Below are 1,153,433 nucleotides of genomic sequence, written 5' to 3'. Positions count from 1 at the left end.
TAATTCTCAACAATAGATCTTTTTCGATCCTTTGAATTACAGAAAATATCTTAGAGATTTAAAATCTGGTACAGATAATTTAATTCTTAAATTATAAGTCAGGTCCTTGACACATGCCATGCACTAATATAAATAGACTCTACCTCTTTTATTAGTACACCATTGTCTATTTTATCCTTTCTGCCACAAAGAATTTCTTTCAAGCATTTTAAAGAGAAGCATATAGTGGCAAAGACTTTAAATGGTAAAACCCCCCTCTTTCAGTATACTTTGTGGAGTTAAAGCCATAAATTCTTAATTTTCTACAGAGCCTTTGACTTTGTAACATTTATAATAAGAAGAAAAATGGGTTTTTAAATATGTATTTTTGGAAATTGAGAGCTCAATTTTTTAGCCTGCTGTTTTTCTTCAAGTCTCCTGTTGAAGTAGCTAAAATTTAGTTAGTAAAACTGTGAAATCACACCCCAACATTTAAAAAAGGTTAATCATTTTATGTCCAGATGTAGGAAGCAATGTAGTTTTTGAGATACTAATCATTGCATTTCATGTCATGAATAATACATTTATGTTCTTTGCTGGACTTAAGCTGATAATATACATATGTAGCATATATACCCTTTGCAAGCATGTTATAGCTCTTGAGATGTATTATGTATGTATAGGCAGTTCTGTTTATCAGAGTCTATGCTCAAATCTTACTACAGTGATGTGGAAAAAATTGTAGTCATGTTCAAGGATATTAGGATCTTCATTAAAAGACAAGCCTGGTCCTGGTCCTAACTATTTCTGGGGTGAAGGTACAATTATAGATAGTGATTTATATACCATATGTATAAGATTTTAAAGTTATAAATCAAGCTAACAAAATTATAATATGTGCTATACTCTTACCTGAATTATAATATGTGCTATCCTCTTATCTTGATGAAGTCATATTCCTAATGAATTGCAAGATCAGTTAGAATTTGAAATCCTTTGGAAAATTGGAGCTTCCCAGAAAGTGCTAGACGTGTGGCCTATGGTGGCTTACTCAACTTACTAAGCTCTGTCCCACATCACAGGTGCTTAGTGCCTTGTGTACATGCTGTGGGCATCCTCTAGTCTCCACAGGCAAGCTTGTTTCATCTATAGCTGCCTTTTTGAACAAATGTCTTTTTGGCCACTTTTCTGCTTTGCAGTGGTGGCTTAGCGCACCCTTCAGAAGATGTAGCTCATCAGACACCTGTCCAAGCCCAGCTAAAGCTATTTAGGTAGCTAATTCCAGGACCCCAAGGGCCCAGATCCTTGGCCTTACAAGGTCCTCATCTGTTTAGAGTAATGTACCTGGAAGAGGGTAAGAGCAGACTGCTCATACACTGGCTTGGGACAGGAGCCTTCTTGTCTAGGTGGTACAACCCAGAAATTTAGTCTTCATTTACTTTGCTTGATGATTGCATTGTTTTGAGGGTTGAATTTCTTCAGTTTCTGTGTTCCAAATAGACAAGAGAAGCTCTGTTTATCTACATGCAGTTATCTTAAAAATAAAAGTGGATTACTAAGGAAATTATGAATGATATTAACACATATTACAAATCATGGCACTCAAGGAAACTTCTGTTATGAAAGTAAATATACTTCTGTGGTTTTGTATAATATAGGCTTTACTTAAAGCTTGAATTAACAAAATTCAGCAATTTCCTGTTATCTGTAAGTCATTTGACATTTGTAGTAACCAGAAGAATAATTAACCAGAAGAATTCTATAACTGTACATTAAATTAGATTTGTGATTCATTTATCTTCACACCTAAACACAATAGAGTAACTAAAAAGGATTTTTCAATTGCCAGTAATTCTGATATAGAAATAATATTCCTTATGGGATTACAATGTAGGAAGGAGCCATATCATTTTTTCCTCTAAACTTTGATGGAATATACTATCACCACTGTTACCTAATCAGTCTGAAGGAATATTTACCCAGATCAACTGTAGATTATTGTATTCCACATCAAACTGAAAGTTTTATTACAAGTACACAGTCAAGGATTTAGTCTCCCTTCACTCCTCATGCTTTATCAAACCACATTTAATACATTCATTTGAAAGCCTATCCCTTGTCAAATAACAAGTTGTTTTATGCTTTACAAATGACAAAGACAAAATCAACTTTCTGTAAGGTCAGCCAAAGGCTCTTTTTTGCTGCTGTGCTAAGAAGGCAGAGCAAGTTTCTCAGCAAAAGCAAGTAGTAGTTTCACCTGTACTTGTATATAGGGAGATACTGAAGCAAAACTCTATGAAATGAGATCCAAAGGCATAGAACCCCTTGTAAAAGCTATTTTGGATGAAGTATTATTATTTGTCCTGCCTGGTTTTGCTGTATATTTGTGATAACTGACTGCAAGTCCTGTTCCCAGTGCAAAAATCTGTTGCAAAAAGTGTATCATGTGGTGCTGCAGCCTGGATTTTAGAGAGCCACTAAAGGACACTCAGACCCCAATATTTATAGCAGCAATGTCCACAATAGCCAAAATATGCAAAGAGCCTGGATGTCCATCTACAGATGAATGGATTAAGAAGATGCAATGTGTGTATGCATGTATATATGTATGTATATATGTATGAATGTGTATATATATGTGTGTGTATACACACACACATATACACACACACACACACGGAGGAATATTACTCAGCCATCAAAAGAATGAAATTTGGCCATTTGCAATGATGTGAATGGCACCAGAGGGTATTATGCTAAATGAAATAAGTCAGAGAAAGATAAATGCTATAAGATTTTATTCATATGTGGAATTTAATAAAACAGATGAACATAGAGGAAGGGAAGGAAAATAGGATGAAAATTGAGAAGGAGGCAAATCATAAGAGATGCTGAACTCTAGAATGCAAAACTGAGGGTGACTGGAGGAGAGGCTGCTAGGGAAAAGGGCTAATTGAGTGATGAGCATTACGGAAGGCATTTGATGTAAAGAGCACTGAGTATTATATGCAACTGATGAATCACTAAATTCTACCTCTGAAATTAATAAAAACAAAGATACATATAATTTACAAAAAAATAACCAAATTTGTGGAAGTATCACAGAGATCATGTTAGATCAGGAGTTTGGGTCTCAATAAAGTCCTTGTCTCCTCTCCATTAAAGGATCTAATGGGGGAATTTCTTATTAATAATACACACTAATCAATGTCTCAGTTCACACATATGCTGCACAAGAAATTTTGTATTTGTAAGGCAAAATCCTCCCTCAAAAAGTAAACTCACCTGTCATTAACTTCATTGACAGTGCAGTGACATTTATGTGCACACATTTCCATCATTGAAAATAAAATAAATTACATGGAGTAATTTCAATTACTTTATCAAACACATTTCCAGGATTTCATGACATTTAAATAATTACACATGGGCTATAGTAAGGAACATGTACCTGAAATGAGATTCAGTCCTAAGGGAGTAGCACAATTTTTTTCTCTGAAGAGTTCCCGTAGTGAGAATGAAGATAAGTGTTCAGTCTTTTTTGAATCTTAAGTGCCATTACATTTCAGAAATAGGCCAAAAAAAAAATCATGGATTATAGGGTTGTTTTTTTCTTTTTTCTTTTTGCATAGGGCCTATCATAATTTGAGTATTAGCAGATCAAGTGACAAGCCCTCTGATCGCAAGCTCTTATGAAGCTATGTTTCTTTTTCCATCTAAAAGATTCAAGAAATAACTAGAAATTATGCATCAGATTTTTTTTTTTGCATCAGATTTCTGATGTATGAGGCCAGAATTGGATAAATTTTCTGGGGAATAAAGGTGGTGGTATAGGAGTCCCAAAGTCAGCTTTGAGGAAATTTGGGTCTTCTTAAACTCCTTTCCTTCCGTTGAATCCAAGTAAAAATGGACACAGGTGATATTTTGAAGTGGATCAAGTCAGTTGGAGGGGCTGTTTGGGAAGGTTTGGTAATAGTGGTGATATGGGGTCATAAATTGCTTCTGACCTTTTGAGCATTAGTAAAAAGATTATATATTATTTCTCCCAATTCCAGGAGCTGAGAATCAAGCTGAGCCCCAAGTCTCAATCTACTACGCCCATCTAGAAGCCCACTTGTTTCACTACTTACCCTCTTTTCTACTAATGACTATTTCCTTAGGATGTTCTTCTCTAAACTTCAATTCTAATAACTGCCTCTAAAAGAGACCTTAGTAGATATTAGCAGAGCCTCTAGCTTCAAGCAAATGATTTAAGATTATCAGTAAGAAGAAATGAAGTAATGATGTTATACAGAGAATAGTGTTTAGCTAAATAACTAGTTAGAATATCTAAGTAATGATGAGGAAAGAGGGTTTGTAAAGACAAATTGAGAAGATGAGTAATCATGAGAGGTTGCATCATACATGGGCTTTGAATTCAAGACAGATCAGAATCTAAGCTCCTTCATTCACTAGTTTTTATGTAAATTGAGAAAGTCTCCTTTTTTGAATCTCAGTTCCCCTCAAAGTAGAATGAGGCTAATGTTATCTATCATAATGTTTGTGAGGTTTGCAAATAACATATGCAAAACTACCATTTTTAATGTAAGCATTTAATAAAATGTATCCTCAGGTGAAAAAAGTGCAGGTAAGGTACAACTCAGAGAAGAGGTAAGCATTTGCAAAAACAAAAGAAAACAAAACAAAAAACCATAAAAAAACAAAAAAAACCACCAAAACACCAGGATAGCTATTACTTTTGGGAAGTCAGGGTAGAGACAGAAATGTGAAGATTTGGGAGAGAGGTATTGTAAGGAAGTAGGTAAGGATAAAATACTTGTGTTCAAATCTTAATTCCACCATTTAACAGCTGTGTTTTATTAGACAAATGACTTAAGCGCTTTGGATTTCAGGTTACTCATCTGTAAAATGGAAATAATGATAATCATACTTGCCCAATACAGTTGTTCTAGGGATTGAATGAATTGATATTTGTAAATCTAAATCCTAGCACATAGCAAGCACAGAGTAAACATTTATTTTCATTAAGATTGTTTGGACTTCTGGGCACTATTTGATACCTTTTATTTTTGTTGTTTCAGACAGTGAAAGGGAAGATTGGTGATATATTTTTTTAATAGTTGCAAAGACTATTGATTTCTAGTTTGGATATAAAACATCACAAGAGACTATCAGTCTCAAATTTACAATTAAACAAGCCAGAGAAACTATAAAAGTCGTAGTTAAAAAAATCATAAAGCCAAGCTCATAAAGAAACTCAAACAAAACATCAGAGTGCTAGAAGATCTTTTATTGGATAGAAGAGACTTACCGCTGCTCTCATCACTGAGGAAATGTTTACCTGAACTGCAAACACATGTGTAATAGCTTATATGGGTTCTTGTAATAGATTAGAACTACAAGGGACCCCAGCTATACAGCAAGTCCCCACTCACCACCAATTGGAAAAAAAACATTTAAAAAATGTACAGTAGCTGGATGCCTGGGTGGCTCAGTGGTTGAGCTTCTGCCTTTGGCTCAGGGAGTGATCCTGCAGTCCCGGGACTGAGTCCCACATCCGGCTCCCTGCATGGAACCTGCTTCTCCCTCTGCCTATGTCTACCTCTGTCTATCTGTATCTCTCATGAATAAATAAATAAAATCTTTAAAAATCTACAGTAGCATTAAAAAATCAGATAAGAAAACATAAATCTAATGAAAGATGCCAATGATCTCCATACTGAAAACTATAAAATATTACTGAGAGAAATTAAATAGGACCAAAAACATAGATCTAACATGGTCCTCGTTTAGAAAATTTAATGTTGAATTGTCTATACTTCCTAAATTGATATATACATTCAATATAATCTTTGTCCAAATGTCAAAGGCTGTTGTGAAGAAATAGACAAGATGGTTTTAAATTACATAGAGAAACACAGAGAAAATAGGATAGCTAAAATTATGTTGAAAAGGAACCAAGTTGTGAGTCTGAAACAACCTGATTTCAGAATTGAATATAGATGTACAGCAATCAAGGCAGTGTGGTACTGGCCTAAGCATAGACAAATAGAATAATGAAATAGAATATAGAAGCAGACTCATACGTATTTGGTTAACTGGTTTTTAACAAAAGTGCCAAAGCTATTCTTTAGGGAATGACCTTTCCACAAATGTTGCTGGAACAACTTCTGTATCTATCTGTATGGAAGAAAATATATTTGACTCTGATCTCATGCCATAAACAGAAAGTAATTCCAGGTGGTTCATAGATCCAAATGGAAAACCAGATTCAAAAAGTTCTACAAGAAAACAGATAAGCCTTGTCATTACCTCAGGTTAGGCAAAGATGTCCTATACAGGACAGAAAAAAAAATTGAGCACTTTCAAAAATGTACTTTCTTTTTGGTGAAGTATCTGCTCTATGGCACATATTTTGGTAGAGTTACTTGTGTTGATTGGTACAAATTCTTTATATAGTCTTTATATGTCCTTTGTCAAATACTCTACATTTTGTTTCCCAATTTGCAGTTTATTTATTTATTTTTTAATGGAATCTCTTAAAGAGCAGAATTATTGTAAAGAACACAACATATTTTTGTAAGGAACACAAATAATCATTTGCTCTATTTGTTTGTTGGCAGAATAGAATCCTCCCTCTGTACCAAATCCTTTTGTCCTGAAATATGTCACACTGCCTAAGTGCAGCCATCCTGAACTGTGTCTCTAATCTTCACTGTATTCTAATCTCTAGTGCAGCTGATTTCCTATATCTAAATTGACTAACATTCTTGCTCTTTTTGTCGTAAATAAAACAAATACTGCAACAACACAACATTTTACGCATCTTAGATTTTAATCAATAAGCAATTCCTTGGAAGACAACCCATCATGTTTTCATTATTTGGCACCCTATTTTGCCAAAGAGGTGATGAGGATATATGTGGAGGTGTTTAGGAAGTAGAAAGTTAGGGTGTACTGAACTTCAGTGGGCTTGGATGAAAGACATTTTAGTCCCTGAATAAGGAAAAGCTCAATAGAATGAAATTCTTTATCTAATGGAACATGATAAATTTTGAGTCTGTAAATGTCCTATTGTGGGTTGATAAATAAATTTATGTACGCCTCTAACTTAGAAACACAGTTACCAGCTGCATTTTAAAGAGCTTTAAGTTCTGCTTTCAAAATATGTGCATTCTTAGTAGTCAGCTTGTTTTAAGAGCCCATAATTGTTCAAATACTTTGGGAAATTTTTATTACTATCTTGCTATAATTATGCTGAGAGCTGAGCAGGAGTGACCACTTTTGTGGGTACCTCAGTACTTTTTTTTAATGCCACTGTCAATCCACTTGAACTTGGAGCCTGATAAAAAGATATTCTCCCTCTCCTGGTATTGCTGGAAAGCATCTAAGTACATAATTCATGGTACTGTGCTCATTTTAATCAGATCACCTTGGAATTCAAGTTACATATAGCTTTCAGCAAGTTTTTTCTTGCCATAACTTTTGAGGAAAAAAAAGTATAATGATATCTGAAGCTTTTGTTAGATTGAGCTCCTACATTGACTTAGGATGCATCAATTAGATATTTGTTGAACACTACATCTGAAACTAATGATGTGTTACTATATGTTGGCTAATTGAATTTAAACTAAAAAAATAAAGAGTGATATTTGTAGCCTCGTGGCTTTTATTCGAGGGAGAATTCCTAATCTGGGAGAGTATTCTACTCTGGGATGATCATGGCACTGTCAGAAAGCATGTCAGAAAGCATGTCAGAAAGCATGACAGCACTTTTTTTTTTTTTTAACTTTTTGCTTTACTCTATCCCCTAAAGGGGCTCTCTTTTCCCTTCTTTGAGGGCCCAATGATCCTCACCCTGGGTGGGTTAGGATAGGGGCATCAGTGGCATTTTTCCTAATTCATATATTTGATGCTAAGTGGCCTTCCATACACTCAGGATAGCATAAAAAGTGTGTGTGTGTGTGTGTATACTTCTCATGCATTTTAAGATGTGTGGATACATAAACATGTACATATTTAATGGGCGTGCACACACACAGCTGTTTGACTAGGTAAGAATTATTCTTCAGCATTAATTGGCCAGTTCATAGAGCACCTTTTGGAGCACAAATTAGCAGGCTCAACTTAATTGGAAATGTGTATAACTTTTGACCAAACAAAGTTCACCTCTAATATCTATCCTACAGAAATCTTTGCACATTCTTTTTTTATTTATTTTTTATTTTTATTTTTTTATTTATTTATGATAGGCACACAGTGAGAGAGAGAGAGGCAGAGACATAGGCAGAGGGAGAAGCAGGCTCCATGCACTGGGAGCCCGACGTGGGACTCGATCCCGTGTCTCCAGGATCGCGCCCTGGGCCAAAGGCAGGCGCCAAACCGCTGCGCCACCCAGGGATCCCATCTTTGCACATTCTTAAAGGCATGTAACCATTGCAACATTTATATAATACCAAAATGAACATAAATGTTCATCAGTAAATTATACCTTCCTTCTATTAAATATTATGTGATTGGGAAAATAAAGGTATAGGTCTTAATGTAGGAAGATATCCTTAAAACACTGACAAAAGAAATATGCAGCTCACTAAGTAATATGTATGGCATGATTTTATTTATGATAAAACAAGCAAGTAAGTACCCTTTATGTGTGCACAAAGTACTCTGAAAGGAATTGTTAACTGTTAGTTGAGAAGAGAGGAACTGGACAAGGAATATTGAAGGGGAATAATTCTTTACTCTATACTTTTGAATTTTAAGATTGTATACAGGTATTACTTGTTAAAGCAGTAGGAAAAAAGTAATTTGCAAGTTTTTTTCAATAATTGTGATCTATTAATGAAATAGTACATGTTCCAATTAGAACATCATTAACAATAATGTGAAAATTACATGATGTAGACAATATTGATAAGATTGAAAAGATTGCTATTTAAATTGGTAGTTGACAAGATATATTAAAGCACTGAAATGCTACCTTTGTTAATGGTTGAAAAATTTGCTATTTGACTATTTCCTTTTCAGTGTGAGGTGTCTAGACCACATGTATTCTATAAGTGAGTGAGTGTTTAAGTAGCTGTCAATAGTGCGTTCAGGAGTGGCTTCCCAAGACATAGCCTTCATCCCTGGAACCTGTGAATGTGATCTTATTTGGAAATAGTCTTTGTAGATGTAACTACGTTAAGGATCTTGAGATGAGATCATCCTGGAGTATCTAAGTGGCCTCTAAATCAAGTGACAAGTGTCCTTAACAGAGGCAGAAGAAGATTTTAGACAGAGGAAGACACAAACACAGAGGAGAAGGCCATGTGAAGATGGAAGCAGTGATTGAAGTGATGCAGCCATAAACTATGTTAAAACCTAAAGTCACCAGAGGTCACAGAGTCAAGGAATGCTGCTCCCCTGGAGCCTTCAAGGAATAGGGTCCCACAGATGAGTTGATTTTAGATTTTTGGTGTCCAGAGCTGTGAAAAAATAAATTTGTTTTTTACCTACCAGGTTTGTGGCAATTAATTTGTCATAGAAGCACAGGAAACTAATATACCTTACATCTAAATAAAAAATATGATAGGTTTAATATGCAGAAGAGATCAGAGAATTTTAAAGCTTAGATTATTTCAGATTTTCTTAGTGTGTTGCTTTTTTCTTCATTCCAAAATTTAAGTCCTTAGAATATTGACTACCAAAGGAATGAACATTATTCTGATTCCCCAGAACCACTGAATGTAGGAATCAATATAGGGATCATCTGGTCCAGTGGCCATACACAGAAGAGCCCATAGTATCAGGAATGAGTCATGAGTGTTGGAGTTGGGCTAGGTTAGGGCAGAAGTGCATGATAAAGGGTAGTAAAGTGAAATATCTGATCTACACAAACAAAGGCACTGCAAATAAAACAATTAAAAACCCTGCGAAGGTACGAGACATATAGCTTCATTTGGCTGCCTGTGTGCCAGGGGGATATACTACCAAAATGAAGAGAAAATGGAATCTGAAAGACTGTTGGTTGTTCCTGCCACAATATCTAATCAGCTCCTGAGCTAGGATCATGATTCCTGGTTCATCCCTTCTGATCGAGTGTTGTTCTGCCTCTGATTTGCTCTTTATCTCTGCTAAACAGTATGGAAAAAACTAAGATGTATTGACCATGTGTTGGGCACCATGCCAGGTTTTTTCAGATATGTAATCTCATGTAATTTGCACAACGGCCCCGTGAGGTTGGTAGGTTTCCTCAAGGTTGGGTAACTTGCCTAAGGTCACTCAATTAGTAATGCAGGTCTCTCTAGCTGCAAAACTCATGCTGTTCCAAGATATAATACCGCTTCTGAAGAGGGGCTCAACAAGCCATGAGACTTGGGGAAAATATGAATACATTCTTTCCAAAGACAGATCATGGTTATTTTTAATACTACTGCTAATTTTTAATATGCTTGAATTGGAAAAAAAAAATAGTGCTTCTTCAGTGATACAATCACCTTCTCTATTTTTTTTTTCCTGTTACATATCCTGTAGGTTTTCCTGTTATCTTTTTGGTTTTATAAGAATTTCCTTTCCCTTAATAAATCCAAGGCAACAGCCTTACTCCTTTTTTTCTCCTAATTATTCTGTAACTGCCAAAATTATCAAATTACTTTTGAAACATTGATCTGATTTCCTCTGTACTTGCTAAATGAAGCAATAATTCTGTATATCTGGCTTTCTTTAGTTAGTTATACCTTTAACAATTCTGTCTTTTGGATTTTATACATGCTTTAAGAACTAAGTTGGGCTATGCTAGAAGACAATTTTTTTCATTGATGCATGGAGAAAATGCACTTTTAGAAAATGAATTTTGGGAAGGAGTCTTGCCTGTAGTCATTCTACCAAATGACATGGGAGTTTTCTAGTTATTTTCTATATTTAGTTAACCAATAAATATTTATTCATGGCCTGTTATATGTTCAGCATGTTACATATGGACTATTTTAGGTGTTTTAAAAGAAATAAGAAATACAAAATATGACTTCAGTCTTCAGAAGCTTGCAACTGAGTTCTAGAAACAAGACTAACAAAGAATAAGAGACAGGAATGCCTTATAAAGCATTAGGAACTCAAAAATTGAATAGCACAGTATGAACCAAAGTATTTAGAAAATATTTCATTAAGATTGTGGAATTTGAAGTGGACCTACAAAAATTGGGAATGTGGAAGAAATGAGTAAGGTTTTGTGTGTGTGTGTGTTGGGGGAGAATAGAATTAAAAAGGCAAATGCAGAATTTGTGTATTTGGGGGACAGTGGATGAATCAACTCACTGAAGAGAAATAAAGGGAATACGAAATTAGATATGATAGCCAAATGGGAAAACATTAAATGCTCTAAAAGCCAGTCTAAGGAGTTTAGATTTAAAAGCAATTGATGGTAATGAATCCTCTTGTGCTGGAAAATGAAAAGATAAAAGGCATTTCTCAAAGAGATCTAGCATCAAAACATACAAGGGTTGGATTAGAAGAGGAGCAAGGACAATGTTCAAGTCAAGTAAGTATAGCAGCTAAAATATTGCTTTTTAAGTTTGTATTATAGGGAGTGCATAGACTAAGGGTAGTGGTAGTTGGAGTGGATAGAATAAGGTAGGTTCCTCCAAGAGGCATTAAAGGGAGAAACAATGATGTTTAGAGATTAGACAATGGAAATGTCTGTAGTCAGCTAGAAAGGACATAGTATGATGGAGTAGGGAAGGAAGTATAGATTCATTAGTGGCCAGATAATACATGACATAGCTGAAATAGTGAATTAATATCAGCTCAATTATACTTAGAAAACCAGAAGGATGAGCTTAAAGAACATTCCACATTTAGGAACCTAGTAAGGAAGGGAGAGAAAAAGTTGTTTTAAAAAGATGGAAGAAGCTCTTAAATATGCCACAGAAGAAAGAATTTCATGAGTGGGTAGTTTGTAACACCAAACATTATAAGATATTGAAGAAAATGTCTGAGGAAAGGTCAAGGTCATCAATTTAGCAGGAGGAGATCATTGGTAATCCTCAGGATATAGTTTCTGTGGAATAGTATGCACTGAAATAGGTGGTAAGGGGAATAAGAAGGAATTAGAATAGTGAAAAAGAAGAGAGGAAAGATGTAGATCAAATATTGGAATAGTTAGGAGCAAAACCAGAGAGTGATGTTGATTAGTAAGTAGAAGAGCTAGGAATAAAAGGAGGATGTTATGATAGTTGACATCCAAGTGAACTTCACCTCCTGCTATTCACTTGTGTAGTTCCCCTTTCCATGGCATGGGGTTGACCTATATAATCAACAGTATAGAAATAATGGTGCATGATTTCTGAGGCAAGGTCATACAAGATACTGTGCCTCTGCCATGTTTTCTCATAGATTACTCATGCTTGATGAAGCCAGCCCTCATGTCATTATGACACTCAAGCAGCTCTTGAAGAGGAGCTGAGGCTTCCTTCCAACAGTCAGCACCATGTTAGTGAACTGCCTTGGAAACCAATCATCCAGGTCCCAGTAAGCCTTCACATATCTACTGACATCCTGACTACAATCTCATAAGAGACGGTCAGTCAAAACCACCCAGGTAAGCCATACCTGAGTTTCTGAGTTTGTTTTAAGCCACTATGTTTTAGAGTACAGTTCACTCTTGAGCAACATGAGAGTTAGGTGTGCCAAACTAACCCCCTAGGAAGTAAAAAATCAAATAATTTTTGACTCCCCCCAAACTTAACTACTAATAGTCTACTGTTGACCAGAAGGCTCCTAATAACACAAAAGGTGAAGTGACACATATTTTGTATGTGATATATGTTACATTTTGTACTCTTACAATAAACTAAGCTATAGAAAAGAAAATCATGAGACTACATTTGCAGTACCCAACTGTATTTAGAAAAAAAATCCATGTGTAAGTGGACCCGTGCAGTTCAAACCCATGTTGTTTAAGGGTCAACTATAATTTCTCATGTATATTAGATAACTAATACAGATTTCTTTAGGTATTTTCTTTTGTATGTATTTATCTCTTTTGCTTTTCTTTTTGGCTGGTAGAACTCTGAATATGTTTTAAGGTGCTTATGAATATCAGAATGATTCAAGATGATAATATGAAGAAAAGAATTGGTAAGAGTATGCTCTGAGTGACTGGAAAATTCAGGGAACTGAAATAAAGATGGGAAAGTTGATTTTCAAAAAGAAGTCACCTATTTTATGAAAGTAATGAGAAGTTCAGCATAGATGTAGACTCTATTCCATCCTGAGATGAAGACAGGAGTGCCTGAAATTACTCACTTCAGATCAGTTCTTTTTGCTAAATCCTCTATGTGTGCATTACCCTGTATGTTTATATTTTTACCTAGATAGTCCAATAGGTACTTTCCTTATCCATAAGAAGATATTTTCTATGATACATATACTTTGTTAGATAAATAGTGAAAAAGTTAACTTCATTCCTCACCAAGGACAGGAATCTGCTAAGTGATTCATTAAATATACATGTAATATTTCATAATGAAACAAATACTTTTACTTTTGGTTATCTCCATATTTTTCCCATAGGGATTGCTTATTATTGCCTTTAACACATCTACATTCACCATGGCATCAGGGAGCCCTGTGAATGAACTCTGTAGATCCTCTTTGCTGTACAAAGGTCAAATGGACTTATGGCAGTGCTCTGAAGGGTGTACTTGGCAGTTAGTCTAACAAAACCTGTATAGATTCTCAGATTCTGTAGTAAGCTCTTTGAAATGTATCTTCAGGGAGGGTATGTTCACTTTATTACATTTATCAACATTTTTTTAACATAATCCATTTGTAGGGTACTTCTTTTTCTTAGAGCATTCATTTTAGAAAGTTTGAAATTGTATACACCACTCAGGCTATTACAATAGGAGAGAAAGACTGAACTCAGCTCTGCTGAAACAAAAGGCAAGAGGATTTTTAAGTGATGGGGTGAACTAGAGAAAGGCACAGGGGACATTAGAGAGAATGCATGTTTTGTAATAGCCTGAGTAGCGTGGTCTTTGCTTAACTTTGGCACAGGTTTGGCTTTGGCCCTGGAAATCCTGTTGTCATCTGGCCTTGCATAACAATATCAGTGAAGACAGAATTGAGATGGAATTTTTAGTCTATATCTTTGATGTTAAGAGAAAACCAAATAAAATGCTCAAATAAATATTTAGTTGTAAATTGGGGCAAAATTTACAGGGATCGGGAAATTGAATGTGGACATTATTTCAAAATGATAGAGTGAGGGCAGCCCGGGTGGCTCAGTGGTTTAGCGCCACCTTCAGCCCAGGGCCTGATCCTGGAGACCCAGGATCAAGTCCCACGTCGGGTTCCCTGCATGGAGCCTGCTTCTCCCTCTGTTTGTGTCTCTGCTGCGCTCTCTCTTTCTCTCTCTCTCTGATGAATAAATAAATAAAATCTTTTAAAAAATGATAGAGCAATAATTTGGTCAAAAAAAGAAAACACAGGGACGCCTGGGTGGCTCAGCGGTTGAGTATGGATATGGATATGATCCTGGGGTCTGATTAAGTCCTAAATCCTGCACTGGACTCCTTGCAGGGAGCCTGCTTCTCGCTCTGCCTTCAGTGTTGTTAATTTATCAACTCCTGGTAACTTTTGTTAACTATTTCCTGTAAAAACTAGGGCAATTAATACAAATGAATGCCTGCCTTTTTTCTCCCCAACAAACTCGCCTTTTGGTTTTCTTACATGTATTGTAATACAAAGACGCTCTTCTTATAGTTATTCTATTTAAAGTACTTAGACATCTTTTTCTCATTCCAATAAGATTAATGGTTCTCCAACTTAAGCATGCATCAAAATCACTTGAAGGGCTTGTTAAAACGCAGATTCCTGGGCCCTATCCCTAGAAAATGATTCAGCAGATGTTGTGATTGTGTTAAATTAGCATTCCTACTTACAGCCCGGGGCTGAGCTGGGGTGTTAGGCTGTCGAATGGTGAGTCACTAGTCAACAAAATACTACAAAGGAATTGAGTTAATATTCATAACTCCTGGAGGAAATTCATGGCATATGTGTAGGGACCATGAGAAGGGGTCAAGGCAGAGTACAGGCAGAGAGACTGGTGGGATGTGGGGCACATGCCTTTATTAGGGTCTGAGGGTGGAGTGATTTGAAATTCCTGGATTAAAGCAAAATTGGTCAATTCAAACCAAAAAGAACAACGTTTTGGTAAGCTTCATGGGGCATTTACCTGAGAGGTGCCCAAGGGGAAGGCCCTGGGATGTGGAGGAGAGTGCTTAACACAATGATAGCTAAGAGAGTCCTATTAGGAGCATATTTATTCATGACTCTGGGCACTGTTACCTAAGGCATGCACTCAGGCAGTGACTAGTTTGAGTTCAAGGTCCCTGCAGGCCTTTTGGCCACACAGGATGAATGCCAAGGCAGCACTATCATAGATCCACTTAGCTAAACTCTTAACAGTAGCTCTAAGCTGAAACCTGAGAATTTGCTTTTCTATTAAGTTCCCAGGTGATGCTGATTTGCTTGTCCCATGGTCCACACTTTGAGAACTATGGCTTTAGATGGTATTTATTGAGTAACTGACATATAAGATGAAGAAATTTGTGACACTACCCTTCTCTTTATTCTTCATTGCTTTCACTTCAACTTTTGTTAACTGTACCATTACTTTTATGTTGTTAATATTTACAGAGAAAATGAGTGAGAAATATCAGAGAGCGTGACAGAACATGAGAGACTTCTAACTCTGGGAAACGAACAAGGGGTGGTGGAAAGGGAGGTGGGCAGGGGGTTGGGGTGACTGGGTGACGGCCACTGAGGGGGGCACTTGATGGGATGAGCACTGGGTGTTATGCTATATGTTGGCAAATTGAACTCCAATTAAAAGAAATTTAAAAAAATATTTACAAAATTGCATTATTTCTGGTTATTATAAGTATGCTCCGTCCTTTGCAACAGTTGATTCAAAAATTTGAAAATTAATAAAGTGATAGATGATCTGCAGAGAAGAAAACATATGCCCATGTAACAGGATCAAAATCATTAGTCAGAACCTTTCTCACTCCCACTTTTGTCTTCAAATACAGATTCTAGCTTTGCCCATTGAGCCTCATTTCTTCTTCTGCTTTCTGAGGACATTCAAGGGTTGCAGGACTAGGTTTGAGGGCTTTATGATGCAGATACTAGAGGAAAGTAGAGGAAAGTCCTAAGATCAAAGGGTGTGCTAAGGCTGGGGAATGGGTTTTGGGGTGAATAGAAAGGAATAGAAATAATTTCATGTGTAAGGGAATTAGATGGGAGAGTTCATAGGAATTTAAAGTATTCTTATCTTTGTAATCCTTTAATGGTGGAAGAAATGCAAAGATAGGTTCTGACTGTGGCTTTTTGCTTTTCTTTTTAAAGTCTGTCTGTCTTTCTGTATCTTTTATTGATGGAAAGGTCAAATAATTTTTATCTCTTATTTTGAAGTTCCAGACCTTTAAAAAACACAATTTATATCCTGAAATTTAGCTTCTTTATAAAGACCCTCCTCACAGAGAATTCTGAATTCCTTTTCTTCTATTTTATTCTAAGGAAGTTTTTAAAATTCATAGAAATATTTTTTCTCAGATATTACTATTATGAAAACATAAAACAGGCAATTGTGGTGTAATATATTGGGGACTATACAATTATCTGTGGTCTCAGGATTCTTTATACTCCTTAAAATTATTAAGGATCCCAAAGAACTTATAAATCATAAAATTTAAAAATATTTATATATTTAAAAATGGCTGGGTGCCTGGGTGGCTCAGTGGTTGAGCATCTGCTTTTGATTCAGGTCATGATTCTGGGGTCCTGGGATCAAGTACCGCAATAGGCTCCCCACAGAGAGTCAGCTTCTTCCTCTGTCTATGTCTCTGCCTTTATCTCTGTGTCTTCCATGAATAAATAGATAAAATCTTTAAAAAAAATAAAAATGGCTACACTGAAACTATTATTGATTAACATGAATACTGTTTTTTTTAAAGGTTTATTTATTTATTTATTTATTTATTTATTTATTTATTTATTCATGATTGACAGAGAGAGAGAGAGAGAGAGAGAGGCAGAGACACAGGAGGAGGGAGAAGCAGGCTCCATGCCGGGAGCCCAATGTGGGACTCGATCCTGGGACTCCAGGATCGCGCCCTGGGCCAAAGGCAGGCACTAAACCACTGAGCTACCCAGGGATCCCCAAAGTGGTTACTGTTTTAAAAGTTAAATATTCTTCTAGAATAAAAAGTTATTAGAATAGCATTGTTTTACAATTGTATAAATTGCTTTAATGTCCAGCTTAATAGAAGATACCTGTATTCTCATACCTGCTTTTGCGTCAGTCTGCTGCCATATATCATTTAGGTAGAAATATGTAAAGAAAATCTGCTTTCACACATGTAACTGGGAAGAGAGGGATATTTTAATAGCCTTCTAGATAATTGTGAATATTCCTTTCTTAATGTTATACTGAAAGTTACTTTATAAAAGGTAGATTCTTAAAGGTTGGTTTCAATATGGAATCTAAAACTATATCGTATTAGTTTCCTATTGCACTGCAGCAAATTACTGTAAACTGAGTAACTGATAACAGAAATCTATTCCCTGGAGACCAGAAATCTGAAATTCAGGTGTTAGGCAGGTTGCATTTCCTTAAGAGGCTCCAGGAGAGAATCTGATCTGTGCCTCTTTCATATTCTGTTGGCATTGGCATTTCTTGATTGGTGACCTAATCAACCTCTGCCTCTGGGTCACATCTGCCTTTGCCTAATTCTTATAACTATTTTCATTGAATTTAGGTCCCATTCGCATAATTCAAAATAAGCTTCCCTCAAAATCCTTAATATAATTATATCTTTGACATGTAATTCATTCTTTTTTCACTAACGTACAGTTTCTGGGGATAAAGAATAGGACTTACCTTTCATGGGGGCCACCATTCAGCTAATGACATATCAGTAACCTGGTCCTACTCTATTTCATTAAAATTCATAGCTTTATCTTGTGATCTGTATTGTCTTTTACCACACATGATATTATAACATCATACAATAGTCATTTGGAATATACTCATTTACCAAGTTAGCAGGATCTTCCAAATATTGATAGATTTTATTATATAGTGTAAAAAAACCCACTTACCAATATCACCATAAAACTCATCAATAATGTCTTTGAAGATTGGGAACATGCATGGTGGCAGATAAAGTTTTTCTAAAATTATCACTTTCACTTGAAAGTTCCAATTTTATCATTGGCAGCAAATCTAGTCAGTTCTCTTTTTTTGAAGTTGACAAGCTCACTTTGTTCATTGTTAAGAATGTTCTACCAAATATCCCCAATCTGAATAACTATCATTTGTTTTCTGTCATTCTTTCAAGTAAAAATAGTGTTCTGTAAATAGTAGCTAGTTTAGCTCACAAGTCAAACCATTGCATGACTGCTTTTCCTAAAGGCAACCATCATACTTCAGTATGCAGAAAAGAACTTTATATATAATTCTCCCTTGTCAAACAGTATTTAAAAGATGTATACCAAAGAGTTGAGATTTAAAAATATTAATAATTTCTACTGCTTCAAGGATATTTTTAAGTGGAATTGGTTTTTTCCCCTTATTTTTTTGGTACTGTGAGTGTGTGGGAGTGGAAAATATGAATACTAGTAAAGCTTGGTGCCACTTGATTCATGTGGAAATGTCAGCAATTTTACCCATGATTGCTCTTGAATCATCAGTGCAAATATCAATGTAGTGAAAGAAGACAAATAACATACAAAAATAATTAAAATACTTTCTACCTAGCATACCCCTAAAAGGTCTAGGGAACTCTCGAGAATTTCTATGTTGAGGTCTTCTCAAACTCCTTTGTATTTACAGTCCAGCTCTTTTAGAGTTAAGGTTTGTGATACCTGCAGTCTTTTTCTTACAGAATTATACTCTGTATCATCAGTAGCATCAATGATAGAGCATTTCTTTAAAGGATGCTCTACTGTATACTCTGCAATTTCCTTCCAAGTTTGATATCCACTCAGTATGTTTTGATGTTGAACTTTTCAGGTTATTTTCAGAAAGTGTCAACAGAAGGATTGCAAACAAAAAGCAGGATGGATATTACTTGCTCAAATACTTCCAAAGTTGTTTGTGACTGAATAGTTAAGGGAGTATAATTGTCTAATCATGCTACTAGGACTGAAAACTGAGGTCATGCTCGCAAGCAATGATTAACATCTTTGTGATATTGAATTGTATATGCATATATATGGTGTATCTTCCTGTTCTAGCTGCTTTTGTGCCTTTCAGGAGTATATTACGACTTTCCTCATGAAAGCTTCGAACATTTCTAAGCTTGCAGACATACACTATTATAATGAGGTTCTCTCTTTCATTAAATCCTCTAATTGGTTTTGTGTTGTGTGTTTACATACTACATTTCTTCAAAGAAAGATTTAACATCATAAAGATACTAATATTCTATAAATTAATAAATTTAATGCAGTTTTGATAGAGTTACCAGAATTACCATATAGTTTACTCTCTCTGGGTGTAAATATGCTAACTGGTAGTTGCATTTGGAAAAGCAAATAAGCAAATACAGCCACAAATGTCCTGATAAGAAGAGGAGTAATATGTGGGGTGAACTAGCTCTATCAGATACTAAAACATATAAAGATTAAAATAGTGTATTATTGATAGCTAAAGAGAAGAGAACAAGAAAATCTATGAATAGATCCTAATCCTTGTGAGATTTTTTTTGGTAAAGTTCAGTATATCAAATCAGTGGGGAAAAATATGTTTTTTAATAAGGGATCCTGGGATAACTGACCAGACATAAAGAAAAGATAAAATTCAATTCATTCTCACACTATATATCAAGATAAATTTCAAATGGACCAGAAGTGCAAATTTAAAGAACAAAATCTACAAACCTACTGGAAGGAAATCTGAGTATATTGCTCTGTAAACTGGGAGTAGAGAGGATTTTATTGCTTCTGCATTTAATCAGAGTTCAAGGAAAAGCTTGTAAATTTGATCATTTTAAAAAATGGAATGACTAAAGAATTATAAGCAAAATCAAAGATAAGTAATCGATTAGAAAAAATTTAAATTTATTTCAAAAATAAAGTTGATAGGATATAGTTTCTAAAAATAGAGACAGAAAATTATATCTTTAGAGGAAAATGAAAAATGAGCAGTTTATAGAAAGGAGAGGAAAATGTCTTAAACATGGAGGAGTCTTAATTTTGCTCCCAATAAGTAAAAGGCAAATTGAAACTACAATGAAATTCCATTTCTATTAGATTGGCAAAAATTCCAATTTGGCAACATACCTTTGGATCAAGCCTGTGGGGAGACGGGTGTTCTCATATGTTGCTGGAGGGAATACAACATGATAAAACTATTATGAAGAGAAACTTTGTGTTATCTAGTAAAATTATGGATGATGTTAATTTTTGGCTCAGCAATGCCTCTGGAATCTGTCTCAAAAATACCTAGGCAAATATGCAGAAAGGATATTTGCATAGGATTGTCTATCTTTCTAGTCCCCTTTGATGGGATATTTGGGTTTCAGATATTTGTGTAAAAAACTATACCATCCACACAATGAAGTTTTGAATAAAAGTTATAAAAGAATGAGGAACTTATCTAAATAGTGCTATAGAATAAAGCAATATGTTAGAAAAAAACTGTGTCATGTATTATTGCTTATATATATATATTTAGATTTGCAAATACATGTACACATACAAGCCAACATATGATATGTACATCTATGCACATACACATGTATAAATGAATATATGATGTGTAAACGTGTACATTATAGAAAAATATGTATAAAAATATACATATGTACATATTTGTTTTTCCTTATATTAAAAGGATGAATGAATAAATCAGAACATTTTTCAAAGAAACAATATGTGCAGGGCATATAAATAGAACCTGAACTGCCTGAATATAACATATTTTATGGGTTGACTTTGAATCCATTTAAATGTGTTTAGTTTTACATAAGCTTAGAAAATTAATACAAATAATACAAATACAAAAGCATTATATAAAATAAAAACAAGATGAACTAATGAACCTAATTTTGACCCAGTATAAGTATATAAATCACATATAGAAGAAATATAAGTGATTTAAAATTCTGGTAAATCTACTTCAGACACAGGATTATATTTTATGGAAAAAATTAGATAAGAATTTTTTTTAACCAATTGTGCTATTTGTTATAATACTGAAATTGTTATTCTCTTAGTAGAATAAAATGACTAAGGGATATGTTAATACTACAAAGAAGCCAAAAATTTCAGACTGAGGTAAAAATAAAATGTTAATCTAAATTTGAATAGGAATTACTGGTATGAATTCATACTTCTTACTGCATTTTCTCTTTAAGAAATGCATATTATCTTACTTTGTCTGCTGAAAGCCCTAGAAACTGTAATGGACTCTCTAGCAATAAGCACCCATAGAACTTAGAATACCATCTCTAAATACCATTCCTTGTTTTTAGAAACCAAAATATCTTGAAGAAATGAGAAACTTCAGTTTAGAGAAGGAAAGCTAACAAAGACTTGTATTTCAAGATGCCTGGATAGCTCAGTGGTTGTGATCCTGGGGCCCAAGGCATGATCTCAGGGTCCTGGGATCAAGTCTTGTACCAGGCTCGCCAGAGGGAGCCCGCTTCTCCCTCTGTGTATGTCATTGCCTCTCTCTGTGTGTCTCTCATGAATAAATAAAATAGAATAAAAAAATAAAATGAAATACTTATATTTCTGTTTTATTCTCCTTAGGATGTACTATTTTTCAGTCATATTGATTTATATCTTTCTTCCATTTCAGAAAATACTCTGGCTTTAGCTCTTTGAAGATTTCCCCTTCTCCATTCTTATCTTCTATAATTCCAGCAAACAGTTGAAGATTTTATTTACTTATTGGACATAAAGAACGTAAGCAGGAGGAGTGGCAGGCACAGGGAGAAGGAGAAGCAGGCTTCCCACTGAGCATGGAGCCTAATGTGGAGCTGAATCCAGAGGACCCTGGGATCATGACCTGAGCCAAAGGCAGGTACTTAACCGACTGAGCTATCCAGGTGCTCCGACAGCAGACAAATATTTGGTTTTCTCATTCTGTCCTCCATATCTTCTAAATTCTTTTTACATTTTTTTAATCTCTTGATCTCTCTCTGGTTTCATTGTAGATAAATATTTCATATGTGTCTTCTAGCTCACTAAGTATCCTCTCTACTCTCTTTCCTGCTATTTTAAACATTCATTGAATTATTTATTTCAAATTCATTTTCTGTAATTCATTTTTTAAATTTTGTGTATTCATTTGTTAGTTTCTTGATTTATGCTGATCTTTGCCATTGTCTAGGTGGTTCATGTAAACATTTCATTCATGATTCCTCTAAATGTCGGGATTGACAATTTCAAAATCTTTAAGCCTTGTTGGTATTAATTTTTACTTGATCTTTTATTTTTTGTTTTTTGCTAGAATTAATTCAAAATTGTTGGAAGCCCGGGTGGCTCAGCGGTTTAGTGCCACCTTCTGCCAGCATGATTCTGGAGACCTGGGATCGAGTCCCATGTCGGGCTCCCTGCATAGAACCCACTTCTCCCTCTGCCTGTGTCTCTGCTTCTCTCTCTTTCTCTCTCTCTGTGTCTCTCATGAATAAATAAATAAAATCTTAAAAAACAAAAACAAAACAAAGTGGTTTACCTTCTTACATGTGTGTGACAATCTTTGTAAAGTTATGCATGTTTTCTACTTCTGGAAATTTTGCAACACTACCACATATAATGTTTTTGCTCCTTACAGGTTTTGGCTTCAGAGCAGATAGTCAAGACTCTGCTTCCCTTCTAAAAGTTAATATCTGCAAAACTGTGTTGCTAGAAGACTTGGCCTCTGAGGTTCTGTGCTGCTTCCTGCTGCCATCCATCTAGGCCAGCCCATTCTTCCTTAATCCTGGCCTCTCTGACTCTGAAGTACTGAGCCCATTTTTCTTTCATTGTCCTCTGTCGTGTATCTATAGGAGTTCCAGCTATGGAAGCCTTGGCTTTAGAATTTTAAGGCATTAGAACACTTGAGTTTTGATCTCTGCTTCATCCCTTACATATTGTTGTTAGTCAATATTGACTATTTTTTCTAATTCTACAAATTTGACACTATAATCATAATTACTATTTTATCTAGACATTTTCTCTTTAACATAGTTTTTTTTACTCACTTTTTTTTCTTATATCTGTCCTGACTGGAAGAATGACTAACTTGGAGTCTACAAGACACATAAAAAGTTTTGAAATACTTTGGGGTCCTCATGGTGGTTATTGCCACTTTAAACAGTAGTGGAAATTTCTCTAGTGTGTTTTAGTAAGTAAACACAGTAAAATAGTGTAGTGGGTGTGCATAGGACAGAAAAATTGTGTGCTCAACAGAGCGTTTTGCTTTGTGCCAGGGGCCTCTTCCATAGACTTAATTGCAATGAGGAAATCATGGCCAGTAGCTTGAGCCAGCAATTTACAGATTATTAGACAAGAAGATTTATTGAACTAAACAATAAAAAGGAAAAGCCATTTTATAATGTGTGATAGAATGGTCTAACCAAAAAATTGTTGTCTCCTCTGGTCTATATACATAAATCAGTGCCTTATCACTTCTGTGCAGTCATGCCTAACATTTTTTACCCTGGAATTACAAGTAAAACCTTTGTAATACAGGCCTTAGAATACATTTTTTATGTCACATCTAATAAGCATTTTTAAAATGCCATTTTCCCCTCACTTTTATTCTTCCTGCATTAGAAGCTCACAGTCTAGTAACTCATTCTTTGTATCATGAACAGATCCTAAGCAGCCTTATGCAGGTGGCTGACCCTCCGATGAGACACATTACTTTGCATGGAGAAAATAGGAAATTCAAAATAAATACTTCAGCCTTAATGTTACCAGAGTTTGTTTTCTGTTACAGAAAGTGTTATTATAGTGGTTATTATTACTAAGGACAGATATGAGCTATTTGAGGCTGGTTTGGTTTTGCTATTCTCAATTTGACCCTTAAGGGGTAAATGTTTTCCTATTGCTCATAATTTCATTCATCATTTTCTTCTCTGTCCTTCTTTTTATTTCTACTGCTGCTCCAGCCTCATTTCAGAAATTGCTGTTGGCAAGAAGAAATGTGTACAACACGAATTACCTGTAGGGGTCAGATTGCATCAGTATTGTCAGTAATATTGTTTAGAATCAGCTTAAAACATTGCTTTGTAATTCTGAAAAACAGTGGAAATGGGAGACAGATAATATCCAAGACTCCCATATCTTCGTTTTGTAGGCATGGAAGAAAATCCTATGTTTGGGACATTTCAAAAGGATGTGGCTTTTGAGAGAGGATATAATTTTCCTATTTATAAAGCAAATGATAATAAAACAATTAAAAGTGAAAGCAAGAAAGTCATGTTTATACCCCAAGTTTGTGGAGTATTTCTTATTTAAAAAAGGCTCTTGTAAAGTAGAGAAGATAAAATGTTGAGAGGCATATATTCATTTTGGAGGCAAAATAAATTCTCATTTCCCCATCACTGAAGCTAAGAAATAAGAAATTATTACCACCATAGAAGACTACTCCGTGCCCCATGATTATCCTAGCTTCTGTGCCTCTCTTAGGTTCCAAGAGGTCACTACCATTCTGAAGTTATGATTTCTGTGTTTCTGAAATTGTGAATTTAGTCTCACTTTTCTAACTTTTTAAAAAGTTTCTCTCTGAAAAATATATCATTTTGCCTTTTTAAAAAACATCACAAAAAATAAAAATAAAAAACACATAAATGGAGTCATATTGTATGTATTCTTTCTGTTAATGAGGTAGTTTATTTTTACTATCCTATAGTATTTGATTGTGTTAATCTGTGTATACATGTGACTATATGTAAATAGATTTTCATATATGTATATATGATGAATGGGTTATTTATCCATTCCACTAGTAGTAAATATCTGCAGCATTTTTGGGCTTTTTTGTTATAAATGATGATACTCTTATGAATAATAATAATATCTTAAGCTATAGTAATATGTGCTATGCACTATTGCAGGAACTTTATGTATATCAACTCCTTTAAATAGCAGCACAAACCTATGAGCTCTGCACCATTATCATAAATTTACAGATGAGGAGACTGGAGAATTAAAGTGCTAGTATACTAAGATACAGCAAAGATGGAATTACAGTACCAAGAGCTGAACTACATAGTTGGTGCTTGGAGACACTGTGCTTTGTCACTTGATTTTTGCAGTGCTTTTGAAATACATTTTCAAGAATGTTTCTATACTTGACACAGACTTGGAACTGCTGGATAAGTAGGTTTTGCACATGCTCCACTTTATTATGGAATGTCAGACTTTCCCAAACTCTTCCAATTTCCCTCCTTCTAGCAGTGAATGAGAATTTTCATTAATGCCATCCTTCCCAATACTTGGTATCATTTGACTTCTTCTTCTTCTTCTTTTTTTAAAGATTTTATTTATTTACTCATGAGAAACAGAAAGACAGAGAGGCAGAGACACAGGTGGAGGGAGAAGCAGGCTCCATGCAGGGAGCCTGACATGGGACTTGGTCCCGAGTCTCCAGGATCAGGCCCTGGGCTGAAGGCAGTGCTAAATTGTTGAGCCACCTGGGCTGCCCATATTTTTTGACTTTTTAAGTTTTACAAATCTTGAGGGTATGAATGAGTATTAGGTGGTGATTTTCATTTTCATCTCTTGATTATTAAGGAAGCTGAATTTTTTCATACATTTATATAGGGATTTTGTGTTCCCTGTGAAAAGTCCTTTTTTTTTTGTGAATTTTTCCTTATTTGAATATTTGTTTTTTCCTTATTGATTGATAGGGCATTTATATTTTTTGTGCTTTAGTTATGTTGATAATATCTTTACCTAGTTTATGACTTGTTTATTTAATTTTGATGAACTAGAGTTCTTAATTTTATTGTAGTCAAATTTATAATTGTCTTTAGGATACACACTTTTTACACCTTAAAGTCATGAATGCTTTTCTTCACATTCTAATTTTTAAATTTTCTTCTCAGTTATGTCTTTAAACTGTATTTTTTGTTCATGATAATCCACTGTTATTTTTTTCTATATGAAAACCAATTGCACTAGTACCATGTATTGAAGAATCCATCTTTTTTTTTTTTTTTTTTTTTAAATTTTTATTTATTTATGATAGTCACAGAGAGAGAGAGAGAGAGAGAGAGAGAGAGAGGCAGAGACATAGGCAGAGGGAGAAGCAGGCTCCATGCACCGGGAGCCTGATGTGGGATTCGATCCTGGGTCTCCAGGATCGTGCCCTGGGCCAAAGGCAGGCGCCAAACCGCTGCGCCACCCAGGGACCCCAAGAATCCATCTTTTTTATGGCTGAGTAATACTTGATTACACACACACACACACACACACACACACACACACACACACCACTTCTTTATCCATTCACCAGTTGATGGACATTTGGGCTCTTCCCATAATTTGACTATTGTTGATAATGCTTCTATAAACATGGGGTGTGTGTATCTTTGAATTAGTATTATTAATTCCTTTGGGTAAATACCTAGTAGTGCAATTGCTGGATAGTAGGGTAGTTTCTATATTCATTTTTTGAGGAGTCTCCATACTATTTTCCAGAATAGCTGCATCAGTTTTCATTATCACCAATTGTGTAAGAGGGTTCCCCTTTCTTCATATCCTTGCCAATACCTTTTGTTTCCTGAATTGTTAATTTTAGTGAGTCTCACTGGTGTCAGGTGGTATCTCATTGTAGTTTAGATTTGTATTTCCCTGATGATGAGTGATGTTGGGCATCTTTTCATGCGTCTGTTGGCCATCTGGATGTCTTCTTGGGAAAAATGTCTATTCATGTCTTCTGCTCATTTTTAAACTGGATATTTGTCTTTTGGGTGTTCAGTTTGATAAGGTCTTTATAGATCTTGGATACTAACTAAGCCTTTAGCAGATATGGCATTTGCAAATATCTTCTCCCAGTCCATAGGTTGCCTTTTAGTTTTGCAGATTGTTTCATTTGCTACGTAGAAACTTTTTCTTGAAGAAGCTCCTGTAGTTCACTTTTACTTTTGTTTTCCCTGTCTCAGGAGACATATCTAGCAAGAAGCTGGTATTGCCAAAGTCAAAGAAGTTGCTACCTGTGTTCTCCTCTAGGATTTTCATGGTTTCCTGTTGCACATTTAAGTCTTTCATCCATTTTGAATTTATTTTTTGTTTATGGTGTAGGGAAGTGGTCCAGTTTCATTCTTTTGCTTATGACTGTCAAATTTTCCCAATACCATTTGTTGAAAAGATTGTCTTTGTCCCACTGGATATTCTTCCTTGCTTTGTCAAAGATTAATTAACCATATAGTTATGGGTTCATTTCTGGGTTCTCTATTCTGTTCCATTGATCTATGTGTTTGTTTTTGTGCCAGTACCATACTGTCTTGATCATGACAGCTTTGCAATATAACTTAAAGTCCAGAATTGTGTTGCCTCCAGCTTTGCCCCTCTTCATCATGACTGCTTTGGCTATTCAGGCTCTTTTATGGCTCCATTACAAATTTTTGGATTGCTTGTCTTAGCTTTGTGAAAAATGACAGTATTTGAATAGGGATAGTATTAAACGTGTAAATTGCTTGGGTAGTATAGACATTTTAACAATATTTGTTCTTTTGATCCATGAGCATGGAATGTTTTTTCATTTCTTTTAGTCATCTTCAGTTTTTTTCATCAGCATTTTAGAGTTTTCAGAATATAGAACTTTTACCGCTGGTTGGGTTTATTCTTAGGTATCTTTATAGTTTTTGGTGCAATTGTAATTGGGATAGATTACTTGATTTCTCTTTCTACTGCTTCATTATTGGTGTACAGAAATGCAAAATATTTCTGTACATTGATTTTGTATCCTGCAATTTAATTAATGTGTCAGTTCTAGCAAGTTTTTTTTTTGGTGAAATCTTTCAGGTTTTCTATATAGAATATCATGTCATCTGTAAATAGTAACAATTTGACATCTTCCTTATTGATTTGGATGCCTTTTAGATGTTTTTGTTATCTGGTTCCTGTGACTAGGACTTCCAGTACTGTGTTAAATTACAATGGTGAGAGTGGGCATCCCTGTCTTGTTCCTGAACATAAAAGAAAAGCTCTCAGGTTTTCCCCTTTGAGGATGATATTAGCTTGGATTTTTTTGTATATGGCCTTAATTATGTTGAGATATTTTCCCTCTAAACCTGCCTTATTGAGGGTTTTTATAATTATTGGATGTTTTACCTTGCCAAGTACTTTTTCTGCATCTATTGAAAGGATCATCTGGTTCTTATCCTTTCTTCTATTAATGTGGTATATTACATTGATTGATTTACGAATGTTGAACCACCCTTGCAGCCTGGGAATAAATCCCACTTGATTATGGTGAATGATTCTTTAATGTACTATTGGAATTGATTTGCTAGCATCATAATGAAGGTTTTTTGCATCCATATTCATCAGGGATTTTGGCCTATAGTTGCCTTTTTTAGGAGTGTCTTTATTTGGGTTTGGTATCAGGGTAATGCTGGCCTCATAAGGATGAATTTGGAAGTTTTCCTTCCATTTCTATTTTTTGGAAAAGTTTGAGAAGAATAGGTACTAACTCTTCTTTAAATGTTTGATAGAATTTGTCTGTGAAGCCTTCTGGCCCTGGACTTTAGTGTGTTGGAAGATTTTTGATTACTGATTTAAGTTCTCAGATGGTTATCAGTCTAAGTTTTCCTTTTCTTCCTGTTTCCATAAAAAAGAATGAAATCTTGCTAAAATAATGATATGGATGGAGCTAGAGAGGATAATGCTAAGCAAAATACGTTAGCCAGAGAAAGCCAAATACCATATGATTTCCCTAATTTGTGGAATTTAAGGAACAGAAAAAACGAACATGGGGGGATAAGAGAGGAAAATGGAGAAACAGACTGTTAACCATAGAGAACAAAAACTGATGGTTACCAAAGGAGAGGTGAGTGGGTAGAAAGAATGAGTTAAATAAGTGATGGGGATTAAAGAGAGCACTTGTTGTGATGAGCACTGGGTATTCTATGTAAGGGATGATTGTATGATAACTAATTGGAATTTAAATAAAACTTGAAAAATGAAGAGTCCATCTTTCTCACTAAACAGAGGCTTGTGTTCTGTTACTAAGAATAGCATGTGTTTATGTGATTGTGTGCATATATAGGATGTATATTTCTGGATTCATGGGCTCTCTTTCCTTTTATATTTTCTTTATTAAAATTAATTATTTTCTTTGTAAGGCTTATCCTTTTTTTGTTAGGTTTATTTCTAGGTACTTAATATATTTTTGCTGCTATAGAAAAATGATATCATTAAACTATTTTCCATTGATACACATAGATACACTTGTGTTTGTATTTTTATTCAAAAATATTTGTCTTGATTTCCAGCAACATTTGTTACACTCTAACAATTGCCTGTAGATTGTTGTTTTTTAAGTAGATAATTATATTATCTGAGAATGACTTTCTAATTGTGATCACTTTTAATTTTCTTTTCTCTCTTATTCTAATGGTCAGAACAATACAATGTTCAATAGAAGTAGTGTAACAACCACTCATATGTCATTTCTGATTATAAAGAAAATGATTTCATAATGTTACTACTAAATCTGACATTTACTAAGGATTTTAATACCTTTACTCAGATTAAAACAATGTCTATTTTTTTTCATTTTGAAGTTTATTATTAGTAGCTATTGAATTTTATTGACTGATTTTTGCTTATTTACGGAGATTTTCATCATTTTTCTTCAGTCTATAAATGTGGTAAATTACATTAATTGATTTTATAATATTATTACAAAATGTATATTCTTAATGTTTATACATTTTTTCCTCCAGAATATTTCATGTGGGGTTAAATTTGAGTCTTACAAAAGCAACATATAAAAATAGATTTTTAGTTGCTAATTCTGGCAAGTCTAAATTCATGAATGTAAAAATTCTTTAAACTCGTCACTCTCCTCCTAATTATGTAGAGCTCCTATTTATTTTGAGTCCATTCCCACTCATCTGCACAGTGGACATTCTTATTTTATGTTCAGTGTTTCTTAAGATTTACTCACATATTAGCCAGTATTGTTTTCCAACATTCATTATTTGATCTCTGTTCTCTACCTAGGATCATTGTCTTTCTAAAGTGTAACTTAAAAAATTTCCTTTAGTCATTTGTGGTAAGTCTCTTGGTCTGAAAATATCCTTTATCTACCCTCATTCTTGGATGATACTTTTGCTAGGTATAACATTTAGATTGATAGTTGTTTCATCTTGACACACAGAGATAATTATCTTGACATCTGTTTGGTTTTTTTTTTCTTTCTTGTTCCTATTGAGAAGTTAGGAACTGCCTAATTGCCTTCCCTTTGTGAATGATTGCCTTTTTTTTTCAACTTTTTTCTTCTTTTTTTAACTGCTCAACTATTTTTCTATTACATGTTTTTTTCCTGCAATGTCTATTTCAGTTCACAGTGTATCTCTGCAGCTATATTGATATATTGACTTCTTAATTTTAGTTATTAAAGCATTTATTTATTGGAGGGGTTTTTTGGTTTCCTTTCAAATCTGCATGTTCATTACCTATATTTTCTTGATGCACATCAAATTATCATTTTTCATTTTTGTTTTTTAAACATGTAAAATAGTTATTTTTTAGTTAGTTTCTTTTTTTTTTTAAAGATTTTATTTACTTATTTGGGGCTTCAGGATCATGCCCCGAGCTGAAGGCAGATTCTCAACAACTGAGCCACCCAGGCATCCCTAGTTTGTTTCTTTTTAAAAACCATTTATTGGGATGCCTGGGTGGCTCAGTGGTTAAGTGTCTGCCTTTGGCTCAGGGTGTGATCCTAGAGTCCCACATCAGGCTCCCTGCCTGGGGCCTGCTTCTCCCTCTGCCTATGTCTGTGCCTCTCTTTCTCTCTCTGTGTCTCTCATAAATAAATAAATAAAATCTTTAAAAATAAATAAGTAAAAACCACTTATTGAGGTGCAATTGACATACAAAGAACTATAAATATTTAATATACACAGATTGATGAGTTTAGAGATAAGAATTTATCTGTGAAATCATTGGAACAATCTAACCCATAAACATATGCATAATATTCTAAAGTTTCCTCCTGCTCTATTTGTTGATGTATTATTATTATTACTATTACTTTATTTAATTTTTTTAGACAGAGAAGGGGGCAGAGAGCGGCAGAGAGAGACTCTCAGGCAGGCTGTATGCCTCACACAGAGCCCAACATGAGGCTGTATCCCACAACACTGAGATCACAGCCTTAACTGAAATCAAGAGTAAGACACTTAGGGCTGCTTGGGTGGCTCAGTCAGTTGAGTATCTAACTCATGGTTTTGGCTCAGGTTATGATATTCTCGTCATGGGATTGAACCCTGCATCAGGTTCCCTGCTCAGTGTGTGAAGTCTGCTTCATATTCTCTCTCCCTCTGTTCTTTCCCCCATTGCATGCACATGATCTCTTTCTCTTTCAAATAAATATAATCTAAAAAAAAGAGAGAGAGAGAGAGAGACACTTAAACAATTGAGCCATCCAAGTGCCCTGGTTTATTATGATTTTTTTGATAATAATTAACGTGATACCTACTTTCAGTAAAATTTTAAAATGTACAACATGGTGTTATGAACTATAGGCAGTACAGTTACCTTTCTTGTATAACTGAAACTTTGGACCACTTGACTAATACTTCCCTGTTTTCTTCTTCCCTAAGTCCATGATTACTGTCTTTCTAATCTTTACTTCCATGAATTTGACTATGTTAAATTCAACATATGAGTGGTGTCTCATAGTATTTGTCCTGTGACTCATTTATTTCACTTAGCATAATGTCCTCTGGATTTATCTATGTTGTCACAAACTATTGGATTTCCTTCTTACAACTGAAAAGTATTCTATTGTAAAAATATACCACTTTAAAAAATATCAATTAATATATTGATACTTATGTTGCTTCCATTTCTTGGCCATTGTGAATAATGCTGCAATAAACTTGGGAGTGCAGATAGATCTTTGAGGTCATGATTTCATTTCCTTCCAACCCAGAAGAGGGTTTCCTGGTCATATGGTAGTTCTAATTTTTTGAGGAACTTCTATACTGTTTTCCAAAGTGACTGTACCAATTTACATTCCCATCTTCAGTGTAAAAGTGCTCTCTCCTCTGTATTCTTACCAATACTAGTTACCTTTTGTTTTTTGATTATAGTCATCTTAATTGGTATGTGATAATGGTTCATTGTGGTTCTGGTTTGCATTTCTTTGATGATTACTTATATTCAGCACCTTTCGTATACCTGTTGGCAATTTGTATGCCATCCTTGGAGACATGTCTATACAGTTCCTATGCCAGTCTTCAAAAAAGGTTATTTGGTTTTTTGCTATTGAGTTTTAGGAGGTCCCTATATAGTTTGGATATTAACCACTTATAAGATATGTGGTTTTTCAATATGTTTTCTGTTGTGCGTGCTGCGGCAACACGATCAGGGTCCTGAGGATAAGGGGATGAGGAAAATAAAAGAAAAGTAAAGAGATGGGGACAGGCGGGACACAGTGGATGATGTCTAAGCAGCGCCAGCTTTATTCAAGGTTTTACAACATTTTATAGCATGAGCAAAACAAAGCCAAGAAGTTGTTTATTTTTAGCAGGTTTTTTGTGGAACCCTCCAAAGTTCCCCTTTCTCAGCATGCAAGACAGACTCAGGGGTGCCAGAAGACCTTGGTAAATAGATAAGCTTGTTGCTCCAGATGTGCATACTTCAAAGGAATATTAGGTATGGTAAACAGACCAGCAAGGACAGCACAGACCCTTATTTACATTTATGACCAGGTCAGAATAAGTTGTATCTATTTTGTTATGTGGGCGATCAGGTACAAGCGAGCCCTGAGAACCATTGCTCAAGCCCTTTTCTCAAGCGTCTACCAACTATTCACCTTTTAGGCTCTCGAGCCTTTTGAGTGAATGAGGGACGCAAGTCCGGGCCTGGTTTGGTTCAGTTACTCCAGCTAGTTTGTGGTCACCCACAGTTTTCCCACTCTGTATTTTTCTTTTTCATTTGGTTGATTGCTTTGCAGAAGCTTTTTAGTTTAATATAGTCCCACATGTTTATTTTTCTTTTGTTGGCTTTACTTTTGATGTCATAACAAAGAAATCATTGCAACATCGATGTTCAGAAAATTTTTCTCATGTTTTCTTCTAGGGGTTTTATTCTTTTTGATCTTAAATTAATTAATTAATTTTTATTTTTAAAAATTTTATTTATTTATTCACTAGAGACAGAGAGAGGCAGAAACATAGGCAGAGGGAGAAGCAGGGTCCTGGCAGGGAGCCTGTTGCAGGACTCAATCCCAGGACTCTGGGATCATGATGTGAGCCAAAGGCAGATGCTCAGCCACTGAGCCACCCGGGTGCCCCTATTTTTTTATTTTTTAAAAAAGATTTACCTATTTATTTGAGAGACTGAGTGAGTGCAACTGGGGGAAAGTGCTTAGGGAAAGAATATCAAGCAGGCTCCCTACTGAACAGAAAACTTGACAAACCCAGGGCTTGATCTCATGACCCATGAGATCATGACCTGAGCCAAAATCATGAGTCAGATGCTTCACTGATTGACACACCTAGGCACCTCTCTGGTCTTTCATTTACATCTTAATTCATTTTGTATAAGTTTTGTATAATGTGAGGTAAGGGTCAAATTTTACTGTTTTGCATGTAGATAATGTGTTTTTCTTGGCACCATTATTAAAGAGATTATCACTTCCTCATTGTGTATACTTGGGATCTTTGTGGAAGATCAGTTGACTGTATGGGTGTAGGTTGGTTTTTGAAGTATTTTGTTCTCTTGGTTTATATGTCTGTTTTTATACCTTACTGTTGAATACTATAGTTTTGTAAATTATTTTGAAATCAGGAAATAGACTTCCAGTTTCGTTCTTGTACAAATTTCTTTGGCTATTTTAGTTTTGTTTTGTGGTTCCATAGAATTTTTTTCAGCTCTACTAAGGTATAATTAACAAAATTATGTATATTGAATGCTTACAATTTAGATGTGTATTTTGATGTATGGTAAAATATATATAATTTTGATGTATATTTTGATGTATATCAAATATATATTATAAATATATTACAAAATATGTGTATTTTAGATGATCAACACAATAATCAATAAATATATACATATAAATATATACATCAGCTTATATATATATATATATGGTGGGGATGCTTAAGATTGACCCTTTTAGCAAATTTCAAGTATACAATATAGTATTGTTAATTATAGTCATCATGTTGGTTCATTAGATCTTTTGAGCTTATTTTTCTTGTATAGCCAAAACTGTGTACCCATTCTCCCCATTTCCTTATCTTTGCCTTTAGTACCTTAAATATTTTGGATTTTAAACACTTATCAAATGTATGGTTCACAAATAGTTTCTTACATTCCATAGGTTATCTTTTGATTTTGTTTGCTTTGCAGAGCTTTTTAGTTTGATGCAGTCTCACTTGTTTAATTTTGCTTCTTTTGTCTGCTTTTGGTTGCATATCCAAAAGATCATTGCCAAGACCAATGCCAAGAAGTTTTTTCCTTATTTAGTTTCAGATATTGACTTTAAATCTTTAATCCATTTTTGAAGTATATTTGTATTTATTTTTCTTTTGGCTTTTTTGAAATATTATTGCCATATAACCTGTTTGAGTTTAAGGTGTTCAAAGTGTTGATTTGATACACTTATATAGCAAAATGATTACCACCAGAGCTTTAGCTAACAGTTCCAACAGGTCATATAATTGCCATTTCTCTTTTTGTGGTGAGCACGTTTAGGATCTGCTCTTCTTATTTCAGTATTTCAGTACTAACTATAATCTGTACATGGTATCTGTGGATGATTTGCTCTCTGTTCCTGAGAGTATCTTTCATATTTCCAAAGGATCTCTCTTATAACTGTGCTTTGCCAGGTTGGGGGAGGATTGATGAGGATAAAGTTAAACTTTTCCTCACCTTTGCAATGCATTTTTTTCCTATGCACTGCTGAGGCTATGTAACCTGTTACCTGAATTTTAGAGCTCTTATAAAGGTATTTTCATCTGTAGATGCTAGTAGATTGGTGTTTCTGTGGGAAAAGAGGGCTAGGACTTCCTATTCTGCCATCTTGCTGATATTACTGCCTTGTTTAATATTAATTACAATTATAATAGCTGTTTTGACTCTGTGCAGACACAAAGCATTATTTAATGTAATCTTTACAGCAAGCATACAAGGTAGTATTTTTATCTCATTAGCACTGATAATATTGAGACTCAAGATCACATAGACTTATGTGATGGACCTGACCTATGTATGACTTTAAAGCCAATAGTTATAACCTCTATGATATATCAACTCTACCACTTGTGTAGTATTGCTATGGTAAAATGGAAGTGTTGTACATTGATTTGGAAAATATTTCAAACCAAGTATCTTAGAAAAACTAACAGATTAAATCTACAAACTCTATGGTTAGAATACATGTATTCCTAAATGCTTATTTGCCAAAACAAATATATTTTACACTGTTTTTAAAAGTTGATGTTTCTTTTTTTTTAATTTAAATTCAATTTGCCAACATATAGTATAACACCCAGTGCTCATCATGCTCATCTTAATGCTCTCCTTAATGCTTGTCACCCAATTACCCCATCCCCCACACTGACCTCCTGTTCAGCAGAAGTTTTCCAGAGTTTTCCTCAATTTGTTTTCCAGGGTTAAGAGTCTCATGATTTGTCTTCCTCACTGATTTTTCCCCATTCAGTTCCCCCTCCTTCCCTTATGGTCCCTTGCCCTATTTCCTATATTCTATGTATGAGTGAAACCATATGATAATTGTTTTTCTCCAATTGACTTATTTCACTCAACATAGTATCCATAAAAGTGTTTATACATGATTTATTTCAGAGGCCACACAGTGTGGGGGGAGGGAATTCAGAAATAAGGTGCTTGGAATCTGACATTGAAAGCCTCTGGTTGTAGAGTGCTGCTGAATGAATAGAAAATAAGTTCAGTATGTATTTTCATAATATTTCTTTAAGGGAAGTTTCATATTCTAAAGCAATTGTTTTAGAATAATGCATAGCAATTTCATTATTAATTCCTTTAAGTGAATTTTTTTTTTTATGTTAGATTACTGTCTTTACAGAATATGAAAAGATGTTAACTTTAGGAAGAAAATGTCCTGACTGATGGGAGATTTGTATGCCTTAAAGTACATATTATGAAGAATTTTAATGGGTAATAATGTCATAAACATACAAAGTTTCTCAATTGGTTAGCCCAAATAAAGCTGGAAAAGGCTAATAATCAATAACCGTATATTGCATAGAGGATGTGAATGATTAATCTTTTTACTTGATGAACTCTTTTTTAAGAGAATTAACCAACAGATTATTCAAAGTTTGAATTAGAGCTTTTCCTCTTGCTTAAAAAAATCCTTATATAGTAAGAATTTTTATTAAACTAATTTTTAATTCTAGTGCATATCATGCTATCTTTTTCTACTGTAGACACCAACTTTTTGTTTCAAATTAAACAAATGATTGTATTCGGGTTTGTCGTCTAACTGTCCGTTAGAAGATACTTGAAGTAAAAAGAAGCAATGCTGGTCCTGGCAGTTCTGGGTTAACCAGTCACCATGTGATGCTTGGGATAAAAACATGAGTTAACAAGTCCAGTACACACATACCTTTCTCATACCCATACCCACACACAGCTCACGAATCAGCCATCCAGTGATAATGATTTTCCATCACTGTTGGCCTGGTTTGAGTCCAAACTGCTGCCGTGGCAGGGACACTGCTGTGCATTACATACTCTCTCTCTGCTGCTCCATTTCCCCTTAATCCTGTGGTTTCTGTGCCAGTGGCTGCCGTGTCTATCTCTAGGAATCTCTTAAATAAATAATTAGGTTCACCTTAAATTGTCCTTTACTGATGCTTCTAAAATATTTTGGTTTCTATCCCTTCAAGCTTTAGCTTTTAATAATTACAAAGAAACATTTCACTGGTGAAGCTTCCATTTAGAAGGTGCATTATTATGTTGCTTTTTTCTCATAGGGCTACTTATCAGTCAAATCATTAGCACACTCTGGAATTGAATGGGAAATGGGCATTTTAAAGGTCCTTAGCATGCTTTCAAATATTTATTCATGAAGAAATTTTCCCACCCAATTTTATTAAATATATGGCCTTTGGCTTTGAAGTAAATAATCATTCATACTGTCATACTGTTTTGAGGAGAAACAAGTAGGTACACATGGGTATAGTTATTTACAGAAAAATGTTTGAAAAAATAGATAATGTTGAAGAAGAAATGTTTTAGACTTTTTAAACTTGGATCCTAAAATTTAGCATATATTTTACATGTGGGATCTGTTCTAAGGCATAATTATGAAGAGAAATGGAGTTCTGGAAAGGGCTAAGATCCATTGTAGAATATCTGTGGGGCCAACCTTAATTGGGTGGCTTCAAACTAGTTGTCATGGATTTTTATCTGAGTGTAGCCAAGAAAGGGAAAACAAAAACAGCATTTTAGATTTTGTAATATCTTTTTTTGTTTGTTTGTTTGTGGTGTCTTACTCTGGTTTTGACATCAGGGTAATGCTGGCCTCATAGAATGTATTTGGAAGCCTTCCTTCATCTTCAACTTTTTGGAATAATTTGTGGAGAAAAGGTAACTCTTTAAATGTCTGGTAGAATTGACTTGTGAATCCTTCTGGTCCTAAACTTTTATTTTTCAGTAGTTGTTTGATTGCTGATTCAATTTTGCTACTTATAGTTGGTCTGTTCACATTTTCTGTTTCTTCCTGGTTTAGTGTTGAAGATTATGTTTTTAAGAATTTATCCATTTTTTGTAGGTTGTTCAATTATGTCAATTTGTTGATATAATTTTTCATAGTATTATAATCCATTGTATTTTCTCTGGTTACTTCCCTCTTAAATCTGATTTTATTTATTTGGATTCTTTCTATTTTTTCTTGATAAGTCTGGCTAAGGGTTTGTCAGTATTGTTTATCTTTTCAAAGAATTAGCTCTTGGTTTCTATTTCTTTTCTTTTTCTTTCTTTTTTAAATTTTTGTCTCTAGGTCCTTTATTTCTGCTCTAATCTTCATTATTTCATTTCTTCTACTCACCTTAGGCTTTATTTGTTCTTTTTATGGTACCTTTAGTATAATTTTTTTTTATTATTTATTTATGATAGTCATACAGAGAGAGAGAGAGAGGCAGAGACATAGGCAGAGGGAGAAGCAGGCTCCATGCACCGGGAGCCTGACGTGGGATTCGATCCCGGGTCTCCAGGATCGCGCCCTGGGCCAAAGGCAGGCGCCAAACCGCTGCGCCACCCAGGGATCCCCGGTACCTTTAGTATAAATTTGGATTGTTGTGGGTTTTTTTTTTTTTTGTTTCTTGAGGAAGGCCTGTACCGCTATATACTTTCCTCTTAGAACCACTTTTATTGTGTCCCAGAGAATTTAGACCATTGTGTTTTCATTTTCATTTGTCTCCATGTATTTTCTTTTTTCTGATTCATCCTTTGACTACATCATTGACCCATTGATTGTTTGGTGTCAAGTTGCTTAGTGTCCATGTGTTTGTTTGTTTGTTTTTTCCAGTTTTTTCTTTTGATTTATTTCTAGTTTCAGCTTGTGTGCTTTCTATTACCCTGTCTTCCAGATCACTGACATATTCTCCTTCATTCTCTAATCTACTGTTGATTCCTTCTATTATGTTTATTTCAGTTACTGTATTATTCAATTCTGATTTTTTTTTTTAATATTTTCCACCTCTTTCTTGAAGGTCTCATTGAGTTCTTTCATTCTTTTTCTCCAGCCCAGTGAGTTTACAGTCATTGCCTTAAATGCTTTACCAGGCCATATTACTTATCTCTGTATCACTTAGTTATTTTTCTGAGATTTTCTCTTTCTTTTCTTTGGTGCATTTCTTCTTCTTTCTTTGGTGCATTTCTTTGGTGCTTTTTCTATGCATTAGGCAAATGGCTACTGCTCCTAAAGTTGGAGTGGAGTTGTGTATGATATCCCCTATGCACACTGTGTGTGCTTGGTAACTTTTGCTGGGTGGCTGGAGTTGTAGCTGTATATGCTAGTTACTCTTAAGTCATTAGTTACTCTTAAGTCATGGTTTTTTACAGAAAGAATAATTGTTTAATAATTTTAATCTAATTTATTTTAATAATTTATTAATAATAAAAAAGAGAAAGAAAATGATAAAAAAGAGGGGAAAAAAAAGCACAAGAAGGGAACAAAGCCATAAGAGAAACAAATAAAAATAACACAAGACAAATTTTTTAAAGTAAATAAATAAATAAATCATAAAAATTAAAACAGAAACAAAACACAAAACTGGAGTTTGTTTCCCTTTCTCTCACACCTCATGGTGCTGAGACATTTCTGAGTTTGCTGAGGTTCCAAGCTCACCATGAGCCTGGATTGGGCTGCACTCTGGCCTTTTAATGTGGAAGAGAAGAGAATGTTCCTTCCTACAGTTCCTCAGCCCTTTCAAACCATGACTTGTTTTCTGTGTCCCAGCACAACTGGGGCTGGTATGGACTTGAGAACCCTGGGTTTGCTGAGGTCACAAGCTCCCTGTAATGACCAGACCCACTAGTTATGGCATCTGGACCTGCCTGGTCTGTTGTAGGGACTCTCCAGTTAATGGTGTCTGAATCCAGCCCTTATAGCATCCAGATCTGGACTTTTAAGGTTGAGAGGAAGAGAATGCTTCTGCAGTTCTTCAGCGCTTTTAAACCATTTCTTTTTTCTGTGCCCCCTGCTGTGGGGCCCTGGATTCTGGGCTTTGGAAGTTGCAAGCTCACTGAGAGGACCAGATCTGCCCATTATGGTGCAGGGACTCTGCTCTGATCCAGGCTTTTGTGGTGGGGTAAGACCATGAGCCATGGTGAGCTTTCCCACAGCTCTTCCACCATTTGGCAGAGTTCTCATGTTATCTCTATTATGCTAGTTGTTTTTTCAAATTGTGGCTTTCTTTCTGTGCCCAAAGACAGCAGAATCTGATCCTGGTCTCTGAGTATTATCTCTCCTCACTGTTTGCAGTGTTGGGGCTGGAAATTCCCTTTGTTACCATGTCTTTGTCTTTCTTGCTGTTCTTTTTTTTAAAGATCTTATTTATTTATTCACGAGAGACACAGTGAGAGGCAGATACATAGGCAGAGGGAGAAGCAGGTTCCTTGTGGGGAGCCAGATGCAAGACTTGATCCCAGGACCCCGGGATCAGGCCCTGAGCCAAAGGCAGACGCTCAATCACTGAGCCACCCACATGCCCCTCTCTTGCTGTTCCCTAGACATTCTATCTTCAATAGTTCAGTAGCTGTTCAGTCAGCCCTCAGTCCTTTTTCAGGAGGAATTATCCTATTAATAAGTGTAATTTGATATGTTTAATGGAGTAAGAGAGTTCAGAGTCTTCCTGCATAGCCATCTTGAAGCAGAAGTCCATAATATTCTTTTAATGAAAGAGAAACACTTTCCTTGACAGATTGTTCCTTTTATCCTTAACTCAAAATGAGAATAGTATTTTATTAATTTAGAACAATGGGGCACAAAAGACAATATTGATCTTTGACAGTAAAAATTGCAACTTGCAACTAGTAAACTATATAACTTGACTTTTTTTTTAATTGCACAACCGATTTTCCTACAAGCATAATTACAAGTTACACTGAAGAGGAAATAGTCTCTCAGAAATTCCAACATTGTTGAGTTTTTTATTCCCCTTCTACAGCTAGCAGGAAAAAAAAAAAGCCATCCCTGATATTTTTTCTCTTTGGAAGAATTAGGAACAGAATGCTTCTGAGATATAACATGACATAAATATGGTTCTGCTCTATCTTATCACAGTATTTTAGGCAAACATCTTACCACATCACAAGAATTGTCAATAGTGCCTGTAAAGATAAGACAAACAGAGACCAGGAATATTGACAAGAAGCAGCAACAGAAATAGTAAAAATCCTCCAGAGTGAATGTATTAAATTTCTTACTATTTTTTTTTCCATCAGGACTTCTGAAGGTGAATGGAGTGTGTTAGTGGTAGTTTAGGTTTAAAAGAAAGTCAAAGATCATAATTAGACACATGAGTCAAAAGAAGTTAGGAGGGAGCCAGTGTTCTGAAAAGAAATAGGAAAACATAAATTAACAAAAATAAAGAGACATAAAAATGATGCTAGGTGAATTTGGCTTGTATTCTCTGGGTCCCCAACCTCTTCATTTGTATAAAGAGCAGCGGTGATCCATGGGGAAAGGGTGATTGTAAGGTTTTACTGGACACAGGTTATAGGGGGGACAAGGTTTTCTGCTCTGTAGGAAACTTAAACTAAATTCAGCTTTTTTTCTTTCTTCTTCTTTTTAAAAATTATCATGCACAGGCAGTTCTAACGTTATGTTAGTGATCAAATTCCTTTACCACTGGGGAAAATTACTTCTACTGACCCTCATCTTGTAATGCCAGTCCATTCTCAATATCTACTGACATTGGTCTTAGTAGTGGAATTAGTGGTGAATAGTCATAATTTCACTGCTACATTTAAAGAAATGGGAGCTAACGTCTTTGTGTTTTATTTTATTTTTTTATTTTTTTGTCTTTCTGTTTTAATGATAAAAACTACATGACAAAAACAACAAAAACAGGGAATATTTATTGAACAGTTTTGACATTACAGGCACTATGCATAAATAATTGAATTTATCTTCATTACAATCATGAAACAATGTAACTATATTTTTTACTTCAGAGCTTGAGAACTTAAGAAATTTGACCAGCACATTAAGAAATGTCCTAGGCAATGATGTAGTAACTGAAATTCATCTCCAGGTCTATCTGACTGTAAATTCTACATTGTTTTCTATTATAAATATATTGATTCCTACTAACTCACTTGATTGTCTTTGGAAAATAATTTTTAAAGAGGTTTTGGTAATGATATGTTTTTTCTCTTCTAGCTCCTTATTCTCTTTTCATTATTCCATCCTCTAATGAGGGCTTTCATAGTACCTTTACCTTTTCTTGACTCCTTTGCAAGTCTTTATAATTTGTGCATCAAGTGTGGCTTTCTGGACAGATTCTGTGAGGCAGATGTGGAAGTTTGGGGAATAAATATGTAGTGCATCATTTTCTAACCTGCCTATTTGTAGGGGAAGACAGTGATGAATATGGGTCTAAGGGTAGGTTATAAATGAGTTTTCTCTGTTAATTGTGACAGGTCTGGTGTTACTTTAGTCACAAGAAGTGCCTTAATGCTGAATTCCAGTATCCCTTGTTAGGGACTACATATTTATGTCCTCTCAAAATTCCTATGTTGAAAGCTGGATACCCCATGTTATGGTATTTGAAGTAAGGTGTAACGAAGTCATTGGGTCATGAGGCTGGAGCCCTCATGATGGGATTAGTGCTCTCATGAGAGGATATATTAGAGCTCTGTGATCTGCCATGTGAGGACACAGAAAAAAGATGACCATCTGCAAATGAAAATCAGGGCTCTCATCAGAAATCATCCATGCTCACATCCTGATGGCAGATGTTCCAACCTATGACATTCTGTTAGGGCAGCCCAAACTACCTAATACACAACCCATTATGATTCCACTTGATAGATGATGCTGATAGAGAATCAGCATCAAGGAAGATAGAGAAAGATAGTCATCACTTTTTTTAAAGATTTTATTTTTTTAGAGCAGTTTTAGGTTTACAAAGAAATTGAGGGGAAGGTTCAGAGATCTTCCCATATACCTCCTGCCCCCATACATTTTTAGCCTCTCTCATTATTAACATCCGCCATAAGAGTGGTACATTTATTATATATAACATATATAAATATGTAAATAAGTAATATGTAAATAGAAATAAGTAATCTATAAACTAATATATATAGCTTATCTTAGGGTTTGCCCTTGGTATTGTGCATTCTATGGGATTGGACAAATGTATAGTGACCTGTATCGATCATTATAGTATATAACAGAATATTTTCACTGCCCTAAAAATCCTCTGTGCTCTAGTTACTCATCTGTTTCCTGAACCCAATCCTCGAAGACCCTTGATCTTTTTATTAGATCCATAGTTTTGTTTTTTCCAGAATGTCGTATGACTGACATTACACAGTATGTAGTCTTCTCAGATTGGGCTTCTTTAACTCAGTATTATGCATTTAAGCTTACTCCATGGCTTTTCACAGCTTGATAGCTTATTCCTTTTAAGAGCTGAATAATTCATTGTCTGGACATACAACAGTTTATTCACTTGCCCACTATAGGACATCCTGGTTGCTCCCACATTTTGGCAATCAGGAATAAAGCTGTTATAAACATCCATGTGCAGGTTTCTGTGTGGACATAAGTTTTCAACTCCTTTGGGTAAATACCAAGGAGCATGATTGTTTGATCTTATATTAAGAGTGTGTTTAATGTTGTAACAAATTGACAAACTGTCTTCCGAAGTAGTTGCACCATTTTGCATTCCCATCAGCAAAGAATATGAGTTCCTATTGTTCTAATTCCTTGTCAAGTGTGTACTGATAACCCATTGCTATTGTAATTTGTATTTCCCTGATCACATATGACAGGGAGGGGCATCTTTTAACATACTTATTTTCTATCTGTGTATCTTCTTGGGTGATGTGTTAAGACCTTTGACCCATTTTTAATCAGGTTATTTCTCATTAATGAATTTTAAGCCTTCTTTGTATATTTGGATAACAGTTCTTCATGACACATTAACTTTTTTTAGAAATATTAAGGGAAGTAGACAGGAAAATCATAATACCATTTTTTTTTTATCATTTTTTGGACTACAAGATCAGAAAAATGTAATAGGCTAACCTGCAAGTCTAGCATATTCTTTTAACTTCAACTTGAATTACAATGGATTAGCAAGTATGAACAATGATTAAATAGTGATTATATAATGAATATTTGATGTTGCTGAATAATCATTTAAAATTTAATTTTGAATATTTTACAATATTCTACATAATTAAGGAGATTATATAACTCATTTTGCATTTCCCATAACTGGTTTGATAGAGCCCCTCCTCTTATCATACTAATAGCTTCTTAAAACTAGTTTTAATGTCTCCAAAATACTTAATCATGACTATTTTAGATCTTTACAAATGCAAAATTCAAATCTCTATGCTGTCAGTCTCACATAAACCCCCCTAAAATGATGGCACCATCAAAATACATGACTAAATAAAATAAGCAGGAAACATTTTCTAGAAAAGGAATACAAATTATTTGTATGTGCTATTTGCAGGAAAAGACACAAATACATTTAATAAGTGAAGAAGGATTAAGGCAAACTATTAATCTATAAGCCACGTGCCCTCACTGATTCTGTATTCCATTGTAACTTTGAAGGGAGAGCATGTTACTTTACCATGCAGAGGGTCTGTGCTAGCATAGTGCTACTGATTTTTTTGCTGACACATCACTCACTCCTCCTCACTGATTACAGGTTGAAGAGAAAGAATGGGAAAGGCTCACTCAGCCATTCATTTTCTATTTTTAGGAGTAGCTTCATACATTTTTGTTCTTTCTCCTGTACTCAAGTGAACTCCCAGGAATGGCAAAAGCCTGCATTCCTGCTTGTCACTGGCTATGTGACTGTATACATAAGGGATGGAGTGTTGGGAAGTTCTTTAGGTGCAAGTTTAAAGCCACATTCTCTAATCTGCTTTATCAGCAATAAACCTCTTTTAAATCTCCATCTGTCTATCTTCTGTGCTTTATTTTTAATTGGTCCTGAACCTAAGATGAAAAAAAAGGGGTATTATTTATTGACCCCATAAGCTCCTGAAGAGGATACTGAAATCCCTGGAGCGTATGTTTCTATGAAATGTGGAAAACAAGGCTAGCCTGTCATAAATTCAAATGAAAATATAGTTGAATTACAGCCAAATGAAAACCAAAAATCCTTTTAAAATTTCTAAAACATGAACTAATTGAACATAAAAATCAAGACCTACAATAAGTTCATTTTTATTTTTTTAATCCACATCAGATAGAGAAAAATCATTCAATTTCAATGTATAAACACCATGACTTATTACTTCAGAGATAGTGATATAGACTTTGCCTGTGTTGTGTATATATCATTATATACTTTGATCGTTCAAAAAAATATATCCTATGAGAAAGACCTTTCCCACTGGTTCAGCCTTGTTGCCTTTCTGTAATACCCAGTTAATCTAAGACTTAGAGCATGATATTTACATATGAAAAATTCCAAATAGAGAAATATTTGTGCTAGTGATTTCACAAGTTTTTACACTGATTTAATTTTAGGTCACAAAGGATTGAAACTCTTGGGAGGATACTTTACAATGCTTGTTTTGCATCATACAATACTTAGAGAGCATAAGATAACTTTACTAGTGTTCCTCCTCTTATTAAATTTCTTCTTGAATTTTATTTGAGTTATCTATTCTTTACAGTCTGGTAACAAATTGAAACATTTGCTTTTGTTAAAGAATTGAGGAAGTTGAGGAATAGGGCTGTCTTATCTTTCAATTTGTTGTGTATTCAGCCTTTCTCTTAGTAAAGGGGGGTCCCTAAGATGCCATATTTCCAGTTCTGTTTACCAAATTACATATGCATTATTGCAATTGAGTTCTTCTACAAAGAAATCCATAATGAAAATATCAGAGGGAATTAAAGCGCTCTTTATACATGTAAGCTTGCTTCATTAATCTGAGGGCAAAAAAGATTGAGCTATTATGTTCCCAGATGGCATCAGGCAATGAATGGACAGTCTTTGCTAAAGACTTTTATTTTTTTCCTGAAGCTTAGGTTTTATTTATTTATTTATTTTTGTTTATTTATTTATTTATTTTCTGAAGCTTAGGTTTAGTAGTAACAAATTGATGCTGGTTAAGGAAAGTCTATGAGAAGTATTTTAACTCAATTTTGAATCTTTACACCCCAAGTTACCAGGTCCCTGTTAACTAGCAAGAAAGACCTAACATTTTAAAGAGCTACATTCTAAATTGTCTTTGGGGATAAATAAGAGTTAAACTGAATCTAAATATAACTTACTCTGTGATTTTGGATGAAGAATTTATTTTTCCTGAGTTTTTAGTCTCTCAAACATATATTTTGTGAGATAAATATATGATTGTGATTGTTACAAATGTCAGATTTTCACAGAATAATAATATGGCTCCTGGCTGAATGAAATTAGTGATTATGATCATGCAATAGGAACTTCCTTTTGTTCATCCCTCTGAATGCTTTTAGCATCTGTTTTCTTACAATAATTAATTTACCCTCAAAATAGACTATCTTACTACCTTCCTTTTGTAGCAGAAAGAATGAAAGCATTTGAACCAGATACACCTGGGGCATGTCTAGCACTATTGAGCTATGGGCCTTGAACTATTTGCTTTTAACTGCTCTGAATCTCAATTTTCTTAGCTGTAAAATAGAACAAATAGAACAATAGCATCATTACAGGCAAGTTGCAAGGATTTAATACATTTTATGAGGTCCTAAGCCAAGTCCCTGGCACGAAGTAGTTGCTCAACACGTTAAAAAATAACAAGTCTTATATTTCTAACCAAGGCATTATGTGCTCGAGGGAAGGCATTGTGCTGTTTTTTTTAGTGCAGGAATAAATCTTTGTGCTCTTACATTCTCTTCGTGAAGATTTCTTTCCTGGCAAAGGCAGAGCTCTTACAAGGGTTGTGAGTGTCTGAAAAGACAGTATATAGGAAACTTTACACTAGAACTGCTTTGTGTTCTTTGATTTGGCTCCTTTGGCTCAAGATGGAGAGGAGAGATAAGTTGAAGTGCCACTGATGTTTCCTGTTTTGTGGGCACCCTGTGCAGCCTGGAGACCACACTTCTAGGACTCCACTGCCTGCAAGATTCCAGTTTTCTGCCAGTTAGACGCTTTTGTGAAGATTCAAAATGGGGAAGAGGAGAAACTGTTAATCTGCAGATGGACCAGGTCAGGCACAAGGGTATCTGCAGATGGCTGAGGTGGGTTTTGCCTGCAGTTTGGGAGTGTCTTCCACAAAATCCCTCCTTTGAAGAGGCAGGCAGATGGTATCATTGATGGTAGCTTCCTTGTAACCCTGAGGCTCTGAATTTCCTGGGAGAGTTCAAAATGTCTAAAGTGGCTTCCATTTTTGGATCAAACTTTAATGGACGACTATTACAATGGTCTTTCAGGTAACAGTGGCCTCCGGAAAATTTTCATTCATTTTTATTAGCCAACATTCTAACCCTTAGCATGATGTCTATGTTCAAATTCATTTGAAAGAAAAAAAAAACCAATAACTCCTTACTTTCAATTTTGAATAGATTATTTTGATAATAGTAAGAACTAAGTGAACTTTTGAATAAATTATTGAAAATAATCAGTTTCAGGGTAATAAGGCATTTGACTTCAATATCCTTAGCCCTCCCATAAACTAATTCTTAGTGAAAAGGAGAAAGAGAAAAAAAAATCTAACAATTTGCAAAACTAATTTTGGTAAGCAGAGAGAAAAAAGATTCAGTCTTCTCTCTTTTTTTATTTTTTTAATTAAGTTATTTTTTTAACCTAAATTTTAGGTAGTTAATATACAGCACAATATTGGTTTCTGGAGTAGAATTCAGTGATTCATCACTTACATACATTAACCAGTGCTCATGATAACAAATGCCCTCCTTAATACCCACCTCACCCACCTTTCTCCATCAACCCTATTTGTTGTCTATAATTATGGGTCTCTTATGGCTTTTCTTCTCTCCTTTTTTCTTTCCTCCTTTTCTTTTGTTCATCTTTTTTCTTTCTTAAATTCCACATATGAGTGAGATAATGTATTTGTCTTTCTCTGACTTAATTCACTTAGCATAACACACTCTCAGCTCCATCCATGTCATTGCAAATGGCAAGGTTTCATTCTTTTTGATGGCTGAGTAATATATATTTTTTAAAATTAGGAGATATTTCAATGCATTTTTGGATGTTGTAGCTTGTGAATACATACATAAAGCATTATAGGATGTTTTCTGGGAAATGTAGACACAGGATTTAAAAAGAAGAGAGAAGGTGATTTCAATAATTCTGTTTCTCAGACTCAGATACAATTAGAAATTGGTTCAGGTAGGAAAATCTATAAGGATTGTACTTCAGAATTGGATATCCATATTAAATAGTGAGGCCATCTTAGGCTGACTTTCAGAGTTAAGGATACAGGAATGCATTAGTCAAAATCTCTGATTCTGGAAACTACAATTTGCTGGGAGGAAAAAAAATCTAAATTTAATTATAAATTCTAGTACATATTTATGAGACTGCATTTAGGTCCTATTATTTAGGATGGTAATGACTGGTTTGATGGTTCCACAACCTAAAAAATATTTTATTTTTTAAAAAATAATACCATCCAAAATTCTAAAATTATTCCCATTATGCAAGAATTTTTAGATCAATCCAAGATTTGAACAGATTTTAACGGACTGTGGAATTAATATGGTTCTAATGTAAACTGCTGAGCTGGTAAGTGTGAGCTTACCATATGAATCTCTCATTCCATAATGAATCTCTCATTCCATAATGCCCACTGTGAATCTCTCATTCCATAATGCCCACTGTTCTCCGATCCTGTCCTGTCTCACAGTAGCCATCCAAAGGGATGAGAGTACATATATCTGTGTAATCCTCTGTGCATTTAAGAGTTCATACCTGCTCACGGTAGGTCCTTATGTTGTTCTTAACACTGAAAACTTCTTAACATTTTATAATAGTTACTCTACATAACTCCTATACATTTTTATTTATTATGTTTCTCAAAATCACTATTTGACATAAAGAAAGATATTTTCATTTTTTAAAAGATGAAAAATCTGATGGTCAAAGTACATCAATGTCTTGGCTAAGATTACCCAGCAGATTTAAAGGGGCAAATGTGGGTAGGACTTAGGTGCAGGGATCTTCATCACAATGTTTTTTCCATTGTCATCTGAGCACTATTAATGAGTTTAACTTCAGGCAATGGGGATCTGAAGCGAGAGAATGACATGGCTCTAACACAATGTTAGTAGAAAAAAATATTGCTAATAGAAAATAATTGCAGGCCCCATAAAAGATAGAAAAGCCCATCTTCCAAATTTGCTCTCAAACTTCAGTTCATATCTTTTTGTTTGGCCAAGGCTATGCTATTAGCCATCCATTGTTGCCAGAATGAACAACTTCAAAGAACCCATCAGCCGTCTGGCAAGGTTTTTCTCCTAACACTGATCCAGTGAATCTATGCCAGGCTATTTGCACCATCTGTTGGGCATGAGTTAGTGGAGGGAGGAACTGTGGACAGCTGGAGCTGTCGGCTTTGAAATGCCACTTACTGGGGAAATACAAGAATTCACATTAAAAGGCATCAATACAAAGTACCCTGCCAGTCCAAAAAGAAGACTGGTTAAATATGGTTGTATTTCTGATGAAGGTCTTCTTTTTCCAGAAACTCATGCCCATTTTTCATCTTGCCCAGCCTTTTTTTGAGGGAGGATTTTGCTGTGCCATGTGAAAGAGACATGAGCAGAGATGTTTCAGGTGAGAGTAGAGTAAGAAATTCAGAGGAAATAATAATATATTACATTTTGTCTTCCTGGTCTAAGGGCCTGGAAGCAGAGCATTTGGAAGCTTTTGCTGGATTTTGCTTTAGAGGTAGAGTTATGCATCCATACCTATATTCATCTTCTCATTCCCTCCCTCATTCAGTGAATGCTTACAATATTCCAAGTGCTGATGGATGAAAGAGAATAGTAATTACCATTTATTGAGTGCCTATCATGTGCAGAATGCTTTAAATAGGATATTTTGTTTAATATTGGCAAGACCCCAAATGTACAAGAATTAGTCATTTTTCCATAAGGAGGTTGAAGCACAGAAAAAAGTAAATTTGCCCCAAATCACCAGATAGTAAGTAAAAAGGATTTGTCATGGATCTGAATCCTTGGATATTTTTAAAATTGGCTAAATACACATGATCTATGAATATCTTATTTTCTCTTCCTCCATCCATGAAATTCATAGGAAAGTTTCTTTATTGTTGTAGGAATCTCCAGAGAGGGGAAGAAGTCAATGTTAATCAGAATATAGGGTAAACCTGTCAAATACAGTGCAAAAGTCAGATGGGAAGAAAGTTCCAGAAAAAACTACTATGGGATGGTGCCACTCCTTCGTATTTCAAAAGTTTCTATGTTTGATCATTTTTATATATCAACTTTACTTTAAAATGTAGAGAACTGTAGGGAGGGGATAAAGTCTAAAAAAATGCCAAAAAGATTTGTTTTTTTAGTTGTGGAATGTAGATCTTTGGTTTCCTTTGATGTATATTCGAACATGACAGAAGACGAATTTTGCCCTCTGATAGTGGCCTAAAAGAACTTTTCATAAATTTAATCTGGGACACAATTAATACTGACATTGTTTTATAGATTGGACAAGTTTCATAAAAATTATTTGTAAATTGATTAGCATTACTCTCTTTGATCTCCCTTGTTAAATTTAACAAGGTCAACTTGGAAAAAGTTTAGCCAAAACTGTGAATTTACGAATGCAGGTATGGGGTAGTGGATAGTCTCATAGACTGCTGTTACAAATTGGTACAACTTTCTGGAAATAGAACCCTAAACTGTTCATAATCTAGGCTACAGTATTTTGCCTCTACAAAATTTCCTAGAGGAAATAGAGAGTATTTGTTATGAGAAGTCTTTTTTTTTTTTAATTTTTATTTATTTATGATAGTCACAGAGAGAAAGAGAGGCAGAGACATAGGCAGAGGGAGAAGCAGGCTCCATGCACCGGGAGCCCGATGTGGGATTCGATCCTGGGTGTCCAGGATCGCGCCCTGGGCCAAAGGCAGGCGCCAAACCGCTGCGCCACCCAGGGATCCCGAGAAGTCTTATTTCAGAATTATTTGTGGTGATAAAAATAGATAAAATACACATATTCACATAAAAATTATAAGTTAAATTGTGGTTTATTTGTATGAAATAATATAACTAAGCAATGCAAATATTTTCAAGAAATTTTAATGTCACATGGAATATTTATAATGTGAGGTTAATAGAATACTCAAAATACATGATGTTAAATGCAGAATGTTCCTAAAATATCAAATAGTAGCTGTCAAAATGTAGTGTCTAGACCAGCAACATCAGCATTATCTAGGATTTTTCTAGAAATACAAATTATTGGGGCCTACCTGACTTAATGTATCAGAAACTCTGGGGATGTGACAAGCAACCTGTGTGTTAAGCCATCCAGATAGTTTTGATGCATGTGGAAGTTTGAGACTGTTGATAAAAATTATGAAAAAATTATTAAATACTAGAAGATCATGAACCAAAGTATTCACCTTGATAATTTCTTGGTTATGTAACTAAAGGTAATTTCAGAATATTTTGTAGTTATCAAGGTTTTCTCCAACTGATACAAATTTCATTGTTAGAAAACTATAATTTTAGAAAATAAAGGTAAAAATAAAGAAAATAAAGCAAAAAAGTAGAAATTGCCTATAATTCCATTATGTTGAGAGTTCTAAAAACTAAGAATTGAACATTTCTCTACATCTCAAACAAATGTATAAACACCATTAATGATATTCTACAATACATTTTAAAAATTAAAATGGAATCTTGCCAAACATAATGAACTATATAGAGGTTACTTTTATTAAAAATAATATATTGTGTTGGGATCCCTGGGTGGCGCAGCGGTTTGGCGCCTGCCTTTGGCCCAGGGCGTGATCCTGGAGACCCGGGATCGAATCCCACATCGGGCTCCCAGTGCATGGAGCCTGCTTCTCCCCCTGCCTGTGTCTCTGCCTCTCTCTCTCTCTCTGTGACTATCATAAATAAAAAAAAAATATATATATATATATATTGTGGACATCTTTCTTGGTTAGTAGACTATATTTACTCATTCTTTTTTATTGCATGCTTAATATTCCACAGTTATACTCAGCCATAATTGAAATTGTCGTTTCATTTTGACCATTTAAACTATGTACAATTTATTGATGTCACAAAATAATGCTACAATGGAAATCCATACTAATAAATTGAAATATAATTGATTAAAAATACCAAGTATTTGAGGCACCTGGCTGGCTCAGTTGGTAGAGCATGTGACTCTTCATCTAAGGGATGTAAAGTTGAGCCCCATGTTGGGTGTAGAGATTACTTAAAAATAAAAAATACCAAATATTATTTAAAAATACCAAATATACTATTGTAGGAAATTAATACTTATCTAATGTTTACTCATTATGATGACAGGCTTTCTCCCTTCCTTTTTATTTCATAGAGTTATGCCAGTGTCTCATGGAGGAAAAAATAGGATTGATTTGCATTTACAATGGGGATCTGTCCAATGATGGTTCTCTCATATCAAAGAGGCTCATATTTCAAGAATTGAGTTATATGAAAGTAAATAACCCAATTTTGTTAATTATATTTACCATGCTTATATTAAAATGAAAGCTAGTCTTAAGGGAAGAGTAAACAGAAAGACTGTACAATCCTGTTAGCATTCCTATATTTGTTAATGTCATTGAGATGGAAATTGATGAGTTCAATCACACAGGAAAATCAAACTCCAGACAAAAGCCTCTTAACTATACTCATTAAACAATTGCTTTTAAAAAGAGAATTTCACTGAAAAAGATTTGTATCTTAAGAAATATAGTAATTTTTAATGGTACATGTTCTTTTAGAAAAATCAAAGTATATAATATTCAGATGAAAATATTTTTTGGTAACTTAAATACTATAAGTGTCTAGTCAGGCAGAACTAATGAATCAACTGCTTTTTTTCCCCCTGTGACACTCAATAAATCTGCCTGTTACATATTTACTTAAAGTAGATACAATATACATGATAGTTTATAACATAGCTCAAAATTTGTAAGCTCTTATATTCTATATGACTTCACATAGTATAACACCATTGTAAAAACACTACAGGAATGTATACTTGTCATTCAAAAAAATCTTAGAAGCCAAATTCTCTTACATTTCATTTAGTATAATGAAAATCTCTACTAAAATATTTAAGCCATTTTAATTCAATCATTTCAAGTGGTATGTATGTAAGATTCTAGCTGAAACAAAAAATGCTTTCACTTTTGAGTTATATTGAAATAAGAAAGATTGTTTTTTGGTGATAAAGGCTAAAGTTTCAAGGGTGCCTGGGTGGCTCACTTGGTTAAGTGTTGGACTTAGTTGAGTTTCAGCTCAGTCATAATCTCAGGGTCCTGAGATCAAGCCCCAAGGGTTCCAGCACTCAGCAGAGAGCCTGCTTCCCTTCTCCCTCTGCCCTTCCGCTACCCCCTACACACACACTCTCTCTCTCTCTATATATATATATATATAATAAATAAATAAAATCTTGAAAAAAAAAGCGCAGTTAAAGTTTCAAATACAAAAAGTCATTATTCTACCATTATTAATCTTGTTGTATTTATCTCTTTCATACACATCTTTTTTTTTCAGTCTCACTGTATGAACAATTTTGGATCTCAGTTTTTCCTTTATCTTGATTGTGTAATTTGCCTTTCATGTTGGTTCATGGTATTCATAAGCATAATTTCTAATTATTACAAATATTCTATTACATGTTTATCCCTCACTAAGTAATTTCTTGTTTACCATTCACTTTGTATTAATTATTCACTCACAAATAATGTTGAAGAGAAAATACGCATATGTATATTGTTTAATCCATTCCAAGTTATTAGGAATGTGTGGATTTAATAGAATGAACTAGCACATTTTAGTTATCTATTTTAACAGTATAATGTCAATGAAATTTAAAATTCAAAAAACTGCAATGTTAAGAATTAAACTACCTTAAATATACACGTGTACATATATGTATGTGTGTACGTATAAAATTTGTATATGTACAAATATCCAATATTGAGTTTATAGTTTAATACTAAATCTTAAATACATGAAATAGAGGCCTAAATAGAGGATTAAAGACAGATTTAGATATCATAGAATCAGTCAGTCTTACAAATATTTCACAATAGATTAGCATTCCAGAAAACACAGAGATTTTCATGTGGTGGCATGTGGCCCAAAATGACAGGGTCTTGTTTTTGTTAAAATACATCTTGACAAAAAGTGAATCTATTTGATAATTTTATGTCTGCCTGCTATCTCCAAATAAATTATTTGCATTTAAAGGTGAAACAAAAGAGTTTAAAGGTTTCTAATTCTTTTGGTTGATAAAATTAACAGTATTCAATTTCCTTCCTCTCAACACTGTAGATGTCCTGATTACTCACAAATACAAACACAACCACATCTATACAGCCATCCACAGAGGAAGTAAAACACCATCTAAGGTCAAACCAAAGATTTGAGCACTAGTAATTGGAAAAGAAAAAAGTAGAGGGTAGTTAGCTCATTATACTTGTTTCCTTCCTACTTGGGTTCAGAACTTCTTTTCATTTGTTAATTCATGCCAGAGTACTACTCATCTCAGGGTTTCTGTTCTAGCTTCTCTGACTAGGGATAGGATTTCTAGCAATATATTCACAACAATGAAATGTAATTAAAGCAAAAGCAAATTATAGGTCCAGTGGAGTTCATTATAATGGGATCTTACCCATATTTGTATCTTGTCGAGACTATAAATCAACCTGGTAGAGGTTTCCTTTACCTTTTCTCTTTGGAATTTACTTTCCAATTTAATTAATATATTCTGCTCTCATGAGAGGGAACCTAGGGGAGTCAGTCCTGTCTGTGTGCATCAACATTTCATGACAGATGTGGAATGTTTGTAACTCATTTGCTAAGAGAGGGGCCCACAAATAAAAGTAAATACGTTGGTGTAATTCTGCCATTATATTGCCTTCCCACACTTCAAATTAGGAAAATACTTTCAAAGAGGCTAAACCCTTGTCACCATCATGGAAACTAGAATTTAGCTTGCATGAAACATTCAGCATGGATTTTTTTCTCCCAGATGAAAAATGACAGGCAAAAAAAAATCACATTCTCTAGATAGTGAAAGAAGCCTGAGTTCAATTGGCCTTAAATGATAATAAACACAGCCCTTGTTATAGCCATGTTTTTTTCTAAGCTCTTGAATATATATTAACTCAGTCTTTTCCACAACCTCATGAGAGGGATACTATTATTGTAACTGAACCAACATGAGTTTGCTCCTTGTTGAGTCACAGATGCACCTGGTGGAGTAGTCGTACAAAGTCAACTTTATTTGCAGCAAACAGGGAGATACTGGGGAATAACTTACAAAGCCATAAGTCTCAGACCAAGAGTGGTTGAGTTCCTTTTATTTAGGGTAGGATGAATATTTAAATAGGGAAGCCTTGTCATTCTTTGTAGAGGTGGGCATAAGGTCACTCATGCACCTTAAAAATCATGCCTATATGTATATTGTATGTTCTGAAAATCAGGATTGTGTTTCTTCTCCACTGGAGGTCATTCTGGAGGTCACACCGTGGTCCATGTGTGCAGGCATGTATCAAGGTTTAAGCTCAAACTGATCTGAGTGGTCTGGGGGTGCTGAAGTTCCTGACAGAGCAGGCACTATTGTTTGATGGTAGTTTCGGTTTGCATTTGCCTGAGTTAAGAGAGAAGCTAGAAAGAAGAGTTTAAGGGAAAATGTGGGATGAAAGTTAGTGAGGAAAAGCAGATGGGCAGTAAAGGTCACATCTCAGGGTCTAGCTGGTGATATTACTACTCCTTTTTTAGAGTTGAGGAAACCAAGTCACAGAGAGGTTAAATAAGTTACCTGAGGTCACAGGGCTATCAAATGGTAGAGTTGGGAATCAAATACTGGCAAGTCAAGTCTAGAAAGTATGCTCTTAATTACTTCTCCCACTGGGAAACTGATGAGCATGGAGCATAGGGAGAGTGGGGAGGGTACTGGAATGTCTAGCCTAGCTGCTTCATATTTTCCAGCAACAAACTGTACCTAAGAAAGAATGAGGGACCAATGTCTATGTCATAGGCCAGTAAAACAGAGGTGTTACAGGGCATACTTCTTAAAGTTCAGCATACACAAGACTCATAAGAAGAGCATGCTAAAACAGAGAGTTTTGGTCATTTCCAGATATCCTGTTTTAAGACATTGGGCAAAAAATAATTATATTTCTAAGTTTGAGATGATGTTGATTCTGGCTCAGGGATCCCATTTTCAGCAGCTCTGGTGTAAGGGACACCTGGTCCCTAAGAGTCAATGGAATGTGATGAAACTCTGGTTAAGACATTAAAAATTCTCCAGTGATGGGATGCTTGGTGGCTCAGTGGTTGAGTATTTATTTACCTTTGGTTCAGGGTGTGATTCCGGAGTTCCAGGATCGAGTCCCACATCAGGCTCCTTGCATGGTGCTTGCTTCTCCTCCCTCTGCCTGTGTCTCTGCCTCTCTTTCTGTGTCTCTCATGAATAAATAAATAAAATCTTAAAAAAAAATTCTCCGGTGACTAAGGAGCCAGAATGACAATTGATGACAAGGTGGCTTTTGTTTTTGCAGTGGAGGTTATTTTATACAGTCAATCATTTTAATTTAGCAAGTGCTTCTCAGAAAGTGGGGCATGAGGAGGTCACAGCCCAATAACCAGGGAGAAGAGTCACACCAGAGAAGGCTGAGGATTAGTAAGTCTGAAATACTTTCTCAGTAAATGTAAAAATGTCAATGGTTATGGTTTGAGGTGAAGAAATTTGCCAGCAGAGGGTCTCAAAGTGCCTATCTATTAGTCTGGCTATTAGTCAGCATTTGCTAAATGTGTTAAGAAGTCTCATGTGAATTATACTTAATGTCTTATGGTCAGAGTTCTTTTTTTCTTTCAACCCTCTTTCACTTTCTTGTTTTCAGAAACATTAACAGAACAACTACCACATGCTAGCTTTGCAAGTAGGTAGTTAGGGTCATAGAGTGTGTAGTCTAGCAAGGGAAACAGACATTAAACATGCAGTAAAGCAAGTACTCCATGATTTAATTGCAATGGTGATAAGTTCCCTGAATGAGATGCTGGGGTTAGTGGGTGGAAGATTGTGGTGGTAAATCTGTGAAAGATTGGACATCATTGCTTCTGATGCTACATCTATTACAGGGAAATCTTCATACTGAACAAAGCCAAGTTGCCTTTCTCTGTGATATCTATCACATGATAATGTTGAAAGAGAAATTTCTTATGAACTGGATGTAGTTGTTTCATTCCTGAACAGGAGACTGAGAAAGTCTCATTGGGGATACTTACCCTAAGTTTTTTCCCTCTAAAATCATCAGATGTGAATGTCTTAACTCTTTGAAGATTATGGTTACTTTTCTGTCAACCATATGACCTACATAGACATGACTGTAATTCATTGTCTGTTTCAGGTTGTAAAACTACTACAGGTCAGGGGCCCAGAGCTATGTAATTAATTTTTTCAGCACTGAGAGCTTCATGCATGGTTAGGTGCTTAAATGCTTTATCATTTTAGGCATTATGCTTGTTGAAATTTTCCTATGAATTTGATTGATGGTCTAAATGATGCTTAGTTTTACGTAGATAATATTAATAACTATGCTTAATACAGTGTTAAGAAGATTGTACATTTATAAGCCAAAGCTTCAAAAATTAGTGAGAAAGCCATAGATGACATACATTGCTCTTTTGTTAAGTCATAGAGCCATATGCTTATGTTGAATTAGTTATTTTGGGATGAATGTCTGGATTATGGTGGGAGGCAGGAGATAAATGTGGACTATGACAAAATGTTACAATAGATTTGTTAAATAGATATGAACATTAAACTGTATTAAATGTCACAAAAGTAAAATCCTGTTCTAAAATGGAGTGATTATAGACAAAGTATCTTTTTATAAAACTATTAAGAAAAGTGCAATGATTATGATTGCTAGTTCTCTGATAAATATATTAATGTGTATTTATATATAAAATACTATATATTATACTTATTAAAATCACTATGAAAGTACACACTTACTTCTCTAGGAAAACATGCATAAATCCTCCTTTGAGTAAGAATTAGATGAACAGAAACATTTGAACACACTGGAGGTGTTCTATAAATTTTAACCTTATTTAACTACTGATCTTATATTTTGTGCTGCATGTTATTTAAAATTCCAGTGAATTTTTTCTGGTAGTTCTGAAACAACGTTGAGTCTTGGCATTTCCTTAACTGTAATCTGCTAGCAGCTTGGCATAGAGGGCATCAAACTGCTTTAGCCTATAGAGGCTTGGAAGGGTCTGCATTTCTAGGCTTGGTGTTTTTGCAACAAAAAAACTGTCTTGTCTGGCCATCCAGAAGGTGTGAAAGCTGAACCATTCAATGTTCCTCTTTTTTCCTTCCAGCACTAAATCTTTCCTTATTTACTTATTCTATTTCTTAACTAACACCCTTATCTGGGACTATTTGCTGTCAAACTTGGAAAGCTCTATAGCTACTTTATTTAGAGTTGTGCTGAAAATACACATTTGTTCAGCTTTTTCTCAAGGGTGAATCCAGCTCAATTAAACGTAGACATTGTGGATAAACACTTTCCTCTTTAGATGATTCTCTCCTCAAACTATCAAAATCTGAAATGAGTCTGTACTTTGTTTGCTACTCATTTACTTAATTTTCTTTTGCCCACCAGAACATAATAGTTTGGCTTGAGTTTTTTTCAACTTCTGTTGTTTTTACATTTTCTCAATCCAGGTATTTGTGCTGACAATATTTATCTTGTATAGTAACTTTCTATGATTGTCAGTTGTCTTGTAAAAATAATATTTCCTTAAAAGTTTTTGTAAGGATTAAAATCAACATGTAAAAAAATGTTCATCACAGGGTTGGCACACAGCATGAATATCTAGGAATTTCTATAATTAAACAAAATGTAGATTTTTGATTTGAAATCATAAAAAGAGCATCCAGATAACCAGTCCCTGTCTGGTGGAGTAATTAAGAATCATATTTATAGATGTATCCAAATTTTAAGCAGCAATGAGATATGGAATGTCAGGTAGAATGAAAAAGCACATAACATCTTGATAAGTAGTCTACCAAAGATTTAATAGCTAACATCATGCTTAATGGTAAAAAGCTAAAAGCCTTCCTCTAAGATTAGAAACAAGACAAGGATGCCCACTCTAACATTTTTATTCAACACAGTATTGGAAGTCTTAGCCAGAGCAGTTAGTCAAGAAAAAGAATTAAAAAGCATTCAAACTAGAAAGGAAGAAGTAAACTATTAATATCTGTAGATGAGATGAGTTTATATATAAAAAACCCTAAAGACTCCACCAAAAAACTGTTGGAAATAATAAATTCAGTAAAGTTACAGGATACAAACTTAATATGCAAAAAAATTTTTTTTAAAGATTTCATTTATTTATTAATGAGAGACACACAGAGAGAGAGAGAGAGAGAGGCAGAGATACAGGCAGAGGGAGAAGCAGGCTCCCTGCAGGGAGCCTGATGTGGGATTCCATCGCAGGACTCCAGGATCACAGCCTGGGCCTAAGGCAGGCACTAAACCGCTGAGTCACCCAGAGACCCCCCCAAATTTGCTTTATTTCTATACATTAACAAGGAACTATCAGAGAAATTAGGAAAACAATCCCATTTGCAACCATAAAAAAGAACAAAATAGCTAGAAATAAATTTAATCAAGGAGGTAAAAGACTTGTGCACTGAAAATTCTAAGGCATTTATGAAAGAGCTCAAAAGAGACACAAATGAATGGAAAGGTACTTATGCTCAGGGATTAGAAAAATTAATGTTAAAATGTCCATGCTGCCCGAAGCAATTCACAAAATTAGTGCAATCCCATTCAAAATTCCAATAGCATTTTTCACAGAAATAGCATAGATAATCCTAAATCTTCTATGGAACCACAAAAGACCCTTAACAGCCAATGTGATCTTGAGAACGAAGAGCAAGCTGGAGGCATCAGGCTTCCTGATTTCAAACTACATTGCAAAGCTATGGTAAGTAAGACAGTAGGGACTTTTCTTTTTAAGGTTTTATTTATTCATTCGTGAGAGACACAGAGAGAAAGAGGCAGAGACACAGGCAGAGAGAGAAGCAGGCTCCATGCAGGGGGCCTGATGTGGGACTCGATCCTGCGTCTCCAGGATCAGGACCCGGGCCGAAGGCGGTGCTAAACCGTTGAGCCACCAGGGCTGCCCCACATCTTACTTAAGTTTCTGATACATACTCTCTATCAATTGAAAGAAATTGCTTTCTATTCTTAATTGCCTTGACATCATAAGTGCTCTTTTATCAGATTTAGGGATTATTTATTTATTTATTCCTTCTTTTTCCTCAATTTTGGAATATGAGAATAATGTAGCAAAATGTTTTCTATGTCTCATAGTTTTTCTTTATATGTATTTTTCTCTATGTTCTAATATAACATCCATGGTGTTGATATTTCTCAATTTTTAAATTGGTGATATTTGCTTATACATTTATCTTTTTGTGATTCATGCTTAGGGGGAAGGTGTGAGATAAATGGATTTTTTTTTTTACCACTAAGATTTAGGAGGGAGGCCCAAGCAGTGCTGGTATGGGGTAGTTTGCCTTCAGCACATAGATGTTTCATTTTTTTTAGTGAAACATATGTATGTATGTATGTGTGTATTGGAAGTTTGATTAAGAATGAGATATTTACATAGTTTTACAGTAATGACCTTTTCTCTTTTCTTAATATTTATTAACTACAAAGGAAAAAAAAAGAGTAACTTTTTAGTAGAATAGCCTGGAAGACATCACCTAGTACAATGATCAAAGTTACCAATGCCACAAATAGGATGAATCAAAAGGTGTACAAACCTATAGGATGCAGTGAGAACATGGTATCACTTCTGTGCTATTTCTGCCAAAGATTTGGAACCTGAATTTAATTGTGAGAAAACATCAGACCAAGCCAAACTGAGGGGCATTTACAAAATAATTGAATAATAAGTTTCAAAAGTATCAAGATGATGAAAGGCAAAGACTGAGGATTTCTTCCAGATCAAAAGAGAATAAAAATTTTCTATGTCCTTGCAACTCTTCTATATTTTTGATTGTTTCAAAATAAAAAACATTTTAAATTTCATATATATATATATAATGATTAAAGCTAATATTTAATACTTTTCCAAGGGCTTACTGTGCATTGCCATTCAATACTTACAGTAGCAACCCTGTGAAATAGGTACTATTATCATCCCTACTGTACAAAATAGGAAACCAAAACACAGAGGAGTTCAGATAACTTCCTTGTATCTATGTGGCAAGTAAATAATGGAATTGTGTTTTGAATTAAGGAATTCTCATGGCAAAACCCTCCTTTGTAACTACTAAGCTTGCCTGCCTCCTGGCAATTCAGATTTGGTTTCTCTAATCATATCAGTCATCCAAAATTTTATTTCTGTAATTTTGTTATTGAAAATATTCTGGATCCACAGAAATTCTCCTTGATCTGTAATTTTTATAACAACTTGTGTTCATCTATTAATTCCAACATTTCTTTATTATTATTATTATTTTATTTTTAAAAGATTTTATTTATTCATGAAAGATATATATATATATATATATATATATATATATATATATATATATAGAGAGAGAGAGAGAGAGAGAGAGAGAGAGGCAGAGACACAGGCAGAGGGAGAAGCAGGCTCCATGCAGGGAGCCTGACATGGGACTCGATCCCGGGACTCCAGGATCACGCCCTGGGCTGAAGGCAGACGCTAAACCATTGAGCCACCTGGGCTGCTCCCAACACTTCTTAAGTCAGAGCTTCCCACCCATGTGCCATGAATGAGGCATGCATGCGTTGAGAAAGTGATTCCTCAGCTCTGGAAGACCAATAGGATATGGGGCAGCCACAGTTTAAAGGCCAGGATTCTGTGACCCCTGAGTAGTGCAGACCTACCACTTGCTACAAACACCATTATCTAAGATAAGGAAGCATTTTTGGAATAGTATTTCTCTCTCCTTATGTTTTTTGCTATGTTAGATCATAAAAATACAGTCACTTCTCTGAAGAAAATTCATTGTATTTGTCTACAGACAAATATTGTTCTGAAAACCTACACCAAATGGAATAAAAAATTAAAAGCAGAATCTGTTTGATTTCCCATTAGATGGTCTGCTTTCTTTTCACTGCATAGACACTATTTATGTGCTAAACATTTAAAATATTATAATTTTCATCTCCGGTGTCTCTGTATACACATATACATGTACAACACATATACTTGTGGTGTCTTTGTTTAAGCAAGCTAAGATATAGTTTTATAGTTGCAGCAGGTTGAATTATGCAATTGCCTGTTGACAAGTAGTAATGTGGTACTCTGTAGAACTATAAAAAGTACTGTAAAATACTTTTTCATACATAGTATTTTTGGTAGACTGGAAAATGTATTACTGCATTGCAGTGAAGAAGTGATTGCCTTTCCAAAATATAACTTGGTCTATAATCATAATTTCTATTAAATAAATGTTCAGACAATCCTGCATCTATCACCTTAAATCCATTTAAAAAGCTTTCTACAGTTGTAGAATGTATGAATAACTTTTATGTTTAATATGGAAACTAATGTTGATGTCTCTCCTGATATGAAAATGAGAAGTCTAATTTTAAGTAATAATTCTGTCAGTGTTATAAAGTGACTAAAAGAGACCTAGGAATGTTGGATTTTAATGAATGTATTACTCAGGGCTGCCTCTGAGTGGAAATGTGATAATTAAAGAATCTTTTCCTCATAACTTAAATGTTAATGTGTTCCTTCTTCCCCCTGCTTTTTTCCAGTAGAGCATTCTATCTAAGAAGGGTAAGCCAATTTTAGGAGGATTATATTCCAGAGATATAGAAGACAAATACTCTAGCAATTTAATACAAGCACTGAATAAAATATTTTACTGATAAATTTGTATGATCGCTGATCTGCTAATTGTGACTGACAGCTGACAATGAATAAGGAATCACTTGCCTTGAATTTCTTGCCAAAAAATAAATTTGTCTTTTCAAGCAAAGAGAAGAGAAGTGGGGGGTTGAATTCATACATATGTAGTCAATATATAAAAGGCACCAGTGAACTCTTTAAAAATTATAAATTGTGGAGCAATTAGTAATTAATGTAAATGGACAAGGGCTAGAAAAGTTAGATATGATGCTGTAGTTTATTTCCGAGGTACTTCTTAGAAATGAAGAGAAGTGTGCCATTCTGGATTTTCCTTTCTCTATAAAGGCCATGTCTTTCTGACCTAGAATGTGAAAAGAGAAAAAAAAAATCAATTATCTGATTCATTTGTGAAATACCTCCTTAGCCCCAACTATGTGTCAGGTGCTGGGAAGTAATTACAAATCCAACAGCCACGGTCCCTATGCTCAGATAAGGTAGAGATTGAGGCAAGATAGAGACATATTATCTGACAGCTGATGCAGGGGGATAAATGCTAGACCAGAAGGGACACAAGGAGCCCTGGGGAACAATGTGACAGAGGTATTAAATACTGACTGGCTGTGTTGCAAGTGTCTGGTTAGGAGGTCACCGAAATCTTTCCTTGGAAAGTGATGGCTAAGCTGAGGACTGATGTATAAATAGGAATTAGTCGAGTGAAAAGAGAAAGCAGCATATGCTGAAGCCTGCAGGCAAGAAAGCGCACAGCATAGTTAGGAAACAAAAATAGTCTGACCAACCACATTTTTCATTTCTTGAACATTCTCTACCACTCTGTTTCTTTTCTCTACAGGCTTCTTTTCTCATTGGATTTATGCCTTTTATTTACGTGGCAGATGCTTGGGAAGATTTTGTGGCCCTCAAATATAGCTTTAGTGACAAGAGGTCAGGTTTACCTGCATCCAAGTGTGGGTTTTAGACTTCCAACTTGCCAACGGATATCAGAGAATCACAAGATGCAAAGAACTCATGTGTCCCCACAAGGTGAGGTGTTTTGTTGTCAGACTCAGGCTCCCTCCTTCTCTCTTTATAGTGACCACACTGTTAGTTTCTAGGTATGAGTTATTAGGCTGATAGCAGGGAGCTTGACTGCATAGGAGATGGGAGAGCTATGGCTCCCTGAAACAACCAAGTTAGACTTCTGTTATAATTCTTTGATCTGGGCTTGAGAGGAGAGCTATCTTTTCTAGTGTGCTATGAACAATACTGCTGACCACCATGGGGCCTCAGGAGGCCATGACTTCTAAACTGGTGGTAGTATCTATAGATTCAATAACCCTTAATTTTTGCCCAAACAATTCTAGGTGGCTTCAGACAGGGATCTTATTTCCCACAGGCCTTGTGGTTTCTCTGTGCTTTTGATACCTTCCCATGTTCTGTTCCATCTCTTACTTATAGTATTGCTTGATTGGGCTCTGATACCAAATGTGACAATCATGCCCCATATATTTGCTGGAGATTTACTCTTACTTCCACTGCTCATTGCCATCCATGTTGAGGCTGAGGATGTTTAGTTATGCTGTTACTTATTACAGGCAAAGGTGCAAGAATTTTCTTCTCTCATTACTTAGGGAGGAAATGTCACATGATTACTCTTGAGATCACATTAGGTTTTTTGGTTGCCTACATCAAGCTCTTTACTTACAGTTGACACATTTTTGACTCAAATTTTCCTTTTTCCATTTAGGTACTGCTACTAATTCATGCCTCTGTGATCTGTTGTGGTGATGATTTTTTTCTATAGATACTGGCTTTCTATTTAACCTGTTATGTTTATCTTGTTACATTTAGCTCAATGTTGCAAGCTAGTCTGCTCTTTTTGAATTCTGAATGTGAACCTGTGTCTTTGGTATCTTTCCTTTTGTATCACCTGAAAATTTGTACATACATTCTTTGCCTTTATCCAATTTATTATTAGGTCACTTGAGCCCTGACCATGGCACCAGCTCAGCTACAGTGGTTTAGTTCAGTGGGAAGCTAGTGCCCACTTAGAACAAGTGAAAACAGCTGAGGGATGAAATGTAGATGAGGCTGGAGTCTTTGACCTTGTCTTGCTCAGTGAGCAATGATTGGCTCTACATCGACCACTTTGAAGCTCTCAAAACACTTTCCACTTTACTTTAAAACTCTCAGAATAAGAATATTCTTTTCACAAGTCTCTTTCCCTGGAAAATCAGACAAATCAACTATCCATGATCTTTTAGTGATAATTATCCTCAGTGATACAAGGTGATTTACCTACCTAAGGTGTCTTAAAGTTATTTACTCAATGATACAACTGTGTACAAAGTGACCTCTCCCACTGAACAAGAAGATTGTTATGGGAAAGAGAATCCAATCATCAAATTTATTTAATTATTTTCAAGTTTTATTTAAATTTTGGTTAGTGAACACATATGGTAAAATTGGTTTAAGGTGTAGAATTTAGTGATTCATCACTTACGTATAACACCCAGTGCTCATCACAAGTGCCCTTCTTAATGCCTATCATCCATTTTTCTCATCCCTCACCCACATCCCTCCATCAACCCTGCTTGTTCTCTATAGTTAAAAAAATCTCTTATAGGTTGCTTCATCATATTTATTTGTGCTTTCTGCTTGAGCCAGGATATAAATACAGATCTCTGCAGGTGAGTAGAGATCTATTGAGATCTCTCAACTCTATTATCTAGTCCTTTTTTACACTAGTTAATAAATTTCAAACAAATTTCATTCTCAAGCTTATGATTTTAGATGAATATCTTCAGCAGGCCCTTTTGAATTCCTTATTTTTTGAAATCTGGGAGGAGTACTAAGAACACAACTTAAGGCTCTGACTTCCTCAGTAGCCCTGTTACTTAAACCTTTTATCTTTCCCTTTTAAAAATCATACAATGTCATACCACAGAACCCAGACTCATCTTGAAGGACATTAGCTTTGCATTTTTAAAGCCTTCATTGGTCGAAGTGCTGACAGATTTTTATTTGTTCAGTATTTGTGGTCAATAAAATGTTTTTCATGGTTGGAGCATATAGTTCTTTTGAACTCCCCTTGATACTTCTATCTAAATAAAACTATTTCACATAAAATATAAACTCTTTCCTCTTCAAGTAGAATGATATATTGGCAACATAATCTCTTTGGTTCATTTTATAAACACATAGAAAACATTCTCAAATAATGTAAAGTCTAGGCTAGTGCAAGAAGTGATAATCAGTGAATAGTAATGAAACGCAGCAGATAGCTCCTGTAGCCCAGAAATTAATGCAAAAATTATAAAGCAGCATTATTTCTCTCAGAAAAATGCAGTCAATGTTTATGTCATATTACCCCCATGGTCAAGTAATAATTCAATCGTCTCTGGGCTAATTAAGAATTTCATTAACAGCTTTGCAAAGTAATACATAATTGCCCAAAACAATTTTAGCAAAAGATGTTCTGTGCCACAATGACATTTAGTGCATTCTGAACTGGACTCATTAGATCAATGCAAAGCTTCCTAGAAATAATGTTCTTTTGTTCTCTTTCTACTGTCTACAGGGCATATAAAACCATTCTCATGTGCAACAAGTCAATCATATTTAAAAAATGTTAAGAAATAATCTCTTCCTATTCCTACTTTCAAGTCAGTCTATGGCAATGCCCCTTTAGATAGCCTTTGAAAATAGCACCTGAGTATAATGCTGGGTTATTTCTGTTTTGCATTAATACATATGCTGAGAAATGAAAAGAAATTTAACATGAAACTTAAACTCTATAATATAGAGAGAGACAACCTTACAGTACAATCAAGTGACATTGACTTGATTCAAAATACACCCATGTTGCGTTTAGCTAGATTGCTTGTCCACAGTTTGTATGCTAAACTATATTGGCTATGTCTTAAATAAACTTTTGTACACAAAAAGCAAATTCGAACAGATATATTTGGTATTTGTTTCTTTTTTTCTTTGACCACTTATCAGAAACACTAAAATACCCTTGTACCACATTAACTCAAAAATGACAAAATTGACTCTAATCATCTTTGCTTCTGTGGACTTGATGATAATAAGTAAATGCTGTATAGTTATTTACACTGCATTGACTTCCAAATTAGAATGGAAGGAATGAAAAAATACCATTATCCAAGTGGAAAAAATGACCTAGTAGCATAATGTAATTTTCTATTAAAAATTATAATCTTTGCATCACCATAAAAATCCATTTCAAAGGTGCCATTATCTTTGAATCACCTGCCCTGTGCCATCAGAGATGATGAGGACAGAGCCAGCTTAATTGTCGTTTTCCTGCACAATGAGTTTATAAAACAATAGAATGTAGCTCTTTCCACTGCTTCTACTGCAGGAGGCTCTGGCATTTGGCAGTAAAGCCTGCATGCTGAGGGGGGTGGTAACTTGATGTACTGCATCCACCAGATGTGATGCTCGTTGTGCTCGACTTTTCAGCCAAATCTGGAAGATTATTCATAGGAAATTAGATTGTAAATGCAGATAGGATTTTTAATATTCCTGCTGTCCACATTTTTCCAATTGTATAATGGGATGATAACTACGCTTGAGAAGGCTCAGCCCTTACTCATCATCATATAGACAACCTTGGAAATAAGAGAAAGAAATCATTTCTGCCCTCTTTGCATCCCTGAGGAGACTAAGGTGGGTGCAAATGGATTTGCAAAATGGCTCTCAGTACCCCATGCTGGCAGCGTAATTGCTTTGGTAGTACTCTTGCAAAATTTGTCTGTTGAAAGAAGGATACCTAGGGATTAGGCCCTATCTTAAATCAGTACTGTATTTTATAACTGCATCACAATCCATGAAGAAGTAAGGTGGAAGGAGGATGGATGGTGGCCGCCAGATTGCCCTCCATTTTTGTTTTCCATCCAGCCACTCCTTTCCTGCTCCAGTCCTGCATTTGTTTCCCATTATACTTTAGCCTCTTGATGAAGTAGGCAAACATTTTCAGTCATAGAAAGACTACATTTATACACTTTATCTATGTTCAGTTCTCCTGAAGACATAAATCCATTGAGTTCTATTGTCTTCATTAGAGAGTGCAGGGACTACTGAATGATACGAGTGTCAAGTTTAGTGTCAAACTAACAGTTTATTATATTTTAAAGACTTCTAAGTTACTCTATTTTAAAATTTGTGGTTCTTTGATCTGATTGATTGTATTTATCTCTTGAATATACTTCACTGAACAGAACATTTTTACTTTTGAGATTTTTTTTGAAGTTTATTGCTAAATATTTTTCTTTTCCTTTTGAGTGTGTGTGTGTGATTCTCATAGTTCATTTCTTATTTGACAAATGGTTAGAAATGTAACCTAAACCCCTTTGTGGCAAGAGTGCTAGTTAGTCCTGCAACATCTATTCCCCTCTCTCAAGACAATGAACTCCCCTAATTTTAGTTAGGCACATAATTCCCTAGAATAAAGACTACACTTCCCAGCTTTCTTTATACTTAGGGTGAGCATGTAACTTAATCCTTATCAAGGAGATGTTAGTAGAAATGTTGTTTGATGGTTTTAGGATTGTTTGTTAAAAGATGGAAAGAGTGTGCTCCTTTCTCTATTGATGTCCCCTAATTTATCTTTTTGCCCAGGAAGCAAACCTGAGTCAAAATTGCCATTTGGAAAGAATTGGATTAGGCCCTAAGAGATGGTTGGCCAGAGAAGTTAAATGAGCTTGATTTCCTCAGGATTTGGGGAAAGCAAAGTCTGTCTCCAATAGATTCCATGCAGGTGGCTGCTGTATGACTTCTGAACTCTCTAAGGTATAGGTCTGAAATCAGAACTGTAACTGGGATATACCATCCCCTCATTCTAGATTACTAGATTTAGGCTAGATTTAGGGAAATGAGGTAGATTAATAGAGATGCAGTTTGTGAAGATAACTCAGACATCTTCTGGGCCTTACTGACTCACAGTAGAAAGATGTTCTGGTCTTGTATCAGAGGTAGTAGCAGAAAATAATGAATTATAAATAATTAACTTTGTGCTTTGATAGTGGAGGCTACAAAGAAAGTAGTAGCATTTATGGCATCCTATAGCTTTGTAATATTACTTGAAATCTGGAATTATGATACCTCCATATTTGTTTTTCCTTTCCAAGATTGTTTTGGCTGTTTGGGGTCTTTTGTGGTTCCATACAAATAGGATCATTTGTTCTAGTTATGTGAAAAATGCTACTGGTATTTTGATGGGGATTACATTAAGTGTATACATTGCTTTGAGTAGTAAGAACATTTTTGTTTTAAGATTTTATTTATTTATTCATGAGAGATACACAGAAAGAGGCAGAGACATAGGGAGAGGGAGAAGTAAGATCCCTTTGGGGGAGCCCATCCCAGGACCCCAAGATCATGACCTGAGCCAAAGGCAGATGCTCAACCATTGAACCACCCAGGTGCCCGGGGACATTTAAACAATATTTGCTTCTTAAATCCATGAGCATAGAGTATCTTTCCATTTGTTTGTGTTGTCTTCAATTTATTTCATCAATGTTTTATAGTTTTCAGAGGGCAGGTCTTTCACCTCCTTGGTTAAGTTTGCTTAGGTATTTTATTATATTTGGTGTAGGAAATAGGATTGCTTTTTAAATTTCTCTTCCTGTTGCTGCAGTATTAGTGTATAGAAATGCAATGGATTTCTGTACAATGACTTTGTATTGTACAAACTTACTGAATTTATTAGTTTTAGTAGATTTTTCGTAGAGTCTTCAGGGTTCTCTATATACGGTATCATGTCATCTGTGAATAGTGAAAGTTTTACTCCTTGCTTGCTAATTTGGATGCCTTTTATTCCTTTTTATTGTCTGATTCCTGCAGCTGGACTTCTAATACTATGTTGAATAAAAGTGGTGAGAGTAGACATCCTTGTTTTGTTTCTGATCTTAGGGGAAAGCTTTCAGCTTTTCAGCATTGAGTTTTATGCTAGATGTGGGTTTTCCATATACAGCTTTTATTATGTTGATGTAGGTTTCCTCTAAATCTACTTTGTTGAGGGTTCCTATCATGAATAAATGATTACTTTGTCCAGTGCTTTTTTACATCTGTTGAAATCATCATATCATTTTTATTCTTTCTCTGATGTGATATAGCACATTGAATTATTTGTGAATATTGAATCACCCTTGCACATCAGGAATGAATCCCTCTTCACTATGGCAAATGATTGCTTTAATGTATTATTGGATTCATTTTGCTAGTATTTTGTTGAGGGTTTTTGCATCTATGTTCATCAGAGATAGTGACCTGTAGTTGCCTTTTTTTTTTTTTTTTGTAGTATCTTTATCTGGTTTTGGTGTCAGTGTAATGCAGACCTCAAAGAATGAATTTGGAAGTGTTCATTCCTCTTCCATTTATGTATTTATTTATTTATTTATTTTGGAATAGTTTGAGAAGAATATGCATTAAGTCTTCTTTAAATGTTTGATAGAGGGCAGCCTGGGTGGCTCAGTGGTTTAGTGCCGCCTTCAGCTCAGGGCCTGATCCTGGAGACCTGAAATCAAGTCCCATGTCAGGCTCCCTGCATAGAGTCTGCTTCTCCCTCTGCCTGTGCCTCTGCCTCTCTCTCTCTCTCTGTGTCTCTCATGAATAAATAAAATTTTTAAAAAAATAAATAAATGTTTGACAGAATTCCCCTATAAAGTGTTTTGGTCTTGGACTTCTGTTGGGAGTTTTTTGATTCCTGATTCAGTTTCATTGGTAGTAATCTGTCTGTTTAAATTATTTATTTCTTTCTGACTCAATTTTGGTAGGTTATGTGTTTCCAGGAAATTATTTGTGTCTTCTAGTTTGTCCAGTATGTTGGCATATAATTTTTCATAATATTCTCTTATATTTGTTTGTATTTCCATAGTGTCAGTTATTATTTCTCCTTTTTCATTTGTGATTTTGTTGAGTCCTATCTCTCTTGTTTTGATGATACTGGCTAGAGATTTATAAATTTTGTTGATCTTTTCAAAGAACCAGCTTCTGATTTCATTGATCTGTTCTATGATCGTTCTTTTCAGTTGTTTGTTTTATTTCTACTCCATTCTTTATTATTTCTCTCTCTCTGCTAGTTTTGGGTTTTGTTTACTCTCTTTTTTTTTTTTTTAGCTCTTTTAGGTGTAATGCTAGGTTATTTATTTGATATTTGTCTTCTTGAGATAAGCCTGTATTGCTTATAAACCTCCCTCTTAGAACTGTTTTTGCTATTTTGCAAAGATTTTGGACCCTTGTGTTTTCATTTTCATTTGTCTCCATGTATTTTTTTTTTAAAAGTTTCTCTTTGATTTCTTGGTTGACCCATTCATTGTTTAGTAGCATGTTATTTAACCTCCATGTATTTGTGGTCTTTTAGATTTTTTCTTGTGGTTGACTTCTAGTTTCATTGTATTGTGGTCAGAAAAGATGCATGAAATGACTTCGACCTTTTTGAATTTGTTGTAACTTGCTTTGTGGCCTTACATATGATCTATTCTGGAGAATGTTCCATGTGCACTTGAAAAAAAGGTGCATTCTGCTGTTTTAGAATGGAATGTTCTGACTATATCTGTTAAATCCACCTGGTCCAGTGTGTCATTCAAAGTCACTGTTTCCCTGTTGATTTTCTGTTGGGATGATCTGTTCATTGATGTAAGTGGGGTGTTAAAGTCCCCTACTATTATTGTATTACCATTCATTAATTCTTTTATTGTTATTAACTGTTTTAATTATTTGGATGTGCCCATGTTGGATGCATAAATATTTATAATTATTATGTCTTCTTGTTGGTTGTCCCCTTAATGATTATATAGTGTCCTTCTTTGTCGCTTGTTACACACTTTATTTTTTATTTATTTATTTTCTTAGAGACACTGTGCATGTGTGCATGGGGGAAGAACAGAGGGAGAGGGAAATAGAGAATCTTACACAGGCTCCACACCCAGTGTGGAGCTTGATGTAGGATTTGATCTCATGACCCTGTGATCATGACCTGAGCAGAAATCAAAAGTTGCTTAACTCACTGAACCACCCAACCACCCCCTACAGACTTTGTTTTAAAGTCTATTTTGTCCTATATAAGTATTGCTACTCTCGTTTTCTTTTGACATTCATTTGCGTAATAAATTTTTCTCTATCCCCTCACTTTCAATCTGCAAGTGTCTTTAAGTTTGAAATGAATCTCTTATAGGTAGTATATGAATGCGTGTTGTTTTTTTATCCACTCTGTGACCCTGTGTCTTCCTATAGAAGTGTTAGTCTGTTACTATTTGAAGGAGTTTTGATAGGTATGTATTCATTGTCATTTTGTTACTTGTTTTATGGTGGTTCCTTTTTTCCTCTTTCTCTCTTCTGATAAGAGCTTTCTTTCTTTAGTAATATATTTAGATTTCTTTCTCTATTTTTTGAGCAACTGTTACTGTTTTTTTGATTTCCGGTTACCATTAGGTTTGTAATAACATCTGCATATAGCAGTCGATAGTAAGTTGATGGTTGCTTAAGTTTGAACCCATTCTTATCCCTTCCCCCATGATTTAGTTATATGGTGTAATAATTTATATCTTGTTATTTTGTGAGTTCCTTGAGTGATTTTTATAGATATACTTATTTTTTACTGCTTTTCTGCTTCCTTACTCTTTATTTCCACTCACAGAGTCACCTTTAACATTTCTTAAAGGGATGGTTTAGTGGTCATAAATTCCTTTAACTTTTGTTTGGGAAAAGTTTCTCTCCTATTCTAATTGATAGCCTTACTGGATAGAGTATTATTGGTAGCAGATTTTTTCCTTTCAGTACTTTGAATACATCACGCCACTTCTTTCTGGCCTGCAAAAACTCTGTTGAAAAATCAGATGATAGCCTTAAGTGGTTGGTCTTGTATGTAACTGCTTTCTTTTCTTTTGCTGCTTTTAAAATTTTCTTTGTCGCTACTTTTTGCCATCTTAATTACTATGCATCTTTATATGAATCTCTTTGTGTTGATTTTGTCGGAGAATTTCTATTGTCTCTGGATCTGGACTTCTGTTTCCTTCTCCACATTCAGAACATTTTCAAATATTAGTTCTTTAAATAAATTTTCTGCCCCTTGACTAAGAATCGGAATTGATGGGCGGTATTTGCTATGGAATCCCCCAGGACAGCGTGGACCCTGCTGGATACAGTGTATGGCATATGTAAGTAGTGCTCTATACTTAGCGTAGTCATGGCACTATACTGCAGCTTACAACAAGCAAAATGAAAAGTTGATAGTATTACTAAATTTTCCTCTATCCTGTACATTAAAAAAAAGGCATATGCAATATTTACATTTTTAATTTAGTTTACAGAATGTAACCAAAATGTACAAATGTTATGTTTGCTAAAATTTCACAATGTATATTGGGTCTTTGTACATTTTGCCTGACTTACCTTAAATTTTTTTTTAAATTTTTATTTATTTATGATAGTCACACAAAGAGAGAGAGAGAGGAAGAGACATAGGCAGAGGGAGAAGCAGGCTCCATGCAGCGGGAGCCCGACATGGGATTCAATCCCGGGTCTCCAGGATCGCGCCCTGGGCCAAAGGCAGGTGCTAAACCACTGCGCCACCCAGGGATCCCGACTTACCTTAAATTTAAAATATTTTTTGCTATATAAACTTTAACAGTTTTTAAACAGTGTTTTCTTTTTGGGTATGTATTGTTTCTGGATATCAAGATGTTAAATATATTTCTTGCTATTGTGATATGACAAAAGACCTTATCTTGCTCTGTCTTCCACTGTACATTCTGTATATAAGGCTCAATGTGACGCTGTTGGAGATGACAAAAATGGATCTAGAATAGTGCATTGTATTTAGTCTATATTGATCATGGATGCTCTCCTTAACGGCCATATGCAATAAAATAAAATACATTATTTATGAAATGAAAAAAAATTTTTTTCTGCCCCTTTTCCTTTCTCTTTATCTGGGATTCTTATAATGTGAATGCTATTATAGTTGATGGTGTCACCGAGCTCCTTAGGTCTATTCTCATTTTACATGATTTTTTTTCTCACCTGCTAGCTTGATTACGTTTCTGCCTTCCTGGTCAGTGATTTCCTTTTCTTCTTTTAAGTCTACAATTTATTCCATCTCGTGTATTTTTAATTTCATTCATTGTGTTCTTCATCTCTGGTTCTTTAATTCTTAAGGTCTCAATGATGTCCTCCACTCTTTTCTCAAATCCGGTGAGTATCTTTATGATCATTACTTTAAATTCTCTATCAGGCATATTATCTCCGTTTTTGCTTAGGTCTCTTACTGTGATTTTGTCCTGTTTCTTCATTCTGTCTCCTCATTTTATCTAACTCTGTGTCTGTTTCTCTGTGTTACGAAAGACAGGTATATCTCCTGCACTTGAAAGTCATGACTTTTTAAGAAGAGATCCTCTAGTGCCCTGATGTGCAGTGTCCCCTCTTCACTAAAACCTGGCACTTCAGGAGTATGTATTATGTGTGGTTCTTGAATCCTGCTGTTATGGCTCAGCCACTTTTTCCTCAGTGCCATCACCTGTAATGGCTCTCTTTACCTCTTGTGGACCCCGTGGTGTTGGTGGCCTAGTCGAAGGACACTTGGAGCTTGAGTTGAGTCAGATCACATTTGACAGAGATGTAGTAGCATCAAGCTGCAGGGTGCTTTCGTTTTGTTGTCCGTTGAGAAGCTCTCATTGATGGCCACAGCCTGTAGTCAGACTAGCTGTCTGCTTACAGTCCACTGCTTGGGCCTCCATCGTGCTGGTGATGTTATCTTTTTCTTTCTCTCTCTGGGGTACCTCTCTGGGGTAAAATGACTAGAGGAGTCATTTTAGAGTGGTGCTGGCCACTGTAGGGGCTGTTTGTGCACTACCAGGCCTGTGGCATCACCCTGAATGGGCTCCAGCCAAGAGTGTTTTGGAGAGGACAAATATGCTGAAGAATGGCAGGTGGGTAGAATGGCAGAGCAATGGTGCTAGTGAGCTTTGTGTACTGGTTTTCTCTGTGGGAGGGGCCCTGAAGTGCCTGGACTGAGATAGGCTATCTGGAGGGATAAATTGGTGGAAGCACATAGCCTGGGGGTAGGGTGAAGAGAGCTCAGGCTGCAGTGCTAGCAAGGTAAGTCCCCTGTGGCTGTGTGTGTTTACTCTGGGAGGTGGGGGAGGGGAATGGAGCCTTCCAATTCCTTTCTTCCTAGAGGATTTCCCTAGAGATCCCTGTCCCTCCAGAACAAGCTCTGAGATTAGTAAATAAATCTCTCTTCTGTTTGCCCCAGGCACCTTTCAAACTGCTGCTTCTTTGTGATATCTCCATGAGCTGTCCAATTGTGTTGTCTCTTTAAGGGCAATAGGATTCAATGTCTCTTGCCTAGTGGCTGTCCCAGAACCAAGCCCATTGTTTGTTTTTTTCCTTTCCTTTTCTTTCCTTTTTTCTTTTTTCTTTCTTTTTCTTTCTTTCTTTTGTCTTTCTTTCTTTCTTTCTTTCTTTCTTTCTTTCTTTCTTTCTTTCTTTCTTTTTTTTCTTTCTTTCTTCTTTCTTTCTTTCTTTCTTTCTTTCTTTCTTTCTTTCTTTCTTTCTTCTTTCACTTCCTTCTTTCTTTCTCTCTCTTCTTTCTTTCTTTCTTTCTTTTTCTTTCTTTCTTTCTTCTTTCTTTCTTCTTTCAGTTTTAAGACTAGCTGGTTATAAAGACTCATGAAGTTTCTCCCTCTGGTTCTTGAAGCCAAATATTAGGGGATTAGTCTTCCCCATGTAGCTCCCTGGTGTGCAAGTCTGTTTCTCTCCCTTTTCCATGTGCCTGTGGCATCTCTCCCCCTGTACAATCCCATAACCCACTTAGCTTCCAACTGTGTCTCTGCCCTTCCTACCCTTTCAACTTGGCTTCTTCTCTGCGTAGTTGTGGGGTTTGTTCTGCTAGTCTTGAGTTCATTTTCTGTGTAATTTATACTAATGTTATTACCTAGTTGTATCCTTAGTATAGTTCATTAGGAAAAAGACTGGTTTAGAGAGCATTTTTTTTTATAGAATATGAACACTGGTAAAAATAGTCCTCAGTAGTGTTTGCATTGGCAGTAAAATGATAGAAAGCAAAGTATTGTTCTGTCACATCATTTTTATGCAGTTCTTTTAATCTAAGTTACAAGTAAGAAGACATAAAGAATTTTTTCCCAGCTTTTTATTTTGGTGTACTCTCAATAGTTTATTTTTGCTTTTGTTTTCCTTGCCTGAGGAGACATAACTATGAAAATGCTGCTAGGGTTGATATCCAGAGATTACTGCCTAAGGAATTTTTTATGGTTTCAGGTCTCACATTTAAGACTTTAGTCTATTTTTAAAAAGATTTTATTTATTTATTCATGAGAGACACACAGAGAGAAGCAGAGACATAGGCAGAGGGAGAAGCAGGCTCCTCACAGGGAGCTTAAAGCAAGACTGCATCCTGGGACCCCAAGATCAACTGCTGAGCCACCCCAAGTGTCTCGGGATTTCAATTTACTTTGAGTTTATTTTTGTCTATGGTGTAAAAAAAGTAAAAAAGTGGTCCAATTACATTCTTCACTATTTATTGAAGAGACTGGCTTTTCTCCATCATATATTTTTGGGTCTTTGGTTACAGATTAATTAACTATATATGCGTGGATTTATTTCTGGGTGCTCTATTCTATTCCATTAATCTATGACTATTTTTGTGCCAGTACCACAGTGTTTTGATTACTACAGCTTTATAATATATCTTGAAATCCAGAATACCTCCAGCTTTGTTCTTCTTATTCAAGATTGCTTTGGCTATCCACAGTCTTTTGTGGTTTCATACAAATATTAGTATTATTTGTTTTAGTTATATGAAAAATGCTATTGGTATTTGATAGGTATTGCATTGAATCTGTAGATTGTTTTGGGAAGCCTGGGCATTTTAACAATATTAATTCATCCAGTCTATGAGTATGGAATAGCTTTCCAGTTATTTGTGTTATCTTCAATTTCTTTGATCAGTGTCTTATAGTTTCCAGTCTTTTATCTCTTTGGTTAAATTTATTGGTAGGTATTTCATTCTTTTTGGTGTACTGTAAATGGGATTATTTTCTTAATTTCTTTCTGCTATCAGTGTATAGGAATGAAACAGCTTTCTATATATTAATTTTAGTTCATTGAGTTGATTTATTCTAGTATATCTTTGGTGGAGTTTTAGTTTTCTATGTACAGTCATTTCATCTGCATATAGGGACAGTTTAACGGTTTTTGGTTGCCTTTGTTTTTATTTCTTTTCTGATTGCTGTAGCTAGGATTTCCAGTACTATGTTGGATAAAAATGGCAAGAGTGGACATCCTTGTCATGCATGTTCTTGATCTTATGGGAAAAGCTGTCAGTTACCACTGACTATGATGTTAACTGTGGTTTATCCTATGTGGATTTTATTATGTTGAAGTGTGTTCCCTCTAAACCCACTTTGTTTGAGAGTTTTTGTCATGAATATATGTCACATTTTGTCAAAAGTTTTTTTCTGCATCTATTGAGATGAGCATATGGTTTTTATCCTTCATTTTATTGATGGAGTGCATCACATTGATTTGTGGATATTAAACCAGGAAGGATATTTATTTAACCAAAAATTCTTTGAAATAATAACTCTTTTGATCAACATTTTCTTGTGTATTTGTAATGAGCTTGCTGGGTTTGGCTAACAAATATGCATACTGTGTATTTTCCTTATTTTTACTATACATTTGCTTTAACTGCCTTTGCCAAATCATCTAACATCAATGTATTAAAAAAAATGCCTGACCGGGGATCCCTGGGTGGCGCAGCGGTTTGGCGCCTGCCTTTGGCCCAGGGCGCGATCCTGGAGACCCGGGATCGAATCCCACATCAGGCTCCCGGTGCATGGAGCCTGCTTCTCCCTCCGCCTGTGTCTCTGCCTCTCTCTCTCTCTCTGTGACTATCATAAATAAATAAAAAAATTAAAAAAAAATGCCTGACTGGCTCCAGGTAGTAGTCCATTTGGTTTGGATTAGTCTCCAATCAACCTCTTTTCTTTAAAACACAAAGCTAGTAACAATGTACCATTTCTGTTTTTATAGAGTTTGATAAGCTTTAAAATGTTTTGAATTCTTAGGGAAAATTTGACCTGTAAATAAAATTCGAGCTAACTTTTATTTTAAATTTGGTAGCTTGGTATAGTTCTTAAATAGGCCCAGTCCTCATATTAGACTTAGGCATTTTATTGTGAGTATTCTGTTTTTGCCAGTATTCTTAAAATAGAATTTGATGGTCTAGGTATTCTTTTTCAGTGGGTTTTGCAGCATTTTCACTTCTGTTTCCTAACAGACATTTTATATATTTCATGTCAATGTCTAATAATCTTCTAGGGGTAACGATGTGCTTTACTTATCATTAAAGGCTAAGGCTATATGGGAAGTCTACTGATATGAACTATGGAAAGTCAGCAGTATTGCAGTCGATAAGTCAGGGCTGTGTTGAGGGCTCCAAGGAGACTAAATATTTTATTCACAGAGTAATTCAATGTATGTCTGAAGGTTTCTTCCAAGAGTATGCCTATCAGGAAAATGCTGAATATATAATATTAGCAAGAGAAAAGCAATTTTAGCCACATGTATCTCTGCCAAAGTGAGTTGGCCAGTATCCTGTAAGATACACTTGAAGCACATACAGAACTTTATTTTTTAAAGGGAACAATGTAACTCTTCACCTAAAGCTAAAAGCTGAAAAGTGAATTCTTTATCTTGACATACCCTCCCTTTCCCCCCAAATTATAGAGTGAGGAATGTTTAGCCATCCTAGTGATCTAATAGACTAGCTGTCTGAAATAATTTAAAGTGCTTTGCAATAGCTGTGACTATATTCATTGTGAAGTTTAAAATACCTCTTTTCCCCCCACCCACGTGAAAACTTTGGTTTGAACATTTAAATACCGATATCTCTGCTAATAACTAAACTCCTGAAGAGGTTGCCTGTAATATCTGAAAGTGTGTTAAATAGGAAAATAATCAGTCTTCCGTTCTCAAGTTATTGTTACACATTTAGAGACAGTTATTCAATGTCTATAATTTATGAACGAGAGAAAGGGCATAAAACTCTCTTCTAAAACAAATATTGCCTCCTATGACCCTCAGGTTTTATTCCTTGGGTAGTCAGGTTTTTATCTATAGGTTGAAATCAGACTACAATCTCAACCTTGACTGCACTTCGGTATCACCTGAGGAGCTTTAAAATGTCCTTGCATCTAGATCCCAGAACCAGAGTTTCTGAATTAATTGCTCTGAAATATGCCTTGGCCATTGGTTGAGTGACTGTAGAGGAAGCTAAGATGCAGCTTCTAGGTAACCCCTTAAAACTCTCATGGTGATTCTTCTACTGTTTGTCATGACATACATGATCCCAAGTCTTACGGAGTCAAAAGAGAAGGGAAAACAATATTATTTTTAACTGTTAGAGTGGGAAAAGAGATTTGTCACCCATATGAGCTTTTTCCAAAGTAACCTTCTTTAAGTTGTACTACAGGATCATAGCTTTGTATCCATGACTAAGTAAAAAAAAAAAAAAAAAAAAAAAAAAAAGGACATCAGTAAAACCTCTGATGATTCTGTATACCAACAAAATTTGGTTGACAGTACACAAATCAAGGTAATATTGGGAGACAATTTTCACTGCATCTCTTATGTGCTGCATGTCTTGAAAGCAGAAGCACTATCTTTTGTTCCAGACTCCTTTCCAGGATGTTTGTATAGTGAATAGCTTTGGAAGATAAACACAGTATCTCCTTTTGGAGCAAATGGCTAGCTAGCATGCTTACCATCTACTGTGAACATTATATGTTTGCTAAGCTCAGGATTTTCCTCCAATAATGTAAGACACTCTATATTCAGACATTTACCTGGGCCTATCATCATTCCTTGTAGGAATGATGGGACAGAAGGAAGTGATGAAAATATACTGATGCTCATGCTTCTTGTTTGGCCAAGAGTAATAAAGCACTTTGTCTCTGGCTCAAGAGTCTCATGTCTTCTCTAAGCATCCATAGAACAGCAGCCGTCTAGATTGTTGGTTTCCCAGTAGTTAAAATTCTCAGACCTTTCACAGTTATTACCAAGTAACAATGCTACAACATTTTTAAGAACTTTAAAGAAAAGAATGCTTGAGTCAAGGGTTATTTTGTTGTGGCTGGCTTCCTTAATGTAGCAAGTCTATATAATATGTTTTAACCATGAAGAAGATCCAGGAATACTGTACTTATTAGGTTTCTTTGAGGTTTTTAGAGATAGAGACCTTCATCTAACCAAGCCATGACTGGAGGACTTGAAAAATGGTAATCATTCAAATTATTTAAGTGGAAATCTAAGAAACTTAAAGTGAGGACAAGTGTTGAAGGCAAGTATATTAATAAGTTGTAATGAATGGACGACACAACTAAATGCTGGGAGGTAAATAAAAAGATAAAAAGAAATGTAGAATAGACTCATTGCTACGTAGTGAATAAATAATCGTAAAAGGATGTTATCAAAAGCTAGTCACCTCTACATTAGATGCCTTTTTAGGAAAAAAGAGAACTTGAAGCATTATAAAATGCATGAGTAAAAAAATAACTACTAGAACAATAATTTAAACTTTACTAAGTAACAAAGAAATACAATAAAACATTAAAAAATAAATTAGAAATGGTAATAACACAAAGTACATACAGTAAATACAGCATAGAATAGGCCAATCATAAGAATTATATCAATAAATATAAATAGGCCTATCTCACTCACTGAAAGGGAATGATTTTCATATTGGCTTACAAAGTACAGTTATACTGTAAGATAAAGTGATTCACGGTGGCTAAAAAGTAATGGACTAGTGTAGCACAGCACATAAATGTAAACAGTAAAAATATGACCAGTTATCATACTGGTAAAAGACAAGGGAGAAAGCAGGCCAGAAGTAACAGATGAGAAAGAAACATTAGAAAGTAAAGGCTACATTTACGTTGGTGATAAAACAGTATGGATCCCATTGCACCAAACAGCAAAAACTTTACAAGGCAGAAGAAAGGACAGATGCAAAGCAATAGTAGGTAGACTTTAAAATGACATTCTTAGTCTAATACGGATTAAGCAGACAAAAATTAGGAAGTATTTAGATCAAAGCAGCACTACTAGTAAGGTAGATCTTACAGATGTCAAACTTCTTAAAAGCACAGGAATGTTTACAAAATATAAAAATAATAAATTCCATATAACAGAAAAAGTGTAAATAGTAATCTCTTATCACAGTGCAATAAACTAGAATAGTGACAAAATAAAAAAGCCAAAATCTCTTTAATATGAAAATCGAAAAACCCTTGAAATGGTAAAAGGAAAATAAAAAGTGAATTTTAAGAATTTCTAAACAAAAATAATAAAACTCTCTATGTTAGACTCTATGGGGTCCAACTGAAAGCAGTGACTAGAAGAAAATTCTTAAGCCTAACATTTTTTTTAAAGATTTTATTTATTTATTCATGAGACACACACACACACACATACACACACAGAGAGAGAGAGAGAGAGAGAGAGTCAGAGACACAGGCAGAGGGAGAAGCAGGCTCTGTTCAGGGAGCCTGAAGTGGGACTTGATCCTGGGACTCCAGGATTACGCCCTGGGCTGAAGGCAGGCACTGAACCACTGAGCCACCCAGGGATCCCAACCATAACTTCTTTTTTCAATAAAAAAGAATGACATACATAAGATATATTCCTAGCTCAAATAGCTAGAAAAAAGAAAGGTATAAGACAGAATAAATATAAAAGCACAATGAGCTAGAAAGAAAAACATTAAAACAACAAATAAATTACAATGCTGGCTGTCTAAGAAAAATTCAACAATATAGACCAAGCCCTAACTGGCCTTTAAAAAAAAAGTGAAAAACACAAGTCAGCAAAATAAAGTATAAAGGGAAACACTATTGGGAAAGAAGAAATCTCAACTATCTTTTTCAAAATTTGAAATTCTACGTAATAGTATAATTTATTAAGAAAATATAATCTCCTAAATTGATGCTAATTGAGATTGAAAATTTAAACAAGCTGAACTTCTATGGAATAAATAAAGCAAGCAATGAAGAACTATCCCAGTAAAAGCTTCACACTAAGATGACTTCATGGGATGTTAAAAAAAAACATCAGAGAAACTTGATCCCAGTTCTACTTGAAATATTCCAGTAAATAGGAGAAAGATAGAAAACTTCCAAATTATTTTTATGAAACAAGTATAATACTTTCTGAACTAAGAATGTCAAAGAAGTAGTGACTATGAATGTAAGAGTTCTCAATCAAATATTACTACACACAACCTAACACACATTAGAAAAGAATAAACGATGATGAATGGTGAGACAATGGGTGCTTTCCTTCTAACGCTGAGAATAGGACAAGGATATCCTCTCTCACTACTCCTACTCAACATGGTTCAGGAAGTCCTAGTTAGTGCAGGAAGAGAAGGAAAAAATTTAAAATATACGCATGTTGGAAACAAGAAATAAAACTATTTTTTGTAGATGACAGATTGTTTATACAGAAGATCTGAAATCTACAAAAATCTCATCAACGTGCACATATACTAAGACTTCAGGACACAAAGTGAATATATAAAATCAATTGCTTCTCTATATATCAGCAATGAAAAACTAGAATTGAAATAAAAAGATAGCATTTTCAAAAACCTGCTTAAATACAAGTCTAAGAGAAAATATATAGGATCTATATGTCAAGAATGATAAAATGTTGGTTAAAAATCAAAGATTTTAAATGGAGGTATAGAATATATGGATGTATTGGTATGACTCAATATTGTTGAAATATTCTTTCCAACTTGATTTCTGAATTCAGAACAATCCCTGTCAAAATTCCAGTAAACTGTTTTGTAAATATAAAGAAACTGATTTAAAATTTATATAGAAAGGCAAAAAACTTAGAATACAATACTAAAGAAGAAGAACAAAATTGGAGGAGGACTTGCAGTACTGGATTTTAAGATTTCAAAAAAACTATAGTAATTATGATGATGTATTGGCAAAAGTCTAGATACATAGATCAGTGGAAGAGAATAGAGAGCCCAGAATTAGACCCACATAAATGCAGCCAACTAATTTTTGACAAAAATACGGAAGCAATTTAAAAGAGAAAAGATAGTCTTCAACATATGGTATTGAAAATATTGTTCATTCATATGCAAAAATGTACTTAGATACAGACCTTATACTTTCACAAAAATGAACTCAAAAGGCATCATAGACTAGTGTAAAATTCAAAACTATAAAAGTTTTAGGAAGCATAGGAAAGAAAATCTACATAACTATGGGTTTGGTGATGAGTTTTTAGGTAAAACACTAAAAATACAATTCTTAAGAGAAAAAAAATATTGTTGGAGTGGACTGTAGGGAAAAGATCTGAATAGACAGACACCTTACCAATAAAATGACAAATATTCATATAGTAAGATGCTCAGCAACATTTGTCAAAAGGAAAATGCAAATTAAAACAATGAGATATCATTATATACCCACCAAAATGGCTAAAATCTGAACAACTAAAAATACTGACTGTTGTGTGGAAGAGGAATGACTTTACCACTCACTCATTGCTGATGAGAAAGCAAAATGATGCAGCTATATAGGAAGATAATCTGGTAGGTTTGTTTTTTTCTTTTAAAGCTAAACCTACTGTCACCACACAGTCTGAATTACCTATCTAGATATTTAACTGATTTGAAAACTAAGTCCACATTCCACACAAAAATGACATGCAAACATTTATAGCAACTTTATAAATGATTGCGTAAAACTGGAGGCAAACAAGGTGCTTTAATATATGACCTGGTAAACAAATTGTGGTACATCCATACAATGGAATGTTATTCAAGAATAAAAATGAATGAACTGCCAAACAATGAAAAGACAGGGAAGAACTTTAAATGCATATTACTAAGTAAAAGAAGCCAGTCTGAAAAGGCTACATAGTATACAATTTAATTTGTGACTTTATAGAGTAGGCACAACTATAAATACATTGAAAAGATCAGTAGTGCCAATTGCCTAGGATGATGGAAAGAGCTAGAGCCAAATAGGTGGAGCACTGAGGATTTCTTTGTAGGGTGATGACACGTTGCTGCATGACACTGTAATGTTGCATGCTGACATTAGATAATTGATAAATGATTAGAATTGACTGTGCAAAGAAAGAACTTAACGTATACAAATTAAAAATAATTCATTTAGGAGGTCAGGGATCCTAGGACGGAAAGCAGAATATGACACTGTAATCGAAAGGAACTACAAATGCGTGCAACAGCCTCACTGCAAAAGGTAGGGGGAAAGGGTGCTGATCTAAGTAACTTTGGAAATAGTGAAGTCTGTAAGCCTAAAAGCAAAAAAGAGCTGGATGTAAGCACTGTTCTCTAGATTATAAAGTCATATATTTCAGGCTTGTGCGTTAACAATTCTGAAACCACTATGCACACATAAGAATTGAAAATTAAGTAAAAGGATCAAGGAAATCCAATTTGTCACTGGTGGCTTAGAAAAGCAAGAGCAGAAGGCCAAAATGGTCCATACAGTAATGGATTAGAGCTGAAGACATTGGTATGAACTCATGTTTAGCTTATAACATATAAAGATGGATACATTTAGAACTATGTATAGCTATGTATTATATAAATGGTTTAGTGTACACATATACATTTCTTGCCTTCTAAGCTGAGAAAGCCTAAAAGAAATGACACTTTGTAGCAGTGAACACACCCAGCACCCAGATCTTGGTTTCTTTCTTTCTTTCTTTCTTTCTTTCTTTTTTTAATATTTTATTTATTTATTCACAAGAAACAGAGAGAGAGAGAGAGAGAGAGAGGCAGAGACACAGGCAGAGGGAGAAGCAGGCTCCATGCAGGGAGCCTGATGTGGGACTGGATCCCGGGTCTCCAGGGTTACGCCCTGGGCTGAAGACAGCTCTAAACCACTGAGCCACCCCGGCTGCCCAGATCTTGGTTTTTAATAACATTCTTAGTAAAAACAAGCCAGAGCCCTTGGAGAAATGGTTAATTCTAGAGTTGCAGCCATAAATACACAAGATGACCCTGGAGTATTTTGTAGAGCCAGAAGGGAAGGAAGTGCTCAAGAAAATACTATGCTGGAGGTATGTTGAAGGAACATAGGAGTCCAATGAAAGAGCTCTTAATGGACAAAGGTAGAACAATCTGAACAACAAAATTAGTAAAATGTTATTAGATTATAATTTGAAGTATAAAATAAAAATAAAGAGCTAGTTTTTGTAGGTAGTTACTCTCAAGGACGTGAATTTCCCATGCCTTAAGTATGGGCTACACTTAGTAACTTCCTTCCAATGAGAACATAAAAGAAGAGGAAATGGATGGAGTGCCTTTAGGATGGAGAAATCTGATAAACACTTCAGTGATCAGGGTTACAATCAGCAGTGAGAAGTCATATTGGTAGTGTAATCCTTTATATGTTGTGATGTGAAATGAAAATGCATTTATTTCTGTGGCCTTCCTCTTTAAGGTCTATAATCCTGGTCCAATCATGAAAAGGGAAAATCAGACAAATCCTAATCCCAATTTTCCCAATTAAGGGAAATTTTCTATAAACAAGTCTGAGGGGCTCCTGGGTGGGTCAGTCAGTTGAGTGTTTGCCATTGGCTCAAGTCATGATCTTGGGGTTCTGGGATTGAGCCCTATGTTGGGCCCCCTTCTCAGGGATGAGTCTGTTTCTCCCTCTCCTTTTGCCCCTCCCCACTCTCATGGTCTCTCTCTCTCTCTCACACAAATAAATAGATCAATAAATCAAACAAACAAAAACAAATTCTGAGACCTGAAAGTAAAAAGAAAAACAAAACAAGATTTTTTTTAAAAAGTCTGTGAAACAACTAATAGGAATTTAAATCATGACATCTAAATGTAGAATCTGAGGTGCCTGGTTGGCTCTGACGGTTATGTGACTATTGATTTCGGCTCAATTTTTAAAAATTTTATTATTATTTTTTTGCTTTTGACACATTTTCAGTTTTTATTTAAAAACATGGTAAAAACATGGTGTTCAATAAAGCCAAGTCCGGGATGAAGGAAGCGCACAGACACCACACTGCAAGCAGTAAAGTGCATCTGAAAACAAGTATGCTGTCCTGTTCCCCCGTGCTCCCAGAAGTGGGCAGGCTGTGGGCACGAGCCCCAGACTCTGGGCCTCGGGTGCCCATGAGGGCCAGGATATGCCAGACTACTGTGTCGCTGAGGTGTGGAGGAGCAAGTTGGGAGACCAGGACCATGGGAGGCCGGCTGGGAGCAAGCCCTGAGCTGGGCTCTGCAGCATGGAGCCTGCTTAAGATTCTCTGACTCTCTCTGGAAAAAAAAAAAAAAAAAAAAAAGTAAAATCAAAATCTGATGGGTTCCTAGAGTGAAAACTGTACATTGGTTAAAAACTAAAATTAAAGAAATACAAATGAACATAGAATTTAGTTAATAATGTATCAGTACCACTTCATTAATTGTCACAAATATGCCATACTAATGTAAGATATTAATGAGGAAAGTGGAGTGGTTAAAACAATAAAACTATATTATCTTTGTGAGATTTATGTATATGAACACCATTGGATAAGCAATTCCATCTCTAGGAATTTACCCCAATGGCCATCTTGACAAATATCAAAAAAATATGCAAAGTGTTGTTTACTGTGGTATGATTTGTAACCTCAAAATATAGACTACACCTTAAACATCTTCCTATTTGAAATTTATATTCATAAAATTGGGTGTGATGCAGTGGTAACAAGGAATGAAGATGCCGTTTATGAACTGATACGGAGTGAAGTCCAGGATATAATAAGTTGAAAAAGCGAGGTTCATAGGATGTGTATGACATGCTTCTTTCTTTTTTCTTTTTTTCTCTTTTTCTTTCTTTCTTTCTTTTTCTTTTTTTCTCCTTTCTTTCTTTCTTTCTTTCTTTCTTTCTTTCTTTCTTCTTTCTTTCTTTCTTTCTTTCTTTCAAACAGGGGAATTAATACATACATATCTGCTTACTTTTGCATAGAGAAACACAGAATTGTTAAACCAGAAACTAAAGAAAACAGTTACGTGTAGAGATAGGTGGGGGCAGGCCAGAATGTAGAAGGTATAGAGAAAGAAGTGAAGTTTTTCTGAATATGCCTAGTTATATGGTTTTATGTTATGAATCAAGAATACTTACATACTGAAAAATATGGGTTAAAAAACCTCAGAAATACACAAAAAAGAAATGTATTCAAAATGATGATAGAACCAGAGTAAATGATTCAAGTAAGCATTGAACACAATACTCTTGCTGTGTATGTTTAGTGGGATATGTTCTAGGTCTCATACAAAACCCCAAAACTATAAAGAATATTAAACTTAGTATGTTTGCTGTTAGAAGTGGTATTGGTATTGTATTTATAATACTATTCTGTATGGACTGTAGGATAAAGTAAATGTGTAGGCTCTTGTTGGATTTTTACTGTGGGTGAGAGAGAATCAATAATGGAATGGTAAAAGTTAAGAATTCTGTACTGAAAACATTTAAGTATATTTGTGTGCGTGTGTATAATCCTATTCAATGCTTATATATATGATCTCATATCTACTTCAACAAATACACATAATTATATATATATATATATAAAATTCAACAATATGTATATGAATACACACATCTAATTCAAATGTATGTGGGTGCTCTCCTAGCTCTGTTCCTAAAAGTGTCTAGAAGCAATGACAACCCAGTTGCAATGAGCAACTAGTAGTAGAATCTAGTGATTTCTTTTTTAAAAACATTTATTTGTTTATCTAATTTTTAAATTTTTAAAATTTAAATTCAATTAACATATAATGTATTATTAGTTTCAGAGGTAGAAGTCAGTGACTCATCAGTCTTATATAACACCCAGCACTCATTATATCACATGCCCTCCTTAATGTCCATCACCCAGTTACCCCCTCCCCTTCTCCCCTTCAGCACCCCTCAGTTTGTTTCCTATGATTGAGTCTCTTATAGTTTGCCTCCCACTCTGATTTTGTTTTATTTTTCCCTCTCTTTCTCTATAATCCTCTGTTTTGTCTCTTAAATTCCACAAATGAGTGAGATTGTATGATCATTGTCTTTCTCTGATTAACTTATTTTGCTTAGCATAATACCCTCTAGTACCATCCAGAATCTAGTGTTTTCTAAATACTATTCCCTAGTAAAAGGATTTTGGACTCCTTAGAAAAATGATTGATTTCATGTCTGACTAAGGAAAGGACCAAGCAAGACTGGAACATCTTGTTATGACAGAGGGCATGAAAAAGGTTAAAAAACAGTCAGGTCAGAAGGATGTAGGAGCCACTACAAAGCAGTCCAAATCTGGCATAATTGAGCTTCAAAAAGAGTAATGATGGTAATAGAGTATAAAATATTGAATACATAAAAAAGAAACATGAGCTCCTAGTGATTCTACAGAAAAAGTGAATTATAACAGTTATAGACAGAGTAAGAAAGAGACAAGGTGGAAGGCTCTTTATAAAATAATGTCAGCTAATAAAAATGGAAGAGGATAAAATTAGTCACTATTTTGTAACTCCCAATCTGTTTAAAAGCATAGAAAATCAATCCCCCCTCCCATTATTCCTTGATTACGAAGGGTAAATTTACCTTTATGACAGAAAATTTAAATGAACCTTTCCATTGCCTATGGAGGGACAGTTTCTGCTGTGATACAGTGGTATATAGTATCACCAATGTGACACTTTTTCCTAGAAAAATTTGACCTGAATCTTAACTGCTGAATTGATAATGTAAATGACCTCCTCTGTAGAACAACTGATCTGAACTCAAAAGGACTCAATGGTATCAAGAACAAAGGGAAGAAGAAGAATTGTTCTAGATTCGAGGAGACCAAGGAGTAGTCAAATAGAGGGCATACACATTGACTGAATTTCAGATAGAGAAAAATAAAATATAAGGGATTTTTTGAAATAATAAGGAAATTTCAGCATAGATTTCTTCCTGGATGATGCTATATTAATGTTAATTTTCTAGAGTGTGATAATGGTATTATGGTTTTTAATGAAAATGTTACTACCGTTCTTAAGTCTTGATGCATATTTGGGGATAAAATGTCATGATGCTTATAACCTACTTGAAGATGGTTTAGAAAAATGAAAAAATACATGTGTGTACAGGTATTTATATGTGCATAGATATATATGTATGTATGTATGTATGTATGTATATATATGTTTATCTGTAGGGGTGTATGTGTGTGTGTGTCTCTGTGTGTATGTGTGCAGAGAGAGATTGAAAGAGAGAGAGCGAGAAATAGAGACAGAAAGGAGTGTTTTTGTTTTCTTTGGGAAATTACTGATCATATGGTAATTCTATTTTTAATATTTTGATGGATGTCCATAAAATATTTTCACATATTTTTCAATGACTGTACTAGTTTGCATTTCCACCAATAGCCCACAAGTGTTCCTTTTTTCTTCATGTCCTTACCAATACTCATTATCATTATTTTTTTATTTTAGCTGTTCTAACAGGTGTAAGATGATAGCTCATTGTGGTTTTGATTTGCATATCTCTAATGATTAATGATGTTGAGCATCTTTTCATAGTATGTTGGTCATCTGTGTGTCTTCTTTGGAAAGATTTTCTATTCAAGTCCTTTGCCCATTTTTTAAAAATCAAATTGTGTGTGTGTGTGTGTGTGTGTGTGTGTGTGTGTTGAGTGGTATAAGCTCTTTATATAGTTTGGATATTAGCCTTTTGTTGGATATACCATTTGCGAGTATCTTTTCTGATTCATTAAGTGGCTTTATCTTTTTTTAAAAAAGATTTTATTTATCCATGAGAGACTCCGAGAGAGAGAGGGAGAGACACAGGCAGAGAGAGAAGCAGGCTCCTTACAGGGAGCCCCATGTGGGACTCGATTCTGGGACGCCAGGATCATGCTCTGGGTCAAGGGCAAGTGCTCAACTGCGGAGCCACCCAGGCATCCCAGTTGCTTTATCTTTTTGTTGATGGTTTCCTTCATTGTGCAAAACCTCTTTAGTTTGTTGTACTCCAATTAGTTTAATTTGACTTTTATTTCCCTTGCTTGAGGAGACATATCTAGAAAAATGTTTTTATGATCAACGTCAAATAAACTACTGCCCATGTTCTCTTCAAGGAGTTTTATGGTTTTAGGCCTCACATTTAGGTCTTTAATTCATTTTGAGTTTAATTTTGTATATGGCATAAGAAATTGGCTCAGTTTCCTTCTTTAGATAGTTCTGCAATTTTTCCAGCACCCCTATGTTTTTGCAGCATTATTTACAATAGCCAAGGTATGGAAGCAACCCAAGTGTCCATCCATAGATGAACAGATTAAGTGATGCGGTTGAGTGATGCTGTGTGCATACAGAGATTGCTCAGTCATAAAAAGGAATGAGATCTTACCATTTGCAGCAGAATGGACAGACCTAGAGGGAATAATATTACGTGCATTTAGTCAGAGAAAGACAAATATCATGATTTCACTTATATGTAGAATTTAAGAAACAAGACAAATGAAGAAACAAAAAAGATACAAACACAAAAACAAACTCTTACATACAGAGAACAAACTGATGGCTACCAGAGAGGATGTGGCGGGGTGGGGGGAGGTGGGTATGGGTGAAAGGGATAAAGAGGATTAAGAGTACATTTACTGTGATGAGCACTGAGTAGTGTAAAGAATTGTTTAATCACTATATTGTACACCTGAAACCAACATAACACTGTATGTTAATTATACCTCAATAAGAAAGGTACATAGGAATTCATTACGCTATATTTATACTTGTAAGTTTTAAATTTTTAAGTAAAACAACAAATTAAGGCAGCAACAACAAAAAGGATTCTCTAACCAGCTGCCGTATCTTTCTTTTTTCTCCTTTTGAAGTTGCCACTGCAAGACCATAACTCTTGTCTTTGGTCATTTGAAAACTTACCTTTGCCCTGTTAATAGCTTTTATAATATGACCTTCTAGTGAATTTTACATTATGTCCTTGAAAGGAAATAGGATAATGCTCAAGTGAACCATTGAAATATTTAACACACTCTGAAAAGTGATATGAGATCAGAAAAGTGTGGTTGTCATTTTCTACTTTTCTCATTGTGGATGTAACCTGGGAACCCTGGAGAATTCCTGTAATCGGTTATGGTGGTAGCATCAGATGATACAGTTGACATGTCTTTTATATCTTCATTATATCTTCTAAGATGCACTGGGTGGTCTTTCAAATACTCTAGGTCAGCTCCAAGGATATTTTAATTTGTAATACAATTTTCCTGAAATAAAACATTCTCAAATAAAAAAATAAAAATATTCTCAAAATTAAAAAATACTAGTACATTGGAAAACTGAGAATTATTATAAATAATAAATCTTGTGTTTCCTCAACTGTATAGTCAGTTTTAGGTAAATTTAAGGAAATTTAATTTCTTATAAAATAATTAGGCAAGACTTTCAATATTATTAAAAAATACACTTGTGCAAACTATTAGATAAGGCAAACATATTTTCAAAAAAGGAAATTCAATCCCTAACAGTTAATGTAATGATAGTTGGTCCTAACTGGTACTGAGATTTTAAAGTTATGAACCAATTAAATAGAAAAGAATAAAATCTGGAATATTTCGCTTCTTGAGATCTGAAATGATTTATTTTTTGCTGGCACGTTCCAGATTTATATTCCTAATACTTAATGTCCTTCTTATACTGCTTACTGAGAGGCAGAACTGTAGCATTTGAAAATAACTTGAAACACAGTGACTATCAACTTGATGTTGATTAAACATGTTTCATTTCTTTGGAGTCTTGCCTCCAACATATACTATGGAAACATAATTGGCCTTTCAGAGAAACCTCCAGAACTTTGTTCTGGAAAATAGGAAGACCAGCTTGTTCTCAGAGAGCTATCTGATGAGTCCAGTGACTCATGCTGGGAATATCTATAGAATTTATGTCACTTTATTATTTTAGTGATGAATATTCCATGATCTGCTATGCCTATACATTAGTATCCTTGTCAAAATATATTGGAGACCATATAATTTTGGTAATTGGACAGGTTTAATCACAAATACTTTCTTTAAGTCTCTGTTTTTCTTTCTCTATTTTTCTATCTTTCCATACTCATAAAGGACATTTTTGAAATAGTAGAGAAATTTATATGGCTTCTCAGGGGTCACGAGATGATGAAGTTTGGAAGCCACCATATTAAGTTAGACTTTAGTAGGGGAGGTGTATAACCTACTGCTAGGTAGCTTTTTATTATCAAATCTTTTCACACATCCATCATATTGTTTAGCAAAAATACTATGATTTCAGTGAAGAAATATCCTGCTCTTAAAAAAATATCATTTATTTGTTGGAAGCTCTGTATACATCACAGCCTGATATTAGAAAGAATACAGATAGTGGACTAAATTCAAAGCCTAAACTGTTTTCCACAGCATGGCATCCTTGGAAGTAAAAAGAAAATGTAACTTTGGGCCATTATGTGTTTTGTGAATGCAAACTTAATAATTTTTGCTATTGATCACACTTAAAAGTTTTTTCTTTTTTCCCTCTTCCCTATTGCTGGTCCCCTGTGGCACATTTATATTAGGTTTCAAATCCTGTAGTTTTTTATTTTTTTTTTTAACACTGTGGTTTTAGAATAGCCTAAAAATAGAGATTTGTTCTGTTGTGATAATCTTCCCACATTAAACTAACAAAAAAAAATCTTGCATGGCATTTCTTGCATTCTATTTGAGCAAGTGAACATAGCTAATAATAAGAATTAGGAAGATTTAATTTTTTAAAAGGCTGCATCTCTTCATTCAATTAATTTTTATTGTGTCTATTGTGTACCAGGAATTATTCCAAGATGAGTGAAGTCTAAAAGGGGAATTGAAGAGTTTTCCTCTGATACTAAATATGATATTTACCATACTAAAGTATGTTTTGAAAGCATGTGTATTTTCATTAAGAATTGAAGAAGACCCAGTTTTGTGACAAGGTAGGATCAAAATAATCACAGCTCTTAGTATATGTATACCACATCATTGAAAACCTAGCGTTTATTGGGCTGCTTTGTTGACTTCACTTTATGTATCTCTTTAAATAATCTGGATTAGCCACATAGCAAATTCTTTATCTTGAATAAATCACCTAACTTTCCTTGACTTAAACTTGTACATAAAATGAACTGTTGGTTAGGGTCCCTTGACCTATATGGTTTCAGGACTTCTTTGGCTTCTGGTCTGGACTAGTGGTTTTGGATGTGATATCTCTAACACAATACAAGTGATTTAAATAACATTGTAGATTCTCCAAAAATGATTAGTTTTGTGATCGGTGTGTTCAGTTTTCTGGATTCATTGATGCCCACTCTAATGTGAAGGATGTCACTGAGTGATGTGTGGAATTTCCTCATCTTCTGGAGAAATATAGTGACTGCAGTCTTATCAGAAAGGTACCATGCAGTAACTTGTGAGAAATTTAATTTTTGCTAAGTTAATTTTCATAAACCATGGTATAATTGGAAATGACATTCTTCTCATTTAAAATAGGATGTATCTATTCACATGAGAACTCTTTAGAGTAGAAATTGGAAAGTTGATCATTCTAAAATTCTGAGTAGAAAAATTTTTCTAAATTTTATCAGACTATAACTTTAAGAATGTTTTAAATGGATAATTTGCCTAGGGTTTAGAAGATTAAATGAATGGTAGCTGTGTTTTATGTTAAAATTTTGTAGTAGACCTAAGACCTGATTATTCCACTAATCATTGCCTGACTGGCAATGATTTCTAGGGGGTGTTTATAAATAAGTGTTTGGATATTCTTGTCAGTCTCAAAATAGAATCTAGACTAGTGTATCAACATGGTTTAGAAGTGCTCTTCATCTTTATAGTTAGCCAATCTGGAATATGAAAGAGCTTTGCTCATTTTATGAAACTAACAAAAGAAACTCTTTGAAGTTTAATAAATCTTTTTGAAGTAAACCTGAAGATGAAGCAGAACATCTCAATGCCTTTAGTTTCAAAGCCCAAAGGACCATTATTTATAAAATTATAGGGCCTGGCCTGTTTTACCAGGACCATGATCCATTTGGCTACAGAAATGTTAACAGCTTTTTAATGATTCTGCTACCTGCACAAATCATAGGCCTTTAAGATAAGTGAGGAAAAAAATAAATCTTTCCTATCAGTCATTTCTTCTTTATAAAACTTCTTTCAGGGAAGCCTGGGTGGCTCAGCGGTTGGTTTAGTGCCGCCTTTGGCCTAGGGCATGATCGTGGAGACCCGGGATCAAGTCCTGCATCGAGCTTCTTGCATGGAGCCTGCTTCTCCCTCTGCCTGTGTCTCTACCTCTCTGTCTCTCTGTTTCTCATGAATAAATAAATAAAAATCTTAAAAATAAATAAATAAATAAAACTTCTTTCACAGATATTTCATGTATTTAGATTTCCTAATGCTAGACTGAAGTTGAAAAATAATTTTGCTCTCAAGCAATTACCTAAAATTCTTGCCTCTAGTGTGAGAAACTAAGTATCTGAAGAAAAGGAATGGGAAAGAGATTTTTTTCAAACTGTGCTCCTTTTTGTGCCTCTAATGTATCAGTTCTATGAATTTAAGTGTGTGTGTGTGTTTATGTGTGTATAAAAACTGATGATGAATAGGTAAATAATTTGGTTGTGGGACTCATCCACCAAAAGTATATTAAGTAGGGGTTGTGTTAAGAAAAAAAAGGAAATGTTTTTGTAGCCAAAACTGTAATTAAAGAAACACTATTTTGTACTTCTAGATTTCTATTTCTCTTTAATATTCAGGTTATTACTGAAATCAGTGATCCAACAACATTTTAGATTATAATAAAAATGGTTCTCTTAAGGCAATAAAAGAATAGCATCCTGACTGAGTAGTTTTCAGAATAAAGAAGCAAACATGGTATTCCTGAAGGATCAGCAAAGAAGAGTGGTCTGCTGATCCTAGCATTCAAAGTAGGGGAAGACGCTTCCAGTTCAGATAGTTGAACCTTTTTTTCATGATAGTAGACCCTAAAGCCCCTGGGATCCATTTTTCTGCATGAACCATTTATTCTCTTTACCATCCTTAGGGCTTAGGAAAAATGATCTCTTCCAGAGTTATTATGGGGCACACAAAAATGCTCAACAAAATCAAACCCAATGTTATCTGTTTTTTAAATTGGTCTTCCTGGATCTTAAGTGATAGCTTGCTATGGAGGTATAGTTTAATTTAATCTTTTAAATTTATTTTTTGATGTGTACAATTCCATGCCATTTAGTATATATGTACAATTAAGGCTACTATCTAATTCTAGAACACTTTTATTTCCCCAAAAAGAAGCCTACAAATCATTATAGACATTTTCCATTTCTCCCTCCTCCTAGTCCTTGATAGCTACTAATCTGTCTCCTGTTTCTGTGATCTTTTTTTTTTTTTTGGCCTATTCTGAAATCTCATATAAATGAAATCATATAATAAAGGATACTTTGTGTCTTTTTTCACTTAACATGATATTTTCAAGGCTCCACTCACATTCAGCATGTATCAGTACTTCATTTCTTGTTATGGCCAAATGATATTTCATTCTAGAGATGTAACACATTTTGCATCCATCAATTAATGGGCATTTGGGTTATTTCCACAATGGGGCTGTCATGAATAATGCTGCTATAAACATTCATGTACAGGTTTGTTTTTTAGACTTATATTTTCAGTTCTCTGAGGCATAAACTTATACACTGAATTGCTGGATATATGGTAATTCTGTTTTAGAACTGCCAAAATATTTCCCAAAGTGGTTGGACCATTTTACATTCCTACCAGTAGTGTGTGAGGGTTCTAATTTCTCTCTATTCTTGTTGCTTATTATTGTTGATATCTCATGATTTTGATTTGCATTTTGGAAATGACCAATGATGCTGAGCATTTTTTCATGTGTTTATTGGACATTTATATATCCTCTTTGGAAAAATTCCCTATTTAGATCCTTTGCCCATTTTTGTGTGGCTATTTTTCTTTTTGTTGAATTAATGTTATATGTTATATGTTCTGGGTACCAGTCCCTTCTCATAGACATGCTTTGTGAATGTTTTATTCCATTCTGTGGGTCTTCTTTTCACTTTCTTGATGGTGTTCTTTGAAGCACAAAATATTTTAGTTTTCATGAAATACAGTTTATCCATTATTTATTTTTTTTGTTGCTTGTGATTTTGATATGATACCTAAGAAACCAGTAACGGCACCTGGGTGGCTTAGTAGTTGAGCATCTGCCTTTGGCTCAGGACATGATCCTGGGGTCCTGGGATTGAGTCCTGCATCAGGTTCCCCACAAGAAGGCTGCTTCTCCCTCTACCTATGTCTCTGCCTCTCTCTCTCTGTGTGTGTCTCTCATGAATAAATAAAAAAAAGAAAGAAAGAAAAGAAAAAGAAAGAAACCAGTAACAAATCCAAGGCAATGAAGATTTACCTCAGGTTTGCCTATGAGTTTATAGTTGTAGATCTTACAGGTAACAGTCTATATTTGGAGTTTATTTTTGTTTATGGTGTGAGGAAGGGATCTAGCTTCATTCTTTTGTGTATGGATTTCCAGTTGTTCCCATACCCTTTGTTAAAAAGTCTACTCTTTCCCTATTGAATTGTGCTGGCTTCTTTGTCAAAAATCAATTGATCATAAATATAAAGGTTTAATTTTGGACTCTCATTTCTATTCCACTTACCTAAATGTCTATCTTTAAGGAAATATCATACTGTATTGATAGCTTTGTAGGAAGTTTTAAAATTGGGGAAGTGTGAGTCCTCCAAATGTGTTCTTCCCCTCCTCCCACACACATTGTTTTGTCTATTCTTGGTTCCTTCCAACTCAATATAAATTTTAGATAAGCTTTCAATTTCTGAAAAAAAGATATTTTGATAGGGATTAAATTGAATTTGTAGATCAACTTGGGGAGTCTTGCCAAAAATAACAATATTAAGTCTTCCAATCCATGAGCACCAAATAAATGTATCTACATTTCTTTGATTTTTTTTCAATAATATTGTGTAGTTTTCAGTGTATAAGTCTTGTACTTCCTTGGTTAAATTTATTCTTGAGTATTTAATTCTTTTCTCTTTTCAAAGCTATTGTAAATATAACTATTTCTTGATTTTTAGATTGTTCAATGCTAGTGTATCAAAATGTGATTAATTTTTGTGTACTGATCTTGTGTCCTTCAACTCTGCTAACCTTGTTTATTAATTCTAGTAGGTTTCTGTGGGAGTCTAAGGCTTTGAATGTTATGAGAATACCATCCTTTTCCTCCTATTCCTGCAGCTTGTGTGTGTGTGTGTGTGTGTGTGTGTGTGTATGTGTGTATAAACTTGATCTAATTTTAGCTTTTTAGGTGTAAGGGTGGATTGAATAACATGCTATATTCCACACCGTCCTCTCCTGACTTATGACCTCATTTTCATAGACAGGAGGAATAACAATCTATTATATGACCATTCTCAAGGGCATTGCTGGCTGTATTGCAGAACCTTGGCAGTGGGTAGTGGTTTGCAGCCTTAATTTTAAAGCATGCAGCCTGATGGCAGTTTCTAGATAAAGCATCTTAATAGAGCTTTCAAGTCACTCATGACTAGGATGGTCATATAATTTATCATCACCTTGGGACACTTAAGATTTAATGGGGCAGGGGGAATGTGTGCTATTAATTATTATGCCAGCACAACAGGCATAAACTCCAAATATTCTGGACAAATAGGAGGTATGATCACCTTTGCCATAACAGATTCTCAACAGGAGGATTCTCAAGTGTAAATTAGACAAAATGAAAAGGGCAAGCCAGGGACAGAGGATTTGTTACTAGAAGGTGCATATGGATTCAGTGGTGGAGAACAAGAGTTAGAAAGGCCAGATAATGAAGGATGCTCTATGCTGATATACTGGTTAAGACCATGGGCCCTAGACCTAGATTGCCTAGTTAAAAATCTGCTACCTGTTAGCTGTGTGAATTTAAGCAAGTTACTTAACCTCTCAGTGCTGTAGCCTACTCAAGTACAAGATGGGTTTAATAGTAGTCTTATCTGATAGAGTTGTTATGAGAATATAAATTAAAGATTTAAAATGGTGCTTGCCATATAGTGTGTTGTTATGTAAATATTAATCATGAATACTAAATATCTGCAGTGATTAATTGTGTCTTGGATGGGGATGTATGTTGAATGCACAGTCCAGGAGCTCACTGATTAGTGGGACTTTGACACTGGGACTTTGACAAATACATGCTTTTGACCACATTATAGCTGAGAGGAACCTGTAGTGGACTTGCCATAACCTACCTTTTCAGCAAGTGGTCTGCACTGAATCTCTGTATCTTTTAAATAGTTCAGAAGCTATTTCCCATTTCCTTTTCAAAATATAGCCTTGGGAGAGAGTTTTAAAAAGCTTGAAAGGTTCATGAGATTAGTAGGAATCAGCATGGACTTCATAGTATGAAATTATCAGCTACCCAGAAACCAGCCTTATGGAGTGGCATGTTAATTGATGTTCTGAAGCCTAATTTCAAACTATTAAACTCTGAGAAGCATTAAGGTTATTTTTCCACTTTTTCAGTAGCATGTAACTGAAACACTGGGAGATTATTCTAGAGAGATACCCATAAGTTAGCTCAACTTGCCAGGTAAGATAACTCATTGGTAAAAAGTCTAGGAAAGTCATATACAGTATTTTTCTCTCTGACTTCAATAATTTAGATAATTATTTGTCTGATTTTATCTTATTTTTTTGAAGGTCTAAAAAATAGAATATTGGACAGCGGGGCAAGACAGTGGAGGAGCAGGGGCCTCATCTCCCTGGCCCCACCAACTCACCTAGATGGTTTTAAAACCAGCCTGAGGGGGATCCCTGGGTGGCTCAGTGGTTTAGCACCTGCCTTTGGCCCAGGGCAGGGTCCTGGAGTCCCGGGATTGAGTCCCCGGTTGGGCTCCCGGCATGGAGCCTGCTTCTCCCTCCTCCTGTGTCTCTGCCTCTCTCTCTCTCTCTCTCTCTCTCTCTGTCCTATCATAAGTAAATTTTAAAAATTAAGAAAACAAATAAAAAAAGCAACAGCCTGACCACCTATGAATTTGACCTGAGATTTAAAGAGAGAACCGCTAGAATGCTACAGAGAGAAGGGTTTTCCCTTCTAGCAAGGTAGGAAGGCAGAAAAAAATAAAATATAAAAGAATCCAGTGGGGGAGGGGCCCCAAGTAAGTGGGCTATGGTGGGGGTGGGAGCCTCGAGGACAGGAAGGCCCCACCCGGAGAAGTGGGAACTTTAAATATCCGCCCAGATCCTTCCTGGAGGGAAGGCCCTCAGCAGGGAGCTCGGGCAGGATCCCAGGAGGGCCAGTGGAGCCTCCAGCCTCCCTGGTCACTAACAGAGGAGGTGTTCCCAGGGGAGAGCACTGCACACACCGCACACACCAGGCCAGTCTCGGTAAAAGGTTGGAATGCACCTCGGGGGGGCCTCGGGAGAAGCCAGTAGGTCAGGTGGTGGCTCCGGGGAGAGGGGGCTGCAGCTGCGCCCTGCTGCCTTCGGGAGCTGCGGCCTGGGAGCGGGATTCCAGCAGCGCAAGCCCCGGATCCCTGGTCCCCCCGGGATCCTGCGCTCCCCCCACGCCCTCCCCACAGGTGGAGGCGGGGAAGGCCCAGGACAGTGAGGACGCTCCTGCCACCTTCAACCCAGAGCTGTGCAGGTCAGTGCCCCCGCCCCCGGGAGCATCCAGGCCAGTGCGGACTGGGAGTCTGGTAGTTACTGGGGGAGCTGACGCCAGGGCTGGGGACCTGGCCGCCGCCAGTGTTGTCATTTCTCCTTGTGTCATTGTGTGCTTGGGGGGGGGGAGGCAGGGAACAGGGACCTCACGGGGTAAACAGCCCCAACTGAGCCTGGCACCTGGCAGGGGGTGGGGTAGCTTTCCCAGGTGCACACATCTGAGAGTCAGAACAGCAGTGCCCCCCCCACCCCCCCAGAAGACTGGAAGGACAAAGGTAGAGCAAGTTCTTGACCCAGCAGCACCGGAAAGCTCCAGGGGAAGTCGAGGGATTTACAGTATATAGAACTAGAGTACCCCTCCTTCCCCCGTCCCCCCTTTTCCAGTACAACTTGTTTTTATATCAGACTAAAAATTTCCAATACTTTTTCCCTTTTCCCACCTTAACTACAATATTTTACCACCTCTTTATTTTTAAGTTTCTTCCTTTTTGACTTTCATATTTCTACAATTATAGGTCTTAGATATATTCTAAGATATATTAGATATATTCTAATCCACTTCTAGATTCCCCTCAACATACTCAATTCAATTTTGGGAGATGTAAAAATACATATGAGATGTATTTTTTTGTTGTGTTTCTCTGCCTCATTTTGTTCTACAATGGTGGAAGTTAATACCTTCTAAAACGTGACCAGCATGTACCCAGAACCAAGTGGACACAATGCTGGTTCATTCTATGAGATTATATTCTCTCTCCATTCCCATTCTGCCCCCCTCTTTTATATCGTTTATGTTTGGTGGTGGGGCTCGCTACAAGTATTGCTGGTTTATATAAATTTGGACTGAGCATCTTCGAACAACAGAACTTACCACACTTAGAACCAAGAGGATCACCCTCTAGGACCCCTCGGGTAGACTACATTCTCCCTCCACTACAACTTCATTACCACCACCATCTCCCAGTCTTCCCCATTTTTTTCTTTCTTCTACTTCTTCTTCTTCTTCTTCTTCTTTTTTTTTTTTTTTTTACTTTTTTTCCTCTTTATTTTGTTTTTTTCTCTTCTTTTTCCTTTTTCCTTTTTGTTCTTCTTCTTTGGGATTCTGGCCCTTTATTTTTTACTACTTTGTTTTAAAATTTGTTTTCCACTTTAGTAGTCCTTTTGTTTTATTTTTTTCTGATCTTTGTTTTCATTTTCTGATCTCTGACCTCGTCAGAATCATCTAGGGTGAAATTTATGTAGGTTGTGTAACCTACACAGTCAAAACTGTGTAACCTACGAGTCAAAAACTTGTTTTATGAGGCCAGCATCACCTTAATTCCAAAACCAAAGACCCCACCAAAAAAGAGAATTATAAACCAATATCCTTGACTTCTTGACTCAGCCCACTCATACAGCCACTCTGCACTGAGCAAAATGACTAGAAGGAAGAACTCACAACAAAAGAAAGAATCAGAAACAGTATTCTCTGCCAGAGAGTTACAGAATATGGATTACAATTTGATGCAGAAAGCCAATTCAGAAGCAATTATAAAGCTACTGGTGGCTCTGGAAAAAGTACATAAAGTATTCAAGAGACTTCATGACTGCAGAATTTAAATCTAATCAGGCTGAAATAAAAAATCAATGAAATGATGTGCAATCCAAACTGGAGGTCCTAACGATGAGGGTTAATGAGGTGGAAGAAAGAGTTAGCGACATAGAAGATAAGTTGGCAAGGAAGGAAGCTGAAGAAAATAAAGAAAAACAATTAAAAGACCATGGGGAAAGGTTAAGGGAAATAAATGATAGCCTCAGAAGGAAGAATCTGCGTATAATTGGAGTTCCAGAAAGACCCAGGAGGGACAGAGAGCCTGAAAGCATATTTGAACAAATCATAGCTGAGAACTTCCCTAATTTGGGGAGGCAAACAGGCATTCAGATCCAGGGGATAGAGGGGTCCCCCCAAAACCAATGAAAACTGTTCAACACCTCGACATTTAATAGTGAAACTTGCAAATACCAAAGATAAAGAGAAAATCTTTAAAGCAGCAAGAGACAAGAGATGCCTAACTTATATGGAGATAAATATTAGATTAACAGCAGACCTCTCCACAGAGACCTGGCAGGCCAGAAAGGGCTGGCAGGATAATTCAAGGTACTAAATGAGAAGAACACACAACCAAGAATACTCTATCCAGCAAGGCTCTCATTCAGAATAGAAGGAGAGATAAAGAGCTTCCAAGATAGGCAGAAACTGAAAGAATATGTGACCACCAAACCAGCTCTGCAAGAAATATTAGGGGACCCTGTAAAAGAAAGAGGAAGCCCCCCAAAAATAATCTACGAAAACAGGGAATGAATAGGTAATACAATGACACTAAATTCATATCTTTCAATAGTTACTCTGAATGTGAATGGGCTAAATGATCCCATCAAAAGATGCAGGATTTTGCATCTTTTGCTGTCTACAAGAGACTCATTTTAGACCTAAGGACACCTCCAGCCTGAAAATGAAAGGTTGGAGAACCATTTACCATTCAAATTGTCCTCAGAAAGCTGGTATAGCAATCATCATATCAGATAAATTAAAGTTTATCCCAAAGACTGTAGTAAGAGATGAAGGGGGATAGTATATCATACCTGAAGGGTCTATCTAACAAGAAGACCTAACCATATTTATGCCCCTACTGTGGGAGTGGCCAAGTATATCAATCAATTAATAACCAAAGTAAAGACATATTATTATTAATAATACACTAATAGTAGGAGACTTCAACATGGCACTTTCTGCAAATGACAGATTTTCTAAGCACAACATCACCAAAGAAAAAAGGGCATTAAATGATACACTGGACCAGATGGATTTCACAGATATAGGCAAAACTTTCCATCTGAATGCAACAGAATACACATTCTTATCAAGTGCACATGGAACTTTCTCCAGAATAGACCACATATGGGGGCACAAATCAGGTCTCAACCTATACCAAAAGATTGGGATTGTCCCCTGCATATTTTCAGACCACAATTCTTTGAAACTAGAACTTAATCACAGGAAGAAATTTAGAAGAAACTCAAACACGTGGGGGTTAAAGAGCATCGTATTTAAAGATGAATGGATCAACCAGGAAATTAGAGAAGAATTAAAAAGATTTATGGAAACTAATGAAAATGAAGATACAACTGCTCAAAATCTTTGGGATACAGCAAAAACTGTCCTAACAGGTAAATACATCACAATACAAGCATCCCTGAAAAAATTGGAAAAAACTCAAATACACAAGCTAACCTTACACCTATAGAAACAGGAGAAAGAACAGCAAATAAAACCTACACCAAGCAGAAGAAGAGAGATAATAAAGATTCTAGCAGAACTCAGTGAAATAGAGACCAGAAGAACTGTAGACAGATCAACAAAACCAGGAGTTGGCTCTTTGAAAGAATTAATAAGATAGATAAACCAATTAGCCATGGTTATTAAAAAGAGAAAGGACTCAAATTAATAAAATCATGAATGAAAAAGGAGAGATCACCGCCAATACCAAGGAAATACAAACTATTTTAAAAATGTATTATGAGCAGCTATATGCCAATAAATTAGGCAATATAGAAGAAATGGATGCATTTCTGGAAAACCACGAATTACCAAAACTGGACCAGGAAGAAATAGAAAACCTGAACAGGCCAATAACCAGGGAGGAAATTGAAGCAGTCATCAAAAACCTCCCAAGACACAAAAGTCTAGGGCCAGATGGCTTCCCAGGGGAATTCTATCAAACGTTTAAAGAAGAAAGAATATCTATTCTACTAAAGCTGTTCCAAAAGATAGAAAGGGATGGAATACTTCCAAACTCGTTTTATGAGGCCAGCATCACCTTAATTCCAAAACCAAAGACCCCACCAAAAAAGAGAATTATAAACCAATATCCCTGATGAATACAGATGCAAAAATTCTCAACAAGATACTAGCCAATAGGATCCAACAATACATCAAGAAGATTATTCACCATGACAAGTGGGATTTATCCCCGGGATGCAAGGTTGATTCAACACTCGTAAAACAGTCAATGTGATAGATCACATCAACAAGAGAAAAGACAAGAACCATATGATCCTCTCAATAAATGCAGAGAAAGCATTTGACAAAATACAGCATCCATTCCTGATCAAAACTCTTCAGAGTGCAGGGATAGAGGGAACATTCCTCAACATCTTTAAGGCAAGGGAAACAAAAGCAAAAATGAACTATTGGCACTTAATCAAGTTAAAAAGCTTCTACACAGAAAAAAAAAGTCATAAAAATGAGACAACCTACAGAATGGGAGAAGATATTTGCTTATGACAGATAAAGGGCTAGTATCCAAGATCCATAAAAAACTTATTAAACTCAACAGCAAAGAAACAATCCAATTATGAATTAACAAATGTTGGAAAGGATGTGGAGAAAGGGGACCCTTTTGCACTGTTGGTGAGAATGTGACCTGGTACAGCCACTCTGGAAAACTATTTGGGAGTTCTGCAAAGAGTTAAAAATAGAGCTACCCTACAACCCAGCAATTGCACTGCTGGGGATTTACCCCAAAGATAAGATGTAGTGAAAAGCCGAGACACCTGCACCCTGATGTTTATAGCAGCTATGTCCATAATAGCCAAACTGTTGAAGAAGCCTCAGTGTCCATCAAAAGATAAATGGATAAAGAAGATGTGGTCTGTATATACAATGGAATATTATTCAGCCTTTAGAAATGATGAATACTCATCATTTGCTTCAACATGGATGGAACTGGAGGGTATTATGCTGAGTGAAGTCAGTCAATTGGAGAAGGACAATCCTTATATGGTTTAACTCATATGGGAAATATAAAAAATAGTGAAAGGGATTATAGGGGAAAGGAAGGAAAAATGAGTTGGAAAAGTCAGAGAGGGTGCAAAAATTCTCAACAAGATACTAACCAATAGGATCCAACAATACATCAAGAAGATTATTCACCATGACAAGTGGGATTTATCCCCGGGATGCAAGGTTGGTTCAACACTCGTAAAACAATCAACGTGATAGATCACATCAACAAGAGAAAAGACAAGAACCATATGAACCATATTTAAAGATAAAACATGAGAGACTCCTAACTCTGGGAAATGAATAAGGGGTAGTGGAAGGAAAGGTGGGCCTGGGGATGGGGTGACTGGGTGATGAGCATGGAAAATTGAACTACAATAAAAAATATGCAAAAAATAAAAAATCGAATATTTACTTGTATTTAGAAGCTATATATTTAATAGGATTAAAATTTCCTCAGAATATGAAAAATGTTAGCTACGAGAAGAACTTCACTGAAAATTCATCTTTGGCTCACTCTAAAAGGAAATTCACTTTTTTTTTTCTTTTTTTATCAATTTCTCTAAGGTAACAATAAGAAGTTGGGACCATTTATTACTGTTTTAGATATGATGTGCTATGAACCCATTTATAATTGTCAGGCATTAGAGTAGATATGGATTCAAAATTCAAGATGGGGTTTTTGTCACACTCCAGTTGGTGGTATATATGAAATAAGGGGACGTGGATATTGATCTAGGAAATAGGCTTGAATTTTTTATGTGGGCTCTTTTTATATTAGGAGGTAGCTTTCTTTAATAAGATTTTGTACTTAGCTTTTTGCCTTTTAGATGACTTTCGGCATCAGCTTATAATTAAAAGAAAGATATTCAACTTTTGTTGAATATAAATATTAGTAGATGGCTGTTTTCTTTAAGCTGAGTGGGTTTTTTTTCCTGCAAAGAAATTATCATAGGACTTCTTTAAAACTTACTTCTACATTCAACATAAGCTTTATTTTATAAAATACAGAACTATTTTAAAGAGATTTGCCATTCTCACCTTAGAGCACTGAGTATCTTTGCCATTGAAAGGCTCCTAGTGTGGTTTCATTGCTTGTGAAAATTATCAGTTTAGTAGCCATCCATGATCATGGGAAGAAGGAAGTATTGGGATTCTCTATTGTGAGGGTTGGCAAAGGATTCTTTCTCCTATGTATGCTGAGATTTGAGAAGCAGGAACTCAAATAAAGCAGCTTTGGGAACTTCTGAGAGAGAAGGAATACATATCCCAGCTCTCTTCCCCAGAACCTGTGGCTAGGGTGGTGAGCCAGGGTGCATCCTGTGTTCCTGATAGGCCCAAAGATTAGAGGAACTAGGAGTTCCCAGAGATAAAATTTCCTTGAGGAAAGCATACCAATACTGTCAACTTGGGATCAGAACACATGTTCCCTGGGAGGCCTGATTTCAGTTGCTGCTTATGCATAAAAGAACAATTTTTATTTAAGAATATTTAGATTACAGCAATTAAAATTTTCAACAGACCCTAAATGAGCAGGAGCTAGGTTTGCCATGTTTAAAATAACGGACACATTGCCCAAGCATATGAAATATACTTAACATTTTATTTCACTGATATAAATTAACAAACACATAATAGAATCAAGACGGTTGGAAACCATGAAAAGGAAAACCCTCATATTGCTCCAGCAAATTTTATTAGCTGTGAGCACAAGCTAAGTGACAGACCCTTTTCTTGACTAAACTTGAGTCAGTCTCCTCTCTGCTCTCCCTAACTCAATCTTGACCTTTGGGCTTCTGAGTTTGTCTTTGCCTTGCACAAGTCTAGCAAGAATCCTGCTAAGTTGGTTTAGCATTACTCCCTCACTCTTGATAATTGATCTGCCTTGATATGCAATCTGATTTCTTACCTGCCACCCTTGGTATCTCATGGCCCTGGCCTTCTTCCAGCAAGAATCTTGTCCAGCTGCTTTGGCCAGAATCTCCCCTTATGCCTGATGTTTCCTCTTAGGAATTTCCATCCCCGGCTCCACCCCTGCTCCTTGCCTATCAACCACTATTTGTCCATGCTGCAGTCTGTACTGAAGTCTTTTCCCCCTGTACTACAATAGTTTTGTAATAAAATGTGGTTTTACAACTTCAATTACTGTCCAACTCTGGTTTTCTTTGATATAGGTAAGCTTGAAAGAAACTCAATGCATAATTGTCAAATATTATTCATTATGTCCTTAATCCATGGAATTAAGTGTTATTAGTAAACTGATCTCTATCCTGCCCCTGTCACATTGCATTTACAGGGCTGTATTTGCTTTTGGAGATGCCCATGGACCATGCATTAAGTATTAGGGAAGGAAAGGACGTGAAAATGAGAAAGAAGATAATCTAATTTATTGAATAAACACCATTTGGAGATTGGTAAATAAGCCAATAGTTAATGCTGAAATGAGGGGATGTCCATGCATAGCAGTTAGTATGTGCTCCCTATCCATATACTTCTGTCCCCTGGGTTTGACTCAGACCAAGGGTTTGGCTAGCTCCAGAGCTGCTTCAGCCTTAGTAGAGAACATAAAGGCCAGGGGTGGTCAGTAGGGGTCAGGAGACACCCCAGCTCAAAACTCTAGTGACAAAGATAGACAAAGCCTTCCTGTTTCCACAGCTGAATATAGATTAGGGTCCACACTGAAATAGCAGTGGGAATTTTCAGCACAAAATAGTGATTGATGAGTCAGGAGAGCTCAGAATCCAGCTGCAGATAATTCCTGCTGAACCATCTTTCCCTGGACTATGATTGCAAAGCCTTCGTACTTGGAGGTGCTATGGTAGAGTCAGAGGAGTAGGGGCTTTGGGTCAAAGAGACCCATGGCACCTCCCATATCAGCTGTGCTGTTCATTAACTACCAAAATAGGAGCCATGTCATGTGTTCCCCTGTGCCTCAGTTTTCTTACCTGCAGACAGGGTTTTATGCAAAAGGTGCTTAGAACAATGCCCTTTATTATGAATTCAACAGAGAAGAGGGAGCACTTATTATCTGCTGTATACAAAGGTAGGCTCTAGAGCACAACAGTGGAGCTTACAGGCTGGTTAAAAACAGACAAAAAAGACAAGTGAAAATGCAAATAAATAATGCAATTATGAAGTATTTCCTAACAATGAAGAAAAACAACACATGATATAGGTATAGACAGTAACTGTGGTATGTTACATCAGATGGTATGATTAGGCTGATGAATCTTTAAATTGATTAAAAATAGCCTTTTACCTTAACCGCTTGTCCTCAGCCTGTTTGGGAAAGGATATCCTTGACTGGGAAAATGAAATCTTCAAGGCCTAAGCGTGCTCCATGAAGTAAGGATGTCAGGGCCAGGTTAGGTGTGTCTTGTGGGTTATGAAAAGGAATTTGGATTGGTATTTAAACTGGGTGAGGAATGGATTGGCACATGGTTAACATCAAACCTGTGGTGTGGTGGTTATTACTATTCCAATCTGACTTTTATGGGGTATTAATCATGTCTTCCAGAAGTAAACAGGTAAATAATATATTGTAGGTAAAAAACAAAACCAAAATATACCTGAATAAAATTTCATCAAAGAGCAATCTGATTTCTCTTTATTGTTAATGTTTTTGGCAACAGTTTAGTTTGTCAGCTATTTTCTTCAATTAAAACATGAACTGGTACATAACAAAATAGTGCCTCCACCGAGATTATTTAAATTTTATTATTCAGCTACCAGATCTTCATGTGCTCCTGTAAGACAAAGGGGAGACTTTTAAAATGTTGCTTATATCTACTTGGGGAGACACACTGGTTATTAGAGTTGAAGAGCATTTAGGTCAATCTCTCTTTAGATAATACATATAAATGAAAGTTTCCAAGCCTAAATCAAAAAATGCATATGTATTAATAATGTAACAAATACCAAAATTGGGTCTGAAGACCCAAAATTGGGTCTGAAGGACACAGAAAACATTCTGTAGATGGTCAAGATATTACAGGAAGTAAATATATATACATAAACAGAGTACAGCCTAGAGAGTTTGCTAGGCTATAATTTTCCACATCCAAATCTTTATTGGCTATGTATATATATGGCTCTCAATCTTCAGTATGGGAGTAGAAGAAACATCTGTGGTTCAAAGTTTTAAGGATAGCTCTGTTTCCTCTCTCCACCACAATCCACTCATTAGAAGTAAAATATAGTAGAATTATGTTGATGTCAAACTCTTGTGATGTCTTTGTAGAAATGATTTGTTCTATGTAACTGTGTGTGCATATTCGCATGTGCGTATGTGTTGTGTGTGTCCATAGTAAAGTAATGAATGGGAGAGGCAGGGTAGTGTACAAGGGAGAGAATCACAACATAAACATAGGTGAAGTCTCATTAAATCCACATCCATACATATCAAATGTGCATAGTTCCTGAAGTATTAAGATTTCCTTACAACTTTCTGCAAGAGGATCATAGAACCAACTAACAAGTTAATTAAGAAAAATTCCAGCAACTAGTTTTGCTTTGTGAAACTATGTGAACTGCTTGTACTGATCCCCATATTTCAAATAGTTAATACTAAATAAAACAAAAACAAAACAAAAAAGCAGAACATGGAAGACAACATAGATAAGATTACAAGGACAACATCCAAAGATCTCTATCATGTCCCAAGGATCAGGACATTTCCTAAAGACCTCAACTCAGGGTATAGCTACTTTTCCTTTTAAGATTTGTTTAAGGCAGATGTGTTGTAAAAATTTGACTTTCCTACATTTTTTTTTTTTCATTCTCAAGGATCTGACTTTGAGATCAGGGTCATATAATGGGAATTTGCAAAACTTGACATCATACTGCTGTGAGGATGTGAAAAAATGCTTTGCTGTAGCAATCTATCAAAAAATACATTCACATTTGACTCTGCTAGGCAGGACACTTGGGATACAATGATGATTCTTGCTAACCACTAATGTCTTCTTCACTTTGTTCCTAAAATCCTCAACAACACTCTTCAAGGGCTGATGATGAGTTACTAACAAAACACATATTAAACTGGAATATTCTTGGGACATGCAGAGCTTTCAAATAAAGGATGGATTACTTTCAACAAAGTTTTCAAACTGGAAAACTGCTGTGGTGGGGCTGCAGTCAGTGACCTTTCTAAACCTTGAAACTGATTATGTTACTTCCCCATTTAAAATCTGAAAAGAACTTCCCATTGCTCTTTGAATGATGTCCATACTCCTTAACATAATTGACAAGGCCTCACATGGCTCCTGCTCATTTCCCCAACTCATCTCTCTCCATCAAGCCTGCAGTTAGTTCTTCCTCTCAGTACGCCAAATTGTCCTCCTTTTCTCATAGACCTTGCCCTCATCCCTCTGACCTACTGCAAATTTGCTATCCAGAGACCTCTTGTCTTTTCTCTGTGCCTGGATCACTCCTATCTTTATCCAGGTTATAGGGTTCATGTTCCTTCCTGTCCTTGATTTCCCCGGGTGCTGTATATTCCTTTTTATTGCTTTGTGCCCTGTAACTGCACTGAGGCAAGGATTCTATATATTTCACTCATTCTGGTGTCACTATGCCTAGACCAAATTAGTGCCCTCTGAACATCATATGAGTCAATACGTAAATGAAAGGATACATCTTTGTGTGATTTTATCAAGTTTAAACATATGCACTTAATAAAGGTAAGCCAAGAATTATTTTTATTACCTTTTTCTGATATTTTAACCTCTTCTTCTACATCAATAAGTTACTGTTTGTCACTCTGAGACATAAATAGAGCCCCTGAATTTCAATTGTAAATTTTTCTTCTGAGTATAAATTCTTGTCAGTCAATAGATGCATCTCTTTGGGTTTTGCCAAATTTCTTTAAGTGATAGCATTTGCTAGATCCATTGCTTCAGCAATCTGACTTTTTGCTGCCTGATCTTACAGTCCATCAATGGGACTCTCTCAGCATATAATAAGTGAGGTTTTCTTTGCTGAATCCAAAGGCTGGTTCTCAGTGCTGGTGATCACATACCAGGAACACCTTCCTCTGTGTACCACAAGTAAAGTGACTGTGCTTCCTTTTGGTAGTACAAACTTCCAGTGGCCTGGTTGTCAGACAATCAAAATGTTCCCAGCATTTATCCCCAAAGGGTTGTCTGTCTAGGGATGAATTCCAAAAACCAGAATATATCACTCTGTGTCCTGTCTGGTCTTCCCCTCTTGTTCAAGTTCTCACTCATCAGAGTCAAGCCTTGGTGTCTACCTGGAGAAGAGTAATGTTTATTCCAAGGTGCTGATTCCACATGCTCATAAACATCCCAGACTCAGAGTGCAGAATTACTGCTGAGTTGCATACAGCAAGAATAACCAGAATAGGGAAAAGTGGCCTTGTATCCAGTCTATAGGCACCATTTGTGGCCCCTGGCTCTGTACCCAGAGTCTCACAAAATATCTCTGGAAAAATTCTCTTTGCTTTTGGCCATCACTCTTTCTCTATTATGTCACCTTTCACATCCCTTCCCAGAAAATACCATTGCCATCTGTCCCCAGAATTTCTTTCTTGTATACATGCCTAGCCATGAGGTCAATAGAAATGAATCAATATGTATTAAATAATAATCTTTAAACAGAAACATTCTTAGAACAGGTTATGTATTGATTAATTAATGAAAACATTGTGATTAGCAGCTCACAGAAACCTCGCCCTGTATTTCCCCAGAATCAGTGGCTTAGTATTTGCTAATTTGTGTTCATGGTGTCTTTAGAGACCTAACTATGGTGTATATTGCAGATTGGCCATATGTATTCCAAAAATATTAATTTTTGAAATATGTACTGAGGCTGCCAGTTTTCCTTGGTCTATGTACTCAGGAGTTGGTGATTGGCACTCATGCCTATGTTTAGCCAGTCCACATTTGGTGATCTATTAAAACCGATGTGTATCTGATTAAACGGACTTATGTATTATTCTATGTCACTTTAACCAAATTAACCCTCACAGATGAGGCTAAAGAACTTAAAAAATATCCTAAAACAGAAACAAAAGGTGGGATGACATTTGTAATATGCAAAAAACACAAGTGGACAAAAACAATAAAAACTGACAAATTTTGTTGTAGCCTGAGCTTTTGGTGAGCATCTTATTGAGAAGTGAATGAATAGCAATCTTATAACATTTGCTCTTCCCCTTCAATTAAAATTGTTAAGAAATATTATTTTATATGTAGATTTTTATAATCACTACCATATACATGATGGTTCTCACCCTCAATTGATAGTTTTCCTTTGATATTTACAAATGATAGTTGTGCATGTTGATTATTTGTAAACTTATAAGTAATTTATTAGGAGCTTTTTTAGTAATTGAGTAGGAGTCCATTGGAGATGGAGTGATATAATCGGCATATTATTATTAGTACTTAATATCCTATATATATATAAGTATAGAATAGTCAATATTTTTTTCTCCCATATATTGGAGTATTATAGTTAGAAGAGGCCACAAGAAATGCTGCTTTTTAAAAATGGAAATATCTATAATTTCACTTTTAAGTATATATTTGAACAGGAAATGCTTGTAACTGTTCAAGGTATTAGTTCTTCAAATTCTGGAGAATTTAACCCTGGTTTTACTATCAGCCTTTGGAAACTTAATTTTTTTCCTTTTGGACTCATTCCTGATTTGTGTTTCAGTACTTCAGTTCCAAATGTCAATTTCAGTTAGACCATAATACTTTACCTCTGTGTGTATTTCTATAGATACAAGAGCTTAATAATTTTCAAAATACTGGTCAAAATCAATTATCACAAGGTAAAACACATAAAATTGTATATTATTACCAACTCTACAGGAAGAAGTGATGGCTTCAAGAAAGTAAACCATCAAAATTCTTGATGTACTTGAGAGAATTGTGAGATAGATTTGTATATTTTAACACCATTAGGAAGCTCATAGAAAATGTATACTGTGCAATCATTCCTCTGAGTGTTTCTTTACATTCTACCATATGAGCTTCTTACCTTGTCTGTAGGGTCAATGGTTTACCATTAGGAAAATAGAGCCCTCTGCAAATCCTCCTGCATGATAATTTTACATATTGAGAGATGCCAATCTGTCTTATTCTCATTCCTGTGTGTGTGTGTGTGGGGGGGGGGGGAATGTTTGATTTTCATCTGAATCTCAATTCAAACACACTCAAATTTATGTACTCACTAAGACAAAAGAATGGGTATTTCTCTTCTGAAATTCCTTGTACCCTGGATTATGAACAACTTATTTTGTTTAAGGGGCCATGAAGGAGATAACCCTCAGAGACATGTAGGTCCTTGAAAGAGAGACTAGCTTTGTTCTATAATAGAGAAATAGAAATTTGCAGCCTGGAGTTAAAGAACACATAGGATGGTAATAATTTCCTGAGGAAATCCAGAAGGACAGTATTAAGGTTGACAAGGTTTTCTGAGTTGGCCCTTTTGGAAGCATTCTGAGACTTGCGGGACCTCAAAGAGGAGCCATGCTTGTCACCCTCTGTCAGCTGGCCTTCTTAAACCTTTTGTGCTCTTGTCAGGTTCAGCTAATGGGACAATGCAAGGTAAGAGGATTGGAGGAGCAGTCCCTCCTCCATGGTCTGGCTCTCACTGGCTCCTATAAGTCTACTTCCCTTGCTCCTTTAGGCCTAGTGACGGAATTGGCTTCCTTTTGCTGCTAGCCTCAGGGAGGTTCAGCCTCTCTTGTGGCTTCCTTTAATCTTGGCCATACCTCTATAAATATTCCTTTCATCAAAATATTTTGAACTGAACTGTTTGCATGTGGTTATACCTCCTTCTGGAGTCCTGACTGATACAGGGCCCAGGGAGGTCGAGTGCTAGCATCTTGGGTATGACACATCTTCCCTTGGCAACCTGACCTTGCTAAAGTCTGACAAACTATGGATACAATTTTCTGGTCCATAAACAAGGAGCAGATTAGAAACTGGTAGCCTGTCTATAGTCCTTAGGACCCTTTACAATCACAGGGAGTAGAAAAGCCATAAAAGTGATCCAAATTAAATTTATTACTTAACCTGATTTGTGACCTATTTTGCTACTCAAGTGCCTAGGAGCAAGTACATGCCTGCTTGAGTCCTTTCTAAATCATACTTTTAGCTCTGATGTAAAAGTGGCAATTTAAACAATGTGATCAGTCTTTTTCTATGAGCAACTGAAGTTTTGTCATTGGAGTTTCATTTACATTATTATACATTATTATTATTGCTACTTTGAGGTTTTTGAAAGAGATCATGCTTAGCATAGAAGGCTTTATTTTTAGAATAAGATGGGCCTAGGTTTCTATGAGGCTCCCTGATTCTACAAATCAGGGATACTGTTTTATCTAAAGCTGTCAGTATGTAGTCAAAATATTACTTCCCTTTCCCCTTATTGACATGCACCTCTTCATGCTCCATAGAAGTCCTAAGATGAATTGTAGGCTGTGACCAGATTCCCCTGAGGACTGATGTTGTACATTGCCAATGGGGAGGGATAATGACACTCCATAGGACTTGGAGAGTAAGAGTAAGCGTGCTCTCTCTCTGATTTAAATCCATCTCCAACCCATACTAATAATGTGATACTTGCTAAGTTACACATATTCCCCTTGTTTTTCTTATCTGTAGGGTGGGGATAATAGTATCTATTTCATGGGATTATTGCAAAGACTGAAAAAGGTCAATACATATCAAGGGCTTAGAAAAATACCTGGCTTAATAGGTAATCAATAAATATTAGCCCTGATTATTTTTTTCCTATTATAATAGCCTGGCTAGCTGGCACATGTGACATGTGGCATGTCACATTTTATCTCTGCCTTCTCACAGTTGGCACAGTGCTTGGCATCTGCTGGAGAGACAGTAAACAGATGTGGAAAGCATAATACCTTATCTGGAGATTTCCAGAGGAACTTCTTGAGAGTTGCTATATGAACAAGCAGGTACTTGATATGGTTCTATGGACTCCTATTTACTATGGGGAGCATCATTATTTGCTGTTTACTAGGTATCTGAGTAGAAAACCACAAGGACCAGAATGTACAGAAAGGCAGAATGATGGGTACTGTATAATGAAGCCAACAAAAACAGTTCTCTGAAAGCTTTCTCCATGACCATTCTAATAGCATATTACAGACCAAATTTTGTAGAAAGTTCCAACTCATTTAGACTATTTTGGTACTTCTCTTTCTATACATAAATAGATATGAATATCAATTGAGTGACTACCAAAATAGTATGCATTCTAAATCCCAACTGCGATCCTGAATTGTAGGAGACCATGCAACTCCATGACTATGTAGAATTGATTATAAATCAAGCTTCTGTGAGCTACGTTGTGTTAGGTTATAGTGAGAACCTGCATAACGTCTATTCTACTGACTTACAGAAATAAAAAAAGGAAAAAGAATGTTCCCAGTCTTTCAAAATGTGTTCTGCCTAATAACACATCTTTGCATGTGACAAGTCACATAAGTTCTCATTCAGGGGCCAGCTGAAGATTTAGGTCCCATAACACATGATCTTATGTCTTACACAAAGCTGCCCTGCAGGAAAGATTAGGCAAGCATTGACTGCACTTCGCAGATAATAAAATAGAGGTCTATGGGAAGCCACTTGACTTCTCTGAAGATCCACAGCAATTGAGAAAGAACTTGAAAACACAGGTTTCTGAACTCGCACAGGGTTTTTTCCAGTCCTCCACAAATATTTACCTTGCTGTGGCATCAGCATGATTTTTTGAAGATACAGGTGGATTCCTTGTCCCTGTTCCATTATAAGTTGTGTCCTTGGTTATATATATGAAAAATTAAAAAAAAACCCTCAGAAACATAAAAAAATGCAAAATGAAATTATATCAACAAATGTTGAGCATTTTAATAGCTCATAAATTGAGTTGTAATGTATTATACAATGTATCTTAGAGATGATAAAGAGAATTTATGAAAACCTATAACAATTAGCAGTACAAAACATCATTTCAAGAAAACACTTCATTTTCATTACAGAAGCATTTATCATAATGATAGTCTAATGTAAATTAAAATCTCAACTAACATGCCCTTTACTTATATGTAGCTCTAAAAATATTCATCTGGTCACTCCAAAGGGACTAGACGGTATTTTAAAAAGTGATAATATCCAAATCCATATGAAAATGAAGTATATAGGGAAAAGCAAATTATATATACATTGCATTTTATATCTAGGATACTCTCACTTGTTCCCAAAGTGGATAATCAGTGCTGATAGGGGAAACACTGTCCAATGGATTTCCTGAGGACTGATCATCACCTGTGGAACAGGGTATACAAACCAATGCAACTTTGGGATTGTCTTCCCCACTGACTGTTTTTTTCAGTCTTAACATCTGTATAATGAAATAACTAATCCATTTATCACTATGAGCCAGGTAATGTGTTGGGTTCCTTGCATATAGGAAATATTTGGTATGCTGAATGTTTTTGTATATGTCCTCTCCTGGTTTGATTTCCTCAGCAACCTATGAGTCTGTCTGAGTAAGCAATATTGTCCCATTTTACAGAGAAGCAAATTAAAGCCCTAAGAGTTTTAATTCTCCAAAGTTGTAGAGCTTGTAAATGGAAGAGATAGAACTTCTGTTTTCTGATTTCATTTTTTTAAACAGTTATACTGTGAACTGAAAACTAGCAACCATTTAAATACTTTGGGTTCCTTCTTATCATTCACTGTTTATCATAATATGTAGCAGAAGCCTCTAAAAGAAAATATGTTGATATAATACTTGTGAGCGATTGCTTAGGATCTAAATGTGAGGACTAGAAAGGAAAAATGAAAGGGATTAGACTTGCTGATCTGACACTGGATGACCAGAGATAATAAAAAAAGAGAAAAGAGCCTCAGTCCTATCTGGGACTTGGAGCTTGAAGCTCAGGCTTCTTACAAGCCATTCCCTAGTAAACAGGCAAACAAAGAAACAAACACTTGGCGGTCAGGAGGGCAGGAAAGGGAGCTTTCGGCTCCCTGAAAAAAAAAGTGGGTGATGTATTGGCTGATGGTAGTGAGGGCAGAGGAGCCAAGGGAGCTTTTGTGGAGAAGAGCCTAGGAATGCCTCATGAGACATGTTCATCTTCCCAACCTCCCAGCACACCAGATCACCCATCCAGGGTGAAGAGTTTACTGTGGGGAGCTTTATCGTGGGCATACCAGCAGTCATATGGCTGGTCTCTAGTCCTCTCGATGAGGCTGATAGTAGTGAGGGTCTGTCCTTACAGTGATGTAGCAGCAGGTAGCGAGCAGGAAAAGAAGAAAGAAAAATCTTCAGAGAAATTTTCTCCTTTGCTACCTGCTTTTTTGAGTCAGGAAGAGGAATTTGGAGACAGTGATCCCTTAGAGAAGCTGTAATACTGTTGATCTGCTCCTTGCCTCTATTTCTCTCCAAGATGCTCTAGAAAACTAGTTGCAGTGACATCTCTTTATTCATTAATTAAATTGCTGACCACATTAAGATGAGCATGGGTATAAGTATAACTCTTAGTTGCATGCTATAGAAGTAACTCAAACTGAAGGAACCTTTGAAAAAAAAAAAAACGGACTTAACTGGCTTATATACCTGAAAAATTGAGGAGTGAGTCTGGCTTCAGACCTGGTTGTATTCAGGGGCTCAAGTAATGTCAGTTCTCTCCCTCTCCATGTCTTGACACTACATTTCTTTGTACAAGGATTTCATTCTGAAGCTGTTTTTTTTTTTTTAAGATTTTATTTATTTATTCATGAGAGACACACAGAGAGAGAGAGAGTGAGAGAGAGAGAGAGAGAGCCAGAGACACAGGCAGAGGGAGAAGTGGGCTCCATGCAGGGAGTCCAATGTGGGACTTGATCCTGGGGCCAAAAGGCAGGTGCTAAACCACTGAGCCACCTAGGGATCCCCTTTTCTTTTTTTTTAATTGATGGAAAGGATGGCTCTTGGCTGTGCCAAGCCTTCCAGCCCACAATTAGGATAGAAGCAGGCAAGCAGGGTATAGTTGAGAAGATTTCTTGGTAGCCGCGACTGCAAAGCCCCAGAGAAGACTCGTTTTGAAAAGCCTTGTGTCACACTTGGTTCTGAATTTGTCTATGTGGCTTGTCATTACTGGGTCACTTGCCCACCCCCATACAACCTGCTGGCTGAACAACAGGTCTGAAGAGTGGGGAATGTGTGATGTGAGGACATATCATATATGTGAAATCAGCAAGATGCTCTACTAATCCTGTACTTACAATACTAATTCCCTTGTAGGTTAGGGTGACTATGGGGTAGCTTTGTGATATAAATTGCAATTTCCTTTGCTTATCTCTTAAAATTGGACAGTTTTATCTCTGAAGGATGGTTTAAATGTAAATCACGTAAGATTGAGACCGCTGAGTTCTCTGCACAGAGGGTAAGCCTCTGCCCTTTATGGTAGCATTCCCTGTAACAGCTCTCTCTTCAAGGAACAGAGTAATACCGAGAGTTGACTGTATAATCCAGAGTCCTAGGCCAGGTAGAAGGGGAAAGGGAAATAGCTGTTCCCATAGAGTGTAAATCTAGTGACTATGACTATTTAATCAAGTAAGCATGTAAATATAGGACTTAAAATGTGCCAGGCTCTATTCTGAGCACTTGATGTCTGTTAATTTATTGACTTCTCACGACAACCCTGTAAGACAAGTCCTCTTCGTATCTCCATCTCATAGAGAAAGTAACGCAATAAGAAATTGAGAAACTCTTGCAGGGTCATATGTTTAGTAAAAGAATTGAGACTTAAACCCAGGCATTTTGTCTTGAGAGTCCATGCTTCGAACCAACAGCCTCTGAAATCTACAGAGTAAAGAGAAAGGAAGGTAGCATGTCCTGTCCTACCTACAGCCCCCTATCACCTAGCAAAGTTGTTGTTAAATTCTGTCATTTGGAAATCCATGTTTGACAGGCTTTATAAAACTCTTGAGTTTCATTTTCAAATGCAATTCTGTTTCCTCAAAAATGGTCTGAAAATATGGAGACTTAAATTTTAACACTTAAGGAACCATCAGAGTATTAGCCAGTCTGACAGATTACCTTGACATTGCCCAGACCTTGGAATGAAATAATTAAACTTCTCGTAAAAGTGACATGAATTATTAAGCTTGTCTTTTTGCATGGTCTTTTAAAAACATTTGGTCTGCGTATGTTTGAGTTATTAGTATATGTTCACAATACTTAATTAAAAGCAAAGCAAGGCTTAGGCATATTTGCATCTGTTTCATATCTGTTAGTCACTTATAACCAGTTTCTGTTAATAAAAAAAATCAAATAAAGTTCTCCCTAACCACATAAAACTTGGAAGTCCATGTCAACCTCATCCTACTTTTTGGGATACCACAAGAAAAACCAACAAAATAGGAGAGTTAAGGGAGTGAGGTAGAAATTCCTGATGATAATACGGAAAAGGAGGTCAGGGTTTGTATACCATATGTCACATAGAAAATAGCTAGGAATCATCTTTAACCTTGGCTTTTCAAAATCTCTTTTGACTGCAGCCCACTATGTATGAGGTATGGGGGGAGGGAGAGGAGGTGAGGTAGCATCTGTGAGGGGGGGGATGTCCCAGCACCTTGGGCATCCAGGGCCTCTTGGATTTTCCTTGAATTTCTTTGAACTTCCTTAGAAAAATCTTGTCATTCTTGCTGTAGAGAACTATTCAGTTCCTGGTTAGCGCCTTCCTCTACATGGTCACATCCACCCCTGTGTTCACCAAAGAGCCTTTCAGTTACCAAGGATAATCCTCCTTAGAAAGCTACATGGCTGGACACTTGGATGGCTCAGTGGTTAAGCATCTACCTTCAGCTCAGGTCCTGATCTCAGAATCTGGTATCAAGTCCCGCATCCAGTTCCTTGCAGGGAGCCTGCTTCTCCCTCTGCCTATGTCTTGGCCTCTCTCTTTCTCTTTCTGTATCTCTCATGAATAAAAAAGTCTTTAAAAAAAAAAAAAGAAAGCTATATGGGCTTATAAAAACCAAATTAGTTTTTTTCCCCTCTTACATATCTTTCAAGATCTTAGTTTATAACTAGTTCTCTTCTTGTACTATAAAAAATCTTTGGTTAGGACTATGCCTTAAACTTTTAATTATGAGTTTCTTTCCAAAAATACATACTTCATAACATAAGAAAAATGTGAAAAATTAAAAACAAGATGTTTAAAAATAAGCACTAAATTCCATGAAAATACTGCACGTGCATCATAATTACATCAAAAAGCATGCAAAGAAACAAAACAGTCTTCAAGTTCCTTTTAGGTGAGGGAAGAAGTCCAGGCCTCCTCTGTTTTCCCATCAGCATCCTGATGATGTGGTCACCAATGCTTCTCTGTGTACCAGGGCACCAGAATCTTACTGAACACACACAAACCAGCATGTGTAAAGTGAGACCATGAACATCTGGCCCAGGTAGCAATCAGAATTTCAAGTCCTTAGTTAATGCGAATTGCATTTCTTCATGCCAACTAGTATTCTAATATTTCATTAATATTTTATTATATTTACTAAAGAATACAATACAAAGCAACTCCAGATTATTTCTCTCTCTAAATATTTGAAGATATTTCATTTAACTATACACAGCAGTAAGCAGCAAAATAAATAAATAGTTCTCAGATGTACCAATTAAGAAAATTAGTTGAGGTCAGACCAACAGAATACTTTGTAATATTGATTTGTGACCACTTCTTCACAATGATCATGGAAACACAAGTCTAGAATTGTTTTTAATAATGCTACCCCAGTGAAAACCTGCTTTTTATTGCAAGTATCCAATTATATAGCTACATGTTTACTTTTAAAAAACCCATTGTATTCCAAACCCTGAAACTAAAGTATCTTTTAATTATTATCATTATTTTTTTTAAAGATTGTATTTATTTATTCATGAGAGACACAGAGAGAGAGAGAGGCAGAGACACAGGCAGAGGGAGAAGCAGGCTCCATACAGGGAGCCCGACGTGGGACTTGATCCCAGGACTCCAGGATCATGCCATGGGTCAAAGACAAGCGCTAAACTGCTGAGCCACCCAGGCTGACCAATTATTATCATTATTATCATTATCCTAAAATGTATTATAATGGCAACTTTCCTTCTGGTAATCTTTGAAAGTGTCCTTGTTTTTCAAGTTGATCTCCTAGTTTCTATATTCCAACAGGAGCACTTGGAAGATATTTTTGGGTTCAAGATACTAGGGTATAAACAGTGTATAGCAAACTTAACTTTAAGGTGATTCCACAGAGATGTCTGGGATGGAGGAATGCTTCCAAAGAATGGAAAGAAGAAGAAGAAGAAGAAAAAAACCACCTTGCTTGTTAACATTCTAATTGCATGTAAATTCTTCCTTTTTTTTTTTTCCTCCCTGAACTCTGAATACAATTAAAGGAACCTTAGATTATTTATTAGACTACTAAGTATAAGGGACTAGAAAACTTACCCAGACTACCTTCCAGTGTTCTGCAACTTCAGTTTTAAACCATACTGAAAAATTCTATTCCTGGAATTCTTCAATTTTATACGTATAGGTTACTTTTCTCATTCTAATTTATTCAACATTTTATGTATTGACTCTCTCCTGCTTTAAATAAGGATCACTGCCTCTGTGCTAGGTAGTTCTTGCCCATTAGCTAGACATAAAACACAATCCCAAACTCTGAGGATATGAGAGTCTGCTGGGGAAGCTCACAGTCTGTTTATAGGAATAGCCAGTTCAGTAGCTGGTTGGAAAGGAGTATAGCTGGTAGTGTGGAAAATGATCGCCAGGTTGTGCGCGCTTAGTTTCCATTAGAGGGATTTTTCAGATAAAATAAATAAATAAATAAATAAATAAATAAATAAATAAATAACACAAACAATTTATCTCTGATTTGGATTAAAATCTGGGACATCTGTGTGGACCAAGCCGATAATCACTAAGGCCTGATCCCGTCCTATTTTGCTCAGTATTCTAGCCAAAGACAGTTTGTAGGCTCATCAGAGACCTTTGTTGCAGGTTTGTGCTAAGGTGCTCGTGCGGCATTGCACTTCAAAGTTGGGTCAGAGTGTTCAATAAATTGATTTTTCTGTCCCTTCTATTTCTTGTTCTAGAACTCTGCCATAACCGGATACATGCGGCTTCCATTCTGTAGTGGCAAAACCAATGCCTTGAGTAACAGTGGCAGGCTTTTGAAGTTTCACGAAGCGGTTGTGTTCATTTCCTCTTTGTTCATTGTAGAGGGTAGGATGTGTCTGGCTCATCTAATTCAGACACTTAAAAGTCAGATCCTAGTTCTACTTTTCAAAACCATCTGGATTGCTTTTTATTCTCCAAACCCAGGTGCCCTCGGTGAAATCAATGGGGTTGGCAGGATATAACTGAAGAAGTGAGATTAGTTTGTTTTTTCCAAGACATTTTTCTGACGCCCGGGCAAGAGGAAAGCAGCTCCCTCAGGAGTTGTTTTACAGATATAAAGACACATTTTGAGGGCCTTTGTGGAATGGTTGGGGGATTTATTAGAAGATAAGACCTGTTAAGTATGCTTGTGAAAACAATGAGGAAACGGATTTACCTGTTTTTTTCTTTCAGTTTTAATTGACCTCTAGAATTCAAACATAAATAATTTCAGACACAATTTCCTTTTTCCCCCCTTCTCTTGTAAGAGGGAGATTATTTTAGGGGCCAAAATGGTGCTATACAACTTTTCTTAATCTTTCAATTTCAGAAAATGGCAGTATATTAGAGGCTGACACTGGTAAATTGCAAGCTCAAGAACTGTTTGATTAATGCTCTTATTCTAAAATAGGATTTGAAACTGGTTACAGTGAAAAGAAATAGAGCTTCATACAGAGTCAATATACTGGGCAAGGTGATGCTATGAAGAAGGTTTAAGTGCCCTCAAGCGAGCCAATGGCTGCTGCTATTTCTTCTATACAAATGTAACAGTTATCCAGCCAATCGTGTAGAAATATTCTTAGACACTGCAAAGTCAGGTGAATTCTATTGTCTGTCAGTAGTAGTTCACTAAAGAGCAAGATAATGTTTTGTTAATTTTTTTAGAAAATTCTCCAATTAAATCGGTGGTTATTTTAGTTATTTCATATTTATGATGTCAAACTGAATCTCAGGCGTACAGTTGAAATAGAAAACTTAACTCTATTACATTTGAGCGCTGTCAGATTTACTATACAGTCATGAAGACCCTTCCAGTATTTATAACTGGTCTTGAATTTCTAAAAACAAGGGCTCTTAAGTGTTTGTTTGTTTTGCTTTGAAGTTTCAGGCTCCGCAAAACTGGAAATGGCTTATGAGCTAGTATGAGCTAAGAACTTGTTAGAAATGCATGTTCTCAGGCTTCACTTCTGAATGACGAATTCAGAAAGTCTAAGGGGTGGAGGATGGGGGGAGTGGCAATTTGAGTTTTAATAACACTCCAGCGGATTCTGGTACATTATAGTGCTAGAAAACAGCGAGGAAATGAAACTTGCCTGGATTTTTTAGTGTTCCTGCAAAACATCCTTGCCTTCCTGGACATGGAAATTGATGTAATGTGAAGATAAGGAGTGTTTGTTTCTACTGCCTGCAGAAATATTTCACTCTTCACATTCCATGAGATTTAGACATAAAGCCATTTTTTTTTTTTTAAGTTAAATTGCTCTGATTACAAAAGATCTCTTATCTCCCTAAAGGCTGAATGGTGACAGCCTGAACCAGGTCCCTAAGGTAAGCTCTAGGGTTCTGGGAAGACTGAAGAGCTAGTTCCCTGTGTGTTTACATTTCAGAAGTAATGAAGCCCCGGCTTTGGAGACATCTTTAGGTCCCAAAAGCTAAGACCCTTGGGAGTATCTGGCTCCCAGAGATATTTTGTTTATATACCAAAGGGCTAGAGTAAGTAAGTTACTCAGGCTCATTTTGTTTCCAAGGAGATCCAGTCTGCCTCTTTCCCCTTTATATGCAGAGAAAAAGGTGATTTGTTTTATGTTCTTCCTCTCATCTCTCATTGATGGAGTATGTTGCTACTCATGTAGGAAAAATGACCTGGCTCTCATCAAATGCTGCTCTAGGAATAGGGCTAAGGGGAAGTAGAAAGGGCACACTTAGTATTCACTGTGAGAAATAGAGTAAGAAATCAATTTGTTATCCAGAATACTTTGTGAGCATTTATGATAAAATGAATAAAGATAAATGTTAGAAATGCAGCAATAATGCATGATATACTTAAGAGTTTTTCCAGATTTCTTTTCATAGAGGCCCTATTTTATGACTTAAAATTGTCTTCCTCTATTATTTCTAAATAAATTTCACTATGTTTTGAAATATCAATAAATACCAGTTGCTGGTTCTAGAACAAATCTTGGACCTTCTAGAAAAAAAATAACCTGACATGCAACTTATAAACAAAGATACCTAAAATTCACAAATGAGGCCAGAAATAAACATTTCTAAAAAATGCATCTCCTAAAATACCCAGTGATGTTTCTGACTGATGTGGGCAGGCCAGGTCCGAGGACCAAGACTGGGTCCTGTGGGACCAGCAGGAGGGTCCTTGGCTTCATGCAGGATAGAAGTCAAACTACAGCCAGCAGGAGGTGAAAGCAGAGTTTATGAAAGGTAGAGAGAGAGTAGATATAGACAGTGTCTGGGAGTCTCAGAAAGAAAAGGAGCACGGCTCTTGTCTTTGTTTGGGGCCTAGGGTTTGTATTGGTGATTGTGGTCTGGGGCACATGTCCTCTCAGGCATCCAGGAACTAGTCAGAACAAGAGCATGATCCAAGTTTCCTTCGTATGTCATTCCCTGAAGCCAGGGATCTTGGCACTGAAATATCTAGCACCAGTGATCTGGAATAGGTAACTGATGGTTCTTTCTGGTCTTTCTTTAGATATCATCTATTGAGCTGAAACAATCCAAAAATATGTCTCTTTGCAAAGAGATCATATATTAAGGCATGTGTAAGGTGGCGGTGCAGGTCTTAGAATAGAAGTAGGAAAAGTAGCAAAGGGGGAAAAAAAAACCCAAAAGATAACTTTTCCTTTTATGGGGTTCCTTTGGCTTCCCTGTCTTCTGACTATGCTCAGTGATGTTCCTCACCATATAGTAGATTCACCATGTCTCTTGAATAAGCTTAAGCATCTTATGTATTATCTTCTGGTTGCTTTCAGAATTGTTTAGAAATATCATACCCTTTCGCCACAATGTATTCATGGAGTTTGTTATAAAACTTTATTGCAATCTTGGGGGTGTGGAAAAAGAAATGACTCTGGCCTAATGCCAGCCCTGTTTTCCCCAGGATTTCAAGCCCTTAATTCTGGTGTCTTTCACTTCAGGCCTTGAAACTGGGATAATCTTCTCTACTGAAGATTCTTAATTTAATCATATTTGCACATTCCTTTTTGCCAGGTAACACATTTGCAGGCTTCAGAGATTAGGATGTAGATACCTTTGGGGTGAGAAGGGGCATTATTCTGCCTATCATAGAGATATTAGGGATATTAGGGACATAGGGATTAGGGATAGAACTGTTCTTCAAGTTCTAGGCAAAATCAGTAGGACTTTTGCAAAGGTCTTGCTATTGACTTAAAATCTACATCAACTTGGCCTTTTGCCTCTGCTTTGATGTAAAGAGAAAAAGAAGCCTTGAAGTCCCCCCTGGCTCTACCTGTCTCACAAATGCTTGAGAGCTGATGTAGTCACAAAAGGCATGTTCTGTTCCCAGGAACAAACAGTATTTTCATAGATAAGTCTATCTAAATTCATACTCACAAAAAGCAGCATATCTGTATGTATACACTTTACATTACTAGACAGAACATACCTGAAATCTCAGCCTGAAGCATCCATAGTTGACCATTGGACTGACCTAAATTTCTCCAAAAAAAATTAGATGAGGACTTTCTTACCCATGCATATCCCAAAATGCTCAAATGATTGATCCTTCCCAGAAAAAGGGCAGGGCCAGTTCTAAAAAGAGATTCAATTCTACCTCCAGAGTTTGAGGATGGTTTAGGGTCATTCTCTTATACCCCATGGCAGTTTTCTGCTATTAAAAATTGAAGAGCAAGTCTCTACCTTTTGTACAGGAGAACTCTGCTGCTGGCTGCTCTCACACAACAGTTAGGCTTTATTACAAATATGATTATTCTTTTAGGATACATCCCCTTTATCTGTCCTCAGTCACTCCAGGACTTTCATAATCACATAAACAATTATAGAAATAAGGGGACTTTATAAAATATACAATTTAATTTCATAATTTTATAAAAGAAGAAATTGAGACATAAGAAGATGAAATAACTTTCCAAGGATCCTGAGTAGTAACTAGAGAGTCAGTGCTCATGCTCTGACTTTCCTTATAATCTATTTTGCAGGATACGGCCTGAATAGCTGGAAACTTTCTTGTGAATTCTATATATTCAAAAGTATTTCTACTTATTTGATTTTTTTTTCTAGGTTGGAGCTGGTAAATGAAGCATCTTTCTAACAGGTGCTTTGGTCTAACAATGAAAAAACCAGCAAGAAGTAGGAGTAGTTGAGGCTCCCTGCTTATATTTATACTTTTAAGATCTTCTCTAACCACACCTTCTTCTAGAATTTCTAATTTCAGATGTCAACGTTACTTAAGCTTTGTGAGACTCAAAAGATCTCTATTTTAAAAAGATAATATTTCTCAAGGTTTGGTAAGAATTCATAAGGGACTGCATTTGAAACCAGAATAGGGGTTTAATAAATTGGAATTCTTGAAGGCTACTAAGAAGAGGTGATAAAGACTTGAACCCAGAAGCAGGAAAGCGTGATTTTATAATTGTCCTCAATCTTAAATAGTATATCGTGAATCTGTGAAGCCCACAGAGGGTAAAACACAAAAGAAAACAAAAATTGAATAAAACTGATACATGATAGAATGAGGATGATAAAAAAAAAATAAGGCTTTTTAGGACCCATTTTTATGTCCTTTCATGGACCTGAAGCTGTTTAGGTGGTTTCCCATGTTTTAAAATAACTTCAGTTCTCAGTACATCAGTAATCTGACTGATCTAGCAGGGAAAATAGCAAGGACCCAAGATACCCTAATAATCGAAGTGTAAAAACAAAATATAAAAGAAAAGTGTGAAAGTTGCATGCAGCCTAAATCCCTTGCTATACCACACCTAGGAAATATTATTCCTTTCTCTATGGAGTTTAGAAAGTAAACAATCGCAGGCTTCTAAACCAAGTGGGTATAAATTTACTCTGATGCGAGAACTATACTGTACATGAAATCAGAGATAAAGCCAGTGGAAGAAGGAGCCACTCATTTTTCTCTATTCTAATTATCTTCGTTTCAGTGGATTAGAAAGTGGTAAATGTAGAAGTCAAGTTGGAGATGGTCCTGAGCTCCATCGCCTGCCAAGTTAAGTCTGATAAATGGCAAGTGTGTATAATTAATACTGTCATTTTTCCCCAGACCAAAGGGCGACTGCAGTAACTATAGATTGTAATTGTCATCGTTGTCACATAAAATGTGCTATTATTAAGTTCAGGCTGAATTTTATTGCTGGGAATGCTCATAAATTGAGCGGTCAGTCATTTAAATTACCAAGTGGAAAGCTTTGTGGCTTGCTCTGAAACCACTTTCTAAGACAATGTATTTGACTTTGGACCTCCAGAAACTAATTGCATTTTTTGAACAGACGTTAGACAGGCTGCAACCTATAAGTGAAGATATTCTGACAAACGTATCATGTACGCTTATGAATGTTCGTAAGAATCTTACATTTTTATTTCCAATACTTGTAGTTGTAGGGGCATGAGAGGGATGAGGAAGAGATGTGAAGTGACATATGAGTGGGAGAGATCATTTTGAAAACATACTTACTTCTTTCTTGCAAGATGCCTACTTTACAGAAGGTGATGTTGATAAAAAGAGAGAGAGAGAGAGAGAGGGGATCCCTGGGTGGCTCAACGGTTTAGTGCCTGCCTTCAGCCCAGGACATGATCCTGGAGTCCCAGGACCGAGTCCCACGTCAGTTTCCCTGCATGGGGTCTGCTTCTCCCTCTGCCTGTGTCTCTGCCTCTGTGTGTGTGTGTGTGTCTCTCATGAATGAATAATAAAATCTTTTAAAAGAGAGAGAGAGAGAGCGAGCTCAGGGTAAAAATTATGATGGATTTGTTGTTAGTGTCTTAGATGATTGTGGGAAGGAAATGTGAGTGGTGTAGCAAGAAAAGGATTGCCAGCTAGCAATATGTTAAAAAGATTAATAATGTCTAATAGGATGTTTGAGGATTCCATTTATTATTAGTTCAGTTTTTTTGTGCATTTATGATCACTATAAGTAAAAGAACATAAACATATGTTTGCCTCAATACTATGATAGGTACTCTGATATGAAAAGCACTGATGAGAGACATGATCTTCTCTTTGGTGTGTTGCATTCCATTTACATTTCTGCATTTTTAGCACGACTATGATACAGTTTTAAACTAAAAAAAAAAAAGAAAAAAAAAGAAAAAGAAGTAAAGGGAAAAACACCCATACCCCTTCATTAGCTCCACTACTATTGCTAAGTTAATGCTTATCTTTTACATAAGATTGAACAGGTATAGTTGTAATAAGTGCTTAAGTAACTTTAAGTTCTGTGTTTTGTGTTTTGTGTATCTTTTCTATGATTTTCTGTGATTCCATAGTGTTCTATAGATTTGCTCATAGTTGTCCAGTTCACTCTTGGTATTTAATTCTTCCAAATCACCTCTCAGAGGATTTCATCTGTATTAGTTTACTTTCCACCATACTATCCTTCACAGAATTATTATATTCGTAGCAAGTAGTGCTATAGTGACTAATTTTGCTCATTCAGTTGCTCATTTATTTTCTGTCTTCTATTAAAATACAAGTTCCATGACAACAGAGACTTGTCTGTCTTCCTCAATACTACCTATTGAAGGAATAATGAAACACTTACTGTACCAATCTTCTTTTGTTGGACATATTTCATGTCTACTTTGGTGTTATTATAATTTATATATTGAATAGTATTTCCTGTGAATATAACAGTTCTCAAGTTTTAGAAATAAAACATTAGAAAAGCTAAGGAAATAATTTCAAATGTTAGGTAATAGGTCAAAGAGTCTGAAGGTATTCATGTTTAATAAATTCAACTTTTATTTTAGAAGTCTTGACCAAACACCAACAGCCTTGTGTTTCTGTACACTTTTTCTCATAGTTTCACTTACACCATGTGTTATTTTTTTTTAAGATTTATTTATTTTAGAGAGAGAGCGTGAGCAGGAGGAGCATAGAGAGAGAGAGAGAGAGAGAGAGAGAGAGAGAGAGAATCTCAAGCAGACCCCACCCTGAGCACAGATCCTGACAGGAGCTCAGTCCCACAACCTTGAGATCATGACCTGAGCTGAAACCAAGAGTCAGACACTTAACTGAGCACCCAATGTGTGTGATAATTTTAGAAAAGTTCTGACGAGGGACGTGTGTATGGCTCAGTGGTTGAGATCGGGAGTGGTTTGGCTCAGGTCATGATCCTGGGGTCCTGGGATCGAGTCCCTCATCAGGCTCCCACAGGGAGCCTGCTTCTCCCTCTGCCTATGTCTCTGCCTCTTTCTGTGTCCCTCATGAGTGAATAAATAAATGAAAACTTTTTAAAAAAAGACAAGTTCTGATGAAACAAATGGGCAAAAATGATGTATCTAAGCTTGTTTGTTTTATTTTGGTTTTTAACAAGTTTGTACTTTGATTTTATTTTTTAACATTATTGGTAAGTAGTAATTTTTTTCTTTTGTAAGTTTGTGTTCATTCTTCCATCACATTTTAACATTTCATAATCAGTAAGAGCTCTTGTGTATTTTAACCCTTTGAACTAACAGGCTTAGTTGTATTCAAGTAAACCATTATTTAGAAAGGGAACATGCTTGAGCTTAACAGGAACATCAGGAATGAGATATCACCATTTAATACCCCAGAAATGATATAGGGAGGGAGATTACAATTCTGACCACCCCCCACCCTCCACTACTGAGCACCGACTTACATCCAACATTGTGGTCAGTATTTTATATCACTTAATTCTTTTTTTTTAAATTTTTTTATTTATTATTTATGATGGTCACACACACACACAGAGAGAGAGAGAGAGAGAGAGAGAGAGAGAGGCAGAGACATAGGCAGAGGGAGAAGCAGGCTCCATGCACCAGGAGCCTGATGTGGGATTCGATCCCGGGTCTCCAGGATCGTGCCCTGAGCCAAAGGCAGGCGCCAAATCACTGCGCCACCCAGGGATCCCATATCACTTAATTCTTAAAAGTCTACAGAGTTAGTAGTTTATTCTTATTTAAAGATATGAGACTAAGGCTCAGTGAAATCAAGTAATTGCTCAAGATAATAGTTAGTGCTCATAGGTATTGGGGCCATTATTTAAACTGAAATCTGTTTTCTCCTGTAGTCTGGCTACTATGACAGGGTATCACCTTTAAGATGAACATGTAGATGGCTAGCAGGGTAGAGTGACACAAATATCACTGAGAAAGATACAAGAAATGGAACAATATGGAAACATGGACATCTGATATTAAAATGTATATTTTTCAATGTACTTGAATTGTCCCATTTTTCATACACATCAACAAGTACATGAACCTTTTCCTTTGTTAAATATGTGAGTGCTGAATTTGTCATAATGTGGTTTAAATTGCTAACTAAAATATGCTTGATTTTGCTTGTTATATAAAATATTAAAAAATGGTTTTAAGATCTACAAAAATACTCTCTGGTTCCATTGTTTGGACAAATCCAGACCGTGTGCTAATCATTTCCACTGAAGTTTACATGATGTTTTATTAGATGATGTGAAAACTGTTGTTTCTAGGACATACTGGCAATTAAGATCTCCACTTCAAAACTCCCAGTGAGATTTACTTAATTTTTCACATTCTGTTCTTGAGTAAATCAGCTTATAGAATATGGCTTATTATTATATAATGCTTATATTGTCAGCATGGGGTTGTTAGAACATCTCTGACACCTCTGGCCTGGGTAGTATTAACATTATTGTGACAAACAAATACTAATCAAAGACTCACATAGTATAATCTCTACTATTTAAGAGCTAGCATCATGGGCTTGCACAAAAGGGATGATGTAAGGAACAAAGTGAGAAAAACTTCTTTAAAAATGATTGATCTAAAAAAAAAAAAGATTGATGTGATTCCATCAAAGAAACAATGTTTCCAGTATGACAAATGCTATGTGAGTTGCTCTAGATATCTTTGTGTTGATAGACACGATAGTATTTTATGTTTTATTGACTGTGGGAGAAGCAGAGGGGAGATTCTCAAAATAGCTGAATTGAAAATCTTTCCCTGTGTCCTGTGTCCCTCCCTGTACTCTTGTGTATGTGTGAACAGGTGGTGGGTATCTGGGCAGAGACTTCCAGAATTTAGAAGATAATGAATAACTTTCTCATATCCCATAGGTATCTCTCTTTTTATAATCCAAATTAATATTTTTTTTATCATGATCCAAAACAGTATAGGAAAGAAAATCTGCAAGGCATCTGTTGGCTAATCTTACAAAGAAGCCTTTTCGGAGTGGATTTTTTTTGCTGTGTTTCTGAGATATGATGCAGTGCTACTTGTATTTTGATAAACTTTTAAAGTACCCTTTAACATCTGTCTTTTTCTTCAGTGCCTAAAATCTATACTTTCTTTTAATTTATATATGTAGTTGATTTTATTCCTGTGAAATGTGTGAATTGATATAGGAATAATAGATTATTTTTTATACATACGTGTCAGTATTCTGGAAATAAAGTGTTCTGGGATGTGATGCTAGGGTGAGCCTTCTTAAGCAAGCATTGATCTGGGCCTCACATAATAGGTTAGACCTATTATATCTTAGTTAGACCATTATATCTTAGATAAGGAATTTAGTCTCTCTAGATCTCTGTTCCTTTATGTATGAAGAAAGTATGTTAATCTAGGTGTACTCAAAGTTCTCACTGAATCCTCAATTTCCGTAACAATATCACTTCCTTTTGAGGGGTGTATGTAGAAACTAGACTGTGTACTCCCTGGGGTCCATCTCCTGTTTGCATAACACCTTTGACCTTTCACAGCAGTTTTACCTACTCAAGGTAGATGCTGTAAGTAAAGTGGGAGGTGGTATTGTCCACAAAAAAAGTGCAGAAACTGAGAATTAGGTCTATTATGTGACCAACCCAAGGCCACACAATGAATTTGAACCAGAGCTAGATGTCTGGGGTACTCCAATAAGGGTTCAATTAGTTATAATATCTTGGTGTATCAGAATGCCTCCTGGCTTCTCACTGAATACACTTATGCTTGAGACAAATAAAACATTAAAAAATATAAAGTTCTCCTCAGTGCGGTTTGCATCCAGAACTCACCAACTCGTACTTGCTAAGTCCCCAGAGCGGAACTCACAGTCGGTCAGTGCTGAAAAAGCAGTAAGAACCTAGCTGTGTCTTTGTAAACTGGATTTGCCTAGAGTCAGTGATTGGTTCATGGTTGGTTCCCAGGCACAGAGCTCTGTGAGAAGTCCTCAGCAGCTCATCGCCAGCCCCCTACTTTTCTTCTCTGTTAAGGTATGATGTTCCTTAATACTAAGGAGTTTGAAGTGCGTATTTGTGGCTAGCTTTTCTGAGGAATATTTTGCTGAAAAGAAAATTAAAATAAGGTAGAATAAGGAAGAATACTGAGAGGTAGTCTTCAAGTCTGTCCAGCTGACATAGGATATATTCTAGAGGTAGGGCTAAGGCAGTGAACAAGCTCTCATGGAGGGGCCAAAGATGCCCAAAATGCTTGTAAACCATCTTTTGGTGAATACAACATTTATAAGACAATGAGTTACTAATATATAACTTTCAGCTTTAGTCTATAGTTTTTGAAAGCATGCTGATAGACTATCTTGAAAATGTTATTTTGCTTTCCTGAAGCAAAACTAAATTCTAAAAATAAACTGAGGTATTTGTCAGATCTGGATTATGTCAGAGAAAGACATGGCTTGGGGCACCTGGGTGGCTCAGTCCGTTAAGCGTCTGCCTTCAGCTCAGGTCATGATCTCAGGGTTCTGGGATTGAGCCTCACATCAGGCTCTCTGCTCTGCAGGGGGACTGCTTCTCCCTCCTGCTCTGTCTGCCGCTCCCCATGCTTGTGTTCTCTGTGTGTGCCTGTGTCAAATAAATAAAAAAAAAAGTCTGTAAAGGAAAAGACATGGCTTAAAATAGTGGTTTGGTTTATCTGCTATGCTGTGTATGTCCTGCTGACAGAAGTTTATGTGTATGATTCTCTTTGCCATGGTGACTATATCCTTTTACTTAATATTTTTGTTTGGCTTATAGAGTTCTCTGCAGAATTAAAATATTAGTATTAATTGATGATATGAATTTCTCTTTCCTAGTGAGGATCATATAATCTCTTGATTAAAAATGGTAATCTTATAGTAGATGAATACTTGGTATAAACTGGATGTTTTGGGTTATGATTTTTACATATCAAGACAAGAAGTGGATAATCTCAATCATAAAAATACTGAGATATCCCAAATAATTTTGAAATTGAAGGAGTTGAAAAACTCCATGTGTAATAGTTTCTCAGTGCATATAAATAAATTTTACAAATCAACTCATTTTATCCAGTTGCTTCTAGAAAAATCAGAAAAAGTTTTCTATTATTATTATTTTTAAGTGGTAAGAAACATTGAACTGAAAGTCAAAGCAGGGTACCTGAGTTCTAATGCTGTCTGTTTGTCCTTGGGCAAATTTCATTCTACCCTATGCTATCGAAGCACTTTGTCTGTAATGAGGAAACCAAAAACCAATAAAGTAGAGCCTATGGTATATTTGAAGAACTCAGAAGAAAAACGAAATAGAAATTAGATACCCTTTCACAGGCATGAAAATAAGCACCTTTATTATGCCTGTAAGAAATTTAATGATCAAATTTTTTTATATTCCTTTTATTAACTTTGTAATAATGGTTAGAAATATGAATTTAAGGGAAACACACAAATGTGGGGCAGGATCAGGATGAGTAGGAGCCTAACTGGGACATCCTGAACGTTTATCTAAGTATGCACAGCAGATCCAAATATTCTGTCTGCCTTTATTAGGGAGATCAATCAGGTCAGCTAGGCAGTTCTATCAAGTCATGAATTAGTCAAATAGTTTTTACTGGACTGAATGGATTAGCTGATATGTTTATTCAATTGGCCAGCAAATATTTTTTGAGCATCAATTATATGTTAAGCAATGAGCTATGAACACAAAGATGAAACAGACAAACTTAGCCTTTAAGGATTTTAGAGATTATAGTTGATTCAACTATACTCCAAGGTATTGAGTTAAATGCCATCTAAATTGAACCTGATGTAGACAGATGTTTGGTTAATTCTGCAGGGTGAGATAAGGAACAGTGAGAATGTGTCTACAAGATGAGACACTAGGTCAAAACAAAGGTAATTCAGGAAAAAGCTTTGGAGAAGGCTTTGAGATTTAGAGAATTTTTTTTTTTTTTTTTTGGCTGATGTATCATTGCCATCCTTCAGTTTTTAAAAAGATGACACTGTCAGGACTGAGAATAAACTTTGTTGCTAATCTTTTTACATTTACTAGCCCAAATTAACTGGCTTCCTTTCTGCCTATTATCATCCAGAGACTCTTCCTTTCCTTTCTCTTTGATTGGACTAGGGCAGAAAGTCAGTTGACTACATAGAAGTGTTTATAAATAAGTAATATGGCCAGGGAAAGGGAATAAGGAGCCATCACTTCATATGTTGACACTAGGTGCTTAATGAAGATATTACACAATGTGTTAGAATGTCAATAGAAACACTAAATCTGGTCACTGCTAATTATAATCAAAGATAAGTAAATGAGGCCCCAACAGGAGATAGAACAGTGATTGAATTTAGTACTTGGATTTAGCCCTCTGATCTTTAAGCCATAGCATGAAAAGCTGCAGAAAGGAGATTTTCAAGTGCCTTTTCTTTTTCTTTTCTTTCTTTCTTTCTTTCTTTCTTTCTTTCTTTCTTTCTTTCTTTCTTTCTTTCTCTTTCTTTCTTTCTTTCTTTCTTTCTTTTTTTTTTTTTTTTTTTTTTTTTTGGTGTTTGAAGGGTAGGCCCCAGCTCATACTGGATAAAAATGTGAAGAAGAAGACATTTGTATATTTATGATAATTCTGCACTGAGGCATTGGTATTCACTGTGGGTATCATTTAAAAACCATTCACTTTAAATGTCTATGTCTAATGAGAGAGCAGAGACTGTGTTGAAATAATCTGTGCTAAGAAAATCCAACTGTTTCACCCTGGCTTTGGGTCTTCGGATGGTGGCCCAGGGGATTTGCAGAGTCAGTACTTTAAAAAACAAACAAACAAACAAACAAAAAAACAAAACAAAAAAGAACCAAAAACCAAAAACCAAACAAAAAAACAAAAACAACTACTGGATTGTAATGGCACTGGTGAAATAAGCAGCAGAGTGCTCCAGGAAGGTGAGGGATTTATTCAGATTATTCATGGGAGAGTTTTGTCTTACCTGTAAAGCAAGAAGAAATTCTGAGGATCAATTTGACAATTCTATCTAGGTCCAAAGTTTCTGTTAAAATGCATGCCATATCTGATTTGCTGAGATTTCATGGCATTATTTTCTTTTGCTATAAATTTGATTAGAATCTTTGATATACTCTTACTTTTAAGACTCTCAGTCTCACCTGCATTCAATATTAACTTAGTTACTTAGATATTAGAATTATCTAAATATTTATGTAAATGGATCAGTGATAGCCAAATGCTTCTCTAGCCATCATCCGTCATATTAAAGTTCTGTTACCCTTTCTGTCCAGTTCCCAGTGTGGATTACATAGTGGGATCACATTAGTCATGGATTTTTTTATTCATTATGACGGTTTCACTAGTCACAGTGGCCGGCAGATTCTGCTTGTATTGCCTTGCCTGCAATTTAAAGGAAGGATCTCTGAAAGGCACTGGGCAAGTCATGCAATCAGCATGCTGAAGGCAGGTGTATCTTGAGTCTGAGTGGGCTAGGCAGACTTAGTCTCTAACAGCAGTTTTTTATAAGAACATTCTGGATTAATTAAAGGGAAAAGCAAGTAAGTGACAAGTTGACACACGTCATCATAATACATGATAATCTTGCCTTTGGATCTCCATTTGAGTATCCCAGGGAAAGAGGCTGATGGAGGTTGGAAGAGAAGAGGATGAATTTGAGAAGAGGTGGTTAACAAATTAAAGGTTCAACTAGAGTGTAGGTAGCTTTAAAGGATACAAAATCAAGGAATGATAAGGGGTTCCATTTTACTTAATTTCTTCTTACACAAGAATTAAGATACTGAAGCAGAAACCTCGAAAATTATGTCATATTAACTGATTAAATACTCTCTAAGTAGCTTTTGTGTTCAAAGTTCACTTAGGCTGCTGTGTTGTATCAGAAGCTTTGAACCTGATAGATAAAGGTGGGGGTCTGCAAACTATAGTCTCCTGGCAAAACCTGACACTTTTTGGTGTCCATAAATGAAGTTTTATCTGAATACATCCACAGCCATTTTTTAAAAACATTTTGTTAATGGCTACTTTTCTTTTCTTTCTTTTTTTTTTTTTTTTAAGATTTGTTTGTTTTTGAGAGAGAGAGAGAGAGTACTGGGGTGGGGTTGTGGGTAGGGGCTGAAGGAGGGGGGAAGCAGACTCCCCACTGACCATGGAGCCCCAAAGCCCAAGGCATTCATCTCCCTGCCTGGAGATCATGACCTGAGCCAAAACCAAGATTTGAATCCTCAACCCATTGACCTACCCAGGGGCCTTTTTACTGACTTCTTTTCTGATACCAGGGTGGAGTTGTGTAGTTGAAACAGGCTGTGTGATCTGCACAGCCTAACATATTTACTCTCTGGCCCCTGATAGAAAAATCTCTGAGCCCTCAGAGATAAATCCCAGGTCTCAGATAAATCCCAGTTCCTCTATTGCTTCATGTGGGATTCAATGATCTCCCAGGCCAAGATTTATTGAGGACTATTTTGTGTTGGAGCATTTTTCACAGGACTTTTCTATTCTCATTTAGCCCTCACAATACTTCCATGAGCTGCTGTCATTTTTTAATTCATACTTTAAAAGAAGAAACTTACACACAGAAATATTAAAAAGCTTGCCTCTAAATCACATGGCTATTAAGCAAGTTGAGATTTGAAACCTGGGTTCAAAAATCTTTGCTGTATACTTTGTAATTCTCAATTTCACATCTATAAAATAAGGGTAGCAATACCTTTTTAAAAATAGAGTTGTTATTAAGATTGAGTTTGTTAAAATATATAAAGCCCTTGCCATAAAAATTCCCAATACATTAGTATGAACCCCAATTCTTCCTACTTTCGACCCAAAGATTCTGGAAGGGAGGCTAAAAATTAACTTGATGACAAGTACTCCCAGGTTATTTCAATGCATGTGGTCAAGGTGGCAATTTTAGAAATCCTGGGTCCTTGAGGATGTGAAGAGAGAAAGGAGAGAAGATTCTGTCCTTTATAAAGACCTGACTTGAAGACATATGGACAAAACCATTATGAACAAGTTCCATAAATACTCAGAGGGGGGAAAGCTGTGATTGTAGGAATCAGTTAAAATCAAGAAAAAAGAATTCAGAAAGTACACAAAAGACATAAAAAAAAAAAAAGAGCAGAGAGAACTGATTAAAATTATAAGCTGCCCTAAAAGAACGAATAAATCAGTGTGGTAACTTAAGTTGAGGAGGAGGCATTCACAAGCCATTTCTAAAAATTCAGGCTGTCTAGGTGTGGGTCAAAAGGAGACACAGAGAAGCACAGAGAAGGAGCTCTGGCACCTGCTCCTCCGAGGTTAACAGTTCCAGTGGAGAAGCAGTGACTCCAGCAGTAGTTACACTACACTATTGAAAGTTCAGTAGCAAAAAATACGATCAACTCTGCTAATCACTAAGGAAGAGGTACCAACCAGCTCTACCTAAGATAAAATTGTCTGTTTCGATGAGGAGTCACAATTTCTGGTGGAAAGGCAAATGGAACATAAAGATTGCGAGGGGCAAAATAAAAAGAATAACTGAGAAACATGAATGAAGAAGTTCATGATGACATCGAAGAACAATAGAACTTTTTAACCAAAATGTGGTCTAAAAGCAGAAGGCTTAGACCAAAGTACCTATGAGGAAACAATTTTCACTTTAATATATATGTTAATTACAAGGTATCATTCCAAACTCTGTTCCTCTGAGGTCAGCAAGCTTAGGTAGCTCATACTTAACCAAAGTCACTGGTTTTAGGGAATTTGGTAGTATAGGGTGGAAAGAGCTGTAAAAAGTACACTCTCAGGGCATATTGTTCAAAATTTTACTGTGGTTCTCCACTGATGATGAGTTCAAAATCAAATGTGAATATTTTATTTTTTAATTTGTTTTTTTATTCCTAAAAGGTTTTATTTATTTATTCATGAGAGACACAGAGAGAGAGGCTGAGACACAGGCAGGGGGAGAAGCAGGCTCCCTGTGGGAATCTGATGTAGGACTCAGTCCCAGGACCTTGGGATCACACCCTGAGCCAAAGGTAGACACGTAACCACTGAGCCATTCAGGTATTCCAATGTGAATTTTTTAAAGTTAAACTGGCTTTCAGTGTACTTTTATGGAATAAGCACCCTTTATCTTTGGCCTAATTTCCAAAGATTAGCCAGAGATTAGATTATGTTGTACAATTTTGATGTTTTTCATTTTCTGAAGGTTTCTATTTGTTAAGTAGCTATAAAAAAAGAGTACTCACTGCATATTTTTAAATTTCTAGTATTAATACACATATAATGCTGAATATATTTTTGGTTAAAATTGTATTTTAGTGTTATTCATATTTAATTATGCAAGCCTAGCTTCTTAACTGCTCTAGAACAATCCAGCGTATGACTATGCCACAAATTATTCATCCATTTTTCCTGAGGAAGGACATTGTTTTTTTTTCCAGTTGTTAGCTATGACAGATCATATTGCAGTGAATATTCTTATGTACACCTCCCTGTGTACCTATGTGAAATGTTTTCGGAGATAGTAGTGTTAGCAATGGCTGGAGATTGCAATCCCTCTCATCCTTGTCTGAATCTCACCCTTAGAGATTCTTACTCATTTGCTCTGGGGCAGGGATTAGATACTAGTACTAAAGATAAAACAAACATAAAGCTCCTGAGGCAATTACCATGTAGAGTAATAATTGAAAATCTATTTGTAAGCCAAGAGTGTGGTTGCTGGGTCATAGAATTTGCATCTTTTCAAATTTGTTGTATTTGACAATTTGTTCTCCCTTTAACAATGTATTTGTGTGTTCTAGTTGAGCTACATCCTCACCAATACTTGTATTTGTCTCTATTTTTGCTTAGGGGTGAGTCTAATTCATTAAAATGGTATACCACATGGTTTTTAATTTTGTGTTTTCTAAATTAGTACTGAGAGGAGTTTTATTTTATTATACAGTTAAGTTTCCACTACTGCAAACTTTCCATTTATTTGTTTTGCTCATTTTTCAGTTGGAGTTTTAATCTAATTACTTATTTGTATGAGTTTTTAATATCTTCCAAATATTGTTTTTTATCAATTACACATATTACTGATATTGTCCTCAAGTATGTGACTTTTTTCACTTTGTTTATGGTAAATGGTTTTATACTAAATTTTTCTTTTACTAAAATATTTCATTTATGTAATTTTATTTATGATTTTCTTTATGGCTTGTGTTATTTGGGACTTATTTAGAAATTCTTCTCTATACTGAGATGATAAAATATATTCTCTTATATTTCTTCTAACAGCTTAAAATTTTAGCTTTTTGCATTTGGATTGTTAATCCACATGAATTTATACTGGTGTAGGTTATAAGAACATTATGGTGGCTAGAGTTTACATGGGGAAAAGACAGTAGCAAGGTAGGCTGGCATCCAATGTACTAGTGATGTACGGACTATTGGAGGAAAAGCAGATTGCAAAGTTGTGCTGTATGGGATTACTTAGCAAGGTGTGGGATATGTCTTAGTTCGCTATGTATACCATAACAAAATACAGCAGACTGGGTGGCTTAACCAGCATAAGTTATTTTCCCATAGTTCTGCAGGCTAGAAGTCCAAGATCCAGGTGTCAGCAGGTTTGGATTCTTCTGAGGCCTCTCTCCTTGGGTTGCAGATGGCTGCATTCTTGCTGTGTCCTCACATGGTTCCACCTCTCTGTGCACACATTTAGTGTCTCTTTGTGCTTCTATAGTTCTTCTTCTAGGAATGCCAGTCAAATTGGATTAGGCCCCACCCTAACAGCCTCATTTTAGCTTAATCAGCTCTTTGAGGGCCCTATCCCCAAATACAATAACATTCTGAGGTACTGGAGGATGGACTTCAACATAGAAACCTGTGAGGGAGGGAGACACATTTCTGTCCTTGACAAGTTACACTGAGTTTGCTTTATTCATGTAATTACCTCTTGGGCAACAGTTATGGTAGCTATATTTTCTCAGGGAGTGGAACCAGAAGCTTCCACATTTCTGAAGGCTTAGATCTAGGAGCTGACACCGTTCTACTTCTGCTTCATTCCATTGGTCAGTGTAAATAACTGGGCCAACACAAAGTCTAGCACAAAGGAAAGAGATTCCACCTAGAACAGAGAGAATTCTCTGGCCATGCTTGTAGACAGTCTAGTATAGAGACCCAAAATGTGGTCACACAGGGAAGATGAGAACAATGAGAGAACTCAATCTCAGGTTCCAAGGAAGAACAGTGATCTGAGAAGCAAACAATTCAAAGTTGAAAATACAGTAAAATGATGAAACAGGGTATGGAACACAGGCAACCTCTGGATTTAGTAGTCAGGAAGAATTTGAGATTTTTAGGACATGGAAGGTCAAGAATTTGCATTTCAGGATTTAAATGCAGTAGAAACAGAAGGAGAAAAACAATAGGCAAAGAGCTATAACTGCACACCATTAAGTAAATTGAAGGGAAGAAGAGAGGAAATAGAAGACAAAAGGAGACAAGCTTCTTGAGGTAGTGTGGAAATGAAAACAGAAGAGTGGGTAATTAGAGACAGCTCCACCTCAGGGGCACATACAAAACCTACTGGAAGACCCAGGACTTGCTTTTTATTCAGGTTATATCTGCTTACATCTCTTTCCTATGATGGTGTGACTATCCTATGAGGTACAGGCTGGCCCTGTTTTAGAAATATTGAGGAGAAATTTCTTCACTGATGATTTCTTTCACTAAATAGCAGATAATTTGCAGAGAGAGCATCTGTTCTAGTGGTATCTTTTGGTTGAGCTACTTGCTTTCTCATGGGAACTCACCTCTCCAAACCTACTAGGAAAATCTATGGCAGGGATCAGGAAATTCATGTTCATGAGCCAAACAAGACCTGTTACTTGTTACTGTCGATAAAGTTTTATTGGAACATAGCTGCATTTGTTGGTTTATGTCTTGTCTGTGGCTTTTCTTCTGTATTGGAAGAGTAGACTCATTGAAACAGAGACTGTATGAGTCACAGTACCTGAAATATTTATTATCTGGCCCTTTTCAAAAAAGTTTTCTAAGCCCTGATCTATAATATTGAGAAAATTTTCCAAAGCTTTGTCATTAGGCAGGCAGCTAATACAGCTCAGGCTGATGGATTAGGAAAAAGCCTTGGCAATTGCTAAGCCACTGCTGAAGGTCATGAGGACAACATAGGGGAAGGGGCATTATTCAGAAAAGTCAGTCTCAGGGACAGTCTCCAGCTGGGTTGCTAGATTCACCACATAAAAATACAGGGCACCCTGTTACAGTTGAATATTAGATTAAAAAATGATTTTGAAGTATAAGAATGTCTCAGGCAATAGATAGGACATATTTATACTAACAAAGCCTGGTTGTTTATCTGATACTAAATGTTAACTGGGCGTCCTGTATATTCTTTTGGCCACTGCAGCCTAGGTCTCAAGGTGAAAGAGTAGTGCTTATGAGTGGATTCCGAACACAGCCTGCCTAAGTTGAAATACTAGCTACATTTCTCCCGGTCTGAGTGACTCTTGATAGCACAGTTAGCCCTTTTTGCCTCAGTTTCTTCCTCTGTAATGAGAAAGTAATAATAGTTTCTATCTCCAAGGATTAAGTGAGCTCACATATCCCAAGCATTTAGAATAATACTCATCACAACATGGGTCTTCTGTATGTGTTGACGCATATCAATCATGCAGCAAAATAAATCAGAATGAGAGAACTTTGGATCTCCCTGGATACAAATGCTGTGAAGAAATGCAGAAACAGAGGTGATGCTCGGAGAGACGGGTATGAAAGCAGAAAGGGATGGATTTCGTGGCACCTGTGGAGAAGAAATTGGAGTGGACAGTGTGTCCCTGAAGGGTACACTTCTAAAAACCATGCAGCTGATTGAGATGCAGGGTCCCCTATTTCTAAAGTGTCCTGGGATCCCTGACCGACATTATCACTTCAAATCATGAAGCAGAAGTCATATAGTTGTTGTCTAACAAGAAACTGGGTAGAACACTTTTTATTAGTCAAAAACAAAAAAACAAAACAAAAAAACACCTTGGGCAGCATGATTTTCTCATATTGGAATGATGCCAACTATTTACCAGAAGAAACTATTTCTTAAATTCCTTGAAACAGATTGTGTTCTAGAAAGGCAAAAAGACTCATGGTTATATTCCTGAGTCAAATTGTATCAGCTAGTGAGTTCTTATAATTGCAAAAATTCGCTTCTATCTTATACTTACCACTGATTTGTCATAATGCCTTTAAATCTAGGGCATGATGTGATAACTCAGAAAGTGACAGCAACGTGGAAACTAAAGGTTAAAGGTACATCTGCCCCAAAGAGTGAAATTCATTTTGAAACATGAGGAGATTTTTATATTGGTTATAGTTGTGACAGACAAAAGCACGTTTTAAAACTTTGGGCTTGCCCTGTCAGGATGCACTAAAGGTGTAAATGAAAAGGTGTCGGTGGCTCAGTGGTTGAGAGTCTCAACACTCAACGCTGCCTTCAGCTCAGGACATGATCCCGGGATCTGGGATCGAGTTCCACATCGGGCTCCCTGCAGGGACCCTGCTTCTCTCTCTGCCTATGTCTATGCCTCTCTCTCTGTGTCTCATGAATAAATAAATAAGATCTTAAAAAAAAAAAAAGGAAAAGAAAAGGTATTTCTAAGTACAGCTTTTTTTTTTTTTTTTCCCCTGGGACTCTTTCTACAGTCTCTTGGAAGCCAAGGATTGCATTCAAAATCATTATCAAAAATCACTTGTTTCCTTAATTTTTAGTTCTCTACCTTTAACCTCCATTTATCTTTTTTTTTTTTTTTTATTCATGTGAGACACAGAGAGAAAGAAAGAGACATAGGCAGAGGGAGAAGCAAGCTCCGTGATACAGGACTCGATCCCAGAGTCCCAGGATCATGACCTGAGTCAAAGGCAGATGCTCAATCACTGAGCCAACAAGGCACCACCACCCCACCCCTTGCCCTGCATGCATTCATCTTTCTAATGATATGTTATTCCTATAAATAGAGCTCATTGTACAATGTTGTCTGTGCCCATGCTATCTTTATTTTGATCTTAAATAGTGTTATCTTGACCAGGTGCTGGGAATAGAGGCATCAGCTTTCTCTTGGTATAGATTTCTTGTACTTAGGCCAATGTAAGACTTTTATTTGTGCCTTCACAATAACAAATGAATTTATGGAAATGCTGGGTAGTCGAGCAGTGGGCACACTGAATGAATGGTCCAAGAATAATGCAGCACACTCTAAATTACAAAGCATTTTAGAAATGATGATTAGGGAAAATATTTTACAGCTATTTTCAGGATTCATTAAGGATTTTAAGTGATCAGGAGTTTAGATTTATGTGGCACTGAGTCAGTACCAATAAACTGTCCATCCATCCATCCATCCATCCATCCATCCATCCATCCATCCATATTAGGAAGAGAAATGCCAGGGGAGAAATAAAGTAAATGAATAAATATGAAAAATATTGTAGGGAATGCAGAATCGTGCAAAGATGTAATATGTCTCTAAGCCAACACAATTCGGTTTGATACATGATCCTTTTATTTTACAGTTTTAAAATGCATCTCACAGCCAAAACCATTCTTTACTTTTCTCCTTGGGGAAATATGCAAAGACATGCAGTTCCACACAGGTCTGCCCCACTGGAAGGTTTTTATTTCAATGCTATCAACTTCTATTCTCTCCAATCATTTTTCTTTTATTCTCAGTATCCATTGTTTCCAGTAATTCACTTGAACGATCTGAGCACCGCTGAGAGCAGCTGGGAGAAATCTTTCTGCCTGCCTACTTAGTTGAGAATGGCTTTTTGTGACAGAGGTTCTTTCTGAGTATGTAGACAATTAATAAATAAATAGACTGAAATTAAATTATCATTATCTCCCACAATCACACTGATAAGAAAATACAGTTTTATTTTTTGCTGTACAGAGATGGCTTTAAATTGTATCTACCAACCTTGATCCCCAGGACTGTGTGTGATAATGATGTTTATTCTTTTCCAATGTGATGGAGCAGAGGAGTCATCAGGCCAGGCACTCATCTCTCCATACTCAGCCCACCTTCTCCTCGGCTGGCTATCCTGTGGTGACCTCATTTTAAATTTCTTTGTCAGTGTTTTGTCTGCATAAAGTAATATAGTAAATATAATATGTGTGGTAAGCTCATAGGGAGAAAACCCCTGCCAAGCTGTACAGTTCATTTGATTTTCTAAGCAGTCACACCCGAAATCTACTAATGACATCTCTCCAATTGCTATTGTCATCATCATGATAATTAGTATTATAATCCTCATCATTATCACTGATGATAGTATTTTACCGCTTTTAAAGCACTAACTATATGGTATCACGGCCATAGATTGACTTAATCCACTTATCCTAAATAAGTCAAATCTATTTTTTTTTAATTAATAAAGGTGATCAGATCAGTCTGATTGTTCATAAACAGACAGCCAGATGCCCTGCCATTTTCTTGCTCCTGGAATACTGTTCAATTGCTTTCAGCTAAGCAATGTCTAAATAACTGTGAAACTTAGTGATCTAGCATCATTTTTCCCTCATTATGGGAAGAAATTTACATATGTATCTTATAACTGCAGCATTGAAAATTATGGGATTTGCATGAGATGAATGATGCAAAGGGTAGTATTAAAAGAAGAGAATTTACTGCCTCCCCTTTATTTTATAGAGTCCCTTTTAAAGAAAATTGGAAAAGAAAGCAATTAAGCCAGTGGTTTCTTTGTGGAAGAAAAAATGATGAATTCCTAACCAGGGTTAGGAGAGAACAGAAAACTCTAGATGCAGCTGAAGTATGGGAGAGGAAGAGGAGGTTTTAAAGTTTTCCACTTTTTAAACATTCTATTAATGGGATCTTATTTTTACTATTTTCTTGAGTACAATTTCAAGAAAAGATTCAACTAATTTAACTCACTTTTAATTATTTTTAGGAAAGAGACTGAGGTTTCTTGGGATATAATTGGCCCTAAAGTTATAGAAACAAGGTCTAACGTGTTTACAAATCTTTTGTAATATTATTATGACTGCTATTAATAATCACAGCAACTTTCTTTTTATCTAAAATTTGGCTCAAAGTTAGCATGCCTTTTGTCTTCATTGAAAGTCCTATAGTTAGTATGACTCCATTTCACCAGTGCCCTTAGTCAGACTGTGGTATATCCATTAACTGTTTTAGTCACTTGCATCAATAATTACTGAATCAAAAGCACTGATGTCATTCCTGGTATAACTGTCTTTTTCTTTTTTTAAGTGTTTTTGTAACTATAATGTGCCATACTGCAGGATAGCTTCTTTTTTCAACATTAATTCATTTGTATAACTGGCTCTCTTAGAAACATTGTCCACAGGTGTCTGTTTTAGAGGGTATATAACATGCAGCTCAAAGTGGTGAACACAGTGTGCCACAGAAATAACACCATACTGATTTGTTCATAAAACCAGAACTCATAGAAGCCTCTTTTACATAGTTGTCCTTAGTGTGACAGGCTGGGCTAATTTAAAAAAAAAATATTATCTTAATTAGTTCAACAACTCTGCAAGGTTGATATAATTATCATCATTATATTGATGAACAAATTGAGACACAAGGAGGTTAAATATCTCACATAAAACAAATCCCCCTTCTACTCCTAGAAATATGTACGTTTTCCCTCTCCTACTAAAAATAACTAAAAACTCTGGATATTATATATAAAACAATGTAAAAAGACTGTAATGTAAAGTAGAAAAGAAAGCAAAACACTCAACTTTGAAATTCAAGGTACGCCATGGTGGGAAGTGTCCCAAGTTTTTGTTGGCTGCTACATCTCAGATAGGAGTGAAGATATAGGTCACTGGTAAATGCCAACAAGTACAGACAAAAATGGCCCAAATAAAAACCCACGCTTTCAAGTCAGAGGACCAAGAAAGGGGCAGCCTGCAAATCAGAAACATTTTAGGTAATAGCTACTCTATTACATTCTACCACCACAGGGAAAACAAAATGAAACAAACAGAAAACATGGCCCCTTCTCCACCCATATTAGCAAAGGCCAAGTCCAAAAGCCCTAGACCAAAGTCTAAAGCCTAGACTTTAACTCTTGCCCCACTGTAACAGGGTCTTTCTACTACCCCACCAAAGTAGTGTCAGAGAATGCTGAGTGGTGAAATAGACTTTCATCCCCATAAGGTGGTAAGAATGAGATAGCCTTCTCTTTTACCAATGGGATGGTGTAAGAGAAAGCCCAGTGGAAAGTCAGGATTTGTACGACCACACTGCAATAACAAGGCCATTAAGTGGCCCCTGTGGCGTCAGTGAAGGCCACTTGGGGAGCAGTGATGAGGCATTTCTACCTGTTCCAACCAGGGAGGTTCAGTGGATGCCTTGTGGGGAGCTGGAATTCTCATGCCCACCCAGTAGTAATGAGGAATCCTCCCTCTGAGTGTCAATAGAAACCAAATGGGAAATCTGGACTTCTACTCCACTGGTTAGTAATGAAGTGGTACCCGATGTATCCTACCATGATTTCTTCAAAGTTTCATCTTCAACATTTTTTTTTTTTTTGGCTTTTAAATTTAGGAATGCAGTATGTTATGTACCATATAGTTTAAGCAATGCTCTCTAAATCAGAGGATGGTTATCCTGGGATATGTACAAAATGATTTTTTGGGATGTCAAATTAAAATGTTAGAACTTCTAATAATATTTGGTTATCCCACCCTTTTAAATATCTGTTTATATTTAAATAACATTATTTAAAATAGTACATGCCTATCATTAATATATAAAAACACATATTCTAAGGATATATGCTCAGGTTTTTGTTTGTTTTACTGACTGGATACATCATGTTTAGACACAGATTTTAAACAATTAATATTTAAGACTCTTTCTTACCTGGGGATTGAGCCCTATAAAAATGGATTGGTGTTTTGGGAGAGGTACTCAGAAGAGTGGTCAGAAGGAAGATTTGGAAAGTTCAGGAGATAAAAATGTTTTTGGTGTTTGACTACTATGACTAGATACAGGACATACCTAAGTAATCAAATACTTTCTCCTATTTAATGCCATAGTTCCAGCAATGACTTTAAAATGTAATTATTTTAAACCCTCAGGGAGAGAACAATGCAAGCATGTTGAGATTTTGCCTATCTGAGATCAAGTAGGTGGGCTGAGGATGTGGAGCAGGATATGGATAGGGTTTGCAACAGCCTCTAAACCTGACATCTAACAGGATAGGATATAGGCTCTAACAGTGCTTCTAAAACTCTGGCAGTTTGATTGATTCAATCAATATATAATGTCTCTAAGCCTCAAGGGGATCACACTTGAATGAAATTTAATCAGTGATATTAACTCATCTAAGAAAGGAATGGTTGTGATGGAGAAAAGTGGAAAGCCTAGAAAATTGAGATTCAGAAAGAGAAGGTCTGCCTGATTTTTCAGTGAGTACTGCTCCATTAAGGAAGACTTGGATTTCGGAGATAAAAACACACTTGTTAATTTGGCTTTATTAGAAACTAAATGTATGAAATACTACCACTACCACCACCCTGCTGCCTTGGATCTCCCATTTCATACTTACCAAGCATGAAAAAGTATGCTGAAAAAGTACGGGTTCTTAGAAATCTCTCCAAAACAGCTCAAAGTGGTTGATCGTTACTGTAGTGTCAGACACTGTTCTGGGTGCTTTACATGTATTAGTTCATTTAAATTTTATATAAGCACCCTAGAGTTGAAGCTCTTGTCAGTCCCTTTGTAGAAATGAAAGAACGTGATTCCACTAAGACTGAGAAACGTGCTCAATGCCAAACTGTCAGTAAGTGGCAAAGCTGGGATTTATATAGGGGCAGTCACAGCTTAAACTCTGCCTTCTGGTTGAATCTGGAACAATGGATACTTTGCAAAGGAATGTAGTTACTTAATCGCTTGTATAGTGTGACTAAAGGTTTAAATTAATGAATGGTCATTGAGGTGTTGTACTGATCAGTCTTGTGTAGTCAGTTAGCAGGACTTCATCACGGAGAGACTGCACTCTTTAGTTTACTAAGGACTTCTGGTTTTTGGACCTGAAAACCTGGGGGTTGACTTAACTGAACTGAACTATAGGGACTACAAGGGTATTACCATTACGAGCCCCTCCTGAATAAAATCACCACTAGGATAATTTCGTCAGCAATCCAGCCTCTGCTCTAGGGAGCTTCATTAGAAATGCTGATGCAAATATGTCCTATAAATGGGGTTTCTGACTGTGTCTATTTTTTTATTTCTCAAAATGCCTATCCTAGTACCTTACAGAGAGAATGGCCAGTAAGAACTGTTGATACATTGATTATTGATTGACTGTCAGTGCTGAAAGTAATCTCACCCTCTAGGTAGTACCTGTGGCAAAAGATGTGGTAAAATGGAAAAGTTTGTGTAAGTTTTAAAAGTCTAGCCCCTGTCCTGTGATACATTAATGGTGGCTATTTATTTAAAGCTTTTAGTTGTATAAAACTGTGCTGTAGCTTACATGAAATTAGTGGAATTTCTTCTGTTTCCAAATGGACACTATTTTACAGCACTCTTTTACTCTAAATTTCAGAATTCCCTATCTCAGCAAGAACCAGAATGTGTTAAAATATTAAAAACATTCTTTATTTCTTCCAAAATAAAGCTAAAATGATCAAAGATTTTTAAAAAAAATAAAACATGGGTGGAATTGGAGGATGGGCAAAATTGACAAAGGAGAGTGGAAATGGAATTATAGAATGAATTAGGTCATAGGAATGGGAAAGTACAGCTTATGGAATAGGGTCAAAGATATTGTACTACTGATGTAATGGGACGTAGAGCAGTTAGAGTTGGGGTGAACACAGCATAAGGTATAGAGGAGTTGAATTACTATGTTGTACATCTGAAACTAATGTAATATGTGTGTCAATATACTCAAATAAAGAATAAAGTAAAAAAAAATAAATGGGGTTTCTGTAGCAGATAATTTGGGGTTATCAGATGTCATTACAGTCATCTTTTATGTAAACTCATGTCTCCTCATTCATTCTGACTTCTGCCTCAATCTTATTTACTGTCTTTGAGAAATTAAGGTTATCTCGTAAATTGATCCAGTTCTTTATATGGAGTAATGTTGTAAAGAACAATCGTAAGGTTTTTATTTTGTTTTGTCCACTCGTAGCTCCCAAACATATTTTTAAAAGTGAAGTTGAATATTTGGTAAACTCCCAGTTGTGTTGGGCCAGTTCTTCTTTCTGGGAAATTACTCCTGAGAGTTGGCTTGTGTCAATTCTTACAGGCAAGAACATCTGTTAAACTATTTTCTTCTTGGCATTTACAAAAATAGCTTTCAAGTTGTTGTTATGGTAGTTTTAAAAGTAGCGTATTTTCTTCTTATTCTCTTCTTTCTCCAAAAACCTGTCTCAGGTGATCCTGGCACCATGGGCTATGGCAGTGGGGTTTCTTGTTTTTGTTTTTGTTCTTTTTTGTGGCTCCTCAGCTTCCTTCTGGCTGGGATGACCTTCTGGAGGTCTGGAGTCATCCATAGTACATCAGTTAAAACAATTAAATCTAAATAATCAGGATTAGGATGCCCGGGTGACTCAGTGGTTGAGCACCTGCCCAGGATGTAATCCTGGAGTCTGGGGATCGAGTCCCATATTGGTCGCTCTGCATGGACCCGGCTTCTCTCTTTGCCTATGTCTCTGCCTCTCTGTCTCTCTGTGTCTCTCATGAATAAATAAATAAATAAATAATAAATAATCTTTAAATAATCAGGATTGAAACCTCACTTACATCTAGTCCTCTAATTGCTTCCTATTTCCCATTACCTAGAAAGTTCTCACATTGAACATATAGCTCAGTCCAACAAGCTTTCCTTGATACTTTCTCTTCTACATATTTTTAATCATTTCTTTTCTGACTACACTAATAATTGACCTGTGCCTGCATTATACTGCCTTCTCAGTCAGACCAAGCAAACTGCTTTCCTATTTCTATCTCTGCTATTTGCTTTTGGGCACCAAAGTGACTGCTTTTTTGTCTGTTGTATTATTAAAGAATTAATTTCCCACTGGCTTCCTGTGCCCAACACAGTTAACTCACTGGGATTTTTTTTTTAAAAAAGGAAGGGTAGAAAATAAAATAATAAATTAATCTTTTTAATTCTAAAAAGGGGGGTAAAGGAATGAAGATGAAAGGAAGGGAGGGAAGAGGAAATCAATCGATATCAGAAATTCAGCTGCTTTCCAACTATTTCTATCTTGTACTCACTTAAGCAGCACATATGCTAAAATTGGAATGATACAGAGATTAACATGTCCCCTGCACAATGATGACATACAAATCTGTGAAGCGTTCCAAATGTTTCTATCTCTTCTCTACATAATATAGTGTAAAGTCATTTACTATTACCTACCAAGAAGAATAGAAATGATTAAATGAATAATACCTTGTTTAGTTTCCTAATTGATTTTTATTGATGGATACTTGTAAGACCTAATATGTTGATTACAAGTATATATTAGCTGAAGAAGTATTGACCATATCTGCGTCAATACTATTAAGAAATAAAATATAGAGACTGAAATATTTGCATGGAGACAATAGGAGCTCAGATTAGTGGTAGCATCTTAGTTAGAATAAATGGCAAGCCTCAATGTTATAAGGTTACCTGATCTTAATTTACGAAGTTGCTATTTGGTTCCTTTTGTTAGGTCATGATTTTATATAAAATGCAGAAATAAAGGTAGAGGAATATGGTTGTATAGTATCACCTTCTTCTCCAAAAGCTAAACGCAATTTTAGGATAATAAAAACATCATCTTCATACTTTGAGTAGGTAGGATGACAATGAATAGAATGACTTTTCTTTTTCTAGAAATGAGTAAATTAAAATGGGAATACTATGTGGGTTCTCAAAGTCTGAATACCACTATTGGAAATTTCTCTTATTTTAATTTTTTAAAAAGATTTTATTTATTTATTTATTCATTTGAGACAGAGAGAGACAGAGAAGAGAAGCAGGCTCCCTGCGGGGAGCCCAATGCAGGGCTCCATCCCAGGTCCCAGGGATCATGACCTGAGCCAAAGGCAGATGCTCAACTGCTGAGTCACCCAAGTGTCCTGAAATCTTCTTCTTTAAAATGTAGTTCTCATTATTAAAAATTGCCATAATTTGAAAGCTCAAATGGGGTAAAAATAGTATTTTTGGTCAGAGGAAATTTATTAAGGTATATATGATGGCAAGTGCATAGGAGACAAGTTTATAGGAACTGAATAAATTAAAGGTAAGGATGCTGAAGGGTTTTCTACATTTACACTTCAGCTCTGGAATCCAGTGGAGCTTTTCTTCAAAGTTTGCTCCCTTCCTTGTATCCTGTTGGCTCCCAGGGATTTCTAAAGTGGTATTAAGCCCAGGTCTACCTTCTTAGAGCAGCAAACTCATCCAGAGAATGACACTTTCCCTTTCTTAAGGGCAAAAATCCTTATTTATTTTAGATGTAGCTTTTAAGGGCTACTGGTCCCATTGGAAATTTTCTGATAATTTATGTGGAGCCTATTTCATAGAGATCTATGCTGTTTTATAAGGAACAGATTGTTAACACAAATGATTCACTATGTAATGCTGAAATGTCAGACAGCTGTAGCAGTTTGATGGGGAAAACCTTAGAGATATGAGAGCTTTTGGGTATTTCAAGTCAAATAAATAACCTCATTGGATTTATTATGCATGCTTCCTAGACCATGACCAACTGAAATTGTGTACTGGTTCCAGAAAGTGATCTGTGCTGAATCATATTCAGGAGTCTGATGGATTATTATATTAATAATTCCAACTGAATCATGCCTCCTATTAGCTCTGTCCCTATATAGTCCTCTTCTCAATCACTCTGGGTTCAGACATAGGACATGACTGGGTCAATGGGTCATCAGTAGATATAAACACAGGTAGGAAATTGTGCTTACACATTTTGATTTCTCTTTTGAAGCCAAGAATACCCATGATAACTCACTTTATAAGCCAGGTAGAGGAAAACCAAGGCACTCTGATCAACAGCACTAGCTAACCGCCAGCATGTGACCAAATGGGGTCAACCAGCCTCCAGCTGACTTGCCAACCTATTGCATCTGCACAAATGAGTCAAGTAAACAGCATGAAGCAAAGATAATCTCCTCCAGTTGGATTTTGCCAAATTGCCAGTCCAAACAACTGCAAACAGATAAATGGTTCTTGCTTGAAATCCAGTAAGCTATGGAGTGATTTGTTTTTCAGCTCTAGATGACCAGTCAGTGTCTGCTTGCAAGTACACTTGTGATTTACCCCAAACTGGGTAACTTCCTGTTGTTATCCACAGAATGATGTTAGGTAAATTACATTCTCTGAGAATCAATTGGATAATAAAAAAATAGAAATCATGTTAGTATCTTTCTATATATATATGATATATATATATGTATATATATATATATATCATATATATCTTTTAATTATAGAGGTTATTTAGTATGTTCCTTTTCCAGCCACAGAGGCAGATATTTTTGGGGTTAAATGACTTGCTCAAAGTCACAGAAATTATTAGAAGGCAGAAATTGAATTAGCTTTCTTTTATACAAGTGATAAATACTTTAACCTTAAATGATATGGGATAAGAGGAGGATAATTTGCATTAAAAAAAGCAAAACCAAAATACCCAGGGTTAAGCCTGACAACAAAGGAACAACACTAATAATAGGATTTATTGGAGGATGTAAAAGAAGACTGGAAAAAGTAGACAGGCCTGTCAGTTTTCTGGCAAGACATGATATTGTTCAGATGCCAATTATGTCCAAACTCATACATTGAATTTCAACCAGCACTCTACATTTTTGTTGTTGCTAAAACCTGAAGAGCTGATCCTGCAGCTCAACTGAAAGAAAAAAATGAATGAAAATGGCCAAGAACTGTGGTTAGAAATTAGAACAAGAAATTTGTGAAAAAGATAAAAACATTGAAAAAATAAATTGTGAAGCTATTGTAATTGAAATAGTATGGTCCTGGCATCCTCACTTTTAGATAACATTGTTGCTTTCTATCTCATTGAGGAGAAATAGAAGCAAGTAGAAAAGAATTTCCATATGTTCTTTCTACTCCATTTGTCAACCTATTTACATCTGGATCTAGATTCTTTGTCTTTTCTCCTGTCACCATGGATGAACAGTTCAAGTTTGTATCCAAAAACCAATCTTTTTCCTTTCTACTGCATCTAACCCCCTTTTGCCTGTTATACTTTGCTTTAACAATGATCTCTTCTCTTGCAGCATCATTTTTTCTTGCTCCACTGGATTAGCTACCAGTATACAGTAGTGCTGTTATTTTTCTTAGTTTAAAAAGGGGCGGTATGTTTCCCTTGACACCTTATTCTCCTCTAGTTTCTACTCTATTTTTCTTTCAGCAAAAACACCTCTTAAATGTCTGTAATCACTCATATCATGTTTCTTCTCTTTCTCTCCAGAATCATTGCAGTCTTTGGTACATATCACTTTATAAAAATAGCTCTTGTCAAACACATGAAGGGCTTCTCTGTTGGGAAAGATGATGTTCATTCTAGGGCTTCAATTTACTCAATGTATCAGCAATCTTTAACACAGATGATATCCTTACCTTGTTGAAACACTTCATCTGGATTTTAGGAAACCATGTTATCTTTATAACCTGCATCCTGCCAATCTCATAGCTTTAAATAATATCTATGTATTTGTGAATTTCAGAGCATATTTTTTCCCACCTAGATACCTCATTCAAACTTGAAACTCACTCATCCATCCGTTTGATATGCTCCTTTGGATGTCTGATAGACATCTAGACTTAACAGCTCAAACCTAAACTCTTGAACCTTGACCCCCAAAACCTACTCCTCTCATAGCCCCCTCCATCTGAACAAAGGGCAATTGCATTCTTTTAGTTGCATAGACCCAACATTATGGTGATATCTTCCATTGCCTTTATCTCTGATAGCTACAAATGCAGTTAAGTCAAGTTTGCAAATGCTTATAAAAGTTCCTCCATCATGATCACCCTCATTCAAATCATCATTATTTCTCTTCTGGATGATTGCAATAACCTCTTGTTTTTTTTCTGAAGCCTTCCATGCAGACAAACTATACCCCAACTAAATTAAAATATCCACACTAAAGGGGTCATCTTATAATCAGTACAGCTTAAGCCCTTTTTCTTGAGGAAGTAACAGATGTGGGTTCAGATTCACATTCCACTATTTACAATATGACTGTGGGTACATCATGGATATTTTAAGTCATTGCTCTTTCTTTTATGAAATACATATGTCATTTGCTCTCTGTACCCCATGAGATTTTGAGGGGATTAAACAAATACAAAAACACATCTGTGAAATTTATAAAGTGCTGCCCCAAAAAACATGATAAAATAGAAAAGGTAGTATAATTATTGTAACAACTGGGAATACCAGTGTACAGTGTACAATATTTTGATTGTCATAAAATATTAATAATTTCAGATTAATAGAAACCATAATATAATAACCATTTCATAGACTCTACTGTACAAATGAATGGAGAAAGGGACAGGAGGATAGCCCAGCCACTTGAGATGGACTTGTAAAGATTTATTGAGCCCAGGGAAAAATCTGCAGTCTAGTAAATTGGCATTTGAGGGGTGTCACAGATAATAATGTGCTGCACTTTACAATGCACAGGTGTCCAAAGGCTATTACAATCTAAGCATTGCACTAAAATTGTATGAAAGTAATAGCATGGCTACTATGAGAAGGGTACTCAGAAAAGAGCTTTTTAAAAAACCTATTTAGTACAATCACAGCTGCCTTTTCATCCAATAAAAAACACAGCTCAAGAAAAAAACTCGAGAAATTAAATTCTTTGCTCTCAATTCAGCCACTACTTCTTTAAGTAATAACTGCAGGATAAAATAATTGTATATCAGAAAGGTGTCTGAAACTTTAGGATTGTTAGATTCAACCCATGTACAAGGGATTGCTGAAAACTGTCATTGGATCTGGAAGATACAGAGCCTCCTCATATCAGGCTACTTTTTGAATGAATTAAATGAGTGCTTTCCAGGAATAATGTTGGCATGAAATATTTTTTGGGCTATATGGTTTGGAATGTTCTTTAGTCTATAGCAAAGTTGTTGGAAATTCACTGCTTCCTTTCTATCGACTGTGTCCTTGTGTCAGTTCTAGAGTGAAATTTCCCTTATGTTCAATTGATGAATTATTAAGTTAAAACTTACCACAAACAGGTTTAGTTCTGAACACAAAGGAAATAATAAAGCTGTTTTTTCTGTGCTACAGTCTTAAATCCAGCATTATACTTTCTATTTTATGAAAAAGATATTTTATAGGTTTAAAAATGTTTTCAGATCCTGAGCTAGATCATTTCTTTTAGGGGCAGAAGTTAAGGGAGCCAACGTACATTGATGATTATAAACGGGTATCATAATCATAATTGTCATTCTTATAAACCATTTTAGTTTTTTTTTCCAATTTCCCTTTCTGTTAGGAATTATGCTAGGTATTAGAGACACAAGGATGAGCAGGAAAGATATGGTCCTTGATATGTTTATTTTGTATAATGTTCACATATATGATCTCTTAGTTTGTAACATCTGCAGACTCTATTTGCCTCCACTACTTCCTTTGGATCCTCTTCTTTCTTCACACGTACTTTGGAGGTCATGCTCTGTTTGAATTCTATTTCGAGCTCACTCTCTTTAATGTGGGGATTTAGTCTAAAGGGGATTTTCGGGCTGTCAGCTTGGAAAGCTCGCAGCATCCTGATGGCTCCAACCCCTTTAGACATTTCACTGGGCTCCATGCAATTACTCCTTAACAGGAGTTGGGTCCTCACACCAACTTGTCCTTTCCTTGGGGTATCTACTGGCTGTTGGCTGTCCTCTTGCTCCCACCTCACTTCCCTTTGCTTCCTCCTGCATAGCTGCTGACACTACATGGGTCTTTTAGGTGTCTCGGTTTGTCTATTCCTGCTCATATTTGGGGTTAGGGGGTTACAGACACATTTTTACATCTTCTCATTTGATGTTACCTCTGGGTTTGGGTTTTCTCTTCTAGTTGTTCTTTCTCTTATTTATGGGGGAAATAGGGAGATTCAAAAACTCTGCCACCATTGCCATCTTCCCAGGATTCAAAGCATGCATTTTTGAACTTGTCTGGACAAGTAGAGAATCTCTGGGGATAGAATAAAGCTAAGATTTACATACATGCCAGAAGTTATAACAGCACAGCTGGTCTGCACACAGGACTAGAAACTGTGAATTAGGCAGTTGTTCATCAATATCAAAATGTTTTTATTCTTGGAAAACTTTCTCTCAGGCTGTTAAATCTATACTCACTAGCATTCTATGAATATGTATATATACATATAGACTGCAGACCAAAAAATGCACACATAATATTTTGGAACTGGGAACCAAAAAAGGATGCTACATTACCACCTGTGTCTAATTAAATATTTGTGGTAATTTAGTGTAATTAAAAATTAAACAACCATTTGGTACAGAGTAATATATCATATTTCCTACATCAGTTGTGTGATTCAATATGCTCTGTGGTTGATTGTTTTAACTTGGACTTGGTGTTAATAGCTTCTACTATTGTTTGTTCTAGTTTGTTGAATTTTACTTTTAATATGCCCTCCGCTTGCCTCTCCTTCCTCCACCTGTCATCCAGTTAATTCTTCCTTATTGTGAGATCTTAGTTTGAATGTCATTTCCTCAAAGAGCCTTTCCTGACCATGCCACACTCCAACACCAGTTCCAATCTGTTTATCCTTTTCTTCTCTGTGATAATAATTAGTTTTTCTGAAGTATTGATGCTTGAATAGACAGCAAAACCGTCTCCTTATGACTTGCATATTTTTCTTAAATGTATGATTTTGAAGAAAAAGGTAAAGTCAGAATCTTTTCTTAAGGTTTAAAGAGTCACATAACACAGATCTTCTCCCTTTTCTTTAATGTCTGATGCTCTGTGCTATATGACTTAACTGATGAGTTTGTTGCTGGAGTAGGAATCATGGTCCCTAGCTTTTCTTGTAAGAGCCCAGCCAGAACAATGTCATGTAACTTTTGTTGTTGTTGTTGTTTTATTTTGTGTGGACAACTGCTCTTCTATCATACTAGATAACTCTCCCTCCAAATAGTTGTATAACTTGACCACTCTGTGCTTAGGGTTGGACAACTAAACCAAGTTGACACAATCAGAATTTCCATGCAGGTATATAAAATCAGGATTAAGAATAGCTGCTTTTTTCAACAGAGGCTCTATAAATCCTAGAGATCCTGTCAGCCATGTCCTACCATGTGGACTTGTAATAAGGAAAAGTGTCATTCTACGGGCTAGAATAATGATGCAGTCTGGGGGAGATGGGAAATGAGGACTTTTGTGTTGGCATTTGTGGCTTTGGCTAGAGTTTATTCCTGACTCTACACTAAATCTACATCTTATTTGGGTTCTATAAGAAATTTTTGTGTTCTTTTTTTTTAAAGAAATTTTTGTGTTATCTGCTGGAACTTAATAAAAAATAGTATTATTTAGCTACTGAATGAGCACATGACACAACATGTAAGACTTATAAATTCATGTAGCTTTCAGTTGAGGAAGTAAGCAGTGGCTGTTACAAGAGAAGTTTCATTCTCCATACAGCCCTTGATTATGTTAAATTGAGCATGCCTAACTATGCAGAATTTGTTGTTCACTTGACAATTAGTACTGGAAGTGGACTCGAGATTCATCTAAGCCATTTAACCATGGCTTCAGCATCTTCCAGATGCATCATCCTTCTTAAATAGAGCTCAGTGAACTTCCTCAGTAACAGCTACAGAGCTCATATGATGCAGTGGCATTAATAAAACCTAGACCGTCTGTGGCCCATCTTTAAATAATTAATGCTGCTGTTTAACTTCCTCCTGGCCTATCATGGCACCACTAAGGGATGGGAGTATGAAGAAAACACTTGGTCTAAATATCAAACCATTATCTCTGCCTCTGGCATAGAAACCATCTGGGGCAGGAGATAAACCTGACTATATGCATCTTCAAGGAGTTCTTTTGCTCTTGCTGTTATCACAGAAACACCCTGTGGATATTTTCTCAACCCAAAGCCACGGATAGAATGTTCAAGCCTAGCTCTATAATTGATTCTCTGATCCAGTACGTCCACAGGTTGTTTTTCATACCACATACCTGAAACATGCTGAATCTGACTGAGTCAAAGACAGGAAAATGTGTTAAATCATAGTGTATGAAAATAAGGAATAACTTTCTTTAATGGCCAGCTCAAGGTAGTATAAGAGTGAGAGACAAACAGAAAGCTTAGGGCCTTGGAAGGTAGTAGCTGCTCGGCTAAGTCAGCCAGACCAACAAGATGGTAACTGATTTTCTTCTCTGACTACCAAAAATATTGAGGGAGGGGTGCCAAATGAACAGATATTTTCAATGCAACTTGCACTTTTCTACTGATCCAGAACAAATCTGAGCTTCCCAAGACTGATCCATTACTTTTAATTTGAATTGTTTGACAATATAAGCAATGCCTTCTTTTATTCTTTTTACATGTTCTTGCTACTATGACCTCAATAAAATAAAAGAAGAAAATGAAATGGAAATTAGGAAAATACTTAGACTTATAAGCACATTGGTAAATTAATTGCTAACTAATTAATATTTATATAGGGAGCATGCCATAATAATCTACATCAGAGCATTTGAAATAAGTTACTAGAAAATTCCAAATTAACCTTTTCCAACAATTCCTGATATTTCATGTATTTGTTTGTATGTGCATATGTGTGAGCAGTCAAATGTCTTTGTACTATTATTTTACTGTTTCTATTCATTTTCATATTTCATATTTCATATTTCATATTTTATGTTATATGCCTTCCTTGTTATGTTTAGAGTTACTAAGCATGAAACCTACATGGTTAAAACTGGAATTGCTATGAGTTTTCAAGTGTTGTCCCTAACTGCTACTACCATGACTAATGACACCATAGAAATGATGATAATCATATAAAAAAAGAGCAAATTGGATATATTAAACAGAATAGGGTAGATTAAAACAGGACTAACAAGCCTCATGTAGAAAGTCTATATTTAAGAAATATCCTTTTTTCTTGGAATGAGATTTTCCTTCCTCTCCCTTCTCTTCTCCATACTCACTCAGTGCTTATATACCATGGCATTCAGATTGTTGGAGCATAGGGAAACTTTGTCATAATGAAATGTCATTTCTTCCTAAAAGTCTTGCACATTTAAATCTGCGGAAGTAATGAAGCTGATATCATCAAAATATCCCCCAACTCTGTAAAATTAAATGTTTTTATTGATTTCTGCAAATCTATGCCAAAGTCAGCATTTTATCATAATTTCTTATAGATTTTTTTCTATCTATGGAAATCCATTAACTCCAAGTCTAAGCTTTATTTATTTATTTATTTATTTATTATTTATTTTACTTTGCTGAAATCTGTATTATAACATTAGTTTCTTTCCAGGCACTAATTGTCAGCTCTTTTAAATACTTCGTTACTCTTCTTTTAAAAAAGATTTTATTTAATCATTTTATAGTGAATGAAAAAGAGCAGAAGCAGGGGGAGGGGCAGAGGGGGAGGGAGAAGCAGGCTCCCCACTGAGCAGGGAGCACAAAGCAGGGCTCAGTCCCAGGACCCTGAGATCATGACCTGAGCTGAAGGCAGATGCTTACTGACTGAGCCACCCAGGGTGCCCCTTTTGTTACTGTTTTTGACTTAAGTGCCAGTTGTTGGGGCTAGTACCCTGGCAGTATAGAAAATATCTTTCAGGATCCCTGTTTAGTGTAGGAGAGAGAGGTCAAACTGTAACTGTGCCGTATCAGATGCAGTGGGCAGTTGCATATCAGATCTGTTTCACCACGTCTGACACCCATGAACCATGAGAGAGTGAGTCTCCTGAGTTTCTGTTTGTCTATCTAGAAAATAAATATCCAGGAAAACTATCATTCAAAGAATGTAAAGGGAAAATAGAATAATTTATACAAAGGAGATTTATAAACTGTTTAAAACTAAGCAAAAGTCAGAGGCTGTCAACTTTCCTGTAAATCTGGTAAATGTTTTCATTTCTTTGACATACATAGGTAGATCAGGGCCCAGCTCATCCCGGGATGTTCTCAAGCTCCATTTGAGAAACTTTGTCTCAGATTTTTGGAAAAGTAGAAGTAGTAACATGGTTTACTGAGTGTCTTTGGGTACCTAAGGAAAAAAAATAGCTTGTAGAAGAGTGAGCCTTAGATACAACAAATCCTTTACATTACTTTTGTTCTTATAACTAATGAATTTGGAGTTATTGGAGTTATGTAGAGACAATTTAATTTTTTGATTAAAGATAAAATATAAGAAAACAGCATTTCTCGTGGAAAAGGAGAGATAAGAAAAAGTCATGTACTTTCCCTTTTTAACATTCAGGCCTCTGAATTTCACAAGGAATTCTGGGATTGAAACAAACATGTGAATACCACAGCACTTAAATATGTGCAAGTAAAATTGTCAAATTTAATCACAGCCACTTACACTGCCCATTCATATGTGAAATTTCATTATTCATATTTATGCATTAAGTATTTTGATGAGACACTGCTGATCCTATGGACTGTATATGTGAAATGTGAAAGAAAAAGAGAAAACTTGATATTATCCTAGAGACACATTATTTGATTAGCCAAATTATTGACATAAAATAACAGGTTTTTTTTTGTTGTTGTTGTTGTGTTTATACTGGTAATTTCCTTCTAGATTTCTAAATTATATTGCTTGTTTTTCTCCTTTGAACTCAGTTGCTTTGGGATGACCTTCAAGCTTTGGGACCAACCATCATTAAATGAAAGGATTAACTTTTGAATGTTAAGAGTGAAGATGGCCATGAAAATAGACTAATTATAAGTTGAATATGGCATATTATACTACAGAATCTTAAATAGAATTTATTAACTAATAATTCAGTTCTAAGTGCTGCCTTTAGCTCATCACCTCTTTTAGGGCACTGTGGGAAGGGGCTGTGGCAGGAGCCATAAGTCATGTACAGTTTCTTGTGACTACTCTGTTACACACTGTATGATGATCATGTTTGAATCTGCTCCCCTCTCTTAAGACTGGCATCTCTCTGACATCTTGAGGTGAGACCAGAAAAGCACAGTTCAGGATAAGAAAGGGCCCAGACCTTTCTGGGCCTTTCTGGCCCTCTCTTTACAGAGAGTAGCTTATTCTACTTCTTTTGCCTTAAGAATTCACTTTTAATTCTTGCCATATGATGGTATTCAAAGTACTAGAAGAGGATTTTCTATCAGAAATGTTCTCTTGGCAAATTTGAAGTTGAATCAAACTGATGGTATTTACTTGGAAACCCCTCTTGATGCCAGCAGCTTCTAATCTATAAGAAGGGACTATGACAAACTCAATCTCATACACTCTAATATTTAAATTTAGTTCAATATAAACTCTGCAAGCGATTATGAGACATGTCTCAACTGACAGACACAAAGCAGGACTTGTAGACAGTGCTGAGAAATAAAAAGCAGTTTCCTCCAGCACAGGATAACAAGGCAGCAACTTTGGCTTTGTAAACACTACTGGAGAAGACAAGCCCATTACATCACAGAATTCACAGATTTTTTTGTGGAGTATAGACTTCCTTCAATAGAGGATGTACTGACTATTATAGAAAATGCATTGAGACACAGGAAGAGTTTAAAATGGAAGATTCCGTGAATGCTTTTATGTTTGTGTGATATGACCATCTGGTAAAGGAAGTAAATAGAATAATGCAGACTTGCGTGTAAATTTGTTAGACTCGGAGTCTCCTTGCTCTCCAAAAGTCCATTTTTCCTACTTCCATGTTAAGTGCAGGTAAGTACAGATATAATCTTAAAGTGAGTTCTAAATGACCTGTTCTTAAACTCAATACTCTGACTGTTTTTGTGCATGGAACATTATTTATCTATGGAAATGAGCTTTTGTTATTTCTCATTTGCCAGTGATCATGTTGCAATCCTAGCCTGGTTTCTCATGCACATCTATGGCCCATGTTAGTTTATGCTTTCCATTTACTGTTTTCCATTCTGACCATGAGAGCACAATCAGATTCATAAGCATTGGTGAGAAAGCAACATTTCTACCTAGCTCCAAATCAGAGGAATATCAGAGTCCATAGAGCTATCAAATTAAACTTCAGATTTTCTGTTTCTGAATCATCTTTGGTGGCACTCAGGAGATCTTTCCTTAGAATTACATGTTGCTAGTTTCTTTGGTAGCATCTTTAATTTAAATTTTTAAATTTTTTTTTTTATTTTTGGCCTTCATTTTTTGGGACAGGAAAAAACCACCACCTACAAAACCAAAAACTGCTTTCGCCTTCCTAACCACTCAAGTAAATCATAAGAAAACATAACCTAAGGCTGATCTAAAAGTCAGTTTCTGACCTTAGGTCAAAAGAGAGTCTGTGTTTATGACCCAAATCCAACCATTGAATGAATCTACATATGTATACTACAGAACTAAGCAGAAATCACTCTTTCATAGCCAGGACAGCAGAAGCAGTTAATGTCCTTCCAAGTACAAGGAAGAAACTATCTTCTTTCATTCTCCTGCTTCCCACCTGATTTGAAAGAGTGAATTACTAACTGCTCAGGTTATATGGGACTACCTATGCATTATATATATTTTTGTAAGAAAAACAACTGTACAAAATATTCAAGAAAATCTAGTGCATGGTTTACATTCCGGATACCTAATGCTAGCAGAAGCTTTCACTTTTGCATGCTACTTTTCAGGACTTTCTACAAGCATACGTAATTTTTTTAAAAAAGATTTTATTTATTTATTCATGAGAGACACAGAGAGGGAGAGAGAGAGAGAGGCAGAGACACAGGCAGAGGGAGAAGCAGGCTCCATGCAGGGAACCTGACGTGGGACTCGATTCCAGGTCTCCAGGATCAGGCCCTGGGCTGAAGGCAAGGCTAAACTGCTGAGCCACCCGGGCTGCCCACATACATAATTTTTAAGGAACACATATTTATTTTTACACAATTTGATGTTTTGCTTTTTATTTTCAGCTTCACCTAATGTCATACACATTTTCTTCATTGGTATCCGCATTTCATACTATTTTTATGGCAGCATAATTAACCACTATATTCATATGTACGTAAATCATTTCTGGCTGATACAACCTTAAGACTGAATCTAGCTTTCTATTATAGGTGATGCCACAATGAAGATATATACCTGCATATAGGATACTTTCAGTCTATTAGTTTTTAAATAGTAACAGGATCACATCCTGTTACTCTACATGTTGGTGGGGCGTCTCTGGTGTTCTGGCTATCTATTCCTGTGTTATAAACCACTCTCCACTTAGTGACATAAGGCCACAGCAGTTTTATTAGAATTGGTAGTCAGAAATTTGGACAGGACACTCTGGAGATAGAATGATGCATAGGGCCTCTGCTGGGAAGACTGAAATGGCTGGGGGTAACTTGAATGACTAGAGACCAGAATCATCTGGATGTTTCTTTACTCCCATATCTGCTGGCCTAAGATGTCTCAAAGCCTGGGCTCAACTACAACTGGTATACACACAGGCTTTCCATGTGACTTGGACTTTTTATAGTATGTTATCTGGGTTCTGAAGGAGACCATCCTCTTAGGGAACAAGTGGCACAGTGTTCCAAATGTGCAAGCAAACCAAAATGATGCATGGGGGACTCAATCATGGAGAGCTTTGGAGGGAACAGGCTCCTTTGGACATAACGTTAGAAGTCACTGAAATTGCTTCAATTCCATTTTACTGGTTCCAAGTGTGTTGGTAGAGCCAACTGAGATTCAAGGAAATTAGACTTCCTCTCTTAATGGGAGAATGGTAAGGTCACATTACAGAAGAACAAATGGGATAGAAGATATTTTTGCACCATCTGGGCCATGCAAGAGTTTCTACAGTAGTATTTCTGTGGGGAAAAAAATTTAGGTGTATATATTGTGTGGTTGAACTGTGGAAATGAAGCTCCATTTGGATCAGAGGATTTCTACAAACCACTTTCCCAACACAGAGAGATACGTGGCTTTAATTCTACTTAGTAAACCACTAACAGGATGTGAATTCCTTCAGCCTTAGTCGCTCAGACCTCAAAAAAAACTTTTCAGTGATCCCTGAGTGGCGCAGCGGTTTGGCGCCTGCCTTTGGCCCAGGGCACGATCCTGGAGACCTGGGATCGAATCCCACGTCGGGCTCCCGGAGCATGGAGCCTGCTTCTCCCTCTGCCTGTGTCTCTGCCTCTCTCTCTCTCACTGTGTTCCTATCATAAATAAATAAAAATTAAAAAAAAAAAACTTTTCAGCTGGGCCATAGTGTTTGATTCACCTCCTTGTTTTGACTTCGAGCCAGATCTCTTTTCAATGTTCAGTTCCTTTTTTCCAATTATAAAAGTAAATATGCCCTGAGATATATGCTTATCATCTCCTCTTTCTACCTGAAAGCTGATGGCTAGGATTATGCAAAATATCTGATTTAGTTGATTAAGTAAGTAATCCACTCAGTTTTTCATTCTTGCATGAATGCACAGAGACATACATTTATTCCTTTAACAAATGTTTATTGAGTAGTTTTTTGCTAAGTCAAGTACATTATGAATAAAGGTATGATCCCCACTCTCACAAAGCTTAATAGATTTTAGGGCAGAATAAGAAGACTTATTAAAAATGCATATCATAGTATATGTACAATAGCATATTGTGATAAGTGCAGTGAAAGATAAGTGATGAGAATGATGTGTGAAGAATAAGGAACTGAGCTGGTAAAGAGTAGAAGTAAAACATTTGAAACCGGAGACAGCATCTAAAAAGGAAATTTCTAGTTGAATGGAAGGCAGGGAAGTTTGACTACTGTAGTGAGTAAAGATGAAAACAATGCAAAACTTAGTGAGGGGGGTGATGGTCTTGTCCTGCAGGTCAGCTGAATAGTCTGGATTCTATTCTCAGCATAAAGCAAAATTATGAAATGATCTGAAGGGAGAGGTGACATAATTTAAAAAATATTTTTATTGAACTATTAAGTTCTCTTGAAGCAAAGAGATGTAATGTTACATAAGTTTCAGGTATACAACCTAGTGTTTGGGAAACTCTGTTATGCTTTGCTTACCACATGAGTAGCTATCATCTGAGAGGTGACATGATTTGACTTAGTCTTTAAAAATTATTTGGGTAGAGAAGAGTGTGAGGAAGGTCAGAAGGATTCCATGGAGGTCAGTAAGGCACCAATTCAACAATTCAGTTGTGAGATAATCCTGGTTGGTTAGAGGAGGTAGAGAGAATTAGAAAGCTTTTAGGTATATCTTGATGTGTAAGAATATTGGTGATAAATGAGTTGTAGGGAATATGGATAAATTGCTCAGAGTGGCTCCTTTGATGTAGCTGTCTATTCTTAATGACAGGCAGAGCCATAGAACAATGAATCATGTTCTTCTCCATAGCAATCAAATGGCAGATGGCAGGTGGCGGGTGGTGACTTGAGGAGGCAGCTCTGCAGTATGGAAAGGAAGGAAAATTCTTACATTTTCCCCAAAGCCCTAAGGCTATTATGGCTGGAGGAAATATAGGTGAGTAGCAGAAGATGAGGTCAGAGAGATAACAGGGAGCAACATTGTGTCAGACTAAATTTCAGTAGGATTAAGATGGGAAGCCATGGAAAGTTTTCATACAGAAAATAGGTATGATCTCATAATATTTTTTTTTAAATATTTTAATAGAATTAGTCTGTATTGAAGCAAAATTGCCAAGGAGCAACATCAGATTTAGGGAAACAGATCAGAAGGAAAATGCAGTAAGTCATGGAAACAGATGATGGTAGATTGTACCAAGATGTTGGTCCTGGAGATGGAAAGCAGTGGTCAAATTCTAGGAAATCTTCATAAGCCATTTGCTTCAGAAATAAGCAGTTTGGTAACCATAATTCCTTATACTCTTACAGAAAGCATAGTTTAAAAATGGTATTCTGCATTTCACTGAAACTGCATCCCTAACAGAAGGAGAGCTGTCATAGTTTGTGTTAACATGTCAAAGGATGATGCTACCATATCCATTTTGAGTATGAAAATTAATTTCTTCATGAAAGCACTGAAAACAAGAAGCTGTGAGTATTTTCCACTCATGATTTTTTTCTTTTGCAATGCAGATTTCCTATATGTATTGGTTTCAAAGCATGATAAATATATTGTTGGGGACATGTCATCGTGTGCACTTGCCCTCCTCTGGGAGATAACGAAGGCCATACAGTGTTCTTAGCTGAGATGCTTAGAAGTTCTATGTGCAGTGTATATATCTTACTGGATTCTGATTCAAACACATGAACTTAAAATAAAATCTGATAGGGAAATACAAGCACCTAATGCATATTTGATCATTTTAAGGAATTTGGTTATAATTTTAGGTTTGATTGGTGATATCACAGTTATGCTTTCAAAATGTCCTTATCTTTTAGAAGTGCATACTGAAAAATTGACTAGTGAAACTAGAATGTCTAAAAGAGCTGTTACATTTATAAAAGAGGTGATATGATAAAGAAATTGTATGAGACTTGCTAGCTGCCCAGGAGCATCTTGTAGTGTGATAATAATCAAAGATGATCAACTCAGTCCAGGGTATGGCCCATAGGTTAAGAAATTCAATTTTCTAAGGCATCCAGAATGACTTGAACCTATGTTACTGATTCATATTAATCAAATTCAGAACATTAATTTAAAATTGAAGATACTTTTTTTCTACTGATCAAAATTCGTGGGCATTTTATTATATATGCCCCCTGAACATATCAGCATAGAAGGTTATAGATGTGCAAGGAACTAGAGGAAGAACAGGTATACCATTTTGAAGGATATGTTATTGATGCCATGGTGAGGCCTGGTGAGCTCTCTCTGATCTTCAATAAAGGACAACTCTTCATGTATCAGAGGCCAGTATTGTTTCTCCAGATTACATGGTCTGTGCTTGACATACATGCATTGTCAAATTCTATTTTTCTATTCCATGCTTCCAGGCCCTGTAGATTATAGTCAATGATAAAGCTACTTAAGTGATTGTTTTAGGCAGAATTTCCTCACTGACTATGGGTCGGGTAGCCCTCTAGCCATGTGTCCATATGCATGGGTTTTTCCCATAGATCTCATTCATTAATTGCTATTCCTCATATCATCCTAAGGTAGTTACCAAGACATTTGGTCATATCTTGCTAATGTCACAGAGGATAGAGATCCAATGGATAGTTACTCCTTCATGTTTACCAGATTTCATAGATATGGACCAGACATCTTTGGAAGACCATTTGTCTACCACAGTGATCCTAGTTCACAGCCTTCATCTGCATCTAAAATGCTGCCCCTGAATTAAGTATGTGGTTACTTTATTGAATTTATAAAATTTTTATATCATTATGAAAAACATGCTTCCCAAAGGAAACAGTCGATATAGTTGTGTTTGTACATCCGGGTCTTTGGCTATAAACTTCAAGAATGTTAAGGTTATACTGTTATTGTTTTCAAGGATACACATGATTTGCTATATATAAATTTTACTATAAAATTTACTATATATAATTTTAGTGTATAATTGAAAAGAAATTGCATACCAACTCTATTTGATATGGAAGTGTTCTAGATGGAGTCATAACTTCTGTACTCATTTGGAATTCCCCTTCCTAGTTTACTGTTGTTATAAACTCAGTCTAAGACCAAGTATATTATTATCAACCACCTCACATAGAATAATATGCATATTTAAGAAATGGTAACAACTTATCTACCTAGCATATGGTATATGTGTATCATCATTATATGTGGATTTTTTGGGGGATGGTAAAAGTAATATAACCTCTTTATAAAATTACAGAAATAATAATTTAGAAGGAAAAAACCCTCAAATTCCAAATCCAGTGATAACCATTATTAAAATTGTTCATAAATTTTCCTGGCTTTTTACTATGCACCATTTACATATAGATTTACATATAAATGCAGATACATATTTTTAAACAAGAGTGACATTTTTTATTTATTGAGGTGAAATTCATGTATGAAATTAATCATTGAAGGTGAACAATGTCAATGGCATTTAGTACATTCACAGTGTTGTACACAATCCACTTACATCTAGTTCCAAAACTCTGGCATTTCTATTAGTCCAAAAGAAAACCTTATATGTGTAAAGCACATTTTCCCCAATCTCCTCTCTCCTCCCAACTCCCAGGTATCAGTAATATGAATTCTCTCTGTATGAGTTTATTTTAGACATTTCATATAAAAAAATTCCTATAATACCTAACTTGTGTATCTGGCTTCTTTCATTTAGCATAATGTATTCAAAATTCCTCCACTATATAGTATGTATCAGTATTTCATTCTCCTTTTCAAGGCTGAATAATAATCCATTTCATGTATATACCATGTTTGTTCATCCATTAATTGACTGATGGACATTTTGTATGGTGCTCCTTTTTTGACTATTGTGAATAGTGCTTTTATGAGTGTGTATACATACATGTTTTTTCTAGCAGTTGCTTTCAATTCTTTTGGGCCATATAACTAGAAGTAGAATTGCTGGATCATATGGTACTTCTCTAGTTAACTTCTGATAAATAAGAGTGGCTTATTTCACACACATGGTTGTACAATATGCTTTATCAACCTGATAAATACTAAATGTCTTTTGATAACATTCTATGCTTACTTAAAAAAAGCTCCTCAATTTTGGCTACAAGTGCTATATAGTTTTTATCATGATTATAGTAAGGGAAAATTTTGTTCTTTTCACAAGTCTGTGTTTCAGTGTATATCATATGGAGCTCAATTGAAATATGTTGTAGAAAAAAAATCTTTAGAATAAGCATTCAAAGAAATACAACTGTTACCTATTTGTTTAGATAAAAGAGTCATTGAATTCCATTTCATGAATCTTTTAATTTTCATGTACTGAATTGAAAGAATTAATATCAATTTTTTGATAGTTAAACCTTTTTATTCTTCAAAAAATGGGTCTAAGGTTATAACATTGTATAAAAATCTTACCAATTACATAGACATGATGGAACTGGAGGGTATAATGGTGAATGAAATAAGTCAATCAGAAAAAGACAATTATAAGGTTGCACTAATATGTGGAATATAAGAAACTGCAGAGGATCATGGAGAAAGGAGGGAAAACTGAATGGAAAGAAATCAAAGAGAGAGACAAACCATGAGAGACTCTTAACTTAGGAAACAACTTATTACTGAAGGGGAGGAGGTTGAGAGGATAGAATAACTGGGTGATGGGCATTAAGGAGGGCACGTGATGTGATGAGCTCTGGGTATTGTTTGCAACTGATGAATTACTGAACTCCACATCTGAAACTAATGATGTACTATATGTTGGCTAATTGAAATTAAATTAAAAAGATACATTTGGGGCAGCCTGGGTGGCTCAGTGGTTTAGTACTGCCTTCATCCTAGGGCGTGATCCTGGAGACCGGGGATCAAGTCCCACGTCGGGCTCCCTGCATGGAGCCTGCTTCTCCCTGTGCCTTGTGTCTCTGCCTTTCTGTGTCTCTCATGAATAAATAAATAAATTTAAAAAATCTTTTAAAAATACATTTGTCAGACAGATAAAAAGTCAATTGGGAGAAAAGCATGTCTTCACAGCTTGTGTATTTTTTTTTTTAATTAATTTTTATTGGTGTTCAATTTACCAACATACAGAAAAACACCCAGTGCTCATCCCGTCAAGTGTCCACCTCAGTGCCCGTCACCCATTCCCCTCCAACACCCCCCCTCCTCCCCCTCCACCACCCCTAGTTCGTTTCCCCGAGTTAGGAGTCTTTATGTTCTGTCTCCCTTCCTGATATTTCCCAACATTTCTTCTCCCTTCCTTTATATTCCCTTTCACTATACAAACAGTGTATGTTCTCATTCATTTGGGGAATATGAACACAGCTTGTGTATTTAAGCAGCATTATAAATCAACTCAAATAATGACAGCCTTATATATATTTGTGTGTGAGAAAGTACCTACAAAATTCTTATTTGTTTAAACCATACAAGCATTATTTATTGTCCACTCCGTGCCACATACATTTCTAGGAAATTGAGGTTCATCAGTGATCAAGAGACAAATATGGTCTTCTTCAGAGACTCTCTAACATGTTTACATTTTCCATTCTTTGTATAAATATAAATATGAATATTGATATATGCTAAGGACATGGAGTTGGAATTTTCTTAGAAAACAATTCCCTTGACTAATGCAAAAAATTTGACACAATTACAAATGCATAACCTAAGAATCATTCAACACTTTGCTTCATTTGAGCTATGAGTAGTAAATCTGAATAATTCATATAAAGGACAATTGTTATCATATGACTCATATGATAGCATATGATTATTTCTCAAAACCTTTAGCCTTTCTCTTCTTATTTCAAAGAATGGCTGTCTGTTCCTCAAGTCAGTTTCACTCTTTCAATATTCCTGGACCGCGTTTCTCTGCCTCCCTTGTAGTTAGGTTTGGCCATGTGAATGAGTAAGTAAGCAAGTAGAATGTTGGCAGATGTGTGTGCACCAATTCAAGCCATGGCACATGTAAGTCTTCAATGAGAGGTCTTCCTTGTTGTCTCCCATCATGATGGCTTGATGTAAATGGGCCCAGTAACCCTGCAAGCCATGTTGAATATGGTGAAATCAAAATCTGGAAGGAGCATGAGGGCTGATTTTCCACCTGGAGGAGAGTCAGCTCTGTAATAGGAATACCCATGTTAAGCTTTGATTTAGGACATTTTGTGCATTACAGCAGCTAGAGTTACCTTCACTATTAAACTTCCCTCCATAATAGTGAAGGAAAGCAGAAGTGTCAATGCTTTGGGAAGAAAAGAGCTATTTCATAGTTTAGAATTGAATATTAAAATAGGGTTGGTTTCTCTAAAAATCTCTTCTCTTTTTTAAATATATATTTACTTTTTTTTCAGTTTTTTAAAAATTTATCTGCACTTCATCTAAAGGAAAAGAATGAGGACACAATGAGCAGATAATGACATAAGTAAATTTTCTATTATATTCTCTATAATTGTGTAAAACTCAGTCAAAAAAATTTTTTTGATAGAAACATTTAATTCATGGGGAATGATGGTCTTTTCAATAAGCAGTGTCTGGTCAACTCAGTATTCATATGGAAAAAACAAATCTCGACTCTTATCACACCGTTCACAAAAACCAGTTTGAGATCAATTGTAGACATAACAGTGAAAGATCTTGGAGAGGGGAGATTTCTTTTTTTTTCTTTTTCTTTTTTTTTTTTTGAGAGGGGACATTTCTTCAACAGAGCTCCCCCCCTCCAAAAAAAAAACACTAATCTAAAGGGGAAAATGATAATTTAGAATATATTACAATTTACAACTTTTGTTCATCCAAAGACATCATTAACATAGAGAAAAGTATCTCAGAAAGGGAGAAGATACTTGCAAGACATCTATCTGAAAGAAGATTTGTATCTAGGAGGTACAAAGGATTCTTACAAATCAGTATGAAAAAAATACAGAATTCTCAATAGAAAAATGGGGAGAAATGCAATACTTGTAATTAGTATAAGCAAGAATTAGACTATGATTTGAATCCGGGGCAAGCAGATACAAGCAAGTTTTAACATATTAATAAAAAGAATCAATGGAATGATCAGAGTTTTTTAAATTAAAAAAAATTAATGTCAAAGATGGTGTGAGTCAAAAGAAGTTTCAGAATTAAGTGGCAAAATTAATGAGTAATATTTTCAAAACTAGGTCATGTTGAGGGAGAAAAGCCCTGAAAATTTAATTTTGGAGTTTTGGATTTTATAAAGTAGGAATTGATAAAAATAAGTAACAGTGGATTTATAAAGAGCAAAAAATATTTTTAGATTTACTTATTCACAAGAGACACACAGAGACAGGCAGAGACACAGGCACAGGGAGAAGCAGGGTCCCCACAGAGAGCCCATGTGAGACTCAATCAGGGAACCAGGAACATGCCCTGAGCCAAAGGCAGACATTCAACCACTGAGCCACCCAGGCATCCTGAAAAAAATATTTAGGACATTCTTTATTATTGTTTTGATTCTTGGACATTGTATCTGTTACTGGAAATGTCTGAAAAATGCACCATAAGGGTAAAGGTGGACAAGAACAAAGATTTTCCGGATGGGAGTAAATTAGATTTCAGAGGCTGAGAACTAGAGAGTTTGGGGTTGATTTATGTTAACACTTGAAAATGAATTATTAAGCAAATGGCTTGTGTGCTCTTAGAAAAGAAAATACTAACCATTAGCTAACATCTTTAGTAAGTTCAAGTCTTGCCAAATTAACCTGCTATTCTTTTTTAAAGGGTAATTAGGCTGACAGTTGAGGAAATTGACGGAGCCTTTATACATCTTAATGTAATCCAGGTATCTAACAAAGATTGCTTATACACAGGAAAGAATCATATGCTGTGTAATGTCACCTTTAAGTGGAATTCTGTCAATTTATAAGTGGATGTGGGAGCAACTACTGCACAGCTAACTAAAGTTGGTGTGTGTGTGTGTGTGTGTGTGTGTGTGTGTGTGTTTTCACTTAAGCTTACTTAGGAAAAAATTCCACATTCAGTGGAAAAAAATCTTTATTTTGTTTGTATGAGAACATGACTATATATACAAATAATGTTTTGTAAAATTAGTGATTACTCAGTAATTTGTTTTAATAGTATATTGCAATTTATTTAAATGCCAAAAATTCACAAGCAGCACACCAGAAACCAAGTGCCATTCTGGAAGTTAATCTGATAGAAATCTGTATATGTGTGTGTATACATACACAAACACACATACAAACACACCAGCTTTAGCAATAAGAAAATATATGATTCACAAATAAGCCATGATGCATACATGTCTTACCTAACTGGAAAATCATGGACTAAAATACACAAAATTTTATACTACATATTGTAGAGGTAGCAAATAATCCCCTATGATAATCTAATAATGATGATGCAAAATTTAAACTGTTGTGAAATGAGAAAGGAAAAATGATAGCAAATGAAAATTCATGTGATAACTTGGGACAAGAGTAATGCATAGTCAACAGTGGTCATTTTGAGCATTTCAGAATTTCCAAATATCTACATGTGAATTGATCTAGTAATCTTCTGTGTGACAAATCAGCTCAAATCCAATGGCATAAAACAACAGTCGTTTTATCATGTTCATGGAGTCTGTGTCAACAATTTAGATAGGGTCTGTATTTGTTTCCTAAGGCTGCTGTAACCAGTTATCACAAATGTGCTCACTTAAAAGAGTTGAGAGTTATTCCCTTGCAGTTCTGAAGGCCAGAGGTCTAAAATCAGGGTTTGTGTAGAGTGGTGGTCTCTCAGAAGACCCTAGAAGGGAATCTATCCTTTACTCAATTTCCAAATGTAAAATCTAGACATGAAAAGCATAGTAATAGAACATGGAGTTGGAAATGTAGATGAAATCAATAGCAAGTATGAGTTGGCAGAAGAAGGAATCCATAACCTTGAAGATAGACCAATAGAAATTATCTAAACTGAAGAGCAGAGCGAAAAAGACAAAGGAAAAATGAACAGAACTTTAGATATTCAGATGACATGCAGCTAAATACCTGGTCTTCATCTTAATGTGAATGAGAGTTCCTGAAGAAGAGGAGAAGGTGAAAGGCACAGAACATGGAAGACTCCTAACTCTGGGAAACGAACTAGGGGTGGTGGAAGAGGAGGAGGGCGGGGGGTGGGGGTGAATGGGTGGCAGGCACTGAGGGGGGCACTTGACGGGATGAGCACTGGGTGTTATTCTGTATGTTGGCAAATTAAACACCAATAAAAAATAAATTTATTATTACAAAAAAAAAAAAAGAAACAATGGCCTCAATGGTCCCAAATTAAATGAAAATCCTAAATTATAAATATGTTAAGTTATCCCCAGGTAGAATAAATGCTAATTTAACATCGAAATATCTTTTGTATATTAACTGATTCCTTACTCCATACATACTTTGTAGGTGCTACGAAACAAGAAATTCTGACTTGTGTGTGCCATCCCACCTCAATGTCACACAATTTAAAAAATTATTTTATTTTAACTTCAGGCCATGATGGTAGTTTTGGTTTTCACTTGCAATAAAATTATTACTAGCCCAAATGAATGAAGGGAAGTAGGAGGTTCAAGCTTTAGTTATGGAATGAGTAAATCACAAGGATAAAAGGTACAATATATGGAATTTGGTCAATGACACTCTGATGGTCTCATGGTATTAGATGGTGATGACACCTATGGTGAAGCACAGCATAAGGTATAGAGTGTTGAATCACTATGTTGTATACCTGAAATTAATGTAACATTGTGTGTCAACTATAATTCACTAAAAAAGGTGAAAATGCAAGAAAACAATAGAACCTACCCATTAATTCCATTTCTTTTCTTTTCTTTTTTTTTCCATTTCTTTTCTTCTTCTTTATCTATAGCAGGAACTGGCAAACTTGTTCCGTAAAGTGCCAGAGAGTAAATATTTTCAACTTTGTAGGTGGTACAGTCTGTGTTGTAACTGCTCTATCACTTTCATGTAAAACCACCAGACAATATGTAACCTAATGAGCATGCCTTATTCAGATATAACATTTAAAAAAAATAGAAAGCGGGCTAGATTTGGCATGCAGGCAGGCTGTAGTTGGCTGCACCCTGCCTGGTATAATAAAAGATGTGCTCCTTGGGTAGGAAGAAAGTCAGAAATTTTAGTCCTGAAATGACATGCCCTTATCAGAAAAAAAGATTGCAATCCACATAATTTTGAAAATCCTTATGTTATGTTTTCATATTATAAGGAAAAGCATACTTTACCCTTTAAAAGAAAAAAAATGATCAAATTTGAGAAACACTGACCTAAAGGAAGATCTCTGCTGGTGAACTATAAATTGAACTTTTTCTCCCCAGCAATTTGGCTAAACAATTTGGATGAAGTTACAAAAACCATCTTTCAAAATGGCAGAAAGCACAAAAACAGTAAAGATATCCTATATTCTGGAGAGGAGAACAATAATTCACAACAACAAAGCCATTAGAATGATTCCTTAAAAACAATTTAATGTGATGGGATATTTGCATAATATAATATTAGGTGAAAACAATAGGATAAAAAATACAGTAAAATCTCAATTTTGTGTACCAAATGTACAGGAAGAAAACACCAAATTATGAACAGTATAATATTATATCTGGTAATAACATTTAACTTTTTTGAGAATTTACTATTTGCCTGCCCTTTCTTAAGCAATTTATAAACTTATTTAATGCTCACAGCTAGCTTACACAGAGGCTTTTATCTTCTTTTCTCAAAATGAGAAAGCTTAGGCAAATAAATTACTTGCTCAAAGTCCATATATAGTAATTTATGGATCTGTATTTAAATTTAGTTTCTGTTCTGGCTATACGGGCAATGGTCTAATTCGCTAGGCTTAAAAACCAGAATTATGGCAGACTTTACTTTTATTCCCTGTATACTATATATTTTTACGTCTTTTATCTACCTTGAGAGTGTATTATTTTAATAACAAAAATACATTAGAAAATAAAGGTAGGAATTGTTGATAATAGCAAATTGACTTTTGACAATCATTAATGTATTAAGATTACTGAATTTATATTATCAAAAGAAATTCAATAATACAGATCTGGATGGAGTAATTTAGCTTAATAAATATTCATGTGAATTTGGTTGACAGAGCTCAATGAAAGCATTTATTTTCAACAGTCATACAGCATGGGCTATGTCAACCTAAATGTAACATCTGTTATCTGGAATAGTGTTTTCAGTTCACAATAGTTCGTTACTAGTTTATGATGAGATAAGGAAAGAAATTGAGAGGAAAGCAATTTGAGTAATTTTATGTGAGATCAATGTAATAATATAGAGCTTATATTCTGTATCTTTTTTCAGTCCTTTAGTAAAAGTTTTAAACTAAACTTTTGTCTTCAGGCCAGAGAGGGATAAAAGTCTAGTGGTATTTCATTAGAGATAGTATGAGAATTACTGACCTGAGAGGTACTCTGTGGTACTGGTTATACGTGTCATTGGTACTAACTCATAACTAGTGCTTTCAGAGAGGAGAAATTAGGATAATGGGGAACCTGGAAATGACATGGCTTGTAAGTAGTGGGATGGAAATATAGCAATAGGTGGTTTGATTATTTTGGAATTCAAATAGGAAAATGAGTGAGTGCTTATTATGTTTAGAGAGAATTAGAACCAAAAGGTAGAAATTATTAGAAAAAGATTTTGGCCCAAGAATCAGGAAGAAGCCTAATTCTCAGAGGAGTGAAAAATAAATGCATTCTGCTATAAGATAAAAATATTCTGTAACATTGGAGACATTCAAATAATTTCAGGGGATAACCTGAAAGACTTTTTGTATAAGACTGATTCTTAAAAGTTCTTGGCAAATTCCAAGATTCTGTGTCTCTCAAAATAGGATAAATAATTTGGTTTAGTAGTACTGTACTGGCTTTACACTGACCACAACTCTTATTGAGGTCTGAAACCAATTGTTCTGCTGTCCGTGTAACTTCACAACTGTACTAATTCATTGGGTCAATCTCACTTTTGTGACATGTTTTGCTTCTCTTAGGTATAGAGTTTTAGCTGTTTCCTTTAAAAAAGTCACCTATCCTGAAGTGATATTATGTAATCTCCATACATTTTCTTCTTAAATCTTGATTTTGTTTCACAATATGCTTTTGGCCTTGAGCTATCCAGATATTTTTCTTAATGTTCTATCTCTGACTTTTACATGTGTATTCCAAAAGAACAAGACAGTCTTGGAATATACTTAGGAACTAACCATGAATTTGACAGCCCTAACTATAACTAGGATAAAATGGAATATTATTTTATAGCCTGAAATACCCTCCTCTCTTCTAAACTCCCATAGGAATTTCTTTGTACTTTATTTTTGTCATTGCATTATAGTCATCATTCTTCTACAAATATATGACACAGCTCCGTCTTTTCTCTTCTTGCACTCTCCTGAAATCACAAAGCCTGTATAAAATTCATTTTTCACATAAGAGGTAGAAAGCTCCCCTCGAATGGTAAATGCTTCTTCCCTTGCAATTTTTACTGTTTTGGTACTCAATGTGACCCTAAATAAGTAGTGAATGTTTATTGAGCCCTCGCTATGTTGAAGCTTTGTGCTAAACATACTGATTGTATCTCACTATTTATCCTTAGTCATGACTTCGCTGTCTCTAACATGGGCAAACCTGATGATTAACTAGACTTACTGTTACTAAAATGAAATTTATTTTTGGTTTTTGTGTGCCAAAACAGGGAGTTTGGATTATTTTGATTTGCCCTTCGGGAACCATCTATATTCAAGCCATTCTTATATATTGTATGCCTTTAACATCCTACAAGACAGTGATTGTGTCATATTGTTATGTTTTCTTAATAGAATAAAAATCTCTTACACAAGGATGACTCAATAAACATTTATTTTATTACTTACTAACTCTAGCCTGATATACAGATGGGATATAAGATTCTCTAAGCCTACTAGAGAATTAGACTAGATGCAGAAACCACCCTTTTGTGGGTAATTCATAAAGTGGAACAAGGGATATGGAGCAGCAGTGACCATTTCTAAGAGTGGACCATTTAGTAAACAGAGTGTTTGTAAGACTGGGGATGCTTGTAAAATAATCCTGAGGCTGAGGTAGAAATTGGACTCTGCAATCGGTGTTCTCTTGTCTTGCTACTAGTGCCAAATTTAGAGCAAAGGCTTTAGACTCTCACATGCTGGGGTTTCTGTTCTATTTACACAGCTTAATTTAGGGAACCAGAGGCAAGTCATGTAATTGATCTGTTTCTCAGTTGCCTCATTGATAAAATGGAAACAGTAATAGTTACTTCAGAGCTGTGGTGAGGATTAAGTGAGGTAATCTGGGCCTATTAGCAATAGCAATATTGTATTTCATAAATGAATAACTGTATAACATATTTAGCAATATGCCAAATTAAGGAACCTGAATATTAAATAGGTGTTCTTTAAGAAAGAGAAGATTTACAAAGTGCTATAAAAACTGGTAAGATAAGCCCACAAATCATTCTAGGTTTTCATAGATTTTAAGCATATCCAAAGATTATGTGCATTGAGAAATTACAATTTCTATTACTTACCAGTTTGCTTATTCTTACCACAAGGAGAGCCTCAAATATCAAGAATATTAAGCCTCTAAATGTAGTATGCATTTAAAATCTGAGAATAAAAGAGTATGGTGAGTAGATTAACAGTGGTATCTTTCTATACATTAAACTAATATAAGAGACCATAGTAAATTAAATATGTATACATATTTTTAAGTAAAATTCATCAAAGAGCATCATAATAGGGATATTTTAAGAATTTACTCTATTTAGAAGTTCAACCTTATTGAAGAACTTCCAGGATAAAATCAATATGTTGGGACTTACACTTCACTAAATGAGTGTAGCCCTTCATCACTGTGTAAGTATTTGCAGCTCACATATTTAACTGTTAAATTTTATATTTACAAGTGCATTAGAACAATCTGTCTCTGAGAGAAACCTGTGATTATTAAAAATGACATTTATCAGGAGATAAAAATACCAGACTAAATTAGTTATTAGTAATTTTAGTTGGACTTAGCTGAACAATTGTGCTATTAGCTAGGCTTCCTTATGCATCTACAACTATCTGGGAGGTGTTGATCTCAGAGAGCCTCAATTCAATGACCGGCTCTTTTAGGCTAATCCAGACTTGTTTACATGGAGACATATTTGAACAGCAGCAAGAATACAAGCAACAAAATACCAGCATTTTTCAAATCTCCGCTTGCATTCCATTATGCCATATTCTATCCCATTGACCAAAGCAAGTCATATGACCAAGGATCTTAGTGTGATAAGGCTGCAGCAACCCAAAGTGAAGACACAGGATGGCATGAATAAGTTTGGGAGTATAACTATAATAACTTACTATAATGAGGTTTAATGAGGTCATTTACTATAAATAATCTCTTCACAATAAAATAGTTAAAACACAAAATATAAACATAACTTTTTCAGCTTGTATCTCATTTCAGCTTGAATTTGCTTGATGCCAAAAATATGTGGTTTGTTTGATAACCTCACCCTGTAACAATAAGCATTTTCTAATGACATATATAACTCCACATTGTTTGTATGTAGGAAACTTGAATCTTTTTTCTTCCCTCCCTCCCTGCCGCCCTTCTTCACTGACCCCTCAGAAAATGAAATCATGTGTAATGTGTTTCTTCTGACATAAAATGAACTTGACACAACAATCCACCAAACTAAACAAAAAATTAAAACTCTCAAAACTTTACCAAAAATTAGGTATTTCCAGAGAAAGTTTACATATAACACACGTTTTGCATACTCACATTTCAAAATTAAGTTTTTTAAAATTCGTTTCAGAGGTAGAGTTTAGTGATTCATCCGTTGCATATAATACCCGGTGCTCATCACATCATGTGCACCCCTTAATGCCCATCACCCAGCTACTCCACCCCCCCACCCACCACCCCTCCAGCAACCCTCAGTTTGGCTCCTTTAGTTAAGAATATCTTGGGGTTTGTCTCCTTCTTTGATTTCATCTTATTTTTCTTTCCCTTCCCCTATGTTCATCTGTTTTATTTCTTAAATTCCATGTATGAGTGAAGTCATATGATACTTGTTTGTCTCTGACTGACTTATTTCACTTGGCATGATACCCTCTAGTTCCATCCACATCACCACAAATTGTAAGATTTCATTCTTTTGGATGGCTGAGTAATATTCCATTGCATACATATACCACAATATCCAAGTCCACATCCATTCATCTGTCCATGGATATTAGGCTCTTTCCATATTTTGGCCATTGTGGACATTGCTGCTATATACATTAGGGGGTCATGGGCCCTTTGAATCACTGTATTGGATCCTTTGGATAAATACCTAGTATGACCCAGCAATTCACTACCAGATATGGGCATTCCTCAAAATTAAGATTTCTAATGTGAAATTAAGATCTATACCAAACAAATTCCAGAATTTGGAAATTGTAGATAAATGTTCACATATGGTGACTGTTGAGTGACAACTCCTTATTAATGTTTGGGGTTTGGTGAGGAAGTAGAGCTCATTAAGTATCTTTGCTAGTCTTTATATAAATAGTACCTTCTACCACCCTCTGTCAGCACATTCCTCCTCTCATACTTGCAAAGCAGCTTCTCAATAGTTCCTCTTTTTCTGATCTTCATTTATTTACAAATAATACTCACTGTTTACTGACCAGAAGATTGGGGGAAAAATCTGTGAGTGAAGAGATAACAAAAATTGTAATTCAAGGGGATAATAAGGTCTCTTGTGAAGATTTTTAGGTTAAGTAAACTGAGAGTGTCTGTAGGCAAAAGAAATGAATCAGGAGAAGAGTGAGGCTTTGCAAGAAAAAAGGGTGTAATTATGGGATGAGTTCCCAGGGAGCATAGAAATTATTCTTGGAAATAGGACAGGCTTCTTCCTCTATTGGAGAAAAAGAAGGTAATACAAGTATAGACTGAAGAACAAAGCTTTGCAAGAGAGCTGAGTGTGATGTAAAAGGGACATGTTACATTGGAAGGAAAGACATTTTTTCTTGCTCATGCATCTTTGTAAGATCAAAGGTAGAATCACTTATTTAGACTGAAAGTCCAGTTCATTTCAGTTCACCTCACATTATTTGAGCATCTCTTTTGTGACAAGAAGCCTCATATGTACTGTGATCCAATGAAGAACAATGAACAATCTTTGTTTTGAAAGATGTTACAATCTAAGTGGAAAACAGTCACATAGACCCAACGTAATGTTCATAGGAGAGTTCTCAGAGAAGACGACCCCTAAACTTATCTTTTTAAATTTATTTATTTAACAGGGAGAAGGGAGGAGGGTGGGGGGAACTCACGAGCAGGGGAGGGGCAGAGGGAGAGGGAGAGGGAAAGAGAGAATCTCTAGCAGACTCTCCGCTGAGCATGGAGCCTGACATGGGGCTCAATCCCACGACCCTGAGTTCATGACCTGAGCCAAAATCAAGAGTCAGATGCTTAACCTACCGAGCCACCCAGATTCCCCTAAGCTTGATTTTAAAGAATGTCTAGACATTGACCATGAGAAAATAGGGAAAGAGGTTCCAAGTGAAGTAAATCAGCCAAGATGGACAGATAAATGTTCATGATTGATAGAAGTGTTTCTCAATTGTTTTTCACCTATTATCCCTCTGATGAACATGAAAAATGTTCACATCCCATTTCCAATAATGCTGAATGGCCTCCCACCAATGAGGAGTCAGTTTTCTAGTATAAAACCTGAAATTTCTTAGTGGTAAAACTCTGCCTGAGCAGATTGAACTGCAAATAGGAATAATGTGCAATTCTTTTCATTAGCAATCCTGCAGGAGGTGAATGCTGAGGAGACTGGAGGCAGTAGAGTATAAATAGAAAAAGAGTAAAACTAAGGTTAGCAAGACTCCTACTTTTTACCTAGAGGAGCCATAGATTACTGGAAATGGCTCTGAGAGTAAACTAAAGTGCTTAAAATTTTCTACCAATTGAATTCCAATATATCTCTAATGAAATATCCATTGATTAGAATAAACAAACACATAGGAACTGCATTCTCTGTTCTGCATGTTTCAGAAAAATGTTTATACCAGGATTCTTTTATCTGCCCATAAGAAAAGCCCAACAACTTGTATTGAATTGCTCCTTTGGCTGTCAAACAAACAAAACCCCAGATTTCCAAGTTCCTGTTAATTAAATGATTTTAGGAGCTATTTGGGTAATCAATTTAGTCTTCTCTAAAAGCTACCCTTTTAATGATAATCTCAATAGGGGAATAAAGCCAGTTTTGATAAAACATATTTATTCATAATATCATAAGGTCATTCTTATGTCATTCAAATATTCCATAGTTATATATTCTTACATTTAACAATCCATTCTTAATACTTTTAGGTACATTTTAAAGAAGGAGTGAATATCTGGCCTAAATGGTTCATGGAGCTTACCTGTCATATCTATTTGAGACCCCAAAGGTTGCAACATTGAAAATGGAAACCTGGTTAGGTTGAGAAATTTTCTTGATTGTTTTAATACTAATTCTTTTCACTCTCCTACTTAAAACAATGATTGTTTTAGTATCTATGTTGAAGAATTAACAAATCAAATTTGAATTTTGGTAATCTATCTTAATTTTCACCTACTCAATATTGCTCTCCTGTCTGGAAGTCATATAAAATGTAAGTAGGATCTTGAACTTTGAAATGAGACAACCTGGGTTTTGGTTGTGTAAATTTAGGCAAATTTTAAATAATGCCTTAAGCTTCATTTGTTTGCTTTTTTTCTTGCTATCTCTCTCTTTTGCCTTTTTATATATCTATCTATCCAACCATTTACCTATCTATGGTTATTTATAAAATTGATATAATAGCACTTTGGAGTGTTGCCATCAAGATTTATGAGATCATGCACAAAAATATTTTTTTAATTTGTTTTGTTTTGTCTTGGCAAGAATAGACTTTCAATGAATGCTAGCTGATCATAATAAAATAACACTGAACTTTGCTTTCTAGGCAAGCATCTCCTCACTTGGTCCTGAACATATCATGGTCTCTCTTGATCGCCATTTCCTTGTGCATGACTGCTGCTTTTTATTTATATTATAATCCCTGACTGAAGACCCACCCCAAACCCCACCTGTTCCATGAGACTTTGTCCCAACAAAGCAGAATACACAAATTTCTGAACATGGATGTCAATTTTATCAATACTCTTCGGTCCTTAATTGGAGTCATGGCCCTCTATGGTTTGCTGATTTGCTCCTGTAGATATTCCTTTCCTGAAGAGATTTAAAAGTCTTAGACCATAAATTACATTAACAAAAGACAACAATAGCAACAACAACAACAGAAAAAACAAATACTAGCAACCAAAATAACCCTGCTCCACAAGATACATCCAGAATGTATTTTAAGCTTTTAGACATTTACTGACTATTTGAATGGCTGTCTTAGAATACTAGAAATGACTCAAGTTCAAAGGGGGTATTGAATATATGAAATGCAATGTATTTTTTTCCTTAGCATTCTTGTCAGTTAAGCCTCTTATTGGTGTAGAAAGGTAGGCTTTACATCACAGGATAAAAACAACTTTAACTCCCCCAAGTTGGGTGCTGCATTTTCATGTGGGGCCTCCTACTAATTTAATTGTGGCAGTAGAGCTAATAATAAAGATGGGCAGCGGCTGGTTTTCTTTTGCTGGCTTGCTTCAGATCTCCTTTTATTACCTATCGTTGCCTAGCAACAGATAAGGTTGTGCTAGGGCCAGCCGATGCCATCTAGGCTCTTCCCTGTGCTATAATTTTGAATGTTTATTCATTAACCATATTTCTTTGATGTTCACATAAAGACCCATATTAGTGGAAAAATGGGAAAAGAATGATTTGGCTAATGGAACAGCCACACATAATTTGAATAATATAGAGTGAGTTTGTTTAAAAAATGTGCTGAGTAAACTTCTTTGATAATTTGAAGAAAAATAATTTGGTGGTGACTTGCTATAATTTAAAAAGAAGTGGAAGTGATTTCTCTATAGGTGGCTTCTTTCAAATTGCAGGTTTAAAGGTGTCTGATCACAGTAAGGAACTAATTGCCTGGTCTTAACTAGACTTACTGCTGTAAAAGATCTTGGAAACATTTCTTCTCCTGGTGTTTGTATCACCTTGAGCTTCATTTTAATGATGCCTTGCTCTTTTTGTATTGAACCTCATTTCAACAGAAAATGTAAGCTATTTTCACTTTTATTTTTTAAAAAAGTTGTATTTAAAAAGTTTGAATTGGCTGAAAAGAGCTTCTCATTTGTTCTAAAATTCTGCTTAGAGAGGTAGATTTATCTTGTTAATTTTTTAACACTTAATAATACTTTGTGACAGCCACTATCTCTAATAGCTCTGTGATATTTTCCTTTTTTATCTCAGAAATATAATTACCAGTGCCATTGGAGCATTATTATATAACTCTGTTGATGGAGAACCATGACAATCTCAAATTTATGTAATCCAAATTCTAAAATTAAGTTTAAGGCGTTCTATATAGTTTTATAACTAATTCTTCTACCTACCCAAAATTTAAATTTAGAATGAATAAAATCAGTTTAAAATATTTAATATTAAAAAAATAGCTGGATTCTAATTCAATTCAACACCCCCTACTGTATGTTTGTTGTGTTTATATGACTAAGCAAGATATTTTAGGTCTTGCAAATATGAACAAGACATAGTCTTTGTTTTTAGGTTATTGATGATATATGAAGGAGATAATAGTCATGCAAGTGAGTATGAAGCAATGTAGAATGTAATTACAAATAGAAACTTATGCAGATATAAACATATGTACTAGGTCCATTCAGGAGACAAAGGGGTTTAAGCTTGTCAAGGATAATAATACTCAAACTTGCACCCTGGACCACTCAACAGCATTGGCATCATTTGAAAACTTATTTAAAATGCAGATTCTTGGGACTCGTTTCAGATTACAGACTCAGAAATTTAGGTGTAGAGTCTGACTGACTGTTTTCACAAGCCTTCTGGGTGACCCTGATGCATGATAAAATTTGAGAACCAAAGTTAAAGAGTTAAGTCATGCAATTAGGTAGTCACTAGCCACATGTTGCTACATAATTTAAATTTAAATTGAATAAAATCTGGATTTCAATTCCTCAGTTGGATTAGCCTCATTTCAAGTGTTCAATAAGCATATGGGGCCAGTAGCTGCCTTATTGGACAGAACAGATGTAGAATATTTCCATCATCGTGAGAAGTTTTATTGAACAGCATTGCGCATTGCTCTAGAACATGGCGACTTCATGGGAGATTATTGAGAAATGGAAGAAGGTAGATTTAGCTCACATTATAGAGACATTTAAATGTACCAGTAAGGAATTTGAGTCATATCTGCTATCAGAAAAGAATTTTATATATATATATATATATATATATATATATATACACACACACACACACACACACACACACACATTTATTTATTTATTTATTTATTTATTTATTTATTTATTTATTTATAAAAGGACTTAAGCAGCCAGGGGTGTCTGGATGGCTCAGTCGGTTAAGTTGCTACCATTAGCTCAGGTCATGATCCCGGGGTCCTAGGATCAAGTCCTGAGTCAGGCTCCTTGCTCAGTGGGGAAGCCTGCTTCTCCCTCTTCCTCTGCTGATCCCCTTGCTTATGCTCCCTCCCTCCCCCTCTCTTTCTCTCCCTGTCAAATAAATAAATAAATAGAATCTTTAAGAAAAGAAATAAAGTGAAGAGGATGTAAGAAGCCTGGACTTTTTTTATGGAACATCACTCTTGAAGTCAGGTGCCTGATGCTTCCTACTGAGGGAAAACAGAGGAAAGCAAATACCAGGAAGACATGTACTGAGACTGTAACAGTGGAAAGGGAAAGGAGAAATTGTGTTGATAAATCATTGAAAAGACAGATCCAGTAGGAACTGATTATCTTTGAATAGGAGTTAGAGAAGTAGAAAACTTGGCCAAGAATGGATTTTAAGTGAATAATTGGGACAAGATTGATGCTGTTAACAATGATAAGGCAATAGGAACACTAGTAGTTTATCAGGTTATGTGAAACAAGATCATGGATTTGCCATGGAATTGTTTTAATCCTGTAGTTTTTATATTCATCCAGAAATTTTCTTCATTACTCTTTTTTTAAAAGTTTATTTATTTAAGAGAGAGAGAGAGAGAGAGAGAGAGACAGACAGAGGAGAGCACCAGCATGAGAGCTGTAGGGGGAGGAGCAGATGAAGAAGAAGGGAGAGTCTTAAGCCGACTTACCACCAAGCATGGAACTGGACATGGGACTCCATCTCATGACCTTGAGATCAAGACCTGAGCTGAAACCAAGAGTCCTATGCTTAACCATCTGTCTCACCCAGGTACCCTTCATTACTCTTATAACACAGGTTCATCCTTTACTTTCCTTTGTTATCTGCTGATTTTTTTGGATAACCACTTTTAGTGAGAAAAATGAACATTTCACCATGGATTATTCTGAATGTTTTTCAAAAATGAAGGAGGTGGAAAAAACTTAAGCTAGTGATGCATTTGCTACAATATGTGAAAACGATTTCCTTTTTTTTCTTTTTTTGCTAGAAAATACTTTTTCTGAGGGAAAGAGTTGCAAAGAAAAAAAAACAGGTTATAATGTGTTCTAGGAAAATTCTAGGTTCCTGATCATTATGGTTGGATTTTGTGGCAGAAATGATTTTCAATTTTGTGTTAAATAGGATATTCATTTTCAGAAATAAACAAAGTGCTTAGAGTGTCAAGCACTGTTCTAGTTCTTTATTATTTTACAAATTTCATAGTAGTATACACCTTTACACATGCTTAAATCCCTGAGAATTAATTTTATTTTCATTATGAAGATGTAAAAAAAGAAAGGATGTTGGCTATCATCCTGTAAGAACACTTTGTGCACTTTAGACCAGATCTTTACAGAGAAAAATTAATTGGTATGATTGGAGGCATCCTAGTAAGGTAGAAAAGAATCCTTCTGTTAGGTGTCCAGTATCCTGTATTCCTACTTCTACTGTTTTGAGGAGTAAGTAAAAAGTAAAATTCCATGGGCTACAATTTCCTCGTTTATGAAATGAAGAGTTAGAATGAGATTGCCTTGCCTTTTCTGGCTTTAAATGGGGCAAAGCATGAAAACATAATTGTTTGCAAATTGTTTATTAGCTGTCATTTATCAGAGAGCATGGCTTATAGGTGAGAACGAGGTACAAGGCAGGCAAACTTCTGAGAAGTCAAGGAAAATAAAATTCGGGACAGATGATGGATTTTACTGTGTCAAATTGAACAGTAACAACTAGAAATTTAACTTTGAGGACTCTGAGACTTGGGGTAATGTTTTAAATAGGGGAGTTACTTTTCTTATGTAAATGTGATTCTAATTGATAATGGGTGATATGATGGAAAATAAGGGGGAATGTTACTTAGATATGGTTAGCAGGAAGTGGAATTAGAGTATTGTGAAGATGATCTCTGTTCATCTGACTTGTACTTGGTCTACCTCTAACTTCTTTTTATACTGTTAAATGCATATAACTCTGAATCTGTATGATGTAGAAGTAACTTGGCAGATATATTCATGAGTGAATATCTGAGAGGGTACAAAGAGCACTGGGTAGGGAATCAGAAGGTCTTGATTGGGTGCTAGCTCTAATGGCATAGTGTACAAGTTGCTTAAGTTGACACCTAGATCGATGTAAGTACACACTCTATAAAGTTGACATTTGTAGACATTGGATATGTCTACAAACAGGAGGGAGGGCAATCGAAGAGCAGTTGCTCTAATTTCTAGCCAATCCTACCTAGTTTACCAGTTCTTTGAAATTGGCAGCACCCCAGATCAAAACTCTTTTTGGTAACAAGTAGCCCTAGGCAGGCCCATGGATTTGTGAGCATTCAAAATGTTGACATTGTGTTCAAATTAGAAGAAATACCAAGTTATGTGGAGCATTAGGAGTGATTGATTATTTGGATCAGTTTACTGCCTTTCATATAGCACTTGGCGTTTTTTTTGTCACATAATCTAGTCCTTCATCTGCAGCACCAACATTTAATAAATTTCTCTTCAGGCCTTTCCAAATGGGGCTTACTAATTGTGGTTTCTAAGCCTCCTAATTAGCATTAACTGCATTTATGTAGAGTCCTTTTTTGTGTACCCAAAGAGGGACATCTGTTATGTGGGAACCAGAGGGAGAGACAGGAGCAGTTAAATGTGCTTGAACCTGGTCAGACTCCACCTGTGTTTTTGCTTTTCTCATTCCTTTGGCTACAGTGACGATGCATTTAGTATTGTCCCTCTGTATTTCATTGATAAGAAATTTCTCAGTGATCAGCAGTTGTGAGTTATTACTTCAAGAAAGAACTGAAAGTGGTTTTTCAAAATCATTTACAAAATTTTCCATAAAATGGAGTTACTTGATAATTCTTAAAAATTAATTACTATGCTGATATATTTTCCTTAATATAATCATTATTCTCACTTTAATATAACACAAATCCTAGTCCTCAATTCTCTCAGAAGTTCAATCTCTAGGCTGTATTTTTTTCCTCCTGCAAACAGAGTAGTTTGTATTTAGTGATCTCTGAGTCCCTTCAAGCTCTGAGACTATATCTGAAAGTTAAGGATGATAATAGGATTTTGCCTAGTTTCTCAAGATTGAAGTCATGAAAAGTGTCTACTGCTCTGCTTTCTAAAATGTTCCTTAGATTCACTGAAGTGAATAGACCATTGCAATAGTCGGACACGGAATGATATTTATCTTCTGATATTCATCAAATTGTTGCCTCTCATTCTCCCATAAAATGATTTTGCAGGCATTCAGTCCTTGAAGCAAGTGGCATTTTTCTAATTTTAACTCAGGTCAGTCATTTGGGTAGGTATTGATGAACAAGCATTTGTTAAAACCATGTCTCAAGCAATGTCAATCCGGATTGAACATGTGCCATGCCTAAGAGATTTCTTCATTAACCTGATGACACTGCCAATGCGAGTTCAATGTTGTCTCAAGAAAGAGTCCCAGGGGCATATGTCCTTTGCTATTTTTACCATCTACTCTGGCAGTCCATGAATATCATGTCTTTTCTTTTTCTCCTGAAAGCTAAATAATTTATGAAGATAATTTCAATACATGGTATTTCAATTCTTTAAATGCTGATGACTCTGTAACATTGGATTGCTGAGCTATAGATCTATTGAGATATAGGGATATGTAGGTCACAATGTAGGACTCAATGGGCTATTTCTGTGATTTTGATTATTGATTGATTGATTAATTTTAGAAAGGTCTATTTTGAAGCCGCTTCCCTGAAAAGTTGTCTTAAAATCCTGCCCTGAGACCCTCTCCTAGGGACTAGATGTTATAATGTTCATCATTTGTTTCTTATTGACCTATAATCAACATGAAATAGCCTATTTCAGGTGGACATGATGATGATGGTTTTATATTTGTATACATTACAAAATGATCCCCATGGTGTCTAGTTACTATGTGTCACTATATGAAGTTATTCCAGTATTATTGACCACATTGCCTATGCTATACATGACATCTCCATGACTTCTTTATTTTATAACTGGCAGTTTGTGCCTCTTAATCCTCTTCATCTATTTCATCTGCCTCCTAATCCCTCCTCCCTCTGGTAACCAACAGTTTGTTTCTTGGATCTGTTTCATTTTTGTTTGTTCATTTGTTTCATTATTTAGGTTACATATATAAGTGACATCATATGGTATTTGTTTTTATCTGTCAAACTTATTTCACATAACATATTACCGTCTAAGTCCATGCATGTTGTCACAAAAGGATTTCATTCTTTTTTATGACTAATACTCCATTGCATTTATCTATATCACATCTGCTTTATTCATTCATTGATCTATGGATACCTGGCTTCCTTCCATATCTAAGCTACTGTAAATAATGCTGCAATGAACATGGGGATGCATATATCTCTTAAAATGGTGTTTTCATTTTCTTCAGATAAATACCCAAAAGTGGAATTGCTGGATCATATGATAAATTTATTTTTAATTCTTTGAGGCGTCCACATACTGCTTTCCATAGTGGCTACACCAATTTACAGTCCCACACTATACAATGGTTCACTTTTTTTCCACATTCTTGCCAACATTTATTACTTTTTGTCTTTTTGATATTAGCCAATCTGACCAGTGTGAGGTGATATCTCATTGTGGTTTTGATTTGTATTTTCCTGATGGTGATGCTGAGCATCTATTCATGTTCATCTTTTCATGACCATTTGTTGGTCATTTGTAAGTCTTCTTCTTGCCATTTTGGAAACAGTACATCTGCTGCTGTGGCTTTCACTCCAGAAAACCTAGTATGTCCATTTCCTTTTCTGTCCAATTTGTGTTAGGTTATTATAGATTATGTAAAACCTGTAATAAAAAATCATATAGTCCACTAAAAAATAGAACTATGTTTTTCAGAGATTAATTCAATAACATCTTTAAAAAAGTGGATAGTTAAAATACAAAAAAGTGCATGAAGCACACTAATCCTTAAAGGCACAGCTTGATGATTACTATATCTACTTCTATTTCTATATCTATTTCTATATTATACCCAGATCAAGATTGAGAATATTTTCAAACTTTGTGTTTCTGGTGTCCCTTCCTCGTCTGACCTATTTTCCTCCCCTGTTGAGGTAACAGCTGTTGTGATTTTTATCATTGTGACTAATTCTGCAAGAATTTTGTATTTAGATGCAGATACATAAGATAGAGGCTGTTTCTGGCTCACAGTATAATTGGGGGAAGATAAGAGCTGTGAAGAAATGACTAGAGTACAAATATAATCCCTGAGTCCCATACATTTGTAACGGTACTCAGGCCATCTCAGATTTTACAGTATTTGCTTTTTATAAAAATATTTATCCTTATAATCGACCCTCACAACACTTCTGTACAATGAATGCCATTATCTCTGTTTTACAAATGAGACAACTTGAGGTCATAAAGGTTAACTAACATGCCTGTACTAGTTTTTTCTTGCAGTGTAACAAACTCACACTATTGAGCAGCTTAAAGTGACACGATTTATTATCTCACACTTTCTACGGTTAGGAACTCAGGCACAGGCTAGCACCAGTGGGCAGGAATCTTTGGGGATGTGTGCCTACCACAATGTCAGTAGTGGCACATATGCAATAAGAAATAAACTAAACCTGGTTACATGTCTTATGGATCTGTACACCATACTATTGTGTGAATTCAGAGTGAAGTGATGTTAAAAAAAGGCTCTTCTGGCCAGCTGAATCTATCATTTATTGAATTCTTATGTCCCATTGCCATATTTAAAGATATTGGCAATCTTATGAGATAAAATTGTAGTCTCATTTTAAAGATACGGAAGCAGATGCTTGAAGAATTTAATTATCTTGCTTAAGATCACACAGCTTGTACACAAAGAAGGCAGAATTCTAACCGAGTTCTTCCTCATCCCATACTCTTTGCTCTTATGGACTATTTGACATGCCTGACAGTTATATTTTTACTAGTCTTTGAAGGATATGTAGGCTTGCCACAAAGCTATAATCAGAAATTACCAGTAATTCTGATTATAAAGGTATAATCAGAAATTACCAGTTGTTCAGAAACAATAGTAAAAAAACAAAGGTAAATAGTTGGGAAAGTGTCAGATACATATTGTTTGGACGGTGTTATTCCCAAGAGGTTACATGGATTGTACCAACCACATTTTCACCTTCCCTTACAAGAGCATTTGATTGGCTGATCCTTTATTTTGATACCAAGGCCTTACATTCATAAATACTGTAAATGGTGCTATACATATTTGTGGTATCACATGTAAGGAAAGTGTTCATTTCCCATGCAGAATCTATTTCTTCAAGACTTTTGGGAGAGATTTCTTTTTCGTTCTCAGGTGAAGAAGAGCTGAGCTTGTTGAGTTGAGATACAGTTTTCCTCTTTGCTTGCTTAAAAAAAAGAAATCTTGGTGCACAAAAGATTGGGATTGTCCCCTGCATATTTTCAGACCACAATGCTTTGAAACTGGAACTCAATCACAAGAAGAAATTAGGAAGAAACTCAAACACGTGGAGGTTAAAGAGCATCCTGTTAAAAGATGAATGAGTCTACCAGGAAATTAGAGAAGAGTTAAAAAGATTCATAGAAACTAATGAAAAGGAATATACCACCATTCGAAATTTTAGGGATACAGCAAAAGCAGTTCTAAGAGGGAAATATATCGCAATACAAGCATCCCTGAAAAAATTGGATAAAATTCAAATACACAAGCTAACCTCACACCTAAAGGAACTGGAGAAAGAACAGCAAATAAAACTAAAACCAAGCAGAAGAGAGTTAATAAAGATTCAAGTAGAACTCAATGAAATACATACCAGGAGAAATGTAGAACAGATCAACAAAACCAGGAGTTGGTTCTTTGAAAGAATTAATAAGATAACCATTAGCCAGCCTTATTAAAAAGAGAAAAGACTTGAATTAATAAAATAATTAATGAAAAAAGAGAGATCGCAATCAATACCAAGGAAATACAAATGATTTTAAAAACATATTATGAGCAGCTATATGCCCATAAATTAGGCAACCTAGAAGAAATGGATGCATTTCTGGAAAACCACAAATTACCAAAACTGGAACAGGAAGAAATAGAAAACCTGAATAGACCAATAACCAGGGGGGAAATTGAAGCAGTCATCAAAAACCTCCCAAGACACAGAAGTCCAGGGCCAGATGGCTTCCTAGGGGGACTTCTATCAAACGTTTAAAGAAGAAAGAATACCTATTCTACTAAAGCTGTTCCGAAGGAGAGAAAGGGACAGAATACTTCCAAAGTCATTTTATGAGGCCAGCATCTCCTTAATTCCAAGACCAGACAAAGACCCCACCAAAAAGAAGAATTGTAGACCAATATCCCTGATGAACACAGATGCAAAAAGTCTCAACAAGATACTAGCCAATAGGATCCAACAGTACATCAAGATTATTCACCATGACCAAGTGGGATTTATCTTTGGGTTGCAAGGTTGGTTCAACACTCATAAAACAATCAACATGATAGATCATATCAACAAGAGAAAAAACAAGAACCATAGGATCCTCTCAATAGATGCAGAGAAAGTATTTGACAAAATACAGCATCAATTCTTGATCAAAACTCTTCAGAGTGTAGGGATAGAGGGAACATTCCTCAACATCTTAAAAGCCATCTACAAAAAGCCCACAGCAAATATCATTCTCAATGGGGAAGCAAAGAGCCTTTCCCCTAAGATCAGTAACACGACAGGGATGTCCACTCTCACCACTGCTATTCAACATAGTACTAGAAGTCCTAGCTTCAGCAATCAGGCAACAAAAAAGTAAAAGGCGGGGATCCCTGGGTGGCGCAGCGGTTTGGCGCCTGCCTTTGGCCCAGGGCGCGATCCTGGAGACCCGGGATCGAATCCCACATCGGGCTCCTGGTGCATGGAGCCTGCTTCTCTCTCTGCCTGTGTCTCTGCCTCTCTCTCTCTCTCTGTGACTATCATAAATAAATAAAAATTAAAAAAAAAAAAAAAAAAAAAAAAAAACAAAAAAGTAAAAGGCATAAAAATTGGCAAAGAAGAATTCAAACTCTCCCTCTTTGCAGATGACACATACTGTACATAGTTAACCCAAAAGCCTCCACCCCAAGATTGCTAGAACTCATACAGCAATTCAGCAATGTGGCAGGATACAAAATCAATGCACAGAAATCAGTGGCATTTCTATACACTGACAAGACGGAGGAAAGAGAAATTAAGGAGTCAATCCCATTTACAATTGCCCCCAAAACCATAAGGTAGCTAGGAATAAACCTAACCAAAGAGGTAAAGGATCTATACCCTAAAAACTACAAAACACTTCTGAAAGAAATTGAGGAAGACACAAAGAGATGGAAAAATATTTCATGCTCATGGATTGGAAGAATAAATATTGTGAAAATGTCTATGCTACCCAGGGCAATTTACATGTTCTGTGCAATCCCTATCAAAATACCATGGACTTTCTTCAGAGAGTTGGAATAAATCATCTTAAGATTTGAGTGGAATCAGAAAAGACCCCGAATAGCCAGGGGAATATTGAAAAAGAAAACCAGAGCCGGGGGCATCACAATGCCAGTTTTCAAGTTGTATTACAAAGCTATGATCATCAAGACAGTGTGGTACTGGCACAAAAACACATAGATCAATGGAACAGAACAGAGAACCCATAAAAGGGCCCTTAACTCTATGGTCAACTAATATCTGACAAAGCAGGAAAAACTATCCACTCGAAAAAGAACAGTCTCTTCAATAAATAGTGCTGGGAAAATTGGACAGCCACGTGCAAAAGAATGAAACTAGACTGTTCTCTTACACCATACACAAAGATAAACTCAAAATGGATGAAAGATCTAAATGTGAGACAAGAATCCATCAAAGTCCTAGAGGAGAACACAGGCAACACCCTTTTTGAACTTGGCCACAGCACTTCTTGCAAGATACATCTATGAAGGCAAGGGAAACAAAAGCAAAAATGAACTATTGGGACTTAATCAAGACAAAAAGCTTCCGCACAGTAAAAGAAACAGTCAACAAAACTAAAATACAATCTACAGAATGGGGGAAGATATTTGCAAATGACATATCAGATAAAGGGCTGGTATCCAAGATCTATAAAGAACTTCTTAAACTCAACAACAAAGAAAGAAACAATCCAATCATGAAATGGACAAAAGACATGAACAGAAATTTCACAGAGGAAGACATAGACATGGCCAACAAGCACATGAGAAAATGCTCCACATCACTTGCCATTAGGGAAATACAAATCAAAACCACAATGAGATACCACCTCACACCAGTGACAATGGTGAAAATTAACAAGACAGGAACCAACAAATTTTGGAGAGGATGTGGAGAAAGGGGAACCTTCTCACTGTTGGTAGGAATGTGAGCTGGTACAGTCACTCTGGAAAACTGTGTGGAGGTTCCTCAAGAAGTTGAAAATAGAGCTACCCTACCACCCAGCAATTGCACTGCTGGGGATTTACCCCAAAAATACAGATGCAGGAAAAGCTGAGACAACTGCACCCCAATGTTTACAGCAGCAATGTCCACAATAGCCAAACTGTGGAAGGAACCTTGGTGTCCATCGAAAGATGAATGGATAAAGAAGCTGTGGTCTATATATACAATAGAATATTACTCAGCCACCAGAAACAATGAATGACCCACCATTTGCTTCAACGTAGATGGAACTGGAGGGTATTATGCTGAGTAAAGTAAGTCAATTGGAGAAAGACGATCATCATATGGTTTCACTCATATGGGGAACATAAAAAATATTGAAAGGGATTATATGGGAAAGGAGAGAAAATGAGTGGGTAATATCAGAGAGGGAGACAGAACATGAGAGACTCCTAACTCTGGGAAACGAACAAGGGGTAGTGGAAGGGGGGGTGGGCGGGGGATTGGGGTGACTGGGTGACAGGCACTGAGGGGGATACTTGACGGGATGAGCACTGGGTGTTATGCTATAGGTTGGCAAATCGAACTGCAATAAAAAATACAAAAAAAAAAAAAAGAAATCTTGGTGCAGTATTTGTGGCTCATCCTAATGCATATGATGTTATGATCAATGTGCTTTCCTTTTTGGTTTTACCCTCTTTTAATGTCTTTCATCTCTTTAAGCTGCCTTAAATTATTCTCAAAATGAGTCACGGTATAAATAAACAAGTATATGAATAAAATTTAGGTAAGTGGTTTACAGTCACCACTTACAAATTTGCAGGTAGGCAGAATTCCTGATGCTCAGCTATCAATCCTCCTAAACTGAGGTGAACTGGGTGCATTGGAATGCTAAGTCAATAGCTGGGCTGTTATGCTATTGTCAATAGATCCCAGTGGCAGGCCCAGACATTGTCTTATAAAGATTATAATTTGGGCCTACTGATAAGGATTCCACTCTCTCTCCTTCCTTTAACTCAGACAGTAATTGGATTCAAAGGATGCAAAATGGGATTGTAAGAAATTAAAGTCCTTCCACAATTACTTCAAAAGCTCCATCAGCTCAATTTAGATAAAAGTATGCTGGCACAGACTCACAGACTGTCGTACATCAGCAAAGTGGTGATTGTTACAAATAAAAGCTCACACCTCTTTCATATTTTCAGAAATGTAAACTGTATTAGAAAAATTATGCAATACAGCTCTGTTGCAGATAGGATGTAGGAATTCTTTGTCATGCTAAGCTGTTTGAAAGAGTTCATAGCAATAGCTAAAAACAAAAAGCAACTCCATGAGTACTCATCAGCAAACAAGGTGTGTGAAAAATGTAGGCTCCCACAAAAAGTTAAGGAAACTAGAAACAAGTGGGTTACAAAGTGATTAAAGTACCAAATCATGTAAAAACATAGAAAAGATGGGAATCACACAGAATGAGAGTTGAGAAGAAGAGGCTAATGTCCTAGAAAGCTTTGAGGATAGAAGCACGATAAGAGGTGAATGAGAGTGACACACAAATCATATGAGTAAGGAAAAAGCAAACAATTTAGTCAAGAAGACACTAAGAGGTAGCATTCATACAAGCATCTGACATATACCATACCATGAACATTGATGCAGCAGGCAATTGGATTGACACAATAGCAATTTTGCCTGTTGTTAATATTCTTTCTTATAAAATCAAGGGGAAAATAAGACACTCTTCTATAAGGAATTCATAGAAATTTTAATGTACTAGATTTCTTTTAACTCTGGACCTGAGCAAGACACTAGGGGACTATCAAGTTCATCTAATCATCATCGTGAGATTAATGAGTCCAGATGTAATAGACATTCAGTTCAGGTTTATATTATGTTACTGTAGCTGCAGTTAGAAATTGCCATAAATGTCATGGCTAACATAGCAGAAATTTATTTTCTTACAGTTCTGGAGGCCAAAACTCCAGTTTTCCTGAGCCAAAGTCAAGGTTGGCCATATTCTGTCCTAAGGCTCTAGGGGAAAATCTGTTTCTTTCCTTTTCCAGCTTCCGGTGGCTGCCAGCATTCCTTGGCTTGTGGCAGAATAAAACTTCAGATTTCCAAGCCAACACCTTCAAATCCTTGTTTGCCCCTTCTTCACATCATCTTTCCTTTGTGTGCATAAAATCTCTCTCTGTCTCTGCCTCTAAAGCATACATGTGATAGCATTTAGGGCCCACTTGTGTAGTCCATGATAATCCCATCTCAAGATCCTTGACTTAATCACATCTGCAAAGTCCCTTTATCCAAATAATGTAACTGTCACATGTTCAAAAATAATAGGACCTGGTATAAATGGAAACCATTATTTAACTTATGATAATGCTGACTTTGAACATAGAATGATTGTCTTGGCATAAAATTAGGACCTTGATGTAAGTTTGCTTTTTCTTAGCCTCTCTAGGCCTTGGTTTTATTCATCCTTCACTTGAATATGGTGTGACTTGCATTAATATCATTGTGAATAGTGAATGAGATCATGTTTGTGAAAGTGTTGCCAAAGTGATAAGGTGCTATACAAATAAAAAGCAGTGTAAGTATTTTAATATCAAAGAGTCTGTTACATTCTGATAAAATATTAGTAATATTTTGTTGGATTGATAATGTGATAACTATAATAACATAATAATAGGATTTGAGGGGATCTGGGAAGACTTATATGATCAAAGATAATCTCTTCCTTTATCCTCTGTTTCCTTACCTTTTAATTTTTTTTTTTTTTATTATTTATTCAGAGGCAGAGAGAGAGAGAGGCAGGCAGAGAGGCAGAGACACAGGCAGAGGGAGAAGCAGGCTCCATGCAGGGAGCCGGATGTGGGACTTGATCCCGGGTCCCCAGGATCACACCCCAGGCTGCAGGCGGCGCTAAACCGCTGCACCACCAGGGCTGCCCTGTTTCCTTACCTTTTAAATGAGAATAATAATAGCACCCACATCCTAGGATTGTCTTCAGGATTTGAATTTGGGAAAAAGGATGTATGTGGATATGTGAAGGAGACCCTAGAAGACATGAGATGAAATTGCCAAAGAAATGTTTTGATATAACCCTAATGTGGAAAATACTGTTTTGAGTTAGCCCTGTCTTTACAACTTTTTTTTTTGTTTATTACTTAAAATGAACACATTCTGTTTTTAGCATTCAATATTTGTGTTAGTTAATTGCATAGTGACAAAGAGAAGTCCCTTAAATAGAAGTCATAGAATACCACTTGGGTTCTATGCAGTTTATAAAATAGGCCATTGAGGGATTAGGATGGAGAAAGTACGAGGATTTTGACCCCATGTATCATGAGCCTGTGACATCCTACATGCAGTAGAAAAAAGTCACATGAAACAAATACATGTAAATAAATCATTAGAGGACTATCAAATAAGTGCTATAAAAAAAGCATTACAGGAATCCAAATATGGTAGATGGGGCCAGGATAGTTTCATAGAATAGATGATATTAGAAATGAGTCTAGAAAGGTGAGCAGGAGTATACTTCTGAGGCAAAAGGGGAAGAACATGCTTTAGGCTTAGTAGGCACAATGTAGGGGCATGGAAGAACATAGTAAGTTCAGGGTACTGTGCCTAACTGCTAAAAGTAAAGTTCCATGAGCATTTGCAGTATTCTAGAAAATGACTTTGAAAAGACTTGTCATTCAAGGAGCTTGCAATTCTAATGAATTTGCCCTTTCCCATGAGAGGTATGGAATATGTTTAGGTAAAATATTAATATGTTTCCAGTTTAGAAAGTATAGCCTGGAGTTTGAATACACAGATCAAGATGGTATAAGAAAGCCATGATATTTTGTATTATATTTCTCTTTATTTCCTACTAATGTATCAATGAATATACCAAGAGTTAAGGCATTCTTTAATAGCTAGAAAATAGATGTTCCATTCATACACATCATATTTCCAAGCTTGTTAGTAAATGCTACAGTTGAGGTAGAATAAGGCTCCCAGTGGAGTGGGTAAAGAGATGCCTTGATTTTCTCTGTCTCACCTTCTCCAGTACCCCAATAACATCTTTTAATTCAAAGTTGACAGAGCTAATGATTACCAGTATTAAATAATTTAGAATGTTATAGCCCACACTAGAGTTCAATAGTATGGGCATCTGAGCACTCAACTTTGAATAAGAAAGTTTAAATTAAATATTACATTAAGCATTTAAATATTTCATTAAATGGTGAGAGTGATATTTATTTATTTATTTATTTATTTATTTATTTATTTATTTTAAAGACTATTCATGAGAGACACACAGAGAGAGCAAAGATACAGGCAAAGGGAGAAGCAGGCTCCCTGAAGGGTGCTGGATTTGGAACTTGATCTCAGGACCCCAGGATTATGACCTGAGCCAAAGGAAGGTGCTCAACCATTGAGCCACCCAGGTGCCCTGAGAGTGATATTAGAGAGTATAATACAGTACTAGAATGCTCCATATAGAAAGCAAACTAAACTTCTTGGAATTAAAAACAATGATAATTAAAAAGATTTATCCCATATAAAATCCAGCATGTATTTGTAGTAGATTAACTATATATGAATTTGATGATTAGAAGTTGAGCTTGAGTGGGGTGCCTGGGTGGCTGATTCAGTTAAGCACCCAACTCTTGATTTCAGCTCAGGTCATGATCTCAGGGTTTTGAGATCAAGCCCTGTGTATGGCTCCATGTTTAAGACTCTCTTTCCCTCTCCCTCTGCCTTTCCCTCTGCCCCTCCCCTTCTCCCTTCTCCTCACCCTGCTCATGCTAACTCTCTTTCTCTCTCTCTCAAAAAAAATAATAAAATAATTTTAAAAAGATGAGCTTGAGAGAGGTTCATAAAATTTAGAATAATTGAGTTTGAAATTATAAGGTAGAACTATGACAGTAACTAAAAAAACTAGAATATTTCTTATTTATTGATTTCTAGAAGCATTTTTTGTCATATGTGTTCTGAAAATAGGATGTGTCTAATAGTCTATGTTTTATTATAATTCCTGTTGCCTGATTTGTTTTACATTATAATATCTGTGAAATTAAGTTAAATCTTATTGTGGATGGAATCATAGATTTGCTGAAAATGGGAAATAGCAGTTGCAGAAGTGTTTAAAAGCAATTTCAAAATGGGGGCATGGGGAGGAGCAACAATAAAAACTGATAAGAAAAACACACTTAGGAAAAGTCAAGAGTGTTCATATTGAAAGGACTCTGAAAGCTCAGAAAGATAAAAGAAAATAGACTCACAGTTGGATGGATTTTGGTAAATTCTGTCAATTTCCATGATGAAGAGAGAATCATGCAGGTATACAAAGAGAAAACAAAACATACTACTCCATGCACAAAACAAAAGCAAGAGTCAGATTTTCATCAGACATTTCATCCCCTCCCATTCCCACTGCCCAGTGCTGGAGCCATAAAAAAGCACACTAACTCTATAATTGGATCTTGCCAAAGTCTTCCTGTAGGCTCTTTTATCCTCCACTTACGTTAAACTGTGTCATCTCTTTCCCTCATGTGATGTCTCATCAAATGATTGGAAAGAACACAGGACTGGAAATTAGAAGGTTTGGATCCTGGTTCCTGTTCTGCTTTAACCAAACGTCCCCATTTTCAATTAGCGTGTTTTGTCAAAACAGCTGTATGAGCTGTAACTTTTTTCTTTCTTTTTGATAGTGAGGTGGTCCAAAACATGTTTTACAATTACTATAGATTTTGAGGAGTAACTCTGTAATTTGGAAGTAGGAACCAGAGTGCCATGGACACATATGCATTTTTTTTTCTTTTTCAGTGATATTATTGTTTCCTTCAAAAGTATATCCCAGTAACCTTATAGCACATCCAGGCTGTCCATAAGATATGGAAGCACTTATCATGCTTACCCAGGGTTTTGGCATTATTATCATAATTTTAACTTGAATAGAAATTTCTTAAAAGTAATTATCATCTGCAATTTTAAGACCCATAACTACTAGGCCAATTAATGAGAGATTTTCTGATTAGTAATATTCTAAGTCAACAGAAAAATGTTGAGTAATTTAAAAGAAATAAAAAATATTTTAAGCAGAGTTATTTTTATACATTACAAGAAAATGTAGTCTGCTTAATCATAATGTTTTAGTACAGTATTCAGTATTCCTCAGTGAAATCAAGAATTTGATATCAACCAGTGTATTCTAAAGAAAAAGTTCCTTTCTTAACTTTCATCTCTTTTGAAAGAATAATAGACTTTTAATATAGTCATAACCTAGCTTTTACAGAGCTTTGTTACTCCCTTCAAGATGAGTATATTTAACAGTGGATCAGTGTCAACATTAAGGATAGGGCGGCAATCAAGTTTGGCATAGAGAAATCTTTCATTAGTGACTAAATGCTGGAATAAAGGCTTTGATCATTAAATTTATAGATTATTTCAGAGTAGGCAGGGAAGTAGGACCTAATTACAAAGTTATCTTTATAAATTGGAGGGATCATCAGGACCAGGCTGATTTAAGTTCATTAAAGTTAAATACACCCCATATATAAGTGCAGAGCTATGGTTGAGTGTAATATTTTAGCCTGTGAAGTGTACATTACCCATATGACACTTGGACTAGGAGACATTGGTATTAAAGGGCAATTCAATCATTATAGTGTGTCTCACTCTGATGCTACAGGAGGCAGTGTTTTAGAATCAGTGATTTTGAGGACTTTAAATGACTTCAGAATTTACTTTGGCCAATACATTAAGTACTTTTTACTATTAGCCTAAAGAAAAATAAGAAGTGAGAATATGTCATATAAAAACAAGCCTAGAATTTTAATTTTCCACAAATGATTTTGGATTTGCAAAGTACAAAGCAAGAATATATAACGAATAGCCTAATTGTATCAATAGCCACATACTTCAGCTCAAAGGATTCTTTATCTCTCAAAAATAGAAACAAAGTCACTATTCTCACTTAGAGTGGTATTTATTAATGTTTTGCCATTTTATTTGTAGAAGAAAATAAAATGTATGGTATTATATGTGTTAGATATCATAGTGTCTATGATATTAAGGTGTAGAAGAATATTATTAATGTATACCTCTATATCCTCAAAACAGTTTTCTTATTAAATATTTGTAATAATATTTGTGTATATGAAATGCAATTTTGATGATAAATTCATAAAGAATTAAAAGATATTCTTATATGACTTGTTTACTGATTTTCGGAGCTCTTCAAAAGTAATAATACTTTAAATTTGTGAAATAAAGCATGTAATGAGGATGTCACCTAGCAGCACTTACACACTTTAAGCAGTCATCAAAGTGACTTAATATGATGGTGATATACAGTAGGGAAAAAGGAAAATACAATTCTTAAAATCAGGCCATCTACCAAGAGTAATAGCTTTCATAAGAGGAATTTTAACACAGATATACAAAATATAGATGCATATTAAAAACAACAACACTGTAAAGCTCAGGAAAAGATGTGCTAAATTAATAAAATATGATAATAGAACTCAGTTGAATTCGTAATGATCTTATAAGATGAGAGTTGCTGGTATCTTAATGTCATAGACCATATTGAAATGAGACCAGTATAAACCTCAAGTGTAATTATGCATTACTCCCAATGGTAATAGAATAGCAGGGGCTATTGGCTTTTTTGGGGGACAATACAACTCTTCTCAGTTTCTTGAAGCCATTGTTAAAAACACAATTCAATAGATAATTTTAAAACACCCTATAACTGTAGAAAGAACAGAACAAACTGTCTTTTCTGCTTTTGAGTTCCATACTCTAAGATTTCATAGTAAATATGTGTAGGTAATTGTGCTGTTACACCTCTGCTCTATTCCTAGTTTTGGGATTTGCATATGGCACATGATGAAGCTCTATTACTATTAAAGAAATGAATGATCTAGTTTAACAAACATTGATCAGTCTAACATAAAGTAACGGCATTCAGTTTTGGGATTTCACTGCTCAGTTTTAGGATTTGACTGCTTAATAATATTGTCATTCAGGCCTCAGGGATATCACAGTGTACTGGGAAAGTCAGGCCTAGAAACAAATTATAACAATAATTAAAGTTTATACAAAGTACTCAGCCAGTCTGGGATGTGCAGCTCTTGCACTGGCAGGTTGGAGACCTCCCCTGGAGGCTTTTCTTGAATTCTGTATCTTAAGTGAAAATAAGTTTGATGAGTTTCTGGTAGATTTAAATTTCATTAGAGATTGGAGTTAAATCAATGCTTACCCCTTAACTATTTACCCAAACTTATTTCCATTCATTCGTGCCCCAAATATATATATAAAATATATTATATATTATATAATATATATATTACTATTTATGTATAGGTGCTTAAGATAGATAAATGAAACTACTCCCCTAGAAGCTAGATATTAAAAAAATTCTATCCATGTTTCCTATGAAATATTGAAAGCAGAGGCAGGGGCATAAGTCAATGCTACAAGACATTACAGGTTTATGCACCAGTTCCCAATGGGGAGTTAACTCAGCCTAGTTGTGGAGAGGGTGGTATAGAGTGGTTAAAAAGGATCACCAGATGAGATAACAGCTAAAATGGGACTAAAAGGATAAACATGAGTCAGCTAACCAAATGGACCATAGAAAGAAAGCAAGGGATGTTTTCATGGGAAGGGAGCTGCTTGAGAAACATACAAAGGGGTAAGAGATCTCAGTGTTCATACAGCTGCAGTGTGTTAATAATATATTTGGATGGAAAGGTGGATTTCTATGTCCTTTGCCTGTATTTTTTCTGAAAGTAGCTAGCCAGTGAGGATTTTAAGTAGATCAAATGTTCATGTTAAAAGACACACTGAAAGAAGAGTACAGAATACATAAAGAATAAGTAACTTGGAGGAAGTTAGAATACATGGTATTTAAAGAAAAGCAGAGTGTCTAAACCAATGTAGCAGCAGTAGGGATGCAGATGTGGTTACATGTATTAGAGCTACAGAAGAGAAAAAAACCAACAACGCAACAATATTTTTGTTGTTTCTATTCTGCCTTGTTTCATGAAAAATTTAAGGTAGCTTATAGGGATATATAAAACACAATAGGAAAACATTAGCTCATATGATTATATTGCTATAAAGGGGATTAGTGATTGATTCAATTCTCAATTGGGCTGAGGAAGAGGGATGAAGAAAGGATGATAGTGCCTTGGTTTTTTGCTTGGAAAATAGACAAACCCAGTTCTTTTTATTGAAATAAGTAGTAACATGGGGGAAATTAGCTTACCTGGGGAAAATAGAAGTTCATTTTTGTATGTATTGAGTTTGAGGTACTGATGCATCATCCAAATGAGAATGTTAAAATGACATTTGGATATTTTTGGATATTCTAGGAGAATGGTTTGAGAGACATTAACAAACACATCATATAGTACCAAATATCTGCTTTAAAACCTCCAAATAAAAAAAAACAAAAAACAAAAACAAGACAAAACCCAAAAAAACAAAAAACTTCCAAATAAAAACTATTCCAATGCTCTATGGTCTGGAGCAAGTACTTATTTTTTACTTCTGTACCTGTGGATTAGATGTGGCTCTTCTGGAGTAGGCTAACACTTGTCTTTGGGCTGTAACATTTCAGTACTGCTTCATGTGTCTCCTTATTCTGGGGTTAAACATTTCCCAAGGGATGTTCCTCTCATGATAATGGCAAAGATGCAGAAAGAGCTAACGGAAGCTCATGATGTGTCTTGAGGCCTCAGTGTACTGTAACACATAGCAAAGTACCTTATGCTCATACTCCATTAAGCAAAACGAATCACATGGCCCACCCAGTCATCAAAAGGGCAGGAAGTATACTTTGTCCAGAGGATACTATGGAAAAGGTAGAGAGGGAAGCCCCGGTGGCTTAGCAGTTTAGCGCAGCCTTCAGCCCAGGGTGTGATCCTGGAGACCCAGGATCGAGTCTCATGTCAGGCTCCTTGCATGGAGCCTGCTTCTCCCTCTTCCTGTGTCTCTGCCTCTCTCTCTCTCTCTCTCTCTCTCTCTCTCTCTCTCTGTGTGTGTGTGTCTCTTATGAATGAATAAATAAAATATTTAAAAATAAAAAAAAGAAAAGGTAGGGAGCATTCTGAACAAAAATACAATCTCTCATATATACTGTTTGGATTAACAGGGTTGGATGACTCACTCAGTGAGAGGGGAAAGTTAGAGGAGGTGATGATAGCACACTCAGAAACCCTTATGTTTAAGAAGTAACCCCAAGAATGAAAATAAAGGATGGAATAAAATGAGATAAATTAAAACCACAATGAGTTACCACCTCACACCAGTGAGAATGGTGAAAATTAACAAGACAGGAAACAATGAATCTTGGAGAGGACGTGGAGAAAGGGAAACCCTCTTGCGCTGTTGGTGGGAATGTGAACTGGTACAGCCACTCTGGAAAACTGTGTGGAGGTTCATCAAAGGGTTAAAAATAGACCTGCCCTACGACCCAGCAATTGCACTGCTGGGGATTTACCCCAAAGGTACAGATGCAGTGAAACACTGGGACACCTGCACCCTGATGTTTATAGCAGGAATGTCCACAATAGCCAAACTGTGGAAGGAGCCTCAGTGTCCATAGAAAGATGAATGGATAAGGAAGCTGTGGTCTGTATATACAATGGAATATTATTCAGCCATTAGAAATGACAAATACCCATCATTTGCTTCAACATGGATGGAACTGGAGGGATTATGCTGAGTGAAGTAAGTCAATCAGAGAAGGATAAACATTATATGGTCTCATTCATTTAGGGAATATATAAAAAATAGTGAAAGGGAATAAAGGAGAAAGGAGAGAAAATGAGTGGGAAATATCAGAGTGGGAGACAGAACATGAGACTCCTAACTCTGGGAGACGAACAAGAGGTAGTGGAAGGGGAATGGGCTGGGGGGATGGAGTGACTGGGTGACGGGCACTGAGGGGGACACTTGATGGGATGAGCACTGGGTGTTATGCTATATGTTGGCAAATCAAACTTCAATAAAAAAATATACAAAAAAAGAGAGAAAAATAGGGAGTCCCTGAAGTCAAAGATGGGGAATTTCAGTGAGAAGGATGATGTAAACATTATCACATCCTATGCAGAGTTCAAATCAGGATTGAAAGTGACTTTTGTTTAGTAATTTTGAGTTAATTAATAAGATCAGTTTCTGGATAATGGAAGCTGATACAAACTGTAATAAATCGAGAAGTGGAAGGAAAACGAAGAGGGAATCACTATAAACTACCTCTGAAAAATTTGTCAGTGAAGAAAAGGTATGTGGGAGTCTTAAATGGACAGACTACGTAGGTTGAGAAGGTGATATTTCTCTAAAACCTCTTATAACGTTAGACCAGTTAAAAAATAGTTTCTTATTTGCAAATGATAAGAAATAAAAAACTACCATTTGATGATCATATCTTGAAATCCACTTAAAGTAGTTAACTATAGATAACTAAATTGATTTATTGTGATTATTAAAAAATTTAGTCACAAAAGTTTTATTCCCATGCACCAGGTCTTATGTTAACTAGATGTAGATGTACAAATATAAATAAAATCTTATTCTCATATTTAAGGAAATTCCCAGGTGAAATGCCTATGTATCTAGAGTTATGATTACAAAACCTGTGTGTGCGCCCATCAATTCACTTGAGAAATTCTTCGACTATATTAATATGAGGCTTTAAAACCATGCGATTTACTCCAAATACTTATTTTCCAGATTTATTCCAAGGAGTGAAAATTTGATTGAACCAATTTTGAGGATTTTCATTGTTATAAATTTGTTACTTCACATCTAATGTTTGTGGCTTTAAAATGTAGAAGTGTCAACAAAGATTGCTGCTACGCTTGGTGGAAATCATTGAGAAAACAGGGAAATGTGTAGAAAAAGTGAAAGAGAAAGAAAATTTTGTATTTCAAACAAGGTCTGAAAGGATGAGTTCAAATTAATTATGCATACATATGCTTTAAAGTCAAGGCATTTGAAAGCATTAGTTGGTCGGAAATACTAACAGGTGATGGTATTTATAAAAATTACTATTTTTAAATGTCTTAAACTCTCATTTATCACTCCTCAGAAACATCTAAATAGGCTTTTTTTCCCTTCTAAATCTCTGATACTCTGATTTATCCAGTGCTACCTACAATCACCCAGGTAGTCGTAGCTTAAATTGTTCAGTTTCTAACATTCTCTCTTTCTTAACTAATGAGCTTCAGACCATCAGCAAAAAATGTTATCACTAAAGTAACTCACAACTTGTCCTGATTTTTTAAAAATTTGAATTCTAGTTGACACACAATGTTGCATTAGTTTCAGGTGTTCAAAATAGTAATTCAACATTTCTATACATTATGCTATGCTCACCACAAATGTAACTGTCATCTGTACTATACAAGCCTATTATCATATCATTAACTATATTCCCTATCATGTGCCTTTTATTCCCATGACTTATTCATTCTATAACTGGAAGCCTGTATCTCTCACTCTCCTTCACCTCTTTTGCCCACTTCCCCAACCCCCTTCCCTCTGTGAACCATCAGTTTTCCATATTTATGGGTCTGTTACTGGTTTGTTTTGTTTTATTAGACTCCAAATATAAGTGAAATCATATGGTATTTGTCTTTTCCTGTCTGATTTATTTCATTTGGCATAATACCCTCTAGCTCTATCCATGTTATTGCAAATGGCAAGATCTCATTCCTTTTCATGGCTGAGTAATAATGTTGTGTGTGTGTGTGTTCTTTTTATTTTTTTTTAAAAAGATTTGATTTATTTGAGAGAGAGAGAGAGAAAGAATGAGCATAAGCAGGGGAGAGACAGAGCGAGAAGCAGACATCCCGCTAAGCAGGATGCAGGGCTCTATCTCAGGACCCTAAGATCATGACATGAACCGAAGCAGATGCCCAACCAACTGAGCCACCCAGGCACCACGTGTATGTGTTCTTTATCCATCCATCTTTGATGGACATTTAGGTGGCTTCCGTATGTTGGCTATTATAAATAATGCTGCAATAAAAATAGGGGTACATATAGCTTTTTAATTAGTGGTTTTGTTTTCTTTGGCTAATAGTGAGTAGTGGAATTACTGAGTTGTATGGTATTTCTATTTTTACTTTTTTGAGGAACCTCAGCATTGTTTTACACAGTGGTTGTACCAATTTACATTCCCAGGGCAGAAGTGTTCCTTTTTCTACATATCTTTGCTGTGCCAATACTTGTCATTTCTTTTTGAGTCTACTCTTTCTGACAGATGTAAGGAGTTATCTCATTGTGGGTTTGATCTGCATTTCCCTGATGATGAAAAGAAAAGGAAAAATGCTGATTAATCCAATTTCATCAATTTTGAGAACTTAACATTTGGCCTTTAAAAAAGTGTTAATGAAATAAAAGGACAAATGAGACTGGGTGAAAATTGTGTGTGTACGTTTGTGCTGACAAAAAGCTTGCATTCATAACATATTAAGAATTTTTTAAATATATGAAGAATTCTTACTAAAATAAAGACAACCAATAAAATAAAGACAGACATCTCAATAGAAAATTTTGAGCAAGGGGCAGCCCGGATGGCTCAGCGGGTTAATGCCTCCTTCAGCCCAGGGAGTGATTCTGGACACCCAGGATCGAATCCCCACATTGGGCTCCCTGCATGGAGCCTGTTTCTTCCTCTGCCTCTGTCTCTGCCTCTCTCTCTCTTTCTCTATCTCTCATGAATAAATAAATAAAATCTTAAAAAAATTTTTTGAGCAAAATCCTCATTAAATATATTACTGACCAATATGCATGTTAAAGGATATTCAACATTATTATCAGGCTTTTCAAATAAAACAGTAAGATACCACCAATCAACTTGAATGGCTAAAGTAAAAGATTGATACAATGTCAGGAAACTGAAACTCTCATATATTGCTGGCAGAAGAGTAAAGTTTTCCAACCATTTTTGGAATTAGTTTGATATTTTTTTTATATTACTTTGTGTGGTGATGACTATCCTCATCATATGAGCATTTTTTAATGTGTAATGTCAAATCATTGTGTTGAAGACCTGAAAATAATAAAGTATTGCATGTCAACTATACTTCAATTAAAAACAAATACATTTTTTAAAAGTTAAATGTAGACATATGAAAAAATAAAAATAAAAACAAGGTAACAAAAACTTCTAAATAGATTTATTTTATATCAGCTCCATAGTAGAAACAACCCAAAATAAATGTTAAACAACTGGTAAGTTGATAAACACATTTTGTATATTCACACAATGTAAAACTGCTGAGAATAAAAAGGAATGCACTATATATTAAGTATAGACAAACTTTACAACATGATACTAAGCAAAAAGAGTCAAGGTAAAAAAAGATTACATCTTTGGATTTATAGAGTTTTAGAACAAGAAAACCAATCTACAGTCAAAGAAATCAGATCTGTTTTTGAGAATATAAATAGAAAATATTTAAGAGGGAAATGAAAACACTATTTGGGTGACAGAAACATTCTATATCACATGCTGCAACTCTTAAATTTTACCCTTAAAATGGGTACATTTTACTTTATGTAAATAATACTTCAGTACAGCTGAAATGAGCATAGAGTCAAAAGGCAAACCACATTATTGAAAATTTGTATTATGTGTCTCAGGCCAAATGCTGAATTGTATATGGGATAAAGACAATAAGAAAAAAATTAAATTCTAATAATCCATAGAAAAATAAGCAAGAAATAGACATAAGAAAGGTAATGTATAAAGAGATGTTCAATACACTTAATGAAAATGTAAATGACGAGGAATAATTTTTACCTAAATATTTATTGGACATCAAAACATTTGATTATACTATTGGTGAAATTTAGGGAACGATCTTTTTGTATTTTTTTTTTTTGTTGGATGTCATTTTGACAAATAGGACTGAAAGAGCATTATCTTTGAGTTAGACATTGTACATCTAGGACTATTGTTACTAATAAACTCACATTATGTCTGAGTTGATTTATATACAGGAATATTTGCTGTGGTGTTGTTGTTTTTAATCTCATAATAAGCAAAATAACAGTGCCCACAATATATAGTGGACTAAATAATGTAAAATCCATGCCCTGGGCTAAAACAGGGACATTACAAAGAATGAAACAACTCTTTATGAACTAATTGGAAGGAGCTCCCACATCCAGATATAAATGGTTAAGAGACGAAAAATAAAAAAAAAAATAAAAAAAAACAAGGTGCAGGACTACACACAACCACATAGGTGCACGAATGCACATTCAGCTATGTGCTGGAGGGCAATTTGTTCATACAGAAAAGCTGAATGTTGCTTTTATGTTGGTACTCTTTGCTCAGATCATAATAACAAAGTTGACTTTTTCTGAGGGTTTGGAGATTGAGGGAAAGTCCAATGTTCTAGAAGAATTTATACTTGGAATCTTAACTAATTTTTGACATTCAGTAACTGATTCTAGTTTATCCTTCACATATGTATGCCTATGAGAACAAGACAGAAATACTGTATCATCAGGCATCACACATCACCATTATTCTATTCCTGGGGGTCATTTTTTTTCCTGTATTTTTTGAGCCTTTTGGTTCATTTAGAGTCCAGTCTTTGCCATGTTAAATCCATGTTGCTGCTTGCAGTATCTTTTGATTAATAAGGTTATTTTGTAGTCTAATGTGGTAGTCCAATCAAATGATGTCTGTTGCACAAGCCAAACATTGTAATTTACCTCTGAAAAGAACTTCCAATTGTGCCAAAATAAGAAATGTACTATTAAATCCTGACTAGGTATAGAATATTACCCTAATTTTAGGTGTTGGTTTTTCTGAAATTATTTGCTTAGAGAGGATAAGTGTGCAAAATGCTTGACTTCGTAGTGCATCCTGTTTGAAGTGTCTGTATTATGAACAAAGGAGGGGAAAGTCCCATTAGTGAAAAAAGAAAAAGAGATTGCAGAGATTTAACACTATACAGTTAGAGTTATTTTCCACCTAATTTATGTCTGACTCCAAATATTAGATTAAAATTCCATTAATTACACAGAAAAGTATTTAAAACTGACAAAAGTCCAAGTACTCATTCTGGTCTTAAGATTTAATTATGCCAAAAGTATATTTTGCTAAGTGGACATTAAAGTGGGGAAACTTTTTCTATTGTAGGTCACTCACTATATCCTGTTCACGTAATGAAAGGAAAAGGCTAATTTAGTTAGAATTCCTAGAAAGAAACCAGAGGTGATATTTTATTTATCTTAATTTTATAATAAAAATTAACTAATGTGTTATTCTAAATAGTAAAATAAGTATTTAATATTCTCATTGAGTTTCACAATACAGTTACTTAAGAAGGTGGTTATGGACACAGTAAGAAAGAAAATATAAATTTAGCATTAATGTGAGAGAGGGACTTAAATTGTAGAGACAGACTAAGACAAATTAAGAAGTCAGGGAACAAAACTGTGGTAGCACATTCCCAGAATTAAAGAGAATGAATGGAGAGGGGGTGGATAAATGAGGGGAAGGGAAGGCAGAGAGATAATTATTAGATAGACTCCAGAGGTTCCAAAGTGTTAGGTAAATTACTCTTGTCAACTGTTTCCCTGAGGCTCTGACTTCAGGGTGTCATTAATTCTTACTTCTTATCGTTATTCCTGTTAAATACGCTAAGATTTCATTTGCTCTTTAGCTCAAGAAGTTCCCCTGGTGAAATGTTTTTTAATGACCTCTGGGTGTGACTACATCAATTCCAGCATAATGATGCCTGGTCAGACCTCCAGACTAGAAACTCATGCACCTGCTCTCATTTTGCATGTTTCTCTTTCACTTACTGAAATTGAGGGTTTTTCTTCTTCTTCTCCTCCTCCTCCTCCTCCTCCTCCTCCTCCTCCTCCTCCTCCTCCTCCTTCTTCTTCTTCTTCTTCTTCTTCTTCTTCTTCTTCTTCTTCTTCTTCTTCTATTTTGCATTATAAAAGGAGTGATGCATAGAAGGGACATTGTGGATTGTAAAAGGGAAAAGATTAATTTATTATTGCCCAGGATCGTTGAAGCACAATGAACAACTATTCTTCTCTCATAGATTTGATTATATCTTTGGTTTATTTTTATTTTTTTAAGGTTATTTATTTATTCATGAGAAACAGAGAGAGAGGCAGAGACACAGGCAGAGGGAGAATCAGGATCCATGCGGGGAGCCTGACATGGGACTTGATCCCCGGTCTTCAGGATCATGCCTTGAGCCAAAGGCAGTGCTAAACCGCTGAGCCACCCAGGCTGCCCTATATCTTTGATTTAAAATCACTTTCTGGGAGTGCCTGGGTGGTGCAGTCAGGTAAGCAAGCCTCTGGTTCTTAGTTTAGCCTCAGGTCCTGATCTCAGGGTCATGAGACGAAGTTCCACATTGGGCTCTGCATGAGCAGCATGGAGTCTGGTTGAGATTTTTTTCTCCTGTTGCACCTTCTACTCATGCCCCTCCTGTTTTTTTTTTTTTTTTTTAAGATTTTATTTATTTATTCATGACAGAGAGAGAGAAAGAGAGAGAGAGAGTAGAGGCAGAATCATTATAAAACCATTTTCTGGGGAAAGCATTAAGCCAAAAAACCAAAACTGTGCCTACCAAAGGGCAGGTGTAACATTGTCTCATTATGTGTTAAACTTCAAAAACACTTTCTATTATTCCTTATATAGACAGTACATATTAAGGTATAATTAAAAATGACTCAGTAATGAGAGGATTGTGACATTTGGGGACGAGTATGAAATGCTTATACTTCACACATGTATGGCCTAATTTTTTTCATTAAAAATTACATTTTTAGAAAATGCCTTACTTGTATTAAATAGATTTCACAATAATATTGTAGTCTCAATTCTAGGCCAAACCTCCACACTAATTTACTCCACCTCAGCCATTACTTTCTAAAAAACATAAAGGGAAGGGGAGGGAAAAATAAAATGAAACAAAATCAGGGAAGGAGACAAACCATAAGAGACTCTTAATCATGGGAAACAAACTGAAGGTTGCTGGAAGGATGAGAGGTAGGAGGATGGGGTAACTGGGTGATGGGCATCAAGGCTGATACATGATGTAATGGAAACTGGGTGTTGTATAATACATTATATGCTTATCAAATTTAAATTAAATAATCAAATAGTAAATAAAAACCTAAAGAATATTCTTTATCTTTAAACATTTACTTGATATAAACTTTATGAAAGCTAGAGGATTTCTTTAGACATCTTAGTCCAATCTGCCACTACTTAGTATAATGTAATTTTAAGGCTCTACTAGAATTCTTTTTGTTAAAAAAAAATTAGATTGAACCATTTGAAAAGTCATTTCTAAGAAAATTTTTTAAAAAATGGTAGCATCGTATGGTTTAGTTGCCTATAAAATTATATTTTGGGGGGATCCCTGGGTGGCGCAGTGGTTTGGCGCCTGCCTTTGGCCCAGGGCGCGATCCTGGAGATCCGGGATCGAATCCCACGTCGGGCTCCCGGTGCATGGAGCCTGCTTCTCCCTCTGCCTGTGTCTCTGCCTGTCTCTCTCACTGTGTTCCTATCATAAATAAATTAAAAAAAAATTATATTTTGGGTTACATTCAGACATTCTTGAAGACAATATTTATTCCTAAAGTACAATTATAATAAATAACAGTATGTTTTTGTAGAATAATATTTATATTATTTATACTGCATCCAACTACCTGTGAACAACTTACCAGATGGTTGTGAATTAATTGGTTTTGGAAAATTATTTAAGGATTGCATTTAAAATTTGGAGAGAGGCAAATTTTCTATTTGAGAAGTGTTTGATTCTTGATTTTTTTTTCCTTTCCTGCTTTTTCTTTCTTGATATAGTCTTTGGTGTATTCAGCAAGTAAAATATTTCCAAACTACTAAACCTCATGAAATGCACAGTCTTTTCAGGCTTCTCTATGTTGGATACCTTCCTTTATTTACACCATTAGTGTTTATGTCGGCAGGCAGTCTTATTGCTTTAAGAAAATATAAATCCAAATGAATTACGATTTTACAAAAAACTCTGACTGCGTAAATTGTGCCAATACCTGAGAGACCTTAAGATTTCCTAATATGTGATTAAAACTGAACCAAACCAAGACAGCTTTTTCTTCAAATGTCTCTGTTAAAATGCTGCTTTCTGTGTTGGCTATACAGTTTGGATAGATGAATCAAATGCTTATCAGATTGCATCTAAAGACAGTCATCAACAATCATCACAATATCTAAAACATTTTTGTATAATTATAAGAGCCAGAGTCAAAAGATGGAGAATTTAATTTTCACAATTTTCTCTACCCAAAATAGTAGTGGTTTTCATATGTAAAATCAGAAAACAAAATGGATTTTGATGATCTACCTGGCCACTCTATTTAACATCTCAGGTTTTCTATTTTCCCACACCCAGTTTGCCATATGATTGACAGCCATGTGTATGGAAGAGCTAAACTACTTAAATGACTGATAGCCAATGATTAAGAAGACAGTAGGTACCAATGAGCTTCAGTAAGAGGAACAAAGGGAACAGATTATTCTGGTCAGTTTCCACTAATTTTAGTCACTAGCACCATTTTCTCTTTCATTTGGAATGTTAATTGTGTATGGATTACCAGCAAATGTACCTTGAATAATAGCATTCAATCCTTTTTTTTTTCAGTTTGTGCCCACTGTTTCACAACATATCTCCACAACTAAAAAGACACAGGTGATAAAAATAAGTGAGATGGTATTTTTTTTTTGAGTGGTATATTAAGTGAAGATTTTTAACATAATCTAAATTGACTATGACAATACAGGTCAGACCTTGCTGAAAAGAAAATGTATTCTTCCTTTTGATTGTGAGCCAATCAATATATTTATACTGCATGATTGTGAGGTACATGTATGGTATAAATGATATAATTAATGCTGTAAGTTTTGAATTTTCTTCCTCATTCAGACATCAGCCCATTCTCCACAAAACTCCCTCACCATGACCTTGGGAAGATGATGATGGTGAAGAGGGAGAAGTGGGGTTCTTTTTGTTTTTAATATGGACAATGGAAAGGATTGGATTCATTAGAATATACCATGACTGTGAGTGTGTAGGATTTACTAGGTATTCAAATAGTTTCGTAGGATAAATGACAGCATCATATCTATAATGTCATGACCCTGTATCACTTAGTATAGTTGCTACTTTGTTCAGAAGAATCACAGGTAGTCTTAGTGATGTCCCCTCTAAATAGTTACATGTAGGTTCTGATTCCTCTGTCAGTATTGATCAGCTGCTAGTGGCTATTGCTTGTGTTGAGCAGGATTCTCAAAACCAGGCTGGCTTCTCAGCATCCATGTGGTAATTGCTTAGAAATGTATGATAGATGTGTAAGAGTGGTGTTACTCTTACTATCGTATTTGATATTTCTGATCTAATACAATTTTTTTTATTTTACCTCTGAAGAACCATGCTAGGAAAGATGAACGGCATTTATTGAGACAGTACTGGATTTCAGATCAGGCATTCTGCTAAGCATGTTACAGCTATTACTTCATTCACTCCTGATGGGAACATTATAGTGGCATCATCTTCAGTTTACAGAGGAGATGACGGAGTCTTAAGGGGGTTAAATTGCATGCTTAAGACACAGAAGTGAAGTCAAGACTTAAGTTCAACAAGGATAATTCCAGATCTCCTACTCTGAATCATTTCTCTCTGCTATCACTACTTTTCTCAGATCAACAGTATCAGAATTAGAACCCTATTTCTGGATTAGAATCTACTGTTTTTTTTTCCGACTAATTGTTTATTTTTAGTGATTACAAATAATTGGTAGAAAATATAGAGCAGCATTATTTTCCTTTTTTTTCATTTAAAGTGCAAGTATCTGGAATAAATAGAGCCATGGAATTTCCTTGTTGAAAGGGACTTCAGCTGTTACCTACTCCAATCATTGTTTTTATGCTCAAGACTTCCCTCCTCTATCATTATTAAAAAAACTATATAGGCAATGACTGAACCATTGTACTAACTTAAAACCTATTCAAAGAAACAGTATTGTATATACTTATACATTATATTGTTTTGAATTAAAGTCCTTTTCTCTATTCTGCCAATGACCTTTAATTCTTAAGGATATGTAAATATATTATTTTGTATCAAAAGATATTTAAAAATGCTATTCAGTGGAAAGAACTTTACTAAGGGTATCAGATAAGTAATTTCTAGTTCTTACTTTACTACCTCCCAAATTTTAACTGGTAAGTAGATTACACACTTAATCTAGGATTCTAATTTCTAAAAGATATTTGATATCTATAACCACTATTCCAGTCTGTTCAATTCAGTAAATATTATTGGGGGTCTTTTGTGTGATAGGCATTATAGAGAGTTGTGATACCACCTGAGTAAACCAGAATTCTTATTGGTGTGGGAAATAAATATATAAATATAGATAACTATAAAGTGTTTATAAAGTTTTAAGTCAAAAAGATTTTTATTATGATAAAGGAACATGAAATAAAAACAAAACAAATATTTATATTCTTCTAAGCCTCAAGTAAGAATAAATGTTTATATTCAAGAACAAAAAGACAAGTAAATATTATAATTATCATTACCCTGTATATACTTCTTAATCTCTTAGCCCCCACAAAATAGCAGAAACTCAAGTTGTCTTTGAAAACAAGAGATTATTTTAAAAACAAGGAAGTGATTATGGTAGGCATCACAATCAACACACTCACCTTTTAAAAATACTCTTAAAATGATTGTGCCTTATAAAATGCTCTGGAGAGTGCAGTAGTAGAGCCATCACTCTAGAATGGAGAATTCATGGCTTTCAGGAATTAGAATCTTTATGATAGTGATGCAATACCATAAAGTTGTCTAGTATGAGACCAATAACACAAACATAAAGCACCTATTTACCATCATATCTAGTCCATGTTTCAATCTGGAATTAAAATTGACAGATCAGAATACTTATAAAATAGATTTGTATTCATCAATTTGTGTTCACTTAACTGATTGTGACAAGAAAGTATGGCAAAGTATCTGTCTCTGGTTAGGAAACGTTGATCATTAAGTTACATATGTGTTCATTCATGCATGTATTCTTCACTTAGCCAGCCATTCAACAAATATTTTGAACACTGAATTGGTGAACAGTCTCTGTAAGGTGTTAGGAACACAGTAGTGAGGAAGAAAAATGACATGGCCTCTGTCTTTACAAAACTTAACTCCCTGGGGGAGAGCTAAATTTAACAAAAAAGAATAGAAGTCTTGATATAAAGGAAAACAATATGAGCGAAAATAACAGGGATCTGCTTTAAATGGGGTGGTCACAGAAGGCTTTTATGAAAATTGGTATTCAGTGTGAGATTTGTTGAATAGAAAAGAGCTCACAGAGTGTGGAAGAGAAGGTTAAAATGGAGTTAGTCAATGTAGGTCGTAAAATGGGCAGACATTTGCAAAATTACTAAGACAAGAATAAAGAATATTGAGTTTGAGTAATTGCAAGATAATTAGCATGTTGGAAAGCAGAGAAAAGTAGCAGAGGGAAGGCTGAAGTGGCTGGAGCCAGGTTACACAGAGTACTGTTAACCATGGTCAGGAGTTGGGATTTTTGTTGCCACAAAACATATTGAAATCTAGATGTCTGCACACAAATTGAACTCATTAAATCATCTCATTAACTCATTAAATCATTTTAAGTACAATATAGGGCATTGTACTTTAAAAACTTGTACTTTAAAAACTTGCATTCTTCTTTTGTTTATTCACCCATTCATTAATTCATTTCTTGAAACTTTTGTTCATTTTTCTGAGTGCCAAACTTGACGTATCAAGAATCAAAGAAATCATCTCCCCTTCTCTTTCCATAAGACCATAATCAAATAGGGATAAGAGGATTTTTAAAAATACAAATTACCTCATAATTTAAATTGTGTTAATAATAAAATTGAAAGTGCTATAATATTTCATTAAACAAAGTGTTTAGACCATGAGGGATGGAATGTAGAGTCAGCAAAAGCTTTTTAGAAAAGGACCTCTTGAAGTCCATAGTAGATAATATTACCATGTCAGGTATTCTAGTCAGTGGGCCTAGCACCGGTGAGTTTGTTCAGGGAATGCATGTGGCTGTACTGTGCAGGAGAGGGAGATGAGTTTCTAGAAATAAATTGGAAACAGGTTATTAACCTGTTTTAATATCAATATCATTGTTTTTAATAGTAACCTATTAGGCCAAAGATTTTTCAAGTGGGAACATGACCTAATAATGGGATGGATTGTAGGATGACAGCTTTGGCCTCTAACTCAGGCCACCATTTAGCTCCTAGACTCAATATGCCATTCCCTTCACGTGCATATAGAGATTTTATGGCACTCATACTTTATCACGGATATCTTTCCTTATGAGATCCCTAAACAGTCACAAACCTAAATTCATTGTAGACACTTGATACATGCTAATTGGTTTTTGTGTTAGTTTCCTATGGCTGCTGTAACGAATTACCATAAGCTCAACGTAAAACACAAGTTATATTTTTGTAGTTCTAGAGTCAGAAGTTAAGAAGTTGGCAGAGCTGTATTCTTTCTGGAAGCTTCAGGAAAAAAAAAATATGTTTACCAGATTTCTAGGCCCCTCTAGGGCCACCTGCGTGCATTTGCTTATGGTTCCTTCTTCCATCTTCAGAGCTCATCACTCTAGTCTCTGGTTCCATGGTCACATCTCCTTTTTCTGACTTTAACCACTTTTGATTACTTTGGCCTTCCTGAATAACACCATCTCAAGGTGGTTGACTTAATAACATCTGCAAAGTCCCTTTTACCCTGTAAAGTAGCATATTCCCAGGGTCCAGGAATTAGGCTGTAGACATCTTTGGGGACATTATTCAGCTTTCCACAGTTCTGCAGATGTCACGGTCAAATTGTGAGTTCTAAACTCTTGGGCCCCCAATGCTTGATTGAACATTTTTATCTTTTCCACAGAGAGCAGGATGGCAGAGCTTCAGAGGTGCTGAGTAGGAGACAAATGCTACATGATTTTGCTTTACTTTTCTACCTGTGTGCATTTTACTAAAGTGACATTGTCCCATTGAAGGGAATAAGGGAGCCTTTGAAATACTGCCATATACAGGAGCCTGTGATGCTGAGATCCAGAAGAGCTTTCATTCCCATCTTTATTCCTCAGAAGGGAGTCTGTCACTCTGCTGGAAGCCTCTTTGAAACAGCCACAGGTTTGGGGTTGCTGAGTACAGGGACTTCTAAAAAAAAAAAAAAACCAAACCAAACCAACCAAACAAAAAATCCCCCTACTCTTTTCATTTCCTATCAACAAGAAGAGTCCAAGTTCAAAAGAATGCTATCTTTTTCCTTGTTTTTTTTCATAGGTCTATTAATAGAACAGTGCCAGGCTCTAACCAAGAGTTGATAGTAGATTCATTGAAACTAATGAGAATGGAATTAGGTTACTAGCTTTCTCATCTCATTTGTGCAATTATGAGTAATACAATGAAAGTGTAATGAGTCCATGCTTTTTAGTAAGATCTTATTTTTGAGGACACCAAAAAGTTTTTAAAAGCATTAAACCCTTAATATTAACATTTTAATTGGCCAGAATGTGAGAAAACTGTTATTTCAAAAAAATAAAGGTTACATCTGTACAAGTGACCAAATCAACTAGCCTGAAGATTTATATCTTCTTCTTTTTTGTAAGCTTAAGTGGGTAATCATTTAGCACCAAGTCTGAAAAACATGTGAAACAAAGAAGGAGTTATTGAGCAGATTTAAGCCTACTTATCAAGTCATTGTGGGAGCCTGTGTACCTGGCAAAGCAGTCACTATATTTGGAATAAATGACGTGATGAGCATTGAAAGAGTTAAGGTCCAGAATCCAGGTGTTTGAGTAAATAGCAAATATTTAGGAACAGTAAAGTGTTTTATACTTTGAGGCATAAACATACCTCTCTAATTCCCTATTAAAGATAAGTGATTCTGAAAAAAAAAAAAAAAAAAAAAAAAAAAAAAAGGTGATTCTGGACTTAATGGTTGAGAAAGAGCCAGAAGCTCTAAGTACAGTTTACTGGGAGGTTAGTAAATTGATTTCCAAGTGTAGAGCCCTCTCAACTCATTGCTTTTCCTAGTTAAATTTTAAATTTTACTATCAGTTTGTAAAAGTTTGATCTGTTGTCCACAATTCTGTGGACTATTATTATTACTTTAAAGAAATGTCTATTGATTTAAACCTGGTCCTTATCATAACCCATGACTTCCAGATAGTAAAGAATTTCAGATTTTTAGTTTCTGTGGCAAACCAAATAAATGTCCCTCATTCTCAGAATTGAATCATGTTCTTCCTCAAGTTAAAAAGGAAGTATAACATTCTATTAGTAAAAGTGTTTTATTTAAAAAAAAACTTTTAAATTATGGCAATATGTTTAGAAATCAGAATTGTTATTTTCCCCAGAAAAATCATAAGTAATGATTAAGGTGATTGATAAGCTTTTTGAACTCACACTGTGGCTTAGCTTGTATGCTTTCTGAGTCCCTTTGGGGTTTTTAATAAGGAAGAGATGAGGTGTGAAGAAGTTCTAGTTTCTGGTGGAAGTGAAAATGGAGTAGGCACTGGGGTATAGAGAGTTTACAAGTCAACAGGGACCTGGAAATAATTTTCCATTCAAAACTACTTTTATTTCTCCAGGTAATAACCTCTGAGAGGCCAATGTAAGTTGTGATAAATGGGTTTGCTTACCTTTGGTAGATGTTTTGTAGACTAAGGGGATACTGTTGAATAATCTTAGTGCATTTTTTTCTTTTTTCTTTATAAACTGCTTATTACAAGGTGGTAGGACTTAGGCATTCTACACTTCTCTAGAAGTATGTTTTATTACGTTTTTTAATGTCCTTCTGGAGGGTGTTTTGGAAAAATATGTCAAAAGTCTTAAAAATGCACATAATTTTTGAAGTAGCAGTTCCTCTTCTAGGAATTTCCTCTAAGAAAATAATCACAGACACATGCAAAAATTTAGGATCAAAGACATCCTTTGTTGTTCTCATTAAAATAGTGGAAACTTAGAAACAAGATATATGTTCACCATATGAATTGGTTAAATGTAGTGTATTTTTCTAGATCTAATCAGGAGATAGAAACACAGTAGATTAAACAGGAGTAGTTTGATATAAAGAAATATAAAGAATAATCAAACTCTGATAAAGAGTAAATTTTACATGTATATTATGTATAGTATATAAATATAACAACTATATAACTAAATCAGACACACACACATATACACAGAGAGACACAGAAAGAGGGACACAAAGAAAGGGAGATTAAGAGATTGATTTAGACCTCATTGAAGAAGGTATACTCCAGCTCACTGGATAGAAGAGACAGGCTGGAACTGATCTGTGGTCATTGGACAAGCAGGAGGCAAGCTGCTAAAGTATAGGCATGGAGTAGGCATTTAATAACTAATAGTAGAAGTGTACAGAGGGGTGGAAACACTTTGAGCTAGCTACAAGAGAGCTGTACAATGCTAGTAGAGGCTCAGTGAGAATCTTGTGGATTGTAGGCAGGCTGCATAAGGGACCACAGGGAGAAAAACAATTCCTTGGGATCCCTCCAGGTTGCAGGCCTGCTGCTCAGGGAACTTCAGAGGGAATCAGGGCAAAAGGGCTTTAGAGCAACAGTTTTCTGGGTCAAGTGAGACATAGAAAGTTTCTCTCCAGGCTAAATCTGTAAGGTTACCAAAAGCTCTCATTTTTTTGGCCAATTGCTAATAGCAGAACTCTATGTAATATCCTCCCCACCACATTTCTGACATGCTGACCCCGTGTTGCAGCTGGAAAATGCTGGGAGTGAAATGAACTGGGGAGGTAAACAGTAGGACCAAACTCTGAATATCCTACAGGCCTCAGTAAGGACAAGAGCCAATGGAAGGATTAGGCATGGGCAGGATGATCTGGTTAATATTTTACAAAGATGACTCTGGCTGCTATAAATAAGTAGGGACAAAAGGATTAAGAGTTGATTAGGAAGCTGTTAGGAAAAAACCAACATAAGGAGAGTTTGGTGACTGAGAGTGGTCAAAGTGTGGTGGCTTAGATCAGCATTATCTTATAACTGAGAAAATAAAAATGTTGTACGAAAAATGTATTTGGAGCATTTAAACATAACAGGTGTGTGACCTGGGGATCCCTGGGTGGCACAGCGGTTTGGTGCCTGCCTTTGGCCCAGGGCGCGATCCTGTAAACCCGGGATTGAATCCCACATCGGACTCCCGGTGCATGGAGCCTGCTTCTCCCTCTGCCTGTGTCTCTGCCTCTCTCTCTCTCTCTGTGTGTGACTATCATAAATTAAAACAAAACAAAACAAAACAAAAAAAAACAGGTGTGTGACCTTATGATATAAGGTCTGAAAAGTAGTGGTCAAGGAGAAATGAAGATTTTAATCATGACTCTGTAACTTTGGAAAGTGCTTACCTCTATACTCAGAGATTAGAAATATTTCTGTGAAAGATGATGAATCAGCAAATCCAGTATAGTCTTATAATGTTCATCCAGCATAGAAAATAGGGATGAAATATCTTTGAGAGCCTATGTATTTGTAGAAAATCTTGATGAGGCTTTCTATATTTAGGACAAGGCAAAGAGGAGATGTTAAAACTGAGAGCATGAAATACAAAGCATCATAAAAGACTATTATAAACAATTATATGTCAATGAACAGTATAATCTAGAAGTGGATAATATCCTGGAAACCTGTCTACAAAGACTGAATCAGGAAGAAACAGAAAATCTGATCAGACCATTAATAAGTAAGGAGATTGAATAAAAAAAAAGTCCCAAACAGAGAGAACCCTAAAACCAGATGGCTTCCCTGGTGAATTTTGCCAAATATTTAAAGAAGAATTAACACCCTTCTCTTTCAAACTCTTCCAAAATACCAAAGAGGTGGGAATATTCCTAAACTAATTTTTTCAGGTGAGCAATACCTTCATACCAAACCCAGATAAGGACACAAGAAAATAAATCTACAGTGCAATTCCCTAATGAATATAGATATGAAAATCCTCAACAAAATATTAGCAAACTAAATTCAGTAGCATGCAAAAGATCATATACCATGATCAAGAATTCATCCTTGTAATGCAAGGATGGTTTAACATAGGCAAACCAATAAATATTATACATCCAATTAATAGAATGAAAGATAAAATTATATGAACTTTTTTATGATTTTTGAGTGATTTTTATAATCATTTTAATAGATGCAGAAAAAGCATTTCTCAAAATTCAACATTCATTAATGAGAAAAATTCTCAACAATTAAATATAGAAGGAATACACTTCAATATAAATAAAGTTCATAAATGACAAGTCCAAAGCTACCATCATACTTGATAGTGAATTGTTGAAAGCTTTTCTTTTAAGATCAGGAACAAGATAAAAGTGGCCACACTAACTCCTTCTATTCAATATAGTACTGGAAGTCCTAGCTAGAGCATTCAGGCAAGAAAAAGAAATGAAAAGGCATCACAATTTGAGAGGAAGAAGTAAAATTGTCTCTTCTTATGGATGGTATGATTGTATATATTTGTATAGATAGAGACAATCCTAAAGAATCTACCAAAAACTGTTAGATCTAATCAACAAATTCAGTATAATTGCAAGATACAAAATCAACATATAAAATTGCATTGCATTTCTACATACTAACAGTGAATTATTCAAAACAAGAAATAAAGAAAACAATCCCATTATAGTAGCATCAGAAAGAATGAAATACTTAGGAAAAAAATATCCAAGGATGTTATAGAACTCTACACATGAGAACTATAAAACAGTGGTGAAAGAAATTGAAGATATAGATGAACATAAAGATTCCTGTCTTTGTGTATTGGAAAAATCAATAATGTCAAAATGTCCATACAATCCCAAACCATCTACAGATATAATACAATCCCTACCAAGGTTATAACAACATTTTTCATAGAAATAAAAAATTCCTAAAATTCATATGGAACCACAAAAGTCTCTGAATAGAGCCGTCTTGAGCAAGAAAAATTAAACTGGGGGCATCATACCTTCTGATTTCAAACTATATTACAGAGATATAGTAACTTAAATAGAGTGATATTGGCATAAAAATAGACCTGCAAACCAATAGAATAGAATAAAGACCCAGTAAAAAATTCCACATATACATTTAATTTTCAACAAAGTCTCTAAAAAAAGAACCATAATGGGGAAAGAATAGTCTTAATAAATGATGTTGGGAAAACTGGAAAGTCACATAAAGAATAACATCTGAACTTTATCTTACAGTATAAACAAAAATCAACTCAAAATAGCTAAAAGACTTGAATATAAGACCTGAAATCTTAACCTCATAGAAGAGAACATAGGGAAAAATCTCCTTGATATTGGCTTTGGCAAGGTGTTTTATTTTTTTATTTTTTTATTTTTTATTTATGTGACACCAAAAGCAAAGGTATGGAAAGCAAAATTAAACAAGTAGGGCTACAGCAATCTAAAAAATTTCTGCATAGCAAAGGAAACAATCAACAAAATGGAAAAGCAACCTATACAGGAGAAATATATATGTAAAATATTTATCTGATAACAGGTTAAAATCTAAAATATATATGGAACTCATCCAAATCAACAACAAACCAACCCAATTAAATAATGGTCAAATGTCCTGAATAGAGATTTTTTTTTTTCAAAGAAGACATACAACTGACTGACAAGCACATGAAAAGGTGCTCAACATCACCAATCACCAGGGAAATGCAAATTAGAACTACCATAAGATATTATGTCACATTTGTTAAGATGATTATGATCAAAAAATAAAAAGATAACAAGTCTTGGTGATAATGTGGGGAAAAGGGAACACTTGTACACTGTTGGTTGGAATTCAAATTGGTGCAGCCATTATGGAAAACAAAATGGAAGCTCCTCAAAAAATTAAAAATAGAACTATTGAATGACCAAACAGTCTTACTTCTGGTTATATATCTGAAGGAAATGAAATTAATAATTTCAAAAAGGTATCTGCACTTCCATGTTCACTACAGCATTTTTCGCAGTAGCCAAGAAGTAGAAACAACCTACATGTTCATCAACATCAGATGAATGGCTAAAGAAAATGGAATTATCTATCTATTCACACATATACACAAAATGGAATATTGTTCAGCCTTAAAAAAGAATGAAATTCTGCCATTTGTGATAATATGATTGAACCTGGAGGGCATTGTATTAAATGTAATAAGCCAGAAATAGAAATACAAATACTGTATAATCTGACTTATATGGGAAATCTAAGAAACTCATAGCATAGAGGAGAATGGCAGTTACCAGAGGCCAGGAGGTAAGGGGAAAAGGGAGATATTGTCAAAGGGTACAAATGTTCAGTTATAGAATGAATAATTTTAGGAGACCTAAGTTATAGCAAGTGACTACAGTTAATAATAATCCACTCTATCTTGAAATTTACTTAGTAGGTCTCAAATGTTTTCACCACATACACATAAAAGTATGTGAAGTGATAAATATACTAATTAGCTTAATTATAGTAATCATTCAACAGTGTATACATTTGTCAAAATATCTCAAATATATATAATTTTCATTTGTTAATCATAGCTCAATAAGCGTGGGGGAGGGATTAGGGGAGGAGGAAAATGATGTGTTAACTGTAGAGTTGCTGTTGTATAACTTACTACTCTCTTACAATCTGTACCTTTGGCAGTTACTTAAAGTTCAGTTGTAGGTATTAATTTTCTGCTTAAAAATGGAGAATTAAACATTTTTAATAGCTAATATTTCTTGCCATTTTGTTTCAATTTCTAAGATTTTTTTTTTTAATTTATATTTATGATAGTCACAGACAGAGAGAGAGGCAGAGACACAGGCAGAGGGAGAAGCAGGCTCCATGCACCGGGAGCCCGATGTGGGATTCGATCCCGGGTCTCCAGGATCGCGCCCTGGGCCAAAGGCAGGCGCCAAACCTTTGCGCCACCGAGGGATCCCTTTTGTTTCAATTTCTAATTGCAACTTGATACATGGTTGCCAGGCAAGAACTTTAAGGTGTGTAGTCCTCTGGGGGCAATGCCATTCGGGGATGCATTCGCTTTGCTGTGTTTGCTGTCGCTCTAGGGTCTGTGGTAAAATACTTAGGCATATATGTAAGACAGTAAAATGACTCTTCCGTCTGAAGGATTCACTGCTATGCTATAAAAGCATTTTAATTTATGGTTGTTCTCTGTATTTCATCACAAATGTTTTCACTGCAGAGTTAAATCACCTTGACCTATGAAGGAAGGTATGGCCAAATGAATAAGACTTTATCATTTAAACCTTGCATAGTCATTGTAAGTAGCACTGTCCATTTTTGAAAGAAAAAGACAAAATAACAAGTTTTTTTTAAAAAAAAAACACATTTTTGGATAGGGGAAGAGGAAATAAATCTCACACTCAATTTGAACTTTTCAACTTATTTTTGAAAAATGATATTTTCAAAAGTTAGTATCTTATCCACCATCATCTTTTAGTTTTCTTATGAATCTACCCACCCAAATATCTGGTACCCTTTGATTTATAGACTTTAAAGAAGATAATGAATCTGAAAAGGGTCAAATCACAAGGGTTGTAGAAGGAAGAACATATCTAGAATATATTCATGAATAACCCCCCGCAAAAAAAGTTAAAAACAACTTTGTAATTTACAGCTGCCCTGAGGCAGCAATAACTAATACACTGAAAATTTACCCATTTTATGCATCTATTTTGCTTGTTTTACTACTTTGCTTTTCATAAAAAACACATTTATTTCAGCAACTGTCACTTCTTTTGGCATTTATGTGATCTCTGAGCTATGTGTGAAAATACACATATTTCTACATTACAATTTTTATTGGAAAATTATTTCTTTTACAGATTTATATCATCGCTTTTTTGCTCCATGCTAGAATTATTTTCATTGTTCTTTTTTCCTATCAGTCACCTAGAAAATCAGTCTTAAAGCTTATTTGGTTTAACATCTGCTTTAAATTCTTTTTCAACTGTTGCTTGAATGATATTTTATCATTAACTATAAAGAGAAACAAGTGGAAATGTTCAGAACACAAATCATAGCAAAAATTATTCAATAAGAATAAGACTGTAAATATTTAAATGGACACTATCCTCATAAATACGCCATGCGATTCACAGCTGTAACCTAATGAGTTCTCATATTGTTCCTGGGAGTCAGTGGAGTAGTATGAACAAATGATTATATTTCGCTATACGACAATCGTATAAATTTGAGTAGGGTAAACAGAAGCAGGAAGCCTCTGTACTTCCCAAAAGAATGGTCATGGAGAAGCCAAGACTTGGATTTCATGATAAGGTATTGAATAAAACTTTAGACCATAAGGAAGAGAATGGTAGTGGGTATTTCCTGCTTGCTCTGCTTAATATTAATTCTGACATCTGGTAGGAACGTCCACATTTTTTTTTTTATTTTCACATAGTGTATTTCAGACATGACTTTCTGTATCCCATGTTTCAGAGACAATGCCTTAAAGCAGGCTAGTCCTTTAGAGCCTTACTTCCCATGAGATGCAATAATGGATTCCATAATTTACAAGTAAGCTCTTTACTGTTTTGTCTTCCATGTATCTCTCTTAGTCTTTCTTTGTGGGATATTCCCTGCTGTAACAAACTTGAAAATTGCTGAGGTTAGAAGGAGTCACCTAAAGGGACCTAGCTTTAGAGTAAAGGAGAGGATGTAGCTACCTATCCTAGGCTGTCATGCTTTGCACTTTCTGAGAGGTCAAGACCAAAGACATTAAGCTGAGTTCTTGACTAGGGAGTAGGGTGGTGAGGTGGCAATAACACCAAAGCCTGTTACTAACAAAAACAATTTCCACACTAATCTGTAGGTATAGGAATTGTGATTCAAGAAGGCCTCTGGGGTGGAACAAATACAAATTGCTCTAAGTTTTCATAAACCTTGTAAGGAATCCTATTGACAAGAAATTTGTATATAAAATAGCTGTGATTTTTCATACTCTGTAGCAATTCCTGCAAAGCAGTCCTCTATCCTTAAGCCATATCAAAGTCAGAAAATTGGTAATTGGTAAATATGGTATCCACAATGGGTTATGTGATGCCAGAAAATGGGTTTTTAGAAAATTTGCAGATTGCATCACTAGGACTGGGAAGCTCTTATTCATACACAATTTGCCAATGCAAAGAAGAACACTCCAAAATCTTGGGATTGAATTTAAATACAACTGTGGTGTGACATTGTATTGTCTGAATTTGGGAAGTAAGTGAATACATTTTTAGTTATATGTGGAACTTTTGCAAAAGTTTGAGAAATATGTGCTTGTTAGACCCATGTATTTTTTTTAAAATGAAGCTTTTATTTAAGAATAGTTTCTTATTTACAAAAAAGTTGTGAAGGTAATAAGAATTCTGATATAATAAGAATTCTGATTCCATACCCAGTTTTGCCTGTTAGCATCATACATTAGTATAATACACTGATCCCAATCAGTAAAACAATATTTGCATGTTATTATACACAAAGTCCATACTTTATTCACCTTTTCAAAGTTTTTACCTAGCTATGCTTCCAGATGATCCATCTAGGACATCACATTTAGTTGTCATGCCTTCTAAAGTTCCACTTGGTTTTAACTGTTTCTCAGACTTTCCTTGTTTTTGATGACCTTGACAGTTTTGATGAGTATTGGCTAGATATTTTATAGAATATCTCTCAGTTGGGATTCATCTGATGTGTTTCTCATGATTAGATTTGGGTTATGGGTTTTAGGGAGGAAAACCACAGAGATTAAGCACCATTCTCATCACATCAAGGGTATACACTCTAAACATGATTAATAACTATTGATGTGTTGCCTTTATCACCAAGATTGAAGTAGGGTTTGTCAGGTTTTCCACTGTAAACTTATTCTCTTTTCCCCTTTGGGGAAATTCTGGGAAGAAATTCGCTCTTCAGAAGAAATTCACTATTATGCAGCACAAACTTAAGTACAAGAGAGTTATGCTCCACCTTCTTGAGAGTAAATTATCTACATAATTATGTAGAACTCTTTTGTAAGGAAGATTTGTCTATTCTCAATTTATTCAATCATGTATTTGTGTCAGTATGAACTCGTAAGTATTATTTTATACTTTCAGTTATAATTTAATGTCACTTTTCTCTCCTGTTTCTCAAATTGTTCCAGCTTTGGCAATTGGGAGCTCTTTAAACTGACCCTTATGTCCCCTGACATAGCCACATCACTGTGGCTTTTTATAAGAGTACTTCTTTACTTTCTAGTATTTTTTTTTTTTTTTTTTTACTTTCTAGTATTATAAGATGCTACAAACTCATAAATTCCCTGCCCCAACCTCCAAATAAGCCATTTTTCCCAAGGAGACTTAGTTCGTTTTATTAGAGAATGGTACTAAAAACAAAGGTCTGGGTGCTAGGTATGTTTGTTGCTTCTGGGATGCTTCACATGTCATATTAAAAAAAAAAAAGCAGGACGCCTGGCTACCTCAGTGGTTGAGCGTCTGCCTTCAGCTCACGTCATGATCCCATGATCCCGGGATCGAGTCCCATATTGGGTTCCCTGCGAGGAGCCTGCTTCTCCCTCTGCCTGTGTCTCTGCCTCTCTCTTTGTCTCTCATGAATAAATAAAATCTTTTAAAAAATCATTATCAAGACCCATATCAAGGAGTTTTATTTCCATGTTTTCTTAGAGAAGTTTCATAGTTTCAGGTCTTATACTTAAGTCTTTAAGCAATTTTGAATTAAGTTTGTGTGTGATGTAACATGCAAGACCAGTTTCATTTTTTACATGTGAACATCCAATTGTCCCAGCATCATTGATGGGAGAAACTATCTTTTCTCAACTGAGTATTCTTGGCTCCCTTTGCAAATATTAGTTGACCATATGTACTTGGGTTTATTTCTGGGCTTTTTGATTCTGTTCCATCGGTTTTTCTGCTAGTGCTGTATTGTTTTGATAACTATAACTTTACAGCAGATTTTAAAATTATCAAGTGTGATGCTTTCTGCATTGTTCCTATTTATCAAGGCTGTTTCTTCTATTCAAGGTCTTTTATGGTCCTATAAAATTTTTGGAGTTTTTTCAAATTCTGTAAAAAAAAAAATGCCCAAGATTACAATTCCAATGATTGGAATCTTGATAAGGATTGCATTTAATCTGTATGTTCCTTTTGATAGTGTTGACATTTTAACAAAATTGATTTTTCCAATTTATGAACACTTTTCCAATTATTTGTGTCTTTTTCAATTTATTTAATCAATATCTCATAGTTTTTAGAATAGAAATCTTTTACCTACTGAGTTAAATTTATTCCTAAGATTTTATTGTTTGTGATGCTATTATAAACGGGATTGATTTATTTTTTTCAGCAGATCTGTCAGTGTACAGAAACACTATTAATATTTTATGTTAAATTTGTGTTCTGCAACCTTACTGAATTTCATTGATTAGATCTAAAAGTGTTTTGTTGTCTTCAGGATTTTCTATATATAAAATTATGTTATCCTAAATAGAGACAATTTTACTTTTTCCTCTCCAATTATGATATGTTTATTTCCTTTTTGTGACTAATTGTTCTAGCCAAGGTTTCTCATATTAAGTTGAATGAAGTAGTGATAATGGCCACTTTTGACTTGTCCCAGATCTTATAGGAAAATCTTTCAATCTCTCACCCTTGAGTATGGTATTAACTGTGGGCTTGTCATACATGACCTTCATCATGTTGAGATATGTTTCTTCAATGTCTAATTTGTTAAGTCGTTATTATGAATGGATCTTGAATTTTATCAAATGCTTTTTTCTGCATTGATTGAGACCTTTATATGATTATTTTATTAATGTGACATATTATATTGTGTGTATCAAAACTTGCATCTCAGAGATAAATCCCATTGATTATGATGAATGATCTTTTTAATGTTGAATTTAGTTTGCTAGTATTTTGTTAAGAACATTTGCATTTATATTAATCAGAAATATTGGCCTGTAGTTTCTTTTCTTGGTGTCCTTTTCTGGTATCAGGATAATGTTGGCCCTGTAAAATGAGTTTGAGAGTTGTTACCTCTTCTCTGATTTTTGTTTGAAAGGTTTTGAGAATTGTTAATTCTTTAAATGCTTGATAACGTCCAACAGTGAAGCCATCTGGCCCTGGATTTTTCTTCATTGGGAGGTTTTAGATTATTGATTTAATCTTCTCAGTAGTAATTGTCTATTCAAATATTCTGTTTCTTCCTGATAAAATTGGTGAGTTGTATGTTTCTAAGAATATTGGTATAGTTAGTTGTTCATAGTAGCACTTATGATTCTTTTATTTCTGTGGTATCAGTTGTAATGTCTCTTTTTTCATTTATAATTTCATTGATTTGGACTGTTTTGCTTTTCTTTTTGATTAGTCTGGCTAAGGGTTTTTCAATTCTGTTTATCTTTTCAAAGAAGCAACTCTTATTTTGGTTAATTTTTTGTTTTTCTGTTTCCTATTTCATTTATTTCTGCTCTCTATAATTTCCTCCCTTCTGCTGACTTTGGGCTCAGTTATTCTTTTTCTAGTAGCTTAAAGTATAGAGTTAGGTTATTTGGTATCTTTTTTCTTGTTGTAGGTGCTTACTGTTATGAATTCCCCTCTTAGAACTACTTTTGCTGCATCTCACAAGTTCTGATATGTAAATGAACATGAAACATTTGCCTCAAGAAAGATTTCAATTTCCCCTTTAATTTCTTTCTTGACTCACTGGTTGTTCAAGAGAGTATTGTTTGATTTTCATGTGTTCATGAATTATTCATTTTTCTTCTGATTTCTAGGTTCATGCTGCGTGTCAGAGAAGAAACTTTGTATGATTGTAGTCTTGAATTTGCTAAGACTTGTCTGTGGCCTAGCATATAGTTGATCCTAGAAAATGTACAATTGAGAAGAATGTTGCCAGTGTTGGATAAAATGTTCTGTGTATGTTTGCGAGGTCTATTTACAGTGTCATTCATACCTATTGTATCTTACTTGATTCCTTGGATAATCTATCCATTGTAGAGTAGGATATTAAAGTCCCCCACTATTATTTAGCTCTATTAGTTTTGTTTCATATATTTAGCTGCTCCAGTGTAGGGCACATAAATATTTACAGTTGTTATATATTCTTGTTTTGTGACCCCTTTATTATATAATGACCTTGTCTCTTTTTACTATTTTTAGTTTGAAGTTTATTTTGTCTGATATAAGCATAGCTACTCTTGCATTTTTGGGGTTAGCATTTGCTCAAAATATTTTTCTATCCCTTAACATTTGGTGTCTTTAAGGTTAAAGTCAGTCTCTTGTAGGCAGCATATTATTAGATCTTGTTTGTTTTGATCCATTCAGCCATTCTATGTCTTTCTGGGGGAAGTTGGGAGAGTTTAATTCCTTTTTACCTAAAGGAATTAGTGATACATAAGGACTTAGTACTGCCATTTTGCTAATTGTTTTCTGCTTGTTTTATAGATCTATTGTTTGTTGTTTCTCATCCTACTGTCTTTTGGTAACAGTATGCTTTAACTTATTTATCGTATTCTTTGTGTAATGATTACAAAATCTGCTCATGTGATTACTTTGAAGTTTGTGTAAAATATCTTAAACGTTTATACCCTACTACAGACTCCACTGAAGTTTGTAAACTTGACACTTTTACTTTTCCTCTTCTTATTTTAGGTTATTGCTGTTACATGTTTTTTATATTGTGTAACCAAGACAGTTATAGTTGTTTTTACTCCATTTAAAAAAAATTTAAACTAGAGTTGTGATTTATGAACCATTAGCACCATATTGCAGAATATAACTAGGACTTTATATTTACTATTACTAGTGAGATTTATACTACATTTTATGTTTTCATGATGCTAATTAGGGTTCTTTTAATTCCACTCCAAGTACTCCCTTCACATTTCTTTTAAAGCAGATCTGGTGGTAATAAACTCTTTCCTTTAGGGAGGAAGCTTTTCCTTTTTGGGAGTCTTTGTCACTCCTTTATTTCTGAAGGACAATTATGCCGGATATAGTTTTTAGTTTACAGTTAGTTTCTTTCAATATTTTGAATACATTATCCCATTCTCTCCTGGTCTAAAAAGTTTCTGTTGAGAAATTGACCAATAATTTTAATTCCCTTTGTATCTAACTTCTTTCTTTTCTCCTGCTGCTCTTAAAATTCTTTGACTTTTGGAAATTTAATTTAATGTGTCAGTGTAGCCGTATTCAATTTCAGCCTGTTTGCGGTCCTTTGGGCCTCATGGATCTGGATATCCCTTTCTCTCCCCAGGCTCAGGACATTTTCAGCTGTTTTTTTCTTTCTTTCTTTTTTTTAATATCCTCTCTCTTTCCCTTCTAGAATTCCTATAATAAGAACATTATTTTCTTTCATTGTGTCTTGTCATTCTCATAGGCTTTCTTCACTCTTTTTCATTATTTTTTCTTGTTGTTCCTCCAATTTCCAATGTCCTATCCCTCAAGTCACTGATTTTTTTCCCTGCATGGTCGAGTCTACTTTTGAAACTTTCTATTGAATTCCTCCGTTATTTTTCAACTCTAGGATTCTGTTTATTTTTTTATTGTGCTATTTCCTTGTTGAACATCCTGTTTCATTTGTACATTGTTTTCCTAATTTTGCTATTTGTATATTCCTGTAGTTCATTATTTATCTGTAATTGGATTCTTCTGAATTATTTTTCTAGCATTTTATATATCTGAAGTAGTTAGGGCCAATTACTGGTGCTTTATTAGTTTCCTTTGGTGGAGTCATATTTACCTCATTTTTCTTTTTTCTTTATTCCTTATATTGGTATCTGGGCTTTTGAATAATAGAACCTCTCTCCCAGACTTTACAGTTTTTCTTTGGAAGAAAGAGTCAGTCTTTGCCAGTCATCTCAGTTTCTGGGTGTGTCTGCTGGTAATGTTATCGGGCAGGTGGGGTCTGCTATTATGGTCTACTTTTGAGCAAGGAAACTGTCTGACCTTTGAGGATGGAAATGGGGGTTATGCCCCTGGTTGAGAAGAGTTGCATAGGTGCGGCTTGGTTCCCTATCCAAGTGAAGCTGTAGGGTGGGATTCATGGTTGCCTGGATTCTCTGGTTAATTTTACTAGATAGTGGGAATTGGCATATGTTTGTGGGGCTTTGAATTAGCTTTCCTGCCTGCATAGAGCATCTGGACTCAAATCTGGACAGACTATACACTGAATTCTCTGATCAGGTAAGGCCATTGGTTTTACTCTATAGAAAGGTAAGTCATGGCCCTACTGTTCAAGTGCTTTCTGCGCACAGGGCTGTTGTGTGGCTACCTTTGTACTCTGGTTAGGTTCCCCAGTTGGTTAGGTTCCCCCTGCCCAGATATAGTTAGGAGAAGTAGCTCTAAAGCTGGTAAAATTCTCTATTTATTGCCTTAACTCCAGCCAACCTCCACCCCAAGTTTTTTGACCAAACAGAGCAATACGCTTTGTTCTGCAAACTTTCTTTTTGGCCCCCCACCTCACTGCTTAAGTGCTGCTGGTCAGCACAACTTTGAGGAATTATTGGTAGCTCTTGTGGTTGGACAGGGCTAGAAAACACTCTCATGTTGGACAGGACTGTGATCCAAATTACTGCCTGTATGGGTAGGGGAAGTAGCTGCTCCATATCACTCTCACATAGGCTTTCTGGGTGGGAGGTGCTGGGAGCTACCCTATCCTTGACTGTGAATTAATCCCCTTGGTCTAGGAGATGGGGAGTACTACACATCCAGCATTGGATTTACTCTAGGGGTAGTCAATTTTGCTTGCTTCTCTGGGTCACATTGGTTCCAGGAATTGTCACCAGGCCCTCTGGTAGGAGATGCTCCACAGGAAGGCAGGGCTGTGATTCAGCAATTTGAGTGCAGTGAACTGGATTCTAGGAACTTTGTGGATCCAAATCTAGCCGATGCACCCTGCAGAATTCCCTGATCAGAGCATGCTTCTATTTGGTTTTGCATATTAGCAAAGCCACTGGTTGAAATTACTACTTGGGTATTGCAAGATTGAATTTGGTCTGCCAAGATTGTGTGCTAGTTTTGCAACACCCCCCATCCCTTCTCTGCCAGTTCCCAGTGGTTGAGCTGAAAGGGTTTCCCTTGCAAACCCTGTAGTGTGAAATCAGAGTAAGTGCTCTCATGAATTGATTCCTAATGTACAGGGTGGTTGCCCTCCCTGTATTCTTTTTTTCTACTGGAGGCTCAGGTTCCTGACCCAGTGGTGCTGCACAATGGGGGAGGGACAATGTGGTCAATGTCTAGCCTCTTCTTTTACCCTTCTAATGCAGTTGGTCTTGGCTTGGTGCAGAGCAGGGTGCTTCAGCCTCATCCCTATGTTCTAAGATACCCAGTGGTATCTTGTTCTTAAATTTGTGAGGAGGAGGAAAATTGGGAATAATTCACATGACCATCTTGGGGTCACCAACTTTGTGAAGGACCATTCTTTCTTCATTTAATTGCTTTTGCTCATTGGTCAAAATAGTTGATTATATTTGTATGGTCTATTATTGATTATTTCTTCTATTCCATTAATCTATGTATCTCTTCTTTAGCCAATACCATGCTGGACTGCTGATTATAGCTTCATAGTGAGAATTTAAAAATTGTATTCTGTGAATCCTCCAACATCTTGACTATTGTGTTTTCTATTCCAAATCTTTTGCCTGTCTATAAAAACTTTGATAATTTGTTGATAACTATAAAATAGCTTCCTGGAATTTTGACTGAATATGAATTGGAGAATCTGTAGATGAAATTAAGATAAAACTGACATCTTAATATTATTGAGTATTCTATTACATAAATGTGGGATAACTCAAATTACCAAGATCTGTAATCTCTTTGATCAGTGTTTTGTAGTTTTCACAGATATTGTCCATACTTTGTATACTATTTCATTTTATCGGTGTTACTATACTACTGGCTTTAAAAGGTCAAATTCCGGGTTTTTATGCTGATATATAAAAAAGTAATTGATTTTTGCATATTAATCTTTTATCCTATGACCATGCTATATTCACTTATAGTTTCATTAATTATTTTGCCAATTTGAGGGCATTTTATACCTAGACCACTATTCTATCTGCAAATGAAAATAATTTTATTTCTCCATTTTCAATTTGTATAATTTTATTTCTTTTTCTTACCATAATGTACTAGCTCAGACTTCCAGACAGTGTTCAATAAGACTGGGGAGAAAAGATATTCTAGCCTTGTTTCCAGTCTTAGAGGGAAAACATCCAGTTTCTCATCACTGTGCCATGTGGGGTGTAGGTATTTTGTGATGTTCTTTATCAAGTTGAAGCATTTTTTCCCTATTCTTAATTTTGTGAGAGATTTTTTATTATGGATATTGAATTTTGTCAGATGCTTTTTCTGGATCCATTGGTATGATTGTCATTTTTCTTCCTTAGTCTGTTGATGTAGTAGATTATAATGATTATTTTTTGAATGCTAGACTACTCTTACATAACTGAAATAAATCCCATTTTGTCATGTGTATAATTATTTTTATACATTGTTGGATTTACTCTGCTAATATTTTGTTGAGAATTTTCATATCTATACTCATCAAAGATGCTGGACTATAATTTTCCTTTCTTGTACTGTCTTTATTTTGTTTGCTATCAGAATAAATTTGGAGTTATTGGATGAGATTTATTTATTTATTTATTTATTTATTTATTTATTTATTAAGAGATAAGAGAACAACTCCAAATTATCTTTTATTTATACAAAAAGGGCATATTTAGCAAAAGACACTGAAAAAAGAGTTGCTATGGCCCAGGAGACAAGGCAGGGAGGTGACAGGTCTAGGGAGGCCCTGCTAGGGGAAGAGTCTGGGAAAGGTGGTGACAAGTCCTGGGTAAGTGCTGAGTGGTGAGGGCCACAGAAAGGAGCAAGCTCCAGTTGGATCAACAGGTCATGGGTGGGACTCATAGTGACCTCGCCACTAACTCTTGAAAGAGTCCCAATCAAGTGCTGTCTGCTGGAGTGAGAGCCACTCCCTGGTTCCTGGAGGGCACCCACCAACGGACACAGGACTGGAAGCCCAGGCTGGGAAGTGCAACCCGGGGTGAAGGCCAGGGAGAAGCAGGTGCTCTGCAGTGGCCAGGAAAGGTCCAGACTGGGCGGTGGAATTGCTTCTGTTACATGCGGGCATTCTTCTCTGTCTCTGCCAGGCACTCTCGGACTAGGGCTAGGCATGGATGATGCCTCTCTTCAGGCGCCCCATGGCGCTCTTGCTGCCAGCATAGGTTGGCCGGATCTCTTTACCCATCTATCTCCTCTATGACCGACAGCAGGTCCGCGTAGGTGCTCTGGGAGCCCTGGGCGCCAGGTGGCTTCATTGCCTGCAGATGGCCATGGAGGGTGGTCCAAAATCGTTAAACGGGCCTGAAAGGGGCAGCGGCTCCAGGCACCGAGCCCGACCGCGATGGGACACTTCTGGCTGTGGGGACCCGGGTGGCAGGCCCAGGGGTGCTGGAGCCGGGGGTGCTGCTGAGGGCGGGGGCGATGGGTTTGTAGGACATCCCTAACTCTTGGGTGCAGTGGACGCCGGCCGGCCGCTCCTCTGGGGTTGGCTGCTTGGCCACCCAGCCGCGCTCTGATTCTATTGGATGAGTTTTAAAGTGTTCTCTCTACTCTTCAGTTCTGAAGCAGACTATGGGAAATAGGTACTTTGAAGATTTTTATAGGTGAGCTTAATTTTTTATTTGTTTTGAAAAATGTTAAAATGCTAAAGTCAGTGGTCTTTGGAATAATCTGATGCAGAAATACTCACCTCTTTGCTGATTTCATCTTAGCTGAAGATTTTCTAACAAATAAGCACTTCCATCAGTACCTGTGTACTAGTCACTATACTGATAAGTATAATGGGAAGTTACTGAATGATAAGAAATGCCTGGATATCTGGATTGGTTATTTCCTGATATTCCTAAGAAAGTATATCATCAACTCCTTTGTCTCAGCAAGCCACAGTAATAAGCATGGATTAGTGTTATTAAATTTAGATCTATTTTTAATGTATGTATTTAAGGCTGTTAACACCCTTTAAGCATTGCTTTAGTATAGCCTACACATTTTGAAAAAGTGTTTTTATTTTTACTTAGTTCAAGATATTTTACAGACAGAACATAACAACTTTTTAATTGAAGTATAATTGGTATAAAATATTAGTTTCAGGTGTACAAATAGATTTTAAAATTATATACTTTATGCTATATTCACCACAAGTAGAGATACAATTTGTCACCATACAATGCTATGACAATACCACTGACCATATTCTCTATGCTGTACTTTTTATCTCCATGACTTACTCATTCCATAACTGGAAACCTGTACTTCCCATGCCTCTTAACCCATTTTTCTCATCTCTTCACCCCACTCTACTCTGTCAAATATTCACTTGTTCTTTGTATTTAGGGATCTGTTTCTACTTTTTTATTTCTTTTTTTTTTTTAGATTCCACATATAAGTGAAATCAAATGGCATTTGTCTTTTTCCATTTGATTTATTTCAGTTAGCTTTAGTCCTCTAGATCTATTTATGTTGTTGAATATGGCAAGATCTCATTCTTTCTTATTGCTGACTAATCCACTGTGTGTGTGTGTGTGTGTGCGCGTAGGTTGCTTCGACATCTTGTTTATTACAAATAATGCTGCAGTAAACACAGACTGCATGTCTGTTTGAATTAGTGTTTTCATTTCCTTAGGGTAAATAACAAATAGTGGAATTACTAGATCATGTGGTATTTCTATTCTTAATTTTTTGAAGAACCTCCATACTGTTTTTCATAGTGGCTGAACCAACTTAAATTCATACCAGCAACACAGAAGTGTCTCTTTTTCTCCACATCTTCACAAACACTTGCTAATCTTTGTCTTTATTTATTTATGTAATGTCTGCATCCAATGTGGAGCTCTAACTCATGACCCCAAGATCAAGAATCACATGCTGAGTTAGCCAGTTGCCCCTATTTTGCGTCTTTTTGATGCTAGCCATTCTGAATGATTTAAGATGATCTCTCATCATTTTCGATGGCATTTCCTTGATGATTAGTGATGTAGAGCATCTTTTTCATGTGTCTATTCAATGTGTATGTCTTCTTTGGAAAAATGCCTATTCAGGTCCTCTGCTGTTTTAAAATCAGACTTTTTTTTTGGGGGGGGGGTCGAGTTATACAAGTTCTTTATATATCTTGGATATTAACCCCGCATGAATACTTGTATATGATATATTCTTCTGCCATTTATAGGTTGCCTTTTCATGTTGTTAGTGGTTTCTCTTTCTATGAAAAGCTCTTCATTTTGATGTAGTCCCAGTAGTTTATTTTTGCTTTTTTTCCCCTCACCTTAGGCAATATATCTAGAAAACTGTTGATAAGGCTAAAATCAAAGAGATTACTGAATATGTTTCCTTCTAGGACTTTTATTATTTTAGATCTCCTGAAGATCTTTATATCCTAAAGGAATTTAGGTCTTTAATCCACTTTGAATTTATTTCGTGTACTACATAATGAAGTCAATTTCATTCTTTGGCATGTAGCTGTCCAGTTTCCCTAACACCTTTTATTGAAGAGAGTTTCTTTTTCCCATTACATATTCTTGCCTCCTTTGTTGATGATTAATTGATGATCTAGTTGTGGGTTTACTTCTAGGTTTTTTATCTTGTTCCACTGATCTATGTGTCTATTTGGGGGCCAGTACCATACTGTTTTGATGACTACAGCTTTGTTGATTTTTCGCTATTTTTATAGTTTTGGGTTTTTTCTCTTTGATCTCTTTCCTTATGGTTGATGACCTTATTAGTGTTATGCTTGTCTTTTTGTGTGTCTATTACAGGTTTATGGTTTGCAGTTACCATGAAGTTCATATATAACATCCTAAATGTACAGAAGTCTATATTTGGTTGGTGGTCACTTAAGTTGGAACACATTTTAAATGAATTTCATTTTTACTCCCCATGTCCAAGTTTTATGTATATGTTAAGACATTTTACATTATCATTTTGTGAGACCCCTTATGTAGTTTATTAGATAAAATTGAATTTTACTACTTCTGACTTTTAATTTTCACATTAGCTTTATAAGTGTTTGCTCTACTACCTTTACTGTTGTTTGCTTTTACTCATGATGTTTCTTCCTTTCATAATTTCCTTTATTAATTATAGCCCTTTCTTTTTCACTGAGATAAGTCCTTCAACATTCTTTTAATGTTGGTTTAGTGGTGATGAATTCCTTCAGCTTTCACTTCTGTTGGAAAGTCTTTATCACCTTTCAATTCTGAATGATAACCTTGCCCTTGCAATGTAGAATATTCTTTGTTCTAGGGTTTTTACCTCTAGCACTTTGTAGGCCAGAAGTGGCTGGCATGATATATTCAAAGTTTCTGCTCGAAAATTAGCTGATAACCTTAAGAGATTCTCTTGCATGTTATTAGATGCTTCTCTCTTGCTGCTTTTGAAATTATCTGTCTTTAATAATTGGCATTTTCCTTATTATGTGTTGTGATGTGGATCTCCTTGGATTCATCCTGTTTGGAACTCTTTGTGCATCCTAAACCTGAATGTCTATTTCCTTTCCCAGATTAGGGAAGTTTTCAGCTGCCTCTTTCTTTGCCTTCCTGGAATCTCTGTAATGCAAATGTTTATTTACTTGATGTTGTCAAAGAGATTCCTTTACCTATCCTAATTTTAATGTATTTTTTTTCTTTTTGCTGTTCAGCTTGGGTGTTTTCCATTATCCTGTCTCCAGATTGCTGAACTATTTTTCTGTATCCTCTAATATACTGTTGATTTTCTCTAGTGTACTTTTTATTTCAGTTGTTGTGTTTAAGTCTGATTTGTTATTTTATTTTCTGTGTGTTTGTTGAAGTTCTTACTAACTTTTCTCCAGTCTAGTGAGCATTCTTATGACCATTATCTTTGACCTGTTTATCAAGTAGATGGGTTATTTCTCTTTAATTTAGTTCTTTTTCTGAGGTTTTGCCATGTATTTCACTGGAGCAAATTCCAGTCTTCTCATTTTGCTTGTGTTTCTGTGAATTAGGTGGAATAGCTATTTCTCTAAAACTTAAAGGAATAATATGTATGTTGGTTTTCTGCACAGACTCTGTGTGCCTGCCTGCTTGGTGCTATGGCTGACCTGGACTGGGGCTTACTTGGTGGGATGGCTGGACTTGAGATAAGCATGGGCCAGTGCAGTCCTGGGCCTCTCTGTACAAAGGATGCCAGCATCCCATAGTCGTCAGCACAGTGAGTACCCTGGTGGGGCAGCTGGAGCCAAAGTGGTATTGGCCTAGAGAGTTCTGAGGAGCTTTGTGCCTCTTTCACTTTGACCAGATGATTGGAACTGTAGTGAGTGCTGACCAGGGGTGTCCTTGTGTATGCCTTAGTGGAATGGATTATACTGGTATAGGATAGGGGCCTGGGGCTCACTCTGGCAGTAGGCTGGCTAAGGCACCTGGACCCTGTTCCTACCCATGCTATCAAGGTGAAAGGGAAATATAAACTGTGGCACTCACCAGCCCCTCTGACTCAGAGAGCATTCCCATGTTTCCCTCACTGTTGTTGGAGTTTGGAGTTAGATCCTTTATGTTATAGTTTCTCTTTTAAGCCATGGCACTTGGTACACCTGGGTGGCTCAGTGATTGAGGCTCTGCCTTTGGCTCAGGTCATGATCCCAGGATCCTGGGATCAAATCTCGCATGAGGTTCCCTATGGGGATCCTGCTTTTCCCTCTGCCTGTGTCTCTGCCTCTCTCTCTCTGTGTCTCTCATGAATAAATAAATAAAAATCTTAAATAAAAACAAAAATAAAATTTAAAAAATCTTAAAAATACAAACAAACATGGCACTTGTTTTGTTTTGGCCCCAGGGCATCCAGGGCTGGTGCAGACTAGGGGATCATGGCCTGCTGAAGCAGCCAGCTGGCTATGGCATCTGGACTCTGCTCTGTCTTTGTTATAAAGGTAAAGGGGAATATAAGAAGTGGGGTTCATTCAGCCCCTCCAATTTAAAGAGTTCCAGTAGCTCCTCTGCTGTTTGGCAGGGTTCTAGGTTTGCTTCCTTTATATTTTAGGCCTTTAAGTCACGTTTATTTTCCTTTACTCAGGGCAGATGAATCTGTTCATAATACCCCAGTACTATCCCTTTCCTTTTTTTTTTTTTTTTTTTTTTAATTTTTTTTTTTTTAAAGATTTTTATTTATTTATTCGTGATAGAGAGAGAGAGAGAGGCAGAGACACAGGCAGAGAGAGAAGCAGGCTCCATGCACCGGGAGCCCGACGTGGGATTCGATCCCGGGTCTCCAGGATCACGCCCTGGGCCAAAGGCAGGCGCCAAACCGCTGTGCCACCCAGGGATCCCCTACTATCCCTTTCCACTGCAATTCTCAGCATCATGGATAGAAGTTGCCTTTTTTTTTTTTTTTAAATCATGATCTCTTTTGCTGTTCTTCTATGTGGGTTCTCTTTGGTTATGTAGGAGCTATTCAGACAACCTCAGTTCTTTAGGAGAAATTGCCCTCTACATAGGTGTTTGTAGAGGAGATGAGTTCAGGGATTTTCTAGAACTTTGGACTGGATAAACAGTTGTTTGTTTTATCATTTTACCAGTTCAAGTGTAATATAGAAACAGTTCTCATTAAGTTCCTTCATCCTCCCTTATTTATAATAAATTGTACTAAATCTATCTTCTGCATACATTTAGAAACATTTGAATGTGTTATAATTTGCCTCACATGTAAAATATTACTTAGAAAATGAAGAGGAGAAGAATCTGTTGTATTTATCTATATTTTTACATGTCGTGTTATTTCCTTTTTTGGTGACATTCCAAAGTTCCTTCTTTTATAATTTTGTTTTTTGAATTTAAAGTACATCCTTTAGGTATTCCTTTAGGGTAGATTTGCTGGTGACAAATCTTTTAGTATTCTTTAAATCCACATTGTCTCAATTTCCCTTTCATTCCTGTAAGAATGTTTCACTGGATTTGGGATTCTGGATTGACAACTCTTTTCTTGTAATTATTGAAAAATATATGCCATGTCCTTTTGACCCTCATTTTTGTTTTGTTTTTGATGAAAAATCCACTGTTCTTGAAAATTTTTTCCCCTCTAGGTTTTTTTTTCCTCTCTGGTTTTTTTCAATATTGCACCTTTATTTTTAGTCTTCAGAAGTTTAATGTGTATTTATATAGATTTATCTCATTTTGGGTTTGGTTAGCTGCTTTAAGCTGTAGGTTTATTCTTCATGTCACATTTGCAAAGTTTTTAGTTGTTTCGTCAAGGACTTCTTCATTCCTTCCTTCTTTGTCTTCTTCAGGGACTCCAAGGACATGGATATTAGAGCTTTTATTATAATAATTCTGCATGATACTGGATTTTTCCCCAGTGTAGTTCTCTCTGCACTTAAATTGAGGGATTTTTAATTTTTTAATTTTTTGGATTTTCTCTTCTGTCTCCTTCACTCTGCTTATGAGTCTGTCCTTGAGCTTCTTTTTGTTTTTTGTTTCATTTTTAGATTTTATTTATTTATTCATTAGAGACAGAGACAGGTATAGACACAGGCAGAGGGAGAAGCAGGCCCCCTGCAAGGAGCCCAATGTGTCACTTGATCCCAGGACCCTGGGATCTTATCCTGAGCCGAAGGCAGACACTCAACCACTGAGCCAGCCAGGTGTCCCTGTACTTGAGCTTCTTATTCCATATATTATTTAGTTTTAAAATCTCCATTTGATTCTGCTATTTTTTTTTCTTGAAACTTGCTATTTCCTTGCTGAGGCTTTTAATTTTTTTAAAGCATGTAATTATTTTTCTAGCATATTTTTAAATAGCTGCTTTAAACTTTTTGTCAGCTAATTCTAACAAGTTGTTAAAATTGTTAGTGTTGAAATCTTTATTTTCCAATTGTTGCCATAGCAAGTTACCACAAATGTAGTGGCTTTTAACAACAAATTTATTGTCTTACAATTATAATGGTCAGAAATCTAAAATTGGTTTCACTGGTTGAAAGTTAAGGTACCTCTGGGTCTTTATTCCTTTCTATAAGCTCTCGTGGAAACTTCTTCTTTTCAAGCTTCTAAAAGCTAGTTGTGCTTCTTATACTTTCCTTCCATTTTTAGAGCTAGTAATGGCTAGTCAAGCCTTTCTTATATGTATCACTCTGATACTAAGTCTTCTGCCTTTCTCTTATCTTTTTAAAGTACTCGTGTTCTTCTGCTTCCTCTATCCTCATTGTGATAATATCCAGTTGTTTTGCATCTCAGTTATAGCATTATTTTTTTTTTTCTGCCTACTAGTTTTTAGGTCTTTTATAGCTGCAGTAAGGGTTTCTCTGGTATCTCCTATGCTTTTTTCAAGCTCTAGTATTCTTGAGTGACTGTTGTTTTGAATTCTTGCTCAGATATATTTCTTATATCTGTTTTGAGCAAGTCTCTCTGTGACTTCTTTCTAATCTTTCCTTAGGGGAGAATTCCTCCATTTTGTCATTTTGGCTAATTTTTTATCTTTTGTTTTATGAAGGCTTTGTTATGCTTCCTGCTACTCCGAGTAATACTGTACTAAAAAGGGGTTATACACTCTCCAGGACCTGGCACTTCAGCAGAGCACACAGCATACATAAGAAACACTTCATGATGTGTTTTGACTGCTCTTTGCCATAGGTCATTCATCTGCAGAGTCCCTCCTTGCTTGCAGTGGGGAGTGTTTGGGACCTTAACTAGATGTGCTTTAATTTGTTTGTTAAGATGATCCCAATAAAAGAAAAACAATAATGAAAAAGAAAAAAATGAACAAAAACCTGGTCCAAAAAAGAAAAAAAGAAGCCTGATCCACAAAATGAAAAAGGGAACAAACCAGCAAAAACCTATAAGCCTGATTCCAATGGAAAAAAAAATAGGGGAAAGCCTGTTCTTATTTCCACCAGGACTAAAGCTGATGCTTTGGAGCTCTCTATGATCAGTGGTCTTGGTACATGTGGGGTACCTGTGTTGGCCCTCTGAGGGAGAGGCTGGCTGCCCTGGCTCACAATCAGACATTCTCTGGTAAAGATGCCCCTGCAGGGCACAGAGGGATGAAGTTTGGTATAAGCAGCTACAACCACCACTGGAGGTGCTCTGTTTTTCTCTGAAGTCTGACAATGCTGGTGGGCAAGGTGAAGGGAAGGAGAGGTAGAAGATGGCTTCACATTCCCCCTCTCATCCTGGGGAGGGAAACTCCCAGCCACCACTACTCAGGAAGCCCTCACAGAAAAGCCAACAATCTCTTCTCCTATAGTCCAAGTCTCTATCTGATCTCTGCCTTCAACCTGTCTGAGTCTGGGCCAGTTGCATATCTGGTGCCACAATTCTGTTTTGAATCCCAGTTACATGTCAGAGATCAAACTCAAAATCTTAAAGGACCCAGCCAGGTAGGGACCTATTCTCCTCCCCTGGAGAAGATCCTCACAGTGCTGTGCCTGGCTCTGCCTAGTAGCATGTTATTTAATTAACTTCATGTATTTTTCATACATTTTTCTGCTCTTTACAGATTTTTTCTTTTGGTAGATTTCTAGTTTCCTAGCATTATGGCCAGAAAAGGTGCATAGTATGATTTCAGCTTTTTTGAATATGTTCTATGTACATTTGAAACATATGTGTATTCTGCTGTTGTAGAGTGGAATGCTCTGTATTCGTCTGTTAAATCCATCTTGTCCAGTGTGTTGTTCAAAGCCACTGATTCCTTGTCAACTTTCTGTTTGGATGATCCATCCATGCAAGTGGGGTGTTAAAGTCCACTATTATTATTGTATCAATAATTTCCTTTATGTTTGTTATTAACTCTTTCATTTATCTGGGTGTTCCTATGTCAGGTGCATAAATATTTACAATTGTTTTATCTTATTGGATTGTTCCCTTTTGTTTTAAAGTCTATCTTCTGTGACAGACATTTGCTACCCTTTCTTTTGACATTTGCATGGTAAATGTTTCTCCATCACTTTACTTTCAATCTGCTGGTGTCTCAGTCTGAAATGAGTCTCTTGTAGGCAATATATAGATGGGTCTTGTTTTTTTTTTTTTTTTAAGATTTTATTTATTTATTTATTCATGAGAAACACACACAGAGAGAGGCAGAGACACAGGCAGAGAGAGAAGTAGGCTCCATGCAGGGAGCCAATGAGGGACTCGATTCCAAGACTCTAGGATCATGCCTGGGCCAAAGGCAGACGTTCAACTGATGAGCCACCCAGGTGTTCCGGGTCTTGTTTTTTTATCCACTCTGTCACTCTATGTCTTTTTATTGGAACATTTAGGCCATTTGCATTCAAATATTTATTGATAAGCATTTCCTATTTTGTTACTTTTTTGTGGTTTTTGTTCTCTTTCATGGCTTGTTGACTTTCTTTAGTGATTTAGGTTCCTTTCTCTTTATCCTTTGCATATCTAATACTAGTTTTTGATTTGCGCTTACCACTCAGTTTGTGCATAACATCATCTTCTGCATGTAGTCTGCATTAAGTTTATGGTCACCTACATTTGAACCCATTCTTCACTCCTTTCCTCCCATATTTAGGATGTAAAATATAATACCCTATACCTTTTTCTTTGTGAATCCTTTGACTGCTTTTTACTGAAATATTCATTTTTAGTGCTTTGTGTTTTTTACTTTTCAAACTCTCACTTATGGTGTTTTGTCCCCCATGAAAGCCTATTTCTCATAGGCTGAATTCGTGGTCATGAACACTTTAAATTTTTCTTTGTCTGAAAAATTCTTTCTATTCTGAATGATAGCCTTGTTGGATAAAGTATTCCTGCTATAGATTTTTCCCTTTGAGCACTTTAAACGTATCATGATACTTCCTTCTGATTTATAAAGTTTCTGTGAAAAATTTGCTGAAAGCCCTATGGGATTTCCCTTGCATGTAACTGCTTTCTTTTGCTGGTTTTGTTTTCTTCATCCCTATTTTTTTGCTATTTTAATTACTTTGTGTCTTGGTGTGGACCTCCTTGAGTTGAAATTTTTGTAGAATCTCTGGTCTTCTTGGATCTGGATGTCTGTTTATTTCCCCAGATTTGGGAAGTTTTCAGCTAGTATTTCTTCAAATTTTCTGCCCCCTTTATATCTCTTCTTCTGAGATCCTTTTTTTTTTAAAGATTTTATTTATTTATTCATGAGAGACACACAGAGAGAGGCAGAGACACAGGCAGAGGGAGAAGCAGGCTCCATGTAGGAACCCAATGTGGGACTCAATCCCGGGTCTCCAGGATCACACCCTAGACTGAAGGCAGGAGCTAAACTGCTGAGCCACCCAGGGATCCCCTCTGAGATCCTTTTTACTGTGAAAGTTGTTATCACTGAGTTTCCTAAAACTATTACCCTGTTGTAGGCAGTGTTTGGGCACCAAACATATGTAGTAGTTTACTTGCAAAATGTGACCTGATCATGTTGCCACCAAAATTGATATCCTGCACAATACACACAGATCAGGAGATGTAGTGTTGAGTGAACCTAACTTTTTTCATTCATGTAAATAATCTCATGGACTACCTATTATTAAAGGAATGAGAGATACAATGTTTATAAAAAAGAAAATAGTAGCTCAGAAGGTGGAATAAATTTAACAATATATATAACAAATCTTCTTCAGAATCTATTTTGCTGAAGTGGGTAAGGTTTGCCATCACCTACTACCTTTGATACTAGTTTCATTCATTCAAAACATTTATTTCACATTCTGGAGTAGTTCAAGGCAACCCATCATGATGCCATTTGTCACTCCTTTATAGAGGCATTTCACATTTAGATCATCCTGCCATTTTATTTCTCTAAAATTCTTAAAAAACAAATTCTTCAACGCACCTATATCCCTTCATGTATTCACAATTACCTCTTCACACTGTAAAGATGCCTGGGTAAAGAATGAGTTTTAGCTGCTTCATAGACTAAAAGTCTTACAAACAGAACTTACTTCTCAAGTTCTGGAGGCTGGAACTCAGAGATCAGATTGTCAGCATGGTGTGAATGCTCTTCATATTTGCAGACTGCCAAGTTCTCCTTGTGTTCTCACACATGGGAGAAAGAGATGGAGCTAGCTCTCTGACCTTTTCTACTAAGATCACCTGCAAATAGCATCACCATGGGAATTAGATTTCAACATATGAATTTTAGAGAACATTCAGTCTGTAACAAATACATACATGGAAACATTCTCAGTTGGAGCTAATTGATCTTTTCCTTTAGTTACTCCTACGTGCAAAGTCCACAAAGTGATATAGTACTTTAGCAGAATGCTTACCAAATATATAAAAGGCTTATGATTTGAAACTCTGATTTGAAATTGAAAATGTATATTTCTTATAAAATAACTTTTGCTTTTATTGAAGAGCTAAAAATAATGCATTATAGAAAACTTGAATAACAGAAGAGTAGGGAAATATTTTCTACTATTATAACCCTTTTCACCCCCAACCTAGACTCAAAATTTAAGCCAGTCTAAAACCTTGTTTCAAGAAGAATGTAATTCATTTCCAGGTTTGCCTGCAGAACACTGAAGAAAATACTGATATGCTATGCACTGGTTCTTTTGGACTTTCAGACCACAAAATGTACAAATCAAATGATCTCATCTTTTTAGGGTATATCTTTTTCCCAGGCAGTTAGGTTAGCTTATTCTTTAAACTTACTCTCATTTGTGACAGGCACATGTTGTGCTTCTTTGGCATCTTCTGATGAGCGGAGTACAATTAATAAGGGCAGCAATAACATGTATACTGAACATGCCCCTTTCAGAGAATGCTGTTAGACTTTTTCCTCTTGCTGAACAAGTACTCTTCTGTCTTTGAAGAAAGAAGGAGGTTCTCTCTGCCTATTGAGCAAGTTCATTTGAAAATCTTGTGGGGAGAATATCACAGCATGCAAGCCGAAACAGTCTTTGCCTCTATTTTCAGAATCTCTTCAAATTACAATAATATGCCAAAGAAGCATATGAGAGAAGATTTTTGAGCTAAAACAGAGCTTTTTACCTTTTAACTAAATCACTTTACTCTTAAGAATTTATTTTCCAATTTAGAATTGCACACTTTAGGAAATGTTACATTCTTTTGGGAGCAAAGAAAGAAATGCCTTTATGAAACAAGTCTTTTTTATAAATATTAGAATCTTACAGATCAAAAATCCTAATTTATCACTTGTGTCAATATGAAAATTTTCATTTTCCAAAAAACATTTTAAAATATTGGAAAAAGAATTTAATGTATTAATATGCATTTAAATTAATTTTCAGGAGGCTCCTGGGTGGCTTAGTCCATTAAGCATCTAAATCTTGATCTAGGCTCAGGTCTTGATTTCGAGGTTATGATTTCAAGCTCTGCATCAGGTTTGATCCTACTTAAAATAATATTTTTAAATATTATATATTACTTATTTTTATTCATCATAGTTAATAAAAGATTTAATTTTCATGTTTCATAATCCTCTATGAAGTTTTTGTTCATATTCTTAAGTAAATCAAGGGATTTTTATTTTGATTGACATGATTGAGGATTATTATACTCTAAATAAAGGTATAATGCTACATATTGTTTTTCAAGGTGTAGCTTATTTTTAGTTATATGTTTTAATGTTTACAATGAGAGGTAAGCCTGAAAATTAAAGTAAACATAGTAGATAATTACCTTAACTGATTTTATGTATCATCTATTCCAAGAGTTCTTGGTATATTGTGAAAAATGTTTACATTTGCACTTATATTATGCTAAATACAGGAAGGGGGAAATTAGATACTAATGGATGAGGCTATGAGAACAATTACTAAGTAGATATCTACTTCTTTTTGTCAGTAGAGTCTGTTGAACTTTGATAGGGTTGCAAGGTTCTTGAGAATGACAATGAAAGCCAGTATTTAGAGCCCCAGCCACTTTTCTGCTATTCTAGTGCTAAGACTTCAATGATTCACTCTTAAGTAATTCCTTTTTTATGTATAGGATAGATGAAACAATTATTTTCTGATTAAGTATATATTTTTCTCAATAATAAAATTAAAACAGGCAGATTACAAATATTGAAAGGCAAATCATTTATAGTTTAACAAAAATGTGAAAATATGATTTTTGGCTTTTTGAAGAAAACACTTTTTAAAAATCAAGTATTAAAATTTTGTTTTATCAAACATGGAAACATTTCTTAACATTTATTAATTTTTTTAAGCACTTACCCAGAATTAAGTCACTAACAACATCAAATCTCTAGGAAATATCTAAAACTCTGAAATAAGATGGGGAAAAAAATCTTTCTCAGTATAACAGTCATCATAGAGTTTGTCTGATAAACCCAGCAAAAAATAACTGACACAATCCATGAACAAAAAGCCTAAGTTGTTTTTAGGTAGAGGAGGCCTAATAACTTAGAGCCAGACATCTATGTCCATTGATCTATATTTCAAAGTAACAAGATTGGCTATCTCATTTCATAGCTCACTGCCAACTGGAAGCCACCACTAAGACAGTATTGGCACTACCAGGGGCGCATATAGTGATAGAAGGAGAGAACAACCTGAGCAAATGCTACTAAGAGAGAAGGAAAAATTGTATGTCCTTGTGCATGGTCTCAGGTTAAACAGCTTAAGTCCCAGTTACCCCAAGAGCATCATTGAATGATGCCAAAGAGGAATATACATAAGAGCAAATTTTTGTTTCATAATAGTAATTTTGTAAAGGTTAATCTATTTAAAAAAATACATTATTTGGACAACACTCACCTTTTTTAGCATTTGAAAAGCTTGTCAATTTACTATGCATCATTCCTCTGAGATCATCTTTCAAATGTTCCAGATTAGCAGAAATTAACATCTAAAATTACAAAGTGTTTTGACAATATAGTGTAAAGCAAACTTATTAATTGCTAGCAGTAGTACAGAAAACAAGAATAAACTAGTAAACTTGAACGTGTGTCTATGTAGCAAAATAACTTCTCATGGAGAAAAATTACTCATATATACTAGAATTTATGAAAAATATGTACTAGGATTTATGAAAAAAGTTTCTGGCAGCATTGCTGTAATTGAAAGAAAACCTGGAGAAAAACAAATGGCCATCACAAATATTGGTTAATAAATTATAGGCTATATACTCAATTACATGTATATATTAAAGATTTTATTCATTTATTCATGAGAGATACAGAGAGAGAGAGAGAGAGAGAGAGAGAGGCAGAGACACAGGCAGAGGGAGAGGGAGGCTCCATGCAGGGACCCTGATGTGGGACTCAATCCTGGGACCCCAAGGTCACACCCTGGGTGGAAGGCAGGTGCTAAACTGCTGAGCTACCCAGGGATCCCCTCAATTATATACTTTAAAGCAGGGAAAATATACCACAGCTATATGTAAAAATATGTATATAATATAAATAACATTGAATAAAAACTAAGCTTATAGAAAAATAACTAAGCAATGTTAGTTTGCAGCAAAATATATAGTTTAAATGTACTCTTTGAAAAGAGACCTAATTTCACTATATGGAAAGTTCACTCAAAATGTTATCTCCAATGTGGATTGCAGGGTATTTTTTGTTTTTTTGTTTTTTAAATTTTTTATTTATTTATGATAGTCACAGAGAGAGAGAGAGGCAGAGACACAGGCAGAGGGAGAAGCAGGCTCCATGCACCAGGAGCCCGACGTGGGATTCGATCCCGGGTCTCCAGGATCGCGCCCTGGGCCAAAGGCAGGCGCCAAACCGCTGCGCCACCCAGGGATCCCGTATTTTTTGTTTTTATATGAAAATGTTTCACACAAACATTTTTAGTGATGAGAGCTACTTTTGTTCTTCTCTTAGTTGATAATTAATGTACTTTTATATTTTATATATTCAATAAATATTTGTATAGCTAATAAATTGGTAAGTTATTCTGGTTTGAATGTATTGGCCAGAGGAGTAGTTTACCTGCAGCAAACTCAGTTTTTACAAGCTCTAACTGATCTACCAATATTATATAGTCCCTAATGGTAATCATACTCATAGACTTAGGTGCATGGGCTGATGGCATTAGATATAAAAAAGGTTATTGGAGAATGAGGCAATTTTTATTTATATTTATTAAAAAATTAAATAATCCATATATCCCAAAATAAAAGATTTTACTAACAGTGGTGCCATTTCTTGATGCATACATCAGACAGCTTATGCCAAATATAGCTCCTGAGCTGTTTTAAGGAAAAAGTAGGTTTATTATTATGCAGAAGGGAAATTTTCATTGTCATTCATTATAGTTTCTGTCATCCAGTTTCATTAGTTGATGGATTATATTAAAAACCAAATTTACCTTCACATTAGTATCATATGTATATTGTGCAATATGTAATGTAGATACTAGTGAATAATAAAACATTGAGAGAGATGCTGACTCATTTAGCTCTAGAATAGTCTCTGCTTGTCTCTAGTTGAGACCTAAAGTAACTTAAAAAATTAAAAAAATAGCAAGAAGTCTATGTAAAATTTCAAAGTTACCAAAAAGATTCTTTAGTAGTCTATGATTAATGATTAACCTTGTTTACTTGTGTACAGTGCTGAGCTCATGACAGTATGAAGTCATCATAATTAGTGAAATTTTAAAAAGCTAAGCGCCAGTAATATAAGACAGAATTTTATAATTTATTTCAGTTGTGATAGCTGAAATTATACCAGCACAAGAAATGTACTTTAAAGATATCTTCAATAAACCTGATGATAAATGTTTAGCAAACCATAGGGAAAGGTAAAATATCAGATATAATTAGAGAAATACTCATTTTTCTAATTGAGTAAACGTTCCTTAAAATATTTATTAAACACTAGGGTACCCAACTAGTTACATATTAGTTAGCATCTAGTGTTAGAAAACAAAATATTTCTGAAATTTAAAGAAACAAATGTATTTAACAAATGTCCCAAGGCAATGTATTTTTCAGCCACCATATAGCAAAACTCCCAAACTGAGTAGCATGTTTTAATACAGATATACTTTATTTCTTCATAAATCATTATTTTTCTATAGGATGCTAAAATACCAGAGAAAATATTGACAATAATGGTTTCATTTCATACTATATTTTTAGGTACAAATTTGTTAGTGTCATCATTGATGTTGGAGCTGTTTTACTTGGGATTTAAAAAAAATTTAGTGTAAATGTCCAGCTATAACTATTTACCTGAAATGCATTCCTTACATCATTCAGAGAAACACTTCAGAAACAAATACATGAAAGCACAAAGTGAATAAAATACTGCAGGATATCATATGTATGGTTTGTTTTATGCAAATAAGACCTTAAAAGTGAAATCTTTAAAATACTATGTAATGGGCAGCCCTGGTGGCCCAGCAGTTTAGCACTGCCTTAGGCCCAGGATGTGATCCTGGGGTCCCGGGATCAAGTCCCCCATCGGGCTCCCTGCATGGAGCCTGCTTCTCCCTCTGCCTGTGTCTCTGCCTCTCTCTGTCTCTCTGTGTCTGTCATGAATAAATAAATAAAATCTTTAAAAAAAATACTATGTAATTATATAGGGAATAGCTTAGAAACCTTTATCTTAATATTACCTTAATATTTTGGTGAAAACATAAAAAGAATCGGCAGAACTAAAGTTGAACACTTTCTTTCATGAAGCCAGGTATTCTAAATGAGCTGGCATTTTCTGTGACATTGTAGTTGTCAGAAATGTGCTACCTAATAGATTTTCCCTTTAAATTTAGAACCATTTATCCCTTCAAATTATAGCTTAGTCTTTTTAATAGAACTTGTAGATAGGACATTTACTTTGTGGTTCAAAATGCAAAAATATAAGGTATTATAGAGTGAATACTTTCTCTTCTTCTACTTAAACTAGAGAGTTTTACATAGTCTTCCAGACACTTTTTATATTAAAAAGCAGTAAGCATTTTTATCTCCCCTTCTTTTTACATAGAATGTATACTAGTTCTAGAGCTCTTTCCATATCAATATGTATACAATGACTTTTTTAAGAAAATAACTGCTTGATATTCTTTTATATGGATTCACCATAATTAATTTACTATTCCCTATTGGAGAATATTTGTGGTAGGCATTGTCACTGTTCACCAATATCCATTTCCTATTACCTGGTATCACGTTTCTGTATCCTTGTAAAGAAAGGCCTCGTCCTGTGCCTGATTTTGGCCAATGAAATATGAGTGACAGGGATATATCACTTATAGAGACACTTTTAGAGAGAATGAATACTTTGCCTTATTCTTTCCTTCTCCCCTCTCTTCCTTAACCAGACGACAAAACCAGCACAATTGCAGGTGTTTTCTCCTGTTTCAACCTGGGGTCTGGAAGGAATACAATAATTAGGACCCATGGTAAACACCTGATGTGAATAAGAAATATGTTTATCCATAAAGAGAATATTTTCATTTGTTAACATAACATTTTCTAGACGACAATGATTGATACGGTAGCAGAATTTATGTGCTACCAAAACATAGAACCTATGGGTCAATGTTGTCTTCGGTAGAAAGTGAGTGGAAAGAAAAGTTGTTAAAGCTGGAAGGATGGAGATCTACATTTATGCTTTGGAGAAATAGTGATAAAACTGTCACCTTCAATAACTTGCAAAGTCAGTAATGTTTTTTATCATTTGATGAAAACTTTGGCAAACAGAATACTACTGTTGACTATACTTGAAAAGGAATTACACAAAAAGATAAGCCCAGAGCAGAAATTGCCGGGTTTGAAAGGAGAAATGAAAAGTGTGAGAGACAGTCCTGAAAGTTAGGACTTGAGGTTTGCAAGGAAGATTGTTTTAATTTCTAACAGCAAAAGTCTTTGAAATAACTCCTGTAGAAAAGATTGTATAAAACAATTGCTAAATTTTCATTGGAAAGGTGATTTTTATGAAAAAAGATTAAAGATATGACTTTCTTAAAGTCTTGGCAGTTCAAGGTATATGCGATTATTTATATGTAGAAAGAGACATGTCTTGAGAAAAATTGTCAGTGTGGTTGTTTGCACATAATATTGATTGAAATTAACTAAGAGGCCCATGGGGATCCCTGGGTGGCTCAGCGATTTGGCTCCTGCCTTCAGCCCAGGGCGTGATCCTGGAGTCCCGGGATTGAGTCCCACATCGGGCTCCCTGCATGGAGCCTGCTTCTCCCTCTGCCTGTGTCTCTGCCTCTCTCTCTCTCTCTCTCTCTCTCTGTGTCTGTCTCTCATGAATAAATAAAAAAAATCTTTAAAAAAATAAATAAGAGGCCCATAAATTATTATCAAGAGGAACAGTAGGCTTTATGAAACTAGACTATTGGGATCCCTGGGTGGCACAGCGGTTTGGCACCTGCCTTTGGCCCAGGGCACGGTCCTGGAGACCCGGGATCGAATCCCACGTCAGGCTCCCGATGCATGGAGTCTGCTTCTCCTTCTGCCTGTGTCTCTGCCTCTCTCTCTCCCTCTGTGTGTGTGTGACTATCATAAATTAAAAAAAAAAAAAACTAGACTATTGTGCTTCCAACTCTCTGTTAGCAGAAAATGCACTGAGGAAGATGATGGATAAAAATTACCTTGAAGCGAATGCATTCAAGAACCATAGGCAGCAATGGTTGGGGGATTACCTTTAATAGGACAAATAATCCCTGTCAAGGATTATTCCACCCAACTAGGAAAGAAGCCCATTTCTGTAGATGGCTAATATGAACTGGCATTGCTAAATATGAGCAATGAGTGCATGTTTCTCCATCTGAATGGAAGTGTTCATAGCAGGTATGCTTTCCTTGTGTGATTGCTCTGAATCTGATTGATGTGGCAGAGGGTGTCTGTAGGTAGTGAATTCCTAGAAAGAGAGGAATCGGGTGAGAGTTCTGTGTAGTTTTCCTTGGGAGGAGGTGGGTATATAAGCAAGAGAGGGAGGGACCTCAAGATTTGCTGATTTGAACGGAAGCCTGTGGTAAATCCTACTATAGTTCATCAGAGGATTATGTTCAGATTTCTTCTTTCATTAGGGCCAAAATTGGCCATATGCCCTGTTTTTACCAATAAATGTACACAGAATTATGTAATAAAAATCTTTATTATATAGGGCACACTTTGACATTCCTTTTTCTTTTTTCATTGCAGCCCTCATGTTCCAGATTGTTCCTTTTCCAGAAACTTGATTTGAAAGGGAGAATAAATTCTTCAAGCAGTATCCATGCAAAAACGTTCACTGAAGTATATGCCACGGGTAATAAATAAAATAGTAAAGTTTTATTAATTTTTTAAAGAAGATTTTATTTTTTTGACAGAGAGAGAGAGAGAGAGAGAGAGAGAGAGAGAGAGAACCATCAAGTTGAGTTGCAGGGAGAGGGAGAGGAAGAAACAGACTTCCCACTGAGCAGGGAGCCTGATACGGGACTCAACTGATTGAGCACCTAGGTGCCCCCACACTTTACTGTGTTTAAACCATTAAAATTTGTGTTGCCTATTACTTCAGCATAACCTAGTGCATCCTGATTATATGACTTGTATTCAAACTTTTGCTATAACAAATATAACTATAATGGCATACACATATCATTTTGAAAATGTGTAAGTGGATGTGAGTTTAAATTCTCAAAAGTGGAATGATTAAGTCAAAAGATATAAATGCAGTAATTTTTATAGATATGGATAAACTGCCCTCCAAGACGAGTGTTATTAACTTTCATATATTTACTGGGAGTTTATGAGATGCTCATTTATTCAAACTTGCCAAGAAAATGTATTGTCAAAATTTTGGGTGATCAAACATTTTGAAAGTCAGCAAAGGTAAATGTTTGTAAGAGAAACTCTTTGTAGAAAGCATTTGTAAAATGGACATTTAAAAGTTTCCACTCTTACATGATTTTAAAGCTAATACAGATATGTATCATCAAAAAATCTTCTATGGATTTATAAGTGTAGACATTTAGACACAGATTTTTCTAACATAGATTAAAATCTTCCATGTGAGAGTTTCAGTGGGTTTTAAATCTAATTTCAAAAGTGTGTAATGTCTGATTGTCTGGAAAAACTACTAATTTAAGGATATGTACACATTTACCAAGCAAATTAATGTACTAAAGGAGAAACATATGATCACATTGCTGCTAGATATATAAATAGTATTTGTTAAGCTTTAACACTCAGTAGTGAAAAAATCAACTAGGAATTTAAGATAATTTCCTTAATTTGACAAACCTTATCTCTAAAAAGAATGTTTGATAGACATTATACTTAATGGCAAAATACTGAAGACTTTCTATTTGAGATGAAGAATATGAGGAGGGAGTCAGCTTGTGGTATGTCTATTAAATATTGTATTAAACATCTTAACCAGTTCTGTAAATCATAAAAAGGGAAAATATATAAAAACAAATTTGTATTAGAAAGATAAAGGTCTATCATTATTAATAGATGATATGACCAAATAGAGGAAATCCAAAAGGATAAATTATTAAAATTAAGTGAATGTAGCAAGGTCACTGATAGAAGATCAGTATATGAAAACAATCCATGTTACTATTTTAGCAACAGAGCAGAAATGATATTTTATTTTATTTTTAAAAAGGTTTTATTTATTTATTCATGAGAAGCACAGAGAGAGAGAGAGGCAGAGACATAGGCAGAGGGAGAAGCAGGCTCCATGCAGGGAGCCCGATGTGGGACTCAGTCAGGGATCTGGGATTACGCCCTGAGCCATAGGCAGACGCTCAACTGCTGAGCCACCCAGGCATCCCAGAAATGATATTTTAAAAAGTTATCAACCAAGTAGGGAAAATATTATCTTACAATAGATAAAATTCAACAAACATCTATGTCTCCACATCAAGAATTTTTCAACAGCAACATTATAAAACTACCCAATATAGTACTATTACCACCAATATAATACAAACCACTGTATACAATAATTTTAAAAAGTGGCGTAACTTCAAGAGAAGACCTGCATATAGGTATTCTCTGTTTTGGAAAGTTTGTGTTACAACATTTTGCTTTCACAAAGGACTTAAATTACACTTTTGCTAATCAAAAGAAATCTGAAGAATATTTTCACTTTGAGAACAACAACAAAAAGGTAAAAAGCTAGAATAGTAGCACCAAGCATCTTCCCCAGACCTACACTTAGCATCTGCATCAAGCCTCCATGGCTTTGACCTGTGCCTGTAAGCATGTGTGTTTTATCTCAATTTATTTTGTGCATCTGTTAGTTAGATGTATCCTAAGGAACCAGAAAAACCTAAGATAGGTTATTTTGGGGCTTGGGAATGATTTTGATTTTTCCATATAAATTCATGACAATTGTTTCTATGCTTTATGTCATTGCAGTTTATGAAATATTTCACAGGAACGCACTATGTTCAGATAGCAAGGGAAACCTATATAGGGATTTATGATGTTTATTGATTGAAAGTCTCAATACTAAAAAGATGTAAGTCCTACAAAAATTGACGTATAACTTTAATGTAATCCCAATAAAATGTCTACCTGTTTTCCTTTATTTGGAAGTGAAGAGGCTGGTTTAAAATTTATATAAAATGCAAAGAAGGGTAATTCAGGTAACAGAAGATGAATTTTATCTGTCCTGTTACTCTTGCACTCAGTAGAAAGTGCTTCTGGCCTTATTCCAGAATATTGTGCTTTTTGTTTGCCATCATTCTCCTATCTACAAGTTGACAAAATTAGTCCCTTGATTCCTCTTAGACCAGTGACCCAGTGTTTCAATTTGTGTATAATTATATTGCCTTTTGAAGGTATCTACACAGCAGAGGGAAACATGTTTATTAGCTTCCATTCCTGTTTCTATTGCAGAGGTGGGCTTATCTATTATTCTCTGACATGTTTCATGTCTTATTAATTTGTAGCTGCTTTCTTTTCTCTTCATTCCTTCTTTACACAGGCAGGGAAAAGGTACTAAGGTAGCCAGCATAAAGGAAATATCACAATGGTGAAAAGGGCAGATTATGTTCTATATTTGAATACTAATTCAAAAAACAACTTTGTTCCCTTATATACATCATCAGCCCCCTCAATCTCAGCTTCTTTATCTATAAAATGGAAATAATACTATATTTTGTTGTGGGAATTTTAAAACAAACCCAAAGTGAAGGATATATTATAATACTCAGCATATAGGAAAGGCTTAGTAACTGTTTGTTAAATAAGTAGCTGAAATCAAATAAATAATTAGGTAGAAAATGATTTTATTTTTTTTTTTAATTTTTATTTATTTATGATAGTCACAGAGAGAGAGAGAGAGAGAGAGAGGCAGAGACATAGGCAGAGGGAGAAGCAGGCTCCATGCACCGGGAGCCCGACGTGGGATTCGATCCCGGGTCTCCAGGATCGCGCCCTAGGCCAAAGGCAGGCGCCAAACCACTGCGCCACCCAGGGATCCCTAGAAAATGATTTTAAATGAATTCTTTGTCTAGGAAATATAAACAGAGTAAGACTATCTGTGCCAATAAAATCCAGGAAGATGTAATGTACATGAGGTTGGAGAATAGTTATCAAAAAACATTATATTTGTTTCTGTTAGTAAGACAATAGGAGTATAACTAAAGAATGCAGGAGAAATATAGGAGAAAGGTTGTATAGTATAAAACATAGTAAAGTGGATAATTATAGGAATGATGTCATCATGAAAGTGGTTTAAGACTTAATGCCTTTTAATCCCTCATTTTCAACAAAGAATTGGAGGTTTATTCATGAACAAATGTACCTTTGTGAGAGTTGTAGGATCTAGCACCATTTGCTGAGGGACTTGAGAGGCATCTTGCTCACCTGCAAATCCAGTAACAGTTCAGTATGAACTGTGGCACCAGCAAAGCAGCAAACTTGCTCCAAAAATCTTTTGTTGGGAAAAAAAAACCCCACCCTCAAGAGTGCTAACCTGAGCAGATAACCACAGACAAGAAAGAAATTTCAGAAGTCCAGCCTTTCTGAAGGGATATTCTATGGTGTGTGTGTGTGCACACCTACATACACATTACAAGTTTAGATGCAGTAGAGGTGCTACACAGAACTTCATCCCCACCCCGACCACCCATAAAGGCAATACTGAACAATGCTGAACTATCAAGTGGCAGCAAGAGAAAAAGAGCAGTGATCCAGTGCCTGGCTACCTCAGTGATGGGACATGCTGCTGGAAAAAAAAAAAACCAAACAGTTTCTCTCTGATACCACCCAAAGTACTGAGTGGGATTTCCAGGACTGACTAGAGGAAAAGATCAAGAAAAAGGCAGGTGAGAAGAACAAGACAGTTCTCGCTGAACACATCCTGCAGGAAAGCCACACCTAAGCTTTTGGGAGTACCATATATGGTGATAGCCATACTCTATCTGCAGGCACCTCTTAACACCCTGAGTGCTACCCACACCTCCTTAACTCTGCAGCCATCTTGTATACGCTCCTGAGTGTATGGGCGAGAGTAAGCTGCAGTAGACAGAGAATATGCTCAGAAAACAGGTGAGGGTCTGTATGCAAGGGAGAAACCACAAGTTTGGGCCAAAGTGCCACTTCTGGTAAATAAAAGGCAGGCTTATATAGTTGTGAGTTGTAGAACTAGAGAAGTTCTAAAAGTTTAAGAATTCTTCCTAAAAATTTAAAATTCCTGAAGCTTAAGAATTCTCCAGAAGAAACAATAAAAGTCAAGCAGGTGTATTCATACAAAGGCAGAGAAAACTCCCAAATAATACCACAACCAAAGATAGAATAACCCCATCTGAAGACAACTGGCAAAGAGATGGCTGATACTTCAAAGGTGAAAGCAACAACACAGATTTATAAGGAACATAGAAAATAAACAAACGAGAAAATATGTTATCACCTGAAAATAGTAATAATTCTCCAATAACCAGGTTCAAAGGCATGGAATTGTACAATCTAGTTGTAATTCAGAATAACTGTTTTGAAGATACTCAACAAGCTATAAAAAAAATAAAGACAATTAAATGAAATCATGAAAAAAATCTTTAAAATGAGATACTTACCAAAGAGATAGAAATTACAAAAAAGAAGCAACACGCTAATGAGGAGAGGATGTCAGAGTAGGATGATCTGAATGAAGCTAAGCTCATCTCCCAACCTAATAGCTACAATCTGTGCAGCTAACTCAGATGATCTGACTACTGGCAGAAGAGACCTTCCACAGCTAACCATAGAACAAATCTACCATCAAAAAGGGTAGGAGGTGTAGAGACACAGATGAGAACAAAACCCCAGGCTTAACTAACCATAAACAGGAGGAACATCACAAGAATGGAGGAGTGAGTGGCTCAGACCACACTCCAGGCATTAGGGACTTTCATTGGGAAGAGAAGTTCCCATAATATCTGGTTTTGAAAACCAATGGGGCTTAACTCCAGGATAGCCAGGGGGCAATAGGAAACTGAGATACCACCCTTAAAAAAATCAGCAAATAAAAATAACTTGGCCAAAGATACAGCACAGAAGGAGAGATTTGTAAAGTGCCTGAGTATACCTGAAAGAGGATTATCGACGAATCCTAAAATATGTACCAGAGGAACAGGGATCTGAAGGAAATTTCTCTAGGCACAAAAGAGCTAGTGGGTGCAATTTCTCACCACTGCCAGAATAGATGGTGTAACTCAGATGCTTATGAAAGCCAACAGCGTCAACTTTGTTTGTACCATGTGCCCAGCCCCAACATTCCCCTGTGGATCCACCCCTCCAACTCTACCTTCCTTAGCAGGCATCCCTTCAAAGTCACTATATTCCACCACACCTGCAGGCAGCCCCAGCTAAGAATGGTGTCATGCCAAAATGACTCCTGTGCTGGGGAAGGAGAGAAATAAGACCACCCACCAACATGCCCACAGTTCCCACAACTGAGTCCTGCAGATGTGGCAGAGAGGTTAAATGCAGACAGTCTGCCCATCAACAAGCAAACAGTCACCATAAACAGATCTCTCAATAGCATGGGGAGCAAACCATAGAGCAGGCAATATGAACTGAAGCCAACTGAATAGAAGGCAATTGTGTATCAGCCACAATAAGAGGATGCATGCAGCCCACACAAGGGATACCCCTGGAGTGCCTGGTTTTGGTGACCAGAGGAGATTATACTACAGGGCACCAAAGGATCTCTTCTACACAACACCACTACTTTAAAGACCAGAAGATTTAGATCTATGTACTATATAGAAATAAATTGTCATACAAAAGGAAGAGACAGAGGAATACGTGCAAAATGAAAGAACAATAAACTATCACAGTAAAAAAACCAAAATAATCAGAAACAAGCAATATGCTTGATAAAGAATTAAAAGTAATGTTCATAAAGATACTCACTAGACTACAGAAGAGAGGATGAACTCCATGAGTACTTCAACAAAGAAATAGAAAATATAACCTGTGAGAACTAAAGAACTCAACAAATGAAATTTAAAAGTGTACTAGAACATATCAACAGCAGATTAGAGGATGCAGAAGAATGGATCAGAAATCTGAAAGAGAAACCAAACTGGACAGCAAAGAGAAAGACAAATAATAAAAAATGAGAATAGCTTAAGGAGCTCTTCAACATCATCAAGAAAAATTATATTAATCCCAAGAGGAGAAGAGAGAGAGAAAAATAGCTGAAAACTTCTCTAATCTGGGGAAGGAAACCTGTCCAGGAATCACAAAGAGCCTGCAACAAGATGTACCTGAGGAGAAGCTCAGCAAGGCACATAATAATTTAAATGGCAAAATGTAGTGATAAAGAGAAAATATTAAAAACAGCAATAGAAAAAGTTAACAGTTGCATAGAAGAGAAACCTATAAGGCTATGAGTAGATATTTCAGCAGAAAATTTGTAGGCTAGAATAGAATGGCATGGTATGTTCAAAATGCTGAAAGGAAAAATCCCTACAACCCAGAATATGCAGCAAGGTTATCATTCAGAATAGAAGGAGAGATAGTTTCCTAGATGAACAAAAAGTTAGAGTTCATTACCACTAAAGCAGCTTTATAAGAAATGTTAAAGGGAATTCTTTAAGTGGAAAGAAAAAGGACATTACTGTAACTAAGAATATTTTGAAAAGAAAAAAAAAATCATAGAAGAAAACATGGTAAATGTACTAGATTAACCACTTATAATAGATTTTTACTGCTTTTGTGTTTTAACCTCCATACTGGCTTTATATCTACAAAAATTAAAATACAAAGATGTAAAACATGATATCATATAAATAAAATGTGGAGAGGGTAGTAAAAATTTAATGCTTTTAGAATTTGTTTAAACTTAAGGAATTATCAACTTATTAGGAACTGCTTAATGCATAAGTTGTTAAATATAAATCTAATGGTAACCACAAATCAAAAACCGGTAATAGATACATAAAAAAGAAAGGAATCCAAGCATAACATTGAAGCCATCCAATCACAAAAAAGAAACAATACGAGAAAAAACAGAGAGGAACTACAAAAATAACCAGAAAACACAATGACAATTGATAACTACCTGTCAATAATTACTTTAAATGTAAGCAAACTAAATGCTTCAATTAAAAGAAAAAGGGTGACTAAAGAATTTAGAAAAAAACAAAAACCAAAAACAACAAGACCTATCTATATCAAGAGACTGACTACAAACCTAATGACATATATAGACTGAAAAGAAGTAATAGAAAAAGATATTCCATGCAAATGGAAGTGGAGGGAAAAAAGGTGGGTGTAGCAATACTTCTATTACAAAATAAACTTTATTTAAAAAAGAACTTTTTAAAGATTTTTATTTATTTATTCATGAGAGACACAGAGAGAGCGAGGCAGAGACACAGGCAGAGGGAGAAGCAGATTCCCTGCGAGAAGCCCAATGTGAGACTTGATCCTGGATCCCGGGATCATGCCCTGAGCTGAAAGCAGGTGTCCAACTGCTGAACCACTCATGCATCCCACAAAATAAACTTTAAGACAAAGATTGCAACAAGAGATAAAGTAAGGGACTACATAACGATCAAGGGATCAAATCAACAGAACATAACAGGTATAATTATCTACTCACCCAACATAGGGGAATCCTGAATGCATAAAGGAAATATTAACAGACATAAAGAGAGAAACTGATGGTAGGTAATACAATAATAGTACAGGACTTTAATACCTTGTTTACATCAATGGATAAGTCACTCAGGTAAAAAAATCAACAAGGAAACAATGACTTTGAACCATATAGAAGAGCACATGTACCTAACAAATAGAGAACATTCCAACATTCTTTTCATCAAAAAAAAGAGCAGAATACATATTCTTTTCAAGTACATTCTTCAGGATAGATAACTTTTAGGTCACAAAATAAGTATCCGTAAATTTAAGAGGTTGAATGAAACAAGCATAATTCCTGACCATAATGGTATGAAATTAGAGATCAGTTACAAGAAAAAAAAAAAAAAAAAAAGGAAAAACAAACTCATGGAGGCTAAGTAATATGCTACTGAACAACCAATGGGACAATAAAAAAATCAAAGAAGAAATAAAATAAACACACAGAAACAAATGAAAATGAAAATGCTATGATCCAAAATCATTGGGAAATAGCAAAAGCAGTTCTAAGAAGGAAGTACATAGTGCTACAGGCCTCCTTCAATAAAAAGAAAAATCTCAAATAAATAACCTAACCATACAGCTAAATAAGCTAGAAAAAGAACAAACCAAACTTCTTCAAAGAAGGAAATAATAACAAACTAACAAAAAACGGTGGAAAGGATTAATGAAACCAGGAGCTGATTCTTTGAAAAGATAAACAAAACTGGTAAACCTTACTTCAGTTTGACTAGACTCAATGGGGAAAAAAAAGAGGACTCAAGCAAAATCAAAACTGAAAGAGAAGAAATAACAATTGACACCACAGAAATACAAGGAATTATAAGACAATATCATGAAAAGTTATTTGCCAACAAATTAGACAACCTAAAAGAAATGGATAGATTCCTACAAAATTCTTCAAAACTAAATCAGGAAGAAATAGAGAATGCGAACAGACTGATTGCTAATAATGGAACTGAATCAATAATAAAAATCTCCCAACAAACAGAACCTAAGACTGTATGTCTTCACAGGTGAGTTATACCAAATATTTAAAGAAGAGCTATTCTTGGGGCACTTGTGTGGCTCGGTGGTTGAGCATCTGCCTTCTGCTCAGGTCGTGATTCCAAGGTCCTGGGTTTGAGTTCTCCAACAGGCTCTCTGGCTTCTCCCTCTCCCTATGCCCATGCCTCTTATATTTCTCATGAATAAATAAATAGAGTCTTTAAAAAATATAGAGAAGAGCTATTCTTCTCAAATCAATTTCAAAAAAAAAAGAAAGAAAAAATAAAAGGAAGGAGAGCTTCCAAATTCATTGTACAAGGCCAATATTACTCTGATACCAAAACCACATAGACACTACAAAAATAGTAGACTACAGGCCAATAATTCTGATAAAGGTAGATTCATAAATCCTCAAAAAATATTAGCAAACCACATCCAACAATACTTTAAAAAAGATCATTCACCATAATCAAGAGGGACTTATTTCAGGGATGCAAATGTGGCTTAATATTTGCACATCCACCGATGTGATACAACACATTAATAAAAGATAAAAACCATATAATCATATCAGTAGATGAAGAAAAAGCATTTGACAAAATTCAACACCTGTTCATGAAAACTTTCGAGTAACTGGTGTTACAGGGAACATATCTCAACATAATAAGGGCCATATATAAAAACCCCACAGGTAACATCACACTCAATGGTGAAAAATTTAAAAGACTTTTCTCTAAGGTCAGGAATAAGACAAGGATGTCCACTTATAACTTTAATTTAACATAGTACTGGATGTCCTCGCTGCAGCAATCAGACAAGAATAAGAAATTAAGAGATCCAAGGAAGAAGTTAAGTTTTCACTATTTACATATGATTTGATACTAGATACATAAAAAAATCCTAAAGACTTCACCGAAAATATTAGAAGTTATAAATGAATTCAAAAGTTATAGGATATAATATTAATATGAAGAAATATGTTGCATTTCTGTACAGTAACACCAAAGTAACAGAGAAATTAAGAAAACAATTCTATTTACAATTGCAGCCAAAAGAATAAAACACCAAGGAATTATCTAACTAACCAAGGAGACAAAAGATCTATACCCAAAATTGTAAGACATTGTGAGAAAAAATTGCAAACAACACAAATGGAAAGATAAACCACGCTCATGAATTGCAAGAATTAGTATTGCTGAAATGTCCATTTTATCCAAAGTAAACTACAGTTTCTATGCAATCCCTATCAAAATACCAACAGCATTTTTCATAGAACTAGGACAAATAATACTAAAATTTGTATGCAACCACAAAGATCCCCAAATAGCCAAGGCAATCTTTATTTAAAAAAAAAAAAGAACAAAACTGAAGATATCACAATCCTAGGTATCAAGATATGCTACAAGTTTATAATAATCAAAACAATATGGTACTGCCACAAAAAAGAGATTCATAGACCAATGAAACAGGATGGAGAAAAGCCACACCTATATGGTCAATGAATGTATGACAAAGGAGATGAGAATATGTAATGGAAAAAAAGTTTATCTTTTCAGTAAATAGTGCTAAGAAAACATATCTATTAAGAATTTGCTACAGCTGGTGTCAAAGAGATTACTGCATGTGTTCTTCTCTAGGATTTTTATGGTTTCGGGTCCCACATTCAGGTATTTATCCCATTTTGAATTTATTTTGATATATGGTGAAAGTGCTCTAGGTTCATTCTTTTGCATGTTGCGTCTTTTTCCTACTGATATTCTTTCCTGCATTCTCAAAGATTAATAACCATATAGTTGTGGGTTCATTTCAGGAATTTGTATTCTTTTTTTTTTTTTAATTTATGATAAACACACAGAGAGAGAGAAAGAGGCAGAGACACAGGCAGAGGGAGAAGCAGGCTCCATGCACCGGGAGCCCGACGTGGGATTCGATCCCGGGTCTCCAGGATCGCGCCCTGTGCCAAAGGCAGGCGTTAAACCGCTGCGCCACCCAGGGATCCCAGGGAATTTGTATTCTGTTCAGTTGATCTACGTCTACTTTTGTGCCAGTACCATACTACCTTGATCACTACACTTTGTAATATAACTTGAAGTTTGGAATTGTGATGCCTCCAGCTTTGCGATGTTTTTTCAAAGTTGCTTTGGCTATTCAGGATCTTCTGTAGTTCCACACAAATTTTAGGATTATTTATTTTAGCTCTGTAAAAAATGCTGTTCATATTTTGATAAGGATTGAATTGAATGTGTAGATTGCTTTGAGCAGTAGATATTTTAACAATATTTGTTCTTCCAGCCCACGAGCATGGAATGCCTTTCCATTTCTTTGCGTCTTCTTCAATTTCATCTGTGTTTTAGAGGTTGCAGAGTATAGGTATTTCACCTCTGTGTTAGGTTAATTCCTAGATAGTTTATTGTTTTTGATGCAATTGTAAATGGGATTAATTTCTCTTTCTGCTAGTTCATTACTGGTGTATAGAAATGCAACAGATTTCTGTACATTGATTTTGTATGCTACAACTTTACTGAATCCATTTATCAGTTTTAGCAGTTTTTTGATGGAATGTATCAGGTTTTCTATACAAAGTATCATGTCATCTGCAAGTAGTGAAAGTTTGACTTCTTCCTTGACCATTTGGGAACCTGTTATTTCTTTTTATTTTCTGATTTCTGTGGCTAGGACTTCTATAGTAGTAAGTTAAGTAATAGTGGTTAGAGGGCACATCCCTGTCTTGTTCCTGACCATAGAGGAAAAGCCCTCAACTTTTTCCCCATTGAGAATGATATGAGCTATAGGTTTTTCATAGATGTGTTTATTATATTGACATAGGTTTGTTGAGTGTTTTTTTAGCATAAGTAGATGTACTTTGTCAAATTCTTTTTCTGCATCTATTGAGAGGATCATATGATTTTTATCCTTTCTTTTATTAATGTGGTATGTCATGTTGATTTGTGAATACTGAACATCAAAATAAAAAGCTTCTGCACAGAGAAAGAATAAAAAAACTAAAAGGCAACCCAGATAATGGGAAAAGACACTTGCAAATGATATATTTGATAACAGTATCCAAAATATGTAAAGAACCTATAAAAGTCATCACTCCCAAAATGAATAATTCAATTAAAAATGGATGGAAGACATAAATAGACATTTTTCCAAAGAGTATATACAGATGGCCAACAGACACATGAAAAGATACTCAGCATTACTCAATCATCAGGGAAATACAAATCAAAACTACACCAGCCAGAGTGCCTAAAATTCAATACAATAAATGACAGATGTTAGCAAGGATATAGAGAAAGGAGGGCAGTCTTGCACTGTTGGTGAGATGCAAACTGGTGCAGCCACTGTGGAAAAAAGTATGGGGGTTTTTCAAAAAGTTAAAAAGAGAACTACTCTATAATCTAACAATTGTACTACTAGGTACTTACACCCAGAATGCAAAAACACTAATTCAAAAGGATATATGCACCTCAGTGTTTAAAACAGCATTATCTAAAATAGTCAAATTATGGAAACAGCTCAAATGTCCATTGACTGATGAATGGATAAGGAAAATGTAGGTGTGCATATGTGATGGAATATTACTTAGCCATAAAAAAGAATGATGGTACAAAAATAGAAATTATTAACAAGAGAAAAACAAGAAATATACAATTATACAAGAATTATATAACATAGTCCTGACCAAAGAGTGGGTCAAAGAAAAAATTAAAAGGAATTCAAAAAGTATCTTGAGACAAATGAAAATGGGAACACAACATACCAAAATCTATGGACTGCTACAAAAGCAGTTCTGAAAGTTTATAGTGTTAATACACACATTTAAAAATACAAATATTTCTCTTTTTAAAAAGATTTTATTTATTTATTCATGAGAGATACAGAGAGAGAGGCAGAGACATAGGCAGAAGGAGAAGCAGACGCCCTGTGGGGAGCCCAATGCAGACTCAATCTCAGGGCCCCGGGATCATGACCTGAGCTGAAGGCACACACTTAAACATCTGAGCCACCCCCCAACAAACATTTAAACAAGAATTGACATCAGTCCTCTTCAAACTCTTTTACATTTTAAACTCATTTTTCAAGTCAGGATTACCCTGTTACCAAGCTAGATATAAGATAACTAAAGACCAATATCTTTGATACAAAACAAGTGCAAAAATTCTTAACAAAATATTAGCAAACCAAATTCAACAACACATTAAAAGGATTATTCACCATGATCAAGTAGAATTAATAACTGGGATAGAAAGGTGTCTCAGCATATACAGATGACCACATTAATAGACAGTAAAAATCAGATGATTATCTCAATAGATGCAGAAAAAGCATCTGACAAAATATAACATCCTTTCATAATAAACATTCTCACTAGCTTTGGTATAGAAATTTAACATAGTAAAGGCCATATAAAACAGACCAATAGCTAGTATTGTATTCAAGGGTAAAATGTTTAAAAAATTTCCTCTAAGACAAAGAATAAGACATACCATTCTCACTGCTCTTATTCACTGTAGTATTAGTAGTCTTAGCTGTAGCATTTAGGCAAGACAAAGAAATAAAAAGCATCCAAATCAGAATAAAAGAATTTAAATGGTCTTTATTTGCAGGTACTATGATCTTAGATAAGGAATACCCTAAAGATTCAACCAATAAATTATTGGAACTAATCAACAAATTCAGCAAAGTTGCAGACTATAAAGTCAACATACAGAAAATCAGATACATTTCCATACACAAACAACAAAGCTTCTGAAAAATAAAGAAAACTATCTTATTCACAATAGTACAATAAAATAATAACTTTAGCCAAGTAAAAACCTGTACAATAAAAACTTTGATGAAAGAAATTTATGAATATGTAAACATATCTCTTGCTCATGGATTGGAAGAATATTGTTAAAATGTCCATATTACACAAAACTATCTATAGATTCAATGCAATCCCCTCCCATTCCAATGGCATTTTTTTACAGAAATAGAAAAATCAATCCTAAAATATGTATGAAACCACAGAAAACCCTGAATAGCCAGAGCAGCAGTGAGAACAAAGAACAAAGCTGGAAGCATCACACTTTGATATTAAACTAGCATTATAAATCTATAATAATCAAAACATGCATAAAATGCATAGATCAATCAAAGAAAATTGAGAACTCAGAATAAAAATCCCTGCACATTTATGATCAACTAAGATTTGACAAAGGAGCCAAGAACAGTCAGTTGGGAAAAGATAGTCTCTTCAACAAATGGTGTTAGGAAAACATGCAGAAAAAATGAAATGGACCTCTGTCTTACAAAAATGAACTCACAATATATTAGAGACTTTAACATAAGATCTGACAATATAAAAGTGCTAAAAGAGTTCATAGGGAAGATGCTCCTAGACTTTTTCATTTTGACAATTAATTTTTAGATAGAACACCAAAAGCACAAGTAAAAACCAAACCAAAACAAACCCCAAAATCAACAAGTGGGCTTGTATCAAACTAAGAGCAACTATACAGTAAAAGAAACAGAAAAATAAAAAGCAACCTACATTGGGAGAAAATATTTGTAAACTAATCTTGGGTAATGGATTAATAGCCAAAATATATAAAGAATTCATAAAATTCAGTAGAAAAAATAGGCAGAGGAAATAAATAAGACATTTTTTTTTTCGAAGAAGACTGCCAAATAGCCAAGAGGTATCTAGAAAGATGTTTGACACCACTAATCATCACAGAAATAAAAACAACACAATTAGATATCAGCCCACACCTGTTAGAATGACTATCATCAAGAAGGGATGTGTTGGCAAGAATGTGGAAAAAAGGGAACCCTTGTACATTGTTCGTGGGAATGCAAGCTGGTTCAACCACTATGGAAAACAATATGGAGTATCCTTGAAAAATTAAACATAGTTCTTCCATATGATCTCGCAATTTCATTTCCGGTTATATAACCAAAGAAATGAGAACAAGATATTGAAGATATATGAACTCCCGTGTTTACTGTAGCATTATTTATAGTAGCCAAGATATGGAAACAACCTAAGCGTCTATCAATGGATAGCCAGATAAAGAAGATGTGATCATTCTCTCTCTCTCTCTCTCTCTCTCTCTCTCTCTCACACACACACACACACACACACAATTATTATTCAACCATGGAAGAGAAACACATCCTGCTTATTTGTGACAACTTGGATAGACCTTGAGCACATTATGCTCAGTGAGATAAGTCAGAGAGAGACAAATACTGTATGGTATCACATATAATGGAATTTTTAAAAAGCCACACTTATAAAAAAAAAAAAAGAAGTCACACTTATAAACAGTAGAATTGGTTACCAGGGGCAGGGGTATAGGGAATTTAGAAAGATACACTGTTTAAGGTACAAATCTGCAACCAGTAGATAAAGTCCTTAAGCTCTAATGCACATCACAGTGATTATAGACAGCAATACTATATTATAAAGTTCAATGTGGCTAAAATATTAGATCTTAATTTTTCCTACCACACAAGAAACTTCTGTGATGTGATAGAAGTATTAGGAAAAATTAGGATGGTAATCATATTGCAATGTATAACTGTATCAAATCAACATGTTTTATACCTTAAATTTATACAATTAGGTCAATTCTGTTACAATTTTAAAAATACAAAAGAAAACACCCCTCACCAAAAAAAGCAACGAATTATATAAACATAGTATACTCTAGACCTACCTGCTTAAGATAATTTTCTGTGTTGATGAAAATGTCCTTGACCTGAATTGATAGCCACCAGCCAGAATTGAATGTTTGACTTGTGGCTAGTGGCACTAAGAACAAAAATTTTAACTTGAGATTTAATTATCTAGAAAAAGTTAGTAATGATAGAGTTGATGTGTTCATTTCCGAAAATAGGTAGCTAGTGGATTTAAAAATAGCACAGAATCTTTAATTATAAAATCTGGGTAAAAAGCATGGTTTCTAAAGAAAGAAACATAACATAGGTAATTTTACTTTTTTTGAGTACAATCAATACATATGATAAGAGACAGTAGTTTATATTTGGCTTTAACTTTCTCACCAGTGCTGAAATGTTTTCACATCCAAAGACCAAACATTTTTAATGTAGTTAGGGTAATTTTTTATTAATGATCTAAAAATTAATGATGTGAAAGGAAATGCCATGAATATTCAAACCTTTTTAGGACTTTATATTTACATCCTATTGACATGTGTAAGGTGTTTACTTTCAGAAGATTAAAAAAATTAACTCTACCTATGCCTTCCCCTATTTGCATCTATCAATTCTATCCTGTTTATAAACACTGAATTGCTTACTGCCTAGTGTAAAAAAACCCCTACAGAATAAGATGTTCTTGTATTTCCATTATCTAGCCTTAAGTCCATTCCTTTTTTGCTTCCTCCTCTACATCTTTCTTTCTCCCATGCTTTTTGGAACTTATCAAGCCTTTTACTTAAGTAATTAATTTTTATATGTTTAATTTGTAGATATTAGTAGAAATTAAATTCATGTTAAGAGAAAATAATATGCTCAGAATCATCTGTTAATACACAATTGTTTAAGCATATTAAAGTAATCAAAGGGTTCTCTATACCCACTTTATGTACTCAGAATCTATTTTATAAGCTATTAATGCACCAACTGGAGGGTTTTAATTTGTCAATATTTCAAGTTAAGAAAGTACTTCAGTTCTCTCTTGACATTATAGTACAGTAACTTTTTGCTTGTCATTGAAAACTCAATTTGATTTCTCATAAGAGCATTCTGTTGATATTTAGATTGTATCAACAGGATTAAAAATGTTAGATCTATAATGCATATATGGTGTATGACATTTCTCTAATTCATTTATTTTTCCATTAAATCATTTTTTCTCTAGGCTTTTATATTTTCAAAGGAACATGTTCTTTTTACTTTTCAATCATTTATAAACTTTTTATATCTCATGGTTCAGAATGTTAGACTTTATTTTTATTTTGGAACTCTCTCTAGTTTTAATTCTTCTGAAAATAACAGCAAAATCTAGCTAGATGGAAGAAAAGTTGGCAGCTATAATAAAGTATGTGCTTCAGATTTGCAATAAGTCTATCTCTTTAATATCAAGATCATGTACTGAATTTTCAGTGAGTTTATCATGAATATAAAAAAAATCCCTTTGCTCTTGGTTAAAAAAATATCAAATTATATGCATCCCTGTGTCTTTTCAATTTTTTAAAAGACAGCAGGTGATTTTCTTAAAGATTGTATTATGTCTGTAGAGCTGTCTACGTTTCTCTAAAGAATCTAAATACTGACCTAACCCAGAAAGGCACAAATTGAAGCAGGCCTAAGATTTATTCAGCTACACCGCACAATAATCTATTCAGGCAGATTTAATGTTTTGTAAGAAGTATTTTAGCAAAACACACTTGCAGATCACATTTTTAAACATTCATTACCTCCTTAATATTATTGAAATTATTTGTTGTGTCAAGTTAATTCACTTCATAGTATACATGTATGACTATTTAGATATCCATCCTTGCTTCTCTCTAAACTCACAAACACTTGGATAATATTTATTCCAGGGATGCCTATCTTTCTGGGAAGTTATTGCGTTCTTCTAATTATACAGAAATTCATCCATGAGGTTCCAGCTTAGTGAAATAAATGAGAACATATGGAATCACAGGTGTTTGGTTCTCCATGAATGAATTATACCTACATCATGCATTAACTGTACAAAGAAGCTATTTTTGCCACACTCAGGGCTGGTCTAAAGCTTGTATGAGAACTATATCACACAGTTCTACTTCTGGTCTATAGAAATTTTGTTCACTGTAAAAGTAGTATTGGAAGAAATTGCGGGGGGAGGGATCTTGTAGGAAAATAATTTTATGTTGAAATGTAACAAAATATAAAACTCCATGAGACAGTAGTGAATTCATAAGTTCTTGACTCATGGTTAATTTTACTTTACTAGAGGTTAATATTAAAGTACTTTCATTTAGACACAAAAGGAATCAGTTGTAGAAAAAAGTGACAATGTACAAGAGCCCAGCTTCCCCAACCCCCCACGAAGATCAGTGATTGGACAGCTATTCATAAATAAAAGTAGCTCCAGAAGACCTTTTTTTTTTTTTTAAAAAAAAGACTATTTATTTATTCATGAGAGACACATAGAGAGAGGCATAGAGACAAGTAGGCTCCCTGTGGGGAGATCAATGCATCACTCGATCCCAGAATCCTGAGATCATGACATAAGCCGAAGGCAGACACTCAGCTACTGAGCCACCCAGGTGCCCCAGCTCCAGAAGACCTTGAAAGCACATTTGGGACATTTTAACCACACCATGGAAAAAACAAACCTGAGAACAATTATACAAGAAGCGAAGGAAGACTCTATTTGGCCTGCATCATCATATTCCCCAAACTGGCATTGTTTTCTGCCAAGAAACATCTTCTGAGCTCTCAAGAGTTCTCACCAGGAAAGGAAGAAAGGGTGACCAATGAGCCTCCTTGGGCATTATACTTTGGTTTTCTACCACCCAGACTGTAAAAGCTGATACCTATAAAGTGGGTTAAGAATAAACAAGAGAAAAAAAAGGGGGGGGGGGAGTGAAAAAAAATAAAAGAAAAAGAAAAAAAAAGAAGAAAAAAAGGAACAAACAAGAAAAGCAGAGAAGCAGAGACTATTATTAGCAGATAGGCCGAGGTAACATTGATGGGTCACAGAGATCTGTTCTGCAAATGAGCTCAGCAGCTTCAGCTACTGACAAATTCACCAGCCAATACAAACTGTGGATTGCCCTCAGATCTTGCCAGTTGTTGGCCCACAGATATTTGTGTTTGCTAATACCAGATACTTCAGTTCTTCGCTGACACTCCCACTGTGCACCTGCATATTCTCGGCCTGACCCTCATCACCATCCACCATTAGAGTGTGCATGCCCAGAGGGAAAGTGTGCAACAGAGGAGATCACATTGACAGTGTGGGTCCCTACAACTTCTCACAGGCCCAGATCAGGTCCTTTCTTCTGTCACTGGCTGGCCACAGTGTGGCAACATACAATTAGCCCATATCTCCATCTGTGTACCTGCATACTCCCCAGTATGACTCCTGTCACTGGTCTTCGCTGCACTGTGCACACTCAGGGTTAGAGTGTAAAGCCACAGGAGAGCACACTGACATCTAGGGCCTCCACAGATACCAGTGAGTCCGTAGTTGGTCCCAGCCTTGTTACCTTCCCCAACCTCCATCACTGTAGCATGTCTATAACTGGCCTCTCTCACTACCGAGGCACTTATAGCTGGCCACTTCAGCTAACTGTGTAAAAACTACTGGCTCTGGTCACCACTGCTCCCTGCCCTGGCTCCTAGTTATTGGACTTGAGGGCACTACTTAGGACCAAACAACCTTTGAAGCTTTTGTGTACTCTTCATGGTGCTTGACAAGTACAACATAATTGTCAATATTGTGGGCCCTGATGGCTTCAGTTGAAGAGACATCATGCTTCCCCTGCAATGGCATGCTCCACAGCCAGACCCAGGGTCACAGCATGATACAGCCTCTTCAGGGGAAAGACTCCCATTACCCAAATTAGTCCATAAATCTGGAAGAGGTGGGTGTTTATTCAAATATGCAGACATCTACACAAGGCTCAGGGACTTCAAAAAATCAAGGGAACATATCCATGAAAGGAATACAGTAAACCTCTAGTAACTGACCTCAAAGAAATGGAAATAAAAAATTCAAAGTAATTATTATACAGATACCCATACTATTACAAAAGAATATAACAATTTAACATCAAAAATAGAACTTTGAGAAAGAAAACAGAAAAAAAAGAGCCTAATAAATTTTGGAGCTGAAGAATACAATGATTGAACTGAAGAATTCAACAGAGAGCTTAATAGAAGTCTTGAATAAGCAAAAGTATCATCAAAATAAATATGTATACTGAAGTCCCAGAAAGAGAATAGAGACACAAAGGTAGAAAGCTTATTTAAAGAAATAATGTCTGAGAACTTCTTAAACTAGAGGAGATTTTTGGACACCTAACATCATTAAGTTAATAGGTCACCTTAAATTTTGAAACCAAAACCTTTTTTTCCAAGACACATAATAATAATAAAACTGTCTGACTAAAGAAAAAACATTTTAAAAGCAGCAAGAGAAAAACAAATTCTCATAGAAGGAAACCCCAATGAGGTTACCAGCAGATTTCTCAGCAGAAGTCTGGAAGAAAAATGACATTATGTATTCCAAGAACTAAAGAAATTGCCAACTAAAAATATTTTACCAAAGTTGTCCTTCAGAATTAAAAAAAGAAATAAAGACTTTACCTAATAAGCAAAAGCTAAGGGAATCCATCTCTACTAACCTGCCTTAAAATAAATGTTAAAATAAGTTCTTCAAGCTGTAGCAAAATATCACTAATTAGTACTATGTAAACACATGAAAATATGCAACACTGGTAAAGGTAAGTATATAGTTAGGTTCAGAATACCTTAACTGTAATATGGTGATATGCTAACTACTTAACTACACAATAAAGCTAAAGGACAAACGTATTAAATACAGGTATAGCTTAAGTAATTTACAAATGGATACACAGTAAAAACTATGTAAATGGTCACATCAAAAACAAATGAGAGAAAAGTAAAAGGGGAGAGTTTTGTTTTCAATAAAAATTAAATTGTTATCTGCATAAAATAGACATATGTATGATTATATATAATACATAAAATATATACACTATAATTACACGTATGATTTTTTTCTTCAAGCCTCTTGGGAACTACAAAGAAAAATCTACAATACATACATGAAACATAAAGAAAAGATGAAAGCATACAATATGGAAAATCATCATCTTACAAAGGAAAGCAGCAGGGGACTGCGGGTGAGGAAGAACCACAAAACACCCAGAAAACAATGAAAAAGATGGGTTTAGTAAGTCTTTAAATGTCAAAAATAATCTAAATATAAATGGATTGAATTTTCCAATCAAATGATACAGAGTGGCTGGATGGATTTAAAAATAAATAAATAAAATACCCAACTATGTGCCATCTAGAACACTCACTTCAGCTTAAGGATATATACATGTTAAAAGTGAAGGGATGGAAAAAGATATTCCATGAAAGTCCAAACCAAAATAAAGCTAGGGTGGCTATCCTTTTATCAGACAAATATACTGTAAATAAGAAACAGTGAAAAGAGAAAATAAAGTCATTATATAATAATTAAAAGGTCAATTCATGAAGAACATATAACAATTATAAATACATATACACCCAACATTAGAATACCTAAATTTATTTTTATTTTTTATTTTTTTAAAGATTTATTTATTTATTTTTATCCATGATAGACACAGAGAAAGAGAGAGAGAGGCAGAGACACAGGAGGTGGGAGAAGCAGGCTCCATGCAGGGAGCCTGACACGGGACTCGATCCCGGGACTCCAGGATTGCTCCCTGGGCCAAAGGAAGGTGGCCAACCATTGAGCCACCCAGGGATCCCCGAACACCTAAATTTATTAAGCAAATATTAAGAGATCTGAAGGGAGAAATAACAATATAATAATAATAATAATAATAATAATAATAATAATAATAGACTTCAATAGCCTACTTTCAGCAATGGATAGGTCGCACAGACAGAAAATCAACAAAGAAGCACTGGACTTCAACCACTTATTTGTCCAAATGGACAGACAATTACAGAACATTCTGTCCAATACTAGTTGTAGCATACCCATTCTCCTCAAGCGCACATAAGGCATTATATAAGATAGATCACAGGATAGGTCACAAAACGCCTTGGCAAAATTTTAAAGACTGAAGTAATACCAAATATTTTTTTCTGACCACAATGTTATGAAACTAGAAGCCAATAACAGGAGGAAAGCTGGATAATTCACAGTGTGTGGAGATTAAACAACGCACTCATAAATAATCAACGGATCAAACAAGAAATCAAAAGGGAAATCAAGAATTACCTTTAGTCAAGTGAAAATGGAAGCATACCATATCAAAACTTATGGGATGCTGCAATAGAAGTTCTAATAGGGGAATTTATAAACCCCTACATTAAGAAACCAGAAAGATCACAAATAAACAACCTCACTTTACACCTCAACGAACTGGCAAATAAAGAATAAACTAAGCTCGAACTTAGTAGAAGGAAGTAAATAGAGTTCTGAGCAGAAATAAATGCTATAGAGTCCAGAATAAAAAAAAGGATTGATAAAACTAAGAGCTAGTTTTTGAAAAAAAAAATAGCAAAAGTAACAAAACTAAGAAAACTAAGTAACATATAAGAAACTAAGAAACTAAGAAACAACTAAGAAAAAAGAGAGCACTCAAACTCAGAAATGAAAGAAGAGACATTACAATTGATAATAATGGAATACAAAGGAGCATGAGATAGATTGCTATGAAGATATATATTCCAACAAAGGGGATACCCTAGATGAAATAGGATATTCCTAGAAAACTAACCTACTAATACCAAATAATAAAGACATAAAAATCTGAATATATCAATTACATAAGATTGAATCAGTAATCAAAAACCACTCAACATAAAAGAGCCCCAGGAAAATTGCTTCACTGATGGATTCTATCAAACTTTAATTTTTTAAAAGACTTTATTTAGTTATCCATGAGAGACACACACACAGAGAGAGAGAGAGAGAGAGAGAGAGAGAGGCAGAGACATAGGCAGAGGAAGAAGCAGGCCTCATGCAGGGAGCCTGATGTGGGACTCAATCCCAGGACCCCAGGATCACGCCCTCGGCCAAAGGCAGGCACTAAACCACTGAGCCACTCAGGCATCCCTCTATCAAACTTTTAAATAATCTAGCCAATCTTCTCAAAATCTTCCAAAAAAAGGAAGAACAAGAGACATTCTCAAACATATTTTACATGGCTAGCATTACCCTGATACCAAAACCAGGTACAGATACCACAAGAAAAAGTATTACTGATGAATATCAATGAAAAGATTTTCAACAAAATATTAGCAAATCAAATTCAGCAGCCTATTAACTATAATTCACCATGATCAAGTGAGATTTATGCTTGGGTTACAAGGATAGCTCAAAACACACAAATCGTGGGATGCCTGGGTGGCTCAGTCCTAGACAGAGCCATCAGTTAAGAAATAAAAGGCTTCCAAATAGGAAAATAACAGTAAAATCATCTTTGTTTTTAAATTATATGATATCTATAAAGAAAATCCTAAAGAAGCCACCAAAAACCAGTTGAAACTAATCAATAAATTTAGCCAAGTTGCAGGATATAAAATTAGCATGCAGAAATCAATTGTATTTCTAGACACTAACAACAACTGAAAAAATAATTTCAATTCACTATAGCATCATCAATGAAATGTATAAGAATAAATTTAACCAAGAAAATGAACTGTACAATGAAAATGATAAGACACTGATGAAAGAAATTGAAGAATACACAATAAGAAGAAATCCCTTATTCGTAATTTGGAAGAATTAATATTGTCAAAATGCCCATACAACACAAAGCCATCTATCTATGGATTCAATGAAACCCTTAGCAAGATTCAAATGGCATTGTTTTCACAGAATGTTTTCTTAAAGGTTTTATTTATTCATTTGAGAGAGAGTAAGAGCCAGAGAGATCACAGAGGGAGAAGGAGAAGCAGACTTGCCACTCTATCCCAGGACGGTGGGATCATGACATGAGCCAAAGGCAGACACTTAACTGACTGAACCACCCAAGTGATCTTTTTTTTTTCACAGAATTTGAAAAGGAAATCTTAGTATTTGTAGGGAGCTAGAAATGACTCCTCCCAAGTAGTCAAAGCTATCCTGAGAAATAAGAGCAAAGCCAAAGACACCACATTTTCTGATTCCAAACTATACTACAAAGCTATAGTAATTAAAATAGTATGGTATTGGCATAAAATAGACACATAATCAAATGAAACAGAATTAGGATCCCAGAAATAGACCTTCACATATAAGGCCAACTAATATTTGACAAAGGAGTCAAATACCCTTAATGGGGAAAAGATAGTCTTTTCAATAAATAGTGTTGGAAAAATTGACTAACCACATGCCAAAGAACGAAATTGGATCTCTATCTTACACAGCTCACTAAAATGAATTAAAGTCTTAAATTTAAGTCCTGAAACCATAAAATTCATAGAAGAAAATATAGGGAAAATGTTCCTTGACATTGTTCTCAGCAGCAATTATCTGAATATGACACCAAAAACACAAGCACCAAAAGCAAAATAAGTGTGACTACATCAAACTGAAAACCTTCTACCCAGCAAAGGAAATGGAAAGGTAATTTGCAGAATGAAACAATATATTGGTAAATCATGTATTTGATAAAAGGTTAATATCTAAAATATAAAGAACTCCTATACTTTAATAGCAAAGAAATACAATAACCAGTTAAAAAATGGGCAGAAGAACTAAATAGACATTTTTCTGAAGAAAATATGCAAATGGCCAAGACCTACATAAAAAGATGCTTAATATCACTAATCATCAGGGAAATCTAATCAAAACCACAATGCAGTATCACCTCAAATCTGTTAGAATGACTTATCAAAGAGATGAAATAACAAGTGTTGGTGAGGGTGTGAAGAAAAGGGAAACTTTACACTGGTGGTGGGAATGAAAATTGGCATAGCCTCTTTGGAAGTCAGAATGGAGTGCTCCCCCCCAAAAAAGATAGAACTACCATAGGGTCCAACGGTCTCACTTCTGGATATATGTATATATATATATAAAACCAAATCAGTATCTCAAAGAGATCTCTGCACTCTCATGTTCATTGGAGCATTGTTTACAATAGCCAAGATATGAAAACTTGTGTCAGTGTAGGGATACATAAATAATATATAATATATACATGTACATACATGCACACATATACACAGACACAATAGAATATTTTTCAGCCATGTGGAAGAAGGAAATCCTGCCACTTATGGCAAAATGGATGGACTCTTGCGACAACATACTAAGTGCAAGTGAAATAAGCCAGAGAGAAAAAGACAAAGACTGCATGGTATCACTTACATACTGAATCTAAAAAAGTCCAAGCTTATTAAACAAAAACAAAAACAAAATCAAAAACAAAAACAAACTAGAATTATGGTGGCCAGTGGCTGAGGCCAGTCAAAGGGTACAAACATCCAGCTACACAATTAATAACTTTTGGGGATCTAATGTTCAGCACGGTAATTACAGTTAATAATACTATATTATATACTTGAATATTGCTAAAAAAGTATGATCTCACACATGAAAAGATTTTCAACATCTCTCATCATCAGGGAAATACAAATCAAAACTACAAAAAGATAACACCTCACACCAGTCAGAATGGCTAAAATTAACAACACAAGAAACAACAGGTGTTGATGAGGAGGCAGAGAAGGGGGAGCCCTCTTACCACTGTTGATGGGAATGCAAACTGGTACAGCCACTCTGGAAGACAGTAGAGGTTCCTCAAACAGTTAAAAATAAAACTATTCTATGATCCAGCAATTGCAGTACTAGGGAAGAATAAATACAAAAATATTAATTTAAAGGGATATATTCACCACAATGTTTATAGCAGCATTATCAACAATAGCCAAATTATGAAAAGAGCCTTGATGAATGAGTAAAGAAGATGTGGTATATATACATATATATAATGGAATATCACTCAGTCATAAAAAATGAAATCTTGGCATTTGCAACAACGTGGATAGAACTAGAGACTGTTATGCTAGGTGAAATAAGTCAGTCAGACAAAGACATACCATATGATTTCACTCATAGGTGGAATTTAAGAAAAAAAAAACAAATTATCATTGGGGAAAAAAGTGGGAAAGCCAGGAACAGATTCTTAATATAGAGATTAGACTAATGGTTACCAGAGGGAGGCAGGTGGGGGAATGGGTTAAATAGGTGATGGAGATTAAGGAGGGCACTTATTATGAGCAATACCTGGTATTTTATGAACTGTGGAATGACTTTATTATACACACGAAACTAATATACACTGTATGCTAAATAAATGGGATTTACATAAAACTTTTTTAAAATTTTAAATGGATGAAATAATTTTAAATGGAAAAAAAAAGGTAGTATGATCTTAAATGTCCTCACTACAAAACGAAATGATAACTTTATGATAGAATAGAGGTGTTAGTTAACGCTATGCTGGCAATTATTTTACAGTATAGAGATGTATTAAATCAACACTTTATACATCTTAAACTTATGAAATGTTATGTATCAATTATATCTCAAGAAAGCAGGGGAAGGGGCTGGGAAGACAAAGGAAAAGCAAAAGAAAGCATAAAACATAATTTCTTAATAAGATCTACTACTATCAATTGTTAGAACTATTCATCTTTCCAAAGTAATTTCAAATTTATGGAAAAGTTTCTAGAAAAGACTATGAAATTGTATATGGCCTTCAACTACATTAACTATCTGTTAAGCTTTTCCCCTATGTTTTATTTGATCTCTCCATGTATAATTGAATGATTTTCTCTGAACCATTGGAGAATAAGTTCACATAGGCATTAGGAGAATAAATGTCCACATAGGACATTTCTTTACCCTGATAAATTATTATATATTTCACAAGAAAAAACGTTATTCTCTTCCATAATCATTATGCCATGATCAAAATCAGGAAAATTATCATTGAATAATACCAGTTTAGAATACCATCTAAACTGTAGACCTTATTGATATTAAACCAAACTATCCCAGTAACATCTAAATAAAGCGAAGAAAGAAAGAAGAAAGATAAAGAAAGAAAGAAAGAAGAAAGAAAGAAAGAAAGAAAGAAAGAAAGAAAGAAAGAAAGAAAGAAAGAAAGAGAATAGTTACTTTGGCCCAGGGTCTGTGATTCACTTATTGTCATGCCCCTTTAGATCTGTTTAATATAGAAAAGTTTCTCAGTTGGTCTGGTTTTTTGGTCTTTCACATCTTTGTTGATTTTGAAGAGACAGCCAGTTATTTTGATAGAATGTCCAATAATTGGATTTGTTAACCATTCCTAATGTCAGAATCAGGTGATTCATATATGGCAAAATTATCACAGAAGCAGTTGTGTCCTTTTCAGTGCCTCTTTTCAGTGGCACTTATCTTAATCCTGTTTATGACAACTTTAATCACATAGTTGAGGTGGTATCTTGCAGCTGTTTCTATTTTTGCTTTTGGAACTTATAAGCATTTCTTGGGGAGATATTTTCAGACTGTAACTTGTTCCTCATCAAACTTACTGTTAGTTTTAGTATTAATTTAGGATCATTTTCTGAATAAATTAGCGTGTTGATTGCCAAAATGTGAATCATTCCTTCTACATTTATAAGTTATTATTCCACTGGAGGGAGAGACAGTAGGCAGGGTGAGGGAGAGAGAGTATATATACACAAACTAACTAGAATTCCATATTTGTTCAAATACTTTTTAATGTTTGGTGTTAGGATAAATAGTCAAAACCTGTATTCCCAATGTACTTGTCTTCACAGTTCCGCTTTCAGTAATGATGTAGAATGTTGTAAAAGATTCCACACCACTATATGTAAGATCTCTAACCTATGCAATCAAATACTTTTAAAGCTCATTAGCAGGCTACTTACACAAAATAGTAAATTTAACTAAATTTCAAAGAAAATAAGACCCCATGAGGGTAGAGAAAGAGCATATAAATTGTGTCTCTATTAAACAGAGCATTTAAGGAAGAAGTAACATATATAAAAGTTAAGCAGGGGGAAAAAAGTAAAAGTTTAATAAATTCTTAAATGTCAAATGTGAGCCTGCCTGGCAACTGAAAATCACCAGGAGGGCAGCCTGGGTGGCTCAGCGGTTTAGTGTCGCCTTCAGCCCAGGGCCTGATCCTGGAGACACGGGATTGAGTCCCATGTCGGTCTCCCTGCATGGAGCCTGCTTCTCCCTCTGCCTGTGTCTCTCTGCCTCTCTCTCTGTGTCTCTCAAAAATAAATAAAATCTTAAAAAAGAAAAAGAAAATCACCAGGAGTTCCAGACACAATGATTTAGCACCTATTTGACAGTTTTTTAGGAAGCCTCACAAGGAAAATTAGGGACAGAAAAGAGAATGAAGTGGCATGCTTAGTGACACAGACATGCACAAAGTGCTTAGGTGATGTTGGATGATAGGCCAAAACTTCTTTGGTACCTTGAACCTTTGTCTCATGTGAAGTAGGGGGAAGAAAGATTATTGTAGAAGGAGTGACAACAAACCCTCTTCTTCTCTTCTCTCCTCTCACTTGAGGATACATGTAAGCAAATAACTTCCACTGTGTAAAGGTCAGGAACCTTCTTGTACCTATGATTTTCTGATAATGCAATTCAGAGTTCTGCTACCACTGAAGAAAGAGCAAGAAACTCTTATGTCCAAAGTCATCAAAGGGAAAAGTTAAGGAATGCTGAGCAAACATTAGTCCTACGGCTCAGGTGTGCAAGATATGATGAAGCATGAAGATAGTACAGACAATTTTAGATTCTCACAATGAAACTTTTCATGAGCCAAGTGCAAAGCAATGGTAGTCCACGTATGGAAGAGACCTAAGAGGTTGGAGACCCTCTAGAGAGGGTCAGAAAGATGTCAGGATAGGAAGACCCGGAGCTCACCTCATCGTAAGGACACACAAGTGTAGCAGCCACATTTGTACAACTAACCTTGAAAATGACCCAAAGACTGGCAGAACAAACCTCTGTAGTTAATCATAGAGTGGAAGCCACATTAAAAGGGTAGGAGAGGCAGATACTAAAACCCCTGGTGAGACTAATCACCAATGGGACACTGCAAGCGTGGAGGAGCCAGAGGATCACTGCACTGATAAGACCACTCCCCACATTAGATTTTGAAAGCCAGTGGCGCTTAGATTCATGAGCTTTTACAATCAGTGGAGATGGGACAGGCTGGGTGGCTCAGCAGTTTGGCGCCGCCTTTAGCCCAGGGCATGATCCTGGTGACCCGGATCAAGTCCCACGTCGGGCTCCCTGCATGGAGCCTGCTTCTCCCTCTGCCTGTGTCTCTGCCTCTCTCTCTGTGTCTCTCACGAATAAATAAATAACATCTTAAAAAAAAAAAAAAGAATCAGTGGATATTAACTCTGGACATTTCAAAATCAGCAGGCTTAGCTCCAGGAAAGATGGAGGGCAACAGGAAACTGAGTCCTGATCCTTAGAGAGGCAGCATCATAACTCAGCTGAGATACAGCATAGAAGAAGCAGTTTGAAAATCACTTGAGTTATATGTGAAGGAGAGTTATTTATTCATATCAGGAAAGTGTTTTAGAGGGGCAGAGAATTCAGAAGACTTCACCAAAAACAAAAATACTGACAGGCAACATTTCTTTTTCCCCTTGTCTCAGCCAGATAGTGGGAGACTTGTGTGGACCAACAGGAACCCCCCTCCATCTGTTACTAGTACTGAGTACTCTTCCCATGTTCCTCTGGGGATCTTTCCCATCCAACCTGCCTTGACACACCCTGGAAGCAGTCCAAATTGGGACCAGTACACTCCAAAGTGCCTCTTGCCAGAGGGAAGATAACCACACCCACCAGTGCAACCAGCAGTCCTAACAGCCTAGTTTCTTAGCTGGCCACTTAGGGAGAGTATTCTGACATTCAGTAAGCCTGCAGCCCTGGAAAACAGACTGAATGCAGATATCTGGTCTGATAATCAACTCTGCCCACTGATGAAAGCCTCTGAGGGAGACTTACAGGGAAAATACACAGCCATTTGAGGTAAATGCTTCTATAGCAGATAGACTGAGTGCACACAAGCAGCATACTGCTGATATTGCCTACCTACAAGCTCATGGCAGCTTCAGACAGGCTCCTTAACAGTGCAGGAACCAAACTCTCCCCAGTGCAACCATAGTAGGTTAACTGCTGAAAGTAAATGCAGTTTAGCCACAATAGTAGGCAGCCGGGATCCCTGGGTGGCGCAGCGGTTTAAGCGCCTGCCTTTGGCCCAGGGCGCGATCCTGGAGACCCGGGATGGAATCCCACGTCGGGCTCCCGGTGCATGGAGCCTGTGTCTCTGCCTCTCTCTCTCTCTCTCTGACTGTCATAAATAAATAAAAAAATTTAAAAAAAAAATAGTAGGCAGCCCACACAGGAGAAACCATGGAAGTACCTGGTTCTGTGACCAGAAATCACAGCCCTACAGAGCACCACAGGACTTCTTCTTCATAAGACGACTACTTTTAGACCAGGAGATGTAGCTGATTTTTAATACATTGAAACAAATACAGAGAGTTAGTCAAAACAAAAATAGGAATATATCTCAAATTTAAAAAAAAGAAAATCATAGCAAAAGACACAAATTGAACAGAGATCAACAATATGCTTGATAAAGAATTCAAAGTAGTGCTCATAAAGATACTCACTGAACTTGAAAAAGAGTAGATAATCTCACTGAGACCTTCAACAAACTGATAGAAAATGTAATAAAGAGACTGAATTGAAGAACTCAGTGACAAAAAAAAATACACCAGAGGGAATCAACATCAGATTAGAGAAGCCAGAAAAACTTCAGTGATCTGGAAGATAGGGTAATAGCAAGCAACCAAGTTGAACAGAAAAAACTATAAAAAATGAGAATAGGTTAAGGTAACTCAGTGATATCATAAATCATAACATCTGCATTACATAAATCCTTAAAAAAGAAGAGAGGGGGAGAGGGCAGAAGACTTATTTGAAAAATTAATAGCTGAAAACATCTCTAAGTTGGGGAAAGAAATAAACATACAGATCTAGACCTCACAGAGAGCCTTAAATAAGACTAACCAATGGAGGGCCACATCAAGATACATAATAATTAAAATGCCAAAAAGTGATAAATAGAGTGTTAAAAAGCAGCAAAGAGAAAAAAGGGTAAATAGAAAAAATCTCTATAAGGCTATGAGCTAATTTTTCAGCAGAAAATTTATGGGCCAGAAGAGAGTGGCATGATATATCCAAAGCATTGAAAAGTTTAAACAACAACAACAACAACAACAACAACAACAACAAAACCCAAATCCAAATACTCTACCTAGCAAGACTATCCTTCAGAACAGAAGGAGAAATAAAGAGTTTCCCAGAAAAACCAAAGTTTAAAAAGTTCATCACCACTAAACCACTCTTACAAGATATGTTACAGGGCATTATTTGAGTGAAAAGGCCATAACTACAAATGAGAAAATAATGCAAGAAAAAAACTTTGCTGGCAAATGCAAACATATAGTAAAGGTAGTAGGTTAACCATTTATAAAACGAGTATGTAACCAGGTTAGTTACACAAAAGCCGCAAAATTAATTATATCTATAAATATCAGTCAAGAGATCACAAAATAAAAGGATGTAGACTAGGACATTATAAACATAAAATGTGGGATGGGGGAGTAAAATTGAATGCTTTTAGCATGTAAGCTTAAGCAACCATCAAATTAATATAGACTGCAATACACAAAGAATGTTATCTATGAACCTAATGGTAACAAATCAAAAATCTGTACTAGATACACAAAAAGAAAGAAATCAAATATAACATTAAAGAAAGCCATCAAGCCACAAACCAAGAGTAAGAGAAGAAAGGAACAAGGAAGAACTACAAAATAACCAGAAAACAATAAAAAAAAAAAACAGCAATTGGTACATATCTCTCAATAATTATTTTAAACATAAATGGACTAATGCTTCAATTTAAAAAATAGGATGACTGAAAAAATTAAAAAACATTATCTATCTATATGCTATCTATAGGAGACTCACTTTAGATGTAAAGACATGCGGGTTGAAAGTAAATAGCTGGGAAAATATTTACCGTGCAGCTGGAAGAGATACTGGGATAGCAATACTTATATCAGGCAAAATAGACTTTAAAACAAAGCCTGTAAGACAAAGAGGCAAAGAAAGGCACTACAGAATGATAAAGGGAGCAGTCCAAAAAGAGAATGGAACAATTGGAAATATCTATGCACCTACCATGGGAACACTTAAATACATAAAGTAGATATTAACAGACATAATGGGAGAAATTGGCAACTATACAATTATAGTAGAAGACTTTAACACCTCACCTACATCAATGTATAGATCATACAGAGAATATCAACAAGCTAACAGTAGTTTTGAATGACTCATTAGACTACATGGATCTAACAGATAGATACAGATCATTCTATTCCAAAACAGCAGTATACAATACATTCTTTAAATTGCACATGAAATAGATCATATTGAGCCACATAGATCCAGGATAGATCATATTAGGCCACAAAACAAAACTCGATAAATTCAAGAAGATTGTGGTCAAAAAAGAAGCTTCATATGTTTTCAATGTTCTAAGACTAGGTATAAATTACAAGAAAAGATCTGGAAAGAACACATACATAAAGGCTAAGCAACATGCTACTAAACAACATGCTACTAAACAACAATTGAGATCAATTGAGAAATCAAAGAGGAGATTAAAAAATACAAGGGCTAATTGAAGATGGAAACACAATGGTCTGAAATCTTTGGAATGCAATAAAATCAGTTGTTAAGAGGGAAGTTTATATTAATTCAGGCCTACCTCAAAAAATAAGTAAATCTCAAATAAGTAACCTAACCTTACACCTTATAGGAGCTATAAAAAAAAGAACAAAGAATGCCATATATAGAAAAGTCAGAGCTAACATACTCAATGTAAAAAAATTGAGAGCTTTTCTTCTAAGATCAGGAACCAGACAAAGATTTTTTTACTCAGCACTTTTACTTAACATAGCACTGAAAGTCCTAACTATACCAATCAGAGAATGAAAAGAACTAAAAGACATTCAGATTGGTAGGGAAGAATAAAACTGTCAGTATTTGCAGATGACATGGTACTATATACAGTAAACCATAACAATTCCAACAAAAAACTATTAGAATTGATAAATGAATTCAGTAAAGGTGCAGGATACAAAGTTAATACAGAAATCTGTTGCATTTCCATACACTAAGAATGAAGTAGCAGAAAGAGAAATTAATAAAGCAAGCCCACTTATAATTGCAACAAAAAGAATAAAATACATAGGATTAAAAACAGAGAAGAAACTGGTGGTTGCCAGAGGGGTGGCAGTTGGGAGGATGGGTATAGATTAAAGGGTACAAACTTCCTGTAAATTAAATGTCACAAAGATGAAAAATACAGCATAGGGAATATAATCAGTAAGACTGTAATAATACTGTTTGGTAACAGATGGTAACTACACTTATTGTGGTAAGCACTGAATAATATCTAGAATTATTGAATCATTATGTTATACACCTGCAATTTATTTAATACTGTATGTTAACTGTATTTCGGTAAAAAAGGGGGAATACTAAGACTCTTTTTGGATCAGATATGCTTAGCCCATTGATAGCTGAAGTTTCAGCTGGAATAAAAGGCAAAACATTCCTGTATCCCAAGACTCAAATAATAACAAAGTAGAAACAGTCCACTGTTGGAGAAATTAGAAGTGCATTATTCTAAAGGAAACTATAACAAAAAGGAAACTTAAATCCAGACCAACTAGTGACTAGATTAATTCAACTCTACCTACAAATAGCCTAAAGAAGAAAAAGTAGGCCTATTTTTTTGTGTCAATATTATTTAAATAAGTCTCTACTTTTCATTACAATTTCTAGATTTTATTCCACAATTTGAAGCATAAAATGCCAGAGAGGGTAAAAAGAATCCACTATCAAGTGATAAACCAATCCACAGAACCATATCCAGAAATAGCTCAGATATTCAAATCATCACTTTATTTATTAGTTATAGAGAGACAGAGAGAGTAAGCAGTGGGGAAGAGGCAGAGAATCTTAATCAGGCTACACTCTCTGCACAGAGTCCAATGTGGTACTTGATCTCACAACTCTGAGATGATGACCTGAGTGAAAATCAGGAGTTGTACACTTAACTGACTAAGCCATCCAGGCACTCCCAAAGCATCACACACTTAAAACAAACAAACAAACAAACAAACAAACAAACAAAAACTATGATTAATATATTAAAAGGCACAGTAAGAAAAAAAGGACAATATGCATAAACAGATGGAGAATTTCATCATAGAAACTATAAAAAACATAAGGAACTTAAAAAAATAAAAAGAGTATTAAAATGAAATATTTCACTGACAGGTTTAGATGTAAAAAAGACATGTTTCAGTGATCTCAAGGTAGTTTAATAGAAATTATCCAAATTGAAAGACACAAAACAAAAAAAAGACAACTAGATAGAGCATTCAAAATCAGTGGGATATTATCAATATTAGAAAGTAAAGAGACTAAGAACAGGCAAAAGAACTATTTTAAGAGATAAAGAGCTCAGCAGTTTTCAAAAATCAATGAAATAGATACATTAAGTCAAAAATAAAAGAAGGTCAATGAAATCCAAAAAGGGTAAACATAAAGGCAATCATACCTAGGCCTATAATAGTCAAACTGCTGATGACAGAAGATAAGATCTTAGATGCATACTGTGAATCAAGAACAAAGAATATAAACAGAAGTCTTCTGAGACATAATGCCAGCCAGAAGACAATGGCATGATGTCCTTAAAAATAGGAAAAGCAAATAATAAACCTGACAATCCAGAATTATATACCAAGTGAAAATAGCTCTCAAGTGAGCAGAAATTAATATAATTTCAGATTAACAACATCTGAGACAATTACTAAGGGACCTGAATCATGTATAAAGAAAATTCTACAGGTAGTAGCAGTAGGCTATCAGATAGAAATCTAAGCACACACACATACACTCACACAAATGAGTTAAAGAAATGGAAAAAGATGAATATATTTGAAATACAATGTTTTTTATAATTAAACGCTATAAAAATGATAAAGAAGATATTAACATGCACTATAGGGTTAGTAGCATATACATAAGTAAAATGCATTATAAGAACACCAGGAATGAGTGGGAGATATAAATCAAGGTATATCAGGTTTATTAATGTATAACATCTGAAGCTGCACTGTGATAAGCAAAAGTGAATTTTAGAAAATCTGTAGCAAGTATTAAAAGTAAAACAAAGAGGAGTACTTTATTTCTCCTCCTATTCTGAAAGATATTCTTGCTAGGTAAAGACAGAAAAAGAAAATATAGGACAGAGATAAATATTTTAATTTAGCAATATCATTTTTTAGTTAAACATAAATCTGTTAAACTTTCTCATTCAAAAGCAAGAATTACTAGACTTAGAAAAAATATGCTACATAATTATATGCTGTCTACAAGAAACTCACTTTAAAGAGAAAAAAAAACAGGTGAAATGTGAAGTGATGAAAAATATATACTATGCAAGAATTAATCATGAGAAAGTTCAAGTAACTATGTTAACATGATAAAGTTTTGAACAATATAGGCAATGAAAGGCACATTACACAATGACAAAAGCAATCAATGAATTAAAAATAAGTGTCCTGAATATATGTGCACTTAGTGAGAGAGCTTCAAACCTATGAAACAAAAAGTGGTAAATGGAAAGTGGAAATAGGGACAGCTGGGTGGCTCTGAGGTTGAGCATCTGTTTTCAGCTCAGGGCCTGATCCTATAGTCCAGGGATCAAGTCCCATATCAGGTTCCCCCGCATGGAGCCTTTATCTCCCTCTACTTCTATCTCTGCCTCTCTCTGTGTCTCTCATAAATAAATAAATAATTTTTTTTTAAGGGAAGTGGAAATCGACACTTCTACATATATGTGGAGAATTTAACACTTTTCTCTCAATAACTGATGTAACAGGCAGAAATCTGTAAGGATACGAAATACTTAAGCAACTTTCAAAGTACCATAACTGATATAGGCAATTATATAAAATATAAACAAAGGCAAGTTCTGCACAAATGCATATATAATAGTTACTATAATAGATCATATTCTTAGACATAAGATACATCTAAATGCTATGTGATCAGATATGATGCAATGCATGTTCTCTGACTATAACAGAATTAAACTAGGAATTAGTAAGGAATGAGAATGTGGAAAATATCCAGATATGTGCAATTAAACAACATAGTTTAAAAAAAAAGAATTTATTTATTTGAGAGAGAGAGAGAGAGAGAGAGAGAGGGAATGCACAAGCATGGGGAGGAGAAGGAGCAGAGGGAGAAATACACTCCCCACTGAGCAGGGAAACCAAGTGGAAGCTCTATCCCAGGACCCTGGGATTATGACCTGAGCAGAAGGCAGATGTTTAATCAACTCAGCCACCCAGGCATTCCTCAGCAACAATTTTAAATAATCTATGAGACAAAAAAGAAATGGCAGAGGAAAATACTTTGAACTAAGCAAAAATAAAATACATACATAAAATTATTTTGATTAAGCTAAAGGAATCCTTAGAAGGAAATTAATACTTTTAATGGCTTACATTAAAATTAAAGGCTTAAATTACTTGAGTTTTTATTTGAGGAAACTTTCATTTGAGGACATCAGAAAAAGAAAATGAAATTAAATGCTAAATAAGCAGAATAATGGAAATAGTATTAATAACAGTTGAGATTATTGATTTATAAAACCAAGGAATAGAGAAAATTAATTAAATAAATATTAATTCTTGGAAAAGATCAGGAAGATCGAAAACTGTCCACGCTGTCCATATATGAAAGAGAAACAGGCAAAAAGAAGAAAATAATTACCAGTATTAGATAAAAGAACATATCACCTCAGCTTCTACAGTCATAAAAAAGGTAAGGAAATACTAACAGATAATGTTTTTAACAATAAGTTTGTTAATTTATAATGGATCAATTCCCTGAAAGACACAGAATTCATTCAAGAAAACAAACAAACATGACCATAACTTCCTTCTATCTATTCAGATTCATGTGGCTTCAATTATGAATTCTACCAAATATTTACGTATAAGTAATACCAATTTTCTAAATAATAGAAGAAAGAAACATGCCCCTACTTGTTTTATGAGGTATTATTGTTATGCCAAAAACAGACAAAAATTACCAAGAAAGGAAACTAGATAAAATATCTTCATGACATAGATAAAATTCCTAAAAAAAACTTTTAGCAAATCAAATCAATAAGGCATTTTTTTTCAAAACATATGTAAGTCATGCATTAGTATGCCAATTAAAAAAGAAAGGGTACACAATCAATCTGGAGAGTCAAACAGGGTATGGAGTCCAAGTCCTGTACTTTTTCAATTTAAATACTAACTATAGGGATCCCTGGGTGGCGCAGTGGTTTGGCGCCTGCCTTTGGCCCAGGGCGCGATCCTGGAGACCTGGGATCGAATCCCACATCGGGCTCCCGGTGCATGGAGCTTGCTTCTCCCTCCGCCTGTGTCTCTGCCTCTCTCTCTCTCTCTCTCTCTCTGTGTGTGACTATCATAAATAAATAAAGAAATAAAATAAAAATAAAAAAATACTTGTTTATTAAAAAATAAATAAATAAATAAAATAAATACTAACTATAATCCTGACATTGTATGACCATGCAGTTTTTCTAAAACTCGTGCTATCTTCATGATAATGATGAGTATGTTAGGATTATTGTGAGAATTAAATAAAACACGGTGTCCTGAACACACTGTCCAGAATATAGTAGGTGTATTTTTTTAATCTATAATTAGACTATAAGCTTACTAAGGTTCTTTTTTTAATTCCCTATACGTTTTAGCACAGTACCTTCTACAACTATCAGTTCTATAGAACAATTGGTTAGCTGAAACAAATTTTTAAAAATTTTTAGAAAAGCAATTCTTAATTGCTTTTTAGTTCATATAGAAAATAATTTTTATACAAATGGAAAACAAATCAGATTCCTGAACATATTAAACATAAACAGAAGGAAACAGAAGGAAATGGGAAAAGTAAATGATCAACTCAGGAACATAGGTACATTACCAGAGATTATTTTTTTTTAAAGTAGGTGAAGGGAATACAAAATTAAATTTCATACTGGTTCCTTATTAAAATTAAGTAACATTTGTTATAGAATATTGTAAAGGAAAACACCAGACTGGTTTGAGAAAACGTTTGTTCTGAGCTAAAAAACAAAACAAAACAAAAACATGGAGGAAGTAATTATTAGAGAAGCTCAAAAACTTTGATTATATTTTCACTTTAATTATGTTTGAGTAACTTGCATTTATTTTGAAACAAAATAAGTGGGATCTATTTCATCCCTAAGGCTGGTGTTCGACATTCAGAATTACTGTCAGAGGTAAAACCAGCCACTCTTCATGCTGACTTCAATAGATTATCACATAATCCTTACAACTACTCAATGAAATACAGATTATCATCATTGATTTAGTGATTAGAAAACTGAAGTTCAGAGGCATTTAGAAAATATGCCAAGCTCACATAACAACACATGCCAGAGACAGGACTCAAATTCAAGACTCCATAATCTGTGTTTTTTGTTGATACTGTTCTCCTGTAGTTGTCTGCAGTATTTAATTTGATTTAAAACCTTACGAAGTGCTCTCATAGCATTATCTTTAACGCCACAAAACTCTATTATGTATAGTTAGGCTTTTATTACTGCATGGATAACAAAAGTGAGGTCAAGAGAGATTGAGATTGGAGAGAGGCTGGGAAGATGGTAGAGTAGGAGAATCCTAAACTCACCTCATCCATAGATAAAACCAAGAAACACTGACATCATTATAAATAAGCCACAAAATGACCAGAAAACTGGCAGAACAAACTCCACAATGAAAGGCAGAGAAGAGGCTACATTGAAGAGGGTAGGAAGGGTGGAGACATGGAGTGAAATTAAGTGGACAGAGACCATCAGTACAAAGGAGAGACCTGTGAGCACAGAGAAGATAGAGAAACAGACTGTCATCACACCAGGGAGCCTGCATGGGGAGGGTGAATCCCTATAATATCTGGCTTTGACAACTAGAGGGGCTGAAACTTTTGAGTTCTTACATTAGTGAGACTTAAAGTCTGGAATTTTAAAAATCAATGGGGTCAGATCTGGTCAAGACTGAAGGGCAATAGGAGCACAGTCCCCACCCTTAAGAAGATAGCACAACATAAAGCCCAGCAGCAGTTTAGAAACACCTAAGGGATACAGGAGGGAGAATTATTTGCCAATCTCAGAGTGTGTCCTGGAGAGGAAGAAATCTCCAGGGGACTCCTCTGGGAGCAAAGGAGCTGGCACAGGCCATTTCCCTCGCCTGCCGCTCAGTTCCAACACACAGCCACCTGTGGGAGACAGCTGGACAAGAATAGGGCATTCACTCTCTAAGCTGTTTACACCAAGTCCTGCCCACCACGCATCTGTGGATCCATCCTTTCCAGTCATGTTTGCCCCAGTATAGGAGCTTCAGGTCCATCCCCCAGAAGACTAGCACAAATCCTGTCAACACCACATCTCCCAATCCACATTTTTTGCAAGACCTTGTTTGCAGCAACAATGGCAGCAGTCCCTCTCCCTCCGAAGACCTGCATGTACCTTATTAAAATTGCATGCCCCACTCCAATTGACCTGGTCCTGGTGGCAGCATATCCCCTCTCACCTGTGCAAAACTTTTGGGCACTGTACACTCTGACTGGAGCCCATTCACACTGGGGCCACAAACCTGGCAGTGTGCAAGCACCTCTGACAGTGGCCAACATCAAAGTGACTCCTGCCCTGAGGAGAGGGGAAGATAACCACACACACCAGTCAGACTAGGCCCCAGCAGTGTGGGCTAGGGGCAGGAAGTTGGTCTGATTGCAGGCCCTGACCACCAGCAGAAATACTTCTAAGAGGTCAACACAGGGAAAACACCCTGAAGCATGGTACTACTGTGTCTCTGGAAAATACCTAGTCTGACCGAACTCAGCCCAAGGTAACCTGAGACTGGATCATTAACACCACAGGAACCAGATATTGCCCACAGCCGTCAAAGAGAGCCCTTGCAAATGCCTGGACTGAAGGAAAAAAGTTACTCAGCTAAAATAGCAGGGAACATGTAACACCATAGGAGACATCTTAGAAATGCCAGGTTCTGCTGAACAGGGGACATTATATGGCAAGGCATGATACTTTCTCCTAAGGCCATTACATTCAGGAGACATAGCTGACTTGCCTAACATACAGAAACACACAGAGTCAGACAAAATGAGACAGAAGAATATGTCCCAAATAAAAAACAGGACAAAAACCACATTAAGAAATCTCAGGGAAATATGTAAGTAAAACGCCTGATACAGAATTTAAAGTAATAATCATAAAGATACTCACTGCACTTGAGAAAAGAGTGGAGGACATCAGTGAGAGCTTTAACAGAGAGATTAAATAGAACCAGAGATGAACATGATACATGGAGTTAAAATATGCTAGATAGAATAAAGAGCAGACTATAGGAAGCAGAAGAACAAATTGGTGACCCAGAGAATAGAGTTATGGAAAGAGTAGGTGAGGCAAAAACAAACAAACAAAAACAAAAAACAAAAACAAAAAAAAACCACAAAAAAACAAAATGAGAATATAGACTTAGAGAACTCAGTGTCACTATCAAGTGCAATAATACTTAGATTATACAGATCTTAGGAGAAAGAAAAGGGGACAGAGAATTTATTTGAAGGAATAGTTGAAAACTTCCCTAGGATAGGAAAGGAAACAGAAATCCAGATACAGGAGGCACAAAAATCCCCTAAAAAATGAACCCAAGGAAATTCACATCAGGACATCAAAGTGGCAAAAAGTAGCAAGAAAGATATGACTTTAAAAGTAGCAAGAGGAAAGAAGGCAGTTACATACAAGGGAAACCCCATAAGTCTATCTGTTTTTTTAGCAGAAATTTTGCTCTCCACAAGAGTGTCACAGGATGTATTCAATGTGCTGAAAGGGAAAAATCACAGCCAAGAATACCCTATACAGTAAGCCTATCATCATTCAGAAAGGAAGACATAAAAGTTTCCCAAACAAAAGTTAAAGGAATTCATGACCACTAAACCAGCCCTATAACAAATATTAAAAGAGATTTCTGGGAACACTACTCCTTCTGAGTAGAAAAGAGAGAACATAAGAAAAAAAATAGGGAAAGAAGGAAGCACAGCACCAATAAAAATAAGGATATCTCTAAAAATCAGTCAAGAGACTCACAAAACAAAGGGACATAAAGTATGACACCATATACCTAAAACATGGGAGTATGTCCCCCCAAAACATGGGGGACATAAAGTATGACACCATATACCTAAAACATGGAAGAAGAGAGAACTCATTGAAAAGAATGAGTTCAAACTTAAGTGACCATTGATTTAATATAGACAGCTATATGTAAAAGCTGTTATATACAAACCTAATGGTAACCAGTAAGAGATAGGCAAAAGTAAATGAAGGAGTCCAAGTATATCACTAGAGAAATCAGAAAACCACAAGAGAAAGAACAAGGGAATAAAGGATCAAAGATCAGAGGAGAACTACAAAAACAACCATTAAACAAGTAACAAAATGACAATGAATACATAATTATTAAGTTACTTAGAATGTAAAGAGACTAAACACTCCAAGCAAAAATCACAGGGCAACATAATGGATAAAGAAACAAGACCTATCTATATGCTGTCTACAAAAGACTCATTTTAGACCTAAAGACACATGCAGATAGAAAGTGAAGGGGTAGAACAAAACTTTATCATGCAAACAGATGTGAAAACAAAGCCAGGGAAGCAATACTTATATCAGAACAAATAGATTTTAAAACAAAGACTATAATGACAAGAGACATAATATGACCATAAGGGGACAATCCAACAGAAAGATATCATAATTATAAATATTATCCATCCAATGTGGGAGCATCCAAATAATTAGTTAATAACAAACATAAAGGAAATTATTGATAGTAGCGCAGTAATATAAGGAGACTCTAACATACCACTTACATCAATTATTAGACCACCCAAACAGAGAATTAACAGTGGCTTTTATTACACACTAGACTAGATTTATTTATTTAATTTATTTATTATCTTAAAGATTTTATTTATTTATTCATTAGAGACACACAGAGAGAGGCAGAGACATAGGCAGAGGGAGAAGCAGACTACTTGATGGGATCCTGATTCAGAACTTCATCCCCCCACCTACCTCCCCTCTATCATTTTGTTTCCTATGGTTAAGAGCCTCTTATTTTGCCTCCCTCTATTTTTTTTTTTATTTTTCCTTCCCTTCCCCCATGTTCATCTGTTCTGTTTCTTAAATTCTACATATGAGTAGAATATGGTATTTGTCTTTCTCTGACTTATGCTTAGCATATATGCTTAGCATAATACCCTCTTGTTCCATCCACATTGTTGCAAATGGCAAGTTTTCATTCTTTTTGATGGCTGAATAATAGTCTATTGTGCACACACGCACATGTTTGTGTGTGCAAGCATGTGTGTGTGCGTATTTTATCTTATTTATCCAGTCATCTGTTGATGAATATTTGGATTCTGTCCATATCTTGGCTATTGTGGACATTGTTGCTCTAAGCACTGGGGTGCATGTGCTGCTTCAAATCACTATTTTTGTATCCTTTGGATAAATATCTAGAATTGAAATTGCTGGGTTGGTTGTGGTGTAGTTCTATTTTTAACTTTTTGAGGAGTCCCCGTATTGTTTTCCAGAGTGGCTGTACCAGTTTGCATTCTGACCAACAGTGTAAGAAGGTTCCCCTTTCTCCACATCCTCACCAATATCTGTTGCTTCCTGAGTTGTTAATTTTGACCATTCTGACTGATATGAGGTGTTATTTCATTGTGGTTTTGATTTGTATTTCCCTGTGACAAATGGTGTGGAGCATTTTTTCATGTGTTTGTTGATCATTTGTATCATTTGGAGAAATGTCTGTTCATGTCTTCCGCCCACTGCTTGACTAGATTTTTGGGTTTCTGGGTGTTGAGTTTGTTAAGTTCTTTATAGACTGGATACTAGCCCTTTATCTGATATGTCATTTGCAAATATCTTCTCCCCTTCTGTAATTGCCTTTCAGTTTTGTTGATTGTTTCCTTTGCTGTGCAAATACTTTTTATCCTGATGGAGTCCCAATAGTTTTTGCTCTTGTTTCCCTTGCCTCCAGAGACATGTTTAGCAAGAAGTTGCTGCAGCCAAAGTCAAAGAGGTTGCTGCCTGTGTTCTACTTTAAAATTTTGATGGTTTTCTGTCTCACAATTAGATCTTTCACCCATTTTGAGTTTTTGTTTATCATGTATCTTTTCTAACCAGAATGCTATAAAAGGAGAAATGAAGCAGAAGAAAAAATCTGGAAAGAGCACAAATACATGTGCTATTAAACAGTGAATGGTCAACCAAGAATTCAAAGAAGAAATAAAAAATTACGTGGAGACAAATGAAAATGAAAATGCAATGGTCCACAATTTTTGTGATGCAGCAAAAGCTGTTATAATAGGGAAGTTCATAGTAATATAGGCCTACCTCAAGAAGAATAATATAATCTAACCTTATGATTAAAGGTGCTAAAAAAAAAAAAGAACAAACCAAATCCCAAACCAGCAGAAGGAAGGAAATAGTAAAGATTATAGTAGCAATGAAACCATAAGACGGTTCTTTGAAAATATATAAAAAAAATATATCTCTAACCAGACTCGAAGATAGAAAGAGACAGATAGACAGAGAGGACTCAGACATAATCAGAAATAAAAGAGGAAAAATAACAACCAAAGCCACAGAAATACAAAGGAATGTAAGAGAATATTATGAAAAATTATATGCCAACGAAATGGATAACCTAGAAGAAATCACTTAATTCCTAGAAATACATAATCAAAATGGTATGGTACTGGCACAAAAAAAGACACATTAAACAATAGAGCAGAATAGAAAACCCAGAAATAAACCCAAAATTATAAGGTCAATTAATCTTCCACAAAGGAGGCAAGCAAAATTAGTGGAAAAAAGACAATCTCTTCAATAAATGGTGTTGGGAAAACTATACAGCTACATGCAAAAGTGTGAAAATAGATTACTTTATCACAAAATACACAAAAATGAATTATAAATGGATTAAGGACCTAAATGTGAAAACTGAAACCATAAAACTCCTAGAAAAGAGCACAGACAGTAATTTCTCTGATATTGGCCATGTCTCCTGAGGCAAGGAAAATGAAAGCAAAAATAAACTATTTGGACTATATCTAAATAAAAAGATTCTGGACATTAAAGGAAACAATCAACAAAATTAAAAGACAACCTACTGAGTGGGAGAATATATTTTCAAATGTTACATCTGGTAAAGAGTTAGTATCCAAAATATATAAAGAACGTATAAAACTCGACACATGAATAATCAAAAAACAAATAATCCAGTTAAAAAAAATAGGCAGGAGACATGAACAGACATTTCTCCAAAGAAATTGGAGATTTTTTCAACATACAGATTGCCAACAGACACATAAAAAGATGCTCAACATCACTCATCATCAAGGAAATGCAAACCAAAAAACCACAATGAGATATCACCTCACACCTCTTAGATTGGGTAAACTAGAACACTCAGGAAACAACAAGGATTGGTAAAGATGTGGAGAAAAAGGAACATTCATGCACTGTTGGTGGGAATGCAGTCTAGGGAAGCCACTATGGAATATAGTATGGAAGTTCCTCAAAAAATTAAAAAAAAACTACTCTATATGTAATTGGATTTCTGGGTATTTAGCCAAATAATACAAAAACTCTATTTCAAAGGGATACAAACACTTCTGTTCATTACAGTATCATTTTCAATAGCAAAATTATGGAAGTAATTCAAGTATCTATTGATAGATGAATGGATAAAGAAGTGATGTGTATGTGTGTGTATAGCTATCTATCCATCTATATACACAAACGATGGAATATTATTCAGCCATAAATAGAATAGAATCTTGCCATTTGCAACAACATGGATGAATCTAGACAGCATAAAGCCACGAACAATAAGCCAGTCAGAGAAAGTCAAATACCATATGATTTCACTTGTATGTGTAATTTTAGAAACAAAACAAATGAAAAATCCAAACCAAACCAAAACAAAACAAAACCAGACTTGTAACTATAGAGAAAAACAAAAACAAAAACAAAAACAAATACGTGGCTACCAGAGGGAAGGCGGGTTGTGGGATGGGTGAAATAGGTGGCAGGAATTAAGAGTACACTTATCCTGATGAGCACAGAGTAATATGTGGAATTGTTCAATCACTGTATCGTACACCTAAACTAATATAATACTACATGTTAATTACACTGGGATTAAAACCAAAAATAAAGTAAGAGATTGATGCTTCTAAGCGACACTCAGTTGGAGAAGTATAAATCAAACTCAGTTTCTACCTCTTTGACTTCAGCCTGAATAAAGACAGAATTGCAGTTGAGAATCTCTCCCTTCCCAAATGCCTTTTATTTGTGAATCACCATAATTTCCTAGTGTCGGATCTTTTATTCCGTTTCTTCTTGGATTTTTTTTTTTTTTTTTTTTTTTTGCTTTAGTTGTCTAGGTAATAGCTATGGAAAGATGGTGCAAGTTAAGTGCAATGTAGAAGAAGACTTCAGAGTGAGAGAATGGAAATGACCAAGCCCAGATATCTCTTCATCTCTACTCCAGACAATGCTCTGGAGTTATTTTATTAAGTCTGATTCTACACTTAATAAAGGGAAATGAAATTATGAGAATGCACTAAAATAATTATTAGGAATGCCAAACACAAATAGAAAACAGTATTAGCAATGTTTATACTGAGAACAAGGATTATGAGTAGTCTCTGCTTGATGGGAAATTAAAAGAAATAAAAGTTACATATTGATACAGTAAATTACGTCTATATCAAGATATTAACATATTGCTATGATTTCATGTCTCTTAAATGTTTTATTTCTTACAAAATCTTTGAAAAGTGTTTTATAATAAACAATAACTATGAAATCATAGTAGTATTGAAGACTATCTTAAATTCTACCTATCTAGTAAGACTTCTTATTAAAACGTCACTACCTGAAACTTTAACAGTTTGTTAATCCAGGAAAAGACTAATTCATAGGATGCTGGAGAAGCAGCTATGGCCTTTTCAAAGCCTCAAATCCTTTAAACCTCTTTCCTCCTTCATTTCAGAAACATGAACAGCAAGACACAAATCTCATAGCCAGATTTTTGTAGGGTATTTTTTTTCTTGCACAATTTGAGTAACGTATTTCTTACAACAGTCTTTACAATAAGCAAATGCTTGTGAAAAAGTCAAGTGTTAAGGAAGCCATGCAAATTAACCATCTGGAGAGAACAACATTGTCTTGCCTAATATTGAGCTCAACAGATTTATAGGCTTATAAAATATCTTCATCTTGTAGCCTTTGCAATATTTTGGGGTATATGACCAATTGTTATGATTCATCAAATATAAATTAACCTTGAGATGTGGGAAAAATAGTTGAAAAAGCCTTCCTGTTTCCATTTAAGTATCAAGACAGTTATTTTGGACTAAAATAATAGGCAATGCCTAAAAATATATTTAAGAAAAATATTTTATTTATACTCAATGCATTTTTTTTAAAGCAATGCCTAAAACCCACCGTCAGGATTCCATTTGGTTGTGTGAACAAACATATTTAAGAGCTTTGGTGATAGTAATTGTGAGGAAGTTAGACATAATATAAACAAATGAATATTTTAACTTGATGGACAGGGAGCTCATGCATACAAAGAGGCCAAAAAGATCCTATCATTTGGAGAAATCATGGCATTCTTCCTCCCATGGTTTACTGGAAACCAGTCTGTGTACTTGTCTGAGAATGTTACACCAAAAGTTAAAAAGGAAAGGACAAAGGGAATAAATTGATGCCCCATCATTTGTTCACAAATATTTGAGATGTTTATTCTGATATTCATGACCTTGCATGTTCTACCTCTATATTTAATGTTTCGACTTGTGCAGCAACAATTCCTATTCATTTATCTTTTACTCTAGTCCTGACACTCACCACTGCTCCATACCATATACCATATATCCTTTCCTTCCCAGGTGCCTTTGCTCACAGGTTTACCTTTTTCTTATCTATCCCTTTGGCCAACAACCAATCTGTATTCAATATTTAGTTAGTTTCAAATTTTTATTTAAATTCTAATTAGTTAACACATAGTGTAATATCGGTTTCAGGAGTAAAATTTAGTAATTCATTACTTACTATAACACCCAGTGCTCATCACAAGAGCCCTCCTTAATGCTCATCAATCATTTAGCCCATCCCCCACCCATCTCCCCTCCAGCAACCCTCACTTTGTTCTCTGTCATTGAGTTTCTTATGGTTTGCTTCCCTTTTCATCCTCCTTCTATGTTCATTTGTTCTGTTTCTTAAATTCCTCATATGGGTGAAATAATATGGTATTTGTCTTTCTCTGATTTGTTTAGCATAATATACTCTAGGTCCATCCACTTTGTTGCAAATGGTGAGATTTCATTCTATATTTAAATTTAAAATTTATTGAAGTATGATTTACAAATAAGAAAGTACACTCATTTAAAGTGTACAGTTCAATGAATTTTGGCAAATTTTCCTTATTTTCAAATATAGAACATATTTGCTAAATTTTACACATAATTCTTACAAACAAATCTTTTAAACCCATACCTCTTCACACAAACTCTGTACCCGAGGCAAAAACTAATCTGCTTTCTGACATTATGAATTGTTTTCTGGAGTTCCTTATAAGTGAATTTTTGTAGGATATACTCTTTTATATCTGACATCTAGTGTTTAGCATCATTTTTTTTGAGATTGATTCATGTGGCTACATGTATTAGTACTACATTCCTATTCATTCCTATTACTCCATTCCTTTTATCCCATTGTATAAATACCACTAAACTTTATCTATTATTGGGAATTTGCTTGTTTCCACTTTTTGAATATTCTGATTTTAAGTTTTATGAGTATCATGTACAAGTTCTTATGTGCACAAATGCCTTTTGTTTCTCTTTAGCCAAGGCCTGGGAGTAGGATTGATGAGTCCTATGGTAAGTGCATCTGTAGACTTTTGGGATATTGCAAAAATTGTTTCCCCAAGCGGTTGTACTACTTAATCCTATTAGAAATGTAGATTTTCGGGATCCCTGGGTGGCGCAGCGGTTTGGCGCCTGCCTTTGGCCCAGGGCGCGATCCTGGAGACCCGGGATCGAGTCCCACGTCAGGCTCCCGGTGCATGGAGCCTGCTTCTCCCTCTGCCTGTGTCTCTGCCTCTCTCTCTCTCTCTCTCTATCATAAATAAATAAAATAAAAAAAATTAAAAAAAAAAAAAGAAATGTAGATTTTCAGTTACTACACATATTCAACTCTTGATATAACCTGTCTTTCTTATTTCAACTATACTAATGGATGTCTAGTAGTATGAGATTGTGGCTTTCATGTACATTTTCCCAATGACTAATAATGCCAAGCATTTTTAAAATGTTTTTTTTAATAAGATTTTATTTATTTATTCATGAGAGACACAGAAAGAGGGAGAGACATAGGGAGACGGAGAAGCAAGATCCCCACAGGGAGCCCAATTCTAGACTCCATCCCCATACCTGGGATCACACTCTAAGCCAAAGGCAGACACCCAACCACTGAGCCACTCAGGCACGCCTTCATGTGTTTCTTAAAGCAATTTGTATATCATTATGTTTAGTAAAGTTTCTGTTCAAATCATTTATAAATTTTTCTTGAATTGTTTGCATTTTGACTTTGTTTCTTCTTATGGATTCTATGGCATTGGGTCATCTAGGAATAAAGAGTTTCTCTGCTTCTTTCTATCTACAAGCCTTGTGTATTTTCTCTTTTATTATTTCACTGGCTAGAGAAGTATTAAGAGCAGATAGACTTGACTTTCCCTTTATCTTGGGTGAAAACATTTGGTGTTTCAACATTAAGCATATTAGCTAGTTTGCCACAAATTATTGTTTTGTGTTTATTTTTTATCATCACTAGGCTGTTTTATTTTGGCAAAACATTTTCTGCATAATCTGAAATAATTTTAAGGTTTTTAAAAGCATATTAATACTTTGAATTGCACTAATTGTACTGCTAAACTAACTGAATTCCTTGGAATTGCACATTTGTTAAAAATCTTTTAGTTGTACACTTGGTGATGGAATATTTTTTTCATACATTGCTGGATTCAATTTGCTAAAATTTTGCTAAGAATTTTGTTTTTATGCTCATAAAGGATATTGAACCTTGTTTTAAAATTTATTTTTCCAGCTTTATTAAAGTATATTTGACATAAAGTTGTAAGATATTTAGAATATACACATGATTAATTGATATACATGGTGAGAGAATCTCCCAATCAAATGGATTAACACATCCATCACTTCACATATTTTTTTAAACTAAGTCAGCTGGTACAGACATGGTTACCAATCATGGTAACCTTAGCTCATGAAATTTGTTGAGAAATAGTTCCTCCTCTCCTAGTTTTTTGGTGAGCATGCATAGAATAGATATTTCTTTTTTGATAGCATTAAACACTGGATCCATATAGGTCTGGACTTTTCTTTGTTCAAGGTGTTATACTACAAGTTTAATTAGCTTAAAAACACTGAACAGTTTCTAAGTGCTGACAGTTTATTCATAGTAATTTGTTCCTAATGATCTCCTATTATGCCTTTAACATGCTAGGATGTGTAGGATCTTTTTTTCTGAACTCTGGGAGATTTTCCTGATATTTCATTTTTTAAAAGATTTTATTTATTTATTCATGACAAACACAGAGACCGAGGCAGAGGCAGAGGCAGAGGGAGAAGTAGGCTCCATGCAGGGAGCCTGATGTGTAACTTGATCCCAGGATTGCAGGATCAGGCCCTGAGCTGAAGGCAGACACTCAACCACTGAGCCACCCAGGCATCCCTTTTTTCCTGATATTTCAAAAATAACATTTTGTGTAAATTCACTTTCCTTTTTTCTTTTTCTTTTACTAATATCTGTTCATGTAAAAATTATTAACCCCTTCCTTCTACTCAGAGTTTGATTTTTAAAATCATTTTTAAGGTGGAGGTTTAGATTATTATTTTAAAGTTTGTTTTCCATGTAATGCTAAATATTCTTCTAGGCCCTAATTAAAATGCTTTCTTCAAAGCTGGCATTTAGTTCAATATATTTTCCTATTTTTCTTCTAATTTCTCCTTTGACCCATGAGCTATATAAAACAGTGAGACCAAAACAAATGTTGTTTGGAACTCTGAGTAATAAATGGGATAGAAAATAAAGGAAAGTTGGCTTGAATTAGCCTACTTATATCAGCAAGGACACTTCTTTAGGAAACTGCATTAATAACTCCTGATCAAAGTTACTAATTTTACTCGATGTAAATTTTACATATATTTGTATCAGGATTTTTCAACAGGTATTGGTATAGTAAGATAAGTAAGATAGAATCCTTTTTCTGAAAGCAATTTTAGTCTAATAGGGTAAAAATGGCAAATATATGGGATAGTTGTGTACAATAGAAATATTTTAACATTTAACTTTATAGTAATGATATTAATAAAAGTTTAATAACACATCTTATTTAGCCCTACATATCTAAATATAATTTCTATATATATAATTAATATAAAATTAAGATTTTGTCACTAAGTCTTCAAAAAGTTGAGAAGTATTTGATATTTCCAGCATATCCAAATTCAGACTAGTCACATCTTAAGTGCTCAATAGCCACAAATGTTATCTATTGTATCAAGTACAATATTCTTGAAATATAAAAGTACTAATTTTAGTTTTTACAGGAATGTATCACGATTGGACAAATTTCATGTCAAAGAAATTAAGTAACTGGCCCATGATCTTTCAGCAAATGACAGATGTGGTTTGAACCAAAAAAATCTCACTCCAAACCTTGTTATTTTTATGACCCTTGATACATCTACAGTTTCTAGTTTCCTTGCCTCTTATGAACTCACTTTTTAAAATCAATATTTGAAATCATGTAATCAAAATTGATGTGCTTTAGAACTACTGGGCAGAGGGTTGCAGGAAAGAACTTATCTCACTGATGTGAATACAGGGTAAGGACAGGAAAGTAGATGTATCTCTTGACATGGTAAGGGAATCAAGTCCTTATTGTTTCAATTTTCTTCATATCTCAAGTATAAAAGTACATTGCAAGGATATAATACTGTTTTCTGGCTGTTCTAATCCAGAATCTATTTTACTGCATAGGATTTTAAAAATAATTGGGAAAATTCTGTTTGGGCAAGTAGGATAATAAACTGGTTGTACTTGGTTAAAATCATTAAGATGAGCTTGCCTTTATACAATTGGATAAAAATTTTTCTTATTGACCAAGAAGCTCAGAGTAGTTTATGGATTTAAGGGCCTTAGACTTCAAGACATTGCTAGGATGGTCTAGACTTATTTTTAAGGTACTAGAGCTATGTCATATTTTCAGGATAAACGTTATGGCCCAAGAAAGAAGTTTTTACATACTATGGGTGTCACATCTGCAAAATCTCATGCTAAAAGAAAAAAAACTGACTTACAGGGTAAATTTAGATTCATTAATCCAGTCATCGATACACATAGTTGCCTCGTGAAGAATATGGTTGGAACTGTGCAGGTCCACATATGCAGATTTTTTTCAATAAATACAGGTCAGTACTATAGATATATTTTCTCTTCCTTATAATTTTCCTAATAATTTATTTCTTCTAGCTTATTTTATCACAAGAATACAGTATATAATACATATAACATACAAATTACGTATTAATCAATTCTTTATATCGTTGGTAAGGCTACTAGGTCAATAGTAGGAAATTAGTAGATTGGTTTTTCAGGAGTTAAAAATTATAAGCAGATGAGGAGGGAGTCAATGTTCCTAACCCCCTATAATTGTTCAAGATTTAAGTGTGTATATGTTTATTTTTTTATTTTTATTTTTTAAAGATTTTTATTTATTTATTCATGAGAGACACACACAGAGAGAAAGAGAGAGGCAGAGACACGGGCAGAGGGAGAAGCAGGCTCCATTCAGGGAGCCCGACGTGGGACTCGATTCCAGGTCTCCAGGATCAGGCCCTGGGCTGAAGGCAGCACTAAACCACTGAGCCACCCGGGCTGCCCTTGTGTATAAGTTTATTAAGCATGACTGACTTGGGTGCTAGAATTGCTTACTGAAAAGACAACAGTTCTGATTTCTAACACTGTCTCTGTTTAAATGTCTGATTTTGACAAATCTCTTAACTTCTCAGGGCAGTCTTCAGTCTACAGCCTGAAAACTATGTGCCTATGGCTCATGTTTCAATGAGCACTTGGGGAATAAAACATGTTTCTGCTGTAGTCTAATCAGACATATGGGCACAAATAATTGATTCCTCAAAAAACTCCCCTGAGGGGTTTGTTTCTGAGATTTCTGTTTTCTAGCCCTTGGATCTTGCCACATTCCTAAACTATGTGATTTTGGCACCTTTAAAAATCTTTATTGAAAAATATTTTGGGGATCCCTGGGTGGCTTCAGCAGTTTAGCACCTGCCTTCAGCCCAGGACATGATCCTGGAGACCCAGGATTGAGTCCCACATCGGGCTCCCTGCATGGAGCCTGCTTCTCCCTCTACCTGTGTCTCTGCCTCTTTTTCTCTCTCTGTGTCTCTCAAGAATAAATAAATAAAATATTTTTTAAAAAAGAAAAAAATATTTTTAAACAGCTAAATAAATAGACTGGAAAGCCATATTCCTGGAAGGAAAGATAGCATATATATATAATATAATATAATATAATATATATATTATATTATATATATAGCTTATATTATATATATATGCAGACATATAGCTTTATAGATCTAGATTTATAGACATCTGTATATGTATATAAATGATAATTCCATTGACCTATAGTTTGAATTAAATTCCAATTAAAATTTCAGAAATTTTTTTGCTGGCTTTATTTTTTTTAATATAAATTGTTCATAGAACATTTTGTTCTGAGAATTTTGCTCATATAATAAATTTGTTTTGAACTGGTCAGCATTGTGAGATTTGACTGGTTCGTTTTACATCTAGGTTAGAATAAGAATTTTGGAGAAAAATCCTGTATGAATGGTATCCACTAGCCCTGCTTCCTAAGATACTAGGTAAGGCAGCTGACTAGGAACATCAATTGATCTATTGCAGTTGGTTTACCTCACTTTTGCTATGCAGTTTCTAAGCCAGTTTAAATTTGCTGAGAAAACCAAGTTGTATGCTAGAGAGTGTAGGTTTAAGGACCAGTCATTTACATCTCATTTTCAGAACTAAAGAGTTTTGCTAAACTTTAATGTTGAACTTCAGGGGGCCCTGGGTGGCTTAGTTGGTTAAGCATCTGCCTTCAGCTCAGGTCATTGTCCCAAGGTCCTGGGATTGAGCTCCAAGTCTGGCTCCCTGCCAGTAGGGAACCTGCTTCTCCCTTTCTATCTGCTCCTCCTCCCCCTACTTGTACTATTCTCATGCTGTCTCTCCGTCTCCAATAAATAAAATCTTAAAAAAAAAAAAAAAAACCTCTGAACTTCAGCATATAAAATCCATCAAAAAATAGTTCAAAAGAAAAAAAAATAGTTCAAGAGAAGACAGACATGTTGAAAACGGAGTCTTAGGAAAAATACTGAGAGAAAATCTATGCAGGAAGCAGGCATAATTTTACAAGTATTAAAGCAGCACATGACTGGGTTCAGAATGCTGTTGTTTGAGGCCATGAAACAGTTACCTGTGCTTGGGCAAATGTAGGTGAAATGAGGTGCAGAATGTGCTTTGCAAGAAGTAATACCTAAGAAGAATAATAAAGATGTGAACATTGAAATGGAGACGAAGAAGGAAGGTGAATCTTATCAGAGCTGCTGATTATAGATACAGGTCATGAAACTGCAAAATAGCTTTTACAGGTAGCACCGAAGGCAATTTCACATGGCAGTATTCATTCAGATACATCCAGAATCATCCAAGCTTTTATTTCTATGGTAAAGATAGTCTCTCTGGTAGTACAAAAGTATGGTTGGAAATGACTGAATTTGCTAATTTGGTAAATTGCCAATCCCTTCACAAGTGAAGCACCTGTTCTTCTGGGGGAGGTTGGGAGCTTCTATGGAAGACTGACGGTGGTAATCCTGGGAGTTTTATGAGTGGGAGTGACCATGATATCTCCCGATATGGTGACCAAATACTGAGTTTGTTTGCCATGGAGATGAACCAAAGGAGAGAAAGCTACTTAATTAAAGCTGTCCTTCATAGTCCTGCTTCCCAATCAATCATTCCTTCCTTCTTACCTACCTACCCGCCTCACTACCTCAAAAAACAAACAAACAAAATCAAACAAAACAAAAACCAAAAAATCCCAAATGAAAAGAAACAAAACACACAAAGCACCAAAATATCTCCTCTCTATTAGTCATTGTTCTTGGACAACAGTGGACAAACTCCATCTTATGAAGCTTATATTTGAATCAGGGCAGAAATTACACTTAAAAATAGATAAAATTCATACATATGTAAGTTAGTAATAAGTAAAATTTTAAAAGAGGCAAGGGTAAAGTGTGGTAGAAAGCTATTCCCAAAACAGTCATCAAGGAAGGAGTCTCTCTCTAGTAGGGTGACATTTGACACCTGAATGAAGTAAGGAGAGAGACATCTTACCTGAGGGAAGAAAGCATGAGGCAGAGAGAAATTGCATACATGACTTTGTTTATACTATTATCTTAATATCTATGCCAAGAATGTTCTTGTTTCTTCCCTGCTTACCAGTATGATATCTTTCAAATCTGTGATTAAATATTCTTCCTCCTTTGAATTTTTCCTAATTTCAACCAATCGATAATAGCTGTCACTTGCCAGACTGTACTACAGCCTTTTATTAACATGCTTGAATAGCATTTACTTAATCACCAAATAATAAAGTATGTGCTAGAGGTTGGGATGTGAAGAATAGGGGTTCTTGCCCTCCCAAAGCCAGTGAAATCACACTCCCCTCAAAGAACTTAAGCTGAATTTTAATTTTCTATAATCTGTTCCTCCTCTTTTATGAGACTGTAAGCAACTCAAGGAAAGAGACTGGAACTAACTCATGTTAGTATTGCCATATAATTTTAGCAAGCCATGTGTTGCAAAATAGAGCTTAGTCTAAAAGATACTGATATCAATAGAGAATAACACTAATATTCATCCAGTAGTATTAAGAAGTTGCATGTTAGGGGTGGGGGGATCTGGGTAGCTCATTGGTGAAGCTTCTGGCTCTTGATTTCATCTCAGGTCATGCTCTCAGCATCAAGAGATTGAGCCCTGCATCAGGTTCCGTGTTGGGTGTAGAGCCTGCTTAAGATTCTCTCTCTTCCTCTCCTTTTGCCCCCTTGCCCTACTCCCAGGAGCTTTCTAAAAAAAAAAAAAAAAGAATATGCATGTCAAGGTATATTTTTAACTGTGGCTCTAATTGGAAAGTGGTTCTTTCTGATAACAGAAATAAAGTTATTTCCTTTATAGTGAAGAAGATAAACTACACAGCAGAATTTAACACTGGTACAACTGAGATTCTATATAAAAGACATAAGGTTTAGCATGTAGGAAGCATTTTGAAGAGAATATTGAGGGGATCAAAGCTGCTATGGAAATCCGTTGAAAAAGTCTATTTCTAGGGATCCCTGGGTGGTGCAGCGGTTTAGTGCCTGCCTTTGGCCCAGGGCGCGATCCTGGAGACCCGGGATCAAGTCCCACGTCGGGCTCCCGGTGCATGGAGCCTGCTTCTCCCTCTGCTTGTGTCTCTGCCTCTCTCTCTCTCTCTGTGTGACTATCATAAATAAATAAAAAAATTTTTTAAAAAGTCTGTTTCTAAAATCAGCTTTGAAGAAACTACAAGAGTGTAGACCAAGAATACAAACAGAAGGAGCCAAATCCAGAGCAGGGGACTGTAGAACAAGCTTTAAGAAAAAGATCAGCAGCAAGATTGGCACTTTTTCCTTTGTAGGCTTCATTCATTGCACAACAACAGGGAGCAATGTTAACACACAACACTATTCGAATGGGGAATTCTGGGGTTGTGCGATGTGGCTGTTACTACTCTTTTTTTTTTTTCTAAAGATTTTATTTATTTATTCATAGACACACACACACACACACAGAGAGAGAGAGAGAGAGAGAGAGAGAGAGAGAGAAAGGCAGAGACACAGGCAGAAGGAGAAGCAGGCACCATGCAGAGAGTCTGACGTCGGACTTGATCCAGGGTCTCCAGGATCAGGCCCTGGGTTGCAGGCAGCACTAAACTGCTGTGCCACTGGGGCTGCCCTGTTACTACTCTTTTCTACCCCAGCACAATCCCAAAGCCTCAAAATCCAGAGCAGAATGTGATTTCTTTCATTGTCACCCAGGCTACAAATTTTCCCCACTGCTTTTGTCAGAACACTTTGTCATTAGTATTGGAATTCTATTTTTTATTCAAATTCATTTTCAAATCTGATGTCTTGTCTTTTCTATGTGATTATTGTCAATGTATATAAATAATGTTTCCATTTTTAGTAAATATCACATTAAAGATGGCTTATCCTATTGTCATAAATTGCTAGAGAAAACACTTCCTTGTTTCTATGGAGAAGCTTTAGGGGCTAAAAAAAAGGGGGGGGAAATGTGGCATGTTGTTATTTCAACAAAGCTTATTTCTGCCTAGTGAGCTTCATATTATAGGCATTCAATACAGATCATCAACTTATGAGGCTTCAATTTACAATTTTTGACTTTCTTTTGGTGCAGAAGTGATACACTTTCAAGAAGGCTGGTTAGGCCTTTCAGGGAATATGGCAGAGTAAGATAATCCTATGTTCACCTCCCAAGGATACAAGCTAAATAACCTATAATGGCTAAATGACTGGCCGAATAAATTCCACAACTAAATGGAGAGGGGGCCACATTGAAGAGGGTAAGAAGGTCAGAGACATGGCCAGTGGTTAAATGAATGCCTAGGACTCTCCATGGAGGGGGTGGGATGCCACTGAGGCAGAAAGGGGAGAGCTCTGCTCTTACAGAGAGAGCATGACAAACACCTCCCGTGGAGATACAAAATGGAAGCAGCAGTTTGAAAGGTGCCTGTAGCATACAGGAGGGAGTTATTTACTAATCTCAGAGCTTGTCCCAGGACAGAAATCTCTGGGGAATTCTTCCAGAAACAAGGGAAATGGCAGGTGCGATTTCTCATCCCCACTCACCAGAGTAAACATACAACCAATTAAGGGACTCACTACCTAACTTGGTAGCACTGTCACCCAGCCACACTGCCCTCACCCCCCATGCTGTGCTTCTTTAGAACCACTGTCTCTGATACCTTCTTGGCCAGATCCCAAATAGGGTGGTGCCACAGTCCTTGCAGTGTACAAGCAGCCTCTACAGTGGCCAGCACCACTTCCAAGTGACCCTTGCCCTAGGGAGAGGGAAAGATAATCCCTTACACCAGTCAGACTGAGGCCCCAGCAGTGAGCTGGAGGCAGAAAACTGGTCTCACTGCAGGCCATGCCCACTAATGAAAGCTTATCAGAAGACAACACAGAGAAAGCACTCTGTAGTTTGATGCTACTGCATCCCTGGAAAATACCTGGACTGACTCAACTAATCTCAAGAAAGCCTCAGACTGGCCTACTAACACTGTAGGGACCAAGCAGTACCCATAAAGGCAAGAAAGCACTTGTAGACAACTGAGATGGAGGAAAAAGTGGCTTGGCACAATAGCAGGGCACATACAACACACACAGGAAACACCTCAGAAGTGCCAGGTTTTGGTGAACAGAAGACATTTCACAGCAGGGCATGAAAGGACCTCTTCTTCATAAAGCCATTATTTTCTAGGGCAGGATAAATAGCTGTCTTTCCTAACACAGAGAAACACAAAGATTTAGGCAAAATAAGGGGACAGAAGAATATGTTCCAAAGGAAAGAACAGGAGAAAATCACAGCAAGAGATTTAAGCCAAATGGACATAAGTAATATGCCTGATAGAAAATTTAAAGTAATTATCATAAAGATACTCACTGGACTTGAGAAAAGAGTGGAGGACATCAGTGAAACCCTTACTAATGAGTTAAAAAAGAGATGAATAACACAATAAGTGAAATTAAAAATACACTATATAGTATAAGTAGTGGACTACATGAAACAGAAAACTGGATCAGTGATTTGGAGGACAGAGTAATGGAAAGTAATGAAGCTGAGCAGGTGAGAGAAAAAATTTGCAAAACGAGAAGAGACCTAGGGAGCTCAGTGATTCCATTCAGCATAAAAGCATTCACATTATAGGGATCCCAGAAGAAGAGAAAGAAAAGGAGGCAGAAAATTTAGTTGAAGGAATAATCACTGAAAACTTCCCTAATCTGAGAAAGGAAACAGAAATACACACCCAGGACATTCAGGGATCTCCCAACTCAAGGAGGGCCACACAGAAACTTGGTAATTAAGATGGCAAAAAGTAATGATACAGAGATAATTTTAAGAGACAAGAGAAGGGGTGCCTGAGTGGCTCAGTCAGTTAAATGTATGACTCTTAATTTTGGCTCGTTCATGATCTCAGGGCTGTGGGATCAAGTGCTGCGTCATACTCTATGCTGGACATGAACCCTGCTTAAGATTCTCTCTCCCTCTCCCTCTCCTCCTTTCCTCCCTCCTGGATTATGCTTTCTCCTCTCTTAAAAAAAGAAAAGAGAGAGAGAGACAGAGAGAGGGAGAGAGAGTAAGAAAGAGAGAGAGAGGAAGAGAGGAAGAAAGAAAAAGACAAGACAAAAGAAAACAGTTCAGGAAAAAATCCATAAATAAATTTTTCAGAAGATTTTTCAGTGAAATTTTACAGGCCAGAAGAGAGTGGCCTGACATATTCAAAGATTCAAAGTGCTAAAAGGGAAAAATCTGCAGCTAAAAGTATTCTAACCACCCAGGCTACCATTCAGAATAGAAGGAGGGATATAGAGTTTCCAGACATATAAAAGTTATAGAAATTCACAACCATTAAACCAGTCCTACAAGAAATGTGAAAATGGATTCTTACAATGGAAAGGAAAGACCATAAGGAAGAGTAAGAAAAGTAGAAGCACAAAAGCAGTATAAATATATCTATAGACATCAGTCAAGGGACTAGAAATAAAAGCATGTAAGGTATGACACCATATACCAACGATGTGGGGAGGAGAAAAGAATGGATTCAAACTAACATGGCCATCAACCTAACATTAACTGCTATATAGTGAAGATGTTATATACAAACTAATGGTAACCAATAATCAAAACCAGTAACAGATATGCAAAAAAATAAAGAGAAAGGAATCTAAATGCATCACTAAAGAAAGCCAGCAAACCACGGGAGAAGAGAATAAAAGAAGAAAGGAATGAAGAAAGACTACAAAAACAACCATTAAACAAGTAACAAAATGGAAATAAATACATATTCATCAACAGTTACTTTGAATGTAAATGGACTAAACATTCCAATAAAAAAATATAGGTTATGGGAGGGATAAAAAAAAACATTTATATGCTACCAATAAGAGATTCATTTCAGAGCTAAAGATACATGCAGATTGACAGTGAGGATGGGAGTGCATGGGTGGTTCAGTCTGTTAAGCATCTGCCTTTGGCTTTGAGCATGATCTCGGTGTCTTGGGATGGAGACCTACATCAAGCTCTCTGCTCAGCAGGGAGTCTGCTTCTCCTGCTCTTTCTGCCTCTAATTCCCACTCATATTCTCTGTCTCTCTCTCTCACTCAAATAAATAAATAAAATCTTTTAAAAAAGAAGAAAGAAAAAAAAAGTGAAGAGATGGAGAAACGTGAAAAAAAAAAGGGCTCAGATAGCAATACTTCCATTAGCCAAAATAGACATAAGCAAACTATAACAGGAAACCAAGAAGGACACTGTATAATCATTAAGGGAACAACCCAACGAGAAGCTAAAATAATTGTAAATATTTATGCACCCAATATGGGAGCACCCATATACGAAAGCAGTCAAACAAAAAGGAAATAATTGATAGTTATGCAGGAGTACTAGGCAACTGTAACATTTCATTTACCTCATTCATAGACCATCCACACACCAAATCAACAAGGCAACAGTGGCTTTGAAGGACATACTGGAAGAGATGGACTTAACAGATATATTGAGAACATTCCATCTTAAAACAGCCAAATGCATATTCTTCTCAAGTGTACATAAAACACTGTCCAGAACACATCACATATTAGAGCACAAAACAAGTCTGAACAAATTCAATAAGACTGAAGTCATTCTATGCATCTTTTCTGACCACAACAGTATGAAACTGGAAATCTACCACAAGAAAAAAATATGGAAAGATTGCAAATACATGGAGATTAAGTAACATGCTATGAAACAATAAATGGGTCAATAAAAAAATCAGAGGAAATGAAAAAATACTCAGAAACAAATGAAAATGAAAACACCACAGTTCAAAATCTTTGGGGTGCAGCAAAAGCTATTTTAAGAAAGAAATTGATAGCAATATAGGCCTAACTTGAGAACCAAAAAAAAAAAAAAAAAAATCAGATAATCTAACCTTAGACCTAAAGGATCTAGAAAAAGAAGAACAAGCAAAACCCAAAACCCATAGATTACAGCATGAAATAGAAGCTAAAACAAACAATAGAACAGACCAATGAAACCAGTTCTTTAAAAAGACGAACAAAATTGTCAAACCTTTAGCCTCATCAAAAAGAAAATGATGCAAATAAACAGAATCACAAATGAAAGAGAATAATCAGTACCACAGAAACACAAAGGATTGCAAGAAAATATTATGAAAAATTATACATCAACAAATTGAACAACCTAGAAAAAAATCAATAAATTCTCAGAAATATATAACATCCCAAAAGTAAAGCAGAAAAAAATAGAAAAGTTGAACATACTGATTATCAGCAATGAAACTGAATCCATAATCATAAAAACTCCCAACAAACAAAAGTCCAGGGCCAGATAGCTTGACAGGTGAATTTTACCAAACATTTAAAGAAGAGTTAATACGTATTCTTCTCAAACATTTCCAAAAAGTAGAAGAAGGAGGGACACTTCCAAATGCATTCTATGAGGCCAAGATTATCCTGATATCAAATAAAGACACTATAAAATAAAAACAACTTACAGGCCAATATCGCTGATGAACATAGATGCAAAAATCCTCAGCAGAATATTAGAAACTGAATCCAACAATATATTAAGAGGATCATTCACCACAATCAAGTGGGACTTATTCTCAGGATGCAAGGGTGGTTCAATATTCATAAATCAATTGATATGATACATCACATTGAGAAAAGATAAAGACTATATGAGCATTTCAATAGATGAAGAAAAAGCATATGGCAAAGTACAACATCCATTTATGATACAAACCTTCAACAAAATAAGTTTAGAGGAAATATACTTCAACATAATAGAGACCATATATGAATAATCCAGTTAACATCATACTTAATGGGGAAAATCTGAGAGCTTTCCTCCCCACATCACAAAGAAGACAAGGAAGTCCATTCCCACCACTTATTTTCAATAGAGTTCTGGAAGTTGTAGTCACAACAATCAGACAACAAAAAGGAATAAAAGATATCCAGATTGGTAAGAAAGGAGTAAAATATTCAGATGACGTGATACTATATACGGAAAACTATAAAAAACTGCTATAACTGTTAAATGAATTCAATAAGATCACAGAATACAAAATCATTGTACAGAAATCCATTACATGTCTATATACTAATAATGAACCAACAGAAATATAAATTAAGAAAGCAATACTATTTACAATTGCCCCCAAAAGAATAAAATGCCTAGGAATAAACAACCAAGGAGTCAAAAGACCCATACTCTGAAAACTATAAAACATAATAAAAGAAATTGAAGAATATACAAATAGAAATATAGTTCATGTTCAGGGATTGGAGGTACAAATATTGTTAAAATGTCTATACTACCTAAGGCAATCTACACATTTGATGCAATCCCTATCAAAATACTGGCAGCATTTTTCACAGAACCAGAACAATCCTTAGATTTTTATAGAACCCCATAAGATTCCAAATAGTCAAAACAACCTTGAAAAAGAAAAATCGAGGCATCAGAATTCTGCACTTCAAGTTATATTACAAAGATGTAGTCATCAAAACAGTATGATACTGGCACAAAGACATAAATCAATGAAATAAGATAGAAAGCCTAGAAACAAACCCATGACTGTATAGTCAATTCATCTTTGATAAAAGAAGCAAGGATGTGCGATGGGAAAAAGACAGTCTTTTCAACTATTGGTGTTGAGAAAATTGACAGCTACATACAAAAGAGTGAAGCTGGATCACTTTCTTATGCCATACACAAAATAAACTCAAAATGGGTTAAAGACCTAAATGTGAGATGCGAAACCATAAAAATCCTAGAAAAGAGCACAGGCAGTAATTTCCCTGACATAAGCTATAGTGACATTTCTCTAGATAGGTCTCCTAAGGCAAGGGCAATAAAAGCAAAAATAAACTATTGGGACTTCATCAAAATAAAAAGCTTCTGTACAAACAAAGAAACAATCAATAAAACTGAAAGGCAACTTACAGAATGGAAGGAAATATTTGCAAGTGACATATCCAAGAAAGGGTTAGTATACAAAGTATATGAAGAACTGCTAGACCTCAACACCTAAAAAAACAATCCAATTTAAAAATGGGCAGAAGACATGAACAGACATTTCTCCAAATAAGACATCCAGATGGTTAAAAGATGCATGAAAAGATATGAAACATTTCTCATCACCAGGGAAATGCAAATCATAATTAAAATAGATATCACTTCACACCTGTCAGTATGGCACAAACCAAAATCACGAGAAATAAGTGTTGGTGAGGATGTGGAGAAAAAGGAATACTCCTGCACTGTCAGGAATGTAAACTGGTACAGCTACTACGGAAGACAGTATGGAGCTTCCTTCAAAAGTTACAAATAGAACTACCCTACAATCCAGTAATCACTCTACTGGGTATTTATCCTCAAAATACAAAGACGTTAATTCAAAGGATACATGCACCCCTGTTTATTGCAGCATTATTTACAACAGCCAAATTAGGGAAACAGTCCAAGTGTCCGATAGATCAATGGATAGAAAAGATGTGGTGTGTGTGTGTGTGTGTGTGTGTGTGTATGTGTATATGTATATGTACACATATATATGTATATATACATACATACACAATGGAATATTACTTCCAACAACATAAAGCTAGTGAGTATAATGCTAAGTGAAAAAAGTCAGTGAGAGAAAGCCAAATACCATATGATTTCATTCTTATGTGGATTTTAAGAAACAGAACAAATGAACAAAGGAAAAAGATACAAAGCAAGAAACAGACTGTTAATTATACAGAACAAACTAGGGTTACCTGAGGGGAGATGAGTAGGGGGATAGGTGAAATAGGCGAAGAGGACTACAGAGTATACTGATCATGATGGACACTGTAACAAAGAATTGTTGAATCACTATATTTTGTACACTTGAAACTAATATAACACTATGTTAATTATGCTGGAATAAAAAAAGAAACCTTAAAAGTGATATGCATTCAGTAAATACTATCCTTAAAATTTTGCATTTTGATGTTTTTCTGAGCTCCCCATATGCAGTAGACTCTTGTGATGCTACGCAGCAACAGCAAGCCACAGTTCCCCATCAGCTTCATGATCACAAGGGTAATCAATAGATACATTTACAACCATTCTGTACACATACAGTCATTCTGATTTTTGCTTTCTATATTCAATTAAATATATGAGATTTTCAATAGTATCTTATAAAATAGGGTTCATCTTCAATGATTTTGTCCAACTGTAGGCTAGTGTAAGTGTTCTGAGTACATTTAAAGTAGTCTAAGATTATTAAATAAATTTTTGAGTTATGATATTTTCAGTTTATAATGGGTGTATCAGGATGTAACCTGTAGGACAATGAAAAATCTGTATTTGAAAATCATTGCACTTCCTAATAGTTAGGGCCAGCATGTAGCCCCTGAAAAATCAGCCTGTGTGCTTGTGGTATGCTCTAGGCTTCCTGCTGTCAGGGCCTGATTGCTCCTACCTCCAGTCCAACTAAATGTGGCCATTTTCTCTTGCCACACTTAGGTCACACAAGCTGGAAGTTAGTTCTTGCCTTCGTGAGGAATATCCTTAAATGAAGTAGAGTTTTTGAGCAATATCACAGGAGAGTAGATCACCTTAGTGCTATTAGTGTCTCTTTGTCTTCATGACCCACTTTCCTGTGCTAGATTATGGCCTCTTAATTGTTGAGTCCATACATCTTGGTGGTTTTCTTCCTAGGCCTTTGAGATTCACTTGTTCTTGGCTATTTCTGTTAGGCCACTTTGAACATCAGTGACTTCTAGTGTCTTGAGTACCCACTCTTATACTTCAATTCTGATTCTTCTTGGGTAATGGATCCTCAATTTAACCACTACTACCAACCTCCAGTCACAAAGATGGCCTTTCCCCACCTTACAGGTCCTTTTTCCTAACCGTGGCTCTCCTGTTAACCTAGCACGCTGAGCACATCAGCTGTTGTCCATGGTCTGGCACCGACAAGGTAATTGTAATCTCAAATTGTTAAATATCTTGGTGTCATCAGTCCTATATAGCTTAAAAAAAAAAAAGCTTTGGATCTTGGAAAAGATGAATAAACAGTAAAGTTATAGAATTTTTGAAGTAAGTATGTTAATAAACTCTCCTCAATAACCATAGATCCATAGATGAAAAGATGTGTGTATGATGCAGTTTTAGTAAGGAAAACTATAATTTTTATTGAAATAAGAACAAAAAATGTGAAATGTTCACTGTGGAAAAAAATAAAGTCCTATTATTATATAGACATTGTAATTGTGTTTTTTTTTCTGTGAAAAACCAAGCATGCTTGTCTATATAAAGAGCTAAGCATGACAGTTAGAGCCAAACACAGTTCTATGGTTTCCGCATGTATTATTTATTCTATGTAACCAACCCAGTAGGTAGACATGATAATCAGTCCAGTTGCAAAAACGAAGAAGCTACCACAAAAGAAGTAATATGCTCACATTTGAAGAACTGGCAAGCAACAGAGAGATTTGAATTCAGGCAGTCTAGCTGACTGCATGATATAGTCTTAACTGCTCATTATACTGTTATTCTTGTGCTAATCAACGTAGGAAAAGCCCAAGAAGGATATGCTCCAAAGCACTAACTGTGTTCATTACTGGAAAGTGGATTGAGAAGTAGGGGAGATATAGGAGGGACTTTACTTTTTACTATATCTAGTCCTATATTATTTTCATTGATAATTTACTTAAAGAAAGATTAAAGAAAAATCTTTAGTGAGTTCCTTCCCATACCTTTTTTCTTTAATAAAAATTTTTGTTTATATATATATTTGACATATATTTAGTTGTGCTACAGCAAAATTCTCAAGTTATTTTACTTGAAATATTTTTTCCTACTTTTCTTATTAGACACTATTGTGAAATTTCACATAATCAACTTTTGAATAACTTTTTGAACATGGTACATTCAAACCATTAAATCCACAGATAAACATATTTTATACATGTTTGTGTATCTACATGACCAAATATGGATTCTCATGTATTGTTCAATGAATGAATCCTGAAGATGAATGATTCCATACAGAAAAATGTAAGCATACACACTGCTTATATATAGCATAAGTGTCATGAATTAATTCAGTTGATACAAGGGTAAAAAATATTCTCATCTCAAAAACAGAAAATCTTTACCTTCAATAACTTGCTCAAGGATTTAACTTATGCATGAAATGTACAATTAAAAAAAAACCAAAATGCAATTAAAGTATATACAGAGTGTCTAGAAATATCTTGCTGAAGAGGATACCTAAAACATGAAGTATAATACCTAAAACATGAGGTGTAATTAAGGATATAATATATCTTAACTATCTGAAAATAAAAACACTCATTAAAATGTGCAAATATATTGGATGAGAGTCACAGTTCTAGGAGTACATCATGTGTAAAAGGGGTTGGGTAGGTGAATTACTTCTATGAGTCCTTTAAAATAGAGCAAAGAGGGGGGCTACTTTCAACATAAGTTATTATATTCTGTTGGTTGCAAATAATAGAAACTATATGAGCTTGAATGAAAAGAATTTATTATTAGAACAGCAGGTGACAATCCCCATTCAAAGGCATGATAAAAGGCTTTTGAGCAGGCCTCTTCAAAATGTGGTCCACAGCCCAGTGTAAATCCATTCACTATCTCACATTGTCTGTATCTTTCACCAGCTTCTGAAGACATAGAAACTCATCCTTGTCAATGCTGTCCAATACTGTACCCTAGCACCCTGCTATGACCTGAACCTCATAGTATGCCTTCTAAGGAGAAGCACAGAAACACAAATGGCAACTCATAGTACTCCTTCTAAGTAGATGCACAGAAACACAAATGGCAACTCTTTGGCTTCTGCAAGAGTTGCCACTAAGCCTCTGTGAAGCGGTTGCAAGGGTTTCATTGGAATATTGTACACCAATATTCATTGGAATATTGTATAGGACTGGGCTTGGCCCAGTCCTAGTTTGTAGAGAGCAGTCCATCCCTGTTATCATTATCTCAAACAGGAATGACCAGCCAGAACCTAGGATTGGGATTTAGGGTGGAGTTATGGGGCCCAGCTTCCTCTAAAAAGAGTCATTCTAAAGGTCCAACAGCTACAGATGTTCACCAAAGGCCATCCACTCACTTCTATCTTAATTCTTATTGACCTTGATTTGGTTTTGATAGAGTGGATCCTAGGTCTGTGACAAACACAAACCAACAAAAAAGTCACGAGTGCATTGCAAAGACTGTTTTCCCCTGTTATTGGAAAATTGTAGCAAACCTGATGCTTTCATCTTTTTAGTGTGTCTTTTTACAAATAATACATTATCCTATGTAATCACAATGTAACCATCCAAATCCAGAAATTACCATTAGTATATGCTGCAAGTAAGCATAAGAAATCATTCAGATTTCATCATCCAATAATACCTTTCATAGCAGAAGAATCTAGTCCAGAGTCATCTATGCATATGAAGAGTATTTTTCTTTAGTTTCTTTCAATACTAACTCAGTCTTTCCTTGGTGTTTACAATTTTGACACTTTTGAAGATTACTGACCAGTTATTTTGTATTATGTTCTTCTACTTGGAATTGGCTCATATTCCTCAAGAAGTGCATCTTTTAAAGCAGCAAGCTATTTCCATTTATCTAGTTATTGATTATATTCACTTTGATCACTTAAGATGGTGTCTGCCAGGCTTTTTCACTGTAAAGTTATTCTTTTTCTCCTTGGAATTAATCAACATTTTGTGAGGAGTAGCTTTGAAACTATATAAATATCCAATTTCTCACTAAACTTCCTATTTTTCCACTTATTTATAGCATCATAGAAAATGGGCTATAATTTTAATGATTAACTATTTTTAATATTATTTTGATTTTAAATTGTCCCATATTTGACTTGCGGGAGACACCTCAGACTAACCCCTATACCCTTTTGACACATCCCAATCACTTTTGGAGCACTTATTTACTTTTTTAACCAAGATGTTCTAGGTTCATCTTTTTTTTTTTTCCCCTGCCAGAGTCATGTTCCTTTGCACGAAGTAGCACTACACGGAGTCATTCCTTTTGAGGTGAGAAACGTGGATTTTTTTTCCTGAAAAAAAAATTGTGGAATCAATTTCTGGATGGAATTTAAAACTAAGATGATATAAGTATAGTTTTTCAAAGATAAATCTAAACAAGACTGACTACAATACAATCTAGATTAATTTTAAAGTTCATCTCAGAAACCTCTTTTGGAAAAGTTGTTTTAGTATTCTTCACCTATATCATATCATATCATATCATATCATATCATATCATATCATATCATATCATATCAAGTCTTCACCAAGACTTTTGGTGTCTGAGGGCTCTTGACTGATCTGATAGTAGCTACTATTTTAGATTTCAGGATCTTAGGGGAAACTGTTGGTCTAAAATCATAGACTAATACATAGAAAAAGTGGGGACCCACAAGTGAGAAGATGGCACAGATGTATTTAGTCATTGTCCTATCTTTGATCCAAGCAAAAGAAGCCAGTTTTCTGTTGATGTCATTAAATATGACCTCAAGGCAAAATTGAAAGCAAGGTTAAAAGTAGTATTTATTCTCCTTTCTTGTGACTTGCAGCAAAATCAATAAGTGGCATTGAGTAAAAATTCTCATTTTAAAAAAGAATCTCAGTCTGAATTATGAATAGAGAAATAGTTATTGACTGGCTTTCTAAAAATAGTGTTATTAAATCTCCCCTTACCCCAAAAAATAAATGTCTCTTGGGTGTTAGGCAGCTGATTCCAATGCATCATAAATTTGCTAGATAGAAATATTATTTTATAAATTATCCTACAATTAGAAATACTTTACATAAAAATGCTGCAGTCTTGGGGTACCTGGATGGCACAGTCAATTAAGCATCTGACTCTTGATTTCAGCTCAGGTCATGATCTCGGGGTTAGGAGATCAAGCACCATAACAGGCTCCACACTGACTATGGAACCTCCTTGGGATTTTCTCTCTCCCTCTACTTCTGCACACACCTTCTCTCTCTCCCTCCCTCTCTCCTTCTCTTAAAAAAAATTCTACAGTCTTACTGAGTAATATATGACCTGTAAAGGTTTCTATAGCTAAAATATATAATCAGGTACTTCATATTCTGCATGAGCAACCTTGTGAGACAATACTATTCATCTCATGTCACAGATGTAGAAGTGAATCTCAAAGAGTTTAAGAAACTTAGAAGACTTGGCCATGATCACCAAGCTACTGTTGATAAAGTGGCATCTTCTAATTCCAATGTTTACTTCTGTTATATTTACCTCTACACATTGCTTCCCAACTTTTACCTTTTCCCAGTCTATACTTGCATTTTGTTTGTTTTTGGTCAGTATTAGGTTTACAACAAATTTAAGAAGGTACAGAGATTACCCATATACTCCTTGCTGCCATCCATACCAACCATACATAGCCTTCTTCATTATCAGCACACTAACAAGAATGGTACTTTTTTTCTAAACCAAGCATAAACCTACATTGACACATCAAAGTCACCCACAGTCCATAGTTTACCTTAGGATTCACTCTTGGTGTTATATATTTAATAGGTTTGGCTACCAATGATCTTTTACAATTTCTCCTTAGTTTTGTTTTTTTTTTCCAGAATATCATACAGTTGGAATCAAAGTAAAGTTGACCCTTGAACAATGCTAGAGTTAGGGTCACTGACCTCCTATGCAGCTGAAATCTATGTATAATTTTTAACTCCCTCAAAATATTATTAATAGAATACTATTGACTGGAAGACTTACTTAAAACAAACCATTATTTTACACATATTCTATATTTTATATCATGTATTGTATTTTACAATAAAGCTAAGGAAATATTGTGAAAATCTTAAAAGTATATAAACAGTACTGTATTTGTCAAAAGAAATTCATGTATAAGTAGACCCACACAGTTCAAACTTGTGCTGTTCAAGAGTCAACTATAGAGGGGCACCAGGGTAGCTCAGTATTGGTTAAGCATCTGACACTTGGTTTTAGCTCAAATCATAAACACAAGGTTATGAGATCAAATCCTATGTTTGGCTTGAGATTCCCTGTCTCCATCTCCCTTTGCCCATTCCCCTGCTCATACTCCTCATCACTCACTCTCTTTCTCTCAAATAAATAAAATCTTAAAAAATAAAGTCAACTATACATAACCTTTTCAGATTTTCTTTCACTTAGTAATGTGCATTTAAAGCAATTCTATGCATTTTCATGGCTTGTTAGATCATTTTTTGGTAGCATTGAATAATATTCCATTGGCTGTACTGCAGTTTATTCATCCTTTCACCTACTGAAGAACATCTTGGTTGCTTACAGGTTTTGTCAATGATAGATAAAGCTGCTTTTTGTGTGTGGGGTTTTGTGTGGACTTAACTTTTCACTCTTTTGGTTAAGTGCCAAGGAACACTCTGATTGGATCATAAGATATGTTTACTTTTGTGAGAAACTGCCAAACTGCCTTCCAAAGTGGCTAGACCATTTTGCATTCCCACAGCAATGAATGAGAGTTTCTGTTGCTCCACATCCTCACCATCATTTTGTATTGTCAGTGGTCTGAATTTTAGCCATTCTAATAGGTATAGAATCACTTCTTAAGAAACCGTTTTAACATTTTAGTAAAGCTCAGTCAACTGGATTTGACAATTCAGCTAAAAGTTATCATCCAAGTAATATTAAAACATTGATTATTTTTAAAAAAGAAAGTGTGATCTTTTATCTAAGGTAGAATCAGTAGGTTCAAGATGGTTTCATATGCCGTATCTCATGGGGCTCTGTAGTACTATGAAACAAAAATTTCTGCACTGTGAACTTTTACTATAAAAGAGGGGTGAAAGCTATAATATAGAGGGGAAATGGAAAATTAATAATATCATGATTTAGGGGATCCCTGGATGGCTCAGTGGTTTAGTGCCTGCCTTCGGCCCAGGGTGTGATCCTGGAGTCCCGATATCGAGTCCCACATGGAACCTGCTTCTCTCTCTGCCTATGTTTTTGCCTCTCTCTCTCTGTGTCTGTCTCATGAATAAATAAATAAAATCTTTTAAAAAATATGATAATGATTTCTAAAAAGGGTCATTGTGGCAGTCAAGGTTCTATAGATAGAGAAAGAGGCTGAGATTGGCTAATCATGAAATTAAATGTTGATCATTTGTTTATTCTAAGTATTGTTTTAGCCTCTGATATGTCAAGCACCATTTCATTTGTTGTAAGGAAGCATTTTAACAGTTCTAAGTTAAGAACCAAGAGGTAACTTAAAAGCCATGTTTTGTATTTTAGAAATTTTAACTAATTGGACAAATAATATAAAATAATTCCATCAAACTGTGAGTTAAAATGTCACATAGAGAGTCTTTGAACACATTAGGCCCAACACAGGAGGGGAACAAAATCTCAAAGCTCTTATTTAATTAAGTGCTATCTTAACAGCATTCCCCAATACTCAGCTAAAAGATGCATTTTCAGCATTCCCTCTTTCTCCAAATTATCTTTTCTACAGAAGCAAGAAAAATGAAAGACATGTTTTCTTAACTACCACATACTGCTCAGAGCACCACAGTTTGTGAATTTTTAAGTGAAAATGGAAATTGTTTTTATTTCTCTGATTTTTATTTGCAAGTTTTATGCCCCAAACCTGTGTGCCTTCTTATCAAAAGTGACAGCTAGAAGTAGCAACTCGTTTAAGAGTGACATATTGTGTAACACTCAGCACATCTCTAGTTTAGAAAATTAAAGAACAAAATACACAAACAGAGGAAAGAGGACTATCGTTTATCTTTATTTTTTCCCCTCTACATCCAAGTTTAAATAAAGGTAAACCTATCATGCTGTGACAACAAACATGATTCAAAATAAATAAACGAACAAGGTTAGGAGCCCCTGTATACATTCCTTTACCCCTTTCTTGAATATACCATCTCAATTTTTCTAAACTCTCCCCCACCAAAAATAAAGAAAAAGAAACCACACACAAGATTAGAAGTAGAAAAAATTCTCAGAGGATTATCTGATTTGTGTTTTCATCTGTAAGACCAAATTGCTTCTAAACTTAATTTCTTTACACAGAGCTGCAGAGGCATCATTTAAGTAACTTGAAATTACATCAAATACTGCTGACCTGTTCAGTTTACAGATTAGTTTGATTACATTTGATTTCTTAGTGTATATTGAAATACATCATCCCCTCGTTCTTTTGGGAGAGAAAGGGGATTCATCATTCCCTATTTTTGTTGTATTTTAAATTATTTTTGGGGGGTATATTATGTTTCTTAATAAATAAATACATTCAGAAAAATAAATCCTTTATTTTTATCATGGAACATTAAAATAATACAATTTTGTCAGGTGCATTTAAAGAGTTGTAGCAGGGTATCTAACATTAGCTTCTCCTGAAATAAGTCTCTGAGTTATATATTTGAATATAGGTGAGGTAATATCAGAAAGTCAAAGTGATTGATGAGGAAAGTAAAATGCAGAAGGAAAAGCGAATAAAAGGCTGTGTAACTTAGTTGGCCATCACTGTGGCAAGTAGTACTCTCTCACAGTTGCTTCTGAGAGGTCTTACATATCTCAAAACTGTCTACCCAGGTAAGGAAAAGCAAACACATTTTATCATCAGTTTTGTAGCACTTCATTAGCCTTGTAAGTGTTAATCATCCTGGACTTCCTGGGCACATATGCTAGAGTGCTGATGGAGATGCTATACAGTTTCATACACAGAGTGTCAAAGAAAGTATCATGGCATAAAACAAGAAGTATCCAGTGTGTTCTGAGGTAAGGATCTGTTTATTGACTTATGCAATACATCCTTTACTGATATTTGTCAGAGGCTCCATCTGGTATTTGATACACTATAGAAAAAGCTGGAATTATCACATCTGTTAGGCCACAGGACCTGATTGACAGAGAAACTTTCACCATAGTCTGGACCTGGAACTATAAAGTAGCTTTTTCCTTTGGACCCCACTTTAGGCTAGGACTCTTCTGAGTCACCTATTAATAATCATTCTGAAAACTATGGCTTGTAGGGCTATATCCAGTAGGGCAAATCCAGTCTGCTACCTTTTCTTTTTTTTAAGATTTTATTTATTTATGAGAGAGAGAGAGAAAGAGAGAGAGGCAAAGACCCAGGCAGAGGGGAGAAGCCGGCTCCATGCAGGGAGCCCGACATGGGACTCAATCCTGGGTCTCCAGGATCACATCCTGGGCTGAAGGTGGTGCTAAACCATTGAGCCACTGGGGCTGCCCATACCTTTTCTTTTTAATCAAATTTTATCATAACATAAACCTACCTACTTGTTTATGTGTTGTCTATGGCTACTTCCCCCCCTGCTACAATAGGAAACTTGTGTAGTTCCAGCAGAAGCCATTTTGTCTGCAAACCCTAAAGTATTTACTGTATTACTCTATATAGACTATGAAATTTTTTTGCTAACTTCTAGAATAAATTGAAGAGAGGAATAATTTTCTTGTGTGTAGGATGTATTTCCAAAATTAGGGGTAAAATCAAGTAAAGTATCTCATTATGAAAGGTATGTGACACAAGGTGCAACAATTTGTCTCTTATCTTAAAGGGGGATACCCTGGGATGCAATAGACACTGAAATCCTTTACCAAAGTAAAAGACGCTAAAGTTTACATTCCTATTTTTATTAAATCCTTTACTGACCTTAAGTATAATATTAAATGCAGATATGAGAGTTGATAATCTCCTTAAAAGATGGTACAGAGGCTACCTGAATCTCAGACTTCATGGAGTTGATGGCTGACTTGATCCTGCCACTCTTATCAGTATTTCTATATTAGTTAACAAATTAGCCAGCTCATAAAACTAGCTCTTCCATATTATTTAAGGACTATAGCTACCACACCATTCTTTTGCATCACTTTACAATCTACTTTGGATGGGAATCTTGGTCATTGTGATGTTGTGCATGCCAGGGGATCTCATCATCTGAGTTATCAAGAACTATGTCACATTGCTGTGCAACCTGTGAGTGATCCAACTCTATAACCCCATCTGAAACGTCTTATCAAGTCTTGAGTTTTAAGACTGAATAAACTGAATTATTCTAAGCTTGGATTCTCTGAAATCAAGCTGGAATCAAAGATTTCTATGCACATCATTAACTTCAAAGTATGATCCCAAGGAGGAGTGATCAACCAGGATCCTGAAGCAGAGAATGGGGTAAAATAAATACAAAAGAGACATCATTAAACTGGCTACTGCTACAAACAAATGGTGCTTGGTTACACAGTTACATGGGACATTTTCAGGCTCCTGTTGAAATGTGTCTGGGGCATTAGATTTTTAAAATGTATCACTCATAAGTGAGTATTAAGCCATTTTCACAGGCATATTGTAACATAACTACAATCTCAAAGCAGAACATGTAAAGCTAATGACATGGGCCCAAGGCAAGGGGACATTAGGTTGCACCAGTGTGAAGCCAGTAACCCCAACATTGGCTTGAGGAAGAAAGGAAACAAATATGCCTAATGGGAGATGTCCAATGTATTAGGTATGAATTTTGAATTTGACTGGTTTGTTTTGATAAAAATGGCTAAAACCACTATAATAGCAACACATCACATATATTTAAAATTCTAGCCATTGACCTGGCATAGAGAAGAAATAATAATGCTACTACAAATAAACTATGGAAAAAATGCAAGAAGTGAGCACAAGGAGTGGATTTCAAAAGAAAATCAAAATTATAAAAAGCAATGGAATGTTTTATCTTTTGTAAGAGAAATTACAAAAAAGAAACTGAGTATATATTTTTTCCAAAAATAGCAGACAAATGGTCAACAGGTACATAAAAGGTGTTCAACATCACTAATCATCAGGAAAATGCAAATTCAAGCACCATTAAGATATCACCTCACACTTGTAACACTGGTTATCATCAAAATGATAAGTGATAAACATTGGCAAGGATCTGGAGAAAAAGAAACTCTTGTACACTGTTCATTGAAATGTAACTTGATGCTGCAATGGAAACAAGTAGGGAGGCTTCCCAAAAAATTAAAAATGGAAGTACCATATGATCCAGTGATCTCACTTTTAGGTGCATTGTCAAAGAAATGTAAACAGGATTTCAAAGAGGTATCTACACTGCCATGTATATTGTACCATTATTCACAGTAAACGAGGTATGGAAATAGTCCATCAATACATAAAGGGATAAAGAAGATGTGAGGGTGGCACATCATCAAGATAGCGATATGGATTATTCCTGACCTCAGTATCCCTTACAACTAGACAAACTAGCAACTAATGATAAAAAGACACCACTGAAAAATTCCTAGCAGATAGGGGTAAGGAAGCACCTTATGGACCACAGAGACCAAGAAGGACCACAATAAAGGATAAGAGGATTGGCTACATTCTGACCATAGTACCCCTCCTCCAGGCTGACACAATGTCACACTAAGAGAGCTCTCCTGGGTCCATGGTTTCTCCAGTGGGAAAAAGAGGTCAAGGTGGTCATCCAGGTCCCTCTGATTATGGGTCACTTTCTGGGAGGCCCACTAGGGTCTTGCCTTACAGGGAAATAGATGGCAATCTGTGGGGTGTAACTACTGGAGATCAAGTTGTGATGAAGAAGGGGGTGGAATTAGCTTCAATCAGCACTCAAATCTTGACATACTGAGTTTCTACTTATAGACGCACCCAAAGAAAAATCCCTAACAATGGCTTTGTGCCCTTCTGTAGAGCTAAGATGGTAACCCCACTGCCCAGGGAAATCAGTGTACAGTTTCTGCAGACCTTGCAGACATTACGTCCAGGCAAGGAAATTAATTCATAGCACTGTTTACTGCGGAGTGGCACCTGAGCCCCACTTGACTAGGAAAACTGTGGCCAGAGAACCTGGAAAGCTATGCGGTCCATAATTTGAGCTAAGAGCCTGGCCAGCAGCACTGCTCTTTTGCAGAGCTAAAGGACAAGGGAACTTAGTACACAATTCTGCCTGACTTGGAATCCCAAACAATGAGCCTTGCCTGACTTGGAAAAAATAATCTGTAGTGCCACTAAATCATGAAAACAGGCTTCCCAAGCCCTACCTTATTGATAAACCTAACCAGAGCACCTGGAAAGCTGTGTATCCCATCATGTAGCCTGACAGTAGAATAGAGCAAAGACCATCAGCCAGCAGCTCTGTCAGTCTGTAGAACAAAGCCAGCAGCTCTGTCTGGCCAGGGAGCTCAGTGCACAGTTCGGCATGATTTAGGTCCCCAGAAAACAAGCTAGGTCAGCTTTGGGTTTACTCTTCTACCCTGCCTGGACAGTGAAGCTAATTTACAGGCCTGCCTACTGCTGAATATGGTACCCAGTCCCACCAGACTAAGGAGCCTGAACTGACGATCCAGGCTCTGCAGAGACCATTTACAGCCATTCTCAGGCATAAATCCAAGCCATCAGTGCTATCCAACTATTCCCATTTAGTGGTACCACTTGCCCTGACCTCAAAGCTTCAGCAGTGGCCTCACCAAAATATAGACCCTGAGAGCAAGCCAAAACTGTCCAAGGATGTCACCAGCTTATCCATCCAGAACCCCAAGCTGAACTGCCTGGTAAGATTCCACAAAAGCAAGCCTGTAAAGTATGGAAAAAGAGATAATTTACTCAAATGTGTATTACCAATTTATGGAATTAAGGATTATGAAAAATCAGGTAACATGATACAATCAAAATAAACTAATCAAGCTCCAACAATTGACCTCAAAGAAATGGACACCTAAGACCTGTCTTGCAGAAATCAATATAATTTTTAATAAGAAAAATGTGAGTGAACTTTAAGAACACAAGCCAGAAGAGAATGGGATAATATATTAATAATATAGAAAAAAACAACAACCCTGTCAACTAAGAATACTATACCTATCAAAACTGCCCTTCAGAAACTGAAGAAGAGATACTCAAGCAAAAGCTGAGGGAGTTCATCACCACTAGAACTGCCTTACAAAAAAATGCTAAATGCAGTTCTTTAAGCATAAAGTTAGTTAGCATCCTAAAAAATGTATGAAGGTATAAAACTTATATGTAATAGTAAATACATAGTCAAAGTCAGATTCTCTAATGTGATAATGGTGGTATGTAATTCAATACAACTTTACGTAAAAAAATGAATGTATTAAAATTATCATAACTATAATAATTTCTTATTGGATATACAATATAAAAATAGGTATCAAGTGTTGCTGAGGACGTAAAGAAAAAAAACATCATGCACTTTGGTGGGAATGTAAATTTTACAGCTATTATGGAAAATAGTATGAATGTTCCTCACAAAATTTAAAATAGAAATAAAATTACCATAAAATCCAATAATTCCACTACTGGGTAGATCTACCCAAAGAAAATGAAAAGATTAATTCAAAAACATAATTGCACCTCTATGTTTATTTATAATAGCTAAAATATCTAAGCAATCTAAGTGTCCATCAGTAGATAAATGGGTAAGGAAAATGGGGTAATATATACAATGCAATATTACACAGCCATAAAAAGGATGGGATTACAACACTTGAGATAATATGGATGGACCTAGAGGGTATTATGCTAAGTGAAGTAAGTCATACTGAGAGAGACAACTACCTTATGATTTTACTCTTAAGTATGATCTAAAAAAATAAACAAACCAAAAGCAGAATCATACTGATGGATATAAACTGATATGCCAGAGAGGAGTGGGTGATTGGGAAACATGGAGAAAGAAGAGAGGGACATATAGTTATGGAATGAATAAATCATGGGTGTAAAAGGCACAGCAAAAGGAACACAGTCAATGAGATTATAATAGTGATGTCACAGGATAGAGGGTTGCTACACTTGTGGTGAACATAGCATAATATATAAACTTGTCAAATCATTAAGTTGTACACCTGACACTAGCATAACATTGTATATAAACTATATTCAAAAATTAGGTAAATTGTAACATTAATAAGATAACACCTGTTAGTGTGATGGGAGAGAAGTAAAAGTGTGAAGTTTAGGAATGCTATCAAGTTAAATTATTAAAAGCTTAAAATAGAGTGTAATAAACATATTTTATGTAAGACTCATAATAACTACAAAAGAAAAATCTTTAATAATTAGGTAAAATATTACAATAAAGGAGTCAGAGCAAATCTCTACAAAAAGTCATTAAATTCACAAAAGAAGACAGCAAGATGCAAGGAACATCCATCTACAAAACAGGAGAAAAATGACAAAATGACAATACTCAGCTGTTACCTATCAATAATTACCTTAAACATAAATAAATTCTCTAAAGACAATATGGCTGAATGGATAAAAGAAAAGTTCCAGCAATACGCTGCTTATTAAAGACTTACTAGAACTTTAAAGGCAAACCATGAGAGACTCCTAACTCTGGGAAACAAAGGATTGCAGAAGAGGAGATGGGTGTGAGGGATGAGGTAATTGGGTGACAGGCATTAAAGAGGGCACATGATGAGATGAGCACTGGGATTACTGAGATTACCAACTATATGTTGGTAAATTGAATTTAAATGAAATATTTAAAAAATAAAGACACATAGTAAGAGGGTAGAAAAAGATACTTCAAGCAAATGATATCCAAAAGAAAGCTAGTATAGCTCTAGTTCTATCAGACAAAATATACTTTAAAAATGATCAGAAGAGACAAAGGTGCTCATTATTAAGGAATTAATCCATCAATAAAATAGAATAGTATATTTTTATGCACACAATATTAGACAACCTACATATATAAAGCAAATATTAACAGAACAAAAAGGACAAAGGAACAGCAATACAAGAGTTGGGGACTTTTATTTTTATCTATTTATTTTTAGAAGATTTATTTATTTATTTATTTATTTATTTATTTATTATTTATTTTAGAGGGAGAAAGAAAGCAAAGGGGCAGGGGGAGGGGCAGAGGGAGTGAGAGAGATGATAATCCTCAGGACAACTCACTGCTGAGTACAGAGCCCAAAGAGGGGCTTGATTCCAGGACCCCAAGATCATGACCTGAACTGGAACCAAGAGTAGGCCACGTAACTGACTGAGCCACTCAGATGCCTGAAGAACTGGGACTTTTAAAACTCACTTTCACAATGGATTGATTATCCACTCAGAGAATTAATAAGGAAAGAGCATATTTGAATAACAGTACAGACCAAAAGGACCTAATAAACATATACAGAACATCCCACAGAATAGCAGAAATCATACTTCTCAAGCACACACAGAACATTTTCAAGACTAGATCATCTGTTATACCACAAAACAAGTATTATCAAATTTAAGCAGACTGCAATCACACCATGTGGGTTTTCTGACCATAATAATATGAAACTAGAAATCAATAACAGAAAGAAAGCTGAAAAATTCACAAACATATGGGAATTAAACAACATACTTCTTAATAATCAATGGCTCAAAGAAGAAATTAAATAGGACACAAAGTTTCTTGAGACAAATGAAAATGGAAGCACAACATACCAAGTTAATGGTATGCAACAAAAGCAGCTCTAATAGTGAAGTTTATAGATATAACTGCATATATCAAAAAGAGATCTCTAATAAACCACCTAATTTATATTTAAAGGAAGTGGATAAATAAGAGCAATTGAAGCCCAAAGTTAACAGAAGAGAGAAAATAATAAAAATCTGAACAGAAATAAATGAAATAAAGCACAGGAAAATAATAAAAACATCAATGAAACTGAGAGCTGGTTGTTTGAAAAGATAAACAAAGCTGATGAACCTTTAGCTAGACTCACCAAGAAAAAAAGATACAAAGTTATAAATGAAAGAGGAGACATTACAATCCATACCACAGGAAAAAAATTGTAAAAGACTATTGTAAACAACTATATGTAACAAACTGAATAACCTAGAAGAAAGGGAAAACTTCCTAGAAACATACAACCTACCAAGACTGAGTTAGGGAGACAGAAGACATCTGAATAGGCCAGTAAGTCTCCCAAGAAAATGAAACCCTAGCTATATAGTTTCACTGGCAAATTCTACCAAATTTCTGAAGAACTAACACCAATCCTTCTCAGATTTTCCCAAAAAAGTCATTTTAGCAGCTGATAACAAAGCTGTAGAGGGCACTACAAGAAAAATCATAGATCAATAACCCTGATAAATACAGATGCAGAAATTCCCAAAAGAACAACAAACCAAATTCAGCAAAACATTAAAAGAATTACATACCATGATCAAGTAGACTTCATCCCTTGGATGTAAGAATGTTTCAATATAGGGGTGCCTATGTGGCTCAGTTGGTTAAGCACCTACCTTCGGCTCAGGTCATGATCCCAGGGTCCTGGGATTGAGTCCTGTGTCAGGCTCCCTGCTAGGTGGAGAATCTGCTCCTTCCTTTCCCTTTCTGCCCCTCTCTGCCTCTCTAGCTGCTCATGCTTTTGTGCTCTCTCTCTCCCTCAAATAAAATCTTTTAAAAATGGTTCAATATAGGCAAATCAATCAATCTGATAACCAATCATCTGATATCCTATTACTCAATCTATCAATCTGATACGTAATATATGTTATATATCATTTGATAAAAAATCATATGATCATCCCAATAAATGCAAAGTATTGGATAAAATTCAAGATCAATTTATGATAGAAAAAACTTTCAACAAATTAGGTATAGAAGAAATGTATCTCGAGATAATAAAGGCTTTTATTCACACCAAAAAAAATGTGAATTGATGGATGTATACATATTAATTGCCCAGAAAGTAGTAATCCTTATATAGTATATTAATAAAAATTTTAAAGGTAGTAATGGAAAGTTTAAATTTGTGTAATTTTTCCTTTGAGGGAGCTCTGGTTGTTGTGGAGGTGTGGTATACAAACTTCAAATTGGAAACTCACCATCTTTCGGGGAGCACAGCAAAGGGATTGGAAAAAATAAGATTGTTGAAGACTGAAGAGAGGAACTTCAGAAGACAGAGCCAGAGAACTCCAAATGTAAAACCTACAATTATAAAGTTTCTAGAAGAAAATCTGATGGGATGCAATCTTTTTGATGTTGGTTTATATAAAGAATTATTAACTATGGTACTCAAAGTATGATCCTTAAAAGAAAAAATAATAAATTTGACTTTACCAAAAAAAGAACTTTCTTCCTTTCAGAGATGGTGCTGAGAATAAAACCCTAAGCCACAGAGTGGGAACAAAAATGATTAATTACACATCTGATGAAGGACTTGCATCTATAAAATATAAACATCCACAAATTCAAGGACAACAACTGAAAAGAAAAAAAAAGCACAAGGATGTGAATACTTATGAAAGAATCTATATGAATGGCAAAAATGAAATGATGTTTAACGTTAGTTGTTAGGGAGATTAAAACCATGATGATGCTTCATAATACACCAAATAGGATGCCTATTATTTTTTAAAATATCCAATCTGCAAGATTGTGGTGAAGCTGGAACTCCTATACACTGCTGATGAGAATGTTAAAATGAAACAACTTCATACAAAGAATTGTACGTGACTATTTACAGATTTGTAACAGAAAAATGGAAAATTAATATGTGAATAGATGAACAAATTGTGGTAAGTCACATGATAAAATATCACTAAGCAGAGGAAAAATGAACTATTAATACTAGAAATTGTATGGATGAATCTCAAGATAATTAAGCTGAGTGAAAGTCCAGACAAAAGAGTACACATTGCATTAATCTTCTTCTATAAAATTCTAAGAAATGGAAATGAATGTTTATTAGCAAACAGAAGATAAGCCGTTGCCTTGAGATAGCAGAGGATGGAATGGAGAGATGCAGGACAAAGGGGTTGCAAATGGACAAGGGGAAAGTCGCAGTGGGGTGTATGTTTCTTGTCTTAATAGTGGAGATGACTGCAGAGTGTATACAAATGTGAAACTTACAAAATTATAAACTTTTTACGGGTTTAGTTTGCTCTATTTCCATAGATTTCAGTAAACATGCTTAAAAAGTCACAGGATATAAAAGTAAAGCTGTAAAAATGGAATTTATGTAAGCTGGAAATTCAAAAATATTTCTAGTTTTCTTACTTTAAGAATCTGGTTTGAAGGCTGGAAAGATGGAAGAGTAGGTGGACCCTAGACTCACCTCATCCATGGATACAACTAGATATGACTAACATCGATGTAAATAGCCCCCCCCCCCCCCAAAAAAAAAAAGACCCAAATGCTGGCAGAACAAACTCCACAACTAAACGTAGAAAAGAGGCCACACTGAAGGTGGTAAGAAGGCTGAAGACTCAGTTTGGGAGCAAAACAGACAGTGGCTGCCCATTGTGGGTAGGAAAATGGGGACATGGACATGAAGAAGGGCAGAAAACAGATGATCCCATTGGGGAGCCTTCATGAGAAAGACAAGTTCTCCTAACATTTGGCCTTGAAAACATGACAGGCTAATCTCATGCATTCTTACAACCAGCAAGACTTAAACTCTGGAATTTTAATTTTCAGCCAGTTTGGCTCTGGGAGAGCCTAGAGGGTGTCAGGAAGCTGAGTACTCACCCTTAAAGAGACAGCAATACAGACAGAAATACCATTTCACTTATATGTGGAGTTTAAGAAACAAAGGAACAAAAGGAAAAAGAGAGAGAGACTAATGAAGAAACACACAACTATAGAAAACAAACTGAGAGGGATCCCTGGGTGGCGCAGCGGTTTGGCGCCTGCCTTTGGCCCAGGGCGCGATCCTGGAGACCCGGGATCGAATCCCACGTCAGGCTCCCGGTGCATGGAGCCTGCTTCTCCCTCTGCCTGTGTCTCTGCCTCTCTCTCTATCTCTCTGTGACTATCATAAATAAATAAAAATTTAAAAAAAAATTTAAAAAAAATGTTTAAAAAAAAAGAAAGAAAACTGAGAGGACGTAAGTGGAGGATGGGTGAAATAGGTCAAGGAGAACAAAAGTACACTCATCATGATGAAGAAAGAGTAATGTATACAATTGCCGAATCACTGTATTATACACCTGAAACTCCTAGAACACTGTATGTTAACTATACTGGACCTAAATAAAAAACATAAAGAATGCAGTATATGTGAAAGTTTAAGAATAAAGAGTAGGAATAAAAACCAAATATGGTTTTGTAGTATCTAAAGACTCATTCTTTCCTTTTTGGTAATAGCATTCTGAATTCTGTGTCAGTAATGGACACCTCCCCTTTATTGCAGTCCCAAAGTCTGTCTTCATTAAAGGGGAGGCACATAACCCAAATAGAATTAGCGGTTTCCTTAATTCCCTAGGTATTATATCTCAAGTAAAGAGATGTAAGAGGATGAAATTGTTAGAATTCATTAATCTTGGCAGTAGAGACTTGAAAACAAAAAATAATGAAATAAAACCAAAATTACATAGAAGTTTCTTTAAGTAGAACTCTGAAGCTTTTCTATTTTCCTGTTGTTTCTGGTTCTACAGGCCTTTTTTAATTCTGTGAGTTAGTTACTAATTTATCAGATTGTTTTCCTGATAATTTATTTAAAGAAATTTTTGGTTACTTACAGAAAAACAACAAAAACTGTTAAAAGGAAAAAAAAAGGAGTTCAGTTTTAATCATTTTAATTTAATTGGTGTTAATTTTACTGTTTCCTATTAATTATGATTGAAACACATATTTGTTTCCCTTAATATTTTGATGAATAAAACAAAGCATTTCTTTCTTCTTTTTTTTTTTAACAAAGCATTTCTAAGTGACATAATGAAGACTGGTATGGCAGGGAGGAACAAGAGCTTTCAGTCTTCCTCAATTGTTAGGATCTGGGCCAATGCCATTAAAAGAATTCTCTCAGAGGAAGAGTGAGGCTATTTCTACTACTGCTTTTTATTTTTCATTTGTCTTTTTTGTTGATAATGATAAATGTAAAGAGGTTTCATGTATGTTTACCAATCATTCCTCACTTTGGAACACATTCTTTGTTAGGCTTACCAGAAACAAAGCTAGAGATTTATACAAAATCCATGACCCTTCCTTAGTATCTCCTTTGTAATTATCTTCCCTCATTTATATCCTGAATGTTTATTGTTGTACAGAGACATTTTACGTTCCCTTTAGTTCTCTATACACACCCTACTTGTGTAACCTTAACTATCTCCAGTCTTTGATAGTTATGTATAACTTTATGACCCCTAACTCTTTCTTTTAGATCTGTTAAGCCCACACACCTGCTTGTTAGATATCTTGCTTTAAGGGAAACATGATTAAAACTGAACTCATCATCTATCCCTACCACACAGCCTCATATCTATCCCTAACTTCAGGTTTACTGAATCCACCAAGTTGCTCAATGCTCTTTTTACATACTGTAACTCAAATAATCACCAAGCACTATAAATACTCTTAATTTATATTTCTGTTACCTGTGGTGATTCACTATTCTATGCACAGTATATTGCCTGAAATATAATGGCTCTTCAGTGAATATCTCCTGAATATATTAAGGCATGTTCCAGATGACTACTCCTAGCTTACTTTCAACTTACAAATTTTATTCCTGCCAGTTCCTAGCCTTATTGTAATCTTATTGATATTCCCTACTTTTTTTTCAGGGCGATTTTACAAAAACAAAGTTGATCACTCCCTTTTTATGAGGCTTGCCAATTCCCTGCCCTTTCCTGGCAGACTCTTTAGTTGGTTTTAGGTGAACATTGTTTCTCTTTCATCTCCAGTTATCTTTACCCTTCTCCATTAAGCCATCTGTACTTATGGAATTTAAGTTTCTTAAATGCTTCATTTCTTTTGGCTTCAAAAAACACTGAAGATGATATTTCCCTGATGAAACAATTGTATTTCCTGGAAAACCTTTACCATAATTCACATATCAGATAAATATCAGTATTTTCTGAGGTCTCCTCATTTTCTTCTCCTATAGCCTTCTATATGCTCTTGTGCTTAAATTAAATACCATTTCTAATTAAGAACAAATTCCATGAGAACAGAGGCTGTGCCCATGTTACTCACAGATGCACCATGAGCAGCTAACACAACATCCAATGCTGTTGGATGGTAGACATTTTAAAAAGATTTTACCTATTTTAGAGAGAGAACGAGTGAGTGAGTGAGCACAGAAGTAGGGAGGGTCAGAGGGAGAGGGAGAGATAGAGGGAGAAAGAATCTGAAGCAGACTCCTTATGGACTGATCCCAGGAGATCATGACCTGAGCCAAAAGCAAGAGTAGGACACTTAACCAACTGAGACACCCAGGTGTCCCCATAGTAGATGTTTTAATCTCTGTTTTTTTTTTTTTTAATTTTTTTTTATTATTATTTATTTATGATAGTCATACAGAGAGAGAGAGAGAGGCAGACAGAGACACAGGCAGAGGGAGAAGCAGGCTCCATGCACCGGGAGCCTGACGTGGGATTCGATCCCGGGTCTCCAGGATCGCGCCCTGGGCCAAAGGCAGGCGCCAAACCGCTGTGCCACCCAGGGATCCCTAATCTCTGTTGTTAAATAGAAGAAATTATCCAATATTATTTTAAATGTCTCTGTGATTGATAAAAATTAAAAACTGAAATCATTTGAAATCTTTTACATTCTTCAATTTCATATAGTCAAAGTTGTAAAGAGACAGTCTCCCTATTTTAATGGTTAAGGTTTATTCAGAAATTTAAGGAGTAAGAGAATTACAAGAATCATAAAAGCAATGCAGTTATTTTGTCAAATTATTTCATAGTGCCTAGGGTTATGACAAGTGTTGAATAGGAAAATAATGTCACAAACTAATGGATGTAGTATTACTCATTCCAGTAGCAACATAAATAGACTTTTTGTCCAAATACAGAGTTATTCTTTTTTTTTTTAATTAATTTTTATTGGTGTTCAAATTACCAACATACAGAAAAACACCCAGTGCTCATCCCGTCAAGTGTCCACCTCAGTGCCCATCACCCATTCCCCTCCAACACCCGCCCTCCTCCCCCCTTCCACCACCCCTAGTTCGTTTCCCCGAGTTAGGAGTCTCTATGTTCTGTCTCCCTTCCTGATATTTCCCAACATTTCTTCTCCCTTCCCTTATATTCCCCTTCACTATTATTTATATTCCCCAAATGAATGAGAACATACACTGCTTGTCCTTCTCCGATTGACTTATTTCACTCAGCATAATACCCTCCAGTTCCATCCACGTTGAAGCAAATGGTGGGTATTTGTCGTTTCTAATCGCTGAGTAATATTCCATTGTATACATAAACCACATCTTCTTTATCCATCATCTTTCGATGGACACCGAGGCTCCTTCCACAGTTTGGCTATTGTGGCCATTGCTGATAGAAAGATCGGGGTGCAGGTGTCCCGACGTTTCGTTGCATCTGAATCTTTGGGGTAAATCCCCAACAGTGCAATTGCTGGGTCGTAGGGCAGGTCTATTTTTAACTCTTTGAGGAACCTCCACAAAGTTTTCCAGAGTGGCTGCACCAGTTCACATTCCCACCAACAGTGTAAGAGGGTTCCCTTTTCTCCGCATCCTCTCCAACATTTGTTGTTTCCTGCCTTGTTAATTTTCCCCATTCTCACTGGTGTGAGGTGGTATCTCATTGTGGTTTTGATTTGTATTTCCCTGATGGCAAGTGATGCAGAGCATTTTCTCATGTGCATGTTGGCCATGTCCATGTCTTCCTCTGTGAGATTTCTCTTCATGTCTTTTGCCCATTTCATGATTGGATTGTTTGTTTCTTTGGTGTTGAGTTTAATAAGTTCTTTATAGATTTTGGAAACTAGCCCTTTATCTGATATGTCGTTTGCAAATATCTTCTCCCATTCTGTAGGTTGTCTTTTAGTTTTTTTGACTGTATCCTTTGCTGTGCAAAAGCTTCTTATCTTGATGAAGTCCCAATAGTTCATTTTTGCTTTTGTTTCTTTTGCCTTTGTGGATGTATCTTGCAAGAAGTTACTGTGGCCGAGTTCAAAAAGGGTGTTGCCCGTGTTCTCCTCTAGGATTTTGATGGACTCTTGTCTCACATTTAGATCTCTCATCCATTTTGAGTTTATCTTTGTGTATGGTGAAAGAGAGTGGTCCAGTTTCATTCTTCTGCATGTGGATGTCCAATTTTCCCAACACCATTTATTGAAGAGACTGTCTTTCTTCCAATGGATAGTCTTTCCTCCTTTATCGAATATTAGATGACCATACATTTCAGGGTCCACTTCTGGGTTCTCTATTCTGTTCCATTGATCTATGTGTCTATTTTTGTGCCAGTACCACACTGTCTTGATGACCACAGCTTTGTAGTACAACCTGAAATCTGGCATTGTGATGCCCCCAGCTATGGTTTTCTTTTTTAAAATTCCCCTGGCTATTCGGGGTCTTTTCTGATTCCACACAAATCTTAAAATAATTTGTTCTAACTCTCTGAAGAAAGTCCATGGTATTTTGATAGGGATTGCATTAAACGTGTAAATTGCCCTGGGTAACATTGACATTTTCACAATATTAATTCTGCCAATCCATGAGCATGGAATATTTTTCCATCTCTTTGTGTCTTCCTCAATTTCTTTCAGAAGTGTTCTATAGTTTTTAGGGTATAGATCCTTCACCTCCTTGGTAAGGTTTATTCCTAGGTATCTTATGCTTTTGGGTGCAATTGTAAATGGGATTGACTCCTTAATTTCTCTTTCTTCAGTCTCATTGTTAGTGTATAGAAATGCCATTGATTTCTGGGCATTGATTTTGTATCCTGCCACGCTACCAAATTGCTGTATGAGTTCTAGCAATCTTGGGGTGGAGGCTTTTGGGTTTTCTATGTAGAGTATCATGTCATCGGCGAAGAGGGAGAGTTTGACTTCTTCTTTGCCAATTTGAATGCCTTTAATGTCTTTTTGTTGTCTGATTGCTGAGGCGAGGACTTCCAGAACTATGTTGAACAGCAGTGGTGAGAGTGGACATCCCTGTCTTGTTCCTGATCTTAGGGGAAAGGCTCCCAGTGCTTCCCCATTGAGAATGATATTTGCTGTGGGCTTTTCGTAAATGGCTTTTAAGATGTCAAGGAAAGTTCCCTCTATCCCAACACTCTGAAGTGTTTTGATCAGGAATGGATGCTGTATTTTGTCAAATGCTTTCTCTGCATCCAATGAGAGGATCATATGGTTCTTGGTTTTTCTCTTGCTGATATGATGAATCACATTGATGGTTTTACGAGTGTTGAACCAGCCTTGTGTCCCAGGGATAAATCCTACTTGGTCATGGTGAATAATTTTCTTAATGTGTTGTTGGATCCTATTGGCTAGTATCTTGTTGAGAATTTTTGCATCCATGTTCATCAGGGATATTGGTCTGTAATTCTCCTTTTTGGTGGGGTCTTTGTCTGGTTTCGGAATTAAGGTGATGCTGGCCTCATAGAACGAATTTGGCAGTACTCCATCTCTTTCTATCTTTCCAAACAGCTTTAGTAGAATAGGTATGATTTCTTCTTTAAACGTTTGATAGAATTCCCCTGGGAAGCCATCTGGCCCTGGAGTCTTGTGTCTCGGGAGGTTTTTGATGACTGCTTCAATTTCCTCCCTGGTTATTGGCCTGTTCAGGTTTTCTATTTCTTCCTGCTCCAGTTTTGGTAGTTTGTGGCTTTCCAGGAATGCATCCATTTCTTCTAGATTTCCTAATTTATTGGCGTACAGCTGTTCATAATATGTTTTTAGAATCGATTGTATTTCCTTGGTGTTGGTAGTGATCTCTCCTTTCTCATTCATGATTTTATTAATTTGAGTCTTCTCTCTCTTCTTTTTAATAAGGTTCGCTAATGGTTTATCTATCTTATTAATTCTTTCAAAGAACCAACTCCTGGTTCTGTTGATCTGTTCCACAGTTCTTTTGGTCTCGATATCATTTAGTTCTGCTCGAATTTTAATTAACTGTCTTCTTCTGCTGGGGGTGGGGTCCATTTGTTGCTTTTTCTCTAGTTCCTTTATGTGTAAGGTGAGCTTTTGAATTTGAGTTCTTTCCAGTTTTTGAATGGATGCTTGTATTGCGATGTATTTCCCCCTCAGGACTGCTTTTGCTGCGTCCCAAAGATTTTGAACGGTTGTATCTTCATTCTCATTAGTTTCCATGAATCTTCTCAATTCTTCCTTAATTTCCTGGTTGACCTTTTCATCTTTTAGCAGGATGGTCCTTAACCTCCATGTGTTTGTGGTCCTTCCAAACTTCTTGTTGTGATTAAGTTCTAATTTCAAGGCATTATGGTCTGAGAATATATAGGGGACTATCCCGATCTTTTGGTATCGGTTCAGACCCGATTTGTGACCCAGTATGTGGTCTATTCTGGAGAAAGTTCCATGTGCACTTGAGAAGAATGTGTATTCAGTTGAGTTTGGATGTAAAGTTCTGTAGATATCTGTGAAATCCATCTGGTCCAGTGTATCATTTAAAGCTCTCGTTTCTTTGGATATGTTGTGCTTAGAAGACCTATCTAGTATAGAAAGAGCTAGATTGAAATCACCAAGTATAAGTGTATTATTATCAAAGTATTTCTTCAGTTTGGTTATTAATTGGTTTAAATATTTGGCAGCTCCCACATTTGGGGCATATATATTGAGAATTGTTAAGTCTTCTTGTTGGATAGATCCTTTGAGTATGAGATAGTGTCCCTCTTCATCTCTCACTATAGTCTTCAGGGTAAATTTTAATTTATCTGATATAAGGATGGCTACCCCTGCTTTCTTTTGAGGACCATTTGAATGGTAAATGGTTCTCCAACCTTTTATTTTCAGGTTGTAGGTGTCCTTCTGTCTAAAATGAGTCTCTTGTAGACAGCAAATAGATGGGTCCTGCTTTTTAATCCAGTCTGAAACCCTGCGCCTTTTGATGGGGTCATTAAGCCCATTCACGTTCAGAGTTACTATTGATAGATATGAGTTTAGTGTCATCATATCTATTCAGTCCTTGTTTTTGTGGATTGTTCCACTGAACTTCTTCTTAAAGGGGAGTTTTAAGAGTCCCCCTTAAAATTTCTTGCAGAGCTGGTTTGGAGGTTACATATTCTTTCAGTTCCTGCCTGTCTTGGAAGCTCTTTATCTCTCCTTCCATTTTGAATGAAAGCCTTGCTGGATAGAGTATTCTTGGTTGCATGTTCTTCTCATTTAGGACCCTGAATATATCCTGCCAGCCCTTTCTGGCCTGCCAGGTCTCTGTGGAGAGGTCTGCTGTTACCCTAATATTCCTCCCCATAAAAGTCAGGGACTTTTTTTCTCTTGCTGCTTTAAGGATCTTCTCCTTATCTTTGGAATTTGCAAGCTTCACTATTAAATGTCGAGGTGTTGATCGGGTTTTGTTGATTTTAGGGGGGGATCTCTCTATTTCCTGGATCTGAATGCCTCTTTCCCTTCCCAGATTCGGAAAGTTTTCAGCTAGGATTTGTTCAAATACATATTCTGGCCCTCTGTCCCTTTCGGCGCCCTCGGGAACCCCAATTAAACGTAGGTTTTTCTTCCTCAGGCTGTCATTTATTTCCCTTAATCTATCCTCATGGTCTTTTAATTGCCTGTCTCTTTTTTCCTCAGTTTCCCTCTTTGCCATCAGCTTGTCTTCTATGTCACTCACTCGTTCTTCCACCTCGTCAAGCCTCGTCGTTAGGACTTCTAGCTTGGATTGTATCTCATTTAATTGATTTTTAATTTCTGCCTGATTGGATCTCAATTCTGCAGTCATGAAGTCTCTTGAGTCCTTTATGGTTTTTTCTAGAGCCACCAGTAGCTGTATAATAGTGCTTCTGAATTGGCTTTCTGACATTGAATTGTAATCCATATTTTGTAACTCTGTGGGAGAGTGGGCTGTTTCTGATTCTTTTTTTTGAGGTGAGGTTTTCCTTCTAGTCATTTTGCTCAGTGCAGAGTGGCCAAAAACAAGTTGTATTGGGAAAAGGAGAAAAAGAGAGAGAAGGAAAGAAAAGAGAAAAAGAAAAAAGAGAAAGAAGAAAAAAAAGGGGGGAAAAAGAGAAGAAAAAGAAAGAAAGGAGAAAAAAGAAAAAAGGGGGGGTGGGGGACGCAATCAGAAATCAAGAAGAAAGAAAAGAAAAAAAAAAAAGCACAAAACAAAACAAAACAAAACAAAACAAAAACAAAACAAAAAAAACACGGGGGAGTATCTTCCGATTCTGTGTTCTTTAAGTCCCTTGACTTCCCTTGGAACTTGTCCCTCTAGCTGGTCTTCTGGGGGAGGGGCCTGCTGTGCTGATTCTCAGGTGTTAGCACTTGGGGGAGCTGCTCTGCCCCTGCCTGGTGCAGGGCTCAGTGGGGGTTGTTCACCCCGTGAGGCCCCGGGAGGAAGCCACAGTGGCGGGGGCAGCTCTGGGACCCTGAAGTCAGCCCCCGCAGTAGCTCCGGGGCTCTCCGTCTGCAGGGCCTGGAGGCTCCCAGGCGGGGCCGCTGATTTGCTCAGTTCCAGGCAGGAGCGTCCTCGCTGTCCTGGGCCCTCCCGGCCTCTGCCTGTCCCGGGGGGAGGCCGGATCCTGGGCTGTGTCCCGGCGCCCTGTGCTCCGGGGCCTGCGCTGTTGGATTCGCGCTCCCGGCGGTGCAGCCTCCTCCGCGGAGCCGCCGCCCGAGCCCCTCCGAGCTGTTCCCGGAGTCGCGCCGCCCCCTCCGGGCTGAGCTTCTTCCTCCGCCCGAGCCGCCGCTGCCGAGCTGTTCCCGGAGCCGCACCGCCCCCTCCGCGGAGCTTCTTCCTCCGCCCGAGCCGCCGCCGCTGAGCTGTTCCCGGAGCCGCGCAGCCCCCTCCGCGGAGCCGCGGCCCGAGCCCCTCCGAGCTGTTCCCGGAGCCCCGCAGCCCCCTCCGCGGAGCCGCCGCCCGAGCCCCTCCGAGCTGCTCCGGGTCCCGCCGAGCGCTGCAGCCCTTAGGGAGCTCGGCGCACTCTCCGGGGCGCAGGTGCCTGTTACTGTCCCAGGGAGCCCGAGGGCATCCCCGCCCCCCTGGGTCCTGCTCCACCTCCCTGCGAGCCCCTTTCCGCCCGGGAAGGTTGGTGCAGCTCCTGCTCCTCCGGGACGGGGCTCTCCTGTCCTGGGGACACTCGCCCCGGCCTCAGCCTGGCTCCTCGCGGGGCCCCTCCCCCTGGAGGCCTTTTGTGTCTTTATTTCTTTTTCCCCGTCTTCCTACCTTGATAGAAGCGCGAACTCTTCTCACTGTAGCGTTCCAGCTGGTCTCTCTTTAAATCTCAGGCTGAATTCGTAGATTTTCAGGATGATTTGAATGTTTTCTAGGTAATTTGTTGAGGACAAGTGACTTGGAGACCCTACTCTGCCGCCATCTTGCCCCTCCCCCCCAGAGTTATTCTTAATAATATTTTCCCAATGGTACTTAGGTCAAGTGCAGAACGATCTTGGTGAAACTGATCCTGGAGGAAAGGGCTAAAAATTCAATTTCAGTGAACAAAAGAGTCAATAACTCAAAATCTTTTGATAGTTAAAACCCTCCAAATGAATTATCCAAAGTTCTGAATATAAGTTTTCAGCGCATTTGGTAATTGCTTTTTAAATACCTAAGAAAAATAACACAACTTTGGATACCACTGTCTTACAAAAAAAAAATCTGCAACCGTCTTTTCAACAAACCAAAATGTTTAACTTTCTTGTGCAATCTAGTCAAATGAAGCACTTCCCTATTGTATTACCGTGATTTTTAAAAAAAAAAAAAGATCTATAATACAAATAATCACATCTTGGAGGATTCTTTCAGCATTAACACAATGTAAGTTATTTCCATTTACTTAAAAGTATTCTTATTCTGGGGAGCAAGCAATATTGAGTTCACTTTGTACATTTCTGACCTGACAAAAATAATGAAAAACCATAGTAACTAAAATATATAGGCTCCTTGTTTATTTCCTTATTAGAGTTATGAATGTGGAAAGGGAGTTGTTAGATTAGAGAGATTCATAAAGGCATTCTGTCAGTTTTTTGTTTTTGCTTTGAGATATGTGACTTCATCTCCAGTGTTAGTTTTCTCCATTCTACCTCAACCATCCACTACAATGTCTGTACCCTTTATGTTGACATCATCAATAAGAAAACATCTTCAAAATTCCATTTCCAAGCCCTTATCTTAGCCCTTTTTCTCCTCTTCTTTTCTCATTCCAGCCAGATTAATTCACTACTTTTTTTCATGATCAAGCTTCCAAGGTAAGTATCAAGTCCAGATTCTATGTTTCATTATTAAAATCCCTTATTTGAAAAAAAAAATCCTCATCTCTAACATCTCCCCTCCTTTATGTTTACCTGGCTGAACTGCAAATCTAAGTAATCTAACACTTTTCCTCCATTACACCCACATCTAGGATGCTGAATTTTGCTGTGGATCATTATACAATCATGTTAAGTGGACTTTCGATTCATAACCACAAGTCTCAAATTGGCATTCAACACTATCCAGACAGTTCTGTTACACTTCTGTAAGAAGTGAGAATTCCCATTCCCATGGACAACTACTTCACATTTATTCTCTACTCAAATCCGTTATATCTTCCAGCAATTTTCAGATGATGTCCTCATCTTATATTTATTTACCAAGACAGAAACAGAAAGGAATGATTTAATCTTTCTGGAAACAAACCTACACATACTTAATTTGGTAGGTTTCTTTATGCCCTGTTTCTCTTCCTGACGTTGGAAAGATATGCCCCTGGTCCTATTAACAGCCAATTCAACACTTGTGACCTGGTTCCTAGCTTTTCCCGTCTTCCCCAGTATTTCAGCCTTTCTTTAATTTCTTCTCTCATATCAACCACTTCTGCTTACTAAATAATTACGCCAGTGTAATTTCTAATATTTTTTTTTTCAGGGAGAGAGAGAGCACAAGTGGGGAGGCAGAGGGAGCGAATCTTCAGCAGACACGGCAGAAGCATGGAGCCCAATGTGGGGCTCAATCCGATGACCCTGAGATCACAACCTGAGCCAAAGTCAAGAGTCAGATGCTTAACTAAGCCACCTAGGTGCCTCTGGTAGTTCTAATCTTGGAAAAAAAAATGTATTTTCCTTTAAAAATACTACCTTTGATGCTACAATATAGCATTTGCCTCTTTTCCTTACCCTTTCACAGAATAACATACAAGTAGCTAGACGTACTATTTTCTTACCCCCACTTTCCATTTTCTTTCAAATCTTTTTCTATTAGGCTTTTGTCTTCTCTGCTTTGCTAAAATTGCTCTCATTAAATTCACTAGTGATCTCCATGCTTCTCAGCAGAACTGGATACAACTGACAACTACCTCATTCCTGCTTTGTTTCATTTTGTGTGAAACTACACTTTCTTTACTTTTTTCCTTATCTTTTAAGATCATTCCCTTCTTCTACCCAATCTTTGAAAATTGAATCACCATAGAACTTGGTTTTAAGCTCTATTCCATTATTTTTCTAAAAATATATTTCCTATATAATCTCACCGAGTTGCACTGCTTGAAATGGCAGGAACTGGGTAGTGAGTTCCAAACATATGTCCTCCTACCTAGCTTTTCCCCTAAGCCTCAAATTCATAAACTCAACTGTTAATGACTAAAAGGCATCTCAAATTAAATGTCTAAAAAAAGTAACTTCTTGATTTGTGCCTTTCCCACTACATGATTTTCCATCAATTGTCCCTATCCCAGTAAAGAACAGTCTTTCACTCAATTCCTCAAACCAAAAGATTTCTGTAGTCATTCTTAACAGCTTTCTTCACCTCACCACCACTCCCCTACACACCCACACACACTCTACAGTATTAAATCATGTCACAACTACCTCTAACATACACACCAAATTTGATTACTTTGTTACTTCTTTATTCCCATCACCCTAGTCTAAGACACCATCATTACTCACTGGGTAACCAGTGGCATCATAACTGAGTTTCCCACTCTGGGAAATTTTGTTTGATAAAGTTTATTCATTGTTAGCAACCAAATTAATCTTTTGCAAAGAAGATAAGATTTAGACAGCTTGCTGAAAACCTTTAAACAGTTTTTCTGGGCACTTAGAAAAACCCAGATTGCCACTGTGGTTTACACATCATTTTGCTTTAGGACCTTGCCCCTGCCAAGCTCTGCCACCTAATGGTTTAACTACCACTTCCTCTTTGCTTTAGATATATTGGTGTCTTATTGGTCCCCCTAAGCCAGTGCTGTTGTCCTAGCACCACATCTTTGCATTTGCTCTTCCTTTGGCCTGGAAGATAATTTCTTTGGTTTGCTTCTTCTTCTTGTTCATGTCTCAGACTGACAGCCATAAGAGATGTTCCTTATCATGTTCTATTTTATTGCCCAGATTCAGTTTCTCCACAGTGGTTTCCAAAATCTCAAATAATCTTTTTGTGTATTTGTTTCTTTGATACCTCTCTCCCTTCTTTCCTCCCACTTCCCCTGGGATGTAAATATCACAAGTGCAAGGACATTGCCTGTTTTCTAATTCTATTTTGAGTGCTAACAACAATTAATAAAAGTTAATTGAATTGTAGGAGTTGGTAGAAAATATACAAAATTATGGAAAAAGGGACTCTTGATAGAGTGTTCATTTCAATAACCAAGTAATCATATTTTTTAGGCATTTGAAAATTTAATTTTGAGCTACTAAATTAGCCATTTTAAAGTGGCATTTTGTAACTGGGATGTTTGGCTTATTCCTAAGGATATTATTATTAAGAAGTATGGTACTTACGTAAAAATATCTTTGAGATATTTCATATACCCAGGTACATGAATTTATATTATGTAACTGTTCTTGACAGAATAGTTCCAAAGATTCTTAATTATTTTAATGACTAAAAATATAGGTATTTCTTCCTTTGTGATACCTTTCTATAATATTTCAACTAATTTTCCTTGCTACCACTAATGAATAAAGTGAAAGGCTTAAAAACAGACTTGGGATTAGTGCAAACCTATATTTAATGTTCTATGTGTATTATAGCCATACCCAGGTGGAGGAACAATATAGAGGGGAGAAAAGGGAAATTTTTCTTTGCTGCTTTTGTTGAAGTATTTTTAGACATGCACGGATATGCCTGTTGAAGTAGCCAAGCTTAGAGGAGGGAATCGAGAATTGCCAATCATGAAATATAATCATATGTGAATTTTTTCAAAAATTTCTTAATGGCAAAGTTCCACATATTAAGTCACATTGCTACTTATAGATTCAAGGCAACATCTAACATCCAAAGTATGTGGCAGTAATCAATTATTTTTAAAATATTTTTATTCTGTTTTTGCATACATTATACTTACTCATGGGCATACCCATTTAAAATCCTTAATGTCATATCATCCTTTCTAGCAGTTGAAAGTCCGCAGCTCCTTATAGGATGTGTCAGGATGATATACTGAAATTCTGACCTATGGGAAGTTTTTTCAACAAATTTGTTAAGAGACATTTGAGATATAAAGTATTTAATTTTCTGAGTTTTAACAACGTATATATGAAGTTTTTTTTAAAAAAAAAACACAATAAATAGACCTTTAAAGGTGTTTTTTTTGTAACTTTCATGATATCTACTCATCAGGACAATGGAGATAAAAATATTACTGACATTCCAATAGACTTGAAAAAGTTAGTATAACAAATAAATCTTGCAAAGTTAGAATATTTCAAGAAAATGCTTCATTTTGTAAAAGACACTTGGACAGCTTCCTTACCAATATTTTGTCCAGCAATGCATTCAGCCCTTCCTCCACCAAGCAATAATGTACCTATCATCTGATTATTTTATTTTTTAAATTATTTTTATTCTATATTGTTCATTTTAAATGAGGCACTGACATAGGCACTGAGGATAAGCGTCAAGAATGAAAAAGATTGTTCTACTGGGGAAGTAGTTTACAATCTAGTAGAGACCTGCAAATGTACCAAACATTGCATAATAAATACTATCATTGCTACAGTGTATGTGTATGCATGTGTATGTATAGTATGCAGATTATATATATGTATATCTATGTAATATAGTAGCAACATGAGATAGGATCTCCTGATCTGCTCAGAGTAATCAGGATGGTGTTCCAGAACTTGCACCCACCTGTGCGGCCCAGCCCACCATTTCTGAAAAGGAGTACTGTCTGCTCTAGGGTGGACTTACTAGAAAGGACTAAAGATGTCATTAAAGCAAAAACCTGGTAGCAAGGACATGCAGGAAAATGAAGGAACAGACAACAAGAACTAGAGATCAAAGCAAGGTGATGTTTCCATCATCCATACCAGCAGGCAGCAATCATGTAGTATGTAACAGTTTAAAGAGTGGAGTCAGGATGGTGGTCAAATGACTAACAGATGACGGGTGTAAGGTGACAAGTTTAGGGAATAGTCTCAGCAGCCAGGGAACCACTGTACTGGTTGGCAATTTGCTGCTTGATCCCATCTGCCTTGTATCTTTCATCCTTCTGACAACTAGCTCTGAAACAATGTGGTCAGGTTTGCTTTTGATCACTTCAAACAACTGGGGAATGATTGTGTAGAAAGAATCAAACATCTTCCAGGCAAAAGTTCTCACAGTGGTAGTTACACAGAAGTAAAATTTGAAATCAAAGGCACTGCATACCATAGTAATCAAGCTCCAGAGATGCTGACATTGATCCCTGCTCACTGTTAGATCTTGTTAAATTCCCTGACCTCAGCCAGACTCTCTCTATCCTGCCCATCTACCTGTTACACAGATTGACTGTCTCATTTTGCTGTACTATATTCTAAATGATGCTTGGTACCTGAACCTCATCTGAATTGTGGTTACTGGTTGGTGCCTTCAAAAAAATATATCTCCTTCATTCTCTATATCCCAGAGAAAGAGGATTCCTACCACTGATGGACTTCTACCACTGATATTTTGCTTGTGTACTCAATCTCTTTAGCTGTCTGAAACCAGTTATTAATGTTTCTTTGATTGCCTACCTTGACAATTTTACATTTTTTTCTCATCCTGGGTTTTTGCAGGGAGTAAAAATTTCTAATGTCAAATAAAGATACCCATTAAGCCAGCTGCTTGATTTTATATATAGGTATAAATACTCCTACATCTATACAACTGTACATACATATATAATTAAGCATAAGGCTGCCTACCCTTGTATAGGTGATAGTATTATTTTTTATTTTATTCTTCTATAAAATAGTGCCTATACGGTTTACTCTATACCAAGTAATACTGCTAAAAATTCTTGTATATTAACTCACTTGATTCCTTTAATAGCCTTATTGAATTAGCTAATGTTATTATTTCTATTTCATACAAGAGGGAAAAATCCTCAAAGCACTAGTAAGTTAAATACTTATTCAAGTTTCCAAAGCTGCTAGCTAAGAGAGCTAGGATTCACATCCAAGCAGTCTGCCTCCGTATTGAAAATTTAAAGAGTGACTGAATCAGATAGGAGTTTTAGAAAATCCTTATGAAAGCAATAAAGAATGAACTGGTTTGGGAGGAGAGGGGTTATGATATAGAAGGGAAGAATGAAAGTAGAGAAAACAGTGAGATCACTTAAATCAAGGGAAATTTTTGAACTTAGGCCGCATCATTGGAGGGGAGAGAAGCACAGAGATAAAATCAATAGACACAATGACAGACTAGTGATATGGTCTTGACCTGTCCTGACATTCTTGATAGCACAAGAATAATAATACAAAAAAAATCAAATGACTGACAAAATTTCTATCACGTCAAGGAATAATACTTCACTTGGTTTCAAGAATTATTAAAAATTCCATCTCTCATGTCCTCCAAGAATAGGTTGATACCTTTTCCCCCAGGGATTCATTTCTCCTAGTCTGATTAAACTCTTCAAAGATCACATCTAAAATAGTTTTTGCATTCCAGCTTTATGTTGAATTGAACTAAAATGAAACTTATGAACAGTAAATGACATGACATTTTGCACTTGTCACTATTAATACAGAGTAGATGTTATTTGAATACAAGTACTTAAATGTAATAAATATGCCATTTTCAAACATGTTTGCTCATTTGATCTTTTAGAATTTTTTGCTTTTATTTTTATTTTTTATAGATTATTATGCTTTTAAAGGAAGAGGAAACACTATTGATTCTATTATTCTATGTATAATTTTAACAAGATAATATATGATTATATATTCTATTATATAACAACATCATTCTTGTCACATTTCTGTAGTTAGAATTCCTCTCAGTTTCCATACATGACAACCCTTATATGCTATTAGTAGTTAAAGAGTATCAGGGAAATATTTGATTATTAGTTGAACTATAAACATTCAGATGTATTGAATAAAAAATGAGGAAAGTATTCCTAGCCCACAACAATCATAGCACTGTTATATCAAACTGTTTAATCTATGCATATTTTTAGTTCTTAAAACAACTATACATGCCAGTAGCTGTCAATGATTTTTCAACAGTAGGAAACAGAGATTCTCTTAACAATTTTCATATCATTTTAAGATGTAAATTCTTCTTAAATTTTGTCTTTTTATGCAGTAAAGCTGAATGTCAGAAATTTAGTAAACAGTAAGATATTTTATATTTTTCAATGTATTATATGCAAGTTTTTCATATTCTATATTTATTAAAACAAAGATAAAAATTAATCATGAAATTAAGGTAATAGGACCACAAAGTAAATTTTACGAAAACCTGTGTTCCTGATGGTATCACTTTATACTCTAGGATCTTAGGTAAGTTGTTTAAGTTCTCTATGCTTTAGTTCCATTACATTCAAAACGGAGATAGAACTGCCTGCTTCATGAGATTATTTTAAATGAGTTACACCATATAAAGCACTTAAAATAGTTCTTGGGCTATAATGGATAATAAAAAATAGTTAGCTACTGTTTGTATATTATGTGGCTAAATCTCATCTTGTAAATTGCTTTGCTAAATAAAAATGAGCTGTGAATGATATAAAAATATTGCTTTACAATTGTATTTTAAGAACTAATTACACAAGTGCATATTCATATATTTCATGAGAAATCACTGTGTTACTAGATCATAAAGACTTTTCAGCTTTTTGGGACAGGGATCCTAAAGAAGACACAGATAAAAATGCACTGGAGCAGAGCATAGTAATCAAGTATAAAAACAAATTTACTTAGGAAAATTTAAGATACTACAAAGTGGCCTAGAAAGTAAAAAGTGTGAGTAGACTAGTATCTATTTCTGATGGTTAAGCAAATGGGGAGTCTAGTAGAGAGGTAGGTGGAAGGAAGTGCGGAAGAATTAGCAAAGCAAGGCATAAGAAGGAAATCAGAAAATTATTTAAGTTTCCAGAACTTTCTCAACCAAGATAAAAGGCACAGAATCCAAATACCAGAAGCAAAGTAACTCAGTTTATGAAAAAGGAAAAAAATATTCATAATATCCTTTTTGTTAAAAGTATAGATTTTTAAGTTTTTAATACAGACCCTTTAGAACCTAGCCAGTTACAGATCAGTTGTAAATCTAGAACCACTTCCTATGGGGAATGATTGAAATGTCAATCATAAAAATTATCTAAAAATGATTCTTTTTCAAGATTTTATTTATTCATGAAAGACACAGAGAGAGGCAGAGACATAGGCAGAGGGGGAAGCAGGCTCCATATAGGGAACCCATATGGGACTCGATCCTGAGACTCTAGGACCACGTCCTGGGCCGAAGGCAGATGCTCAACTGCTGAGCCACCCAGGCGTCCCTCTAAAAAGGATTCTAATAGGCAGATAGTTTCTAAGTTAGAATCTCATGTATTTAATTGATAAAATTCCTTTCAAAAGAAATATGACATTTTGTAAAAGCATATGTATCATTTTTAAATTTACAGGAATACTAAGAAATACATATTTATTAATAAAGCTATCCCATTTACACCATCCTTAAACAACTTAACTCTGTTTTGGTAACTGCAGAAATCTCTCTATGCATTTATGAAGATAAAATAGAGTTAAATATAATTGACTATAGCCTGATAACAATCGATATGTAGATAAAGGGGATAGTTGAACTCTAGATAAAAATAAATATTTGTTTTAATTTTTTAATTGAAATGTAGTTAATATACATGATTCAATATTTACATACATTACAAAATGCTCAGCATCAGTGTAGCTAACGTCACAATGCAAAGTTTGTACAATATTGACTACGTTTCCTAAACTGTATTTTTCATTTCTGTGACTTACAAATGGAAGTTTGTACCTCTTAATTCCTTTTTATTTCTCCCATCACCCCACCTATCCTCCACTCTGGCAACCATCAATTTGTTTCCTGTATTTATGAATCTGTTCTTTTTTTTTTAATTCCACTTATAGGTGAAATCACATGGCATTTGTCTTTCTCGGACTTATTTCATTTAACATAATATGTTCTAGGTCCATCTATGTTACCACAAATGACAAGATCTCATTCTTTTTCATGACTGACTGACACTCCATTATATACATACATACCACATCTTTATCCATTCATCTATAAATGGATGTTTAGGTTGTTTCCTTATCTTGGCTATGCAAATATCCTGCAGAAACATAGCGAGTACATATATCTATTCAAATTAATGTTATCTTTCTCAAGTCAATATCCAGAAATACAAATATTAGATATGGTATTTCCATTTTCAATTTTTTGAAAACCTCCATACTGTTTTTCATAGTGGCTGCACCAATTCACATCCCCATGCACAGTGTATGAGGGTTTCCTTTACTCCACATCCTTGACTACACTTGATATTTCTTGTCTTTTTGATTCTAGCTATACTGACAAGTATAAAATGATATCTCATTGTGGTTTTGATTTGCATATTCCTAATGATTAATGATATTGTGCATCTTTTCATGAATCTGTTGGCCACCTATAGGTTTTCCATGGAAAAATATCTATTCAGGTCCTCTGCCCATTTTTTTAATCAGGTATTTTTGGTGTTGGGTTGTGTAGGTTCTTTATATATTTTAGATGTTATCCCCTTACTGGTTATTCTGTTTGCAAAGATCTTCTCCCATTCAGTAGGTTGTCGTTTTGTTTTGTTGATAGTTTCCTTTGCTATGCAAAAGTTTACTAACTTGATGTTGTCCCACTTGTTTATAATTTTGTTTCCCTTGCATAAAGACACACCAATCCATAAAAATATTGCTAAGATCCATATGAGTTTACTGCATATGTTTTCTTATAGGACTTTAATGATTTCAAGTCTTACACACTTAGGACTTAAATCCATTGAGTTTACTATTGAGTTGTAAGAAAGTGGCCCACTTTATTCTTGTGCATGTAGTGCTGAAGTTTTCCCATCATCGCTTATTGAAGAGACCATTTTTCCCTATTGAATATTCTTTCTTCCTTTGCTGAAGGTTATTTGACCATTTAAATATGGATTTATTTCTGGATCTATATTCTGTTCTATTGATCTATGTGCCTACTTTTGTGCCAATACCACACAGTTTTGATGAATACAGTTTTGTTATATCTTGAAATTTGGGATTGTGATACCTCCAGCTTTTTTCTTATTTCCCAGTATTGCTTTGGTCATTCGAGGTCTTTTGTGATCCCATAGAAATATTAATATTATTGCAGCTCTGTGAAAAAATGCTATTGGTATTTTGATAGGGCTTACATTTAATTTGTAGATTGCTTTGGGTAGTAGGGGCATTTTAATAATACTCTTACAACCCATGAGCATGGTAGATCTTTGCATTTGTGTCATCTTCAATTTCTTTTGCCAATATCAGTGTTTTCAAAGTATGGGTCTTTTTACCTCCTTGGTTAAATTTATTCCTGGGTATTTTATTCTTTGTAGCATAATTGTGAATGGAATTGTTTTCTCAATTTCTCTTCCTTTTAGCTCATTATTAGTGTATAAAAATGCAAAACATTTCCAGGTATCAATTTCATATCCTGAAACTTTATAGATTTTATTTTTTTCTAATAGTTTTTTTATGGAGTTTTTAGAGTTTTTTTTATATATAGTATTATCAGCAAATAGTTGTGTGTGTTTTTTTTAAAGATTTTGTTCACTTATTTGAGATAGAATGTGAGAGAGCTTGTGAGCAGTGGAGAGAGGCAAGGGGAAAGGGAGAAACACACTTCCCACTAAGCAGGAAGCCTGACATGGGGATCAATCCCAGGACTCTGAGACTGTGACCTGAGCCAAAGACAGTAGGTTAACTGACTGAGCCATCTAGGCCACTCTATGATTTTACTTCTTATCAATTGATAAAAAATCATTTTTGTTTTTGTTATTTTTTCCTGCTGGCTGCAATTAGCACTTTCAGTACTTTATTAAATACAAGAGACAGGAGTGGACATTCTTATTTTTTCTCTAAAATGAGAAAAAGCTTACAGTTTTTCACCCTTGAGCATGATGTTATCTGTGGTTTGTCAAATATGGTTTTGTTGTGTTGAAGTATATTCCCTCTAAACCCACATTTTTTAAATCATGAACAGATGTTGAATTGTCAAATGTTTTTTTCTGCATCTTTTTTTTAAAAGATTCCACTTATTTATTCATCAGAGACACAGAGAGAGGCAGAGACACAGGCAGAGGGAGAAGCAGGTGCCATATAGGAAGTCCAATGTGGGACTCGATCCTGGGACTCCGGGATCATGCCCTGAGCCAATGGCAGAGGCTCAAGCACTAAGCCCACCTAGGCATCCCTCTTCATTTGATTTTGAATGCTTGTATTCTTGATGAGTCGGACTAAAAGTTTATCAATTTTGTTTCTTTTCAAAGAACCAGCTCTTGGTATCACTGATCTTTTCCATTGTTTTGTAGTCTTTCATTTATTTCTGCTCTAATCTTAATAATTTCCTTTCTTCTACTAACTTTAAGGTTGTTTTGTTCTTCCTTTTTTTAGTTCCTCTAGGTGTAAGGTTAGGTTGCTTGAGATTTTTCCATGTTTCTTTTTTTTTTTTTTTTCCATGTTTCTTAATGAAGGCCTGTATCACTATAAAATTCCTTCTTAAAAGTGTTTTTGCTGCATCCCAAAGATTTTTAAACTGTTGTGTTTTCTCTTTTTATTTTAAATTCACTTTGCCAACATATAGTACAACACCCAGTGCTCATCACATCACATGGCCTCCTTAATGCCTATCGCCCAGTTACCCTATCCCCTCACCCACTTCCCCTTCTGCAACCCTCAGTTTGTTTCGCAAAGTTAAGAGTCTCTCATGGTTTATCTTCTAATTTTTCCCCACTAAGTTTCCCCCACTTCTCTTATGGTCCTTTGCACTATTTCTTATATTTCACATATGTGTAAAATCATATGATTATTGTCTTCCTCTGATCGACTTATTTCACTCAGAATAATACTTACCAGTTTCCAATGGCTAATATATACCACATCTTTATTCATTCATCTGTCGAAGGACATCTCTGCTCTTTCCACAATTTGGTTATTGTAGACATTGCTGCTATGAATATTGGGGTGCAGTTGCCCATTTGTTCCACTACATCTGTATCTTTGGGGTAAATCCCCAGTAGTGAAAATTCTGGGTGTTGGGCAGGTCTATCTTTAACCTGAGGGACTTCCACACTGTTTTCCAGAGTGGCTGCACCAGCTTTCATTCTCACCAACAACATAAGAGCATTTCTTTTTCTCCACATCCTCACCAACATTTGTTGCTTCCTGCCTTATTACTTTATAGCTAAAACTACTAAGACTGTTGTGTTTTCATTTAATTTGTCTCTAGGTATCTTATTTCATCTTTGATTTCTTCATTAATTCACTGGTTGTTTAATAGCATGTTATTTTGCCTCCACTTGTGTTTTTGTTTGTTTGTTTTTTTTTTTTCATTTTTTCCCCTTGTAATTGGTTTGTAGTATCATACCATTGTAGTTAGAAAAGAAGCTTCAGGTATTTCAATCTTGAGTTTATTGAAGCTTGTTTTGTGACCTAACATGTGATCTATCCTAGACAATGGTCCACGTACAATTGAAAAAAATGTGTATTCTGTTGGTTTTGTAGAGAATGTTCTATGTATATGTTAAGTTATCTGGTCTATAGTGTCATTCTTTTTCATTCTGTTTCCTTATTGATTTTCTGTCTGATGTATCCATTGATGTAAGTTGGCTGTTAAAATCCTCTACTATAAAATTGTATTACTGTCAATTTCTCCCTTTATTTCTGGTAATATTTATGTATTTAGTCACTCCTGTGTTGCATGCATAGACACACTTCTTATACAGGCCTGTTGGATTTATCATCATATAATGCTCTTTTGTCTTGTTAGATCACACAAAATAGATTTTAAAACAAAAGCATTGCTATCCTTGTTTTTGTTTCCATTTTAATGATATACATTCTATTCACTTTCAGTCTGTCTTCAATTCTGAAGTGTATCTCTTGTAGAAAACATATCTTGTTTTATCTTTCAGTCACTCTAGATCTTTTGGACTGGTTCATTTAGTTTGTTTACATTTAAAGTAATAATTGATAGGCATGTACTTAATGCCATTTTGTTATTTTCTAGCTGTTTTTTTTTCTCTTTTTTTCTTTTTTTTTTTCCCTAGCTGTTTTTGTAGTTATTCTGTTATTTCTTGTTTCCCTTGTTCTCTTCCCCTGTGAATGATGACTTTTAGTGTTCTGCTTGGGTTCCTTTCTTTGTCTATTACAAGTTTTCAGCTGGTGGTTACTATGAGGTTCATATAGAAGAGGATCCTTTATATGTATCAGTCCATTTTCAACTGGTCATCTAAGTTTGAACATATTCCATGAGCACCTTATTATATTCCCTAATTTTTTATGTATATTATGTCTTACTTTATTTTGTATATCCTTTAATTCTTATAGATACAAATAAGTTTGCTAATTATGCTTTTATTTTATTTTTTAAATATTTTATTTATATATTCATGAGAGACACACAGATAGAGAGAGAGAAAGAGAGAGACAGAGGCAGAGACACAGGCAGCGGGAGAAGCAGGCTCCATGCAGGGAGCCTAATGTGGGACTCGATTCCAGGTCTCCAGAATCAGGCCCTGGGCTGAAGGCGGCGCTAAACTGCTGAGCCACCAGGGCTGCCCAGCTAATTTTGCTTTTAGATTTCACATTACTAGCTTTTAGTAATTGCTTTACCACCTTTACAATCTGTTTGCTTTTACCGGTTTTAGTTTTTTCCTTTCCTAATTTTCTTCCTGAGTTCCTGAATTAAGCCTCACCAATTTTCAAAGGCAAATGTCTTGGGAGCTCATCTTCCCAAAGTAGATTCCCCAGGACAGAGTGCCCATTGTGGGGCTTGATTCCCTCCCTCAGGGAAGACCTTGGCACCTCTGACATCCCTCACATAGTTGGGTTGCATACCTTATTCCCAACTAGGTCTCTGCCCCTCCTACCATTCTCAGTGTGACTTTTTCCTTCTATCTTTAGCTGTGGAAAAGCTGTTCTGGTAATTTTTAGGTCATTTTTAAAGGGAGTTATGCTATATGTTGCAGCCTTGATGTGTCTGTGGGAGGATGTTAACTCAGGATTCTCCTACTCTACCATCTTTCTGATCTCCCAGAGTGACTCATTTTTAAAGGTCTCTAAAATTAAGTACAATAGTACTAAAAATATTGAAGTTTTATTTTTAAACCTCCAAATTTTAGAGAATTGACTGTCTTGACTGACTTCTTGCTATGAACTATGAAGAAATAGTAAACACGTGTTCCTAGACACTCCTCTGTACCACCTCGATGGAAAAAATATTTTTAATATAGCTTTTCAAATAGCATTTGTAATATTTATAGGCCCAAATTATTACATAATAGATGTAATGCTAATAGATTTCTCAAAATTTAGCCCTTAAGTACTACTACATACTTTGAGTCCCTTCATGTTTGTGAATTCCTAATTAGATAGACACTTAAATATTTTTGCTTGGATAATTTTATTGGACTTTGTATGCTGATACAGAAAAATATGAGGCCAAGATTTTTGATTTTTCTCCCTTGTGAATTGTTATGCCTGGAAGCCTTAAAAATTGTTTGTCTTGAAACAAATAATTAATATGCCAGTATTTTGATCAGAAATAACATCCAGTAATGTCAATCTATATTTAAAAATCCTAAATATCAGTGGAGCATATAACTATATTTTTGGAGCCTAAGTTATTTGTCATACTTTCTTGAGCCCATCATGGGCTGTTTGTAGTTTATTCAAGCAAATAAATAAATTTTAAAGTGCATGATCCTCCAAGGAAAGACAGGGCAAATTCATTCTTTCATCCATGGCAGAAAGTGAGTGTAAGATGTAGCTTTTATATAAGCAATTAAGAAATCACTTGAATTTCAAGAGAATCTTAAAGGCCACACATGGGAATTTATTAAAAGTCAAGTTTGAAACACCTGAAGAACCCAGGAAAAAGAGGCATTTATGTTCAGTTGCAAGTTCTTTAGTGGCCTCCATGAGGTACTTTAAAACCTGGGAGAAGGCAGGAGTTCAAAAAGTCATAGCAATGCAGGGGCAGAGATTAAGGGTAGAAGAGACATATCCCAAAGTGTTCTTTTTTTCCCTAGACCTTCATTTCATACCAAAATAACAAAAACAATTGTTACTTCATTGGAAAGCAGAATTTTTCACCATCAGGATGCAGGTAAAAATATTCATTATTTGAAGAGACATATGAAACATCTACTTGGAGAAAAGCTAAAACCAGCTTTAGCCCTGGAAGTTACATTGATACCCCCACTGAAGTAGAGATAGAAAATTCCTGTCCAAGAGTGAGCGTGGATACAAAGCTCAGTTTCAGTTACAGTAGAAAACAGACCAAAAATATAGACAATGCTTTACGCCTGGGCTCCAGGTTCTTAGTTCTCTGAGTCAGAAAGTAAGCTAAGCTAACAGAAAATAACTTGTTTTAAACAAGAACCGAGGAATAAGAAACATCCCCAGTCTTACAGTGAAGGAGGAGAAGAGATATAGACCCTTATCTGTGGTTCAAGTTTGAAGGAAGTCCTGAAATCTCAAACGGACTATGAATGTTGAAAAAAAATTCCTCTAGCACCCCACACATTAAGAACAAAGAGGCAGCGTACCAGAGGAGCAGTTGGAATCATGATAAATATTAATACATAAGCCAAACTCACCTGACTAGATTAACTCAAATCTTATTCCAGATGCCTGATAGAAGAGCTGTGCCCATTGACTTTTATAAACTATTTTCATTATCCTTTTCTGTTCTTCATTATAGAATATCTGGCATTTCATTAGGAAATTGAGACACATAATCTGAACAAGAAAATATAGCTCACTCTCAATAAGTAATCATCAGGATCAAAATAAAAGTGATCTAAATGGTGAAACTATCCATCTAGGATTTTGGAGTAACTATCATTCGTTTTAAAGGATTTAGTGGAAAAATTGGATAATATCAATGAACAGAGATGCAATTTCAGCACAGATATTAAAACCATAGAGAAAAAAGCAAATGAAAATCCTTGAAAAAAAAGCATGATATCATTGATGGCATATTCCTTCAAAAGGATGGAGAAAATGAACAAAGCTAATCAGGAAACTTGAATTTATTAAAATAACAATGATTCAAAGTGAAACAAAGGAAATGAGTGAAAATAAAGTGTGTGTCCATGAGACATTATTCAAACCATTAAAATCTAACATATATAATTAGAAGACAGAGGAATATACAACAGACTTCTCATCAGAAAGGGTGCATATCAGACATAAAGCACTGATAAATAAAAAAAAATATATATATATATATACTTTCATCCTCAAATTCTATCCTAGCAAAAATAGCTTTAAAAATAAAAAGACTTAGGGCACCTGGGTGGCTCAGTGGTTGAGCATCTTGCCTTTGGCTTAGGGCGTGTCCTGGGGTCCTGGGATTGAGTTCCTTATCAGGCTCCCCACAGGGAGTTTCCTTCTCCCTCTGCCTAAGTCTCTACCTCTCTCTCTCTCTGTGTGTCTCTCATGAATAAATAAAATCTTTGAAAAATAAAAATAAAAAGATTTGGTAAGACAAAAACAAAAAACAAACACCTAAGAAAATATATTGTCAAAACTGTGCTAAGACATTCTTCTTTCACAAAGATTAGGACCCCAGATAAAAACTTGAAGCTACACAAATAGAAGAGTGCTTAGTAATGGTAAAAAGAAGTATAGAATACCATACCCCCCCCCCACTTCTACTTACTTGAAAATATAATGGATTATAATTAAATTATTAAATTTAATAAGAAGCTATAGTTTTATATGTAGTATTCTAAATATCCAATGAGAAACAGATTATCCAATTAAATTTAAAAAATCCACTATTTAAAATAAATCTACTTAATATATATAAAAATAGATGTGTTAAAATTAAAATGACGGGAAAGATGTTTAATACAAACAGTAATTAGAAGAAAGTTGGATTGGCTCCATCAGTATCAAACAATGCAGGTTTCCAAACAAATTGTTATCAGAGATAAGGAGGGAAAATTCATAATGATAAAGAGAAACCACTGAGTATACCATTTTATTCTCTCTTTTTTTTGATAGTCACACACAGAGAGAGAGAGAGAGAGAGGCAAAGGGAGAAGCAGGCTCAATGCACCGGGAGTCCGATGTGGGATTCGATCCCGGGTCTTCAGTATCACGCCCTGGGCCAAAGGCAGGCGCCAAACCGCTGTGCCACCCAGGGATCCCACCATTCTATTCTCTATATAAAACTATGTATAGGGACCTCTGGGTGGCTCAGCAGTTGAGCGTCTGCCTTTGGCTCAGGGCGTGATTCTGGGATAAGGAATCAAGTCGTGCATTGGGCTCCCTACATGGACCCTGCTTCTCCCTTTGCCTATGTCTCTGCCTCTCTTTCTCTCTCAAGAATAAATAAATAAATCTTAAAAAAATAAAACAAAATAAAACTGTATATTCACAGTTTCTTCAAAATATATGAAGAAACTGATAGGAATGAAAAAGAAACGTTTTATAGTCACAGGTAGAGACTTCACTCCCCTCCCAGAGTCAGGAATACATGAAGACTATCATCAATCAACATGAGCTAATTGAACATTTCGAACAATAACAGAACACATATGTTCAAGCACTTTGGACCTTAAAATAAACAAACATTTTTAAAATTGTAAGCAAAAACCAAATTACCTAGAGTAAATAATAAAAAGTTATCTCAGACATTCCCCAGATACTTGAAAATTAAAAGCACACTTCTAAATAAGATTGGGTCAAAAAGAAAGTTACAAGGGACATTAGTTAACATTTGAATAAAAAACAACACATTTTAAAAACGTGTGCAGTGCAGCTATAATACCTTGAGTTTATACATCATCTGCTTAGGTTAGAAAACAAGAAAAATCTCAAAGTAAATCTAATACTGTACCTTAGAGGAAAATTAAACTCAAAGAAAGAATTAAAATTGGACCTAACATGAATATGAATACAGTTATAAAAAGAGAGATGTATTTGCCAAAGATATTGATAAAGGACTTGAATACAAAAAATATAAAGGACTCTCAATTTTCCAAAGAGAGCATAAACATGCAATTTAAAACAAAAGTTTTGTAAATAACAAAGACTTGCATAGAAATACTGGCAAAGACATGGATAACAAATAGGCCTATGAACATCAATGTACTCAGTATCCTAAGTCATTATGCATGTGAAAAACAAAATAAAAAAGAGGCATCACGACACATCTATTAGAATAGTTCCAAAACAAAAGCAAAAAAAAAAAAAAAATCCTTGACAATTCCAAGCTCTAGTGAGGATGAGGTACAGTTAGGGCCCTCATAGTTGTGAGGATACAAAAGGATACAATCACCTTAAAAAATATTTTTGCATCATCCATGAGGTGAAACATGTACAACTGTGTGATACAGCAATCCCACTCCTAGGAAGGTCCTGTTTCTCTAAAAGAACATTTTTCCAAGAGAAATGAAGTGAGACTTGTCTACAAAACCTATTAGTGGGGATGCCTGGGTGGCTCAGCAGTTAAGCGTCTGACTTTGACTCAGGGCACGATCCCGGACTCCCGGGATCGAGTCCCACATTGGACTTCATATACGGCACCTGCTTCTCCCTCTGCCTGTGTCTCTGCCTCTCTCTGTGTCTCTGATGAATAAATAAATAAAATCTTAAAAAAAAAAAAACACCTATTGGTGAATGCTTTTAGCAGCTTCATAATTGCCAAGAACAGGAGAATTCAAATGTTAATGAACTGGCGAATGGATAAACAAACTGGGGTACAACTAAATAGTGATAGAACATTAAGCCACTCAAAGAAACTACTAACACATGCAGTAACCTTGATGAAACTCGAAGACATTAGGTTAAGTGAAAAGTGAAATTCAAAAATCTGTGTGCTTTAAGATTTCATTTATTTAACACTCTGTAAAAAGCAAAACTATAGGTACAGAATTCTTCTCAGTGGTTGCCAGGAAATGTGAGTGGAGGAAGGGAAAAACCAGGGACTAGCACACAAGAACCTTTTGAGATTATTCAAACATTATCTTCATTATGGTAGCAGTTATGCAAGTTACTTGTCAAAACTCAAAACTGTATACTTACAGGTAAATTTTACCCTATGTAAAGAAATTACTGAAAAATAAGAAAATGGGAAGAATTTAGATGGTAGATGGATAAGTTTACATTCTTAACTTTGTTCTATGCTCAGAAGTTTTCATATAAAATATTGAAAAACAAAAATTTTCCTCTAAGAGGAAAATCCTTATGTTGAGAACAAGAGAAAAAAAAAAGCAGTTATTATTAAAAGGCAAAAATTTTAAAAATGAATTTAGCATAAATAAATTACAAATAATATTCTTTTCCACTTCAGGGTCATGGGAGCAAGTAATAGACTCCAAATAAGATCCCATATTATGAATATTAATATATTCATAAAAATTCATATTTGTATTTACTTCCAATTTTATATACTGTATTTTACATATATGCTTCCTTTTGATCTAAACAGTAATTAAGTAAGGTAAATGGCATTACATTCCAGATCCAGAAACTGATATACAAAGCAATTCAGCAACATACAATAGGTCTATAAACCAAGGCCTATAACTCCAAATCCTATGTCATTTTTTTCCTCTTTCTATATTGAAGCATAATATTCTGAAAGATGCACATATCAAAACAGAATATGTACTCAGAAAAGTGCACATATAAAGGAACAGTCAGTGGATTTTCACAAGCTCCCATGTAGCCAGAAAGGAGATCAAGAAATAGAATATCCCCAGGATACCAGAGGTACCTCAGTTGTTTGTTTAAAAAAATAGCAAAACAGGGATCAGTATAGGAAATAAAGTTTTCATAAAAATTTCTGTGGGCTATCATTAATATAAATAACTCTCCCTTTAAGTTATTTATATTGATTTATTTTTAAAAAGTCAACTATTGTATTTAAAATGATGGCATAAAATATTTACATATAGCTTTTTAGGAACCCAGATACAGAGAAAGAATAGTAAAACATCTTCCAAATAACATTAATTGGTAGCACCATTTATAAAATTACTGAGAGTCTATATTTAAAAAGTTATAGTGATTACTTTTAACCATAAACTTGGTTAATGGGATTGACTAATGGGATTCACTTCACTGGTCAAATGCAACTATTAAATACTTATTAAGCATGACCAAGATGACCTTAATGTTCCTCTCATCTTGACTAGACCTTAGTCAGGTGTCTTCCTAACTGAAAATAAGCCCAGAAATATACTCATTCATGTAAGATCAACTACTATTTGACAAGAGGACCAAGAGTCTTCAATGGAAAGAAGACAGCAACTTTAATAAAGGTTCTGGGAAAATTGGATAGTCACATGTTAAAGAATGAAACTAGATCCCTATCCTACACCATTCACAAAAATTAACTCAAAATTAGTCAAAGACTTAAACAGGAGACCTGAATTCATACAATTTCTAAAAGAAAACAGGGAAAAAGCTTCATGACCTGTCTTGGCAATGATATTTTTTGAATAGAACACATAAAACACAAGCTAGAAAATCAAGAATAAACAAGTGGGACTGTATCAAACTAAAAAGCTCCTGTACAGCAAAAGAAATGATCAACAAAAGGAAAAGGCAACCTACAGAATGAGAGAAAATACTTGCAAACCACGCATTTGATAAGGTGTTAATATCTAAGAGATAGAGGGAATTCCTACAACTCAATAGCAACAATAACAAACAACAAAAAGAAAAAACAAAACCCACAAATTACTCAATTTAAGGAAATGCAAAAGACCTGAATAGACATTACTCTGAAGATACCCAAATGGTGGAAGCCTGGGTGGCTCAGTGGTTTTTGACTGGTGGAAGCCTGGGTGGCTCAGTTTGCTTTTGACTCAGGGCATGATCCTGGAGTCCCAGGATCAAGTCCCACATTGGGCTTCCTGCATGGAGCCTGCTTTTCCCTCTGCCCATGTCTCTGCCTCTCTCTCTCTCTATGTCTCTTGTGGGCGACCACAAACTAGCTGGAGTAACTGAAGCAAACCAGGCCCGGACTTGCATCCCTCATTCACTCAAAAGGCTCGGGAGCCTAAAGGGTGAATAGTTGGTATTCACTTGAGAAAGGGCTTGAGCAATGGTTCTCAGGGCTCGCTTGTACCTGATCGCCCACATAACACAATAGATACAACTTATTCTGACCTGGTCATAAATGTAAATAAGGGTCTGTGTTGTCCTTGCTGGTCTGTTTACCATACCTAATATTCCTATTCAAGGATTCCCCTTCATAACACTTTTTACACCTTTTTTTGTATTTAGAATTTGTTTTAAGCCATTTCTTTTTCAGTCAGTCTCATTTGGGACAAAATTACTCTCTTCTTTTTTTTTGAACAAAAATGTATTCCCATTCCTTACATTTTTCTTACATATCTCCTTTTTTACATATAGAGTTGCTTTTTTTAAAAAAAAAATTTTATCAGTCATTAGTTTTATTTTAGCAGAGTTTTTTTATTTTTTTTATTTTTTTTAACCTTAGTGTCCAGTGAAAACTAAGGAGTAACTGATTTTTAACATCAGAACTTTTTAGGCGGCAAATTTATGAAACAGTTAAGCATAAAGCATGTTCCTCAACAGATTTAAATCAATGTTTTAGTACTTTTCCTTGTTTGGAAAAGACCTAGATGTCCGATGAATTTAATTTTATTTATCATCAACGTGTGACTAAGGTTTTAGGTTACCAAGGACTTTAAAAGGTATCTTAACAATTACTTATGAAAACTTGTAAACAGACAATTAATTATCAATTTAGTCAATTTTTTTTACTAACAGATTGCAAAAAGATAACAGAGCTTATGTGACCTTTAGTAAACCTCAATAGAATAAAAGTTTTAGGTTTAGTAGTGATAATTTTCAAGACCTGTTTACTATGTTTTATCTGGATCCACTTAAAGTTAATCAATTTGCTCCCCATCGTTAATTTTTATCTGAGACAATGGTGGGGGAATCTGGAGGGGGCAGTGTTAAGTATTGGTGGTGATGGTGACTCAATTATTATTTTCTTTTTGTTCCTCTGAAGAGGTCTGAACATCATTTTCAGAGAGGGATTCATGAGAGGCTATAGAGATTAACTCGAAAGTGTGTTGTGGATCTAAAGTCTCTCTTATTTCCTCCCAAATACGCATGGTGCCTGGAAGACAGGCCATAGGACTACGTTTTTAAGTTGATTTTTAATTTCCTGCCCTACCCTTTGCCAGGCATCCAAACTGACAGTCCCTTCTTTTGGAAACCAGGGACACAAGTCTGATACAGTACAAAAGAATCGTTGCAAGGCCTTTTTAGAGACCTTGGACCCTTCTTGCTTCATAAGGGCCTGCAAAGTGGTCATAAAGAAGACCTGTTCCATAGATTGAGACTGTCCCATATTTTTTTACTCCTGTCGTGGCCCTAAGTAACCGGGCTCCCCTTACCTGATTGTCAGCTACGACTTACCTATATGTGCACCTCTCTTGCATGTGCTTAGGTCCCTGTTCGGGCACCACTTGTTGCGCACGCTGCGGCAACACGATCAGGGTCCTGAGGATAAGGGGATGAGGAAAATAAAAGAAAAGTAAAGAGATGGGGACAGGAGGGACACAGTGGATGATGTCCAAGCAGCTTTATTCAAGGTTTTACAACATTTTATAGCATGAGCAAAACAAAGCTAAGAAGGTGTCTGTTTCTGTCTGTTTTTAGCATGTTTGTGAAACCCTCCAAAGTTCCCCTTTCTCAGCATGCAAGACAGACTCACGGGTGCCAGAAGACCTGGTAAATAGATAAGCTTGTTGTTCCAGATGTGCATACTTCAAAGGAATATTAGGTGTGGTAAACAGACCAGCAAGGACAGCACAGACCCTTATTTATATTTATGACCAGGTCAGAATAAGTTGTATCTATTGTGTTACGTGGGGGATCAGGTACAAGCGAGCCCTGAGAACCATCGCTCAAGCCCTTTCTCAAGCGTCTACCAACTATTCACCCTTTAGGCTCCCGAGCCTTTTGAGTGAATGAGGGACGCAAGTCCAGGCCTGGTTTGGTTCAGTTACTACAGCTAGTCCGTGGTCACCCACAGTCTCTCATGAATAAATAAATAAAATCTTAAAAAAAAAAAAAAGATACTCCAACAAGTATATAAAAAGGTACTCAACATCACTTATCAGGGAAATGCAAATTACACCTGGGTGGCTCAGTGGTTGAGCTTCTGCCTTGCCTTAGGCCATGATGCTGGGGGTCCTGGGATCAAGTCCCACATCAGGCACAGGGAGCCTGCTTCTCCCTCTGCCTAGGTCTCTGCCTCTCCGTGTCTTGCATGAGTAAATAAAATCTTTAAAAAAATTAAAACCACAAGAAGAGCTCCCCTCACACCTATTACAATGTTGAGCATCAGAAAGATAAGAGATAACAAAGGATAGCAAAGATTTGGAGAAAAGGGAATTTTTATACACAGCTGATGGGAATGTAAACTGGTATTCCCACTGTGGAACACAGTATGGAGGTTTCTCAAAAAACTAAAATTAGAACTACCACATGATCTAACAATTATATCCAAAGGAAACAACAACAAAAATCACTATCTTGAAAGGATATCCGCAACGTGATGTGCATTGCAGCATTTAAAATGGCCAAGACCTGGAAACAACACAAGTGTCCATCAATGGATGACTAAGAAAATGTGATACACACACACACACACACACACACATACACATACACACATGCATGCACAGGAATATTATTCAGCCTAAAAAAAAAGTAGTAAATACTGCCATTTGTGACAACATGGATGGACTCGTAGGTTCACTTAAGGCTAAGTGAAGTAAATCAGATTTATAAAAAGTAAATGTATATGATCTCAGCTTTTACATGTGGAATCTAAGTAAAAAAGAAAACAAAACCCAAACTCCTAGATACAGAGAATAAATTGGTGGCTAACAGGTGTGGGGGGAAGGCTTGGGGAGAGTGAAATGAGTAAAGATGATTAAAAGATGCAAACTTGCAGTTAGAACTAAGTCCTAGGGATCTAATGTACAAACATGAGGACTATGGTTAACAAATCATATTTCAAAGTTGCAGACAGTAGGTCTTAAATGTTCTTATCACAAGGAAAGAGAAAATTATAATTATAGGAGGTGATGAATGTTAATTAAATCTGTAACTATTTCACAATACAGATATTAAATAATTTTTTAATAAACTTTAAACGTACATACACAATGCTGTATGTCAATTATGTCTCAATAAAACTGAAGAAAATTTTTAAAAGATCTGGAAACTATCTCTTGGAAACATAATCATCACAAAAGACAGAGCACGGGTGGCTACCCCATGTCTGTGGGAGAGTGAGACCCAACTTCAGTAACTGCCAATTACCAACATATATGGCAGTCACCACATGCCCAAACCTGCTCCTCTCACATCTTCCAATACTTTGCACTAGTTTACCTCACTGCTCAACAACTCTCTCACCTTTTGTTTTAGGAGAGTTAAGTTTTCTCTCACTCCACTACTACAACAGTCTTTAGGAAAGTTCCTTGCCTGTTTAATTCCCTCTGGTATAATTTTCTTTTGAAAAGCATCCCTTGTGTTTTAGGTGATAAGCTACAACTTCAGACCTTGTGTTGTGCCCAAGATTGCGAATCTGAGAAACCACCAAGGAGCCCACACCAATGCAAACACACGAGGGTTTATTTACAAGCTCGACCTTGGGTCCAAGTATACCCGACACAGCGGAGCAGGGACTTGGACCCTGAGGTGGGTTACAGCTTAGTTTTACGGGCTGGTCTAGGGGACCTCCATAAGGGGGGGAGGAATTTCTCAAGTTCTGTTTACATTCTGATGTGGGGCTTTCAGGGCATTGAGCTCTGTTCTCATTCTAATATGGGGCTTAACTGAAGAAAGTTTAGCTCTTATTCACAGGGGCCTGAGGTGGCTGTACTTGTGCTAACGCTGAACTTAAGGTGGAATGGCCTTAATTTTCTCGGCCTCCACACTTGCATGTACTCAGCTAGATAACTAAGCAAATAGTGAGTGTAATAAGTGCAATATTCACATTTACAAATGTGCTATAAGAAGCAGCTAAGACACGGTGTCATCTCCTACCCATCCTCCCCTCCCCTGCCCCAGAGTACAAAGGGCTTTAAGGAAGTTACAGCATAGAAGACAAAGCTGAGCCATGAAGTATTTAGAAAAAAAAGCTTGCCTAGTATATATACATTGTATGAAGGGAATTCTAAGCAGATAATGGCATGAATGACAACATGGGCACAGAGGTCACGGTGTTTGGAGACTAAGAGGTCAAGAGTTGCTATAATAAAGTGTGAACATGTTACCTGAATTAAAGGATGACAATTGGGGTAGCTGGTAGACTGACCACATTCCACTTAGGAAAATTTTAAGAAATCCTGAGTAGTTAGGAGTGTACGGATTGTGGAGTAGATCAAAAGTGATGAAATAGAGGTATCTGAACATTGCTCTGCTAGCAGTATAGAGGTTGATGTGCTGGTAAATTGGATCTTCAGCAGGATGTAGGTGGGAGAAAGCCCTCACCTTATGGGGCGTGCAGATTTCCCCAGTGTCAACACTCCCATTGCGGCTGATTGCAAGCTGCCAATGGTTTAATAACCAGATTTCAGAATTCCTATTTAACAATTGTGCTCTCATGAGCCAGTGCTGTTGAGCTAGAATACCACTGGTGTCAGGGGAAGAGAAAGGCCTTTGTCTAGGTGAAATGGATAAGGATACGAACTCATACAGAGGCTGTGATTACAGATAGGAGGGAATCTAATCAGGGGCATTATAGAAATAAAGCCAACAGTCCATGTAAGAGGTATTATTCACATTATCTTTTCCTTAAGCGTCCTATAAATAGTCAACTATTTAAAGGTCAAGTAATGTCTGTCACAAGTCAAGTAATGCACCCATGGTCACCAACTTTGTGGGTGGCAAAACCCGGATTTCAACCCAGTCTGCTCAGATTCCAAAGTCCCACATATAGGATTAGGAACTGGACTCAGGTTCATCTGGAAAATGAGGCTAATAGGGTTGCTGTAACAATTAACAGAATATATATCCAAAGTACCTAAAACACTACCTGATACTTGTATGTAAACACGAAACAGCTAGCATTATCATTAATCACCCTTGTTTTGCCACACCCATCATGTTTAGTTGCACTTGTTAGGAGAAGGATGCAGCAGTAAATCAGGAGGTATTGATACAGAAAGCAATTTTCTGTGCTTAAAAAGTTTACAAGCTGGGGAGAATAGTACATTTAAAATACTGTGGATTTTGAAATTTCTCTCTTAATCCTTTCTCCTCTGAGTATAAACTAAATCTTCTAAAACAAATCTATGTGAATTGGAATATCCGCTTCTTTTCCAGCATCACAGTGTGGGATAGGCTTGACTGGTAATGATAAGCTCATCAAACATTCCCTCAGGTGAAAAGTGAAGATAATGGCCCTGTAAACAAACATTATTCTTTCTATTGTCCTGCTAAAATCAGAAGTAGAACTGCAGTTTTGAATTATGCAGGTAATGATTCATAATCCTCAAGTAACTGAAAACTGTTATTTCCCATGGAATACCTTCCAAAAGGAGAAGACACCGATGTCCAGCCCAGCCTTGACCACTGGAAATTATACGAACTGTTGTCCAGGTGACACACCATTGAGTTTGGCATCCAGGCAAAGAGCTGCACCTCAGGTGAGATAAACCTTTTAATCTACATACAAAGTAAGAATCTTGTTGGCCACAGCTTTATAACCTCTGGTGCTTTGGACCTACAAATAAATCACTCAAAAGATAGAAAATTTGGCAGAAAAATTTGGACTCCAAACTAGCCTGCAAATTATTTAATTTTAGAAATTCAATAACTGCTATCAAACACACATGATGAAGATAAATGTATCTCCTCCAAGTTTCACAGTTTGGCACACCAGACACTACCTGAAAGGCAAGGTCACCAGAGCTTGGACTGGGTTCACACTTTTGAATTTAAGTCCTTGATAAATAAAATATCTTCACTCAAAATAGAAACACACGTTCATGAGCAAGAAACCACACATAATTAAGTGTTGCTTCTGACTGAACAATTCCTCACAATCCTCAATGCAAATCAATGCCCAAGAATGCATGTCACATTACTTATTGCAGGAAAATTGCTGTTATGTAATTACGTTCTTATTACATTCAGTATTTTCGTTTAATGTTTATTATTTATTACCGTAAGTTTCAGCCTTGGTGTATACACTCTCACTGTGAAAACAGTGAGTTGTTATTTTGTTCTGACCAAAAATAAACATACTACAGCTTTTGTAGTAAAAGTTATAACTGTGTTTTGCATGTCAACATAAAAGGAATGTCTGCAACCAAAATGTGATTTTAAAAAAAATTAAATTCTGCCTGGCATAGAGGGCAAGTTGAATTTCGTTTCTCAGGAACGTCTCAAGTGGAAAACAAATATCTGCCCTATGTCCACAGTGAACTTTGATTCTGTTTAAAAGAAAAGGGGTTCACATTATGAGAATTATGTGAAGATTTTTTATGGCATCGGTTTGAAATCTTTTTCCCTTTAACCACTTCAAACTGAAATTTTAATTCAGATCAGTGGAGGTGAACTGCCAGTTGCTCTCACACAGTGGCATGACTCTTTAATCTACTTTCTGAATCTTTTGTGCATCCCTCATGGAGTTCATTCTGATGAAGAGGTGTTTTAAAAAGTAGCATATTAACAAAAATTTGAGGCACAGTCTGGCCAACAGATCAGGAAAACAATTGCCATTGAAAATAATAATAAAATATTACAGTTCCTCAAAGGACGAGGCATGGTATGCCACAGGAAGTCACACAGGCAAGCATGGAGGGGGAGGTCTACCAGCAGGCCAAAATAGGGAGAGGAATTGTGGTTATGGTATTTATTATGGTTTCCTCAGGTAGGAACAGGTAAAACAAGGCAAGCAGATTTAGTATTGACTAATTTGAATACTTTCAGTGGGCTCTGAGGCAAAGGGGCTATCCCTGGTTGTCTGGCAACTGGTTTTGGGGTTCAATGGGCAGGTATGTAATGGCCTGGAGTATAAGAGCCCAAATGGTTGGGCATATGGACTCTGGATTGGTTGGTTTACATTTGAAAAATACATCCTCATGAGGACAATTCCTCTCAAGAAGGGGTGTGGGGGCGGCAGGAGGACAAGGCAAAGTGATTTAAGCGTATTATACAGTTTTCCAAAAGGAGGCCAAGTATGGCACCTGCACGCAGGGCAGTTATTAAATGAGCACATTTACAAAAGCTACAAACACAGTAAATACAAGAAGGATGACTTCCTCGCATGCAACTGAAGCCCATGACACAGGTGGTGGGTGCTGTTAGTAGGCCACTCTGACTCCCTTCCCAGGGCTGTTGAACTGACATTGCTGTGAGGATTGTCTGCTGAGGGCTCACAGCTTTCTCCTCTGGAGATCTGCTCTCAGCTAGTGGTGCTCAGACTTGACTGTGGATCAGAACCACCCGAGGAGCTTGTGAAAACCACAAATCCCTTGGCCCTGCCCCCAGACTTTTTGATTCAGCAGGTCTAGGCTAAGGTCCATGAAACTATCATTTCTAACAAGTTCCCTGATGATGCTGACATGCTGCTCTGGAGACTGTACATTGAGAACAACTGCCTGAGACTGACAGGAGTCACCTCCCCTGGGATTATACCTTCCAGAATCAAGAACTGACTGGTAGCAGGTGTAAAGTCCAGCTACCTTGCCTCAAATCAGGATAATTCTGTGCTCCACATGAGAACAGGCTTTGGCAGCTGACTCCATGTTTTCCCCTGGCTTCTACCCCCTACCTGGAACTGCTTTCCTTAGTCCCTGAAGGGTTTCTCCTTAGTAAACCACAGATGCAATACATACCACTCAATTTTTGTTTTCAGGATGTCCAACTTAAGAAAACAAATTTTTACTCCAACTATCTTTTTATTACCAAAACTTCACCTGTGAATTGTTTTCCCATTTTCGAGTTTGTTTATCCTCAATATTCTTATTGCTCCTTCAACACAGCAATGGTTTTTTTTTAATTAATTTTTATTGGTGTTCAATTTACCAACATACAGAAAAACACCCAGTGCTCATCCCGTCAAGTGTCCACCTCAGTGCCCGTCACCCATTCCCCTCCAACACCCGCCCTCCTCCCCTTCCACCACCCCTAGTTCGTTTCCCCGAGTTAGGAGTCTTTAGTTCTGTCTCCCTTCCTGATATTTCCCAACATTTCTTTTCCCTTCCTTTATATTCCTTTTCACTATTATTTATATTCCCCAAATGAATGAGAACATACAGTGTTTGTCCTTCTCCGATTGACTTATTTCACTCAGCATAATACCCTCCAGTTCCATCCACGTTGAAGCAAATGGTGGGTATTTGTCGTTTCTAATTGCTGAGTAATATTCCATTGTATACATAAACCACATCTTCTTTATCCATTCATCTTTCGATGGACACCGAGGCTCCTTCCACAGTTTGGCTATTGTGGCCATTGCTGCTAGAAACATCGGGGTGCAGGTGTCCCGACGTTTCATTGCATCTGAATCTTTGGGGTAAATCCCCAACAGTGCAATTACACAGCAATGGTTTTGAGGGTGGTCAGTAGTAGGCAAAATGCTCAGAAAGATGGAAAGTATAAATAGTGGAAAAATTGGAGGTATTGAGGATATTTATTTGAAGAGTGGAAAGCAAAAGGGAAGATTAGTTAGCGATCCTTGTCAAGAGCATCCAACTTACTGATGGCATTTTTCTTACAAGGCAAACTAAAAAGAAATGATTCTACCTTCTGGCACTTTATGCCATAAGGTATTGCCTGAAAATGAATTTACATTTTGGGCGGGGATGAATTCATGCATTGAGCATTGTGAGCAACATTTTGATATCTAAACTAACTCCCCACAGCTGATTTGTTTCAATTAATAAAATGTAATTAAATTATATGCATGAATGAATAAATGAATTAATATACATTTAATAATCTAAATATATCAGATACCAGGTTAGCCACTTTCTCCTATACCATTTATTTAATCCTTATGATTAAAGACTCCAAACAAGTTTTCAGACAACAAAGAAATTCAGTGTATTTTTAAAAGATAAAGTAGAGAAAGAGCACAAACCCATTTAGTGTCGCTATTTTCCTGTCAATAATATAATACTGATAATACTGTTGAGTGATTTTAATGAATTAATATATGATTAGTGTCATAATTAGTGTTATGAATGCATGAGTAATTAATATTATGCCTACCAATGATTGTGGCAAACAGTGCAAAATATGGGACTATTTCTCCCTCACCCTATTTCAAGCTTTTAAACAGAATTTACCACATTTAACTCCAATTCCAGAAGGAAAAAGGACAGGTATTTTTGACCTGTACTTTCTTATCAGAAGCCAGAACATGTGTTGGATGATGTGGAATAGTGTGAAAAAAATTTGAGTAGATGCTTCTTAAATTACTACCATGGGCAAGTTCATATAATGAATTTATGCAACTCATGCTCCAATGCTATGGTTTAAGAAAAATAGTTTTAGGCTCATCAGACTTTTTTAAGATACAGCATGTTGTACTGGAATAAGGCCAATATCATGTATTCACATTCAGGTTTTTGCACTATTTCTGTTTGATCTAAATCAACCAAGTTATACTTGTTCTGGTCTCAACTTGTTTATCTCTAAATTGGTGGTAATGATGTCCACCTTGGTAGTATGTTGTAAAGACAAAGTAATATATATATAAATTTCCATACACCGTAGCCAGAATATCACAGGTTCACAACAAATATTAATTTTCCCCACTTTTAATTGTCTATATTTCCTTCTTTTAATCAATGTATATTATGTACTCCAGTCAAACTAAACTACTACCATCTGTAAACAACTCTTATAGTATCTAATCCTCACACCTCTTTATACCCCATGCCATTTACCTTATTTGATTTTTTCTCTATTTTTTCCCAGCCTTTCTGAACTAGCTTCCTTGACTCTCTAATGCAGTGTGGTTTATTCCTCCTAGGAATACCCAAGGATGAGTCTCTCATGACATTTGGCCCATTTTGCCACAGTATTATTCTTGTACATACATTATTTCATACATGTTATTGAGTAGTGTTTCATTCTATCCACGGTAGGTGCACTTTGTATATGTCACAGCTGAAATAATGACATGAAATAGCATGATAACTATACTAATTGTCTGTCTGCTTCCCACACTATATCATAAGCTTTTGGAAAGGGCTCTACATTGCCTCTCTTTATTTCTATGTTCCCTATTTCTCTCTATATTTCTCTACATATTCTATTTCTCTATGTTTCACCTCTGTGGTATAATTTCATTGGCACTCCCACTTATGCAACAATATGGAAGTTCTATAGTAGCGGCATATATATCCAAGTCCATGTTTTATCTTGCCAAATTCAGTGGACCTTTTAATACATTTAATAATTTAAGGGCTAAAATCAGTGTCTAGTAACCTGAAAAGGGGCCATTTGATAGCAAACCTTGAGACATTATGGAGAGCTCTGATTGTGTTCAATGTTCCCTATGAGACAATCATAGTTTATAGGGCCATAAGCTATTAGAGCCCAAGAGATCTGGAATCTCCAAGAAGCAACAAGTTACAATCAAGTTAAAAGTACCCATCAGGTAATTGGAATCAGAGCTCCTAGGCCCCCTTCTCTTAGCTGGTGCCTTCCTTCTGAATTTCTTCAACCTCTGAAGCTACTCTTGTTGCCTTTTGCTTAGTGGATCTGACTCTACTTCCCAGTGTTTCTCACTATTATGTGTTATCCTCATTTGGACCTCCTGATTGCTTTATGTTTTACTCTAGAGCAATACTGATGCAATTTTAACCCCATATTGATTCTTAATGCCATATTGTTTTCTATTTATCTTTTTCAGTAGTGATCATAGTCTCATTGCTCAATCCTTCTTAGCATTACAACCAAACATGATCTTTTTTTTTTTTTTTCTGAGAAAATAACCCTGTAAAACCATGGGCATAAAGTATTTCCCTTTCTTTTCTCAGACATAATAGAACCTGTGCTTGGCTTATTCAGGTCTTCATCATCATCTTGCCACTTCAGGTTATTAAATTTGAGTGCGTTGTTGGGAAAGAAGGATGTACTTTTCTTTTTTTTTTTTTTTAGGGATGTGCTTTTCTATAGACATCTTAGGGAATAGGGAGTCTAGAGGCCTCAGGTCCTCACAGCATATAACTTTAGAAACTAATTCATAGGCAAAATCTGAATCTGAATCTTCCATGTAGAAGCCACACAGAAACATCTAGATGAAATTTTTGAGGACATACAAACTATGGCTATGTGTTTTAGGAATCACCCATATAGAAGGCACAGGCAGTGTTGTCTCCACCAAGCAGCGTTTTCCAAACTGTAATTATGACTCCTTTAACAAGACTCATAAGTAAATGGTCAACATGTGGAGACAGGTAATAGAACCCACCTTTTGGAAGAAACAAAATCTGAGAACAGAAAGTATGTTTGGTTGGTTGGTTGTTTTTTTTTTTTTTTTTTTCAGAAATATGAAACACCAAATTTTTCAATACATATGGGGACTTCAAAAGACTGTGCATTGCACTGTTGGGGAATATGCTGAAGACAAATCTTCACAAGGGCAAGTGTAGAGTTGAGGGATATAACAAGATGTTTCAAGCAAAAGAACATGACCTGACTCAGAATATGTTGGCAGGTTATGTTCACATGAGCTATCACAAGGCCAAGATCAAAACTGTTCCCATGGGGGAAAACATCAGGGATGGGAAGAGGGGGTGAGCAGAAGGAGATGATGCCCTCATGTTCAGTGCTAAATTGCATAATCTTTTCATAGTGTAAATCTGGGCATGCAAGGAAAACAATACCAAATCAAACAAAAATCCTCTTACACACCTTCATACTTCAACAAAGTGACCAATTCCCAATTTGGGATATTGTATAAAATATGGATGCAAGTGTTCTAGATGGTTGTACATCCATTGTTCAGCTGAGCTTCGTCTCTGTAGACAGATTGTCTGGGTCTCATCTGAACCTATAGCTCTCCTAATGAACATGTACATTCCACTCTCTGAAATGCAAATCACCTTTATGATCACTGGGGAAACATGAACTACAAGCTATTTTTCTATTTAATCTCATTAGTAAGAATTCATTTTCCCTTTTGATGTAATATGATGTTTGGGCAAAAAATAAAGGATTCTGTGAGATACATATTATAAGTTATATTTACATTACAGTTATTTTTAAAATTAATTCCATTTTCAAAGGAAAATAAGGCAACCTGATTCTTCATTGAAATCTATTTTAACATCATGTGTTTATGTCTTATAGACAAGGCTTGAATAATACATGAAAACTTGACTTCACCATTTGTTTAAAACTTGAAATCAAGATGCATTTTACTTTCATCTCAAGCATTAGTAGAGGAGGCGAGAAACATCATTTTCTTAACTCTCGAGTCCAACTGCATGGCCAATCAAGGTTGATTGATTGAAGATGTCAAAAGAGTGGCAGCCAATATCCTCTAGTCTGCTGACCTTGCGTTTCAGAAGACAGATTAAAACAGTCTGTCTCTTTCTAAATTCAAATGGATTGGGAAAAAAAAAACACCTTTGTGCCTTGATCCATTATGGGGTTTGTGCTTAATTGATCTTTGACTCATTACTGCAGCTGAACAACTTGGTGACATTGACATGAATACTTGTTTACAAAATGGTAAGTTGGGATAATAGTCCATCTTCAGCTTTAAAATAGAATAATAAATTAATAAGGTGATGAAAATAAGCTATACAAATATTATAAAACAGCTCCAATCAAGCAGTACTCTATTCAATTACCATCATTTAAAAATTATCAATAGCAGTGATAGGTTGCATACTATAGTACACTCTATATCCATACACCTAACATATTTGCTGATGACTTTTTCAATATCTAACAGCAACATTATTTTCAATATTTAACATCAGCTTGCTAGCATACAAAAACAATTCCTGATAGCTACTATACAGTGACTATATGCACTGTATAGCTCACTATTCTTTGGTGAAATAATGAGTTGTTTGCTACTTCAAGTTACATAAGAACTTTGAATGGCTGTATAATTTGAAATAATTTTTGGTGTCAATTTTCATTATAGAAAGCAATTCTTGGGGCACCTAGGTGGCTCAGTTGGTTAAATGTCTGCCTTGGGCTCTGGTCATGATCCAGGGTCCTGGGATCAAGCCCTGCATTGGACTCCCTGCTCAGTGGTGGATATACTTCTTCCTCCCCCTCTCCCACTCTCCTTGCATGAGCTGTCTCTCTCTGTCAAATAAATAAATAAAATCATTCTAAAAAAATAAAATGTAATTCTTAAAAGTTTTAGAGTAATTCTGTTTTAGAATTCCCATGAACAAAAACTTGCCAGTGTTCTTTCATGTCCAAGATTTTCCTTTATTTATAGCAAATTGAAAGTATTCTATTACTTTCTATCAAACTATATATTACCTGTGAAATTTACAAGAATATATCAAATTTATTTGCATGATAGAGGAATGACTTGTCATTGGATGGATGTGTAATCTGAGCATAATATATTCACCATCAACTTATAGACTTGCATATAGTAAGAAAAATGCAGATGATATACCATATGACTTTAGGATATCCTCCTCAAATACCATGTGTAGGGATTCATTCATTTTCTATTATTTTATGTTAAGAAAATAGAATTCCCTTATGAGATCCTCAAGAATTCCCAAGGAAGAATATTCAAATACTTAATATACTTAATGATGTGTGTGTGTGTGTGAGAGAGAGAGAGAGGTGGGGGGAGAGAGAGAGAGGTGGGGGGGGGGAGAGAGAGAGGTGTTATGTTAATTTCTTGGCATGTGCTCTGTTGTATAGTCCTCATAATAAATTTCATTAGATTTAAAACAGCATCAGTTAATTGCAAGACATATTATTCTATTTACCAACACTAAAGATAAGATCTGCCAATTAAACTGTGACACAGTACTAAGCTGCCATCAACGATAAGATGCATCTGATTTCAGAGATGTAAAATGTGCAAAAGAAAGTTCATCTTACACTAAATGATCTGTGGTAACTTCATCCTGTATGTAACACAACCATGCTCTTCCCATGGTGATTCCTGGGTCCAATAAGAATATGAATAAGAAACATTACCCTGGTGTTCCTCCTACCTCATTTTGTCTCAGTTTCCTTCCTCTGCTGTGTCATCTTCATTATTCCTCACAGTGGAAGTGCTCCAAAGGTCAGGCCTCAGGCCTCTCTTCTACTGTTTTTCACTCCATAAGTGATCTTACCTCATTCCTTCCCTTTAAATATCACCCATGTGGCAGATGGATCAATCTTCAATCATGAGATCATTTTCATTCTCTCTCTGACCAACTGCCAGTGTGATCCTTCCACCAGAGACCTAAAAGACAACCCACAATTCTGAATCTAACACAGACTTCTTGGCTGCTGCTCCTTTCAGTTCTCTTAATATCAGTAAATGACACCAGCAAGCCAGTAGTTTGGACCAACAAATTAGGAGCCTTTCACAATTGTTTTCTCAAACCCCCCCCATTCACACCTCTCAGGTCTAATTTCAAAATTGATTCAAAATTGGTCAACTTTTCGGTCACCTATATCACTGTCACTCAATTCCTAAGTATCCTCAGCTTTCTTAAGTACTGCTGCCTTAGACTCTCCACTAGTCTTTTTCTCCCACTTGCCACAGAGTGGCCAAAGGGATATTTCTGCAAAGTCAAGGTAATGTTATGCTTTTGCTCAAATCCCTTCATTAGCTTCCAAATTTAGAAAAGTACAAACATTCTTCTATGGCATATAAAATCTGACATTATCTGGGGATAATGGGGGTCTATTGGTATTTCCTAGCACTCTTTTATGTGCATACACACCTACATACCCACACACCCACACATTCTTTTATGTGCAGACACATCTGCACACTGCTCACCGTGACTCCACTAGACTGTAGGATTCCCAATTCATGAATTCCACTGGAACTTGGTTTTATCTTATTTGCCACTGGATAGCCAGTGCTTGAGACACTGACTGACATATTGGAGATGCTGAATAAATACTGATGATTGAGTGAAAAAAAGAATGAGTGAATGGACAGATGGATGGATAAAACAGGAAAAGGCTTTGTAAACACTGACTCATTGTCTCCTTTTCACCAGGGTCTCGATGAATACGTAATGGAAACACATCTGAAGCTGAGTCTGGAAGTGCTGACAAAATGTACAGATGTATGAACCTCAAAGACTCTTGACTTTTGTCCAGGAACAGAGACATTTTGTTTTTGTTTTTTAAAGATTTTATTTATTTGTTCATGAGAGACAGAGAGAGAAGGGCAGAGACACAGACAGAAGGAGAAGCAGGCTTCCTGCGGGGAGCACAATGAGAGACTCAATCCCAGGACCCCGGGATCATGACCTCAGTCGAAAGCAGATGCTCAACCACTGAGCCACCTAGGTGCCTGAGAAATAGAGACATTTTGGTTAGATGACTGACTTGAGATTGTTGGTGCTGGTTGCTGTTGGTCAGTGCTGTTAACGTCTTTAGTATAATGGTCAGTTAGAATATTTGCTCTTAAAAGTCCCTAACTAACATTAAAAGCATGCTACTCCAAATCTCAGGCACTCTTCACATGATCGTTTTTCCCATGTTTGTCAGCCTGGCAATTGTGATGTTAATGATCTGCCACATATCAAGCACCAAGGCGGGGAGGATGTCTACCAGACATTCAACTAGATTGCTGTCTGGACTGCTGAACCTAAGGCTAGGAATTTGAAGTCAAAGCTCCTCACTGCTGACTGGCTATTAGGCTTGTGAGCAGCAGAATAACTGTTGTTATGAAATTCATCACAGAATGCTCTGTCCAAAACTTACATTGAGGCAGTCAGTGAAATCTGTCTCTGTGGGGCAAAGGGTCATCTGTCATTTTGAAAGAAGCTTGTTGAGCTCTGGGGCTCTGAAGGGGTTTCTTTAGCATGAAATATTTATGTGCAAATGGGGATTGAGTATGACTTTGGGGCTGTGGAGCAAATTATGGTACTATTTTTGCTGCAAGTCAGAATGTTCTGGCAGTAAATAAAGCAGTCTGGGGTTCTGAATCTCTTCTGGTCATGGGATTTTCTGGCTTCCCAGCTTGCACCTGACACTGTGTGCTTCTCCTCCATGGCTGTGACCCTATTAGCTTCTAATATAAAGAGCGACCACCAACAAATCACTGCAAGTAGGGAGACACCCATAATGAAGACTTTCTGTAATGAAAACGACCATCTTCTTCCCTTGGTAGAAATTATGTCTCTTAATGGTTCGGTGGTAGTCAGCTATCTTTATACTAACTGTGATCCATTTTATTTTATTTTATTTTATTTTATTTTATTTTATTTTATTTTTTTTAACTGTGATCCATTTTAAAACCATTTATTGTCGGCGGGTATGAGGACCCCAAAGGTTTGGGGGAATGAGGAGCTAATGACCCTATCTCAGGAGACCTGGAAGACTCCTATAGTTTCAGGATATTCCCCAGTCAAAGATAGAGAAAACAAAAGGTATCTAGAGAATTTCATGGGCTATTACAAGGGCAGTCAAATGGTAAATATTAGTGGAATAATCAGTCTGACAGGAATGACATGGCAAGTCAGGATCACTTCTCAGAACTTGTAGGAAGTTCTAGGCAGAGACCTGAACTTGAAGTAATTGGAGAAAAGAATTGTGTCTCACAAATACTTTCTCGTGTGAAACTTTGGGATAATGATAGCTAATTCACAAAACTGTTGTGAGAACTCAAAAGAAAAAACACCCATAAAAGCGCCTGGTAAATTGTGAATGACAAAACAATATCCAAAGGTATTTTTGTTGTTGTTAGTTTTGTTCAGTTGGAATGAACCCTGGTTACTGTCATAGCCTCCAGAGAAATGTTGAACTTCAACTAAGGAGGAAGTGACTAATTGGACACATTTGGGTTTATAGCATCAAACACAGTTTACATCTGTATCTCCGAGTCTCAATCTCTCTCACATTCTCTTTCCCTGACAAAGACATACATATATAATATTTCTCTATTCCCTTCTGGGAAAATAGTAAGAGAAAATTGGTATGTGGTCTGAAGAAGGAAATTTGCTTTAGGTAAGCCCACATGATAAGATTTAATAATTCAGTCTTTGAATGAATATACAGGAATATTTAAACCATGTAGGTAAATGTTTCTAGGAAACACTGACGGCCTGTAGCAATACTTTCCTGCTATGTTCTTAGCATGGGTCATATAAAAAGTGAAAATATGTGTACCATCCACAGTTGTAAAGAATGAGGCTTCTCACAGCTGGAGGCAACTGGGTAGGTGATTACTGGCACCTAAACTCTGCTAGGCAGCCTAAAAGCTGAGGAGATCAAAATATTGGAACACAGTGCTTAGAGATCTCTGGCTTTGGATCTACAAAGCATCTGATGCCAGCAGTATTACTTACTACCTTGGGAAAGTCACCTAATCTCTGAACCTGTATTGCCACATTTGTAAGACTCAGATAATAATCTTTCCCTGTAGGTACTCTACATGAGATTCAAATGACATGGTGTATGTGAAAGATGAAAAAGTAAAGCAATGTATAAATGTTTGATATTAATACCAGAGATAATTTGAGTTTTTTTACTTATTTATCAAGGTTTGGATGCGATTGAGCAACTTGAAGCTATAATATACTTAAAAATAAAGAAGTTCTATAATGAAAAATGGTAAAAGCATATTGGGTAGGGTGGAAACGGAAGAAAATGAACATGATTTTATTCACACATTTGTTGCTGAAGCTGTCACCACCCAAATGAGTTGGAATTTTGCTTTTAAAAATGAAAGAGCACTATTTCCACACATTTCCAAAACATAAAATCTGTTCTTATTTACTATATTTTATTTAAATATTGGGGTCTCTAAATGTCAATCCAGAATATAGTAAGTTGAAATGTTGGGTCAGTATCTGAACCTTGTTCTTTTTCCAAGAGGACAACTGCCAAATCTCCTCTCCAGCCAAAGGATAAAGTAAAATTTTCTAAAATAAACAAGTTAAACTTTATGTTTCATACACTAGAAATCCCTCATTTAATTTTCCCAATCAATCACAGTGCTAAAAGCTTTATTCTGGGAGTCAATAAGGAGATTTGTTGAACAAAGGACCTATTTTTTACATTCTTTCCCAACTTTTTCTTAGGATACACAAAAATAAAAAAAGAGAGGAGGGAGAAAAGAGGAAAAAAAAATCTGTTTAACTTTCTCCAAGCTGGCCTAGCTGCAAACTCTAGCAGTGAATGGCTGGATGGTTAAGATTGATGAGTGCCACCTCCCTTGGCTGAAGATCAAGTCTTGTCTCATTTGTAATTTTCTCAGTACCCTTGGCTAAGGAAGAAGCATCCTAAGGTTGAACACACCTGCTTTTCCCCTAGTCCTGGGGAGAAGAACCTCTAAGTAGGCAGACTCCCTTGCCAGATGAGAAGAGAAAGCAAAATATACAGAAAAAAAAAAAAAAAACAAAACTAAAAGCCAAGCAGTGCCACAGTGGAGAGAGCTGAAGAGAGATGACATGGTATTATTATTTCATTTCTAACTTCACAGAGATGCATACTTTGATTAATCAAATATGCATTGTCATTAAAATATAGAAAGCCTCTTCGGAGGTAGCAGAAAACATTTTTACTAATAAAAGCAGTGATAAATTATGTTATAGACATGAAACTTTAAGTAGGTATTTTATCATGCTCAGCCTTGATGTACTATTTTGAATTTGTAACAATGGAAAAAATAAGCCACACACCCTATCTCCCAAATATATGATACAGCATTGCTTTTAGGTTCTTTAACATAAAATGCATCATCCTTTCACTGGATACAATTAGAATAATGTATGTATATTCACACAAACTAATCTCAAGGAAAAAAATATCAATGGATTATAGGAAATGGACTAGGAAACATTATAAGAACAGGATAAGAAACCACATGTGGTGTCAAATATTCAGAGACTGGTGTGATTTTGTTTCTTTGGCAAATTCTTGGACCTTCTTTTTCAGGTTGCTGTGGCATCTCCTTTGCAAGTTACTATAACATAAACCAAATTTTATCATTTATACTGCTAACAAATAAAAAGAAGATGAAGTTCTTGTATGATGTAGAGAACACCTCAGTGCCTTGCTAAAGATGACCACATTCACTTCCCATGAAAAGGCACAAGTGGAAAGGAAAATACAGCCCCTAGGGATCTTATTTTATTAGTTGACATACTCACCAAGAAAGGTTATTACCTGGTGATTTTCTTAATTTTATGTAATTTCAACCTTTTTTTAGGCACTGTATCTGTTGTCAAGTTCTATGCACTAGTGAAACACCTATGATAATACAAACTAGAAAGATACTCGCAATGACCATCCTTAATCTTCGTTTATCTTCTCTTCTGACCTTCTGTTTCTTTCCTAATTCTACTATGAAACATTCTTTTAGAAGGATCCTAGAAGAAGCAGTTACTTAGGGTAAGACAAGATAAAGAAGGATCTTTGGAAACTCTAAAACAGGAATGGGGAGCAGGAAGGAAGCACAACCAGGCACTCAGAATCAAAACATTATAAACCTGCTTTCTCCGGCCACTCAGGATTTTTGCTTAGGCAAGTACATTCTGGAAAATGACTATGATTATTTATTTAGTTTAACAAAATAGATATTCACTCTGAGAAACCTGGTGACCCAAACTGATGGGAACCACACAGTTACCTACCTTTGTGAGAGGTTGCATTGTCCAAAGATACGGCATAGAGGAAGATAAGCAACCCAGGCTCCCTGAAGAGTCTAATCACATAACTGACTTAGAAGCAGCTTCAAAGCTGCCAGGGAAACAATTTGAAAAGCCTGCCAGTGAGTCAGATCCTGCTGCTAGAAAAAGATCTTTCAAAGGCTGGCATCTGGGTCCTGTGATTGCCATTCAGAAAGGGCGGCTGGAACTTCATGCTTAATCTCTCGTGATCATGTGCTCTGGCCATTACTAGACTATTTGAACTGTGAAGACTGTTGTCTTGATTCACGATGAAAGTCTATCTTGTGGTTTCACTTCTGAGTAAGATTCTTTCACACTGTCCTTTTAATTTACTTACCATTTTGCATTGGCTTTAGCATGTGTTTGCTCTGTGCTATGAATTCAGTAAACTCTCTTCATAAAACAGAGGCAAAGTTAAAAACCTAGCTTTATGCCCACTTTTGGCTCAAAAATCTCATAAATAATGAGCTTCACATTCTCTCTTTTTTAAAATACTAGTCTTTTATTTCAGTTCTTTCATTATGACATATCTTCACTTTTGTTTTATTCAGAAATTTCTTTAATTCGCCTCCACATAGCAATTAGTATTGTGTAGCTATTACTACATTTTTAAGTCATGAAAAAGCCTGTTGCATATCCTGTCCCCTTCCCACCATAATACTCTGAACCATATCCCATGTTGATGTGGTCTACCCCAAAGACAATTATGTCAGTAACAGAAATATGCCAGTATTCTAGAAAAAAATTTATTCTGATCTATTTTAGGCCTGGCTAAGGAGATTTCCAAAGCTGCACTTCTCCAGTCAACTTTCATTTAGACACCTGTGGAAGTAGCTTGCAGACAACCCAATTCACTTTCTTCTTTCTGCATGACTCACTACTATCTTCACCTTCCTTCAGCTCACTTCTAATGACTTGTCATACAACCTCCTCCCCAATCATACATAGTCCATTACACAATTGTATCCACTTGAAATCCCTTCACAGCAGGCGTTAACAATTCTCCTTCAAGTGAATGTACCATTAACTGCCCAATATTTCAATGGGATTCTTCCTAGGTCTCAGTTTTGTTCTTGGCTATAGATCATCCTCTCTCTCCAAAAATCAGTCTGTGGTATTAACTCATTGTACTGAAATGATCATGGTCTCGAGATGAGCTACTTTGTGATTAGTCTCACTAGCTTGAGGTTCCTACAATAATTTTCATGCATGTATATACATACAGTTCAATATAAAACCAACATATAATTGAGAAAACTCCACATGAATACTGGCACTTTCCTAAAGTCTATTCACTTTTTTTTATTGAGAGTATAACTATTATGCACAAAAAAATAGAGAATTCCTGAACCATAGAGAGTTTTGAAAAGATTACTGAAATATCCAAAGTTATAGAATAATAACCATCGGAAATGTAAATATAGCTGTAGGCATTCGTTTATTTCTTTAAATTTTTTTGTAATTTTTTGCTAACTGAAGTTTCAACTCCTGCTTAAAGGAGAAATAGGGCCGAAGATGTGTTTTTTGTGACCCTGAGTTGAAACCCTTGATATTCTGGCACCTATGGCTTTCCAGCCACTAGCACTACCACTTAGACCTGCAGCAAAGCATACTGGTCAATAGACTACACCCATTTTTATAGCATGTCCAGCCAAACTTTTAATTCTGGTGCATCACTGATTAGGGAAACAACTTACATACACAACAGTGGAGGAAATACATACCTACTTAGATTTACCCAATTTTTAATTCTTAAAAATATAATTGAATGGCCAAGTATAATTAGATAAGTGAGAAAAATCAACAGCCAACACTAACCAGAATTGTTGACCCAAAAGACCAAAAATCACAGAGGTAATTCAGGACATAGAAGAGATTTGAAAAATTCAAACTCATATACACAGACAAATTTATAAGATAAGAATCAAGTGCTATCAAAAGGTAACAAGGTAATATTCAGAGACCAGTAAAGAGTCCTTTGAAATTAAAAACACACACACAGTGACTGAGGAAGAGACAAAGAGAGAGAGAGAGACAGAAATCTGGCAGGATGCAGAATGCAGAGTGATAAAAAGGGAATAGAATCTTTGTGACAGAAGATTAATACAGGAAGGAGAATATCCAGCTAATAAAAATGTCAAAAAAATTGAGGGGAATATTGTCTAAGAAATTATTGAATTAATTGTTCACAGTTGAGGAAAGACAAAAATCTTTAGACTACACGGTCCCCCAGGGGCCTATGGGATAAACGAAGAAAAATCCCATATATTGAGAAAACCTGAACTCTCAGAGGGCATAGACAGAAAAACGAAAGATCATTAAAAATTTCCAGAGAAACAAGACATGTCTCTAATAAATGTACAAGTTCCAATTTGCGCTATACTTTGTGATTGCTAATGTGACACGGAAAACAGAGGAGTAGTGTCTTCTGAATTTTAATAGAAAACGATTGTATACTAATCCAATACAGTCTGGGTTATTTCATTTAAAAGAAGCAGAAAGGGAGGATTTCATGGCTGTTTGTATAATTATATATAAAAATACATAGTATAAGTACTCAAGAGAATCTTGATTAGTGTCACAGTATTGCTACTTATTTATTATTTTAAAGAATTTATTTGTTTGTTTATTTGAGACAGAGCCAGTGAGCAGCGGGAAGAGCAAAGGGAGAGGGATAAGCAGACTCCGTGCTAAGCACAGAGCCCTACCTGGGGCTCAATCTCATGACCTCGAGACCATGACCAAATGAAGAGTTGGTCACTCAACCGACTGAGCCACCCAGGCATCCCTGGCAGTATTACCATTTTAAAAAAATGAGCCTTGGTTATTTCACTTCTCCTCACAATCTTAGTTCCCTTGTTTTGCAAATGGTGACAACTGTTCCACCAGCTCAAGACCTGGTTGTGAGGATGATGTGGAGTAATTAGTTTGAAAATGCTTTAATAACTAACTGTTAGACATAATTTAATGATAAGTTTCTCACCTTTGTTTCTTGCTTCAGAGGCAAGCCACTCAGTCAATATCATGGCTTTATTCCAGGAGCATTCTTGGATATAATGTTTCTTTGGAAATTTTGATATTTAGGTGGTAAGCCTTTTGATCCACTGTGACAGGCGGGGCACTATGAAATTAAGAGGGAATGCAAAGTGTTCCGCACTGTGCTCTGTTTACTATCCATGTTCTATATCAGTAAAAAGTTTGATTTTTGTTTGAAACTTTAGGTCAAAATGGACAGATATTACTGTTATCTGCTCACTTTTGAATCCATATTCCCCAATTTTTTTTTCAACAAATTAAAGAAAATACAATACTTCCTTGGGTAGTGAGAAAATTCTATGGCCTAAGAGAACTTGGATGGCTCTCCTTCTCTGTGAAATATATGGGACAATTTGGGAGCACATAGAAGTGTTTCAGACTGTTTGGTGAGTAGTAAAGTGTTTTTCCTTATCTTAAAACTTTGAAATATCTTAGTTCCTACAGACAAATGCCTGCCTGCTTTACTCAGGCCTGATGGTCAATTTCTCTCTACATTTTCTTTTCTATAAGGAGAACACATGCATGTATTGCTTTCATTGAAAATTTAATTCACTTCCTGTAAGTACCATCCTCCATGTTGTGATTTTCTCCTAACTTTCCATTCTTACTCACTTGATGGGACATTAGTGTGTTTTAATACACATCCCTTTGACCTTGTCAGTTGCTTTTTGATTATGAATGGATGAAAGTTTTAGATAGATTCTTGTGATTGGAAGAGCGCCAGTGATATATTGCTTTGTCATTAGAACATAATTTCCTTATGGGAATAGTGAGTGGCCACTGAACATTTTTCCTTTGGATGCCTATAAGTACAATGCAGATTCTAGCAGGTGGCTGAGTAGAACATATAAATAAACTATTATATGTTGAAAAGTAATCAGAGTAAGACTTAGCTATTATGGATTGTCCATATCAATGAATGATTTTGCATATAAGTGATTTTCTGTGGGAGTCTATGATTACCTACATAATTTCCCCCAATTATAACTTACATTAAATTACAATTGTGTCTTGTGTTTCAGCAATCCCTGAGGGGGGAGTGAGTAGGTGTGTGTGTGTGTGTGTGTGCAGGTGCCCTTCGAAAGAAGTATCATTTAGTTTCTGCTTTCAAATACAGAAACAGGAACATAATACTCTTTGCAATAAAAAAAAATTAGTCTATATTGCAGCCATGTTCTTTTCATAAATGGATAGATGCGTCATGTTCAAAGGGCTATATTGAGGTTCATCTAAGAGAGGATGCATTGGCCAGAAGGAGTAGTTACTGGGTAGCATCAACATCCATTCATTTTATCAGGTGCTTTTGAAATGTGTATCGATTCTATCTGTTGTCTTTGTGCAGACTGCGCTCTGCTTCTCTGGTGGTCACTTCAATTTGAAGATTACCATGTTTCTTTGTAAGTATACTCTCCTGATCTATTTCCCATTATCTTTGTGTGACTGATAAGATATGTTACTTTTTTACCTGTAAGACTTTCCAAAATAAATAATTTAATTCACACGAATAAATTTCTTATGGGAATACATTAGATAAGCAACTTTCTAATTTAAAGGAAAGTGACTTGCACATTAATTGAATCTGATAAAGTTAGTTGCAAGATACATTTTCAGCTGAATTCTTCCTATGTATATATATATATATCAATTCCCTTCTTCCTTGCAAATATGCCTGCTTTAAAATAAAAGACATACAAACAGATGCTAAGACAAGGGTTAAAGAATAAACCAATATTATGTCCACTTCCTAAATTGCAGATAGGTTCTTTTTGTTGTTTTTGTTTGTTTTTAGAGAGAGATCATGTGTGTGCAAGAGGGGCAGAGGGAGAGGGAAAGAGAGAGAGAATCTCACAATGTGGGGCTCCATCTCACGACCCTAAGATCATGACCTGAGTAAGAATAGTTATTTAACCAACCGACTGACCTACCCAGGCACCCAGCCCCAAGCAACTTGTATAGAATACATAAAACTATTAGTAGTAGTTATCTCTGAATCACTGTAATGCTAACACCCTAACTTTTCCACAACTGCCGCCTTAAATCTGTTTAGCAATAAGCATGCAAGACTTTTATAATAAAGATACTATTTTAAAAATGAATAATTTTTTATTTGAAATTTAAATAAAGAAATTATTTGAAGAAAAAGAAAAAAAGAAAGCTCGCCTAAGCACTAGAAAAAGTATGGCTGTGTCAAGCCCTTGGGGTCCTCTACTACTTAAATTATAGAAATCTTATTAAGATCAGACAATGAAACTGCTTTTTTTTTTTTTTTTTTCAGATGTGTAGAGTGAGTAGGTGCCACAATTTAAATTTTGTTTTCAATGCCTCAGTGGCATTGAAATCCTGGTTAGGGATCCAGGATTCCTAACCTCTGACAAGAGGTTTTAATAATAAAAGCATCCAGGGGGGGGGGGGGGCAAAGATGGCGGCAGAGCAGGGTCCCCAAGTCACCTGTCCTCAACAAATTACCTAGAAAACCATCCAATCATCCTGAAAACCTACGAATTCGGCCTGAGATTTAAAGAGAGACCAGCTGGAACGCTACAGTGAGAAGAGTTCGCGCTTCTCTCAAGGTAGGAAGACGGGGAAAAAGAAATAAAGACACAAAAGGCCTCCAAGGGGGAGGGGCCCCGCGAGGAGCCGGGCTGAGGCCGGGGCGAGGGTCCCCAGGACAGGAGAGCCCCGTCCCGGGGGAGCAGGAGCTGCACCGACCTTCACCGCGGAAAGGGGCCCGCAGGGAGTTAGAGCAGGACCCAGGAGGGCGGGGATGCCCTCGGGCTCCCGGGGACACTAACAGGCACCTGCGCCCCGGAGATGCGCCGAGCTCCCTAAGGGCTGCAGCGCGCACGGCGGGGCCCGGAGCAGCTCGGAGGGGCTCGGGCGGCGGCTCCGCGGAGGGGGCTGCGCGGCTCCGGGAGCAGCTCGGCAGCGGCGGCTCGGGCGGAGGAAGAAGCTCCGCGGAGGGGGCAGCGCGGCTCCGGGAACAGCTCGGAGGGGCTCGGGCGGCGGCTCCGCGGAGGGGGCTGCGGGGCGGGAGCGCGAATCCAACAGCGCAGGCTCCGGAGCACAGGGCGCCGGGACACAGCCCAGGATCCGGCCTCCCCCAGGGACAGGCAGAGGCCGGGAGGGCCCAGGTCAGGAAGGACGCTCCTGCCCGAAGCTGAGCAGATCAGCGGCCCCGCCCCGGAGCCCCCAGGCCCTGCAGACGGAGAGCCCCGGAGCTACTGCGGGAGCTGACTCCAGGGTCCCAGAGCTGCCCCCGCCACTGTGGCTTCCTCCCGGGGCCTCACGGGGTGAACAACCCCCAGTGAGCCCTGCACCAGGCAGGGGCAGAGCAGCTCCCCCAAGTGCTCACACCTGAGAATCAGCACAGCAGGCCCCTCCCCCAGAAGACCAGCGACACGGACCAGTTCCAAGGGAAGTCAAGGGACTTAAAGTACACAGAATCGGAAGATACTCCCTCGTGGTTTTTTTTTGTTTTTTGTTTTTTTGTTTTTGTTTTTGTTTTTGTTTTTGTTTTGTTTTGTTTTGTGCTTTTTTTTTTCTCTCTGTCTTCTTGATTTCTGATTGCTTCCCCCACCCCCCTTTTTTTTTCATTTTTCTCCTTTCTTTTTCTTTCTTTTTCTTCTCTTTCCCCCCCTTTTTTTTCTTCTTTCTCTTTTTTTTCTCTTTTCTTTCCTTCTCTCTCTTTTTCTCCTTTTCCCAATACAACTTGTTTTTGGCCACTCTGCACTGAGCAAAATGACTAGAAGGAAAACCTCACCTCAAAAAAAAGAATCAGAAACAGCCCACTCTCCCACAGAGTTACAAAATATGGATTACAATTCAATGTCAGAAAGCCAATTCAGAAGCACTATTTTACAGCTACTGGTGGCTCTAGAAAAAACCATAAAGGACTCAAGAGACTTCATGACTGCAGAATTTAGATCCAATCAGGCAGAAATTAAAAATCAATTAAATGAGATGCAATCCAAGCTAGAAGTCCTAACGACGAGGGTTAACGAGGTGGAAGAACGAGTGAGTGACATAGAAGACAAGTTGATGGCAAAGAGGGAAACTGAGGAAAAAAGAGACAAGCAATTAAAAGATCATGAGGATAGATTAAGGGAAATAAATGACAGCCTGAGGAAGAAAAACCTACGTTTAATTGGGGTTCCTGAGGGCACCGAAAGGGCCAGAGGGCCAGAATATGTATTTGAACAAATCCTAGCTGAAAACTTTCCTAATCTGGGAAGGGAAACAGGCATTCAGATCCAGGAAATAGAGAGATCCCCCCCTAAAATCAACAAAAACCGTTCAACCCCTCCACATTTAATAGTGAAGCTTGCAAATTCCAAAGATAAGGAGAAGATCCTTAAAGCAGCAAGAGAAAAAAAGTCCCTGACTTTTATGGGGAGTAATATTAGGGTAACAGCAGACCTCTCCACAGAGACCTGGCAGGCCAGAAAGGGCTGGCAGGATATATTCAGGGTCCTAAATGAAAAGAACATGCAACCAAGAATACTTTACCCAGCAAGGCTTTCATTCAAAATGGAAGGAGAGATAAAGAGCTTCCAAGACAGGCAGGAACTGAAAGAATATGTAACCTCCAAACCAGCTCTGCAAGAAATTTTAAGGGGGACTCTTAAAATTCCCCTTTAAGAAGAAGTTCAGTGGAACAATCCACAAAAACAAGGACTGAATAGATATGATGACACTAAACTCATATCTATCAATAGTAACTCTGAACGTGAACGGACTTAATGACCCCATCAAAAGGCGCAGGGTTTCAGACTGGATAAAAAAGCAGGACCCATCTATTTGCTGTCTACAAGAGACTCATTTTAGACAGAAGGACACCTACAACCTGAAAATAAAAGGTTGGAGAACCATTTACCATTCAAATGGTCCTCAAAAGAAAGCAGGGGTAGCCATCCTTATATCAGATAAATTAAAATTTACCCCAAAGACTATAGTGAGAGATGAAGAGGGACACTATCTCATACTCAAAGGATCTATCCAACAAGAGGACTTAACAATCCTCAATATATATGCCCCGAATGTGGGAGCTGCCAAATATTTAAACCAGTTAATAACCAAACTCAAGAAATACCTTGATAATAATACACTTATACTTGGTGACTTCAATCTAGCTCTTTCTACCCTGGATAGGTCTTCTAAGCACAACATCTCCAAAGAAACGAGTCTTTAAATGATACACTGGACCAGATGGATTTCACAGATATCTACAGAACTTTACATCCAAACTCAACTGAATACACATTCTTCTCAAGTGCACATGGAACTTTCTCCAGAATAGACCACATACTGGGTCACAAATCGGGTCTGAACCGATACCAAAAGATCGGGATAGTCCCCTGTATATTCTCAGACCATAATGCCTTGAAATTAGAACTTAATCACCACAAGAAGTATGGAAGGACCACAAACACGTGGAGGTTAAGGACCATCCTGCTAAAAGATGAAAAGATCAACCAGGAAATTAAGGAAGAATTAAAAAGATTCATGGAAACTAATGAGAATGAAGATACAACCGTTCAAAATCTTTGGGATGCAGCAAAAGCAGTCCTGAGGGGGAAATACATCGCAATACAAGCATCCATTCAAAAACTGGAAAGAACTCAAATTCAAAAGCTCACCTTACACATAAAGGAACTAGAGAAAAAGCAACAAATAGACCCCACCCCCAGCAGAAGAAGACAGTTAATTAAAATTCGAGCAGAACTCAATGATATCGAGACCAAAAGAACTGTGGAACAGATCAACAGAACCAGGAGTTGGTTCTTTGAAAGAATTAATAAGATAGATAAACCATTAGCGAACCTTATTAAAAAGAAGAGAGAGAAGACTCAAATTAATAAAATCATGAATGAGAAAGGGGACATCACTACCAACACCAAGGAAATACAAACGATTTTAAAAACATATTATGAACAGCTGTACGCCAATAAATTAGGAAATCTAGAAGAAATGGACGCATTCCTGGAAAGCCACAAACTACCAAAACTGGAGCAGGAAGAAATAGAAAACCTGAACAGGCCAATAACCAGGGAGGAAATTGAAGCAGTCATCAAAAACCTCCCAAGACACAAGAGTCCAGGGCCAGATGGCTTCCCAGGGGAATTCTATCAAACGTTTAAAGAAGAAATCATACCTATTCTACTAAAGCTTTTTGGAAAGATAGAAAGAGATGGAGTACTTCCAAATTCGTTCTATGAGGCCAGCATCACCTTAATTCCGAAACCAGACAAAGACCCCACCAAAAAGGAGAATTACAGACCAATATCCCTGATGAACATGGATGCAAAAATTCTCAACAAGATACTAGCCAATAGGATCCAACAACACATTAAGAAAATTATTCACCATGACCAAGTAGGATTTATCCCTGGGACACAAGGCTGGTTCAAGACTCGTAAAACCATCAATGTGATTCATCATATCAGCAAGAGAAAAACCAAGAACCATATGATACTCTCATTAGATGCAGAGAAAGCATTTGACAAAATACAGCATCCATTCCTGATCAAAACCCTTCAGAGTGTTGGGATAGAGGGAACTTTCCTCGACATCTTAAAAGCCATTTACGAAAAGCCCACAGCAAATATCATTCTCAATGGGGAAGCACTGGGAGCCTTTCCCCTAAGATCAGGAACAAGACAGGGATGTCCACTCTCACCACTGCTGTTCAACATAGTTCTGGAAGTCCTCGCCTCAGCAATCAGACAACAAAAAGACATTAAAGGCATTCAAATTGGCAAAGAAGAAGTCAAACTCTCCCTCTTCGCCGATGACATGATACTCTACATAGAAAACCCAAAAGCCTCCACCCCAAGATTGCTAGAACTCATACAGCAATTTGGTAGCGTGGCAGGATACAAAATCAATGCCCAGAAATCAATGGCATTTCTATACACTAACAATGAGACTGAAGAAAGAGAAATTAAGGAGTCAATCCCATTTACAATTGCACCCAAAAGCATAAGATACCTAGGAATAAACCTAACCAAAGAGGTAAAAGATCTATACCCTAAAAACTATAGAACACTTCTGAAAGAAATTGAGGAAGATACAAAGAGATGGAAAAATATTCCATGCTCATGGATTGGCAGAATTAATATTGTAAAAATGTCAATGTTACCCAGGGCAATATATACGTTTAATGCAATCCCTATCAAAATACCATGGACTTTCTTCAGAGAGTTAGAACAAATTATTTTAAGATTTGTGTGGAATCAGAAAAGACCCCGAATAGCCAGGGGAATTTTAAAAAAGAAAACCATAGCTGGGGGCATCACAATGCCAGATTTCAGGTTGTACTACAAAGCTGTGGTCATCAAGACAGTGTGGTACTGGCACAAAAACAGACACATAGATCAATGGAACAGAATAGAGAACCCAGAAGTGGACCCTGAAATGTACGGTCATCTAATATTCGATAAAGGAGGAAAGACTATCCATTGGAAGAAAGACAGTCTCTTCAATAAATGGTGCTGGGAAAATTGGACATCCACATGCAGAAGAATGAAACTGGACCACTCTCTTTCGCCATACACAAAGATAAACTCAAAATGGATGAGAGATCTAAATGTGAGACAAGATTCCATCAAAATCCTAGAGGAGAACACAGTAACACCCTTTTTGAACTTGGCCACAGTAACTTCTTGCAAGATACATCCACAAAGGCAAAAGAAACAAAAGCAAAAATGAACTATTGGGACTTCATCAAGATAAGAAGCTTTTGCACAGCAAAGGATACAGTCAACAAAACTAAAAGACAACCTACAGAATGGGAGAAGATATTTGCAAATGACATATCAGATAAAGGGCTAGTTTCCAAAATCTATAAAGAACTTATTAAACTCAACACCAAAGAAACGAACAATCCAATCATGAAATGGGCAAAAGACATGAAGAGAAATCTCACAGAGGAAGACATGGACATGGCCAACAAGCACATGAGAAAATGCTCTGCATCACTTGCCATCAGGGAAATACAAATCAAAACCACAATGAGATACCACCTCACACCAGTGACAATGGGGAAAATTAACAAGGCAGGAAACAACAAATGTTGGAGAGGATGCGGAGAAAAGGGAACCCTCTTACACTGTTGGTGGGAATGTGAACTGGTGCAGCCACTCTGGAAAACTGTGTGGAGGTTCCTCAAAGAGTTAAAAATAGACCTGCCCTACGACCCAGCAATTGCACTGTTGGGGATTTACCCCAAAGATTCAGATGCAATGAAACGTCAGGACACCTGCACCCCGATGTTTCTATCAGCAATGTCCACAATAGCCAAACTGTGGAAGGAGCCTCGGTGTCCATCGAAAGATGAATGGATAAAGAAGATGTGGTCTATGTATACAATGGAATATTACTCAGCAATTAGAAACGACAAATACCCACCATTTGCTTCAACATGGATGGAACTGGAGGGTATTATGCTGAGTGAAATAAGTCAATCGGAGAAGGACAAACAGTTTATGTTCTCATTCATTTGGGGAATATGAATAATAGTGAAAGGGAATATAAAGGAAGGGAAAAGTAATGTTGGGAAATATCAGGAAGGGAGACAGAACATAAAGACTCCTAACTCGGGGAAATGAACTAGGGGTGGTGGAAGGGGAGGAGGGCGGGTGTTGGAGGGGAATGGGTGATGGGCACTGAGGTGGACACTTGACGGGATGAGCACTGGGTGTTTTTCTGTATGTTGGTAAATTGAACACCAATAAAAGTTAATTAAAAAAAAAATAAAAGCATCCTCTTTTTGAGGGAGATACTTCTAAGAATATGACAACAGTTAAAGTAAAGAAAAAAAATTATATTCATGCTTGACTTGTTATTCCTTTATTTTTTATGCTTCTTAATTTTCATTCGCAAATAAAACTATCCATATTTATGTCCATAACAGCAGATAATATGGTAAATAGAAAAATCACACTTAACAAATATTAATTTTTCCACATATTTTCATTTCATCCATTTACCTCTTTGGCTAAATACTTTTCCAAGTATCTAATACAAGTAAAGTAATTAACAATAATTAAATAATGTAGGATAATATGGGTAATACAATGTACAATGATATGATCCCAGAGATGGGAGGTTATTTAACTTTCCTTGCTAACCAGAGCTCTCTGAAATCTGCAATGGTGACGTCCCATCTTCTCTCTCATTTCTGCAGAGCTTGCCGGGGAAGTGAGCCAGCACAGAACAGCAACATATTTCTGATAGCATTATTTAACTGCTTGAATCAAGATGTTCTTGAGACCTGAATATTCCTGGACTTTTCATTTGCCTGAACTTATAAATTTATACTCAGGTTTCTGATAATATTAGGGATTTTGTTTTGTCTTGACCACTTTTATTTAAAATATTCTTTTTTTTCATTTAAAATATTCTTGACAAATACATGGACTTTATTGTTAGCTTCTGTATTAGTTCGCTAGAGCTCCCAAAACAAGGTACCATGAACTTCGTGGCTTAAATAACAAAAATGTATTGCTTACTGTTCTGGAAATAAGAAGGACAAAATCAAGGTGTCAGCAGAATTGACTCCTGAGGGCTGAGGAAGAATTTGTTGAAACCTCTTGCTTCACTTGAAGTGGGCTATGAATCGTTCATGGTCCCTGGCTTGTAGAAATCTCACTCCAATCTCTGTCTTCCTCTTCAAATAGCATGCTCCCCGCATGTGTGTCTGTCTCTACTTTGCCCTTTTCATCAGGACACCAGTCATTTTGGATTATGGTCCACCCTAGTTTCAATTTGATTTCATTTCAACTTGACTACCTCTGAAAAGACCTCACCACATTCTTGTCACATTGTGAGATCTTGGGGGTGTAAGGATTTCAATATATAACATTTTGTTTTTTGTTTTGTTTATTTATTTATTTATTCATGAGAGACACAGAGAGAGACAGAGACATAGGCAGAGGGAGAAGCAGGCTCTCTGTGGGAGCCTGATGCAAGACTCGATCCCAGGACCCCAGGATCATGACCTTAGCCAAAGGCAGATGCTCAACCACTGAGCCACCCAGGTGCTCCAATATATAACATTTTGAAGGACATGATTCAACCCATAACAGCTTCTGACTTAAGAACCAACTGGGCTGTGCCTTTAATACTTTAACCTTCCAAGAAGTGAAGTGCAGAACCTCTCAAAGTCTAGATGTAAGAGACAATTCCTTTCTGCTCAGACACAGTTTTGAGAGTGACTGACTGCTCTCCTAAGGGTTCTATCCTTGGCTTTTATTTTGCCTTCTCTGTTTCCCATTTCCAGGTTGGCTCTGCTCAGTCCCCTGTGCCTTGCCACTGAGATTTAGCTCTCCTGAGTCATCACGTTAGGAGTTCGTTGGACAGTTAGGTAATCAGGGCCAGTGTCTTAACAAGAAAATATGAGTTAGGACAGCTAAAATAAAACAGCACTGACATCCTGTTTTGCAGCCTAGATAGGACCACATTGACATTCTGCTTTGCAGCCTTTGCAGAAATGACTTCTGCAAAACGTTCTAAAACAAGACAATTAAGTCACAAAAGCATTTGTCAGTATTACAGGCAAGGGAAGTTAAGACATAAGCCCCCAGATGTCAGCCAAAAAGACCATCAGCACATAGACTTTAACTTAATAGGTAGACAGAGATGTGATCAAAATCCTGATGGGACAACTCAGCACACTCTGATTGCTTACAAAGATTCTGCAAAAGAGTTCATAAAACCCCTAAACTTAGAAACTCCAAGGGCAACTCACTGGGGTCCCCCTCTGTCTCTGGGAGCTCTATACTCTTGCTCAACAAACTTTGCTTTGTTGCCCATCACTCCTTGTCTGGTCTACCTCTTATTCATTGAAGTGACATGACCAAGAACCTGGGCACTAAGGGGACACAAGTGCTGTAACAATCAATTCCAGGGAGGCATGTTGCCTGTAGGAGTTTTGGGTGCTGCTGCTCAGTGAACCTCAGCTGCTGGCCCTCCTCTGGCAGTGGCTTTGCACTGGGACCCGGCAACTGCCTTTCCACCATGAGTATGGACTGTCTACCTACCCTACCTGCCAAGGAATACCATTTCAAACTCTGATTTCCTCTCCCTTTCAATTGCCTTCAGGTACTCAGGGTGAGTTTGGCAATCTACCTTCCCTGAACTTAGACCAAGGGTCACTCACTATGTGCTCTCCTTTGTATACCATCTCTCATTACTGCCACCTCTGCAAATGAGTCTGCCGTTTTGTGAGCAGAGTTAGTAATTTCACTGCTCGCCACACCAGCAAGGTCTCAGGCATCCACCTGGGAGCAAAACCAAGCTCACTTGATTTAATTGCCATTCATATCCAGTTATAGCAACCAACATATATTTGCTTGGTGAAACACTTTCTTTCCCTCACTCTTCTGTTTTGAATTTCTCACCTTGCTAAGGTGCACACAAATTGGCCCTGTGTACATATAATCAGTTAAACCCTTTAGTAAGAGTAATAGCATGGAGTGCCACCTATATGCAAGAAACCCTCTGAATAATATTATATATATATATATTACATCTTTAGTCCACAAAAGATCCTCATGAAGGGTGCATTATTGTTTACTGTTTACATGTTTGCATGGGAAATTACTAACATTTGTTGAAAGTTTACTATAAACAAGGCACAATTCCCCACATTTCATGTATATTAGCTTATTTAAAACTTATGAAGCAGGTTTTATTTGTGTCAGTCAGGGTCTCTGCAGGAAAAGGATGGCTCAAACTAAGATATTTCAATGCAGAGCAATGACAAAGAAATAACTCTGAGGCACCCTGACATCTGAAATGGCAAGATGTATCACCTTAAGGGGCAAAGGGACAAAAGAAGGAAGATGATTGATGTAACCAGAAAGCAGCTGGAACCCCATGGGAGCATGATGTAAGGGCCGATTGGCAGGTGCCAAAGTCTGGAGGAGATGAAGATGCTATCAAAGACCAGACGAGGAAAAGAATGAGCAAATCCTCTTTTTAAAAGACTGATTCCTGAGGTTGTGCACATTATTTCTGCTTCCATTCCATTGATCAGAACTTATCCTTGATCCCCTGTCTAGATGCAAGGGAGCTTGGAGAATTCAAATTCCACTGTTAATTATGGACAGTCATGTACCTAAATCAAATTTGAAGAGAAAGAATAGATGAAGGCAAAGGGGAATTTCAAGCAACTAGAAGTTTATTGTTGCCTTAATTTATTCCAATACATTATTGCTCTTAGGACGAATTAGCTTTTTTCCTCTAACACTTATTTTAATAATTCTTTGTTCGAACTCATAAAAAAATTATTTTCTGCTTCCCTCCATAAATGATTTTTCAATATATACACCTCCCAGACTTGTTTACTCTTGATTAGCTTCTAAGCACCTCTCCCCAGTAAATTACAACTGAGGAAAGATACACTAAAGAAGAGAGACTTTAAAGAATTATAAATAAAAATACATGTCTGTGTTCCTTTGAAGGACTCGGAGCTATCTTATGCCTTTTTTTTTTTAATCTACTTAGTTACCTTTCACAGGTAACAGGTACTTGTCAGTAGATATGAGCTTCTTGCGCTGAGGAAAATCAGAGTTTATGCCTACTTATAAAATACTTTCCTGAACCCTGAAAGCCAATTTAGCATTTCATGTCACTTTCAAAGTTTTTCTCACTTCAACAAGAGGCACTCATGTTGTCTGGGATGTTTGGTAATTGAGTTTCTCAAGGAATATGTGACACATTGTGATGTAGTGTAAAAGGATTTTAGAGCTATCCATTCCCAGACCCTTCATAATCGGCTAAAAATATATTTCAGTGTCCCTTGCCGGTGCCTTAGGAGGCCCTACCAACCTCATATTTTTTAATCTGATCTTATTTTCTGGCCATCAATTTGATTTCTCAGCAACTGGCAGTGCTTGGTCTTTTTTGAATAGCCTCATGTCTATAAATCTTTATCTCTATTTTTTTCAATTTTCCTTCCAGTCTCTGTTGATCTTAACCCCTAAATTTTTATCACTTGTAGCCTGAATTACAGGTGACCTTTTCATTGCTCCCGGTCAAGTTTCTACTTAATAAGGCTGGAATGGCCCTTGTCATTTAAAAAAGAATAATGAGCAGTCCTGAATGAAAGGTGGGGAATAGTAATACCAGGGTAGAGGGAGGAATGGGGTGGAGAGAGAGAGAGAGAGAGAGAGAGAGAGAGAGAGAGAGAGAGAGAGAGAGAGAGAGAGAGAGAGAGAAGAAGAAGAAGAAGAAGAAGAAGAAGAAGAAGAAGAAGAAGAAGAAGAAAAGAAGAAGAAGAAGAAGAAGAAGAAGAAGAAGAAGAAGAAGAAGAAGAAGAAGAAGAAGAAGAAGAAGAAAAAATCCAGGACCTTAAAAGTTGAGGGCCTCACTGCCTGTGTATCTTTCCTTCTTGTTTATATTCAATCTACTCCACTCTCTATTTTTTGGAGAAATAGCTGATAACCTGAAATTCTTACTGAGCCACCCTGAATAAACCAAATACTTTATATGGTGAACAAACTATGATTTGAGGGAGAAAAAGACCAATACTTTTCTTATTCACCTAAATGTAACTTTTTATAAAAGCAAATAGTAAGTCACTTATAATTTTGTATTTTCTGTGCTATTTTTTGATTCTTATGGAATTTTTTTAAAAATGCTTTAAAGAAATGACTATCTCCTTTTATAAAACATGTTTAGTCTCTTCCAACCTACTTTGAACATGACGAGTTTAATTATGATGCTGGAGAGCATATGCTAGACATCCATCTTATGCAAGCAAATTTTTTTCTTTTTAAGTGTTCACATTCTCTCCTCTTGATATTCTGATAAATCTGTCACATTTGTATTTTGTTGTTCAACATGCGTGAAGCAGGCATATGAGTGAATCTATGATAACTGCTATGAGAGTAAACCACAGACAGGTTTCACTGTCTGGGAATTTGGGCCTAAGGGAAATATATTCGTAGTTAAGAGTTCACCTGAGGATGATTCTACTTCAACTTACTTCCTTAGATACACTTCTTAAAAATTATTTATCTATTTATGAGAGAGAGAGAGAGAGAGAGAGAGAGAGAAAGAAAGAGCAGGGGGGAGGAGCAAAGGGAGAGGGAACAAGCAGACTCCCTGCTGAGTGGGGAGCCTGATAGGGGCTGGATCCCAGGATGCTGAGATCCGAAATCAAGAGTCAGCCACTCAACCAACTGTGCCACTCAGATGTCCCTTTAGAGACACTACTTGGTGCTTAATATACGAAGCAATAACTTAACAAACAGTGTCAGAAGAAAATAGATCACTTACATGATTCAGAATATTTTGGCAACATGAAAATCATGCTAGATTAAGATAATGGCAATCAATACAATTTGTAAAAAAAAAAAAAAAAATAGATTTTTGCCTGTGTGTAAAGATAAAAAGAATAGGTAACTGAATCAAACATATACTTAAAAGGCCTCAATCCGAATTCTTATTCTAATAGTTATTTTAGATAGAAGGATGATTTTTTTCACAGATTTAATGAAGTGATAAATCTTGAAGAGGGAAATATATATATATATATATTTGGAGATTCAACACATGCCCTTGAGAATTGCTCTAGAGAGATAAACTTTTAATATTTGTAATTTAAATTGCTAGTATCTAAAATGGCATATGCTTGCATCATATTATATGTATAAAATCTCTATTACATTTAACATATAATACAGATATATAATATATGTTATATAAATAATATACAAGATACACATATATATCTCTTATGTATCTAATACATATATATCTTACTATATATAATTAATATTTAATTAATATATAATTAAAACTTTCCTTAAAAATTCTTCATATTTAGAGTTTGAAATTTGGAATCCTTTTTTTTTTAAGATTTTATTTATTTATTCATGAGAAACACAGAGAGAGAGAGGCAGAGACATAGGCAGAGAAGCAGGCTCCATTCAGGGAGCCTGATGTGGGACTTGATCCCAGTACCCCAGGATCACATCCTGAGCTGAAGGCAGACGCTCAACCACTGAGCCACTGAGGCATCCCTGGAATCCTTTTCTATCTAAAGTCATTTTTCACAAAATATCAACCTCTGTTCCACCAAAAGCATTGGTGGTATAGAATTTCTTAAAGTAACCTAGAAGCACTAAAAGTTCTTAGAGATGATTCATAAGAAAGCTAGCCTGCTTGCTTTCTTAATTTGAGAATAAAGTATAAGCCCTCCACTTGGCTACATGTCCCATCTCAACTTACAGTCTTTTGATTGCCAGGAAATAGAAGAGGGCTATAGTATTGTCTGTGAGATTCTCTTCTGAGCTACTGACACCCAACCTGCACATTCTGATCTCACACTACACAGGTACAAGCAATGACAATCATCACCCACCACAAGTGTAAGATGCGTTTGATTTCAAGAGATGGTAATATTTGAGGGGAATGTACCGCAGAACTAATAATGTGCATCATTCCTTTTAAAGGTCAAGAATGGCGTTTGAATGAGGATGTTTTGGCCCTCGATGAAACATTCTGACATCAGTGAGTATGCAAAGGAATGAGGACAAATTTCCTTCAGTGGCTTGACCTAAACACTTCTATCCTCTATTTAATGGTAGAGCATCCTCCTGGGGGAGTCAACTTGGGAGCAAAGCAGGAGATGATCTATAAGAAATGCTGTATCTTCTTTTACATATTTAAATGTAATTTGTTTCAGATATTCTCAATACTTATCTCCAGGACATGCCATAAGATTTAAGGGAAAAAAAAAAAAAAAGCTTTTTTTTTTTTTAAAGAGCTGACATATTATTGCTTAATAATAACACATTTCTCAACTTATACAGAATGCAAGTTATGTTGGTAGAAGTGGAATTAACATTTTGAATTTTTGATTCCTTTCTGCATATAGTGGGTTAAACAAAAGGGACTCCTAAGAGATAAGTTAAAACAATTTTTTTCAACTTTTAATAAATCTACTTCCCAGAAATAAAAATGTGCATGACTCTAGACAACCTCTGTTTCCAAGAGGTTATAGAAGGTGTACTATAGTATACCTACCATATAGTATATGGTATACCTACTATATAGTATATAGTAGGCATACTTTTTCCTATTCTTCTCACTAAGTACAACAGAAAATGCTGGAAGAGGCTAAAAGGTAGAAAAACTTGCAATCTGGTGAATGACACAATAGTGTGTTCCCTGGATTTTCTTCTGGCCGCCAAAATCCCATAGGTGAAGAAGCAGAAGACACTGATGATCTGGAAATGACAACAAGTGCATAGAAGGAAAAAAAAATTGACCAGAAAAGTCTGGTTTTTTTTTTTTGTTTTTTTTTTTTTTTTAGCCAAAGGAACAAGCTAGGGCAGTCTAGCAAAATAGACTTTTACAAAATAATCGCTCTACTCCAGCCATACACTGCAGAAGAGAACTGGGGCTCCCACCCCTAGTCACCCAATTTAGCAATGGCTAAGTGGTTAGTCTAGACTTCTACCCTCATTGCGTTTAAAAGGTGCCTTGATAATCCCTGGGTTAGTGTCAGAGAAGGTTAAGAAGGGAGACTAGACTTCGATTCCTGCCGGCTGGTAATGGGGCTCCCTACCACCTGTGATGTCAGTGTTGACTACGTAGGCACCCTAATGTCACCGTGATCTGGCAGTAAGGAGGTGTCCCTTCTTTCTTTGTCATTATAAGCTTCTAAGAGATGCCTGCTATCTCAAGATATCTTCATCTCCTGCAACTCTATAGTCCTGCAAGCTTTCAAGGCTCTGCCTTCTGGCTCCTCAGTAGCCAGTGCTATGCTTTGTCAAGTTTCATACACCGATGTCAACTGTAACAGTATGTGCTTTCTTTCTTGATTGCCTATCATTAACTGGATTTTAGAAAGTCTTGTGCCTATATAGCCTGGGAGGGCATTTCATGTTTTTTTGAGAATGAGTCATCTCAAATGTTGGGTGTGTTTTTTAACGTCAGTGTAAAATTTTGAAAAAAGCTGAAGGAAAATTTGAGAATGAAAGCCATTTACTAAGGAAGATTGAACAGAAACCATTAAAACTTGGATTTTAATGGTTCTTTGAGGAGAACGATGGATTGCCAACTTCTTATTTACGAGAAAAAAATTAAACTGCTGAGTCACATAAGCCTTCATTGTACAGATTGTCTGCAACTTGAAGAGAAATGCAATCTTGCAATGCTTGCAGAGGCACGGCTTCTTCCCAGTGTTTCTGCTTCTGAGCTGTAAAATTAAGGCAGTTAGCTAGATTTGAAAGCACCCTGCGGGTATTTAGATTTTGAAGGGAACAGTATGAACCAGCTTTCTAGAGTGACTGCCATTTTCCACACATGGAAAAGTGTTAAATCAGAAATGAGATGGAAGTCCTGAATCTTGACTCCATTTCAGAAGAGTAACATGGAAGTCTGACATTCTAAAAGAAACACTTCTGTGTTGGAGGCTCCATCTCTTGATATTAGATCAACAGAAGTTATTATTTGTCAGTATGAACAAAACCAGGGTATTCAGGGAGGAAGACATGTGGCCTAACTCCCTAGGATTCTCAGCCTCTCACTCAGAGCAGCACAGGTCTAAGGGACCTAAAAGTTTCTCAAGGTTGAAATATAAATAAAGGATGATTGTTGGACTGTCCAGATGGCTGAGAAAATATAGAACCCAAGTTAAAGGAAATTATAAAACATTTTATTCTGAGTTTTAAATCTTGAAATGGCTTTTTGTTCTCCTATAGATTACTGCCGTCATGAAATAGTCCTAATTTCTCAGGAAATTATTATTCCTTAGGAAAACTCCTTAGAAAATAAATAAACATCAACTTGCAGTTTCATGTTTGATACATTCCTTAGAGGAATTGTTGGATTCCTCATTCATTGGGTCATACTGGGTCCAATGTGGGATCCCTGGGTGGCGCAGCGGTTTGGCGCCTGCCTTTGGCCCAGGGCGCGATCCTGGAGACCCGGGATCGAGTCCCATGTCAGGCTCCTGGTGCATGGAGCCTGCTTCTCCCTCTGCCTGTGTCTCTGCCTCTCTCTCAGTCTCTCTCTCTCTCTCTGTGTGACTATCATAAATAAATAAAAATAAAAATAATAAAAATAAAAAAATTCACATTCTCTAATGACACATTCATTAGAATGTCACATTCTCTAATGACATATGCTCATTTCCTTCAGGCATTCATCATATTCTCAAGTTATTACATATATTTTTCTACCTCTTTACTGTCTCACACTTCCAACTTGAATGTTAATTTTATCAGGGTAGACATTACATCTGATTTGTTCATCCTTGGCTTTCCAAATCTTAACACATAGTAGGTTCACGATGCATTTATTGAATAAGTGAAGGCATGGGTTATTAAGCAAAATTGAAAGTCAGGATTTATGACATGCTATGAATTTTAAGAATAAATGTATAACTTTGGAATTACTGTGAAATGACTTGAAAAATTACTTGAGATCCTGACCTACCTGGTATTATAAAAGCTCACAGAATCCTTAGTGGCATAAGAAATGGAATGTTCCTGCCGAGTGACCACTGTAATCTTTCAATACGCTTTTCATAAAACGTTCTAAATGGCTTAATAATACTTTCAATTCTTGCATGTAGCTTTAAGAAACTTGTTAAGTTACCTGGATTTAGTCAAAAGGGTGTTGTTACAATGGCCAAATATATCTCAGCTGGAATACTTTACTGCAAAGCTATATACATAAAGAGACTTGAACAAAAAGTGACAGGATAGCAGAAAACACTGGTTGATTGATCTTTTCCCCAAAATTCACCTGAAACCATGTATCTGTCCTTTGAACATAGTCTTCAAATCCATCATACAACTTTATACTAAAAGAGTTTTAGTCTTGTTTGAAAACTCATGGCATTTCTGACAACTTCTAAAGGAAAAAAATATCTTTTCAAGTTAGAATTAAAAAAAAAAAACATACTTCTACAGTCTACATGTAGCCGCAGATACAAAAATATTAACCCATAGAGAATCACTCCTTTGTTGGAGAGAAAATTACAATTATTCCTCAAAGTCAGTTAACAGAAAATCATTCTTGTGTCCCTACATTCCATTGAGATTTATGGTTTACATGTATATCTTCATGCAGATACTTTCAGATAGATCATTTCTCCCCTCAGGCAACACAAATACTACAGGTGTGTATTAGAAAATCATTTTGTTTTTTTTTTTTATTTTTTATTTTATTTTATTTTATTTTATTTTATTTTATTTTATTTTATTTTATTTTTTTAGAAAATCATTTTGTAAAACAATGAGGCTTCTTTTAAATGAGAAGCTAAATAATTTACCAGATTCTCATATCTGACCATTATATGCTTTCTGTTATTTTTGAACATTTCAAACTTTGAACATTTCTCAAATGACAATGTTTTGTTCTGCATGCTGAATGGCTTAAGAATATGACCTAGTTCTATTAATGTCACATTAAAGCCCCACCTTTAGGAATGCCGGGATGGCTCAGTGGTTGAACATCTGCCTTCCGCTCAGGGTGTGATCCCGGAGTCCAGGGATCGAGTCCCACACTGGGATCCCTACAAGAATCCTGCTTCTCCCTCTGCCTATGTCTCTGCCTCTCACTCTGTGTCTCTCATGAATAAATAAATAAAATCTTTAAAAAGGCCCCACTTTTAAAATTTGAATTATAGTGTTGCCCAGAGGTCTGTGTTAAACCCCAGCATAGCACTTTGAGAAGAACAATCTATTAAACATGTTCAGCAAATTCTGGCCCATCAGCCAAATCTAACCCACTGTCTATTTTTGTACATAAAATTTTAATGGAACACAGCATGCTTGTACATTTACAAATTGCCTATGGCGGCTTTTGTGCCACAAGAACAGTGTTGAGTAGGTGCAACAGAGACTTTATGGCCTCAAAACTAAAAATATTTATAACATGCCCCCTTACAGAGAAAGTTGCTGACCCTGTATTAAAACATTAGTGACAGCTAACCTGACACTTGCCTATGCATCTGAGATTCCATATATTCCACACCATATGGAACAAGTGAGAGTACAAAAGAACAGTATCTACTAATGCAGTGTTGGACATGACTTTGGGAATACTGGAGAGGCATGTGAGTTGCAGGTGATCTCAGGGCTTAAATGAGAAAGAGTGGAAATCAGTGGGTGTGCACCAAAAATCAACTTCAGCTACTCAATCATTTTGTCAGTCAGGGTCTTGCTAAACAAAGGGGTAAAATTTAAACAACAACAACACACAGTCTTTAGTAGGTTTCTATCTGAGTCACTTTTACTTACTATGGCTGTTTAATGATACCCTGATTATACACATACACTTCCACATGAAGAACAGCAGCAACAAAATATCAAAAGAATTACACCATTTTGTTCTCTACTGAATGAAATAAGGTGTAAAATTTTTAAAAAGCTGATTTAAAAGAATAAACTACCATTGTTTTACATTTGGGCATCGCAAACTTTATTAGCTTACTCATATTCATAAAAAATTTAAGTTAAAGAACAGCTTTAGTTTTATAGCATCTTAATAAGCAATTCAAAGCACTTTTTAGTTTTATCATAAAATTTAATAATCCACAAGAACAGCATTTTCTGATGTTGTCAACATGTACAAACATAAGGAAAGCAAGTTCAGATATGTGGTCTCATTGCAAACCCCCAAACAAAAATCCAATTATCAGTTAGAAATTTATATCTCCTTTTGAGGGTAATATAAACATGTGCTTATATTAAAGCGTTTTTTAAATCAAATACATGGATGAGAAACTTTTTTCAGTTTCCTATCTGCCTCTTGAGAAAAAGAAAAAACAAATTCAAAAATCAAAATAACAAACTATGTATGGATTAGCAGTTTTAGATTGACAAAAATTCCTGGAGTTCGGAAACATGTCATCCCACAGAAGTGCCTTTAGAGTAAGAGTGGCTACGAGTGATGTGACTCAGGAAGATGGAACTGTCACAGCAGTTAGCCAACAAAATGTTATACACACCAGCTTTTAGCTAAGATGGATGGATAATACAGACCAGTTTAACTTCCTACCACAAAAACTAAAAGCCAATTAAATATTTGAAACCAAAGATTTTAAGATATTGGACAGTAGGTAGTACAGAACAGTTATTATTAAGAGGGGAAACAAAAGAGATAGGCCCTATGACTGGACTAGCTTATGGGTTTGGGAGAGTTTCCTTTACATAGAGCTGGAATTCTCAAAGATCTTTATAGCGTGACTGGGATAGCCAGGCCATTGGATATCATATTTTGAATTTTAGTGAAAGTGCAAGGTGTAAAGTGCAAATTTAGTGTAGTTTACGAGCAAAGAGCAGTTTCGCAAAGAAATTGTACAAATTCATACTCCCAGCTATATTGTCGGTGAATGACAGTATTTTTTACTCATTTTAATCATTTTATCATGATTTTTATTTGCATTTCCCTAATGACTAAGATGATTCAGATTTTTCAAAGGTGTATTGGATATCTTTTCTTTTGGAAAATGTCTAAGTCTTTTATATATTTTTTTCTATTGGTTTGAATGATTACTTTTCTCATTGATTTGCAGGAATTGTTGTGTATTCTAGGTCTGAATGATGTGTGTTTTTTTGTATTGCAAAAACATTTCTTTGACTTCCTTTTTTATTCTTTTAATGATACCTTCTTATCAACAGTTTATAATTTTATTAATATCCAATTTGCCAATTTGTCATGTATGTTTTTTGCTTAATAATTTTTAAATTCTGTTCAAGAAATATTTACTTTTTCACAGACTGAGAGATATTAAAATGATCATCTTGAAAATACAGAGAAATTTGTAAGGAGATACAAGTTGATGTGATGGACTTGTACCAAAGGATGAAGGAAAAAAAAAAAATATATATATATATTTAAACACACCTTCCTTGGGTCTCTTTCATGATGGCTGGCTAATACCAACTAATACATGCCAATAAGTTTGAGCTTTCAACCACATCTCCTAGTACTACACATTCAATGGATACATGACTAAAATCCAGGTCTTAGCAGATGATAGTTTTTTTAAGTGTTTTGATAATATGTAACATTGGGGATCCCTGGATGGTGCAGTGGTTTGGAGCCTACCTTTGGCCTGGGCTATAATCCTGGACTCCCAGGATCGAGTCCCACATCGGGATCCCTGTATGGAGCCTGCTTCTCCCTCTGCCTCTCTCTCTGTGTCTCTTATAAATAAATAAATAAAATCTTTAAAATAAAAGAAAAGAAAAGAAAATAATGTGTAACATCAATTGCCACCTTTTTCACTGCCAGGACTTGCTAGCATCACTCCATATCTACAATAGCAGAATTGAGTTATAATTCTACAGTAACACAAAGAACCAAAATCTTGGTGGGTTAACACAACAAAAATGTATTTCACGCTAGTGCTATGTAACAATGCAATAAAGTATTAAGTCATGATCATTACAGACACATGGGAATACCGTACAACATCAGTTTCATGTCAACTGGAAAGAGCTGGCAATATTTTCTGGAATAGCACTACTGGCTACTGCATACAAGGAATACATGAAAAATTTATCAAGTAATATATTACATAACATATCATTAGAAATGTCTAAGAATTTGGATCACATAGAATGGACCCAAGGATGCTTAAATGTAAAAGTAAGAAATCAACAACAGAAAGCTAGCATCCACTTCCCAAGATATTTTAAAGAAAGATAGTCATGTACAATCTTCTAAAAAAACTAAGAGACCAAAAAAGAAGTTATAATAGATTGAAACATATTTAGAACTAAATTAATAATGATAACACAATGCATCCAAACCCGTTAAATGTGGAAAAAGCCACAGTCTCACAAAACTCTTTGGTCTTAAGAGTTTATATCAGAAGATAATAAATATGGAGCATTATGCTTAACCAAGAAAAGAAATGGAGTAAACCTAAAGAAGGCAATTAAAAAAAAGAGCAAAATTGAAATATGAAATAATGAAAAAACTTTCATATAGAAAGAAAATATGAATCAAAATGCTAAAGGTATATATATATATATAATAATGTGAAGAAAAAATGAAGCAAGTTGCCAAAAGATATAAGATGATACCATTTATGCATATTTACACTCTCCAAGCAGTAATTCATATTATTTATGGACACATACAAATGCAGTAAAACACCTAAGCTTGCCTGAGAATGATATACATCATCTATAGTGTAGAACTGGAGGCAATGGCAAGAAGATGAAGTGTTTGAAAAAATGGACCTAAGATCTCTAACGTTTTATTTTAAAAGAAAAAAGACTCTCCGAATTAAATATGTATAATGTCATAGCTTAATAAATAAAATATCAGTGATGTATTTTAGGTATCAAATTTATTATTTTCATGTTTCTATATTTTAAATGTCTGATAATTAAAATAATAGTTTTAATAATGATAAATATATATCAGAAGTTCTTTAAATGTTCATGCTATTAATCAAATAATTCTATTCTTGACAATTTATTGTAAGAAAATTACTCTCTAAAAGAAAAGGAACAAAACCTATGAAGAGAATGTATGTACTTTCTGAAAAATCTCAATGTAATAGCATAATTTATAAATCATCTATATATTCCAAAGTAGAGAAATAGTTAAGTAAATTATGATCTTTAAACTCAATGGACCATTGTGTACTGTGTTTTATTAAAACAATGTAAAACATTGGAAACTATTTAACATATACTCTTAGTAAGCTAAAAGCACAAATTTGTTGATATTCTATCACTGCAATTATATGAAACTACAAATCCACATAGGAAACATGAAACAACAATTGCATTTTAATTAGGAAAAAACAAATAGATACAAACAACACTGAAGGGAGTGGGGAAATTAGGATGTAGGTACATGTTAAAAAAACATAAATATATCAATATTACAAAGGAACATGGGTCTTTGTTCTGAGCATGACAGTCAAATTTTGGAAATGAATACTTCACTTCTCTGAGTTTTGATTCTGTAGGAAAAGAATGAGGGTGTCAAAGACCTCATCAGCTATGGTTTAGTGAGGTAGGCTGTAAAAAAGCAAAATGTTATTTTATAGCCATAAGAAATATTTATTACCTGAAAATACCCTGAAGCTATAAGTAAAGTGAAATGAGTGGAATATCAGTTGCAGGGCAGTGATTGTGTAATGTTAATAGATAAGAGGAAGACTTTGGGCTGCAAGACTGATCTGGTCCCAGGGCCTAGGGCAGAGCAGGTTTGGTGTAGACCTCGTCATACAATTAGCTGAAACTCTCCCAAACAAGCTGCTGCACAGACAATGTGTAGAGACCTCCCTTGTGCTTCACTCACCATCCTTAACACAAGCACCAAATATTATCATCATCTTCACCTTCACACGGGTAGAACAAGTCCCTTGGCTTTCTGCCCACACTGGAGTTAAATACCAAGCATTGTCAGAATATTCTTTAGTACATGGTTGGTATTGCTATATTCAGAGTGCCTGAAATGGAAGCAAACCTTTTCTTTTAGAAAAGAAATTAAGAAGAAAAAAAAAATGAGTTTAAAATGGAGTCAAAATTGAGACACTTCAGAGATATTTTTGTTATTTCAACTCTACAAAATACAAAAGCAGAAGAAACATCAATAAAATTTAAAGGGGCTATGAAATTGATTTGATTTAATACAATCCTAAGTGGTAGCTTTAAGTAAGCCTTCCCCTTCTTGTAAATTACCTTGAGCAGAGAGGCCTTTATGAAGTAATGTGCCATTTACCAAAATCCTATCTTGATATTCTTTGCTAGTGAATGCCTTCCATTAAGGTTGGGCCAATTACAGAGTACAAATGTTTAACTTTTTTTTTTCTTCTTACCAGCACAAAGGACAAATGTCTGAAACCCTTTGGGTGGAATGTATTTTCTCCTTGTTCCAAATGAAACTATATGCCTATATTTCTTGGGATCCTCCTAATTCTTGAAGAAGGCTTCTAAAGCTCACAGCATCATGATGACATCCTTTCTCAGGCTACACCTGAGCAAATGATGGAATAGTCTCAGGGATTTTTGCTTGATGTAGCAACTCCTCTATCTACAATGGGTAGTAACAAAGGTATTTCCCAGTATAAATTGTTGGTTTTCTTTCAATATGCAGAATTAATTGAAGAGAAGCTATCATGTTAGTAGAATTTCATGCAGTTGTATACTTAATTGCATGAGATTCTATTGCTGTTGATATCTCTTTGACTAAAGTCTTTCTGACCAGAATATTTTATAGTGTTCTGAACATGACTTTATGTGGTAATTTCATGCATTCCAGTGAATAGCAGATTTATATTTCCTATTTGGATATGTGAAGGGAAAACTTAGATTTTTCCTTCCTATGTAAAGAAAAACCCAGTTCTTCCCTACCATGTCTTTCTTTCCTGAGAATCTCCTTTTCTACTCACACAGAACACTTCTTACACTTCTGGTCACCAAATATGTATGGTTTTATCTTTTCAGCAATGAGCAAGTCTCCAACATAGCTAGGTATCCTACAGTTTTCAGTTCTGACACTAGCTACCTGGAGATAACATCAGATCATAGAAGTAAGGGCTCATTCCCACAAGAATCCCTGCTATCCCCATTTCAGATGCCAGTTACCACCTGGCTTCTTACCTATAGATCAGAGCCTCCAACCACCTCCTATTCAGGTTTGATGAATTTGCCAGAGCAGCTTACAGAACTCAGGAAGCACTTACTTAATATTTATCAGTTTATGAAAGGATATGATGAAGGATACAGATGAAGAGATACATACAGTAAGGTCTGTAAGACTCCTGAGTGCAGGAACTCTGTCTCTGTGGACTTGGAGTGCATCAACCTTCCAGTGTGGATATATTGGCCAAACTGGAAGCTTTCTGAATTTCCTACTATTGTGATTTTATAGAAGCTTCTTATGTAGGAACAATGAACCTTATGTAGGCACAATGAACCATTAGCTCTATTTCCAACCTCTATCACCACTTGGGTGGGTGGATGGCAAAGCTGAAAATTCCAAGTTTCTAATCATGGCTTGGTCTTTCTGAAGACCAGCCTCCATCCAGAAGCCCACCAAGAGTCACATCAATAGAACAAAAGATGCTCCTAATACTACTAGGAATTTACAAGGGTTTTATGAGCCCCAAGTCAGGAATGGAGTCAAGGACAAATATTAGTACAACAGATACTTTTATGTTCTTATATCACTTAGGAAATTATAAGGGCTTTAGGAGCTCTGTTCCAGGAATTGGGGACAGAGACCAATATAGACATATACTTTTTCTATTATCTCATGGACACTAATTTAAACTACTTGGAATGATCAACCTTTTATAAATTGTATCTGAGAAGAATTGAGGGAAATAATAAAAAAAGGCTCAATATGCTTAATATGCTTGATTAGAGGTTATCATTTTTACTGGGATGTGATTTCCCAATAGATTAACATTTCCATGTCCATTAAAACAAACTAGAATAAAGCAAGTGTAGGGACACATTTAGTAAATTTCTGTAGCTGACTCTTTCCCATTACTGGCATATTCCCTTATTCATTTGTGTACATACAAATTCAATGTTCCTGCCAGCAATGGATAGTTAGATACTTAATTATTCAATACAGTTTCACATTTGAGTGTCAATAAACATTCCTGCCAATTTCTAGAGATAACTTTGTGAAGGCCCTTGAAAAATGATGAAAATATTGTGTATGGACAAGATGGGACTGAATGCTCCCTTCCCATTGCTAATGGAGGACAGCTATAGCAGAGATAATTCAGGACACAGGGATAATCCTATGTCATATAGATTTGACTTGAAGAACATCATATTTTCTAAAGCAGATTGACTTTTCTGGCTCAGCTGGGTTGAGGCTAACAATCAAATGTGTTGCCTTTTCTTTGGAGAATGAAACCTGAACCATGTTGGGTGCCAGAGTAAATGAGCTTGTCATTATTGCTGTATCTGCGTCTCCCTGTCCACAGAGTTGATGGGCTGTATTTGTTCACAAATGCTATTCAAAATACATTAGATGTTAATAATTTTCATGAACTTTATTTTTCTTAATGCTTTTTTAAAGATTTTATTTATTTATTCATGAGAGACAGACAGAGAGAAATAGGCAGAGGGAGAAGCAGGCTCTTGCATGGAGCATGGAAGCATGATGGGGACTCCATCCCAGGTCTCCAGGATCACACCCTGGGCTGAAGGCGGCACTAAACCGCAGAGCCACCCAGGCTGCCTCTTAATGCATTTTAAAGCACTTCTAGAATGATCTCAATTGAACCTTTCAGTAAATTAGTGAAGACTTAAATTTGACATTAAAAAAGAAACAATTCAAGAAAATTGACCATTAACATATGTAATGGTCACAAAAATATCAACTTTTTTGTATGTTGTAATGCCACTTATTTCTTCTAGAGAATTATTCCAAGGATGATACTAGCAATGATCACCAACTTACATGACACTTTTAACATTTTATGTACTCTGAGAGTTTTATAATTTCTATTGCAGGACTGTCAACTTTCTGCTTGTCAGCACTTGGTCATTTCATTATATAAAAAGAGGAATATCCTTGACAGATACCCATTTGTCAAACTCCTAGGAACATCATGATTTAGTCTCCTATAGGAAAAAGCATTATTGCTGACTACAATAATCATGCCTCCTGTTTCTCACAGGTAAGTTCTTCTCTCTGTGCTGTACCATTCTGGAATCTCTTCACCCATTAGGTACTCTAAATAATTCTCCAGAAGAATCTCTCACAGCCTCTGGAAAATAGAGAATAGCTGTCACCGAACTTCTCAAAGTTCAGATGCCTACCTTATTAAAGCATTCCTTACCACCTTATAACAATTTAAAAGTTTTTTTTCTAGGCCAACTTTGTAAAAGGAGAAAGACTTGTCATTTTTAGGCATGACAAGGTAAATGCATTTTAACTTTCCAAACTCCTGAAGGCTTTTAAGTTCTTCAATATGTGTCAAAAATGTACAGCATCTCGACTCAATTTGGTATAGACTGTTCTCATGTTCAGGCTTCAAGGAGCCATTCCATAAAATTATTAGGTCCAGCTATAGATATTTATGCCTACACTTTGAATCCAAAGTTATGGGTAAATACTCTCACATGAATGAATTATCTTGCAATTAGCTTTATCTTTTGTATCTTTTGCTCTAACACCTTCAAAGTCTATGACCATGCATAGTCACTCAGCAGCTGCTGGTTCATATCTTCCAGGTGTCCTCTTCCTGTCACACATTTATAGAATTACTTTCCAGCTCACTTAGGATGTACTAAAATCAGATTCTGGTTATTGGCCTGGAGGCAATAAATGGTGGTGAATTTCAGGAGAATGGCAACACTGGAGGTCTTCACGTAGATATTGAATTCAGAGATTCAGTAGTCTTGGGTTCATCCACTCAAATTTTCCCATTCTAACCAACTTTGCTATTATGATGCTGGTATTGACATCAAAGATCTTTGGAGACTGCTTATTTAATATCTATTGAGGCTCTGACTCTCTTATGATCATAACATGAACCTGACTTTAATCATAATCTGCTAGGTGTCCATGGTATTTTGGAATCTTTTTTAAACCATAGAGGTTTTCTGGCTTTTATAGCATTCATTCCCTTTGTTAGCTATATCAATCCTATCATTTTGTTTTATAAGCTCTGATTTCATTAAAACAGAGATCTTAAACCACAATCTTCATATCTACCACTGTCTCCACAGTGATTAAATGATGCCCATCTGATCTCCTTAAGTCATAGATTTCACTTGCATCTCAACAAAAGTAACCACGGGTCAAAATTTCACTAATTGTGGTGTCATTTTGTGTCAGGGGTTACAATCATCTCACTTACCAAAAGACAGGCGAGCAATCCAACATTAAAATCTCACTCTGATCTCTGCATTTGTGAGTTATTCTAGTCCAAGTTGTCTTACCCCAGATTGCCTAGGATATAGAGCCTGAGATAAAGATTGTGAGCTGTGGCTTTATTTGGAAAAACAATCCTAGGGCTGCAAGAGTAAAGAGTAAGAGTGAGGAAATGAAAGAGTGAGTCAGAAGACGGGGAAGAAAAGCAAATACAAATGGTTGCATCATCCATGTGGCAACAGCTTAAAAAGCATAACATAGTTTCTAGGCCATGAGGGTCATCTTTAAGACAGGATGTGTGAATACAACTCGGTTTGAACAGTTCTTCAGGAAGAAGAAATGAGAGGATGATCATTCATTTCTGTATTCTGCCTTTGATTCCCAAAGTGGGTCATCTTTCTCAGACTTCTGGATTATGTTATCCAAGCCACTGGGGAACTGAGTTACAAAAATCAGATCCCACCGCTGGTGGTGTTCAGATAACTCAGGAAGTGCTATAAGGAGCAGAGACTCTGAGTCCAGCCAAGTTGTACTTTATAGACACATATATTAGGAGAAGAAATGAAGACAGTAATAATAAGGGATTTTCATTTATTTAAGTCTTCGAAGAGGCAGAGATGACCTATCTAGAGAGACATATAAATTCATTTTGGTTCATTATTAATTTTTCCAAATCTCCTTACATTCATTTTTAACTTCTTATACCATCTATATATTTTGCAAATCATTGAATCAATTTTAATGAAGCAGAACATACAGCACAAATTTGAGATGCCTTGAATTTGAAGCAAATTAATTATGAAGTACAGGTAGATGATCTAGGTGAAGATTTCTGATGTATAAAATAAAAGTTCAAAGCCTAAGATCAGAGCAGAAGATGCAGATCTGAAAGTCAGAAGCTGAAGATGTAGGTCTGAATGAAATTGATGAAACAGATAACACAGGAAAGAGGGAAAACTGCCAAAGACTGAAACTGTATATTTTAGTGTATTTGGATATATGGACTTGCAAAAGTGATTCTTCAAGTTTACACAGGTCTGAAGATTAGCAGTGAAACTAACTTATGAATAGCAGTTAAGGAAACATTATCACAAGTGTTATTTCATTTAACTATTACCACATATCTAAAAATAAAGTTTTAATGTGGTAAGTACTATGTACTGCCTCTGAAAATATCCATTCCACTGCCCTCTAAGTAGAGAGGCTGGAAATAAAAAAACTAATTTCCAAGGTGTCCTTAATCTTGACTACTGAGTATACATTAAGTTTTGCCAATTGTTTATACTGGTCTGAAGTTTAAAAGATACAGATATGCTAGAAATCATTCTCTTGGTGATATGACTTTGCAGGCTCACATGAATGCCAAGACCTGGAAATTTGGAAATATGGTGACTGGACTCATTGATTTGGTGTCTAGTGAGCCAATCATCACAGGGATCTCCCTTTTTTCATTTTCATCATTACACCCTTTTCTTTTCACTCCCAATAATTCTTTAACTCTGCAACCACTGATGTGTTTTCCATTAATGAAGTATTTTTCATTTCATAAAGGTTCTTCTGTTGTTGTCTAGGGCTACCATAACAAAGTATTAAAGACTGGGTAGCTAAGAAAAGCAACTTATTTCTTCACGATTCTAGAGACCAGAAGTCCAAGATCAAGGTGTCAGCCTGGTGGTTACTTCTGAGGTCTTCTCTTCTTGGCTGGTAGATGGCCATCTTCTCCTTGCGTCTTCATGTGTTCTTCCCTGTGTGTTTGTGTCCTAACGTCCTCTTCCTATAAGGACAACAGTCATATTGGGTTAGGGCCATTTAAATGACCCCATTTCACTTCAATTACCTCTTTACAGATTCTGTTTCCAAATACAGTGACATTTCGAGATACTAAGGGTCAAGACTTCAACATGCAGATTTTGGCTGGGGAACAATTCTGCCCATAATAGTGATGCAAATGGAATCATACAATGTGTTATCTTTTGGGTTGGCTTTTTTTATTCAGTTTAATTCTCTAGAGATTTATTCAGGTTGTTGTGTGTTAAACAGTTTTTCCTTTTTTATTGCTAAGCAAAATTTCATGGTATGCATTACGGGTTTCTTTACTCATTCACTCCTTGAAGAACAACATTATTGTTCCCAGTTTCTGATTGTTTTGAATAAAGCTGTTATAAACATTCATGCACATATTTTTGCATGAACATGAGTTTTCATTTTTGTGGGATAGATCCTCAAGAGTGCAATTTCTGGGTTATAGGGTGGTCATCTGTTTAGATGTTTATGAAAATGACAAAATGTTGCTTTAGAGTGGCTGGACCATTTATATTCTTGCAAGCAGTATATGAATGATATGGTTCTCTGTATCCTCACCAGCATTCGATGTCACTTTTTTTCTTTTAACCGTTCTGACTGATGTGTAGTGATATCTGATAGTGATTTTAACTTGCATTTCCTTAATGGCTGATGATAATGAACACCTTTTTCTTGTGCTTCTTTTATTTAGATCTTTGATTTTTTTTAAATCAGTGTTGTTTAGTTTTCAGCATATAGCACTATAAATGTTTTATTACACTTATACCTAAGTATTTCTCTTGTATGTGTAAGATTCATATTAAGCATTCTATAAGAGTTTGGTAGAATTTTTCAGCAAAACCATAGAGGGCTTGGGGACTATTTTTGGGAGAGTAGAGGAGTTATATGGATTAGATTTACTTAATAGCTTTGGGCTATACAAATGATCCATTTCATATTAAGTCACTTGTAGTAACTTGTGTTTTCCAAGAAAGGGTTCATTTTATCCAAGTTGTCAAATTTTCTTTCTCACTTTTGCTCAGTTTTACTAGAGGTTTGCCAATTTTGTGGCCTTTTCAAAGAGCCATATTCTCTTTATTGTTTATTCTCTATAGTTATTGTCTTCAAAATCACTGATTAATGTGCTTGTATCTTTATCCTATTTTATCTTTTTCTCTTTCTACTTGGTTTAGGTGTGTTTTGCTGTTCTTTTCTATGTTTCTGAGATAAGAGCTTAGAATATTTTCTTTTTTTTAACTTGTGTATTCAATACTATAAATTTCGCTCTCAAAACTACTTGTGATATGGCATGTCGATGTTGATATATTGTATGTTCCTTTATATTCAGTTCAAAATATTTTTAATATTTCCCCTGAGACTTCATGTTTTAATCCTGAGTTATTTAGCAGTATGTTGTTCAGCTAAGAGTGTTCATTAAATTAATATATTAAGTTGTAGCTACTGTGCTAGGTACCTAATTATGGACATCAAGTAATTATGCATGATATGATGATACTAGCTGGAATTTATCTGTTACTATAATCACATTAAAGGGTTATTTTTAAAAATAGTGTAAAGAAACATTCTTCCAGTGGCTAAATTTGTGAGCAGTACACTTGAACGTCTACTTCATATGAAGAGAGAAACAGTCATAGATTAAGATATACACTTGTGGGAAATAATGAACACTGTTTGGTTGGCCAGGAGCCTGAATAAATGATGAAATATTAAAACAAAAAAGGCTTAGGAAAAAGTAAGTGAATAGACTGATATAAATTGGCACAAAGTCTTTCATCTTTGTATCCTGTATCATGACTATCAGAAGGTAGCCACCATAGAAGGAACTCTCAACTAGGTGGACAGAATGACCTATCCTCTGGAACTTACTCCTTGGCACTTAGTGTGTATGTAATGGATCTATGAACAGAAGAATTGTAGGGCATAGTTGGAAGCTATGCAAGCATATCTCATTTTATTGTGTTTCACTTTATTACAGTTCACAGATTTGAGTATTTTCTTTATAACAAATTGAAGACCCTGTGATAGTCCTGCATGGGTAAGTTGATCAAGGCCATTTTTATAACAGTATATGCTCACTTCATGGCTCTCTGTGCCACATTTTCATAATTCTTACACTATTTCAAACTTTTTCATTAATGCTTATTACAATGATTGGTGATCATAATCTTTGATGTTACTACTGTAATTCTTCAGGGCACCATGAAATGTGCTTATACACAGCAAACCTCACAATAAATATTGTGTGTCCTGACTCTTCCACTAACTGGCTGTAACTTTTTTTTTCTCCCTCCTCTGAGGCCTCCCTATTCTCTGAGAGACACAACAATATTGAAATTAGGCTAATCAATACCTCTACAATGACCTCTAAGTGTTTAAATAAAAAGAGGTATCACATGTCTTTCCTTTTTTTCTATTATATTGTTATTATTATTATTATTATTATTATTTTTAGAGAGAAAGAGTACACACTCAAGCTGGGGGTGGGGGGCTGAAGGAAAGAGAAAGAGAGAGAATCTTAAGCAAGCTCCACACCCAGTGCAGAGCCTGACACACTTGATTTCATGACCCTGAAATCATGACGTGAGCCAAAATCAAGAGTCAGATGCTTCACTAACTGAGCCACTTAGGTACCCTACTGTTATTTTATTTTATTTTTTTTAATTTATTCTTTATTGGTGTTCAATTTACCAACATACAGAATAACCCCCAGTGCCCGTCACCCATTCACTCCCACCCCCCACCCTCCTCCCCTTCTACCACCCCTAGTTCGTTTCCCAGAGTTAGGAGTCTTTCTGTTCTGTCTCCCTTTCTGATATTTCCCACACATTTCTTCTCCCTTCCCTTATATTCCATTTCACTATTATTTGTATTCCCCAAATGAATGAGAACATATACTGTTTGTCCTTCTCCGATCGACTTATTTCACTCAGCATAATACCCTCCAGTTCCATCCACGTTGAAGCAAATGGTGGGTATTTGCCATTTCTAATGGCTGAGGAATATTCCATTGTATACGTAGACCACATCTTCTTTATCCATCCATCTTTCAGTGGACATCGAGGCTCCTTCCACAGTTCGGCTATTGTGGCCATTGCTGCTATAAATATCGGGGTACAGGTGTCCCGGCACTTCATTGCATCTGAATCTTTGGGGTAAATCCCCAACAGTGCAATTGCTGGGTCATAGAGCAGGCCTATTTTTAACTCTTTGAGGAACCTCCACACAGTTTTCCAGAGTGGCTGCACCAGTTCACATTCCCACCAACAGTGCAAGAGGGTTCCCCTTTCTCCACATCCTCTCCAACATTTGTGGTTTCCTGCCTTGTTAATTTTCCCCATTCTCACTGGTGTGAGGTGGTATCTCATTGTGGTTTTGATTTGTATTTCCCTGATGGCAAGTGATATGGAGCATTTTCTCATGTGCGTGTTGGCCATGTCTATGTCTTCCTCTGTGAGATTTCTCTTCATGTCATTTGACCATTTCATGATTGGATTGTTTGTTTCTTTGGTGTTGAGTTTAATAAGTTCTAGACCACTCTCTTTCACCATACACAAAGATAAACTCAAAATGGATGAAAGATCTAAATGTGAGACAAGATTCCATCAAAATCCTAGAGGAGAACACAGGCAACACCCTTTTTGAACTCTGCTACAGTAACTTCTTGCAAGATACATCCACAAAGGCAAAAGAAACAAAAGCAAAAATGAACTATTGGGACTTCATCAAGATAAGAAGCTTTTTCACAGCAAAGGATACAGTCAACAAAACTAAGACAACCTACAGAATGGGAGAAGATATCTGCAAATGACGTATCAGATAAAGGGCTAGTTTCCCAAGATCTATAAAGAACTTATTAAACCTACTGTTATTTTAAATCAAAAGCTAGAAATGATTTAGCTTAGGGGGAAGGTGTGTTGAAAGCTGAGATAGGCCAAAATAAGGCCTCTTATGTCAAACAGCCAAGTTGCGAATGCAAAAGAAAAGTTCTTGAAGGAAATTAAAAGTGCTACTCCAGGGAGGAGCGGCAAGATGGCAGAAGAGTAGGGTCCCCAAGTGACCTGTCCCCACCAAATTACCTAGATAACCTTCAAATCATCCTGAAAATCTACGAATTCGGCCTGAGATTTAAAGAGAGAACAGCTGGAATGCTACAGTGAGAAGACTTCGCGCTTCTATCAAGGTAGGAAGACGGGGGAAAAAATAAACTAAAAAAGCATCCAAGGGGGAGGGCACCGCGAGGAGCCGGTCTAAGGCCCGGGCGAGTGTCCCCAGGACAGGAAAGCCCAGGCCTAGAGAAGCAGGAGCTGCACCAATCTTCCCAGGTGGAAAGGCACCCACAGGCAGTTAGAGCAGGACCCCAGGAGGGTGGGGATGCCCTCGGGCTCCCTGGGACACTAACAGACACCTGCGCCCCGGGGAGAGTGCGCCAAGCTCCCTAAGGGCTGCAGCGCGCACGGCGGGACCCGGAGCAGCTCAGAGGGGCTTGGGCGGCGGCTCCGTGGAGGGGGCTGCGGGGCGGGAGCGCGAATCCAACAGCGCAGGCCCCGGAGCACAGGGCGCCGGGACACAGCGCAGGCCCCGGAGCACAGGGCGCCGGGACACAGCCCAGGATCCGGCCTCCCCCCCGGGACAGGCAGAGGCCGGGAGGGCCCAGGACAGCAAGGACGCTCCTGCCCGGAGCTGAGCAGATCAGCGGCCCCGCTCTGGAGCCTCCAGGCCCTGCAGACGGAGAGCCCCGGAGTTACTGCGGGGGCTGACTCCAGGGCTCCAGAGCTGGCGGCTGCCACGGGTTGTTCCTCCTGGGGCCTCACGGGGTAAACAACCCCCAGAGCCCTGCACCAGGCAGGGGGCAGAGCAGCTCCCCCAGTGCTAACACCTGAAAATCAGCACAGCAGGCCCCTCCCCGCAGAAGACCAGCTAGAAGGACAAGTTCCAGGGGAAGTCAAGGGACTTAAAGTATACAGAATCAGAGGATACTCCCCCCTCCCCCATGGGTTTTTTTTTTTTTTTTGGCTTTTTGATTTCTGTTTGCCTCCCCCACCCTTTTTTTCTTTCTCTTTTTCTTCTTTTTTCTTCCTTTTTTCTTTTCTCTTTTCTTTCCTTCTTTCTTTCCTCTCTTTTTCTCCTTTTCCCAATACAACTTGTTTTTGGCCACTCTGCACTGAGCAAAATGACTAGAAGGAAAACCTCACCTCAAAGGAAAGAATCAGAAACAGTCCTCTCTCCCACAGAGTTACAAAATCTGGATTACAATTCAATGTCAGAAAGCCAATTCAGAAGCACTATTATAAGCTACTGGTGGCTCTAGAAAAAAAGCATAAAGGACTCAAGAGACTTCATGACTGCAGAATTTAGAACTAATCAGGCAGAAATTAAAAATCAATTGAATGAGATGCAATCCATACTAGAAGTCCTAACAACGAGGGTTAATGAGGTGGAAGAACTATCCCCTAAGATCAGGAAGAAGACAGGGATGTGGGATCCCTGGGTGGCGCAGCGGTTTGGCGCCTGCCTTTGGCCCAGGGCGCGATCCTGGAGACCCAGGATCGAATCCCACATCGGGCTCCCAGTGCATCCCTGCTTCTCCCTCTGCCTGTGTCTCTGCCTCTCTCTCTCTTTCTCTCTGTATGACTATCATAAATAAATAAAATAAAATAAAAAATTTATAAAAAAAAAGAAGAAGACAGGGATGTCCACTCTCATCACTGCTATTCAACATAGTACTGGAAGTCGTAGCCTCAGCAATCAGACAACAAAAAGACATTAAAGGCATTTGAATTGGCAAGAAGAAGTCAAACTCTCCCTCTTCGCCGATGACATGATACTCTACATAGAAAACCCAAAAGCCTCCACCCCAAGATTGCTAGAACTCATACAGCATTTTGGCAGTGTGGCAGGATACAAAATCAATGCCCAGAAGTCAGTGGCATTTCTATACACTAACAATGAGATTGAAGAAAGAGAAATTACGGAGTCAATCCCATTTACAATTGCACCGAAAAGCAGAAGATACCTAGGAAGAAACCTAACCAAGGAGGTAAAGGATCTATACCCTAAAAACTATAGAACACTTCTGAAAGAAATTGAGGAAGGCACAAAGAGATGGAAAAATATTCCATGCTTATGGATTGGCAGAATTAATATTGTGAAAATGTCAATGTTACCCAGGGCACTTTACACGTTTAATGCAATCCCTATCAAAATACCATGGACTTTCTTCAGAGAGTTAGAACAAATTATCTTAAGATTTGTGTGGAATCAGAAAAGACCCCGAATAGCCAAAAGAAAACCATAGCTGGAGGCATCACAATGCTAGATTTCAGGTTGTACTACAAAGCTGTGGTCATCAAGACAGTGTGGTACTGGCACAAAAACAGACATATAGATCAACGGAACAGAATAGAGAATCCAGAAGTGGACCCTCAACTTTATAGTCAACTAATATTCGATAAAGGAGGAAAGACTATCCCCTGGAAGAAAGACAGTCTCTTCAATCAATGGTGCTGGGAAAATTGGACATCCACATGCAGAAGAATGAAACTAGACCACTCTCTTTCACCATACACAAAGATAAACTCAAAATGGATGAAAGATCTAAATGTGAGACAAGATTCCATCAAAATCCTAGAGGAGAACACAGGCAACACCCTTTTTGAACTCGGCTACAGTAACTTCTTGCAAGATACATCCACAAAGGCAAAAGAAACAAAAGCAAAAATGAACTATTGGGACTTCATCAAGATAAGAAGCTTTTTCACAGCAAAGGATACAGTCAACAAAACTCAAAGACAACCTACAGAATGGGAGAAGATATTTGCAAATAACATATCAGATAAAGGGCTAGTTTCCAAGATCTATAAAGAACTTACCAAACTCAACAGCAAAGAAACAAACAATCCAATCAGGAAATGGGGAAAAGACATGAACAGAAATCTCACAGAGGAAGACATAGACATGGCTAACATGCACATGAGAAAATGCTCCGCATCACTTGCCACAAATCAAAACCACACTTGCCATCACTTGCCACAAATCAAAACCACAATGAAATACCACCTCACACCAGTGAGAATGGAGAAAATTAACAAGGCAGGAAACCACAAATGTTGGAGAAGATGTGGAGAGAGGGGAACCCTCTTACACTGTTGGTGGGAATGTGAACTGGTGCAGCCACTCTGGAAAACCGTGTGGAGGTTCCTCAAAGAGTTAAAAATAGGCCTGCTCTACGACCCAGCAATTGCACTGTTGGGGATTTACCCCAAAGATACAGATGCAATGAAACGCCGGGACACCTGCACCCCAATGTTTCTAGCAGCAATGTCCACCATAGCCAAACTGTGGAAGGAGCCTCGGTGTCCATCGAAAGATGAATGGATAAAGAAGATGTGGTCTATGTATACAATGGAATATTCCTCAGCCATTAGAAATGACAAATACCCACCATTTGCTTCAATGTGGATGGAACTGCAGGGTATTATGCTGAGTGAAATGAGTCAATCGGAGAAGGACAAACATTATATGTTCTCATTCATTTGGGGAATATAAATAATAGTGAAAGGGAATATAAGGGAAGGGAGAAGAAATGTGTGGGAAATATCAGAAAGGGAGACAGAACATAAAGACTCCTAACTCTGGGAAACGAAGTAGGGGTGATGAAAGGGGAGGAGGGCGGGGGGTGGGGGTGACTGGGTGATGGACACTGAGGGGGGCACTTGACGGGATGAGCACTGGGTGTTATTCTGTGTGTTGGCAAATTGAACACCAATAAAAAATAAATTTATTATTAAAATAAATAAATAAATTAATTAATTAATTTTAAAAAATAAATAAAAGCGCTATTCCAGTGAATACATATAAGACAAGAAAGCAAAACAGTCTTATTGATGATATGGAGAAAGATTTTAGTGGTCTGAATGGAAGACCAGACTAGCCACAATATTCCCTTAAACCAAAGATTAATCCAGAGGCAGGCCCTCATTCAATTCTGGGAGAGGTGAGAGAGGTAAGAAAGCTGCAGAAGAAAAGTTAGAAGTTAGTAGAAGTTGGTTCACAAGGTATAAAAAAAGAAGCCATTTCCATAACATGAAACTACATGATGAAGTAGCAAATGCTGATGCAGAATATACAAAGAGCTATCCAGAATGTCTAGCTAAGATAAGTAAAGACAGTGGCTGCATAAGCAACATTGTCAAATAGACAAAGCAGCCTTCTATTGAAGGAGGATGCCATGTACGACTTTCATGCCTCGAGAGGAGAAGACAAAGCCTGGCTTTAAAGCTTCAAATGACAGGGTAACTCTTTATTAAGGACTAATGCAGTTGGTGACCTTACGTTTGAGCCAATGCTTCTTTGCCATTCCAAAAATCCTAGGGCCTCTAAGAATTGTATAAAATCTAGTCTCCCCATGCTCTATAACTGGAATAACAAAGCCTGGATCACAGCACATCAATTTACAACATAATTTACTGAATATTTTAAGTCTTCTCTAAGAACTACTACTCAGAAAATGATGACTGCTTTCAAAATATTACTGTTCAATGATATTGCCTCTGGTCTCCCAAGAACTATGATAGAGATATACAATGAAATTAATATTGTTTTCATGCCTCCTCACATAACATTCATTCTGCCATCCATGAATCGAAGATTCACTTCAACCTTCAAGTTTTATTATTTAAGGAATAGACTGTGTAAGACTATAGTTGCCATAGATAGTGATTCCCTCTGTTGGACCTGGGCAAAGTAAAGGGTTCATCATTTGAGATGTCATGAAGAACATCCATGATTCATGAGAAGAGGTCAAAATAACTGGAATAACAAAGCCTGGATCACAGCACATCAATTTACAACATAATTTACTGAATATTTTAAGTCTTCTCTAAGAACTACTACTCAGAAAATGATGACTGCTTTCAAAATATTACTGTTCAATGATATTGCCTCTGGTCTCCCAAGAACTATGATAGAGATATACAATGAAATTAATATTGTTTTCATGCCTCCTCACATAACATTCATTCTGCCATCCATGAATCGAAGATTCACTTCAACCTTCAAGTTTTATTATTTAAGGAATAGACTGTGTAAGACTATAGTTGCCATAGATAGTGATTCCCTCTGTTGGACCTGGGCAAAGTAAAGGGTTCATCATTTGAGATGTCATGAAGAACATCCATGATTCATGAGAAGAGGTCAAAATATCAACACAAACAGCAGTTTGAAAGATGTTGATTGCAACCTTCATGGATGATTTGAGGGACTCAAGACTTCAGTGGAGGCAGCAACTGCAGATGTAGTAGAAATAGCAAGGGAACTAGTGAGAAGTGGAGCTTGAGAATGGGACTGAATTGCTGCAATCTCATGACAAAACTTTAATGGATGAGTTTTTTGTATTTATGGATGAGCAAAGAAAGTGGTTGCTTGAGACCAAATCTCCTGCCAAAGATGTCAAGTTAGTTAAAATAACAACAAAGGATTTAGAATATCACATAAACTTAGTTGTGAAGCATCAGCAGAGGTTGAGATGATTGGCTACAATACTAAAAGAAGTTCTACTGTCAATTGATATCAAACAGCATCACATGCTACAGATAAATTATTCATGAAAGGAAGAGTCTATTGATGTCTCAAACTTTATTGCTGTCTTATTTTGAGAAATTTCCATGGTCATCCCAACATTCAGCAACCATCATCCTGATCAGTTATCAGCCATCAACCTCAAGGCAAAGCCTTCTTCCAGCAAAAAAGATTATAATTCACTGAAAACTCAGGTGATAATTAGCAATTTTTAGCATTGTAAGTACTTTTTAATTAAGGTGTGGAATAAGATGTTGGATAGGATCTAAACTAATGGGCCCGTGGGGCAAGAGGGTAGTTTTCCTGAAGCAACTGAGCAGTGGCTTGCTACTTGTGACTGGACCTCTGGCCCTCAACCGAGTTCCTCTGCATAGAACACACCAGAAATTTGTCATTGCCACTTCCACCAAAATCGATATCAGCAGTGTGAAAACCCCTAAACATCTCACTGACGCTTATTTCAAGAAGAAGAAGCTGTGTGAACCCAGACACAAGGAAGGGGAGATTTTTGACACAGAGAAGGAGAAATACGAGATTAGAGAGCAGCGCAAGGTTGATCAGAAAGCTGTGGACTCGCAAATTCTGCAAAAAATCAAAGTTGTTCCTCCGCTTCAGGGCTACCTCCGCTCTGTGTTTTCTCTCACAAATGGAGTTTACCCTCACAAATTGGTGTTCTAAATTTCTTACAAAGAACTTAATTAAACAACTTATCCATTAAAAAAAAAAAATGTGTGTCTTGTGTCCTGTCTGGGCCAACTAGACTAGATGAGTCTAAAACCTATGGGTATAAGTAGGGATAATATCTTCACCATAATAGCTATCGAATTTCTCCTGCAACTTAAACTTTCTATCCCCAAAGTTTTCATTTTTAGGTCCAACAGAAGTCTTGATTCTTTGTCAGATGCAGGGGAATACTTCCACCATAGAACACAATAAAGGTTTCACTCTGTTATACCTGAAATTGTCACCTGAAGTTTTGACTTCTCATGCTAAAAGAAGAGCAGGCAAAGAATGGAGTTACCTAATTAGGAAGGGAAATTGACTTCAATCACTAGAAAAACCTAAAATTGCAAGAAAAGTCGATCCAAGAACCCAGGTGATCCACTAGGATGTCTTTTGCTGCTTCCATGACCAGTAAAAACTGTGAATAGATCCCTGCGTAACAGAAACCAGTCTCCTCTGAGTTTGAATTTAACATCTAGGTCAGTCCAAAAAACAAGGAACCAGATGAGAGAAAATGATAGCCAAAGAAGAGAGCAATCATGCACGGGTAGTGGAAGAGGAAGATGATAAATCGAAGTGTTGGCTGTGGGGCTAGCTGCAGCATTAGAGACCATAGTTTTAATTTTCTGAAATTTGTTAAAACCTTTAAAGAAACAAGCCCTGTGCATTCCCTGTTAGAGAATATAGGATGGCATCCTCTTCTCATATGAGACCTAGATATCATAAAAGGTTGCAGGGAGATCTGAAAGGAACAAAGGTGCACTCTACGAGACTCAGTTTGTCTCCCTCTTCAGTCTTAGTCTTATGCTCAATGGAGAATACCAAATGCCACTGCCTTCATTTCCTCTTCTGACATTACCCATGGGGGCAGCCTGCCTTGGGATAACAACTAAATTTTGCATAGCCCCTCTTGTTATCATCACAGAGTGGGCCACAGCAACTCTAGTAGTAAGTCTAATGAACTGGACCCCAAAACTGTTTCCTTCCATATTTTTCTGACTCAGCAGTAGTACTAAAACTCAAGAAGTAACATCTAGCTTGTCCAGCAATTGCCTGGACAGACTAGGAAATTAAGGGGAGACTCCTGGAAGACCAGGGAATTTAATGTCCATGGGGAGAATATTTTAAAATGAAGTACAGAGAATTCTGAGGATTTGACAGGTAAATATCTTTCGTTTCCTCCTCCCAGTGGAATTTACTAAGGCAATATGATTCTACATGGCTTTTCTGGAAGACCTTTATCATGACAAAAATCCAGCTGTTTGCCTTCCTTCCTTCTCACCTCACTTCCTTTTCCCTCGCCTACCTCTCCACCTGGAACTGCACCTGTCAATGAAACCTTAGCACAGAAGCTTTGCCTCATACCTTATTTTCTAGGAAATGTTTGATAAAAAGTAAAATAAAGGAAATGCAGTTAATATGAAGTAAAATATATAAAAAAGTAAAATGGTGAATTTATCAAACAAAATATATATCTTACATTCCACAAAAACATTGGGGATATGCTTTCTAGAAGTCAACATAAAGAAACAAAATCCTTGCCTAAGGAAATGGTTTTGGGAAGAGGTGGCAAAACGAGGGATAAGAAATCATTTGGACATTGTTATGATAATCAAGCCAAGAGAGATGACAGGAGCTTGAGTTAAGGTCAGATGGAGAGCTGGAGAAAGGAGCTGCTGGGATGTTGGACAGGTAATACAGAGAGGAGCAGAGCACTCCTTGGATGCAAAAGAGAATTCTGATACGATGATGATCATCGTCATAAAAAACTATAGACAGCTCGCTTTGTGTTAGGTATTGCAGTAAGCACTTTGCATAAATTAATATATTTATATTTTATCTTAGTTTGGTGACCAGGTGGATGGCAATTCCATTTATAATTCAGTATACTTGGGAAAAACAAGTTTGTAGGACAAACCACGCTTCTTCCACTTAGTAGCAAAGTCAGACGATTTCTCTGAGTCTCAGTGTTTATCAGCTGGATATAATTTGAACCTTGCAAAAATCACTGTGCTACCTAAAGGAGATACAATACAGAATGCATCGTGACACAAAGCAGGCATTCACAAAATATTGTTTTCCTCCCTCCTTTCTTTCTACCTTTTAATTTAAAAAAATATATCTACAACAGAAAGTGTTTTTTTTGACAAAAGAAAGAGACTGTAATCATAATATTAAAATGCTAGACTTTGCTAATATTATGCCATGGTTTTCATATTTGGATTCACAATGGCAATTCCAGCTCTTACTATTACATATTTCAATTTATGTTTGGTAAAATTCTACTAGAATAAGTTAAAAACTCAATACTGTGTGTTTTGAGTTTGTAGTTCTAGCAAAGTTATTGTAACATTATATCCCAATATGAATAGGACACATTTATTGTGGTTATCTTATAGATTATTATAGATTATTTCCTTTTTTTTGTTTTGTTTTACTAAATCAAAGCACAGCTTTGGATAAGTCTCAACTACTATGTAGTCTGTATCTTATCGGAATTGTAATTTCTGTTTAAAGAATTCTTTCTTTTCTCTTTTCTTGGTTACTTTCATACTTTAACATCTCTATAGCCAGGTCAGTGGCTGTTTTACCCACTAAGCCTTTCATTTAAATTTACGAAACAGGCCGTTATGAAAATATGAGATACTATAAAGCACCCTCACTGGGTGGGTAGCGCGGCTTAATTGTCCAGAGCATGGATTCAATCTCCTTGAAAGTACTTCTGCCCTGTGATAGCTTGCTATTATTGCCAAGTAAATTATGTCTGTGTCTCTAGCACATGAAAATGTTAAGAATGCAGTATATCCATTGTGTGTATTTACTGCTGAAATCCTCATGACCTTGACTGAGGACAAATGAATAATTTTTACAAATAATACTCTTTGTTCACCAACAATTCTCTAAAGGCCAAAGAAAACACCATGTGGAGTCCTCGGGGATTATCAACTCACCACTGAGATCTCAGCCATCCCTTTCTGGCTTTTAGCTCCTTATAGATGGCTAGACTCTCCTAATGTGGCAAGTATTCATTGAGATTACAGTACCTATTTTAGAACCTATGACCTCAAAGTACCAATTAGCACACTGTTATCCACACTGAGTAAATCAGACACAGCACTGTTTTTCTGAGAACAATCAGCTCACAGACATTTACTGAAGGCAATGAGTTAGTCACTCCATGTTTCTTGGGGCAGACATTCCAGACGTATTGTAGAGATTTCCAGGGGAAAGCCTGCATCGTAAATTGTCAGATACTAGAAAGAAAAATAAAACCTTGCAATCAATTTTTCCCAGAGACTTCTGGTGAACAATGTTTTGCTGATTCTAACTAGAACGTGTCAAGTGTGAACTATCATATCAATGTTAAAAATTATGGGCAGCCTATCTATTTGATTAATATATTTACACAGCTAAGATATTTATAGGTTTAGAAGTTATAATTCTGAAAAACAACTGTTATCTCTCCTGAGCAACCTAACCTCATAAACCTATTTTAAACACAGAATTAGCTTCATCTTGCTTTATTTCCAAAATGAAAATAGCTGATGAGATTTTTGTATCATATAATTATTCACCCTGCATTTATTCATTTATTTATTTTAGTTATTTACTTACTTATTTATATTTTATTTATTCATGAGAGATACAGAGAGAGAGGCAGAGACACAGGCAGAAGGAGAAGCAGGCTCCATGGGGGGAGCCCGAGTCCGTGGGACTCGATTCCGGGACCAGGATCACGCTCTGGGCTAAAGGAGGCGCTGAACCGTGGAGCCATGCAGGCTGCCCCTGTTCACACTGCTTTAAAAGAAAAACAGAACTTGGGGTGCCAGGGTGGCTCAGTCAGTTAAGACTCTGCCTTTGGCTCAGGTCATGATCCCAAAGTCCTGGGATCAAGCTCTACATCTGGTCCTTGCTTTGGGGAGCCTACTTCTCCCTTTCCTTCTTCCATTCTCCATGTTAGTGCTCTCTAGCTCTCTCAATCTCTCTGTCTAACTAAATAAATAATACCTTTGTTTTAAAAAAAGAAAAACAGAATTCTGTATTCACCTTAGATTTTATTATTTTTATTGCATCATACTACATGTTTCCTCAAAACTTTTTGTTTGGACCAAGAGTATCTGACTTATTAAGAATACTTTTGCTGATGGACAATCAAACCTTCTGTGAATTTTTAATGATAAAGTGAAAGAAAAAAAGAACTAAAGTGATCTTTCTGTTAGTATTAGCGTTAAAATAAAAATATCTATCTCGTGTGGATACAGCTTAAATAACCAGTTGCAGATGGTATTGAATGTGGGCTAAGTTCTTGTTTTAATCAATCAGAAGATAGCCACAATGACAAGAATTTTGTGCTCCTGCTAAAGGAAAATTTACGTTTGGGGGAGTGACATCATGGAGCACCAAGTTGTATTGTGTCATTTTTTTTTCCCTTAAATCTGTAGCAATAATCCAGCCACAATGTGCCAGCATGAAATACTAGAGCCAATACTAATGAGATACAATTTTAATGAGAACAACATATTGAAATAAATAAACAATCAGCTTGCTTTTTGTTAAGTGAACTATGAATAGGAGTTATTCAGGGGTTGGGAAATGAAATAACTGTACACTTTTTAAAAAGATTTTATTTATTTATTCATGAGAGACAGAGAGATAGAGAGAGAGAGAGAGAGAGAGAGAGAGAGAGGCAGAGACACTGACAGAGGGAGAAGCAGGCTCCACGCAGGGAGCCTGATGTGGGGCTTGATCCCGGGACTCCAGGATCACGTCCTGGGCCAAAGGCAGGCGCTAAACCTCTGAGCAACCCAGAGATCCCACTGTACATTTATTAATACTACCATCTTATAAAGCATTTACTTCTTCCGACTTTTCAGCCTAGGAAAAGAACAGCTGCTAATAAATCTACCTAGCACATAAATTGGTTTTCTGGGTTTTACAGAAGAGTTCCTGGTTTTGTTAAGGGGTCAATCACATTTTCTATAATGTTCCCTTAACATAATAGACCTTTCATATTGTACCTCTATAATAAGTGCATTTTAATTGTATTTCACTCAGATGTATTACAGTATAATTAAAATATATACTATAGCTTACAGAGTTTTAATTTTCAACATATCACTATTGGTTAAGATGTAAAGGAGTCTGAATCAGAAACAAAATTTTATTCTATGTGTATCCTGTGGTATGTTTCATAAAATTATATCTAAAAATAAGAAAATAAGAGGCAAGGATACTAGGGGATAGGAATAATTGGAACCAATCAAAATAGTTACACCTACTGGCAAAATGCAGCTGGAGGATTTACATCAAATATGGTAAAAATTGGCCAAGGTGTTGATGTACTATTTTCTGTTAAAGGAATATTATTTCCTTTAAAGGTGTATTATTTTCCTTTCAAGTTACATTATTACATCATCAATACTCTCATTTTAATAATTACATCCGAAACCTCTGTATCTTTGAAAGAGCCCCAAACATGCACTTTGTCAGCAGTCCAGAAAGAGATGTTTGTTTTTAAATTTAAGAGAGGTTGTAATGTAAAATCCATCTCAGAACTAGGCTATAAGAACTTACAGGACAACATTGCAAGTCCAAATCAAACAGTCATATATGGAGGGATAACTATAAAACATTACAGCTTTTTACATAGTGTAAGAAAGTGGCATATGACTTTTTTTTTTTTTTAATTTATGATAGACACAGAGAGAGAGAGAAAGAGGCAGAGACACAGGCAGAGGGAGAAGCAGGCTCCATGCACCGGGAGCCCGACGTGGGATTCGATCCCGGGTCTTCAGGATCGCGCACTGGGCCAAAGGCAGGCGCTAAACCGCTGCGCCACCCAGGGATCCCGGCATATGATATTTTTATAAAAATTCTTCCTTTGGGCTACCTTCATGATGCATAGAATAGCACACTGCAGAATAGTGGGGGGAAAAAAAGAGATTTAACCTACCCACTTGTGTAAAGAAAATATTTCCCTGACTTTGCAATTATGTCAAAATGTCTGGAAGTTTGGTCTTTGCATTAAGACAGAATCCAGAAAGCCATTAACATAGACTATCCTCCTGGATTCTGTGCCAAGGTCTCCTTTTCCAAAATCCCATGCAGTTATTTTCTTCTTTTCAAGATTCTAAACTATTTATAACACCTAGAAATCTAGATTCCTGATATTCATGAGCAAAGAAAAAAAAAGGTTTTACAGATAAAATAGGGTTATGCATAAATTGCTTGTACTCTGTTTATAAGATCATGTTACCAGCTAGGAAGCCAAGGAAAATCCTGAGCATTATCTTCCTAGGTTTTGCCAAAGGATTTGACTGGCTCTGGAATGAACAATTGGTGCTAGAGGTGTTATCATACATGATATAAATGGAGCAAAGATTTGTCAACAGATTCAGTGACAACTGTATGGCCAACATAGGTAATACACTAAACCTGAGACAGCAATGAACTTTGTATCAATGTTGCTAATTATCATGGTTCCACTCACTTTTTAAAAACACGTATGAATTTTCAAGAAAAATAATGCTCAAAGCTTTTGTAATCAAATCAAATCATAATTATGAAAGTGATTTGTAAATTGTAAGGTCGGATCATTCATAAACTTTAGTTGTTATTAAGCTATATAACATGAATAAGGACATAATACCCAACAGTTGACAAGCCTGGCTATACATGTCACCTAGGAGACTATAAAAAATAATAATACTTGGTGTCTACCCCCAAATATTCTGATGAATTAGCCTAGGATGCAGTTGGACATCAAATCTCTCAATAATTCTAATATGCGCTCAAGGATAAGAACTTCATTTTGAGTATATATGTAGGCTAAGTAATTTGCCTATATTATTTCTAATACCTTTTAATGCCTAGAAGTCATTATTATTATTCCCATTTTTTAGAATGAAGATTATGAATGAACATTAGAGAAATTAAGATAAATTTCCAAGTCCACACTGGTAGCAAATACAGAACCTGGATTTGAACCCAGGTATCTTTGTCCTCACACTTAATCATACCATTTTGATTATATCATACTACATGTATGATTATAAGACAAAGTATATATGAAAAACATTTCCTGGATAAAAAAAAATCAAGTATTTTAAAGGCAGGACTTTATTGTTATGCATCGTTAGTGCAGTGTGGATTGCTACAATCATTTTGGAAAGTCATTTCCAAAATTTGTGAAAAGATTCACAGTTGTTTTATAATAACTAACAATAACTGGATGCTTACTCTGCATTGATCCATTCCTCGGCACTGCATGTGGATTACCTCATTTACTTATCATAGGAACTTTATAATATATATGCTATCATTATTGCTATTTTACAAAAAATAAAATGTTTTACAAAAAATGCTTGAAGGGTTTAATCAACTACCTGAAAATACAACAGGCAATCAATGACAGAACTTCATTCAAACTCATGGGTCTTCGGTTTGACCCTATTTTCTTTTAACCCAGTAATTTGTATTTATGAATATGTCCTAAGGAAATAACCCTGAATAAAAAACAAGCTATGCATGCAAGTATTTTTACTGCGATATTCTGTCTTAAAGGTTAAAAATTGAGAAAAAAAGCCCCAAATATTCAGCAAAGTGGAATAAGAAGTATTTATGATGCATATTTATAATGGAATACTACACACCTACTGAAGATAATGTTTGCAACAATTATAAATATGGACGAATGTTTATAAGGTCACTTCCATCTATTCATGGGAAGTAGAAAACTATAAAAATGATCTCTTCTTCATTTACAATAAGAAAAACCTAGATAATCTGTAGAATCACAACTTTCAAGGTTCACTGATTCCAAAAATGGACAAGCCTCTCCAAGGAGAGACAGGACTTGCAAAATGTCTCACCTGTGGCAAAGCAGGGTAGAAAGAGATAGCTGCCATACAAATGAGTAAGAAGAAATTAACATTTTAATTAATTTTTAAAGGTCAGTTATGTGTCAACTTGTCACTTGGATGTTCTGGAGCCTCAACACTCATTTCACATGCTCTTGAATCATTTCTTTATGTGTATCTACCAGATACTCATTTAATGCAATGCTTGACACTAGTAAAAATTCACTAATTTTGCTTGTTGTTATTAGGTGGGTGGGAGCAAGAGAAGGAAATTGGTTTAAATGATTAGTAGGCATGCATTTTTGCTATTATGAACATTATCATCTATCATATATTACATAAACCATATCATTCCATGATTTTGGCATTTACTTCCAATGTATATTCCATTAACTTCAGGTAGCAGGGTTAGAGGTACCTGATTTACCAAGGAAAGAATATTGACCTTTTTCAAAATACTATTTTTTTTTTTAGCAAGGTTTTAGGCTCATGGCAAAATTAAGGGGCAAGGACAGACATTTCCCATATATCCTCAGCCCTCACATATGCATAGCTTCCCTCATTATCAACATTATTATCAGAGTTTTTTTTTAATCAAAGATGAATCTACATTAACACATAATAATCACCCAAAGTTTATAGTTTACATTACAGTTCATTCTTGGTGAGATATGTTCTATGGGTTTGAACAAATATATAATGGCATTCATTCATTTTTATAGTACCTTACAGAGTATTTTTAGTACCTTAAAAATCCTCTGTGCTCCAACTATTCATCCATCATCTTTGCCATCACACCCTACAATCTCTGATCTTTTAACTATCTCCACAGTTTTGTCTTTTCTAGAATGTAATATAGTTGGAATCATATATTATGGAGCCTTTTCATATTGGCTTCTTTCACATAGTGATGTGCATTTAAGATTTCTACATGTCTTTTAATGACCTGATAGCTCATTTGTTTTTAGTGCTGAATAATATTCCATTGTCTGGATGTATCATCAGTGACTTACTCATTTGCCTACTGAGGGGCATCTTGGTTGTTTCCAAGTTTGGACACTTATGAATAAAACTGCTATGAACATCCACGTGCAGATTTTGTATGGACAGAAGTTTTCACCTCCTTTGGGTAAATACCAAGGAGCATGATTGCTGGATATTATGGTGATAGTACATTTAATTTTATAAGAAATCACCAAACTGTCCTCCAAAGTGGCTATGCCATTTTGCATTCCCACCAGCACCAGTTCCTGTTGCTCCACAGGTTCACTAGCATTTGGTGTTGCTATCTCACTGCTATTTTAATTTGCATTTTCCCCAATGGCATTTGACGTTGCACATAATATCTGTATATATTTGTCATCCATATATATTTTTTTCCCCTGGGGAGCATTAGCTTTTGTTTATTTACTTAAATCTTTGAAGCAAACTAGAGATAGCATAAATATTTGTATGCATTATGTTCTAGGTTCTCTGATTCCATAATCTACAATGGATTGTGTCAATTCACAAGAAAAAGCCAGACAGCGAAAAAATGATTGCTTACTATTTTAATTGCAACACAAATGTTGCGATTTGGTTCCTTAAACAGTTAATTATCCATTGATTTAATTCTCAAACTACTTAGTGTAGTGAGAAATATATCATTTCTCAAACATGTCACGTCACTTATCCTCTGGAGGTGAGTGGAATCACTTCATATAGTGTTTGGGAATAGGATCTTCCTTTTAGGAAGGCTAATATTTTTTTCCCCATTTTATTACATTGATGCAATATAAAGGATATATATATATATATATATATACCTATATATATATATATATATATATATACACACACAAATAGATCACCCAAAAAGGAAAATCAGACACACACATGATAGACACATCTAATGCTATAACCAGCATGTATTTTCTTGAACTAAAGCTTTTCTAATACAGATTTTGGGTACTACTATTCCTGCCATCTGTATATAATATTTAGAGATGGGGAGATGTTGCAAATTCAGATGACAGTAAGTTCGAGTTCTTCACACTCATTGCATCTGGGAGACAGGTTTAAATTAATCTCGAGTAGCTTGACTGCTATGAAATAAATCCTCAGAATAAAACTGAATTGACTGTGTCTGTGTTTTCGCAAAGGTCTTTTCAGAATAAAATTTGACACTTTTTCCTTCTCCCGGGGGTGGCGGTTTACTGCTGGTTATCATTGCCTTTTAATGAAAGGGCTTTCAAATAAAGAAACTAATTACTGTATAATTTCAAGAGGTTTTCATTTCCCCCTTCCTTTCTTTCCCCCTCTCCGCATCCCACCCTATACATGTAATGCAGGAGAATAGAGTTACACTTATTCATATTGAATAGAAGCACTTTCCGGCAATACGATATTTTTATAAAGTATGAAAATGAGTAATTGAGAAGTGATATATTATCAGTTTCTCAGGAACCTAGGCTTGGGTTTAGCTCAGGGAAATGTGAATGACATGGGAGTCTGCCCCCTGGGATCCCTTATGACTTTTTAACTAGCAGAAACCAAATACACCCCAGGTTTCTTTGAGCTGACAATTTAAATTCTAATTCTGGCTATTCATCTTTGAAAAAACAGGAGGCACCCAGCTTGGACACAGCGTGTAATTGGGCCTACATCACAGTTTGTGCCTATAATTATGTCCCTTAAGTCTGATGGTTAAGGCTGGGATCAGGGCCATGTTTTTAGCTTCTTAAGTGTAGACTTATATTTTTTGGGGGAAAAATGCTTAATTAATTTCTAGGATATCTATCTTTTGAGTGTTTAAAACTGGACTGTTAAATTATAATAATTAGTAAATTGTAATCAGAGGTGAGGGATGTGAAGAATAAACACAGAGAAATAAAGATGAAGCACATCAACAAGAACAACACCTGCTATTAGAATTGAATTACTGGAGAAAGAAATGGCAATGGACCTAGTTAATATTGAGATACTATAGATCAGTAAACCATGCTGAGAGTTTATACTTGGAATGATGGGCTGGAGGCTTTGGATGTGGGCTGGAAGATACTCAAGCTTAACAATTAATTTTATTAATATTGGAATATACTGTGAAACATGGACAGCCAATCCCTACCAGCAGAGTTTCCAAACTCCAGTTTTAATCCATTCAGATAGTCTTTGAGAAAGATTTTGATGAAGCCTCAAAAGATGCTTTCCCTATAACACATAGAAAATTCCAAAGTGGAAATAAATCCTATGGGTAAAGTAAAAGAAAGTGCCACGCTGTGTAAAACTAATGTAAAAATAGGTAATGAGCATGGAGGTAAAAACTAAATAAAGCAAATACAAGTGGCATATTGTCTTAGAATTCAGGGGAAGGACTGGAACATTTTTTTTTTCTTTTTTCTCTCTCTTTTTAAATTTTTAAAATTTTTCTTTAGACACAGAGGGAAAGCATGTTCATGCTGGTGAGCAAGGGTTGTGGGGAAGGGTGGAGGAAGAGAGAAAGAATCTCAAGCAGGGTCCATGCCCAGGGCAGAGCCTGATGCGGGACTTGATCTCATGACCACTTAGGTCATGACCTGAGCGGAAATCAAGAGTTGGACACTTAACAGACTCAACCACCCAAGCACTCCAGCATGTTTTCTTAATCAGTTTTTGTTGTAATTATTATCCTTAATTTAATACCCAGTGAGGGATTAAGACATATATTACTTCTCTAGAAAGTGCAGGATTTTAACTTCTGGAAAGAAAAATCTAGGTGAGGAGCTAAGCCATCAAAGGAATTCTCCAAGGCAGGAATAAAGTTTGAGTCTTCATGTCTAGAATTATGTGCTCTTAGCTAATGTCTAATTCTGAAAGGGTGTGTCAGGGTGGCATCGTATGGTAGAACAATGTAAATAATAATCCCTGTACCGGCATGGTACATTTATGTACAGAATGTATTTTCACATACATTCTCTCAGTTGAATCTAATGGTTGAGGCCATGGTTTAATGGAGTGACACTGGAAAGAGGTAATGTATGTATACCTTAGGTTAAAGCCAAATACTGTCCAGAGATAATGATGATTCCTTAAGTTTAATTAAACAGAAACTGATAATCTAATCTCTTCTAAATACTGGGGACTGAAAGCATTTCACCTCTAAACTTCACTGTATTACAGTGTATCTCAATACACAGTATATCAGTGCACCAACCTAAGGGGAAATGCCATAACCTACATTCCTGCTTATTCTGGGAGGCTTCTAGTGCAATGGTCTTTTTAACAGTCTTATTTTTTCTTTTAGAATATCTTACCCAAGGTTGTTCTGATTCCTAAAAATACTGAATCTCCCCTATATCCAATTTCTTAAAAAAAATTTTGAAAAAATGAAATATAAATCATTGTTGTCATATCGTAAATTAAAGTTAGGGAAATCATTAACAATTTAAACTTATTGCCTATTTATACTTTTAGCAATCCAATTTAAGTAAAGTCTTTCTATTTGAAAGGTAAAATTTATGGGACTCCAGATGTTTTCAGATGTTGACAGGAGTGATTTTACACTAGTAAAGAGAATGTCTTTACTTTTCAGCAATATCAGCTTCAAGTTATATTTGTATTTGATGTGTATTTGATTTGCATTTGATGAAACTTGAGAGCTAAGCAAAAAGGGTTAAAATGTGAAGGGAAGAAATTGTCAGTCATCAAATCAAAAATATTTTCTACTAATAAGAAAACTATGAAAGCAAAATAGATATAATAAGGTTAATGAACCAAACTTTTTCCTTTGACAATCAGGAAATTAAAAGGAGATAAATGTTAGTGGTGTGACAAATGTGTGTACCTTCATCCAAAGTGCTTGAACTTTCAATCCAGGCTATATTTTTCATTAAAACACTGAACAGAGGTCATTCATTTACTTCCTTATCCCTCACATGTATCCATCAACAAATGGCTTTAATGAAAGAGATGCCACTTCTAAAGATATACAAATAAGTGAGATAGTATATGAAAAGTTCTTTGAATTAAATGAAGGGAAAGAATAGTGTAGAATCATGATATAAATCTTAGCAATATAGTTTATATTTCTATTCTGGAAAACTAGGAAAATAAATCCAGTTACATGAAATACAATGAAATGAATTGGTCTGAAATCTTCTACCAAATTAACAGAGACTTAAGGCTTTGGCCTGTGGACTATGAGCTTATAGCTAAACCATAACCCATTCCTATGTTGTACTCCTCCTTACATCAATATTACCTCCTAAAAGAGAAAGTGTATTATTCTTCCATAGATTCCTTGGATGTAGGGCTAGTATAAACCAAATTTTCTCTGATTTCTGCTCCTCTTTTCAAATAAAATCTTAGTTTAAACAGAATAAACTCTTTATCCACTAAACACTTGGGTCTGGGCCAAAGAGAAAGTTAAGATTAGCAAAGAAATGAGGAGCTAACCTTGACATTCTCCCTCTATACCTTCTAAGCCTAAAAGGCTTAGAAGAGGCTCTGGAAGAGGCAGGCACTGATGAAACTGAAACCTCAGGTACCAGAGAGTGTTCACTCTTCTACAAAATCTGCAGTTTGAAAAATTCTGGCTCCAGATATCTTCTTATTGGCTCGGTTATTTTGGCCAGTGATCAGCCTAGCAGGCTTCAGAAAAGAGACAAACTCTAACACTGGACATGTCTAATGGTTTTTTTGCAAGTACTTCCACTAACTGGTTTAGATATGTGATTACAAAGCAGTGCATACTATTTTTTTTAAATATCTACAGTCATATGTAAGGTCCCTCTTAACGTATCTGAGATAGTTCTGGAGTATCTAGTTATCCCGCAGAAGTCAGCCAAAATCATTGCTGCCTCAGACTAAACAGGTCTTTCGGGACTAAGGAAGTTTTCTCATTATCCCTACATATACATCCATGGGAGATACTGTGGCTACAACCCAATTCTCTCTTCAGGGAAGGACCTGGTACCCCAGCTGCTGGGAGTGCCCACAGCAGACAGCTTCCCCCGATCAGACCCTCCATGGACTATCTTATCTGCAGAGGGCTGCCCTACCCAAAGTTATGTCCCTTCTCAGGATGACCCCTGTGCAATGACTAAACAACACGGGTATGGAGAAGCGTGATCATCTCAGGCCAACTCTGAGTCCAGAATGCCCCCAGCCTATCCTGTTGTTGGGACTGCACAGTACTTTTGCTTCTTTCACTCTCGATTCTGCTTTCATCCCTACTCTTCCGAACATGCTAGCAGATGCTAGATTGCAAGATCAGCTCTCCCTTGATTTCCTTCCTGGTGAACATACCTGTGACAATATCTCAACATTTTTTATCTACTTCAAGGTCCTTCAGTAGAATCTACTTTTAAAAGCAAATAGACAACTTCTTGAGAGGATATCAAACATAAGCATGTCTAAGCATCTCTGCCCATCCCCTAAAAATGGTTCAGTGTTCAGAAGAATATAAAAATAAGAATATATATGCACCATAGCTAGATTCCAGAGTTTAGTAGCAAGCAAAAATTTAGTTTAATATAAAATAATAAAACAAGTAACTATGATCCAGAAATGCAAGAAAGATTAAGTATTAGAAAATCTAACAATACTAACATCCAGAGTTGCATATTAATAAGCAGTATATAATAATACTACAGTTGTAGAAAAAAGCCTTAAACATATTTCTACATTGATTTTTAATTTAAATGATCATAAATGAGGAACAGAAAAAAAACTTCCTTAATTTGACAAATATATTTGCTAAGACCATAAAGAAAAGATTTTACATAATTATAAGGTTTTAGACATATTTGCATTAAAGTTAAAAACAAGTAATTGCATTAGTTTTCTATTGTTGTATAACAAATTGTCATAACCTTAATGGCTTAAAACAATACCACTTTATTAGCTCACAGTTCTGTAATTCATCATGTGTATTGGAGATATGTATTTTAAAATGAACATTATTCTACCCAATAGCAACACTCAATTAAAAATATAGTAAATGAAAAAGTTATAATCTCTAATAGTATACATATATTTTATATATTTTGCATTATTCTATTTTTTCATGTTATAAATAGCATTTTGATAATTTCATGTTTTATTTACTTCCCAGTAAATACGTGTACATATATTAATATGTATCATACTATACTGATATTTTTATAATACATTGAACATAATATATAATAAACATACAAATATATACATATTAACTTTTCCCATCAAGGAGGTGGGAAAAGAGATAATTGAATATATACTTGCATACAAACACTGAAGTCTATTCTGTACAGCAATTCAACATTAGCTAATATTTAAATGTGCAAAAATGATTACCTAGCATTTACATTTTTTGGAATTTACTGGCACTCTCCAATAAATTAGCACCTAGCCACATGTGACTAAATTACTTACATTAAAATCAATAAAATGAAAAATTCCATTCCATAGGCTGCCTGGGTGGCTCACTCAGCTAAGTGTCTGCCTTAGGCTCAGGTCATGATCTCAGGGTGCTGGGATTCAGTTCCAAGTCTGGCTCCCTGCTCAGCAGGGAGTCTGCTTTTCCCTCTTCACTCTGTTCCTCCCCTTGCTAGTGTTCTCACTTGCTTGCACTGTCTCTCTCTCTCTCTGTCTCTCAAGTGAATAAATAAAAAATATTTTTAAAAAGTTCCATTCCATAGTCTCACTACATATATTTCAAGTGCTAGTAGCCACCTTATTTGACAGCACAATTTATAGAATAGTTCAGTTATCACAGGAAGTTCTTATTGCATAATGCTGGATAAACCCTGCAGAACTCTCACACATGTATGTTGAGAGTATCAATATACAATGTTTTATGCTGTGTCTCAACTTGTAATTACACAAAAATAAATAAGGATGGAAAGATGGGAAGGGAAAGGAAAAGAAGGATAAGGAAAGGAAAAGGAAGGAAGGAAGGAAAGAAGGAAGGAAGGAACAGGAGGAATGAAGGAATCATGAGCCAAACAAGTAGTGAGGGTTCAAAGTAAATATGGGGAGGAAGAGGATAGCTATCAGTAATTCTGTGTGGGGCATGTTAAAGTCTGACATGCCCATTCATCATTCCAGTAGGCCTGCTGTGTAAGAATTACACAAGGTTAGAACTCAGGGGAGAGTGATTTAAGGCTGTAATTAATACAGTTCGATTTGTTCAATTGGCCCTTGACAACAAAGAAGTTTTCATGAATGGTTGTTACATTCCCAGGTATTTTTTTCAGCAAAATGAAATAAAGGATTCGATGTTTTATGACTTTTTCTTCCATTACTATCAAAAGTTAAGGGCTTGTACTAAGAGTTTGTGTGCTGTGTGTGGGTAAGGTGAGGCAATGGAAACAAAATTAATAATAAGACTCTTTTTTAAGTAGGTATATTGCAATGCAACTGCTCCAAACTTCATTTAAAGCATTTCTTTACATGCAGCAAACCTACTCAAATGCCATATCTGCAAAATTACTCAAATGTCATAACCACAAAATAAAAAGGTTCATTGTACACTCTTCCCAAACATCAAATAATTAGAAATATTTGTTCTTTTTCTTATGAACGTGAGGTAGATGAAAGTGATGGAATTATTCTCATGTTCAGTTATTTTCAAATATACAGGCAAAACACAGGAGTCCATTTCCATGAGGTATATATATATATTGGAATAAAACCTAAATCACTTTTAACCCTGTTTCAAAGACAGCCTCGAATTTTACATATGCTTTGTAAGGTAATTTTAAAAAGGCATGCTGGCACTGTGTCTAAATAACATTAGCAATTCTGATAAAAGGCTTAAGGATGACTTTTCTTTTGACTATGAACAATGGTTTATATTGAATAATAAGTGAATAAAATATAAACCTCTGATGTCTTACAATGTAGCTACAATTTGTTAGTTCTTCTGCTGGAGTATTCTTTGTAAACAGCTTCCAGAAATGTGTTCCCTGAGGCTAAATACCACTGTTTCTCCCCCCTCCTTTTTTTCCCTAATGAAAAGTAAATTAATTAATTAATTAATTAATTAATTAATTTAAAAAACAGCAGGAGCTGCAAAATTCCATATCCCTTATTCTTATCTAGCTTTGGCCTGATGGAACTTCTGAAAATTTTCATTAGAGGGAAGATTATTTTTGTCACTGTAGTCAAATATCTATTAGTACTTCTATTCAAAAGTGCTTGTGCTTCTAGTTTATAAATTTAGTTCTACACATGTTATGGCACGTGCCTCATAAAAGACTCCCCTGGTTTCCTTCAGATGCTCCCATCTGTTGTACACTGCTCAGTGCTAAATACAGTAAATAAGCTGTAATTATGTGTTACACACAATTCACTATACATCTTCATTTTGCAACATTAAGCAACAAAACAATGCGCCTTCTCAAAGGAACTCGCCATCTGCATTTTGCACTCCAAGTCACGAGCAGTGAATCTAATATGAAGCTAATGAAAATGCACATTGTTATGGACCTAATAAATTTCTGAAATTGTCTGGCATTACTGCATTGCTGCTTGGATACACCATCTATAAGAAACCTTGGGCCAGGAAAGAGACCGGTAGGTACATGCAGTCAGAAGGCAGAGGCGCTCACAGCCACCAAACATGGCCTCCCACTCCCATTTCCTGGTTTTTGCATGGTCTCCTTCCTCTTTGGTTCTCTTTCTCTTTCTGTAATTTCCTCCCACCTCCTCACCTTCTTCCTCAAATTCAAAACTGCATGTGTGACTAGGAGGTTAGGGGAGACCATTATTATTGCTCTAGTCTCCATCCTGACTTGGAAGTTCTGGGTCCTTGTTGGGAGTGATTTTACAGCTATGTATCTGTTCTCAAAGGGTCTATCCTCTTGCTGCAGCCTCAAATCCACACGTGGAAACAACATCCAGAGATGAGTTTCCATGGAAGGAAATCTCATCTTTGTGTTAGAACTGCTTCTTGTCAGTCCCCTTGTGACCCAATGGGCAGCATGTCTCTCTTTTGTAGTCTCTCCTTAGGGAAACAGCATAAATGACAGAAATAATTGAGAAGAGATTTCCAATTTTTCCTAAACTTGGAGTTCTTCTGCCCAGAGAGTCATCAATTACGTCATTTACTTACTTTTTAAAATTCACTAATAATTCACACAATAAGTTGAGGGGACATTAGTCTATCAGCATAGGAGTGTGATAATAGCTGCATTTTTTAAAAAAAGATTTTATTTTTTTATTCCTGAAACACACACACACACACAGAGGCAGAGACACAGGCAGAGGGAGAAGCAGGCTCCATGCAGGGAGCCTGACGTGGGACTCAATCCCGGGTCTCCAGGATCACCAAGGTGGCGCTAAACCACTGAGCCACCTGGGCTGCCCCATAGCTGAATTTTTAAGTCTTGTTTCTATGTGTTATTAGAACAAAATTTTCAGAATTTATGATCTTTCATAGCACGCAATGCAGGTAGCTTTGTTTCCTATACATTTTTTGGAACATGAGCTTATACACAGTTTTGTCACAGACAGAAGTGGGGGGAGCAAGTGGTGAGGTCATTTCTCAAATTTTAAAATATAATCATTCACTCTTACTCATCAGCTCCCAGCTGTCTCTCATCCTGCCAATCAGTCTACTTCATTGTTCTGGGGGAAGGAAAGCCAGATTTTGTAAAGTTACACATCCTTATTTTGTCATCTAAGCATTACGTGATGGCCCACATCTTTTGATATTCCAAGCTAAGCTTTTTGAACTCAGAAAACTCCTTTTTTTCCTTTCAAAAATGTATATGATTGAAAAATCAAAAGACATTTTAAAAGTGGTAACTTGCTCTGAGTTACAAGAAATACATTTAGATTCTCCACTAACTTTCTTATTTTTGCTGGGTTATTTTAAATCTCCCCATCCCTGGGGCAAATATATGCTTCCTGAAGTAATGAAGACTTTTAATTCAATGGGTGATGGTTTGTGAGGCAATGGCAAAAATCCATGAAAGAACAGCTTGTGAACTCGGTATTATATCCCCTGCCCCATTAACATTGTCATGACCCAGGGAGCTAATAGAATCATCCTTCATGAAGGTCTCGTTGCTGTTCATCCCGAAAAACCAAGAATTTTACAAGTTAGGTAGAGTGATCTTTAAGAAGTGTGATATCTTTTTTTTTTTTTTGAAAATAATGTAGAAAACTTTATTTATGTTTCCAGTACAGAGCAAAACAACAAATAAAACTGTAACTCTATGTAAACAAAAGAATGGTTGCTGCTAAGTCAAGAACACCAGCAGCATCTCCTTTCAATAAATTAAATGGTCGAGAACAATGCTTAAAAAAAAGTTGCACAAGTTTCCCTTAAATCTATTTTCCTTATTTCACCTCTATTTAACACAACCTGGGAACATAAAAATTCTGTTGGAGACACTTGTGGAAGATGTGAGAAACTAATGCTGGATTCAGATTATACATGATGAAAAAAAACAGACAAAAAGAGCACATAAATATGCTTACAGTATAATTGCTACTTTAATATCCACAATAATTGCTTAACTTCCATCTTCTTATTTATGTTATTTCTTCAAATAGCAGTGGTTTTCCAAACAAAATTACATTATTTTATCACAAATAATCCATTGGGGAAAATACATACTATTTCTATAGTATATATTAAGCTGGCAATGATTAATTTATTTATAAAGTAAAATTATGTTATAAAAATTTATGTAATGTTTGAAAATATATACATGCCTATGAATGTTCTAATATTTTTCCTTGAGTTTTTCTTGAGTTTGGGACATAATTTTCAGGTGAGATTTATTACAAAGGGATAAGCTTTGAAGAAGAATCTCACATTTTTACATGTGTAAGAATTATATTGCTACAAGTACAGGGAATGAGCAATTGACCATTTTCTAACTTGTAATGCTTATTAATGTTGACATCTTAAGTTCAAGTGAACAAAAGTATTGGTTGTGAAGGTTTCCCAGGATCCAATACGGTAAACCACTACCAGCAATCATCTCTTAATTGTCTATTAATGGAGGTTTACAGTACCTTATTAACTTATTTTCAGAATATTGGTGGTAAGTAGCCAAGGTAACTAATTTTTCATTTTACCACTCTCTCCCTTTCTATCTGGTGGACATAATAATTACTAATCAAATTATTTTAAGACTCTGGCAGCAGGGGATAAACACCAGTAAACATGTACTGAATTATATGGAATTTAATCATTGAAAGCAAAACCCAAGAGATCCAACTTATGAGTTTTGACTTTTTAGCTCTCTTTTGTCATAGTATCTCTAGCTAACCTAATAGAGAGTATTCCATGGTAAATAGTGATTTTATTTTTTCTCAAAGCCAGAGGTATTTTGCCAGGACAAAACAGCCTGGGAGATCTCTGGAATGATGTTAACTTCTCTGATGAATCTGACTCCCTTCCTAGAAATGGCCACCCACCATCCCATGTTTTTTCTGTCTTCAAACTCCATTCACTCTACCTCTGCAATGTTCATATCTCTCTTCACCCTGTGTTTTCACCACAACAAAGCTCATTCTTTTATCTTCCATGGACAAATTAGGGCAGTGGCTTCTTAACTAGATACCTTTCCTCTATGTTCTTATAGACTCATTTCTTTCCTTTATCATCATCAACATAATCTTTCTACAGTAGATATCAGATGATATCTGTCCTACTTAAAATAAATTTTTTTCACCCTCATCATTAGCTTTGACTAAAGTCCAAACACATTTAAAAGTTCTTTGCAATATTTACTTCATAAGTGAACCTTTCCATAAAGACTTCCTCTGCAGTTTCCATTTATTACAATAAGTTATTAATTTTATCACTTATTAAGCATTTTGATACAGCTTATGTTTTACTTCTGTGAAATATCATCGGACACTTGGTATTATAACCATTTGAGTTCTTACATATCATGCCCACTAAACATAACCTAATCAGAGACCAACACTGCTCGATCTGCCAAGTAACGTATTGAAGGTACTAAAATATGCTTAAATTTACTTATGTGTGTGTGTGCTAATGCACTCATGTATTCTAACTCATGAGGTGTAAAGTTTCATTTTTGTAACTTTCACTTTCACTTTCTATACCATTTCCCAGAGTTGGATTCCTTTATCATTCCTAAAGTTCATGTTTTGTTTTGTTTTTATTTAAGATTTTATTTCTTTATTCATGAGAGACACAGAAAGACAGTGACATAGGCAGAGGGAGAGGTAGGCTCCCTGGGGGGAGGTCAATGAGGGACTCGATCCCAGGACCACGGAATTACACCCTGAGTTGAAGGCAGATGCTCAACTACTGAGCCACACAGGTGCCCCATGTTCATGTTTTGTTTATATAATTTCCAAAAAATCTCTTTTTTTGTTACGTAAGATGAGGTTGTTCCCATGGTGATATTAGATTTTGTACAAGTAGGAATTGCCTACCAAAATGATAGGATTTAATTTCTCTGTGTAGTTTTTAAGGTCCTGCTCACCATTTATTTATGAACGTCTTTATTTTTCCATTTCAAGCACTGATCACCCAACATGGGCCAGGCATTATATTAGATTATACATATATAATATTTTGTATTATATATACTATAATATACATGCATATATATATATATGCATGATACCCTATATATATATATAGCTTTATTTATCCCAACAATCCCATAACAGATATTATTCCCATTTAGAGATAATAAAATTGAAGGGTCTTTTTTGTTCTATTTTTTATTTAAAGAGGAAGAGAGAGAGCAGGGAGGGGGAGAGAGAGGAGAGAAATCCAAGCAGGCTCCATGCTTGGTGTGGAGCCCAACAAAGGGCTCAATCTCACAACCCTGAGATAATGACACGAGGAGAAATCAAGAGTCTGGCACTTAACCAACTTAGCCCTCAGGTGTCCCCAAACTGAAATTTAAAGAGAATAAATTACTGCCCCACATCACAGAAATGGAATTTGAACCTCCTTTTTTCTGGCTTCAAAGCTTATGCTTCTATATTATGCATAAACTCTCTTTTTATGATTTTCTGTTACTTTTACTCCTTCCCTTGTTTATTTTTAGTTTTCTACCTTTTCCTATTCTATTCTAACTACTCTGAATTTCATTCCTAGTGGCTAAGTCCTTTATCAAGACCCGACTTCTCTGATTTTCTTAGTGCACGTAATGATGGAAATGATGCCTTCACGCTATTTGTTGAGAGCTTGCTATGTGCTAAGAATTTTATATCCATTATATCCTAACTTTTTTTAGAATTTTGATGATAATACAAATATCTAAGCTTGCAGATATGAAAACTAAAGCTGAGGGTGACTTTATAAGTGTTCCCCTCACCAACAGACACTCTTTGTTTTCTTTTTTTTTCAGCAGACACTATTTCTTGTCTGACTATAAAATTCGTATCTAACCTCTGTTTATTTTTTATCCTTCCCTTAAACTTGATTATTATGTAATTATTTTGTGTAATTTTAGCTTAATTTCCTGAAATGAACTGCAAATCATTTTGGAGTCCAGCTACCCTAAGCAAATAACAAAAGAGGTAGTGCACATTAAAAACAAAACAAAACAAAACAAACTAAACAAAAAACAATTAGTCAAAAATTCTTACTTATAAACACATTATGAACACACAACCATCTGAATACCATCTGAATACATGATTAAAAGTTGTAATTATTGATAGTTTAGACATTTTAAAAAAAATATTTTATTCATTTATTTGAAAGAGAGCAAGCATGAGTGGGAGGGAGAGGAAAAGGGAAAAGCAGACTCCCTGCTAAGCAGAGAGCCCCATGTGGGGCTCGATCCCAGGACCCTGAGATCATAACCTGAGCCAAAGGCAGAAACTTAACCGAATGAGCCACTCAGGTGCCCCAATAGTTTAGATGTTTAAAAACAAAAAAATATATATTTCTAGGGCTTAATAATGTAAAGTTTTAATGACACTGTCAGGTTTGATTATTTGACAGAAAACTAAAGGCAATGAAAACCATGATACTCTGATTCTTTTTTTAAGAGTATGACTGATGTTTCTACCTTTTCGTAGGTGGCATTCATCTATGTTACATCAAACAAAGACATCTTTATTTGTGCAGTCATGTCGTCAAAAGAAAAAGAAGAGGTGCATATATAAGAGATCTTAATGTGAACACAGAAGAATCTTGTTTCCCTGGCTTCCCAGTCTAAAAGTGATTTATTAGTATATATACTATCAGTATACTATCAGCATTTACATAATTTAAATATTATCAAAAATCTATTTTGATTTCTACAAATAAGTTAGATTATGATATAGAGACAATTAAACCCTGAAATGTCAGGGGCTTAACAAATATAGGTTTATTTCTTGCTCTCACATTTAATGTGGATTAAGCAGCTCTCCTAAAGGGTTCTCCTACAAGTGGTAGTTCATGAAGCTAAGCCTCTACCACCTGTAGCTATGCTGCCTGGAACACAGGACCACAAGAGTCATAGCAACAGAGCAAGAGAGGTGGAAGAGGCCATGGGATGTTTTAGATGGCCAGACTTAGAAGTGGCTTATGTTACTTTCTCTCACGTAGCTTTGGTTATGACAAAGTAGTGTGGTCCCAACAAATTTTATTTGATGAACACTCAATGACACATTATATTAGTTTCTTATTACTATTGTAATAAATTATCATAAACTTAAAGGTTTAAATAATACAAATTAATTATTTTACAATTCTAGATATCAAATCTCTGGCATGGGTCTCATTTCTGAAATAAAGGGGTCAGTAGGGCTTCATTCCTCTACATACTTTAGAGAAGAACCCGTATCCTTCCCTTCCCCAGTTGATGGAGGCTACCCACAATCCTTGGCTTGTGGCCTCTCTCCTCCATCAACATTGGACCAAGTCCTCATGCTACCATCTATTTCAACTGCCTCACTTTTCTAGTTTTAAGGATTCTGTAATTACAATGAGCCCACCCAGATGATCTAGGTTAATTTCCTTATTTTAAGATCAATTAATTAAGATCAGCTAATTCCATTTGCAGTCTGAATCTCCTATGCCATGTAGCCTAACAGATGCATAGGTCCTATGGATGAGAATATAGCCATCTTTAGAGGGTCATTTTTTTGCCTACCATACACGTTGTCATTTTATCTTAAATTTATGTGGTATATATTCCAAGTAAAGGACAGAGATTGCCATATTGGATAAAAATAAGCAGGACTGAAAATATGCTATAAGAAACCCATTTAATACAAAAACATAGAAAGGTTAAAAGCAAAATAATAGAAAATTATAGACCATGAATGCACTAAATAAAAAAAATAGAAGAATATACTAGCATCAGGGAGAGCATACTTCAAAATAGACAATTATAAGAGATAAAGAGAAGTTTCATATGATAAAGGGTATATTAAAAGAAGACATAGTGTGTTCCTGGGTGGCTAGTGGTTTAGTGTCTGCCTTCGGCCCAGGGCATGATCCTGGAGTCCCGGGATCGAGTCCCACATCAGGCTCCCTGCATGGACCCTGCTTCTCCCTCTGCCTGTGTCTCTGCCTCTCTCTCTCTCTCTCTCTCTCTGTGTCTCTCATGAATAAATAAATAAAATATTTTTAAAAAGATAAAAATATCAAATATGTATGGAACTAATAACAGAGCTTTAAAGTACAGTTGACCCTTGAACAATATCCAGATTAGGGGAGCTGACTCTCTGCACAGTCAATAATCTATATATAACTTTGACTCACAAAACTTAATTACCAATAACCTATTGTTGACTGAAAGCCTTACCAATAACATAAACAACCAATTAACACATATTTTGAAAGTTATATATATTTTATACCATATTCTTACACTAAAGATGAAGAAAATGATTTTAAGAAAATCATAAGGAAGATGAAGTACCTTTACAGTAGTGTACTGTATTTATTGAAAAAAAATTCCTTATACAAGTGGACACACATAGTTCAAACTCATGTTGTTCAAAGGTCAAGTATATATTAAAATTCTGAGGGAACTATAAGGAGAAACTGAAAAACCTGTAGTTGTATTTGCAGAACCGATCACTCCTTTTTCAGTAATTGATAGCATAGAAAAAGTAAACAAAAATCTGTAAGAGTGTAGAAGACTCAAGCACATTATAAACTAATGTGTTTAAATGGAGATTTATAGAAAATTCTACCCTAAAAGCATCTTTTCCAAGTCCACATGGAACATTCAAAAAGAAAGATCATCTTCTGTGTTATAAAAGAAATTTCAAAAAATATTAAAAATTGAAATCAGCAAAGTACGCTTCCTTAATATAAAAAAAAAATTAACTATAAATCAGAACCAGAAAGATATCTGGAAAATATTCAAATATTTGACAAGGTCAGAACATATATCACCAGAGAAATATTTACCCTAAATAAATGAAACTACATGTTTACACAATGATGTATACTCAAGTGTTCATAGCACTCATAGCAATTTTATTTATTATAGCAAAAAACGAAGAAAAAAAACAATGTCTATCAACTGGTAAATTATACAAATATACAAAGGAAACATTACTTAGCAATAAAAAAAGGAAATCTACGCAGTGACATGGAGAGAGAAAGAGATTGAGAGAGAAGGTGGAGGGATCCCTGGGTGGCGCAGCGGTTTGGCGCCTGCCTTTGGCCCAGGGCGCGATCCTGGAGACCCGGGATCGAATCCCACGTCGGGCTCTCGGTGCATGGAGCCTCCTTCTCCCTCTGCCTGTGTCTCTGCCTCTCTCTCTCTCTGTGTAGGACTATAAAAAATAAATAATTAAAAAAAAAAAAAGAGAGAGAGAAAGTGGATCTGTTTGTGTGTTTCTGGAGTAAGAGGAGACTAGAAACTTTACCTGCTTTGGACACAATATTTTTATACATTTTACCATTAACTAGATGTTATGCAATATACCCTATTTTCTGATACAGAATATTCTTTTCAAATGCTTGGTTGGGTGGCCCAGGTGGCTCAATGGTTTAGTGCCACCTTTGGCCCAGGGTGTGATCCTGGAGACCCGGGATCGAGTCCCACGTCGGGCTCCCTGCGTGTCTCTGCCTCTCTCTCTCTCTCTCATTAATAAATAAATAAAATCTTTAAAAAAAAAATGCTTGGTTGCCTTTTCTGCTTCTTCCAAAGGATCAAGAAGAAGATTTTATTTCCTTTAAACATCTTCTCTCAACTGGTACTTTACAGTTTAACCTATTTAAAAAAAAAAAATGTTTGTATACAGGTGAAGTTTGCTTCAGTTTTCAGCCTGTTACTTAGTCTACAGACATCAGCTTAATGGACTGGGAGTTCCAGCAACTTCTAGCCCAACATACCCATGGCAAATTGAAAGCCACTCTTGTCCCCATCAAATGATTGCTTACATTCATGAGAACTCTTATGATGTTTGCTAAGAAAGGAAAATGATTGTTTCCTTTAGATGGAGACTTGATTGTATGTGAAAACTGCAGGCATTTTGCAGAGTATCTTTAGATTCTGTGGAGTCACTGGAGACACAAAGCAAGTGGAGACCGATGGAAAACTTAAAATTCCTCACTAGTAAAGTAGGAGCCAAGTTGCCATTTCTTCACCTTTGTTTTGGTTGCCATGTGTTCACTCAGGGCTATTTTTAAGCTGCTTTAAACTTTTTATTCTTTGCAAAAGTTATAATTTCTTGTTATTTCCATGTGGCTACAGTACCACTTGGAATCAAATAGTGGATTTATTTCATGATTTCCTTTTCTTGAAAACCTGTAAAGTCTTCTTACCCTCTCATTAGACTTTCACACATAGACTGGTGGAACTCAATGTGAAAACACCACAGTTCCAGTAATTAAGGAGCAGGGATTTCAAAGTCATTTGTAATTTAACATACCCACGCACGTACACACAAACACATACATCATCACCATTGCCATCATCACAAACAACAACGAAAAACTTGGGTTTTGAAAGCTGAAATGGATTTGCTTATTCAATATTTACAGTTTGTTTTTATGAAGATATTTAAAGCACACAGTTTTTTTTTTTCTTTCCTGTTCTCAGTGTTTTATGAGTTTCTTTGGAATAAATAACACATTTAAAAACTCTTTTCAAACATTCACAAATTGTTGCCAACTTATGAAATAAACAAACTGGGAGAGCAATATTATTTTTTGAACTTTCTTTATATCTAACTTTGTAAGGATTTCTAAAAACAAGTAGTCAACAAAAAGATACCCTCTTATATGACCAAATATAACAATGTCTACATTCTCGATCTTCTTGGCATCCCTATCATGTTCTATGTGAGGTCTCCCAAAAGCCACAATCTGGGACACACACACACACACACACACACACACACAAACACAAACACTGGATTGTTCCCTTCTGACTGATGCTTGGTATCCCTTACCTAGGGAACCTTTATGATATTCCCTATAGTCATTTCCTTATATTATTTCTTATTTAATCCTGAAAACAATCATTACATATTATCAAGTGTGGTCAAGATAGGGCCTTGCCTTGGCAAGAATAAAATAGTAGAGGCTACTTGCTCTCTCTCAAAAGCGTGCAAGTGCTTAAATATCACATTATGTAAAACATTCTGGAGTAAAGCCATCTTCATCTTTTCTTCTTTCTCCTTTTCCTCCTCCTCCTGATCTGTTTTTCCTTTTTATTTCTATTCTAGGTAGAAAGATCATTATTACCTAGAGATATAAAGTTAGAATAAACTTTTTTTTTTCTCTATCCATTTCAGATAGCAAGTTTAATGGTTATTTTTTAGAGAGAAATATGCCTGTAAGAATATTTCAAAATAAGGCAGCCCCCGTGGCTCAGCGGTTTAGCACCTGCCTTCAGCCCAGGGGTGATCCTGGAGTCCCATGATCGAGTCCCACATCGGGCTCCCTGCATGGAGCCTGCTTCTCCCTCTGCCTGTGTCTCTGCCTCTTTCTCTGTGTGTGTGTGTGTGTGTGTGTGTGTCTGTCATTAATAAATAAATAAAATCTTTTTAAAAAATAATATTTCAAAATATTAATAATTATAGTTATCATTTATTGAATATTACCATTCTACATTTTTTATATGGATGGATAAAATTCAATATCTCAACAGTCCTGTCAGTCAGTTATCAGTAGATTCATTTTATAGGTAAGGCTACTGAGGCTTAGTGACATTGGGTAACTAACTGAGGCCACAGAGTGCATTCATTATTCAAATTCAGTCAGGTACCTTTGTCTATGAAAATAATGCTTTTCCACTTAAGAATTTTAATTACTTTTTCTCTCTTGCTATCTCTCTCTCTCTCTCTCTCTCTCTCTCTCTCTCACACACACACACACACACACACACACAAACACACAAATAAATAAATAAAATATTTTAAAAAACGGGACACCTGGGTGGCTCAGTCAAATATCTGCCTTCAGTCAGGTCATGATCCTGGGGTCCTGGAATCCAGCCCCACATTGGGCTCCCTGCTCAGCTGGGAGATTGCTCCTTCCTCTCTCCCTGTGCTCATGCTCTCTCTTGCTATGTCTCTCTCTGCCAAATAAATAAAATCTTAAGAGAAATTAAATTACTTTTTCTCAAGGAGGACACAAGTTTTTGTTTGTTTTTTGTTTTGTTTTGTTTTATACTGAAAGCACACGTTTTACTAGGAAATTAGGTGTTGGTATTTTCATTTTGTCACTATGTTGAGATTAATATGGGCAAGTGACACTCTGGAAAAATCTCTCCCCATTCACAGGATTCCCTGTGACTTTAATATTTAGGACCACATTTTAGTGTTTTCTTTCATTATGCTTGAATATCAATGAGTTGTGTAACCCAGATAGAGGAAATGAGGATAGTGAAGCATTACAGATGAAAAACTCTAAGTTTTTCAAGAGATGAGAGGATGTTTTACTTAAGAGACCATTCTTTTCTGGTTGAAACAGGTGGTGTGTGAAACTAACTAAAATGATGAATAATGAGTCCTTTTTCCATCTGCCTATATTAAAATAAGTAACTTAACTGAGATTAATATGATCAATTTCATTTGACTAGCTTTATATTTTAAAGTAGAAATAATTGTACTCTTGATAAAATGTATTACTATTATGAGTCTAATTATCCTAGGTTATAAGAAAGCCTAACATGAAAAAGGAGAGGCAAAGGAAGATGGAGTAACAATTGTGAAAAAGAAAAAAGAAGCAGCCATGATTATCTTATTTAAAAGTACTGTATATTTTCCCATTTTTTTTTTTTTTTTAGGTCTGAGGTTCATTGAGAAGGTGCTGACTCTGGGGCCAGATTTAAGCTTGGCTTATTTGTAAGAATTGATACTAGTATTTATAAAGGGAAGAAATCTGCCCTGGGAGTGTGTGAAAATCAAGTTGAGAGTCAAGTGAAAGTTAAGTGAGAGTGACCTGAAGTCTTAACTCCTGACACTCCCCTGAAGTGCCACTGCTAATCTCTTTTGTCCACCACACAAAACAAGAACAGGAAAATAACAGAAAAAGGAGGCCTATATACTATTTTTCCTCAATTTGATCAAAATACCTAAAAATGAGTGACAGACCAATGATTATTATTTTATCTTGTAGGAATATCAAGGAAAAACTGTTTACAACAGTCAGTGGAATAAAAAACAGAATATGAGCTCTACTTCCAGTTTTAGTCTGAACATGTAAAGAGCTTATAATCTGTCACTCCTGTCCTTACAACAAGGAAGAGGTGACAAAACTTAAAATCATTGACTTTTCTTGGACTCATCAGAGACTTCAGGTCAAAGGAAAAAAGTATTACCCCCACATTCAGAAAGACAGATAATTCAGAATCACAGGAGAGCATCGCTTACCAGGAGCAGAGGTCCTTGGAGTCCTAATCGGGTAGAAACATGTCAGTGGTAATTTTGAGGAACTTCTGGAGCCTGAAAGTAAACAACCCTCTGACTGAGAAACTCTTGAGGTTCAAGCTTAAGGGGTATTACCTCTAGGAAGCAAAGATGCCTGCTAGGCTCTGGCAGTGGGGGAGGAAGATTAATGATTATAAAACATGCCCAACACATTCTCTGTTTCACTTCCTTTATCTCCTCTCATTCTTTGCCTCAGGGTCTGTTTTCTTTTTCTTTTTTTATTAAGATTTTATTTATTTATTTATTTATTTATTTATTTATTTATTTATTTATTCATAAGAGACACACACACAGAGAGAGAGAGAGAGAGAGAGAGAGAGAGAGAGAGGCAGAGACATAGGCAGAGGGAGAAGCAGGCTTCCTGTGGGGGCCCAATTGGGGACTTGATCCCAAGACCCCGGGTCATGACCTAAGCCAAAAGCAGATGCTCAACCACTGAGCCACCCAGGTGCCCCTTTCAGGCTCTGTTTTTGATGAAATCCTAGACAGTGGCCTCAGATAGCATGTACAAAGGTAGGATGGGATTTTGGACTTGGATTCTCTACCTGTTTGAAGGCAATAGTGACCACAAAGCTCACAGTTAGTGGAGGAAGGGAATAACAGTTGATATTCAGAGGTAATGTAAGTAATTGCTTAGGTTTTAACCTATAGTTAATTGAAACTGAGTATAAGTAGAAGGCAAGGCATTGGAAGATCAAGCAATTGCTTGCACTGATCATTATGGGGAGAGTGATAACTGATCTTTTGGAAATATTGGAAACTTAAAAATGACATGCTTTTGGTAGCTATTTCTCATGCAAACCAAAGTATCTTCACAGAAGCTTTCAGAAAGTCTCTCACACATTGTTCCTCCAGTAGATTGTGCTGAAAATAAAGCCTAAGATCCGAATATAAACTGGAGAATCTGGAAAGGAGAACAAATGTGTCATCTTAACAAGTCTCACATGTTAAACCAGGGTTCTGGTTGGGAAAAGATGGGCCCCTAGAAAACAAGATGGTTATATTTGGATAAATGAGCCTGAGAAGGTCAACTTGCTGAATTTTCCAAAATATTCTTGGTCCATAGAGATAATCCTAAAAGAACTTGACAGAAGAGAATAATCTTGTCCTTTCCTTAAGAACTATGTACTCACTTGACCTAAGGCAGGGGTCTCAAAAGATAATGTTTGTTTTCTATAAAATCTTTCCCTAATATGCTTCACTGGCTCCATGTCAATCAAGTCTCACCACAGTCCAAACAGAGCGGAATACTCTGCTCTGGGAAGAAAAGGCCTAGATGTCAACGACATTAAAGGCCTGGTTAATGTATGCCAACAGAAACCAGGGAACCAAGTATGGGAGATACTTGGATACTAGGATCCATGGGAATGGATCCTAACTAGAGGCTATAGACCAGGAATCGAAGGCTGGATATGCTTGCCATTACACAATGGAGGCAGAAGAGAGTATGTCTTTGTCCCAGGTGAGTCACTGGTGCATATTTTGAGGCTTCTATGCCCATTGAGAATTGTGAGTGAAAATTTCCAGCAGTTTATGACCCAAATGAGGCAAGTTAAGATCTCAAACGCATTAAAAATGAAGGCTGTGTCACTTCCTAAGATAGGCAACATTGATCTGTGAAAGTGCTGGAAGAAGGTAGGGGAAGATCAGAAAGTTTGGGTAAAGAAGCATGGTGAGCAATACCAATTCTATCTTACCCGTGATGGCTTGAATATGGCTTTGTTTTTCAAACCTCTGTAAGTCTTTTTGGGAGACTGCACTGACCTTGAGGATGAGATTTACACCTCCTTTCCCAGGGAAGAATTAAATGAAATGTTCTCATGTGAAATCTGAAGATCATTAAAGTCTGTGAGTAAATAGGAGGGATTTCTGCCTTTTCAACCTACCTGATCTCACCTGACCTTCAAGTCTCGGCAGTTTACTCTGCATTCTGGCCCAAATGGGCTCGGGAATGACTCATGCCATTATCCCAATCATAAAGCCAAATCATTGCCACAGTCATCAGTACCATCACAACCATCACAAACCAAGTAATTCCCATGCCCCAAACACATTCATACACACAATCTTGGAGAAATCCATTGTACTAAGCACTGACTGGTCTGGACCTTCTGGAAGCCCTCATATTTTCCGTGCTTGCCCAGAGAGTCCAGGTGACACAACCTAGCGGTATAGGAGAAATAACTCATGAGCTATGCTCTGGAAATAGGAAACAAATGACAAAGAGGAATCAGGAGGCAATTCACTAGCCTTTCCTCCCTGCTTCAACCCTCAACAGATCTACCCAAGCACAGAGTTCAGCAACTCCTATAGCAGAGCTATTAATTATGCTGCTCCTAAAGCTGTGGCCTCTGCTATGATAATAAGCCAACTTGTATTTGCTCTCCTTCCATTATGGTCTCTCTTCCTTTTTTAAAAAGATTTTATTTATTTATTCATGAGAGACACAGAGTGAGAGGTAGAGACATAGGAAGAGGGAGAAGCAGGCTCCCTGTGGGGAACCTGATGCAGGACATGATCCCAGGACCTTGGGATCACAACCTGAGCCAAAGGCAGAGTCTCAACCACTGAGCTACCCAGGTGTCCTGGTCTCTCTTCCTTCTATCACTCACTTTTGTTACCAGGGATTGCCCATCAGCTACTCCCATTAAAACTGAAGTGATTCAGAAGGCTGGACCCAAAAAATGAAACAAAATAAAAGCCTCAAAGGCCTCAAAAACAAAACAAAACAACAACAACAACAACAACAACAACAACAACAACAACAACAAAAAACTGAAGTGATTCAGTTTTTACCTCAGGTTCTATTTTCTAGGAAACTCAGACAGACACAGTCTTCTTTCAGTCCTGAACAAGCCAACAGTAAATTAATGTCAGGTTATTTTAATGAAAATAGATAAGCAATAAAAATTCATTCAAAATACCTTTTTTCTTTTATTTCTTAAAAGCCATTACTTAATTTTATATAGTTTAGTATGGGGCCACCTGAGTGGCTCAGTGGTTGAGCGTCTGTCTTTAGCTCAGGGTGTGATCCCAGGATTTCAGGATCGAGTCCTGCATTGGGCTCCTTGTAAGGAGCCTACTTCTCCCTCTGCCTGTGTCTCTGCCTCTTTCTCTCTCTCTCTCTCATGAATAAATAAATAAAATCTTTAAAAAAAATTTAAAAATAGTTTAGTACATTTAAAATTTTATAATATTAATGTATCTTCATTCTGTTTTCTGGCTAGCTGTATATCCTAATTTAGTTATCTCTGTAGATAAAGATATGTAGAACTATATCATTCATATCTATGTATTTCTTGCTATATATATAGGCATTTCTCTTATTTTTTTTGTTTTTAAGAAAATTTTTATGATTTTTTTCCTATCACTGGAGTATAATTGAGAAATAATCCATGTTAGTTTTAAGATGTTTGTTTTTTAAGCTATAGATAGGGGGATTGTTAATAAAATTTTGAAAACTATAGAACTTCCAAAATGCAAGAGATTATTTATTGTTTATACATAGGTGATGAAAGCGTAATAAAAGACTTGTGAGATTTTATAACCAAAAAGGATCTTAGAGACCATTTTAATTTAGTATTAAATTTATGTTACATAAATGTATTTTACTTTATGTAAAAGGATAATGAGGTCCAGAAAGAAGACTAGCAGTCAGGACTACAGCCTAGCACTGACAGTTTGTTTTCTTACTTATTGCCTAGCTCCAGCTGATATTCATACATTTTGTTGCCATTTTTTTAATTAAAAGAAAATGAAATGGGAAAAAACAAGAGGTTTATTTCACAGAAATAAAGCTTCACAGAAGTCTGATACTGCGAAAGTGCTGTGCTCTGTTCTTAGAACAGCCGCCATTAGGGTAAAATTGAAAGATTAGCTTTTCTTTAGTGGTAGCATTTATTAAGAATATTTAAATAAGAGACAAATCCAAGAGGGCAAGTTAATGGATATTTCTTGGAAATATGTAAGAAGTAAACAGTGCTTCTGTCTTAACATCAAACATGGCCCTCATGTGTACTATGCACTAATGATTATTTACTGAGTGACACAAAGTTTTTAGCCATTAGGTTTATCAATATGCTTCTTTCGGTTTATCAGATAAGAGCACTGCCCAATGCTAAAGCCAAGAATATTTTCTTTGAGGTGTGTAGACTATTTAGGCCGGTTTTTGACAATGTATTTTAGGCTGTTTCTTCAAGTACCCTCTCTCATTTTTCCCAGCATGTGTTTCTCAGAGTAGATTAGAGAACGAATGATAATGTCAAAGCATGGTGAAAAGTTTCATAATATTTCACTTTAGATTCATTATTTTCATGGGCACTGTTTCATGGGCATTTCCCTTGAGTTCAGCAGTTCGTAAATCTTGGATACCATATCTAACTTTTTTTTTAAGATTTTATTTATTTATTCATGAGACACACAGAGAGAGAGAGAGAGAGAGAAGCAGAAGCAGGCTCCATGCAGGGAGCCCGACGTGGGACTCCAACCCGGGTCTCCAGGATCACACCCTGGGCCAAAGGCGGTGCTAAACCACTGAGCCACCTGGGTTGTCCCTATATCTAACTTTTTAAAAGCTATTTATTCAAACTTCCAAACTATGCCAACTCTGTCCGGGATAGGCAAGTTCATTTCACCTGGTTATGAAGCTGAAGAAGTTTCTAACATTTTATCCTAATTTGAAATGCACGCAGCATACAATGTGGCTATTGACCAACTTGGCAGCTTTCAAAATGTGGAGGCCATGGTGATATGTGGTGATACCCTGAGAAAGACCGGCAAAGGAATAATTTTAACAATTGGCTTTCTAGACTGCATTCTTTCCCTGGCATCTAGACTGCATTCTTCCCGTGAGCAGTACTACCCAAATGGCGATTTGTTACGAAATCTATCCATTCGGGGAAATGAACGAATTGAAACAATTACTTGAATATACTTAGAAAACACCTTTAAAATGATTGCTTTGCGTTAGCTGGGTCGACAAAGCCAAATAGTGCTGCCCTGGTTATTCCACTCTCTTCATCTAAGGCTATTCTCAATTTCTTCCCCAGCAAGAGAGTTACCACTCTGACACCATCTCGGGAAATGACAGTTATTTCTCCACTTTGGGGCAATAACACTTTAGGACAAAAAAAAACTTTGGCTCATCTTAGGCTATTTGCAGGTGTGCAAAGAAATTTCTAGTTGATGAAAATGTGAAACTGTTTTCAATAAATGTCTAAATGCCAGTAAGCTTTCCTTTTTTTTTTTTTTTAAAAAAAAGACTTTATTCATGAGAAACACAGAAAAAGAGGCAGAGACATAGGAAGAAGACAAAGCAGGCTCCTCGCAGGGGGCCTGATGTGGGACTGGATCCCAGGACTCCAGGATCACGCCCTGGGCCGAAGATGGATGTGCAACTGCTGAGCCTCCCAGGCATCCCAAGCCAGTAGGCTTTCCATTGCCAGAATACTGACTCTACTTTCACATAAGGAGTATTAGGCAGGTCCCATTGTTGCCTAGGTCTTGACAAAACTGATTCATTGCTTTCCCTGACTTTGCTGACCTGGGCAGTGGTCTCAATTAGACTAGCTGCAGCGTTGATTGTTCAGTTTTTATGTGGGCTGCCATTCCTGCTGCATGGTCAATAAACTGATGTGGAAAATGGCTCCTCTTCTGTAGAAGAAGATAGAAGAATGTACAGGTAGCTAAAAAATCAACACAAAATAAGCTTTTCCTCAAGAGTCCGTCACCTTAGGCAGAAAAATAATGAATTTACTATATAAAATAAGGAGGGAAAAATTATTTCCTAGCATTTGATTAGGAGTGGCAAATGGGAGGTGGATCTAACACTTGTCTTCACTTTGTTAGAGAGTAAGAATTCATTGAATTTAAATCCCAAGAACATTTGTCAGTCTAGCACCTATCCTTAGTATGTGGACTATACTGAAGGGAGCTTGATTGATCAAAATAGCATGCACAGCAATTATTATAGAGAAAGATTGACCTAGAGATATGAAATGATAAAATCATACTATGCTCTGAGAAGCTGCTGAAAAATTTGCAGACACTGCATATTTTAGCACCACTATCCTTTAAATTCTCCAGAGGGAAACTCTCCTCTGAACTTGACGTTTTTGAAATAATCCCTTTAACTGAGACCACTTAAACCTATGGTAGGAGTTTTAATTACCAGAATAACTCCTGAAATGTCTGGGCAGTGGTAGGGAATTGCAATACCAGATAGTATATATGGGCTCATGGAGAACATAAATAATATTTGCCTTCAAACTTGAATGGAAATAATTTGAAACAATAAAGTCTTACTAATTTCTTGAAGAAATATTAGTAATATCTTCTTTCTTTTACTAAAGACCACATCCTTTCGTTATGCCTAATAAAATTTGATTTCCTTGATACTTCATAATTTAGTTAGAGGTAGAAACAGCTAATATTCTAGAAAAATGGATAGAAGAATACAATATCACTTAACAATGTATATTAGAGTTCCAGAAAGAGATGAAGAGGTATCCCAATTTGTATCCAGGATTATGAAAAGAGAAGTTCATATTGACTTTTAAAAAGAATACCAATAACAAAATAGTAATACTATTACTATTACTATTATAATACTATTACTCGAATTACTATTATAATACTATTACTTCAAGTACCTACTGTGTGCCAAAAAACGTACTCATTGTTTCATACGTTCTATGAGATAGGAATTATGATTTCAACTTTAGAGCAGAAGAGTCTTTAGCCAAGTCTACACCAGCAGATAAGTGGAAGAGGCTGAATTGGAAACTATATATGGAATGATGCCGATATATTATGATATTACGCCAATATTGCCTTGCAATATAAGCTTGCTATTTATACTTTATTAACTTATTGCAACACAAAGTTGCCATGCCTATTGGACACTCATATAAGCATACCCAAAGCCCATCACCAGTAACTCCCCAGTGCTGTGTTGCACTAAAGGACTGTTTGCACCATTAGCATTTTGGTCCATTAATGAAGTCCATGTCTTTCCCCCAAGTCTTTCTGCGCTTGTGGTATTCTACATTTGATGGGAAAAGTCTACTGATAACCGTATTTTATCCAACATCCCCTTTATTTATAGTCCCTCACATTTTCCTTATATTGATATAATATCTTACATATTTCTTATTGTTTTATTGTTCAATTGAATTTTAATTTTTTACATTCCTGATTGTGACCTCTTCTCTACAAATATCTTGGTGGACCCCTTAGATTCTTAATAGTTTTATCTTTATATTGGTTTCTGATTGGCTGTAGACCTGGATGGCCAACATGCTTTCAAATATGTATGTCTTGGTTTGTTCTGGAGTGCCATGGGTCCTTACGTTAGCTTCTGAGCTTTTTACTCACTGGTATTTTCCAAAAAATTACAACATCTACTAAGCTCACCTACCAGTTGTATTAAGAGCCAGTATCTTGAGTTCATTCTCACACTAGGGCATGTGTTGATTTATTTCTATCAGTTTTTACATCTCCAGGTGCTTTGGAGAGATAGGGAACATTAAGATGGTGCTAAGTTCAACACACATTCAAAACCTATGGATTTTATCAACAGACATGAAGCTCTTAAAGTATATTATGATAGGGAAACTCGCAAAAAAAAGTTTCTTATTAAACAACTCTTTTTTGTTTTTATTGTTGCAGTTAAGATTAAATATTATTCTAAGCACATTTTTCTTCTTGTAACTTCTCTGGCAGCTCTTGTGCTGTGCTGTGAAATAAACAACTTAAAATTTTTTAAAAAAGAAAATCAACATGTATAATTGTATGATTTATAGGAAGCACCCTAATTTGTTCCTTAGAGATGATGCCTAATTTAATATTTATAGCAATTTTGTAGTATGTTTTATTTTCCTTACTTTTACAGAGAAGGAAATTAAGTGCTGAGCACAAGAGCAACTTTTTCATGGTCACATGGATAGTAAAGGTCAAACGGGCACCTGGGTGGCTCAGTGGTTGACTGTCTGCCTTTGGCTCGGGTAGTGATTCCAGGGTTCTGGAATTGAGTTCTGTATCAGGCTTCTCACATGGAGCCTGCTTCTCCTTCTGCCTGTGTCTCTGCCTCTCTTGTGTCTCTCTTGAATAAATACATAAAATCTTGAAAAAAAAAAAAAAAAGCAAAGGGCAGAACAAAAGTTGAAGCCAAGAATGAAAAATGTGAAATTTCACCATCTTTCACTAAACCACATTGTTTTAGAGGACTGAATCTTTGTAAATATTCAGTCAATTCAGATTTTTATTCAATCTTCCAATTGGGCATGGCATACCAGTGTAGTTCTCAAACTTCTGCCACTCAGCGTTATCTAATTGCAGAAGATATTAACATGAAAACTGTACCAAAGGGAAATTGGGAAACATACTCTAATTGTCCAAAAACTTAAACTATCTTTAGGGCCTCCTGTAATAACTTTAAAATTCACGCAAAATTTATATCCTACCATTTTTCTCTTTATTAATGTAAAAACTATTTTAAAATTCCACTAACTCATAAAAACACAAAAACTAACCTTTCAAACTTGTCACATTGACTAATGGGCATTATGTTGTTTGGTTTATTCTAAGGCTTTTGTAAAATGGGCTGAACAAAGACTCAAATAGCATTCCATATACATGAGTCCTTAATATGGTCTACAAACTCAGATGTGCTTGCCCGAGGCTATTCTTCAGACCTCATTTCCTCTAAATTTCTCTTGACTCAATTCAGCCACATTACGTTTTTGCTCTTCTTCAAATATTCTAAGCAATCTTCCAGTGCAGCACCTCTGCATTTATAGTTTCTTTGCCTGATATTCACATAGTTCACATCCTCTCTTCCCAGACTTTACTTAGATTTAAATGCTATCTTCTCTGGGGTTTCTGCTTTTATCATGTCTTATAAAATCATATCCTTTCTGCCTCTATCCGTGTTCTTTTTTAAAAAATAGCCTCATACTACATTTTACGTTGATCAGTTCATTGGTTTATGAACCAATGGTTTATGAACCTAGGAGGGGTTTATAAACCCCTCCTAGGATGCCAACCCCATGAGGTCAGGGACATTTTGTCATTATTTATCTAAATCATGGCAGTTAAGTGCAAAAGAACCTAATCCATAGTTATTGTAAGAAATAATAAATTTAGGGGCACCTGGGTGACTCAGTTAAGCGTCTGCCTGAGGTCATGATCTCAGGGTCCTGGGATGGAGCCCCCCCTCATGAAGCCTGGGCTCTGCACTCAGCAAGGAGCCTGCTTCTCCTTCACCCTCTGCCCCTCCACCTCCCGCTTGTGCTCTTTCCCTCTCTTAAATAAACAAAATATTTTTTTTAAAAGAAATAATAAATTTATTAAAAGCTAGTTGCCTATGGACCCTCCAGAAGACAATATTAGCAGGCTCGGCATCTAAGCCAACAGGGACACTGACTTCCAAAGTCTCACCACAGGGATGTTCCAACAAAACCCCACCACCATTACTGCCTGAGTCAGATAGTACAGTTTACACACTGGTCACAAGCTATCCCTGAAAGGGATAACAACTAACTTAACAAGTAAGACATTGTGATAGGTTCCCCTTTGGCTCTTGCTTCTGCTACTTGTTTCTTTCAGGACCAAAATTCTGAGTGAGTGCAGCTGATTAGTAAACTCTAGGTCACATAGCCGTACCCCAGATCAAGGGTGTCAAGAAAAGCGAGTTCTAGGTTCGTAACTTAAGAAGTGTTTCTTAACATAGGAAACCCTCTAGATATAGAAAGTACCTCAAAATATGTGGCATGGGCCAAAACAAGAAGCAAATGTAACTGCCACTGCTGCATTCCCAGCACCTAGAAGTACGGGATATGTGAAGAATTCCATAATGGTTAAGTGAATGAATGAATGAACATACCATGTTCATGTTCCAGGTGATGTATTTTTCTCACTTTGGTATCCAAATACTTTGAAAACTGAATTTACACGAATTTGTAAGCACATAGTTTTTTTTTTATTTTTTCATTATTTTGGAGAACCAACATACTGCTGATTAAATAGAAAAACGATGTTTTAGAGTTTCCTTTTGAGGAACAGTTTTCAGTGTCATCTTGCTGAATTCAAATGAATTGTCCCTTAGGATGGTTGAAATGGGCCTGAACTGGACAGTCAGACTCTTTTAACAACTTAGGGAAGCCCAGGTCAAAGACCTTTGCAGCATGGAAAGATAGCTAATGATTCCTATAATATATTTTATGTTAATAATCTGAGCAACCCAAGCATTTCTTTTCTAATTTTATGGGGCAGATATGCTTGGGTATTCAGAATTTATAGATATTAGAATGTTTGTGAATACCTATGCCATATATTACATAACACTCTCAGCTGCACCTAGGGCACACCCTGTAATGAAGCCTGTTACTATTTCTGCAGTGAAACATAACATATCCTACTTCCTAAGATACGGACTATAAGTAGCCTTACAGCTGTTCACATCAGGTTTTTGTTCCCAAATAAGATATACAACTGTTTTGGTTTTCAGAAGATTTGGGACTTGTGAACTGAGGATAAGAGTGTAGAGACCTGTAAATGTATCAAGTGTCAATGAACAAAGGCACTCACATGCTTACTGTTGCTGTAGTCAACATTCTTTTTTAACTGTTCAGCTTATTTCCAGTGCTCTGATTGATTGGACATGGAGATTGAACACATTCCACCACCATCACCACCACCACCACCACCCCCTTTTTATTGCCTTTTGATTTAGAATATTCAGCTTAGAAAAAAATAATTTATATTTCCTACATGGACTTTCCTCCCCTTAAATATAAAACTTATGTCTTACTAAAGCCTCTAAATGTATTCTCTAGTTGGCAGATGGACTAATTCTGCTTTACTCTGCTAGGTCCTTCAAGTACCTGACACCATCATCAACATTTTTTTTTTCAGATTGAATTAGATTCTCACATTACTTTACTCTATCATTTTAAGATTTTATTTGAATTTGTTTTTCAATACTTACTAAAGTTCCCAGATGACACATCAAGAGGTTGTTTTAAAAAAATAAATGAATAATGAATTAAAAAAATAAATAAATAAAATGAAATAAGGTTTAAAGTGCAAGAATGAGCAATAAACCCTTCTTATACCTGTTCATTGTCCTTCTAGCCAGAATCCACTCAAATAACACTGTTTAATATTCTGAAAATGTCTTTGGTAGGATATTAGTTGGCAAGAGTTGCATACCACACCCTAATTATTATTTCTGATTTTCTTCCATCTACATTATTAAGTGATGACTGGAAATATCCCTTGCTCCTCTGCACCCAAGGTATATATCCTTTTTTACAGAAGTTTTTGTCGGGATCTCTGGGTGGCAAAGCGGTTTGGCGCCTGCCTTCGGCGCAGGGCGTGATCCTGGAGAGCCGGGATCGAGTCCCACGTCGGGCTCCCGGTGCATGGAGCCTGCTTCTCCCTCTGACTGTGTCTCTGCCCCCTCCCTCTCTCTCTCTCTGTGACTATCATAAATAAATAAAAATTTTTAAAAAAATCTTTAAAAAAAAAAAAGAAGTTTTTGTCAAAGTGCATTAAACAATGTTCCCTGCTATTACCTGATCTCTACAAAGTATAGTGTCGTTTGAATAGGAAAAAACAATTTAATTGTAACAATAGGTTTAGCATCTAATATTTTCAAATTATTAATAGTGCAACAGTACAGTCTTTCCTATTGGATATAATTTCTAATTTCACATTGAGCAAAGCTACTTTGAATTAAGCTTCCAAGGTAATGCTGAATACATTATATTTTTAGTTTTATTGACATTGTACTGAGATAGTATATTTATTGTAGTTTTGTGTATAGAGTCCAGAAATTTTGTAAATTATATTTTTAGAAGACAGATGAATTCAAACCTTATATAAATACAATATAAATAATTTGTCTTTTTTCCCAAAAATCTCAAAGAATTCTCCTTCAAAAGTAATGAATTCTTTGACCACAGTCATTGGAAAGGAAAGGGAAAACTGTCAAAAATCCCACCTGAATTCTCTTCAATTCAGAATATTTCAACACAGACCAGCATACCCTATTTTGAATACCACCCATTGTCCTAAACATTAATATGTAAAAGATGTGGAGAGATACAAAGCTGGCCACAAGTTTTTGATGTCTTGATTAAAGCCTCTCAACACCAATAATTGGAATTATCACTTCGTTCCTTAGTTTTTTCACTCAACCACTGTGCAACACGGAAAGGTTTGGATAGGCTAGGGGAAACAAGGCTTTTCTTTTATAGACTAAGAGAATAGAAATTGTGAAAGGAAAAAGGGGAAGAGAGAACCAACAAGAGACCTAGATGGCAGTTGTATTTGTTACAACAGTAAATATGAAAAACTGAAATTTGAATATTGTCTTAATATTTACGCACATGCTGTCCCCTTGTAAAGGTTTTCTGTAACCCACAGTATGCATATCCTAATTTGACGACCATGCTTTTGGATGACCTTTGTCCTATATTTTAATCTATGCTCTTCCTCAAAAAAGCCAACTCTTAAGTTCCCTTACTTAAGAATCCTGGATTAAGGAGTCTCTGGTTGGTTCTCTTTCAGTGTCCTGGGATCAAGTGCCCTGTGGAGCTCTTTGCTCAGCAGGGAGTCTGCTTAAGATTTTCTCTCTCTCCCTTACCCTCTTCCGCTCCTTCTGCTCATGCTCTCTCTTGCTCTCTAAAATAAATAAGTAAATCTTTTTAAAAATGGGGGAAAAAATCTCAGATTTAAATTTTTGACATTAGTGGAAATTTATTTCTAGATTACCTAGCAGGGCTTGTCATGTGTGCGGAATCCAGATTTCATTTGCATAGTCCTAAATCCTAAGTCTTCCAGCCCAAATGGTGGTCGTACTCTTTTTACAATTAGAATCTAGGGTGTCTGGGTGGCTCAGTTGGTTAAGCATCTGCCTTCAGCTCAGGTCATGAGCTCCAGGCCCTGGGATGGAGGCCTGCATAGGGCTTCTTGCTCAGTGGTAAGTCTACTTCTCTCTCCCTCTACTGCTCTCCTTGTTTGTGCTTTCTTGCTCTCTCTCTCAAATAAATAAGTAAAAAAATCTTTTAAAAAATAATAGAATTTAAAATGTTATAAAATATATAAGGACTTCAAACTGTAGCTTTGTATAACTCTCATTCCTTCTTTCTACTATCTATGATCATTCTTTTATTTTCTTGCAGGGCATATCACATCTTGTCAGCTTCCTTCCCTGGATCCCTGGCATTCTCCTATATCATTAGGGTCTCCTTTCCATGATTTGTCAGGCTGTCCCAAGAAACTGAAAATTCCTCAACTTTCATCATACTCATTCAACAATCTCTTTATTCTCATTCTGCCTATGGAGAGAAGCACAGGTCACATTTTACACTCAAAAAGATTGTAAATTTCCTAAAGAAAAAGGATTTGTCCTCCCAAGAGAAATTGTACATAAGCATATTCTGCTTGTGTCTCTGCTCTGTTTGGGTCTGCTATTTTTCCTTTCTTTTCTCTCTTGTGATTCTTCATGTTTTTTGTTTTGTTTTGTTTTTTAGCTGAAATGATACAGACCCTATTATCCAGAGAATCTTCTGTTATTGCTATATTGTGAATAATATAAACTTGGTCTTATGTGGATTATATTAATGAACTAGCTAAGAATTTGGACATTGTTTTAAATCATTAAGCCAATGCAGAGTTGTTTTCTTTTTCCTTGATAGATATTATGTTGTTTGGAACACTTAGCTTTGTTTTCCACTCTATGCTAGCTCGTAACTTGGGTTTACACATCTTCAAAATACTTTTTTTTTAATTGAAACTGAAATGATATATATTTTTTTGTATACACTTAAAGATCTCTTATGGAAAGTTAATATTAAAATACAATGTTTGATCGTTTAATTAGCCATGAAGTATGGAGGATCTAAATCCAAGAATATATAAAAATGAAAATCTGGGCCTTTGATATGTTAATTATCACCTAGTAGTTTTGCCTGTTAATATGTTCTTTTATGTATCTTTATGGTTGCTTTTCTGGGATATACTCTCCTAAAACAGTGTATTTCAAGACTGGCTTCATATTAGAATCACTTAGGGGAAAATTAAAAGAATACACATACCTGAACTTAACCCCAGAGATTCCAAGTTAATTGGTGTTAGAGAAATGCCTAGTTTTTTGCAGGACTTTTGTTTTTGTTTGTTTTTAACAAATTAGGCATTTCTGATATGCAGGAGAGTTGAAAACGATTGATCAAAAGTGAGGATATGTTTCTATTTTTTTCCCCATCATGGCAACTTCTAATTTTAAAAATTATCATTCACAATAGCATTGACTATATAATGAACTCAGGAAATACCAAAATGCATGCAAGAATTTTATGTACAAAATTACAAAATGTTTTTAAAGGCAGTTCAATAAGATCTAACAAATATTATTTGTGGAGAAGAAAGTTCAATATAAAGATTTCAGTTTCTTCCAAGTTGGTATGTTGATTAAATACTAACCCACCATGCAGGATTTTTTTTTGTTTATTTGGAAAGCTAATTTTCAAATGTATCTGGAAGATCAAATACTCAAGTCCAAGATACTATTAATAAAGACCAGGTAAAGGGACCGAGATATAAAATATCAATTGATTATAAATGGTAACAAAGATAATATCAGAGTAGCAACAGGTATGTAGTATCAATTCAAGTCTACATGTTTTTCAACACCTACTGAATTCTTTTTTTTTTAAGATTTTATTTATTTATTCATGAGATACACAGAGAGAGGCAGAGACATAGGCAGAGGGAGAAGTAGGTTCCCTGCAGGGAGCCCGATGCAGGACTCAGTCCCAGGACCCCAGGATCACAACCTGAGCCAAAGGCAGACACTCAACCACTGAGCCACCCAGGTGCCCCAACACCTACTGAATTCTGATTTTGTTTTAAGGTTTGGTGATATAGCAATAATAGAACAAAAAAAACTCTGTCCCTGTGGAGTTTAGCTGTATCAAGGGAAAAGCGATATATGAGACAATAAGTAAAACATATATTAGCTGGTGGCAGGTGCTCTGGAGAGATATTGAGCAAGGAAGGTGGATAGAAACTGCATTCTTTTTTTTTTTTTTTTTTCTGAAGAGGCAAGTTAGATTCAATTTTAGATGATTTGACCAGCCAAGTCCTCGCTGGGAAGGTGCCACTAGGCTCAAAAACCGGTAAAGGGGGAACCCTGGGTGGCGCAGCGGTTTGGCGCCTGCCTTTGGCCCAGGGCACGATCCTGGAGACCTGGGATCGAATCCCCGTCGGGCTCCCGGTGCATGGAGCCTGCTTCTCCCTCTGCCTATGTCTCTGCCTCTCTCTCTCTCTCTCTCTCTGTGTGTGACTATCATAAATAAATAAAAAAAATTAAAAAAAAACCGGTAAAGGAAACAACAACAACAACAAAAAACAGTAGAAACGACCAATGACTGAGAGAACACTGATGTATCACAATGGATATCAGCAGGGAAATGATTATTAAATAAATGGTCTGAGACCATATTTTTATATATTTTTAAAAATATATAAAATGTAAAGTTTGTCTTCTATCTCATATATATATTTTTAAAAACCCAGTTAAATTAAAGGCAAGTATGAATGACAAAACCTCAAAAGGTTTTAAATATGTTAAAATATATTTTTAGACATTGGGACAGGGAAGGATTTTTAAAATAAGACCCTAAAAAGGTCAAACCATTAGGGTAATGACTCACATATTGGACTACTTTAAAATGATTCAAAGATACTATAAGGTGAAGGGGAGTTAAAGATACAAACATCCAGTTAATAAATAAATAAGTCACGGGGTTAGAAAGTACAGCAGAGAGAATAGAGTCAAAAGTACTGTAATAAGTTTGTATGGTGACAGATGGTGAATGGTGACCACGCTTACTATGGTGACCCTTGCATAATGTACAGAATTGTCACATTACTATGTTATACACCTAAACTAACATAATTATGTATGTCAACTATAATTTAAGAAGAAAATACTTTAAACTTGGAGGTGATGTTTTAAAATGCTTTCAGTCAAAAAGGAACTAGTACCCAAAATGTATAAAACTCGTATAAATTAGTAAGGAACCAGCATTAAACAGAAACAATTTATAAGGAAAAGTTAAGCCACTCAAAGAAAGAAACAAAAACATGAACAGGCATTTCACAAGAGAGGGAATATGAATGGTTATTCAAAATATGAAAAGATGTACAAGCTCAATTGTAATCAAGGAAAGTAAATTTAATTTATAATGAGATGCCCTTCTATAGTGACTAAACTGGAGGACATAAATAACTCTGTCTATACAAAATTGTGGAATACTGGGAACTTTTAATATACTCTTGGTAGGAATGAATATTGGCACAATCATTTAGAAAACTATGTCCTCTCTTAGGTATATCATTTTTAATAATACAAAATAAAATATGAGGCAGGGTGTTTAAGACATCAGGAAACTTTTGGCTTTACCCACTGGAAGATTTGAACAGAGGGATGGTGTCATCTGGCACTTGCTTTGCAGGCACAGGCAGGCTGGCTGCTCTTTGACCACATATTCTAGGAGTCAGGCAGATGTAGTGCAATTAGTTGGGAGACGCCTGGCACTAATGCTGTAGCCATGGAAATAGTGAAAGTGATCCAATTCTTAAAGATTGAGTCTGGTTATAAGGGAAAGAGGAGTTAAGAATAACTCCAGGGTTTTTAACCTGAACAACTAGAAGATAAACTGGCTATATAATGCTAACCACACATTTTCCTTTAGCATTTTCCTCCACATATTTGTCTACTAGGCTGGTGAGAACACTTTTCCCTAGGTTTATAAGAGATCAGCACATCATTTTAATGTTCACTTTACGACATTGGCAATTCAATTTTAAAATTTCTCTAAATATGTGAGAATATGTGGAATTATAGATACCCACTACTAAGGCTGCTGATAAACTTTTTCTAACCTTGAAGATATACCAAGCAGTGTTAGGGATAAAAAACAAAAATGCCCTCTTCAGCTTTGCTTTGAGATCTCCCTTTAAAAGAAATGTATCTTACTGAAGGGGAAGGACAGATCTCTGGGAATTGCTGAGGTCAGCTGCTTCAGGCAATAATGATTTCCTTCACTTGTTTTATAAAGGTCAAGAGACAGGATGCAAGACCCAGCGTGGAACTAATATGATTAGGAGAGAAACTGCCTGTTCTCTAGAAAAGTCTACATCCCATTGGGTATTGTGCTATCATGTTTACGCCAAAACATTAAGACCAATATAGAGTGTGAACCCCCAGCAGAAGAAGAGGGCAATTTGCACTTGGGATGGTCTGTTTTGTCTCTAATGGGTGTGCTTCAGGGGAGAAAGGAATTAGAGTCAAGGATAAATGACATAATGTGATTGAATTGTTAGAGGCTGTTTCACTGTTTTTACCGTAGGCATTTTTTCCCTGTTCCATGTACTTGTAAGCTGCGCCAGAGTGGGGTGCTTAATATTTTCTTTTATAAAAATAAAATCTTTTGAATAAATGTGAAATCAATTTTTAGACGTGGAACCATACTGAGTGCAGCAGGTTTTTGCCAGCAATGTTTTCCCAAGTCATCACCGCTGATTAATGCTGTTATGTGGCTCCTTAAAAGAAAAAAAAATGCTTTCAAGTCTTCTGTACTTGAGGTGTCCTTTTAAAGAGAGACAGTGAGGAAGGGCAGGGAGGGGCAGAGGGAGAGAGAGAATTTCAAGCAGAGCCTGCACTGAGCACGGAGCCTGGCAGGGGCTCCATTTCATGACCCTGAGATCATGACCTGAGCTGAAATCGAGTCCTACGCTTATCCCACTGAGCCACCCAGGTGCTCTTTCTCAAGTCCCTTTTTAAATAAATCTCTTCATCAGAGAGAAGAGATCACTTTCCTGAAATCCCTTGACTGCTGCCTGAGGTTCCTTAATTTCTTCAGTCCTGCCATCCATTTTCTACTATAGATTAAGGCTCTATTCATTTTCATTGTATTTGCAATATTGTGGGGGGGGGGAGGGGGGAGAGAAAGAGCTCTCCAACCACATAAGTTTCATGTGTAACCACACATGCAAAGTTTCTATTTCAACTTTAATCCTTACTGACTGAAAGTCTCTTTCTTATTTTCTAAGCAGTAAATAATCACTTTTTCCCCGTTAATATTAGATTTCCTCTCAATATCTCATGAATAAAATAATATAAATCCCATTTCAATGTGGTCCAGACAAAACAAAAACTAAGCTGTGGTGATTAAAGTCAGCGAGTGGATTCTCTTGTGCGGGCAGGGATGGAGGTGCAGGGGTTGTCTGGAACGGAGAATGAGAATCCTTTCTAAAATGATAGAAATGTTCCAAGTCTGATTTGGGTGGTGACTTCATAGGTGTATAGGATTGTGAAGCTTACTGAGCTGAATAGTGCATACCTGCACATTTTAATGTAGGTAAATAAAAGAAATAAAAAGTATTTAAAAAGTAAAAATAAATTTTAATTATTTTCCCCATTCATCATTTTGCCTATTAACTCCTGTCTATTTAGCTAATATAGTCACTTCTTCAGGTGTCTCTGTTGTTTGAAAACACATTTGGTCTCTGCTTCCTCCAGACACACCTTTGATATGTGGTAAAATATGAAATAATAAGGAGATAATTTAAAACTAATTGGCAGGGACCAGACATCTGAAAAAAGACAAAATTTTATTATTGAACATTCAAAATACATTTTATGATACCACAGGAGTATCATCGCATATAGAAGTAAAAAGCAGCACAGGGAAAATCTATCACTTGGTAGCTACAAAAAGCTAAATAAACACAACTATTCATCCTTGGAAATGCCCAATTTCCTTAATTTGGTCAGAGAGGAAGTCCCCAAAATGTTCCTTCTAAATTTCTTTTGACTTATCTATGTCTATATTCATATCTATATTTGTGTTTTATCTACATAAAAGTTGTATAAATAAAGATAGAGATTTCAGAGTTTAGAAAAATTATTAGGAATTAAATAGCTAAGGTATAAACATAGAAGTGAGTGACTGAGATGAACTGGAAGTCATTGGAGAAGAAAAGGTCAAGGAACTGAGAAGCCAGGTTATTAAAAAATATCTTCTAAATAATTGTAGAAATTATTTGGACCAGAAGATACCATTATCTTTGATGATAAGGAGTTCAGATTCTAAAGAAGAGAGCACTCTTTGGAACTCACACCATTTAAAATGTGCTTGGTGAATAAATAGGACTTTTCATAGCAATGTGTGTCTGTTGGCAACAACTAAACTTGACGAATCACATTATACTGAGCCAAGAATTAAAATCACCAAGGAATGAATCCTCAGAGGTTTGTAGAAGACTTGTGATGAGGGGGGTAGTCAATAAAGAAGTATAGAGTTAATGGGTCATAGAGCAACAGTGGGGAGGAAGGCAGTGGGTGGCAAGGTTGTCATCTATCTTCATACGCAGCAACTTAAGAAATATGAAAGACAGAAGAGCCTCCATGTGAAAGACCTTTCATGTGGTAATACTCTCAGAAAGAAACCAGGCTGTAGTTAAAACAAGATACTTTGAGAAATATTCAGAAAAAAAAAATATGTGGATGATAATCTCTGAGCACTAAGGGACACAGTAGAAGTATCAGACACTTCAGGAGGAATATAGAATAAGATCGGGAGAGGTGGTATTAGAGCTCTATGGGAACCAAAGTCTGACTAGACAACAATTTCACGACACTTATTTTTATTGCACTCCTTGTGAGCCGTGATGAAATTCACCAAAGGAGAGTGTGGTGGTGGGATTCTGGGTTTTGAAGAAGGCTTGGTACGGGTAATATTCTGGCAATATTCAAAGAGGAAGGATATGAATAAATGATCAAACTATCACAAAGATCAAATTACCAAATCAGATTCATAAACAACAGGTATACCCAGAAACATGATTTGCTAATTAATTCAAGGATACATTCAATCAAAACCCACAGGCAATACAAAGAGCAGTTTGGAATATCAAGTACAGCTCCCCAGATCCTTCTAATAACAGACCTATCCTCTGCCCAAGAGTAATAGATTTGATCTTTAATGATGTATATGAGTTCTCTAATGGAGCAAGGAATGTTTAATTTATAAGCCATATACTTTTTATACCCAGATAGCTATATGCCCTATGTTGTATTTTCCATGGGGCCATGTCTCCTTGAATGCATAGATTCCAGATTTTTTAATAAGGAAACCTAAATCAGGAGCAGCCCACTAAAAACATTCCATAGATAAGGACTCTTCTCTTAGCAAACAAAAGCAGTCTGTATGTCAGGAGGTTCAGTTAACATCAAATTTAAAAAGTAACTAGACTGAGACAACTTCTTACCTTCCCCAGAGAGCTTATCTCTATTGACAGGAAAGAAACTGATTCTAAGCAGTGATTTTAATGCCTTCCTCTAAGACAATTATTATTTAATAGGCACTTTTTCATTTTAACTTTCAAACCCAGTTCTTTTCCCCATGAAGAGAAATGGTGAACAAATATTTGAGTTTATTTCCTTATATCAATAGAATTCCCGAGTGAGAGCAACACAGAAGCTTCTTCTGATTTAGAGTCAGAATGAATATGTCATCTCTGCTTACAGTTAAGTTATCAAGAATGATTTGCACTAGAATCTTTGGGGGAAATAAAATTAATTTCACATCAGTTAATAGCTCTGTTTTAAGCCTTGGAGGGTTCATTTAAAACAGTTTTTATCCTTTTAAAGTTTTATTTATTTACTTTTAAAAGATTATTTTATTTGAGAGAGCAAGAGAGAGTGAGAATCAGCAGATTCCCCATTGAGGAGGGAGCCTGATATGAGACTCGATCCCAGGACCCCGGGAGCATGATCTGAGCCAAACTCAGAAGCTTAACCAGCTAAGCCACCCAAGAGCCAGTTTTTAAAGACAAATGCTTACTAAATGATATTTTATAGAAGAACCTATAAAATTTGGGGGAATGACAATGTTGTATATTGTTGAATATGTAAAATTGATGCAAGAATTTTTCGTTTAGTAAATGGAGATGGACAATATTTTACAAATGTCTTAAGTGTGGGTTGAAATATTAGAGACACTTCTCTAAGTTTTGACCATGCTTTTATATTCTGGTGTTGTTTATAGTTACACAGCTGTTTGCTGGATTCTCTTTGGCTAAATGTGTATAGATACGTGTGTACATGCATGCAGGCATGCTAGAGTATAGCAAGTACTATTAAAATTTATATTTACCTTATTGTAATAATTTATTACCATATAAATAGCTTGGTAACACAAAGGTGTTCACTTATTTCAATTATATATATATATAATAGCAAGATAAATACAAATTTTTAAACAGAGCTTTACTGAAAATCATAAAAATATACATCTTTACTTTCAGACATTAATTTCCTGCTTTTACCAATATACATAGACACTCATCAAAATATTTATCTAAATATAATGAACTTTTTAAAAGATTTTATTCATTTATTTGGGAGAGAGAGAGAGAGAGAAAGGACATGAGAGAGAGAGAGAGAGAGAGAGAGAGAGAGATCACAAGCAGGGGAGTGGGGTAGAGGAAGAAGCAGGCTCCTAATTGAGCAGGGAGTCTGACGTGGTACTTGGTCCCAGGACCCTGGGATCATCCCCTCAGCCAAAGGCAGACGTTTAATTAACTGAGCCACCTAGGCACCCTCTAATAAACTTTTAGCTATCACATGGCCAAATCTGTCCTTTAAGAATCACATTTTCTGCTTTAAAATTCTCCACATGCAAAGAATATCCAAATACCATGAAGACACATAGACTATCAAAGAAGACTGAAGAGGTGGCGAAATATGCCCCAGAATACAAATAGGAAGACTCGAGTTTTCATTTTAGTTTTGACACTGGACAGTTGTGGTTTGTGCCAATCAAGTGCCTTTATCCATTGAAGCCTCAGATTTTCAGTTGCTGCTCTTATTGTTCTCTTTTGCATTTTAACTCACAATCTGAGAGACTTGAATAAATTTGCTGTGATCCCCTTAAGCACAAGTGTTCTGTACTTTATTTAGGTAGTTAGTTAGGCATGAGTGAGAAGAGATACAGCAGATGCTGGCAAAACCCTCAGAGCCACCTCTGGGGGTTAACAACTATTCCCTCCTAGCCACTTCTCAGGGCTAACAGAACAGGCAAGGCCTGGCCACAGAACAGGCTCAAAAGCCACAAGGGGACTTCCAAGAGCTGAGCATGCACATAAGAGATGCAACTTGCTCCTAAGGTCATAGAAGAAACTCATTAGGAACTCATATACAATACATAAATAAATATAATTATAACAATGCATCATGGGTAGGCACATGCACAGAAGCCAAAATGTATACAAAGCAGGCTTAAAAGGATGCAGCAGAGTTTCTTGACACCATTGCCAATCTTGCTTTGACAGTTGTCCACTTTTTTCCTTGCAAGTCTTCTATAATTTTCTACTCAATAAACCATCTCCACATTCTGGTCTTGGGGCTCCAATTCTTTGATGTATCTGGCACCAGAGCCAAGCAACCCGGAAACACTTTGATAATCTGGAAAATACTGTAGGTGACACAGAGGCACAAGAAGGGCTGATCTTAGGAATATTATATAGTCCATGTCCTAAAAAAGGACCTAAAATGGCCTTTTGAGTCTTTTTGTTTGTATTCTTTGGGTTAAGTCTTTGAGTGCTTTTAAAATATAAATATCACTGAGAACATCATTAGTATGTGTGTGTGAATATTTTAGGTTTCTTCTTCAGAGAGATTTTGATACAAGGAGGGTAGTAAAGAGATTTTTGAGTTCCTGGATGTTTAAGGATTGTATGGGGTAAGAACCAGAGATGAGTGCTAACCAGGAAGACAGGTGGGGGAAAACTTTCTCCCCATCTGATAGGTGTCTTCAAGGAGATGAAGGGTGTGCTGAACCTTAGCCAGACTTGGCTATGTCTCTGGCTGTAGGTCTGCAGCTCTTGACCCTTAGAGAACCACAATATAGGCTATGACATTCTCTGCTGAGGAAGCAGAGGAGAAAGCCTCATTCAAGGAGAAAAATAGCATCTTGTGACTCACTGAAATTTACTGAACTATACTAGGCTATCTGGATATAGCAGTTTCATCTTTAAAAAAGATATATCCAATCTGCTGATTTTTAGAACCCCTACTATTCATTAGGTAATTGTGTATTTCCTTTAGTTCAAGCAAAATCTTTTTTTAAAAGATTTTTTTAATTTATTCATGATAGACAGAGAGAGAGAGAGAGAGAGAGAGAGAAAGGCAGAGACAAAGGCAGAGGGAGAAGCAGGCTCCATGCCAGGAGCCCGATGCGGGACTCGATCCCAGGACTCCAGGATCACGCCCTGGGCCAAAGGCAGGTGCTAAACTGCTGAGCCACCTAGGGATCCCCAGTGCAAGTGAAATCTTATGGATCACCTGCTCCAAGCCCACATAACTGTTGAGTCTCTCGTTAGATCTAAAATGAAGTCTCCAGTCATGAGATGATACGTTGATCATGTGATATCCTATATTATGAAGAACTTCCTCAATGCAGAAGATTTCTACTATCTTATGTAGAGCACAGTACATCAGCCAAAATTTAACCTGTCTGGCCCTGCTAATGGTAGAATGCTAATGAAGGAAATATTAACTTCTCATTCTCTTTGAATTCTTGTTTTTTTAAATTTTATTTCCTTATTTGAGAGAGAGAGACAGACAGAGAGAGACAGAGGAAGAGAGAGAGAAACCACAAGCAGGCAGAGGGAGAGGGAGAAGCAGGCTCCCCACTAAGCAAGGAACCTGATGTGGGGCTTGATCCCAGGACCCTGGGATCAATGACCCAAGCAGATAGCAGCTGCTTAACCAAACTGAGCCACCCAGGCATTCCTCTTTTGAATTCTGGATAAAGAGTTAATGTATACTGTAGAGAGCTAATCAAATGAAAATAGAACAATAAAAGCTATATAAATTTTGGCAATATCCTATTGAGTTTTTTAAGTATTTATGTAGAATTCATAAGAGTGTAATTTAAGAGAAGAAAGCATATTTTAAAAATTGTTTTCTGGAAACTTTTGGGAATTCATTTTCAGCCAGCTGAACCATCTGGACAAGTATCTCTCTATACGGTAAGAGACTAGAGAGGCCAGAAATGTTACTAAAAGTTGATATTTTAGTTTAACGACATCGCACAGAATGTTAAACTTCAAATTATCTTTGAAATCATCTCGTTTGATCTTTCAGTTTAGGAATTTCTTTTATGACATCCTGCTGGAATACCTCATTTGACAAAGAACTTACCACCTTGCAGGACAATGCATTTTATTTTTAGACAGAATTTAGTAACTAAAACTATAAATAGAGCTACTTTCTTTCTATCAAAACTAAGTTGCTTTTTGATCTTTCTTTTTCTTATTGGTTCTAGTTTTGCTCATTACAATTAGACAGGATAAGTTTTCTTCTAATATTAATTCCACTGAGATTTTTTTTTTCTCTTCCTAGATAAATATCTTTATTTCTTTCACTGGTGTGCAGTCTTCCCAGGTCCTCAATTTCTACCTGGCTTTCTCTGGCACACACATGTTGTCCAACCATCCTTAAAACTACAGCCCCTAGAAATTATCCCAAAGAAATCAGCATTGGGGACAATGTGATTTTTTTCAAATAAATTTAAATTCAAACCATATTAAATAATTATTTTTTTTCATATTAAATAATTATTATAAGACCATCTTAGAACATTCACCAGGCTTTGTCTCTTCCCCATTTTACACTATCTTATATTTTTCCTTGATTTGAATTCCCTTTGCCTTGTCATGAACCCCATCTTACCTCTCTGGTTTCCATGAGCAAATGACACTCCCACCACACAGTATTTAGCTAATATACTCTAGCTACATGGAGTGCTCCTACCTGTAGGAGAGAGAACAATGTGCTGAACCCAGAGAAAACAAACCATAATTGAACTGGGTAATTTCTTTTGATGTAGGAATGAGTTAGGGGCAGATGAGGCTACGGAGGGAAAGATAAGAGAAAGGCCCAGAGTCAGACTCTGAGGAATCTGTGGGCTCTCATAAACCCCAAGGACACAGAGAGGCCCCAGAGTCAGGCTCTTACCCATCCCAAGGAAACAGAGATAAGACAGTAAAACAGAAAAGAAAAAAATAAATAAACCTGGCTCCCTAGCTCCAAAATGTTAGGGAGTATCCCCCTTTGATGGCTACTAAGTAATCACAGAAATTCAGCAGACCACAAAGAAATAAGTCATTAAGGTGTTATCAATAGTCCCTACTCAAACCAAGACTGCACAAGAATCTCAAGGCCCTGGGCTCCCTGGCGAGGTTCTCAATAAAAGATTGCCACTAAAAGCCCTAGTGCAACCCTGTCCAGACCCCTCTCACTTCTGAGAGCTTTCTCTGTATCTCTGCTTAATAAACTTCTAATGTTTTGCTCACTCTCCATTGTCCGCGAGATTCATTCTTCGACTCAGTGAGATAAGAACCAAGCTCTCCCGTATCACTTTCACTTGTTTGTTAAAGCTCTGCCATGGGGCTCTGAAGATTGTCACCTGCTTACCTGTATGCTGTAGTGAAAGGGCGGCTAGTCTGGGAATCAAGAACTCGGGAATTTGGGGCACCTGGGTGGCTCAGTGGTTGAGCCTCTGCCTTTGGCTCAGGTTGTGATCCCAGGGTCCTGGGATCGAGTTATACATCGGGCTCCCTGTAGGGAGCCTCCTTCTCCCTCTGTCTATGTCTCTTTCTGTGTGTCTCATGAATAAATAAATACAAATCTTTAAAAAAAAAAAAACCTCAGGAGTTCTGTTTGACAGCAGTGTGACCCTTCTTATACCATTTGAACTCATTTCCAGTAACATGGTTCCCTCTCTTGCTCCCCTTGCCACTCAGGCCTAGAGGTATAATGGCATTTCATTGTTGCTAAATCTTGTACTTCGTTGGTTTCCTTAACCCTTCCCATGCCTCTATAAATAGTTTCTTCAGCTACTTTTTTTTCACTATTATTTGTTTCCTAACAGGGTCCTGACCAATAACTTCTCTAAGCGACAGTTGTCTCATCTGCAAAATTGCGTAACAAGAGTATTTACTTTATAACATTGCCCTGAGGGGTAGTGAAATAATATCAACATTTAGCATAGAACCTATTAATTATGTAATAAATGTGAGATATGTATAGCATTACTATTATTATTAAGAAGCGCTGACAGAGAATATAACATTTTAGCTATGAGGATTATGCATAGTCCTTTCAGTACAATAATTTATTAAATATCTCACTTGTGATCCTGCATGACAAATAGACTCAATTCTCAATATTAAAGGCAAATAGAGTACTTAGTGATGACTGTCAGTGTTATCAGTGTCTTGTAAGAACACTAGAGGAAAATTAAGATATTTTGAGAAAGAAAAATAGCACTTTTTTTTCTTAGAAAAGTCAATATGAATGTTAAGCCAGTTTCATAGTCATGTTCCATGGAAAAGTGGATGTGTATTGCCAGCCACAGTCACAATTCCACTGTTTTATATATGCATTTTCAGTGCTCTCAAAATTCCAATCAATGCTTGGTCCATGTTCTCAGATGGATAGCTTAGACTCCTGTTGTCATCGTGATCATGATGTTCTCCTGTCTGTCCCAGATAGTACATCGACCTATCTAGAAAGACTGAAAGCCAAGGACCCTTTCTGTAAAGTTCTCGTCTTTATGTTTTTTCATCAATCTATGTAAGAGTATGCTTCCCTCTAATACTTGCTGCAAAATATTTGTTATATACTTCTCTTGTTAACTTGGAATTGCTTTCCTCTGTTCTTTCCATCTTTATTGTCTGCTGTTGCAGTGCTTTCACGGTTGTCTGCATCCTCTCTCTCCATTGCTGGGGTATCTACCCTGCTTCCTTTGGCAGGAAGAGCTATTTGGGGTCTATATTTCGCCTGAATGCCGAAAGTCCATTGCTCAGCACTAAACATGTCTGATGTAGGATCATTAAGAATCCCCTAAGCAAGAGTAGTCTAGGTGCATTCCTACTTAGCCATCATGCTCATATCATGTGTTCTATACTGGATATTGAATGCACATTCATTATGTTGCCACATGCATGTGTGATTTTCACAATCTGAAAGAAAAAGACATGCCTTAATAACACAAAAGAACTAAGAAAAGTAAAATCTCTATCGATCTTTGAAATACTGCTTGCTGTGTTAACTTTCACCTAGCACTCATGGCCCTGTAAAAAAATTGTAAATATTGCAGTTTCCTGAAACATCTTACATTAGGCTTTCTGAATGTAAAATACCCGTCAGGAAGAGTTCTTGAGAATCTGTATTCCCTATTCTCAAAGCTACATATGTACATTTACAGCTTATCACATTCTTCTAGAACAGAACCTAAGAAAACATCATTTTGTGTGGTGTGAGGGGTGTTTTATGACTTACTCATTTGAAGCACAATGTCTTGACTATAAGACAGTCTACCCAGACCAAAGATCTCTGTCACAGTATTCAGAAGGATTTGCTTTATTTCTGTTGCTTTTAAAATTCAGAATTTCATAAAGAAAACAAAAATGCTGTTATAAAATAAATAACCTATTGAAGTGAGAATTGCTTCCATGTAAACATATAGTCAGCTTGATAACCACAATGCATGATGCTATTAGGAGACAAGCCACTATGATGACAAAGTCATGTTTCTTTGCTCATATCACTTTCTGATGTAACTGTACAAAGTGATCTTTGCATCTCACCCCATGGTGGTCCTTGCTATAAGGACTTGAGTATACCCCGAATCCAGGGCAACCAATGCCTGAAGTGGACTGAGTTACTATGATTCTTTTCCCTCAGAGGCCCATAAATTAGACCAGTGGCAAATTTAGTTAGTTTTCTATGGGCAGCAGGCCTAAGAAACCACAGAGACCCATCGCCTGGCTTATGGTTCATGATGACCATAAGGAGGCATAGTGTGCTATATATGATACAAGGCAGACTCAGACAGAAAAGAGAAGGAAAAAAATATTAGATAAGCTGAGAAAGAAATCCTTGCAGAGTCAGTAGAGAAACAAAATGCCAGCCCCAACCCTAATTTTATAAAGCTTGATGCAAGGGTATAAATTTCATACTTTTTTTCCTCTTTATTTTTTTCAAAAAAATTTTAAAGATTTTATTTATTCATGAGAGACACAAAAAGAGAGGCAGAGACACAGGCAGAGGGAGGAGAAACAGGTTCCATGCAAGGAACCCCAGGTGGGACTAGATCCCAGGAATCCGGAATCACACCTTGAGCCAAAGGCAGACACTCAATCGCTGAGCCACCCAGCCATCCCAATCTTTTTCCTCTTTAAAAGCTTAATCAAGAGTTTGTGAGAATTTGTCTCTTGATTTTAAAAATCTTTTTTTAAGACAAACTGAATTGTTATTGAGAGGGGTTGATATGATATTCTAGTACCCGTTTACTATAAAATAATTAAAGATTTTTTTGCAGCAGACAAGTGTCTGAAAATCTCAGTTTCTTATATTCTTTTTGTCTAAGGTGACTTCATTTTTTTTCTAGGTGAGCTATATGTAGTTGTTGCATCATTCTTTTTTCAAAGTATTTATTTATTTGACAAAGAGAAAGAGAGAGCACAGGCAGAGGGAATGGCAGAGGGAGAAGAAGACTCCCATCCTGAGCAGGGAGTCCAATGCAGAACTCAATCCCAGGACCCCCAGTATCTGTCTTCTGATCCGAAGACAGACATTTAACCTTATGAGACATTCAGGCACTCTCTTGCATCATTCTTGTTTCTCATGAGAAGTAATATTCTTTTCCAGCCAGGGTCTTTATCTATTTCTCCATAGGAACATGATTTAAATTCATTTAGGCCCCAGTTTATAGCAGCATGTCCACAATAGCCAAACTATGTAAAGAGCCTAGATGTCCATCAACAGATAAATGGAAAAGAAGTTGTGGTACATATAAAAATATACACACACCATAGAAGATATGATGTGTATACACAAACACACACAATGGAATACTAGTCAGCCATCAAAAAATGAAATCTTGTCATTTGCAATGACGTGGATAGAACTAGAAGGTATCACACTAAGTGAAATAAGTCAACCAGAGAAAGACAATTTTATGATCTCACTCATATTGGAATTTAAGAAACAAAACAAAAGATCATAAGGGAAGAGAAAAAAATTAAACATGATGAAATCAGAGAGGGAGACAAATCATTAAAACTCTTAGCCATTAGAAACGACAAATACCCACCATTTGCTTCAACGTGGATGGAACTGGAGGGTATTATGCTGAGTGAAATAAGTCAATCAGAGAAGGACAACATTATATGGTCTCATTCGTTTGGGGAATATAAAAAATAATGAAAAGGAATAAAGGGGAAAGGAGAAATATCAGAAAGGGAGGTGGAGCATGGACGACTCCTAACTCTGGGAAGCGGGCTTGGGGTGGTGGAAGGGGAGGTGGGCGGGGGGTGGGGGTGACTGGGTGTCGGGCACTGAGGTGGGCACTTGATGGGATGAGCACTGGGTGTTATTCTATATGTTGACAAATTGAACACCAATAAAAAATAAATTTATTTTTAAAAAAAGACTCTTAATCGTAGGAAACAAACTGAGGGTTGCTGGAGGGGTGAGGTGTGAGGTAGAGGATAACTGGGTGATGGGCATCAAGGACAGCATGTGATGTAATGAACACTGGGTGTTATATAAAACAGATGAAACACTGACTTCTACCTGTGAAACCAATAATACGTTATATGTTAAGTAATTGAATTTAAATACATTTTTTAAATTTCATTTAGAAATTATAATCTTAATTGCTTGTGTTTTCAAAGTCATTAACTATTTTCCAGTGTTCAGCAAAATGTCTGAAATTGACTATAAAATTAATAGGTATGATATATACAGAAACAAATTTTAAAACATCAAAGTGTGTATTGTAAAAGCAGTCTTCTCTCACACCTCCATGCTATCACTTCTCAGGTCTTACTCCAGAGGCCACCGCTGCTCTCAAAATCTTATCTACCTCCAAACTAACAATATTTGCAGTTTTTATAGTTTGTTAATTTTAATATTTTGAGCATACACTGCACTATGGTTCTAAATGTACAAAAAATACACATTTTTTTTCTCACCCTTCCCCATCAGTCACACAACTTTCTCTCCCTGGGGGAAATTAATCTTACCATTTTTGGTGTGTTCTTTTGGATTTTTTCTAACAATTTTTTTTACCAGTTTTGAGAAATAGTTGATATATACCACTGTATAAGTTTAAGGCATATAGTTTGATTTACATATACTATAAAATGGTTATCACAAAAGGTATAACTAACATCTACCTTCTCAACAGATCCACTAAAAAGAAAACATAAAGGAAAGAATAAAGGGAAAAAATCTTAAATCTTATGATATGAATTCTTAAGATTTACTTTCTTAACATCTCTCTTATATAGTGGTGTTAGCTATAGCTAATGCCATGTACATTACAACCCTGATACTTATTTGTCTCATAACCAGAAATGCATACCTTTGGATCACCTTCTCCCAAGCCTCCTCTTCTGATAACCACAAAAGTCTGATTGCTTTTGCTATAAATTTAGTATTATTTTTGTTTTTCAGTTTCTACATATAAATGAGTTCATATAGTATTTGTCTTTTTCTAACTTATTACACTTAGTGTAATGTCTTCGAGGTATCAAGATGTATTCCTTCTCTGCAAAATTTGATAAGAGTTTTTATCATGGATGGATGGGTGAATGTTGTCATATGCTTTTTCTACATCCATTGAGATGTTTATATGATTCTTTTGTTTCATTCCATTAATATCATGTATCATGTTGATATATTTGTGTATGTTGAACCCAGGGAGATGCACACCAAGGATAAATCTCACTTTAATTGTGGTGAATGATCCTTTTAACATGCTGCTGAATGCAGTTGGCTAGTGCTTTCTTGAGAATTTTTGTATCTATATCATTCAAGGATATTGGCCTGTAGTTTTCTTTTCTAATCGTGTCCTTTCCTTGTTTGGGTACTGGGATAATGCTGGTCTCATCAACTGAGTTTGGATGTTTTCCCTCCTCTTCAATTAATTTTCTATTGTTTTTGTTGTTCTCTATTTAATTTTTTTTCTGCACTAATCTTTATTTTTTATTTTTTCTATAAACTTTGGGCTAAGTTTATTATTTTTGTATTTCCTTAGGTGTAGAGTTAGGCTGCTTACTTGAGGTATTTCTTGTTTCTTAATGTAGGCATTTATTGCTGTGGACTACCTTCTTAGAACTATTTCTGCTGCATCCCATATGGTCTGGTATGTTTTGTTTTCATACTCATTTGTCTCAAGAAACTTTATTTCCCTTTTCTCTTCTGTGATCCATTGGTTGCTCAGGAGAGTGTTGTTTACTTTCTATGTGTTCATGAATTTTCCAGTTTTCTTTTGTTGTTGATTTCTGTTGCGGCCATTGTAGTCAGAGAAGATATTTGGTATGATTTCAGTCTAACTGACTTTACTAAGATTTGTTTTGTGGCCTAACATATGGTCTACATCCTTCAGAAAATATTGCTTGTGGACTTAAGAATGTGTATTTTGCTGTTGGATAGAATGTTCTGTTTCTATCTGTTAGATCCATTTGGTCTATGGTGTTGTTCAAATCCTCTGCTTCTTTATGATTGTCTGAACAATCTAACCATTGTTGAGAGTGAGGTACTAACATCCCTAACTATCATTGTATTAGTTTATTTCTTCCTTTCACTCTGTTTTATATATAATATATATTTTTTCTTTTGGTATTAGGCACATAAATATTTACAACTATTATTATCTACTTAAATGAGATTGAAATCTTGTTTTTCAAAAAGATCAATTGCATTTAATAAACTTTTTATAAAAGTTATTTGCTCCTTTTTTCTATTGAAAATATCTATATATGATTAAATATTTTTACATATATAATATAAATCATATATATATATTTAGACATTGTTTATGTCACAACTATTTGTTTGCCAATTGTCTTTTTATTATTTTTTATTTTTATTTTTTAAAGATATATTTATTTATTCATGACAGACACAGAAGAGACAGAGAGGCAGAGACATAGGCAGAGGGAAAAGCAGACTCCTCACAGGGAGCTTAATGCGGGACTCGATCCTGGATCCCAGGATCACAACCTGAGCTGAAGGCAAGCACTGAACCACTGAGCCACCCAGGTGTCCCACCAATTGTCTTTTAATTTTCTATGTGGTATACAAATATCTTACCTTTCTTATATGACTTTCATAAATTTTTAACATTCTTACGAAGATCTATAGAAAGAACGATCTTCTATATTCCAAGATTTTATTTATTTATTTATTTATTTATTTATTTATTTATTTATTTATTTATTAAATTTATGATAGTCACACACAGAGAGAGAGAGAGAGAGAGGCAGAGACAGAGGCAGAGGGAGAGGGAGAAGCAGGCTCCATGCACCGGGAGCCCGACGTGGGATTCGATCCCGGATGTCCAGGATCACGCCCTGGGCCAAAGGCAGGCGCGAAACTGCTGCGCCACCCAGGGATCCCCAAGATTATATTTAAAAATCAATGCTTTATTCACTGATTTTATAGTTTAATTTTTTACATTTAAATATCTGATAAACTTAAACTGTATCCTAGTGAAAAGTGTAAAGCATGAGTTCAACCCAATCCCCTGGCAGTCTCCTTCCGTCAGAATTTGACTTTCAGATCTTGCCTTAGAAGAAAGTTGTGTGGGTGGTGGGTGGTGTCTAGGTTGGCTACTCGACACATGAAAGCAAAACTGAGCCTCAATGTGAGATTCAGATAGGAAAAAGGTAACTCTTTTCCTCAAATGAATTTCAAAACTGTATAATGCTGTATAAATAGAGCACAAACTAGTACAAGATAATTGCTTGTTAATATTTTTTCACAAATCCCACCAAAAAAAAAAGAAAAAGAAAAAAAAACTAGAAATAAACAATCTTTCGGCAAGTTGCTACCTTTCTCCCTGCAAAAGATTCTGTGCTGGCTCCCAAATCGCCTCCTTTATTGCCAATGGGAACTTATAGCAGCAAATACTCATGGTGAGTTTATCATATAACACTAGATTCATCAGTTTACATTCCAGCAAACATGGTTCTAATTATTTCAAAATATAACCAACTCCCCCAAAAAAAGTAAATAAAAGCTTTTCAGTGGTTGTGAAAGCATTATGTAATCAATATATCCCCCACAGAAACCATGGAAGTGGAGGAAAGAAAAAGAGATATAAATCTAAAACTGCAGGAGCATCACTCTGATGTGATTTATCTGGTATAAAAAATGGAATAAAACGACTCATCATTAACATTTAACTGTAGTATTATTCAATTTCTCCAAGCTGCTCTATCTCATATTTAAGTAAGATGTACTTTTGAGAAGGTATATCATCTAAAATCATTCTGTGAGGGATCCCTGGGTGGCGCAGCGGTTTGGTGCCTGCCATTGGCCCAGGGCACGATCCTGGAGACCTAGGATCGAATCCCACATCGGGCTCCCGGTGCATGGAGCCTGCTTCTCCCTCTGCCTGTGTCTCTGCCTCTCTCTCTCTCTCTCTCTCTCTGACTATCATAAATAAATAAGTTGAAAAAAAATTAAAAATATTTAAAAAAATAAAATAAAATCATTCTGTGAGCATTCTGGTCTTGGGCCTATGGCCAGTATTTCACAGAATGCACAGCATTTAGAACAAGAATGAGCCCAGAAATTTAGGGAGATTCTGGCCTGTGCTAGAACGACTTGACCAGGTCTAAAATATTACTTCAAGTTTCTCAAAATTAGTTAACATTTTTCTTACCATATAGTCTCTCTGTAGTTCAAACTAGAGGAAAGAACATTATGCATAGGAGAGATATATTAGTAATCTGCTATTCGCTGAGAAAGCCCAATGCATAATTACACCGAATTGCTCAGATACTTTAAGAAATGATGACCTTTAAATAAGGCTAAATTCGGAGTTCATCTCAAAAGCAAACTTCTCTGGTTTATCTTCAGGACCAATCCTGTGACTATGAGGAAAGTCTCTTATAGAACTTATGGAGCAAGAGAAAGTAAAGTGCAATCATCAGAAAAAGGTGCCAAGCTACATTGAATTTCCGAGGATGGGCACATGTAACATTGCAGGTTATATACCACAAATACTATTAGAGGAGATTAATTCCTCCCCCTTGTGAAGTAAATGCCAGTTTTTATTTACAATTTCTAAATGTGACTTTTGAAGAAGTCTATGAAAAAAGACATATTAAAAAGTTTACATTTCTCAATGTAAAGAATAGTTGACTTGTAAAAGCAATAACAAATGAAGGCTGGTTAGAATTTCCGTGTAAAGGGCATGCATGTCATGGATCTATATTCTGTGCCTGGAGCATTAGACTGTGGCATATTCTATGACTAGTAAATAAATGGCTTTGTTTTATTGTAAGAATGTGTCTGATCTGTAAATGAATAGTAATAAAGGAATGTTTGATTTTGAAAATGATGAATGTGATTAAGTATCAAGACCTATGTTTATTAAATTTAATTGTCTGAAACAATAAAATTCAATTCAGTGCAACAGACCTACAAGAAAATTAATATATTTCATGCACTGTGTAGACACTTTAAACCTAAAAACTTGTTTTCATTATAAATGTAATACAGTAATTTTGTATTTTCGGGAAGTAAACTCATGTTCAAATCTTCCTCACCTATGTGCAACCTGAAAAGTGACAGAAAATATATGAAAATTAAGCTTAGTGCTACATATGCAAACTCCTGGAAAGTAGAGAGACTTACAGGAAACTCAGCTGTAGGACATGCCTGACAAGTGATACTACAGGGTGAGCCAGACCCTTGCCAAAGGCAAGCCTGCCCAGTAGCAGGTACTGTCCCGGATGGGGATGCTTAGAGAGCAACCAACCCATGAGATCATTCCACTATAATCACAGAGAGAACAGTTATAGCTACTATAAGACTGAGATGCCAAAAACATGAGGAAGGCCAGTATTATTATAGAAGCACAACAATAGAGAGATCTTAAACTGAAAGAAATTAGAATTATTAGAAAAAAATCAGAAGAGAGCTTTAAAATGACTATGTGAGATGGTGAAAGGAACCACCACTGATATTAAAACAGTATGCTATAAAACAGAAACAGATGACAAAAAAAGAGATCAAATGAGAGATCTAATGAATGAATAATTTAATTGCTGATTTGAAGACAAAATAAATAGGTAAAGAATACATTATATATAGTTGAAAAATTAACAAATCAAAGATCAAACCTAGAAATTCTTCCACAATCAAACAGAAACCTAAAATCCAAACAAATTAGAATTGATAAGAAAACAAAAGAGCAGAAAATTATGGAGAAAATTAAAGGTTGGTATTTGAAAAGAACAATAACTTAGAAATTTGCAATTTAATCACTGAGGGAGAGAAAATACACCAGGAGCAATCACAAGAGGAAAAAACAAAAACAATAATTAAGTACCAGTAGAAAAAAATAATTAAAAATTATAAAGTGATGTTGGTAAATTCATTCCAATAGAATTGAAAACCTAGTTAAGATTAAAATTTCTAGAAAATACTAAAAATTATTTGAATACCAAAAACAAATTTGAAACATTAAAACATACACACACAAAATTGCAGATATCTTTATGAAATCTTCAAGGAAAAGATAATTATCATCTTACACAAATGGTTTTAGAACAAATATTTCAGTCAGTTGGTTAATGATCAACTGACTTTACAAGGCATGATTTAAGGCATAGTACCAATACCAAACATAGACAAAAACTGAATAAAAGAAAATATATAGCTTTTTCTTATAAAGATAAGTGAAATGATTCAACAAATTTAAATGCAAAGGACTAATAAAACTCAACAAGGCTGCTGTATACAAGTTCAACATACAAATTCAATTGTTTCTACATAAGAACAACTAATTAAAACTTATAGTAGAAAATGATGCACGTCGTCATAGCAACAAAACCAATGTATCAAAATGCAAATTAAAAATGTTATAATTTTTAATAATTGGTACAAACACTTTATGGAGACAATCCAAGAAGTTTTATAAAAAGACAAAGTTTTAAAGTCTGCCATTATACAATTATGGGGATGTGTTGTTCCATGTCTTTGTAAATCGTTCTATAAAGCCAAATTAATATCTTTTAAAATCCTATCAGAGTTTCATAGAACCTCACAACCTAGTTATAAAACTAATTGAAAAAATAATTATACAAAAATTAATCAAAAAAATTTAAAGCATGAGGTTGGATTGACATGAAATCATTTAAAGAAAAATCAAGATATGAAAATATACTAATTAAAATAATAGTGTTAGAAAAAGAGGAGAATGAATGTTGCTGAGAATGTTATCACTATCAATATGGGATATATATTTCATGCATAAACCATGATATGTGGGGATCCCTGGGTGGCGCAGCGGTTTGGCGCCTGCCTTTGGCCCAGGGCGCGATCCTGGAGACCCGGGATCGAATCCCACATCGGGCTCCCGGCGCATGGAGCCTGCTTCTCCCTCTGCCTGTGTCTCGGCCTCTCTCTCTTTCTCTCTGTATGACTATCATAAATAAATAAAATTTAAAAAAAATTTAAAAACTTTAAAAAAAAACCATGATATGTGAGCATATTTGCAATCTATATGTATCTATCTTATACTCAAACAACTTGCTTTATTTTGCTCCTTTATTTTTTTTGTATATTTTTTATTGGAGTTCGATTTGCCAACATATATCATAACACCCAGTGCTCATCCCTTCAAGTGCCCTCAGTGTACATCACATAGTCACCCCATCCCCCCGGCCACATTCCCTTCCACCACCCCTTGTTCGTTTCCCAGAGTTAGAAGACTCTCATGTTCTGTTTCCCTCTCTGGTATTTCCCAGTTTCTCTCCTTTATCCCTTTCACTATTTTTGATATTCCCCAAATAAATGGGACCATATAATGTTTGTCCTTCTCTGATTGACTTACTTTACTCAGCATAATACTCTCCAGTTGCATCCACGACAAAGCAAATGGTGGGTATTTGTCCTTTCTGATGGCTGAGTAATATTCCATTGTATACATAAACCACATCTTCTTTATCCATTCACCTGTCGAAGGACACTGAGGCTCCTTCCACAGTTTGGCTATTGTGGCCATTGCTGCTATAAACATTGGGGTGCAGGTGTCTTGGTCTTTCACTGTATCTGTATCTTTGGGGTAAATCCCCAGCAGTGAAAGTACTGGGTCATAGGGTAGCTCTATTTTTAACTCTTTGAGGAACCTCCACACAGTTTTCCAGAGTGGCTGTACCAGGTCACATTCCCACCGACAGTGCAAGAGGATTCCCCTTTCTCCACATCTTCTCCAACAGTTATTGTTTCCTGTCATGTTAATTTTCCCCATTCTCACTGGTGTGAGGTGGTATCTCATTGTGGTTTTGATTTGTATTTCCCTGATGGCAAGTGATGTGGACCATTTTCTCATGTGGTTATTGGCCATGTCTGTCTTCCTCTGTGAAATTTCTGTTCATGTCTTTTGCCCATTTCATGATTGGATTGTTTGTTTCTTGGCTGTTGAGTTTAAGAAGTTCCTTATAGATCTTGGATACTAGCCCTTTATCTGATAGGTCATTTGCAAATATCTTCTCCCATTCTGTGGTTGTCTTTTAGTTTTGTTGATTGTTTCTTTTGCTGTGCAGAAGCTTTTTGTCTTGATTAAGTCCCAATAGTTCATTTTTGCTTTTGTTTCCTTTGCCTTCATAGATGTATCTGGCAAGAAGTTGCTGTGGCCAAGTTCAAAAAGGGTGTTGCCTGTGTTCTCCTCCAGGATTTTGATGGATTCTTGTCTCACATTTAGATCTTTCATCCATTTTGGGTTTATCTTGGTGTATGGTGCAAGAGAATGGTCTAGTTTCATTCTTCTGCACGTGGCTGTCCAATGTTCCCAGCACCATTTATTGAAGAGACTGTCCTTTTTCCAGTGGATCGTCTTTCCTGCTTTGTCGAATATTAGTGGACCATAGAGTTGAGGGTCCATTTCTGGGTTCTCTATTCTGTCCCATTGATACATTTGTCTGTTTTTGTGCCAGTACCACACTGTTTTGATGATCATAGCTTTGTAGTACAACTTGAAATCCGGCATTGTCATGCCCCCAGCTATGGTTTTCTTTTTTAATATTCCCCTGGCTATTCAGGGTCTATTCTGATTCCACTCAAATCTTAAGATGATTTGTTCCAACTCTCTGAAGAAAGCCCATGGTATTTTGATAGGGATTGCATTGAATGTGTAGATTGTCCTGGGTGCATAGACATTTTCACAATATTAATTTTTCTAATCCAAGAGCATGGAGTATTTTTCCATGTCTTTTGTGTCTTCCTCAATTTCAGAAGCATTCTATAATTTTTAGGGTAGAGATCCTTTACCTCTTTGGATAGGTTATTCCTAGGTATCTTATGCTTTTGGGTGCAATTGTAAATGGGATTTATTACTTAATTTCTCTTTCTTCAGTCTCATTGTTTTTTGTTGTTGTTGTTGTTGTTTGTTTGTTTGTTTTTCAGTCTCATTGTTAGTGTATAGAAATCCACTGATTTCTGGGCATTGATTTTGTATCCTGCCACACTGTCAAATTGCTGTATGAGTTCTAGCAATCTTTTTTTTTTTTTTTTTTTGAGTTCTAGCAATCTTGGGATGGAGTCTTTTGGGTGTTCTAAGTACAGTATCATGCCATGTGAGAAGAGGGAGAGTTTGACTTCTTCTTTGCCAATTTGAATTTCTCTTATTTCTTTTTGTGGTCTCATTGCTGAGGCTAGGACTTCTATTGTTCAATAGCAGTGGTGAGAGTGGACATTCCTGTCATGTTCCTGATCTTAGGGGAAAGGCTCTCAGTTTTTCCCCATTGAGAATTATATTTGCTGTGGGCTTTTCGTAGATGGCTTTTGAGATGCTGAGGAATGTTCCCTCTATCCCTACACTCTGAAGAGTTTTGATCAGGAATGGATGTTGTATTTTGTCAAATGCTTTTTCTGCATCCATTGAGAGGATCATATGGTTCTTGGTTTTATTCTTGTTGATATGATCTATCATGTTGATTGTTTTACGAGTGTTGAACTAACCTTGCATCCCAGGGACAAATCCCACTTGGTCATGGTGAATAATCTTCTTAATGTACTATTGGATCCTATTGGCTTGTATCTTGTTGAGACTTTTTGCATCTGTGTTCATCAGGGATATTGGTCTCTAATTCACTTTTTTGATGGGGTCTTTGTCTGGTTTTGGAATTCAGGTGATGCTGGCCTCTAGAATGAGTTTGGAAGCATTCTGTCCCTTTCTATCCTTTGGAACAGCTTTAGTAGAATAGGTATTGTTTCTTCTTCTTCTTCTTTTTTAAAGATTTTATTTATTTATTCATGAGACACACACACACACACACACAGAGAGAGAGAGAGAGAGAGAGGGAGAAAGGCAGAGACATAGGCAGAGGGAGAAGCAGGCTCCATGCAGGAAGCCCGATGTGGGACTCATTCCCAGGACTCCAGGATCACTCCTTGGGCTGAAGGCAGGTGCTAAACCTCTGAACCACCCAGGGATCCCGTTTCTTCCTTAAACGTTTGATAGAATTCCCCCTGGGAAGTTATCTGGCACTGGACTTTTGTGTCTTGGGAGGTTTTTTGATGACTGCTTCAGTTTCCCCCCTGGTTATTGGCCTGTTCTGGTTTTCTATTTCTTGCTGTTCCAGTTTTGGTAATTTGTGGTTTTCCAGCAGTGCATCCATTTCTTCTAGATCGCCTAAGTTATTGGTGTATAGCTGCTCATAATACGTTTTTACAACCATTTGCATTTCCTCGGTATTGGTGGTGATCTCTCCTTTTTCATTCATGATTTTATCAATTTGAGTCTTTTCTCTCTTCTTTTTAATAAGGCTGGCTAATGGTTTATTTATCTTATTAATTCTTTCAAAGAACCAGCTCCTTGTTTTGTTGATCTGTTCTACAGTTCTTCTGGGCTCTATTTCATTGAGTTCTGCTCGAATCTTTATTAATTCTCTTCTGCTTGGTGTAGGTTTTATTTGCTGTTCTTTCTCCAGGTCCTTTAGGTGCAAGGTTAGCTTGTGTACTTAAGTTTTTTCCAATATTTTGAGGGAGGCTTGTATTGTGATGTATTTCTCTCTTAGGACTGCTTTTGTTGTATCCCAAAGATTTTGAGCAATTGTATCTCCATTTTCATTAGTTTCCATGAATCTTTTTAATTCTTCTCTAATTTCCTGGTTGACCATTCATCTTTTAGTAGGATGCCCTTTAACCTCCACGTGTTTGAGTTTCTTCCAGATTTCTTCTTGTGATTGAGTTCTAGGCATAAATATTCATGATTGTTAGGTCTTCTTGCTGGATAGACCCTTTAAGTATGATATAGTGTCTCTCTTCATCTCTTACTAGAGTCTTTGGGGTAAACTTTAATTTATCTGATAGGAGGATTGCTACCCCAGCTTTCTTTTGAGGACCATTTGGATGGGAAATGGTTCTGCAACCTTTCATTTTGAGGCTGTATATGTCCTTAAGTCTAAAATGAGTTTCTTAGGGTGACAGAACATGAGAGACACCTAACTCTGGGAAACGAACAAGGGGTAGTGGAAAGGGAGGTGGGCAGTGGGTTAGGGTGATTGGTTGATGGGCACTGAGGGGGGGTACCCTCTAGTTCTATATACTGTAAATCCCTCGACTTCCCTGGAGCTTTCCAGCTCTGCTGGGTCAAGAACTTGCTGTCCTTCCAGCTGATCTTCTGGGGGTTGGGGGAGCTGCTGTGCTGACTCTCAGGTATATGCACCTGGGGGAGCTGCTCCCCACCTGCTGGTGCCGGGCTCAGTGGGAGCTGTTTATCCTGTGAGGCTCCTATTCCCTGGGGGCCCCGCTCTGTCCCAGACACATGGTGACACCAGAAGGAACGACACTGTTGGTGGCGGCCAGGTCCCCAGCCCTGGCATCAGCTCCTGCAGTAACCGCCGCAGTCTCCCAATCCGCAGGTGCCAAGATGCCCCGTTGGGGGGGGAGGTGCAGACCTGCACAGCTGGGGGGCGCCCGGGGCAGGAGCGTCCTCGGTGTCCTGGGCCCTCCTCGCCTCCTCCTGTCCGGGGGGGAGCGCAGGAGCCCGGCTGTGTCCCCGCGCGCCCTGGGCTCCGGGGCCTGCGCTGCTGGAATCGCGCTCCCGGGGCCACAGCTCCCAAAGGCAGCAGGTGCAGCCCCCTCCGCCGGGAGCCGCCGCCTGACCCCCGGCTTCTCCCAAGACCCCCCCCCCCCCACCGTGCGCTCCACGACCGAGCTCGGCCCGCGGTGTGGGGCGCTCTCCCCCGGGGGCACCTCCTCTGTTAGTGCCCCCGGGACCCTGGAGGCCCCACTGCCCCTCCTGCGATCCCACCCGAGCTCCCTGCTGAGCGCCTTCCCTCCAGGAAGGATCCGGTGCGGAGAAAGTTCCCGCTTCTCCGGGCGGGGCCTTCCCGCTCGGAGTCTCCCCCCAGCCTTAGCCCGGCTCCTGGGGTCCCTCCCCCACTGGATTCTTTTGTATTTTATTTTTTCCCGCCTTCCTACCTTGCTAGAAGTGAAACCCCTTCTCTCTGTAGCATTCAGCTGTTCTCTCTTTAAATCTCAGGTTGAATTCGTAGGTGCTCAGGCTGGTTTGAAAGTCATCTAGGTGGGGGTGGGGGTGGGGGAGGTGAGGCCCCTGCTCCTCCGCCGTCTTGCCCCGCCTCCCTATTTTGGTCCTTTAAAGCATAGGGCAGCACGCTTTTTTTTTTTTTTTTTCTTTTAAGATTTTATTTACTTATTCATGAGAGACAGAGAAAGAGAGAGGCAGAGGGAGAAGCAGCCTCCATGCAGAGAGCCCGACGACGTGGGACTCGATCCCTGGTCTCCAGGATCAGGCCTGGGCTGAAGGCGGCGCTGAACCGCGGGACCACGCGGGCTGCCCTCAGCACGCTTTTCTATACCTGTAACTCTACTTCATACCTTTTGATGACAGTATACTATTTTATTTCATGGGTACAACTTTATATTAAATAATTTCATTACTTATTACCGTTACATTTTTTTCCAGTAAGCAGTCTTGTCCACAATCTTTCTACCTAATACTAGGATATCAATGAGAAATATTCACCTGAGTGGAACTTCGGAAACAAAGATACACAAATTTTATGTTAAACAAAAGAGTATCCCATTTTCTTTGCAGAAAATCACTTTTATGTTCCCACCAGTTGTGCCTATAATACCATCTACTTGATATCAGCCCTTGTTTGGCTTATCAGTATTGAGTTCCACTGAGAAACTCTTTCCTCCATCTAATGTTAGGTTCCTCTATATGTGTTATTTAAAATATGTACAATTTAATGCTATAGAGTTATAGGAATATGGCCTTATATTATTTTTTTCCCATTGAGCTAGATAGTTCTTTAAAAAGCTTATTGAATGGTGGTTAATTTTTCCACTAGCATGAAACACTACCATTCTTACAGCTAAAGAACCTTGTAATTTTGAGCTATATCATAAATGTGCCTAGTTTTCTAGGATCAAACTCCTGTATATGGTAAAATTTCATTTAATGTATTTTAATAACAGGTAGGGCTACAATATCCTTCCCATTTTCACATTCATAATCAGATTTTTGCATTTTAAATACTTATAAAATAAACCCATAGCTTTGTTTTCTAAAAAAATGCTTATTTATAACGTATTATAAATGTGTCATAAAATATGCCTCAGAATAAACTGAACAAAAATTTCAAGACCTATTTTAGAAAAAAAAAATAAAACTCTACTGTATTACATTAAAGGCAATGTAAGGAAATGGAAAGGCATGTTTTTCTTAGCAAAAAAAGTAGTATTGTGTCACTTATCTATAAAGCAATCATTAAATTCATTTCCACCTCCAATCAGTGAGCTAATAAGTATTTTTTGCCTTGATAAAATGATTATAAAATAGTTCCAGAAAAATAAAATAAAATAAAATAAAATAAAATAGTTCCACAATAATAATGCATATACACACACACCACTAACCACAAAGGATAAGATGGAATAGTTAGATTACGTTAAAACAAACTCATGCAGTAATATCCGCCAGATGGCAGAATGAAGGCTTTCTCACTGGTACCTGCCCCCTCCCCTCAGCAATACTAATTTGGCAGTATTCATGGACAGAAGTGTATCTCTGAGAGCTCTAGAATCCAGATTTTAGAGAAGGTAGGCCCATGCCAGGGTGGCAGGCCCACAGACTATGGTCCTGTTAAAGACCTAGAAACAGTGCTGACTCCTATGGATTCAGTTCCAGCCTGTTCGACTGGTCCTGCCACCAGCACCAGCGCCATCTGCCATGAACCCAGTGAGGAGGAGGCCTGTGTCCCTGTGCCTCAGGTAACAGGCCCTCCAACCTCTGTCCTTGGTTTTAGGCCCTGAAGCATCCAGTGACCTGGCTCTAGCTCCTCTGAGTCATGGTCTAGAAGCAGTACTGTCCTCAGGGAGACAACACAGAAGATAGTACACACCCACATTCCTGTGGCAGCTCCATCATATTTCGTCCGACTGCTTATCCTGAAACTGCTTTTAAATCCTGCTCTAGCCCCTCTCCTCTGTAGTCTGGAGGTGGTCCTGATTGCACAGGACCCATGCGCACCCAGGGAGGCAGAATCTGCTGACCTGTTAGCACATCCTGGAAAGGTCCTACCTATATGCAGCTCCAGCGCTCTCAGTCATGGTCTGGGAGCAGCACTGTCCCATTGGATACAAGGTGGGAAATACCTAAAGGCTGACACACCATGATGTGGCATGACTTTGGATCTTGAAGCAACCCTGACTCTAGCCCAGCTCAGCCATGGTCTGAGAACATTCCTGCCTATACAGGAACCTGGCAGGAGGCACTCTCATCCATTCCCTGGAGGCAGAACTACAGACCATAGTTCCAGCTGTGAACTCTGAAGCAGCCCTTTGACTCTTTCCTAGCTGCTCTAGCAGAGGTCTGGGGTTAGTCTGCCTACCATGGGCCTACCTATGAACCTGGCAGGAGCCCTCCCTGGGGCCATGCAGAAGCCACACCCATCTGCACAGCTGATAACAGGTTCATGGTCTGTGGATCCAACTGTAGACAATGAAGCAGAAACTTGTCCCAGCACCAGCTCTACTGGCCAAGGTCTCTATCCAGGGACCACACAGGATCCATGGCCACCTGAGGCCCTGGAATCAGGTCCACCAACCATGAACCCCACAATAGCAAAGAAGGTAACTATATAATGATATCATCAAGAGAATATAAAAGTTGTAAACATGTATACAACCATACTTAAGCACTTCAATGTATAAAGCAAATATTCACAACTGGAACTGCAATATGAAAATTATAAAAAATGAAAAATTAACCCTGAAAGTCTAAGTGAGAGTTTAGAGGTAACTAGAACACAATTACTCTTGCCTTGTATAATTGCATGTATATCATATGGAAGAAATTGTTCCACTATTTGCCATAGTTGTAGAAACTTTTTCCCATGGCCTTTCCATAATTTCAAGCCCTACTTAATCTTTTCAGGGTTACTTTTTCAAAAAGGAAAGGTTGAAGGCAGGCCTTAAAAAAAGGCATCAAGAAAACTGCAATCAGTTCTTACATTAAGGAACTGAAAATGTTCAGGCTCACCAAAAGGATAGACCATGTGTCAATTAATCATATATCCTTATTTAAAAATAACTTCTATGTCCATCAAAAGATTGGAGGCATGGTCATATACAGATGAAACTCTCAGAGTACGTGCAATATTAGAAGTGCCATATAATTTGGTAATCATTACTAGTATCATTCTTGGAATAACTCTTTACAGTAAAAAGGTAACATTATTGGGGATCCCTGGGTGGCGCAGCGGTTTGGCGCCTGCCTTTGGCCCAGGGCGCGATCCTGGAGACCCGGGATCGAATCCCACATCAGGCTCCCGGTGCATGGAGCCTGCTACTCCCTCTGCCTGTGTCTCTGCCTCTCTCTCTCTCTCTCTGTGACTATCATAAATAAATAAAAAAAAAATTAAAAAAAAAAAAGGTAACATTATTAATACAAAAAGATGATGTTTTAGGACCACTAATATAAACTAAATTTTTCTCAAATTGTTTCTTTCTTAATGGTCAAATTTAAAGCCTCATCAATTTATTGAAAAGTTCAAAGGAGATTATTTGGAAGTGCTTTAAAATGCATTAAGAACAATGGGATTAATGAAATTCATTATCTAATGTATTTCGAACAGCCACACTATCATTTGCTCTCATTTATGTACATAGAAGACCAACAGTTCTGTGGACAGGGAGCCACCCGTATAGCAGTGATGACAAGCTCATTTACCATGGCACCCAACACGGTTCAGATTTCACTCTCCAACGGGAAACTGACACAGCTGATGGTTAGCCTCAGCCCAGCTGAACCAGAAAAGTAAGTCTAGTTTAGAAAATGCAGTGTTCTTCAAGTCAAATCTGTATGACATAGAATTATCCCTGTGTTCTGGACTATCTCTGCTATAACTGTCTTCCATTAGCAATGGGAAGGGAGTGGTCACTGAAATACAATCCTGTCCATAGACCCTATTTTCGTGATAGTTTTTCAAGGGCCTTTGCGAAGTTATCTTTAGAAATTGGCAGGCATGTTATTTACGCTCAAATGTGAAGCTGTATTGAATAATTAAGTATCTATCCACTGCTGACAGAAACACTGAGTTTGTAAGCACACAAATGAATAAGGAAATAGACAGTAATGGGAAGTAGCCAGCTGCAGCAGTTTACTAAATGTGTCCCTACACTTGTTCTAGTTTATTTTTATGGAGATGGAAATGATAGCCTATTGGGGATCACATCCCAATAGAAATGCTAACCTCTAATCACACATATTAAACGTATTGACTCTGTTATTCATTGTTTCCTTTGAATCCTCTCAGATAGGATTATATAAATAGTTGACATTTCTAGATGTTGAAGTTAGTACCCTAAAAGTAATAGAAATCTGGTATTCATTGGAATGAATAAAATCAACCTGCAAAAATATTATCAGAATACTATAATATATCCTGGTTGGAAAGATTCTAGCTGAAGAGATGTCAACAGCAATAGAATCTTATGCAATTAAGTATAAAACTGCATGGAAATCTAATAATAAAAATTAATGTGTCAGCTCTGTAATATGATAAAAGATTGATCTTAACTTGCTATGGCTTCTCCTCAATTTATTTTGCAAGTTGAAGGAAAACCAACAGTTTGTGCTGGGGAATCCCTTCGTTACTACCCACTGTACCACTAGGTAGACGAGTAGCTATACCACACAAAACTCCTTGGAGTTATTTCACCACTTGTTCAGTGGCAGCCTGAAGAAAACTCACAACAGTGATGTTGTGAGATCCAATACCCTTCTCCAAGAGTTGGGAGCATACCAAGAAATATAGGTACAGAGTCCCATTTGGAAAAAGAAGAAAACTCATTCCACCCAAAGATTTCTCAATATTTGACCTTTGTGTTAGCAGAAAGGGAAAAAAAAATTAAACAGCATTTGTACTCTGTAATTGGCTCAACCTCAATGGGAGGCATTCACTAACAAAGCAGAACACCAAGCAGGATTTTGGTAAATGGTACGCTATTTTATAAAGGCCTCTCTGCTCAAGGTAATTTACAAGAAGGGGAAGGCTTACTTAAAGCTACCATTTAGGATTGTATCAAATCAAATCAATTTCATAGCTCCTTTAAATTTTATTGATGTTTCTTCTGCTTTTGTATTTCATAGAGTTGAAATAACAAAAATATCTCTGAGATGTCTCAATTTTTACTCCATTTTAAACTCATTTTTTTCTCTTAATTTCTTTTCTAAAAGAAATTCTCTTAATTTCTTTTTCTGCTTCCATTTCAGGCACTCTGAATGTAGCAATAGCAACCATTGTACTAAAGAGTATTCTAACAATGTTTGGTATTTAACTCCAGTGTGGGCAGAAAGCCAAGGGACTTGTTATTCCTGTGTGAAGGTGAAGATGATGATGATATTTGGTGCTTGTGTTTAGGATGGTGAGGGAAGCACAAGGGAGGCCTCTACACATTGTATTTGTAGCAGCTTTGTTTGGGAGAGTTTTAGCTAATTGTATGACAGGCTCTACATCAAACCTGCTCTGCTGTAGACCCTGGGACCAGGTTAGCTTTGCAGTCTGAAGTCTTCCTCTTATCTATCTATTATCATTACACAATTGTTGCCCGGCAAATGATATTCCATTCGTTTTTCTCCACTTACAGCTTCAGGATAATTTGGGAGTAATTATTACATTTTTGTAGTTATAAAATAAGAACATTTTGCTTTATCATAGACTACCTCACTAGATAATAGCTGATAAGGGCTTTTACACCTTCATTCTTTTCCTGTATAATTAAAACTCAAAGAAGCAAAGCATCAGGGTCGGTTTCCAAAATGTGATTATCGCTGCTCAGTATGAGCAATATCACTAGGCCAGGGAACTAGTGGGAGATACTTCTCTCTGTACCTTAGGAGAGGCTGAAAGGGCCCTATAATTTATTTCAGTCCCTCGCAGCCAAAGTCCATGAGCAGTCCTGCTGGCCTACGGACCAGGTGGAAAGCACTCATGTCTGCACCTCTGGAAATCCTGAAAGGGTTCTGTACTCAATTTCAGTCTACTGCATAATCTGTCAATAGGTTCACATTATTTAAAAGAAGAGCTAAAATATGGCCACAATAGCATAAAATGTGGGGAATACAGAAATAAAATTGTAGTTCTTATAAGCATCTGAAAACAAGCTGTTATCAGCTTCAAATAGACGGTGAGATCTGAAGAGGTTTCAAGGAAACCTCATGTTAACTACAAAGAAAAAATCTACAGTAATGAGACAAAAGATTGAGAGAAAGGAATTAAAGTAGACTCCACTAACAACAACAACAAAAAAAAAAAAAAGGAAAAAAGCAAGAGAGGAAGAAAGAAACAAAAGAACAAGAGTACCATCAGAAAATGTTAACAAAATGGCAATTTTAAGTCCTTATATATAAGTGATTAATGTAAATGCAAATGGCCTAAATTATCCAATCAAAAGACACGGAGTGGCTAAAGGTGTTAAAAATAAGATGCACAGCCATTAGAAACGACAAATACCCACCATTTGCTTCAACATGGATGGAACTGGAGGGTATTATGCTGAGTGAAGTAAGTCAATCGGAAAAGGACAAACAGTGTATGTTCTCATTCATTTGGAGAATATAAATAATAGTGAAGGGGAATATAAGGGAAGGGAGAAGAAATGTGTGGGAAATATCAGGAAGGGAGACAGAACATAAAGACTCCTAACTCTGGGAAATGAACTAGGGGTGGTGGAAGGGGAGGAGGGCGGGGGGTGGGGGGGAATGGGTGACGGGCACTGAGGGGGACACTTGACGGGATGAGCACTGGGTGTTTTTCTGTATGTTGGTAAATTGAACACCAATAAAAATTAATTTATTAAAAAAATAATAATAAGATGCAAGGATATGCTGCCTACCAGAGATACATTTTAACTTTAAGGACACACATAGGCTGAAAGTGAGTGGATGGAGAAAGATAGTCCGGTGGTGCTAAAATGATAAATAAGAGACTGGTGGTGGCAATTATATTTATACCCAAATAAATAGACTTTCAGTCAAAATCTGTTACAAGAAACTAACTAGAACACTATATAGTGGAAAGGGTGTCTATTCATTAAGAGAATATAACAATTATAAACATATATGCTCCAACATTGGAGCAACTAAATATTTAAAGAAAATAGTAACAGAACTGAAGGGAAAACCAAATAGCAGTATGATAATAGTAGGTGACTTTAAAACTCCATTTCAATATTGGATGGGTTATCCAGAAAGAAAATTAATAAGGAAACAGCAACCCTGAATAATATTATAGACCAAATGGACCTAACAGACATATATAGAACATTCTATGCAATAGCAGAAAGATGCACATTCTTCTCAAGCACATATGTAACATTCTCCAGAGTAAATCAAATGGCCACAAAGTAAGCCTTAGAAAAAAAAAAAAGTGAAAGCTTTTACTCTAAAAACAGGAACATGATAAGGTGCCCATTCTCAGTACTATTCCACATAGTACTGAAGTTCTAGACAGAGCAATCAGGCAAGACAGATAAAATCCACCCAAAACAGAAATTACAGACAAAATTGTCTCTGCAGATGACATGGTCATTCGTATAGAAAACACTACAGACTCCACCAAAACACTATTAGAATTAACAAATTAATTCAGTGAAGTGGCAGGATACATAATAAAGATACAAAAATAAGCCACATTTCTATACAGTAACAAGAATTTGAATGAGAAACAAAGAAAATGATCTCTTTCATAACAGAACCAAAAACGATAAAATGCTTAGGAATAAATTTAACCAGGAAGTAAAAGGATCTATACCCTGAAAACCGCAAAATTAATGAAACAACTGAAGACACAAATAAATGAAAGGTACCTGCCTTCGGATTATATTGTTAAAATGTCCATACCACTCAAAGCCATCTGCAAATTCAATGCGATCCTTATAAAACTTTTGCTGGCATTTTTCACAGAAATGCAAGCAGTCCTAAAATGTGTATAGAACCACAGGAGACCCTGAATATCCAAAATAAACTTGAGAAAGAAGAAAGCTGGAGACCTCACACTTACTAATTTCAAAGTAACCTACAAGGCACAAAGTTTAGAGTCATCAAAATAGTATGGTATTAGCCAAAACAAAACAAACAAACAAACAAAAAAACCAGACTCATAGACCAGTTGTGTAAAATAGAAAGCCCAGAATAAAGCCAGGCATACATACTCAATTGATATTTGACAAGGGAGCCAAAAATACTCACTGAAGATGAGATAGTTTTTTCAATAATTGGTGCTGGAAAAACTGGACAATCACAGGCAAAAGATTAAACACTTAACTGTAAAACATGCAAAAAAAAAAAAAAAAAGCTCCTGACTTGAATCTTGGTATGGGTTTTGGACTATGACACCCATGTGACAACAAGAAAATAAAAAATAACCATGTGGGACTGTATCAAACTTAAAATCATTTCCACAGCAAAAGTAACAAGCAGCCCAGTGAAGAGGCAACCCATGGAATGGGAAAAAATATTTGCAACTTTGTATCAGATATGGAGTCAATATCAAGAGGTGGGGAAAGCCTCCAGGACATGATGTTTAAACTTAATCTGGAAGGTTAAGCCAGAGTCCGTGGAGGAAGAAAGAAGGTGCAGATGGGAAGGTGGGTATTCAGTCAGCCTGAGCCGAGGCTTATGGAACTGCAGAGACCCAAGGAGCAGTTGGGATTACTGCATTGTTAGGTAGAAAATAGAAGGATTTGAAAAACATAGCTGGAGAATTAGGCAAGGTACTAATAATTCTTATGTAGGCCATGTTTAGAGGGTTGATTTTTTCTCTAGTAGCTATTAAAAGGTCATAAGCATGGGGTAGCCCTGGCGGTGCAGCGGTTTAGCGCCGCCTGCAGCCCGGGGTGTGATCCTGGAGACCTGGGATCGAGTCCCACATAGGGCTCCTTGAATGGAGCCTGCTTCTCCCTCTGCCTGTGTCTCTGCCTCTCTCTTGCTCTCTCTGAATGAATGAATAAATAAATCTTTTAAAAAATAAAAATAAAAGGTTATAAGCAGAAAAGAGTCACAATCAGATCTCCATTTTAAATAGATACTACAGAATTGAAAGGGAAGTTTGGGAGCCATGTGATAAAAATACAATATGGGGATACATTCATTTCTTTTTTTCTTAAGATTTCTTACAAGCTAATAACAAGAAGTCATAAGAGATCAAGAGATTAAAAACAATATCTATAATTTATTTCAGTCCCTCGCAGCCAAAGTCCATGAGCAGTCCTGCTGGCCTATGGACCAGATGGAAAGCACTCATGTCTGCACCTCTGGAAATCCTGGTTGTAACATGTAGTTACATGTTAAGAATCCAATTTCATCCCTCATTATAAACTGTTCACACATTCGTTTGGCAACCAGTTACAGGAAACCAAACAATATCTGGTTCTTGAATACCCCAAAAGATGGTTTTGCTTTAAGTGACTTTTTTTCTGACAGTTAGCAGTAGTTGTGATGTTTGCACTAACTCATCCACATTTTGCCCAGTTTCCTGTTTGGCCAGTGACATGTATTTGTGAATAGCTTTAAACCATCAGCCCTGAATACATTAGGTGCTCAATAATTACAGTGTTGATTTGTTATGGTTGCTACACAGGGTGGAGAATAAGGCGTGGAGCCGTGTAATAGTTGGGTTGGGTTTTTTTTCCCCCCTCTGTGTGAAGTTAATTGGACTATGTAGAAATTCAATTCTCAATTTGGCCTTAAAAAAAAACAAAAAAAACCCTCTTTTTATCCTCTCAGTAGGAAACTCATTTTAGGCTTTTTAAGCATACTTTCATGATTTTGATGAGATTATCATTATCATAATCATTATTATTATCCCTCACTAAGTTCCTGGAATACAAGGCCATACTATCTCAAGACAGGAAGCTTTTTAAATAGCCTTCGCTATTTTTTATTTTACTGCAATAATTACAGCAAGTTATGAATTCCAAGACTCTTTATATTGTCTAGGTTAAAATCCTTATGTCCTTTGGTTAATAGTTGTCTTCATTTTTATACAGATGTGTTGAGAGCCTTAAGCAACCAAAAAAGACTTTGTAAACACACACACACACACACACACACACACACACACACACACCTAATAGCTGCTATAGAAATATGTATAATGTGTGATGCTTAACAGGTCTTAAGGAATAGATTTCCTTTAGCTTAAGATCTGTTTCCAGTCTAAGTAGCTACTGTATTGTACAAAAACAAAACAAACAAACAAACAAACACAAAACTTTAGACCAATGTTATTCACATCATACAGGAAAAAAAAATTCTAATGTTCTTACTGAACTGTGCCAGGATCTCTGCTTTCCAATCCAGACTACATGTTGCCACCAATGAACATAATTACTCTGAGGCACAATTCTGGACATGTACCCTCCCACAGCTGGAGGAATTACAAAAGATCCCCTTTATGCACCTGAAAAAGTCTGGCATTCAAAGCCCCTTATTGTCAGGTGGCCACACAGATACCATGAGCCAGGAACTATTCTAGGTGAAGTAGACATAGCAGTGAAGAGGACTGACTTGAAAGAGGGTGTATATTGTGGTGGAAACGGATGGCAGAGATGAAGAAACACGAAATACTGTTCAGTTCCATCAAGACTACAGAATAACATAATGTTAAAAATGACATGGAAGGTGCTTTAGGTCAGCAGTCAAGGAAGAATCTCTGAGGAAAGGAAATCGGAGATGTGTCTGAACATTGTGAAGGAAAAATACATAAAATCATATAGATAAATAATAGTCCAAATGGAAGTAGCACCGAAGACTTTGATACGGTCACTATAATTAAGGTATAAAGAGAAAAATGGTTTGGCCAAACCTATCCTTTCACAAATCAATTCTTCCTTCACCGAAAACACAAACCCCAAACTGAAATATGTTTCACTTTTCTCCAAATGGTGATAAAAGGGCGGGGGGGGGGGAGTGGAGTCATGGAGAAATAACAGAGAAAAGGACTCTTCCAGATTCTTCCAAGGCTACCAGTGTACTCAGTCTGCTAGAGGGAGCTTAGCAAGCAGATCACATGGGAGAGGAAGAAATAAGCAAGTATTCAGGAAGCAGAGGATTCAGCAGTTTACCATGGGACCTGCCAGAAGGAAGAAAAAAAATCTTCTCTGCCACGAATTTCAAAAGACTATGAATGATGAGGATTGCATTTAAGAGAATGTGATGTGTCAAGAATCTTCATATTTATATTCTGCTCAAGATGTGATGCTTCTTGTGCATTCCAGTACATATATCTTATCTGCATACCTTTACCTTGGAAATATTGGGTTGTGATCTCTCCCAGATGTGTTTGAAGGATATTAATTGAAGAGGGTTCACCCAAAGTGTCTTCTATGGTTCCATGATTAAGGGAAATCAAAGATCATAAGAAATGGAATTATTTTTCTCTCAAGACATTTCACATACCATTTTCTAATATCATGATTCATTTACCTGCTTATTTATTTATTAACTTAATAAACATTGAGGGCTCACTATGTGCCAAAATCTGTACTATTGTCTGGAGATATATATGAGGGTGAGCAAAAGAAATGGTGGCCTGCAGTCTTGTTGTAAAAGGCCTGAACTTTAAAAATCCAATTTCATTCCTCATTATAAACTGTTCACACATTCGTTTGGCAAGAACCTAATAAATACTTGGAGACTACCTGAATTAAAAAAAAAAAAAAAAAAGGAAGAACTGGAATGAATGTGTACCTGGCCTCAAATGGTACATAGAAATTCTCAGGAAAGCTGTAGAATTAGAATCCGCTATGGAGAAGCCTGGGCTATTGTTTAACAAATGCAACAGGACTTGAGAGGCTGGACAAGGACAACTCACTCTTCTAAATTTATTGCTCAGGAAGTCCACAGCAGGAGAAAAAACAAATCTCACTTCAATGCCAAGATTCTTAGATGTTTTACTGATACTCTTGCTGAGAGGACATTTTGACTCTTAGAATTTTCTTAGGAAGAATGCTTTCATAATCAAAGAAAGAGGCATGTGTGCCATTGGTTTAATTTGTGGAAAGATGCCTTTCAACAAAGTTATGAAGGCTTGTGCTTACTTTTGGTTTCCAGTCCTGGGGAATTAATATAGTTCTGCTGTCATTTTAAGTAGAACCATGCCCCTTCCCACATTATACTACCCCTAAACTAAAAAGCTAAGACTCATTATGACTGAACAGTTTATGGTATTACCCATTGTCAACACTACTGAGCTATTGCACATGACATGTCTTAATTTTTTTAAATGTTATTTATTTGAGAGACGGAGAAAGAGCACAGGATGGAGAAGAGGCAGAGGGAGAGGGAGAAGCAGACTCCCTGCTGAGCAGGGAGCCCAGTATGGGGCTGGATCCCAGGACCCCAGGATCATAACCTGAGCGAAAAGCAGATGCTTAGCCAACTGAATCACCCAAGCACCCTTTTAATACTATTTTTTACTAACTATACCAACTTAGAGCAAAGAATGCTTTGTTGCAAAGAATATTGCCTGATCTGCAAGTATAGGCATTTGTTCATAAAAACAAACAAACAAAAAGACATGTGCTACGGGCTGGGCTGACCACTGCAGTTGAAGGCAAGGGGTGGTGGGAAGTGGGAGAGCTATGTGAAGCTGTACTAGAACAGCAGCAGAGGCCACAGGCCTGATCCCAGAGGCAGGAGGGATTCTCCTGGGCATCGGCAAGCCTGGGCCTGAGCAGGAGATCTATCTCTTAGATCCAGATCTGGACATGTCCTCTTCTCAGGGGTTCAGTGGCACTCATGATATTTTGGGGGTCTCCTGAATGTTCCCGAGGGGTATGATTCCTAGACTGCCCCCGCTGCAACTCATTTCTCATTACATGTAAAGGCAAAATGTGAGCTTTTACTTTTTGGCCTGAAAGACATGTCGTCTCATAATAATTGTGGTTTTGTTGGCAGGATTTTTCACACAAATTGTTAGTATTCCTAACTGAAATCAGAGAGTGTGGATTTGGCCTCACTTGCTGCCTCATATGCTGCGAGCACCTCCTAAATCTGTACATCAGTATGCAGCCCAAGGCAAACTGGGACTGCCAGGAAGAGGGGTTGCATTTATTACACAATTAACTACAGAATTATCCAATTCTTGCAAAACTTATGCTTAGTTACCTACTTTGGTGATGGAAGATTCCAGGTGTCTTGCCACTGACAAACTTGTTATAGTTAAAAGGGTAAGAATATACTATATTCAGATAGTATTTTATGATTTACAAAGCATTTTTAATTGTATTATTTCAGATCATATACATGACAACCCAGAAAAAGGAAGATGCTTTTTCCATTCTGCCAAAAAGAAGCTAGGGTCCAGGAATGTTAGATGTTCAAAGAAATACACTTAAAATTGAAAAGGATTCAAATCGAGGCTAACAGACCTGGAAGTCTCTCTTTCTATCTGTGCCATACTTTCTTTTAATTTAGGTAGAGACTCAGCAGGGCCCTAATCACAGTATAACAATCAGTAGTACACTTCTTCCTTTTAAGAGTAAAAGGGAGTCATCTAGGCTTCTACCCTTGACCACCCACGTGAGGGGTACATGAGTCCACTGGGGTTTTCTCTGGGGCCAGAGGCACAGAAACAGTGGGCATGGTATTAGGGAGTGGCCCCAGGTAAATACTGACACTGTGGATGAGCAATTCCCTATCAAGTTGCCTCTGAGAAGCAGTCTGAATGCAGTTTGGGTAGGCTCTTTTAGTTCTTTTCTAAAAACCAAATACTGATGGATCACCTGCCATGTCCCAGGACTTGCTAGGTGCTCTGAAGAAAAGGATGTGGTCTCTGCCCTGGAGGAACCTATAATTTAGGAAACAAGACCAGCATGTCAACTATGAAATTGCTAGTAGGACCCAGGAGACAGAAACAGAGAGACAGCAGGAGGGACAGAGTAAAGATTTCTCTGTTGGGATTTACAACTTTGAGTATTGCTGCTGTGGTGAGGTGCCCCATCCTGTCTGGGCACCCTTTCCTGAGGAGTGTTTTTTCATGTGAAGAAATAAAACTTGCAGAAGCCAATGTGACACAAACTTCAGGCTCCCGAAAGACATGCTTTAACCCAGCTTTGATTTCAGAGCTGAGTTTTTATGATAAAATTAGACTACCTAAAAAACAAATTTGGCATCGACCAAGTTCAAATGGGGAAAGTTCACAGCAAACTTCCGATTGATGTTCAAGAAATGCCAATGGTTCAGGAGCAGAAATGAAATGGAAGATGGAAATGCAACATTAGGCCCTACAACCAGAGCCTGGTGAGACCAGCCATGTTTCATTTTAAGGGTAAGCACTGAAGAGTGATTCTCAAACTAGACTCTTCTTTCTGGCTGCCGGGCTTCATGGGGCAGAGGCCAAGGGGACGGTTGCCTCCTGTGGTACACTGCCTCATCCCCCTCATCCCCAGCACACTTTTTGGCTCCATTCTGGGCTTTGGGCCATGCAGGAACTTCATAGCTGCACACAGAGCAGGGATGCATCCCTCTTGAACTGGAACAGTGCTTTTCTTTGGAGCTCAGGTAGCTGCCTGTGAGTATATTTCACACAGGGAATTTTCTTCAAAAGTCAGAATTGTTGGGGATCCCTGGGTGGCTCAGCGGTTTAGCGCCTGCCTTTGGCCCAGGGCGCGATCCTGGAGTCCCGGAATCGAGTCCCACGTCGGGCTTCCGGCATGGAGCCTGCTTTTCCCTCCTCCTGTGTCTCTGCCTCTCTCTCTCTCTCTCTGTCTATCATAAATAAATAAATAAATCTTAAAAAAAAAAAAAAAAAAAAAAGAATTGTTGACTTTCAGGGTTAGAGAGTTGCAGCAAATTGGCAGTCACTGAAATATCCGAGGAGGTCGGTGGAGACTACGTATCAGAAGTGTCATGATTTTTAATCTGTTGCTCTTCAACTTCATAGTGTAGCATGAACACGGTCACGGGTAAAGCAGTCCAGAGTATCCGGGCTATTTCCCTAGGGCATTGATAGGGACCTGTCACTGTTAGCTTTCGATTCATAAGATATGTTTCTCTTATATTAAAATTTTAGAGTAAAAACCAGTGTATACCTGTCTGCCTGCCCGCCTATTCACCTATCTTGGTATAAGGCATGCACTTATTACTGTTACTGTGAAGGAGGGCATAGCAGGAACTTCTAGCTAAATGTGACATCAGATCACCTTTGCCAAAAGAGTCTGACCTTTCTGTCTGAAGTTGTATGTGCGTTAAAAATGTATCGAATTAAACAGGAGAGCCTGGCTAAGCAATACAGAGATCCAAGGCCAGCGAGGCCTTTGAGATTAAATTAAACATAAGGCAGGGAGAATCTGCACTTCTGCATAGTACTCTCTACCAGCTGAGTATGGGGGCAGAGGTGGTTTGAAAAATAAAAATATAAATCCAATTAAGTACTGGGTAGAGAACCTAGAGACATACAAATGGTCTTTGGACACTTGTAAAAAAATGTTCAACATCACTAATCATTAGGGAAATGCAAGTCAGAATCAAAATGAGATATCACCAGTTAGAATAGCTAGATCAAGAAGACGGGAAATAACAAATGTTAGTGAGGATATGGAGAAAAGGGAACCCTCGTGCATTGTTAGTAGGAATGTGAATTGATGCAATCACTGTGGAAAACAATATACAAGTTCCTCAAAAAATTAAAAATCGAAATACCATCCAATACATTAATTCCACTACTCGCTATTTACCCAAAGACAATGAAAACACTATTTCAAAAAGATATGTGTACCCAATGTTCGTTTCAGCATTATTTACAATAGTCAGGATATGGAAACAACCTAGTGTCCCTCAACAGATGAATAAATAAAGAAGAAATGACATGTATAACAATGGAATATTACTCACCTCAAAAAAGGATAAGATCTTGCCATTTGTGACAACATGGATGGACATAAAAAAAAAAAAAACATGGATGGACATAGTATTATGTCAAGTGAAATAAATCCAAAGAAAAAAACAAATAACATACAATTTTTTTTACATATGGGATTAAAAAAAAAAAAAACAAATGAATAGCAACAACAAAAACAAAAACAAAAAAACAGAAACAGAAGGAAAAATACAGAGAACAAACTGGTGGTAGCCAGAGAGGAAGGGAGGAGGATGGATCGGTGAAATATCTGAAGAGGATTAAGAGGTACAAACTTCCAGTTTTAAATTAAGTAAGTCATAGGGATGAAAAGTACAGCATAAGAAATACAGTCAATAATATTGTAATAACTATGTGATGACAGATGGTAACTACACTTATTGTGGTGAGCACTGCATAATGCAGAGAATTGTTGAATCACTCTGTGGTAAACCTGAAATTAACTTAACATTTTATGTCAATTATATTTCAACAAAAAAAGAAAAAAGAAACTTTAATAGTTCATTAAAAACAAACTTATATTAAATTTGCATCATTGCAATTTCTGGAGTCTAATTGTTATGACAGCTACCCCAGCATTCCTATATAGAGTGGCACTGAGTCAGCTCAATTTTTATTTATTTATTTATTTATGTATTTATTTATTTATTTATTTATTGAGTAATCTCAATTATAAGAAAACCTAGAGGTAAACATTTTATTCCTCCTTTTTTTTTTTATTCCTCCTCTTTTATCAATAAATGTCAGATTATTATTTTATAATAAAAAGTCAGTTTAGACTTTTGGGTGGTTTTTTTTTTTAAGATTTTATTTATTTATTCATGATAGACATAGAGAGAAAGGCAGAAACACAGGCAGAGGGAGAAGCAGGCTCCATGCCGGGAGCCTGATGCGGGACTCGATCCTGGGTCTCCTGGCGCTAAACCGCTGAGCCACCCAGGGATCCCCCAGACCTAAACTTTTAAGTGATTATGCCATCACAGTTTCTTTTGGAAAAGGAGTTTCTAGACTTAAGTTTATTACATTGTAATAAGAACCATAGACTTTTGTGTGTCTATTTTAACGCTTACTATATTTCCTTAAACAATTTGAGAAGATAATCTTATAAAAACATCCTCTAGACTAGATTCAGGGTTAATTAAAACATAGCATGTAACAAAAACTAGTAGTTATTATTCTTTCTAGTGTATTTATCATTCATGAAGAATGTGAACCTTTAATAATTGTAATAGCTAACATTTGCAGAGCATTTATTGTGTACTAGTTACTATTCAAAGAATTTTTACGTATACTGAACCATTAAATACTCATAATAACTATGAGACATTGCAAAGACTTTTGACATCGGCCACCTACAATTGTGAGAGACATCACAGATTAAGGGTACAGCCCTCCACAACACTGCTTTCGCTTCAAACACCAGAAGCAAGTTCTGGGTTCCCTAGGCCACTCTTACTTCTGACCTACTACAAATTGAGAGATTCTTACTATCCCCTCAAGTTCAACAATTTTCTAGAATATGAGGAATACAATAGCAAAAGACAAAATCCTAAAGCATATCTGATTCCTAGTCAGTCAATTAGACATTTGTTTGGGATATAAAGTATAGCTATGCAAGTCAACAATAACAACATTAAGGATAATGATTAAGGTATAATGCTCTCTGTAGCCTTTTGAAGAACAAGAGCTACAAGCCATCACAAACATGCTCATCTCATGTAAATTTTCAAGTGTGTAATCTAACTATATAGTTACATAAAAATGTAGGAACTATAGCTAGAAGAATTTTTAAAAATATACGAAAATTTTTTAAAAATTTAAAAAATATTTTAAAAATATGACATCCCCAAATATCAACCTAAGTCCTTTCCTGACTTTGCTCCCCATTGGAAGAACTAATCATGGGTAACATACCACTGAGAATCCTAGAACACAGAGGTGAGGCTGAAGCAAGCCCCCTGAACCACCAAGACCAAGACAAACTGCATCAGGAGGGTAAGAGGAGGAGTTACATGCTGATTCAACTGCCTCTTCCCCAGATAAGAAGAGGACCATGCAAGGGTCTCCCCTGAGCCTATGGTTCCTCCAGTGGAGAAAGAGAGCATAGGGTGGACATTCAGCTCCCCTCCTCTATGTTGTGGGTTGCTTCTTGGGAACCAACATTCTGGTCTCAGTCCCTGGGGATTGCAGGAAAATCAATGGGACTTGACTATAGGGAATCTGGTTGGAAAGGAGAAGTGGGGGAGAGACTTGCAACAACCAGTACTCAGACTTTGGCAGACTGGTTCCTATCTGCAGTGCCCAAGTAGTATTCCCAACCAGCAGCTTCTCACCTGCAGAGCCAAGACAGTGGTGCAACTGGACCAGGAAACTTAGTTGGGAGCTGACTCTGCCAGCCTGGAATCTTGTCAGCTGTCCCCCTCCCCAGGCAAGGTTCACCCCCTGCTGAGTGTAGCTTCTGGTCCCTTTTGACCAGAAAGCCTGATGGGGAACACCTGGAAGCTGTATAGCCTAGCAGTGCTTGAGCAGAGGGTGTGACAAGCAGAGCTGATCACCCACAGTGCAAATTCACTGGCATCATTTGGCCAGGGAACTTGGAGACTGGGTCAGTTTGAGTTAAGATCACAATCAAAAAGCCTTGCTGGGCTTGTAAACTTCGTTGCCTCAACTTGTCTGGGGAGCTGAATGCTAGCCTGGACTCTGACTGAGTAGCCCTCAGCCCCTCCTGACCAGAAAGCCTGGTGGGAAACACATGGGAGGCTGCTCCAGACTGGCCTTCAAGTCCTGGCCCCATCAAAAACCTGTCAGATCTAATCAACAAATTCAGTCAAGTTGCAGGATACAAAATTAGCATACAAAAATCAGCTGTGTTTCTATCCACCAACAACAAATTATCTGAAAAGGAAATTAAGAAAATGATCCCATTTCTACTAGCATTATTAATAATAAAATACTTAGAATTTAATACTTAGAATAAAAAAAATACTTGGAATAAATTTAAGCAAGGAGGTGAAGACCTATCTACTAAAAACCATAGACATTGATGAAATAAATTGAAGAAAACAAATAATGGAAAAGTGTTCATAGATTGGAATAATTAATAATGTTAAAATGTCCATACTACACAAGACTTCTATAGATTCAATTAAATTTTATTAAGATTTTAATGGTCTTTAATAACAGTAGAAAAAAATCCTACAATTTACATGAATCCACAAAAGTCCTTGAATAGGCAAAGCAAGCCTGAGAAAGAACAAAGCAGGAGGCATCACACTTACTGATTTCAAGCTATATTATATAGCTATAGTAGTCAAAATAGTATGGTAATAGCATAAAAACACACAAAGCCCAATGGCACAGAGTCAGAAGTTCAGAAATTAAATCATGCATGTATGGTCAGCTAATATTTGACAAGGGAGCCAAAAATACTCAGTGGACAACAGATGTCTCTTCAATACATGGTACTGGGAATATTGGATATTCGTATGTAAAAAAATGAAACTATTCCCCTATCTTAAGCCATTCACAAAAGTTGAACTCAAAAGGGATTGAAAACTTCAACGTAAGACTGGAAAACGATAAAAACTCTTAAAAGGAAACAGGAAAAAACTCCTTGACATGAATTTTGGCAAAGATTTTTGGATATGACTACTAAGCCACAAGGAAAAATTAAACAAACAAGTGGGACTAAGTGACACTAAAAAGCTTCCACACAGCATATGAAACTGTCAAGAAAATAAAAAGAAAACCTATGGAATGGGGGAAATAATTTGGAAGCCATGTATCTCATAAGAGATTAATACTGAAAATATAAATAGAACTCATACAACTCAATAGTGAAAAACAAATTAATCCAACGAAAAATATGCAAAGGACCCCATTTGACGTTGTTCCACAGAACATACACTGATGGCCAACAGGCACGTGAAAATTTGTTCAACATCACTAGTCACCAAGGAAATGAAAATCAAAACCATAATGAGATACCAACTCATACCTGGTAGTATGGCCACCATCAAAAAGACAAGAGATATTGCTGGTATGCATGTGGAGAAAAGGAGACACATGCACTATTATTTAGATTGCAAATTGATACAGCCACTGTGGAAAACAGTAGGGAGGTTTCTCAAAAAGTTAAAAATAGAGCTGACATATGATCTAGCAATTCCAATTTTGGAAATATATCCGAAGGAAATGAAAACACTATGTCAAAAAGCTTTCTTTTATTACCTGTTTACTAACATGTTTATTGCAGCATTATTTACAGAGTAGCCAAACATGAAAATAACCTAAGTGCCATTGGTGGATGAATGAATGAAGAAAATGTGATATGTATGTCACATTTACATACATATATATCATATATATAATATCAGAATATTCAATCATGAAAAACGGAAATCTTGCCGTTTGTGACAACATGGATGGACTTTGAAGATATTATGCTAACTGTAATAATTTAGACAAAGAAAGACAAATACTGTATGATATTACTTATATGGGAAATCTAGAAAGAAGGAAAGAAAGAAAGAAGAAAAGAAGAAAGAAAGAAAGAAAGAAAGAAAGAAAGAAAAGAAAAGAAAAGAAAAGAAAAACCAAATTCATAAAAAAAAAGAGATTAGACTTGTGGTTCCCAGATGTCAGGGATGGGAGGAGAGGGGATTAGATGAATATGGACAAAAGGTACTGAATTTCAGTTACAAGATAAATAAATACTAAGGATATAAGGTATAGCAGGATGACTACCATTACCCCTGTTATACAATTACATGGACGTTAAGAGAGTAAATCCTAAGAGTTCTCATCACAAGGAAAAAGACTTACTTCCTTTTTTAAAATTATATCTACATGAGATAATGAACTTTGACTAAACTTACTGTGGTAATCATTTCATAAAAGATGTAAGTTAAATCATTATGCTTGCACACCTTAAACTTATATACTACTGTAAGTAATTTATATCTCAATAAAACTGGAATAAACAAAAATAAAAATTTATAAGGATAAACAACCCACCAACATCTTTTTACCTTAAGTTTCCATATCATTATGGCATAATAATAGTATAGATGGAATAATAATAGTAGTAGTAATCATCATAATAATTGGCAGAAGAAGGAAGAGTTGAATAAATTATAGCATGTTACTGTCAAAATTTTAATGTATTTTAGATCTTGATAAAACTCACTGGAATGCAATTAGGTAGTGCACAAAAAAAAAAAAAAAACAGTAATATATGTGTGCTTTAATCACCATTTCCAAGAACTGAACTTACATAGGTAATGATAAGAGAAATCCTACATTTGTGAAAATGTTCATTGAAGCATCATTTATATTAGCAAAAAGCTGGGGGAGAGTCTAAATAAACAGTGAAATGGGGCATGGTTGTGTAAGTTAAGGTCTATTCACTCCATGCAATTTTCTGTGCAATTTAAAATGCTGATTAAGAAACCACGTAGCCGGGATCCCTGGGTGGCTCAGTGGTTTAGCCTGGAGTCCGGGATCAAGTCTCACATCAGGCTCCCTGAATGGAGCCTGCTCCTCCCTCGGCCTGTGTCTTGCCTCTCTCTCTCATGAATAAATAAATAAAATCTAAAAAAAAAAAAAAAAACAACAACAACATAGCATGAAAGAATTCTAATACTAGGTAAAGGAAAGTAGTATACAAAATCATAAATTACACCATCTAGAGCTTGACAATCTTGGCATAGTCAAGTAACATTTTAGTCATTCTGTGGGTCTCGATGTGACAAATAGATTGTGACTATTGTCTTTTAACCTGCTGGTCGGCTATGGTTGCTATGCTCTTTCCTGCAATCTATCTGGACGTCTTGATCAAGGAAACATGAGTAACACTGGCAACTTTTGGATTATCTAACTCTATGAAAATATTTAAATGTCCTTCTCTCTAAAATCTTGATTAATGACAAGTCCCTAAAATTGGTGCCTGAGCTCATTGCCTCTTAATGAAAACTGTCTCTCCCACAGGAACCCACATCAAGACCCAACCGATAAAGTAATCACGTGGTTCCAAACATTCAATCTTGGAGAGTTTTTCTCCCTGTCACAGCAGGTTACTGAATTCTAATGCAAATACCACTCACACAACCTCAGCAGGCAGATTAAATCCCTGTTGGTCAGGGTTCAGGATGCATTTGCTTCTTTGAATTTGACACAAGGATTGTGAAAACTCAACTCTGACAGCATTGGCATGTGAGGAAAATTGATGAGGGCAGAATATCTAAGAAACAGAAGGAGAAGAGGCATGCCCTGGATGGGCAGTCTCATGCTTCAAGGACATGCCACACTCAGCCCAAGGCGCTGAAACATCTCTATCCGTGGTGACGGAGCCAACCCCACGCTGCCATCAACATGGGACAGCTTAATTTGAAACCAAGAAGCCAAGCCTGGGGCAGCAATTCAAAGTACAACCTTCCAAGGAGAAATACTGGGTATGGACCCAAAAGACACGTTTGCCTGTGTAACAATGATGCCAAAAAGTCTCATTTATCAGCTAGACTTTATTGATAATAAATTCCTTGGGGCACCTGGGTAGGTCAGTAGGTTAAGTGTCTGACTCTTGATTTCGGCTCAGGTCATGATCTCAGGGCTGTGAGATTGAGCTCCGCATTGGACTCCGTGCTGGACATAGAGCCTGCTTGAGATTCTCTTTCTCTTCCTCTCCCTCCAATCCTCCCCTCCTACACTCTTTCTTTCTAAAAATAAATAAATAAATCTTTTTTTATAGAAAGCTTAATAAAGGGTTGCTGGCTATCAGGTAAGTAAGAGAAGGACTGCACATCAAAGACATATGAAACAGTCATGCCTTAACAAATATAGCAATGAGTTAAACTGAATGGCAACAAAGCTGGAGCACCTATCCTCTTAATGAAATGAGATTTCTCTGGAGAGTTTGCCAAAAGCTAGAAGTTTGCCTCATACAAAACTGCTTTTCTAAAACGGACTTCTCAAAAGACAACTTCACTTTTCTTTCTCTGGAATCAGATTTTTTTCCCCTCCTTCTGGACATGTATTAATTGTTGACAACAGCAGTAGGAATCTAACTATAACTATATATCTATATCAATATGTCATCGGATGCTATTATTACATCGCCTATACACATCTATCACATTTTAAATTACTCAATAGCAACAAGTGTTACACACACTAAGTCACAAGCTCCAGTCTCCAAGTCAAGATACACTTAATATGAGTGACACTAGGTAAATTTTAAGATTCTCTGCAGCCCATTGCATTGGAATGTTTTTTTTTTTTTCAACTCATCATCTTTCCTTGAAGGAACTAACCAAACAGACAATTATCTTTAATCAACCAAACAGAAATTTCTATCTTATACTGTTTCATGAAATAGACCAAATGTCGTTTTGGGAATAAAACAGAGATCTACATATAAATACAAGCTCTTCCATTACACACAGAGTGCCATTAACTTCTTTAGCACTGAATATTACTTATCCTAACACATAGTTTGCTTTTTGTTGTTCTGTTTTCTCCTCCACTAAAATGTAAACTCCGGAAGAGCAGAGCTTTTTGACTATGTATGTACTACTATATCTGTGTCTTGAAGTGAGTGGCTACTTTATACATACTAGTTGAATGAGAAAACCACTCTCCAGAGAATTTCCAGCTTGTCCTACCTCTTGTAGAGAGCAGTAAGAACATTACGTATGGGGAAGTAGAAATATGCACCCAAATGATATTGGTAATACTGCTCCTGACAAGATCAAACATAATCCCTGAATTTATAGAGGTTATATGATAAGCACTTCTACAAATCAATGTAAAATCTGAAGAATGTTTTAACACTTTATGCATGTTTGCAAATTTTACATCTTTAAGGAAATACATCATGACCTATAGGTAATTTTTAAATTAAAAATTAAAAGAACAGCTAAACAATCTCTCAAGTTTGACAAATATTCTGTCAATCAGGGAGGGTTTTTTTCACATTTACCCTTTAGTCTTTAATTTCCAAATTATGACCTATTTAATAAATTGCATCAAACTTTGCAGTGTTCAGTAAAATAACATTGATTCAGATCAACCAAAAAGCTGAGAATCTTCTTCAAGGTCTGCATTCATTATATTACTCAGCAATTATTCACTGAGTGCTAGTGTGTTCCCAGTATGAGTTTAAGAAATTTTAAAAATGTAAAAGTGCATAATAGAATAGCAAGGTATTAATTGTAAGGAACAATTCAAAGTTAATCGTATAAAAAGTACACAGGTTTTTTTGTTTTTTGTTTTTTGTTTTTTGTTTTTTTGTTTTGAGAGACAGACAGCATGCATGCACACATATGTGGTGGGGAGGCAGAGGGAGAGAGAGAGAGAATCCCAAGAAGGCCTCATGCCCAGCAATGAGTCCAACATGGGGCTTGATCCCATGATCCTGAGATCATGACCCAAGCCAAAATCAAGAGTCAAAGCTTGACTGAGCCACCCATGTAACCTGTAGAGTAGATATTCTTTTTAGATTTTGTGTATAAGAAAGGCCTCTCTGAGGAGGAGTAATTTTTTAGAACACCCGACTGAAAAAAGGGAAGGAGGTGTAGAGTAGCTAAGGAACGAACATTCTCATTAGAGAAGACAGCAAATACAAAGGCTCTGCATGGGAAATGCTTGATTTGTTTGAAAAATTGCAAGATCAGAGACAAAGGCAATGAGAGAAGATGAAGTTGTAGAGATTGTCAGAGGTCAGATGAAATTGTATCTTAAAGGCTGTCGTCAGAACATTGAATTTTATTCTGAAAATAATGTGAAACTCTTTAAGAGATTTTTATCTTTGGGATAGCACTCTATCGCCCCTCTGAGGATTGAGCCCTAGGAACAGGATATCCAGGGAGACCAGGTAGCAGGCTGTTGCTATATTACAAGTGAGAGAAGATGGAGGGTACTGAGACTGTAGCAATGGACATAATGAGGTCAGTTTTGGGATATATTGTGTAGCTAAAACTGGCAGGATATAGTGATAGGGATGTGAGATGTGAGAGAGATCCAAGAGGATGCTGAAGAGTTTAACATGAGGTCTTGGGAGACTGATAAGAGCTCTATTCGGAGATGTGGGGCATGGAAAGGAAAGGATTTGTGGAAGCAAACCAAGAGTTTCTTTCTGGACACTGAGTTCCTAATGACTAGTAAGCATTAGTGGAGGTTTTGAGTGAGTCATCAAATAAATGCAAAAATTAAGGGAAGGTCATACCTGAAGATACAGAGTTGAGAATTATCAGTATATAAAAGATTCTTAGAGGCCTGGTACTAAATAAGATCACATAGTGCGTGTAATAGAGACAAGACAATGTCGAAGAACTAAGCCCTTGGCTCACTCCAACATTTAGAGTTGGGACGCGAAGGAAGCTCAGGGGATACAAAGTTGCAAAGAAAAGAACAGACATAAGGAAAATCAAAGTGGATAGTATCCTACAGTCAAATGAAATTATTTCAAATAGCAAAAGTAATAAATACTGTCAAGAATAGATTGGCTATTTGGTATTTGAAAGGGACCTTTCCCAGGAATGTCCTGGCTGGTTAGATTATGATATATGCCTTTGTCTCATGTCCTAAATACAGGAAATGCAATGTATTCGAGCTTGTTTCTTGAAATTCACTTATGGCAAACTTTCTCATATCTCCATACATCAGCTATACAGCACACAGAGACTTCAATTCTGTCAACATTATTGGCTTTGGATTGGAATAATGGAAGTCAGTAGGCTTAATGGAATTTTCACAATCCTAAAATTTATTTGTATACTTATATCAAGACTATGATTAAGTCAAGTTATTTTTTTTTAAAGATTTTATTTATCTATTTGAGAGAATGACTATGAACAGAGAGGAAGGGCAGAGGAAGAGGGAGAAGCACATTCTCTGCAGAGCAGGGAGCCCAACAGTGTGCTTGATCCTAGGACCTCAGATCATGATCTGAGTTGAAGACAGATGCTAAACCAATTGAGCCACCCAAGCACCCAAATTAGGTTAAGTTAAAGGACTTTGATCTTTGACTGGATGATATCAATTTATTGTCCTAAATTGAGAGTTGGTAGTCAATGCTAGTTGCATGAGAAAAGGATACAATAAGGATAAATGTCCAGGTGAAAAAATGATCCAAAATGATTAGCTTCATCACCTTTTCCACTCATCATTTGGTTTTGCCTTTGTCTTGGTTAATGTTGAACAATCCCCCTAACTACTTATGGAATGAGTAATTTAAAGAGAGAAAAATCATATCCCAGTTATTTTCTGATGAATTATTTCTACGATGAATTTTCTTTACTCTCTTGAATCCTTAGAAATGTGGGATAAAACTATTTGCCTACAAACAATAAGGAACTAGTGACAAAGGACAAGTGTTTATGAGAATGGCTTGATAGTGAATGAAACAATCCGTGATATCCTACTAAGATCCAGCAAATAAGGGCAAAGATTAAGAAAATAAAGTAAGAAGTTAACAGTTAAGTCAAATTCTCACCCTATTGGTCATGCTTGATGAAAGAAATGTCCTAGTAAGTTGAATCCTTCTGGAACAAGAGCTTATTGAGGTTATTCATTACAGTAATTTCAGAGTTTACATTAAAATTATTATAAATGTGAAAAATACCATCATGTCTCTCTTATCAGTTAGAGAATACATTTCAGAAACTATGTTAGAGCATTACAAAGTATTGCTTCAGTTTTCGAAGGTACAAGAAATAGAAGGACTTGACATAGTATTTGTATAGTAGGTTTTGAAAAAGAATACATCTATAGAACTTTTAAAATCACATTTATTTTAAGTTTGAGGAAACAGCTTTAGTTTGTAACACTAAAATTTTAAGAAATAGTCTAAGAAATCCCAGCTTTTAAATATATAATATAAATATATACAATAATAAATAAAACGTTAAGTGCATTTTAAATTCAGTAGTGTAAAATACAGAATATTTCCATACCATTTTGCTTTTGCTTTTATATTTTGGTACGTTTTTGTTAGAAATGCATGACTAATACTCTTATACCATTAAGCATTTTATTGAAAAAAATATTATTGCATTGAACTACAGTCCAAGTAATTTATTGAATAACCTTAAAAAGCTGCTTTGCATGTACATTAGTGCAATTTACTTAACCACACCATGATAAAAAAACATTTTGTACATAAAAAAACAAAATAAAATCATTGGATTATGTTTCATATTGCCAGACTATCATCCAATTTAATTACAAAGTAAATACTTTAAATAGGATCGAGTAAGGTAGGAATTTGTCTTAAACAGCTACATAACCAATTTACATTATCAACTATTTTATAATCTCCCACAAATAGAAGGAAGTGACAATTTTTAGCATGATGGAAAAGGAATCTTTCTTGAAGTTGATTATTTCAATAAGAGAATATGTTTTGAAAAACACTATTTTGAATATCTTTTGAACAAAGATAAAGGTCTACAACTGAAGACTAGAATATATTCATTAGGAACACACAGTGGCATACACACTCACATGTACACACACATATATTTTGTTATATTTCCAATTTGCCTGCTTTGCATTTCTGCCAAGATGATCTCGCAATTTAAGAAAGGTGATGAGGTGCAAAAGGAAGCAGTGGCTTTGGGAAGGGAATTAAGAAAGAGGATTGGGAGGTTGCCCTCCAACACAAAGCTGCATAAAATGAAAAAAAAAAAAAAAGACCCTTTGGCTTATCTTTCTCATATTGGTTTATTCTAAACCCTACCGATTCAGCCACTGCTTCCATTTTAATATAACTTAATCCAAAGCAATACAACAATCACTTTCAAATGTCTACCTAATAGAAGCAGTGGATAATATTTTTGCTGCAATGAAATGATAACCTTTTAAAATCCTCTGGACCCAGGCTTATTGGCTGAGAAACTCATATTTTAGTAGGAAACTCCTATCTTACTGAAGTAGTTTCAGTCTGAGACACAAAGGAAGTAAACTTTTTTCTCGACTGTTCTATGGAAGTGGTCACTCACTTGCTTTTTAAATATTTTTTCTATTTTCCAAGGAGAGTACATTTCTCTTTAGGAGTTCACTCACTTAAAAATTCAGAAGTAAATCTCTTCATGAGTCCTGCTAAGCCAGAGATAAGCACTAGGCCAATTTTGCCCCTAAGTACATTAGCTACATACACTGATGTGTGAGATTTGGGTGCTTTCTATTGTGCTTCTAGAAAATTGGATTTGACATTTACATATTTTTCTATGGAATGTTTAACCATCTTTCTGAACTCTTGTGGTGAAATTTTCAGGGAAGATTGAAAAATGTGCTACCAGTTTGAAATGACCAGCAATGTTATTTCACTAACGAGGAGGCAGTTAACTCCCCACACAGCCTGGGGAGGGCATCTGGATGTTTCACTCATATATATCTAAAACACTAGGCTAACAAGCAGTCCCCTTGATAAAGACTAAAGCATCTTCATATCTCCAGTACTGTTCTGAATGCTTGAAAAGCATGAAGCTTTTGAACCGTTTCCAAGTATTATGGTAAGGTTTAGAAGCTGTGTTGCTGCCATCATTGGGAACTGTGGAAGTAAGCAACAAGTTCACACCCTAAGGGTACAGCCTAATCCGGGAATATGGTCCTGAGTACTTCTACTGATTAAATATTCCATTCAATGGGAAAGCTTTATGAGCTTTATGAAAGTTTACATTTCTTTGTATATGTTTCTATTCAGAGATAACAAAGAGATTCTGTTGAATCCTGGCAGAAACTGAAGGGGGAAAAAAACCACTGTCAAATCCATGTTCTGTAAATGAAATTAAAAGTACAGGGGATCTCTCTGTGAAATGTCTGCCTAAGAAAAAGAACCCCTGGGAACTGGGGCCTTTCCAAATTACATCATATATATATATATATATATATATATATATATATATATATATATATGGTGAACTCACAGAGAATATTGAAATGCAGTTTTCAAATGCCACTGTATTTTTTCTTGCTGAATTTGTCAGGGAATTAAAAACATGAACTTTCCCACATGTCCCATTATTTGTACAGAGAATTATTTTGTTAAAACATACCCTGAATTCAGGAAGGCTATCTATTGGTGGACTGGTTCTTTGTGTCAAAGAAAAATATATAGCGTGCATGTGCATATGTGTTTGTACATGTGTAGGTAAAGATCTTACAGACTTTCTGAAAATATTTTCAGTCTTTAATTAAGCATTTATAATTTCAGACAGATACAAAAAAGTATTTTCGATGCGCCAAATGTGAAAGAATAATCCCATAAAGAGAACCGCTCCATAAATATCAGACAATGGCCATAATAGACATTGAATGCTGAAAATCAACTGTCAAATAATTGTGTAAATGAAAGGGAACAATCTTGAAAATATCATCCATCACAGTGACATTTTTTAAAAGAAGGATCCACTTTAGAATTTAATAAGTATTTAGAATTCTATTTCATTTTCTTCCAGAGTGTGTTTCACTTAAGTACAAAATAAATTCTTCAGGCCCACACTCACTAACTGTGAGAAAGTAAGAGGATGGCTCAGAATATTCTCCCTAGCAGGAAAGGCATTTTGGGTATTATCAGAAGAAAAACATTAGTCCCAAACTAAGCACTATAAATCAGCCATCTGAAATTTCAAAATTATCCTAGAGGATAACTGAAAAGGTCATTGGTCACAAGCAAAATTCGCATAAATCTTTTCTGAAAATCCTTAAGCATTTTACTCAACCAAATGTGCAAAAGTTCTTAAATATTTCGGTGATGGGGATTTTACAACTTTATATAAATCACTCAATTTATCAAGGTTTTCTTCATGTTGAGTCAAAGCCTCCCTATTTGTAGTGTCTATTCTCTCGGCTCTAAAGAGAATAGAGATGATCTTCCACAAACACAGCTCCATGCTGCTGGTTGGAAATCTAAAGCTGGAAAGCTTAATTCTCTCATATTATTCTTTCCTCACCAAGCATTCTTTTGTTTGGAATATGCATATTAGTCTTTATTTTTCACATGCCATCTACCAGGCCCTTTTCTATAGAACATTAGTTCCATGAGATGGTCCACAGGAAAAAAATGAAACGTTTCTGACATTATTACTTTCAGAAATTCAGTATAGTCTATCCCCCCTCCTGGAAATGTCTGGTAAAAATATTTGCCTGTCATATGGTCTGAGATATGTGGAAGTCTTGAAATGGGCCATGTAAGTCAACATTCCCCTGAAGTATGTGAAAATGGATTTTTGTCAGTTAATTTTTGTTAATTCAAAAAACTCATGTTCTTAATGAGTGTAAAAACATAAGATTGATATGGTCTCTTAATTAGTCAAACCTGCCATTTATGGACATACTTCAGTTCGCTAAGAGCTCTTTTAAATCCTGTCCAAGAACAACATTTAATTTTCTACCAGTGGTGTATTTTTTCCAAGTTCTAAAAGAAATCCCCTTTCCCAATTCTGTATAATTCCTTTAGTACAACCTAATACTTCAATATTTTATGAAGTTTATAATCTAGTAAGCCTTTCATTCTTTTGATGAATTATAATTAGGCTCTATGAAAATAAGATTTTTAAAATTAATGTAGGATCTGACATCTGTTCATGCTAAATTTAACCTTTCAAATTTTGCCCTATTGCATGTTTTCAAAATTTTTTCACATCGTATTTTGCCATTCACTACATTTGCTAGTCCTCTTGGGTTTGTGTGTTTCTCCTCTTTGGTACATATTGTTCCATGATTTTGTCCATGTTTTATGAAAGTTTACATGACAGCGTACAGTACAAAGCCTCATAACCAATCACTACAACCCTCTTTCCAGTTTGGAATTAATCTAAGTTTTACCACTCTCCAGATATAGTTGTTTAGCTATAAAAACACATTTATAACACAGTGCTATTATCCATACAGATATTTATAAGAATCATAAAATGTATCTGTGTAAAATTCCTCATGTATTTTACTATTTTCTTTGCCTCAACCACTCCGCCACAATGTCTCTAGTTAAGGCAACAGGTGAGCACTACATAACTGAAGAAACACTTAATTTTCTATCCTCTTCTTGACTCAGCAACATGTGACAAAATTGATCATCTCTGCCTCCCTGAATCACTTTCTCAATTTGCCTTATGCAGTCCTGGACTTTTCCTATGTAACTTGGCATTTCATCATGGTCTCATTGTCCTGATTTTCTCCTACTTAACTTAAAATTTCCTCATGGCCTCATTTCTTAATTCCTTCTGTTACATCCACTCTTAGAGTGACCTGGCACTGAGTCCCCAAAACTTTTATCTACCCTACCTACCCCTGATGATAGTATCCAAGCTAATGGCTTCTGTATACTTACTATACACTGATGATTCCCGAAAGTGTATGTCCTTTTCACAAATTTATTCAAACTTCAGACTCATATTTCCAACTACCAACTCATTATCTCCATTTCTATAACTTTAGGCATCTCAAATAAGAGTGTTTAAACGGACCCTCTCCTATCCTGCTCTCCCACAGTTTTCCCCATTTCAGGTGACAGTAAATCACAGTAAATGCACAGTTTTTGTGCAAAAACTATTATGCCCTTTCTAATTCCTGTCTTACACCTTACACTCAATGTGAAGTACATTTTCCCAGCCCTACTTTCAAAACAAATCTAGAGTCTCAGCACTTCTCAACATTCCCACCAGACTGGCTGAGGATGTCATTGCATTCTTTTGTCAGCTTCCAATCTACTAATGAGCCTTCTCACCACAACCTTTACTCCCCTGGAGGTTATTCACTATGCAATAGCTGAGTGATCCTGGTAAAATCTACAAGGAATTACATTTCTTCGCTGCCTAAATTATCCAACAGCTTCTCATCTCACAATAAAAGCCAAGCATTCCAATGGTGGACAAGATCCTATATGATTTTGCTCCACAATTATTTCTCTCACCTTTTCTCCTATAATACTCCCCCTGAAACCATTCCCAGCTAGTGTTTTCCTGCCATTTCCTGAGTAGAGTAAGTACATCCAACAGGTTGTTGAAGTTTGATCTTGTTAGAGTCTGGAAAGCTTCCCCTCTCACTTTCTTCAGGTTTTTGCTGAAAAAACACTTTCACAGTGAAGTTTCCCCTGACTTTTTTTTTTTTTAATAGTGCTTTACCCTCACCACCTCATCTGAGTCCCTTTATCTGCCTTTTTAAACTTATTTTCCTCAATGGCATTTTTCATCATCAGGCATAGTACATATTTCACTTGTCTAGTCTGGTTTTTGTTTGCATGACTCAACTTAAATTAAACTATGTGGCATTATTTTTGTTGGCCCAGCAGCTAGATTATTGCCTAGCATATGACTCCAAATATATAATTGTTGAATGAGAATGAGAATAGAGTGGACAAATGAGAAATAAAATATTTTAATTTTTGTACAATTTGTTCTTAATAGTTACCAGTGATTGTCTCTTTCTTTTCATTAAATATTCTGCTTAACATTTCATTTATAAATATGCTAGCTTTTAAATCAGTAATATCTGTATTCAACATTCCTCCCTTTATAAAAGTAAAGATATTTGATATTTGTTCCAGCTCCTCTTCAATTCTGCGTGTTTTCTCAAGGACAATTGATATCATGTTTCTCTCGTCAAGCAATTCTAATATACTATGGTAAAATTCTTTTAAATATAAAGATTCAAAATCATCTGTAGCAGCTGGGAAATAATTTTTCCAAATTCTTTATCCATGTTCATTCTACAATTTCCACTTTGAAAACCTTTTGCTTAATAGAGAAAGCATAATGAAATCAGATTTAGATAACACTACTGTTTTTGTTTGATTCATTAAATCACCTAGCCCAGCAGTAAGCCGAGGGAAAATATGAACTTATTTTGATATTTCCAATAATTGAGATATTAAAAAGATATTAACTTAATCTCTGTTCATTTTGATACATGGATGTGTGACATTTTAAAAATTACTCTGTTTTCTCCACTCAGTTTATATTGGATTGTTTAAAGGACTATTTTTCTCCTTATTGGAATATTCTATAATTGTAGCTTTCCTCACATGATGCTACAACTTATAATTTCTCACTCTGTGGTACAAGTTATCTTTTATTTAAATGGTGAAGTCTGCTTTCCCATAGTCAAAGATAGTATATCCAGTGAACATTTTCATCACTGATAATACAAGACAGTCATTTCTATGTCATCAACTCCTATCAATTTATCCTTGTTAGTCAAAATGAAGTGCCCAATAGAGGTTCTCTGGTCTAACCTTCAGAGATTAAATTATCGCCTAGATTATTATAAAAATTACTCGGATACTGTCTTTTTCATAATAGGTCTTTTAGTGCGTTCCCCTAATTACTCTGTCTTGGCTCTATGTCAATTTTTAATCCGTTTTAGGAAACACTCATTCACATTATTTTTTTTAAATCTGCTGGGCCATTAGTCATTTATTTTTTATAGTAAATATTCTATTATTTCACTTTTATTGGATTCACTCAATTTTAATTAATGTTCTTTTATAATGATTTTTATGACGTTCTATGCAAGTATAGAGGTTTCTTTTTCTTTTTTTCTATTTGATGCCTTTCCTCCATTTTCTATTCTTTCCAGATAAATTAGACATTTGCTGCCATATCTCAGTCAAAACCCCCATCCTGCAAGTTTCTGGTGATATTTAGGAAACTACATATTTTCTTTATGTTACAATTTCAAAAGCATATCATCCCCTTTCTCTGTCTCTCTCTCTCTCTTTCACCAGGATCAATGATATCCTTTCCTACTATTTAAGTATTAAGTATTTACCCTTTCAACCTCATTTTCCTCATCTGTACAGAGGAATGATAACATTGACCTCAAAATACATTTGTGAAAATTGAATGAAATAACAGAGCAAGTGCCTAGCCTGATTCTGTCTGATGCATGATAGGCCCTCAGTGAGCATAGCTCTCTTCCCTGTGAAGCTGAGGCTGAGTAAGACCCCATCTCATGTAACAGAAGCGGTAGCATCATCATACATGCAGTAGAAGGCTGATCACTCCTTTTCTGTTCAGTTGATTTTCTCTGAAATTCTTTTTATAGGAAATGTGAATTTTCTTCATATGAATTTTTCTTTCATTTTCAGAATATAAAATAATAAGTCTAACTGGAGAGCCATTCAGAATACTGATGTAAGAAATTCAGATTCTGTGGGCCAGGAAACATTTTGAATAAATATTTAAGATCATTTGCAAAATTACACGAATGGTGATTTTATTCTCACCATTCACTGTGTCTTATTGAAATCTACTACATTTGAGTAAAATACACAAAATAATTTATATGATTTTTCTGAATAAATATCATGTAAAAATTCTGACATTTCCAAACCTTCACCCCTCAACATATACATAATATTGGCGGAACATGGTAAGATTTCTTGAGTAGAAGAATAAAGAAAACTTATGATTTCAGTCCCCGTAATATTTGAAAGATTAACCAATATATTCAAAATGTTGTTGAATATATTTTATTTTTTATTTTGCATTATCAAATACTAATGATAGCTTATATATGTTTTCTTATACAAAAATTAAACATTCTTAATTTTAGATGTTGGTTATTCTTACAGTTACAAAATTCCCTTAACATAGATGTGTGTGAAATGAAGATGACCCAATTTTTCACGGAAACTCAATACAATCTGTGTAAAGATTGGTTTTCACTTAAGAGTAGTTTTTAACTTGAATTAATCAGAAAATTGCTTGCCATCTTTTATTTCCTAAGAAAATATAAATTATTTTGATTGAAACAGAGTATATTGATTGAAAGCTCAGTCAGTAGTTAACCATAGGAGTTAGTTTTAATAAGCAGTTTATTTCACTGGCCTTTCATTACTATCTGATGCATAAAAGCGAATGTGCGATTCATTCATTCACTCACTCAACAAACACCTAGAACATACAATATTATGTTCCATTTGATTTTCTTTGTAATATCAATGATCTGCCTGAATTTTTTTCTGTTATCAGTTTATAACATTATGTGAGAACTCATCCAAACAGATCTTTAACAGGTTTCCCCCTACCCTTCCACAAAATTATTTTCAATTTGTTCTGTTATTTATGCGAGTTAAAAGAAATCCTTAAAATGCTCGTATTTTGATATTGGCAATTCAGTTTCTATTTATATACTGGTCACATTTTGAATTGGCACCAATATTTCAAATCTTAATAATAATCAGACCACTTTAAATAGATCATTTTGTAGGTAGTGACAATTTGCTTTATTTATCCACAAGAGGGGCTTTGACACCTATTAGTTCAAGTGTGCTGATATATTTAAGGCCTCTTTCACTCCATTTAACTGCTGCATCTGACTGGAGCAAGAATGATGGCAAAGATCTTGACCTTGAAACACTGGTTGGATTAAAGGATTCAAGTGGATGATAGAAGCCGTGGCTGGGTTTAAGTGAGGGCCAAACAATGCCGGGATCAATGCCGCCGAGGGCAGGGGCTGAAGTGTGATGTGAGGTGGGTGAAAGGGAGCAGCAGTGACCAGATGCAGGGGGTGGCCCGCTAAGAAAGTAGGGTGGGCCGGGATGATGGCTGGAGTCAGAGGTGAAAATGCAAACGGGGTAAAGTGTGGCTGGGAGAGGGGATGCAGATGAGCTATGGGGAGGGGACTGCCATGGGAATTTAAGGAAGCAGAAACAGCAAAATGCTGCAGGAACGTGTGGTGGATGGTGGTGATAGACGTGTGCTGGTGAACTGGGACCGTCTGGATGGCCGAGGCCGGGGCGAAGGCAGTGGGCCCGGAAGCAGGCAACACTCGAAGATGCTTCGATAGGAGCTGTTTCTGCACGTGCTGCTGGGCTTGCAGCTGTAGGAGCTTGTATTTATCTATTTCTTCGGGAGAAAAAGTGATTGGCTGTTGAATTAAAGGGGGCGAGCTAGATTTATGACACGCTTCTGGTTCATCTTCTACTTTGTCATGCTTCTGCATAGTTCTGTCAGAGTAAGAGTTTACAGCCCCCTGTACATGATTCACATGCACGCTTCCATCCTGCAAGTCGAGATTTATTGGGTCCTCTTTGGTCTCTGTTGAATCGGTAACACCAGTATATCTATTAGACGGAAAAGCACCAGGGAAATCGTTCGGTACCGGGCCACGGCTTTGAATGATATGTTGGACTTCGCCAATTGAAGGTTTTACTTGTTCTTTTGTCACTGGGTTCTTTTTCGTGTTTGGTGGCTGAGAATCTGCTACTGCATGAATCTTACCTTTAGAAAGGTGGTTACCACAATCAGGATCTCCTAAAACGGCGAAATCATTTGTCTGTGGACTTTGGACGTTGTCATTCTCTGCAGTCCACTGAATCGCGCCGCCTGTGCCCTTTCTTTTTTTGCTTGAGCTCTGTGTTTTGTCAGACAAAGGCAGTGCTGGTCCCTTACGGCCCAGTGGTGAGAACTGAATTGTGCACTGAATTTGTGAATGAGCCTCTGATTCGTTTTTATGATTCTTGGAAGAGACCTCAAAAGTAGTCGATTGTTCCTGACACCTCTTGGCTTGGACTCTTTCTAAAAGGCTTTTGGCTGTCAGGGGGGCCCTCTCTCCTTCTGTCAACTCCGCGGCTTCTGCAGGGCTGCTGGAACAGGTCCTTAGACGGCAGCTCACATTCCCCGAGTTATACTGCGTGGATTTTACTTTTCCCAGGTCACAAATATGAGGGCTGTCCAAAGACTCCTGACTTCTCTCACTTTTATTTAAGCAATACATACTCTCTCTGGAGCAAGAGCCCAATCTGCCGAGCTGAGGTCCCTGGCAATTTGGTGGTTCTTCACTGTTCCCAGAACAGGACATCTGTGAGCTGGAGTCACAGTGGGTGAGTCTCCTGGATCTGGGCCCTGAAAACTGCTGCTGATTTTTGCCCGGTTTAGATCTTTCTCTGCAGCGGCCGTATCTGTGTTTTGAGTATTTTTCCTTCTTAAGGGATTCCCACAATCGGAAGTTCCTATCTCTCTGTATTTCAGATGGCAGGCAGGTGCTCTTTGCCATCTCCTCAGACAGGCAGAGGCAGCTGTGCTTTTGGTGTCTCCCATCGTGCCTTTCAACGGAGTTGCGTTCCCTTTTACAAAAGTAGAGCAAATTACCTCTGCCATTACCCCTGGACTTATGACCTGAACAAGTACTTCTCAAGCTGGATGTGCTGCCAGGGCATGTGTCTGAGGGGCTAGAAAGTCTATTCAGAGTCAATTTTGGAGAATTTCTCTTGTAAGTTTGGTTTCTACATCCAGAAGCCCTGCTGGTCATGCTGATGTGGTTACTGTTCAGAATTACTCTAAAGTCCTTCCCATGATCACTGTGACCCCTTACTGGGTAAGGACTAGAATTCCAAGTGAATTGATTTGCATCTTCAAAATCCGAATGAGGATCGCAAGGGATCAGTTTTGGTTTTTTAGTCCTAGAGATGTAGGGAGAAAAAGCAAGGCCCTCGTTTGCATCATTTAGAACCACCCTCTGGCAGCTTTGCCAATGGGTCCTTGAGGACGCCTTGAGTTCATTATCACTATTATTACTGTTTCCTACACAATTCCTTAGAGACATATCAAGGTAAGCAGGCACTTCAGGATTTTTCATTTCCAAATCGCTTGTATTACAATTATGTTGACTCATGTTTGGCTCAGAATCATTGTAGCCCAAATTATATTTTCTCTCGAGACTTTCCCAATCTGGATTAGCTATCATCATCTTTGGTTTCAGAGATTGATCATTTTCTTGGATCAATTCTTGTTGGTCTTTGATTAAACCTGAGACTTGGCTGTCTATTGTTGTCTTCATTTCCGAGGGCTGCTTAATCAGTTCTTTTTTTAGGTCTTCTGAATCGTGGTCACTCTTTGTGTTCCGAGAAAGCTTAAAATCAAAATACAATGGGTTGCATCCATAAGAGATGCAGGGCTCTGTTTTTGTAAAGAGCAAAAGTTCTGTAGGCCACTGGAGAGTGGTGTGGCCATCCTTACTTTGTACATGGAGAAAAGGCAATGGTTTAGACTTCACTTCATGGGGACATGCTTCCCTTACAAGCCTCTGTACATTTTTCCTAACTCTTTCTGTTTCCTCTAAAGATTCTTCTCTCTTCTCCATTCTGGAGCTGGGATCCAGATGAACTGTACTGTTTTGCTCACTTGGCTCCAGTGATGGAAACTCATCCAGATATTCAAATACCCTGGCATTGCTGTGCTTGTAAATGTTTGGTGGGCTGGAGGAAGCATTTGCTTGGCACGAGTGATTTATGCAGTTTTCTGAAGTGTTCTTCAATGTACTTCTAGTTTCTTTTTCTCTGCTGCAAGGAGGAAAATCCACATCTGAAAGATGAATATCAGATTTAGAGAATGAAGCATGAATGCCAATCGAATCTTCTAGTGTTTCATCAATAGGGTCATTTTTGCCTTGCAAGATTTGAGAGCTTATGGAGAAGGTATTGTGTAAGACGCTTTCCAGATGGCTTGGTGTGATGTTTATATTTTTTTCCTTAGTGGGATATGTATCCTCATTTGCAAACCTGCGGCACTTGCATTTCTCTGCAGTTTGTTTTGCTTTATAGATGGGTGACTTGTTACACTCATGGGTTTCTTCGGTGTTCTCACTGAAAACTGACGCTGATGATTCTAATTTTAGATGCACTTTTTTGGAAAAAGAAAATGATACTCCTGTCCTGTGATTTGCATTGCTGAGATCCGAAGAGGTCTGTGGTATCCGATTTCTGAATAAATAATGTCGGTCCATTTGTAACTGGTGTCGATTTTGCATGGTGGACCGCTGTTTATCGGAAATGCTTCTGGGCAGATTCTTTCCTTTAAGGAGAAGAGCACTCTTCACGCACGATACCTTTCTGCCATTCTTAACTGGAAAGACTCCTTGCTGAAGTTGCTTTTCTATGGCTACCCTGGGAGCTTTGTATGCTGGTCCATTTCCAGAAACACTGTAAATACAATAAATATTTAAGTGATTAAGATGTTAGATTTGAAATCTTATCTATATGTGAACATTTCTTAGTGTGTATGATGAGTTATGCTATTTATGAACTAGGTCTATTGTAATATAACCATTTCGCTGTGTTTGTACAACTCAGTACATCTATGTTTCATAGTGGCTATTTCTAAAATGCATCACTTAAATATGTTCTTTTGAGATCAGCAAGAAGCAATAGCAGGTGAGTATCTTATGCAAGTGCTGCAAAAGAAAACAAAGTGTTGCATTTATAGCCCAATATATGTCCTGCAGAACCTATCCATAACATTCTTTAATAAAGAGTTTTTCAATCGGTGACTCCACGTTAAAGAAGAAATTAAATGAAATTAAAAGTCATTTCCAAGGTATAAAAATATATGCTTAATTTGCCTTTTTATATAAGCACTACCCGTTTATAATTTTTGTTGCTTCAGTTTTAAAATTCCTTCAAGTTTCCTTCCCTTCCCAACAATGTGGCAAGTTCTCTCTTCATGACTTGTCACTATTTTGACCAATTATAACAAATGCATAATAAAATAACACACATCTGCAAGCCATCTCCATATCTTCAATTATTTTGAAATTTTTCTTTTGCATCTTCCTCACAAAAATACTTTCTTTCTACCTTTTTTGCATATATATATGTTTGATCTTTTAACAGCTTTGTAAAGCTTATTCATTCTGCTGAGCTTAAACTAGTAATTCAATCAGAAAATTGGAAACAGCAGTACACATAGGAGATGAAACTCTTTAGATTAAAATGGTCTCTTTAATGTTCTACCTTAAAACCTCTACTACAAAACAAGGTCTTCTGGGAGGGTGAGCAACACAAATCACATCCTTTATCTGATCTTTTGCTTTGATTGGGCTTTCTTTTCATTTTCCTTTTCTTTTACCACATGCTTGGATATGTGCATTTGCTTTTTTCTAGTTTAGATTTTTATTTGATTTTGATTCAGCTATTTATTATCTGAGTATACAATACTGAAATAAATATCTTTTCCATATGTGGCTTCAATTCCAATGGAGATGTGTGTCTTCTGAGCATTTCTCTGAGACATTCTTTCTTGCTGCCTTCACTTATGACTATTTGGCCAATCAGCGTACAACTCTGGAATATATTCCGTTTGTCCACCAAATTGCATATACTTTGCTTCATCCTGTTTATGTGTTTAATATCGTAGAAAGATACTTAATTCACATCCTTTTACTTATTTTTGAAATGAATTCACTGGTGCACTTGTATGATTTTGCAATTTTTCTTTTCACATATATATTTATTATATTTCTAATCTATAATGTATTTATACTATATTTACTATCTAGGATATATTTTTGTTACATTTATATTTTATATAAAATGTGATATATACTTATATATATATGATATATAAGTATTTTCCCAAGACCATAGTTACAGATAGATTTATTTGGGTCAATTTTTGCTGGTACTCCTGGGCACTTTCAATTCAACTTCTTCAGTTCAGTTATATTTTCTTCTCTGATTTCTCTGATTATTTTTTTCCCTGTCTTGGCTTTTCATCCTGGAATTTATATGTTAAGTGTATTGGCTCTCCTGAATATAGTTTTTAGATCTTATTATTTATCTCAGCACTTCAAGTATCTTCAGTCTATTTCTCTCATTCAGAAAGAAGTCCTTGTTTTTAATTTCTATTTTATTGATTTAACTTTTTTTTTTACAATATCCAGTCTGTCATTTACTATGCCCAAATGGATTTTAATTTACAATAACTTTAGCCACCATTCACTCTTTAATAATTTCAGATTGTTCCTTCTTCATAAACCAATAGCTGTAGCTTTAGAATTATAGCCTTCCTTTGAATCTCATGGAGAATAAATTTTAAAAATTTCCAGTAACTGTTTCATAATGAAAATTTTCTTTTTCCTCATCACATTAATCTTCTTTTTTAAACAATCATTTTAAAAATTCTCTTTATAGAAGGTGTTTAGGCATATTTAATATGAAGAATGGTAAGGAACACTCTAAGATAGGGCAGTTGTTATGATGAGTACTTGGTGTTACATGTAAGTGATGAATCACTAAATTCTTTTCCTGAAACCAATACTACACTATATGTTGACTAACTAGAATTTATTTTTTTATTATTATTTTTTAAAGATTTATTTATTTATTCATGAGAGACATAGAGAGAAAGAGACACAGTGACACAGGCAGAGAGAGAAGCAGGCTCCATGCAGGGAGCCCGATGTGGGACTCGATCCCGGGTCTCCAGGATTATGCCCTGGGCTGAAGGCGGCGCTAAACCGCTGAGCCACCCAGGCTGCCCCAACTAACTAGAATTTAAATAAAAACTTTAAAAAAGAAAGAAAGGGAACAGCCTAAGATGGAGTATGGCTTACTGAATATTTCTTTCAAACATAAAGGAGAATAGAAAGCACAGAGATTAACTATAGTTATTGGTCTTTTAGAGTGCCTACAGTCTGGGCATAGAAGGATGAAGACCAGAGACATCTGCAGCTCTGGATTTTGCCTCAGTGCCAGAGAGACACTTCAGATTAAATAGGAGCTATATTTCTGTTAAGTAACCTTTTCTAGGAACATCAATTAATCTGATATAATTTGCATTTAGTAGAAATTATTTCAAAAGCCTGGTATATGGATATTATCATTCTGCTTCTCATGATTCCATTATGACTCAGATTTTTACTATTTTATATTATCGCTCACTATTTTTCCCTTAATAACATTTTTGCTTATTATCCTGGTGCTGTTTTTCATGTTTTCTTGCTTTGATTTATGTTAGTCTAAACATTATTTTCTGTATTGCTGTTTTATTTTACCATTTATCTCTCTAATGTGTAAGATTCTTTCTTTTATATTCTTTCAGATATTTGTAATCCTCTTTACTCTTATGGTTTCTGTATGTTTTGCTCTTGTCCTCAATTCTTGTTCTCACTCTATAATCCAATCTACATTTATGATTATATTTTTCACAAGTTTTAGCATTTTACCCTCATTATTAATCTTTTCTACCTCTAATGTTTATGCTTTAGACTCTTTATCTCATTGCTTTCTAAACTTTAAATACCCTTATCTTAAATCTAGTTTATTTTTTCTCTTTGGAAAATCCTAATTTTCTATCTTTGTGGTTTTTCAATTCTATTATCTTAATACAAGTTTATGCCTTTTAGCATAATTAAAGGTTTAACTTTTATGGTTATACCCTTATTTATGATTTTACTCCTTTCTTTAGAACTTTCTTCAGTTTCTTTTTGTGTTTTTTACCTAAGTATTTATTTATGATTTTTAAAAGTGATATACAGGTACCCCTTCACTCTTATTAATAGATTGTCCATTCTAATAGCTCTCCCAAAATTCTAATTCTTGGTGACTAAACATATGCACAATTTAATTATCTTCTGGGCAAAATATACTTTCTAAACAGGAAAGAAGACATTTAAAACAACATAATTTCTTTAAATGATGCAATATGCTAATGCCCCACATTATCCAGCTCATATATAAGGAATTCCATATTTTCGGAGTCAATGATTGTATGATTTTTGAAATTTGGAAAAATGTTCATATACTTTAATTTACACATAGTAAAGCTTACAAACAGAATGACTCTCCATCTCCAACCTGAGGAACCAGGCTGGGTTGAATTACCCAAGAGATGGCCAAAGTTGAGTGCCCTTTATAAGATTTATTACAAGTTTTCTGCTATTATTTTCTTCAGCAGTTCAATTTGAATATTTGTACAGCTAGGAAATTCTCTTCTCTTCTCCATAGGGTCATAGAAGAATTTTCTTGTTATCTTCATCATCCTACGTAGAAGCCTTTATTGTGAGAATAATGGACGGAGAAAGGTGGTTCAGGAGAGGGGTAGTAATACAGATGATTTTTTTCTTTTTAATTTTATTCTTTACTTTCATTTTTCAATTCAGCTGCCAACATGAAAATATTAAATAATTCTATTAAGTGACTTCCCTAGGCCATGAGGCTGCTTAAGCAAAGAGAATAATTGGCTGGAGGGCAGATGGCAGGTAGAAGAAAAGAGTGCAGTAATTTTCCTAATTCCAACTACTGTGTGTGGAAAGCTAGACACCTATTGTTTCCCTAACAATGCAAAAAATAAAAAATAAAAAAATGGAACCTAAAGAGCCTGTCTATTCTATAAAGGTATGTGCTTTAGTATGTGGGTTCTTTTTTCTTTTTCTTTTTTTTTTTTTTTTTACTTAATATGATTTTCAGTTCAACCCCAATCTAATCAATTTTAATATGTTTTTAATTTGAAAGACACATCATGGGTAGCTTTGCAAACTCAGAACTTTTAAACAAAAGCATCATAACCATCACCACCATTACTTTTCCCAAAGGAAAATATGGAATGGGTAAGTAAAAATGCAGAAGTGTGACAACTTTCTACTAATAAAATAATCGAAGTTATGTTTATTAAGGCTACTCAGATTTTTTGTTGTTTGGCCTTAAAGGACCTACCTGAAGATTGTCTCCCTACAATAAGGTTTGCCCTTTTTTGCAATCTTACAATAATACCGTAAGTCATCCAATAATTAACATATTCCTCAGATTTTTTTCCTTCATGCTACCATAATTTTCATTAGATTTTCCTTCTGAGTTCTGTTTCACAAGGACTGTCTGAGATCTTATTGACAGTGTGTTTGAATAACATGAGATCCTCATTGTGTTGGCAGGTAGAAAGTTCAGTACCAGTTTCATGTCCTGATTCTTTGATTGCAGAGGACCTCAGAGCATACCTTTTTATGTTAACCTCACTTCTGGACAGATATTTTTTCAACTTTATTTTTCTTTTATATTACATTTCTCTCTTATTTTTAATATGATTATCTTTTATGTATTTTGATAAATTAATTAAATTGTTCTAAGAGAGTGGCACAAATACATGAATATAATTTAACTCATCAGTTGATCCTTAAAGTAAATATTTTCTTAGAATCAAATCTGAGGTCTAATATTTTATGATGCTCAATAATTCAAGTCATTCATTCCCAAACTTATGCATATTGTTTTTCATTTCAACAACAGGGGTTTAAATTGTGGCACAGAGCTATAAATTTCACAATTGGCCAGGTTCCTGTCAACTGCATTAATTAGCTACATTAGATGTTCTACATTATGATTCATATGAACACAAATCACAACCTGAAAATTTAATTGAGTTCCAGGTAACAATCTCCTCACTTTGAAACATTCAGCAGTTCCAAGCTTATGTAAAACAGTTATTTTTCAGCTACAAGAATATATTAGTATAACATGTGTTTTAATTATCAATTTAAATGACATGCTGTGGTAAATTTAACTGCATTAATTACATCTTTTGTCATCCGGACAATGGTAGTGCTATTTATTTGAGATTCAGGTGTGTACAGGGAAATGTAGATTTATTTCCTCCCCCAAAAGATGCACTCTTACATATGGTTTTTAAAATTATTATTATAAAACTTAAAATTATTACTGAAGAACTATATGGTACCATTTAAATCAACTGGATAGAATAAGTGCTAGCTTATTAGAATCTTTATTTAATTAAAGAGCACATAAAATTAACAATATTGGGAAACAAAAAATTTAGATACCAAAGTAGCTAATTTATGAGCTTTTAACTACTAAAACATTTCCCCTTAAACATATCTTTTGATAAATCATAATTTGTTTACATTGTAACAGTGAATCAAGTAAATTCATCTTAGACATTTCCCCAATGATTGAAAACAGTTTTGAACGATCCAAGAAACCTCTAATTCTTACCATTCAGATTGTTGTCTTAATTCAGCCAGCCGGTGAAGCCGTTTAAGAGCTTTTTCTTGTTTCTTCTCATCTTTCCATGACTTTGAAGCTACGTTTCGAGCAAATTCTCGTTGCTTTAATTCCTTCAGTCTCTATGGACAGAAAAGAAAAACAGAAAGGGTATATAAATAAGCAATAATTTTTCCATCCATGAGGCTCTTTATTAAACTTTGTCCTGGGTACAGAGGTGATTTTCTGGATAGAGTAAAAAGTGCCTTTTCCATCAATGTTATTCTCCTCTTTAAGATACATTTAGTTGGCAAATGGCTTATTTATCAAAGCTTGTCACAATCACCATAGAAATGTGTGGCCAAGTTGGACCCCAGTTCTTGTTGGAACCACCCTAGCTACATATCTGCAATCATTTAGGTGCCCGTGAAATATAAGTGGAAAAATATGAAGGGGTATGAAGGGAGAGGAGGTTACAGGGTGAACTTTCCTCTCACCACTGCCCCTGGTCCTCTCATTTGTAAAATACACTTACTCTTATTCATGAAAATTGATGCTATTAAATACACTTGATGAAATGAGCTTGTTTCATTTAAGAGCATCTGTTAATGTGAAAGATTTAGTTCAAAGCTCTAAATGTGATCCTTAACTAATTTTTTCCTGGTGGAGTTATTTATCCAATGCAGATTTCTATATTGTATCCAGAAGATAAAAATGGGTCAGGGACATAAGCTCAAGATAGATGCTTGGCCTTGCTTGATTTAAATTAACCTACCACTTCTTTTAATTAATGCTTTCTCTAAAACAATTGGCTTACATGGAAATTGGATGTTACTCATTACCTGTTTGGATTTCCACCTCAGAACTGTCCACTAAGCACACCTAATGACATTGAACAAATTGAGAAACAACTACAATCAAATGAGTGTCTTGAAGTTTGGTGCTTAATCCTGAATTGAGAAGATATTTGAACATTAGCCTCTCTTAACCAATACAAAATGATTTTAAACTGTCTGAAATCTATACTCATTTATTTTCATTTTCCAAATCAGGGATAGGCGATATTTCCCAGGAATGGCAAAAACCACATAGCTCTCAAGTGAGGTAATAATGCTGTACTGGACTGTGGCCCACCATAAAGCTAGAGCCCCAATTTTAATGATCATTAGCTTTTTCCTGAAAGAGGATATGCTTATGGGAAATGGTGGCCAGATAACCACATCTTGGCTAAGTATCTAAAGAAGGAGGCAAGACGAAATTTTCAAAGAGAGAATATTCTAAGCACAAAGAACAAAGGGTGCCTGGTGGCTTAGTCGGTTAAGTGTCCAACTCTTGGTTTTAGCTCAGGTCAGGAAATCAAGGTAATGAGATGGAGCCCTGCATTGCGCTCTGCTTGAGTCTGCTCTTTGTCCCTCTCCCTCTGCCCCTCCCTCCAGCTCTCAATAAATAAATTTAAAAAAGAGAGAGAGAGAGATTCATAGAACTATAAATAGCTACAGGGGGAATAGTGGAGTCAATCTGAATTCAATTTTTGACAAGTGCTTCAGAAGCTTTTAAATAACAGAAAATTTCAAGAAATAAAATGATGGCCCATGTGTTAAAAAAAAAAAAAAAAAAAAAGATCAACAGTTCTCTAGAGCTGATAAATGCAGAATGTCTAAGTGTTAAGAGAGCCTTGGCCAGAAGGGAGAAAGGCTTTTTAAATCTCCATTCTTACTTATCCTCCTACTCACACTTCCTCAGACTCCATATAATAATATCTAGTTTTTGAAGTGAAAGCTTGCCTGGTAAGCAAAGACCTTTTGGAAATTGTTCTACACAATTTAAGAGCCCACATAAATACTCTATATTTATTTAATGTTTGATATTACTTGTATGTAAAACCTAAATAGCCTAGGAGATGAAATTTATTAATTTACTCATAACTGACACTTGACTGGAAACTTCTTTGAAACTTGCAGGTACATCTCTTATTTCTTCCATTAGTGTCCCAGATTCTAAGACTGTACTTCTATCTCTGAGTTATAGAAATGATTGAGAATTCTGTCTTATTCATCCAACAACAAATACTGTCAACTACTACCATATAATAGGGACATAAAATTGTCAAATCAATAATTTTCCCTTCAAGGGAGACAGATGGGTGAATAGATATTTTTATAAGCTAGTGTTTAGTTTCTTAATAGCGGTAGACACAAGATGCTTTCGAAGCATACAGGAAAAGTTAAGACAGACTGGGGAGGTTGAGATTTGTTGTGTTAAGGAAGTCAGTAAAGTTAAAATGCATTTAAGGAACACAGAAAACTGGAAGAGATTTTGTTTAAAGACATCTAGCCACAGATTTGGCTTAATAAATGCTTAATGCTGAAGGCTGCACAGCAACAAACTCCACAGATCTACAGAGGGATCTGCTCAAATTTTCAGTGTACTGAATTGCAGTGAGAAAATTACTCAAATCCAAGAAAAGGGCCACCTGAAAGAATTAATGGCAGCAATACCTAGCATTCATATAGGTTAAGGAATAGTGCCTGTTCTCACCAACAAAACTGGAAAAACTCATGCGACATTGAGTTTAGAATTCAAGGAAATCTTGGGGAATCTGAGTGACTCAGTCAAGTGTCCAACTCTTGATCTCAGATCAGGTCTTGATCTCAGGGTCATAAGCACAAGGCCTACATTGCACTCCACACCAGTCATGAAGCCTACTTAAAAAAAAAAAAAAATCAGGGAAATCTTGCTTCAGTAGAGAATAATTTTCTGTGGATTGAGCACTAATTTAGATTTGCCTAGCAAATTATAAAAGCAAGAAATACAAGTATGCACCTGACTGCAATAACTTAAATGCATTTCAGAATCAAATTTAAACAAACTTATAAGAATACAAAAATATTCATCAAAAACAAAGAAAATTAATAACATAAACATCCAATCAAAGATTACTAAGCATGCAATGATTATCAAGAAAGTACAGCCTAAAATGAAGAAAATAATAAAGACCAATACAGAACTGAACAGATGCTAGAATTGGCAGAAGAGTGGACTAGGACAGTTTTAACTGTGTCCTATGTGTTCAAAAAGTAGATAAAAGATGGTGATCAACTGAACCATTGTGCAATTGGAGTCTCTGAAGAAGGGAGAGGGAATATTTGCAAATGTAATGGTGAAAATTATCCAAATTTCCTGAAGACTAAAAACCCACAAATCTTCCCCAAATCTCAAGTGCAAGAAACTATACTAACACTTGTTGTTATCAAATTTTTTAAAACCAAATAAATAAAAAGGTGTAATTTTCGAAAACATCTAAAGAGAAGTGACATATTCCTATACAGAACAAAGAGGAGGATGGAAAAGAATTCTTACTGGAAACAATATAAATGAGAAGCAATACAATGGAGCAACATATTTAAATTGCTTGAAGAAAATTAAAAACTCAAAATAAAATTTTATGTTTAGTGAAAATATCTCTTTAAAAAAGTTTTCTAAAAAAAAAGTTTTCTTTATTTTCCTTTAGAGAGAGAGAAAGAGAGAACACATAAGCAAGGGGAAGAGCAGAGAGAGAGGGACAGAGCCTCAAGCAGACTCTGTGCTGAGCAGGGATCCCAACATGGGGCTCAGTCTCATGACCCTGAGATCATAACCTGAACTGAAACTAAGAGTCTGACACTTAACCAACTGAGTCATCCAGGTGCCCCACAAATATTTTTTTTTAAAGAAGATGAAATAAAGATATTTTAAGACAAGAAAAACTAGAAGAATTTAGGAGCACACAAAAAGAATATGTTAAGAATATCAATGGGCAAAAGGAAAATAATACCACATAGAAATGCATGTCTACACAAAAGAATAAACACTAGAAATAGTGACTACAGGATAAATAAGACATATTTCTTAATATTTGAATGTATTTAGATAATTTAAGCAAAAATAATAACTATGTTTCCGAGAATTTCTAACAAATTTATAATTAAAATGTTTGACAACAACAGCATAAAACCTGAGAAGGCAGAAATAACAAATATGTTGAAAGGTCTTATTCAGTACATGAAATGGTAGAGTAACAAGTGAAGGCAGACCGTGATAAGTAAAGAAGTGCACAATATGTTCTATCACAACCATTAGTATAATAAAACAAAGAGTTTTAGCCAATAGGATAACAAAGAAGATAAAAGGAAATCATTATGTTTACTTGATCCAAAAGAAGGCAGAAAAAAAGTATCAAGAAAGGCAAAATAGATGGGACAGTTACAAAACAAATAGCAAATGTAATGGTTTAGCAAACAATTAAGATCTAAATATATCACTAATCAAATTAAATGTAAATGGTTAAACACTGAAATGAGAAGTTAGTATCAGTTTGGATTAAAAAGTAAGCCCCAACTATACGTTGACCACAAAAACAAATTTTAAAATACAGATACGACAGGTTAAAAGAATAGTAAAAGATACACTATGTCAACACTAGTGCAAAAAAAAGCTGAAGAGACTCAATCACTATCAAGCAGAGTATATTTTAGAGCAGATATATTACTAGGAATAAAAGGGTTATTTCATAAAGATATGGAGTAAATAAATCACAATGACAAAATAAACTTAAATGTCTCTATGCCTAATAACAAAGCTTCAAAATACACAAAGCAAAAATGGATAAAACTGCAAGGCGAAAAAGTTAAATCCACAATTATATTAGTTGTTTTCAATGACCTTCTACAATACAACAGGATGCTAATCGCAAATACTATACATCTGGAATAGGTTACACTAAGGGGATCATGCCTATTATAAGAGACTCTTCCAACAGTTGATGTGTCTAATGAAAAGAGAACTGGACAGATAAGGAAAACTTCCAAGAATCTAGGGAGCATATTTTGTCAACCTCATATTTTAGCTTGAGTTTTCCCAAGTTTCTACTTTTCTCCTCCTGTTCTGATAAAAATCCAATTATTTAAACAATGGCATGGATTATAATGGCCCGTAATCTACCTCTGTTTAAACAGAAAACAAACCAATTGGAAAAAAAAAAAAAAAGTTCTTTGAGGGTATAGAGTAGATCTGTTCTTATTGAGAACAGCACAAGACAAACACATTTCAGGAAAAAAAAAATGCTACCTCACACATTTACAAAGAACTGTAGAAAGTCCAGTAATCATTGCTTATCAGCAGGGACTCAGGGTGAATAGGTTAGAGCAGGTGAAGTTGAGCCTCACTGGGATGGGGAGTAAGGAAGACAGAGAATAGCACCTAAAATCCCTATCATTAGGCAATAAAACAGTGTCTGTCTGATGTCTAGAGGTGTTGGATAGTAGACAACACAGTGTAGGAGTTAAGAGAAAGATTGTGAAATCAGTCAGACCTGAATTTGTATATTGTCTCTGTCATTCAATAGCTTTGGGTATCTAAGGTTACTTATTCCCTAACTTCAGTTTACACATTTGTAACTTGGCAAACTATCACTATTTACCATGTAGAGTTCTTGGAATTATTATTTGAGTTGATAAAGGTAAAACACTGAGCACAGCACCTGATATATAGCAAATGCTCAATGAGTATGTAATATTATTACTTTTAGAGGTAAGCAATGGTCAGATTTTATGGATCTTGGGACACCTGGGTGTCTTAGCAGTTGAGTGTCTGCCTTTGGCTCAGGGTGTGGTCCTGGAGTCTCAGAATCAAGTCCCACATCAGGCTCCCTGCATGGAGCTTTCTTCTCCCTCTGCCTATGTCTCTGCCTCTCTTTCTCTATGTCTCTCATGAATAAATAAATACAATGTTTTAAAAAAAAAAGATTTTATGGATCTTTGGGAAGCAGCAAAAATAGAAGTCCTTGATTTACCTGGCAATGGGGGAACCATTAAAAACACTTGGTTGATTTTCTTACTGAAAACAGAGTATTTGGGTTGTTTTCATTTGGATTTTACAAAACTGGTAGGTGTTATCTTTTCTAACAGGGATCTTTGGGAAGCAGCATAAATGAAGAGCCCTTGACTTACTTGGCAATGGAGAGCCATTAAAAACACTCGATATTCTTACTGAAAGCAGAGTGTTTGAGTGGTTTGCATAGGGACTTCACAGAACTGGTAGGTGTAGTCTAAAGGAGAAGATAGGAGAAGGAAGCATACTGGGTATGTTCCTCACCCTTGTCTTGACCAATTTGTAATATTTAATTGAAACATGTAATTTCTGTAAACAGAAATGCACCATCATTTTCACTACTGAAGAAAATTATAAATTTTAGATTCAATTATGATTTTTTGGCAGACTCTTTTTTGATGAATCTTATTTGCTCTTGGGTATTACTACTATCTAAAATGGACCTCGATCAGGAAAGAGGGTAAAAGTGTTTCCTAGAAAGAAATGGAGACATCTAGTTCACATCCTTGTATTTTGTAAAGGAATTTAAAAGAGAAATTGCAGAACAGATGGTCTTCCTGGTCCTGAAGAGAGGCTACCTGCCATCGTCTTTGCCCAGATCAAAAGCAATTTAATAAAGGGCAGATGCAGGGGTCAAGTTAAAGGAAGTAAAGCAGTCCTCACATATCTTCTCTAGTTTCACGAGGCATTTCATTTACTCCCAACAAAAAGTAACATAAGGCTTATGGAGATTTATTTGCTAAAACACAATTATGAAATATTTGGAATTTAATTTTTTTTCTCAGCTTCATTTTAAGAGCACAAACTAACCAATCTTTATCTCCCTACCTGCCAACATGAATGCTTGGCACACGCATTGCAAGTGGAATTCAGCCGTGAATAAATAAATGAAAAGGCAAATTGATCAGGTCAGTGAGTCTCTATGTGCTTTGAATGGTAATATCCCCAATATTATTGTCTATCAGTCAGACCATGCATGTGAGCATCTGCTCACTCTGGAAACCACGCCCCATTCACCTTTGCTGGAGCAGAACAGCACGTGTGAAACAGATTTACTCAAGTGTATCCACGTTTTTCCTCCCTTAAACAGAATAATTCCTTCCATTCCTGCACTTCCATCCACAGATCCCAGAGTACTTTGCTGGCATTAATGTTTTTCTTCACAGAGGAGCAAAGCCCCAGTGCAAAAGGTCAAAATTATTAACCTCAGTTTAGAGACGAAGAAACAAACATAGAAGGTTAAATGGCATGATCCACTCCAAAGCAGACACCAAGAAAAGAACTGTGACTGGAAAACAGGATGTCTGACCTTCATAAAAGCAAGGGGAAGTTAGAAGAGTTTATGTAAAATTTTAGACATTTATAATAGTTTCATTTTATGAAATGAAAAGTCTATCCAGTTCTGAGATATTGTTCATTGTTTGGAAATGTTTTTATCAAAATGATCTGGGAGACACTTATAATTAACAATAATCTAGGAGAGGGCAAAAAAATTAAAATAAAATAGGAGAGGGCATAATTTGAACAAAAATATGATCAAGATGCAAGAATTAAATTATATAAAAAGTCATTATTTCTCAGAAGACTTCTACATGTTGAAATGGAACTTTTTTGCATGTCATTTTTTATGTGATCTGGTAGCCATATAAACACAGTGAGATGAACTAAAATATCCTAAGGTCTCCCATCTTCTCAGAAGATACAGTTTGGGCTACTCACCAGGAAGAGTTCCCTGCTGTGTTCTGGAATGAATGCACCTGAGCATATTCCCTCTGGTAGAATTTACTCCTCCAAGAACCACAAGTGAGCAAATAATAGGTGAGAAGAAATGAACTTGGGGCAGATATTCAGCCTCCATCCATTTCTTCATAAATGTTAAGTTAAATACTTTATAACTGCTTCTGGAGGATTCTTCATATTCTTGCTGTAATAGGAATTGCCAGACTCTAAACCTAATTGCTGATGGCCAGCCCACTGTGCTTTGACAATTAGGATCCAGAGACTCCTTGTTGGAGTCATTTCTGGACTCTGACACTGGATAAGTGTAATATTCAGGAGAGATATGGCCAGGTCTGAAGACATCATTTTCCAAGTGTAAGTTTGGGGATGTCTGTAGATACTAAAATAACCTGAAAATGTTGGTTCATATAAAAGACAATATTTAATAATCCAAAATAACCTGAGATAACCTCCGTGGCTTAAGGAGAGAATATACTAAGATGTGCAAGGTGTATGCCCCTGACAAGTCACCATGCCATCCCCCTCCAATGCCCAGGATCCCCTGAGAAGTCTTCAAACAGCAAATAGATAGCTCTTGTGTTTCCATTCTTTCCGGGAAGTTCCTTCCATCCTCTAGCTATTATAGCCAAGATCCAAGTCAGTTGTGATACAAGGCATGCACATTTATTGGATTTTTAATGGTAGGTTTATTTATTTTCCGTACCATGGCATAAAGTTTTTAGTACTTTTGCGAGCCATGTTATATCAGGCAAGAATATAGCCAATAAGACAGCAACATCAATATCTCTGGTGATTGTTGTGAAATGATTAGCAGCATTATAAAGAAAGTACTTTGGTTATGAGTGAATGGAAATTGCTTTTAAAACTGGCTTAGTAGTAAAATTCAAAGAGCTTTTAATCCCACCCTTCACCATGTTCACAGCATGATAAGAAAACATCTACCATATTAGAATACTATTAACTCCCATTAAGTGTCTGCAGAACGTATGTCTAGGTTTTGAGAAACCCAGCATTTCTGAAATGAACAAATAGAAATTCATTAATTAGAGGTAATGACTTGTGTAAACATCTGATTAGACTCATATTTAGTTAATAAAACCTCAAAAAATAATTCTGCATTCTGTCACTGTCTAAACCATGGTGAATAAATACAAGAATGTAGATCAAGAAAATACAGACTTTTCCTCATCTAACAGGGTCTTAAAACTTCAACTATCTCCTTAGAGAAAAAGTAGAGTGGGTCAGATGTTTCAAACATTTTTTTATAGTCTAGTATGTAAATTATTTATAATTTATCTTTAAAATGTGTTGTTCATGCTAAAAAAAATGTTCAAGTCAAGTTTACAAATCCTTGTCTTTTAGAAACACTTCCAAGGGTCAAAATGTAGAGTTAGAAAGGGTCTCAAAGGGTTAATGTGATAAGGTATCAAATGGGTTAAGAATGTTTTTGGTAGGTTCATTTCTATCTCTGGCATTCCTAGTCCCATATCAAGGCCTTAAGGGACTATTTTATCTGTTAAAGATCAAGAGAATTAATCACACCCTTTATGGAAAAGCGTTAGGAAATAAATGATTTGCACTGAAGCCCTAAGAGTCTAAAAAGGAAATCTTACAAGAATCCCACGGCAAACCTCTGCCTTCCTGCAGATTGTGCAGCCGCTGTCACGATATCATCTTTATTAGCAAGTTGTTATCTGCTCTGTAACATTATTTCCCGATTATACGCCTCCTTCATGGTCACCTGCTTCCTGTTCGGTTCCTAAAGAAAACGTGACCTGGTGCACTCTGATCCAGCTATCCCACTGCTCTCTCAAGGGCAATTCCTCATATTGTGGCATCTTGTACCACCTCACATTATATTGATTTTTAAGAGCTCTTTCAATTTCTACTTCATCCTCACTCTTTCATACCTGAGTTTAGGGTCAGTGACACCTGCTGAGAATATTGCAGGCAGAATTATTTAATCTGAACATACAGCAAATGGAGACTGTCTTAGTACAGGGAAAGTGTTTTTGAGGTTTCTTCAATTTCCTAACCAAATGCCATTTTGAAATTGAACTGTCTTTTAGAAGAAACTATTAAAATAGAGACAGAAAGAAATGAGACATTAATGAAATTAGAATCTGGTGTAAAATTGAATTTTGGATTGGGTTACTCTTACACAGTAAATAGAGATGATATTTTAAAGCTAAAGATACCAGTGTTCAGTTGGGCTGTGTGTATCAGACACTTAGCTGCAGTGGCCTAATGCAATGAGGTTAATTTTACTCTAATCCAAGAATTTATGTTTAAGCATATAGCACAGTCCTTACACCTTCTCTAGAAAGGCCCCAGCGCAATCCCCTTTCAGTTTTGAGTTTCTTCCAGCTTAGACACGTGGCTTTATCATCCTGGTTGCCACACACCCGAGAAATATCAGACATCAAAACTGTACTCCAGGTAGAAAGAAAGAAGAGTCAAGGGCAAAAGGTGACTCTGTGCTTTTTTAAGTCCCATAAACAACAGCTTTTTGGAAGCTGCACCAACTAGACTTCACTTGTATATCATTTTCTAGAAGGATATCACATGATATTAGCATTTAAGTAAGGAGTATGGTGAATGAATCCAGGTTTTTAGCTAAGCATATGGCCCCCTCCCCCTCGAATAAATCCAACCTCTGTTAGTAAGGCGAGAGGGTGGAAGGGATGTTGACTAAGTAAACACAGTGTCCCTTTTACTAAATTTGCTAAATGTTGACAAAATGCATGGCTGTAGTTAGTGTTCAACCAGTGCACTGCTTTTTTCAGATATCAAATTCCTCTCTACAAGCTCTAAGCCACTGGGCTGCGAAACAGGATATGGAGAAGTTTCCAGATCTACTACTTTACATCCTCATAATAGCCTAAATTTAAAGTTACTAATTCTCTTAAAAGATTTGAAATTGATTTATTACTTTAGTGTATTGCGTTAGAAGCAGAGGTCAGTGAACTAAGGCCCCTGGGTTAAGCAAATATGGCTCTCTGCCTGTTTCTGTAAATAAAGTGATATTAAAACACAGCCATGCCCCTTTGTTTACATCTCATCACTGGCTAATTTTGAGCTAAAATGACAGACTTAAGTTTTTGCAACAGAGGCCATGTGACTTGCAAAGTCAAAAATATTTCTGACCCTTTCCAGAAAGTTTGCCATCCCCAGCAAGAGAAACAGCCCTGTTCCTGTCAGTTCCAGATAAGGAAAGTGGTTGGTTCCATATTTACACACCACATGGGATGTTCTAACAGAGAGAAAGTATGAAGATCCAGTGAAAACAGTGAAGCAGGTAGTAGTGAGAGAAAGACAATAGTATTTGGAGAAAAAATACCAGTTATATTTAATGGATAATAATAAATCTGTAACTCTGAATGTGAAATTACCAGTGCTCTGGGGATAACTTTTAGTGTTCTTATAAAGATGTTGACTTAGCTTTAACATTCCCAGTTTTCTATGGGAAGTCTCGCTGAATCAAGCCTTTGTTAACAAATCAAGCCTTGAATATTCTCACTGAATAGGATCCCACAGAACCATTAAATGCATAGCTAATTTCTGAACTCAACAGATTGAATCATTTTTTATTTCAAGTGTTTCACTGATAATGCTCACAGAAAACATTAGGCAGATAAGAGATTCATGGGCTTTTCTATACTATGCCTATCTTTGCATGGAGGTACTGCTGAGGAAAGAAATAAGGAAAATGTAGATAGTTCAGTCAAGAGTGTCTGGATGTTCCAAGAATAAAGAGCATCATATTTGAATAATGCTAAAAAGACTTCTGGTTCTGGGGCAGGGGAGTTTTCCAAGTGAAACTGATAAGTAGCCTTTAAAATACTTTTATTCTGTTCCTGTTTTTCAAAACTGTAACTCCATTTATTAAATGCATTGTGGGAAACTCATAATAAATGCCACATTAGAAATTGCAGAAGGCTTGGGAAACTAAGGTTTTAGCTGAGAAAAAAAGAGATTATTATAGGTAAGACCATGCAAGCAGCTCCTTTAATTTGACTCTTGATTTATCTCCTTAAATAAACTAAATTTTTATTTATTTTTGAAGCAAAACTTATTTTCAAATTTTTCATTTCCTAGACTATGAAAACAAGTATTTCTATAAGTCTACTTTAGTTATTTTCTCAATAATTAGTGCCTCTCGCCTGCCTTCGGCTCAGGGCGTGATCCTGGAGTCCCGGGTTTGAGTCCCACATCGGGCTCCCTGCATGGAGCCTGCTTCTCCCTCTGCCTGTGTCTCTGCCTCTCTCTCTCTCTCTGTCTCTCTTTCTGTCTCTCTCATGAACAAATAAATAAAATCTTAAAAAAATAATAATAATTAGTGCCTCTTTGACAAGCAAATACTTTGATTAGACATGTATTATTTTAAATTATTTTTATTTATTTATTTGAGAGAGAGAGAAAAAGTGTATACAAGTGGGGAGGGAGGGGATGGGAGAAGCAGAGCCCTGCTGACTCAGGGCTGAATCCTCATGAGCCTAAGGCAGACTCTTAACCAACTGAGCCACCTAGTCACCTCAGAAATATATTATTTTTAAAATCAAAATTATTTGAACAAAACTTTATCAACATCCATTGTTGCTACTACTGAAAAATAGCATTTCATATGTTCTTTCTATTAATGACTACAAATGTTTCTTGGAAAAATACTCCAGATGGGTATATTACCACTAAGATCAAATTTATAATTTAATTTGAAGTGATAAGACATTTAATAAATTAAACTTCCAAAACACTGAAAGATTTGCATTTTTCAAAATTGGCCAGTCTCAGATATTTTAGTAAAGTATGACATTTAAGCAGAACATAAGCATAGGTGTCCATTTATGAAAATTTATAATAGTTGTGTAAAATTTAGCCAGTGTTTAAATGACTTAAAATTTGATGAATGCTATTTATGATTTCAAAAATATTATTACAACAAAGGAAAGTTTTAGTTGTGTTTATGCTTTTTCTAGCACTGTATGCATTATTCATTGTGTATTTTATATCTTTAAATATATATATCATATAAAACTTTGAGGTTGAATGCAGGAGCACCAAGAAAGGCTGCTTAGATTTACTTTGACTTTTAAAAAGAAAATAATCTCATTCATAAAGAAACATAATGTAACCATCAAAGAGACCACAGTTTTTCCATTATCAAACTAACGAAGTCATAATGTTTTATAACACCCAGTAGCATTGCATATACAAGAAAACAGCACATCCATTCTCTCTCTGTGTGAGCTACAGACTGACGCAATCCCTTTGGAGGGTAATTTGGCAATAGCAATTACATTTCTATATGGACCATCCCCCTGACTCAGCAATTCTACCTAGAAATGCATCCCTCAGATATAATTACACATCTGAACAAAGGCTGTTCCTTGTAATATTGATGGAAGTACGTTTAGGGAAATTAAAAAAAAAAAAAAAAAGCTGTGTAATTCCTGAGTCCTTGTTCATAGCCACTGCTCAAATTGCCTGTGATAGCTTCTTCTTGGGAATGATACACAGTTTTAACCATGTCTATATGCTAGATTACTTTCTATTCCTTTTTATGTAAGTTTCTTTCTTACACTTGGTCCTGAAATTAGTCAAAATTTTAAAAGAATTTTTGAAAAAAAGAGAAGTCTACCTTATTACTTTTTTGTTGTTGTTGTTGTTGTTGTTGCCTTTAAGAAATATTTGAGTAAAAAAAAGAATTCATCTGACTCGGGGCCTAAAGAATCAGGCCTTGAATTTTATTTTCTTAAGTCCAGAGTCACATAATCTTAATCAGAGCCAATTAATACCACAACCTTTTTTTTTTTTCTAGAAGTTTTTCTAGAAGTTCTTTGACTTTTTCTTTTCTAGAAGTTTTTGACTTTTCTAGAAAATAAAATAAAATAAAGCACATCAGTTGAGATGAGGAGGTTTTAAGGAACTAAAAATTAAAATTTACAACAGTGAGTTAAAGTGGAAAAAAAAATTGCAGGAGTTAGGCAGAAGAAGAAGGTCAAGGCTAGGATTCTTGGCCTTGGTGAAAGTATCATGAGGTTCTATTTCCTTCCTTTGAAGTATCCAACTGGCTGTTACATTCAAACCTCCAAAAGATATAACAAAGATACAATTTTAATGGAATAGTATATTTAATGTGATTATGCAATTAACTGAAACCTGTAATTCAAGTAAAAACCATCCACTTTGACATTTGAATTAGTTGTTAATGGGGGACAAACTATGCCTAGAGATGAACTCTGTTTGGATAATTCAGCTACAAAGCTATTTAATGATGCTGTTTATTACTCCTTATTTCATTTAACCTAGTTTTAATTGAATTCCCTAAATCTTATTAACCATGATAAGTCAAAATGTGGTCAAAAATATTAAATTTATGAAGAGTGGCAACTTCAGAAGGCCATACACTTCAATTTTCCTAAATAAAGTCACCTAACCATTAGCTGTTTCACAAGTACTAAAATGAACATAGAGATCATAAACAAGCACACATTGTTATTCAGTAGAAATAAATAGGTATGAAACCATGAATGAATCAGTTTCACATGAGTCTTCAAATAAATACAAGTGGGGTGAAAAATATCTCCTTTCAAAAATTAATACCAGAAATAAGAAAAAATATAAATATATAAAATACTCTGCTGAAAACTGAAGCCTTATCAGCAGTCTTTATTTCCTTTGAGTTTAGATAATAAACTCATACTTATTATCATGATGAAAAATTGAAAACAATCCAGATGTTCAATTATAGAAAATTGGTAAATAAGTTACAATACAAACATTTGATAAAACACATGCCACCAAAAAGAAATCTACATCTAGAAGAACACTTAATTACCCTGAAGATGTAGATTGTGACAGATATACCATTTATCCAAAAATTACACACTCCTTCCTTCCTTCCTTGCTAACATTTTTTTTTGAGATATCACGTGAGAATTCCTTGACCTCAGATGTACATGTGACTCTGGTATTTCATGGTCATAAATAAACTCCTACAATTTGGCCTTAAGAAACTCATAATTGGGGCGCCTGGGTGGCACTGCCTTCAACTCAGATTACGATCCCCTGGTTCTAGGTTTAAGCCCCATGTCGGGCTCCTTGCTTGGTGTGGATCCTGTTTCTCTCTCTCCCTCTGCTGCTCCCCCCTGCTTGTGCTCTCTCTAATAAATAAATCAAATCTGAAAAAAAAAGAAAAGAAAAAAGAAACTCTTAACAGACTCAATTCTCATGTTCAAGTCAAGTTGCTTGGTGGCCACTATGTTCTTCTTTGCAACATCTTAATTTAAATACAATAATAAAGCAGGGCTGACATCAAAGTACTATGTACAAGACTCAGTGAAAAGTACAAATGCTTTTTTAAAAAGTCCAAGTGCTTTATTTATATTATTTCCTTTTATCTTCACAACAAATCTATGATACAAACGTTGTTATTATTCCCATTTTACAGATGAGGCAAAGACAGCTAGAGGCAGAACACTGGCAGCCAGAAAAGTTTAGAGTGTGGCTCTCACCAGCCAAAATATGGCCTATAATGCAAATATATCTTGCAAACTAATGGAGGGAAATTTTTTCTAAGTGAAAATATGCTCTGCTTTTTTTGAATTCCTAATTCTACACTTCTTTTCAGAACATTTTTCCCTTTATCTTCGGATATAGGAAAATGATACCGAGGCTAGATGAAGACCATGTCTTTTGCTGAATGCCATTCTGTAAGTCAGTAGCCAATAGGGACTTGGACTTCGACTGGAGGGCTATGCTTTAGAAAGCTATCAGCCGCCAAGTGCTCTTCAGCTCACCCCTATAGCTGAGTTTTTGCAGTTGGCAGTTTTTGCTGAAATATAGTCATTATAATATACTAAGAAACAAGTTTGAGGGCAATGACTTTAAAAAGACTGAATTTCAGTTCCTCTTTAGAATTTTTAGCTAACAAACATTGTCAGCTAACATCATTCTTTCATGTACATACACACACACACACACACAGACACACACACACCTGCTCAAAAATATACCCTGTACTTTGATTTTTACAATGTTTGTAGTATAAAAGAAAAAATTGTACTGCACAGGCTAAACAAAAAGGAAGAATTTATTCAAGACTTTTGCAATAGGGAAGAAAAATTGAACACAACTCCATTGAAATAAGAAGGAAGGAAGATTTATCAGTGGCTGAGTTGAGGTAATGGAGAAGTACTGGAGGATATTTCGGGGCATTCCCTCAATGTCATTAGGCCATCTGTGTTTGCTCATTATCATTTCTTGAAGATAGGTTCCTACCATCCCACAGAAACAGGGTGATAGAAGGTCTGCATCTTTCAAAAAATACTTTCCAAAGGTATGCTCCCATGTCCTGAGAGAGATCTCTGGATTGTGAACAATTTACATCTCTAAGTGACAGAGAAAGAGTTTACAACTGCAAGTTTTCTAAAGTAAGTGTGGTAAGAGAAGGGCAATCAGGGCCCTATAGTCAAGAAGAAATCAGTCTAAATTTTATTCAAGCTGAAGGGAACATTAAGGCCATCTTGGTCAGGAGAGAGTTTGGAAAACGCATACAAAAAGAATTAAGAATATGCATTATCTTTATTTAATAACAAAGATAATTAACATTTTGGTGTTTGTCATTTCAAATGATTATGCATCACTTATTCATAAATATAAATTTTGTCATTCATGCAATCCCATAATCTTCCCTGCCCAGTTCTTACCAGAGCCACAGAACAAGTGAACTCAAGTGAAAAATCTGTCTACAATGATTACAACAAAATGACAATAAACTCACATGAATTATGAAATTTTTATAGGCCAGGCATTATGGTAAGCCCTGTACTTCCATAATCTGATTTACTTTTCCCTAAAAGCTTTCAAGTATTATTTGCACCCATATTCCACTTTTTTACATGAGGAGATTGAGCCTCAGAAATTCTGAGTAACTTACTTAGAATTATGTAACCAATGATCAGTTTTCTAGAATATATTTAGTTTTATAGAATTTATAGAATTTAGCTGCCTTGTTCCCGAGCCTTGCTGCTAACATCTATATTCTATTTTCTCTGATAGATTATGTACTTTGCAACTTTTCATTAACTCTCCTTTAGAATCATGACATTGCCATCTTCACAGGACCAAGACTTTTCAATTAAATCTCAAAAAATTTATTTTCTACTCCACATAAACTGTAGTTTATAAAACATACATCCATGAAAGCTTTGAAACATTCGTTTGGGATTTAGCATCTGAAATTTAGAATGTTTCTGTGCCAGCAACATAGAAACATCTGCTTTCTCCCTGGTTAACAAATGAGACCTCTGGAATGCAAATCAGCTTCAGAAAAAATTATTTTTTACCAGGGTAAGATTACAATCCAGGAAGTGTCTTTGTTTTTTTCCACATGTGTGTGACATACTATAAAAACAGCCAATTGTGCTCTTTACTTTGGTCCAATTTAGTAATTCCCAATTCAGGCTCACCACAATCTAGGGGGTCTTAAGAGAAAACCTCAATGCTACCACATTCCTTGAAGGAAATTAGTTTGAATTCACTTTTAAATACATCTAATCCAGCACTGGGAGCAATATGGTGTTAAATTCACCCTATAAAGAAGTGGTAAAAACAACTGAGCACTATCCAGATTGTTACTGCTATTCTGTGTAAGGCAATGAGCTAGGTGTTGTGGATGAGAAAAGATGAAAATATGGCACACGGCAAAGAATATGTAGGGAGATCTGCACATAGTCTCCAACAGGAATAGTTTACTTATTAGCAACAGAAACTACTAAAATATGGATGATTTCTTGGAAGGGCACAGGGTATCATACTCAGAGATCTGGCAAGTGTGAAAGGCTGAATTACAGAATGACATCAGCAACAAGAAAGCTACGCACCAGGATGATTTTATATGTCAATTGAGGGTTGCATCCTTCTGTGGGCACACAAATGACATTTTTCTGTCACTGTCCAGCATGCCTTTCTCTATTTCAGAATGTATTAGGCTTGAGTATGGCCAGTCTAAACTGGCTCAACTACACCAATTTAGCCTGATACTCTGTACTTGGCCTCTGATTTGGAAGAAAGAATGTATCTAAAAGAACTAGGGCCAAGGGTTCATCCAAATCCAATTACCTGTGACAAAGTGGGTGAGAGCTGTGGCTTAACTCTCATTTAACAGGCATTGTAGGTACAAACAATGTTAAAAAAAAAAAGACATGAGCAAGTTCTGTAAGAATTGCATGTAAGGCAGATTAGAAAATGTTCAGCACAGGAAATTACTGTATGCTTGGTATATAACACAATCTTAATGCACAATGAGATGTGCTAAGAAGTATGCAAGATATGTAGTCATGTTGTTATGCCAGCGAAACTATAAGATTATTTTTGATCATTCTATATGTATGTATGCATATATACAGACATATATGTACAATTGTAACACATGACATCATATTCAAGTTGAAAGTACAATCTGATGTCATGAGCTTTTCTCATATAGTTCTAGCATTTGAAGTGAGCATTAATAAGGATACTGATACCTGTCATTGATTTAGCACCTAATTTATGTAAAACATATTATGAAATGCATTTGTGCATTATATCATATCATTTTTAGAGCCACACTTTAAGTAGAAACTACTATTTTCCCCATCCTAGAGAAAGAGTAACTGGCTCTTAAAGAAGGTAGGAACTTGCTGGAACCCACATGTCTATTAAGCAACAGAGGCAAGATTATAAAATATGCTTCTTTTTTTTAAACAAATGCTTCTTAAACTAATTACCCTAATCATTATGCATTACTGTCACTCCAAGCCCTGATGATGATAGAACGTTTTTAGAGAGAAGGTATTCTAATATATCATTTGGAAGACTATAGGAGTACAGGCAAGAGGATGATACAATTCTACAGTACTCAAGGAACAAAGAAGACCTCTAATTTTAGTTGAAACACAAAATGTATAAGGAGAAGAGAAAAACCAAGCCTGAAAGACAAATCTGGTCCTGACCACAGTGGGTCATGAAAACCACATTGAGCAGGAGAAAAAGTTAATTGAAATAATTCCCCTAAAGTGTGAGTTGGGTGGGTCAGGATGAGAAAATAACAGGTCATAAGAATCTGATAGAACTATGGCACTTTCCTGTCAAGATCATCTACTGCAGTCCACTTTATTTAGTTGATGTAAATAATAAGCATCTTGCAACCATTCATGAATGAATGAACCGTGTAGCCAACAGATCAGCTAAACTAGTAAGGTGAAACACTGTCAAAGTAAGTGAGTGGAATGCTTAGGGTGTCTATTACTGTTTCTTTTCTAGCAGTTATTTCAGAAAAAAGGAAAAAATATTGAAAAATACCATTCTCTGAAATTCTCTGCCCAAATGCAAGGCAGTTTTTCCAACTCCCTATCCATCACCAAGTCCTATTTGACTCTACTTCTAAATTATAGCCTGTATTGATAGTGTTGATAGTTTGTTTTTTTTTTTTTTTGTTTTGTTTTTGTTTTGTTTTGTTTTGTTTTTTTTTGTCTCCAGGGCTTCCACCTTAACCTAGCTATCATCATATCCTTCCTGGACACCATAATAACTTTGCGGCCCATCTCAAAACTGCCAGTTTCACCCTCCTTTACATCAATCCTTGGTTCACAGAGAAAACAGAGCAATCAGTTCAAAAAAATCTTTCAGATTAAACCTCTTACTTGATTAAAATATATAAGTGGTTTAAAAGTGATCTGAGACTAAAATCCAAAATCAGTGGAAAGATCTGTGATACTGTGATACTGTGACTTATAAGAAATATACATTTGGTGTTCATTCATAGTTTCTCACTCACAGCTCTCAAAAAACCTTTGGAGTTTTCTCAGTGCTGAGAATGATAAAGCTATCTTTTGTTATGTAAATGAAGTTACTTTTGGGCTTCATCTAAGGATGGGGGCTGGTTGCCAGGAGAACTAACCACATGATTGGAAGGTTGGAACTTTCAATACCACCACTCTGAACTCTGGAGAGGGAAGAGGGTTTGGAGAAAGATTCAGCTGTCAATGGTCAATTATTAAATCAATCATGCCTAAGCAATGAAGTCTCCATAAAAGCCTAAGAGAACAGGGTTCTGAGAGGTTCTGGGTTGGTGAACATAGGGGATTTAGGGAAAATAACGCAGGAGAGGGCATGGAAGCTCTGCACCCTTTCCCCAAATATTGCTGTATGTGTTGCCTCCATCTAGCTGCTACTGAGGTATAAATATATATATATATTTTAAGATTTATTTATTTATTTATTTATTTATTTATTTATTTATTTGAGACACAGTGAGAGTGAGAGCAAGAGAGAGAGATCACGAGCAGGAGGGACAGAGGGAGAGGGAAAAATATCCCAAGCAGACTTCCACTGAGCACAGAGCTTGACATGGGGCTTGATCCCATGACCCCAAGATCATTACCTGAGCCAAAATCAGACGCCCAACCAACTGAGCCAGTTTCTGAGTTCTGTGAGCTACTCTAGTAAAGAGGTTATGGTAACCTTTTATTTGTAGCCAGTTGGTCAAAAGAATAGGTAACAATGTAGAGTTGTGATTAGTGTCTAAAGTCCAAGGAAGGGGTCATGGGAACCTCCAGTCTGTAACCAGTCAGTCAGAAGCACAGGTAACAACCTACTCTTGCAACTGGTACCTGAAGTATGTGGGAACAGTCTTGTAGAACTGTAAACTCTTAACCTGAGAAATATGATGCCACCGCTTAATAGACAGTGTTAGAATTGACTTGAATTGTTGGTGTACAGAGCACTGCTTGTTAAAATGTTGGAAGTTGGGGAACTTCCCTACCCCACACTGAAATCGGGTTTAAGAACACTGACAAATACTATACATGATTCAAATATTCTATATTTTTCTAGCTTCTTCTTTAATCATTCTACTGTGATTCCCCCCTGCATTGTATTATTCTTCAGCTATACAGACTTCTTTCTATTATTTAAATACTCCATAATCTTTCCCAGTTATGCCCTTGCTGGACTCTTCTAATTTCTTCTTAGATGGCCAATGTCTTCTCATCTTTAGAGTCTAAGACCATTCTGTCAGTTCAGAGAGGCTTAACCTAACCAATAATTTAAAACAACTTCTAAACTTCCACCTCCTTTCCCTAATTATTAACACATCACAGAGGAAGAGTATTCATTAACCCAAAAAGAGTAAAATCTGCTCTACAGTGTTCAGGAACAAGAGAAAGACATACACAAAGATCCACAGGTAAGAGAAGAACACCTATAGACCTAGAATATAGATTCAAATAGAGTAGGCATAAAAAGGCAGGGGTGGGGGGAAGAGATGAGATAGGAGTCGTAATTGGGATATGCAGGGCTTTCTAAGTCAACATATGGAGGTTAGGCTTTATTTTGAACATACAGCAGTTTATGAGAAGAAAGACAATGAAATGTTTCAAGCAGAGGAATGTGGCCATAATTGTATTTTATTTTATTTTATTTTATTTATTTATTTATTTATTTTTTTTTTTTAATGATAGTCATACAGAGAGAGAGAGAGGCAGAGACACAGGCAGAGGGAGGAGCAGGCTCCATGCACCGGGAGCCCGACGTGGGATTTGATCCCGGGTCTCCAGGATCGCGCCCTGGGCCAAAGGCAGGCGCCAAACCGCTGCGCCACCCAGGGATCCCCATAATTGTATTTTAGAAAGATGACGGTACTAGTGTAGATAAGGGGGAAAGGAGTGGGGAAGACTGGAGGCAAGGAAGCTAACCAAGCAAGAGATGATGGTGTCCTACCATAAAATAAGAGGCAGCGATGGGAGGGACTAAGGAAGGGGAATACTTTAGCTGCAGAATGGATTCCTGGGAGATTACTCACCAATCAAAAATCTATTTGCACTCTCGACAGGACACTATTACCAAAACAAATCATTTATTTCAATGAGATGTTTTGTTTTCGTTTTTTGGTTAAGGTCATTAATGGTTTAATTAAATGAGTAGCTCTACTCTTATAATGAGAAGGAGATATTGTAAACAGATTGATATATTTATTTTTAAGAGCTAAAAGGGAGGAAGCAGTTAACTCTCAACACTTAGGGAAAAGAAAACATTATTTCAGGTGTGGGGGACTTAAAAGCAGTGAGTTGGTCTAGAGGTGTTTAGTCCAAAATGATAACTAGGTATATCCAAAATGAGCAAATTGTTGAAAGGTATTCTAATTATGTAGCTGAGCTTTCTTGTGACTGTGGTTATGTTGGAATTTTTTTCACATGTGATTTTGAAGTTTTAAAAACATATCTCACTTCTTCTGAAAATGCTTTCAATTGTCATACATGAATAAAACTTAAAGCAGAATCAGAAATTAGAATACTAGAAAGGAAGAAGAAGCAAGTATTTCCACTGTAAAAATCAATATGGATTTCAAGAGTGACATCACCCAGATGGTGACAGGGAGACCTCAGCCTCTACCCCTCCTACAAAGATCAACAATTGGATAGCTATACAAGAACAAAAATAGCTCTGGGAGAGTTCCAGAGTCCACTTAAGAAAATTCAGCAACATGGTAGAACAAAATACTTGAGATTAACTGTGTGAGAGGGAAGGCAGCTTCATTTTACTAGCATCATCCAATCTCTAAGCTGGCATTGCTCAGTGACAAGAAGGAACCCCCCAGCTAGGAAAAGTCCCCCTTCCTTGGGAAAGGGAGAGCGTGGTAAGTGAGCAGCTTTTCTAAGAGAGCTGAGAGGTACAGAACTAGCTAGGAAAAAGGGAAGAAAACAGAGGTTACCAAAAATAATCATGAAATGAAAGATTTATAAGCCAAAAATTATAAGATAGTGAGGAAAGAAGTGAAGAAGACTCAAATAAATAGAAAGCTACTTTATGTTCATAGATAAGAAGACTTAATATCATTAAAATGTCCATATTACCCAAAGCCATCTATAGAGTTAATGCAATCCTATACAAAGTTCAATGGCATTTTTCACAGAAATAGAAAAAAATAGACTTAAAGTTCATATGGAACCACAAAAAAAATCCACATAGCCAAAGCATTCTTGAAAATGAACAAAGCTGGAGACATCATACTTCCTGACTTCAAACTATATTATGAAACTATATTTATCAAAAACTTATGGCAGTGCCATAAAAACAGGCATGTAGATGAATAGAAAAGAATCAAGAACTTAGAAAAACACATGCATGCATGGTCTACTAGTATTTGACAAAGTAGCCAAAAATACTCAATAGGGAAAGAATACTGTTGGGAAAACCATGTATTTACATGCCAAGTAATAAAACTGAATTCCTATCTTATGCCACTCACAAAAATTAACTTAGAATTGATTGAGGACTTAAACTAAGACCTAATATGACAACTCCTAGAAAAAAACACAGGAAGAAGCTCCTTAACATTGGTCTTGACAATGCTTTATTGGATCTGACACCAAAAGCACAACTAACACAAGCAAAAATCAAGTAGGACCACATCAAACTAAAATGCTTCTAGGTAGCAAAAGAATTAATAAAATGAAAAGACAATCTATGAAAAGGCAGAAAATATTTGTAAACCATACATCTGATAAACACTTAATATCCAAAATATATAAAGAACATATACAATTCAATAGATGCTTATCACTAATTATTAAAGAGATGCAAATCAAAACTGCAATAAGATATCACCTCATACCTGTTCAAATGGCTATTATCAAAAAGATAAGAGATAACAAGTGTTCTTGAGGATGTGGAGAAAAGGGAACTCTTGTGTTTTGCTGGTGGGAAGGTAAATTAGTGCAGCTGCTATGAAAAAGAGTATGGAGGTTCCTCAAAAAATTAAAAATAGAAATGCCATATAATCCAGCAGTATCACTTCTTGGTATATATCTGAAGGACATGAAATCATTATCTTGAAGAGATAGCTGTACTCACATGTGCATTGCAGCATTATTCATCATAGTCAAGACATGGAATTGACCTAAGTGTCTTTTGATGGATGAGTGAATAAAGCAAATATGGTGTATATCTACAATGGAATATTTTTTGGCCATAAGAAAGAAGGAAATCCTGCCATTTTTGAAAACATGGATATACCTTGAAGGCATTATGCTAAGTGGAATACATCAGAGAAAGACAAATAGTGTATATCCTACATATATATAAAATCTAAAAATGTTAAACTCCTAAAAACAATAAAGTGGTCATTACTGGGGGCTGAGGGATGGAGCAACTAGGAAGTCATTGAATAATTGTACAAACTTTCAATTGTAAGATGTTCCAGGAGAGCTAATGTACAGCATGGTGATTAAAGTTAATAATACTTTATTGTATGTTTGAAAGTTGCTATTGAGTACAGATTTAATGTTCTCACTATAATAGAAACAAACTGGTAATTATGTGAGGTGAAGACTGTTAACTAACCTTATTGTGGTAAACATTCACAATATATATATATGTGTGTGTATCAAATTTCCATTATACACCTAAACTTACACAATTCCATATTTCAAGTATCTGTCAATAAAGCTGGATAAAAAAGATCAATAAAGTTTCAATCTTGAAACAACAACAAGGAAAAAATTAGGGCTTTATTTTAAATTGCAAATGAAAAAACAAATCAACTTTAGGGTGGTAAAATAATATGTTCCAAATAACTGGTATTTGGGCTGTCTAGCCTGATAATATAAAATAACAGTATCTCTAGAGTAATGCATGAATAATTGGTCAAATATACAATCTTTCTTGAATATTAATTGCCTCTGTTAAGCTTGTCATGAAGACTGGGGAGCAGACAATTAACTCTTAAGAGCTTAGACAAGAATGTAGAGTGCCAGCGATTTATATAATTGGTAGGTCATAAGCTTTCAAATACAGAGAGGTGGAGAGAAGGGCTGAACACTTATTATGAAATTTGAGAAATCTGGCTAGTATTCTTATCAAGGTATAGGTGTATTTTCTGTGAAAATGAGTCATAAGGGTACCCAAGTCTAATCTCTCATTTTCTTAAATAGCTCTGGAATTACCACACTTCTAAAACCAACCATTTCTTGGCTTTCTTTTTTAACCTGTTCTAGAACTGGCAACTCTCACACATAGGTGGTAGCAATGTAAAATGAACTCACCTTTTTTTTGTCAGATTTTTGCAAAACTAAGCACATATTTACTATATGACAGAAATTCCATTCTTAAATACTCAGAAGAAATAAATATACATGTACATGAAATATAATTTTTACCAAAAGTTTCAAAGCGGCTTTATCATAAAAGTCCAAAGCAAAAAAAAAAAAAGCTTCAAAAGAATTTAAATTGTGATATGTACAGAAAATGAAATACTTTTCAGTAGTATAAATTATAAACAACTGGTATCTGCACAAACATAGATGCATTACAAAGTCATTGCTCTGAGCTCAAGAAGCCAAACAAAATAACACATCCTCTATGTTTCCACATATAAGGAGAGCGGAGATGATAGAAATGTTCTATATCTTTATAATAGTGCTGATTACAGAGATAAAAATATTTGTCAAACTCATTAAATATGTATATGGGAATGTAACCTTAAAAATTAACTAAACAAATAGAGCGTGGATTAGCAGTATTTCAGAACAGAGGAGACTAAAGAGACATAAGGGGATTGGAAATTAGTGTTTATCTCAGCCTTAAATTTCCGGACTTTGTAACTCTTCTAAGTGTGTGTGAAATAATCTCCTTACTCTTAGAAAATGCACACTAAAGTATTTAGAGCTAAAGGGGCAGGAGATCTCCAGCCTATTCTCAAATGATTAGAAAAATTACATCTGTATTTCTACAGAGAAAAAATAATAAACAGTATAGAGAAAATGGAAAAAAAAGTTGGTCATATCCCAGATTGACACACACACACACATCAAGAAATAAGTGGCAAATATGCAATTGAAACTTCAAAGTTCTATAGCATATATAAAATACGGCAGAGTTAATGTGAACCTAACACCTCCCTGAAACTATTTTACAATTTACCTATCATAGATACAGCAGAATCTCAGACAAGCTTCTGTGGACTGTTTAATCTTATGGTGGGTTTTCCAGAACTAATGTATGATTGGAGTGAACAATTAATTTGGGAGAATAGATTTCAAGGTGATGACTATAACTCAGTGTAATTAATAGTAAGTGATTCTTATCTACTTAAATATGAAGACCAGGTGCCTCTAATAATAATTTGTAGTCCCTAAGAGAAAACATTTCATCAACACAACACAGAGAAACACATGTATTTCTAATTTTATTACTCCAGGATAGCATGTGTCCAATTAGTTGAACTTAGTAGGAGGCCATTACAAATGAATTATAGAATTATATAGAATGTTTTACAGAATTAAAACATAGTCTTAGCATATACTATTTTAAATTGTGATTTGATCAACCAGAGCAACTGGCTACTACATTAATACAATGATATTAAATGGTATTTCATTGTTACATGAAAATTTAACAATTTAAGAACTATATAGTAAGTGTATATTGTTTGGCTCCTAGCCCAATTCTGTACAAATAGTTATTAGCTAATGCAAAGCAGTAAAAGCTACAAGTAGTCATATTTGACTCTTAATTGATTTCTTAGCAAAGTAAGTACATAAACAAATCGATATAAAATAGTTGACACAGAAACCCACACTCTCCTCATTTAAGGTAGGAGACAGGAGTCTTGGAATAATAGCTCATTAAGGACAAAGTGGTGTGGCTCCAAAAAGTGAGAGTTCTGTACACCCAAACATTTTCTAAGGATATAATTTAAGTTAGTATATCTTAAAACAGATGTTTTTCAGCTCTTGACCAAGCATATAGCTTTTAACACTGAAAATTAGATGAAAAGAAAACGATCAGGAAAAAAAAATAATGGAAACCTAGACAAATTGAGATGATATTAATACATCCAGATGATATTAATACATCTTGGTTGTTTTACCTGAATAGTCTAATTTTAAATTATTAATTGATTTAATAAATGAGAAAGTTGTGTTCTAAAAAAGCCAATTTTTACCATAAGCAAAATATATATTTTAAAAGTCTTGAGATTGATTCAAATTTGCATACTGTTAACATAATGTGTTTTTCATTCTGCCCCAAATCCAATGAAGTGAGAGAAATGTATTTTTATAAAATACTAAATTATTGATAACAGTGGAAAACAAAACAAAAAGTCCTATTACAGGACTATTCTGATCATTTCAGGAAGGTAAGAAATGGAGAAAAGTCATTAAGTAGATAATAGGAGCACAAAACATTCACAGAAGAAGATGACCTTCAAGGTGAGAAAACTAGGTCATACGCAAAGTCGGAATTAACAAGAGAATTTTGAGTGAGTCATTGCCAGACTCATTTTCAGCGACTGTATGACCCAACATCTTGTACTAAATGGTGGGCAGCAGTGATATTTGTTCCTCCACCAAGGGTGGGGTACAGGCATTGACAACAGAGGTATAATGAGCCCAGAGATTTACTGGCTCTCAAAAGAGACAAGAAGCTCTCACTTTCCAAATAAAAATTATCAGAATTCTCAGATCACACATTGTGATCGACATAATTACCAGAGGCAGGCTAAGACACATTGAACTATCAACTACAGACCAGTCAGCAGGAATTCTCAAATACAAAAATTATATGCTGCCAAGAATAGTCAAATAGTTGAGGAAAACTAGTACCATGAAACTCTTTACACAGAAGAACCTGAGAACACACACTTCTCATTATCAAAATTGGTTACTAGACTACAATGGAGCAGCATTATAAATGGCCTGAGGGAAAACAGTTTTAAATCTTAAATTTTGTACTTGGTTAAATTAGCACTCACTTGCAAGGGCAAAATACAACTATTTTCAAAAACATTTGGAATTAAAGTCTAAAATGGATTTCTGGTTTTCTGCTTAGAATGTAGAAATCTGGCAAGCTCATTGTGTCTACCAGCCATATGAAAAGACTGGAAAATCTCAGTAAAATTAATTTCTTTTCCTGATTTGTTTTGTTAGCTGTGTGTCTTTATTATATTAGTTTCCTATGACTACTGTAACAAACCACTACAAACTAAGTGCCTTAATACAAGAGAAATATATTCTCTTTATAATTACAGCAGCCAGAAGTCTGCAATCTATTTCACTGGGCTCAAATCAAGGTATTGATAGGGCCAAAATCCCTCCACAAGGCCTAGGGGTGGAATGCATTCCTTGCTTCTTCCAGTTTTTGATGGCTGCCAGCATTTCTTGGTTTGTGGCTACATCACTCCAATTTGGTTCTATGACAACACATAGACACATTCTCTTATATCATCAAATCTCACTGTCTTCTCTTATAAGGATACATATAATTGTATTATATGTAATACAGGACAATGCTCCCATTTCAAGATACTTAAACCTGCGAAGTTGTTGTTTAATTCAAATCAGGTAGCAATCACTGGTTGCAAAGGTGAGGACTTGATATTTTGGGGTACAATTATTCAGCCTACCACACTTATAATTTCATTTCTTCATTGTCTTGGTATTTTATTTTGAGGCTCACTGGGACAAAAGAGTCTTTGTGTTTGTTGTTGTTGCTTTCTTCTTCCTTTTTGTCAACTCTTCCTTTTCATCACTTTTTAAGTTACCTGTGTCTGTTTTCCAACTTAATCAAGTCTTGCAATGGCAATTAGCTTTTCTATTCCATTGTGGTCCTTGCATTATTACAGGTACCTGCACAGTTTCTAGTGATCGGGTGGGTAGCCTCCCTGGCTAGCAGCTTGTTAAAAGCAATATCCCCAGTTTTTGTTTTGCCACTGTTTGAGTTATAATTTTTCAGTCTCTCTGGTTCTTTTCTTTTATGTGAAACCCACTCCAGGGCTGTATTTCAAGAAGAGAGTTTCAGACTCCATGTGACTGGATTACATTACTCTTTAAAATTTTGGAATTATTTTTGCTAGCTTTAGCATCCATGGTATATCAAGACTATGTCATCCTTGTGTTTCTGATCTACCTCCAGACTACAGAGATGTTATTTCATTTAGAACTTTGTCATATCACTTGCTGTTGTTATCTGTGTGAACATTGTGCTTGGCTTTGCTATATTTTGAAGCAGTGTGGTGTCATAACCTAGACCTACTATCTCATCTAGACCAGGGCTTCTAGTTGTTTTCTTTTTACTTTGTGGTCTTTAATTGTATCAACTTGGGGGGAAAAAAACTAATATGGATCTTCACAAATTATTTTAAAGTATTTTGCTTGAAATACATTCATGTTAATGTTATATATTTCCTTAAGTGTTTCACTGCAACTTAGCATTAGTTATGAACATTTAAAATGTTATCATAGCATTTGAGAAAATAGTGGTGAAATCCAGTTCACCAGAATTTGCAGAATTTTATAAAAAAATTAATAGAGCTATTGATTTTTCTCTGCTGGAGGCCAAATAAAAGATTACAAATTAACATTTGAAATTTATAATCATGCCAGCTTATCCCTTATAGCTATCAAAATAATACACAGATCTTAACAAAGTATTTATTAAAGAAATATATTCTACAATATAAATCCCTTAGTACCAAGATATATGATTGACTATACCGGACACCATTCTGCCACAAACGTCTCAACATCGATTATAAAGTGAAAGATGCAGGTGGTTATGATATTTTTGAAGTTTACTATAAGAAATTAATGGTTGAACAAAGATTAAATATTATATTACAGATAAGAAAATGTAAGCATCTTGAAAAAATTCTCCTATGTATGTTTCTGATGTTGGAGCTTAGTATCAGATAAGACTGATAAGACATACACACATACCATCTACACACACATGCACACATCAGTACTAAACTGAAAAAGTCAATTAAACTTGTCAACCAAGCAAAATTGTTTCACATTATTTGAATATACACTTGCTTGCCTGTGCAAGTAAATTCAGGCTATAGGTATAGTCCAAACACACACACACACAAATACACTGAAATACAGATATAATATTTTTCAGAAGAAAGGAAAAAACAATTTATAAACACATGCTTTTGTGACTTAGCAAATGCTATCTACATTGTTCAACAGATTGAAGTGATAAAAACACTCCGAGGGGTGTTGCAATATCCATAGGTCCATACAAAGTACAAATACACAATGAAGTTTTTTTTTTTTTAAAGATTTTATTTATTTATTCATGTGTGAAGGAGAGAGAGAGAGAGAGAGAGGCAGAGACACAGGCAGAGGGAGAAGCAGGCTCCATGCAGTGAGCCTGATGTGGGATTTGATCCTGGGTCTCCAGGATCACGCCCTGGGCTGAAGGCAGGCACTTAACCGCTGAGCCACCCAGGGATCCCACAATGAAGTTTTAAAATGGTAAGTTTTCCAAATATTTTAATATTAGTTAATTTCAAAATTATTTTAAATATGGTCAAATGTCTACTTAAAGGGGTATTGTGTTGTAATCAAGTTCTATTATAATTACTGGGTTAAATTCTAAATGAGTTTGACAGTTGAAATGTATTTAAAACTTTTCTCTTGAAACATGCATAAAATAGCTTTTAAAAATATATCTTTAATTTGCTTAGGTTTTAATTGTATTGTACTCTCAAAAATAAACATATATTTTGTTGTGAATATGATATTGAATTAGTGAATCTTCCCCATAAAAATACAATAGAGCTTTTGGGAATTTGCATTCTAGGCCAATGTAACATTCAACTTCTAATGACTAGATGTGAGTTCATCCAAAGTCTTTTATGAAAACAGGTTATATATAAAACTGCACATTGGACAATTTATGCAAAGCCAATAGTTCACTTTTAGAATGTCTAGTAGGTACAGGTAAGCCTTCTAAGATAGTGGGGTTACATTAGCAACAGGAACAAAGAATAATCTCTATCCTCATAGAGCTTACTTTCTGTGGGAAGAAGACAAAAAAAACAACTGAATCATTAAAATATACAGTATAACATGATAAAAAACTGTAAAAAAATGAATAAAGTAGGAAACAAAAGATGTGAAATAACAATGGGGTAAGTTGCAAATTTAATAGGCAGGCGAGAAAGGACCTATTGAGAAAGCAGGAATTCGATCAAAGATCTGAAATAAACAGGGGAATTAGCCATGTAGATATTAGGGAAACAGCATTCCAGGCAGGAAGAACTACTAGTTGAAGAATTCTGAGGACAGAGTAGCTGGAAGGGATGTGTCCAGAGAGCAATGAGTTAGAAAAACGAAGTAGGAGGGGGTGAATCCTCATCAGCTTCTACTTTGAGACAGATGCAAAAGAGTTGGAGGGCTTTGATCCAATAATAAGAATGATTTGACTACTCTTTTGAAAACATACTGAGTGGAGGATGAGCAAGAACAGAACCAGATAAACTGGCTCTAAGGCTATTGCAGTTATCCAGACAAAACCAGGGTGGTAGCCAACATGGTGGTAAGTAGTTGCTATAGTCTTACAGTGACAACATGTTGTACTGATTTTATGACCAATAAGAGGAAACAGAGAAGTCAAAGTTTTGGGTATGAAAAGCTGGAAGCAGGACTTTCTACTTTCTGAGAAGGGAATGACTCAAGGAAAAGCAGGTTTCTGAGAAGAAAAATCAAAAGTAAGTTTTTTCATCTCTTTGAAGGACATTTTGAGATGCCTATTAGAAATCCAAGTGCACATACCTGTCTATGAATTCATGTAACAGTCTAGAATCAGAAGAGTGGCTCATTCTAGAGCCATCAATTTGGAAGTTTTCTACTCCCTGTGTTAGGAAGACCAGGAAAAATTGCCAGGGGACTACATAAAAATAGAAGAGAGAGAAGGGTCCATGGTTTGAGAGCTGGGACATTCTAAAATTTAGAGGTTGAGAAATAAGGAATCCACAAGTTAAACTAGAACAGAGTGGTCAGTGAGCATGGAGAGAAATTGGGGTAAAGTTGAGTCCTGGAAGGGAAATTCAAGTAAAGTAGGTAAGTTTAAGAAAGAAAGACAAATAGAGGAGTTAATAGAAAATTCTGGATGGAGGTAAAGACTTTTCCATAACTGGAATGAAAGGAGAAGAGGTGATCACAGAAGCAGACTGGTAGGTTGTGTGTTGTTAGGGATTTAGGGAATATCTCTTCTAAATGTATCTATTTTCTTACTTAAATAGGAAAAAAAATGTCATCAGCAAAGTAGCATGGGCGATATTAGCAGGGAGAAGATGATGTGGAATAGTCATCCATCAAAGTGGGAAAGCACATAAAGGATAGACTCTTAACATAACTGCTCTTTTGGACCAAGACAGATTTAGAAGGCCACTGTTTGGAACATTACATGCAGAATGTGGTGAAGAACGTAAAAAAGGAAGAGTGTTCCTCGAGGTTAATATATAACCTTAGTGATACAGAAAAAAACTGCCTCAAATACGTAAAGGCATTGTTATCACTCTTCAGAGAGATGCCAATATTTTATTTTGTGTCTTCTTCCATATTTTGTTGGTTGGAAATACTGATGACCTAAGAAATGAGAATTAAATAGGAGCTCTGGGGAAAATGTAAATCTTCCACTCAAGACACCCAACATGCAGCACAAATCAATGAAACATTAGCTATTTGAGCTTTTTATAGGTGCTAGGTATCAAGGTGAGATTTGCAAAAGGAGTTTCATGAATAGGAAAAATATTCCAGAAATAGTAGATTAAGTCCCATTTATTGTTTTCAGTTGTAAATTTCCTAATCACATTATACTTGGCAAATGGGAAATATCAAACTGAGCAAATTGAGAGCTTCTGGCCATAAATATTTGTAAATTGGTTAAATGTGAATAAAATTCTAAAACTGAATTAGAACCTGGCCACTTTAAATAATTTGAAGTTGGAAATTAATTGTAACAAAGGGAAACATTTAATCAATAACCCCACCTAGCCATTTGCACTTGCCTTTCATCTGTAATCCAGGAGATGTCATTAGAAATCCTGATGAAAGCATTCTTTGAAAGAAAGAAAAGAAACTTAGTGCCCTTTTTTCATTAGACTTAGCATGATTTCCATTTTGATGGCTGTATTATCACATGTTGCCCCTTTGTAGTTAGTAGCATGAGGTCATTACTCTAGTCTGTCCTTTGAAGTCGAATTTTTCTTTTAAACTCTAGTTTTAGTAAGATATCCTCAAAATTACTTGCAGAGCTTTGCTTACTTATGGAGACACGGTGCTTAGGGTTGTTATAAAAACTGATTAATTACTTTCTTGTAATTATCTACATGTGAGGACTTGCCTTTTAAACAGCTGAAACCGTTTTTAAAATCATCAGAAAGAACTGTTTTATTTTTTAAACCTGAAGCTATACAAGCATTTGAAAAGCAATTTAACAGTATTTGTTTTTCTCTGCTTCACAGTGTCAGAAGACAAGAAGGCAGTATAAACGCAACATTTCTCCAAAAATTGGAGAGTGGATATATGGAATTAGAGTTGGCCTTTCCAGTGTTCTGAGAGTTAATTAAATGCTTCTTTGTTTCTCTTGCTCTGATTGTGGGTGGTATATATAAATTGTTTCTTAAAACAACAACAACAACAACAACAAAGCAAACAACAACAACAGCAAAACCTTCCACCTATAATCTAAGAAAGGAAGAAAGATGAAGATGAAAGAATTTTTTCCCTCTACAACTCTGAGTTGCTGTGCTACAAATAAAGTTCAAAGGATCATTTTAAGAGTGACAGGAACACAGAGGGACATGGAGGGACACAGGGACACAAAACTCAATAGTTATTTTGTGGAATCTACAAACAAATCATACTCTGAGAAAGTATCTGCTGTTTTGAACCCTGCCTTCAATCTCAATTACCTTTATGTAGAATTAAACACCACTCCAATAATTAAACCATCAATGTGCACATTTATTTTTTGGCTCCTACTTTATCTGTGTTTTATGGAACAAGTTCACCACGTTGTGTATCACATTACCCCATCATTAAAACATAGAGTAGTCTCCCCTTATCCACAGAGAATATATTCCAAAACCTCCAAGAGATGCCTGAAACTGAATAGTACTGAACCCTATAGATACTACGTTTTTTACTACACATGCATAACTATGATAACGTTTAGTTTATAAATTAGGTATAGGAAGAGATTAGCAATAGTAACTAACAATTAAATAGCCAATTATAATAATACATGTATTAAAAGCATGTGAATATGGTTTCTCCGTCTCAAAGTATCTTCTTCTGGTGAACATGTGAGAAGATAAAATGGGGAGGTGATGAGATGAACTGAAGTGAATGACATAGGCATTGTGACATACTGTTGGGCTACAACTGACATCCTGGTGATACAACAGAAGGAGGATCATCTCCTTCTAAATTGTGATTGACCATGGGTGACTAAAATTGTGGAAAGCAAAATCGTGAATAAGGGGAGGGACTACTATACGTTTTAATTAATAACTTTTAATTGATTTTCAAAACAAAAAACGTTCATTTTTGCCTATGAGGTACTCAAGGCATAAATTCTTATCCCATCTTTTAAAATGTGTAATCAAAGATAAGTTACTATCTAATTCATTCATTCATATATGTATATGAGTATATACTCTGTGCCAGGGACTTACCTGAGAATTTGGTAAAGTCATGAAATTAGACAGAAACATAGGAAGAAGAAGAGATTTAAAAGTAATTATAAAAAGTCTGACTTTTGATATGCTACTTTTTTATATGTTCCTGTTGATAGTTAGAAATGCAGGTTTTTACTTCAGGATATTGTTCTGGGCAAAAGGTACAGAATTTGTTCTTATTGTCACTTAGGTATATTCAAATCCACAGAAAATAAATCAAGCACAAAAGGAGATTTCATATTGAGAGAATATAATAGAAATCTAGAAAACATTTACTTAATTAAAAGATAGAAGAAGAGCAAAGAAATATATTTAAAAATAGGTACAAGTTACAAAGATACTCAGGAGAGATACATATTATAAAACTAAGGAAGGAGACAGATCCAAGAAAGAAAAAAAGCCTTGAAGCAATGCCAAAGACAGTGTGACCAAGTACTATGAAGAAAGAAAAGCAGTCACTGATTTTAGAAAGGATTTTTTGTTTAAGATTTTATTTATTCATGAGAGAGAGAGAGAGAGAGAGAGAGAGAGAGATGCAGGCTCCATGGAGGGAGCCCAATGTGGGACTCGATCCCGGGACTCCAAGATCATGCCCTAGGTCACAGGTGCTAAACCGCTGAGCCACCCAGGGATCCCCAGAAAGGATGGTGTTTTTAATAAACACAGGAGGAAGACTTTCAGTAGACTGTTGAGCCAAAAAGTTCATCACAGCAAGATGAGTAGCAAAGCTAGGCAAAACATGGGCAGCATTTAGGTGTCCAAAGAGAAAGAGGAGGTCATTTGCAGAAAAAGGGAATAATTAAATAGGGAGAAATAGAGGAAGGTTAAGAAACAAAAATATTTAGAAGATTATCGTTGCTTATATATTCCTTCTTTTCTTCTTGTAATAAAGACACCTCATTCTATTGAGAAATGAATTCTTCCTAACAACCATTCTGCTTGAATCTGGCAGTAGTTCTAGCCTAGGGCACATTGGCTGGCTCTAGACAACCACAAAGTCCTCTCTTGTCTGCAGTTACTGGCTGGGAGCAAGAAGGTTGGAAGCCACACTGGGTCCCACGTGGGACTAGAGCATATTTGGTGGAAGCAAGTTTGACCAACGTGCAGAAGAAAGTAAAGATATAAAAGAAAGATGTTTCCATTTGAGCCCCTGAATACAGTTATGCCAAAGACTAGCTCTTACTCTCGTCTTCAAATTTTTGAGTCAATAAATTTCCACAGGTATTTACACTAGTTTGATTTGTCATTTGCAACCAGTAGGATCTAGGATCCTGATACTATAGCTGAATGTCAAATAGCTACTATAAATAATATAGAATATACAAAACAGGGAAACTACAATGGATGGAGTAATTTCACAGAGGAAGAAAGAGGGGATCCAATCACTAGCAAGTAGGAAGTAGATTCTTAAAAGGAAGTAGGTATATTTCATAGTCTGAGGGGACAAAAAACGAAACAAAGTATCCCTATGGACAAGATGAAGGGATGGGTTACAAGGATATAAAATAGGGTTTAAAAGCCTTGAAGAATGCTAATAAATTGGCCAAATTACTCCAAGTTGTCCACTCCACAATTCTAAGAAAATCCCCTTACAATTAAGTAACATGCAATTTAGGAGCATAATTCCATTCTAATTGATTTTTCAGATATTGATGCAACTTCGTATACACAACTTTAGTAAAATTCTTTGCCCTTTCCGCCCACCCCCCCCACACGATAATAACCAAATTTTTGAGCTGTTTGCTCACCAGTTTTACTTCCTGACAAAGAGATCTACATTTTTTAAATAATATATCTGATGAAAACTCTGCTTTTCACAACACAATAATTTTGGAACAAAATAAACATGAGAAAAGATGTGTGGGTAAGTGCCAAATGAAGCACAAAATCTGATTCTTCAAAGTGAAAACAAAGCTCACCTTGAAGTTAACTAAGAGATCAATATTAGCATAACAGCTGTGGGATGGTGGTTCACACAAGAAGGGGACTTTAGGATTACTTGACCTATACTTACCACTTTAATTTCATATGCAGAACTTTACATTAGAGGAAAGAATACTAGAATTGATATGTAGCCCTCTTTACTAAGGTATATTTATTTACAGCCAATGCTACTTGCAAATTTAGGAGTTCATACTATTCACAATATATATTAACATCTGGCAGTGCAGAGATTCAAAATTCTGAAATCTAAACATGACCTTTATCGTGAAATGTCTGGGGACGGGAAAAAGAAAAAATAAGTCAACCTTGGTGCTAGACTGGTAATATCAGAAATAGCAACAACAAGGGTGTTAGGCCAGCTATTCTAGTGGCTTGTTAAAGACAAATAGGCAAGTTGCTTGGCAGACGAATAGAAATGGCCCTATTCCAGAGGTCAGTGAAAGCCTTGACTGACATCTTCAAGAATCTATTTGGAAACCTCAAATCCTCTGACAAATAGTGGGAGGAAAAAAATCTAAGCTTAGACAATAGTATAGAACTTGCATCAATTACTTGTACTCTGGCTGTAGAGAATCCATAACACCATCACTTTTTCCATTAGCTGAGATATGTGCGATAGAATGGAGTGACCAGAGGTCTTTTCCGAAAAGGATGGCAGTGTGGGAACTTATTCTGAGACCCTAGTGAACATTAATGTAGCTGCACCGACTGCAAGGCTAGTTTCCATCTCTTCCTGAAACTACTTCCAGGGGTCAAGGAACAAACAGATGGTGGGTGACATTGCATACAGAAAGATGTATTACTCCTGTTATTCCTACTTCTTAATTAAAGTGGAAAAATAACTTTTATTTTCACAAAATGTTTGTTTTCTTAGCACAATCATTAATAACACTGTATCATTTTATCCTTTCAAATCAGCTTCTAGGAGAAATATTTGTTTTAAATAAATTTAAGTGGAATATGAAAAAAATTTGAGCAATACAGGTAAGGACAGGCTTCTATCTTTTTGTGTTAGTTTACATGGAAACCAGTTAAGTTGGCATGAATAGCCTTCACCGATTAGGGTTCAACCTAAATTTCTCCCATCAACTGCATTTGAACATAACTTTTGGCTCTATGCAAATTAAGCTTTGAGCGGCTCCTTAGTACCACCTCAACTGCACTGCATTCCTTTCTGATTTTGTTTCCACTGCCTAAAACATCTTTCATGGTGCTCGTTTATTTATTTACTATAATAATTTATCACAAATCACAAACATTCAAACACACATTCATCCTCTTTTATTCTATGCTCCTGGAAAATAGATTCAGGGTCAGATGCTGCTGCTCTACCCCAGCCTGTGATTGTCCACTATCAATCACAGCCATCTTTCTTCTACTCTGGAGGTGACCTCACTATGCTTCCCAGCCCTGTTCTTTAGACAGCCCCTACAAATCACTGGGATATGGTGATTGAGATAAAACTATTTATCATTCTAGATGCAATTTCACATATCATGCACAAGAATAAAATAACTGCTTAATCAGGTACAAAGATATGGTATGAGAGGGCACACAAAGAGCTTCTTGATACAGACAATATTCTGTTTTTTGATTGTTTGAATAAAGAGTGTGTTCACTAAAAAGGTAACACAGTAACATGTTTAGAGTAGAGGCAGGTGCGTGTCAAAAATAAAGGTCAAAGTTTGAAATGTCTTTGGATCCTAATGTAAATATGTAGATAGATGGCAGTTAGATGTTCAGGACTGATGCCCCCAAACAAGTTCTAATTTAGGAATATATATTTCAGAGTTCCCAGTATAATCATTTAAGAAAAATCATGGGTATGGGTGAGGTCACCCAGAGATCATGTAACATGGGAAGAAAAGAGCAACAAAGAGGAACCTTAAATGACTGTCAATCACAGAAACATGAGGGGAGGTTGAGTAGAGCTTGAATCTCCCTGCTGGGGGCAGTGGTCAGAATCTAATGCCAGAGTGAGGTCAATTGAAGGACATAAGAATCAAAGTGGAAGTGTATTCAGACTTTGGAAAAGTGAAGGGCACTGGCATTGTTAGTTTTCAGAAGTGTGTTGGGCTCCAGGGAGAGACTGCACAAGTTGAGATATATGATACAGACAGGACAGCAAGTGCAGGCTACTCTCTCTCAAAGATTGGCTTTAACACCAATATGGAGTCAGGGCAGAAATTGGAGGTGTGTCAAACCTGAAGGAAGTTTTTTTGTTTTTTGTTTTGTTTTGTTTTTTTGGAAGAGAGTTGGCCATGTTCATAGACAAAAGGAATATCCCTACTAGATTATAAAGTTGAGTCAGTTAGTAAAGCAGAGGCAGAAATGAAAGAGAGTCACCAATATAAAGCTGGTTTTTCACAGTAAAAAGGACAAGGTAGTAGGTATGGATATAGATAAAAATACATTAGTAAATGACGAAGAGGAACTAGAGGAAGCTTTTGTGTACCAGTCTTAATTTTTGTTGGGTGGGAGGCACTATTTTCTGGTGCTATTGATGTTGTGGGTATTCATGGAATATTTGTGGAGAAGGGTACCCATGTTAGTTTTCTGGGGCTTCCCTAACAAACCACCCCATACTTGATCTCTTTAAACAACAAAAATTTATTCTTCCACAATCTGGTAGCCAAAAGTCTGAAGCCAAGATGTCAGCAGGAATGCTCTCTAACAGTTGAGGAAGATTCCTTCCTTGTCTCTTCCAGCTCTGGTGGTTCTTAGCATTCCTTGTCTGGTGGCTGCAGAACTCATTCAAAGCTTAATTTACCTTCATCTTTATATGGCCTTTTCTTTCTTCTACCTGCGTGCCTCTTATAAGGACATTTATTGGATTTAGGGATGATCTGATCTCAAGATCCTTAATTTAATGACATCCCACACATAATTGTTTGTTTGTTTATATTTATGAGAATGAGAGAGGCAGAAGGAGAGGCAGAGAGAGAATCCTAAGCAGATTCCACACCCAATGTGGAGCTTCATGTGGGGCTCCATCTCACAGTCCTGAGATCATGAGCCCAGTGGAAATCAAGAAGCAGATGTCCAAATGACTGAGCCACCTAGGTACCCCCAGAACTTTTTTTTAATAGGTCTCATTCACAGGGGAGGGAGGTATGGGTGGATATATCTTTTGTGGAGTCACTACTTCAAACTACTATAATATCTGCTAAGTTCTATCTCAAGAAGGAAGATTTGAATACATTTTACATTTTTCTCCTGCTCCAAATTCATATACATGATTTATCATATATAAAAATAAATACATAGTTCCACTCAAAAACTGAAAGGAGTCAGTCTGGTTGAACCAGAAACTCTAGCGAATCCCTGAGAAATAGAAAGAAAAAGAAAAAAAGCCGCAGAGCAAACCACAGTGGCAAAATATAAAAGCACCATCCTGATGAACTGTGCTGGGAGGGCATGGAGCCTATGAGTACAAGGGGACCAAGGAAGGACATGCAGGTTATTAGTTATGGTATCATAGCAGGAGCCATCACATAGGTGGCCCTTAGAAAGAGCAATGGAAAGTTCTCCAGGTAGAAACAATAAGTGAAGGAGTTTAGGAAAAGAGAAGCACACATAAATCCTGATGGCTAACACTTGGTTGTGAGTACCCCTTTCAGAAAATTAACTGCTAAGGGATGCTGTTCTCTTAGTCACTGAAAAAGAGAATAATCACAGATTAGCTGGCATCAATCTCTCTGAACAAAGAGGGGACAGTCTATACATAATAACTCAGTTACAAAGATGAGTGCACAAATAAGCAACAAATATTGAATAGAATCCTGAAATAGAGACAGACAAGCTAATCAATAGAAAGCTTATGTGTGTCAAGAGTCAACAGCAATCAGAATATGCTTAATATATATTCATTATTAATATCCACAGGAAGATGCAGGAAGGTATCACCCCCATAACAAGAACAGGTATTTGTGAAATAAGAATTGAGTAGAGATTTTTGAAAAAGTCAAAATACAGTTGTTGAGATTAAAACAAAACAAAACAAAACAAAAGAACCTGCTATGATTATCCAGACTAGAAAGGAAGATGGACATACCTGATTAACACCTAAGTGCTCTGAAGCATTAAGCCAAGGAATAAACTCCAAAGATTGCATAGGTTCATTTTCTATGGATGGAAAATTTACACATCTCTACAAAAGTAATCTTAGTTGTAATAAAAGCTAGCACTTCTACTACTGAAAATGTGCCAAGCACTGATCTAAGCAGTTGACATTATACTAATTTATCTAATCTTCACAACTAGCCTTTGAGGAAGAGAAGTTAGTGATTCACCTAAGGTCACATAGCTAATAAATAGAGAAGCTGGAAAATGAACCTTTGCAACCAGGCTCCAAATGGAAGCTATTCACCATTATGCTAAGCTGCCAGACCATGAAAATAATAAGCATGGATGGGAGACCTAATGGAAGAAGTGATAGTAGAGAAGCTCCCAAAACTAAAGAAAGACATCGAGCTTCTCTTAGGACAAAAACAATTAAAAAAATAAAATGAACCAAAATGACAAATGGCCCATCTCTAGTCTGTATGTTTTTTTCTTCTTCTTTAGGTTCCAGGCTAATCAACAAAGTTGACATGGAGGGAATAACGTTGAGTGTTTGCGTAATTCATAATGTGTTTCCATTCCTTTAAATGATTTTCAAAAGTCACCTTCTTCTTTAAGATCAGGGCTAATTGAGGGGGATAATACATAAGTCCTAAAATTGTAATTTCAAAATGTATTTCTAGTTACTCAATATGAAAATGTAAATCCAAGCAGTATAATGAGCCCAGAGAGAGATTCAGACAAAGGAGAATTCTAATGACCAAGGTATAAGACACCATCACTCACTATAAATATATCTACAAATTTTCTCATTATCTTCATCTGTACTTGATTCTCCAATACAGAGGGTGTTGTCTTGCCTATGGAATAGCTATTCAATCTATTTGATGTTTCCTAAATTATTTTATTTCAACGCATCTAAAAGCACATCTCATTTTATTGTGCTTCATTTTACCGCTTTTCACAGATAAATTGCCTTTTTTTACAAATTGAAGGTTTGTGGCAATCCTGCATTGAGCAAAGCTGTCAGCACTGTTTATCGAGCATTCATTCACTTCACATCTCTGTGTCACATTTGGGTGATCCTCAGAGTATTTTAAACTTTGTCATTATTATTAAATTTATTCTGGTAAACTTTGATCAGTGATCTTTAATGTTGCTATTGTAATTGTTTGGGGCACCATGAACTGAGCTCCTAGAAGACTAAGATTTAATTAATAAAGATTGTATCAGTTCTGACTGCTCCACCTACTGGCTATATTCCCATCTGCCTCCCCCTCCTCAAACCACCCTGTTGCATGAGACACAACAATATTGAAGTAGAAAAAAAATAAAAATAAAAAAAATAAAAATAAATATTGAAGTAGGTCAGCTCTTAACCCTACAATGGCCTCTAAGTGTTTAAGTGAAAGGAAGAGTTAGACACCTTCCACACTAAATCAAAAGCTAGAAATAATTAAGTGCAGTGAGGAAGGCACGTCCAAAGCCAAGATAAGCTGAGAGATAGGCCTCTTGTACCAAACAGAGAGCCAAATTGTGAATGCAAAGGAAAAGTCCTTGAAGGAAATCAAAAGTGCTAACTCAGAGAACACACAATGAGACGAAAGTGAAAAAGCCTTATTGCTGATATGAAGAAAGGGTGTGTGCTCTGGATGAGACATCAAAGAAGCCCCAGCATTCCCATAAGCCAAAGTGTGATCCTGAGCAAGGCCTTAACTCTCTTCAATTCTATGAAGCCTAAGGGAGGTGCAGAATGCAGAAGAAAAGTTGGAAACTAGCAGAGTTTGGTTCAGGAGGTTTAAGAAAGAAGTCATCTCATTAACATAAAAGTGCAAGGTGAAGCAGTAAGCGCTGATGTAGAAGCTATAGTGAGTTATCTAGAACATTAGCTAGACAAGTAATGAAGGTGGCTACACTGAACAGGAGATTTTCAGTGCAGACACAGTCTTCCATTGGAAGAAGATGCCATCTGAGACTTTCTTAGCTAGAGAATAATATCTGGTTTCAAAACCAAATGAGAGGCTGACTCTCTTCTTAAGGGCTAATACAGCTGGTGACTTTAAGTTGAGGTCAGTGCTCAGTTACCATTCCAAAAATCCTAGGACCCTCAAGAATTATGCTAAATATACTCTGTCTGTGCTCTAAAATTGGAACAATAAAACCTAGATGATAGCACATGTGTTTACAACATGGTTTACTGAATAGGTTAAGCCCACTGTTGAGTCCTACTGCTCAGAAAACAAGATTTCTTTCAAATGATTATTGCTCACTGACAATATATCAGGTCACACGAGAACTCTGATAGAGATGGACAGTGAGATGAATGCTGTTTTCCTGCCTCTTGACATAACATCCACTCTGCGAACACACCTATCCACCCACGGATCAAGGAGCCTTTCTGCATTTCAAGGCTTATTATTTGAGAAGTACTTTTCATAAGATGGGAGCTGCTAGAACTACTGATTTCTCTGATGGATCCAGGAAAAGTAAATTGAAAACCTTCTGGAAAGGATTCACTATTCCATACACCAGGAAGAATATCAGTGATTTGTGGGAAGAGGTCAAATTCTCAACATGAACAGGAGTGTGGGAGAAGGGATCCCTGGGTGGCGCAGTGGTTTAGCGCCTGCCTTTGGCCCAGGGCACGATCCTGGAGACGGGGAATCTAATCCCACATCAGGCTCCCGGTGCATGGAGCCTGCTTCTCCCTCTGCCTGTCTCTCTCTCTCTCTCTCTCTCTCTCTCTCTCTCTCTGTGACTATCATAAATAAATAAAAATTTAAAAAAAAAAAAAAGGAGTGTGGGAGAAGTTGATACCAACCCTCTGGCATGACTTTGAGGGGATCAAGACTTCAGTGGAGGGAGTGACCTGCACCTGTGGTGGCCACAGCCAGAGGACTAGAATGGGAGTGGAGCCCCTAAGGTGTGACTGAGCTCATGCAATGTCATGATAAAATTTGAACAGATGAGCAGAGAAAGTAGTTTGTTGAGATGAAATCTACTCCTCGTGAAGATGCTGTGAAGATTGTGGAAATGATAGCAAAGGATTTTGAATATTACATAAACTTAGTTGATCAAGCAGTGGCAGGCCTTGTGAGGATCAACCCCAATTTTGAAAGATGTCCTACTAGGGGGTCAAATGCCATCAAACAGCATCTCATACTAGAGAAAAATCATTCATGAAAGAAGTCAGTCAATAGGGGAAACTCTTCTGTTGTCTTATTTTAAGAAATTGCCATAGACACTCGAGTGTTCAGCAACCACCCCCCTGATCAGTTAGCAGCCATCAACATGAGGGCCATAACCTCCACCAGCAAAAAGATTGTGACTCACTGAAAGCCCAGATGATGGCTGTCATTTTCAGCACTAAAGTATTTTTTAATTAAAATATGTCCATTTTTTAAAAACATGATGCTATTACACACTTAACAGGTTATAGAATAGTATAAACATAACTTTTATATGCACTGGGAAAGCAAAAATTATTTTGAGTCACTTTATTGCAATCTTTGGTTTATTACATTGGTCTGGAGTGGAAACTACAATATCTTTGAGGTATGCCTGTATGTAGCCAAAAATAATTACACTATAACATCATTATTATACAAAGCCTCACTGCCATGGGCAAATGTTCATTTTCCATTAGCCCAAAACAGCAGGATCCTGTGCTATTATGGGGAAAAATATATATTCTGATGTGTTATTATTCAAGGTTGGCATATTTGGATGGCATGACTTTATAAGGCATTGAGGTCCGTATAATACACCTGAAAAAGATGTAGGGCTTTTCACTAAACAAACAAACAAACAAAAACAAACAAAAAGATTAAAACGAATCGAAGTAATTCTTTTCATGTATAAAGGGAATTGCTGTTAGTATAATTTTATGGACTATTTACACAACACAACAAGCTATGGACATTAAACACGTGATGAAATTATAATTGATAGATTAGGTTTATAAAAACTAACATGAACAGAAATTATGATTCCTGTCTCAGAATTCTTCACACTATACCAGGAGATCCAGCATTTTTTAAAAATTTTTTATTTATTTACGATGGTCGCACACACAGAGAGAGAGAGGCAGAGACATAGGCAGAGGGAGAAGCAGGCTCCATGCACCGGGAGCCCGACGTGGGACTTGATCCTGGGTCTCCAGGATCACGCCCTGGGCCAAAGGCAGGCGCTAAACCACTCCGCCACCCAGGGATCCCCGAGATCCAGCATTTTACTTAGGAATAAGCATGCAGAACTTGCTATGCAATATGCAATTTCAAAGCAAATTAAAAAAAAGTTGATAGAAGGATATTTGATAATTTCCTTTAGAAACTAATTCCAGTACTTACCGCCACTGTGTAATTGAGGGAAATTTCTCCTGCTACAGGAGAGAATCCAGCCTCTTAGTTCAGGTTATTATGTGTGTTTGTAATTAAACTCAGCACAGTTGATGAGAAGAAAACATCCTAAAATTTGTTCTTTAATGAGCCATTTTATGGAGTGCTAACACACTAGGAGCTACAGCACCTTGTCTAACTCAATCACCTTGCCCCCAGTGGCATCTGAAATTGCATATACATACGCTATTGTTTTTAAAAAATTAATCCTGATATCTAACCAATTAAAAGTAAACTAATATTAAATGTATGCAGTTTAGAGAATAATAATTTTAAAAGCACCTGTGAAATCATGCACCGGATTTAAGCAAGTGAATGTTATCAGGGCCAGCACCATAAAGGCCTCTCTTCTAATCAACTACTATCTGAGTGTGTAAACCATTCACTTCACTTTATAACTTGATCACCTAAGTATGTCAGCCCAGCCAATATGTTGTTGCCTCACAAGTTTTGAAGATTTATTAAATGTAATTTGTATCCTATGCATTCTCCCATAAACTGGATTTGTTTGCTAATTATTATGTTTCTGAAGTTCATCTCTCTGGCTGTAGTACTGATAGAATGTCTATTTTCAATGCTTTATAGTATTTCACTGTATAAGTGTCCCTCAGTACATTTTGCCAACTATTTTTGATAGCATATGTGGGTTGTTTCCAATTTATTGCTATTAAAAATAATTTTTAGAAGAATTTATCCTTATAAATTCTCAGAAGGCAAACATAATGAGAGTTATTCTAGTCTATATGCATGGGAATGGATTTCCTTGGTCACAAACATATCCATGCCAAATTATTGATAGTAAAAATCACCAAAGGGTTTATTATCATTTATATTTATCCTATCATTAATATTGAATGGAATTTTTTAATAATAAATTTATTTTTTATTGGTGTTCAATTTGCCAACATACAGAATAACACCCAGTGCTCATCCCGTCAAGTGCCCCCCTCAGTGCCCGTCACCCATTCACCCCCACCTCCGCCCTCCTCCCCTTCCACCACCCCTAGTTCGTTTCCCAGAGTTGGGGGTCTTTATGTTCTGTCTCCCTTTCTGATATTTCCTACCCATTTCTTCTCCCTTCCTTTCTATTCCCTTTCACTATTATTTATATTCCGCAAATAAATTAGAACATATAATGTTTGTCCTTCTCCGATTGACTCATTTCACTCAGCATAATACCTTCCAGTTCCATCCATGTTGAAGCAAATGGTGGGTATTTGTCATTTCTAATGGCTGAGTAATATTCCATTGTATACATAAACCACATCTTCTTTATCCATTCCTCTTTCGATGGACACCGAGGCTCCTTCCACAGTTTGGCTATTGTGGACATTGCTGCTAGAAACATCGGGGTGCAGGTGTCCTGGCGTTTCATTGCATCTGTATCTTTGGGGTAAATCCCCAGAAACGCAATTGCTGGGTCGTAGGGCATGTCTATTTTTAACTCTTTGAGGAACCTCCACACAGTTTTCCAGAGTGGCTGCACCAGTTCGCATTCCCACCAACAGTGTAAGAGGGTTCCCTTTTCTCCGCATCCTCTCCAACATTTGTGGTTTCCTGCCTTGTTAATTTTCCCCATTGTCACTGGTGTGAGGTGGTATCTCATTGTGGTTTTGATTTGTATTTCCCTGATGGCAAGTGATGCAGAGCATTTTCTCATGTGCATGTTGGCCATGTCCATGTCTTCCTCTGTGAGATTTCTCTTCATGTCTTTTGCCCATTTCATGATTGGATTGTTTGTTTCTTTGGTGTTGAGTTTAATAAGTTCTTTATAGATCTTGGAAACTAGCCCTTTATCTGATATGTCATTTGCAAATATCTTCTCCCATTCTGTAGGTTGTCTTTGAGTTTTGTTGACTGTATCCTTTGCTGTGCAAAAGCTTCTTATCTTGATGAAGTCCCAATAGTTCATTTTAGCTTTTGTTTCTTTTGCCTTCGTGGATATATCTTGCAAGAAGTTACTGTGGCACAGTTCAAAAAGGGTGTTGCCTGTGTTCTCCTCTAGGATTTTGATGGAATCTTGTCTCACATTTAGATCTTTCATCCATTTTGAGTTTATCTTTGTGTATGGTGAAAGAGAGTGGTCCAGTTTCATTCCTCTGCATGTGGATGTCCAATTTTCCCAGCACCATTCATTGAAGAGACTGTCTTTCTTCCAGTGGATAGTCTTTCCTCCTTTATCGAATATTAGTTGACCATAAAGATCAGGGTCCACTTCTGGATTCTCTATTCTGTTCCATTGATCTATGTGTCTGTTTTTGTGCCAGTACCACACTGTCTTGATGACCACAGCTTTGTGGTACAACGTGAAATCTGGCATTGTGACGCACCCAGCTATGGTTTTCTTTTTTAAAATTCCCCTGGCTATTTGGGGTCTTTTCTGATTCCACAAAAATCTTAAAATAATTTATTCTAAGTCTCTGAAGAATGGAATTTTTAATTTTTGAAATTTGGTGGCTTTTATTTGGAATTGGGCTGTGTTTTAAATTCAAGTTCCCCGGCTACTATTAAAAGTTAAGCTTTAAAAAAATATAGCTATGAAACATTTATATTTCCTCTTCTGCAAAATGCCTATTTATGATTTTTACTCATTTTTTACAAATCATCTATTTTTACTGTTTATATTCTGAATCTAATTATCTGCCATTTATAAATACTAGAAAATTTTAATACTATTAGTTCTATTTTCCTTCTCTGCACGATGTCTTTTGATAAAAAGGTCCTTTCCTTTTTTCTATCATGAAAGTTATCTATCTTCTTTTAGGCTATGTACTTTTTACTATTCGATTAAACATTTTTCTTCCGCTACAATTATAAAGAAATTTTCACATAGCTACACAGATAAGTCTTTAATTCATCTAATATTTATTTGGGTAGAGTATGAGGTAAGAATCAATCTCATTTAGGTATTCTAATACATAATGAAGTTTTCCAATATTATTTATTCAGTGGGCTCTCCTTGCCCCATTGACTTGCAACACCTACTCTTCTATAAATAAAGTTTACATTCATGGATGGAATGCTTCCTGGCATGCTATTTTATTCCATTCCTTTACTTGTCTCTCTCTTCATCAACTCCACTATGTATTACTGAAATTTCGTATATAAGAACACACTGCTTCTTTCCTCTTACTTAGGTTTTTAATATATATCTTTTAAAAAATTTAAAAAAGGAAAACTATCTTTCAATATAATTGTATATATTCTTCTGCCTAAAGGTTTGCTCTTCGTTTGTTAATTATGAGGTATTTTATAGTTTTGATGTTATAATTTTTATGTTAACACAGTTATATTCTCCAACTGATTTTTACTGTCATTAAATCAACAGCAAATATTTCCTATTGAATGTTGCTATCTAGTGACATGACTGATTTCTAAATTAACTCTAATAATCAGTAAGTTCAATTATACTTTGTAGATATGACAGTGCTGTTTCTTCCTTTCCAATTTTTATAATTTTTTTCCTTATCTCAAGGTATTAGCTAGAGTCTTCAATACAATGTTAAATAGAAATTGTGATAATGGGAGCCATTGGCTTGTTCCTTGTTTCTAATTTCAAGGGAGTTTTCTTTTTTTTTTTTTTTTTTTTTTTAAATTTTATTTATTTATTCGAGAGAGATGCACAGAGAGAGAGGCAGACACACAGGCAGAGGGAGAAACAGGCTCCACGCAGGGAGCCCGACATGGGACTCGATCCTAGGTATCCAGGATCATGCCCTGGGCTGAAGGCGGCGCTAAACCGCTGAGCCACCGGGGCTGCCCTCAAGGGAGTTTTCAACATAAATCACTAATATGATGTTCATTGAACTTAGAATCATTTACCCTGCTAAGAAAATTCCCTTTTGTTTTTAGTTTTCTAAGGATGTTTATTCTCAATGGATAATAAATGTAAAAATTCCCCCAAATACTTTCTGTAGCTGAATAATGAAGTGATTAACATTAATTCATTTTCTAGTAATAAATCGACTTCACATTCTTGGGATAAATCAAGTTTAGATTATGTAATATGTTTTGTTTTACAAATTGCTGGATTTACATGTAAATAATGTATTTATTTTTGTATCTGCTCATGAATCATTTTTGGCCTATAATTTCCGTTTTCATTTTTTAGACTCTTCTGTTTTTATTGTCAGCCTTTCGTTTTTTATATGGTCTGGAGAAGTTGCATAAATGAAATTATCTGAAAAAACTTGTGTTGCAAACAACGTGGACTTGATATTGCCAAAATGAAATTTTTTTAAATGTGTCTATTATTTTGATGGTGATAGAACCATTCATATTTACCATTTCTTCTGGACTCAGTTTGGATGAGCTGAGTTCTTAAAAAATTCATTCATTTCATCTAATTTTGACAAGTATAAAGTTTTCATAATATTCTTTTGTTAGAGGCATAATACTAATAGCATCTTTAGTCATATCTATTTTTTTAAGTGGTGTATTTTGGATGCCCTCTTTATTTCTCATCTAGGGATTATAGGCTTCATTAGTTTATTTGAATAGCACTCTTGACTGTTGATCCTCTCTGTTGCAATTTTTATTAATTTTTACTTTTTCTGTTTCCTTTTTTTTCTATTTTCTTTGAATTATCTCTTTAAATTATCTAGCTTTTAATTAAGTTAGATACCTCGCTTATAAACTTCTAGCCTTATTTCTGTTCTAAATTAAACTCTTTGGGGCACCTGGGTAGCCCAGTAAGTCAAGTGGCCAACTCTCCATTTGGACTCAGGTCAGGATCTCAGGGTCCTGGGTCAGAACTCAAGTAGGGCTTGGAACAAAGTGGAGAGTCTGCTTGAGGATTCTGTCTCTCTTTCTCCCTCTACCCTTCCTTTTTCTCATGCTCCCACATGGGCTTACAGTCTTTCACTCTCTCAAATAAAGAAATAAATCTTTAAAAAAATGCTCCCACATGCGCTTACAGTCTTTCACTCTCTCAAATAAAGAAATAAATCTTAAAAAAAAAAACCCTATTAAACTATATATTTCCCATTAAGTACTACCTTAGGACATGTCAGAAGTTTTGAAATGCAGTAACTCCATATTTATTTAATCACAAATAATTACTTAATATTTCCTTTATTAATGTTGATGTTTTGATTTGTTAGAGTTTATATATTTTTTAGAGATTTTATTTATTTATTTGAGAGAGAGAGAGCATGAGCAGGGAGAAGGGCAGAGGGAGAGGGAGAAGCAGACTCCTCACTGAGCAGGGAGTGTGTCTTGAGGCTCAATCCCAGGACCCAAGATCATGACCTGAGCCAAAGGCAGGACTTAATGGAATGAGCCATGAAGATGCCCTTTGAGGTAGTTTTTAATCTCTAATATGTTAAGTTTCTAGTTGAAACTTATTATTGATTCCTAATTTAATTCCACTGTGATTGAAGACTGGCCAGTTTAGTTTCTTCTACTGTTTAACAAGTTACAGTCTTTACATCTTATTCTTTTAGTGTTTACCTTAGCTATTTTAAGATGCACTCTAAAAAAAAAATGAAGCACTAAAGTTACTGCATTTACTCTTCTACTGAGCAAAACAAAGACTTTATATATTTCAACTGCAATCATACCCTCTTACCTTACCTATTACCTTTGCCTTGTATTTTAGTTCTGTTGTCTCATTCCCACATTTGGAAGGTGTTACTGTTTTAGATAGTGATTTTTCTTAGAATTTATGCACACATACTTCGATACTTTTTTTCCTTACTTGTTATTATATTTCAGACTTTACTTCTGTTACCATTTTTCTCATACCTGAAATTCATTCATTGGAATTTAAATTTAATTTAGTAAAAATCTATAGGCAGTAGATTCTCTCAATGCTTATTTTTTTCCTGAAAATTGCCTAATTTGTGATGTTCTTTTTTTCTCTTTTAAATATTTATTTAATATTAAAGGGGGAAAGGGCAGAGGAGAGAAACTCAAGCACACTCCTGAGCACAGAGCCCAGTGTGGGGCTGGATCCCAGGACTCATGATCATGGCCTGAGCCAAAATCAAGAGTCAGCCACTAAACCAGTGGAGCCACCCAGGTACCTCATTTTTCTTATTCCAGAAAGATAGTTTCATTGCATCTAAAATTCTAATTTGACATTTATTTTTTTCAACATATGACTGAAATAGGTTGAACAAGCAATAATTTTTTATTGCCTTTTGTCCTTTATTCTTGTTTCTGAGAAGCCAGACATTAATGAAATTGCCCCTTCTGTCATCCTGCCCTGCCCTCTACCACCACTATCACACAGAGGATAGAAGTGTTATATCCCATGTTTATCCTCTGAATTTTATACCTTAGGCACTCCCTAGTCTTTATCTTTTGTCCCCATGTCCCACAAAGGTGTTTTGAAAAAGGTCAGGTCTCCAGAAACCCACAAAATTCTTCAGGTGAAGACTATCTTGATCTTTACTTTCCATTCAAGAGTTCTAACTTTCGCCACATGTTGGCCTTTGTGGATTTTCCATTTTTGTGCAATTTTAGCAATGGATTTTTACCTTACCCAGCATTATCATGAGGATAGTTGTACAGTGTATCTAGTGAAACATACTATCTGAAAAGGAAGTACTTACGCCATTTTTGAAATATATTAATATCTTAAAACTTGGGATGCCTGGGTGGCTCAGCAGTTGAGCGCCTGCCTTCAGCCCAGGGCGTGATCCCGGGGTGCAGGGAGCCTGCTTCTCCCTCCGCCTGTGTCTCTGCCTTCTCTCTGTGTCTCTTATGAATAAATAAATAAAATCGAAAAAGAAAAATCCTAAAACTTATGTATAATGTAATATTGAAGTTGATAATATTCGCAAGCACTAAACAGAGTGCCTTATATGTAGCAAGTGTGAAAACATTTTATCTCAAAAAAAAAAAAAAAGAAAACCTTTTATCTCTGTATGATCATTATAATTGAGATGTGGTAGAGGTCGAATCATCCATGCACAGCTATATGGAAAACTTAGAGATCACATGTATCACTCCAGGTTTCACAACTGTTGATTATCACAAACCTACAGTGTTGCTAACAGCATTATAAATGTGCAGATCATTTATATAATTAAAACAATTTGATGGGATAATATTGTCATTTCTGACTTTCATCCTTTTAATTACATTACATACAAATGAAAACAATGAAAGAATTTTAAAAGGGTAGTAAAAGAGGAGTTGTAATCTCTTTTCCTCTGAATTTATTGTATGATAGATGTGTTAAAACTAGTTAAAATGTAAACACTTTCCAATTTATTCTATATGTATTTAGAAGTATAAAAAGCTGCCCGGACATTTTATACTAGATAAATTTGCCTTGAAGCACTGATCCTTAGCTTGCCTCCCTAGTGTTTGTTTATCATGTGCATTTCTTTCTAACTTAGAAAAATATAACATTATATCAATTTCTATGTACAACTATCCTGTGAGTTTCTAATAAATTTATTTTTTATTGGTGTTCAATTTACCAACATACAGAATAACACCCAGTGCTCATCCCGTCAAGTGCCCCCCTCAGTGCCCGTTATGTGAATTTATGATTCCAAAATAAATTTATATTGTATGTCCAACAGCAATAGAAAGTTGAAGTTAGAAAAAAGCAAAATTACTACTTTTTTTTTCCTGTTAAGCTTAATATAATGACTAAATGGCCTCCCAAGCTTCCCTTGAAAATATCTCAGAGATAGTTCTTCCTTTATGTTTCCTTAATTGCAAATTAATAAAGTTATTAAAATAATAAGCTTTTTAAAGGATCCACACAACACCAATTCCCAATATGTAAAATTGCCTGATAAAACAGAATGCCCAATTACATTTGAATTTTAGATGAAAAGTGAGCATTTCTTTTTGGGTAATTATGACCCATGCAATATTTGGGGCATTCTATACTAAAAAGTATTTATTATTTCTATGAAATTCAAATATATTGGGGATCCCTGGATAGCTCAGCCTTATAGTGCCTGCCTTCGGCCCAGGGCGTGATCCTGGAGTTCAACTATAGCTAAGCATCCTATTGTTGTTGTTGTTATTGTTTGCTAAAAATAGCAACCCTACTGGCACGCCAGCATCCTATACTTACATAATATGTATGTACACTTTTTCTAAAGTACCAATAAATTATGTCTCCATATCCTTTCTCAAATGTTTACCTGGCCCCAAATGATTAATTTTCTTATTTGTAACAGCTTGACCTCATTTATGTTTTAGTCATACATTTAAGTTTATTCACAGAGGCCAATTTCTATGGTATCAAGAGTATTGAGAGGGCTTCTATTAATTAATTAACAAGAATTTTACAAAGGACCAGGTATTTACATTAGAAGATTAATGATTGCATTAATCAGATTGCATTTTATAATCCTGCAAAGTCAGCAAATAGGATTCTCAGCACTCATCTCAACATCTATTAAAAAGAAAATAAAAATTTCTTTCGTACATACCATCTCAAATATGAACAATATAGACTATATGTACCACATATGTGCATTACATATATATATATATATATATCACGTGCCATATACCACATCTATACACCATATCATCATGTATACTGTATATTTCATCTCATATATATCATCCTGATAGCCAAATTTCCTAATACATATGAAAAGTTTTAGTTTTTTTCAGAGGATTACTGTCATATTTTTAATACCAAAATATATAGCTGGCAGATTTCACCTATGATCTTCATCATAATTACACGAGTAAGTTCAATAAAGATCCAGGAAAATATAAACTATACATATCATCCAAGAAAATAATGTATTATAGTAGGAATACCATCTACAAACATGGGTAACTTAAATTTCATACTATGTGTCTCTTCTCGACATTCAGATTATGCCTAATATCAAAATCACACCCCTAGAACCATTGCAAAGTCTAGCAAGCATTTTAAGTATGTGCGTGCATGCATGTATGTGTGTGTGTGTGTGCGCGCATGTATGTGTGAACACAATGACGACCCTTTTATTTAATTTTAAAGATAAGATTGAGAGATCAATCAGTTGTTTAAGCATCTAACTTGCCCTTGGTATGTTATTGTAAATATATTTATGGAACACAAATCTAAGTGTGACCTATGACAATAAAAGTTGGCATTAGAAGGGGAATCAGAAATCTAGCACAGCCACCTCACTGTCCTCATGAGGACAGAAGCCCTGCAATGTTACCAGCTTCCTAGCTCATGGCTATTTCCCCAGAGCCTGGGCTGCTGGTGGTATTTTCTTCCTCTTATAAAGCTGCTCCACAGTTTCCTACTAGTTCATTTAAACATAGAAAGGTTTGTGAGATAAGATGAAAAGACACTTTTCAAATCTTTTCATTCATATGAAAAGACTCTGTCTTTGGGCTTCCAATTTTGATCAGTGCATTCATTTGAGGCCAAAATAAGTATTATCAGGTTGTTGAAAGGTACAATGACATTTCATAGACTGTCTGCAAAGATTTTAAATGTTAGCCACCACATTACATCTCTGAGTGCTAGATTCAAAACTACTAGATTTGTTTTGTTTTTGGTTTTGTTTTGTTTTTTAGGTTTGTGCATTTCTTGAGGAGTAGTATGTTTTTTTCTTAAGAGCATCTAGAGCTTTGTGTGGACAGAAGAGAGTTTGAATCCCAGCTCTCTCTTCTTCAGTATTTGGCACAGCTGGCTTTCTTTTCCCTTTGTGAAGAATAGTTCTCTGCCTTAGCACACCACTGGCATTTCTCTATTCACTCTGGGTGCTCTATATAAATATGACAGTGCTTCCTTCTTTAGCTAAACTTAAACTGTTGGGAGTTGGGTGCTAGGCCCTCTTTTGATTCAATAGCTTCTCCTAAGTGATCTTTTGACCTAAACTATATTTAAATGCTGGTGACTTCTAGTAATCCTGACCTCTCTAAGAGTCATCATACAGGTCCACACAGACATTGAGCTGCACAGCTTGCTGCCTTTGGTCTAAGATGTACAACCTGCACAACTGTATGTGGAAGCCCTCTCAGATCTGGAACTCCCTACGTAAGTGTGAATTTAGCAGATCCATTTGAAATGACTCATAGGTACCTGATTGGTACTTAGATCTTTTGATATTTAGCTTAGAGTGAGAGTCATGGCTTGGTTAGAGTTCACCAAATATGGCTTCCTCCCCACACACCCTCCCTAGTTACCTTGGTGAATTAGAACCATCTTCTGCATATACTTAGTTTTCAAGGAAAAACCTAGTTTCAGAACTCTGAGATCGCTCAGAATGTATGTTTCCTTTGGTCATTAGTTTAAGGTAGCATTTCTCACTAGGACTTAGAAGGTAGACCAAAAGTCTTTGGAATGTTGCAAATGCATAATAAGTATGTGTTGAAAGAAATATTCAGTAAATGAAAAACTGACAGTTTAGAGTTCTCGAGCCAGCAATATAGAGACATCAAGACCTGAGAGACAGACTGATATGGTGGACCTCACTGGCATCTCAGAGCTTCTAGCTTTTTCTAGCACTAAAAATATGATTCTGGGCAACATCGGACTATCAAAAGGCTTCATTAATGAGAGATATATACACGCAAAAACCCAAAAGGTCAGGGAACAGGGCAGGCCTACTTTTTGGACTAGAACAGGATTTGGGTCAAAATCTCAGTACATTAGGTAAACTCTGTTATCTGAATTTGCCCCAAATCTTAGCAGTTCACTGGGATCACTCAGAACAGTATTACACCAGCTCTTGTTGTAGTACAACTCCCCCAACTAACACATTCATGGTTTTCAAAGCTGGATGTTTATGTTTTGAATCTTCTGGAAGAATTAAAACATCAGTATACAAATAAAATAATAAAATATCCTCTGCCAGTAAGAGTTGTCACTTATTCTGTTTTAAGTATAAAAGTCTGATAATATATTTCTGTAATTTCTTATATAATGAAATATGAAGAATCATCCTACAATAATTTGGCTATTGCTAACAACTATGAAATTAACTGTCCCAAGGGTTTTTTTCCAATTTAAAGAGGGTTAAATTGCTCATTTGCATGTTGATTAGCATTCACTTTAAAAAGTAGGAAATGTAATTCCTCTGCATCCAACATTTAATGACAAACTTAGCATATCTAGCCATTAAATTTAAAGGGATCACTACTCTGTTTATTGGGTATCTTTTGGATAATAAGCTCATTATTCCATACTATCTCCAAATATTAAAACTACTGATTTATTTGCTTTCCTTGACACTAAAAAAAAATGTTCCCAGTGTGGCAGGTACAGCATTTCACAATAAAACCCAACTATCTTCACAAATGTATAGGTTTAAAATAAAGAATCGTGCAAGCTGATTTTAAAACTGGAATTTGTTGCCGTAAGACAAAAGCAATCACTGGCCTGTGTTCGATGGCATTTGATAATTTAAGTTTCTCTCCAGCAGCACTGCTATAATACATAGTTATTTAATGAGCAAATAAAGAACATTACCTAACCCTTTATCAAACTCATAACTTTACGTTTCAATATTTAGAAGATCAATACATAATGAAGTATTAATTATTACAAACATAACACAAATAATTAAATGTAACTTTCATGATACATATGTTTTAGAAACAGTAAGCATCTTGACATCTAGGATTTTTTGCTTTTATTTAAGCAGAGATTAAATTCAAATATTGTATAATTTTAAATTATATTTTTAATTTAATTTTATTATAGTGCAAATGATAAGCTGAAGGCTTCTTGTATAGAGAGTCAAAAATATTCACAGAGTTACCACCAACAATTCTATATTGGTCAGACATTGGAAACCGGGAAAAATGATTAATTGCCTAGTGACATAAAAGTAGAGATGATAAATGAGAAGGTAGGTAATTCTCTGTATCCTTTTGAAGCAGTGCAGAGCCAAATGTTCTATAACTATATAGATTTCATTAAAACCACTTGCAGATCTAGCAATAATTTTCTTATTTCCACCAATACTCATAAATGTAGTCATTGTCTAACAGTTCATGTCTGTATGTACTCAATCCTCTTCTAGGTGCTGGAGATGCAATAACAAAAAAATCCAGTCCCACCAATTTTGGATAAACAAGAAGTTAATCACTATGTAGATTTACATGTTTTGAGAGGAATAAGTATTGGGGGCCATGTCAGCTTGGAATAAAGGTATCCCAATTGCTTCGATGGATGAGGACAAGCGTTGTAGGGGACCTATGAATTGAGTTTTATAGGATGAGGAAGAAACAGCCGGGCAAAGAGAAGTTGGTGGGAAGTGTGAAAGAGCGTGGTGCGTCACTCTTCTAGGGAGAGTTAAAAAGAAAAAGGAAAAGATACCCTCTTCCACCGCCTTTCATGGAATATTCTCCTTCTCTGCAGTGTTTGTAGTGGTTCAAAAGGACTGTAGGAAAAAAAACAGTTGCATTGGAGGAAACTGTATGACTCGTGATGAAATCATAGACAGCAACATCACAGAAATATGTGAACTCTTCTTAGACAATGCTCACATTTTGTCATATTGGGGACCACTGGTATGGCTCTGCATGTCCAGTGTAAAAATAATTCATCCTGCTGAGCTACAGAGGAAACAAAACTATACCTGGGAAAGAGTACTCAGCAATAAAAGGTAACATTTCTTCTAATTAGATGCAATGTTAATAGAGTAGTTACTGTATGTCAGGATCTGTAGTTATTTCATTCTCCCTAAATTTAGGTATGTTCTCCTCCTTAATAATTGAGAGGCCTATACCTGCAAGAACATCAGTGAAACAGACTCTGTGATAGGGACTGGAGGGCAAAGAGTGTACTTGGGAGGGCCAGGGAAAACTGGCAGGGAGTAGGGGTGGTGGTGCAGAGAAGGGATGAAGGCCAGTAAAGAGTATGCGATGAAACTACACTCCTGAGTAAGCAAAGTTTCACCTGCATGGAAAGTCCTCCTGGAAGGGAGGAAACAAGAATGATTTTGTCTATAGAGAAAGGGACTGGGATATTTATATTCAGAAGAGTCATTCATTTGGGATTCATTTGGGTGGGATGATGTTAGCCCAGCCTCCTATCTCTCTCTTTATTTTTAAGATTTAATTTATTTATTTGACAGAGAGAGGGAGAAAGAAAGAGAGAGAGAGAGAGCAAGCATGAGGGGGCAGGGGAGAGGACAAGGGAGAGGAAGAAGCAGATTCCCCATGGAGCAGGGAGCCCTATACAGGGATTGATCCCAGGACCCTGAGATCATGACAGCCACAGGCGGGAGCTTAACCAACTGAGCCACCCAGGAGCTTCCAGCCTCTTATCTCTTATACACAAGAGCAGAATAGCCTTCTGTGGTTTCAGGTAGAAAATAAAAACTAACGACTCAGGCACATAGGTGCAGGCACTGAGGGTTGTGAGAAAGCAAGAGAACACTGAAAACTCTGAGAGATGGGGACAGGCCGCTGCCATCATCTGCTACAGATACTGGACAGCTGTTAAAAACTAAATAATAAATAAAGTATGACCAGGAATGAGTTAAAATGAGGTGAGTCTATCATGCCTTTGAAACAATATGCCAAGTGCATTTTGAAATACTAAGGACCCATCTTCTCAAAACCAGTGACTAAAGCAATTACACATTACAATGAAATAGGAAAATTTTAAGTGCTGAGCAAGAAATTATGCTCTGCCCTCAAGGTTTGAGATCGCAGTCTAATATTAATAACTTGGAGTAGAGAGTTGAAGAAGATGAATATGAAATTAGAAAAAAAATCCAAGGTTAGAAAAAAAGTAAAAGCAGTTGAGATGTACCAAATATAAAATGAAGAGTATATGCAGAAAATATAAGGACTATGTCAATTACAAATCAAGCAAGAGGTAGTTAGGAAAAAGTCACTTCTAAATTATAAATAGCAAAGGTTATTTAGAGAGAGACAAGATACATAGCCAATGATATAATGATTTTTCACTAAAAAAAAAAAAAGAGTAGCCATAAGACTTAATGCCAGTGACACAAAACACACACTTTTCACAGAAAAAGAATAGAAGGAAAAGGCCTTTCACCTGGCCATGGGCTTGGTATAAACAATCATAGGCAAAGTTCACATAAGGGAATTTATACACATATCTCTTCTAAAAATACTTCAGAATTAACTCACAAAAAATAGAGGGAAATAAAGTGTATATATATGTATATATTCACTTTATTTATTATATATAATATACTTTATTATATATATAAAGTATATATATATTCAAACTAAAAGAAAGGCTAGCTTCTGTCAGTACTAATTAGCAAAATGACTTTGGAAAATTATTGCACATCTATACACCTCAAATTTTCTATTTACAAAATGACAGTTTGCATATGACAATTTGTAGGATAATATTTGAGGGAAATCTTCTAAACATACTAGTAATTAGAACCGGAACATTTTATTCAATATATTTAGAATTAATGAATTATTTCACCTCTATTAAATAAGTAACTTATGGTAAAAGGATGGAGAAATATATTTTAATTTAGAATTTAGATATGATCTGTCAATGTGAGAATATGCTTGCCCAAAATTAAACACTCACTGGATAATATGTATATATAAACATATGTAATGAAAATAGTCTCAATAAAACTGAGTATTTCCAATACAATTTTCAAAACCACTGGAATAAAAGTCAATCTGCTACATTCTATATATATCAAGAAACTCCACGTTGTTAAAAAATATTAGTAAAAGTGTAAGCAAAACTTGTATTCTCCATGGCCGTGTATCTCCAGATATAAATAAACTGATCTATGCATAGGAGCCCTCTGGTCTATCACGATTACCAACCCCCAAATCAGTCATCCAAAAACAGTTTAGGTATCAGAATGGTTCTAAAGAGCTTAATTTGAAATTCAAGTGATACATACTTTACTGTATCCACAAACACAATAAACCAGCTAGTCCCATACATTTGAGGCAGTTTAAAAAGAGACTAGGACATGAGAACGGGACTTCGAAAAGTTGATTAGGCTCCTCTAAAGTTATGGGAAGGGCTGAAAAACCATGATTTGATAAAAAGCTGAAGAAAAAAGGAAGAATAAGGATATAAACTGGTCATGCCCCTGACCTCTGAAGTACCAGCTCTCTCTCAAAGCAGAGTGCCACTTCATAGAGAAAAGGAAGAGCTCAGACAACAATACTGTGGTTTCCACTTGGTTTCATGATCTACATCTATGATTGCGTTTGGCCTCTGCTGGTCCACATACCTATTCCATACACTTGGGGCATCCTCAAACTCACTCAATGCTGCCCTGCACAAACCAGCCCCTTACCATGCTTAGAGCTTCAGCTAATTTCTTGTACCCACCTTGACCGGTATCTTGGCCTTTGAGACTCTTAGATTGAGCTCCTACATTTAAACCCAAATATATCCAAGTGGCAACAGCTATTTTCAGATACATAAAAATCCTAATTGTAGAGAAGTGACTAGGTCCACAGCGTGGCTCCAGAAGAGAGAGCCATAAATATTACAGGTAGACATTTACAGAAGGTAAACTTGAAGCTCAAGGAAAAAGATATTTTCTAACAGCTAAAGCTGCTTAAAAATAGATGGTCACCCTGTGCCAGTCTGGAAATCAGGTCTGCCACTTTAGACCTAACCTTGACAACTGCCAGGACATCTTAGCTTCCCTAACAATTTTGCCCCCACTGGGTCCAATTTCCCACCTTTGATCAACATCACTAGCTCCTTTCTTTGTGCTTTTTGGCTTCCTGGGAGCCACTGGAGAAAGGCAGGGCATTGTAATGATTAGCCCAATACAAATCTAAATCAGCAAACTGTATTCCACCTCTATTTGCCCCTTGCAAAATTTTTATTCAGTTCACAGAGATCCTCTAGTTCAGTGGCTTTTGGAATTTTTTTTTAAGTTACACTCCACAGAAAGAATTGCGTTTTATGTCATGACCCAGGATATTCATATATATCTATTTAACTGCAAGAACATTTTATGAAACAAAGTCTACCCTTACAAAATGTCATGCACGGTAATATTTTCTGTTGGATTCTATTTCACTTTTGAATATACTAGTTGCAACCTACTGAAGTGCTTATATGACCTGATGATGAATCACGACCCACTAATGGATCATATACCTTTGTTTAGAAAACTACTAATTTTATGACTTAGGCATGTATGTTCAGTGAATGACTCTTCAGGTCAAGGTAAGTCATAAGTGTTTTTATCTTTTTCTTCTGCATTTCAAAATACACACTTTTATGAACATTTTTTTACTGACACTCGGGTTCTCAGAGTTCTCCCCCACCTTCTCCTCTCCAAATCTGCTTTGCTCAGCTTTGCTCTAATCCCACTTTGCCTACTGGAAACGTCTTATTCTATTATTCCCACTTTCCTGGTCCCCAACTGCCCTCACATCTTGTGTCTCTCTTCCCCACTTTGTTCTTCTCTGCTACAGACAGATTTCATCAGGTCAAGTCACTTGTATTTTGATAAACAGTGAAAACAACAACAAAAGCTTCCTTTGAGTCAGCCTTCCTTGAAAAGAACCTATTTTCTTAACTCATCATTTGTCAAAGAATTACTCTTGGTGAAACATGGTAAGTGGTTTAAACTCTTTTTCTTACTATAATGTTTTGTGTTTATGATTTCTCTGCTTGGGCTGGAAGTACCTTGAGAACAGCCATTGTATGTTACATAGCTCTTTGGTGTGTAATTTGCCTGAATCGTGGGGTGCAGTGAGGGCAGCAATCAGCAGGCACCGAATGACTGGAATAGCTGGAAAACGTCATGAGAGGCAGTTCCTATGGCCCAGCTTCTCTAGAACATGTGTAACTCTGAACCTCAGATTCTACAGGTCTCACTCAGGCATGGAAGCTACTACCTCACTGCACACTTTCTGTTCTCATTTCTGCAACCGCCTAGAGCTAGAACACATAAATATATTTGTTTAGAAAGTAAAGCTGTGAAAAGCAATGTTTTGTTTGGAAATGTGTGGAATACTGTAGCATAAATCATCTTGATCCATCATCATCACATGAGCCTTCCCAATGAAGGGGCAAGGTCTACAAGCCTCACTTCACATCAGAGGAAATGGAAAGGAGTCATTGAGCTAGAAGGACCTGGTTCAAAATACAAAACTACAAAATGATTGATCCAGGGCTCCAATCTAATTCTTCTGAGTGTGAAAATTTGGCCTCTTTCCTATATGACGGTTCTTCCATAATCAAGGAATCAACTACAGGCAGATTTTTTTCTAATCAACTTCATAGGTACATATGTTTTTTGAAAATCATAGTTTCCACATAAACAATGAGTTATAAATGTTCTGGTTATGCTTGTTTACATAATACTTATATTTTTAGAGCTCTCCTAAGTTTCTACACCAATATTCTCTCCCTGTAAGATAAGCAAGCAATAAGACCTGTAGGTCTTATTACCATAGTTTTCAGATGAAGAACTGAAACTAAATGAAACCATGTGACTTTCCCAAATTCTCACTGCTCACTAGGGGTGGGGGTCATAGGGTTAGGTTCACACCTGGCTTCTCACCCACTTTTTCACAAGACCTTTATGTCCTTCACAATGTTAAAATCCTTCCTAATGCTAGCATATAGAGTCTGAAAAATAGATTTCAATTTTAAGAATTACTTAATTAAAAATAAACAACATTCTAACCCTAAAAAAAAAAGACTGCAGGATTCTAAAATTACTGATCAGAAGATTTCAATGGAACTGCAGAAAATGCACTGATATGTAATTTACTAATATAAGCCTCATTCATTTCCTTATATATTAGCACCAACTCTGAAATCCAAGAAAATTATTTTATAAAACTTTAAAATTTATTTTATAAAATCAAAAATGATTATTTTAAAATCATTTATGGTTATATATATTTTATTTTCATACACATGAATATAATTTTATTTATTTTTTAAAGATTTATTTATTTGAGAAAGAGAGAGCACAAATGGGAGAGGCAGAGGAAGGGAAAGAGAGAGAGAGAGAGAGAGAGAGAGAGAACCTCAAGCAGACTCTCCACTGAGCATGGAACCCAATGTGGGGCTTGATGTCACAACCCTGAGATCATGACTTGAGCCAAAATCAAGAGTGCTTGATTTTTAATCAACTGAGCCACACAGGTGCTCCTACACATGAGCATGATTTTAAATATCATTGCAATTTAGAACCCTGAAAGTCTTGTAGTTTGCCAATAAATGGACATAATAAAGTATGTATTTCTAATAATACTAAGTGGCTCAGTTGAACATCATATGTACTTAAGATAGACTGGAAAGTTCTACTTTTAAATATCTTGAGAGAGAATCAATTCTTCTCTCTATATGTATGAATTGAACTTTGCTGTATATTCATGAATTGTATATTGATCCTGTTCTCCTTCCTTTCAATCTCCATAGAAAATTCTGTAACTCTCATAACACTTGGCTTAGTATATTAGAATTATGTGTATAGTTGCTTTGTCCTGCTCTTTTCACTTCACTTCCCTACGCATCTCCACATGTGCCTAAAACTTTACCAGTATCAAAAATGAAACCAGAATAGTTGGTCATCATGTATATACAAGCTTCCTGAAGACCAGAGATACATCTTACTCCAACTTTCATCTTGAACCATGCTGGGAAGATCTCTGCAAATACTAGGAGCTAAATAAACATTGGTTGAATTTAATGAAATTTGAAGGCTGAAGTATAATAATTTATTCATGGTCATTAGCAAATGCAGTTAGATTCACCACACAAGATAACTTGATTTGCACTTGAGAAGGTACAAAAACTTGGGAGTCAGCTTTAAAAGTAGACGTGTAGTTCTGGAATGAATAAGTCACAGCAAAAAAAAGGCACAGCATAAGGAATACAGTCAATAATATTGTAATAGTGCTGTATGGTAACAGATGGCCGCTACACTTGCGGTGAGCATAGCATAATGTATGAGCTTGTCAAATCACTGTGTTGTTTACCTGAAACTAATGTAACGCTGTGTGTCATCTATGCTCAAATTAAAATATTTCTAGAAATAGATATGTGATTCCCAATGAGAGATTCGGAAAGAAAGTGGCTTCACGGAGTGGTTTTGATTCCAAATATTTAATTTTTTAAATTTTTAATAAATAAGTACCCCCCCCCCCCACTACATACTTATTCCATGTGCAAAGATGTTGCAAAAAGTGTTAAAAGAAAACCATTACATTTCAGTTCAGGCAATTGTTTCATTCTTCAATAACATAGCTTGGCTCAAATTAAAATCCATCAGGTTTTTCCTGTGCAAGAAGAAATCATTTGATATCCACAACTGCTTTTTAAAAGACTGACCTAAAGAATAGGTGGCTGTCACTGTTATATTATGGCCAATTAAGTCATTTTTCCTATTATACGTCTTGATCAAGAATGTTTTTGTAAAGGGAAGCTTTTACACAGCTCAAATTATGCATATCAGCTTACTCAGAATTGAATCTCAAATGCATTTCAGTTTCCTTAATGATGCATAGAACATATGCACTTTCATAAAGTCTGAAGATCACTCAAAATTTCAATACAGATTAACCTCATATTTATCACCATTACTTTATGAGAAAATCTCTTTTTGTTTACATCCCTTCAGCTTAATCTATGAAGACTTGGCTATGAGATAAGAAATTAAAGCTCATAGTACTATTCTGTCTGCTAGTGCTCATTCAAGTTTTATACCTCAAGAGTCTTTAAGATTCAGACTCTTCTATATTTCTCTAGACAGGTAAGGTACCAATTTATAATAGAGTGAAGAAAGTTTTGATTATCTTTTTAATTTTTAATTTGTCATTTGATGAAATTTGATGAGCTGGAACAGTGAAACCCCTAATAGAAAACAGGAAAACAAGGATTTTATTATACATATATGTTTTTTAAAGTTTTATTATAAACATAGTTATTTGTTGGGTCAAACAGTACACTGAGCAACTTTATGACGGTATTTAATTTCATAGAAATCCTATGAAGTAGGTATCATTTACTGCTCAAAGAGGCTATTAGATCTAGAGTTAGAGCCTAGTCTGATTATGAATCCTTAATTACTCTGGGCAGAGGTCATAATAAATTTAATATACTTCTTCCCATTGGGCTGATTATAATTAAACAAAAAGGATTTACCCACATTTTAAAAAAGAAGAAAGAACAAGAAAAAGGATTAGTACCAAATAATAAATCGAGACAAAAGGAATAATTTTAAGTTTATACACTTCAACCATTAATGAGCTTACATAGGCAGACCTCTGGATATATTACCAGTGCTTCCGGACCAGAACAATAAAGTGAATATTGTAATCAACTGAGTCAAATGGATTTTTTTTGGTTTCTAAGTGCAAGCAAAAGCTATGTTTATACTATAACTTAATTTAAAAATACTTTTTTTTTTTGCTAAAAATGCTAACCATCTCTGGGCTTTCAGTGCTACAATCTTTTTGCTGGTGGAGGTTTTCTTAAAATAAGATAAGAGAAGAGTTTCCCCTATTGACTGACTTCTTTCATGAATGATTTTTCTCTAGTATGAGATGCTGTTTGATGGCATTTGACCCCCTAGTAGGACATCTTTCAAAATTGGGGTTGATCCTCACAAGGCCTGCCACTGCTTGATCAACTAAGTTTATGTAATATTCAAAATCCTTTGCTGTCATTTCCACAATCTTCACAGCATCTTCACGAGGAGTAGATTTCATCTCAACAAACTACTTTCTCTGCTCATCTGTTCAAATTTTATCATGACATTGCATGAGCTCAGTTACACCTTAGGGGCTCCACTCCCATTCTAGTCCTCTGGCTGTGGCCACCACAGGTGCAGGTCACTCCCTCCACTGAAGTCTTGATCCCCTCAAAGTCATGCCAGAGGGTTGGTATCAACTTCTCCCACACTCCTGTTCATGTTGAGAGTTTGACCTCTTCCCACAAATCACTGATATTCTTCCTGGTGTATGGAATGGTGAATCCTTTCCAGAAGGTTTTCAATTTACTTTTCCTGGATCCATCAGAGAAATCAGTAGTTCTAGCAGCTCCCATCTTTTGAAAAGTACTTCTCAAATAATAAGCCTTGAAATGCAGAAAGGCTCCTTGATCCATGGGTGGATAGGTGTGTTAGCAGTTATGTCAAGAGGCAGGAAAACAACATTCATCTCACTGTCCATCTCTATCAGAGTTCTCGTGTGACCTGGTATATTGTCAATGAGCAATAATCATTTGAAAGAAATCTTGTTTTCTGAGCAGTAGGACTCAACAGTGGGCTTAACCTATTCAGTAAACCCTGTTGTAAGAAGGATGTGCTATCATCCAGGGTTTTTGTTCTATGTATAGATAACTGGAAAAGTAGGTTTACAATAATTCTTGAGGGCCCTAGGATTTTGGAATGGTAACTGAGCATTGGCTTTAGCTTAAAGTCACCAGCTGTATTAGCCCCTAACAAGAGAGTCAGCTTGTTCTTTGAAGTTTAGGCCAGGAATTGACCTCTCCTCCATAGTTAAAAAACGTCTTAACTGGCATCTTCTTCCAATAGAAGGCTGTACTGTCTACACTGAAAATCTGTTTATTGGAGATCTGATAACTTGTTGCAGCATATACATCAACATTTGATGCTTCACCTTACACTTTCATTTAAAGAGTTAACTTTAATCACCTGAACCAAACTCTGCTAGTTTCCAACTTTTCTTCTGCAACTTCCTGACCCCCTTCACTTTTCACAGAATTGAAGAGTTAGGGTCTTGCTCTGGATTAGGCTTTGGCCCAATATTTGAGAATGTTGTGGCCAGTTTGGTCTTCTATTCACACTACTAATTCTTTCTCCATATCAGCAATCAAGATGTTTGGTTTTCTCATCATTTGTGTGTTCACTGAAGTAGTACTTTTAACTTCCCTCGAGAACTTTTCCTTTGCATTCACAATTTGGCTCACTGTTTAGTGCAAGAGACCTAGCTTTCAGCTTATCCTGGCTTTGAACATGCCTTCCTCACTAAAGTTAATAATTTCCAGCTGCAGCTTTTGATTTAAAGTGAGTGAGGAAAAAAAAAATAAAGTGAGTGAGGGATGTATGACTCTTCCTTTCACTTGAACACCTAGAGGCCATGGTAGTGTTATTAATTGCACTACTCCAATATAGTTGTGCCTCAGGGAATAAGAGAGCCCAGAGGAGAGGGAGAGGGATGGGGAAATGGCCAATCCCTGGAACAGTAAGAATACACATAACATTTATTTATTAAGTTCACTATATAGTTGCGGTTCACGGTGCCCCAAAACAGTATGACAGTAACCTCAAAGATCACTGATCACAAGCTACCATAAGAAATATAATAATAATGGAAAATCTTGAACTATTGCAAGAATTACCAAAATCTGACACAGATACACACACATGTGTGCACATGCTGTTGGAAAAATGGCACCACTAAACTGCCCAACACAGGGTAGTCACAAACCTTCATTTGTAAAAAAAAAAAAAAAAAAAAGCATCTGTGAAAGAAAATAAAGTGAAGCACAATAGAACATATTATGCCCACCTTTAATAATTCCATTTTGAGAACAAGCTCATATTTTCGAGGTATGTGTTTAAGAGTTTATTTGGGGATATAAGTCAGAAAGCTATATTAATTGTTTTAATTTTTTTTAAATTATTTACTGAGATGACTTTAAGGCTATGTCAAAGATGAGGCTGCTTTTTCCCAAACAGATATGAACTCATTTTTAACAGCTCTCTGTCTAAAATTAATAGAGTCGTACTCCAGGATAAAATATTAGTGCTTTTATTCTCTGCACTGGAGTAGATACAAAACTACTTCTTATGAAAAATCCTGGCTCTGTTTTTCAAGTGTTCTTCCAACCTAGCGTTCAACAGAAACCCATCTCCACAATGAGACAGGCATACATTAGCTTTCCCTCTTTCATCATAAGAATAAAGCACAGAGGTATGTCTTTAATCTGCATATGAAGTGGTTACATTGATACCAAGAAATCCTCAGATTCCTCGATGTGCAATACTTAGGAAAAGAGGATTTCACTATGCATTTATTTTTTCTGCCTAGAATTACTTTGTAAATCATACAACCACATGTTCATTGGTCATTCCATAGAATTAACTTTAAGAAAGCCAACACTGTAGCTAGTCTAAGCATTCATGATTAGTGAAAAATCTTTTAGAAAAAAGGGATTACCAAATTTGTGAGCATAGGGGTTTTTTTTCACAATATTCTTTTATTATCCCTTTTTAAAAAATATTTCATTTATTTATTTATTTATTTATTTATTTATTTATTTAAGAGAGAGAGAGAGAGAGAGAAAGAGAGCATGAACGGCGGGGGGGGGGGGGGGGGGGAGGAAAAGGGGGAGGTAGAAGCAGGGTCTCTGCTGAGCAGGAAGCCCAATGTGCAGCTCAATCCCAGGAGCTTAACTGACTAAGCCACCCATGTATCCCCTTTATTAACCTTTTAATATCCATGGAATCAGTAGTAATGTGTGCTCTTTCAGTTTTAATGTCAGTAATTTGTGTCTTCTGTCTCCTTTTTATTAGCCTAACTAAAGTTCAATCAATTTATTGATCTTTTTCCAGAACAAGCTTTAGATTTTACTAACTTTCTCTATTGTTTTCCTGTTTATAATTTCATTGATTTCTGCTCTAATTTTTATTTCTTCTCTTCTGTTTGTTTTGGGCTTAATTTGTTCTTTTTTCTATAGTTTTCTAGAGTAGAAGCTTAGATTATTAATTTTAAGTCTTTCTTCTCTTCTAATATAATATTCAACAATATAAAACTGTTTTGTAACCCCACTTTGGTTGCATCCCACAAATTTTGATAAATTGTATTATGTTTTCGTTTAGTTCAAAATATTTTAACATTTCTTTGCAAGACTTTCTTCTTGGACTCATATCATTTAGAAGTGTGTTGTTTAATCTCCAGTTACGTGGAGGTTTCCAACTATCTCTCCATTATTGATTTCTGGTTTAATATCATTTGGTCTGAAAAAAAAATTGTATGATTTCTATTTTTTAAAATTTGGATATTTTTAATGACCAGAATCTGCTCCACTTAGGTGAATGCTTCACATGAGCTTAAAAAGAATGTCAACTAATCAACTAATCAAGTTGACTGGTGGTATTTTTCAGTTCAACTACATTCTTAATTGATTTTCTGCTTGTGGGATATGTCAATTACTAACAGAGAAGTGTTGGTCTCTTCAAGTTAGTAGCAGATTTATTTATTTCTCCTTGCTTTTCTTCCAAATTTGTCTCACAGCTTTTGATGATCTGTTGTTAGGCACATACACATAAAGTATTGTTATGTCTTCTTGATGATTTAACCTCTTTACCATTAGGTAATGCTGTTTTTATCCCTGATAATTTCCCTTGCTTTGAAGTCAGCTTTGTCTAAAATAAATATAGCTACTCCAGCTTCCTTTTCATTAATGTTAGCATAGTATATATATTGCTCCATTACTTTACTTTCAAACTATATGTGTCTTTATATTTAAGGTAAGTCTTCTAAACAACATGTAATTGGGTCTCTCTTTTTTCAAAAAATGAATTCTGACAATCTGTTTTTTAATTGGGAAATTTAGACCATCTGTATTTAAAGTGATTATTGATATAGTTGGATTAACATCTGCCATGCTTGTTAATGTCTGTTATTCATTGCTCTTGTTCTTTGCTTATTTTTTGGTTTTGTCTTCCAGTTTATTTCTGCCTTCACTGGTTTCAGTTGCATATTTTACAGGATTCTATTGTTTCTCCTCTCAGCATATCGGTTATTCTTTTCTATTCCTTTTAGCAGTGGCCCTTGATTTTCCAAAAAATTTACAACTAATCCAAGTCTTGTCTCACACAGCAATGCAGCATTTCATGGACAGTGCAAGTATCTTATGATACAGTGTTTCCCATCCCTCCTTCCTGTTTCTTAATAGTATTGCTGGCACTATGTCTCTTATCCATAAGCTATAATCATTGAATACATCGCTGATATTATTTGGAACAAACGGTTATGTTACATCAGTTAAGAACAAGAAAAATATGACTATTTTATCTTCATTATTTCTTCTCTAATGCTCTTCCCTTTTTTATGTAGATGGAGTTCCTGATATATATCTTTCTTTCTTTCTTTCTTTCTTTCTTTCTTTCTTTCTTTCTTTCTTTCTTACTTTTTCTTTCTTCTGAATCTGGTAACACCATTACATGGGTTTTATATCTTTTGTAATTTTCCTACAATTTTTTGGATAATCTGTCTTTTTCATTATTTTTTTTCTCTTTTCCTTTCAGTTTTAGAAGTTTTAACAGGCATCTTTTTAAGTTCACTGATTCTTTCCTTAGCTCTGTCCAATCTGCTGATAAGTTTCTCAAAGGCATTCTTCTTTTCTGCTGTAGTTTAAAATTTATTATTACTTTTATTTGTTTATTTTTATTATTTTTTAAAGATTTCATTTATTTATTCATGAGAGATACATACACACACACAGAGAGAGAGAGAGAGAGAGAGGCAGAGACACAGGCAGAGGGAGAAGCAGGCTCCATGCAGGGAGCCCGACATGGGACTCCATCCTGGGTCTCCAGGATCAGGCCCTGGGCTGAAGGCATCGCTAAACCGCTGAGCCACCTTGGCTGCCCTATTATTATTTTTAACATTTCCTTTGCTTCTTTATTAGTTTCCTTCTCTCTGCTTACATTACCTATCTGTTCTTGTATATTGTCTACTTTTTCCATTAAAGCCAATAGCATATTAACCATATTTGTTTTAAATTTTTAGTCTGATAATGCCAACATTTCTGTCATATTTGAGTGTTATTTGAATTCTTGTTCTGTCTCTTCGAACTGTGTTCTTTGTTATTTATTATATCTTGCAATCACATTCTTGAAAGCCAGACATGATGTACTGGGTAGATGAAACTGAAGTAAATATGCCATTGGTGTGAGGTTTTATGTATACACAGCTAGAGATTGGACTATTTCCTTTTTTTGAAACTATAATTTCATCAGAGGCTAAAATTTCATCTGGTGCCCATGTATTTATCTCCTCTGTTGACTTTGGGTTTTTCTACAGGCTTCTTAAATAAGATTGAAAACCTGCCATTCTTTCTGTCGTATTCCTCTACTATTGTGCAGGAACCCTACTGATGTGGTGTAAGGTGTTGGCTGGAGAAAGCCAAGTGTTCTGTAGTCCTATGACTAGGTCTCAGCCTTTAGTGACCTGTTGGGCTATGACTATCTCAAGTGCTTCTCTGGGCTGGCCTCCTCCTCCCTCACCGCCCTTATTGAGACAGAAAGGGGGGAGATGGGTATTTCTCTTCCCTGATGTTGGAAAACTGTTTTCTTCCTGAAGGTATGTCTTGCTAAGAAGCCTGAAATGCTCTGACACATTTTTAAATGGCTTTGTTTTTTCTTCTGCTGCCTGAAGCAGAAGGGAATTTTTTTTTTCTCATCTTCACTTTAAGAACAAGATGGGTTTCCCAGAGGTAAAATTTATAAAAAGCCTGGTGGCCTGCTTGAGACAGCCCTCTCCTGCCAAATTTTTACCTAGAAGTTATCCACACTGAGCCTCCTGCAATTCTTCAATTATAGGTTAGGTTTCTATACACTGCTACAGATGCCTTCAAAATTCCCACACTTCAGCTTTGCTAAGTTGTAATTTCCTGTATCCACCTGTCCAGTTTGGAGGAAAACAATTTGTCCTATAACCTCAGTTCTCTGGTGGGTCTAAAAAGAATTGCTGATTTTTCAGTTTGCTTAATTTTTGTCTGCTTATGTGGATGGGAGTGAGAACTTCCAAATTCTGTACATAATTCTGTAGGATGTTAGAAACTGGAAGTGTTTACTTATTTTTACATTTATAAAATACACAGAGCCTAGCACAAGTGATTTTTGAACAAATGACTGGAAGAGTGACTAATGAATGAATTACATATCTGACATAATTACATGGAAATAAGAAAGAAATAATTAATTAAAACTGATTTATACATCATGCATTACTTTCCAGGCTCTGGCCTTATCATCAACATTTGTGAAGAGAAGTTCTGGCTTGACCTACAGCACTGCAATATTTTGGCTACTTATTTTTAATGGGTATAATTTTATCACGTATATTACCAGATTAATTTATATATTTATCATTTAAACGATCAGATTAATTTACATAATATATATGTATGTAACCCAATAATTTATTTATTAAATATTTTATTTGTTTATTCATGAGACAAGGCAGACTGACTGCTGAGTGAGGACTAGCGGACATTAATCCAGCAAACTTTTGCTAGAGAAGTAAAACTGGAAAAGTAAAGGTTGGGACTTGAAATAAGAAAACCAGTTAAAGTTTACAAAAGAGCAGACAGGCCAGCATGTCCCCTAGTCTACTTTGGCAGAAAATTGAGGCTTGCTCTCTGGAGATACCGAACCAGGTAGGATTTAGACTTAGGAACATCTGATACAGCTTAGGGCTAAGCTAGAAAACCATTTAAAATAAGCAGATTAAGTGAAAATTTGCATACAAGTGAGATTTAAAATTTCTTTTCTGTTCACAACTTCCAAAAGCTTCACAGATATTGACACTTGGAGGTCACTCAATGAAAAAAATATATATATTACTACCCTATCACATCATACTGAAGGTTGCCTCCCTCCAAACTCAACCCATACAGATAAACTTTCCAATCAAATTTTTGGTCCCTCAGTTATAAATGAGAATGTCAGGTAAACAGCTGAGTACTTCAAAATATTTGAGGAATGCCTCTAGTGTGTGAACTGTAGATCAAACCAAATGAGTACTTGCTTGCTCTCTCTCTGTCTCACACTATTTCCCCACAAATACACACACATACAATATGAAATAATGTTCAGTAGGGAAACTGGAAGATGGAATTGTGCAAATCTCCCAGAATGTTTACATAAACATGAAGGTACTGAAAAAGGTAAGAAAAATAAGGAACTTGGAAAACTCATGCTGGAATTCTCATATCAATATAAGAGAATCGGGGATCCCTGGGTGGCGCAGCGGTTTGGCGCCTGCCTTTGACCCAGGGCGCGATCCTGGAGACCCAGGATCGAATCCCACGTCAGGCTCCCGGTGCATGGAGCCTGTTTCTCCCTCTGCCTCTCTCTCTCTCTCTCTCTGTGACTATCATAAATAAATAAAAATAAAAAAAAAATTTTAATATAAGAGAATCGTGGAAGAGAAGAAAGAGAGTAGATGAGGAAATTATCCAATACAGTATTTAAAAATTCCCAAAACAAATGACATGACTTTTCTAATTGAAATATTCCATGGTATGCCCTGCACAGTAATTGAAAAGTGACTCATATCAAAGCAGGTCATTGCAGGATGTTAGCATATTAAGTCTTTGGCACAGTGTGCATGGCTCTAATTCCCAGACCTGACATGTAATATTCCCTCTGCTGGAATATTGTCCTTCAGATAAATCAATAGTTCCCTGTATGTTCTGAGTTTTACCTATTATCGCCTTTTATTTTTTAAGATTTTTATTTATTCATGAGCGACACACAGAGAGAGGCAGAGACACAGGCAGAGGGAGAAGCAGGCTCCCTGTAGGGAGCCTGATGGGGAACTCAATTCCAGGACCCTGGGATCATGCCCTGAGCTGAAGGCAGATGCTCAACCACTGAGCCACCCAGGTGCCCTATTATCGTCTTTTCATTAAGGTCTTCACCCTTAATGAAACTCTAAATTAAAATTCTATTTTCCCAGAGCATTCCCTACATGCTATACTCTTATTTTCCCCCATAGCACCTATAACTATCCAGTGCCCTATTTATTTTATTACTTCTCTCTCCCTTTTCTATGTTCCTGCATGAACTATGATGTCAGCTCCACAAGGATGGAGATGATTGGAGAGTTTCTCACTGTATCCCCAGTATGTGGAACAGTGTCTGGCCCATAGCTGGCAGTAAATAAATGTTTGTTGTGAGAAGAAATGATGGCGAGACACATCTAAAAGTTTTCAGAAAAAAATGATTAGGACTCAAAATGACATATAACTTTTCAATAGCAACATTAAAAGCTGAAAACTGGTTGAAAAATAAATTAAGTATGAGAGGAGAATAAACACATTTGCATTTACTGATAGACATGGACCCCCAATTTTTAACATGTGTATAGGAAGCTGTGGAGACTAGGTTCCACAGGGAGGAGGGAATAAGATATGGGAAGTCATGAGTTCAAGGATATGAGAAATAAGCAATCTTGGAAAGAAGCAAAAGCAGTCACGGGATGATGATAAGAAGTACAATAGCTGTGCAGCAAGAGTAGAGCACAATCTAGCCCGACTAGAGCCAAAAGACAGAGGACTCTACCACACATTTCTCTAAAATAAGAAGGGGGAAGAAATCAAAACAGAATTGACCTATTGCCACATATATCTGATGTTATTTGTTAAGACTTTGTTATTAATATGGTAGATAGTTCAGAGATAAATTAGTAATAGGCAGTTGTATAAAACTGAGCAAATCTAAGAGTTAGGCAATTTCTAACTCCACGGAAAAAAAATTGCAGAAGAAAGAAAACATAATCATAAAGTAATCACAGCACCTAAGAAGCTCAGATGAAAAAACAATTTACAAGTCACCACGATATAAATTTGTAGTATTGACTTAACAACACAATAGAATATAAATCTTTATGGACTGAAAAGATATAAGTGAAAATGTATGAAAGCAGAACAGTATATATAATATAATCACATTTTATGTTTATGTTTTATACAAGTTTATGATTTGATGTAAATGTTTAGAGACTCCTCTAAAAAGATAACGGACCAAATTGCTACTATATACTTTTACTCATTGTTCTATATGTCTGCGTTCTTTAATTTTTGTGTTTTTTGTTTGGTAGTTCGTTTTCTTTTTTTTTTTTAAGATTTATTCATTTATTTTAGAGAGCGAGAGAGAGAGCGAACCAGGGAGAGGGACATAGGGAAAAGGAGAGAGAATCTTAAGCAGATTCCACGTTGAGCGTGAAACGCAATATGAGGCTTGATCTCACAACCTTGAGATTACAACCTGAGTCGAAACCAAGAATCAGATGCTTAAATGACTGTACCACTCAGGCATCCCTCTTTAATTTTTTATGTAAAGTGGCATTCAGGGGCACCTGAGTGGCTCAGTCAGTTTAGCATCTGCTCCAGTCATGAAATTGGGGGTCCTGGGATGGAGCCCCACATTGGGTTCCCTGCTCAGTGGGGAGTCTGCTTCTCCCTCTGCCTCTGCCCCTTCCCCCTGCTCCTACTCTCTCTCTCTCAAATAAATAAATATTTAAAACAATTCTTAAAAATATAAATAAACAAGTATTCAAGTATTCATTTTAATAATTAAATTTTGTGTAAAATATAGATCCAAACACAATTTTAATTTTTACATAGTAGTCCCATTTATATGTGTCATAATTTGGTCTCTCAGGGTTTTTGTTTTTTCATCTTATGTTTAGAATGCTTCTAGTATTTTTCTCTTTTAAATATCCTTATACACAAATCTTGCAATTCATTTGATTATTTTCCTAGAATACATGCCAGATGGAATTGTTGATAGAAAATTCCCATTTTAAAGCTTTTGATAAATAATCCAAACTGAACATCAAAAGACTGAAACACTTCATATCCTCACAAGGATTGTTTGACAGTGTTTATTTTCTCACATCTTGTCAACATTGGATAGTAACATTCTTTTATCATATTTGACATGCTTAAAAAAAACTCTCCAAGTTTGTATTTAGTTGATTATTAGTGATGTAGAGCATGTGTTCGTGTGTTTCAAGCCACTGACAATCTTTGAATGCACTCCTCTCACTTTCTCTCCTTGTCACTGCTGTAATGGCTCTGATCATCTCTCTTGGGCTTTTGGGCTCATATCTGATCACAGAGCCAAGTTCTCTCCTTGTGTACCATCTCTTGAACTACTTCTAGATTTATTTTTCTAAATCACAAATCTGAGCATATCATTTGCTTGCTTGAAGGCTAGCAATTTTCTACAATTAAAGTCTAAAATTCTTAAAAGGGGTACACCACATCAACATTTACATGAGCTCAAATATTTTCTAAATTATTAAAAGGGGGTTTTCATGACAATTTTTCTTCAATAATCACAAAGAACTTGGGGGTCCCCTCTTGTTTACAGCAACATTCACTGTCTCTACTTAAGAGATTAAGGAGTGACATCACCAACATGGCAATTAAAGGTGTTCCTAATTTCACTCCCCATCACAAGAACAGTTAACAACTATTTAAAAACATGATACCACAAAGAGAATTCTAGGAAATGGGAGTGAATATGAAGCACCCCCACACACACACCTCAGAGACCAAGGTAGACCACACTGGAAGGGAAAGAGAAGCAGCTACACCTTGACCATATGTGTCTCCCCCAGGCCAGTGAAGTACCATGTGGAGAGATCTCCCCTGAGTCTCTGGATCCTTCAGAGGGGAAAAAAGAGAATCTAAAGGCGGACAACCACTATCCACAGCATTTTTCATCACTTGTGAGAGCCCCAACTCTGATCTGGCCCTACAGGTACTGCAGGGGAATCTGTGGGCTCAGCTATTGGGAATGTGCCTGTAAAGAAAAGGGAGAAGGGGCTTGCAACAACCAGCACAGAAATCTTGGTGGACCGAGCTGATATGGCAAAGGAGTAACCCAAACCAGGGGTTATCCTCATTTGCAGAAGCAGATCAGTGGTATACTCTGGCCAGGGAACTCTGTGGAATGCTAGTCTCCCTGATTTGGATCCTCAAAAGGAGCAGTTTTGCTGGTCCTAGAGCCTCATTTGCTCGATCCAAGCAGGGAGCTGAGTCATAGCCCTACCGTTTGTGGAGAGTGTTTCCAGGCTACATCTGACCCCAATGGCTGGCTGTAACTCCTGGATGCCGTGCAGCCCAGAGGTGCTTGAGCAGAGGTGCATGGACAGAATGGATTACCTCAGATAAAGCCAGTACAGGGCATAGAGGGTTTCTGTGCAACACAAAGACAGAGGAATTTTTTTATAGCCAAGGCTAAGGTTAGCCCAAACTTGTTCAAGAAATTGAGAGTTGCCTGGAGCACCCCTTCCCCGCCACCCAGACAAGGGAGCTGAGACACAATTCTACCTGCTAGAAGAAAACAGGAGTAAAGCTCCTTGACGTGGCTTTTGGCAATGATTTCTTTGCTATGACACTGAAAACACAAACAGCAAAATAAAATTAAACAAGTGGGACTAAATGAAACCAAAATACTTCTGCACAGCAAAAGATACCACCAACAAACTGAAAAGAATGGGAATGGGAAAAAATATTTGCAAACTATGTCTCTGATAAACAGTTAATATCCACAATATATAAGGAATTCATACAACTCAAGAGCAAAAGAGCCCAAGTAAATCAATTAAAAAATGGGGCACAGACCTGAACAGACCTTTTTCCAAAGAATGTATATAAAAGGTCAATAGTACAAAATAAAGATACTCAGCATTCCTAGACCTTAGGGAAATGCAGATTAAAACCACAATAAGATACCATCTTATGCCTGTTAAAATGCCCATCATCAAAAAAACAAGAGTTAATAAATGCTGGCGTAGATCTGGAGAAAACAGAACCTGTGTGCACAGTTGGTGGAACTGTAAACTGTTATAGCCACTAAAGAAAATAATGTGAAGGATCCTCAAAAATTAAAAATAGAAGTACCATACAATCTAATAATTCCATTTCTGGCAATAATACATTCAAAAAACACAAAAACTCAAAAGATAACTGTACCTCTATGTTCATAGAATCATTATTTGCAATAACCAAGATATAGATAAACTTAAATATCCATGGGCATTAAACAATAGAATAGTATTCAGCCACAAAAATGAGAAAATCCTAACACTTGTGATGTGGATGAGACTTAAAGGTATATACTAGGTGAAATAAGTCAGAAAAAGACAAAGTTGTAGGATCTCACTTAAATGTTAAGTCTTAAAAACAAACAAACAAAATAACCTTATAGAAAAAAGGATCAGAGTTGTGGTTACCAAATGTGGAGTGGAGGAAGGGGGGATTGGAGGAAGATGGTCAAAAGGTACAAAATTCCAGTTATAAGATAAATAATTACTAGAAATGTAATGTACATAATAACTATAGCTAACATTGCTATAGGATGCACAGAAAAGTTGTTAAGAGAGTAAATCCTAGGAGTTCTCATCATAAAGAGAACTTTTTTCTTTTATAAATATTTCACAATATACGTAAATCAAACCATCATGCTATACACTTTATATCTACACATTATTATATGTCAGTTATTTCTCAATAACACTAGTAAGTAATTAATCAATGGTGGATGAACATACTGACGTAAGACAGAGTAGCACGGTCACTTATAGAAACTTACTTCTTTGGTTACTTATTCTTTTAAAAAATATTCATGGAGTCATTACTATGTGCCAGACATAGCTCTACATTTTACAGAGTCAGGGATACATGACCAATAGAACTGATAGTACCCTGTTACTCTCTTTGTGGAACTAATGGCAGGAAAGAGGGGAGAGGATAAAAAAAAATCAAAAAGAAAAAAAAAACTGTTTTTACAGAGTAATAAGCAATGGTGTGCTGATATACCAACACTCTGGAAAAAATCAAACAAAACATAACATGTCCTGTTTATAGTGCTTGTGGATGTCCCACCACAAACCATGGTTGATCTCAAGCTACCGATGGTTTAAGAAGCAGTTCACAGAATTCTTATATATTGAACAAATGGCTCTGGAGAGCCAGCATAAGCGGAGTCTGCCCACCACTGGTAGTGAGATTTGGAGAAATGACAACTGTCCACTTGAGGTAGAGCAGAAAGGAGAGATCCCCCAGAGAAGGTGACACTGAGCTACCCCACAAATGAAGAGAAGAGCCAAAAAGCTGAGTGTCAGATGGCAGAACATTACAGAGAGATCTCTGTAATGCCTTACAGCAAGAAAGCACTTGGCACATGTGAGATACAGAAAGAGCCAGAATATAGATTTTTTAATTTATTTTTCAGTCAGGAGACAACCTTAAGATCAAAAAGCCTCTTAGCCAGGGTGACAGCAGTATTTCAGGAGAGCTAAATTAGGAGTCAGAAGCTAAGATTAGTCGTTTGTCCTTTTTTTTGCAAATGAAAGTTCCAATTTCTGCTGAGTGATTCCAGGGGGTGGGGGTGGGGGCAGTGAGGAATATACATATACTAGAAAGCTGGGTTTATAGAACGCAAAATGTAAACAGAGATAAATAGTATTTTATCATACCAACGTATATGTTTCTGAGAATTTCCGTTTCAGATACCTGAGTTTACACTTCTTCAATCTTGCTGACCCTACAAACTAACTAGACCTTGAAGTTTTGTTGTCACATTAAGAGGACTGGTAACGGAAACATACTATGCTGAAATATATTATCAGGCTAATTTGGGCAGTATCTGGAGAAAATATAAATCAAATTGTAGAAACCAAGCATGGGGTAATTGGATTGAATTTGTTTAGCAGTTTTGGATGTCTTTTCCTCTTGGAGACAAGACTGCAAAGATGATTCTGTTCTGTTCTTTTATCCTGAGCAGGTAGGTTTGGGAAGAATCCAAAACAATATTTTAAGAATAAATCAGTTGGAGTTCAAATTCAGGTTTGACAAGTGAACAGCTCCTCCTGAGTGAAAACAAATCCAATTGTGAAGCAAACGAAGATTAGGAGGATTAAATGTCACATGTGGAGGATCTAAAAGTGGATTTGTTTTTTATTATTGAAGATATTTTTATGGGTTATTTGTATGGGGATCAGGCTCCTTTGTTTTTTCTAAGTTGAGATGAGCCAGGATGTCTCTGGGGCAGGAGAGATTTTTGCTGCCTGTGAGGATGTGTGGTTTTCATTTCAATATTATACACTATGACTCACCATCTTGAGAAAGGAATTATGACTTGTAGATAGTCTCACAAGGAGTTGTTATTAGCATGTTAGCTTTGTTAATAGTTATACTGCTGTCTTCATCCAAGTGACTGTAATTTGTATATATATTCAAATTGCTTCAGTAGTAATGCTCAACATTTACACGGAATTATAAGTAGTTTAAAGCAATAGCTAAAACAATTGAGTTATTCCCAAAAACATGAGTTATGTAGAGAATTGGGTTGTCAAAGCTAGAAATTAATTTTTTTCCTTGTTGAATAAATATAAAAAACTCAGCCTTTTTTACTGATAAGCTACCTTTCCTACCAATAATACCTAAGAAAAATGTTTTAATTTTATTTATCAAATTATAGAAAAATAATATTAAATACCCAATGAAATTAATTTAAAGCTATGAATCTCAGACTATTTTACTTTATTCTTTAAAGATATGTATTGACTTACTTCTCTAGAATTACAATATATCTCTGAATAATCTAATCTTTGTAATAAAATAACACATGATACTGCTATTTAGATACAAGACAATACAAAAGCTTTAGAAATCACTTATTAAACTGCAGGATTCTAAATAATTATAAGAATTCAGATTTCCTCATTTCCAATTCTATGCTGTTCTGTTAATGAATAGCAGGACTAATTTTATGTGAATTTAGATTCACTTCGAAGTATGCCGAAAAGACCATCTTGGAAGTTCAACAGAAGAGGCCAGATATTTTGTCTGAACTCACATGGAAAATAAAATTATAGAAGCTATTCATATTACTCAGGCCAAAAAATACTCTCAGCCAAATCTCACCACTATCATTATAATCATCATCACAATCAAGAAGAGCCCTTACTGAAGCAAGAACCAAATAGACATATTTAGCTTTGGAATTTGGGGGGAAAAAAGACTTGCATGTTTTACTTTAGTGCATACTTCCTTTTTCTGTATATAAAATGCAGTTTCATTTAAAAGGGAAATTGTAAACTCAGCTTCATTTAAAATTCAAGTTATTGTCAAAATTTTGGGCTAAAAAGAAATCTTTAGATAAAAGTATTTCAACATTACCCAAGAAAGCAGTCTTCCAAGATCTACAGCAAATTTAATTATTCCATTGTTTTCCAGAGTGGGCAGCTTGGACAACATTCTGCACAGTGTTAATAGGTTTTGATCAAAGGGAATCTAGGAAATGCTGTTAAATCAGCTTATTATGAGATTTCAGCTCTTTGAATATCCAGATATAAATTGTCAATCTATGTGTTAAATACGCAGGAGTATATGTTGAAATACAGCCACGAGATGGGAGGGCATCCCAGGCAGAGGGAAGATTATGAGCCAAAATGAGCAGGTGGAAAAGCATAAGGCATCTTTTGAGAAACTGTAGGGAAATTCTGGAGTTGCAGGAGATAAATCTGGAAATGGAAGCAAGAGCCAGACAGTGGACATTTTGAATTGACAGACTAAGTAGCTCAGACTCTTGAAAAAGTCAGTCATCACCCATTGAATGTGGTAGTTTAAGATTAATTTGGCCATAAATGGATAGCCTGGTTTGGAGGAGGGAAAATACTGGAGGTGGGGAGTCCAGTTCAAAGGCCCTAGCAGATTCAAGAGTGAGATTAAACATGAATGGTGGAAAGAGATTGCAAAGTGAAGAATGAGAGCAAGATCTATTGCAAAAGAAGAATGAGAGAAATGAGATACAGTTTCAAAGAGTTTTAGAGAGCTCCTCAGGATAGTGACGGTGACTATAGTAGCCATAGTGAATTTTTGCAGTGTCTCTGTGTATTGGTCATGCTTTATAACTGCCACATGTCCTAATATAGGTTTTCTTTTTTTTTCTTTTTTTAAAGATTTTATTTATTTATCTGAGAGAGAGTGTGAGCAAGAGAGAGAAAGAGAGCACAAGCTGGGGAAGAGTCAGAGGAAGAGGGAGAGGCATACTCCTTATTGAGTAGGGACCCTGAAAGGAGGCTTGATCTTAGGACCCTGGGAACATGACCTGAGCTGATAGGCAGATGCCTAACTGACTGAACCACCCAGATACCCTGGATAGAGGTTTTCTATCGGACAGGATCAACCATTCTTAACTACATGGTTAATTTCGATCCATTCTTTAGGAATCCAGCTCACCTCTCATCTTTTCTTTCTTAAATCAGTTTTATATGTTCTCTTGGTATCTTAAGTATATAATTTCTAGAACACTTAAATCAATGTATTTTGAAGAAGGATTGAGGAAAGGTTGCTTTTTCATCATGTTGGGAAGCCAGTGGAAATAAGACTGAAGAAACTAATAAAAAGGGAAATGGATCAGGCGGGTTTCAGAGTACCAGGGAGGCTGTAGCATGCCGATTGGCTGTGCAGAATTCATCCTCTTCCTAGTCCAAATACTTTGGACGGTTTTGAAAAGATGCCCAGCCTCTCTTATTTCCTTGCCTTAGATTCTTGTGTTTCCACAATCAGAGATGCCATCCCATCTTCACCCTGTTTTAACATCTGCTTATGCATGTTTAAAGCATAGATCAAGTGTAGCTATCCCATGAAAACCTTCTCTGGTTACTTGTTTCTCTAAATTTCTAGTATCTATAGATATAGTATCTATATATACCATCTACACTATCTGTATACTATATATGATAGATAGATGATAGATGAGAGAGAGAGAGAGAGAGAGATACTGGGGATATATGATGTGTGTGTGTGTGTGTGTGTGTGTGTGTGTAGCCTATCTATACTATATATATATATATATATATATATATATATATATATATATATACACATACATATATATATACACATATACATATATATATATGGATCCTGGAGATATATATATAGATATAGATATATAATATACAGCCTAAAGACCACCTACATAAAAACATAAAATCCTCAGGGAGTGATGCTTATGGGGAATTTCTCTTTATACACATTTTCATCTAGGAAATGGCGAAAGAGTGATAGAATTAGAATAATCATTTTACAACTCCAAATGAAGTAAGGGATTTAAACAAATGATCATCTATGGCTACAAAACCATTTGTGGAAAAACATAAGTGATATACTTAATGATGGATGGATCAAACTGGTGGCATCTAAACCCATTTCTCAAACAGTCATAAAAATAGAGACAACCAGATATCATATGCCTCTTTATGGAAGGATACAATATGCCTTGTGATATATTTTTGCCAAGAAAAAAATATGAACTGGAATTTGTTCAGCTCCGTGTAACAGTTTAAAAGAAAGACAGAAGAGAGAGAGAAAAAAAAAAAAGACAGCACTGGGTTGCATTCCACAAAATCCTGAATATGTCCAGTTCTTTCAGCAGATAAATTGCAAGAGGTCAAATGTAAAGAAGGAGTGATAAACCTACAGTCTAAATATATATTTAGAAAAACTTCAAAAGACATGTCAACCAAAAGTATGGATGTTTGTGGATCCTGATTTCAAAAAGCATAAACTTAAAAATCATTTATGAGACAACTAAAGAAACAAGATCACTAACTGGTATTAAGATACAACTGTTACTTTTTAGGATGGTAATGGCCATGTTGTGTAAGCACTGTTCTCCATCTTGAAATACTTTCAGATGTAATATGACATCTGGAATTTGCTTCAAAATCATATATGGTGGTGGTGGGTGGGGGTCGATGAGGGGTGGTAGTAGAAAGGAAATGAGGTCAGAGCTGGAGTTAGGTGGTAGCCACATAGTTTAGTTTTAAATATTTTTGAAAATTTCCATTTCATATCATTTTAAAATGCAAGTTCCTGGGGCCAACTCAGAACTGCTGAATTACAATACTCGAAGGAGAGTCTGGGAATCTGCATTATTAAGTTCCAAAGTGATTATGATGCAACTAAGATTTGGGAATCACAGTTCTAAAACAGTTTATCCCATGTTTTTTGCTCTTGTCTGAGAAATACAGTCAAGTATAGATACATGCCACATCTTCAAAGATAGAAATTGATGCCTTCCATCTCTCAAGGTCAAATATTTTGGATGTGCTCAGTAAATACTGGCAATGTTAGTCAAAATATTTATTGTTGTTTACTCTGAATAAATATTTTAGGTCTAGATTACACAAGTCTTACCCACAGATTCCAAGATATCAGGTCCATTTGGCATCAGGAAAATGCACCTCCTCGCAGCTGTCAGCAATAATCCTCTGGCCAAGTGGGATTTCTTTCTTAGTATTTAACACTCCCAATTCCTAAATGGCCAATAACTCCAAGCCTCATGCAACAAAGATAAAATCTAACAGGATAAGAATAACAGCCTCCTCTTTCACGGAGAGATGGAAATAGAGATTAGCAGCCGTGTATAGAATATCTAAACTGATAATGTATATATATGACCTTTGAAGAAAAAGAAATGCAACGTTCCTATCTGAATGACCTCTCAATTTAACTGCCGGAGTTTTTGGTTGTTTTTTCATTTGCAGTGCTTCATCTGTTAGGTAACCACTTTAACTCTTATAAGAGGGTATTCTTTGGAGAATATAACCTTTTATTAAGAATTATTTTCCCCACAGTCCTAGGATTTGCTAAACCCCAGAAATTTTGAAAGAACCTTATAATAGATTCTGTCCAGTGTTCTGGTTCTGCTGCTGACTAGTTAGGTGGTTTTAAATACGACATATTTTTACTGGGTTCTGGTTTCCCCATATGTATAATTATCAAATAAATATCAGTTTAAATTCATTAAACTTTAAATCTTTAAATCTTTAAATTCACCTACAGTTTTATGATACTTCTAGGAAAAAAACATTTCACCTGGCATTTAAACAGAAAAAAAAAAAAAACCTTTCCAGAGAAATAAATAAATAAAATGGTTTCACCTCAGTATCTTAGATGACAATAAATAAAGCCAAATGCATACATTCTCTTCTGAAGGTATAAATCTAGGAATGAGAAGAACTTTTCTCATTTTGGCTTACCTGCTTATGAGCATGATCATAAGAATTAATATGATTGTCAAACTCCTGGTGCTTGTGATACTGCTTGTCACATAATTCACAGTAAAAGTTTGCCTTTACATCTTCCAGGGCCTTTGCTGTGGACTTCTCCTTTTCTGGAAAATCCTTTAAAGAAGGAAGAAATGTTGGTTATATTTCCCTCTAATAGCATAACCAGATCTCATATTAATCAAGTTGTTATTTAATTTTACTATGACTGAAAGAATATGGTGAGGCTCATTATTTTTTTTGGAAATTCATGGCACTATGGATATCACTTTCAGCACCACCTTATTCCTAACTTATCAACAAACACATAAAGAACTCTCGAAGAAGAGGCCCACAACTGGAGTCCCTAGATGGCTCAGTTGGTTAAGCAACTGACTCTTGGTTTCAGCTTAGGTCATAATCTCATGGTCATGGGTTCAAGCCCCATATGGGGCTCCCTGCTCAGTGGAAAGAATGTTTAAAGAGACTCTCCCTCTGCTCCTCCCCCAACTCACATGCTTATGCTCTCTCCCTCTTTCTCTCTCTAAAATAAATAAATAAATCTTAAAAAAAGAAGAAGAAGCCCACTACTGCAGTCTGGTCATTCTATTTCTTGCCATCCATTTTCAGGTTGTGGTTCCACTGACTCAGCACCATTTCCTCTGCCAATCCAATGATCAATCTCAAACACAAACCTCCACTGTCTCCTTGAAACACCCATTACTACAAGATCTCTTTACTATAATAATTAATTGAGACATTGATTACATTCTGTTATATCCTTCATCTAGTGCTTCCTGTATTTTAGTCTCACTGAAATTGGCAGTGTTGGACTTACTATTCTCAGCACATAATGCCTATTCCCACCTTGTTAAACTGGTGAACTCCTACTCCTTTCCCAACACCCAGCTCTTTGTCCCCTCTGGAATGCTTTCCCATGACTTTATCAGGAAGACAAAACCTGCATTTCATTGCTTGCTACCAAACACATCTATGACCATTCCTAAGCATTTCTTCTGACATTATCCTGTATATTTCTGTGTTTCCCACAATGCCATGTTCAGTCAACTGATCTAACTACTTCATACAGTCTCTGTGGGTGACCTTCATTCACTCTATAGCTAGGGCCTTATTTATCTGTAGTCTCTAACTCCAAGATAAGCTTCTTCTACAAGCATCAGTATGTGCTAGACACAGACAATGGGTTTACCACATATTTTTCAAAACTATTACCCTGGCACCCTTGTTAATAAACAGCTGTGCTTTACCATCCCCCTTAAGGCTAATCCTCTTAATGTACCATGCAAACTCTTTCCTACCTAATCAGTGTCATATTGTATCAAGCCATGCTCCCATATTACCCCCATTAATTCTATCACCAGACATGTCACATATATTAAATGATCTGTTTTCATGTCTAAGCTCATAAATCCTTTGAGGGCAGGAACTATTTTATTCAGTTTTGTGTACACAATGCCAAACATATTGTCTAGCCCAGAGTTACTTATTTAATATGTATTACATAAAATAATGGATAATGGTGGCTTGTATGTTCATGCCTCCCATCATTCTGCAAGTTTCTCATTATCCCAGTGCCTAAATAAATGAATGACTGGCATATAGATGATATCAATTAAATATGCATAAAGAATGAATGGACAAAATAAAGGATGGATTTTAGTCCTATTTCTCTAAAATGACTAATCCTCTATAGAAAGAAATCAGACCATAAACCTAAATCACAGGGCCATTGCTAACCAGATAAGAAAGCAAGTCAGGGAATATAGGCAGAATATCAAAGGTTTGGGTGAAATGATGGAGCAATAAATTTGGACATGGGCACATAATGATTCAAACTCAAATATAAGATGCTAATACACATGGCACAAAAGCAGGAAGGACATGAATACCATTAGCCAACAACAAAACCGACCAAATATCTAGATTGCCTATCTAAAAGAATTGAAGTAGGAATCTGGTTATATTATAGACTGATGGGGGACATATAACCAGTAATGAGGATGCAGACTTCAATTTCAGGACAAAAAACCAGTTGCTCAAAAAATTGAAAAAATGGCTTGCTAATGTAGTCACTTGAGAGTTGAGGCAGAAGTACAGCATTGAGGCAGAGCTAAATCTTTTGAACTGATAACCTTACAATAAGGAGAAACCATTATTTCCCTTTCCATATTTCTCACTAGGAATTTTTTTTACATGTCCTTTATATGTTGGGTATACTTTTAAGGATGGGATTGGGACTAGGGACTACTTGGGCTTACAGTTTTTCTTTCTTTATTATAACACTAGAATAACAGCCTTAGAGAAGTGGCCATGTGCCTTGGACGTTGAGCACCTACCTGTGCCTCTGTGCTCCACAGTGCCTCAGCTTCATTAACTGGAGGTAGGGTGGCAACTGAGATTTCAGAGTGGCCAAAAATATACTTTATATTATTCCAGAATATGTAGAGGGTTTTATAACAATAGCTCAATGACTAGGGGTGAGGCTTCTTCATTTACTCTTGGTGTCTTCATCTAAACAGCATTTATTTCTAAGATAACCTTTAATTATGACATTAAATGAATTTCAGTGTAAAATTTTGTAATCATAAGAGAGTTTTATCAACCTTTTAGCCATTTCCTGTGAATGTTTACAGTTATCAGATTAAATTATATACTCCATTTCTTAATTCATCTTTCTGCCAGGAAATGATACTATTCCCATTCTCCTTCCTTCTAAGGGATTAATGATATTCCCAAGGGCATATTCTATTCCTCTTAATAAGAGATGAGGAATACACACATGAGCTGTAAAGGCCATTAGTAAAGCATACATACAGAGTTTACAACCCAGTGTGCCTATCAAATCCAGAAGTAAGAGCATAAACTTAATGGCAGGTGACTGGGGGGTCAGAAATAGGGAAGCTGAGACATGAGATTAGGAGGATATAAGCCATGAGTCAGGTAGGGCTAGAGGAATCACAGAGGAGAAAAAAAAAAAAGCTTCCTTAAGCATCTTTGGCAAAACTGGAAACTGATGTTGGAACTAGAGCTGAATTTTAGTAAAAGAACTGTAATCCAGTGGCCCAGGATATGACCCAGTGTGAGGTGGGCCTGTCTTCAAGTGTGGAGTTGAATTGCCCTTGGAGATGGAGCTGAGTTGGTTTAGTTGTATGTACCAGAAGGCTGGAGGATAAGGCTCAGACTAGCAGACTAGTAGGGAAGGTGTAGTCTAAGTCAACCATTTAGACAAGGCAATTTATGCTTAGTGATTTCATGAGTTCTATCAAATCAGGCAATGTAAAGCAGGGCATACTTTCCACTGTGCCATGCTGCTTCATCCATCCAACCATTCATTCATCCGTCTAACCACACGCTCATCCAACTAATCATTAAGCATTCAAACATTCAAGGATTGTTAAAAATAGAACTACCCTACAATTCAGTAATCGTACTATCTGGTTTACCCCCAAAATATAAAAATACTCATTCGAAAGGTTATATGCATCCCTATGTTTATTGCAGCATTATCTACAATAGCCAAATTATGGAAGCAGCCCACAAGTCCATGGTTAGATGAATGGATAAAGAAGATGTGGTACATGTATACAATAGATATTACTTGGCTCTAAAAAAGAATGAAGTCTTGTCATTTGCAACGACATGGATGGAGCTAGAGGGTATAATGCTAAGCAAAATAAGTCAGAGAAAAACAAATCCCATATGATTTTATACATATGTGGAATTTAAGAAACAAAACAAATGAACAAAGGAAAAAAAGAAAGAGAGAGATAAACCAAAAAACAAACTCAACTATAGAGAACAAACTGATAGTTACCAGATGTGAGGTGGGGGAGGGAATGAGTGAAACAGATGATGAGGAATAAGAGTACACTTGTCACTGAGTAATGTATAGAATTGTTGAATCATTATATTGTACACCTGAAACTAATACAACACTGAATATTAACTATATTGGGATTGAAACTAAAAACTCAATAAAAATAAAAATAAATAAAAGTTCGTTATGTAATGACAAAAAAAAAGAAGCTGTTAGCATTTTCTAAATGACGTTTACAGTCTAGAAGGGGAGAATTACATGTCAAGAGCTAAACAATTATAAATCACAATAGAGTGATAATCACAAATTGTTATAAAGCATTACCTAGTTCTGACTAGTTAAGAATAATTAGAGGAAAAAAATTAAGGTGTTTTTTTCTCTTTCTCACATAGCATTAGATACACTGTAAGCACTCAGAATTTCTTGTCTTCTTGTTAAATGACAGGATACTTTCACTGGTCAAATAGCCTGCAATGCAATTTATGACATTTGCTCCCTGAAATAATTACACAGTTTTTAAATATATTAGAGATGCAGAATAAGTTGAAAGAAGTAAAAATAACTACCTATACTCAGTATCTATAAATTAAAAAAAATAGGGGATCCCTGGGTGGCGCAGTGGTTTGGCGCCTGCCTTTGGCCCAGGGCGTGATCCTGGAGACCCGGGATCGAGTCCCACATCAGGCTCCCGGTGCATGGAGCCTGCTTCTCCCTCTGCCTCTCTCTCTCTCTCTCTCTCTCTATCATAAATAAATAAAAAAATTAAAAAAAAATAAATTAAAAAAAATAAAAATTAATAAAATTCACAGTAATACACTAGACATACAAGACAACATATAATTCTATTATTGACTTGCTAGTTATTCAAAGTTCTCACACTTTGCCTAAAAGAGGGGGCTTTAGAAGCTTATTTAACAGAAAAAAAATAACATTTAGGAAGTGAAAGAAAACTTCATATTAACTATTCTCAATGATTCATTAAGAGGTTGAAAATGAATTATAAATTGAATATGACAGTTATCTTAACAAGAGTCATTTTTAAAACATTAGGTATTGCCAGTGGGCATTTTATGTTTCAGTTCACTAAAAATTTTGTAGTAATTAAATATGTTTAATAATTAATATTTTTGGTGCAGGGAGAGAAAATGTACTTTTTTTACACCAAGAATTTTACATTCATGCAAATAACAGGTATGTCTGTAATGCGGCGAGAATGCTGCCTAGAGTAAGGCATTTAATTAGAAATATGGGTGTTTTGCTACCAAATTATTTTATTATTGTAATAATGATTACACAGTAACGCCCACTGAGCATTCACTGTAAACCAGAAATCTGCTAAGCACTTCACACTTGTGAAGATTCCCTTAATCTTCACAATAATCTTATGAAGTATTATCTATTATTATTCTATACAAAGATGTGGAAGGCAAGGCACAAATATGTTTAGAAACTTGCTCAACATTGAAAGGCAGAAACTGGGTTAAGAATCAGATCTGCCTGACTTCAGAGCTATTAATCACCATGCTAAAGGCGGCCCCAATTACTTAGCCCTTATCCAGATGCCACAAAATTTCAGGCTGTCTCGGCTAACTTTTTTGTGGATTTGGGATGATACAGAGGCCCTAGCTCCCAGAGGGAGTAAGAGGAGTAATTATAATTTTAAAAATCTATTAAGCTCCTGAAGCGGAGAGATAGGCCCTAGGAAAATACAAGGTGGTAGTCTTGTTTCCACTGGTTGTGAATATGTGCCCTGATTATTAAAAAGGAAGAGAAAAAAAATCAATTGCTGTTCTTCATATCTCCTTGATGGTAATACCAGCTCAGAGCTTTGAGGATTGAATTCATATTCTTTGTATGAAAGCTCACATTTGACCTTTCACTGTTATGTGTAAGAGATTGCTTTAAGAATTCTAATATTCCCTAACCTGTTCTATTATATTGGCCCCAAATAAAATCCTGCTTCAAAGAGAGTGTATTTCCTCCCCTCTTCCTCTGATCAAATGGCTGTCGTGATTCAGAAAACCGACTGTCTTTCTGAATCTTTGCAACAGACTCGGTAATAGAAAACTCATTTTAGAGGTCTTTATTCACTTATTTATTTTTGTGATGGGTAAAAAATTATTCTTTGGAGACTGACTAGTTTGAATCTCAGCCTGTCTCTTCTACCAGTTCCACTTATTCCAGTATGAATTTGGGGGAATAATGAGTGGCTTGCAGGATTGCCGGGAGTATAAAATGAGTTTATTTTACCATGAACTTAGTATAGTGCATGGTAAAAGTAGGAACTTGATGTCTAGAGATTCTGTATTCATATATACGTTTGCATGTATGCATCATCATATGCATGTGACTTTAGAAAATTATTTAAAAAACAGTGCCATTCTCCAATGAGTCTACAAAGCAACCTTCATTTTCTGATGGAAATTTGAGCAAGTGAGAGGAGTCCTTTTCATCCTCACCCCACCATCTCGTATGAAAGCACAGTCAATCTCTGCTCTTAAATGCAAATTTGGTTGATGTTATCAGGATTTTCAGTTGTTTTTATCTCATGATAATTGTTTCACTTTTGGACTTTTTTTTGGAATACCACACATTGTCAAGAGATCATGTGTGCTCAGTTAACATTAATACTACTAATATTGATTTTCCTAAAGACGTGACTGGCTTCTTTTATAAAATGAATGGTCTTTGCATTATATAGCATCTACCATAGTATTTGTTACTTAGAAAAACTCAATAAGCACTTGTTAAATGAGTGAAATTAATGAATTCAGAAGCAGAGAATGCTACTATCACTACGTAATGGATAGAGTGGCCTGCCCTGGCAATGTAAATCATATCATGAATTCAATTGTTGAAATGGTGGAATAAGAAGATGAGTCTGACTCCAAACACATGGAACTTTTAGAACAATATTTTTTTTTAATGTAGATTCTGAGGACTAAGGAGCTTATTGAAGAACTATCCTAAAGTAAGGAAGGGTGCTCTGCATACAGTTTCACAACCAGACTAAAGTTTCTTGACTTTCAGTATGCTTCCCATTTTGCCATAATCAACTATTCTCATTACAATTCATTAAGAATCAAGTATTGGTTTCCCAGACTTGAAATAGAACACGACCAAAAAGTTATACCTTCCCATCAATGTTGAGGGAGGTGTGATGTTAGTCACTTCCTAGACTTGGAAGAGAGCTTTTTTTCCTCATTAATAATTCATTTAAGGTGCCCAGATTAGAGGATAAATACAACCACATTAAACATATGAACTTGTCTCTGGGTAGCATGTTTTGGAGACGGTTCGACATCATTTCTAATTTGGAAAGAAATGGCATTTTTCTGACTTACTGGCAATATGGCAGAATGATGATTGTGTTTCTGCTCATGAAGTAACAATTAAATACTTAAAGTTTGCTTGTATAACTGCTTATTTTGGAAAAGCTTCCTAATTGGTTGCATTTGAACAGAGACTATTTTGGAAAAACACATGCATTTCCATTAGAACCACTGTTCATCAGCATTCTACACCACCAACTACATCTTCCTCAGTATAAATTAATACACAGTTCCTCCACAAGAAAAACAATTTAGAAAGAGAATAAGGCAGTCCCAGATGCACTATACGATAATCATAACAGTAGCTACTGCTTCATTGCTTACCTGCATTTGTCTGTCATGGAGGCGAAAAGGGGTGGGTATAATTCCTAGATTGCTTATCAATCAAACACAGATGGTACAATACACATGTTTTAAAGGTCATGAATTGGTTTGCAGAGGTTTTTAACAATCAATGAAACAGTAAAATACACGTATTCATCATGGTTCAAGGACCACCAATATCTTATAGAGAACATTTCAGCCCTCAACAGTATACTCAGGTTGGGGAGAAAAAGAAGGTACATGAAAAAGATATGTAAATTAACCCAGGGTCAGGGAAGTGATTGAATCCATTAAATAGCAGTCCTTGGCCTGCTAACACCCATTAGTGAATACATGAATGAATAAATACAGTGAGTGAAGGAATAAATATGCTTAATTTCCCTCTCTTTGCCTGGTTATTTATAGTGCTAAAGGGGAGAGAATTGGAATGCCTGGAATATGTATGGTGGTGTCAAAACCCATATAACTGTACAACTCAAGAATGAACCCTAATATAAACTACAAACTTTGGCTAATAACAATGTATCAATATCAGTTCAGGAGCTGTAACACACTAACCCACCACACAAATTCAAAATGAAAATAACAGAGGAGATTAGATGTAAGAGCTGAGATTCTATGAGAATTCTCTGTGCCTCCTCCCCAGTTTTTCTGTAAACTTAAATCTGCTCTCAAAAAAATAGTCTGTTATTTTGAAAAAAATAAGATACAACTAAATCATAATTTTTTTAAAAAGATTTTATTTATTTATTCATAGAGACACAGACTGAGAGAGAGAGAGGCGGAGACACGGGCAGAGGGAGAAGCAGGCTCCATTCAGGGAGCCTGACGTGGGACTTGATCCCAGGTCTCCAGGATCACACCCCGGGCTGTAGGCAGCGCTAAACCGCTGTGCCACTGGGGCTGCCCCTAAATCACAATTTAATAGTCCTACTTGCACTGAACCCAAAGAAAAACAACATGTGGTGTAAGAGTAATCGAATCCATGCTATGTTATGCATATAGCTGAGCTCAAAGCACACCAAATGACAAATGTGAGCTTCTTTGTATGGAGAGACTCTTAAGAGACTCTCAAGAGACTCTCAGTTCCCCTCTGTCATTTTCTGTGAGACAAGAGCAGCCCGTGCCAACCTTCAAGAAAAGCAGGACCTACTACTGACAGACCACATTACAATCATTAGATCCACTGGAAATTCAAGGGCAAAATGTCTACATTTGAAAGAAAGATTCTAGAATGTATCTATTGTGTGGGTGTGTAAAGTATGATAAGAAAAGGAATCTTCTTCCTCCAGACTGACAATACTGTCCCATTTATAAAGGTAGTAATTACCACCCCATCAATTCAGCCCACAGATATGTATAACTGTAATGAATATAGACATATTGCATTCATCTAAATTGAATACATTTAAATGAATACATCCATTGTGCATTAGACAGAAAGTACCTTCATTTAGCCATTACTCCTGCTGTAACTACTTATTGTAAAAATGCAATTAATAGTGTCTGACATTTCATTTTCTAATATAAGAGAAATCGATGAAAAATGTCAGGTAACTAAGTTTTTTAGAAAGTTGCAAGTGACACTGGCTCATTACAAACCATTTTTTTAAACTCAATATTTCTCACAGTTATCGAGGGGAGATGCTGATCTATACATGATTTCACCTCTGCTTGGGAACTGACTACAAGTATGTTCCCTTATATATAGATTCAAGTGATTGTCAAGTACATTCTCATTTCCAGGTGTTCTTGGGTTGTTCTGGGGCTAACTTGAAGGGTTCTAAAAGATTGCGTTTACATTCTACATGTGCTAAAACAGGACCGCAAACTCCTGAAGTGATGTACCAAAATAGCATAATGCCAATAGCTTTCTTTGCTTTTAAAGACATGCAAGCCAGATAAATGCAAAACTCCAAGGGCATAGTCTCTTTTTTTCCTGAATGTCTGCTATCACGTCTGATAAAAAGTCTACTACATTTGGTTTACTTGTTCTATAACCCAGAGATGTTTAAAAAGTGAATGTGCTCACAAAGACACTTCATTATTTCAAACTGGCTGCTCCAGGCTTCTATCTATTGCAATTCTAATAGGTAATTTACTTTTAAACTTAGAGAAAACTAGCAATTGTGAAAGAAGTATGCTAGACAGAAGCTCTGTGCCTCAAATCTTGAAATATTAACTGCAACCTGGGAAAATGTGTCAAAGTAAGGAAAATCTATTAAAATGCTAGTTTGGGAAAATGGCATTCACATGGGCTTGAGGAAATGCTGTAAACTAGATTATATTCATTTCAAGATCATGAAATGATGTACAAAAGCTTGGCACCATTGTCATATAATTTGGAAGAAATGTATTTGTCACTTATATTTTGTCCATTTATTATTACTCTCATAGAACTTCGCAAAATGTGGTTTAGTGACCTCAGAAGTCCCTTAAAGGAAAGTCTGTATACCATACTTGTTTTGTTTTTAAGATTTATTTATTTATTTATTCATGAGAGACACAGAGAGGCAGAGCCATAGGCAGAGGGAGAAGTAGGCTCCTCACAGGGAGCCCAATGTGGACTCGATCCCAGGACTCCAGGGATCACCACCTGAGCCAAAGGCAGACGCTCAACTGTTGAGCCACCCAGGCATTCCACACTTGCTTTTTTGAAAACAAACTAAAAACACTTGTCAGTTGAGGTAAAAAAGCCTGATTAGTTGGAAACCGTGGCCAAGTCAACTTGTGTCCTAATGATAGTACCAATGTACATCCTACCCTGCTTGTGGCGAATAGACTATAGTCGTTATAAATTTTCACAGCTGCTTGAGCACTTGGAGGATCCATGCTTACTGTTAACATCGGTGCCAATTTAATAAACCATATAGCTGTGCTCCAATCTACCATGTGCATGCACATACATAGATGTATGCACTTTGGATAGAACCAGTCTAAGGACAGAGCAAGCTACAGTAAAGCAGAAGTTGTGGGTGCACTGTAAGTGAAGTGTGATAGAAAAATTAGAACCATTACAGAAGCATGTAATTGGAAAGGACTTCAGAAATTCTTCCCCAGACAAAGAGATTTAGTCCGGAAGTTTTATGCTTTGCTCAGGCTGGTGTAAGATAAGTAGCAGATCCAGGATAAGAACTGAAGTTCTTGACTTCTATCTTTGAAACCAATGGTAGAGAAATTAATACTATCTCTTCATTTGGAAAATGAGGTAGAACTACAGGGCTAGATTTTTGTGTCTGAAAACTAGAGAGGTATAAATTAATATTCAATCTTTAAACTGATAGAGATGTAGATATAGAAACAGATATTCTCTTTCTTTTCTTAAACCACACAATCAAAATCTATTTAACAACATATTTAGAAAATTATGTTTTTGCTCTCCAAATGCCAGGGACAGAAAATGTTCAGTTTTAAACCATCTTCTACAGGAGGAGAATCACCCTCAAATAGAGGAACCCCTTTTCCCTTTATTCCCCTAAACTTAAAAAAAAAAAGCATTTAGTGCTTTATTAGTCCATATACTGTTAGGTACAGAGAGTTACTGGGGATTCAGGACTGAATTCAGCCAGTACTAAAGACTAACTCTGGAAAGGAGAAAGCTACCTTCTTCTCTGCTATTGGAGGGATATCTGAGATGAAAAGGAAGAAAAATTTAAAAACAAAAGAATTCATACTTCATAATTTTTTTTTTAACTTTTCTATGCTGCCTTTGATGGAGTTTGGTGTAGGGTAAGGATTTAGTGTTATATGAAGGTTTGAATTAGTTTCTGTGCTATTCCACTGTACGAGATACTGTGACACACAATTCCTGTTTTCAAAGATTCTCCGACCACCTGAGGGCACAGAATTAATTCACATATTGCAAGCCACAACACAAAGGGATATATAATCATTTGCTGGGGTGTATTTAGTTCTATGTATATTTAGAGAAGGGAGCTGGCCATGCTGTTTGTAATGTGCCTACATACATAAGCAGATTAAGCCTATTATGATACAATTTTATAATGAGTCTAAATTAGTAGTAGTCTTGGATTTAACTTTTAAATATAAAAAATGAATAATCTTTGCTGGGCTCTTTAATACCAGAGCTTAAGAAGGTATGTAAAGTATTGCTGAGAATGAATGAACCTACATGTTATGATCTGAATAATGTGGATTTTACTCTATGTACTAATAAACAAGAAGCCACCCAAATTTTAGGGAGGATATGATTCTTATTCCCCATTTCCTCTTCTATTCCAGCTGGTATTTCTGATTGGCAGCTAAGAGAAGAATGATGTTCCTGTCTATGTTGTTCCTCTGTACACTCCTTGTGATTATTTCCCCAGAACATCTCTCTTGGACTTTCTGCTTCTTGTTTCAGAGTCTTCACACAAAGTCTGAGTTCACTTTGAACGTGCAAAACAAAATTAACTGATTTGAAAAACTGATCCCTTTGGAATGTTTTCCCTACATTCATTATGCCACAGAAAAGCCTGGCTGGCTGTTTTCTGCTAAAATACCCTGGTTGGAATCTGTGTCCTAACTCATGTCTGTATTTATCAGCAAATCTCTATTTTGTATTCACTGCAGTGATAGCAGGGGGCATTTATACACCTTTTAGTAGAAACATGTCTCTTCTATAATATAAAGAGAAAGAAAACCTTCCCTGATAAGAAATGATGATGTCCTTAAACTTCAAAATAAGTGCATTAGATATTTCCTAGGAACAGCAGCAAAGTCTCAGACAAGAGCATCCTTCGTCATCTACCTCATGCTCAAATATTACAATGGTTTTACTTTGGATTTCCACTTAGGGAAGAGTGCCAAGAGACAAGAAAAAAAGAATTAAAACCTAGATGATATGGACAAAGATATGGAAGAAGAAAGAGAAAAGAGGCACATGGGATAAATAGAAGAACCCATATTCTCTTATAGAGGACTAGGATAGAAGACTAATGAGAAGGAAAGAATCAAAATTGTAAAATAATATACTGGAGGGGGGAGAAAAGGGATAAGTCATAAATATTTTTCTTAGTCCTAGGTATTTTTTCTCAGCCAAAGGCTATTTGTGGGGGAATAAGGGAATATAGTTCTACTAGGATTGTCCATGATTTGAAATTTATTTGTAGAGACTTGAAAGTATAGAAAGGTCAACAATATTTACATTGCATATGAATCATCTTGACCTTGACATTCTCAGACTGACCAAGTTCAAATCAGTATTCCTCAATGGGAAACCTTTTGTCATGGGACATTTTATAGTAAATTTGTCTCAAGTAGTGATTTAAAGACCAGGACAAGAATTCAAAGATTGGAAATAAATATTAAGTTCTTACTGTGTTGCTATTGGTGAGTTAGGTGCTTTAGGGACTGTCTAAGACACAAAAGGTCTTATCCCTAGACTAAAAGAATATACAGTTAGCTACTGGAGGTAAAACATGAGGGAAACAAGGGAACATTTCACATAATAAAGAGTAAAAGCTTTTAGGAGGTAAAGAGGTTAGGAGTCTGAATCCTAACTCAATCTTTTGTAAACGCCATGTCCCTTCATTGCATCACTTAACTTCTGTAATACAAGGATAAAAATGTCATTCTCACAGTATCATTATAATAATTAATTAAGTTCGACCATAAAAAGCACCTAACACAGCCCCAGGCACTACCCAGCAGTCACATAACTATAGACAGATAGAGGCTGAGATAGATGTATGTGAATATATAAAATAAATATATTCTTCAATGCTGAGAAAGTGGGCAAAGTGGAAGGATGAAGCAGGAATGGTGTCTAGGAAGCCCTAAGTTTTGAAACTAGTCATTAAAAATAGAGGAGGTAATATGTCCTTATGGTTAGAACAGCTCTGCATCGGGCAGCCTGAGTACAAACCAAAGCTCTGTTCTCCATGTGCATAGGGCATTCAGCAATTCAAACCAACGTGTGCCTTCAACTATAAAACAGGAGCGTGAGATACTAGTACCAAACCCAGAGGTCCACTGTACTCATTATGGAAACAAACCAAATGAAATACTTGGCATAGTACCAGTCCCATTGCTATTTGTTTGGTTACTTTGGGTATATTTCCTAGGACAGGGAGTTTGTTTTTCACTTTGTTTTTACAGAGTTTAACAGCAAATAGAAGAACATGGCACTGGATTTGAATGTGATGTACTGTGACAGTTAAGGACAAACAATGGGCTGGTTAGAGTAGATGTGTCTGGGCTGGAAAAGGAGACTCGGGGAGAATCCTTCAGGACTGCACCAAAACAATGCTGGCTCTAACAGGGAAGGGGAGCTATGCCTCCCATAACTGCCACCCATACAATATAAGTAAATAAAGAATGACCCCGCAAAGTCCAATAAAAAGAATTTCTTCCCACAGGGAGGAGATGTAGTTATCTGTACCCGACTGAGTGATGTACTGTGTAATGGCAAGTTTTTCTTCCTATGGGACCTGTCTTTGCATTGCATACTAAAGGGAAAGAATTCAATGCAAAAACAAGTGGAAGCTTCAGTCAGACACTTAATCATGCTCCTATGAGGACACTAGTACCCTTTATTGCTGACTCTTTTATTTCCAAACTCCCCGTGGCGCCATATTCCAGATAAGTTACTTGTTAGAAATGATGTTCTTTGCATTAAACATGCATTTTCCTTTCTGTAAATAGGCTCTGTTTTCTGCTACAGATGGTGAGCTGAGCTGGCTTCCTGACCTGGCCTTTTGCTACTGTGTCTTTTGGATTTCTGCCTTTGGCACAAGTACAGATGGACTAACTTTTTATGTACCTTTTTTTTTTTTTGTCACGAATAAAAGCTTTAGATGTTTTCTGTTACATTCTATTACTCTATAAAAAATGTAATTTGAAACTTAATCAATTTATAACATATAGAAGTCTACATGTCATATAAACAATAAATAATTTTATTCACTCTGCAATGGCATGTATTAAATTCTACTACATTTATGTGAAAATATTCCTTAGATGTCATGACAAATAATCTCAAGGTCACCTTATTTTTTATTTAATATAAAATGTGTGCTACCTTACAATGTTTCTCCCTAATTACATGTGACCTAATTTTTTCTATAATGTTTCAATAAAAGTAAAAAAGTATTCTTACAAATAGTATAATATTGTAGAGAGAAAAGCATTCAGTCAAGGTGACCACAAACTTGGAAGGTGATCAGAAATGGTTTTGAACATTGTACATTTTATTATTAATAACAAAATTGCAAGGAGCAATTTTTATTGGTTCTAACTAAACACGCTGTCCAGATTCACACCAACTATTTTGTCTCTTTAGCAAAACTTTCAAAAAGACTTATGTGTGTATATGTCTGTGTGATAGCATTTCCACAAAATATTCACTGTTAACCTATCTGCCTTAAATTAACTCATTATTTGATCAAGCTGCTCTTATAATCAAACATGAATTTTTAAAGGTGTAATTATCTGTTGATTATGTCCATTCTTCTGTTGTCCATTTAGTTCATATTTTCATGAAAACCTGGAGAGTCTAATGTCAGTATTCTATTCATCAGTCTTTAATGACCAGATCTGGATGTTGAAAATACAAGTAAGATGCCATTAATTTACAGGATGTTTAGCCACATCTAAGCATTTCATTTGCTAATCAATTGAAGAACAATTGATTCAGATAGAAATGAGGCCACATTTCTTCAATATTCAACATTAAAATGTAGGAAGTTTTTCACCTCTGTGTCCCCATTTAACTAAATTAAGTTTAATTTCACCAACGTATGCATAAACCTGTCTTTTCTAATACAGAGGGAGAAAAAAAACAAGAACCTAAGTATGTTCTTAAGAGCTAACTATGAATTCCATTGAATAACCAAGTGACAAGTATATTGAATTAAGAGCTATTATTCTTGTTTCCTCATAACCAAAATTTTGAAAACATTTCTCCCTTTATATTTTACTGCAGAAGTTAGAAACAGGAGCTACAACGCAAAAACTTGCGCCATATACAAAATATGATTGTAATCAGTAGCCAATGGGAAGAAAAAGGGGAAAAGAAATGAAAGAGCCATGATGCAGATATGTTCTTCGGTAGAAGACAAATATGCAAAAAGAAGTCAACAACAAGTGGAGAGCTGGTGATGTGATTAAAACTTGTACGTATTTTACATCTGCTTTTTATCCTCCTCCTGTCAGATTTTTGTGATACCCTGTATGAGCTCTAAAAGAATTCTTAAACTTGCTATAGTTAGGCACAGGGCTTTTCATTCTGTTTTGTGTGGACTAGGAACTGAAAAATTTGAAGCTGAATTCTTAAATACTTCATATACTTTACCAGAAAATCTAATTAAGTATTGTTTCATTTTTTTTGTCACTACAGAAGACTTTTCACTTCTTAAGATATTATACAAATGGAATCATACAGCATGTAGTCTTTTCAACTTTTCATTCAACATAACTGTTTTGAGTTTAATCCATGTTGTGTCTAACACTTGTTCATTTTTATCATAGGATGGCATTCTATTGTATGGTTATCTTGTAATTGTTTATCCATTCCCCGTTGATGGGCATTTGGGTTCTTTTTTGACAATTCTCTGAACTGGGGAAGGGGTAAAAGTGTTGTAGGCGTAGAAGGAACTATAAAGGTACACTAGGAAACATTTGATGATATATACATATATATTATAATATAAATAATTGAATATATATGAGACGGTCTTGATTGTAGTGATGATTTTGTGGGCATATACACATGTCATAACTGATTAAACTGTACACTTTTAATATATGCAGTGTTAAAATATCAATGATGAGTCTTTCTAATTTCTTTTCCATAATCCTAATAAGGATTCGTGATTCTCCCATTGTTAAGAAAAGATCTGGGTAGATATTAATCCCAGACACAACAACAGTAATATTTTCTTCCAGGATTTAATTATTTCTTCTTTATCCCATTCTAAAAATAAAAATTATTTTCATAAGTTTGTATAGATGTCAAAAATAATTTTGTTGCCAGGTACAATTTCATTCACACATTTACCTTTCCTTGAATAAGGTACAGCTTAATATGGAAAATATGCTTGATGGATGTACTTCTAAAAATCCAGTTCAGATTTCCCCCCCTGCTACTTGGCTACATTTTTATTCTGCTCCCTACATACATGTTCTCAGGCAATTACTTTTTCTCTTTTTCCATGTATCCTGTTTGGTCTGGTGATGTATTTTACCTTTATTCATGGATGTGGTGGAGAATGCTTAAGCTCATGATGTGAATACTACCAAATGTCATTCAAAAAATTTTTTAAATATAGATTTCATGATTTATTACAGACATTATAATATTAGTGAAGTGATAACAAGTTGTTCAGTAAGGAGACAGTTAATTCATATATCTTGTAGGCATATCCAGACAGCTGACGAATTATTCAGCATTTGGTTGAAAGCAAATTCAATAATCTGGGGGGCTATTTTTTGTACTCTGTTCGTGTTTATGAGGCATTAACAATGTTTAGGTGACAATGTTGTGTGATACAAGATAATTTCTTGTACCTTATGCCCACTTGACAGTAAATGCTGAATGTCATGGCAAATCAACAATGAATTATATTTTGAAATTAACTGCTCACTTGCATATTTATAGATTCATGAAGAATACTGAAAGTTAAAATTACTGACAAATACTGATATTAGAATTCCAAACTTACTTTTGTGAGATACATAGGATAATTTGGTATTGAAAATAAACATTTTAGGGGAATCTAAAATGGTAGCTTAGTTGGTTGAGCATCTGACTCTTGATTTTGGCTCAGGTCATGATGTTAGGGTCATGGGATGGAGCCCCACATCAGGCTCAGTTCTCAGAGCATAGTCTGCTTGTCCTTCTCCCTCTGTTCCTCTCTCTGTTTTTCTTCTTTCAAATAAATAAATAAATAAATAAATAAATAAAATCTTTTTTAAAAATTAACATTTTATAGGTTGTATATAAATTTTAATTAATATTGTTCTTGAGAACTTCTATTTAAGTTGATTTTTTAAAAAAAATCTTGTGTTTAGCAAACATTTATCTTATCTAAACTGGACATATAATTTTTAAAAGTTATTCTTATTAAGAAAATGCAATAAATTGTGTGTGAGCCCAGTTCTGAGGTCAGAAACCAGGGAGACCTCAGGCCTACATAGCCAGCCTTACCTCCAGCTAGATGTGTGTGACTTCCCTCAGTCTCAGTTTCCCTGCCTTTTAAGGGTTTAGCTAATTGACAAGTTTATTTTGAACTCTAAGACTGTACCACTAATTTTTGTCTTTTAGGAACAGACTTTTTAAATACCAAAGTGTATATTTGAAGAGAAAAAGATTCAGTTAATAGAAACTTTCTGACAATAAAATGTGAAGATGAGGAGTTTTGAGGAGAAGATGCTGAATTATTCAGGCTTGCAGGCTTCTGCAATGATTTCCTCACTGATAGAACCCATGAATACTTACTTCTCCAATTCTGTGTCGATGTACACAAAGCCCAAGGCACAAGGAGACATTATACCATATGTCACCTGTCACACATTCTTAAGAGTTAATAACATATTGAAAACTTCCAAATCTCTTGAATCTAGTTATTCATGCCAAAATAAGACATCTGTTATATAATTATAGTTTAAATGTGTTGACATCCACTCATTTAGGCTATATTTTTTTTACTTTGTTTGTGTTTTCTATTTGTTTGGAACTCCCTTAGTTTCTACTCAGTCAAGATAAATGACTGAAATAAATTAATGTAACATTTTTATTGATGTACCTTCACATTTGCAATCCACTAGTGAGAAAGATGATGGACTGAAATTTGTTTGGTAGAAAATATTCTTTCAGTTATAAATGAGCTTCTAAGTCAGAGGCAAAAGAAAAAGATTTAGAAATTGAAAGGATCAATCCCAACCACTAAGAGATAAAGTTAATTCTCTTAACAATGGTGGTGAATGCAGTGATTAGAAGAGGTACGCCTTTGCATTTCCAACATGGTGCTCCCCCACATAGCAACATCCCAAGTTTAGAGTGAAGTATTCAGCCACTTTCAAAAAAAAAAAAATCAAAAGCTTCTGAAATTTGTGGTTTTGCAAATAAAATGCTTAGAGCAACTTCAGAATTATATTCTGAAACAGTCATCAAGGTTGACAGAATCTATCAGATCTTGACAGAAAGATTTAGATTAAAAAGGCAGGGACCTGAGAAGTTGGTTTGTCCATCAAGGTCCTCAGAATGATTGTTTTCTTGGAGTTTAAATTGCAAAAGGCTCTTATTATTTCTAAAGTGAGCAGAAGGAAAGTGATTTTCTCAGATGCCAAAAAGATGTATTTAAAGATGCAACACAACTACTAAGCCATATCACTCAAGGCTCATGTAGGTGAACAAATATATTATTTTCTTTTTCTAAACATCTTTTTTAATCAAGAAAAGATTACTATTGGGGAAGAGTTATTTATTTTAAAATCAGATGGATGGCATAGGGCTTACCAGGAACTACTGTTCGGATATGGACAAAGGTGTGTGCACTTTTCTATACAAAAAAAAAAAAAAAAAAGAGTGGGCACAAGGAATATAATCTTTAAAGAGAATACAAATAGAGGAAAAGAATGAATCCCGAAAATTTCTATACTCAGGTGTTTGGTTTTAGGCATTAGGCTACACGATAAGAGTAGTTCTATTTCTTTCTGGTTTTACTTTTTTTTTTTTCCACCTCTGATTTTGGGGGTAGTTCTTAGAAAATAGTATCATACAAATCTTAGTATATCAAACAAGCAGACTCTTTTATACAAGAATAAATATGTTGTTATTCATAGTGAGATTTCTTCCTATTCACTCAAAGAGTAACTTTAAAGTAACACAGAGTAAACTTACTTTTAAAAAGTTCATCCTTATTTTTTTTAACAGGAATTAGTACTTTAACTGTATTGTGTATAATGATGTTTCTAAGATATTTCCATTTGTGGCAGAGGTGATTTTTTTATTTTATTTATTTATTCATAAAAGACATGCAGAGAGAGAGAGAGAGAGAGAGCTAGAGACACAGGCAGAGGGAGGAGCAGGCTCCATGCAGGGAACCTGATGTGGGACTGGATACCGGGTCTCCAGGATCACGCCCTGGGCTGAAGGTGGTGCTAAACCACTGAGCCACCCGGGCTGCCCAATGATTTGTTTTATAAATACTTTTATCTTCTTTATATACGCATAAATGGTGTTTTCATAATTTTTATTTATACAATTATTTTATCACCATTTAAGTTGACAATATATGCATATTCTTACTGACTGTTAATTTTTCACATTTTCTTTTGCTTAGTTAATTTTTCAAATGGTCAGTTTAACATATTAATATAGGTATATAGGCATATTACATTTTAATCTAACGATAGCATTGTTTCACATACCTTCAATATTATAAATGTAGCAAAGTTTTTAAAAGACAAACTCTAACCAAAATGAAAAATCAAAACCTTACCCCTGATTTTCTGGAATAGACTTAATATCAAAAATCTTGTTTGGCTGTCCCTTAGGACACTCAATTTTAAATTTGTAAAATATTTTAAATATAATATTGATATTAAATAAGTATCTAGGTTAATACCTATGTTTTGCACTGTCTCCTATGATTCTCTAGAGCAACTGGAGTCTTAGATTCTAAACATGGTTACAAGAGGACAGACTAACTTGCATGGAGAAGGATAACAGAGTCATACAAGCTAGGAACCCCAATGATGAAATCCGTGTTTGTAGTAAACGAAGAGTTGGGAGTATTTTTAAATACGTAAAAAAAAAGCACCAAAGAAGAATTATTTGTAAATATTGATGTTGTGAAATAATATGAACACAGAATTTAAAGAGAATAGAAGAGAAGGAACTGACATTTAAAGTTGACCTACCCTATGTTAAATACCTTATAAAGACTATATGACACTATTAACCATTTATTCTTTAAGGTAAGGCTGGGGGAAAAGATATTTTTTTAAAAAGTCATTTATCCTTTTTCCAAACTGTTACATCATCCATGAAATGAATCCATAAACTGGATTCTGTAAGCTGCTCTACAAGGCCTGCAGTTTCCATTCCTATTCATTAGAGGAAAAATCAGTATATTTAAAGTAGATAAAAGGGTACTGCTTTGAGTGAAGTGTGTGTGTGTGCATGTGTGCACATGTGTGTGTCTGTGTACATAGGGTTGTAGTCCTGTATTCCATAGGCTTGCCCAGAGCACTCTTGAGCATCTCTGCACAGTGTGCACAGCTCTAAGGGCCCTTTGCCTCACAAACTCAATGAGTCCATCACCCTATTCTGATCTTATTCCAAACCACCTTCCCTACATCTAATCTTAAACCAGCCCAGCCTTTGCATGGTAGAGAGCCAAGCAGTAGTTTGCCTGTTTATTGGAATTTGCTTGATTTCACAGAGACAGCAGCTTATAAAAAGGCTAACTGTATAAAAGGTTGGAATGAAGGGCCCACAAAAAAAAAAAAAAAGTTATTGCCTGTCACTCCTGCTGGCTTCCAAATGACTCAGGCCTCCCAATAAGATCCCGAATTTGGAAGCTGCATTTTCAAATACCAGAAGGATTTAGACACGAATGTGCAGATGGCTATATAAATAAAATGACTGTCACTGACTTATTTTTCTTCATAAAATGAGTGCTATGATTCTGGCTAATCTTGTCACAGCCATTTTACCATTAAGGCAGGCATTATTTGAAAATTAAAAGCATTCCATTTTTCATTTACATCTGAAATTTGCTCTATCTGAACTCACGATGTGCTTAGAACGATAGGATTTGGAGCTAAAGGAAAAAAATGATTAACTGATGGGAAAATCTGCTACATCATTCTTTCCTTAGAGAAAAAAAAAGCAGTATTTTTTTTTTTTAAACAGGAAATTAGTTTTATAAATTTCTTTTTCCTACAAGTATTATCCTGACTTTTCTCCTGCATGGATGAGTAGACCAAGTTAGACTATTCCTTTGGGACTTTCAGGAGCCCCTTGTGTGCTCTAATATATCACATATCACTGCCCAATAAATAATGACATTTGGGTCACTTGCCTCATGAACAAAATACATGTGCTTAATTCCTCCATGATCTGACTCCAACACTTTGCAGTGTTGTTCTTCATGCTGCTCCAATATACATTCCTATCAAGATAAATGATTCACTATTTACTCTCAATATCCATTATTTTCCCTTTTCTGAACCTTTGCTCTAACTCTTCTTCCTAGAATGCCATTCTTATGCCTCCTCATGTTGATATTTCAGCCAATATTCAAGGCTGAAATCATTTGCTATATCCCTTCCACAAAGCCTACAATAGTCACACCTGCCAAAAGTAACCCTTTGCCATGAGCCCCCATTGCTCTTAAATTCTTTTCATGTGATCTGTGTCAATTCTTCATTGCATATATGTCTTGTCTTTAGTGTCTGTTTCTTGAAAACAGATCATACCCATATTTGGTAGGATTTAACACTCCTAGTACACAGCAAACATTCAAAGTATATGTTTTTGAACCAACATGTGGGCAGAGAAACTCTATATGTGGCCAAAATACAACCCTGAGCAGAATAAGATAAATGGTAGATCAAATCAAAGAATAGGGATCAGCAATGAAAAAAGTCAGGTCAACTCTGATCATTTCTGTTGAAAAATAGTTTTCCATAATCATGGAGCAATTCTCCCTGCTACCACTTATGGAAACAGAGGCAGAGTAGGACTCAGCTTGTCTACTTCTCTTAGTTCTCAGGAGGAATAGTCAAGCTTGTTTATTTACAAAGTAATCAAGAAAAAGTGAATTTCATATTCTCTCTTTTGTATTATTTAAACATTTTTTTTCTGAGAGTTAATAGTAAATCTTAATCCTCCAGGAGTGTTGGCCAACAATTAGAAATTAAGTCTTGGGTTTTTACCTAGCACACGCTTACCATGGATGATAGCTGCAACCACACTAATCCCCTCTTACAATGTCTTGGCTTCTATTACACTAAATTCTTCTACTGCCACATATAATTCTCATGAACATTATAGTATATCTCACTTGCTGAGTTTGGATTGCTGATAAGGTCAAATTCAAATTAGCTTAGCCTTTCTCTGGAGAATGTGTTTTAACAATATCCCTAAGTGTCTCTTCACATGTTATCAAAAGTTTTGATTCATGAATGCCACCCACACAACTACGCTTCTTAAAAATAGAATGAATAAAAGCAAGTGATTTAGTACCTATAATTAGGTAGCACACCACTGTAATAGCATCTTTAAGAAAGGGCAATTTCCTATTTGATCTTGTTTGAATTAAATGTCATCTGCTCAGAGTTAATTTGTTGGAGTTTCTATCTGAATTTATCCTCAATTCAGAAAGCCTACAGGTTGAAATATTAAGAATGCATTTTATTGACTTGGTAGCTAATAGAGAATAAACCAGCACATAACATGTCTCTTTGGAAGTTGCTCCTAGCAAGAACATTTATTAAAGTGTACCTTCTTAAAATATAACTTGCATACAGTCAGAGAACAATCACCAACTTGATAAGCTTTTACAAAGTGGACCCAACCTTTCAGCCAGCAGGCAGATCAAGAAGTGGAACATCATCCATGCTGTAGAATATCCGTCACGCCCTCTCACAGCCCCTCTCCTGCAAAGATCATAAGACTAATTCCTACAGCCCAGCTTTGCCTGTGATAGATACTATCTTAGTGCATTTGAACTGCTATAACAAATATCATACTGAGTGACTTAAATGGCATTTGTTTCTTACACTTCTGGAGGGTGGGAAGTCCAAGATCAAGGCACCAACAAATTCAGTGTCTGGTGACACCCCACCTCCTAGTTCAAGGAAGGCAATTCCACTTTAGAAGATATGTGGCAAACATTCAAAATAGTTAATGATCAGTTCTTGCTGTGTCCTCACATGGGGAAAAGAGCAAGAAAGCTTTCTGGGGTCTCTTTCATAAGGGCATTAATCCCATTCATGAGAGCTCTATGCCCTCATGACCTAATCCCCTCCCAAAGGCCCTACCTCCAAATACCATCACACTAGGAATTTCGACATGAATTTTGGGGGGCTGCAAATATTCAATCCAAAACAGATAGACAGATGATAGATAGATAGATAATAGGCAGATGATAGATAGATAGATGATAGACAGATGATAGATAGATAGATAATAGGCAGATGATAGATAGATAGATGATAGACAGATGATAGATAGATAGATAGATAGATAGATAGGCTGGCTCATCAGCATATGTGCATTTGTAACTGGTTTCTTCTGCTCAAAATTATGGTTATGAAAAAAACACCCTGACAGTTATCAGATTCATTTATATTATTGACTGTGATAATATCTTATTTTTTTTCATTACTGTATGGTATTCCATTATAGGAATATATCATCATTTATTTATCCACTCCATTTTTGAGACACATTTGAGTTGATTCCAGTTTGGAACTATATTGAATAGGACCATAATGGATATTTTCAACATATCTCTGAGGTGGAATTACTGAGTCTCAGAGTATTAATATGTTCAGCTTTATTAAATATGTTATGTATAGGTTTAATGTAATTATTTTTGCACTTCCATAATATTCACTAGTCAATTATACCTTAACTTATATTAAATTACTCAAATATTAAAATTTGGGTAAACATCAGTGATACCTCTATAAGAATTAATACATACAAGAAGAGAGATTACTGTTGATTGGTTGGGGGTGGGATATAAAGTAAAATTCCGTAACTTTGAATCACGATTTACAGAGAGCCAGATACATGTTTGACACAAAGATTAACTTTTTGAGTCAAAGAATTAATCCCATTAATTTCAGGTCCTTTGTTAAATAATGTGGAACAGAAAGAATTCAGGGATTAATTGATGCCCCCAGAAGGATTTATACAGCAACCTCAAATTGTAATCAGTGCCTTGAATTGTTGTTTCTAGAAACCCTGGGTCTCTGTGGCACCACTGGAATTACTTATTACCTTCTGTTTAATGCATTCTCGTCAAATACTGTGAGAGAATTAGCTCTACTTTTCCAAGTTTATTCATTTTGAGGGCATATGAGGATGAAATATACACTGTTGGTACATCAAAATGTTTGCTTAAACTTTTATTTCAGTCAAAGGCCAATTCCAAAACTCAGATTATGTTTTATTACTTCAAAATCAGATGGAGTGACAGGGGTACAGGGTGGGGAGAAGCCTGCTTGGAATGTTAAATTATGAACGAGATACAACGCTCTGAGTTTTGCTTAATCACAGTGAACTATGTCTCTTTATAAACATTTCTATTTCAAGTAGCACATTCTACAAATGTAAATTAAGTATGTTAAAGTGGCTACACTGCTATAAGACATACCCAGTAGGAAATCTCAAGTTTATTTTATTTAGGTGGCAAAATAATAAAATGAAAAAAGACTCTATAGTTTGCAAAACAGCTGACAAAGTGAAAGAGAAAGATATATTGGAGGGAAGTAAATCAAGAAGGAGTATGCCAGGTGACCTTCTATGTACAGAATGAATTGAATGACATGGGTACAAAGCCCTCTAGACATGCTTTTCGCTGAATTGAAGAGTTTCACGAGGTTATTTAGCTAAACATTTTGAAAGACAGACTATGCTAACTGCTGTCAGTCTCTCACATCCCATGTACTCTTGTTGCACACCGGTACCCTTTTCTATCTTCTGCTGAAACAATTCTCTCAAAAGTCATCAAAAAACTGTATTTTCCAAACCAAATGCATCTTCCAAATCCTCATTCAGATATTCTTGTGTCCTCCATTTCTTCATTTCTGCAGTGATCATCTCGGTTACCCGTTCTTAACCTATCATGCTTTCTTTCTTTGATTAGTTTTATTTGAAATACAGTGCCACAGAATCAAGATACCCCTCCAGCTACGGGTTGGATGAGACCATGAAGTCATTGACAACTATCCTACACTGTAAGTCAATTACACAAGTCCAGTTCTGAAAGTTTCGGGCTTTAATTCTCCAAATAGCCATTCCTGTGATGTCAAAACCCTCTGGCCTGGCATCCCAGAATTCCTTCAAGTCTGAACTGATTCAACTATTAACTAGGGAAACATTGTGCTTTCGGATTAAGATCTCAGATTTTGAAATCAGGTGACCCACGTTCAAATCCCATGTTTGCCAACACTACCTGTTTGAGCAAATTAATCCTTGTAAGCCCTGCTTTCCCCATCCATGGATTATGGTGCTATTAATAAGGCCTACCACATATTTATTTATATTTATATACCATATAGTTATTTGGAGGAAAAAATAAGATAATGGATATGAAAGCCTCACCTGACTTACATTCTTTAAACCTCACATAATGTATTATTTTTGTTATTTTTATTGTTTTTTGCTTTGTTCTGTTTTGGTGTTAAGGTACAAAAGTAGAGAGCATAAACACATTTTATAAACTAACCAGAAACCAGAGTTCAATTCAGGCTAGAATCAGAGCTTATTGATCATTCATATAAAGACTTGTCTCATGGTGTTAATCTTATTATGAATAAACCCAGAATTTGATCATGCAAGATTTTCCAGGCTAAATAAAGGAAGATATCCTGAAGGTGTCAGTCTGTGGGCTTATTGTTAAAAGGTGAGCTAGAAATTGGTAGGCTCTTGGGTACCTGGGCTGCTCAGTGGTTGAGCGGCTGCCTTTGGCTCAAGTTGTTATCCCAGGGTCCTGGGATCAAGTCCTGCATCGCACGCCCCACAGAAAGCCTGCTTCTCCCTCTGCCTATTTCTCTGCCTCTCTCTGTGTGTCTCTCATGAATTAATAAATAAAATCTTAAAAAAAAATTGCTAAGCTCTTGAATGAGGGAAAAGCGTTGATGGAGAGGTGCAAACACTTCTCTCCCTCAAGTTCTCATCTCTCCATTCCCTGTTCATGTCAGTTATAAACTGGGAGAAATACACCTTTACTCCTTCTGAATTCATAGCTTTAATAAAAATGACCAACCTGTGCTTAGGGGGGCCTAAAGGTAAAGTTACCTGTCATTTTTGTTCACTGCTACAAAGAACAAGGACAAAGACATTAGAGAAGCCACAGTTTCTGTAACAAGATGGCTATTACTAAAGGGAGTTGGTGAACACATTCAGCAATTAAGCAAATCATTCTGGGCCATGACAGCAAATTTAAGGTATCACTACAACTTGACAAAGATAAAATATCCATTTTTTCCCCACTTTTAAATGAAGAGTAAAATTCAGTTACTGATTATACCTATTTCAACTCCATATGTGTTTCATACAACACTTAACAAAGAAAGTTAAAAATTTTGTGACTTCATTTTAAAGTCAGTAAATACAATGTCTTTCAAATAACTATTTGAGAGATTTGTTCAGTCTGGGTTCTAAGCGTACAAACAGAAAGTTTAAGTACATGTATTTGAAGGGCACTGAAATTCAACTTCTCATTTTATCCAGAGGCCTTTAAAATTTTTCAGTAAAAGCACCCTTAACTGACTTTTAAAGAATCAACTAGAAGGCTGACCAATAGTTTCTGGTCTCCTCTGGACCTACCATACAGTCTGAAGCCCAGGATGCTATGAAGGCCTGTCCTAGCACACCATCCTCTGGTATTTGAATAGTTGGCCTCCCACCCACGCCGTATGCTTAAATTATTCATGTTTCTTCCCAACCTATTTATGCACTTATTCTTGCTACTGTAACTGTTTAACTGAATATGTTACATTGATAAAAATACAAGTTTGAAATGAAGGATCCGTTTCTATGAAAACTAGATTTAATGCTTTGGAAGACTTGAGCATTGATGTTATTGAGTTACATGTAAGGACAATGACATTAAAATATTGGGGGAAATAACACCAATCCAGAAGGATATGGCACTCACACTGCTTCACAAGTACCAATGAAATTCTCACTCTACTTTGAATAACCCAGAGAAACTGAGGATGATGAATTTGGATATGTTTCATGTGAGAAAGATAATATGCAAATCCACTCCAATGAGCAGATCCATGCTTAAAGGAAAGTACTTCGCTCTACCACAAAAGGTGAAGGAATATTCGGAATTAAAAATTTTCGCCTCTATGTCATGTCTCATAATTTCTGGATTTAATGGATAACTTTTTATTAACTAACCAACCAACCACTAGTCCCAACAGCATTAGCTAAGAAGGCTGCCCACTAGAACTCATGAGGCACAGAGCAAACAACACCAAATTCCTTCTTAAATGCATAAAATTAAAAAATAATTTAGAGGTATTAGCAGAACTATAGCTCAATCCTTTCCTAATTTTTTTCCTCCCTCAATTTAGCTCTGAGATTTGCTAAAATAATGTGGTAGAACAGTTTGCTCACATATCTAAAAATAACCACTTCAGGGATTTCACTCAACTTCAGAAAGTCTGTGAACAAATACTTATTTTCATGCCATTCGTTTGTGTTTTCTTAACAGGATTAACTACTGAAAAAATTTAGGGTAACCTGTGTATAAATTCTATGAAGACTACAGAAGGGAGAAAAAAAGAGAGAGAAATGCCCATCTTGAGAAAAGGTAATGGGATAGTTATGTTCTCAGTGGATAAGCCCATTTCTCTTAATAACATTGTTAATTTCCCTAATCATTTCATTGAATACTAGAGTAACTACGGATTTTTGGTACTCAGGGTTAAGCGCAATGTACAGGTTTTCTTTGAATATGTAGTGTATGTTAATTTTAAATCTCTGTATCTGTGATTTAACAACCATTTTATTTTACTGATATTGCTAGAAAAGGTCTTTTCTGGTGGTTTCTTTAGTTTGTATTGAAGATGCAATAAAACATGAGACTACTTAGAATAATAAGAGGTTTTATGACAAGCTGTATAATGTAATTCTCACCACTTGGGCCCCTCATTTTGCTGTTTGAGACCCAAGCCTATTTTAATAACGAATGCCGTAATTTGCATTCTACCTAATCTGAAATATGCAGAGTTCAATGAACTCTAAAGCATTTTTATAGCAGGACTTCTCTTTTATCCTCCTCATAAAAGTCATTCTTTAATTCTGGCAACCCTTATCCCAACTGTTCACAATCTTTTAAAAGCATTGTAGAAGCAAGTACACTCTGCATATGTTCTAACTTCCTTTGTTGGAAATGAGTTGCTTTGTTTAAAATACAGCTTGGTGATTAAGTTTCATGCTTTCTTGATGCATAGAAACTCATTTCACATTGGAATCCCAATACACAAAAAGGAATATTCAATGAAATAATAGCGTACCAGGCAGTATAACCTGAAAGCTTTGCATTTGTGGGAACCAGAGGATAGAATACCCATCTGGTGTTTCTTTTTTTTTTTTTCTTCCAGATCTCGTTTAAATTCAAGTTGACATATAGTATAATATTAGTTTCAGGAGTAGAATTTAGTGATTCATCAGTTGCATATAACACCCAGTGCTCATCACATCAAGTGCCCTCCTTCATGCCCATCACCAAGGTACCCCATCCCCCACCCCTTTCCCCTCCAGCAAACCTCAGATTGTTCCTTAGAATTAAGAGTTTCTTATGGTTTGCCTCCTTCCCTCTATTTTTGCCTTATTTTATTTTTCTTTCCCTTCCCTTATGTTCATCTGTTTTGTTCCTTAAATTCCACATGAGTTAGATCATATGGTATTTGTCATTCTCTGACTTATTTTGCTTAGTATAATACCCTCTAGTTCCATCTACATTGTTGCGAATGGCAAGATTTCATTTTTGATGGCTGAGTAATATTCCATTATATATATATAATCCTACTGCGTTCGTGCTTTTGCAGATGCTATGGAAGTCATTCCATCTACACTAGCTGAAAATGCTGGCCTGAATCCCATTTCTACAGTAACAGAACTAAGAAACCGACATGCCCAAGGAGAAAAAACTACCGGCATAAATGTCCGAAAGGGTGGTATTTCCAACATTTTGGAGGAACTGGTTGTCCAGCCTTTGTTGGTTTCAGTCAGTGCACTGACTCTAGCAACTGAAACCGTCCGGAGCATTCTAAAAATTGATGATGTGGTAAATACTCGGTAATCGGATTAACACCGGTCAACTGGTGCTGCTGTGGCCACTAACAGTGCATCTGGAGTGGAAGATCACCTTGGTGTTCTTGCTGTTTGGAAGATTTGTTTCCTTTACGAATCCCTAGGCCTGGTCTTCCAGTTGGCACTTGCTTGAAAAATTGTATTGATACAACTTGATTAAAATATTAAATGTTTGATTTCAAAAAAAAAAATATATATATATGTGATGTGTGTGATATATATGTGATATATATATATATCACATCTTCTTTATTTATTCATCCATCCATGGACATGTGGTCTCTTTCCATGTTTTGACCATTGTGGACATTGAGCACCTCTTCTGAAGAGTTATGCAAACCATGATGGCATTGTGAAATCACTTCTTTGACAGAAGATAGCCACCAGTAATCTAAAAGTTATTTTATAAACAAATACAATGTAATTTTCAAGGAATAAAATAAAGTGTTTTATAAAACTACCCAGAGCACAAGAGCACATTTTGATAACATCAGATGATATTTGATAGGTCGACACTGACTGGCAGTGATTCCATTTAGGAACTTACTTATTACTCTTCTAAAAGCATCTACCAACATTATTGTATATTTGGGTTGTTTCACCTCATATATTCTAGGAAAAGGTGAATCAAGGCCTTCCTAAATCTTCTTTCACAATCATATCTTTACACAGAATCCACTATTTGGAGTGCAAGATGTCTTTAGAGACTATATATAGAAAAAAATTGACCACACTTACTGTCTTTCTATTAATTTCAGCTGGACATAGGCTAACACCTAAGGTATTTAAACATGTCTCTGGAGATATTTCCAGATGTTCCTTTTCCAGATGTCTCAGTTGTGGTTAAATGAAGAGGTATCTTCATTGACTTCTTAAAATATGAAAACAAAATCTTCCTGTAAGTTCAGTGCTAAATCTCCTGTTTTGGATTACTACCGAGCTGCAAGTCAGAGATGTTTCTTACTTCCAAAAATATTACTAAAATCTCCATCATTGGACAATTGTGCCCAAAGGGCCTTATTTCTTTGAATTATTTTCCCTATAATGCTTTGCAATTTTTTTGTGTTTTGTGAAATATAGATTTCTACTTATTTTATTGATTCAATTTAACCTACTTGCATACAGCACCTTCTCAAATTATTTTCTATTTATCCTCCATGCCCTGTACAGACCCCAGATATTTCATTATCTGTATAGTGCATGTCTCATTAGCAGACTACCTAAAATTCAGACATAGCTCAGTGGCAGAAGGAGTGGCCTTGTTATACATACAATTCCATACTGGGAAAAAGGCAGAAGAGCACTATAAAAAATTCAGACTACTTTTTCTTTCTTCTTTCTTCCTTTCTTTTTTTTTTTCTTCTAGCTTTCTAGTTGTAGCATGAGGTAGAATAATCAGTTTGAAACACAAGCTTTGAATCTGGGAGACCTAAATTTAAATCCTGATTATTCTACCCATTAGCTGTGTTTAACAATGGGTAAGTTATTTGATAGTAATAAACTGCCATTTCTTCATTATTTTTTAAAGATTTATGTATTTATTAGAGAGAGACAGAGTGAGAACAGAAGGGGAGATGCAGAGGGAAAGAGTCTTAAGCAGATTCTACACTGAGCACAGAGTTCCATGTGAGGTTCAGTATCATGATCCTGAGATCAGGACCTGAGCCTAAACCAAAAGTTGGATACTAACTGACTGAACCACCCAGGTGCCCCCCATTTCCTCATATTTAAAAGTAAGGTAGCAATACATGTCATATATGGCTGCTATTAGAATTAAATGATATATATATAATACATGGTATAGAGCCTGAAATATTGAAAATACTTTATAAACTGTCACTATTACATTTTTTCTTATTATTATTTATCATAGAAACAAATGGTCCTAAATGCCAAAAAGTTATAGACATACAGTATCTATGTCCAATACAGTGAAAGAGGATTGTGCTATGCATCTAAACCATCAAAATTATATTTCTACAGTCTTTAAAAAAAGAGAGAAGCCATTGGAAACTTTAGAAAGTTTCTCATCAAAATAGTAAAGATAAGGCAAAGTTTGGAATTGAAGAAACACATAAAGATACTATCTTTTCAGTATTGTTTAAAGACAAGATGAAGAGAGTTACTGAGAACATCAACATCCAGAATGACTAAAAGAACGAACCATGGGTCTACTATGGCCCTATGAACACATCACTCAAGGAAAATCATTTAAGCTCCAAAGTCTTCTCCCTGAAAGCTTACTTGTAAGTCTATAACAACAGAAATGGAATGGTTTAGCATTTTGCTTGTTCACAAAATATCCAATCAATCAAAGTTTATTTGCTTATACTTTTTCCTAACTCTCCATGATACTTTGCTCAGAAATGAGAAGCTGTAGGACACTTGTGAGATTGCAGGAATCCTGACATACAACTATAACTGGTTCTGTTTAGTATTTCACAAACTGGTGACTTTGGGAACACAATGCCACATGGTAGTAAAGGGCAAGCAAAAAGGTCTCTGCAATTATTCTCAGGATTGTTTGTGTTGCTAATGTCAATGAGACTCTTCTACAGTAAATTATGTAATATTATCAAAGCTTATTTGATAACAAGTATTTTGAGTGACATTTTATTTATTTATTTAAATTTTAAATTTTTTTCCAGTTTTATTGAGACATACTTGACATATAATATGTATTAGCTTTAGGCATACAACATGATTATCTATCCATTAAGTAAATAAATGATCCCTACAATAAGTTACCATCCATCGCTGCACATAGGTATTAGTTTTTACTTGTGATGAGAATTTTAAGATCTATTCTATTAGCATCTTTCAAATATATAATACAGTATCACTACCTTTGAGTGATGTATTTTAATGTTCTTGAAGAATGCTTAGGGAAACATTGTTTGAGATATACTAGTTTCATTGTTAAAAAAAAAAAGTCCTTTCAAACTAAAGAAATGCAAATTTGCCCTTGGATAGAAATATCAGCTGATGTTTACCAAAATATCTAGGGCAAAGAAATGGAGGAAGGAAAACAGGAAGAAAGAAAACAGGGAAGGGAAGGAGTTGAGGAAAGGAAGATGGGAAAAACAAAGGAAGAGAGGGAAGAAAGAAGGAAGGAGAGACAGAAGACAGCAAGGACAGGAAGAAGGAAAGAAGAAATGTAAGAAAGGTAAGAACAAGGAAGGAATGATAGGGGCCTCCCATGGCTCAGTCCACTGAGCATCTGACTCTTGATTTTTGGCTCAGGTCATGACCTCAAGGTGGTGAGATAGAACCCTGTGTTGAGGTCCTAGCTCAGTAGGGAATATGCTGGATGATTCTCTCCCTCTACCCCTTCCCCCCACTCATGCTCTCTTTCTCCCTCTCTCCAAAATAAATGAATAAAATCTTTAAAAAGTCGAACAAACAAGGAAGGAATGGAAGAAGAAAGTGGTGCTAAGTGATTAAAAAGACAATGTCTGCGTTTAGAATAACCTTTTTTTTTCTTTTTATTTGAAGGTCTATGTGGAAAACGTTTATGAAGCACTTACAGATTCAACCATCTGCTCTATTGTCTACCCAAACTCTAGATCATATGCATGGAAAATTCATAAGTATTTCAAATAGATATCTTTATTCTTACAACTGGACAACACTTTCAATTATAGCTGCTTTTTGTTGACTATATTTACTACTGATAGTTCAGGAGTGGTGGAAATAAAATAAATAAGCAAAGGAAAGAAAAATGATGCTAAGTGCTATGGAACTCACTTTTTAAAATCTTAGCCAAAAAAGGTATACAGTTATTGCGTTGGCTGATTCTTTTTTTTAATTTTTTAGAGATTTTATGTATTTATTCATGAGAGACACACAGAGAGAGAGAGGCAAAGACACAGGCAGAGGGAGAAGCAGGCTCCATGCAGGGAGCCTGATGTGGGAATTGATCCCAGGACTCCAGGATCACGCCCTGGGACGAAGGCAGGTGCCGAACCGCTGAGCCACCCAGGGATCCCCAACATTGGCTGATTCTTTAATACTTTCTCTGCTTTATAGAAAAACACCAATCCCACCTCAAAAAAAAGGAATAAGGAAAGAAAAAGGAAAAAAAAAGAGTTTCTCAATTTAAAAAGTAACATACACTAAACAGAACTTTTGAGTTAAGAAATACTAAGCTCCTATGTCTGCCTTCAATGGTACAAGTTCTTAAAGCCACCAGTGGCCTCTGCTGGCAGCTATGACTTCACTACAGGAAAAAATAAAAGGGGGTAGTAAATACAAAGAATAAGGAGAATTTTTTTTCCCCCAAACTTGAGGGAAATTTTATTTAAGATTTCTATTAAGTTGAATTATTACATTGATTCATTACATTCAATCAACAATTACACTGTATTTTCCTAGATTCTATTTTTGGCTCAAAAGCTAGAGGAGCTTGACTTTGGTCATAGAGCTAAAATGCATTTGAAACACTATTGGGTTCAATGTTATCTTCATAGTCACTTCCAATCCCAAATGGGAAGTGCTGCATATGTTCATAAGCTGAAGTTATAATAAAGCTTCAGAACTAACTGCAGAGGTGAATGTTAAAAAAAAAAAAAAGAAGGAAGTGAACTAGAGAGATAAATATCCCTATTTCTTTCTTTCTTTTTTTTTTTTTTAGATTTTATTTATTTATTTGACAGAAAGAAAGAACAAGCAGGGGGAGAGTCAGGGGGAGAAGTGGACTCTCCACTGAGCAGGGAGTCCAATGTAGGGCTCAATCCCAGCATCCTGAGATCAGAACCTGAGCCTAAGGCAGACGCTTAACTCACTCAGCCACCCAGGGGCGGCTATGTCTGTATTTTTTATTTTAAAATGGTGACTGGTTGTAGCAATATATTTACATTTGATAAAACTTCTCTCTTTTCCCCCAATAGCAATATTCACATGCTTGAGACTATAGTACACAGACACTAAGCTGACTCCATAATAATAGATATTATTAGAATGTCAAAAATAATATATCATGTGACAAATCCTAAATATGTTCCTTTTATCCATCCCATTATGCAGCCATTATCTACATAAGCCATTATCAACATGCTATATATGATAAATTTTATTACATGTAATACATGTGGATAACATTCACAATTTCATATTGGTATAGACATTAACCATTTACAGATCACTATCATAATGCATTTCCTAGATCAGAAACTGTGCTGAAATGTAATAAATATATGAGTGAATACTTTCATAATTTAATATCTCTTCAAACTGGAATTAATAATGTTCGCTTATACCCAGATATTGAGATATTTTGCCAATCTTCCACAAAAAGGCAAGAAGTTCTTTGCAAAAAAAAAAAAAAGTTTCCTGTTCAGCAAATATTTTTAAGCAAAAGCAATAAAACTCTCATTTCTTCAATAATTGTAATTCTGTTTTTACCACCTCTAAATTAAATACTAATAAAATCATGCATGCTTTTTATTGCACTAGCCATTGTTTCATGTACATTAGTTAATTCCAGTAGAATTGTTTTTAATATAAAATTGCAAAGCATTGAGTTCATGTCACCTAGGGAATGTTCTGTGGGCTTCCATTTCAAAGCTTAGCACCAAATTTAGTATGTATAGGTTCAAGAAGACTGTTGACAGGCCTTTCTCCAGATGAATCCTGCTGGGTTTTAGAAACTGCTTGATTTCAGAAGTCATGCTGTGCTACTAATCAGAGCAGAATTGCACAATATGCTTTCACATGCTACAAAGGTCTCTCCACACAGCTGTGGGAGCCAGGCCTTGGCTCTCAGGCAGAAGCCACCAGCTCTTCCTCTCCCGGTGAATGGAATCCTCACTACGAGACACTTGTGGGAAGTAATTTGAGTACAGCAGGATACGGTGTCCTGGCAGGACGTTCAGCTTTGTCTAAGGGGAATGAGTGAATAGCAGGACTTGGGAATTGCAGTGTTGGTAAATAGCACTAAATATCTTCGGAGCATAATTTTTAAGCATTCTCCAAGATGTCACCACATATGGTTATTCATCACCACATCCCAGAGCATGTCAAATTTTAATAGTGTGACATGATGGAATGTGACAGGAGAGATACTACTGAGCCTGATTTATTGCACACATGCATACATACAAAGTGTAAACAAAGATGTCACATGAAATGCTGTCTCAAGGTGCAGTTGCCAACATTACAGATTTTCTAAGCCAAATTAAACTAGAACAATTAATTATCAATTAATAATGCTTTCAAAAGTATGTTTAACAATGAGATACCCTAAAGAGATAGTGAGATAGTGTCTGCCCTGGAATTACCATTGTTTATAGGTATCAAGAAAAGAGAAAGTGATGAGTAGTTATGAATGCCATGGCATCATTGGCCACACAAACACTCTTACATCATCACCCAGGTGGGTGGCTATGTCTTTATATCAGATACTAGTTTGGTTGGGATTTTGCTTTGCTTTGAGTGCTCAGAAAATGTTCCAATGACCCTGTAGGAAAGATGGCTATCTGGGAACTTTCAAATACTTTATGTTCCTTAAATTGGTTCTCATTTTAAGCCTTCCCTAAACTCATGCAGGATTGTAATTAAGCCTTCCCTAAACTCATGCAGGATTGTAAACCACAAATGGAAAGTTCTTATTCTACCCTGAATGTTTTCCTCTTAAAGAATTATTGAGCTAGAGGTATGCAAATACTTTATTTCAAGTCAGTGAGCATAGTCTATGCCAATAATTAAAGATTTCATGACTTAAGCATTAGAAGTAAAGAAGTACTTATTTATGGAATATTACTGAACGTTAACTCATGAAGTTAGTGAAGATCACTAAGGGTCTAATTATAGGAGTCACTATTTAATATACACCCACTTTGTTCTGTGCTTTTTTTTTTTTTTCTGTGCTTTACCTTCACCATTGCCTTTAATAAACCTGGCCCTCTAGGACAATACAATCTAATAAGGATTTTATATGTGAAGAAACTGGGGTTCAAGATGATCAATAACATGCCCATGATAATAGAACTAGAAAATGATAAAGCCAGGCCCTATCCATTTCCAAGGCCCTTGCTCAATTCATTCTGTAGCATGGGCTCTTTGACTCCACAAAGAGCTGTAGGTCATGGGATTTCCAACTGCTCATCCACTCTTGGCCTCAATAAAACCTAGCCCAAACTGTATTTAGATTAAGGCTGGAGATTGAGTCAGAGCAAGTTTGTGGACATGCGTTGAGAATTGAGAGATCAATGGAGTTTAACTTTTATTTGGCCAACACTCACTAATGTCTGTGCTTATGCAAGGCATCATCTTTAAGATTGGAAAAAAAGATGACAAAGCACATCCACGGCATTCAAAGTTACTGGGAATCTCTGGGACTCTATCCCCAGGATAATAACTTAGATATTTACAGTGAGTTATGAAATGTATTTTTGTTTAGAAGTTATAAGTGAGGGATGCCTGGGTGGCTCAGTGGTTGAGCATCTGCCTTTGCTCAGGGCTGTGATCCCAGGGTCAGGGATTGAATCCTGAAATGGGATCCCTGTAGGGAGTCTGCTTCTCCCTCTGCCTATGACTCTGCCTCTCTCTGTGTCTCTCATGAATAAATAAATAATAATAAAAAAGCTATAAGTGATTCTGATAATCAGTAACTGTAGGAGTGAGCTATATATTATATGATAAGATAAATATTTTCTAAAAGTACTGAAGACGGGCACTGAGGGGGGCACTTGATGGGATGAGCACTGGGTGTTATTCTGTATGTTGGTAAATTGAACACCAATAAAAAATGAATTTATTATTAAAAAAATAACAAAAAAATAAAAGTACTGAAGAAGTTCACAGCAGAAAGTGGTTTATCTTTGTTGGGCTTTTTAGAAAACTCACCACAGAAAAAGGACATGTGAATAGGGTCTTGAGAATGATTTATCATTTTCCGGGGGAGAATGACATATGTAAGGCTATGAAGGGAAATTTTTAGAAGAGGGAAATCTTCAAAGGCATGGAGGATAAAAAGTTGAATTGCAGAAGAGAAGAAATATAGGCGATAAACTTAGGAAAGTAAGTCTGGGTTACATTATAAGACGATTTATGTGCTTCACTATAATTCATTGAGGCATAAGTAGGTATTTTAAACAAGAGGAGGAGACCATTATTTTGGTGGTAGTTAGAAGGAGAATCAGAGTGGGGGAGAGCAGGCTCCCTACAGGGATCCCAATTAGAAGGTCATAGCCATAAACAAACTTTGAGAAGATGAGAGCAGGAACTGACACAGCAGTCCTGAGAATAGAAGGGAAAATAATCTCAGAGATGTTTCAGAGATGAAGCTGACAGAACCTGGCAATGAGTGAGAAGGGCTTAGGAGGAATCAGGAGGAAAAGTGACTGAGATTTTTAGCTGAGGAAGTAATACGGAGGGCAGGACTTTTAATTCAAAGAGGATGCTGATTTGCTTAAAGGAGGTAAAATTCAGTGGCAAACATTTTGAATTGAAGAACTCCATGGAACATTTAGGAGATGTTCATACAGAGTCTGGAGCCCAGAAGAGTTTGAAGCCAGAGCCAAGAAGTTAATTCAACCCAGATTCATACTGTGAGTTTGCTGAGATATATGCCTTTGTTAATTCCCAAAAGTTAAGTGTAAGTTAGGCTTGTTGTCATAAGATTATCCCTATGAGGCTTTCCAAAATGGACACTATATTCCAAAATAGAAGAGCAGGTTATTAATTTCTATTAATTGTATTTCATGCTATTAGTCATTAAGGCAATTTCATCCAATTCACAGTAGCAACTTTCAGTATATTTTCCACTTCAGTTTTCATTAGTTATTCTCAGCCTTTTTTGAAAAGGAATTCTTCAAGTCAAACCTGCTTTCCAGGTCTGAGTCAAGTTCACACCTGACCTGTCTTTTACTTTCTCTGTATAAGTGGGCACAAACAAAAGAGAAGATGAAAAACATTTGAACCAGACACTAGAGAAACATTTGGACTGACGTATCTCCCATCGACTTAGTTTATGAGTTTATTTTCAAAGTGAGGCACACCTGGGGCGCTGAGTGAAGCACACTATGGTTAAGTCTAGGAAATCTTGATGTTCTTCTATTTCCAATCTATTGTGTGACAGCCTGACACTTGTTCATGTTGAAGGGTCACTGTCAATTCAGTGACAGAGGATTAAACTTTGGAGGTCATAACATGAGTATAGAATTAGGTTTATTTCACTACACACTGACTTTCAAACACAGCTTTTTGTATTTCAAAATCTCTCTTCCCCCAACATCATGGATATCCTATTCCTCTTAACTTTATAGTAACATTCGCTTTGGGATTGGTTCTTCGTGATTCTGAGAAAGATGACTGCCAAAGATAATTACTCCGTTGTGATTAATGAATCCTTTTCAAAATTGCAGTCACCAGATTGGAAGTCAGATAACTTTTACAACATCAAAGAATACTATTATCAAAAGACTTTATTCTTTTTTCCTTTTGTTGAAAAAAAAATCTGATGTCCCATTACATTTTAGTAGGTGACAATATGTTCATCAAAGAAGTGTTTTAGTACATGTTTTACAGCTTATAAAAAGAAAAATGACAGCTACAAAAATCAAAAGCTTTCTCACTAATTGTGGATGAAAAATGATAGTTAAGAAAGATGAATCACCAATTAGCTTAGGAAATTTTGACATTTCCTTTTTATTAAATAGGATGTGTTAATGTATTTTGGATACCATAATTTTTGGTTGAAAATGATTTTACAGAATAAGAGAAATTTTGATCCTTACTATGTCCATCTTAACGAATCCCATCTTTACAGGGAGCTACCCCAGGCACTTATTTTCAGCAAGTCCTATTTTATTTATATATTTGGCCTAAATATAAACAGCATGACCAGCAGAGAGCCTGTCCCACAAAAGTTTTGCTCCTGCCTCTCCTCTAACATCTGTGCTAGTCAGTCTCAAGTAATGAGAATGATTGAGAGCCAAGTGTGTGAGATGGAAAACGAGGAAGGGAGGGAAAACCCCACAATGGCTTATCCCTCCTCCCACTTCCATCCTTGCTCATTGGTTATCAGGTTCTGAATGGTTCTTTCACCAGCAATTAAATGCCCAGTAATAGCTGTCCCTGGAGAAGAAAGGTAAGACACAATCACTTTCATCTATTTTATCTTTGATGAATGTAGAACTTCAGTCTTTACATATGCAGGTACCATTTACCACTCTCATTTTTTTCCAAACTTAGAGATAACTTTAAAGGGAAATATTTTTTTAAGTTGTCTAAGAAAAGTGGCACAAAAGCAACCCTTTGATTAAAGAAATTCTTCATCATCACCACCACCACCACCATCATCATCATAGCCATCATCCCTCCAGCAGAGGTGGGCTTCTACAAATAAACATATGGAAAAGAGTCAATGCTTTCTGAATACCTACTATGTTCCCAGCATTTTCCCATACTTCATCTCAAGTCATTCTTACTACCAGGTTCAGAGGTCTGTTCTATTATTCCTGCTTTAGAGCTGTGAAGTGGATTATCACAGAGGATTGTAATATGATAATTTTGCACAACTGGAAAATGTCTGCCAAGATTTCAAAGTCTTCTACAGACACCATACTACATTTTATCAAAGAAATATCATTTCTCATCTATTCTTGTAAATTTTTTTTGGGGGGGGGAGAGCAGTGCTGGGTGGCCAAGCATCAGTCAGTCATTTGGTGGATCCCTAGCTCCAAGAGCGGGCGCTGATGAGCCCTGAAGATGGGGTTTGCTTTACCAGCTTTATCATTTGGAGTTGTTGGGTTTTTTCTGTGTCCAGCCAAAACATTACATTTTCTCAGTCCCCTTTGCGATATGGTGTGGCCAGCGAAACAAATACTTACTATTATGCTGGACTTTCAGGAAAACAACTTCAGAATGAAAGGAACATCTCTTTTGCCTCTTTGGTTTTTATTTCCCTCTTTCTTACTGTCTGGCTCATAACAGCTCTTCAAATGCTGCTGTAGAAATTCCAAAAATCATGCTGAATCCACTGCAAATTCAAGGAATCTAGCCCAACATTTTAAAATACTGTTTATTTTTTATTATTATTATTTGTTTCCTTAGATTATCTAAGTGTTGTCATTATGAGCTCAAATTCACAAATATAACGTACTTTTTTTTTTTTTGTCACCTTCCCGCTCACCTACCTGGGGCCCTTCGGAGCTTGGGGGGACTCTTCCTGGAGGAGAGTCGCGCGCAGTGCAATGGGTGCAGAGGGAATGTGGGAGACAGCACCCCGAGAACCACCGGCATCATCTCTGTGCATTTAGAATTCGAGTTTATGGGCTTTGTCTCTTTAGCCAGCTGCTTCCTCGTTGTGGAGCTCACACTTTTATTTGCGGGAAGCAAAGCCAGCGGTGCTGCTGTGGCCCCTTGACCTTACCAGTCCTTCCCATTGGGGTTGGAAGCCTTAACCGGTGTGGGCAATCATTAAGTATCCTTCAAACTTTGCTGATTCCAGAGCATTCTTTGGAAAATCAAAAAGTACTTTCTCTTTCTCTATATAGATATTTTCTTTTTTTTTTTTAATTCTGAAAAAATCCTAGAATATTAACAATATAGGTTCCATTCATTATTTTTTAGAAATACATTTATTTTTTGGCCTTGTTAGAGAATTATACAATAAGCAAGTGATTTTTCTGTTAATCTATTAAAAATAGAGAAAGACATTTGAAAAAAATTTGTATTTCAGTTGCTGAGCATCAAAGCTGATCTTGTCCTCAACAGAAAAATGTAGACATAATTTTCTCTCAATATGCCTAACTTCATGAACATTATGATAAAATACTTGGATAAAAGTACTACATAATTATTGAATAAAAATCAAATGAAAAGAAATTTTAAAAAAATCAAATGAGTAAGATCAATTATGCATTCTTGTTTTTTTTATGAGGTAACTCAGATGATAATTCAGCCAACATATTCATTTAACAGATTTTTTAAAACCTTTTGACATCTTTTCGCTATTTCTCTCACTCACACCCCCAGGTGTTTATCCAAACATAAAACAGTAACTCAAAAAGATCTCCATATCCCCATGTTCATTGAAGCACTATTTAGAATAGCCAAGATATGGAAATACAACCTACATGTCCAGTGATGGATGAATGGATAAAGAAATTTGTGATTTATATACACAATGGAATATTATTCAGACGTAAAGAAGAAGGCAATCTTGCCATTTGCAACAACATGGAGGGGCCTCGAGGACATTATGCTAAGTGAAATAAATCAGATGGAGAAAAGCAAATACTGTATGATCTCTCTTACACGTAGAATCTAAAAAACAAACATGAAACCAAAGTCATAGATACAGAAAACAGATTAGTGGTTGTTGGATCATATGGTAATTCTATTTTGAGGAACCTCTATACTGCTTTCTACAGAGGCTGCACCAACTTACATTCCTATCAATAGTGCACAAGGATTCTCTTCACTCCACATCCTTGCCAACACTTCTTGTTATTTCTTTTTCGTTTCTTGTGTGTGTGTGTGTGTGTGTTTAAAGAGTCATTTCAATAGGTACGATGTCATATCTCATTGTAGTTTTGATTTGCATTTCCCTGATGATTAACGATGTTAAGTATGTGTCTATGTATTTGTTAGTCTTCTGTATGTCTTCTTTGAAAAGATTTCTTTTGAAGTCTTCTGCCCATTTTTTAAATCTTTTTCTTTATTTTCTATCGAGTTGTATGAGTTCCTTACATATTTTGGATTTTAACCCTTTATCAGAGATAAGGATTGTAAATATTTTCTCTCATTCTCTATATTGACTTTTTATTCTGCTGATGGTTTCCTTTGGTGTGCAGAAGCTTTTTAGTTTAATGTCATCCTACTAGTTTTTGCTTTTAGTCTCGGTATCAGATTCAAAAAAATCAAGGAGTTTACTGCCTATGTTTTCTTCCAGGAGTTTCATGGTTTATGGTCTCATGTTCAAATATCTTTCTTATCCATTTTGAATAGATTTTTGTTTATGGTATAAGATAGTGATCCAGTTTTTCCAGTACCATTTATTCAAGAGATTATCATTCCACTACTGTTTATTCTTGACTCCTGTTTCTTAAATTAAGTACACTGTATATGCATGCATGAGTATTTCTGGGCTCTCTACTCTGATCTGCTGATCTTTGTGTCTATTTTTATGCCAATTCCATACTGTTTAAATTAGTGCAGCTTTGTAACAGAGTTTGAAACAAAGGAACATCATGCCTTCAGCTTTGTTCTTCTTATCAAGACTTCTTTCAGAATCTCTTCATATTCATTCACTCATTCTAGAAAGATATTTCAAGTACCTACTATATGCAGGCAAATAGGGGTTTACAGAAATGAAAACAATTTCTGTGTACAAGGGGATTGAAATCTAGGAGAGGTAATCAGGCGAATGAACAAACAAGTGAGTAACAACAAAAATGCTGCAATGAAGTAATGCTAGAGCACAGCGGGGGAACACATACTTGGGAAATAAGTTCCTCCTGAGAAACAGAAGGTCAGAAAACGTCTTAGAAAAGGCGATGGTTAAAGGAAATGCTGGGAAAAAATGGCAAGTGGACATAAATCAAAGGCAGGTGCTCTAAGCAAAGATCATAGAATAAGCAATGACATAAAGACACAAGAGACTGGTATGTTCAGAAAACTGCAAGGAGTTCAGGGTGGTTGAAGCAGCAGCCATACCATGGAGCCCAGAGGGAGAAGGCTGGTGAGTAAAACATCCAAATAACCAAGGGCCTCCCATGCCCTGAGACAGACTTGATTAGCAGAACTTGGAGAAAAATAGTGGCAGAGAACCAAATAATCAGATTTGTGTTTCTGAAGCCTCACTGACAGCAGAGTGCAAGACAGTTCTAAGGCTGTGAGACTGAAAGCTTCTTCATTCCTTCCCTTTCATTCTTTCCTTCCTTTGTTCCTCTCTCTCTTTCCTTCCTTCCTTCCTTTTTTTTTCTCTCATTCTTTTATCCACTTTTTCTTCCATACCCTGGTCTCTGGTAACTAACCATCTTTGAACCTGGATGATATTTTACCAAGTGAAATAAGCGAGACACAGAAAGACAAATATTGCATGACCTCATTTATATGTGGAAGAGATAGATATAAAGTCAAATTCATAATAATATAGCAGAATCGCAGTTGCTTAATACTAAAAATAGTTTATAATCTTCACTTAAAAAGAGATATGACATCCTAGTTTTTGTTGCTAAAATGTATGCATACGCTCATGGATGATATCCAAAAGGCTGAAAGAATAAAGGACATGGGGAAAGGCCAGTCAGAACATATGGCCAATGACCTAGAACAGACTCTAGCCTTCATATTCTATAGGTGCATGTCATCTGGATATCAGCAGGCAAAAACTCAATACACGCAAAGATGTTAATCAGCAGCAGTAGCAATTTAGACTACATTTTGGAACAAGAAAATATCAAGGCGAATTTAGTTTAGTTGCTATTAACAGCAAGAAAATATGTAATTATATCTTGTATTTTTAATAAAGAATAACCGTTTTGATGAAAGAATGATGCATATTTATGAAAAATTCAAGCAACAGAAAAGACTGAGATGCTAAAATTTTAAATCATCGAAAACTGAGAAATTAACTATCACTTAAAATTGTGTGAACATTATTTTGAACACCTCTTTCTGTATGTGTACAGATAGAATGTTCAATGGATTGAAAAAGAGGATCATAGCCATACACAATTTTTAAAAAAATCTTAGTTTTATTTAAATTTAGCAGAAGGAAAGTACACTAAAGCTGAAGAAAGAAATTGCTGAACTTCAGACAAATGTTTTCTTAATAAGACCTATGAGTTCTTAAAATACCTCTCTAAAATAAGGATGGATTTTTGAAAAGCAAATTGGTAGTTTGAAGAAAATTGTACTATAGTTTGGATCAGCATTAGATAACTCCTTGCCGTAAATGATTACTAGCTCCTTTATGTTACTTAAAAATATCCAGCAAAACTCTAAACAAAATTGGGCAAGCTGGGTCCATATAAATATAAATCATAAATCAATGTAAATAATGTAAATTATTTGTAAGTCAACATAAATAATAGGGCAACTGTCCAAGTTAGGTGAATCCCGAGAACATTAAGGTTTAACACTGATACTTTTACTAGTGTAATTCATATGTGAACAACTTAAAAAAGAGAAAACAGCAAAGGATTATCAAAATTGACACGCAATTTTAAGAGTCAACACTCATACATGACAAACAGACAAACCAACCAACAAAGCCACATCTGTGTCCTGTGGTATGATCTTTACACAATGTTCCTCCCTAAGGGTAAATCTTCAACAGTAAAGATGGCCTATGGGTTGTGGATACTCTGATACCTCCAGCTCCCCCACATACCAGTACCTGGGGATTTATAGCTCTATTCATAGGTGCTTTAGACAGGGCTCTTGAGACTGTGTTCAGAGGAACTGCTTTTCACAGAAGGTCAGAATAGGTTTACTTAATGCGTATTCTCTACTACATCTTGTTCTATATTCTTGAATACTTAACAGTTTTACATTTCATAGTAAGTGCATTTACCACCTTACAACCAGAAACTCATCATGGATTATAAAACTTAATAATCATGAAAAATGCCTATGGTCTCTCTACTTAATAAAAAAAATTATTTTCCATGAGTTCAGTTCCACATTGATGATTAAATTATTTCTTGAGAAGAGACCACAAGTGCTTTTAATGTTTACAACTGTATTTCTAAATTGAACTACATATAATATGATCACATGGGAACAGATGGATGATGGCACCAATGACAGATCAGATTAATAAATAAATTATTTGGATCAAGGAGTTTCTAATAAAATAGAAGCAGTAAAAATCTCTATGAAGCCTTTACTAGTAATGGAGAAATTTCAAGGGTCAAGAAATATCACATTTTGTTTTCCCCTAATTCTCACCTGAACATCAAATGTCATATTCCAAATTTCAAATTTGGTGGTGACTGGGAAGGGAGAGGTCTATTTAAGTCTTCTACTTTTTAATTACTTTGAAAAATGGATCAAATAAACGTAAACTTTTCCACAATCTAATAATTTGATTTTCTGATATTTTTCATCTATACTTTTTTTTATGTCAAGAATGCCTTTATAGTGTACTTTAGTACACTTTAATACCAGTTATACTAGCTCAATATCTACTCTGGGGTAATTTATAACAGTTATACTAGTCCTGATGTACTAATTTCAACCGAATATTTAGTAACCTGACCTTCACCTTCTTTCTCTAATTTCTCAAGGGCTTAGGATATGCACTAGCTTCATAAGGAAAAACTCACCAAATAATATTTAAGGGATATTATATTCAGATACCTCCAAAGAAAATACCATGTACCCTCGGAAATATTAGCACCCTCAGAAAGACTGAGCCAGGAGCTCCTTCCTGTGCTTTATCCAGAACACCAATCTCTTTATTTTCATCTTTTTTCAGCTTTCCCAGTTTGTCTGTTGGGGGGGAACACTTAATATCCCAACTCCATTTCTTGACTGTTATCTCACCAATGACCAAATATAAAAATATAACTTAGGAAATGAAAGGGATAGTCGAAGGATCTCTGACCTCTATAGTTCTTAAATTTTCTAAACATTCTTCAAACCCTCACACTTTCCAGATAAAGTGACATGCAGAGAGCATTAAGCAACTTACCTATGGGCAAAGATTTAACTAAAGCAAAAATAGGACCAGAGTTCAGGCCAGCAAATTCCTAGCCTTGTACTTCTTCTAAGAAGACGATGTTTCTCTTGGTGTTCATTGGATCATCTTAATGAGAAACAATGCATGTGCTTATACATTTGCAACTTACTGGCCCCCACCACGAAATCATAGAATCAGGAAGAGAGCCATCTATAGTATTCAAAATATTTAACAATAATTATGGCACAGATATGGACCATTCAGTATGGAATCAAATCTAGTCATAAAGGATACCAGCTGTCAACAATGGATGTTTGGTAGTGGTATTTACTAGACATATATCAATGCTAATTTCATATAATACTGAGAACTGTAGATAAGCCCCTTACTCCTGCTGATTTGGTGCTCCAAAATGGGGGATCTATTATTTGCTTCCTTGTGCCAGGACTGCATGAATTTTTGGAAGTATGAGATCTCTGAGATTAAGTACTTACAATGAAAATAGATTTGAGGATTTTTCTCCCCACATGTTAAGTGATAAAACTCTTATCTCAAGTTTTAGATAATGACAATTTGACATTAAGCTTTGAAAAGTCCTTGGCATTTCTACAATAGAACGGTTGAGAAGACATAAATTACTGCCTCTACATACTCATTCACATGTTATTTACCCAGGAAAATAAGAACTCCACTGTTACTATTGATTTATTAGCAATACTAGCTAACTGAGGGTAACTGTGGGAATTAAAAGTAACTATGATCATTTTTAATGGAGTAGTAGATTTTGTGACTTTTTTTAAAACAGTATTTTTAAAAATTGAAATTCTTAGCCAAGCTTTCGTACCTTTATTTTGAATCGTTTCTATTTGCAAAGGTAAGCTATGTAAGTTCATGACTGGCAGCTCAAATTTTGTTCTTTTGGGCTTGTTTTCCCAGGAAACCCTTGGGAAATTGATTTGAAATACTGAATGGGAATTCAGCAAATAGACACTAAAAATTTACGATGGAGAAATAAGATGTGACCTAGCCCAGAGAACAAAATGAAAGGTTCGTGCAATAGGGTCAGTAGCTGACTTCAATTTCAGCTCGGTGGTAACCTTCTAATACCTTCTTCCATTGAGTGACAGGATAAGAAGCCAAAAGTAGAAAATCAGCCTAAGTCTCCTGGGCAGAAAGTCAGAAGTTTCCGAAGAAGCCCTGGGAGTGACTTGTAAAGAGCAACATAATTCTCATAGGCATCTGTCGACTTGATTGTTTATGGCTAGCTTGTTCCTTTTTTAAGGCAACAACAGGGAAAAACAGAGTGAAACTTGAGACTTTTTTAAACAGAAATATTCATCAGAGAATAGAAAAGATTAGAGTTCACATAAGGGACATTTCAACGGATGTTGTCAATACAACACCATTTATTACATTCTTCCAGGTATTGTCTATCTTCCATGATGGCCTGGGGTATGTGATTATTAAAAGTTCTATTCACAAACCTCTTAAGTGCCTTCATTTCAACAGCAGAAATTTTCTTGGGTAAATCAGGTTCTTTTGATTTCTTTGGAGAAACTATTGATTTAATTTTCAAATTAGTTTTTATTTTATTCAGCAGACTACTGACATTAATATTTTAAAATATATAGCATTATTTTGGAGTTTCTTCAGCAACATAATCTACATTTTTTCTTTGTTCATACTAGAGAAAATTAAAAGTAAAATACAAATAAGATAATTGAATTTTACAGGAGAATGAACAGCTTACAGTTTCTGGTCTCTTTTTTCTCATATACTCTTATATGCTGTTTGTATGATAGAAGTGGCTGGAAGCCACACTGTATTTAGTTATACCATACACACTGGCAACACTTTCACTAGCAACTAATATAATTGAATAATAATCAGTAACAACAGCTAACATTTGTTGGAAAAGTACTATGTGTGGGAAGTCCTATTAAGCATTTCACAAGAAGTAACTTAATTGACTGTTTATAACAGTCCTGAGATATAGGTCTTTTTTTTTCCCCCAAGTTTTTATTTAAATTCCAGTTAGCTAACATGCAGTGTAATATTAGTTTCAGGTGTAGAACTTAGTGATTTATCCCTTACATACAACACCCAGTGTTCATCAGAAGTGCCCTCCTTAGGGCACCTGGGTGACTCAGTGGGTAAGCATCAACCTTTGGCTCAGGTTGTGATCCCAGGATCCATGGATTGAGTCCTGTATCAGGCTCCCTGCAGGAAGCCTACTCCTCCCTCTGCCTCTGTCTCTCATGAATAAATAAATAAAATCTTTTTTTTAAAAAAAAGTGCCCTCCTTAATCCTTATCACCCATTTAATTCACCCCTCCACCGACCACCCCTCCAGCCTCAGTTTGCTTTCTATATATATCTTATATGAGGTGCAGCCAGGAAAATTAAAATTTACAGAGATTAAATGATTTGTCCAAGATTATAGGCATCAAAGGTAGCAGGATTGGACTATGAATCTATGTTAGCTTGACTCCTGAGCATATCATCTCTACTCTACATTTCCTCTGGTTAAATGCATGTAAAATTATGTAATAATTGCTAGTTACTGTATTCAAGAAGTTAAAAAGTATAGCTATTTAATTCAATATGACTAAAATTTAGACATTTCCCTTCTTAGTATTAGCACTTTTTATATCATCTGCTCGTAGGAAAACAAACAAAGGTGCAAGATGAGGGATGGGATCATTATTATACTTTCATTGACAACAAAACTGTTAGAATTTGGGGCTTTGCTCTCCAATATCTGGGTTAGAAATTCAAATGATGATTGATCAGTGGTTGGAAATATACATCTGGCATTCCTATAATTTGAATGATTTTTTTCAGGCCTGCTCATAGAGCCACTTTGTGGTCATGTTATTTTTTTATACTTTTTATGTTCATGTATAAACACTTTAATTATGTTATTTATTTTTAACACTTTTAATTTACAGAGTTCATTTTATCCCCTACAACTGAGCCCTAGAACACACATTGGGACATGTCTGTCCCAGTTACAGTTACCTTGACTGTTCTGATTTCCTTAGTTCCAAAAATGTGCAGGAATTACTTCTGAAATATTTCAAGGTGTAGCATTTTTAGGATGGTCTATGTATATGGCAGACTTTAAGAAGAAAAATTGACTGTTAATGTCTTACTGGCTTTATTTCTACAAGTGTACAGGACATCTATGGGGAAACTACCTCCAGTTTATCATTTACACCAATTGTTGCATTTTAAATGTATCACAATTTAGAGGCCTAATTTTAATACAAACGCTCAGAAGTACTTGACTGGAAATTTATATTGCCATGTTCATTATCCCCACATTTAGATTAATGTCATATCCTAATATGTTTATAAGTAATTCTGTAGTTTTATGGGTATATTTTTTTATCCTACAAAATGGGCTTACACTATAAGATCTTTTTTCTGTCTCATTACTGATAAATGTTCATTGATTTTCTTCATCATCTTTTGAGTATGTTTAAATTTACCAAAAAAAGTGGATCTCATCAATATCTCTGACCACGTACTGATGTTTACAGATGTTCCATGGTAATAATGTTTCTAGGGGATGATAGTTTAATGCTTCCCTGTTGGAGGATAATGAGTTTAAACATCATTTGGAAGCTCAATGATCTCTTTATTTGGAGACTGATTCAGAGTATGCTGAAGATCCTAGTTCATTTTGATTTCATGCCAAAACTTTCTGAGAGTGGTAAATTCAGCACAGAATTCAGGGAGTAAATGGAAAATATGTCTAATTTTTGTGACTTGAAATTTAAAGGTGAAGGAACAGATTCTTTTAATTCCTTAGCCTAAGTTTTACAGAACTAACTGAAAGTGGAAAAAAAAAAAGAGGATTTATCCTCTGAGTTAGTGCACTGATCCCAAATCAATTAATAATGAATGTCTTTGAACAATCTAGGAAGGAAACACATTGTATTTATCATTTGTGTTCACTAACATGGAACATAGGGTCGGGTCCACAGTAGGAAATAAGTATACATTTGTGGAATGAATCAGTTAATATATTAAATTGATTATAATTTATAATTTTGTTTATGATTATAATTAGTTTATAAAGTATAAACCATTCTTTAAATTGAAATCTGATTGTTTTAGGGGCACCTGCGTGGCTCAGTGGTTGTGCATTTGCCTTCGGCTCTGGTTGTGATCCCAGGGTCCTAAAATGGAGTCCCACATCAGGCTCCTCACAAGGACCCTGGTTCTCCCTCTGCCTATGTCTCTGCCTCTCTCTGTGTGTCTCTCATGAATAAATAAATAAAATATTTTTAAATAAATCTGATTGTTTTAAAGGCCGAATAATGCTACAATTAGAAAACCAAAGAATTGGTTGTGTGATCCTACCTAACATAGTACTGAATACACCATATATGTAAAATAAATATTTAATGTATGAATGCATTAGTGAAGTCATCAAAGCAAATACAATTTAAGTGTTTAAACTATCACACTATCTGGTCATAATATCACATCTTTATTTTTCAAATGATTGTCTTATCAAGGAGTAACCATAGTTTCACTTCTGAATTCTGAAATATGTTTATTTATTACATACAATTTCCTTTTTTCAGTTATCTGTGAAACATTGTTCTTTGGTGACATTTTCTGAAATATGAAATGTTTAGTCATGTAAAATTTGGTTTGATTTTTTTGAAGCCCTAAAGTATTTTAGATTTCAGAGTCTTTTGAAAAATAAAACCTAAGGCTGATAGCAGTCTAAAAAAGAAATAGTTCTTTTTTAGAATAGAATAATACCAAACACCCTATGAGATATTATTCACTTTGACCTATTCATTATTTTAAAAGAAGAGAATGCATATTAGCCCAGATCCTAAAGTTTAGCACTATTTGCATGACACTTTTTCCTCAAAATAAAGTGACATGCATTTATTCATGGAAAATGTAGAAAAATAGAGGTAGAAAATTAAGTTCTTGTGACATTTCTGAGCCAAATCAAAGTTTTTGTATTTCTCTAAGCTAAATCAAAGGTATTTTCTCTGCTCTTGGGAAATTGTGAAGGTTTCATAAACCTCACTAAGATTTTAGGGAGATAATTATCTATACTTTTTTAATTGTAGTAATTATGAATAAATATTCTTCATACAAGGGAATAAGTTAAATAGAATGTGTCTATCTAATGTTATTAGATAGAATATTTCTACATGGTATGATTTCTATACCAGAAGCAATTTAAGGCAATTGCTACTAACTCATATTAGAATAATTGGAATAAATGACATATATTCACTGTGTTGAAATTTGTAGGGAAAAATACTGTTCTTGCAAATCTCTCATAAATTATTCTGGCACTTAAAATCTTTGATTTCAAAAGCTAAGGAAAACTTCATACTCATTAGGAAAGCTATCACAAAAAAAGAAAAACAGAGGGAGGGAGCGAGGGAGGGAGGGAGGGGGAAGGAAGGAAGGAAGGAAGGAAGGAAGGAAGGAAGGAAGGGAGGAAGGAAGTGTCTGTATCCATAAAGAAAGGAAGGAAGGAAGGAAGGAAGGAAGGAAGGAAGGAAGGAAGGAAGGAAAAATGAAAACCAAAAAAAAGATCAAGTGTTGGTTAGGATGTAGAGAAATAGGAGGCCTCATGCATTCCACAAATAAGTTCAAAGCTCATAAATGTTAAACTATTTTTTAAGATTAAAAATAAATTCTAAGACAAAAATGCACTTGATATTTCTGTTATATTTTTACTGTGATATGATATATCAATAAAAAGTATTAAAACAAACAAGAGCTTCATATTCTGTTAATTTCAGCCAGTTTCAAGTGTGTGTAGAACATATAAAAATCATTGATTTTTTTTCTTTTGTGGTAAACACATGTAATCTAGTGAGAAGCCCATTCATATTTCTTGTCAAACAAAAGCATGTAAAAAGATGTAGATAGAAGATATGTGACATCTCTTCTCATAACTAAAATGTATATATATGTGTATGTGTGTGTATGTATGTATGTATATATATATATACACATATATATATATTTTTTTTTAAGAAAGAAAGAGAAAGGAGAGGTAAAGGGAGAGCAAGAGAGAGAATCTTAAGTAGGCACTATGCTCATTGTGGAGCATGACATGGGACTTGATCCTGAGATCATAACCTGAGCCAAAATCAAGAATCGGATACTTAACCAAGTGAGCCATCCAGGTGCCCCCACTAAAATATATTTTAAAATTTCAAGTTTGGTAATGGGAGTAAAATGACAATGAGCTAACAAAGAGCCTTCATCTTAATACCATCTGTGTGCATCAGATGGAGTACATGTTTTATAGAATGTCTAAGAAAGATGTAAGACTATCTACATATCTAATGATTTGTATAGTTAAAGAATTTACAAATAACAAAGACCTTTGTTGATATGAGTCCTGATAGGGAAGAGCTAGATGAGCTAAAGCAAATGTTAATTGGGTTTTAAAGTAAAAATGTGGCAAAGCAAATTAAATTCTGATACAGACAGAAGAATATTTGACTCTCAAGAGATACCGAGCAGTACAAGTACAAGAACAGACTAGCTAAGTGCTCACTTAGAGAAAAGGCAGTTGCACAGGTACTTTATGCAATATTTGGACAATCTCCAAGATCAGCAAATACCTCAGTTACTTTCTTGGCTTATACAGGGCTTCACATCTAACATAAACATGCACTAGAATGCCCAACTTTCTCAGATTTTTCAAGTCAGAAACGGTACCTTATAGATGACTGTGTGTAGATTTCTATTGGAGGTCATGCATAAAAAAGAATGGTGATAAATACTCCAATTTGAGAGCACCTATGTGGCTCAGTCAGTTAAGCATCTGCCTTTGGTTCAGGTCATGATCTCAGGGTACTGGACTTGAGCTCCACATTGGGCTCCCTGCTCAGCAAGTAGTCTGCTTTTCCCTCTCCCTCTGCCCCCATCCTCACTTGTACTCTCTCTCACTCTGCTCTCTTTAAAATAAATAAATAAAATCTTAAAAAGAAAAAAAAGTTCAATTTGGTCCTCATTTACTTTAAAATAGTTCATTCATTACTGAATACAATCAATGTTTCTGAAGCACTTGGCAGCTGAAAGCAAGGGTTCATGTTTTATGATTTAACAGACCATTAATGAGAACTTATAATCCAAATATCCCTTTCCTAACACTGAAATATATATCTAAAGAAATATGGTCAAGGTAATGAAACTTTTTGAAAATAACAAATCTTGGGGTGCCTAGTTGGTTCAGTTGGTTAAGCATCTGACTCTTGATTTTGGCTTAGGTCATTACCTCAGGGTCCTGAGATGGAGCCCTGTGTAAGGCTCCAAACTGAGCATGGTGCCTCCTTGAGATTCTCTCTCTCTCTTTATCCCTCTACCCTGTCCCCCACTCCTTTCCCACTCATACATGCTCTCTCTCTCTCTCTCTAAAAAATATTAAATAAAAATTTTTAAAATTAAAGAACAAATCTTAATCATTGCCAGAGATCTGTATCCATAAAGAAGGTCATACTCAGTAGTTAAAAAACATATTTTCCTTTGCAAATGAATTAACAGGAGAATAGGTTGTTTAGCAATACATACAATTGAGAGGAATAAAAATGTGGGATATAATAAAAGATCAAACACACTGAGCTAAGTGGCTCTATGCAGCCTTACCCAAAAAGATCACCAAAGACAAGCGTTAGAATCTTGTAGAACTATGCTCCAGACTGAGTGATTTCTAAGTCTATACACCTCTCTGGAGAAAGGGAGGATTATGGGAAAAGTGGGCAGAGATGCAGTTAGGTCAGACTCTCTAGTGCAGCAGTGATGGGTGCTCTGTAGAACAGCATGCCTAAAGAGTTAGTGGGCTCCATCACAACCTCCTTTGAAATCCTAAGGAAGTGAATGATCATTCTTTATTCATCATTTCTGGGTGCAGAGGTGGGGTGCTCCATTCCCACTCTGTCACACATTTGTCTAGAAGCTGCATTTTCCCTTAAAGAAAATGAAAGTGAAAGGAATTTCATCTTTCTCATCAAAAATGTTCCAATAAATATGTGGTGAGTTACTTTAATGGATAAAGTCAATAAACTATATTCTAGTTCTAGTGGCATTTGTTAAGTTCAAACAAGTCCAGAGGGCTGCCAAAATAGGTATGGAAATATGTAAAAGTGTAGTTAGCTTGCTTGTTTCCTGGGGGGACTTGACTTGTACATTTTTTCCCTCAGATTGAGTGACTAATTTCATGAGAAAATAAACCAATTCACTGAGACAATCCTTTCTAAGAATATGAGTAATCCACTTCCATATAATGACAAGCCACATTAATCCCCTGTGACTTAGGTCCTTATGCAAAAATTGAAGAAAATGATGCTTTTTGCATATTTCTCAGAGGTACTCCAGGTAGTAATGAGATAGTGTCTTTAGAGCACTAGGGGTTCCCTGAGGAGATGTACAATACAAACTCAAATTACCACTCCATTATGATTTATCTTTGCTTTATATAAACTGTTTACTGTTAGCATTTTCCTTGTAGAAACCTTTTATATTGCTGAAGTGCATTAGCCATGATGTTTATTTCTACTCCTTGCTCGTAAAGGGTCTGAGGCTACAAAAAAGTGAACTCTCAACTGCATTAGGAGCAACTATTGTCTTCCAGGACTAATTTGATCTTCCTTAAATGACTTCCATACAGCAAGCAGCTTAGAAAATGTAAGCAAGAGCTCCCAAGGGACAAGTGAAATCCAACACAGAGTACCAGGAAAGCTAATTTCCAATCTCATGAAGGCATTGGGAGATGGGCCCAACTAACACTACAAAACATACAGAGACAAAGAGACTCTCTCAGCCCTGGCCTTATGTGTAAGGAGCCAAGGTCCCTCTTGTATCCTCTCTCCAAGGCAGCACTCCAGCAGCTACCATTCTCCTAATCATTTGGGCTCCACGACCAAGAGTCAAAATCATCATATCTCACTTTCAGGGCCCAGGAGAAAGTCTTAGCCATCTTTCCTTTCTCAGGTTTCAAGGCTGCCATCTTAGAAGTTTAGTTACTTCACCTTTTCTAGGGTATTCCAGCTGCCACCGGCTAGGCTGCTTTCCTAGATCTGAACTCTTTTCTACTTTGAACTTACCTACTAAACTTGAACCAACTCCTGCCTCAATGCCAAAACCCTTTATCATTTAAGTTCAAGCATTGTAATGCAGCCATTGAAGACTACAATTTGCATCTCTTGGTTGTTCTTTACTAGCCACAGAATTCTCAAGAAGATTGCTTCTCTAGTTCTCAACTCTCTCAGCTGTAAAGTGAGAGAGATAATATTTCCTTCTCCCTCTCTCTAGGGAGTGGTTGTTAGGAATAAGAGAAAATGTAAGCAAAATGTTGAGCACAGTGTCCATCACTCCATCTGTAACAAATAGCTACCATTGTTGTATAATGTGGCTTCATTCTAGACATGAAAATCACATCTTTTAACAATGTACAACAATATAATAATAGTAATAGTAGCTAACATTTGTTGAATACCTCTTAGGTGTTGGGTCCTGATATAAGTGCTTTATATATGTCAACCCATTAATTCTCAAAAGCGCCTCTTTAATAAATATGTTACTTCCATTTTACTGACAATGGAAGTGTGGCACAGAACCATCACATAATACTTAGGTGACACCAGTAAGATGGGTTGCTGGGACTCAAATCTAGTAAATCTGGCTCCACTACACTGGTTCCCTAATCCAATCTCTCTGCCATTTCCTCCCTTGAACCTCTGGGCTGCTATTTCCCTTTCTTGAAATTTCTTCCCTTTCAACTTCTAGACTCCCACATCTTATGCATCTTTCAAGCCCCACTTCAAGTTCCCTCTTTTCCAGAAAATCTTTCCACTTCTCACTGCATCTATTTTTTTCTGAACTTTAATAATCCTGTGTTACATAGTATGGTACTTAATTACATACTGCATCATGTAATTTAAAAACTTTTTCTCATGCATGTTATTTTTTTCTCTTAGTACCTTCCAGAGCCTCCCTAGTAGCCTAGACACAACTCTTTTATCCTCCCTATACACAGCATGATACGGAGTCCATTTCAATATATTCTTAATGAATACATAGAGATCATTACATATCATTTATTATGCATCATATAACCTTGCCTGTATAATGCATCTGATATATGCTATCTCATTTGAAATTACATGTAATTATTCACACACAAAATTACTCAGTAAGCACTTGATGGGGACTTAGCTTCACCTTCATGTTATCAGGCTTAACCTGCAAGCAAGTTGAGTTACCCTCTGGAACCCTGTATGAACCCAAACTCACACAGTTTCTGAGTCTTCCTCAGAAGAATGAGGAGCCGTGATGAATAAAAACAATTTCTCTGAAGTTTGAGAATACCGAGTTTGATCTACAGAATGCTTGGATTGGTCCGTTTTTTATTTAAGAGATTTTGAGAACTTACAATTTTCTAAGAAGACAATTTCCTTAAGAGTCATACATAAGTAGAGTTCTTACCACCAGGCAATTTCCTCTGACATTTTCTTTAAAATTTCCCATCTTTCCCCCTTCATCAGATGACTCCTCCTTGCAGCTTTTGGTGTTGTGCTAAGTGCTTCCTTCCCCCTCCTCTGTGATTACAGCCTCAAACTTGGCCAGGCAGTTATGAAGTCCACCCTTTAATCAACATTTGTCCGTGTGAGGCATAATTGGTCTTTTCATCTTACTGGTGATGAGCTGCCTATGCAGGCTGGCAATATTTTATTACTCCTCAGTAATATCTGCCCTCTAAAATTGAAATAATTTAATGTTTGGACTATTTGGGCAGCCTTTCTGATTTTCAAATAAATTGTGCTAAATATAAATCCATGTTTACTGAGAGACCTCCCACAGTGTTGAAGATATTTTGATTATCTTTTAAATTAGAACAAACCAGACTTAGATATTGGGCTTTTTTAATCTAATTCTCTATAAAAAGTAGTGCATAAAGTCAATTTCAGTTCTATGTTCCCTCAAATCAAAGATCTTCACAGATAGGTGGACTTGCCTTTATCTTGTCTAAGGAGAGCAGACATGATTCCAAAGCCATAGCACTTCTGGCTTCTGGACCAAGTTTCTAACAGTCCAAAGAAGGGGAAATTTATAAAGTGTGTTCTTATGCTTCTGTAGGGAAAATATAAATGAGATTAAAAGTAGTTCATGAAACATTTCTTCGAAACTATAGGCTACATCTGAGTTTCATACTTGGGCTTATAGAAGGATTTCATAATTAGTCCCTTGGTTCCTAAAATACAGGAAACTGGCATAACAAAATTTCTTCCATTTTTTTCCTGTAGTAATAAAATACCCTATTTCCTAAGGAAAAAGATAAACATTAATGAACTCTACCGTGCTGCTCAGTGAGCTACACATTTTCCACATATATAATTTTACTGTAGATATTTCTGTGGAAATTTTAATCCTGTTCCATGGATTAGTGAAATAGGTGATTATGTTTCCCCATGACATCACTGGAATCACAATTTTTAATATCAGTTCTCTTTAAGGGGTCTTCAAAAATATGTACATTTTAACTGTGACAACATCAGGGTCACTTGTTGGTTGTTGTTGTTGAACTAGGTCAGGGAAAACTCAGAAAGGGGCCTGTCTTCCTGCTGTCCCATTCCACACCTCTGTAAGTGAAGATCTTCTCCCCACTCCCTGCACCAGCATGAAAATCACCTCAGGTTTTTTAGCTTTTCCTGCCACTCTGGGAAAATAAATGTTACTTTTGGTTTTAGTTGAGAGAGAGAGAGAGAGAAGGAATCCACTTCTTCATTATAAAAAATATACGTTTTTTCCCTCTCCTGTAAGGAGACTAGCTTAGGCTAGTCCCAACCTAGTAAATCTGAAAATGCTTCTTCTCTATGACTCATTTCACCTCCCTCCTTCCTTCCTCACAGTGCTCACAGTGCTATTTCTGACTCTCGAGGTCAGACCTGGTGAAACGAAGATTCATGAAGGACAGCAAAGCCTGACATGGCTGGTACAATTGTAAGCAGCATCCAAGCATTCTCCATAGCAGGTGCCGAGCGAGTTTCTATTTCCTTCTTGGATGTATTTGTGATTTCCTCAGAGATACTTTCTCTAGGCCATCTTCTGTATTACGGTTCCCTTGATGTAGACAGCGCCTCCTCCAGTCAAGCTGCTTTGTTCCACCTGGAATGCCTGCTCCTCTCCTGAGGCATTTGTGTTTAGGTCATCCTCCAGGGATATGTCCCTTCAGAATAGCAGATGGGCCACAACTTTCTAACACAAGTTCCTCAGACTGTTCCCAGGATAAAGGACCCCTCAGGGGCCTTTCCAGTGAGATGCAACCTTATTCTCTCTACACTATGGGCATGTACACCATTCCAGTTAATCTTTTGCTTTTTTGACTTGGTGACAATCAGATAGTAATACCACTGGAACTGATTTCATATCTCAAGATATAAGGTACCAAGTATGGTTTATTAAAGGCATGAGATTTGATCAAGGTTATATTTCTGCATACTTTATTAATATGTCAAAAGATCAGAAATGTGAATTCCAAGATGCCTATGTTCTATTGAGTGAAAAGAACATTTCCAGAGTCCAGTCCATTGTACCTGCTCTTCAAATTGCCAGTGCTCACCATGAGCCTTTGGTCATTATTGCTACAGATGTTGAAGGAGAAACTCCTAGCATACTCATTTTGAATAGGCTAAAAGTTGGTCTTAAAGCGGTAGCAGTCTAAGCTCTGGGTTTTGGTGCCAGTAGAACCAGCTCGAAGGTGTGACTAATGCTATTGCTGGTGCAATGTTTGGAGAAGGACTGACTCTAAATCTTGAAGATGCTCAGCCTCATGACTTGGGAAAAGTGGTAGAGATCATTGTGACCAAAGATGATGCCATGCATTTAAAAGGAAAAGGTGACAAGGCTCAAGCTGAAAAACATATTTAAGAAATCACTAAGCAGTGAGATATCACAATTGATGAATATGAAAAGTTGAAAGAATACCTGGCAAAACTCTCAGATGGAGTAACTATACTGAAACTTAGTGAGACAAGTGATTTTAAGTGAATGAAAAGAAAGAAAGAGTTGGAGATAGCCTCAATGCTACATGAGCTGCTGTTGAAGAAGACATTATTCTGGGAAGAGATTGAACACTGCTTCAGTGCATTCCAGCCTTGGAATCAATAACTCCAGCTAATGAAGATCAAAAAAAAAAATGAAATAGAAATTATTAAGAGAACACTCAAAATTATTCTAGTGACCAGTGCTAAGAATGCAGATGTTGAAGGATTAATGATAGTTGAGAAAATTATGCAAAGATCCTCAGAAGTCTGTTATGATGCTGTGCTTAGAGATTTTGTGAATGTGCTAGAAAAAAGAATCAATGATCCAACTAAAGTTTAAGAACTACTTTACTGGATGCTGCTGGAGTGACCTCTGTTAGTGACAGTGGTAGTTGCAGTCATCAGAATTCCTAAAGAAAAGAAGGACACTGGAACACATAGAATGGGTAGAATGGGAGGTGGTATGGAAGGTTGCATGGAAGGTAGATTACTAGAATTGTGCTTTACCATTATTAATAAACTGTGAGAGGAAACTCAGAGGCAGAGCTCCTTAACAATGACTCAACAATAATAATAATAACTCCTCAACACTAACTTCAGAGAAGTCAGCTGAAGGAAATGACTGAAGAAAAGGATGGCTGATGTTGAAGAAAATCACTACAAGCATGGGGCACCTGGATGCTCAGGTGGCTGAGCCTCCAACTCTTGGTTTCAGCACAGGTCCTGATTTCAGGGTTGTGAGATCCCGCCCCATGTTACGTTTCACTCTCAACATGACACCTGCTCAACATTCTTTCTCTCCTTCTCCTCCCAACCCTTACGCACTCATGCTCTCTCTCTCTCTCTAAAAATAAATAAAGCTTAGAAAAAAAAGAAAATCACTCCAACAGCCAGTTACTGGTTTCAGTTGACAACATATAATGGTTTATTTCTGTTATTGTCTGTGCCTACAGATAATTTATTTTTTTATTTTTGAATAAAGACATTTATACATTCCTGATAAACTGAATGTAAGAGCCATGTACCAATGTACTGCTTTCAACTTAAACCACTGAGACATTTTTACTATTATTCTGTTCAAATCAGGATTTTAGTGAGTGCTTGCTCAGATGAAAAGTTAAGAAGCAGCCTTTCTGTGGAGAGAAACAATAATTGTGTAAAAGTAGAGAAATATCCAGTTATGTGACAACTTCTGTGAAATAAGATTTATTTAAAGTTAAAAAACGGGATGCCTGCGTGGCTCAGTGGTTGAGCATCTGCCTTTGGCTCAGGGTGTGATCCTGGAGTCCTGGGATCGAGTCCCACATCCGGCTTCCTGCAGGGAGTCTGCTTCTCCCTCTGCCCATGTCTTTGCCTCTGTGTGTCTCTCACTAATAAATAAAATCTTTTTTAAAAAAGTTAAAAAGAAAAAAAAAACAGCACATGTTCTAGAGCCACGTGACTGACCTGGGTTCAAATCCTGCTCAACCATCAACCTGCTTGTAACCATGAGAAAGTTAAATTTTCCATGTCTGCTATCCTAATCTGTGAAAAGGCATACTAATAATTACTGGTGTTTAACCTCATCAAATAATATGGGGGAGGGTTAAATATAAATGCGTTTAACACAGTTCCTAGCATGTAATAAGCACTTAAAAAGTGTTAGCTATCACTTACATAAGAATCTGGCACCTGCTGTATTATTCTCTGCCTTGGAGACCTCAAGCCCAAATAGAAAGAAAAGATATGTTTCTGATCTGTTTCAGAGAAGATACTGTTCCATCAGATTTCTTGAATATAGAACATTTATTTTCATTCCTTCCCAGTTTCCCAAATGATTTGTGGCAGTTTTTATTAAGTGATAAGTATGCAATAACAACATTACAATAAAGATGAAAGCCACAATGTCATGTATCTGAGTGAGGTAGATAATTATACCAGCAATGTAAACCAATGGAATTTTCTAAAACGGAGTATTTATTTTAACCTCAGACATAATGGATACCATAATGACCAAAGAAAATACAACACTGGGTAATTCTCATCTAACAAAGAGATAGCACTCTGCTGAGTTACTTGAACTTCTTAAAATTTTGAATATGTAAGAGAGCTTTTTTCTATAATGTTTCAAATATAAAGGGAGGAGCACTAAAGATAAAAAATAGCCTTCAAAAGGTCCTTTTTGAGAACTGTCTTGAATATATGTGAGGACTGATATTCAAATATGGATGAAATCAGGGGTTTTCAAACTTCGGTACATATAAGAAACACCTAGTAATTAAATGCAGGTTCCTAGGCCCATCCCTGGAAGTAACGGGTGCAGAGTGACCAAGAATCAGCAGTAGACAAGCAGTACAAGGGAAGTCTGCTGCAAGGAGGGCTCAGATCTCACTCAGAAACACTCAGCCAAACGTGTGCATGGCTGCTCTCACTTGGCACCAACCACGTAGGAACCACACATAAGACAGAGTTAGGAAAGTTCTTTTTTCAGTGCAGCAAGCTTTCTTGGGAAGGTTCAGATCCCATGCCAATAGGCTCTCCTGTTAGTTTCAGAATTAAATGGGAACTTTTTGAATAAATTTTCGTTCATTTATTTTCTCAAGTAATGATGCATCAAATGCAAAGACAACAATTTAGAGTAGAAAATACAAATAATGAGAAAATATCTTTTTAAAATTTTTTTTAAAATTTATTTATGATAGTCACAGAGAGAGAGAGAGAGGCAGAGACACAGGCAGAGGGAGAAGCAGGCTCCATGCACCGGGAGCCTGACGTGGGACTCGATCCCGGGTCTCCAGGATCGCGCCCTGGGCCAAAGGCAGGCGCCAAACCGCTGCGCCACCCAGGGATCCCCGAGAAAATATCTTTAATTACAAAATGTGCATGTCTATTAGAAAAATATAAACAGAAAAAAAAGAAAAAAAAAAGGAAAAAAAAAGAAAACTATAAACAGGGGCACCTGGGTGGCTCAGTCAGTTAAGCATCTGCCTTCAGCTCAGGTCATGATCCCAGAGTCCTGGGATGGAGTCCTGCATTGGGCTCCCTGCTTAGTGGGGAGCCTGCTTCTCCCTCACCTTCTGCCTGCCACTCCCCCTGCTTGTACTCTCTCTCTCTCTCTTCTCTCTATCAATCAATAAATAAGTAATCTTAAAAAATATAAACAAAGTATATGAAAAGATGGGGCACTAAGACATTCCACATGAGAGAGAAGGAATGGCCAAATAAATGAAAAGACGTTCAACCTCATTATTAATAAATTCAAACTGAAATAATGAAACACCACTTTTTATCTAACAGAATGAGAAAGGAAAAAATATGTCTGTTAATGCTTTCATAGTGATAAGAGGATGGGCAAAAGGGCATATCTGCACACTTAATGTTGGAGAGAAAATTGCTGCATTTTCTTAAAGGAGATCTAGAAATATGTTTAAAATTTTATAAGTGCTAAATTTTGGCTAAGTTTAACATTTACACATCTCAGGGCTTGAACCTGAAAAAAATAATTGTGAAATGTAAAAAATATGTTAGGTTTAGCAATGTTCATCAAAGTACTTTTTGTCCTAGGAAAAAACTGAAGATCTTAAATGCCCAACAATTGTAATTGGTTAAAAATTATAATATTTGTCACAATGCAATACTATGAAAATATGAAATACTATGATGTGTAATTAGGATGTCCACAAAAACACCCACAAAAATATTTAATTGCTGAAAAGTTATGAAAGATCATGTACAGTATGATCATTTTTTCTATAGAAAAACAGATTGCATGTGGTAGAAAAAAATCCTGTGGGCTTTAGATAAGATAAAAATGAATTTTAGGGCTGCCTGGGTGGCTCAGTGGTTGAGTGTCTGCTTTTGGCTCAGGTTGTGATCCTGGGGTCCTGGAATCGAGTTTTGCTTTGGGCTTCTCACAGGGAGACTGCTTCTCCCTCTGCCTATGTCTCTGCCTCTCTCTCTATGTTTCTTATGAGTAAATAAATATTTTTTAAATGGATATTAGATTATTTTCCTTTTATCTTTAACTTGTAATTGCCTGAATTTATCAACATAAAGTACAACTATATCTTTTTCCTTAAAACTGTGAATTATATTTAAAACATGTGATTTGATCACATAAAATATGTGATGTATATGAACCTCAAAATATATTATTTAGTAGCATAGCACTATAGTTTTTATCTGGCACCAAAAAGAAATACATATTATCTGGGTTTACATTTCCTTCAACTACTTTCTTATCTTAGAAATCTAGCTGTTGTAGAAGTATCAGGTAGTTGTATAAAAATCAAAATTGAGTGTATAGACACATTCTGACCTGTACTTTTAAGTGTACTATAGAACTTTCCCAAGAAGGAAACATTCTGATCATTGAGGCACTTTCAGTATTTTTTCTTCAATGCCTCAGAGATTTTCACTCTCAAAATAACTCTACCTTGAACAATGCAATAACTTGGAGAAAAAAAAAAAACTGTTTTGGGAGTTGTGCTCTTCCAATGTTGTAAGAAGAAAAATAGTCCAAAAAAAATAAATCCAAGACAAAAAAAATTACCACTCAATTGTTTTACTTTCATAGTTTCTTGAAGAGTTCATTTCTGCATTTTTAGGAGGCTCCTGAAAATCAATATCAATATTTACTTATCTCTTCTAGTGTTTTCCCAAAATGAATAATGTTTTGAAGTAAACATTTGCCTTGACACAATTTGTATTTGAGCCAGAGAATGTTTTGTCTTTGGTTAACTTATAAGCTGCTCTATTTTTCAGAATCCATCAGGTACAGTTGGGACTTATGATCATTATCATTATTGAAGCTCCTTGTCTTTGTGGGCTGTTTTGCAATTTATAAAACATTTTCACACACAATGCATTACTTTCATTTTTATTTTTTGACATCCTTGAGATAGGTAGAGCAGGGATCATTTTCTTCAGAGAAATGTGAGTTACAAAAGTAAATCTATTTATGTAAGATCTATTTATCATGTCACTATCTCAGTATACTAATGGTGCTTTAATGACCTAAAGGTCTTCATGTGAGATCACATAGTATATAATTTACAGAAGAGATGGAAGATCTAGTATCAAATCTTGGTAAGTAAAGAATCCATGGACTTCAAACCTGTAGGAGGAGATGAACAGCTGAGCCTTTGTGTGTTCCAAAATCACAGGGTCACCAAAAGAAAATCAAACTTATTTTTTTTAAGAAGCAAAAAGCTTTAAGTTCCAAAATTGGACATAAAGCTTAGATACTTCTTTTCTAATGCCTAATGATATACTCTAAACTGATATTCATGTTTTTAGCATGAATGAGTCCGAAAAATTATTTACAAGATAAGTAGAGATTATTAATAAAACAGAAGTTCAGCAATCTATGTAGGAATTACTTTGTGCACTGACTAGAGATTGGTTCTAATCCAAAACTGGCATTAGTTTCACTTCCCAGAAGCTTTAAGACTGACTAATCCAATATTTCCCAAAGAATATTCCATGACCGCAGAATCATCAAGAAGTTTCACTTGAAAAGAGATTTAGAGTTGCATATTTGTAGAAAATCCAATATGTGACACTACCCTTTTGGACATTCATAAGGAAAACTGGTATACTATAGACTACCATATAAAGTTGTTTATGCAATATGCACTGTCCCAAATTTTTCAATTCCTTCTCCTAAAATCTATTTTCTTAAAAAATACCTATTAAGATTTCATGGAACCAGAATACCAATATGTTACTTGAGTCTTTTTTAGCCCAGAAACAAACCAATTTTGAAATAATAATGGAAGAAAAATATGTGCTATAAAATACATTTTGTTCACTCATAAGCACTGTATGATACTCATTTTAAATTATCTTAGATTATTCGAATTTCAGCATAGTGCTCTAAAATTACCAGTTGCAGTCACTTGGGAGCAAAGGATGCAAAGGAGCTGCACACAAATAGTTATTGTTGTCATTTACTTCCTGTGTTCTATAGCAAACATATCAAGACCTAGAGGCAGGCACTGTAGGAAAAACAGGTATCATTCATTACTCTAGAAATAACAAAGACTTAGTCCTTAAGCATTCAAAAAAATGCATGCTCAATTTTTAAATTTTATTTCGTAACTAAAAAAACTAAACTAAAACCTGTGGTCAAGTTTCTTCCCTCCTTAATGAAATACTTATGAGTGTTTGATGGTAACCAATATTGGTTAACTAAGACAATTAGGATTTTTTTTTAAATGAAACTGAAAAAAAAAAAAAAGAGAGAGAGAGAGAGAGAGCTTTACCTTGGTAGGAATTGGTTTCTTTAACTAAATGATTAAGGAGAATGACAAAAACAAGAAGTTTAGAAGTCAATTCAAGTATAATTTATTTTGATAATTTCTACTTCTCTATATATAAAATGTGTGGCCCATTAGTTCACATGTGTATACACATATTTCATACATATATATTCACATCAATATCTACATCTATGGGATGCAGTAGAGTATGTTCATAGGGCCACTTCAGGAAATGGATTACTTCTGTTTACTATAAAATATTGGTATACCATTAAGTTCTAAACTTCTATTTAGCTCTTCTCCTTGATGCTATTTACAGATGTGACAGCCAGCCCAGCACTGGAATCAGGCCTGCTGTTAGACACCCCCTAAGCTTAAGAGATTAAGAAGAAAGCCAAGTAGTTTCCCTGACATCTGTCATAGTGACAGGCCAAAATTAACTGCAGCTGGAAAGAACAAGGCACTCTTGTCTCTAGAGTTTTCTTCTTGACAAGAGTGAAGGTCAATCATGATGCCAAATATTGGTTATGGGTGTAACAAAAAACCTAGCACTACCCAACCAGTCCTAGAACTTCCTGCAAATGTGGACAAAGAGAAGAAAGATCCTTAGATGAGAGCAAGTCTTTCTGGGTTGAGACTGCCCCTCACATTTTCTTCAAGGACCTTGAAGTCATCAAAAACCAGAAAAAAGTACTTTTGAAATACCAATCAGTTCCCTTTGTGCATTTGGTCCTAAATAAAAACCCAAATCTCTACTGACCATCACCTATAGACCACACTATAAAATTATAATCAGTGATTTTTGAGACAGGCTCAAAGAGTTTCACTATTTTCTCTTCATCTAAACATTAACAAATGGCTTATTCTGACTAGGGCTCAGTTTTCTCAGCTATAAATGAGGGATCACTCTCATTTCACCAGGTTGTAATGTGGTTAAAGATTATATATGTGAAGCACTTAACACAATTACTGGTTTACATTAAGTCCTTCATGGTAACTAATGTTACTGTATTACTGGTATTCAAGTCTACCTGTTGCCCAGGGAGAGCTCTAGGAAAACAGCTCTCACTCCTCTATGTTACTTTGCTATGCACTTTCACGTGTGGTTGATCAGTATCCTTCCTATAAATTCCCCCAACCAAAGCCTCTTCCCTTGTGTCCTCATCACCATGGACAGCCTTTCTGTGTAGGACAGAGTTAGTTTACAGCTAGACTGGGAACGTGTTTCCTTATTTCTGGGGATGCTTGGATTCCCCTCTTTGACTATTTTAAGAGAAAAACAGTGGTCAGGGTGCCTGGGTAGCTCAGTTGATTAAGTGTCCGCCTTGGGTTCAGGTCACCATCTCAGGGTCCTGGGATGGAGCCCTGCATTGGGCTCCCTGTTCAGCGGAGAGTCCGCTTCTCCCTCCCCCTCTGTGCCCTCTCTCTCCTTCCTCCTCCCCTCTTTCTGTCAAGTAAATAAGTAAATAAAATATTTTTTAAAAGGGAGAAAGAGAGAAAAACAGTGGGACTTATAATGTGCTATTTAAACACAGAACTCCCCATCTATCCTGAGAACCAATGTGTTTACTTATGCTTTCTCCCAGCATAACCCATTAAACAGGCTGGCTTAATTAGTGATAACAGGATCAAATGTATCCCGCTGGTAACTTTTACCTTAGCTCTTCCCAACCCAAGATTTGCTGCATTTGGTAATGGCAAATTGTGGGTGCTAAATGGACATTAAATCTCATTACCATCTCAGTTATCTTTTTGTGCCTTGTTCCTAACAAATACATTTATCTCTTAAGGGCAGATAAAATGTCTTAGTCACCTTAGTATCCTGTTGCTAGCACAGTGCTTAACACAAAGCAAGACCTTTATTACACTTTTTACACTGAACTGAATAGAGCCAGAAAGAGTTTCATGTATCAATTTCCAAGAGATCATCAAACATCTCCAATGATTTGAGCATCAGGGAGGATCTTGACATGCAGAATAATTTACTTGCTATATAGTAATACATCTTAAGTGCTCTATAGACTTGAACATGCAGGTGGCATGCATATATTTCATTTTTTAAAAAGATTTTATTTATTTATTTGACAGACAGAGGATGAGGGAGGACAGAGGGAGAGGGAGAAGCCAACTTCCCCCTGAGCAGGGAGTCCCATGCAGGGCTTGATCCCAGGACCCCAGGATCAAGACCCGAGAGGCAGACACTTAATTGAGCCACCCATGTGCCCCAACATACGTTTCATTTAATTGCTGATCCTCTTGCCCCTACCCCGAACTCACAACTGAGCTATTCAAAATAATAGTAAAACTCTCTCCCTTATTTCCTTCTTTCTTCCACAAATGTCTACTTCGTGACTACTCACAAGCACTACACTGAGTCCAGGGGGCTCAGAATTGAATAAGATATTTCTAGTATCTTCTAGGAGTTTATATTCTCTTGACACAAGAAACAAGTAAATCTGCCTTTCAAGTACACTGTGAAAAGTAGTGGAAACACAGTATATACTGGATTCTCTATAGGAGCACAGAGGTGGGTCAGGGATGACTTTATGTAGATATTGGGGTGGCTATAACCAGAGCAGATCTGTGGAATGGACAAAGAATGACTCGGAGACAAACAGGACCATGGAATACTGTTTCAGGAAACTAGAATGTGACAAGGAATGTAATGCTTCAAAGTTGACTAGAGATGTAAGACAAAGCCAAGGTACAAGAATATGAATTTTTATGAGGGTAAGACACAGCTTGCTTAGATTTACAATGAATTGCCAGTAAGTAGAGAAAAATGAGAATTGTTGATAAAGTATGTTCCCCGAGGGGGTAGGAGAACCTGCCATCCAAACCACACTAATCATGATAAAGCCTAATGAAGGGGTAAAGAAACTTTATATCTTCAAGAGATTAGATGAGAGCCATAGAAGCATTAATGGATTCCTGGAACAGTGGCAAATCCAGGGCAGCCCAGTCAGAAGGACTGTCCCCAGTGAAGGCAATAAGGGGTGCATTGTCTACAGAGAATTTTTATATAACAATACCTATTAAAAGTCTAATTTGGGGGGCACCTGGGTGGCTCAGTGGTTGAGCATCTGCCTTTGGCTCAGGTCATGATCCCAGAGTTCTGGGATCGAGTCCCACATCGGGCTCCCCGCGGGGAGCCTGCTTCTCCCTCTGCCTGTGTCTCTGCCTCTCTCTCTCTCTCTCTCTGTGTCTCTCATGAATAAATAAATAAACCTTAAAAAAAGTTTGATTTTTATTAGCCCCTTATACTGTCAATTCTAAGCAATATTAGTAATAAAATTTTGACTGATCAAAGTTTTAAATCAATGCTGCCCAACAAAATGTTATGAAATGATATACATGTTCTGTATCTGTGTTATCCAACACTGTAGTCACTAGCTACTTGTCGTTGTTCAGCATGTAAATGTAGTTAATGTGACTGAGGAACTGAAATTTCTGTTTATTTAATTTGGATAAATTTAAATTTAATATAAATAGCGCTGTGTAGCCAGTGGTTACCATATTGGACATCATAGTTCTACAAATATTATGGTTACTGCTATGTTTCAACTATATAGATAAATAAAAATATATATATATAATATTATGTTCACACAATATATAATAACATACATATCCATATTTGGACACATATATAATTTTAATTAGCATTTTATTACTTATATTTTAATAAACACTATGGAGCATAGAAGTTAATTCAGATAATTTCTAGTTCTATGGTTGACCTCAACACACAGACACCCAGGCGCATACTATTTATTTTGCAAATAAGTTCATAGCAATTTGGAATCATTACAGTTTGTTTGTTCCTATGCAGTTCATGTCTCTGTGGCACTATCTAGATTTGAATTCAAACAGTAATTTATAAAAAGACATCAATGGCATAACTACAAAAATAGAGTATGAGAAGTGGATTTACTTTAATATTGCCTTTCTATAACTCTTTGGAGTCTATGTGTTAAAACTTTGTAAGTTTGAGGAAGACTTGTAATGTTATAATCCACTATGATGAAAGATTAATACACATAGATCTTTAAAAAATGTATTAACGTACTTTAAAAATAAAATATATTACTTTTCTGTACTATAACATTTATTTCTTCATCATATACATTTAGGTAAAAGTTCAATCACAATTCTTAACTGCATTACTTTTCTGGCATTTTCTGCATTATTTTCATCATTTGTTTCATTTCATGATCATTACTAAAAATAATTCTGAAATATAGAGGAAAATATTTAAAATGAGCTGTCAAGTCTCCTAGGTACACCATGCTGGAGTCATCTTCACAACGTACATATAGTCTTGACAGAATATAAATTTGACCAGGTAAAATTATAGGAAGAACTCACATTATTCTTATAATATGGATCTAAGCCCTACAGGAAACCAGAGACCTTCAAGCTTCTTCTTTTTTTTTTTTTACCTTCAAGACTTCTAATCTAAAAAGCAAATTCTTGCTCTAACCACAAACCAATTAGCTCTCAACTGGTTTGCCATACTCTTGAGGAACAGATGGCATGGTAGTAGGACACAGAGCACAAACTGTAAATTAACATCTTGGCTTTGCCACCTCTCAGGCAAGTTCTTCAATCTTTCTGGATCTCAGCTGCTGCCCTTTTAAGATGGGGAAATTGCAGGTATATTTTGTGATGACTAACTCAGATAATATATGCACAATATCTTAGACAGTAGATGCCACAGAAAGTGGTGTCTCTATTTTTATTAGAAAAAGCAACACAGAGTCACAAAACATCTGGCTTAGCAGTGATTATTAACATACTCGAATATCTTACCCTAATGAAAAGACTATTCTAAAATTATAATCCTTAATACTATTATGATTTTCCTTTGCAAAATGTTTAAAGTGTTTTCAAAAACTGTTATCTTTGGACACATCAACAAAATAGAAGTTAAAAAAAAAAAAGCCCTAAACTAAAATTCAACTCATTGAATGTAAGGCTAAGATTAAAGGTAGTTTAGAAGTTTGTTTTTTGTTTTTTTTGTTTTTTTAATTTGGGGGAAGAATAGAGTCTTTGTTGTTGTTTTTAAGGATGGAAAAAGGTATTATTTTAAGAAAGTAAAAGTAATTTTCTGTGATATCTCTTTTTGTGCCTCATGAAGGCCATTTTATTAGTATCTGTATTCCTGTTCCATCTCTTTTCTCATTCCATTAGATGGGAAAAGATGCTAGCCAGGTCAAAGGAACCCAACTCACATGGGTATAAACTTTGCTAGCAATATTGAACATGTTGAATAAGCAAACAAAAATAGAGAAAATCAGAAACTGGTATTTTTTTAAAATTATGTAATTTTAATAGGCTTTATGCCTTAGTAGTTTCCCATGTTAGGATTATCAAATAAGGTGGATCCTGAGTAATTAGCTTGTTTGATGGAAGTAACTGGGCACAGCCAGGTGCTATGCATGTTTCAGGTTCCTTATTCTATCTTCCACTTCTCTTCACTAAAATTCCCTAGTTCAGAGACATGCTTTTGACTCACAGAAGGGAAGAGCAAATTGAGTACAGAAAAGACAAATTGTACTTTCAAGTGTATGAGAGTTAGAGGTGAGAGTCCTTTGGGTAAGTAGTTTTATGATTATTGATTTATTCTGATTATGAGGAAGAATGGGAAAAAGCAAACTGAGTTAATATTTCCATACCTCATACTTGATAGAAGTATTTTTTTGCTAAAAGGGTTGTTCAGTGAAAAAAGGCCTCCTGAAATTTATAAGTTGATCAAACAGAGATAAACAGAATAATATTTTTACCTTGAAGCTGACAATCCTTCCCTACACTTTTATTTTAATCTACTTGTGAGACATGGAAGAAAAAAAAAATACCTGTTTCAGACCCGTTGAAAGATCCTGATGTGATTTTTTGGTGGGTGGGGTCTAGGCCAAGCATCAGTAATTTTCAATATCTTTAGTTAATCTTGTTATGCAGCCAGGATGGGATATCATTGTGAGTGACACTAAAGACTAGGGTGGCAACATGTAATCATGTCTGTCAAGAGCCCAGTACGGTGTCTGGAACATGGGAAGTACTCAAAATGTTATATCTCTTTTCTCTTTCGTTGAAGTGAGTCTAAAGATGATCTCTTAATTGATGCAGTAGCTTATCAAATTTAAGAGTGCATATGTTGAAAAAATGGTACTTTGACCTAGACATGACTGGGAATGGATCATAGAATTCTGCACAGTTGGGCTTCCTTTTTTGTCAGATTTGTCATTGTCATCATCATCACCATCATCACTATTACCACAGACCTCATCTAATCTCTGTGGATTCCTTCCTGCAACACAACTCTAGAGTGATGAATGGGAGAGGGTGGACATTGGACAAAAGTGTGACAAAGACAAGTGTTAATGAGGGCTTGGGGTTCTCCAGTGTTCTGCCCAAACAAGTTTAAACCTGCTTACATTTCAGTTAATAACTAAAATAAGGGAAAGATAATAAATAGCTTGTTAGTGCACTTTAAGATGGAACTTAATTTCATAACATTAAAAGTATGAGAACCAGAGGCACTTTATGTAATGCCTTTTTTTTCCTTTCTTTTGAAAACTCATTACATTGCACTATAAAACTGAGGAAGTAACATTTTGCTTTTATTTAATCAATGATAGGCCCTATTTCATTATTTGCTAAATGGCATTTTCCCTGTAATTTCTGAGAGGAGATGGATTTTGCAAAATGTGAAAATGTTCAAAACTTTATTTCCTATATACAAAGTTAAATGGCCCAAGGAGTATGAGATTATTACAATAATTAATGAAATGAATCTATTATTGAGATAGTACTGAATGGATATAGGAAAGACCTAGGTGGACCTAGGGCCTACAACCTGCCTCCCAGTTCTGACTTAATATTCCAAGGAGAGGATATTTAATTGTTCTGCGCCTTAATTATTTGAGCTACAAAGTGGGAACACAAAATGTTATAAAATAATTGTAAGATTAAGAGTTTAGCAGGTGGTAACATTAAAAAAAAAAAAAAAGTATGCCAAACCTCAAAAAAAAAAAAAAAAAAAAAAAAAAGCTCTTACTCTGTACTTGAAAGAAAGTGTAGTATCCAGTTTCTTTCTGGTCTAAGACAGATTGTTCCTTGATTGCATTTTGTTATTCTCAAATGCAAACCCATTCCTCCAGGCACAAAATAATTTCTCCTATTGTATATTCAGCTTACAACAGAATCAAAAGTCCTCTGACAAATGGTACATTTTCCATCACTTTTAAAGGTAGTGGGACAGAAGAAAAAGTATTTGTGAACAATCCTGAGAATATGTCACAAAACTCAAACTCCAAAAACTCTACTGGAACATTTTTTTAAAAAATTCAAAGTATGATTTTATATGTATGTGCAAACTATGAAAGAAAGCATCATGATTACAACCTTTCAAAGCTCATTTTTCAACAGTCACATGGCTGATGATTATGGGCATGTGAATATGAAATTTTCTCACTGCCAAAAATACTGTAAGTTTAATATACCTACAATTCAGTCAAGACAGTATCAATAATATGGCTGAAAAGCATCACAATTTGAACCTTTTCAGATTTCACCCCATTGAGCAAATTACTTGAATTTATCCAACTGGGTATCATACTGGGTAATGGCTGTATTTTGAGTCAGGATTGGAGAAAATCTTTAAAAAGTACAATCCCAATTACTTTAAAAAGTAACCATAGAGTTAATCAGTTACAGTAAATAAGCTACGAGAACATAAAATATAGTTTTTTAAAAAATAAACCTGGAAAATTCCCTTATCTAGTTAATATTTAAGTTGAAAGAAACAGGAGATTCATCCTGGCATTACATAAGGCAGTAGCTGTCCTACCTATTTTTCTCTGTAGATGATGCATGGGACCTTTAGCAGATTCCTAATGGCTGCTATAACATATCACTACAAACTTGGTAGCTTGGAATAACAGAAACTTTTTTTTGTCACACTTTAGGAGGTTAGAGGTCCAAAATCAGTATCACTGGGCCAAAATCGTGTTGTCAACTGGAACACACTCCCCCTGGAAGCTCTAGGAGAGAATCTGCCCCTTGCCTCTTCCAGAATTCCTCAGTTTCTGGCACATCATTCCAATCTTCAAGGCTATCATCTTTACATCATCTTCTCTCTGTGTAGTCCAATTTGACTCTTCCTCCCACTTATAAAGATACACATGATTGCATTTAGGGTTCATCATGATAACCTAAGATATAGCTCTATCTCAATATCCTTAATCACATCTGCAAAGTCTTTGCCACATACGGCAACATTCACAAGTTCTAGGCGTTTGGATCTGATATCTTTGGGGCCATTAATCAGCCTACTACTGTGCTCTAGCAGAATCCAGTCCATTCAAAAGAGTGAGTGAGAGACAGAGAGAGAGAGAGGGAACTCTTCCAAATCTTACTGCATAATTTTGTTTTCATGGGGAGATACAAAAAACTATGCTAATAAGTAAATGAGGATTGAAGACTATGGGTATAAATCACTTCCATGAAAATGAATTCACTGCACTATTAACCAGCATAAATGGTGAGGAGGCTTTATTATTTCTAGAACTGCAGCTTAATCTTTGAACCCTTAAAATTAATTTTAGGTACAATTTATTTCATTTTTCTTCAAAGTTATACAAGAAATAGTTATAGGTAATTTTATTTTAATCATCACAGTGATTATTAAGACTCAAAATACCCCATTTGAGTTTTAAGGACCAAATACAGAAATGGAGACTCACTCTTCTGAGGACTTTTCAGGTGGAGCAGGAGATGCAAACAGTCAGTTATAACGAAATTATCTTATGTTTTCCAGGTCTTTTAAGTAAGATGGAAACAAAAGGTTTTTATTAACCATGCTTGTCATAATCATACACAGCACAAATACTTTATTTAGGAGTCTGGTCTTTCTACTCTTAATTTAAAAAATCTTTTTCATTGACCTTTTAATAATTGCTTAATTAATACTCACTCATAAGGATGACTGCAATTAGCCAAAAGCTTGATTCCCCATTAGGAAATTGACAAGGTTATAATAGGTAAAACCCTGCAAAGAACTATTATTTCCTATTTAAGGTCACAGTATAATTTTCTTAGAGTTCTATTATTGTTTAAATATGCATCATTTCTTAAAATAATCAGATACCTTTCTAATCAGAGACCTACGAAAAAGCTAAGGGAGAAAAATCACAATTATTCTAGTACATATTAATAATACTGTCAAGTCTTGGGACAATGACAACACTAGCAGCATAGAAAAATAAAGAAATATACTTCAGAAATTTTGAACTATTATTTTCTAGGATAAAGAACATACTGAAATGATTGAAAAACTATAAATAGAGAAAGAAAATTTGGCCATGATGAGAATATATCACTGTTGGTAGCTATTCACCTAAACGAAGGGGAAATTGTACCTTCACTCAAAAATAGAGATTTATTCTTTTAATCCATTTTAACCACACAGTTGTAGTTCTGCACAACTTGGGCAGAGATCAAATGGGAACAGAGTGGTTCAGGGTAAACAGAAATACTTAACTATTGTTTTTCCTGAAAAAATTTGAACAATGAATTTGTATTAATGGTAAGGATTTCCATAGTCTCACGATTTGTGCACATGTCAGTTTTAATGTTACACGTCAATAAGTTAAGTTTCCTGAAAACATCTCTATCAAAAAAATTATAAGCATATAATGCCTTCCAGATCATTTAACTTTTTCTTGTCATTATGTCTACTTCGTACTTAACAAATTTAGAACAGTAGTTTAAAGCAATTTTATATTTGCAATGTAATTCATTTTCTCAAATAGCAAATATGTTTTATGCATGTTTGACCTTTGGTAAGATAGAATTATGGTATTTGGAAAGCCAAATTAGGTGAAAAATATTTACATCCATTCTGCCCATAAAACAAATGTAAAGGTAATAATGTTTTTGAGATAGTATGTTTATGAGTTGACTGGAACTAGTCAACTTAAGACAAAAATTTTAGGAATAAAACACAGCAAGTCTAGGACAAAAGGATTAGTGCTTGTTTAAGATTCAAATTAGTTTATTAATAAATTATTATTAAATGAGATCATCAAGGATTGATATTGGGACTGAAAACAAACTATCTTTCATTTCTGGACCTACACTTGGGGAGGAGGTATGTGATTTAAGCAAAGAAGGAGCACGCCTTATTTCCTATTGATATCATTGGAGCGACAGTGCCCTACGCTCCTGTGATGGGGCCATTACCGCATGGCAGTTTGGGGCAGACAGAAGGCTTACAATACTTCTTCCAGTTGCTTTTGGCCTACGCCAAACAATGCATTAATTTACCAGAAGCTTCTAGCTAGAGACACAGAGGAGAGGATCTGAAACTTGGAAAAAGACCAGAGGTTGAGAGGAGCAGGCCTCATATACAAACTGACAGAAGAAACCATTGTCCCAACTTCGGCAGCTCAGAACTTGGTGACCAATTCAAATTTCAAACCAATGATCTTTAAATCAAGCACTTCAGATACAAACTACCCACACTCACATTATTATGAATTATGAATTAATAATTCAGAGCAAAGTGAAAATATTAATCTCTTTTCCCTTTCTTGCATGGAGTATGAATTTTTGTTTCCTTATGCATGTTTTTTAGAAGTTATCTGCAACAGCAATCTTCAAAGTGAAGCATGCACACGTGTAGAAGTTCATTAAGACTTCCCAAGAGATAGAAGGTTATGATATTTTCCAGAAATCAATTTTCAGGCGCTCAACTTCCATGTGTAATCTTTCTAAAATGTATCTCCTTGACAATACATCTGGGGTCAAGATATCTAGCTCTCCTCTCCCGCACTGCCTTATCTCTCACTGTACAATTACAGGCCTACTCTCACCTAAGTGATATATTAATATGGTGCATCTCTCTAGGGTGGGACAACAGACAGTGGGCTAGCTCAAAGCACAGTCTCTTCAAATCTTCCCAAGAATAAGCCTGTGGTAGATTTCTTCCTTATCTTTCTGTTAAGAATAAAAAGTCTGGCATTAGAAATTGGAACTTTTGGTTCATGTTTGTAATGTCCTGAATTCAAGTATACTGCTTCAGTCGATGTCAGATGTTTCATTTAAAACCCTCTTTTGGGCAGCCCTGGTGGTTCAGCGGTTTACCGCTGCCTGCAGCCCAGGGCCTGATCCTGGACACCAGGACCGAGTCCCACGACGGGCTTCCTGTACGGAGCCTACTTCTCCCTTTGCCTGTGTCTCTGCCTCTCTCTCTCTCTCTCTCTCTCTGTCTCTCATAAATAAATAAATAAAATCTTTTAAAAAATTAAAAATAAATAAAACCCTCTTTTATTGGGATGCCTGGGTGGCTTAGTGGTTGAACATCTGTCTACGTTCCTTCAGGTCGTAATTCCGGGGTCCTGGGATTGAGTCCTGCATCCAGAGTCCCGCATCAGGCTCCCCGCGTGGAACCTGTTCTACTTCTGCCTATGTTTCTGCCTCTCTGTGTCTCTCATGAATAAATAAAAAAAAAAATAAATAAATAATAAAAAACTCTTTTATCCGAGAATCTTCTCAAAGAATGCTTTTATTGGAAAGTTCATTTTTCCAGTCATAATTTGGTTTGCTCTTAGTTGACTTTCCTACTCATTTGTGCTCTGCTGTTCATTTTAAGGTGTGTGTCGGAGGGGAGACTGTAAGGCACATTTTCCAAATTTCTTAGCCAAATTCCCTCCACTAGAGGAACTCAAGGAAAAACAGAAGACAGTATTATAGGAAAAATAATCTCTTGTTGCCAGTCTCTGGAGACATGACAAAGCTAAATATCCAATCCTTTTTGCAATTCTGGTGCTTACAGCACACACCTACATCCTTAGATGGAGCATAAGTGCTCAGAGTCTCTGAGTTCCCAGCACCTTTGTGGGGTTACCTCTTCTATGTGCACTGGATCCAGGAAATCCTCCATTGTTCTGAGCACTGGTAATATCAAACCCTACCGTTCTTCCCTCAGCTTCCCTTAGATCATGTATCCCTGCAGTTCAAATATAAAATGTTTCTCTGTCCTCCTTTTTCAGGTCTTTTCCTATCTATATAATACCAATTTTCTGCATTAATTCTCTATGACTGGATCCTGACTGATGGAGGGTAAAGAGAGCATCAATAAGACAAAATAAAATCAGTGGCACCAGATTCCTTTCAAGGAATAAATTCATGTTCATATGCCATACCTTATCCATGCCTCCACCTGGGAACTGGATTATTCAAGATGGGAAATTCTGGTATTTACATGCTGCGAAATACACATTTGTGACAGTATCTGACATCAATGCATGGTCACTACTCTCAATAAGGAGAAAAAGCTTGATGAGTGGAGTCAACTGACCCAAGTCCCAATATTACCTGCAAATTTTACATGATTTCAAGCAGAAGGAGTTGCAAATTTCCTTTAAAAAAAAAGATTGTATTTATTCATGAGAGACAGAGAGAGAGGCAGAGACACAGGCAGAGGGAGAAGCAGGTTCCATGCAAGAAAGCCCAATGTGGGACTCAATCCTGGGACTCCAGGATCATGCCCTGAGCCAAAGGTAGACACTCAACTGCTGAGTCACCCAGGAATCCCAAGAGTTGCAAATTTCCACACTCTACCTCCAATAAGTCAGTGCTAAGTTTTAATGTAAAATACTGGAAATAAATTAGTCGAATATTTTCTTGAACATTTAGTCAGCATCAGAGGAGAAATATTTGTATTAACTTATGTTAGATAATTACTAGATACCAATAATGTATATTCATTTTTAAACCAGGGCCCAAATATCAAGCTTGCTGTTATTTTTCAACCAGTTCTCTATTCCTTTATTAATTGCCTGGGAGAAATTTTGTCCAGGTTAACTTGCATTTGTGTTTGGAATCACATTCCTTTACATCATTCTGGGAAAACCCCTCTGTTTCTCACCTTCCAACCTACTACTAGTTCTTTGCCCTTAATATATAAACATACTCCAATTTATGCCAGCTAAGTAATGATGATCATAATGATGATAATGACAATTATTCTAAGGGTGGAAGTTGTAATGATCATGTCAAAACTCTCCCTAGACCCTCTATCATTTCTATCTAATTATACTGCCCCCTTTCCCAAGGCAAGTAATTTTTTTGAGTTGTTCACATTCATGGCTTTATTCATTCATGTCCGTAAATTACTGTTTTCTTTCTACTTTTACTCTTTATGCTATTTTATTACTGCATTTGGCACTGGTGACAAGTTTCTCTCATGGAATTCTTTTTTTTTTTTTTTTTTATGGCTTCCAAAATAATCTAATACTCTACTGTAGCCTCCATAAGAAGGCTCCCTCTTCATAACACATTCACAGCTACATTACCCCTTAGTGAACTTCCGTACCTCGTATTTTCCAAAAGGTGGTCGCTTTTCTACTTGCAGACTTGCAGTTTTGTTCTCTCAGGCTACTTATTGACTTCTTGGATATTTAGAATAATGTGATCACTATCTAGGAGTGTTCGAGGGATGAGACAAGCTCAGAGTCCTCCTACTCCTCCACCATCTTAACTTCCAGCTCCTTTGCTGTTTAGTTTTTAATTTTTATTTCACCTTCGCCATTTTCACTATGGTTGGCTGTATTTGTCTGGTTTTCATGTGGAAATTCAAATTCTAAATATCCAATCTCTAATTTCCCATTATCATTACCAAATCTTGTGCTCTCCGGAGTAACAAGACACTGCTAGTTGCCCTTATCAGATATCTAGAAGTAATCCCTAGTTCCTATATCTTTACTCTCCATTTAAAATAAGCACTGAGCAATGTATATAACTATAACTAATAATTGTAATGTTAATGACAATCAACAAAATTGTTAATATTGTCAGGATGTCAGTGCTATTCAACTTCATCTATTCAACACAATCCCAATCAAAATTCTAGTAGTTACTTTGTATATATAAAAAAACTAATTCTAAAGATTGTATATGGAAAGTCAGAAGACCCAGAAAAAACACCACAATATTAAAGAAAAGGAAAAAAGTTGTAAATCTGACACCACCCAGCTTCAAGACTTACTATAAAGATATACAGTGTGATATGTATTAAAGAACTGACAAATATTCTTGCTCAGTGAAATACAAGAGGACCCAGGAATAGACCCATGCAAATCTAGCACACTGATATTTGACAAAGGGGTAAAGACAATTCAAAAGAAAAAGGATAATCTTTTCAACAAATGGTGCTGGGAAAACTAAATATCAACATGAAAAAAAATATGAATCCATACAATGACCCTAAACCTTTCACAAACATTAAATCAAATCAGATCATAGGCCCGAATGTAAGATGCAAAACTATCAAATTTCTAGAAGATAACATAAGAGGGACACCTGGTGATCTTAGGTATGGCAACAAATGTGTGTGTGTGTGTGTGTGTGTGTGTGTGAGAGAGAGAGAGAGAGAAAGAGAGAGAGAGACAGAGACAGAGACAAAGACAGAGAATATGTATAATTAAAATTTACCATTTAACCATTTTTATATGTACACTTGAGTGGTATTAAGTATATTCACATTATGCCCTGCAGTGAGTTTTTGAGTACAACATCAAAAGCATGATCCGTGGGAAAAAAAAAAAAAAAGGAAATTTAGATTTTATTAAAATTCAAATCCCTGGGGCAATAGGGTGGCTCAGCGGTTTGGCGCCTGCCTTTGGCCCAGGGCACGATCCTGGAGTCCCAGGATCGAGTCCCACATCAGGTTCCCGGCATGGAGCCTGCTTCTCCCTCCTCCTGTGTCTTTTCCTCTCTCTCTCTCTCTCTCTCTATGTGTCTATCATAAATAAATAAATAAATAAATAAATAAATAAATAAATAAATCTTTAAACTATATATTTATATTTATATATTGTATATAAAATTGTATATATATTAATATTTATATATTGTATATAAAATATACATATATATGCTACAAACTGGGAAAATATTTGCAAAATACATATCTGTGGAAAGGCTTCTATCCAAAGTAAATAATTCTTTAAACAATAGAAAATGCGATTAAAAAGTGAGTGAAAGATCAGAACAAACCCCTTTTCAAAGAGGATGTATAGATGGCAAATAATCATATGAACAGATGCTCAACATCACATATCACTAGGGATTTGCAAATGAAAACAATGAGACACCATAACACATTGATTAGAATAGCTAAAATTCAGAACAATGACAATAGCAGAAGCTCATGAGGATATGGAGCAAGAACTCTTACTTACTGCCAGTGGGAAGCCAAAGTGGTACAGCCACTTTGAAAGGCAGTTGGTAGGTTCTTTTGTTTGTTTTCCTGTTTTGTTTTGTTTTTTGTTCTTTACAAAGCTAAATATATTCTTACCAAACCATCCAGCAATCACACGTGCTGGTGCTTACCAAAACTGTGAAAAACTTTCACACAAAAATGACACACAGATGTTTATAGCAGCTTTGTTTATAAATGTCAAAATTTGGAAGCAACCAAGATGCTTTCAGTAGGTAAAGAGATAGCCTGTGGTATATCTGGACAGTGGACTTCCATTCAACAATAAAAAGAAAAGGACTATCAAGCCATTAAAGGACTTGGGGAAACTTTAAAAGCACACTGCTAAATGAAAGAAGGCAATCTAAAAAGACGACATGCTGTATCATTCCAACTGTATCAAAAAAGGCAAAACTATAGAGACAGTAAAAGATTGGCAATTTCCTTTGATATGGTGAGGTGGGGGGTGAAAGTATAAAGGAGAGGAGATGTCAGGGCAGAGAAACTCTTCAGTATGATACTTTAATGGTGGATACATTACATTGTGCATTCCTGCTGATCCACAGGCCGTAAAACTATACAACCCAAAGAGCGGACCTAAATATAAACCCTAATGTGAATCTTGTCAATAATAATGCATCAGTTTGGGTTTGGGTTCATCAGTAGTAACAAACATCCACTTCAATGCAAGAGTTTTGTAATAGGGAAAACCCAGGTGGCAGTTGAGGAGGTATATGGAACCCTTGGTGCCTTCTGTTCATTTTCTCTGTAAACCTAAAACTACTCAAAAATACAAAGTCTGTTAATTTAAAACACACACACACACACACACACACACACACACACACACACACATTGAGGTGTCCCTCAAGCTTGTTCCTTTAACTCCATCCATGCTGGCACTCCCTTTGTTCAGACACACATGGTAGCTCACTCATACTGCTGTAATAGCCCTCTAGCTTGTGAATTTGCCTTTGGTTCATTCAACTTAAATCCATTTTCCTTCTCAATTGCAAATTTTATCACAGCACTTTCTTGTTTCAAATCTTTGAGGACCTCACCATCTTCTCCCTGTTTAACCCGAGTGGTTTTCCAACATTTGGCATTAGCAAACTAATTACAGTCGTGTTGTGCTATGCTATTGGCTTGTGACACTCTCAGCTCAACCACCTGTGCCTAGCACCCGACCTACCAAATTATTTTTCTAAAACATCAACTTATCCTCTCATATCTGTGCCATTATTCTGAATTCTAAGTTGAAATCACTAGTTTTCTCATCTGCTTGCCACACCCGACTGTTGCAAGGAAGGGCAAATGCCACAGGTATTCACCCCCTTACAGCAGCAGGACCTGGCACAGAGTTTAGTCCAAGTACACATGTAATACACTCAGTTTCAACATGTGAATTTATTAAATATATACACCGCATGAGACGGTGACTTCAGGTAGGACATACAGTTCTCTTTAGGGGCAGAGTGGCAAAGTATCATCTTTCCTCTGCTAAGAAGAGGAAAAAAAATCAACAAGGGATAGCAAGGAGATGCTCAGAGGTGCTACTGATTTTTGGAAAAGTGAATAAAGTGATGATAGATGTGCCTGAGGAAGGAGAATGAGGTATTGGAGAAAAAGGGAGGATAAAAGAAAGACACATGATGGGACGCGCATTCCCGGACTCTGGCCTTAATGCAACAGCAGGGAAATGGAGTCTGTGGAAGGGACTTGACCATGAAAGTGAAATCAAGAGGTGAAAGACTGAAGAGTTCCAGGGGTTCCCGGTGCCAGGACCCAGATTCTGTCAGAGAGGCGGCAGTCAGCACTGGGATGGTGGACAGCTTGTGGTCACACTAGTAGAGAAGGCAATGCCATTTAGAGCAAGAGATTTCATTTAAAATAAATTAATCTCAGGGTGCCTGGGTGGCTCGGTGGTTGAGCCTTCAGCTCAGGTCATGATTCCGGGGTCCGGGATCCAATCCTGCATCAGGAACCCCGCAGGGAGCCTGCTTCTCCCTCTGCCTTTGTCTCTGCCCCTCTCTGTGTGTCTCTCATGACTAAATAAAATCTTAAAACTAATTAATTAATTAACTAAAATAAAAGAAAGGAAAATAATCTCATGAAAGAAAACTTTTTTTTTTTTCATGAAAGAAAACAATGTAAAGTTAGGAGGTCAGGGCTATATTTACAACTCTAGGAGAACACGTGTTTCTTTACTACCTTACAGTATTCTTGTCCTTCCTTCAGGGTGCTAGTACAACAAGCAGACAATAAAATAAATCACAAGCATCATGTTTTTGTTTAAAATAGGGAGGTGCATTAAATAGAATCATGTTGTCAAATTATTTGCAATGATCCAAGTGTTCTCCCAGTAATTACACCTAATGCATGATTTATTCCAGGTCTATTAGTAGATTAAAAATATTTTTCTCTTTTATTGATGCTCTCTTACTAATTATACCCAACATGATTTACTTCATGCTTATGAATAGATTATAACTATTCGTTGGACATTTTTCCTCCAATACTAATGACATGACTCTGCAGGAAAGCCTTTATTTATTAAATATAACTGCGGTTTAAACTTAACAGCAATTCCTAAACCATTGTTCTTCTCTCCCTCTAGTATTTTCAAGCAATCTCTCTCTATTGGCTTCTTCCTTTCTAGCCTACATTTTAAATAGGTTATTCATTCTAACTCTTGTCCTTTGCTAACCACTACTTTTGGGGGCATATTTCTTTGTCTTCAGCCAGTTCTTCCTCTCCTTTCTCATTTATTTTTACTTAACCCCTTACAATTTGTCTTCTGCAAGTCCTTCTCTGGAAATGGTTTTCTAAAAGGTCATCGTTGGCCTAGATCTTGCTACATCCCATAGAATCATTCTCTTTGACCTTCTGTGTCATCAGACAGACCAAAGTGTCAGCTGCATTGTTACTGTTTCCAAATAAATACAATCATCTTTCCAGAGATGAACTGTGAGAATGCTTAAAGAGAGTGAAATCATTCTAGAATAGGAAAAAGTTTATAAAAATGAGACTATTTTGAGCCAAGATGTAGAAATAATTATATAATATTCAAAGTATTTAAGATACCCCTTTCTTAAAATTCTTTCCTTATTCTCTTATCACATAGCTCATACTTCTTTAGAAGCCACTGACCCCATTACAATTTTTGTTCCTTCTCTCTCTGGGAATCCCCTGAAGCATCAGCATCCACACCCTTGCTTTTCTCTGTGTGTACTTTCTGAGATATGAGCCCCTCACCCTTCTCTATAGGCAAGAAGGAAAGAAAAAGAATCAACTACTTAATTTCATAATATCATAACTCATGCCCACTAATAGGTGAAAGAGAGGAAATATTCAAGCACTTTTAGTCTCAAATTGTTTTTTTTTTATAAAGCTTGACACTTTATTTTTTTTTTAATTTTTTTATTTATTTATGATAGTCATACAGAGAGAGAGAGAGAGAGAGGCAGAAACACAGGCAGAGGGAGAAGCAGGCTCCATGCACCGGGAGCCTGACATGGGATTCGATTCCGGGTCTCCAGGATCGTGCCCTGGGTCAAAGGCAGGCGCCTAACCGCTGCGCCACCCAGGGATCCCAGTCTCAAATTGTTTATGTCCACATTCCCTGTTTTTCATATAGCAACTTTGCAATCCATTGTCAATTATGTGTATCAGGTCATGTGCATTATGACTGTCTTCCCTTCCCTCTGCTGACTCAGCTCCCTCTTTGACCTCCTGGCTGGGACAGTTGGTGGAGATTGGGAGGGTTCCTTCTCTAGCTGCAGGCATGTGAACACTTTGCCAATTTCCCCATGCTCAGCTCTTTACTATAATTGGGACACCTGCTGAGAAGGACCCACTCTTTCCCATCTCAATTCCTTTCCCCACATGGGGCTCACAGAAAGTTTACAAATTAAGTTTTATGCCACTTAGTTGTCATTGAGAGCTTTGGGAAGCTGTCTCCAGCCCTTTTTGCTTCTCTTTTTTGTATAAATCAAGAAAGGGACATAGGATGTAACTCTGCCATTCTCTTACACTTGCAAGAGCATTCAGATGTGTTCCAAGCACCCAGATTCATGGGGTTGGAGGCAGAAGGCCTGTGACCACACTGCATCTTCCTTCTCTCACCCACTCACTATCCTTCACTTTTCTCCAGTTCAGATGGTCAACTATCTTGTCTCACAGCAAAGAAAATGATGATTTTGTATATTCAAATTTATCCCCTAATCACTTTATAACTCCTGTATTTTAAACTCAGAACCTTTAAAATGTCAAGTCTTTGTTTCCAGCTGTGGAAACTTCTGAAGGCACTAGAAGTCCTTCTATAGAGCTTCTAATAAGGATGCATCATTGCCCAAAACAGGAAAACTAGAATAAATATTATGAGCTTATATTTCACATAATACTCCATCATAGATGCCTCACATATGGAAAATTTTATAAATGTAGTTAATGGCAGTGGTTAATATAATATAAATTCATGTAAGATGATCACTGAACTTTTATACCTCATCAATATATTCTCAAATAAACACACATTAAGAGAATCATAATAAAAAAAGAGAATACTCATGTTGTTAAAAAGTGATTCTCAATATCAAAAGAACTAGAAATCATTGCACTAGAGAAATCCATAAACTTATGACATCAGTTATAAATAAAAAGCGGTTTACTTACTAACATTAAAACTAGCAGGTTCATTTCCGTTTCGACTATATTCTAGGAAGAACTCATCATTTTCTTCATTTTACATTCCTTTTCATAACTATACCTTTAAAAACTGGAGTTCCATCTTCACTTATGTTCTTTATCTGAATTCCATTACTGTATTTACAACTTCTGTTGCACATTTCTAGTAAGAGCACACAGTCATCAAATCCCTGTAGCTTCAAACCAAAGGTATCCCACAAAAATCCTGCTGTCCTCAACAATATCACCTGTCTCCTGCTTAAAAACCTGGTACACCCTTTATTGCCCTACCCTAGTCCTTCCTCCATATTCAGCTGGTCCTGTTTTCATCTTATAAATCCACACTGAATGACCTCTTGACTCATAGATGTCTCCTATCATATCCCAGGCCAGCCTTTGTTAAATCTCATGCCTGTGTTACTACTGCAACCTTCTATGTTGTCTTACTACCCTCCAGTTCCTATATTTGTGGAAGCAGTGAATTTCCACAAACTATAGTTTTTTTTCTAATTTTATTTCCCTTCCCTGGGATTTAAAACAGTTTTCAACTGTATTACCAGTCATTCATTCTGAAGTCTGATAGTCCAGGCTCTCAATAATGAGGATCCACTTCTCTCTTCTACCTCTCTGGTTTCTCTTTGTAGGGACCCTTTGGCTCAGGCTAGCCTCCAGAAGCATCCAGGATAATTTCTCCACCCCCCTTAGTGTGTTATATATCTTGCCTTGAAAGCACTTTCTTTCTTCTTCATTCTATTCCTATGTATTCTTAAAGACTGAATATCACTTCTCTGAATTCTAAATGCTAAACTGAGTGATATGGGGCCTATAGACTGTGTCTTGCTGTATCATCTGAATAAAACACTGAGCGTGTAGCACATAATACTAAAAGTCACAAGTAATGCTGTATATTATAAATATTGGTTCCTAATACTTTTTCACAGAATACCTTAGGATACTAGTTATGCTTTTAACATGTGTTCATTGAGGAAATAAAAATATGTAAAATTAAATTATATATCTTTAGTACATTAGGTTATTTTTGAATTCATGCATTTGGCAAGCTTTTCTTGAGTACCAATATATCCTGGCCACACGCTAGGAACTAGGTGAATAAGAATGAACTGTCTCTGTCCTCTCGGAACTTACATTTTCTTTAGAAATTCTTTTAAATCAATCTGTAATATAGAATCAACATGTGGAAAGTAATATAATTTTTACATTGCTTTTATACTAGCTACTTAAAATTAATTACTTGTGAGTTTATATACAAAATTGGGAAATTTTTATATATCATTTTCTGCTGTGGGATAGTGAACTCTCACTCCTTTTATAAATGTGGGTTAAACTTCATAGTCTTGAAAATGAAAAATTAGAATTTTGATTATTGTAAAGAAATCAAATTTTATAATTTTAAGGGGAATGGCTATTTATCTTCACCATTAAAACTACACTAAGTTTATCAAATAGAGAATATCATGAAGAGAGTTTTAAAAGTAGCATAATACTGTAAAAAATGCAATATATTTGATAATAATGCAAAATATTCACTTCTGACATGTCTGTCTGAATGCCAGCCTTGCCAAATTGGTGATATGCACACCATGCAAATAGCTCAAAGCTAAGAATGCCTCCTGGAGGAGCTGGTGTATATAATGAATACAGATTATAGAGTTTTGCTATAGTGACTGTGAGGAAATGAAATGCTTTTGAATCAGTTTGTGTGTACTAAAACTGCTACATTAAAGGATTTCATTCTGAAATTGCATTGCTTTTTGTATTCCATTAATGAATTCTGGCTTGAAGAAAAATGATTAAAATGGAAAGAACATAGTCATTTATTTCTGGGGGTGGTTTGATATGAATTACATTTGAAGTTTTCTGATGGAACAGAGGTAAAATATGTATCTAATACCAATATAACCTGATATATACACCATATCTATGATATATACCCTTGAAACTACCTTGATAATATGGCTTCTTGGCATTTTTCTAAGAGAAAGTCTATTAATAAAATACCTATGCTTGAAACATTGGTTTAATTAATCTGAGGTTATCTAAATGCACATTTTAAACCTCTACCTGGATTTCAGCCTTCAGAATTTACCTCTTCTTTCATATGAGCTGTAGGAATCAACACCTAAAGATTAAAGCCTTTTCCAGATGCAAGGGGTAAAGATGGTTTTGTGTAAACCATCTGGGGATCAGCAAGAGGTCATCCTTGCAATTAGTCCAGTCTGGATTTCACTGCCACCCAGTTAACATATACAAGCTGCTTCTGCTTTGAATCTCTGACCCTGACCTTTGTCTTTATAGTTTGTCTAACACTTCTGAAACTAGGGGTCTGCCTTATTTCTGACAGTTCCCTTGGGTGAGATGAATCAGAAAATCGTGGGCCTGAACTACCAATTACTGTGCCCACCCATCAATTAATTGCAACCGTTCCACTGCAATGGTTTGATACCATGATGTGTATTGTCTACCCAACCTGCCAGCTACTCCTGCTTTTCACATCTGAACAACATGTTCCTTTCTCCATTCCCTGGATGTGGGTCTATTTCCTAGTAGATGCTCTTTCCCAGTGAACAAGCGGGTTTCAAAACATGTCTGCATACATGTAAAACGTGTTTGAAGAATAATTTAATATTTTTTGGAAAATAATTTGCATTTTCTCTCCCTTTTTTTATCAGTTTTTGTTTTGCTTTGTTTTACATAGCAGTATTTAAATCATCATTTCAAAGAAAGACCTCTAGGTTTTAAGTTAAGATATAGCAGCAGAGACCTGGTACTCAATGAATGCTCAGTTAATAGGTCTTACCTCTATGACCTCACCTTTTTCGGGGTGTCCTCAAGCATGAATTGTCACAACCAAAATGAATCTTTTCACAAGCCTGTTGATTTTTTTAAATAGCATTCTCCCATGCCACCTTTAACAAGTGCATATATGATATAAATATTCAAATATATGTAACTGTACCGAATTCTGAATTCTGTTTTTCAGTCAAGACTTCAGTTCAGTTTGCTTGTTAAAACATCACAACTTGGGACTCCTGGGTGGCTCAGCAGTTGAGTGTCTGCTTTCAGCCTAGGGCGTGGTCCTGAGTCCCAGGATCAAGTCCCACGTCAGGCTCCCTGCATGGAGTCTGCTTCTCTCTCTGCCTGGGTCTCTGCCTCTGTGTATCTCTCATGAGTAAATAAATAAAATCTTAAAAAAAATAAGTTATCCAGACTTCCAGTTATAAGATAAATAAGCCATGGGAATGAAAAGTATAGCAAAGGGAATATAATGACTAATGCTGTAATAACTTGGTATAGTGATGGATGGTACCTACGCTTAACCATGGTAAGCATTTCGAAATGTATATAATTATCAAATAACTATGTTGTACACCTGAAACTAATATGTTAACTATCCTTCAATCAAAAATTTTAAAAAATTAAAAAAAGATACAAGTTAATTTTAAATACAAAGTCCTCATATAGAACCATAGCCACAATCTATTGTTCTTAGTACATTTCTGAACAAAGTACTCAGTTTAGAAAATACTTTAATGAAATAACAGGCTGTTTGTTATTAAAATATCTTAGCAAATGACAATACCTCACATGTTCCTAAATATGCTGATAGAATTAAGGTATCTCAGTTAAGTGTATCAGCTACATTCATGCTTTACTATAAGGAAAAGTTGATTCATCTATCTATGACAGAAGCTTTTAGAGGGTTGTTTTGTCAATGTTCATTATGATCAGGTGTAAAAATACAATCTTCGGAAGTACCCAGGAGGCTCATTCCATTAAACATCTGCCTTCAGCTCAGGTCATGATCCTGGAGATCCAGGATTGGGCCCCACGTTGGGTTCCTTGCTCGGTGAGGAGCCTGCTTCTTCCTCTCCCTCTACCTGTTGCTCCCCCTGCTTGTGTTCTTTCTCTGTCAAATAAATAAATACACCTTAAAAAAATACAATCTTCAGTGGTGTCTGGGCAGGTATCTGAGCTAGCACACAAACAAATGCACATTAAATGATTTATCCTGGTAGTTTACAGTGTAGAACCATGGGTTCGTCTCTTTTTTTTTTTTCAAGATTTTATTTATTTTTGCGAGAGAGAGATAGAGTGCACATGAGCGAGAAGCAGAGGGCGGCTTGAGGGGAGGGAGAGACAGACTCCCCACTGAGCAGGTAGCCCAACATGGGACTCTATCCCAGGACCCCTGGGATCATGACTTAAGCTGAAGATAGACAACCAACTGAGCCACCCAGGCGCCCTCCATCCCATTTTGTACACAAAAGGAGAAAGGTAAGGGTCTGGGGACAGACTCTTTCTATCACTATAGAAATAGTCACATTTTCTTAAATTCATAAGAGGTTTTATTGAGTTGGAAGTCTCACAAAGATGGACGTGCTAATTTGTTTTATGCAGAAAGGTAAGAGTCTGGGGACAGTATGAGACATATGTCTCAGAGAAAGAACACAGAGTTGAAAGACAGACAAACTAGAATTTGAATCTGGAGCCATTTGCTAGCCACACAGCATTAACCATGTTATTTATCTATGTTCTTAAGTTTCTTCATTAGAAAGAGTTATTATAATGTTTTTGGCTCTGCACAGAATTTGGAAGGATAACATGGTGATTAAGAACACGGATTCTGAAGGTAACCCAGGATTTGCATCCAAGCTCCATTTCCTACCGTGTGTGACCTTAGGCTAGTGACTTAATGTGGCAGTTCCTCCTTCCTTCCCCTTTAAAATTAAAATAAAAATTATTCCTTCTGGGATCCCTGGGTGGCGCAGCGGTTTGGCGCCTGCCTTTGGCCCAGGGCGCGATCCTGGAGACCCGGGATCGAATCTCGCATTGGGCTCCCGGTGCATGGAGCCTGCTTCTTCCTCCGCCTGTGTCTCTGCCTCTCTCTCTCTCTCTGTGACTATCATAAATTAAAAAAAAAAAAATTATTCCTTCTTCCTCTGTCAAAGGATTTTTGTAAAGGTTTGGACTAGATAATGTAAGTGCTTGCATCAGTGTCCAAGCTACTGCTGAAAAGCATTAGTTATAATTATTACATTACCATATAACTGCTGAATGTGTCTTGAATGCTCAGTGTATGGCAGCTCAGTGATATGATGAAGCACCATCTTATCGAAGTAGGTAATTCTACTAGAATGTTTCATGAACAGTGGACGCAAAAATTGGTGGTGCATTTGTTGTAAAACAAAATGAATATCCTTTAAGAAGATGCATAAAACAAATTAGCATGTCCATCTTTGTGAGACTTCCAACTCAATAAAACCTCTTATGAATTTAAGAAAATGTGACTATTTCTACAGTGATAGACTCTGGGTTCTGTGTTGCATTTTTTTTTTTTTTTTACCATTGTGATACGTATTCTCTTTCAACAGATAAACCTGTTATTATGTTTCCATTAATTTCTTGTTAGTTCTATCTGAGTTGACAGCTTTTATAATTTTCTATGATGACTTGCATTTTTTTAATTTAAATTCAATTAGCCAACATGTAGTACATCATTCGTTTCAGATGTAGTGTTCAATAATTCACCAGTCGTGTCTAACACTCATTGCTCATCACATCATGTGCCCTCCTTAATGCCCATCTATGATAACTTTCAAACCGTATACTGATTAGACTGCCGAGTCAAGATTCTGTTTAGTAGATCATCTCCAGCTGGCTTTTTGCTCCTGGATCATTTAATATTTGTCTTCCTTAAAGTTGACTGGGTGCTTGTTGGCACTCTTACTCAAACCTTCTTGTCCTTGAATTGAGTTTGTTGCCCTTCCTTACTTTCTCTGCATCCAATTCCAGCTTCATTTGCTGACTCAGAAATTTTGTTTCAATGTCTTCATCCAATTCATTCATGTATATTACAAACATCTATGCTGCTGAAATTAATCTATGGCCCAGGTACAAGAATATTCAGCCTTTGAGTGAAATGAGCCAGCAAAAGTCACAGAAACAGAGTGTTTGCTTTTCTCTGAAGCAGGCACAACAGTCTAAAAAGTGCTTAGAAAGCAAGTGGGGAAAACTGAAGGAAGCAAGGGGAGGTGAGGCCCACCCTGAGATGCAGCTGCACGTTTCCCATTAATTTCACTTGGGGACTCAGCATGAACCTGAATACAGGATTTAGCCTGAAGCAATCTGTGAGGCTTTCTGAAAGTAAGTTCTTGCAACTGAATGACTTTCATGACAAGCAAAGATTAAGGATCAACAATGCAAGGGATGAAATCTAGGGAGTGAATAATTCAGCATTGCAGGTGTGAGGATGATCTGAAGATCTGAGAACAGTGTCTGCCAGGAAGGTCTCCAGCTGACCCAAGTACCAGCTTCATTGCGTAATTTCAACTCAATTTTATTTTATATAAGCCAAGTTCCTTGGAAAGGACCAGTCTGTCAGCCATTTCAAGTAAACTAACTAATTAATTAATTAACTTAAAAGAAGTATGGCACCTGGGTGGCTTAGTGGTTAAACGTCTGCCTTTGGCTCAGGTCATGATCCCCAGGTCCTGGGATTGAGTCCCACAACAGGCTCCTTGCAGGGAGCCTGCTTCTCCTTCTGCCTATGTCTCTGCCTTTCTGTGTCTCTCTCGTGAATAAATATAATATTTTTTAAGAGGTATATTTTAATGAAAGTTACTTTGAAGAAGAGTGCAAGAGGCAGCCTGCATTCAAAAATATAAATAGAAAATATATATATGTATATATATATATAAATAGATCATCTCAATTTTTTAAACAATAAAGAAAAAAATAAGATGTATTTCTGAAATTCCACACTTTCTTTCAAACTGGATTATATTAAAATCAGGAACTGGCAAAACAAAAAATACCCATTCAAGAAACAATTAGGGAAGTAATGTCAGTGAATATATGACTTTCATTCCACAATGCATACATCACTTTAGGACCAAAAAGAACCCAGAAGACAAGCAAAGAAGGTTCTAAGAAAGGCCAACGAAAAAAGAGTGTTTCATAAAAACTGCTATGTGTCTGCCACAGGATCAATTCTCCCATCAAGTGCCTCTCCAATCTTTGGCTGATTGTTAACTTCATAGTTCTTTACTGCCTATTAGAATTTCTCTTCTGTCTCATCTTGGCCTGGTGACACTATGAATTTCCCAACATAAATTCTGTTCCAGCCTATATCACCAGACCTGTCATACTTTTTTCCAGGGTTTGGTTTTGATGCTTACTTGTCTGGTTAAGCCTTAGATGAATCAATTTGTTATTTGCTGGGATATTTACTTTTCAAACTGGGTTCTGCGGACATGAATTTGTGTAAGTCCTACAGAGAAGTTCTAGGGCAGCTGCAAAGTTTCAGCCAAAGAATATTTTTGCATATAGTTTTAAAGAGTTTGAAAATTTGAAAGGAAACAAATGTGTTTTACATACCAAATTTTAAAATGTCAGAATTCTCATTTGCTAACTTTTGTAGTTACCAGATAACTTAGTTTTCTGAAAAACTTGTAACAGAATTTCTCCTGCCTTCTCATGGCATACAATGAAGCTTTTGTAAATTTATCAATAAGAAGACTAATGATTTACACTGATCTTTGTTTTCTTCATAATTGGGCATGCCTGTATAACTATCTGTCTAATACCAAGCAAGGTTGAAATACATCTTTCAACACATATTCTTATTTTGGAATAACTGTCTCTTGTACAAGCATGTACAATAGAACACAATTGTATTGTGACGGTAGCACATTCTAAGAATTTTAATGCTTATGTGTTGGGGGAAACCTATTTTCTAACTTTTATGCTTATGAAAAATATCAGTCCATGATATATATTATTAGAGACTTAACTTTGAAACAACTATCTATTGCTGTTCCCCTTTAAAGTTTAAAGGGGAATCAGTTTAATTGAATCATATCCTGAGATTGCAATGCAAACTATCTTTTTAGATCTATTAACATATGCAATGACTTTTTTTTAAAAGATTTTATTTATTTATTAGAGACTGAGAAAGAAAGAGAGGCAGAGGGAAAAGCAGGCCCCATGCAGGGAGGCTGATGTGGGATTCGATCCCGGGTCTTCAGGATTATGCCCTGGGCTGAAGGCAGCACTATACTGCTAAGCCACCAGGGCTGCCCTTTTTTTTTTTTTTAATGCAATGACTTTTTAATGTTAATATCAATGTTATAAATACTTGATAAGCAAAATAAAGAACTCAACTGATACTAAAATTGATATAAAATACAACTATCCTTTGTGTCTTGGGAAAGGAGCACGGACTTAAAATGTATAAGGCAAAGCTTTGCTATTAACAAGAACTGCATTGTATGGATGGAGGAGGGTCCAACGGTCGGAGTCTGAAAACTATCACACTTCAACAACAAGCACATCACAATTTCAGTCTTTTTAAAAAATATCTGGGTACACCCAAAATACCCTCCAAAAATTGTTTTATGGATGGCAGGAAGCAGTGGAGGTATGGTCTCTTGGGACACTAATGTAGGAGAAAGGTGACCACTTGATCCCCAGAAAAGATTAAAAAGGTAGATAAGTTTTCAATAACTTAGAAAACTTGAAATATACCATTGGAGAGACCAGTATATTTTAAATGAGGCCAAACATATATTTTCTTCCAGCTTTACTGAGAGAGGTGACACATAATACTGTGTAAGTTAAGGTATGCAACATGATGACTTGATATGTATGTATTCTGTGAAATGATTACCACGTACATTAATTAACCCATGCATCACCTCACATAACTACAACTATTATGTGTGTGGCAATAACATTAAATATCTATTCTCTTAACTATGGTCACCATGTTGAGTATCAGATCACCAGCACTTATTCATCTGAAAGTCTGTAGCCCTTGATCAACATCTGCCTATTTCCCTCACCCTCCAGCTCCTGGTAGCTATCATTCCACTGTTTCTGTGAATTTGGTTTTTTTTTAGATTGCACATAAAAGTGAAAAAATACAGTATTTGTCTTTCTCTGACTGACTTATTTCACTTAGACTGACTTATTTCACTTAGCATAATGCCCTGAAGGTCCATTCATGTTGCTGCAAATGGTAGGATTTCCTTCCTTTTTTTACAGGTAATATTCCATTATGTATATATGCACCACATTTTCTTCATGCATTCAGTTGTTTATGGACACTTTGGTTGTTTCCATGCCTTGGCTATTGTAAATAATGTTTTAAATGAACATGGCGGGTACAGACATTCCTTCAAGATAGTGATTTCATTTCCTTTGGATACATACCCAGAAGTGGGATTGCCACATCCTATGGTAGTTCTATATTTAGTTTTTTGAGGAACTTTCATACTGTTTTCTATAGTGTTTACACCAGTTTATACTCTCAACAATAGTGCATAGAGCTTTGCAGGGAATCCAAGTCCTCCTGGGATGGATCCAGCTAGGAGGATTTTGCTGAGTCTGCAGGTGGCCAGCTTGTTTCCAGGAACACAGGCAGGTGTGGATCATGTCTGCTCACCAGATGGATAGGACCACCTCCTGTATCCTGCTGAGTAGGGTAGCACAGGGACAATGGTCTGCTCCAGGCCACATAGTTGGGGTCTCTGGTGGTAGGCTTACTACCATATGCTCTGTGAGTGTGGCCCTTGTTATAGGACAGGGCTGCTGTCTGGTCCCAGCACAGGTCCCTGGATAGGCAGGACTGGCCCTGGACCATGGCTGAGAGGGCCTAGAGCTGAACATAGGGCTTTTCAGAATCTGCAGCTAAAGCACATATATAGCTTCTCCCTCTGGGACATGGCCCCCAGTGCTACTGGCCAGTTAGAGCCTGTGGCTGTAAGGGGACTGGGGCTGTGCCTAAGGCCCTCTGAGGATCTCGGGGGAGCATAGACAGGAATGTCTCCTACAGGGTCCCTGTGCCAACAGAACCCTGCTCATTTGGCCGGGACAGGCTAGAGCCAACTGACAGGGCCTTTTTCGAATCTACATTCTGACCAGTTTGTCAGGCTTACCTCCAGGGGCTCACAGGAGACTTCTCATAGGAGAAGAACTAGTGGTGGTTCACAAACCATTTCAGGATACACAGCCAGGAATGAAGTCTGTATATCCTATTCTTCACATGGATGGGTGTGACTCTTCATGGGTTTCTTGGCTTATAGAGCTGGTGTCAGACCCAAAGCCAGACAGGACTGCAAGCAAATTCTTCAGTCATAGAACTGTTTCCACTTCTGGAGCAGGGATCACAGTTGATGGGTCAGCTGCCAAAGTACCAATCTGCCTTCTCAAAATAGTTCTCTTCAATCTTGGACTGCAGCATGGTTTCACAATCTCCTACCTGGACCTCAAAGATCCAGAAAAACACCTTATCTGTGGATGACTGCCAAATTGTCATTGTTGACAGAAAGGGTTACTTGTGGGAGATATTTTTTTGGACATTTTGTCAATGTCGTCATACATATATTTGAAAGGAGGTAAAATAACCATTTGAAAGTAAAGGAGGTCACAGTATTTCCTCAGAAGAAAAAAAAGAAAGTATAGGTTTATACTTGCATCAGGATGCTGATTCAATAAAATAAAATATTTGTTAGTTGAAACTTTTTTTTTATTTTTTAAAGATTTATTTATTTATTTATTTATTTATTTATTTATTTATTTATGATAGACACACACAGAGAGAGAGAGAGAGAGAGAGAAGCTGAGACATAGGAGGAGGGAAAAGCAGGCTCCATGCCAGGAGCCTGACATGGGACTCAATCCAGGGACTCCAGGATCGTGCCCCGGGCCAAAGGCAGGCACTAAACCACTGAGACACCCAGGTATCCCCTAGTTGAAACTTTTAGATCTTTTAGAATATATGATCTGAAGGACCTAGGATAGTATCTGCAATGTGATAATTCTCAATAAATATTGGCCTTCTCTTTTTTTCCTTCTTCTACTCTTCCAAATGTGTTTGACAGTACCAGAGAGTACATGTAATGTCCTGGACCAAAATATTTCCATATATTCATGAGATTAAATAGCAAATAGTTAGCCATCTATTTTGGGTGGGCTTCTAAATCTGCCAATAGTAATGGAAGGAACTGTTCCACAACAATCTGAGTGTTTTCTCAAAGATCTAATTCAGTTCTAGACAAATTGAGTGCATTCTGATTGAGTGCCCAGGTCTTGAGCTAAAAGAGGTTTTGCTATCTGAATTACTGAGAGGCCAACCTTGGACACTGGAGTTTCTGTGCTCACTGATGAGCATCATCCCCAAGAGACCCCCTAAGCAACTCAGTGGCTCCTTCAGATACACTTTACTCCTATGCATAGAAGTGTAGAGGTCAAATTCCCTTACTATTTCCCAAGAAAGAGCATGTTCTTGGCCAATGATGGAGTCAAATTAACCAATATGAGTCCCTAAGACAGGAGCATGTGAATATATACCGGGGGTTTTTAGGGCAGGGCAACTATTCTGCCACTGTAGTGGTGGATACATGAAGCTAAACATTTGTCAATACCCACAGATATTTAAAGCACAAAAAGCAAATTTTAGCATATACAGGTTTCAAAAATAAGTTAGAAATTTCAGGTTATCCAAGAATGGAATGCCCAATGTGACAAAAGAAACCCACTTTATTACAAATTATGAAGAAATATCTCACTAATGAATAGAAGAAAAGCATGCTGTCTAATTAACCTGGGAAATGAGAGGAGACTTCAAGATTAAAGGCAAAAGGAATGGACACAGCACTGTACTCTTGCTGATGCTGTTTCCCACAGAAATAAAGATAACCAGTTTTGAAATCATTATTTTTCATGTATATTACAACTGAAAAATTAGTAACTGGATGGAGGATAGCTAGAGCCAGTTTTCTCACAGTTGGAATGGGAGGTCACACATAAGTGAAGGGGGAAAGCTAGAATTACACAGTAATGGGTTAATGGAGATAACAGAATGGATTCATTTATAGTCTAATATGGATACATGGGGATCCCTGGGTGGCGCAGTGGTTTGGCGCTTGCCTTTGGCCCAGGGCGCGATCCTGGAGACCCGGGATCGAATCCCACATCAGGCTCCCGGTGCATGGAGCCTGCTTCTACCTCTGCCTATGTCTCTGCCTCTCTCTCTCTCTCTCTGTGACTATCATAAATAAATAAAAATTTAAAAAAATTAAAAAAAATAATATGGATACAGATAGAGACATATAGATTTATAGATCTATGTATATGGCATGGGTTATTATACATAAACATATTCTCTTGCATTTTTGCATTTGAATCAGTCTGTATCAAGTCTGTGTTTCTTAATTGCTTTTTAAATGTTCTCAGTCCATTTATACTTTGTGTGTTTCTGTGCGCACAAAGGCATGCATGTGTATTTGTATTCATTCTACCAAAACAGATTACAAAATCCTTAGAGACCGGAATAGTATCTTTGAATTTTTTGAGGGGGGAATGGGGTAAGAAAAAGCCTTTCAAAATCGGGAAGCCAAAATACCCAAATTACCCATCAGGTAATTCTCGTCTTGACAAAGTTGAACAATAATGCTAGTTATCTATTATTTTTCCACCTTTATAGTCTAAAAATCATCACAAGGCAAGTGAATATTTAGAGCAATCAAGAAACTGAAACCCTACCTATATACAGTGTTTTGGTTTGGATGTATTTTGTCAAATTTAGGTTGATAATGCTGTTTTCCTATGGGCTAAACACTATACAATTGATTTAGGAGATAACTAAGTAATCATATCCTGAAAACATCCTGAATACCTGTGATTCTCCCCTGACAGTTTTTATCTCTTCTTACATTGTTTCCCAACATTTAAATATTTTTCGTATTTATTTAGGCCACAAGTATTTATCGAACATCTACTATATGTCAGGAACCCTTCTCTAAGCTGGAGACGTAGCAATGAACAAAACAAGCAGAAATTCTGTTCTTGTGGGTCTATCATTATCTTCCCATTTAAATACTGAAATTATGATGAGAAAAGTTCAGTACATGAAGGATAAATGTAACTGCTCATCCATTACTAATTAATGATAGTAAGAAGAGAAAGCCCAATTGCCCACTAGATGTTGAAATCTCAGAATATTCTTTGTGTTTAATTTCTTTTTATGTTTCATAGTTGTGATGATCAGGTACATTTGTTTTGCTTTCTCTATATTTAACAACTTCTTTTAAAATCTAAGAAAGAATTTCAGGCTTTAATTTTTTTTCTAAACAATTTACATACACAGATCTCTGGAAGGTTCTCCCAATATATTTCAGATAGTACAGCCTAGAATCCATTCTCAAGTAAATATTATCTAGCTGAGCATTATTCAGTATAAATTTCCATAAAAATCAGTAGATGAAATGTCTTTAGAAAGTAAAGTTAGCAGAAAATACAACATCTGCACTTTGAATATTCACTTGCCACCTGCACATTTGCAAGTAGTATCAAATTAAAATTACATTGACCTGAGAATGAATTGAATTCCGTTTTAATTATATTTGAATATTTATATTCTAACTTATTTTGATGTTTTGTTTGAAAGTGATTCTGCCCCTGAGATAGGTGGGTGTGCTAGGGTGTGTGTGTGTGTGTGTGAATGTGTATACTGGTGTATGTGTATTGTGTGTGTACAAAAAAATAAAAAGGTTTTTTCCCCTACCACTTATGAAGCATTTTAAAATAAAAAATATTTGATTTATATTACCACTCATTTTCACTTCACACAAAATTTATCAGGAAATTTTCCAGACATTATCTGTTGTCCTAGCAGAATTCAAATAAGAACATTATATACTTAGGTGCATGATTGTATATTTGCCTATTTAGAGAAATGGGAAATGTTTCCCAAGACATAGCAATCTATACCTAAGTGCAGCACATTTTCAGACAATAAAACACTGTGTCTTGTTACAAGAGGACAGAATTTGAACAGTGTAGGATTTCTTGTTCAAGAATTAGCACTGAGCTAAGAAACACAGTTTACTATAGAGAATATCAATAAAAATCAGTTATTGACAACTCTTCAAGGTCACTGCTCATCATCTTCATAGGACTCAAAGTGCATTTAGCCATTATGCTAGGCTTTAGCTTTCCTTAGTTTCTCTCGGAAAGAGAAGATGATGCCAAATTGTACTTGACAACACTTTGTGCAGGAGCACAGGGAAGGAAGAGTGAGAATAGAGGGTAGTGTGGCGGCAGCCAGGGGCAACGGATGGCAAGTATGAAGGAGAGCACTGCTAAGGTGACCACAGCTCTGTAAGGGGTTGGTGGTTCTCTTTGGCCAGACATCTCCAGAGAGGCATTATGTAGCATTACGTAGCTACTGCATCTTTGAAAAGTCTAGCTAGGGGAAGAAGACGAAAAAGAGAGCTGCTAATTCTCATGTGTGATTGTGCAAACGTGACCTCCACAAGGTGTTAATTTCCAGTGTGTTAAAGTGATGTGGAGCTGATTGGAAGCAATAAGGAAACGTGAGGTAGAAGGCCTGGGCCATCATAGAGTTTTGCTCCCCCCAATAACAAAACCAACATGAGAGGTAACAGCCATGATCTTTCTTCAGAACACAGAGATGAGGCAAGCCATTACCAAGGCCACGCTGGCCAGAGAGCAAGGCAAGTGCAAGGATCAGGGCTGAACAAATTATTAGCTGAGTCCAGTCTGCATGACATGGGGTCTTTGACAATAGGTCTCATTCACAATACCTCTCTTTGCTCTTCTTGGGAATTACCTACAAATCATTCTTAAAAGCGAGAAAAAACATGTCGGTAGGTAGGCAATAGTTTGTAACAGATTTTAAGTGATGATCATACATTCTAAACTCCTTAGTGGTCTGAGATCCATTACGGTCTCCTGTTTCCATTGCCTTTATTTCTCAGGTTTTCATGGATAGGGATTTATTTATTTGTCATTTCCCTTCCAGTATTTATCTGATGGTCTGATCTTCTTTCTAGCTATTTTCCTCTGCCTGTGTGACCTTCTTTCTCATGCTGTGACATTAATAATCACCAAACTATAAAACATAGAGAATCAGCCCAGGACATTGGTGGGAATGCAAATTGTCAAGTTATCCTGAGTTGGAATGCTGGCTCCATCTCTTGGAAGCTATGTAATCCTAAGGAAAATTATTTTCCCTTGTCTATAATATCAAACTTGCCAATCTTGTAGAGTCACAACAATTCAATACGTTCATACACAGAAAGCATTTAGGGCAGGACTGGACACAAAGTATGTGCTGTATCAATCTCTATGTTACATTTGCTGAGATATATGTTCTGCTGAAGATTCTCTAATCAAACATGGCCATCTCCTCTACAATTTTTTTTTTTAGTTTAGTCAAGGAGAGAGAATTCTGCCCAGCATACAATATATGTTTCTGGCAGTGGGTAAGAAGAAGAAAGCAATAAAAGATTTAGAAAAAGGAAAAAGTAGGAAGTGGATCTAATCACAAAGTTGTGTGTTACCTATGAAGACAAATCTAAATGGAACACTTGAAAGGAAATGCCCACTACTAATTGGTCCCACATTTTCACATAATTTTAGTGAAGTTCTGTTAACATTAAAGATCAGGAGACACTAAAAATATAGAGAAGTATAGAATTTTGTGATAATATCTATGAATAAAAACATTTAAATATATATGAGAACTATTTAACTGATACTGTGTTTGCACATTCAAATAATATTAATGTTTATTTTACATTGATTGTATGGGAGTTCTATTCATGTTGACATGTACTTGTTTCTTTTCTATCTCATTAAAGGATTTGGGGTTTTGACTTTTGGGATTTTGAAACCTCATAGTCGCATTTACTTAAAATATGGACCCCCCCTTTTTTTAAATACTTTATTTACTTATCTGAGAGAGAGAGAGAGAGAGAGAGAGAGAGAGAAAGTGAGTGGGGAGAGAAACGGGGGGCCGGGGGGGAAGAAGAGAGGATCCCAAGCAGGCTCTGTGCTAAATGCAGAGCCAGACATGGAGCCCAGTCTCATGACTCTGACATCATGACCTGAGCCAAAATCAAGAGTTGAACATTTAACCAAATGAGCCACCCAGGCAACTCTGGATCCTTTTTTATAATCAGAAAATATACAGTAATTGAGGTGTCATAATTATATTTTGGCACAATTGTAATTTAAATAACGGCAAATCAAGAATTGAAAATGATCACTGTTTGTCTTTTCCATTTTCAGACTTATGCTTTAAACCTCTTACTTACATTACCAAAGATGAAATCTATTTAAACTTCTGAGCATACATCAATTTTGTCTTGCCACTTCACTGGTGCATTCTAAAAATCAATATACACTATGTTCTTTAAAAATTGTGCTTCCTTTCATTTTTGAGAATCTATGCTATGAATTAAAAAGAATAATTTGGCATGGATTCCATTTTATACAAAGAAAAGTGTCCATTATAACAATATTGACAAATTACTTACATACAAGCTTCCAGGCTGAATTAACTTGTAATAAAAGTCCTGTACTAGATCTAACTTTAGCAAACTTTGAAAAATCACCCATAAAATTTTGCATTCTGGAATTCCACCATCTGCTGCAGGATTCAATATTACATAACCTTTGCCAGATAGGATTATAAAATGATTCAAGTGTACTTGAGACCAAGGATAATTTCATCCCGATTTATTAAATATAACAAGGTCCAGAAATTCTATCTTATCTTTATCCCCATAATTTTTTGCATTCTTATTTATTTTTGATATAATTTTTATATCAATAAATTATTCTCACCACCCAGACACCTTGATTGGCATAATTTAGTAATTACATTACACCCCATGAAAGAGCTGTTTGGTAAATGCAGGAACTATAGCCAGAATGAAATATGATCTCAGGATATACATTTGTATGTAAATTGTCATTTTCCAATGTAGAGGAGCATATGCAAGATCTAAAAATGCTCTCTTATAGAATAAATAATGGTTGAATGTTACCTTTCTACATCATGAAATGCATAATAAACCATTTTTATAAATTCCCTTTTGTGCTATCAGCAGACCCTAAAAAGACTTACTTTGTCAGTACCTGAATCATCTCTTTAGGAAACTGAACAGTGAAAGTCTATTGCTTGTAAATTAAAAAAAAAAAAAAATCAAATCGCAGCAGGCAAGCAGAACAGGAAATGATAACAGACTCTCCTCACTGCCTTACCAACTATCTCATATTTAGACAGTAGATTAAGTCATGGAAGATTAAGGCAGAAGCTTGCTCAGGGCATGTAGAAAATGCAAAATACTTGATTTGCAAAAATGTAAAGTGTAAAAGAGGAAAAATGGGTTGGAAAAGCAATCAAGTTTAAAAAGTCCCTGAAGAATCTAAATATCACTCTATTATATTTTTGAGGGATTGCCATAGTTTGAAGATAACCCATTAAATCTATCAAAGTAACCGACAGGAGGGCAATCCAAATGATAAAGCCATTCTAATGAAATGCAGACAAAGATTAAAAAGAATTAAAAGTGACAAGTAAAATCCATTAGAGAACAGCCTTTAACTACTGTAATCAGAAGACGATTACTTACCTTGTCAATTAACAGCTGTGTGCCTCCTTTGCAAATAGACAAAGATCCTGCAAAGTGTCACAGAGACACTTGTAAAATATACAAAATGCACTCATTTGAGTGGTACGTAGAGTATGCACGCTTCCAAGTGAAACATTCAAACATCATTGAATCTACCAACTCCACAATTAACCATGCTTCGACGGGTTAACAGTCACTCCTGAAGAGTGAACATAGCAGATTTGGGAAGTAATTAAAAGCCTCAAAATAATTACATTTCGATTCATCAACTCCAAGAATGTTTCTCAACAACTAGAAAAGCTTTACTTAAGTGGAGGGAAAAAGTTCCTGCCCAAAACTATTCAGAAACTTTAACTATGCATCCAAGAGAAACAATAAATGAGATTCCCTATTTGGTGTACTATAAAACTAAAAATCCAATCATTTTCTTTGGCAAACTACTGTAAATCTTAAGAAAGGGGAAGAAGGTAGAATTTCAAGAACAGAGAAAATAGTTCTATTTGTAAATGTTCACTGATTTTTCAAGAGAACTTTGATTTGGACAAGTATACCCTAACCTTACAGAATAAATGCTCAACATGGTTACCTGATTTGGGAAGTTCAACCTAAGGAGAGTTGAAGGAAAATGAAATCAAGTACAAAATCAATTCATCCCCTTGAAATCCCCCTAATCCCCCTAATGAAAAAAAAATAAAGCTATAGTAATTTTTTCCAAAGCCCATATTTGTCTTTTTCACTATAATAAAATGATAGTGTAAATGATTATTTATAGAAATTGCCATAATCCAGGTTTCACCATGAGATTTTTATTATAAATGGCTAGCAAATCACATTTTATTAAGGAAGTTTTAGAAATCTGATCAGAAAAATAAGAATAAGTAAAATGGAAATCAGATAGATAATTAGTAGTCATGTTAGACAACTTACTTAATTTAGAGAAATTACTTTGTTAAATATAACCACTTCCTATTTTCTCAACATTTCAAGGCATTTATATGGAGACACCGTGAAATCAGTCTCAGCAAAATGCATCCTACTTTCCTAAACTTTTTGTTACAAAAGTCTATGTCAGTTCCAGCAGTGCAAGAATAAATGGTTAGAATTTCAATACTGATGGTAAGCCTTTTTGGCAATGTCATTGAGACATTGTTCTTGCACTTGGCACTGTTAACACTTGACATGTTGGGAAATAGGATTAGGAACCATCACCCAGGAGAGCTGGCAGCCTGGTATCCCATATGTGCCTGAGGGGAGAGCCCATGATATATGGATTCTGCTGAGCCCTGTATCACTGTTTATGCTGTATCATCCAACATCTCTTTCAGTATCTCAATTTCACAACTGTTGATTCTTTTGGGGCTTGAGCTTTCTCTTGAAATCTCATCAGCATTCTAGGGTTCTGTTATTGTCTCCCACTCCTCAACCACCTTCTATGCATCCACTCCCACTCTTGAGGCTGGCACCAGGAGGTGCTCACTGGCTGTGCAGATGTCCTAGAATCATGTTCCTTGCAAAACTTAGTGCACTACCACAGCTGAGTTACTCCATCCTCTGAGCTCTACCTTTAGATCAAGTCTCTCTGTGTGCCCACCCAAATTTTGAACATTTGCACAGTTCAGCAAGACCAATTTGGCTTACGGAGAGTATCTAGTTATTCTTGTTTTAGTCCATCCATCTCCAGCTTCTGCCATTTTTCCAACTGTTCTCATAGTGGCTTTATAATCAAACCCCTAAACACACAGCATGGCTGAAATCATGGTCCTTTACCGACTCTGAGCCTTAAGCTTCACTGTGTAGGCCCTCCTCACATATGAAATACATCCAAGGCTCTTTTAACACCATACATTCCCCTTCTCTGGGATTCAAAACAAAGACAAACAAGAGAAGTCAGTTCCTTTCTGAGGCATCACCGTAATCCATAGGCTATGGCTTTGAATTTCTGAAAACGAAAATATCTTCAAAGATTAAATGTCTCCACATGTGCCATTTTTTTCTGCTTAGATTAAGTTAGAGGAAATTTAGTATTTATACTGGTTGCAGTGCTTGGAAAGTATATGAGTTTTCCTCAGCTTGGAATGTGACCAGGTCTTATTCAGCCATTTAAGTTAGGCACATGTATCCTCAAATACATTTCTGGGTAAGTATCATAATCAGCAATTTGGGAAGAAGTGGAAATTAAGAATGGAGTGTACAAAAACAAAAAAAACAAAAAAGATTTAAAAAAAGAATGGAGTGTACAGTAACAATCAGTATCATTTGTTCTTAGCTTAGTCCTTTATTTCTTTATAACACTGCTGAGTCTCTAACATTATACCATTTACTCCCATGTAATTAGAAATCCAGAACCAGAGAAGTTCCTTTGAAAAGGAAGACATAGTCAATGAACTGAAATCATTAACAAATTTGATTGTAAACATCTACTATTTCTTAAAGGGTTCACATCGTTTCACAAAGTCCAAATAATTGTACATATTCATTCAGGAAAACCTTATACTGTTATATTTTTTATTATGGAGTGTGTGTGCGTCTGTATGTGTGTCCATAAACAGGCTCTATACTATACTACCATATTCACCCTTTCTGGGCCAATTAGCAGAATTTCAAATTATGTAGCAGGCTGAAAGTTACCTCTTTAAAATCCTGTTTATTGTAAAGACAATCTTTATGTCAAGAGTTTACAAAAATACAATCCCCTTGGGAACTCTTGACTCCAAATAACACTGAACAGAAAAACATCCAACAGAACACAGTTGTTATGAAAATATTTTTCCTATTAATGGTAGATATTAGTCCTTAAACTGCCAATAGACATGTAACCTACAAATTGACTCTCAAGGGAACTGTCAGTGTCGCTAATTTAGCTGAAGAACTGAAGATGTTACTGGCGAGAGAGTCTGCATTGTGAGAATAGTGGTCTCAGGTCCTTGGATTCCCCCACAAAAGGTTTATTATGTAAGGATCCATGGTCTAATAGAGACGGCCAGAAGGAAAGTAGCAAGCACAAAGCAGTTTATTAAGGACAGTAGACTCAAGTTGGTGAGCAGGCTCAGAGGTCACAACTACCCCAAGGGTACAGGGGTCCTTTCCTTTGTTTGTGAATCTTGTGTCATGGACAGGATGGCCTAACTGAGGCTGCCTTCAAACATTTGGGGGACTCCTTCCACAGGCTGGGAGGGGGAGTTTTGACCCAACAAAGTTTGTACTGGAACCTTCAAGATAGACTTTCTCCATGGGGGATAGGGGTTGTAATTGCAATGCAAATGTATTATAATGAGTGTAGGGGTACCTGCAACAGAGGTGAGGGGGAGAGTGCATGCTCTGCTGCTGGGGCTCCCTATCCACTAGCCCCAGGGTGTAGAAGCATCAGACTTCTTTTTTTTTAAGATTTTATTTATTTATTCATGAGAGACACACAAAGAGAGGCAGTGACACAGGCAGAGGGAGAAGCAGGCTCCCTATAGAGAGCTGGATATGGGACTGGACCCCAGAACCCTGGGATCATACCCTGAGCCATCCAGGTGCCTGAAGCATCCGGCTTCTAGCACATAACCTATTTATCACCACTCTTGCCCCCAAATCACATCAAATTGTCTATGCTATCATTCCCCTCTCAAGGACTTGGGACTTCGTCATCTTTCAGGTCAAGTGATGAATTTCCTCGGGGCATTTCTTCCACTGCTCAGCTCTAGGTTCTCCCTAATAAAATTATCTTTAGAGAGTTCATTTCCTTTACAGTCTGTGAGAATTCCATTTTTATATTTAGATGGCTATCATGTTTTCCATTAAATAGTGCAAGATCCCTGGGCATTATATTTTTTCCAAATAAAAAATGTGTATGAGTTGATGATTAATTTGACTTTTAACCACTTAGATCAACCCTACAGGTTAGCTTCATTAGAAGGAAAGTAAACAGTGTAATTTCAGATCTAGGTACCTTAACCCCTCTCTCCCACCTCAAGCCATAACTTGATGACAAATGGCATTTTATTTTTTTTAAGATTTTTTATTTATTTATTCATAGAGACAGAGACAGAGAGAGAGAGAGAGAGAGAGAGAGAGGCAGAGACACAGGCAGAGGGAGAAGCAGGCTCCATGCAAGGAGTCCGACACGGGACTCAATCCTAGGTCTCCAGGATCACACCCCAGGCTGCAGGCGGCGTTAAACCGCTGTGCCACAGGGGCTGCCCCTACAAATGGCATTTTAAATGAAGAGAGGTGTTTCTTCTTTTTTTACTTCCTGTGGGTCACACAACAACTGTATACTACTGTGTTCTATTCCTTAGAGCAAAAAAACTAAAAGTATTTTATTTTGAATTCTAGATTTGAATGAAAAAATATAAAGAGAATATGAAAATAGCAGGTGCTTGTTAGAAAAAGAAAGTGTAAGGAATTTTCAGGACCAACTTTGCCCACTTCACAATTCTCACTTTGAGAAAGCCTAATCAAGAAACATGTGAACAAAACAAGAGGCACTCTGGATCTTCTATTAGTTAAATGACATCTTTTACATTTGAACCAACATTTGTATTTAAATTTTAAAACAATTTTGGATGACTCATCAATTGTCACTTTGTATTTATTCCATTTCACCAGCTCAATAGTTAGCACTTATTAATAATCTGCAGGGAACATTTACCAATGTCCTTTCATACAACAATGGGATAATATTTTGATCACTTGGGGAGAAATAAGTGTTGTATAGTTCTTCAACAACTGATATACTTTAAGTCCTCAAATTTACAGACAGAAAAATGGGGGAGAGATTCACTCCACACTTCATCAAGAATTGGAATAATGTTAAAGTTTCCAGGAAACTTAGAAATCATTCAGGTAAATTCGTGGAGTTTGGAGGAAGTGAAGATAGTATTTTAGATTTGAAGAAACAAAGAGTTTCAGATATAAGGGAGGTATCATGGAAAGAAGCTCAGGTAGAGAAAGTTGAGCATAGTGTCATTTCCTTTTGATAGATCATTGACAGAATGATCCATAACAATAAAATAAAGTTGGATGAACAATCTGCTCTGTATAGATGGGAAAGTGAGAAGAATGAATGTAGTTAATTATTTTAAATGGTGAAGAGAGATAAGAAAAATTCATTTTCCAAAGATATTCATGTTAGAGATAATGCAAACCTGCAGCTATACCTTAGAATGGTCTTCATTTAATTTAAAATTAACTTGTTCTATTCTTGATTCTATGATGACCTATTTTCCTTCATCACCTCCTCATTTCCTTCAGCAAATGCATAATGGTGCATATGGTGCATATGGCAAATGCATAATGGTCCTTATGCATAAAGTGCATAATGGTGAACAAAACCAGCCTTAGAGGAACTTATAAGCTTATAGTGGACTGGAAGTAAGCAATATGGATGAAATAACTAGATAAATATAAATGTCTTACTCTGATAAGGAAGCATATCAGGTTATGAGACCATTCAATGGAAGGGGGCATACCAAGTAGCAGAGTTTGGAAAAGCATTTCTGAAGAACACATGATCCTGCTGGGTTCCGTCCATGCCTAGTTGCTAATGGGACTCAACACCACCTTCAATTTTGTTTATTTTTTTTCCTATTTTCCTGACACTGTTTCAAATTTCTAACCTGAAATTGACCAATATCCCTGATGAAAGCTGATATTTTCCCCCCAAACATGAAGAATAATCTTAGCTCTATTAAATATACAGTAACAAAACCCAGCTCATCTCTATTGCTCAACATTCATTGGTTAACTCTTCCCCACCTCTGAAAGTCTAGCTTTGCTATATAAACTATTGTAGATCCCCTTGCTAAATTTTATGTAGCAAACAAAAGCATTCAGTATACAACAAACTCCACATTTCAATTTAAAGAAAATCGGTTCACTAATTTTTGACAGAATTCTGTGGATGAATTTTAATATGTACTTGAGATTGAGACACTTTTGCCCCAATAAATTTAGGGTATTCATGTGGGGATTCTTTATCATAAAAAATAAATAAATAAAATAACACCATGCTTTAGATAGATTACAAAATGCACTTAATATTTATAGGAAGAAGACAGCTCCTTATCAGAGATCTCCTCTCTATTGCTGAAGATTTCTAGATTATACATTTTGAAGTAGAACTGAACTCATTCACTCATCAAGGAAATCTTCCCAGGATGCACAACTGCAAGGTGGCTGGATGTGATGATGTTCACAGATGAAGGGCCTAACCATGAAATGTCGCTTGGATCTCCACAGATTGTTATCCTTATGTATCAAAATCTTAACAAATGCAAATGAAAGAAATGTTCTTTGGACGTAAAAAGCTCATTAAAAGTTTTCCTATGCTTAAAAAGAAAGGATTACCTCCTAAAAGTGATGTAATCCTGCACATTCAGTCTATGATATGGTGTGATTTTAACTAGATAGACTACACGATCCAAATAACAATAACTGGTATTGATTTGATTCTTGCAATGTGTATTTCACAGAAATCTCACAAGGAAACAGAGCAAATGATATGCTCATTTTTTTTTTTCAGGTGACTAGACAGAAAGTGCATGATTCTTCTTCTTTCCTCACATTGCACAAGAGATCTTTTATGCAAATTTAATTAATTTCAGTAGGATTCAAATGAAGTACCTTCAAAATATATTCAAATTTTCAAAAAGATTATATTTGTTTATTCATGAGAGACACAGAGAGAGGCAGAGACATAGGCAGAGGGAGCACAATGTGGGACTCAATCCTGGGGCTCTGGGGTCACACCCTGAGCCAGAGGCAGACACTCAACCGCTGAGCCACCAAGGCATCCCAAAATATATCCAAATTTTGACTACTTCTCACCATTGCCACTACCATTGCCCTGATCTGAGCCACCATATTTCTCCTCAATTATTGCAATACCCCTTAATTGCATTCCGTTTCTGGACTTGGCTGCCTTCAGTTTACCCTCAACCCAGCAGACAGAGTGATCCTATAAAAGCCTAAGTCAAACATTATCATGCCTATGCTCAAAGCCTTCACTGGTTTCCCAGAACCTGCAAAGTGCTCTGTAATCTCTAGCTTCCAGATGTGTCCGTTCCATCTTCTCACATTCTGCTACCACCCCAACCTTGTGCACGATGTACTGGCCACAGTGGCCTTTTGCAGCTCCATCACCATGCTATTACCGAGCTCACCTCAGAGCTGTTGGTTATGCTTTTTCCTCTTTTGGAAAGCTTTCTCCTATTTGCATGGTTAGTTTACTCAAAAGTCACTTCACAGAATGGCCTTCTCTGGGCATAGTATCTCCTACCTCGGTTCTTGTCCCCTCCCTATGTGTTTTCCCCTTGCATTTTACTATCTGAATTCTATATATTAACTATATATATAATATTCTATATTTAACTATAATTCTATATATTAATTCTATATATTCCACTTTTTAAAATTGCCTGTCTGCTCCAATTAGAATGTACGTCTAACAAGGGCAGAGTATTTCTCACCTGTACTCACTGTAGCGTCCACTCACCTATTAAGAATATTTGGCAGAGACGGAGAGTTTAATCAGTATTTGTTGAGTAAGTTAAGTGAAGCTCCCAGATGTTAAACAGTTGATGAAGACCCTATGGCTAAGAGTGAAGGTCCTTGTATGCAAATTAGGTTTTTCTTATTTCATGGTGTTTTATTTCTTAATTGGTGACACCTGCCTAACTTTCTTAAGCGGCACTTGCTACCTTTTCAATCTAGGACTTCAGAGAAAACATTCAAATATAAAACATTTACCCTGGAGCCTGATTCCAGGTAGAGAAATGACAGGGTAACATGATCCTCCAGTTCTAATTAGAATGTCTAACAGCCATAGTATTCAAGAAGCATCACCAGGTCTGCACTTTGATACCTGTACCCTACTCCCAAATAGGGTCTCTACATCTTGTCAAAAGTAGTGTCTTGCCTTGACAAAACTGTGTTCTTTGCTAAACAAGTATATATAGTTTGGAAAAAATCCAGAGATTGGATATACTTTAACATGAAAGTGGCAGTTAGATTTTGAGCCTTCAAAGCTGGAAGAATTATGGATAAAATGGATACAATTAAATAAATAAAGCAGAGGAAAGAGTCACAAGAGCCACACCTCCTAGTTCGCAATTGCCATAAGAAATAGTTGACCCCACATTCCATCTTCTTCCATCTCCTGAATGCATGAAGTTTGCCTTGTTCTAGCTCACAAAATTATGGTTTAAATCCAATGGACATTTTTGAAAACTTTAAAACATTTTTTTTTAAGGCATAGAGTAGGGGAAGGGAAAGGAAGGAGGGTAAGGACCCATTTTATTTCTCAGACTCCCTAACTCCTTCTTCTTCCTTCTTCAGTTGTCATCTTATCAGCTTATAGAAGAGCAAATAAAACTGGGGATGCTTTTGATGGCAACTGAGAAAGTTCTGGTTAGAAAGAAAATATCTAAGGTAAGTAATGAAATGTTAAAACACAGCTTTAGTGAAACTATAGTACTTTTGTCTTGTATTTTCCTTACACTTCATTTCATTCATGTGATCACAAAATATTTAGATAATATTGTAAGGAGGAAGAAAACCCTTAAGTACTCCTGTCATAGTAAATAGACCTCATTGATGAGAATAAAATGTCATGAAACGTTGTGTACTGGCAGAGAATAAGAGAACAAATACCACACATTTTCTAGCCAAGATAAAAAAGATTCCATTTTCTCATCAATTAATTTCAATGACTATTGCATTTTGGTCTTTAGAGGATATAGTAAGTCAGAAGCAAGCCAACAATTTCTGAAATTCGTAATTGAGTATTTCCAGTGAATTCATGCTAAAGAGAGATAAAACTTGGGATTTTTCTTTTTCTTCGTACACAATGTACTGATTAAATTTCATTCCAATTAGCACTCAAGTCACTGAAGCAATAATATATAGTGAGGTACTGTAAGTCTGGAAAAGTTAGTCTTCATGGTAAGATCCACTTTACTAATGAGAAATTATTTAGGAACTTGAGATGTTCCAGTTCATTCTCTCATTAGATTTGTAAACATTTAGTGTTAAATGGTAAGATCATGTCTTCATGACTCCCAATAGCTATAGAAAGCTTCTATTAAAGAGTAATGCCAGGCAGCCTGGGTGGCTAGGCAGTTTAGGGCCACCTTAGGCCCAGGGCCTGATCCTGGAGACCTGGGATCGAGTCCTGCATCAGGCTTCCTGCATGGAGCCTGCTTCTCCCTCTGCCAGTGCCTCTCTCTCTCTCTCTCTGTCTCTCATGAATAAATAAATAAAATCTTAAAAAATAAATAAAGAGTAATACCTTATGAATACTGCCCTTACTTGCCTTATTTATTTACTACAGAAATTATTTTGATATAAAAACTGTTCTCAAAAATGTGCAGTTAATTAACCTGAATAAACGTGAGAGCAATAGTTCAACTAGATGCCATATAATAAAGCTTCCCTAATGGCTTTTCTGTAAATATTTTTAAGGCAGATAGCACTCTAAGTACTTTTATTTATATTGATGTAGTTAAGTATTTTTCAGTGTTTATTCACCAAATTTCACTTGAATTCCCTTGATGAATTCAAGAGAGGGAGAACTTTGGGGATGCTAATGTAACATTGGTAATTTAAAAGAATACACATTTTTAGGAAGAAGCAGTATTTCAATATAACTGAAAATTTTGAAAAGATTAAGTACCACACAAATATCTTCAAATTCATGATTTTTAAAGTTATTTTTTTAATTAAGCAAAACATAAGTTCCTATAGTACCAAGGACCATGAGGTTTTCTCTCTTCTTCTTTCTGTTATCTCAAAATATTACTGAGATCAATCTATTTCATTAAATCACCTCTCTCAAAACAATGCCCAATTAAAATACAGGTTGATGAAATTATTAAATGTGTATTTTTTTAGAAGAGATGTTGTATCTCACACATCTTGTTAAGTTCTACATTAAACAAAATTGGCAGGAAATGAAAATCAAAACCAGAATGACATAATACTTCCCATCTGTTGGGACAGCTATCATCAAAAAGACAAGAGATAACAAGTGCTGGCAAGGATATGGAGAGAAGGGAACCCTTCCTCATGCACTGCCAGTGGGAATGTAAGCTGGTACAGTCATTGTGGAAAATAGTATGGAGGCTCCTCAAGAAATTAAAAATAGAACTGTCATATGCTTCGGCAATCCCATTTCTGGATATATATGCAAAGGAAATCAAATTATCATCTCAAACAGATTATCTGTACTCCCATGCACATTGCAGCATTATTCACAATAGCTAAGGTATGAAATAATCATAAACAGTTAAATGGATCAAGAAAATGTGATATATATAATTATATATGTATACATATATTATAGGTATATAATTATATATATATAATGTAATACTATTCAACATTAAAAGGAAAGAAATTCTGCCATTTGTGACAACATGGATGAATCTGGAAAGCATTGTGCTAAGTGAAATAAGTTAGACAGAAAGAGACAAATACCGGATGGCATCACTTCCAGTGTAGGGGGGAAAAAGTTGAACTCACAGAAACAGAGTAGAACAGTTACTGCCAGGAGTTGGGGAGTCGGGGAGTGTGGTGAGATTAGTAAAAAGGTACAAACTTTCAGTTAGATGATGAATATGTTCTGATGATCTAACCTTTAGCTTGGTTGATAATATATATATTAAACCTTAGGATAATTGAAATTTATTGACTCACATAAATAAGCATGGTTCTATCCAGACACTTAAATAATATCATCAGTCCTTTCTCTGTTTCTTGTCTTTACTTCAGTGTTTTGTTTTGTGTATGTTGTTTCCTAAAGATTAGCAATTGCCTTGTAGTGTCTGCTGGTAGTCAGACTGAATAATACTGTTAAAACCAGTAAAGACCTACGGGCACTTGGATGGCTCTGTGGTTGAGCCTCTGCCTTGGCTCAGGCTGTGATCCCAGGGTCCTGGGATCAAGTCCTGCATCAGGCTCCCCACAGGGAGCCTGCATCTCTCTTTGCCTCTCTCTGTGTCTCTCATGAATAAATAAATAAAATCTTAAAAAAAAAAAAAAAAAAAAAACAGTGAAGACCTGATTCTAAATTCCTGAAGATTATCTTCTGTGATCATCTCAGAATCAATCTCTCTAATCTGAGAGGGAATTCTAAAAATGGCACAGCCTTTGATTTTATGTGAACCTCTATCAATAAAGTTAAAACTTTGGGGGAAAAAGAATGATTTCTAATAATGACTACATGACAAATAGTGATAAATCAACCAATCAAAAGTATTTAAAGGTCTAAAGGCAAAGGTTAATTTACAACTGAGTTGTATATAATTTCTAATAAGAAGTATTTCTGATACTATGCAAATATCTAATTTTATTCTAAGTCCAACAAAACCAATACAACAAAATGGAAGACAATGGTGTAAAACAAAAAATTAGACTAATTGCTAATTATTAATATATCAAAAGTTCTAAAAAACCATTAGGAAGCTAGCACACATCAAATGCAGAAATGCAAGAATGGTCTGAACAGAAAATGGAGCAAAATGAAGGGAATGATTATATAATGATGTCAGCATATTCAGAAAACCCATCAGAAATGTATAAAGAAGATGTGGTATGTACATATGGAATACTACTCAGCCATCAGAGGGGAAATCTTACCATTTGCAATGACATGGATGGAACTAGAGGGCATTATGCTAAGTGAAATAAGACAACCAGAGAAAGACAATTATCATATGATCTCACTCATATGTGAAATTTAAGAAACAAAACAGGATCGTGGGGAAGGGAAGAAAAATAAAACAAGAGGAAATCAGAAAGGGAAACTCTTAATCATAGGAAATAAAGGGGTTGCTGGAGGGGAAGAGGGTGGAGGAGTGGGGTACCTGGGTGATAGGCATTAAGGAGGGCACATGATATAAAGAGCACTGGGTATTATTATATAAGACAGATTAATCACTGAGCTCTACCTCTGAAACTAATAATACATTATATGTTAATTAACTGAATATAAATAAAAAATAAAAAGTAAAATAAAGGTAGTTCTAGTTTCTGTCTGAACATATGGGGGATAGAGAGGTTATGGAGAGACTAGTTGATGGCTTTTATTGTAATTTAGGTGAGAGATGACACTGGCTTGGAATAGGAAGATGACTCAAACAACCCCTTTCTCTTCATTTTGTCATATGTTACCATGTTAATGTGGGTCCTGGACTTCATAAACCTGACAGTCAAGGGATCCCTGGGTAGTGCAGCGGCTTAGCGCCTGTCTTTGGCCCAGGGCGCGATCCTGGAGACCCGGGATCGAATCCCACATCAGGCTCCCGGTGCATGGAGCCTGCTTCTCCCTCTGCCTGTGTCTCTGCCTCTCTCTCTCTCTCTCTCTGTGTGTGTGACTATCATAAAAAAAAAAAAAAAAAAAAAAAAGTAAAACATAAACCTGACAGTCAAGAAGACCAAAAATAATGAGGACTTCAAAAAAGAAAAGAAAAGAAAAGAAAAAACCACTTTAGATAAAAAATAAGAAGTCTATTATAATAAAAACTTAGGGAGAATAGCATGGAATAGGGCAGCCCGGGTGGCCCAGCAGTTTAGGGCTGCCTTCAGCCCAGGGCCTGATCCTAGAGACCCAGGATCGAGTCCCACGTCAGGCTCCCTGCATGAAGCCCGCTTCTCCCTCTGCCTGTGTCTCCACCTCTCTCTCTCTCTGTGTGTCTCTCATGAATTAATAAATAAAATCTTCAAAAAAAGAAAATAATAGCACGGAATATTTTTTTCTACTGGAAATCTATTTTAGCAAGTATCTTTTTGGTCACCCATGATATATGAACACACTTTGCCTATGTAGGAAATGACTCCTCTTATAACTTCATGCCTCTCCAAGGTGTAAGCTGAAGACATATTTTCCGAGCTTTACTTGCTAAAGGTATTTTGCAGAATACATATATGTATGATTTTCACAAATCAATGAAGAATTCAATCAAAAGTGCTCTTGAGTTACTTTTTTCTTCCTGATTTCTTGTGGTCACTATTTTATTTTAGTTAACAGTTAATATTTTAAAAATTCATTTAACATATTTTGACAAATTATTATAAAAGTTTCTGCCATTCATTATTTTATCAATTTCTAAGAGTGGCTTGGTAGATATGGCTTCAAGCTTTGGCTCTCCATTAACTCTGATCAAAGATTTTTAGCAGCTTCCTAATTTCTTTAACAAGATCTCTGAATACTCTGACCTAAATACATTTGAGGAATCTGTTTATCACCCAAGGGCATTTCTGAGGTTTGAGTTTCCTCTTCAGGATACATAATAGAAGAAGATAAAAATAAAAGAGCTCACACCTGTGATTCCCAAGCAGTGCCTTTGTATTTTCTGAATATAGTTGAAACCAGAAAAAATAAATAAAACAAGGATCTCTATACTTCTTCCTAAATAACAGCCAATTATGTATTGTCTTTCTCTTTTTTGTCCTATGCTTATATGCATATAGGCTCAGGCCACTCTTCTGAACTCATCCTTCTTATTCATTTTGTGTAAAGTGTATCCATATTGATATCATAAATCACTTATCCAGACACCTGAAGACAGAGTACATGATCCCATCCCCTCTGTGGCAGTGACCCAAATTTCAGGTATGAGCCTTGAAGAAAGGCTCAGTTTGAATGAGTTAATGCAGGTTCATACTCTATTAGATACCCACATGTTTAAACATTACTGAAAGAATATTTCAAGGATTGTTCAGGACTCATTCTTTTATTGAAAATGCATTTATTGAGTAGTTATACAATCTCCTGGGCAGGAGAACCTTAAAAAGGAACAAAAAGTCATGGTAATACTTTCTGCTAGTCTTGACTCCTAAAGTTTAAATGGCAACTAGCCAAGTCATTCTAATGGTGGAAAAGGAAATGTTACCAGGGCCTCTGAAAAAAAAACTGGAATAGAGAATGAAAGATGCCAGTTACGCTTTTATCATTTATGTGGGCTTCTCTCCTTTGCTGAGTGATCTCATTTCTTCCTATTTCAGATTGAATAATTTTAAAGGCTGGGCCATGGAGACAATTCCTCTAAAGTCTCAGATCTCCACCTACAGAGGCACTAACACTCAACCCTCCTCTTAAATTCAAATTCTGGAGGAAGTTTTCTGATCTACCCAGCCTATATCAACTTCTTGTCCCCATTCTCATCACCTGCATCCAAGAGATTATGGTCTTTGATTGACTCAAATTGAAACAAGTCTCAATACTGATAAACTGGCCCAAACTAGTAGGATTCATAAGAAACTCACAACAGTAACAAGAAGCACTACAAGATTTGGGTGCAAGTTAAGAAACACTTCTTAAAAGGATGTTCTTGGAAGAGAAATTAAATAGACATATGTATGTACTCTCTTCTGCATACATGATACTCTCTATTTAAAAAGAATTGAAAATATTTCTATTCATAGAGAAGCATATTTCCTTTTGTTAAAATGTGGTAATGTCAAACATTTTAAATTGGAACTATAACAAAATGAACCTGAATTTGAGAATGAGATAATTGTGATCTAATGAGACAGAAAACAGGCTACAAGCTAGTGACTGAACTGGCCATTTACTGATTATTGCTGTGACTAATGTTGGGTGAAAAGTACCACTTTCTAAAAACAGAGTTTCATTTCTATCTTTCTTTGGGTAATTATGCCTTTGCCAGAGTTCCCTGATCCCACCATCACCTGACATGACTCTATACAAATATTCTTAACTTAAAAACATACTTAAGAGAAAATGCAAGAATTAACATTTTTTCTCAAAGCATTATTTATGTACTATAGTTTTCTGATTAAGCCAGTATCACATTATTTTGAAATCTTGATGAGTAGGAATTGGGATAGCGCTATAAAAAGACAGTAAGCAGTTTTCTCTTTCTCTTTCAAGAGACATGAAGACCCATTTGGGAGCACCATCTTCTTTAGTTTGGGGGGGGGGGAGGTATTAACAGGCTATTTGGCTTAATAAAAGTCGCATCTACAACTAGCCATAGAGGCTAAAGTTGACTCAGAGGCCATACACAGTGGTAAGAATTGTTGCATGCTCTATCTCATGTAGGTCTCACAACAAACAAGGAGGTAGATCCTATTATTATCAACTTACGGGTGAAGAAACTATGTGGAGAGAAGTTAGCTAACTCGTTCCCAGCTCACACAGCTAGGAAGTAATTGAGGTGGGAATCGTAGTCAAAAGCTTCATTCTAATATTTAGCCTCAGGACTTCAACTCTCCCATGATGTCACATTCCGTTCAGGACTAGATCTGAAGCTCCTTAGCATGACCTGAGGCAGGGTGGGGGGACCCTCAGGGTCTGGCAGGGGCCCTCCTTTCCCCCACCAGCTCAATTTAATTCAGCATAGCCCAGCCACTCACTTTCTCAAATTTGCCAAGCTCTTTCACAATTGAGAGCTTTTTCACTGGGTCTTCCCTCAAAATATTTTTTTCCTGGATATTTGGGACCGTAGTACCTAAAGTAACTCTGCCCCCATCCATTCGGACAATCAAGGTTAATCTCCAGTACATGTTACCATTTTACTCTCTTCCCTTCATAGTACAAAAACAATCTAAAAGATCTTGTTTACTTTTAATTATCTGCCTGTTTGGAAACATTCTTAGGCAGCAGGTGTAAAGAAACAAAATATTCATACCCTTTAGAAACAAGGGTTTCTTGCTTCCACCCTAGGGAAACACACTCAGTAATAATAGGTAACATTTATCAAGCAACAAGTTTGTGGCAGACAACTTGCTTACTGTTTTAAGTCTATCATCTCATTTAACTCCCACTTTACCCCTGCCAACAGGAACTATTATTACCTTCATTTTCAAAGGATTTTAAAACTCTCTAAGAGAAATCATGTTCATTTATGTCCAAGGTCTTTCAAATAATAAGTGGCTCAGGGCAGCCCGGGTGGCTCAGCGGTTTAGCGTCTCCTTCAGCCCAGGGCGTGATCCTGGAGACCCGGGATTGAGTCCCACATCAGGCTCCCTGCGTGGAGCCTGCTTCTCCCTCTGCCTGCGTCTCTGCCTCTTTCTCTGTGTGTGTGTGTGTGTGTGTGTGTGTCTTTAGTGAATAAATAAATAAAATCTTAAAAAAAAATAAGTGGCTCAAAACTGAATTTATCCAATTCTTGTATCCATGTCTTTAAGCAGAATGCTAAATACCAAAGAAAATGCTATAAAAAAGATAGATGGCAATTATTTCCAATAGTGGAAAGACAGACTGCAGCATATAAGATCCAAATATAACACAATCATGAAATGAAATATTGTGCAATCATTAAAATAATGTTTATAAAGATTCCAGAATCACACTCAAAATGCTTATCGAATATCAATGTTTAAAAGGTACAAAATCTTATATGTGCTGCAGTTACATAAATGAACAAAAATTAATTCTGCATTAAAAAATATTGAAGGAAATGAATCAAATAGTGATTGTGTTGGGTGGCTGGGTTATGCATGGTATTTCTTTTTTCTACTTTTTAAAATTCCCTAATTATCCTTAACGAGCTCGTAACAGTAATGGTGTGAATTTTTCATTTCACATACACAGCCTCATCGAGACATTTAGATTTTATGATACGTGAGTTTTCCTCTCTGTGCACCCCCCCACCCCCACCCCCACCCCACCCTTTAAGCCATTGGAGGGGGGCGGCTTCCAACCCTATTAACCCTATTAGTGGAATCCTGCCAGGTAAAGAGGCCTAAGAGGTTTTCTCTTTTAAATTGCTCACAGACAGGACAGGCAGGCCTCGTGCATGTTTCCTTCTTGCATAAACACAGCCAGGGCAACCCTGGAGACCTGCGCTCTTTTGTCTTGTGCCTCCTGGGTATTGATAAATCTCCATGATTTCGTTGGTGTAGGAAAGTGGCTGCCCATCCTCTGTGTGGTCCTGTCACAATTATGCTCAATTAATCCAAATCTTATCACCAGCCTTGAGCACCGGATTTAAGTCCATTATTTCAGAGGCACTGGCCTTTGCCCTTAGGTCAAAACTCAGCTCTGCTTCCAGGCAGGCCTGGCTGCAGTCTTCTGAGTGTAAGTATTCTGTTCTTCACAGTACAAAGTTTCTAGACTAATTGAATAGAAGACTGACTTTTCTCAATTATACTTTCTTCAAAAAAAAAAAAAAATAGAAAAATTATACTTTCTTAGATGACTGTGAAATTAATCTGAAATTAATTAATTTTTAAAGATTCCAGATAGACCCTTTATCCCCCAGTACTTCAACACATCTAGTCCATGACTTTAATTCTTCCTCTTCCAGTACTTTCCTCTCTATTCTCCATCCAGTGCGGCTAAAGCCTTGCACAATACAGCATTTAGAAAAATGTAAGGATAAGGGGTTTTTTTGTTTTGTTTTTTTAAATCAACAGTTTCCTTTTAGTAATATACTAAAACTTCTGATCACATTCACTTTCCTTGCAGAGAGATCAGTGAATAGAAGTAGCTATAAATCAGTAACAACCCCAGGCAAACATTTGGTTTTTAGTGACATTGTTTCTACTTCATAAAATATTCATATAACACAACAGGGTACTTCATTATGTAGAATATAATAAAAATAGTATCAGGCAGGAGTAATATGTAAGATATTCTAGGTGTCATATTCATGTAATATACAGAAAGTCATGAAATTGAGTTCATTGCTACAGCTTTAAAAGGATAAAGATCACAATGTTGTTCCCATTCACCATATCCTAACTTTCCAACAATAATTATAAAAACTAAATGAAATGGTATAAATAAAACATTTTTTGATGCTTTCTAGTTCAGAATAGTTGATATTTAAAATGCTTTTAAGGAGAGCCTGGGTGGCTCAGTCAGTTAAGCATCTGCCTTTGGCTCAGGTCATGATCTCAAGGTCCTGAGATTGAGCCCCACATTGGGTTCCATGCTCAGTGGGGAGCCTGCTTCTCCTTCTTCCTCTGCTGCAATCCCTCCCTACCCCACGAGCATGCTCATGCATGCTCTGTCTAATAAATAAATAAATAAATAAATAAATAAATAAATAAATAAATAAAAAAAATCTTAAAAAAATGCTTTGAAGTGCCAACATTTAAGTACTTTGTCATTCACACTGTGTTAAATATTTTGCATGGATTATCTCATTAAAGCTTTTTTTTTCATTAAAGCTTTTTAATCTTTTAATATAAATTCCAATGGAGCTGCCAAGATTCAGTCTAAGGTCATTGCCTAAGGTCACATGGATGTAATATGATTAAGTCTGGATATGGACCCAGACTGTATGATTTCAGAGTCCCTCAGGTTAACTATTGCTATTAAATTGCTTAAATTTGTAAGAATTTACTTGTTAGGATACACATGAAGCTAGTAGTTATTAGATAGTAAGCACAATTTATAAGAGGACAGCAATCTTTCTTACTGTTCCAAAAGGGACAATTTTAGCCAATAATACCAAGACTGTTGTTATGTATTTCTGATGTGTCCACATGACTCAGCAAAGCTATGAGAAAGGAACGGAGGGGGCCAGTCATCTTGTCCTACCCATACCCCTTACTTCACTTATTCGATTAAACACTTATTGAGGTGCTGCTGTGAAGGAATTTCTTCAAATAAAATTAAAGCCCAAGGGCAGCCCCGGTGGCACAGCGGTTTGGAGCCGCCTGCAGCCTGGGGTTTGATCCTGGAGACCCCAGGATCGAGTCCCACGTGGGGCTCCCTACATGGAGCCTGCTTCTCCCTCTCCCTCTGCCTGTGTCTCTGCCTCTCTCTGTGTCTATGAATAAATAAATAAAATCTTTAAAAAAAAAAAAGGCCCCAGAGCAAATGACTTTAAACAAAGGAGTTTTTTCCTGGATGGACTTGACCTAGGTGAGCCCTTAGAATGATCTGGAATCTTTCTGTTGATAGAGACTCCAAACAACAGCTGGGTCTATAATTACTGCCCCTTCCCTGGATCTTCCCTGTAGATTTCAGACTCCTTTAACCAGCCTCCACACACAATTACATAAGCCAATTACTTGTAATACATACCTCCCTAAAGACATGGTTGGTAGGTAGGTAGGTAGGTAGGTAGGTAGGTAGGTAGATAAATAATTTGCTTCTCTGATTAAAGCCTGACTGACACAAGTTTTATCAGTGTCAGATCTTGATTCTGTGAATCTTGAAACTTAGATAGTTTGGTGCATGTGTGGATCCTCTTTAAGGAAAAAATAAAAAATTATTTAAAAAAGAAAAAATTAGACATTCAGGTATGAAAGTGAGATGATAAAGAATCATAGGAAATATGGTTTTAAAAGCTGACAAATATCACAAACACCACCTAACACAAAATAATAATATAATATTTTTATTCTGAATTGCCTGGCATATTTTAAAATACTTTCTTATCTATAACTTTTAATTGCATATTCTTTAACTATCTCTCCATTTGACAAAAATTTAGTACTACCATTTTCTATAGAGAGAATTAAAAAATTGTCCTCTAGTATGGTTGATTGAAATCTTTTATTAATGATAATTTTGATCAGATGTCAACAAAAAACAAATTCTACACATCATTTTAATCTGTTGATGACTGTAATAATTTTCTACCAAATGGCTTTGAGCTCCATGTATTTCAAGCCCTGATTCTACACCTATATACATTCAGTTCTGGGCACCTTAGGACCTATTTTTATCGCAATATGACCTTTGGCACAACAGGCAGCAGGACTACTCCTAGGAGTCACTCCCACACCCAGCAGCCAGCTACACCTTATAAATACAGGGTTGTCATCGTGAACAACATAAATGCATCTCATTAAAACAAAATCAATTGCATTTTCAAGTGAAGTTCTCCTTAGAACACAAAACATCTGAAACTACTCCAACTGCTAGATTCAAGATGAAGTATAAAAGCAAGAGTTAAAAGAGATGACCATCTTAACTGTACATGAAATATCTTACTTCTACTAACTGTACACAAACATGATCATGTTGGAGTACACTGAAAAATGGCTGCCCAAGATGTTTGCCACCTAACCCCCAGGCCATGCAAATCATCTTATGTGACAAAAGAGACTTTACAGATGCAATAAAGCATTCAAGATGGGGAGATTCTCCTGGATTATCAAGAGGTGAGCACAATGAAGTCAGAAGTGTCCTCATAAAAGGGCAGCCTAAGATCCAAGAACTTGAAAGCAATATGAAGATGGAAGCCAAAGTTAAAATGATGGGAAGGAAAAAATGAGCCAAGCAACAAAGTAGCCTTTAGAAGTTAGAAAAAGCAAGGAAACAGAGTCCCCCTAAGAATTCTCTAGAGGGAACACAACCCTGCCCACATTTGTTTCAGGCTCTTAACCTCCAGAACTGCGTGAGGGAATAAATTTGTGTTCTAACCCTTTATGTTTGTGGTAACTTGTTATAGCAGCAATAGGAAATGAATGCACATATATAGGCATTGCTGGACCCCTTCCGGGACTTTCCAAAAGGACTGTGCTGGTTCTGAGGTTTCAGCTTTATGTATGATCCAAATACAACACAAAACAAAACCAAAATGAAACAAAACCTGTAGATAGTTCCATGGAGAACCCCTAACCCCCAAGAGATAGCCAAGGTGGAAGAGTGCTCTGGGCCATCTGGTAACATGGCGCCCCTTTAAATAATACATTTTGTTCAATATTCATGTAAGAAGAAAGCTCAATGTGGGCCCCAGCAGGCTACCTTCAGGGCTGAGAAGAAAGACAGCCAGTGGCAATGCCACTCTGAACAATTTAGTTTTAACTCAGTGTGCCTTCTTCTAACCACATGCTCTGCAGTGAATTTGCTGACACACGTTTGTTTGAAGGCCTCTGTTCTAGCAAGCTCCTTTCCAAGGGCCCTTACTTTTGTCAGGTGACTCCTCAAAGTCTTTCTTCTCACCACGTATAGTGCTCTGAGAAAAAATTATGCTGATCTTTCCCCCCAAATCATCATGTTTCCAATAATATTTTAGTGGTCTTTGTGATATGGCACCCCAAGCAATCACCCTTCTGACCTTCTCCTTAATTCTGTTCTGGAGATAATCACAGAAACTTGTACCTATCCTGGTTCTTGTATTTTTGAAGGGCTCTTAGATGAAACTAGTGTATTGCATCAGCTTGCCAATCAACCAGATAATCTAATCCTGCTTCTGACACTTATAGTGTGGCTACTTCATGACTCTGAGCATCAGCATAAACATCTTTAATAGAGGCTCCTAAGATCTATCACCCACATTTAGTGAGGATTGGAGATAATTACAAGGGAGTCTCTAGTTTTCTATAGGTTTCTAGCGGGTAAAAAAACCAGAGATGCCACCAAACTTTCTACAATGCCCAGAACACCATCGTATCAGGAGGAAAACCTAAGTTTAAGAAACCTTACACTAGGACCATGTTAAGGACTTTTCTTCCATGATTGTTTGAAAAGACTTCTCTAAAGAAACAACAAATGGATGAACAAACAGCAACCAAGATGTGAGCTCTACTCCAGCCACTTTTGAAGTTTACTCAGCTCTAGGGTTTTAAGTTAGATGAGTCATTTTTATTTAAGCCAATTGAACTATTTTTAAGTTATTGCTCTGAAAGCTTCCTATCCAGTGTGGTAGACATGGGGCTGTCCTGGGCAGCTTCTCCTTCAAGGAAGGACTTGCTAGCCCAGCTGCAGGGAGTTCTGTTGGTGGATCAGTCCCCTGGGGATCATTGCTAATATAGAGAAATGCTTCCTCCAAAGTCAGGCTCTTTTGAAGTATACAATATCCAGCGATTGCTTGAGGCATGGATGTAAAAGCTCAGTCACTTGGACCCAATGTATGACAACTCTGAGTGATCATTTAAGGTCTAGAACTCCCTGTGGGGTGAGCCGTGGCTGTTTTGGCCCACAGTGCAGCTCAACCTCCCCCTCTGCTCAATCCTGCTCCTCTTCCTTCCCCAACAAACATCCCAATCACTGAACTGTCTCTCAGGGTTTGTTTCCTGGAAGACTCAATCTGTATTACTGATAGACTCCCAACTCTAAACTGTCCAATAATTATTAGCAGGTAGTTTATTGAGAGTAGCACTCAATGCTAGCAGTCCTAAAATAGAATCTTCTTGAGGACAGAGACTTTATCTGGTTTATTAGCTTTAACCAGCACCAAAAATAGCACCTCCCTACTCACACACTCAATGAATCATGAGGCAATGCCTACGACATGCCTGGATAGTTAATACGTACTAAGTGAATGAATAACCAAATGAATGGTTGACTTAACAAAATACTGAGATCACAGGTATGAACAATTTTAGTTAAGTCATTTGAAAAAAACTACAATATTTTAAACTTCATCTTGGCCTTCCTCTTACTCCACTTGAGGATATTCTTCATTCTTTTCATTTTCTATAAATTAAAGAGATTAGGGTGGTCTCTCTATATTTTCCTGATTGCCTCCTTTTTTCACCACCAGTGTTCCTCCATAATAATTATGTGAATAGTATGAAACCTTCCCCATGAGAGTCCCACATGGCAGGATACCTAATGGGCATTTGTCGACTATCATTCATTCTGCTGACATTTTGGTTCAATTTACATTTATGGTAGGTCTCTATTTTCCCTTTGCTTCCAATCTTCATTCCAGGATGAACATTTTGAAGAAGATGAAACCATCAACTATGGGCTCCTTGACTAAGGATTCAGTCTTATATACCTTTTTACTCTCAGAGTCTAGCATAGTATCTGACACCCAGTAGGTCTGCTTAATGTCCCCAAATTCAATTCTTCTTATGATGATAGGGAATAGAGAAAGTTGCTTAGTTTGAATGACATTTTTGAATTGCTTTGTCCTCGTTAGGGAGGAGCATGTCCCCTGCAATAAAGCAAATACTATTAATTGCTAATAGTTACAAAGGCCTTGTTTTTGTATCCAACACTGTACTAAGTACCATAAATAGATTATCTTCTCACAATGACCATATGAAATAAAGTTTACTATCACGTTCAAATTTCAGATGTATCTTACAAAGTTAAAGCATCTTGCCTAAAATCAAGTAACTCGTCAGAGCAAAAGTAAAGTTTCAAAATAGTCTGTCCTCAGACCATATCATATAGGTTTAATTTTCAATCATATCAGGTTTCTTCAGATGATGTAAATGTACTGCTCCCTAAGTGAATCCTTAAAATATTATAAAGTAGGGGGAAAAAAACATAAAATTTGAATATACATATACACACAAGTCTGTGAACAACACAGCCTTGAATCATGCTGGCCTGCTTATATGTGGATTTTTTTTTCAATAATGCAATTCAGTACCAATAAATGTTTTTTCTCTTCCTTATGATTTTCTTCATGACATTTTATTTTCTTTGGCTTACTTTATTTTCTAAGAATATATAATACATATAATATACAAAATATGTTAATTGACTGTTATTAGTAAGGGTTTTCCAGTCAACAGGCTATTAGTTAAGTTTTGGGAAAGTCAAAAGTTATATACAGATGTTCAGCTGTGCGGGGGAGTTGACGACCCTAACCCCATGTTGCTCAAGGGTCAACTGTATTATGAATTACATGTCATGTTGAATTATTATTTATTTTATTCACTTCAGTTAATCTGGAAAATACAGATTTGGCTCCATTATGTCCACTCAGTAGGAGATATGGTTATATCAGGTGATAATGATTTTTTTTATCATCTTAATTATCACCAATCAATTGCCCTGACTTATCATGGATCATTTTATTCACCAATTCAACAGACACTTATAAATGCTTACTGTGTCCAGCTCTATGTACCAGGAAACAAAAATAAGTTATGATTTTGCCCTCAAGGAATGTATAGTCAGGTGGAGACAAAAATAAAGAGGAAATCACAAAGGATAGGATAAACACCAGATTAGAGGCCTTGATTGCTAAGGAAAAACACCCCAATTCTATATGGGGGTGGAGAGAGTTTGAAGTGAAGGAACAGTTCAGAAAGGGCACCACTTTAATTATGTCTGAGGAATAAGTAGGAAATAGGTGGATAAAGGAGGAGCTAGGAAGTACATTCTGGGAGGGGGTCATCAGTGACACAGAAGCACAGAAGCTTGATACAGCAAAGTATATTTAATAATAAGAGTATTCATTTAAATAGTGCTTAAGACAAAGGTGTATGGGAGGGGAGGTGACACCTCCAGCAGGAGGTGAAGGTAACAGACAAGATGATGCTGGACAAGTAGATATAGGGCTGACCATGAATGCCTTGCACTTCACATCAAGAAGTTTAAATGTTCTTTTGTCAAGAATGGAGACCTAGCAAAGGATTTCTAAGTAGGCAACTGACAACAGGATTTTTTTTCTCTAAGTCTTTCTGAAAGATCACTCTGGTGACAGCATGAAGGATGGAACAGAAGGGCCCTCAGGTGGGAAGCAGAGTTCATCTGGAGGTTACTATGGTGGGCCCAGCTTGGACATGGCATGTATCCAGCCTGGTCCTTGGCAGCTGGGATAACAGGAGGCATATCTGCTGGACTCTAGAGGAACTACATGGGTGGGGTGAATGTTTAGAGGAAGCAAGGTTCATGACTTGGATAATAATTGACACTTGGTAGAGAGAGGAAGGGAAAGATGGTGATACATATTGAGTTTCAGTGTTAGTGAGGCACCAGGATGGAGAAGTAATATTAAGGATAAATATAATCACTTATGTAGCACTCTTCCCAGCATTTCATATGTATTAATCTTTCTAATCCTCACATAATTTTATGAAAGGACCTAAAGCACAAAGAGGTAAGAAACTCACAGGGGCTAGCCTGATGTAACATGGGGTTAGAACTATGTTGCAGAGATTACACTTTTCAAGGTCTCCGGGGGCTCCCAGTAGGGGCGTCATATTCACATTTCTTTAAGGAAAAATCTGTCGGTCTACTTTGTAAGAAAATGGCCACATGGGCAATACTGAAAGGAGTAGCTATGTTTCTTCATCTAAAAGTTAACACAACTTAAATACCATTAAATACCAGTAAACTGGCAGGACTTGCTTGACATAGGTCTTATACCATTTGGAACAAGGGGGCAAATAGAGCCTGACCTGGAGCCATACACAAAGCCTGGTACAGTGTATATGTGTGATATATCTTAGTCTCTCCCCATTCATTTCTAATTTCCTTCTTTTTTCAGGCATTATTAAAAAAAAAAGTCCCTGGTTGTATCCAGTGTAGTGCTAGCTCTCAGAAATGTCTGGCTCAGGAAAAAGCATGAAGTTATCTGCAGATGTATACTTCAGACTTAGAAAACACATAGGTGGCCAGTGAATCTTGGACCACAGAAAAGCTTTAATTCACATTCTCTACTGTGTCTTTTCCCCTGATACTAATACACACACACACACACACACACACACACACACACTTGCTTGCTTGCTCGCTTGCTTGCTCGCTTGCTTGCTTGCTTGCCTGCATGCACTGAAGGCTTCATAAACACAGTCTTAATATATTTGTATGGGGCAAGTGAATTTGGCCAAAAATGAACTTTTGGCCTGAAAAAAAAAAAAACAACTAAAACAACAAATCACCATTCATTCTCAGGGTTCTGAGGGATAATTCTGACTTCTCCCAGTGGAGCACAATTTTCCTTTGTTCCTTGATCTTGCCACACCTCCCTTCTTGTTATTTTGCATCCTCAAGGGAAGCCTGGTAAAGGCTAAAACCTTAAAATGCTTGCTTTAAATAAAAGCAGAATGTTTATTTAGCAGGAATTGTGTAACATGGCACAGAGTGGATAATATATGATAGCAAAAATAATAATCAGATGTGTGGAAAGTAAAATCCATTAAGATGCTTTTTTTTGGTGAATTATTTTATAGTGATGGTATCAATATAAAATTATGTTATCCTATAAAGGATCTTCCTCAAGCTTGTGCTAAATTTGCTGTTTTATGATCTTTAAACAATTAAAAAGCTATAAAGGTAGAAACCTGATGACTATAATTATTAAGATATAACTGGAATCGTTAACCTCTACCATACCTAAGCAGTTTCAAAATGTCCCCATATTTCAACGCATTATTTTATTTGCAGATCTTTAATATAGATTGTTTTTCTAATAAACAGAAGGAAACCGTATTATGACCAGTGAATAAGGGCAAGTAAGCATCCCGAAGAATGCAATCAAGTCCATGAGATGGGATGCTTTTGAATGTTGTTTTGAAAATATAAAGCCTGAATACTGACCTCCCTCCAGAAACTGCATCACTTCCCTCCTTTCCTGAGACTGAGTATTGATAAATGCCTCTACTTATACATGTAACCATTAATGAAAGTTGCTCACCTGCACATGCGCACTTAGTTTATGTCATTACTGAGATTAGTTTTTGTAACGATGCACCTTTCTACCCACTCTTGCATTTCTTTATATTTGAAATCAGGATCCCTCGGTCTCCTCATTCTCCAAGTACAGTTTTCTCTCAAAGGCAGACACTAAACCCTTCAATTTAGGGAGGGGATCAAGAAGCTTTAGACTCATGAATGAGTAGCACAGGATCAAATCACAGAATCATTCATTCACTGGAAAATAAATCACCCCGCCCCAAGCTCTCTACACAGACACACTCACACTGCTTCCCTCAGTGACTGTTTATCATCTGAATCCCTTCCACCCCCACCCAGGTTCCCTGCTCCATCCCTCCCCCTCCCCCCCACTTTAAATGCCCTATTGTTAAACTGGACGTTCATGAAATCAGGGATACAAATATTTACATAATGACATAAATTCTATTTATGCTCCTCTGTGCCCAAAAGCAGACCTAGCAGTAAACATCTCCAATTAATATTTAAAAAAAAATGAAATGAAGTGGATTCTCTCTTATTGTCTGAGTCCTTGAAGGAACCGACCTCATTCTGACCCATTCATGGTTAGGTCCCTGCAACCGTTCTTGGCCTCCCCCCCTTCTTTTTTCTTCTTTTATTTCTTCTTCTCCTTATTAACCCTCTGCCCACAGGTCTGGTTGGGTTTGTGGAATTAGGCAAATCTGCTCAGGCCCAACCTCTTCCTGACAGCTTATTAACCTCCCATCCCATTTCAGTTACAGAAAGGTATTTTACTGATAGGATTCTCTGAAATGTGGACAGTGTTGTCCTCTTCTTGCAGAGGTCCAGTCCTGCCAATTTCTGTGTTATGACAACAAAGATCCTTCACAGGAAAGACATCTGGGACAGGAAGTGAGAGGGATTTTCTTTGCTGTTAAAGTGGGCTGCTAATTTTTATCACGGCTACCCCTGACCTTATGTCTATATCATAAGCTCTAGGAAGATACATGCTACCTATTTTGCTCAAATGCCTCACCGCACCACTCTGTTGATTTTACTTCCTAAACATGCATAGTGCCTCTCTACTTTATTCCATATTTAGTTTTAACCTCAGCACTTCCCTTATAGCTGAGCAACCAGGGTGCCCAGGATCTGGGATTTTTAGCTTAACTGTGCCCACTTTTGTCCACCTCCATCATCATCCTTCCTTACAGGACAAGGAATCTGTGGGACCAAGTAATCTTACCACCACTACCACCACCACCCACCCTCCCCCCACCTGCCACCACCCCTACTAGCCCACAATGCCAATTCTATATTCCTTTCTAAATATAAAAGATCATGGAATTTCTTGCCCAGATGGCTGGATTGTTCACTGGCTTGTGTGAGGTTCCTCACAGAGGGGCCAGAGCAGAAGGGGAAGGAGATTGGTCAGCAAGAATTCTTTTGTTCTTTTGCTCCATGCCCAAATATATTAGAAGTGGCCCTGATCATCTTAATCCCAATGCTCATTCATTCACCCCATGCCCTAATTGTTCTCTTTGCTTCCATTGCTGTTCCCCAACAGGCCCTCTCCTCACAGCAACCAACCTACAAATCAGATCTTAGCATTTTGCTGCTTATAATAATCTATTTTCTTCCCATTGAACTTAGAGTGGCCTCCAAGATCTAGAAGGCCTAGACCTGCTCACCACTCATTTTCCACCATTCTCTCCTTTATTCTCCAGGTTTCCTGCAAGGGATTCCTCCCCTAGCTCAGTACTTCCTCATCAATACTCCTCCTTCAGGCCCAGACCTTTACACAAATAGTTCCTCTGTCTTGTCCAAGTCCTGTCTCAACATACACTTTCTTATGTAGGCCTTCTGGCCAAGCAACACTCAATAACACTCCCATCACTCTATGACTCATCACCTTTATTTATTTATTTATTTATTTATTTATTTATTTATTTTGCAACAATCAATTACTATCTTAAATTTTTACATTTAAGTGTTCATTTTATACTGTCTCCTCATCTCCCACTGCAATAATCATTGAATGAAATTGGTTAAACTGTTAAAATAGGCAGGACATCTGTCTATTGGGAGACTGGGACATCCAGAAACAAGAGTTGCCTTTGCTCAGTAACCTATGTTAACTGAGAAATTTTTTAAAAAAAGGAATAAGGATTTATTCAGGGCTTGGTCATCCTTTCTTGCTTCTCATTCTTGTTTCCTTCAACGCACTTCTATGTCACAACCACTTCCCTTAGCAGTAATACAGTCCAGCAATTTCTCTAAAAAAACAAAACAAAACAAAACAAAACAAAAAAACCCACAACAACAACCAAAAACTATTCTTCAAAAGAAAACTCATTTTGCCATGATTTGTGCATTCATCAATTATTTATCAACGTTACACTCTATACTAGGAACTGTACTGTTTGTTTGTTTTTTAATTTTTATTTATTTATTTATGATAGAGAGAGAGAGAGAGAAAGAGAGAGAGAGAGAGAGAGAGAGGCAGAGACACATGCAGAGGGAGAAGCAGGCTCCATGCACCGGGAGCCCGATGTGGGATTCGATCCCGGGTCTCCAGGATCGCGCCCTGGGCCAAAGGCAGGCGCCAAACAGCTGCGCCACCCAGGGATCCCTGTTTGTTTGTTTGTTTTTAATTCCCCAGGTCCGCATGGCTGTATTGTTACATAGGAAACATACACAAGGTAGCAGTTAATTTACTGAAAGACAACATAAATGCCAGGGAGGAAGAAGAACACTAAGAAGAGAACCAAGCTAATAGGCCTCCACTTGCCAGGTGAGTCAGATACCCTAGGACACAGGGTTCAGAATCCTGCATGAAAGTTGGTGAAAAGAACATTTTTAGGACTAATACCACATGGTAAGTAGCAGCAAGGATTACAGTTGTGAAAATGTAACTGAACAAGGTAAAAGAGAGGTTAAAACCATATTTGAGTGTTGAAATTGGACAGTAAGTGACAACACTTTGACATAGACAAAACCTATTCCTTATGTCCCTCCTATTTATGGCAGTGCTATCAAGAAACCAGTAACCAGCAACATCCAATTATTTTGTAACTCTAATTTCTACCTTCAATTCTCCTGTTACTCTCATATTGCTAACTTCAATACAAGAGGGTCTTGATTTTTTTTCTAAGTCAGTAAGAATGTTGGATTTGTTATATTAAACAAAAAGAAAAAGAGTGAGAGAAAATTCATGGAAGGAAGGGAGAGAGGGAGGAAGGAAATTTAAATAATTATTGCTCTAACAGGAAAAAAGGAAAGAAAAAAACAACAATGAATATAGAAAAAAAAAAAATCCAAAAGGGTGCAAGCCCCTGTCAAGAATAATAGCATCCATGCAAGACTCTTCTTTGATCCTTGTTGGAAGATTCCAATACAAATTAGTTTATTTTTAATATTAATACTATTTTTAATATTGACTTATTTTGTAGAAGTTCAAATTGAATATGTCAAGAAAGAAGTCACCCAAACCAGCTTTATTATTCAACATAGTTACCGTTATATCTGATTTTCTAAATGTTGGAGTTAAATACAGAACCAAGAGCATCTGAAAGAATGGAAAAATGACAAGAAATACCTTGAAGTTCAGCAACAAGACTCCAAGTGTCTGTCAAAGTAGAATCTATGACTATATGCTATAAAGATGATAAAGAGTGTCACTTATTCATTCATTTGACAGGATTTGCTTCTGACAGCTAGCACTGTAGGTATCACAATTCGAAATGTCTCTAACACAACTCTCCCACAAGAAGTAGATTCTATTCAATTTTATAAAGCCAATAGATTACAATGCCATTATATTTATATCTAAATTTAATGGCTTGATCCCCAGACACAAATTTTTGATTTCGGTAATTTTTTAAATATGTTTTAATGCTTTCACAAAAGAAACTAATGATTTTTCTAAGTACAGTTGATTTTAATGAAACAATACATTTGAAAAGTAACTTGGCAATAACTATTAAATTTTAAACTTAGTAGCCATAACTCTCTTGGGATTGTTTTTGCATTAAAAGCACATATACACATGCATGTGAGTGCATGTGCAGACACACATACACAAAATGCAGCATTGCACAGAGAGGAGAAAAAAAAAACAATAATCTGAAGGTCTATGAGTCTGTGAATGGTTGAAAAAATGGATACATCTATATTATGGAACATTTTGCAGCTATTAGGAAGATTAGAATCTCTATCTACTGGCCAGGAGTGATATCCATAATATATTTCTATGTAAAAAACTGAAGTTGGAGAATAAAGTTTATGCCATTCTTCTGCCTTAATAAAGCCTCAAACAAAATAATAAATTGTATCTGTCTGTATATTTATTCATGAGATTGGAGAATGAGGTGAAGTGATATACACACTATCAAAGTTGTTACTACAGAAAGAATTAAGAGGGGCTGGAGTAGGGATTATTAACTTTTCTTCTATTCAACTCTATTCTTTCACTTGTTATAATAAACTAGTTTTGTTAAATGATAAATGAGTCCTATTTTGGAAAACAGAAGAGGAGAAAAGTTACTAGTTATTTTATTGCAAAATAAAATTTTGATAAGTAATATTTATCTTTTGATAAGTAATATTCTGATAAACATATTTAGCACACCTTTAAAACAGCAGCACTGTATTTTCTATTAAAATTGAAATTGGGGGCACCTGGTTGGTTGGACTCTTGGTTTTGGCTCAGGTCATGATCTCAGGGTCCTGGGATCCAGCCCTGGTCAGGCTTCCTGCTCAGTGAGGAGTCTACTTGAAAATTCTCTCTCTGTGTGTCTTCCCCCATTCATGAGTTGGCTCTCCCACAGGCACATTGTCCACTGTCTTATAAATATTTTTTTAAAAAACTTTAAATCATCACAAAATGAGTCATGATGGATTAATAAAGTGACTCTTTGATCATGAGGACATGAATCTAAGGCTCATGAGCTTAGATATTAGGAATTAGTTGGAAAACCATTACCCACAGAATAAGCACTGGAATTTTGCCAACTTTTTTATTTGAATTTTATAATAGATTGAAAATGGTGTGACTTTGTTTTACAGGAGCAATTATTTTAGATATGCATATTGATTTAAAACTCTGATTCCATGATTTCTTTTTTTTTTTTCCATGATTTCTTATACAGCAATAAACTGTAATCCCATTTCATCTGGAATGGGAAAGATATGTCTTGTAGAAAGTCCATGATGTTGCATTAATGGATAAAATTTCATATCTAAGTTATCTGGTAATAATTATAAAAAATTTTGGTCATCTCAATTGAATTTTTTCTGAAATTTTAATCTTCTAACATACCCATCTATTTATTTTTTTTAACCCACCACAAAGTAACAGCACTTTGGACCTAGAATAGCCAAGTTGTGGCAGTGTTGTTCATCACTAGAAAACATTCTTTCTCCATATGCTTACTTCTGGACTTTGTGGGCAACTGTCAACTGCTCAATACGAATTATATCCAGAGTAGTGTGGCTTCTGCAGTACATTTTTAAGTTTCTTGAAAATTGATGCTAAAGAAAAAATATATTCATCAGCATCCTTATTTCTTCTGGTAAGATTTAAATTAGCCAGAAGCCAAATTTTCTCAATCAATCTCTGATGCCTGCATCCCTATCACATAGTGATTAAATTTAGGGTTAAGTAACAATTACCTTGCCAGAGTAATGAAATTGTGAAAATGAATCAGATATGCTAATAAATGTTAAAGAATAGGCAATTTAGGGGGGTAGCAGGGCAGAAGCATTTTCTAATTTGTGTAGTGTAAATATTCACACTATGGCCAAGATCAAGCTACCAAACATTTAAAAACTGAGTGGCAAATTCCTCCTAAATTTAAGTCAGCTCTTGGGAATCAATACCAGCTCCAGCATATCACTGACGTGAGTTGTAAAATCATCCCTACATTTCTAATGAATCATGCTATTAAAAGTGGCAAAATGGCCATCTCCACTGAGTGGATCATTGGGCTGAATGAGAAAAACAGTGTGTCCCACATAACACACTCATTAACTTTACTAACCAAGGTAACTCCACATTCTTATCGTATATATGGTACCTCAAGGAGTCCCAGAATATTGTTACTTATTAAGTGCTCATATAACATGATTATTAATGACACAATAATGACTAGTTTTATAATCCATAGAGGTGATTTCCATTGGGAAATCTGATGACAAATACATTCAACTGTTTACTGATAAACTAAAAATGCATTTCTACTCTGTCAGCGAGTGTTTCCTACAGAAGCATACCCCTGAAGCTGATGCAAAGGGCAGGACCATTCATCATAAAAATTATATATTTAAGACCCTATTTTGCCATCATTCTAGCTTGAACTTGGCCTTGATTTATCTCATGAAATCCACAAGAGGTCAAGCAGAACCATTAGTTAATCCAAAGAAAGGATGTAATTAAAAGCAGTAGTTAGGGTATGGTGATAAAGGTGCTATAACCAGTTAAATAAAAGAGATTTCTGTAATAATAATAAAAAAAAAACCTTAGAATTTTCTCTATCATCTTTGTACAATTTCTTCTCACATTTCAAGACCACCTTTCAATCTAAGTAGTGGACTTATATTCTAATTAAGTTACCTTATTAAATTAAGAACACAAATTAAGGACTTATGTTTATTATACTATATTATCACTCATTTTAACAATTATAATAAAATAATAGTATGTTACAAGTGCCTATCACTATTCTTGGCCTTTTACTACACATTATCTCTAGTATTTATGGTAGACCTACAAGGAAAATCAAGTAACATTTAAAAATCACACAACTAATAGGTATCACTGCTGTGATCTAAATCCAGATCTGCTTATTTTGATGGCCTATGCTTTATTTTCCTTAGTTTTTTAATAAGAGAACTTGTTTTCTGCATTACTGATATTTGTCTTTGCTTAATGACATTTAGTTGTCTAAATCAGCCAAAAGTCAAACCTCCAATACACCATAAAGTCCAAGACATGAAATTCCACAACAATGATGTTTATTGTTGTTATGGAATTATCTGAGGAGGCTGGTGCTTGTCTGCACAAATGAGTGAAATCAGTGATATGAGATACAACCTAAACCTTGGAGTTAACCACAGAAATTTAACACATCTTTAAACCCCCAAATAAAGGATAAATTTAGCTGTGTGTAAAAATTACCTGCCTTAAAAAAATACTCAGAAAATAGGTAACTAAAGGTGCAAATTTAAGTTCATTACGTTATTCAGGGTACAGTCTCAAGAGCAGATGACTACGTCTAAATATATGAAGATATCAAAGTAAGTGAGAAATAAAAGTCATAATAAATAAATTATATTTGATAATAATAATCAGACTAGAACAGTGTTTTCATTAGTTACATTTTAACTTGTGGACTTTTTTTTCATACTCATAGTTACACTCTCTATGGAGACTAAAAAACAAAATGTAGCAAGATAATCTCCAACATTTGAGAGATTAAAAACTATATAGGCAACTTCAAATTATCTCAAACTTCCTAGTTTTTTGTTTTGTTTTGTTTTGTTTTGTTTTTGTTTTTGTTTTTGTTTTTGTTTTAATTGGGCAAAATAGGGACTCCTGGATGGCTCAGCAGTTGAGCGTCTGCCTTCAGCTCAGGGCATGATCCTGGGGTCTGGGATTAAGTCCCATGTCAGGCTCCTTGCAGAAAGCCTGCTTCTCCCTCTACCTATGTCTCTACCTCTTTCCCTTTCTGTGTGTCTCTGATGAATAAATAAATAAAATCTTTAAAACTTTTTTTTTTAATTGGGCAAAGTAGAAAATCCAAACTGAAATTAATTAGATCAAAAATATTTCTTCTAAATCATTTGCAGTAGCAATACTTTATAATTTAACAAGTTGAATGCTTTAGGGAGATATATTTACCTAGCCACCTATCCATACTAACATCTACTTATCTAGACATTGTTTCAAACAACCATAGGAGAGAGGTCTTTACTCAATCCAACAAAACCCAATCGCTCTGCTTTTTACCATAAAGTGTGACATTAGTAGCATGTGTTTTCTATATTTATTATACTGAGTACATTTTTCTATACCTAATCTGTTGAGATTTTTTTATCATGAAAGGATGCTGAATTTTGACAAGTGCTTTTTCTGCAAGTATTAAGGTTATCATACGATTTTTAGCTTTCATTATGTTAACGCAGTGTTTCACATTTATTGATATGCATATGTTGATCCATTATTGGATCCTAGGGATAAATTCCACTTGACCATGGTATATGATTCTTTAAATGTGCTATTCAATTCACTTTGCTAATATTTTTTGAGGATTTTTGCATCTATGTTGATTAGGGATATTTAACTTACAGCTTTATTTTCTTGTAGCATCTTTGCCTGGCCTTGGTATCATCAGAATTCTAATGCTGGTTTCATAAAATGGGTTTGAAATTTTTCTCTCCTCTTTATTTCTGGAAGAATTTGATGAGGACTAGTTTTCATTCTTGTTTGACAGAATTCACCAGCAAAGCCATTTGATCCTGAGATTTTCTTGTTGGGAGGTTTTTGACTATTGATTCAATTTCCTTATTCTCGTATTGGTTTGTTCAAGTTTTCTATTTCTTCACATTTCAGTTTTGGTAAATTATAAGTTTCTAAGAATTTCTCTATTTCCTGTACATTTTTTGGAATATATTTGTTCATCATATTTTATTATGATCATTCTATACCATTGGTATCAGTTGTACTGTCTCCTCTTTCATTTCTGATTTTGATTCTTCTTTTTTTCTTAGTTTAGCTAAAGGTTGGTCAATTTTTTATTTTTTCAAAAGCCCAGCTCATAGTTTCATTTATCTTCTCATTTGTTATTCTAGTCTCTATTTATTTCTACTCTAATCATTATTATTTCCTTTTTCTGCTATCTTTGGGCTTAAGTTTGTTCTTTCTCTAGTTTCTTAACGTGTAAAGTTAGGTTGTTTATTTGAGATCTTTTTTTCATTCCTAATATAAGCATTCATTACTAGGGAATTGTTTCTTAATATTGTTTTTGCTAAATTCCATTAAGTTTTAGTATATTTTTCCTGTTGATGCTTTAGTTTATTTGGCTTTAAATATGTATATGCCATATACACCTCATAAAGTCCGCTCAGATAATCATTCTTCAGAAGGCAAAAGTAAACATATCTTTAAGGTAATGTGTAGTTAGGCAAAAGTTTTAGGGGGCTAACCTTTAATAAATAAGCCTTGGATTTCATAGCAGTGGATATAACCATAACTCTTAATATTCCTATGAAAGGTGACAGACAATTAATTACAACTGGGGATATTTGAAGAACTCAGACAGAATTATTTTGTTGAATTATTCATGTTTTCAAAAATGTATCAAAACTGAATTTCAGAAACAAAATATTTAAAACCTATTTATATTGATCACAGTTAGTATAAAATAGATTGCAAAATGGTGGCCTTCAGATTATACCTTGATCTACAGTGTGGAGGATGGGCTGAAGATAATCTTGCAGTTGAAGGCAGGAAAAGCACAAGGAGAGACAGTAAAAACAGAAAAGACAAGGCAAAGTCAAGATCTGGATTTGTCTGGATATGGAAGAAGACAGATGGAAATGGACTTCAGGATGACCCTGAAGTCTGAACACAAAGTGACATCATTAACTGACACAGCATAAGAAAAAGAAGAAATAAACTGCAGAGTTCTGGAGAAGGCATGACATAATGTGTTTCTTCTAAGTCTGAGGCACTGGTAAGAAAAATCCCGGTAAATGCACGCAATAGGCAGTCCTGCCAGCCTCTTTTATGTTTTCTATTCTATTAACTTATTTTAGCTCCTAATTGTCCCTAATATCTATTTAATGAAGCTGCTCTTATTACAAGGAGGTCAGTGACCCAGTTTGGAGGATGGTTAGTGTCCTGAATTTAAACAACAATCCTTACTGTTCTTAAGTGTTGTAGTTTTGTGTTCAGTGACCACCTTCCCCTTAGCTGGGTCAGCGGAGAAAGGGAATCATAATTGCTTTTTAACTACAAACCACACAGTGCTTTTAAATATAAACCACAGTACATTGGATAAAATGCATTCCCATAAAGATTTATGGATTTAAAGAGTGCATTTGCAAAAGTTAATACAGAAGTCCTTTGAAGGCTTTCAGCGAGTTTCTTCTCAACCGTGACACTTTATGACTGATGCTGTATTATGTTTCTCAATGAAATCTTTTTGGGCACTTTCAGAACTAACCATACTCTATAACCAACTCAAAAAGTATTCCATTTAATGAAACATAAAAATAATTCAGTGTTTGTAATTAAAAGTAGAAGCTAGTTTTATTTTGTCGTATTTAAAACAATGAAGGTTGATGATATACAATGTTAAATAAACACTATGGTGTCTAACTGTATAAAATTCACACTGAAGGAATTTCTGCCTCAGGCTTGACAGTATTTGTGATTAAACAATAAGGCTGGGGCATGCATATCTTTAAAATGACCCTCACTGTATGCCATGAAATAAAAAATTCTTTCTTGTTTATCCTGTTAGTATGCCTCAGAGAACCCTGACATTAATCAGGAGGAATGTCAGATAGCTATGAGTTGATTTAGAAGTCATTTTGTTTTTGTTTTGTTTTGTTTTAAGCAGAATCTCAAGTTTCTTCTTTATTTTGCAGCTGTCTTTGTTTTACATGTTAGTTTTACACATACAATTCCTGTGTGAAGAAGTTTATGAAAAGGGCATATTTTATATAATGGAGTATAGAAGTGAATATGCTATCATACCTTTTTAGAAAAAGACTGAAAGTGTCTTGTGTATATATTGTAAGCAGTAGTTCGCTACCTCTTATCAAGATTTTAAAAACCTGCTCCCATCTCATATCCCCACAATACGGATATCATATATTTTTTATCTATGAAACAAAGTGATTTTGAGCCTTTTTTTTTTTTTTTTTTTTTGCCTGTGAAGCAGGAGATGATAAAACTCTTTCAGAAGCTCTAGATTTCTAGATTTCAATGTCATCACTGATTCATTCAATTGGGGAATCTAAGAGGGAATGAAGAATTTAATAAAGAGAACAGAGTCCTTTCCTATCGTTAAGAGTAGGGCCAGCTCTGTACTGGTCCCAAATTATTATAGCTGAAATCAGAGTTCATTTCACTTTGGAATTGTTCTTCTAAGACTTAGAGAGATTGCAACTTAATTAGGTAGGAAAACAAAGTTTAGAAATCACTAGAAATTCAAACTCTTAGTATCACTCCATGTCCGTAGTGAAAAATCTCATTTGGTGAACATTTTAAGGCAAATTGTTCTCATGATCTGAATCAATATCAAGTAGGCGCGTCCCACATCTTCTCCAAAGTGAGACAACTTTAACAATTTTTATTATGAAAAATCTTCAAGAAACTCCTCAAACAGGTTCTTTTCATTTCCCGAAGTTAGAGGTTTTCAGACAGAACTTTCAGAAATGTCCTAATATTTCTGTATACAGCAAGCACAAGCATGTAATTACTAAAGCTGACACTACCGTCCAGCTCTTGTTCTGCCTGAATCCAGGGCCATAATCTGTTCTTTACCAAAACTTGCTACTATCTATAGCTGAGCCAAACTAGAAAAAGTGTAACATATTTTTCAGCCTTCTGTGATCTTTTATCACACTTTGACTCCCCCGCAGGAATAGTTTATTTAAAAAATAACTTTGGCCACCTGGGTGGCTAAGTTGGTTAAGCATCTGACTCTTTGTTTTGGCTCATGTCCTGATCTCATGGCTGGTGAGATCGAACCCTGTGTCCAGCTCCATGCTCAGTGGGAAGTCTGCTCGGATATTCTCTCCCTTTGCCCCTTCCCCGACTCGTGTTGTCTCTCTCTAAAATAAATGAATAAATAATTTAATAAATAAAATTTAAACAAGAAAATAAAAAGAACTTTGAATCTTAACTATAAATCCTAAATAACAACACTATCAAATTTACATTTCAATAATTTGACACATGCATTAAAATGATTTGGTTCAAATACAAAAGATATTACAATCAACAGCTTCTTCTAGTGTAATGACATTTTATTATGTGCTGATGAAACATAGCTAAAACCCAACATCTGGCGTCATAGAACAATGTCAACACTAAATACTAGGTGGTCTATACTAGTAATATTAAATGGGCAGTTTATTTTATTCCTATTGTTATTTTTAGGAGCCAATGCTGGCAGGCCAATTTGAACATAATTCTACTGAAATTCGGACCTTGTCCATAGGACTCACATAGATTTTTTTTTGGGGGGGGGTTGCATGGGGTTAGGATGATTTATTGATATCATCTGTCCTTAAATTGTCTTTAGGTTAAAATCCTCTCATCCATGTAATGTGGCAAGTAATTAAATATATATTAAGGCTCATTTTGCAGGAAAATATCAACTGTACCCACAGGCATTTCAGAGACTGACTGATGTGAGAAAGTAGATTAAGTCTCATAGTGAGAAAACGATTTTGGTTTCCATGTCTTTGCAGCAGAAAGCCAACTCTAATTCGTGTCTGAGAACTTAAAGCTTATAGATGTCCCATTAGTCAACAAAGAAAGAGTATCTCTTCACTTAACAGCCTGGAAAGGATTCCAGCCAGGCCAAACACAGGCTACTTCAGACTCTCAGTGATTGGAAGGCGCAGCATAATGTGCTCAGCACTGTCAAGTTCGCACAGTTTACTCTATTACACTTACTGTAGGAGATTAACAGAAAATCAAGTGTCCACACTATAATGTTTCAACATGCCACCATGGAAAAGGCTTTTCTGTTATGCATAAATGCTAAGGTCCCGATTTCTGTGGAGAGTTGATCAAAGAAACATACTTATGTAGAATATATTCATGTGCCTTTTTTGAATGTCACACTTAAATAAGGAATGTGTTCTAGTAAAATATTTCCCTTCAGTTTTCCTGGCCATAAATGCTATTTTGAATTTCGCTATTGGGAGAAGGAGAAGGAGGAAGAAACTCACTATATAAATTACTGCACTTTCCTTTTTTAGACACTATTATTATGATTATTATTCATTGCTAATATTCACTGAGTTCATAGTGAGTATTTAGAATGTGTGCAGCACTTGTGTCTTATACATAGTAAAACCGGCAATTCTCACAGTAGTCCCATATTATTAAATTATTAGTATTAAATTACTATTAAATTACTAAATAATCATATAATATAAAACTATATTATTACTCTATTCTAATATATAAAACCATATTATTAAATAACAAATTTATTAAAACTATTTTAAGTATATATAAATATTAAAAAGACTGTTATCCCATTTTATGCTTGAGGGTTAGAGAAGTGGATGAGTCAAAATTTCAGTCCAGGAAATCTAAGAACTGTGGATCTCAATATAGGTCCCATTTTGCTTTGGTTTCCAGGATATTCAGAGTTAAAGCTCAGTGCTCAATAACAGTGAGCATTGTAGGTGCCTCATACTGTTTTGTTCTATTGCTTTTAACTGGCATCCTGTACTTAGTTTTACAATCCACATCAAAAATTGTAGAGAGGAGAAGAGTTTCAAACTGTAAATAGCAAATGAGTCATATATATTTGGAATGATTGCAGATCCTAGTGTGTTGTTTTTTTCCATGTACTGTAGGCCCAATGTACTAAGAAAATACAGTACTTGAATGCATCCATTATGCTTGAATCATATATTCATAGGTTTTGGGGTCTGCCAAAACTTCTTTTTCATTCACTGCATTTTGAAATAGGACCACGCCAGCTAAGCAATGTCTGGAAGTCTAATTGGTTGTTAATTGATCAAGAAACTGCCTCAGGATAAGAAACACTAATCAGAAGCTTGTCACTTAAAGCCTCACCCATAACACACACTTTGCTCCCAGGCTTTAATTCTAAAGATTTATGTCTCACTCAACTCATCTATTCCATAACATGTGAAACGTACACACACAAATTCTCCACCATTGTCAAGATAAAAAGCCAATGAAGGTGATTAAAAAAATACACCATCTTGTTATTCTAATGACACAATTGGCTCCCATGGCAAGAAATCAGAATTACACCCTGAGGAGGCTTTTGAACTATAATGAAATGAAATTAAACTCTATTCATTACTAGTGATGGAACCTACCAAAAGAGTTCTTTATTGAATTGCTTGTGATATTCCTGCTCACATAACATCCCCTCTGAATGGATAATTACAACAGCAATCATGTTTGCTTTTTCTTTCTGAGCAGGTGGGTCTTTTCCAAGTAGACTGTGCAATAAAAAATAAGAGATATCTGGTTTAGAACACTTGTTGAAAATTTGGATAAAATCCTGTCTTCTAAAATACTGCTTTCAGCATCCTATTTCTCCAGAGTGCTCAGACACATATCATCTCATCTTCAAAATGTAATTATCTATGGTGATTCTGTGAATGTACAATGTGCTGTTGGAAAGATTCAGTCCCTACAGTTCTCTCAATAGAAAATTTATAAAAGATAGACTATCAGAATTTTGTATATGATGAGAGTAGATGGATGGCTGAATAAATCAATAAATTATGCAAGAACTTCTTAATTTTATTTTTCTGATAAATGATACAGAACAAAAGAAGAAACCATGTATTCAAAGAGGCTGCATTATAGTCAACAGATGTGATTTGATGTAGTTGTTTGACAATATTTTTCTATCTGGTTATAGGGCAGAGACTGCATGCCAGTGATCTATTATTTCCCATCTCCACTAACCAAATGCATGTAGTACTCAATAAATGGTCCATGAGTTTATTAAAAATAAAATAATTTTGAAATTATTTGTCTGGGATTTACTGTAAAATACCAGAGATATGGATTTGTAGGTAGAGATCAATTATATCCCCAAGATTATTTATTTTATTTTATATAGTTTGTATGTGGTTTTAAAAAGAACAATAAATATGTACTTATAATTGCTGATGTTGTCCTGGTGATCAGTAATACTTAAAATGATGTGATCAATGATGTTCATAATTAATTCCTAAACTAGCTAATGGTTAATCTCAAAACTGAGATTACTGAAAACTTTGAAGGTTCAAAACAGAAGGGCTTCTCAACATTTATGAACAAATTTCTCTTTACTTTCTTATTTATATTCTTAACCTTAACTCTAACTAGTTTTTGGAACAGTATTTATTTTTTAGAGCCCTCTCATTATGTCATTCATCTACGAAGGCAGGGTTTTTGTTGTTGTTGTTGTTGTTAAGTTGTTTTAGTATTTCTAAGAAAATACTCAGATACATTTTTCTAAACTTCATGTTTTAAATTTCATGATAAATGTAGGGGTACCTGCATGGCTCAGTAGGTTAAGTGTCTGCCTTTGGCTCAGGTCATGATCCCACTTTCCTGGGATCAAGCTCTGGAGCCCTCATTGGGCTCCCTGCTTAGCAAGGAGCCCCCTTTGCCCCTCCCCCTGCTTGTGTTCCCTCACTCTCTCCTTCTCTCTCTCTCTCAAATAAGTAAATAAAATCTTTATTTTTATTATTTTTTTTAAATAAAATATTTAAAACAGTTTTTTTTTAAGTCTGTTAAATTCCATGATAAATATGATAGGAAATATACTTGTTTTCTACTAAGGAAAAATGTTCTGCATTACTAGGTGGGTCACGTTTGGGAATTCTAACAATTTCACATCTGCCTTCTACTCATTGATGTCCATCCTGTTTTCAAACTGACTTTTATCCTGAAGGCTACTCATTTAGTGAAATCTCAGGCCACCTCCCTGACCATGTACGTATTTGCTCTGCTTCCAACATCCAGTTTTATGTATCTTGTCACGTTTCTGAACGTGACACCATTTTAGATAAAAATACCCTTATTAAAAGTAAGGGTGATTTCATAATTTTCAAATGTTTCCAATGTAAGATAAAGAAAGGAAAGCAAATAAATCTATATTGTCTGCCTTGTATAATAAAATGAAACGCTCATTACTGTTACTTCCCATTAGTTCCAGACATGGAATATTTACTTTAAAACCTAGTAAATTTTTTCCAGAAATATTTTAATATGTATCTATTTGGTCTAGGATTTTTTTCTTTTTCTTTCTTTAAAATATTTTATTTATTTACTCATGAGAGACACACACAGTGAGAGAGAGAGAGAGAGGCAGAGACACAGACAGAGGTAGACGCAGGCTCCACGCAAGGAGCCCGATGTGGGACTTGATCGTGGGACTCCAGGATCACTCCTTGGGCCAAAGGCACGCACCAAACTGCTGAGCCACCCAGGGATCCCAAGGATTCTTTTTTCTTAATATATTCTCTTGATTCTGTCTCCCCCACCCTCACTTGCATGCACACACTCACACACACATTCTTCAGTTCTCTGGAACACATTCTAAAAAAATTTTTCATTGCATACAACCCCCACAATTTAGGCTACAAAAATCTGTAATCCTTTCTGGCTTTCTTTGAAATACTTAGATCACTATGACATAAAACTTGAGGAAAAAAAATCAAGCCTCTTAAAAATGTTGCAAAAGATTAGCTAGTTTCATCATATTTAATAGGATGGGGTTTATTTCAATCCAAAATAAAATGGCTTGTGTGATCTTGGCCTGAAACTTAGCTAATATATTATTCATGCTCCAGAAAGGAAAGCTTGCAAACAAATGAGGGACACCGTGTTTGCCTCCAAGCCACTGAACAGGTTGTATCAGGGAAAAAATAAATAAAAAAACTAGTGTAGCAATATTATAAGCATTTGCCAATATGAAATAAAATCTAGCTATGCCAGTAAATCCATTCTTTTTATGTATCTCAGCCTTGGAACCACACTGATTTTTAAAAAGGTTGCCTTGTACCTTAAGATATAAATTCACCTTCAAGGGTCCTTCCAGGAAGTAACTGACTAGTCTGAAATCTAAAATTTGCATGATATGATAGAAATTTGAAAAAAGGTCATTCTGCTATTTTAAGAGACATAAAATGTTTATTCAGTTTATTCCAATGGTCTTAATATAGTCTTAAAATCCTAAGATATTTTTACTGAAAAGGGACTTGGATATTATCTAACTCACTCTTTCTATAAATCTGGAGAAAACAGAAACCCACAGAGAATATCTGCCTTTTCCATAGCTTATAAAATTTAACAGCAGAGCAAAGAAATAGGATGTATTTTTTATGCTCCCATTGACACTACTATGTTGATGACGTTTTTCATTATTGTATTGTGTAATTTGTAAATTTGGTTCAACAAAATTGTTTTTATCTTCTACCCTCTGCAGTCTTTTGGAGATGGGAGAGAGGGAGTTAAACATGCTGTGCCCTCAAGTAGCTCAGGGTCTAAGGTGTTCACATAAACACTTGATGGTAAAAGAGGGTGACACTACACTAACAACTGTGCACGGTTGCAGGAGGAGGAGTCTATGAAGACCAGGTCAGGGAGAGTTTTAGAGCAGAGGGAATGTGTAAGCAGGGTTCTGAAAAACGAACCAGCATTTGACCAGTGCTGAAGGCTGCAGGAAGGGTATTGCGGTAAAAGCTCATCTTAATCCATAAATGCACATGAGCAGGAAGCTGAATGATACACTGAATAGCTACAATTGTAGCTGAATATAACGTTGGAGGCAGAAACCACAAGTCAGTAAGACTGGAGTCAAGGTCAGATCCCAAATGGTCCTTTATTAAGAGCCATTAATGTTTAGTCAGTGAGCCTGGGAGCCCAAGGGAGCAACTGAACACCACTGGGGTAATTAATTTGGGTTTGAGAATGATATTTTTCCTATACTGTTTAAAATAATTTAGAAAAAAGACAAGAGAAATGGAAGCCACTTTTTTTTCCTAGAATTTAATTGCTAAATGAGGCAGGCCCAGATGGGGTAGGATATTTAAGGTTAGAACCATAAAACCCAAGACTGATGAATGAAGGGAAGCAGAAAAACGAGATCAAGGAGGAAACCGTGAGGCTAAAAAAGTAAGAATGAATATATCTACTATATTTCTTTTTTCTTTGTAATAACCAACAGTACATGTTGATTAATAAATAAAAATATTCTCCAATCTAACAAGTTTGATACAGGATAAGTAAAATGAAATGGGAAAATCCAAACTGCTTAAGTATTAATGCGGCCTAGATAGCACTCCACTATTTTTTTCTGGGCTTCCTACTGGTCAGTGGCTTTTGAGTGAGGCTAATCTTGCAATACAGCATCCAACCATGATTCAGAACATTTTTCAACCTTATGCTATCTGCTGATACGGTCACAGACCACAGTGACTCATCTCATCAGAAGACTATGTGTGACTTCCTTCTGCACCTCCTTCACCCAAAGAACTTCATTAACTCTTTTGTGGCACAGTTATGACTAATGCTTGCATCTGGTAACTTGAGCAGAACCCTGATATTTTTAGTTGTTTTGTTCCTGAAATAAATCTCTTTATATATCTCATTTTTATATCAAAACTGAGCCTGGTGTCTTTGTACAAAATCGCTGCTCCTGTTACTTAGGAAAAAATCAGAATATCGCTAGCATAGTACCACGTGAAATTGCAAAGCAGAGCCTCTTCCTCCAATGTCTACCACTCTTAATTACATTACTGGATGAAGAATCTAATTAAAATGAAAGTTACATGTTAGGAAGTAGAAAAATCGCTGTGAGGTGCTCTGTCTTCTTCTAAGTCTAGTAAGTGTAAGGGAAAAAGTGACAATGAGGACAACAATAGCGACCTGTGAGATAAAGCTGGTGGTAGTGGTGAGAGTCATTACCAAACATCTACCTCTTTGGTGAAAAATATATGCAATCCTTGCTACAACTCCATGAACTAAGTATCGTTATACTGGTTTTGCAAATAAACAACTTAAATTCCAGGAAAATTAGCAACTTGCTCAGATCAGCCAGCTAAAAACTCAGTCTGATCCAAAGTCTGTGTGGGTTTTTGTTTTCCCTTTTACCCCACATTGCATCTCAAAATGCCACTCACCTATTAGCTACATAATATGTATAAATACATATACAGACTATCTTACCCACTGTCATTCATTTGTTCAACAAACACTTAAAAAGTGCGACAGCTCTGTATCAAACCCACACTAAGCGCTTGAAAATAGAAAGACAACTTTGATAAGTAATATGCAGTCTAGGTAGAGATCAGTTCACGTAAATAAATGATGGAAATATAATTAAATGTAATAATTACAACATAGCATTGACAATAATAATTATTATGACTAATTTTAGTTGAGCACTTAAACTGTGCTATTTTAGCTTCTTTATGTGTGAAATTACTTAATCCACAAAACCGCCCTATGAAATAAGCATTGTTATTTTCCATGTTTGACAGGTAGGGAAACTGAAGCACAAAAAGCATAAGAAAAACACTGTGAGGGGCAGCCCCGGTGGTGCAGCAGTTCAGTGCCAACTTCAGCCCAGGGCGTGATCCTGGAGACCTGGGATCGAGTCCCGCATCGGGATCCCTGCATGGAGCCTGCTTCTCCCTCTGCCTGTGTCTCTGTCTCTGTCTCTCTCTCTCTGAATAAATAAATAAAATCTTAAAAAAGAAAAAGAAAAGAAAAACACTGTGAGACTCGGCTCAAAGGAAGCATAATTTTAATCCTTTCAACAAACATTTATAGCATGTTTACTGTGTGGCAAACCCTGTTTGATAATTAGGGAAGGCTTCACAAAGAATAAAGCATATGAGTTGGTCCTTAAAGGATCAAATTTTGTTTAGTGAATACAATGAGGCAGAAAGGGGCAAAGTCATGTGGATAGCAGTGCAAATACACCAACAGCATTGCACAAATAACGATCACAAGTAATCAGATCACTCCATCACACCAGTTTCCAACCTCCACTTGCTTTGCAAGCTGCCCAGCAATCCTAATTATCTTGCTCAGGCTTTCTCCTCATTGTCATTTCATGCTTTTTCATCATCTTAAAACCTCCAAATTCCGCACTGTCTGTTCACTCTTAGTACATAATTTTGCTTTTCATTTCACAGGAGCTGAGTTATTATTTATTACCATCTAAAGTTACTACAACTAATTGGGTTAAGATTATTGTATAAAATACTTACTTACAGGTATTCCTTCCTACCTGTATTATTTACACTATACATCGGTAGTGTCTAAACAAATCACCTATCATAATGAACCATTGTATAATTATGCGCCTCCTAAGTATTTCAAAGGTCCCATGCTTGATAAACATGATGAACTCAGGAATCATGGGTTGAGTAATTTTTAAAAACAATAATTTATTTATTTATTTTAGAGAGAAAGAGAATGAACAGGGGGAGGGGCAGAGGGGGAAGGAGAGAAACTCAGGCAGACTCCCTGCTGAGTGCAGAGCCCAAAACCCAACTCAATCTCACAACCCTGAGATCACAACCTGAGCCAAAATCAAACCCAATGCTTAACCAACAGAGCCGCCCAGGCATCCCAGTATTTTTGTTTGTTTGTTTGTTTAAGAAAGAGCTTTGTTAGACACATAAGAACAACAAATTTGAAAAAAAAAGTTGGAGGATTAACAACTTCAGTCTGGTATAGCTTTTCCATGTCTGCAGAGAAGCCAGATAAGGAGCTGACTGATGGCTCTTACCACTACAGAGCACACACAGCATAAGCACTAGTTCCAAATAAAGTAAGTAAGGCCATAGTGCCAGTGAACAGCCTGAGTCTCCGAGATGAGACCAGTATTTGCTTTGTCTTGAACTGATCCCTACAAGAATGATTTTAGGGTCTTGTCACACACACACACACACACACACACACACACACGCACACACAATTGTCTTGTCTGGAAACAGTTTCTTTCATGATATTCTCTCTTTATGCACTCAAAGTCCACACATAACAATGCAGACCCATCTGGGAAAGGTCCTCTCTTCCTAAATCTAACCAAAAAGGGGGAGGAAAAAGCCACACACATAAAATTCCCTAATTTGGCCACTGCATTCTCATTAATGGGTCTGTAGTTTTAGTGACTGGATGTCATCATTACAAAATTTAATTAGTCTCATGCAGAAGAGGAAGAAGTGCTGAGAAGTCTAAGATTTTTGTTTTCATTTTTCCAATTATGGACTCTAAACCTACAACCTTAACTGCATCTTTCTTATTTTTTGCCATGTTACAACAGAAGAAATTCCTTTCCTATTTTTTTAAAGAGTTTATTTATTTATTCATGAGAGACACAGAGAAAGAGTCAGAGACACAGGCAGAGGGAGAAGCAGGCCCCATGCGGGCAACTCAATGTGGGACTTGAACCCAGGACCCTAGGAACAGGACCTGACCCTGAAGGCAGATGCTAAACCACTGAGCCACCCAGGTGTACCCCTCTTTCCTATTTTAAGGTCAATCTTTCCTCCTTTGTGAAGAAGTTGTCCCATCTCATCCTGAGAGAGCTAGCACTGAAGACTTTTCTTTCTCTATCTTTCAATTATTCCTTCTTTTTTTGGCTTCTTTCCCCCACCATTTAGACATGATCATTCTATCATCAGTTTACTAGCAAACAGTGATTTGCTCTTTATGTAAGCCTTTTCAGTCAACATTTTACCTTATTTGATCTCCTGCTCTTCAAAGCTCTCTGTCCCATGGATTTTGTTCATTTCTCATTACCTTCTTCCTGACAATAGAGTCCCCCTTTCTTTGTGAACTCTTTACTCCTTACTGATGCCTGAATATTAGTATTTCAGATGGTATGGTCTGTATGTAGGAATTAGAATATTCTATTAGAATATAGAACTCTTAGAATGAATGAATACAGTAAAGTTGCAGGATACAAAATTTCATTTCTATACAGTAAGGAGAGACAATCTTAAAAAGAAATTAAGGAAAGAATCCCATCTACAATAATATCAAAAATATTATGCTTAAGAATAAACTTAACCAAGTTGTGGTTACAACTTGCATCTTACTGATGCAAGAAATTAAAGAAGAAACAAAGAAATGGAAATACATCTCCTATTCATGGATACGAAGATGATATTCTTAAAATGTCCATATTACCCAAAGTTATATGCAGGTTCAAATCAATCCTATCAAAATGCCAATGGCATTGTTCACAGAAATAGCTAAAACAGTCTTAAAATTCTTATGGAACCATAAAAGACCCTGAATAGCAAAAGCAATCTTAAGAAATAAAAACAAAGCTGGAAGCATTAGACTTCCTGATTTCAAAATATATTATAAGGCAATAGTAACTAATACTGCATTGTCATAAAAACAGATATAGAGATGAATGAAACAGAACAGACAGCTCAAAAATAAAACCATGCATATATAGTCAACTGATCTATCATGGTCAAGGGTGTCAAAAATATAAAATGAGGGCACCTGGGTGGCTTAGTGGTTGAGTGTCTGCCTTTGGGTTAGGTCATGATCCTGGAGTCCCAGGATTGAGTCCCACATTGGGCTCCCTGCAAGGAGGCTGCTTCTCTCTCTGCCTGTGTCTCTGCCTATCTCTCTCTCTCTGTGTGTGTGTGTGTGTGTGTGTGTGTGTGTGTGTCTTGTGAATAATCTTGAAAACAACAGATAAAATCTTAATATATATATATATATATATATATATATATATATATATATATAATGAGAAAAAAGATGGTCTCTTCAAGAAATGGTGCTAGAGGTGGGGCTCAGTTGGGAAAGCACACAACTTTTGATCTTCAGGGTCATGAGTTTGAGCCCCACGTAGAGCATAGAGATTACTCAAATAAATAAAACTAAAAAAAAACAATAAACAATAAATGGTCCTGGGAAAACTAGATATCGACTGGCAAAAGAAAAAAAGAAGAAATTTGACTTTTATCCTACACCATATGCAAAATAAATTCAAAATGACTTAACTATTTAACTGTAAGACCTGAAATTACAAAATTCTTACAAGAAGACATAGGTGAAAATCTTTATGACATTGAACTTAGTTAGCAATGATTTTTCTTGGATATGACATCAAAAGCCCAAACAACAAAAGTAAAATTAGACAAATATCAAGCTGAAATTTTTTTCCTGGAAAGGAAATAATCAACAGAGCGCAAAAATTTTCTAATGAATGGGAAAAAATATTTGGAAGCCATTCATCTGATAAATCATTAATAATAAATATACATGGAACTCCTATGATTTGATAGAAAAAAAAAACTTTTTTAAAAATGGGCCAAGGACTTCAATAGACATTTCTCCAAAGAAGATATACAAATGGCCAATAGGTATATGAAACAATGTTCAAGATCACTCATCATCAGAGAAATGCAAATGGAAATTGCAATGATATCTGCCTTCAGCTCAGGTCATGATTCCAGGGTCCTGGGATCAAGCCCTGAGTTGGGCTCCCTGCTCATCAGAGAGCCTACTTCTCCCTCTCCCTCTGTTTCTTCCCCTGCTTGTGTGCTTGCACGCATGCACTGTCTCTCTATTAAATAAATAAAATATTTAAAAAAAAAGAGAGAGACACAATGAGTTATCACCTCACATGTTAACATGGCAATAACTACACCAACAACATAAACACATGCAGAAAACTGAAAGTAAAGCATGTTGACCAAGATAGGGAGAAACCAGAACCCTTGTGTTGGTGGGAATGTAAAATAGTATAGCCTCTATAAAACAGCATGGGGGTTCCTCAGAAAATTAAAACTATTTAGAACTATCTAAAAACAGAATATGATCCAGTAACTCTGCTTCTAGGTATACATCCATAAGAATTTACACCAGAATCTCGAAGAAATTTCTATGCTCATTGTTCATTATTCACAATAGCCAAAGTATGGAAACAATATAAATGTCTATCAATGGAGAAAATGTATATACATAATTACCTTTTTTTTAATTTTTATTTATTTCTGATAGTCACACACACACACACACACACAGAGAGAGAGAGAGAGGGGCAGAGACACAGGCAGAGAGAGAAGCAGGCTCCATGCACCGGGAGCCCGATGTGGGATTCGATCCCGGGTCTCCAGTATCGCGCCCTGGGCCAAAGGTAGGCGCCAAACCGCTGGGCCACCCAGGGATCTCCATAATTACTTTTGAAGGATAAAAAAATAATGGAGTTTCATTCTGATAAACAGTGAGGAAAGAGCAATCGATATCATTTCAACCTTGTAACAGTAGTTTGAAACTGCTCCAAGAGAGAATACATGTAATTTTTTTTCCAAAATGTGTCTTACTAAAGACACATTTATGCGAGTCAACTCAGTGCAGGTTGATTGTATATATAATGCAATAAAGAAAATTATATTTAATTCTGGAATGGTGCTCCATATATGGTATCTTGAAAATCCAAAGAATAGCACATGTACCTGTAGCATAATATAACTAGTAGAGTTTGCCTTAACTGCTTTGTACCCTGGAACTTCCAAGGTAGATAATAGTTTCATAGCAAATAACAAGCTAAGAGCTCAAACTATAATATGCATAATTTATATTTAGATTTTAACTAATTATAAATAATAGGGTCTTTGCCACTAAGTGAACACAACATTCACCCTCTTAAATTCCCTTTAAAAGCAAAAAGTTGTCATGATTAAATTGACTCTGAAGGTTTAAAACATCTCTTGGTTCTAGTAGTTCAAATTCAATTTATGAGTACTTGAGAGTCAAAAAATGTTTAAGACTAATCATTAGATCACTTTACCAAATTGTATAGTAAGCACTGAGAAGAAAATTGAAAAGAGTTGAGAAGTAGTTAAATGGGCAAATCACATACCATTATAGTGGGTCCTGTGACTATCTCAAGAGGCATGGTGTAACTTGCTACTTGAAAGCTTTCATCTCTAACCATTCTCTAGGAACTCTATATTTCTGTTAGGATGCACTTCTTAATGATAGGGTTAATACAGGTACATACTTTATGGCCTGTTAGTATTAATTGCCAAAGCATTTTAGTGCTGGATAGCAAACCAGGGTATGGTGCAGAAATTTGAAATATTCTACCCGCACCCCCGGACAAGAGACAACCCCAAAGATAGCCTCAGAGCCTATCCTGAGTCCTCCTGACAAGTCTTTAGGGCTTTCTTTGACAGAGAACTCCAAAGGGACCTAGCAGGGCAGAGACCAAAGAAATGTAAAGATTAGTGGATATTTGAAGATTCAAGCTAAAGCAAATGTAGTGTTTTCATAATCCTGCCTAGGGCCATACTTCTGGTTATTAGTGCTTGTCAGGATGTTCCAATTCTCTCAAACATTTCTTTGGGACTGTTTTGTTTTTGTTTTTGTTTTTAATGTTATAGGAAGCAGTAACAATTTCAGATGTCACTCAGTGTGTTTCTATTTCTGTTCCCAAGGTTGATAATAACTGGAATGCATAAAAGGCTGTGCTAACAATTGACTTGAGGAAGTACTAACCTTGCATATTTGAAACAGAAACTGGCAAGAAATTTCAGTTAGCATGGGTTAATTTTGGGGGGGATAAACATTGTATCTTCTACCTAATTCCATTCACTATCAAAGGGATGGCTCCTTACTTATGCTCTTACAAACTCAGAATTATCTCTGAATTCCTGCTGTGAATTTGATAGGAAGATTAGTTTGAAAAGGAAAATAAGGAAGAAGATAGAGGCATAGAATAGGATGAGTCCTTTTCCTATTCTACCTGCTATTTAGGGTTTTCTTTGTTTCTTCTATTCTGGGGAAATTATGATTGAGACAGGAGAGTAGCTCCAAAGATACTCCCCACAAATATTAACATGTGAGGATCTTTAATATTATTATATCTAACTGGAATGAGGGTAAACTGATGGCTGTGTAGATCATACAACTGTGTAGAAAATGTTATCAGGCCACAGAAAGGGCTGGACACTCTGCCTGGACACTCTCAAAGAAGGAGACTTCTCTGAGAAGACTCTGGAAACTGTAAAGAGAGTAATAGTTTTATCAGTGAGTCCCAGAAGAGGTGTTACAGAGTCTCCTCATGGCTATGCCAGTGGCATTTAATGAATAGCTAAAGCTATGTGAAGGTAGTGATTGTCCAGACACTGGAAAGGCCAGAGCCCTAGCGGCAGTCATATTTTTATTGCAATGTGTCAAACAAGTACTTGTATGTGTCATGGTATGTAAAAGGAAGAGAAGCCCTAATTTAATGAGCTGAATTGTTCATTCAATAAGGAGATACTATCAAACTCTGTAATAATAAATTGGCAATAATAAATAATAAAAAAGCAATGAAACATACTTCTCGCCCAAATATGAGCCCGAAAAATAAATGGCCATCTAATATTATAATAAGCATGTGGGGTAAACTCCACCAAGAAAAGGAATCATATCTGCTTTCAATAAATAGATAGATGATAGATAGATGATAGAGAGTTATTCACAGTCTAGTTTCATGGGGTCTCAGTTACATTTCATCTATTCAACAGGATATTATTACACATGAGAGCTCTGCAAAATCACAGATGCTTGGCAAAAAGTCCTCACTATTTTAATGTAAAATGTGAAGCATCTACAGACAGAGTCATGGGGTGCAAAAAGACATACGGTGAGGGTCAAAGCACAGCTCCGAACACCTTCCACTTGGCAGGATGCTGCCCATAGTTTGGCAGTTAAGAAGCCTACAGCAACTTGGTTGCATTACAATTTATTTTGTTTAAAACTTCCTATCCCATGGGAAGAAAAAAGTGACAGGATAAGGAGGCAAGAGTGATGCTGTGCTACAGCCAAGAGAACCCTATGCACATGAGCTGAGGCCTGAAAGAAAGGAGCTGTTATAAGGGGAATCAAAACTGGTCCAGCAGGTGATTTCATGGAAATGCACTATACAGGACATTACCTCTCCATGGATTGCCTGTGTATTTCTCATGCCACTGTATGTGAATCTTGAATGTTTTTGGTATGAACAAATGGATTTGTCTTTCTCTAGTGACTTGGGAAGACTCTGAAATTAGGGAGGATTGCATGCTTTGTAGGAAATTATTAAATATTGGTAAACTATTCAAGTACATTGAAATGGTTCATAAAGATGAACTAACCAATGTAAAGACCAAAATGTCATTTTATTTTTTTAAGATTTTATTTACTTAGTAGATAGAGAAAGATAGCTCATGAGCAGGGAGATAGGCATAAGGAGAGAAGGAAAAGCCCAATGTGGGGCTCCATCCCAGGATTCTGGGATCATGACATGAGCCAAAGGCAGATGCTTCAATGACTAAGCCACCCAGGTGCCCCCAAAATGTCATTTTAAGTATTTGTTTATTGGAACTTCATAACTGATATTATTTTAAATCTACATCATCAATAACACAGAGTTTTCAAGGAATTTTACTCTGAGGTAGAGGAATAATAATCTGTTCCTGTCAAGATATACCGAGTGTTGTGTTCAGGGAGGGAAGACATCTATCAACTTATCACATTTTCTCACTAGAGACTTAAACACAAGGCTTTAGTTTCTTCAGTTTGGTATTTAAACAAATTGAGCCAATCAAGCTTGCTAGTGAGAAAGAATCATAGTGGGGACATATTACACTGTTCATTGTTGAACATTTGAAGCAATATCTAAAGCGGCCACCACTCACCTATCCAAATATTCAAGATAGGGTGATAGAACCAGCATAGGAGTTCTAGTAAATGAGGGAACATATCCCTATCAAATTATTATAGTGCTTTCTTTTGTGATAGACAGATAGTGTCTATGGATTCAAAAGTGACACCTACAGATAGGGCTAACTTCTCTCTATGTCACTAATGCCAAAAATCTGGGGATTTTTCCCAGTTATTTTTTTCTCTTAGAGTATGTGAGATTTGCCTTAATATTAACATGGATTAAGGTGGTCTATTATTTAAAATAATACGTTCTCCTGGGTAACATTGACATTTTCACAATATTAATTCTGCCAATCCGTGAGCATGCAATATTTTTCCATCTCTTTGTGTCCACCTCAATTTCTTTCAGAAGTGTTCTATAGTTTTTAGAGTATAGATCCTTTACCTCTTTGGTTAGGTTTATTCCTAGGTATCTTATGCTTTTGGGTGCAATTGTAAATGGGATTGACTCCTTAATTTATCTTTCTTCAGTCTCATTGTTAGTGTATAGAAATGCCACTGACTTCTGGGCATTGATTTTGTATCCTACAAATTATTTTAAAATTTGTGTGGAATCAGAAAAGACCCCGAATAGCCAAAAGAAAATCATAGCTGGGGGCATCACAATGCCAGATTTCAGGTTGTACTACAAAGCTGTGGTCATCAAGACAGTGTGGTACTGGCAAAAAAACAGACACATAGATCAATGGAACAGAATAGAGAATCCAGAAGTGGACCCTCAACTCTATAGTCAACTAATATTCGACAAAGCAGGAAAGACTATCCACTGGAAAAAAAGCAGTCTCTTCAATAAATGGTGCTGGGAACATTGGACATCCACTTGCAGAAGAATGAAACTAGACCATTCTCTTACACCATACACACAAAGATAAACTCAAAATGGATGAAAGATCTTTTTTTTTTTTTTTTTTGGATGAAAGATCTAAATGTGAGACAAGAGTCCATCAAAATCCTAGAGGAGAACACAGGCAACACCCTTTTTGAACTTGGCCACAGTAGTTTCTTGCAAGATACATCCACGAAGGCAAAAGAAACAAAAGCAAAAATGAACTATTGGACTTCATCAAGATAAGAAGCTTTTGAACAGCAAAGGATACAGTCAACAAAACTCAAAGACAACCTACAGAATGGGAGAAGATATTTGCAAGTGACGTATCAGATAAAGGGCTAGTTTCCAAGATCTATAAAGAACTTCTTAAACTCAACAGCAAAGAAACAAACAATCCAATCATGAAATGGGCAAAAGACATGAACAGAAATCTCACAGAGGAAGACATGGACATGGCCAACATGCACATGAGACAATGCTCTGCATCACTTGCCATCAGGGAAATACAAATCAAAACCACAATGAGATACCACCTCACACCAGTGAGAATGGGGAAGATTAACAAGGCAGGAAACCACAAATGTTGGAGAGGATGCGGAGAAAAGGGAACCCTCTTACACTGTTGGTGGGAATGTGAACTGGTGCAGCCACTCTGGAAAACTGTGTGGAGGTTCCCCAAAGAGTTAAAAATAGACCTGCCCTACGACCCAGCAATTGCACTTCTGGGGATTTACCCCAAAGATACAGATGCAATGAAACACCGGGACACCTGCACCCTGATGTTTCTAGCAGCAATGTCCACAATAGCCAAACTGTGGAAGGAGCCTCGGTGTCCATCGAAAGATGAATGGATAAAGAAGATGTGGTTTATGTATACAATGGAATATTACTCAGCCATTAGAAATGACAAATACCCACCATTTGCTTTGACATGGATGGAACTGAAGGGTATTATGCTGAGTGAAGTAAGTCAATCAGAGAAGGACAAACATTATACGTTCTCATTTATTTAGGGAATATAAATAATAGTGAAAGGGAATAGAAGGGAAGGGAGAAGAAATGGGTAGGAAATATCACAAAGGGAGACAGAACATAAAGACTCCTAACTCTGGGAAATGAACTAGGGGTGGTGGAAGGGGAGGAGGGCGGTGGATGGGGGGAATGGGTGATGGACACTGAGGGGGGCACTTGACGGGATGAGCACTGGGTGTTATTCTGTATGTTGGCAAATTGAACACCAATAAAAAATAAATTTATTAAATAAATAAATAAATAAATAAATAAATAAATAAAATAATAGGTTCTCCTTCTGGTTTCTTTCTCCAACTACTGTTTTCTTCTTAATTTTGCTTTGCTTTACCTACAAGTGGTACCCCAGGTTCTTTGTCACTAAGGAGCAAAAAAAAGTAAACATTAACAAGAGTTAAGTATTTCTCTGACATCTTGCCCTTACCCAGAATTAAGAAAGTAACCTATAAGCTTCCTTTCAAAGAAGACACTCCTGATCCAGACATGTTCCCTTTAGGAAAGTACAGAGAACACTGACTCACAGATCAACACTGGATCACATATATGTGTCGTTCAGTAATCATTCAAAACAAAAGTATGCAAATATATTTAAATTAGATTTTCATAAACAACTTGGAACTTTTGGAAAAATAAAACAAAACAACAAATATCTAAAATATGGCCTGACAAGACTCTCTGTTCTTCCAATTTGAGTACAGAAGGAAGGAAAAGTATTTTCTACATAAATGGGGGCCCCATACTGCGCAGATGCTAGCAGTCCACCATCATGCAAAAGTCAGAAATCACACTGGTAGATTCAATGCTCCATTTTCAAGTATACTATTCACCAGCTAGAGATTTTCTTTATAGTGAGTGCTAGCTTTCTAATTCTCACGTTTCTTCTCTCTTAATTGCTCACAGGAGCATGACTAATTTAAAATTACCTTTCTCTGATAAAATCTTATTACTCCCAGGATAAAATACTGAAATAACTATATTTTTATTTAAAAAAGAATTTGTGCAATAATAAATTATTTCTATACAACGTAACATCCCGGATTTTTTCCTGTGAAGAAGCATAGCAATCAAAATCTAACATTTTATAGAAGAAACATGTTCCAAAGTGGAATTTAAAAAGCTCTAAATTTTACATGACCTTTCCATAGTCTTGGACTGTAGTTTGAAACACATAATAATTTTAGCTCCCTAATGGTGGACAAGAAATGCAGCTCTTAAAAGAGAGCTTTATAAGATGTAACTCTTCACAGCTGAGATATCTGCTTTTACTGTTTTGTGTGGAAGACTAAAGCAAGCAATACTAATGAAAATTTTGTTTTTCTGGAGCATAGTGAGAAAGCCCTATTAAACACTTTTGTGGAGACTATATTTTCAGTAAGCAGATATTTCCCAGTCAGTGTAGAGGTTTCTCAAGCTTTCTCAAGTTTGTTTTTTTTTTTAAACTCTAAGAACCCTTTTGTCCCCCTCAGGAAATTTTCTGTTGCCTATTAAAAAAAGGAAGAGGAAGAGAATCTCCATACTAAAAAAGAATTAGTAAACTACCAACTTTGGCTTAACATTTAAATATGGATTTACATTTTTTCCAGGTAATATCATTCTGATGACTAAGTATTTGATGAGCACTATCATGAAGAAGCATTGAACGTGAATTCAGGCAACAAATGTCCTGCTCTGTTTGTTAAAAGCTATACAACCTTGAGCAATGTCCCTTAACCTCTGAACTTGAATCATGAGATTCAATTAGAACTAATTTTGTTCAGGTGGCCTATAATCTGGTTGGGAAGTAAAAGAGATATATGTAGAAAATAAATTAAAAATAGTAAATATAATCCTAACCTAAGGATTTGGTGTTTAAATTGGGGCTGAGAACAAATTTGGAAAGTGCAACTCAATAACATTGTATATGGGAAATTAAATGAAAGTCTTCTTCCCCATGAGATTTGGAAAAACGTATTGACATTAATTGAAACTAGATTAACCCAAAAGGAACTCCCCATTTGTGTAGAGGTATACTGGTTTGGGTTTGAGATATACTAAGTTTGCCAGGAGAAAATATTTATCCTATGGGCAGCTGGGATTATGTGCCTGGAATTTGAGAGGTTCAGCTTGGAGACAAATTTTTTGGTTCAAGAGTTGGAACAATGAAATTGAGTATGGCTTACATTTAAAGAATGATCAAGAATCCAAAGTAAAGACTTTAAGATAAATGCTGTATTAAGTGAATGAAAGGAGTGGTAAAGAGAAGGCAAAGAATCAGAAAAGTGCTATCTACACTGCAGAAGTAAGACTGAAAACTAAAATGCCACTACTATAGGAGATGGGAAAAAATTCTGACACTAGAGGACAACATTGAGAAAGAAATTTTAGTAACAGAACAAACTTTTTAGGGGAAACCTCAAATAATAATACTTAATAATAATACTTAATAATAAATAAGTACCTTGTGGAAGTAGCAGGATGAATTCTCATAATCTAGGAGTTCAGCAGGGAAATGAAGGGAAAAAATCTTCATAGTGAGAAACGTGGCTGAGCTAGGTAAAAACAGGCACTATGAGAGAAACTTGACCAGGTTCAAAGGTAAAAAGGAAATAGTCTTTAGGAGAGAATACTTCAGAATAAGAGGTTAAACCTGGGATGTACTCATGAGGTGGAAATGGGAAAAAACATAGGAGTTTACTTGGAAGAGAAAGAAAATCTTTTTCTCTTAGGCTGAGTAGAATTCTGTGAGGAGCGTTCTGAGGGCACAGTGGGCATACAAGAGGGAAATTAAGCCAGGTCTCAATATTTCTCCTCAAGTAGAGGATAAGATAGATCATCAGGTGAGAACATGGAAAGCAAGAGACTAAAAGCTAATGAGAATCGAGTTTACCCTTCGGCTGTAAAGGCTGTGTGGGAATCATTGAATGATTACGATAAAAAAAATTGGGCAGCCCTGGTGGCTCAGCAGTTTAGCACCGCCTTCAGCCTGGGCCTGATCCTGAAGACCTGGGATCGAGTCCCATGTCGGGCTTACCTGCATGGAGCCTGCCTCTCCTTCTGCCTGTGTCTCTGCCTGCCTCTCTCTCTCTCTGTCTCTCATGAATAAATAAATACAACCTTTAAAAAAAAATTGTGAGCATCGGTGAAGACCTGGTGAGAAATGCATGTCAATAATCTGTGTTTTTCAGGTCAGCCCAGACTCTGTTTTTCTCAGGATTGATTTGAAACTCACTAGCATGAGCAGATACAGTCTGCTGCTTGTAGAAAGCAAGGCCTGACTGAAATTCTCAGGGAGTGGCTAGCATACTGGGAGTATTTTGTCCCTTTTGGGTTCCAATAGATTGATTTTATACTGATTTGGGGTGGGCCTTCAAAATTCCTTTTTTTTTTTTTGCCAAAATAAAGAATTGTATATATTAAATAATTATATGTATAAAAACACCATGGTTCATTCTTTGGTATTTTTATTTATTTATTTATTTATTTATTTATTTATTTATTTACTGATTGATTGATATTTTAGAAACTCGTCGTGTACATGCAATCCGGAAAGATCACCCAAGACTTGTAATTTAGCAAAAGAGAGCAGTGGGTATCATTTTTTGTGGAGTGGTAGGAGTTGTTTAGTGGATTTTCTGGGGATTATCTCACTCAATAGGTATGAGAACCTTTAATTCATTTTCTTTTTTAAAAAAAAATTTCTTTATTTATTTGAGAGAGAGTGAGCCTGTACAAGTGTGTGTGTTGGGGGGTGGGTGGGCTGAGGGACAGAATCTTTAAGCCGACTCCCCACTGAGAATGGAGCCCCACCTAAGGGCTCCATCTCAAGACCTAAAAGATCACCAGCTGAGCAGAAACCAAGAGTCCTGTTTAACCTACTAAGCCACCCAGGTGCCCCTAGTTCATTTTCTCTTAACCAGATTATTGCAGGAGTTGAAGTTTACTTTACAAAGCTGATTTTCATGGAAATAATTCTTGTCCATAAAAATATAAATATATTTCATCTGCTACAATTGATTTTCCAGTTCTAGAAAACATGACATTTTATTGCATTATAGCTTATTAGTTTTACGTTTATTAGCAGACTTATTTAACCTTTCCAACTACTTGTATACTTTAACTTTCTCCTTTGAATCATTTTAACATCTTACTGAGTCTCTCAATTTATTTGCTACTATCAGCCACACTTTCTAAATACAATGCTTCAAAATATTTAAAAATTGCAGAAATATATATTATATATTACACATATAATTGTACATACATATAATTTCATCTTGGAGAGCTTTTATGGAAGAACTCAGATGACTTGCATGGCTTGAAGTCTTGTGAAAATGTGCCTCCTTTCATAGACGATGCTAACAGTACTTGCCAGTCACAGAACTGTTTTTTTTTTTTTTTTATAACTGTTTAATAAAACTGAGGCCTCTTATCTCGCTTTTATCTCATACAAGATGGGCAAACATTGAAAGTAATTATTTGGAAACTTTGATATGGCCACAGCACTCAGCCCCATATGACTTTTATTATATTATTTTTAAATAAAATAATTAATTGGCTAAAATGTTTATAAAATTAATTGATTTTGTCATATTTTTCAAAGTATCATTCCATACAAGACTGAAAATCAGATAAGCCAACTACCCGTTCTTCACTGTACTAGAGATGAATGAGGTTTCAACCTGATTTATATCATCTAAAACTTTCATATGTTCTTCTAAACAACTTACTCGTGACTGGATAAAATATAAGGTGTTTTAGGAATGAACGGTATGATTCTCCCATCAATGATAAAAGGCATAGTACTATAGGCATATCTCAAATATAAGGAACTGAACAAAAGAGAAATATTGATTCAATAGATGAAAAAAGAAGAAAGAAACTGAGACCTATCTGGATTATAATCTAGGAGATTAGGAAGAGACCATATAGTAACAAAAATCATGTTTATCTAGAACTGAGTGCTCTTGCTTTGAGCCCTAAATCCAAAAGATTTGTTGCCAAATTTCAGCACTATCTATTCTACTATGGCATGATATATCTGTTCTTATAAAATTGTCTGTTTTCAAAACTCTAGTTACAAAAACAATTAGGACTGAAACTATTCAAGACTGTTCATTACTGTTCCCTTCCTCCATGCTGCCAAAAAGAATATCCAGTCCGATTTTCTTTTTCCTTCCCTAAATTAAAGAAGAATAATTATGCCTGCAGAGTACTGCCAGGTACATTTAGATAATAAAGAATCTGGGGCAGAGAAAAAACAAAAAACAAACACTCAGAGCCCATAGAGGAGCAAGTTTCTGAGGAATATTGTAGGTCTGCAATGTTGGAAGAAGAAAGACTTTTACTAGCACTGTGTCTGAAAACCCTTCACTTTTTAAAAACATGTAAATAAAGCTTTTAAACTATTTGATACAGCCTGATTTTTGGACTCTATTCCTTTGGTCATCACACTGCTTTCAGATTGAACCAGTGACTCAAGGATTTATAAGAGTAGTTTTCATTTAAGAAGAATTTTACATCAGCAATAACTAAATTTTTCTCAACATGAAGTCCCACTAATAAAGGGTTTTATCTATTAAACCTTGAGTATTTTGTCAATGTTACTTTAGAATCATAAATTGGCTCATCAGAGATAATGGTGGTAATTTATTTGCACTTCAATCTCCACTTTCAGAAGCATTTAAACTGTACTATCACCTCTGACTTTGATTTTGGAATTTTGCTTATAGCAGAGTTCATAACTATCAAAAGAACAGAAACAAAATCTGTGTTGTACACTATAAAGCCTCTGAGTACCCGGTCACTCAGTGCTCTGCACACAGGCAGTGGGACTACCTATAAAGCCAATAATGCTCCCAACTTAAAAAGTAAATCATTTTAGATTTACATTGAGCTCTACAATATTTGACACTAGGAGAAATGCTTAGTTTTAGAAAAGGTTTTGTGATTTAAAAAAAAAAAAATGCTGCCTTGGGATGGAGTCAGGCCAAAAAGGTTGTGAAGAGATCAAGTCAGATTAATGCTAAGAAAGGCCTGAATGCCAGTCAGAAGGGTATTTCGATAATCCAGATGTGAGAAGTAAAGACCCATGTAATAGTGGTGTTTGTATGAATGGCCTAGAAGGGGGAAGCTTTTCAAAATCTCATGGTAAAGAATAGCAAGTAATTGACTAATGATTACAGTCAAAGCCTAGAAAAAAAATTTAAGCAATGCAAATATTGTGGCCTGAAAAATGAGGAAAACGGTGGCCCGCTGAGAGACATTTTTTGTTTAGATCAGATTCTTCCTACAAGCTTCCTTTTTGGTATTCCATACCTACATATCTAAAATGAAGGAACACTATAAAATTATGCAACACTTTTTTAATAGAAATGACTTATAATTTAAGTTCCAAATTTTAAAAGAGCAAATAATAAGACCACTAAAAATATTCACTACTGCATAAAGAAGCAAAAATTGATTGAACAATAGTAGTAGTCATGGTTACCTGCATGCCATCACCACACTATGATTATACAATTCATTTCTATGGATAACACAATTACAGTTTAACATAATACAAAATAATCTTGCAACAAAGATACAAAAAATAACAAAAACCCACAGAAACTATTTAAATCAACAAAGCCCACAGCTTCTTAATATAAACTTGCATTCCTTGTGTGAGTAATTCAACTGTTCTATATGCATCCCCTTAATTTTATCATCACACTTCATATAAATAATGACTAAATTATTCATGGGAGCCCAAGGTATAAAAAGTATTTTTCTGAAAAGATATCACCAAATTCAGAAGAGAAACATGATCTATTTATAGATCATTTAATTTTTATTTATTTACTTTTCCTGATACATTTTAAAATCTTTAAACATTTATTACTAGTGCCAAGTCTACTAATCTTTGCCTACCATAAAAATAAATTTTGATTTCTTTAATATCCTTTAAGTTATTCAGTACTACTTTTTAATATTATATTGTGAAGTTCCTCTTATCTTGTTAGTTACTTAACAAGCTGAACATACAAATTTATGCACAATGGCTATTCACAGTTGCTCCTCCTAAGACTATAATAGTCACAGGTAGTCAGAATGGACTCTACTACATGTTTAAACATAATTGATATAATTGAATTGGCACCGTAAAGAGATGGGTATTCATCTACATGATTGATATTGTGGCTATGAAAACATGACACTATTTATAAGGTGAATAATTGCATTGAATTTGTGAAGCTTAACAGAAGAGGCAGCATGAAGTGCTCAACAGAGCACTGGGCTTTGAATTTGAAAATTTAGATTCCATTCTGAGTCCGACACCCATTTGACTTCAGGCAAGATAACTTATTGGAGTCTGGTTTCTTCAACAGCAAATTGAGGAGTTGATGCTAAATGACTCCTTCTGGCACTAAAACATGATGACCCAAAAGTAACGCTGGGTGCTAGTTACATAGCTCTTCAGTTTCTAGGAATTGCCTGTAAAAATTCTGTGACAATCTTCTCTCTGTCAATTTTTCTTGGCTCTCAAGTGCATTGGGCAAGTTTCAGATCACAAATGATCCCTCTGAGCATTGTGAATCTGGCAAAGTGCAGCATACTCTTCCAAAATATCTGGACAATGTCCAGCAAAACAACTAAAGGGATTGTTTGGGCTTTCCAAAATAAAACATGGGCTATGCTAGAATTGAGATCATCTGGTCCTGGACCAGCCATCCTTCCTATCACATTAGCCTCTTGCTGCTCCCCTCACACTTAGTAGAAAGTGGAAAATGATGCATCCCTGCACAGTATGAAGTAGTAAGGAGTAAGAGTAAGTAAGAGTAAGTACTCCTCTCCCATTTCATCTAAGTGAGCCTAGGTAGAGCAGAGAAGTAAGAAATTATCTCTTTTCTTTTCTGTGTGTTTCCAGAGTATGAGGTTCTGTTGGAAGGACATGTCTCTCCTAGTCCCTTCCCTTCCCAGGACCCCTATAGAGCTAGACTGAAGCAGTTAACTCAATTCACGGAGAGGGTCTTCAGAGGACCAGAAGAGAACAGAACTAGCCATAGGATCCTGTAAAGTGCTCTATGAGCTACTATCTATGGAATCTTACTTTCCACTCACTTGATTTCCACACGCTCAGTTACTGTGTTAGCAATAGAAGATCGCTCCCTCTATAGGACTTAATAACTAAAAATGAGGAAAGGTCTTTTACAAGATATATGTGTTGCTTTCTTCAATTTATATTGTGTATATTATAGCTGTTTTAGGTTCTTAGTAAATATTTGTCAAATGAATGAGCAAATGTGTTTGTACTGTTAGCATTACAGAGCTAATAGCCTGTGCTGAAGAAAAGCTCCTAGTCCCCTTTATGGCAACAACCATATTTCCACTAATGTTTTCTTTATCAAGCCTTTATCATTTATTATGATATATGGGACTAATAGAACACTAAGTAGTATACTCAGTTTATGTTACAAATAGTAGATAAAAAGGTAACTGTGGGGCATCTGGATAGTTCAGTCAGTTAAGTGTCTGACTCTTGATTTCAGCTCAGGTCATGAAAGAGGGGTTCTGAGAGGGGTTCTGCACTGAGTGTGGAGCCTGCCTAAGAGTCTCTCCCTCTCTCTCCCTCTGCCCCTCATTGCCCCCCAAAACTAGGTTACTGTGACTAAAAATAAGAACATGTGATGTGACCACTATTGATATGAAAAGAATTTGAAGAATTAATGATTTCATAATTAGAAATGATAGTCTTGCCTAAAGGTAAAATAAATGTTAACAATGCATCTTTCCTCAAGTCAGACACTGATCATTATAGTATTTAAAACTATATTTTAAGACAGTATATTTTAAATCCAGGTAACGACTACCCAGAAAACTGACCTACATTTGTAATTGTGTCATATATATGAAAACATCTTGAATTAGGACAGAAGCAGTGAAAGGATATGCAGTAACAACTGCTGCAGACCTTTTGGCCAACTCTTGGGACAACCAGATTGTGTTAAATAACCAATGCCATGCCAAGAGTCTTCTAGAATCTTGGATTCTTTCTTAGCAAATAACCTATTTCTCACTTTTACTCAAGGAAATTATGAAAATATTGAATAAACAGGGGATTTCTCATTTATGCATTGAGTTAAAAAGACATTTTAATGTTACATATCACTGAGAGGTGAAACAAAAAATCTAGTTGTTAACAAATTTTCAAAGGGACTGGATTAAGTAGAATATTATTATGTGCCTACAGAAAATATCTGTAAATAAATGTTTTATTTAGTAAGTGACTGTCAGAATATACACAAACTTCCTTTCTGCTTATCACTTTGTAATTTTTTAAATTGAATGTTAAAAATTAAATAACCTTTTTATGAAAAGGAAAAACATTTTGATATACCGATTCATTCCTTCCCTGTTCTCCACAAAATCTTATTTTTAATTTCAAACAGCTATTCATTTTTTACTTAAGAAAAATATCAACTACATGAGACATAAGGCAATAAAAATGCTTTGATTACAATTAACTGTTGTGTTCAATGAATAAAAAATAGAATTCTTTATTAGAAAAATAATAGAAGCAGTAGATAATGGAAAACAGGTTATGAAAAGTTTTTAAAACATGAATTTCCCTTGTCCATGGTTTTCCTTTTCAATAGTCCAGATTATAAATCCAATTGAAAAAATCAAACAAAAGAGATGAATAAATGAATTATATTATTTTCCTCAAGTTTTAACATTCTCATTAAATATGTTAGTCCCTAGGCTAAAATAGGGACAACAAATTTGCACACTTTGCATATGGATATGGAAAATTTTGGTACTGATATAAAATATGTATTATTTTCATAAGAACATTAGTTAAATTGTGTTTAAATGTTATCTGGTATAGTGAATTATGATTCTCCAAAAATAAATTCATAGTCTCTAAAATATGTTATTTTTTTCTTGTAAAACTCATTGAATTCTTATGATTTTTCCATATCACATTATTCAGATGATGTTTTCAAGTCCTCTGTGGTAGGTTGAGAAACTAAGAACATAAGAGAAAACAAAGTAAACTGACAGCTAAGTACTAATAACAAATGATTGCTTCGGAAGGAAACAGCTCACAATTTCCCACATGTTTTCCTTAATGGTTAAACATATTTAACAAAATCTTGGTAATCTTACTGTAAAAGCCTTTTTACTCTTACTGAGACATATTTGCAGCTAGCAGAGTTAATGCAGGCTCATTAAGGAAGCCACAGCACTCCCTGCATTAGGACTCAGCTCTGTGTCTCTGCTTTTAGCCCAATTATCCCATATTGGGGGATGACGAAGGACATTGTTTCCAGCCTCTGATTCTCCTGATTTTTTGTCTCTGTGATATTACTATCAATTTGTTCAGGGATTCTCAAAATTAACCAACCCAAAGGGTCATTCTGGAGCTTCTTCTTTTTTTTTTTTTTTTTTAAGATTTTACTTATTTATTCATGAGAGAGACAGAGACATAGGCAGAGGGAGAAGCAGGATCCCTGCAGGGAGCCTGATTCAGGACTTGATTCCATGACTCTGGGATCATGACCTGAGCTAAAGGCAGATGTTCAACTGCTGAGCCACCCAGGTGCCCCTGGAGATTCTTAAAATCAGATTTATAGGCTCCTTCCTATGATTTGCTTCAGTTAGGGTGGGTTTCCTAAATCTACAGTTTAACAAGTTGGTAAGGGACTTCTTATGATCAGTTACATTTGGAAATAATATCTACTTATCTGATCTTATTTCCTGAGAATGTTTTCTCATCCCTTCATGATTCCAGTCCATTGAGAATTCTTTCCTAGGCATATCTCCAATTTTTCTTCCAATTTCCTTTCCATTCTGCTTACTTGGGTCTGTACCTATGTGCTTTCCTTTTGCAGGTCAAATCTCACTTCCTCACTTTCTTCCAAACTCTCCAAGATTAGAGTATCCTCCCCCCAAAGTATGAGGTTTGGCTAGGACTGGCTAGGATTATATGGAGAAGGAGCATACTAGAAATAATATATGCTCAAAGCAGAAGGACTAGAGAAAAAGACAGGGAACAGAACAGGGACATGAGCAGAAGAACTCGAGTTTACAAAACAAGGTGGAAACATAAGGTTGCGGCCACTGACATTACATGGAGGGCAGAGTGCCCTGTGCCAGGTGAGGGTGATAAAGGGCAGACAGTCTGCTCCAAGAGGAATAGGCTAACAGGGCACTAAGACAGGTACATAAGCAACTGTCATTCAAGGCAGAATATAAGAAAATCTCCAAAAAAATGTATCAAGTACTAGCATTCTGAAGAGGGAGAGATCACAAATATTTGAGAAGATCAGGATCAACTTAATGGCAAAATGGCACTTAACCTGAATTCTGAAAGATGCGTCAAACTGTGAAAGGTGCAATAGGAGAGCAAGTTGTTTTATTAAGAGGGAATTAATCAATGGCTGCATGAATGAATCAAATGAACAAATGAAATGAGTTAAAACAAAAATTAGTAACACAAATATAAGTTAGATAAGTTATTTTTTTTCAGGTTTCTGGATGGGTGCTCCTACCATAGAAATAACACACCTGAAGGTAATACAGATGTTGGTGCCACAGAGATATTTTACACAAAATTTTTAAGAATATATGTAATATGTGAGCATTTGGAAGCATTATTATGATTAGAATTAGAATTTTAGTTCCATGTAAAAACAGGGAATAACTCCCAACAACTTCTTTATTTTTTTTAATTAATTTTTATTGGTGTTCAATTTACCAACATACAGAAAAACACCCAGTGCTCATCCCGTCAAGTGCCCCCCTCAGTGCCCGTCACCCATTCACCCCCACCCCCCCGCCCTCCTCCCCATCCACCACCCCTAGTTCGTTTCCCAGAGGTAGGAGTCTTTATGTTCTGTCTCCCTTCCTGATATTTCCCAACATTTCTTTTCCCTTCCTTTATATTCCCTTTCACTATTTTTTATATTCCCCAAATGAATGAGAACATACACTGTTTGTCCTTCTCCGATTGACTTATTTCACTCAGCATAATACCCTCCAGTTCCATCCACGTTGAAGCAAATGGTGGGTATTTGTCGTTTCTAATGGCTGAGGAATATTCCATTGTATACATAAACCACATCTTCTTTATCCATTCATCTTTCGATGGACACCGAGGCTCCTTCCACAGTTTGGCTATTGTGGACATTGCTGCTAGAAACATCGGGGTGCAGGTGTCCCGACGTTTCACTGCATCTGAATCTTTGGGGTAAATCCCCAACAGTGCAATTGCTGGGTCGTAAGGCAGGTCTATTTTTAACTCTTTGAGGAACCTCCACACAGTTTTCCAGAGTGGCTACACCAGTTCACATTCCCACAAACAGTGCAGGAGGGTTCCCTTTTCTCTGCATCCTCTCCAACATTTGTGGTTTCCTGCCTTGTTAATTTTCCCCATTCTCACTGGTGTGAGGTGGTATCTCATTGTGGTTTTGATTTGTATTTCCCTGATGGCAAGTGATGCAGAGAATTTTCTCATGTGCATGTTGGCTTCTTTAATAAGAATGCTGCTGTTTTATCATAGAAAAAATCACAGTAGTTTAAATAAAACTCCTTTAAAGAAATATTATCTTTTTTTTTTTTTTGAAACTCTAAATGAGGCTGAGCCACAGCTAGGGAAATAACACTTGTGAAATTAGCATATTTGTGAAATTGATCCCATCCCTTATTTTTTATTTATTTATTTTTTATTTTTTTATCCCATTCTTTATTAACTGAACATGATGATAATCATAAAATAAGGTGACCACTTGAAATAAATGATGACACACAGAAAACAAAAGAAAGATGTTAATTTAATGATTGATTAGATGATCCTTCATTTATGTTCCAAATCTAGTTCTAGTTCTGGGTGAAACAACTATTTTATTAATCGTTTTGAATACTGGCCTCCAGCTCACACTTTAAGTATTCCAAATGCAAATCAGTAACACACATTGCTTTTAAAAAGTTATGCAGGTGCAGCATAAGGAATATAGCTAATGGTATTGAATTAGTGTTATATGGTGATAGATGCTAGCTGTATTTGTGGTGAGCAACATATAGACTTGTTGAATTACAGTGTTGTACACCTGTAACCAGTGTCTCACTGTGGGTCAACAATACTTCATTTTTTTAAAAAATTAAAAAGTGTTGGGGTGCCAGGGTGGCTCAGTCAGTTAAGCCTCTGACTCTTGATTTGGGCTCAGGTCATGATCTCAGGATGGTGAGATCAAGCCCCACATTGGGCTCCACCCTCAGCTGGGAGTCTATTTGAGATTCTCTCTCTCCTCCCTTGCCCCCTCACCCCCATGCACTAGTGCTCTCTCTCTCAAATAACTAAATAAATCTTTAAAAAACAATAAATAAAAAGTTTTTTAAAAACATAAAAAATGTTGAGAGTAAAAAAAACACATTTTTTTGGCTTTTTAAGTTTCTATGTTACTTCCAGTTCATTAACATACAGGGTTATATTAGTTATACAGTATAGTAATTCAACACTTCATACATCACCTGGTGCTCAATACAACAAGTGCACTCCTTTTTCACCCATACCTCTCCCCTCTGGTAACCATCGGTTTGTTCTCTGTACTCAAGAGTGTTTCTTGATTTGTCTCTCTGTATTTATTTTTTCCCTTTGCCTGTTTATTTTGTTTCTTAAATTCCACATATGAGTAAAATCATATGGTATTTGTCTTTCTCTGACTTATTTATTTCACTTAGCATAATATCTCTAGCCCCATCCATGTCATTGCAAATGCAAGATTTCATTCTTTTTTTCTGGCTGAATAATATTCCTTATGCAGAATATTTTTAAGAAAGAATCGCATTCAGTGTGCTATAGTATATCCAGTTTACACAAACAGTGTTTACCATACCTGTTGAATAAGAAGGAAGGAAGGAAACTACAGATGTGGGTGTCTTCCACCCTAACTGTCATGGAAGCAAGGGCCTCAGTTCTGGCTCCATTTCATTCCTCTCTGTACGTTATATTTCATTCACTGTGTTAAGATTTTCGAATTTTCTTGAGGTCATTCACATGTTTGCTACTTAATGGAGAACTGATTCATTTTATCCTTTATTATTCTATGTTGTGAATGTTTAAAATAATTTAATAAGAAAGAAGCCACGTCATAGCCTTAAAAGTAAACAGAACGTGATAACCAGACTCTGCATAGAACAGAGTTTAAATGCTGTCAAATGTAAAATCTTATATTGAAATGGTATTATTTCAGAATAACTCATTATTTCAGAGTTATCATCCACAAGTACAATGTATTGGTTCAAGTAGGCATGAGAAAGGTAATGTTAACAGATGATTAAAAAAAACAACAACAAAAACACTTGAGGGGAAGAGATGAGTGTGTCTGTTCACTAAATTGTCTCAGAAGGATATTCAAGGAGCATTAAATATAAGGAATTGCAATCAAGAGCCAGTAAAAAAGAACAGAAGAGAACACTCTGGATGTGAACACTAGCAATGGAGTGGCCCAGCAGAAATTCATGCAATAGTCTTCCCAAAGGATGAAAAATTTTAACCTTGCAAAATGCAAGTTCTTTTAGGCATAAATATATAAGGTCACTATTTTATGTAGAAAATAGAGGAAAGAGGTACAAGAGATTTTCTTTGAAAAATGCACATATTTCGTGCTCAGAGAAACTTTATTTCTCCTTTTATTGCCATCGCACTAGAATGCTGCATTTGTAAAAATCAATGAACCAGTAATACATATTATCTACTGAAGTCCAGAGCTTCTTTGGATTTTCTTAGTTTTTACTTAATGCTTTTTTCTATTCCAGGGTTTCGTCCAGGATGCAACATTACATTTTGTTGTCATATTTTTCCAAGATATAATGGTTTCTCAGATGCCCCTTGTTTTGGATGATCCTGACAGGTATTTTATAGAGTATTTCTCAACTGGGAATCATCTGATATTTACTCCATGATTAGGCTAGACTTACAGGGTTTTGGGAGGAAGGCCAACCTCATCAGGTCATAACAAAGGTATATATTATCAATGTAATTTATTACTGCTAATGTTAGCTTTCTCACACGGCTGAAGTGGTGTTTGTCAGGTTTCTATACTGTGAAGTTACTTTTTTTTTCCCCCTCCTTTTCCGTGTTTTATTCTTTGGAAGCAAGTCACTATGCAAGGCCCAGACTTGATGAGTGGGCAGGTATATTTTCCCTTCTGAAGGGCTGAACATCTGCATAAAATATTTGGGATTCTCTTGCACAAGAGATTTGTCTAGTCTCTCATTTATCTCTTTATTCAATCATTTATTTATATCATGGACTCATGGATATTTATCTTACACTTTGGGTCAGAATTCAATGCTACTTGATATATTTTGTATCTCAAATTATTCCAGTTTTGAACGTTGGGAGCTATTTCAATGGACTCTGTGTCTCTTTGACATACACTTGTCAGTGAGGCACTTTGACCACTTCCTTGCTTTCTGGCATAACGAGATATCCCAGGATAACCTTGTGTACTCCCTGATCAGTCCTAGAATTAGGCAACCATGCGTTTCTCTAATGAGCCTTGGTTTCTTTTATGGGAGAATGATAGTAGAAATCAAGATGTGGGTGCTAATTATGCTCATTGCTATTGGGATGACATTGCTTCCTAGGCCCCCTCAGCCAACAAAACAAGATAATATGTGTTTGGAGGCTAATATGTGTGTATGCTATATGTACACATATATCCTAAATATAGTTCTCTCCTTGCTAATCTGGAGTTTCCTAACTCTAACAGTAAGAAATCCGGCTCCACCATTTTCCATCCATTATTTACTTGATAATTCAATTCCTCAGTGACTTATATTTTTTAAATTTATTAATTCATGAGAGACACAGAGAGAGAGGCAGAGACATAGGCAGAGGGAGAAGCAGGCTCCCTGGGTGGGGGAACCTGATGCAGGATTCGATCCCAGAAACCCAGGATCACAATCTGACCTGAAGGCAGATGCTCAACCACTGAGCCACCCAGGTGCCCCCACAATGATTTATTTTTAGGTTTAGAGTCAGAACCTATTATTTCTCAATTTTTTATTATGTTTAAATAGCATCTAACATATAATTTAAAAAGTTAAATAGAGATATACCCACTTCATTCTCTCAAATCCTTATCAGGAGCAATGTGTGTTTTAAAAACCAAGCAAGTCTTCCTCTGGGATTTGCTTTGTCCTCATCTAGTTATATAAAATCACAGAAAGGTGATGTTCTAAGTGCTTGCCTTCTCGTCAGTCATTTAGAACCTGGGCTTTTCTTTTCATTGAAACAATGTTATAGTGGTAAGCTTTCCAGGCTAGCCCACAAGGGCTATTTAGCTCAGAATACAGTTTTAAAAATATGTATTTACAAATAAAATAATAGAAAGTAATATTAGTAAGTAAAAAGGGAAAATATTAAAACAAGTATGAAGTAGTATTGTATGAATCTTAGATATAGATGCTTAGGCAAAGCTGAAGGAGGTTGAGAGTAGCAAGTCTATTAAACACAGAGAAAACATCTGTGAAGGGAAGAACCAGCATGGAGACTTCTGAAATTGCTGGAACACACAGTGCATGTTGTAGAGTGGATTTTAATGAGCCTGGACAGGCAAGCAGTGATTTAATTATCATAGGCTTTATATGCCATGCTAAGAAGATTGGCTTTAAGTTTAGAAGAATGAGGAGCTAATAAAGAATTGTACGCAAAGGAATGGGATGATCTGATTTGTGTCTGAAGAACATTACTCTGATGACAATCTTAAGAATGGGGAGGAGAGGGATGGCAATAGAGGCAGAATAAATTAGGAAAATATTGAAATGATGAAAACAATAGATAAAGTCCTGAGCCAAGTCAAAAATACAATAGCCTTGAAGGAAAGTGGTGAGACACGAGAAATGGTAGACACTTGTTCTAATGACTAGGTACTGTTACTGCAGTGAAGGAGAAGTGGACGTCCATGATTTTCCTTTTTCTGGTTTGAGAGATGAAGAAGTTAGTGTGGGCAACTGTTGGTGCCATCAATCAAAAAAGAGAATATAGTAGGAAGAGCAGCTTTGAGGAACATGTATTAAATACTTTAAAAACATTTTCTACCCAAAGTAATCTTACCTCTTAGTCATAATTCAAGTATTTCTAGAGTAATTACTAGTGGTAGTGATTTCCTAAGATATCTGGAAAAAATGGAAAAGAGAGGAGAGTACAGAGGTGTTATGGAGAAGTCATATATATGTATTCATAAGAAAAGATTATCAAAGATTTACTTTCATAACTATAAGCAGTGCCAAACAGAAGAAATGAAGTAAAGATAGCATACATTCGATGTCTTTGAAAGGGAAGAAAAAGGTGGGACAGATAGATACCCAATGAGTCAGCAAAGTTGGCCCTAGGCAGGAGCTGGCACTTCCAGTACAACTAGAGCATAGTGGGATTTACGGAGAGACTTGCCCAGGAAAAGAAATGTGCAGTGCATTGTTTCTTCATACAAAATCAAACTTGAGTCAGATGCGTGTTTTTGCGATAGTGGAGTAACACCATGGATCATTTTGGTTTGATTTCTACTTATAAGGGTTTCCTAGGGATCTCTTTAAAGTATAATTTGATAAAATTAAAATCTTCCTTGCCACTTAGATAGTATGTCTATTACATGCTATATCACTGTAGTGCATTCCACTGGTAATTTAAACTTCATAATTACTTGTAATAATTTTTTTTTGTAACAGTGGTTCAATTTTCTAACCACTTGATCTCATCTTTGGTCCATCTATCTTCCTACTTGCAAATCAAAGATGTTCTGTCTATGACACCTCTACCCTCCCTCTCTTATTCACGCTCTTATTACTTACCACATCTGTGGGTAAAGAAAGAATAGAACTATACAACAGAAAAACAAGTAATGTGCCAAGATCTCTGTAAATCTGAAGCTCTAGAAGGATTAGTCATCACTTTAGTACCTATTTTTCTGCCAGGAAACAAAAGAAAACAAATGACATTATCAACAAAACCATCAAGCAAACCATCAAGTTCAAACCATCAGATGTTCCTTCACATGTGTTGATTGATTCCAGTCCAGAAGATGACATAGAGCCTGGAAATAATTTTCATACTTTGTTTCCTCTTTGTGCAAAATGGATCCACAGGAAACTGATACATACAGTAAGTTTTTATATACTTCTCCTATGTTAACATTATTACACTTGTGAAATATGACAAAAATGAATGTAATTAAGAAAACACACAAAAAAACCAAATTTAATGAAGTGAGTGTTTTTGAGCAACTATGATGGCCTGAGAGAGCACTACATGAGGAGAGGTAGTGAGAAAAGTAATAAAATGCAGGTACAGGATATGGGTGAGACAAAATGGCAGAAAATGAGCCCAGTAATGGGAGTTGAGATGAATTGTACAAGATGTTGAATACCAAATTAAGGAGTGTGGTTTTTGCCCAAGTCCTAACCACTTAGGAAATGATTTTATACATGACTTAATTATTTTACAAGGTCTTTTTTTTTATTTTTTCTGGTAGATAACTGTGTGAGTAGGGTGAAAAATGAACTAATACTAAATAGGAAGAAAAGTGTGGGAAAGAGAAGATTTGGAAAAGGAAACCATGCAGCCAGAGCCAATTACCCATTTCTTTGAGGCTGGGACAAACAGAAGGACTGAAGAGATGAGATGATCCCAGTAGAGCTAGAAACTGCCAGAGCCCTGTCCCACCAGGTTTAAACAATGTTCACACTTGGGTGTGGAAGCTTCTATCAATCTAGCAGAATTACACAAAGAGCAAAACACAATGTATTTTGAAAAAATGTAACTCTCTGACAAGCTGTGGTATTTGAAGACTGAGAAGTACCTCAGAGGCACCTTGGTGGCTGCCAATGAAATAAAGAGGAAGGGAACAGGAGATCAGACTCTTAGACGTGCACTTTTGCCACGCTTGCTTCAGTCAGTGCTGTTGATTCGTATTTAATTTTACATACAGGACCTCTGATTAAGGCTGTGAAGAAATATTTCCATAGTTAAAAACAACATTGAAAACCAGTGGTGCACAAGGCCCCTATTTTCCGATGTACTTAAAAAAAATGTACTTTATATATAATTCCTAAAGCACTCTTGATCCTAAGAGATTCATTTATTATTATCTAAAGTAGCTTTATGAAATAGTTCTGAATGGTCTTCAATTTTCTCATTTTACCAGGAAGGTTTTTCCACAAACCATAATAGGTCTGTGGACAACCAGTGAAATGAGAACTTTAGGAAAAGCAAATTTTGTAGACCCCACTCCCCAATGTGATATTAACGGCAGATCTCAATAATGAGAATCAGATGTTTGTGGAGTATGTTGCCTTCAATATCAAGATGCTTTCAGTAGCTTTTTCTGGAAAAAGCTCAGGTTAAAATGTGGCTTTGCCTTTATCCTAGCAAAATTGTAGGATCCATTAAGTAATTTCTGTGTCACTGCAGTTGTCCTGTCTCCAAAATGTGGGTAATAATAGTATCTCCTACTTAGGGTGACAAAGAGGATTGAGTATTTGGAGCAGTACCTCTTCAAGGTAGGAGCTATGTTACTGTTCACTATTATTATGGGCATTAATGTAAGCCCGGGGTCTTACTAGGAAATTGAGCCAGCTTTTGGACTTTCTTTATCAGCATCTGCTCAGACTAGTATGCCATATGGCAAGTTGTCTATTTGCTTATTGTGTGTCTGTCTCTACTGTAATGTATGTTCCCTAAGAGTAGAGTTTCTTCTGTTTTCTTTGTTGCGGTATGTACAGCATTTAAGTGTTCCTGGAATATAACAGGAACTTAATAAACATTTGTTGAATGAATGAATGAATGAATGAATGAATTCCTATTCGACTGAACTGAAACTAATTCAAGTGTCTTTTCAATGTCTCATACATTGCTACTCCTGGAAATAGAAAATAAACCACCAAATCTGAGAAAGTAGGGAGACAAGTTTTTTTTTTTTTTAACTCATTATTATTTTTTTGAAGGTGAGGGAGAGAAGGAGAGAGAATCTCAAATAGACTCCCTGTTCAGCACAGAGCCTGAAATGGGCTTGATTTCACAACCCTGAGATCATGACCTGATCTAAACCTTGATGACCTGAGCTGAAATCAAGAGTTGGATGTTTAATTGGCTGAGCCACTCAGGTGCCTGAGAGACAGATTTTTAAAAGAGAAGACTAGGCAGTTGCATAGATGAATGGAAATATGGAGCCAAAATCTAGAGGGTTTTTGAAAAGTGTAACTGTGTGCAGTGTGGTGGAATGCTCCCTCTCCCATCTCTTAAGGACACTTTGGTAAAACTTAAATTATTTTAAGATTATGGAAATCCTGTGGCATAATTATCTTCAGAGACATGTCCTTTCAGAGCAGGTCATCATGGAACAGTAACATTACTGCTTTTGGTTGTTTGTTTTTTTCTCATATGATGCATGATTGGTTTACATTCCAATTCTACTTCAAAGTGTTATGTGTCAAAAAAAAAAGGTTATATGTCATCAATAAATTAAATATTTAGGAACAGTAACTTTGAATGGAAAGACAGAAGGTCTGTGAGCTTTTAGGCACTTTACAATTTTCCAGGTTTTTGACAACTTTAGCAAAATTACTATCCTAAAGTTTTCTTAAGAATTGGTCAATTTTAGGAATTAAGTATTTAGAATCAAACTGATTGTAAATGTCATGAAATAGCTTAAAAAACAATTTCACTTTCATGTTTTTACGTGTCAAATTCATAAAATAGATGCACAGCCATCATCTTTGCACATTTAATGAATATGAAAGAATTGTTATGAAAATAGGGAATTTTTTTATAATACTGCCATTTCATTTTACATCAACACCCTGCATCATATTATATTTCAAAATTTCTAGGATTGAGTTCATTTGTCAGAAGGCAGTTAAATAAATTATTTGGGAAGAGTTAGCATCTGATGAAAGAATGAAATCACTCAGATTTAAAGACATTAACTCAAGTGTAGCAAAAATTGTGAGAAATTATTTATAATGCATTTCATGTAAGATGAAGAATCAGTGAGGCAAAACTGATTTTATGAAGAAACTATAATAGCATAGAAAAATACTTGTTATAATATTAACTGAGTAAATCAGCCTATACATATATTATATAATCAAAACTATGAAAAATCTGCTTAGGAATAAAGCCTAGGATATACACATCTAATATTATATTGACTGTGAAAGCTTTGGAAAGAGAGCCAGATCACTGTTTCCTTTCAAATTTTTTGTCTCCATTGCTCAGAATAGTACTAATTCATTTTATAATAAGAATAAGATCAGATAAATAAATATTTTAAATGAATAAAATAGAGTCTTGATCTTACAATGCTCATAAGATTTCTCAAAATCTTCTATGAGACCTGATATTTCTGTTTATACACTACAGAGTGTTCCAGCATGTATATGAATTTCCACATGTTTGAAATGAGCTGATGCTTGTTTCTGGTTCCTTTATTAGCACTTTTTTTTTGGAAGCTGGATGGTAAGCTTTGTATGAATATTTGGTAAGTGACACCAATTCCACCTTTAGTGCAAGAAGGAGCAACTCTTTTAGGATCACTGACCTTTTTCTTGTTCGTTGAATCATACAGGCCAAATAGCTAATACAAAGGTAATAATTCATTTTGCTAGTTCTGGATTTAATCAACTGTACTTGTCTTCTTTTTGACTTTTTTTTTTGTTGTTGTTGTTGTTATTAAATGTCAACCTAGCCTCACCCTGTCTTTGAAAAACACTAATTTGATCTTAAAGGATTTGGTAAGGTTAAAAATCTGGCTCAAATTTTCTGAACGCTAACATTCTTAGGAGAGAAATGTGATTCAAATGATTTGTAGACTAATGAGTAAATAAACTTATACAAAGAAACTAGTGTAGTTTGTTACACCTTCTTCCTAATGGTAATAAAAACATTTAGAAAAAATTGAGGCAATGTTTCCTATGTTTTGAAAACACTGGAATTAAATGTCAGATTTCATAATGCAAGACATGTGTAAAGAATACAAAAAAAAACTAAATATAAACTAGTATTTTGTAAGTAAAGCAGGCATTCCTTATGTTGTGCAATATTCTTTTAAGAAAATCATGTGGCCTTTATAACAACACCACCACTTAAATACAACAAAGAAAACTATTTTTACTGCAGAAATTTAAAAAGTAGAAATATTATTTTATGAATAGAATAATCTTCACAAATTTCTATGAACTCTGAGAAGTACTCTATGGCTATCATAAACAATAGAGTTATATAAGTGCCAATGGTTAGTTTTCTAATTTAAAATAAGAAATTATTGGGGTGCATGGGTGGCTTAGTTGGTTAAGCTGCTGACTCTTGATTTTGGCTCAGGTGATGATCTCAGGGTTATAAGATTGAGCCCTGCTTAGGCCTCTGTGGTCAGTGGGGAGTCTGAGATTCTCTTCTTCTGCCTCTCCTCACTGCGCTTATGTGCTCTTGTACCACACACTCTCTCTCTTTAAAATAAATAAATAAATAAATCTTTTTTAAAAAGTTACTAATCAATTGACTTTGAGTTAATGGAAAATAAGATTACACAATTAGGCTTGGAATAATCACATGTGCCATTTCAAAAAAAGAAAATTCTTCTCCTACTGATGGCAGAAGAGGGAGTCAGAGAAGTTATCCATCACTGAGATAGGTGGGACCATAAGATAAGGGTCTGAGAGCAGTTACTGGCCAACAAGCAGCAAGAACACAGAGACTGGTCTGGCAACCACAAGGAACTAAATTCTGTCCACAACTTAAATGAGCTTAGAAGAAAATTCCTTCCCAGAGCCTCTAGGTAACAGTCCAGGCAGGGTGATATTTTGTGAGACCCTGAGCAGGGTACCCAGTTGAGCTCACCCTGATTTTTCACCGACAGAACTGTAAGAGATAATTAGATGTTGTGTTAATCTGCTAAGACACCACAGGAAAGTAATGCATAAATTTAAATTGTTTCAACCTGGAAGGGAGCTTAAGCAAGCACATGATTGTGTCTTCAGTCCAAGACATAAGGAAAGACTGGTAGAGAAGCTCCTGAGTGGCTCAGTCAGCTAATTGTCCAACTTTGGCTCAGGTCACAGTCTCAGGGTCCTGGAATCAAGTCCCATGTAGAGTCCCCATGTTTGTCTCCAAGCTCAGTGTGGGGGAGTCTTCTTGTTCCTCTCACTCTGGTTCATGCTCTTCCTCTCTCTTTCTCTCAAATAAATAAAATCTTTTACTTATTTATAAATCAATACAATTATTGATAAATATTGATTATTTGAGAGAGCGAGGGGCAGGAGCAGGAGAGTGAGAGAGAATCTTGAGCAGACTCTACACTAAGATCATGACTGAGCTGAGACCAAGACACAGATGCTTAACTGACCGCACCACTCATGTGCCCCAATAAATAAAATCTTTAAAAAAATGAAAGAAAAGAGAGAAAGAAAAAGAGAAAAAAAGAAGAAAGAAAGAGAAAGAAGAAAGAAAGAAGAAAGAAAGAGAAAGAAAGAAAGAAAGAAAGAAAGAAAGAAAGAAAGAAAGAAAGAAAGAAAAAGAAGAAAGAAAGAAGAAAGAAAGAAAGAAAGAAAGAAAGAAAGAAAGAAAGAAAGAGAAAGATGAAAGAAAGAGAAGAAAGAAAGAAAGAAAGAAAGAAAGAAAGAAAGAAAGAAGAAAGAAAAGAAAGAAAGAAAGAAAGAAAGAAAGAAAGAAAGAAAGAAAGAAAGAAAGAAAGAAGGAAAGAAAGAAAGAAAAAAAGAAAGAAGGTGGAGGGATGGAGAGAGGGGACCTCTGATTAGGACAGTTACAGAGCATAGTAAAAAGAAAAAAAAAGAGTTAATATTTAAGCACTGATACTAAAAATACTGTTTTAAAGCAATATAATATACTTAAAGCCAAAACCAATTTAGAAGGAAAGGGACTGAGGATTTTCTAGGATTTTTCCGTGTAACTTAACACATCAGTGGCTAGGTCTCATGTTGAACTTTTCCCCATACAGTGGGTTCCTAAAATTGGAATCAGAAAGGAGGAGGAACTGATGTAGAGGAAGTAAAAGAATAGTGAGGGTTTTATGATCCCTTAGGATTGTGGGAGATGAAGCAGAAAAGGGAGATAAAGCTAAAGAAAGAGAAATGTCAGGATTCTCATTTTCTTTCTCATTTTAGAAACATGATTTTAATGATTTTTTTTCTGTTTGGCTCTTCATTTCAAGCTATTAAATGAGAGCCCTCATGGATTGTGGCCAAATCATATGTGAACCTGAAATGTGAATTGTTGAACCAAAAAGCCCTGATATTTAGCACTCTTCACCCATTATTTTTTTTTAAGATTTCATTAATTTATTCATCAGAGACACACAGAGGGAGACAGAGACTTAGGCAGAGGGAGAAGCAGGCTCCCCACAGGGAGCCTGATATGGGACCAGATCCCAAGACCCCAGGATCACGACCTGAGCCAAAGGCAGAAGCTCAACTACTGAACCACCCAGGTGCCCCTCTTCATCCATTCTTGATTTCCACATGGTAGGATGAGATCCTAGATCCTCTGAGAGGCTGGCTAAAGAGCTTGGCTTAGACACCTACCAGATAGGCTGCCAAAGCAGAGCCAGGTACCCTAGTAACAAGGCGATGGAATGGATTCCCTATAGATGGTCACAGAATCATGCCCACGGGAGCATCCGCATCATCCACTGAGTCTGCTCAAGGAAACTCCCAGAGGATCACTAACTTCAGTCACAGTGGTTTATACTACACAAGAAGACCACATCCAAGGAGATCTGTTCACATGGTAAGTCTGTGCATTTATTATGACGATTTTCTGACAGAAATCAATTGTCTTAAGGGAAACTTTTACTAACACATATAAAGACATCATAATTTGTTTCCAAACAAAAGTTGGAAAATAACACAGCAAATATATATATTTTTAAATATCCAAAGACCTAAAATAATTCACAATAATTGATCAAATCTTATGGTTCCCATGATCTATTAAAGATCATACCTCTACAATAGATATTCTAATAAATATCAAGTTTGGTAATGTTGAAAATATGTGTTATATAATTGGGATTTTTTTTGTGTGTGTTATATATTTGTTAAAGGAAAAGAATTTGTTACAAAACATATCCATGATGCTAGTTCATTAAACTAGTCATTCTCAAATGGTTTATGTCAACTCTGCTTTGAGCAGCATGTAGGTTATCTTTAGATATCACTAGGTGTCACTAGACAAATGGCCACTGAAGACATCTGACTATATAGTTAAAGGACTAACTAACATCAGGTTAGAGAGTCTAAACTCTACTCTTCTTGTTCGACCTCTCTAAGTCTGTGCATACTGTGACTGTTGAGTGGAACATCAAGAGCTCAGACTATTTGCTGAGAGTTTAGTTTTGGGGAAGTTGTCAAAGTTTTCTGTGTCCCTAACAGAGGGACCCTAAGGCAAAAAGGGCAAGATGAGCTGGATGGATGTTTAGTCCTCTTATTCATGGGCAATGCAGGTTGAGGTCAATTCACTCTTGACATGGTCAAAGTAACATTTCCTTTGAAATTACCTACTGGGATGATTGGCTACCCTGGAGATACAGTAAAACCTAGGGAACTAAGAGCTGAATCTGAATCTCTGAGGGCAGGACCTACACATCAATATTTTGTAAAAGTTCCCCAAGATACCTTAAGGTACACTTAAAGTTGGAAACCAACAATTTAATGGGAGCTCCGCTCAGTGTATATACAGGAGCGGTCTTAATTCTTGTATGAACCAATGTTAAAAGATTTCTTCTCTCTTCTCCCTGAGTTTCCTTTAGTCAAACCTGTATCAACTTTCCTTCTTCCTACAGAGATAACCTTCTTTATCTTGTTCCTATTTTTTGCAACTGCACAAATAACATTTTCAAGGAGATTTCATTTCATCAATCAATTTCTAAAGCTCCACATCATTTTGTTATTGTTTTTCAAGGATACTGAAAGTAGTATTGAAATAATTCCTTGTAATTGATATAATTCCTCTTAAAAGATTAGATGTGGACTTTCCTCTCCCTTTGTCTGATCTCTGCTCCTTTTGTTATTCTAATAAAGCTCTGCAGTAGCTATTGTTATAATTAAGTATTTATGCTGTATACACATCAGTGAATGCATAATGCTCTTTGCCTATTTGACAGTGGTGTTTAAACTTTATGCTCCCATATCAAGTATCATTATATGCAAAAGAGAGCGGCAAATCTCTCTCTTGTTGACAAACAATTCAGACAATGACTCTGAACAACTAAATCTCCACATTTTCAAAGGAACAAACAAAGCTTTGATCTATCCCTGGTGATATTTTATTTTCATTCCACATCTCATTTGTTTGTCATTTGAATCCATCCTCTTGTGATACAGAAAGCATTTCTGTTTCTTTTTTATGAATGGTAGGAAGGTTTTTAGTATGTTCTTACTCTTTAGGCTACAAACAAATTTTGTTTGACACACTAATAAAAAACGTGTTCTCCTAATAAAATTTAAATATGAAAAGGGAGACTAATGATTCTTTACAAAACTAGCCTATTGATGTTTATTATGTTCCTATCAGGGAGCATCCAGAAATGTTAGGTTTTTAAGCAACACAAAGACATATGGCCATAGTTGCTTTATTTCTTGTGCTTGGAGTCCAGTTCAGGAAATTACATATGAAAATTGTACACTTGAATATTCTCTTAAGAACAGTGTAATATAAATTCTATACAAATCAGGCTTTAGCATGTGCACTCTAAAATAGTGCTATTGTCATCAGGGTGTGCTTGATTGCTCTATGAAGGGAGCTAGAGTTGAGGGATATTTGGAAAGAATTATAAAAATGTACTGGTAGGGATCCCTGGGTGGCGCAGCGGTTTGGCGCCTGCCTTTGGCCCAGGGCGCGATCCTGGAGACCTGGGATCGAATCCCACATCGGGCTCCCGGTGCATGGAGCCTGCTTATCCCTCTGCCTGTGTCTCCGCCTCTCTCTCTCTCTCTCTCTCTCTCTCTCTGTGACTATCATAAAAAAAAAAAAAAGTACTGGTAAAGAAGAAAATGTCATACAAGTGTAACAGTTAGGCAGTTGAAGTTGCGTAAGTAACCACCTCAGAGGAAAAGCATGAAAAAAAAAAAAAAACCCAAACCCAATTATATTACATAGAGCTATTTGATGAAAAAGGATTTTGAGTAATAGACCCAAGGAAAGGAATGACTCAAGTTTCTTCAACTTAAGGAATGATCAGCATTATTTCAGAATTTGATTTACGTGGAATAAAACACTTTCTTAAAAAAGTATTTATTTATTCATTTGAGAGAGAGAGGGGGAGAGAGAGGGAGAGAAGGTGAACAGGAGGATAAATCTGAAGAAGACTCCACACTGAGCACAGAGCTCAAATTGGGGCTCAATCCACAACCATGAGATCATGACCTGAGCGGAAACCAAGAGTCAAAGAGTCAGATGCTCAACCGACTGAGCCGCCACCCAGGTGACCTATCTATCTATCTATCTATCTATCTATCTATCTATCTATCATCTATCTATCTATCATCTATCTATCTTACTACTTTCTAAGTATTCTGCTTTGTCCAACTCTGTTTAGCTTTGGGCCCACTTTTCTTTTGAGGAATGAAATAGGCCTGACATAGGCCCTTAAGGTCCAGAGTGAGGTGGAGGGGAGGGTCAAAGAAATGATCAATACTTAAAGATCCAGATCCAGATCATGATAAGGGCAAAAGCAGATTGGTATCTAAGATGAGTCAGAGATGAATACTAGAGGAGGTACAGCAAGTAAAGGGGAATTTGGGGGCAAGGAACAAACCAAAGAGAATCTAAGATGGAAGATAACAGGGAAGAAAGCAAGCTACAGAGCAGAGCAAGGTGAAGAGGGAATGTGTTTCTGTATTGGGATCCCTGGAGTTTTTATTTTATACATGGTTCTCAAGCATATTAGGTAGAGTGAAACACTCAGCATTTGTGTAAGCAATGAGCATGAAGCATTTTGGGAGGGCGTTCCATTTTACTTCTTTGGATGAAAAGCTAGACACAGACAGCAAGAAAATAAATTGGTATTATTCATTTTGTGGAGGAGGAGGGAAGTTCTACAATTACTACAAAAAAAAAAAAGGTGAATCACAAATCATCAGTAATCACTAGCTCCATTTTGCTCTAAAGAGACTTGGAGGTATGAGAAGGAATAAATTGACTGAGGGTGTTAGCAAGTAATTCCTGTTAGAATAGGACTAGTAAAAGCAGAAGGAATTTAAATAATTAGGCAGTCTGTCTTGGCTCTGTTGCTTTGAATATTACATTAATGTATTTTATGACTATCAGAGCCTTTATGTTTGCCAGAACCTGCATATGCCCTGCCACATTTTATAAATGGAGGACCCAGCCAAAGAAATAAATTATTGGAAATTATATTTCTAGTTATGTGGGAATGTTTGAGGCACAGGATGAATCATTTTGAAGAAATACTTAGGTTTATTGGTTCCTATTAGAAGGAAGTGTATCCTCCCATAATGATAGGGTTTACATCTGAATATACTTATGCTTCCACTCCATTAATCTTGGCAAGTACGCAATCAGTTTGTCAATGAGGAAGAATCAATAGATCACCCATGGTGCTCATAGAACATTTTTATACTGCGAAAATGTAGGTGGGCCCTGTGCCTATAAAAATCCTGTAGTACTTCTGATTCTTGCCCTATGTAGGAAGCATGTCAATTCACATTTTCTCATTAAAGGAGGACCTAAAATTTTAGTTTGAATTTTTGTTTCTTCCTTTTTCGGTAATGGTAATCTTACCAAACCAAAGAATTAAGGATAACTAGCTTATACACATGAAATAACCATGAAGGAGCTTCTGCTGGGTGTTATATATAGATGACCCTGCAAACAAAGGGGAGTCATCAGATCGTTTTTCTGCCCTTCATGTCCTCTATGCTGTGGCCTTGCATCTCAGACAAACAGTTCTCTCCTCTAGTCCATAGACTACTACCAAATATAGTCCATGGAGAAAAAAAAAATATATGAGGAGGACAGTGTTTTGAATTTTTAAATAAAAATAAATTTATATTTTCAAAAGTTGGTTTTTATTCTGAGTTTACAATCTTTCTACACTTTATTTTAAAAATATCCTCCATAGGGGCACCTGGGTAGCTCAGTTGGTTAAGTGGCTGACTCTTGTTTTTTGCCCAGATTGTGATCTCTTGGGTTGTCAAATCAAACCTTGAGTGGGGCTTCCTGCTCATCAGGGAGTCTGCTTGAAGAGTCTCTCCTTCTGCCCCTCCCCTGACTCATGTAGGCACACTGTCTTTATCTCTAAAATGAATAAATGAATCTTTAAAAAAAATAAAAATATCCTTCATAAAATGACAGAGATAATGGGTGGCCATTTTTTTTTCTGGCTAGACATAACACAAATATTTAATGGCCTTGCATAGCAATATAAAAAAATCCAATTTCCAACATTTTTTGGAAACCTGTTGGTCCATTAATCCATATACTTATAAACCACTACTATAGACTATAGGACTTTGAAAATAGAGATGTTCAGGTATCTCAAAGAACAATAAAATATAGACATAAATAATAATAATGATAAATATAAATAAATACATATAAAATATTATAAACAACATACTCATCTTAACAGTCATGTGAAAACTGAATTAAGGCCAAGAGACTCTCTGATAAATTTAAAACCATTTCAACATTAGTGTTAAGTTCAAGGCAGACCATTTACTGGCATCCCTGGGTGGTGCAGCGGTTTGGCACCTGCCTTTGGCCCAGGGCGTGATCCTGGAGACCTGGGATCGAATCCCATGTCGGGCTCCTGCTGCATGGAGCCTGCTTCTCCCTCTGCCTCTCTCTCTCTCTCTGTGTGACTATCATAAATAAATAAAAATTTATTTAAAAAAAAGGCAGACCATTTACTGCATGCATATATTTTCCTGGGAATATGTATTTAATATATATTCCCTGTCCTCAAAAGGCTCACCTTCCAATCAAGGAGATGGACAGGCAATGGACAATTACAAAAGTTTAAGTGATACATTTAGAAATATTTTTTTTACGGTTTACAGAATTTAGAAGAGGAAAACACTGCCTACTTGTTTATGGTAAACATCACAGAAAGCTGGAGTCCTTTAGCTCCAGAGTGATGACTTGGAATGTAGTCAAGGATTTTTTTTTCCATTAACACTATCTATTGCTTTGTACCATTATTTGTGTTTTGACCACTCAGGAAGTCAGAGAGAGAAAAAAATATATACTCAGAACTCTGGTACAAATATAGAAGAAAGAGCCAAAGTTAGAGTCCAGTTAAACAGAATGGATGTGCCTCTATTAAATGTTAACTATAAAAATAATAATGATACAACATAAGCAATTGTGACCCAGCTCTGAGAACAGAACTGAGTTGGCATATCAGAAAAAGACAATTATAGTGTTATAATGCTTTGAAAAGTAGTAACATTTGCAACATGAAGTGTTAGACTTCTCCATAAAGAAGAAATGATTGCTTTGTTCAAAGAAATAAGCTGTTGCCAGACATATTTACCTTATGTGAACCTCCTATAGGCTTGAATTTATACAAATATATACAAACTGATAGTTTCCAAATAATCAGTAAGAACAAAGTCTGCACACATCATGCTAGAGAGAAGGCATGGTGAAGTGGAAAACCACAGACTTGGAAGTTAAACAAATTTGTACTCACATTTCACTTGCTAGCTAGAGGGACTTCAGTAAATTATTTCTCTTTATGTTTCTCATTTGGAAAATACAGATAACAATACCCACTTCATAGTATTTTTGTGATCAAACAAGTAATTGTATGTGTAACCCAGAATATTAAATTGCAATTTTCCCGAGACGCCATATCTGTTAGATATGGCATACCAAAGTAGGTTGAATGACCAAATAATAAATTTGCAAGGTAGGTGACCAAGAATCAGTTTCAGAAACCCCTCAGGATTCTTTGAGCCAGACAGAGATCAAAATGAAGAGTGCAGGACGCCAGGGTAGCTTAGCAGTTTGGTGTCTGCCTTTAGCTCAGGATATGACCCCAAGTCTGGGGATCGAGTTTCACATTGGACTCCCTGTAAGGAGCCTGCTTCTCCCTCTGCCCATGTCTCTGCTTTTCTCTCTGTCTCTCATGAATAAATAAACAAAATGTTTAAAAAAAAAATGAGAAGTGTGCTGGCTTGGGGTCCTGGGTGGTTCAGTTGGTTAAGTATCTGATTTTTTATTTCAGCTAAGGTCATGATGTGTCAGGGTCATGAGATCAAACCCCATGTGGGGCTCCGCACTCAGCAGGGAGTCTGCTTGAGATTCTCTCCCTCTGCCCCTCTCACCCCTGTGCTCATGTTTGTACTCTTTCTCTCTCTCAAATAAATAAATTAAAAAAAAATGCTGGCCAATAAAAACATATGAGCCTTATATTTAATTTTAAATTTTCTAGTAGTTGCATTGAAAATAGTAAAAATTAGAAAGGTAAAATGAATTTTAACTCTATTGTGGTTAAGATACTAGCATCTCAATATGAAAATATTAAATATTATAAATATGATATGTTGCATTTTTCATACCATGTTCATTGAAATCTGGTATGTATTCTATAGTCACACAGTACATATCAGTGCAGAGCACGTTTCAAGTACTTGATAAAACCATGTGATTGTGGCTGGAGTATCAGTGTAGGTGTAAACAAGGTAGTTTTCAAGGGCGATTCCTGAACTAGCAGCATTAACATCACCATAGGACTTGGTTAGAGGTGCAAATTCTCAGACCTCATCTCAGATTTACTGAATCAGAAGCTCTGGAGCCGGGGACTAGATATTTGTGTTTTAACAAGCTCTCTAGATGATTACAATGCCCACTATGGTTGGGAGTACCATTTGCTAGAAGAACATACTTCTCAAATGTTAATTTGGACACACATCATTTGAGGATCTTGTTAAGTGTGGATTTTGATTCAGTGGGTCAATATAGGACCCACTGAAGGTTTATCTTTAATAAACCTCAAATAATGTGACTAATGTTGATCAGATGACACTCAGAACGGTAAGGGATTGATCAGCAGTACTCAACCCTCATGCAACCTCCAGGGTTGAAAACCACAGGTCTAGAATCTGAAAGAAGGTTTGGAGAGATTGATGAGACAGATTATTGGAGGGAGCTGCAGACCCCATCCATTCCCTGAAGGTATACTAGAGTATTACTTCTTTTACCTAAAGCCTAGTAAGAGAAACTTTAAGGAGAACACATGAAGTCTCTGAGATGCTCCTGTTTGGAGGACTCAGCAAACTGGCATTAGATTCCATTCTAGGTAGTAGAAATGATGGCAGTGAGTTACTCTGGTAGGAAAGCCAAAGTGGATTGTGTTGTGTCTGGGAATAAATTTTCTCTTAAGGTGGGTAGACAGATGCTTGTGGGTTTCCTGTGGTTCAATATGAATCTAGAGGAAATAAGCCCAACCTCCAAACTTTTAAAGTCCTGCCTAAGGGGAAATGGAAAAAATGCAAGAGGATTTCACAGCAAGAGCCTGAGTTTAATGGAGCAGCCAAAACTGTAGGCTTGTGGAGAGTGGCTAGTCAAGGAGGAGACCCAGCCCAGGTCTGGGAGTTTTAGGTGGAGGGCCCTGCAGGGGGCCTCTGGCAAGTCCATGATAGGACCCATGATGGAAAGAATCAGCTTGAATATTTTACTTATCATAAAAGATTTTCTACTTTATTCTTATAGGATATATATTTCTAAATCTATAAAATATGGATTATTATATATTTATTATTTTTAATATTTTTATAAGGCCAGAAAATTCAACTAAAATGCAACCAGAACTCTTTTCTTTCAGCCCTTGCATTCCAAACTGGGCAGGGTCTATGATGGCAGTTAGCCAGTGAGGAGAAAGAGCAAGGAGAAAGAAGGACCATGTGCCCATCCCCACTACAGGAAGACCTGTATGGGAGGGGAGACTATGGGACACTAATCATTTGTCTTTGAATTATTGTTAGAAATTAGACATTCAAACCTGAATAGTCCAATGATTATGATTTAAAGTAAATCCAGGGCTTTATAATTTCTAAGAAATTCCAATTCCAGCGAAGTCACGAACTTAGTGGTATTTTCTTACACGAACCAGAGAAAGGGCTATGAATGAATGGGCTAAGGAATGAAATGGTTGTGTCTACATCTTGACGACATTTTGTGAGTCTTGCTTGTTCGATACAAAGACTCTGCATTGCACAAAGTCCTTTATGCACTATCTTCACTTTTCTTTTCTTAAAATAAGCAAATGCTAGATGAAAAAGGAAGCCAATGATCATTAAGTCAATTACAAACAAAAGTCAGATCTTAGAAGTAACACTGAACTTTATCATGGCATCATGAATAGTCAATAAAATACACATTTTCTCCTAAGATCAATAGAGTAGGTCACTATAGCATGAAAGACTACAAGTTACTTACTTTGAAGTCTCCTGTTAATAGCATATCTATATTTTGAAGCTTTGAGTCAATAACTACTTTTAAAAAGAAAAAAAAAGCCATTTCAAAGTGCTCTAGTAGAAAACATTGTCTACTAGGAAATTCGCACAATTAAATAGGTTTGTAGGTCTTATAGATGAATGTTGGGTTTTGACCACAACACATCACCCTCTGAATTTAAAATGAAAATTTTAAAAAAGATACATAAGTAAATACACCAGCAATGACCTGTTTTCCCCAATGATATTTCTTGTGGCTTTTAATTGCTACTATTCCATGTCTCACAAGCTCTGAAGCACACCAGTGTGGTATCATCTATCATGTACTAAACTTTATTCACAAGGGTACAAGGTCCCTCCCTAGAGAAGATAACTTTACTTTGCTAAAAGACATGATGGATTACAATATGTATAGAAAAACCCGCTACACTATTTCAGTGAATGCTGGAAATTGACAACATCTGAGAAACAACTGCTCTGGGAGGATAGAGTGGCAGGATTTTATTTTGGAGAAAAACCTTAAAATACTGGTTATTATTTCAATATTAAATCCATAATTTGCATTAATCTCTTGCTGGAGGATATCTATATGTTGGACATTATCTTTGGAAGGTATGAAATTATGATATAAGTAAATTATGATATAAGTAGAGTAAGACCATCTCATATTCCCTAGTAAAGCCTGCTTATCCTAGCTGTTTGTAGAAATCAATCTAAAAGTCTATCATTCATAATACTACATTTACTCAAATATATGTCCTTTCTCCAACACATCTTCCCTTTCGGATTTAAGATCAGGTATACAAGCAGTAAAGTGAATTATAGAAGACTCAGCAGTCTTCAGATATTATTGACATTATCAATCCTAACCAAATGTTTTTTAAATTATAATAAATTCCAAAGATGAGTAAATTTTGATCTAAAAGCATACTTTTAGATAAGTGTCTTCTATTTTTCAAAAGGATGTTATACTTTCTAGTTGAATGTGTATTTATGAAAAACTGATAATGAACAGATGTTTGTCTCAATCATTAGTATCATCTTCCATTAGTATCTACTAAGTGCCTATGCTATACCAGGCAGGCACTATGCTGGAGCCTGGGCAGGCGGGGGTGGGGGTGGGGGTGGAGGGTTGGAGGGAGTTGGAGGGGGTTGGTGGGGGTGGGGGCGGGGAGAGGGAGTGAAATGCAGCTTCCTTGACTCAAAAAGCAGACAATTTAGGAAAAGACTCTCACAAGTAGCTACACAATTCACAATAAATTAAGTTAGGTATTGCTATCAAGAGATGAATAATGGGCTATTTTAGCACAGAGATTGGAACAAATTAGCACTGCCTGGAGAAACCGGAAATAGTTTCCAAAAAAGGCATTTTAAGCTGGAGAGAAAAGAGGCTGTACAGGCAGATGAGAGCACATTTGTGGTGTAGAATGCCTGAAGGATGGAGCAAAGGTACACAATTCAAATTCCATGCTTACTGAAGCTTTGGACTTGGTGTCATCGCTTAGCACAGTGGGGATAGAGAACAACTTCTCAATAAATACTTGACAAGGACATGGTTCCAGGAGCAGGAGGGGAAGGAAACACCAACTCCTCATCCTATACTGGTATCTGTTCACCGAATTTGACTACAGCTAGAGAAACCTACAACTCTGAATCCATAGCTCTGGTGAGCAGGGCAAGATGTTCAAAAACCAGGGGAGAGATATTTAATTACTTCTCCAGGTCCCAGAGTATCCCTTTATTTTAATTAATGCCGAGTGGGTCCTCACAGCATAAGCCACAAGAAAAAACAAACAAACAAACAAACAAACAAACAAACCTCTATCACAACACTATTTCTGTTTAAAGCAGAATAAGGGGCACCTGGGTGGCTCAGTTAGTAAGTGCCTCTGACTCTTGATTTTGGCTCAGGTCAAGATCTCAGGGCCATGGGATGGAGCTCCACATTGGTCTCTGAGCTCCACATGGAATCTGTTTGAAATTCTCTCTCTCTCTTCCTCTGCCTCTCCTCCCTTTCATACATGTTTTCTCTTTCTCTAAATAATTGAATACATAAGATATTTTTTAAAAAGCAGAATAAAAAGGCAATGTTTAAAAAAAGAAAAACACCTCTTCAGTTTAATTCTAAAAATATGCATGAAAGAAATATAGGTAGAGAATGTAAAGAGAAATATTGCATGAGAATAATTATACGAGTAAAGCCAATAATACTATTCTTAACTTCAAGCTTTGTGTCCCAGTAGCTACACATTTTCTCTACATATCTCAAAAGGTTTAAAGAAACAGTGATTTCAGAAGTTCAAGGCTATTGTTTTACTCTTCAGAGAATTATTATTTTGAAGAACTGGAAGGTTGAAGTGTGCAATATGCCTTTCATAGTATACCTGGCAAACTGTATGAGTGACAGAATGATATTTTTATTAGAGCTTGGCACATTATATTAGAATTTATATCTGTATATCTCTTTATCATCAAGGCCATCTTATCACGTTTGTTTTCTCATCACCTAGCACTTGTTGAAGAATGGTTAATAAAGAAAAAGTGCCTAAAGGATGAAATATCTTGCATATTATGAGACAGGGACCTTCCACCTAACAATATAGGGATAGTTCAGTCTTTGATGAGAAGGTAAAAATGTCAAGATAAACATATGCTCTAGCATGGTGATTGGCAAACTTCTGCTCTTATTAGCTAGGTAGTAAACATCTTAGGTTTTTAAAGCCAGACAGTAACCATTGCAACTACTCAACTGTGCCACAGTTGTGTGACAAGAGCCACCAGCAATAGGTAAGGAAATAGATGTGGCTGTATTTCAATAAAACTTTATTTATAAAAACAGGCAGTGGAAAGGATTCTTACCTCAATTCATTTAGTCATTTTCTTAAAGACATGGGTAAGAAATAAAGCTTTAAAATATTTGTTTTCATATCATTAAATTATGTTCGGATTTTGAAAAAAAAACAAAACATACATACTAGATCTATAAAATTACAGAAAGAAATTTCAGAAAAATAGTTTGGTTATTATGAGATGTTTGGAGTATAAAATTTTCATTCTCCTGCTTCTTTGATATAGGGGAGTACATAAGAAAAGTATGATGCAACATACCACTGAAGTATATTGCTTAAATATCTATTTTCGCTGAAAACAAACAAAGGCTTTGCACCATTAATTACTCCATGTGGAAGAAAGCTGTAAGGTGCACAACAGTGAGGAAGGAAAAAGAGGAGGGAGAGAGGTCCGGGGAGCAAAAGGTGGGGAAAGAACAAAAGAAGAGCCGATTGAGTGTTAAGTGCTTCAGGTTTTATATCTGCACTCCATGGTACTTGCTTGTCAAGATTCACACTTTCAGAAATCACTCTATTCAGTGTTCTATTATAATAGTAGAGCAAAAAGATTTTTAAAATCCTGATATTTATGCAATTTATACAGAAAGTTTCTATCTTGTTTCAAAAATTGGAAGAAAGTGACTAATGCTATGATACAAAACACAGCTTTCCCTTCGCTCGAAGCAATCATGTCTATGGCATATAATTTTAACTAATAAACGCAAAGTGTTTCAGGTGCAGAGTACTGGCTGTGAAAATGTATTGGTTGCTTCAGCTACATAAGCATAATGAGCTTGACTCACAGGCACTGCAATTGAATGTCAGAACCAAACAGTTTGTCCTCCTTTCTTCCTACTTCTTGTTTTTTCTTAAATCTGACTAGGAATAGAAGGAAAAAATGTCACTCTAATGACACTAATTGTTGCCTAATGGCAAGCATGCTGTCAAATTAGCCTAAGTGTCCATTTAAAAGCAAACTTTTATGTGGTTTGCTAAACTATTAAGGCTATTAGTCGAGACATGGAATTGATTTATTTTACCCATTGCATTAACCTCATCTTGCATACTCATCAGTTTCTTATACAGGCCAAAGTAAATGCACCTTGATGCTTTATAAAATTGAATTTAACACCAAGCCATTTGCTTTTAAAAGCTACACATGCTATAATAATAAGAGACTGATGAAGATGCCAGAATCTTCATTGCTAGCATCTAAATGGAGCTTCAGCAATAGAGTCCTCATGGAAAATGAATTTCATGTTGCTGTATACCAAACGTAATTAGTAGAAAGTAGGCTTTATTTTGATGGGGTTATAGGCTCTCTGATCCATAAAACCAAGAGATAGGGACTGTTTAACCTAACTAAAGAAAGTGAGAGAAAGATTAGCTGCTTTAACAAATACCCAAATTTCACATAACAATGAGAAAGAAAACATTTGATAAAGGGTTAATATAAACACAGAGTATGCAAGACAATACATTGAATAAATGCATAATATCATTGTAAAAATGTAAAATATATAAAAAGATACAGGTCCAAGAAAAATTCTGTATGTTCAGAAATAAAATTTAACCCATATAACAAGATTGATGATGGGCACAGCATAAAGTCATCTATCCAAGGTAGCACAGTGCTTCTTCTGATCATCACCCTTGATTAGGAAACAGTTTAATCTTTATCAGTCCAGTCCTACTGCTTTGATTAAATGTTATGGAGCAATATTCCTTGTTTGAAGAATCTCCTTACATCTGTAATTTATAGGACTTTCCTTTCTATAAATTCATTCTTTTAATCATTTGTTCATTAATAACCTACCCCAGTCTATGGAACCCCATTGACTCTAGGCACCATGTTTCAGGCCACTGTGTGATTCAGGCACTTAGCATATCAGTCTAAACTAAACAAGCTTGTAAATAAGGAGAGATATAAAATGACAATATATCGAAGTGTCTGAAACTGAATGTGACTAAAACCAGTTGGATAATAAGACAACAAAGAGTTGAAAACACTGGGAAACATTCATATTTACAAAAAGGAGAAAGGGATACAAATTAGTGAAAGGATCAAAGAAAGATACAACTACAAATGAAGATGAATCAATTGCATCATGGAAGGAATAGTTTTAGCACTGACTTCTGACCATTCAGAGCCTCATTTTTGTTTTTCCAAAATATATTGCTTAATAAAGCTTAATGCTGTTAGTGAGTTTCAACATGATGCAAGTTTGTGACAACTTACTTATTGCCTTATTAAATATAATTAGCATGATAAAAATCTAACATGATTTTTTGGTAGTTATTAGTGATGGAAAAATATTATTAACATTGACTTAATTTTTATCATTAAGTTTCCAATGTATCTAGAAAGGACTTCCCAATGAACTTATTTTAGAAAGGTTAAAGACTAAGGCCATATTATTATTTTTTAAATGTTTTTAGTAAGTCTAATAAAGTTAGTACTAGATAAGGACTATAAAATTCTTTCATACTCTTCTACAGCTTCAGAAACATTCTAGCATGAGAGTGGTTGAAGAACAATTCAAAATTTCTGCTGTTAACCAGAAACAGTAAGATACCATGGAATAAGCTTAGCCAAAGAGGGGGAAAAGCCTGTATACTGAAAACCATAAAACATTGATAAAAGAATTAAAGATAAAACAAAGAAATGGACATTCATGTGCATGGATTGAAAGAACAATTATTATCAAAATGTCTGTAATGCCCAAAGGAAAGTATAAATTTAATGCTATCTCTATCAAAATACCAACAGCATTTTTCACAGAGCTAAAACAAAGAATCCTAATATTTGTATGGAACCATAAAAGACCCCAAATAGTCAAAACAACCTTGAAAAAGAAAAGCAAAGTTGGAGGCAACAAAATTCCAGACTTCAAGTTGTATTACAAAGCTGTTTTAATCAAAATAGTATGGTACTGGCACAAAAATAGACACATAGATCAATGGAACAGAATAGAAAACCCAGAAATGAGCCCATAACTACATGGTCAATTAATCTTCAACAAAGCAAGAAAGAATATCCAATGGGAAAAAGACAGTCTCTTCAGCAGATAGTGCTGGGAAAAATGGACAGCAATATGCAAAAGAATGAAACTGGACTACTTTCTTACATCACACACAAAAATAAATTCAAAATGGATTAAACTTAAATGTGACATCTGAAATCATAAAAATCTTAGAAAAGAGCCCAGGCAGTAACTTCTTTGACATCAGCCACAGCAATTTCTTACTAGATATGTTTCCTGAGGCAAGGGAAATAAAAGCAAAAATAAACTATTGGGACCTCATTAAGGTAAAAACCTTCTTCATAGTGAAGGAAACAATCAACAGAACTAAAAGACAACCTTCCAAATTTGAGAAGGTATTTGCAAATAACATATCTGATAAAGGGTTAGTCTCCAAAATATATAAAAGACTTATAAAACTCAACATTCCAAAATGAGTAATCCAATTAAAAATAGGCAGAAGATGTGAATAGACATTTTTCAAAAGAGTGAATGCAGATGGCCAACAGACACATGAAAAGATGTTCAACAACATCAGTCATCAGGGAAATGTAAATCCAAACTACAATGAGGTATCACCTCACATCTGTCAGAATGGCTAAAATCAGCAACAGAAGAAAGAAACAACAGGTATAGGTGAGGATGCAGAGAAAGGGGAACCTTCTTACACTGTTGGTGGGAATGCAAACTGGGGCAGCCACTTTGGAAAACAGTACGGAGTTTCCTCAAAAAGTTAAAAATAGAACTACCCTACAATCCAGCAATTGCACTACTAGGTATTTACTCAAAAAATACAAAAATTGGGGATCCCTGGGTGGCTCAGTGGTTTAGTGCCTGCCTTTGGCCCAGGGTGTGATCCTAGAGTCCTGGGATCAAGTCCCACATCAGGCTCCCTGCATGGAGCCTGCTTCTCCCTCTGCCTGTGTCTCTGCTTCCCTCTCTCCTCTCTGTGTATTCTCATGAATAAATAAATCAATAAAATCTTTAAAAAAATACAATTCGAAGGTATACCTGCACCCAATGTTGATACAATAGCCAAAAGATGGAAACAGCCCAAGCGTCCACCAACTGATGAAGATAAAGAAATTGAATATGGAATATGGAATAGTATTCATCCATAAAATGAATGAAATCTTGCCATTTGCAATGACATGGATAGAACTGTGTTATGCTAAGGGAAATAATTCAGTCAGAGAAAGACAAATACCATATGATTTCACTCATATATGGAATTTAAGAAACAAAACAAATGAACAAAGAGGAAAAAAGAGAGAGAGAGAGAGAGGCAAACCAAGAAACAGACTCTTAACTGGAGAGAACAAACTGATGGCTACCAAAATGGAGGTGGCTGGGGGGTAGGAAAAAAAAACAAAAAACCTTCTGTCGTTAACTTGCCTATCTATAATCCTATTTTTCCACATAGTTCTTTTGGCTTATCAATTCTAGTCATTATTTATGACTTCTCATCCTGAAAGATAATAACATGTCTATTTATATCATTCATCAACAGCACTCTACTGCCTACTCACTGCTTTTATTACTATTTTATTGGTAATACTATTGGGTACAATTTAAATCCTATCCTTAAATCTCTGCTTCTTATATCATCAACCTTAGACATTAACAGGAAGTTACTTTCCCTAGCCAATCATCTCCTTAATTCTGCACCCAAAAATCTATTTATTACACTTTTCCTTTTACACTTTTGAAGCTGAAAATTTTACATTTTAATCTGTACAATTTAACTGTTATATGTCAATTAAATTGGAGAGGGTCCAAGGTGATCACTTAGAAGGTTGGTAAGTGTACCTTAGATTTTAGAGGACTAGTGCCTCATCTGTACCGGAAAAATCTAGAATGCTGGATTCCGTGGGTAGCAGCCTTCTTTGATATGCAACAACCATTTGATCACTAAATATGTGCTGAGGCAAGGGGGTGATTGAACTTTAGCCAGGGCTTACTTAGAGATATTTACAATATTACACTTGTCTGTAAATATTAATAAGAATATTCTGGGGTGGAGGTAGCTCCTGGGTAGCTTAGTCAGTTAAGCATCCAACTCTCAATTTCAGCTCAAGACATGATCTTAGGGTCATGAGATCAAGCTCCATATTGGGCTCCATGCTGGGTGTGGAGATTTCTCCTTCCATCTCACTCTGCTCTTCCCCACACCGTGCTCATGCTCACTCTCTAAAAAAATAAGAAAAAGAATTTTCTGTAAGTGTGTACATGTAAGTGTATGTATATAACCAGATGACTTTTATTATTTGAAAATGACTCTGAAAGTCACAGAGACTACCCAAAACTCACACACAAGAAAAGAATAGCCCTTCAGTGTAAGTCTAGAAGGACAAGAGGAATAAAAAATCTATCTTGTCTCATTTATTCTACCTTGGGTTACAATAATAACACATGTCTTAGTGATAATTAATACAGAAATGATGAAGTATTACTTGTATATAAATAAATATTAACTGAAAAAAAAAAGGAGAATTTTCAAGAAGAGTGTTTTTAAAAATACAGATGGTGCTTAGCTTTACCCCAAACCCACTGAACCAGTTTTAAAAAGTAAAGTCTGGGCATCTTGGTCTTTGGCCAGTTATCCTTGTGATTTTTAAATAAATATTTATTTATTTATTTCAGAAAGACAGAGAGAGCGCACGAGTGGGAGGGGCAGAGGGAGAGAGAGAATCCCAAGCAGACTCTGCACTGAACTTGGAGCCAATGTGGGGCTCGATCTCACAACCATGAGATTATGACCCCAAAAGGAACCAAAGATTGGATGCTTAACCGACTGCACCACCATGCGCCTTGCCTTGTGATTTTGATGTACAATGGTTACAATACTTATAAATGAATGTTAGAATCATTTTAGTTAATAACTATTTCAGAATTGTGTCTCATTGGGGATTTTGCAGTTATTATGGACATCTGAGGAAGGTCAAAGTATTCTGCTTGATGGCCATATCAATCACTGCTTGCTTTTTATTACTTGAAGATAAATGATATGCTCTTAGATCCCAAAATCATCCTAGTAAGTAACAAACACTCTCAATTCACTTCAATAAGGGAGAGCTGTGGCAGCAATCCACAAATGGCTTGTAAGTACAAAAGTTATGGAATGGTAGAGTGCTTTTAGATTTCAATTTACATGATTGACGCTTCTTTCAAATGCTCCACAATTCATACAGACAGAAACAGATGGGCCATCTGTTTTCAAGTTTCTCATCTCTTTATAGCTCAGACATTTTTGTGATAGCCAAACATAAAGGGGAAAAATGGCAATCCTCATATATGGTTTGACATCTCTTATTGTCTCCCTTTCAAGGTTAAACATTTTTATGAAACAGTATTCTAACTTTGAAGAGAAGAAAATAGCTTCTATCCATACATCCACTCTACATGTGGATTTATGCAGATTTATGTAGGACTATTTTGCGTAATAGTGTTAGGAAATCCCATTGATTCAAACTTTCAAAACAAAGAAGCCATAGAGAATCACCAATGTCTCCAAGTCTTCTAAACACATTTCAGTGCATTACAACACAGGTAGGGGTACAGTGGAGAAGGAGTTCCTCTTATAAGGAAAGAAGTGCTAAATCAGGGGGAAATCTATGAGATCATGATAAAATAAATGTATTTCTCAGCAAGAAAATCAACTCTACTAGTTATATTGTTCTATCCTTAAACATTTAAAATTTGTCTTTAAATTCTTTCTGGATTATTAAGACAAGATTCTATTCAGGTATCAACATCCCGCAGATTACAAATCTTCATACCCTGTAAAATCATTTCCAAACAAAAATTTCACCAAAGAGTTCTCTTTGAACCACAGTGCATACTTAGGCAAATCCTGGTGGTAAATTTGTTAAGAAGCTTCATACAAATGTCCGTTCTATATGCAGAATTTTCTTGTATCTACAGAGTTCTGTCCTCAACTTTCAGAGAAGTTTCTGAATGCCTTCATCTTGCCCACAGGAGTATGGAAAGCAAAGAGCCTTAGTTCAAAGATGACAGGTCACAACACTGTTGTGATACAAGAAATGTTTCACATGTGCCTCCTTGTTTTTTTCTTTTTTCCTCATAGTTTTTTCTGTGGTAAAATATGCATAAAATTTACCATCTTAAGCACGTTTATGCATACAATTCAGTGAAATTAAGTACATTCATGTGTTTGTGCAACCGTCACCACTATTTACCTCCAGAACTTTTTCATCTTCCCAAACTAAAACAGTGAAACCATTAAACACTGTCCATTTCCTCTTTCCTTGTCTAGTTCCTGATAACCACCCTCCTTCTTTCTGTCTCATCGATTTGCCAACACCAAGTATTTCATTTAAGTTAAGGCATATAATATTTTTCCTTTTGTGTCCAGCTTGTTTCAGTTAGCAGAATGTCTCAAGTCGTATTCATGCACATGTCAGAATTTCATTCTTGTTTATGAGTGAATAATATTTCATCTTATGTAGAACCATATTTTGTTTACCTATTTATCTGTTGATGGACACTTGGGTTATTTCCACCTTCTGGCTATTGTAAATAACGTGGTTATAAACATGGGTGTTCACATGTCTATTCAAGTTCCCTAGTATTGAACATTTTGGGTAGGCACTTTGTATTCATTGTAGTTCAAAGTGAACTCACTGAATCATACGGTGTTTATATGTTTTAAGTTTTTAATAAGCTGCCCTGCCGTCTTCCACAGTGGCTGCACCAATTTACATTCCTGCCGGCAATGCACAAGTGTTCCAATTTCTCCACATTTTCACCAATACTTATTATTTTCTGTTTTGTTTTTGTATATACTAGCTATCCTAACAGGTGTGAGGTGGTATCAGATTGTGGGTTTGATTTGCATTTTTTTAATAATTAATGATGTTGAATATCTTTTTATGTTTTCAGTGGCCATTTCTTTCTTTGGAGAAAAATCTTTTCAAGTTCTTGGCCCATATTTTAACTAAGGTATTTTTAATTTTGTTTTGAGTTGTGAGAGTGCATTATTTAATCTGGATATTATTCCCTTGTCAGAGAGATGTTATGCAAATATTTCCCACTCCCCAAGGATTGTATTTTCACTCTCTTAGTGGGTTCCTTTGATGTAAAAAACTTTCTAATTCTGATGAAATCCAACTTATTAATCTTTTTCCTTTTGCTGTGCTTTTGGTGTCATATCCAAGAAATCACGCAAATCCAATGTCAATGAAGATTTCTCCTTAGCTTCATGCTAAGAGTTTTATTGTTTTCATTTTTATATTTAGGTCTTTCATCCACTTGGAGTTAATTTGTGTATGTGGTATAAGGTAAGTGTCTAACTTCATTCTTTTATATATGCAGATCTGTTTTCCCAGCACTGTTTGTTGAAAAGACTGTGTTTTCCTCCTTGAGTAGTCTTGACGCTCTTCTCAAAAATCATCTGACTGTATATGTCAGGGTTTATTTCTGTTTCTCTATTCACCTATACATATGTCTTTATGCTAGTACTACAGTATTGGAACTATTGTAGCCTGGTAATAAGCATTACAATCAGAAAGTGTGAGTCCTCCAACTTTGTTCTTTTTCAAGATTGCGTTGGCTTTTCAGAGTCCATTGAGATTTCATGTGATATTTATGATGGGTTTTTCTATTCCTGAACAAAATAACCTTGGAGTTTTGATAAAGATTGCATCAGCTTGGTAGATCTCTTTGGGAGGTACTGACATCTTAATATTAAGTCTTCTGATCCATGATAATGAGATGTTTCCCCTAACCCCTCTTTATTTTTGAGACCATCCCAGACATTAGGTTTTTTTTTTTTATATATATATTTTTTTTAATTTTATTTATTTATGATAGGCACACAGTGAGAGAGAGAGAGAGAGAGGCAGAGACACAGGCAGAGGGAGAAGCAGGCTCCATGCACCGGGAGCCCGACGTGGGATTCGATCCCGGGTCTCCAGGATCGCGCCCTGGGCCAAAGGCAGGCGCCAAACCGCTGCGCCACCCAGGGATCCCCCAGACATTAGGTTTTTAATTGAACTGCACTCCAGTAATTTCCCAAACTCAACATGATAATTTTTTTGTTGTTGTTGTTTTCCTGTGACATTAAAAAAAATGATCATAGAAATAGCTGTACTTATTGGGTGCATATTTTTATATTAGCACTCCACAAATTTCTCTATTAAAGAGAAAACTACTAAGCAAATGCTCAGATGGAATGCTTTCTCTACTTAAGACACTGAGACACTGATACAAATAATAAATGACAATAAAATTCTGCAAAAAAAAATGATGTCTTATCAAGAGAAGCTGAGATCTCTGTGTGTGAACTCTCCACATGTATGTGATTTTATGTAACATATATATGTAAATGTATAATATATATAATATATATAAATATTATTATATATATTTAAGCAAAAAAGAGAGACAAGCCCCAAATGAATCACTTGTGCTAAGCCCCACATCAGCAAACCACAACTTACTATCTTTATTGCAATTTCAGCCTCTCCCAGGAATGTGATCTTTAACCAGTTAATCTGGAATTATCTGATTAGCTCTAGTGAAGTCTTCCTCCTGACAGATATCCCCCCATTCCACCGATAACCACCATCCTTCTTTCTGTCTCACCCTTCTTTCTATCCCATCCTCTCCTCAGAGGAAGGTGGCCTTGCCTGAAACAATCCACTCTGTTAGAAACTTCCTTTTCCACCTCTTTCTTCTTAAAAAAAACCTTCCATTTTTGTACAGCTCTTTGGAACTCCTTTCTGTTTGCTCGATGGGCTGTTGCCTGATTCATAAATCACTGAATAAAGCCAAATTGATCTTTAAATTTACTCAGCTGATTTTGGTGTTTTTAAAGCTATATAAAGAGATATAACTACTCTTTATATAAATACATCAATTTTACATGTGAAGGTGTTCAGGACAGGAGAGGTACTGAACCATTCACCCTCTCCTGCCCCTGAACATGCCACTTTGACACGTGGATTATATGAGCTCCAGGCACTTGAAAGCCTGCAGGCTCAAGGGCAGCTTTTGTCCTGCCCTTAGCCACAAAGAATAATCTAAATTGGGGTGGAGGATGGGGTGGGTGGATCGGGGAGGGGGTGGGTGGGTGGAGGAGTCTTTCCCAGATTAAGAGTTATAAACAGAGATAGATCTTATCTGAGTGACCCACCATATGGTAGAGCAAACATCTAATTATCAAACATCTGCTTTTCTTATTACTCTGTTGAAGTGCATCCCTTCCCTATGAAATCTCATACCCCTAGCCCCATCTCCTTAGTTCAGAATGATACATAGACCTCACCTGCCTGACTGGCTTTGGAACTTCCAGGTCTTTGTGGGTTTCCCATACATGTACCAATTAAATTGTATTTTCTCTTATTAATTTGTACCATGTCAATTTGATTCTTACTCCAATAAGAAGGACTTTGATGGGGCAAATGTACAATGACCCATCTTGGTGACATCTGGACTCGTCTGCTAACACTAAAATGAGTGTTTAGGCTCATATTATTATTATTTCATGTTCTATACTTCATCCGATCTATAAAAATAGAGGCACAGTGTGGTAAGCTGTTATTCCTCTTCAGAAAACATTAAGAAATTTTATGTGTACCTTCTATTTTTGCTAATGACACAAAATGTTGGAACTTGTTATTTTTTCTTCCACCAACCCATGAATGTACCATCCTTATCTGAAACCTAAATACTCATTAATGTACAAAAAAAAAAAAAAATGATGGGGCAAGAATTCTTGTTCCCTGATATATTTTTAAAGTTTTGTATGTTTAATCATATATATACCTTATATATAAAATTAAATATTAAATTATACATAAAATTAAAATATAATTTTTAGAAGCACGCAACGGCTTCTGAAAAGCAGGTAATGCCATCCCAACTGCACACATCTACAAAAGACAGAACATTTCAAACAATGGTTTATGTATTCATGTACTCTTAGGCATATTTCCTCCATGAATAATGCTTCCTCCTAAGTATGAATTCATGGCCTCTCTCCCAGGCCTGTTTCTTCTGAGCCTTTTAAAAAATGACCTAAAATGGAGCCACAGTGAGTTCAGTGATGAGGAAGTTCAAATCTGATCATGGCCCATACTACTACTCCTTGACAGGAAGCTGACTGGTGCTAAATGACTGTTATTCTGATACAGCTCCATTTCATCAGGCTTTCAGCTTGCTACATAAACTGAAACATGAGATGGTTGAGTGAAGAAGCAGTACAATGCTCTTTCCAAACAATGTTCTATATAACTTACAGAAGGCAACTTCCTGCTCCTTAAAGAAGTGAGTATGGAGACAATGCATTTCAAGTCTATAAAAACCTCAGGACAATGAATTGTAACTACAAGTTTCTTCAAAGCAATTAAAGATATTGCAGTTGGATACCGTTTTGACAATAAAACTAGACAGTTTTTACTAGGAGAAGCTTTTCCAGGCAGCAGAGTATGTTTTAATCAAATACCCCACTAAAAGCTTATGGACTATAAAGAAAATTCTAAAGTAAAATTTAAAAGCCAACTTCTTTTGAAAAATTTACTCTTTGGTATTCCCTAAGTGTCTGTGAAGTCCCCTTTTCATAGGTGATAGTACTCAGAAAAGATTGATGAAATGTGGCAGGGTAGCATCAAGGCTTTAGGACCTTTAATTTAAAATGCCTTTCTCTCGCATCCTCTGGTGTAAATTGCTGAGCAATCATCATTTTTCTTTACCTTTTGCTTTTGGTAATATAGTTTGTGTCATGCCAGGATCATAGTTCCCTGACATTAATTATGAACAACCTGAGATCTACTTTTTTTACCTCATACCCGTGAGGGCAAATTCTGTGAGGAGATATGGGATAAACTGAATACTTGTGCCCTTCACGAACAATTTCATTTCAGCTCAGTATTTTACAAACCAGTGCTTGATTTTTTTTTCTATTGCAGAAGCTATGAAGGGGTCACTGTTATACTCAGGGCTACTTATTGTTGAAAACTTCAAAAAGAGAATAGTTTTATAAAAGAAGAAGAAGAAAAAATGAAGACCTCCCAAAGATGCTTCACTTGTTGATACCTCAAAGTTAAGTTCAGGGCAACAATCAATTTTCATCTAAACATTCATACATCACACAATCTATGAGACACAATTGAAAAGGACCACCTTAAAAATCAGAGAAAGATGTTCTCACACATCAAAGAAGACTTATACTTTCCTTTTAAAAACATGAGACACTAAGCACTGTAACAGTAATTTTTAAGCATGTGGATAAATATTTAAACATAATCATTTCGCATTTAGAAAACTTCTCTTTGAACTGAAATAGACAAGTTCAATTTCTTACCAAAAGTTCTGGGCCTTTTCTCATTATTTAAGCATGCCTTAGAGCATATATGATAGAACTGGTTGGGGAGGGGTTGACTCACATTCAATTACTTAATGTCTAAAATGTATTTCACACACTATAACTCTCTTAAGTGACTATTCAGAGTTATTACATTGCATAAATCTTAATCTTTTAGAGCCATTTGTAAATGATAAAATTATCAGTGCATTCAAAAGGGAAAATTTGTATTGCAATACAAATACTTCTTTGCTTTTATCCAAACAGAAAACTAACACCCAATTTAACATTTTTTTTTCTGATGGATATTTGTTAAAAATCACTACACTCTGTTGGAGGGATACATTTCTACTCAGAAATTAAAATTATATTGTGTATGTAACCTTTCAACTGAACATGCTTTCACAAAGTTCACAGGATTCAATACTCCATCTTGGAAAGGACAATGACTCTTGACTTCATTATAATAAAAGAGGAAATTCAACTTTAAAAAGTCATAAAGACAATATGTTAAGTAAAATGATCTCTAAAAAGCTAATGATGCTCTGTGTATTTGTTAACAGTGTTCCCCCAGAAGTCACCTGAGAGTGTTTCATCTCATTTCTCATAGTTCCTCATTTCTACATTCCTTCCTTAATCCTTCTCTCACTCTCCTTCCCTCTCATGTCCCAATATCTCAGATTATCTCCTTCTCTAAGAAGTTTCTGGGACCCCTCCTCCACTTCCTTTCCAGGTTAGATAATCCACACACTACCTCACACACTATCTTTGGGTACAAATTGCTCATATTGCTCAAGTCACACTACACCATGTCAGGTTGCTGCCCCCTCCACCACAGTAGACTGTGCTCATTTTGAGGGCAGGGTTAAGTCTTATTGTTGCTACTCTCTCCCAGAACCTACCAGATCATCATCATATCTTACTGACAACCAACAAATATATTTTTAAAGTAATTGATGAGCAAATAAACTACTACAAGAATGAATGTGTAGCACCAACAATAAGAACTAAACATAAGAGGATTTATATAAAAATTTTTACAAAGGACCCCTTTATAAAAAGAGAAAAACTGGCCCTTTGTTCAAGAAAGGGCCATTTTGTTGTTGTTGTTGTTGTTTTATTTTGAACAAATAAGTGAAAAGTCAAGTTTTCCATTATAGAGGAAGGAATGAACTAATTTTTGTAGACAAAAAGCTATCAGGAAGTTTGAGGTCAGAAGTTGGAACTAGTGAAGAAAGAAGAAGGCCAGAGAGGGAGAGTATGCCCTATAAGAGGTTCACTCCAGCATGGAAAGGATGAATTTTTAAGTGGTAGTTAATATTAAATTCTAAGTTGCTGCCCATACTGTGCTGGGTTGTAAACCACTCCCATTACCCCAAATATTGAATAAAATTTTGAATATATACAATTATCATGATATGTGTCATGGGAGGTGAGAGGAGATTAACTTGTTTTTGAGTGAACAATGCGGCTTGAAATTATCAGAGAAGTGGAAGAAAAAGAGACTCGGTGTGAGTTCTGAGAAACTAACAAAAATAGGACATCAGAGCAAGAGTTGAAGAAGATAAATGACAGCTCTCAGAGAACTCTTGAGGAAATTTTTAAGGATATCATCAAGCCAGCAGGATAGAGAGTCTAGCTTTTTTTTTTTTTTAATTAATGTTAAATAAAAATAAGAGTTCCCAGAAGCCTAAAAGATTTGAGGATAGCAAGGCTGACTCAGAAGTACATAGAAGCTTCTAGTCTGAGAAAAATTTAAATGCCATGAAGGGTGCTTTCCAATTAGCAAAACATTTCTATAAACAATTTGAACCCAGATATTTGTTAAAGTAGTAGCTAAACTGATATATAAAATGTATTTATAAGATAATGTAACAAAGTTGAATTATCCTCTTTTTTTTTTTTTAAGACTTTACTTATTCATTCATAAGAGGGAGAAGCAGGCTCCACACAGGGAGCCTGACATGGGAATCAATCCCAGGTTTCCAGAATCACACCCTGGGTTAAAGGCAGCACTAAACCACTGAGCCACCCAGGCTGCCCAAATTTTCCTCTTCTTAAAGCACACTTGAAAGGGTAAACTTGCCATGAATAGGGACATTATGAAACATTGTGCGCCAGGTAGCAAGAAAAATATATGAGCCTTACTCCGATTTGAAGGAAAATACTTCAAAGAGAAAAAAGACCTTGGTATGTAATGAGAAGTGAAGGACCAGGCCACTTCTAGAGTGATGGAGTATATGAAACAGCGAATCAACCTCAACATATCAGGCAGGTGAACAACTCTCCATACAAAAGAGATTGAACTCTTTTTAAAATATATATATAGTCATAGATGAAGTAGGCACTGAGAGGATACTGCATCTCTATCTAGGAACCACGATTTCACTTTCAGGGATTTGGTTAGAATCATAATTCCTTTATGGGCAGACACTATAAGATAGAGAACATGCCTGCCTCTCCATTTTTCAGATTAATACAGAATGGAATGGGTGCAGCTGAATTCCTTCTAACACTATCATTAATCTCTATTTGTTTTAGGCAAAGGAAAGATAATGAGTACTGTAGGCATCTTACATCATGAGAATCTGCATCTGAAATGAAAAAAGTTACTGTTGGGTGTGACATTAAATCTGAAAGTCTCCAGAGGTGAATTGAAGTCCACTCTGGGTCTCAAAGTCAAAACTATTATTAGACATATGGTAAGCTATAAGGTGGCCAGCCATTTTTAGAGTACTATACGTACTTTACAATGACCAAAGTGAACAGAACAGAGCAAATGCTATGAAACCAGCATTATTACATGGTGACATCTGTGGATGACTCTGTGTATCTCCTACCTGGCAATTTTTTCTTACAAAAGCTAAAAAATGATTGTATAAATAAAATAAGGTTTTTGAAAAGTTTTGGTCTTTGAATAAAAGATATAACATGAGCATTGGAATTATCATTTAAATGTGTATTTTGTCATATGTATGAGGAAGTATTCATTTTTATGAATAATTTTCAGGATGATAAACCTTTTGGTTATATTTCTATGTGTTTGATCTATTGAATTTACAAAATAAAATATTCATATGAAAGAAATGAAAACATATGAAGACAAATTACCAACTGTCATCATCAATTGAACTTACAAGGAAAATTCTAGATCCAATGGGCTTCAATTGTTTAGCTGGTGTTTTCCATGATAAATATTCATGATTTGTGCCTTTGAGTTGGTGACTTACTTTTGCTACTAAGTAATCTACAACGGAACAGACTGTTGCTAGATTCACTGTTGTGGGATATTATTCGCCTTTAAGAAAATGTTGTCAGCTGTTTTTTTCTATGTCCAAATGAATGAATCTAATTACAGAATATAAGTAGTATTCTATCTCAGTGTATATAGTTATGTATGTGTATATATGCACACATATCCATATATATATATATATTTATATGAAGGTAGAGATGAGCTCAATGTTTTATAAGTAAAATACCGATTATAATTTCCTTTTATGTATATTTCTGTGCTTAGAGAAGTTATCTTTAAAGGATCAAGCCCAAAAATAAAACCCAGCCGAAGGAAGAACAATGAAAAAAACTCAATAAAATCAGTTAGCAGTTGCATTTCTCCATCTATATTATGTTAGGAAGATATTTAGTTCAAAATAGTTTTTTTTTTTTCTCAAAATCTCATCTGACTAAAAAGTCACATTCTTTCAAATGTGAAAAAAAATGGGCAGCCCGGGGGGCTCAGCGGTTTAACGCCACCTTCAGCTCAGGACCTGATCCTGGAGACCTGGGATCGAGTCCCTGCACGGAGCTTGCTTCTCCCTCTGCCTGTGTCTCTGCCTCTCTCTATCTCTGTGTGTCTCTCATGAATAAATAAATAAGATCTTTTAAAAAAAATAGTGAAAATGATCTGAAAATCTTGAAAAATTTAACCACAATTCTCTTTCATATATTATGTTAAAATACTAGGAAACAAAAATTTTTAGTTATTTTAAACCTTGAATATTTCTTTACTTAATTCATATGTTTAATAACTTTTGAATTAAAGAAAACACACATGGATATTACCCTTCAGGTAATATTTATACAATAACACTCCATGAGTGCATAATTGTGCTTGAGGTTATATACATTAATTCATTTGAGCCTCTTTATTCTGCTTATAAATACACAGTTACAGAAAGTATTGTTTTTACAGAAAACCACAATGCAGTGGTTGTTAATCAAAAGTTTCTTAATTATTTTTTAAAGATTTTATGCATTTATTCATGAGAGACACAGACAGAGAGGCAGAGGCATAGGCAGAGGAAGAAGTAGGCTTTCACTGGGAAGCCTGATTCAAGACTCGATCCCAGGACCCTGGGATCACGCCCTGAGCCAAAGGCAGATACTCAACCACGGAGCCACCCAGGTGCCCCAAAAGTTTCTTAATTATTAAATTGGAAAGAGAGCAAAGTTGAAGATAAGCTCATTGACTACAGGCTTTGAATATACTTTCTTATACCACAATGATAGGTCTTCTGGGCAGACAGTCTTACTGTAGAGAAAGGAAACAAGGTGTCAAAGGATCCAGAAGCATCTTACTTCAGGTGGGCTTTCTTCCAAAAACAGGCAATATTAGTGCTGAGTCACAGACAGAAGAGGCCAGAGGAAATGGTCAAAGACCAATGACTGACCTTTCTGCTCACTTACAATCAAAGTGTTTCAACAGAATTCGTTCATCAATATGAGACAGTATTAAAGCTCTCATTTTTTTTTCAGCAATAAGCATCTGCTAAGGAAGAAAAGAAGTTGCTCCAATTAACGCAGCATGAATAAGACAATGCAAATAGTTGGCTACATCTGAAATTGAACTTCCATACCCATGAGCAGAGCAGGTGCAACAAAGGGAATACAGTAGCATTAGCATTTATACTTTAAGAAACACTGACTGACATGGAGTCTCGTCCATATGATTTGCATAGTATAAGATAACATGTAGAGAGTCACAGTAATTTTATACTAACATGCTCACAATGAATTCCAGAGGGAAGTGAAATCAACTACATTTAATATTTCTCCTCTTCCCCTATCACATTAAAAAACTATATTCAAGTGTGGGTGGCCCATTTGAAAGTCACTTACTTTGCTTTCAGAGTAATTTAATTTAGGAAATTAAAAATTTAGGTGGCAGGAATTTCTCTAAAACGTAAGATGTTACCACTTTCTTTACCTTTAAATATAAAACTAAAAATTTTATAATGTGGAAATAGAAAGCATCATGGAAGTTTTTTTTTTAAAGGAAGTTCTTACTGTTACATTATGAATGTAAACCTTATAGGCAAGATGATAATAGGTTGTAATTTCATTGATGTGGGAAATATCTAGAACATAGACTTACAAATGTTCCTATTTTTCCCTTTAAGATCAGTTCAAATAATAGACTACCAAGTATCATAGAGCCTAAAACATCCACATGCTCTCTATCATTTTCTAGACAGAACAAAATCTGGTGCAGCTGTAACACAGAAATTTAAGTCCAAACTCACAAATAAAAATATTGACTAAGACAACCACTTTGACACTCTAACCCAGGGGTCCAGAAGCCCAAGACACAGTGTGATGATGAGAAAATGATTGGCTGATATGATCATCTAATTGAAGGGTACCTGAGTGGCTCAGTGGTTGAGCTCAGAGCATGATCCCAGGGCCCTGGGATCGAGTCCCGCATCAGGCTTTCTGCAGATGGCCTGCTTCCCCTTCTAATTCCCTGCCTCGCTCTGTGTGTTTCTCATGAATAAATAAGTAAAATCTGTAAAACAACAACAAATTGTCTAATTGAGAAAGTTGGTGTCAGAAGATTTGTAATATCATAGTGATGAAATGGTTTTACCTAGAAAAAAAAAAGCTTAGGAATAACCTGTCACTAGACAGTACTAAAAAGACAGATACAGGAGGAAAATGACACATTTTATTCTTGTTTATTTTTCTAATTAAGAGACTTTCTTTTTTAGAACAGCTTTATAGTTACAAGAATATGGCTCAGGGAGTACTGAAAGTTTCCATATACTATGCTTCCCCTGCATACAATCTCCCCTGTTATTAATATTCTGCTTTAGTGCAGCATGGTTGTTGCAATTAACAAACCATTATTGAGCATTAATTATAATTAAAAAGGTCCATAGTTTACATTAAGACTCATTCTTTGGTACAATTTTATGGGTTTTGACAAATACATAATGCCATATATCAACCAATATCATACAGAATAGTTTCACTAAATTAAAAATCCCTTGTGTTTCACGTAGTCACTCCTTCCTCTCTCCCCCTAAACCCCTGGAAACCACTGGTCTCTATAGTTTTGACTTTTCCAGGAAGTCATAGAGTTGGGATCATATGGTATTTCACCTTTTCAGATTTGCTTCTTTTACTTAGTAATACGGACTTACAGCTCCTCCATGTCTTTTGGTGGCTTGACAGCTCATTCTTTTTATCACTGAGTAGTATCATTCCATTGTGCGGATGCAACACAATTTGGTGATATATTTACCTAGTGAAGAGCATTCTTGATTATTTCCATGTTTTGAAAACTATGATAAAACTGCTATTAACATTTTTGTGCAATTTTTTTTTAAGATTTTATTTATTCATGAGACACAGAGAGAGAGAGAGAGGCAGAGACATGGGCAGAGGGAGAAGCAAGCTCCATGCAGGGAGCCTGATGTGGAACTAGATCCTGGGTCTCCAGGATCAGGCCCTGGGCTGAAGGCAGCACTAAACCCCTGAGCCACCCGGGCTGCCCTTTTTGTGCAAATTTCTGTGCATACACAGGATTTCAACTCAATTGGATAAATACCTAGGAATGTGATTACTGGATTGTATGGTAAGACTATGGTCACAAAAGCTGAACATTTTAAGCCTTCCTTCTTTTTTAACTTAGGCATTTCTATAGTACAATATGATTGTTCTTTTTGCGGGGCAGCAAATGCATTACATTTCTTTGCTCATGCCAAGAGGTTAAAAACAAAACAAAATAAAACCCTGTTTTAGAAAGGTATCATATAATGGCCATCCTTTTCAGAGAAAAAGAAGTTTAACTTTGAAGAAAAGAGATGCACATCTCTGTAAGTAAGCTTAAAGTATTAAATGCATTGAACCCATGAGCAACATGAATATTGTTTCTTACTGGTATGTTTTGAGCCTAGTTTTTCCTGAATTTCATTTACTTTAAAAGTAACATAGCAAACAAGAACAAGAAAGAGTGACAACTTGAAGCAATTTACATCCTTATTTTGACTGAAATGGCTATAAGAAAAGGCAGACAAATTACTTTTCTCTGGCTCTTCTTCTGGAAAAAATCAATCTTTATTCACTTTAATAATGCAGTTAAATTGAAATTAAAACTAGAAAGTTAAACAAGTAGATCCAAAACTTCTAACCTTTTATCTTTTTTCTTTTTAGATTTTATTTATTTTTTTTATTTGGAAGAGAGAGACAGAGATAGCAAGAGAGAGCAGGAGTGGGGAGGAGAGAGACAAGCAGGGAGCCAGATGTGGGACTCAATCCCAGAACCCTGAGATCATGACCTGAGAAGACATTTAACCAACTGAACCACCCAGGTGCTCCAACTTCTAACCTTTCCTTAAAGATCTGTTTTTTTATAAGTGTCTCAAACACAAATAGTCATGTTTTCAAATAATAATATGGAAATTAAAATTAAAAATAAATATAAATATAAATAATAATATGGAAAATAAGGGGGCATATACCTTAACATAGCAATTTTATTATATGGAATGTAGACTACACAAGATATGGGTACAAAGATATCCATGGAGGTGACACTCACAAATACAGAAAAGATGGGGAAAAAAACCCCAAAACAACAAATGATCAAAAATAGGGGGTTGGTGATTAAAATATGTTATATCCATGTAATTAAACATGAGGCAGTCATTAAAAACCATGTTGTAGTATAATATATATTAGGAAGAAAATCATCATTCATATTCTCTAGAGAAGGTGGACAGCCTTTCTGTTTGTCAGGTTAGGACTTTCTCATGGTCCCAAAGGGAATGTTACAGGACTCCTGAGATTTTTTGATCTGGAACTTTTTAAATAATAACACTCATTCTATTGGATAGCCAAATGCTATCACCCAATATCACTCATTTAGAATTTACTTACCAGGCACTTTCTCTGTGCTAGATTCATCTAAACAATAAAGACACACAAGTGATCAAATAAACCAAACAAGTTCCTATTTACAAGGAGCTTAAATTCTAGTGTGAAAATGAGAAGGTGGTGGGAGAGAATCAAGGCAGACAATAAATACATACATAAAACCATAAGACAATGTTAAACAATGTGTGCTATTTGAGAAAAAAAAAAGAATTGATGTCAAAGAAAGAGAAGGTGTTGACTAGACAGCTATTCAGATGGGGTGGTCAGGTAAGATCACTTGAGGGGTGCCACTTGTGTTCGGAACTGGTAAGGATCAAAGAAATGAGCATTCCAGATATGTTAACACAGTCAATAAGCCCTGAGTCGGTAATGCATTTGGCATGGTCAAGGAATAAAACAGAAAGAAGCAATATATAACTGACTTTTATTGAGCAGAAAGGCAAAGTGGTAGATGAATTTGGAATAGAAGCCTAGAGCCAAATCATGTAGGGTCTTGTAGGTAATTTAAGGTTAAAGATAAGAATGGAGAGGAGAGGAAGAATCAGAAAAGTTCCAAGTCTGGGAGACAGGGCATGTGATTCAATCTTGACACCAGTGTAGAGCTGACTGCCACATATGGCAGTGGAAAGATATGGACCAGAGGACTAGGGAACTGAGAGACAAGCATTGCCAGGGACAGCAGAAGCATAAACAAGCAAGAGGATATATCCAGGAACCAGGGTCCATAGATGATGCATCAATGCAGTGGAGTTCATAGCAGGATTCCTTTCATTGCCTATATTCAAAGATACCACCTACAAATCAACCATAAATGATATTCTAAATGTATCTGCCATTCTTTCATTTATCCACTCAGGAATTGGGGACTCAATCCACCCAAAGCCTAGGGATAGGGATCAAGTCCTCACACTTTAGAGACCCAACTTTACCACCACAGTGTTACTTAAGCTGGGAAAGACAAACAGATACAAAGTATCAAAAATATCTGTGGGAATGAGTGGTTACAGGCAGTTTTCTTTGAGTTTTTTGTTTTGTTTTGTTTTGTTTTGTTTTGTTTTTTTGCTCCAGTGTCTTCCAAGTTTTCTGGCATGACAATGTTTTATTTTGGTAATTATGAATAAAAGCTATTCAAAAGCCAATCAATAAAGGAAATCTTTCTACTTCTTTAATCTGGTTTATTATTGGATTTATAAAAGCCTGGGCATGCCATTATAATCAGCTGTATCAAAATACTAAAATATAAGAAGAAGTGTTAACAAATAAGATAACATCATAAACCAAATTCATTATGTTCTGAACCACAACATTTAATATGTCCTTCCTATTTCTCTAAGTTTGTCCCAAATATGGTCATTAATAAAATGCTTTGTCTTAAAAATAAAAATGGTTATGGTAATCAGTTTAGGGCTTAACCAATAGTCTATTCCTCTAAAACATCCAAACAGATCCAGAGAACAAGGAAAATACATATATATTAATGATACTAATGACAATAATTTTATCAGTGCAGATATGGCATAAACCCAGTCAAATTATGCATACAGCCTGGTCAACAAAACCACCAGGACTTTATAAGACCCATTAATTTGAGAACTGAGCTTTATAGACTCTGCCAAAGTGCAGCCACATTTCTCTGCCCTGCACTCAGGGACTCCTCAACATGACATTTCCGAGCTGAAAACGCCATTGCTCGTAGCTAAATGAATATTCCCCTAAGCATTTGCTTTTCAAGATATGAGTTTCCAGGAATGAGATACCACCCACTGCCAGCTGGGTACAGATATAAATAAAGAGAAATTTACCCTTGGATAAGGAACCAAATTTTTTTGTGTGTTTATATATTTTAAACTTGGAGTTTCATCATTTTTTTAAGTTGTCCTTTTAGAAGTTATTCAGAAATATGTTAAAGAGTGAATGACTTGCCTACATTTGCATTAATTAGGATTTTTAAAAAGTGTTTGAGTTCAATGCAGTTGGTAAGTCAATCAGCTCATCTCCAAATGCCAATCTTTTGTGTCCATGTATATATTGTTCCATATTTTCTCAGGAAACTTCTGTAGTAAAAAAGACATGCCACATTTTATGTAAAAAATATTTTTAGTCACATGAAGTAAGTGTATCTTAAAATGTTCAAATATTTTTAATGAGATCTTCAATAAAAGGTATCATTGCCATCATGAGAGAATCAATGACAAAGAGTAATAGATGTTGGGCATACACACACACACACACACACACACACACACACACACACAGGTCAGTATATAGATACAGTGTTTATGTTTACAAAATCTATTGCCCTTTGAAGCAGTAATATACTAGGTAGGTTCCAAATTCATTTGCTAATTCATGCTAATCATATTAGCATGATTATTAACCTAAGTTTCTATGTTAATAGTAAATGTTGAAACAACTACAAGTGTATACTTGTACATTTTTTCTTTAATTTCCTTTTAAAAAATGTTTGAGAGAAGACAGGAAGGATTAAAGCTCCCACAGCAAGACTGAGCACTAACACAGGAAAGAAGCATCATCCTTCCTGTTTGTGGTCCTAGATATGTTAGACCCACTGCAGTCTTTTTGCTATTCGAGTCCTCTGAATATTTCTTATTCAACAGAACTTGCACAGATTCCTGCAAAGTATAAACATTCCTTAACATTATGTACATTTAGATGAATGGCATTTAAAAGATGACACTCTTATTTAATCTCCTAGGAGCAACACTTCCATAATTGCTTAGTAATATTTTCAAAGGTACTTTATGTCACAGTAACTAGAATAAAATCATAGCAGGAAAACGTAGCTCACTTCCCTTTCTTCTTGAAGCTTTGAAGGTTCTATGGAAATTTTCTGCATCTCTAGGACTGCCAATTCAAAAAGTATTTATGGAGTGTATACTGCATGCATAAGCTATATTAATAAGCATTTGTCTCTCATCTTACAGTTCAAAATATTATTTCATTTACATAATGTTATTTGACCCTTGTAAGAAAGATAAGTCTTCAAATATGGCTAGTAATTTCTTGAAAACTGTGAAGACATTAAGAGAAAAAACATTGTTTTTTTACACACATATAATGTTCTTACTATTTTGATTGAATATCTGTTGTGGTACAAAGACTTACAAATAGCAAAGAGATTTACAAATGGGAGGAGGCATTGAATCCTACATGTTCTGACACATAAGCCACTGAGAAGAGCTAAAGAACCCTGTCTGTGTTTCCACAGACTCAAAGTTATATAATTGTTATTTAGACTCCCAAAATCAAATAAGATAATAAATGGCTGGAGAGAAAACATTTGAAACCTGGTAATTTAAAAGAGACTTTAGCTAGATGTCTTACTGGATGGCTTATTTTTCAAAATATCTTATGGCAAATTACTTGATGGAGAAGATAATTTATAGTCAAGTATTCAACAGACAGTATGGAAATGTTTCTATGACCATAGAAACAACATAAGTCTGCTCCATGGGAAAAAAAATATCCCCCACTAGTAATAGATGTATTTTCTCTATTTATAGAAATATGTATTATTAGTAATTATTTTAAAACTGTGTGAGGAGTTTTGCTTATGAGTGAGAAAACCTCTTGTCCTAACAATAAGGAAAAGCTGGGTAATTTGAAACATCAGGATTATTCTTGAGCTCCTAAGAAAACTAAGATGGCTAAAAAGTAAGAAATAATTACAATCACATAAAATATGTTTTCTCATACCCCAAATAAATTAATTTAGCAATCAATAACACACTTCTAAATACCCATGAGTCAACATGCAAGTCAAAAGTGAAATTGGAACATCTTCAATTGAATGAAAATTAAAGTACAACCTATCAAAACTTGTGAGACGCAGGTCTTAGAGAAGCATTTATAGCATTAAATGTTTACCTTGGAAAAACAAATGAGTGTCAAGTTAACAATAAAAATCCACCTTGAGAAATGAAAAAAGAAAGAAAGAAAGAAAGAAAGAAAGAAAGAAAGAAAGAAAGAAAGAAAGAAAGAAGAAAGAAAGAAAGAGAAAGAAAGAAAGAAAGAAAGAAAGAAAGAAAGAAAGAAAGAAAAAGGAAAGAAAAGAGAGAAACTAAAAAAACAGGAAATTAAATCCAAAGCAAACAGAAGGCAGGCAACAATAAAGATATGGGTAGAAATCAGTGAAACTGTTAGAGAAAAATCAATGAAACAAAAAGCTTGTTCTTTAAAAATTATCAATAAAATTGAAAAATTTCTAGTCACACTGAACAGAAAATTATCAATATCAAGAATAAGAGAGTCATTACTAATGATAAGGAAAGTGATAATAAAGACATATTGTAGTCAATCGGAGAGGGACAGTGTATGTTCTCATTCATTTGGGGAATATGAATAATGGTGAAAGGGAATATAAAGGAAGGGAGAAGAAATGTTGGGAAATATCAGGAAGGGAGACAGAACATAAAGACTCCTAACTCGGGGAAACGAACTAGGGGTGGTGGAAGGGGAGGAGGGCGGGTGTTGGAGGGGAATGGGTGACGGGCACTGAGGTGGACACTTGACGGGATGAGCACTGGGTGTTTTTCTGTATGTTGGTAAATTGAACACCAATAAAAATTAATTAAAAAAAAAAAGACATATTGTAAGTGAACTGGTGCCAATAATTTTGACAACTTAAATGAACAAATTATTTGAGGAACAAAATGACAAAAGCTCACTTGGGAACAAATAAATAAGCTGAAAAATCTCCACAGAAAATTTAAGAAGTTGGAAGTTTTCTCATAAAGAAAGCTTCAATTCAGAGGGCTTTACTGGTAAATTCTAAAGCAAAATTTGAGAAAGAAATAATACCAATTTTACACAAACTCTTGCAAAAATTTGGAAGAGGTTTTCTTTTTTTAAGATTTTATTTATTTATTCATGGAAGACACACAGAGAGAGAAGCAGGCTCCATGCAGGGAGCCCGACATGGATCTAGATCCTGGGTCTTTAGGATCACACCCTGGGCTGAAGGCGGTGCTAAACCACTGAGCCACCCAGGCTGCCCTCTTGCAGAAATTTGAAAAGAGAATAGCACGTGACTGAATCTATGATGCCAGTTATTATTCAGATACCCAAATCATATAGACTTTACTAGAAAAGAAAACTACAGGTCTAAATCCCTAATGAACATAGACTCAAAATATTCTTAAAATATTTGCAAATAGGGGATCCCTGGGTGGCTCAGCGGTTTAGTGCCTGCATTTGGCCCAGGACACAATCCTGGAGTCCTGGGATTGAGTCCCACATCAGACTCCCTACATGGAGCCTGCTTCTCCCTCTGCCTGTCTCTCTCTCTCTGTTTTTCTCTCTCTCTCTCTCTCTCTCTCTCTGTCTTTCTCTCTCTCTCTCTGTGATGAATAAGTAAATAAAATCTTTAAAAAAATATTTGCAAATAAAACCCAGCAATACATGTATGTAAAGAGACAATGCATCATGACCAGTAAGTCTTACAAAGAGTGTAGCATTGATTTAACATTCAAAATTAATATTATTTGCCTTACTAAAAGACTAAAAGAGCAAAACCATAGTCTCAATAGATGCAACACAGAATAGATGCAGAAAAATCAGTTGATGAAACACAATACTTATTTCTGATTTAAAACTCTCCTTTAGATAGCAATTATAAAACAAAACAAACAAAACACCTCCAAGTTTAAGAGCATGTATCATCTTAAAACAAAAAAAAAAAGAAAAAAGAAAAAGAAAAAAAGAAAAACCAAGCAACAACAAAAACCTTACAGCTAAATTACAAATAATGATCAGACACTAAAATCTTACTCATTAGATGAGAAACAAAGCAGGGTGCATATATTCACCAATCAACCTTGTATTGGAAGTCCTAGATGTTACAATAAGAAAAGATAAAGGTATGAAAGACATAAAGCTTTCTTGAAAAGGAAGAAGTAAAGCTGTTGTTATTCAATAATTACATGATTTTGTATGTAGAAGATCGTAAGTATCCAGTAAATATTTACTGAAACTAACAAGGGAGTTTAGCAAGATTGTAGGGCACATACTCTATATATAAAAATCAATTATATTTCTATATATTAGAAACAGGAAAAAATTTTAAAACATCACTAAAGATAGCATCAAAAAAATAATATATTTGTAGATAAAGTGATCAAAATCTCTGAAAGACCTGTATACTAAAAATTACAAGAAAAAGGAAGAAATTAAAGATCTAAGTAAATGGAAAGCTATCCCCTATTCGTAGATTAGAAGATTCACTAGAGTTACGATGTCAGTTCCCTCAAATTTATTTAAAGATTCAAGGCAATCACAATCATAATCCTAGCAGGTCTGACTGTAAAGGTTTGTAAGCTTATTCTAAAACTTAAGTGATATAGCAAAAGGCTAGAATGGCAGTTCTCAACCCGGGGACGTTTCCTTCCCCAGGAACATTTGGTAATGTCTGAAGACACTTTGGTGTTTACACCTAGGGTAGCTGCTATTAGCAAGTAGTGAGTAGAGACCAGGGATGCTATTAAACATCCTACAATGCCCAGGACAGCCTGCCACAACCAAGGATTATTTGATGGACAGGGCCAACAGCTCCACAATGGAGAAATCCTGGACCAGAAAAGGCAAACAACTTTGAAAAAGATGAACAATGGATGACATACTACTTCACATCAGTGTGATATTGATGGAAAGGTGGATGTAGATATCAATAGAACAGAACAGAAAATCTAAAAATTAATACATATATATTTATAGATGTATAATAATCCATATATGTGTGTGTATATGTGTATATATGTGTGTGTGTGTGTGTTGTGAGACTGACATGACAACACAGGGGCCCGTGGGACCTTTTTGGAGTCATGGGAATATTCTGTATCTTGATTGTAGTGATGGTGACCTGTTTAACTTTGGTCGAAACTCATTGAAATGTACCATAAAAAAGGTGAATTTTATGTTAACTGAATAACTCAGAGTAAGGAAGCAAACAAAAATGAGGCTTTGGTTTTCCTATAAAACTGAAGAATCCAGATGTAGGAGAAATTAAACCTCAAAACTTTTTCAGTTCATCTCCATTTTGCTGTTGTATAGCTTGGGATCATATATAGTTGGAAATTACAAAGAAAAGTTATCTCAACAGGGGGATACCTGGGTGGCTCAGCGGTTTAGCGCCTGCCTTCCACCCAGGGCTGATCCCAGAGACCCGGAATCGAGTCCCTCATCAGGCTCCCTGCATGGAGCCTGCTTCTCCCTCTGCCTGTGTCTCTGCCTCTCTCTCTCCCTGTGTTTCTCATGAATAAATAAATAAAATGTTAAAAAAAAAAAGCAAAGTATCTCAACATAAGGAAGTACTTGCTAACAGCCCAAATGGAGTGCACTTCTTGGAGAGGATATAGTGGTGTATTCCTTAAAACGTATTTTAATAGCTGTAACAAAGAAAAAAAATCCCATGGTAAAAAAATCTTGGTTTAAACAATACTAAATAGATATTTTGTTTGCAGATTCTATTACAGCCTTTAATGTATGCAATGTGGAATCCCTAAAAGGGACTGTAATATCATCATGTAGTATATACAGGTGATATACTAGATGATGGTGAGATTAAATGTCCCTTAAGGTTCTCTTCTAATGCTAAAATTATTTAAGTTTAAAAAACAAAAACAAAAACATGTAGGCACCTGGGTGGCTCAGTGGTTGAGCGTCATGATCCCGGGGTCCTGGGATAGAGTCCTGCATCAGGCTTCGTGCAAGGAGCCTGCCTCTCCCTCTGCCTAGGTCTCTGCCTCTCTCTGCATCTCTCATGGATAAATAACTAGAATCTTTAAAAAATAAAAATAAATAAAAATAAAATTTGAAAAAACATGCATTCAACATCATAGGCTATGGCTTATAAATAATCATCAGAAATATATATTCTTAATAGCAAGGATTTGTAGCATTCACAGTGGCAAGGACAATATGTTCTATTTCTTTCCTGTTCCTTATGATACAATAAAAACACAGTACTTATTGACTGATTTAGATATGAATAAAAGTTCTATCAATATGTAAACAAACCAAACATTGAAACAAAGTTGTATTGAAAGATCGTGTGGTACAGAATACACTATTCTTGCTATCTTTCCTAAAACATGTTTGCTGTTATATAAACTGTCTGCGTTCTCAGCACTGTTTGACTTTGAAAACATGGAAATGAATCCACTTGACTCAGTATGAAGAGACACGTCTCAGGGAGGAAATCTCATTATTTCTTGCTCCTCCAATACCAGTGCTGGTAATCACATTCCTGTAGTTTATACACTTCTACTTTCAGGACCTGGGGAAGGGTGAAGGGACAGCTGCTGGGTAATGAGCTCCAACAGAGAGAAGATTCCAACTTCAATTATATACCAGAGAAATATCTTTTCTGAAACAACAAAGATCTATTAAATCCTGATAAATTGTTTTTGATATTCAGCATTTAATAAAGCTAAGTTAAAGCAGACAGAAAGAAGCTTTTTCCTCTTTATAATTTGCTCTATGAGAATTATTAGGGATTGTCTGTGATTTTGTTTATAGCTGGCAAATCTAATCGTAGAATTCATCAGCATGTAAGGCAAGTCACACCCATGCATTTATGTATACAACTGCCATTTGGGTCTTTGGGAAAGAATGCCATTAATGAATCTCATTGCATTTAAATGTTACATGACTTTAAATGTTACAAACAATTCAGGGAGATAGTGCCCCTAAAAATAAGGTCTTTCAATAGTCACTTCCATAAAATACTCCGTAGTGAATATAAAAAAGGCAGTAAAAACACACTTGAAGAATGGAAATATTTAAAGAAAACATGTCAAGGAGAACCAATATACTAGAAAAGACCTCTTAATATTTATTTTTACTTGATGGTCTCACTTGTCTAATCTAAATACCCTTTGGTCTTTTGTCTTATGTAATTCTTTGTTCTTTCATTTATTTGTTTAAAATTGTTAATTGAGGGGCACCTGGGTAATTGAGTGGTCGAACATCAGCCTTTGGCTCAGGTCGTGATCCTGGGGTCCTGGGATCGAGTTCTGCATCTCCCTCTGCCTAAGTCTCTACATCTCTCTCTGTGTCTCTCATGAATAAGTAAAATCTTAAAAAAATAAAATAGCAGAAAATTGTTAATTGAGCACCTAGAATATGCTAGGCTTTTTTTTTCTAGGGTGAAGAGAGATATATCAAAGACAAAAACTCTATAATAATTCAATGCAAAAACAAAAAGCCAAATCAAAATAAAATACAAACACCTACCCAAAAACACAATCTGTCTACACTCTACCTACTATGCTTCAGTTTCTACTGAACACACCCTTTTCACTCATACACATTCCAGAATGAAATAAAGTTACTAATTTTAAAGATGAAAAACTACATGGTCTTACACATATTAGAAAAGAAGTATTGGGGATCCCTGGGTGGCGCAGCGGTTTAGCGCCTGCCTTTGGCCCAGGGCGCGATCCTGGAGACTCAGGATCGAATCCCACGTTGGGCTCCTGGTACATGGAGCCTGCTTCTCCCTCTGCCTATGTCTCTGCCTCTCTCTCTCTCTCTCTCTCTGTGACTATCATAAATAAATAAAAATTTAAAAAAAACTTTAAAAAAAAAGAAAAGAGGTATCGGAGTACTATTGGTTACCTTGTGCCACATTTTACTGAGCACCAAGGTTGTTTATTAACAGCCTTGTACTTCTAGAAGACCCGTATAGTTTCTTATGAAGGATAGAGAGAAGGGAGGGAAGGAAGGGAAGGAGGGAGGAAGGAACTAAATACTACAAATTCTAGGGAGGATTAAAGTTTTAAAGCCATTATTAGTTGAATTAACTTCCAAGTAAAATGAAAAGAATAAATTTTATTTTTTCAATTTATTGTTATTTTAATTGAAACATAGCTGACATACAATATGACATCAGTTTCAGGTGTGCAATATAGTGACTCAACATCTCTAAACATTATGCTGTGCTCACCACAAGGGATAACTACCATTTGTCTTCACCATGTAACACTATTACAAGACCATTGACTATATTCTCTATACTGTTCCTTTTATTCCTATGACTTATTCATTCCATAACTAGAATGAATTTTAAGATAGTTTTCAGAAAAATATATAGCACCTACTAAGAAAATGCAGAGTTAGAGAAATGCATACATATTTAATTTTTTCTCTTTCCATCTGGGAAGCATCAATAGTTCTTGAAATCAAGTTTATCAAATTCTAATGATTTCTTAATATGTTTCAAGTGATCCAATATAGACAAATGTTTTGAAGTTGTTTAAATATTGGATTAGTGTTTCTTTTATTCACTTGTTAATTCATTTGACAAATATTTACTCCACATTTTACTAGATTCCAGGCAAGGTGATAGGGTCAGAGAGTAATGATGTACAAAATTCAACTCAACTCTTGATCATGTGGAGCTTTTGGTCAGATGGAGAAGATAGGCAAACATAACAAATACACATAAGATTATAATTACAGTCAGAGCTATTAAAAAGTTTATGCCAGATTACATCAGAGAGACTTGTCCTTTTTCTTTATAATTTTTTTCAAGAAGAAAAATACATTGACAATTAACAGAGTATCAGAAATTCATAAAATTTCTTTCTATGATGGTGGGATGGTCTTCCTTATGCTCTGTCCATATCATCATCTAAATAAAAAGTAAGTGGCCTTTACTCATCCATCAAACTGCAGACTCTAGTGAATTCAAGAAACAATAACAGCAATCCCACTGTTTTGGAGATACATGCATAAAATCTTTGTGCTGAAACACTGAACTTGTCTCAAATATAACTGCCAATTATTTACCTCTCTGAATTATCATGCATGAATTAGCCATAGATTTGATTTTATGGTTTCCTGCCCAAATTTAGATCTTCTGTGCTAACACTGGAACTATTTTATGAACAAATTTAAGTCTCATGGCCAAGAAGCAGCTTTTCCAGGAAAGTTTATACTGTATGTGCAACTCCTACAACAAGAACATCAATAAAACTGACTCACTGACGCAAAACATGCACATCAAATGCAGAAACTACCGAATTATAAATGCTATGGTTCAATTCCTAAGCTACTGACCAAAAGGAGAAGGCCAATATACTGGCTAGCAAGGGCTGGACTGTATTATCTACTGATGATAGGAAGAACATTTTCTCATAGGGAAAAAGCCTCTGATAACTCTTCATATTATCTCAGCACCTTCAGTATCATCTCATAGGTATACAAAGTAAAGGGGCACCTCTATGATTTTGTGTAAAGAGGAAGATGCTAGAGTCCTTAATTTATTTGATGAATCATAAAGCCAGAACCATCAAAAGCTTTTCTTTTCCTAGTGAATGCTCCCTTGAACAATCCATAAAAGGTCAGCAAGCTAGGCCATTAACTCTCCCTTTCTCCCTTATCAATTACCACAAAACATAGTGTCTTAACTCACCATGCATACACATCCAATAATTCTCCTTAGTGGTAATGAAAGTTCAATACATTAATCATAAAGATAATTCAAGAGACATGAATTGAAGCACTTTTTAAATCAATCTGGGACATTTTTTTTGCAACATAAGTCTAAATTTACATTCAGATACTTGTTCAACTAGAAAATGTGGCAGATTTTTTAAAATATATTTTTTCTTGCCAAGTATTTCTATCACAGTTGATCAGGAAAGTTGCCTTTTCAATTGTCAAAGGGCTAGTTGGCTATTTGTGATGAAATCTGATGCAGAAATACTTTGTTTCTCTTCAATGATGTTACAGATCACTTACCAAATATTAATATTCCTGAGATTCTTAACTGTCACAACTGTATCCAGCAGGCAATCATGTAAATTTCTCTTACTAAGGCATTCATGAATGAATAAAATCTTTTAAAAAAATAAAATAAAAACCAAACATAGTGTAAAACTTGAGATATTTGCCACAAAAGATCAAAATGAAAACTAAGAAAAATATGTAAATAATATTAAATGTTGCTACAACTACAATTCACATCCTAGTGAGTTCTCAAACCTGACCCTTTGTTTTTATAAATCTTTCGATAAGTTCTATAGAGAACAATAAGTATGGAAAATTGTTAAGATTTCTGTACATTTTTACATGGATACTCCACAACTACACTGAGTATAACTCAGACTTACGTTTTCCTGAACGATCTTTCTTTAAGAGAATCTAAAATGTTTTTTTGGAAATTGGAAAAAAAAATCTATCCTCAAAAGCTTGAAATTATTTTGGACTCATAAACATATGAAGAACAGATCTTTGTAAACTTAAATCACTAAGAAGAGAAAAATCACAAAATTGTAATCTCTTGAAAATACTTTAAAAATCACGATTATAGGGCAGCCCCGGTGGTGCAGCGGTTTAGCGCTGCCTGCAGCCCAGGGCGTGATCCTGGAGACCCTGGGATCGAGTCCCACGTCGGGCTCCCTGCATGGAGCCTGCTTCTCCCTCTGCCTGTGTCTCTGCCTCTCATTCTCTCTCTGTGTTTCTATGAATAAAAAAATAGAATCTTTAAAAAAAATCACGATTATAGTTCTGATAGAATCACAATAGAATCTATCAAATATCTTGTTTCCAAAACAGAATTATGTTTTGTTGTTAAATCATACCCTCTCTTGCCAGCTAGAATCAGGAAATGTTTACAGCAACCTAGCGGGATCACAAGAAGAGAAGGAGGATTTCATGTGCACAAAGAGAAAGCCGTTGATTCCTCAAGGAAGTCCTGGATGTCAAGTTTCCTTATTATAGCAACTGTAAAAGATGTGATGTGGAACTTCCATGAAATCAGTGGTTCCATAATCCATAGCACTACCAGAAATCACAGCTGATAACGGTATAAAGATCTATTGATGATCAGTACTTCCCTTTTAGCTAGAAATCTCTGTTAATTAACAAACCTTTGGTAAATGTGTTAGGTCTGATAATCCTCTTGAACCACAGGTTATTTTTTTTTCAGGACCCTAATGATCTAGTAAAAAGTAGGATTCACTAAGATTTCCTGACTAGTTACCTCACCTTTACACAGGAGCACTCTCACACCACCCCTCAAAATCTCCATTTCCATACCTATTTGGAAGTTTAATTTCTATGATAGCCACAGGAAATTTTTGGCCTAAGCTTTGCATATGATAAAGGGACATGATCTAGGAGCTCAATACTACACGTAGGTTGAGAATAGAACTCAGGAAATATTCTGAGAATTGGTCATATCAGGACTAGAACCAAAAGATAAATGTATCACCACATCTTCTTTCTCCTTGGCTTTCATCCTTTATTCACTGAACTACTTAAGGCAAGAATCTAAGTGAGTAGGGGATCCCTGGGTGGCTCAGCGGTTCAGCACCTGCTTGTGGCCCAGGGTGTGATCCTGGAGACCCAGAATCGAGTCCCACATCGGACTCCTGCATGGAGACTATTTCTCCCTCTTCCTGTGTCTCTGCCTCTGTCTTTCTGTGTCTCTCATAAATAAATAAATAAAATCCTTTTTTAAAAAAGTATTTCTTGTTAAAAAAAAAAGAATTAGTGAGTATACTATACAAAATATATGTGCTAGATATGAGCCAACTAAAGTAATTAGCCAGAAAGTTGATAATGATTAGCCAATAAAAACAACTAAGAAAACAGTAATGGCAACAATAACACTCAGAGCTGTAACCAAGAAACAAAATACTTTCCTGCTACTATCTGTGTCTTATCATTCATAATTGGATATTATAAACCCTTTCTCTTCCAAAGGTTTCCAATTATCTATGATTACAGACTAATGTCAGGCGTCCTGGTAATTTTAATTTGAAAGAGATTACCTTGTTCACTAAAGGCATTTCTGTCATTTTGCTTCTTTTTTAGGGAAACACCCCTGGATCTCTTCAGAAATCAAAATACAGACTAAAAATAGGACATCCCAAAAATGTGTGCCAGATGTATCATATCTAGGGCTTTTCTCACCCCAGGGTATTTGCCAACTCCCACTTGACACATCCCAAATATTTTTAGCACTTCAAAGTCTCTTGCTTATTGCTGGCACAGCTGGTAGCTAAAAATACTTATACTGTATAATGCTACTTTATAAGTCAAAGATTATTTTTTAAGTATCATTTATGCAGAATAAGTTTTCACAATGGGAGCTCAGAATAGAGAGGGTCAGGACATGAGGGCCATGAAGACCCTTCTACAAGAATGATAGGACTCAATTAGCTACATTTTCAAAAGAATCCTAATGACTGGGCTGTCTGGTACAGCCAGGGTAGACCTAGCAACTTGCACATCTACAGACAGGTAATGGTAACACTGATGAGGTTTGGAAGGAGCTAGAGGGACAGTCACAGATAAAGTGGGGCTCAGGGAAAGCATACACAGGCTTGTAGGAGGCTGGTCCATGAAATAATTCCATTAGGAGAAGAATTAAGCAAGTACAGCAAAAATGTAAATGCATGGTCATTTAAGGACAGGGTTTGAACAAGGTACAGTTTCTATTATTATAAACGAGGAGGTAATGAGGGAATGATTGTGAAGCCATCAAAGGGGGCAAAAGTCAATAGGAGATATATGTGCTTGAAAGAGACGTGGTTATCACTTGAGAAAAGGCTAAAAAACAATTACTGGAAACTATAATATCTGGATCACAGAAAGAACCAGGGGGAAGGGAGAAGACAGCGAAATTCTGCAGTCAGTGAACTTGTGTTCTATGACAGGATATCTCAAGGACAAGGATAAAGTGAGGCCAATTCTTAGGCTACCTATACAACGAGAAATATATAGGGTCATGGATTTAAGCAGCTCTCCACATAGGCTTCACTGAGGACTTTAAGTGAGCACAGCATCTTTGACCATCAACAAGGTGATGGTGATGCTCTTCTTCACATACAGAAAGCATGGAATAACTCCTTTCGGTTTAAACCACAATCTTGTTTTCTACTACAAGCACCATTGTTTCTCTGTTAAGGTGAGTCAGATTTTCTCAGAAGTCCATCTGATTTTCTGAACTCTTCTTGACCAAATATCTTTTTTTCTATACAGAATATAATCAAAGTAGTTAACAGCATTCGATTCTACAGAATGAGTATTCACTCGTGGCTGCTGCGATGCTTCTTTTGAATAGGGCAGTGTCAAAGGCTGGCTGTGATTTACCATATCCAAAAGCTAAATTCTCAAAATTCTGAAAAACAAATCTGTCAATTTTGGCACTTCTTTCATGATCAGGGCATACCTGGGAATACAGGAACATTTCCAAAAGAATCTTGAAAGACCTAGTCAATTGCCAGAATATATGAACTGCCACTCACTTTTTCATTCTTTTGGGGAGACCTGCACTTGTGTAACAAACCACAAAGCAGCTGTTTATTTTTTTTTCCTGGCAGCAATCAAGCTCTTATTTGTAATTTAGTAGAAACTCAGGCATAAGAATAAAATAGGGTGTCTTCTCTTTTTTTCTTTTTAATGAAATCAGAAACACAAAAATGGTTAGCAAAAATACGAGTTCTATATAAATGCAAGTTCACGTTTTCTTCGATTGGTGCCACAGGTAATTCTGAAGCAGAATTAAGAAAATCACCCAGTGGTGATATCATGAATATTTCATTGCTGGACAAGTGGAGAGATGAATTGGGAAATGCCAACAAATGAGAGTAGGGTACAATATTACTCTCCTCCCACCTCCAATGAAGACCTTGTAAAGAAATCTTATGATGTGGATCATTTCTTTGACTAAAAGAGCACAGTTAAATACCTCTGCCTTAGGTTCTCCAGAAAAGCATGACTAAAATCACAGATGCTCTCCACCCTTTGTCCTCAAGGCTTGCCTTCATCAGGTGTACCTGGGACTTCAGCTTGTGCTCTGGAATGCAGTGATGAGTTCTAAACTGTCACATATTGCCATTAGTCGCAGTATTTCTCCCTTGCTGCCTGCCCTGAGGACCTCTATAGAACGAGGTTTCTGCTTTAAGTTTTTGGTCTAGAAACACCGTTTCTCTCCAAGACTTGACTCCAGTCTATAAGGCACATGCCTTAACACCGTGCCTAGGTGTTTTCCATATGGTGCTTTCTATTTCACTATCCTGCCGTGACTGTGAAGATCACGTCATAACCTTATTCTGATTATAGTCTTTTCGACGTGCAGGGCTTTCTCTCCTGCCATGCTTTGCCTTGCCTGCTGGATCAGAATCTTTGCCTCGGACACCTGACTGCTGTCGCCTAACGTACCCCATCCCTTCTTGTCTGTGTGTTCAGTGGCACAGCTGCTCCTGCAGGGGCCAGCTGCTGCAGCCAGACTGGATTCTTCAGCTTTTCTGAGAAGGGCATCCAGCAATGATTTTTTTTTTCTTTTCTATTATCCTTGTTTTGTTTTTTGTTTTGTTTTGTTTTTAATTTCAAGTATCCATTTTATATGAGCCATCTCCAATTATAATAAAATAGAGGCAATTCTAAATTCGAATATGGGTTGTTTTCAGAATGGTCATTGAGGAATGCATTTATCTCTCAAAATCAATGCTTTAATTAGTAATTATATCATATTTTCAATTTGTTACATAGTGACCAAAACATTTAACCCCTAAGGAAGCTAAACTGTAGCTATAAAGGGATATTAGAAAAGATTTCTGGTTGTATCACTGGTGTCTAAAGTATCCATACACTTTTCCTTTTATTCATAACACCTTGGAAGCTATTCTATCCTCAGGTTCTGCAGCTACCCCCTCAACACTGTATAATTAAGATTGACAAAGCCTCCTTGGACATCAACTTCCAAAAAATCAGACACTGAGAATAAGGTCCATATAGAAGTCCAGCCATATGGTTTATGCCCAGTGAAAGTGCAGGGGGGTGGTAGTGATTAGTCTTCCAAGGTTGCCATAACAAAATGGCATAGACTGAGCGGCTTCAACTACAGAAGTTTATGATCTCATTGTTCTGAAGGCTACAGTCCCAAGATCAATGTTCCAACAGGTTTGGTTTTTCCTGAGGCCTCTCTCTTAGGCTTGTGGATGGTCATTTTCTTGTTGTGTCCTCACATGGTCTCTCCTCTGTAAGCACAATTTCTTTGTGTCCTTTCATATATACAAAAATCCTCTTATAAGGACACCAGTCAGGTTGGATTAGGGCACAATCTAATGACCTCCTTTTAACTTAATCATCTGCTTTAACACTTGCTGGCTGGCTCAGTGGTTGAGCATCTGCTTTTGGCTCAGGTCGTGATCCTGTGTTCTTGGAACTGAGTCCCACATTGGGCTCCCCCCAGGGAGTCGGCTTCTCCCTCTGCCTATATCTCTGCCTCTCTCTGTGTGTCTCTCATGAATAAACAACTAAATAATCTTGAAAAAAAAAAAAAAAGACTTGATCTCCAAATAGGGTTACATGTGGAGGTGCTGGGGGTGAGGACTTTAGCACATGATTTTAGGGGGATGTAATTCAGCCCACCACAGGTAGGAAGCACCAATCTCCTCACTGGTGACACAGGCCCTAGTATGGCAGGATCCACATATAAACCATAGTGATGATGACCTCAGAGCAGAGCAGTGACCAAAGCACTCATGCTTAGTGGTAAAACCTATTTATTGCTGAAAATGTTACTAATGTGAGACCTAGGAATCATAAATCAACAATAATTCACAGGCAGATCATTAGTAATTGACACTAAGTAGTACCTACATCCCGATACACAAGGATTAGGGAAAAAGAAATGTTTTCACCAACTGCAGACCCACAGCATAGTCCTAGATCAGTTTTGTTAATAAGTTACTTGAAATATTTCAGTCACTTCTATACATTGTTTAAAATCATAGGTATCACCAATCAAGATTAAAAAAACAAATAATTTACTCATCAAATCTAAAGTATTTACTGTGTAAGGCAGAGTTTCAGATGCTGGTTGTACAGGAGTGAACGAAACAAAGACATTCCTTTTCTCATGGAGACTGTTGGGTAACAGAAGAGATCATAAGCAGAAAGGTAGATATGTATTCCCAGTAATGAGGAACACTATGTCTATGAATAAAAATAAACTTGAATGTAGAGATAGAGTTACAATAGTGTTATTTTTGTCCTGAATAAAATGAGGGAGAAATGTGCACCTCTGTAGAAAAACTTTCCAGGTAGAGGGTTCAGTGGGTGCCAATGCTTGGTTGTCTGAGGAACAGTCAGGAAATTACACAAATGTAAGCCAGAAGTAGGTAAGACACAAACCAGAACAGGTAGGCAATGCCCTATTATGTAAGGATATATAGGGGAAAAAATCCTTGCCAAACAGGTAACACGTAAATGGTCAGTGTTTATAGTATACAAAAAGCACCTATAAGGGATTCCTGGGTGGCTCAGTGGTTGAGCATCTGCCTTCAGCTCGAGGCATGATCCTGGGGTCCTGGGATGGAGTGCAACATCCGGCTCCCTGTATGGAGCCTGCTTTTCTCTCTGCCTCTCTCTCTCTGTGTCTCTCACGAATAAACAAATAAAATCTTAAAAAAAAAAAAAAGGAAAACCTATAAGATGATGGGAAAAGTCCAAATGAAGTCAAAGGATAGGATGATTCACAGACAGGGAAATCTAACAGGACAAGGAAAGTATCTCCAAGATACCATGCACATCAAGAAGAGCAAATTTAAACAATAATTGGATATGATAGTTTTTCACAAATCAGATGCTTTTAGAAAGGGAGGAGGGAAGAAAAGATAAGAAATGACAATATTTAGAATGGCAAGAATGCACATAATGGACTATCTCACAAATGACTGCTGGAGATATAGATCGTTTTAGCCATTTTTGAAGACAGTCCAGCAATCTTTTAAAACTACACATACCCTCTGGCCCACCAATTCAATTCTTGGAAATCTACCCTAGAGGGAAAAGTGCACTAATTGGAAAGCTATCTGTTGAAACATTACTTGTAGTCGCAAAGCAAAAACACAGCTAGAAACGACATAAATGGGTATTGCTAGAATGGCCACTACATCATGGTACATGCAACCTCTGAAATACTATATATGTATTTAAAATAATGTTTTATTTTTTTTATTGAGCTAGAGAAGTATCTGTGATATCTTAAACACAGAAGGCAAATTTATCTGCTTTAACTATTTTTGTAAAATAAATTTAAAGATACTTCCATTTTATATCTAAACTTATTTCCATATGTTTGTATGCGGATAAACTAAGGTAGAAGGACATATACCATACTGATTAAGATTTATTGCCTCACAGGAAAATGAGGAAGATGATAAAATTAATCACTATTATTCTTTAAAGTTTTTATTTAAATTCCAGTTAATTAACATATAGTGTTATATGTTTCAGGTGTATGATATAATGATTCAACAATTCCATACATCACCCTGTGCTAATCACAACAAGTACACTCATTAGTATCCCTCACCTATTTAACCCATTCCCCAACCAACTCCCATCTGGTGACCATCAGTTTGTTCTCTATGGCTAAAAGTTTGTTTCTTGGGCAGCCCTGGTGGCTTAGCAGTTTAGCGTCGCCTTCAGCCCAGGGCATGATCCTGGAGACCCAGAATCGAGTCCCACGTCGGGCTCCCTGCATGGAGCCTGCTTCTCCCTCTGCCTGTCTCTCTCCCTCTCTCTCTCTCTTTCTCTCTCTGTCTGATAAATTAATTTAAAATCTTTAAAAAAATAAAAGTAAAAGTTTGTTTCTTGATTTGCCTCTTTTTTCCCCTATGCCCATTTACTTTGGTTCTTAAATTCCACAAGTGAAATCATATGGTATTTGTCTCTTTCTGACTGACTTATTTCACTTAGCATAAAACAAACATCCAAAAAAATGAATAATCCAATTTAAAAAATGGGCAGAAGACACGACTAGACATTTTTCCAAAGAAGACATACAGATGGCCAACAGACACATGAAAAGATGCTCAACAACAGTGATCACCAGGGAAATGCAAATCAAAACTACAATGAGAAATTACCTCACACCTGTCAGAATGGCTAAAATCAGCAACAGAAGAAACAACAGGTGTTGGTAAGGATGTGGAGAAAGGGGAATTCTCTTGCACTCTTGGTAGGAATGCAAACTACTGCAGCTACTCTGGAAAGCAGTAATGAAGATTTCTCAAAAAGCTAAAAATGGAACTACTCTATGATGCAACAATTGCACTACTAGGTGTTTACCCAAAGAACACAAAAATATAATTCAAAGGGATACATGCACCCTGATGTTTGTAGCAGCATTATCTACAATAGCCAAAATATGGACACAGTCCAAGTGTCCACTGACTGCTGAATGGATAAAGAATGGCTAAAGAAGATGTGATGTGTGTGTGTGTGTGTGTAATGGAATATTACTCAGCCATAAAAGAATTGAAATCTTGTCATTTTCAGTGACTTGGATGGAGCTAGAGAATATTATGCTAATCACTATTATTTTATGTAAAAGAAAAATATGTATTCAAGAGACATTTGCACTAAATCATATCCTTTGAAGAAACTTAAGAAGAGAAACATTTCAACCACATTTTCGTCTCCATAGCACCATATAACTAGATTGAACATTGCAGTTAATTGATCATTTTGAAAAAGTTAAATAAGTTACTTTGTCCTAGATAAATGCAACCATAATTACGTGAATATAAAAGAGGGTTACGTGAAATACTTTTCCATTTATTCTGACAGCAGAAAAATTACAAGACAATTGTCCATAATTGACCACTGTGAATCTAGTTTTTTTCTTTTTTTAAATAAAACTCACCAACAAGCACAGTTTAACATGGAATGGACTTATTGGCATCTCTATCCACTAGTAGGAAATTATTATCAGGCAGTCCTATGGCATAGAACCAAGACAGCATTATAGAAGTCTAAATGGTCACTTACATACAAACACAGTAATGAACACATTCTCTCAGACCTCTTTATGATGCGAGTCAACTCATGTCATTCAGGATCCTATAACAGAAAGCCTACATCCATCTTATCTTTGTTTTCAGATACTAGTAATGAGATTCTAATCTGCTGAACTTTGTAATTAAATGAGAATATAGGGGCACCTGGGTGGCTCAGTCAGCTAAGTGCCTGCCTTCAGCTCAGGTCATGAAGTCCAGGTCCTGAGATCGAGTGCCATGTCTGGTGCTCTCTCATTCTCAAATAAATAAATAAAATCTTTAAAAATAAATAGGAAGGGGAGGAGGGCGGGGGGTGGGGGTGAATGGGTGATGGGCACTGAGGGGGGCACTTGACGGGATGAGCACTGGGTATTACTCTGTAAGTTGGCAAATTGAACACCAATAAAAAATAAATTTATTATAAAATAAATAAATAAATAAATAAATGGGAATATAAAATGAAGATGGATAGGAAAACTATGAAATATAAAGTGCTTCTCTGTGAGTTATTTTGTCCTCAATAAGTACTTATCTATTAGGATTGGATATAGTTTAAAATTATGCAGTTTAAAAAATAAAAAATAAAAAATAAAATTAAGCAGTTTTACATGTCCTTTATTGATACTCAAATATTTTTTTCTTTCCAATTTCAGAAACATGAGATGGATAATTTGCATCTAATTTATTAGAAGGCCATAAATTGAATTTATTTTTTTCCTCGAAGTATAGTTGAAAACAAAAGAAATGCAGCATTTAATTTCAACCTTTTTATTCAATGCATTGGTATGAAAATCAAAATTGTATAACAAAAAAATATTGTATAACAGATTGATTGCTGTCATGTTGGTGGTTGTAAGAATCACTCTGTATACCCTTCATAAACCATACAATGTATTTACCTATGATGCAAATCATAAAAAAATATTGATTAAAATTAAAATTAAAGATGGATGCCTGGATGGCTCAGTTGGTTAAACACCTGCCTTCACTCAGGTCATGGTCCAGAAGTCCTAGGATTGAGCCCCACATCCATTGGGCCTCAGCAGGAAGCCTGCTTCTCCCTATCCTGCTCCCCTGCTTATGCTCTCTCTCTGTCAAATAAACAAAATCTTTAAGAAGAAAATTAATAAAATTTTAAAAAGGGCTATTTTTTGTAAGATTTGAGAAAAATTCCTTTTGGTGCATAAATGTCATTTTATAAACACTTGTGTATACATATGAATACACAGAAATTAGGATGGCTAAATTTCTTCTAGGAAACAAATCTAAAATTGATGGATTTATGGAGTATGGTTCCTTATAAATGTCACACAAGCTATGCAATTATTTACATGTAACAGGAGATGTTTCATTGTCGAAAGGTTCCCTGCTGAATGAAGTAACTCACATATCTCACATAGACACATCTATTATTCTGGGCCTGAAGGTGCATCTGATGGGAAAAGAAAGGACCTTAAGAGCTAATCTTGGAGTTCGAGAGACCTCCAGGATATACCCACTTATCTTGATTGTTTATATATTATAAATTATTAGAAAACCTTAATATTTACCTTGACCATCCAGTTCTATGTTAAATTATTCCTCCTCTTCTACAGTTGTTTCCCTTTCTATGCATCCTTATTCTTATCCTTATCCATCTACCAGGTCTTAAAAACCACCTATTCATTATCCCTCCATCATCCCACCTCATACTCCCACTTCTCCAGTATGAGAGGATCTTAACATTGTATTGCCAAAAGGGCAATCTAATGCAGTTTCATTTTATTGATGAGGATACTGGTCATTAGAAAAATTATGTAACCTATTTTGATAATTTCAAGTTCAGGGATTTTCATGTGATATTGTAGCTTTTGCTAACCATGGAAATTGAGAATTTATGTTCTGTTGATTTATGTTAGTATACAAATATTTCATGTCTCATGTCTTTAGGCTATGGAGTCTTATCATATAAGAACTATATCTACTTTATTCTAATTGTTCTCAGATAATTATATATCTATAATAAAATTCTCAATAAATATGCATATAGACGATTAATAATTTTCTGTATATATGAGTTTTATACTAGATTATGACTTATGTATTTAAATTATCATCAAAATTCCCTAGTAATTTTTATTAAAGTTTAGTTTTCCAGTTTCTTCTTTCTAGCTTCCTCCTCCTGCATGCAACATCCATACCTACTTCTCCAAATAGATATGGATTCAATGGATTTATGGTAGAGCCTGAAACTCTTTTAATTTTATAATACCTCAGGATATTCTGATGCTGAACTAGGTTTCAGAGCAAATGAATCAGATGATTCAATAGGCTGACTTCTAAGTCTAAATTTAAGATTTAACTAACCTACTTGTAGAATAAATTATTCACTAATATAGAGGTTTATTCCACCCTACATGTATTTATAAAATGTGTTTCATTCATGACGATCTTTAGACAAGTTGGTATAAGATCTTTTTTATTACAAGTAAGACTTGTATGGCCCATTGGATAAAAGGTTAGAAGCACCATCTATACATAATATATTTGCTTTAGGATTTAAAGCAAGAAACATAATATAAATAATTATTATGTTACATTCAGGGGAAGGATTAAATGTTTTTCCTAAAGTAAGTAAATTATGCTTATAGCCTCTTAAACTCTGTATGTAGGGTTGGGGAGGATTTGATCTTTGGCATATCTGAACATAGGAAGTGTATTTCCTGTAAGAATGTTGCTGAACATTTATTAAAATTATAGTTTCCTTTTTTATTAGGAAACAGAATATCTCTTATGTTTCAGTATTTCTAGATAACTGGTTTGATTTTATCTAGGGAATAGAGTAAAACAACAGAACCTGTTTATTATTCACATTGCTCCCTAGAGTACTGAGACTCAAACGTAAGGCTCACCTCTAGCAAAAGTAAGCACTTCACAACACACATTTGTTTTCCTAACTTCCCTCCCAGCTTCAATTTAATTGCTGTAACCACATTCCTGTCTCCTCTACATTTCTTCATGTACTACCTTTTCTAACTTAGTAGAGTAGGCACAGTTTTGCATACTGCCTTGAATACTTTTTAGAACACTAGAAGGACAAATAATATCCTAGTAAATAAATGCATTTACCACAAGAGTCTATTGGCTATTGTATCTGGAAACAAACCTTTTTTTTTAAAGATTTTTTTTTAGGCACTTAACTTCTTTATTTTAACCATTTGTGATTAAGAAAAATATTTGCATTGTATATATATATATATATATATGTACGTACCATATCTTCTTTATCTATTCATTTTTCTTTTTTTTTATTTTTTCATGAGAGAGACAGACAGAGGAAGAAGCAGGCTTCCTGTGGGGTGTCTGATGTGGGACTCCATCACAGGACCCCAGGATCACACCCCCAGCCAAAAGCAGAGATGCTCAACCACTGAGCCACCCAGGTGCCTCTGAAAACAAATTTTGGTTCAGTTGTCACAATGAACTGCAATCTACCTCATCTGTGAGTCAAACTCTTGACAGAACACTGACCTCCTCCACCAGAACAAAACATGCCCCTAGTCAAATGGCACAGATTCTTGAAAGTTACTAGGCGAATGTTAGGAGTAATGTTATATTATTTGCAACAATCCTTAACGTGATTCCAGTATGTACAATTAATACTATAAAACCGGGAGCTAATTTTCATTTGAAATATTATTATTCTTTCTGAATTATTATTAATATGCTTTTATAGGCTGTAATTTCTAAACTACAAGACAATTATTAAGGACGATCCTGATTTATGATTACTTTTTAAATAGTTCTAGATTTTAAAGTTAAAACTTTCTGTGCTAACTTCAATACTCATGGTAGTTGTCTTTTAGTGATAAGAAATAATGCCATCCTTTATTATGCTTGAATTGTATTTCTCTAAAGTTCTTCTTTCTACATCTGTCAGGCTTCCCTCATAACATGCAGTCTCAGAGCTCTTGGATGTTTTCATTTTTGAACTACTTTGAAGAATAGACCTTCACCTCTGGTGGGTTCTGTACTTAACACGTGTCTGAGTACAGATTCAACTACTTTTCTTCTCTACTGATCTGTGTAATGATTAGGATATACGAGGTCATGACTGACATTTAGAATCAGGCTTGTCTCAGAATTTAGGCTGTTAATCAGAATTATTACACTAGAGAAATCTATTACTTTTACAGTTCAAGTAATGCAACGGTAGAAGTGTATCTGGATCGCAGATTCTGAGTCAGTCTAGGACCAAATCTATGTGACACAGGAAACAGACTATCCTAAAACCACTTTCATTCAATTTCCAAATTTTGGAATCACAGGAATAAAAATTTCTGAGCTACTTCTGAACTTACTATGTTGCCTTGTATAGACTTAGCATAACCTTAAATTTTATACTAACAGAGAGTGCTTCATTGGACAGAACCAAATGGATGCTAAAATATCCTGCTTTTAAGAATACTGTCTTTTTTGGTATATAGGAAATTAGCACTCCTTTGTTCCAGAAGTGCAACATCCTTTTCTGATTAACAACTAAGCCTTACTTCCATTTTCCCAAGCATTATTAAAATGTCTTTTCCTCTCTATTTCAATGAATGAATGTTTCATATTAGTCAATAACTAAATCCTAATTATTTTAAGATCTTTTCTTTTACTACACTTCTTTGTGAGCAATTATGGCTTAAAAACATCAAGTTTATAAGAATAATCTCGGGATGCCTGGGTTGCTCAGTGGTTGAGTGTCTGCCTTCAGCTCTGGTCATGATCTCAGGGTCCTGGGATGGAGTCCTGCATTGTGCTCCCCAAATGGAGCCTGCTTATCCCTCTGCCTCTGTGTGCCTCTCTTGAATAAACAAATAAAATCTTAAAAACAAACCAACAAAAAAAGAATAATATCTTTCCAAGCACAGAATGGTCTAGAAATACAGCTTATGATAACACTATAGTTATATTTCAATATGAAGCTCTAAAGTGAAATATAACACATTTATAGATAATAAATATGATTTTTAAAGCTGAGAAATATTAGTTCCCCCCTAAAATTAAACATTATTTTAACTCACTTGATTTTCACAGCCCAAGTCACCTAAGAATTTCCGTTCCACTGTTTGCCGTTTGCTGAATCTCATATATATTCCTTGATGTGTTTCCATTGCTTTCCATAAGAAATACAGTCAGAGAATTCACTATAAAAATAGATGTATATATATCCAAGCTCAGAGAAACTCTTGTTTTACTACAGAATCAGGAAGAATCCATATTTTCTCCCTAGACCTTAGACACTGAAGCCATGGAACATTTTACGGAAATAAAAATTCATCCTGATTTATCAATACATGCACAATCAGTCTAACTCCCACAATGTTGGGAGCATGGGCTCATTAATTACATTAACTTTTAACTATGAAGAGGCGTGAATGACGTTGTACAATTCATTTTCCATAATGAGATTTTAAATCTTTTTGTACAATTTTATTTTAATGTAAACATTTTCTTTAATTGTTGAAAACTGAAGTAAGATTCTAATGAAATAAAACACTCATTTCTCCTCTGCTCAGCAAATAGAGCAGTAACTCATTTAAAAAATCATTATGAAATTTAACATAAAAGATATCCCTTGGATGAATCAGCCAGTGGTACTCCTGATTTTTGACTTGATAATAAGGGATTCTAAAATCCCCTCATCATAACTTAACTGAACTTAAAAAAAAAAAGCTACAAATACAATTGCTTATATAATTCAAATACTGTCCATAATTCTAATATTTTATACTTCTTGAAAAACACATGCCAATGGAGTCTCATGTTTCTTTAAAAGGATTTACTGAACTATGAAACCAGAGCTAAAGTTCCCTAACTGCTTATCTTGTCCTTTCTGCACCACATTAGCACCACTGCTGATGGCTTATCTTGCTGAGTTTCAAAATGCACTAAGTGAAGAGAAATTCTATTATCTTTTTGAGAGAAATTATTCTCTTTTATTACTCAAGTTTCATTACCACAGTAGTTTTTGCTGATAATAATGCCAGCATATTTCTTACCTTAATTTATTTTTATTATTTCGAGGTAAATCTCAAATTAATCATTTCTTTCCTTAAATGGTACTTTCCTCTCAATTAGATATTGGCTAATTTTGAGTTCTCCTACCTACTTCCTGATCTACGTATTCTGAACAACTCTCATCTTTAAGTCATCTCTGGATTTCTTTCAATTTGCTCAAAAATTCCTTCTAATTAAAAAATAAAATAGGATGGAAGAAGTGGCAGCAGGTTTTCAGAGCAATATCCCCAAATCCTATGGCAAGGAACTATGCACCCACATTTTTTTTTTTTGTATTCTACCATCAAAATTTAGTACTTAGCCATTGCATTTAGCTTGGCAATCTTGATGCAATTTGCCAGATCCTCAGAAAATATCTTATAATCATCATTTTACTAAAGAAATAGTTGAGTATGCATGAGAGTTGTATAAAGGATGTCACTCTATTCTGAGAAGAGAATTTTGGTCTCCTGATTCCAAAGATACACTTAAAAAGAGCAAGCTGTTGAATCTCTTATTTCTACTTGAACCAAAAAATATACCAGACAAAAATGCTGTACACAACTGTAGAAGATCTATAACAGAAGTGTTAAGCTGTGTTTTCTGTTTGAAACATTATATTCCTCATTGTGCAATTGTAGCCTCTGTACAAATACTAGCATTTTAGCATTTTCCAGTATCAATGTCACTACTATATTCAATGTGCTCAGATCATTTAATTATTAATTTCATTAAAGCACATTATATTTTAGCTAGTTTTTCAAGATGAAGCATTTAGGCCTGAACATTTGAACGAATAATCTTCCACTAAAAATACTAAAAACAGGGATGTCTGGGTGGCTCAGAGGTTTAGCGCCTGCCTTCCACCCAGGGCATGGTCCTGGAGTCCCAAGATTGAGTCTCCTGCATCAGGCTCCCTGCAGAGAGGTGCTTCTCCCTCTGCCTGTCTCTCTGCCTCTCTCTCTGTCTCTGATGAATAAATAAATAAAATCTTAAAAAACAAAACACTAAAAACAATGCAGTGAAACTCATAAATATACATATGCCTTTAATATGAATGATATTATATTTCTTCCAAAATGGTATTTCTTATATTTTGAGTAGATGTTGGTGATTCATAACAATATGTATCTTAAAATATAGAGTATTCTGTTTTATAATGTAACAGACTAACATGTTACAAGATAAAGGGCTTTGTAATTATAACATTCCAGTGCTATTATGACAGAAATAAAAGGCACAGAGTAATATGCTATAATTTAACTTGCATATATTAAGTAGGTATTCCTCTAGATTTCTAAATAGCAAAAGAAATAATCGGTAGCACACGATATTCACATTTTATTCTAGGGAGTCAAAGACATAATTGCCACCATTCTTTAATTTTGCTTTTTCAAAGGAAGGCTACCAAGATTCATGAAATCTCCTAAGCACTTCAGTAGCAACACAGCACAGTATGACAATTATTGTCAATTGGATCACAGGCATTGCTTTCATTAAGAATATCATTATGACAGAATATAATGTTCAAGATGCTCAGAAAATACCTTATACCTATCATTTACTTGAGAAATCCTTTATTTATGAGTTAATGATTCTAGTTTATTCATAGTTACTAGGTGAGGTTTGACTTCAAATCTGAACTATCTGTATCTTGACTCAATATTTGATACAACCTACTGTGGAGAACATGGGATCTAGTTTTATACATTAATTTTGAGTTTGAGCACATAAACTAATTCACCTCCCATATATTTCACACCAAAGTCAAAAGGGTCTTTGAAGTCGATATAGGTCAATAACTCTTCCCCCAAAAAGAGCTTTCATTTTAAGTGACCCATATATTATTTTTAGCCCAGAGAAATATTTTTCTTTATAAAATAAGTTTAGGATGATTCACAATCTTAAATGTATGCATTCCAAATATATGTTATTGGAGCCATTTGAATTATGTTGATACCATTAATTAACTTTGTTTTTCTTTTTTCTTTTTTCTTTTTTTTTTTTTTTTACTATAGGGCACAGATTCCTTTGTTACATTTTTGGATATGTTATTTTAAATATATTATATCATAGGCTTGCTGTAATACTCCTATTTCTGTGATGAACCTACAATTTCAGCAAGTGTCTGTTTGATTTTGGTAATGCATTTAACTACCACACCCTTAAATAAATATCTACATTCCATTCTTTCCCTTCTCCATTTTCAACATAACACTATCTAAAATTTTTCCAGATTTTTTTTTTCTAGATCATATTGCTAAGTTCCAGCTATTGAAAATAATTGTCTCCATTAACCAATACCTTAGGATTCAACATTCTGCAAGGTCCTAGAACATAAAGGATAAATTTAAACAAAAATCTTTCCGAAAATTGAATAATTTATAAATAGATACATAATTTTCTTCCATTACTCTTCCTTACACTTATAAAAGCATAGGTCATCTCAACTATTAAATTCAGCTATGTAATTTGTTCATAATACGTACTCATTTTTAATTTTCTGGTTAGAGTAGAATGAATCTCTACTGGGAACATTTGTCCAAGAGCATTTCATGCATATCCAAGAGAGTATTAATATGCTACTGATTCTGTCTGTGACAATATACACTTCGGAAATTTAGAATCAGAGCGGTAAAATTATTGGCGGTATCTAATGTAAGGACATGTATCTGGAAAATGTTTGTATTGTCAGGAAGTTATGCTATTAAAATAAATATTGGTGGTAATAGAAACTTCCATCAAAGGGCAGCCCTGGTGGCCCAGCAGTTTAGCACCGCTTTCAGCCCAGGGTGTGATCCTGGAGACCCAGGATCAAGTCCCACGTCAGGCTCCCTGCATGGAGCCTGTTTTCTCCCTCTGCCTGTGTCTGAGCCTCTCATGAATACATAAATAAAAATTAAAAAAAAAAACTCCCATCAAAGAGGAGCAAGTTATTTTCTCTTAAGATTTAGTTAATATTATCAAAATGGTACCCAGCTACCTAATGGTATGCACAGAATTTTTCTAATTCAATGATGTTAGTAGATCAATAAATAATAATTGCTTGCTAGGAAAGGACGGGGAGAGAGAATATGCTATAGTTCTAGTTTTTAAAATATGGATTGGGTTAAATCTAAATATTTACAACTCAAAAATAAGGTACCCAGTTGGGAACATTTTAAATTCTAACAGAGTACAGAATTTTTAGCATGAAAATGTAATATTGTAGACTCTAATAAATCTCGAGATTTATACATTTTTCCTCAAACTGCTTAATAAACAAAAGACATAAGTCAACATAAAAATTATATTTAAGTTAAAACACACTGAAAAACACTGTTGTTCCACATCTGGCTACGGTCGTTTGTCCCCAGGGGGAAAAAAAATCTCCTAGACCCACATTTATATCACTTGTAACTAGATGAGGAGGGTTAGCAGGGGTGTTAATAGAAAAGCGATGGGGAAAAAGAGAGAAAATGGGGAGGTTGTGCCAAACCTGGGCATTTTCAGTAGTTAAAATGTCCTATGAAGTCCTCTAAGAGGTTTTAGATGGCCCTCAAATGGGATACAACAGAAGACAAAGTTTGCAGGAGAGGAGCTTCATTTCCATTTTCAAACTTCGGGTAAACTTGTCACCCATAGTTACCTGAAATTCTAAGTTTGAAGAGGAACAGGTGTAAAGGAAGTTATAGAGATAAAAGGCAGAACACCTGCCCAGAAAGCCACCCAATATCTAGCAAGCCCTAAGCCCTTAGGCACATTCAGTGGGAATGCCTAAATCTTTTTCCTAGAACCCAGATTTCAATTATAATCAGTGCTCTGGGTTTAGTTTCTCTTTTTGGAAAAGTTTGCAAGTTTCCTGTAGCAACTTTGCTCAGTCAGCTCTATTTACATCCAGCCCCTTTAAGCAGCACTATGATATCACAACCTCTTCGAAATCCTCAGGCATTCACATAGTAAAGTTGAGCTTCTTGCAAAGCAGGTTATCTTTTACTATTATTTTTGCTAAAGCTAACTACCATTTTGACAGTTATCTAAATGATCTCATCAGTAAATTCATTTGTGTCAGATAGACAGGAGGACAATGTACTTTTTAAGAGTGCAAATCATGCTTAACATTGCATCAGATTCTAAGCTCCTTAAGAAGGATGATACTGCTCTGTGCCATTTCCAGAAACGCAGAAGTAATGAATTCAAGTAATGAATTTTCCTAAATGCATTATATATGCATGTTTTATAAAAAGAGGTACAGTATTTTAAAAATATTTCAATGATTCCACTAATGCTTTATATTCCAATTTCATCTCTTCAAGAATCATAAAGCAAAACGCAAGTTAAGTAAATGAAAATACATGCAATCAAAGCACCGAGATAACTCTAACACATACCAATGTTTTGCTTCTTAATCCACTTTTGTGTTACTAGAGGAGGACTACAGTCTTCCTTGACCACAAAAGTATCTCTGTTTATACTGCAAACAACCTGATCTAATGTTTTGAAAATATCAATACCAATCCAAATCCAGACAGTTGCTTCTGACTGCTTCTAGTAAATACTGACCTTTCCTCTTGTAATTTTTCTTCTTTTGTTCCATCTACAACTCTATTAAACTTAGGATTCATTCTAACAAATAAATCAAGGTGAGTAAAATCTAGGTAAGTAAAACCAAGCACTGCAAGCCTGGGAGTAATAATAATAATGCACACAGCATTTAGAATCATCATTTCAAATACAACATTCATAAAAACACAAAGCAAGATATATCTTTTTAAGATTTTATTTATTTATTCATGACAGACAAAGAGAGAGAGAGAGGCAGAGACATAGGCAGAGTCCATGTCTATAGTCTCCCTGCAAGGAGCCTGATGCAGGACTCAATCCCAGGACCCCGGGATCACAACCTGAGCCCAAGGCAGATACTCAAACACTGAGCAAGATATTTCTATGCAAATCTATACCACGAAGATACAAATAAATATGAAAAACCAACCCTGGTCCTCAATAGACTTAACAACTATGTCAAGAAGATAAGGCTTTTATGTGAAAAGTTGACTAACACAAAGAATAAAGCAAATTAACAAAGTTGTTTTAAAAAAAAACCCACAAGACTTAATGGAGATAAATGAAATCTGATCTTTACCTTATTCCTTGTACAAAAATTAATATGAGATGGGCATAGATGAAATATGAAGTTCAAAACCATAAACATTCCATAAAAATACATAGATGGCCTTTGTGTCAGCAAAGGTCCTTTAAGCAGGACACATAAAGCACTAACCCATAATAGGGAAAACATAAATTATACTTCAACAACATTAAAAATTTCTGCTCACCAAAAAGCATTAAGATACTTAAAAAGGTAAGAAAATGAAGAGGCATGCTACAGATGAGAAAATATATATTCAGTGTATATATCTGATATCCTAGATCATATATAGAATGTATAAAAAGCTTTTAAAAACAATGGAAAAACAAGTAACTCATTTAAAAACAGACTTAATATTTTTTTTAAAAGATTTGTTTGTTTGAAAGAGAGGGAGAGTGAGCAGACGTAAGGGCAGTGGGAGGGAGAGAATCTCAAGCAGAATTCTTGCTGAGATCATGACCTGGGCTGAAATTACAAGTTGGATCCTCAACCAAATGAGCTACCCACGCATCCCCGGACTTAGAATTTGAATAGACACTTGACAAAAGAATATATATCAATGACCAGGAAGCACATGTGAAAGTATTCAACATAATTATCTGGGAAATACAAATTGAAACAATAAAATAATGGTTTCAAAACTATGAATTTGGCTAAAATGAAAAAGCCTAGCAACCATAAACATTAGCAAAGATAAAGAACAACTGCTAACCTTGCATACTTTTGGCAGTGATACGGGAGAGCTTGGTTCTTGTCTCACGGAGTCAAAGAATGAGTCTTCTGGACAACAGAGTGAGCAAAGCCATAGAAGTTTATTAAGCAGAGATATAGAGAAAGCTCTCAAAAGGGAGAGGGATCTCAACAGGGTTGCAGGAGGGTTTTTACAGTCTGTCTTTTATAGGAAACTGAAGGGATACTTGGTAAATTTCTTATCAATATCAGAGTGGATTTATAAATTTCATGTCTATAGTTAGAAGCAGCATGGTGGACTTGTAACAAGATGTTCTTTTAAATATCATAAGCACAAACAAGGTATTCCCTTCTCTCTGGTTAATATCTTCTCCACAATATTTCTTTACATCTGGGGTTTCTGTGAGCCTAGTAGACATTAAAGAGAAATACTCCCTAACATTTTGGAGCTAAGGAGCCAGGTTTATTTTTCTGTTTTTACTGTCTTATCTCTGTTTCCTTAGGATGGAGAGAAGCCTAACTCTGGAGCCTTTCCCTTATGTTTCCTTGCCTAGCCCTGTCTGCCCCTAACTCGTTTCTACATCAGTGGGAGCACAAAATAGTACAACTGCTTTGGAGAATTGTTGTGGTTTCTTTTTTTTTGTTCAAGTTTTTATTTAAATTCTAGTTAATTAATGTAGAGTATAATATTGGTTTCAGAAATAGAATTTAGTGATTCATCACTTAATCATTTACATGTAGCATTCTATGGTTTCTTACAAAATTAACACATACCAACCATTCTCTAACTGGAAACAACACAAACATGTGACAAGAAAATGAATAAGTAAATTTGTGTATATTCACACAATAGAATACTGCTTGGTAACAGAAAGGAACAAAGTATAAAATATGACAACAAAGATGAACCTCAAAAATATTTGTGTTCAAACACCCCTATGTTTATTACAGCATTATTTACAATGGCCAGGATATGGAAGCAACCTAAATGCCCATCAGTAGATGAATAGATAAAAAAGATACAGTGTTTATGTATGTATATATGTATATGTATGTGTGTGGATGGATAGATAATAGAATATTACTCAGCCATAAAAAAGAATGGAATGTTGCCATTTACAACAACACGATGGATCTAGAGAGTATAATGCTGAGCAAAATAAATCAGAGAAAGGCATCGATGGATATAGAGAGTATAATGCTGAGCAAAATAAATCAGAGAAAGGCATATGCCATATGAGTTCACTCAAAAACAAACACATGAACAAATTTAAAAAGAGACAAACCTAAAAATCCTCTTAATTATAGAGAACAACCTGATGGTTACCAGAGGAGAGGTGGGAGGAGGGGATGGATGAAATAGGTGATGGCGATTAAAGAGTGGATTTATCATGATAAGCACTGAGTAATGCATGGAATTGATGAATTACTATATTTTATATCTGAAACTAATATAACACTGTATGTTAACTATATTGGAATTAAATTTTTAAAAATATATTATGTAGTTTAAAAGAAAGTAGACATACAGGCACACAACATACATGTACATATAATTATATATTTATAACACAAAATGTACATATATAACCAGAAAAACTAATCTATAGCAAGAGAATTCAGAAAAAGGGTAGGGAATTCTCTAACAAAGGGTACTTTCTAGGCCCTTTCTAGGGCTGGATGAGTTTACATGGATGTGTGTAATTGTCAAAATTCATCAAACTGAACATTTAAGATATTTTTATCTTGTATGTAAATTATATTTAATTAAAATAGCAGCAAAAACAAAAGTCTGCCTCGAAATAGTAAAGGATTAATTGTTAAAAGAGTGGACAAGAAAAGATACACACTGGGGGGGTGTAGAGTTACAATTTATTAAATTAAAAAAAGCCAAATATATAATGAAATATATATATAGAGAGAGATGATATATATACACACATATATACACATACATATATATTTTATACATATACAAAATAAGACATATAATTATATATATGTGCATATATATATATATTTAGAAAATGAGATATACATTTGTGTTGGGTCTTAAAGAAGAAATAGAATTTGAGTAGTAGAATACAGGCAGAAGGCCTTCTTCAAAGAAATAAATGAAGTAAGAAATATCAAATACCTAAAAGCCTAATCGTGTCATTAAAAAATCCAAAGACATCTTCATAATCTCTATTAAGGTAAAATTCCACTTAGGCTATGATTCTGAACCTTTCTGCAAGTGTCCTTTCACACTGATGTACATATTTCTCTATTTTAGGCTCTAGTGCTCATTTCTGCCTCCAGATAAGCTGTCTTCCAAACATGATTATGCTGTTTCCTGTTTTGATACCAAAGCCCCCACACATTTCCTCAAGACCAGGAATAAGACCACAAATTATATCTTCTAAATTTTCCGTAATTATATGAGCTGCATGCTGACTACTCTCAATCTTATCATTTAAATACCAACTAAAATACTGCTTCTATTCCAAAGTTATTTCAGTGACACAAGTATTTATTACTCCTCTAGATTTGAAATCTTTTTACTGCTTATGGCACCTAGCACAAACACTCAGGCAAGAATAAAGGATTACTGAGGGAATATTGTTGAGTTCTCACGTTGATAAATTACCAAATGAAGAGAGACAGTAATCTAATTTTGCAGAACACCTTCTGATTCTTTGATCATACTTGCTTTGGATCTAGTCTCTATAAATATTGAGCAAAAGGGAGGATTATACAACAGTCGGCTTGAGGTAGTGAGCAAATGAAACATACTCTCACCTAAATTCAGAGAAGGAAAGTGTAGTCATAGTTTGAGTTCTTAAACTGTAAAATAGATCCAAGGATAGTTTACCTACATTGAAAGAGCATCTATTATTTACTAGCCACAGAATGAGATCCTTTGAAGAATTAATTTTCCATATTTTTAAAATATTGTAGAGTTATATGTGTGTTAAAATATTTATTAAAGCATGACAGTTTATGGAATTAAGCAAAGCATTCCTCTGATCTATCAGACAGACATCCAATCAACTTTCTCAGAGTAACTACTAGGGATATGGTATTCCAAAGAAGCTTCTACTTCACCTTGATGTAATTTAAATTGAGGGACCCTTCAGACACTCTGAAATAAGAAGAGTTTATTCAGTTTATCAGTGCTCTCTGAAATTACTTATAGAAACAGAGAACGGTTTTAGTGACCTAGTTTATTAAAAAAAAAAATTGCAATGGTGAGAGAGAAACCTGATATGCAGATTATACCTGCTGTGTTCTAAAATCGCCTAAGTCTGTCTCCACAGTCATCTCTATTCTACCAACACTTGGTTACGTTTTTAATCCGATAGGGTTTTTTTCCCCCCATAAATTATAATGTATCTTATGATAATATATATTTTTACATCCCAAGTAGAAAAAGGAGAGATAAATGCAAACTATTGTACTATATCGACAGCAAATATATAAAACCTGCATTAAAGAGGCAATTATTTACATGAAGTCATTTAAAGTAGGTATGTCAAATATGTGGCTAACTGAATCTGCTTGTGGACATGAAGGTAATTAGCACACTTATGCAATCTTGCAATATCAACAGGTCAGGAAGTAAATAGCAATCAAGTCAAATTGATTGCTAGGAAGTTGAGGAAAAAAGAACTCTAAATGAAATTCAAGTGAAGAGAACTTACTAGGCTGCATAACAAACATCAATCAAACTAAATTGATTGCTAGGGAATAAGAGCATTAACAAGGCAATCAAGCAAACTCCAAGCCGGTGCAACATTAAATCTCCTGAATTAGAGAAAGTTGAACAAGAGAATTGGTGAATGAGTTAATAACAAAATACGAGCTAACTGTGGTATTAGAATATTTACTAGAAAATAAAATGAAGTCTATTTTGTAATTTTAGGAGAGGAAAGAAGAAGAGGAAGATCAAAAAAATAACCTACTTAATTGGCCTGTGCTGCCATTTTCTGCCTTTTCTGTACTTACTGAAGCAAAATGAAACTCAGGAATGTTATCACTACCCTTTCCATCAGGTCTGGAAAATAATTAGCAATTTGACTCTAACAACCCTCAACAGTCAAAGAAACAGTATTCTTCACCCCTGTTAATCTTCTCATGCAGGGGAGGAAAGATACTTTCTCATTTGATGAGCATGTTTTAAATCATGCTCACCTTCTGAACTAAGAGCAAAAACTACAATTGAAGAAAATGCAGGGAGGGAACTGTTTAGATTGGGAGTCTCTAACTGCTCTGGGAATGTCTGGCTTTATTTTGTGACCAATATCTGCTGTGGACTTGGCAATCTAATTTCTTTCGATTAGTAACTTCTCAAAAATAAATGTTGATTATTGTTTCTCATCTACTTTCACTGAATGGTCATTCTTTTGAAGTCAGGATATTTGTACAAATCTTTGAATTTCCTGTATTGGCAATGGTATAAATCTTATCAGGAAGCAAGAACACCCTGTCCTCTTCCAGGTCCTTCTACCCAGACTAAGAATCAAAATTGGTGTAAGAAAGATTAACAGGAGAAAATAAAATCTACTTTTGCACATATAGGGCATCAACATAGACACGGAAGTTCCAAAGACAGACAAAATGAGGTCTATATGTCATCTGAACTAAAGAGAAGTGGGTAGGGTCTAGGATTTCAGAAGAAAGAAATGCAATTCAAAGGGTGCTAAGAAGAGCAGATACTTGGTAATTAGCTATTTGCTCTGCCATGCAGAAGGGTGACTCTGAAAAAATTCATCTTGAGCAATAACCTTTATTCTGGGAAAGGCCCCCCAATTTAGACTCTTCTGTGTAATTAAAGGAGGGGTAAAAGACTTTCTTGAGCCTGCAGGTTCTCAATTGCCTTCAGCTTGAAATAGTCCACATGGCAAAGTGGGCCATCTTGGGGCCAACTGCCTTTGGCCCCTACAATCTCAATAAATACTTAAAAAAATTTTTTATACTGCATCTGGTTCACTCCAATTACTTAGTAGATAAATAAATGGGAGTATTCAGGGAGAAGCAGAATTACTCCTTATCAAAGTATAAGAGAGTGGCAGATGGAGGATGGGATGGATTCCCTATTTCCAAGGCCATATTACTCTCATGATATCCTATTACCTTGAACGAATGAATGGTGAAAAGACTCTTTATAAAATAATCACATATTCATAGTAGGTGAAAGTACTTTCCTTCTTCCCAAAAGTCTTCTATAAAATCAATGGGCTAGTGACGAAGGGTAGGAGGGAGAATTGGCAAAGTCAGCATTTAAAGAAAAAGTTGTTCAAAAGAAAAATTTAAAAATAAAGATAAAAGCCTTGAAGATTTTCTCAAGTTCTAATAGATACTCTTTGAAAATTACGGCTGAATACATGAACAAAGGTAGAAATGTTTTTAGTCTGACACACACTTCAACAACCTTTATTCTGTGAAAATAAAGGAAACCTCATTTAAAATGGAGTCACTTAAAATGAAGGGGGAGCTGTCACAGTACTACTCACAGCAGCCTATATAACCACTAGGAAGAAGGAAGACAGTTATTTTGACAAAATTGGACACTTTTCACATGGGTATTTAGCTACCACCTTTAAGATAAGGAAGAAAGACCCCTCGTAGCCTCAGCAACAACCAACCACTGCCCACAGACGCTGAGAGATGTCCCTAACCTCAGACTCCTATTCGTCTTCAGTGAATTTCCTTTCAGATAAATCTTCCCCTCTTTCCTCCTAAAACCTAATGAAAACTGACCTTCCCTTTGTCTCTTTGGACTTGCCTGTGGTTCCCATAGCTTGTTTGTCCCAAATTATAATTCCCCTGCTATTCCAAATAATTTTTTTTTACTTCAGTAAAATTGCTCTTTGCTCTGTTTAAAGTTAACATTATGGATAATAAAAAATGTGCTTTCCCAAGCTTAATATTATTGTTTTTAGCCATATGTGAAAGAGAAGCTGTAATATTTATGTTGTTGTTTTTGCAAATTGTAACATGCAAGCATTAATTATTTTCCTTGAAGTAAGTATCATTCATAGGCATAACAGGACCAAAAAATTAGACAACCAATCAGTATATATCACACATATATATTATAATTAGACTATGAAAACTATTTTTTAAAATATAGCTTATGTATCATAAAAATCTCAGAATACTATCACCAATTAAGTGGTGGTTTCAAAGGTTTAGAGATCCAGACTTTAAGTTTCCCACTGGATTGCAATTACCGTAGCAAGCAAGACCAACCTCTCCACAGGGGAGCAAAATATACTACTCCGAAATATGCCCGTTAGGCATTCCACTTATTGTAAGCTGGTGATTTCTAAGAAAGCAGACACTGGAGAAGCTCTGAAAACTAAGGAGTAGTTACCCTTTTGCAAGAGATAAATATACAAGGGGAAATCTCCACTTGTGAGGGTGTCTTCCTCTCTTCACCAAGAAGAGAGGGGATAACTCAATCCCTAGAAACTCTCACCAGCAGAGAACACAAAGCTTAAACACACATAACAACCTCACCATGCTTTCCTGGTAACCACCTACAACTGATTCCATACCCATTGACATCTTTTGTCTTTAGTTAAAGATGGTATTTAAGCTGAATGGTATACAGGAGGTATACATACACGTGATCACACTTGTTTATTTTCTTCATGTTAATCCTGTTATGTCAACTTAATTATTAGGCAGCCAAAGGATCTAGAAGGGAAGAAGGGAACATTTTCTGCCCCTACACCTCAGAGGGCATTCAAGTACATGTTATTGATTGACTGATAAAGGCATTTTACCAGGACTGTTTGTTCCCAGGCTTCTAATTCATAATAAAACTATTTTTCTTCAGGTAGTCCCAGCCAATGTAGTCCAATGGTCAATGCATTTAAAAATAAAAAATAATAATAAAAAAAAAACCGCAAAGTGGAAACAGCTCTTTGGTTGAACAGACTGATTTTTCTGACTAAATAAATGAAGCCAGTTAACAAGGACTTATTTAATAGATGTATAAAATCTACCTCTTAGCCAATGCATGGGTTTCACAGAGGATAAATGAAAGCCAAAATTCAAGCACATGGGATTTGGTTTCATGTTTTGAAAAAAAAAATGTGGTATAGGTATTAGCTGAGAACATGAACTCTAGAGCCAGGCTGCCTCCTTTTAAATACGAACATTCATAAGGTAAACGGCCTTACAACCTCAGGCTAGTTAGTTAATCTGCCGGTGTCTCAACTTCATCCTCTAGAAAATGGACACTAGTAATAGCACCTCACTCATAGAGTGATTCTCAGGCTTCAATGAATCCCTAGTACATAGTTATGCTATGGTAGTGTCAACTTCCTTTTTTTAAAAAAAAATTATTTATTGTTTATCCATGAAAGACACAGAGAGAGAGCCAGAGACATAGGCAGAGGGAGAAGCAGGCTCCCTGTGGAGAGCCCCATGTGAGACTCTATCTCAGGAAGACTGGATCACAACCTCAGCCAAAGGCTCAACCACTGAACCACCCAGGTGCTGGTAGTGTCAACTTCTCTTGCTATTCTTCTTATAATAATAGTAGCACTAGTTTATTAATATACAAGAAATAAATGGCTGGCATTCCACATTTGAAGCAGAAGATTCACATTGTCCTAATTATGTGGAAAGATGGCAAATGTCACCTTAGAATTTATTGCGTTTGTTTCTCCTTTTGAGTAAGACTCAGAAGTGAAAACACAACACTCATGTTTTAAAAGAATGTAGTCACGTGTTGATGCATTAAAATACATTTTCATTACAACATGGAGTATTTAAATTTACTTTCAGAACTGATGATATTTAAAGTAGAAAAGAAGTAGGAAATTATTTTTCTCTAATAAACATAGATTTAAAAAATTAAGCTCTGGAAAAATTAATCACCCTTTCCTTAATGGACTCACCACATTAACTTTTATTCAACATCCAAATTTCTCTATTTAATGCAATTTACTGAAAAAAAGACGAAACTGTATTTTTATTGACTAATGCCTATCACTTCTGCTTTGTGTGAGTTATGTACATACAGAATCAGTAGCTTCTGTTTCTCCAAATAATTTGCTCTTTATCCTATTATTGTATTTTCATAATTAAATCAAAAAGTGAAAGTATGTAGTTGATTTGGAAAAGGAGTTCTAGTGCTATGGTATTAATTTGAATGCTTTGGGAAGGCTCTACAAAGGTGAGTTGCTTTATAAAAGCCTTGTTAAAACAGATGTGGGTGAGACGATTGTGAAATTTTTTGGAAAATAACAAAACCTTAATTTTATATCTTAAAGTTGCTTCTCAAAGACCTTTATCCCTCTTCATTTTAAATAAAAACTAAAAATTTACATATAATGTATGAGATGTGACTAACCACAAAAGTTTACATGGCCCTCCAAAAGTCAAGAGAAATATTTTAGATCTAAATCAAAAGAATGATGAATCTAGAAATACTCATTGAGTTATGATTAATATTAAAATGTCTAAGGAATGCATATATCTTTTTATGATTCTCTGCCTTGGGTATCTTTGGCCCATTAATTACATGATTTTGTGCTCTAATCACATTTTATGAGTCTTCCTCTCGAGCTGTAATAAGGATATGTCCTTATTTAAACATAAATATCACAGCTTCTCTTTCACATATGGCTCAAAAATAAGTTATTTTAGGTTTAAGTGTCATATTAACCTATTATTATTTGGGATAGATGGGAAAAGTTTACCAGAATAAAATGTATCTCTAAGTATTATTATTACTGCATCAATACTCGACATACTATGTGAATTCAGTCTGAATATTTGCAAACTCACTCAAGTCAACAAAGTGTATTGAGGGATCAATTTATTGAAAATCCATAATTTCCAACTTCAACTCCTGAAAATTTGCTTTTGGACCAAATCTTACCCAGAACAGCTTCCCCTCCCATCCACTCACCCCCACCCAGTCTATATAGCCACTTTAAATACGAATAATTATCTAGATAGGTGATAGTACAGAAAAAGAAATTATCAAAAGAATTGCAAAGATCTTCTAGTTGAGCCTAAAGTTTTTTATAAGGAGAGTGGAATCAAACAGTGAAGCTGTTTCTGCTCTCTTATTTGTAGGCTTGATTTATGCTGGTAATATGTTCTATGGAATAAATAAATACTCATTCCAAAATTTGGTGAATTCTACAGGAACTGATCATTTTAAAATTCTGGAAATTTATCAATAAATAAATGAGATAAGAAAATGAATCATTAATACATTGAACAAAAAATAATTCTGTTAAAGCCTTAGGTTTATACAACTTCATATCAGACTAGTAAATGGGATTAATGTACTTGGTCCTAAATGATTAGTTCTTTTATTTCATATTGAAATACAAAATTTGGGGGGGGGGATTAAAAAGAGATAAAAATGTTGAGGTTTAATTCTAATGAATTATATTTAAAAATAGCTCACTCATAAAATTTCAATTTTTTCTGTTGAAAAAAATTCATTAATTCAATATGATTATATCTTTTGAGTAATAAGAGATGGGTCTGATGGGGAGTCAAATTGAAAAAAGCAAGTGAAAATGAAGTAGATAGATGATGTACTGAAAATATAAGTCATAAACCACTAGAAATATTTATCATTAAAATTACTTTTTTGAGTGGTCTTATAGAATGGCTATTTTAAATATATATTTTACCTTTGTTTGCTTTGAACATAAATACAAAGTAAGACAATTTTATATTAAGTTTTTCTCCGTGGGCCAATCTGGTAACAGAGCTAATCTCAGGAAAATCTAATAGAAATGCAAAATTTACATCTTTATTCATGTCCATTTAAATACATTTTAAGGTATCAGAATGGTTTATCATGTATAATAACTCTTAATCCAAGCATCAAATGAAACAATTTAAATAAAATTATAGACAAAACTAAAGTTAACGAAAGTTGTCAAGTTGCCTGAATATTTATCACTGTGTAAGTTTCAAAGATATCATGGATCACTTTGCAAATGTTTAGTTATTACTAAACACATTAGTTTTAATGTCAGTAAAAGGCCTTTATTTATAGTTAAGCTTTTAAAAACATTGTACTATGTGTTGTAAGTTTGTAGATTCATAGTGATCGGATGGACATAAATATTTATAGCATACAAATGAGCCTTGTGTCTTTAAAGGAAGCATGAAAAACAGAAATCTAAAATGGCATGCTCACTCTTTCACTTATTCCATCTATTCACCCCATATTTATGAAATTCCTACTGTGTGCCAGGCCTGTTCTAGATGATATGTATACAGCACTGAACAAAACAGAGCTTACCTAGTTTACATTCTAGTAAGGACAGGCAGGAAAGTATATAATACATCAGAGGATAAACACTATGGAAATGAAAGCTCTGGAAAATGAATAAAGCAAAGAAGAGTTTTCTATTTACACTGCTTGTAAAGGAATCACTTCACTAAAGAGCTGACAGGTAGGAGATGAAAATGTGAGCCATGACAATATATGGGGCAAGTGGATCTCGGGAAAGAGACATAGCAAAGAGGCAGGAGAGGGTCTGGAGTGTGTTTCCGAAGCTCCAGGAAAGCCAGAGTGACAGAAGCAGGATGAAGGAAGGGGACAGAAAATTAAGGCAGAAGGATAATAAGGGCTAGACTGAATCGGCTCTGGCAAAACAATGGAAAGAGTGTGCACTTTTGCTCAGTGAAATGAGAAGCCACTGAGGAGAGACAGGAATTGACATTCATTTTTAAGAGATAATCTGCTTCTATGTGAATAGACTATAATGAAACAAACAGCAAACAGTTCACACAAGGAAGCTGTTAGCATCTTAAATGTTTGTTTTTTCTACATTCTCATCACCTGTAAATTTTTTTTGCCACATGAAATCTTTCTTATATCAAATCCCAATATGATGCAATGTAATAATTTTTAATCCCTCCTATTCTAAAATTTAGTCTATGTGTATTTCATGTATAGTTGACTCTTGAACAACATGGTTTGAACTGAGTTGGTCTACTTACTCATGATTTTTTAAATAAATATAATGCAGTACTATAAATGTACTTTCCTTATATTTTTAAACATTTTCTGTTCTCTAGCTTACTTTAAGAATACAGCATATAATACATATAACATACAAAATACATGTTGACTATTACTGTTATCAGTAAGGCATCTAGTCAACAGTAGGCTATTACTCAAGTTCATGGGGAGTCAAAAATTATATGTGAAATTTTTATTGTGGAAGAAGTAAGGGGATTGGCATCTGTAAACCTCATGTTGTTCAAGGGCCAACTATATATGAAATACATGGAGATTACATATATATTTCATTATTGGAGTGCATATTTTTATAGATAAACTGTACTTATTTAAATTCATCTCAATTACACAATATCCCCCAACTCCCACTGAATGTCCCTGTTTTGCATCATTTTCTTCTCTTTGTTCTACTTGTCCTACTAGGATTCTTATTATTTTGCCTTTGAGCTTGGCTCTCGTGAAGGTGTTTGGTTCATGTCTTTACTCTGGGAAGTAGGTGAGTGCTAGGATTTAAAATGTTGCCTTCTCATGGGACAATTTTTCTTTTCATTTTATTTAGATCATGGGCAAAATCCATTTGTAAAATAAGAAAAAACAGTGTCAGCACACAGATTGGAATGGATGTTCTGGCTGAATAGGTGAAATGGAGGAAATCTGACAACAAAACTCTATGAAGGAATATATAACTCTGTCAGCATCTTTTTTATCCTTCTGTCATTTCCTATTTGGCTCATAGCTTCTCACGGATCATTTTCCTCCTTATTCCAGAAGTTTCCTTACACTTTTCCCTTGCCTTCCTATGGATAAGAAAGACTTTGAGCGAGACAATCCAGCTTTCAGTGTGCAAACATCCAAATGCCTTTTTTAAAAAAGATTTTATTTATTTATTCATGAGAGATACAGAGATAGAGAAAGAGGCAGAGACACAGGCAGGGAACCCGATGTAGGACTCCATCCAGAGTCTCCAGGATCCCACCTCAGAGCTGAAGGCAGCGCTAAACCGCTGAGCCACTGGGGCTGCCCCCAAATGCCTTTTAATTATACTAGCTGGCTCAGCTAGTAAGAGCAAACCTCTCAAGGAACAACAAATTCTAGAAGGTCCAAAGGACCAGAAGACCTCTTCTGATTTCTTTTCTCTCCACTCCCTCCATCTATTATTAATCTCGGCCTTAGATACCCTCTCACAGGTAATACATTGCCTTCCAGTTTTCTCTCCTTTCACTTTTGTTTTTATAAACATTATTTCAGGGGGGCCTGGGTGGCTCCATCTGTTGAGTGCCTGGCTCTTGGTTTCTGCTCAGCTCATGATCTCATGGGTGGTGAGATTGTGCCTACATGGGGTTCCGCGTGGAGCTCCGGAATCTGCTTGAGATTCTCTCCCTCTGACCCTCCCAGCACCACCCTCTCCCCTCTCCTGCCCTGTGTGTGCACTTGCTCTTGATCGCTCTCTCTCCCAATAAAATAAAATAAAAAATTTTTAAAACATATTTTTTCAGTTCCTTACTGTTAAGATAAAAATCTCTCTTACTCTTCAGGTAGATGTATGTGCACATTATTATACTAATTCCTATACAGGAGTGTAAGAGTCATTACTTGCCAATACCTACAGATGTGGAGAAAAGTTATTCAATTTTTTGATGGAGAAGAATTTTTTTCTGTAGATATAAGTGAGTTTAGTCATTAGACTAGGAAAGTGACAACTGAGACTTTATCTATTACATAAAATCAAGTTGTAACAATTGAAATGTATAAAAGCAGCCAAACATGAATGATTTCATAGTAAAAGCAGTTTCAAGAATGTTTACTACACATATTAATTTGTTTATTTACTGAATATATGGGAATTCACTGAACTAAGTCTTAGTTAAAACACAAAAAACACAATTAGCATAATAAACAGGTCCATGCCATTTAATTCCTTCCAATTTACTTATTATTAAATGAACATATGTATTGTAAAAGGGGAGAAATAACTGCCTTTAATTGGTTTCTTAAAAAAACTGAAGAGCAAGGTGCACTCCTTCCATTTTAATGCACTGTTTTGTTTAAACTACAATCCATCACCTACTAGAAGGTCACAAAATCAATTTAGTGGCTCATAACAAGTATATTTAATTATTTAAATTGGTATATTTTCGAGATTGTAGTTAAATGATAATAAAAATTTTTATATTAACTTTGGCCGTATTTTAGTATACATAAGTTAAATGTTACTTAAAAGTTATGTCAATTACATAGTATGTATATATGTGTGTATATATATATATATATAAATTATATATAAAGGTAGGAATATGCATCTTTTATTTCATTTTTCTTTAAATATTTTATGTATTTATTCATGAGAGACAGAGAGAGGGAGAGAGAGGCAGAGACATAGGCAGAGAGAGAAGCAGGCTCCATGCAGGGAGCCCAATGTGGGACCCAATCTGGGAACTCCAGGATCATACCCTGGGCTAAAGGCAGACGCTTAACCACTGAGCCACCCAGGCAACCTAAAATATGCATCTTTTAAAATATAAAATGTATTCTAACTAGAGGTCTCAGACAAAATCAACAGTTTTATATACTATGCACTAAATATGTGGTGAAGTTTATATAATTTCTTATAGAATATGTTAACAATTCTTTGTAGTTTATTGCAAAATTACCAAATTATAGAGAGTATTAAATTTTGAGGATTAAACCAATACATGTGACAGAGCAATAAGTAGAACAACAACAAATAATAATTGCTAATATGTGTAAGAAGGTGCCTGGTAAGAGGTGCTCTGTGATCATGGTTGTTACTAAAATAGTTATTTTTGTGTTTTGTCGGCACAAAGATGGAACTGAGCCCATAAAATCAGACACGTTTCAGAGGTATTTGTTTGCCAGAAGGGAAAAGAGAGTAGAGTTTGGTAAGAACTTCTAGAAAAAAAACCAATAATTAGGATTCTGTGGGGGAAGTTCTGGATGGAACCTTGAGTTTCCATCCTACTTGGTTTGTCATTTCGCCTGTGACACAGTGATGACGATAGTTAATAAACTGGGTGCTCTGAGATCCACATTGATGGCACCGTCCTTGTCTAGACACCTGTGTCAAGAAACCCCTGGGCTGAGCGATAGCAAGGTGGTTTCTGTCTGCTGGTTTGTGTTGCTAGTGATGGTGGCTGCAATCTGTCACTCTCCCTGCTTCCTGCAGACACCAGAGAGTATCCAGCCTGCTCAGAGGGTGAGATACAGGGAGCAAAATCCTTTTTGTCTTATGCCTAATAAGCTTCTTTATGTCTATCTTGGAATGCCATTAAGAGCACAGATTTTTCTCTCCTTGTTTATCTGTAGGAACATTAATTGAATCCTGCATTCATTTATTCAACAAATACACATTTCTTAAAAGTCTAAATGTCTAGACTGTAAAAGGCACTAGAGATATAAAGATGAGCTCAAAATTCCAATATGGTATGTTAAGATACACACTAGTGAGTAAAACACTGTACTTAGAAAATTCAAAGCAGCCTTCACTGGGGTGCGGTGGGGAGGTGGGAGGCAGGTGCAGTACTTTAGCAATGTAGGAGCAGAATTAGACCAAAGCAAGCAGATAAGGTGAAAGCAAAGGCACAAAACATATGCAGATGATCTGATAAAATAAAAACCATCATGTCCTCATTCCTGTTTCTATTTTCTCCCGGCATACTATTTGAATTGACCCAATACCACAGTGTCTTCCAAAACTATCTTAGTTTTTCTGGCCATAGTCCTCAAACAATACTGAAATATCAAAACCACATTTTTATTTGTCATCCTAGCCTATCACAACTTGAGTTCAGGTTTGATTATCCAGCATGTGATTATCCAGCCAACTTCTTTGCTTCTGGTTTCCTTTCTCACTGCTCTCAATTATTTGGCCATTTTCTTTTCTTTTTTTCCCCCTAAAAATTGTATTTATGTATTCACAAGAGACAGAGAGACGCAGAGGCATAGGCAGAAGGAGAAGTAGGTTCCCTGTGGGGAGCCCAATGTGATATTCCACCCCAGGATCCTGGAATCACAACCTGAGCCAAAGTCAGATGCTCCACCATTGAGGCGCCCCTATTTGGCCATTTTCTGTCTATGAAAACTATCATCAGAAGGTAAGCAAGGCAGCCTAGATGGATAAATTATAATTTGTAGTTGGATAATTTTCTACTTCTTAGTTGGTCATCTAAAAATTCTGGGGAAGAGGGAAGGACTAGAAACTTAAAGTTAAAATAGAGTTTTGGTGGATCGGAATCTTTCACCTAAGAATAATAATTTCCAATCTTATTCCTGTCAGCATTGAAAATATTAATACCTATATTTTCCCATTCATTATCTAAACAAAGCCTCCACAAAATTGAACAGCACAATATTATTTCATGTGTAGTAAAAATATACACATTCATTAATCTTAGCAAGAATGACTTTATTTTTCTTATTCAAGTCACTAAGATTTTAAATATCTTACATTTTATAGGAAAACAAAGTTTTCTGCCTGAGGTATTTAGAGTTTATTTTTTTTTAATTTTTATTTCTTTATGATAGTCACAGAGAGAGAGAGAGAGAGAGGCAGAGACACAGGTAGAGGTAGACACAGGTAGACACAGGCTCCATGCACCGGGAGCCCGACGTGGGATTCGATCCCGGGTCTCCAGGATCGCGCCCTGGGCGAAAGGCAGGCGCCAAACCGCTGCGCCACCCAGGGATCCCTAGAGTTTATATTGGACATAAATGTTTCATAAGCAAGACAAAGCTTGTCTAATTATTGCCACATTTACTCTAAGAATATATTTTATTTTAACTTATTTCTAATGAACTGGTTTGGATGAATTCCCTTCTCAATGAAGAATAGAATGACCAGTTCTTTAAAGTATTATTACTTGAGTGAATAAATAATTCCACAGGAAAGACACTCTGGGTTATTTTCTAAACTACCTTCTATAGTATAATAAATCTATTCAGGATGCATCTTTGTTAACTCAGCATTTTGTTTTATCTCTCATAAGTCAAAAAGAAATCCAAACCTTTACACATGAAGTGAGCGTGCCAGCTAATCTTGTTGCTCTCAAATCAACTTTTAAAACCTGTATCTTGTGATCTCAAAAGAAATTGGAACTCCCAACCTACAATGTTAAATATAGCCTTAGAAAATAAGCTTGTTGTCCCATTCAGCCATTCATGAAATTTGAATTCTGAGAAAAACAAGATTCATAATACTTTTTGTCCCATAAAACTCAATGTTTCATTCTAAATGCATTTTATTCTACATATGAAAGCCATATGTTAATTAAATCACATAAACTATGTAAGCTACCAATGTAGAAAGTAAAGACTTGCATTTCTTTTCTCCTTTTAAAAAATAGATGTTTATTAGAATGCACATACTTTGGGCCTACATATTTTATGTATGTAGAAATAGATTTGGATAAATGAGGATGGTAGTATTATTTCATAATGGAAAGCGGTTTTTAGCCCATTTCCATAGAACTTTATATTGAAATGTGTTGAATTACATGAAATTGATTCCATTAGTAGTGAAAAACTTTTTAAAATTTTAAGCAAAAGAGCCACTAACCCATTCTGTTTGTTTTGAAGAGCACTGTCAAAGTAGTGGACAGATGGAAAAGTTCAAAAGTTCAGTTGAAGTTGGGTTCAAAATTTTAAACATTTTTTGGTTTTTTAAAAGGCCTTCAGGCTTACTCAGGTGGATAGGAAGATGTTTTGCTGAATATTTAGATTATTTCATTTACTTCCCATGACAAAATTGTAGTTTAAATACTATTATTTTACCCCATTTGTGGCTAAAGAATCCTGGGCAAAAATGAGTATGACTCTCCCCAAGATGTTAAGTAACTTTGCCTTGGAAGTAGTAAAGGAGGATCCAATAGAGGCAGCTTAGTTCCGAGGCCACTGGTGAGACTAGACATGGTAGAGCTGAATGAGTCTAGACTTCAGAGGAAGGGGAACCAGGATTCAAACCACAACTTTGTCACTCACTAGCTAAGAGAAGCTGAACGCATTCTTTAATTTCGCTAAGACTCTAAATCTATAAATTGAGGAATCAGGGTCCCAATTTAAAGACTTTTTTACCTCCTTAGCTAAATTTATCCCTAGGTATTTTAATCCTTTTGATGCAATTGCAAATGGGATGATTTTTTTTCTTAATTTCTTATTCTGTAAATGGAAACGTATGAGATGTTGATAAAAGACATTGAAGGATAATAAATGGAAGGATACTCCATGTTAATATTCATTAACATTGAGGAATTAATAATTAATATTCTTATAAAGTCCATACTACCCAAAGTCATCTATAAATTCAATGCAATACCCATCAAAATCTCAATGGCATTTTTCACAGAAATAGGAAAAACAACCCTAAAATTTGTATGGAACCTCTGTAGCTAAACCAGTCTTGAGAAAGAAGAACAAAGCTGGAGGCATCACACTCCTCGATTTCAAACTATATTACAAACCTATAGTAATCAAAACAGTGTGGTGTAGGCATAGAAGCAGATACATAGATGAATGGAATAGAATAGAGTTCAGAAATAAACCCACATATATATGGTCAATTAATTTATGACAAATGAAAGGCAGAATAAATTTGAAAATCATATATCTAATAAAGGGATAATGTCCAAGATATATAAAGAACTCATACAACACAATAACAAAAAAAAAAAATCTGATAAAAAATAGAGGAAAAAAACGTAGGCAGAGAATCTGAGCAGACATTTTTCCCAAAGAAGACATACAGGTGGCCAACAGTACATGCTGTTGAAAAGATTCTCAATATCACTACTATCAATAGTATCATTACTATCACTAATATCAATATCAGGGAAATGCAAGTACAGTATCACCTTACACCAGTCAAAATGGCTATTATTGGAAATACAAGGGATAACAAGTGTTGGCAAGGATGTGAAATAAAGGAATCCTTGCTTTCTGTTTGTGAAATGCAAACTGATGCAGCCACTATGAAAAACAGTGTGGAGATTCCAAGAAAAAAAAAAAAAAGATAGAACTACTATACGATCCATCAGTTCCACTTAGGGGCATTTATCAAAAAGAAAATAAAAACACTGATTTAAAATAATCTGTGCACATCCATGTTCACTGCAGCATTATTTACAATAGCCAAGATATGGAAGTAGCCTAAGTGTCCATGGATAGATCACTAAAGAAGATCTGAGATACACAGACACACAAAGATGTATTACTCAGCAATCAAAAAAAGAATGAAATCTTGCCACTTGCAACAATATGGATAGATCTAAAGAGTACTATGCCAAGTGAAATAAGTCGGTCAGAAAAAGACAAATACCATATGATTTCACTCATATGTGGAATTTAAGAAATGAAACAAATGAACAAAGAAAAAAAGGACCAAACAAAAAGACTCTGGAATACAAAGATCAAACTTGTAGTTGCCAAAAGAGAGGTGAGAGGGGATGCATGAAGTAGATAAAGGGGATTAAGAGTACACTTACTTTGATGAACAAGGAGAAATGTATAGAATTACTGAATCATTATATTGTATATATATTGGATTATATTATTTTATATATTTATATATTTAGTATTTAGATAGTGTTTTATCTATTTCTGTGTATAAATATACACATACACACGCAATGGGATAGTACTCAGCCAATTAAATCTTGCCTTTGGCAAGAACATGGATGGTGGATCTTGAGGGTAATTATGCTGAGGGGTATTATGCTAAGTGAAGTAAGCCAGAGAAAGGTAAATACCATATGATCTCATTTATATGAAGAATCTAACAAAACACAATCAACCAAGAAATACAACAAAACAAAACACAGATACAGAGAACACGGTGGTGGTTGCCAGAGTAGAGGAAGGAGGAATGGGTGAAGGGGGTCAGAAGGCACAAACTTCCGATTGTGAAGTGAATAGGTCATGGGGACATGCTGCACAGTATGACTACAATCAATGGTATTGTGCATATTTTAAGGTTGTCAAGGTAGTGGATCTTGAAAGTTCTCAGCACAAGAAAAAAATTGGGGGGGAGGGCAGTAATTTTTCCAGTGATAGGTGATGACTAGATTTACTGTGATGATCATTTTGGTAATGTATACAAGTGTCAAATCATTACATGTATACCTGAAACTAACATAATGTATGTTAATTATACCTCAATGAAAATAAATAAATAAAATAAAATAAAATAGATTTAAATAGATAAAAATAGAAAATAGATAAAAATAGATAGATAGAAAAATAGATAAAAATAGAAAATAAAATAGATTTAAAAAGCAGGAGGGTTCTGATGGAGCTTCATGACAAAATGTATTAGTTCCTCACGATCCTCATAACAAATTACCAGAATTTTCTGGTGTAAAACAGCACAAATATATATTCCTCAAATTTCTCTATGTCAGAAGCCCCAAATCAGCGGCAGCAGAGCTATGCTCCTTCTAGAAGTTTTAGGAGAGAATCAATTACCCTGTCTTTTTCTGTTTAGAGAAGTTGCCTGTATCTCAGCATTCACGGACGCTTCTTCCTCAGTCTTCAAAGCACAACATTTTAACCCCTGATTCTACTGTCACCTCTCTTTTGTCAATCTCTGCCTCATTCTGCATCCCTCTTATGAGGACGCAAGTGATTACATTTGGCCCTCCCGTATAATCCAGGATGATATCCCTATTTTCAGATCCTGAACTTTATCTCATCTATAAAGTCCCCTGGCTATATAAGGTAATATATTCACAGGTTCTGAGACTCATTGTGTGGAAAACCTTACAGGGGGCGTTATCCAGCCTGCCATAATGTATATACAGTAGCTGGCCAAATACAAGAGTAGTAATAATACTAATGATAGCAATGAAAGTTTATTGAACATTTCTCTGAATTACCAATTCTCTATGCTTAGACTTTGATAGGAGTTGGAAAGCCATCAACTTGTGATTGAGCTGATGATATGTATAAATAAAATATAACTATTACTGTAAGCATTATTTACTTTTATGAAGAGAATTAATATGTATAATTCTCAGAGTGTACCCTTTTAAATGTCCTGCCAAATAAATTTCTCACATCTGAAGGGTGACCTTTCTAACTTTCCTCTTAGAAAAGTACTGGGCAAAACACATAATTGCAGTTTCATACTCTACCTTCAAATACAAATTGATTACAGCTATAGCTTTCCAGTTAAATGTATTGGCCAACTGAGTAAGGGCTGCCTCCTAGAAAAACCTCTCTGACTTACCTACCCCTTAAAATTTCTTCAATCTCTGTGTCACTTCTCTTCAGATAATTGCTGCTTTTTTTTTAAGTTGTAAAATACACATACAAAAGGGTATATGAAGCATATGTGAATATTAAAAATAATAAATGGTGGTTTATTTATCAGTGGTTTAGCACCTGCCTTTGGCCCAGGGTGCGATCCTGGAGTCCCAGGATTGAGTCCCACATCAGGCTTCCTGCATGGAGCCTGCTTCTCCCTCTGCCTCTCTCTCTGTCTCTCTCATGAATAAATAAATAAAATATTTTTTAAAAAATAAAAAAATACAAATATCATCCACTAAAGAAAATGTTGCCAAGTTTCCTGAGGTGGCCTAGGTGACACCTTCCTCAGATAATCACTATCCTGAATTGTGGTTTCAATATTTCTTTGATTTTCTGTGCAGTTTTAATAAGCCTTTTATTTTAGAATAGTATTTTGTTGTTATTGTTTGTAGGTTTTTTGTTTTTTGTTGTTTTTTTTTTTTAAGAGAGAGAGACTGAGAGGGAGAACACATGCATATGCAGTGGGGAAGCACAGAGGAAGAGGTAGAATCTTAAGCAGGCTCCGTGCCCATATGCGGAGCCTTCGATCAAGACCTGAGCCAAAATCAAGAGTCAGACACTTAACCCAACTGAGCCATTCAGACATCCCATAGAAAGAAGAGTTTAAATTTATAAAAAAGTTGCAGAGGCAGTAAAGTGTTCCATTTACCCACACCTATTTTCCCATATTATTAGCATCTTATATTAGTATAATCTATTAGATTTTTTAACCACAAAACATCCTAATGTGTTATATCCAATCACTCTACTATAACTTCAGTGCTTTCATTGTTGTTATTGTTTGATTCAGTTAGTGTTTATTTAGACATATATATATATATATATATATATATATTTTTTTTTTTTTTTTTTTTTTTTTTTTTTAGGGATGCCTGGGTGGCTCAGCAGTTGAGCATCTGCATTCTGCCCAGGGTGTGATCCTGGAGACTGGGGATCGAGTCCCACATCAGGCTCCCTGCATGGAGCTTGCTTCTCTCTCTGCCTATAACTCTGCCTCTCTCTCTGTGTCTCTCATGAATAAATAAATAAAATCTTTTTTTTTAAGTTGAACTTTATAAAAAAAACTTTTTTTTATTTCTATGTTTCTCTAGTATCTTAATCCTTTCTTTGCAGGTAATTGTCTTTAAGTACAGACATTTATGTGGTGCTTTAGGAAGTCCTAGTTTTTAGACTTATTTATAATAGTTTTTATCTGTATGTGATGATCTTAATATTACTTTCATTCATGAAAAAATAGTTTTGTTGGGAGTAATACCTCTAGCTTACTAGGAATTTTTTCTCATTCTATTATCTTCTGCTCTCCAATATTTTTGTTGGAAAGTCACTGTTTTTCTAAGTGTCAATCATTTATAGGTACAATCTCTTTTTTTTTTTTTCTGGTTCTTTTTAAAACTTCTATAGCTTCCTTTTTGTCTCACTGTATACCTCTTTAAAAATTCTATCCTTGTCGGGGTTCTCTGGACTTCCTCCTGTAAGGGTAAATTAACATCATCCATCAATTCTGCAAAAGTCCCAGCCATTATTTTTTTCAATATTAACTTTTTAAATCTAGTCTCCCTCTGAAATGTTATCTCTTTCTCCTACATGTCTCTTAAACTTTCATATCTTCTCTCTCTCTGTCAATTTTTTCCTAGCAATACACATTAGTGGGAACACTAATTTGGAATCAATTAAAATAGAATAGTTACTTTGAATATATATGTATTGTTACTATGTATATGTAGCCCTAAACTAGTTTAGATGTAGGATTATGATCAGAAAGTTTTAAGGGAAATTTTTTTCTACTTCTCTCATTGTTTTCTTTGTCAGAGCAGTTTTTCAACTAGTTTGTTTGCAGAAGATGTTGCCCTTTATATGGGGTTTTGATGGTGATTTTGGATTTGACCTATTTGCTTAGGTTCCAGGTTTTACTTCATATCTCTCAAGCACTTTGGTCATTACATTCCAGAATCGAGGTCAGCAACTAGCAAAAGATAAGCTCCAGGGTAAACGCCAGTTACAGCACTTGCCTACCTTATGGATTACTATTTTATTATAGTGTCTGACCTCTGAGGAATATAGCTGCTTTCTTACCACCTAAGCCAAGAATTTAAAAGGCTGTTTGAAAATATGGTATATATCATTTTGGGATATGCTTATAGGAAATGGATTAACCTGGATGTTTGTCATCCATATTGCTTTATTATTTTATTCTTATATTTAATTTTTGAAATGAACATGTTACTGTATATAAATCTCTTTAAAATGAATTTTAAAATAATGAGATGCATGTATTTGTTAAGTATGTACCTTTTCTATTTCTAGTTTTCAAAAAAGTATGTAAACTATAGAATTCTTAAAATTGTTCTAAAATATCAAAACCACATAGTAGAAGGTAAATTAACACACTAGACACTGACACAAAGAATTCATATTAAAATTTGGTGTTCAACTTAAGAGAACCCAACTTAGAAGTGTGGCCATCAAAGGGTAAAAGCAATAAAAAACATAACAAGGAAAAATACTCAGACACATGTTCTTCTTGGCATTGAACCTGAAAATCTGTGTATAACATGGATCTCTATATGATGAAACCCTTTGAAGAATAATTGACAGAAGTTTCCAATTGCGTCCTTAAATGGCAGAAACAGTAATGCATGGGTCATTCTAATTTCCATTCTCAATGTCCATTATAGCACTTGAAATCAACAATCATTGAAGGCATTCTTACAAGGATTCAATTCCATGTGGAAAAGGGATGAAACCTTCTGATGAGTATTTTAAAATAATAAATTTATTGTTAGCAAGTCCCTAAAATAAGCAGGATCTACATTGATCGTTCGATCTATTTACTTATACCTATTTACCTATTCTTCAAATGGACCTTTCACAGGTATTGAGAAAGAGTTAATTTTAAATTGAATATTATAGTGAGTTTCTCAACTGTGGTCTTTTTCCTAACGTAGCATGGCTAAAACAATAAAATGTTACTTACATAATATTGCATTCTTCACTAGGGCTCCTATAAAACTGGTAAAGAAAATGTGACAATAGGTATACATCAGTACTGAAATTTTCCATATTTTTGTTAAAATAGCAAATCTCAGATATATATGTATCTATATAATATTTTTATGTGTTTTAAAAATATATGCTTATATGTGTATATAAAAAAGTTAATATCAACGTGGTGTGTGTGTGTGTGTGTGTGTGTGTGTGTGTGTGTGTGTGAATGTGTAGACTGGGGTGGATTATAGTGAGGAGAAAGAAGAGGATATGTATAAGGTAAAAATAAATCCATACTTTTTTTTGCAATGAACATATACGGAGTTTATTTTAATACTCTTTAAAACATAAACTGGGCATGATATAAGTATGATCAATATTCACAATTGGAGTTTTCAGAAAGAGCTTATATTTCTTAAAGACGGTGCTGCATTTTAGCGGCAAAAAACAATAAGGATTCCAAGGAACGAGCACCTCACAGTTGAGGCCTAGAGCTTACTCTGGGTAAGAAAAGATACGATGAGAATGAGATAGGTTCAGGATCTGCTGCATGTGCTGATCCTTTGTATGTGTTTATATATATATATATACACACATATATATATACATATATATATACATATATATGTATATATATATGAAGTAAAATGGCAACAGTAAAGAGAGTTGGGAGTATTTCATCTGATATCAAAATATTTAGATATTATAAACAATATTATTTACAAACCAGTCAAATGAGTAGATGAGTTTAAAGGTTTTTGGGTACCATTGATAATAGTTTGGTCGCTCAATTATATGGTATCTGGATGTATATATAATATAGAAATACATTCTATGGGGAGTCTTCTGCACTTTGTGGGACATAATTACAGATGTTTCTTTCCCAATGAGCCCAGATGAGCAGGAGCTTCCAATGCTGCCTGAGGTAGTAAAGCAAAGATCAGAGGAAGCAGAGTAAGGTAAAAGGACGATGAGACCCGTTTCATGGTTAGCATAGTTGGTACAGAAAGAGTTCGTGGAGCAAGAGACAGCCAACTACAGAAATAATAACCCAATATGGTTAAGTACTGTAAGGAAAGAGTTCTTCTGGAAACTCAGATAAAACAGCAATCATTACACTCCTGGGTGTTAAAGGAAGCTAAAGTTGGGAAATACCATCAGTAGGCGATGAGTAGGTGACAGAGGGAAAAAGCAGGGAAGGCATAAACAGCAGCCCACCAACACAAAACTGAGTAACACATTCCCAGAACTGCTGAGTACATTGTGGCTACACACTAAGTTGTGTGAAGTGGAAGAGAAAAGGCAACTAAAGAGGTAAAAAAAAAATGGAATCTATGCATGAGAGATTTTCAAGTCCATACTAAGAAATTTAGACAACATATTTATAAGTAATCAGTGGAGATTCATAAGAAAGAGGCAAAACATGATCGTGTATAACATCTGTGCTTTCATGAGTCAGAGAAGCACGTGAGAACTCCACTTCGCAGCAAAATGGGAATCTGAGGTGGAAGGCAGAGAAGCCACCTTCTTTATCTTTTAAGGACAGAGGAAGGAAAGCTCCCATGAGCCACACTTATGTGCCAAGCACACCGTGTAGGGCTTCAATTGAGTATATGCTCACTGAACCTGCAGGATAAACCCATGGTAGCAGATGTAACGCCTATTTTATATGTAAGTTTACATTTCAGGGAAGGTGGATTGAGAGCCATACCCCAGTAATTCCACTGCTTCTACTTGACACAACTAATTAAAGTGACTTCTTCTGCTAAGGGATAGCCAAACCTCTTTTCAGAGCAGCAGAGTCTGGTAAACCGTCTGGTCAGCAATCTGTCTAGCAAACTATCATCCACTGAGTTCAAAAGTTATGGTTCATAGAATATGGTTTGAAAGAAAATATGGAGCTAATTGTCTCAGATTAGAATGAGGGAGAATTGCTAGATGAACAAAGTGCAGCAAGGCGAGGAAGGGGAATAAGGTGATTTCAAATGCATAGGTTGGAGAAGGAAGGCAAGTGACGCTAAAAAATGTCATTGAAAAGATGGTGGTAGTCCCCAACTCTAAAAACAAGAATATTTAATAAGACTGCCATACAGAAGCAAGTCCTTTGTGAGTCATCTCAGGGCAGTTCAAAGGAAGCAGTCATATTCCTCTCCCGAAATGTACACGGAGCAGAAACAAGAAAAAAGAACCAGACAAGAGGCAAGGTAGGTAAGATAAGTTCCAGTAGAGGACACCTGGAGGATTTCAAGATTCTCAAAAGCTCTCAGAGACAGTAGGGGAGGAGGGGAATCTCCAGTAAATGTAGTTCAAGCAGAGTTTATTCAACTACCAAAGAAGGCAATTCCCATTAGCACCTAGGTTTTTATGAGGAAGACAATGGCGAATATCCTGGTTAATTTACCAAACAGGCCAGAGCACTAGGCACTTGTTAGCAAGCAGGGACAGCTAACATGGACAGCTACCCAAGCTTACAAATCCCCTTTCCTTCAAAACTGGGAAACTGCATAGGAAAGTGACATCCTTGATGTCTCTCTTTACCACAAAACCTTCTAAATTTTACCTACACTTTTAGAATAAGTGCATGTTATATCCTCTCCTTTTATTTGTGTTAACAGTGCTATAAATATACATCCTAGTGTATTTGGATTAACCCAACCTCTAAAGTCTTTTAATACTGTGTGGTCAAATTTGAGATATGCACATATTTGTGGTTAATGAGAAGTTAACAAAATGCCTCCAATTCCTGAAAAGGAAAGATAGAAGTGGGGCCATTAAATTTAAACTTTCCATTTAAATATTTTCTCCAGCAAATAAATTTCAGCAAAAGGTTAATGTGGTAATTCAATAAAGAACATTCTATTTTCTCAGTGACCTGAGTGTTAATATAATTAATAATGCATCATTTTATTTCACACAATATATGAGAATTAACTTCCAATTTCATTATAATGTTTCATCAGGTGTAAACAGATGCAGATTAGATGGCTTTTATATATTACAGATTTAGCTATGAAAAAATAATTTAGATATTCTGGAAAGTAATCTTATGAAAGCTTATGAAAAGTAAAAATCTAATTTCTGAAAGAGGCAGACTAGAGACATGATATGCAATAGACATATTCTTTTCAATAGGTTGCCTGTATTTGGTATGTTATATAATTGCTCATAGGTGCCTTTTCTTACTCCTGCATTTGTAATATAGTGCTGCTTGGGAAAGATAGACTATTCCAGGGAGAAACACAAATTCTCTAATAGGAAATGGTATGGAGTTGTACTGAATTATCTGATATAGTTCTCCTTTTAACCAGATTTTAGCAATACTGTATTGTTCAACCCAAATCAGATCAATACCTCACTGAAGCAGTGGTAGCCACAAAAACCTGTATTATTTTATGAGAAAATATGAATTAGCATAGTAAATGCAAGCTAGTATTCTCATTTATAGATCTGGACTCTAAACCTTAAGCAGTTCAATACTTCACTGAAATAAAACAAAAGACAAATTCTATCCCACATTGAAAATTCCTGCCCTGAGAAACATGGCAGGTAATGTAATGTAATCCCAACTATTTTCACATTGTTGGTAGGATCCTAAGTAAATAAACATAAAACTCTGGATTTTACTCAAAAATAATAATTACCAGGGATGCCTGGGTGGCAACTGCCTTTGGCTCAGGTCATGATCTCAGGGTCCTGGGTTCAAGCCCCATGTCAGGCTCCCTGATCAGAGGGGAATCTGCTTCTCTGTCTCCTTTTGCCCCTCCCCAGTGCTCATGTCCTCTTGCTCTCTCTCTCTCTCTCTCTCTCTCAAATAAATAAATAAAATCTTAAAAACAAAAGAATTACCAAATATGGGGTAACTAGAAAGGAAACTCTGTATTCGAGGTCAGGATGCAATTATATATGCACTGAAATGGTTTCTCTTTTGCCTTGGTTGCTGGGAGGATTTAATGTGATAATGTATGCAGGAGCACTTTGAGCTCAAAGTGGAAAAGCATTAAGAGAAAATTATTAGTAGTATCCTTCTAGGAAGGAAATGTACACACCCTGATTCAATGGATAAGACTAATATACCTAATTGTAGACTGCCACCATGGCAACTTCCACTCCCTGACGGAAGCATTCTTATGAAAACTCATTTTACAGTAAAATAGGAAGTGCCCATAGAAAGCTGTTAATTATAAAGGATTTTCTTGCAAGCTTTAATATTTTGTAGACAAAAGAATATGAAAGAATTCTAAATTGCAATGCAATTTATGAGGTGAATGATACTGGGCAAGTAGGTTATTACATCTAAGCACTTTTACCTTATCTGTCATATGGTATGAAACATAAATGGCCATTTCAAATATTGAATTTCCATAAAATGCCAAGCTATTTGCCTAAATGTATAATAATTCCTCAACATGCAAATAGAAAACCACTAGAGGGAAATCAAGACCAGAGAGGTGTATATAGTATCATACATTTTTTTAGACCTTAAAGAGAAAATAAAATGGAAAGTTATTTTTAAAAAGATGCAAAACTACCTCACTTAAGTCAAGCATGTAAATGAATAAGGTACATGCATCACATTAAAAAGTCTGATATGTTTAGGAAATTGAATAACAAGCTTTGCATTTAAAATAAATAAAGTATGTCTCTGGAAATAAAATCCAGGAATTATTTTTCTGTAATATTCTGCATTATTAACATTTATCAGGGTTGTATTTCATTCTCTTTGTTTCTTAAAGGAGATAAGGCATAGGGAGAGGACTCAGAAAAAAAAAAATCAAGAGAAATCTTTACAGAGATATAGTACCTTAAGGGAATGGCTGGTATTATTTGGCTTGAGATAAGGTAGTTAAGAAAAACAAAGATTAGACATCTGTTTTCTTTTGTATCTGAACTGAACTAGATGATTTCTTGAGATCCAATTTCCTTTTTCTGTGATCTATAGTGCTTTCTTCTAAAGTAAATATAAATGTGTATATATATACATATACATATAAATAGTATATATATATTATTTATATATAGTATATATATATACTATATATATATAGTATATATATATATAGTATATATATAGTATATATATAGTATATATACAGATATAGATACAACTTGATAGATGATATATAACTGAAAACAAACATTACCATTACTAACATTGCACACCTATTCTCTGTTTCTCAAAGTGTAGACCCACCATCACAAATATCGGAATCACCTGGTTACTTTTTAAAACAGATTTCTGAATATCTCCCTTCAACCTAATGAATCAGAATCTCTGGTAGTAAGATTTGAGACTCTGTAGGTAAAATAAGCATGCCAGATGATATGTATATGCGCTGAAACTGGAGAACCACTGACTTATAGGAAGGTGTTTGCATATTTTTTGTTGACTTTTAAGATCACCATGCTCTTTACTCCATGTAAGCTAGCCTGAAAAGGAAAAAGAGCTTGGATGAGTGTGTCTAAGAGTGATAAGCCAGGAATGATTATTGCCTTCTGCTCACACTCTGTTGGCTACAATTCATTTCTATGGCCACATCCTACGTAAGGGTGTCTGAGAAATCTAGTGTAGTTGTGCACTCAAGAAGAGGAGACAGCAAGTCTCTGCCTAATTGTGACTACATGGAAGACAGAAAGAAGATTCTTTTCCAGCGTTTCACAAAATATGGCTGATTTAATTCCTGGAGTTTCCTCAATCCATACTGACAAGATTAGAATCCTTAGCAGTGGAGCTATAGTCAACTTTCTTGTGAGGTGCCTGGATGGCTCAGTTGGCTGAGTGTCCAATTCTCGGTGTCAGCACAGGTCTTGATCTCAGGGTCATGAGTTTAAGACCTATGTTGGGCTCCACACTGGGTGTGAACCAATTTAAAAACAAAAACAAAAAACAGGCTTTGTCATGACATTCTCAGATATCCTATAATTTGATGGTAGCTCTTAACCAATGCTTCTCTCTCACTCTAACTCTTATTGTCTCCCTTGTTTTCCCCCAAGGGTAATTTTAAAAAATTTCTCTTCTGCTTTTCTACAAAGAAAACTAGCCCTTTTAAACATTAAGTACATGTTTTGATGAAGAGTTGTACCAGTGTTAATTCTTAAAATGAAGACTTTCTGCATATAGACAATCTGAAGAAAGAAGTGCCCATGAGCAGATGCTGAGCACTTGAAGCTTCTGTTGTGTTTCCTTCACAAAGGCTTTGCTCTATATGAAAGGGAGAAGAGATTCAGAGTTATGGCTATGTTTCTGTTTTATGGACACAAACAAATACATATCTATATGAGCTAGTTTTTCCTAGTAAAGAACTCCTCTAAAACAAACACTAATGTTGTTTTGCTGGCGGATGGTTATGTGACTCTAAGTAAGGCACTTAACAATTATTTGTTTATTTGGCCATTCCACATACCTCTGGTAAGCAGATAGTTCCTACAACATAAGATGTGTACAGGACCTAGTAATTTCAATGACTTCTCATTAAGACTAATATCTTCAAAAATGACTAGAACAAATATATAATGAAAAACTGCAAATCTATGATGATATTTTTGGAAAAAGAAATCTCCAAGTTTACTAAATCCTCTCCTCCTCCTCCTCCTTCATCCTAATGTGAAGTGCCCTGCAAGTATGTTCCCCAAGCAATACCATGGATTAATAAGGAAAGTATTTGTAACCTAAACCATTTTAATATTTTTTCTCAATAATCAATGAATATTCTGAAACATGTTCAGGTGACTTGAACTCAAAAATTTCTTTGTGAAAGCAGTAAGTTAGACTGCTAATAAATATTGATGGACAATCTATTAGGTGTCAGGTACTTCTCAGAGAAAATATGCAGGACCACTGTTCCCATGGACCTAAACAAGCAATATATTTCTATGGTGCATTCATAATTACAGACTGAAATCCTTATTCAGATCTAGGTTTTCATTGTTCAAAAAATATTGTTTGTATGACAAAGGCAGTTGTATGAAAAACAGCATATAAATTTTCTTCCAAACATAATCCATTTTACCTTCTTATATATTACCTATACTCACTCCATTAAGAATCATTTTTTGTAGCTGTCACAATTTAAAATATCTCTACAATGCTTTAATAATTATAAAGATATTTTTATCTTTAAAATACTATCTGAAAAGTGGGAAGATCAATATACTAAGTATATAATGAGAGAAAAAAGTTATGGGATATTCTTTGTTCAGTAGTTAAATAATGATGATACAAGTCTTTAACCAAATAGTATTAATTTGCTTCTATTAATCTACCCCACTAAATGCTTAAATGTTCAAGGAATTTTCAATTAAAATAATGCTCACTGGCCATTAATTCATGCAATTAATACTAGAACACCACAAGTATTAATAAATGTAAGGATCACAAAAGAAGCAAAATTTCTAATTACCATATTAAAAATAGAAAGTTATCCATTTTTAATCAAGGTTCTCTATCACATATAACAAAAATTTAATTAAAATTGCCCTTTTTGATTTGGCCCATTGTATATAAGCTGCTCCTACCTAGTGTCTACTCAGGTTATTCTATTTCATTTGGGAAATTTGGCTGCATAATACTTTAAACTTTAAAATGGCAAAAACAAAACTAACATGAAATTTAAGGAAATAAAATGAAAAGAATGAACCAAATTGTTAAAAAGAGTTTGAAATACATATTAAACCAAGTGATGTTTTCATTGTTTACACACCCTTTTACATATTAGTAAGAAAATTACAAACTAAGAGAAGTTGTCAGAAAAAGAATTATGTTACATTTCAAGAAAAAAATTAGAAATCAGACAACCTATATAGAATAAAATGTTCAACTTCTCTCAAAATTAAATTCAAACAAAATAAGAAATTATCTAACATATTTTAAACATTAAAATATCCCTATTATTTAGGCTTGCTTAACATATGAAAATGTGATTGCTCATAAAATATTGGTGAGTGTGAAATTCTATGGAATCATCTTGAAAGACAACTATGAACATCTACCAAAAGTTTAAATTTACCTTCAAATTTATGATTCTATTCTATTCTATTCTAGGATATACTTTGCATTTAGGCATATGTGCCTAATATGCCTAAATGCAAAGAACCGCACTAGATCTTATCTTCCTGGGTTCGTTTGCTTGTTTTTCTTTCATTTTTTTCTTTCTTTCTTTTTTTTTTTTTTTTTACTCTCTTTCCTTATTCTGCTAGGGTACATTTTCAAATAGCTTTCTTGAAATAGGTGTGTAGGAGAAAGTTTCCTAGTTCTAGCATATGTGAAAACATCTTTGTTTTGTCCTTCTAAGGGAAAAATCCTATCACTAAGATATATTCAAGGATGAGAGCATGTTCTTAAGTAGATGTAATGATCGATCCAGTGGAATTCAGCAACTTCTACAGTGATTTTACTTCACCCTGGCATTTAGAGATAACTTGTGATAAGTAAAAATATTTGAGGAAAATCTATTTTTCCAAAGAAAAAATGAGAGATACTTCACTTAAGCATGTAGCCCATCACTAAGATTTGGTCATTAAACTTCATGAAACTTAGGCAAATACTACCTACTGAAGGACATCCATGTGCTTGAAGGCAAAGAGCATGGCTCCAGAGTCTACACCTTTATTTTTATTTTCATTTTCATTTCATTCTAAGGTATGTTGGCCCTTTGGTTCCCCAATGCCCATCCTCTTCCAAAGTCCCACCTCTTCCTGTATTCTAACATTAGGGTACTATAGGGTGTTTCAGTCATTCACTTCCTTTGCTGTCTAGGAGCTGCCATCCAGACATTGTAAGAGGGGAAAACATGGACTGGTAATATGGAAGAAGAGTAGGTAGGGGCCCTCAACACATCTGGTCTCACAAACTACCCTAGATATCTTTCAAAACATCCTGAACACCTAGGAATTTAAACTGAGATGTAAACAGAAAACAGCTGGAATGTTGCAAAAAGTTTTTGCTTCTAACAAGGTAGGAAGATGAAAAAAATAAAAAAGAAATAAACTGGGGGAGGTGAACTGTGATTAGCTGGGCTAAAGTGGAGCAATGAACGCCTCTGGGGCATGGAAGTCCAGCCCTGGACAAGCGAGAACTTTAAAAATCTATGCCTGAGTTTTCCCTGAAGGAAAAGTGCTTAACAGGGAAATTGGGCAGAATCGCAGGAGCAGCAGTGAAGCCTCAAGATGCCCGGAGCCACTATAAGGCTGGGGCACCCAGAGAAACCTCACTGCAAACTGTGGTCCAATCTTGGTGAAGGGCTGGAATGCCACAGCCCTCTGGGGCATTTGGGAGAAGCCCGCTGGCTATGCCAGCTGGCCCAGGAGTTCCCTTTACCCTAGAGGCCAGCAACGGATGAAGTGGTTGTACCCCATTCCCTTCGGGAGAAGCAGTCCCTGGGAGTGTGGGTCCAGTGGCACAGAGCTCTGGATCACAGAGCGCCCAAGCAGACAAAGCCAGAAATCCTGTTCCCCCTGGGATAGACAGAAGTGGGGAGGGCACAGGACAGCAAGAACTCTCCTGCCGCTGAGCGCCTGGTAAACTATGCAGATCAGTGCACCCGGGCCTGCCCCCAGGAGCATATAGGCCAGTGTGGACTGGGAGACTATGGTTAGTTACTCACAGGGAGCTCGATTCCAGAACTGGAAATCTAGCCACTGCCGTTGTTGTTTTTCCTCTTTGCTTCACCTTGTGTCTGTGAGGGGAGGGGCTGCCAGGGAACAAAAGCCGCACAGGATAAACAGCTCACCCTGAGCCCAGCACCCGGCAGGGGGCGGGGCATCTCCGTTCAGGCACAGACATGTGAGAATCAGCACAGCAGACCCTCCCCCAGAAGAACTGTGGAAGAACAAGAGAAGAGGAAGTTTACTGACCAGGCAGCACTGGAAAGTTCTAGGAGTGAGGGAAAATAGTATATAGAACTAGAGGGTCCTTTTTTTTTTTTTTCATTATGACTCATTTTTATATGAGGCTAAAAATTTCCCAATATTTTTTCTCTTTTCCCACCTTACCTACAATATTTTACCAACTCTTCATTTTTAAGTGTTTTCCTTTTTGACTTTTATATTTCTATAATTACATGTCTTAGATATATTTTTCACTTCTGGATTCCCTTCAACATATTCAATTTAATTTTGGTGTATATATGAGATATGGATTTTTGTTTAATGTTTTTTGTTTTTTCTGTCCCATTTTGTTTTATAATCGTGGAAGTTAGTACCTTCTAACACACGACAAAAATACACTCAGAACCATGTGGAACACAGTTTTGGTTCATTCTGTGAGATTATATTCTCTCTTCCTTCCCACTCTGCCCCTCTTTTTTATCTTGTTTATGTTTTTGCAGTCAATGTTGGGTCTTTATGTAAGTATTGCCGATTTACGTAAATTTGGGTTTGACCATCTTCTAACATACAGAACAAAATACACTCAGAAACAAGAGGATCGCCCTCTAGATCCCCTCAGGGAGACTACATTCCCTCTCTAATACCACTTCCTCACCATCAACATCCCCCCAGCTCTTTTCTTTTCTTTTCTTTTCTTTTTTTTCTTTTCTTTTCTTTTCTTTCTTTTCTTTTTTTCCTGTATTTGTTTTTGGTTTTTGGTTTTTTTATTTTATTAGTCTGTTTTAAAATTTGTTTTTCACTTTAGTGGTATTTTTATTTTCTTATTTTGTTCTGTTTTTCATGTTCTTTTATTTTCTGTTCTCTGACCTCTGTGGAATCATCTAGGGTGTATTTTACTTAGGTTGTGGCTGATATTTTTGACTCAGCTCACTCATACAACCACTCTGCACTGTATAAAATGCCTAGAAGGAAGAATTCACTGCAAAAGAAAGAACCAGAAGCAATACTCTGCAACAGAGTTACAGAATGTGGATTTAAATATGATATCAGAAATTCAATTCAGAAGTACAATTATAAAGTTACTGGTGACTCTGGAAAAAAAGTGTAAAAGACTCTAGAGACTTTGTTACTGCACAACTGAGACTTAATCAGGCCGAAATTAAAAATACTTTAACTGAGATGCAATCCAAAGTGACGCTGTAACTGCTAGGGTTAATGAGGTGGAAGAGAGAGTGAGAGACATTGAAGACAAGTTGATGGAAAGGAAGGAAGATGAGGGAAAAAGAAAAGAACAATAAATTGCTGATGATGAAAGGCTTAGGGAAATAAATGAAAGCTTGAGAAGGAAGCATATATGCCTAATTGTGATTCCAGAGGAGACTGAGAGAGAGAGAGAACCACAAAGTATACTTGAACAAATCATAGTTGAGAACCTCCCAAATCTGGGGAAGAAAACATGCATTCAGATCCAAGAGATAGAGAGGACCCCCACAAAAACCAATAAAACCATTCAATACCTTGACATTTAATAGTGAAACTTGAAAATTTCAAAGGTAAAGAGAAAATCGTTAAAGCAACACGAGACAAGAGATTCTTAACTTATATGGGGAGAAATATCAGGTTAACAGCAGACCTCTCCACAGAGAACTGCCAGGCCACAAAGGGGTGGCATGATATATTCAGGGTACTAAATGAGAAGAAGATGCAGCCAAGAATACTCTATCCAGCAAGGCTCTCATTCAGAATAGAAGGAGAGATAAAGAGCTTCCAAGATAGGCAGAAACTGAAAGAATATGTAACCACCAAACCAGCTCTGCAAGAAATATTAAGGGGGACCCTGTAAAAGAAAGAGGGAGCTCAAAGAAATAATCTACAAAAACAGGGCTTGGATAGGCAATACGACAGGCAACATGATAGGCATCATATCTATCAATAGTTACTCTGAACGTGAATGGGCTAAATGATCCCATCAAAAGATGCAGGGTTTTGGACTGGATAAAAAAGCAAGACCCATCTATATGCTGTCTACAAGAGACTCATTTTAGACCTGAGGATACCTCCAGCCTGAAAATGAGGAGTGGAGAACCATCTACCATTCAAATTGTCCTCAAAAGAAACCTGGGTTAGCAATCCTCATATCAGATAAACTAGAGTATATACCAAAGACTGTATTAAGACACGAAGAGGGACACTATATCAAAATTAAAGGATCTATCCAACAGGAAGACCTAACAATCATGAATATTTATGCTGCTAATGTGGGAGGTACCAAGTATATCGATCGATTAATAACCAAAGTAAAGAGATACTTAGATAATAATACACTAATAGTAGGAGACTTCAACATGGCACACTCAGCAAATGACAGATGTTCTAAGCAGAACATCACCAAAGAAACAAAGGCCTTGAATGATACACTGGACCAAATAGATTTCACAGATATGTACAGAACATTCCAACCCAATGCAACTGAATACACATTCGTCTCAGGTGCACATGAAACTTTCTCCAGAATTGACCACATACTGGATCACAAATCAGGTCTCAACTGATACCAAAGGATTGTTATTGTCCCCTGCATATTTTCAGACCACAATGCTTTGAAACTAGAACTCAATCACAAGAAGACATTTGGAAGAAACTCAAACACATGGAGGTTAAAGAGCATCCTACAAAAAGATGAATGGGTCAACCAGGAAATTAGTTAAGAATTAAAAAGATTCATGGAAACTAATGAAAATGAAAATCCAATTGTTCAAAATCTGTGGTATACAGCAAAAGCGGTCCTAAGAGGGAAATACATCGTAATACAAGCCTCCCTCAAAAAAATTGGAAAAAACTCAAATACACAAGCTAACCTCACACCTAAGGGAAATGGAGAAAGAACAGCAAATAAAGCCTAAACCAAGCAGAAGAAGAGAGTTAATAAAGATTCGAGCAGAACTCAATGGCATAGAGCCCAGAAGAACTGTAGAACAGATCAACAAAACAAGGAGCTGGTTCTTTGAAAGAATTAATAAGATAGATAAACAATTAGCCATCCTTCTTAAAAAGAAAAAAGACTCAATAAAATCACGAGTGAAAAGGGAGAGATCACCACCAATACCAAGGAAATACAAATGATTTTAAAAAGGTATTATGAGCAGCTATATGTCAATAAATTAGGCAATCTAGAAGAAACAGACGCACTTCTGGAAAACCACAAATTACCAAAACTGGAAAAAAGAAGAAATAGAAAACCCGAATAGGCTAATAACGAGGGAGGAAATTGAAGCAGTCATCAAAAACCTCCCAATACACAAAAGTCCAGGGCCAGATAGCTTCCCAGGGGAATTCTATCAAACATTTAAAGAAGAAACAATACCTATCCTACTAAAGCTGTTCCAAAAGATAGAAAGGGACGGAATACTTCCAAATTTGTTTTATGAGGCCAGCATCATCTTAATTCCAAAACCAGACAAAGACCTCAGCAAAAAGGATAATTATAGACCAGTATCCCTGATGAACATGGATACAAAAATTCTCACCAAGATACTAGCTGATAGGATTCAACAGTACTTTAAGAGGATTATTCACCATGACCAATTGGGATTTATTCCTGGGATGCAAGGGTGGTTCAACACTCATTAAACCATCAACTTGATAGATCACATCAATAAGAGAAAAAAACAAGAACCATAGGATCCTCTCAATAGATGCAGAGAAAACATCTGACAAAATATAGCATCCATTCCTGATAAAAACTTTCAAAGTTTTAGGGATAGAGGGAACATTCCTCAATATCTTAAAAGCTATTTATGAAAAGCCCACAGCAAATATCATTCTCAATGGAAAAAACTGAGAGCCTTTCCCCTAAGGTCAGGAACATGACAGGGATGTCCACTCTCACCACTGTTATTCAACATAGTACTAGAAGTCCTAGCCTCAGCCATCAGATGACAGAAAGAAAGAAAAAAAGCATTCAAATTGGCAAAGAAGTCAGACTCTCCCTCTTTGCAGATGACATAATGCTATATATAGAAAACCCAAAAGACTCCAACCCATGATTGAGAGAACTCATACAGCAATCTGCCAATGTGGCAGGATACAAAATCAATGCACAGAAATGCATTTCTATACACTAACAATGACACTGAAGAAAGAGAAATTAGGAATCAATCCCATTTACAATTGCACCCAATACCATATGATATCTAGGAATAAACCTAACCAAAGGGGTAAAGGATCTATACTCTAAGAACTACAGAACACTTCTGAAATAAGTGAAGAAGATGTAAAGAGATGGAAAAACATTCCATGCTTATGGATTGCAATAATAAATATTGTGAAAATGTCTATGCACCCAGGGCAATTTACACGTTCAATGCAATCCCTATCAAAATACCATGGACTTTATTCAGAGTTGGAATAAATAACCTTATGATTTATATGTAATCAGAAAAGACCCCGCATAGCTAGAGGAATATTAAAAAAGAAAACCAATGCCAGGGGCATCACAATCTCAAGCTGTATTACAAAGGTGTGATCATCAAGACAGTATGGTACTGGCACAAAAACAGACACATAGGGATCCCTGGGTGGTGCAGCGGTTTGGCACCTGCCTTTGGCCCAGGGCGCGATCCTGGAGACCCCGGATTGAATCCAACGTCAGGCTTCCGGTGCATAGAGCCTGCTTCTCCATCTGCCTGTGTCTCTGCCTCTCTCTCTCTCTCTCTCTCTCTCTCTCTCTGTGTGTGACTATCATAAATAAATAAACATTTATATAAAAAAAAAGACACATAGATCAATGGAACAGAATAAAGAACCCAGAAATGGGCCCTCAACTCTATGGTCAAATAATATTCGACAAAACAGGAAAAACTCTCCACTGGAAAAAGTCTCTTCAATAAATGGTGCTGGGAAAATTGGAGAGCCACATGTGGAAGAATGAAACTGGACCATTCTCTTACACCATACACAAAATGGATGAAAGATCTAAATGTGAGACAAGAATCCATCAAAATCCTAGAGGAGAACACAGGCAACACCCTTTATGAACTTGGCCACAGCAACTTCTTGCAAGATACATCTATAAAGGCAAGGGAAACAAAAGCAAAAATGAACTATTGGGACTTAATCAAGATAAAAAGCTTCTGCACAGCAAAAGAAACAGTCAACAAAACTATAAGACAACCTACAGAATGGGAGACGATATTTGCAAATGACATAAAGGGCTAGTATCCAAGATCTATAAAAAACTTATCAAACTCAGCACCCAAGAAACCAAAAATCCAGTCATGAAAGGAACAGAAGATATGAACAGAAATTTTTCCAAGGAAGACATAGACATGGCCAACAAGCACATGAGAAAATGCTCTGCATCACTTGTCTTCAGGGAAATATAAATCAAAACCAGGAGATACCACCTCACACCAGTGAGAATCGTGAAAATTAACAAGACAGGAAACAACTAATGTTGGAGAGGATGTGGAGAAAGGGGAAACCCTCTCTCACTGTTGTTGGGAATGTGAACTGGTGCAGCCACTCTGGAAAACTGTGTGGAGGTTACTCAAGAAGAAAAAAAATAGAGCTACCCTATGACCCAGCAATTGCACTACTGAGTATTTACCCCAAAGATATTGATGTAGTGAAACACCAGGACACCTGTACCCCAATGTTCATAGCAGCAATGTCCACAATAGCCAAATTGTGGAAGAAGCCACGATGTTCTTTGACAGATGAATGGATAAAGAAGATGTGGTCTATATATACAATGGAATATTACTCAGCCATTAGAAATGACGAATACCCACCATTTGCTTCGACATGGATGGAACTGGAGGGTAATATGCTGAGTGAAGTAAGTCAGTTGGGGAAGGACAATCATCGTATGGTTCCACTCATATGGGGAATATAAAAAATAGTTAAAGGGATTATAGCAGAAAGGAAGGAACGTAAGTGGGAAAAGTTAGAGAGGGATACAAACCATGAGAGACTCCTAACTCTGGGAAACAAATAAGGGTTGCAAAAGGGAAGGAGGGTGAGGGGATGGGGTAACTTGGTGACATGCACTGAGGAGGGCACTTGATATGATAAGCACTGGGTGTTATACTATATGTTGCCAAATTGAATTTAAATTTTAAAAATGTAAATAAAAATAAAATAAAATAAAATAAATAAGAAAAATAGGGGAGAATTAGAGCCTTTTTGATGGCACCATCTAAAGCTTAGCAAATACAAATTTTCAATTAGGAAATTCTGTATAATTTATTACATTTCAAAGAATACCTCACAATTTACAGGAGTTGCCTAAACTCATTGTTTTCAGGTTTTAAGTGCAATTTCCTCCTCAGTATACTGTAATCTGTTTTCAACCTCCCATTTTCTCACCAAACAGCTTCATAGAAAACTAATGATCTCCATTTTATTAAATCCAATGAGTTTTCCTACGATATTCTTCAACTTCTCAGCATAATCAGTAACTATAAAATTCAGCCTCTACTTGGAATTAATTTTTCTTGCTCTGCCCAGAAAACACCATATTTGCTGGTGTTCTGAGTTATTCTGTATCCCAGTTTCTTTGGGAGCTAATGCCACAAGGCTTAGTCACAGAACCTTTATTCATGTTATATGTCTCTCCCTAGGTCAGTAGCTTTTGACCTTGCCTGCCCTTTAGATTTAAGTCCAGAAAATTTAAAAATGAGATTTCCAGAGAATGGGGCCCAGAAAGTGTTTTAAATATCTCCATATAATCATAATGTAAAGCAAGATATGGAAATCACCAGACCTGTAAACTCATCTATGCATATACCTTTAATTATGTTTTGTACACTGACTCCTAGATGACATATGATAGAATTTGAGGAGAGTATATCTGACTGTCAGTATATACTCCTCTCAGATTATCTATCTTTGAAACCATGCCCCATAGCATTAATAAGCATAATGAGTTTAATTATAAACTAGCAGCAGATTTAAAGTTTGTTTTTCAGAGAAGTATTTCTCCCTAATCAGCAATTGTATCTTTTCAAATCCCACTGACAAATCCACTAGTTGTTTCCACAGAACCCTGGACTGACGGTCAACTGACATGGTTCTAGGCAAGGAGCAATTAAGGCCTATCATTCCTTACTGGAGATGATGAGCCCAAGACCCCATCCAGTTTATACTGGCTCTCAGAGCAAGCCCACAGCCCCTCTCCTTGTCCTAAGATAACCTCCTAATGTCAGGGGCTGAACTTTGCCTCATTCTGTTGTTATGTCTCCATCATAAATGAACATGGGATGCATGTTGCATGTTTGCTCAGTGCCTGTGCTCCGCTTTTCCTCATGAACAGTCATCATTTTCCCCACCCTTTTCATCAGTATGTATGCAATCTCAATTTCTGTGATTATTGAAATTAAAAAAAAAAAAAGCACACACACAAAAGAACCAAAACAAAACAATAACAACAGCAACAACAACAAAAAAAAACCCTTTGATTTTTCCCCCTCCAGGAGGTGGAGGCAGATCTGAGGCTTGCACTCCTGTCTTTTCCTTTGGCTGCCTCTCCAATAAACTTTGCTTGCTGTATTCCTGAGGTGTCAGTTTTTGTCTTTGTGGCATGTTAAACAGAGAGACTTGAGTTTGGTTATTACATGTCTGGATTTAGATATAGATCTATCTATCCCTTACTCATTCTCAGAGCTCTAGCTTCTCTAATACCTTCACTTCTTTTTTTTCATTACCCACTTTTCCCCAGGAGCCTTAGAGACATTTTTTTCCTATTGGCCCTCACAAAAATGTAATACTATATATTCTGTTTAGGTACTATATGCATTTCTGTGCTTTGTGCATAAAAAGAGTAGGATACTTTTCATCATCCAAGAAATAGTTTTCTCTCCTTTGGGGTTGATATTACCACCATTGAGACCATATGGATAAAATGTATCATGGGAATTTTAAATTGTGCAAACATCATTGTTTTCCCTCAAATAAGATTCCTCTAAGAATTTTAACATATCAGTAAATTTCACTAATATCCAATCAATTACAAAAGCCAAACATCTGAAAGGCATCCTTGCCATCTCTTGCTCCCCAGATTCCTAGGCCAAACCACACAATCCTTTCTGTCCTACTCCCTGAATACATCAGGAATCTGCCAGCATTTCACCACCTCCCTTTCCACAGTCCTAAAACACCATTGCCTGCACAAGTCCAATAGAGGACTTTTCCCTCGAAATATTGAGGCATGAGTATGATTGGGACTGGCAGAGAAGTGTACGGTATTTGGGCACAACTGCATATGTTAAGATATGGAAGAAGGAATTTAAGTGGTATATTAGGACATGGTGTAGACAAAATATAACTGAGAAAGAGGGTAAATTAAGTCAGCACATTTTGATAACATTTAAATATTCCTAGTTCTTATCAGTCAATACCTACATTGAATCCTATTAGTCATTTTGTTTCATTTGATTTTTATATTTTCCCAAATATCATCTTTATAAGTACCTGTATTACTTCAGATGACATTTTCAAGGTGAAACTCACTGTTACCTTTTGTCTAAATTATTTATTTTTTAAATTCTTATCTCTAACATGCCAATGTAATTAACAGTGATTCCACATACCATTTCAAATACTTTTAAAATGGTGTATCTTTTACTACCAATTCTAGATTACGTACATAAAGATTTCATTCGAGCTAAAGTACCATATTGACATCTCTTGGAAACTGGCTTATGTGCTAGACATTGCATATAATTAAGAAAAAGAAGACACCATGGTCCATATTTTTAAGGAGCTTACAGCTTCCTGCAGGAGAGATGATTAAAAACAAACTTAACAGCAAACAATATAAGATAGGATTCTACTAAGTGCAACAAAAGAGTAGAATAATGAGGAAGCCAGTGGATTATAATGGACCTCATGCTGAAGATAGAGAAGATAAAGCTTGGCTTGGGGGTCACCAAAAATGCCTAGGATTTGATTACTGGATAATTGACGGAGATACTGTCATTTTGGTTTAAGGGATAATTGTAAACAAAGGCATGGATGTTAGAATGAGCACCGCTAGATCATCTGAATTCCAGAATCTTAGGCTCATTAGAGGAAACAGGAATGCATTTAGAAGAACAGAAAATAAATTCAGCTAAATTAGATGCAACCATATTGTAAAGGGTTTGGAAAGAGAAGTTTAGATCTGATATACAGAAGAGTCACTCAGGAGACCTGTTCAAGAGAAAGCAATGATCTAGCAGCTCAAAAAGACTGAATGAAGTAAGAAACCCTTGAGTCCAAGATGTTTTTAAGGTAAACTGGTTTGTCATGGTAGTCTGGGAAAGAAGCAAAATAAATGGACTTGAGAAAAATAAGAAAGAGAAGTGATCTTCATCAGCAAACATGCAAATCAATTCTTCCTAGAAGGAATTAGCAGTTAGCATGGTCATAGATTCTGAAGCATTAGCTGAATTTTTCCTAAATCCATTACTCATTATCTTGATAATATTTGATTCTACCTGTATAAACTCCTTGAATCTCAATTAAATGTGTTTACCATTTATACTTTATAGTGTTTCAATAAAAAGATAACATATAAAATTCCTAGTTGAGTTTCTGTAAGACACAAGAAATGTTTTTATTTTCCTAATAAAAAAACTTAATTATGTTTGACTATGAGCATTGTTCACCATGGAAACCAATCACATCCCTTTCATAAACCATAAAATTTCCTACATACTATTTACTTCAGTTTTCACTTTTATCACAGTTCTCAATTAGATAGAGCATTCTCAGATGGTAATTTTGAAATTGTAAAATGAAAAAAATCCTAAAAGTAGTATCATATTGTTTAATGAAGTTTAAAAATACATTTTACCTATTTATGTGTCTTTATTTTATCTGTATTTTCCTCAGATCCACTACAGTATAATGTCATTTTTCTGTTATATATCATTCATGCATTTTGTATTACCTTTTAATTGTTATTGATTAACTGAAAATTTTTAAAAAGCAAATTTCCTTTACTATTTTCAGGATTGGGTATTGTTTTCTATTCCTAAGTTAAATTGCACTTATACTTTTCTAATATAACAATATATTTTCTCATCATTTCCTCAATAGCTGTACTGGACTTAAGAGCCTTCTCATATGCCTGCCACAGGTCTCAGTTAGGATTCTTTTATATTTGCATTAGAGTTCACAGAGATAGTTCAAACTATACTTGATTTTACTTAATCATCTTGGTGAGAATGAAAGATAGCATATGTTTTTTCCAAGTACCTTTACCTCACTGAAGAAGACAATTCCATATATCAATTAGTCATTTCTCAATGGCTCCTGAGTTTATTTTAAAAAATCAGCTTATATTGTTCTCTCAATCTTGCAAATCTGACCTAGAATTACGAATCCTTTTGGGACACCTGGGTGGCTCAGTGGTTGAGTGCCTGCCTTTCATCCAGGGCGTGATCCTGGAGTCCCGGGATCAAGTCCTGCTTCAGGCTCCCTGCATGGAGCTTGCTTCTCCCTCTGCCTATGTCTTGTCTCTCTCTCTCTCTCTCTCTGCATGTCTCTCATAAATAAATAAATAAAATCTTTAAAATATTTTTTTAAAAAATAGAATTACCAATACTTTCATCAGAAATTGTTTGCAATTAACATAAATTTAATATGAGAAGCAAATGATATTAAATCATTATCTCAACACTAAATCTTACTAACAGTTAATATACTTCCTTATGGCAAACATATTAATATCTACTCACTATAATCAGTAAGAATTATAAACAGAACAAATGTAAAAATAAAGTAATAGTAAAGGTCCAAAATAATGTTCTAGTTTATATAGCAAATGATTCAGGAATATTTTTTCTTTTTTTTTTTTTTAATTTTTATTTATTTATGATAGTCACAGAGAGAGAGAGAGAGGCAGAGACACAGGCAGAGGGAGAAGCAGGCTCCATGCACCGGGAGCCTGATGTGGGATTCGATCCTGGGTCTCCAGGATCGCGCCCTGGGCCAAAGGCAGGCGCCAAACCGCTGCCCCACCCAGGGATCCCAGGAATATTTTTTCTTATGTATATGATGCTTTGTTTTTGCAGTGTATAACTGTTTAGATCAGGAAGGTAAAAATGGTTCTTGATTACTTGCATTTTAAAGAAACAATCAAGTCTGACTCCCTCTGGCATCTCTTCCAATACTTTTGTGAACTATAGGGTATAAAAAACTAAAATCTACATTGTCAAGACTCCCTTGCAGCTACATCTCTGAGAATGACTTAGGTTCTGACAATCATTTGTAATATTTTTATTTGGATTTCAATTAGGGTTGGCGATGGAGGTAGAGGCTTGAACACAGATGTTTTCAGCTGATATAGTTCTAAAAGTAAGGCAGGACAATTTCCTGATCTCTAAATCTCAGCTAAGACCAATAGGAAATGACCATTTTCCAATTGCCTAACTTGCTGATGGTGAAAACTGACAGTATGGATGGAGAATCTATTCTACACTGGAGTGATGGTGACAAACCGAGAGCCTAGTTCTTCAGCCCTTGAGGTTACTTTATAATTGTGTACTTTCTCCTTTTAAACCATTTCTTCTTAAATTTGCTAGGCTGCTTTCAGTGATTTGAAGTTGACTTTTGCCTGATGCATTCCCCAAATTCAGAGGGAGCTTAGTTAATAAGAAAAACGTTGGCTGACCCTGTGACTCACTTCTCCTCAGAAAAGCACAGATTTTGCCTTCTCCACAATACCCCTCTGATATCCACATCGGTAATATCTTCACATCTATCCTTGGATTAAACATGAAATTCCAGGGGCCCTTTATCCTCAAAACACTTCATTACACATTTTCTAATCCCAAAAAAATACATTAAAGAGAAGCTAAAATCTAGTATTGCCATAATTAAAACTTAGAATCAGAACTTAAGCATGGGTACATTCAGTTTATAAGCTATTTGTTTTGGCTTATGATTATATAATGGAAAAATAAATGATTGTCAATATTTATTTTCCTTTTTTTTAATGGAGAACCTAAGAAACACCTCACAAAGAGGTGTTCTGAAAAAGAGGTTTTCTAACACCCGAAGGAAGAAGTCACCAGAGATGGGGGATGTTCAAAAGTGCCATAAAGATCAACAGATAGCTGATTAATAACTCATTAGTTTTGCCTACAGGAAACAGCATTCAGTTTCAAAGTGATGGGTTATTTCTGTGAACTGAAATACAGAGGGATGAGTCCCAGGATAGGTTTGCCTGGTAGGGAATAAAAGGAACTGGAAGAAAGGTGAAAATGTATCAAAAATGAATGTCATAGTTTACAGTTGTGGCTAATGCCAGCACTACTCTCCAAGGAATTATGGTGAAAAACTCAAAAATATCCACAAGCCAGTATGAGCGCCTTAATATGCTTTTGTCCCATAATTCTGGTTAAGAATTATTTTATTACCAATATATTCTCTAAGATGAAAGTGTGAGATTTTTACAAACATCTTGTTTCTTTAGTATAAGGTTGAATTTAAGGAAGAAAAACAGACTAAATATGTGTATATAGCAAAGCATCTTCAACAAGCGATTCCTCTCCACTAAAAAAATAAATGTATTGTACCTTCAGTATACCTAGAACTAAATCATTAAAATGAGAGTTCCTTCTTTTTTTTCCTCACAAGGGACTGACATCTAAGAAAGCTTTTTGAGTTCTTTTCAAACGAGTATTTTCAAAAACTGCTTTGCTAGCTGAAATCTAGATTTGGCTTTGCAGATTCAACCACTGAGTTAAAAGACAGCTCTAAATTTGACCCAATATGTTTTCCTATCTTTAGATATGCTGTAAAGCATCTCAGATTAATAGAAAACATGAATAAAAAGGTCTTGGGTCCTGAAAACATCAATAAGGGCAGTCAGCCAATTGAAGCTGGCTGTGGTTGGCCATGATGTTAGTCAAATAAATTGCCAACGGCAAAGAGCTGATAGATGGAATAGTGTTTGGCATCTGGGTATGTGCCTGAATGGTTAAGATCCACTCTCCAACTCCGCCTATTCTGGTCTCTGGCTATCTTTTGGAAGTGATAACAAAAGGATAAAAAGAATTTTTCCTACTTGAAAAGCTAGGAGATAATAATTAGTAGCTGGCATAATAGCAATGAAAAGTAACAGATTTCACCATACTCAAAATGTCCCTATTCTGTCCTAACGTCAATTCTTGCTTCCCAGTAATAGATATACATGGCCAAGTTGGTTCATGGGCTGATCAATGAGCACTGAGGCGTACTGGAGAATTCATTATAATTGCATGTTCAGGTAAGCAATGGAAGGAAGAGAAGGTAAATGTGGCCAGGCTATCAGCAAAGGGATGCCATGTGCAAAGGTTAACCACTACCTCAACATTCCAAAACACCTGGGAATGGCAACATACATTGCTAAGAAAACAAAAGGTCTAATATAAACTTACATATGTATAGATAAGTTTGTGGATATTATGCATACATTACATATATATATTATGCATGATATATAGTATAGGTTATTATACAAACAAAAATTAGATATCATACAGCTAGTAGTTAACAGTGAAGGCTCTGCAAACTTCATTTCAGTCAGACCATACCTCTTCCTGTGTGGCTTGGCACGGGTTACTTCTCTATATTTCAATTCCATTGACTCTAAGGTGGATTTAATAATAATAACTATTGGGTACCTAGGAAGCTTGTGGTTGAGCATCTGCCTTTGGCTCAGGTGGTGATCCCGGGGTCCTGGGATTGAGTCCCGAATCAGGATCCCTACAGGGAACCTCCTTCTCTCTCTACCTTTGTCTCTGCCTCACTCTCTGTGTCTCTCATGAATAAATAAATAAAGTCTTTTAAAAAATAATAGTAACTATCATATGATTGTTCTAAGAATTAAATGAGATACAATTTTCTAGGCACATATAAAGACAATAGAAATGGGTTTTCTTACAGCTATCATCTTTGCTGTTGTTGCATTGTACAAATTATTAGGGAGTTGTACGATTTTAAGTGAGAGTACATTTATTCTTAATTATGTCAATGTTTTTCCTTTACTTAGAGTTTCCTCAACCAGTTGAGGAAACTCTAAGTATTTCTCATATTTCTTCCATCCTCATTATTTAACTAAGGAGGGTCTCCTTTGAGTATACTACCACTGGGCAGAATGCACAGTCCCGTTGTGCCCATCTCACATTGCACCCTCTAATGTTCTACCCACAGAAACACTCAAGAGTAGATAATTGAAGAATTTAAGGTCCCAGGAGTTTATTTCTTACGTTTAATTTTGTTGCTGTTGGTGGTTGGTGGTGGTGGTGGTAGTTGTTTTTTTTTTTTTTTTTGACTTAAATATTCTTATGGGCTGAGAAGAAGGAATCTAGAAGGAAATAATGTTTGAAGGTTTTTGTTAATCACTTCTTACACCGCCTTCTGAGCCCCTCAGCTTCATATATATCTCAGGCCCTCGGCCACTTGCTCCACCATAGCTACCACTACAGTGGCACACTGGCCACCTGAGTACACCCACCAGGGGCCCATGCCAGAGACCAACACCAAATCTCTGATCTTTCCAACTGTATCTTAGATGAAGCACAAGCATGGGATTTAGCTTCCTCAGTGGCTACCTCAAAGGCCAGGTGATCCAGGGGTGAAGCATCAGTACATGGGCTGATGGGAATAAGGAGGAAGGAGGACACTAACAGGTAAGTTTTCTCTGCATGCTCTGTGATGGATACTTCCCCAGGAGTACAATCTCTCTACATCCTCTCTAGAGATATCTCATATGGCTGAGCATTGAGTGTGTGACTCTGGGAACCAGCTGTGTGACATCATCTCCTTCTGCCTGACCTCCTTTTCCACTTCCTTGGCCGAGATTACACATCTCAATAACCACACTATCACAGAAGTCTTACTTAAGGTTTTGTTTTCCAGTAAACCTCAACCAAGACAAAAACAGAATCCATAGCAGAGATAAGGCATGTAGACATATTGCAACAAATGTTTACTGAATGTGAGTGAGCTCATTATGTCAGGTATTTAAGTTAGCCATTTGAAATATGTAAATAAATTGGTAACCATCCCTATCCTCAAGACACTGTTAGAAGGGGGACAGATAATAAAAACAAGTATAAGAAAGTATTCTTTAGGGGCACCTGGGTGGCTCAGTAGTTGCGTGCCTGCCTTTGGCTCAGGTCCTGATGCTAGGGTCCTGGGATTGAGTCCTGCATCAGGCTACCCACAGGGAGCCTACCTCTCTGTCTCTGCCTCTTTTCTCAGTGTCTCTCACGAATGAAAAAATAAATAAAATATTTTTTTTAAAAAAGAAAGTATTCTTCATGTTAAGAAAGAAGTATGAATGCAAGAGTATAGAATTACAAAGGGAGAGTGGTCAGTTCTACTCAGGGTGAACACAGGTGTGAGTCTACGTGCTGGGGAAGGGCAGAAAGCACGAGGGGGAGATATCAGCATTTGCCCAAACAAGATAACTGCTGAGCCAAGTTTTAAAATGTGATTCAGGAACACAAGTGGCAGGGAGGCATGACAAAAACTAAAGGAGTTCGTGACCATTAAACCAGCCCTGCAAGAATTATTAAAGGGGACTCTTCAAGCGCAAAAGAGAGACCAAAAGTGACAAAGACAAAGAAGGATCAGAGAAAATCTCCAGAAACAATGACAAAACAAGTAATAAAATGGCAATAAATACCTATCAATAATTACTTTGAATGCAAATGGACTAAATGCTCCAGTCAAAAGACACAGGGTAAAAAAAAAAAAAAAAAAAGACAGGGTATCATAATGCATAAAAAAAATTAAGACCTATTCATATGCCACGTGTAAGAGACTCATTTAAGACCTAAAAGCCATCTGCAGATCAAGAGCAAGGATATGGAGAAACATTTATCACACAAATGGATGTCAGAAGAAAAGAGGAGTAGCATCACTTATCAGACAAACTAAATATTTTTGTTCTTGTATTGTTTTTATCCTGCTTTGGTCTCAGGATAGTACTGGCCTCATGGAATGATTTGGATGTGTTCCCCTCTATTCCATTATTTTTAAGATTTTGATTAAGATTGTGATTACTTTTTTTAGATGTTTGGTAGAATTCACCAATGAAACCATGTGGTCTTGGGCTTTTCTGTGCTGGGCTTTTTTGATGCCTTGCATTCTTGTTACTGCTCTAAGAAGATCTATTTCCTGAATTCAGGATTCCTGATTTAATCTCGGTAAGTTATGAGCTTTTAGTAATTTATCTCTTTGGGCTTTTTTTCTAAGTTATCTGATTTGTCAGTATATAATTGTTTACAGCAATCTGTTATCCCACTGTACTTCTGTGATATGTGTTGTACTGTTTTCTCTTTCATTTCGCATTTTGGTTTTTGAATCTTCCCTCTTTTTTTTTCTCAGTGTACTTAAAGCATTGCCAATTTTATTCATTTTTTTTGGAAAACTAGTCATTAATTTCAATGTCATGTTATTGTTTATTCTGGTCTCTATTTTATTTACTTCTGATTTTTTCTTTGTTATTTCCTTCCTCTATTGAATTTCAGTTAAGTTTATTCTTTTTCTAGCTCTTACAGTGTACTGTTGTTTATCTGAACTTTTTATCTTAACACAAGCATTTGTAGCATAAACTTCACTCTACTTTTCATCTGTTTTTGCTGCATCTCCTAGGTTTTGGAATATTGTGTTTTCTTTGTCTTTTGTTTTGAGACATATTTTGATTTTCTATTTGATTTCTTATTTGGCCCTTTGCTTGTGCAGTAGTATGTTGTTTAATAATTTACATATTAAATATGTAATATTTACATTGTAATTTTTCCAGCTTTTTTATTGTTGATATTTAGTATTGTATCATTGTGGTTGAAAAATATACCTGGTATGATTTCCGTCTTTTTTTTTTTTTAAGATTTTAGTTATTTATTAGAGACGGAGAGAGAGGGGGAGAAGGGCAGAGGCACAGGCAGAGGGAGAAGCAGGCTCCACACGGGGGAGCCTGACATGGGACTCGCTCCCAGGTCTCCAAGATCAGGCCCTAGGCTGAAAGCGGCGCTAAACCGCTAAACCAACCCAGGCTGCCCTGATTTCAGTCTTCTTAAATTTGTAATTTTTGTTGTCTCTTTTTACGTGATTTAACTAGAGGATTCTTCTGTGTGTACTCGAAGATAATATGTATCCTTTTTCTTGGATGGCATGTTTTATATACATCTTCTAGAACCATGTATTTTGAAGTATGCTTCAAGTAAAAGATGACAACAAAATAATTCTTAAAAATAATAATAACTTTAACTAAGGGTACTTGTTTAAAATAAAGCATATCAGAGGGGAGGTGGTGAGGAAGGTTGGGTGAAATGGGTGAAGGGTCTTAAGAGTGCATTTATCATGATGAGCACTGTGTAAAGTAGAAAAGTGTGGACTCACTATATTGTACCTTGAAACTAACATAACACTGTACGTTAACTATGCTAGAATTAATATTAAAAAAAAACTTAATAAAAAAAATAAAGGAGGGCCCCTGGGTGGCTCAGTCAGTTAAGCACCTGCCTTCAGCTCTACTCATGAACCAGGGTTGGATTTAAGTCCATTGGCAGGCTCCCTGCTCAGCAGGCATGTCTGTTTCTCTCTCCCCTTCTGCTTATGTTCTCTCTCTCAAATAAATAAAATCTTCAAAAAAGGGGGAAAATAAAATGTAATTCAGTATAAGAAGCCTCAGAGATAAAGGAGATGCAGTCTTATCTTTCAGACACCTATAGTCTAGTGAAGGAGGCATATGATGGTGATTTTTCATGAAATCTGCTACACTGGTCTTCCTCTTCTTCCAACTGCCAAATCTGATGCTGCCTCCAGACTGCGTACTAGCTTTTCTCTCTGCTTGGAAATTCTGCTGTCTAATCCCAATATGATTTGCTCTCTATGCTACCTCATCTCACTTTCTACCAAATCACCTTATTTTATTGTTGTATAGTTGTATAGCAACAATGATTATATGAAATTACATTTTTACTAATTGACTTATTTCCTGTTTCCAGGCACTAAAATGTAAGCTCCATGAAAATGAGAACTTGTCTTACTCTCCAGTGTAACTTCAACATTTGACACAAAGTATTCAATAATTACCTACTGAATGAATGAAAGTATTTTAAAATGACAAAAGAATTACAAATTGAGATTCAAGCTATGAATGGGAACAGAAAAGGTGAGAAAGACAACCAGCCTTTTCTGGAAGATAAGAGAAGAATTCTCTGAGGATGGTTTTTCTCCGAGCTAAAATCAGGAAAAATAAGCATTAAGGAAGCCAAGAAGTGGAGAGCAGAGCAGAGCAAGAGTATCAGAGCATTCTATGGAGAGGGAACCAGCATGCAAAAAGCCATTACCTGGGAGGCAGCATAATGAATTCCAGAATCTGAAAGTAGGTAGGTTTGACTGGAGTACAGTGAACAAGGGAGACGCAGGATGAGATGAATCTGGAGGGAGAAGTACGGATTGGGCTCCTGAAGGGTCTTGTAAGTTGCTCTAGGTCTTTTTCCTATAAATTCATACTCTGAATGCCATGAGATGTAGAGTGATGAGTGAGAACACTGCGTTCATCCCAGCGTGAGGCAGCAGATCCTCAGAATGACATAGGAGTGACAACAAAGTGAAAAGTGATATGGGGCAGTCAGTGAGTGGTACAATTAGTATCAAGGAGGAAAGGATAAAAAAATATGGTAATATATACATCCAAGAACAAAGAATACCACAATCTGATTTTGTAGTTGTAAACTGCTAAGTACAAGGGGAGACATTAGGCCACTTTACAAAAAAGGACTGATAAAAATTAAAACAAAAATTTCTCTGACTGGATAATCACTATTTTGTCCTAGAAAAGACCACAGGGAGAGATTACAAAATGATTATGTACCTTATAAAAATAACATAAGTAATATAACAAGTAATCTTTAAGGAATGATTTTCAGATCCATGAAGCAACTTGTCACCCAGAACGTTCCATTACTTTCTGTTTCTGCATATCTACCATTCATAACGTTGTTTTCTATGTTGGTTGGGCTAGGCTTGCATTCTATCTTCTGTGTTCTCCATTATTATTCTTGGGTCCATCATTGGCCTTGTCATGAATAATTAGATGCTCTACAATCAGTGGGGCAATTGTATCACTGGCTCAATGGTGAGGTCCTTAAGGGCCTTTCATTTTGTGCATTCTTTGCATTCCTAGTGCCAGACATGGTGCCTTGAATCCAAAAGACTTTCATAGTTTTGTTTTTTCTTTTTTTGCTTCAAATTTATGCATATCCAGAGGGACTGAGTAATCCTGAAGTAGATTATGAATGATCAAAAAGATTTAAAGTATGGGTTGCATAATTTTTTATTACATGTCTTTATCCATTTCTCTGAAAGCACATAATTCAATCTAAATGTTATATTAAACAGAATATTTGATTTTGTAAAACACTCCATTTCCCAATTACACAAGATAGAAGTCAGCTACAGAATCAACAGTATAAGTGTTTGCATGAGGCTGGCTAAGGAGATGGGGAAGTGATGGTATGTAGCCCTTCCTTATCATCTCTCCTCCCCAACATACCAGTGACTCTCCACCAAGGCACTTTGGTGTGTCTTCTTCTTCTACCCTTGATTCTAGTCTTTCTTACTGGGAATACCCAAGGGATATCATGTTGGCCACTGGGACACTTTGCTTCTTTTCTCCTTCTGAAATCGTTATAAAGTATGTTCTTTCTACCTCAGATTCTACTGAGAATAAAATGAGATTTTTTTTTATTTGAAAGCACACTGAAAATATAAAGAATGAGTAAAGAGTTAAGATATAAGATGGATTGCTATTATAGCGAAAATATCTTAGAGACTGTGGATATCAAAGATTTTAGGAACACAGTAGGAAACTTGACAGATACACATGAGAGATCAATAACAATCAGACAAAGAAAAATACATAGTGGCTTTCCATCTCTGGTAAGGATAAAGTCCAATATCCTTAGCATCACATGTAAAATATATTATAATTCGGTATTAATAGATACTCTCATTATTCACATTCCAGCCTCCAAGTTCTTCTGCAATCTGACTTAAATGTCTTTCCTCAGGGATGAATGAATGAATGAATCTCAAGCAGCAAATTCCTCCTTCCCCATCTAGTGCACTGCTCTTTCATTTTTGAAGCCTTCTGGTCCCACCTTTTTCTTTAATTTCAGGGTACTCTGTATCCACCCATTCACACTATGAGAATATTAAAGAAGCTAACAAGATCATTAGTGTCTGGTCTGTAACCAGTGCTTAACATGGTTACAAACCATATTAAAATTATGTTGTTTTTTATGTACAGGATTTATCAGTCAGTAGACTGAGATTCCCCATAGGGATGGGCAGGATCTTGCTCAACGTTATGCTTCCTGGCACTTAAAACAATGTCTACAACACTCTGGTGTTTTAATATATATTTGTTTGTTTGTTTGTTTTTTAACTGTAAATAAAGACTCCTACTTTAAACAGAAGCAGTCAGCATCTAGACAGGAATTTTGTGTGAATGACTAGTGTTACTCTGTGATAGATTTTGACCAACTTTTATTTCTGGAATAAATAACTCACTTTGAATACAAAATGAAAAGCACAAAAGTGTGCAACCCAAAACAACATTTTGTAATCAGTATTCTGGGGCTATTTTTTAAACTGGCATTTGGGAAAATGCCAACTAATGACCAGAAACATTTTTGAAGGTCCATTGTTTTATACAAATTAAATATTCTGATTCCTTTACATCTCCTATTAGCTAATATAGTCACTAAGATATTTCTTTCATTTGTGTCTTCCTATTTATATGCATCAGGTTTCTTCTTTTCTCACTCCCTTTTTATTTTTCTTTTGTTAACATAATTCTTTCCAAAAGCAATCCAATTATTTCAGACACAGGCCTATAAATATGAAACTTAGATTCTCATAACTCAATAATCCTAGTGAAAAAGAGTTGACATGAACTTTGGGTAATTTGCTTTCATCCAATTAAGGAGATTATTTATTTCTGAACATGGAAAATAAAACATTTTTAAAGTCAAGAAACTCCAAAGATGGGTTTACTACTCACCACAGTATGCATAAATATATTCAAATAAAGTTCACTTTAATTCATTCTTTATATAGCAATGAATACATCATTTGTAGTGCTTTACAGGAAGTAGAATATATTCCAGTATTAAGCAAGTAAATAAAAATTAAAATATTAAATCTGCTGAATTCCACATTCATTGCTTTCAATATTATTCATTGCAAGCTTAATTCTATACCTAGTTTTGTATTTGTTCAAAGAAAAAATTGTCAAGTACCATTATCCTCCAGAATATTTTGTATTGTAATAATCTGAAGCCAAATGTCACCAAGAAAGAAAATTTTCTGGCAGATCAAATCTGATAAATTTTGGTTTTTCAAATAATAACAAAGTAGAGTGCATAATTATATCTGAAGAAGTCAGTGTAATCAGATTTTAAAAGAAATATGGATATAATACTATAATTTAGAGTATGTATATAAAACTTCAAATATTAATCTTACTTTTCTACAGTTCTATATTTATAAGTTACTAATGTTTTCAAAAGACAAATGTACACACTGGTCCTCTATTTTTTTTGAGGTAAACTAGGAAATTATATTAGTTTGCTATTTAAAAATGAATGCAAGGAATTTTAGAAAATATTCTTTTGACTATAAACACATTTTTATCTGATCATTAAATATCTTCTGTAATACTAGTTTACTTACTAGATGTTATTTTACATCTAAATAAAACTATAGTTTCATGTGCACATATGGATACATATGTAAAGTCTCCTTGGGATCTTAGTTGCATATAGCTGCCTATAAAAATATTTTTGCCTTAGTAGATCTGATGACTGATAAACAATTTTACAGATTGTGACAACAAAATTATCAGCTCTAAGTGAAAATATATCATTTATGTATGTCTATAAATTATGACACCAACATATTATTCACATTGAGAGAGAACATTAAAGAAAAGAGTATGCTCATTCTTATTCCTCAAATGCAATTTTGCTAAGTCATGTCTGCTCATAAAAGTGGACTCAACTAACTACCATACTAATGCCTGATAATATTGCCATTTTGAGAAAAGTTTGTACCCTTTTACTTAAAATATGGCTTATATTAACTTTTGCAAAACAGAGAAAAAGATGAGCTAACCCAATTTTCTGTGCTTAATACATTGATTTTGGTAAACCGTTGTTTTGTGATATTTACAGATAAAACACCCCCCCAAATATGACCTAAACAGAAACATACCACACATGTGTACACACACACACACACACACACACACACACACGCTCCTGATATAACATCCTCATATTTCCCCATGTCTTATTGATGGAAGAGTGCTGTCTGAAAATAAACCCAATAAAGTTTATCTGCTCACTGGACAAAGAGGCCCCAATATCAATCAAATGTATATTTATATGACAATATTTAATGCTTTCATAAAAGTGTTTATTTATGTATCTATGCCTAGGCATTCAGGAAATATTTAGTCTCCCCAATTAAGAATATCTATCTCAAATAAATAAAAATTAAAATATTAAATCATGCTGCTTTATTTCCTGAAACCACTGTTGACAGTATGTCCATCTTATAGCCACAGAACCAAAAGAACAAAATAGATTTGGAAAATATTGCCACCAGGAAGTCCACTGTATTAACCCAAATGCGTGAATCTAATAGTTCTTTTCAATATCATTATTCTTTGGAACACCACTGTATTTTTCTATGCTATAATATTTCTAAAGATTTTCAAAAAACACATTATACATTTTAATATAAATATAATTCATTACGGTTTCATTGTTAATGGTTTTCTTTACCATGCCTGTAACTGCCTCATAGTCCTTTACTGCATTCATTGCATCTGAGGACTTCAATTCTCTTCTTTATAAAATACTCAGCAAACTAGTTGCATGTCCTATTCTCTTTATTTCATCTTAAATATTACCAACTAATAAAAAGTGGTCAGATTTAATCCCAGAGAAGGAATTTTAAACCCTCCCCCATCTCTATTCCTTGACTTCAAGTTATGTGAATGCTTAATTTTACTTTGTTTTTTTAAATTTTTTTTTTTTAATTTTTATTTATGATAGTCACAGAGAGAGAGAGAGAGGCAGAGACACAGGCGGAGGGAGAAGCAGGCTCCATGCACCGGGAGCCTGATGTGGGATTCGATCCCGGGTCTCCAGGATCGCGCCCTGGGCCAAAGGCAGGCGCCAAACCACTGCGCCACCCAGGGATCCCTTTACTTTGTTTTTTAAAGCTACTTTGAATCCTTTGCAAGTAAGGATAGGAAGTTTATCAGATTTAACTCCAACTACCAGAAGAGGCTTTGCACTCAAGAAAGAAACTTGAAGAAGGAACGTAAGTGGGTAATACCCACCTAGAAAAGGCCAGCAATCAGCTGAATGTGAGGAGGAAGGAGTATACAGGTTGCCTTGCTATTTATGAATTAGAGAAATTGGAGGTCAGAAGAAATGATTAGTTATAGGTAAAGGAAAACAGTACTTCAGAGCCTAGTCTCTGCAACTTCCTGATTCTAACCTTAGTTATCAGTATTTTATAACTGTATAAAAACTTGATTCCCAGTACATTTCTAAGTGTGCAAATGACAACTTCACTAAAGAATCTATTTTGCATATATAAAATGGAGATAAAATATTCAGTTAATCATAGAATTACTTGAGGTTTATATAAGATAACTCTTGTTATGTGCCAAACACATTACCTGGCTATAGTAAACATAAATGTTAGCTACTATTATTAGGCTGGAGGACCCATGAATTGTGGAAATCATAAATTTCTAGCACAATTAAAAAATTTTCCTCCCGCAACGTTAGCTGCCCATGTATGGGATCAAATTCTGGGGTTGAGAATTTGCAAGGGTTATCAAGATATTCAAAAATTAAAACCCACATTTAGTTTAAAAATAAAAGTAGTTGAATAAAATAAAAAATACTATATTAGCTATGTATCCTAAGTTTTACCTTCATGAGATTTCATGTTTAACAAAATGTGCTAAGCCTCATTTTAATAGACTTCAAAATATTTTAAGCTCTTAAACATGATCGTCATTAAATATACATATGCCTCCATGCATGTTTAAAGTTCTGAAAGTTAGAATTAAGTATACACAATTTATTTTCAAAGAAGTCATACCATCTTAACATCCATGGTTCTTTGTCTATTGATCATTATACATTGATCAAATTCTTGTCCAAGAATTAAATTTAAAAAATTGAAATATTTGATATATTGATAGCTCATTAAAAACATATGCACATGTTTATGAAATATTTGAGAGGGGGATCCCTGGGTGGCGCAGCGGTTTGGCGCCTGCCTTTGGCCCAGGGCGCGATCCTGGAGACCCGGGATCGAATCCCACGTCGGGCTCCCGGTGCATGGAGCCTGCTTCTCCCTCTGCCTGTGTCTCTGCCTCTCTTTCTCTCTGTGTGTGACTATCATAAATAAATAAAAATTAAAAAAAAAAAGAAATATTTGAGAGGACTAAATTTCTCTGTCTTTTGCATTATTGAATTTTAATCTGGTATCATATCACTTATCCTAAGTTTTAAATTAAGTGTTTTAGAAATAGATACTGACTCTGTTGAGCACAGTAAATGTTTGGATAGGATGTGAAAAATTAATGTTAACATAACCCAAATATCTCTCAGTCACCAATTCTTTGAAATTGGCACTTCTTCTTTCCCCAGAATAAATCCACTTTACCAAGAACTCTTGGAGAGCAATGCAGATTTTACTTAAGATTTTGTAGAGACTTGACATCACACAACCCTCCCCACATAACTAAATACATTTTTATGTATTTTTTCTGCCAACTCTGTTGGCTCTGCTTCCAATTGCATTTCTCCTTATTCACCATTTTCTTGCTTTAGTCAATCTAAAATAGTATCAGGGCCACTATTTTAGTTTGTTCTAGCCTATGTTTGTCTGAGTGATGAAAGACTAATTTTCTAATTCTAGCAGAGAATAAACCAGGTTATCTTTTCTCCAGAAGACAGTCTTTTAAGAGACACCAATTCACAGAATATGGTAAAAACACACATGTGCACATGCTTCCATTCCTCCTTAAATTCAGTTAGAGAGAAGTGCAGGGTGTAGCCTCTTATCATTCCAGCAGAGTATGGTAACTTCTATGGCAAAGAAAGGGGTTGGAGAAGAGGGGAACCATTGTTCAATGATAACCATGGGTCCTAAAAAACTACCTTCCTTCTATTCTCATGAGGAAAGAGAACAGTTTGATCAGTGTATATAAGAGAAGTAGGGATGAAGAGGACAACCTTGAAGCCTAATGGCCTGGTTGAATCCAAGAGCCATCATTTACCAGCCCCGACAATCTACATAGATACTTATGCACTACAGTCATCTCATCTGTAAAATGCCAGTATTGAACTCACAGAGATTATTTAGTGCCTGTGGGAGAATTAAGTGACATATTATGTGTAAATTGTTTACAAACAGAATGGAAGAGAGCAAACTCTAAGTATTAGCCATTGTTATCAGAAGCTGCCAGTGGTTCCCAATGAGAACATAGCGCATATCAGATGAACATCCTGGAGAATTGGTCAATGAGCTCTATTTTGCAGATGATAATCTAGGTTTAATCTGAATCTCCCTAGGAGTGGAAAGGTAACTCTTGGGAGCAGGAAGTTAACAAGAGTTGGGCAGAATTTCTGTGTGACTGTTGTACTTCCAGGTAAGCCTGCCTGAGCAAAATACAGGTAGTCAGCCATTCAGGAACCTCAATGTAGGCAAAAATTTCCCTCGGTTTGCGTTGAAACATACCACAAATGAGTAGAGTATCTCTGAAATAATACATCTAAAACTGTTTATTGGTCACTTTTAGGAAGGGAAACTTCCTAAAAGTCAAGGGGAGAGAAGTGGAGAAAACATCTTTATCGTACATCCTTTGGAATTCTAATTTTTAGACCTTGAGAATTTGCTGCTTAGCCAGGACACAAGTTAAAAATTTTAAAACATAGCTACAAGTTAATTGCATACTTACTTTCAAAAGTAGCCTAGTTGCCTAAATTCTTGCATCATTCTATTTTTATGGCTGAGGGCAAGGATTTTACGTGCCCTCCACGTGCTGGCTTTCAAATTCTTTTGGCCATGATGGGCAGTAGGAAATGTATTTTATACGATGACAAGGATATATGTGGTAGGTGGAAAGCCAGAGATCAAATGGCACTTTACTGGTTCCCAGATCTTAGATCATGATGCATGCTGCTGGGGGTGTCATGCCTCAGTGTTGCCTCTGCAAGGAGAACCAGACACCAAGTTGATCTTTTGACTTTTGAGTTCCTCCTCAAGATAGACTTTTTCAAACTTCTCTTTTCATCCTGGGTCTCTGATCTCCCACAATGTTACAATGTTTGCCACAGTGAACCCCCTGCACTCCCTCCACCATCACATGCTAATTTGACTTGAAGACACTGTCAGCAGAAAACAGATGATCCTTTACTTAGAGTACTCGAATCTCTGAGTACTTTCATTTTGGATGGTGCTCATTCTGAAGAATGATTGCACAGGAATGATCACTTGGGGACATTTTCTCTCTGGTTGTGTTCTCCTTTCTTCCATGTGTTTTCTATAACCTAACTCCTGGCATATCTCCGAGAGAATGGAATTCTGACTGTTTATAAAGACACAAAGTAGCTTGCCCTTCTCCCAATACTTGAGGGTGAGAAAGAAAGTATCTCAGACAGGATTTTGCCTATCACTTAACCTCTGTGTCCTTCATTTCATATTTTGTAGTCAAATATGCTCTGAAAAAGTATGAAAAAGAATTTTTTCTAGACTTTTAATCCCTGTTTTCTTCAGTGTTATCCAGTTTCTAAGCCAAATGGCACATAAAGTTATGCAGAAATGATGTGGTGGCCTCCATACCCAGACTAGCACATTCCTCTACATAACTATGGTATTTAGGCGAGCACTGAAAGATGCACTGTTATGTGATAGGGAACCTAGGCCAGTTAAGAGATTCAGACAAGGTGGACCTATAGTAACTGTACCTTCCCAAAGTCCATGAACCCAAAGGGGCTTCATGTTGATTAGTATGAACACAGTACATTTATTACCATTCTTTTCTTTTGTCATTCATCCATTACCTTAATAGTGGGTTTTCTATAAACAGCATATAATTCTTTTTTATCTGGTATCCATGGGTGGCGCAGCGGTTTAGCGCCTGCCTTTGGCCCAGGGCGTGATCCTGGAGACCCGGGATCAAATCCCACGTCAGGCTCCCAGTGCATGGAGCCTGCTTCTCCCTCTGCCTTTGTCTCTGCCTCTCTCTCTCTCTGTGTGTGTGTGACTATCATAAATAAGTAAGGAATTTAAAAAAATAAAATAAATAAATAATAATTCTTTTTTATCCAATCTGGCATCTGCTTTAGATCTTTTTAACTTAATATTTAATGTGATTATTGATATGAATGAATTAAAAAACACCATTGATATATTTTTCTGCTTGTCCCAACTTTCCTTCATTCCTTTTTTCCTTTTCTCTTACCTATTCATATGGGGTATTTTTTTCTAATTTCATTGTATCTTCGTAGCTACACTTCTTTATTATCTCATTTTGCTGATTACTTTGAGGCTTACAGGATATAGCCTTAATTTTACACAGTGTACCATCAACTGGCATTATACCACTCCACATACAGTATAAGAATCATACTATGGTATGCATGCACCCATTTTTTCTCTGCAAAACATTGTACTATTGTTTTTCACACATTTCACTTCTGTGTATGCAATAAACTCCATGATATATCATCATTAGTGTTGTCTTAAACTACTGCTCATTTTTTAAAGATTTATTTATTTATTTTTAGAGAGAGAGTGAGAGAAAGCAAGCACATGCATGCACAAGAGTGGAGAAAGGGGCAGAGAGAGAGAATCTTTAAGCAGACTTCCTGCTGAGCGTGGGTCCCAACATGGGGTTCAATCTTATGACCCATGAGACTGCCACCTGAGCTGAAACCAAGAGTCCAACACTCAACCAACTGAGCCACCCAAGTGTCCTAAAATTATTTCTAATAAGATTTAAATAACAAAAAATTCTTTACATTTACTCAAACAGTCATCATTCCAGTGATCTTAATTTCTTTGTGAAGATACAGATTTCCCTTTGGTAATACTTTTCCATTCTTGTAGTATAGCCTGCTGGTGATGCATTCTTTCAGCTTTTGTATGTCTGAAAATCTTTGTTTTGCCCTTGTTTTCAAAAGGTATTTTTTCCAGGTGAAGAATTCTAGGTTATGGCTTCATTATTTCAGTATTTTAAAGATGTTGCTCCAGTGCCTTTTACCTGCATAGTTTCCAAAGAAATCTGCTGTCATCATTACTTTTGTTCCTCTGCTTTGCAATGTCTTTTATTCTTTGTAACTTTTAAGATTTTCTTTTTCATTGTGGATTTTAAGCAGTTGGTTTATAATGTGCTTCAGTGTAATTTTCTTCATGTTTCTTGTGTTTGTTGAAGTTCTTGTATATGCAGGGGTCTATAGTTTTCATCAAATTTAGAAAATATTCAGCTATTATCTCCTGAAATATTTTTATGCCCCTGCCCCAACTTTGGGCACTTCAATTAGGCATATATTAGGATACTTCAAGTTGCATCACAATTTATTAATGCTATATTTATTTTTTTTTGGCCTTTTTTTTCTTTTCTGTGTTTCCCACTGGATATTTCCTATTGTTTTCAAGTTCACTAAACTTTCCTTCAATGGAAAGTTCCTAATCTGCTGTTAATTCCAACTAGTATTTTTTAAATTTTTAAAAATCTCAGACATTGAAGTTTTTCATCTCTAAAAGTTTAATTTGTATCTCTTATGACTCTACTTAGCATGCTCAACTATTCCTCTAGCTCTTTGAACATATGGAATAAAGTTATAATAAGTTTTCAAATGACATTTTACTAATTCTATCATCTGTGCCATTTCTGGGTTAGTTTTGATTGATTGATTTTCTCATATTTTCCTGCTTTTTTATATGCCTTACAGTTTTTGCTTGGATGCCATTCATGGTGAATTTTAATTTACTGAGCACACTTTTTATTCCTATAAATATTCTTGATCCTTGTTCTGTGGCATAGTTGAGTTTCTTAGAAATAGTTTGATTTGTTGGGGTCTTGCTTTTAGACTTCTTAGGCTTTTGTCATGGGTAAATTTTAACTGAGGCAAGAAGGTTCTGAGGATTGTTTCTTGTGAAATACAGAATTTTCCACTCTGGCTAGTGGGAATAAGCACAATTCCCAAATGTTCTTTTTAATTATTTTGGGTGATTTGTTTTCCTGTGTCTCTGGTTGTCCACACACATAAACTAACCAGAACTCTACTACTAAATAATCACAAGGGACCCTACACAGAAATCCAGAGGTATCTGTCTGTGTATTTCTCTGCTCTCTGGTACTCTTTCCTACAAAGTTTAGCCATCTTGGGTTCCCTGAACATCCAGCTCTATCTCCTTAAGTCAGGAAAGCTCTTCTTAGGCTCCCTTTTCTTGGGTTATGCCTAGAAACTTTCTTCTGGCAGTACTGAGGCACTCATGTGGCACATACTAACCTTGATTGCTTCATAGGGAACTATGAAGACTCTAGCTGAAATAGATTTGAATAAAAACTAAAGGCAACCTTACATTTCTAAGAAATTGTTTTTAACATAATACTTTTTCTTGTTCTCTTATTTGTCTTATTATTATTATATTATTCATATCTTATTACCTGTTCAGTATTTATGATAAAAGTATAACATTTTAGATTGACTATACTTATTTTTTAATCTTGAAGTTCTTTTAAAACTTTAAGTGTAGAAAATGCTCTTTTTGAAAAGACAATATCCTTTCTTTTTGATGAGTTCAAACTGAACTTTTTAAAATGCAGGCACATCTTGTTTTATTGTACTTTACAGATAATGTATTTTTTACAAACTGGTGATTCGTAGCAACCCTGTGTTGAGCAGATCTATCTGTGCCATTTTTCCAAGAAGGATTTGCTCACTTCATGTCTCTGTGTCACATTTTGGTAATTCTCACAATGTTCCAAATCTTTTCATTATTATTATGTTTGTTATGATGGTCTATAACAGTGATCATCATGTTACTATTGTAATTGTTTTAGGGCACTGTGAACCGTATCCTCCCCTACAGCCCTGCACATGTGCATGCTCGCTCTCTGTCAAAGAAATAAAAATCTTTAAAAAAATAATACTCCAATGATCTCTAACTGTTCAACTAAGAGTCACACATCTCTCATTTCAAATCAAGAGGTAGAAATGATTAAGCTTAGGGAGGAAGGCATGTCAAAAGCTGAAATAGGCTGAAAACTAGGCCTCTTTCACCAATGAGCTAAATTGTGAATGCAAACAAAAATTACTTGAAGAAAATTAAAATTGTTACTCTAGTAAACACACAATGATAAGAAAGTGAAACAGCATTATTGCTGATATGAAAAACAATTAATGGTCTACCAACATTAATGGTCTACCTAGACCAAACCAGCAATATATTTCCCTTAAGCCAAAGGCAATCCAGAGCAAGGCCCTAATTCTTTTCAACTCTATGAAGGCAGGTAAAGAAGATGGAGAAGAAAAGTTGGAAGCTGGCAGAGTTTAGTTCATGAAGTTTAAAGAAAGAAACCACCTTCATAACAGCAAGCAATAATAAAGAAGTTACAGCAAGTTATCCAGAAAATTTAGCTAGGATAATGAATGAAGTGGTTACCCTTAACAATGGATTTTAAATGTAAATGAAACAACCTTATATTGAAAAGAAGATGCTGTATATCACTTTTATAGCTAGAGATAAGTCAATGCCAGGCTTCAAAGTTTTAAAAGATGGGCTGGGATCCCTGGGTGGCGCAGCGGTTTGGCGCCTGCCTTTGGCCCAGGGAGCGATCCTGGAGACCCGGGATCAAATCCCACGTCAGGCTCCCGATGCATGGAGCCTGCTTCTCCCTCTGCCTGTGTCTCTGCATCTCTCTCTCTCTGTGACTATCATAAATTAAAAAAAAATAAATAAAAGATGGGCTAATTCTATTGTTAGGGGCTAATGTAGGTGGTGACTTTAGGTTGAGGCCAGTGCTCAGTTACCATTCTGAAAATGTTAGGGTTCTTAAAAATTATGGTAAATCCATTCTGACTGCACTCTAGAACAACAAAACCTGGATGACAACACTTCTGTTTGAAACATGGTTCACTAAATATTTTAAATCCACTCCACTGATGAGACATTCTACTCAAAAATAAGATTCCTTTCAAAATATTACTGTTCATTGACCTGGTCACGTACACCTAATCACCAAGAGCTCTGATGGAAATTTACAATGGGATTAATGCTGTTTTCATGCCCGCTAACACAATGTCCATTCTGCAGTCCATGGATCAAGGAGTCATTTTGATTTTTAGTCTAGTTATTTAAGAAATACATTGCATAGGGCTGTAGCTGTCCTAGATAGTGATTTTTCTGAAGCATCTGAGCAAAGTAAATTGAAAACCTTCTGGAAAGGATTCACCATTCTAGATGCCATGAAGGACATTCGTGATTCATGGGAAGAGGCAAAAATATCACCATGAACCAGAGTTTGGAAAATATTGCTTCCAACCCTCATGCATGACTTTGAGGGGATCAAGACTTCAGTGGAGGAAGTAACTGCAGATGTAGTAGAAATAGCCAGAGAATCAGAACGAGAAATGGAGCTTGAAGATGTGATTGAATTGCTACAATTTCATTATAAAACTTTAAAACATAAAAAGTTCCTTCTTATGGATGAACAAAGAAAGTAGATTTTTTTTTAAGAAGGTAGATTTCTTGAGACGTAATCTACTCTTGGTGAAGATGCTGTGAAAATTGTTGAAACAACACAAAAGGTTTAGAATCTTACAAAAACTTAGTTGATACAGCAGTGGCAGGGTTTGAGAGGAATGATTCCAATTTTGAAAGAAGTTGTACTGTAAGTCAAATGTTATCAAATAGCATCAGATGCTACAGAGAAATTGCTTGTGAAAGGAAAATTCACTCAATGTGGCAAACTTCAGTGTTGTCTTTATTGTTAATTTTAAGAAATTGTTACAGCTACCCCAACATTCAGCAACCATTACTCTGATCAGTCAACAGCCATTAATACTGAGGCAATACTCTCCACCAGCAAAAACATTACGACTCCCTGAAAAACTCAGATGACAGTTAGCATTTTTAGCAATACAGTATTTTTTAAGTAAGGCATATACATTGTTTCTTTAGACTTAATGTTACTGCACACTTAATAAACTAGGATATAGTGTAAGTATAATTTTTATATGCAGTGAGAAAACAAAATCATTTGATTCACTTTATTGAGGTGATCAAGAACCAAACCTGCAATATCTCCAAGGTATGCCTATACTAAGGTCAATCTGAATCATGGTAAATGAAGTGAGATATGAAACAACAAAGTTGGAGAGAGTACAGAGGGCAAGAGTGAAATAAATCAATGAAGTGTTGGGAAATGTGTCCGATGAGGAGAGGCCGAATGACTAAGTGTAGACACCTAAGAAAATTGAAAGGAGACTTAATAGCAAGTTTCATGTATATAAAAGGATATTTTATGGGTACCAGTGAGAGCAGCTATTTTGTTTGTAAATTGAGGGCAGAACTTCAATAGTCTCCTAGATGATCATCCTGTCACAGGCTTCATTTTCTTCAGTCTATGATATATCTAACACAGGGCTGGAAACACAGTATTACTCAAAGGCTATTTCCATTCATTTCTCCCCCATTCAGGAACTTACAAAGATTCTTTCTAACTCACTACCTCAAATCAAAACTTCTGAAAACCAAGAGCCAAAGCCAAAGCTCTCCATTGAGTTAATGCTGTGCTCTTCTACCTCATGGCTTGATACTTCCCACACTAGCCCCATTGTTTAAGTCAGACATTTCTATGCCATTATTCTTGACCTCTCTTGCCTCAAGATTTTTTCCCAATTTTCATCGACCTACTTGCCTTTCCCAATCCTTTTGGATAATCATGCCTGTAATCTCTAAATTAGACATAATCTTTTTCCAAAAAAATTTTTCACATTAAACATCATCTAAACTAAATTGGCTTTAACATCATTTCAGCTTCTGTGATTTCTTTAGTGTCTTCATACTTCACAGCTGTGAAAAGACTTCTTCACTCCAATTGGTCATGGAGGTCATTGCCTTGTACAAGTAACTCTGGAGGAGACCTGTGTGGATGTAATCCCTAGTTTGGGCCCATGTACACCAGAGTCATTGTAATTTGGGCCTCCATCTTTCTTTTAAGCCATCATCATTGATTATACTCATACTATTCATTTGTTTCTAAGCCTAGTATTCATAGCCACCCCAACTCCCCATAATGTGGACACTCTCTGCCTCCTTCCCTTTTATTTCTCCCTCCCTCATCACCTCAGCTTCAATGCCTCAGCCAAGGTCTTCCCAAGTTAGTATTATTGACATTTTGGGTTTAGGTAGTTCTTTGATGTGAGGGATGTTCTTTCAAGATTTTAGGATATTTAGTAGCATCCCTGACCTCTCCCTGCTAGGTGCTATAGCACCCCTTTTTAAGAGCCAAAAGTGTCTCTAGTCATTGCCAAGTGTTCTCAGGAGCAAAACCACTCCTGACTACTAGCCATACCAAATTAGTAATTATTCCTCAAACATTATACAGTGACCCATGTGTCTGTGCTTCTGTCAAAAGAATCCATCTCCCTTTACATTCTTCTTGAACATGAAAACTCAAAGAACTTTATTCATACTTAGAAGACAAACTAACAATCAATAAATCAGTAATCAAAAAAAAAAAAACACAACTACCACAATAACAACAATAGTTCAGGTGTCACCACCTTGAGGAAACATAACTAGGTCCCTAGGCAGAATTTATCTTTCTCTTCTCTTTGTTATTATATTTAGAGCAAAAACATTTTCCTAGTGCTGCATTCGTCACATTTCTCATAATTTACTTACTTAAAATCAATCTCACCTAATAGAATATAAATACTGTAAAATAACATGAACCCAAACCATCTCTGTAGTCCCATGTCAAGCATGTATATGATAGTCATTGAAGAAAACATTGAATTTTGCCTTCTGCACTGTCTTAATCAAACTACTACTATACACACGTTATTACAAAATTATTAAAAACCTTCACTGTTTATAATGTTAATAACAGCGGATAATTTAAAACTTAAGCTTTAAAAATCAGTATCTAGGGGTGCCTGGAGGGCTCCATCAGTTAGTATCTGCCTTCTGCTCAGGTCATGATCCAGGGTCCTGGATTGAACCTCACATTGCATCAGGCTCCCTGCTTAGGGAGCTTCGGCTTCTGTTGCTCCCTCTGCCACTCCTCCTGCTTGTGAGCACTCTCTCTTAAATAAATAAATAAATAAATAAATAAATAAATAAATAAATAAAATCTTTTAAATAAATAAATAAGTAAATATCAGTGTCTATAAGAAGAGTAATGTTTTAAAATTAAGCTTCAAATGTTAAATGTTATTTTCTTAAAAATTTTGAAGGAAGGAATCTTTTCCTTTCTTAACACATAATTGCAAATTCAGGGTTTTTTCCAAAAGTTTTTTGTTTCAATACTGACATAACTGAGAAAAAAATATTATACTCAAAATAAGATTGAATAATACTGAAGTAAATAGAATTTTGCTGAGTTTTCTATGCTTCACTTTTTCACTTCACATATATATCAATACCACTTTATTATGTTTTCTAAACTATAAGTCATTTTGCTAAATTTAATAAATTCTACTTTAGACTAAAAGCATCTTCAAGTATTCCAGATCCATTGTCAAACTGAAAATATTACTTTTGTTACAATCTTTGCCAAAAATCAAAAAATTGTTTCCAGTTTCTTTGCTGTCATTTTCTATTTTCTTCTAAGTTTCTGAGGCAGTATTTGTTAGCTGTTGTCCTTACATAATTATTTTTTTTAATATATATTTACTTGAGAGAGAGAGAGATTGAGTGTTTGCAAGCAGGAGGAGAGGTGAAGAGAGAGTTAGAATCTCCAGCAGACCCTCTCCCCCGCTGCTGAGCATGGAGTCCCATGAAGAGCTTGATCTCATAACCTTGAGATCATCATCATTGAGCTGAAATCAAGAGTTGAACACTTACTTGACTGGGCCACTCAGGTGCCCCCATACATAATTGTGTGTGTATGTGTGTGTATAATAGTTCCACATATAGACTATTGCTAGTTCTTTTCCATCATCCCACTGAAAAGAATGTGAAGCTAAAGAAATGCATCTCCATCCTTCCTGTTCCTCTTCATGCCTTGGAATAGAAGCGTTGTGAGTGGCTGAGGTCCAATCCTGGTCATCCTGCCCCCAGTTAGCACCTGACAGCGCCAAGTTCCGAGGCATCTCAAGTGAGTATGTAGATGAAAGCCTACTTACAGATTCTGACCAGCACATCCCTGAAGGCCCTGAGGGAATACCAGATAACATTTCTTTTGGAGTCTCATATCTCTCACTCTTGGTTCTTCTCAATTGTAGGAGCTCTGTAAACTCTTTAGAAAGCTGGAGACTTTCTGGTCTCTCCTTGGAATCTTCCTTCCATAAATGTTATTTTGACAGACAGTTATTTCTGCTCAGTTCATTAAGCATATCCAGTACTTACTAGTGACTCTGCGAAGTTTTATGAATACAAAATGCCTTAGACTCAGCTCTAGTTTATCACACCCCAAAGGCTGCTCATTTGAGAATTTAAAACAATAGGAGATTTCTGGAACATCAGGAATTCTAGGTATTATTAGGTTCGTGTCATAAATAAATTAAAAAGTTCAACTTAATGCATGATGTTACACGAGTGTCAGTGTTGTCTTTGACTACAAGTCCCTTTCCACACCAGAAATCAGTGATATTCCAAAGCCAGAGACTTAAATCCAATCTCAGACCCTTATACCGATTAGTTCTCTCCTTTCCCCCCTCTTTTCTGCTCCTCACTTATTTTCCAATGTTGCAGAGGCATACAATTGTTTATTAATTCATGCATTACACACATATTTATTCCTTACAAGGATTCTAATAACTGACTAACAAAGATGAAAGAGACATGATACCTGACCCCGAGGGCCTCTCAGTTAAGGGAGAAAACAGTTATACCAAAGATCAATTGTGAATTAGTAAGCTCAATATTAAGAAGACAGAAGAAGGCTCAGAAAAGGCTTTAGAAATGAGATGACTTGTATCCTGCTTCTAAAGGATCATTAAGGATCTTCATGGCAGAGAAAGGAAGAAGAATAGTCCCAAGAGAGAAAAAGCAAAAGCCAGCAACTTGAAATTGCCAGTCCATTTGAAAAAAAATGATGAAAACTTTTTGTGAACCATCCATGCATGGAGCTTACACTAGCCAACTTTACATGGCTCCCTATGACCGCTCATTTTGAGAGAGAGCTGCAGTGATAAGGTCTTCCAGCTTTTTCCTTGGGGGTGATACAATCCAAGTGATTCCCTGGCTCCCACACCATGTACCAAATCCACATAGATAAGAGGTGACACTTTTTCTGTTTGCATATATCGTTAGTTGTGACTTAGGAATTTGTGTGCATTTATTCTGTCTGTAACATTCAACATTTTAAATACAATTTTTACATAGAATTAGAAGTTTTACATAAAATAGATTTGTTCTGGCTGAGGAAAGAACCACTTGCCAGGTGTTTTTCCATGATCCATCACTTGCCTTATCAAAGTATCAACATCTCCCCTTGTAAGTTCTCCAGAAGCAAACCCAGCTCTGTCTGCTTTCTGGAACCAGAAACAAAGGAAGAAGCTAAGCTCTTTCAAAAATAAACCTACATAAAAGGATCTCTATAAAGCTTGTGCTTTACTGAGGGGACTTGCCGCTTGCAAACCCCAGATATCATGAGCAGTTTTATATTATTTCAATTTCAGTCTAAATTAGAATATAGCCAAAAAACAATCGAGGATTAACTCCCATGTCTCCTATCATAAATCTCAGAATTATGCTCCATCAAGCTAGGGAAAATATAAATAGAAGGAATACAGTGTGACTGGCAGAGATTAGCATGAAACTCAAAGTTAAAAATGTATAGCTTCCAGTTGCACTTTCCACAGCAAGATCCAGATGGGAAAGAGAAAAAGCACACTCTACCATGGAGAATCCGAGCTGCCACCACCTGAATCCACAGATCATTCAGCAAAATGAAAAATGGGATGATTAGACTTTGTGTGTATCCAGACAGCATCATTTATAAGGGATTCTTCCCAAGATCCTTTAACCTGATTTTAACCAAGCTGTTAAATCTAACTTCTCATCTACCAGTAAATAAAAAAGGGAGTATAGGAACAAGTCATGTGATATTATGAGGCAGAGTAAGCAATTAGTGGCACCAGCTCTCAGCAAGTCAATGTTAAAAAAAAAAGATGGGTGGGGCAGGGAAAGGGGGTGCGGGACTAAAGAGATCAAAGAAACATACCAACTAAAAATAGTGTCTTGCCTTAGTTGGATCTTTAGTTTAAACAAATGAACTTTAAAAGATATTTTTTTTTTGTTTAACTGGTAAAATTTTAAAATGCAATTGATATTAAGGAATTGTGTTAATTTGTTGGCTGCAATAATGATACCACCTGGTACTACACTGGCAGAAAAAAAAATCTCATTTTGGAATTAATACAAAAATGCTTAGGTTTGAGGTGTCATATCTGCAATTTATTTGAAAATTATTTGGCAGGAAAAAAAAAAACAATAAAATGTGGCAAAACATTAGCATAATCTAGGTCCTGAGTGTATGAGAGGCATTTCACAATCTATTTTCCTACATATTTGAAAGTTTTCATATAAACTTTAAGTTTTTTTAATTGCTATAATTATAAATGTGATATTAACTTGTGATGTTAGTTGCATTGTTAAACAGTTTCTCTGCTATTTTTTTTACTGAATGAACACATGGCATCAATAGGATGCTTTTCATATAAAAGTGTTTCTAAAATAGATAAAAGATAATTTTACCATTGCCATTGTGATTCAGATATGACATAATAATGAGTTTTACATTGACTACATTTGTTCAATCATTTCCTCACTTATTCTCCTCACTCAAATAGGTTTTAGTGGCATCCCAGAAAAACCATTTTCCAGCACTCACTAGAGTTTTCATTTTGATGCCCCACAGACCTATTGGCTGAAGTTACCAAAACCAACTGAGGTTGAATTTTGTCATCTATAAAATAATTCCTCATATTATATGAGGAATAAATAAGATAGCAAGTATTAAGTGCTAGAATTCAACTAAGGGACTGGTGGAGTCATAGCAGTATCACTGACATCAATAATATAAAAGGTTTCTTACCACTTTCTAAAAGATTTTTTCTGCTTCAGAGCCTTCTCTAATATCTGTTCAAACAGTCCTGCATTGAATAATCACAGCAAACTTTATAGCATACATAGATTAGTTATTTTGTAAAAGGTAGAATCAAAATTTTGATTTCTTATAATTTAAGATTATAGAATTTAGAAGTATGGACACATTTCAATACAAGGTCTTTTTTCTATATTACAGAAGCCTTAAGATTATTTATGTCACTGAGCATGTAAGATAAAAATTATAAAGTGCTCAGGAGTTTATAGTAGTAATTTGTAAAAATTCTATTACATTTTAAAAGGGTACCAGATGAGGTCCCCCAACAAGCTTGAGTCAGAGATTAGATAATTGGTACAAAGCAGTGCAATTATTTCAGATGTATATTCTTTTAAATAACAGGGCCCAAGGAATCTCTATACTTTCTAATCAAAATGCCATGCTGTTTTTAGAAAGTCACAGTTTCCAGAAACATTTGATTTCAGAAACAGACTACCTAATTAAACAGATTATGTGCAGCGAGATCAGGTGACAATCTCTCTTAATTGATTTTTAACAATTCTGTAACTCCTACCATTTGTGCAGCTGTAATTAAAGGCCGAGGTTCCAATTTCCAATCTTCATTTCCTGACCTGTTCATAAACATCTGCTGTAGGCTGAAGCCCACAGCACAAGGTTTTATTAATAATGGATTTGAGATATAACTCTCTTAGAATTTATGTTCCCCCAACAGAGTTGGCACTGTTCCACTTAACGGGAGAGCTGGTTTCTGTAAGCTCACTTCCCCACGAATGACAACAGCTGCAGTGGAAGGAGTAAGAACTAATGAAATGGAACCAACTTACTTGGCTGGTTCAGTTCATTTGTACAATTGATGAGGACACAACAAAATAATTAGTCTTGCTATTCTCAGGTCATCAGGACAAGCTCAGGAAAATTCAGACAGAGCAAAATCTCCCAAAATGGTAAAAATTAAAAAAAAAAAAAACTGAGATGGATTTGGAATGTGACTATTCTACCAAAATATTTATATTTTACCACTTAATGAATAAGTGAATTATGGCTATTATATAGTCTAATCAGATACATAGCATGAATGACATATCCCTATAAATAAACTATCTAGAGTAATAAAACAATCATATTTCAGTTAGACATGTATAATAGGTAATCAATAAAGACTATATTACTTGAGCGTTTGATTATCTTTTCCTATGAAATATAAGTATATTAATATACTTATAGTTACTGTTTATTATTTTACTTTATTTTTTATTTATTTTTATTTTTATTTTATTAATATTTTTTATTATTTTACTTTAAAATACAAAGTAAAATAAGCCCAAACAAGATGCATGGGTCAGAGTCTAGGAGGATCCCAAACATGAAGCTGTCATTGTCCACTCCTGGCAATGGTGTACTAAATTTGCACAAAGTATTTCCAAAATCAGAAAACTCATCCAAGTTTCTGTGTCCAAAGTAACTACTGAAGCATTGGCATGAAGGCATGATTGATTGATTGCTGACATGGTTAAACTCAGTCTTTAGGTTAACTTATACCACTTTACTCAAAACTCCTGTCCCGTGCCGCACAGTTGGTCTTTCTGGTGAGATCAGCCCCCATTCTGAAACTAGTAGAGGTGGTTGACCCTATCCTAAGATCCAGTGTAGTCAGCCCTGTACCCTAAACAAAGTCGCTCCTGTTGGGTACAAAATAGATTACCTTCCAGGAGGCTATGGCAAAGATCACATCTTTCTTTGAAAAAGGCCAAATGCTTTACTACACTGTGAATATTAATGATCATTTTACATCTAAGTGTGCATTAAAGAAAATATATATAGATAAGTACTGTAATATCTCTAGTTTTATCCTCGGTGATTTTTTTAAACCAAAACAGCATTATTGTCCACTATTAAATATTCTATTCCCTAGCAGTCAATGACTATTTTGTTTATGTAGTTTAATGTATAATCCTTCCATACTTGGGATTCACGAATCTTAATCTTAAGGCATTTTATTTCGGTCAATACATTTTGTTTATAGATCCATGCCTTTTCTAAGCTGTTTTCTAATTCACTAAGAAAGCTTTTCATCATACCACATGCCATTTTCCACCTCCCCAAACACAAATTGTAACAATTCAAATTCTTGGTTCTCCCTCTGTCCAATCAAGTGACTTCTCAGCTAATTTATTCAGTTCAATCTCATTTCAATTTAAAACTATCCCTAGGAAGATAATTTAATCTGATGGAAAATGAGTTAATGTCCATCAAATAGAACTGAGTTACGTGTTTTAGGAATCCTGGTTACTGAATCTGATCAGTGTCAACACATGATTACTAACACTCCCATTTTTAAGGAGCATGTCTAAAAAGGATTAACATTTTCAAAACTAATAAGATTATCTGGTGTTCTGCTCTAAAAAGAAATAAAATATAAGTCATTATGATTTTATAAATGTTGCATAAACAAAACTGCATATTGTTACTCTTCCATGAAAAGTTCCATTTAGAATATATTTACTCTGATGGGGAATACTTAGCAGAGGACCTGGCAACAGGAAGAAATAAACTGCCAATCAAGCAAATGATCATAGGAAGAAAACACTTTGGATGAACAACTGATTGCAGGGTTGGGACCAGAACATAGCTTTACCATAAATGGGACTAAGAAACAACTAGTGTCTGCAGAAGACTGCAGACCCAGATTAAGCTGCTAAAGTGGCCAGTAAAGGATTCAATTCCACCTTAACATACTCCAAAGACTGTATTCTTCCCCACACTTATCTCAATTATTGAGGAACCATACCAAGATGGCCCAACTGCTCTAGATCTAGTATTATGAACACCCTTTTTGATGGAACTAATTATTTCAATAATTTTTCCTTGAGGCTAAAAAAGGTAGAAATGCTTCTAGCTTTCAGGGAATGAAATAGCCTCTCATTCAAGGAAGTGATGGTTCAAACCTCTGATTTGCCACTTACTAGCTATGTAACCTTGAACATATCACTGAACATCCGGAACAACAGTTTTCCTCTTAAATGAACCAGGCTAAATGTAACCAACTTCACAGGTTTACTATACAGATTAAGTAAGAAAACACAAATAAAGCACTAGCACAGTACCTGACATTAAAGTGTGGGACAGCACAGCAACCTTTTGGGGTGCAAAATATAAAGGAGGATCCTCTTACTAAAACTAATCAGAAAGTTGATCAGTTACTAGGAACTCATGATTTTCTATAAAAGCCCTTAAAAAACAGGCAACAAAATGGACACAAATCTGCCAAAAACAGAGTAGAGATAAACTATGCTTAGGTTCATTTAACTGTTCAACTTTTCTATTTTAAGATTTCTTATTTATTTAGAAGAGAAGAAGAGACAGCACGCAGAGCAAAGGGGAGAGAATCTAGTTGGGGGAGGAGGGGAAGAGGGAGAGGGAGAAGTGGGCTCCTCACTGAGCAGAGAGCCCAACTCAGGGCTTGACCCCAGGACCCTAGGATCATTACCTGAACCAAAGGCAGATGCTTAACTGACTGAGCCATCCAGGCACCCTAATTTTTTAAGACTAATAAAGTTGACAGTTACAGTTGCAACAATTTTAAAACCACCCATTAGACTATGAAGATCAAAGACACAGTTAATTGCACATTTGAATTGAAATGGTGCAAGATCTAGTTACATTCAACCGAAATATTGAACCCAAGATATATAAGATCTGGTTCTAAGACTTTTAGATCTACTTAAGTAAATTATATTAGCAACTGTATAACACTATAAATAATAATATTATATTTATTATAATAAAAATAACTCAAATGTATTGAAGGCTTACTATGCTGCCAGCAGGCTTCTAAAAATTTCATGTGTCAATTCAAGGAGTTCTCACAAGTTTCTTAAAAGCTAGCTCCTATGATTATTTCAGTTTTATAGAATAGCAAAATAGGTACATAGAGTGTCAATGTCTTGCCCAGGGATCTATAAGGTCAGAACCCAGGAAATTTGAAACCTTGCTCTTACTGATAAACTGTATTGACTCTCTAAATTAGGAGTGGCTGAAAAATGTAAAACAAAAGACACTTAAGTATGTTAACCTACATAATAGTATTGGTAACAAATACCTATTTCAAGCTTTAAACGTAAGTATAAACTTTTTATTTAGAGAAAATATCTTTCAATACCCTTCCAAGTAAACATAAGATTAATATTAAAAATCACTCTGACAAGGAGCTACCATGTGTCTCCGTCTGGCCTTGCATATTTAAGAAACTGAAAATTGCTCATACATGCAAGCAAAATTCAAAATCTACATTCACTTTTGTTTTTAATCCTATTTCACATGGTCCTTTTTATTATCTGTGAGCCTTATTTATTATAAAAATTTTATACATTCAGAAAAGCATATTGAAAAGTATATTGAAATGATAGCACTGTAAGTATGGGTATACCCATATACTCTTCGTCTAGATTCATCAAAGGTAGCATTTGGACATTTTCTTTCTTTTTTTTTTTTTTTTTGGACATTTCACTATGTTTCTACTTTTCTACATGCACACACATACACACACAAGTGGGGTGGACTGGTGCTTGTTTTGTTTTTGTTTGTTTGATTTGCTCTACCATTTGAAACTAAGTTGTTGACATAAGGGCATTTCACTTCAAAAGACTTCCTCATGACTCCCTTAAGAATAAAAAAAGCATTTCATACTTTATTGGAAGTATTCTTAATTTGTTTTTCTGTATCTCAGTTTTATAAGTGAGTCTAAATCAAGAGATACCCCAGTCGTATAAATCTTAACTGATTCAAAAAGTTAGAATGTGAATAGAATGGCCCCTGCATGCAATTGCTAGCGAAAGAGTCCATGAGTCTTTAGTAAGTCCTCCTGTCACAGTCAAGTACTATCATTATCCTCAAATAAAAAGATGCACAAATCACAGGGTTGGTGTATGCTCAATTCAAGTACAGCTCAAAGCTCTTATGTGATTTGCCATCATTTTTACAATTATGTCTGGTATCCAAATGGTGCTCATCCTCAGTACTTCAGCTTTTGTGTATGGAAAGGAACACTACTACTCCCTCGACTTTGATACTTCCTTGACATATTAGTCCTAAAATTACACTAACAAATAATGTCTCTTAAACATTAAACTACCAATATCCTTCAATATGTACTCAGTAATGAAAAATAAATACTAACTTGAGAATTTGACAAATTACCTCCAATATTTAAAAACTGATCACAAACAATAAATGCCATAGATATTTAAAATAATTCTAATAAAAATTTTGAATGTTGAAACCACTGTAAGATTTAGAACAAACATAGCACAGAAATATAGAATGGTATTTCAGAATGTGGTCAAAGCAGCCATGTTGCCCATGTCCAAATTCTGACTTTTTTTCCATTTAAGATTTGTGTAGCTTTGGGGAAATTGTGCCTTATTTTCTACATTTATAAAAAAAAGGAGATTATAATAACATTAACCTTATAATTCTATTGTGAGAATTCAACAATAGAGAATATATTAGCAGAGTTTGTTAACACAAAGCATACAGTAAGTGCTTGAAAATGTTGGCTATACCCATAATATCACAATGATTAGAAAAATAACTTTCTGGTCTCTGACTCCCTTTATTGAGAATCTCACAGAACATTTGTTTTACATTGGTTATATTTGTCAATATTTACCATGTGAGAATTTTTTTACCATGTATGAAATTAAAGTTTAAAAAAATAAAACATTAACTCTTTTTAAAACAATAATTGCATTACATTAATAATTACACTATATGTTAAAGGAAATAATATATTTTAGAAGGAAATGGGCTCTATTTTATCCCCCCTGAAATAATGAGAAGAGTGGTGCTATTTTACATTTCTGCACATCTCTGTAGTGTCTGGCTTCACAGAAGACAGAGATTCTGATGTTTGCTTCTGAGTTCAGTGGGTTGCAACGTGCTCTTTTGTTCGATGTGAAACTCTAGACTCACACAGATATGCTGTCAGAAATAAGAGGAGTATTTTAATGGACGTTCCAGAAAACTTTGGATATTCTTCTCCATACTACACCAAAACTCAGTAAGTGGTAGTCTATTAAAGCTTTATTGCAATGTGCAATCTGAAACCAAAGCACACTGCTAAACTCTGTTATCTTTTACTATTACATAAAATGCTCTCTCTTTCACTTTGGTCTTTTACTCTACATGTTTTTCTGCTATTGATCACTTGAAAAATACTAGTTCACTGAGTTGTGCATTTATTTCAAATATTAACATATTTTATTAAGCAGAGTTAAAATATATCTGTTGGTATCACCACTGTCTTTATCAGAAAAGTTTGTAAGGATTGGGAAGCTCTCAAGCTCATAGTAGTACTCACAAATTTTCCAAAATTCTAATTTTCCCTTAAATGCTTGAATCTTATCACTGGCAGCAAATATCAGTTGATTTTCTTTGAAGTGGCAAGATCACTTCTTTCATATTTAAGTCAATATTTGCCAATACCCAAGTATTTAAAAAAAACATATATTGTCAGTTAATCTTTCAAGTAAAAATAGTTTTTCATGAAAATAAGGGGACTGATCAGCTCTCAACTCAAATGGACAAATGCTTTTTCTTAAAAAAAAAAACATATTTCAGTATGTTGCAGAAATGCTGTTTGTGTACCTCTCATTTGGTTCCACAAAATATTAAGCAGACATGTAGGTGCTCTCTTCCTTCTGGACCAGATGGACCACTAGGGACAGGATTTATCTTCCCCCCATGTAACAACAGCAGCAACGACAAAAAACACAACAGATAAAATATGTGAATCAAAAGTTTTCAAAACTCCTGGACATCAGTCAATAAAGACCATTCATCCCTGAAACACTGGAAATAAATGAAGCCAGCCTTACAAATGCCCTGTTTCACTCTTTCAAGAATGTCCAAACACAAAGAGGAAATGGGCTGATAGACTCCCTGAGTCGAGGCATCTGAGATTCCAAGTAGCTAAATATTCATAGGAAAGAAGAATGAGTTGAACAAAAAAATCCCTAGAAATATTCAGAGGGTCACCCTCAAATGTACAGGTGGTTGTTGATCAGCAATTTATTTTTGTTTGTTTATGTATTCATCTACTCATATTGTTATTATATTATGATTCCTTGTCTTATACCTTCTTGAGGGTAAATATTTTAACTAAAAAAAATATTTTGGAAACTTCCTAGAATAATAATTAATATCACCTTTTAAAAATAGAAAGAACCTTACCTCAGATTTAAAGGTCCTTGCTAGGGATTCCTGGGTGGCTCAGTGGTTGAGCATCTGCCTTTGGCCCAGGGCATGGTCTTGGAGTCCCGGGATCGAGTCCCACATCAGGCTCCCTGCATGGAGCCTGCTTCTCCCTCTGCCCAGTGTCTCTGGGCAGTGCCTCTGCTCAGTGTCTCTGCCTCTCTCTCTCTCTCTCTCTGTCTCTCATAATTAATTAATTAATTAATTAATTAATTAATTAAAAAAATATAAAGGTCCTTGCTAGTTCTGGCTTAAGGAGCAAGTGATTCTTTGTATAACTCAGATGATTTGACTTGCAGCATCATGGAGCAAATCCAGTCTTTTAACATCATTTCCAGAAAAGATGTGTTTACTTTTTAACTGGTCAGTACCAGCTAAGTCATCATCCTTGTCCAATTACCTATACAAATCTTTTATTATGATTAAAAATTTCTATTGGCTCTCTAAACTTAAAATCATTATAATGTTCAGCCATTTTATCTTCTAACAAATAAAGGTTCAAGTCTGACCCAGTAATTCTTTCCCTTGGAACATTTAGTTAGATTATCCCCAAATGTAATGTTAATTCATTAATGCATAGGACCACCAGAGTTGATCAACTAGGGACAATATTTCTACCTAGTTATCATATGCTGGAATCATTTGGTAATTAGACATCTGCTAATGCCTTGTTTTATAGAGTTCTCAGGAAGATTATTACCTTTATGGAAAATGTTTGGCTTATTCAAAGATAGTCCTCTTGGGACACCTAGGTGGCTCAATGGTTGAGCATCTGCCTTCGGCCCAGGGTGTGAATATGGAGTCCCGAGATGGAGTCCCACACTGGACTCCCTGCATTGAGTTTGCTTCTCTCTCTGCCTGTGTCTCTGCCTCTTTCTATATATATATATGTCTCTCATGAATAAATAAATAAAATATTTTAAACAAAAAAAAATAGTCCTCTTTACTCTGTCTTACAGATTATGATTACACATAGCTACATACATATATGACCTGCATATGCAGGAGAAAAAAAAACAAGCACAAACTATTTATAGTTGCTTCCTCTTTTAGGTATCTGCTGTCATCTTGCTAATCAGTAATAACCCTCTATATACACTCATACTTAAACATTGAAACAAAGATATATGTATATGTAGAAAACATGTACACATGCATTCTATTCTACTTACTAAAATTAATAATGAGAAAGCTGGCCTTCTGCTTTCAAGGTTACCCTTTTTATCCACATGACAACTTCCCCACTGCACCTTTTATTTGCACTTTTTCTATGAGTTTTATTTTGAACTCGGGGCCATTTCTAAACTCGAATTATTTCAATTACTTAAAATTTTGAGCTTACATTTTCATCCTGTAGCCAGTAACAGTCTCCTTCAGCTGGATTATTTGTCCATTTAGCATTAGTCCTGATATTTTTAAAAGCTTTCCTGCTTTTGGGTAATAATAGAAAGTTTTGTGCCCATTCTGAATTATCTATGCCCAAAATAGAATCACATTTTCTCTAAGAGATTCTGCTTCCCTTTTTTTGTAACTGGGGTTAACACTCAAATTCTTGGCATGAGGGGGTACATAGGAGTACTGACTGTGTGAAGGAATAGCTGCTTCTGTCATCATCTCCAATTTTAAAGTAATGTAAAAATCAGTTCCTTGAAACAAATGAGTACTGTAGCTCTGTTCAGAAGTAAGAGAATGCCAAGAGTCCAGGGGTATCTTCTACATGTCCGTCTTCCTTCCTTCCTTCCTTCCTTCCTTCCTTCCTTCCTTCCTTCCTTCAACTGTCTCTCTTCTGTCAACTTTGTTTCCATGTTCTGCTCAAGAGTCTATGGAAGAGTAATGTAAAACCACTCAATGGTTGCTCTTACCCCTTCCATGGCCGGAGCAGTGGGTGCTGCAGCCCCGTCCTTAGTGGCAGGCTGGGTGCCTGACTTCAGAGAGAGAGCTACTGAACATGCACAGGGGGCACCTGCACTCCTTCACACCATTCTGTGACTTCAGGTTAAGTAGAAGCAAATTTGGGAGCAGGACTAGGCTACTCACCAGGAGATTCTTTCTTGGTCACAGTCTTTCAGCAGCAGCCTGCTCTTCTTTTTCAATCTCTTCAGGATCTCTGTAGAAGCAGAGATCACCTGAGACCACTCTGGCATTTACTTGGTGCCATGCCAGTGCCCAACTTCCTACACCAGCATCCACTGCATCAGACCCTCTGAGTGAGCTCCCTCGTTAGAGCATTAGAAGGCAGTGTCTACACAGTACAGAAGAGTCTGTGCTAGCCCCGGCAAGCAGGTTAACAGAGGAGGGCTCTGTGAGAGCCTGGCGGTCAGCCCTGGGATCAGTAACCACAGCAAGTCGAGGCTCCCAGAAGGCTGCCTGGATCTGGTTAGTGAGGGTTCCAGGAGTGAAGTGGCCAGAAGGCCAATCGTCCCAGAGAGCAGGCCACTGCTGTCAGCCAGGTGTTCATAGGTAAAGATGGTACGAGCTACCAGCAGAAGCTCCTCCTAGATTCTCTTCAGATTTATCATGTATGGATCATCATTTTCCCTAGGCTTATGTACTGCTCCATTAGAAAGTCAAGGCTGTGTGCCAGCTAAGTGAACTTCCATTGCAAAGAATTTGAGGACATCCTCCTTCACTTGCAGGACATCAGGGACTCTGGACATCATGAAAGTTTCCCTTTAAGTTATGACAGTACCTTGTACAAAATCCTGCTGCTGAACTCTGTGGAGAGCTGGTGCCTTCCACGGAATACCAAAATGTTATCATATAGAGTTCTAAGATATATTGCAAGTATTTCATCACCCCTCTTATCAAGAATTTATTATTTGTATTTATTTCCCAAAGGCTCTATGTCTAGTAACCAAAGTACAAGGAGCTAAGAGACTGAATGAAGAACAATGAATTGGTAAACAGAGCATCTGACATCAAAACTGCATCAAATCTCAACTTAAACTAATACTTAAATCTACTTAAGGTATAATTTATATACAATAAAATGCATACATTTTAAACCTACAGTTCAATAAGTTTTGACAAATATAAAAGCCCATTACACTACAACTATAATCATGAGACTCTGTCAACATTATAAAGTAAATGTCATGAAGGCGATTATAATTTTCTTTAGGAGCTCTCTATTATTTTAACTCCACTGTCACGTTATCTTCTCAATTCTACATTCTTAAGATTATTAGAATTACTTGTCTCTTAATCAACTAAAAAGAACTAGTTTATTTTCCTTATAGAGAAATATTGGGATTCTGAAACATCAAGTAAAGTGTGTGTTTGGTTTATTGTCTGAATATAGTTTTCATCTTTAGCTAAATGATCAGATATAATAGCTGTAACAGCCACAACTCTAAAATAATTCATAATATAGCCCGTATTTCTCCATCATTTTTATGTTATTATGATCCCATTTGCTTGAAATAATAGCATTTATAGAGATTTTTGTACACAAATTTTTTTGGAATTTTTTTTCACATAGAACTACCATTTACTCTCAAGCTATCTTTAATTTATGGAGTTGAAATTATTTCTGAGTAAAGCCTCCCATTTGAACCTATACTTCAGAGTGCTTAGAATTGACTGCTTTGTATTCAAAACTAAATAGATGCTAAAAACCAGCCCCATTCTGATGGAGAGTTCTTTCTATGTAATTTTTTAAAAATTGTATTATTTAACTGAAAAGCTTCTGATCTCGCTTTCTTAATAGTATTGCTGAGAAAAAAAAAACAGTGATTTTGGCTTAAATGTGGAAATGTGTAATAATACATGAAACAACCAGGAACTTGGATTTTGCCCTGTTCTTGTCATTAAAACCCTAAGGGAGTCCCCTCAAATCTCTGGTTCTCAGTTTCCATCCTTGCAAGGTTTCCCAAATATAGAATCAATCATTCTTAGACTTTTTTCTTTTTGGTTTTGTTTTACAAATGGTACAGATAGTTCAAGGACCTTGGCCTTTTCACAGGCCTTAATTCTATTGGCCTAGGTCAATAGAATTAAGGCTTTCCATTAACCTAATAATGAAACAAACATTCAAATAGGATGACAATGGATTTTTTTGCATTATATTATTAGCAGAAATAATGAAATTGAAACTGATGAGAGGCTAGCAGCAGAAAAATGTGCACTCACCTTCAGCCCAGAAGGTTGACCCAAAGCCTGCAGAGTTCCGATAAGGATCAAATGGTGTGCTGGTAGTTACATTTGCAAAGGGTCTCAGGACTGCCTGTATATCTCACTGAGAGTTAATACCGAAATGATCAAGAAGCACCAGAGAAATATCATAAAAGCAGTTTTATGAGTAGAAATTCGAAGAAAACATTTATGATCTAATACTCCCTGCATGTCCCCTCCCCCTTGAACCTTAAGCATCCAAACACCAGCTTCACACAGCAAAAGTGCAGCTCTTTCTGCCCATGGGTCCTGTTCCCATGCTACTTAAATAAATTTACTAAGTTACACTATTCTTAATTCTTTCTTGGCCATGGCACTCGATGGATGGATGACCCCCCCAAAAAAGTATAATGCCTTCCAAAACCAGTCTTTTTCAAACCCCCGGACTCTAAATTCCAGATCCTTTACTGGTCCTAAAATTTCTTGAGCGCAGAGTTCTTCATCTCCATCTTCATAATGCAATACCCTAGCAACAGGCCATGCACATGTGATCACTTAACTTTTTAAATGATTGAACTGAAATACCTCAGTTAATCTCCACTACCACCTTTTTTTTAAGATTTTATTTATTCATGAAAGACACAGAGAGAGAAAGACAGAGACATAGGCAGAGGGAGAAGTAGGCTCCATACAGGGAGCCTGATGTGGGACTCGATCCCGAGACCAAGGATCACACCCTGAGCCAGGGGCAGGTGCTCAACCGCTGAGCCACCCAGGTGTCCCTTCACTACCACCTTAAAAGACGAGCTGTTTCCAATCCGTTTTATTGATTAGGAGAGAAGGATCAGAAAGGTTAAGTAATTTCCTCAGAATCATGGATTGTAAATGACAGAGCTAAGAGTGCATCCTCAAATCTTCTAATGTTGGAAAAGGTGTATAATTATGGAGGTAAACTGACTTACATAACGTTGCCAATTAAATATGTTTTTAAAAGAGCAAAAAGCAGAAAAAGCAGAAAGGAAACACTGAAAGAGGGTACGAATTCTAAATTTGTAAATTTACATTTCTTGCTTATAAATTCACATCAGGTTAAAAAATAATTGGACCTTAGCACTAAATCATTTGAATTGGTCCAGCCTCACTATACTAATAATATTGATATAGTTTCAAACTGAGAATCCAACCTAAATCCCTTAGAGCCTATGGTTGTACACTTAAAAATTTGTTAAGAGGGTAATCTGATGCTAAGTGTTTTTATTACAATATGTGTATATTTTTTTAAAGGAAAAAATGGTTTGACCAGTTATAGAGTAGTTCTGCTTCTTCATTCTGGCTATCAGATCTATTCCTATGGAAAATATGTTAAGAGCAGTCTATCATAAGAAAAATCCAAATATCGGGATGCCTGGATGCCTCAGTGGTTGAGAGTCTGCCTTTGGCTCAGGGTCTGATTCCAGAGTCTTGAGATTGAGTCCCACATCAGGATCCTCACAGGGAGCCTGTTTCTCCCTCTGCTTGTGTCTCTGCCTCTCTCTGTGTGTCTCTCATGAATAAATAAATAAAATCTTTAAAAAAAATCCAAATATCCAATAAATGTGGAAAAGAAAAATTTAGAATCCCTGTTATTCAAAGGTTAGAGGTATCTTTCAAATATCATACTATTTTTCTAAATCTCTAATTCTAGTTTTTAGTAAAGGCTCAAATTAGAAACACCTTTCAAATTTGTTTTGGCAAAATGTGACGAAAGATTTAAAAATGTGCCTATACCTCAAATAATTTAATTTCTTACAATTTATCTTCCAGACATGAACAGAAATTCACTAGGATGTTAATCAACTATAGCACTTATAATGTGGAAATCTGCATACAATCTAAATATTTAATAATCACTGATTGCTTAAATAAATATTGAAGCATTACAACCATAGAGTACAATGCAGACATTTCAAAATATATTGTATGAGACCAATTAAAGATATAAAAAGAAACTTCTAGGATAGACAAATCTTTAGTGACAGAAAATAGATTGGTATTTTCTAAAATTTCTAACTTGATTATTTTTTTAAGTGGGTTCCACACCCAGCGTGAGGCCTGAACCCATAACCCTGAGATTAAGAGTTGCATGCACTACCAACTGAGTCAGCCAGGCACCCCTAACTTGACGATTTTTATAATGAGGGAAATTTTTGTTAAAATAACATTAAAAATAATCTAGTAAGTTCTATAGCTTTAAGTTTACCTTCATGAGAACAGTAAGTGAACTGAACAAGGTATTTGCATTTGTTTTACTTATCTTTCTACAAATATATAATGAATCAACTGAATATATTATATTTTAGACAAATCAGAGCTTGCAGTTGCTGATAGAATTTCCAGAAGGAAATTATATTTATGTATAAATGACTTTGATGCTCTGTGTCCAACACACTACTTCAGAGAAAACCTATTATGCATCATTCAATTTGACGAGCCTTTTTTAAAAATACAGCTTTTCATCCCTATGATAGATCACTTTGTCCTCTAGTTAATTTGATCATCATAAACACTTTAATTGCATAATCTGAGTTCCCCAATGCCATTTGGCAACACAAGCCTCAGCCTAATTTCTTTTTAGTAAGCAAATTTGATTTGGTCTGTAAGAAATGCTCCAGAAGTACCAGTAGTATTTTTTCCTCCCCCAGGTGCATTAGATCACACTCAAAGCATGCCAATGCAGCACAGGGCCCAAATGTCAGCAGGCACATGAGAGACTGTAAAATCCTAACTCCATGATCAGCTAACAGCTTAACTAACTTTCTTCAACAACTGAAATATATGGTTTACAAATGCACTTAAATATGTGAAAAAAACTTAAATCTGTAAGGCCAATTAAGATGGTTAGAATCGGTAATGTAATTGAGGATACTATTAGAATCCTTAGTGCCGTAACATATTCAGAATAAAATATTATACCACAACTTATGATTAAAATAACAAACACACCTTTTTATGTCCATCTCAAAGAGGATTTTATAAAAAAACAATAAACATCTTTATTTTTTAGCATTTTAACAAATGATTGTTTCCAGAATATGCAAGATCTTTGGGGAGCTCATGAATAAAAGTCATATAAGCCATTATAATAACACATGACCAACTTCCCTTTATTTTTGCTGAGTTGAAAACAGTTGTGGCATCCTAGCCATTTTTATTACATGAAAATTCCTTAGGTTTCCTCAGAAAAGTATTTAAATGATCAATTGCAAAGTTTAATCGCAAATTCTGGCTAAATAATTTTATCTTTTACCTTCCCTTTAATAGGACCATACTGGTTCACTAGTTACTCCTTCAACTGTCTTTTTTTGAGCTTTATGATTCATTACCACCAGAAGGAATGTCTTACCAAGGAAGCATTCCTGAAATGATTGATATTTAATTAGAGAACAGGTTTAGGTTCACGTGGCTTTGGCAGAACAGATTCAATAGTTGGATCTGGCTGACATAACCCTCATAGTGACCTCCACAGACAAGTTTAAAAAAAAAAAAAAAGGGATATGTAATCTCAACTATAGATAGGTAATAAAAGATAATGGATAAGCCCCAGAAAAAATAATTGCCTCTTCTTTCTCTTCTCTCTATCCTCACAACAGTTTAGTAGCTGAGTAAAGACAGATTTATCTTGTGGGGCAGTAATGGGAACATGGGCCCTCCTACAACTACAGAATATTTTATCTGTCAGATAATTTAATTCTCTATTTTCCCTAAATCCTACCTTTGATAACATCTTGGAAAATTCGTTGAGCAATAATAAACTAAAAAACAAACAAAAGAACTACTCTCTTCTCGTGGTCTCAAGAAATTGTTAGGATGAACATCTTCTTCAAAACCGTCTCTGGCTGAATTGCTATTTTTTTTAAAAACAGGCCAGAGCTGTTATCCATTTTTCCATGAATTTGTTACCAAAAAACCCTGTTCTTCAAACTAACTTACTACTCATTAAAATAAAAACTAATGTTTAATGAGTAGCTACCTGGCTAGGCATACTTTTAAGTGACTAAAGAAATGGTTTTAAACTAAAAATGGATGGTTGGGCATCTGGGTGGCTCAGTGGGTTGAGCGTCAGACTGGATTCTGGCTCAGGATAATCTCAGTGTTCTAAAACTGAGCCCCACATCAAGCTCCCTGCTCAGTATGGAGTCTGCTTGGGTTTCTCTCCCTCTGCCCTTTCTCCTGCTCTCTCTTCTCTCTCTTTTTAAAATAAATAAATAAATCTTTAAAAATGGATAGGTGACAAAGAGTTGGTAGGCACTTTGGCATGCGCTTGGGGTTGCAGGTGGGCAAGAGTGCCCAGGCAGAGGAAACAATATTTGGGAATATCCTACACCTTCATAAGTAGTCAGGTAATCTTTTTTTAAGATTTTATTTATTTATTCATGAGAGACACACAGAGAAAGGCAGAGACATAGGCAGAAGGAGAAGCAGACTCCCTGCTGGGAGCCCTACTCAAGACTCATCCCAGGACCCCAGGATCATGCCTTGAGCCAAAGGCAGATGCTCAACCACTGAACCACCGAAGTGCCCCTAGACCAGGTAATCTTCCACTGAACTGAAAAACATTCTGAATCATGAAAACCAAAAAAAAAAAAAAAGGGGGGGGGGTGGTGGTGGTGTTTGAGGTTGCTTGGGATGGGTGATGGGAAATCATCTATATCTTGATTAGATAGACACATAAATTTATCAAAATTAAGCAAATTGTGCATCAAAATGGTTGCATTTTATCATATGTTAATTATATCTCAGTATAACTGATTTTAAAAATAAAAAGGGAATTTGACACCAGGAAAGTTGAGAGTGCCCAACATCGTTTAAGGCCTTGTAGGCCATGTTAAGGATTGTTTTATCTTCCTTTAAGGAAAAAGCTATGAGAGAATACTGAGTGATAAAGAGGTGTGATAGTTTTTGTTTTTAATATTTGATGTGACAGTGAGAAAAATAACTTGGAAAAGTACATTTGGAGAGAGAATTAGGAGACTCTTACAACAGTGCAGAGGAAGGAGGTCAGTAACTTAACCTATGCTTGTTGGTAGCAGAGATGGAAAGAAAGGGATCAGTTCAAGAGCTGCATAGAAGGTAAAGTCAGCTGTATATAGTAATTATTTGGCAATAATCAGTGGGAATAATGGTCCCAATTCTCTGACATGTATACTAAGATACTTTGTGTTTACTGAGATGAGGCATGCTTAAGTAGGAGCCATCCTATGTCTTGGACATTTTGACTGTGGAGTGGAGAAGGTGGGCCATGGATAAAGAATTTAGGTGGAGTCACATTCAGTTTTAGATAGTGAGACAGTTAAAAAATGGAGCTAGAGAAACAGACCAGAACATCAAAGGCTAATAGCATCATCACTAAATTTCTTCTAAATATTTGCCCAAATGAATGTTAATACATAAGCACGCACACACACACACACACACACACACACACACACACTTGCATGAGCAACTCAAATCACAAATATTTTTTAAACTGAATGTTTTATATAACAGGGACCAGAATTCAAAAATGTATGCTAACATTCTTTTTATTTTACAATTACTAAATTATATTTTAACCTGATCACAATTCTTAAAGTTTCCCCGGTCGATAAATTTTAGAAACCATATGCTTTATTCCTATATTGGAGACCAAATTATCTATCAAACACTAGAATATTAAGGGTCCTAAAAATTTGATATTTAAAATATGACAATTTTCTTCAAACCAGTGTTTCTCAAATTTATTTGAGAACAATGCCCATTTTTGAGCAACAGGTTTTTGCAATCCAAGTTGACAGAATATAATTTTTTAAAATAGTAACCTATAAAATTTTCAAATTGTTTCCTGTTTTGCTGTTTATTTCTCTACATGATATCTGGCAGGAATAATGGGAACAATTCTTTTGTCTTGGAAACAGGTCCAGCTTTATTATTTAATCCCTAAGTAATTTTCATTGCCAGAAATTCTTCATATAAAATCTTCCAATTAATGAATCAGGTCCCTATATTGCCTTATTTTTAACATTGTTCCTGTACCAGTAAATCTGCATCATTTTCCAGGATCCCTTTTAGCTCTAAAATTATGTAACATTATACAAAATATATTCATCATTCTCGTTTTTAAAAAATTCCTTATTGCCAGAGTCCTCCTATACTATGAACTTATAACAATAAATCAGTATGACTCTATTGTAAAGCAAAAATATTGGATCCATGAAATAAAGATGCTTTGGAATTCACCCAAGCTTAGTAATATTCCTTAAAGCACCCATCCAACTAAGGCTCATGAGAAACACCTTAGCATAAATTGAATTTATATCTAAAAGCCCTAATTAGACCCCTGTCAAAGCCATTATCATTAGGCTTTCTATTGTCCTTGGCTGCTAAAAAGAGTTGTTCTTACTGTGTACATAAATGAGGAAAACATCAAATCATATAACATTTTTTGGACTGGAAGGTTCCTTTGAGATTAGCTGTTTCAACCTCTTCAATTTATAGACAAGAAAAAGCAGGTGCAGTGAGGTTAAGTCAATTGCTTAGAAGCAGTTTTCAAAATCGAAATTTGTTACATGAATTTAGAGTATATTGTGTGAACCATCAAAAGGCTTTCAAATGCTACAAAATATTTCCTCTAATCAAATACATAAAATCAGTTGTACAAAAGAAAAAGAAGAAACAGAAGTACCCAACTCATTAGTTTTAAGTATGATGGCTGAGACAACAATGTTCCTTCCCAAGTATTTTCTTTTTCCACAAAGTTCATTTGTGATGCCTTTAAGTGCAGAGATCACTAAAACTTACAAGAATATGGAATCACCTATGTTATGAGATACCTTCCTATTTTATTAAAAAGCAAGCTTACCTGTTCTCAACAAACTATTTGCTGAGTTTGCAGTTCAGAGCTGAATTTTCAAGAAGGAGATAAGCAAATAAAATAAGTGCCCTTCATTCTATATTGCTCTGTTTCATATGAAGCAGAAATGGGCCAGGTCAGAGCTGATTCAAAGAGGAAAATGAGTCAAACAGAATTTGGTGGATATTGGTTGAGACACAGAAAGGCCTGAAGTGAGAGGCATCATTGTATAAGTACAAAATGGGACTGAGCAAGATTTGTTCAAAAATTCATAAAGTCAATGATCCACAGTATTGGAAGAAATGGGAAAAATCAACTAAACTTGGCTTTTTCTTAAAACGATGAGAAAACTGATGTCCAGAGATGAATAAATGACTTGCTTGAGTTTTATACTAGTCAGTAGATAGAGTTAGTAGATAGTAGATAAACTAGAGGCCAAGTCTCCTGGGGTTTAATAGTTTGACTTCACCACACTGTAGAGACCAGAGGACACAGATTTCTGCAACATAACACTCATATAGACAAGTCAGGGATAGAGTAAGAGGCCAGGGATGATCTGGGTAGCAATCTAAGGGTGTCCCTGGGCCCCAGAGTACCTGGTTGGTACACCTAGTTCTCTATATATTAGATGCTAAAAAGTTAGTGCCTTGTAATTTTTGGATTCCATAAATTAAAGGCATTTCTTTCTCTTGTAATCTTGTCTTCCATAGTTGATTGTTGGAGATGACTGAAAGAGGGTTCACAGTACATAAACTATGATCTTAATCTTCATCACCTGTGCCAAGACCAGTAGCTCTGCCTATAAAGTATCTGACATTCTGAGATGTGATTCTGCAAAATGAGATCAATATCTTTGCTTCTGTGCCATGATCATCTCTCACAGGACTCTAGTCAACTCATCCCTCTCTCTATAATCCAGCCTTCTATCTGCCTTTTAAAAATGGTGATCCTTTGAACACAGAACTAGATAAGGACAAAAACTTATCAGAAAAAAAACTTTGTCACTGTGTTTTTTGGGCTTGGGCAGTTCTAAGGCATTTGTCAACACCATGACCATTGGATTTTCTTTCAGGGATATGACTATACATGATTGATCTTGCCTTGTCCACTAAGAACCAGCCATTTGTCCTAAGCTACCTTCCTAGACTTATCTGAGCATTACTGCCAATTATAAATCACAGCTCTTATTATTTTGGCAAATCCACTCACCTAAAGAAAGGACAAACTTCACTTCAATTCTGGGATTGGGTTTCAGGGTCTGGGATGGGTCAGATGCAATCTAAAAATTAAGAAAAACTCCAGGAAGCCAAAGATAATACTAAAGGGGGTGTATTCAGCATCAGGCTTATAGGGGATTGTGAAGAAGCAGATGAAAGATAAAGCAAGAGGCCAGGAACAGGTCAAGAAGTGGTGTTTAAACAGTATTGATTTGAAATTGTAGGTAGATAAGATTAGGTTCCTATATTCTCTGAATTAGTAGTCTTTACACACCAGATACTCAACCTTACTACTTTGTCTTTTCAAATCCTCTCAGAAAAATGGGATTTGTGGAGAAGGTTACCATGCATAAACCAAACCAGAGTCAGAGTCAGCAGAGTAACTATATCTCTCTCCTCTCCCTCAGGGCATCAAAGCTACTGCTCATTCTTTCTGGAGTCAGCTCTGTGGGAACCCCGTGTGCTTCTGTTGCCTCTGGAGACTTGCCACCTCTATCAGCAGTTTTCTTGTTTACCAAACTTCTCTTCTCAGCTTTATCTCAAACTAGTAAGAAACACCTTCCTCTCCTAGTGTCTAAGCCATCAACAAGTGCATCTGGCCTAATACCAGAAACTCTCCATGTCCATCCAAAGCTTTTCAACTTGCCACAAGCTCATAGTATCTAAAGGGGTCAGGGGGGTTGTATTGAGCTCTCTACCCTGGACACCACTGCCATTCCTCCCAGAGGCTCCTCCCTACTCCCTTTCCACCCATCATTCAGGGCCAGATCCTAAGTCCGGCACCTCCTTCCAAACTTCAAACTTTGTCATAGAGACTTTTCGTTCTTAAAAATTTCTTTGTTCCATCCTGAATTGTGACTTCAGTCAGAAGATTTGGAAATGTAACAGCATACAGCTGAGCCCCAAGTGTGAACAGACTTCATATTCTATCTGCAGGAAGGCCCACTGCCCAGGCTGGGTAACAGCCATCATGGTGATGGCTTTGTTTCACTTTGAATGTTTTGCACTTGGAAGCCACTTCTAATGTGTATATGCACTAGGTTTAGATTGAACTTTGATGAGGAGACTCACACAGGCAATTCTGTGCCTTGCCATCTCTTACACAATTCTTTCTACCAAGTAAATGCTTGATTTGATAACTCTTGATTATCAAGAGAATAGACAGAACCAATGATGTGACTAAACTAAAATGGAAAATCATTTATATTGTGTTTGCTTATTTTATTTGTATTTATAAGTGGCTGTGGACAGAACTATTCTTAGAATCTTTGTTACTTCAAAACTGTGCTACTGTCAAGCATCATCGAATCGTATCATTTTCCGCCCCGCTTCTCTGTAGGATTACCTCTTTTTCTCTCTACTGTATTGATTAAGAGGATCAATTTTACAATTGAGGAAAAGCATCAGACTAAATAGAACTTTGTTCAATCATTCCTAAGCTAAAGCTCACTATCTTTTTTCCCATACTTTCCCAGGCTGAAAGAGGTAATTAAACATTTTAGAATAAAAGGGCTTCACTTTCAGCACCAGCTGGCCTCTGGGCTGTGTTTAGCGATAACTATAACCAGAGGTGGCAATAATGTTAATGAACTCTAAGCAGAGAAAATGACTAGATAAATAAGGATTACTTATAGATAGACTTTCAGTAGGCTATCTAAGCCATGTTTTAGAGTCTTTTTTGTTGTTGCTCCCATAAAAATAAAGTTTGCTCTTGTTGTTTCACTTTTATATATTAAAAAAATTCTTCATTAAACTGAGGATTTTTCAAAAGTCTCTAATAATGCCAGTAAAAGACTTTTCTGCATGGTTGCATAGCCTTGAGAACTCTGACTAAAATATCACTATGGTAAAACAAAATGATTAAAAATAGTACCTTTAGTTGGTCTTATACTCACATAGTCTTTCTAAGTTGTATTACAGCTTGATTTGGATATAAATCAATGACTGTTCATACTAGCAACATACCAGAGGGAAATTTTTAGATTTCCATCTATTGTAAACTGTTGCATTATAACAGAACAGGATGTTTCCAAAACCCAGTGGTGCTCTAGCATTTCTTCTCATAATAAAAATAGCCTAAATAGAGCCAATAAGGGACACCTATGTGGCTCAGTCCATTAAGTATTTGCCTTCGGCTCAGGTCATGATCCCAGAGTCCTGGGATCAAGGCCTGCATCAGGCTCCTTGTTTAGCGGGGAGCCTGCTTCTTCCTCTGCCTGCTGCTCCCCCTGCTTGTATTCTCTCTCTCTCTGACAAATAAATAGAATCTTTTAAAAATTAAAAATATAAAAATATAAAAATTAAAGCCAATTAGCATAAATTGTGGCAGACTAAAATCAGTAGGAGAGCTGTAATCTAAGTGCTATATATATATATATATATATTATATTACATGAGCTATTATGATAATGTACTTTCCCCAAGTGGCAAAATATATGTTTTCTTTAAAATTGTAGTATTTTCTCTTGAAAATCTCTTGATTTTTATACAAATAATATTATTGGTTAGAAATAAAATTTTGAAAGAAAGGAAACCAACATTTCACAGAAAGAGTATTTGACTTTGGCACCTCTTTTTCAGAATTACCTGTGAGGGTTGGTTATGAGGCTATAATTCTAAATTTGTGCAAGCACATGGTAAGCCAAAGATATTGTTTAGCAATGAGTTACTACTAATTGAGTTACTGTCATTGTGTTTAGAACTGCAACCACTTAGCAGGACCAGCTCTGGCAATACTATATTTTTCTCATTCTATAGTGCAATATATATAAGACATATTTTAAAATTTAAAGGTGGAAACATTAGAGATTTATGAATGTCATTTGTAGTTGGTGAAAACACACAGAGAAAACAACTGAGAATACTGCATACAGTCACAGAGATTCTTTTTATCTGATCATTTCTTTAATTCTTTCATTTGAAGTAAGATTTCAACAAATATTAATTGTAGTCTTAGAATTACTACAAGCACTAACCAGGCCCAGGAGACCTGGATTTAACAATCGATTTGTCTTGGCTAGGAGCTATTGTGACCAGAAAATTATGGTTTACTGTAGTTTCTTTATAAATTTATAATACAAAGGTGGTTCTTGACATTTACAAAATAGACAGTTTTTGTGTATTATAAATCCATGCCCTAAACCACCTTTCATGGATCAAATTCAGAATTTCACACTAGCATTGACTGAGAATGATTCAGAGAAACCCATGGAGATTTGGGCAAGGGAAGAGAGGTCAGCCTTCCTGGATGTGGCCGTGGCATTTGTAGACTATTATTTGTAGCAGCACCAGTAAAGCCAAAAAATCAGAATGCTCCCTGACCATGTTCATGACAGTGTATCCACAGTCTTTTCTATTGTCACTTTCTCTTCCAGGCTGAACAGTTCCATGTAGATTCTTAAGGTACTAGGATCCCCCAGGTTATCAACACCTACGTCACCATCATGCACAGCTCATGTCCTCTTACCCCACTTATCTTTCCTTCCTTTCCAGACCCCATCTTTCCCCTCAATCTTAACTCAATGCCAGGCTATGAGAGCGGCAATAAGAAGAGAAGGCATCTGGCAGTGCTCCTGTGGAGGCAGTTGGGGCATCTCTTCATCCAGGTGGTCCCCTGTTCAAGTGTGGAATATGTGCTCGACCCTCTTTTGTCTTTACCATGCTCCAGAACACTACAGGCAGGTAATTTAAAGACTGAGAGCCACTCAACATTCAGTTCAAGGATCTGGAGAAGAGATCAGAGGGAGGAGTCACGTGAGATGGAGGCTCATGGTTTGACGTCTCTGGTTCCCAGGAGGGAACTGGCAGGTTCAATCCTGCAGCTGCCTCCCCTTGTGTCTGTAAAGGTTCATTCACACCCACCCACCAATGCTTGCGGGGATGGTACTTGACACTATCATGTACTGACCATAACAATCATGTACTGATTTTTAGCTTTCCAAAAGTGGAATACCACATCTCCTCCATTTAAAAAAAAATTAGGAATTTCATTTTTTTCCAGATACTGGATTTCTCAAATATATATTTTTAAAATTTTTTTATATGAGAGAGAAGGGAGAGGGAGAGAGTACACATGCATGAGTTGGGGGAAGGGCAGAGGGAGAGGTACAAGTAGAGTCCCTGTTGAGCACGTAGCCCCACACAGGCTGGATCCCAGGACCCTATCGTGACCAGAATGGAAGCCAGACACTTAACCAACAGAGAGCTACACAGGCAGCCCTCAAATATATTTTTCAGGAAGTATCATATAATGATGTATGGGCTGCCTCTATTTTGCAAAAGATGTCACCAGTTATTAATCTATATGCTCACCTTAGAGTTCCTAAATTATTTTGTAACTAAAGGCTTCTTTTATTTCAGGTCTTTCCTATACTGCTAAAAAAATAATTAGAAAAAAACCCTGCTAATTTATTACTCTGCCTTTCCATACATTCAGGAGAGTATTATTACAATTTCAAATAACACGAAGTTCAGAAAACTGATTAAAAATATCTAAGGAACCTTCAAAAGTTACCTTTAAAAAGCTAAACAGGACAAACTGTACTTCCTGAACAAAACTTGTATCAGTTTCTTGAGCTTGCCAAAACTTATGAGTTAACCATTTTGAGTAATCTTCAATAAATGCCAGACTGTCAATTAAGCAGGAGAATCCCAATTTCTTCTAGTCTTCAGAACAATTTTGCTAAGCTTATTGGAGGACAGAACTTTTAAAAACTTATTTATAGATTTTTATAATGACTTTCTATCTAGAATCTCATGTTCTTCATATAATTATTCAGGGAGAAAAATTTTAATCGATTTTTTCCATCTTTATTGATTTTTAAAACTTATGAGAAAGTGTATAGCCAAAGCACTTTTGTGTGTCTGGGACAAGCTAGTAAGGATATAATATTCTAACTATGTGTATCTTCTAATACAGCAGCAGAAGTTGATGGGATTATCATATGGTGTCAGCCCTAAAATGTCTCAGATGCTCTCACTCTTCAGTGGAGCCATGAATAAATGAACACATAGAAAGTCAAGATACATTTTCATGGAGTACCACAGTGGGCAGTAGAGAGAATACAGCTAAGCACTCTAATATCTCCTGCTGCTTTACCCACATAAGCTTTATTTTTGTAGATACTAATGTTTAAAACTATGTAAAAAGCCTAAAATGTTCTGGCTCTGACATACATCTAAATAAACATGTTGGTACCAACAATAAGTATCATGATCAGCAATTTTATTTAATATTTTGATGGACCTAATTTCACTAAATGACTTCACAAGCATTACTCCAATATAGGTGCACAAGTATAATTAATCATTATCCCCATTTTACAGATGGCATAATGGAAAGCCAGAGACAGAACATAGCAACCAGATATTTAGAAGAAACAAAGTGACTGAGAAGGAGGTCAGCCAAAGTTTCTGACTAAAAGTCTAGATTTCTTCTCTACCCTATACTGCAGAATCCCCTCAAAATGAATTAAAATCACTTACTGTCCTGTTGGAATTTGCCAACAAGGGCATTTTCTAAATTATCAACCTATTACTTCCTCGGTAAAAAATATTTGTTCAAATACAAAGAAAGAAAGAGACATAATATTTGTCAATCACTCACTATATGCTAGCTAAAAAATTTTTATGATTCTCATAGGTATCCTAACAAGCGCATTAATACTCTCTCCCATGCCACATTAAAATAATTTTGCCTAGGTGGGAAAAAGATGTAATTACTGTTATTTCTTTGCTATTGAAATGATGGGCTATTAGTTATTCATTTCATTAGGATGAGCTCAGATTTCTCAGCAATCATTTTGTAGAAAATCCAACCCTACCGATTGTTTTCAAATATGACATTTTTATGAATATTAACAACTCATGAAGTTGACATATTATGCTTCATAGACATTTAATAAAACATTTGTTCATTTAGATTTTGCCATTTTGTTTTCATAGTTTCCATAGAATGATTCTTTTCTTGATCTTCATTTTTTTTTTCTTTGCAGGCCACTGAAAAACTTGTAGCCCCCCCTAACACTGTGCGTCTGGTGCCTGATAGACAAAGTGGCCTGAGCATTGTGCCAGGCACTCTACAGAACTTATTTCATTAGATTACCTTATGTAAAAAAGTAAGTCAAAAAAGCTTGCTGGATACAGATAATAGGTTGCTATAGCAAAACATTAGAAAATCTATAAATAAAGAAAATGATCTCCAAGGGAATTCCTAACACACCAGCAATTTTAGTGTTCCTCTATTTGAATAACAATTGAATCCTGTGGGAGAAATGGCAGTGAAGATAAAGGATAAATTGAAGACACATGAATAAAATCCTTTCCTCCACTTTAGAAATGTTACTAGAAATGTTAGTCAAGGGTGGACCTTATTTGATAAAAGGGTGTCCATGTTGGTCATTAGTTGTGACAAAGGTATCATACTAATGTAAGATCTTAACAACAAGTAAAATTGGGTGTGGCATATGTCAAAATGCTCTGTACTATCTTTGCAGTTTTACTGTAAACCTACAACTATTCTAAAGTAAAAGTTGTACTTCTAAAAAGGCAATTATAATCAAAATGTTTTAAACAACAAAAAAATGTCCCTAATAATCTTCTCTTTACGCTTTCCCTTTATGGACAATTCAGTTATTAGGTCATTAGGTGGGGCAGGGCTAGCTGCCTATGCAAAGAGTAGCTCTTCAGGGAGTAATGAAGTTCAAGCATGGTGAAGAAGCAATCTACATGGAAGAAGGCATCAGTTTTCTTGCTGTTAAATGAGTTACAAACATGGAAAAGAGAAAACTAGAAGGTACCCTAGATACTTTTAACTAGAAATGGAGGTGTCAGCATGAACTGATAGTATTCAGTATACAGAAATATGGAGATATCAATGTGTGTGTGTGTGTAAATTGTCCACTGAGAAGGAACTAGAATCAGTTCCATCATAATAGCAATCTAGTAGCCAGATACTAATTTCTAAGTATCATTCTCAACTAAAAGAAATTAGGGCCCTTTGGAGAAATAGCAGATATCAGGGCTGGTGCAGGGAAAAGTACAAGATCAAACATCTATTATGCCAGGAAGTGAGAAAGTACACAAAGGATGAGGGTAACATGTCAAAAGTAGAGAGTAGCCAGCTTGCAGGGGCTCCTATGGCCAAATGTGGGATGGTAACAGATAATAAAGTAGTCATGAATAAAAAAGGAATCCAGGAGTTCATACTGATATAAATTAAAAATGAATAAACTAAAATTTGATGAAGAATAAGATATTTAAATAGTTTTATTATTTTAGATTTTTAAAATATTTATTTATTTATGAGAGACATAGAGAGGCAGAGACATAAGCAGAGGGAGAGGCAGGCTCCCTGCAGGGAGCCCGATGTGGGACTCCATCCCAGGATCTGGGATCATGCCCTGAGCCAAAGGCAGACACTCAACCACTGAGCAACCCAGGTGTCCCTTAAATAGTTTTAAATTACCTCCCAGGATAGGCAGGATGAGCCTCCCCCCAATACTCCTTTCAAATGACCATGCCATCCTTGTGGCTTGTGTCATATTTGTTACACTGTATGACCATATTTGTATGGTAATATATTAATATATAATTTAGTATATAAATTATATTTATACATTAATTGTATATAACATAACATATACAATTATAATCATGTATAACATAATATATACATTGTATGTGTGTAACAAATATAATGTATATAAAATATATAATAAAATAACATTGTGTTAAATAATACATATATTAATAAACTGCATATTTCCATGAATAGAAAATATTATATAATAGAATTTTATTAATATATATTCATGATAACATATCTTGACAATATTTTTAACTTATAGTCTAAAAATGAAAGAGTTTGACTTAAAACTGTATTGGGTTTCTGGTATATAATACAGTAAACCAATTTTCTATGCTTAGCTTTTGTCCAAGTTATATTTTGTTATGCTGAATTTCTACAGAATAATGTGGTAGCATAGATTACTAAAGAAAAAATACTTTATATTAAAAATATGAAGAAACTGCCCTGTCTAAAAATGACTACATTAAGGGATTTTATTTAGTCTATATAAGGAAATATAATAAAATAACATTTTGAATGTTGTATGTATGCATGTATGTATTTATATATATTTAACCAAGAAATTTTCAGGATAAGTTTCAACTATTATTTTCAACTAAATAACCAGAATGCATTCCAAAAGCTGAGGATGAAAAACAGGTTACTGTCCAAACTTCTTCCTCATCTTTCTACATTTAAGAACCAGACAGGTTGTTTTTTTTTTTTTTTTTGCAACATGAAGTAAAGTGGGATGCCTGGGTGGCTCAGTGGTTGAGCATCTACTTTTGGTTCAGGGTGTAATCCCAGGTCCCACATTGGGTTCCCTGCATGGAGCCTCCTTCTCCCTCTGCCTATGTCTCTGCCTCTTTCTCTGTGTCTCTCATGAACTGATGAAATCTTGAAAAAAAAAAAAGAAGAAGGAAAGTAAGGGGAAATAAAAGTGAAAATTGTAACTCTCTGATAAAAATGTAACTTTTACTGGATGTTAGATATAACACTAGGCACTTAATATGTTTTGCTCTATACAACAATTCTAGGTATTGACATATATTCCCATTTTAAAAAATAGAAAATTGTCTAAAAGATTTAATTCATAGCTTAAGGATCTAGTTGTAATAAAAAACAGAGGCAAGATCTGAATCCAAACTTGTATTGACATGAAATCCATGGTCTTTTCAAAAACTAAGTTGCTTCAATCTAACCTTGTCATAATCTCATAGAGTGAGAAAAACAAGTGCTATCATCATTAAGATGTGTGTATGCATATGAGAAAGCAAAAAAAAGAGAGAATGGTTTAAGAATTATAAATACATTAAAATACATATAAAAATCTAAACACATTATGCACACAGACACACAGACGCACACACAAATATTTAAAAAACACATGTAACCAAGAAGGTTACACAACAAACTTAGGACTTCAGAATAAATTTTTTTCCTCTAACACAGTCCTATAAGAATTAGAATAATAGATTATTCTACAAATTCTATATTCTTTCATGTATTATTCAATCTGATTAGATAAGAACCAAGTGTACATTTTAAACAAAAACTGTCTGATTTTAGTAAACACGTTAAGAGTATGTACACTATTTTTTACAATATTTTTTAAAGAAACATGAAATATTCATTTGACAAAAAGTTTCCCAAATCAAAGATTTAGCTATATGATATTAGCCAATATCCAATAGCAAAGTATGTAAAATATTAGGGCCCAAAGTAGGTACTATAAATACCAATTCTGTACTCCTTTCCCTCAAGTGATTATCTTCACAGATCCAAAAATATCTTCTATTTATTTCCTTTGTTTCTTTCTGTACCCTGATGATACATTAGCTATGCTTTTCAAGGAGCACAGTATAAAACCTGTACCAATTCACAATTTCTATTTAGCATTTAGAAACCTACATAATGATACACGTAGAACTTTTTCTCAGAGTCTTAGAATGGACATACTCGTACTCATAAAAATTATATAACTCTTTCAGCATCTTTAAAAGATAAAGTGCTGTGTATACAACAAAGTACATAAATTTATGAGGCTCCTGAGAATATGTCTAATTTGTAGTCTAAAATAGTAAAGATTTTCACTGGAAAACTGTACTAGGTTTCTGGTAGTTAACACAGTAAGCTCATTTTCTTTTTTTTTTTTTTTTTTTTTTTTTTTAGTAAGCTCATTTTCTATGCCTACTTTTTGTCCAAGGCATATTTTTGTATTGTGTTGAATTTCTACAAAGTAACATAAATAGCACTGGTAGGTAAAGGGAAAAAAATTTTATCAAAAACACTAAGAAACTGACCCCGTGTAAAAGGCTATGTTAAGGGACTTTACTTAGTCTAATAAATAAAATAAAATTTTAAAATGACTTTTAAAAAATATTTTTAGGGCTTAGCGGTTGGGCGTCTGCCTTCGGCTCAGGGCATGACCCTGGAAGTGCCGGGATCGAGTCCCACATCAGGCTCCCTGCATGGAGCCTGCTTGTGTCTCTGCCTCTCTGTGTCTCTCATGAATAAATTTTAAAAATATTTTTTAAAACTTTGCACATGGGTAATTAGATACCTTTTAAAAAATTCTATGTAATAATAGTTGTAAGGAAACATTTTCAGGTTTTTTTTTTTTTATTGAGGTATAATTCACATTACCTATAATTCACCATTCCTTTTAGTGTGATAAACACATAACATAAAATTTACCATTCTAACCATTTTTCATTTTTTTCCTTTTTTTGTATATTTTTTTGTTGGAGTTTGATTTCCCAACATATAGCATAACACCCAGTGCTCATCCCATCAAGTACCATTTTTCATTATTAACTATATTCCCATTGTTCTGTAAACCAATCTCCCAGACATTCATCCTGCAAAACCAAAATGCTATACCCATTAAACAATTCCCCTTTAGTCTTTCCCTCCCCTCAGCACTTGGTAACCATTATTCTTTTTTCTGGTTCTACGAATTTGATTACTTTAGGTACCTCATATGTGGAATCACATAGTACATGTCTCTTGTGACCAACTTATTTCACGTAGCATCAAGTCCTCAAGGCTCATTCCCAGTGAGGTACTGTCAGGACTATCTTCCTTTTTAAGACTCAGTAAAATTCTGGGATGCGTGGGTGGCTCAGTGGTTGAGCGTCTCCCTTTGGCTCAGGGTGTGATCCTGAGATCTGGGATCGAGTCCCGCATTGGGCTCCTTGTGAGGAGCCTGCTTCTCCCTCTGCCTATGTCTCTGCCTCTCTCTCTCTCTCTCTCTGTGTGTCCCATGAATAGATAAACAAAATCTTTAAAAAAAATGATTCAAAAAAAATGATTCAGCAAAATTCTATTGTATGTATAAACCACATTTTATCATTTCATCTGTTTGAGTTGCTTTCACCCCTTGAGTTATGAATAATGCTACAATGAACATGGGTGGGCAAATATCTCTTTGAGACCCCACTTTCAATTGTTTGAGGTATATACCCAGAAGTGGGATTACTGGCTCATTACTATAGTTGTATTTTTAATTTTGTGGAATCTCCATACTGTTTTCCATAGTGGTTGTACCATTTTACAATTCCAGAAAGAGTACACAATGGCTCAAATTTCTCCTTGCCAACTTCCTTGTACATTTTGTTGTTGGTTGTTCTTATTTAAATGTTACATTTAAAAAATTTTAATTGTAGTTTATATAATATTAGTTTCAAGTATACAACAAAATGATATGAAATTATATTTACTGGAAAATGCTTACCACTAAGTATAGTTACCAACTGTCACCAAAGTTATAATCTCACTGACTATATTCTCTATGCTGCACTTGTTATCTCCATGATTTATTTATTTTATAACTAGAAGTTTGTACCTCTTAATTCCCCCTTCACCTATTTTACCCATTCTCCTATCCAGATCCTCCCCACTGGAACCATCAGTTTATTCTCTGTTGAATCTGTTTCTATTTTATTTGGTTTGGTTTGTTAGATTAGATTCCACATACAAATGGGATTATATAGTATTTGTCTTTCTCTTTATGACTTATTTCACTTAACATTGGACTTTCTAGGTCTATCCATGTTGTCACAAATCACAGGATTTCATTCTTTTTTATGGCTATGTAATATTCCATTGTGAATATATATATCTTCTTTACACATCCATCTACCAATGGACATTTAGGTTGTTTCCATATCTTGGCTATTGTAAATAATGCTGATATAAACACTGGGGAGCATATATCTTTTCAAATTAGTGTTTTTGTTTTCTTTGAGTCAATACTCAGAAGTGGAATTACTGGATCATATGGTATTTCTGGTTTTAATTTTAATTCTATGCTGTTTTCCATAGTGGTTGCCCCAATTTATGCTCCCACCAATAGTGCACAAGGGCTCCATTTTCTCTACATCCTTGCCAATACTTGTTACTTATTGTCTTTTAGAAGCTAACCATTATAAGTGTCAGGTAATATATTATTGTGTCTCTGGTTTGTTTCCCTGATGATTAATGATGTTGAACATCTTTTCACATGTCTGTTTGTCATTCATATGTCTTCTTTGGAAGGATATCCAAAGCCTTCTACAAATCAAATGCAATCCTACCAATACCATTCTGTGGCAGAAGTGGAACAAATAATCCCAAAATTTGTATTCAACCCCAAAAGATCCTAATCCCAAATAACCAAAGCAATCTTGAGAAACAAGAACAACACTGGAAGTATCACACTCCCAGATTTCAAACTAAATCACAAGGCTACAGTAATCAAAACAGGATGGTACTGGCACAAAACCAGACACATAAATCAATGAAACAGATGAGGAAGTCCAAAAATGAACATATTTTTATCAGCCCAATTAATCTAGGACAGAGGAGGCAAGAGTATACTAGGAAAAGACAATATATTCATTAAGTAGTGCTGGAAAAAAAAGAGAGCTACATGAGAAAGAAAGAAACTAGGCCATTTTTCTTAAACCATGCACAAAAATAAACTCAAAATGGATCAAAGACCTTATATTTAGATCCTTATATTTAGACCATAAAATTCCTTTAAAAAAAACATGCAGTACTCTTGGATGCCTTAGCAACATTTGAGGGGGAGGGGAATCTGTTTCTCAAGCAAGGGCAACAAAAGCAAAACTGAACAATTGCAACTACATCAAACTGAAAAGTTTTTGCACAGCAAAAGAAACCATTAACAAAACAGGCAACAAAAAAGGCAACCTTTTAAATGGAAAAAGATTTGTAAATGATGTATCTGACTAAGGGTTAATATTCAAAATACATAAAGAACTCCTACAACTCAACACTAAAACAACAATCTGATTAAAAAATGAGCAGAGGACCTGAATAGTCTGTTTGTTTTTTTTTTTTTTATAGTAGCCATCCTAGTGGGTGTGAGTGCACACTTATTTTTAATGTAGATAGTGGATACCGTACTACCAGAAATTTTATTAAAAAAATAAAAATAAACACTTTCTGGAATGGAAAAAGGCAACTGCTTTAAAATGGATGAAAGTCATTCTTCCTTAGATTCATAGGGATAGATTATTGGCTATGAAATCTATCTTTGTTGAGTTAAGGAAAGCTGTATCACTTCTAACTGATTTCAATTATTCTGATAGAGTACTATAATGGCAGCACTGGAGAAAGACGGAAAGGTCTTCAGGGCATATAAGAATGCATCACCAAAAGACACTGTTGCCTGATACAGTATCAAAAATTTTCAGCCTGGTATTTCTGGCAACTCCAATGCAAAGCTCTGCCCTCCTGGCAGGGCCTGTGCTGAATTTGGTTAGAATTAATACAGGAGCACTTCACATCTTAAATCCAACTGTTTCTGGTAATAAATTAATACTATTTTTATTGAAAAATAATTTTTATGCCTTATGAGACGTGATATTCTAATTTTGATGGGTTTCTCAGTTTATCCCAAGAGTAAGTGATTTCCTTCTTATACATAGTTTCAAACAAATTGAAACTTTAACTACTAAGGAACTCCTGGACATCAACTGGCTCATACTTCTGGAGGATAATTTGACAATATGTATCTAAAGCCTTACAAGATACATAATCATTTTGTGATACATTATTATCTTAATGAAATTGTGCAACAAATTAACAAAAATGGAGATTCAAAGATTCAAGGATGCTCAAGAGTAGGGACTGGTTAAAAAATGCATCTGAAGCAGCCATTAAACATAGTTCTATAGCTTTAGGTTTTATTAACACTATTTTAAGCTTTTTATATACTTTTATGCAAGTTCTGTAACATATATTTTATGTACTTTTAGTATAGTGTGTTATTAATATCAAAAAGCATTCATAATATATCAAGTGGTAAAATCAAGGTAGAAAGCCATAATTGTAAGTACAAGGCAGAAAAAACCATGTGTGTATGAGTGTGTATTACACCATCACTGATATATGTTAAATAAAACTCATTACATGTTAAACTGAATACATACCTACAGAATTACAATCTCTTCTGCAATTACAGAAGAGAATCACGAAACACACAAATTTACTAATTTTTCTGGATTGAGGTTGAGGTGAATTTCATCTTCTTGTTTATTATCTCTACTTTTCAATTTTCTATAAAAATTTACATACTTGTGTCATATAAAATAATAAAAGGAGTGGATAGATGGCCAGAATGCATGCAAGCCATTTCTCAGGTTGTGGATCCACACTGCTTAGCCTTGGTCTCTGAGATTCAGGGCTGACCAACACTACTGAAGATGGCAACCTCCCACCGCCAGAGGGAGCAACAAGCTGAGAGGCTGACATCTGTGCAGGATGGTCCCGATGCTCAGAGAGTTTAGCACCTTAACAGAGCCTTTTTCACTTTTGTTCCAGGAACTCTGTTGACTAGAGAATTTAATAGTGAAGGAGAAAAAAATGTTGCCTTCTATTTAGAATGCCCTGCTTTCACTCTGCCAAGAGCGGAAAGGTAAAACAGACTTAATTGTGGTCAAGAATTTATTTTAAAAACAATTATTTGCTGGTTCTCAATCCCACAATAATGCTGAAGAATCTAAAAAGCAGTCCATCGTCCTACAAAAGAGTTATAGGCAGAGATCCCTCGTATGGTATAGCTCTCACCAACCTAGGAAAGCTCTAGTTTGATCTGTGCCATGAAAAAGATGACACTGATTATCATCTACCTACCCAGAAGAAGGATTAATTTAAGATAAATAGATGCTGACTTCAGACATACTGACTGCATTTCCCAGATACTATTGCAGCAACACTCACTCAGTTCAGATGTTATGAAGTATTCGGAGGGATCATGCTTTTCTACTCATGTAACACAAAGCATTCAGGATGTAATCTAGGTCTCTGTGTGGTAGAGTTGACTTTTATTCCACCATCACCTTGCCAACAGAAATCTCTTCTTCCTTAACTTTACTTTTCATAACATAAACTTTTTGTTTTTCTCATTGCCTACCTTAATATTTCATTAAATAAAAATGGCTTAACTGTAAAATATAATAGTGAAATTTGTATAATAGTGAAATTATTATGAAATTAAGTAAACAGAAACTAGCAATCACAACCTGATAATTTTTTTTAAATATTGCAGAGCCTAACTATGCTTTAGCTTTCCCTGGAAAGATTTTTATTTTTTCTACAAATTAGCTTTTCAAAAGTGCAGGTTATAAGTGTAAAGCTGTCTTTAGTTAAAAAAAAAAAAACTACAGATTTTTAATTTCTTAATTCACAAAGAAAACAGTGAGTTAAGGGCAAAGAGGATGTTCACCAAGCCGGAGATCTGCACTTGGATTCCAATAACATTATGACCAAGAATTTCTCTCCTTTTATGAGGCATAGGGTTTGGAGGATAACCTTATGAAACATGTAAGACTAGCCTGGCTCTCAAATACACCACTAGAAGCAAATTTCTAACAACCAAAAATGAGTTATTGAACCCAAGTCACACCATTGGTGTCCACCTTTGGAAATTCATTAAACATTACTTTCCACAACCCTGTGAGCCTGGGCCAAAATAGGTCTTTAATCAAGAGCTAAAGCTTAAAGGTATGCTTTCTTTTTACTGCTGCACTGTCTTATTAAAAAGTTACACACACACAAATGAAATAGATCTTGAATATGAATAGCCAAGTACAATATTTTGTGAAATAGATTACAGATTTTACCTATTAGCAATGGCTAGGCCAGGCTATTTCTCTACCTTGTAAAAAGATTCCCTAAAATTTCCAGATATGATAGTTATCTTACATTTTCTGCTCTTTATGATAAAAACAAAATTATCCTTTCTATCAAACTATAACCAAAAAAGTGTGGCCTCTCTCAAAGTCAAACTGTTCTTAATAAAAAATTATAATCACAAACAAATATAATTATAGCAAGTACAATCAATACTCAAGTGGTTTGGATAAAAAGTTGATAATTCTAAGAAGAGGGTGATCCAAACGACCTTAATTTTTTAACTTAAAGCTTATTATTTGAGTCTGAGAATTTTGCTTTTATAGTTATGCTTTTATTAATTCTGTATTAATAGTTGAATTTTTCTGAGTATATCACAACTAAACAGTAGAAGTGGGTTAGCCCATTGAAAAGTGAAAAGTTTTACATTAATATAAAATATTCAAATAGAAATCATAATTATTTCTACTAACTAGATCATTTAGTTAGAAGACCTTCTTACTTCAGCTATAATTGCATCAAATGTGATACATAGAACCTTTTGAGGCTGGAAGAGAGACAAAATGATCATTTATCCATATTTCATTCAGCACACAAAGTCCCAGAGTCCAAGATAGCTTTCCCCGGGAACTCTCCTAGAATAGGTATTCATATCAGAAAGGTTTTTCCATGAGGTCGATGGTGGTAGATATGTAGCTGAGAGGTACCTGTCAGAGAGACAAGAAACTAGGGTGACAGATGAGGCATGGACCAGAAAGGCATTCATGCATCTCTAGCAGATGCCAGCACTGGAGACTGATGATGGAGGACCAGATGCCAACATTTCCCCACTGCGATGCTACTGCAGATCCTAGAAATTTGTCCTCCCAACTGATATCACTCTCATATATGTTTATTCTAATTCACTTCACAAAAACGTGACTGTACGTTATGATTACATATAGTCAAACAATGGTACTTAGAATCACACGAGGCTGTGAAATGTCCACAACTACTCATATTAGTGGGTGTGGATTCTAAAGAAATACGGAATTTCCCTGAATAAGAAAGGGCAAGAGGGCTTTAAACTTAGTGTAGGCTGGAAAGGTTGCAGAATAATAAAGGCTTGTATAAATAAAGGAAAATTCTGTTTAGATACCTAGGACATAGCGACTGTTTTAAAATATTTCATTAAATTGTTCTTACCTATTGCTGTTCTGGATACATGAAATAAAAATGACAGTTATTTAGGCTTGGATTGACATTGCTCTTAATTTAAAAAGAAATACGTTCCAAAGTTTTAAATTATAACCTAAATCTTCATTACCTATAGAATGGAATAATATTTTAGTTGGCATTTCTGACTCTAAAATTTGGCCTTCCTAAACATCCTGAATATAGTTATTAAAACCTTTCAGGAGCACCTGGGTGGTTCAGTGGTTAAGTGTCTACCTTTGGCTCAGGTCATGATCCCAGGGTCCTGGGATCGAATCCCACATCACCCCACAGGCAGCCTGCTTTTCTCTCTGCCTATGTCTTTGCCTCTCTCTGTGTGTTTCTCATGAATAAATAAATAAAATATTTTAAAAAAATAAAATAAAACCATTCAATGCAGCATCTGTCATATTACTTCCCTTGTAAAAACATCTCATGGCTCTCTACTGAGCATCACAAAATACAGACTCCTGTTACTGTTTTTTGAATAGTTCTCACACCACTTTACTTACTGAAACATCTATCACACTTCTTAAAAAGTAATTTCATAAGAAATATCATCTCACTGTTTCAGTATTTTATGTACATCTGTTTTTGTCAATGGTGATATAAGGTAAGTAACTTGATGGCAGTAATATCAATTGACCTCTTTGTGTCACATTTCCTTAACTGAAAAAGGAATGTTATGTTGGTAGAGCCAAGCTGCCTTCCAACCCTAAGCTTCTTTTAGTTCAATTTTCTCCATTCTGCACAGCGCATTGATCAAGATTAAACCAAAAGCAAGCACTAAAATAGAAACTGGCTTATTGATGATGTGTTTTAGCATAACAGATTATGTGAACCAAAGTGGATGCTTGCACTGGCATAAGAAGTTACTACTCCAACCATAATTACTTCTGTATGTGTAAGGCAATTTTGCTATTATAACTCAAAAATTGTTTAAATCATGAAGAAACTAAATTAAGGTTTAGTTGTGTTTGTATCACATGACATAATGTGCATCAGTTGTTAGTAATTCCTATGTCTTTAGAGCTCTTCTGTTCACTATAGCACCACAAAATATATTTGATAAAAGAGGAAAAATAAACATGATCCAGAGTTCAATGCTATTTGTTGTCTCCAAAATCTCTGTTTAAAATGGACGATCTGTTTAGAACTGATGATTCAAAGCTTACAATATAGCATTCCATTTTCAGACTCCACCTTCCTGGCCGGACACAATGGTAGTTTAGAAACAACAACAACAACAAAACAACAACACAGTAAGCTAGTTTTTAATAGAGAAAAACCTAGGATCACTATAGGATAATTGCCCTATAATTTTCTTCCTCTATAATTTACTATCAGAATGCTTTCATTCTTACTGCCAAATGTTTTGGAGGAGCGGTCTACTCCTTGACCACTTATTCTATATTGACTCAACTCAACAATTGCACCCTGGGTTCCCTCAATCATTTTACTGAATCTTTTTTTTTTTTTTTAAGTCTCCAGGAAACTCGTCATTGCCAATAGTAGAAGGTCACCTCAGTTCTTAAGGTTTTTTTTTTTTTACCTCTCTTTAGAATTTTACCACTATCACCCGCTTTTAAACCTCTTATCTACCTACTTTCATGGCCCTGTGCTTCCTTAGTTCTCCATCTGTCTCTGATGTTCCGTTGCCTCTTTCATTGGTTCTCATTTGCCCACTTCTTTTTAAGATTGATTGATTGATTGATTGATTGATTTGAGAAAGAGAGAGTGAATATAAGAGACAGTATGAGCAAGGAGGGGGTATAGAGGGAGAAACAGACGCCCCACAGAGCAGGGAGCCCGTCGTGTTCCCACTTCCTAAAATCAAGTGTTCCACATGGTATTCTCTCCACCTTCTCGTTTCCTGTCATTATCTCACAAGCACATTGGTTTGCGTGGTTTCAACTTTTTCCTCAGTGCAGATGACGATCAAATTTGCATCGTGATCCTGATGTTTCGAGGTCTCCAGATTCCTAAATGCTTTTATACTTGGATGTTCCTATGGCAAGTCCACTTCAACATAACAGTTACAAACTGTTCTTCCCAACTCTAGGCTTTCTCTTTTATCCTCCATCTGTATTTTAAAAATCTAAATCCTTCCAGCTACTGACATTCAAATCCACGAGTCATCTCTAAATCTTTCCACAGCTCACTTCACACATCCAGTTGACCAAATCATATTTACCTTGGTCAAGACTTGCATATATTCCTCAATCCTAGCAACTGCCAAAATCTTCAAAGATCCACCTTTTTTCTCAGTGATAGGTTTTAGGCTAGTCATACAAAGATGATCTCACTTCATGAAAGGTTTTTCTGAACTAAAGCTCCTGGACTGTGTCTTTATAACAGCTCCACCTTTCATCTTAATGTCTTCCTATTTTTACTCTCAATTGGCAAGCCCAAACATCCCTGAGTGTCGAGCCTCCTTGCTCACATTGGTCTGGCATCTGCCCTTTCACAAGCTCTACCCCTCAGCAGGCTCTCAAACTACACTAGCCCAGACCACAAATAGAGCAACATATGTATTACCTTTTCCCAAACCAGTATCACAGCCTGTTGGGTTTTTTAATGTTATTTTTTTCTGAATAGAACAGTAACAGAGACATGCTTAGAAAATTTTTAAAATGCAAAACAAATATCACCACCAAATTCCACCAATTTTAGGGGTCCTTTTGAGAGAGAGAAAGAGAGAATGTGGGCAGAAGGTGTGGGGGGGCAGCAAGGTGGAGCAGATGGAGAGAGAATCTTAGGCAGGCTGCATACCCAGCACAGAGCCTGATGCGGGGACTGTTCTCAGTATCTCGAGATCATGACCGGAGCCTAAATCAAAAGTAGGATGCTTAACCGACTGAGCCACCCAACCACCCCCAGCTCCCAGCTGCATAATTCTTAAAAGTGTTCTGGTTACCTCCAGGATTTCTTGTCCCTAACTTCTCTACCCATCATGGACAACTTTATAAAACACAGTTATGATTACAGGCGCTCAAAAAATCCCCGGGAATCTCTATCATCCACAGAGTAATACTTATACCTCTGTGCAGATATCCAAGTCCTCCACAAACTAGCTGCAACTTCCATTTTCTCTTTCTCCCATGTCTTTCCCCTGCTCACCTTCCAGCCTGGGCTAGCAGTTCTACTCTGAGTTACACTTAGGTATCACCTGGAAAGGCTTTCACAAACACATATGCTAGGTTGCTTTCCACACTAATTAAATAAGAACCAGGAGCTGGCTTCTTTTTTAATTCTCCACCAGATGATTCTAATAGATAGCCAGCATTTAAATCACCACCTGCCAGCCCATTCTTCCTTAAAGTGAAATAGGTGCAGGCACTGAGAGAGCACTTGTCAAAAATGCAAATTCTTGGACCACATTTTAAGCGGTCTCAGACTTTTGGAGGCTAGAGACCAGGAATCTCCAGTTTAACAAACCTGCAGATTCTATAGTTTGAGAACTACACTCTACTTAAATAAGACCACTGCCGTTTCCTCAAGTGCCACATTTCCCAGCTCTGCAATATGTGCCTTCTGCTCTTCATGCTTCTCGTTTACAGAGTCTGTTCTGTATCTTCCCTCGCCCCCATCCCCTCCCTGTCCTATCCCAAATCATATCTTTTCTTTTGCCCAATTTAAATGCTAGTTCTTTCAGTCAGGTTTCATTGTTCCAACACTTTTTTTCCCATGTTCATTGTTTATGCTCTTATTGTATTTCTTCTCTCCAGCTCTGTACTAAACATAATTGTGTAGACTTTCAGATCTACTAATAGAATTGACTTTTTCATGTGCAGATACAATATCTGATTTACAAGATTATCTTCAGAGTGTCTGGCACATTTTTCTACAAATACTAGACATATGTTAAATGCTTGAATTGAATAGCAAAGTATTTTTAGCCCATGCTCTCCTTGATAAATAGTTACCATACATTGCTCCACAGTGGTTTTGATAAGGAGAAGCCTTGCGGAAGAGGGTGATCTACTTTTTTTTTAATAAATCTTCAAATATCTAGTGATTTGATACTAAACTTTTTTTTTCTCTGCTAAATCAAGTATATATTGTCTACCTAATAGTTTAAGCATGTGATCCTAGTAAAAGGCTCCTCCACACAAGTTGTCAGCCATTTCTTAGTACAAATGATTTAGATATACCAAACCAGACAGAAAGTTAGTGGAAATGATTTAGAGTTTCCTGTTTTTCCAGTATATGAACACCAGCGAAAGGTTAAACTAAGATCTGGTATTCCAAGTAGAAAACAAGTCATTCAGTTGCACATCCTTGCAATATAAAGAAATGAATTCAAGAAACATTCACAAAGCCACTTCCCAGCTCTGTTCCCCTGAAGACCATGCCCGAATAAAAGCTCTTTCATTAAGCTTTCCAAAAAACTAGACACCCTTTCTATCTTGCTTCTAAAGCACTGACCATCATTCACATTGTATTTATGATGTTTTCCCCTGCCCTGTAGTCATTCATGGATATCTCAACACCCGTTACTAGACTTTCAACTCCCCAAATTAGGGACCAGGTGTCTTCCATGTCTGTGTTTCTTACAATGCACATGATACGACCTGGCTCACCAAAGGTGTACATAAATCTGAGATGAATGAGAGAATAAAGACAGTAAATCAATTTTGAATTACAAGTATGAGGTAAGAGTTTTCAATTTCCTTTATCCAAACCACAAGGTATCCTCCATTTCCAGAAAAATTGTTCTGTCATAAAGAAGCAGAGAATGCCATGTGGGCATGGACACAAAGGGAATACTTTATCTGCTCTTTACCCTAGGTAGACAGAGTGATAAGGTTGCTGAGAGCATGTCTGAACCATGTGTAAAGCACTTAAATAACCCATGCTTTAGTTTCCTCTTCTACTGATTGTGGGCAAAATTTTTGTCGACCTTATAGGACTGTTGTGAAGATTAAATTAATTAATATGTGTAAAAGCATCTAGCATAGGGCATATGGTAAATAACCAATTAATGGTATTTAATCTTTTTAATCCTTTCTTTCTGCTTTAAAAAGATAGCACAGGGAGTTTGTTATTCAGAAACATTTGGTTCCAGAAAATAAAACAGAGCATAAAGTATATAGTAAATAGCAAGATGGGTGCTTGACATGAGTTCCAAATACATGCTGCATACTTATATGAGATGTTGGACAACAAGAGCGTCAGATAGGTAGAAAATCTGAAAGAAGACTCCTCAACATTGTAGGTTCCCACTCAGGTTCTGTCACTTGTCCATTGTTTGAACTCGGTTATCTAATAGATCACACTGGGAGAACAAACACCTATGTCTTTCTTTTTTTATTTTAAAAATATTTTTATTTATTTATTCATGAAACACACACACAGAGGCAAAGACACAGGCAGAAGGAGAAGCAGGCCTCCTGCAAGGAGCCTGATATGGGACTCGAACCCGGATCCCAGGATCACACCCTGAGCCGAAGGCAGACAATTAACCCCTGAGCCACCCAGGCATCCCCACCTATCTCTTTCTATTCTGTGGGATGAATAGAGGAGTTCTGTTTAAGTTGCCACCTGAAGATAAATAACTGTCCCTTAATCAATGGAACACAGGACTGTGGCATCTGAAAATTCAAATGTTGAGTATCCATCAAAAGGAGCTTGTACAATTATCATTACATGTATAGCCAAACACACACACACACACACACACACACACACACACACACAGTCCAAACTGTGTGTTTCTATTCCTATCTGCTCAAAACTTTACACTTGAATGAAGAGTATGGTGGATGAAAGGCAAGAAAACAAGATAAGTTGCCTTTAAATGTGACATGACCATGAAACAAAATCATAAAAGCAACAACTAAACATGTATTGAGAGATAGAAAGATACATGGGGAAGATATAGGTCAAACTATTATCTATGATGGTAAAAACTACTGATTCGAAATGTATTCAGTTGAACTGCATGAAACTAAGAAATATACAGAATTGTTGAATCATATCACACACCTGAAACTAATATAACAGTGTAAACTGCACTGGAATAAAAAATTAAAACAAGAAATAGTTGTCAATATCTGTTTTTAACTTATAGAAATGACAATTTCATATGTTCCAAGGCAATACTAATTAACATATCAACACTCTTTTGAAGAAAGAAGAGCTCAGTGATATTTTGCAAGGTTTACATGGGGAATTATAATGATGAAAGATTGTCATTTTTCTATTAGGTTTATATTGGAGGAACCAAGGTATATGAAAGAGAAGGGAAATAAAGAATGCACATGCAGAGATAAATCACAACTGAGCTCCCTTTTATAGGGGCAAAAAGATAGAAAAATTGTACTATAAGTAAGAACAGTGTCAGGAAGAAGAAACTCATATCTATATATAAAAGGCTAAATTTAAATTTGTGCATTCAAAAAGGGTTTCTGGGAAGCAATGTCCTATAAGTCTCCCACTGACTTTGAGCAAAGTCAATATTAGGTTACCAAACCCTATAGCTGCATGTCCCCATCTTCTCTGTTATAACCCATCATTGTGCAATGGAACTAAGTGCCAGGAACTGCTATGGACCTGGGAAGGGGAGAAGTGCCCTCTCCTAGCATTCTATGGAGGGGAGGTAAACAGGAAGGACTTCATAAAATAAGTAGTTCCTGAACTTTACAAGGCAGATGTGTCATAGGTCTTCAAGTTTCATGCTCTCAGCTGGACAAGTGAGGTGCAAAAACACTGAGGACAGGAGATTATGATTATAATCCAAATAAAGAGCAATAACTGTAAAGAAATCAAGAATCCTCAATACATTTCAAAGTAAAAAGACCTAGTGACAGAATAGAGTTGAGAGATAACATATAGGAAAAGATAGGACCAAGGATGTTGGTGTAGGAGAGATAAACATATAGGAAAAGATAGGACCAAGGATGTTGGTGTAGGAGATAAGTGAAAAATGTGTAAACTGCGACACAAATGAGGTGCTTGTAAGGGAAATATACAGAAAATCATAGTTAAAATGCTGGCATTTTAAATTGAAAAGGTAGAGGTACATCCAAGAAAAAGTTATAAATAGGATTACAATTTAGGAGTCCTCTGTGCAGAAAAATACTGGGACGGAAAGTTAGTCTTTTCTTCTTTGTCAACATAAACTAACAGTATCTGCTTTGAGCCTTAGACTGAGAGAGTCCAAGTCCATGGCTGGCCTTGGCAGGGAAGCCTCCATGATTAATCAGCAAGGTGAGTCATTAAATTTGGAGGTGAGAGTGACATCAAGCACCAGTCACCTGCCCTCACAAAAGATGGTGCTAAACTACTTGGGCACAGAGGGAGAATAAGAGATCTGTACGATGAGCACAGAGCCTCAGCTTTACCCAGAGCTAAGTGTGAGAGGGAAAGGAACAAGGCCATAAATAGAGATTTGGGAAGAAATTCAGGCAGGTCCAGAGTCACAGAAACCAACGGAGGAAAGAAGGCGGTTGTGGTCAATAGAATCACATTCTGCAAAGCAAGAAGAATGAGACTGAGAACAAGCCCTAGACTAAGCAGTGACAAGTTCCTGTATGCTTTGGGAAAGACTATCATTCCAGAGAGTGATGAAGTGTACCCCATGAGAAATTACTCAGTTTTTATGTACCACACAATTAAGGAATTATTAAGTCATATCTCAGCCTCCACTTTTTGGGATAACTCATTACTGTATATCATTAAAACCAGATCATAAGTTTGAATAACACAAATCTTGGTTGGGGAGTGCTGTAAGGTTTACTTTTTAAAGATTGAATAAGGGTGTTTTCTAATCTTGTTCTAAAATGATGGTTACAGCTCACATGAATGCCACTTTAAGGTATGGTATTATTAATTTTTATTATAAAAACTAACTTAAATTTACATTAAATTAAGAAAAACTCACAGAAGAATTTTAAAAAGATTCATCTATTTATTTGAGAGAGAGAGAGAAAGTACAAAGAGGGAGAAGGAGAAGCAGACTGCCCACTAAGCAAGCAGGGAGCTTGATCCCAGGAACCCGGGAACACAACCGTTTGAACTGAATGCAGACGCCCAACCAACTGAGCCCTCCAGGTGCCCCATAGAAGAATTTTCTTAAAACAGAGTCACCATTACACAGAATCTGACATGTGCTCTTAAAGTATTTAATTAATGCATCAATACTCCTCTATCCTAGGTGGACTAAAGAGGCTGCTGAAAGGACATTTGAATTGTGTGTAAGGTATGTAACTACTCCATGCTTTAGTCTCCTCTTCCATAAACTGTGGACAAAAAGAAAAAAGAAAAGAGTATGATGTTCAGGTCAACCATCTGTCTGACTTACAAAGGCCCCAGGCTACAAATAAGCCATTCCACAAAAGAAGCCCTCATTTCTCTACTGTGATGTTGAGGTATCTGTTGAGTGATACCCTCATTAAATTAAGAAATGGCACTTGCCCTTGTGTGCTGCCCTTTAACACCACTGACATCCTGATTCACGAGGGCACCATGGAAACAAGAATAGAACACACAGGACAGCTGGCAGCACCCAGGACTGGCAGTTGGAACAGCACTGGCAGTTGGAAAAGCAACAGCACTGGCAGTTGGAAAAGTGATGGAGGATAAGTGGAACCTCGAGGACAGGTAAAAGCAAGAAAAACTTGAAGAAGAGAAATGTTAAGGTGACCTGGAGGAAACAAAAAGAAATTTGTAAGAAGAGTAAGTTAAAAGTAACAGAATTTATTATCTGATACCCACAACAACAACAAAAGGAAGGAAAAAGAGCCACTTCTGATGTTTGTTGATAGGAAAAAAAAATCAAAATTAGTTATTCCAAAATTTTACTCTTATTAATAACAGTATTATAACAAGCCACAGTATTAACTTTTTGTATACTGAGTAAAGGTTAAGTAAGCCAATTAGGACTTGAGAATTCCCCAGATTTTTAAAAATTAGTTGACCAGTTAAAATTTTTAAAAAGGAGGAATTACCATGAAAATACCACTTTTTAAAAAATTGACAAATCAAGGACAATCTGTACTTAGTTACATATATGAAAAGACATTTTAATGTGATGCCAATGAGTGAGTGACTGTTGGCGGATACATTCCTGTGTGCGTATGTGTATGGGTGCATATGTGTGTGCACACGCATGCACAGGCACACGTGTGATTCAAGAAAGGGAGCTGAGAAAAAATTTACTATAAGTTGAAGGAGAAAATAATAATGCAAACAGAGCAGAGTTAACCTGCTCTATAGTATGTTCTTTCTTCTCCCCACTTGCCAGTGTATTAGAATGTTTTTCTATGATGTGAATGTTATTTTGTTGTAAACTTTTAAACAATCTCTCTAATTTGAATCTTGTTTTAGCATTCTCTTATATTTCAAAGATGGTATTGTTGATAACACTGGGAAGGAATTTTGGTAGGCTATTCACTAGAATTTGACAAAATAGTAACTTTTTTTTTTTTTTTTTGGTAAGAAGAAATACAAGAGTTCACCCCTGAAGAGATGTCCTTATAATGTAAACATTGTGATAGACTAAAACTGAAGTCATCTGGAAGAACAAATAGGACCCACCATGGCTTTCCCAGTCCATATCCAAAAGACCAACAAAAGGACTTTTCCAGTGGAATCGCTTCTAATGCCACAAATTCCACGTGGCAATTACTTTCATCTTCAGGAAGAGAAGCAAAGACTACAGCTAAAGAAATTCCTTCTTCATAGGATGTTTCTAGTGGCCACGATAACAGCGAATACAGAAAAAAAAGATATTTCTGACTATTATGAGCAAGTGTTTCAGTCAATTTTAAAACATCACCTAGGAGAAGCAGTGACAGGGTTTTTGCTCGTATATCCTACTTCTATTCTGCATATCCTTGAGACCTCCAGTGGTACCCTTTACCGAATTCTTTTAGATTATCTTAACCATAAACAGAATGAAACAGAATTTTTTATCCAAGGAATGAAAATTATAGTTGTATCCCATAACATCCCAACAAGACTTTTCATGCAATGGCATGTTTCAGTAATGAAAGTTCCAGTCATGTATCTTGATGATGTGACACAGACACAGTCCCTAGAGGAGGTCATCACAGAGTTTCTCACTCAGACTCATAAACTGGCACTCCACCTTCTAAAGACTGTTAAAGTGGGTGCTAAAGGACCAGGGGATAACTTGCACCAAATTGCACCTGAACTGCTCATCCCAGAACAAATAATAAAGTACTTGTGCAAATCTGAACAATTCATGGATCCAGAAACTTTCATAGACATGTATAATAAGCCCATACATGTCACTTTGGATTCTGATGTGATATGGCCTGCTCCCACCTATTTCTAGGATTGAGAGAGATGTGGTCGATGTGGTCCAATCTCTCAAGGAATTGATGCTACTTAAAGAAAAGGAAAGTATTTCTAAAGCTACTTCTCTCTTTCAAAAAGAAAGGACCAAAACACCACAACAGACACAAAGGTAACGTATTAATCTTTCCAGAGTATGTTGAGCTAAATTCGAAAATTAATGTTTATTCTGATATTAAGTTTGAAATATTTTAATAGGTGTAGGGGTTTAGTAAGTTAACAATTTTTCAAATGTTAACATCATTTTGGTGAAATGGCTTAATTTTTTTAAGGAAAAGTATAGATGATAAAGGACATACTCAAATTCAGATTCTCATTCATTCTTTCAACAATGGTCAATGAGCAGCTGCCACCACATGGAATCAAATTTCAGGAAAAAACATTTTGTTTTCAGAATATAAAATTTAGTGGGAAAATATCATCACTGAGTTGCTTGCAACCTGCATTTAGAGTCAAGTAAGTGTAAAAGTAAATATATGCTATGATATATGACATGATATGATCATTATTAGTTAGCAGTATGTAAGGGATAATCTTTATAGGATTCCTGAATTCAGAAAACAAACCTAAACTTTGAAATTAGTTCCAAGGCTCATCTATTCTGAACTATAAAATCAAGAATTTTGAGGTTATTATAAAGCTGAACACCACAGTAGCTTTGTGAGACAACAGGAAATTACACTGTCAGAAGGCACTATATTCTTTCATGCAAAATCATTTTTTGAACACTTCATATGACAGACATTTGCCAGATGCTAGAGATATGGCAGGGTACACAGAAAACATAATTCATGCTCACTTATAAAACATTTATAAATGATCCCACATAAGATATACAAATTCTTTTTTTCTTTTTTTTAAAGATTTTATTTATTTATTATGAGAGACACAGAGAGAGAGAGGCAGAGACACAGAGGGAGAAGCAGGCTCCAAGCAGGGAGCCCAATGTGGGACTCGATTCTGGGACTCCAAAATCACGCCCTGAGCCAGAAGGCAGATGCTTAACCACTGAGCCACCCAGGCGTCCCGGTTATGTTTTTTCAATTTACTTCCTATGAAGCAAATAATGATATGCATCTTCTGTATGACCTATTTTAAGTTGCTCTATCCTTTTCTTCACCTAGGATCAATGCTCTTATGCATCATTTAAAATTGAATAGTTTGTTCAAACTATTAAGTGGCATTACTACCTTGATGACTTCAGTGATATCCAAAATTATTGCAATATCTCATGAAACAGATTTAGTAGAAGAAATACTGTGTATCGTTTTACTTTATTATTTGATGTGCAGTCTCTGTAGGGGAAAAAAGCAATCCCAGTATACAACTCAAATTTGTCATATGCATATAATTTGTCATCACTTGTTTCATGCCAAAATCAGGTTTCAGGAAAGAGTGCTTCTATTTTTAAATGTTGTATTATAGATCTAGATAGAGAATGGCATTTTTCACTCTTAGCTGAATTTGAAGTTCTGTTCATTTAAATTTAGTAACAGAAAGAGTATATTTGAGATAAAACATGAAGTAACTCTTCTGGTCAAGAAAGAGTATGTAGCTTACAAATATTTTATCAATTTGATAAATATTAAACACTTAGTATTCATCAGGATTGTGCTATTTACTCTGAAATGAGAAAAAGGCAAAGGCACCCATCTACTGAGGATAAATGTTCAGCAACAAAATGAGTGGAAGTAAAAGTAAATGCTTTCCAGGCAAAAAGAAAAAAAAATGCCTTAGAGAAAAGACTCCTGTATGTAAGGAGAGGTTGGGAAGTGCAATAAAAGTGGAGTTTACAAGTAAAACTATATATTTATATATATAAAAGTACGACATATTTTCCAAAAATGGCGATGGCAATGTATCACATCCCACGTGCTCTTCTTACACTATGACCTTAACATTTCTGCATGTCACAGTGGCTTCTAAAACCCCTCCCCTCAAAATAAAGGAGACTTTCGCAATTGCCTTAACCAACGGACTACAACAGAAGTAATCTCATGTGACCCCCAAAGCTCGATCCTAAAAATGCTATGTACTTTACCATGATCATCTCAATGCTAGCTCTTGGAACTTTCTAAAAATATGCTGTGAGTAATCCAAGTGGTCTTCCAGAGGACATCCCCAGCCAAGGTCCTGGCCAATAGCCAGTTTCACCCCTAGACATGTGAGTGAGTGAACCTTCAGGTGATTCCAGACTCTAGGCTTCCAGTCAACCCTGGATTTCAAGCCAGCCCAACTGACACTGTGTGGAGTGATAGCGATGGCGTGTTCCCACTGAGCCCTGTCCAAATTGCAGGTCTGTGAACAAGATAAATGACTGTTGTAAAATTTAAACCATTAAAAAATAAATAAATAAATAAAATAAAATAAAATAAAATTTAAACCATTACGTTTTGGGTGGGTGATTATAATAGTCTGCAACAATAATATATATGTAGTAGGAATATGTAGTAGGAATAATTTTATATCCATATACGTACATATCATTTCATATCATTTATTTTTCATTCATCTATGTTACTAATGTTTACTAAATATCTACTGGTAAATATTTACTAGGGGGCCAAGCACCGTGCTTGTCACTGGGTATACCAAGCAGCAGTAAAGGTGTATATCTTCCTGATATAGACCTAGCACACTGCCTAGCATAGATCTTTTATTGGTCTATAAGACTTTCTGATATGAAAAGTATTGATTGAAAAGTAATTCAGTCAGCTAAAGAGAAACATTAAAAATCTGAATCATTTTTGGAGGAAGTTATAGAAAATATCTCAATAATATTACTGATTTACTTAGTATACTGTTAATTTACATTTAAGGGATTCTTGAAATGTCAGTTGTGAAAATAACTGGAAAAGAAGCAAAAAGTGACTAAATATACAGTTATTTATCTACTCTAGTGAGCACACGAGAATGAGTTTATTAAAATGAAAGTTACCCTTCCTAGTAATCACGTTACGGGGGTTTATATTTATTTCAGCTACAACATCAGTGCTAAAAACATTTTATGACTTTTATGACAGATGAATTAAAAAGGTTTATAAATCAAAGAGAATTTAAATATTTTAGCTACATCTATTTTTTTTTTGATTCCCAAATAATATATACTCCAATTTGACTGGTGACCTTAATATTCAGCCTCCATTCATAAAAACATTTGTTGAGGTTTTTAAAATATTTCATTCACTCTCAAAGGAAGATCTGCTGTCATAAAATATATTAAAAGAATGTGACACTGTCTCTAAGGGGGAACACAAATATGTTTTCAGTAACCACTGCATTATTGAGGTTCCTATACAGCTCACTAATATCATGTCTTTAAAAGGGAAGGCATGTAGTGTATGTTTGGGTATATTTGTTAAAATGCAGAAATATTAAATTCAGACCTTACGAATGTAATTTAATTTGATCAAGTCAAAAAATGTGACTTATTAAGTCTTAGAAAGACTCCTAAGGTAATTCTCAATCCAATGAGAGTTATAGTTTCCTTAGAATAAAACTTTCCATAGAATTAGAGTACAGAGTATTTTAATACTGAACATATATCATTCAATGCTCATCCCAATGAACATAGTTATACAACATATACATATGCAGTGAACATGTAACATTTAAATTGGTGTGGCCAGTGCCATTCTAATTCTTTTATTTTGATATGGACATCTTCACAGTAGATTGACATGCTCTTACGTTTGTTTCAGAGTAACCAAGGGTTTCAGGAAGGTTATAGTTTTCATGAAGTTAACTAAAATAATGTTATTTGGAGAGAAAAATTCTCCCAGGGTCAATTTAAAAATTTTACTGTCTTCATTTTATTTAAAGAGGCATCTGGATTCCTTCATAGAAAGTTATTGCTTATTGCAAATAGATTTTTACATTCAGTGACTTTATCATAACGTAGTGACACAAAACCACATTTGAATTCAGTTAAACTTATCTCAAGCAGTCGAATTCCCCCAGCTTCCACAAGGAAGTAGAAATGAGACAGCCTATCACCAGCTCTAAGATTATTTCATATTGTAGAAACTGATTTAATGTAGAATTAGAGCTCTCCCCCTTGTGGCCAATTATGTAAATTTCCAGATTACCTGCTGATAGGACTTACGCAGTAAACCCAGCACATAGTTTTAAAGAGAATATAAAGAGAACCCCAAAGGCACTTTTCAAGTGTCTGCTCTACTCTCCTTGTTTGGCACATAAAAATTTGGAGACCCAACAGTGAAAGCAAGGATTGATTATAGAAGTTTCCTATTTCTACTTCACTACTTTACATAATTAGTTGTGCTCATGGGTTAGAGACTCTGGATTTAATTCTGAGTGGTCTCTTCCAGCTCCACCATACTCCTCCTGTACTCCATGTCCTCTCTTAGTGCCTTCTCCCAATGTCCCCCTGCACCTCCACACATATCTCCATCTCCATATGCCCTACAGAGAATAGATCCCTTCCCAGCCACCACTCTTCCTGCATTCTGCTCCTGGACTTGCACTCCCTGTTGCTATAAAATAGACCACTACACACAGTGGCCAAGGCAGAAACTTCAACATTGTCCCAGTTTCCCTTCCTCGTTGTTATCACTGACAGCCAATCAGCCCAAGCCCCACCCATTTCCCACAGAAAGTATTTCTAGTGTCTGTCTTTGTTTTTGTGCTCTCCTTACAGACCTCCCTCTCTCCAGTCTCCTCTTCCTCCTGCTAATCTATAAAGTATTTCTAAAAACCTTAAAAGCTGTGTAGCACAAGGTTTAAGAGAACCACCTCTGGGGATGCCTGGGGGGCTCAATGAGTTAAACCTTGGTTTCCCTCAGGTCATGATTTTAGGGTCCTGAGATTAAACCCACTTGGGACTCTCTCCCTCTTCCTCTGCAACCCGTCTCATATGTGTAAGCTCTCTTTCTCTCAAATAAATTTTAAAACTTTAAGAGAGAGAGAGAGAGAGAGAGAGAGAGAGAGAGCCACCTTTGGTATCAAATTGCTGTGTTGAAACCTGGCTCAGGAATTGTAGAGTTATATTTTATTCCTTCACCTCTCAACACCTCGAACACCTCACCTACAAAATGAGTGTGATAACAAGTATCTACATTATAAGATTGATAAGGGGTGTGTTGCATGAAATGATGGTTTAATAAACCCAGCATATAGTAAGAACTCAATAAATGTCATTCCTCTGGTCAAAATTCTTCAATGGCTTCATTCCAGGATAAAACAACAAAAAATTCTCTCATGATCTGCAAAGGTTTGATTCCCAACATTTCTCCTTTCTTTGTCTTTATCCTCTTTCCCCACTTCTCTTAGCAAAATTCTGCTTATCAATCAAATTATATTTGCTCTGGGAGGCATGGCAAACTCGAGATACCCTCATGGTATGTGGTACTCCACCACATACAATAACAATTCTCCTATCATAAGGCTGTTGTTTATTTTCACACTCTTTTCCCTGCCAGTGACTTGTAAGCTATTACTGTGCAAATTTTTGGTATTCCTATCTTTAGTGCTTCATTTTTAAAGGAGGCCATTAAAATATCTGTAAGAATTTTCCCATAAAGTTCATTTTACTTTCATCAAAACGGTTGTGAAATGTCAATAGATTTAAAACGTTCCTATAGAATTGATTGGCTTTTGGTCATTGTCCATAAAGCTCTTGAAAATAGCAAGTGAAAATATAATAGTTGTACCTTAGTTTTCAGTTTTCCCCACATATTAACTTCTTACATTCTAATTTGGAAGGATACTAAGAATACATCTCTGGAAATGATTCAGTGGAACTTTTGTACTTATATATTACTATTCACTGAGCCAAGTATAGGAACTCATTCCTAATTCATAGGATTTAAAATAAAAATACTCTTTCTTATTGGAGCATCTGAGCAAGCTACTGGTAAGGTATACAACCTTTTTTTAAAATATTCTATTTATTTATTCATGATAGACAGAGAGAGAGAGAGAGAGAGAGAATGGCAGAGACACAGGCAGAGGGAGAAGCAGGTTCCATGCCGGGAGCCCGACACGAGACTCGATCCCGGGACTCCAGGATTGCGACCTGGGCCAAAGGCAGGGGCTAAACTGCTGAGTCACCCAGGGATCCCCCGGTATACAACCTTTATTCCAAATTTTAAAGATGTTTTCTTTATGTTCTTCAAATCTTTATTGTACTAGCCACACTTAATGTATTCTCTGAGAGATTTGTGCTCAATAAGGCTAATATTTATTTGTTTTCTTAGGTTATTATAAAACTGTAAATTTGATTTCATTTTAATTGTGCATTTCCCATTTCTATTCTCTCTAAAATACTAAGCAGTTTTTAAAAAATACTATTTATAAAAGAGTGCATTAAATGTAAAGCCTTGATTTATTGAGGAAGAAATAAAAGTCTGAATATCGAACATATTTACATTTTACCAAAATGCATTCTAGTGTAATGACTTCCTGAGGGATCTCAGCCACTCATGTCTCACTTCCCTTCTCCTTCTCTTGTTTATACTAGACTCAGTTTACACTAGACTTTGCTTTTTGAAAGCAAAAAATAATAAACCACTCTATAGCAAGTAGATACATAAAACTATATACCTTGTAATATTTTGATTCATCCATTCCTCACTTTCTATCCTATACAGCAACAATTCTTGAGCACATACTCTGTTCCAGCCAAAATCAAAATGACAAAATGAAAAGAACATTGAGGTGAGATGACTGACTTTTGTTATGTACTTCATTGCTAACTCATTATGTGGCCCTGAACAAGTAATTTATTTATTTTGGGTCTCTGTTCATCTATATCATAAAGAAGTCTGTGAAGCTCTTGAACTGTATCCAAAAATATGTCTCAAACGAAAGACTTATTGTCTTAGCGTCAGGCAGGAGGACAGAATTAAGATGTTTGTATTAAAATTTTGAACCCTAATGTCTGAATGAATGAATGTCTGAACTAATCCACCCTATCAGAGAGTGCCTGTGAACAATGCCAACATTTTCCTTTGAAAAGTCCATCCTGGATGCATTCTAGTGCAAAGATGAATGGGAAACCAAAAAGCCAGAAATCTATGCATTAGATTATTAGATTCTGACATCTAAATAGCAAGTTTGGTAGTACTGTGAAGTCACGAGAAACAGTGAAGAATGGGACATTTTCCTTTAACCTAATGGGAAGCCACTGAAGATTTTAAGCAGAGCATAATCAGATGGTTTGGCTACTGAGTGGAGAATGCACTGGCAGGGAATATATTGGTGCAGTCAGGCTCCTCAGGAAGTTGTTACAAGTCTCCTAGCAAGGGATAATAATAGTTAGAACTAAATTAATGACTGTGGAAATGGATCTAAAGGGATGAGTTTGAGAGATAATCAGGAGGTAAATAAACATTGCTTATAAAGGAGAGAAAGGTGTCAAACATTTTTGGTTTCTAGTTTTTACAACAAGACAGTACCATTCCTGACGCAGGAAATATATAAGGAGTACAGAGTTTGTAAAGGAAAATGTGCTTTTGATTACTGATATATTACAGCTACATCAGGTTGGAATAATTTTTGATATTTCCATTAGTAATAACTTTTTTCCTTTTTTTTATAAACTTATCTTTTATTGGTGTTCAATTTGCCAACATATAGAATAACACCCAGTGCTCATCCCGTCAAGTCCCCCCCTCAGTACCCGTCACCCAGTCACCCCCACCTCCCACCCAACTCCCCTTCCACCACCCCTTGTCCGTTTCCCAGAGTTAGGAGTCTCTCATGTTCTGTCTCCCTTTCTGATATTTCCCACTAATTTTTTCTCCTTTCCCCTTTATTCCCTTTCACTATTTTTATATTCCCCAAATGAATGAGACCATATAATGTTTGTCCTTCTCCGATTGACTTATTTCACTCAGCATAATACCCTCCAGTTCCATCCACGTCGAAGCAAATGGTGGGTATTTGTCATTTCTAATGGCTGAGTAATATTCCATTGTATACATAAACCACATTAGTGATAACTTGATGAGGTATAGAGGACATGCATCATTATTAAATCTCATATTAAATCTCATACTTTGCTGATATGGATAACTACTAATACACATTTTCTGATATAAGTAACTTCCAGGAAAGTCAAAACATTTTGATAAGTTAAAATAAATTAGGCTAAAGGAAAAATTATCCCAAAGATAATCCTGAGACTGATATTCACCACCATAGCTCCCCTTAATATGTTTACATTCAATGGAGCCAAATATAAAATCAGCAGCACTTGCAGAGTTCAATTCCTTCCTTTTGTCAAATAAAAGTCATTCAAAACATTAATAATTATTTATTGATTGCCACATATATTTATTGAAGGCCATGCCATTGTCATTTATTGACATGTATAGTCATGTGTCAAGGGCACAAACACATAAAAGCCGCTATAGAACCCCTCCTAAATTCTTTGGTATATTATTTATTCCATTTGCAATGAAAATTTAGGTAAAAATGTGCCCTTTGGCACCCTATTGACATGTTTTGCCCTCTGTTTCTCTCAATTGGTTGTAGGACAACATGACACACATTGAATTTTATTCTCTCTCTGGATTTAATCATTCAGCAAGTGTGAACTAAAAAACTGTATCAAACACTTTATTAGACATGGGGGTTTGGAGGTACAATGCAATTATGAGCAAATAAGCATAATTTCTACCTTAGAGAGTATGCAGTCTCTATCTCCCTCTATCCCAAACATATAAAAAATTAAACAGTAGTAATTCTAATAATTAATATATTATATAATAATATATAATTATAATTACTTATATCATCTTGGATATACAAGTTGCAGTGGTTTCCTAACTTTACCTAAGGTAGAGGATTAGGGGATGCCTCTGAGGGAAGAAAGATTCAAGGATTTCTGGAAGTTGCATAGAACTGAGCCAAATAAAAGGCAAGGAGTAGGAGGGGAGTGTTCCTGGTGGAGGATATATATATATATATATATATATATATATATATATATATATATATACTTGATCAGAGGGATGTGCTAACACCCAAAGGCAAGAAGAGCCATACTGTGTTGAAGATGTGAAAGAATATCAATAAGGCAGGACTGAAATACAAATGGAATCATAAGACATGAGATTGGATAGCTAGGCATGGGACCAGATTATGCAGACATTTAGAGCTAGCTACATAAGCACCATGATTTCATCTCAAGTGAAATAGGACACAGTTTTGTTTTAATCAGAGAAATGCCATGATTAGATATGCATTATAGAAGAACCACTTTGAATTGGAAGAAGAGATGAGAAGAGTACTTGGTAACTAGACGGGGCAGACATACCAATTAGGAGGCTATTACAATAATCAGGGAACGAGATGATAGGACGTCTGTACAAAGATAATGGCAAGAATAGAAAGCATGTGCCATCTCCCAAGACAGGTGATACTGGAAGAGAAGCAGCTTGGAGATGTGCAGGGAGTAAGATGAAGTTTTCCATTTTGAACATGCTAAATCTGAAGTGCCTGCTAAGCATCAATGTTAAACTATCCAGTAGTGATTTGGAAATATTCTCTGAAGCCCTGGAGATGGATCTGGTAGAGATAGAGATTGGACATCATCACAGATGATGACTGAGGATTTAGCATCCTATCATCCAGCTCAATTAGATACTGAAGAGAGAAGACAGGCTACTTCAAAACCCTGAAGAGTGCCATGGGAAGAACAGGGACCCACAAAGTCTAAGAAGACATTGTTCAAATCACCCTGAAGCAGAGAAAGAGAATTAGATCAGGGAAGTGTGATGGAAGTCAAAGGAAAAAAACATTTCTTTTAAAAGACAGTACTTAACAGTATCAATTGTCTCAAAGTCAAGTAAGACAAGGAGTAAAAAGTAGATTTAATGACAAAGAGACCATTGGTGACTCAGAGTGACTTATATAGTATACTAGAGACAGAAGCGGCATGCAGTAGGCTGAGGAGTGAGGGTTGGGTGAGGAAATAGAACAAAGTATAAACAACATTTCTACAAGCTTGGCTGTTGAGTTGGTTGTTAGTGAAGTTGCAGAGTCAGTTTGGGAATGCATAAAGCCCTCTGGATATTTTAAAATTTTTACTAAAAGGAAAACCAGTAATTTATCCTGGTTTCAAGAAAGGAATCTGTCCTCTCATGTGAGATTAAGCATCCAATCATAGCCCAAGGGGGAAAGAGCTCTACTCAGCTTTGAATGGCAAAGATCTGGTCTTATACCTTAAATGTCCTCAAGTGACTATTTGTACATTTCTGGAAAGAATGATTGCTCAATAAACATTTGTTTAGATAAATGCACTAATCTTTGGGAGAAACCTAGCTATGCAAAAAGTGACTTTAGAATATCTACGAGCTGTGGGGTGCCTGGGTACTCAAGTCCGTTCAATGGCTGGCTCTTGATTTCAGCTCTGGTCATGATCTCGAGGTCCTGGGATATAGCCCTGCACCAAGCTCCACACTCAGCAGGAGTCAGTTTCAAGATTCTCTCTCGGGGCATCTGGGTGGCTCAGTCTGTTAAGTGTCTGCCTTAAGCTCAGGTCATGACCCCAGGGTCCTGGGAAGGAGCCCCAGTTCGGGCTCCCTGCTCAACGAGGAGTCTGCTTCTCCCCTCTCTCTCTCTCTTCCCCACTCATGCTTGCACGCATGCTCTCTCTCTCTCCAGCTCTGTCTCAAATAAACACATCAAAATCTTTAAAAAAAATTTTTTAAATATTCTCTCTCTCCTTCTGCCTCTGCACATGTTCACTCTCCTTCTCTCTCTCAAATAAATAATTGAATCTTTAAAACAATAAAAGAATATCTATGAGCCCTGATATTACAACTCAAACTTTGGGTTATTCCAATGGTATTTCCATGGTCAAACTTTTACAGTTGATTGCAGATTTTGCCATATCCTTTATCTACTTTATGGATCAATCTCATCACATTTGTAAATTTTGCTATGGCAGTTATCCTTTGCCCAGTCAAAGCATGCTAGGAAATTGCAAATTACAATCAAATCTCAATTTTCCAAACTAATGATTTTAAAGAGCAATAATGCATAATCCAAAATTATGGTGAATTCATGAACCATTTATCTCTGTAATGTATATTCATTAAATTTGACTATAAGTACATCTTATATGTCATACATAACAAAATGATAAAGCATTTCAACTGAAATGGCTCAAGAGGACTTGCAAGCTTTTCCAATTCCTCTAGTTCTGCTTCCCACTACATCCTATTATTTATATCATCTTTCATGTTCAGGTGACTCATTGAAATAAACTAACATATTTTTTAGGATGGAGGGGATAATCAAGAAGCAGCATTTCCTTATTACTGCCATCATCCTCATTATACTCATTTCAGCTTAATATCTTAAGTTGATATTAAGATATTCCTTAATCTTAATATCTTAAGTTGATATTCCTGAAATCAGGAATTCCTCTATTCTTGTATTTCAGAACTTCCTGTATTCCTTTCACCACATACAATTCCTGTATTCCTGTAATCACCAGTTTGACATTTTCACTTTTGACCTTCTTGTGCAAGCAGCAAATGTTTTTGTATAAGGAAAGATGTTTAGGGCTTTCAGATAATATTAAGTTGAAATGAGTGTAATGCTTTCCTGAAGAGTCTTCTCGTCCATAAAAACTGCTTTGTGGGATAATTCTTATGAGGGTCACTAACTCATGTCTGCTGCTAAAAATGTTTACTCAGGGTAGTGTGCCATGTCAGAGATATTAGAAACCCACAACTTACAAGCAGGCACATTCTACTAACAGAGGCATCATTCTTATCTCTGGCACTACCTGGTTTTTCTTGCTAATATTAACCAAATGATAGTTGCAGAAGCACAAGCAATTAGCTTACAAATGACAAGAAGACAACGTTTCCCCTTGCGTGTCATAGAAGAGACACCAAAATATCTCTTTGATGAAGATAACTCCCAGTTGACTAACAGGAATAAAATGCTTGCATAAATAGAATTATATGTGCATATTTGGAATAGAATTATAGGTTAGACATATTAGTATACACACACACATACACGGATATACACACAACTCTCTGAACCCAAACTAGAGAAACCAATTAAGATTCATAAAACTGCTCCCAAACAAGTGGGAGAACCAGGGATTTAACTATCAAAGTTTAACAGCACAGTACAAGAAAATCCTTTTATGTAAATAATGTAGATCGCTTCTCTAACAGTTATGTTCTCCCCACCTGTGCTCTGACTCCCATCTGAGAAACTGCCCATCAACTCTCCTGGGGTATCTCATCCCATAGCTCCTCGTGTGGGCCACAGAATGAGTGGCCCTGACCTCCTCTCTCCCACCCAATTTCTTTCTCTTCTCCTCTTCCACTACATGCACATGGCAAGTGGATGCACACACACACACACACACACACACACACACACACATGCACGCGCGCGCTCATAGACTGGACTAGTCATTATCTATCAGAGGCAGAGAGAGCCCACATGCAAGGCAGCAAATGATGAAGCTGAAATAAGAAACAGAGTTGAGATATCTGGAAACACCAGAGACACAACCACCTTAACCCCGGATTCCATTTCCCAGCCCTGACTGAGGCCCTAACATTTTCTATCCATGAATCCTTCCAACAACCAAGCTTCTCTTTTGCTGAAGTCAGTTAAAGTTGTTTTGAGTTCGTTTTTTGTTTCCCTTGAAGCCAACAAATTCTTAGCAGTCTGACAAATGTTTTTCAAAGCAACCTACTCACATGTACTACATACGAGAAGATTTGTGTTCAAATCTCTTATTTTCTGCTAGCTCACGTTACATTAGGAGAGTTGCTAACCTCTCTCTAAGCCTCAGTTTTGTCGCCTGTGAACTGAACAAGCACCCAAAGACAAAATGAGATAAATCATACATACAAGTAACCAGAAACTCAGAAAGTGCTTAATGAATTCATCACAGTTTACAGTATGCTCTGCAAGTTTGCAGTTTCTGTAATCCCTAAACGTAACACTACACCTACCCTTAAACCTACTCCTAGGCCTAACACTAACATTACCCCTAAGTACTCCTACTGCTACACATGCTACTAATCCTATACTTCCCCCACACCCTACACCTAACAATATCCAGCAGTTACGACAATAAACTTTGTGACAAGGACATGAGATGGTTTGAATTCTGACCATCAGACAAGGGAGACCTCAGGGATGTCAGGCCAATTAGTCAAGCTGCTGATACATATAATGCTTCTGCAGCAAGGATAGTCTAGAGATATTCTAAAAAATCCCCTAGCAGAATAAAGCACAGGGTAAGTCCTTCAACCAACTTTTGCTCCTGCTCTTAATATCCACTAGAAGAATCTGAGCTATTCTTTGATAAATGCTTACATGCCGTTTCAGACAACTGGACTCTGATCAGTTAATTAACTTTTATTAATATGTGTTATGAATAGCTTGCTTATACTCTTCAATAATAATGTGAACATTAGAAAATCACTCATCACTGTAATTAAATGGCTTAATATACTTATGAATGGATTATTATTTTTAAAAACTCAAATTCTAATAAGATGAAAATGGACTTATGCTAGTTTTATGAGTTTTCTTTCTATTGTATGTTTCTAAAAGGAAATTGGTTGCTTAATCACATGTACCTGAAGGAATAAGGTAATAACATCATTACCACTTAGCAGTTGTGAAATGAGGAGCCTCATGTCATCTGCAAAATGGAAGACAGTAGCACATACAACTTAAAATTATTTTAAAAATTTAAAAAGTAAAGGCATGCAAGGCTTGTTTTGGCCTAGTATGTCTGACATAAAATGAGTGCTTTTAACCTGTTATTCTGTGAACTGAGAATTAAAGAGGTATTTAGAATACCAGGGAAGCTTCACAGAGGATACCCACAGGAATTAGCAGTGGAAAAAGGAGAGGACCGAGCATGAGTGAATCACAAAACTTTCCTCAGCCTCTATAAGGAGGTCTTGGTGAGTGGCCATTGGTTCAATAATTTCATAATGTTAATGTGCACAACACACTCATGCATACCTTGTTTAAAGTACACATTCCAGGCTCATCCCCCACCACCACCACCACTACCAGCATTATGATTCTGTCAAGTCCAGTCTGGAGCCTTCAAATCTGCAGCATAATCCCCATTTAGACAACATGAAGATGAGATCTACAGGCCATTCTAGATTGATTTTACTACCAGTAACTAACTGCCATACTCACCCTATAATTTAGCAGTCTTACTGTTCATCTTTATATTCTAGAATCAAGAGGAAGTGACACATATATATGGAAAAAAATACTATCAGCCAACCTGATGGCTTTTTCTAGTATATTCACAATTTTTAAAAAGTGACCCCTAATCACAAAGATCAGAAATGTCCTCTTCTGGGATCCCTGGGTGGCGCAGCGGTTTGGCGCCTGCCTTTGGCCCAGGGCGCGATCCTGGAGACCCCGGATCGAGTCCCACGTCGGGTTCCCGGTGCATGGAGCCTGCTTCTCCCTCTGCCTGTGTCTCTGCCTCTCTCTCTCTCTCTCTCTGTGACTATCATAAATAAATAAAAAAAATTAAAAAAAAAAAAAAAGAAATGTCCTCTTCTAAGACATTTGTCACACAGGTTTATCTGTTTAGCATGTGTTTTCCATTCTAGACTGTAAATTCCATCGAGGCGTATGACACGGGCACCTTATTTGCATCAGTAGCTCCCCCAGTTCACACAACGCCAGATACCATTAACCAAGAAGCATTTTGTTTTTGGAAAAATGGAAAATGCTTGCAGTCCTAGGCAGAAGTTAGGAATGAATGGTAGCAGGCCATGAGTAGACTGGAGAAATATTTAGGAAGTAAAATGAGCAGGCGTACCAATCCGATGAGGGATTAAAGGAAAACATTCTCAAGTTTTAAGCCCACATTGTTGGATGAAGATGATATCCCCAACCAAGGAAGAACACACTTGGTTTAGTTCTAGAGATTATGTATTTGAGAGGTCTATAAGAGATAACAACCAGTGAATAACTACAGGTGTATATGAATCTAAAAAGCTGTAAGCAGAATAATGGGCCCCATGAATGCCCAAGAGCAAATTCTCAGAACCTATAAATGTTATGGTACATGTCAAAAGGGACTCGGCAGATATGATTAAAACGAAGAACCTTGAGGGGAGGAGAGGATCCTAAATAGAGAGGCCCAAGCTAATCACATGAGTCTTTTAAAATGAGTTTTTCCAGCTGAGGAGAATCAGAGAGTGTAGCAGGAGAAGAACTTGCTGGCTTTATTTTACTTAAAAGATTTTATTTATTTATTCATGAAAGACACAGAAGGAGAAGAGGCAGAGACACAGGCAGAAGGAGAAGCAGGCTCCATCCATGCAGTGAGCCCGACATGGGACTCGATTCCAGGTCTCCAGGATCACACCCTGGCTGAAGGCGGCACTAAGCCACTGAGCCACCAGGGCTCCCCAACTTGTAGGCTTTAAAAATGGAGGTAGGTAGCCATGGGTCAAGGAACACAGGCAGATTCTAAGAGGTGGAGAAAGCAAGGAAATGGATTCTCCCTTCAAGCCTCCGGCTAGGAGGATGGCCCTGCTTATACCTTGATTTTAGTCCAAGGAGATCTCTGTGCACTTACAGAACTCAAGAATAATAAATGTGTTGTTTTAAGCCATTAAGTTTACAGTGATTTGTTGGGGCAATAGGAAACTATACACATGAGGTCTGGTTGAAACATAGACATTTGTACCCATCTTTCAGATTTCTGTATGATAAAAAAATAATAACTATCTCTTTCAAGAATTAATGTTCCTCCCTCCTAGTTTCTGCAAGCTTAGAGCACGTGGTATAAACACAGTGCTGGGTATATCTCTGTTGCCAATCAGTTCTACTCTCCCATGCCTACTCTCTTTTGGGACTGGAAGCCAGAAAGCTACAGCTGACCTCTGAATAATGCGGGGCTTAGGGGTGCCAACCCTGTGTAATCAACAATCTATGTATAACTTTCGACTCCCCCAAAACTTGATGACTCATAGCCTACTGTTGACCAGAACCCTTATCGACAACATAAACAGTCAATTAACATGAATTTTGTAAGTTATATGTATTCCATAGTGTGCTCTTACAATGAAGTGAGCCAGAGAAAAGAAAATGTCATTAGGGAAATCATAGGAAGAGAACATACTGTATGGTATTCGGCAAAACAAATCTGTGTATACGTGGACCAGGCAGTTCAAACCTGTATTCTCTGAGGGCCAAGGGTACTAGCTGGAGACATGTAAATTGCATATCCACAGAGCTCTTTGCCAGCTGGTTTCTGGTTAGGTCTGCCAGTGGAAAGCACTGGTGGGGAAGTTAGAAAAATGAAAGGAATCATGATTTCCTTTCTTCTGCTTCTCCCTGAAGCTGCCTGGGCATCTCAGCACTCCTGGGTTCTGGTAGTGGTAGGCAACTGCTGACCTCTGCTACCATGGCACAGCATCCCTCTCAGGCACCAGCCAGCCACTCGGGCAGGGAGGCCAGCAGAGAGGGTGCCTGCAAACTCTCAGATGCCCACGGCACAGACACCTCTGGTGCTTTCAGAAGCAGCAGCGGCAGCAGGACCACCAAGAGTAAGGTTTCGAGGGTTTAGGGAATACCATTTCCTCTTTGCCCCTTCAGCCCCAGGGACTGTCATGACTTCCTACAATTACTAATCTCTGGGGAACAGCACCTTCCCCTTTTCTCTCCCTCAGGCTATTCAACACATTTGTAAAGAATTCCTTGCATTGTACACCCTCTTTTTGAAAAGCTAAGAATGGTTTTGCTATCCTGACTAGACACTGATAAAAATGCCTTTGCAACAATGATATTCATGGATTGAATACCATCTATGTGTGCCAAAAGCAGAATGTATGTGTATAAGAGCTAGTACTGATACATGGACCCTAATATTTACTCCTAATGGGAACCTATGTATACCATATACAATCCTCCTTTCAAATATTTTACTGTAATGGGTCTTTATTGGGGAGAGAAAGTGATGGATAAAACACACACACACACACACACACACACACCTGTTTGGTTCATTAGAATTTCCAAAGGCAGTGAAAGATATTTAAACACAATAATGAGGCTGGATGCTTATCAGTACAGAGACAGCAGCTTTAGATTAAATATCTCTCTCTAATAGAAAAAGAGGAGAAAAAAATTCCTTCCACAAGGCAGCAAGATCATAACAACAACTCATCTACTTAACTCGATTTGCTTTGACAAAAACAACAGGAAAATGTATCATTGTCATGAATTAAAGTGGCATCGGGAAAGTAGGGCACACTGAGCAGTTTCATTAAGAAAGTTGTGAAAACACGGGGCTGCTATTTGCAATGGTTGTGTCAAACATAAAGCTAACTGGCCTCCAAGCCTGTGCTTCTCTTCCCATCAAGATGCAAGCCTAGTAAAGAGCCATCTGAGAGGTTCATCCAAAAGAACAACAGCTTCAACCAGTTGATGTTATAGTGTCAAGTTCCCAGCCAGTGCTGAGAACGTGTTAATGGATCAAGGACACCTGTCTGTGACAGAATGAGCCAATTGTTCCAAGAGTAACCATCAGCTGCTTTTCACTGTGCACTTACTAAGTGCTAGACACTGTGCTGGCTCGCTCACATCTCACATCAACCCTAGAAGACCACTAACATCCCTCGAGAGCAAGCTGAGGACCAAAGTGGTGGTGCAGGCACATAGCTGGTTGGAGCTGAGGAGGACAGGTCTGTTCAGCTCTCAGATCAATGTAGCTTAACTACTTCTCTCTCTCTCTCTCTCTCTCTCTCTCTCTCTCTCTCTCTCTCTAAATTATACCTATTTATTCATGAGAGACACACAGAGAGAGGCAGAGACATAGGCAGAGGGAGAAGCAGGCTCCCTCCTGGGACCCAATGTAGGACTCGATCCCAGGACCCTAGGATCACACCCTGAGCCAAAGGCAGACACTCAACCACTGAGCCACCCAGGCATCCCTTACCTACTTTTCTACACTGAATACAAGGAGGGAAAATGTCCATGACCCCAGCATAAAACTGTAGGGGCAGGAGGGATAAATGCATAAAATAAGACAAAATACATGCATAAAGAACAAAACAAAACCTTATCCACAACACAGGTTTTTATCTTAAAATGTGAAATAAATATAAAAACATGCAACTTTTGTTTACATACGAGTACGAGGAGAGACTTTTAGTGGGCATAGATGAATTTCAGAGATCTAAAGAAGTGATTATTGCATTAGATTTTCAAAGTTATTATACTAATGGTCTCTAATACCTTTGACCAAACCTCCTTAATAAGAGTTTCTATAATTGATTCAAAATATTCTTTAAAGCTTCCACTTTATTTGTTTTCTTGATGGAAATGTTATATACCCTTAAGGCGAGAGAACAGTTATTTAGCCAGACCACCCCCAAATTACCCTAATAAGAGAGCAAAGAGGTGTATCTAGGGTGAACTTTAAACCCTATCATTCCTGTGTATATATCTATGAAGTTTTCTGTCCTTATACAAAAAGGCCTAATTATAATGCATTTATTCTACTAGTAACTAAGCTAATGATGACTCAAGTTTGGTATTCTTATTTTCTTGTTTATAAATCACTTCTGGTTTTGTGTATAACGACAACAACAAGAGCCATGGTTATCTATCTCAGTTGGCACAACCCACAGAAAGTAATGAGAAGTTTCATGTCAGAGCTACTCCAGAGTATTTAACTCTGTAGTGAGATTAAAAGTCACATTCTTACCTGAGATGATCTCCTCGTTACATGGCCAACAGGATCCTACCTGGCTGGACCTTATCTGCCTTGTCTTATACTTTCACCAGCCTCCCTGTCCAGATACAGAGGGAAAGGTGAGGGGGCTTTCACCATCCTGTAGCAGAAGCAGTTGTGTTTCTGTCTAGCTTGCCTTGCTTCTGGGATTTCCTTCAAACAAAGCATACACATCATCGCTTTCAAAATAAAACAACCTGAAAACCACTGGTCAAACATTAGTGTCGTTTCCAAACTGGGAGGGAAGCAAGATGTTTGCAGGTTGCAGATTCTTTCCACATTTCACCAGGCACAGCACTCATCAAGATCAGAAACTGAATCTTAGGGCTGGCCTTATAGTCTTGACTTAACCAGGAATTTAAAACTTTACATGCCTAGATTTTTGTCACAGAAGATCGCACATTGTATTCCAGTTTGCTGTCTACTGAGTCCAATTCTAAGATCTTCAGATTAAGTGATATTTATATACATAAGTCTACCCAAGGCCACTCTCATGAATATCTTTATGCCAATTATGATTTATCACTTGTTATGCTTTCTTACCTGCTCTGTTCCCTGTGGAGAACTGGTTTTCTCTATCACTTTCAGGGGTGGAGTCCACCCTGATGATCACAGAGTATGGCATTGAGTATGGCTTAAAAACAAAACAAAAAGACGACAAATTCACAGCAAAGTGATCTACATAAGGAAGGTTTATTACTCTTTATTACTTTTCCTTTATAACACTGTTTCACAAATCTTCCTTGTATGATGAAAAACAAATCATCAGTGACTGTCACCAAAGATTTTCTAGGAACATTAGGCAGAACTCTTGAACTCATACTATACAGCATATGGGGATTGGAAGATGAGCATTACATTTTATTGAAAATATATGGTCAGTTCTTTAAATATACTTAAATTCATTTAAATTAGGATTGATTAGTGTATATATAAGCATTGTTTGGGTTTTATCTATAATCCTCTTGGCAATAATCCTGTTTCCATAGTAACGCAAATGTATTTTATCCTCATGGATGCGTGTGAAATTATAACAACTTTTGTAATAAAGTTTACACATCATTTGCACATAAATTTCATTTTTTTATGAGAAGTCCAAGCTAGAGGTTTCTTTCCTTGAATCATTTATTGTTATCTTGCCACTAAATACATAATTCACATCTCCTCTCAAATAATGAAAACTCAACAGCGCCATTCCTAACCGCTTGCAAGAGATTACTAAATCTACATGATGGTCGGATCTTTGAATTTCAACATGTAATATTAAAGAAAAGATAATGAAATACTTCACAGATGTCACCCTGGATATAATCCATGTGTTTTATTAGAATAAATCCATTCTTTTTTACCTAATCAGGATTCTTTTGTTCACTTGTTTCAAATAGTTAACAAGTTTGCTTCACAAAGCAGAGAAATGAAGCAGCTGAAACACTGTGTCATTATTACACTGACCCAAAAAAAAATGGGCCTTCATTCAAAAGTTTGCTGGCAGTTGAGCTTCAAATATATGCATTCTTTACTAAAACTCATTCGACATCATTTAAAAAAAAATAAGGCAGTTTATAATCTGGTGTAAGGACATTCTCTCCTTTGAAGTAGGTGGTACTTGATAAGAGACATCTGGGTTTCCAGGGAGTTGTAATGTTCTCTAACTACATCTGAGGCTTTAAAAATCTATATTCAGGCACTTGGGTGTCTCAGTCAGTTAAGTGTCAGCCTTCAGCTCAGGTCATAATCCCAGGGTCTTGGGATAGAGCCCCACATCTGGCCCTGTTCAGTGGGGAGTCTACTTCTTCCTCTCCCACTGCATGCTGCTTCCCCTGCTGTGTTCTCTCTCTCTCTCTCTCTCTCTGTCTGCCTGCCTGTCTCTGTCAAATAAATAAATAAAATCCTTTAAAAAATAAAAAGCTATATGCTTATAATTCATGGCAATTTACATATTACACTACTCTTCAACACAAAAGTTAAAAAATAACTTTCCATGGAGATACTACTATGTCTAGTGCAGAAAATGTTCGGGATTTCATGAAATTATAATTATTACTTTGATTGATCCCATCACTTTTTATTTAAAAGTAATGCTTTCTGCCCCCCCCCCAGCAATTTGCAAATGCCCAAATCAAAGACTAAAGAAATTAAGAAAGATAGCCTTAAGATGTACCTCTGAAATGATCTGTTTTTTGTGTTCTTAAGTACATCTTCCGTAAAGATGATGGATACAGTATAAAAAGGGAAATATCTGGGGGAAGTAGTTCAAAGTGTGGACTGTATTTTTCTAAATGTATGATAGTGTTTTACTGAGTTTACCATCTCTCAAGAATAGAAGAACTCTAAGTATATCCCAAAACTTGTATTACATTAAAAAGTATAATATATAAAGCACTTCGAGTTTCAGAAAATGCAACTAATGTATAAGAAAACAATGCAAGTGATGTTCAAGGAAGATTCATTCTCACAAATTTTTCAGTCCTTCACATGATTTAACAATGAAAATCCACCAGCTGTCTCTGAACAGTTGAAGGTATGTCATGTCCCAGGGGTAGATCTATCCCCTTTTTCCAAAGGGCAGGATCAGGAGCAGTGAGTAAAAGCAAGAGGGCAGTGGAGACATCTGGGTAGGGGCAGAAGGAGCCTCAGCATGAATTACAACAGTCTCACAGGAGGCTCAGTCACTTTTGTGAGCAGACGCTTCCCATCACTAGAAATGTTCACCCATGTCAAGAGTGGTTATATTAGCTTCCTATGGCTGCTCTAACAAATCACCACGAATTTACCAGTTTAAAAGAATACAAATGTATTATCTTTCAATCCATTAAATCAATAGTCTTACTGGGCTAAAATCAAGGTATAAGAGGGCTGTTATTTTTCTGGATGCTCTATGGGAGAATCCATTTACTTGCCTTGTTGAGCTTCAAGAGGTTGCCTGCATTATGGCCACTTCCTCTCTCTTTAAAGCCAGCAGCATAGCATCTTCAAAGCTCCCTCTCTGACTCTGACACTCCTGCTTCCCTCTTATAAAGGTCCTCATGATTATACTTGGCCCTCATGCATAATCCAGGACAACTGTCAATATCCTTAATTTAATCACATCTGCAAAGCCTGTTTTGCCATGTAACAGATTTGAAGGTTTTGGGGATTATAACATGAACATCTTTGGGGAGCTGTTATGGTCTATCATAGTGAAATATTTAAAAAATTTATAGTGGGAGCCTAAACTGGATTGCTGAGGACCCTTCCAATATTGATATCCTACAAATAAGGCAAAGAAATCAAATATCTATTAACTGTTAAAACGTTTATTTGTATTAAGAAACTGACCACACAATTAACGTGATTTTCTCCATTCCAGATAGTATTACTATCTCTCTGTATGTCCACCTTAGATGTCTGGATATTTTAGCTAAAATTCATTGTTCAGGGACGCCTGGGTGGCTCAGCGGTTGAGTGTCTGCCTTCAGCTCAGGGAGTGATCCTGGGGTTCTGGAATCGAGTCCCACATCGGGCTCCTGCATGGAGCCTGCTTCTCCCTCTGCCTGTGTCTCTGCCTCTCTCTTTCCGTGTCTCTCATGAATAAATAAAATCTTTTAAAAAATAAAATAAAAGAAAATTCATTGTTCAGAAGAGATCCAAGCTTCTCTTACTAACAATGGCCACATCTTGATTGATCCAAGAAAGAATAATTGCTGGCAAAATGTTGGAACGTGTGTGACTAACAAGTGTGAGCAATGGGAAAGTATTGGGAATTATGCAAAAACTACCTATGGCTGATCCAGGATGGTGCTTTCTCAAGAGCTATAGTGACCACTGATCAGGGAATTATTATTGTCTCTCTTTCAAAAGAAAGGAAAAATGACAGAGAGAAAGGGAGAAGAAAGAGAAGGAGGGGAAGAAGGGGGAGGCAAGAAGTCAGGAGAGGAGGATGGAAGGGGAGAGGGAGGAAAACCAAGAGACAGAGAAAGAAAGAAAAGGTGTAAGAACTACTGTTTTTCCCTCTTTATTATATACTCCTAAATAGGAAGGTAATAATCAAGTTCCTAACTTGTAATTCATTTCTACGAAGCTATTAAATATGTGCCAATGAAATATATGGTTAACTAACTCATGTACAAATTTCATCTATTCATATATAGCCAATCTTCAGTCTCTTGTGGCCTTTAACAAAAATGTTCTGGAATGGTTACATGGAATAAAGCACTCTGCAATTTGGGTTAATAAGAAATATTAAATTATACTTGAAGCAATTGACCAAATGATCTTGGTGGATATTAAAGCGAGAAGCATTACCATGAAAACAGTGACCACTTAATCCATCAGTAGGACACTGTACATTCTAAAAGATTCTGGCTAACTAACCTGGGAGAAAAGTCTCTAAGGAAAAGTTTTCATCATGGAGGTACCAGCAGGACCAAAAGTGAACATATTTACATCAATTAAATTTCTACCAACTTCCTTTTTTCCCTACTGAAATCAATAATAAACCACAAGCTGCTGCTCAGCTCTTGGGATATAAGGAAAAGAGCAGGCATGACCTCAAGGATCTCATATCCTGTGACCAAAATGGAGACCAAGAAACAACTCCAGTAATAAGCTGAGCAATGGATGTGATGGCACCTGCAAGAGAAGAGCTTGATTCACGATAGAGACTCAGGGTCCAGTCACACGAGGACCCGACTCTTTAGTTAGGCCAAAAGAATACATAAGACCTGGCACAAACAAAGTAAAAAAGAGGACTTGTGCCACGTGCAATGGAATAAAGGCCTAGAAATACGCATCATAGTCGAGAACTCTGAGTAGTTTGGTCAGCATAGGGTCAGGTGAAAAAACAGAGTGAAAGCTAAAGATATAGACAGGGTCTGAATCATGAAGATCCTAGATACCATCCAGCAACTCTGAACGTTTTAGAGATAATGTGAATGTAATTAATTTGGTCACCAGGATATCTCTTGACTTCATGTTTAGATGAAATACATCAATAGGAAGGGTCAGACTTCAGTGGAGCTCCAACCCCTCCATCATCACTCAGAAAAGGGGTCCACTGGTTATTTTCTGTGTAGAACATGATTATTTATTTCATTCACAAAGAAGAAACACATATAGCCTTTGCTTGCCAAGAAAAATGTTAGAGAATATAATTATTCATGGCAAAATGGAGATCTGGAAAGGACATATGTGTGTGTGGGGGGGGAGGTACTGACTGTATTTGTTGCTCAGGAGGTAGATGGGACAAGTAAAGTGCTGAGTAATAGCTGTGGGAAGGTGGGCAGGGGAAGAACACTGGGAGGTAGATTCTGAATGGAGATACGGAGGAAGCTCTAAATTCTGAGCTAGAAATGAAAGTTAAACGTGGAGAGCGAACAGAGAAGAAACTTACATGCTTGGATTGGGAAGCTGACAGAATGGGGCGGTTCTCACCATTTGCAAGGGTTTGTATCTCTGGAGTTAGACATATATGCCAACGTTGACGCATAAGCCAAAAAAGGTACTGAAAACCCTGATAATCACGTACACAAAAGGAATAAAGATCAATGGCAATAGGAATAACAGGGAGGGAAAAGATTGTTTAGAAAAAAACCAAACTGGCAGCATCTGTTTCAAAATAAACTATATCCTGCCTCTCACACCCACGCTAAAGTGAAGTAAAATTTGCCAAAAGAAATTTGCCAATTGTCAAAGCAAAAAATTGGCAGCTCTGATTACACTTGCTACAAATGAACAAAATGAATACTCTCTATTCCATGAATCATTGTCAAAGCTGTCCAGTACAAAATCCTGAGTGGCATCCTTTTATTTAGATATTCTGTATTTTATTATTTATTTATAGCCTGACTCGCTTCCACAACAGAACTAAGTCATCTGAAGGAAACTTTATACGTTGAAACAATAAAATATAAATTTAAATGAACGAGAGCCATGGAAAATAAAATTACAATAAAAGCCGAACTGGGAATAGGAGATGAGCAGGGGTGGGGACATCGTGTTGTTCTGGATGCCAACTGCGATCCCCACAGCTTTGTTAAGCTACAGATTTATCTCTGAGTCTCCTACCAGCCAAAGGAGAAAAAAAAAATAGCTAACTCTAATAGCTCTTTTTATCTGTGAGGAAAGCATATTATCTGTTTTTCAGAAGTATATGTTTAAGTATTAGATATCAAATTTGAATGAAAGAAGGGGTTCGATGAATGTATGTTATCAGGGGCCGATCTTGGGAAAAGTAACATCACACACGAGTGAATGTTTCTAAAAGCCCCTTTCATTTCATATGCTATATAATATTCTTAAGCATTTTTTTTTGTCTTCAATAAGCCAACAAGGCCTTAGTTATAAGTGAGAATATTGCCTAAGGTATAACGTAACTCATCTTTCCAGAATTTCTTTTGGAAATTCAGTAAGTACTTCCAAAGCAAGAGAGACTGTGGAACTTGGTGACTGGTATATTCCTATCATCATCATAACTACACTTTGTCGTGAAAGCCTATCAAATATTTAATTTCTCTCTCCACACCTTATCCCTTAAGTAAACCTGACTCACACTATCTACAAAAGGCTGTCACTTGTCATTTTATAAGGATTACCCAAAAAAACCATACTTGTTAAAACCAAGATTTTTCAAGCAAAGTAGCATTTTTACTTCAATTTTGATTCAAATTACTTTCTACAAAATATGTACATATATACTCAAGAATTATTCTGACAATGTGTATTTTGAACAAACCAAATTCACCCTGAAATGCACTTCAGAGAGTTATTTGAAATATATACTGCTCTTTTTGCTCCTTGCTCCCAATACAGCCTAAAACCTACTGATATTTCGAGCTCTGTTAATACATACCACACGAAAAATATGCATCATAGTGCATACAAATTATACAACAAAGGTCTCATAATTACGCTTTCAACTACAAATGATTAAGTTCTATGTTAAATATCAACCTAATTTCACCTACACATGATACCAATCTGTTTTGTTTTTATTTTGTTTCCAAATTATGGAGCAGAAATTTAAAATAGAGGTTATCTTAACTGTATGTCTAAAAGAAACAAAGGATTTGATTTATCAAATTTTAATTATGAAATAAACATAGAATAATCTAATAAAAGTCATGAACTCTACCATTCAAATACTCATTTGATTTTTCTTACTTATGGGAAACTTCCAAAGGCAGATAAACACAAATTTCAGACGTAAAAAGTTGACACTTCTGTTTGAAAGCATAAATGTCAACTACAAGTCTCTGAAATCAGTTAGTTGGGGGAAAGAAGAAAGCGCTGAAAAGGCGGTGAGAAGAAAGGAGTGTGCTTAATACAACATTCATCATAATAAAGAAAACATGATTATAAAAATCATAACTGAGTCCTCTTTATTGCAAATATCTGAATGTTTCAGTAGGCAGTATTACCTATTCATGAATTCCAAAAGAGGAGGCAGGTGACTTCTCTACAGGAGACCATATCTTCATGATTATACTTGGCACATGAAAAGTGCATCAGTTTGAGAGCATTCTTAGATGTGTTTAACTTGGTACTTATTAAACATAATGAAAACACAATGGAAAAGTATAGGCATTAGAAAAAACAACAAAGTTGTGTATGCACTCATTGCTTTGTGTAAGGAGTTCTGTGAAGAGATGTATCCTCAAGGTAATTGGTTTCTAGAACTTTTTTGATTTATACATATGCATTTTTAATTTTTAAAAGGGAGCTTTATACAATTTTTTAGTCCACTGGAAATGCTGGCTTCTTTTTTTGCCACCTCGTTCCACTCGGCAATTTAGTCAGATACATAATTTAGAATAAGATCACTAAACAGAACAAAATAACAACAAAAACAAAATCCAAGGACCCTGATCTGTTGCTCAGATGAAAATCCCAAGAGTTTCCTTCATATCCAACATTTGGAGGGAAGATAATAAGCATCTCCAGAAACAGGTAATTCTAGATGTCTAACTATGGTACTCTCAGTAATAGGTGCTTCTTAAGAAGTGTCACTCTATGTAAGCTTCAAAAGTATAGTAATAGGCTAAACATGCACCATGGACAAAATATACAACTTATGATTGTGATTAATATTTCATCAATTGGTAACCTGAATGACATTCGTACTATTAACCACACACAAATTAGCTAACAAACCATACTCAAATCTGAATTTGAGACAATACTTTCATTAATTAATAATAAATTCAAACATATTTTTGGCACTACATAGAGGATATTTTTTTTTTATTGAATCCAAACTTGGTGACAGAAGAACTCAGAAGTTCACACACAAAAAGTGAATTCACCTATAGACTGTTTTCTTAATGAGTGTTTCAATTATAATAACAAAGTTTTACTGTTAACATACTTGATGGGAAAGGGCTTTACAATGTAATACCTCGTTACTTCTTAGGTTTGAGCGCTGATAACATTACATCTGTATGCCTGTGTGTGTGCCTATGGACATGCATGTGGGTGCATGTGTATGTGTATATCACATGGATTTTTAAAGTCATTGTCCAGTCATTTTATTTCAGAGTTGTGATAGGGTAGGAGATACATATCCTAAAATGTGAGAGGGTACAAATTTATTTTCTAAACTTAGAGACTCTTATCATTAAGTACTACGTAACACTCAATGGCATACAAAGTACTATGTAATATTCTGTCATTTTTCTTTTCTTTAATCTATCCCAGGATTTAAAGTAACATAAACTATCTCATCAATTATTCACATTCTAATTAGGATGGAAAGCAGTATGCTATTTTTTTTCATATCAAGTCTCCAAAAGAAGAGAGATGCAACACAGAAGACATTTGCATGTGTTCACTTTGAAGATAGGAGCTGAATTTCACTCCAGGATTTCCAGTTTGCTGATCTGTGGAGACTGTTTGGGGGTAAAATGCTTTATTTATTTCTCAAGTATCCCACTAAGTATCTATTATAAGAACTCCATGTAATGATTCAATGTTTTCTAAATGAAATTCTTTGAAATAAAAATGTATATAAATGTAATAATTTCCTGTGTACTGTCAGTTTAATATCACATGTCCAGATTCTACAGGCATGTGATTTGAACATGACAAATGTATATAACTACTTTGAATATATAAATGAAGAATTACATCCAGAAGATACTGAAATGTTAACTTTATACTATCCAGGTAGGGGTGTGTGTGTGTGTGTGTGTGTGTGTGTGTGTGTGTGTGTCCATCAGGAGAAATTCTTATTACATCAAGAGGAATTGTGGTTTTTACACTATTTATAACAAAGTTACAAAATAGTCTCATTCAATAACTGTGTTATGTGCTACTTTTAAACAGCTTTATTAAAACAGAAAAATAGGAATTAAAATAGAAAGGACACTTGGATTAAGAGAGTAAGAGCCAAAGTTGAAGTATTGCAGACCTCAGTAAGAATGAGTTAAATCAATTAATGATTGTATCCCAATCCAGAGTCCCAGATAAACTGAGTCTCGGTGAGTGGAAATAATCCAAGTCAATGACGGAGAGGTTAATTTGTGCCCCAAATGGGCACCAAATTTGAAAAAAAAAAAACAATAAAAAGATACTGTCAGAATAGATAAGTGTTTTAAGGAAAAAAATAGATGACTGTATATTGTGGATCTGTGAGCTTAATATTTATGTTGATGAAAAAAAATCAATAAATGTCTGTCAACCTGAAATTAACAGGGGTATGTGTATTGTTTAATATAAAAAGAGAAATGACGTATAGCCACAGTTTTCAGCTTCATGCTTCACAACTCATTAATAAAGATGGCAAACCTACACTCATCTATACTAGAAAACTATTACTTAGATGCTCAAAAGTCTAGGGTCCAGAAGGTAGTGACCTATTTTAATCTAGGAAGAAAGACTAAGTGTCATGTAATGTGAAGGCAATGACTTGTCTCAAAAACCTGCTCGTGACAGAAAATGAATGAACATCAATTTTTCACACACTGCCTAGCTCATGTGAGAAACTACTGAAACTTTGAAAAAAATCATTCAAATTCCAAAGTAAAATGTAAAAGAAGACAAATATATCAGATGTAGGAAGCCCATATACAGGCTAAATTGAATATTTTTTTGAATGCTACAAATGTAATTTAAGCACACTCAGACGTGTGTAAATATTGGAGAGAACAAGCCCAAAGTATAGCACCTAGATAAAAGTAAATGAATTAGTATTTAGTAAACATGAGCCCAGCAGTGAATGAGAATAATGTCCTGTGGCTGTGAGCACCTGGTCAGCCAGTAGCGCCGTGGGGGTTACGGGTTGTCTTGTCACAATGACCACATTCATGCATCCTGTCCCTGGGATATCAATCAGGCCTCTAGGAGATGAGTGACCACAGAGGAGAAGGAAGGACACCTTCTGACCATGTGACAAAAATTTCCTCTGCAAGCCTTTTAGATTTTGGAAGATTAGTTCCATATTCTAAGCAACTTAACTAGAACTGAACAATGTAGGAACTCTGAAGTAATTCTTCCTTTATCCTGTGAACTATTAAGGCATATATACTATACACACTCCCCGATTCAGATTTCCATAACCAAAGAGAGGGTTTTGGAACACAGCCACAGAGATTATCAAAGCACGGAACACTAATACCTATGAGAAAGGTGGAACATTCTAGGTTTTCAAGATGAAATGAGCTTGTAGGAAAAACTTGATAGATTTAAGTTTGCTATAAGGAAGATTCTGACACTGTGGGTTGTTAAACATTAAGGTGGTTTGCTGAGACTGCAGAAACTCCAATCCTGAGAATCTTTAAAAATAGAAAGAATTCAGACCAGCTGCTCAGAAGGACTGAATGTGGGCTTTCTTCAACTAAAACTCTCCAAGACCCCTCTAGTCCTAAGAAATTTATTGTAAATATAAATTGTGTGTTCCATCTAACACTTCTGCTTTGGCACCATGTAGTTGAGGCGGTGGGAGGGATTGCAACGACCCACATTTACAGTGCATAAAAACATGTGAGGCACTAGTGTGTCATAATTAGGAGTCCTAGTGATAGCTCTGGGTACGTGGACTTTCTGACTTTAAATTTCTCATGCAAATCACAGATAGCACTTAATCAAAAGTTTTCAAGATGTATTGCAATTTTAATAATTCATGCTAATGAAGCATTTAAACCATGATGAAAAGTACAAAAAATAAATAAAAATCAGGCAACTTAAGTTTTCTCTGTTCATATCATACAGACTTAAAATACTGGTTTTTCTACTAAACTAGAAAACTTGTCCTTTGTCACTTATTAAGAGTCCAAAACTTTTTTTTTAATATGCCATAACATTTTTTTAAAATACATTTGAATCTGTAAAATATTAGTCTCTAGCATCTACCAATTATAAGTAATATATCGAAGTCCTACAGTCTGGTAACGATTTCCCAGAGTTAGGAGTCTCCCATGGTTTGTCTCCCTCTCTAATTTTTCTCACTCAACTCTCCTCCTTTCTCTTATAGTCCAGGCAGAAGGGGAGGTGGGTGGAGGGTTGGGGTAACTGGGTGACCTGCAATGAGAAGGGCACTTGACGGGATGAGCACTGGGTGTTATACTATACGTTGTCAAACTGAATTTAAATTTTTAAAAAAAATGTAAAAAGAAAAAAATAAACAGTAGTAACTTCTCCAGGAAAACAAATAGTAAAATAAATATCTAAAAAAAAGAATACTTGAATAAATCAAATAGTTAAGTACATTCAATAGTGCATTAAGTTGAGCGATCACTCCCATGGCATGTAAATCCATCTGCACCTAATACCACCAACTACCCACTTCCTATTTCCACAAAGGACTCCGGCGTTCCTTAAGGAACCTACACAGTTAAGCGTTAGAGGTACTCAAGTGTCGGCACGCAACACCTTTCCATCCGCCGGCACCCTGATGCAAAATCTGGAAGAAGTTAATTTTCTCATAAAGTAACCGCAGCGTGATTCAACTGATCTCAACTGATGAGTTCACAAAGCCTGGCTGCAAAGTGCCCCTCGAACTTTCTACCCTGCCCAAATCGGTGGATTCCGAACTTGACACAGCGCTCAGGAGCTACCTTCAGCGCAGCCCTGCAGTGAACAGCCGCATTCGGTAAATACTTGCACCCGTGCGTCGGGCACTGTAGATGCCAATGACCGTGTGGAACGTACACATGTCAACACACACCCTCACCGCGAACAGTCTGACAATAAATGGCAAAAACAGACACAGTGGCCTCCCGGGTAGGGCAGATAGCCACCACCGGCTCGGCTCGTCATGCCCGGACAAGGGCTCTCTCTCTCTCTCTCTCTCTTTCTTTCTTTTTCTTTTTGTTTCTCTTGATTTTGCACGCGCGTTGTGAGTGTGGGTGTGGGTGTGGGTGTGGGTGTGGGTGTGGGTGCGCGCGCGTGTGCAGGTTACCGGAGAGGCAGATCCGTTCTTGCAGAGGGGCCCTCGGAAGACTCCTTTGATGCCCCGGTAGTGCCCATTGCTGAGATGTCTCGAACTGATGACCAGGTAACAAGCCATGGGGGTCCGAGCGGGGCGCGCTGCGGGTCCCCCCCGGCCAGCCCCCGGCCAGCCCCGGGCCAGCCCCCGGCGCGGGAGCGCGGGCTGCTTTCTCAGCGGCGACGGTGACTGCCACCTCCCGAGGAGCAGCGGCCAGCGGCGAGCAGGGGACGCGGCGGCCGCGCGCCCCCGCTCCTCGCCCCGCGCGGGGCTCCGGCTGCCGGCGGCGGCGGCGGCGGCGGCGGCCACACAGCTCTCAGGGGACCCGGCGAGCCAGTCCACATGCTGCTCCGGCGACGTGGCTGCTCAGCCGCGGGCCGGCGGTGTCGTCTGTCTCAGGACAACTTCCTGGGTCCGCGGGGGAATCCGGAGCTCCCGCCCCGTCGCGCCCCCGCCCCGCCGTCGCCCCCGGCGCGCCCCCGGGGGCTCGGGCTCGGGCTGCGGGCGGCGCGGGAGGCGGCGGCGGCCCGGGGGCAGCGCGCGCGACCGGGGGCGCGGCCACCTGTGAGCCCGAGCGGTTAGCGCCCCCGCGCCGGGCCGCCGGCTGGAGGCGGGGGGCGCGCGGGGCGGCGGCGCGCGGAGGGGGCGGCGGAGGGGGCGGCGGAGGCGGCGGAGGGGCGGGACGCGCGGCGCGGGCATCCCGGGCCCCGCCGCCCCGGCGCCCCGCTCGCTCGCCGCGCCCGCGGGCCGGCTCGGCAGCGAGCGTGGGGGCGGGGCCCGGGGCGGCGGGGGGCGGGGGGCGGGGGCGCCGGGGCGGGGGGAGCGGCGCCTCCACCTTGCGCTGCCCGCCCGCCTGCAGCGCGCTCGGGCGCCCGGGCTGCCGGCGGCGGTGTCGGCGGACGCGAGCGCTCCCGGGCCGGCCGCGCGGACGAGCAGCGCAGCCCCGGGGGAGGCAGGCAGGGCAGGTGCGCTGTGGTGGGCAAGGGCCGCAGGAGGACAGAAGTTCCAGGGAGAAAACTTGCGCGAGGAACGGAAACGCAACAAGCTTGCGCGCGCGTGCAGAGTTACACTCCGAGTCTCTCTGTAGCTCTACAGAGGCAGAGATTTGGGATTTGTCTCGGACGTTCGAGCGTCCACGGCCCTCCAGCATCACCCCTCGGTGGCGCTTAACCGACCTTGGATCATTTACCACCCGGGAGCGAGCTGCGCCGAGCATCCAGGACGCGCGCACAAACGCGCTCTGAGAAGAGGGGGAAGGAGACGCGTGTGCGCCCCGGTCCGCGCTGACCCAGGTGGCCTGGTCTGTGCCGGGGAGACCAGGAAGGGTGACCTCCCCCCCTCGCCTGCAAGGTTCAAGCGACGCTCCCCGTGCCCTCCCCAGGTGTCTCCTCTTCTGTCTCCCACATGCTCCACCGGCTTCCTGGTTGACCCCGAGGACCTTTCACAAACGACAGAAACAGGTCAAAGAAAACAGATAATTTAGTTTTTCCTATTCAGGCAACTCCTAAAACTCTCAAGAAAAAAAAAATGCCATTAATATCATTTTTGTGAGCACCCAATGAAGACCTGACTTTTTTGTTTACATGATTACAATAGTTTATATCCTTGATGTTTTATTAAACACGTGGATGTGTTTCTCACCTTGAAGGTTTCAGATAGTCTTTCTAGAAGTGTTAATGTAAGGCAAAATGCCAATTCCTTGCAAACTCTGAATTGAAAATTACTCAAACTGACACGGCGCAAGACAAATCTAGTAGAACTGTTTATTTTGTGATTATCTTGTTGGTAAGAACTTCTGAAATAAAAAATGATAGAGCAGTAGCAATAGGTACAACACATCCTCATGTTTTCCTTTCTTTTGTTTTCTTCACGTTTTCCCTTCTATTAAGATTGATGTGGTTCACAATGTCATGTTTCTTGAACTTAGAACTGTGAAATGTTTCCTGAAGCCAAGAGTAAGTAATATTGCTCATGTATAGACCTTCGATACATTCTATACAGAGAAAACAAGGTATTTGCAAACAGTGAAATTTCCAAATCAGGCAAAAGCTTTGTCGGAAAATGAATGAGGTAGAATTTTTAAAAGGAGAAAGTGCAGCTCAATCTAGATTATTTCACTCTTCATAAAGGGAAGCACTGAGGACCTAAGTGTAAGCACCCTGGAATGGACTCGAAAAATCAGTAATGTCACAAGCTGTGAATAATAGCTCCAAGGATACTATCTCTTTTTCATTAGGCAAACGTAATTTCTAATAATGCTTAATTATTAAGAATCAGGTATACTCTTCTAAAATGAAAGAACTGACAAGTAATCAAAAAGTATACAATTCAGGGGGGCCTGGGTGGTTCAGTGGGTTAAGCATCTGCCTTCAGCCTCAGGTCATGATCCTGGAGCCCTGGGATGGAGCCCTGTGGCAGGCTCTCCCCATGGGGTTCCCCCAATCATGCTCCCTGCTCAGCGGGGAGCCTGCTTCTCCCTCTTTCTCTGCCCCTTCCCCTGCTTGTGCTCTTGATCTTTCTAATAAATTTTTTTTAAAAATCTTTTTTTTTAAAAAAAGCATACAACTCACATATACCATCCTATTTTCTTATTCAAAATATTACATTTATTTGAAGTATGGCATTCTTGTTCACTTGACTACTATCCTATGTGCATTTGGATTTCCCCACAGGAAACAAAGTAACCCTTCTTTTTGTAAGGTTTCAAAGACTGTAGTCATTTTTCTAAATTTCTTTAAGAATATTTTATTTTTGCAGTCTTCTTTAAAATGAATGATATCAATTCTTCTGTTAATTTGCCATATTCTAAGTCAGTTATGGCTGTCCTTTGCTTTCTAATTTTTGTCATCCATTTTAAAATATCAAGGCAAAAACTGAAACATTTGTTACTCTCAGTCAATTTTAAGAATACTTTTTAAAATATACAACAATAACAAAAACTCCCCTTTTTCCCTTGCCAAGTTATGACTGATGCTCTTGTGATTTCATCATATTCAACAGCTTCCCATTATTGTTGGCCTATATTTCAGATACGGTATGACCAATCTAAATAACAGAAATAGGAGTGTTTTTATTTGCAGAATTGCTACAGATACAAAGTTGCTCAGTTATATTAACTTCTCTCTTTGCTAAATGAGACACTTTCTTACTTCAGTAATTAAACATTTTCAGAGAAAGTGAAAGGAAAGCAAAATCACTTTAAGCCTGTATTAAATGAATCTTAGATACAGGTCAAATTCTATACAACAAACATTATGAAAAACAAACATCATGTGCAATTTTGCAAGGCCATTTATATTAAAGTAATATTTGATCTGATGAGTTTTCATTCCATGGAAGGAGATGTGAATGGCAAAGGGCATGGATTTCAGCCTAGAATCAATTTGACATTTCCACATATTTCCAGATTCATGGCTATGTCACAGATGATTGACAGAATGAGAAATCCTCTCTACCATTACCCTTCTCAAACACATCCCAAATCGATCCCCTTATTTCCATATCTGCTGCCCAACCTTAGTCCAAAACATCATCGTTTCTTGCTTGAACTACTGCAGTATCCTCCTAACCAGTCTCCCTGCTTCCTTCCAGTGTTGCCTCCATACATTCCATACATAATATATTCTTTACATCCAACAGCCAGAGTGATTGATATTTATTTATTTATTTATTTATTTATTTATTTATTTATTTATTTATTCATTTATAGAGAGAGTGACGAGAGGTGGAGAGAATCTCAAGCAGGCTCCATGCCCCACGCAGAGCTGACTCAGGGCTCAATCTCACAACCTGAGATCACAACCTCAGCAGAAATGAAGAGTCAGTGCTTAAGTAACTGAGTCACCCGGGCACCCCAGAGTGACATTTTTGAAACACATATCATATCCTAATGCTTTCCTATTAAACCCTATCATACCTAGGACAAAATCCAAATGATACTCTGTTTAAAAAACCCTATTCCAGTTCATGCTCATTTTCTTCTACCACATTCCTATTTCCGTCTGCTCCTTATGGTGCTCCCTTCCTTACTGCCCCAGCTAATGGAGCTATCTGGAATCTCTCTACCACAGGATATTTTTAAAGTATATTCACAAAACTTATTATTTTAGGGAAGTTTTAGGCTTATAGAAAACTTGAACAGAAAGTATAGAGAGTTCTCATATATATCTCAGTGCCTCATCACACACATAGTTTTTCCTATTATTAACATCTTGCTTTTGTTGTGGCACATGTGTTAGAATGGATGAGCCAATGTTGATATAATATTATTAACTAAAGTCCATAGTTTATATTAGGGATCATTCTTTGTGTTCTATATTCTATAGGTTTTTGACAAATGTATGATGACATATATTTGCCTTTATAATGTCATATAGAATAGTTTCACTGCCCTAAAAATCACCTGTGCTCCATTTATTCATCCTTTCATCACCCCTGATCTCTGGCAACCCACCAATCTTTTTACTTTCTCCCTGTTTTTGCCTTTTCAAGAATGTCATGTAGCTGGAATTATATGGTACATAGCTTTATTTCACATTGGTTTCTTTCATTTGGAAATACACATTTTAAGTTCCCTTCATGTCTTTTAGTGGCTTAATATGTCGTTTCTTTTTATTGCTGGAATAATGGAACATTTTAACAGTATTTCACTATATTATGAGTTGAATGGTACCTCTCCCCACACATATTGAAGTTCTGATGCCCTGTGAATGTGACCTTAGGTGGAAATAGGGTCTTTGCAGATGATCAAGTTAACGTGAGATCATTAGGGTGGTCCCTGCTACAAGATGACTTCTTTTTTTAAAAAAGGGAGGGGTGGAATTGGATACAGAGGCACAAGGAGATTGCCATGTGAAGACGGGAATTATGCTTCCACAAGCCGAAGAATTCAAAAGATCACCAGCACACCACCAGCAAGGGGAGAGGCATGGAACAGATTCTCCCTCACAGCACTCAGAAGGAACTGATCCTGCCAACATCTGGATTTCAAACTTCCAGCTTCAAACCTGTGTGACAACTCTTGTTGAAGCAACCCCACTTGTACTGTGTTATAGCATCTTCAGGAAATGAATGCACATTGTCTAGCTGGGCCAGTTTGTTTATCCAGTCACCTAATGAAGGACATCTTGGTTGCTTCCAAGTTTTGGCAATTATGAATCAAGCTGCCATAAACATTCATAAGCAGGTTTCTGTGTGGACATAACTTTTCAATTCTTTTGGACGAATACTAAGGAATGCAACAGCTGGATCTTAAATTCAGTTTTGTTAAGAAACTGCCAAACCATCTTCAGGAGTGCTACACCATCTACCATCGTCACCAACAATGGATGATAGTATCTGGTGCTCCATTCCGTCACCAGTATTTGGTGTTGTCAAGTCTAACTGGTATGTAGCAGAATCTCACTGTTGTTTTAATTTGCAATTCTCTACGAACATATGATGCTGAACACCTATTCATATGCTTCTTTGCCATCTGTATAGCCTCTTAAGTTAGGTATCTATTCACATCATTTGCCCATTTTTTAATTGGGTTACTTATTTTCTTTTTGTTAAGATTTAAGAGCTCCTTGTAAACTTTGGGTGCTACTTCATTATCAGATATATGTTTGCAAATATTTTCTCCCAATATAAAGCTTTTCTTGTAATTTCTTACCAGTGTCTTTTTCAGAGTAGAAGTTTTTAATTTTAATATCATCCAACTTATTACGTTTTCCTTTCGTGGAATGTGCTTTCAGTGTTGTATCTCAAAAGTCACCACCAAACTTGAGCCCTCCTGGATTTTTCCTCCATATTATCTTCCAGGAGTTTCATGGTTTTAGACTTTTCACTTAAGTCCATAATCCATCTTGAGTTAATTTTTGTGAAACATGTAAGGTCTTTGTCTAAATTTATTTTTTTTTCTTCAGAAAGTACAAATTGCACTATAGCTTTTTGTTTCTCAAACATTTCTTCAACTAATTTCTTTCATTCTAAGTTGTCTTATTTGGTTTGCTAATTGCATCTCTTCTCACATAGTGACCTTTTTTCACTTTTATAGGTCTGTTCCATTTTACCCTAATATTTAGCTTAATAGAAGTTTAAAGTTTTGAAATTTAACAAAAAGCAACATTTTTCAACCAGTTAGTATCTAACTCAGCTTATATCCCCAAATACTGCTAGTTATTCTCTGTGTTTGCCTCTAACCAGTACCCGATTCTAACTTCAAACATAACCACAGGGAACTGGCCACCCCATGGCTGGGCTAAGCTCCCTGAGTGAGAAGTTTGAGAATTACCACGTGTCTGACTCCAAGGTGCCCCAACTATATGGACCTCGTTTATCGGTCTCTCTTTTCCTAGATCTTAACTCTTAGTGACATTTTCTACTAAAAGTAAGTGTTTCTTCCTAGTCCCTTACAAGCATCATTTTCCCATGCAGGTATAGAAAGCCAAGATGAAGATCTTTAGCATTTTCACAGTAGTAAATCTGAGAGTAAATACAAATTTTCAGATGTGAAGTTCTATTTGTGTTTAAAGCATACCAAAAAAGAAAGAGGGAAAGATTGGAAGGGAAGGAGGGAGAAAAGGCAGTGGGGAGGAGGGAGAGAGGGAAGGAGAGAGAGCATTCTTTCCTTAGCAGTATCTTTAAAATCCCTATGATAGTGATGTTCTCTCCTAAAATGAACCCGACAGGGTTAGAGTGGGTTGAGACTGAGTAAAGGATCCAGTAGTCCCTAAAGATGAAGTTCTATCTCAGTACTGCCTCCTAGCAGACTAAATAACAAAGACAGGGTGATTATTTAATCAAAGTCAAGAAAACAATTTAAAGGAAGGTTTCCTCAGACTTAGACTCAATAACTAATTTTGCATTAAAAAAAAAAAACACCAGTAAATCAGCGAGCCAAATTTATAATGTGAACCATGAGAATATAGGGCAAATGATAAGAAATCAAACTGACCCCATAGATTAATTTAAAAAATATTTCCAAGATATATGTCTTGAAATGAAAAAGAAAAAAGTGTCAGTTCAGTAGCTTGGATTAATTAAAACTGTAGCCTAGAGAAACCACTGATATTGACTGTTGTTGCCCTGAGTCACCAAAAGAAAGACATAGCATTCCCACGATAATTCAGAAATTCATAGTCAATTGAACAAGACCTAACCATCAATCTCCCATTGTAGAATACCCAGTCCCATTCCACACTCCTCTTCCTCAAGGAGAAGTTCTAGAGGCCAAGGAGGTAGAGAATGACTTCAGATGACAGAAGTTCTTATTTCCCTATTTCCAAAACAATGGCCCAGTTTGACAAAGCTGTGGAGAGAGGAGAGAACCTTACTGCCAGCAAATGCCAAGAAATGTGGTCCTCATCATGTCTGCTGGCACTCAGAATGCCAGTGGAACCCAGAAGGATCGCAGGGTAGCGTATTATGGCTGAAACCCTCTTCCAGCTTTTTCTGGAATTTTGCCATGTCACATTCAAGGGCAGAAACCATTCATCTACACGTAAGATGCCTTTTCTAGACTTTATTTTTTCTGGTTTCCAGGTGCCACACTTTTAAAATACAACCCTATTGTATATACCCTTCAAATTTAAAATGAACCTCAATATACTTGAAATACTATAAAGCATGTTATCACATTGGAGATGATACAAGACAAAAAGGTCTTTAAGGCCAGTAGGCAAAACATTTGCTTTTTTCTCTTCCTCTCAATCTCACTCTGCATATTGAAAAAAAAAAAAAAGCAAAAACTCACTATCAGCAAAAAATTGAGGGAAGGATGGAAAGAGGAAATATTTACGGAGTGCCATCCACATTCCAGTTACTTTACATTTGTGATATCATTTCATTTCTACAATTGCTTTAATGTAGGTAATATGGCTATTTTTTAGAGAGGAGAGTGAGGCTCAGAGAATTTAAAGATAATACTTAAGTCACAGATTGAAGTGATGGAGCTAGGATTCACACACATAACTCTAAGTCTAGACTCTTTACACCACATTGCCTTTTATCCTATATCACTCAGCCTCCTTGAATGATCAAAGAAGGATAAGCCACGGGGGCTCTTGCTTTCATCACGCTTGAAAGCCTCTGGAGGAAAAATAGCAAATACTGATGTTTTTGCTAAGCTAGAAGCATGAGAACCAAATATAATGTATGATTCTGGACTGGATGCTAGGTTTTTAAAAATCTATAAAAGATACTCCAGATGATTAGAGAAATTTAAATTGGAATAATATCAGATAATATTATTGTATCAAGTTAAAATAACTTGCGTGGTGCCCAGCTCATAGAGAAGCATGTTTTTAGGAGACACAAGTTAAATCATTTCAGGGTGAAATGACATAATGTCTGTGACTTATTTTCAAATGATTCATGAGAAAAATGTACGTGCATGTATGAATATATAGAGATAAAGCAAATGGTGCAAAATGGTAATGATCACTAAATCTAGGTGGAGTGTATAAGAGTACTTTTTTTTCTGTTTGAGGGATTAATATGAGAGTATGTAATATAGCTTGCAGTTGCAACAGCATTCAGATAGTCTCTAAAAGGGAAAAACTGCAGAAGTTGTCAGCTAAAATAAATGATAATGATTAAGGAGTGCACTTGTAGTGATGAGCACTGGGTGTTGTATGGATGTGTGGAATCACTAAATTGTACACCTGTATGTTAACTAACTGGAGTTTAGATAAAAAAGAAACTATTAAAAAATTACATTTCATGAAGGAAAAAATTCAATTAAAAGTCATAAGACCAGTAGAAAACCATGCCAGTCTCACCCTTGATAATTTCTGTTTATGAAGCCTAAGGATAAGAAAGGAGAGAAGGAATAATAAATCATATAGTGGGATCCCTGGGTGGCGCAGCGGTTTGGCGCCTGCCTTTGGCCCAGGGCACGATCCTGGAGACCCGGGATCGAATCCCACGTTGGGCTCCCGGTGCATGGAGCCTGCTTCTCCCTCTGCCTGTGTCTCTGCCTCTCTCTCTCTCTCTGTATGACTATCATAAATAAAGAATAAAAAAAAAAGTATTAAAAAAAATAAATCATATAGTTTTGCAGAAGACTGAAGTTTTTGGATTAAAGGTAACTGATCATATTAATACAAGAGAGTCTTGGACACAGTATTTGGTTCCAGGAAGGACAGCTCCATAATTTGTAGGGCTCAGGGCAAAATGAAAAGGAAGGAACTCTTGTTCAAATATTATTAGTATTTTGGTATTAATAATTTAACCAAGTGTGGGTCTCCTCACAGTGGGGAACCCTGTGTGACCACACAGATATGTCCATATAGCCCACTATTATGAATAAAAAAATACTAAATATGTCACGGCTTTCTTCCCATAATTATAAAAAATCCATAGTCACTCAACCAGAATGAAGATTGTATTGAACTTCTATACCCTGTGTCAAGAGCTATAGTTGAAATAAATGAGCTCTATAGTGCATTCCTTCCACAAAAAGTTTCATATTTTATTGTTATTTTGCATTAATAGTATTTATTATATTTTGTATTCCAAACACAAACTCAAATGTTAATCATTCTTATCACATGACCTGGGCCTCCTGTGTCTTATATTATATGGAGAATATATGAAAATAGGTCAGAAGCCACATAAAAAGTCCTGTGTGAGTTGTAAAATGGATTTGGTCTTCTCAAATGTGTACATGAGAATGTAATCTAGCAATTTAATAATAATACACCAGAAGATGTAGGTTTTTATTATGTTTATTTTCACATTTTCAGTTATTTATAGATGAATTGGTCTGTAGTGTTTGCATTTGCACCATCAGATTGTGCTGAACTGATTATTAGCCTGAGACTCTGTGCAGTGTTTAGAAAGAAATGGAACCTGCAAGCCTTTGTCTTAGAAAACTCATGCCAGAGGTAAGCAAATCAAACTAATGAATGCTGGCTAATAAGTTTATCCCATTACTATTTCACATAGTTATGTCATGTCCAAACTTCGAATGAATCGAGGTTTCTCTTGTTGAAATGCTTACCCCATAAAATGTTCTTTCATTAGGATAATTTTTCATCTTCTTCTACCTGTTAAACTATTTCTTTAGTTATCATTAATCATGCTTTATGCAAATCAACTGCACAGGCAAACTGCCAACACAAAAAGGTCTTAATGAAAATTTTAATCTTTATTTTTTCATAAAATACTTTCATTACGAATTAGACCAATTGGTTATAAGGCATAATATCTAATTAACTTCCAGATACAAATACAGTTCCATTCCTAAAAACAAAACAAAACAAAACAAAACAAAACAAAAAAACCTGCATTTCCTGACTTCTTGCAATATAAAACATTTCATGTTAGACCTTGAGCTTTGTAAGACATTGTACCAAATCTTCTTGAACATTTCTGGACTTCCATATTAAAGGAAATGCAGAGGAGCACCTGGGTGGCTCAGTGGTTGAGCGTCTGCCTTTGGTTCAGGTTGTGATCCCAGGGTTCTGGCACTGAGTCCCCCATGAAGCTCCCCACAGAAAGCCTGCTTCTCCCACTGTCTGTATGTCTGCCTCTCTCCCTCTGTGTCTCTCAGGAATAAATAAATAAAATCTTTTTTAAAAAATAAAGGAAATGCAGAATATAAGACAATGCAATTATCAGGGATGATGGGGATATATCTGGTGATATTTCAAGTAAGGCAAGATCCCTGAAACGTGTATGTATGTTTGAATTTAAAAATAAAGGGGAAAAAATAAAGGGGAGACTTTCATATAGTGTTATTTATTTCTATTTTATTTTAAGCAATACATCATGTTTCTTAGTTTTCATTTTTAAAAGACCTATTTTTCAAAAGCAAAACAAATAATACCAAGCTCATGGATACAGAGAAAAGCTTGGTAGTTACTTGAAGTGGGGGAAGAGAGGGTAGGCAAAATAGGAGAAGGAAGTCAAAGGTACAAATTTTCAGTTATAAAACAAGTCGTGGGGTTGTAATATGCGCACCATAGGGACTATATTTAATAATACTGTATTGCAAAAAAAATAATAATACTGTGCTGCATATTTGAAAGTAGTAAGGAGAACAGATCTTGAAAATTCTCATCACAAGGAAAATAATTTTTAACTATGTACAATGATGGATGTTAACTGGACTTACTGGGATCATTTTGCAGTATGTACAAATACAAAACCATTAGGCCATACATCTGAAACATACAATGTTATGTCAATTATACATCCACAAAAAAAACAAAAAACAAAAAACCCTGTTTTTAAGCAAAATGCTTCTTGAATATTTTATTATTTCTCTATAATGGAAATAGTGATACATTGACTAATAATTTTAAAAGAAGCTTTCACATAAGTTGTTCTGTGGAGTTGATACGATGCCCACTATATAAAACAGTTCCTAATTGTTTTCTTGCCATTTAGCAAAACTTTTTTAAAATTCAAAAAAATAAAAAAAGAAAGATTATAAAAAATATTTTTTAGTAGAAAAACTGTGAGGCAGGACTGCCAACCCAATCAAATATCAAGTCACATTTTAAAACAGTGATAATCATAACAGTATGCTACTAGAACAAAAATAAGTATGAAAATAAATAAAACATAGTGAAAATGTCTGAAAGAAGCTTTAACAGACATTCATATTTGACATAGGAAACATCTGGAAATAACAAAAAGAATATTCATTAATAAATAAGAATAATTAGATTTGTGGAAAAAGTAATTTAGATACACAGCTCACACAGTCTCCATCAATCTAGTTCCTGATGGATTGTTGAATTAAAGTAAAAACAAATCTTAGAAAATTTAATTAAGTACAGATCACTAGAAAGATAATCTGCCCATAATACATACAACATATTCAAACGAAGACCCTGACAGGTAAGTGAACAAAGTTTATAAATAATTTACACTAAAGGAATTTGAACCCACTTTAGGGGCTCACATAAACTTAAATTTTGATACAGAAGAAATGCAATTGGGATCCCTGGGTGGCGCAGCGGTTTGGCGCCTGTCTTTGGCCCAGGGCGCGATCCTGGAGACCCAGGATCGAATCCCACGTCGGGCTCCCGGTGTATGGAGCCTGCTTCTCCCTCCGCCTGTGTCTCTGCCTCTCTCTCTCTCCCTCTGTGACTATCATAAATAAAAAAAAAAAAAAAGAAGAAGAAGAAATGCAATTAAATTAAAATTAAGGTAACATCTTATTTTTTTTTATATTGAAAAAAACTAATGTTAATATCAAAACATAATGATAGTGACTCTGGAATCATACTGGTTTATTCTGATGAGATGATCTGTGCACATTCTCTATGAAAGGCTGTATAGGCTGTAAGGACAATTGTAGATTTGTTGCTACCATTTCTCTGAATTCCCACATTTCCAGGAAATTCATGTAAGAAAATAATTTAACTTAAGAAATCTATACATACAAAACAGTTGATAACAGCAACATAACAATAAATAATTAGAAGTATATATAAAGTTTAATGATGAAAGAATGCTACAATTACTAATTCTAGATCAGCTGCAGCCTTAACTATTTCCCTTAAGACTTAGTAGTAAAATTTGCAACATGATTTTAATGGTCATGTGGAAGAATCAATGTAGGAGAATCTCTAGGAAGTATTAGCAGACCTTTTCTAATAAATATCAAAATTGACTGTAAACATTTGAGTATGATCTTGGTAAAAAAGCATATGTGGAAGCTAAAACAAATAAAGCCCCACAAATAAACAAACAAGAAGCAGAATCAGTCCTGTAAGCATAAACCGATGATTCCCAGAAAAGGGTCTGTGATGAGCAGCATGGGTGAAGGGCAGTGGGAAATCCAGGCTGCCAGTTCTGGAATGAATAAGTCATGGGGATAAAAGGCACGGCATAAAGAGGACAGTCAATGATACTGTAATAGGGTTGCATGGTGACAGATCTTAGCTACACTTGTGGTGAGCACAGCATAATATATACACTTGTCAAATCACTATATTATCCAGCTGAAACTAATGTAACACTGTATGTCAACTACACACAAATAAGAAATGTTTTTAAAAACAAAAGAAAAAAAAAAAACAAAAGAAAAAGCAGCAGAGAGATCCTCACTGTAGACTCTAATATAATTTAATAATATGTATTAATGCTTCTAAAAACAAGTGTATTACTTAGCATGAAACAGTATTTTTTAAAAGACATAATGGCTCAAAACCAGTATTTTTCAGTCTACTAACCCCTGAGATGAATGTTCCTGGTCTAGTCAAAGGGTAGTTCCCTCCACAGGGTGGCTAAGGGGCATAGGTTTCTTCTGTCCTTCAGACCTCTTCCTCTAACGCCTCCTGGAACCCCAGAGGAAAGAGGACCTGGACGAAGTAGATTTGCTCGTTATCTTAGCCTAGAGATGGCATAAATGAGTCACACTCTTCTATGCCACTGGCTGGAACTCAGTTACATGGCCATCTCAGCTGCAGGTGAGGCTGGGAAATGAGCTTCCTGGTCCCTAGGAAGCCAAGAACAGAGATCTTGGAAGATGACTAGCAGTCTCTGCCACAACATAAACATTTTATGAGCTAGCAAATTCATCTTTGAGAATTAATTCTGAAGAAATAATGATACGCATTTATAATTATGCATGATAAAGTATGTTCATTAACAGTGCTCATTTTAATAATGAAAATAATCTCCAGTGACAATAATTTATAGAACATCAAAACAATGATGTACCATATAGGCCTATATAATACATAGAGTAATGATATTAGTATAAAATAATAGAAAATGAAAAGTAGAACATAATATTAATTGAAAAATGAAAAAGTCAAGTACTGAACAATATCATGGTTTGAGATTTGTTATAATTAACACTATAAGTAAATGTGGATGTAGTTACAGGAATATAGATTCACATATACATATGGACATAGTCACGTGAGAAAAATAAGGATGTGTCCCCAAACTGGTTATTTTTCCATTTTTTGTTTGTTTTCTGGTAGAATGAGGCAATTACTTTTCCTTTTTTGTAAAAAAAAAAAAGTTTGTGTCTTCTACAATGACTAAGCATTTCTTAAATAATTAAAATTAAAAACAAAGAATAGTAAATTTAAAAAACATGTTAAAATATTGAACAGGTTGATTAGATGTTAAGACCAAGCACAGTATATGCAGTTGTTTACAAATATGTATTTTTACATATTCACATATATACACAAAGACATAAAGGCATTCATGTAAATATATACAAATTTTCATTTGTTTTGTTATAATTTTTATTTATTTATTTATTTGTTTATTATTTTTAATGATTTGGTTTATTTAAGAGAGCGTACAAGCAGGAAAATGGTGGAGGGAAAGGAAGAAGTAGACTTCTCACTGAGTAGGGAGCTATGTGGGGGTCCATCCCAGGACCTCGAGATTAGGGCCTGAGCCAAAGACAAACTGAGCCACCCAGACACCCTTACTTTACCCACATTTAAAAATTTACATTATTTTCACCATTTTTAATGAGTTGGGTCTTTTAATGAAAAGAAAAATGTAATTTAAAAACAAACTGTAATTTGCTGTAAAAGCCCTAGAAGTACTAGATTTATTCTGGGAGCACAGAAAAACTTTTGTCTTTTAAACTAAATTGGGAAAATACATTGTCTGTCTCCCACTGTGAAAATTGAGAAAACCGAAGTTTGCTTAGACAGAGCCCTTGCATGCCCCAAGAAAAGCCTCTATCTTAACTCCTGGAACCAGTGAATGTTCTCTTATTCAGACAAAGCATCTTTTCAGATGTAATTAAGAATCTTGAGATGAGTTCATCATCTCAGATTACCTAGTGGGTCCTATATCCAAGGAGAGTCAGCTTACAAGAGACAGAAAGGCCACATGACGAAGGAGGCAGAGAATGCAGCAATGTGGCCACAAACCCAAGAAACACCCAGGACTGCTGGAACCACCAGAAACTCAGAAGAGGCAAGGAAAGGAATGTCCCCTAGAGCCTTGGAGGGAGCATGTGGCCTTGCTGACACCCTGATTTCAGACTTCTGCCCTCAAGATCTCTGAGAGAATAAATTTCTGTTGCTTTAAACCACACAGTTACGGCATTATTACAGCAGGCATGGGGAGCTAATCCAGAGTGGTTATACAAAACGAAAGAAATCACTCTATGTAATAAGATAGCAAGAATTTAGAATATTCTCCTGATCATGGGAGAACAGGCTTCGGGGTACCCACAGGGGAGAAGAGGAAGATAGGGGAAAATAATCTCCCTAAAGAAAATAATAGATAGAAAATAATCTGGCACAAAGTGGCCAGCAGGATAAAGTGGGTGTAACCTAGAAGCTGCCACAATGAATGACTTCACTTCACTGTGATGTTATCTATGCTGTACTGTTCCCTAGCTTCATCTCTATTCCTCATCCCTCTTTCCTCAGTGAGAGTGGTTTTCTTAAATGGACAGGGTTTTGGGGATTGAGCATGTAGGGTTTGCATTGTGCGCCACGGAGCAGCAGAGTGGGGAGAGAGCAGAACAGGGAAGGGGTGAAACAAAGGAGGACCCCAGAATCAGCAGCAGCTTGGGAACAGTAATAAGTAGTGAGCAGGAAAACAAAAACCTGGCAAGCCTGCAGGGACCTGGAGATGGCAGGGGACCTTTCATAGCAAGGGCACTGGATCCAGGGAGTACATCTAGATGGTCAAGGAGAAATGACCGCAGAGCAGCTGGGGGCTGGAGGAGGACAGGACAGCCAGGGTGCCGGTTACGAAGGCGGCCTTGCGGTCAATTTCAGCCAGAGTTAAGTTCCAAGTTTTTCAAAACCAGCCACTTGAGGCCCCAGTTCTTTCTCTTTCTCTCTCTTCCTCCTCCATCTCTTCCCATGTTATGATACGGATTTTTCATACCACAGTGTACGATAGGAATAGACAAGTTCGATTCACCAGAGTCAACACCAAGGACATGCTACCCCATGCCTGATGTCGTGAACAAATCATCAAAGCACAGAAAAATGTAAGGACTCCACATGAAGAAGAGTAATGAATTAAGGGGGTGGTCTTTGAGGGGAGGAAAGATGAAAAAGGAAGAGAGGCAAGCAGAAGAGAACAGTAAAAATAACAAAAGCTTCTGGAAATGGGCAGAGGGATGAAAAGGTAGTTATCCTTCAGCAGTAAAATAGTAAATAGAAAAGTGTGGTAAAAATCTAATCAACAATGAGGTAAGGAAAGTTGTAAGAGTCAGAGAAACGAGCTCAGCAGGAAACAGAAGTAGAAGTGAAGAGGCAGAAAGAGAGCTTTGAATACAGAACACCGTATCATCATAATAAGGCAGTTTATATTAAACACGAATATTTTTAGGACCTATATAAAATCATTTCAACTTTCTGGTTTTTAATGAGAAGTGTAGTCAATTTAAATTTTAATTTAAATAACACTTTCCAAAGACCATAAAATTTTGGACTCCATCAGGATTTATTACCCTCTAGGAGAAGTTAGGTACTTTAGAAATGCATTAATTCCCTTATGACATTTGGCTTTTGCCACAGAACCAGTTGCTGGCTAAATGACTCTGTGACCTAAAAGAGCTCATTTATTTCTCACAGTGAATATTCACTCTTATGGAACATCTTTCATATTAGGAGGCTCCAGTTCAGGTTTCTGGAGAAAGGCTAATGATGAAACAGGATTTGACTGCTCCTATCTTGAATAAATTATTAGCCTTTTCTAGTTTCAGCATTAATTTTGTTATTTATGAGAATTAATATAAACTCTGAAAAACAAACTATTCCATGTTATGAAGTTTGAAAAATGTGACTTTGGAAAACTTATAGTCATCCATTTTAGTTTTATAGGAAAGAAGTTCTTTTCAAAATGATGAGATGTGAAGGTGATAAATATGTAATAATGTTTTCATACACTTGCCAATTTAATGTGTTTGCATAAATATTTAATACATCAATCTTTTCAAGAAGAACATGTTCTGCATTTCAATGTGTCTTTTCTTGTTCATTAGATTGACCTATTTCTAAAGTCCCCAGAGAAAATTTTATTATTTGGTGGACATTTCCAAGACAATGATCAAATCTTTTTTTTTTTTTTTGTGAGTGTATAAGAAAATTCGATTTTTGTTTAGACTGTATGCAAAATCATCATTATATATATGTATATGTGATTTATAAGAGTAAAATCTGCTTCCATGAATTTGTATTATAAGCAGTGTGAAGAGCATAATTTGAATCAAATATTTAAAATGAAAGAAAGATGTTGAAATTGTTTTAATTCTGAGTCCAAAGAGGAAAGTTTCTGGTAAATGCTGACACCACAATTTTGTCCAAGTTTGATATACTTGTATAAAACACACAAACTTTTTTCATGAAATTTAGTATAGCTCCAGCCAAATTATCTTTTTAAGGTCTGTTCAGCTGAACACAATTCCTCATTAAATCAATATCTCTAGATCTTATTCACATTCAGTTATTTTTCCAGTGTGCCTTCTCAAATTATATATATGCCTGATTACTGCATACATAGCTCCTCTCGACAACACCTTGCATGTGTTACTTTATTTCTTCACATGTACTCTGAGGTTTTATATGTGTGTGTGTGTATGTGTGTGTGTGCTTGCTGCTTCATAAGACTATCTACTTTATTCCATGATGTTGCTATTCTTGTTTCTTTTTTCTCAATACATCTTCTACTGGGGTATATAACATTGAAACAATACTAAAAAGGTGTGTACAACAGAACTACAGACTAGATACCAACTACTGAGCATCTGTCCAGGTGTTCTTAAGCTTAAGAGGCAGCCCTCTCTGAGCTTTCAAGTTTCCTGAAAGTCCTAAAAGTCAGACAGACATAGCCAAGCCTCCCAGGACTCTGCCCAGGTAGGTGGGCTCTTGCTTCCCTCTGGGGAATTGATTCACTGGTCTATAAGGCTGAGCCCCTCCAAATGCCAGAGCATCCTTGCTGTCTCCTTCAACAAAGAAACAATTGAGAGGTGGAAAATTGAGGAGCATTCAGGTTGCTATTTTCCTCAGAATCCCCTAGTAAAAGGGTTAGCTTAGTATTTGTAATATTCGAAGATATGAACAAGGGAGGGAAGGAGAAAACTGACAAGAATATCTACATTTGAATATAGAACATAAGTTGCACTGGAGACAAAGATTTTGTCTAGTTTAATATTCCTCTGTGGTTAGAAATGAGCCTTGTGCATGCGAAATGCTTAATAGCAGTAAAATAAATGAATCAGGATGATGATAATTTTTAAAGGGAAAAAATGACCCTTTTTAAGATCAAATCGTAAAATGCATCTTTAATGGGTGAAGTAGATCAAGATTCACCAGGCCCAACTTTGAGGCAGTTTTGGTAAAAATCCAGAGGCTTGGTTTTCTCTGAGAATAAGCTACCAAGTAACAACAATCTCCTTTTCCTTATATTTGGGGAGCTTTGGTTCCTCTCAGTCCATTCAACAAACACTTCAATGTGAGATCGAAGAAAATACCCAATTAAATTAATTAAAGTTTATAGAATGCCTATTTCTGACAGACTTTTGGTTAAGAAACGTGTGAGATACCTTGGAACAATTGAGGCTGGAGGAAGAGCAATTCATAAAAAATAATAGACTTTTAAAGTGAGCACATACCTGAACCATGTGTTATGAATGTGGTCTTCTGTAAATCACTTGGACCTCTTTCATAAATTAAATTATATTTAAATTAAGTCATATTTTTAAAATTATTTATTTGTTTGTTTATTTATTTATTTATTTATTTACTTACTTATTTATGAGAGACATGGGGGGGGGGGGGGGGCAGAGACACAGGCAGAGGAAGAAGCAGGCTCCATACAAGGAGCCTGATGTAGGACTCGATCCCAGTCTCCAGGATCATACCCCAGGCCAAAGGCAGTGCTAAACTGCTGAGCCACCGGGGCTGCCCAAAATTAAGTCATATTTTTAAGTCATATTTTTAAAATAAACATAGTAGCTCTGTTTCTAGAGCTTAATGAGCACTGTATTGCAGGAACAGGTAAGACACACTCACCAAAACTATGGAAGAAACCTGGTCACCATGAATTCTATATTTATGAAAAGGGGCTGAAGTAAGTTACTTTTATTTTACTTTTATATTTTATATTCCTCTTAAAGAATCAGGAGACATGGAAACCCCAAGCACTCAAACATGGCTTTATAAAGTAGGACAACTTACTAAATAGAAAAATCTCGATTATTTAGTTGAAAGGTGGATAACTTTCCCACACATGGCTTGTAAATCACACAAAAATACTAAAATATGGAAACTAGGAATTGATCAATGACTATCATTAAGTATGATAGTAAATGCTAGTGACCAAAATAGCCATTAATGTATAATTCAGCAATTGAGTAAGGTAATTAAAATCTAATAGGAAATAATTGTTCTCAAATACAATTAAAATATTACATTGCTTATAGCAGAGAAGTCCATAAACTTTTTCTATGAATGATTAGGTAGTTAATATTTTAGGCTTTTAGGATCTTACAGATTGTGTTGTAACTACTCAACTCTGTCCTTGTCAAGTGAAAACAACTACTGCAATGCATTAAAGAACGAGCGTAGCCATGTTTCCAATAAACTTTATTTACAAAGGCAATCAACAGTCCAGGTTTGGCCCACAGATCACTGTTTGCCAAATCCCATGATATGGCATATAAGACTCTTCAAAATAGAGCAAAAGCTTATATTGTATTCCACATTTGAAATATGTGGGGCCACTCCCAAATCTACTACTTGTTCATCATCTCTCTTCCTCTTCCTGTCCCTTCCCCCTTTCTAACTCTCATTCCTCTCAGATTCTGCTGTAGTATTTTTTTTAAAAAGATTTGACTTATTTATTTGGGAAAGAAAGTGAGAAAGAGAGAGAGAGAGAGAGTGCACAAGCAGAGGGGAGTGAGAGAAACAGGATCCCCTCTGAGCAGGGACCCTGAGTTGGGTCTCAATCACAGGATCCTGGGATCATTACGTGAGCCAAACAGACCCTTAACCAATTCAGCTACCCACGCACCCCATTTCTGCTGTAGTGAATCAAGGGCAGGGGTCATGGTGTACAAAGGGAGTAACCTACTTCAAAGGGGAGGAGTATTTTTTACTGATTCTGTTTGAACTTTGAATTACCAATTCATGGTAATAAAAAGCAGAATGACTTTAGCTAATCTTATTTTTTTATTATTTTATTTAAATTCAATTAATTGACATATAGCATATTAGTTTCAGAAGTAGAGGTCAGTGATTCATCATTTGCATATAACAGCCAGTGCTCATTCCATGTGCCCTCCTTAATGCCCATCACCCAGTTACCTCATCCTCCCACCCACTTCCCCTCCAGCAACCCTGTTTGTTCTCTATAGGTATGAGTCTCTTAGTTGATTTTACCATTGCACCGAAAATTCTATCATTTTTACTGCCAATGTTGCCTGCATCAAGGCAGTCTGCTGCCACCATATCCAATGTTCTTCTACATCTTAAATGTAAAATACAACTGCATATGTTGGACTTTTTCTGAGTCTAATAATATTCTTTAACTGTTAGAGGTAATAGGATACATTATAACTTATTTAATAAAGCCTATATTGATACATATTTAAGCTATTTCCCATGTTCCCTGGAACAAATATATTCACTGAATATATTTGAACACTCATCTTTGCACACTTCTAAGAGTGTTTTGTTTGAATAAATTCCTAGCAAGTAATTGATGACACGTTTAAAATTGTAACATATATTGCCCCATGGCTCTTCAAAAATTCTGTGTCAATTTAAAACTATCCAAGAATAATTGAACACTATGAATAAATCCATACTCTCTCCAATACAAAATAAAATCAGTATTTGTAATTTTTGCCAATTTTTAACTCAAATGTTTATCTCATTTTACTTCAAACTGTTATTTCTTTTCATAAATTATCAACCATTTTTTAAAAATGTTTTCCTCTGAAAATCCTCTTCAATATATAATGTTGTGTAATTTGTGTTCAGTTAAAAGGAATGTCCACAAAGACAGTCTTAGAAACACATATATAAAGTTTAATATATTCAATTGGAGTATGTTAAAATTCTAGTTTGTTAAGATTATTTAGCCTCATTAATTAAATGTCTTTGGACATTTCTGTCTTGTTACACTTAACAACTCTCACAGGCTTCTCAATAAATTATTTGTATTTTTGTCAGTAAGAAATAGTTATCAATAATTTTGTTTGGTTGTAGTATAAATGATTTCATTCTAATATGAGTATGATATTTTCCAAAGACACATGCCCTCTCCAGAAAGCCGTACTTCTTTTCTTTGACTTATGAATGAGGATAGGGTAGATTTACACATGAACATCCTAATAGTTAACAATAAGATATAAAATCTCTAATCTATTTTCATAGGTATATAGCTTACTGTGTTTGGTATGAAATGACAACCTCAGACAAATATATGATGATCTTGAAACACTTTTGGATATTTGACTTTTATGGGGAGAATGTTGAGCTGTTTTTAAGTTTTAAAGCACTACCTGAACAAGATACGTACACTCAGCCTTCCCACTTTTTGGCAGTTGTACAGTCTTCATCCTGTGAGGTCTTCCCTGTGACCCTCCCCCTTAGCTTCTAGCTGTGGCTCAGCTCTCTCCACTCAAAGAGGGAGCTTTATCCATCTCTCTTTTTATTTCCTCCCAGTTCCTGTTAACAAAATAGGGGCCTATTATTTCCCCAATTATTGTGCATAAGTTAAAATTTTACACTAGAAAAAAGATTCATTGTCCATGCCATACCAACTCAGGCAAAACCCTTGCAAGTAGTATACTGTGCCTTCTTCCTTGGGAGAATGAGTGGTCTCCAAGCTCTTGTCTAAACTCAGGTGTTCCACCCATTCACTGGATGCCATCTACTGTTGTCTACTCAAAGATAAACTTCCACGGTCATTCTCTCTTTCTCTCTGTATCACTGTACACAGTGTTGGCATGCTCGGAGTTCTGCCCTTATAATCTTGGCATGTTGATCTTTATTCGACTCCTAAATGGTTTCATACAAACTACAACTTCAAATATTCTTATTCTCCTGAAAGATTCCTTGCTTATATCTGAAACCAAACCACACTCCTAAACTCTAAATCAATATATTCAAGTTGCTTACTAAAAATCTCTGGCAACATAACTACGAGGCATCTTTAACATATTTAAAACTGAGCTCCTGACCTTCCCTGTATCTTTCCCTCTCATGGTTCCACATCTCCAAAAATGGCAACTCCATTGTTCCTAGTTGCTCAGATCAAAACATTGAAGGCACAATTGAATTTTCTCCCTTCCTTATAATGACATACAACCAACAACAAATAGTCTCAACTTTTTCTTCAAAATATATCCATATCTAATAATTCTGGATAATGTAATTCTAATTATCACCATGGCTATCACTCTAGTCGAGGCCACCATTGTCATTCATTTCAACTATATGGACCCTCTCCTTCCACTTTTGTTTCATGCAGTCTGTTCTTCGCATAGTAGGTAGAGACAGGTCATGGTATGTCTCTCCCTAAGAACATCCTTTGGCTTACCAGCCTCCTCTGAGTAAAAGCCAAAGTCCTTGCCATGGTTTACAAGGTCCTATGTAATCCAGGCTAACAAGATCTTTATCTGATCTTATCTCTTATCATTCCCCACCTTGGTCATTTCTTGTCACACTGTCATATTTCTGTTTTCTAGAACACAGCTGGCCCTCACTTGTCCTAAGAGCCTGTGTTCCTTTGCCTGTGAATCTCCTTTCCACATAGATCAACAATGAAGACTTCCTCACTTTCTTCAATTTTCTGTTAACTTATTATAGGGGTCTAATATAAAATAGAGTATTAATAAAGACTAGAACATGCATAATAGTAAATGCTTGCTAAATCCATTATTAGATATTATATGGAATTAGATGTTATATATAAATAGAGAAATATAGTTTCAATGTATGATTGAAATCAAGAAGATTTAAGGTAGAATAAATATCTTCCATGTAATGGTGAAGGAGAAATACTATCAGCTAACAGCTATTCTCCTGAGCATTGTTTTCTTATGCATATTAAATCAGTTATCATTAAAATTGCCCTGGGGAATATGCTATAGTATTCCCATTTTACAGATGAGACACATGCAGAGAAAAATAATTTGCCACAAATCACACAGACCAGGAGCTATGATTTCCATCTAAGTGATGTGTTCAGAACTATCCCCTTCACCACCACACTCTTAGCCATTTTCTAAACTATTTCCATAATTTCAAGTTTCTTCACAACATAAAATTCCTTAGGCTCATTCTTGGCAATAAATAAAGAAAGAAATAAAGAAAGAAAGAAATGAACCATCCTGAGAAGTGATGCTTAAGAAGAGGGGGCATACACATGTGTGTGGGGGCATGGGTTTTATGAGAAGTAGCTATACTTTCGTCTCGATTTTGTTGCAAATCCCAAACTGCTCTAAAAAACTCTTTAAAAATTCCTTTAGAAAAAAAAAGTTAAAATGCCCACACAAATTGTAAGATAAGATTAGAAAAGTAAAATCGAGTATTCAAAAGTAAAACCAAGTATGGTAGGTACAATTCTAATATAGTCCTAAGATTCCTGCTCCTTGGTGTACATTTATGCATAACCCTCTCTATTGAAGGTAGGCAGGCTTTGTGACTATGATGGGATAGTCACTTCTGTGATTGGGTAATGCTACTTTGCACAGTTGACCTTAAGAAAGAGAGATGAGGGATGCCTGGGTGGCTTAGCGGTTGATCGTCTGCCTTTGGCTCCCGATGTGATCCCGGATTCCCGGGATTGAGTTCCACATCAGGTTTCTTGCATGGAGCCTGCTTCTCCCTCTGCCTATGTCTCTCTCTCTCTCTCTCTGTGGTCTCTCATGAAAAAGAAAAAATAAAATCTTAAAAAAAAAAAAAAAAAAAAGGAAAGAGAGATTATCCTCAATGGGCCTGGGCATAAGTTAGGTGAGCCCTTTTGCTGGAAAAGAGATTCAAATTCTAGAACACAAAGTTGATGTGCAGGAAGTTTTCCATTGCAGCTTTGAATATGGAGAGAGTTGTATGGCAGGGGCCTGAGAGTAGGAGAGTGATCCTCCAGCAGGTTTCTATCAAGGAACTGAATTCTGCCAACAACTTGAATCATCTTGGAGGCGGACCCTGAGCTTCAGATAAAGCACAGTCAGCTGAGAACTGAGGCTCTCTGTGCCTGGATTTATGACCTACAGAACTGTGCAATCATATATTGGTATTATTTGAAGCCTTTATGTTTGCAGTAATTCCTTACTTAGCAATAGAAAACTAAGACAGGTCTCTCAGTTATATCAATGAACATAATTCATTCAAATTCACTCAGAAAAAGAAACTAATTTCTCTGATTCAGTTTAAAGAAATATATTGTGCCTAGAAGAAATAAATCTAAAACAAAATGCTATAGAAATGTTAAAAACACAACAAAAAAATAAGTTTCCCAAATTAAAGAAATAATAAAAAAAACAAAAGTGCCAACATGAACAGAGTAGATTGAAAAACACTGCAGAAGCAATAGGACTGTTTATATTGACCAGAGGGTTATAATCTCCCATATATCTATAACAGCCATATACTTCTATGTGTCTGTTTTATACAAAAATGAAGCATGAGAAGTACAAGATGAATTTGACAGGAAGATGTTTGTGAGAGTTTTCAATACATCTTTGTCAAACTCAGACAAGGTTCATAGAGTTTGTGTGCTTAAGGGATCACAGTGATTGGTGGCAACAAGAACAGATGAGAAGCACATGGATAGGGATTATTGCTGACAATTTTTTTTTTTTTTTTTTTTTTTTTTTTTTTTTTTTAGTTTCAGTTATGCCTTTCGTTTAACTTTGGGGTGAGAGCCTGAAGGTACAACAAATTCTTGCTCTTGTCCTTTTATCTGGTTAAAATACACTGAAAAACTTGAGAGTTTAAACTATATTCAGAACCTTACCTTTCTTTTACCTAACTGTATACTTTATCTTGGCTAACTTAAAGCTATGTCAGTGTTTGGATGAACATTACTGACAAAATGCTGAATGAAAAATATATACAGTATTATTACTATTAATATGAAACTGTCTTGTGACACTTTTGGTTTATTTTGGACTTGGCCTACTTTTATTAAAATTTTTATTATTGTATTGTAAAATTTTTACTATTGTACCTCACTGGTTAACCTTTAAACTGGACTGCAAAGCCCACAGTGTGTCCTGGAGCTGTGATCTTCACACTAGTTTGGGTATAAATACCCCAGAGGATACACAAAGACTTTCCAAAGGGTTAACATTTCCAAAGGCCACTGCTGTTTTTTAGATCCTCAGCTTCCATGTGGGTTCTTTTCTAATACTTATCTGAGAAAGAACAGGTTTTGCTGATTCTTCATTCGCAACTCCCCCTTCATAACCCCTTATCCTACTTCACACAGGAAATGATTCTCTCTCATTATCCAGAATCTTCTATGATGTACGTCCCTAGCCAGTAAAACTATCCAAGGTATCAAGTGAAGAATCAGTATGGTGTTGATTTTGACAAAGTGAATGACTTTACTGACTATTTAACAACTTGTTGGGCAAGTCAGATCTAAATTCTTTGTTTTCAAAAATATTGATGGAATGTTCAATAACATCAACAACATATTATTAAAAATAGTTTTTGGCATATTCCTATAAAAACTTCAGGGAAATTGAGTAATATTAACACTCTCTCCCATTATGGAGAGAGTTTTACATTCATAAAAATAAAACCCAATAGATTCGACTGAACTCTGATTCTCTAATATTGCTTATTATTCATCCACAGATTAAAAGTTTAATCTCTCATTTAGAAATGTAAAACCGATAAATTTTGTCATAACTGGGATCCCTGGGTGGCGCAGCGGTTTGGCGCCTGCCTTTGGCCCAGGGCGTGATCCTGGAGACTCGGGATCGAATCCCACGTCAGGCTCCCGGTGCATGGAGCCTGCTTCTCCCTCTGCCTGTGTCTCTGCCTCTCTCTCTCTCTCTCTCTCTCACTGTGTGCCTATCATAAATAATAATAAATAAATAAAATTAAATTTAAAAAAAATTTTGTCATAACTAATTATTTATCAGCCTCTTAATATGGTTATGTTGTTCTGATCCCACAAAAAAATTTGCATTGACAAATTAGTTGTGAAGATACATCTTAATACTTAGATACTTTTTACAGGAAATTTTAAAAATTAATTTTGAATTATATACACATATTTGTTGTAGAGAACTATAATATGGTAAACAATAAAAGATACCAAATATAAAATATTACATTAAGATAAAATTTTATTTAAGTTGTATAATAAAATTCAGAGATCTAGGATAAAAAATGTGTTATGTAAAATTCCTAAATATAACAAGAATGTCTAAGTACTTTTTAAAAAATAAATGATTGTGTGCATCAAATCAGTGTGGTATTTAGGTTTAATTGGTCATTTTTAAGATAGTTATCTGGGTATTAATTATTTAATGAAAATACTTGCAATATGTAAAATTGCATTTTATGACTATTTAAAATTTTGATTAAAAAATTTAGCTATCAAAAAAATGTAGCCATCAGCTTAAACATGCATGATGAGGAGCACAGTTTTCATAATTCAGTAAACAGAATAGAGCGAAGAAGTTTGAAGGCATTACCATAGCGCAAGGGGTTTGGGACTTGGTCATTCCTGGGATGTAATAATTTCTTGTACTACTTTCTAATCAAGAGCCTATTTCATCAGCAATAAAATAGGATTAATACCCTTCTCAATATTGCTAGGAATAAATAAAATAATATTTATAACTGACTCAGTACTTAGTACCAGTACTTTCCTCATATTTTCTACTACAGAGAACATGGTATCCAACCTATGTTACTATTCAGCAAATGTGTTGATTTAATTTCAAATAATCACTGTTTGCCATAACAATATCCATAGAGAGGTTTTCTTGTGATAACAAGAACTCTGATCTCTGACCAACAGTTGAAGAGATGGATACCATTAAAACAGATTGTTTTTCTGTTTTTAACTAGATCATGTCCCATCTTGATGAATTCAAATATTATAAAGAGAGTCTCTGAACTTTACACATATTATCCATATAGTATAAAACATGCCCATCATTAAAAATAATAAAAACCCATATTTTTCAAGAAAAGAAATAATGATGTTTTCTTCAGGAAATACTAGACTCTCCCTAAAAAATGGCCCACAAAAACACTTATTCCCTGGAGTTCTTGTATTCTGTTATAGCTAGTAGAAATTTCAATGTAGAGTATTTTTTGTGTGTCTAGTGGGGAAGTCAAAATGACCAACTATCTTTGTAGTTCACAAACTATAAGGCTGAAGTTTGTCTGATGAATATAGTCTATCAGTGATCTTTAAACAGATATGAGTAAAGCGAGACATTGCAAATTTCAGACACATGGATACAATTTTAAATTAAGGGTTTCAGTAGATCTTTCAGAAACAAGAATGGCAGTGAGAGAAAGACCATGCCTCCCTGGTCCATATCCCTCATGTTAGGAGGAAGAATAAACAACTAGTAACCCTGAGGAATGAATTAAGAGGAGTCAAATCTGTGGCAAAAAAGAGTAAAGTCATATACATAAACTGGCAGATTTATCCAAAAGTGATTTTGGTCATAACAAATACAATTTATTAGCTTCTGTAAATTAGGACTCTTCGTAAATTAATCAATCTAAAATATAACCTCTGGAAAATGGTTCATAGATTAGATTTCTGATTCATTATGACAGCTGAATGCCTGAGTCTATTTTTGATTCTGATAGAATCCTTAAATACTCCTGGCTAAATAAACTCTTAGCAAGAAGAGACATCAGATTCCTAAGCACAATTGTGGCTTAGGCAGACAAAAGACAAGAGAAAACTATGCCTACACCTATCCCCACACAAAGAGAACTTTAATAAAAAATAATTTTCATCATCCTCCTAAAGTTTTTTTTAATGTAGACAAGTAAAATTGGACTAGAACTGTGGAGTTAAATATTTGGAAATAGATGCATATTTCTTTGATGAATCTGATTAATTATGATTCAATCTTACTAAGGAGATATGTACTCTGCTTATGTCTAATTTTATTTAATCACTTTTATTCATGAATACCTCTCTTCTTTATCCTTTGTTTTTAGAATTTTTATAAGAACTAACTCCTTGTGCAAAAATGTAAACTTTTTTGAAAGCAGTCATTTAAAACTAAGTACTGGCAATTGAGAGAGTCAAGTGAACCATTCAGTGCAAGTAAAGGTTCAAGCCCAAAGATTTTACAACATTCATTTCTATGAAAATAAGTAGAATATATGTTAGGATATATATTCAGACTTGATTCTATGCACATGATGTGTTCTAATTATAACAATCTAATTTATAAACAATATATACTGTGGTTCTGACAGTAAGACTGTGATGAAACACAGAGTACAAATTTTAATTACATACAGTTCTAATACAGTGAGCACCGCAGCATTTCTGTCATCTTTGAAATGGTAACAGAATGAAAAAAAGTTTTTGAAATATGAGCATGAAGGTAATGAGATCAATAAATGTCAGCTAGAAAAAGTAATCACAACTCCTGAGACTCACTGACCTTTCTACAAATTCCAGAAATAATAGAGTAGCCTGGGATGAGGAATTCTTTAACAATGAGAAACTGATACAATTATAAGAAGAAAGGGAAGCATAGATTGCCCTATGACAGCAAAAACATTGCCTATAAAGGTAATTTTGACACAATAATTTATTCCCTTGATTTTTCTTCTAAGGTCACCACCACCATCGATCACAAATCTTTGGTCTTTACAGAGACAAAATTCCCATTGAGGCCTTCTGAATATTGATATTCCCACTTCATGAAATTTTAGTTTGCTTTGTAATATTTAGCATCATAATAGAGGTTAATCATACAGTTAGTTAATTTAAATGCCCAAAGTGAAAAAATTCTATTTTGATAGTTGTAAAATCACTCTATCAGTATCTGAATATAATTTGGAAAAATTCAATTTTGGAAAGTGTTTGAAGGAGTCTTTGGAAAGATTTAATCATCATTGAATATTCAGCGTTTGAATATAAAATGAAATGATATTATAAAACTCTAAACTACAATATTAAAATATATTTTAAAGTCCACAAAATTTTAGATCATACTATAAAATGAGGCTTCCAGAATGGCTAAGTTTCTACAGAACCAGAAGGGACCAGAAAGGAGTAAGTTCTCATTTGTTATAGCTTTTATCCTGAGTGCAGACTGGAGATGGCACTGTAAAAGTGGCTAAAATTTCAAGAGAAAAAAAAAAACATAGTCTTTCTACATTAGGAGATCACACAAAAGTTCAGCAAAACCACAGATATTTAAAAGTGAATGTAAAATCAAGAAAATAAGAAAGCCAGAGATATGAGCCACAGATCTTGTTCATTGCTCATATACATTGTCCATATGGTTTGCTGACCCCCTAAACTACACATGCACTGGGAAAATTCAAAGAAGTATGGATAAATATAAAAGAATTTAACTGAGACTTAAACTGACAGCTAAGAGGCAGAGTTTGCAACTTGACTCCAACCAAATTAATTACCAACTAAAATAAGTCATCCACACATTTCTGAGAAATAGAACAAAATCCAGAGACTCCACAACATGAAATTCATGATGCTCAGGACATAAATAAAAATTATCTGACTCATAAAAAATAAAGAATCCAAAAACAAACAAACAAAATCACCTAAGACCTAACCCAAAAAAGAACCAGGTCTTGAAATTTTCAGAAAAGATTTTTTAAAAGCTATTCACTCAGTAAAAATATGATCACAATGAAAAAAGAAAGTAAATATTGGAGATGAAATAAAAAGCTATGAAAGAGAACTAAATGGGACAGGATTCTGAGAAGATGGTTAAATAGGAAGTACCAGGAATCTGTTTCCCCAACTAGAAAAAACTTGTACTGGCAAAATCTGTCTAATGTAACTATTTAGGAACTCTAGAGGCAATTGAAGATTGCAACTTTCAAAGGAAGGCTTGAATACTAAATTGGAGTTAATTTCAGCTCTTAGCACAACAGCAGGTACCCATTACACACCCTTAGGCCTATGCAAGGTACGCATGTTCCTGAAGAAACCAGCACAACTTGTGGGACCCAGAGTGAGCACATATATGGGTTTCTCAGTGAGTTTATCATCAGATTTCTCATCAGAAACTTTGGAGGCCAGAAAACAGTGGGCAGATATTTAAAAAAAAAAAAAAAAAAAAAAAAAAAAAAAAACCTGCTAAAAGAAAAAAAAAAGTCAGTCAAGAATCCTATATTCTACAAAACTGTCCTTCAAGAGTCAGAGTGAAATTAAGATATTCCCAGCTAAACAAAAGCTGAGGGAGTCCATTACCAATAAATCGGACCCTACAAGAAATATTCAAGGAAGTCCTGCAGGGTGACATGAAAGGACACTACACAGTAATTTAAAGCTATATGAAAAAATAGAGATCTCAATAAAAGTAAACGGGCAATTATAAAAGCCAGTATTATTATAACAACCGTTTGTACTTCTACTTTTCATTTTCTACATGATTTAAAAGACTAAAATATTTTTCAATTATTTGCTTAAAAAGCTAATATTACTGTTAACTTTAGCTTGTAATTCCATATGTTGTTTTCTACATAATTTAAAAGACTAATGCATTTAAAAGAATTATTAGTTTATGTTTTGTGACACACAAAATATAAAGATATAATTTTGTGACATCAACAACTGAAAGGGTAGGGATGGAGCTGGAAAGTAACAGAAGTTTTGTATGCTATTGAAGTCAAGCGGGTATAAATTCAATTTAAGATGTTATAACTTTAGGATATTAAATGTAATTACCATGATAATCACAAAGAAAATAGCTATAAAATATACACAAAAGAAAATGAGAAAGGATTTTAAACATTTCAACCACACACACACACACACATCAACTAAACACCCGAGAAGAAATGCAAGAAATGAGGAATGAAAATATGAGGCATATAGAAGCCAAATTGAAAAATGACATATGTCTCTCCTTATCAGTAATTACTTTAAATGAAATAGATTACATTCTCTAGTCAAAATATAGGGATTGACAGAATGGATAAAATCATGATAGAACTGTATGCTATCACTGTATATCTAAAGACACAAATAGATTGAAAGCAAAAGGATGGAAAATGGTATTGCATGGAAATGATAACCAAAAGAGAATAGGGGTAGCCAAATGAATATTTGACAAAATAAACCTTAAATCAAAAAGGTTATGAGGGGGCAGTCCTGGTGGCTCAGTGGTTTAGCGCCACCTTCAGCCCAGGGCCTGATCCTGGAGACCTGGAATCGAGTCCCACATCAGGCTCCCTGCATGGAGCCTGCTTCTTCCTCTGCCTGTGTCTCTGCCTTTCTCTCTCTCTCCCTCTCTGTCCCTCATGAATAAATAAATAAAATCTTTTAAAAAAAGCCAAAAAGGTTATGAGGGACAAAGAAGGACATTATTTATCAGTAAAATGTTCAATATAGCAAGATGTTATAACAATTATAGACATTTACATGCCTAATAACAGATGAACAAAATACATAAAGCAAAATCTGACAGAACTGAAGGAAGAAATAGAAAGCTCTATGAGAATTATTACAGATGTCAATACCCCACTCTCAAAAATGGATAGAACAAACAGAAGTTAAGAAAGGAAACAAATAGCTTAAAAATACAATGACCAACTAGATATGACATATAAAGAACTCTACCAAACAACAGCATACACATTCTTCTCAAGGGCACATGGGACATTTTCTAGGACAGCTCATATGTTATGTCAAAAATTAAGTTTCAATAGATTTTAAAAGATCAATAACATAGAAACTATATTCTCTGACTACAGTGGGATGGATTTAGAAATCAATAACAAAAGCAAAACTGGAAAATTCCAAATTTGTAGAATTAAATATCACATTCTTAGACAACCAGTGGATCAAAGAAGAAATCACAAGAGAAATTAGAAAATACTTAGAGAAAAAATTAAATTGAAAACAGATCATACCAAAACTTATGGATGCAGTGAAATGGCTTAAGGGAGAAATTTAAAGCTTTAAATGCAAACATTAAGAGAATTCCATGTCAAGATGATGATATAGGAATATCCTGAAAGTTCTTCATCCTATAGACACATAGAATCTATAGTTATATGTGGAATAATTTCTGCTGGGGTGGGGGGGACTAAGCTAAAAGCTGGTGAGGGACAAAACTAAAAGCTGGTGAAGCAACCCCTTTACATCAAGCAAATAAGGAAACCACATCAAAGGGTAGGAAAAGCTGAGACACAATTTCACCATAAATTCCACTCACAGTGCAGCAGCTCACAGTGGGGAGGGAACTCAAAACCTAGAGCTTCTCCCTGAGGAGTTAAGGGTTCATACCCTACGTTGGGCACCCCAAGTTATAAGACCAACACATGAGAGACAAGTCCCCAAAACAATTGCCTGTGAAGACCAAATGGAATCCTCAACCATGAGACATGTAGTGCTGTGGTCAACTGAGAAATGGCTCTTGAAGGATTCTTCCATAGACTGAGTCACCTCAGGGACCAGCACAGACGTGGCCCTTTGAAATACACCCAGACTTTATGTGAAAGGCTGATTTGCTAATTTTAAAATGATGGCCTGAGGGGCAGAGGGCAGTAGGCAACATCTTCCTACTCTCAGCTTGGCAAAGCCAGCAGGTGCCATCTTTTTTTTTTTTCTTTTTCTTTCTTTTTTTTTATTCTGATCTTTTTATTTCTCTTTTGGGGGCAGTGCCATCATTGTGTCCCCCTTCCACCTCACTCAAGCCAGTGAGTACCACCCTCACATTCTCCTTCTGTAACACCCTAGAGTGCCAGTATGCCCTGGGGGGAGCTTCTACACTTGTCTGACTTTTCAGTGTTTATGTCTGGTGATCCAGTATGTGTGGCTTCCATCCAAGAGATACCTCTTAATTGTGTGGCTCCAAAGACCAGGGAGATACCTGTGTTCCTAGGTCCCATGGGACTATAACAATTGTGGAGATAGTTCTTGGCAGACTACCAGTTCCAAGCATTGCACAGACAGCATAATGAATCATATCCCCAGTCTTTCTGGGAAAAACGTCTATTTGCTTGTGCATAAGCTTTAGTCTGAAGGGCAAATCCTGCTTTGGCACATTTACAGGGGCTGATGGAGGTGCTCTCAGGGAATGGAGGCTGGCTCACACCATATTTTTACTCTTCCTCTACCTTGCTCTAAGTCACTGGTATTTTCAGAAGAGGAGCTTATACCCTTAACTGTGATTTTTATGGCTGCTGCCAGGAGACACATCTACATTGCCTGGCTCTGGTGGCCATCAGGGCTTATACTCACAGGCCCCATAGGACTGTGACCAATGAAAAAAGAGGTTTTTTTTTTTAAATTTTAAATTCAATTTGCCAAAATATTTTTATAACACCTAGTGCTCATCCCATCAATTGCCCTCCTTAGTGCCCTTTGCCCAGTTACCCCATCCCCCTACCCACCTCTACTTTCACAACTCTTAGTTTGTTTCCCAGAGAAAAAAAGAGCTTTTGAATAGCTATCACCCTCAAGGCACAGCAAGAAGCAACAGACTCAGGAGCTCAGTCTTTATGTAAAAGAGGCCTATTAGCTTGTCAATATAGTTATTGACTGAGGGGGCAGGCTTCTAATTAAAGATATGTTTAAGAACTGACTGTAAACCCTCCCTGAGACCTCAGAAAGCAGGTGCTATTTTGCCCTTTCCCTCTGCTGAAATACAGAACACCAGTATCTCTTGGAAGAGACCTCTTACAGGTGTCTAGTGTACCAGTCTTTACATCTGATGCCATGCTTTTTGAAGCTGCCACCCAGTAGATACCCTTCATCATCTCTGGTGGCCAAGAGAGTATGTGTTCCTAGGGCCCATGAAATTCTAACAATAAGAAAGACAGTTGTGGCAGGCTACCAACCCCAAGGTCCAACTTCACAGGGAGACTGAAACACATCTTCAATCTTTCTGTAAAAGCTGCCTATGTGAGAGTCCTAGAACCTCAGCTGTAGAGACAGGAATCAAAGTTGGCACATTTCAGGAGCTATGGAGGTGCTCTAACAGAACATAGTCTGGGGGATGCCATCACTGTGCTCTACCTTTGCTTCTCTTTTGCTACAAATATTTCCCACAAGAAAAGCTTACATACTTATTTGGAGTTCTGATTTTTGCAACTACTGTTCAGGGGACACCTCCAGATTACCTGGCTCTGAATATCCATTGGGGCTTAAACTGTGATTACATAGGACTAATATGTTTTCATTATTTAAAAGCTGCTGCCAGGTTTGGCCTCCAATCAGCCTATATCTAGCTACTGACTGAAATCTACCACTTTGGGACATGACTTGTCTTGCACATCCTCAACTGCTGGGTAAAGATAAAATAGGCTGCATGGGCCAAAGAGATTAGAAATACAATCAAGATCTAGGGCAAGGTTGAACAATAACCCTACATAAGGCCAGCCCCTCAAGACTCAGAGAGATAGGTGTTTTATCTAATACATAGAAACCAAAGAGAATCAAACAAAAGGATGAAACAGAAGAATACATTCCAAATGAAAGAAAAAAAAAATAAAAGCTTGGGAAAAAAAAAAACTTAATGAAACAGAGATAAGTAATTTACCTGTTAAAAGGTCTAAAATTTGGTCATAAAGATGCTCACCAAACTAAGAAGAATAGATGAACATAGTAGGAACTTCAACAAAGAGATGGAAAGTATAATAAAGTATCAAACAGAAGTCACAGAGCTGAATACAACAAATGAACTGAAAAAACACACTAGAGGGATTCAACAGCAGACTAGATGAAGCTGTTCTTCTAAAAGACTAAAAGAAAAGATCAGCAAACTCAAAGATAAGACAGAGGAACTCACCCAATCAGGGCAGCAAAAAAAAAAAAAAAAAAAAAAGAATGAATAGTGAAGACAGTTTAAGAGACTTATAGCACAACATCAAAGGGAAAACATTCACATCATAGGAATCCAAAAGGAAAAGAGAGAGAAAGGGGAAGAAAACTTATCTGAGGAAATTATGGCTAAAAATTCCTTATGTTGGGGAGGAAAACAGAAACCCAGATCCAGAAAACCCAGAGAGGTCCAAAAAAGATGAACCCAAAGAGACTCACACCAAGACACATTATAATTAAATGTCAAAACTTAAAGACAAGGAAAGAATCTTAAAAGCAACAAGAGAAAAAACAGCTTGTTATGTAGAAGGGACCCCTATAAAACTAACAGCAAATTTTTCATCAGAAACTTTGCAGGCCAGAATAAAGTAGCATGATATAGTCAAAGCACTGAAAAGAAAAACTCCCAACCAAAAATATTTCTACATACCAAAGTTATCATTGAGATTTAAAGGATGGAGAGTTTTTCTAGACAAGCAAAAGCTAAAGAAATTCATATATAGCCCATAATAAATGCTAAAGGGACTTTCAGGTTCACAAGAAAGGATGCTAATTAGTAACACGACAACATATGAAAGTACAAACTTCATTCGGTAAAAAAAAAAAAAAAAAAAACCTTAAAAAAATCTCATTGGTAAAGGTAAACATATAGTATAGTTAGTGAAATAATCACCTACAAAGTTAATATGAAGGTTAAAGACAAAAGTGATAAAAGATAACTGTAACTACAATAATTAAGGGATGTACAAGATAAAATTATCTACAATGTGATATCAAAAACATAAAACATGGGAAGAGGGTAAAAACGTGGAACTTTAGAATGTGTCCACACTTAAGCTGTTATCAACTAAAATAAACTGTCATAACGTACTGTTATATGTAAATAGGGTACACACAAAGCAAAACCTATAGTAGTTACATAAAAGATAATAAGAAAGGAATCTAAACATGCCACTAAAGAAAGTCATCAAACCACAAAAGAAGTGAGCAAGAGAAAAATAAAAAAGAAAAAGAGAGAAACAGAAGAAATATAAAACATTATGCTGATATCAAAACCAAACAAGAACACACAAGAGAAAGAATCATAGGCCAATATCCTGGTAAACATAGATGCAAAAATCCGCAACAAAGTATTAGCAACCAGATTTCAACAATACATTAGAAGGCATAGAAACCATAATCAAGTAGGATTTATTACTGGAATGCAAAAATGGCTCGATGTCCACAAATGATCATTGTGACATACCACATTAACAATGGGAGAAAAATCATTAATCATCTCAATATATGCAGAAAAAGCATTTTATAAAATTCAATATTCATTTATGACAAACACTCTCAATAATGTGTATATAGCAGAACCATATCTCAACATAACGAAGGCTATCTCTGAAAATCCCACAGCTAACATCATATTCAATGGTGAAATGCTGAATGTTATTCCTCCAAGATTAGGAACAAGACAAGGATGCCTACTTTCACTAATTTTATTCAACACCAGTATTAGAAATTCCATCTAGAAGCAATTAGACAAGATAAAGAAAATGCATCCAAGTTGGAAAGAAAAAAGTAAAACTGTCATTATTTGCAGATGACATGATATTATGATATTATATATAGAAAACCTTAAAGACTCCAACAAAAAACTATTACAAGTAATGAATGAATTCAGTAAAGTTGAAGAATGCAAAATTAACAATATATACAAATACCAAGTTGTTATACTGTATACCCAAAGTAAAATATGTTGTATGTGAATTGACTTCTTTTAAAAATATGAAAAAAGGCAGACATTACAAAACAAGAAAGCTCTCAAATCAACAACCTGCTTTTACAACTTAAGAAAGTTGGAAAAGAATAACAAACTAAATCTAAAGCTATTAGAATAAAGTAAATAATAAGAGCCAGGGCAGAATTAAACAAAACAGAGAATAGAATAAAAGTCAATGAAACCAAAGGTTTTATTTAAAAGATCAGTAAAATTGACAAACCTTTAGGTAGATGGACTAAGGGGAAAAGAAGGGATAAGATTCAAATTACTAAAATCAAAATTGAAAGTGAAAATTTTTACTGATTCTCTGGAAATTAAAAGAATTTTTAAAAAGAGTTATGAACACCTATATGCCAAAAAAACTGGATAAACTTGATGATATGAACAAATTTCTAGGAATATAAAACTTATTAAGATTAAATCATGAGGAAATAGAAAATCTGAATAGACCTGTAACTAGTAATGAACTAAATCAGTAATCAAAAATTCGACAAAACGGACCCCTGGGTGGCTCAGCGGTTCAGCACTTGCCTTAGGGCCAGGGCGTGATCCTGGAGTCCTGGGATCCAGTCCCACCCACATCAGGCTCCCTGTAGGGAGCCTGCTTCTCCCTCTGCCTGTGTCTCTGCCTCTCTCTCTCTCTGTGTCTCTCATGAATAAAAAACTAAAATATTTTTAAAATATTGACAAAGGAAAGCCCTAAGCCAGATAGCTTCACTGGTGAATTCTATCAAACTTAAAAAAAAAAAAATTAGTACCATTTCTTCTCAGACTCTTTCCAAAAAGTGAAAAGGAGAGAACACTAACTCATTTGATGAGAGCCAGCATCACCCTGATGCCAAAGCCAGGCAAAGACACTACAAGTAAACTACAGACGAATATCCCTTCTGATCATGGATACAAAAATCCTCATCAATATACTGGAGCAAACCAAATTCAGCAAAATAATAAAAAGATTATACACAATGATCAAATGGAGTGTGTTCTGGAATGTAAGAATGGTTCAACAAATTAAAAATCTATCAGTGTAATATACCACATTAACAGAATGAAAAGAAAACAACACATAGTCATCCAATGCAGAAAAATAATTTAACAAAATTCAGTCCCCTTTCATGATAAAAACACTCAACAAACTAAAAATAGAAAGAAACTATCCTTACATAAAAACCCATAGATTTAAAATCTACAGCAAACATCACACTAAATGGGGAAAAACTGAAAGCTTTTCTTCTAATATCAGGAACAGGGCAATAACGTCTACTTTCATCATTTCTATTTAACATAGCACTGGAAGTTCTAGCCAGAACAATTAGGCAAGAAAGAAAAATAAAAGGCATCTAAATTGGAAAGGAAGAGATAAAGTTATCTCTATTCACAGATGATATGACCTAATCTACAGGAAACCCTGAAATTTTCATACATAAATAAAACTGTTAGAACTAATAAATAAATTCAGCAAAGTAGCAGGATAAGTTAACATACAAATACCAGTTGTATTTCTATATACTAACAATAAGAAATCTGAAAAGGAATAAAATCTAAATAAATAAATAAATAAGTAAGTAAGTAAGTAAGTAAATGGGACATGGGTGGCTCAGCAGTTGAGTGCCTGCTGTTGGCCCAGGGTGTGAACCTGGAGTCCTGGGATCGAGTCCCACATCAGGCCCCCTGCATGGAGACTGCTTTTCTCTCTACCTGTGTTTCTGCCTCTCTCTCTCTCTCTCTCAGTGTGTCTCTCATGAATAAATAAAGTCTTTTATAAAAAATCTGAAAAAGAAATTACAAAAACAATTCCATTTACAATAGTATCAAAAAGAGTAAAATGCTTAGTAATTAAATTAAACAAGAAAGTGAAAAACTTGTAAAATGAGAACTATAAAACATTAATTAAAGAAATTAAAGAAGATATAAATAAATGAAAACATGCCATATTCATGGATTGGAAAACTCAATATTGTTAAGATGAGCAATACTACCTAAAGAAATCTAAAGATTCAATGCAATTGCTCTCAAAATCCCAATGACATCTTTTGCAGAAATAGAAAAACCTGTCCTAAAATACATATGGAATCTCAAGGGATCCTGAATAGCCAAAACAATTTTGGATAAGACAAATGAAGCTGAGTGACTCAGACTTCCTGATTTAAAATCTTACTACAAAGCTACAATAATCAAAAGACCATGCTAGTGGCAATAAAGACAGATAAATACACTAATGAAAGAGTGTAGAGAGCCCAGAAAAAATCTTCACATATATGTTCAAATGACTTTTGTCAAGGTTGCCAAGACCACTCAATGAAGAAAGGAGAGTCTTTGCAAAAATGATGTCAGACAGACTAGAAATCCACATGTAAAATAATGAAATTGGATCCTTATCTAACATCATATACAAATATTAACTAAAAATGGGTCAGACTTAAATGTAAGACCTAAAACTATAAAACTCTTAGGAGAAAACATAGGGCAAAATCTTCACAACACTGAATATGGCAGCAATTTTTTTTTGATATGACACCAAAGGCACATGCAACAAAAGAATGAATAAGCAATTTGGACTTTAAACTTTTGAAATTTATACACCCAAAGACACTATCAACAAAGTAAATGGGCAACCCACAAAATAGGAGAAAATATCTGCAAATCATATACCTGACAAAGGATTAATATCCAGAACATATAGATAATTGCTAAAACCCAGTAACAGCAACAACAAAACAACCCAATTCAAATATAGGAAAAGGAATTGAATAGACATTTCTCCAAAAAGATATACAAATGGCCAGTAAGCACATGTAAAGATGGTCAACACCACTAATCATTCAGGAAATGCAAATCCAAATTACAATGAAATACCACCTCATACCAATTAGGATGGCTACTATAAAAAACACCATAAAGCATGTGGACAATTAGAGCCCCTGTGCACTGTTGGTAGGACTGTGAGATGAGGGACGCCTGGGTAGCTCAGTGGTTGGGCGCCTGCCTTCGGTTCAGGTCGTGATCCCGGGGTCCCGGATCGAGTCCCGCATGGGGCTTGCTGCGTGGAGCCTGCTTCTCCCTCTGCCTGTGTCTCTGCCTCTCTCTCTTAGTATGTGTCTCTTATGAATAAATAAATCTTTTTTTTAAAGAAATGCAAGGGGGGCGGGGCAAGCTGGCGGAAGAGTAGGGTCCCCAAGTCACCTGTCCCCACCAACTTACCTAGATAATCTTCAAATCATCCTGAAAACCCACGAATTCAGCCTGAGATTTCAAGAGACCACAGCTGGAATGCTACAGTGAGAAGAGTTCGTGCTTCTATCAAGGTAGGAAGACGGGGAAAAAATAAATTAAAAAAGCATCCAAGGGGGAGGGACCCCGCGAGGAGCTGGGCTGAGGCCGGGTGGCGAGTGCCCCAAGGTGGGAAAGCCCAATCTCAGAGAAGTAGGAGCTTTACCAATCTTCCTGGACAGAAAGGCAGGGAATCGGGCAGGATCCCAGGAGGGGGGGTGGGGCTCCCAGGCTCCCAGGGGCACTAACAGAGGAGGTGCCCCCGGGGGAGAGCGCGCCACACCCCGCAGCTGAGCTCCCTAAAGGGCTGGAGCGCGAGGCCGGTGGGGTCCCGGGAGCAGCTCGGAGGCGGCTGGGAGGTGGCTCGGCACAGCCCAGGAGTGCGATTCCCGCGCCGCAGGCCCCGGGTTCCAGGGCCCCGGAGGACAAAGCTGGGATCCTGCACTCCTTCGAGGACAGGTGGAGGCCGGGAGGGCCCAGGACAGCAAGATGCTCCTCCCGCCGGGCGCCCCAAGCTGTGCAGGTCAGCGCCCCCCGCCCCCAGGGCATCCAGGCCAGTGTGGACTGGGAGACTGCGGTGGTTACTGGGGGAGCTAACTCCAGGGCTGGGGACCTGGCCACCGCCAGTGTTGTTGTTCCTCTTGGTGTCACCGTGTGCCTGGGACGGATCGGGCTGCCAGGAAACAGGAGCCTCACAGGATAAACAGCCTCCACTCAGCTGTGACCTGGCAGGGGCGGGGCAGCTCCCCCAGGTGCACACACCCGAGAATCAGCATAGCAGGCCCCTCCCCCAGAAGATCAGCAGGAAGGACAGCAAGTTCTTGACCCAGCAGAGCTAGAAAGCTCCAGGGGAAGTCGAGGGACTTACAGTATACAGAATCAGAGGATACCCCTCCTTCTTTTGTTTTTGGTTTTTTTGTTTTGTTTTGTTTTTTGTTTTTGTTTTTGTTTTTTGTTCTTTGTTTCCCCCCTTTTTTTCTCTTTTTTTTTTCCTTCCTTTTTTCAGTGCAACTTGTTTTTAGACACTCTGCACTCAGCAAAATGACTAGAAAGACTCACCACAAAGAAAGAACCAGAAATAGTACTCTCTGCCACAGAGTTACAGAATTTGGATTACAATTCGATGTCAGAAAGCCAATTCAGAAGCACAATTATAAAGCTACTGGTGGCTCTGGAAAAAGGCATAAAAGATTCAAGAGAGTTCATGACTGCAGAATTTAGATCTAATCTGGCCGAAATTAAAAATCAATTAAATGAGATGCAATCCAAACTGGAGGTCTAACGACAAAGGTTAATGAGATAGAAGAACGAGTGAGTGACATAGAAGACAAGTTGATGACAAGGAAGGAAGCTGAGGAAAAAAGAGGAAAACAAAAGATCATGAGGAAAGGTTAAGGGAAATAAATGACAGCCTCAGAAGGAAAATCTACGTTTAATTGGGGTTCCCTAGGGCGCTGAAAGGGACAGAGGACCAGAAAGTGTATTTGAACAAATTATACCTGAGAACTTCCCTAACTTGGGGAGGGAAACAGGCACTCAGATCCAGGAGACAGAGATTCCCGCCCCCAAAATCAATAAAAACCGTGTTGAACGGTTTTTCAACACCCCAACATTTAATAGTGAAACTTGCAAATTCCAAAGATAAAGAGAAGATCCTTAAAGCAGCAAGAGACAAGAAATCCCTCACCTTTATGGGGAGAAGTATTAGGTTAACAGCAGACCTCTCCACAGAGACCTGGAAGGCCAGAAAGGGCTGACAAGATATATTCAGGGTCCTAAATGAATAGAACGTGCAGCCAAAAATATTCTATCCAGCAAGGCTCTCATTCAGAATAGAAGGAGAGATAAAGACCTTCCATGATAGGCAGAAACTGAAAGAATATGTGACCACCAAAACAGCTCTGCAAGAAATATTAAGGGGGACTCTGTCAAAGAAAGAGGAAATCCAAAGAAATAATTCACAAAAAAAGGGACTGAATAGGTATTATGATGACACGAAATTCATATCTTACAATAGTAACTCTGAACGTGAATGGGCTTAATGATCCCATCAAAAGGTGCAGGGTTTCATACTGGATAAAAAAGCAAGACCCATCTATTTGCTGTCTATAAGAGACTCATTTGAGACCTAAGGACACCCACAGCCTGAAAATAAACATTGGAGAACCATTTACCATTCAAATGGTCCTCAAAAGAAAGCAGGGGTAGCCATCCTCATATCAGATAAATTAAAGTTTATCCCAAAGACTGTAGTAAGAGATGAAGAGGGAAACTATATCATACTTAAAGGGTCTATCCAACAAGAGGACCTAAAAATAATGAATATTTATGCCCTAATATGGGAGCTGCCAAGCATATCAATCAATTAATAACAAAAATTAAGACATACTTAGATAATAATACACTAATAATCAGAGACTTCAACATGGCACTTTCTGTAAATGACAGATCTTCTAAGCACATCTCCAAAGAAACAACAGCTTTAAATGATACACTGGACCAGATGGATTTCACAGATATTTACAGAACTTTACATCCAAACGCAACTGAATACACATTCCTCTGAAGTGCACATGTAACTTTTTCCAAAATAGACCACATACTGGGTCACAAATCAGGTCTTAACTGATACCAAAAGATTGGGATTGTGCCCTGCATATTTTCAGACCATAATGCTTTGAAACTAGAACTAAATCAAAAGAAGAAATTTGGAAGAAATTCAAACACGTGGAGGTTAAAGACAATCCTGCTAAAAAAATGAAAGGGTCAACCAGGAAATTAGAGAAGAATTAAAAAGATTCATGGAAACTAAAGAAAATGAAGATACAACTGTTCAAAATCTTTGGGATACAGCAAAAGCAGTCCTGAGATAGAAATACAGCGCAATACAAGCATCCCTCAAAAAACTGGAAAAAACTCAAATACAAAAGCTAACCTTGCACCTAAAGGAACTAGAGAAAGAACAGCAAATAAAACCTACACCCAGCAGAAGAAAAGAGTTAATAAAGATTCAAGCAGAACTCAATGAAAGAGAGAACAGAAGTATGGAACATATTAACAAAACAAGGAGTTGGTTCTTTGAAAGAATTAATAAGATAGATAAACCATTTTCCAGCCTTATTAAAAGGAAGAGAGAAAAGACTCAAATTAATGAAATCATGAATGAAAGAGGATAGATCACCACCAGTACCAAGGAAATAAAAACGATTTTAAAAACATATTATGATCAGATATACGCCAATTAATTAGGCAATTTAGAAGAAATGGATGCATTTCTGGAATACCACAAACTACCAAAACTGGAGCAGGAAGAAATAGAAAATATGAACAGGCCAATAACCAGGGAGGAAACTGAAGCAGTCATCAAAAACCTCCCAAGACACAAAAGTCCCAGGCCACATGGCTTCCCAGGGGAATTCTATCAAATGTTTAAAGAAGAAACAATACCTATTCTACTAAAGCTGTTCCGAAATATAGAAAGAGATGGAATACTTCCAAACTCTTTCTATGAGGCCAGCATCACCTTAATTCCAAAACCAGACAAAGACCCCACCAAAAAGGAGAATTATAGACCAATATCCCTGATGAACACAGATGCAAAAATTCTCAACAAGATACTAGCCAATAGGATCCAACAGTACATTAAGAAGATTATTCACCATGACCAAGGGGGATTTATCCCTGGGATGCAAGGCTGGTTCAACACCCATAAATTAATAAACATGATAGATCATATCAACAAGAGAAAAAACAAGAACCATAGGAACTCTCAATAGATGCAGAGAAAGCATTTGACAAAATAACAGCATCCATTCCTGATCAAAACTCTTCAGTGTAGGGATAGAGGGAACATTCCTCAACATCTTAAAAACCATCTACAAAAAGCCCACAGCAAATATCATTCTCAATGGGGAAACACTGGGAGCCTTTCCCCTAAGATCAGGAACACGACAGGGATGTCCACTCTCACTACTGTAGTACTAGAAGTCCTAGCCTCAGCAATCAGGCAATAAAAAGAAATAAAGGGCATTCAAATTGGCAAAGAAGTCAAACTCTCCCTCTTTACAGATGACATGATACTCTACATAGAAAACCAAAGACTCCACCCCAAGATTGCTAGAACTCATATAGCAGTTCGGCAGTGTGGCAGGATACAAATTCAATGGCCAGAAATCAGTGGCATTTCTATACACTAACATTGAGACTGAAGAAAGAGAATTTAAGGAGTCGATCCCATTTATAATTGCACCCGAAAACATAAGATACCTCGGAATAAACCTACCCAAAGAGGTAAAGAATCTATACCCTAAAAACTACAGACCACTTCTGAAAGAAATTGAGGAATACACAAAGAGATGGAAAAATATTCCATGCTCATAGATTGGAAGAATTAATATTGTGAAAATGTCAATGCTATCCAAGGCAATTTACACATTTAATGCAATCCCTATCAAAATACCATGGACTTTCTTGAGAGAGTTGGAACAAATCATCTTAAGATTTGTGTGGAATCAGAAAAGACTCCAAATAGCCAGGGTAATATTGAAAAAGAAAACCATAGCTGTGATAATCAAGACAGTGTGGTACTGGCACAAAAACAGACACATAGATGGAACTGAATAGAGGCTCCAGAAATGGCCCCTCAACTCTATGGTCAACTAATATTTGACAAAGCAGGAAAGACTATCTCCTGGAAAAAAGACAGTCTCTTCAGTAAATGGTGCTGGGACAATTGGACAGCCACATGCAGAAGAATGAAACTAGACCATTCTCTTACACCATACACAAAGATACACTCAAAATGGATGAAAGATCTAAATGTGAGACAAGAATCCATCAAAATCCTAGAGGAGAACACAGGCAACACCCTTTATGAACTTGGCCACAGCAACTTCTTGCAAGATACATCTATGAAGGCAAGGGAAACAAAAGCAAGAATGAACTATTGGGACTTAAGATAAAAAGCTTCTGCACAGCAAAATAAACAGTCAACAAAACTAAAAGACAACCTACAGAATGGGAGAAGATATTTGCAAATGACATATCAGATAAAGGGCTAGTATCCAAGATCTATAAAGAACTTACTAAACTCAACAGTAAAGAAACAAACAATCCAATCATGAAATGGGCAGAAGACATGAACAGAAATTTCAAAGAGGAAGACATAGACATGGCCAACGAGCACATGAGAAAATGCTCCGCATCTCTTGCCATCAGGGAAATACAAATCAAAACCACAATGAGATACCACCTCACACCAGTAAGAATGATGAAAATTAACAAGACAGGAAACCACAAATGTTGGAGAAGATGTGGAGAAAGGGGAACCCTCTTGCACTGTTGGTGGGAATGTGAACTGGTGCAGCCACTCTGGAAAACTGTGTGCAGGTTCCTCAAAGAATTAAAAATAGAACTGCCCTACAACCCAGCAATTGTACTGCTGGGGATTTACCTCAAAGATACAGATACAGTGAAACACAGAGCACCTGCACCTCAATGTTTATAGCAGCAATGTCCACAATAGCCAAACTGTGGAAGGAGCCTTGGTCTCTATTGACAGCTGAATGGATAAAGAAGATGTGGTTTATGTATACAATGGAATATTCCTCAGCCATTAGAAACAACCTGCCATTTGCTTCAAAGTGGATGGAACTGGAGGGTATTATGCTGAGTGAAATAAGTCAATCGGAGAAGGACAAACATTATATGGTCTCATTCATTTGGGGAATATAAAAAAATAGTGAAAGGGAAAGGAGAGAAAAATGAGTGAAAATATCAGTGAGGGTGATAGAACATGAGAGACTCCTAACTCTGGGAAACAAACAAGGGGTAGTGGAAAGGGAGGTGGGTCGGGGGTTAGGGTGACTGGGTGACAGGCACTGAGTGGGGATACTTGACAGGATGAGCACTGGGTGATATGCTATATGCTGACAAATTGAACTCCAATTAAAAAAAAAAAACAAATGAGAAACTGAGACATAGAACAAAAGAAGTTCAATAGTTTCTACTGGACATAAGGTATCTGGGTGGCTCAGTTGGTTAAGTGTCTGACCCTTGATTTCAGCTCAGGTCATGATCCCAGTGTCCTGGGATGGAGTCCCTAGTCTGGTTCCTTGCTGAGTGGGAAATCTGCTTGAGATTCTCTCCCTCTGGCCCTCCCCCCAACTTGTGCCTGCACTCTTTCTCTCAAATAAATAAAATCATTTAAAAAAAGGGAAAAAAGGGAATGCAAAATGATATAGCTGCTGCAGAAAACAATATAGTAATTCCTCAAAAAAGTAAAAAATAGAATTGCCTTATGATCCAGCAATTCCACTCCAAGGTATATATTTAAAAGAACTGAAAGCAGGGTCTCAAAGATATATTTGCACACTCATGATAATAGCATTATTCATAACAGCTAAACATGGAAGTAACCCAGATGTCACTGACAGATTAAAAAAAAAAAAGCAAAGTGTAGTATATACATATAGTACAATATCATTCAGTCCTTAAAAAGGAAGTCATGTTGTAGCATGGATGAACCTTGAAGAAATAATGCTAAGAGAAATAAGCCAGTCACCAAAAGACAAATACTATATGATTCCATTATATGAATTTCTTAGAGTAGCTAAAATCACAGAGATAGAAAGTAGAATTGTAGTTGCCAGTAGCAAGTAGCAGAAGGTAATGGGAAGCTTTTGTTTAAAACATACAGTTTCACTTTCACCAGATAAAAAGAGCTATAGATGGATGGTTATTGATAGTGATTGTTACCCAACATTATGAATTTATTAATATACTCTTAAAAATGGTTACAATGATAAATTTCATGTCAGGTATATTTTATCATACAAAGTTGTTGTTGTTGTTGTTGTTGTTTTAAAGAACCAAATGAAAATTCTAGAACCGAAAAGCACAATGTCTGATTTTCTTAAGGACTGGATTTACTTAAGGACTATAAAGCAGAATAGAAAGGACATAAAAATCACTGAACTTATAGACAGCTACATCAATAATTATGATTTAATTATCAGATGTGAAGAACAGAAACAGAAAAGATTGGGAAAAAATGAACAATATCTTAGGGAACTCTTGGACAAAAGCTAAAGTTCAAACATACATGTAATTGCAATCCCAGAAGAAAAAGTGATAAAAAATGAAGCAGTATTTAAAGAAATTGTAGCTAACGATTTTCAAAATTTAGTAAAAGATAAATTTACAGCTTCAAAAGGCTCAGGGAAGCACAGGTAGGATAAATATGAAGCGAACCATGCCCAAGCACCTCATAGCCAAACTTCTGAAAGAGAAAGGCTTGAAAGCAGTCACAGAAAACTGATAGAAGATGAACAACGTGAATGGCCAATAATTCATCAGAAACCACTGAGGCCAAAAAATCTTAAAAAATACTGAAAGAGGAAATACAAATCCAGAATTCTATGTTCAGTGAAAATATTCTTCAAGGATATAAAAGTAAAATAAAAATAATCAAAGATAAATTAAAACTAAGATAATTTATCGCCATCAGAAATTCACTACTATCAGAAACATTAGAGGGATTCCTTCAGGCTGAATGGAAATGACACTATATGACACTCAGATCTTTGAGAAGGAATGTAAAACCTTGAAAAGGTTTTTAGAAAAGCAAACGAAGCAAATATAAAAGACTGTATTTTCTCTTAATTTCATTAAAATCCAAAAGACCATTTAAAGCAAGTATTACATTATCTTGTCGGGTGATTGTGAGTGTCAATGTCATAATATCTATAGCATAGATGACAGACTGGAAAGGGAGACTACATAGCTACAAGTTTACTACATTTGACATTAAATGATAAAACATTATTTACAAGAAAATACATATGTTAATCTCTAGAGAAACTGCAGAAAAATAATGCAAGAAGGATAGCTAAAAAGTTAATAGTCAAATTAAAATGGTATGCAAAAATTATTCAAATAAAGAGAAGGCAGGAAATGGAATAGAGGAATGACAACAAAAATAAAAACAAAACAAAGGGGGACAAAAAAGAAACAAATGGACTTAATATGCAATTAAAAGGCAGATAGCAGAATATGATGTTTAAGAAGAGCAAGACTCAAGTATACACTATAAGAGATCCACTTTAATACAAGAACATAGATAAGCTGAAGATAAGTAGATTGAAAAGACATACTATGTAAACAATAAACCTAAGAAAGTTGATGTTGTTATATTCATATAAGACAGTATAGACCACAAGAGTATTACTAGAGACACAGTCGCCTTTCTTAGCAATGGAAAAATCAATTTATCACGAAGGTATAACAATCATAAATATGCATGCATCTAAAAACAAAGCTTCAAAACACATGAAGTCAAAAGCCATAAAACAAGCCTCAGATTTTGCAAAATAATGTACCACTGAGCTAGGAATCAGGACTCCCGCATTTAGTCATTTATCAACCCACTGACCTTGGGCAATTCATACTATCTCTCTGAGACGTTGTTTATTCATCTTAGAGATAGTAATAACACCTATCCTCAAGATTTGTTTGGGGGCTTGAAAATAATGAAAATGAATGACCTAGGATAGCATCTAGTAATCAACTGGGACCTATGAAATGCCAATCACACGTCTTGAATCAGAATTAATTTCTTACCTGCCTAACTCTAGGTAAGAAAGAAAGACTGAATAAACAGTAAGTAACATGTTAAACAGTAACGCTGCTGAAATACTTTTGCCAGAGCAGAGGGATGATGTTCTTCAATTACACTATTGCAGAAGCAACATGGCCCTTCATATCTATTTCTCAGCTGAGTTCCTAACCCAAAAGGGACTTTTCCCAAGAAAAGGATCTTCCTGGTCACATCTGTCTTGTCAGAAGCTAACAAAAAAGGATGCATTGCAAATAAAATGAAAGCTACAGGGCCTAACAGAAGCCAGTCAGAAGGTGAATAAACAAACAAGGGGGTTAATAAACCAGGCAGCCAGCATTTTCTAGAGCACATTAGTAAGAAGCAAAATCACTGTAGAATTTACCTAAATTACAGTATTTAGAGTCAATTTGGAGTGCTTATTAATAAAAAATGAGAATTTTTGACAACTAATAATATAAGGACTATCACAGTACCAAGATGGAGTTACAAAAATGACATGAGACACACACAGGAAAGAAGAAACAGAATTTCAGAAAGAGATAAGCCACTTAAAAAAATAAAGTTACCTCCCTAAGCAGTATCATATTTAGAAGCTAAGAGGAGCAATGCCTGGGTGGCTCAGTGGTGGTTGAGCCTTTGTCTTTGGCTCAGGTTATGATCCCAGGATCCTGGGATTGAGTCCTGCATCGGGCTCCCTACAGGAAGCCTGCTTTTCCCTCTGTCTATGCCTCTGCCTCTCTCTGTGTGTCTTTCATGAATAAATAAATAAAATCCTAAAAAAATAAGAAAATAAGAAAAATAAAAAATTAAAGCTAAGAGGATACATGGGTACTGATGTCAGAAAGTGACATCACTAAAATATATATCAATGAATGTTAAAGATTACATGGGTTTATCCCTAAATATATATTCACTCTCAACAACTACTTTTGTTCTCTTAATAAATTCCCAAGATAGATAACCGAGCCTGTTACTGATATATCTGGATGACCCTCTACCTGAAAACAGTAGGTAGAAGTCTTATGCTCAGTAATCAAAGACAATATTTTCAAAGTGCTTGCTTCTTCCTGGGGGTGCTGCACATAGCAACTGAATTCCCTCCCCCCAAAACGGTATCTTTAACACAAGGTATTATTCCTTGTGTGGAATGTGTGGAATATTCCTATTCCACAGTCATGTCTGATAGTTCTTATACTAGTAAAATAATGAAAATTTAGCATTCATGACAAGACACTAAGGCTTAAACATTAACCAAATGTTCCTAGTGTTTCTAGAAACTTAAAAGTAGTTATAAGGCAATCTCTACTTTTCTGTGGAAAAGATAATTACCTGACATAGATGCAACCTCTGAGAGACCTTGGGGAAAAAACCCATACATCAACCTGTCATACTATGATTTCTTGATAGGTCAAATTTCACTCCCAATGGCTTGCCAAGTGCTGAGCATATTGCCACTTGCTATATAAGTGTAAAATAACATTAGCTTCAGTAATAACTCAGGCTTTACCTAAGACTTTATGGGAAATCAAGCCCATGACAATTTTTTCATGAATCCGAGTTAGTGATTCAATGGGAAAATTAGATTTCTACCATAATAATTTATATACAATATGTATTAATAGTAACGATTCATTTCTTGGTAGTTAAAAAATGCATGCTTAAGTGAATAGTCATAAGCAAAAGAAAAATGTAGTTCTGTTATTCACACTGTGATGTGAATGCATATTATTATTGTATGTCTTCCATACATCAGTAACTTAAAAGTGTCTGAAAATTGTCAATTATTTCCATCTAATATACACATAGGTCACTGTGATTTTCTGTATCAGATATAGATCCAAAATTGCCAAATCCCTTAGGGATATTAATGTAAGACAAAAGGAATGTAACATGATGGCACTCACCTGCTGAGTGATGAATTAAAGAGAATTATCCTAAATGTGACCAATAGAGAACATTTCTACTTTTGCTTGAGCTTAAAGCCCGCAAATGAATCACTTGATCACATTAACATGGCCACGAAAACTTTTGTAAAAGTGGTACTATTAGAGGCACCTGGGTGGCTCAATGGTTGAATGTTTGCCTTTGGCTCAGATCATTTGTGATCCAGCGGTCCTGGGATCAGTCCTACATCGGGCTCCCCACGGGGAGCCTGCTTCTCCCTCTGCCTATGTCTCTGCCTCTCTCTCTCTCCCTGTCTCTCATGAATAAATAAATAAAATCTAAAAAAAAAAAAAAAAGTGGTGCTAATCGACTACACTGGCAAACAGGAGCCACAGATATGGTGGCTCTGTTTGACTCTCAATATCAGGCAATCTAAGGGTCAGAATCACTAGCATGTTATAAGAACTCCATAGGTGTTAGTGAGATTCAGTAAGCAAAGCACTAGATGATACATCGCTCACTGAACACCTTAGACACACCTGCAGTAAACATCAACAACAGGGACATTTCTATATGGAATAGCATAATGCATGCATACTTAAAATGCTACAGAGTTTTATAATTGCCATTTACAACATGGAGGAATAAGTTCAACAAGAATAAATGTCCAATTTCACACAGCAAGGCAGTTATGAAGCTGAAACTAGCCAACAGGAAAAAAAATTATAGCTTTCAAATATCTGAAATATATCTGATGTGGCATATAGTTGTTGCTTCATGCTGAGTTACCATTTGTTCTTTGCTGTAGGTCAGTAAAAAAAAATGAAAATTCAAAAAATAAAAAAAGCAAAACAAAACAAAAACCTCCACAAACCTCCAGCAACTGCCTTTGGATTTTCTTAAGACATAGCCATTGGAAATGAGTACTTCAGCAATAAACATAGTACTTTTCTTCCATGTTCCCACTGCTTTTGTTTTGAAAAAGTTCTACATTTTACCATAGATGAACCCTTAAATGAAGGAAATGCACACATTTTCCTTTGATACTTTAGTTCAAGTGGCATTAGGTATTTAATTATTGTTTTTGCACATACTCCAGTAAATGTTCTCTTAAAATTTGCCTTTGCCTGAAAAAAAGAAAAAATAAATAAAACAATAAAAAATATTTGCCTGAAAAAACTATGTAGCATTTCATATTTCAAAAATGAAAGTTATTTATAAAGAAGTCAACTAATATAGTCTTTATCTATAATAGCAGTGGGCAAATCACTTAAATTTAGACTGAATTATGGTTCTCTGATACTCTAAATTCACTTTTTATATTGCCTTAATTCACTACATTTTAAAAATAGGTAGAGGAGCCAAAAGAAATATAGTCAGAAAATATAAGGGAAAAAAAATTTCTTATTATAGTAGCAGCATTGAGGTTAATGATTAGACGATTTTAGGCATAAAAATGAGACATTATAACCTTGACTTTCCAGACAAACTACAAACTATGTATATATATATATATATATGTATATATATATATAAACTCTAAGTATATATAAAATAGTTGCTATTATTTAATTCATTAGCCAGTAGAGCATCCTATTATAGTACTTTCTCCTTAAATCAGTACCTTGATGAAAATTATTTGCAAGTTTTTATCCTATCTGATATAGCAAAGGACCACATTTATATATATATATGCAAAAATGGAAATCAAATATCTATTTTCAAAGAAAATCATTTTGATAAAGGAGCATAATAGAAGCATGCATTAGTTTTATTTCTGACTATCCACTTAAAATACGTTTTCTCAATTACCAGGAATTATTCATTATATATCCAAATTTATAATTGTAATTTCCAGGTTAAATATGTAACCCAGATTTTTTTTTTCTGTAACCTAGATTTTTGAAAAACTTGTCATTACTTTGATATCTCTAAAAATCATGTTTAAATCTTAAAAAATACCTGATGAAAACATTATTCTACACACAAAGATGATGGATGTATGCTTAGTACTATGCAAACCATCAGTAGTAAAGTTTGACCTGTATAAAAAATTAAAATCTGACAGTTCAATGTATATCAACATTTCTTGAGTGATGTGGTCAGTATTTATCTTATTATAAATTAGGTAAATACTATTCATGACTGGTCTACATAGTAGACCTTCTTCTACCTAGTTTTCCTTTCTTGCACAAAATATTATTTCTTTGGCCTAGTAATCTATCACCATTTGTTCCTAAACAATGCCTCAAGGCCTCAATTCTGTACATCTTCACTCAAAATATCCAAATACATCAGGAATCCTAACAATTTCATCTTCACAGAGACATTTCTGCCAGACACTTCTGACTTGCTCCATCTGATCAAGTTGCTCTGCAGTTATCCTCCTCATATACTTCTTCTCTCTCATCCTGAGATTCCCTTCACCTCTCCTTGTCCTTGGCCTCCCATTGACTGGAACCTGTAGATTCTCTTTTCCTCAGTTTACTCCTTGCTTTCGGCAGAGCACGTGCTTTAAGTAGTTTCCAAAAAGGATGCATTGAGGTATTTTTTTTTACATGTCTTGCATGTCTGTAATGTCCTATTTTTACTTTTATATTTAATTGACAGCACAGAATTCTAGATTGGAAATAATGTTTCACTGGAAATTTTCAAGACAGTCTTCTAGCTTCCTGCATTGCTGAGAAGTCCAATATCATTCAGCTACTTCATCTCTTGAAGGAAACATATAATCTTTCTCTCTCTGAAAATTTGTACAGTTCTCTTCATGGATCAGGTGCTTTCACTTGAACAGATAAAATAAGAAGCATATTGTGATCAATTGCCTCTTTAGCCTATGATTTACCCATTTTTGGCTCTCTCAAATTGCTTATGTACTTAAAGGGAGAAGCCAATTAAGTTAATTCATGTCTTAAGTATCTCAGAAACCAAAAAAGGAAGGATTTCAGAAGGAACATGCTCTGGCTTCAATTAATTTTTGTCCTAATTCTCCTCACCATCAAAACCAGGACCTATGGGATGCCTGGGTGGCTCAGTGGTTGAGCATCTGCCTTTGGCTCAGGTCATGATCCTGGAGTCCTAGGATCGAGTCCCGCATCGGGGTCCCTGTGTGGAGACTGCCTCTCCCTGTGTTTCTGCCTCTCTCTCTCTCTCTCTCTCTCTCTCTGTGTGTCTCTCACGAATAAAAACAAAAACAAACAAACAAAAAAACAGGGCCTATTTTTCATGGGCAGGTGAAGTCCCCTAGGTTGTTATTTTGGGACTTAATATTCATTGGCTTATTTAATCATAAAATCCAATCAGAGGAATAGAGGTCTATTTTGAAAGTAATGAACATTCTACCGTGCTTAGAAACACAAAGTTGAATAGTACTGAAAGCCAACATTTTATTTCAGGGGCCAGGTCATGGTGACCAAGTAAAAATAATCTCCAAATCACTATAATAACAATATGCTGCTGATGACTTGCAGGGTCCCTTTTCCCACAGAGAAATATTCAAAAATATTTTTTCACTTTGCACATTATTTTTTATTGAAGTGTAGTTGACATACAACATTATATTAGTTTTAAATGTACAACATGGTGATTCAACATTTATAAACATTATGAAGTGATCCCCATGATAAATCTAGCTACCATCTGTTATTATCCAAAGTTGTTACATATTATTATGAATTATCAAAAAGATTTTTAAAAACACAGAAAGAGGAATTATAAAGAGCATCTAGATGAAGGCCCAGGATATGTATCTATATTATCCTTTTCTCCATTTTTATTTCCAAAATTATGTATTTTTTACATGATTTCAGAAACTGCAAAAACCAAATCAATGTTCAGAGTAATGAATCAGAAGAGAAACTAGACACGTCTTTGAGATTCAATATATTTCATTTGCTTTGTTGACAGTATTCTTTTTAAAAATTCCAGACAAGAGGTTTGAAATAAATAACTCAGAAATCTTAATCCAGTGTTTTTATTATTTAGTATAAAGATATCCAACCATATTATCTTCTGTACATATTATCATGTTGACTTTGGGAGCAAAACCATGAACCCTGCTCTCTTCAGTTTTGTGCAAAATTTTTCATATACTTGGTTTTCCTTATGCTTCACTGAAAAGCATACTGGAACATTCCTCTTGATAAAAACAGCAGAGAGAATACACCATTTAGTAACCACAGGGCCAGAGTTGGTCCTTTTGTCTGTAGAACCTCCAAAGGCAGCAGACGCAGTGGAGGGGGTGGGGGAAAATATGGGTCTGCAAACAGTGGAATTAAGTGAAGACGTGCACAGAACAACTGGGGCAGATCCCTTCATTCTTCTCCTCTATCCCAATTCAGGACACAAGCATCTGACACTGACCCCAGCCTTATCCCAATCCTAAATGGCTCCTCACTAAAGAAATTATCAAAAAGCTAGTGTATATTTCTGCCCACTAGAATAATATTCTCCTCATTCTGACATCTGAGAGTCTATAGCCTGATCCTCAATTCCCCACTGGTTCATTCTGTCTGTCTGGATTCACTACAGAAAACAGAAACCATTCTGGGTTGGCTTTTATGGAGGGGGGGAATTAAATAAAAGAAATCAGGTGATTATAAAATCAATGGAAGTGATAGAGTTGCAACATTTACACTATATTTTCAGATATGACTCTCAGAACAGTACAGAACTGATACATAAGAACAGTTTCTACTTCTACAAAAAGCAGAACTATGAAAGCTCTGAGCTCATGAACATACATATAGATCAGAAAACGAGAATGAGGAAAGAGCTGCTGCCTATTCCGACAAGCTCCACAGAAGCTGGAGATGAGAACCAGGAACATGCCTGCAGAGGTGCTTCTCCGGCACCTTTACTGCCAGCAGAAAATAGTCAAAAGAAAGCAGGAAGAAGGGTTTTTTTTTTTTTTAATCTATTGTTCAGAACCAACTTTGCTCCCAGATTCTTGACACTGGGGAGTCTCAGGGAATAGATTGTTTCTTGTTTTCCAGTCAGTGTAAAAAATAAGACTCACTAGAAGAAGGTATAACTAGACCATATCCCCCAAATTCAACCCCAGGAAGAACTTGTGAACATTGGCGTTCCATGCCTATCCCACTGGGAGCCCCTGTCAAGACACCAATCACAGCAGAGGTCAGGGAGATTAACTGAAGCTAGGATTCTTGAGAAAAGTGTCAGGTAAAGACTGTGACAGTGTTCTTAGAGATTTACGTTAAAATGCTAAAATTGAACAGTATAGAATATTTTACGGTGTAGAGAAGAAAATATGGACAGAAAATATAGATGAAAAGTGGTAAATAAAAGACCAATCCAAGAAATATAGCCTCCAAGTAGCAGGGGTTTCATAATAAGAGAACACATTCAAATATAGCCCACTCATACAGCATCCAGTCCAGATTAGAGCAGGAGGATAGAGGCCTTCAGGAGAATACTCTGGGAAAAGGAGAACTCCTCACAGTAGGTAGTATATAACAGAAAACCTGAGAAGCTAGAAACACTTCTAAGAGTAATATAATTTTGATAACATTGTTCCAATAGAAATCTCATCCTAGCACACTATTCAACAATAAATGACAATATAAATGCTGCTCATTAATTCCACACATTTATTTATTTATTTATTTATTTATTAAAGATTTAAAAAAAAAAGATTTTATTTATTATTTCATGAGAGACACAGAGAGAAAGGCAGAGACACAGGCAGAGAGAGGAGAAGCAGGCTCCATGCTGGGAGCCCGATGTGGGACTCGATTCTAGGACTCCAGGATCATGCCCTGAGCCAAAGGCAGATGTTCAACCACTGAGCCACCCAGGCATTCCTAATTACGCACTTTTAGAGTCAACCCAAAATTACCCAATTTTTAAATGTCAGCTCAAGTGTATAAAATATTACATTAGCCAAATAAAACACTGATATGGGATAAGTCCAGGCTCCAGGCCCCAGACTGGAACCATTATAGCCTTTAGCTGATGGAAGCTTCAAATTGGTGGTCTTTAGCCAAAAGTTTTCTGAAGTTTTATTTAATTAGAAAATTTTGTAGCCATTACTATGTTTGATCCAGGAAGTCAGGTGGGGGTGGGGGAGCATAGCTAATATAGTTGTGCTTTCAGAAAAAGAATATAAATGTCAACATATTGAACAAAATAAAAGTAAACCTATAGTTGATTGATCATGGCAGACAAAAGTGGGGAAAGGTGAAAGAAAGGGTGGGGACACTGAAGTCCTTATCTTGTGAGTGGAAAGCTGGGAGATGCTGTTGCTAAGTTGAAAGCATACACACAAAAAATACAAGCATAAACAGCATTAGAATTGTAAAAGAGATCAACAGAAGAATTTAAACTAATTAAACTATAAATATTTTAAAGGAGGAGAACAAAGAGTGGGCCAAATCCTCAGCTTTCAGAGAAGGTATCAATAGGTGCTTATTAAGCAACTACTCTATGGGGCACCTGGCTGACTCAGTTGAAAGAGCACATGACTCTTGATCTTGGGGTCATGAGTTCCAGCCTTACGTTGGGTGTAGAGATTACTAAAAATAAATAAATAAACTTAAAAAATACCGCTCTGTGCCAGGCACTACCCTAGGTGCTGAGGACCCAGTAATGCACACAGGATCAGGAGGGATAATTTGACCATGACTGAAAAAATAAGAGGTAAAAATATATCACCTAGTGCTATGGAGGTGAAGAAACTATTAAAAAATACCAAAACAAGCATAGTAGAACAAGGCTGCCTGTGAGTCATGGTATTAGTGAGGGGGGGGGGGGGGGGGGACTGTGGAGAAGGAGGCTATTTCTTTCCCTGACATGCTCTGTGTAGTACCTAAGAGGCCACTGTGGCTGAAACTGCGATGCAGCCCCTTCAGCGACAGAGCTGCTGGCACTGGCTGCTGGGAGGCTGGGAGTGCTTCTCACAGATTGCCTTTTGCCATCAGCCCCTTCTGCGACATTCTCAGTTGCAGAAAGCCGATAGTCTCAGAGTAATGCAACTTCCCAGGCAGCCACATTTAATGACTGACTTAATCCTGATGTTAGGTTTGGCCATCTCAACCCAACTTGGGACCAATAACTCTTCAAAGCCACTCTAGCTCCTGAGAGTCAGGGAATACTGTCATCAGGCCTTCACTTCTACATGTTTCTGCTTTCCTTCAATTCCTTCCGCAGGGTTAATCCCAATGGTGCTCAGTAATCATCGATACACTACCCTCTGTCTCAGAAGCTGCTTCTCAGGAAACCCATCTCTATGACAACCATTTGGTGGAGGTATTATGTTGATAAATACAAGTTTAAATGCCAGAAGGGTACCAGTGATAGGTTAGTCACTGTAATGCACAACAAATGAATAATTAGCCAGTAAAACAGAGTATTTGTGACAACAGAATTTGCTTTCACTTCCATTAACATATGTTTCACTTTGTTTTATTCCACTTTGTTCTCTTTTGTATTTTTGTCAAGGAAGAACTGCTTTCTACCTAATATCTAGCCCTAAATATGAAATTGAAGTATTATTTTAGATACACAGAAAACATTATTAGTTGTTTATTACTGTGCATTTCTTTTCTAATATACACTTTAATTTCATCAATACTTTTCCTCATGACAAGATACTGTTACTGGTTGGGAAAACACTACATTTGTTATGATATGTTAACTCATATGTATGTATGTATGTATGTAACTTTACCACCAAATGATGGTAAATTCTTTTTTGCAGCATATCTCTGCAAGGAAAAGACTGTAGCTCTATTATTTATGTATCTGATTCTTAAATATTTTATATAAGGCAGATGGCCAATAAATTTTTAAAGCATGAGTGAATGAATGAATGGACTTGCTTCACATAATGTTTCATCCCAAAAATCTTTATACAATTATTAGCATATACTGACTTCTTGCTATTTTACTCATGACATTCGAAGTTCTAGGTATGTCAATCTCCTTGAAGTTCCTGTCCAGGTCTCTGCTTCTGAACCATTAAATTTGTAAGCATTTTTAAAATAACTACTTTGGGCCAGCCAATATGCCAGGGGCTGGTGCTGGAGATACAACAATTCTCATGGGGTGGAAGGAGCAATGCTTGAAATGTATCTCATTCATTCTCTCCCTACTGCCTAGAATACTGGTTTTCTGGCAAATTTGTATTCTTCTAACATAAAATAGTGGTTAGGAGCATGGATTCAGACCACCAGCATTCAAAGGCTTGTTTCACAATTACTAGTTACATGACTTTGAGCAAGTTCATTAACCCCTCTCTAAGTCTGCAATTTTTTCATATTGAAAACATGGGTAATAATTATATCTACCTCAGACAGTTGTTGAAAGGATTAAATGATGTCATATATGTAAAGGTTCCAGGTTAGTTCCTGGTTGATAATTGTTTAATAAATTTTAGCTATTATTGCCAATATTACTGTGTCCTGCTCCTAGAAAAGGTTGAATGCTGACAACAAATTCTAAGATATATCAGCTGCCACCAAAGTAAAGTGGCTTTAGATTATCAACAATCTTTTAACATTTTTTATAAAAATTTTTTAATCTGAAAAAAATATTATCTAGTATGCACAATAAAACATTAATAATCAAGCTAGCCTATCCATATTATCCAAAAATCACTACAACAGTGTGGGAACAGTGGGAAGAATAGCAAAATTTGGAAAGGAGCAAAGGTAGAGAATCGACATTGTTCTAGGTTTAAGGAAGCAAGTGTTTCAAAGCTTACCCATGCTGCTTTAATTGGTTCTTCCATCACTTCTATGAAGCAAGTAAAGCTTCCACTATTTGTCCTCATTGGAATTCTGAAGACCCAAGAGTTAGAAACATTAAGTTATTCTCATGGTTTCCTTTCATTACGGAATAAAACTAGTATTAGAAACCAGAATCTATAGCTTCTTAACCAATGTTCTTTCTACTATCCAAAGTTCTTGGATATGCACACACAGGATTTTAAATCAAAGCCTTAAAAAGTTCTTTCCTGGGTCAAATTTAAATGATCTAGATGGTTGGTCAGTGTGATATTACTTATATGAGTGCATAGATGCGCAGCCTCTCCATTAACACAGCACAGAGTTTCATAAGAGGGATGATGTGGGAACATGTGCTGTCAGGAAGACAGTGGATTGCTACTCTTTTTTGCCTCCTCTTTCAATCAGGCAATCAATCAGCAGCATGTATTAAGTACCACTCATGTTCATTCTGTAGGTAATCTAAGATTTTGAACCTGACCTTCCTATACCTGCAATTTAATTGAATGTCAAAGTTCTTCCCATGAAACAATGAGTACTGTTTGGATAAATAATAGTTTTTCTGCTTGGGGACCTTAGACTCAAGTGTCTTATCTGTAGTAATATCTAACTTTCAGAATTGTTGTGAGGATTAGTAGAGATGCCATATGAAGGTCACTAGAGTATTGACTAGCACATTCCAAGAGCTTAGGACACTATAGCTTGTGCCATGGATAATGTGGGTATCTATAGTAGTGGACAGCAAAATTTTGAATAGTTTAAGCATGTGGGTTCAAATGGTAATGACATGCTCATGGAAGCATTAATGTGCATTAGTTTGATGTCCATTTTCAGAAGAAGAGCTAGTATCAGATTTTTTTTTTCCTGAATGAGCCTTCTGTATTCCTTTTTTGGGCTACCACATCAAAACACCACAAACTGAGTGGTTTAAACAACATAAATTTATTTTGTCACAGTTCTGGAGACTAGGAGTCAAAGATCAAGTTATCAGCAGGTTTGATTTCTTCTGAGGCCTCGTTCGTTGGTTATAGATGGCTGTAGTTTTGTATATTCCCTTGGTTGTCTCTCTCTGCATGTGTGCTTCTGTATCTCTCAGCATTTCCAAATTTCTTCTTCTTATAAGGACTCCAGTCATGTTGGATTATGACTCACTGTCAAGACCTCATTGTAAGCTATTCACCTCTTGAAAGACCTTACTTTCACATATGGTTACATCCTGAGGTGCTAGGGGTCAGGACTGCAATATATGAATTTGAAGAGGACACAAATCAGACCATAAAACCTTTTCAAGGTGGAACAGCCTCACAGAGATGGATCATGTACAAGTATTATTATTGCCTTGTCAAAGGACCCCAGTGGAAAAGAAAGGATAAGAGAGATAAGGGAATAGTTTCTGACCATTGCAGATGAACGTGTCACACACCTAAAGTGCAGAAGAGTACACTGACACTCTATGGGTGGATCTCCAGGAGATGGAGTCCAATTATACAAAGGAAGGAGAAATAGAATTTCCCTCAGTGGGTCTCAGGAGGTGTAACTGCAGGGCACAAAATGAGAACATGTCTTAACACCTCAGTGCCTGGAGAAATGATAATTGGCATAGCCATATCCTTCTTACAGGCCAGCACTGCTTTCTTTTCAGAGTCAAGAGGGAAAGAGAAGAGGGTTTCTAATGGTGTTTGTGGTGTCCAGGCATCCAGGATCCAGAAACACTCAGGCAAGATAACTATGCCAATACTTTAAAAATATACTTACATATCTAAGAATGAACAATTATGAAAGTGTCGTTGCAGGTGTCACCATCAAGTACCATCTTCTGGAGCCACATTAGTCACCAGCAACACAGCGGTGCTCCACAGAAGCTGCAAAACATAATGGTGAAGACTCCAGGCTCTGGCTTTGAAGTTGCTGGCTGACCATCAGAAGTAATACTTATGACTTGGGCAAAATGGGTGGCTTTGGGCAAATTCCTTGACCCTCATTTCCCAATACCTTCATATCTAAAATGGGAATAATATTCTTTCATCTTTGGGTAGCCTGAGAATTACATGAGTGAAAATGTGTAAAGTGCTAAGAATATTTCATTACCAAGAAATCCATAGCAAAGAACTCAATCTCACTAGAGGAGAGGAAAGCTCCAAAACGTTCATTGTCAGAGCAAATGAAAATACAGGATGCCCAGTTAAAGTTTATTGTCATATAAATAGTAACTATTTTAAGAGTAAGTATGTCCCAAGTACAGCAGGGATACTCTTATACTAACCATTTGTTTGTTGTTTGCTTAAAATCACACTAACTGGGCATCTTGTATTTTATCAGGCAAACCTAAAGGAAGCATACTTAGTGATAATGGGAAAGAACATCAAAGAGCACAATACCTTGAATTTCATAATTGTTTAATACACTATGGGCTGCCTGGATGATTTAGTAAGCCAAGGGGCTATAATGTAGAGAACCTGTGATAGAAAGATAGCATTAGGAAAACTGAATAGCTACTTAAGAGTTGAGTAGAAAAATGAATTACTAAGCATCATGAAAGTAGCCACTGAATTGTCATCTCAGTTCTCCAGCAGAATTTATGCATTTAGAAGGCATTCAATAAAAGCTTAATACATGAAATACTAGTGAATGATTAAACAAATAAAGAACAGATATTTGACTGAATAACATACATGAGAATAGTGAATTAGAAAATACACAGTAAATGAAAGGGATCATGGACTTAGGGAGATAAGTTAAGATTGGCTTGTAGGAATGAAGAACAATCTAGAACAGATGGAGTTGAAATGGAGGGAAAAGATTCTAAAAATATTTCAAGATTAAAGTCACATGACAGGGTAACTACACACAAGCTTTATTATCACCATCCAGCTGTGAATACTCTCCCCAGAAATGTGTTGTTTCAGTTGCCTCAGACTCCATGTAACACACATTGTAGTGGGACAAACACTTTATGTGAATCCCTCAAGGCTTTCCATTCCAAGGATTCTGGCAAGAGTACAACAACGACAACAACAACAACAACAACAACAACAACAACAGTGGCAACTTCGTTTGCTTTTTGTAAGCACAAAAGAAGTTTAATCATAATCAAAAGTAAACATTCATTAGACAGTGAAGAGTCATATTATTTCCAAAAGGACTTCTAAAAGTAAAAGGTAGGATGTATATACATTAGCACTAGAGAATCTTAATGTAAATAAGCTTCATCCAAGACAGTTGTTCCAGTATTCTGATCTGTATGCATACCAGACACTTCCAAAAACTCCTTTCTTTTGAATACAAGAGAAAAATATAATCCAACCTATTTGAAGCAGCAAATCACAGAGGATTTTCTCTTCTAACAGGTACATACTTAGTGCTTATTGATGTTATATCATCACAACCACTAGTGCACAAACCAACAAAGGAATAAAAAAGAATTCAGAGAAAGTAAAGTCAGCATAAGGCTTATTTATATAAATGAAGTATGTCTCCCATTAGTACAGAGAGGTGTTGAGTTTTTCAAATTTGTCAAATTGGAAATTATACATGGCAATTCTTTAAACTTGACAGCTATGGAAAATCTGTAGCAGGAATAGTGTTTATATTAATTAAAAATAAAAATAAGTACTATTAATATGATTATTTTAGAATTCATAGAGAAATTGCAGTAGTTTATTTTTTAAATATTTGATGATTTTGGCATATCACAAAACAATTTTTAAAAGCATTGTTCTATAATTTTCAAGCTCATTTATTTCAAAAAAATGTAATCGTGTTTCTGATGCAATTAACCCTAGCTCAAATCTTTGAACATTAATTGGTCTCATTAACACAGGTTTTTTTTTACTTTTAACTCAGAGGGGGACAAAGCTTTTCCAAAAACCCCCAAATAGTTATAGAGTTGAACTTTGAAATTTTCTCTGTGGAACTTCTAACAGAAAAGCAGGTTGTCTGATACCACACATTTAGTTGGATGGCATGCAAGTATTGCTACAATCCCCAAAATGATCAGGCTTGACATTCACACTGTCCCACTTGCATCCCCCTCACAGTTTTGCCAAAGGATGTTGTTCTCTCACTGTCGCATATTTAGAAATCCAGTTTCATATTTTCTGAGTATTCTATAATCCAGCACTTTTGCAGTACTAGGAGTACAAGTGCAGTAAGGACAGAACAGAATTAGAGAGCCAAATGGAAACACCAACAAGAATGTTTCCATCACTATTTCTCTTTCAAAAACAGAGACAAATTAAGTCTCTAGCAGTAACATAGAAAGTGGAACATTCAAGTTCACCTCATATTCTATCATGAAATTAAGTACTGGCTGCTAATATCAGCTAACTAGCATTAACAATACTCAAAATGAAGAGCTAGGAATCAAAATAATGCAAAGAAAAAATTCTTTCAAATCCTTAGTCTAATTATAATCTTATACTTAATTGAACCCCACAAAATGTTGAGTTACCTCAAAAAGGACTGATAATATTGTTATAAGAGAATCAAAAGCAATAATAGCAATAAGCCAAACTTTTATTCACTCAATATTTATTAAACCATAATTCAATGTGCTAAGAATATATTAAGTATATTAATAGAAGTATATTAATTAATATAAGTATATTACATTAAGTATGACACATAAATAAGTCTTAATGTGGTTTCAAAAAGTTGTAAACACAAAAACTAGTTAGAAGTACACACATGAGCAGTGCTTAGGTGGCTCAGTGAGTTAAGCAACTGATTCTTCGGCTCAGGTCATGATCTCAGGGTTGTGAGGTGGAGCCTCGGGTCAAGCGTGGAAACTGCTTGGGATTTTCTTTCCCCCTTTTTCTCTCCCTCTCTTAAAAACTTTTAAAAAGAAGAAGTACACACACGATTGGTCCTAGGTGCCATAGGCATATCACAAAACAATTTTTAAAAGCATTGTTCTATAATTGTCAAGCTCATTTATTTAAAAAAATGTAATCGTGTTTCTGATGCAATTAACCCTTGCTCAAATCTTTGAACATTAATTGGTCTCATTAACACAGATTTTTTTACGGTTAACTAAGCCTAGGCTTAGTTCTTAGCCTGTGAAAACGTCAGCATTAGTTACCTAAATTAATGTATCTTCCTAAATTAAATAATGTATTTACCAACAGAAAATTTAGATTCCTATGATATTAAGAAGGACAATCAGACATAAAAAGTCACAGGAAAAAATAAATTTATTTTTTAATTAATTAATTAATTAATTATTCATAAGAGACTCAGGGAGAAAGGGAGAGACATAGGCAGAGGGAAAAGAAGGCTCCCTGCGGGGACCTGATGTGACTCTGGGATCATGACCTGAGCTAAAGGCAGATGCTCAGCTACTGAGTCACCCAGGTGTATTTTATCTTATTATTTTTTTTAATATTTTTTAAATTTTTTTTTATTTATTTATGATAGTCACAGAGAGAGAGAGAGAGAGAGGGGCAGAGACACAGGCAGAGGGAGAAGGCAGGCTCCATGCACCGGGAGCCTGATGTGGGATTCGATCCGGGGTCTCCAGGATCGCGCCCTGGGCCAAAGGCCGGCGCCAAACCGCTGCGCCACCCAGGGATCCCGTATTTTATCTTAAAATAAATTTTAAAATGAAACATTTCAGCTTGAAAAGAAAAAAACTGATATTCAGTATACCTAAAATTGAATAATAAGCCTTGATTCGAATAACCATATAGTATATCAGGGAAAATGACTGGTATCTAAATAGCTATAATACAAGCTAGAACATGATTAAATGCTATAAAAGAGGACCAGAGCATGAGATAGTACTTCAAAGAAGGAAGAGAAGGTATCCAGTTAGGAAATCTACCAAATTCCATGGGAAGAAAGTATTTCAATGTTGAAGTCTTTGGGAGGGTTTGGGCCCACTGGGCTGAGATGGAGTTCTATGTAGAGGGAATACTACAGGCAAAGCTGCAGAAGAGAGAAATTCTGAGACATACACCATCAGGTCCAGAGAATAGTTCCATTGGCAAAACATGCTATATGTAAAGGGGGAAATATGAGTAATACTAGTAGGGAAATAGTGAGAACATAAAGGGAAATACAATTTCCCTAATTTCTCAGTGCTCCTATAAAAAGCCTATCCTCCTGAGACATAGAAATAAAAGAAAAAAGAATGTTTGCTTTCACTTTCCCTAGAAACATTTTACCTTCCATATGCCATTAAGATTAGATCGGCACTTATTTGTACAGTTAATTACTCTGATCCATAATTATGGTAACACTTCTCTTATCTCCCCTAGAGAGCCAAATGGTTACAATATGGATTAGGCCCTTAGATTAAATAATCAAGGTATCAAGAAGACTGTTTCCCTAGGAATTTATGATTCAAAAGGGATGAAGCCCAGAATCTGGATACATTTTTAGGTCAAAAAAGCTGTGGACTCCAGGGTTTACATGTTCCTTAGAAAGACGCACTCACATTCTAAAAGGTTGTGAATCATTTCCGTCCCATTTAAAGAACAAGGTGTTGTTGTTTGTTGTGTTGTTGCTGTTGTTGTTTTATCTCCTTTCAGAAGGGGAAAGGAGCAGCTGTCTTTCCCCTGAACAAATCCATTGTTCTCCATCTCTCCTCTGGGAGTGAAACTTGCCTTGAAAGTGTCCATAGGAGCTTATGTTGCCTACAGTCTAGCTGTAGGAAATTAAATGCTGAAACGTTACTGTTGATCTGGTGTGTGAGACTCTTTTCTCTTATCTGGACACCTTGTGTTTCTGTACTAACATACATATAGTATTCACATGCCTACACATATATGTCTATATACACATACACATATACATAGATACACAGTATTCACAAATACTCATACACACACAAGGGAGAATATCTCAAAACCTTCATAGTTTTTGACAAAACAGATCACGAAGAACATTCACTGGCAAGCCAAAAGTTTTCGCTTTAAAATGCTTTCTTTTGAACTGCATGAAACACCTTCCAAAAGCTGCAGGGAAGTGGTGTCTCATCCCTGCAGACATTACACCAGCTTCCAGCATAACATCATTTCAGTGATGTTATATAGTGTTGCTGCAATCCACAACAGAAAACGTAGAGACAGGTGAAAATCAAAACAGCAGTTGAAACCTAAGACAATTTAGTTCAACAAAACTCAATTCTATTTAGTTAATCTCCTCTTGGGAATTATGAAGATACTAAAAAAAGATATTTCTCAAGACGGTTTCCTTCAAGGAACTGACATTTTTTTTTCTCGTGAGACAAGTCAAATTGATCACTTAAACTAGACCAGTGCTAAGATTTTTAGTTTAGACAGTAGTTGCTAAAAATAGGGAGAACTCAGTGCAGTTAGGAGACCATATTTCTGAAGGACATGTGTTCTGAAAGACTCTTCTTTCCCTACTTCATTATTAGTCATTTCCTTACATTGGTAGTTTCCCAAATGGAACTGATAATTCTATACTTACCTGCCTGTAACCCTCTACATTCTCCCAAAGCACCAGATGTCAAGAACGTAAGGATAAGAAAGTCTGGGTTGACCAGATTCAGAAAACATAAGAGCATCTAGAATTCGCTTCATTTTTCACATTCAAGATCTTTGTACCTCTTAACTTTGGAGTGAGATAAGCTTGCGTTTGGTCTTGGATAGTTTATTTATCTCTCTGAGAGACAGTTTCTCCTCTGTGCAATCATAAGACTACGCAGATAAAATGAGATACCAGGTATTAAAATGACCATCCTATCATCTGACTCATAGACTCTCAATAAATATTGTTCTCTGCTCTCCTAAAGCCACTCCTCCCATATATACTTGATTCTAGAAATGGCTTTCAAGTGAAATATGGGACAACAGGGATGTCATTGTAGTGGGCAGAGGTGGACAGTCAGCGGTATATAAGGACATAAAACTACTTATGATTTTCTAGCTTTAGTCATAAATATGAAAGGTGACAGACATAGGAAAAATATTGAGAGTTCCCTGTGGTATTGCAAGCTGCATGAAAAACATGAAAAGCAAGTGTTTGAATTTTTTCTCCTCAAAAAAAAAAAAAGGCAATAGCAATGACAGACATACAAGTGGGGAAAAACATGGATCCAAATGAATTTTTAAAATATACAAAAAAAACAGGACTGCATTCAGTTTTACGAAAAGTATCAACATCACAAGGGGTGATCAAAAATGTTTCCAAGTTAAGGGGCAAAAATTTGAGAATAAAGTCATGATTTATTTTTGAAAATTTTAATAATGTAAGTGGCTCAGATTTTCAATAAATTGCAAGATTTTCTCAGGGGGAAAGAATAAGCAATAGAAATTAATAAGCTACCAGAAAGTGAAAATTACATTTAGTTGAGTAATGAATCTGAAAATGTGCTGGAAACTCAGGGAAGTTGATCCACTATCAAGTTCCTTGAATGACTGGATCTTTTCTGATAATACTTCTTATATCTTTTACTTTACAGTGTGTGATCATTGCCATCATTTGACAAAAAGAAGTTTTTTAACTGGAATAAATCAGTGTGTTTTCATGGTGCTACCTGGCTTTAAATCTGAGATAACACCAGGCACAGGCTTTCTTTACCAATCTTGAAGTTTGGTCTGAAAGTTGTGCTTTTGTTTTTCTAGACTATTGCTGTTTGAGTTGGTTTTATATAGATTTCTTCTAAAAATATATTGATCTTACTGATTTGATGCCAAAATTTTGCTTTCTAAATAGGAATTCTGAAGCTTCTCCTTTCTCACCTGATGACAGCTTCCCCCGTCGAGGACAGGAATTTCATGGCTCATAATTTTTCCTTATGTGTTATATATCCAATTCAGTAAAATTCTTGGTCAATTTCCCTTGTAAGATTTCAAGTCCTCTAATACCTGGAATGCATTCACTGCTTCCCTCTATCTTGAAAAAATAGAAATAACAAACTCACTGTGTTAATTACTTTCTCAAGTGTATTTACCAATTCACACAAATTTCTCAAAAAATAAATTTTGCATTTTTTAATAAGCCCGCAAAGTCCCAGTTAGAAACAATATGCCAAAAACGGCACTAGGCTGCCTTTAAATGGTGTGATTAAAGAGCACAGGGGGACCTGTCCATCGAACCTGCTTCAAATGAAGTAATAAAGTTATGATTAGATGAAATCAATGCCAAGGGAGTCTATGAGAGATCTTAGAACACCTGCTCCCACATCAGGCATTTTTTTTTTACCTTTTTATTGAAAGTATACTGAGAAATACACAAGTGATTAGTATATAACTCAAAGAAAATGCCAAAAATTTAATCTGCCTGTGCAATAAATAGCCTCTTGTGAATCGCTGTTCTGGTCACTACTCCTCCCCAACAGAAGAAACACTATTCAAACTTAACCATAGATTTTGCTATTTTGAAGTTTATATAAATGGAATCACAGAGTATATGCTCTTGTGTACCATTTATTTTGCTCCATATGAGACTTAAGAGATTTACCTATGTCACTGAATATGGTCAACCCACTTTTTAGACGTGAGACGAGGTGCTAGGCAAATCTGTATATTCTGCCCCCCTAATTAGTGGCCGTTCCCAATCTGCCATATTTACGTACAATGCTTGAGCCAGTAGAGTAATAGCTTTAAATTCTGTGAAACTATCAACTCATTATGAAAACTATGAAGCATATGCAAAAGTAAATGGAAGAATAAAATGAACCCACGTGTAGCTATCACCTAGAGTCAACAACTTCATCAAATCAGGAATTCTTGGGATCCCTGGGTGGCTCAGCAGTTTAGCACCTGCCTTTGGTCCAGGGCATGATCCTGGAGTCCTGGGATCGAGTCCCATGTCAGGGACCCTGCATGGACCCTGCTTCTCCCTCTGCCTGTGTCTCTGCCTCTCTCTCTCTCTCTCTCTCTCTCTCTGTGTGTGTGTGTGTCTCTGATTAATAAATAAAATCTTTTTTAAAAATTAGGAATTCTTTTTTAAAAAATATTTATTTATTTTAGAGAGAGAAAGAAGGAGTAGGGTGGGGAAGGGCAGAGGCAAGTTGTGAGAAAGTCTTAAGCAGACTCCATGGTGAGCGCAGAGCCCCACTGGGGGCTCTACACAGGGCTTGATCTCAGGACCTGAGCTGAAACCAAAAGTTGGCAACTTAATAAACTGTGCCACCCAAGTGCCCCTAGGAATTCTTGTTTCATCTGCAATTCTACTTGCTTTCTCCTCTTTAGTTCACAATATGGGATTAGTTTTTTAAATACCCAAGATCATTTCATCTATAAACATTTCAGTGTATAACTCAGAAAGCCAGTAATCATTTTAAAATTTAGTTTAAGTACATTATCATACATAAAAATAAAGAATTTCTTACTCAGTATTCTGGTCAGCATTTAAATGTCCCAATTTTGTCATTTTCCCCACTTTTTTAAGTCTGTCTGGTTGGCTGCTTAAAGCAGCACTCAAAAGAAGTTCATGTGCTTTAAATGGTTAATATGTCCCATTTAAGCCCTAGTCGTCACCCCCCCTTCTTGTTCTTTCATATTTTCCCTTGCAACTCATTTTTTTTATTTTAAAAATGGAGTGATCTTGAAAATTTTACTAAAATATGAATTTAATGCTTGTCTTCCCTTGGTATCTTCCCCCTGCCCCTCCATTAGATTAGCTAGTGGTTTATTTTGTATATTTTTCTCCCAAGGAGATTAGCTTTTACATTTATTCATTAGTTCCATTGTTTTTATGTTTTTCAAGTCATTAATTTCTGTTTTATCTTTATTAATTCTACTCTCATTTAGTTACTCCTTTTCTAGTTTATTGATCTGAGTGTTTAATTAATCTATATTCTTTTTTTCTTACTTACATAGGGATTTGTACCCTACTTTTTTCTTTGATACTTATTCTACTGCTGTCCCACAGATTTTTGTATTCCATACTCTATTATTTTGAAAGAATTTTGTAATTTTATTTTTCAAATGTGACCCAAAAGTTTCTTAACATTTTTTAAATTTCATTCTTAAGTTTAACAACCTAGTTGGTTTACATTTTCTGGATTTTTTTTCATTATTCTTTTGTTTTATAAGTGTGCCCCTGTATATTCTTTGAATCTCTTGCATTTTGTGCTTTATGAGTTATTGCTATGTTGGTGTACACATAACTATTAATAACTCTATTAAATTTATTGTGATTTATAGCCTTTATATAAGATTATAAAATATACTTATCTCTAATGATCTTTGGTCTGACTTCTGCCTTGTAAGGTATGATTGTGAGCCCTGCTTTCTTTTGATTTGTATTCACCTAGTATATCTTTGCCTATCTTTTATTATTTTTAAGGTTTGCTGACACATAATTTACATACAGTAAAATTCATCCTTTTAGGTGTACAGTTCTATGAATTTGGAAATCCATAAATAGTCATGTTGCTGCCACCACAATCCAAACATAAAATGCTTCCATCACCACAAAAAGTTGCTATTTTTAGTGAATCCCCTGCCAATTACTAATCTGATTTTCTCCCTACTGAATTTCCTTTATCCTTTTTTAAAGCTTTTATTTAAATTACAGTTAAATGTACAGACATTTAAATTTAACAGACAATATTATATTAGGTTCAGGAGTACAATATAGTGATTCAGCACTTCCATACCACACCCAGTGATCATCACAAGTGCCCTCCTTCATCTGCATCACCTGTTTTACCCACCCTCCCCTCTGGTCACCATCACTCTATTCTCTATATAGTCTGTTTCTTGGTTTTTCTCCCTTCCTCTCTTTTTTTCCCCCTTATGCCCATTTGTTTTGTTTCTTAAATTCTACATATGAGTGAAACCACATGGTAGGTATCTTTATATGACTGACTTATTTTACTTAGCTTTATCTTTGCTTCTATAACTTAGCATAAACATAACGCTTTTAAAAGCTATCCATTTTGCTATACGGATCATTAGTTCATTTGTGGTGTTGTATAGTATCTGTTTTATGCATATATATTCACCAGTTGAAGGACATTCGTTTTGTTTCCATAACTGGGTAAATAGTGAATAAAGCTGCTATAAATATTCACATAAAATGTTTTGTGTATCTTCATTTTCCTTTAGTAATTACCTAAGAATGGAATAGCTGAGTGATACGGTAAATGTATGTTTGGTTTTATGAGAAACTGCTGACTGTTTTCTAGAGTGGTTGCACTACTTTGCATTCTTATCAGCAATGTATCAGAGTTCCAGCTGCTGTCAGTTATATTTTTTCCTCTTTTTCCTTTGCTTTTCTTTACTTCCCTTCCTTGCCTTTTCCTCCCTCCCTTTTACAATAGGTGTACTGTGTTGTTGAATTATGGCTTTAATTAGCATTTCCTACTGATTAATAACGGTGATCTTTTCATGTACTTATTGGCCATCTGTAATTATTTTCTGATAAATGTATGCTCAAATTTGAGGTCCTGTGTCATATACTTTATACGGAGTTGTGAGAGTCCTTCATGTATTTCAGATATCAGATAAGTGTTTTGCAAATATTTTCTTCCACTTTGTAGCTTATATTAACTTCTTTTTTTAAAGATTTTATTTATTTATTTATTTGACAGAGAGAGTGAGTGATAGCACAAGCAGAGGGAACAGCAGAGGGAGAAGCAGGCTCCTCACTGAGCAGGGGGCCCGTTGTGCGGCTCAATCCTGGGACCCCGGGATCATGACCTGAGCTGAAGGCAGATGCTTAACTGACTGAGCCACCCAGGCTCTCCTTGTATTAACTTATTAAACAAAGAATTTAGAACAGCATTTGCTTTTAATTTCGATGTCCAATTTATCATTTTATTTTATGGTATTTTGTGGTATTTTGGTATTTTGGTATTATGGTATTTTATGGTATTTTGTTCATGTGTGTCCTATCCACTATTGCAAAGTACTAACCACTTACTAAAATTCCCCTCAATTTGTGTAATATTTCCTCATGAAATATTTATTTCATGATTAGAATGAGATCACTTATTTTTGCCAAGAACAAAACACACAGAAATCAGAAATCATGTTTGGACTTTCTCTAACAAATGAAGTGGTAAATGATGCCGGTATGATTTATTACCAATGATGTTGACACTGATCACTTAGTTGAGGTGGTGGCTCTCATGTTTCTGCACTGTAAAGAATCCCTTTTCATTTTTATATTTTTAAGAACCTTGTGGGAAGATATTTCAAGTTTATGCAAATTTCCTGGTTCTCATCATACTTTGGCCACTAATTTTAGCATTCAGTTTTCATTCAGTCTGTAACTATTATTTCTATGGTGTTTGCCTATTGGGGCTTTCTATTTCCACCATTCTATCTACATTTATTAATTGTATTTTACTATAAAAAGATGTACTGTTTATTTATTTATTTAGTCGTTTTTTTCAATCTGTATGGATTTATGTATATGTATTTTTTTCTGAGTTACAATCTAGATTTTTTTCCCAACTTGTCCCACATTTGGGCATTGGAAGTTGGAAACTCTGTCCTATAAACATTCCCTAAAAAAAAAAAAAAAATCCCTCATTATTTTTCAGTCCTTTTTTATTTTCTGAAAATACAAAGTGTTCCAGATTCATCTTATAATTTACGTCATTAATACTTAAAATCTTCAAGGAGCCCTGGTCCTTTTTATCAGGAAATGATATTTAGAAACCATGTCCTGGATGTAAGGTTTGCTTGCTATTATTTTAATTAACTGAATTTGGTAATCAGAATTTTTTAAGGAAATTATCCATTTCATCTACATTTTCCATTATTTTCTTCATAAATACTTGCAATGTAATTTCATTATTTTTAAAAAAGTTTCTTCTGAAAAAATATTTATCTTTTTATTTTGTCTTAGTTTCTACCTTCATGCTTCCCTTCCTTTTCTTTCTGCACCAAGTTAATAAGTAATCCTTCTTTTTTGTTCACTTTTTTGAAAAATTAAGATTTTCAAATTATTAATTAGGTCCCCTGTTTTTCTCTTCTTGACCTCAATAGCTTTGTATCCTTATTATTTCCTTCTCTGAGCTTTGTGGTAGGCAGAATAATGTCCTTCTAAAAGATGTGCACATCCTAATACCAGGAACCTGTTACATAGGAGAAGGGAACCAAGGTTGTATGTAGGTGGCATTAACATTGTTAATCAACTTATCTTAAAATAGGGAAATTCTTCTTGGTTTACCTGAGATCATGGTTATTTCAAGATTGTTTCCTTCTGAAGACTTCTGGTGTCCTGCTGGCCACCTTTGACATTCCCAAACTCAGCCTCATCTTCCCTTGGTACTCTCGCAGTCTACCTCAATTTTTCCAAACTTCCTCTTTTTATAAAAACACTACACTGGTCATACTGAATTAGGGACCTACCTTACTCCGCTATGCCCTCATCCTAACTTAATTAGTTGCATCTGCAAAGACCTTATTTTCAAATAAGATCACATTCTGAGGTATGGAGGGTTAGGACTTCAACATGTGAATTGAGCTGTGGGGGAGGAGGCACAATTGAACATATGACAAGGACGATCTTTTGTTTTAGATCCAGTCCATTTTTGAAGTTTTCCCAAATACATTACTTTCAGGGTGATTGCTAACTGATAGCTATAAATTTGAGGAGTTGATTTAGTTCTTCATTAAGCACCAATTTGATTCTGATATGCATTCTGCTATCTTTCTGGTTCCAAAATATTCAAAATCTAAAATTAAAGGATCAAGCTGACATAAACTTCATAATGTGATGTTGATTTGTACTCATGACCTTGGAGATACTAAGATAAAGCTTAAGGAAGATTTGCCCAAAGTATAGCCTAAGAAACAATGTACATAATACCTGATCAGGCATCCAGAGTTAAAAATAAACATTAAATAAATTATGTTAAATATATTTAAATCATTTTAATTGCTATATAAATATTAATTTTATATAAGAATTAAGCAAATCATTGTACACATAATTGAATTCATTTTAAATTTTGATTATTTAAGTACTAATTAAAAATGTTATAAATTTTTTTAAAGATTTTATTTATTTATTCATAGAGATGCAGAGAAAGAGAGAGAGAGACAGAGGCAGAGACAAAGGCAGAGGGAGAAGCAGGCTCCACGCAGAGAGCCTGACGTGGACGTGGGACTCGATCCGGGGTCTCCAGGATCACGCCCCGGGCTGCAGGCGGTGCTAAACCGCTGCGCCACCGGGCTGCCCAAAAATGTTATAAATTAATATTAGAAATGTTTATACAACTCTGTATTACCCATAGATACCTGAAAAGGGAGTCTGGGAATCAATAAGATCAGCTGGGGTTTCCCCAAATAATTGAGAAATTTGGGTAGAATGTCCAAATTTCATTCCCCTGTCAAGGGAGAGTAAACTTCAGTCATGAAATGTAGCAGTTTGTCTTGGTTCTCTGTAATACATATTTCTCCAGGCCACTTTTCCTTGTGTAGGTGAAGATTCAGAATGCAAATTAATCACCTAATGGTTACTATATATATATTTCACTTTCTCTAAAATGTCCTCCTCCTGTCTCAAAAGTTACATATGTGTATAAGGGTTGGTTATGAGATTCCTCCCATTTGAAGTTGTAGGTTACTATATTGGAAGTAACACAAGCAAGGAAGGATACACTGGGGTCCTTTGGTCTTTTTATTACAACTGTGAAACAAGTTCTGGTACCAATTGAATGTGTGGTCACTCCAGATTATAAGCAACCCCATTTCATTGTCAAAGAAACATGCTTGCCATATACTTTTTTGAGTCTGGCTGAGTTTCCATGAACTGTTCATCTGTTAGAATTCTGTATTCATGGGGCATGCCGAACACTATATGCCCATGAAATTAACTCTATTCCCAAGTTGGTTGTCATATACCCCTGACATAGAGTGATGGAAAAGGCACATAATCTGTATATTTTCTAAAAGCTCATAATCCCTGTCTAATGGTAAAAAAATATATCAGAAAAACCCAAATTGAAGGAAACTCTACAAAATAACTGATTGACACTGTCAAAACTGCCAAGGCCATTGAATACAAGAAAAAGCTGAAGAACTATCAAAGATCAGGGACACTACATAGGATATGACAAACTAGACTAGATTGTGGAAGAGAAAAAAGACATTAATTTTTTTTAAAACTGGTAAAATCCAAATAAAGAGAAGTATTCAATTAAAAATAATGTACCAATGCTAGATTCTCAGTTTTGACAAACGTAGGTGGCAATGTAAGCTAATAACATTGGGGGAAGCTGAAACTGGATGAGGGTTTTTAGCAATCCTTTGTAAATCATAAATATCCCCAAATAAAAAGTTTATTTTTAAAAGTTACTTTATCCCGCTTTCTTGCTAGCTATTATCCTTCCTCTTCATCTGACAAATAATGATAATGATAATACTATGTTTTAAAATGAACATTTGGGGATCCCTGGGTGGTTCAGCGGTTTAGCGCCTGCCTTCAGCCCAGGATGTGATCCTGGAGTCCCAGGATCGAGTCCCATGTCGGGCTCCCTGTGTGGAATCTGCTTCTCCCTCTGCCTGTGTCTCTGGCTCTCTCTCTGTGTGTCTCTCATGAATAAATAAATAAAATCTTAAAAAATAATAAAATAAAATAAAAAATTAAATGAACTTTTCTCAGAATTTTAATGGCAACTAAGCTAATAAATGAATATAAATTATAAATATTTAAAGATATTATTAAATTATGCAGAACAAATAATATATCACTGAAAGAAACTGTCTAAAACTTTAGTTTACAAGATCCCTTAAATAAAGTCTATCAAATACCCTGGTTACAGAAAAAAAATGGCAGTCACACATAAAGCAAAAGGTTCTATTTAGGTAATAACTTCAGATCTGCAACACACATAGGAAAGTCACATTATGTCTTATTTAGCATTCTCCCTCTTTGAAATGGCAAATTTTCATGTTAATATCAAAATGTACTAAGAATTCCTTAGACCATTTTCATCTATTTTTCAACAAAAGCTATTGAGATAACTGTAATACATAAAGAAGCACTGTTCAAGGTGAAGTAGAAAAAATGTGGCATGAGGATAAAACCTTCGTGTCACCAAGTTTTATAGCTGATAGCAGATAGAAAATACTGTGAAGAACTTCTCAAACTGGCATCTCAGAAATCCTTTGTGTATGACTAACTGCCTTGATAAACTGCAATTACATTTGTAGCAAAAGGTCCTGGAGAGGAAAGGTATTGACCCAGGGAAAATGAAAAAATCCCAAGGCACTCTTTGAAGGCCATTTGTAGCCATACTTAAATAATTACAGTATGAGCCCAGCCTTTTAAACCGTGTAGCTCTTAAATTCATGAGCTGAACCACAGGTGTGTAACATAGGTTAATACATCTTTTACTTAGTGAGAGTATAGCAAACAATTCAGTAAATGAAAATCAAACTGTTATGTAAAGATATTGTACTAGTGCAAATTTTAAGGTCAATATAATTATTTAGATACCGAAAATAGCCTTCTTTTGCGATAATGGCATTTACAGGTGATCGTTTAAAATTTTAATTCAAAGTTTACTAATATCAACGTTACAAGGCACATAGTTTCAAGAATCAAACAGATTAAACAAGGCTTCTTGTAATAACAGCAGGTCCCGGCTTGACTCCATCCTTTTTTCCCAATCTTGAAATGACCAAATCTAATTTTTTTCAGATGATTCATTAGTATATAATTCTGATAAGGTTTTATACCTATATGCATTTATTTTATCTTAACAGTAACATTAGGTTTCTATATCAGAGGCAGACCAATTGTTTACTTGCAGAATATCTTGCCTCAATTCTTCACACTCCATTTCATCTGAAGGGCAATTACTTCTCAAGTTTTTGTTGCAATCTGTTTTGAGGAAAACCAATATAAACCAGGGTCTCCCTTCACTTCCCATGCAAGAGGTCTATATTTCTGATTTCAGAAATTATGAAATTGGGAGATTATATAGGAGTTATCACATCTAACCCCTCTCCCCTGCTGTAAGAGACTCCGAGACAGACACAGGGACAGAAAGCTTTTCTTAGAGGAACAGGAGAAGGGATCCACCTTCAAGTCTAGGTATTTGGCTCTAGGGGAGATCAGAAAGTTTTTATTAACCTATTACCTTCTGAATGGGGTAGATGGCTCCACAATGAAGGACAAGTAGTTACAGGTCAAAGAGCCTTGGGGGTGTGAAGAACAAATAGGTCTGGGGAGGGGAAAGGAGACAATTTTCTCCCTTTATAGCATATAGATTTCCATCCTCCAAAAAGCCTCTACCATGCAGAAATATGAAAATACTCATATTGCTTCCTGGTGCACTCCACATTTGTAAATGCTATACTTATATTACTATTTCTATTTTTTTTTAATTGTAGGCACTACTTTTGGCACCTTGTTCTTTCACACACACACACACACACACACACGCACAATGAATACTCCCTGCCCCCAAACTCTAGTTTTATCATAATCTTGGTCAGCTCAACATTCAACACTTGTATTATTATCATGTCAATGATATTCGCTATTGAGGCACGTAACAAACTATGATAGCTTTCCTTTACTGTTCAACAAAGGAATAAAGTCTACCTTGCAGCTAATAATGTATTTCCCCCCCATTACTGAGTATCCTGTTTATTATCCACTAATCTAAGCCCACACTCTCCCCTCACCTGTCTTTAGTTATGTTAGAAAGCCAAAAGAGTCAGTCTATCCAGTTCACCTTTGTTGAGGAGCTTTTCTGCAGAATTATGACTTGCTGTTTCACAGAACAATTCTGCAGCCAGGAAAGTTGGGGATCTATAGCAGCCACCTGTGCTTTCTCACCTCACACTGTCCCCACTTCTCTGATTTCAGCTGCAGCTGTGGTAGACTGTGCCCTGTGATCTCAGACCTACTTTTTGTGGCATCATCCCATCTCAAACTCTCGTTGTATGACTTTCTGCCCTCCCACTTGGTGCCACACCTACCCCCAAATGTGGCCCAGAAGTGAGGAGTAGTTTACCTTCCTGGAGTTAGATCAAATGACTAGATACTAGGCCCCTGAATGAGAGAGGTGCATGCTCCTCTCCTGCAAGGAAAAAATCCTTGGGGGAATTAGAGATGCTTCTCACTCACAGTGCTCCCCTGGAATTGAATCTTAGTTGCTCACTGTGACCCCAATAAGAGTATTTTTAGATTTTTCTTTCTCTTTCTTTTTCTCACTCCCCTATTCTGTCATTCTTGTTCCCTGGGATTATCTCCCTCATAAACTATTACCACGATCTTGCTCTGAGGGAACCCAATATGAAACAGGAATTCCCTTCACCATCATCCTGGTAATTTTCTCCTTCGTTCCCTTGGGTTGGCATTCCAGCTCCATGGATCCTTCTCTTTCTCTTTCTTGGTTTTACCCTCTTTTTTATGGAGCATATCCTTTACTAGTCTCCTGAGAAAGTATTTTCCTTAGAATTTTGAAGACACTCTCCAGTGTTTCCTGGCTTCCAATCATGTCTCCAAGACATCCAATGCTTTCTATTAGATATTATGTTAAATTTATTTTCCACTCTGGAGAGTTGCAGGATTATCATTTTTTCTTTTTCTCCCTTCATGTGCTGGAATGTCAGTTATGTGGTTGTGGTTGTCATTCAGTTAGGAAGCTGAGAAAATTCAGCAATCTCATATTCCTTCTAGAAAATTTGCTTGAACTTTTTAAAAAAGATTTTATTTATTTATTCATGAGAGACACAGAGAAAGGGAGAGACATAGGCAGAAGAAGAAACAGGTTCCCTGTGGGCTCTGAGCCTGATGCGGGACTCAATCCCAGAACCCTGGGATCACGACCTGAGCCAAAGGCAGGCACTCAACCACTGAGCCACCAGGTGCCCCTTCTTAAACTTTTTAATGATTTCCTTTCCTCCATCTTTTTCCCCCTTTCTAGATATCCTAACTAAAATATGCTAGTCTTCCTGGAATAGTCTTCTAGTTTCTTTACAGTTCTCTTTATAGTGTTCTTTTTCTCAACTCTTTACAAAAAAACAAAAACAAAAACAAAAACACCATCTGCGAGAGATTTTCAACTTTACCTTGTCATTTTTTTAAGATTTTTTTTTTATTTGAGAGAGAAAGAGAGAGAGAGAGCACAAGCAGGAGAAGGGGTAGAGAGAGAGGGAGAAGCAGGTTCCCTGCTGAGCAAGGAGCCCAATGCGAGGTTCCAAGCCAGACCCTGAAATCATGACATGAGTCAAAGGCAGATGCTTAACCGACTGAGCCACCCAGGTGCCCCTATCTTGCAAATCTTTCATTGAAATTTTAATTTTTACCGCATATTTAAAATTTCTAGAGCTCTTTTTGTTCCCTGAATAAAGGCTGTTTTTTATAGACACTGTCATCTTTCATCTCATCGCATATAATAATGGGGGCAGAGTGGGGATTTTTCTTCCCTGATACGCTTCCTTAAAGCTACTGTTTTTTACTTTCTTTCTCATATTTAATTTTGAAGCACTAGAAAGCTGACTGGGTCCTTTTGTTTGTTGTTCACTAAATTTTCTCTAAGGTCACCAGGTTGGTAATTTTGTAAGGGCACTGCTCCTTTGGCTGACCTGAGCCAGGACTGGAAAAGTGACTGTCTCCTGTGTAGAAGGATAAGTCTGCCTGCCAACGTTCTGGGCTAGGGTAGGAGAAGAAAACTGGAGGTCTCAGACAATGCAGAAATTCTGAGTTTTACTATCTCAAGAGAATAAAACTACTCTTTTCAGGTAGAATGGGAAGGAGTAGTGAGCCTCACAGGGGAATGGGAAAAGGCATCTTGTGTACCCAGCTGTTTGTTAAAGAGTCTTTCAACTAATTTCAGCATCTCCTTTATCTCTATAGTTAGGGGTAACAAACCAGCAACAAGAAGTAACCAAACCTTGAGCCTCTTGGGAAATTTTAAAGTCAGTTACCCCAGCACTGCTGATAGAGAATTCAGCATTCTTGCATCTTCTAGGTTATTTGCCACTTTATCTGCTTTCCAGTTAATAAGATTTTTATTACTTTCTCCTCTCTCCTCTCTAAATTCTTTTCCATGTAACTTACACCATTTTAAAAGTCCTATTACTACCATGTTAGTAGTACTTTAGGAGGCGATGATATACAATTGTGTGCAAAATGTTAGTTTCAACTGGATATGCTATGTCAAAGTTTTCAAAGTTAATAAAATGTTCTCATACAGAAATATCTACTCTCCTTTCTTGAACAGGATTTATCATAAATAATTTTACTTTTTTGCTAGTTTATAGCAATGTGATTTATCAAATATATTATTTTGGTACAATAAATGAGATCCTCGAGATTTTTTTTCATAATATATGAGGTTACTTATCTTGAACTAAGGGGCCCCAAAGCTTTCTAATTTTCCTTAAGTTTTAAACTTTTTTAAAAGATTATTTATTTATTTGAGACAGTGAAAGTGAGAGAGGTCACAGAGGGGGAGAGAGAGAGAGAGAGAGAGAGAGAAGCAGACTCCCCACTGAGTAAGGAGTCTGATGCGGGGGCTAGATCCCAAGACTCTGGGATCATGACCTGAGCCAAAGGCAGACGTTTAAACAACCCAGGCACCCCAAGTTTTATGCTTTTATTCTATAATTATTTAATTTATTTTTAATGAATTAAAAATTTAATGAATTTAAAATTAATTTAATTTAATGAATTTTATTCTATAATTATTTCATTTATTTTTAAATTATATTTAATCTTTATATCTCAGTACTGACAAGATGAGTTAGTGGCTTCTTGTCTACCTATTTTACGTACAATATGGAAGGCTACAGTGGTTCTACTACACAAAGGCATAAAGTATTTAAAAAACGTTTTTTGACGGGTACTTCGTTGGAGGTCCTAGCCCTCAATCTTTCCTCTTTTGCTTATATTTTTAATGTGACATATTTTTATAACAGAGTCTTTGAGTAAATGAAGCCTTGTTGCACCTTAATAGTGATAATAAAGATGATGATAATGCTAGTAATAAAAGTAATAATTTCTAAAATTTATTGAGGACTTACTTTCAAGTACTATTTTAGGTGCCTAAAATACAGTTCTCATTACTATCTTCTATAGTAGTAGTGTTATCTGTACTTTTGTGCCAAAAAGAAGACAGAGGATTACAGAAATGATATTGCCTGTTCTTAGAGTGAAAAAAAAAATGTGAATCTGGGATTTTAACTTCCAGTCTCATGGACTCCAGGGTCTCTGCTTTCCCACTACTATGCTATACGGGACTCTGCAAAGCAGCATAATAGATGTCACAAATGCACAATAGATATCATAGATACATTTTTATATAATTTATAAAGTTTACATTGCAGGCTAAGATTAAATCAAGGACAAGCAGTTCAATGAACATAGATATTGTGGTCACAGGTGAATTCGCATATGTAGTGGCTGCCAATTCCCAACCCTGGAAGTCACAAACCTGCTCTTGAATGTTACACAGATTTTGATATGAAAGATGTTTAACCTCCACTGTCATATTTCTAGATCAAAGCAATATGCACTTATTAACAATTCATAGTATGGGAGGTAACCAAAAAATTAGGGATATAAAGAAAAGAAGATATATATTCTTTGCCTACAAGGGACTTACAAACAAGTTGGAAATATAAAACTCATGAAAATTTGAAGAATTTTACAATACCATAAAAAATTTTAAAGGTTTGCAATGCATGCAGTATAGTGTTACTTTAGAAGAGAGCACTCAGCAGGGAATAGCTTGAGCTGCTGGTGGTGTGCAGGAGGAAGCTTTCAGATAGGGACGGACGGGTTATGCCGCTTTCAGGCTGACAGTAAGGAGTTACAAGGTTTGCTCATCAGCAGATGAAAGACAGAAATGAGACTTATATAGATAGTTGCAGTGCAGAGAGGAAGGGAAACAGCAGAGAGGATTGTCTACCTCGGGAGGGCAGTGTGAACAATATAGGAGGAGAATGGAGGCAAGGTGGTATAGTGTCATGTCTTGCACAGGGAGCCATTCCATAAATACTAGTCAGAATTGAAGACACCCGGCAAATCAGGCTGAGGAATCTGAGCAGTAGCCTTTGGTTAAAGAGCAGATTTCTGAAGTTCTTTCTAAGAAAAAATGACATAATGAATCCTTAGAATAATCAAGGTGGTAAATAAGAAGGAAATAGAATGGCAGGAACCTCTCATGGTTGATATCAGTTAGAAGAAAACCACAGAAATCTGGGCTTGAGGTTATAATTGCCTAGATACACGATAATTAAGAAATGAAGAATGGGGACCTGCTTATCTACAAAGGAAGAATTGTTAGGTGTCATAGCTAGTAAAAGAAAAGTTAAAAATAGTTTTCAGGTTTTCAGATCCAGTTATCCAAAATATTTATGAAGTTCTCAACACTCAGGATATATAACGTCTTAGTCATCCACAATGAATAGGCTCCCTGCCCCTCTGAACTGAAGTAGTATTTTTGATTAGGGCCCAGCTGGTGGTTCTGGGACACTTGCCAGAGGATCTGGTGACCAGCTTAATAATTATATGTTGATTAGAATATGTAATTTATGAAAAATGAAAACTCAAGACTGCCTAGAATAAAAGAAACCTTATTAAACACACAAACACATTTGATTAATTTTATTCTACCCTGAATAGGAAAGAGTGTAAACTGTCATAACTACACAGAAAATCTAATAATTATTTACTTATTTAATTAACCACTCAATTAAGCAAATAACATATCCATTCAACAAACATTACATGGAACATCTACTACATGCCAGGCACTGTACTAGGTATTGAAGATAGAAATAATAGTCGGATAATATCCCTCCCCAAGAGGCTCATGGATTGGTCAAAAGAATTAACTCAGGGTGCTGGGGAATCACAAAGGGGTGACAGGTCCCCATGTCACCTCAGATAGTGGCAGGACTAAAAATGGGCAGGACTCTGAGGTGGAAGGGCAAGAAGTGTTGCATCATCTAAGTGAAATTAGCTTTGCTCTTTTACTCTAAGATGTCATTTTCTTTTACTCTAGAGACATTTTATCTACCTCTTTCTTTATACCCAACATCTAATCCATCAGCAAATATTATTAGGTCTACCATTATGATGTATCCCAAATTTGTTCCACATGCTATCCACTGACATGTATGCAACTAGTTCAAATTCCAGTTATCTCACATGTGGACTATTGCAATGGTTTCCTCACTGGTCCTCGTGCCTCTATTCTGGCTCCTAGCATCTCTTCATCCAGCATTCAGAGTGAGCCTTTTGAAGTGAAGTCAGATCACATCACTCCATTGGTGAAAATCCATGCTCATTTAGAGTATAATGCAAAGGTCTAACAGTGCCCCCACAGAACCCTACACAGATTGCATTTGTCTCCAACCTCCTCCCCATTCTCCAGCTCAACTTTTCATGTTCTATATGGCCTCCTTGGTGCTCCCCAGCAAATCAAGCACACTCCCACTCCAGGGTTTCATGTTCACTCTTCTCTCTCCATGAAATGCTCTTCCTTAGATACCTTCTTCTCTTCTTTTTGTCTTTGCATAAATATCACTTAATGTAGCATCTTCCATAAATATTTAGTGCTATCACTCTTTTATTCTTCTTGTTTGTCATGTATGTGTTTATTATTTGTCCTTCCCTGCTGAAATGAAAATGCTACAAGCGCAGAAGAGCTGATATATTTTTGTTTGCTGCATTATCTTTAAAATAATGTGTGGCATAAAGAATGCCCACAGACAGTATTTGTTGAATTAGTGAGTGAAAGGTAACTTACATGGCTTAGAGCTTTTTCCTATTTTCAGCCTACTTAAGTGGGCAAAGAAATGAAGGATAGAATTGAAGAGATAACCCTCTTATAGTCACTGACTCTTTATAACCTGTAGCCCCTATAAGGTTTCAAGATAGGATTTTACAGAAATTCTGGACTAAAAGGTTATACAGTAGGTCAATTTAGGAAATATTTAAAAATAGGAAAGTGTGCTTTAAAAAAATCACCTAGGGATGCCTGGGTGGCTCAGCAGTTGAGCATCTGCTTTTGGCTCAGGTTGTGATCCCAGGGTCCTGGGATTGAGTCTTGCATCAGGCTCCCCACAGAGAACCTGCTTCTCCCTCTGCCTATGTCTCTGCTTCTCTCTCTTTGTGTCTCTCATGAAAAAATAAATAAAATATTTTTAAAATAATAAAAAAATCACGTAGCAACTTATTTCCCCAGGTTATCCATGGCTGACATCTTCACATGAGTGTCATGTGGCATGGACAATTTCATGCTCTGATTTTCATTATCTAATATATCAGTTTTTCTTAGTATTGAGCAATTAAAATTCTGTGAAACGATATGTGTGTGCATTTGTGTGTGTTTACACACAAACTGCTTTCCAAAAAGGATGTATGAACATACACCTCAATGAGCACACTGGATATCTATTTCTCCTTACCCATGGAGGGAACTCAGAAGCAAAGTACTAGCATGATTGAGAGCTCAAAAGCCAGGGGCACCTGAGTGGCTCAGTTAGGCCTCCAACCCAATTTTGGCTGAGGTCATGATCTCAGGGTCCTAGGACCAAGCCCTGCCTCAGAATCCACACTTAATGTGTTTAAGACTCTCTCTCTGTCCCTGCTCCCAATCTCTTTCTATAAAACTAAATTTAAAAAAAGAGAGAGAGAGACTGCCCAAGTTCCAATCCCAGCTTCATCACTTGCTAGCTTTGTGACTTTGAGAAATCTGTATCATGTCTTATTGCCCCAGTTTTCCTACCTATATGGAGGAGATAACAGTGATACTAAGCTCATAGGTTTATCATGAGAATTAAGTTGGGTAAACATATGCAACGTGCTTAAAAGAGTAACCCAGCAAATTCTTAACATATAAACATAAATGTTAGCTGGGAATGTGAAGAAAGTAAAATTCAATGTTGTATATGAACATTTAAAATGTGAGGGAAAAGTGATAATATCCCATGTATCTTTGTTACAAAATATTGACTAATTTTTGACTTCTTGACCATTTTTTTTCTTTTCGTAATTAGTCTACTTAAGTTCTTTTCTCATAATTTTTTCATTTATAAGGGTTATTTATATATTGAAATTAACTCTTCACATATTTATTGAAAATATTCCTCTATTAGTTATAACATTTGCTCATTAACATTATTAGTAATATACAGAAATTTCTAATTTATATTGTCAAGCCTATCAGTGTATGCTTTAAAATTTTATTTATGCTTCTATATTTTCTCCAGTATTTTATGACTTAAAATTTTATATTTAGCTCTCTAAATTATCTGGAGCTTAGTGTATGGTAGGATGTGAGAATATACCTTAAAGTTTCTATGGAGCAAATTTTCTCAATATCATTTATTTAAAAATTCATCCATAGCCACTCTTTTATAATTCTTCCTTTATGTTAAATTTCTATGATATATTTATACATATATATACACACACCTATATACATACATCATATCAAAATTAAATTCTATATCCTAAAGATTATTTTACATTTTATGTCAGTATTTCTAGAATAAATAAATGAATCTGAGTTGAGTGGATAGTAAGGATAAAAATTGCATTCACCAAGTTTTCTTTTGTCTGTTCAAGTAAGACTAAATATTTCCTTCATAGAGAACTTTTCATACTAACTTCCAATTAAAGGTAAAAAGCAATATATGAGAACCTCCTGCAACATTTGCTGCATGCAGATGATCTGTATAATGCTAATAGCTTCATATACTTAATGTGATTGTGCATGAACCTGTTACTAATAAGCCCACTCAAATAAGCTGGCTAATGTATAGCACAATAAATAGAACAATTAGAAATGTCACAGTGTCAACCAAAGCATTTGTGAAATTCTAATCTTTGTTTCTTAGTATTTGGGATTGTTTCCCTGCTATTGTTTCTAAAGCTCACTCTCTCAATTAACACTGAAAAGAACAGAGGCTTTTAAGAGTTGTATAGAAGGCTTGCTGTGATCACTTGCCCTCATATTTTAAACGAGCCTGAGCATCTGAAGCTAAATGAATTTTTAGTGTCTTGCACTCATTTCAAAATGAGTATACAGATCACATTTCTAGTCCTTTAGTTATTAGAAATGAACGAATGAATAGATATAGATAGATAGATGATAGATAGATAGATAGATAGATCAATTAAAAGATCTTTAGTTGTCTGCCTTGTATTGTTGGACTAGATGACTGCAAGTAACTGTGTGAGGCCCCTCCACTAGGAAGGAAGTATAGCCTTCCTCTTGGCACACAGCAGGACAGGTGCTAGAACTAAAGCTAGAATGTCTCTGGATCACAATGGAGACCTCAGTGAGATAAACGATGATGCTAAGGACACTTATATCCAAATCACTTTATCCTTTTTGATTTATTGTTGGCCAATCTTTCCTGGTCACTGTTGCTATAGTAAGATGAGCCTGCCTCCTACATGATTTTTTATGAGGTATAAAAGTCAACCCTAATGCTTGTTTTCATTTTGTGGTGAAATGTCCTTAGTGTTTTCAGTAGATATATGTATGCATATTGATAGGCATTATTGTCTAAGTTTGTTTTCTCTGGCTTCACTCATTTTTTGCAAAGATTTGTGATCAATTTATCCAAAAGAAGTATTGTAGCAATAAAAGACTTTATTTTGTTAAAATCTTCTTGGGCTTTGTTTTCTGTTTAATTCAACATCAGATCATCTATAACATGAATAGATCCAATTAATGAAAAACATAGAGAATCTGTTTGAGAAAGTAGTCATATGCTGTACAAACCAATGCTAATATCCAGCTTGCTAATCAGGAATCAGAGTCTCAAAGGCCAACTTAGAGAGACACATGTCATTCAAAACTCTCTACAAAATAAAGAAACTGCTGTGGCACTGTACCACATTTAATCATCAGATGATGAAGTCTATTGACAGCAGAGTGATGTCCATTATATTGCCATGTTATATTCAAAGGGCCCATAGCAAGCTATGATAGAAAACTGGGACATTTGCAGATATGTTAATGGCTAGAAGAAAAAGATCAATGTCTTTCAAAGTTGTGGTTGTGGAGACTCCTAATCCTGTGTTCCTTTTAAGTACAATCAAATCATAGCTACAATGTAAGAATACTGGGAAGGCTTGGAGTGAACTTCAAATAAGGCTCTTACAAATAAATCATGTCCACAGGCTATAATCAATCAAGTATTCCATTTTCCCAGGAGAAATGCATTTAAATTATTAATCTTGCCCAACCTATGAAGGACTGGTCATCAAGACTGCTTCTACAGATACTAAATTATCTCTCACCAAGGAATATTCCAAATTTAAATACCTCCACTTCTGAATATCTGTTAACTTTTGTATGTTCTGATTTGTTATCAGGGCTTTCTAGGATTCTGAATATGATTGATTGCTTCAGTGAGGTGCTAATCATCAGGGTAACGAAAATAGGGAATGTAAGAATCATTCACAGAATCCTTTTTCACTTATATCAGGAATCCAAGTGAGAAAAGAGATACAGGAAATCAGATCTTTCAAAGGAATCTTTTTAATTAATCTCATCAGTGCTGCTGTGGTTCACAAAATATGGAATATACACAGCTCCTTCCACATGTTTTCCATATTAAATATTTAAACAATCATGAAGAGACTTCCAGGACCATCTAAGACATGCAAAGAGGTTAAAAGTTACCATGCTCATCCTTAACAAGAAAAAGCTGGGCAAACTGAAAATCAATGACTTATTTTGGAGCCAGCAGAAAATTGACATCACAATACAAAATAAAACCCCATCATCTAAAGAGATATATATACCCAGGGACACAGGCTAGATCTGCTTAATTCAAGCATAAGCTTCTGGAGCCATTTGTCAATAATTCTGATGACTTGCTAGAGGTTTAATATCCTAGCTTATCAACAAATACACATAATAATTATAATACACAGGGTTAGCTGTCATAAAATTCCCTAATAACTAAAACCACACATAAGGATCCCCTAGTGCTTCACTGATATTCCTTAGGGAGAGGCACTTGGACTATAGACTGGACCTGCTGGGGGAAAGTACAAAGCTTCATGCCACATTACATGTTAATGGGCTAGCTCAGCAGTGGGAAGAGAATATCCACTGACATTAGTCAGAAGTCTTGCTTTCCTTCCTGAACACTACTATCAAGCCAACAAAATAAAATGATGGGAAGGGGAACCCGTGACCAATGAGATCAAGGATGGATCTCTCCACAGCAACACAGAAATGCATACCCATAACTTTCCTACCCCAATTTAAAAAAAAAAATGTTCAGGACCCTTGCTTTCAAAAATGATGAACTGCTTTACTGACCTCCCAAAAAGTTATTTCTTAATATTGGTCTCTCATAAAGAAAAACATTTTTCAGAATGCCAAGAGATTGGTGTGCCTGGGTGGCTCAGTCAGCTAAGTGTCTGCCTCCAGCTCAGGTTATGATCCCAGGGTCCTGGGATTGAGCCCCATGTAGGGCTCCCTGCTCAGCTGGGAGTAAGCTTCTCCCTCTGCCTTTCCCCCTGTTCTTGCTCTTTCACTCAAATAAATAAATAAATAAATAATCTTTTAAAAATGCTGAGAGGTTATAAACTTTTCAGTCTATGCATACTACAATATATAATGACCACAAACAATTTTGCTTCATGGCACACAGAGAAAATCATAATACCTACACTATACACTGGGCCAAATTGGAATAAATTTTAGAATAAAGAGGGAGCTTGATGTAAGTAAATAATTATGTGTTCTTTATATTATATAATTATAACAAAAATAAATTATAAAGAATTAAGAGAGAAGTTGAATTTATATAAAACTTGCAAAGAAAATCTTAAATTCAAATGTAATGAGAAACTTGAGGTTGTTTTCATGTTAATAATCTTTTTAATGCTTGGAACATCTACATACAATTCCTGATTAAATATTTTAATAAAAATACCTTCAAATCGTTGGTAGTAAAGACTGATGAGACACTTTTTTGCATAAATAACACAAATTGCAGAAATATATTTATTACTCTACTGTTTTGTTGATATATTTCTTTTTTTCCAGTAATATGATTTTGGATAATCTCAACTCTTATCATTGTACTTTAGAGTATGATCATTCTTCAACTTTAATAGTTCTTCCTTGTGTTTCATTTAATATAAATGTTAGAAAATCTTGAGACAATTAAAAATGGATTTAAATTTCAATAGTTTTCCATATTAAATATTTAAAATAATGATGAAGAGACCTTCAAGATCAGCTATGACATGCAAAGAGATTAGAAGTTATTACTCTCATCCTTAACAGGTAAAGCTGGACAAACTGAGAATCACAATACAAACTAAAACTCCATCATCTAAAGAGGTATATAAGGACACCTAGGTGGCTCAGTAGTTGAGTGTCTGCCTTTGGCTCAGGGTGTGATCCTGGAGTCCTGGGATCAAGTCCCATATCAGGCTTCTTGAATGGAGTCTGCTTCTCCCTCTGCCTGTGTCTCTGCCTCTCTCTCTCTCTCTGTCTCTCATGAATAAATAAATAAAATTATATATATATATATATCTCCAGAGCCACAAGCTAGATCACCTTAATTCAAGCAGAAGCCTCTGGAGCCATAGGTCAGTAATTTTGATGACTTGCTAGTGGTTAAATAACCCTAGTGTGTCCATTCTCCTAGTTTGTCCATTAAGATATCAATAAAAAACAAATAAAATAAGTTTGAAACTTAAGAAATAAAATCATTATTATTCAAAGACAGTGTGATTGTTTATGTAGAAAACCCGAAGTATCCCCAAAGAAACTCCTGGAACTAACAAGCAGGAATGCAAAATTTTAGGATACAAGTAAAAATACAAAAGTCAGTTGCTTTCCTATATACCAGCATTAAACCATTGGAAATTGAAATAGAAAAGTAATCCCTTTTACAATAGCATTAAAAAACTGAAGTACTTTGGCATAAACCTAATATAGTATGTACAGGATATGTAGAGAAAACTAAATAAACAAAAAACAAACAAACAAACAAACAAAAAAAACAAAAAACAAACTGAAGAAAGAAATCAAAGAAGAAATCAAAGGACCTAGAATAGCCAATACAAAACTGAAGAGTTAGGTTGGAAAGCTTACACTACTTGATTTCAATATTTCCTGTGAAACTATTGAAATCAAGCTAGCATATTACTGAAAAAAGAATAAATATTTATCAGTTGAACAGAAGAAAAGCCCAGAAATAAAACAGCAATTCAATGGAGAAAAGATAGTCTTTCCAAAAAAAGATTAATTAAGATTAATTAATTTTAAGATTTTATAAAACCCTAGACCCAGGCCTTAAATCTTACACAAAAAATTAACTCAAAATAAATGTTAAACCTAAATGTAAAACACAAAACTATAAATATTCTAGAAGAAACACAAGAGAAAATCTGTTACCTCAGGTTTGGCAGTGGAGTTTTTTAGATAAAACACCCAAAACACAATCCAATTATGAAAAACTTGGTTAGGTGGACTTTATTAAAACTAAAGCTTCTACTATATAAAAGACACTAGTCAGAGAATGAAAAAGCATCACATACACTGGGAGAAAATACTTGCAAAGACATATAACTGATAAGATTTTTATACAAAACACAAAAGAACGTCTAAAACCCAACAATAGGAAAGCAAGCAAATGCAATTAAGTCAGTCAGAGATCTGAAGAGACATCTCACCAAAGAAGACACACAAACAACAAAAGATAATTTGTCAATAAAGAAATGCAAACTAAAATAATAAGAAATCATTAAATAACTATTTAACATTTAACTAGCTAAAATTCAAATTTTGACACTACCAACTGCTGAAGAGAACGTAGAACAACAAGAACTCTCATTCCTTGTTGGTGGAATGCAAAATGGAATAGCTATTTTGTAAGATCATTTAACAGTTTCCTTCCAAACTAAATATACTCTTTACCACATAATCAAACAATTGTACTCCCAATATTTACCCAGTTGGTTTGGAAAACTTATTTCCACATAAAAACCTGTACTAGAATTTTATAGCAGCTTTATTCATGGTTGTCAAAAACTATGAACAGCCCTGATATTCTTCAATAGATAAATGGATAAACAAACTGGCATATTCATATAATGGAATATCAATCAGTGTTAAATGAGATAAAAAAGCAATATAAATAACAATGATAAACCTTATCTGCATATTTTTAGTGCAAAAAGCCAGTCTGCAAAGGCTATATACTGCAAAATTACATTTACACAATGTTCTGAAAAAGGCAAAACAACAGCATTGGTAAACAGATCAGTGTTTGCAAAGGTTTAGTGGAAGGAGGTTGCTGAATAGGTGAAACAGAAAATTTTTTAGGATGATGAAACTCTCCTGTGTTTTCTGTAGTGGTAGCTACATGACACTATGGATTTGTCAAAATTCATAGAGCTTCACAATTTGAAGACTGAAGCCTAACAAGTACATATATCTTTTAAAAAATCATTTAGGAGGGAACCCAGGATGGAATTCATATGGTGACAAAATAATCTAACTGTATCATAAGTGTATGAAACAATGTCACTGAAGTTGAAGGGGAAAGAGTATATCCACCAAAGTAATTCTGGAAATGAGTGGAGAATGTTAAGATTAAAGTCAAAAGAGATAGTACTAAGTACTATACCATAATTGATAGGGTTTTTTTCCCCTCCACAGGAATATAGATTAACAATTCTAAAACAACTATACATATATACTCCACTTTAATAATTAAGAAAATAAATGACAGATGGTAGGAGGCAGGTTTCTCAAAGCTGAAATGGAAAAATTGTAAATAAACAAGAATGAAGGCTAGAATGATCATGTTATATTGGGTTAGAGTTAGAGACATCAGTAAAACTCATGCTTAACTTCATAAAGATACAGATAAGATACCTATAGAAATATAGATAGTTGCAAATATACAGGTTAGGAAAGAAAATGCAATGAAACTATGTCAATGTACATAGGAACCAAGTAAAACAACTCCTCAAAACCAAAGATGGAACATTTTTTTTTGCTACAAATAAAGTGATATTCATACTGTTAAGTTATAACTCTAAGTATAAAATAAGTATCTCTAAGCCCATACTAATAAAAATGAGTTATTGAATAAAGAAATAAAATGGGAAGAATAGTTTCTGCAGGAAAATCCAAATAACTTATGTAGATGCTGCGTGCTCAAGGAGATGGAGCTTAACTCTCTACTTCTTAAGTCCGGGTGATTCAGTGACTGCTTTCCAATGAGTAAAGTATGAAAAAGGGGGGGGGGGGTTATCTTTTACTATAGAGAAATTTGACAAACACTACCTCAACCAGGTGATCAAAGATAATACCAACAGTGAAAAGTCATCGTGATAGTATATACACTTGAAGGGATAGGATGATAGCACTTTCTCCTAAAAACTCATACCCCAGTCTAATTATGAGAAAAACATCAGACAAAGTTGATTAAGAAAGTTTCTACAAAAATACCTAACTAGTAACCCCTCCAAACTGTCAAGGTCTTCAAAAATAAGTAAAGCTTAAGAAATTGTCATAGCCAAAAAGACTTAAGGAGATATAACTAAATGTAATGTGGTATCCTGGCTAAGATCCTGGAGCAAAAAGGGGACATGACATAAAAGGTAAGGAAATATGGATAAAGTGTGGACTTTAGTCAATAATAATGTACAATATGGTGACAGATGGTAACTACCCTTATGGCAGTGAGCATAGCGTAATGTATAGAATTATCAAATCACTATGTTGTACACCTAAAACTAGTATAACAATGTATGTCAACCATACTTCAATAAAATGTACTCAAATATCTTTAACATAGAAAAAAACATATATGAATGTATAACAAAAATTAACAAATTTCTAAAAAATAATAAGGTACAATACTGGTTCGTTAATTGTGGCAAATGTACTATACTAATTTAAGATGTTACTAAAAGAGGAAACTGGTCATGAGATATATGAGAATTCTCTATACTATTTCACAAGTTTTCTATAGATCTACAACTGTTTTAAAATTTATAATGTATCAATATATTTTAGATATAAGATTAACCCCTTACTCAACTTGCATTTTGCAAATATTTTCTCCCATTTGGTAGGTTACCTTTTCATTTTGTTGACTGGTTTTTCTTTCTATGTAGAAGTTTCTCAGTTTGATGTAGTCCCATTTATTTATTTTTGCCTTTGTTGCTCATGCTCCTGGTGTCATGTCTAAAAAATCATTGCCAAGACCAATATCAGGGAGCTTCCTTCCCATGTTTTCTTCTAGGAGCTTTACAGTATAAGATCTTACATTTAAGTCATATAAAGAATTCATACAGCTCAGTCATTAAAAAATAAACAAGCTGATTATAAAGTGAACAGAGGAAATGAGATATTTTTCAAAGAAGATATCCAAATGGCCAACAGATACATGAAAAGATGCTCAACATCACTAATTACTAGGGAAATGCAGACCAAAACCACAATGAGATATCACCTCACACCTGTTAGAATGGCTATCATCAAGAAGTAAAAAGATAATAAACGTCGCAAGAACATGGAGAAAAATGAACCTTCATGTACTACTAGTGGGAATGTAAATTGGTACACCCACTAAGGAAAATAGTATGGATATTTTTCAAAAAATTTAAAATGGAAGACCTTCCATTTTGAAGACCTTCATGTAGATGGTTTGCTGGGAACCAAGGCCCAAGCACCAAGCATCAGCAGGTTCCTAGGGTTTCAAATGTGTTTCCTATCTCAATTTCTAACTATTAGAACAGCAACTACCAACTAATTGGTTGTTACTTTGAGTAGAAGCACCTGAGATTTGTCCTATGCTTTGATATAGGCTAGAAGTCACGCATCATCCCTCTCAGCAAGAAATGTTAGCACAAACAGTGCAGATTACAAAATGAGAAAATCCAAAACAAAAGCACATGTGCAAACCTTGTAAGTGTACAAAGTGGGAGGACATTGAATGGATGAGGAACATCATAAACAAAGACTCAAAACCTACATGAAACAACATGTTCTGGTAGTTGAAAAGTTGAAGATCAAGATGCCTATAGACTGGTGTGTCTGGTGAAGGCTACTTCCTGGTCCACAAATAGCCATCTATTCACTGTATCTTTTCACTTCCACATGGTGGAAGAATCACAAGATATTTCTCTAAGTCTTTGAATGCTTATGATTTATAGACATTGTGATGATCATGATCATTGGGAAAACTCACTTTTCTCTGAATTTGAAGCACTCCTCTGTCTTGTTCTCTGTTATCTCCCCTAAACACTCCATGAATGAATACAATTCTCTACCCCTTGGAAAATGAAAACATGAATATTATTATCTTTATTTTAATCCTTCCTTTAATTCCAAAGATAGGCATCAAATAAGTTTATTATTGCCAATGGTCTGGACTACAATCCATACACAGTATACATCATTTTATATGCGGCAGAAGTACAATAATCACCCTCTGATGCTAAAAATGATCTTAGAAAGCAATCAGATTTAAAGATGTGACTTAACGGAAAAGCAAAAAAAAAAAAAAAACTATTATTATGTAGCAATCCTACTTCTGGATATATCCAAAGGAAATGAAAACTGAATTATAAAAAAGATATCTGTACTCCTATGTTCACTGCAGCATTATTCACAATAGCCAAGATATGGAAACAACCTAATTATCTATTAACAAATGAATTGATAAAGAAGATGTGTGAAACTGTGATATATATTGTGATATTTTTCCTTCTAAAAAAGAAGGAAATCCTACCATTTGCAACAACACAGCAACACAGAGTGCATTATGCTCAGCGAGATAAGCCAAACAGAGAAAGACAAATACTGCGTGAAATCACTTACATGAGGAATCTAAAAATCTGAATTTGTAGAAACTGATATTAGAATGGTGGTTGGGCTGGGGGATTGGGGAATTGAGACAATGTTTGTCTAAGATTATAAACTTGCAACTAGAAGATGAGTAAGTTCTAAAGATCTAATGTACAGCACAGTGATTATAGTCAACAATACTGTATTATTTACTTCAAAGTTTCTAAGAGGCTATATCTTAAACATTCTAGCCACAAAAAAAATGATATTTATGTGACATGATAGAGGTGTTAGCTAACGCTATGGTGGTAATGACACTGCAATCAACATATCATATACCTTGAACGTACACAATTATATGTCAGTAAAAAGGTATTAATAAAATACAGACAATATTGAAACATTTCATGTAGTTTACATTGTATTTTTCCCCATAAATTTTCTTTTCTTTTTTTTAAAGATTTTATTTATTCATGATACACATAGAGAGAGAAAAAGGCAGAGACACAGGCAGAGGAAGAAGCAAGCTCCACGCAGGGAGCCAGACGTGGGACTCGATTCCGGGTCTCCAGGATCATGCCCTGGGCCAAAGGCAGGCGCTAAACCGCTGTACCACCCAGGGATCCCACCATAAATTTTCTTTCTTTTTTTTTTAGGCTATTATTCCTTTTTTTAAAATAAATTTATTTTTTATTGGTGTTCAATTTACCAACATACAGAATAACACCCAGTGCTCATCCCATCAAGTGCCCCCCTCAGTGCCCGTCACCCATTCACCCCCACCCTCCACCCTCCTCCTCTTCCACCACCCCTAGTTCGTTTCCCAGAGTTAGGAGTCTTTATGTTCTGTCTCCCTTTCTGATATTTCCCACATATTTCTTCTCCCTTCCCTTATATTCCCTTTCACTATTATTTATATTCCCCAAATGAATGAGAACATATAATGTTTGTCCTTAATTAGTCTTCAGGATTCAAATTCTAACCCAGATTAAGTATTATTAGAAAGCACCTTAACTTCATCTTTCCAGTTTGACTACGAAAACACAAACCTTTTCAGGATGTACATACAAATATATATATATATAATTGTCTTTGCATTTTTCTGTTAATGTCATTTGGATGTTCTCAAATTTCCATTAGGTAAGTCATTTTTGGAAGCCATTAGATCTCTTTCAATAATATCTCTTAAAGTGAGAATCACACAGATGTATTTGCTCCCTTCCAACACACAACAGTTCTTTTAATTTACAAATTCTTGACGAATTTATTTTTTTATACTCAGCATTATTTCAGTAGGAAACAATACAGTATAGTGTTCTATTTATTTAAATAAAGCTGAAAATAGAATTCAAATGTTAGTCTTGAATTTTAATAGATTTATCATTTTGACAACATTATTTAATGTGGATCCTAGAACTCCAGGCAAACCTACATATAAGAGATTCTGTGTGAATAGAAAAATGTATTACTTCAATTTCAGAGTTTTCAAATTGAACTTAATGTGTAAAGCTTTTACACCTTCCTATCATTGCTGCAACACCATCAATATATAAACCTCTGCAGTGTTTCAATATGATCTTATTTTTTACGAAGGGTTCATCTACCATGTGAATACATTCTGAAGTTTGTTTTGATCTTTCTTTCAAATCACTTAATGTTTTTAACCATTCCTCTTAAGGGACTCTGAATGAGAGGTAAGCAAAGTTAACTCTTTCAAGGCTGATCTCCTAGATGGTCTTTCTGAGAGGGTGGTGACTGCGTGCAGAGTAGGACCAATTGGAAATGCAAACCACTCCACAGAAAAGAGTTAGAAACAAGTCCTAAGGTTTTCAATTCTGTAAGAGTGCTAAGTCAGTAGTGGAGCAAGGTTGTAATTTGATGATTTGTTCTGTCATAGATCTACAAGTACGAGGAATGGACCCACGTCCCTGATCATAGCAAAGAGGCTTGGCTCTTGTAACCAAAAATACTATGGCAAATCAGTGCTGATGGACAAAGTTCTATTACATCCTACAACTGTGACTACAATATTCAGCCCATAGTCTATCTAGGTCAGGTGATGATGTTTCTTCTACCAAGGAACCAGCACTTAGAGCCTGTTATCTAACTATCTTATATTCCTGTGTGCCTCCAGTTCCTCTCCAGAGTATCATTTCAAGGTGAAATGCAAATCTATTAATCCCTCTATATCAGAAGTTTCTCTCTATAAACATCATCCAGGCCTGATGTATATGTTATTAGGTCATTTATCCTCATTTGTTTGACAATTTGGTGCAGAAAGCTAGACATCTTGCCCTCCACACCATAGCCTTCAGAAATTGAACCAAGGGATTAAAGATCAAGAACATATCCAAGGAAGGTTAATTAAGTAATGTTCTGGGGATAGTGGAGTCCATCAATGATAAGGATTTGAATTGCAGGTTATTAATTTGCTACTTATCTCTTATACTGACTGTATCATAAACCAGGGACCAAAGATAACATTCTTTTGCTATTATTAGTGATCTTGAAGGGATCATCCCAGAAGTTAGGAGGCTCAATGAAGGGGAGAGGGAGATTAGAGCTATAATTTGCTAACCCATATGGGACAAATGATGTTCTTCTGATTTCATCCTTGATTTTCTTCTGAAATGAAGTATATCAGTCCAAGACAGGATGCTACGGCTAGGGTTCTACATGTTCTATGTAAGTATAAATGAAAATAAAAAAGATCTAAAACACATGACTTGTATGACTAGCCCTCCCACTAGGAAAACAGGTAACATTCAAAGGTACCAAGTACACCTGATAGTCACTAGCTATACTTTCTTAAGGACTCTTCCTGTTATAAGGGTGTAAAATAACTTGTAGATAAAGAAGCCGAATATAATGAGATTGACGATGTTTGCAACTGTAATTTATATAAAATAAAATAATAAAATAAAGTACTGCCAGGTAAAAATGGGGGCTTCCTTCAACTGACAAAAAAACTGGTAGAATTGCACTAACTGCTTAATATATAAGATATGGGATATCTAACAAGAGGACTCAGAACTTCCTAAAAATGAAGACAAAAAAGATGTCAAAACTGGAGCCCCTCCCTAGGAGTTTAAGCTTATAAAATGATTCGTCCAAAAGGGTGGCTCCTGAAAAGTCACTAGTCAGGGAGCTCTGATTTGCAGAATCATAGATTTGCAGTCTATCCAACTGTAGATACACCCACACAGTTCAAGCACGGGAGATGGACTACCCAGATATCATTCAAACAAATAACAAAACACTCTCCAATGATCTGGACAATGACAATAATCTAGTTCTGGTATGGGATCTAGTATCACGCTCCATTTTAGTAACAGAGTACAGCACACAGGAGTAACTTACTTCAAAATCCTAGAAGTAAAAACCAAACCAAACAAAACAACAACAACAACAACAAAAACAAAATCCTAGAAGTCTATATTATGTTCTCTTTGGGATGAAGCAGAAGCTCCATGCAGCAATCTCTTCTGTCCTTTAAGTGCAGTTATAGCTATTGGTCAAAGTCCTGAAAATTCAACCTTTTGCAGATCCTTCTTTTATTCTGGACCCCCCTTCAAAATCTGCAATTTACTCAATAAATGAATTGAAAGAGCATTTCCAAATATGAAGTATATTGACTTTGATATTCAAAGAAGCCCATCGATTGTGATTCTTTCTTTTTATGGAGAAGTATAAGGTAGAACAACTTCTTCCATTTAAGGAGCTGTCCTGACATTTCTGAGACCATTCAATCCTTAGAGACTTTACTAATGTAGCTACCCCTGAAGTTTTATTTCCCATCCTCTGGCTTTGATGCTTCTTACTGAGACATTTAGGTACTTGCTTATATCCTGGTCACCCAACCCCATTAGCATAATATCATACATGTAATGGACCATAGTGTTGATCTGTAGGATGATTAGAGTCCCTGTAAACTTTCATGATTAGATATGACCTAAATCAGGAGCATTGACTACCTAAGGACAAAATAATAAATGTGTACTATTGATCTTGATAGGGAAAGGCAAGTTGCTTCTGATAGTCCTTACTAGTTGGTATTAAACACCAAGTTTTTATTAAAATAATCATTGTATAAATCTACTTTGGGCTGTATTAATTTGATATAATAAATATCATAAGAGACTACAAATGTGATTGGAGTCATCACTGGATCAAGAAGATACAGACATTCTCCAGGACCTATATGGCTTTTCAACAATCAAATAGACCTAAATATGGATGTTTTTGAAATGACCATCTCTGCATCTTTCAAGTATTAAGCCCATTATTTCTATTGAAATTAGGGAACTTAATCCATAGTAGTATCTCTACCACATTTTTATTTATCCTCTGCAGTGAGTAACCAGGGCAAAACTTCTCAAGGATTAGGGTATTCCATTCACCAATGTATTTCTTAATTCCCTGGTGAAGAGGATGTCTGCCATACCCTCTTAGTTACATAGTTAGGGAATAACCAAACTAGTTTTATACAAAATGGTGTGCTCCAATATTTCTATTTCACTAATCTCCAGGACTCGGTCTTCTAAAATATATAAAGGAAGCCAAGTCTCACCTCACTCAGCAATGGTGTCCAAGCTTCAGTTAACCAACCCCGTACACATAATCCCACTCCCAATTTCTAGATCCAACAAATCCATGTATGTAAGTATAGTTATCCCTTGGAGATATTGTTAGTTCAGTTCCAAACCACCACAATAAAGCAAATATTGCAATAAAGTAAGTCAAATGAATTTCTGCTTTCTCAGAATACATAAAAGTTATGATTTTTACTATAGTGTAGTCTATTAAGTATGTAGTAGTATTTTGTCAAAAAAGCAAAAAATTTTATTGCTAAAAATTCTAACCATCAGTTTAGCTTTCAAGTCATCATCACTGATGACATACTACCATAACCAATATAATAATAATAAAGGTATTGGAAATATTGCAAGAATTACAAAATGTGGCACACATATGAAATGAGCAGATGTTTTTGGGAAAAAATGGTGTTGACAGATTTGCAAGACACAGGGTTGCTTCAAATCTTCAATCTGTAAAAGACACAGTATCTGCAAAGCACAGTAAAGCAAACACAATAAAATGAGGTATGCCTGTAATAAAGATAAATGTAAATGAACTAATATTAGTTATGAAAGAACAAAGATCATTAGAGTAGAAAATGCTTTGGTGATTGAATTAATGAAATCTATTGTTCTGTGGCATCTCTACCAGAGGGTTTTTATAAGAGATACATGACATTTCATTTAAATTATATCATCTAGGAGGGAGGTCTATGTGCTTGTCATTGCCACCAGGGTTTAATATAAATAACAAATATAAGTTACAGTGTTCAAAGTTAGGTTTGCCTAGAGAAACATTTTTGGGAAGTAACAGGAAAGGAGGAGGAGAGGGGAAAAGAGGAGGAAGACAAGAGGATAAGAAGAGAACTATTAATCAAAGGTTCATTATCTCCTTTCCAACTAGTGGCAGTCAATATAATTCATAATTAAATTATTAAATTGAAATTCTGTTTAATGGCAGCTGCTACAGAGATAAATTTGAGTGTTGTACCAATTTGATTACAAATACTAGCAAATAATAATTTTCCTAGATCCAGCTATACTGTTTTTTAAACCACCTACCTATTCTTCATCTTTTATACCTCCCCAGTTGTTAAGCCCGTGGTTGATTGTATTTTAATGTTTATAAACATGTATACATTAGTGTCTTTTGCCCATTACGTTATGTTCGTTGAAGTCTTAAAACATACACTGTTCTTTTTTTCTTTCTAGTGCAGAGATTTGTTCATAATGGATGCCTTTTTGCTGTTTCTAGAGGTTAATAATAATAGCAACACTAGCATTTGTGGTGGGTGTCCACTAGAAAGCTTCATGCTCTGTAAGAATTGCCTTACTTCATATGAGCAAGTACCACCATCACAATGATTTACTTACCTTGCCACTACATGGGATTATACCCTGTGGGAATAAATATGCATTTAAAATCCTAAATAATGGCAGAGAATTTGCCTAGAAATTAAGCATGTGGGTTGTATAATGTTTTGGCAGGACTCAAATTCATCATAATAGGTTTGGATACCTTTTCACAATAATTTACTTAGAAAAATACATTCAAATTTTCACATCCTTGGATAATGCAATTCATGTCAAGAAAAGGATTACTAATTCCCTTAATGATTCATTCTATACTCAACTCCAGAGAATGCAAGAGTCTAGAAGAAGGTATCATTTTGCAATAAATGTCAAAAACATGTTTTATCTAAATAGCTCAACATACAATACTGACAAAATTTAGTTAGAGATAATTTATACCCTTCAGTGGCCAGAGTAATCTATGGGTTTCTTCAAATTGCTTTTGTCTATAAAATAAACTCAATTTGCTTTACTACATGAAGAACAAATTTAAAGCAATATTTCATAAATCTCTGTCACTGAAGATTAAAGTAATCTTTAATTTACAAATACTGCCATCAGCCTATGAGCTTTATGTTGCTGGGGTTTGAAAATTGAGTTAGACAACATAAAACTGATTTTCAACCGCACCTGCTAGTAAAGGCAAGATATCTAATAAAATAAGAAGAGATAAGCCAGTATTAATTGTCCCTAAAGATATCATATGTGCACTAATATGGTTCTAAACTCTTGTCAGTCTGAACAAGATTGTTTTAATAGAGCACTGGGGATAAGGCATCTAAGATGCACCATAGTTATTCGTCATAGTGACTCCACATGGTAAATTTCACATACTGTTTACATCTACCGCATAAAGTCAAGGACTTATACAAGGTCTTTTAGCCCGTGTAGGAAAACACATATTACCAATAGATTCTCTTATCTAAAATGGTGGTTCAACAGTATACATCAGTCACAAGCCCTGTGTGAAATGTAATAAAAATAAACTTCATATTGATGTATTTATTAAGTTTCCAGCAGGCTAGGGTCTAGCTGCATCAAAAACTTCAATTTCAAAAACAAATGCAAGTAAATAGTTCAAGATGGCAGCATAGAAAGATCCTATCCTCCTACCACAGAAATATCAAATCTACAGCTAATTATGACATAATTTCCTCTAAAATTGACCTAAAAAGTTGAACAGATCCTTCACAAAAAACAGTTAGAGGCCCATATCAAGAAGAGTATGAGAAGCGGAGATATGTTTTCACCAAAAATTCACCCCTTGGAATGCTAACTCTAATCAAAGAGAAATCTCACATATCTGGAGCTTCTCCCTGAAGAGCAAAGGAATGTGTCCCATATCTGGCACCTCAACCCTTAGGACCTACATCAGAGAGATGAGTCCCCAAAATGTCTAGCTTTGAAAATCAATGGGGCTCATATTCAGGAAACCCAAAAGGCTATAAGGAACAGAGATATTCCTCTTGAAGGATTCATGTGCAAACTCATTCACCCCAGGGACCAAAACAAAAGCAGCAGCTTGAAAGTACCTAGATTATATGTGGAGATTCATTTGTTAACCTCAAAGCATCTGTTGGAGGGGAAAGGGCAAGGAGTTTTGGGGACATTCCAGAGATGGAGATGCTAGTGAGAGTCATTTCTGCATTTTCTCCTTACTTTGATGGTGCTGACGGGAACACACTGGCCCTGTCTGAACTCTATGCTGCTACACTAAGCTGGCAGGCATACCCCAGGCCTATGCCTCCCCCCACTACCTTGCTAAAGCCAGCAGGCATACACAATCCACATAGATGTTCCTTAAACCACCTGCCTCTGGTGGACAGAGGGCTTGAGTTCCTGGATCCCATTAGAGAAACAGTTATTGGTAGACAACCACCAAAAGAGCAATGCACAAATAGCAGAATGAATCATATCCTCAGTTTTTCAGTGAAAAATAAAGGCCCATTTACTTTTTCTAGACCTTTAGCCTGAGGGTCAGACTTCAAGTCTGCCACACCTAGAAGCGACAGAGGAATTCTCATGGAATGTAGGCAGGGAGATACCATCCTTATACTCCCTTAGTCCCACTGTAGCTCACTAGTACCTCCCAGAAAGGAGCTTATACTCTCTTTTGAAGTTCTAATTATTCACATATCACCCAATGGACACTTTCCAGATCACCTGGTCCTGAAGCCAGCAGGGTTATGATGTGGTCCCATAGGAACATATATATTTGTGTACTTTAAAGGCTACTTACTGCTTGAGGGTCTGGCTTCCAATCAGCCTAAAACTAGGAACTGAGTGAGAACCTCCTTTTGTAATACTGACAGATCTCAGCACACCATCAACAACTGGGACCTATCCAGAATAAATCAGGTTGCTTAGATAATCACAAAAAATTTGAAAAACAACCAAGAACCAGAGAAAGGTTGAAAGATAAGTTTCATCCTCTACATAAGTCCAACCCTTCAAGACTGGAGAGATAGCTATTATGCCCAATATATAGAAACACAAGAGTCAAATGAAAATACAGAGGAACATGTTCCAAACACAAGAACAAGATAAAACCTCAGAAAAAAAATTAAAGAAACAGAAGTAAGCAATTTACCTGATAAAGAGTTCAACATAATTGTTATACAGATGCTTACTAAACTTGGGAGGAAAATGGATGAACTTCAACAAAGAGATGATAAATCTAAGAAAATACCAAACAGAAGTCACAGAGCTGAAGAATACAATAACTGAACTGAAAAATCCACAAAAGGGGTTCAACAGCAGACTAGAAAAAGCAGAAGAGGACCAGGGACCTAGATTCACAGGGCAGTGAAACTTACCCAAGCAGAGAAGCAGAAAAAAGAATTAAAAATGTAAAGATAGTTTAAGGGATTTATGGGATAACAGGAAGCAGAATAACACTTGCAGTATAGGGGTCAGACGCAGGTAACAGAGTAAAAAGGAAAAAAGAAACTTATTTGAAAAAATATTGGCTGAAAACTTCTCTAGCTTGGGAAGGAAACAGACATCGAGATCCAAGAATCCAAGATAGTTTCAAATAAAATGAACCTAAAAAAGACCCACACCAAGACACATTAGAATTAAAATGTCAAAAGTTAAAAGACAAAGAATTTTAAAGTAACAAGAGAAAAACAACGTATTACTTTTGACAAAACATCGTAAGACAACAAGGAGATTTTTTAGGAGAAAGTTTGCAGGCCAGAAGGAAGTGGAATGGTATAGTCAAAGTGCTAAAATAAAAAAAGAACTCCCAACCAAGAATACTGTACTAGCAAGTTATCATTCAAAATTAAAGAGAAATAAAAAGTTCTCCAGAGAAGTAAAAACTGAAGCAGCTCATCACCTCTAAACTGGCCTTACAAGAAGTGTTAAATGACCTTCTATAGGCAGAAAAGAAAAGGTATTAACTAGCAACAAGAAAACATATGAAAGTATAGATCTCACTGGTCAAGGTAAATATAGTAAAGGTAATAGATAATCACTTACTTGTAAGGCTAGTATGAAGGTTAAAAGACAAAAGTAAAAATAACTAACTACAATATTCAGTTAAAGAATATACAAAATAAAAAAATGTAAAATGGAACATCAAAACATAAAACATAGGGAGTAGGGAGTAAAAATGTAGAATTTAGAATGTGTTCAAACTTAAGTTGCTATCAACTTTAAAAAGACTGTTTTATTCATATATATATATATATATATATATACATATAAAAATATATGAATGTATATACATGTGATCCTCATTGCAACCACAAAGCAAAAACATATGGTAAATAAACAAAAGAGAGTAAGAAAGGAATCTAAGCAGAACACTAAAGAAAGTCACGGAAGAGAGCAAGAAAAGAAAGAACACAAAACTGCAAAACAGCCAGAAAACAATTAGTAAATTGCAATAAGTAAGTTCCTATCAATAGCTTCTTTAAATGTTATTGAACTGGGGCCCCTGGTGGCTCAGTGGTTGAACATCTGCCTTTGGCTCAGGTCATGTTTGCAGGGTCTCCGGATCAAATCCCACCCACATCAGGCTCCCATGGAGAGCCTTCTGTCTCTGCCTCTCTCTCTCATAAATATATAAATAAATAAATAAATAAATAAATAAATAAATAAATAAATAAAATCTATAAATCTAAATGAACTAAAATCTCTAATCAAAAGATAGAGAGTGGCTTAATAGATTAAAGAAAAAAAAAAGATTCATCTGTATACTGCCCAGAAGACACTCATTTTAGATATAAGGATCCATACAGACTAAAAATTAAAGAATAGAAAATAGATTCCATGCAAATGGAAATCAAAGGAAGGCTGGGTGACTAAACTTGCATCATACAAAATAGATTTTGAAATAAATACTGTGATAAGAGACCAAAAGAAAGGTATTACATACTGATATGGGGACCAATCCAACAAAAGTTTATATTTGTAAATATTTATGCCCCAAAAAGAGAGTACCTGATATATAAAGCAAACACTAACAGACATAAATAGAGAAATTGACAGCAATACTATAATAGTTGGGACTTTAATATATCACTTAAATCAAAGTCTAGAACATCCACACAGAAAATTGATAAAGAAACATTAAGCTTAAATGACACATAAGACCAGATGAATTTAATAGGTATATACAAAACATTTCCTCCAAAAGCAGCAGAATACACATTTATTTCAATTGCACATGGAACATTCTCCAGGACAGATCATATATTAGGCCACAAAGTAAATTTCAATAAATTTAAGAAGAATGAAATCAAACACCTTTTCTGACCACAATGGTATGAAACTAGAAATCAAATATAAGAAATATAGAAAATACAAATACATGGAGATTAAACTGCATGCCACTGAGCAATGAATGGGTCAATGAAAAAATCAAAAGAGAGATTAAAAAAATACCTTCAGATAAATGAAAATGAAACTACAACTTACCGAAATCTATGTGATGTAGCAAAAATTCTAAGACAGAAGTTCATAGCAATACAGGCCTACCTCAAGGGACAAGAAACATCTCAATAAGCAATCCAAAGGACAATGTAAAGAACAAATGAAGTCCAAAATTTGTAGAAGGAGAAAATTAATAAATATTAGAGCAGAAATCAATGAAATTGAGGATAAAAAGACAATTGAAAAGATTAATGAAAATAAGAACCCATTCTTTGAGAAATTAAAACAAAATTGATAAACTGTTAGCTCCAGACCACAAAGAAGGAAAGAGAACTTTAACAAATAAAATCAGAAATGGAAGACAAGTTACAACAAATACCACAGAAATACAAAGGATTAGGGACACCTGAATGATGCAGTCAATGGAGAGTCCAACTCTTGATTTTGGCTCAAGTAGTGATCTCAGGGTGGTAGGATGAATCCAGCCCCAAATCAGGCTCCACATTCCACGCAGAGTCTGCTTGGGACTCTCTCTCCCTCTCCCTCTTCCCCTCCCCTCCATGCATGCTCAATCTCTCTAAACTAAATATTTAAAAAAATACTAAGGATTATAAGAGATTAATATGAACAGTTGTACATCAACAAATTGGACAACCTAGAAGAAATGGATTAATTCCTAATACATAAAATCTTCCAAGACTGATTTATGAAGTAGAAAATCTGAATAAACTGATTACTATTTAAGGAGATTGAATCAGTAACCAAAGTCTCCCAACAAAAACTGAAACTCCTAGACAGACAGTTTTACTGGTGATTTAATATCAAGCATTTAAAGAGGACTTAATACGTATCCTTCTCAAACTCTCCTGGAAATTTAGAGAAGAAAACACTTCTAAACTCCATTTATGATGTCAGCATTACCCTAATACCAAAACCAGACAAAGACAACACAAAAGAAAAAAATTTATAGGCCAATATCCCTGATGAACATAGATGCAAAATCCCCAACAAAATATTAGCAAATCAATTTAGCCATACATTAAAAGAAACACATACCATGACAGTAAATTAGAATTTACTATAGTGATACAAAGATGGATTAACTTCTGCTAATCTCTCTATGTGACTTACCACATTAACAAATGAAGGATAAAAATCATATGATCATCTCAACAGAAGGAGAAAAAGCATCTGACAAATATAACATTATTTATGATTTAAAACTCTCAGCAAAGTGGGTGAATGTACCTGACACAATAAAGGCAATATATGACAAACTCACAGCTAACATCACACTCAATGGTGAAAAGCTGAAACATTTTACAAGATAATCCTTTACAAGACAAGGATACCAACCCTTGCCGCTTTTATTAAACAAAGTGCTGGAAGCCCAGGCCAGAGAAATTAGGCAAGAAAAAATAAATAAAAGGCATCCAAATTTGAAAAAAAAAAAAAACTGTCATTATTTATGGGTAACATGATTTTATATGTAGAAAACCCTAAAGACTGTGGCAAAAAACTATTAGAATGAATAAACAAAGTAGGAAAAACTACAGAGTATACAATCAACATGCAAAACTCTGATGGATTTCTATACACTAGCAACAAACTATCATGAAAAGAAATTAAGAAAATAATTCCATTTACAACTGCATCAAAAAGAATAAAATATTTAGGGATAAATTTAAACAAAAGTTGAAAGACCTATACACTGAAAACTATAAGATACTGATGAAAGAAATTGAAGAAGACACAAATAACAGAAAGGTATTTTGTGCTCATTAACTGGAAAAATTAATACTGTTAAAATGTCCATATTACCCAAAACAGTATGCAGATTAAATGCAATCTCTATCAAAATCTCAATGGCATTTTTCACAGAAATACAACAATCATAAAATATGTATGGTATCAAAAAGATCCCAAATAGCCAAAGCAATCTTGAACAAGAACAACAAAGCTGAAGGCAGCATCCTTCTTGATTCCAAACTATATTACAAATCTATAGTAATCAAAGCAATATGATATTGGCACAAAAACAGACACGTAGATCTATGCAACAGAATAGAGAGCCTAGAAATAAATGCATACATATCTGGTCAAAACACTTACAACAAGGTAGCCAAGAATATATAATGGGGAAAGGGTAGTTTCTTTAGTAATTGGTATTGTGAAAAATGGGCAGCCACATGTAAAAGAATAAAATTAGACTAATATCTTACACCATCCACAAAAATTAACTCAAAATAGGTTAAGACTTGAATTTAAGAAAGAAAAAAAAGACTTGAATTTAAGAACTGAAACTTTAAGAATTCAGAAGAAAACATAGGCAGTAAGGTCTTTGACATCAATATTGGTGATTTTTTAAAAATCTGATTCCCAAAGTAAAGGCAACTAACACAAAAATAAACAAATTAGACTATATCAAACTAAAAACTTATGCACAGCAAAGTAAAAAATCACTAGAAGGAAAAGGCAAGCTACTTGAATGGTAGAAAATATTTGCAAATCATATATCTGATGAAGAATTAATATCCAAAATACACAAAGAACTCCTAAAATCAACACTAAAAAACAATCTGATTTTAAAAGGGGCAGAGGATCTGAATAGACATTTTTCCCAAGAAACCATACTGATGACTAACAAACACATGAGAAAACGCTCAATTTCACTAATAATCACCAGAGAAACACAAATTAAAAGCACAATGATATCCTACCCCACGTCTATTAGAATGGTTATCACTAAGAATAGAAAAGATAACTGTATCCTTTGCTGTGCAAAAGCTTCTTATCTTGATGAAGTCCCAATAGTTCATTTTTGCTTTTGTTTCTTTTGCCTTTGTGGATGTATCTTGCAAGAAGTTACTGTGGCCGAGTTCAAAAAGGGTGTTGCCTGTGTTCTCCTCTAGGATTTTGATGGACTCTTGTCTCACATTTAGATCTCTCATCCATTTTGAGTTTATCTTTGTGTATGGTGAAAGAGAGTGGTCCAGTTTCATTCTTCTGCATGTGGATGTCCAATTTTCCCAACACCATTTATTGAAGAGACTGTCTTTCTTCCAATGGATAGTCTTTCCTCCTTTATCGAATATTAGAAACGAACTAGGGGTGGTGGAAGGGGGGAGGAGGGCGGGTGTTGGAGGGGAATGGGTGACGGGCACTGAGGTGGACACTTGACGGGATGAGCACTGGGTGTTTTTCTGTATGTTGGTAAATTGAACACCAATAAAAATTAATAAAAAAAAATTAAAAAAAATAAAAAAAAAACAAAGATTATATTTTAACCAAAAAAAAAAAAGAATAGAAAAGATAACAAGTGTTTGGAGGATGTGGAGAAAAGGGAACCTTCATGCATTGTTGGCGGGAATGTAAATTGGTACGGCCACTATGAGAGACATTATGGAGTTACTCCAAGAAATTAAAAATAGAACTACCATATGATGCAGGAATTCTACTTCTGGATATTTATCTAAAGAAATTGGAAACACTAATTCAAAAAGATATGCACCCCTGTTTTCATTGCAGCATTATTTATAATACACAAGACATGGAAACAGCCTAAATGTCCAACAATAGAAGAATGGATAGATGTGATATACATGTATATGTATTTGTACACACACACGCACACACACATATACACACTCAATGGAAAACTACTCAGCCATTAAAAAGATGGAATCCTGCCATTTGCTACCACACGGGTGGATCTTGAGGGTATGTGAGGTTTGCTAAGTGTAGTAAGTCAGAAAATGATAAATACCATATGATTTTACTTAAAATTTAAGAAACAGAACAAATGAACAAAGGGAAAAAAGAGAGAGGAAGAGTCAAACCAGGAAACAGACTCTTAACCATACAGAACAAACAGATAGCTACCAAAGGGGAGGAGAAGATAGGTTAAATACATGATGGGGTTTAAGGAGTATACTTTTTGTGATGAGCACTGGATGTCATATGGAACTGCTGAATCACTATATTGCACACCTGAAATTACGATGTGCGTTAACTAACTGGAATTTAAATAAAAACTTTAAAAAATTAGTTGTACCATTTTTCATTCCCAGTAACAAAGAGTTAGTTTCTGTTCCACATGCTCACCAGCATTTGGTGTTGTCTTAGATTTTAGTCATTCTAATAGATGCATAGTAGTATCTTATTGCTGTTTTAATCTGCAATTCCCTGATGAAATATAACATTGAGCATCTTTTTATATACTTATTTGCCATCTGTATATCTTCTTTCCTGAGTTGCCTCTTCATGTATTTTGCTCATTTTTAAATTGGGTTGTTCATTTTCTTAATATTGAGTCTTTAACTGTTTCTTGTATACCCTGGAGACAATTCCTTTATTGTATGTGTTTTGTGAAGATTTTCTCCATGTCCGTGGCTTATATTCTCATTTTATTAAAAGGGTCTTTCATAGAACAGAGCTTTTAATTTTAATGAAGTGCAAATTATCATTTTTTCTTTCTTGACTTTGGTTTGTATATAAAAAGTCATTACTAAACCCAGGATTACCTCCTATGTCATTTACTTTAAGTGTTTATTTATGATAGACATAGAGAGAGAGGCAGAGACACAGGAGGAGGGAGAAACAGGCTCCATGCCGGGAGCCCGACGTGGAATTCGATCCCGAGACTCCAGGATCGCGCCCTGGGCCAAAGGCAGGCGCTAAACCGCTGAGCCACCCAGGGATCCCCGATAATTCTTTTTATATATCATTGAGTTTAATTTGTTAATATTTTGTTGAGACTGTTTGCACATAAAGTTCATAAGACATATTGGTGTATAGTATTCCTTTCTTATAATGTCTTTGTTTAGTTTTGGTACTGGAGTATATCTTAAAACCATAATCTGATTTCAGAGCCCATGGTTGTATTTTTAAATACTTTATTTATTGATTCATGAGAGACAAAGAGAGAGGCAGAGAGATAGGCAGAGGGAGCAGTAGGCTCCCATGGGGGAGCTTGATGCAGGACTCCATCCCAGGACCCCAGGATCACAACGTAGCCAAAGGCAGACAATCACTGAGCCACCTAGGTGCCCCAGAACCTATGGTTTTAATTAATATATTCTACTATCTGAATAGGTAAGCTACTATATTCTACTACCCCACTGAAGAAAGGGTTTTTAATTACATTTAATTTTAATTAATTCCAATTCAAGTACTATATTCAACTATTTGAATGGATTGAATTTTGACACTTGATTTTCTACCTTGAACCAGCATTGTCAGGTATTTTCGCACATATTGTCTCATTTTGCTGAATCATGTAGGAGGAGAAAAGATAATCCCAGCAGATATCAGCAATTTTGTCTTATTTCTAAAATAAGTATAATAATAGTATCCACCTCATGAGGTTTTTATGAAAAACAAACTAGGCAATGAATGATAAACACTTAAAATACTTCACACTTCCCATAAATGTGTCTTAAGGTGATAGTGATATGACAATTGAATTCCTTTACGCTCTAAATCAGTATCTATACTATTATTAGACATTTCTGCAGAGATGATGGATTGGTTCTTCAGAATTGGTCTTTCCAGAATTAAATCTCTATTTCCGTTCCTAACACCATGCTACCTTCCTCTTCCACATTACCTTTCTCCTTTAACAGTTTATAAGCTGACCTAGACACCAAGCTATAAAATATGGAATTATCTTATTTTTCCTTTAATCAAAACCAATTGGTCAAATCCTGCCTTAGTTTCTCCCCAGTTCTCCTGTATCCTACTCATAACATCTATTGTGATGATTTTAATTAATTAATTTTATTTATTTATTTGTATTTAATTAATTAAATTTCATTTATCCTTAGTGTTTCCCTTAACTATGGAAAGAGCTACCTAGGGCATCTCACTACTTTCATTGTTTCATTCAACTGATTTTACACCCTGCTGCCAGAATCATATTTCTGACTAAGGTCAAGACTATACTTAAGTAGTATAGTACTTTAATAGGTCATCTCATGAGATGCTATTAATGCTATAATGCTACTTTATTATAGAACTCAACAACTTTATCAAGCTACACAGATTAGCCACACATCCTAACATCTTACCTTCATACCTTCTACTCAAGCTAAACTATAATACCTGTCTTTCTCATTCCAGGTATATACTCCATATGTGGATTCATGCTATTCGTTTTATACAGCATGGCTTGGCTTTCCCTTTCGCTTTTAAAATATCCCATTCAGGGGCACCTGGGTAGTGCAGTCAGTTAAGCCTCCAACTCTTGATTTCAGCTCAGGTAATGATCTCAGGGTCATGGGATTGAGCCCCACACCATCCTACACTCAGCATGAAGTCTGTTTAAGACTCTCCCTATCCCTCTGTCCCCTTCTCTCTCTCTCCCTAAAATATATAAATAAATCTTCATAAAGAAATAGGTAAATAAATATCCCATTCATCCATAAAAGCCCAAAAGAGATGTCTCTTCTTTCCTAAAGTTTTTTTCCCCTAAAGTTTTTATAGACATTAATATAGCTCTTTGATGAGGCTTTCATATTTTTTCTTGAACAATATGATATTTAATACTCGGCTTTACAGGTTTATGTGCCTGCTTTCCTCTACATGTGAGTTCCTTGATATCAGGAATTACATAACTGATTTTTGTATCCAGAGTGCTAACCATAGTGCTTGGCACACAGCTGATATACAACAAATCTTGCTAAATTGAATGCATAAATATTGTAAATAACACTCTTAAATTTTATTTTCCTGTTCTTAAAGGAAGTTAAGATTTAAAAATCAACTATTACTATTACAAATAGAGATGACTAAAGGAGAAATAAAAAATCAATTATTTTAAGATGTAAGAAGAAAAGTAATGATCACATTTTCAGGAAGCAAAGTATGTACATGAATTTCAATTGTCACCATAAACATCAAATAAGATACCTTTTTAAAAGGAACATAAAGACCCTATCATCAATTCCACTTCATCACATTAAATATGTAGAGGATGTCTCTTCAGGTTAATTACAATGATACTGTAACAGAACATAGAAACTTTTCATCAATACATATTTTCAGTACGGTATTGATAAATGCCATGGATGAAAAGCCTAATGCTTCCTAAGAAGTCATATTATAATACTATAATACGTTTTTTTTCTGAAGTTCCACCATCACTGAAATAAAGTATACGGCACTGCTCACCAGTGTACTATACAGGAACTCTGCAGACCCAATCACATTCCTTAGGAGAAGCAGAAAAGGACCATTCAACTCACAATTCTTGCTGAAATCTCAACATGAGACATAAGTACCTATTTTAGGACCAAACAAAAATTTTTACCCATGAATTAATTGTGACCTCCAGTCTTGCTATTCATCAGAAAGAAAGAAATGAGATACTCTAGGGCAGCAAGAGCAGAGTTAAACCGTGTCCAACTTGTAGCCTATCACTGTATGATAATCCATAAGCCAAGAATGCTTTTTATATTTTTAAATGTTTGTAAAACAAAGAAAAAAGAGAAGAAGGAAAAGAAGAGGAGGAAAAAGGGGGGGAGGAGGAGAGGTTAAGACATAGACCATGCATGGCCCACTAAGCTAGAATATTTACCAAAAGGCCCTATGAAAAATGTTTGCCAACCTTTTCTTTTGAGGAGCAGTGTCTAATAAAACTTCCTGTGATGGTGGTTATGCTCTATATGTTTGCTGTCCCAATACGGTAGTCACAAAACTCCTATAGCTATTGAGCACTTGAAATGTTGTTAGAGCCATATCTGTCTGGTGGCTACCACACTGGAGAGCACAGCTCTAGAGCACATTATTTTCCTGTTCCAATAGTTTTGAGCCTTCAAATGCCATGAACAATGAGTGGAATAGAATCCAAGCCACTACTATCGATCAGTATTTAGTTATTTAGATAATCAAACTCTTCCCAAAACATTTTCCTTTCCTTCCATTTCATATCTTCAATCCAATCATTTTTATCTCACCTATTTCCTTCCAATGCATCTCCAGTCACCTTACTATCCCATTCTTTTGTTTTAAATTGTAAAGTAGAGCACAAGAACAACCTAAGATCCTACTTCAAAATACAGATATACTTCTATAAGACAAGTCAAAACTCGAAATCATTGCCCTTAAAGGAGTGTGGTAGATAAACGTCAGGTTTTTGTTTTGTTTTTGTTTTAATACTTGGTTAAGTGATACAGATCTGACAGATACATTATGAACTGGCCTAAAGACCCAACCACCATGTATAATGTAATTCCCATGAGAAATTTTATTATGAGTTCCAAATACCTGACCTAAAAATTTGCCACAAACTTTCTGACAAATCAGGAATAAGTTGTGTGTAGTGGAACAATAAAAATCACTTACCAGTTGTGCAGTTCTATGAGTCATGAAGCCTATTTACTTAAGTCCAAAGGAAAATTTTACCCAACTTCATATATAATACATATACTCTGCATTTGGAACTAGTTAGCGCGTCAGTACTTGCTCGGCCTTGACAATCATCTCTATTCCAGGCAGTTTTATTCAATCAGAGTGACATTTCTCAAATCAAACAAATCCTCCTTAGTCTAACAGATAAAAACATTTCTTGCAAAAAGAACTGGAATACAATACCATCTTTAAAACATTTTCCAAAGCTGCATTCTTTTTAATTTTCTTTTATTAATCTCAAGTTTCAGGACAAGATTCTCTGTATTATTAATATATGTACATTATTTCTTAGAACTTAGAGTTAGTTAGCTGATTCCCAAATCAACTAATATAGAAAGTAAAGTAATTTTTGTGTCAAAGCAAGTGTTTTTGTTAGATTTTCTTTTGAATTGTAAGTTAGCCTATCTTCAAGGCACTTCTTTGTTAGGCAAAAACATAAAGTGGGTAATAGATAAAAGTTGAGAATATCATTCAATCATTTTTTTAAGTAGCTGTCAAATGCTCTCTTTAGAATGCTTCTCAAGGGGAAATGGCTATGTCTAGAGTAAATGATACCAAGCATCACAAAAATATGCAAAGTGATTTTTATCTGTCAAAAATAGCTAATAAAGGAGAAGTACAATTTCTGTTGGAAAAGGGGGCGGAGGAAGACCCATTTCTCATAGTCCTCTAAATGAGAGTTTTCTGTGCAGTACAATTTTTATGGGGAAGTGAAGTATGTACTCACATGAATTTTTGAGAACTCCAGAGTCTTTTTCATTAGAAAGCCAATGAACCCAATTAGCAGAATCTTAACTTTTTCAGGATATTTTACTATCATTAATATTTAGCCAAATTGTCCAAAAGATGCTTAACATAAGAAAATATTAAAAACCCAATACAAAATTTTCTGACAGATGTAAAGAACTACTAATTGCTGGCAAATTATTGGGGAAAACCTCATATGTAGAAATATATTCATGATAATTTTGGATTTAAAAATTTCTTGAGTAAAAAAAAAATAAAAAAATAAAAAAATAAAAATAAAAATTTCTTGAGTAAAGGTCCTTCAAATTTCCCATGGTTTTATATTACCTGGAAGCTAGGAACTTTTATTAAACTGCATATTATTTGGGCAAAGAGAAGAATTGTTATATTTGTTTTTTCTTATGCTACAGACAAGGAAATTCAAGGCATAATACTTCATTTAATATTCTCTCACAAATTTTGTTCTACAAAAAATGAGAAACTCAAATGAATTATAACTAGTATTCAAGGAATAATAATTGAATGGGAAAACAGTAATAATTTTGGTTGGACAGATGGCAAATTTAAATATTCTGAGATTAAGAAGAGAATTAAAAAGGATCTCAGAAATCAAATAGTATGTTTTGGTTTTAAACCAGGACATTGATTCCTTTCATTATATCTTATATACAGTTTCAGTTCCAATACTTCAATTAACAGGGAATACTCTACCTCCCAAACCAATCAATTCTACTTGTAGAACATTCTAAAGGTTAGAAAAGCCTTTTGGGCAAAAATATAAACTACCCATAATTTTATCCTTCTGTTTCTCTCTCTACATTCTGGGTTGGCTCTATCAGGTGACAGTAGTAATTCAAAGAATTAACCCAAAACCTGAAATGGGGTGTCATATAGGTCTACTAGAAGGCCCAAGAACCCACCAAGAAAATGATGGGTTCTGAGGATTGGAGATACAAATATGGTCCATTTCATGGCAAATTAACTCAATAAATATTATGAAAACATGTTCAATGGATAAACTCTTTTCTGTGTCTATAATTTTAATTTTGACTAATTTTCATTTACAAAGTTTTCTGAGGAAGTTATTTTCTTCCCTCACATAAGGCTAATGTAAGGATTTGGGAAGATTAAAATACTTTGAAAAATAGGTACTATAGGGCAGCCCTGGTGGCTCAGTGGTTTAGCACCGCCTTGAGCTCAGGGGGTGATCTTGGAGAACCAGGATCAAGTCCCACGTTGGGTTCCCTGTATGGAGCCTGTTCTCTCTCTGCCTCTGTCTCTGCCTCTCTCTCTCTCTCTCCCTGTGTGTCATGAATAAATAAGTAAAATCTTTAAAAAAAAATAGGTACTATAAAACCACTGACATTATTATTTAGTAAGATAGAGTGGTAGTGGCAGTGATGGGCTTGCTTTTTTAATGAAGATTTTCAGACAAACAGAAAACACATTAATCAAGATATGAGGCTGGGAGAATAAAAATCCAGGACGATTATATCTTAAATTATAATGTACACAGAATTATTTGGGACCTTCTTTATTTTTTTTATTTTTTCTAAAGATTTTATTTATTTATTCATGAGAGACACAGCGAGAGAGACAAAGAGAGGCAGAGACACAGGCAGAGGGAGAAGCAGGCTCTATGCCTATGCAGGGAGCCTGAGGTGGGACTCAATCCCAGGTCTCCAGGATCACCCCCTGGGCCGAAGGCGGCGCCAAACCACTGAGCCACCCGGGCTGCCCCTGGGACCTTCTTTCAATGCAGATTCTTTGTAATGCCCCACAACGAATCCTTATCCATTAATATATGTTTCTGTATTTTATTCCCAGTAAAGGATCACATTTTGGGACTCATGGGTTTGGCCCCACAGTAAGAGTCTAACTCTAATCTAAAACTTAAAAATGTTTTTAAAAAAAAACTTAAAAATGTTAATGATGAAATACTATTCCGTAAACTTTAGAAATAGAGGAGCAGGGGGTGGCTGGGTACCTCAGTCAGTTGTGTCAAACTCTTACTTTTAGCTCAGGTCATGATCTTGGGGTCATGAGGTTGAGCCCTAGTGGGCTCCACGTTCAGCAGGGAGTCTGCTTGAAGATTCTCTCCCTCTGCCCTTCCACCCACTTGTTCACACTCTTTCTCTCTCAAATAAATAAATAAATATTTTTTAAAAAGAGAAATAGAGAAGCAATTTGGGACACTTGAAAGTCTTCTTATTGATAGGAATAAATTTATATATACAGATGTACAAAAATTAAAGAAATATAAGGCTGTCTACACATTTACAGATTATAAAAATAGATGAAGAAATCAAATGTCCCTATAGTTACCTTAATATTTGACAGGGATTTGAAAAACCAAGTCCACAAGAAATTAGGAGGAATATCTGAAAGAGAGGAAAGACAGCATCACGTACAGCTAATGCTGGCTGACTTACTTGGACAGTATCACTTCAATAAATAATAGGACAGATTTTCTCAAAGACCTTCAAAAACAAAAACAATCCATTTGCTTCAAAAATCTCACTTTGGCTGAATTATAAGTACAGGATTAGAGTATTTGGGAAAAATTTGCATCAAAGGCCAGATATAGTAGTCAAAGTTAGTACTAATATTTGCTATCTATGTGACCATGGGCTAATTGCTTAGCTCCCAGGAGCCTCAATTTTCTGTGTTGTACAAAGGGGATCATCATATCCATCCCTTTATGCTTCAAGATGTTATTGTGTGGATTAAATGAAAAATGAGTGAGAAAGTACTTCCGAAATTTATAAACACCACTACGTGGATGGTTTATGAGTATATTCAGAATCTTACTATATAACCACAGTCAAATCCATAAGAAAGCAACAGCTTTGGGAGAAATAGAGACAGGTTTTGTAGATACTTTCAATCCCATACATTTCTAGGAGAGGACTGGGAACCAATAAGAAGGATGACTTAGGACATTCAGGCAGAAAGTAAATTTTCACCTTCTTTTTTTTTTCAATAAATTATTTTTTATTGGTGTTCAATTTGCCAACATACAGAATAACACCCAGTGCTCATCCCGTCAAGTGCCCCCCTCAGTGCCCGTCACCCATTCACCCCCACTCCCTGCCCTCCTCCCCTTCCACCACCCCTAGTTCGTTTCCCAGAGTTAGGAGTCTTTATATTCTGTCTCTTTCTGATATTTCCCACACATTTCTTCTCCCTTCCCTTATATTCCCTTTCACTATCATTTATATTCCTCAAATGAATGAGAACATATAATGTTTGTCCTTCTCCGACTGACTCACCTTCTGAATGGATTTTGTAGTGACTTCTGAAGGAGTCTATCACCATAACTATAACTGACTCTGGGAAGAATAAACACTGGGATATCTTGGCTACTAAATTCTGAAATGCATCCCAATCATCTGCCATTATGATGAGGTTTTCATTATTCTTATCAGTTTTCACCACGGAGTCCTAGTAATACTTGGGGTGAACACACCCTTAAAGTTCTTCTCCATTTAATTCAGCTTTAGCCAGGCTTATTCCTGACTGAATTACCTTGATCTTCCTTTTCTTAGAGCATTAACTTTAAAAACTTTGTCACAGTCAATCCCGTCTTTGCCCCCTTTGGGATGTAAATTAAAAAACAAACAAACAAACAAAAACCTTGTCAGTGATAAAGTCCAGGACTGCCAGTCTGCAGGGACTGGCAGCCATTCCTGTGGAATGTCAACATCAAGGAAGACAGTTCTCCTACCTCCCAACCTCGATGAGAGGACAGGAGCCTAACTCCAGTGGATGCCCTACTCGAAGTTGTAAAATTACCTCCCATCACAAAAAAATAGGAGAAAATGTACTTTTCTTTTGGAAAAAGAGAATTAGCAAATACAGATGACCTGTCCTCTCTCACCCCAGTGCTTACAAATATCCTTACTCTTTGTTTCAGAGGAATTGAGTTCAGACTTTACTCTGATCTCCTTCTTGATTACAATAAATAAAACCTTGAATATAATCTTCCTTACCTCTTTAACTTCATCCAGTGCAATTTTTGCTTCCACACTCAAGAACCTGTTTAGGACAGAAGACCTGCAATTTGCAATCATGGCAACAGCAGTCCAGAAGGAATGGTAGCATTTGATAAAGATATAATGTAAACAAACTACTTTGTGAGAAGGTTGCTGTCAGTCACAGGAATCTGTATCAAGCTTGGAATCATACATTTAAACAAGGTCTAAATATAATTGGTCTTGGGCAATGAAAATTTTTGTGCAAAATTACAGCACTGTCTAATAGAACCCGGGCTGTATTTTCCAGATTGCCTAAACTCACTCAACACATGGCTGATAGCTGGAGCTTTGGCAAACATGAAAGAATGCTAAAGAAAATGTTGCCATCTGGTAAGAGAGAAAAAGGTGGTGGGCTGCAGTCTTTTTCTATTTTTTATGAGACTTTACATATTCTGCTAGATCAAAATGAGCATATCCAGATAGAAAAAAAAAAGCCTACGTTTTTATTTTAATCTATTTAAGCCTGATGGAATTCATTAGATTACTATACTCTTATCACTCTTCTATTATTATTTTAAACAAGTTACATTTCCATGTGATATGTTAATGAAAACATGATCTGGGATACGTACTGGTCTGTGTGAACATGGAGTGTAGCTATAACTATTCATACGGCATGTTGCCTTTCCATTACCGTAATTGTGTATGATCCTTCAATGAATGTATTCATGTATTACATGGCTGATGAGTTTTAACGAAGCCTAAATATAAATCTCAAGTCATTTTAAAATTATCTTGTAAAGTATCTATCCCTTCTTTGAAATTAGTGCCATACTGTTCAATCTCATTACTAAGTAATGGCAGTTTGTCCACTTGAAAGTCATTTAACTTTGCCTCCTTCTCTCATGTCTGACTGGTAGGGAGAGTCATATTTTGCGGTTAAAGACTGTGTGTGATTAATATCCATAATTATAAGATATGACTGAATTAAAATCAATAACCCTTTTATTTGCAGTAGATATCTCTTAAGCCTTAATTGCTGATTCAGTAGTTAATTGAGAAAATCCTTGTTAATGATGTGATGTAGCTCTGAGGGAATGTTGAATGAGTGAGAAATTGTTCTCCAGTAGGCATAATTTTCCCAAATGCGTATGGCTGATCCTGGAGAAAGATGAACAGAACGGGCCATGAAATGAGTGGTTCAATTACTCTCAGCACATGGTCACGCATGACACACATGCTGAAAATAATTAGGAATTATTCATCTTAGTGAGAATCCTGATCAGTAGCATTCATAACATAAAGAAGAAAAAAAAAAACAGAAAGAATAATGTTCCCTAGAACTTATTTTTTAGGAGCACATAGAACATACTTCATTACAGAATACATCTTAGTTTGTATTTTCTAAATTCATCTGTCTTTTTGCTTGTCTACTTCTTGTGTGTGTGTCCCTCAGCACTTACTTTGCTGCTGAGATAATTGCTTCTGGAAAGGAGATTGTTAATGGTTCTGGCGGCATAAATTCTCCAGAATTAAACATCTCATCTCATCTGCGTTAGCCTCCTTCTGCTAATTTAAAAATCATTGCCCTTCACAGCCTTTACAGAAGGATCTCTCATTTTAAGTATGTGTTATTTAGAAAAGAAGTACAGTCAATTCCATGAGACGATCTCCCTTTAGGGAGGAAGGAGGGGGAAAAAAATACACATTTGATGAAGCCCAAAAGGTGCTGAGCATTGTCCTATGTATTTCCAATACAACATTTACTCTAATTCTAACAAAACCACCATGAGAAGTGCTTATGACTATTTCCACATTACAGATTTAAAAACAGGAGACACTAAGGCTCACAGATGTTGGGTAACTTGCCCAGAGACCAACTGCTAGTGAATAATGAAACAAGGATTTGAAACATGACTTCAGATCTATGCTTTCTTCTTTGTTTTTCTCCCAGCAACAGGCTGTACCTATAAAATAATCTGTATTTGGAATAAAAACATCAATGTTGAAAAACGTGTTTTGAATTAAGTACACTGGGATGCAAATTGTAATGCGTTCAGTTCAAAACTCTTGATATGTGTCAAATAACATATATATGCATGTTTCCCAAACTGTGCAGCTGTGCCATGGGACGTCACAGCAAATTCACCAGGTACTAGGGAATCTCTTAAATGTTTAAGAGAAACACAGCAATATTTGACATTTGTCAGATGGCTGCAAACTACTAGTATGAGCTAGTTTGGTTTCAAGAGAAGATTGTGCTAAAATCCTTTCAACTGCATCTCTTTGCATAGCTGGGTTTTCAGTGATTCCTGTGAAGAAAACCAAGTACTAAGCAAAAAATGATGTGGAACACGGGGTAAATGAAGGTCCCAGTGGTGTCTAGGGTGGTTCTAATATCTTAGAGCTGTGCCATACTTAATAGATTCACATATCCCATTAGTTATTGTGCTAATGTGAAAATTAAATTATTTTTATGATTTATGTGTATTATTTTCTTCAGATATCTAATAAGTTGTTAGGACATAAGTACTTACAGAGTTATCTGGTCTTTACTGTGTTATAGATGGAACTTTTAGGTATTTTTTTTTTTTATCTTAGGACATAGTGACAACATGAGGGAGGACTAAGGACCCCAGGAAACAAGAGAGCTTGGGAATCTCAGAAAACATTTAGTATTTTCTTCCTCTGGAATAGATGTCTTGTACATATAAGTTAATCATGTGAGTAAGCCAGAAATAAATGAAGATTTGTCTACTCATGCTTCAATATGTCGTACTTAGAGCTAATGTCAAGGTAATCTCAGAGCAGACAGATATTTCAAAGGAATATTTATTTCAAAACATGTCTCAAGTTGAGCACGTGGCCCCACGTTCTGAGGCATTGTGACTGGCAATTTTACCTTGTGAATTGGATGCTGCCATTGGTGCTGCATAGTGTAAGGGACAGAGGACTTGAAACTCAACTCCACTTCTGTCATTTGCTGACAAAACTAGTCAAAAATTAATCATGCTGTCCTCATCTGAGAACAAACAATTCAGTGAGAAGCCCTACTTCCTATACTTCTGCTGTGAGAACTAAAAATAATATTAGCCAGTATCAGTTCTAGGCACAAACTAGACACTTAATAAACATTACTGCCTTCCATCTGAGTTCACCTTGCCATTGCAGAAAGGATCAATAATTAACACTTACACCTCATAACAAAGGAATGCCAATATTTACTTCTATCTTGTTTTATCCTGAATATGAACTATAAGTTAGAAAAACTAGTCTCAGACAATATCTCCACGGCTTTACCTGTTTTTCAGTCAAGGTTTATATTGATTCTCTTTGGGTCATTTCTAGCATCTCCCAAATGACACCCCATTCTTAACCTATTTAGTTATGTTCTTCCCACAAATATTAAACCAGTAGCCCCAAAACACAAATTCAAATATATGATCTATCTATATTCAAAAGTCTTCAGTAGCTACCCATTCTACAGAATTAAGTTCAAATTATTAAATACAACATCACGGCACTCCATTAGAGATCTCCTTACTTTAAAGCAACATAGTCCAAGGGTTAAAGCAGACTCAGAGTTACACTTCTTAAAATCACAGCTTTGTGTGTTTAAGCAAATTATTTAGCCTTTCCATGCCTCAAATCCCTCACCTGAAAATGAGGAAAACAACAGAACCTACCTGAGATTGTGGTTGCAGGGAGTAAATGAGTAAAGGTAAGTACTTAGAAAAGTGCTTGGCACAGAATAAATTCTAAGTGTTAGATTATTCCTTCTACTCCTCACACACTCTTAATTTCAACAAACAAAACTGCATGATAGTCTCTGAACAAAGCCCACATTTTTGGATGTCTGTGACTCTTATGTTTTCCCTATATTTAAATTCCCTTTCTAAGCTTATCTTCAGCCCAAATCTTTGCAAATTATATGCACTCAACAAAAGCCTCTCTATGAAGCTTTCCCATATTTCTTTCTTTTGCCTATTATTGAAATTAATTTCTACCACTCATTTTACTGATCATTTTCCCCCTTGTATTGTTATCTGTTTATTTTCTTCACAGCTCTAATCACAGTTTAGAAGCAAATACTGCTTTGTTGACTAACTATAGTCATGTTACTGGTATATTATTAAACTTTCAGAAATCTATGTGTGTGTTTTGTTCACCTTGCACATAGAGCTACCTTGCAGCAATACCGAAGTAGCCTTATGAGTTCTGGTCAATGGAATGTGAAAAGAATCAAGTGTAAAATTTCTAGAACATGTCCTTTCTGCTGGTTGAAGTGAGGATGCAGTGTTAGAACTGGAGCAATCATCTCTTTCCATGAAGTTATTTTGGGAACTGAGGTCTCTGCAGAGCAAAAAGAGAAGTCATGTGGTTTTCAGATTCTGTGGAGTACCAAAGTATCTTTTAACTGACTACTTTCAG

The 1,153,433-nt window shown here is 35.9% G+C and overlaps 3 protein-coding genes, 1 long non-coding RNA gene, 1 other non-coding gene and 2 pseudogenes across 5 annotated transcripts; 4 read left to right on the top strand and 3 right to left on the bottom strand.

The window, feature by feature from the left end:
* The first annotated feature begins 150,457 nt into the window (after window positions 1-150,457).
* LOC112935104 (U6 spliceosomal RNA) lies at window positions 150,458-150,561 on the top strand. Its single transcript, XR_003238111.1, has one exon. It is a non-coding gene; the product is annotated as a U6 spliceosomal RNA (small nuclear RNA).
* An 86,611-nt stretch (window positions 150,562-237,172) lies between these two features.
* LOC112935059 (cyclin-dependent kinase 2-associated protein 2 pseudogene) lies at window positions 237,173-237,556 on the bottom strand (annotated as a pseudogene).
* Window positions 237,557-432,328: 194,772 nt separating this feature from the next.
* LOC112935093 (large ribosomal subunit protein eL6-like) lies at window positions 432,329-432,733 on the top strand. Its single transcript, XM_072762717.1, has one exon. The coding sequence runs from the start codon at window positions 432,329-432,331 to the stop codon at window positions 432,731-432,733; it is 405 nt and encodes a 134-aa protein (XP_072618818.1).
* Window positions 432,734-538,443: 105,710 nt separating this feature from the next.
* On the bottom strand, window positions 538,444-1,030,578 carry ZNF804B (zinc finger protein 804B). Its single transcript, XM_026018663.2, has 4 exons — window positions 1,030,125-1,030,578; window positions 632,951-633,094; window positions 548,714-548,844; window positions 538,444-542,911 (listed from the first exon to the last, which is right to left on the bottom strand). Exons 1-4 carry the CDS (start codon window positions 1,030,230-1,030,232, stop codon window positions 539,248-539,250), a joined length of 4,047 nt encoding a protein of 1,348 aa, XP_025874448.2. The 5' UTR covers window positions 1,030,233-1,030,578; the 3' UTR covers window positions 538,444-539,247.
* Window positions 662,206-692,673, top strand: LOC112935071 (60 kDa heat shock protein, mitochondrial-like; annotated as a pseudogene).
* On the top strand, window positions 998,228-999,095 carry TEX47 (testis expressed 47). The gene has a single exon (XM_026018665.2). The coding sequence runs from the start codon at window positions 998,228-998,230 to the stop codon at window positions 998,987-998,989; it is 762 nt and encodes a 253-aa protein (XP_025874450.1). The 3' UTR covers window positions 998,990-999,095.
* A 9,686-nt stretch (window positions 1,030,579-1,040,264) lies between the features above and the next one.
* LOC140599700 (uncharacterized) lies at window positions 1,040,265-1,091,222 on the bottom strand. Its single transcript, XR_012002657.1, has 3 exons — window positions 1,091,116-1,091,222; window positions 1,089,339-1,089,414; window positions 1,040,265-1,042,235 (listed from the first exon to the last, which is right to left on the bottom strand). It is a non-coding gene; the product is annotated as an uncharacterized lncRNA (long non-coding RNA).
* Window positions 1,091,223-1,153,433: the final 62,211 nt, after the last annotated feature.

The sequence above is a fragment of the Vulpes vulpes genome, chromosome 7 (genome assembly GCF_048418805.1).
Source record: "Vulpes vulpes isolate BD-2025 chromosome 7, VulVul3, whole genome shotgun sequence".
Taxonomy (NCBI): Eukaryota; Metazoa; Chordata; class Mammalia; order Carnivora; family Canidae; genus Vulpes; species Vulpes vulpes.
Note: the sequence above shows the minus strand (reverse complement) of the source record. Positions and strands in the feature narration are given on the sequence as shown.

Coding starts and splice junctions, on each gene's coding strand:
- TEX47 (XM_026018665.2), top strand. CDS start 998,228: ATGGCTTTCCCAGTCCATATCCAAAAGACCAACAAAAGGACTTTTCCA.
- ZNF804B (XM_026018663.2), bottom strand. CDS start 1,030,232: ATGGCTTGTTACCTGGTCATCAGTTCGAGACATCTCAGCAATGGGCAC. Junction 633,095..1,030,124: donor AGAACGGATCTGCCTCTCCG/GTAACCTGCACA, acceptor CCTTCTTTAAAG/GATTTTCCAGAAAAGGAGAA. Junction 548,845..632,950: donor ATGATCATGCTCATAAGCAG/GTAAGCCAAAAT, acceptor TTCTGTCCATAG/AGACTGAAGGAATTAAAGCA.
- LOC112935093 (XM_072762717.1), top strand. CDS start 432,329: ATGGGCCCGTGGGGCAAGAGGGTAGTTTTCCTGAAGCAACTGAGCAGT.